This window comes from Microtus pennsylvanicus, chromosome 5 (genome assembly GCF_037038515.1).
Source record: "Microtus pennsylvanicus isolate mMicPen1 chromosome 5, mMicPen1.hap1, whole genome shotgun sequence".
In the NCBI taxonomy this organism is placed as follows: Eukaryota; Metazoa; Chordata; class Mammalia; order Rodentia; family Cricetidae; genus Microtus; species Microtus pennsylvanicus.
Window position 1 is genome coordinate 38,926,749 of NC_134583.1, and position 1,153,433 is coordinate 40,080,181.

Below are 1,153,433 nucleotides of genomic sequence, written 5' to 3' on the forward strand. Positions count from 1 at the left end.
GCTGTCTAAGCAAAGGTCATCCTACCCTACCTTGTCAATATAGTGTATGTTATAAATGTGTTATTGTCCTTCTCACCCTCAGCCTCAATCAATATTAGGGAAAGAAAAGAGTCTCAGGTGTTGAGGAAATGTGGGTTCAATTGTACCAAAAGAATGAATGAAGAATCTACCATGGGCCAGTAAGAATCTGTATTTGATAAGCTTTGTAGATTCTAAAATGACAGATAGACAGACAGACAGACTGACTGAATCCCCCCCACACACACACACAAACACCCCACACACAAAACTTGTGTTTCTTTTTCCTTTGGAGTCTTCCCTTTAGATTCTTCACATATATAGAGAAGCAATGCTACTCTTGAAAACAAAACAATCTTCCTTCTATTGATGTGTGAATGAAACCCAATGGTTAATGCCAAGTTTGCTTTGAGTTGTTGCCCACAACAATCTTTTGATTTTTTGTAATATATACAATGCACTTTTTTAATTAAGCTACATTGAATTAAATGATTCAGTTGATTTCAGGTGAAACATACTGATGTGCCAGAGATTTTACTAGTTCTTGGCTGTTTTGGGCACAAACACACATGCATGTGCATGTGTTCACACACACACACACACGCACACATTCATAATGTTATTGTCAGGGAAAGACTACCATTTTTTCAGGCACAATTTAAATTATTTGAGTGTGCTATTTCAATAAGTCTATGACTTGGTGGTTTTAATGAATAGGTCCTTCATAGGCTCAAATATTTGAATACCAGGTCTTCAGTTAGTGGTACTGTTTGTATAGGTTTGGAAGATTTAGCCTTCCTCTTAGAAATATGTTATTAGGGGTGGGCTTGGTGGTTTCAAAGACATCTATCATTCCCATGCACTCTATCAGCTTCTTGATTGTGCTTTAAAATTTGAGCTCTCAGCTTGATGTTCTAGCTACTGTATCCAACCATACTCTACCATAAAGGACTCTATCTCTTTGGAAAAATAAGCCCAAGCAAACTATTTCTTCTATAGTTGCTTTGGTCATCGTGTTTTTATCACAGTAATAGAAAAGTTACTTTAAAAAACAACATGAAATTGATAAGAGTTGGTTGACTTCTAATGTACCATATGCATAAAATTAGTATTAGAACTGTTTTGCTTCTCTACAAGGCTGTATACCCTAACAAGAGTTCAAGAGTCATTGAGTTCTATGTATTACATCAGACATGCAATCTACAGGTCTGGAAATGGGGAAAATTTAACTAAGTATGGAAATTTTGAGTTGAAAATAGAAGAAAGAAGTAGCATCTCTAGGCTTCCATTAACGCTTATATTATTGAAAAAATCTTTTTTCACAGTTTTGGAGGTTTAAAAGACCAAGGGAAAAGCAGTGTTTTGTGTTGAAGGGGCTAGCCAATGCTTTTGTATGATGTTTTGAGTTCAGTGTGTACAGAATTTTGGAGAGTAACACGAAGTCTACCATGTCTTCAAATCAATCTCCTAAAGGATTAATCCCATTCATAAAATAATGGATTCCTTGTGACTTGGACACTTCCTAAGTGTTAGGAATATTTCCTAATGCAAGCTCCCTTCTGATGCAAAATTCCTAATCAAGCCAAATCAAAACAAGCCAAATTAAAAAATATCCAGTTTTAATGGGAGTCCTGTGCTCTTGGGTGGCTCCAAGGGGGAAACCAGGAAGCCCGCAAATGCGACCACCACTGGAGGAAGGAAAAGGGACCTCTTTTAGGAGATTATTTAAATACCCTGGGGAGTGGAGGGGTCAGGACCTGGACTGCTGGGATTTGGAGTCCAGACCAGGCCTGGGGGCTGAGACAGATGTGAGGGGCTGGGGCCTACACTCCCAACTTGACATTCCAGACTCTTTGGATATAGGGGTGACAGAAAATTAGAGTGGTAATTATGACAAATATTTAGGCTCTCTTTGGACAAAAGGGCATAGATTCAAATCTGGTTACTTCCTGCAGGCATTGGGGTGGCGTGGGGAAGGGGAGAGCTAGGTGTCCATGTTGAGCGAGAGGTGTGGCTGGAAAGGCATCCCATGAACTGTTATCCTGGAGAAGGTAGGCATCTGTACCTTGGGGGAGGTGAGAAGGCATGTGCTTAGGAAAAAACTTGTTATAGCTAAAGATGAGTGTGCCAGAAGAATAGTTCAATGGAGAGCTTGGTTAGTTGTTGTTTGATGAGTCCCATTGTCCAGGAGATGTTGAGAGCTTCTGACACCAGCCTCCATTACCCTGAGCCACCACATTTTCTGTTTCCCTGGAGACTGGAAACACTTCTATCCATCCTGTAAAAGTGTCTACAAGTGTTAAGAGATAACGGAGTTTTTTATGAGTAGGCATATGGGTGAAATTAACCTGCCAATCTTTGTCCAGTTGGTGTCCACAAAGCTTATGTATTTGGAGAGCTCCTTGTGGGTTGGCCTGGGCACGTGTCTGGCAGGAGGAGTGAACCTGTAAAATAGAATTTTGGAGATGTGTGGGATTAAAGGGGGCTCCAAGAAACAGAACAAAACTTGGGGAAGCGGCTAAGGATATCTTATCCCAGTGAAGGTGCTGGGCAAGCTGGTATCACTAAGAAAGAATAAGAAAAAATTGTCCTGCCAGATGATAAGGCAGTGGCGAAGTTTTAAGTAGAGAGGAACAGGTCCCATCGATGCCTATAGCTGAAATTGGTGACGGAAACTTAAGGCCCAAGTGAGAATAAAAGTAATGGACTTACCCGCCATTTGTAGCATGACCCTAGGCTCGGAGAGGGTTTACAGGGTATACCATGTCTGGGCAGTGTCAATCCTCTGCAAGGCTGAGACATTTGAGGGCTGGCACAGTTTCACTTGCTGATGTTGATGAGGCCAAACCTCTGTGACTTGGCATTGAGGACAAGCCCCCATAGGGGCATTGTAATTTCCAGTGTCAATTAGCTGGCAGATAGAGTACAACCTTGGAGCAGGTGTAGTGTAATATTGTGCCATATGACCATTTAGGCCACACTTGATAGAACCCTGTGGTTTGCTTCCCTTATCCCCCTTCCTGTGACCTTAGGGCAGCTGCTAAGGCCTGGGCCTGTAGCTTTGTCTGTTGGGAAAACTCAGCTGATTTCTCTCTGGCATTAAAAACTTTAAAGGCCATTTTCACCAATTCTCGTATAGGAGTTTGAGGATCCTCCTCAACCTTTCTTAACTCTTTACTAATATCTGACTATTACTAATATCTGACTATTTACTAATATCTGACTAAGAGATAAAATGAATAAGCAAATGGATTAGTAGAAAAGGGACCTAGCCTCTTTTCTATCTGAGTGGGATTTGGAAGAGAAAATGGAATATGGGTGAGGCTAGCCCAGTGTGCAGAAGGGGTCCAGGAGTGGAGCAGTGAGGTAGAAGGGGGAGGGGAAGGTGGAAGTTAACCTTAAACCTCTGAATTGAAAGGGAGGGGAAAGAATGTTGCTCCACAGGAAGGGGTTGGGAAGTGTGGGCTTAAGGGAGTGGGGGAGGGGCCAGCGCCTCTGGCAGCATGGTGCTGTGAGACACTGGCTACTAAGGGGGTAGGGGCAAGAATGCAGAGACCAAAAACCATGGACATATGTACACTCTGTTTATCTGTATCAGACAGGCTCAATTTAAAAAGATTTTTGTATGAGGCTTACAGGGCCAACAGAAGACCTGGCTTTGAACTGTAAGTGCCCATTTTAGAGTTTATGACCAACCACCTGGCCTAAGTCTACTTCAGCACATCCACGGAAATAGCTCTTAGGTCCAAAAGGGGCCAGGGAGATTGGATGCCCAGCATCCCGAGACAAACAGATCTCCACCTCAGCCAAGCCCAGTCCAGTGGGTTAGGCCACCAGCTAGGAATTGAATTCCTGGAGTGATCTCATCATGACTTCAGCAGGAATCTGAAAACGTTAAAACAAGTACGGATGGGTCCTCCCGAAACCCTATAGCATAGACAAGAAAAGGGACTTACCAAGATGCAGCCACTGTAGCCCAGAAGCCGGTTTTAAGCGTGGTGTAGAGAGCTCAAAATTGTAGACTAGGGGCCTTTCAACACGTGGCCTGCCATGTGGAAAGGGCCTTCCCTAGCTCGATGGAACCGCCAAAATGTTAGGAATATTTCTTAACACGAGCTCCCTGTCCATGCAAAATTCCCAATCAAGCCAAATCAAAACAAACCAAATTAAAAAATATCCAGGTTTAATGGGAGTCCTGGGCTCTCGGATGGCCCCAAGGGGGAAACCAGAAAGCCCACAAATGGGACCACCACTGGGAGGAAGGAAAAGGGACCACATGTTTCTCTTTTGGGAGATCACTTAAATACCCTGGGGAGTGGAGGGGTCAGGACCTGGCCTACTGGGATTTGGAGTCCAGACCAGACCAGGCCTGGGGGCTGGGAAAGATGCGAGGAGCTGGGGCCTATGCTCCCAACTTGACAATAAGTGAACCACTTCTAAAAACTATTGTGCTGATAATTAAATTTCATATGGATTTTGGAGAGAACACTAATGTTCAAATTTTAGAAGAAAATAATGTAAAAGCAATCAAAAAATAGTAAGAAAAATATGCAATCGATGTGGAGATTTAAAGAGAATATAATGGAAGTAGGATTATATTTTTCTTTACTGAGAAACAAAAACAATGTATTTAGAAGCCATGTAGGAATGACATTTCCTATATCTCATACATACATGCCCATTCCTGATATCTGTGTAATTGTCAAGTCATGAGAAAAGAAATTTTGTAGATATAATTAATATTAGGACATTAAAATTGGAATTATACTTGATTACACAGGTTATCAACCTGATCATATGAAACCTCCATATTATAGAAATTTCTTCTGTTGAGACACTAGATTTTAAAAAAAAGAGACCTGAAATCCAAAGTATAGAAAGATGCAACACCATTTCCCTTGGAAGGTGAAAACATTCATCATAAAACAAGAAACAAAGATTGTCTCAATAAACTACTAACATTGATAAGCTTCAGAATATACAGTGGCAACAGCCAGCAGTAGGTATTCATCCTCAGGGTCTACAGGAAGGGTCTCAGACCTGCTAAGTTTATACTTTGGATTTGGGATGTTACAGCCCAGAGCAGAAAAGTTGCTGAGCTTCATTCTGCCAGGATTCTGAATTATGGACTACATTACCCTCTATGTTCTCAACTAATATTTTACAAAACTTTCAGAGGTATATGACCTTGAAACAGCAAATTTATAAAAATGCTATAACATTTGTCTGTCTCCTACACAGTGGTCTACTGAAAAGCAATTCTTTGAAACAACATATTGGAATAAGGCAAAATAAGAAAGTATTTTAAGTACTCGATTTCTTTTATTTAATTCAACAAATGATGGTAATATGAACATCCTAAAATAAAGAATATATGTTGTTGTCAGAGGTATTTAGAATTATACTATAGGAAACTAATATAGTTATTTCAGTTACAATTATATGCAAGTTAATAGTAATTTAAAATTATGTCAATATGCACTTTAGGATTTTTTAAATTTGTGACGTTTTTCAATTATTTGATCATTTTCTTACATATGAGTTTTTTCATCTTTGATTTTTTTCTTCATTATTTATTTTATATAGTCAAAATTTTTTATAGACTACCTTATCTATAAGAATTTTATGAACATAATAAAATGCTACGTGCCATTTATAGATGTAATATCTACTACTATTGAAGTTAGTATGGAACAACATTCTAGAATCTTTAAAGAGCTATGTATTTGGTGTTTAGTTTTACAAGATTGTATGGCAAAAATATTGTATTAGTTTAATAAGATTGCTCAAAATTTCCTGATAACAATAACCAGAGTCGTATTCACATAGGCATAGAGTGTGTGTTCTTCTGACAACCAGTGAGCCTACATGGGACTGACCTAGACCCTGTACAAGCAACTGACTGTTGTGTAGTTTGCTATATTTGTGGGACTAATAACAATGGGAGTAGATGCTGTCCCTGATGTTTTGCCTGAGTCTTGGGAACCTGTTCCTCATACTAAGTTGCTTGCTCAGCCTGAATACAAGGGGAACTACTTAGTCTTAACACAACTTGATATACCATATGTTGTTGATAGCTATGGGAAGACTGTCCCTTTCTAAACAGACAGAGAGGAGGAATGGATTGAGGAAGGGATGCTGATGGAGGGGAGGTGGGAGAGAATTGGAAGAGAGGAGGGATGATAAACTGTGATCAAGACGTAAAATAAAGAAATAAAATGAAAAAAGAAATGAAGAGAGGAGAAAGAGAGAGAAAGAAATGAATAAAAAAGAAAGAAAGAAAAGAAAAGAAAGAAAGAAAGAAAGAAAGAAAGAAAGAAAGAAAGAAAGAAAGAAAGAAAAGGAAGTTTTCCTTCTTGCCTCACACTTCAACACTTCAGGCTGTGCATACTCAGAGAAATGTTTAGATAAATTATTGGATAAAATAAAAGAGAAGTGTCAACAGAACACCCTCCAAGATATAATGAAGTGTGATCTTCCATGACTAGGGAAAGAAAGAAATAAAAGCTGATTAGTGAGTACTGCAGAGATCAATAGCATATAATTTACCTGTCAATATGAGGTAATAGCAGGTATTCAAATACAAATCAGCAGTATAATATAAACAATCACACATATTTGTTCATACAAGCAAAACAATTCAGAGGCAAATATTTTTATGTCTAATTAGCAAACAATAGACTTTTGTACCATTGTTTCAAAAACAGATGTTAAAGACACATTTTTTAAAAGATCAGGTACTTCGTTAGTTTTATGTCATATGTGTATTCATGTCACACAATATGCTAACAGAAACAGAGCTAGAAGATTTTGTCTTCTTTCTTTTCTTATAGGCTTGTCAACTTATATTAAAATAATTCTGTCATATATGATTGATATAAATTTTTGCCACCCATACCAGTTAGAAATATTATGCTATTATAAAGAAACAGTGCTTGGTCTAATCTAGATCATACCGTGTGCACAGTGACATTTAATCCATTAATCTTGTTCATAACACTTTAAATTGTTCATCAGTATTCGACAGCGTTTGGCTTAATACAACCCTTACAGATTTGATGCCTCTTAAGTACTGAAGCAAGGTTTGTAATTATAACATATAGCAAATTGATTTGTTTTGCATCCCAAGTAAATTCAACTCATATCAAAGTTGATAATTTTCTGTTTTTAATTCAAATCAAATACAACTTTAAAGTCATTTCTTACTACATAGAATTTTAATATGAAAAATCACTAGTTTACAAAATATAAAAATTACAGGTGTGTAGGTAGCTCAGAAACAAATAAATACATTGTTTTTTCTTCTAGGGAAACCAGGTTGATTCCCAGCAACCACCTGGAAACACACAACCATCTAGAACTCCAATTCCAAGAAACTCAATGCTCAGATTTTGCCTCCTCAGGCACAAATTGCACTTAATTTTTAATTGTATTTCATTAAGTGTGACTTAATTTTTAATTGTATTTCATTAAGATGGTCCTAGTTTTATTTATACCTATAGAAATTATATTCAAAATTATAAATATGCTGTTGAATTTATTATCAAACTGCTGGTTGGCAGTCTTTACATTAAACATTGAATTCCCTCCATTCTAAGTCATATTTACAATTTCCTTTAGCCTAACAAAGCATTTGGCAGTTGGCTTATTCAAAGCATAACCTCAAAGTCACAAACTTCATTTGTTTACTTTTATGTTCATAACTTATTATAAAATGATGCTTAGCATCTGACATTTCTCATTTTCAATCAGCTTTTGTAAAGCCATTATTTAGGTGAGAATATATTTCCAGCTAGACTTGGTCAATGTCCTTTGCACCAGCATGTTATTTGGTTTTCTCTCACAAGTGAAAATTCACCTACAAACACAGGGTGGACAGAATTTTTCCAACAAAAAAATCACTCTGTGACCAAAGCCCATCCAATCTTCACTGTGCATTGCCTACTGTCTCATAATATTCAATTGTTACATGATGTAAGCGTAAGTAAAAGATCTCAGTGACACCCTTCCGGTTTGTCCATTTTTAGTTCTCTGGTTCTGTTAGGAGATAGTGTGTCTTCCAGTGAGAACTATTACTTGAATCCATTTTTTTCAGTGAGAATAAACAGCTGGTTCTTTTTGACTCTATTTTCTGTGTGTGCCTATTCACTGCCACTCCCGTAGAGAGTATACCTCTGCCTTGTCGTTATGTTGTCATATTCTTCCCTGAAATTCAATTTATAAAGAAATGGCAAGAAAAAATAGTTGATATTTTACCTTTAATAGATAATGAGTTTTGGGGCTGGAGAGATGGCTCAGAAGTTGAGAGCATTGCCTGCTCTTCCGGAGGTCCTGAGTTCAATTCCCAACAACCACATGGTGGCTCACAGCCATCTGTAATGGGGTCTGGGGCCCTGTTCTGGCCTGAAGGCATACACACAGACAGAATATTGTATACATAATAAATAAATAAATAAATAAATAAATAAATAAATAAAATAGATAGATAATGAGTTTTGAAACAATGAGTCTGATACCAATCCCTACAAAAGTAACTAATGAACAATGTGAACAGTATAAGTCTAACTGCTAGCATGAAAACTCCTAGTATGCTATTGTAATATGATCGTATTGTTCACAATTATTATAGTTTTTCTTCTCTCAAATCTAACCAGTTTATTCCTGAGTCATGAAAACTCTTGTGTCTTGTTTATATGATGCCCTGTCACAATAGTAGACTGCTTGGTTTTCTTCATCCAATTATCCAAAGTCCTTAGGACTTCACATTATAGCTAACTATCAACATTTCCATCACTTCAAAATAGAAATATATATAGAAAGAGGTGTGGGTGATGATGCATTCTTACAATGCTACCTAAAACATGATGTTGAACAACATTGTAAAAATTTTTAGTGATTAATAGTTAACCACTAAATATTCTAGTTTAATATAAGGGCAAAGGAAGTGGTGCAGCAATATGAGCAGGGTCTCCTCCATGGGAACAGTTGCCAAGACCCTTGTCTTCATGAGTTTCTTTATTTAAAGGCATCAGTTTCAATGACCTGAAAGAGAACACAACTGAAAGTTTTATTGTGTGGTGAAGGTAAGGCCACCCTTGCAGAGCTCACTCCGCAGCACCCCTGGGTACTGGCTCACATTCACATTTGTGAATTACAGAATCACAATACATTAGACAGTGGATATTAATAAGAAACAAGATCTGGTGTATTCAAGTATTATTTTACTTTAAGGATACTAAAATATCCTAAATCCTTGAGATGACTCTGTGAACAATGACAGATGAGGAAGAAAGAAAAATCAAAAGAAAGTGTCTAAAGCCCATGAGATTTCTTTGGCTAAAGGGCAGAGATTTGTGCTGGCAGCTTTGAATGAAAAGACTAGCAATGCTGTGTTGCAAGAAAGCAAAAAAGAACACATTTTCATAATCACTACCTTACAGAAAAAAATCCCCAGATTTGAATAAGCAATTGTATAATAAGAATATAGAGCAAGTGAAACAGAAGAATAGCAAACTGAGGTTTATAAGACTTTAAAGATCGAGTTCAGTCTTTGGAAACAGCATAATGAACACACTATACAATATAACGACAATATACAACATAAGCAATTGTATCACAAGATCAAAATTATGCATAGAATTTCTGTAGAATGCTGGAATGCAGAATAGAACCAACTGCATATAATATAAGCCAAGAAGGGTTTGCTACGTGTATGGTAGTTAAGTAGTTCGCAGGTTCAATGAGCAAGATCGGATTAAGATTTTCTGTGTTCTCTGGGCCCCAGTCAAGCCCATTTTGTGAGAGCAGACTGTTATCCTCCTCTTAGATGAAATTTTGCACAAGCCCTATGATTTTCCACTCATTTTCTGACAATAAGAAAAGGCCTCCAGGTTCAATAACAGCTCTACTCACTCCTGTATAACAAAGTAAACTCTAGCTTTCATTTAAAGGTAAATCTCGAGGTTAGAATCAATATTCTGTATCTCCAGTACTTTGTTTTGAGAAACAAAATGAAAGTTGAAGGTAGGAAGAGAACACTAGGGGATAGGAGCTCTAAAGGTTATCTGAAGGACAGAGTCCTTACCTCAGGATAACTGAGAGGATACCATTGGCTTTCCCTTTCTTTTTTAAACCCCCCTCTGACTACACAAATGCTGAATAGGAAACAAAGAAAATAAGCTCAAGAAAGGGAAAGAAATGCCATACTTAAATTTGCAGTATCCTCTGACTTGGGTTGCTACAGATCTGGCCTACTGTTTACTGTGGACTCTTTGTTTCTCTTATCATCTTTCCTCTCTAAACACTACTGATAGCAACTGGCATAATAGAAGACAGTCATTGCTTTGGCAGGCTTTTGGAAATCACCCCAGAATTTCTTCACATGACCCAGACACCATTGCACATGGGATTCCCAGACCGACACACCTTACACCGAAAATCAGGGTGAACAAGAAAGATCCCGGGCTTTCTTTCTCACCATCCTGATGCTTCTGCCCGTGCTCTTCTTGCGTTCAGTTTACCAGTGAGGACAAGTCCAGCGTTGGTCTGCAATGACCCTCAAACTTCAGGAGATCCATAAAAGTCAACCTTTGCTGCCGTGCCCTGTTTCCTCGAGCTTGAGGAGTTTAGTAATAGAGCTCTATTCTTCCTCACAGCATAGCAAGCAGAAGAATCCTGTCACAGCATTCATAGCAAAGAAAGGCCCTCCTCAGTTCATTTGCATTGCAATTCTCTTCTACAGTAAAGAATGAAGGCAGAAATTAAATTAATCAAGCAGTTGTTTCTCTGAACTTGAATTTCAGCAGTCTCCAATACCCAAACCACACACACACACACACACACACACACACACACACCACAAGGGCGGGGGTGAGCACCGATTAAATTGACTACTGCTTTTTTTGTGATTTGAAAATAATTCAGCATATGTAAAAATTCCAAGTGCTTCCAAAGGTTTGCATAATGACAGTGGTACTTAGGATACCCAGTAAAATCAAATCAACACGGTGCATGTACAGAAACAAAAGTAATGTGGATAATTGAAACAATTATCTTGAGCATTCATGCTTAATTTGCTGAAATAATCCCTAAAATATCCAGATAATTAACAATTGCAGGCTATGAGCACAAATCGCCTAGAGAGGGAAACCATCTCAAAACAGCACTGTACTCTTTGGCAATGAGTGTGCTTGTTCATAGGCAGAAATCAGGGAGGTATGCTTTTGAGATTTTCTAACACATGGTTACCAAAAAACCAAACCAACCAAAAACCTTAACTCACATATATGAACAGAATAAAGTCTATGGGAAATATTTGATGGCAAAGGCCAGCCTATTAGTGATTTTCTTCTTAATAATGAAAAAAAAATCTTTAATTATTTCTGCTTTTCTTGCCAGCTAATTGTTTCTTGGTTGCTGACTCTCTCTCTCTCCCTCTCCCCATTTGTTCTTCTTTCCCTCTTTTCTCAGTTGCCTCTCTCTCCTCTTGTTTTTTTTAATCTCCTTCCATTGTCAGTTGATTTACATTATACGAGGGCATATGTTTGTAATAAGCCTTTTAAAAACTCAGATAAGATTTGAATTTGGGGAAACAGTCACCTCAGTGTCACACTGTATTATCTTACATGACCAGAAACTTTGAAAGGCCAAAACTCTGAACATTGCTATATTGCTATTAACTAGAATTTTATTACATTATAGTAAATTGTTTGTTCTCTTCTAGGACCTGCCTCAGGATAATGTAATGTAGCTAATCATCTTTTCCTTCTATGACTAATTTATGGAACTTCACAGATTTCTTGAGTAACCTTGGGAGATTTTATTAGGACAGTAAGAAAGGCTTCCAATGTCTATCAATTGGAGTTTTTTATTTGTTTTGTTTATCTAATGAATTTAAGTATCTAGAATGACTATCATGGGAATGAAGTTCTTGACTCACAAAATTGAAAGACAACATGCTGTCAGATTTACATTGTTATCCTCGCTTTCCCGGCCAGAGCAGTGGTTGGCAGGAATTCTCAACTGTAAACTGATAAAGTTTTCTTTTTTTTATGCATGTTAGTTACTCTTCAGAAGGAAATAATTAATTTCAGAAAAGACCGAGATAGATGAAGGAGGGGAGAGATACATTTGAAAGTTCACAGCTGTCTTTCCTGGCCCATCCTCTAACATGGAGCCCTGAGTGTTTTAGCTTTACCACATTTTATTAGGAAAAGAGCAGAAGCATGCTGCTCAAGCTGGCATTCTGGTACATACACATGTGATATTTTTAGTGTTTGGCATTGTACAATGATAAAGATTTAGATAAATGTTGTAGAATATTGTTTTAAGATGTGTTGCATTTGTTTATGCTTAGAACATTTTTTTCAATAATGCAAAGGTGTGTTGGGTTCTTTTATGTTGCATTTGTTTAAGTAGGTGAAGCTCTGTTACTTTTCCTGTCTAAAACACCTGATTGGTCTAATAAAAAGCTGATTGGCGAATAGATTGTCAGAAAAGGATAGGTGTGCAGGGAGACTATATGGTAGGAGAAACCTGGGAGGAGAAGGAGGAAGAGAACGAGGAGAGGAGAACATCAGAGTCCAGTCACCCAGCTACACAGAAAGCCATGGAAAGAGAAGTAAAGAAAACATAAGAAGCAGAGAAACATGAAAGCCCAGAGGCAAAAGATAGATGGGATAATTTAAGTTAAGAAAAGCTGGCTAGAAACAAGCAATGCTAAGACTGGCCATTCATAAGTAAGAGTAAGTCTCTGTGCATGAATTTATTTGGTCCATTCATAAATGTACCAACCCTAATATCTGTTACTATTTGCTACTCTACCAAAGAGATGAATATCAATACAAATGGTATACCTCAATCCTTAAAATAAACTTTTTTTGTTGTACTCAGCATCATTTAGTAATATCCATTCTTTGCTAATATGTCTAATTTATATATAACATAAATTAGAGGAACATGAACTTAATTTAAATTGTCTATGTTCTAAATGCATGAAATTATAACTGCCTGGTTATATATATTAATGTGTATTTCTATTTAAAACATCTGTAGAAAGATTGGCCCTTTTCAACATTACTTTCCTGCCGTGTACTTAGTGCCTTTTCTTTGGTAGATGATACAGAAATTAGTATGTAGTCCAAAGAGAGATGATGAATAATTGGGAAGACAATTCGAGCTTACACCTGAGAAACCATGCTGCATATATTTAGCACAGAATTAACTCATTTATTTATTTATTTATTAAAGATTTCTGTCTCTTCCCCGCCACCGCCTCCCATTTCCCTCCTCCTCCCCCAGTCAAGTCCCCCTCCCTCGTCAGCCCAAAGAGCAATCAGGGTTCCCTGCCCTGTGGGACAAAGGACATTGAGCCTGTAATTAGTGATCCTAGAGAAGCTAAATAAGGAAAACCCAAAGAAAAACATATAGGCATCCTCCTGAATATTAACCTTCATCAGGCGATGAAAGGAGACAGAGACAGAAACCCACATTGGAGCACCGGAAAGAAATCTCAAGGTCCAAATCAAGAGCAGAAGGAGAGAGAGCACCAGCAAGGAACTCAGAATTAACTCTTGATGAGATAAATGTCCAGTGTGTGAGTCATCTGGTGGACTGTGAAGGATGCATTAGGACTTCATGTTATGCCATGGTAGAATAAAAGCAATACAAAAAATATACAAGCTAGATGCCAGGCTAAAACTAGATAATTATCTTATTGGGAAAATACGAGGTACACAGGAAAAATCGTTATAGGCATAGAAAATGTCATTTTAAATTCATTTGCCAAACAAGGCCTCACTGTGAAAAATATTGAGGAAATTCTTACAGGAGCAAGTCAAGGCTATTTCTAAGAAAAGACACTCAGAATAGGATACAGTGTGCTCAAAAATCCCACAACAGGAGCATTCCCGGTGAAAGGAAGACTAGTTAGAATACCAGAAACACATAGGGTAAATGAAGGAGCAGATTTTGGTCTCACGCTATTCTGGTGAGTTTTCTGAGGATGGGCTAACAAATGTGATTTATTTTCCCAGGAGGTCATTCTAGTTAAGAATGTTTTCTGGGATGTCAGAGTTTAAGAAACAGCAATGTGGGAAGTGCTGCAATGACATTTGTGAGTCCTAACTCAGTGTGGCAAGCACAGAAGAGGGAGAAAATATTCTTGCCCTGAATGTTGATTCCATTTATGTGTCTTCCATATGAGAAAGGTGTTCATCATATGGCTACACAAAGAAAATCTGAGAGCTATATAACAAGGGAGTCAGCATTATAGGCATTTAGGGGACATAGAAGAACAATTTGAAGGACTAGAAAACTATTAGAATTGCTTTTTAGTGTAAGAAATAATTTCTGCTAATATAACTGAAAGGAATTTTTTGGTGACAAATATCATGCATGACTGCTTAGAGGTCAGTGGAAACATCACTTGTATATATACAACATGAAGCAAAAATTAAGAGGCTTAATCTGTAGCCATGTCTCTTGCCAAGGGTACTTTATATATTAAGCTATTCACCCTCTGTGATAAATGTTACCAGCTCTATTGCAATGTTGAAGAATTATATTTGGGAATTGTTTTCATTTTACTTTAAAATTTTAGCTTATTAAATCCCTGGGGAAATATATTGTACTAGGAATAGAAATGTATAGAACAATTAAAAGCAACCATTCTATTTGTGAAGCCTGGGTTTAGACATCCTTTGTCTTGATTAGGGTTCAGAATGTCACAGCAGATCACAGATTAGTAAAATAGCATCAAATGCAGAGATAATAGTGATAGCATTAATAATGAGAAGTAGAAGAAGCTGGAGACAGTGCAGAATGATTATTCTTCTTACATATTTAGTGCTCCAAAAATCAACTTTGCTTAAGAATTTTCTAAGCTGTTTAATAAAGGTCTAGGTGAGAAGTTGGGGCCATGAGTAGAGCTTTCAGCTTGGGCTGTTTAATGCACTAATAGAATGACTGTCAGCAGTCTGCACTGTTAAAGTGAAGTTTGAAATAGATCATTTTAAAATATTGCAAACACTTTTTTCATGAAAGATTTGTGCTTTTGAATCCAAGTTTTAATAAAGAAATGTCAGAAAGAGATGTCAGAAAAATAAATCATGGTTTACTTTAAGCTACTTGTCCACTTTCTGTCATCTAACCTAGTACACAAAATTTCATGACAAAAATACTACGTTTGCCGGGCTGTGGTGGCGCACGCCTTTAATCCCAGCACTCGGGAGGCAGAGATAGGCGGATCTCTGTGAATTCGAGACCAGCCTGGTCTACAAGAGCTAGTTCCAGGACAGGCTCCAAAACCACAGAGAAGCCCTATCTCGAAAAACCAAAAAAAAAAAAAAAAAAAATACTATGTTTGTTTCATGCATGAGAGGCTACATGGCAGGAGACTTGGTCTTTCAAGAATAAACATTAAACAGCTATTTCTACCTCATCAGATTTTCATCAGTCAGTAATAAATATTTTAAGCTATATCTTAAAAGATAAAAATAATTAAAAGTTTTAAGACCTTGTACTATGTATTTTCGTACACAATACAGAGGAACACAAAGATGTCATCAGTAGTTAACTAGAGCTCAGCTGTCATTAAACAAACCAATACCCACGCATTTATGTGTGTATGTGTGTGTTTTATATTGTGTCTGTTTCTCTGTGTCTCTGTCTGTGCACCTGTGTGTAGGGGGTGGATTGCTTTAAATAAAACTGAACCATGAACAGATTCAGAACTCATTTGCAACTGCAGAAGGACAAGTGCAAAGCAAAGCACCTCAGTAATGACTAGAGTCTTTCCCCCAGACTCTGTTATTCATCTTTCCTTACCAATAAGGCTTCATTCTGTTCAATTTTCTCCCATTCTCATCAAACGTCATGCTTTCCATGAATCCCTATTACTTTCTCCTTAATCTCAACATATTAGATAGTCCAGCTTCTTCCCAAGACCCGCACACACACGCACATACACGCATATACACTCACACACATTGACACACTTACACACTCTCACAAACATTCACTCACATACAAAGACACACACACACACTCACACACACAAAGAGGTAAACACATGGTCTTTGTAATGATATCTGAACTCGTCCTCTTACCAGCTTGCAAGTGCATCTCTGTGTACCACCTACAGATTTTTTGTTTGCTAAATGTGATTAAGTCAAGGTCAACAATTCAAATAGTTTTAAGAGCTAAACACTTATACTTTAGGGTTCTCTGCTTCCTAGTCTATGTATTTTTTCTCTTTTTTCATGGAAAATGTCCTATTTCTATCTTAAGATCCAGTATTTCTGCTTCAAGGAAATGGGCAATGACTGTGAAGGGCTTGGTTTACTAATTATTGATAATATTGCTAATGCAGATATTTGTATGTAGAAAGTGTGTATTCAAGGTGGAATTATTTCAGTCAATGCACCTGAATCTCTGAATGTTAAAAGGACTGATATTGATGATTTGATGCTGTGTCTATGGGGCACTCAGGAGCTGTATAACAGCTTCTATAAGTTTTTTGAGCAATTTGCCGAATAAAATAAAAGTCAGTATATGAATCTCAAGAAGTAAATAAAAGGTAAATTTGGCTTATTATGTGCCTGCCAATGTTAGCTCTTCAAACTAAAGAACCTCATATTTTAAAAATATTCCCTTGAACGGGAAGAAAAAAAGTCCCTAAGGACAATGCAATTAATATGGGGAGATGGTCATTACTGACCAGGTAGACTTGTAATCCTGTGCTGTGGGCTGCAGTCAACATTCATCACTGAAGGTTCCCAGTGCTGACTCAGAAGTTCATAGTTCGGTTACTACATTAATAATGAAATGAACTGTAGAGTTTATTTTAATAGCAGAATTAATTTTTACAGCTTTATAAATTACTTCAGTTCTTTATTTTTAGACCCATTAAGGTTATAAAGGGGTCAGCCATATTTTCATTTACATTTTACTGTGTTTACAAAGATAATTATATTTGTGTTTGATCTGAGTGAATTGAGTGGTTTCAATAGTTCTAGGAATTTAGCACTCAAAAAGAGAGAAAAAAGAGAGAGAATGATACCATCTTGGGCACTGTGTGGTGGTACACACCTTAAATTACAACAAATATGTGATTGAGGCAGTGAGTTTGAGGCCAACCTGCTGCACGTAGATAGTTTCAAGACCTTTAGAAAGGCATAGAGAGAGTCTTACCACCAACCCACAAAAGAAACACCTATACTATAACCTGGAGCATAGTCTTGTAAACCCTGCTGCTAAAATCAATAATAGAAGTGACTGTTCATGATGGCCAGGTTGTGGAGCAAGGGGAATACTCCTTCATTGCTGGTGAGAGTGCAAACTTGTACCTTGCACAGCCACATTGGAAATCATTATGTCGGTTCCTGTAAAGAATTGGAATCCATCTATCTCAAGATCAGTTATACCACTCTTGGGCATAGACACAAAGGATGGTTCATTTTACCACAGAGATACTTATTCAACCATGTTCATTGTTTCTCTACTCATGATAGTCAGAAAGTATAAACAAATTAGATGTCCCTCAACAGCAAGAGGATAATGAAAATGTGGTATATTTACACAATGAAGTTTTACTAAGCTATAACAATAACAAAAATTGGCATTGTGAAATTTGCAGGAAAATGTACAGAACTAGAAAAAAATATTATCCTGTATGAGGAAATAATGGGTGCACAAAGGTCCTTATGCCCACAGATCACTAGGGAAACCAGGAATATTAAACACACAGAAGCCTCTTCTCCATGAAAGAGATAAAATTTCCCACCAGAATGGTAGTATGACTTAGAGAATTGTTTTCTGTCTCTGTAGGCAGACTTTATCCACCTTTTCTTAAGGGGCAGCAGTTCTCAACATCTGTCTCCAAATATATTTTCACTATGATTCATAACAGTAACCAAATTACAGTTATAAAGGAGAAACAACATAATTTTATGATTGTGGTCACCATGAAATGAGGAACTAAATGCTAAAGGGTCTCAGCATTAAGAAAGTTGGGAACTGCTGCTATAGAGGCAGATCTCAATCAAATCTCACTAAATGCTTATTCCAGACTTTTAACTTCATGCCATTACCTATTTTTAGGGTAGATACTACATGTACTTTATGGCCTGCTTACCTCTATGCTATCTGGGTCAGAGGTCACATCAGATTCTAGACTTTTTTGCTATAGAACCCATACTTATGGCCACTTGTACTTTGTAAAAGAATTTTATGTAACACATTTTTAAGCATGTGTGCACCTGGAATTAGAATGATTGTTCCATCGAAAACTTTCCCCAAATTGCACTGTTTTAAATGTGCTGACAATGAAACACCTAGCATTAGACTCTTTATGGATTCACTTTCCTGATTGGATCCTTGCTAGGTCTCCCTCAAGATAATTGAGACCCAAAAATATGAATTTGATTTGTATTTGCATATATCTATTATTAACCATTAAAATTGATATTAGTCATTAAATAAATAATATCTAAGCTAAAGTCTATTGTCCTGGAGAAGTTAGACATAAAGGAAAGAACTCAGGGGACATAGGACTCTCCCTGGGAAGAGGAAATAGAATCAATTTTATGGGGGAGACTATCATGGCATATGCGAGAGACAAGAATGGATCAGGTAGGAAGAGGATGGGAAATGGGACTGAAGGAGGGAATGAGGGGTGATACAGCTAGATTTGAAGATTATTTGATGAGCATTTGGGGGACTGTATAAGATGCTAATGCAATGAACTAGAAATTACACAAACAAACTTTGGGAAACACAGGTCTAGATGGGATATCATCGTCAAATCCCTCCTCTTAGAGCTCAGGAAACACTTCAGAAGAGGAGGTAGAAAGATGCATTTTAATTTGTTACATTTTGTTGTTATCTCCTAAGCCAGTTTCTCATGAGAGACAGAAAGATAAGATGCTGATGGGAAAGGAGGTAAGCACCAACTGGGAGGAACAGAAGGAGGGAAAACTGTACTCAGATTAAAAAAGAAAAAATATACTATGTATGTAACCCAAGCTTCAGCTACTAGTTTGTTTTACAGTTAATTAACTAATTCTCTCCAGCATCTGCTCTCTCATGGAAATCAACAAATTGTGAAAAATCTGAACACCTTAAACAGCAAAATGCCGATTAACCAATGGTAGCACCAGGCTTCTTTGTAAGTGCCTCCAGTGTTTTTCTTTCTCATCCATCATGTCCTATTGCTTTAAGCAGAGACTGTGACAAGCCAGAACAGATAAGAATTACAGAAGCAAAGTTGAAAATAAAAAAAAGGAATCCTAAATGGCTGTTTGTTCGAATATGAAAAATGTAAGAGTTATGATTCATACTTAAGAAAGTAAGCATAGTTATGAAGACAGCATAGGAAAAGAGGCTGTTATGCAAGAAATAAATGTTAAAATATGTGTGGTGATATATGTTGATATCTCAAGCTCTTTTAAAAATTAACTGAGATATTGTCTTAAGAATAATTATCTCTGTGACTACAGGTTCTAGAAAATCACAAAGAGGCTGTCAGTAAGCAGCAAATGAACCTCACTTGCAGACATAAATCATTAATCTTTAATCACTAGCCAATTTTCAATAAGTTCATTGGCATGAAAACGCTAAGATACTCAAAGGATAGTTCTCACAGATCTGGCATGCATGGTTAGCTTGTGGGTTTAATTACTGTTTATGCATCAGCAAGATCTGGTCTTTGGTATGTAACAAATAGAATCCTGTCTTGGTGGCCAGATGGTGTTAGACGAAAAGCCTAGGGAGCATTTGTGGAGATTACAGGATTGATTTACTCTCTGTTTACACCAGTTTTAAAAAAAAAGCAAAGAAAGTAAGAAAGAAAGACAAGGGAAAAAATACAAAATAATAAAGAAGAAGAAAAGAAAGAAAAACAAAAAGTAGGAAAATCAGGCACAGAAGAACTCCAAAGTATAAAAATAAGTGCACCTCCTTAGTCATTTTAAAAGTCAGTTGTATTCAACCTGATATGTCACAATCATTACGATCATCCCTTGCAATATACAGTTGTCTGCATATAGCTGATTCAGGATTCATATTTTAAAATCTCTTAACTAAAGCATTACTCCAAGAAAATATCAGTGTTTCATTAACACATAGTACTACTATTATTGTAACATATGGCATTGCAGTCATTCCTAGCATCCTCAGCATGATTTTCAAGGTATCCCTAACTCGTCCCCAGTCCTCTCTTCATCATCATTTTTAATAAACCTTTTCCCACATCCTTCAGAGGAATCAATTTAGGGATGGACCAGTTGAGGCGAAGCTCCGCTGTAGTGAGTGTATGGTATACTCAGTTTCAACCTGGTCACTCAGTGATCTCACAAAGGGTCTAATCAGGGCTGTCCAGGGCTCTGTCTCACTCACAGATCCATCTGGAATTCTCTTTTCATAGTCACCTATTTCACCTATTAATGCTGCTCATCTTTCAGGTTGCACATCCTCTCCTTATATAGTTCTGTTGGAACAGACAATGGGACAGTCTGAATTGGAACGGCAGCATGGATATACCATGCCATATGATGGTCATGGCTTCATTTGTCTGACTTTTAGACAGTGAGAGCATGAACTCTGTTCCGTTCTGCTTTCTACTTCCACATGGCAGAATGTAGTATGTGACTGCATGTTATAAAAAGAACAGAAGTGTATCTGGCCAATTCATCAATGACTTTTCTGTGCCCAAATAAATACATGTGAATGAAAAAAAAGTCAGTTGTACTCAACCGATATGTCACAATCATTACGATTATCTCAAAGCTAAGTTGATGCTTTCATTTAAGAACCCTTTCATCTATACATCAGTACTATATTCAACCATTACCCGAGGAGATTCCTCCTGCAGTGGATGGGAGACCAACAAGAACACATTACACAGAGAGACTTCAGAACACAAAGGTCCAAAAATGGGATGTCTCCATCAAATCTCACCCCTCAGAGCTCAAAAGCCCTGGGGAAGAGAAGGAAGAAAAAGTGTAAGTGCCAGAAGGAATGAAGGACACCATGAAAACAAGGGACAATGAAACAATTAAGAAAGGCTCATCTGAACTCATAGAAACTGAAGCAGCAAGCATGGGGCTTACATGGGTCTGCATCAAGTCCTCTGTGTAAATATTACATGTTTCAATTTAATATTTTTATTGCTTTTCTTGGGGTAAACATTTTTCTCTGCATCCCTCCTTCCTTCCCCTCTCCACTTCTACTATCTCCCATGACTCCCACGCTCCCAGTTTACTCAGGAGATCTTGTCTTTTTTTCCTTCCTATATAGATTTATGTGTCTCTCTTAGGTCACTCTTTGTTGTCTAGGTTCTCTGGGATTGTGGACTGTAGTCTGGTTTTTCTTTGCTTTATGTCTAAAAGCCACTTATGAGTGAGTACATATTATGTTTGTCTTTCTGGGTCTGAATTACCTCATTCAGTATGGTTTTTTCTAGATCCATTCATTTGCCCACGAATTTCAAGATGTCATTTTTTGATCACTCTGTTGTATTCCATTGTGTAAATTACCACATTTTCTTTATCCGTTCTTTGGTTGAGGGGCATCTAGGTTGTTTCCAGGTTCTGTATATTGCAAATAATGCTTCTTTGAGCATAGTTGAACAAGTATTCTTGAGCATCCTTTGAGTATATATCCAAAAGTTTTGTATCTGGGTCTTAGGATAGATTGTTTCCTAATTTTCTGAGAAATTACCATACTTATTTCCAAAGCGACTATAGAGTTTTCACTCCCACCAGTAATGAAGGAGTATTCCCCATACCTGACATCCTCTCTACTATAATCTGTCATCAGTGTTTTTGATCTTGGCCATTTTTCCAGGTGTAAGATGGAATCTCAAAGTTGTTTTGACTTGCATATTTCTGATGGCTGGAGATGTTGAACATTTCCTTAAGTGTCTTTCAGCCATTTGAGATTTGTCTGTTGAGAGTTTTCTTTTTATGTCTGTCCTCCATTTTTTATTGGATTATTGTTCTTTTGATGTAGAGTATTTTTTTTAATATATCTGGGAGATCAGTCCTCTGTCCAATTTGGGGTTGATGAAGATATTTTACCATTGCAAGTTGCCATTTTGTTTTGTTGACCATGTCCTTTGCTTTACAGAAGCTTCTCACTTTTAGGAGGTCCCACTTATTACTTTCAGTTTAATATTTTAATATACTTTTCAGTTTAGTATTTTAATGGGACCCCTGAGTGTGTGAATGTGCAGGTCTCTGAGTTTTGTGCCTTCCTTTGGGGTTCTTTTCCTTCTGTTGTTTTATCTCGTCCAATGTCCAAGTGATGATTTTTATTTTATCTTATATCTTACTTTTTATCTTTGGTTGTTCAGTCTTGGAAGCCTATTGTTTTCCAATAAAAACAAGAAGGGAGTGGGTCCAGATAGGAGAGGAGATAGGAAATACTTGGGGGAGAGGAGGGAGGAAAAATTATAATTAGAATGTATTATATGAGATAATAATAATCTATTTTTAATAAAATGGGAAAACATTTCATTCAATTTGAAGAACATAGAAAAAGTACCTATTAAATGTCTAAGTACAGTGGCAGTGGTGTGTGTGTTTGTGTGTGTTCATGGAGCCCATCATGTTGGTGCTGGAAACCAATCTTCAGACCTCTGAAAAAGCAACAAGCTTTCTCAACTGCTGAGCCCCCACCCCAGAATCTTAAACAGAGCTTTTAAAATAAATGAACATAAAAAGAGTTGATGCCTGATAGTGCCTAGAAATGATGCCCTTTTTCAGAATTCAGAAAAAAAAACTTATTATTTTTTATACAATTTTTAGAATAAACTTGGAACAAATTAAAGCATATCTACATTGTTGAAGGAGGGCTTGCTGTTCGATCTGGCTGCCCATCTAGCTTAGCCCCAAAATAACCACACAGAAAATATATTAACTAAGACACTATTTGGCCTATTATTTCTAGCATCTTATTGGATAACTCCTACATCTTTATTTAACCCATTTCTATCAATCTGTATATCGCCACAAAGTCGTGGCCTACCAGAAAGGTTTCAGCACATCTACCCGCTGCCGCGGATCCGTGGTGTCTCTCTCACTCTGCTTTTTTCCTCCCAGAATTTAGTTCTATCATCTCCGCCTACTTAAGTTCTTCCCTATCAGGCCAAGGCAGTTTCTTTTTTCTTTTTTGTTCTTCCAGCTACTTTTTTTCTTTTTTTATTTATTTATTAAAAATTTCCACCTCCTCTCATCCTCCCATTTCCCTCCCACTCGCCCCAATCTCCCTCTTCCTCCCTCTCCAGTCCTAAAAGAAGTCAGGGTGCCCTGCCCTGTAGGAAGTCCAAGGACCTTCCCCCTCCATCCAGGTCTAGGAAAGTGTGCATTCAAACAGACTAGGCTCCCAAAAAGCCAGTACATGCAGTAGAATTAAAACCCCGTGTCATCGGGGTTTTGATCCTACTTAATGTGCTGGCTTGGTGGGAGCCTAGCCAGTTTGGATGTTCACCTTCCTAGATATGGACGGAGGGGGGAGGACCTAGGACTTACCACAGGGCAGGGAACCCTGACTGCTCTTTGGACTGGAGAGGGAGGGGGAGAGGAGTGGGGGGAAGGGGAGAGGGGTGGGAGGAGGGGGAGAAGAATGGGAGGAGGGGGAGGGAAATGGGAGGCTGGGAGGAGGTGGAAATTTGTTTTTTTTTTACTCTCCTTTTATCAATAAAAAAATAAATAAATAAATAAAAACCCGTGTCATTATTATTGGCTTCTCATTCAGCCCTCATTGTCAGCCACATTCAGAGAATCTGGTTTGATCACATGCTCATTCATTCTCAGTCCAGCTGGCCCAAGGCAGTTTCTTTATTCATTAGCCAATACAAGCAACACACAGAGGGGACTTCCATATCACTACATGTGATGTCTAGTCTTGATTGACAGTTAATTACATCTGGGTCAACTGTAAACTCCCCAAAAAAGGAAGAGCACACTTTTGAGAGAGTTTTACTTGATTTGAAGTGGGAGGATACCCTTCTAATTCTAATTTTTGAAGTGGACAGACCTTTAATATGGATCTTTGACGAGGGAAGACCCACCTTTACTCCATCTTTGAATTGGGACCCATCTTTGAATTGAGAAGATTCACCTATAACATGGGTCATACTTTCTACAGAAGCCTATATAAGAACATAGAAGAAGGAAAGTTTGCTCTTGGTCCATTTGCTCTCACTTTGTTATCAAGTCCATTCGTTCACTGGCATTAAAGACTACATTTTGAGGATTCCAGTGTATATATATTAGTGAAGATATCCAATCTGATAGACTGAACAGCTACCTGATTCTTGAACACACACACAAAAACAGAGTTCAGTGCAGCATCTTAGATAGAGCTGCAATATTTTGTCCAGATGGACTCTGTTTGCTGGCAGTGAGCAGGGGTTTAGTAACTCCTTTAAGAGAAGTCTTCCTGACTCAGCATAGCATTGGCAGTGAAGGCTCTGTGGCTTCTGTAAGGGAGGGTTTCCTGGTTTATGCTAGTTGTACGAACAGCTCTGTCTCTTTCAGAAGCCCTAGCACTTAATGGGGTCTAAGAGGTGTGTGTTATAAATCGCTTGATGGTGACATAGATTAGCTGCAACCCTTGAGCTGGGGCAGTGTCCATTGCTCTCAGAGATAATGAATATGTCGCCACCATATTGGACTGGGTGGAGCAAGAAGGCAGAGTTGGTCCTATCCATGCCCACTTAGCATTAAAAAAGAAGCACTCCTGGTCAGAAAATAATTATGGATATGCATGCAATAAAGACAAATTCAGATGGAAAAACCTCTAAATGTATCCCAGTGTTAGATAAATATACTTACGCTTGAGAGAGAGAGAGAGAGAGAGAAAGAGAGAGTAGACAGTTATAAAAGAGTACAAATAGTCATACAATAAAGGAGTAAAGATAATAAAATAAATATTAAAATTATAAAAATATAATAAAAGTAAGTCACCATAAAGATGGGACATACACAGAGAGTCTGAATTATGTATATAATTGCTTTTTCTTTGAATTTTTTACTATGAATGAGCTAAGTACAGAGAGACATTTCATTGTATATACTAAGTTAAACATATATATATATATATATATATATATATATATATATGTTTGTTATATATAATTCTATTATCCTATATTTCTACCCTTGGTTAAGGTATTGTGTTTATGTAAAAATGTAATGTATAATTATGAAATATAGGTTAATATATAGTTATCTATAGTAGTCAAGCTTGTAGTCATGCTGGTTAGGGTTTCTATATATACAAAGATATAGATCAGATGAATATGTATTCTTCAGATCTTTCAAAGATTTTTCAGAATATGGTGTGGTAAAGCTAAAACTTTCCTTTTTTATTTAGTCATAAAAGGGGATATATTGTAGGATTCCCTTCTGTATGCTGTGAGTAATTTTTATTACCATTGGTTAACAGCTGTTTTGGACTTTGGCAGGGCAGAATAGAGCTAGGAAGGAAAACTAAACTTCATGCTGGGAGTAAAAGAAGTAGAGTCACAAAGATACCATGTAGCTGCAAAAAAAAAAAAGACAGTAAACCATGAGCCTTGTGTTAAAATATAAAATAATGGAATAGGTTAATTTAAGATGTAAGAGTTACTTAATAAATCCTAAGCTATTGGCCAAGCAGTTTTGTAATTAATATAGTTTCTGGGTAGTTATTTTGGGTTTGGCTGCCAAGAAACATATGAGCAGGCTCTACCTACAGTTCTATAGATGTCTGTTAAGACCTTTTATGTCAAAAAAAAGACCTTTTGTGTCATGACATCTATTAGTTTTCTTATTTCTCTATTAATTTTCTGTCTGGCACACCTATGCATTGGTGAGAGTGAGATGCTAAAGTCTCCCACTATTAGTCTGTAGGGTTTTATATGTGAATTAAGCTTTATCAATTTTTCTTTGAGAGATTGGTCAGTCAGCCTCATAATCTAGACCATGAAGGCCAATATGAGCAATTTTGACAGAATTGCCATAAATGTGCTGTCCATGCTTTGGAGCTTTTCTTGGACCTATTCTTGTAGACCAGGCTGGCTTCAAACTCAGAGAGATCCACCTGCCTCTTCCTCACAATACTGCAGCATTGGCAAGGCATACATTTTATTTACATTTTAAAAACAATTTCAAATATTTCTTTTATGTATGTGGGTGACCTTGCATTTGGGTCATAAATGTTCAGAATTGAGACTTTATCATGATGAATTTTTCCTGTAATAAATATGAAATGTCCTCCTCCATCTCTTTTAAATAATTTTAATTTGAAATCTATTTTGTGAGATTTTAGGATCACTACACCAGCTTATTTCTTAGGTCTATAAGATTGGAAAGACTTTTCCTAACCCTTTTCTCTGAGTTAAGGTCTGTCTTTGAAATTGGGGTGTGATTCTTGTATGCAGAAGAAGGTTGCCTTTAGTTTTTGTGACCATTCTGGTAGCTTGTGTCTTTTTATAGACGAATTGAGTCCATTGATATTAAGGGATGTTAATGATCAATGATAACTCTTTCAAATTTTTTTTTGGTTTTGGTTGGTGGTGGTATGTTTATGTGTTTCTATTCTTTGGGATTTGCTAGTGTGGGATAATCTATTGACTCTGATTTTTGTGGGTGGGTGCGACCAACATTTTGGGTTTTAAATTTTCCTTCTATAACTTTCTGTAGGGCTGGATGGTTTTGTCATAGAATATCTTATTTCCACCATCTATGGTGATTGCTAGACATAGTAGTCTGGGCTGGTACCCATGGTCTCTTAGTGTCTACATAATGTCTGTGTGGGACCTCTGGCTTTCAGAGTCTCCATTGAGAAGTTGGGTATTATTCTGATGGGTCTGCCATTGTATATTATTTGGCCTTTTGCAGCTCTTAATATTCTTTCTTTATTCTGTAACTTTAGTGCTTTTATTATTTTACGTTAAAGTGGCTTTTTTGATCTAATATATTTGGTGTTCTGTAACCTTCCCCTATCTTCATAGGCTTTCATTCTTTGGATTGGGAAAGTTTTCTTTTATTATTCGGTTGAGTGAATTTCCTATGCCTTTGAACTGGTATTCTTCTCCTTCTGTGCCTATTTTCTTAGACTTAGACTTTTAATGGTGCCCTAGATTTCCTAGATGTTTAATCTATTTTTTCCTATGCTATCTTCAATTCCATGGATTCCTTTTTTAATCTTTTATAGTCTGTTGGTTATGCTTGCATCTATAGTTTCTGTTCATTTACCCAAATTTTCTATTTTCAAAATTTCCTCAGTTTTTATTTTTATTGTCTTTGTTTCAATTTTCAAGTTTGAACTTTTTTCTTTACTTGTTTGATTCTCTTTTATTTCTTTTCTTGATTTTCTTTATGAAATTTATTGATTTCTTCGAATTTTTTACTTGCCTTTCCTTGATTTTTAGGGAATATTTCATTTCCTCTTTAAGGGCCTCTATCATCTTCATATTTTAAAGGCAATTATAAAGCTATTTTTATTGTTTGTTTGTTTGCTTGCTTTTCTTTTCTTCTTTTTTGGGACAGTTTCTTTGTAGCTTTGGAGCCAGTCTTGGAAATAGCTCTTGTAGATCAAACTGGCCTTGGACTCACAGAGTTCAGAGATTAAAGGTATGTAACACTACCACCCAGCTTAGAGTTATTCTTAAGGTCATTTTCTTTGCTTCTTCTGCATAGGTATATTAATGTTTTGCTGTTGCAGAACCACTAAGTTCTGGTGGTGCCATGTTGCTCTTTATGTTGTCAAAAGTACTATTGCACTGCTATGTATACATTTCTTCTCCAATATGAATGGGCAGTGCCTGTGATTCTGTGACTGCTGGTGATACAGGGGATGTGTAGTTGGGGGGGGGTTCCCTTGGGCATGTATATCACAGTGGGACTTGTAGATTTGTGGGTCCAATTGGAGGTAGATGTGTTGGAGCAGTCTGCTGTTGTATAAGGAGCAGCGTGCTACTTTCAAAGCACCCTGCCGCCTGCACGGCTAGCTTTACCCGAAATAATTACATGGAAACTGTATTCTTTTAAACACTGCTTGGCCCATTAGTTCCAGCTTCTTCTCAGCTAACTCTTGCACCTGGACTAACCCATTTCTAATAATCTATGTAGCCCACGAGGTGGCTTACCAGAGAAGATCTTAACCTGAATCTGTCTGGAATTGGAGAATCGTGGCGACTCACTGACTCAGCTTTCTTTCTCCCAGCATTCTGTTCTGTTTACTCCGCCTACCTAAGGTTTGGCCTATCAAATGGGTCTAGGCAGTTTCTTTATTGCTTAACCAATGAAATCAACAGATTGATATATGACACTCCCACATCACTTCCCCCTTTTCTGTTTAAACAAAATAAGGAAGGCTTTAACATTAACATAGCAAAATTACATATAGCAAAACAGTTATCAAGCAAGAATTACAGTTACAATATTTATATCTATTTGATCTTTTATCATAACTAAGGAAAACTATAACTATCTAATCATTCTTCAACTCCATCAAAGACTTCAGAAGGATATAATACTACCTAAGTAAACAAGAAATAAGAAAGCTCTAGAAATTACAGAGACATCTCTCTGCCTGGACAGTCACCCAAAGTTCTTTTGTACCGTTGAGGCATCCATCTTCAGCCCTCAGGCCCATAGTTTCTAGCAGACATTTTCATCAAGCAGGAAATTCCAAAGACAGTTCAGTCACTTTCTGCTGTGTCCTATAGAATGTCTCGCAGACGCTTTCAAGAATTAGGAACCCCGAAAGACCATCTCACCTTTAGGCAAGTTCATCAGTCCTCTCTCTGAGGGTTCTCTGTGTCCAGTTTATGCAATAGTCCAGGCTAGAACAGTTTCTTGCCCAAATGGCTATCAAACTCCATAAGGATCCTCTTCGATGCCCATCTTCTTCTCGAAGTAGATTGGTGCTGCCAGGAGCAGAGTGTCTCACTGTCATGAAAAACCCTAAGTTATTAAAACATTAAATGCTATATTCTACAGTCTTTGAAAGATATGACAAATGCCTATCTAACTGAAACATGTCTCTATATATCTAGAAAATCTAACTAACATGACTACAAGCTTTACTATTATCGATGATTATCCATTAACAACTTATATTTCCTATTATACATTACATTTTAAATGAACTACACAATCACAATACCTTAATCAATATCAGAAATACATATACATATAACAAAATTGACCTTAAAATCCATACCAAGGCAAATTATTCATGCCTATATCATTTCCCCCTTTAAATGTAAAAGAACATTTATAAACAATATTTTAGGAACATGGGCGTAGTTTTTTTTTTCTCTCCAAACTGCTTCCTGCTGAATGGGGGCGCTGTTAATCAGATCATTTAGGGTGTAACCTGTGTGCCAGGTTTATCTCAGTTGGCAGTTGAGTGAAGTAATTTTTTGAGGGTGTTCACAGGAACTTTTTAGGAGGTCATGGTCTATCATACTAAATTGGGATAGAATAAATCCACAGGGTCTGGTCCTCTGTGAAAACAAAGAAGACCCTTTCCAAAACATCATATCCTTAGACCCAAATTCTGAAGTCATACCCTCATGATATTCATTTTGGTTCCACTTGGAAGCCCATATAATGAAATGTCTCTCTATACTTAGCTCCTTCACAGTCAAAAATTTTAAAGAAAACACAATGTACATAATCCAGACTCTGTGAATTTTCCATTTTTACGTGGCTTATTTTTACTTTATTTCTCTTAATCTCTTAACTATCTGTACTCTGTCTCTTTAAAGACTTTACTTTTTTTTAATTTTAAACCATCTTTATTCTCTATATTCTTTTTCTTCTCTCTCTCAAGCCTACGTACATTCATCCAACAGTGTCTGAATCTGTTTTATTGTGAATCTGTGACAATTTTTTTTTTTTTACTACCCAGGAGCATTTCTTAAAATGTTAAGCACTTCTTAAAAACTTAAGTTGCACCATGTAGGGGTAATACGGTACTGCCTGTTTGCTGCCAAGTCTAAACCTTAACTGCGCTGTTATTATGGTAAGTACGGCAGTTCCTGCCTGAGGTCAGCACAGTTCAGCATGGAGCAGCTGCTCCTACCTCAGATCCATTTGGTGCCCCTGAGCTACACAAAATTCCAGGCACACAGCAGTCCACATTGCCATCAAGCAAGCCATAGCACTTTACTCCAAATACTCCATTCAAAAGCTCTGTCTCCCGCAGGAGCCAGACAGAGATCGCAATGACGGCACAACCCAGAAAGCCGGCATTTTAAAACAGCCAGTTTTTTCCGGCTGCTGAGTCAGGACAATTTCTCTCTGAGGCACACTGTCCACAAACAGCAAAAAGCTATCTTTTACTTATTTTTAAGCCTTCTCAGGTTTTTAAGTGGATTTAGTTGTATTAGGAGCAGCGGGCTACTTTCCTGGCACCCAGCTGCCCACACGGCTAGCTTTACCCGAAATAATTACACGGAAACTGTATTCTTTTAAACACTGCTTGGCCCATTAGTTCCAGCTTCTTCTCAGCTAACTCTCGCACCTGGACTAACCCATTTCTAATAATCTATGTAGCCCACGAGGTGGCTTACCAGAGAAGATCTTAACCTGCATCTGTCTGGAGTGGGGGAATCATGGTGACTCACTGACTCCGCTTTCTTTCTCCCAGCATTCTGTTCTGTTTACTCCACCTACCTAAGGTTTGGCCTATCAAATGGGTCTAGGCAGTTTCTTTATTGCTTAACCAATGAAATCAACAGATTGATATATGACACTCCCACATCAGTCTGCCCTTAGGAGTTTTACCTGATGGCTGGCTAGTGGGGCTGCAATGGGTGTAGAAGGGGCATGGAATATTCTCTGGAGCCTAGCGTCTAAAGACCAGTGTGGTCCAGTCATGAGACCAGTCACTCCTTTCTTCTTCCAGTCAGTACAGGCTGTGTCTGTTCCTCTGGTGGCCTCTAATGCCCAGTGGGTTGGGTTGGGATTTGTGGGGCATAGTGGGAGTTGTACATTACAGGGCTCAATGGGATGCAGGAGTGGTGAAGCTGCCTGCCCGCAGGATTCTTATCCACTGACTGACTAGTGGGGCTATGATGGATGGTGGAAGGGCACAGGATATGTCACAGAGCCAAGGGTTCTAAAGACAGGGCCGTACAGCCTACAGAACAATCCCTCAACTCTGTCTAATCGGTACAGGTGGTATGTGTGACCACATTTTCTTTATCCATTCTTCAGTTTAGGAACATGTAGATTATTTCCAGTTTCTAACTATTGCAAATGAATCTGGCCAGGCAGTGGTGGTGCACACCTTTAGTCCTAGCCCTCAGGAAGCAGAAGCAGGCAGGTCTCTGTGAGTTTGAGGCCAGCCGGGTCTATAAGAGCTAGTTGTTCCATGACTGGCTCCAAAGAAACAAAGACATACCCTGTATCAAAAACAAATGAACAAACAAAAACAATAGCAACAACAAAAACAATAAAGCTGAATGGACATAGTTGATAGTTGAGTAAATGTCCTTGAGGTATGATTGAACATTCTTTGAGTAAATGCCCAGGAATGGTATAGCTGAGTCTCACAGTAGATTGATTCCAAGTTTTGTGGGAAATCACCACACTGACTTCCAAAGTGGTTGTACAAGTTTGCAGTCCCACCAGCAATAAAGGCAGGGGTGTTCTCCGTGCTCCACATCCTCTGCAGCATGAGCTTTCAATTGTGCTTTTGATCTTACTTATTCTGACAAATGTAAAATGGAATCTCATAGTTGTTTTGATTTTCACCACATTGATGACTAAAGATGTTGAACATCTCTTTAAGTGTTTCTCAGCCATTTGAGATTCCTTGGTTGAGAATTCTCTGTTTAGATCTCTTCCCCATTTTTTAAAAATGATTATTGAAGATTAAAATTACAATAATCAGTGTGATTAGCAAGCTTATAATTAACTTTAAGAGTTAAGCAATCATTTTCCAGACATCTAGAATTAAATTTTATTAAGTGTTTAATAAAAAATACCCATAAAAGGGATATTATTATAAAGCTGAACTTGTGCACTTTTGACCAGAGGTAATCAGATCTCTCTTCCATAATTTATTTATAATTCCTGATAAAATGTTGGAGCACTTCTACAATAGACATTAAGTATTTTATGCCACAAAACCACATTCTCATAATTCATTCTTAAGAGAAATCCAGGCACTCTGTGAGTTCAAGGCCAGCTTGGTCTACAAGAGCTAGTTCCAGGACAGGAACCAAAAACCACGGAGAAACCCTGTCTCAAAAATTCAAAGAAAAAAAAAAGCTAAAAATAAATTGTGATCTTTTATCTATACATATTTCTATATGTAAAAAGATCATAAATTCATTCTAATTATATAACTATTATATTTAAAAGGCTTGAAATATTACTGGAAATATAATTTGGACAACCACTGTTCTCATAATAAGTTGTTCCCATAACACGTAACCCGTATATAAGGACCATTGAAGTCCATAGGGCAACAGATAAGGAAATTCTTTATACATATAGACATTTATAAGTGTGGATTTAGGAGCACAGATACATGGAAACCTGGAATTCAGTCAGGTTCCATCATGTACATTGAAAGATCAGTCCTGGATATCTTAACTGTTCAATATCAGATGATTTAGTTACATTCAGTAGTATTGCTAGTTGTAGGAGTCACCTTCCAGTAAGCACCAGGGTTTTAAAAAAACATGAATGTTGTGATTGCTTATGAAAAATTCTTATCTATCTGAAGATTAGATCTTTTCTCCTTGAGGGGAAAGTAACTTTTCTTTTATTTCATCTTAAATAACTTCTCTTTTATTTCATCTTAAATAATTCTCTATGAGAATCTGTTTCCACACAGTTACATTCTTTACATACTTATATATATATCGCTCTTTACATATGTACATCTCTCTTACATGACACTACATTTCAATACACATTAACATCTATTTTCACATGGCTGAGCATCTTTTTTAATATTTATATTCTACATCTCTTTTCTATACAACTTTATCTTCTTTGCTTCCACACAGATACAATTCTCTACGCAGTTATATTCTCCACATAGTGAAGTTACATGCCTTCACATTTCTTCTTGCATCTCTTTTTCAGTACACACATCGTCAATCACACCATACACAGCCCTTTTTCCAGAAACTCCCTACATGGCTCAACACAAGTTCCAATTCTTTGTTTATTGCCAAACAATGAACAATAACATGTTACCTTTTCAGACCCAAACCATTCTTACAACACAAGATAAGTCAAACAATTTTTTTTTTCTTTTTTGGGAGGTCACATTGACTGGCCCATAAATAATGCTTGTCTGTGCATGTAGCTCGAAGTTGGTGAGGTTTCCCAGATAGAAAGTAAATAATTAGTGGCTGAACATTGAGCCTGTAATGTAGTAATAGGAGTGGCGGGGCTGTGTCCCCGGCACCCGGCCGCCCACATGGATAGCTCTAGCTTATGCCCTGAAATAATTACACGGAAACTGTATTCTTTTAAACACTGCTTGGCCCATTTCTATCTAGCCTCTTCTAGGCTAATTCTGATATCCCGATCAACCCATCTCTAATAATCAGTGTGCACCAGTCTTACTGGGAAAGATTCTAGCCTATGTCCATCCTGGGTTGGAGCTTCATCACGTGTTTCTGCCCCGGAGCAGGGCATGGTGTCTCTCTCTGAGGCATCTTACCTCACTTCCTCTTCCTCCCAGCATTTTGTTCTGTTTATTCCACCCACCTATTTCTAAGCTATGAGCCCAAGCAGTTTGTTTATTACTTAACAAATGAAATCAACAGATTGATATATGACATTCCCACATCACTTCCCCTTTTTCTGTTTAAACAAAAAAAAGGAAGACTTTAACTTTAACATAGCAAAATTACATATAGCAAAACAGTTATCAAGCAAGAATTACAGTTACAATATTTATATCTATTTTATCTTTTATCATAACTAAGGAAAACTATAACTATCTATATATTCTTTAACTCCATCAAAGACTCCAGAAGGATATAATATTGCCTAAGCAAACAAGAAATAAGTAACTTTTAAACTCTAGAAATGACAGAGACATTTTGCTGCCTGGACAGTCACCCAAAGTTCCTCTGTACAGTTGGGGCATCCATCTTCAGCCTACAAGCCCATAGTTTCCAGCAGACATTTCCATGAAGCAGGACATTTCAAAGGCAGTCACTATCTGCTTGTCCTGAAGAATGTCTTGCAGACTCTTTCATGAATCAGGAACCCCGAAAGACCATCTCACCTTTAGGCAAGTTCATCAGTCCTCTCTCTGCGGGTTCTCTGTGTCCAGTTTATGCAATAGTCCAGGCTAGAACAGTTTCTTGTCCAAATGGCTATCAAACTCCATAAGGATCCTCTTCGATGCCCATCTTCTTCTTGAAGTAGATTGGTGCTGTCAGGACCAGATATGTCTCATTGTCATGAAAAGCCCTAAAATATTTTAAATGCCATATTCTGCAGTCTTTGAGAGATATGAAGAATGTCTAACTGAAATATATCTCTGTATATCTAGAAAATCTAACTAACATGACTATAAGCTTTACTATTATCGATGATTATCCAATAGCAACCTATATTTCCTATTATACATTACATTTTAAATGAACTACACAATCACAATACCTTAATCAATATCAGAAATACATATACATATAACAAAATTGACCTTAAAATCCAAACCAATGCAAATTATTCATACCTATATCATTTCCCCCTTTAAATGTAAAAGAACATATATAAACAATATTTCGGGAAAATGGGCACAGTTTTTTCTCTCCAAACTGCTTCCTGCTGAATGGGGCGTTGTTAATTAGATCTTTCATGGTATAACCTGTGTGCTAGTTTCATCTCAGTTGGCAGTTGAGCGAAGCAATTTTCTGAAGATATTCACAGCAAACCTTCAAGAGGGCGAGGTCTATCATACCAAATTGGAATAGAAGAAATCCACGGGGTCTGGTCCTCTGTGAAAACAAAAGAAGACCTTTCCAAAGCATCATATCCTTAGACCCAAATTTTGAAATCATAATACCCTTATATCCATTCTGGTTTAGCTTGGCAGCCCATGTAATGAAATGTCTCTCTGTACTTAGCTCCTTTACAGTCAAAAATTTTAAAGAAAACACAATGTACATAATCCAGACTCTCTGTGAATTTTCCATTTTTACATGGTTTATTTTTCTTTATTTCTTTTAATCTCTTAACTATCTGTACTCTGTCTCTTTAAAGACTTTGCCTTTTTTTTTAAACCATTAACTTTATTCTCTATATTCTTTTTCTTCTCTCTCTCAAGCCTACGTACATTCATCCAACAGTGTGACCCATTTAGTGGTCTGAATCTGTCCTATTGTGAATCTGCAATTTTTTACTATCCAGGAGCACTTTTGATTTGCGCCTTTAAATCACTAGGTGCTTAAGAATCTAAGCTGTGACATTCCTAGGTCAAAACAGGTACTGCCTGCTGGCCCCGCCCAGTCCAACATGGCGAAGCAGCTCAGCCTCTGATCCTTGCACATTGCACCACTAGCATGGCAGAGCTGCTTTTGCCTCTGAGCTGCGGCACGCAATGTCCCCCTTTTAGGCACACAGCAGTCTAGTTGCCATCAAACAAATCGTAGCACTTTACTCCAAATGCTCCATTCAAAAGCTCTGTCTCCCGCAGGAGACAGATTGCAATGGCGGCACAGCCCAGAAAGCCAGCATTTTAAAACAGCCAGTTTTTTCCTACTGCTGAGTCAGGAAAATTTCAAAATGGAGGACTTACCATTTTGTGCTAGCTCTGGGGCCACCAGGTAGGAGCGGCACTCAGCACTTTAATTCTGAAACTGAGAGTGCAGCACAGAAATTCTTTTCATCCAAGTTACATCCAAATCTGACACGCAGAGCCACCTGCCTGAGCCTGATTCGTCCCTCTGTCCCGGTGCAGTTGGGGAGCACTGAGCCATCAGCGTGGTCTCAGAGCACTCTCCTTCGGATCCCAAGCAGGAACACAAACATCCAGTCCAATAAATTCCATTGAAATGCTTTAAAGCCAGAGTTCATGCTGGCAGCACAGCCCCAGGAAGCAGCGCTTTGAAATAATGCAGCGTTTTTTCTGCTGCTGATGCCGAATCAGGAAATCTCTCTACAGCATGCCACCAACAAACAGCAAAAGTCTGTATTAAACTCTCTCTCCCTTATTTTTAAGCCTTCTCAGGTTTTTAAGTGAATTTAGTCCATCACTTCTGGGCCAGGTCCTCTAGCACAAGGTAATGCAGAAATTGATCAATTATTGATTGGTAGTGTGCTACAAGCCTCTAAATTTCATAAAAAAACATCATGTTAATAGCAAAGGTTTGAAGAAAGAGTTTTCTATTACATGGCAACAAGCTAAGGAGATTGTAAAGAAATGCCCTACCTGCTCTTTCTATAACCAAACGCCACTGCCAACAGGGGCTAATCCGAAGGGCACCCATAGGAATGAAATATGGCAGATGGATGTGTTCCACTTTGCAGAATTTGGCAAATTGAAGTATGTTCATTACACCATTGACACTTATTCAGGCTTTCAGTGGGCAACTGCTTTAAGTTCAGAAAAAGCTGATTCAGTAATCATTCATTTATTAGAAGTCATGGCTATCATGGGTATACCTACACAAATAAAGACAGATAATGGTCCTGCTTATGTCTCTAGGAAAATGAAACGGTTTTTTGATTCTTACAATATCAAGCATGTTACAAGTATACCATACAAGCAGTCATAGAAAGATCAAATCGAACTCTAAAGGATATGTTGAACAAACAGAAAGGGGTGGAAAACACCCCCAGAAATAGGTTACATAATGCTTTGTTAACCTTGAATTTTCTCAACGCTAATGAGAAGGGAACGGCGGCTGCAGAAAGACATTGGATAATTGAAAAGTCTGCTGAACTAAATCAACCAGTTTATTTCAAGGATGTGCTGACCTCACAATGGAAGCCAGGAGATGTGCTGCGTTGGGGAAGGGGTTTTGCTCTTATCTCCACAGGTGAGGAAAAATTATGGATACAGTCAAAATTAATAAAGGTTCGGTTTGAAGAAGAGAAGTCACTTGGAAAAGAAATAACAATTCATTCACAAGGATGGCGAGCATACTGAGGGTAAGGTTTACAGATTGGTTGGGGGCAGGGTTCTTTTCTTATCTCCACAGGGAAATACTCATCTTCAAAGAATTTAAGGGACCCTGAATATTTAATTACTGATGGATGGAAAATTGTTACGACCCACTAAGGATCCACAATAAACACAATAAAATTCTATACATTCTGTAAGTATTGAATATATATATATATATATATATATATATTTATATGTTTTATTGAATACTTCTTATAAATGTGTAGAGCTGGTTTTGGAGTTGGACTATGGCTCAGTCAGTCCCTCTTCAATTCCAAGCCTGTTGATAAGAGATATTTCAGAGTTTCTGTCTCAGGTCAGGAGCCATGAAATGGGACAGAATAAGAATAATTTTATACTTAGTAAACTTTCTTTGCCTTTCCTCATATATGTGTCTTTCTTTATATGTCAGTATATGTCCTTGTTGTTAATGTTTAAATTTCTGATGGAGGAAGGTCATTGGTTAAATAAAAAGAAACTGCTTTGCCCTCATTGGTTAGAAGTTGGTGGGAGGAGTAAACAGAACAGATAGCCGGGAGGAAGAGGAAGTAAGCTCAAACTCCACAGCTCTCCTCAAGGGAGCAGACGCCTCAGAGGGAGACGCCATGCTCCTGGCTCCTGGGCAGACACACGCGATGAAGCTCCGTCCCAGGATGGATGTAGGCTAGAACCTTCCTGGTAAGCGCACCTAGCTGTGCTACATAGAATATTAGAAATGGGCTAGTCCAGGTGCGAGAGTTAGCCTAGAAGAGGCTAGATAGAAATGGGCCGAGCAGTGATTAAATGAATACAGATTGTGTGTTATTATTTCGGCCATAAGCTAGCAGGCAGCTGGGGTGTTGGGGACAGAGCCCTGCCGCCCCTCCTTATTACTACAAATTTCCCATAACAAGCAACAAATTTTCCTACAGTAATCTTTGAAATTTCCAGGATGAAGATGGGGCCCCACAACATCAACTCAATCTGGTTTTTATGACGTCATGAATTTTTTTTTTTGAGCGCTAATATTAGACCTGTTTTTTGGTACCAACTGCAGGAGACAATTTCGAATGATGCACATTTTTGAGAACACTCTGCCCGGACCTTCTCAAAACGCTGAGACTAGTTATAATTTTCTTAGGTCAAAGGTTAATTTGGGAATTTTACCGTCATATGCTTTCACAGGGGCCCCTAAGAAGAACGTCGCCCCCATGTCAGCTAGAAGCAATCTAAGAGGACGACGTCCCCTCTCCCAATAGAGTTTGCCCACAGGGTTAGGGACATCTTTTAGTGGTTGATTTAGGGTTGAGGGGATGGGGAGATATTGTATGGAATTAGGGGTATATTCAAAAAAAGGGGGAATTAACTGGTTTGATGGGATAATTGGTCTTTGTGACTTACTGTTTTTTAGAAAATTATATTGGTACTGTTTCTTGTATATTGATATATTGATTATTGAATGTGAGTGTTCCTACCTCTATTTTTGTATAAGAGTATGCTTATATTGTATTGATACATCAACCATATTACAATGTACATTTCTACCTCTGATACTATTTATGTAATAACATTGTTTACATTTGATATATAATGACATTGTTTACAGGTGAAGATCATTGTCTTCATATATTGCACAGTTGTTTATTCTCTTAGTTTTCAAATTAGATAAGTATTGAGAATTATATGTTTGTCATATTTATTTTTAGGTTAATCAGGTCTTTTAGATACATAGAGATTATTTTTAGTATAGATAGTATAATCTTCAGCCTCTTTGAAGAGCTGTAGAAAATGGCCTTTAATCTAACCTAGAATTCTGTGCCAACGAGACACCATTACTCCTGACAACACCACTCTACTCCCGAGAGAATATTGAGCACCAAAGACACTCCACTGGGAGCTTGTCTTCTTGGCAGAACTGGCCTTTGGGTTAAGAAAAGCCCATTCCTCAACTACTGAACAAGATATGAAACAGGATTGTCTTATCTTGCCAAGACAGGGTAGGATAATTCTAAGAAAGTTCCTTGCATTTGATAATGGTATGTCAGTTATGTTAGGCCTTAGCCAAAGTTGGTTGACTCAACATTGCAAACGAGACTTTGGATCATTGCCCTGGTAGTCAGTTGTCTCTGTCATTTGTTGCACATTTTGAATATCTCTCATTTGTTAAGTAATATTTATTCCCTTCTCAGATCTTTGATGGAGTTGAAGATTATTTAATTGTAGTTACTCTCTACATTATTTAGACTCCTTGAGATAGAATGTCTAGCAAAACTTTTGTTCTCAATATTGTTTGTTATATTTATCATTTGTTATTATTGTTTATAGTTATATTTGGTTTAGTTGTGTCTTATTTAGACAAAAGGGGGAGATGTAGGGTTAAGCCAGCCCCTTTAGGGGGGCGGGTTTGCCTCGGGCGAATGCATATGGATAAATTGGGTGTGCGAGGGGGGGGCGGCTCATCCCTTTTTCCTGCCTCCTGTGAAATGGCTATGTGGGAACCTCAGTTCTGTAAGTTTATTTAAACATTAAAGCTGTATATATTCTTTAATATCAGCTTTGCATTTATTTACGCCCATACACTGTAACATAAAGTGAGGCTTGGACTAAGATTAAAAGTCAATTCGTGAGAAAGTGATGCCTATTGAAGCTGTCTGAAGCTCTGACCTTGAATCAGCAATAAACACCTGGCAAAATGACCTCGTATATTTGTCTCTAGGGGAAACCAGATTAAATGTCTTCAGGGGCAATGAGTTTAAATAAGTTCTGAAATCTAAAATTAGCTGTCTTTGTGACCAAGAAAACTAGTCTGAATAATGAAAAATGGCCTAGTGGTATTTCTATTCATCAGAATTATATAATTACGCAGAAATCATCTTCCTTATCATCTACAGCTATATATATGTGCAATAGATGGAATATTTGGGGAGATTGACACATAAATCATTGGAAAAATGCCAATAGAAGTTCTTGCAGAAGAAATGCAGTTTTTAGAGAAGAAATGAAGTGGCACATAAGCAAAATTGCAGAAAAGAGCAACTGATCATTTACAGTCAGTGACAAAATGGCCTTTCCAGGCAGAATTCCCCGTCAGAGACTTATTGTCTTGTGGGCTGACCTGCTGAATGTTAGCTGTCACCTGCTCTATACTTTCAGCTTTCATAATAATTATTGCTCAAATATTGAAAAGATTTTATTCAGATTTATTAGCTACTTTTCTGTTGCTAAATTAGATACTATGACCAAAGTAACTTATAGAAGATTTAATTAGGTGACTACAATTTCAGAGTGTGGGAGGCCATGAGCATCATAGAGGGGAACATGACAGCAGTAGACAGGCATGACACTGAGATACTAGCTGAGAGTTGATATCTTATTTAGAAGCACAAACAAGCAGAGAGTAAACTAAATAGGAATGGTGCGGGCTTTTTTATACTCAAGTCCCACCCTCAGAAATATACTTCCTCTATCAAGAGCACACATCCTAATTTTATCCAAATATTTCCTTCAACTGGGGAAAAATATTCAAATAGTTAAGGGCCTTAATAATTCAAACCATCGCCACAGAGAGGTTCTTTGTGATAGGCCAAAATTATAACCAACATTAACTTTATAAATAGTAAAGAATACAAGTTTAATTTTAGTGTGTATATATTTCACAATATACAGAATATTTCAAGAATATATTAAAAATAATTGTCACTAATAAGTATATACAATATAATTTAATTATGTAAGTTTCCAAAATTTGAAAAATAATCAATTGAATTAACTACCATGCTGGTAGTTGACCGATCATTGCTTAATGTTTTCAAAATTAAATTATATACTGGATATATATATATATATATATATATATATATATATATATATATATATAATTTGTATGTGTGTGTGTATTTTGTGGAGCTTGATAAATAAATGTGTATTTCATACTTAGTCACCATATAATTTACCTTCTTACTTTTTTAAACATTTTGTTTTAGCAAATTTTAAATTGTTACTTCACTTTAATTAAGAAAAATTTTGAATTTATATTACAAAAATATTCTACCTCCTACTTGGTTCAAACACACAATTTACTCTACAATTGAATTTCATATGTGATATTTTGGATACACTGAATTTTTATAGGACCTTAAAACTGAATCACAGCAAAAAAAAGTAGTCTTTACATTTATTAACAGCATAATCCTTAATTGGGTGCAGCAAGAATACCCTTTAATCCCAACGAAAACACTCCATATCCAGAAAGGTGAGATTTTGAGGTAAGGAAAAAGAACCTTATCTTTTATTGAAGACTAAGTCTCAGACAGAAAAAGCAGAAGATAGAAAAACTAAAAATCTTGAAATGTCTTGTTCTTACTGCAAATGAAAAAGCCAGCTTTATTAGTTAGCATATGACCAAATACTGAAACAGAAGCCACTCCTCTAGGGCAGTGAAATGACAGACAATATTATAATGCCATAACAAGTAATCCCCATAAATGGAATGGAATTTTGCAATTCAAATATCTATATTTAATTCCCATCTTCAAGTATTTTAAAATAAAGGTGTATATAATAAGGCTGTCATAAAAACTCTGAGATCAAGCATTTTCATCCTATAGACTAGCAGGAGGTTCTTAAAGAAATTTGTAAAGGTTCATGAAACCAAACATTTTAAGTACCTGTTTAGTCAGAGCATATTATTATTTTGAAATTTTTATATTGAAATTTGAAATTACAAAGCTCTTACATTTTATAATATACCCATTATGTTTGAGAATTAAGCAAGTGTAGATTTAAGCTTGGAAGATTCCAATACATCAGGTTTTTCACCTATATCTGGGTATGTAGCTGGATATAACTTTTGACAATAACAATAAAATGTTTCCAGATACTACTTTAACTGAATATGTATGAAGTCATGATTAAGCATCATTCTATGCTCTGAAAAGACTCTGTTAAGAGAATACTTTAGCTACGATGCCAAGCAAGGAAGCAAATACTCTTCTGGAAAAAAATATAAAGAAAATGACTTGATCTACTTAGACAGTTCCTCTTTCCATAATCCCTTTTGATTCACATTTGACCTTGAAAAAATTTTGCATAGGCTTCTTAAAGAGCTCAGTTTAAGAGGTGAATGGTGAACTCCCTGAGAACTCACAGGCACTCCTGCCAGGGAAGCAGGTAGGCTGACTGCTGATTTCCTTCTTTCTCTCGGTGCCTCATGATCCAATCTCCAATCTTATTTCTAGTTCTGCAGCAGAAAAATTTCAGCCCTCCAACATTTTAGTGTATACTTCTCCCTATTCGTTATATAATCCCACCTGCAATTTAAGCTTTCAATCCCTGAGAACTCACAGACAAATAACATATAACAACACACCTACTGGAATTTCACCTGACTTCTCAATGGAGAGTCTAAAATCCAGAAGTGCCAAGAAAAAAAAAAAAAGTCTCAGAAAAAAAAATCAACAAGATAGAAAAACCCATATCCAAATTAACTGAAAAGCAGTTATGATTTCTAAATTTATGAAATCAAAAATGAAAAGGAAAATATAACAACAGTATGCTAAGGAAATACAGAGAATCATAAGGACCTACTCTAAAAACATGAAATATGTACTCTACAAAACTGCAAAATCTAAAAGAAATTGATAATTTTTATTACATGCCAGTTACCAAAGTTAGATCAAGATCAGTTAACTATTTAAATGGACCTATATGCCCTGGTGAATTAGAAGCAGTCATTTAAAGTTTCCTAGGGACAGATGGTTTTACTGATGAAGTGTACCAGAGTTTCAAAGGACAATTAATGCCAAAATATATCAAATTAATCCAGAAAATAGAAACAGGAGCATAGTATTGCCCAGTTCATTTTTCTGAGATCACAGATATCCTCATAGCCAAGCCACATAATGATCAAAGAAAGAAAGATAATTATAGAACAGTTACTCTTATGAACATAGATGCAAGTATGCTCAATATATTACTTGCAAAATGAATAAAAAACAAATAAAAAAGATCATCCACTTTGATCAAATATTCTTCCTCACACATAGGCAGGGAGGGTTCATCATATATAAATCATCAACAAATATAATCCACCATATAAGCAAACTGATCACATGATCGATACATGATCAACTCATTAGACGCAGCCTTTGACATAATCCAACACCTATTCAAGATATATGTACTAGGGAAAGATTAAGGTTACAAGAGACATATCTTAACATAATTGAAGCATTTTTTTTTGCAGTAATTCCATAGCAGACATCAACTTAAAAGGAGAGAAACTCAATGCTAAAATCAGGAACAAGCCAAGTTTTTCAATTATCTCCATTACTTCATTGATATATAACTTGAAATCTTATCTAGAACATTAAGAGAACTGAAGGAAATCAAAGGGATACATAACAGAAATAAAGAAGTCAGTATATCTTTACCTAGAGATGATATATTTATTTATTTATTTTATTAAAAATTTCTACCTCCTCCCCTCCTCCCATTTCCCTTCCTCTCCCCCCTTTCCCCTCCCCTCTCCAGTCCAAAGAGCAGTCAGGGTTGCCTGCCCTGTGGGAAGTCCAAGGTCCTCCCCCCTCCATCCAGGTCTAGGAAGGTGCACATCCAAACAGAACTAGGCTCCCACAAAGCCAGTACATGCAGTAGGATCAAAACCCAGTGCCGTTGTCCTTGGCTTCTCAGTCAGCCCTCATTGTCTGCCACTTTCAGAGAGTCCAGTTTGATCACATGCTCCATCAGTCCCAGTCCAGATGGCCTTGGTGAGCTCCCATTAGATCAGCCCCACCATCTCAGTGGGTGGGTGCAGCGCTCACAGTCCTGACTTCCTTGCTCTTATTCTCCCTCCTTCTGCTCCTCATTTGGACCTTGGGAGCTCAGTCCAGTGCTCCAATGTGGGTCTCTGTCTCTATCTCCATCCATCGCCAGATAAAGGTTCTACGGTGATATGCAAGATATTCATCAGTATGGCTATAGGATAAGGCCATTTCAGGCTCCCTCTCCTCAGCTGCCCAAGGAACTAGCTGGGGACATCTCTATGGACACATGGGAACCCCTATAGAGTCAAGTTTCTTGCCAACCCTAAAATCGCTCCCTTAATTAAGATATATACTTCCCTGCTCCCATATCTACCCTTCTTCCACCCCAACCATATATATGTAATATATAAGTGACTTTATGTATATTATATATGTGTGTGTGTGCATATGTGTGTGACTTTAAAAATTTCACAGTGAAACTTATACAGCTGATAAATACTATCTACTAAGTAGCCAAACAAAACCAACTTCCAAAACAATCACTAGCCCTGACAAAAGGACTGAAAAAAATAACCTCAAATAACATAAAATATCTTTGTGATAATGCTAACAAAGCAAGTTCACAAAACATGTGAAAGACATGAAATTGGAGAAGTTACCAGAAGATTTCCAGTTTTACATGTTCATATATAAATAGAATCAATATATTTGAAATGATCAGAATACCAAACACAATCTTTAGATTCAATGCCAGGCTGATGAAAATTTCAAGATAATTCTACACAGTCTTGAAAGGAAAATTTTCAGTGTCATATGGAAATCTAGAGTAGCTAAACAATCCTGAGTACAAAAAATAAATAAAGAAAAATAGGGAAAAAAACACTGGAATTATGACCATGCCCAATTTAAAGATGAAATGCAAAGCTACAGCAAAAATAGCATGATACTGATACAATAACATACACATTTATAATTAAAGTAAATATGAAGCCCTGGATATAAATACACACACCTATGGATACCTGAATTAAAATAAAGAGGCCAAAAATATACACTGGAGAAAAAGACCATGTGTTCAAAAAATGGTGCTGATCAAAGTAGATGTTAGCATATAAAAAAAATGTAAGTAAATCCATACATATCACCCTGCATAAAATCAACTCCAAATGGATCCAAAAAAACTCAATATAATACCGGATATACTGAACAAGAAAGAAGACAAAGTAGACAAAAGTCTTGACCTCATTGGCACAGAAAAGTCTTTCAGTACAGAACACCAAAAGCACAGGCATTAAGATCAAAAAATAATAAAAGATACCTCATAAAACTGAGATGTTCATGCACAACAAAGGACATTGTCATTCAGACAATGTGACAGCCTACAGAATTGGAAATAAATGTTAATTTATGATGGAGGAAGATCATTGGTTATTTAATAAAGAAACTGCTTGGCCTGATAGGTTAGAACATAGGTGGGTGGAGTAAACAGAACAGAATGCGGGGAGTAAGAGGAAGTGAGCTCAGACACCATGCTATTCCTCTCCAGGGCAGATGCAATGAAGCTCCGGCCCAAGATGGACGTAGGCTAGAATCCTTCTTGGTAAGCTACTACCTCATGGTACTACACACATTAATAGAAATGAGCCAAGCAGTGTTTAAAAGAATACAATTTGTGTGTTGTTATTTAGGGGCATAAGCTAGCCAGGCACCCGGGAGCTTGGCGGCAGGAATGCAGCCCGCAGCTCCTTCTACAAATTTATAAATGCACATCTGATAGAGGGCCAATATTCAAAATATATAAATAACTCAATAAGTAGATATCAAGTAAATAAATAAGCCAAATAAAAATGGGTGTACAGATATAACAAAGAATTCCCAATATAGAAAACTCAAAAATCTGAGGAAAACTTAAAGAAATGGTTAAAATCTTTAGCTATAAATATGCAAATGAAAAACACATTTAGATTTAAGTTACACCTATCAGAATGGCTTCATCCAGCAGAACAAGTGGCAATTCATGTTGGCAAGGTTACGGAGTAAGAAGAACCTTCATGCATGGCTGATGTGAGTGCAAACTCTGTACAGTCACTGTAGAAATCAGTGTGGCAATTCCTCATGGAGACAGTAATAGATCTACTTCAAAATTCAGCAAACCAGTCTTGGAAATATCCCCAAAGGAAGCTTCATCCTAGACATTTGCTCAACCATAATCTCTGTTACTCATAATAGCCAAACATCAAAAACAGCCTAGATGCCTTTCAACAGAAGAATGGATAAAGAAACTGGTATATTTACACAATGGATTATTATTTAGCTGTTTGAATAATAAAGGCCTCATGAAATTTGCAGGCAAATGTATGAAAATAGAAAAAAAATCATCCTGAGTGAGGTATGCCAATCCCAGAAAGACAAATTAATATAGGGATTTATTTGTTATGTCAATGATAACAAAGCTACAATTAATAGAGTCACAGAGTGTGGGCATAGAGTAAGGGACTAGAGGAAATATAGATATCATTAGAAAAGTGAAATAAAATAGATAATTATGAATGGGCACAAAGGTACTGGTGGGATTGTAGAATTAATTGATGAAGGGGAGGAGAAGAAGTTTTGAGAAGAAATATGAGGAGAAACAACTAAAATTTAAGGGCAGTTGAAGAGTAGTAAGGAAGCCTAAACAGTAGAAAGTTCCTAAAATATACATGGATGTGATCTAAATGAAATCACCAGAACAATGGGGAGACATACTCCAAGTTGCCCATCTTTTCTAACCAAATGAAGCTTGTAGTACAAGGATTTGGTTACATATATTTGGGTTTTTGGCAAAAAGGGCAACATGAGTATCACAAACAACCCAGGTAGTCAATACGAGTATATGCTGCTCTTCACAAACTGACACCAAGGACCATTTTGAAGACAACAGCTACATAACAGATTGATTATGGAGAACTTCAGTGAGTGCCTACATAGAGTCTTAACTCCTACATTTCTCGTACAGGAAGATATTCTGCATTCTACCAAAAAAGAAATTTCCAAGGGTATATGCATGTAAAATATACTAGCACAATTTTGACACAATGCTCGGTTGGAACCAAGCAATAATTGATTTGACTTAAGGTCTCCTCTAAGAGAAAGAACTAGTACATGACTATGCTTAGGTGACAAGTACCAAAGACTAGACATCCCAAAAAAACTAGGGTAAAGCCAAATAAAACTTCTCAAAAGAGAGGAAAAGACAAAGAAAGAAAGAAAGAAAGAAAGAAAGAAAGAAAGAAAGAAAGAAAGAAAGAAAGAAAGAAAGAAAGAAAGAAAGAAAAGAAGGAAGGAAGGAAAGAAGGAAGGAAGGAAGGAAGGAAGGAAGGAAGGAAGGAAGGAAGGAAGGAAGGAAGGAAAGTTTAGATTTCATCTTATAATAAAGAAGGAAAGGAAGACAGGAGGAAGGAAGAGAGGCAGGGAGAAAGAAAGGAAAGTAATACATAGTGATAAAGGTCTCCTAATGATATTCTACTATACTCATAGATCAGTATAGGAGGAGGCCCACTTGTTTATCCTGGTACCCCGGAACCAAAATAACCACACAGAAACTATATTAATTAAAACACTGCTTGGCCCATTAGCTCTAGCTTCTTATTAGCTAACTCATATTAATTTAACCCATTTCTATTAATCTGTATATTGCCACGTGGCAGTGGCTTACTGACAAAGATTCAGCATGTCTGACTCTGGTAGCTTAATGGCATCTCTCTGACTCTGCCTTCCTTTTCCCAGCATGTCATTTAGTTTTCCCTGCCTACCTAAGTTCTGCCCTATCAACAGGCCAAGGCAGTTTCTTTATTCATTAACCAATAAAAGCAACACATAGAAAAAAGTACCTCCCACACCAGATAGTGTCTTGTTCAGCCATCATCAGAGAATCTTCCTCCTGGAGCAGAAGGCAAAAAATGTAGAAACTAGAGACAGACATTTTGTAGACAATAAGACCATGGAACTCCAGCCCAACATGGGATGTCTCCAGCAAATCCCTTCCCTCAGAACTCATGAAATCACACCAAAGAGGAGGCAGAAAGAGTGTAAGACCCAGAAGAAATGGAGGACACCAGGTGAATGAACAAATCCCTCTAAATCAAATGAACTCACAAAGACTGAACTAGCATGCACAGGGCCTGCATGCCTCTGCCTCAGGTCTGCTGCATTTATATTATAGCCTCTAGTTTAGCCTTTTATGGGATCCTGAGTGTGCAGCTGAGTAGATCCCTGATTCTTGTACCTTCTCGTGGGCCCCTTTCCTTCTGTTGGATTGTTCCATCCAACTTAGCTGTGATAGTTTTTGTTTTATCTTATATTTTATTTTGATGTACATTTTAAAAAATGTATTATGAGTGAATAAAAATGTAGCCACTAGGGTAAAAGTGAACAACTGAACTATTCTATGTACCTCCTCGGAGAGGGAAAAATCTGTGTTCTCCATTGAATTAGTACTGAGTATGTAGACCATCCTAGGGCAAACCTCATGTTCAGGAGTACTTAACTAACATTTTGACACCTCAGAATGTTTTTGGTGCTTTTATTTGGTTACGTTTGTGTGTTGTTCTTTGTTCATTTATTTTTCTCTATGGGTGTTGTTTTATTTTGTTTTCTTGGTGGGGGGTTCTTTTGATGTTCTTTTTTTTTGAGAAAGAACTTAAGGTTAGATGAGAAGGATAAGGAGAGAATCTTGAAGAACTTTGGGCAAGGGAAAAATACAATCAAATTTATTTAAAGTTTAAATTTGTTTTGAATAAAAAATACAATAAAAATGAAAAATGGTACAAAAGACAAATTATCTTAATATATTTTCATGCACATTATATGCCTTTACTTATAGAATATTAAATATGTTTATGGAGTTGTTAAGTAGCAATATAATATGAGATAATTTTTCATCATGGAAGAAAACTTTTTAATTCTGGATGTTCTAAAAAAATGATACATTCCATCCTTTAATAAAGATTCCTATGCCAGAGGAAGTAAATGACTCAACAACTTCAGGAAGTCCTGGAAACTGAGCAGATTCTTTAAATTTCTATTTCTCCAAGAATTCAAAGCTGTAAGGACTGTTGAGAAACACTTTCAGAACTCCCCAAAGGATGGACAGCCTAGATATCTGAAAGAGACACTCTCCCACCGGATATACTGCTGCAAGCTATGCAGTATGCTCTAGATTCCCAGATTCCATGAGTTATTTTATGCTATGGTGGGAATTTTGATTCAGCTGTCTTTTAATGTCTTCTCCTACAAGTTAACCTTTCACCTAAACTCTTGTAAACTACCTCAATAAAACTCAGTGGTTCACCCAACTGAATTTTTGGTATTGTTACTTGGGTTTTCTTCACTTCATTATGTTGAATTAGTAGATGTTTGCTCATATGTACCTAGGAATGGTGTTCCATAACTGTTTTGTAAGATGTGCACACAGTGCATGAGGGTTTGGATCTTCTAGCAAAGAGTGTTCATTGAAAGTATGAAAACTTACTTTCTTAACCACAGAATCCATGCAAAAAAGTCATATGTGGTTGTGGTTACCTGTAATCTCAAGTGATATCAAGGTGGGAGATGGTAATGAATAAATCACTGAAAGCTCACAGGCTAGTAAATTTGAACTGAAGAGATAAATTCGAGGGCAATGATGAGACCTATACCTATTCAGAGGTAGGAAGCAACTGAGGACCAATACCTAAGTTTGTTCTATGACCTTCATTCACATCATGTATACTTGAATATCCCCAATCAGGAACATACACACTAAATAATAATAATATCATTTTCATCAAAATATTAAGTGAATATTTAGATTTGATTATACGGCACATTTTTCAATTATTGCTGAACCTGTAATAGAAATATTGTACGTGTAAGTAAACTTATTAATGTACCACAGTACAAAATTTGGTTTAATTATATTTAAAATAAGATTTGTATGCAAAACTTTGACAAAAATGATTTATGATGAACATACAATTGTTGTTTTAAGTTGTATATTTTCCTATTTTTATTTCAATTGACATTAGCTCAAGAATTTATAGTTACTTTTTCCTGTGGAAATGATGATAGGACTTGCCCATAATCTTCAATGCTGAGTGGCCAGAAGGGAAACTGGGTGAAGAGAATCCCTGAGGAATCTGGGGGAAAAAAAGTAAACGTAAAACTTATTACTTGCTGTAAATCTTTGCAGGCTTAACTACATATTTTTAATTTACTAAAACTAGGATTTAAAATCTCGTGTGGATGAAAGAGTGAAGTGAGTTTCAGATAATTTATCCAAGAAAAAAATCTGACCCTAATCTTTATTTGCATAAAATTATATATATAAAGTTATGCAATAGCTTTTTTATGTTTTTAATAAGGACATTAAGATAAATATTGTCTAAAGCAAATCAGCTAATAGGAACTGAAATAAAGCCAACTTGTATTTGAGAACCACGCTTTCAGTTGTCTGCTTATACATCCTGCAAGAAAATAAAAACACTTCATCTAAAATGAAAATATGTTGTGGACACTTTTAAGTTATCAGCAAATTAATTGTTAAAACTTAGGTTAACAGAGAACTTTATCCACCTTAATATGGCTGGGAAAAAAATCATCTTTTCTCTAAGTTTAGGAAAAAGACATCGTCAAAAACCCAGGAACTTTACTCAAGGGTGTCTTCCTAGGAAATGGAATAATATTGCCATAGTTCAATGACTAAAGGGATTTTGAAAAATAGATTTCAAAATAAAAGAAAAAGATACATTACCTCAAAAATTAATAAAATGAAAAAAGTAAAATTGTATTAAGTCAAATCCCAAAATGAATAGAGTATCAGATACCATGATCGTTTTAATTTATACTTGATTTTTTCCCCCTGGATGTTACATCTTCAACTTTTATGACTCGCAGCATGCTACATGCCTTTTTCCATTCCTCAGTTAGGATATATTAAACACTCAATGGAATAGCATTACTATGTACAAAAATATGGAATGAAAATTTTCATCTTCAAGATTCTTAATCTATCAAATCAAATCCTAAAATAATTAATAACTTTAAGATATTTTTATTATATCAGAAAGAAGATGATATCTCCTACTTTTCTTCTCAGAAATCACTCAAAATTATCATAAAGGAGACAATCAAAAACTCAATTATCACCTTCTATGAAACTGATAGATATCCCTGTTCCTGAACCACACAACTGATAGAGGTCAAGAACTGCATGTGAAGATAATTACTGCTGATAACATAATGTTAGTAGCAACTCTACTCTGGAAAAAAAAAAGGAACACATTTAAAGATAATCAAAATAATTGCAAGGGCTTAATTTGTGTAACTCCTCCAAGCCAATAAATAAGTGAAATTGGTAGAAAGATGATGATTGCTGAATCATTGTGAAAGAAGCCACACTAGGAAGAGAACTATGGCTTACAATCTCTAATGTGGTGAGGACTGAATCTTAAAATCATTCTCTCTTTCCCTCTCACCTGTTTCCACTTATTTCTTACAGAATAAACAAATACGTTAAACACAGCCATGTCATAGAACATTGTTTATGCTAGAAAACAGACTGAATCATTTCCTTAACATACACATATTGGTTCAGGTGACACCACTCACAGAATGGCCTGCAACAATCACAAAGGCTCTCAGCAATGTGGCACAGCAAGGAGAAAGGAAACAGGAAAAACATAATGACAGATATGATCATTAGCCACGAAAATGCACAGAGTGGCTGACATATATAAGGTCATTGACACACAAAATTAAATTTTATTTTAAAAATTTAGAAGAGGTAAAATATCATGATTGTATTAGTAGAAAACAAAAACAAAAATGAACTAGTAGAAAACAATATAAATGTAATTTTTAGAAATCAAAATTGCAAAGACAATGGACAGCCTACAATGATGGTGAAGTTAAAGGAAACACTTCATGAGGAGGAAACATTTATGTGAACACTGAAGGGTCAATTAATATAATGATACTCTGAAATGAAAAAGAAGTTAAAGCACATGTTATGTAAGCAAATTGTTTAGTGCAATTTCAGAGAATTTAAAAAGTTATATGTGTCTTTTAAGTACAGTTATGAGAGGAGTGACAAGTGGCCTAGAACTGCATATATCCACTGGATTTTAGAGGTAATTTTTTACCATGGTAATAACACATCTTTGTATGTAGAATAAAACACAAATTTTCTAATAGTTAAGCATGATCATGAATATTTTTGAAACTGACTCTGCCCTCAGTGAGGGAAATGGATTATTGGGATCCAAGCAGGAGAAGAAAAGTGAAAAAAAATCAATCAAAATCCTTTTTATTAATCCTAATTAAATACAATTTTATTGTTTTTATTTATTGTAAAGTGGCAAAATAAAAGAAAAAGAAAGGAAAGGAGAAAAGAAAAACCATTTCTTAAGAATGATTCAGAAAAGAGCATATTCAGTTGAATACAAACTGTAAGGAAAATAAATGGAGCCAGGCACGGTGGTGCACACTTCTAATCCCAGCACTAGGTAAACAGAGGCAGGCAGTTCTCTGTGAGTTCCAGGGCAGCCTTGTCTACACAGTGAGACCCAGGACAGCCAGGTCTGTTACACAGAGAAATTCTGTCTTAAAAAACAAACAAACAAACAAACAAGCAAAAAGTAAAGTAAGGGAAATATTCAACAACAAAAAAAGTAAAATATATCTTCTGATTTTCAGTGTTTGTTTGGGTTGACAGCATAGCAATGAATAAAGAAATAATATGAATATTATTACATATTTGCTGAAATATTACATATGTTCTGAAAGCCTCAGAAGGAGGGAATAATGTCTCTTACAATAACTCCAGTAATCAAATAAAGGACATACATAAGCAAAAGCTAAACACCAAAAAGATATGTAGCAGGTTTGATCATTAATATATGAAAAACATTTGTACATTTTCAGATGCTATTTCATAGAGTGATTTTCTCTGACAGAGTTCTCAATGTATTCAGGTAGTAAAGCTACCATGAACTATGTCAATCAGTAGTACTGTCATCTTATAGAGGAATGAGCACAGAGTTGCATACTTTTTAAAGTTCAAAGTTTCTGGGAACCAACTTAAATACTAAAATCACAATACAGACTTGTTTAGAAAATAATGATACTTTCAATAAAAACATCACTTTTCTGTTTTTTTCCCTAGAGGAAAATACCCCATTCTTATATTTATAATATAATATCTGATACAAGCAAAAGTGCTTCTACTTATTTCAGTCTTGTCATCTTGCTTTTACATTTGCATCAACTAAAGCTTTGAGTACAACCCAGATTTTCTGCTGTACCGCATAAATTAAGGATACCTAACAAATCATTTAACAGCAATGCTATGAAAATCTAGCCACAAGCCAAGTGGCACTGTAATAGGAAATGCAGAGGAGCTATGTACAGAAGGCACCACTCTGAAGTCCTCTGGGAAGCTGCAAATCTTATGTATTTGCAGTGTTTCTTGCTACAATCTAAAAAAATGAAGCTCTACATTTTTCTTGGCTTGAGAATTTTTAAATTTTTCTTCTTTGACTTTAATGCTGTATTTTATGTGGAGTGTTATACTTTAGAAACAAACTACATTTTAAAATTAAAATGGAATATATATTCCTACAAGGGACTAATCCTAGTACAAACCTTTCCACAAAGCATTCCTGATCACACAACTAGACAGCCACAGTGAAACTGAGGCCAAACCACTAGGGTAAGATAAAGCATAACTGATATTACACTGATCATGTTAATCACTGCCTAGGACCACAGGGCTACAGCCCTGTCAATCCAATGCTTCATCCAGAGTAAAAAATCTACCAGCTATCAAATATCAACCAATCAGGACAACCTTCTTTTACATGGCTGGAATTGTACTGTGGGATGCTAAACCTAAAAAATCTTGTACCCAAGAGAAAATTTCTTCAGCTCAAAACTACCACAATCTTGAACAGTTGATTAGTTTGTTATTACCCTAGTTGTCTGCTTCTCTTCAATTTGATAAACCTGTTTTTTCTTCTTTGATCTGATTTGACTAAGTTCTTTCATTGACCATGACTCCAACCTATAATGTACTGTTTCCATTCATTTTTAAATACATTTTTATTTTTTGATGATATTTCTTAGTACATGGTAGTGAACGACATGAATTTTGAACAGATACATGTTCATATATTTCTGAAATATACCAGTCATGATATTAAAAATGATTTAAAGTTGAAATAGATATTCAGTAACCAGTATCATTCACATATACAATAAAGTAGAAGACAAAAGCTATGCATAGGAAAATCATTCCTATTTGTGCAGAGACCATGGAGATTGCTTGTGAAAAATACAAAATTAGATGGAAATTTCCTAGAAGTTTTCTTTATACTTACCATGAAAAAAAAGACATTATTGGCTGGATTGTGTCCCTTCCCAAATATGTGTTATGGCTGGAGAGATGTTGTAAATGATAATAATACTTGTTATTATTGCAAGGATTAAGGCTTAATTCCCAGCACCAACATAGTGGGTCACAAACACTTGTAACTCCATTTATAAGGGACTTGGCATTTTTCTTTCTAGCTCCATTGGCACTAGGCAAACATATGGTGCACAATTATAAATTTAGTAAAAACACACATACACATAAAATATTTTAATTAAAAATGCATATATTCAAGTCTCGATGTACAGTGTTAAAGTGTTTGAAAACTAGGCCTTTATTGGACTAATGACTATTAAATTAGATCATGTGGGTGAAACACCTATCAAATAGCAATTAGTGTCATAATAACAAGACCCATCAATAAAGCTACTGTTTCTTGTCGGTCCTGATGACAATACAACCTGAAGGTAGTAGCTATCTGCCAACCAGAACAAAAGCACTCAATAGAGTCCATTTCGAAAACCTGATCATGATGTAACACTGTATTGGATTTGCAGCCCCACAATTCTTCGAAATACATTTCTGAATTTTAGTCTTTCTTACACCAGTTCAACTTATTGCAGCAGTTTCTGTATACCTAATATCTAGGCAGCTGTACAAATTAAAGAGAAATAAATACACGTTGGAGACATCAATTCTGAACTGACTCTGTTTTTCACCTGGCACAGTGTAAATGAAGATACTTGAATTGTAACAGATTCTAGGTTAATTTGAACAAAGGCAAAAAATATGAGGCATACATGTGGGTTATGTGTGGATATGATGGTAATATCCAGAGTATGTGGAGAGAACAAGTAAAAAGAGCTGAGGAATATACTTCATGCTAAGTCAGAAAGTGTAACTGTGTGATTTAGGGAATAAATATACAATAACTTTCTTTTCTCAGTACCTGAGAGTAAACTTCAGAGTAATGTTGAAAAGGAATAGAGATTTTTAAAAATTCATTCATTGTTCACGAATCTGATGACATATTATGCTAATGGTGTCTTAGGCTATAAGTATTTTAAGAATTATCAACCCAGTTGTAAGTAGGATCAGATGATTAAAGTTTTCCCATGTCTAATATTTTGTTAATCATATACCATAGAAAAGTGGAATAGATCTTCTAGCAGTAGTTAGCTCATAGAGCAGAACAGCAGACATGCAGTTTTCTCTGTCAAGTGTACCATCTAACCAAATTAGAAAATTTTTTTCTCAGTAGAGAATAATGAAAAGAAGCAACAACAGATTAAGTGTGAAGGAGAGTCAAGCAATATAAGGTGTTTAAGATGGATCTTCTGTCCATCCTTTCAGCATGTCTCCACCAGTGCCATTCACAGGTCAGACATTATTAGAGAATCCTATCTTAAAAGAAAAATATATAAGCTTGACTTTATCCTTCATCCATACTAATGGCTTTCCCAAGTTCTGTGAAAGGTGATAACAATCGAGAGAGATTTTACTATGTCATTCACATGCTATGGTGCCTGAAATAAGTTGTTCCACTGCTGGAATTTTTTAGCCTTTTGCAGTGTGAAAAGTCACTTCCTACTATCTTCCCAAATGGTTGCCACTGGAGAACCTCCAACTTCAGAGTTCTGACCTGAAGTTGCTTGCTGCTTCAGAATACAGTGTACCCAGCATGAGATGCTACACACTGCTGCATGAAACATTGAACTTCCTGGTCTTGGGGTCATCCCATGCTCTTTGTAGCATTTCTTTCTGTAGAGCATTTTAATTAAATAGTGTGAATCGATTCACTGTTTTATTTTATACCCATTCATCTACTTGGTTCATGAAGCTCAACTTACTTTGGCATGACAGAGTCTTCATTTCTCTTACTGAAGGTCACTTCTGTCAAGATTAAATTTGCATCTCACATACCTGTCATGTGTTCAGGTGACACTGAAGGTCAAAAACATACGACCAAAGGTACAAAATACATTCTCTAAGTATTATCAGTTAAATATAATGCTATAAATATCCATTTCTCAGCTTACTTCTGCATATTGTCAGGGATGCAACCAAAAGTCTCAGCTTAACAAACCTGACCAGACCAAGTGTTATTAAGTTCCTGTGTAAAATCAAATAATTAGTTAGAGCAAAAAGAGGACTATAGAAAAAAAATTAAGCAGCACAGAACAACTGGGATAGTAAACTGGTCATGGATAACAGAAAAATGTTTGATGTGGTATCTTTATAGTTGCCAACGCACACACACACACACATACAAAAAAATGAGGGTCAGATCTCTGATAGCATCATTTCATGAGAATTAAAGTGTGCACCTGAGATGATCCTGATGTTCCCAGCATATACAGTCACCACTTTGATGTTAGCAAACCACTTCGTAGAGTATCAGGGACTGATATATAGAGAACAAATGCTCCAAGCCAGGTGAGAACATATGATGTCGTAGATAAAGTTAATCTAGTTGTTCATAGGTCTGTATATATCTGGGTCTTCAATTGGGTTCCATTGGTCCTCTTGTCTGTTCTTATGCCAATACCAGGCTGATTTCAGTACTGAAGATCTGTAGTAGAGTTTGAAGTCAGGGATTGTGATGCCTCCAGAAGTTCTTTTATTGTACAGGATTATTTTGACTATCCTGAGTTTGTTGCTTTTCCATATGAAGTTGAACACCGATCTTTCGAGGTTTGTGGAAAATTTTGCTGGGATTTTGACAGGCGTTGTTTTGAATCTGTAGATTGCTTTTGGTAAGATTGCCGTTTACCTATGTTACCTCTACCTACCAAAGAGCATGGGAGATCTTTCCACTTTCTGGTGTCTTCTTCAATTTCTTTCTTTAAAGATTTAAAGTTCTTGTCATACAAGTCTTCCACATGTTTGGTTACAGTTCCTCTGAGATATTTTATGTTATTATGCTTTGTTATTATATTGCTTATTCAATGACTTATCAATACCATATTCTGTGAGATATTTGCACACTGGGTGAAGTTATATTTCTGTGATCAGTGTAATAAAGAGCTGAAGAGCCAATAGTGAGGCAGGAGATATAGTTGGAATTTCTGGTAAGAGAAAGGCAGTAGGAGAAATAATTGAGGCCCATGAAATTCTAGTGAGATATGGAACAAATTGGATACACAAAATTGGAGAAAGGTAAAAGCCATGAGAAAAAAATATAGTTTAAATTTAGTTATAAAAGTGAGTGGAACAAGTCTAAGCTATGGCTGAGCTGTCATAATTAATACAGTCTCCATGTCATTTCTTGTGAGCTGGCTATCAGACGCTTTTCCTGGTCATACAGGAGGCTGCTGTCTAGTTCAGTGATCTGTAAGTATTTTCCCTTTAAATAAATAACCATTTTATTAATCATAATTCCAAATTGGTGTGGAATTGCTTTGTGACTTACTTCATTATTTGCCGTCTACATAGGAATAGCTCTGAGACTGAATGAGACATAATAAACCTAGTTGGCTAGAGAGTTCTCATGAATCTTATTACATGCTATCATTTCACATGGCATGAATAGAGGTTTGGTTATGGATAGTACAAATGGACTTATAAAGTTGATAGGTGCTTTTTACCTACTTAAACATAGAATGAAAATCATCTTTACCTGACTTATGCACACCACAGTGCACATCCCATACTTGTGTTAATACAGATATATATGCTAATATTAACTGAAAAGAAAAAAAGGACAAAACACCAATAAATATAAGTAGTCCAGGTAATTCAGCCTATCATAATGTCTCTGTGGCAGTTTCCTCAAAATTCTATAATCAGAACAACTTCAAAGCTGCTAGCTGAGATGGTCTAGCCTCACAGACTAGCTAAGACTTCAGATAAACTGTACACTTTCCCATCACACAAAGACTAAATAAAACACAAAACAGGTAGCTGCCAGGGGTGTGGTATCTTTCACTTTAAGAAAAAGCAGTGCAGCCCTCTGCTCGCTCTCTTGCTTTGGACTTGACCATTACCATAATTTTCTCAGGTTTCCCTAAAGAGTCTTTTATAATCCACACAACTGAAATCAGTCTAGGAAACAGCACACCTACATTCCCAAGAGGTAGGGTGCATGGCTTTTGGTCTTTCTTTGTGTTCTGGACTTTATATCATTATTTAGGAAGGTTATTTAAAAATTGTTATTGGTCATGTTCAGGAAAAAAGCTGAGCAAAGGAGAATAGATTCAGGGATGTCTTTCTGAAGAAAAAAAAAGGGGTATAGTATAGGAATGATCAGATTAAAAGGTAGACTATTTATTGAATTTACTTTAAACTACAAAACAACTGTTAATCAAAAATATTTTACATTGATATGGATTTTTGTGTATTGTTGAAGGTATTTTTCTTACAATGCATGTTTCTATTCATGTTTAAGATATTTCACCTATGTAGCACATTTTAAAATAGAATGTAATGTTCTAATCCTTGAAAGCTATTATGGATAATATAGAAAGATAGGTAATTAGTCATCTATAATAATCAAACTTATACCCATTTTCAAGGTCAAATATAGATATATTTTCAATAGATAGATGATCTTCAAACACTTCAGATATGTAAAGAATATGACATTTAAATTATTTTAATAATGCAAGAATTTTCATAACAATGAGACATGACTGCTCCTGGAAACACCAATTTACTTCAAAGAGGATGACAAGCATTGAAAAATCTTGATACAGAATTTGCTTTCAATGTGGCAAAGCTAGTCATTTGGGCAGAGGCTGATTTTGTCTTGACTACTAACAATTGTCCAAATTGAACGAGCATGACACAAAAGAACTAACAGCTGAAATTTGCCAAGACAAGGCAGTAGAATACTTCAAAATTCCTGCTTCATATGAAAGTCTATCAGATAGACTTTAATAGAAAATCAATGCTTCAATGTTTTAGAGAAACTTTGGGTGACTGTCCAGGTAGTCATATAGCTTTGTCATTTCTCAGTTTTTTTTTAAAGTTGCTTACTCTGCATTTCATATTTAATCAGGGAATATTGTTTCTTTCTCAGGTCTTTAGAGAGGCTAAAGACCAGATAGCTATAGCTTTCCTTGTTACCAAATTCAAAAGAATATCTCATAGAAGCTGTATAAAGAATATAAGGTTGAGGAACAACAATGTGTAAGTTATTTATCTAAAAAAGTTTTTTGAGGTCTAAAAAGATAGTCGGTGGTTAGTAATATAAATTAGCATAGAAAGTAAATTAGGCATAAAACTTTAGACTGATTAAATTAGGATAGATATAAAATAAATTCTGCAAATTTGCCAAATACAAATGGACTGGACACTATGATTATAATTTTTACCTGGTAATTGTTTTTATTGAATAAAATTTTACTATGATTGAGTTAAAAAAAATCTTTCCTTTTTATTTAGACAAGGAAGGCAGAAATGTTGGGGGATATTTGTACACTATGTGAAGATACATTGTTGTAAGGAGGGGCCTGCTTGTTCATCCCAGCTGCCTAGCTAGCTTAGCCCCAAAATAACACAGAAGTTGTATTCATCAAAATACTGATTGGCCGTTAGCGATAATTTATTGTTGACTAATTCTTCTATCTTAATTTAACCCATTTCTATTAATATGTTTATTTCCTAATGGTGGTGGCTTACTGAGAAAGATGCTAACCAGTGTCTATCTCAGGTGGAGGATCCATGGCTTCTCTCTGACTCTGCTTTCTTCCTTCTAGCATTCAGTTCTGTTTTCCATGCCTACCTAAGTTCTGCCCTATTTAAAGGCCAAGGCAGTTTCTTTATTCATTAACCAATGAAAGCAACACATAAACAAAAGAACCTCCTACACCAATACATCACTGTGATTTGTTTAATAAACAGCTGAATGGCCAATACCAAGGCAGGAGTTATAGGTACGACTTCTGGACAAAGAAAGAAAGGAGGAGGAGATAATATGCTTGCATGATAGGCTTTAAGACATGGAATGACTCATACACACAAGTTGGGAGAGCAGTAAAATCATGTGGTAGAACATAGATTAATAGTAATATTTTTAATTTAAGTTATAAGAGCTAGTGTGACAATTCTAAGCCAAGTCTGAGATTTCAGAACTAATAATGTCTCTGGTTGTTATTTGTGAGCTCATGGCCCAAAGGAAAGTCCAACTACACACATATGCACATTTCTGAGTAACATGATTTTATTTGTATTTTATCTTTATAAGCATGAAAGACTTTAACATTATCAAACTAATCTCAATAATAATACCTTTTGACAAGACAGCATAGTCAGATAAAATCAATAATGTAACTGAGATTCATGTTTAAATATTATTTATGCTCAAGAAACTAATGAAGACTTATTGTCTGGCAGCTTTAATTCCTTTTAATTTGCATTTTAAATGTTGCTACATCAGTTTTACATATGGTCGGCATACATAAGGCAAAAAAAATATCAATAATTTTAAAGAGACTTTTCAGTTTGGGAGAGAAAAATGTACAGATCCCATGAAAAGGCTCAGACCAATAAGAAAAGTCAAGGATTGGCCCTTATTCTAATGTATCATTTCTTAATCTCAACTTTCCTTTTTCCCTGTCAATAATCTCTCAGTTACATTGCTATGGTCCCCCTAATAGTTATTCTCGACCTGCTTTCTCCTTAATCTACTGAAAATAATATTTTAGTCCAGCCCAAACACTATACAAGATCCTGTTCATGAACTTTTATTTGTTATTTGGTAGTTGCTTAACAAATATGGAAGAAGACATCAATTGGCCATCCAATACCAAACAAACTGGCTTTTTAAATTTACTTAAATTTATTCATCAAGATTATGTTTAAAAATAAAGAATTCAGAATGTGTGGTAACATTTCTTATACAATATTACAAAAGGTCTTTAATCGAGGAAAACAACTAAAGAAGTGATGTGAGATGTCCTTCTGTACATATGTTGCTTTATTGGTTGATGAATAAAACTATTTCAGTCTATGACTGTAGAATATAGACAGGCAGGAAATGCAAACAGCAATATAGGGAGAGAGTACACAGAGTCAAGGAGATGGCATGTAGCTATCGAAAGTGGATGACATCATAACAAAACCTTACTCACTAAGTCACAGCCTTGTGACAACATACAGATTAATAGAAATGGGTTAATTTAAGATATAAGGTTTAGTTAATAAGAAGCTTGAGCTAATAGGCCAAGCAGTGTTGGAATTAATAAAGCTTCTGTATGAAGATTCATGTAAGGGAGGCCAGGAAATGAACAAGCAGTCTCCCTCTCCAAATCACATGCCAACATGGGGCAACTACCTCCACATAAAAACTGGGAGAACATGAAAAGTAATTCTAGACTAAAAAGAACAGAGTTAAGCCCAGCTTCTTGATAGCCACACATTTTTAGATAGGCTCTGTTTGCTGGCTGCAATCAGAGGCATAACTTCTTTAAGAAAAGGATTTCTGACTCAGCATTAGTAGCAAAGACTGCATCGCTTCTTTGAGAGCTGGTGGTTCTGGTTCTTTCAGGAGATACTGTACTTAAATGGGGTTTTTGAGCTACCAGTTGCTTAATGGTGACATAGACCTGCTGGGGCAGTGAACATGGCTCAAAGAGGCGGTAAACATATCTCTGCCATGTTGGATGGGCCATAACAAACAGGCAGGGCTGCAAAATTGGTCCTAGCCTTGCCTGCTTAGCATTAAAAAAACAAATAAAAAACACTCTTGATCTGAAAATGATTACAGATACACAATAAAGACAGATTCAGATTAAAAAAAATAAAGACTTCTGAATGGGTAACAGTGTTGGATAAATGTATTTAGGCATGGGAGAGACAAGAAAATGAATATAAACAGTTATAAAAAGAAGTAAATGGTTTTACAAAAGAAAACAAAGTCTTTAAAGAGACAGTAATAGATTGAAGGAGAAAAGAGAGTAAAAAAGAAATAAATCACAAAAAGATGGAATATACATAGAGTCTTGTTATGTATATTTTTGTGGTTTTTAAAATTTTTTTGACTGCAGAGAGATATTTGATTCTGGGGCTTGCTGAGTTAAACCAAGGTAAAGGTATCCTGTCTTCAAAATTTGAGTCTACTGATATGTTACTTTGAAAAAGAGGTTCTGCTTTTGTTTTCACAGATGATGAGAACCTATGCATTCTTTCCATTCTAATGTGGTTTGATGGAACAAGACGTCCCAAAAGGTCTTTGTGAAAATACTTTGTCCAACAAAAATCAGGAATCAGTTTGGAAAAAAACTATGCCTAGATTCCCAAAACGATTGTTTACAAAGTTTGTTATCATTTAAGGGGGATTGATTACAAGTGATTAATGGTCACATTCAATTTCAAAAGAAAATGTAAGTGGGATATGATATAGAGATGGATACTTTGCATTGGTATGAATCTTTGTCTATTGATTCAAATTTAAGGTTGATTTTGTTCAACTGTGTATAAGTATTTCTGTTATTTTTAAAATTGTGTTTGTGCAGCTCGTTTAAAAATGTAATGTATAATTAAAAAATACAGAATATTATATAGTCATCTATAGTAATCAAACTTTTAGTCATGCTTGATATACAAAAATATATTTCAGTTAGATAGATACTCTTTAGTACTTCAAAAACCTACCAAAATTTTAAAGTGTTTTAAGAACTTAGACTTTCTCATCAGTGAGACATGTCTGCTTCTGGCATCACCAATTACTTCAGTGAGGTTGATGAACACTGAAGTAACTATTATGGAACTTGACTTCAATGTGACAAAGCAAGCCATTTGGATAAGAAAATGATCTTCCCTGGACTGCTTTTATGCTATGCTATATTAACTGAACATGCAGGACCCACAGAAAAATGACTGCTGAACTTGCTGAAAGAAGGTAAGACAGCCCTTCATGGTTTCTGCTTCACAGAAGAAACTGCAGGAAATTCTGTAGGACACAGAAGAAAACAACTGATGCTGAAAATTTTGGGCTTCATAGAAAAGGCTGTCAAATACTGTGAGCCCATATCCTGAAGATGGAAGCCACAATGTTACAAAAGAACCTTTCATGAGTTCCCAGGCAGCAAGATGTCTCTGTCAGTTCTAGAGTTTGGAAGTCACTTACAATGCACTTCCTGTTTACGTGGGTAATATTATATCCTTCTGGGGTCATTGAAGACTTGAAGAAGGATAGTTCTAGTTATAGTTTTCCTTGTTATGATAAATAATAAATAATATATAAAACTTTAGACTCACAAAGATAGGATAGATAATAGAGTATTTTACTTATTTTGCCAAATGTAAATGGAATAAATAATGTAACTATAATTCTTGCTAGATAATTGTCTTGTACATGTAATTTTTCTATGTTAAAATTAAAATCTTCCTTTTCAAATAGTCAGAAAAGGGGAAATGATGTGGGATGTCCTTCTGTATATGTGCTGCTTTATTGGGTGATGAATAAAGCTGCTTCAGCCTATGGCAGGGCAGAATAAATCCAGGCACAAAATCAGAACAGAGATATGGGGAGAGAGTAAACAGAATCAAGGAAACACCATGTAACTGCAAAAGGAGAAAGATGCCAGAACAAAACTTTACCTGGGAAGCTACAGTCTCATAGTGATACACAGACTAATAAAAATAAGTTAATTTAAAATGTAATAATTAGTTAATAAGCAGCTTGAGCTAACTGTCCAAGCAATGTTGGAATTAATATAGCTTCTGTGTGATTATTCAGTTTAAGGTGGTGGGAAATTAAACAAGTAATCTCAGTTTACATACGAGAAACGTTATACAGACTAAACAGATTACATTCAGTAATATATATATTACTATATGTGTGCGTGTATATATACACATATATATTCTTATGTACATATACACATATGTACAGGTAAAAATTAAAGAACAAAATGGCCATGGATTTGGAAAGGAGAAAGTTGGAATATATGGCAGAGCTTGAAGGAATAGAGAGTAAAAAAGAAAAAATATATTTATTATAACTTTAAAATAAAATAATTTAAATACTAATTTAAATAATTTAAATGCAAATCAAATTTTAAATTATTAATGTTCAAAGTTCATAAAACTAGAAAAAGTAGAATGAAGTCACAGGTATTTCTTGCATTTTCTCTTACTGTTATTATTATTGTTGCTATTTTGTTTAATTTGTAAACTAGTATACCAGTGCATACTTCTGTTGAAGAAGCTGCGGGCCTCTTCCCACAGCCAGGCTCCCATCCGCCTGGCTAGTTTATGACCCAAAATAATAACACACAAACTGTATTCATTTAAACACTTCCTGGCCCATTTCTATTAATGTGTGTAGCACCGAGGTGCGCTTACTGGGAAGATTCTAGCCTACGTCCATCCTGGGTCTAGCTTCATCGTGTCTGCCCCAGAGAGGAGAGCTATCGACTCTGAGCTCACTTCCTCTTCCTCCCAGCATTCTGTTCTGTTTACTCCACCCACCTATGTTCTAACCTATCAAATAGGCCGAGTCAGTTTCTTTATTAGCCAATGATCTTCCTCTATCATAATTTCAACTCTAGCTCTCCATAGGGTGAACCTGAGAATATCTATGAGGACAGAATAGATGTCATAATTATCCAGTCTCAAAAGAAACAAAAGTGCAAAACAACAACATAATACAAGATATACCAACTTAAAATTTTAATGTGCTTTTTTGTCAATTGTAGACAGTACATTGTATAGCAGCTCTGTGTTACAACTCATTTCTGCTGTGTAACTGAAACATATATTTTCCTACCCTACACTTCCTCATTCCCTATGCCCTTCAAAACAGCAACCCCTACTTTACGGTCTCTATGAATCTGACAGTTTTAGACTTCTCATTATATGTAGAATTATTCTACATTTACTCTTCAAGATTTATATCCTGTAGATGAAAATGAAAGGTAGTATGGTCATTAAAGAAGTAGTATATAGAAACTTTTTAAAAAGTTATAAAAAAATACTACTAAATGTACCTGAAAGTAGAATTTGATACTCCTAACTCTTGACAAATATTCACCACAGTTAAAATCAGGATCATAAAGAGATATCTGTACTCCTATAATTATTGAATAACCATTTATAATATCCAAGATACATTCTTAAAGTTTATTCAAAATTATTGAACAAATAAATACACAAACACACACACGTACACACACAAAAGAGAGAGAGTAAGAGAGAAACATGCTAGGAAAGTAAATTTTCTGCCTTTAACTGTTTCACCATTATTAAAAATGTCATTTTCTGTTATTACCATATTACTCTGTGGAGGGGTTAATTTACTAGTACTAAAAGTTAATTTATTGTTATCCCTCTTCAGGACTGTATCATTTTTATATCTTAGATAAAGATAAAATAACTGATTTAAGGATTTAAAAGGAGCACATGTGGAGGAAGTGTTGTATTTCTCTGTCAATGGTAAATGTACAAAGAACAGCAGTAATAAACAGGCTTTCTTATGTGCATGTGCCTGTGTTCCATTTATATGATTAGATCCAAGTTTTTATGAGAAGAAATGTATCTGGTTCTTTATGTATTAACCCCTGTGTTTCCTAATGTAGTATATTGCAAAGAGAATGAAAACAGTATTTTGTTTATTATGTACTTAATAATTAAATAAAAATTGTAAGTAAAATTTAGGAAATTTCTGGGAATGTTTTATGCAGAATACAAACATGAAAGATAAGCACTTGGTCATTCAGAGTAGCTCTTAGTCATAGTTGTATCTGAGAAGCCACTCCTACATACTAAAAAATAATAACTTTACTTCTCTTTTAACATCATTAATTTTTTTAGATATTTTATTAATTATAGGCCCAATAATAGCAGGGGTGATATCTGTTTTTACTGTTGTGTAGTATTTTGAGGGAGGAATAACCCAAATTATTTCCACTGATTCATCTTCAAATTAGCTTTTTGTATCCTTTCTCATCTGCATTTATAGAGCTGCATTAATAGCTCTTTAATTGATACTTGTTTTCCCACTATGTACCTCAACTATAATATTTTATCAGTCTTTCAAGCAATCTTTTGGAGATATAATCAGTAGTTTTACATTTTTAGATCTGCTGAAGAGAACATAGATAGTGCAGGCACTAAGATCAATAATTAAGAAAAGTTTCTGTAAAGGACACTTTCATAAAATATTTTTACCAACTCCGCATCAAATAAAGTCTAATATATAAACCAAATAAAGATCTCAAGAAACTAGACAACAAAAGGCCAAATAATCCAATTTAAAAATGGAGAACAGATCTAAACAGACAATTTTTTAATAAAGGAAGGTCAGATGGTATAGGAACACTTAAATGCTCAACATTCTTACTCATCAGGGGAACAAAATTCAAAACTATTTAAGATTTCATCTTAAACCTGCAAAAATGACCAAGATTACTAATAAAGATAATTCATGGTGACAAATGAAGTGCAATAGAAGAATGATCTTATACTGCCATTGGAAACCACTAAAGAAATAAATATGGTGGTTCCTTATGACGATGGGAATAATTCGTTCTCAAGATATAGCCAAAACACTCCTGCACGTATCCATAGGACACTTCAACCCTTCAACCTACCAAACTTGCTCAACCATGTTCATTGCTCCTCTGTTTACAATAGTCAGAAATTGGAAAACAGTGTACATGACTAACAACGGACAAATGTATAAAGAAAATGTGGTATGTTTTCGCAATGGAATATTATCTTTTAAAAGATGAAGTAATTAGTGAACAATGGTGACACGTGCCTCTAATTGCAGCACTGGGACAGCAAATGCAGATGGACCTCTGTGAGGTGTATTTTGTATTTAAATTTATGAAACTAGAAAGAATCATATTGAGTCATGTAACAAAATACAGAAAAACCAATAAATCACTATTCAACTCCATGTGTATATTATTATTAATTCAATGATAATCAAGCTATCTTACATAGAAGGACGAAAATTAGGTATAAAGTAAGGGACTAGTAGGTACAGACAGGTCTCCTGATAAAAGGGAAATAGAATAGGTAGTTATGCATGGATGGGGGAAAGGAGGAGAGAGGAATCTAGGAGTCAGAGGGTGGTACCCACATGGACAACTACAACCACATAAAGCCTGAAAGAGCTTGGGAAGTAATTCTGGGAAGAAAAAGAGGGAATTTTGGGAGGAATTGGAAGGAGTATGGGGAGAGGAAAGCATAATTAGGATATATTATATGAGAAAAAACATTTTAGCTTCCAAAATATTAAAAAGAATCAAAGTACCAAGAGTAAGAGCAATTAAGAAATCTTTCTGTATGCTGTCATAGTAGCCTATTCTAGACTTCCAAAAAGCATCTGCAACTCTGCAATCACTTCCCTAGACCAGCAGTCACTTTCAATTCCAGAAACAGCAGAGTCTAGCCTAAAGATAGTCTCATAAGGAGATCATCCCAGAATGAGATCACCCCCAGAACAGAAGGAATATTAGATTCCAAATTCTCTCAAATCTCTTTTCTTATTAATTTTTATTTATTTTACACACCAACTACAGTTTTCCATCCCTCCTCTCCTTATGTTTCCATCTCCCACATCCCTTCTTCCCCATCACCCATTCCTTCTCTGTCTATATTCAGAAAGTGTAATGACTCTTAAAGGAGCTAGCAAGGCAAGACTTGTAGAGGCAGGACCACACTCCTCCCTCTTCCCTTAAAACTGTGCAGGGGATCCAATCATAGGAAAAAGGTTCTAAAAAGCCAGCTCATGTACCAGTAACAGGGTGTTAATCCCACTTCTAGAGGTACGACAAATAGAACAAGCTACACAACTGTCACCTACATGCAGAGGATCTAGGTTCCTCTGATACGGGTTCTCTATCAATCTAGAGTCTGTGAGCTCCAAGGAACTTGAGGCAGCCCTCTTTGTGGGCTTCCTCTTCACAAACTTGACCCCCCTCCTTGCCCATATCATTCTTCCTCCTCTCTTTAACCGGATTTTTGGAGTCAGACCAGAGCTAGGTTGTGGATCTATGTATTGACTCCTGTCAGTTCTTGAAGATTCTATAGTGATAATTAGGGTAGTCAACAATTTGATTAAAGAAAGGCAGTTTATTAATTTTCTCCATTATTACTAGGAGTCTTAGCTCAAATTATCCTCATTGAATCCTGGGAGTTTCCCTGGCACCAAGTTTTTCCCTATCTCCATAATACCCCTAATATAAAGATATATCTTTCATTGTTCTCCTTCTATGTCCCTCTCCCAACTCAACCACCCCATCCCTCATGTTCCCATTTCCCCATTCCCTCTCCTCTATCCCCCTACCCCCAGTTTACCCTGGAGATCTCATCTATATTCCTTTTCAGGGAGATCCATGTGTCCCTCTTAGGGTCTTCCTTATTACCTAGCTTCTCTGCGGCTGGATTATAGCCTAGTTATCCTTTGTTTTATATCTTATAACCACTTATGAGTGTGTGTGCACCATGTATTTTTTTCTGGACCAGGGTAACCTTCATCAGGATGATTTTTTTTTAGTTCCATCTATTTATCTCCAAATTTCATGATGTCATTGTTTTTTTTTTAACCACGTAATAATACTATATTGTCCAAACACCCTTTACAATAGCTACAAATGATGTATAATGTCTTGGGGTAACTCTAACTAAACAAGTGAATGATCTTGTATGACAAGAACTTTATAAGTCTTTAAAAACAGGTTTTGAAAATAGATATAGGAAATGGAAAGAACTCCTATTCACTTTGATATGTAGGATTAACATAGTAAAAATTGGAAATCTTATTAAAAGTAATCTAGATTCAATGAGATTCCCATTAAAATTCCAATACAGACATCCAAGAAATAATATTCAACTTCATAAAAAAGAAACAAATAACACAGGATAGTGCAAACAATCACATACAATAAAGAATCCTCTGAAGGTGTCATCCAGAATTCAATTCATCCTGGAATTCAAGCACTAATATAGAGCTATAGTAATAAAAACAACTTGTTATTGGCATGAAAGCAAACACATGGATCAGTGGAATCAAATCAAAGACACTGACATAAATCAACATAACTTACATTATTTTTGACAAAGAGGCCCAAAATACACAATGGAAAAAAGAAAGAATCTTCAACAAATGATGCTGGGATAACTGGATGGTGGCATGTAGAAGAATGCAAATAGATTCATATCTATTGACCTGTACAAAATTCAAGTCCAAGTAGATCAAAGACCTCAAAATAAAAACAGTTATATGAAATCTGACAGATGATAAAGTAGGAAGTAACCTTGAATGTATTGGCACAGGAGACTACTTTTTGAATATAACACCACTAGCACAGACACTGAGACTGAAAATAAATGTGACTTGCCAAAAGTTAAAAGATTCTGTAAGGATAAGCTACCTAGGACAGAGAGGGCCTGAGGAAACAAGCTCCACTGGGAGCAGAAGCCAGAAGGAAATCCAGTCCCGGAAGCCAACCCCAGTCCCAGAACACTGGCAGATGAGGATTGAACCAGGGACCAGATACAGAGTCAGTTATCTCCACCAGAACAGTTACAGGGGAGTAGTCGCTGAGTGAGTGACTCAGAGCCAGAAACCACTGAGACCTCTGAGGAAATAGGCAAGAACTAGAGATTGCAGTGGGGCCAGGCATGAGTCTGGGTCCTCAGAGGGATTAGGCCTGAGTCAGGACATTTCTGGGTCCAGGCATTGGTCTGGGGCATCAAAGGGAACCTCTGCAGGTCTGAGCATGAGTCTAGGACCTCTGAGGAGTAAGCAGGGCCTTTGCATTTATGTATATAACTATATGTTCTCACTTAAACATATGGCTCTCCAATTAGAAGTCAGTGTCTGCACTTAACGTATGTACTATGTTTTTCTTTAAGCATCTCTTTCTCTGTGATTCTTCAATTATTTTCTTTTCCCCAAAACCTATGATACAGATCTTTTGACAGTAATTTTAGACCAATATGATTTGATGGACCAAGACCTACTGAAAGGTTGCCTGAACACTCCTCAAAAATACACCCCTGAAAAAATTACTCCACACAATAAACAGCAGAAAGAAGTTTGGACAGAACTCTGCCCATATGCCCAAATATTATTTGCAAATACTTGTTTACATTTAAAGGGGGATATGCAAATAATTTGCATTGGTATAATTCTTGGTTTAATGGTACAAGTTTCAGGTCAATTTTTATATGTATATATACATATCTTTATTAAGGCATTTCGTTTGTGTTGCTCATTTAAAAATATAATATATAATTAAGAAATATAAATTAATAGATAATCATCTGTAATAGCCAATTATACTCATGTTAGTTAGATTTTCTAGATGTACAGAGTTATATTTCAGATGGATAGGTTTTCTTCAAATCTTTCAGAGACCTTCAGAATATGGCATTTAAAATGATTAAGAATTTAGGACTTTTCATGACAATGAGACGTATCTGCACCTGGCAGCACCAATTACTTCAAGAGGAAGATGGGCATTGAAGAGGCACCTTAGGGAGTTTACTAGTCATTTTAGGCAAGACGCTGGTCTTGCCTGGCCTGATTGAAAAACTGGACAGGCAGGACTCACAGAGAAATGGCTGCTAACTTGCTTAATGTGAGATGGTCTTTTCGAGTTCCAGCTTCATGAAAGAGTCTGCCATATTTTCTGCAGGGCACAAAAGAAAATGACTGACAAACTGCCAATATAAGCAGAACTGTTTTTGAAATTTCCTGCTTCATTGAAAAGTCTGCTGGGCACTACGTGCCTGTAGGCTGAATATTAATGCCCCAATGGTACAGAAGAATTTTGGGTGACTGTACAGACAACAAGATGTCTCTGTCAAATCTAGAGTTTTGAAAATTGTTTACAAGGAAATTATTGTTCACTTAAGTAATATTATATATCCTTCTGCAGTCTTTGATGGAGTTAAAGAATTTATAGTTATAGTATTTTCCTTAGTTATTATAAAAGAAAAACTAGATATAAATATTGTAACTATAATTCTTGCTTGATACCTGTTTTGTTACATGTAGTTTTACTATTTTAAAGTTAAAGCCTTCCTTTTAGTTTAAACAGAAAAGGGAAAATGTTGTGGGAGATCTTTCTGTCTCTGTGTTGTTTTTATTAGTTAATGAATAAAGAACTGCTTTAGACATATAGCAAGGCAGAACTTAGGTAGGCAGGGAAAGCTAGACTGAATGCTGAGAGAAAGAAGGGCAGAGTCGGGGAGATGCCATGGAGCCATGGCCTGAGATAGATGTGTTGAAACTTTGCTGGTAGGCTACCATCTCGTGGTGATGAACAAATTAATGGAGATGGGTTAAATTAACATGTAAGAGTTATCCAATAAGAAGTTAGAGCTAAAAGGCCAAGCAGTGATTTAATTAATACAGTTTATATGTGATTATTTCAGGTCTAAGCTAGCTGGGCTGGGCAGCTGAGAAACAAAAAGCGGCCTCTTCATACACACCAGTGGTTCTATTAAAGGAAAACAGAAACCCATGGGATGTGAGAGGTTTCAATGTCAACTACCACTTCCCAGAGATAGAATATGGGCTCATACATATATATGTTCTCACTTTACATAAATGTATTCTAATTTTCAAAACATATGGTAGGAAGAAAGCAAGAAAGTTGCCTGCAGTCCACAACTTTTTATGTCAAAACTACCAAGAAATTTAATTCAACACTTGTGTGATGACAAAAAGGTAATAAACAGAGAAAAAGAAATTCCAGGGCAAAATTGATACAGCATATATTCTCTGAGCTGATGCTCATCAGCCTAATCATTGTGAAAGAAGATTGTGTATAAGTAGGTTAAGAACAAGAAAAATATGCAAGAGGAAATGCATGCAAGATGAGAAAATCATCAACAACAACACACAGTAAGCTTGTGATACCACAACAGGGGTTCCTTTGAATCTGTCCTTTGTTCTCCTTTCTTTCTGCTCCAAGCCCCACAGGAATACTTTTGGCTATAGAGAATTTTTTCCTCAGGCTCTGGTTAACTAATATCCGGGATACAAAGCCCATTATAAAATTCTTACACAAGACCCAGGCCCACTAGGAACTACTGTCCTTTTTCTTCCCCAAATTTACACCATTAAAGTTCTCCATTCTCTAGTGATAGATAAATTAGAGATTGCCAGTTTCCTTCCTTTTTTTTCTTTAGGGCAAGTTTGCCTTGGAATAAATGTCTCCAGTGTTTTCATAGTACTGTGGACATTGGATTGAAGTAATAAAGATGCCAGTAATGTGAATTCATCTGAATATGATGAGCATTTCATAATGAAAATGTATATTAATTGCATATTGATTTTTTGTCAGTGATGACTCAAAAAAGTGTAAGCAAAATCCGAAAGCAGGTAGAAGGATTGGGGTGGGGAATTGGGAAGTGTAAATAATGACAAAGAACGGACTGGGCAACTTGAACTGGACAAAATGATCCATATCTTGACTCTAAGGGTAAAGGGTGACATTCATTGGCAAAATTCATCTTGTTCACTTAAAAGGAGTTTATTTAATTGTGTGGAAATTATACCTCCAGGTTGTTACTTTCGGTAATATATTAATAGATTCTTCTTCACTACTGAAGGAAAGGGAGAGAAAAGAGTCTTACTAATTTTTCTTAGAATATTTAGTTTAAAAAGCTCTCCCTATGAAACACATATACCCCTTGTCAGCTTTATCACCCAGGTGTATGTTTGACAAGGACCTAAGAGCCACATATTAGAAAGACATACATTAAAGAAGAAATAGCACTGGTATCTCCATTTAAAAGAGGGTCAGAAAGGCACCCTGCCTAACTCAGTGGGAATCTTTTTTTCAAGTTACAAAACTATTCTGGTATAAAGATTTGAGAAAAAAATATCTTTATCCTAGCTTAAACTAATTAGATGGTGACCCAGTTGTAGGATGATATATTTGTAAATGATGCTCTCTATTTTAATTGCTTGAGTACATGTGTGTTGTGAGAACCTGTAAATGAATAAAGGGGTCATCAATATAACCAAAGGCTTTACTTGCCATTGGAGCCTCCCAACATGTCTATGATGGACATAACAGTCAGATACATTGTGTACTTAAGACATCTCTTTTTCTAAGCTACTTTTCTGAAGGAATTTTCTCAGTTCAGAAAATATTTTGTTTTAATTATTTTCAGGATACCAGTTCATTGAGAAAGCAGCTATCTATTATCAGAATGGCATTAAATTAGGCAAGGTAAATAATTCATTTTCCACTAGTACTTGCTATAACAGGTAGACAGCAGCTTATCAACCAGAAATTGTTCTGCTTCAGGACTACATGTTTGCTCTTTATAAATGTGAAGAAATTTATAAAGTGAGATAAAATGATTATATTGTCTCAATTGAGTATGTACCAGAGCATCATACACAACTAATATTTTAAAGATTTCATGGAACAGAGAAATGAATGAGGTGGACTCCTTTGAAGTCAGTTTTGAAATGCTACATCCACCTTTTAACTAATTCAGTCATCTCACATTTTGTGTAGCCAAAGTAATACAAATAATCCTGAACTTTGTACAGGATGCTCTGTAATAGAATAAAGTATTTCTAAGGAAGCCAAGAATACTGATTCTTTCATGCAGCAAACTACCTAGAAAAGAAGCTGTCTGCCTGAGATGATTGACATAATAATTTCAGTGACTGTGAAGTGTTTGGAATGCTGCCAAGTAGACAGTCTAATTATAGTTTCCGTGGGGCTATCTTTGGCTCCACAAAAAGCCATCGCTTGTCCACATCTGTATCAGAGTTAACATCTTGATAAACAGAAAAAAAAGAAAGATTTTGAAATATATGAATTTAAGAAAATTCAATTCTCCATCAAGAGCTAATAATGCTGATATAACATAGTATCTAAGGACTACAGTTGAGATTCTTTCCACTGATTTAACTGCCCATTTAATGTTTTCACCAATGTGTTTGTAAAAATACCTTCATTTGTAATTTTCTTTGTTCAATTACTACAATTTTTTGCATTGAAATATTGCATTTGGGGTGATCTGCATATATATTCCCCAGCCAGGGTCTTTGGTTTCAGGATAACCTATGTTTTGAAAATTCCTTTTGAGATAAAAGCTGTTTTTGCATTGATATTCTCCACTTCCATTCCTTTAATTGACCAGTTCATGGTGCAAATAATCTGTACAGAGCTAACTAACTCATGTAATTAGAACAAAGAAATGGTTTACATATGTGTGTATGTGTATATTTACTTATCAATTTATAAATATATATATATATACATATATATACATACATACATATATTTGCATGCCTCTGTGTGTGTATTGTTTGATCAAGAGTGGTAAAACATACAGTTAGAAATTCAAATTCAGTATGCTTTTTCATTGACTAACCTGATTTTTAAAATATATAAATTATTCTTCTAGCATAATTAATATTAGACGTTTTAATTTTTACTTTGTATTTTAAAAATTAAATGAAATTTTGTCTTCCATGTTGAGATTTGAAGAAGAAAAATGTGTAAATATTAATCATTTATTAAAAATTAGAAATATGCAAATGTTTTAAATATTAACAGTAGTAGAAATATTTTTATAATTTTCTCATAAGACTTTGACTTTTATATTATCGTTACTGTCATATGAGATCAATTTGATTACTTCTACCTTTTAAGATTTTGTTCCTGTATCCAAGCTATAAATTTTTCTTATGAATAACATTTTATAACTCTATATACTTTGATAATATATTTTATAACTTTTTCTATGAAATTTTTAGTATTCTTTTATAATATCAGTCATGAAGTATATATTTATTTTTATATGATACTACCAATAAGTTTGATATGACATTTTAATAAGCTCTTAAGACATCAGAATGTTTATATAAATTTATCCATATAATTAATTTGATTAATTTATTAATTCTTGCAACATGTACTTTTGAAACAGATATGAGTGAGATTCTTGACAGTCCTCCTTACGTTGGAGTTCAGGTGATACAGTGAATAGGAGATACCTCCTAAGTAGGATTGCCTGATAGAAAAGTCAATTTCTCCAACATCATCCATGATGAACTGTGCATGCCAACAGAATAGAAAATTGTCTCATAATCTAGTTTCTAATATTTTCCCAGGGAAATATAGTTATACCATTGAGAAACAATACTTTGCCCATACATAACAATATCCCAGTAAAATCATAAGAAAGGAAGCCTATAATGATTTATAAGATAATTGCTGGTAGTAACAAATCTGAATATCTCAGATTCATTCCTTTAGAGATTTGATTCTCTATAAGTAAGAAAGAATTTTACAATCAATTTCATAACATACACATCTATGTGTTGAAGGAGCTGCAGGCTGCGTTCTTGCCACCCAGCTCCCAGCTGCTTGGCTAGCTTATGCCCCGAATTAACAACACTCAAATTGTATTCTTTTAAACACTGCTTGGCCCATTAGTTCTACCCTCGTAATAGCTAATTCCCACATCTTGCCTTAACCCATATTTAGTAATCTGTGTAGCACCGGTCTTACCAGGAAAGATTCAGCATGTCTGACCTGGTGGCTTGCTTCATCGTGTCTGCCCGGGGGAGGGGAGCATGTCCTATGAGCTCACTTCCTCTTCCTCCTAGCATTCTGTTCTGTTTACTCCACCCACCTATGTTCTAACCTATCAGGGCCAAGCAGTTTCTTTATTAATTAACCAATGACCTTCCTCCATCATCTATGGTAATGTCAAAGTGAAGGGTGCTAATAGCTAAGAATGGCAAATTCTTGTATTCCATTACCATGGAGGACAAGGTTCTTGGAACAGTTACATAAGGGAGTCTTCTTAATAAAAATGTTCTTAATTTAAAACTAAAAGTTTTTTATTTTTTCACTGTTTTAAAGGGCTCTCTTCTCAAATGGTGTGCTATTCCTTGTGGAAGTTTTCACAATACAGTGACTCAATGGAGTTTTGTCATATTGAAGTAATATCACTTGATGTTGATGAGGTTTTTAATCATATTTGTGGGTATTCATTCTATTGTTTTAATGCCTTGAATTTCCTTGTTTCTCACCAAGGTTGTGATTAAAATTTCCATAAGCAAACCCCATGCAGAAAATGTAGTAGAAAATAATGGTAATAGTACTGTTGTCTGATTATATAAAATTTTTATGTAATATTAACTATAAAACAAGTAGCACATTTTTCAACCATATTCTCTTTTGAGATTGACAGACAAAAACTAATGGTATTTGTAAAATTTGATCCCCTTCCTTGAAGAGTGTAATTTTTGTTTCTGAGATAGTGTTTCTCTGTGTGGCTCTTGCTATCTTGAAACTTATTCTGTAGACCAGACTGCTGTGAAATTTAAAGATCTTACTGCTTCTGTTTCCTGAGTACTGTGACTAAAGCTGTGCACCCTTACACCCAGTGATGAATGAGAACTTAAGTATTTATTAATAGCCAGAAGCATAAGCATCTTTTATAGCACTGTACAACTTTTCAAAAAAAAAGCCCTCCTTACCTGTTGATCGAATCACAACAAAACATTTTCTATCAGCTTATTGCAAAATAACACACTTAAATAAAACACATATGAAGTATGCAAGAGGGAAGGCTGAAATTCAAGGTTGAAAACCAATCATTAATTTTGTACATTAAAGTTATAGATTTATGAGCACATGAAAAATATTGGAAGAAGATGCTTTCTTTCTTCCATTGTATACTTTTAGCTCCTTTATTGAAAATCAGGTGTTCATATGATTGAGAGTTAAAATCCGGGTCTTCTATTCGATTGCTTGGGTTGACTTCTCAGTTTTTATGCCAATACCAAGCTGTTTTCAATACTGTAGCTCTATAATAGAGTTTGAAGTCAGGGATGGTAATGCCTCCAGAAGTTCCTTTATTGTATAAGATTGTTTAAGTGTTTCGACTATCCTGGGTTTTTTGTTTGTCTATATAAATTTGATAATTATCCTCTCAAGATCTGTGAAGAATTTTAATCGGACCTTGATGGGAATTGCATTGAATCTATAAATTGCCTTTGGTAGAATTGCCATTTTTACTATGTTGATCCTCCCAATCCAAGAGCAAGAGAGATCCTTCCATTTTCTGGTATCCTCTTAAATTTCTTTCTTCAAAGACTTAAAGTTCTTCAGTGGTAAAAAAAAAATGGACATATTGAATTTTGCATTCAAATGGATGGAAATAGAAAACACTATCCTGAGTGAGGTAACCCAGACACAAAAAAATGAATATGGCATGTACTCACTCATAAGTGGATTCTACCCATAAATAAAGGACATTGAGCCTATAATTCGTAATCCTAGAGAAGCTAAATAAGAAGGTGAACCCAAAGAAAAACATAAAGTTATTCTCCTGGTTATTGGAAGTAGACAAGATTGCCAGGCAAAAATTGGGAACTTGGGGGTGGGGTGGGATGGGGTTAAGGTGAGATGGGAAGAGAAAAGTGAGAAGAGGAGAAGGGGAGGATGTGGGGAGCTTGGGGGAATGGGATTGTTGGGATAAAGGAAGAGTGGATATGGGAGCAGGTCAGTATATATCCTCATTAAGGGAGCCATCTTAGGGTTGGCAAAAGACTTGACTCTAGAGGGGCTCTCAGAGGTCCAGGGAGATGTCCCCAGTTAGTTCCTTGGGCAGCTGAGGAGAGGAAACCTGAAATGGCCCTATCCTATAGCCATACTGATGAATATCTTGCATATCACCATAGAACCTTCATCTGGTGATGGATGAAGATAAAGGCAGAGACCCACATTGGAGCACTGGACTGAGCTCCCAAGGTCCAAATGAGGAGCAGGAGGAAGAACATGTGCAAGGAAGTCAGGACTGCGAGGGGTGCACCCACCCACTGAGATGGTGGGGCTGATCTATTGGGAGTTCACCAAGACCAGCAGGACTGGGACTGAAAAAGCATGGGATAAAACTGGACTCTCTGAACATGGCGGACAATGAGGGCTGATGAGAAGCCAAGGACCATGGCACTGGGTTTTGATCCTACTGCATGAACTGGCTTTGTGGGAGCCTAGCCTGTTTGGATGCTCACCTTCCTAGACCTGGATGGAGGGTGGAGGACCTTGAACTTCCCACAGGACAGGAACCCTGACTACTCTTTAAACTGGAGAGGGAGGGGGAAAGGAGTAGGGGGAGGGGGAGAGGAGTAGGGGGATGGGAAGGGAAATGTGAGGCGGAAATTTTTTCAATAAATAAATATTGGAAGAGTATATTAAGGAGGCATCGATTAAAATTCCAAAAGTCTTCTGTTTCTAGTGGCTCCTCATCACACTGTCCAGTCCATCCCCTTGCTTTAAGACTTTATTCTTCCTGTCCTATTGTTACTAGCTTCTTTAATTATTCAAATTTCCTTCACTTAATATTTTACCTTGAATTGCCAAGCATCATTGTTTATCCAAATTGACACATTTAAAAACCAGAGAGTTTGGAAGTGACCAGTTGTTGAAATAAGAGCGGCGGGGCTGCATTCCCAGCACCCCGGCCACCTGCTTGGCTAGCTTATGCCTGAAATAACAACGCACAAACTGTATTCATTTAAACACTGCTTGGCCCATTTCTATCTAACCTCTTCTAGGCTAACTCTCGCACCTGGTCTAGCCCATTTCTTTTTTTCTATTTTATTTTATTTTTTAATTTATTTATTTATTAAAGATTTCTGTCTCTTCCCCGCCACCGCCTCCCATTTCCCTCCCCCACCCCCAATTAAGTCCCCCCCACTCAGCCCGAAAAGCAATCAGGGTTCCCTCTCCTGTGGGAAGTCCAAGGAACCCCCACCTCCATCCTGTAGCACAGGTCTTACCGGGAAGATTCTAGCCTACGTCCATCTTGGGTCAGAGTTTCATCGTGTGCATCTTCCCAGGAGCGGGGAGCATGGCGTCTCTCTGAGGCATCTGCTCCCGAGAGGAGAGCTGTGGAGTCTGAGCTCCCTTCCTCTTCCTCCCAGCATTCTGTTCTGTTTATTCCACCTACCTATGTTCTAACAAATAAAACGGGCCAAAGCAGTTCCTTTATTAGCCAATGACCTTCCTCCATCAACCAGTAAGAGACTGAGAATCCTGAGGCCAAAAGTCCTCCAATAGTAATATGCTATTACTGTCACTTGTAACGGCGTAAACGAATGCAGACAGATTGTGTGTGTGTGTGTATATATATATATATATATATATATATATATATATATATATATAGCTTTAATGTAGAAATAGACTTACAGAACCACCGTTCCCACGGAGACCAGGAAAGCAGAAACGATGGCTGGGAGCATGCTCACCAAATTTATAGGCAGACATTAGCCCAAGGCGAACACGCCCCCAAGGGGCGGGACTTATCCCTACAGTCACTAGAGAGTAATCCTAAACAACTGATGGGCAGTTTAGTAATGTGGACACAACACTGTGTAAAACTTTTCTACATCTGCCATTTATTCTAAAAGTTAATATTATATCTATTAATAATATATTGGAATCACATAATCACTTAAAATCCCAACTTAATGTCTTTGAAGAAGTGATTTCATTTTATTATGCTTCAATATTTTTCATTTTTACAATAGAAACATTCATCATTTATTCTTTGAGAACTTTTCATGGTACCAACTTTTGCATATTAAGTATTATACTAGCCTAATTCATTATTAATACATGTCTTTATTTCTTTAGCTGTACAATGTAATATTAAAATGGATAAATTATATGTGACATATTAATAAATCACCAGAAAACAGAAAACATGTATATATTCAAATTTTTGGTTTATTTCTATAAACTTAAGCATAGAAATACATAAATATAAATGTATAGATTTATGTGTATGTGTGTACTATGAAAGTATAAAATTAAACATAAAAATAAGAATTAAAACAAGCATACTTGAAAAGTTCTATAGGGTCATTACACAGAGAGACCCTCCTTCAAATCCTAAATACAATGTAGAATAAGCAGCACACCCCACAGCCGTTTTGCCACTATCACATTGTTTTAAAAAGAGACATCATGTATGCAAACATTATAGGTACAGAATGTATTTGAGAAACTACACATGACTGATATGAAAAACTCTGCATGTAATAATTTGTAGATGGCAAGAAGAGAATAAGCTAGTATTATGAGCTGAAATAAGTACCAGCTCACATTTGGATTGGATCTTGTACATAGACACGATACTAAAATATTTTAGTTTTGTTGATTTCTAAACTGACATAGCTAAATTTGAAATAGTCACTTAATGATTCTTTCAAGCAATAACTTAGAATTCAGAATAAAAAATAAATGCAAGAACTCAATTTAATTTTTATTCAAAAAATATTAGTTGTCATCAAAGGTAGGTAAGAATTCATAAGTGAAAACACTGGATAATTTGCACACATCTTCAGTTAAATACAGTGTTATACAAAATGTAAGATGGTATATTAAAAGAAACTAAAAATAAATCAACGTAATTCTTGGTGGGTTTAAAGGCTTCTTCTTATAGTATGTATTTTCCCTCTAAACTTTGGGTACATTTATTTTCTGCATGCTAAAATTATGGCTTCAAGATCACAGCATGCAGCAATAATCTGTCATATTTAATAATCTTCAATTGCCAAATATATTTTATCTTTAACTGCAGAACAAGGTACTGCATTTTTTTATTTTTTATTTTTTTCCTTTATTATTATTATTATTAAAAATTTTGACCTCCTCCCCTCCTCCCATTTCCCCCCCACCCCTACACTTCCCCTCCCCCTTCCTCTCCAGTTCAAAAAGCAGTCAGGGTTCCCTGCCCTGTGAGAAGTCCAAGGTTCTCCACTCTCCATCCAGGTCTAGGTAGGTGAGCCTCCAAACAGACTAGGTTCCCACAAAGTCAATACATGCAGTAGGATCAAAACCCAGTGCCATTGTTTTGGGCTTCTCAGTCAGCATTCATTGTCTGCCATGTTCAGAGAGTCAGGTTGATAACATGCTCCATCAGTCCCAGTTCAGCTGGCCTTGGTGAGCTACCATTAGATCAGCCCCACTGTCTCAGTGGGTGGGTGCACCCTGGGGTCCTGACTTCCTCGCTCATGTTCTCCCTCCTTCTGCTCCTCATTGGGACCTTGGGAGCTCAGTCCAGTGCTCCAATGTGGGTCTGTTTCTATCTCCATCCATCGCCAGATAAAAGTTCTATGGTGATATGCAAGATATTCATCAGTATGGCAATAGGATAGGGCCATTTCAGGGTCCCTCTCATCAGCTGCCCAAGGTACTAGCTAGGGACATCTCCTTGGACACCTGGGAACCCCTCTAGAGTCAAGTCTCTTGCCAACCCTAAAACTGCTCCCTTAATTAAAATAGGTACTTCTCTGCTCCCATATCTACCCTTCCTCTATCCCAACCCTCTCATTCCCCCAAGCTCTCCCCATCTACCCTTTTCAATTTACTCTCCCCATCTCCCCTTACCCTCACGCCAACCCACCCCCAAGTTCCCAATTTTTACAAGGCAATCTTGTCTACTTCCAAAATCAAGAATAACTATATGTTTTTCTTTGTGTTCACCTTCTTATTTAGCGTCTCTAGGATCACGAATTATAGGCACAATGATCTTTATTTTGGGTAGAGTCTACTTATGAGTGAGTACATACCATATTCATCTTTTGGAGTCTGGGTTACCTCACTCAGGATATTGTTTTCTATTTCCATCTGTTTGCATGCAAAATTCAAGATATTGTTTTTTTTTTTTTTTACTGCTGAGTAGTACTCTAATGCATATATATTCCACATTTTCTTTATCCATTCTTCCATTGAGGGGCATCTAGGTTGTTTTTAGGTTCTGGCTATTACAAATAATGCTGCTATGAACATAGCTGAACAAATGCTACTGTGGTATGATAGGGCTCTCTTGGGTATATTCCCAACAGTGGTATTGCTGGGTCCAGGGGTAGGTTGATCTTGAATTTCCTGAGAAACCACCACACTGATTTCCAAAGTGGTTGCACAAGTTTGCATTCCCACCAGCAATGGATGAGTGTTCCTTTTACTCCACATCCTCTGCAGCAAAGGCTATCATTGGTGTTTTTGATTAATTTAGCCATTCTGACAGGTAAAGATGGTATCTCAAAGTTGTTTTGATCTGCATTTCTGGAGATAAACTCAAGGCCATTCCACTAAAATCAGGAAAAAGGCAAGGCTATCCACTCTCACCCTATCTCTTCCACATAGTTCTTGAAGTTCTAGCAATAGCAATAAGACAACATAAGGAGATCAAGGTATTCAAATCGGAAAGGAAGAAGTCAAACTTTTATTATTTGTAGATGATATGATAGTGTACATTACTGACCACAAAAACTCTACCAAAGAACTCCTACAGCTGATAAATAACTTCAGTGATGTGGCAGGTTACAAGATCAAGTAAAAAAAAATCAGTAGCCCTCCTATACACAAAGGATAGAGAAGCAGAGAGGGAATTCAGAGAAACTTCACCTTTTCTGATAGCCAGAAATAGCAAAAAAATATCTTGGGGTAACTCTAAACAAGGAAATGAAAGATCTATTTGACAAGAACTTTAAGTCTTTGAAAAAAGAAATTGAAGAGGACACCAGAAAATGGAAGGATCTCCCATGCTTTTGGATGGGTAGAATCAACATAGTAAAAATGGCAATCCCCATTAAAATTCTAACAAAATTCTTCACAAATCTTGAGAGAACAATAATCAACTTTATATGGAAAAAAAACCAGAATAGCCAAAACAATCTTATACAATAAAGGAACTTCTAGAGGCATTACCATCCCTGACTTCAAACTCTCTTACAGAGCTATAGTGTTGAAAACTGCTTGGTATTGGCATAAAAACAGAGAAGTCAACAAATGGAATTGAATAGAAGACCTGGATATTAACCCACAAACCTATGAACTCTTTATTTTCAATAAAAGAACTAAAAGTATACAATGATAGAAAGGAAGCATCTTCAACAAACAGTGTTGGCAAAACTGGATGTCAACCTGTAGAAGAATGAAAATAGATCCATATCTATCACCATGCACAAAACTCAAGTCCAAATGGATTAAAGACCTCAATATTAATCTGAACATGCTGAACCTGATAGAAGAGAAAGTGGGAAGTACTCTACAACACATGGGCACAGGAGACCACTTCCTACATATAACCCCATTAGCACAGACAATAAGGGCAACATTGAATAAATGAGACCTTCTAAAACTGAGAAACATCTGTAAAGCAAAGGACACTGTAATTAAGTCAAAAGGGCAACCTACTGACTGGGAGAAGATCTTTACCAACCCCACAATGGACAAAGGTCTGATCTCCAAAATATATAAAAAACTTAAGAAACTAAACTTTAAAATATTAATTAACTCAATTAAAAATTGGGGCACTGAACTGAATGGAGAATTCTCAACAGAAGAAGTTCAAATGACCAAAAGACACTTAAGGTCATGCTCAACCTCCTTAGTGATCAAGTTACTGCATTTTCAGTGCAGGGAAGCAGGCAATTTCTCAAAGAAACAAAACAAAAAATTAAAGAAATATATGCTACTTCATGGAATCAGCTGTCTTGTTTTCAATGTGTACAAAATGATGATTATTTCTCCTAACTTTAAAAAAAATCCCAAAGAGTTAAATATTCCCTATAGAAACCTACCCATGTACAAAAGTAGTAAAATGAATTTGTATATATATAAACAAAGATTTTAAAAAGCCCATCAATATCCCTGCTTGATATCATAGTAAAACAAATGAAATTCCCATTTCTGGGACTGAGTTAACACTTTTGAAGTTGTTAGTTATCAGAGACCCCAAAAACATTTTAAGATTTTTCCGATGATCTTTTGCCATCCAGAACTTGATGGTAAGTTTCTATTACTGAACAACATTTCCTTGGAGAAACCAAGTGGTTATTTGATGGAGGAAGGTCATTGGTAATAAACAAACTGCCTTGGCCCATTTTGATAGGCCATCCCTTAGGTGGGTGGAGTAGGCAGAACAGAATGCTGGGAAGAAGAGGAAGTGAGCTCAGAGGCCATGCTCCCCTCTCCCAGCAGATGCCATGAAGCAAGCTGCCAGGTCAGGCATGCTGAATCATTCCTGGTAAGACTGATGCTACACAGATTATTAGAGATGGGTTGATCGGGATATGAGAATTAGCCTGTAAGGACTAGAGTTAATGGGCCAAGCAGTGTTTAAAAGAATACAGTTTGTGTGTTGTTATTTCGGGTAAAGCGAGCCAGGTGACTGGGAGCTGGGGCAGCAGGAACACAGCACACAGCTCCCAAAACAGAATGGCACCCAGACGTGTGGACAACTATATCCACTGAAAGCCTGAGAAAGCTTGGAAGAGAGAAAGCTTGGGCTGGATCTAGCTGCCAAAGCCACTGCTTTTATCCTACCCTTATTGCTTAGTAATTTAAAGGCTCATGTGGTCAGATAAAGAAAGAGAGATATACAGTAAAGAGAGATTCAAAAACAAAGAAAATTTCTAAATGTTTTACAATGTGTTAAAAATATATTCAGGCTAAAATTTAAAGTTCTTAAAGTAACAAAAAAAGAGGAAGAAGGAGAGAAGTTGGGTGTGGTAGTACACACCTTTACTCCCACCACTTGGGAGGCAGAGGGAGATTGACTTCTGTGACTTCAAGGTGTGGTAGCACACCCCTTTAATCCCAGTGCCTAGAAGGCAGAGACAAACAGATCTCTGTGAGTTCAATGTGTAGTAGCCTACACCTTTAATCCCAATGCCTGGGAGGCAGAGACAGGTGGATCTCTGAAAGTTCAAGGACAGCCTGGTCCACAGAGTTATTCCAGGTCAAAGAAGTTAAAAGCAAAAAGTTAAAAGTAAAAATAAATGAAATAGAGGTTAAAACAAAGCTGCACAAAGATGGAAAATACACAGAGAATCTTGATACTGTATGCTATTATGCTCTCTTTGAATTGTTTGAATGCTGAGGAAGGAGCAGCAGATGCCAAAAGATATTTGTTTATAAATGCTGCTGAACTAATCCAACATAGATATTTTGAAAATGCCTTGACTTTGAAATTTGGATCTAAGGACATGATGCTTTGGAAAGGAGTTTCTTATTTTGTTTTCACAGAGGGTGAGAGTCTGTGGATTGCTTCTATCCCAATATGGTATGATGGACTATGCCCCCTGAAGGGTTGTTGTGAACACCTTCAGAAAATTGCTTTGCTCAACTGCCAACTGAGATGAAACTAGCACACAGGTTATACCATGAATGACATAATTAACAACGCCCCCATTCAGCAGGAAGCAGTTTGGAGAGAAATAACTATGTCCATATTCCCAAATATTGTTTATAAATGTTCTTTTACATTTAAAGGGGGATATGATATAGGTATGAATAATTTGCATTGATATGGATTTTGCTTTAGTGATTTAAATTTAAGATCAATTTTGTTATATGTATGTGTATTTCTGCTCTTGATTAACGTATTGTGATTGTGTAGTTTATGTAAAAACTTAATGTATATAGGTTGTTAATGGATAATCAATAATAGTCAAGCTTGTAGTCATGTTAGTTAAGATTTTCCAGATGTACATAGATATATTTTAGATAGGTGTTCTTCATATTTTTCAAAGATTATAGAATATGGCATTTTAAATGTTTTAATAACTTAGAACTTTTCATGACAATGAGACACACTGCACCTGGCAGCACCAATCTACTTCAAGTGCAAGATGGGCATCAAAGAGGCTCCTTATGGAGTTTGATAGCCATTTGGGCAAGAAACTGCTCTTGCCTGGACTATTGCATAAACTGGACACAGAGAACCCGCAGAGAGAGGACTACTGAACTTGCCTAAAGGTGAGATGATCTTTCGGGGTTCCTGATACATGGAGGAGTCTGCAAGACATTCTGCAGGACACAACAGATAGTGACTGAACTGACTTTGAATTTTCCTGCCTCATGGAAATGTCTGCTGGATACCATGGGCGTGAAGGCTGAAGATGGTACAGAGGAACTTTGGGTGATCGTCCAGGCAGCGAGATGTCTCCGTCATTTCTAGAGTTTGAAAGTTGCTTATTTCTTGTTTGCTTAGGTAATATTATATCCTTCTGGAATCTTTGATGGAGTTGAAGAATAGATAGATAGTTATAGTTATAGTTTTCTATTGTTATGATAAAAGATAAAATAGATATAAATATTGTAACTGTAATTCTTACTTGATAACTGCTTTGTTATATGTAATTTTGCTATGTTAAAGTTAAAGCCTTTCCTTTTTGTTTAAACAGAAAAAGGGGAAATGATGGAGGAAGGTCATTGGTAATAAACAAACTGCCTTTGACCATTTTGATAGGCCATCCCTTAGGTGGGTGGAGTAGGCAGAACAGAATGCTGGGAAGAAGAGGAAGTGAGCTCAGAGGCCATGCTCCCCTCTCCCAGGCAGACATCATGAAGCAAGCTGCCAGATCAGACATGCTGAATCTTTCCCAGTAAGACTGATGCTACACAGATTATTAGAGATGGGTTGATCGGGATATGAGAATTAGCCTGTAAGGACTAGAGTTAATGGGCCAAGCAGTGTTTAAAGAATTCAATTTGTGTGTTGTTATTTCGGGTAAAGCGAGCCAGGTGACTGGGAGCTGGGGCGGCAAGAACACAGCCTGCAGCTCCCACAACAGTTATTTACCTGGAAACATCTCCCCTACTTTTATAGCACTTGTTCATGTCATGCAAACTATAGGAGAAGAAAATTAGTCATCAATGTTACCTAGGTTTGAACTCTGTAGCTACAGTAAGAACTGGTGTCAAGGCATATCTACTGGTATAATAGTGGTACAAATGTCATGGGAGTAAACAATTTGTTTCTGGTTGAATTGACCATATTTCACAAGATTAAAGTCCTATTTCATGAGATTAAAACTATTCCTGATCCAGTTATTGAAGTAAGAACCTATGGAGAGGCAAGTCATAGATTCAAGCAGAGGTCATATTACTTTCATTATCTTCTAAATAACATTGAACTGAACTCTAAGATGTATCCTTATACATACAGATTTAATAATAAATCTCTCAACCTTAATCAGAGAAACTTCTATTTCCAGTAAAAATGATCAACACAGAGACCAACAACTGGCCAAAATGTATGAATAACAGACTGTAGAATACGTAGCTTATATTTATATAACACTCCTTCATAAAAAGACTTAATTATCATCATGATGGAAAAAGCAGAGTATATTAGCCAAAGGTGACAGACTAGAGGGAAACAGTGTCTTCAGGTCACAATAGGGCAATACATATATGAACTCAGCAGATTTCTGATATTACACACAGAGTCCCACCCCTAACTAAGAAGCCATTATCAATTCTTAGCTACTTGTAGAGAAAGATGTTATTTTCCTTAAAGTTTGACTGTTGTTAAGTCAAAAATGCTCCTGTAGAAGGACACAGATTCAGGAATATTTGAACAACACAAACTTTCCTTAATGGGAAAAAGAACTAAAAATAATAATAATAAAAGACACATATACAATTGGGCAGAAAAGAAAGAGAGATCAATCTGATAAAAGGGTGTAAAGAGAATGACTATGATCACACACAAATGGAAGTCTCAAGAACTAATACAGTGAAAGAAAAAAAGAGGGTTTATTTAATTTCTCAAATGCTATACTGGTATAGATACCAAAATGTTCACTGTATTGAGTTCATTAAGAAAAAGTTTCTAACTTAGGTTTTCATCTTATAAAGGAATGCTTAAAAAAAACATTCAGCCTTTAAACTTAGGACTGTTTATATGGCTATAGCATTAGAATGTTGAAGGAAGCCACTTGTTGGATTCTGGCAGCTCGGTATATCAGACCCAAAATATTCACATAGAAACTATATTATTTAAACCACTGTTTGAGCCCATTAGCCCTAGCTTCTTATTTGCTCACTCTTACATTTTAAATTAACCCATCTCCATTAATCTGTGCATCACCATGAGGTTGTGATATATCAGGAAAATTTCAACATGTCTATCTCCAGCAGAAGCTCCATGGTATCTCTCTGATGATACCTCCTTTCTCCCAATATTCAGTTTAGTTTTCCCTGCCTATGTTCCCCCATAGCTCTGCTATAGGCCCAAAGAAGTTCCTTGATTACTCAGTGGTATTCTCAGCATAAAGAGGGGGAATCGCATATCACTTCCCCTTTCCTGTAAATAAAAAAAGAATTTTTTAATTTAACATATTAAAATTACATATAACATAAACAAGTATCAAGTAAAAATTAGTTAAAATACTTATATCTACTTTATCTTTTATCATAACTAAAGATAACTATAACTATAAATTCCTCAACTCTGTCAAAGACTCCAAAAGAATATAATATTACCTAAGTAAATAGGAAATGCATTGTAAGCACGTTCAAAAACTCTAGAATTGACAGAGACATCTGGCTACCTGGACAGTCACCCAAAGTTCTTTTATATTATTGGGACATCCAGTCTTCAGCCCACAGGCCCATAGTATTCAGCAGACTTTTCCATGAAGCAAGAAATTTCAAAGACCGTTTTACCTGTTTTGGCAGTTTGTCTGTCATTTTCTTCTGTGTCCTGCAGAATGTCTAGTAGACTCTTTAATGAGGGAGGAACAAAAAAGGATTGTTTCACCTTAAGGAAAGTTTAGCAGTCATTTCTCTGTGGGTCCTGCATGTCCAGTTTATTAAGAAGTCCAGAAAGACCAGTTTCTTGCCCAAAATGTCTAATAAAATACTGACAAAATGAATACAAGAACACATTAGAATAATTATCCATTATGATCAAGTAGGCTTTATCCCAGAGATGCCAGGCTGGATCAACATATGAAAATCTATCAATGTAATCTATCATATATATATATATATATATATATATATATATATATATATATATATATATTGAAAAAAAAGATCATTTCATTATGTGCTGAAAAAACATTTCACAAAATTCAACACCCCTTTATGATAAAGAGGTCTTGGATAGATTAGGGATACAAGGTTCATACCTAAATATAATAAAAGCAATATACAGCAAGTCAACAGCTAACATCAAATTAAATGGAGAGAAACTTAAAGCCATTCCACTAAAACCAGGACCAAGACAAGGCTGTCCACTGTCTCCATACCTCTTCAATATAGTGCTTTAATTTCTAGCAATATCAATAAGACAACATAAGGAGATCAAGGGGATTCAAATCAGAAAGGAAGAAGTCAAACTTTTGTTATTTGCAGATGATATGATAGTGTACATGTGACCCCAAAACTATACCAGAGGACTCATAAGTACTTTCAGTAATGTGGCAGGATACAGGATTATAGAAGGAGCGGCGGGGCTGCGTTCAGGCCGCCCCGACTCCCGCATGGCTAGCTTTTCACCTGAAATAATTACATGGAAACTGTATTCTTTTGAACTAGCCTCTTATTGGCTAGCTCTTACATATTGATCTAACCCATTTCTAATATTCTGTGTAGCACCACGAGCTGGCTTACCAGGGAAGATCTTAACCATCGTCTGTCTGGAGTGGGAGAATCATGGCGACTCACTGACTCGGCTTTCTTTCTCCCAGCATTCTGTTCTGTTTTATCCACCTACCTAATTATCTGTCCTATCAAAGGCCAAGGCAGTCTCTTTATTTAACCAAAGAAATTAACACAAAACAGAAGACTCCCCCATCATTTCCCCTTTTTCTGTTCAAACAAAAAAGAAAGGCTTTCACTTTAACATAGTAAGAGTACATATAACCAAAACAGTTATCAAGCAAGAATTACAGTTACAATATTTATATCTATTTTATCTTTTATCATAACTAAGGGAAACTAATTATCTATCCATTCTTCCACTCCATCAAAGACTCCAGAAGGATATAATATTACCTAAGCAATCAAAAAATCCAAACCTCTAGAAATGACAGAGACATCTCACTGTCTGGAAAGTCACCCAAAGTTCTTTTGTACCATTGGGGCATCCATCTTCAGTCTTCAGGCCCATAGTATCCAGTAGACTCTTCCACGGAGCAGGAAATTTCAAAGACAGTTCAGTCACTTTCTGTTGTGTCCTGCAGAATGTCTCGCGGACTCTTTCATGAATCAGGAACCCCGAAACACCATCTCACCTTTAGGCAAGTTCAGCAGTCCTCTCTCTGCAGGTTCTTTGTATCTAGTTTATGCAACAGTCCAGGCAAAAGCAGTTTCTTGCCCAAATGGCTATCAAACTCCATAAGGATCCTCTTCGATGCCCATCTTCCTTTTGAAGTAGATTGCTGCTGTCAGGATCAGACATGTCTCATTGTCATAAAAAGCCCTAAGTTATTAAAATATTAAATTCTGCAGTCTTTGAAAGATATGAAGAATGTCTATCTAACTGAAACGTATCTCTATATATCTAGAAAATCTAACTAACATGACTACAAGCTTGATTATTATCAATGATTATCTATTAGCAACCTACATTTCCTAATTATACAGTACATTTTTAAATGGACTACACAATCACAATACCTTAATCAAGATTAGAAATATGCATATACATATAACAAAACTGACCTTAAAATCTATACCAATGCAAATTATTCATATCTATATCATATCCCCCTTTAAATGTAAAAGAAAATTTATAAACAATATTTGGGAACATAGGCACAGCTTTTTCTCTCCAAACTGCTTCCTGCTGAATGGGGGCACTATTATTCAGGTCTTTTATGGGATAACCTGTGTGGTAGGTTCATCTCAGTTGGCAGTTGAGTGAAGTAATTTTCTGAAGGTGTTCATAGCAACCTTTCAGGAGGGCATGGTCTATCATACCGTATTGGGATAGATGCAATCCACAGGGTCTCATCATCTGTGAAAACAAAAGAAGACACTTTCCAAAGCATCATATCCTTAGACCCAAATTCTGAAGTCATACCTTCATGATATCCATTCTGGTTCCACTTGGCAGCCCATATAATGGAATGTCTCTCTGTATTTAACTCCTTCACAGTCAAAAATTTTAAAGAAAACACAATGTACATAATCCAGACACTCTGTGAATTTTCCATTTTTAAGTGGCTTATTTTTCTTTATTTTTTTTAATCTATAACTATCTGTACTCTGTCTCTTTAAAGACTTTACCCTTTTTTTAAACCATTAACTTTATTCTCTACATTCTTTTTCTTCTCTCTCTCAAGCCTACGTACATTCATCCAACACTGTGATCCATTTATAGGTCTTCTATGTCTGAAATCTGTAATTTTTTTTTACTATCCAGGAGCATTTCTTAAAATGTTAAGCAGTTCTTAAAAACTTAAGTTGCACCATGTACAAGTAATACGGTACCGCCTGTGCCCTACCATTTAAACCTTAACTGTGCTGTTATTATGGTAATTATGGTAGTCCCTGCCTGAGACCAGCACAGTTCAGCAAGGCAGAGCTGAGTAGCTCCTGCCTCAGAGCCATTTGGTGTCCCTGATCCACACAGAGTTCCAGGCACACAGCAGTCCACATTGCCATCAAGCAAGCTGTAGCACTTTACTCCAAATGCTCCATTGAAAAGCTCTGTCTCCCACAGGAGCCAGACAGAGATTGCAATGGCAGCACAGCCCAGAAAGCCGGCCAGTTTTAAAACAGCTAGTTTTTTCCTGCTGCTGAGTCAGGACAATTTCTTTGTGGCACACAACCCACAAACAGCAAAAAGCTGTCATAAATTCTCTCTCTCTTCGTTTTAAGCCCTCTCAGGTTTTACGTGGAGTTCATTATCATGTTGGGTGCCACTCTGTTGAAGGAGCAGCAGGGCTGCGTTCAGGCTGCCCCAGCTCCCGCATGGCTAGATTTTCACCTAAAATACTTACATGGAAACCGTATGCTTTTGAACACTCCCTGATCCATTAGTTCTAGCCTCTTATTGTCTAGCTCTTACATATTGATCTAACCCATTTCTAATATTCTGTGTAGCACCGTGAGCTGGCTTACCAGGGAAGATCTTAACCTGCGTCTATCTGGAGTGGAAGAATCATGGCAACTCACTGACTCGGCTTTCTTTCTCCCAGCATTCTGTTCTGTTTTCTCTGCCTACCTAATTTTCTGTCCTATCAAAGGCCAAGGCAGTCTCTTTATTTAACCAAAGAAATTAACACAAAACAGAAGATGCTCCCCATCACAGGATCAACTCAAAAAATCAGTAGCCCTCCTATATGCAAAGAGTAAATTAGTGGAGAAGGAAATCAGAAAAACATTACCTTTCATGATATCATAAATAGCATAAAGTATCTTGTGGTACCCCTAACCAAGGAAGTGAAACATCTATTTGACAAGAACTTTAGGTCTTTGAAGAAAGAAATCGAAGAAGATACCAGAAAATGGAAGGATCTTCCATGCTCTTGGATGGGTAAGATCAACATATTAAAAATGGCAATTCTACCAAAGGCAATCTATAGATTCAATGCAATCCCCATCAAAATTCTTCACAGACCTTGAGAGAAAAATAATCAATTTTATATGGAAAAACAAAAAACCTAAGATATCCAAAACAATCCTATAGAATAAAGTTACTTCTGGAAGCATTACCATCCATGACTTCAAACTCTATTACAGAGCTACAGTAATAAAAAAAAAAACAGCTTGGTATTGCCATAGAAACAGAGACATTGACCAAAGGAATCAAATTGAAGACCTGGATATTAATTCACAAATCTATGAAGACCTGATTTTTGACAAAGTAAATAAAATTATACAATGGAAGAAAGAAAGCATCTTTAACAAATGGTTCTGGTATAACTGAATGTCAACCTGTAGAAGAATGAAAATAGAATTATATCTATCATCATGAACAAAACTCAAGTCCAATTGGATTAAAAACCTCAATATAAATCTGACCACACTGAACCTTATAGAAGAGAAAGTGGGAAGTAGTCTGAAACACATGGACACAGAAGACCACTTCCTATGTATAACCCCAGTAGCACAGACAATAAAAACAACAATGAACAAAGGCACCTCCTGAAATTGAGAAGTTTCTGTAAAGCAAAGGACACTGTCATTAAGACAAAAAGGCAACCTACTGACTGGGAGAAGATCTTCACCAACCCCACATCAGAGAAAGGTCTGATCTCTAAAATATATTTTAAAAAAACCCTAAGGAAACTAGAATAATTTCTAAATAACCCAATTAAAAATGGGGTACTGAACTGAACAGAAAAATCTCAAAAGAAGAATTTCAAATGGCCAAAAGATACTTAAGGACATGTTCAATATCCTTAGCAATCAGGGAAATGCAAATCAAAACAACTTTGAGATACCATCTTACACCTGTCAGAATGGATAAAATAAAAAATATCAATGATAACCTATGCTGGAGAAGATATGGAGTAAGGGGAACACTCATACATTGCTGGTGAGAATGCAAACTTGTGCAACCACTTTGGAAATCAGTGTGGCAATTTCTCAAGAAATTGGGAATCAATCTACCTATGGATCAAGCAATACCACTCTTGGGAATATACCCAAGAGATATCCAATCATACTACAAAAGCATTTGTTCAACTATGTTTCTAGAAGCACTATTTGTAATAGCCAGAACCTGGAAATGACCTAGATGCCTTTCAATGGAAGAATTGTTAAAGAAAGTGTGGCATATGTACACTTTAGAGTATTACTCAGCAGAAAAAATATTGGCATCTTGAATTTTGCATGTAAATGGATGGAAATAGAAAATGCTATCCTGAACAACCTGAACGAGATAACACAGACCCAAAAAGATGAATATGGTATATACTCACTCATTAGTAGATTCTAGCCATAAACAAAGGACATTGAGCCTATATTTTGCCATCCTAGAGAAGCTAAATAATAAGGTGAACCCAAAGAAAAATATAAGCAGATCTTCCTGGAATTTGGAAGCTTACAAGATCGCCAGGCAAAAGTTGGGCGCTTGGCGGTGGGGTAGAGTTGGGGGAAGGGGAGAGGGGGAGAGAGAATGAAGAAGGGGCAGATTGGGGAGAGCTTGGGGGAATGGGATGGTTGAGATGGAGGAAGAGTAGATATGGGAGCCAGGAATAAGATAACTTAATTAAGGGAGCCATATTATGGTTGGCAAGAGACTTTGCTCTAGAGCTGTCCCCAGACGTCCACGGGGATGTCCCCAGATAAATCCTTGAGCAGCAGAGGAGATGATAGAACTGGCCTTGTCCCATAGCCACACTGATGAATATCTTGAATATCACTATATAACCTTTATCCGGCAATGGATGGAGATAGAGACAGAGACCCACATTGGAGCACTGGACTGAGCTCCCAAGGTCCCAATGAGGAGCAGAAGGAGGGAGAAGATGAGCAAGGAAGTCAGGACCACGAGGGGTGTGTCCACCCACTGAGACAGCATGACTGATCTAATGGGAGCTCACCATGGACAGCTGGACTGGGACTAAATGAGCATGTGATCAAACTGACCCCTCTGAATGTGGATGACAATGGGGGCTGACTGAGAAGCCAATGATAATGGCACTGGGATTTGATTCTACTGCATGTACTGGCTTTTTGGGATCCTAGTCTGTTTGGATGCACACCTTCCTAGGCCTGGATGGAAGGGGGAGGTCCTTGGACTTCCCACAGAACAGGGTACCCTGCCCTCTCTTAGGACTCGAGGTAAAGAGGGGAGAGTGAGTGGGGGAGCGGGGGGAGAGATGGTAGGAGGAGGGAGGTGGAAATTTTGAATGCTATCATTTATAAAGCAATAAAAAAATCTAAAAAAAATAAAATAAGAAAATAAAAAACAAAAATTCAAATAAAACAAATAATATACATAAGCCAGACTCTCAGTTTATTCTCCATCTCTATGTGGCTTATTATTTTTTACTCTATTACTTTTTAATATTTATTTTATTATCTTTACACCTTTAATCTATGAGTGTCTGTACTCTGTCACTTTAAAAACTTTGTTTTATATATTTTTCCAACCATTTACTTCTTTTTATAACTGTACATACATGTATCCAATACCGTGACCCATTTAGATGTTTTTTTTTTTTTATTTTTGAATCTGTCCTATTGTGTATCTCTAACTCTTACTGTCCAGGAGCACTTTTTTAAAAACTTAAGCTGCAGCATTACTATGGTATATATGGTACTTTCTGCTTGCTCTGCTCAGCCCAGCATGGTGGAAGTCCGTTCACCACCCTGAAAGCCATGCACATTGTCCCAATTTTAGGCACACAACAGGTCTATGTTGCCATTAAGCAGATTGTAGTATGTTGCTCACAATCCCCATTTAAATGCTTGACATCCTGAAAGAGCCATAGGTCGCACTGGCAGCATGGCCCAGAAAACTGCAGTTTTATAGCAGTGCAGCTTCAAAACAGCTCAACTTTTTTTCTGCTACTGCTGAATCAGGAAAACCTCTCTTAAAGGAGCCATGCCTCTGTTTGCTTCTAGCAAAAAGAGCCCACTGAAGAAAATGCCACTACCAAACCATGCTTACTCTGTTCTTTTGTGTCTAGCATTCCTTTTTACGTTTTCTTGGATTTTAGTTTGCTACATAGGCACCAATTTGTAGTAAGAGGGCCCACCTGTTTTGTTCCCAGCCACTTAGCCCCAAAATAATCACACAGAAACTGTATTAATTAAATCACTGCTTGACCCATTAGCTCTAACTTTTTATTGGCTAACTCTTACACATTAATTTAACCCATTTCTATTAATTTGTGTTTTGCCACATGGCTGTGGCTTATCAAGTAAGGTTTTATTGACTCCAGTGAGAGCTACATGACTTCTCTCTGACTCTGCCTCCTTTCTCCCAGCATTCAGTTTAGTTTTCACTGCTTACCTATATTCTGCCATATCAACAGGACAAGGGAGTGTTTTTTACTCACCAACAGTATTCAAATGATTGGAATACAAACACAAAGGATGTCTGTGATATTTATTCCCCATTCCCCTTTTCATTCATATAAGGATTTCTCATCCTGGATAACCTACTTCTCTCAAATTGGTTTTGAACTTGTGAGTTCTATAGGATATATACTTTATGTTTATCATTTGTACTCATTCATTAAATTGCTATCAATCTAAAGGTATCTATAGCATTATACTGTAACTCTTTTTGTTGATTTTTAATCATGTGGAACAAGAACTAGCCTCACAAGAGGAGGAAATTATCACCACAAGATACTTAAATTATCCATGTTATTTTCAGCAAATGTTACAAAACAGTCAATATATTTTTGCTTGATTATAAAGTATTAAGGTTTTAAATTCATTGACTTTTTAGGTATAACAATTGTCCTAAAGACATTTAAGCAATTTTCTTAGTAAAAGGGGTTAGTTAATCAGCAATAGGGGAATAATTCCTCTCCCAGACATTATAAGCTATCAAACAATAATACAAGTGCCAGGTATTGGTGAACTCTTTTCTATTTGGTGGTCAGTGGCATCCCATCATTTGTTCTTTGTTACCCTTCACAAGTTGATGATAAACTCTATTGCTGAAGATGCCACAAACTGGAGTCATAAGACACTGATAAAGCTAGCAGTTGCCAATCTAGACACTTATTTCCTATTGGATAGCATTCACAGTGATGGAAGATGTTGTGCATGACACTGGGGAAGAAAATTAATCAGCTGTGTTATGCATTTGTGAATCTTATGAGCAACAGCAACAATCAGCTTGAGAAGATATATCCACTGGTACAATAGCTGCACATATGTTATGGGACTAGTCAAATTCTTTTTGTTTATTTTTAAGTAACAGGTTGATTTGGGTTATAACACTTGATTATAGCAAAAAGAAACCCAAACTAAGACAATATACATAAAATGATCTTATGGTTTCACCCCCAACTTTTTATGTTTAAAATTATGCCATTATATGTTTTACTAAAGCCAAAAGCAGAAATGAGTTACATATTTTTGAGTTGTTGACTAATTGGGTCCAATAGACCCTACCAAACATTATAGGATATTGCCAATTCTTTTGGTTTTCCTTCAACATTTGACCTTATTATATGTTCTTGTTTTTGAAGAGACAATAAACACGTCATAGAAGATGTAGAAATATAGCTAGGACTCATTCGGAAGTTTTAACACTTTTTGGTTAGCATTTACAGTGCTGGAGTGCTGTAAATACTACCAGAGGGGAAAAACAATCATCAACGTCACTCAGGTTTGAGCTCTGAGGCACAATAATGAACAGTCTACATGATATGCCCTCTGATGTGATTGCGGCACAAATATTACAGGCATAACCAATCACTTTATTTTATTAGTCGGATTTAAAGTCCACTATAGGACATGAAAACTGATACTGCCAATGATGCTAAAGCCTTGCTTTAACCCTGACACCAAATACATATGGCTCTTACAGGAGAACAACTATTAATATTAACAGAAATAAAATGACTCCTAACATATTTATAGATCAATGCATTGTCCAGCACTCATCAGAGATACTTCTTAGAGTAGATAATAATTACCACAGAGACCCACAGCAGCTCAACATGAAGAGAATAAAAGACTTTCTATCCCTTTTAACATTAACATCTCCAAGAATTTAAACACTTTTTTCTTTTACAATTTTAAATTAAATATAGCTATATTATATTTTCTTTTCCCTTTCTTCTCTCCAAAACATACTATTGACTTTCTGTGGGTATGGATGGAACTAATGGCTAGAGTGTAATATGCAACTCACCCTGCAAAAGTGGCTCAAATATAAATAGAATTCATGGGCTGTGTATCTGGAGCTAGATGTGAGGGTATGAAGGCAACCATCAGCTGTAGGGGAGGAGTTAGGTAAAAGAAGAAGAAACTTAGCCTCACAAAGTGTCTTAAACAGTATATACCCCTTTTGATTATCTGGTTTTACAAATGATGATATTTCAGAGGTTCATCCATATTGTACAATACACAGATACTCCATTCCTTTTGAATTCAACCAACCACTTTTAAAAGAGAATATTTTTCTATATAATTTAATTTTTATGAAAAAGTTCACCAAATTATTTAAGTTAAAGGTTGTGTTAACAGTATCCCTCTGTGTGGAAGACATGTTAGGTGGAATAAGTTTGGTCAAGGAACAGAATACACTTAAAGAGAACAATTTTATAATATCCATGACTATGAACAATGAATATATGCCAAAATATTGGAGAAAACATGGAAGATAATCTTAATCAAGGTTTTTTTTTCAAAATCAACTGAATACAACCATATATTTGATTATTTAAGCATACAAGGTAAAACATATAGTCATATTGTTTTAGTAGTTTTCTTCTCCTTAGGCAGAAATTTTCTCTGTGCAATATAGACACATAATTCAACAAAAAGGTGTTACATTCTCTTCTACCTTCTTCCTGAAAATGATATCCACTATTTTGAACTTAATTCCCATTACATAAGTTTCATGTGTATATAAGGGGAATGAATATGATGAACTCTTCTTTCAACCTGCTGGCCAGAGTGCATAGGATAAATATAATTTCTTCAGCATATTTTATTTTTTAATAATTATTATTTTATTCAAAATAGATTTGTTTTTAATATAATACAACCTGATTATGACTTACTCTTCCTCTGCTCTTCCAGTTAATCCCCTTTCCATTTTACCCAGGCATACCCTTCTTTGTCTCTCACTAGATAGCAAACACTCTTCTAAGGGATAATAAGAAACAAAAATGATATAAAATATAATTAAATAAAAATAAATGCATTAAAATAGCACTAACAAACAGCAGGCATTTGAAATTTTGTGATGAGTGTTTTATTTGAAATAGAACATATGATAGTTTAAAGTAGTGCCACTATAATTTATAATGTATAGTATATTCTGTGACTAATTTTTAGCATCATAATATAAATTATACAGAAAATATAATAAATCATAAAAATTAATGTGTAATAAAATAAATGTATATATTTTGTTTAAATTATTACATGGACATTATAATATGGGATATTTGGATGACATATCAACCTAAATGATAGTTTTCAAAATATTGTTCTGAAAATTTTTCTTGAAGGAAACAAAAGATTTTTAGAAATAATTTTTATTATTTCATAAGTAGGCAGAGTTTGTAATTACAGTTTTACAGCCATATTTTACCTAAATATCTTTCCAATTTGTTTCTTTTACAGGATGCAGTTTTCTCTTGATGAATGAGCATCAAATTTAAAAGGGGTAAATTTACTTGTTCAAGAGAATTGCGTGAGCATTTATATTTCAATTATGCTAATTGGCATCACCAATTTTATACTATATCTACCACAGTTTCTTAATATATGAATATTATTACTGTTTGCAAATATCACAGGTACAATTTGCATAACTCACATATTCTGTTTTTGAATCTCCCATTAAAGAAATGATTTAAGAAACCTGCTAATTTTGCATTGATTATTATATTGTTTGCTGAAGATTGCATTTAAGCTGACTATCAGTATCCTTATAAACTTGGAGAATATGCTGCCTTTCTATTAAAATAAAGAGATAGAAACTAGAAATGAAAATGAAAGGACTACATGTACATCAATGTAGTTTAGCATGACTTCATTTCTCTTTAATAATTCAACATGAACAAAGAAGTAAGCATTAAAAAGAAAGGCAACATAATCTTGTTCATTTCTCACTATTTCAAACTTATAGAAAAATATTTTTTCTAAAAATTGATCATAATACAAATTTTATAATGCACCAATTTTTGTGAATAACATAAAGTGCTACATTATTCTCATCTGTAATGTTTATATTATCTCCATTAATGTAAAGTTGATAAAGAAAATAAAAAGTTCATTTGAAACCATTCAAATGTCCACTTCATATTTTACATGCACAATCCCTTTTAATTTGATGTAAAAAGGTGTTCTTAGCTTTTTCTGGAGTATTTTTGCATTTCTTTCATTGAATACCCTGCAATGTTCAGATCATCATCCTTAATTGAATGGATAAATATCAAGTGATACGATTCCAATTCTTGATCTTTGACTTCCTCAAATAATATTAAAACACAGTCACTGTTCATTTTGTTCTCTTATGTGCCAAATTTTTGCTTCCCTGGACAGTGTAGGTGGCCAATTTTTTTGTTCCAGGCTACCCACACTCAAAATAATCACCCAGAAATTATATTATTTGCAATATTGTTTGGTGCCACGCCAGCGCAGCCAGGATGCCGAGTCCGAGCAAAGGACATCAGGATTAATGCGACATGCACTCTGGATGTTGCAGAATTGGAAGCCTTTATTGTACATCACCAAGGGAGTTTTATACACTAATCCTCACAGGTGGGCCAACAGGATGGATACATCATTGCTGGATCCTCAGGTTAGAGCCAAGACAATGCATACTCAGGAAGCAGGGTTGGTAAACAACTCTAAGAGCATGGAACTTGCAAGTTTCTCAGAAACCCAGAACAACAAGGGCAAGAAATGTCACCAACAGACCGAGGTGAGTAGGAAGGCCAGGACTCCATTAGGTCCCAACTGTTTGGCCAATAGCTTAAGCGTATTGCTAGCTAGCTCTTAAATCTTTGGTTAAGCCGTTTCTATGATTTTAGATTTTACCATGAGGTTTGTGGCCTATCAGCAAGGTTCTGGTTGGCAGCTTGAGTCTTTCCCCTCTGGAGGATCCATGGCTTCTCCGTGACTCCATCAATACACACACTCTGTCTCTATCTATCTATCTATCTATCTATCTATCTATCTATCTATCTATCTATCTATCTATCTATCTATCTATCCATCCATCCATCCATCCATCCATCCATCCATCCATCCATCTATTTATCTATCTATCTATCTATCTATCTATCTATCTATCTATCTATCTATCATCTATCTATCATCTATCTATCATCTATCTATCTAATCATTTATGATAGATATCTTTCAGCCTGGTTATATTCTCTTAAGCCATTGACTAAAAGCAGGTTCTTTATTAACCAATAAAAGCAACACATATACAGAAGGACTTTCCATACCACCTGGAAGCAGAAATTTTGGTGCTGACATAGTAAGAAGCATAGTCTAAACATTAGAAAAGACTCATAGAAGACATATATGACTTCTTGAGATGTACCCCTCTTTGGGAAATGGAGAAGGTGGGGCCCAACACTGTTAAACAGAATTGTAGCAAAAAATGTTGCTTTTATCTGAACCTGAGAGCAAAAATCTACTGATTTTTGATAGAGCTTTGAAGGAACTGGATCATTTGCAAATACATTTTACTCTTTCTTGGTACTTTTGCTTTTGTTTTTGCCTTTTAAAACCAGGTCTCATTTGGTAGCCCAGGAATCCCTGAAACCCCCAGATGTGGGTGTTATAGCTATGTGCCACCACTCTGGTCAATATGTGCTATTTCTGGAATGCCTTTGAAGCTAATTTTGCAAGCTGTCCATGTTACTTTCTAAGAAAGACAGTGCATGCCTTATTATTCACGCTGGCTTTGGTACTGTTTCAATTATCTCATGGTTAAGGGAGTTGTTGGGTTTTAAATAGATACTCCCACCATGGGAAATGGCTGCTGTTTTTCGCCATATTTTCTCTTATCATCCACAGATAATTAGTTCTGCCTGACAAAGCCCATCACAAGGGACAACTCTATAGCGTTCATAAGCATCTCAGAATTGTCTTCCTTACGACTAATTTTTCCTGAACCTGTTTAAAAATGTTTCATGATAATTAAAATTCCTTATCCCTGCCCACATTATAATTGTAGACAGTATAAACTATGTATGCAGCAAATATCTCCATTTCTCTCTATATTACTCTTAGGATATTAGCAAAGCAAGAAACTGAGGAAGTAAACAGTGCAGCTCACTCCTCTGACATTAACATTGGTTGTCATTGTCTACTATTGATGGCCTGAATAATTTATTAATATAGCTTTAACTTCTCAAATGTTACAGTCTCATTTTTCTTTACATAAACTCATTACATTGAAGGTTAATAACAAACTCTGTTCTTTAGGATGATAAAGTATTTACAAACTATAAATGAAAGCTTTCAATTATTAATAAGATAGCATTTTAAAATTTCAAGACAGTGTCAAGTAAAAGATGTATTTATTTAGTAAAACTTTTCAAGAATAGGGGAATCATATTTATATAGACATATTATGAAATATGACAAAGTCAAATATATTAACACATGAGAATATTCTTGGTATAATCAAGGAGCTATGAAAATACTATTTTTTCTACTTAGGCTGTTCACTGATCACATTCTAACTAATGGTCTCCTGATATATGCATGCCCTGAAATTGCAATCTCTGAGAACTCATTTCACACTTCTTCTTCTCCCCTCCCCCCTTTTTTATATACCACTGGACCCAGGACACATCAGGCTCTGTGCTCCCTCCAGGTGTTTCCTTTGCAGAGCTCATCCATCCAAAGCACTTTCAACTCACAAAATCTATGCCAATTGCTCTCAAGACTCTAAAAGGACAACTGGGAAATTAGTTAAGTTCTTGTTACCAACCAAACAACTCTGTTTGTATATCTTCCTGTCACTGCTAACACTATGTATTCCCAAGCCCTCTTAATAACTTTTTCTAAGAAATGTGCAAAATAAATTTGTGCCTAAACCTGTCCATTTTTTGAAGTAATAATTCCTGTCTTTATCTAGGGAGCATGTGCCATCAAATTTTCTTCTTTCCAATATTCCAAAATCAGTTCCTAAGTAATTTCATCTGTTCTTTTATCTATATCATACTACACATAAAGTGTATTCTGGAAAATGTGCTAGAGGTATTACATTTCTGCATAGCTACAGAAGACCTCAGATGTACTTTCCACCCATCAGATATTTTTATGATCATCCTAGTGTGTTTTTTTTCCTGTATCATCTGCTTCAGCAAAAAATATTTTCTTTTCCTTGAACACCTAGCAACATTTGTTTCTCCTGTTTACTCCTCTTTTCATCAGAACTGCCCTAGTTTCCATTGTCCTCTTGAAACTACTTTACATTCTTCTTCTTGCTGCTATCTTAGGGAGGAAACAAAGATCTTGGTGGAACACTACAGATGGAGCTTAGCTGTGGACAAGTGGCATCACTTCACGATGCATCATTCTCCCCAGGAAACGAGGACATTAATAGTAACTATGCCATATGGTTTAGTAGCCCTTTCCAGATCACTCTTATGAACAATAAGCGTATATCCAATTATGTCATAGAAATTTTCATTTGAATCTATCAAACAAGCTTTATTTTTTACCTGCTCTCTTTCTCTATACTCACATTTGTTCTTCATACTTCATCCTCCCTTTCAGAACTTCAGATTACTCTACAAATTCTAGCTTTCTCCTGCCATAATTAGAAATATGATCTTATACTGAGAGAGCAGAAAGTAATTGAGGCAGAGAGAAATGAAGAAAACAGTATCCCTGTTAGAAATGAAAGAGCAAAGTGTGAAACATATTTTGGACCTTTCAACAGTCACATGGCTGGAAAGCACACACTTTCCCCTATAGGCAGGGACTGGTCAGAACAAATCGTTCCCTCCTTGTTTTTCCAGCACCGAGTGAATTATATAGAAAATATTTTATGTCAATAGTAAAGCTCAATTCTGAGACTATTCCCACATCAAGAAAGAAATAAACAAACAGGTAAATAAAGAATTAAAATTAGTAATTGTTGTAAAATAATCTACTTTTCAATAATTATCTGGGGGATAAGATATTATCTCTGAAGAGTGTAGTTGGAGGCTGCTTGTTTGTTTCCCAGCTGCCCAGAACCGAAATAATCACACAGAAAATATTTTAATTGTAAAAGTGTTTGGCCAGTGACTCTAGCATATTCCTAGCTCTTACATCTTAAATTAACCCATTTTTATTATTTTGTGTATTTCCACAAGGTTGTAGCTTACAAGGTAAAGTTCTGGTATCTGTCTCCTTCTGCAGCTACATGGCATCTCCCTGACTTCGACTTCTTTCCTCATCTATCTGTTTGGAATTCCTGCCTTACTCTGTTCTGCCTTGTTGTAGGTCAAAGCAGAATTATTCAATAACCAATAAAAGCAACACATATACAAAAGGATTTCCCACACCATTTTCTTTTTTCTGTCCCAAAGAAAAGGAAGATTTTAACTTTAATATAGTAAAATTACATATAATAAAACAGTTATCAAAAAAGAATTATAGTTACAATATTTAGTTCATTGACATTTGGCAAATTAAGAAAAATACTCTATCACTTAACCTATCTTTGTGAGTCTAAAGTTTTATATCTATTCTATCATTTATCACAACTAAGGAAAATTATAACTATGACTTCCTGTTTTTCAACTCCGTCAAGGACACCACATGGATATAACATTATCTAAGTTAGAGGCGACCATGTTTAGCTGCTGAGGAGTTCCATCTGGACGGGTGAGTGTGCTATCCAGGGGCGGATTGTCCCAGAAGAGAGCACAGATCCCCCTCCCCCAGCTCCTTCTGCAGGGCTGTCTTTCTTGCACACGACCCCCCCCCCCCCAAGCCTGCATTTTCTGCTGGGTCCTTTGCTTGGAAACAGTTTTCTGCTTCTTCACTGGGGCTGCCCACCCAGAGCAGTGAGTGCCTGCCTACCAGGCGGGCCTCAGGGACCCCCCAAAGGGAGCAGGCACACCTTCAGCTTTTGCAGCAGGGTGTCCTGTGTTCTACTCGTCACCGCCCTGCCCCCCAAGTTCTCCCTTTTGTCCGCGGGTCATTGGACTACCAGGCGTCCATGTTTAGCTGTTGAGGAGTTCCATCTGGACGGGTGAGTGTGTGCTATCCAGGGGCGGATTGTCCCGGAAGAGAGCACAAAACCCCCTCCCCCAGCTCCTTCTGCAGGGCTGTCTTTCTTATGCACAACCCAGCCCCCCAGCACCCCCCGAACCCTGCCCTGCTGTATGCTAGGACCAGTGCTCAAGAACAGTTCTAAGCTCCTACACTAAGGCTACCCACCCAGAGCGGTGAGTGCCTGCCTACCAGGCAGACCTCAGGGTCCCCTGTAAGGGAGCCCAGGCACCTTCAGCTTGTGCTCCAGGGGTACCTGTGCTCTCCTGGATCTCGCCCTGCCTGCCCCATTTTTCCTATTGTCTCCGGATCATTGGGCTATCAGGCAGCTCTGTTTAGGTGCTGAGGAGTTCCATCTGGAAGGCCTGCGTTTTCTGCTAGGTCCTTTGCTCAGGAACAGTTTTCTGCTCCTACACTAAAGACTACCCACCCAGAGCGGTGAGTGCCTGCCTACCGGGCAGGCCTCAAAAACCCCCGAAAGGGAGCAGGCACACCTTCACCTTTTGCGGCAGGGTGTCCTGTGTTCTACTCATCCCCGCCCTGCCCCCCAAGTTTTCCTATTTGTCCGTGCGTCATTGGACTACCAGGCTTCTATGTTTCGGTGCTGAGGAGTTCCATCTGGATGGGACGGTTCCTGCTTCTACACTGAAGAGATACACCCAGAGAGTCAGTCACAGCAAAGACTGAACCAAGACACCAGGCCTCTCCTGGCTCCATTTGAAGGAAGAGATGGGAAGGCGCCAATGCAAGAATTCCTCCAACAATCTGAAAGGCAACATGACATCCAGGGATCCCGAAATAAGAAAAAATGTACACCCTACTCTAGAAGAATTAGAAGAAATCGACTCAAAAGTGAATTATATGAAAATAATAGAAGACCTCAAACAGGAGGTGAAAAACTGCCATAAACAATTAGAGATCACAAACAAAAAGGTAGAGGAAATGAATAAATCCCTCAAAGATACCCAAGAAAACCAAGAGAAACAAGAAAAAGCAATCAAACAGGTAAGGGAAGTGGTTCAAGACTTGAAGAATGAAATGGAAGTAATGAAGAAAACACAAACCGAGGGAAGGATGGAGATGGAAAATCTGGGTAAATGAACAGGAACTACAGAGACAAGTACTACCAACAGATTACAAGAGATAGAAGAAAGAATTTCAGACACTGAAGATACCATAGAGAAAATAAACACACTGATCAAAGAAAACAGCAAAACCAACAAATTCTCATCACAAAACATTCAGGAAATCTGGGACACAATAAAAAGACCAAACCTAAGAATAATTGGGATAGAAGAAGGAGAAGAAGTACAGCTCAACGGTCCAGAAAATATATTTAATAAAATTATAGAAGAGAACGTTCCCAACCTAAAGAAAGATATTCCTTTGAAGGTTCAAGAAGCATACAGAACAACAAATAGACTGGACCAAAAAAAAACATCTCCTTGCCATATAATAATCAAAACACAAAACATACAGAATAAAGAAAGAATATTAAGAGCTGCAAAAGAAAAAAGCCAAGTTACTTATAAAGGTAAACCTATCAGACTTAAACATGATTTCTCTATGGAAACAATGAAAGCCAGAAGGTCCTGGATTAATGTACTGCAGAAAATAAGGGACCATGGATGCAAGCCCTGACTACTATAACCAGCCAAGCTTTTGTTCACTATAAATGGAGAAAACAAAATCTTCCAGGATAAAAACAAATTTAAACAATACGTAGCCACAAATACAGCCTTACAGAAAGTAATTGAAGGAAAATCACAAACCAAGGAGTCCAACAATGACCACAATAACTCAAACATCTAGAGACCCTTCATCAGCACAACTCAAAGAAGGGAAACACTCAAACTCTAATACTAAAAAAGTGACCGGAGTTAACAACCACTGGTCATTAATATCACTTAATGTCAATGGACTCAACTCACCTATAAAAAGGCACAGGCTAAGAGATTGGATACGAAAACAGGATCCAACATTCTGCTGTTTACAAGAAACACACCTTAACCACAAAGACAGGCACCTACTCAGAGTAAAGGGATGGGAAAAGGTTTATCAAGAAAATGGACCTAAGAAACAAGCAGGTGTGGCCATACTAATTTCTAACAAAGTTGACTTCAAACTTAAATCAATCAGAAGAGATGGAGAGGGACATTTTATACTCATAACAGGAACAATTCATCAGGATGAAGTCTCAATCCTGAATATCTATGCCCCTAATATAAAAGCATCCACGTACGTAAAAGAAACATTACTAAAACTCAAGGCTGCCATCAAACGGCACACACTAATAGTAGGAGACTTCAACACTCCTTTCTCACCAATGGACAGGTCAATCAGACAGAAACCTAACAGAGAAATAAGAGAATTAATGGAGGTAATGAATCAAATGGACTTAACAGACATCTATAGAACATTCCAACCAAATAGGAAAGAATATACCTTCTTCTCTGCAGCTCATGGAACCTTCTCAAAAATTGACCACATACTCAGTAACAAAGCAAACTTCCACAGTTACAAAAAAATATTTGTAACCTCCTATGTCTTATCAGATCACCATGGATTAAAGTTAGAATTCAACAACAATGCTACCACTAGAAAGCCTACAAACTCATGGAAACTGAACAGTCAACTACTGAACCACACCTGGATCAAGGAAAAAATAAAGAAAGAAATTAAAGTCTTCCTTGAATTCAATGAAAATAAAGAAACAACCTACTCAAACTTATGGGACACTATGAAATCAGTCCTAAGAGGAAAGTTCATAGCACTAAGTGCTCACTTAAAGAAAACAGAAAAAGCACACATTGGAGACTTAACAGCCCACCTGAAAGCTCTAGAAAAAAAGAAGCAGACTCACCTAGGAGGAGTAGAAGACTGGAAATAATCAAACTGAGGGCAGAAATCAACAAAATAGAAACACAGAAAACAATCCAAAGAATCAATGAAACAAAAAGCTGGTTCCAGGAGAAAATCAACAAGATTGACAAACCCCTATCCAAACTAATCAAACGGCAGAGAGACAATATGCAAATCAATAGGATTAGAAATGAAAATGGGGACATAACCACAGACTCAGAGAATCGTTAGATCTTACTACAAAAGCCTGTATGCCACAAAACTGGAAAATGTAAAAGAAATGGACACTTTTAAGATAAATACCATATACCAAAGTTAAACCAGGACCAGGTGAACAATGTAAATAGACCTGTTAGTCGTGAAGAAGCTGTTATCAAAAACCTCGCTACCAAAAAAAGCCGAGGACCAGATGGTTTCAATGCAGAATTCTACCAGAACTTCCAAGAAGACCTAATACCTATACTCCTTAATGTATTTCACAATATAGAAACAGAAGAATCATTTCCAAATTCCTTTTATGAAGCTACAGTTACTCTGATACCAAAACCACACAAAGACTCAACCAAGAAAGAGAATTTCAGGCCAATCTCACTCATGAATATCGACTCAAAAATACTCAACAAGCCAGGCGGTGGTGGCGCATGCCTTTAATATCAGCACTCGGGAGGCAGAGGCAGGCGGATCTCTGTGAGTTCGAGACCAGCCTGGTCTACAAGAGCTAGTTCTAGGACAGGCTCCAAAACCACAGAGAAACCCTCTCTCAAAAAACCAAAAAAAAAAAAAATCTTCAACAAAATACTGGCAAACCATATCCAAGACCACATTAGAAATATTATCCATTATCATCAAGTAGGCTTCATCCCAGAGATAGAGGGCTGGTTCAACATACGAAAATCTATCAATGTAATCCATCATGTAAATAAGCTGAAAGAAAAAAAAATATGATCATTTACTAGATGCTGAAAAATCATTTGACAAAATTCAACATCCCTTTATGATAAAAGTATTGGAGATATTAGGGATACAAGGGTCATACCTAAATATAATAAAAGCTATATACAGCAAGCCGACAGCTAACATCAAATTAAATGGAGAGAAACTCAAAGCCATCCCACTAAAATCAGGAACACGACAAGGCTGTCCACTTTCGCCATACCTCTTCAATATAGTGCTGGAAGTTCTAGCAATAGCAATAAGACAACATAATGGGATCAAGGTGATTCGAATTGGAAAGGAAGAAGTGAAACTTTCGTTATTTGCAGATGATATGATAGTGTACATAAGCGACCATCAAAACTCCACCAAAGAACTTTTACAGCTTATAAACAGCTTTAGCAATGTGGCAGGATACAAGATCAACTCGAAAAAATCAGTTGCCCTCTTATACACAAAGGATATGGAATCAGAGAGGGAAATCAGAGAAGCTTCACCTTTCACGATAGCCACAAACAGCATAAAATATCTTGGGATAACTCTAACCAAGGAAGTTAAAAATCTATTTGACAAGAACTTTAAGGCATTGAAGAAAGAAATTGAAGAGGATACCAGAAAATGGAAGGACCTCCCTTGCTCTTGGATTGGGAGGATCAACATGGTAAAAATGGCAATTCTACCAAAGGCAATTTATAGATTCAATGCAATCTCCATCAAGATCCCATCAAAATTCTTCACAGAGCTTGAGAGGACAATAATCAACTTTATATTGAAAAACAAAAAAACCAGGATAGCCAAAACAATCCTATACAATAAAGGATCTTCTGGAGGCATTACCATCCCTGAATTCAAACTCTATTACAGAGCTACAGTCATGAAAACAATGTGGTACTGGCATAAAAACAGAGAAGTCGACCAATGGAATCATATAGAAGACCAGGATTTTAACCCACAAACCTATGAACACCTCATTTTCAATAAAGGAGCTAAAAGTATACAATGGAAGAAAGAAAGCATCTTCAACAAATGGTGCTGGCACAACTGGATGTCAACCAGTAGAAGAATGAAAATAAACCCATATCTATCACCATGCACAAAACTCAAGTCCAAATGGATTAAAGACCTCAATATCAGTCCGAACACATTGAACCTGATAGAAGAGATTGTGGGAAGTGCCCTACAACAGATGGACACAAGAGATCGCTTCCTATGTATAACCCCAGCAGCACAGACATTAAGAGCAACATTGAATAAATGGGACCTACTGAAACTGAGAAGCTTCTGTAAATCAAAGGACACTGTCACTAAGACAAAAAGCAACCTACTGACTGGGAGAAGATCTTCACCAACCCTGCCACAGTCTAAGGTCTGATCTCCAAAATATATAGAGAACTCAAAAACAAGACTTTAAAATGCTAATTAACCCACTTAAAAAATGGGACACTGAACTGAACAGAGAATTCTCAACAGAAGAAGTTCAAATGGCCAAAAGACACCTAAGGTCATGCTCAACCTCCTTAGCAATCAGGGAAATGGAAATCAAAACAACTTTGAGATATCATCTTACACCTGTCAGAATGGCTAAAATCAAAAACGCCAATGATAGCCTTTGCTGGAGAGGCTGTGGAGTAAGGGGTACCCTCATCCATTGCTGGTGGGAATGCAATCTTGTGCAACCACTCTGGAAATCAGTGTTTCCATTTCTCAGGAAATTCGGGATCAACCTACCTCTAGACCCAGCAATACCACTCTTGGGAATATACCCAAGAGATGCCCTATCATATGACAAAAGCATTTGTTCAACTATGTTCATAGCAGTATTATTTGTAATAGCCAGAACCTGGAAACAACCTAGATGTCCTTCAATGGAAGAATGGATGAAGAAAGTGTGGAATATATATAAAATTGACCTTATATATTTATCAATAAATCAGGATACATACAAATGCAAAGTATTTATTTTTATAGCCTATCCTCCTTTAACTGTAAACAAACATTTATAAACAATATTTGGGAATTTGGGTATAGTTCTCTCCAAACTGCTTCCTGCTTTTTGATTGGGCAAAGTAATTTTGGAGCTTGCAGGGACTTTTCAGTGGGTCTTGGTTGATCAGTCCACATTAGTCCGGAGGGAATCCTTTGTTTCTCATCCTTAGTGGAAACAAAAGCTGAGCCTCTTTTCCAAAGAAAAATATACCCAAATTTTGAAGTCAAGATACCTTTAAAGTATATATGGTGGTTTAGCTTAGCAGCCCCTGGAATCAAATATCTCTCTGTAGTCAAAGAATTCAAAGAAAACACAGTAATATACACAACCCAGACTGTGTTTTCTTACTCTATTACCCTTTATACAAGTTTAATATTTATTTTATTATCTTTACTTCTTTAATCTATGACTGTCTGTATGCTTTTATATTAATTTTACTGTCTCTACTCTTTTTCTTCTCTCTTTAAAGTCTACGTCAGTGAATTCAACACTGTGACACATTTAGAGATCTTTCTTATCTGAATCTGTCTTTATTCCATATCTGCATTAATTTTCTGACCAGAAGTGCTTTTAACATGGTAGGCAACTTGGTCACAGTGGCCCAGGATTCTGACTCCACCTCTCTTAGGTTTTCAATATGGTGGAGGTAGTTCACTACCAGCTCTGGGACTGTCAGGTAAGAGCTGATCTCATCACCTCAACTCTGGTTAGCTCTGTGCAGCATATAAATCATTTTTATCTGAGTAAAAGCTAAATCTCGCTTGCAGTGCATTGTGTAGCTTCAAGTGTCTCTGTGTATAGCAGAGGGAATTTTCCCATACTCTCCTGCTTATGCACGCCTAGCAAACCCGATCCCACTGTCTGCCCAAGCAGGAAGTGCTGAGCTGTGGGCATGGTCTCAGCTACTTTCCTCCTAACCCTGAGTGGGCACACAAGCACCCAGACCCAAAGTGGGTAGTGGACATCAGGATCAAACATTGATTGGGCACTATTCTGTAGACAGAGGCTATAAAGTAGTCCCACACTAGGGCAGAATTGAATATAATAGTGGGTTCTTTATTTAGGGGTAGACTCACAGATGATAGTCCTCTGTACAAGCAGGAGAAAGGAACTAATTCCAGCAGCCAAAAGGAGAGAGAGAGAGAGAGAGAGAGAGAGAGAGAGAGAGAGAGAGAAAGAGAGAGAACATGTGCAAGGTTTACATCAACATTTATTATATAAGGGACCACACCCAAGTGGGTTGGTATCTTAAAGGCTATTGGCTGAAAGAGTTCCCACAGCAGAAGAGAACCTATACTTTAGTCACAGCATGTAGAAAAATGAAGGTGGCAACTGACCTGGGTGTTTCTACTTGCGTATTGCTTTCACAGTGGGAGAAAGTGCTATGAAAGTTGATAGTAAAGAAAGTCATCAACAGGGTAACTGTGAAGTTTGTAAGCTAAGATAACAATCAGCAAGATGCAATGATTGGTGGAATGTTGGTATGACAATTGTGAGAGTAACCAATATCTTCCTGTTTGGATTTAAGGTCTGCATTTCAAGAGAAAATTCATGCCTGGCCAAACAGATATGACTAATGACATCATACTCTCTGAAGGAAAACCTGCTTCTATTAGTGTACTAAGCAGACAAGTATTAAACTTCCCTTTAAATACTTTTCTTTATATTCATACATTATTACAGTTCTCAACCATTATCAGACAAGTTTCTTTTGGCAGTGCAAGAGTATTTTTATTATTAGGAATTACAATTGTCCAAGTGCAAAGAATAAGAGACTACAGGGTACTCAGCCTTAACAAGAGCATCTATTTTAATCTCCAACATGGCTCAGGGAGTAGTTAAGAAGTAAAGGCAGAAAAATTGTGAAAGCCAGATGTTAGGATGACTGCTGTGAAACAGTGTCCTCTGGAAATGACACAGTCGGTTTACACATGAAATCACGTCATCTTTGGTTGCTGGAATAAGATTGAGTTAGTCACCATTCAAGCATAGTAGTGAGAATCCTCCAAGGTCCCACTGCCTGATGAAGAGCTTTCTGTAGCTGACAGCTTCTGGAGGAAGATGAGTCACTTTTTTATATACTTTTATATTTTTAGGATTATAACTACATAAATTCCCCCTACCATTTTCTCCATCCAAAGTAGTAGTTCCCAATTTTCCTAATGCTGTGACCCTTTAATAGAGTTCCTCATGTTGCGGTGACCCCAGCCATAAAATTATTTTTGTTGATACTGCATACCTGTAATTTTGCTACTGTTATGAATCACAGTGTAATATCTGTCTTTTCCAGTGATCTAAAGTGAGCAATGTGAAAGTGTCATGACACCCAGAGGTTGAGAACCACTGATCTAAAGAATTGTGGTTGTTGGTATGTTGTCTATCCTTTAGTGGATGGTCCTATAAACTCATGAAAATATAATGAATGGAGCTCAGTGGGTCATGAACAACAAAAAGAACAAGAAGGCGGGAACATGAGGAAGGTTTTGGAGGATTTAGAGGAAGGGTCCTGGGGGTGATTTAATCAAAATATGTTGTGTATATTATGAAATTCTCAAAGAATAAATAAAAAACATATTTTTAAGAGCTTCATATACTGCTAGGTGCTATTGGTCAGGATTCTTGTATAAATAAGAGAATGCTATTTTATAAATAAGAGGGGACATAGTAATGTAACACAGAGATAGAGTGCACCACTCTCAAATGCCCAACACTGATTTTTCTTAGGATGTATTAGGGCAAAGTTGAACCTAAGCACAGCTCCTACCTGTCCCTGAAAAGAATATAACTAATGTTTGTAGCATGAATTCTAATTGTTCTTAACAATAAAAACTCGGAGTCAGATATAGAGGTTAATGCCGAAAGATCAGAGAAACAGAACACTAAACCACTAGAGAATTCTTTACCGAATCTCAGACCAAAGGGCTAATACTGTCTCTATCAATCGTCAAGCTAAAATATATCTCTAGAAAACCTTAGACTACCATCTCAGAATGAACCCTCAGACAGCATTCTGCTGCCTTATATTCTCTATTTCCCTAGTGTTGGAATTAAAAGCATGTGACCTCAAGTGCTGGGATCACATTTGTGTGACTTGTTTTCCTTTTAGACAGATTCAATCTTGTGTAGATAAGAGGGGCCTTGAACTCACAGAGATCTGTCTGCCTCTATCTAGCAAGTGCTGAGATTAAAGGTATATGCCACCACTGCCTGGTTAACCAGTGGCTTAGCTCTACGCTCTGATCTTCAGGCAAGTTTTATTTGCTAGTTACAAACAAAATATCACTACAAATGGCATTTGAGAGTAATATGAATTTAAATAGTTCTAGGAGTGTTTTGAGTTGAACATTCTGACAAATACTTAAAATTATGATTCTGTTTAAAATCTGTGTTGCTTTTCCTCATCTGGTAAGTCTACAATGTATATATTGAAACAGCACACTGTAACCTATACATATAAACTGTCATTAAAAATTTTAAAAGTACAGTTGTTTTCTGTTCAGGCTGATTATTGGAAAGGCTGTTTTCAAAATTGTAACTCTTTTCTGTTATACTTTAAGGCAATTCAATTTATACATCACTTTCTCCACAACCTCTCCAAGGCACCACGAGGGGTGCACCCACACACTGAGACAATGGGAATATTTTATCGGGAACTCACCAAGGCCAGCTGGCCTGGGTCTGAAAAAGCATGAGATAAAACCGGACTTGCTGAACATAGCTGACAATGAGGACTACTGAGAACTCAAGAACCATGGCACTGGGGTTTGATCCTACTGCAAGTACTGGCTTTGTGGGAGCCTAGGCAGTTTGAATGCTCACTTTACTAGACCTGGATGGAGGTGGGTGGTCCTTGGACTTCCCACAGGTCAGGGAACCCGGATTTCTCTTCGGGCTGATGAGGGAGGGAGACTTGATTCGGGGAGGGGAGGGAAATGGGAGGCGGTGGCGGGGAGGAGGCAGAAATCATCAATAAATTAATTAATTAATTAAAAAATTATACATCACTTAGCCAAATGATTTTTGTGTGAAAAGGACTACCTCATACTCTATCAGTTTGAGAAAGTAAGCAGACTCTTCATTCGAGTGGTGTACGTGTATCAAACTCTGAATTCTCACAATGACGTTTCTACTGCCTGATTGTCAAACACCTAAAGCAGATAGATGTTTATAGAACAACTCTATCAGAACTGCAGATACTTGTCAAAGAGTTAAACCATAAGCTAGAACATCAAAAGAGCTCACTTGAATGTCTGGTATTTACAAATCTGTAGGGATTCATGAACTTTACTCCAGGCTCACAAAAACTAACCCAGAGGGATTGGAGCCAAGAGAAAAGAAGAGAAGCCTGCAGAATGCCTTTGCTGACTGGAGGTGTGATAGTAGCTCCTTGACGTAACAGAAAAAAAAATCACATAAAATAACTGGAAGACATAAATCAAAAAACCAGGAATTTCTGGGATTTAAAATAAACTTCATCAAAAGATCAGGAATTTCAGGTATTTAAAATAAACTTCTTTGGATCTCTGCAAAATAATAAAGTTAATGTTGTCTAGTCAAGAAAAGTCCAGAAATAAATTTAATCTTTGGGGAAAAAAACAATATGGTGTGTGCCTCTAAATTGTTCACAATATTTTTGTTTTATTAAAAAACAATAACTTAAGATTATGTTTTAAAAATTAAGGAAAGAGAATTTATAAACATTATGATTATATTTGCACTGTAATTGAAAATTTTGAGAATCTTTGTATGTGGCATATACTAATTCTACTGTAGTTTACATTTTAGATTTAAACAAGAGAATGCAAACATGAATTAAAGAGGAGTAATATTGACAATTGAAATGACAAGCTTTTTATGAGCATTTTTTAAAGTCATGGGATTAAAACTGTATTAATGACAATATTTATGCAGTTATTTATTGTAACTTGCCACCTTTTAAAAGTAAGACAAAGCAGATTATTTTTTTGTATTTACAGATAATTGTGAAATATTAAGGTATGTTGACATGCTCTAGATAACATTTCTCTAGTACAAAATAGTTTTTCAAAATAACATGAGCATTTTTATCAAATTTTAAAATTATACACAGGTTGTTTGATATTAATGAACAAATTTCAAATATTAAGTCTATTGTTCATATGTTAAGAGTCTGTCCATTCGATCTACTTCATGATTTGAGTGTTAAACTTGACAACTCAACATCATGTCAACCGGCTTTGTTTTTGTTTGTGAAAAATATATTGTAAGTCATATTTAAATCATGATGTGATACAATGGACCATGCTACAGAAACGAATGCAAATTCTTAGACTAACTTAAAATTTGGAGCTTAGTCAGCAAACACACTTAATGCCAATAAAATTTTGATCAATTTGTGGAGCTTGTGTCTACTTCCAGGAAATTATAGCATGGTAACCATTTTTAATGAATTTTCTCTTTAATAATATCCCTGTACATAGAAAGAAAATTGTGTGTTTTTGAATCAGGAACCTTATTTTTAATCAAATTCCTTGTTTTCTGTTTATTATTTTCAATTTAGTATGCTATGATATGTTGATAAAATCTTTTAACTTCTTTAATGTCTTAAAATATGGTATCTCTATATTATTGCTTTACAAATGGCAAAAATCATAAACGGTATTTACTTCTAAGAAAAATATACCAAGCTAAAAATTAAACTATTTATGCTGTGACCTCAATGTTATTGATTTAAGACTATTAATTAAATCTGTACCACATATACACATACATACATACATATGTATAGACTTATATGTGCATAGATATTGAAAACTTTTTGAAAAGCAAAAATACTGATATATATCAAATTTTTGTAAATAAGTATGTCTCAAATAATCAGACCCATTCAGGTGTGATTACTTACAACAAATGAAGGACTGCCTTGGTGATGTGAAACTGGACAGGAGTAGATGCATACTTATAAGTTTAACATTTGAAATATTCATATTTTGCCCTCTAGCTTACCAGAAGTTCATTATATATTATGTGAAAAGCTTTTGTTTGATCTTTGCTCTGGTTCTCTCCAGAGTTTTAAATTAATAAAACAACAAATAATTTGCTGTCCTGCAGCCAAACACCAAGGGCTATGATCTTCACAGATTTTTCCAACTTGAAGTCAAGGAAAAAATATATCCATACGTATATGCCACCTGCATTTTTTCTTTTTTTTTTACCAATTATATATTATTAAAAATATAAGTCAAGGAGTAAATGTATTAGCATGCCATCTTCCAAAACACACACATACCCTAAGTATGTAAGGGAAGATTTAATTCGCATAAATTTTAAATGAGTATATGGAGTTAAGAATATTAGAAGAAATTAGGAGTATGAAACATAAAAGTATATAAACACAACTCATATGTGGTTTCAATGAAATCAATAAATAAGGGCGGACTACATATCTGCACATACCACATAGTACACTCTTTTATTTTGCCCATATGTCTTGTGTTCATACAAAAGCTGAAAATTACAAATACATGCAGAAAAGATTATTGCAGGCAATATATATATATATATGTATATATATATATATTCTATATATTTATCTAGCTTTTGAAAATACCTTTATTTCATTGCATGAAAAAGAATTTTATTTTGAAGATATGAGCTTTATATTAATGAAATTCACCCAAATATTACATTCCATGAAAGTAATAGAGCCTCTGCTTGATGGGTCTACAAACATGAGAAGGGTGAACTGATTCTGAGATTCAGCTCTTGCACGCTAGAATCCTAAGACAGATGGATTATCCTTCATTCACAGATAAAACATGCCATAATCTAAGTAAGTTAATGCTGGTAGTTAAAACCTGTGTCCTCACTAAATTCATAGTTTATGAAGTTAAACAAGGAAACAAGAAACCAAAACAGGAGAATAATTGCTACAATATATTGTGCCTTATAAAGTAGCAACATTATATTTCTAAGGCCTTGGAAAAGAACAGTAAAACATCAGTTTTTAAGATTTTAATTTTACAATGAAATCTGGCTGCCTTGTTGAGAAAAACAAATCTCTTGAGTTTTAGACACAAAGAGAACTCTTTCTGGTTTTATTCTTAAAATAAATGTTAATTCCTAAGGTAGAGTTTCCTTCGCTTTAGCCAGAAACGTTCTGTGGTGGTTTGGGCACTGTTCAGACTCACCACAGCAGCAAACTGTAAAGTCTGCGTTGTGTTTGTAAGGTACTTCTGACACATGTCTGTTCAGGACTCATCCGTGTAAACCAAATCTGTCCAGGGCTTGCACTTGTCTCACATTTTTAGGTGTTTCCAGGCTCTTGGTCTTATGTTACTGTCTTGTCTCCTTTCTGACTTGTCCTTACTTCCTGTCTTCTTTTTCTCTCATTATTAACTGGCACAAGTCCCAGCATTCACTGTGCCCCTTCAGTGCTAAGACACATGTTGCCTACCAAAGGGTCTGTTTGCTGAAGCACTTTCAGAATAATGGGAACTGCTCAGAATGTTTTTACAGCTCTGAACAGCTCCTGCATAGGGTGATTTGGGTTTTTATGTGTAAAACAGGGTAAGACCACATGAAAGAATAACCAAAGCCTAGTCTATAGCTGGAACTGCTGAAAGCACTCTACATGCACTAACTTGATGGGACTCAGTAGCTTTTGTTGTTTTTCTGTTTACTGGATGAGGGAACCAAAGCACAAGAGATTAATGTGAATTTGTCAGGATGCAGATACAGAGGGTCGGGTCAAGTGCATTCTCTCATCCACCGATTGTGCTGCCTTGCATTCTTGAGTCTATGCTGCATTGCTTCCTGGCTCCTGGGCCACTTTGTTTCTCTGACTCACTTTTTTTTCATCTTTGGGGTGAAATGAGTGGAGATGAAACTTAACTATAATACTGTTGACAGTTTTGGTGTGAACTTCCCCAGCCTTCAGTGGTTTACTTTCCTGAAAATGAAACCCAAACTTGCCATTTTCAAGGAAATACATTCTTAAAAGAAATATCTGTACTGGAGAGCCATTCTTATCACTGAGACTGAGAAAATATCAGATATATTGGACAATATACTAAGTATTAAAGAAGAAATCCTTTTTCTCTTCAACACCTTTACTTTCTTAGAGTATTTCTGGCAAGAACATTGCCGCAGAAGGTGGGCCTCACTAGACTTCTCCGCAGGTAAGGGAAGTGCCTTTCTGTAACCTCCTGAGTTTAAGGGTCTTAGAAGTCCTGCAGAAACCTCGGTTTCTGAAGATGAAGATCTCTCTCTCTCTCTCTCTCTCTCTCTCTCGCTCTCTCGCTCTCTCGCTCTCTCGCTCTCTTGCTCTGATTTTGGTACAACGGCCTCTCATTGTAATCTAGGCTGTCCTTGAACTCCCTATTCATTCCAGGCAGTCCATAAACTCACAGAGATTTATCTACCTCTTTGCCTTAGAGTGATAGGAAGGGAGTGTGCCACCACACCAGGACCATATGATTTCTTCATATTCAATATATCAAGCAACAGAAAAATGAAATACTGAGTTGTGGGTTGTTTTCTTAATGAGCTTTTTCAATCACATTTTGTTTTGCCTCAAATTAATTTCCCATCTCTTGGACCCCCAAAGACCTCTCATTTTCTTATCTTTATTTGCATTAAGGAATTTTAAATTTATCTTAATATTATTAGCATTTAGAAATTTTTGTATGTCAATGTTTAGCCTGAAGATGGTCATATATTCACTGAAAAACTCTAAAGAATTATGTTGGAAAAATTCCCAATTTCTAAATATGTAAAGAGACATATCTTATATCCAAATTAAAATGAATCGCTATAGGTCAGTGATCAATTAGTAATAGCACAGTGCTGGCTGTGTCCTGCTCTCTTTCAAGTGCACAACAAAGAAGCTATCAGAGCATTTTTGTGTGCATACTTCTAGTTCATAGGTCAATTTCTCAAAGAACTGCACTCAAAGCATTCCCTTAAAGTAAATACATTGAAGAAATGATATTTGTATACATATTATTTTGTTCCATATGTACTTTCTTAGATATAGACATATTCATTTAATATGTAAATACATAAAACTTAATAATTTCCCCTTATATTTGAATGTTTCTGAATTCTATGAAGTATTTTGTGTAAAGAGTAATATGCCTACCACTAAATTACATATAAATCATGGTGCTTTTTCCTGTCTTTCTTTATCCGTGTTGTTTTATATATATGTATATATATATATATATATATATATGTGTGTGTGTGTGTGTGTGTGTGTGTGTGTGTGTGTGTGTGTGTATAGTTACCTGGCTCTGTTGTGCAACTGGTACACATTTCATGAATTCCTTGCTATTGGTACTGTAGTTACTCTATAAGAATATTGGGAAACATACAACACCACTAAAGTTGAAACACATCTATTAGTAGGAGTAGAACACACAATGATGGAAAAATAATAAAAAAGTTATAAAGAATAAATTGTGAAAATTATCAACCAAAAATTCTTTAAAAATTGATTTAATGGCCCTGGATATAAACATATATATATTTAAAGCCATGTTATTATATAGCACATAGTTTCCAACTAAGTATATATTCACATGTTTGTACCCATAAGTATTTAATATGTCATGAATATTTTCTGACAAAGAAGTTGAAATTACAAAGCATAGGTTTCAAAATAGGCTTTTCCTCTAGTATCATCATTTAGTGATCTCCTCTTAAATTAAGCATACTTCATATTTGTATGTGCTGTGTGACTGACTTTGGAGAGGAATCAGAAAAGTCATTCTTCTATTCAAACCTCCAGAGTCCATGTTAACTGGTGAAGGCATGAGGAGAACATAATTACAGAACCACATCTCTTGCAGAATTTTTTTTTGTTCATTTGTTCCCTGCTTACAAAATTTTTAGAGATGATTTTCTTCCTTTAAAACCTATTTTACTTATACTTTATTCTGTTTGAATTCTTTATTGGGGTGAAAATTACAACTCAGTCAATTGCACAAATATCCTTTGAATATACTAAAAAAAGTATGTTTTTGTTAGTGATATCAACAACAGCTCTTAAGAGTTAGTTTTTTCATGTAGTTGTTGAAGTACCTTATTTTAGTGTACATCCAGATTTAAGTATGTTTCAACCACATTATTTCTGTGTAAGAGTAGAATCTTGCACAAAGGAGTTAAACTCTGACTTTGTTTTCTTAAATCTTTAAAATGTTAATAATGCCTACGCTGCAGGATTGTATGAGAATTAAGCAACAGCCTCTGCCTTATAAGTGCTGCTCTTTCAATATGATTTTGTTTACTCTTGTTTTTAATGTGTTGGTGCAACCTAAAAGGGAGAACGGCATCTTGGATGTAAGCAGAAGTGGAATATTTTAAGCACTGGTTTGCAATTATGTAAGTAAATGGAAGAAGTGCAAGGAGGATATTGATGGCTTGCTTTTCCTCAGCAGAGCGGCATTAAACATAAAGGGGAGTCGTTTTATTGAATAATAAAAGCCTGACAATCACTGTGATTGGCTGGCGGCCATGACTGCAGTGCAATTCTAAACAGCTTGTTTTTCAAAGGTCTTCTTAAATACCTCTATCTAAACCAAGACATAGCCTGGCCTGATCTGAAGTACCAAAAACTCATTTTTAAAGTGAAGTTGCTCACATTGCAATATCTCCAATATCTCTAATAGTGAAAGAAAAATATATACATTAGAATTAACTTCTCTTTAGTGCATTTGGACCTGGATATTTTGAAGAAATAGAAAATAGAAAAGTTGGAAATTTTAACAAACTCAGGTTGAGATAGCAAAATTCATGAGACGTGAAAGAAAAGAGCCATGTTTGAAAAGATCTACTAAAAACAAAATTAAGCAAAATAAAACAAAAGAATGAAGATCAACCTGGTCTTAGCACAAACCACAATGTTTGCTCTGCATTCTCCAGATGAAAATCCAGTAACTCCAGCACAGAATTTAAGGCTTCCGAAGTTCTGGAATCCACTCCAATGCACCCATCTGTCCCTGTCAGCATCCCGAATCCACTCTCGAAAGTGTGTATAATAAGTGGGTCAAGCTGGCAGTTCACCATGATAAACATTTAATGATTTTAATGGCTATTTTAAACAGCACTTGTTTAATTTGTGGATTAGTATTTCATCAGTGAATTCTGCCCAGGATGTTGGAGAAGAATTTGCTGCTAGGCTCTCCATACTGAATGCATACTTTAATGTCAAAACTGTCCAGGTTAGCGTCTTTCCTACACACACATTTTATCTTAAACATCAACACTGGAAAGAGTGAGATAAAGATCAAAGCAAAAACGTGAGAGCCAAGAAACTGTATTTATTTTCATCTTAAAACGAAGACATGGCAATTAATTTTGTGAAATTCAGTCAAAGCAACACGGAGAAATGGTTTTGATATGAATATTGCATGAAAGATGAAGAAAAATTAATGCCTTGCAGAACCCAGAAAGCTGATTCTGCAACAGGCAGCAGTAGAAGAATCCCAAAGCAGTCAGTGATTGGCTGATGGGATCTTTGTTCCAGCGACAAGCATCCCACAGCATATGCTTGGTGAACTCCCTGTTTGGCCTCCACCTTCCGAAGCATTGCTCAGTCGCCTGGCTCTAGCCTAAGCCTGGGTTGTCTTCTGGTGAGCGGCTCATGTCTCCCCCTCTCGACCATCCGCCAGGTGCCTGCTGCTGGGCAAGCACTCACACAAAGGACTCACTTGTTTCCCTCTCTCCTCTCGGTGGACTTGCAGCCTGAGAAAACAACTTGCAGGAGTCAGGAAGGACCCTGCCTGGAGCAAGAACCCGCAGAGCCTTCCAGACAGGTCGAAGCTGGTGTTCACGCAGACCAAACAAACAATGCCAAGCCCAGGAAAGAATAAATTATACACGTCCACGCCCCCGCCCAGCACTATGCAACAAGCTAAAGAAAATCTCTAACGGGATTTCTCCAAATAAAAGATTTTGTTTTCTCTTACAAATGGGAAATGCCTCAAGACAGCCAAAGGAATTGACGTTGGCTTTGCAGTGGCAACGCCCCCCATATCGCCTAGCAGGAACCCAGGTTCCTTGTGAACCACAAGGTGGGAAACAGACCTAGTGGGAGGAAGTGACATAGGCAAAGCAGTTTAGAAGAAATAGGAACTTCGAGATCAAATGAATAAAACGATCGAGTTTTAAACCGGGCTTGAAGAGTGAAACTTGGAGAGAGGAAAGGACAGGAGCTCTCCGCAGGAAACTACCTGGAGATGAAAGCCGGAAAATAAGGAAGTGGCAAGCGGCAACTTTGAGGTGGACAGCAAGTTGTGTACCCTGTGAGGCCTCTGCTGAATATCCCTAAACTGCCCTTCCTGGCGGAGCGCCCGCAGCATCAGCACCAACGGCGGTACCAGCAGCAGCAGCGGCGGCGGCGGCAGCAGCTGCGCGCCTCCGGCCCGCCCCGCGCGGTCCCCGCTAGCCCGCGCCCTGCCCGTCTGCGTGTGCGTGTGCGTGCGCTCAGCCCAGCGTGAGCGGCACCTGCTAGTCCCGGCTCGCCCAGGAGGCCGCCTAGCCGGGCTCCCACCGCCGTGCCCGCCGGAGCGACTTAGAGGGCTTCGAAGGCTCCGTGGTCGCCCAGCAGCCGCGGTACCCCTGCCGCTTGCAAGTCCGCCTGGCTCCGAGTCACGTGTCAGTGCCCGAGGCAGAGACTGAGAAAAAAACGCGCTTCATTCCTTCTTCCACCGCCATACTGTATTTTCCTAAATCTCATTTTTATTCCAACATTTTACTCCCGCTCGGTGAGTACCTTCTCAGTGGCATTCTTGTCCTATTCTTCTTTTTTGTTCTTTTTTTGTTTTTGTTTTTTTTCTTCTTTTTTTCTTCCCACTTCTTTGATTATTGTTTGTATTTGGGAAAGCTGGCAAGCATGGTCTTAAGCCTTTTCCTGAATCAAGTTTTCCTAGCATGCGATGGTTCTCTAGACAAGGTGCTGTGTCTGGGAGTCCGCGGTAGCGGTGCCCGCTGCAAGCGGCTCTCAAGTCCAGCAAAATGTGCAACTGGTTTTATGGAAAAAAACGTTGTGAATTGTGGTGCCTATTTTTTCCCTTTGTAATGATAAGAAAGCATGTTTCTAACTCTTTTTTACATACTCTTTTTCCGATTACATTTTTGTAGGTGAGATTTTCCAGCAGTGTTCACAAGTTTGTCGTCTTGCAATTCGGTGCGCACCACTGAATAAAGACATTAATTTTACATTTTTATGACCTTTTTGGAAGCCTGTGAAAAATATTTCGTTTTTCCCCCTCCTGTTTTTGATATCAGTTGATAACATGAAACTTTTCTTGCAGCTAGTTCATGGGATTATTTTTAAACAAATGCTTTTTTCCTCCTTTACATTAACTATGACTTTTGCACATTTGACTTTTTTATTTTAAAAAAACCGAGATAATTTTATGATAGATATTCTGATATCTATATCTATATTATCCCTTCTTCCTCCTCCTCCCCTCCCCGTAAATCGATTTTCAAATAATGGCAGTGGAAGGTTTTTCCTGGAAAAAAAAAATGAAGTGCGATTTGGTTTCCTTGTCAACGGAGGATGAAGTGAACAGCACAACAGCTCGCAGAGAGCAGGTACTTGGCCCCCTCGGTGGCGTTCCCCGGGTGTGTGATGGCAACGCTGGCCAAGAAGTCTGTGTGCGCGCGTGTGTGCGTGTGCGAGGGTGTGTGCGCGTGTACGCGCCGGTTCCGGGCTGTGTCCTAGCCCGCGATGGGGAAAGCTGAGACGGTAGCCAGAACCAAAGTGCTCTCTCGGCTGTGATTGTTTTGAAGGTGGGCGCAACATCCCCCACCCCCAGCGGCGCCTAGGTTGTGGGGGATGCAGGGGCGACAGCGCCCCGGGAGGTCCGGCAAGTTGACCTGAGCCACCCGCAGCGCCGGAAGCAGAGGGCCCGGCAGGGCGCTGGCAGTGGGGCGACCAGGCGCGGGAGAGGGAGAGGTGAAGGGGCGGGGACGGCGGCCGCCGGGAAGCTGGCTGCTGGCCAGGCGGCCGGAGCTAGAGATTTCTAGGATGGCAGAGGTCCCTGAGCACCGCACTCTCGCTTCTGCGTCCCGCGTGAGCAGTGCGGTGGATCCTTCCCAGCCGCCCCCGCTCCTTTCGGCGGGTTACCTTCTCCACTTCTGTCTTCCTCGTGCTTTCCCGGAGGTGTGGAGGTGTTGCATTGATTTTAAGCCCTTTTTGATGTCTTCTGAGGAGACGGAATGGTCACTTGTACCGGTGTCCACTTGGGTTTAATGAGAGGACTCGTACAAGGTACAAAATCACCCTTTCTTAATTTAAAATAGACTATGTTTCTCTCTTCTTAATCATCAGATCCTGGTTGTATAGATGTCCCCCTCCCCCAGGTCTGAGGATGTGGCAAAGGGTTATTGAAGGTGGCCCCTGTTATCAGTGCTGAAGTACTCAATGTTGACCGCTTTCAAAGGTGTTTGCGTGTCCTGTTGCATGCATCCTGTAAATCCAGCAGTACTTTTCATTACTATTGCATTGTTTGGCAATAAAAAGCCTTTTCTCTTCTTGTCCCACCAACAGAATCTGTTCCCAAATAAACACAGGAAAGATACAAACTGAATCTTCAAGCCTAGAGAGAAATTAGTAGTATTTAAATAGGTTGATTTTCAACCTTTTCATTTTCTTCCTTTTTTCCACTTTAATTGAGAAGTTCAATGTTAAATTTCTTGTGCGTACTCTATGGGTTATGATTAAATAAACTTAAATGAAATTACTTCTTACCTCATCAAGCTTTTTCTCAGTTATCTTAAAAAAGTAAATAAATAAAAACAAAACTTGAGAAAACAGAAGTACCTATAGCCAAAGGATAAATAACTTTTTTTATCGGGTTTTCAAGGGAATGTTTCATTGATTCTCTATATATGAAGCTTGTGGACATGAAAAGTTTGGTGTTTTGTGTTTTATGCATTGCAGCGAAAGAATAAAGACTCCAAAAGAAATTTAAAATGCACTGTCTAGGAAGTTATTCATACTTGTGCCACATTGATATAACTCTTAAGATATTTGCAAGCGACACACACGTGTTGTTGCTTATATTTATCTACTTATTTATTCATTTATTATTATGTACTTAGCTTTTCCTTATGAAGTCCCATCACATCTTTGAATGAGGAAAAAATTACTTTACTGTCTGTAAACAACAGTCTTTATTGCTTGAAGTGGATAGTTCTAAAATTCGAAGCTCATGTTATGACTCGAAACCTAAATATAGAATTTCTTCTTCCATACAGTGAGGTCATTGCTTAAATATGGCTTTTCATACAGCTCATGCAGCAAACAAAATCTTTTTAAAAGTTATTTGCAATACCCAATGTTTTTTCAAAAAATTATTTTAAATCATGTTATTTTATATATGTAGAAATGTTCATTTAAATATGTATGTAGATATTTCTTTCTGTATGTTATATGCATGATAAATTTTTGAATTCTTTCAAAATCAAATCAAAGAACTAAGCGACAGAGCAAGGTAGAAAGGAACAAGCTGTGTGAGAAAATCTGGAATCCCTTAACAGACTGGCTTTGCCCCAACTTCAGTTTGTTAGAGGACGACTAATTAGCAGTTCTGCATTGTTTCTGAATCAAACTGAAACCTGAGAACAAAAAGTGTCATCTGATGAGAAGGGAGTTTCCGGTGGAATCTTCTATATAAAATCATGGCATTTGTAGTCTTATGCTTTCTTTTAGTTAATGTTAATTCTTTCATTACAACAAATATTTATTTTAAATTTCTCTCTGTTACTTTCAAATCATCCTAATCCCTGCTTCCCTTAACTAAGCCAAAATACTCTAATTTCTTAAATTGGCCACCTGAACTGGAGTTTGGGTCTTTAAAGCTGTGCTAGGTCATCTACTAGAGTTGGCACCGCCTCCTGGTTCCTATGGGAAAATACATGCTGTTTTTATTGACCAAGTTACTCAACAGAATTCGCATCAACTTAATCATTAGGATTTTTGTTGTTTGTTTGTTTTGTTTCATTTTCTTACAGCTTGGTTTGGAATATTCTGTAAAAAGGAAAATCAATTTGCCAGTTAAAATGCCAGGAACTACTTGGTGCTGAACTACAAACTAACATCTAGTATTTTAATAAGTTGTGGTGAAATTTTCACAAACATAAAACTATCTTTAAATTTCCTAGGCTGCTTCTCTACAATATAGACTGTGAGTACTCCCCAAAAAGGCTGGATATATGAATATATTTATAGTTTCTCTTAACTTTAAACATTGCAGAGAAGCAAAATCTTATATGGTGTTCTGTCTTGTATGTGTGGTTTGTCCAAACACATTTAAAATAAGCTTTCATCATTAAAATAATTATTCAATGACATTTCTGTTTATATTTGGTCAGGTTGGCCACTTTTGTTTGTTCATTTGTTTGAGTTTGTGTCAATGAACCTACATCATAGTGGTGCTATAAGTCGGGGCAGTTTTAAACACATTTAGATACTCCATTAATATTCTTAACTACAAAAAGTTTGTCACTTTGTTCTAAAATGATGACCTAATTTGAAGGAAAGATTAGCTATTCAAATAGAATATTTAAATATGAAGTTTCATATTTTGAAATGAAAATAACAGTTTAAGGTAAATAGAAGAATAATTTGAATGATCAAAAATTAATTATTTTCTCAGTCAAAAGAAACATATTTGGATATATCCTCCCCACCCCCCCCCCCCCCAGTATTCTGTTGTATTCTACAGACACTTTGCCTGCATGTGTTCATTGCATGAGAAACTGGTATTTATGGAGGGCAGAAGGAGATGCTGGATCCCCTAGAACTGATTTTTTTTTATTTATATAAATGACCACATTGTTGCTGCAAATTGATCCTACGTTCCCTGGAATAGAAGTCATTGCTTTTAATGTCTGGGCCATCACTCTAGCCTCTGAATATAAGTTTCTTAAGTAAAACCATTAATAATTTAAATAAGTAAATAAAAATTATATGATGATCTTGTAGTTGAATGGTTTCTACCTGATTGGTGTGTGGTCATGTGCCTTGATTATTGTTATGGTCAGCCATTATGCAGTGCACTAAATTTTTGTTGGGGTTTTCTGTCCTGCCTAGTTTTTGTTTTCCACCATGTTCCACAGCCCTTTAGCCCCAAAGAAATCACACAGAGGTCTATATTAATGATAAACTGATTGGCCCATTATCTCAGGCTTCTTATTAGCACATAACTTATATTAACCCATTATTTTTGTCTATGTTAGCCACATGGCTCTGTACCCTTTTCAGTGGGGCAATCACATCTTTCTTCTTCTGTGATTAGGACAGGACTGGGGGGCACTGGGCTTCCTCCTTCCCAGAATTTTCCTGTTCTCATTGACCTGCCTCTACTTCCTGTCTGGTTGTCCTGCCTATACTTCCTGCCTGGCTACTGGCCAATCAGCATTTATTTAAAACATAATTTACAGAATATAGACTATTGTCCCATACCACTTCCCCCTCATTTTTTTTTAAACAAGAACATCCATAGTCCATATTTTGGAAATGAGGGCATAGTTTTTCACACTATTTTCTGCTGGTTGGAGGTACTGATAATCTTAGGAGAACCTGAAAGAAATTTAGAATCATGATCAAGTCCTGAGTGGAATATCATGTGAGTCTTGATCATCTAAGGCAGCAGACTTGAATCTGTTCTGGATGTAGAACTCAGACATCCGGGCCATCTGTTTGAACCAAAGATTTCTTAGGTGGTTTTCCTTGATCAAACTTGATTTTTTTTTTTTTAAACTCAGAATGAATCCACAGCCTCTCATTTCCTGTGGAAGCAAAAGCAAAATCTCTTCTCCAAAGTAACATACCTTTTGACTTCAATTTTGAAGTTAGGGTCTTTTTAAAATATTTATCTTGGATTAATTCAGCAGCATTTATAAATAAATAACGTTTAGCATTTGTTTCTCCTTTCTCAGCATTTAAACAATTTAAAGAGAGCATAATAACATACAGTATCCAGATTCTCTGTGTGTTTTCCATCCTTATGTGGTTTTACTTTAACCTCTATTTCTTTTATTTTTACTTTTATTTTTTGAGACAGGTTCTTTGTGTATCTTTAGTTGTCTTGGAACTCCCCCTGTAGACCAGGCTGTCTTTGAACTCACAGAGATCCACCTGCCTCTGCCCTCCCAAGTGCTGGGATTAAAAGTGTGTGACACTACACCTTGAACTCGCAGAGGTCTGTCTGCCTTTGCCTCCCAAGCTTTGGGATTAAAGGTCTGTACTACCACACCCAACTACTCGCTTCATTTATTTTTATTTTAAGGACTTTAACTTTTAGTCTGAATATATTTTTAACACACTGTAAACCATTTAGAGGTTTCCTTCATCTTTGACTCTTTCTTTACTGTCTCTCTCTCTCTTTCTCTCTCTCTCTCTCTCTCTCTCTCTCTCTCTCTTTTTAATCACATGAGTCTTTAGTTTGCTAAGCCTTATGGAGAAGATTAAAGCCGTGGCTTTGATGGCTGGATCCAGCCCATTTCTTAGCTTTCTGAAATTCCAGGCTCACAGCAGAGGTACCAGCAAGAGCCATGTTTATTGTCACAACTCTTTGGCGTTTTAAGGTCCCTGCCAGCAGGCAAGCTGCAGCATTGTGCTAACAAACAACACTCAAATGCTCTCTCTGTATCCGGACCTCCTGCCTCAAAGAGTCAGTGTTTGCACTGGCAGGATGGCCCAAAATGCAGGCATTTAAAAATGGCACAGCTTTTTCCCTGCTCTCGCTGAAAACCAAAAAGCATGTGGTCAGCTTTTATCAACACCATTTAAGTGTTTCGTGGCAGGACCTCTGCTTCTACTTTTTGTTTTGTTGTCCCGCCTATACTTCCTGCCTGTCTACTGGCCAATCAGTGTTTATTTAAAACATAATTTACAGAACATAGACAATTGTCCTGCACCACCAAATCAAATGAGACTTCAAGCACTCAAAAACCCTTGTATAGAAGAATACAGGTAAAGTGGATATTAGGAATTATTTGCACAGTAATGAGAAATTGTAGAATAAGAATGAATTGTATCTTAATTTTTTAAAAAGAGTTGTTAGTTGTGACTTCTGTTGCACTACTATCAAAAAACATATGTTGTCCTCTGACAAGATGAAGGAGTGATTATTCTTTAGTTCCTAGTGTTTATGGAATCTAGAAAGTAACAAGTTGAGTTTATAAAGTGTCTTCACTGATTGCCAGTAACTGTTATTCACCTCTTACTGTTTGCATTTCTTTCAGTTACCTGTAAAAATGTTTTTAAATTTTTATAGTTTATCATGACTCTTTGACTTAATTTACTTTTTAATAATTGAAATCAGTAATATAAGCTTTCCAAGTAGTGCCATTCACAATAGTTTGTTTCGTTGTATCACAATCACAAGAAAAAAAGTCACTGAACAGAACCTTAGGAGCAGTGATGCTGCACTGAATCAATACGAAGTTACAGACTTAGCAGATAGTATCTGCAAACCTCAGCCACAGACATCCATAGATAATATAATAGTTTTGCATAAGACATATATTTAATTCAGTAACTGTCAACTTTTGTTAAATTCACAATGGTGGTGAATTTTCTGTTGTTCTTTTGTTAGACTTATGCTAGGCACTAAACATATTTAAAAAAAAATACTGTGTTTTGTAGTTATTTTGGACTCTTAAAACTCGTTTTTTGCTCTGGATTATTTTTATGTTTTTCTGATACAGATTCAGGGTAATTTACTTTTGTTCTCTGATACTAGCACAGAGATGAAAGTAGGAGAAATTTGTCTAGGATGAATGTCCTCTGGCATGTCCTTGGAGACTCCTCACCTGAATTCAACACTGCAAGACTTATTTCTCCTTCCATGTATAAATCTAAGTGAAAGGAGAATTATGAAGGACATCAAATCACTGTCTGCATTTCCTGAAAGGAGCAATGGAAAACCTCACCACACATACTTAGAATAGTGAAAAATTAAAGGACTCAAGTGTGGATATATTTTTGGTTAAATATAACTTATAAGTTAATATTATTTTTGTTTAGAATAAAATAGTTGAATTTTTCTCAAAATTTCACAGTAGAAATTAATTGTGCTAAAGCATCCTGTATACATTTAGATAAAATGTTTATATGCATTTTGATAACTATATACTAAATATTTATAGAAGCAACATATTCTTGACTAGTCTCTATTAGTCAGGAATAGAGACAGCTTATTTGCTTTTTATTGAGTGTCAAGGACAAAGAAATGGAAGAGGAATAATATTTATTTTAAAAAGCTTTTATTAGCATATTAATGATTCATATGATTCATTATGACATTTTCTTACATATACACAATATATTGTATTCAAACCAATCACCTTCTCTTGTCCCTCTCATCCTTCTCCTGTTAACATCCCCCCCCCTCGTTCTGTCTCTGTACATGTATTGGGGGTAGTGGGTGGAGGTGTTCGTCCCAATGAATTTCTTCAGGTTGTTAATAGAAACACAATGATAGCATGTTTACGAGAGTGTAGGCACCTTACCAATGACTTACCAGTAGAAATTTTTTTTTCCATCCCCATTTACTCATATATAAATCTCCCTGGAAGAGCTGTTCCATGAAAAGCAATTCCAAGACAGAGGGTAGAGAGTTCCAATAGGGCATGTAATCACAGCTGCTGAGATCAAGTCTACAGCAATATTATAGCTGGAAATCAGTATTCTATGCAGATCTTCCTTTTCTTAGCTCTTACGTCTTATGCTGCTTCTGTGTTGTTCCTACCCTTGGAAGGGTTTGTGAGTATGTTATAGATGTGTCATTTATATATGGGCATTCAACGGTCATGTATTCTTTGTACTTTTACCAGATATGGGCCTCTGCAATCATTATTGGCCCCTGGGACATACAAAAAAACAAAACAGAACAAAAACAAACAAACAAACAAACAAAAAACGCCACCACAACCACCAAAAAACTTCTTTGATAAATATGAGAACAGTGCTATCATGAACAAACCATATTCATAAGGCAGTCTGACAGGCATGTCATGTTTGTTGCAAGCAACAGAAGAAGCTTTTCTACTAGTGCCGGTGATCTCCCAAGCTATGAGATATAAACATATAAACAGTATCCCATATAAATTCTCTACAGAAGTATAAACATTAGCTCCAGTCAGGACATGATTGGTTATCCCCATAGACTTGCCACTCTAGGATTGGTGGGCTCATCTTGGCTGATTGGTTCCTATTGCTGTGTACAGTGTTGTGAGATGACTAAAGACTGTTGAAGACAATTTACTCCAGCAACTGACAACACCTTCAGAAATGATGAAAGCCTCTAATTGGAGACAAAACTAGTTATTTTCCAGTATGACATACATTGTGTAAAATGAATGCCCTTCTGCTTCTTGTTCTCCTACCAAGTAGGAAGTGCATCCCTGTTTCATCTGATGAAGAAAGCTAATTGTGAAAGATGAGAAAATTTTACACAGGTGAGGAGAGTCAAGTAATATGTCGGAAGTCTGAAAGACATTCCCTGGCTCACCTTTTGCATACATGTATATTGTGTGTTTACAAGATTTTGAGGTGTTTTGCTCTTTCTAGTGTGAAATAACTTCTATGTGATTACTCTTGATACATTACAGGGTGTATAGTTTACTCAGTTTTTATTAACGAGTACCCTTCATCAGCAGGTACTTAAGACAGAAATAAAAATAAGTAGCATCACATGGAGAATTACTGAAGAATCTCCAAGATACTATGCTAGCATACATTTATGTAGAATTCTTGGAGCACAGACCAGTGCAGGCAAATTGTTGAGGTACCTGAGATTGTAATGAAAAAGACTGTCCTTTATCTTAGTTGTTTTATATAAGCCCTGTGGAAAGCATCCAGCATTTGTTTAATAAGCATGAATGCTTATTTCCTTCTAACTCTGATGGCATGTAGGACAAAGTAACAAAACGATCTCTTTCTTTCATTGTGCTACAAGACTATAAATATAGGTGTTGTCTCTGTCTGCCAACATCTCACAATCAACTTCTTCTTCATCTTTGATTTTCACTGTTACACCCATTTAAATGTGACACTTTTTTTCGAGTTCATTTTATCTGTTTGTTAATAATGTAAAACACATATGACTGCAGAAGTTATTTTAAGATGCTGTGTTTAATTGCTGCTTCAGATGTGTGAAAACTTTCTATTATGAAATAATTTCCTTGGTGCTTTAGCAAATGAATATTACCAAGAATGAGGAACATAAAGCAGATTGAGGACAGACTGAATGAACAAGAAGGAAGGGAATTTGGAGATCGTTCAATACAAATGTCCATGTTCACAAAATAAGTAGTTTAAAGGTCAAAGTGAAGCAAGGATTGTACACTTCCACATTACATTGGACTCTGGATATCATAGACATTTGTGTTAGGAAACAACAGCTAAGGTGGTATATATAGAAAGGAGATCCTTGTATACTTGAGTAAAAAAGAGTGGTTATAGTGTCTTGCACCTCACCATAGTTTGAAGTCCCAGCATTAACTTATGAAGAAATAAGCAATATGCAAATGAAAGAAAGTTAAAGGATGGAAGGACATGTTACAAACTGTCTGTAAAAACATTTAGGAGATAAGACATGCAGGGTATTTATTAATAAATGTTCCTTTTACTTATGTCTGTATAGCCATCCATAACGCAGAAATAAAATATTCACTGGGTGTGGAATTGTAATTAGTCACTTATTAAAGAAGTAATTGATCAGAAACAGCAAGTATAATATTGCGCACTACAATTAAGTACACTCTTAATATAAAAAAATAGAACAAAATAAAGAACTGGCATATTTTCGGGTACCTTTTTTACTTGGGTTCACATGTTACTTTTTAAAAGTTTAAGTCTAGGTTCCAGAGGAAATGGGTAGTATTAGATGTACTGCTGCTCTATCCCCACCCCTGTCAATGTGGAGACAGTCCGGACCAGACTGAGAGCTGACACTTAGGTATCTTCTTCCTCACTGTTTGTTGTTGTTGTAGTTTGTTTTTTAACCTAATCCAGATCTAGGAGAGGACTGGGGATCAAAGGGGTGAATTGTTATGAAGTTATTTAGTGAGATCTGAACCCAGGGTGCGTTCATTCTAAAACTTGAATATGGACTCCTGTGATTTATCCAGAAGTGAGAAGAAAAAAGCTGTTTTGGTTTGGGCATGAATTAGTGAGATTTCTCTGTCACAGTTTCAATGCTCACATAATTTATCATGTCACCTTAACTTACTACATAGAGAAGACAGTTAAGAATGCACTTGCTTTCACTAGGACTGAGATAGCACTGGTTTGTAGAGGCTACTATATTCTTTCTATGTGGTCACAGGATTTCTCTCTCACACAGTATTTATTGCGAGAAGTTTTTAAATAATTAAGAATGTGTAATTTTAGAAATTCTTTTTTTATAAGTTGCAATGTAGCACAAGAAATTCTGTTCACCTTACAAACTAAAAACTTATTTGATAAGTAATTAAAGAGTTCATAAAGATGGTAACTAAGCGTAGATGATAGTCTATAGTTCTTCAGATCATTAAAATGACATATTTTGAATATAGTGCCCTACGAAAGTGACTTATGTTTCTATTATCTGTTTTCCTTAAACAAATTAACCGTGTGTGTGTGTGTGTGTGTGTAGGTCAGTGGACAGCTTTGTAGAGTTAATTATTTTATTCAGCTCATCCAAGCATCAAATCCCAGCCACCAGGCTTTTCCAGCAAAGACTCTTTGCTGCTTAAGGCATCTCAAGGTTCGTGTTTCCTTTATGAAGAATTGTAGAGTTGTAATGTGAAACTCTACAGAAATGAGTAGGATGAACACGAGGGCCGAAGAAGAGGACAACATTGAATTTCTGAGTTATTTATTTGAGAATAAAATTGTGAGGCAAAAGGCAGTAAGGGAATTATGAGGAAAATAAGAAGGCCAGAATAAAGAGGTATTTATGGTTCTGTGCTTTATTTCCCACTCATTTTAGGCTTTAATACATAGTATGTTGTTTAAAAAAAGAAATTTTTGAAGCATATTTAGAATACTCAAAATGTAAGTATCTGAATCCAAACTTTAAGATGGCGTAAGATAAAACTAAAAAATACTTTTTTGAGCTTTTTAATATGTTTAACAACATAAATGTGCCGGTTATTAAAACTGTATTAATAAAGGCTGATGTGGATATCAATTCTGCTTTATTCCACCTTAGAATCCTGTCTATCATCTTTGTGACCCGTTTTATTTTAGAGTTGCTTGCTCTTTCTTACATACTGCGGTTCTAACCCCTGACACTGGTGCAATTCTTGGATGACATAGAAAAGGAGAAAAAGCGTGGGTAGGGAAGCAGAAGTGAGCACATCATGGCAAGTATTCTGGAATCCAACACTACAGAGAAGGACTGTAGTGGGAGAAACAGCGGCCTCCTATGTCTGAAATTTCCTTGATACTCTAAACAATAAGTAAAGTGAAACAGATTAATATAATTTTTATATTCCAACTTACCCAATTAAGTCAATGCATTAAAAGTGACTTCAACATATTATCATTACAAAATCACGTCAAACATGTGCTGTGCTTTCTCTCCTGTCTTGGAAATCTGGTTTTATTTACTTGAAGTGCAGAGATGCACACAATTTATATGTGCTCACCTCTGTGGGCTCTCTCAAAGTGCAGGGCTCAAGGCTCAGGAAAATTTCAGGACTGTGTCATGATTTTAATCTCTTCTAGACAAATCTTATTCTTTTTCAGAGAATAGCGAAGATAGATTTTTAAAATACTCTCTTATTGTTTCAATTTCAACTTTCACTTCTTATTAAGAATACAAATTGAAATTCATTGAAACTCATTTTGTACTAAGGAGTAATAACAAAATACGGTCAGTTAAATATGAAATATCAAATTTATCTTGATAGTTATTTTTCTCTAGAAACAAGGTAATCACTTTACCAAATATGCTTTTTTCAAAGAGTTCATTCATAACTTGGTTCTACATGTAAAGAAATAATAGTTTTGCCAGGAATCTTCACAGAGGCTTTTGTGATTTAGTGAGATGTCCAGAGTTCTGCATTCATTATGTCGTAAACAGAATGATATATTTAATAATGAATTTACATACAGATTCAGTGCCCATGGAATACTTAGTTTAGGAATTATATGAAAGTGAAATAGTATATACGTTGGTTCATAACCTGTTTTTGAAAATTATAAATGTAGAAATATAATAAACAGCCATGCTCTGCTCCTCCTTTGCCATTTCAACTTTATTTGCCTCATGTCTTCTAGTTTTGTATAACATTTTCTGGGTCTTGCTCAAATATGTTTTTAAGTTCTGTGTTTAGTGGCTTTTTTTTTTTTGCATGATATGATTCATCCTCCAATGTAAAGAGGTTAGGTACATAGCATTTGTGCAGCCTGTATTTCAAATATGATAATAGAAATACTAAGAGCGGGCTGGAAAGATGGCTTCAGGAGTAGAGTGTGTGCTCCACAAACATGAGGACTTGCACTTGGAATAACTCGGTGTTATTTCTAACTATACATCAAGGAATACTTAATTTCTTCCGCAAGAAGTACATCAACTCCCAAACTATATGAACTTACTTAGGTAATAATTTGCCTTAAACATGTTATTTGTTTTAGTAAAATTCTGAATCTGTAAAATTCAGAACTTACGTCTAAATTTTAATTTTAATTTTCTTCTTACTGCCTCGTTCATGATTGGCACAGCTAGTAAACACTGCCAAAACACTTGGTTTGTCTCTTTCATAGGTGATAAAAGATGATAAGTATCTACTCTGAGTTCACAAGTTCTCATATCTTAATTTTCATCATGAACATGGAATAGTTTGAAAAGTATAGTATATACCATAAATTTTATGTGTTATGCTTATGGCAAAAATTAAAACTATTAGTGCTTAACATACCAAAGTTTTCTGTTTCCTTGTTAAGCAATTGTAATGGTGTCATCAGGCTTTGTGTAGTTGTAACAGTTACGAATAGTTAGACAAGTGCACTATAAAATAGGAATATGCATACGAGAGAAGAGCAAGTAAATAAAGGTGAGCTGAGACTGCCATCACATAGAAAAGACCTAGAACGTACACTTTAGGCTTTGTCTTCAGGAAGACAAACCTTACTTAGATATGGCTCACTTCTTAAGACAGCTTTCAAAGTGGAAATTAATTTTACATGGAGCTTTTTTGGTTTATCGTGATTTAAGGTGCATTCTATACATTTCCTTTTAGTGAAAATGTTCTGAGGATAATTCAGTTTGAAAAGCACTACTTTGGAAAAGTTTTTGTTGGAGTTTTAACTATTTGTAAATTTTTCCTGAATTAATTTTATTGATTTATTGAAATGCATCTGTTTTGACACTCATCAGTTAAAACACAGAAGAATTTTCAATTTAGGTAAATTAAAGCTCAAGCAAAACAGGATTTATTTCGTTTTTCTCAGAAAAGCTGCAACTCTTTTAAATTTTTTATTTAAAATTGTACAATTATGTCAGATTTTAAAAAATAGGCTCAAAGAAAATATTCCTGGTATTTAGTTTTTGGGAAGATTTTGTAGTTTGTGACTATAAATGCAAAGCATGACAGCAGTTTGATGATATTGACCAGTCAATGGCTTATGGGATTTGCAAGCTTAGCTTACTCACACTAATAATAGTGAGTGATAGAGTGAATACTTGTGAGTTATTATTTATGGCACTTACATTGGTGTAGATTCTTGAATATTGATACAAAGTTAAATTACATTGAATATTGTATGCATACATGCTTCTACTTCTGCTTAAAACCCTTTTTATATATTGATAAATTGATAAATATTTATAATATTGCAATGTACTTCTGATCAAGATACTTATACATTGTTTACATTTTGAGGTCATTGTCCTCATTTGTTGCACAATTGTTTATTGTATAATATTTTAATAAGAGGTCTTGGTCTTTAAGTTATAAAGGTATTAAGAATTATAGATCAATAGTCATCTATGTTAGTCATAGTTATAGTTAGAGTAATCAGGTTTTTTAGATACATAGAGGTTATTTTCTACATAGATCTTCAACCACTTCAAAGAGCTGTAGAATATGACATTTAAATAATTTAGGGTTTTGTTGAAGTGAAATGTAATTGCTCCTGGCAAGACTGGATCTATTCCTGAGAGAATGTTGAGCACAGAAGACACTCCCCTTGGAGCCTGTTTTCTTCTTGGCAAAACTGGCCTTTGGGTAAAGAAATGCCCATGCCTCAACCACTGAGAAGATACATAGTATCTGGAAATGGATAAGCGGGACTGTCAAATCTTGCCAAGACAGGATATTTCCCTGCCTCTGAAAATGGTATCTCAGTTATTCTAGGCCTTAGCCAACTTTGGTTGCTTCAACGTTGCAAATGAGACTTTGGGTGATTGCCCAGGTAGCCAGTTGTCTCTGTCATTTGTTGCACAGTTTAGAAGTTGCTCAATTGCACTTCCTGCTTACTCAAGTAGCACTGTTTCCCTTCTCGGATCTTCGATGGGGTTGAAGACTGCATAGTTTTAGTTACTTTCCTCTCATGACTTTGCCAAGTTATTTATTATACTATTTATAATTTATTTATGATAGGATAATTATTAAATATTATATTTGTTCTTATTGTATATAATTTTGTATTATGCTTAGAATTCTCTTATTTAAATAAAAGGAGAAGGTGCTGTAGGAAGTCTTACAGCTAGTGGTTACCAACCCACTGGAGCTTGGCCACTTACATTATTTATGCCTATGTAGAACATGCGTCTGTTCTCTTTTCTGGCCTCTGTTCTGGTTGCGGGATTCGTTTTCTGATCTCCATTCATACAGAGTATTCTGACTTGTGAGTCTATCCCTAAATAAATAATAATCTATTTCTCAATTCTGAGCTAGTTTGGGATTTCTTTTAAGTGTCCAGTCACAGCAGAGGTACTTCTCCAGCCCTTCATGAGAACTTTTAATTTATATGAACCCTCACACTTGGTATGTATTAGTCAAAACATAGTTCTAGCCAGTGTTTCTCAAAGGCTTTAAGTTTAAACCCGGTAAAAGAAAGTCTGGCAAGTTGGTCTTAGACATTATTTAAGTCCTACATAATGCTATAGTGCTGTATCTGTATGTGATACAGTAAAATATTTTCAGAAACAATTTTCCATATTTTCAGGATGATTTTAGAACCAAGCAGGATTTATATTATTTAGTCATATTTCATCTGAAAATTCACAGACATGACATTTGAACCTTTTTCCTATATTCTAAAAGGACACCTCATTTTCTAGCTAATATTAGCATTGAAATCTCTATGTATCTTCTAAATATTCAGCAAAAAATTACTAAACAGCTCCTTAAATTTAGGTTTAAATTGCTACCATGATGTATTAATAATAGCTTTTTAGAGCAAATAATTCTTTTTGAGGAATATGTTATGCACAGGTGTAGTTTTCCTAAAACATGCTGTGAAAGTTGATTAAGAAGAGAGTATGGACTCCGTGTTTGGGTAGTTGTAAATTAGTCATTTCCAGGAACACAACTAATTCTGGTCATTTGCAAAATGGAACAGATGGACATGAGAAGTAAGCTTTCACTATCTTTCATTTGTCTCCTGTGAGACTTGAATTTCTTCCCCACCTCAAGGAGAATGCCAGCTTTTGTAATCCTCTCTAGAGAGGGAAGCTGTAATGCATGCAGGGTTTCCTTCTAAGTCCCTTAGACTTGCCAGGATAGCAAAGGGGTGTGGAAAATTGAGAACCATTTCCTATATGTTCCCCTCTGTCTGCAAGGTGAACCATTATGAAATTCATTAAAAATTCTCAGATAACTGGTAATTTTACTAAAGATTATTTTAAGTTAATCTTAAGGGATCCTTCCAAATATTACACTGTCACTTACTCCTGCATTTTTCTTCATCATATTGCTTATGCTCTAAGAAATTCACCTATTGGTTGGTATTTTGGTGCCAGGAAATGAGACTCCTGTCACAATGTCCTGAGATGGTTTCAGGTCTTGTATGTCTTTATATAATTTCCTCCAAATTTAAGAAAATAATTTATTTTTATTGCATTCTATAAAGTATTGTTTTAGAGTAGTTGGAAATAAATAGTTTCAGTATAGACAGTCAGAGAATCACAATTACAGGCTGTATTTCTCTGCTCTGTGTTAGTCATTATTTCTAGAGTGTATGGGATTCTGTTGCTCACTAATTCTTTCTCCATTCATTCAATAAGGCCCCAGACTGTGCAGCATTTATTATTGATGACTAGATCTAACTCATTGCTCCATGCTGTAAGGATGTCCTTTCTTCAAGACAGCTCTATGGGGGCAATTGTGCCACTGTTTACAGATTTAGTAAACATGTCTGGAATAAAGTTGTATCAGTTTGTCTATGAAAATTGTGCGAGCATGTCTCTTGGAGAGGATGCTGAGACAAGATCTTGCTCTCTAGTTACTACCAAGTCTAGGTTGTCCTACATCTTGGGTATCTTCTTTATTCTCCCACATTCTGGGGTCACAGGCTTTACCATCTACTATTTTCATTTTAAATTAGCATTCCATGCTTTTTCCTAAAGTTGAAAATAAATAATTACAGATGGTTCACACTGAAGTGTTTTCATAATTTAAAATTCCCAATGTAATGCAATAATAGCATATAAAGAATAATACTCTCAGTAGACCACAAAATAAGAGAGGAAAATGCAAAGAAAACACGTATTACCAACTGGGAACCTATTGTACAAATACATGACCTATAAGAAACATTCTCATTATAACTTCCACAGAGCGTGTCTCAAAAATAAAACTTTGCCTACATTATGTGTGATGGCACATACTCAGGAAACAGAGGAAGAAAAACGCAGATTTCTGAGAGTTCAAAGGCGGCCTGCTCAGTTTGTCCATACTGTGTATGAAACAATACTACACATTTTGTTTTCTTTTTGGAGTAAACTGAATAAAATATTTAATTATTTAAAATCAATAAATTATATCCTGATATAAATAAGAAAGTGCTTCTTTTTTACAAGGATCATGTATGTAGCTCAATCTGTTTTATGATGAATGTATGCAAACATTCATTGTGATGGTGTGTCATTATTGACTGCTGTGTCTTCCAGTGTGCTTTTGTCCATTCCCAATCAACAGAAGTTTTACCTAAGTTTAGTAATTCTGCTCTGGGGATCCACTTGTGTTCATTTTTGTTTGTGTTTTTTAAAAGCTCTTATTATATCATTTCCCTCTAAGCGCCAGTGTAATACTTAGTTCCTTTACAATGTTCGTGAAATTCCTAAATGTATATTTTCTGTGCATGCCATCTGTTCTCCTGCTGTCTCCAGTTTCTTCAGTTTCTTTTAGAAGCTGATGATAGTATTTATATAGTCATTTTAAAAACTAATTCACTATGAAGACATAATTTCAGTAATCAAAGACCGTTCAAATAATACTAAGTTTAAAGGGTCATGTAGCTATTATTTAAGTTCTTATTGTGGGCAATGACCACAAACTATGTGTATTTGCTGATGTACTTTCAGAGTTGTCCTGGAAGGCTCATTACTGTTATTCATATTTTATATTTGATAGTTTGGAGCCTCAGTGGGGGTGAGCCACTTGTCAGGAGAGGGCTATCAAGTAGCAAATTGGATGCTTAAGGTAAGAGAGACACTAGCTGCCTTTATTTCTGACCCACTAGATTGCTCTCTTTTTTCCTATATTCTAAGATTGGGTTACTTCCAAAGACTGCTCCTTCATTTACCCTATTAGTCTTTTTGTTGTTGTTTTGTTTTTGTTTTTCATTGTAGCTTTGGAACCTGTCCTGGAACTAGCTCTTGTAGACCAGGCTGGCCTCAAACTCACAGAGATCTGCCTGCCTCTGTCTCCTGAGTGTTTGGATTAAAGTGTACGCCACCACCACCCAGCCTCCGACTAATATTCTTTCTGCCTCATAAAATACATGTTGATATTTCCAAATGTTTTCAAATCCATTGGCCACATGTAATGTTTCCAACATGCAGTTTGAGAATGCTTGCTTCCTTGGCTAAAGTAAAAACATGATAGCCTATAGGAACTACAGCTATTATAGCATGTCTTTATTGTTGTAGTATGAAATAACTGAATCAGGATGAAGAACACCACCTGGTTGGACATCTACTGTGTGAGGCTCTTTCCTGTTCACTGATGAATCTATGATCAGTTCTGGTTTGAATTAGAAAGTAAACCAAAACTATTGTATCCTTTAAATATTATCCAGTACACTACAACACCCAAACAGAGTAATGACAGGGAATGATACTGCTTTCATTTTACTGGAAGATTTGATGTTTCAGTGATTCTTTCCTTACAATTGAAATACATTATAGGCCAGGATAAGCTCCTTGGCAGAATTAAGGTAACATGTCTTGGGGAGTGGAATGAAGATTAACTAAAGCAGTGGTTTCCTAAAACAAGAAGACCCAAGTTGAAAGAAGATTCTTTACTTTCAAGTTGTTTCACTTTGGGATTCTACCATTAAAATCTAGGTCTGAAAAGTGGAAAGAATCAGAAAATGATTAGTTTTAATCAGTTCAGCATGTAAATATGAAAAAGTGCCAGCTTTCCATCGTATTACAGTGAAAACACAGTTATAAACCATAAAGACTGACTTTCTGGACAGGTTAAAAGGTACACTGGCAAGGTTCAACGTTCTCAAGTCCCTCCAGTGTCTGAAGCTTCCACGTGTCTTCACTGTCTTCCTTCTGCAATCATGTAACCCTGGAATCTCAATTACGTTTTTCTAAATCTCCATTGCATAAGCCGCAGACATTTGAGTTAGATCCTGTCCTCAAGACCTCACTTTGTCTCTTTGAAGTTTTATGTATAAATGCAAACATATTCTGAGGTACTTGCAATTCGAGCTTCAGCATATGACCTTGATACCTTCGGAGGATAAAATTCAGCAAAAAGCCATCAACTTTCCTCAGCCATGTGGGACAACCTCTGGGGACAAATAGTTTAGGCTTTTGAGGAATTTGAGTTCTGCATGGGACTGTGTCCAACAGCTGTGGAAAGTGTGTGTATCCTGGTGTATTGTTTCCCCTCTCCTTCATCATACTTAAAGAAAAACAATGTCATGTAAATTTTTGGACAAGTATTCTTTCCTCATTGAGTCAAAAGCTGTTCATATGAAGAGGGCACTTTTCCTATTAGAGAATGTAATTATTTCATCAAGTCTGTGTACATGAGATCCTGAAAAACAGTTCAGTGAGAGCTTATGATTAAGGACTGAATTAATGGAAAAAGTAAATTTAGTTAGAAAATAATATGCATTCAGGTTTTAGGTGAGCAATTGAACATGTTAGGAAGTAGCGTAAATGCAAATGCTTGGTGGAAGGAATAGATCTTTAGACTTATCTGGCAGGAGAAAATTTTTGGTGTCAGAAATCAAAGTAAAAGTATCTGGAAATAAGGGATTGTAAGAATGGAAGTACTTATGGTATTGTGTTTAAACAGGAGAGATGCTGAAGTTAGTGGCTCAAAGAAACTGAATGTTATGCTAGTACATTGACATCTAGGGCAAGACAGTCATAAAGAACCTTCCTGGTAGGAAAAGACTTTTTTTTTTTCCAGCAAGGATGTCTCCATTTTCCTCATGGTACCTAAAAACTTCATATGAATAGTTGACAAGTATTCTCTCCCCCAATTCAGTCAGAAGCTGTTCATATGAAGAGAAAAGTTTTCTTATTAGGTAATGTAAATTATTTCATCCTGACCAAAAACATAGATTTATAAAAATAGTTTAAAAGTTTATGAAAAATCCTTAATACCATTAATGACTGAGGAGCTGTAAATTTAAAGCACAATGACACCCATTAGAGTTTTGGTTATCAAAAGAGGACAAGAATTGGAAGGAGATCAGGGAGGGACATATGAGAGGGTTGTAGAGGAGAAAGGGAGAAATACTATAATTAAGTTATAATCTTAATTGCAATGGGACCAAATGACAGTGAAAGCATAGGAACAAAGAATACTTGCCCACTTATGATGGGGTGGAAATTGTCTGTGGGAGGAAGGTCGCTTGTTGGTTCCTGGCTGCTCAACCCCAAAATAATCACACAGAAACTATATTATTTAAAACATTGCTTGGGCCATTAGCTCTAGCTTCTTATTGGTTAACTCTTCTTAATTTAACACATCTCCATCAATCTGTATATCACCATGAGACTGGCCTATCAGCAAAGTTTCTGCGTATCTGTCTCTGGCAGCTCCATGGCTTCTCCCTGACTCTGCCCTTCTTTCTCCCAGCAGTCAATTTTGTTTTTCCTGCCTAGCTCTGTTCCCCTATATCTCTGCTTTAGCCCCAAAGCAATTTCTTTATTAATCAATGATATTTACAGCATACAGAGGAAAATCCCACATCGGGAAATTGTTACAGTCATTGTAGAAAACAGAATAGAGAAGATTCAAATATCAAAACCTAGTGCTATCATATAGTCCACCAATCTCTCTTGAGTGTATATAATATCATTCAACACTACCACTTCTAGGTATGTCTACAAAGAAATAAGTGTGTTGAATATATATATATATATATATATATATATATATATATATATACTTTTATTTATACTCAAACATTGTCTAGAATAGCAAAGACATGGAAGCAATCTGTGTCCAATGATTGATGAAATCTCTATCATTTCTGATATGTGACTGAATGAATAAGTACACACACACACACACTTTTTAGAGTCAAATAAATCCTGTTATTTGAGACTACATGAGTTAATATGGAGAGCATTAAATTAAGCAGAGTAAGTCAGGCATAGATAATAAATACTCAACAGTCTCATTTATTGTTGACCAAATGAGAGTCAATTTCAGAAGCAAAGATTGTGACTGCTTCCAGGAACTGAAGGGTCAAGGACACATGCCTTTAGTTCTGCAAGGTAGTAAGATTCACAGAGCTAAAGTGTAGCCTGGTGAACATAGCTAACATACTATGTTGTAATATAGAAATTGCAAAGATAGTAGAATGTAAGCACTCTTAGCCCCTTTAAAATGTTAACTCAAAAGTTTAGTATATATTAATTAGCTTGATGATGGCAACTGTTTCATAGTGTGTGTTAAAACATTATGTTGTGTACTTATGAATACATGTAGCTATTATGAGACAGCTATCCTTTAGTACCACTGGGACTACGGGAAGCAAAAACCTTATTAATATAAAATTGAGTTTGCTATTTGAAAAGTTTATAAAAACATTTAATTTATTGTAATGTTAGTAGGAGGAAGGAATTTTAGCTGCAAAATCATGTTCACAGCTGTCATGTATAGATCAAAGTTGCTGCTTTCCAGGTAATAATTTGAGTTTCTTTATGTGCTGTTTCACATGAATTCAATAATACTCCCTTAGTAAAGGTAAAGATTTACTCCTTGTGTGAAGCGCTTTTTTTTTTTTGAATATTGAATTGGGGAACCAACCAGTGATAGCAAGTTTCACATTAGAATTATTATGACTATCAGAAAACAAATTTGAAAAAGTAAAATTAATTTTCATTTTACTTACTAAATACTAGCGTAAGTACAGGATTTCCTTGTAGCTAAGAAGGGTCAAATGGGTTATAATTTTAGAAATGTTATCATGAATTACCCTTTCCCCCACAAAATATAATAGGCTTTATACCTTTTTAAGGCATACTTCAAGGGGAACCTTACTGATGTAATGTATACATAGTAATATTTGTAGATGTTTTGAAAAGTTTTAACAGAAATATTTAAAGACTCTGACTGAGCTAGTACTTAACAAAAATCTACCGGTTGGTTGTTTTTCAGTCCATCTTAAGTCACTCTCAGATGAGAAACGTACTGCGATATAAATCTATGCATAAACATGGGAATGAGTAGAGCTAGCATTATGGTTCTGTTCCATTCTCCACACCAACTTTACATGTATATACGTGTGTGCTTTCTAATACAATGGTTCCAAATAGCAGTTGCCATTCTCTGTACAATACATCATTTCTTTTTTTCAATCTTATGTCACTCCTCATTAGTTGGCAACTAGCATAGGGCTTTTTTTTTAAACAAATGAATGCACCTAATATTCTCATGGAAAATATGTAAAGGCAAAGCCAGTTGTTGAAGATGCTAAGTTGCTACCACACAAGAGTAAGTATATCTCTAAAGTCAATAATACTGAACTGGTTGTATATATGTCAAGGGAGACATTCTGGTATTATTTTCAAATAATTCTTACTTGTTACAGTCTTAGAATTATTTAGACAATAAATCTATGCTAGTGTATATCTGTGTATCAATGTAGGACACATGTTTTTCATTACTTTTTTGTTTTGCTTTTGCTTTTGTTTTTTCAACATAGTGTTTCTCTGTATTTTTGAGACCTATCCTGGAACTAGCTCTAGCAGACCAGGCTGGCCTCGAACTCACAGAGATCTGCCTGCCTCTGCTTGCTGAGTGCTGTTATTAAAGGTGTACACCACCATTGACTGACTTTAGTTAATTTTTAAGTGATTTAAGATATTTTATAATTTCCTTGTATTAATACATTGCACATTTTAAAATTCTGTATTTTTTGCTTAAAAATTAATTTTTCATTTTATTATAAATATTTTTAAACAAAAGCATCACACACCAAAAGTATTTATGCCCAAAGACTATAAACTTCTAAAAGATAAGAGTTACCCTTCAGAATAGAAGCTGTGGAGCTTCTCGTTGGATTTTGTACTTCCGCTAAATATAATTAGGCTTATTATAATTGAGCTTTAAAATTTCTTTTTGTGATGAAGATCAAGACCCTTGGGAATGCTAAGATGTTGTGCCACACTGCCTCACCCATGCCCTCCACAACGTGGCGTGTCCTTCCATTACTATAAGGCTTAGTGGCTCTCATCTAACATCTGCAGCTTCTCTTCCTCAGAGTTTCATTCACAAAGTCATCTTTCAGTGGCCTGCTCAAAAGAATAAAGAACGCTACTTTGCTGTAAATGGTGTGTGTGCAAGTTCTTAATAGTCCGAATAAAAATAAAGTCTGTGTTGCTGGATTTGGGGGATTGTTTCCTCTACCAGCACAGAAAAGTGCAGGACATTGATATACACTATATTTGTCTTATTCATTATCAGAATAATAACGTAAGGACATGAGCCACTAAAAATTAGCAGTTTGATATTCTATTATAATTTTCTCTTGTATGAGAGGCTGCTTTGTGTTACTTGTTCTTTTCACTGTTTCCATGAACCATACTGTGAGAATCCATATCACAGTGTCTAGTTCTGTGTACCCAGGGTATGCTCCACTCTGACATAACCCCCACGTTATTTATCTAAGATTTCAGAGGAACAATATAGTTTTGTGCAGTGTTTGATTGTAGCTTTTTATTTTTAAATATTTTGTGTTTACCAATTACCAATATAAACATAGCCATAATTACCAAGTATAATATAAGCATAGCCATAATTAATTACCAAACACTAGCTATGTACAGGCTATCACCTGCTATATTTGCAAAATTTCTGGAATGTGACTGTCATTTGAGTCCTTTTTTTTATATAATGGAACAACAAAGATTAGGTCACTTAGTCAGTTCATTTAGCAGATAGCAAAGCAGAAATTTGAAAATGTACCCGGCTTACTGACCTCCATCTTGCAGATGACACACCATAATCACCCACGTTTCAGATTGACTGTCACCTTAAGATCATAGGAATTGAGTCCCAGTTAGAGTGCCGAGAGCAACAGAGTTAATTCTCTAACAACTGTCCTTGATTTGAAATGCACAGCTCCTTGCTTTCAGTCACAACTTGGACAAGGTCCTAGAATGTTCTATTGAGTGCTTGGTTGTTTAAATGACTACAGCAACTTGCCTGCCTTCCCCCTCAAGCTGCTGAATAGTAATGTAATTACATCCAGCCATTACATTTTGCCTCCTTCCCTTGTGTTCTTTATCATTTGATGATTAGATTACAATGTCAATGATTAACATGCATAGCTTCCCTACTCCAAGCAATAAGCAAGTCTCTGTTTTATGTTTGATGATGGTTTCTGGGTTAATCCACTAACTGTCTGTACCTTGATTCAAAATTATACACTGATGAATGTGATGAGTTCCATAAAATTCAAGAAAAATGGCTTGCTGGCTGACACAAAGATATGTTATGATTTGATGGGGCTGTGCATAAATGTTTGTACTCAATCATAATTGTAGGAAAATACATTTAGGATTGTAGAAAAGGGAAGGTGTGCAGGGGAGAATCTTGGGGTTCTGTAATAATATTAGTAATGTAACAAAATATGAGATTTTATAGACTGCAAAACAATGCTTGAAATCAAGAGTTATGGGACCCTTGATTTCTCAATAACCAATGAAAACTCTGAGGCATTAAAAGAGCACAACAAACCAATAGAAAGTCCTGGGTAGTTTTATTTATGTGTTCACTTTACCCTTTTTAATGCTACCATTTAAAAGACTTATGTGAAATAAAATTCTGTGTTGAATAAAAGGGCACAGTTTATCTACATGGGGTTTACAGCAAAATGGTTAATAATTATTGATGCACATTGCATATAAATAATGGTTCTATCAATCTCATAGTGTTTTCTGACAAATTAATAGAAATTTTAATATTTTACGTTGCATTCCATGTATTATTTTAACATGAACTACTCCATCTTATCATGTTTAAGATGGTAGTTCTATCTTCTATTTTTTGTGCTTTATATTCTCAAACCTTCTTATGCTTGAAAAATCATCAAAACTTTTCCATGTTTTCTAGTTCTTATTAAAAACCAAACCAAACAAACAAATACAACAACATATGTAATAATTAGTTAAAAAAATACCAACACAATAAATCTGGGGGGCAAGCCAAGAATAAATATAATTTATGAAGTTACAAATTTAATTGTATCATGCTGGTTCTGCTGAAATAGTTTTAGGCATCATTGTAAAATTAGGTTTATGTTTTAATAGCTGTGGCTGTTACTGGGGGTACAGGTTAATCAGGTTAGATTAGGCATATCCGAGTACTGTACAGATGAGATACTTAAATCAGGACTGGTATTTGCAGTATTTCTCTAAAGTACTCTGAACTTATGAATATGAACTTAAGAAGATCAGTAGTTCTTAATCGTGTTTTCTTCAGTTACCCTTGAATATTTTGAAAGGTCTTTGTTGTAAACCAGTTCATGAGAAGGATGATTTGCTTAGTAATAACTGATAAGCCAGCCCTCCTTATTTACAGACAGAATTCAAACAAAACAAATTAAGAAAACCCCAAAATTTCCAGAGGTACTCAAAGGTGGTCTTAGTAACAGGAGTTATGAACGTCAGTATACAGTGACCATTAGTAACAGGAATTGTTGCTCTATCAATACTCTACCTACTCAAGTATACTGAAACAACACTGTCATTAAAAAAAATAAATAAATAAATAAAATAAAATAAAATTTCCAGGTGCTGGAAAGATGGTTCAGCTATTGAGAAAGCATAGTGCTTTTGCAAAAAGCCAGAGTATTCTACATACTCTGAATCATACAGAGATTCTAGCATCTGTATGATATGTCACACAACCACCAGTGACTCTCACTCTTCGGGATCTAATATCCTCTATTAATTTCAGTTACACCTGTACATGTACATGTAATATGTACAAACATCTACATTGGTCTTAATCTTTCTCTCTCTCACCTCTCTCTGTGTCTGTCTGTCGTTCTCTTTCACACACACACACACACACACACACACACACACACACATTAAAATACTCCAAATTAATTTATTTTTTCCATTAAATGGAGTTTGAGATATGTGATTAAATAATTACATTTGTGTCCTGTTCTTGGCTCAAAACTCACATATATGACATATTTGTGAGAAGTTATTTAAAGCAGTTTTGTGTCTTTGCAGTATGACTAATCACATTGTATCCTGTTATTATAAAAATAATTCTTTCATGAATAAAGTATGAACTTTTCATTAACATTATAGACAGCTGACTACAGAAAAATGCTCAATAAGATTTAATAAAAATGATTACTGATGCCCCTGTTCTGTTTCCACATTAGTACTGTGATTTGTTTAGTCATTAGTTAATTCCCCTTGCCGGTGCTCTGGTCTGTTGCTATTGTCAGTTGTTGCAACCTGTACCTAGTGCTGCAGGACAGTTGTTTCAGAATATGCTAAATTAGGTCATAGAACAGTTGTTACTCTTGGGTAGGAAAGATAAAATAAGATAATTAGGCCGCATGCAAATCTGGTTTGAGTAATCAAAAGTGATCAGTAGTGCATAAGGAATTTGCATATTTTATATGTAAAACTGATAATAGAAATACTGCTTTGCTTTATGATCTAGCTTGATTTGTAGTATTTCTATGGATTTATGCAAATGGATGAAATGTGACTTTGTGTTCAATAAAATGTGTAAACATTAATAAATAAAATCTGCTTACATATCTTTATATTTATTATGTAAAAACTCACATGTCTATCCCCAAAAGTTTTATTTCCTAAGTGTTTTGAAAATGCCCAATACTAATTTGATGATTTGGAAGAAACAACTGAGCATTATTTCACCAGAGTGGCCTTGCAGCATCTGGGTGCCTGAATTGGATCTGGGTGTGGAACGCAGTGGTGGAGCACTGGCCTACTGCACCTAAATGATAAGAATTATTTCAGGTATTTTTATTAGATTTTCAATCTCATCTCATGGCACTACTAAAGCAGCCATGGCATTAATGCTTATGTGGGGTCCCTAGGAGGAGGGAAAGAGAATGACTGTTGAAGAGTGTCTTGAGCACCGGACTCTTTGCAGCCAGAGTCTGCTGTAAGTTTTCATTTGCCTTTCTGTATTGTGCTCTGTTTTATTTTTGTACTCATTTTTATTTTGTCCTTCCATGACCAGAGTTTGCAAAGTACTGATCCATGCATGGAGAGATGGCCCAGGCTTTAAGAGCACTGACTGCTATTCCAGGAGACCTAGGTTCAATTCTCAGCACCCACATGACAGCTCATACCTGTCTGTCACTCAAGTTTTAGGGTACCCAACACCCATGGCAAAAACATCAATACACATAGAAATAAAATAAAATTAAACAAAGTACGAATTCATATGAATCCTGTTTCAGACAGTCCCAAATCCAAAGGAAAATATGTTGTGTGCTTTAATATTATTGACATGGCTAGAAAACCGTGCTAGTAAATGTCATGTCTGTAATTTTTGCCACCAAAATGCAAAAAACTGGCTTTAAACTTGAATAATAGGGCATTTATTGAAACACTCCTCAACACTAAACTACATTTCTATTTATAAAAAATTCTTTGCACCTTTAACTTTATTATTCTTAATAATGACAAGGACCTAATGTAACAACCCTATGGAGAATATGCACAGCAGGCAGGGTTAATTCTAAAATTTAACCATTTCTGAACTTATCTCTTCTACATTTAGCGTTCTCATTTTCTCTCTCTCTATAACTCCCTTTTTGTACTGCTACCATTTGTTGTTTCATTTTTAACCCTAAGTCCATGTGTCAGCTAATAATTTTTTCTCTGATTATGACAAGGTTTGGGTGAGATGTAATTTTTGGTTCATACTGCCCACATCATGTTGCCTTCAAATTGCATAAAGAAAATCAAAGATTAATAAGATCTTTAACATCAGTAATATATGAATATATGTATTTGCATGTGATTGTGTGAGTATGTGTGTATATGAGAGTATATCATTTAGAGAATTAATAAATATACAGGGCAGAAAACAGTGATAAAATATTCAAAAAAAGAAATAAAGTTTAGGCCTTTCTTCTCATCTTTGCACTAATTTCTTAGAATAAAATCTAGGGTGGGTTATTTGTATAAAGACATGATTTACAACAGTCCCGCAGTAATGCTCAAAGAGAATTATTCAATATATTGTACAATTTTTTATTTTCTTATTTTTTTTCCATTCAAAAATTTACCTCCCATTCCCCTCCAGCTCCCCCACTCACTCTCCTCCCTCCCTCTCCCTCCTTAAGAGAGGGCAGGGAACCCTGCCCTATGGGAAGTCCAAGGCCCTCCCCCGGATATCCAGGCCTAGGAAGCTTTGCATCCAAATAGACTAGCGTCCCAAAAAGCCAGTACATGCAGTAGAAACAAGTTCCAGTGCCTTTATCAATGGCTTCCCAGTCAGCCCCCATTGTCATCCACATTCTCTGAGTCCAGTTTGATCACATGCTCATTCAGTCCCAGTCCAGCTGGATTTGATAAGCTCACATTATAACAGGCACACTGTATCAGTGGGTGGACCAACCCCTCCATGGTCCAGACTTCCTTACTCATCTCCCTCCTTCTGCTCTTCAACTGGACCTTGGGAGCTCAGTTCGTTGCTCTGATGAAGGTCTCTGTCTCTATCTCCATCTGTTGCCAGATGAAGATTCTATGGTGATATTCGAGATAATCATCAGTGTGATAGTGGGGCAAGGACAGTTCAGGCACCCTCTCCTCTACTGCCCAAGACCTAGCTGGGGACATACCCATGGACACCTATGATCCACTCAAGAGCCAAGTCTTTTGCCAACCCTATAATGGCTCCCTTAATATAGATATCTTCTTCCCTGCTCCTATACCCGCCCTTCCTCCATCTCCACTCTCTCACTCCCCCACTCTCTCTCCAGTCTTTCCTTTCTCCCTTCTCTCTCACCTCTCCCCTTCCCCCAACCCCCACCCCTACCCCCACCCCCATGCTCCCAACTTTTGCCCAGCCATCTTGTTTGCTTCCAATTTCCAGGAGGATCTATATATGTTTTTCTTTGGGTTCACCTTGTTATTTGGCTTCTCTAGGCTTGCAAACTATAGGCTTAATGTCCTTTATTTATGGCTAGAGTCCACTAATGAGCGAGTACATACCATATTCATATTTTTGGGTCTGGGTTATCTCACTCAGGATAGTGTTTTCTATTTCCATTCATTTGCATGTAAAAATCAAAATGTCATTATTTTTTACCACTGAGTAGTACTCTAATGTGTATAATTCCACACTTTCTTTATCCATTCTTCCATTGAGGGGCATCTAAGTTGTTTCCAGGTTCTGGCTATTACAAATAATACTGCTATGAACATAGTTGAACAAATGCTTTTTTTATTATGGTGGGCATCTCTTGGGTATATTCCCAAGAGTGGTATTGCTGGATCCTGAGGTAGATTGATTCCCAATTTCCTGATAAACCACCACACTGATTTCCAAAGTGGTTGCACAAGTTTGCACTCCCACTAGCAATAAATGAGTGTTCCCATTACTCCACATCCTCTCCAGCATAGGCTATCATTGGTGTTTTTGATTTTAGCCATTCTGACCGGTGTAAGATGGTATCTCAAAGTAGTTTTGATTTGCAGTTGTGTATATCAGTGACCCCAAAAACTCTTCCAAAGAACTCCTACAGCTGATAAATACCTTCAGTGATGTGGCAGGATACAAGATAAACTCAAACAAATCAAAAAAAAAAAATCAGTAACCCTTCTATACACAAAGGATAGAATAACAGAGAGGGAAATCAGAAAAACTTCACCTTTCATGTTAGCCACAAATAGCATAAAGTATCTTCGGGTTACACTAACCAAGGAAATGAAAGATCTGTTTGACAAGCACTTTAAGGCTTTAACGAAAGAAAGTGAAGAAGACACCAGAAAATGCAAGGCTCTCACATGCTCTTGGATGGGTAAACATAGTAAAAATGTCAGTTCTACCAAAGGCAATCTATAAATTCAATGCAATCCCTATCAAAATCCCAACAAAATACTTCACAGATCTTGAGAGAACAATAATCAACTTTATATGGAAAAACAACCAGGGTAGCCAAAACAATCCTATACAATAAAGGAACTTCTGGAGGCATTCAAACTCTATTACAGAGCTACAGTAATGAAAACCGTTTGGTATTGGCATAAAAACAGAGATGTTGACCAATGGAATCAAACCGAAGACCCAGATATTAATCCACAAACCTATGAAAACCTGATTTTCGACAAGGGAGCAAAAAGTATACAATGGAAGAAAGAGAGCATCTTTAACAAATGGTGCTGGCATAACTGGATGTCAACTTGCAGAAGAATCAAAATAGATCCGTATCTATCACCGTGCACAAAATTCAAGTCCAAACAGATTAAAGACCTCAATATAAATCCGACCACACTGAACCTGATAGAAGAGAAAGTGGGAAGTAGACTGCAACACATGAGCACAGGAGACCACGTATAGCCCCAGTGGCACAGACTACAAGAGCAATAGTGAATAAATGGAATCTCCTGAAACCGAGAAGCTTCTGTAAAGCAAAGGGCATTGTCATTAAGACAGAAAGGCATCCTACTGAATGGGAGAAGATCTTTACCAACCCCGCATCAGACAAAGGTCTGATCTCCAAAATATATAAAGAACTCAAGAAACTGGACATGAAAATTCTAATTAATCTAATTAAAAAATGGGGTATTGAACTGAAAAGAGAATTCTCATCAAAGTTCAGATGGCCAAAAGACACTTAAGGTTATATTGTACAATGTTGAGCTTCTTATTCACACTGCACATATTCCTTTTATTTCATTTTCTCTGACTCCAGGCTGTGTGGTTGTTCCTTCGTACCAGGGCAGGAGTTCCAAGATTTCCACATGACTCCTATCAATAACCAAAATCCTTGAATGCTCCAGAGTACAAGGCTAAGAAACAGCATATTAAAATATTTAGACGGCCCAGTGGAATGGCATAGAGAAAGGATACTGTGAAACTCCGTAGATGGGCTATGGGCAGAGCGCAAGGACACGTGTATCTTACGCTGTTTAAAGATCAAGTGTCTATATAAAACGAGTAAGACAAGGACACAGAATTCTTTTGAAGGTATACTACTTCCAGCTGTTAACAGCCTCTGTTTACCTGCATTGCCTGAGTAGAAAAGCCTCTTGTTTAAATTTTTAAGGCAATTTTATTTTAAATCTTCAAAGTATAAACACTTAAAATATACATTTATAATAAAGAAAGTAAAAATCATTCTATGGGGTGTCAAAGAAGTGGTCCCAGAGGGTAAAAGTGTTTGCAACACAGACCTGAAAACCTGACTTCAGGCTTTCTGATCCCATGGAGAATAAAAGGACAGACTTCTACAAATTGCCATCATTCTTTCATTCAATACCGCCAGGCGTGCCCACAATCACCTCCCAATATTAGTAATGAAAAATATAGTTTTAATTTAAAAAAAGCTGCTATATAAAAATACATATCTGAAACTAGGAATCCGGCATAAAACCAACCCAGCCCCCATGAAAGCAGGTGACAGTGGGTGGTTTGAGAAGTTTGTGGGGTCATTGGCATTGGGAATGGGCTTTTTGGAGTCCATTTCCTCTTAAGAGAAACCTTGCCCAGCCAAAACACAAGGGAGAGGGATTTAGCTGCCTCAACTTGGTGATATGACAGAATTTGTTGACTACCCATGAGATGCCATACCACTATGAGGAGCAGATTGGGAGTGGGGAGAGGGGAAGGTGGGGGAGCAGGAGGAGAGAAAAGGAGAACTGTGATTAGTATGTAAAAAAAAAACAGACATATCAGTTGTTAAGAGTTATAATGCTTTAACTACACATTAGTGCAATTTTCTTCTTTGGTTTTGAGAATGGCAATAATATGTAGATCTACATATTTGGGAGAGAAACCTGCACAATTTCTTTATTTCTTTGAAAGCAATACATATAAACCAGTGATTTGCAGGAAGATGACTCTTGACTGAGAAAGTTTTATTTCTTTCTGTTTCAATTAATTTACATTTCAGTGGATGCCTATCAGCAGTGAGTACCAGCTTGCAAATCTCAGCTACAAACCAAGAAACATGTGCATCATACTAAGTCCATTCTCATAATCATTAACCCATGTCATTTATCCATGTCTGGACAGACAAGCTTGATTTGAGGACCAGTGCTTTCTGCTCATGGACTCTCAAAGTTAAGGTGGAACGAACTTGTCACACCTACAATGCCGTGCCCACCTGTCAGCTTCTGTGCTAAAAGCAATGGCTTTTGTGTTTTGACACTCTTTTTTTTTTAAATATTTATTTATTTATTATGTATACAATATTCTGTCTGTGTGTATGACTGCAGGCCAGAAGAGGGCACCAGATCCCATTATAGATGGTTGTGAGCCACCATGTGGTTGCTGGGAATTGAACTCAGGACCTTTGGAAGAGCAGGCAATGCTCTTAACCTCTGAGCCAGAAGCCAGCTCTTCAGTTAGCACAGCTTAGCCTTTGAGCTCCTGCAAATTCTCCATCATTGTGATGCAGATCTCTGGCTCAGTAGATTAGTTTTCAGAACTGTTGTCCATGTAGTTTGTCCTTGCTTCTCCATACATAATCTTACCAGGCAAACACACACTGCATTTTAATTTACAACTTATTCTTTGGAAATTGTTAAGGCATTTAGTGACAGGAGTTTTTATTAGGAAAAGAATATTTCCCAAACAAAACTCATATAACAAATGCAGTAGAATTTGTTTTGTAAGGTACTTAATTTTGTAAGTCAATCTCACAGTATTTAAACTAAATAGTTTATGTTGGAAATAAGTTACTGTTAACTTGTCTGTGCACATACAACTGTCTTAAACACTTGAAAGAGGACAAAGACAAAAGCAGGGTATTAAGGAACTGAGTACATTTGACATTTCATGGCTGGAACTCTAGTGTTAAGCTGATAGGACTGTAATTAATTATGAGTTAACTTAGGAGCATAAGAAATTTTATATTTATTTATATTTATTGTCAATATATTTTTCAATCTGTGGTCCCTATCCCTTGAGAAGTACCAATTACAGCTGAGAAGCAAGTTATGAAAATACTTCCCAGTGACTTTCCCTGTGATTAAAAACTTTGTCTCACAACCTAACTTTTCATTAACATACCTAATTTTTATCATTATTTGGTAATCAATCTACCCATAAATTGATGATTGAGAAGAAAAGTATAGGGGCTCCCTAAGATAGTCTATTCATTAACTAGTTCCCACTACTCATTCAGCAAAAAAGCCTGTTTGTTTGTTTGTTTATTTATTTTGTTTTATATATGTGTTGTAGAATTGTTCATTAAGGTCATTATCATACCCACTATCTCATATTTTAACATAAAGATATCTCTTTTCTCCTGGAAGTTTTCAAATATACAGTTTGTTTTATCAAGTTTTCAGGGAAAAAATAAATCTCTTTAGAAAAAAATTTGGAAGATTAAACTTTATGTGTGTGAAAAGCATGAGCAGCAAGTTTCAGTCATTCCTTGTGAATTATGGGCCAGTCACAAAACTCAAGACACAATCCAAGTTCATAGCTGAACCGATGACAGGGTAAGTGATGCGCAAGCTGTTGTCGTTGGAGACAGCAGGACAGAGCTTGCTCTGCAGCAGGACCAGACAATATTGTAAGAACCATTGGATTGAAAATGCCTTTGAGTATAAGATGTACTAGTATTTTCTAAGGTGAAAGATGCCATTGAGTCAGCAATGCCATGCTTTCAACTTTATATTATGATCGTTCAGTCTAGTTTACCTAGTAAAATGCGATAGAGATGCTTAATATACTTTGAAATACAGTAATCTTCCCTACCCTGCCAGAATCCCTATTTTTGTTTTATTTGTTTGTTTCTGTTTTAAGTTGCAGACTGAGATCAGATAAGACTTTCATGCCTTAGAGGGTAAGAATTCTAGAAGATTTTCACTCCTTCTAGAGAATGTTTCTGACTCCAAGTCTGATTTAAATACCCCTCCCCTGAGCTCCCACAATGTGTGTGCAAAGCCACTGAAGCTTATCTCAGCAGTCGATTTATTGATCTTCTGTACCACTGCATAATTTTCAGAGCTCTGAGGACATCTGATATAGCTTTTTGCAGCTTGTAGCATAGTGCTCAGTATGTTGGTTGGTGCTAAGTGACTCTGATGAATGAACAATAAACAAAGGGACTGGTGATTTAGTAGCAACAATACCAAATGACAGTTTTCCTTTACAACCCCTCAAAGAATGACTAACAAGATGATTTTCCCACACTAGAATAAATTTTCCAAATTACACTGAAACCAAAAACATTTAGTGCTTGCTTTTGGATGATGTATTGACAAATTAAAGTTTAGAGATTAAATTATAGTGATTCTAAATAAAATCAAGTCTGGTAAGAAAAGCTGAAGTCATTAAGTTTATAATTTTTCTGGATTGTATTTGTGGAATATTGTATTTGCTAATTTTCACTAATTTTTTATTGCTTTTATTGAGCTATATATTTTTCTCCACTCCCCTCCCTTCTTTCTTTCTCCCCTTCTACCCTCTCCCATGATCCACATGCTCCCAATTTACTCAGGAGATCTTGTCATTTTTTTTACTTTCCATGTAGATTAGATTAGATCTCTCTTAGGATTCTTATTTTTCTCTAGGTTCTTTTTGTAGGCTGCTTTTTCTTTGCTTTATGTCTAAAAGCCCCTTATGAGTGAACACATATTTGTCTTTCTGGGTTGGGTTACCTCACTCAATATGATGTTTTCTAGATCTGTCCATTTGCCAGCAAATTATAAGATTTCATTATTTTTTCTGTTGTGTAGTACTCCTTTGTGTAAATGTATGACATTTTCTTTATCCATTTTTCAGTTGAAGGGCATTTAGGTTTTTCCAGGTTATGAAAAATAATGCTGTTATGAACATAGCTGAGCACATGTCCTTGTGGTATAATTGAGTCTCCTTTCAGTATATACCAAAAGTGGTGTTGCTAGGTCTTGAGGTAGGTTGTTTCCTAATTTTTTAAGAAATCACCATACTAATTTCCAAAGCAGCTGTACCAGTTTGCACTCCCACCAGCAATGGAAGAGTGTTTCCTTTACCCCACATCCTCTCTATCATAAGCTTTCATCAGTGTTTTTGGTATTGGCCATTCTTATAGGTGTAAGATGGAACCTCAGAGTTATTTTGATTTACATTTCTCTGATGGCTAAGGATTTTGAGCATTTCCTTAAGTGTCTTTCGGCCATGTTAGATTCATCTGTTGAGAATTCTCTGTAACCCATTTTTTTATTGAATTATTTGTTTTTTTATGACAAATTTCTTGAGTTCTTTGCATTTTTTGTAGATCAGCCCTCTGATGTGGGCTTGGTGAAGAATGTTTCCTATTCTGTAGGCTGCCATTTTGTCTGTTGACCATGGTTTTTGCTTTACAGAAGCTTCTCAGTTTCAGAAGATCCCATTTATTAATTGTTTCTCTCTGTGTCTGTGTTACTGGGGTTTTATTTAGGAAGTAGTCTACTCTGCTGATGTGTTCAACTGTACTTCCTACTTTGTCTTCTATGACGTTCAGTGTGGTTTGTTTTATGCTGAGGCCTTTGATCCATTTGGACTTGAGTTTTGTGCATAGTGATAGGTATGGATCTATTTTCATTCTTCTACATGTTGATATCTAATTATGCCAACACCATTTGCTGAGTATGCCTTTTTTCCCATTTTATATATTTTGCTTTTTTGTCAAAAGTCAAGAGTTCTTAGGTGTGTAGATGGATATCCGATCTGGGTCTTTGGTTAATTATCAAAATAATTATTATATTAATAATAATAAATACCTTGTTATTACTAATTTTTAAGTTTATCTTACTTTATTTTTAAACATTTTCACTGTACTAATATAGACAATACTGTATTAATAAACATTTTCAAGCTGTAAATGACTAACTTTGCACCAATATTCTTATGTTATATAAGCTGAAATATATTTTGCTGAACACTTCAAAAATAATATGGAAATATTATTTTTTTCAGAGTACCTAAAATATAATTTCCTTGTATTTCCTCTAATTATATGGTTGACTGTAAAAGAACAATAATCACCATTTTCTCACAGCAAATGGGCTTTGAGACTCATTAACCACCTTAGTTTTGCTTCAGCTATTAATCTGGGAAGGCATTTATTACTTTGCATATTTCAAAGCAATAGGAAATATCAGTTAATTAATTCCACTGGGAAATTTTGGTACCAATATAAACAACATTAAAAAAATACTTTAACCTTATATAGGGAAATATAAAGTACTTTATATATGTTGTTCACACGAGAAGGATGAGAACCATACATAAATATTCTTTTCAGGGTCAAGGAAGACACTAGCAGCTAAAATTTAGGAATTCTTCACAGAAATGGTGGTGATAGGAATAGCCTGTGATGAAGACAAAGCCAGCACACTGTGCCTCCGAATTGTGTAGACTTTGGGGAAATTGTGACTCAGACTTGCTTTATTGTTTACTAGCTATGAGATCCTTCACAAATTACTTCTCTTTCCTAAATCTTGGTATTGTCAACATAAAATGGATTAAAAACAAATGATTCCGCAAAGAGAACGTTTAAAGAATTAAAGTACTACATGTAAAATGTTCTTATAGCAATAAATATCTTACTTGGATTATTAGTATTTAAGGTCCAAGGGATGTAAGCATGTTTCTCCTCCATCTTGTCATAATAGAAACAGAAATCTAAAACTGAAGGGAAATACACCTATTGTGATTTATCTACCAGTAGGGATATAGGATTTCAGGGAAGTGTAACTACTGTGGGATACAGGTCATCTTTAAAGTCTGTTGGTCACGATTCTTAGCCCACAGTAGGCAAATGTGAGGTACATAGCTGTTAGTACCGAGTGCCCATTATATGTTCAATCCTTGTATGACTATTTTAGATTTTCTTCAGTGAACTTATGCCCGTGATGAAAGATAAGTAAATGAACATTGCCTATCTATCTGTGTGACTGGTAAATTAGCATAAACCTCATCATTACTTTTAAAGGAATATGTAGCTTATTTATTTCTGAAGTAATGTTTTATGAAATAAAAGTGTTACAGGGAGGTTGACTGTTATTCTTGCCACACATAAGGTAAAATTCTATTACAAATATAGGTACAGGTACCCATGTTAATTATTTAAATTATCAATTATTTATTGAACACCCGAGATGTTTTTTCTTTAGTGTTATCAGTGTCCTATTGATTCTGTAATTAACTTCATTTATTCAGGAACAGATATTACACAACTCTTGTCTATTACATAGAGATGAACACACAAACTAGCCATGTAATTGATGGAATTACAGAGTGGTGAATGACATAATATAATTGAAAAAATGTCACCTGGAGACCTGGAAATGGAGCTACCTTTATATCAGGGTATTTTTAACAGTTTTCAAAGCTCTGATGGTTAAATTTGAGTGATATGTATGCAAAACAAATTATCTTACTCTGCTGAATAAGACAAAATGTCTGAGATGACACAGCTGATAAAAAGTGCTTGTTTTAAAACAATGAGGACCTAAGTTGGGCTCCTAGGACTTAGGCAAAAAGAGCCAGGTATGATGGCACCTGCCTGTAACTGTGGCTATGCAAAGGCAGAGGATGAGAGGATTCCTGCAGCTTGCTGACCAGTTCATCCTGCAGAATTAGTTCCTCGAAAGAATCTGTCTCAATAAATAAAAGACATGGAGCAAATGAGGAAGGTACCTGATGCTAGCCTCTAGCTATTGTATGTGCACACAGCTGCACATGTGCCAGTATATGCAAATACCCACACATAGATATGTATGGGTACAAACAGGTACACACAAGAATGTACATACAAAAATGTAGACACAAGTGAAGATTGTGTATCTTTTTTGCAAAAAAAAAAAATGGTGTTATGACTGTTATTGACACATGTACCTTGCTCAAATAAGGCCTCCAAAAAACATGATCTGAACTCAGGTACCAGAAATGTCACCCATATAGTGTTGTTGCCTGTAGTGACTTTCCTTGGAGAATTTCTCTATTAAGATAAGTTGTGTCTTGAAGCTTCAAGCAAAAATATTTTCCACTTTTATTCTTTCTTTCATTATTTCTTCTTTCCATCCATCTCTGGGTCATTTTATATATTTTATATTATTATACTATATTATATTATATGTATGTTCTGTTGGTCAGTGAGTTATGCCAAGAAGGTGTTATTAACTCTCTTCTTCAGCCTTTGTTGCTTACTTAGAATGAGATCAAGTCCAGGAAAGACAGTTTTTCTTTTGTTGACTATCAAGGATGCAAGGAAGAATGAACAGAGATAGAGACAAAATAATGGAATACTTCTTGTAAGAAAAGGGAAAAGATATGGGGCTTCAGCAATTAAGAACACTCAGTGTTCTTGCAGAGGACCTGGTTGTACTCCTAGTACCTTCGTTAGATGGTTCACAATGGCCTATATCTTCCGTTCCTGGAGATCCAACATTCTCTGCTGGCATCTGTGGTCACCTGCAAACACTGGTGCACATGATCTCATGCATGCACATATACACATAGATACAAATAAACAAATAAATGATTATTTGTTTAAACCAGAATCTCAGAGCAAGGTGTTGCACCGTGAACTCTGGTTGAATAAAGTTCTTGCCTTAATCTATATAATGAAGCAATTTTTTCCTGTTAGTTCTCAGAAGAGTATAAATGTTTGTTTATAGGAGTTTAATGTTGCACAGTGAGTTAGAGTGCCCTATATTAATGAAGCACCTAGGCTCTGGGAATTCCCTTATCTGAACAGCTTACAAGCATGGCATGCGAGTGTCATATGGTAACTACTCAAAACATATTTCTGAAATGACTAAATGGTAGGGATCGTAATTGTGTGCTGGAGAGATGGCATGGATAGACCACTTGCTATTGTTTCAGAGGACCTAGCATTGGTACCTAGCACCTAGATGGCACGTCACAACTACCTGTAACTCCAGTTTCTCATATTCCTTTGCTTTTTTCTAGGCTCTGTGGGCACAAGGGACATACATTCATACACATATAACAAAGCTAAATTTTAAAGATCATTATAATTAATGTGGTCAAGAAAATGTGTACCAATTTTTTCATCACTTTTGTTATCTAATATTGCCAATACACAGATACTAAAGGAGTGATTTTTTTGACCCATGCTTGTTGTGATTTCTTCTCGCTGTAGTTCACGCTTCTTATTCAGATGGACAGTTTACCTTTCTGAGTAAAGGTCTAGGTATCCAGAATTTAGGAAGTGACTCCATACATGGCTGGTCTTCCCCTTTTGCTATGCTGTTCTTCTCCAGAGATGATGTGGCACAGATTTCAAGGTTCAGCGAGTGCCTAATTCAAGAGTGTAGAGTAGGCACCACTGTATTTTGAGATATTGGCAGCTGGGTGTTGGAGCTCAAACGGTCTGTAATGCAGGATATTAAAGAGGTGTATGTCATGATGGGACTGAGGTGTGGAAAGTATGGTAAATGGCTTCGGGGAATGACGTGCACACAGTATTCAATGGACTCCAGGGAGCTAGATGAGAAGAATATGGCAGTGGGCTCTGGGAAGAGATGGAGACAGTATGTTGATGGACTCTAAGGACAAGTGGTAGATACTAAGTTCATAGGCTCCAGAAAGTGAAGCTTGGGAAATAATTGTGTCTCTTATGGTAATAAGTTAAAAAAAAATCATGTACTGACTCTAGGTAGAAACTGAATAACAGATGAAAGCTATGCTTCTCCTAAAGTCAAACTCAGTGGAACAAATAATTTATTGGGGTCACTCACAGCAGTAAGATTGAGGATTTATTTGCAGAGACAAGGATGAGTTAAGGAAAGCTGCATCACCAAAAGCCAACCCCAGCGTGGTGACAGCTTAATAAATCTGGAATGTTGGAGATCTTTGTAGGACTTCCACAGGCATACTGTATTCTCCTTTGCAGTCTTCACAGAGACAAGAATTATTTATTTTTTGAGTGTCCCTTTAAAATTTTCTGTATCTTAAGTTTCCCTCTGAGATGTGATGCTGCAATATAGAGAATTTTTTTTTTCTAACAGGTTCTATGAAGCAAAAAGTATCTGGATAGCAAAGTGTTGGTTCTGGTAGCAAGGTACGGACAGTAAGTGGGTGAGCTGCAGGAAGAGGTATATACAGACCACAGTGATATCATCTAGGGATACAGGTGAGGAGAGTACAATGATGAGCCCCAGAGATTGTGATGAGCCTCAGGAAATGATGTGAACACATACGGTGACATCCATTATGACGTGAAATGTGGACATTATAGCTACAGGATCTAGGTAGTGAGGTGTGGGCATTGTGGTGACAAACTTTAATAAATGTATTGTGGACATACAGTGATGGACTCTCTGGTGTGTCTTGTGAAGAGTGTAGTGATGAGCTCTGAGAAGTGTGGTGAAGACGGTATGGTAATGGGCTCTATGAGGTTAGGTGTGGGCCATATGGTGATAGACTCCTGGGATCAGCATGCACACTACTCTCTCACATAGGTGCAGTATTTTATGGAAATAATTTTTTTCTACTTAACCTAAGAATGAATACTTCGTGCAAAGGTATAATTTTGAGAAATAATATCACATTATTATTTCATATGTTGCAGTATTAATTTCCAATTTTAAGATATTTAAGCATGCAGTGTGTATATTCTCATTTAGAATCTAGCGTGGAGCCTATTGATATTAAAGATGATTCTGCCTTCCTCTAGTGCCGTTCTCAACCTGTGGGTCTTGACCGCTTTGTGAGTTGCATATCAGAAAGCTTACATGTCAGATATTTCCTTAAAATTCATAAAAGTAGCAAAATTACAGTTATGAAGTAGGAACAAAATAATTTTATGTTTGGGGGGGTCACCACATGTGAAGAACAAGGGTCGCTGTATTAGGAACATTAAGAATCAATGATGACACACCATCTACTCAGTGGGAACTTGAAAGACATTATCCTTGCATGTCTCTGCCTCTCCTTTACTTTCCAGTGAAAAGAAGTCTTAATCACTCTTTTAGAAATTGTGCAATGAATTTTCCCATTCATTTTCCATTATTGCTGCAGTCACCTCAGGGCACTCATCCCATTTCGGCTCCAATTTGTTGCAATAGCCTTCAGCTGGACTTCAGTATTTACACTATTTAATCCTTTCTATGTATAACAGTTAGTGATGATCTTTCAAAACTGCAAATCAGATCATGCTGGCCTTGTCCTTTAGCAGCTTGTCATTATAGTTAGACTAAATCTAAATCTTTCAGTGACTTCAAAGCCCAGCTTCGTTTGGCTTCAGCCCATCACTCCAACCTTGACATGCTGCCTTATGATGTTTCTATCTCACTGCCATGGTTGGTGCATAAAGGAAACTTCATTTCTGTACATAATATTGATACCCTCCCCTTTATTTTTCACTTCTTTAAAATCCCTATGTCTCTCTATAAATAAGAAATTTTCTTTGTTCTGAATACACTTATTTCTTCTTACCTTTAATGAGACTGATTTTATTATATATGAAATAATTTTATTGTATATCCATATATAAATATATGTATTGTATTATATTGTATTAAATAATACTATATTTTTATACATGTAAATCCTTAGTCTCCAACTTCCTCTTCTCCCATTTCTGGTTTCTTTGGTGTAATGAAACACAATAAAAATTGGAAGTACTTGTTTACCTGGATGTTCTCAATTTCTTTCTGCGGTATTAGAAAGAAAACCAGGCCAGAAACCATGCAACCTCTTTCTCCACCCCATATTTATTGTCTGACACAAACAAAACACATGATTTTGAAGAAATGAATGATTGCGGTTAACAATGTTTTATTACTATAATACCTGAGCTGAAGAGATTATACAGTAAAATGTTTCTTTTGGCTCAAAAGTTGTAGGTTTCAGTCTGTGCTTGCCTAGTTTATGCAAAGCCTTGTGGTAGGTCTCCAGCATAGAAGAAAATGGAGCATAATTGTTCAGACTTAGCATTTAGGAGATGGATAGGAGAAATGCTCGCAAGTTCAAGGGTATTATTGGCTAAACAGTGAGATTGAGGGCAGCCTAAGATGAAGAATAATTTAAAGTTTTCTTATAATTCTTGCTAACTCAGTCATGTGGATAGCTTTATTCAATATAACTTCACAGATACTTGTTTTTACGTATTACCAAAATACATTATGCTCAGGCAATATTTTCAAAGAGGATGTGTGAACCTCTTCCACAATTTTTTAAAAATATTTTTCTTCTACAACATTTTAACTGCCAGTCTGAATAGCATTATGTGATGGCATTTTCCTACTTAGCTAGTCCTCATGAGTATCTTATTAGTGTAATAAATTCACATAAAGTTCATAACAATAAATTACAATTACAATTGCTATGGATCATTAGGCAACATAAATCAAATCTTCAAAATCAGCTTTGCACTTGTAATAATGGCTTAGAAGGCATTTTTCCCTCTTTGATTTTTAAATTGTTACTATCACATATGCCTCTTGTTTATTCTTGGAAAATATTAGTCACATATTGTTAATGCCTGCCAGGACAATTTAAAAGATTCCCTAGTACAGGGATCGTGCAGTGGAAAGCACAAACTGATAATCAGCCTCCGTATGTAGAAGGTAAGGGCTTCAGAAGGTTGAATGCTCAGCAATTGGGGAGGGAAGAATGGTGCAGTCCCCCTTTGTTAAATGTTCACTTAAGTGTCATTGTCCTACGATGCCATTTAATCTGAGAAACAAGGATAATCAATATATATATATATATATATATATATATATATATATATATATATATATATATCACTGTGATAGCTAATGTCACAGTCAGAGAAAACATCATGTATGGTGAAGGGGGACGTATGAAATGGAGAGGTAAGACTGAGCCAAGTTACAGTATTTAAGCTACAACCAGAATAGATAGGAGACTTTCCAGTGTGTGAGAGCTCATATGAATATCTCATAGTTACTAATCTGCAGTATGCAGAAAGAGTTGTTTTGCATATAGAAACTGCTAAATTTATACCAGGTGATCCAGAATGGACTTCATTATTTATTCAGTTACAAGATATAATCAGGAATAGACATCATCCCATATTCATAACACACAACCGATCCTATATGAGTCTTCCAGGTCCTCTAGTAAAATATAATGCAGAAATAGATCAATTATTAACTGAAAATGAGCTGAAGGCCTCAGAATTTCATAAAAGACATCATGGCAATAGTAAAGGCTTACAAAAAGACTTCCGCCATATGCCAACAATCTAAGGACCTTTTAAGAAAAATGTCTTACTTGTCCTTATTTAACAAAACAACATTAACTGCAGGAAATAACCCACTCAAAGTAATGAAATCTGGCAGATGATTGTGTTCCATTTTGTAGAATTTGGAAACTTAAGATATGTATACCACACCATTAAAAAAAGCTAAGCAAAGGAAATTAGGTTCAAGGTTCTTGTTTTGAAAAGAAAAAAGGGGGAATATAGATATGATAGGATAAAAGGTTAGATTATTGAATCTCCTCTGAAAAGAAGAAAGGGACAATATAGATTTGATAAGATAAAAAGGTAAATTATTGAATCTACTTTTAAAAAGCAGCTACTGGTTTTAAATGTTTTAATTCGATTGTACTTTTGTATATTTTATACAAATTTTATATATTGATATCAATTTGAGATTAAGGTTGTTAACAGATTATACCTATGTTTATAATCTTGTTCAAGGTATTGTGCTTATACAGCCATATAACAATGTAATGGAAATTTCTAGTCCTTGAAAGTTATTATTACCCGATTTAGAATAATAGGGAAATGCAGGTTAGTAATTAGTCAGCTATTACTATTGAACCTACAGTCACATTAGATAGATTTTCAAGATCACACCGATATATTTTAAATAGTTCATTTTCGAACACTTCAGAGATCTACCGAATATGACAGAAAACTGTCTTAATAACATCGGTTCTTTTTTTTTCTTTTTTTCTTTTTTCATGAAAATGAGACATGCCTGCTCCTGGCAGCACCAGTTCACTTCAGAGAAGACTATGGTCAGTGAATCAACTCCACATAGAGTTTGCTTTCTTTGTAGCAAAAGTAAGCTACTGGCTATCAAGAGCCTCAACTGCTGAGAGTATACAATCCTAATGAGACAAGCACACAAAAGAGAGTGACTGCCAAATCTTACTCAGAGAAGGTGGGACAGTCCTTCAAAAACTCTGCTTCATAGAAAAGTCTGTCAGATATTCTAGACTTGTAGGCTGAAGATGAGCACACCGATATTGCAGAAGAACGTTGGGTCACAGTCCAGGCAGCCAGCTGTTTTTGTCATTTTTCACAGATTTGGAAGTCACTTGCTTGCACTTCTTGCTTACTCAGTTAATATAATTTTCTTCTTGGGTCTCTGAAGGAGTTGAATACTAACTCGATAGTCATAGTTTTCTTTATTTACCAGATGCGGAAAGCAAGTTATGATAGAAAGAGAATTAGGTACAATACTTTATACTTAGCCCACGGTAGGATAGGTAATGAAGTATTTTCTCTGAATTTGACAAATGCAAATGGAATATACATTGTTGCTGTATTTATTTCCAGTATATATTGTATATACTTTTTGTAATTATTGGATATAATTTTCTGATATTAGTCATAGCCTTTCTTTTTATTTTAGACAAAAGTGCGAAATATAGTTCTATATTATTTGTGTTTTAATAAATAAAGCTTGCCTGAAAGTCAGTGAAAATCAGCCACACTAGTCAGCCATACAGGCCAGGCAGTGATGGCACACATCTTTAATCCCAGCAGCTACTACTGTTAACCATAGAGGCTGGGCAATGGCAGTGCGTGCCTTTAATATCAGCCCTAGAGAGACTAAAATAGGAGGAGACAGTCCTTATCCTCAATCTCATTCTGACAATTTGTGGAGGCAGGATCACCAGTTAAGTTTGAGGTACAACGTCTTTGCTCTTCTGATCTTCAGGTTGAATCTGTCTTTGAATTTTTATTACTCATTGTATACATATACAAAATTAGCATCATAGGAGACATGAATGGCTTTGCAGACCAAAGATTCCATCATATGGGACTGAGCCAGTACTAGAGTCTTGGGAGTGAGATTCACCCCAGAAAGAAAAGCTAGCCATGAAAAATTCCTACTGATTCAACCTGGGATAAAACTATCTTTTCATGTTTGTCTCATGAAGTTGATAGATTTTACCTTGTTTACTAAATTTTGTACACGCCCACCCACATACACACACACACACACACACACACACACACACACACACACACACAAAATGTAACTAAGAAGTTCTATGTCATCACGATAGTTCCCTGTTCATTTTGTAATTTCATATTAGCCACTCATTTCTTCTCTAATTATTCTACCCATGCATGAAATCATGAATTTATTTAGCTGGCCAGTCATTCAGCGGCAATCATTGAAGGATCAGAATTTACCAAAGATTATTTCAAATTACTTGATAAGCATCATGATCTGAAACATTGTCTCTGTTCTTGAAAAGAATACTTTCATGAGTCATGCCCAAAGTGTACAGAAGTGGCACTGAGTCCTTGGTGGTTACATTGTAAGATTCCATAAAAGATGTAAAGTGAGCAGGATTTGAAAATAGCACTGCACTATAAAGAACACACAACACCTATATCCACAACGAAGAAACACATTACAGTGATAGCAACAGTTCATACAGTTTCAGCCGGGACAGAGTTTGGAACTATTTGTTTCAGAATATTAACATTCCATTTGAAGTCTCAAGGTTCATTAACTGTAAGAACAGTCTATATTAACTCACAGTTTGATTTTTACATTACTATTAGAATTATTTATGTACCTGTTCATATCTCCTACTAAATGTTAAGGTGACTCAAGTTTAAAGTCTGAGTAGTTTGTGAATAATGAAGGACTTTAGATTCTAGAGAGAAAATGGATCTCAGAAATCTGGGAACATTTCCTACTGTCTTTTTCTGTTTGTGATGTTTTGACAGAATAACTGAGACTGGTTAACTTTTAATCATGAAAATATATTTCTATTGAAGTCTGGAGTCTAAGGAGTCCCAAATAAATTCTCTAATAGTAGTGTCTTGTACCTTCACATGAAAGAAAACAGAAAGATAGAGGAATAAGTCTTTGTCTTGACTTAGAGGTAGAGAAGCAGGAGAACCCACTACTATAGTCCTTTTCCACAATGATAGGACAGAGCCATTTTTAGTCCCCTACAGTTAGAAGAGACAGTACCAGCAACTGTCAGTAGGCATCACTTCTCAACATTGGGATTCTGGAGAGTAATTTGCAATATGTAAATATAAAGCAGAAAACTTTATTACAGTATCTGTCTAGCCTGGCTATTTTACAGAAGAAACTGACAGCAGAAGTTTAGTGCACTCAGAAACAGTTGAGAGAGAACCGGGGCCTCCTGACTTACATGGACATTCTTTTCATGATAAGGATATCTGATTATGAAATTCTATTTGCAGAAATAAAATTGAAAACTGGAGCAAAATCGAAGTGAAATAACGTATTATTGAACAATGTGTACACAAAATTTTATTTGCCATCATCAAAATTATTTTCTGAATTGGCTTAGATATAAATAGGAAATAATTTATATGCATCTAAATAAAACAATATAATCTATAAATCATAGGATTTGTGTTTTAAGCACTATTAGTGAGTACAAAACACCTAATAAAAGAATTTGTTCAAATTCCTGATATCTAAATCAAAGACAATCATTTATACAATTTCTTTTATGAATTAATTTTAATTGTGTGTGTGTGTGTGTGTGTGAAAAGACTTAAATGACTCTGCATGCGAGTAATAATAAGAGAAAAATTTTGAGAGCAGTGCCTCTCATTTCATTGTGTATTCTGGGAAACAAACTCAAGTTGCCAGGATTTACCCACTGAGCAATCTCAGCAGCCTAATTTTATATCATTTTCTAGGGTGTCTGATTTAATTAAGGGCACTTGTATTTTGATGAACAAGCTAGGTTATTTTTTTGATACACAGTTATTGATTTTATAATAAACATTTCAGAAACATATGGAAATAGCTATTCATTTAATTTAAGACAATAAAAACAAGTAAAGTAATAAGAAAAAGAAGCAGTACTTCCATATTTGAAAATCTAATATATAAAAAACTGACAGTTTCTATTAATAATGTGAAAACAACTATAAGTGTTTAAATATATTTATGTAAATCTTAAAAATATCAAATTAAAAATTTCACTCAAATATTATGATGACATTTGTCAACTTCTGGACACTCACCATGCTCACCGTTAGCAGCTTCAGTTGTCAGGCACCTGCTTACTTCACTGTGCTGAGTTCTTTATCTTTCTTTATTCTAATAATATTCAGAGGATTTATAGTCATTCTATATAGGAATAAACATCATGGAGAACAGGTTGTTACCGAGGCCACCATTAAATTGTTCTGGCTATACTTTATCATAGGCCTCTCTGATTCCAAAACTCATGCTTTTGAATTTCTGTGTCACAATGCAGTGTTCTGGCTTTGTAAATTCGTTTAAGCCTTTATATTCTAGAACTCATTTAGATGATGAGGATAGAAAGATGTATAAGCATTAGCTAGACATTGTTTAGAAAAGATGGCATGTAATCAACAGCTGCACTGATGTTGTGGGCATCAAAGAAGCCACAGTGTTTTCACCTAGAAGCATCAAGAAAAAGATCTGTGGAAAGAGTCAAGCTTAAGTGAGAATGTAAGGATATGGCAAGTGGGTAACATGAGAAATGATTGTCTTAATCAGAGAAAGGATTACAAGTCTTCATACAACAGAGGAAGGTGGAAGTAGCGTGATGGCCGCAAGAAGAGTAAAAGCCAGGTAAACTTTATATAGTGTGTGGATTTTATTCAAATTACGTAGTACATAATATTTGCAACATTTCCTTAGCTTCATGAGCATTGTTGGTGAGCTTACAGTATTAAAAGACAAATCATACATTTTCTCTGTGATCACTGAGGATATTAGTAAATAGGATGGCATGAACAGGAGTCATACTATGGAAAGGCGACTGTGAGCATGGCTGAAGATGGAGGCAGCAGAGATTCCAGATGACCCTTTCCCTTTGAAAATGCAGTGCCTCGGTTCAATGCCCTAAAGTAAATCAACTGAGTTCTATTTTCCAAAACACTAGGTTGGATTTATAGCTTTATCTGCAAATATCTCAGTGGATTTAACTTGCCTCTAAGATCAACAACACACTCTCCAACTGCAAGTCTACTGAGTAAGAAGAGGTCCAAAGAACTCAGGGCCCAAGGGGGGCTCCTCTGACTCTTCAGAAACTTGGACTGTATATATAAAGAAATTTAATAAGACATGCATCAAAATGCAACCTGTCATAGCACACCTGCAACATAGACATTTGGTGTCTGACAGTGGTGGCATTTCGGTTCATCAGGGAAGGAGCAGCTTACTCAGAAATTAACCTCTACAAAAATAAATTTATTATTTGGGAATCCAGTTCAACGCTTCAGTACTAATGCTGGTTTAGATGTCAGATCCAGATACAGGAAGATTGTAAAATCAGAAAAAAATAAGAGCTCCAACACAAAATCTAGTGACTTATGACATAGGACGATATTCAGTGAAAGATATAAGAGACAGAAAGAAAGGGTAAGTTTTAAAACTGAAAAAACATTCTACCATGAAAATAACATCCATACAGAAAGAAAACTGAAAATTGTTTGCAAATGAAGTGAGAGATGAATATTTCATGTGACCAATGAAATATTCAAATGTATTCATATTAGATGATCTATAAAATGCAAATGACATGATAATGAATTGTCATTTTCTATCTGGTCAAAATCATTTTTTAAAAGGTAATATTCAGTGTTGCCTTAACTGGACTATTCTATTACATGCACATAAATCAGCATAATCTTTATAAGTATAGCTTAGTAGTAGGTATAAGAGGTTTGAAAATATATGGATTGAAGAATACTGTATATACATAATTTAATGTAGCTTTATGATGCAATCATATAATTCACTGAACTATTGCTCAGCAAAGATACTTTGTACAGTTCAGATCAACATAGTCAAAACAACTTTATGGTTTGTTAGAAAGAAAATGGTTAAATACTATGAAATGGAAGTGGTTATATTACTACTGTATTATAAGCATACACTGTAACAGTTGAATTCCAGAGTGGGCCATTAAAAAGGAATAGAATAATGTTAGTGAACACTGGAAAATGTCTTAACAAGACAGATATCTTAGTAAAGTGTAGAACACTTATTTCTTTTCCCCATTTCATTGTTTATTATTGATGCATTTCATAATCAGAAAAAAATCAAATTTCCATAGGAATGATGGTTGCATTTAGTGGAAATGCCTTGTTGTGAGGCCAGGCTTGGGTGCCATTCCTTCGCACTATATCACCAATAGAAGGGAGTGAGACCAGTTTTATACTCAAAGGATGACTTTGCTTTGAGACCAGACAGTGTGAACTAGAAATCCAGTTGGCGTTTTCTGTGTCACCACATCATCACTTCAAGTACTCATCCTGTTACTCAAAATTGGCTTCATTTTGCTGTGAGCATCTCTTTGGCTTAGTCATCCTCAGTGCTCACGATGTCTCTTTAATTCTAACCTCCAAGAGTTTGGGTTTATAACGTCATTGTACTGGGGGAGTGGGGTTGCATAGCATGAGGCAATCATTTCCCAGTGGTTTTCATTTTTTTTCTTTTTTCAATTTTCACATCACTGATAAAATATTTGATGTTGTGATATTACAACTCTCCTTCAGTCATTTTCTGGGAAGTATTTTGAATTTGGCTTCCTGGTTTTCTTTAGGACTTCCGCTGCTGTTGTCCATTGCTGTGCCCACCCTGTAGCATCTGTGTTTTCTGCTGATTACTTCATCTCCTGGCCTTTCTTTCTTATTCTCTGTTCACAGCTCTTCTTGCTATTTATCATTTTGTACTACTCTACAAAATAAATTATAAAAGGAGCTATCATAAAAGAAAGCAAGATAACTCCCTAATTGTCAGTGCATTGGTGATTTTTGGAAAAAGTCCACAGCTAAATTGCTCATACACTCTCAAGAGTCTGGTCATTGCTAATTACTCCTCTCAGTCCAGCCACTTCTTAACTTTGGCAGCCTGTTCCATTTGCTCATTTGTCTTTTGAGTCATCTAAATAATGGGAATCTTAGTTTTCTAAGAGTTTGATTAAAACTCTTTTCTGTGTTCCTTCTTGAAACTTTCTGGTAAGCTAATGCATGGTCTTCATTAGAATATGTACCACCAATCAAGGCATCTTCCACTTGGACCATTCAGCACGTGAGGCCAGGATAAAATATATGGGAATTGGTTGATTTGTAATGACTGTACTGGAATTAGTTTAAGATCACCCGTCATAACTGACACAGCTGAGTGGTCTGGGAACTGTGGCTATTATTTAACATATATTTATTTAATTAACCAGTTTTTGAAATAGAGTCTCTCACTGTAATCCAGGCTGTCCTTGAACTAGTAACCACTGTGCCTCACCCTCTGAGATTCTAGGATTTCAGGCTTTTGCAAATACAACTGTTCAGGTTTTTTGATGGTGCTCTTTTCTGCTTTAGAATGCAACCTTCTAGCATCTAAGTCTGAAATCTATAATAGGATAAGTCATAAAGTGACTCCTGTATGTTTCAGACCCTCAAGGGCCAGACAGTATATTTAGGTTTCAGTTTTCATCTCTCAAAAGTATCATCATTATGAAATGATTTGCCTTCATTCGAATATTCTAAACTTTCCACAATTTCAGTTTGAAGCTCCTCACCATCAGTTTTCTAAGAGGACATGCAATGAGTTTTTTAAGTACTTTAAAGAATTCACAAATTTAGAGACAGTGGTTTCTCTTCATTTTTCTTGTTTTGAATATTTTATGAAATTAACAGTCAAGATTTTTTTGTTATACAGAATTAATTTTTATGTAACTATAATGGAAAAAGTTACTTTCAGCTGAGTGTAATGATGTTGCTTTTTTATTTAAGGATTGTAGACGTACACATTACCCAGTTGAATACAGTGCTGATGAAGTCAATCAAGTGACCTAGGTTGTGTCTGTTCCCCACTTCTCTTCCTGAAGGCATAAGGCTTTGAAATTTTGTCCTTTTTTCCGGGTACACAACAAATGGCTTGTGACTCCATGGATGGTCATCAGACAGACAGATGCCTTTCATCATGAGCTGGAAGTTATTCTCTGAAGTTTATAATAAAATTTATACCAAAACATTTTATGTTATCATGTGAAGACAACGTGAAGTTATGATGACTAGAAGATAATGTCAGAATGTTTTTCAAGACCTTGATATAAAAGCTATAAAAGTAATTAGATAAATGTAGAAATAAAAACTTCAGTATTATTAGTATACATGTTCAGTGATGATTATTTCTTACTACAACATCTGATAATTAATGGTGTATTCGTTAAGCAATGAATTGTTAATTCAGAGAAGATAAAGTTCTGTTAGTATAAGAGTAACATATTATCTGAACAAATTTTTAAAGGTTAACAAATGATTCTAGGAAAACTATCCCTTTGAATGTTTTTTATTGTTCATTATGACAATAGATAGCTTAATTGTGCAACATAAAGCGTTATATCATTTGTAGGTATTTGTATATATGTCTGCTTATCTGTGGCCATGTATGGGGGTGCACTTGTATGCATGTCTGCATCTGCATGTGGAGTCCTGATGTTGATAACAGGAAGCATACTCCATTGCTGTTCCAATTTATGTCTTGAATTAGGATCTCCCCATCAAACTCAGAGCCCACAGACTTGGCTCATCATTGTAGCCAGCTTGCTTGTGGGATGTCCATCCACTGTGTTCTGAACTGGATTTAAAATGGTTTAACAAGCTTACCTGACATTAGTGTGGATTCTGGGGCCCTAAGTTCAGGACTTCCTGTATGGCTAGAAAAGCTCTTAAATAGTATATTATTGCAAAGAAACTCTAAATAATTTTGAAAGGATTAAAAAGCCAGTGCTGTTAATTGTGATTTTTCAGGTAAATATGTGTGAGTAATTTTTAAATAAATTTTATATTTTCCAAATTAGAAAGTAGTTCAGTGTAGTAGAGAACCCCTATACCGAAATCACTAGGGTTTATTTGTTTGAGACAAGAGTTTACTATCTGCTGCAGGAAGGCTTGAAACCTGCTATGTGACTTAGGCTGTCTCCAAACTTGTAGTTTTCCTGCCTCAAATCCCTCAAATCCTGGACCTGTAGTTATGAGCCACCACTCCTGTGTCACAGGTTGTTATGAAAGTTTATATTAGGTCCATTCAAGAGTAATGCACAAATGAGTTTTTTTACTTATTGAAGAGTTATTCAGAATTTGTATTCACAGTCTTGCCTGGGTAACTCAAGACCAGGAGTTTCTGGAGGGTTGGTTTACTGCTTTTCAGTAGCATTTGTTTGAGAAGAGTTGAGACTTCTCATTGCAGTTGTCTTTGCTTCTGTGTAGTAGCAGCCCTTTCTTGCTTGCATGACTCAGTTACTACTTTTATATCTGTAAAAGTTACAGGACTTTAAAGGATTAATCTAAAAGGAGAGATGTAGGAGAGCCCATAAGAGCACATTTCCCCAGTTCACCCCTTGAATGCCAGAATAGACACACGGATACATGCTGCCACTCAATTTACCTTCCAGTCAATATTTCTTTACTATCAGTGTGGTGACCTGATGATGCTACAACAAAATAGTACAAGTGATTTTGTAAAAGTGTAAATTAAAAATCTCAAAGCAAAAGTTATTTCAAGCCTCAAACACAGGTGGCATATGTCAAAATAATGAGAGATTGCATACTTAATAAAATTTATAAAAGATCTTCTCCCAGTCAGTAGGTTACCTTTTTGTCTTAATAACAGTGTCCTTTGCTTTACAAAAGCTTCTCAGTTTTAGGAGGTCCCATTTATTAAATGTTGCCCTTATTGTTTGTGCTACTGGGGTTATACATAGGAAGTGGTCTCCTGTGCCCATACATTGTAGAGTACTTCCCAATTTCTCTTCTATCAAGTTCAGTGTGTTTAGATTGATATTGAGGTCTTTAATCCATTTGGACTTGAGTTTTGTGCATGGCAATAGATATGGATCTAATTTCATTTTTCTACAGGTTGACATGCAGTTATGCCAGCACCATTTGATGAAAATGCTTTCTTCTTCCATTGTATACTTTTAGCTCCCTTGTGGAAATCAGGTTTTCATAGGTTTGTGGGTTAATATCTGGGTCTTATACTCGATTCCATTGGTCAACATCTCTGTTTTTGTGCCAATACCAAGCTGTTTTCATTACTGTATCTCTGTAATAGAGTCTGAAGTCAGGGATGGTAATGCCACCGAAAGTACCTTTATTGTACAGGATTGTTTTGGCTATCCTGGTTTTTTTATTTTTCAAGATAAAGTTGATTATTGTTCTCTCAATGTCTGTGAAGAATTTTGTTGGGATTTTGATGGGGATTGCATTGAATCTATAGATTGCTTTTGGTAGAATTGCCATTTTTACTATGTTGATCCTCCCAATCCAAGAGCAAGGGAGATCCTTCCATTTTCTGGTATCCTCTTCAATTTCTTTCTTCAATGCCTTAAAGTTCTTGTCAAGTAGATCTTTCACTTCCTTGGTTAGAGTTACCCCAAGATATTTTATGCTGTTTGTGGCTATCGTGAAAGGTGATGCTTCTCTGATTTCCCTCTCTGCTTCTTTATCCTTTGTGTATAAGAGGGCGACTGATTTTTTGGAGTTGATCTTGTATCCTGCCACATTACTAAGGTGTTTATCAGCTGTAGGGGTTCTTAGGTAGAGTTTTTGTGGTTGCTTATGTACACTATCATATCATCTGCAAATAACAAAAGTTTGACTTCTTCCTTTCCAATTTGAATTCTTTTCATCTCCTTATGCTCTCTTATTGCTATTGCTAGAACTTCAAGCACTATATTGAAGAGGTATGGAGAGAGTGGACATCCTTGTCGTGTTCATGATTTTAGTGAGATGGCTTTGAGTTTCCATTTAATTTAATGTTAGCTGTCGGCTTGCTGTATATTGCTTTTATTATATTAGGAATGAACTTTGTATCCCTAATCTCTCCAAAACCTCTTTTTCATAAAGGGGTGTTGAATTTCATCAAATGCATTTTTAGCATCTAATGAAATGATCATGTATTTTTTTTCCTTCAGTTTATTTATATGATGGATTACATTGATAGATTTTCACATGTTGAATCAGCCCTGCTTCTCTGGGATGAAGCCTACTTGATCGTAATGTATAATTTTTTGGATGTGTTCTTGGTTTCGGGTTGCCAGTATTTTATTGAGGATTTTGGCATTGATGTTCATGAGTGAGATTGGTCTGTAATTATCTTTCTTGGTTAAGTCTTTGTGTGGTTTTCGTATCAGAGTGACTGTAGCTTCATAAAAAGAGTTTGGCAATGACTCTTCTGTTTCTATTTTGTGAAATACATTAAGGAGTATAAGTATTAGCTCTTCTTGGAAGTTCTGGTAGAATTCTGCATTGAAACCATCTGGTCCAGGGATTTTTTTGGTAGGGAGGTTTCTGATGACAGATTCTAATTCTTCGCGACTTACAGCTCTATTTAAACTGTTCACCTGGTCTTGATTTAATTTTGGTATATGGTATTTATCTAAAAAGGTGTCCATTTCTTTTGCATATTCCAGTTTTGTGGCATACAGGCTTTTGTAGTAAGATCTAATGATTCTATGAATTTCCTCTGTGTCTGTGGTTATGTCCCCCTTTTCATTTCTGATTTTGTTAATTTGCATGTTCTCTCTCTGCCGTTTGATTAGTTTGGCTAGGGGTTTCTCAATCTTGTTGATTTTTTCCAGGAACCAAGATTTTGTTTCATTGATTCTTTGGATTGTTTTCTTTGTTTCTATTTTGTTGATTTCCGCTCTCAGTTTGATTATTTCCAGTCTTCTACTCCTCCTAGGTGAGTCTGCTTCTTTTTTTTTTCTAGAGCTTTCAGCTGTGCTGTTAAGTCTCTAATGTGTACTTTCTCCATTTTCTTTATATGGACACTTAGTGCTATGAACTTACTTCTTAACACTGCCTTCATAGTGTCCCATAGGTTTGGGTATGATGTGTCTTTATTTTCATTCAATTCAAGGAAGACTTTAATTTCTTTCTTTATTTCTTCCTTGACCCAAGGGTGGTTCAGTAGTTGACTGTTTAATTTCCATGAGTTTGTAGGCTTTCTGGGATTAGAATTGTTGTTGAATTCTAACTTTTTTCCATGTTGATACGATAGTATACAGGTGGTTACTACAATTTCTTTGTATCTATGGATGATGTTTGCTTTGTTACGAATTATGTGATCAGTTTTTGAGAAGGTTCCATGCAATGCTGAGAAGAAGGTATAATTTTATTTGCTTGGGTGGAATGTTCTATAGATGTCTGTTAAGTCCATTTGGTTCATTACATCTGATAGTTCTTTTATTTCTCTGTTAAGTTTCTGTCTGGTTGACCTGTCCATTGGTGAGAGTGGAGTGTTGAAATCTCCTACTATTAGAGTGTGGGGTTTGATGTGTGCTTTGAGTTCTAGTAATGTTTCTTTTATATATGTGGGTGTTTTTATATTAGGGGCATAAATATTCATGATTGAGACTTCCTCCTGAAGAATTGTTACTGTTATGAGTACAAAGTGTCCATCTCCATCTCTTCTGATTGATTTTAGTTTGAAATCAATCTTACTAGATATTAGTATAACCACACCCGCTTGTTTCTTTGGATCATTTGATTGAAAACCTTTTCCCATCCCTTTACTCTGAGGTAGTGTCTGTCATTGAGTTTGAGGTGTGTTTTTTGTAAACAGCAGAATGTTGGATCCTGATTTTGTATCCATTCTCTTAACCTGTGCCTTTTTATAGGTGAATTGAGTCCATTGATATTAAGTGATATTAATGACCAGTGGTTGTTAACTGCTGTTTTTTTTTTTGTAGTAGAGTTTGTGTGTTTCTCTTCTTTGAGTTTTACTGGTGGAGAAGGAGCCTGAAATGGCCCTATCCTATTGCCATACTGATGAATATCTTGCATATCACCATAGAACCTTTATCTGGCGATGGATGAAGCTGGAGAGAGAGACCCACACTGGAGCACTGGACTGAGCTCCCAAGGTCCAAATGAGGAGCAGAAGGAGGGAGAACATGAGCATGCAAGTCAGCTCCACGAGGGGTGTGCCCACCCACTGAGACGGTGGGGCTGATCTAATGTGAGCTCACTAAGGCCAGCTGGACTGGGAATGATGGAGCATGTGATCAAACTGGACTCTCTGAAAGTGGCAGACAAGGAGGACTAACTGAGCACTCAAGGACAATGGCACTGGGTTTTGATCCTACTGCATGTACTAGCTGTGTGGGAACCTAGCCTGTTTGGATGCTTGCCTTCCTAGACCTGGATGGAGAAGGGGAGGACCTTTGACTTCCCACAGGGCAGGGAAACCTGACTGCTCTTTGGACTGGAGAAGGAGGGGGAGGGGGATGAGGGGAGGGGGAGAGAGATGAGGGGAGGGAGAGGGAAATGGGAGGAGGTGGACGTGTTTAATTAAAAATAAAAAAAATAAAATTTATAAAACTTAAACAATGTGACATAATACATACTTAATTTGTTCCTTATTAATATATAAACTTACCTCTGAGATGGTGAACTATCTGACAATGGCTGCTGAGAAACTAATATGGAGAGCACATAAAAATTCTTATAACCAGGGCTATAAAATGACTAGTTGTCTTAGTTAGGGTTTCAATTGCTGTGAGGAAGCATCATGACCAGAAAGCAAGTTGGGACATAAAGAATTTATTTGGTTTACACTTCCCCATTTCTGTTCATCACTAAAGGAAGTCAGGACAGGAACTCAAACAGGGCAAGATTCAGGGAGGCAGTAACTGATACAGAGACCATGGATGGGTTCTGCTTACTGGTTTGATTCCCCTGGCTTGCTCATCTGCTTTCTTATAGAATTCAGGACTACCATCCCAGGGATTACACCTCCCACAATGTGCTGCCCCCCATCCTACACTGATCAGTAGTTGAGAACATGTCTTATAGCTGGATCTCAATGGAGTCACTTCTTCAACTGAGGTGCCTTCCTCTTCAATGATTAACTTGTGTCAAGTTGACACACAAACCCAAGCAGGTACATCAAAGTTCTTATAAATGGGAAATTGCCTGTGGGAAATTTGCTGATCCTGTTTCATGTCTGTGATGGGTGAAGGTGGAGACAGTAGCAATCAGGAAAGGCAGAGACTGGTACAAGGGACAGTCAGATACCAGGTATATAAGAGGAAGGTTCTTGGAGGTAAGCAGAAACAGATGGTCAATTATTGGAAGGTGCTACCTCTGGAGGAAGAGTTCAGAAAAGAAGTCTTTAAAGGGGAAGGTAAGGGTAGCATAGGTTGAGAAAATGAGAAAACAGTCATGGAACCACGCTGTCTGACAGTCCTCCATGCCATCTGTTAATTTCAACAACTTCACATCATTAAACCAAAGTTAAAGTCTTCTTGACAATAACAATCACAGTGTTCATATTTTATTTTTGAGTTAGATTCTTTTCTTGGTGGTGATGAAAACCTCAAAGGGACTGAGAAGCTTTAGGCAACATCTGAACCAGGTTGGTAGGAGAAGAAAACAAATGCAAGAGTCTATTTTTAATCTGATGAGACTTCCAAATTGTTTCTCCCTAAGGAGGAGAAAAATGTAACATTAAATAAATGTTAAACAATCTTTTGCATATGAAAAGGATATTTCAGACTGGAGAATGTGAAACAGGAGTGAGAAATAGGAATATGAAACAAATTTAAAAGCAATAATTTCTTCCAAAATAAATTTGAACAGAAAATAACTCATAACATGTTACCCTAAAAAGAGACATTCATTATACGTATGATGCTTATCTGAAATTGTTTGCATAAAATTTAGCAATAAAGTATTTTACTATGGTGTATCATTTATCCTTCAAAAGTATATACTTATCTATTACCAGAAGTACACTACACATTTTTTCAGACATTTGTAAGCATAAAAATAGAGGAATATCTGTAACATATCTGTGTAATAACAGCTAGAGGTTGATTTCTGTATGTCACTGGTAGAAGTACTTTGCTCTAAGAATTCTCACTGTTTTTATATAATGTATTTGAACTATATATTTTATATTTTCTTCCAAGGACTGCAACTTTCTTGAGGACAAACTTTACTTTCAAAAATTTTATGATGCCAAATGCCCCAAGAAGTCCAGATAATGTTCTCTATTTAGCTGTGTTAGAGACTTCTCACATTCTCAGGAGAGAAGAATGTCTAGAAACTCATGGTCAACCCAGTGACTATGGGTACACAAGGCTGTTGACAGAGATGACAAGCAGAAAAAACAGGGCATAGTGGCAGCTACTGATTAGTGACAGATCTCAAATCCAATAAATTCTGTGACCCTTTGTAGCATATAAGTTGCATCTCACTACTGGTATGGCTCAGAAGCCCCTCCTGTGGGATGCCTTAAGCTTTACAGTGCTAAAGGATCCTTAAACTACAAGATCAAGTAGACACTACCAATGAGAGGCAGCAACCATTCCTATTATAGAGCTGAGAAACCTCGTTTCAAATGCCATAAGACCACACAATCAGGCCTTTGGGGCTTCTTATAATCTGACTGTTCCACAGTTCAGTTGTTTTCAACTTGTGGGTCATGAGCCACTCCTACGCAGAAGTCTCCTACGACTACTGGAAAACACAGATATTTACATTATTAACATAACAGTAGCAAAATTACAGTTATAAAATAATTTTATGTTTGAGGGTCATAACAACATGAGGAATTGTATTAAAGGGTCACAGCATTAGGGATGTTGAGACATTTCATTAAGTGCTATAGTTAGTGGTTGTAAATAACATTTCCTTTAAAATTAAAATATTTTCTGATGAAATTAAGACATTTTAATGAGAAAGAATACATTCTCACTAATGCTTAATCATTACTATCTTGATGAAAATAATTAAGTCCCTTCATTAATTACATACTCAGGGATCATTTTCTAATTTTATCAGGACCTAAATTAGTTGCACTAGTATATGAATACCTGGCCCCATTACAATTCTTGTAGCACTGGCAGATTTCCTGCCTTTTCCATGTGTCAACTCATCAAACCCTAAAGGCTTTGACAATGATTAGCATCCTTCCCCTTGTGCAGATGAAAAAACTGTGGCCTCAGAGTGATAAAAAGTTCCAACAAATCCTTCAGCTGGCTGCTGCCTGTATTATTGCTGAGACTCATATGGCAATTATTTTCCTCAAAATAGTTTTATATTTATGAATATGATAAAGCAAAAATAGAAGTCTGGTGTTTCTTTGATCACTGGTGCTTTAGTGATATTTAACATGATGTATTAGTATTTGTTAACAATTTTCTGGACAGATTAAATTTCTATGTTTTATAAAGCAGAAATTAAATAAATAATATAAAAAATTTGGTTGATCTGTGATTTCAAGCAATTTATTAATGCATAAAATTAAATAATGGATATATTTTCATGAATTATTTTATTTAGAATTTAACTAGTGTGAAATTTGGATTCTGTAAAAAATGTTTCAGGTAGTATTTTATAAAGGATATATTAACTTCCACAGTCTAAGTTATGCTTCTTATAGAATTGTAATTAGTGTCAATCACAATTTGCTGATTTAGCTCTCTAGACTTCCTGAGACCCAGGGTGTGAAGAAGCTTGGCCTCTTTCCCACAATCAATTCTGATAACTGGTATTTATTGAGTGCCAATAGGTGCAACAATGTTTCTAAGGAATTACTTAGTATAGAGAAGTCTTGGCGAAAAGGAAGTTAATTTTCTAAGACTAAGGAATAAATGTCACAAGGCACCATTATGAATTCATGACCACATAAATTATAAAGAGGCCAATCTGCATTTCAAAGGGAAGAAAGTTTGGTCTCGTGGATGATGTTCTCAAGGAAGACAAGCTTGTATTGATAATATATAGGAATTTTAAAAGTATTAATGTTCGAAGATTTTCTAGCTTGGGCACAGATTTGTTTTTGTATAGGGAGCAATGAATAGGGCTATGGCAGGACCTGGTGAAAGAGATCAGCCAGTAAAATGCTTTTTCTGCATGCCAGTTCAGGAGGCAGAGACAGGGATTCTTAAGGTTTGCTGGACATCCAATTTGGTGGAATCAAAAAGGCTCAGGTTCAATGAGCGAGCATGTCTCAATAAATAATGTGGAAGGAACTAGAGGGAGACGTACGACCATGACTTTTGGTCTCCATATACATGGGCACAAAAACACACGAAAAATAAAGAAGTTCAAGTAAAAACTATACTATATAAAAAGTAGCATTTTGCATTACAAGCAAAAGATAAATGTTCATTTCTTAAAAATGAATTGAATACGTTTATAACAACAGTAAATGCAAAAGCCCTGAAATCTCTATAAGTGTTGTGAGAGTTGAAGAATGAGGAGTTTGCCTTGAGCTGAACGACTGGGGATTTTCAAGGGTATTCCCATCGACTAGGACTGAGATCTATATGGAGAAGGTTTTTCCTATGTTTCTGTGATTTCTAATTTTTTATATTTTCTTAAGTGTCTGGGAGGTCTCTTTCTCTGTATATTCCAGAAACTAAGTGTAAAGGGCTGAGAATACAACATTCAAAACATAGGCATCACTTTGTCCTCCCTTCCTAGCTCACCTTCATGAATTTTGCTTAATGACTCAAGTTTCCCGTCACTTCTCATTTGTATTCCCCAATGTTCTCCAATATGGGTTTTCAGACTTTATTTTTCATGAGGCTGTCCTTGTTGGCAGGGTTCCATGACTAGAGAAACCATTATCTGGTTTCACAGAGCTAGAATCCTACACTGTTAAGTAGGAGCTTGCGAATAACCCACTCTAGAGTATTCATGCTTTCTTTGTTGTTGCCTTCTGCAGATGATCTTATTTGGTGCTGAAAACCTAATTTATGTTCTCCAGATTTTTCATTGACTACAGTGGTCCCCCATTGTTATTCTCTTCTGTGATTTTTAGATAAGGATTAGTAACTTTTGTTATTGTTCTTTACTGCCAGTTTGGCAAATTTTGAGGAGAGACAGTATAGTTACAAGTGTTTTCATCTGCTGCAATTGAAGCGCATGTGCTATGATTGTCATTTTGTTTAAAATTTCCAGTAAACCAATGAGTTCATCCATCTAACAGTTGAAGGAGTTACTGTTCAAATCTGATAACCAGCATGGTTAGATTCTTATTGCTATATTTTGCTGTTGGTTCTAAGGAAAATAATAAAATACAAAAACACAAGATTCTTAACATTCAGTGAAAGGAGATCATTTTGACAGTCATCACATTTAGAGTCTGTTTTTTCAAATAATTTATCTGCCAAACATAGTAAATATATAGAATTAAATATGCTTTTATCTCTTTCCTACTTTCAAAATCCCCAAATGTACAGAAAATGTTTCTGAATAGTGTGGATAGCCAGCATTATCCAAAAGAAGAAAGGCCTCCTTCCTGTCAGTTTCCAGAGCCATATTTGTCTCATTTAGCCATTCAGCAGACGATCAGGCTTCATTGGACCATTTTATATACACAGCCTTCCTTCGGACCTATGCAGTCTCATGGCTGATTAAACTGTTGTTTGTCAGGGAGACACCCCACTTTTAGGTCTTAGTTGTTTTTGTTACTCATTCAGTTACCTCAAAAATTACACACTTCAAACAGAAATAATCATTTTACTTGTTTGACTTTCTTCTTGTCCCACATTCCCCGGTCTCTGTCTCTCCCTCTTTCATGTAGCATAAATTGAGATGCAGCTGAGGAGCTATGCTTGCCTCTGAACACCACATCCATTACAGGTCAGTGGGATGGAGCTGAGATTATGGAAATTTTTATTTATGTATTAGTGTGATATTGCTAGTCCTTGAGACACATAGAATACCTGCAAATGATTGGGGATGGTAGGTGTATTCAAATTTACATTTTAAATCCTATGCTTAAGCCCTATATAGACATGGAGTTACATTTGAGAACACTGACCTGGAGAGAATAAATTCTGTAGCTGAACATTTTTCAAGAGGCTGTAAGCAATCTTCCCCAACACTTTCCTAAAGAGTTGTGTAACTTCTGATTTTACCTGTCATCTAACTGCCCAGCCCTTGCTCTAGAGGGGGACACTGGTACAAGAATTCTCTTCTAAGGCAGACCTTGACAGACCAGCTGGGTTTCTGCTAGCCAGATATGCAATTAAACACATACAGACGACTGACTGACAGACACACACACATATAGTGGAATTTGGATTTCTTTTACTGGTAAGTTATATATAAGACAAATTCTGCTTGTAGACCTTATTCAGAAAAGGCCACAAATAAGAGATTCTTAAATTGTTTGATTGCCTACTGGAAAAAGAAAGAGAAAAAAACCTTCACATCCTTGTATGCTGTTCTTATTGTTTTTGTCACCAGCTGGCTGAACAAACAGATATGACTCATCACTCCAGACTGCTTAAATAGTTTTGGGTGACATATTTTATCACAAAATTTATTAATATTAAAGCTATTTCGCCTGGAGAAAAGTAGCCTCAAAGTTCTTCATGTCTGCATGGTAACATGTTTAAATAATTGGAAAGAACATGGAGCTGGGTAGGGTATGGTTCAAACTGCTTCAGCATACAGAATCAAGATCAATGAAATGGAGTTATGACACAAACAATTCATTTTCACTACAGAAAAGAACTTTTTTAATAATTAAAGCACAGCTTTGAAGGAATCTTAATTGAAAAAGGGAACATGCAGTCCTGAAATCAAATGCAAGGAGCTCCATGTGAAAGTAAGAACATGGAGAAATCAAGTCTTAGAAACATCCCCATATGCTGGGCTTCAGAAGCCAAAAACCGGATTCTTAATGGAAGGGGTGGGGGCAGAGGGTCTCTACATAGAACAGTTCCTTTCAGGGGAAGCTCACATTTGTTCATTTTAAATTTGACAGTGACAGGATTTGACCCATATGCCTGGGTAAAATGGCAAAGACTTGGTTACCCTAAGCAGTCAGTCAGCATGCCGTAGGAAAGCAGCAGAGCAGACATGAGAAATGAACTCTTTCCTACTTATGTGACTGAACTTCCTTCTCTCTGTGCTCCTACTCTGCCTGCTGTCTTCTTTTCTTTACTCTATATTTTTCTAAATTGAATAAACATGTTTTTTGTCTCTCTCAGGTATTGTGTGCAGATCTGAGCGTAGATCAGATAAAAGACATCATGGTCTTTTCCTTCAAAGAAGCTTCCATGTTGCTAAGAGAAACACTACCCTCTTGATCTTCAATCATAAACTTACAATAAATGTAAAAAGGAGTTTACGAGGCATAATGAAATTAGACTGGTAGATGAAAATAGCTTCTGAGAGGTATTCTTGAATGAAAGCCTAAATCTAGAACCAAATAAGTGTTAAAAGAAAAGGAAGTGGACCTTATCTTGAAGGACAGGAAGAGAAAGACTTCAACAGAGTTAGAAATTAACAGAAGAGCAGTGTGGCGGATGCCCAGTTCCTGCAGGCAAGTGACATGGTATACTTTGAGGCTGTAGCATCCAGAAGCTGAGCTAAGTTTCTATGTGAAGATCTGACTGATGGAAAGTCAGTGTAAAGACATGAACCTCCTTCCATGGTGGAAATGATGCATGTGCTAAAGACTTTGGGAATAGGAGGCATGTATGGAACCTTTTTAACACCATTTAGTAAAACTGACCTTTCTTTAAAGAAAGAAGATAATATACCATTAGTATTTTGTAATTGTCATATCTGAAAGCATCACCATCATCTGGAGTGACCCTGATCTTGTCCATATTATGACTTCCTCCCTTACTGCCTGCAGGAACATGGACAATCTGGTCTAAGATCCATTATTTGTAAAATCCTTACAGGAGTGTCTTACTTACAGTTATGCAACTTTAAAAAAAAAAGCAATGGCCTTCTTATAAGAAGAGAGAGCAAAGGACAATTTTCTTTTTATACTACATCAAATTAAAAAAAAATTTACTGTTGTCACATTTAGGGAAAAATATGTGATATTTTAATTAATATTTACATTATGTGACCAAATTAGCATCAATAGCATATCTAGCTTATCACTTCTCATTTCTTTGTAGTGAAATTTCAAAAATTTCTATTCAGCTGCTTAGAAATACAAGTACATCATTAAATGTAGTCATTCTACCCTGCTTCAGAGATGGTGTCTCCTATCAGTTGTGACCTCTTACCTGATTCCTAGCCTCTCCAGCTTCCTTCTTTATGTCCCCAGCCTCTAACAATCATCATTCTACCTCATCTTCCTCTGAGACTAGCTTTTTGAGATTCTGTGTGGAAATGAGATTATGTAGTATTTTTGATCTGTGCATAGCATAGATTACTTCTTTCAACATAGTGTCTTTTGGAATGCATGAAGTCACATGTATATTTAAGGAGGCGCTTAAGAGTTTGACTTTCCACAATATCCTCATTAGCAGACGTAAGTGTTCCTGCTTTCTGGCGCTGCACATGTGCCCTAGCATTCGCCTAACTGTGAGAATTTTCTTTGCCATTTTACGGAAGTTCTAAATCCGCTTCTTTATTTACATGTTTATTTGCCTGAACACATGACTAATAACAGCACACACGATGTCACTGAATAGTTCTTATGGAAACATTAGTGCTCCATTGGCAATATCAGATCTATTTGAAATTTGTTCCTACAACTTTTGCAAAGATTTAATGATATGATTTGAATTAAAAAGGTAAACATGGTGATTTATGTATACATAATAGAATGTAGTCTTTAATTATCGATGACTTGCTTGATAAATGGGTGATGTATTACTAGTTCAAAATTCTATTCTAACAAAATTACTAGTTCTAAATTCTATTCTAACAAGAATTTATTCTATTATTTTTCAAGAGTCTTTAATAAAGTACCTCTTCAAATGTAACAACTTAGATGTGTCTAATCAAAGTGAACCAGCTCAACATCTGTTCACAGTTCTGCTACTTAGGCAGGAAAAATACTAAAAACAACCTGTCAAAGTTTTCATTAGGCAAATAAAATCAACAGTGGGACCCAAGCAAACTTTTCATTGCATTTGATTGCAACTCTAAATATGACACCCATGTATAGCTACATATAACAATAAAAATTAATGACAAAGAGAAATGCAAAAAGGAGGACAAAAGGAGGAGAAGCTGAAGTTTTGTGGAGATGAAGACTCATGGAGAACAAGGGGAAGGTGGACAGGATCTATTTATATTGTATGGAATGAATAGTTTAAGTGACTACACATTCATCCACCATCCAGGACAGCCTTTGGAGACATTCTTTCATTTTCACATTGAAAACTAATAGCACCTGTTTTGTCATATCATCAAATAAGGCATATTCATCAATTAAGACAATGCCAGAACGAAGAGACGGCCTCTTCACTTTTGCATATATAGGCTGATAGAGATCTTTCATATCAGTTCATTACACTTTGTGACTAGAAACATTGTACTGTAAATGCTCTTTTAGTTTCCCCCAATAAAATACTTTGGAAAAAAATACTTTAAATTAAAAAAATAGCACCCATATAAAAATTGTTCTTCTGTATTATACCAAATGAATATATTTAATAAAGAATCTTTTGTCAGTTGAAACAATATTTCACAATTAAAAACAACCTTATGCTGATGTTTATTCAGCTAATGAGTTAAAATTTTTATAGTAAGCAATCTTATATGTAAGGTATTGATATCTGTATTTTCCTTCATTTTCTTTAGGGATAGAATCTTTTATGTATCTAAAAGGAGAATTAAGAGGGTTACACATTTATATGCTGGGTACAAAATATCTGTCTGACTTTGTTCATCATTTTAGGCTGTCACGGAAGCCTCTTCAGGATGTACATAAAGAAGCTGGCGAGGCCTGGGCTTATAGCTTAAATAATGATTTAGGAAGCTCTCTGGGGTAATTAGAAGTGAAAATTCGTCAGTAATGCTCCTGTTCATCAACTACATGATACCTGGGCCAAATCACCTTTTGATTGGTAAACAATTCTATGCTTTTCCCTGTGGAGAACACCTGATATGCACATTTTAATTCACCCAAACGTCCTCCTTTGTCAGAATCATACATCATTAATGATTGTTCTAACATTGTTTTCACAAGATGATACCAGCAGTGATTTGAATCTTCTTCCTTTGTTGGTAATGTAGTCAGCTCCTGTATAACCCTTAGTCATTTTGTGTTCTCTAAACAAACGCTCCTGGTTGTACATTTTCATTGTGATGCTGCAGCTGGAAAAACACTCTTCCTTTTATTCCTATCTCTTCCTATGTATTCTGATGCCACTAGATATTCTGGGCTGCAAATCAATCACCTTGAAAGTTGGCCAGAAATCTCTGCATAAGTTAGGCACATATTTATATGCTTTCAAAATGAGAGTATAAAAAACAGCAGTTTTATTTTATGGGAAGTTTTACATTTTTCCTTTTGAGTTATAGAATATAAAGAAGACATAACCAACAAATTCAGCTTCAGGGACTGAGTCTTTTACAAGTAGCTTGATATAATACAAAAATAAATTATCCAAACTGATTATCAAAGAAGAAAGAAAAAAATATTATTTGTATTTCTGTTTTCATTTTTACATATTAGTTCATTTCAAAATCGTTGAGAGATTATATATTTAAACCAAAATAGTTTTCCATTGTGATAAAAAGGAGGAAGTTATAAAGCTATGCAAACAATACTGAAGCAGGTTAATGTAAAATATAAAAAAATATATTCAAGAAAACAGACACTTATCTCATCTCATTACCATAAGGATTTACAAGAAAAGCCCTGGAAAATTGGCAAATTACATCAAAAAAAAAAAAATCCTCACATATTTACCCCATGAGAAGTTGCTGCATGTGGCAGGATGAAGCTGTCCCATTGGTTAGTAGAAATTTACAGATGCAGTTGCACAGTAATTTATATGAATGGTGTTTGTCAAGTTTAAGGTGTGCCTGGGATTCGCAGTTAAATGTTTATTTTCACAAAAGAAAGAAAACACAGTATATAATATCCATTAGTAATCGGTAAGGTCAACATTCAGGAGAGTAAAAAATCATAACCACTGGTGAAATTTTCCATAAGATACATCAGTGGCCCAGTTATTCCCTTCTCTAAACTATTAAATTATATGTTTGTGAAATCATTTCTGAGAAGAGCAATGAAATTTTAATTTTGTATCTACAATTCTATTTTTAACATTTCATACAAATAATAAAAGGACAAATGAGCTGAGGAAGTAAAATGTTTTAATAGGAAACATTGAATAAATATATTTTCTGCATTAAAAATGCATTTTATATATACTCAACTATAAAACATATCAAAATTAAAAAGGTTTATAATATAAATGGATAAAATATAAAATAGAAATATATAAATAAAAATAAAAATATTGTACAGAATTTATATTTTATTATTGTTTAAAATTTATGTTTAATAATGTTTCATTAGCTATTTGATTTAATATCAGAGGTAATATTAAAAAAACCTAGAAAGCTATTTTATGGTATATTTTTTTAACTTCAGGAAAACAGGTTTTCAAAAATTAAGTAATTTTAATAATTTGGCAATCAAATTGAAACTCGCATATTCTTTGAAGAATTAAAAAATACACACAAATACACACAAATACACACAAATACACACACACACACACACACACACACACACAATTTCCAAGTCCTGATGAATAATTTGCAGAAGACATGGAGTAGAATTTGAGTGTGTTGCTTTTTCCTTGTAGTGATTCATACTACAAGTCATGTGTTCAGTCATGTTCCAGTCTTAAGTGACTTTTCCTGTCACTCCAGAAAAAACTAGTACCCATTTTTGATGATAATATGAACAAAGTTCTTATGGATATGCTATTTTTAATAAGTTATGCTAATTATGTAAATCAATATAGAATGTAGTTATCAATAGGCTTTTGCTTTAGAAGCAAGGAGAAAGAAATAGTTCACAGATGCTGTAAGTAACCTTACAGCTCACAGACAGCATTCAGTGCTGCTGTCTGTACTGATCCTCCTTATGTAAGTATGATTTTCCAGCCTCTTATGTGCAGTTCTAGATTTTTTCCTACAGGTTTACCATTTGTAAAATTAAAAATAAAATGTTAGTAATAGAAAACTGACAAACAGCCCAGTGCCCCTTTCAAAACCTGTGTGTCTTAATGTAGCCCTTCTCTCAGTCCTACCACAGAAAAGTGTATTTCTTGGATCGCCTTCCACTTGTTTTTCACATATTAGTTGGTGATATTATTATTCTTTGTAAAGACATTTCTGCCTAATTATTCAATAGCAAATATGTTCTTCCTGTTCTAAATGGGCTGATGTTGAAAGAGTGCTTTCTTATGCATCATGACAGGTAAGAAAGCACTAGAAAGCATTTGACTTCACATTTGACACCATTTTTATTTCACTATAACTCCTAAAATGTAAGGGGGGAAGGCAGCTTGCTTTCTTTGTAGAACTGAGAAAACTTATCTGTGGCATTTGGATGATCTTCTGTGTAATGGCAGCTGTAGTATCGACAATGTTGCCAATTAGGACCCCGTGAGCCCTGTCAAATTACTGCGATACTTTGGTGAATGCAGAAAAAAAAAAAAGAGAGAGAATGTTAGCACACTTGTTTTGAGTTTTTGTAGTATCTTTATTAAGTCAAAATTATCTGAAACCATATGTTAGATATTTCAATGAATAGTAATCATGTGGACATGATATCACTTTATTTTTTATTGATTTTTATTGAGCTCTATATTTTTCTCTGCTCCCCTCCCTGCCTCTTCCCTCCCTGACAGTCCCCATGCTCCCAATTTACTCAGGAGATCTCTTTTTTTTTTTCTGCTTCCCATGTAGATGGCATCACTTTAGAACTTCATTTTTTTTCGACACTGCTGTTCTCAGCAACTCAGACTTTAGGGTAAGACTCTCCAGAGAGGATCTCACTATTCAATGACTTTAGTAGACACATCGTTGTACTTCATTCCCAGTAAAATAAAATCCAATATAAACAGTTCTGTTAGCATGGTAATGTGAGCTAATCAAAGTAGATAGCGAAAACAAAAACTGGAGTAATCAATACAGTTGTCACAAAGTATCCAACACTTCTAAGTTTACTGTGCCTCCCTTGTGTTTGTCTTTTATTTCTGGGGGAAATGTGCCAAGATTATATTTATATTTTCTATCTTTGTTGTTGTTCCTGCTTCCTATAATCTTCCTGAGTTGGCTAGAAGCTACACTCATGTATAGTTGAGTCCACCTAACAAAATTCCTGCAAGTGCCTGAAAAGGACCTGGTGGTGGAATAGGGGTGAACATACTGGAGGAAAGCAAGTGGTGACTCCTTTCATGGGGTTTACCTGCCATTCGGAAAGAGAAATATGCAGGGCATCTCTACAGTGACAAAACTGGTACAGGTGGAGTCTTCAACAGGTCCCAAGGAAACACAGTATGAAATTTAGAATAAGCAAAAAAAACTAAAGAGTCGAGTCTTTTTGGGGAACCATGTGACATCTCTTCCACGGTTCATCCGCTCACAGGGACCTTCTTCTGTCCCTTTCGTTCAGTGTTAGTGAATTGTCACTGTGTTTCAGGTCAATGAATTGAGGTAGAAGTATTATTATGGCTTAGTTAGATCAACACTACATAAACATCCTTTAAAAATCTATTTCATATGAAGTTCATGTATTTGTCTTTGTATGTACACATTTAACCTTATTGTGTGAAATTTTCTAATCTTTTGAATTTATTGTCATTATGTGTGTGTGAGGGGAGCCTGAGATCGGGAGGGAAAGGATAGAGAAAGATGTGTGATGTTTTTCTGTGTGTGTATGTGTGATGTCTGGGTGGGCGTATATGCTGGTGTGTATGTGAAGGTCAGAGAGAAACTCAGTATAGTTAGTATTGTATCCAATTTTAATGAGTCACAGGAACCAAGCTCACATCAACAGGCTTATGAAGCAGATGCCATCATCTGCTGGACCAAATATCTGTTACTGTGTGATATTTTCTATCAACTGTGTTTTGAGCTACATAGAGCTGAATTTGATTCATAATATGCAAAGCCTTGTATTTTCATGGCTGCGTTAGTCCATTTTCTTTTTCAAACATATTTGAAATGCTGTTTTATTTCCTACTTTCTGATCTTGCTTTTAATTTTAAGAATTAGATTCTTTAATTGTTAAGAACAAGGTCTCAGTTTGTAGGGCAGGTGGCCCTTATACTTTCTATGTAGCCCAGGCTCGGGGACATTTCCCATTTTAATATGTGGTTTATTTTCTTGCTTTCTCTTTTTTGTAAATTTGATTTTTTTCTTGAGTAAATGATAAAATTTTAAATTATACCAAACTTGTTTTAAAATAAATTTCTCTAAAGTTTAATATCGTATTTTTAAAAAATTTTATTAAGTGTTTTCTTGATTATTTCATTTATGTGCTTAATGCTTTCTTAATATTTTCACTCCCATGTTAATGCCTACAAGAAATGTGATGGGCATTTTTATCTTCTGTTTCTGAACATACTACCAATTTAATTTTTATATATTTTTAAAATTTACTGTATAGTCTATTAATATTAAAAAAATCATCCCCACTTGATATATGAAAATTAAGGAACTTATCAGTCCTCTCCTGCTATTTCACTCATCTGTTTCACAAGTAATATTCATGTAACATCATATAAAATGAGCTGTCATAATTTTATTTTGTTGTTACACATTTTCAATTTATTCTAGTATGCCATATTTATGATCACTGAGAAAAACTTCTATCTCTATTTTTATATTATTATTTAACATTATTAGGAGATCACATCATCGTTACTGCTTTTGTATTTATACTAACTTTTGGATATATTCTTAATATTGACATGAAAGTTTTATATCAGAACACACATTTGGTTGCTTCAAATGCAAATTGAATACTAAATAGCTATAAACTGCACATAAAATGAGAAAAAAATGTAAATGTATAAGAAGAGCAGTTCCATAAAAGACTGTCCCAAGAGTGCAGGCAGGCAATGTCAATTGTGAAGTGAAGATCTTGAGGGAGTACACGCAAAATAGTGCTGCTTACACAACCATCTTAAGACAATCAAATAAGGAGGATTTCAGACCAAAGATGCATTTAACATAAATTTATTGAATTTATGGAAAACCTCATGATCAATACAGGGGGTAAGTTATCTCTATGCAACATTTCAAAATTGAGAAGAAATTATGTATAACCAGAACTTTGAATCACTGACAGACTTCATGGTATGTCTATGTAGAAATGTCTAGTAAAGCTCTTATGTGGAGGCTTTTGATAAACAAACCTAGGAACTTGGCTTTCTGTAAACACCTGGAATTTTAAAACGTGAAACAAGCAAAAAACAAAAACAAAGAACCATTACTTTATGCATGTCCAGTGCAAAGTATTTTCCAGTAGAATGAACATTCAATAAAATACTTGCGTAAAAGTGAATTAATGAAAATCTGATTGTAATTGTACATTAGAAAATACTACCTGCATTAAAATGCACACCATATAAACTTTTACACATTCATTTCTCAAAAGTACTTGAATGGAAATAAGGAAATATAATATTAAATATATTTTACCATAGACCACAGTCACATTTCCTTTTAAAAAAATAATCAGAACCATAAACAAGGATGTCATTTAACAAAATTATTATTATTATGTGTAGAGTTTCACTTAGAACTGTTTTGAAAAACATAGCTGAGTACCATATGGTGGTCAGTGTCATGGGAGAAGAAGCATTACCCCAACCATGGGTCTTCATAGGTCAGGGCGGTGAAGGGTCAGTGTGATTGCCAGGAAAGTATGATTATCACTAAGCCTGGCAAGGGTTAGAGGTGTTACCTTGTTTAGCAACATCTGTCAGCTGTTGTTGAGTAATGTGTTTTCAGTTATAGTTTTATTCAGTGGAAAGTTTGCTGGTATTCCAGGCAAGATAGGAGTTATGTATAAAATTATATTCAGAGCCGGGCGGTGGTGGCACACGCCTTTAATCCCAGCACTCGGGAGGCAGAGGCAGGCGGATCTCTGGGAGTTCGAGGCCAGCCTAGTCTACAAGAGCTAGTTCCAGGAACCAAAGCAACAGAGAAACTCTGTCTCAAAAACCAAAAAAAAAAAAAAAAAAAAACACAAAAAACAACAACAACAACAACAACAAAAAAAACCATTATATTCAGATCCACCTCCTAACATACTTTCTCTGCACTAAGAATGACATTTCTGCTCTCTGAACAGAATTGTTATCGTTTTGGGGAAAATTTTGTTCTTTGATTCTTAACAGTTTTATTAACTCACATTTGTTCTTCAATCAAATACCAGATAAAGGTAATTGTATGGAATAACAATTTATATTATGTGGCATTTTTTCACATAAAACTATTTCCAAGGGATTTGCTTCCTGTCTTGACGGCCTTTAGAGTGGTCTCTACTCTATTTGACCTCCTTATATTGACTACATTATTAAAATAATATTTTTTGAATATGTTTTAAAATTTATTTAATATTATCCACCCAAACTGCAGTTTCTTCCTCTCTCTCTCATCCCAGTATGCCCCCCACCTTCCCTCTACTCCACACCTTGCACCCCAATCCCACAATTTACTCCTCTGTTTTTATTCAGAAAAAGGCATATCTCCCATGGATATTGACAAAACATAGTATATAATGTTGTAGTAAGACTAAGGCAAGGCAACCCAGTATGAGAAGTAAGATCTGAAAAAGTATCTTGTAGCAATGAGAACTAAGTAATTGAAAATCTTTTGAATCAGGAAGGGTATTTATCGAGAAAACAACTTTTAGCAAATTACTTAACCTTTATATGTCTCAATTCACTTTTCTTTTTCTATGGGCTTTAAATAAATCAACTTGCTTAATTTTCAGAAAACTATAGTGAGTAATACCACAAAACCATTCACATTTTTAAAATTAAGACACCGAAGAAAGAAACTCTTAAGCAATTTGCAAACATGTGAACCTAGAACTGGTCTTTATTTTCCACTTCTCCTGCTTCTATGGAATACTAGCAATTCTTGGGCATTCTTTTGAGGAATGAGTGAAATGATGTCTGAACATATATTTAACAAAGGCTTTTGACTTTGTAAATGAGCTTTTAAAATGTGCAGATTTTATAGTTATTGTTTGAATATACATAAAACTATTCTGGATAAAGAACATTTAGTAGGCAAAAAGAAAAAAAGAAAAAAAAAAGAAATTACCTGACCAGTAAAGCTAATTAGATGTTCAGAGAGTTGTGTGAGACCCACATTCCACTTGAGTTACTTTATGGAACATTAGGTCACAGATAATTGAATCTCAAAATTACAGAAGAAAATTTATTCAGGATTTTACTGTTTTTGCACACCTAAATTTGAGTTTCAGCAGACTATGCCGGAGTAGAAGGACCATATTTGGAACAGTGACACCTTGAAGAATTGCAGATCCTGTTAATCATTTAATGACATAGGAAGATTCCTAGTGAAGCCATAAATTGTTCAAAGTTCACAGCCGGAAATCTATTTAATTTTGTAAATTTTCATAAATACTATCATATCAGTGATAACATATGCCTTCTCATACCAGCTCAGAAAATGGCATTATGCTTGGTTTGTGATCGCCCATTGTTTAGCAGTAAGAAATTACAGGAAAGTAAGCAATGGACAGCTATGTCCAAAGCCTATTTCCTCTTTTCCCCAGAGCTCTCTGTTATATGGTTACATATCTTGCTTATGATGATTAGTCTCAAATTTCAACTTACTAAGATCTAGAATCACCTGGAAGATGAGTTCACACATATACCTAGGAAGGATTATATTTAGTAGACTGACCAAAGAAGGAAGACCTATATACACTGTGGGTAGTACCATTCTCTGGATTGGTACCCCACATTATAAAAAGGAGAAATTCTAGTGAGCAAACACAAAAATCAATTTCTGCTTCTTGACTACAAATGCAAAATGAACAGCTGCCTTAAGCTTCTGGTGTCTTGGGTTCCTGACATGATGGAGTATACCCTGGAACTGTAAGCCAAACCCTTCCTCCTTTAAGTGGGGTTTGTCAGGTTATTTTGTCACAACTGCAGAAAAGTAACTGAGACTCTGCGTACTTGGTAGCTTGACTGTTTCTGGGTCCCTGTCTGGTCATAAATACCAGATGGAGCCAGAGGTAGGTAGCAGACTTGAGTGCACATCCGAGTCAGGAGTGCCATACTATGCCTTTGGAATCGGTATGCTCTGTAAGACTTCCTGCGTTCCTTCTTGCTGCTTTCTTGGGATTGGGGTAGGGAGCTGTTTGTTCATTTTTATTTTGGTTGGGTTTTGATCCCACAGGGCAGAGAATATAGTTTGTACCCACCATGGCACAGACATCAAAATAAATAGTACTGATTTGTAAAAAAATAAAAAATAAATAAAGAATTTTTCCAATAAATACTCTACAAGGACAATAATGTTTAAACATGTATAGTTTTGTGCATTCAAAATAATTCATTTTGGGGTAATTTATTTTGTAAAAAAGTGAGCTATCATTCCTAGATGGGTGTGTTATGATGAACAGTTTCTAGGAAAGACAGACTAACTAGAAATATGGATTAATATTAAAAATGCTGTAACACTGGCCATTTCACAATTCTGATAGTCAATAACGTATAATGAAATTGAGGCTGAAAAGTAAGCTCCTCAAGTACGTGTTGTTTTTTTCCCCATGCATTCAGAGTTGTTGTGTCTGTGTATAAACACTGGATGGTAACTAGATAAATAGTTCAAAAACTCAGAAGGAAACTTTGACAGTGACATCATCATTTTATTTACTGCTTGAGCAGGGTACCTAAGATAGGTACACTTCCAAAACTATGTTCTGTGGTTGCTCAGTATATGGATATCGTGACACTGGGGTTCTTTATGGTCCCCCCACACACTTAAAAGTACTCACTAGTTTTCATGAATCAATAAAAATGATGTGTTTCTTCTGGGTCTGGAATATCTCAAATATCTAAAAAAAAGATAAGTAATATATGTGGTGATAAAAATTACATGTCAATATATTTCATTCAGCTGTGCCCACTGTTTGTAACCAAAAAAACTGACAACTTAATAGAATAAACAAACTATTCTATTTCTAACTTGTAATATTAAATAAAGTGAAGAATGGAGCACAGCCATGCTGTACAATTTCTAGTTCAATGTAAAACTGGATGTTTGTTATTTTTATTTTCAGAGCTTTACATAGCCTTAAGCCCCTCTACAACTTCTGTGCCTCCAAAGAGTTAGAACGTATCAAGGGAAGACCTTCCCACAATATTAAATGTCTAACACTTAGTTTTTGTTTTACATTTATTCTTAATATCTGTAATGCATTAAAAAAAAGGCATCTTTTTTTTGTGGGTCACAGGGAAGTAGATAACCAATCTGGGTTAAATAAAAAGGCACTGCCGGTGTAAGAGCATTTTACTGGCACGATGCTGGGAACTGGTCTTTGCAGGAGTATCACTGTTTACCTTCTTCAAAAATTCCCTTCTTAGATCTTCCCTGCATGTACAGAACCATCTTTCAAAGCTCAGTTCTAGAGACACTTAATCTGGGAAGACTCCCTTGATGCTGCCAGGAAAACATCTTGCTGGGTTTTGTGTTTTATCTTTGGTGCATTAAAGGACATTAATTTAATGAAAGAAATGTCTGACTTCTCTAGGCAAATTTACTACTATGCATTTTCAGGTCTGTGATCAGGTGCCTTTGTTTAGTTTCAGAGAAGGCTTTTTTTTTTTTTTTTTGTGCTGAATTGAACAAGAGGAAGAATAGAAATGTCCTCTCAGGTTGCAGAGGAAAAAAATGATAAGGCCAAAGATTAGCAATGACAAGGTCACAGATTATTTAAGTTCATTACTAATAATTAGAGCTGTCTGAGAATGAAATGACCTGCCTTTACAATGTAGGTCAAGCAAAAGTGGATGATAATGCAGGGGAAATGTAGCATAGCCTGACCTCGGAATTCCCCTCCAACTCCTGTATTCTGTGTCTAATATTTTTCTCTTGTGTCATTTACTACCCTCTTAGGTAGTCTTCAAAAGCACTTTCACATATATTATCTCATTTATTGGAACCAGTTTCCTGTGGTGCATGTAGGGAAATGTATTATCATTCTAATTGCTCAGTAAAATGAGGCATAAAGATGTTAAGCTCCTTGAACAGGGGTACTCAGTCAGCATTCAGATTGAAATCAGAGTAGAATCTTCTTCAGGGTAATTTTGTAATTAGTTTATAGAGAGAATATGTCAAATTATTATTTGGACATTGAGGGAGCATAATTGTTGATTTTCTCCTTTTGATCTGTGTTTTGTCCAGATTATGCACTTATATATGCTTACTTTGTTTTACTAATGACACTACTGTTTTTAATTCTCATGTCAGTTTCAGTTTTTACACTTATCAACAGTTCTCAACAGTTTGTAAAGTATGTAATATAGGGTGTCAAACCTATGATAAAGCAGAGATAAGATGCTATGTACTTCTGTTGCCAGGGTGTGGAACAGAATCACGGGATCCTAATTTGCAGAGTGTTTATTTTCTATTTCGTCTCCAGAGACTAGTCTAGCCAGTTGTCAGTTTGCATTCAGTATAGACAGAACTGATGGCTCTGTATCTCCCAAAGAGCTGGGCAACATAAGCAATCACTTATGTTGAATTAAATACCTGCCATACATTTTATTTTATTCTAATCCTGTAAGTGCCGAAGAGAGATCGTGTTTGTGGCTTTGATGTCTCTTGGGGATAGTTTGAAATTGAATGAGGACAGTTAACAGATCATTTCTGTTACCTCTTCTGTGTAACACGCTAGCCTAGGTCACACTTTCTCAACACATTGGAGTTCCTTTTGCTTGTGTTGTGATCACTGACTACCTCTCTTTTGTCTCATGTGTGATCAGTCACTCTCATTGATTGTCATCGGGAGGTTTGCTTGCAACTTCATCTGTGTCCTCCTTATTTTTCTTCATGTGACCTGCTTATTAGATGGCTCATATGGTTACTTGGTAGCACAATTGTCTGCAACTTCTATGGGAGAGAAGGTAGGAACTTACCATCCCATTTCAACTAGACTCAAGCCATCCCATTTCAACTAGACTCTCAAGTCTAGAAGGATTACTTCAAATACATTGCATAAATCAATGCATGTCAAGTCACAAGGTCAGATCACATGGAATTATAAAAAGCTTGCCTCAGTAAGGAAAGGAACACTGTTCATAAAAAAGGGAGGACAGGAAGTGTGGTTCTACTCTTGGTAGCTACTGTTGCAAGCAACTTAGAGTGACCAACCAGGGTAGTGACAGAATCCCATAGAAATGGAATCTTATAATTGCTTTGCTGAGTTTCAAAATGATACCAAGCAAGCATGTTGGTTAAATGTATTTCTCATAATCTCAGTTTTCATATAGTCAACCATTTGACACTAGTTATAGATTATAGCTATGTTATAGCTGTCTATATAGTTGTCCTTTTAAATTCTGGATTCCTGCAAGTATATACAGTAGATAATCAGTTTGGGATTCCAATTTCTCTCTCTCTCTCTCTCTCTCTCTCTCTCTCTCTCTCTCTCTCTCTCTCTCTGTTCTATACAAGTGTTTTTCATATGGACTTTCATGTATCAAATGTGCTTTTATCAGATTCATTTCTGATCATCCTTTCCTTGTCCCTTCCTTCCTGTTTCTACACATCCCCTTCCACTTCCTCCCTAGTCCCTTAGTCTGATTTCATCTTTATTTCATTAGTTAGCTGGTTAAGTAGTTTTGATGACTCAGTAAGTTTTACTAGGGTGTAAAAGGATAGTCTGTTGATAGTCTCTATATTATAAACAGCTTGTGCCTTTATATATCATTCTGATACTGATTATTTATCTGTGTTGTGACTTCAGATTCTTAGTTTTACCCAAATAAAATTAATCTTATTTATTTTTGTATGAACAAAACAACTTGTTTGGATGTTGCCTTTTTAAATATAATATTTAAATTTATATTGATTATTAAATTACATTCAGATAAAATATGTTCATTTATTTTTAATTTATATAATAAAAAAATTTAAAAGAAAGCTGACTGAGTTCTTTTCATCTGAGCAAAGGCAAGAATCACCTTTACTGTCTTTGATGCATAATAATTGATGTAGAACCAAAATTAATTCTTTTCTAAATAATACTGTTTTAGTGTCTGAAAATATTCATCAAAATTTTTGACTTTTGCTCATTAATTTTACCTTAATTTATTCTTCTTCTGAATTAACAAAATAAGCATTTGAAACTGAACACATAAAAGTGGGAGGACATTGTAGTGGGGAGGGCACAAGCCAAATAATCCCAAGCTACATTCAAAAGAGTATTCTAAGATAATTCTTTATTATAAGGGAAAAACCTCATGGAACAGGAACATATTAGGGAGGATGTCCAAACTCAAGATGTACAACATGGGAACAAGAAAGAGCAAGAGCTGCGCGGGCAGGTGGGGTTTTCCTTGGGTACCCAAAAAGCCATGCCCCAACCTTGTCCAGCCTCTTAAAGGTCATTCATTACCTGAAAGAGGATCCCCATTGGATATTGCTTCTCCTACCCAAGCCTTAGTACTATAGTCAAATGTTTCAACATTCATTGTATGCAAATCCATATATCTATTGTGCTGATCTGATCGTTTAAGGCCCAAAGATCTTTCTGCATTCTAATTTGGCATTTTCAAAGGCCAAAGATCCAATAAGTACATTTCTAGCTTATGGGTCTGTTATTCTTAATTGTTCAGCCTTAGTTAATCTTTGTAAAAAGTCAATAAAGCGTTCTCCTTGGCCCTGTTTAACCCTAATATACGATTCAATTCTCTTTTCTAGTTCCTGAATTCTGTCTCCAGTATTTAAAGGTGCTGTGCTAGCTACATAAGGACACAGTGTATTTGTTGTAGTGAGTCTGGTCTTGAGGATCAGAATAATTGCCCTCACTATGAATTTGATTTTGGAAATTCTCAAATTCTTTTGCTTTCCCCTGTTGTTCTAAAATATTTGCCTTTTTTCTTCAATAGCACTTCCAAAGCAGTTGAGGTCTGTCTTCAAGGACCACTTAGATTAATTGAAGTATATTATGTGGGGTGGCCTTATTGCTTGAATCCCACATTTTCACCATTTCCCTAAAATGGTGAATGTAGTCTATAAGCTCCTATTGTTTGTTTAATTTCATTTGGATCATGTATACGTATAGGTTTCCATGTATATTCTTTGACTAACTTAAGGTACTTTGTGTCAGATGGTCTTTCTGATCAGTGTTCTGTTCTACTGCCCTCATTGAGGATTCCAAGGTATGAATTTTTTTCCAGTATACATAACGTCTCATCCTTGGACACAGTTTTGATGGCATGCATATTACGTTCCTGTAGAGATACCTTTTCCATATCTATCATAACTATTCAACGCATCCTGATTACTAAATTCAGCAGCATGATTCTTTCAAATAATATCTCAGCACTCTCCAACATTAACTGGATTCTGTCCATCAAATTAGTGGTATCCACCTCCAAAGTGTTGATTTTCCCAACTAGCTGCTCATTATTAGTCTGTAAAGACTGTAAATTTCTAAAATTGCCTCATTTTTGCTCTGTTATCATACCATTTTAATGAGATAATATGAAAAAACAAAACTAATCCCTAGAATCAAATAAGAGGATGTATAAGGAAAATCACATAAGCCTTGCAAAATACCATCGATAGTATAAGAAAAATAATTATTGAACTCCTGGATAGTTATGTTATGGGCATTTTTGTAGTTTTACAGATTTTCCATGTCCTAAGACAATGACAGTGAATTGGAATAGATGTAAAAATTGTTACTGGCCAACAGATGTCACAGTTGCCACGTGGCCGAGAGCGGCAAGCAGCAGCAGACAGGCCCAATGTGCTTTTGTGCATGCTAGATACTGAAATATATGCTTTTTAAAACAACTTACGGGCAGTTATTAAAGACAATCAAAGCAATTTCAAGAGTTGGTGATCAGAATAAGGAGAAAGCCCAAGACTTAGTCAACGGGCTGCAGGGTATTGCAGGCAGCAGCATGTGGGCTGAGCCAGAAGCACTGAGCAGCTGGCTGAAGCTGCAGGCAGGGAGTATCAGTGTCCAATGCATGACACACCACATGGCTGGTGAACCAGGAGCACCGCAGGGAGCCAGAAAAGGGTGAGCTGATTCCCGTGATGTTGGGCACCAGATGAAGCTGAACATGTAAAGGATAGGGTTGGGGGAACAAGAGTCAAATAATCCCAAGATAGTTCCAAAAGAGTATTCCAAGATTATTCCTTTTTGTAAGGGGGATACTCAGAGAACAGGAACGGGGCTTCAAACTCAAGGTGTGAAGTGTGGGAGCAAAAGAGAACAAGTGCTGGGCTGGCAGCAGTTTTCTCTGGGTACCCAAAAAGTCATGCCCCATGCTGCTCCGGCCTCTTAAAAGTCACTGGCTGCAGGAGATTCTTCATCAAGGACTGAACAGAATCCTGATCTAGTAATATTTAAAAACAGAAACAATGAACAAATCTCTAAAGTTTGTTTTTTTATGAATGCTTTAAAATAAAATCATATTTAAATATAGTTTAATAATTTCCTGTTCTGTAATATATAATGAGTTTTTTCCATCATTGTTTGAATTAATTAGAGAGTTTTTCATTTCTTAGATAAACTGTATGTAATATTCTAGAATAAGATTTTTCTTACCTATTGGTGCTCTTTTAATGAGATCAATAAATCAATTTTGTAGGTTAAATTGCTTTTTATTGAAAAATAAAATTAATTAATAATGTAAAATAATATGCAGGTGTATTATTAAAGGAAATGCTTTATCAAAGAATAATTTTCATTTTATGTATTAATATATAGTTGGTTGTCATCATATAGTTAGTGTTCTCTAGGGCAGTGGTTCTCAACTTTTGGGTCAAGACCACTTTAGGTTTGAACAACCCTTTCACAAGGGTCACATACCAGATATCTTGCATATCATATATTTACATTAAAATTCACAACAGTAGAACATCATAGGTATTGAAATAGGAGCAAAATAATTGTCTTGTTTCTTAGTTTTATTTTTTGGGCATCATCACAATATGAGGAATAGTATGAAAGACTTTTGGTATTAGTATGGTTGAGAACCATTGCTCTAGTGGAATAGGACCAATGAGATTCCTGTGTGTGTGTTTGTATAATTATATGTGTGTACATATTAATATATGTACAGTACTATGTTAATTATATATATGAATATATAATGTTTCATGTTCTAAAAATTATAAAAAATACATTTCATATATAAATGAATAAATAATAAAGAAATAATAAATTATACATGTATATGATTTTTTAGTCAGCATAGGTTAAAATAACAATGGCTCCATCACAGTTAGGCAGCTAAGGAACCAGCAGTGTCTAGGTCTTGAGGTTGGGTACTTCAATAGTTCCAATCTGTTTCAGAAACCTGGAAAGTTCCTGGAATTGTATTGATTTTACTCCACAATGTAGATCTGGAAATGCTGGTTCTGATATCAGCAGTTGTCAGAGGGGAAGTGAGGTCAGTGGAAAGAAGAAGGAAAGGAGAAAGGGAGCGAGGGAGGAAGGGAGAAAGGAAGGAAGGAAGGAAGGAAGGAAGGAAGGAAGGAAGGAAGGAAGGAAGGAAGGAAGGAAGGAAGGAAGGAAGGAGACATTACATGTAAGCAAATTCCAGGCAGTCTTTCTTTTGCCTGTCCTGTTTATCTGTATTTCTGTATTCTACAGAAGCTGCAGGTCACACTTGGTATGGGTCTTCTCACATTAATTAAGACAATCAGGACCATTCTTCCGGTGAGACTTCCTATTTAACTGATTCTAATTTGCAACAAGTCAACATTAAAGAAAACATATTCATTTCTATAACATCTGAGAGGGCTGTGGTCAATCAATCAAAAAGCTACCTATTAGGAAAATAGACAAACTATAAGAAGATTAAAATTAATTTATGTCCAACTCACTTGTAGTCCTAGCACTCTAGTGGAGGGTTTCCAAATTCAAGGCCAGACAAGACCACAGTGCAAGATCCTATCTTATAAACAAAACAAACAAACAACATAATGCCTAAAATTTTAAATCTTTTCATTGAGTTAGTTTAGTGTCTCCAATTATGATTTGATGAACCATGGACTAGAATGGGCATTTTTTCCTCAAAAAAAAATGTGTGTGATTATGGTGTAAAAATTACTAAGTGACTATTTGGCTCTCCTATTCAATGCTTGTCTTTAATATTGATATATCAAGATCTTAGCTATTGATTTATCTATGATTTCCCAGCTTCTTGTTCATAACCTTAGAATAATAGTTAGTGATTCTTAGTTCTTGAAGTATTATGGCAGGAAACTTCCTATTCATAAAAGTAAGTGTGATTACAGGGCAGAAATAGTTGTGAAATTAGCACATAAAATGCTTCTAAAAATTTATGTTATCTTGACTTGGCAAGTACATTGGAAATAAGGTTAAGTAAACAGGAAATAAACAGGACAATTTCTTTATTCTGAATGTAACTTAAGCCATTCGCTTTTGCTTAAAAGATTAATATGTTATCATGAGGGAATTAAGTTGATAGAAAAAAAAACAAATACATTTTATCATTAGCTTTTTAAGCATGTATTTAAAGGCCATACCTTGGTTTAATATTATTCTTCTGTCATGAAGATAACACTCTAGTTGAGAAGAAAAAAAAATTAAGTGCTTATAAAATTCTAACAATCTTGAAGTCCGTGATGCATATTTATATTTATGACTCAGACCTTCAGTAATTTCCTTTGCAAGCTCTCAGGAAGCAGTGGAGTATGAATGGATAATGAATGAATTCATTTGTATGATATTGAAAATATTGTGACCTTGCCTTTGAGTTCATCACGGAGAATGACAGAACTATGATATGAGGAGTGTTTTCATGCTTATGACCCTTGTGATGCGCTCTACACTGAGCAGTCATGCCTTTGAAGTCTCCTGTTGGAGTCAGAATAGGAAATGCTTTGTATTCATGGCTCATGTGCTGGAGCCTCTGGTCCTATGTTGAGAAGCAATGAAAGCAATATGAGTTGGCATCTGCGATGAAGTAGGTCTGTGGTGCTTTAAGGGATGTGTTATATTTCTTGGTCTAGATCCTGTTCATCATGAAAGGAATTGTTTAGCTCTCTTTCATGCACATTTCTTCAGGTTCACAACAGGAGAGGATGCCCTCTAGTCAGACTGATGAATATCTTAAATATCACCATAGAACCTTCATCCAGTAACTGATAAAAAATGAGGCAAAGACCTGAATCAGAGCACTGGACTGAGCTCCCAAAGTCCAGTTGAAGAGTGGGAGGAGTGAGAATATAAGCAAAGAGGTCAAGCCGATGATGGGCACATCCACTGAAACAGTCTACCTGAGCTAATGGGAGCTTAGCAACTCCAGCCAGACAGAGAAGAAAACAGCATAGGTCTAAACTTGTCCATCTGAATGTGGGTGAAAGTTGTATGGCTGGGGCAGACTGTGGGCCCACAGGCAATAACACCAGGATTTATCCCTACTGCTTGTACTGTTTTTTTGTTTTTTGGAACTTATTCTCTTAGGATGAATACTTTGCTCAGCCTAGATATAGTAGGGAAAGAAATGGACCCTTCCCAAAGCAATTTGCCACTCTCTGAGGAGTGGATGGGGGTGGGATGGGAGTAGGTGGAGAGAATAGGTGGAGGGGAGGGAGTGAGAACTGGGATTGGTATGTAAAATGAAAAAAGATAGTTTGTTTTCTTTTAAGACAGTAAGAAATAAAGAAGATGTAGCAAATTGAATTCACGAAAGCTAAGGAAGCCACACAATAAAGAGAGCTAGGCTCCAACTACACTCTAATAGTATAAAAGAGACAGTATACCAACAATGTCGTCATGGCAAATCTGAAATTAGGGTGTCAACCAAGTAGCAAAACCTTGGGAATAGTACAGGTAAGATAAAATAAATAACCTGTTTGAATTTTTGGGAAGACAAGCACCAACCAAGTGAGTTTATTTAATCTGGAAAAAGTAACCAATATGTCATTGCTTTGATCAGAATGACAAGCTGCAAAACTGTCACGAAATCATGAGCTGACCTAAGTCAAAGGTGACAAAATTCAATCCAAGACTAAAAGGAAACAGCCAAGAAATTAAACAAGTCCCAGTACAAACTAGAAATCGTTCCGTATTATAAAAGAGGCTTATAAGCCATTAATAAAATCAAACAGAATTATTTGAACTAAAAAGATATCCAAATAAATTAAAAGTGCAATAGAGAACATCAATAATAGAACGGGTCTAGCAAGAATGAGTAAATAAATTGAAATGTGGGCTTTTCCAAGCACATTCAGACAAGAAAACAAAGTGGGGCAAAAAGAATGAGAAAAAAAAGGAAAAAAAAAAAAACTCGGAGTAATGATGTGGAATTTGAAGTGGCAAAGGGAAAAGATAGTTGATTTAAATAGAGCTTAAAGCTAGGATAATTGCTTGGTCAATAAAAGTGCCTTGAAAGTTCAGAGAGTCCGGTTTTATCCCATGCTTTTTCAGTCACAGTCCAGCTGGCCTTGGTGAGCTCCCAGTACATCAGCTCCACTGTCTCAGTGGGTGGGTGCACCCCTCGTGGTCCTGACTTCCTTGCTCATCTTCTCCTTCCTTCTGCTCCTCATTGGGACCTTGGGAGCTCAGTCCAGTGCTCCAGTGTGGGTCTCTGTCTCTATCTCCATCCATCGCCAGATGAAGGTTCTGTGGTGATATGCAAGATATTCGTCAGTATTGCTATAGGATAGGGTCATTTCGGGTTCCCTATCCTCAGCTGCCCAAGGAACTAACTGGGGACCTCAGCTTGGGCACCTGGGAGCCCCTCTAGGGTCAAGTCTCTTGCCCACCCTAAGGTGGCTCCCTTAACTAAGATATGTGCTTCCCTGCTCCAAACCAGACTCTCTGAACATGGCGGACAATGAGGGCTGATGAGAAGCCAAGGACAATGGCACGGGGTTTTGATCCTACTTCATGTTCTGGCTTTGTGGGAGCCTAGCCAGTTTGGATGTTCACCTTCCTAGACCTGGATGGATGTGTGTGTGTGTGTGTGTGTGTGTGTGTGTGTGTGTGTGTGTGGCGGGGGGGGGGGGGGACCTTGGACTTTCCACAGGTCAGGGAACCCTGACTGCTCTTTGGACTGGAGAGGGAGGGGAAGAGGTGTGGGGGGAGGGGAGAGGGGCAGGAGGAGGGGGAGGGAAATGGGAGGCAAGGAAGAGGCGGAAACTTTTTTTTCTCAATAAAAAACTAAAAAAAAAAAATGCCTTGCAAGCAAAAACAAACAAAAAGCTAGAGTAATGGAATGAAACTCCTGGAATCAAGGCAAACTGAGTAAACAGAGTCATTCCCATTTTTTTTGTGGCTTCTCTGATTTATCTGTATGAGAATGAAGAAAGAGTCATACTAACAATTCCTGTCTTTGACTAGATATGGTAATAAAGCCTATCTTCCACAATGTCCTCTCTATCTACAGAGAAACAAGCCCTTACAAAACTGATATTCCTAGACACAGAATCATCCACCCAAAAGACATCTGCATCTTAGCAGTAAGGGTCTACAAACATTACTTTGCAGTCAACACTGATTTGAAAATATGGCTATGTATATGGGCTTTGAGATGAGCGATTTTCTAAGAATATTCTGATGGCCATTTTGAGTTTGTGGGTCAAGAAACGTCACTCAGTCCTTTAGCAGTAGTCAGAGTACTCTGACAGAGAGGAAAGCCTCTAACTGCTGTGAGCGATGGACTATGGCAATCCACCATGTTGGCCCTGAAGGTGGAAGAGTGGTTCTCTATATGAGGTATAGGTGAGAGATTTAATCCACCAGCGCCGACACTGAAGGTAGAAGAGTGGGTCTGGAGATGAAGAATGCCAGTAATGTGTAAAGGCTGCATCAGTCCTCAGCAAGAGCCAGGTCAGGGGCAGGCAACTCTGTTTTATATTGCAAATTAGATCAGGCCATTAAATAACCAGGACAACTTAAGAATAACAGTTATATTTTAATAGTTGTAAGGGGGAAACTCACACTACAAGAGTGGGAGGTCCAACTTTCTATCTGCCTATCTTTCTGTCAGAGAGAGTGCACACCTGGGTCCTCCCTGTTTTTCTTCCTGGGCCCCAAGTAGCCACGCCCACGCAGTAACTAGATGTTGATTGGTTGGCAGAGTTTCCTCATCAGTTCTATGTTCACATGGATTTGGATTCTGTCAATAACCTGGACAAATAAGGATATAAATTCTTCTTTGCAGTCACCAGAAAGAAATAGAACTAGGTAATACTTCGATTTTAGCCTGGCGAGACTCATGGTAGACTTGGCTGCGAATTGTTTAAATTTTGGTTTTTAACCCATTAATTTAAAGGTATCCTGTTACAATTTTCTAGAACTGTTATAGTGATGGCATGTTTTGTTGTAATATCTCCTCTGTCGAGACTCTTGGAAATGTAAATGTGTTACTGACTAAATTATTTGTCCTGCAGTTTAAGTATTATAGAGAAAACTAAATTAGCCAGTGGCACACAGTTATGTCTTGGCTCAAAACTAAATTTATCAATTAAGTTCTCCCCATTAACCAAACTTTATTCTAAAAAAATAAAAGAACATCAGAGAAACTTATAATTTGTATTATGTTTTGTATTGAAAGGATTAGGACCAAATCCTGAGCCCCTGTGCAAAATGTAGAATCAAAAACGGAAGTAGCAATTGGAGGAGGACAACAGGAAAGTACAATTTGAACAGGTGTACAGAGCAGCTCTTGACCTCAAGATAAGAGGATGCTGCCCCTTTGAAATTCCTTTGCTGTTGTATTCTAATATTCTTGCAACACACCTATTGCTCCAATAAGTTAAGGGAGTATTTGCATATAAAACAAAAAGTATAATTAAAACATGAATATTGTCTGAAAGTGTTTTTAGTAAAGCTAGTTGAAGTGATTTAGTATGGCATATTCAGAGAGAATGTAGAGAGGACAGAAGCGAACTAACGAAGACTTGCGATTTCTTTTATGGAGAAACCACACATGTTTGTGTCTTGGTCCATCATTTACAGGAATTATGAAATGACTGAACACACCTCTTTTTCATGTTCCAGGGTCTTGATGTAGCTCTAGCAGTTCTTTCATCATTCAGGCTAGGGTTCCCCCAGTCTCTAGTGGAGCAGAGCACATACCCAGATATCAGTTTGTTAATTTCAGTGTTTCATCTAGTTCAGTGACTGCAATCTTTATGTAGCTATGTTGTTCATCTTTATCTCCTTCTTTGGTGTTTGTTAAATACTAGTCAGGATCCGGGGATGGTCACATCTTTATTTCTCAACAGCAAGCATATCCACATATCCTTCTTTTTTTTTTTAATTCTTGTGGCTTTTCTTTATCTTGTTGCTTTTCTGAGTCAAAAACTTTAAATGGTTGCCTGACATTTCTAGACTTCTCTGTGGAGCATCTCTCAATGCATTCTGCTGCCTACTTTCAACTTCCATTTTTTATGCCTCATATCTCATTATATTTCCATGGAAATCATCTCCTCCAGCTGGCTCATTTGGAGCCCTTAAATATACCTCTTGGGTTTTTGCCAGTATTATTATTTTACTCTCTCATTCCACTCACTTTCAATGTACAAACTCTTCCCTGGCACCCCTTTCCTATTCAAATCCTGTCTGTCTTTGTCTCAGTGTCTTCCCAATTAGCAAATGCTTTACCTAGAGAATGGATTGTACTCCTATTCTTCAAATAACATTAAAGAGGAAATTTCAGATTTCTAAGCCAGTAAGGCCAATGCTATGTCTTTCCTTCCTTATAAAGTGTGTTGTCAGAAAATCTTTGATAAATCATCATCCTTTCTGGCTTTGAAGGTGGGGATCAGAACCTTCAGCTTATTATAGACTTCAAAGTTGGGACTTGGAAACCAAACTGGCTCATGACAATGGGTGATTGACCCTTTGTTTTCATTATGCTCCCTGGACAGAGATTGAGAGTTCCTGGTGAAATCAAATTACAATCTCAGTAGGGAAATGCCACTTTCTGCAGTTGATGTGAGAAACAAAAGGACTATCTGTCTCATCTGCATTCAGGGATTTAGCTGAGAGAAGAAAGAGAAGGTCCTTAAATACAAGATTGTGCGTGTAACCTGCTGCACCACAGGTCTTTAGAGCCTCATGATTAAGTGCAACGTGAGCTTCCTTGCTGCCAAGGATCTTATTCTTAGGCTTTGTTGATTACGTCTTGAAGAATTCCCCAAAATACCTTGATTTCATTCTCTCTGCTTGGTCTCATAAAATATGAGTCTTGGTAATGTGTGAACCAAAAGCAGGTGCTGGGGATATTGGACACTTGACTAATGAAAAGAACTGCCTCATTGTCACATTGTATGCATTTAATTTACACTTTCATTGTTTAATTATGTTCATTTTTGTTGAGTTGGTTTTTTTTTTTGCTATGATAGAGGATCTCTCTCCATAGTATGCAATACACTGCATTAATAAATAGCCCCAGCTAGCCTTGAATTTGTGACATTTCTCCTTCCTCAGTCCTCTGAATGTTAGTATAATTTTATTCCAGCAACAACCACCACACACAGTTTAATGAGCACTTTCTATAACTGAAATATTCTTTGAATACAAGCTTTTTTCTTCTGTGAGGGTCTCATCTGCTCTGGAATACCATTCAAAGTATCCCCTACTGAGAAGTTTGCACTGTTTCAGCAGGTTCTGAGAAACCCAAATACAATTAGGCAGACAATAATTTAAAAATTAACTATATTCCACTACCTTCTTTCTGTCTCTAAAGGACTCATCCCCTCTACTCAACCCTGAACTAATGACCTGGTTCTAATTGCTTACCTTCATATACTGTTCAAAATTAACTGAACTTAGTGGATTGAAATATTAATAAATCCAAAAAGAGGCCACGTTATTCATACTCAGATGTGAAGCCTGGAAGCTACAACAATGATTAGCTGGCAAGGTATGCCTCCTAGTGCAATGTTGGCACAAATAACGTGGGAGTAACCATGTACTTTCTGCTTAGTTTTCAGGTCAACTTTACAGGAAGAAATCCGAAGCCATCACCTTTATTTGGCCATGAACCTAGGACTAGTCAGGTCACAAGCCCTAGCAGACACTTTACTACTATTCTGCCAAATGGACATAATATTAATCTTACTGCTAATGAATAATTCTTGTGTCCATAGATTAATACATCTTTCACCCCTCATTAGAGAAGCTTCTATTTGCAATAAACGATGATTAGCACAGAGACCAACAATTGGGCAAAGCACAAGGCATAAGAGACTAGCGAATGTTCAGCCCTAAATAGAGCATACTATATCATCGCTTCTGAAGGCTCAGGTATCACTGTGGAAGGGAGGGTGTTGCAGAAAGAGTGTAAGAACCAGAGGTAAAGGCTGTCTACAAGGAAACTGTCTTTTGGACACATCAGTTGAAGTACACAGATTAATATACAGTGCATATGACACCATGCACAAGGCCTGAGTAAGTCTAAGGGAGACCAAATCCCGGTTTAAAGAAAATAGTTATGTATGAAATCATACCTGCAGCTGAGAAGCTATTGGCAACTGTTAGTAGCTGGAAAGGAGGGGTCAGTTTTCAGTTTTCTCTAAGATTATAGCCCCCTGTAAGCTGATTATGCTCCAGTTGGTAGTTACACATCCAAGAATCTCTGGCCAGCACAAATGACCTTGATGGAGTGGGTAAAAGGACACATAGTTGGGTGGATATGGAAGCCAAGTGAATCTGGGAGACAATGGAGGGATGATGAGTATGATTGAAACATTAAATTCTCTTAGAGGGAGATGTCATGGGAATCCTGGGGAGCTGGGAGACAGCCAATGCGGTCAGATAAACTGTTTACATACATAAAATCTTCAAAGAATGCATTAAAAGCATAAAGGCAACAGTAACAAAACTCACCTGTTCCTTAACTGGTCCCTGTCACTTTTGTGCTGGATACAGAATAGCTTATACAATCCTGGACTGGGCTAAAAGTTATACGTTTGGGGAAAAATAGAGAGTGTTTTTCTTAAAGGTTCACATAACTCAATTACGATTGAAATAGGCATAGAGTGAAACCTAGGCATGTTGCCTATGCTGGATTCACAATGAGAGGAATTACTTTTCCAGTGTTTATTGGTGCTAACTTGCCTCATTTTTCCAAAGGTATTAAAAATAAGAATTAGGTACAAATCAAAATCATTTTAAGAAAAAATATAGGAAAACTACTTTGAGGATCCGTGGGAATAGTCTAGGCAATTTGTGGTAGCTTTGGGATCTGGGATTAACACTTTGTGACAGTAAACAAGCAGAACAAGTTCCAATCTCTTTTTGCCAAATGCTTCAGTGTGTGGGAAACTAGGAGTCAACCATTGGTGATTCCACACATATATTTGCAGGGATGACCTAGTGATCATAGGTTTCATTTTGAAGGTCTTTAGCTGTCTTCTGTCCTTTCTGGCCAAACATGCCAATTTAACAATCTGAACTGCCACTAAGAGATTCATCATTCTTAACTACCATCTACAATCAGTGTCTAATGTTTAAATACTAGTGTCCCTCACCTCCTCAGGTGATAGTTGAAGAAAAGCAGATTTAGGATAAAATAACAAATCTAATGAAATATAATAAGCAATATTAAGAGAGGCTAAAATATAATAAATGCAAATTTTGTGTCATTTTGTAGTTTATTTTCTTTCTGTGTTTATATTACTAAAACACGGGAACATAACTTTTAAAATCAAACATGGCAAACTAAATGAAACTGCACAATAACCACAGTTGAATGTTATTCGGAAGCGCAGAGACAGAGCAGCCTAAACGAGGTTAGCTGCTCCTCACCTTTCCAAACACTTTCTTTGGCTGAATGTCCATTTTTCTCCTATACAGAATATGATGGTTCCTTTGTTTCTTCCCATCTTGAAATTTTTTTTTGCGTTTTCTGTAGCATGAATGTTGTTTGAATTCAAAGATAACATTTAGCAAAGTTCTGGACAAAACATGTATTAAATATGTTACAGTAATCTCTTAATTAGGACAAGATCTTAAGGGTGTTAGACGAAGGAAAGAGAGAGTGCAAACGGATACGTATGACATGGGGGCAGAAAAGTGGGCTCTTTGGGAAGAGGCAGAATTAGGTAAGAGAATTAGGCCACGGCAGTGTCAGAGGGAGATGATTAATAACAGTAAAATAATTGTATGTTTGTAAATGTCATAGTTAACACATTACTTTTAAAATATTGTAGTTTAAAAAGGAGTAGTAAGCTTGCAGTACTCGGCAAAAAGGGGGGATCTCATGGCATGTCCCATAGCAATAAAGTGATGTTGTTTCTTCGTGATGGCAATCTTCCAGGTGATCGGGATGCCCTTACATTCCATTCTTTCTTAATGGATTTGACACTTTTAAGAACAAGAACTCTTACCTTACCCGTAGTAATTATTTACTTAATATACTAAAGAATGATTCTGATTAAAATCAAATCAGCATTATATTTGTGAATACAAATAAATTAAAACTAATTAATTTGAAATTTATGGACTTGTGGCCACTCATGACAGGACACAGTCAATGTTTTAGTAAGCAATTGCATTAATCAAGACATGTCATTGTAGGGTTGCTTGACAGGTATGTGGGAGTGAGACCCCTATCATAAATACATATAGAGTCAGAGGAAGATTATTATTTATTATTTATGACTGCAACATTTAAAATATACTGTTTTTGTTTGTTTTAAATATATATCACTTCAATTTATGTTATTTTGCTTTCAATTTTGTTATTAAATATATTTTTAAGAATTAAAACCATATGTTGACAGAAATAGGAAAATATTGCCCATTAAGTTTAATTAATAATTCATACTAATTATTAGTGGCTGAAAAATATCAAAGTGACTTTCATAGTATATTGTAGGTATAGCTATTTTAATTATTAATTTTTAAGAAAAGTCATTAATTCACTGTTTTCACTATTCAAAGCTATATTTATGATCAATATTTTTCTGGTCTTCATCAACAATTTCCAGGAAGCATGAGTGTAAACACTCTGGATTGTTAACAAAAATTCAAATATGTTACTATCAGATTCTTTTAAGAAAGATGTTAATGTTGAAATTCAGTTGATGCTTGCTTTCTTGATAATTGACACAGAAAAATTTGAGCTTAAATATTTTATTGTATTATTTCCCAAAATCTTAATAGGAAATAAAAGCAAATAAACTAGCATTTACTCATTTAACTTTATTTAATGTCTCAATTACCTTTTCAAATATCTCTTCATTGTTCATAGTAGTATTCTTCTAGAAAAACCTACTATAGATTTGAGGCATTTATGTGAGCAGTGAAGAATGAGGCCAGGGGGAGAGGCTTTCAATTGATGCTCTTCCTGACACACAGCCTTGATTTCAAGTAATATAATGAATTTGACATACTCCTGAACTGCATATGGAAGTTCTGCAGGAGAAAGCAAAACAAAGTAAAAAGACTGGCTTAACATTCCAAGTCATGGCTCTTGATGAAACCATTGTAAGAAGATTGTACGCTCAGAGCTTGTACTTGTTGCAGAGTGAGTTCAAGACCAGCCTGAATAATTCAGTGAGACTATACCTCAAGCAAAATTTGAATTCTCAGAAATTTCCATCAAGCTCATGATGATGTACTGAGAATGATATTTACTGAAATACAGGAAATAAAAACTGAGGGACTGGGGAAGTAGTTCAGCGATTAAGAACACTGGTGGTACTGCTGAGGTCTCAAGTTTGATTCCCAGCAACCACGCTGCAGCTTATTACCAGTTCTCACTCCAGTCTCAGGGGATAAAACATTTTCTTTGCCTTTTCACGGACACTGTAGGCATATGATGAACAGATACATACACACACAGAGAAGAAAAACAACTATAGAATTAAAAGTAAACAAAGTTAAAAAATATTTTAGGTGAATTTAGGAACATCATAATATTTTGATGTTGCATGCTTTAGTGGGTGTTATATTGGAGATTCTCAGTTTAGGAGGTCACTGGTAGATGTGATAAGTCTAATAAGATGAGTTTTCTTCCTCTATAATATATTTTTAATGATATTGTATTTACTATATCACTAGTTTATTTGCATTTGATATGTTTCATTAGTATATAATAACCAAGAGGAAATTCACATTAATGTTGTCTCACTTACCTAAAGGTAGTCTAGCCATGGGTATGAGAGTATAAAGTACTACCTGTATTAAATGACCAGTGCCCTGAAGATCAGACAGTCCAGACAGACAATGAATAACCAAAAACTAAACAAACCAAGCAAACAATACAGCATCTTTGTGTTTTACTTTAAAATCCAAAGTTTAAATTTTGTAACTAAATTTTCGTTAAAATATACAACAAATAAATCTTAGAAAAACTCTGACTTGTGCTGATACCATAAGCAAATATTATTTTAATGTTGACATTTTGGTATGATCCTGGAAATTTATATCTACAAGGCAAAGAATTCCAATGCAAATCAGTATATGAAAAATTGCAATGTTAGTGGAAGGCATTTTATTTTTACCACCGGAAGGATTTAAAATCAGAACTGGATGGCTGTATTTAATTCTGCCAAGACTCTTCTATCATTGTTTTTCACTGTGGGTCTTCCATATGGCACACAAGAGAAGCAGTCTTCCACCCTCCATGTATCAGATCTACCATCAGCATCACAAACATCCTAGAGAATGGCTTTGACGGCTCAAGTTTGGGTCAGGTGTCTAACTTGTGGTTATTTGCATATATTAGGAAGAACACAGCCTTGTTCTAGACCATTGCAGGGTCTGGTGTTTCTCCTTTTATCAATCAGGAAAAGATTGTGACATAATAGACACTTGTCTTGAGAGCTGCCTCTTTCTTTTGTCCATAGCTCAACATTTTTTGTTTTTTTACATATATCGTAAGAAGTTCTAAACAAAGGAGAGAAACTCTTTGTGAATTCAGTGTGCATCAATGAAAAAGTATAGAAAAAGGGAGGAAAACTGAAGAAGTCTAGGAAAGTAAAGCAAGAATGCCACAACCACCCCCAAGCTGTCACACATTTGAAGAGTTAGAGTGTACATTTTGGGTAATTTTCACAAGTATATAAAATCCAAGTCAAATTACTAAGCTACTGTCTCAAAACTGTTTTTAGAAGTGGCAAGAAACATGTGTTGACAGAAATATTATATGCTACATTTAAATTTATAATTAACAACTCAAATCTGTACACTGCCCCTGACTTTGTTCTATTGTCATTTATTTCTTACGTAAGGATAGCATTGAACAGATGAATTATTCAATGCAAACATTTTTTATAATGTCCTACTAAAGTCTTTAACATGTTCTGTTTAAAATGAGATAACCAGGTCCCAGAGAATTGAAATAGTGTTTGAATCTGGTTCTATAAGGAAAGAATTAAGTTTACTTTTGAAAACTAACATTAATGGTGTCATTCATCTACCAACAGATCATTCAAAACTTAGTAGAATATGTAGTTGGAATCACTAACATCGCTGCTTTTATTCTTAAATCATAAGAAGATAACTATGAATTCATAACTACATATGCCATTTGATATGCACCATAACCTTGATAATCTGACAGCCCACTGGTAATAAGCTATATTGTTTTGTGTTTCTTCATTAATATTTTATGATGTTTTGGAATAAAGACGAGTTTCTGAGACAGACATGGATCCTAGCTGTGCCACTTATTAGCTTAAATGTATGTGCAGTCTTCTGCTGTGTTTGAGTCTGATGTTATTTTGCACTGAATTGTGCTGTTAAAAGGTGAAGTGCTGCAAGATGTGTGAGGTGCCTTTGCCAAGCACAATAAGCTCAGTGAATATGTTGTCTTTGGTCTGTCCTCAATGAGTATTTTTCATTCTGTGTTTTACATCTCACAAAGCACTTTCTTTTAAACAGTGTGTTCTGGACCTCAGTATCATCCTGTGGTCAGGGAGATAGGTCTTCCTTCTGATGTGCATTCTAAGAAACGTGAAAATGGAAGATTGGTTAGATGCATATGCAAGTTCACTAAAAGGTTTCAGGAATAAACACAATACAGCAACAGTGACTTTATAAGCAGACAAGCATGATGGGAAAAGGGATTCAAGAAGAATTTCCAAGGATGAGGGAAGACAGGAGCCAAATGAGGCATTTAAAAGTCTAAATTGGGATAAATTTGAACTTTTCTACCCACATTTCTGAGGCATGAAGTATAGCAGTATGTAGTTAAGGATTATTTAATTAGTTCTTTGGTGATACTTAGATATTTAAAAAGCTGTTACAAGGATTGAATATTATGTGAATTAATGTTTTCTCTCACCATTCTGTCTTCATGTTACTCAAGTCTTTATGTGTGCATGTGTGTGTTTTTTCCTAACAAGTTCCTGGATTTGTTGTCCCACTCCAATCTCTTATTTCTGCTAGCACTTCTTTGACTACATATACTAATCCTCTTGCCTCTGTCTTGCAAGTACTACAGTATATATGTATTGAGAATAAGTCATATAATTCAGAGATATTTTTTCCACCTCAACATCCTTGATTGTATGTGCAAAGTCCTTTCTTATATGTACATATTATAGAAAAGTTACAAGAATTAATGCATGGGGACACTTTTTGGTATACTGAATAAAATTAAAATAGTCAGACCACTTTCTCATTGGATACTCATGGGTGGATTTTCTGAAGACAAAGCAGTGTAGCTGAGAAAACTGACTCACTTTTCAGTGGATTTCTCTGAAAAGAAGTCTCAGTTCTTAAGTTATAATGGAGCCTACTTATACCTTATGGTCATTACATTAAATTTATGTCTCAATAGTGAATATATAATAATTAATCTTTCACTTTCCCTTGGGAGATAGTGATATTTTTCAGGTCTCTAAATCATAACTGCTCATAGTGCATAAAACAATATATCCATTCATATATCCCACTTATATCTAGGGGTATTTTTTAAAAATTCACTGTAATATAATATAAGTATCTAAATTCATAGTAAAATATGTATGTCATGATTACCTTTCCAGCAGATCTTAAAGATTCTAACATTATCTATGTATTGATTAGTTTGCCCTGAGAATTATGTAGTCATGATTTGTATTTACAGTTCCCAGAAACATGCTTTCACTTTCAAGGATATGCATAGTGTTTCTTTGGTGAATATGTGGACTTATATTTCTCCAATATTATATATTCACATACTAATAAATATAGTACTTAACAGTTATATGCTATAGACATTGTTGATAAATATATTATGATGTTTATTTATATTTATTACATATATGTATTGTGCATATTTTAAACTAAAAAATGGGGGTGGATTCTTCTCCTGTATGATTATTTATTACAAAAGAATATCATCTGAGAAGAGGTAATAGTTCTTAATTTTATCCCGAGATAAAAGTATAGAGAATATTCTAACTCATTATGTTAAGTTAGTTTTATTTTCCAATTTTGAGACTGATTATTGTGAGCCTGTGCTTTTTCAAATAGGTGTGTAGAGGAATGTTGCCACCCCGAGCAGGTGGGCTGATATCATGTAGCACGTTAATAGCATCAAAAAGCATGTTAGCGAGCCTGTGTGGAACTCCTTTTTTTTTTTTTTTCTTTTCGAAACAGGGTTTCTCTGTAGCTTTGGTGCCTGTCCTGGAACTAGCTCTTGTAGACCAGGCTGGCCTCGAACTCCCAGAGATCCACCTGCCTCTACCTCCCGAGTGCTGGGATTAAAGGCGTGCGCCACCACCGCCCGGCCCTGTGTGGAACTCCTTAATCAGCCTGATTCCTAGCCTGCATTGTGGGGGTTACTCTGAAGTAAAGAATACACTTATATTATGAAACTCTGTGGAACAACTTTCTAAAAACATTTGGGACATTGGAGTATTTTAAATAAACTTAGGTAGTTTACAGACAGTTAAGCAAAGGTAAGATTATTTTTATGTTGCTTTATCATAAAAATTATCCACTGCTTCTTAAAGACTACGTCTTGTAGAAAAAGTGAGATGAATATTTCAAGTTTCCTTACTTTCCAAACAGTTGAAATATAAGCTTTATATTAAACATATATAATATCTAAGTTTTATAAATTAGATAAAGAATATTATACATAAAATGTATGAAACTCAATCTAAACTATTTTTTTCTGTAATATACTACTCTTTAATTTCAATATGGGAGAGTATTGATTGCCTTCATTAACTGCCTGATTCCCTTGGTTTGTCCCAGCCTTTCCTACTGTTGAAGAAGCTGCAGGCTGCGTTCCATCACCCAGCTCCCGCCACTGGCTAGCTTATGCCCCAAAATAAAACACACAAATTGTATTCATTTAAACACTGCTTGGCCCATGATTTCTAGCCTCTTCTCGGCTAACTCTCGCACCAGAACTAGCTCATTTCTAATAATGTGTGTAACACCCCTAGGTGCGCTTACCAGGAAGATTCTAGCTTATGTCCATCCTGGGTCGGAGCTTCATGGATTGCTTCTGCCCGGGAGAGGGGAGCATGGCCTCTGCTCACTTCCTCTTCCTCCCAGCATTCTGTTCTGTCTACTCGGCCTACCTAATTTTCTGTCCTCTTAAAGGGCCAAGGCAGTCTCTTTATTTAACCAATGAAATCAACACAAAGCAGCAGACTCCCACATCATCCTACTTTTCTCATTTTTTCCTATGGTATTTCTCTCTGTTCCCAGCTTTAGCCAAATAAGCTTTCTTTCTATTTTCTGAGCATGCTAATGTTTTGCTGCCTGAACAATTTGCACATTATTTTATCTTCTTGTAAATCTCTCTGTACTATTTGGTCTATCTTTTGTCATGCAGACTGCATTTGTGAGATACACATATGGAAGACTTCCTCCCTTAGGAATCTTAAGTGTCTCCCTCTTATAACCTCTAGCAATATGGAATATATGGTGCATACAAACAGAAGAGCCCTGAAAACCTGTCACCAGGTCTCTGTGAATGTGTGCACAGTGTGTTTAGTTAACTCTGTCTAGGCCTAACAAGTCAAGGCCCTATCGCCTGTTCTCTATGGCATAAATAGTCTGTTTAGCAGTTTGGCTAGTATACAGTATATTGTGTTATAAGAATTCATTCAGCCAATAGGTTTTTGTGTATCTACACTTTAAGTTGCTGTCTGAGGTAATATTTGTGAACAAATAAGTGCAGATAGAAAGCGTGTTTGCTCTCTTGTGTGGTGGTCAGAAATTTTATCACAGCTCCCTGTGCTCACAAGGTGGAATAAAGTGACAGCTCTCTACATTAATTGTGTGAGTGTTCCCCAAATAAATATTTGCTGTCCTTTCCTCTGGACTTTTGTGGACTTCCTTACTTATGCTTATATTTTGGTGCCCAATGTGGGATGTGGGAGCTCATCTGGGACATGAACCCAGAACCTTTCACAGCCCAAATATATGCCATTCTCAGTACTAATTGATTCTGTAGAACTTCTCAGTATAGTTACTGACTCTCAATATGCAGAAAAAGTCATTTTAAACATGGAAACTGTTGAATTTATTCATGATAAGATAGAACTAACTTTGTTATTTAGATAACTACAGAAGATATATAACTACAGAAGATAAGAATCACCCTATATACACATCAGATCCCATATGGGTCTGCCAGGACCTCTTGCGATATTGAGATGAAATTTGTAACTAAATGAAAGTTTTAATGGATTGCAGAAGGCTTTTCCCCCGCATATAATAAAGAAGTAAAAACAGCATACCTGATGTCAATAAAAGGAGATGAGTATTACTGTGGTTAATCTTCTTTGTCAGCCTAAAATACCTGGTATGTGAAAAACTCATTAGAAGAAATGTGTCCATTAGACTGCCCTGTGGAAATGTCTGTGGGGAATTTTCTAGATTGCTAATTGATGCAAGAAGGCATTGCCTGTAGTAGGATCTTTAGGCAGGTAGGACTGGGCTACATAAGAAAGGTGGCTGAATAAAAGCTTGGGAGCAAGGCTATAAAATGTTTTCCTGCACAGTCTTGGCTTCAGTTCCTGCCAACAGTTTCCTGCATGCCCTCTGTCCTAGTATCTTCCTTGGGAAAAACTTGTAATATGTAAATTTGTGTTAACCTTTTGCTTGTCAACTTGTTTTTGGTTATGGAACTTGTCACAGGGTCAGGAGAACAAGCTAGGACAGAAGAACACTAAGTCCATAAAGCTAGAACAAATGTACAAAGAAAAATTGCACAATGGGATTTACTGCTTCAGTTTTCAAAAGTGACATTGACTCTAGGAACCATTGGACATTGGCAAATGTGGTAGAACATTCTACAAAGTGTGGTATGTGTATTTTATACTTGGCTGACACAAAGGGTGGACCATGAGTTTCTTTCTACCTCAGTGACATGATAATGAGATAATATACAAAGAAAAGAAATCAACAATAAGTAAAGCATCTTACATTCTTGGGGTTTCTAAAACAGTGACAACTATTTATAAAAGGTATATGCAAATGAGTAGTATACCAAAGAGAACAGTAATGATGTGTAGAATTTGACACATAAATGAACTACTATGACTTTTTATTTACTATTTCCCTGGATATTGATGATTGGGTTGTTTTATTTTTTATGATTATTTATGTATTTGTTTGCTTTGGTGGCACTAGGCCCTTATACATGCAATACAGTGGTCACTTGCATTATGCAATCCTCTGAATAATGTATATGATGGGATTTGTGTTTGTTCTGCTCTCTGTAATTTTCTATTGCTGTGATAAAGCACCATGACCAAGGCGACTTATAGAAGGAAGGGTTTATTTGTACTTGTGGTTCCAAAAGAATAAGTGCCCATTACCATCATGGCAGGAAACATAGTAGGAAGTTGTTTTGTCAACTGTAACAGCAAGCTGAGAGAACATATCTTAAACTGTAAGCAGGAAAGAGAGATGATGCACTGAAAATGGTCTAAGACTTTTTCCAGCAAGGTCACACATCTTAAGGCTTCCCAAATAGTGCCAGAAAGCAGAAAACAGGGAACCATTTGTACAAATGACAGAAACTTGAGATTATATGATTTTTATCCAAATGACTGCACTTCCTATTGATAATGTATTGCTTTAAAAATTTTAGTTAAAATAAAGTTGCATAATTTTCCTCATCTCTTTCCTTCCTAACCCACTCTCATGCCCCTCACTCCTCAAATTTATTGTTTCATTTGTAACTGTGTCTGTGTATGTAAAGGCATAAATGTATAATTATAACCTGCTCTGTACACTTAGTTTTTCTCATATGTATATTATTTGGGCTTATCCACTTAACAGATTCATCCCTCAGGAATACTATTTTTCCCTATTATTGGTACATAGTCACTAGTAGTTCTTTGTCTAAGGATTGAATACTAAGATTTGCCTTTTTATTTTAGCATGTTTATTACTTCAGGTCTTGTCTAGGCAGTCATATTGTTGATCTATCATAAGTGAAACTTAGTTATATTTTCTAGAAGATAAAATTGCATATTAAATTTGTTGGACCTACACTTCTTCTACCCACCTTCTCAATGTTTTCTGAGTCTATGGTCCAGGAATTACACACAAACACACACACACACACACACACACACACACACACACACACACACACATATATATATATATATATATATATATATATATATATATATATGATCAATTGGTGATCAACATTCCCATAATATTAAGATTCCTTGACTTTTGGCTAGTGTGGTGGTCTGTAATAGTTTCTACCTGTTGTAAAGAGACTTTCTTTGATAAAGGGTGAAGGCGTAAGTCACAAACAATGCCACACCAGTTTGGAATTATGATTAATAGGGTGGTACTTATTTAAAGGGGAAAAACTTACAGAGCACCGTCCCAGACAACAGCCCTCTGCACAACCAGAAAGGGAGTCTAGTCACCAGCAGAGCAGGAAGTGAAGAGAGAGAGAGGATAGGGAAGTGGCCGCTTTTTTAAAGGGAGAGAGACCAAGCACCAATGGGCTGGTATCTCAGCAGCTATAGGCTGGAGGAGTGGGAGGACCTCTCGCAACACCTCCCCCTTTTGTTTAAATAAGAGAGTTCTAAACCTACTATGAAATTATATACAATAAGTACAAATATCCTATTCTAACTAGCTTAGGTCTTGTATAATAAATAACTTGGCCAAGTCATGAGAGAAAAGTAACTACATCTATATAGTCTTCAACCCCATCGAAGATCTGAGAAGGGAAATAATGTTACCTGGGTAATTAGGAAGTTCAGTAAAACAACTTCCAAAACATGCAACAAATTACAGAGACAACTAGCTACCTGGTCAATCACCCAAAGTCACGTTAGCAGCGTTGAAGTAACCAACTTTGGCTAAGGCGTAACAACTGACATACCATTTTCAAAGGCAAGCAACTTTTCAAAACTATCTTACCCTGTCTTGGCAGGATATGACAGTCCTGTTTTATCCATTGATGCATGCTCTGTATCTCAGTCAGTGGTTGAGGTATGGGCATTTCTTTGCCCAAAGGCCAGTTCTACCAAAAAAAAAAAGGCTCCAAGTGGAGTATCTTTGGTGCTCAACATTCTCTCGGGAATAGAGCGGTGTTGCCAGGAGCAATTGGGTCTCACTACCACAAAACTCTGAGTTAGATTAAAGGCTATTTTCTACAGCTCTTTGAAGAAGTTGAAGATTATCTATCTATACTGAGTATATTCTTTATATATCTAAAGAACCTGATTAGTCTAATTATAAATGACAAATTTAGATGATTATTAATCTATATAATTCTCAATATCTATCTAACTTAAAGACTAAGAAAATAAACGACTGTTAAACAAATGAGGACAATCACCTCCAAATATAAACAATGTACAAATATACATTGCAGTAGGTAAATATATATCAATACACAAACATTATATAAGTATCTTAATCAGAGGTAGAAATGTACACTGCAATATGGTAAATATATACAATATATATCAAAACAATATATGTCAATACATAAAAAAATGTTTTTAAACAGAGGTAGAAAAATGCATGCATACAATAGTCAATATAATTTAACTTTGTATCAATATACAAGAATCCATACCAATATATTTGTCTAAAAACAGTAACTCACAATTACAAATCTATTATCCCATCATCCCTCTATTTTTTCTTCAAAATGATCCCTGAGCTTATAAAATTCCTCCCCCAACCCTCATTCGTATACTAATTATAATCAACCCCTAAATGATGTTCCTAAAACCAAGGGCAAACTTTACTGGGAGAGGGGACGTCATCCTCTAGAATTACTTCCAGCTGTCATGGGTGCGATGTTCTTTCTGGGGGATCCTGTGAAAGTAAAATGATGGTTAAATTTCAAGATCAATGTCTTTTAAAATTGCCAATAGTCTCTGAGTATTTTGTGCAGGTCTGGCCAAAATGTTGTATAAGATGTGCACCATTTCAGCTAACCAAGTTGGAACTGTCTTGTGCAGCTGGTACCAAAAGTAGGTCTTGTAGTAGCGCTATCAGTATCATGACGTCATATCAACCAGGTGGAGTTGTTGTTATGGGGCCCCAACTTCTTCCTGGAAACTTCAAATGTCACTTCAGGAAAAACTCATTGTTCATTGTGAAAAACTTAAACATTAATCATATATATATATATATATATATATATATATATATATTCCCTGAAAGGCATGATAGATGTATTCAATGAAAAGTATGATAGATATGAAGAAAAGCAAAGATGTTTTCTAAACTCGTATTTCTTTCTGTCCCATATCATGGCTCTTGACATGAGACAGAAACTCCAGAAACTCTGGGTTTTTCTCTTACTAACAGGCTTGGAATTGGAGAGGGACTGAGCCAGAGTCCAACTTCAAAACCAGCTTCATAAATTTAGAAATATGGTTTAATATATTTTACTTACACAACTCATTCAGTTTTCTTAATATTTCCTATTGGGCAGGTATTTTTCCATCTGTCAGTATCCAAACATCCAGGGTCCCTTGAATTTTTCAAAGATGAGTGTTTTCCTGTGGAGATAAGAACAGAACCCTGTCCCCTTTTTATATGTTTTTATTACCACCTGTATGAATATCATCATTGTGGATGAATTGTCATTTCTCCTTTCCAAGAGGTTTCTCCTCTTCAAATCAAAACCTTATTAATTTTGATGGTATCCACAATTTTTCATCTCCTGTGGAAACAAGAGCAAAACCCCTTCCCCAACGTAGCACATCTCCTGGCTTCCATTGAGAGGTCAGCACATCTTTGAAATAAATCAGTTGATTTAGTTCAGCAGACTTTTCCATTATCCAATGTCTTTCTGCTGCTGTCGTTCCTTTCTCATTAGCATTATGAAAATTCAGGGTTAATAAAGCTTTATGTAATCTATTTCTGGGGGTGTTTTCCGTCCCTTTCTGTTTGTTCAGCATATCCTTTATAGTACGATTTGATCTTTCTATAACTGCCTGACCTGTAGGATTATTTGGTATACCTGTAATGTGTTTTATATTATAATAATCAAAAAAGTGTTTCATTTTTTTAGATACATATGCTGGACCATTATCTGTCTTTATTTGTGCAGGTATACCCATGATGGCCATAACTTCCAATAAATGTGTGATTACTGAATCAGCCTTTTCTGAGCTCAGGGCGGTAGCCCATTGAAAACCGGAATACGTGTCTATCGTATGGTGTACATATTTTAATTTACCAAATTCCATAAAGTGGAACACATCCAGCTGCCAGATTTCATTTCTCTTAGTACCCTTTGGGTTACTCCCTGCAGGCAACGGTGTTTGGTTATAGAAAGAACAAGTAGGACATCTCTTTATAATGTCCTTAGCTTGTTGCCAAGTAATGGAAATTTTTTTCTATAGGCCTTTACTATTGACATGATGCTTCTTATGAAATTCTGTGGCCTGCAACACACTTCCAATCAATAATTGATCAATCTCAGCGTTGCCTTGGGCTAGAGGACCAGGCAGACCTGTATGGGACAGGATGTGTGTTATGTACATCAGACAAAGCCTGTTCCTGATTATGTATTGTACCTGGATAAACAATGAAGTCAACTCTGTGTCATCTGATATAAATTCAGCAGTTTCAATAGGCAAGATAACTATTTCTGCATATTGTGAATCTGTAACTATATTAAGAGGTTCTTTAAAATCCCTTAGCACCATAAAAATGGCATATAATTCTGCCTTCTGGACAGAATTATAAGGGCTTTGTTCCACCTTACTCAATTCATCTGACTTGTAACCTGCTTTCCCTGATTTATTTGCATCACTATAGAACGTACGGGCTCCAATTATTGGAGCATCACGTACAATTCTAGGAAGAAACCGAGAAGTTCTTTTTATGACATTAAGTCTACCACTTTTGTGATAGTTGCTATTAATTTCTCCCCAAAAATTAGCACAAGCTCTTTACCACGGTTCATTGTCTTCCCATAACATTTTTATTTCTTCAGTAGTAAAAGGCACTATAATTTCTGCTGGTTCTATACCTGCTATTTGACGAAGTCTCAGCTTACCTTTTATAATTTATTCAGAGACTTTTTACACATAAGTTTTTAATTTTTTACTTGGTTTATTAGGTATAAATATTCACTCTAAAATAATATCTTCCCTCTGCGTTAGAATTCCTGTAGGAGAAATACTGGAAGGCAATATGACTAGGATGCAGCTAAGATTTGGGTTCACCCTATCCACATGTGCCTCCTGTAATTTTTCCTTAATAATTGTCAGTTCCTTTTCTGCTTCAGCTGTCAGTTTTCTTGGACTATTCAAATCTTTATCACCTTCTAAGGTTTTGTTTAAATGAAATATTAGATCAGGTGTTATCCCAACAGCTGGTCGTAGACTGGAAATGTCTCCTAACAATCTTTGGAATCATTAAGAGTCTTTAACTGGTCTCTCCTAATTTGTGCCTTTTGCGTTTTATTTTTCTCTAACCCTATTCTGTAATCTAGGTAATTAATAGAATTTCCTCTTTGAATCTTTTCAGGGGCAATTTGTAATCCCCACCTAGTCAAGACTTTCTTTACTTCTTCAAACATCCTTTCTAAAGTATCTTTATTTGAATCAGATAACAAGATGTCATCCATGTAATTATAAATGATGGACTTGGGGAATTGTTTACAAATTATTTCCAATGGCATACTTACAAAATATTGGCACAATGTAGGACTATTGAGCATACCCTGTGGGAGGACAGTCCAGTGATATCTCCTATTAGGCTGAGAATTATTATAAGTAGGCACTGTGAAGGCAAATTTTTCTCTATCCTTTTCTTGTAACGGTATAGTGAAAAAACAATCTTTCAAATCAATAACTATAAGAGGCCATCCTTTTGGTAACAGAGAAGGCAAAGGAATTCCAGATTGTAGTTGGCCCATAGGTTGAATTACTTTGTTGACAGCTCTTAGATCTGTCACCATTCTCCTTTTACCATATTTCTTTTTTACAACAAACACAGGAGAATTCCAAGGGCTGGTTGATTCTTCAATATGGTGAGCATCTAGTTGCTCTTGCACCAGCTGTTCCAATGCCTGTAGTTTATCTTCAGCTAGAGGCCACTGTTTGATCCATATTGGCTTCTCAGTTAGCCATTTTAAAGGTAGGGCTGTTGGTACCTCTAAAGGTTTGGTATTTGCTGTATGTTCTTGTACAGCCTGAATGGCTGGTGACCTTTTTCCATAATACCTCATCATATCCTTCCCAGAATTATGAGTTCCTGGAACTACAGGAATGTTAATCTGGGCATTCCATTGCTGTAGCAGGTTACGGCCCCATAAATTTATGGCAATATTGGCTATATATGGCCTTAGTCTTTCTATTTGCCCTTCGGGCCCTATGCATTCAACCCATCTTGTGCTTTGTTTTACAAGAGATAGGGTTCCAATTCCCAGGAACTGAACATCTACCTCTTGAAGAGGCCAATTTGGATGCAAAGATTCTGGGGTAATGATACTTACATCCGCACCTGTGTTTAATAAGCCTTCAATAAAAGTGCCATTTATACAGACTCTTAGCTTTGGTCTTTGATCATTAATAGAAGTCTGCCAAAATATACGTTTACTCTGTCCTACTGGGTTTTTTGACTCATCCTCCATGTGTAATTCATCATTTAGACTAGTATTACTTTTTACAGCAGAAATTGGAGCTTTTAATTTTCTCGGTGAGGCACGTTCTTCACTGTGACTGGGAATGACTGGGCCACTGTTGGCTTGGGGGCCTGCGAGAGGCCCCCCAAGGAGTTTCCCGATGATATCGGATTGCCCCATTTGTCTGTTGTTGACCTGCATTCCTTGCACCAATGCCGGCCTATACCACATCTCCTACATATACCTGAAGGCTGAGGTCTCCTATTTTTGTCATTCCCAGAATAATATCTCTATATTATTCCTAGGAATTCTTTGCCTGCAATCCCTTTGCAAATGTCCTAATTTACCACAATTAAAACACCTGGCAGTTTGATGTCTCCTCATTGCTTTGGAAATCGCTTCTCTTACCCAAGATTCATCATTATAGCTAAACGTCTCAACATTTATCATATGCTGAATCCATTCATCAATAGGTGCTGATTTAGACTTTAAAGGCCCAATTATCTTTTTGCATTCTATGTTTGCATTCTTAAAAGCTAGAGATTCAAGAAGTATTCGTTTAGCTTCTGGGTCTGTTACCCCTATGTCCAGAGCCTTAATTAATCTTTGCAAAAAGTCAATAAAGGGTTTTCTCTGTCCCTGACTAATTCTGGTATATGATTAAACCCTTTTTGCTGGATCTTGTATCCTATTCCAAGCATTTAAAGCTGCTTGGTGACATAGACACAGTACTTCATCGTCATAAAGAGCTTGGACCTGTGGATCAGCATATTCTCCTGCACCAAGAATTTGATCTTGGGAAACCTCACCACCTTTTGCTCTTCCTTGCTGTTCTATATATTTGGATTCTTCTCTTAAATAAATTCCAAACATCAAGGAAGGTCCATTATTTAAAACTGCAGACACTAACTGATGGAAATCATGGGCGGTAGCTCTAGCATTAGAAGCCCAAGTCCTTAGCATTTCCTTTACATATGCATTGTGCAAGCCAAAATTAACAACAGCTTGCTTAATTTCTTTCAGATAATTCATTGCTATTGGCATCCATCTAGCTTCTCTGACTCCCTTTGAGCCTTTAGAAGTTGACACTTTGTCAGAATTAAGTATTAGTTATGTCGCTAGAACCCTGGGTAAGCCAGTTCTAATAGCTGGTGGAGGCATTGTATCCTGTCCTTGTGCCTCCTTACTCTGTTCACCAGCTGCAATAATTTCTCCAATCTTTTCAAATCTTTTTATCATTGTCTCTCTTAAATCCTGAATCTCCTGACCTGTATATATTTCCAGTGATTTCATTGAGGTATCAATTTTTTGGTCCCCATTCTGCACCTGTGATTCCAAAGCTTTAATTTTTACCTTCAAAGATAACATGTCCTCCTTAAACTTTTCTTGTATATCATGTAGATTCCCTTCTTGGAGTAACATTCTGTCTGTTACCTTATCAAAACTTTGTGATAAGGTCTGAAGGTCAAATTCAACAGCCTGAACCCTTTCAGGTAACTTTCTAATACCCTTGGATATGGAGTCAATTTTGTCTGTCATAGTATCCACTTGTTCAGATAACCTCTGATTTTCAATAATTTTAATCCTGTCAATTAGTTGTTCATTATTAGTTCGTAAAGATTCTATCGTTCTTAGAAGTGCCATATTCTTCTGTTCATTATTAGTTTGTAAAGATTCTATCGTTCTTAGGAGTGCCATATTCTTCTGTTCATTATTAGTTTGTAAAGATTCTATCGTTCTTAGGAGTGCCATATTCTTCTGTTCATTATTAGTACGTAAAGATTCTATCATTCTTAGGAGTGCCATATTCTTCCTTAATGATAGAATATGGAAAAGAAAACTGAAAACCTAGTAACAAGCAAATTAAGGTATCTCCATAATCATATAAACCTTTTATGATGTAATCCATTGTATTAGTCAATATAAATTTACTAATCCATTGTGTTAGTGAAAACAAAGCAGTAAAATTTGCTTTAGAAACGAAAACTGCCGTATTACCTATTATCCAGCAGGTGGTGCTGCTGCCGAGTCACGATGAAAACGGGGTCCTGTTTCAGTGCCTTAGTAGATGTTAAAAACTGGAACATTCAAGTTTCTCAACAAAGTAAATGTAATTAAATCAATTCCAGAGACGGAACCAGAAACCCAGAATCCAGGGGTAGAGAAGAGCAACCTGGAAGCCGCTTATGCCTCCACGTGACAGAGTCACCCTGAGGGGTTGCAGCTTTCAGCAACCACATGCTCTGGTTCACGCCGCTTAAGAGCTGTGCTTGCCAGGGAGATTTAAAAACGACTCAGGAAAGAGCAAACCACGCGGGCAGAGACTACGCAGGCCTGTGGAGTTTAAATCCATGTGGGGAGGCAGACGATAGGGTGCTTGGGGACTGGAAGTCAATCTGAGGTGTCTAAAGAGAAAATATAAAGAACTGCAGCAAGAAAAGCCAGTGCATGATGATTTATATTAAGCTGCTGGCTCCATGCACAAGACACAGGCCACAAGGCCGCCGCCAACAAGGCCGCCGCCACCGCAAGGCACAGGCCACGGCTGAGGAAGGGAGGCTCCCTCGCGGCCTGCAGCCGAGTGGGGGAAGGAGAGGTCCTAACACCAAATGTTGGGTTCCAACTAAAGGCCTAAGTCACAAACAATACCACACCAGTTTGGAATTATGATTTATAGGGTGGTATTTATTTAAAGGGGAAAAAACTTACAGATCACTGTCCCAGACAACAGCCCTCTGCGCAACCAGGAAGGGAGTCTAGTGGCCAGCAGAGCAGGAAGTGAAGAGAGAGAGGAGAGGGAAGTGGCCGCCTTTTTAAAGGGAGAGAGACCACGCCCCAATGGGCTGGTATTTCAGCAGCTATAGGCTGGAGGAGTGGGAGGACCTCCCACAACAAAAGGGTGAGAGTTACAGTCATTTGTGGGTTTAGGACAAGTACTTGGACTGTTGTTAGTAATGATATTGGTTTATGAAAGTGGTGACCGTATATTCTCCTTTAATACTCATGAAATCACCCTAAGCAGTTGTCTAGGTCTTCAGTACCAGGCACAATTTTACTCTAAGTGATAGATAGACTTCAAGTCAGATCTTAGACAGCTCCTAGTTATCACCAAGATGTAATTTCTACTATTACACTTTTAAGAAGGATGCTCACCTTCCTAGACCTGGAGTGGGGAGGACCTTGGACTTCCCACAGGGCAGGGAATCCTGACTGCTCTTAGGATTGGAGAGGGAGGAGAATGGGATTGGGGGGAGGGGGAAGGAAAAGGGAGGTGGGGAGGAGGCGGAAATTTTTAATAAAAAAGAAAAAAAAAGAAAGTATTTCTATAACGGTCATTGCTGTGTTCATAGGCACCACAGTTAGGTTGAACTATTAAATACATCCCTACCTCAGATGCTTGAATATCACCTTTCAATATTATGAAAGCTAGTCCTGAGGAAGGAGACTTTCAATACAAATTCAACTTGGGTTTTCAGAGTCTTAGGTCTCAAATGCATGTTGTCTTCAGTAATAAGTACTCAGTCTTAATGTCTGTATGGCAACCAAATATTCTATATTTGAGAGTCTCTTGGACTCCCCCTGAAAACAACTGTCAAAGCGATTTCTCATGCTCTGATACTGGAGGTTTAGTTAGATATTCTATGGCTCTTGGGAAGAAAGCATTGTTAGAGTCCAAGTGAAATAATTTAATTCAAAATGTATAACATAACTATAACTATAGGTACTAACACAGACATATATATTTGTATGTTGTTTTAGATAAATTAAAATAACATTATCTCTTTTCTTTTTAAGACATTCTTAGATTACTTTTTTCTTTCACTCCCCTGTCTTTCTGTATTGACTTACTACTGATCTTCCAAATTAGAGCAACTTCTCATTTTCCCATTACTCCATTCATATTCCTTGTATCCTATTTTACACAATAGTGAGTTCCTACCATGATCTATGATCTATTTTTACTTTCTAGCTTCTGTTGTTGTTCCAGGTTATATATTCACATCTTAAGATTGGAAGCTGAGAACCACAGTGCAAGAAAAGATGTACTGTTTGTCTTTCTGGGTACGGGTTGCCTCACTCAATATTGTATTTCCTATTTATTTGTAAGTTTTATGATTTCTTTTTATTCACAACTGAGAAATATTCCAATTTATATATGAACCATATTTGTGTGGTTTTTCAGATCTCTGTCTTGCTCTTTAGGTATCAATAATATATTACTCTTGCCTTCAACTCTTTGCGAACCTCTAGGAAAACTCCTGACCTTACACATTCATGTTTTCCATTTGTTGTGCTTGCCCCAAATCATAGGTGATAAAATAAAGATTCATATTAAAATATCCAGGACAGGGTTACCAGGAGAGAAATAATTTCCCTGTTCCATCCTTACTTATAAATTAAGCATAAAATTCAATAAAGTTAGAGTCCATATTATGAACAATTAGACGAGAAAGAAATTCCAACATGTTATTACAGCTAGGTAAAAGACAGTAGGTCCTACTTAGTATATTCACTGTAGAGCCCAACATTTTATATATAAAATTTTTCTATGATTTTTGTCACAGTTAACATTGCAAACTACTTTACTCTATTTTATTTTAATCTAATTTATTCTCCATAATTTAAAGCAATATAATGAGATAACCAAATTTAAGTGATTGTATAGCTGAGTATTGTGTCTAAAGGATTAGGAATTTTCCTAGAGCAAGAAACCCAAAGCAGGCATCTTATCAAATACTTTTCACAGTCAACTAAATTTGCCACAGGAAGTGCATGTTTGTTCTAATTGGCGGTCAAAGTTGCTTCTGTGTTTATTAAAGAGGGCATAATTCTAAATAAATTAAAAATTAAAGAGATATTGTAGTACAGAAAAATCAAAAACTCAATATTTAAAATACATTAATTGTTTGGTTCTGCTTGACATGGCTGCATCCATCTTAAGTTGTAATTACCCTGACTGCTGGTCAGTAATTCTAATGATTTTCCCTATATAATATTCTGGTATACTTGAATAGACAAGATTATGAAAATATGGGTATTTACAGTCAGGCTCTGGTACCTAGGACACATACTTGATTCTATGGCATTATCTTATGCCAAGTACCTTTTGGCCAGGATGAAAGCAAGTTGGATTTAACATATATGTATTACTCTTATTTTGATCCACACTATAGATTTAACTCATCTTGCTCACATGTCGAACTACCTTTCTGCCAATAAGTTCCCCAGTATATTTTACTCTTTGTGATCTGAGGACTTCTTTTTCTTAGGTTTCTCTTTCTTCAGTCTCAGGGCATTTTGACACCAGTTCTTATACACTGGCACTGGCTATTATAGAAGGTTAATTTTATTGGAATTCATAAGAAAATGTAGAATACCTCTCTAAATAAATGGTGACAGTTGACAAGGAAAATCCTAAAGGTTTGTCTTTGTATAATAATACATTGTTATTATAGAAAGTGCCACAAAGAAAATTTATTTTCATTCAATAATAGATACTAAACTATCTTTCTTTATTCTGGTGAGAACGCGTGAAAATACCTTATTTAGTACTACTATTTTCTTTCAACTTTCTTTCATGTAATAAGTAAGTTATCCACAGAAAGTCAAGCAGTAATGCAGAAAATTGCTATGTTTGAATGATTGTTTTTTCTAATACATTTGTATTCTCTTATAAGAGTGACCCTGTGGTTTTGTTAAACACACATGTGCATTTCCAGCTAAATGTTGAAATGTTTTGCTTCTGCAATAAATCACTTAGAAATATATAAAAATATGTAGTTAGGTCATGTTTCATCAATAAAAGGGTTCTTTACAAGGAGAGCTGTGTGGGGTTTCATAACAATGTTTAGTGCAAGGAAACTTTTGCCATTAGTAGTACTTTAACTTCTCAGAGTTTAGAAGGACAACCCATAGAGAAATGTGGATTAAAGGAGCTCATGAAATCATATGTAAAGAGGCTTGAGTTGAAACTTATGTGCCAGATTGCCTACATATATTCTATGAAAGCAAAAGGCAGTAAGGGCTCTACTCTTTTTTAATAATTAGTATTTTTCCATTATCTTAAAATATCAACTTTAAATAATATTAATTGCAGTGAAAGATATAATAATTCGGAAACCTAAAATTAGTGTCATTTCTAATGAGAAGCATTATTCAACATAAAGTCTGCTTGAGTATCTGTTTCCAAACTGTAACATTCAAGTGAATTCCATTTTCCTGTGTGAAAAAAATAACAGAAGGAATGATGAGAGGAAATAAATACAGCTCTATATGCAAATAAATGGATTTAAATAAATAATCTAAACATATATTATTGGGACAGAAAATATTTCATGATTTTAGTTATTAAATAATAATTTATACATGGTCACTTAGGAAATGATAATGTTTTCCGAGGTAGGTATGATCCTCCATGTTTTAAATTGTACTTACGAATGGGAAAAGTTTAGGAACTGTCAGGTAAATATGCTGTGGAGCACAGGAAAGGAAGGGGTACTGGTGTGGAGCTTCCAACTCCAAATGAAATGCTATTGAGGAGATGACACTTGATAAAGACTGAAGAAGATAAAGAGTGTGTGAATGCATATCTCTAGGTGATGATTCTACCCTGAAGACAAGTGTGAAGCTGTGGAGTAAAATTTTCAGCACATGCAAATAAAGGGCCAAAGGGTAAAATTCATTAATGAGAAACTAGGAAACTGTTATGGGAAAAGTCATAACAAATAAAGTTCAAAGACATCAGAGGCAATCGATGTCCTGCTAAAATCTTAGTCTTTACTGATAATGGAAGTCACTCGGGGCCTTTTAAAAGATTTGACTTAAATATATTGATTTATTTATAGGCAGATCTTGTGTAGCCCTGGATAGCCTTGAATTTATTATGCTGTCATGGCTGTCCTTCTGTCCTTGATGTCCTCCTGATTCACTTCCAGAACCAAAGCTCTGGGATGTTGACTTACATTTCTAGAACAACAGCTCTGGAAGCTACGTCAATGGAAATAGCAGCGTAACACCAAAGGAGAACAGGGAAGTAAGGTCATGAGAAATCATGGTGGTTTTCTGCTTAGTAAAGAGTGGGTGAAAACAAATGATCTGGTCAAAAAAAAAATCAGAGTTTGTGTAATAGAATTTGCTCTCAAATTAATTTATAGAATAAGTAATAGAGAAAAATCAAAATCGATTTCAGTTGTTTCTAGCCATATTTTGTTAACTGCAATGAGAAACTAAAAATAGTGAGACTTTGATATAATCATGATTGACATTTTGAGTTTTTGTAGTATGAGTAATTTGACATGAGTAAGTAAAAAGGGTGAAACTGTAATGAGAATAGGAACATTAGCAGTAAATGAAAGTACCATGAAAAACAGAGTCCAGAAAGTGTGTGGCCATATGTCATCAGTAGCCATTTCACCTCTATATTTCTTTGGCAGAATAACTGTATAGTTTTCCCCAAAGATCAATGATGTATCTAGTCTCAGCTTCTTGACCATTTTAGTAATTAGAATGGCTTCCATGTTTTGGAGTGAACCTTAAAACCAATCAAAACCTGGTTGGTCACTGCTATAACATATTTTTCCACTATTATGTTTTCTTTTTATGCTATTTTTCCTGGGGATTTCTGTCTGTTTTTGTTTGTTTTTCTGTTTTTGAGAGAGCTAGAGAGAGGTAGAGACCAGGGGAGACGGAGAGAAAATAAATATAAAATTGAATTGGCAGGTAAGTTGGAAGGATAAGAGAAGAGTTGGGGGAGGGAAAGAATATGATGGAAGTATATAGTATAACATTTTAAATAATTTTTTAATGCGTGGGGTCATGATTGCTTATAAGCTAACAATAGAGAGAGTGACACTATGCCAGAGATTGATTGGTGACTGCTAGGTGTATATTACAGAGAATTCCATGTGACAGACTCCACATTACATGGAATTTAAAAAAAAGGCAATTTGGGAAAATTGGAGGGAAATAGACTGGAAGCAAAAATAAGAACAATATGTTATTTCAAGAGATACTATAAAGAAGGAAAATCATCTTATTTGGCTCTTAAAAGTATGATCCTCAATGAACAGACAAGGTTTAAAAAGATTATTGAATTAATTCAGAGAGGGTGTGACCCCAAATAAATTCCTGATAATTGAACATTTGTTTTACTATAGAATATCTTATGTATCTAAGAGTTAAGAAAGTTAGGAGATGGGATACATGAGTGGGATCTATAAAGATGAAAAATATTTTTGTTGGGATTGAAAGATAAGCATGGCTATTGGACTTCTCATGGTGATCCCCATATCACCTATGTTTATTGACATAAAACATGCCACTGTCAAATATCAGTTATCAAAGAACTGTGTAAAGAAGGAGTCTGGAATTAAAGGAGTAAAATTTTTATCTACGGGCCAGTAGGCAGTGACCTTAAAGTTTTTCTGTTGAAAACAGACGCCTGGACATTGTGCATCATATGTAGGCAACACAGATTGATGGTTACAATAATGGTTCTCCAAGTCTTCTTGGAGTTTCTGGGCATTCTAAAATGTTGACTTTTGAGCTGTACTCCAGGCTATCCTGTAGAAAAGTTTTCTCACACTCACTCCTACGGAAGACAAGTTGGAGGCCCATTGTGCTGTGTGTTCTTTTGGACTTCTACTATGCTAGTCAAATCACTAAAGACATCTATCATGTCATCATTGCGGATTCTTTCCTCTTCAGTTCTTATCTGCTCAAACTGTAGCAAAGCCTCATTTTTCAATGGCTTAGGTTGTTACATAAATAGCTTCAGACTGTCACATCCATCAATTACATGAAACGCTGCAAGAGTAGAAAATTTGTAATGTCATGGTATATTCTTTGAAATTTTAACTTTTTGCATTTATATGTGCATATCATTGCACTGAATTTTCTTGCCCTACTTAAAACCATAAGTAACTAACAAAGATATTGACCTGAAGAATTGGACAATATGCAAAATATTCCTATTTAAACTCTTTAACTCTCTACCCCCACAAATAAAGAGGTTCATAAATTGATGGAAAGAATTTTCTCTGGTGCATTTTAATTTATAATATTAGTAATTAATTTTAGTAGTCAATATCCTTTACCATTAAAGCTTTTCTTTCTCATGATCACAGATAATATGATAATCAATGCAGTAATGCATGGCTTTTGATGCTCTCAAGGCAGAGACTATACTGAATACATTTGAACAGCAAACAAAACTTAATTGAGTGCTAGTGCAATAGAAAATTCTTCTGAAAGACAAGGTAGAAATACATTTTAATGCTGGGTGAGAAGGGAAGCAGAAGAAGCTAGCGTTAGCTGATTGGTTTACCAACAGGGAAATGAATTTCTCTTCCTATTTGTAATGAGATGTAATTTAGGGTAAAGTTCCACCCTTTAAAACTTAAGCTGTGTCACTTCAATCGAAACTAGAAGTATCCTGTTTACTGTTTAGAAAAATATTCTAGGCCCTTGAGAAGGATATCTTCTGGTTGTAAAAACAGAAAAAAAAAATAAAAAACATAAAATTAACTTAAAAATGTTTACATTCAAAGGAGAGAAGCAAACTATCACTATCACAAGTTTCTGACATTACATGCTCTCTAAGCAGTAGGCCTCAACCTGTGGATCACAGTCTTTTTGGAGGAGGATAACATGACCCTTTCACAGGGATCACCTGTGATCACCATCAGAAACCACAGATGTTTACAACTCAACAGTAGCAAACTTACGGATATAGAGTAGCAACAAAAATCATTTTATGGTTGGGGGTTACCATACAATAAAGAGCTATATTGCAGGGCCATAACATTAGGAGGGTTGAGACCTCCTGCTCTATGGAAAGGAAAATCAGGGCCCCAGACAGGAGGAAGATACATGCTTGAGGGCTTCTTAGGCTGAGGGAACACATAAGAGACTATGGTTAATACAGGCTTTATATTTATTCTTCAGTAAATGTTGTGTCTTGCTAAGTTAGGTGGCAATATTTTAAAGTTAGTTGATTCATGTTGGAAATTGCTTTTTGAAGTGTTGTGTTTTAAAATTTATGCACCTGTAGATAGGCTACAAGAGTTCTCTATTTTTTAAGGGCCAGTCTATAATAGCTAAACAATAAATAACTCTAACTTTAAAGTCACCAGCCAGTTTTTAAGTAGAGAATGCAATTTTCCACTTTCAGTACCCAGGAGAATTAAACTTTTGATATGTGTATTGTCCATCTGAAATTCTTCTGTGAGGAATTGCAATTTTAGGAAAATATAATTTTTCTATAGTATTTTGAAAGAAACTATGGATTTATTTGATTGTTCAGATAGAGGAATACGCCATATAGTTTACAGGAAATAAAAACTAGGCAATATTTTGTCCAGAGAAATATTTAATACCTTTATTACCAGCTTCATAATTGTGATTAGGAACAATTGGGTTAAAAAATGTAGGTCAATATGTGAATATTTTTTCTCTCTTTTGGCTTCAGAAAAATGGGATAGCTACTGTTTTGGTAAAATATTGAACAATGATAGTCTCTTGTATAGGAGCAATTCCCATTGTGGAAGAAGCTGTTTGTAAGATACATGATATGATAGAATTAGAGGAAAGCAAGAGAAGCCACTAACCCATGGAGCCCACCGCCCTCTAGTCCACCACTCACCCACAGCACACCAGAGTATGTAGTGCTATGTGCTCTAACTGGCTCTCATAAGACCCTTTTAACACTTACGCATCATTTCTTGTTTACATATTTCATTGTCTTTTTAAAATTAAATTATAAAAGTTTTGATATTTCTCAGAAAGAAACATGTCAGAGGAGAAACTAAGCATATGAAGTTTGCTAACAGGAGTCACTTACCTAGAAAAACATGAGATGATCATTATACAGATCTAGCACTACATTCTATATTGTTGAGTATCAAAATATTATTCCTACTTGAATAGTAGAACATTTTTATATTATCATTGTATTATTTTTGATTTCTTTATCACTCACATCCCTTCCTTTTCCATGTCTTTTCTGCGTTCCCATCACTTTACAAATAATTAATTGTTGTTCCTACATTGACATTATCATATTTGGCTGACAGGTTGAAATGATGACCTACAACATGGAGATGAGAATGTTCTGTAAGCATGTTATCTCCATCTATAATGTAAGAAAAAGGCTGCAACAAATGTGTAAATAAAGAGAAATGAGGAAAGGGTAAGAGGAATCACATGGCTGGCATCTTTTAACAGTGTACTTTTGGCCTCCATTTGTAATCAAAAAGCTGTCTGAATCTTTGTAAACCCTTAGGGGAGAAAATTAAAAAAAAAAATAATTGTGCTTTCTGTGATTAGATATTGGTTTGCAGTGAGTTTATCTCATATTTATAGTGGTTCAATTCCCAGGAAATAAATAATACAACAAAGTTTTATGTGCAATCTATAGAGATTATGTATAACATGTAACAACAATATTCTATATCTGCAATATATTTGAGATATATACGCATGTGAAATATAAATAAACTTATGGGTGCTTGTATTTATAATTTGATATATGTGAAATATTGGTTAGTTTAAAGATATAAGTCAATGTTACTAATTTTTCCTTATTTGATGAATCAATGTTTATGTTACAAGATATTTTTTTCTTACTTACAAAATTGAATTAATAGACAACATAAAGATAAAATAGCTGGCCTCCTATGCCAGTTAAATCAGTTTTTACATTTTTCACTTTACACATCATGATTCTGTCTTTGACATTTGTAAGGAAGGAATCAGATTAGTAAGAGCAGAAAGAACAAAGAAAGGGAGCAGAGGAGACATGGAGGAAAAAAAGAAGGCAGTGAGAGAGAAGGAACAGGCTAGAACAGCTCAAAAAGGAGGAAAGGCACAAGAAACGATTAAATCTGGGGTTAATATCTGTTAATCACTATTTATCAAAATTAAAGGTCAACTAAATATCAATTCCTGAAACTCCTCAGCACTGCAGCTTCCTGAATGTATTCCTCCATCAGTATGCACAAGAAATTAACGCCTATTTCCATACCAGTGTTAAAGGAAGTAGTCCTTCCTCTTCTCAGCGGAAAAACATAAAATCTACATTTCTCTTAATAGTCTTTAGGCTTTATTTAACACTTCAATGAATTCTTAGTTCTTTGATAGTTTTTTCTATATCCTGTAGTGATTCAAACCCCTTCATAGTTTTCTTTGATTCACCAAATTATTTATGATTACAAAGCTATTGTATATAGCACAAATTGCCTGAAAATTTGTGTAATCTCACACAGAACTTAAGAACACGTGAAGAGAGGAAGGCATAATTATTAGATTTTGGTTGTTAACCTTCCCTGTTATTTCCATTTTTCAGTTGAATTTGTAGCAGATATCCCTTTTTTCCTTTCCTGACATTTCACTATGTGCTTTGGAAGAACAGAGTCCTCCCTCACCTGCCTCCCTCCATCTTGCTTTCATTTGTTTCTTCAAATTTTATGATACATGAAATTCTATTTTCAATTTCTTTCTCTTAATACAAGTCTTTACTTTTTGTACTAAAGCTGCCTACAACTGTCTTTTATTACTCATTCACCCTGAGGAAAAATTATGTACTTCACTTGGGAGGCACATTGTTTGTTTCTTTGGCACAGTGCATAAAGAATAGCAAGACTTCTCTCTTGTGTCTACATAAGAATAATGAGAATTTTTATAATCTTATTTCTCCTCTTTGATTTATTTTGCTGTTTTGTTCAAAAGTAAGTACTAAGAAAATGTCACTGGCATATAAGAAGTTGAAAAGAGCTAATAAAATTGAAATTTTTCTTTTGGTGTAAATGATTCTGAAGTAGAAACAAGTAAATTATGATTATATAAATACATGATGGTTAGATATAGAAATAAATAGTGAAAATGCATGTAGAAATATATGTGTGTTTATATTTCTATTATATTTGTATTATAATTCAGGAACTGGAGATTTATCTTGCCTTTGAATGCTTTGATATTCAGGAGTGTTTAACTCTATGCAAATTCAGGATTCTAGTATCTTAACTCTACTGGTATTGAAGCTGGGTGAGGGTAGTGTTCATCAACTCCTATAAATAGTTTGACTCCCCAAGGAAATTACCCTCTATGAGGAGTGGATCCCCAATGATGTGGGGGGAAATAGGAGAAGGGTAGGGAACTGGGATTTGTATATAAAATGAGAAAAGATTGCTTTTGGTTTTGTTTTTAAAAAAGCTTGACTAAAAAAAAAATATTTCTATGCTACCAACTTATTCCTATAAGGAAAAGTATATAGAAAAAGAAGGAGGAGGAGGAGGAGGAGGAGGAGGAGGAAGAAGAAGAAGAAAAAGAAGAAGAAAAAGAAGAAGAAGAAGAAGAAGAAGAAGAAGAAGAAGAAGAAGAAGAAGAAGAAGAAGAAGAAGAAAGAAAGAAAGAAAGAAAGAAAGAAAGAAAGAAAGAAAGAAAGAAAGAAACCTGGCAAGATTACTTTTTTTTTGTTTTGTTTTGTTTGTTTTTTTTACCACTGGGTTTTTGTTGTTGTTGTTTGTTTATGTTTTTGTGCATGGAGAAACTCTAGGATAGCTGTCTGTAGTGGGAGAACTAGAATATTCTATATCAGAAGTACTGGGGAGTTGGTCATGCATGACCAAGTCCTGCTCTGGTGGACAGATGGCTGAAGAGGTTGTGCGGCAGGTCTGTATAGTCACATACTTTCTAAACATTACCAAACATTTAAAATAACAAAACTGAATTTATTCTGTATCTGAGCACGGATTATTTGTTCTTTTGATGATCAGTTTCTTGAGTTCTTTGTATATTTTGGAGATCAGACTCTACATCATGTGTGTCTTGATCTTGCCTGGGATTGAGAAATAGAGAGCTTCTTCTTTGGAATAGAAACAAATCTATGAAGCTTGTGTCTGAAATGTGGTGGTATGAATTGTGCTTCTTCTCTCCAGCTAGTATCGGCAGATTTAAATCTCATAAGGACAAGTTGCTTAGATGAGGTAGTTATGCTGGTGATGGTGGATAGTCAGCAATTTAGATGTTTTTGGGGAGGACAAGGAGTAGTTAGCTTTTGACCGTCTATGAAGGAAGAGATTTTTCATGAGTGTATAACAAGCACACATTTGTTGTTAGTGTACATATCCTTCAAGGAATTCAGTGGTGTGTACCCTATTAAGTAATAACCTGTTATCTACTATTGGCTAGATGGCAGTTCTCTGAAGAGGTAATAATTATTCAAGCTATGGAAATTTCCCTAAAAATAAACTTAAATGAGAGAAGTAGTTCATATGAGAGAAGTAAAAGCTAAAAGATCCTCGGGCAAGCAGAAATATCTCAGTGATCAATGTTTTTAGATCTCACACAGAAATCCCATGTCACCTATTCCCTGTGGTTGTATCATCTTACCCTGTCCATCAGATTCCTCTCCCTTTTCTTTGAAAATATCCTGGGCTCCATATGTTAATTACCTCATTTCCAGAGCAACGGATGTTACACTGTGATATTATGAGTCATGAAAAGACCTCTTTCACCACACAGGCAGAGGAAAAATTTTTCATACAGTCATTTTACTGAGAAACATATCACTAAGAATACTGGAAATTTAGAGAACCTTTAATATATTTGGTCCTAACAAAATCTGGGGTAAGTATTTGTTTTTCTTAGCTTAAACCATTTAATTGACGGTTAGGGGCACCTATACATTACTTCATCAGTAAATGTTACATGTAGTGCTATCAACAGAATGTTACAATTTGGTTTGTTGCCTACAGAATCACAGAAGTGTTGTCATTGTTCTTTTCTGGAATACATGTACATGTGAAAATGCTGAATATGAACTTTACATCTACTCACGCCAGGTGGATTGATCATGGGAGAAATGTATGGAATTTAAATGTTACTGTTTACAGGTGGAAGGAAGGAGGAAATAAAGAAAAATGGAGGGGGGACCTATCTGTATGTGGAGGTTAATACAGCAGGTGAGGGAAGGACAGCTAATTAACATTAAGGATGTTTGAAAAAGTTATAAAGAAACATTATTTCATAAGCTTGTTAAAAGCAAATGTATATATGGAGTCTATCTTTTTCTCCCCCCCCCTCTCTGTGTGTCTATGTGTTTGTGGTTAAATTGGGTTATGCTACAAAGAAGGACAACACTATCCCCAAGAGCCATAGCCCAGCTGATAAAAGTATTTGTGCCAAGCATGGAAAACATCTCTTTGCCTTGTCTGTCATGAAAGTTCAAGAGACTCCTAAAACAATATAGGCTATCATTATTATCCCCAGTTGCTTCCAAGAACTTGAGGTATGACTGTGTTTCTAAGAATGCAACACACTTGAGAAAGGATACTTGGATAAATTGAGTCATACCTTACTTGGAAGCCTCCTGTCTGCACAGTAGGTTTTGCCATACCAGAAGATGCTACACAAACTGCCAAGGGAGAAAAGAAACCAGTAATTCTGCCATCTGTAAAGATAATAAATGATGAGTACGCAATATTCCACAATTTTGCTAGACTGTCACTTTTATCTTGAGGAAATAAACAGAAAAGGAGGAGAGAACTCATGCTGAGTACTATAAACTTAGGCAAAATATCTATGACTGGAGAGGCCAGACACTCTAGAAAAGAACTGTCTAGTCACATTTTCTTTTCTGTTTTAAAGAGAGGATTAATTTTTATTGATAATCTTTTGCACTTTTAAATGAATAGTTAAAAAATCATCATTTTTTTATATAAAAGATGTAAAAGGAAATGGCTCTGGCTTCTCTCTATGGCTAATTTTAGTGACTCTACTTAGGGAACACAAGAGAAAGAAGGCTTTTTTAGCATAAATACTTCTTGGAGAATTAGAACTACAAAATTTAATTAAATTTAAGTAATGAAAACTACAAAATTATAATTACAAAATGCATGGGGTTTTTTGTTCATTTTCTGCTGTAATTTATTCTTACCTTAGGTTATCAAATGGAGATAAGGGTATCAGAACTTATGATATAAAAGAAAGTTTTACCAGGTGGGATGAGTGCAGACAGTACAGCTCAGGCATCAAGACTCAGCTACCCAAACATATACCATTTTCACAATTTCCTCTTGTCCCCAGACTATTCTGTATCATCATAATATCCTGTCTCCTTTTTATGATCAGTTTTCCAGAACTATAGCATCAGGCTATAGCAGGGAGGGTACAAATACAGCATGTTATATATCCAAGAATGGATTACCATTTGAAAGTACTAGAGAGAGAGGACAATGACACACACATTCCCGACATACATTGCCAAATTACAAACAAGGAAGAACACATGAGGAAAAAATATCCTAAGATGAAAGGAGTCCCTTTGCCACATCAGACCTTCCTACTTGAAGAACAACTGTGGTAATAAGGGGCCTGGCACACACTTCATAAAAAGTACTTGCTGTCAAATAATAAAGTTTTACCTCAGCTTTCTTTGCCTTGTGAACAAGTTTCCCTATAAAAAACAGCATCTTGCTAGTCAGGTTTTCTTAAACCATTACAATTTCTAAATGTAATATAAACACTTGTACCCACAGAAATTGTAGCTCTCACACATTATCATGCAAGGTTATCATTATAAAGGAAGCTCCCATCTGCAGCAGATGAGGAGTCTATTGAAGAGACCTACACCTTGTCAGAATGCAGAGAAAAAGTGACAGTGAGGAGCTCATCATCATGCTGGTAGATCTATCAGATAATCATTGTAAGTAAGGCTCAGGAAATACCATGGAAGATAGGGTGGAGATGATAAGAACCAGAGGATCAAGATGTCCTTTGTGGGAATGGATCTTCTGGAAAGGTCAGGAGAATGACAAAAGACACATCAAGAGTGTGCTTGTTTAAATAAGACTTGCCTGATGACAACACAAGTTGACAGAGCAATGTCAATAAGGAAAGTGAATAGTACCCTACCACTAGCTGAGAATATAGGCAATTAAGGCTATTCAGAAAAGGAAATTGTTTTTCTCCAAGAGTGAGCCCTTGAGAGGTTATACAATTTTGATTTATCAGCTCCAAACACATGTACACCTGAGACAGAAAAAAATGAACCCACATACATACATATGAATGACAATGATAATTAAAAGAAGAGATCATAAAATTTAGAGTAAAAAGGGGGTAAAAAAACATGTTGGAGGAAGAGGAATAAATGTTGGAAAAAATGTCAATACAGTACTCACTAATGAAATTCTCAAGACATTTTAAATTATAAACTTGTATTATAAGACTACAATTAAGGTATTTTTTAACATTGTGGTATACCAGGAGACTAAGTTACCATAGAAAAGTAGCTTAGTCAAGGCATCTTAAAACCTCTGGCAATATATTACAGCTGCCCTGTGGACATATAAAATTATAAAAGCTTGATTTTTAACAAATAATTAATCTATATGGGAAATCCAGAATAGTAGACAAAAATTTTTGTCCATTTTATATTATATCTAAAGTATCAGCAACACTAAGGAAGTATTTGGTCTCCTGGGTTTTTAACTTTTAATTTTACTCTATAACTTGGGTTTCTCTTCTAATATAAGAAGTTTTTCTCAATATTTGTGAATTTTCATATTTACTTTTAAGTCTGTATTAGTTTCCAATATTTTACCCATTGCATATTTGATTATATGTTATATACAGGGAATTTTTTTTTAAAAAATTGTTTGCTTGGTTTTCATGGTCACTTCTGTGGGATAGTTTCATCTATTTGGGTCCCCAAGTTTCCTATTTTCTACCCATATGTTTATCTTCAGTAGGTTTGTTGAAATATGTGTGTAGTCTCTTTAGTTTTATGAGAGCAATAAGATCCACATTCCTGAGCTAAGCTGTTTCTATCCAAAATAACTCCCACAGAAAGACATATTCAATGAGTTTTCTTACCAAAAAGTCACTTTTTGATTGCTTTGTATACTATCATCTTTGTTGTCCAAATCTGTTTTTTGATTGTTCATTTTATAACATGTCAGACAGTTTTATTATTGATAAGCAAAGAAGACATAGCTATGTACATTGTACAGTCTGTCAGAACTATTGTAGAGGGACACGGTGACAACCGAAAGTGATCTTGTTATTCACTGACCATGACAGAGGTCGGTTACTCTGGAACAGGACTGAAAGCACAGAATCTTGTAATTTATATACTATGGAATTGTGTTTAGTTAATAAAGTAAGACATTTGCCATTAAGTGTATACAAACAAACTATTGTCACTGGAATTTCTGCTCATTAGAAGACGGTTGATTAAGGTTCCAACTAGGTTAAAGTTGTGTGTGCGTGTGTGCGTGTGTGTGTGTGTGTGTGCGCGTGTGTGTGTGTGCGTGTGTGTGTGCGTGCGTGTGTGTGCGTGCGTGCGTGTGTGTGTGTGTGTGCGTGTGTGTGTGTGTGCGTGTGTGTGTGTGCGTGCGTGCGTGCGTGCGTGTGCGTGCGTGCGTGTGTGTGTGTGTGTGTGTGTGTGTATGTGTGTACCATCACTCATCATCTTCCTCATAGAAAATAAATACTGGTTTAAGTCCTGAATTTAGATTTTATTGTCAACTCATTTTAATTATGAAAAATTGTAAAGGAAAAAATAGAATAAAGACAAAAAGGAAACTTTAACCTGATGGTTCACTGGAAAGCCAAGAGACTTTGTTATGACAGAGAAAAAGCCAAAATCTCATGGTGTACTCTTCAAAATAGGTACTTCTCTGTATATTTACATGTATGTTGATGTGTGTATATTACATATATGTAAACAAATTCAATATGAATAAATAACACAATTAGCTAAGCAAGCCTAATTAAACTATTAAATCTAATAAAACATATGTTTTACATATTCAGGAATACAATACATACTTCAAATATTCCAGAGTAAATATATTCAAAAGGAAGATAGTGGTATCAGTAATATGTAACGTTTTATAAGACAAGGTCAGAGAACTTTGATAACATCTGCAGCTATGGCAAGCAAGACACCAGAGATTTCTATTACTTCACTAAGGCCATGAACCCAGACTTACTGGTTTTGATGTATGGTTAAGGCAAATGAGTAGAATAAGATTTAATACATGTAATTAATTCTGTTAATTTGTAACAATTTATATACTTATGACTTAAGATTGTAACCAAAAAAAGCATTCACATTTTGTGTAATTAAGTTTAATCAGCCTATAATATGACTGAAACAGGCTGGAAGAGATGGTTGTGCATCAAGGACTCACTTAAATCCTGTTCTCAACCTCTTCTTAACCAGCTCCACAGGATCTGACACCTTGGACTTGTAAGGACACCTATAGTTTCATGTTCATGCACAAGCAAGTGTGTACACATGTATACACTCACATTCACACATAAAAAATAAACAGATAGGCTTCTAAAATCATGAATTTTAGGTTTTTGAGGTGTCTCAGAAGTCACAAATGCTTGCTATTTTGCAGAGGACCTGGGCTCCATTTCCAGAACCTAATGTCGGTTCACAACCACCTGTGACTCAAGTTACTGTAGATCTAACACCCCTTCTAGGCTTGACAGACATTTCATGCTCTTTATACAGATATATACAGACAAAACATTCAGGCATAAAATAAATAAATATGTTTTAAAGCGAAGTTTAAAATAATTCAAATCTAAAGATAAAATCCAGTTTTATATATTTAAAACTATGTTATTTTAAATTGTGATATTGGGTAATAGAATTTAAAATGTATGTGTATGTCTTATTTAAAAGCACAATTATTCAAGAAAATCAACAGATTTCCAGTATATGCACAGTATATTCAGTGAACTTTTTGAAATATCATTGTCCAGTGAAATACTTGAAATTAGGATCCATTAGTGGAGGACATCAAAAGTTCCCATAAAGTTGGGACACTGAAGGTACACGTCAGTATCTCTGTTTTTCACTCAGACCACGGGAGGATTGATGCCATTTTCCTTAAGAGAATGGCACATTGTAACTAAAATAGTGATTATTGGGAAGTTATTTTTTCAGTTGAGCCAATTACTTCCCTGTATATTTGCCTCTTTGCTTTTCCTTTTAGAACCTACAACTTAAGCACATTCATTGAACATGGGAATGCATAGAGCATAGGGCTGCTCTCCTTACCTTCATTCTTTCCCCAGACTGTGTATCTTTCCCTTCTAACTTCTGCAAACTTCACAGGATTCCTGCCTTCATCTTCACTTTTTTTATTGTGCAGCTACCCAGTAGAGTTTATTGATAATTTGGTGAGTCTCGTTACTTTTGAGCTCAAGTTCAATGGGCACATCTTAGGAGACTGAAATTAATTTTGTCCCATAGTCAATGGAGGCCTTTTTACAGGCAATATGTCAACATAAGGATAAGTTTAGTAATTCTGATTCTGGAGGGAAGACATATTTGTAGCATTTTAGAAAAAAATAGTGTAAAGTCTTAAGCGTAGTTAATTGTGAATTCAGAGGGAACATTCTTCAGTGCCTTTCTGTTAATAGTCTGTAATAGAATTATATGTGGTTGGCCAAGAACAAATAATAGAGCCCTGAAATTCTCCCATAAATAACAGGAAAGACTGTGATGAAAAAATTTAATTTATTTTTTTATAGAACTTGAAATTTATGAAGTAGGTTATTTTAATATTACGGTTATTATTATTATCTTTTTATCATCATGCTGTTAAGGTCAGTGTACATTCAAGATAAATATAACTTATAATAAATGAATTTCTTCTATACACTTGTCTCACTGAACAATGAGAGCTGAGTCATTGGCATTATTATGTTTCTGTGTTTGTGAATAGAACAGCATCTGCAATGTAGTATAAATAATGTAAATATATGCTAATTAATGAATAAATTAACGACAACCCAGCCATCTGTTATTCTAATCATGTTCCAATGAGTTGAATAATATTTATTGTTGATTATTTTGTTTAAAATAAAATGTGAGTTAAAACCTAGTAATAAAAGGCAGTTATAAATAGTATAGAAACATTCCCAGATAACATTTAATAGCTTTACAAGTGTGTCCGTAATGAACTTTAAGATATAGCTTCCCCTGTAATTGCTGACAACTGTGTTGTTGTAGGTTGAAGATCATGCATGCTTATCAGCATTTCTATTGACTTATACCTGTTCTGCTTATTGATTACTTAATTAGTTTTCTGAGATAGCTAATCAGAGAGAGATGTAGGTATTTAGGAGTCTTTCATTTCACCATGCTAAGAAATTTAAAAGAGAAATGTGTGACCTGAAACTAAAACAGAGTAAAGGCAGAGCTCCTAACAACCATAATACAATCTCATATGCCACTGCAGAGTAAAACAGCTAAAATTTAATTTCTGTTTTCTGTAATAATACTTTTGGTACATTGATTACAGAAAAAACCACATATACACAAATGAATATTTCTTGCTGAATGTAGCTTAACAGAATTAAAGTCATATTTTCAATTTTTATTAGGAATTTTAAAATTTTAAAAATTAGTATATTTTTATATTTTAAAGTGTAGATTAATACACATTAATTTTGAATATTCATGTTTAATTATTCACTACTTTGTGACATAAAATTCACACACAAGCCGGGCGATGGTGGCCCACGCCTTTAATCCCAGCACTCGGGAGGCAGAGGTAGGCGGATCTCTGTGAGTTCGAGACCAGCCTGGTCTACAGAGCTAGTTCCAGGACAGGCTCCAAAGCCACAGAGAAACCCTGTCTCGAAAAACCAAAAAAAAAAAAGAAAAAAAAAGAAAAAAATTCACATACAACCACTTAATTTCAATAACCTTATAACTTGAGGATTTTAACATTCTCAGAAATTGATCTTCACTTCTCTGCACTGTCTCAAGTACAACGGATTCTTTTAAGCACCATACACTATTTCTTTTGGTTTAAATGCAACATATTGAACTATGGGTTGGAAGCCCAATGTGCATTCTGCTGCAGGATTAAACCCAGGCCATGCACTGTATTTTAAGAGGAGTGACAATTACATGTTTTTTCAAAGTTACATCAATTTTTTAAAAGGATTATTTGCTTCTATATATCTTTATTTTTGTTTAGTGTCATATTTTTTTATGTTAAAATTAACCCCTAGAAAGTAAAATGGATGGGTTTGTGAAATAATGGGTATTGAATGCTAATGAGCTCCTAGTAACTGAGCTCTGACTTCATTGCCAACTGATGAAAGCTTTTGCTCTGGAGGGTTTCAGATTCTCATTTATCCTGCAGTGACCTCACTAGAATTACAATGTTTTACTTAAGAACAAGAGAGGGTTTTATTGTCAAGTTACAATGCTTTTTAAAATTAATAATTTTTAGTTTTTTAAAATTCAAATATAATGACCATAATCATTTCCCCTTTCCCTTTCTTCCCTTCAACCTCTATCATACAACTTGCCACCTTAGTGCTGTCTCAAATTCATGACCACCTTTTCAACTTTTTTATTAAAAGTATTTTCTCATATGTCTTTTAGAAAACATAGTTATAAATATTGTTTGTTGAAAGGATTTGCATCCAGCAGAGTAAAAGACTGAAACGATAAACTAGAAAGTCACCGGTAATTCTTTTGTTTATATTAAGCTCAACATATTGGAGATACATGACTGACTAGGTTATAAAAATTGTTAGCTACTCATTTATTCTTTCTTTCGCTCAAGCATATAATCAATATTTATTAGGCACACAACATTTATTCATGTGAATATTGAATCAGAAAGCTTTTTGGTTTCAGGGCAAATGTTTTTCATTAATGTTTTTAAAATCAGAGTATTAAAATGCTTATAGTATCTCCAGCTCCCATCAATTCCTTTCTCTAATCATTTATATAATTATTTCACAGACATTTTTCAGCAACCTATGCTCATTTATATAAAATAAACAAATTAGCTCAAGACATGGGGGTAAAAGTTACTTATAACTAAATTCAGTTTAACGAAATGAATATATAGAGGGTGACATAGTAACAAAGTGTGGAATTTATTGTGCAAATGTAAAAAATAGAAATAACAATTGCAAATAAGAAAATGACATTTTAAGTTCACAATTTTTCTAATTACTTTTGACTTGTATGAGTTTATTTTCTAGGTATGTAATTTGAGGAATAAATATAATTAAAATATATGAAAATTAATATTTAGCTTTTGATCTGATGCCTTGCATACTCTGAGAAATGGGAAGAACAGCGGGGTGTTCAATGAATGTTATTGCATGCTTTATCACAGCACAATGTAGTTCCATTTACTGTAGTAGTTTATCCTGTCCTGTGTGATTTGGCTTGAAAAATGAATATTAATATGAAGTATTAATGACAAATGAACGATGGCATACTGTCATCTGTTTAGGGTAAAGATACAGAAGATAGATCAGTGGATAAGTAGGTGCTGTCGAAGCATGAACTGCAGTTCTCATCCCTAGCATGCTTGCCTGAGCTTTAGTGGGTGTGGTAACCCAGAACCAAGAGACAAAAGCATAGGATAACTGCAGAAGGAGAGTTAGTTACTTAGATAAAATTTGGATCAGTAATCGCTGTGTTCAATGAGAGAAGACTCTACCATAGATTATTTTCTTCCTAAGATTTATGTAAATAACTCTTTGTATGTTAGTTGATAAGAACAAGTCTTTCCTTCAAATCAGTAGAAAGAGTAGACTGAAGATAAGAAGTTCACACACATCAAAACCAAACAGCTCTTAATCATATAATATGAACTTCAAGTCACTCTCTGACAGACAAGATTGAAATTCCACCTATACATTCTCTACAAAGGTGGGAAGCAAGTTCACTGATAATTATTAAAGGTACCATATGTAAAAACATTTTCTTATATATATACTGAATTACTTGTATAAGAGAAGAATGGTAAAAATCTACTCAACATTATTTATAAAAACTATATTAGAAAAAAAGATTAATTTCTTCAATATGCCAGGAGGTGAAAAACTTGTTTTAATTCATACTTTCTAGGAATTTACTTCTGAATATACTTAGACTAGCCTGAGATATATTCTTCCACACCAGGTAATTATAGGTAATTTTTGTATACTGCCTTGAAGTAAGCTTCCAATTAGTTTAACTTATTTGCTGAGCATCTGCTTAATTTTGAATCATCTATAAAATTATTATATAAAAAGGATGGTCCCCATATTTGTTGCATATGAAAAAACATGTAATATGTATGCAAAACTGGTATTTTCCAACCTGTGGGTAGGGGAATTTTAGGTCTGATAATTGTGTGCTTAAGGACTTTTTTTTATTTCCTAACATTTTAGTCATATAAGAACTTTATTTCCAAAGGAATATATCCTCTGATCAAATGAGTGAATAATACATTGAATTGTGTTTTTAATGTCAGAACAGCTACTTATATTTCTATATTAAAATGTAGACGGCCATGGCATTCTGTAGGAATGCAGAAAACATAGGAAGATATACTAGTTGCATGCATAAGTTACACTCAAGGTTGAATATGTAATTGGAGGGAAAAAAAAACCTGTCACTCTGCCATGTCCTTCCGTAAATCAAAGACACAAGTATTTGAATTGTGCTGGATATCTCCTTGAATATTTCACTTTAATGACAATTATAGACTGCTTAATGAAAAGTCAGGGTCATATTTAGCCCTAGCCCATCATTGTAGCTTGGTGTAGAGTACTAGCCTCGACCAAACAGAACCTGAGGTTAAGTTACTACTACAGGAAGAAAAGTCAACTAAAATTTTGCTTTAAATAAAATCTGATAATATTAAATCCCAGTATTTGAGTGAAATGTAATAATCTAAGACTGTCTAAAGTTATTATGTTTGCTCTGGAGAATTGCACATATTTGTGACTAATGACATGTAAAATTCATAACTTGCTTCTTTTAAATAGAAGTAGGTAATCACAGATGTGGGATGACCCTAAAGCTTGTACTTATACTAGGATTTTGAAAAGCCATATTTACTGTTGCTTTCTGCAAACAGTACCTGTGATGTCCTTGCTGACTCATTTATTCTTTAACATCTCTATCTAAAATCTTCCTACTTCTTTGCAGGTTATATTCATTTCAGATTTTTCTGTCTATGAATGTAATGGAAAATTGCTGGTGGGTTGCTTTTTCAAATAAATTCAAAATGTATTTGATGCAAAATCATTTACTAGGCTTTGCTCAAAAACATTGAAGAACACTGTCCTTGAAAATGAAAAATATAATTGGAAAAATATAATTGTAAGTTCATAAGCGAAGTGAAGTTAATACATAATAGTATAAAATGTTATGTGATACACAAATTAGACAAAAATACAAGAAGAGGGTAGTTTATTGTTAGACAAGTATTTTTTAGACCTGATTAAATCTTGGTGAATACTGTGTTTTATTTATTTTATTTTTTTTCAGTCCAACAGCTTTACCATTGTTCAAATAAACTGTGATTGTTTCCCTGGTGGGTCTATTTATTGCTATCTTAGCATGTCCAGCTGTTTGTTCCCATTCAGTATCTATGGATCAATGTTTGAACCAAGCAGCTTTCAAGAACTTGAAATTTAGAGGACTGCATTTCTTCAGATGTAGAACGGTACTAGTCAGTGGTTTGAGGAGGAGCAAGAAGGAACCTTCTTGTTTCAGTAGAAAAGTAATATACAGAGCCTTTATAAGTAAAACAAGTGGAGTTGCTGGAGAGCTTCAACTGCTTTTGTCATCATTGCAAGTCACAGATATAGTTATGGATCTGATTAATTCTGAATAGCACATATTAATTAAAATTTAATAACACTTCATTTGATTAGGTTAGGTATTCTCAGAAGCCCTCGAAAGCTAGATTTTATTATTCATAGAAGCAAAAATGCCCACTTCTTACTCAACATAATGATCCCACACAAAAGTGAATCTAGTGATAGCTGCAGCAAAAGGCACATGAAAGTATGCATCAAGTCTAACCCTATGAGGCCTTAGCTGCACAAATCTTTAGCTTCTAAATTAACTCATCTCTCATACTGCATGATTGATTCCGCAGAGGGGCTGAAAATACTGTTAGATCCTAGGACTACTTTGATATGGATATAAACATATAAAGAAACCAATATTTTATTCTCAACTTACTTTATTTAGTGAAGTTTCATTCCAAATATGGTTATAAATGTGTATGTGTGCATGTTTTGCTTATTGACTACATAAAAGTGCTGACATAATTAAACACAAATAGACATATAATTTAATCTTTATTTGTAGTTGCTTTTGAAGTTACAAAGGCAGACATTGTTTCTCCATTCATCAATAAACTATGTCACAGTTGCTGTAAATGTGAGTAAAACACTTCTTTTTCCTATTATACTTCTGATGTTTTCTATACTTTCAACTCCTTTCTGAGTATTCTAGCCATTTTTGATTGGTGTATGTGAACTGTAATTAGTAAACTAAAACCTAGTATTAAATTTGACATGTTTTTAACAGATTACTAGGAGGATTTTTAAAATCTCTTTTTAAAGCAATTCCAATACTGACTATTTACGGTACTTTTATAAATAAAATAAAATAAAAATAAAAAGCAAATTCTTGTCATGAAATAATTTTTAAATGGACTTAACCATGACCTCTACTTTGTTACCTACATTTGTTAACCTTTTTCCATGTCTGACACATCTCAAAATATCTAAATTTCCAAAAATAAAGTCTTTTTTTGAAATGACCATCATTTACTTGGTGGAAAAAGCTCTTACTTTATCCACTAATAGAATGAGTAAAGACGTGGTAAGAGAAAAGGTTAATGCTAGTTAAGACAATAAAAACAAGAGTTTGCAAAGCAGGCATGGAACATATAGGTTCAACTTCCACATATGAAACAGATATAAATTATAATCCTTGCAATACGATGAGCAAACGACTATTGATCACTTTTTTGTATATCAACTGCTGCACTGAAATCTGGAGAAACTTGCTTATCTACATAGGACACATCCAAAATATATGTTCTCCTCAAGTAAAAGCCCCCGATGCCATAAACTAGTAGACACATTTAAAAGGTGAGTTTACAAAATTATTGGATGTCAGGAAAGAGCATTAGAGAAAAAAGAAGAACTTCCTGAACTGAACTATTGGAGGATGCTATAAATTTTCATGACTTTTAATTTCCAGAGTTGATCATAGTTTCTGAAGAGATAAGGGAAGAATAATGGATTTGAAATATTTTCAGAATGTTCCTCATGACCGATTTTTTTTTAATGAGGAAAAGAATTTTCCTGATATTTCTCTTCTCACCTTGGATAGAGTGTTTTTTGATCAAATTATACTTTCCCATTCCTGTTGGAATAGACACAATCTAACAGACACAGGAGGAGACTGCAGCCAGGCGTGCAGGACCAGTACAATATGGGAATTTAATCATAGTATAACAAATCTTCCTCTGCCCATTCTATTAATGTTGTACCATTACACATCCAATGAGTAACAGTAATTATGATTCAAAGGCCTTCAAGGCACAGACTTAAAATAACACATGCTCAAGAGAAAATGAAATAAATATAATTCTCAACAGCATGTCTAATAGAACAAGGAAAATAAGAGAGAAAGAGAAGTGGCTTAATGATATGAGATTATATTTTCTAAAACATAACCATCCTTAACATGCATGTTCTTCAAAACAAATCATGAAAACATGAAAAAATAATAAAAAAGAAAATAGCAAAAGAGAAATTTCTTATTGGAGTCCAACACATGTCTTTAAGTACATTGTAGATTAGACAAAAATTTAGAGGGTATCTGTGATCAGAGCAGCAGTGAAAATCATCTCAACTTGATGGATATTTGTATAATGCTCTACAAAATAACTATGTCATTTTTCTCATTATAACCTGGAACATCTTCAAGATTCTGTTCCTCAAGAAAACAAGAACATGGTATGGAATGGAGTGAAATGTTAAAGAAATTTATGTAGAGATAATTTAAGAAAAAAAAAACTATCCATAAGCATGAGAAGAGAAGAAAATTGGAGAAAAGGGTAAAATACTTGTTTTGCTTTGACTATATGTATGTAGGTTCTTTTCTAAATTCATTACATAGAGTATCACATTATCCATCATTTATAGATGAAGAAACAGATTCAAAAGAGTTCTATGTGAATCTGTGGCAGAGTCAACATTGAAAGCTTGAAATGCTACTTAAACCAGAAGTGTGCTTTCTTGACTTTCTAAATGTAGAATTGAGATTAGCTTTGTGAAACTAGGTTGGATTGTAAAGTTTATTTGGAAAGTATGTTTATTTGAGCATTTCATAGAGTTTCCCTGCCTTAAAATATCTTCCCATGCTACAGATACTTTGATTAGCACCTTTAGCTTCTGATAAACAAAGACTGCTTTATCATACCCTGACCACCCAGACCCAAATAATTACACAAAAACCTGTACAATTACAAGACTCCTTGGCCAATGGCTCAGGCATATTCTTATCTAGCTCTTATATCTTAAATTAACTGATTTTATTAATCTGTGCATTGCCATGAGACTGTGAATTAACAGTAAGGTTCTTGCATCTTTCTCCTTAGGCAGCTACATGACATGTCCTGACTCTGCCTTCTTTCTTCCTGCATTTTAGTTTAGTTTTCCCACCTACCTATATTCTGCACTGTCATATACCAAAACATTGCTCTATTAACCAATGGTAATAAAACATATTAATAATATATAGAGGGGAAATCTACATTATTTCTCCTTTTCTGCCTAAATAAAAAGGAAGGGTTTAACTTTAACATAGTAAAATTAAATATAACAAAATAGGTATCAAGCAAGAGTTAGTTACAAAATTTCTTTGCACATATCAAGTTTCATATCTCACTTATCTTTATTCATAACTAAGGAAATTAGTAACTATAATTATATGTCTTCAATTCAGCAAAGCCTCCAGAAGGATATACTATCACCTAAGTAAACACGAAAATTGACAGAAACATCTTGTGTCCTGGACAGTAAGCCACAGTTCTTCTGGAACATTGGAGCATCCATTTTTAGTCTACAGGCTCATAGTATCTGGCAGACTTTTCTATGAAGCAGGAAAGACTGTTTTGCCTATCCTGACAATTTGTCAGACTTTCTTCTGTGTCCTGAAGAATGTCTGGCAGTTTTTACTATGAAGCAAAAATCCTGAAAGATCCTACGTATCTTTTGAAAAGTTTAGCAGTCATTTTTCTGTGGATCTTGCATTCCACATTCCAGTTCATACATCATACCATCAAGCAGTCCGGGCAAGTGCAGTTTCTTCCCCAAATGGCTAGTCTTGTTACATTGAAGACAGATTCCATAATGAGTTTCTTCAATGCCCATCAACCTCTCTGAAGTAATTGGTGCTATCAGAAGTCAATATGTCTCACCGTCAGGAAATGTCTAAGATTTTTAAACTTTTGAAATTACATATTCTGTAGGTTTTTGAAGTGTTGAAGTTTATCTGTCTAACTGGAATATATCTCTGTATATTTAGAAAATCCTAACTAACGTGACTACAAATTGACTATTATAAATGACTATTAATCTGTAATTTTTAATTATACATTAAATTTTTAAATGAGCTACAGAAACACAATACCTTAAACAAGTGCTCTGCCTTTTTCTCCCTTTCATAATGGCAGGGGTATGTACACTACTAACTCTGGGACCATAAGGTAGGAGCTGTGCTCAACATTTCAACTCTGGGAATCAGAATGCAAGCAGCACACACACCTCTTTATTCCAAATAAAAGCTAAATTTGCCACGAAGCACATTGTGCTGCCTGGAAATGTCTCTGTATATGGCAGAAGGAAGCAACATGCTCTCTTGCCTGTGCATGCCTAGCAGATCCAATTTAACTGATAAGCCAGGCAGGGAGTGCTGAGCCATGGGTCTGCTTTTAGCTAATTTCCTCCTAACCCCAAATAGGCTTGCAAGCATCTGGAACCAGAATGGGTGGTGGGCTACACAGATTAACCCAAACATTTGGTCAGTACTATGTAATCAGAGACTGCTATTTTGCTTCTCAGCATCCCAGTCCGAAATAATCACTCAAAAACCATATTAATTACAACACTGTTTGGTCAGTTGCTCAGACATATTCCTAGTTGAGTTCATATCTTAAATTAGCCCATTTCTATAATATGTGTATCACCACAAAGCTGTGACTTACTGGTAAGTTTCCGGCATCTTTCTTCATCAGCAGCTACATAGCCCCTGCCTGACTCCGCCCTCTTTCTCCCTGCATTCAGTTTAGTTTTCCCATTTTTCTATATTCTGCCCTGCCATATACAGAAGCAGCTTCTGAATTAATCAATGCTAATAAAATACAAAAGTCATTTCTAAATCAAGCATTTTCAAATAAGCCAAATGAGGACTATTGTGAATTTTTTTATGGCTACACATTGTCTTCTTTATGAAAGAGAAATTTCTTTGGAGTTCTGATTGCTATTATCTGTCATCACACAAGTGTTTTGTCAGTTAGAATGTCAAACATGCTGCCTTACAACTGAAGAGTTCCTCATTATGACTCAGTGCAGCAACTATTCCAGAAAGTATGGAGTTAGAATACTAGTAAGTGTTATAGAATACTAGAATGCCCGTGCCCCAGAGAGAATCATCATCAAATATGTTTCTTTCTCAGTCTCTTATGACATGTTTGGATTGTGCAATGTATCAAAAAATACATGCGAAACAATAAGACAATGCTTTCATGGATTCTGATGTGTGTGTGTTAGTGAGGTCTCAGGAACTTTACATAACAAACAAGACTAGTGAGTTAAAGGGTCTCTTTGTTTTACCAATTGGTGATGGTTGCATCTATGACGTGTGATAGACAAGAAAACAGACAACTCGTAGACTACAGACTATCTAAAGTATTTTACTTGTAAATTGATCTAATACTAAATAGAGTTAAGTTGTTTCCCTCCCTCTTCAATTCTTCCTCACTTTCTTTACTTTTCGGCTTTCCACTGAAGCTTGCATTATGTTCATATTTATTACTTGAAATAAATTAACTTTCAGTAGTTTTGTAGCATATAAACATTTATTAGTGTTATTTCTTAACTATTGTGTGCTTTGCTTTTTTCATTTAGAATGAGACTCACCAACAAGTCCCTGGGTATTAGCGTGAGGCTTCACTTTTTCTTTTTTAGTGGGGCTGCTTGGTTTTTCCCAGTATTTCCCTAGTCTCTTCTACTTCCCTTATACTTGTCTTCACTCCCAAGACAACACAGATAAACTCCTGGAGAATTTCCCACTCAGGTAATCTGACTTCTGGTCAGTATGTCTGCTATCTTGATTATGAGTGTGTTTAATCCATAATTCTATTACTGACATGCCAATCCATATAGCCTATAGTGTGATTTCAGCAGAACATATGCAGACTCATGAAGGCTCTAGTTATTCTGCATCTGGCACTGTCATGTCCTCCAGAAATTTTGATGCTATTAAGCTGAAGCTCAGTGGGAGTAAGTACTTCATCCAACCTTCATTCTTTTCACTGTGGTGTGAGGATTGCTGATAATAGGAAAGGAGAGCTCTTTATTTTAAGATTTCTTATGTCATATTTCTGTGGAAGTTTTTGGTGGAAGTGACCAAGTCCCCATTGATGGATTTAATGTCAGGAGAGGTTACTTCACATTCCAAATTTAATTACCACCAAATATTATAATATCTTTTAATTATCAAGCCATATCTTAATGTCTTAGGTATTTTTTTGTTGAAATTTAGATTTATTCTCTTGTCTAATTAAGTAAGATTCTTTTATCTAACAGCCTGCATATGATGATAATCACTACTTAGAATAAACTGAATATCAGAAAACTTAAGGTCAGTTAGTTCTCTGATATTCTCAACTCCTCTGGCTTTTGATATTTCTTTATATCAGCACTCCAGTGGCAATTTTGGTCTTGGAAAATGTCATCACTCTGAAGTTCTGCATTTCTAAGTTGACGGTCTCAAAGTTGTTCACAGACTATGTCTCTATTTGCTTGACATCTACCAAACTCTTAATGGTCAGGGACAAACTTAAACTGAATTTCATGCCATGCCCCATTCTTCCCATTTTTTGTCATCTACATTACTGAGATGACTAGTTTTAGTACTGCCTAGTTAGCATCCAGGGTGGCTTCAACTTCCTTAATGACAGTTTTATTTTTACTAAAAGCATCCTACACAGCTAGCAAGTGATGTTTAATCTTTGGGTTTGGTGAAAATTCTACCCAATAAAAATAGTTATGCCATTTTCTTCTTTTAAGTAGTAAGTACTTAATAGGAACTACCATAGCTATTCAGTGTTGTCAACTGAATAAACTATTAGATAGACTAATTTCCTTTAAGGATATTTATCACAATTCACATAAACTCTCTGTTTTTTTTCCTCATTTTATTTGGAAAAGCTTATCTGCAAGGCTGAGATGAAATCCAGGTTTTGTTCTAGGCATCTGTGAACATCACTTGAAACAGACACACATCCGTGGTGATGAATATTGGTAGGAAAATGATTCCTGTAGTCATAAGATTTCTACTGTCATGTTTTAAAAATTGGTTGGCCCAGAAAGACAGTTATCACATATACTCACTCATAAGTGGTTTTTAAATATAAAGCAAAGAAAGCCATACTACAAACCACAATCCCAGAGAACTTAGACAACAATGAGGACACTAAGACAGATTTACATAGATCAAATCTACATGGGAAGTAGAAGTAGAAAACGACAAGATCTCCTGAGTAAATTGGGAGCATGGGGACTTTGGAGGAGGGTTAAGAGGAAAGGAGGAGTCAGAGAGAGGATCAGAGAAAAATGTAGAGCTCAATAAAAATCAATAAAAAATGGTTGACATCATATGCTATCCTGCATTTGGTGGATATGAAATACATGGAGCATGGCCAGAGGTAATAAAGCAATTCATGGTGAAAAGTGAAGTGGGAAAAGTGTAGTGTACTGAAAGTCCTATCGTGAAAACATCTTCAATTTAGATAGCAAAAGTTTTAAAAGGAATTATACATTGGAAGTTGAATTTAAATTTAATATTAAATTTTTCAGGTAAAAACTGGGCAAGTTTTCTTGTTAAATTTTATTTATTTATTAAGGATTTCTGCCTCCTCCCCGCCATCTCCTCCCATTTCCCTCCCCCTCCCCCGATCAAGTCCCTCTCCCTCATCAGCTCGAAGAGCAATCAGGGTTCTCTGACCTGTGGGAAGTCCAAGGACCGCCCACCTCCATCCAGGTCTCCTAAGGTAAGCATCCAAACTGCCTAGGCTCCCCCAAAGCCAGTACATGCAGTAGGATCAAAAACCCATTGCCATTGTTCTTATGTTCTCAGCAGTCCTCATTGTCCGCTATGTTCAGCAAGTCCGGTTTTATCCCATGCTTTTTCAGACCCAGTCCAGCTGGCCTTGGTGAGTTCCCAATAGAACATCCCCATTGTCTCAGTGTGTGGGTGTACCCCTCACGGTCCTGAGTTCCTTGCTCGTGCTCCCTCTCCTTCTGGATCTGATTTGGACCTTGAGATTTCTATCCGGTGCTCCAATGTGGGTCTCTGTCTCTGTCACCTTTCATCACCTGATGAAGGTTAATATTCAGGAGGATGTCTATATGTTTGTCTTTGCATTCACCTTCTTATTTAGCTTCTCTAGGATCACGAATTATAAACTCAATGCCCTTTATTTATGGCTAGAAACCAACTATGAGTGAGTACATCCCATGTTCCTCTTTTTGGGTCTGGCTTACCTCACTCAGGATAGTGTTTTCTATTTCCATCCATTTGTATGCAAAATTCAAGAAGTCCTTAAAACTGGGCAAATTTTTAAGTGGTCAAATATATGGGATGACCAAGCTATGTGTGTCCAATGCCATGATTCTGTAGTCTATAACAGGACTCATGAAGAATGAGACTTTGGACATAGCCTCAGAGGGAAATATAAGAAGTCATACATAATTTTACTTCTTTCTCGACACTATGGGTCTTCCAGGTATATTCATGTAACCAGTTGACCTGATGCCTGTTTGTGTAATGCATTTATGAGCATAGATGCATCTATTTGTTTACCTTGGTTGTCTGTGACTACTCTCCTAATTCAGTGACTGAGTAGAATAGTTGTCACAGGGGCTGTATGGCCCACACAGCAGAGGGTCCTTTCTGTCTGATGCTTCATGAAAAGAAATTGTCATGCTATCTGCTACAAAAGTATTACTTTTGAGAAATTTTATAGCAATTGAAACCCATTAGCAGTGGCACTTTAAATCATGTTTGTGATAGCAGCTTACTTATTTTTCATATCTTGATGGAATATGTGTCTGTGTTTTTATTTTCAACTTAGGTTTTACTTAGAGATTATAATGTGAAAGATGTAGAAAAGCAAGCCCTTGGTAGTTTGTTTTCACAAACAAAAAGTATGCCAAAAGAAAACTTAGAAGATTTGCCCCAAAGTACTATTGAATATATTTCTTTTTATTCCTTTATTTTTATAAATTTCATACACTTACATAGTGAATTCTAATCATTCTCACCCTCTTCCAGCTTTTATCTCACTTCAGCCTCATATCTGCACTAACCATCCCATCCAACCTAGTTCCTTTACTATATTCATGTCTTTTTGTTTTGTTTTGTGAGCTTCTGAGATGTGTAAGTATACACTGAAATACACACTGAAGACAATGATTACCGCTACTGCAGAATCCATCAATAGGTAATAGTTAAACTGTGAATTGTTGCAAGGAGACTGCTTGTTTGTCCCAGCTGCCCAGAACCGAAATAACCAAACAGAAACTGTATTAATTAAATCACTGCTTGGCCCATTAGCTCTAACTTCTTATTGGCTAACTCTTACATCTAGCTTAACACATTTCTAGTAATCTGAATATCACCACAAGGTCATGGCCTACTAGCACATCTACCTCCAGCGGTGGACCCATGGCATCTCCCTGACTCTGCCTTCTTCCTCCCAGCATTCAGTTCTGTCTTCTCCGCCTACCTAAGTTCTTTCCTATCAACAGGTCAAGCCAGTTTATTTCTTCATTAACCAAGAAAAGCAACACACAGACAGAGGACCTCCCACACTAGTGAATGATAGAGCCCCTTAAACTCTTGTCCCATTAGGGACTGACTAATGCCAAATACAGCGTTGGGCACCAAAATTGCTGTGAAAACATGCTTTTTCAATTACCATCTTACCTTGAAAAAATACATTTAACATTCACTGTCCCATCATTCTTTTCGTACTTTAGTTTTAAGTTTTTTCATGTTCCATGTGTCATAGAAAGAGTGGTATAAATTTCCTATCTAAGGTTGAGCATTCAGTTATTTATTTTCTGAATTCTGGGTAGCCACAAGTCTCTGAAGTCAGCTCTGCTCAGTATAAAAAGAAGATTCTCTGATCAAAGCTAATAAAAGCATTTGTCTATAGGTACAAATATTTAGAATGTAGTTTGTTACCCTGTAAATTTGATGAAACAACAGCATTCAAGCTTGTCACAGAGCATATGATACCCCCTTTTTCCAACACTGATTTTTACTAAATCTGTAAAAGTTAAACACAGAAGAGATTAAAAGATGTAAGTAGAGCATCACAAGCAAAGATATTTCTGGAGTAGGAAAAGGATAAGAGCACTTTAACGTGAAAGGATGAAAGGGCTTTGGTAGTTATTTTAGTAATGTCTTAGAATTGTCTTTCATTTGTAGCTCATCACTGCAAAATTAATCATGGGGAATTTACACTGGCTCCATTCACTGTCATTCCTTCCCTATAGGAATGCTTCGGGACAGCTCTATAGACCTTGAGAATTACTGAACAACTGCAGAGAACATCTGGGTTGATTCATCCTTTCTAGAACTAGTAGTCTGTCATTTTTGAAATGACTTCTTTTTAAGACTGAGTAATCTCAGGTTTCTTAAAACCAAAAGCTTTTGAAGAGCTCTTCGTGAAGTTGTCATGTAGTCAAGACTGAGTACCATTCATTATGTCTACATGAATCTGTCACACATTGTGCTTCAAATAATTACTACCTACTGCATTTCCTTTGTCCTCTGGAGGCTTCAATTTCACATGTCAACAGCAGTCACTTTGTAGTGTTATATTTGTAGATTTAAAAAGTAAAAAGAATTCTTGCATTGGCAAATGTGCTCTTGAAAGGTAATGCCTTAATTCTCATATTTTTCTTTTTTTCTCTCATGTTACCATTGTTTACTAAAATGTACTTTAATCTTGTTTTCTTCACAAAACTCTTATCTTTTTTTAATTATTGGGAGATCATTTCTCTTTTAATACTAAAAAGTGTGGCTCACTAAATGAGTAAACTCTGTTAGAAATCCAAAATTTTCCCCAATGACTTAACTATTCACCAGTTTAATGGGTTTAAAATTACATCTATGCTATAGATTCACTCTTTTCTTTGCATATAGTAATCTAATGTCTTTAGATTACAGGTATCGTTAGATGCAACCCTAGTTTTTCTCTTCTCAGGAAAATGCTCCTTGATTAGAAAATGCTGAATCACTTTAGGAAAAGCATGACTTCATAATTGAAATATTAAAGGTGAACTAGCAAATCAGGAAAAGTGACTGTTATTAAGACTATGTAAAGATGTCATTAAAGTCAAGAATATTATGTGGGCATTCAATTCTTAGTAAAAACACCGATTAATAAACTTATGAAGAAATGTGGGCCTCGTTAAAACAAAGAAATGAAAAGTCAAGGTATTATGGCATTCTAATGGTCTTCTCTTACTGCAAAGTGAATAAAAAATATTATATCTTATATTTTATCTTGTTTGTTCTGTCTGGACACCGAGGCATGGACAGTTCTCTGCCCAAAAGCCAATTTCGCCAAGAAGAAAACTAACTCCAAGTGCACTCACTGTCTTCATGACCCAACTTTTTTTTTTTTTCAGGAATAGATTGGTGCTGCCAGGAGCAATTGTATCTCATGTCAACACCATGTTATAGAGTTCTTTGAAGTGGTTGAAGATTAACTGTCTATTCAGAATACAATCTTTAAGCATCTAAAGAACCTGATTACTTTAACTATGACAAACATGAATGACTATTGTGCTATAAATTTTGGGACTGATATAGCTTTAAGACTAAGTCTTGATATTAGAATATTAAAAAAACCTTTGAACAACTGTGTAGCAAATGAGGACAATGACCTCAAAATATAAGCAGTACATAAGTATGTTGATCAGTGGTAAAAATGTATAATGCAATATGATAAATGTATCTTAAAGTTGCATAAATATACAAAATTTATTAAGCAGAGGTAGAAAAATGCTTGCATATAATAAGGCAAAATAAAACAAAATATAACTAATATAATTTGAATTTATATCAATATACAAAATCTATACCAATGTATAAACAATAGTTCACAAGTATTTACTCTATTACTCACTACTATTATTAGTAGTATGAGTTAGCTGATACTAATTTACCTATTATCCCATCCAATTTCCTTTTTAAAAAATGATTTATAATCTACAAAATTTCCACCCCAACTCCAATATTATACTACATGTAATTAACCACAAATAGATATCTCTAACCTTGAGGACAAACTTTGTTGGGAGAGGCGATGTAGTCTTCTAGAATTACCTTTAATTGTTATGGGTGCAGTGTTATTTTTATGGGATCTTGTAAAACTAAAATGATGATTAAGTTTTAAGATTACTGTTTGGCATAATTATAAATAGTCTCTGAGTTGTTGATAGGGACTTTTTTGAAGTTTTTATTTGAAGTTTTTGGACAGAACGTTGTAAGAAGGTAACCAAGTTGGAATTGTCTTGAGCAGCTGGTATTCAAAATCAATAAAGTAGTGCTGTCTGCATCATAACAGCATATCAACCAGGTGGAATTGTTGTTGTGAGGCACCATCGTCTTTCTGGAAACTTTAAAGTTTACTGTAGGAAAATTAATTGTTTATTGTGGAAAGCTTAAAAATTGTTTATATACACATATATTTAATGAAAAATATAATAAACACAGAAATAGGCATGGAGAGAGGTAAAATATTTTAAAATATTTTTGTCCCATACCAAAATTTTCTTTTAGCAACATGTTTGGACTTAGATAAGCCATTGTTCAACTCTGAAACCAAATTTAATGTTTAAGTAAATCACAACTTTTATTTTATATATATATATATATATATATATATATATATATATATATATATATATAGCATATATATGTATATATGCATGTATATTCACTATGGCCATAACTTTTAGTAAATGTACGATTACCAAATTAGCTTATTTTGAGATGAAAGCAGTTGCCCATTTAAAATCTGAAAGGTATCAATAGTGTGGTATATATATTTAAATTTTTCAAATTCTATAAAATGGAACATACTTATCTGCCAGATTTCATTCCCTTGAGTACTCTTTGGGTTGCTCCCTGAACATAGCTGTGCATAGTAACGGACAGGACAAGTATGGCATCTTTTATTAATCTCCTTAGCTTGTTGCCATGCAATAGAAAACTCTTTCTTTAAACCTTTGCCTTCAACATTATATTTTTTATAAAAATTTGAGGCCTTCAGCACATTTCCAATCAGTAATAAATCAATTTATGATTATCTTATGCTAGAGGACCTGGCAGACCCATATGGGATTAGATGTGTGTTATGTATATGAGACAAAGCCTACTTCTGATTATATCCTGAATGAGTAATGAAGTCAATTCTCTATCATCTGCTATAAATTTAGTGGTTTTAATATGTAAAACAATGTTTTTTCTACATATGATGAATCAATAACTATACTGAAGGGTTTTCTAAATTCCTTTAGTACCATGAAAATATCATATAATTCTGAATTTTGGACAGAATTTATTTAAGGCTATTGTATGGCCTAGGGACAAGGTGTGTTCATTATAAAGACCTTGAATCTGTGAATCAGCATAACAGCCCTTGCCAGGAACTTGATCTTGGGAAACCTCAAATCCTTTGGGCCTTTTTTTGTTGTTTTAAGGCTTTAGCTTCCTCTGTTTAACATCATTTTTATTGTGATTGTTCTGTCTTTAATGACAGTTGACACTAATGAAGCCTATTATGTGGTGAAACCTTACTGTTTGAAGCCCATGTTTTTGCCATTTTCTTAGCAAATGGTGAATATAAGCCATATTACTGTTTCTTTAAACTTTTTCAGATTGTTTTTTTTACACCAATACGTTTTTATTTTTATTTTTTTTTTTTTTGTATTTGCTTTGGTCCTGAGTATATGTTGGCTTATCAGAGGTAATAATGGGGTAGATAGCTAAAACTTTTGGTGATCATCTTTGAGTCCGAGAAGTACTGGCAATGTTAATCCTTTGCTTGTATCTCCTTTTTTAAATTAGTTTTGATATGTTTTAACTGATTTATTTTTTTATCATTGTCTTTTGCAAAGCCTTAATCTCTTGGTATATGAATAGTTTTAATGGTATTATTGAATCAAATAACGTTTGGTCCTAATTTTGTATATATGATTTTAAGGTATTAATTTTTATTATAGTAACTTTTTACCCTATGGTATTATTTAGATGGCATGCAGATTGCCTTTTTGGAGAGATACTCTATTTGCCAACTTATTATAACTTTGTAACAGATTTTGATCGTTAATTTTAACTGTATGATTTTTTAGATACTTTTAGTACCCTTTTATAAGGTTTTATAACCCATTGAAATGTATTAAATTTTGTCTTTCAAATTAAATTATCCTTTTTAATTGTATTAATTTTTTGTTTTAACTTTTGACTTTTTATAGAATAAACACTATCAGTATTAGTATGTAATGACTATCATTTTTTTTAAATTGCCTTATTTTTTACTCCGTTATCAAACCATTTTTTATGAATATACTATGAAGAACAAGGCAAAGTCCCATGATTACAAAAATGTATTTACTATAAACATCATATAATATTTGTGGAATTTTATCCATATTTGAAACTAAAAGATTATTAAATTTTTGGTTGGTGATATTGTTTGCCATTATATATTTTCTAAATTTATTTACTATGTATATATATATATGTATATATATTATTAAATGAACTTACCTCTATTAGAAACTTTTAGTAAATTGTTTTATGTGTAATAATCTGCATTGGCCAGTTTGTGGCCAATAAAGTTTCAGGCATGGAGCAAGAAGACATGATCAGCAGCCGCACAAAAAATCCTGTTTTGTTTTGTGGTGGCAGCGGTTTAAATAATAACAATTATTCTAACAACTTAAGAGCAATTAAATCAATTTTGTAAATAGAGAAAATTTTTGGGCCAGAATATCAAAATCCCAGAGCTCAGGGAGCTGCAAATACAAACCAGAAAGCTTGTGATCCCCATGTAGTAGGTGGGGAAAGCTGTGCAGGCAGGAAGGCCAGTTGTCATGTCATGTCAGCCAAAATATTTGCAGCTGAGTGCCAGAGATGTATCTTAGCTGCTGAGGGGTTTTAAGCCACGTGGACAAGACTAGCAGAAATTTGTAGACCTTTTGAGCCAGTCCTGGACTTCTGCTCCAATCCACATGGTTGGGTGCCAGTCTGTTGTAGATTATCTGTATATATAGCACATGTGGCTACATCCAAAGTGGGCCAGTATCTTAAAGGCAATTGGTTGAAGATTTCCCACAATATAAACTGAACTTTATTGGTACACAACTAGGACTAGAATTCTATGAGAATAGTCAAGGAAGATTTTCTGTACTGTTAAAAATAAACATAACGGTGGACAACTATTAGTTGTGCTCTTTCCTAAGAAAGATCACCACTATCACTCCCAGTGTACTCAGTTGCCAGTAGGTTATTTTTGTAAGGTTAAGGCCTCATGACTGTTTTCCTGACAGCTTTGGCGTGTCCATGAATGCCAACCTTGTTCAACTCAAATTTCAGAAGTAGTGCTGATGAGACAATGGTTGTAGCTTATAGCATTACTAGAAGACACAGTCTTAAGCATTTTCCCTAGTCCTCTGGGCTTTTCAATGTTTTTTCTACTTCAGCATGCAATAACAATTAGTTAAAAAATAGGTCACGAATTTGAAGGAAAGTAGGGAGTGGTATTTGGGAGGTGTTGGAAGAAGTGAAGAGAAGGGGAAAATGATGTATTATAATTATTAAGAAATAGCACAAAATTTTTAAAATAAGCATGAACCAATGCAAACCTTAAGGTGGAAATTATTGAAATAGTAATGTACACAGACTCTTTATGAGCAGGAAGAATAGTACACATGTATTATAATTGTCAGAATCAAAAATGCACATATCAAACTCTAGTACATTATGTTTCTAGGTTGATATGCAGACTTTCCAAATATCTTCACAGATATTGTTATCTCAAATGTACTGGAATATATTTTAGTCATTAGCCATTGTGATATTGATTATTGTACTTGGAGAGCTGTTGCATTTATAACAACTTTTAGTGACTTTAAATAAGCCAATAACCACTATAATATTTGAGAATACAAAAAATAGTATGCATCTTATTTTTCCAACTCCGTATGTTCCTCTGAATATCTTGACTCTAACTATAGTACTGAATTTATATATACCATTTAGATCAAATGGTATATATAAATGAAGTTTTGTGGTTCCTTTAAAAATAAATGCTGAATGGGTATCATTACATAATTTGTGCAATAGGTATCATTGTTACTTGAGCTATATATTTTCCTTGAATCCATTCTTAGACAGTCCATAAAAGTTGATCTTTGAAGTTCAATCAACTTTATAATCTCAGAAGTCTGATTGGAGGTATCTAGAAAGACTTTCTGAATAAGAAAATCTTATATGATTGGCCTATGTTGATTCATTTTCTCTTATTTGTTATTAATGTAAATTCAGCTATGACTAACTCATACAAAATAACGTTAGTATATAACTTTTATTTTCCTTCAGCAATGACAATTTTTTTAAAAAGGAGGATGAATTAAATATATCTTGCCTTTATCAAAATATCTGTAATCAAACTCAATACCCTTTATATTTTCTTTATAGTTCAGAAATCAGGATTGTTGTTATACACGTCATAAGAGATTTATAAATATATAGACTATGTCAGAAAGGCATATTCTTTTCTTTGAATCATGTGAAGTTACACTCATGCTGTGAAGCTTTTAAAGTATATTCTACATACCCTCCAAATAACAGTCTATTCTACCAATGATTTAGGATTCTTAGGTCTCCTTTTTATTGATCTCTGTCCTTCCACATCATTAGGGAGTTTTCTTGCTGACTACCTTCTGTAGGCAATCAAATTGGTGTGGAAAAGACATGGACTTCTCTGAATAAAGAACACAGTTTGCAGAACTGACATTCTGATGTATCATATGACACTTCTGTGAAATTTATATGCCTGGTGACCTTTCACACACCTTTATTTTATAAATTTTCCGGCCTCTGTTTGCAACAGTATAAAGACACATGGGAGTCAAAGACTTGTAAATGAAAGTGTTATAAATGGTTCAACCCATTTTCATATATCACACATGATCTGTCAAAAATTAAAGGCAAAATACAAAGGATTAGACTTATAAGCATAAAAATCAAGATTGAAAAAATCACCTAAATTTGCATGTTTAAAAAGGAGTAGAACAGAAAAGAAATAACAATAAAGAAACAAGCTATCACAGGGAAATATTATTCATATTTATATTTATATCATCTAAAGAAGATTATTAGTGAAAGTGTTTTAACTTTCTAATATTTTCCCTTTTATAAAGTCTACAAGTTTTCTATGCTTAAAACTCTATTTACATCTATTGTTGGTGCTGTTGGCCTGGTGAACATTAGGATAGGATCCCATAGTGAAGAAAGATTGATGGAGTATGTGCATATAGTGGCAGCGGAGACAAGTCCCTGCAAAGCATTCTGAATATTCAGAAGATAGCTAGATTGATGGAAGCTGACCTCCAGCTAGCCAGAGATCCAGAAGTCATCTCTAACTCTTCAAACTTAGAGAAGACTCTTGGGTGATTTGTCTTACACTATATCATCAATTATGTTATTTAAATATGCTTGGGCCTTCAGGTAGATCCACTGTTATACATTCCTGCTAAAGCCAGAACTTCTAAATGTGCACATAAGTGAGAAATAGATGATATGACATATTGGTATGTCACAGAAGAGCAATCTGCCTGCTTTAGATTCCTTTTTCATTTGACTGTATATGTCCTTCTCTTTATGTCCACTTGGTTTAAGAGGCAACGTTTGGCTTATTGTAGCCCCAATTTACAACACTTTTTCCTACCAAGAGAAAAGCCTCATAAGTAACTAAATTAACATGTGTGTTCCAAATGTAAACCCTTGTTTTCTTGTGCATATTTTGAACATTCAACATCACTGTGTTGGTTGTGAGCTCACTTCCAGTTTGGTGACTAAAAACAACATGGTACAAGTGCTTTTGAAAACTCTAAGTTAGGTGACCTGTTATATCAGTAATTTTCTTGCAAATCAAATTTATGTTCTTAGGTATCAAGACAACTATTTTGATAAATTAAAAATTGGATCTATTCTTTTTTTATTTTTTTCCAATTTTTTATTAAAAATTTCTGCCTCCTCCCCGCCTCCCTTTTCCCTCCCCCTCCCCCACTCCATTCTTAAGAAGCTCTCAGTCTAACATAGAAAAAATAGGTACATATTGATGCTATTTAAAACAGAAAAATGCAAGAGGAATTCTTATATAATTTATTGACTATGAATTTAAAATAATTTCCAATTAGTGGTTCTTATTTTTCTGTTAATAATACCAGGCTATTTTATTTTCATTCTATCTGGTGGTATCAACTGTGAGAGCCCCTCTAATTCAAGTGGAATATGTATAAGTTCAGATACAAACTTTGTGTTTGATTAGATTGTTTTTTCTATGATCTTTTGGAGCAGGTTGTATGGAAGTTGGAGACTATAATTCCTTTTTCTGGAAAAGTCACTGAGTTTGTATTTCCTGATGTTGATAATTCCCCTAATGTACACTGAAAATGGATTATCTTTATTTTTAAATTTTAGATAGAGAGCTGTCAAAGAAGTCCATATTTACTTTTTTTCAAATAATATATTTTAAATCATGCATGTATCTAATGATCAGGGAAAACAATATTGACACATAGCAAATTGAATATGTTCTCCGGTGTAGTGAGGGTGCCTACTGACTCTCTGGAATCTAAATGGGACAACTCTGACTACCTGATTGCATTTTATTCTTATAAAACTGAATATGTCTCTTCTTTAGCAACAACTTTACAAGTGTTCTGCTTTGTAGTTTTTTTCACTTGCCTCTTTTTTTCTTTTTGATGTTATAATTACATCTTTTCTCAAGACTTTCTTATATACCCTTTACTCTCTCTAAAACTCCTTATCTCTATTTTCAGCAATTGTTATTATATGCATACACATATAGATATATATATCTATATGTGTATGCATATATTTTCAAATGTCTTTACTGTTAGTTGTCTCTCTGCATATGCCATCTGTGAGTATTAAATGGATATTCACAAAGAAATGGAGATACCTAGAGGGAAAAAATGAAAGAGATGGTATAGAAGAAATGGGGGGGGGGGTCACTGTATCTACACAGTAAATGCTATGGGTATAGAGATTGGCAAAAGAGACCAATTGATTGACTTTTTTCTTTACTTGAAACTCATATCACAGAAATAAAATGGAAAGCTAGACTATTGCTGTTATCTTCTATTTGAGTGCATATTTGATTTAGTTCAATGTTGTTAGGAAATTAAAGTTGCGTTATTTTTCTGGTTATGTTTCCATCCTGTTATAGTCACTATAGAAATTGAGCTAATAATGCTAGCTCATTCTGGGAACATAGCTTCAGAAATGAATATGGTTTCTTGACTTTGTACTTGCAGTAATATTTTTTAACAGAGATACTGAGAGTTGTGTATTCAAATATCTTTAAAGGAATATTTAACTCAGTATTGAGTGAAAAGAAGCTACGGAGGATTATTCATCCATGTAGACACAATTATATTGTGAAGGATAATGGATTTGTGTTATTCTTAATGTCTATACATGGATATAGTGAGATTGAAATTGTTTTTATAACTTTTCAGTACATTGAACGAAAGAAAAGTATGACAGCAGAAAGCATCTGATAAATTAAATGTGACATGTTTTTTATCCATATAAAATGGTTTCTGAGCAGCTGGTAATTGTGAATATTTCAGCAGTCATTTTTGATGTGGAATGCTTCTTCTGTGTTCAACACTAATGAGTTGTGAGTTGTACTTCATCAAAGTGACAGCTTCCTTACTTTTGTAAGTAGGTGTATGATACACCTGGTAGTCGCTGGGAAAACATTCTCCACTCACCTTTTCAGTATATAGAATATTCTCTTTCCCCCTTTTTTTTGTACATACCACCATCACCTTTTCATTGAAGGTAAATAATATAAAGAAAGGATGGCATTTTCTAGCCCTTACTAAATTTAAAGGGTCATGGTAGATTGTATAATATATACAGTTTGTAACTATAAAGCTCACAAGACCACAAAAGAAAATGTGAAACTTTGTTAGAAAAGTAAACAGGAGAGTGAAGAATCTGGGTACTTTGTTAGATTTTGTGTTTGTTGCTCTTGAAAGTTTATTTTAAGGAAAGACTGATACCTTCAATTCCCCTTCATTTATAGCTTTCATGAACACATTTATAATACAAGTGTTGACAAGTGTTCAGTTTTCTGAAACAAAATTTACTCTGGTCCTATTTTATTAGTCAGGAAAATTATATAGAGAAAATTACACAGAATGAGGTGATCATTTTCATTTTGTTTCATTCATTTTTAAATGAGCATTCAAAGTAATAGATTTCATTATGACATTTCTATATGTTCTTTAGGTTGGTAGTCTTCCTTTCCCATTCTGCTACCCTATTTCCATAGCCCTTCTAAATGGTCCCATTCCTTCTTACACAAGTCCCCATACTGCTTTCATGCAAATGTATGTCATTATTTTTGTCTCTTCTCCTACCTCTTAAGATTCTCCTTCTGACATGGCTGTTTTCCTAGGTTCATGATCTACCCTTTCCCCACATATATAACATTAAAATCTGTTTCTGCATATGAGAGAAAACATGTGGTATTTGTCTGTCTGAGTTCAGGCCATTTTATTATCATAATTTCTAGTTCCATCTGTTCTCTGGAAAATGCCAAGATTTTATTGTCTTTAATATCCAAGTAAGCTTTCATTATCTATTTATACCAAATTTTATTTATTCATATACTTAGAGATAGACACCATAGCTGCTTCCATTACCTGTTATGAATAATGAAGCAGGAAACAGGGATGTTCAAGAATATTTGTTTTACATTGACTCAAATATCTCTGCATATATGCCCAGGAATGGTGGAGCTCAATGGCTTTGTTACAGTGTAGTTCTATTTCTCATTCTCTAAGAACCTTCCATTATGGTTTCCCTAGATTCTGCTAGTTTATACTCCTTCAAACAGTGAATAAAGTTTCTCTTTCCTTTTTATCATCTCTAGAATTTGTTGTCTTTTTTTTTTTTTTTTTTTGGAATGATCATTCTTACTATGGTGAGATAGAATCTAAAAGTAGTTTTAATTTGCATTTTCCTTGTGGCTAAGGATTTTGAATACTTCTAATATTTATCAGCCATTTGTATTTCTTCTTTTGAGTACTATCTATTCAGAAAGTATTAGAAAACAATAGGTGCTCTGTACCATATAGAATTGTAGTAGGAAAGGCTTAATAAAGATAAATATATAAAATAAATTAATTTTCCTCATGATCATACAGACAAGTATTATTCATAAGACTGAATACTATTATTTAAAGGGAACATGACTACAGACAGATATAAACACATGCTGATATAAATAGATATATACACATGGGTGTAACCAATTTCTCATACCCAGTTGATGCATTCTACCTATAGAGTCTTTACTTGGTAAATCATAAAATATCAAAGAGACAAGTGAAGCTATTATAAAAAACTCAAAAAAGGAGAAATGTTAACAGTACTCATAGCTCAATCAAGAGCCCTATCTTCCCAAGGCCATAACTCATAATAATTACATGGCATCATCGCAATACAACACAGGGCCAAACAATTGTCTGTAGATTCTATTTTCTGAGACAACAATGGGATATTTAAGATCACACACACACACACACACACACACACACACACACACACACACCTAAAACTAACCTACAAACTTTAGTGCTAAAATAAACAGGTTTTTAATATCTGAGAAATCGATAGATGCCTATTTTCCAGAAGTGATGGAAAAGCTTCTGCACTTTCTCCCTGTATAGGCAAGCACTTGTGACCTGCGCTCTCATGTTTGTCACTGCTGCTGTGGCACAGAGGGTCTAGCCAGACAGACAGCCAGAAGATGTGGAATAATATCATTACTTCTGCATGTTTGCCAGTATTTTGTAGTACATCCTTCCACTTTCTTTTTGTCTATTAATTTATCACAGATAAACGAATTTATCTATCATACAGTAAAAGCAAGGGAACTTTATTTCTGTGGGTGTATATAGCTTCTTGTCATGACTCTCTCTTTCCTTCTCTGTCTCTATCTCTGTTTCTGTGTCTCTGTCTCTCTCTCTGTCTCTCTCTCTGTCTCTGTCTGTCTCTCTCTCTCTCTCTCTCTCTCTCTCTCTCTCTCTCTCTCTCTACTATATGGACATGTAAGGCATTCAGCCTTGACTGATGATGAAAATTTGAACTAGATGTCACAGCAGAATTATACAAAACTGTTATTCTCAAGTACACAGAAACTGTGCCAAGTAATAGAATCCTCAGACACTGAGTATGCAGTGGACATCACGAGAATGAAGAATGAAAATATTCTATAAACAAGGAACCATCATATCGATGCTGCAAACCCAAGTGTTAACAGCATAAATTCTGTCAAGTATGTGTATTTTAAAGGCATAGTTCTGTAGGCTATTTTACAGGAACAATTCAAAGAAAATCCCCTGACAGAAATGTACAGAGGATATTTACTGTCCATAGGTTTATATTCTTAGAAAATTGTTTTCATATTGGTATGATATATTAGTTTTATCAGATTCTTACAATTTGTAGAATTTTAGCAGACCTTCAACAGCACAGATAAGCTCTGCTCTGCTCCCTAAGAGTATTGGATACAAATCCCTTGCACTTTGAAAAGCAAATAGATTTATCAATCCTGACACTGAGGCCTTTCTATCTGGCTCAGCAAGGACTCACGCAAATAATATAAAACTGAAAAATCTGAAGGCAGGCAGAGTAAGCAATCGTACATCATACAGCAGAACATCATATAGCTGTCTGTGAACTAATTCTATGGCTAGTTACCATTTTTCAATTTCTTAATTCTCCATTTCTAGAAAAACAATATAAATAGGAAGCTATTTACAACCAGAATTACTTTAATTAATGACAAAACAGAAATAAAACAAATTAAAAGGTAAAGATAAATGCATGTGGCCAATACTAAGACACAGCAGTTGTTTATCTGATAATGTATAGAGAAGTTCAAACTTGTCTAATTTGACATTAAGTGACTGATTTCTTTTAGTATTAAAAGTCATAATATTAAGAGGTCTTATTGGAAGCTTTTTAATGTAATGTTTTGAGAAATTTATACATGAGCACTGCATCTACCTCGCTCCACCCTTTTCCCCTGACTCCAATTTTCCTGATATCCTCTCCTCTCCCATCCAAATTCATGACTTCTTTTTTTCTAATTATTATTGTCACACATACATATATATATATATGTATATATAATGTATATATTTATTATTTAAATATTAACAGGTTGGTATTTCTTAAAGCTTGTATTATCATTAGTGCATTAATTTCTTGAATAATAAAAATTTTACTTTATAGAAGCACTTCTCATGGGGGGCCTTGAATAAAAGTTGCTTCCTCTCTAATGTTTACTTTCCATTACTTTCAAATCATGATCCCAGGGCAGTGTTAATTAACTGGTACAAAGAAGGTTGCAGTGAAATACCTGTAAATCTCACTCTTGATGGTGATTTGCTGCATGTCAGGTAGAGTGCTCTCTTGCTTACTAGAATTATTCTGCTTTGAGTTTTCAGTTTGACAATCTTGTTTTATTCTTTTCTTTCTTTAAAAAGAGATTAATTTGTCAGGCAGCAGTGGCGCACACCTTTAGTCCCAGTACTCAAGAGGCAGAATCAGGTGGATCTCTGTGAGGGCAATGCCAGCCTGGCCTACAAAGTGAGTTCCAAGAGAGCCAGGGATTTTACACAAAGAAACCCAGTCTTGTAAAAACCCAGGGAGGCAGAAAGAGAGGAGAGAGAGCGGGAGAGATACTAATTCATCTAAGAGGTAGCACTCTAAATACTCCATGGAGCCTGGCAAAGTAGCAGGAGGGTGCAACTGGACCTGGTTGGTTACCCAAATGGCTTTAACCTACTTCTGATTTTCTGAGAGTAACATGGGATTTACCATATTTCCATATTAAGGACATATTTTGTTGTTAATATTTCATTTATTCTTTCATAAATTGTATTCACACATAATTACACAATGCACAGTGATGTTAGAATGGGTAAACAAGGTTGAATGTTTAAATATGCTCATTAGCATATCTATCACCTTAAATATCCATCATTTATTATTTCTATCCCTGTTCTTTTCCACTGAGATCAATATGCCTCTGTTACTCCACATCTACTTCATGTCTTCAAGGCTACCACTTTACCATGGTATCCATGCATTAAATTTCCTCAGATTATACATATGCAGAACCACCTACTTTTGCTCTTTTTTGTGTTAGTTCATTTTACCTAAGATGAACAAGTTTTATCCAAGTTGGCTGAAGCAATAACATTTTCTTTTTTTCTCAAAACAAAATTGTACTTCATCACTAATGCAAATACTACACTTTTTCCTACATTTGTTAACATCAGGACATTTAAGAATGTTCACATACCTTGCTACTATGAGTAATGTTTTGGTGAACATGGGAGTTTGGATAATTTTCCAACATAGAGATTTAATCCTTATGAAATGATTCCAGAATCATGTATGGCTCATTTATGTTGTGGAATCTCCATATAGTGCTTTTTACATTGCCACCAACAATCTTCAATCCTTAAATTTTCTATATTTTATATATGAGGAAAGTAATCAGAAAATATTTATGGGACATGTTATGCAAAGAAAATCACCAACTATAGCATTATTCCTCAGAATACTGAGGGGATGCCCCCTAAGAGCTGTCTCTCAATGGTCCCCTCTTTAACACTGTATTTGGCTCACTAGCCACACTTCTACTTATCTCCTCAATAGTTGTTCTCCCACCTAAGGTTTGTATGATGGAATATTTCTGTACCAGGCCGTGAGTACCTGGAGAACAAGCCCCACCATCTTATTTTGCTGCAGCCATAGCCATTCCTAAGTTAATTAGCCCCACTGCAAATGTTCAGTGGATATTGGAAGGATAAAATGTTGCACTCGTGAACTTTTAGAAGGTAAAAAACAAATCAATGACTAACTGGTTTCCTTCCAGAATAGGCTAAGTAAGTCGAATGTGCATTCTTAGAGTCTTTTACAAATCATGACAAAGATTGACTGACCCTCTGGCCTTTGTTGAGGCAAAATTTGCAGGCAAATGGATGGATCGAGAAAACATCATATTGAGTGAGGTAACCCAAAACCAGAAAGACAATTATCATATATACTTACTCCTAAGTGACTTTTAGACATGAAGCAAAGAAAACCAGTGTACAATTCACAATCTCAGAGAACCTAGACAACAATGAGGACCCGAAGAGAGACATATGTGAATCTAATCTACATGGGAATTAGAAAAAGACAAGGTCTTCTGAGTAAATTGGGAACATGGAGACCATGGGAGAGGGTTGAAATGGACAGGAGAAGGGAATGGAGAGGAACAGAGAAAAATGTATAGTTCAATAAAAAAGAAATGTCCTAAAAAATTCTTTTTAAAAAAACCCCACAATTTTATTATTCATATTGGATTTGGGGATACAAGAAGTTACTCTTTATCAGAACAGTAAACTTTTATTAATTGTATGGATTTAATAAATATTAAATATTAATTCATTAATACTATTTATGTCTGTTTTATTTATTATATATTCTTTAAGATTTCCATGTATGTATATAATATATTTAAATCATTGTCAGTACCCTTGATCTCCAGCTCTTTCTGAGTTTTTTTTTTTTTATTATTTCTTCTTAAACTCAAGACCCCCTCCTTCTATCAATAACCATGCAGGATAATTTCTGCTCCTACTGCCCACATATTTTTTCATATTAGGCCATCAATGGAGCATTTTTTTAACCCTTAGGGACATCACCCCTAATAAAACTAATGTTCCTTCCCTAATAGCCGTAAACTGTCAACTTTCAATAGGTCCTCAGATAGGCATGTGAATTAACATACCCTTCTCCTTCATTCATGCTGGAAAGGAGTTGAGTTCATCTTTTATAGGCAACATCTGATATTGTGAGTTCATGAATTCAGTGGTCTTGTCATGCCCAGAGGACATTGTTTTCTCCTAATCTTTTCTATCTCTGACTCTTACTAATCCTACTGCTAAGCTATTTCATGAGCCTCAGTTGGGAAGCAGTGAGGTACAGATGCCCCATTTTGTGACTAAACATTACAGTGACACCTATTCTCTGCTTTTTGACCAAGAGTCACTAGCAAAGACTTCATTAATTTTTATGTACACATATATCTATTTAGAAGGCAGTTTTGTACTTCTTAACAAACAGTTGTATGTTCATCTCTAGGAGTTGCCCTTTGTTCTGTTCTGGCCACCCAGATAGCTTACACCCAAAATAATCACACAGAAACTGTATTCATTTAAACACTGCCTGACCCATTAGTTCTAACTTCTTATTAGCTAATTCTTACATCTTAATTTAACCCATTTCTATTAAATCTGTGTATTGCCACATGACTATGGCTTACCAGCAAGATTCTAACCAGAGTCTGTTTCAGGGAGAAGATCCATGGTATCTGCCACTCTGCCCTTCTTTTCAGCATTCATTTCTGTCTTCTCTGCCTACCTAAGTTCTGCCCTATCAGGCCAAGCAGTTTCTTTATTGATTAACCAATGAAAACAATACATAAACAGAAGGACCTCCTACACCATTTCCCCTTTTCTGTTTAAAAAGGAAAGGAAGTTTTAACTTTAGCATAGTAAAATTACATATAACAAAACAGTTATCAAACAGTTATCAAACAAGAATTACAGTTACATTATTTATATATGTTTTATATTTTATTATAACAAAGGAAAACTAGAAATATAACTATCTATTTTTAAACTCTATCAAAGATTCCAGAAGTATATAATATTACCTAAGTAAACAGGAAGTAAACAACTTCCAAAACTGTAGAAATGACAGAGACATCTCACTGCCTGTATAGTCAGCAAAAGTTCTTCTGTACTGTTGGGGCATCCATCTTCAGTCTACAGGCCCATAGTATCCAGGAGACATTTCCATGAAGCAGGAAATTTTAAAGACAGTTTAGTCATTTTTTTTTGTGTGTGTCCTGCAGAATGTCTCACAGACTCTTCCATGAAGCAGGAACCCTGAAGGAACATCTCACCTTTAGATAAATTCAGAAGTAATCTCTCTGTGGGTCCTGTATGTCCAGTGAAGCAATCCAGGCAAGAGCAGTTTCTTGCCCAAATGGCTAGCAAACTCTACAAGGAGCCTCTTTGATGCCCATTTTCCTCTTGAAGTAGCTGGTGCTTCCGGGAACAGATGGGTCTCATTGTCATGAAAAGACCTAAGCTATTAAAACATTTTAAATGCCATATTCTGTAGTCTTTGCAACATATTAAGGATGCCTCTCTAACTGAAATATATCTCTATATATCTAGAAAATTGAACTAACATGATAGAAGTTTGACTATTATTGATGATTATCCATTAACAAGCTATATTTCCTAATTATATATTACATTTTTAAATGAACTACACAATAACAATAGCTTAATCAAGAGCAGAAATATACATATATCAAGACTGACCTTAAATTTATATCAGTAAAACAAGATCCATACCAATGTACATTATTCATATCTATAATCATATCTCCTTTAAATGTAAACAAAGATTTATAAACAATATTTAGGAATATTGACATTTTATGAGGAGTTAGTTTACCATGTTGAAGTGACAAACTGTTGCACAGAGAGGGGTCCCTTTTTCTGTCCCAGCACCTGGCTAGCTTACACCCAAAATAATCACACAGAAACTGTATTTATTTAAACACTGCCTGGCACATTAGCTCTAACTTCTTATTGGCTAATTCTTCCATCTTAATTTAACCCATTTCTATTAAATCTGTGTATTGCCACATGACTATGGCTTACCAGCAAGATTCTAACCAGAGTCTGTCTCAGGCAGAAGATCCATGGCATCTGCCACTTTGCCCTTCTTTTCAGCATTCAGTTCTATCTTCTCTGCCTACCTAAGTTCTGCCCTATCAGGCCAAGCAGTTTCTTTATTGATTAACCAAAAAAAAACAACACAAAAACAGAAGGACCTCCTACACCATTTAGGGACTGGCACAGGTTCTTGGGAGGATTTACAATATTGTTTATGAGTTTATTCCCACAGAAACTCTCAAAATTTAATCAGAATGAGGCTTATTTTACCATAATATTTATGCTACTTTTTACCCAAAGCTATATTGTGCCAGGCTGGTTGTTATTTCAGCACATAGGATTCACAATGCAGGAAAATCATTGAGGGCATTTCTCCACCAACCTTTTACCCATCATTTGTACCATCTTCAGGTACTGAGAAAATTAACCAACAAAAAAGAAGCCTCTAGGTCAGGGTCAACTTGATATTCAAGTTCTTTGACCAAAAGTTGTGATGTTATCAGCAAAAGAGTCTGATTAACAAGTTTTAATGGAAACCAAGAGCAATGAGAATGATCTGAATATTTTGGGGTCATTGGAACACGCATAAACCAAAAACCTGGGTGGAGATACCCCACGCCTGACATTGAGCAACTTATGGCCTCTTGTGGGATCATTATTACCATGTTAAGTCTACTGTTTCTTTACATATTTATGTATATATGTAAATATATTTGTCTATATGTATATATTTCTATATGTATGTTCCAGCATCTTTTTCTTCTTAGCTTCATTTCAAATAACAGTACCTTTTTAAAGCCCCTATCCTACTGCTTATAACAGACCATCCTGCCATGGCCCTAGCAGAGATTCTCAGAGTACAGATTTACTTTTGCCTCCAGAAGAACTCCATTTTACCACTGAACAAAGAGAGCTGGAAAATCTCTTTTGGGCATAGAAATAATTCATACTTGCTACCTCTCCTGCAAATAGTCCTCCAGATCCTGCCCCCAATTGTAGTATTTCAATCTACACACTCCTCTATTTGTTCCCAGCAGCCCAGCTATCTTAGACCTGAAACCATATTATTATATCACTGCTTGGCCCATTAGCTCTAGCTTCTTATTGGCTCTTACATATTTATTTAACCCATCCCCATTAATCTGTGTTTCACCATGTGGCAATGGCTTATTGGCAAAGTTTCATCACGTCTGACTCTGGCTACAGTTCCATGGTGTCTCTCTGACTCTGCCTTTCTTTTTTCCCCTGCATTCAGTTCTGTCTTCACAGCCTACCTAAGTTCTGACCTGCTATTGGTCCAAAGCAGTTTCTTTATTCATTAATGGTAATCACAGCACACAGAGGGGACTGCCACATCACTCCTATTTGCCCTCAATTACTCTTTGCTATTTTATGCTGGACAGTTTTATTTGTGCCTTTGCTTTTTGGCAGTATTTCCACAACTCTTGTGATAAGAGCTACTTGTCATTAGGAATGGCATAACACTTTTATTGGTGTGCATTTGTGCCTTTACTGGTGTTGTGGTTTGAAGGCAATATGCCCAAAACTTGCCTCTACTCACTTCCTTGCTTGTAGGTATAATGAATTCTTTATTTTATCTCTGACAGATCATTTAATACCAAATAAACTATGGAAAATACATATTACAAAACATATGCTATATAACCACAAAGAATTCACAGATAACTGTGATACAATTTCTTTGCAGAAAATATCTAAAGCAATTTCTTATTCACAGTTGTATGCTATGATTTTTTTTGTTTGTTTTGTTTTTTGATATAGAATGATATTTAACTTGAACATGTTTGATAAGCACTTCAGAAGACTGAGATTGAATTTCTGGAATAGATATTGTTTAAGGAAAGAAATGTGGGCAATATGAGTTTACAGGGTTCTAAATGTGGTTGTCACTGCTCATACAAAGGGGACTTCATGCTGTCTCATGATAAGTCTTTTGGTCTTTAAAAATAATTCTTGTCATGCATTTTAACATTGGGAAATAAGGGTTTGTGATTTTGGCTAAAGAAATCAAATTAGAAAACAAAAGAAGAAAAAAGATAAAAAAATAATTGAATACTTGTAATCAGGTTGAGATTAGCTTCTATTGTCTTGTGAATTTCAGCATTTTGTAAGGATGTCTGCTCATTTTGAGTTTAAAAGTAATGCAAAAAATTAAAATTGTGGTCAGAGTACTTCCTTTGGGGTACCGGATGACTCATCACTCTCATATTGAGATTAGACAAACTTTCCTTCTAGTTACTTGTTTTACATTTGACTTTGAAACCATACACAGGGAACTAAAAAAGGTTTATCTCTATAACTAATTATGTCAGTACTTTAAGGATAACTTAACTTGTATTTTTTAACAGTCTATAATAAGTTAGCAGCTTTCATAAGACTAATATTTTACATTCTGTCAGGTTTATCTTTTAAAAATATTATTTTGAATTGAAACTAATAAAGAAACTGATTTAGTAATTCCAGGGTAAAAACAGAACAAATTTGTATCCAGCTCTTATTACTGTCTCCTGGAAAGGCAAGGAAAAGGTACTAGGGCAAAATAGGAACAGGAGGGAGCCTAAGGGCTAGATTGCCCTCATCAAGTTCTAAAGCACTAAGTCTATCTGTTAGGGAAAAGCCACAAGTTCCTTTTGCCAGAGATAAAGAGAGTATACCCTTTTTAGGGAGTAAGAACTTTCTCCAAGTAGCCTGAAGGAATGGGAACTTTATCCTAATGCCTGACCTTGGTAAAAGGAGTTTGTTGTTTTATCTCTGTTAAGTATGAGCCTTAACAACAGTTTTTCAGTTGAAGTTCCTCTTAGAATCAAGACAAAAATTTATATTTTTATCCAAATAGCATAAGCCCAACAAAGTTAGCAAAGACAAGGAGGCTAAACATATATTTTTAAGCCTGAATATACCATGAGCAAGGAGATATATTTTTAAACCATTAGTTAATATATTTAATGCTTTGACCTTTTAATGTAGTTTTCCATGTTGTGTTAATCCTCCCATTACACATTTTTCATCGTTATTCTGCAAGTATTGTTTATCAAATGTTATGAATTTAAATTTAAATTTCTGACATGCTAGGCTACTTCTGTACAAATCCCAGAGGACTGAGACTCACAGACTTGGGCACTGTTAAAAGCCCCCTGTCACACTGCTTAGGTCATTGTCTTGCTGCTTCACAAGAAATGAATATTTCAGTTTCTGGTCAGTGTTGGTGCTTATGGCTGTGACCCTAAGTTTTAGCTTTTTATTTTTTTTTTTATTTTTTTTTATTTTTTTGGTTTTTCGAGACAGGGTTTCTCTGTGGCTTTGGAGCCTGTCCTGGAACTAGCTCTGTAGGCCAGGCTGGTCTCGAACTCACAGAGATCCGCCTGCCTCTGCCTCCCGAGTGCTGGGATTAAAGGCGTGCGCCACCATCGCCCGGCTAGCTTTTTATTTTAAGTCCAAACATTAACAGTATAAACATTTTATAAGCACACATGCACCATAATCTTAACTGTTTTTTAAAGAAATATTAAAATCTCTTAAATGTCTTCCTGCAATATAAAAAATGAAGTACCTCTTTAGCTTCACCTTTGACAACATATGCATAGCCTGTCTTTTAGATCTCAGCCTGGTCCATTTCAATGTAGTTGGTGCTTCTGGTGACTGTCACCTGGCATTGGTATTTCTAAAGCTGTTAAGACCCATTTTTGCAACTGTACTTTTTTTGGTAGTCTAGTCCTGCCATACATTGGTAAACCTCAGCTGTTTGCTATGATCCCCTTATGTCTTTATACCCATTAAGGCCTCAGTGACTCTTATATTAACAATTTAGCTGTCAGAGAAAGGTACACTTTTGAGTGTAAAAGAACATTGAGCTGCAGCTTTAATACTTTAAAATCTGATATATATATATATATATATATATATATATACATATATGTGTGTGTATATATAAAAAATCTGATATATATATATATATATATATATATATATATATATATAAAACCTTTCTTTTAGAATAGGACATGAGTCATCATACAAAAATCTATTCCAATTCAATTTACCTTGGAGATCTGTTGTTGCCTCCTAGTTAGGCTCACTGCATATGATTGACTTTATTCAAATGACATCTATTTTTTTAACTCTAGAAAAATGGCAATCCAAAATTTAAAATGGAATCATGCCTTATGTTTTTTTTAGTTACCCATGCATAGATTTTAAGTTATCAATTTCCAATGTTACTAATTAACTTTTAATTAGTTTTATTTTAATTTTAACAGATTTTAACCTATCTAACAGAATAAACTTATAAATCTGAAGCTACAAAATGTTTACTTAAACCAAGTAAAATTTTTTGACTGTTCTCCTTTGTCTTCTTCCCCTTGTCACTGTGTCAGGTGCTCAGACTGACAGTGACTGGGGAAACTTTAAACAAGCATGGACCTAGCAAAGCAAGAGCCATAATCTAACTCTAGAGCTAACTTTTCAATAAAGAACAGCGTAAAATAGTTTTAACATTATCTACCTTAAAGTGATCTGAATTCCTGTTAACCCTAATCCAGCAACCAGAGCTCAGAGATAAATTCTGAGGTGATGCCCACAGCAGTGATAGGTGGCAGAGACAGCAAAAGTATCCAAGCCATTCTTTGTCTCAGCTCTATGCTTGCAAAAAACCTTATATAGACACACTTTTAATAAAACAAGCATAATCAGTATTAGTAGGTATGAGAAACCACAGCACACATAGTTCACACCCCCTTTTGGCCTTTTATAAGTTTTTATATACCTTTGAAAGACCCTCAGAGAGGACCTTTCCTCCGAGGATGAAGACCCCAGAACCAGGACACTCCGAGACCAAACCACAGGATGCAATTAGCAAGAGGTTTATTGAGTAGACACAGGTACCTGCGGGCGGCAAGATCTCTTGGAAGACTTGCGCGCCTGCCAACTGGAGGGCAGGCTTTTTATAGGGAAGAGCAAAAAGCAAATTTACAGAAGCAAAAGTATGGTTATTGGAATGAGGCTGGGGGCATGAATGGTTGCCTCTCTCAGCATGGATCCTGTTTTGCAGTCAACCTGCTTTGTTGATGTCTTATCTTATCAATATCCTGCCTTGCAGTCTTCCTATCTCATAGACATCCTGCTCTCTCAAGCACATGGGATGTTCTTATGAGAGCAGGCTGGCTGCTGATCCAGAGAATTTTTTTTTTTAAGCAAACAGGACGTTCCCCCAGGAGCATGCTAGCAGCGGGTTTTGAGGAGGGGGTCTGTAGGGTCTTTCACCTTTAATCTGTTTTTCCTCTCTTAATTCTTTCAGTCTCCTGTGTTCTCCCTCTCTTTCCAGATAACATAAAAACTCTTACCAAAGTCTTCTTGCTTTTCAGAAAACACAGAAACTCTGACCAAAGTTTTTCTTGCTTTCCCTCAATAGTTTATAATATTTTGCATGGTTACAATATTTAAAACAAGAACATAAATATGCATTTATTATAACAAAAGTAACTTTAAATTTGCATCACATAAAGTCCTGTACCAAACCCTTTTCCATACCCTAAGCTATAATAATTTGTAACCAGCCCCTCTAAATGATTACAGATATTTATAACCTATTGGATCTTAATGACCAAAGCAGCTCTAGTGGAGGGAAGTTTGGCTATAGTGTCATAACATGGCCACCTCAGATTAACACCTATAGCCAGTGACTGTGACTCATTGCTTTGGCTTGCAGAGCCAAACCTTGGCCAGCTTTGGCCAGAAGTTAGAAGTTGAGGCATGCGGCCCCCAGGGCAGGCTGAGAGAACCCATCCTCCAGCATGGAAAGTGGCAGACTAACACACAGTATGGGGAAAAAAAAAAGACTGTTAATTTCTCCAGCCATAGTAAACAACCCCAGATTGTCTGTTTAGTGTTTGAAATCCTATTGGAACACACATGACCCTTGCAAGCTGTGACTGGCAGCCTGCTATATTGTCACAACAAAGCTGTATATCCCAGCCACACATCCATACCAGTGTGCTGCCCTGAAGCCTCGAGCTTGTATGGCAAACCTGCCAGCGTTGCAACCACACTACAGGCCAAGGTTTCCTCCTTTCAATGGACTGTTTAAGGTGGGGCTGCTTGTCTCATCCCTTTTAGAAAAATATGCCTCTATGCTTAAGACCCTTTCTTTGAAGTCCTGTAAGTGATCCAGTATCAAAGTCAAAGAAGTCATGCTTTGAGTCTGTCTCATCACATCAGTCTTATAAATCAGAAAGAGGACTCACAAAATAGAAGAACAAAACAGCACACATAACAAGGCCTAAGTGAATCAAGGTGACAGACTCAAACTGTTTGGCAGGTGCGACCTGCCTGTCTATCTACAGAGCTGAAGCTGAGACAAGGGGAGCATTTCGCATGTCTCTCTACAGAACTGAAACTCGGACTCCAGGAGAATCCCGCACAGAGAGATCCACTCTTGTAGGGAAGGGTCCTGAGACCCAAATACAGAAGGGCCCTGGGGACATTTCCCCAGGTATTTCACCTGTGATCTTTCTGCATATCTGCATACACCATCTACAGGCTCTCACAGATTCTGGATCCACTTAAAGAAGGAATTCCAAGTAGAAAGACATGAAACAAAATGTACATACAGAAAACTTACTGGCCAGCTGATCGGCTCTACAGGGCAATGGTACTGGTGGGCTTGGGGGATCCCGGAGAGCCCCCAAATTTTTATGCCGATATCACGGAGCCACCCAAAACCAACTAGGAACCTTTGGCCTTTACAGTCTTTGTCCCTCTTCTGGAGATGTTCTTTAAGCTTTGGTAGAAAGGATTATGGTATAAATGTCCCATTTAGAGCTCAAAACTATACTGATATTTCTTTCAATATTAAAATTTTAATGGGGCAAACTCCATTTCAAACATTGATCAGTGGTAGATTATTATGGCAAAATTCATGAAACCTTGAAGCACAAGAGAACATTTGCAGTCCTTAGTGATATAAAATTTGGATTACACTACATCGGTAATGAATTGACAGTTTACATATTTCTACAATATCTTTAGAATGTGACTCACTGACTGTTTTCGAATGTGGCCTATTTCAGCTTTGGACAGTACTCTCTAATATTCTCTCATGGAATGAATCCAATTTTCATCCTGTTGTGTCGACTTTCTTTTTTTTTTTTCCTCATTTTATTGACCGAGTTAACTCTTCTCAGGGTAGTCATTTTGATTTTCATTGCTGTTGGTTTCCACAGGATAATATAAATCTTCACAACTTCATTTTATAGTGCATAAACTATATTCAGTAGTGTGTCTCATACCACACAGTGTCAAGGCATGTGCATGCTCTCCTGCATTTATAGTAAGGGTCTTTTGCATTTTCAACATATTGGTTACATTTGCAGTTTATGCAATAAAAATTACTAATGGATTACTAATAAAAATTTCCTAGAAACTGAATGGGAAGGAAATGAGCACATGCAAAGTGACCTAGAGAACTTAATTTCACAGCACGAAGTAGTTGTTAATTTCAGGAGAGAAATATGTGCTAGTGTGGTTCTTGCCCACAGTTGATGAGGGAAGGGAGTTTTCTTTTTTGACCTTAAAGTAAGTTAAACTGAAAGAACTATCCAAATAAGGAAGTGTTATCCACCAATATCTTTTAAATTTGATTCTTCCTTTGTTCGCGGGGTTATTAAGAAGCTTCTCCCACTTATAGTTTACCATTCTATTTCTAATCTTGCGAACATCTTAAATTTAAAGGGAGAGATTGTTCCTGTTGCTTGCTGGCTCTAACCTTATGATCAGGACCTCCAGAAGACCAAGATGCATTCCACAAGTCACTTTCATGCTGCACACACTTCATTTTAAAAACTGGGCTGCTGTTAGAAATGAATAAAAAGTTAACAATGACAATTAATAAGTGACAGATACAGAAATAATTGAAAACGCTTTAAAATCCAAATATAGCCTGAAAATAACATTAGAGTATTTCAACCGTCACCTTATATGTTTTTCTGGTACATTGAACATTGGTATCACTTTATTGCACATCTTAAGATGGATATTTGATTCAAAAAATTTTTAGAAAATTCTCTACTAGAAGAAGGCAAAGGCGTAAATCAAAAACAATCCCACACCAGTTTAGAATTATGATTAATAGAATGGTTATTTATTTAAAGGGGAAAAAAAACTTACAGATCACCATCCCAGACAACAGCCCTCTGCGCAATCAGGAAGGGAGTCTAGTCACTGGAAGTGGAGCAGGAAGTAAGAGAGCACGAGAAGGGAAGTGGCTGCTTCTTTAAAGGGAGAGAGACCACGCCCCAATGGGCTGGTATCTCAGCGGCTATTGGCTGGAGGAGCGGACGGACCTCCTGCAACAGTAGTCAGGACTAGGTAAATAGATCTACTTTGTATTTAACCGTTTGGTAACTGTTTATGAAATGCAAAGGGAACTGCTGCATATTGTTGTAAACCACCAAACAAGATCCCCAAACTATGGAACATGCAGCCTGCTAGCCATGGATGCAGAGCTCTAAATGTGAAATCTGCTGTCATATGATGCTGTCTGCTTCACACAATCAACGGCTTAGATATTTCATATTCAGAAAACGAAATACAGGCATAGAGTATAACCCATTCTCTATACCTTATAGGCAGCAAGACTAGCACCTGGGTACACTCATATGAGTGGAATACTTTTGTATTCTACATCACATTGCAAATTATTTTTAGTAGAAAAATACATTTTAAATAAACATTTTTAAGAAACAAAGCTCTTAAGCTGACAGTTGCATAGTTACCTGATGGAACTCCTTATAGTTTTTCAGGGTGTGTCAGCATCTTCAAGTGCCCAGGCTTAAAGACATTCTGCATTTTTTGGTTTTGCAATAGCAAGTAATTGTATAAGCACACACATATAGTACATACAAGAACAGTCCTCCTAGCGATTGACATTAATTTAGCAATCCTTCATTGAATGTCTTCTGTTTCTCAGACTGTCAACTAAGTACCAGAGTATGTAAAGACCAAACTGTAGGCTTGAATTGAACTTAAGCAGATTTTCATCATCATTTAGTCTGCTGTAGTGAGTCACTAGCAGGACTTTCTTGATTTTTTTCCCGTATATATTCTGTGTATATTTACCCATTACTAATATCTTTTGTGCTCCCATGAGATGAAAGTTGTGATTGCCTCATTTTTGTTTCCCACATACCACCTACTGCATGAATATTCCCAGTACACATACTCTGTTCCACTTTTCTCAGTTACAGGCACATGACATACACTTTTCTAAAATCCATTCATCGACTGAAATAGACTCCAGCTGTGACAATGTTTATAAGTTCCCAGTAGCAGGAAATTTTCATCAAGTTTCTACTTTCAGACATGCAAATCCATGATTAATCAATGAGTCACTCCGAATGTGTGATTCATTCTTTGGTGAAGAGCATTCTAAGATGCATTGCAAGGTGTGAAACTGAGCATTGATGGTCTTCCTGACTGGTCAAAATGATTTCAAGCTGCTGGAAATATGGAAGTGAGAACAATTTCTCAGGAATGAGAGTTGCTCCCATTAACAGGGTAAACAGTTCTAGGTAATTATTTTATGTGTATGAGCCTTATATAAGCCTTCAAGGAGAAATATAAAAAGTTTCACTCAAATTTGGTAAAGGGTTGTATCATTTCTGGTGTGTGCTTGGTGTATAATATGCATTTTTTCCAAGTGTATGTGAACATGTGTACAGGAGTATGCCCTGAGCATCTATCTATGGAGGCCAGAGATCAACATTTGATTTTTTCTTTTGCTGCTCTTTACCCTGTACTTTGAAACAGAATATCTTCATTGAATACAGAACATGCCATTTCACATAGTTTGGCTAGCCCTTAAGTGCAGAAATTTTTCTGTCTCTATCCCCATGCTAGGGTTACAAATATGTGCCAAGACACTCAGCTTTTTCGTGACATGTATTTCAAGCAACCACCCATACCTGTTAAGTAGTGGAAAGATAACACTCAACTGAGTTACAAAAAAAAAAATCTGGAGGAATAACCATGGTCCACGAGAATGGACAACTGTCTGGTGACCATGTATATTAGTTAGGAAAGGGTTTTCTTAGAAAATGAACAGGGACTTTTTATATGAGTTGTTTGGATTTTTTTTGAAGGGGAGAGGATAATGAGTGTTTATTGTTTGAAAAAAGAGAGTGTTCATCCATAACTAGTTTAATTAGTAATCTGGAATAAACTTCTTATACATACATTATCATTCTCACCGGGTGGTGATGGCACATTTGTTTAATCCCAGCACTCAGGAGGCAGAGGCAGGTAGATCTCTGTGACTTTGAGGCCAACCTGGTCTACAAGAAGTCATTCCAGGACAGGCACCAAAGCTACAGAGAAACCCTTTCTTGAAAAAAAGAAAAATAAAAACTCTTGATTACATACATATACATACATTATCCTTCTCTACAAACAAATGCTAACAGTCCCAAGCACATGTAATATACTTATCACAAGATCACAAAGAAGAAAATGAATGAATATATCCCACATTGAAATGGAGGCGATTAAGAGCTTATGACTATTGATAGATTGCTGGATAGATAATTGTCAAGGACTGGCCTTAACAAAAATACCTCTTACCAGGGTAGGGACGTGAGAATTTTAGAAATACAAGTAAAGAATATGAAGACACATAAAAAATTACAGGAAACATAGAGAGTATCAGGAGGGCATTCAAGTGACTGAAATCCTGAAATCACCCATGTTTATTTTCCACTTAAACTGGGTGAGAAGGTAACAAAAGATTTTAGTAACATGATATAAAGGATAACTCACAGAGTTAATCACTTTTTCACTCTGAGACAGCAAATTATTAGCATTCTGTTGTCTATGTAGCAAAGCTGCTCTAGATCTCAATTGTATGTACAGGAGACTGCTGCTCCCCAGGCAAATCCATAGTTACAAAACAAAGAGCAGGAGTACATTTGTATCCTGGCCATGTGTCAGGAGGCATGGACCTACTTGAAGGTCACTAGTGAAGAGTTTTCTATTTTCTGTAATGCTGAGCTACTTTGGGTGTCATTTAAATATTCCCCAATGTTTCTTGAATAAAATAAACTGTAGTTATACTCCTGTTTATACTCACATGAGGAATACTGTAGCACTTTTGTCTCTCACATGGCAGGAAGATTCTACTAACACCAGTAATAGACATAATATTGTGACAAGCAAATTGCCAGGAAATAGAATATTTAATTGACACAGCATATATCAGACTGTAAGTGGAGAGTCAGCTGGAGGAAGAAAGTGATTGATTTCCCTAATTTTAAGTGGCAGCTCCTTATGTCCTTATGTGCTGGCCGTCATTGCTATTGTCATTTTCAAAAAAGTAGAATCAAAGGTGACCTTGCATTAATATTTTCATATGTAGTTAGCCCCAGAAACTTGATCAATTCTGTCCAACATAATATTAATTATAAAGTTAAAAGTTTCCTTGAGAAATCTTGTCCATTACCTTAAGTATTGTGGAAATACATGCTAGTGATTTCATAGTACATTATAAAAAGAAAAAAAATATTGCAACTTTTACCTTGTTGTTTCAAGACTTTCAATTACGTGTTTGGAATGCTTGAAATGGTGTTATGATTTAAGACATTTCCATACAAAACTGAGGCTTCTTTAGCAAGCACACACTGAACTAGATAAACTTTAGCATGCTTGGTTGGTATTTTTCATTTTTTCTCAGTTCTCCTTATTTCTTTCTAATGGATACTCTCCCCTCAAAAACAAACGATCACAGTTATTGCCTGGTTATTCTCAATAAAAAACAAAGTTAAATTTGTAAAATTAAAATAGTGCTGATTTAGCTAACTTATTTCTTTGCTATAGGTTGTGTGTGTGTGTTTGTGTGTGTGTGTGTGTGTATGAGAGAGAGAGAGAGAGAGAGAGAGAGAGAGAGAGAGAGAGAGAGAGAGAGAGAGAGAGATACTACAAGTATATTATTGCTATCACTGTTTTAGCCTTGTACTTATTCTGTAGGTCTTGTGCTTCCCATTCTCCTGTCGCATACTCTCTTGGAGCTGGTATTATAAGAGATCTTTCCAGGATTATGGAAGGTTATTTTTCTTTGATTTTTTTTTTATAATTCACATTGACTGACTAAATAAGATAAAGCAGTAAATTTTGAAGACCACATTAGTATTCTAGGCAGCTACTCCAAGGACTTTCTGCATTTTGAACAAATTAGAATTATTTCATGAAATTAAACAATGTTAATAAGACAACAGTAGCAGATATTGTGGAATGAATCAAATGTGAGTTGTGTTTTCCTAATTATTTTAATTTCACAGTTTTACAGAACACATTAGGTTAACATGTCTTTAAAAATATCTTTTATTTATCATTAAAAATTCAATTTAGGCAAAAATAAGTCATCTTATTAATGTACACACACTATATTAATGTTTGCCAATTTCATTAATTTTTAATTTAAATATTTATTGTTTCTCTCAGGATTTCACTGTATATAAATACTGAGGAATACTGTTCTATAAAACAATTTGGGGAGTTTCCCTGCATCTGAAACATTGCTAGGTGGTGGACTGGAAAGTGTGCCTGCTAATATGTACGTGTTCTACCTAGTAACAAGAATATTATGGGGCCAGGAATACATGTTATTTACAAATGTGAAGTTTTTGATTATATATACAAACAAGAATCTCTACAGTTTATTGTTTTTATTTTGTGGATTTCCACTGAATCAGCAAAATAGACCATTCTATATTGACCATACAGCCCTGAAAACGCATAGAATAAAAAGATTAGATTATCATCTTTGGGCATAATGATTTAGTTACAGATGCAAAATCCCTTATATCATAGAAAATTATAAAACAATTATCTATTTGTAAAATGTTTTATATTGTAATTTAATATTTAAACTTCTAACATCCTTCATGATTTCTTAGCGTGTTTCTTTTATTTCTCTGAAATAAAAGAAAATGCATATTTAAATATTCAACCTAATATTTCTCTGAAATAAAAGTAGTTAGGTTTAATATTTAAATATGCATTTTCACATATTTCATCCAATTACTTGTAATGTGTTTATCTCATTAAAATATGTTCAGTTCTCAGAAAACACAAAACAGCTCACGACCATCTATAACTACAATTCCAGTGGTCTAATTGTCTCTTTTGATATCTACAAGCACCAGATACTCACATGATGTAAAGGCATATATGAAGGCAAAATATCAATAAACATTAAAAAATAAAGGAATTTCAAAATTAGGCAGAATGTTTAGAAGTAGGTAAACATTTACCTCTTCATTAGAAATGGAATGATTCGCATTGTAACAAAAACATTGACACACAAGAACCTTGGATGCTTCCTATGCTGCTGTCTCAAGAAAATTATATTTATTGTTACTTGAAAATGAGTACAAAATAATGATTATAAGTTCACCTGATTAATAAAGCTAGTATTCTGCTGATACCTTCTATTGGAATGTTCTAGCAGAATGACACAGGCTAGCTGTTTAAGTCATGTAGAATTTATTGCAACACTTTAATATTCAAGCTTTTGGCTGTACTTGAAAAAAGGCAGGCAAGAGCCAGTTCAGTGTCATTGAGAGTGAGAGAGTTGGGAAGTGACACAAAACCATTCATTGAAGGCACAGCAGGAAAATGGACAGAGAAAGATGTGACCTGAGCTCACTGCTGTGGAGGATGGCATGATGAATCAGGACTGCAAAGAAAGACTCTAGTCACATCTTCATAGGAAAAAAGATTTCCCAAGCCCCAACTTTTCAAAACAGAAAAGGGCTACTTTTTTTTCTAATTATATAACTTTTACCCAAGTTTAAAATGGAAAGCAGAAACATGTCAGAGTGAGTCATTCTCACAAGGAAAAAGTAAAGAAAAACAGGAATCAAAGGCTAGAGCCAGAAGACATTCTAAATCTGCAGAATGCTGTGTTTTTAGAATAGTCAACCAAATAAACAAGAAACGTAAAAGACAAAAAAAGTGATACTGGAATAAAAGGGAATGAATAAGAGAGGAATTTGAGATAATTGTAAGGCTAATACAGTAGCCTAATAGATAAACACCAACTTGTTCTCTGGGGTGAGACAAATGCATGTTTACTCTTACTCTGGTTGTGAATCTTATCTGTATAATCTAACAAAAATTCTCAATTTCCAGCTTGCCATATTACAATACTGAGCAGCTATTGCAGTTGTTACTCCGCAGAAACATACATTGTAGATCTTGGTTATTGTTAAGTTTTCAGGAGAGGGAAGTCTGTTTAGCATAAAGTCATTGTGTCATCCCTTTCTTCATTCTGGTTTATTGAATTTATACAGAAGGGCATAACGACAGAAAGATGGGATGAAGTCAGCACCCTGACACTGCTGTTGCATCCTTAGCTTCTCAGGCCATCCAGCCGCCTATCAGCAGGGCATGAGAGAGACAGAATGACAGGAAGTCTTTGGAGAGGTTCCTGTTGGAATTGTTCTGGTCTCACCCATCTGGTAATATATTGATTGTTTTCTTTAGAAAGGTTTCCTTATCTCTGAATATTACTCAAGCCAGTCCAATGGAATATTAAAGACTTTCTTATAGCAGTTTGAGTAGAAAAATAAAACCACTGATTTAGATTCAGGGATTTATTATTGACATTAACTTTCATGTGTCTGTAGGAAATGCTGAGTAGAGTTGACAGAAAAAAATACAAAAATTTATGAGTTAAAGAACCCAGAGAGGACAAAGAGAGGAAGTTTTGTGAAACTTGTCATCTGTTGGTGAGCACAGTACAAGTACATTCAGGGAGCAAAATGGAAAGCAGGTTAAGGGAGAATGGACTCGGAGCTGTGTGAGAAACAGGGACTGATGAGGATAATTAGAGCTGATAGCCACATATCTAAACCCACTGCGATTATCTAGAAGTAATGTCACTCCCTGTCTTTCACTGTGTCAAATTTCATTGTTACTGGACATTGAAAAAGAAAGAAATGCTGGATGCTGAGGGTGATAGGGCTATTTCAATTGTTTATCTGACCTTGACTTTACTTTGCTAAGTGGTAGGTATGGAGAAAATTGTTCATTTCTTTTAATTTTTTCAATTTTGTGGAGTACATATTTATAACATATGTCATTATTCTCTGGATGTCCTCAATCTTTGTTGTTGTGTCCCCATTTTCATTTCTAATTTTGTTAACTTGTACTTTATCTCTCTTCAGGTAATTTGGATATTTGGGTAAAGGTTTGTTAATCTTGTTTATTTTTCTCAACGAATCAACTCTTTGTTTCATTTATTCTTTATATTTTTGTTGGTTTGTTTGATTCTATTTTATTGTTTTCAGTCATGAGTTTGAATATTTCTTGCCTCTAAACTTTTGAGTGAGTTTACTTCTCTTTGTTCTAGAGTTTTCAGGTGTGCTGTTAAGATATTAGTATGAGAAACACCTCATGTGCCTCACAAATTTGGAATATTCGGTTAATTTTAGAAAGATATTTACTTTTTTTTTCTTAATTACTGCCTTGACCGATTTTTCATCGAGTAGTGAGTGGTTCAGTTACCATGAGTTTGTAGGATTTCGGTTGTTTCTGGTTTTGTTGATATCCAGTTATAATCCTTGGTGTTCAGAGAGGATGCATAGTATTGTTTCATTTCGTTGTTGTTTCTGTTGAATCTTCTTTTGCGTTTGAGTATTTGGTCAGTTTTGGGAAATGTCCCTGAGATAAAGGTATATTCTTTTGTGTTTTGGTTAAATTTTATATAAATATCATTTTGGAACATTTGGTGTATAGCATCAGTTTGCTTCAACATTTCTGTTAATATCAGTCAGGATGATCTATTTATTGTAAATAATAGGATATTTAAATTTTCTCTTATGATTTTGTGATGGTCAGTGTATGATTTAAGATGTAGTGGTGTTTCTTTTCTAGATTTGGTGACACTATATTTTAGGGCATAGATATTAAAAATAGTAATGTTCGCTTGGTTGCTTGTTTCCTTTCATGAGTAACTAGTGTCCTGCCCTATTTTCTAATAACTTTTGCTTTGATATCTATTCTGTTAGATATAAAAATGGCCACACCAACTTGCTTCTTAGTCCCATTTTCTTGGAACCATTTTTCCATCTTTTTACCTTAAAGTCATATTTATATTTGATGGTAAGGTGTTGTAATAGGAGCGGTGGGGCTGCGTCCCCAGCACCCCGGCCGCCTGCTCACCTGGCTAGCTTATGCTCCGAAATAACAACACACAAACTGTATTCTTTTAAACACTGCTTGGCCCATTAGCTCTAGCCCTTACTGGTTAATTCTGATATCCCAATCAACCCTTCTCTAATAAACTGTGTAGCATTGGTCTTACCGGGAAAGATTCAGCATATCTGACCTGGTGGCTTGCTTCATCGCGTGCATCTGCCCCAGAAAGCAGAGCTATGGCGTCTGCCTGGGAGAGGGGAGCATGGCGTCTCTGAGCTCACTTCCTCTTCCTCCCAGCATTCTGTTCTGTTTACTCCACCCACCTATGTTCTAACCTATCAGGGCAAGCAGTTTTTTTATTTAATTAACCAATGACCTTCCTCCATCAGTAAGGTGTGCTTCTTCAATGTAGCACAAGAATACATCCTGATTTTACATCCATTCTGTTAGTTTGTTTTTTTTAAACAATTGAGAAATCAAGACTATTGTTGTTGAAAGGTATGAATCAGTAGTGTTTGATAATTTCTATTATAGTGTTGTTATTGTGGTGGTGGTGGTATGTGTATGTGTGCAAGCAAGTGTGCATGTGCATGTATGTAGGTTTTTAACTTCTTTTGATTTTCTGGTCTAGGAATTTTATTCCTTATATTTTCTTAGGTGTGTTTAACCTCCTTATTTTGCCAATTTCCTTCTGTAGGACTGGATATGTAGATAGTTATTTCTTAAATACAATAATCTCATTTCCTTCTATTGTGTTAGAAAGGATTGTCAGGTACAGGTATAGAAGTCTGTTATGGTAGCAGTGGTCTATTGGAATCTGGAGCATGTCTGTACAGGCCCTGTTAGCTTCTAGAGTTTCCACCGAGAAGTTGAAATTATTCTAATAGGCTGTCTATATATATATTGCTTGTTCTATTATGTGGCTATGTGCCTTTCTTTTCTGATTCAATTTATTTTGTGTTCTCTATGCTTCTTGTACCTTGATATCCATCTGTTTCTTTAGGTTAAGGAAATTTTCTTCTTGGATTTTGTTGAAAATATTTTTTCTGTGCCTTTGACCCTGGGTTTATTCTACATCTAGATTCCTATTATTTTTAAGTTTGGTCTTTTTACATTGTGCCTGATTTTCTGAATGTTTTGTGCCAGTAGGTTTTCAGAATTAACATTTTCCTTGACTGAGGTATTTTTTCTTCTTCTATTATGTCCTCAGCTGCTTGGATTTTGTCTTCCACTTCTTGTATTTTGGTGGTAAGGTTTCTTAAATTCCTAAATTTTTGGTTCCAGGTTTCCCTTTTTGGGATGTCTTTCTTATTTAATATTTTTTTACTCTTGTCCTGGGCAAGATGGCTTAATCCGTAAAGGCACTTGCTGCCTCATGGGCCTTATTACATTAGTTCCACTTCTGATGCCCGCATAAAGCTGGAAGAAAAGCACTGACTCCATCAAGTTCTCACTCGCTGTGCCATGAGTGCCCTAAGCACACACATTACATTCAGCAATATAGAAAGTAGTTTTAAAAGTTTCTTTTGCTGATTTTTCAGATCAGGACATCTTATTGCCACTGAAAGATTACATCAGAATTAACTGAACACAGTCTAAGGGAAAAGAATGATGATTCAGTAGAGTCTATTATACAAGTCACAGTAAGAGAAAGTCACTGTTCTCAACTGAAAGACCCTCAGAGTGGTCCTTCCCTCAGGAGGAGACCCCTAACCCAAGGAACAGTCAACACCGCTGGCTGCAATTAGCAAGAGGTTTATTGGGTGGGCACAGGTACCTGTGGGCGGCAAAGTCCTTTCGGAGGACTTGCCCGCCTGCAGGCTGGGAGAAGGTCTTTTTATAGGAAAAGGGTAGCAAAAGCAGGCATACAGAAGCAATGCATGGTTACAGGGATCTCATTGGTCAGTTCGAATGAGGCAATGGGTTCATTTAGGGGACAAGTTCCCCGGAGACATGAAGGTCTGCTAATAATAACAGACTTGGCCCTATCTAGGGTACATGTAGTTTTTCCCAGAACTGTTCATTCCCCTCCTAGGCCTGGTATCTAACCACAGATATCCTGTTTGACCACCTAGGAGTACTGACTTTACCTTGAACTTACATTTATTTGTGTGAAGGCTTTGCAAAATGGCATTACAGCAGCTAAGCTGGGGACTTTCATTCCCCCATTTTCTTTTAGCATTGAGTTAAATCTTTTACTCAAGATAATTATGGAATCTCAGTTTCATAGTAATAGGAGCAGTGGGGCTGCGTCCCCAGCTCCCCGGCTGCCTGACTAGCTTATACCCTGAAATAATTACACGGACACTGTATTCATTTAATCACTGCTTGGCCCTTTAGCTCTAGCTCTTATTGACTAATTAGGATATCCCGATCAACCCATCTCTAAAAAAATCTGTGAGCACCGGTCTTATCGGGAAGATTCTAGCCTACATCCATCCTGGGTAGAAGCTTCATCGCGTGTATTTTCCCGGGATCGGGGCATGGCACCTCTGCTCCAGAGAGCAGAGCTGTCAGTCCGAGCTCATTTCCTCTTTTTCCCAGCATTTTGTTTTGCTTACTCCATCCACCTATGTTTTAACCTATGAGGGCCAGCCAAGCAGTTTTTTTTTTAACCAATGACCTTCCTCCATCATCTGTTGTCTTAGCCTTTGGTATTCATGGGTTAAGACTAGGGTCTGGATGACGGATAGCCTGTTTTTTATAAATTGGACCAAGCGGTTTGAGATGCAAGGCCCAAACAGGAGTATCAATAGGAAGATAATTAAAGGACCCATCAAGGAAGACAACAGGGTAATAAATCATGGGGACTTATTAAACCATCCTTCGAACCATTCCTGTTGTGACTCCAACATCTTTTGTCTCTGTGACAACCTGTCCCTGAGTTTTCCAAACAATCTCCCCGCTCTGGGACTGGATTTGCCAGGTTAAGGAATACATCTGGTGTGGGCTTTTCCTTTGGGTTGTCATTCCCAGCCTCAGCAGGGCCCATATAATGGTCAAGGGGCCCCCATGCGTGAGTCTTATCTTTAAAAGATTTTGGGTGCGCTGGACTGCTTTGCCTCCCCCGGGGTGTGGGCGGCCTTGACGTGGGAGGTGTGGATCCAGGCTGTGATGCCGTTGACTGTTAGTGCCGTTGGGATAGTCAGGAGGACAGTGTACGGACCTTTCCATCGGGGTCCCAAGTTCTTGGTCTGGTGTCTGCGGACCCAAACAGTGTCTCCTATTTGGAAAGGATGCTGTACCATAGGCTGGCTCAGTTGGTCTCGGTAGGCTGCAGCGAGTGGTTTCCAGACCTCTCTTTGCACAATTTGCAATGCCTGCAAATGAGCTTCCAGGGAAGGACTGTTAGCAAAATCAGCAATATTTGAGTGAACGAAGTTTATGAATGGGGGTGGGGCCCCATACAGTATTTCAAAAGGAGTCAGTCCATGGGGGCCTGGAGTGTTGCGGGTCCTATATAAGGCTAGGGGCAAGAGGAGTACCCAGTCTCTACAGCCAGTTGCAAGCGTTAATTTAGATAAAGTCTCCTCAATTGTCCTATTCATGCGTTCTACCTGTCCTGAATTTTGGGGTCTGTATGTACAATGTAATTTCCATTCAATCCCCAAAAGCTTGGCCACCAACTGACTTACCTGGGAGACGAAGGCAGGCCCATTATCAGTACCCAGGACCTGGGGCATCCCATACCTGGGAAAGATTTCTTCCAGGAGTTTCTTGGTTACCATTTTAGCAGTTTCATGTTTGGTAGGGAAGGCTTCTGTCCATCCTGAAAATGTGTATACGAACATCAAGAGGTACTTATATCCATAGAGACCAGGCTTAATTTCTGTAAGGTCAATCTCCCAATGTAAACCAGGATGATGTCCCTGTATCTGGACCCCTGGCCCAAGCTTAGTTTTGCCTGCATTTACTTGAGCACAGGCTTTACATTTATCAGTTACCTTTTGTAGGGCCCCATCTTTGTTTAGAAGGTAGGGGCCTGTTTCCTGTCATTTCAGTATGGTTTTCATCTTTTTTTGGTCCTAAATGGGTCAACTTATTCAGGTATTTTATCAGCTCATAGGTATGTCTCATTGGCATAACAGTCTTTCCCTTGAAGACCCAATGTTGCTCTTTGGGGTCATAGGTGGCCCCCATTTTCTTTAGGAGGTCGGTGTCCTCTTGACTATAGGGCAGTGGACATCGGAAGGGCCTTATATTTTTTGAATCGGTCAGAGGGAAGGCTCGGGAGGTGCTGATTGTTTTTAGGGCAGCCTCCTTGGCGGCAGCATCTGCCAATCGATTTCCTTTTGCCTCTGGGCTGTGGCCCTTTTGGTGGCCAGGACAGTGTATAATACTCAGTTTTTCGGGCAGAAATAGGGCTATTAGTATTGTCAAGATTTTAGTCTTATTTTTAATTTTCTTTTTCTCTGAGGTCAGCAGCCCTCACCTTCGGTAAATTTTCCCATGTATATGGGCAGTGGCAAAGGCGTATTGACTGTCCATATAGACATTAAGTTTCTTACCTTCTGCCATGCGATGAGTTCTGCTCTTTGGGATGAGGTGCTTGCTGGTAGGGCTTCAGCCCAAATTACCTCTGTTTCCGTGGTTACTGCTGCCCCCGCTTTCCGCTCCCCATTTTCCAGGAAGCTGCTACCATCAGTGTACCAGGTGTAGTCAGCGTCCTGAAGAGGGTGATCCATCAGGTCCCATCTGGTCCCGTGTATTTCCACAAGGATCTGGAGGCAATCATGCTGCTCTGCCTCCTCCAGTAAGGGGAGCAAGGTTGCATGGTTGAGAGTGACCACAGGTCCAAATTGCACCCAGTGCACATCCAGGAGCATGGCTTGGTAATGAGTCATGTGGGCATTGGAAAGCCAGCGGTCTGGAGGCTGTTTGACCAAGGCCTCCATTGCATGGGGTGCCAGGATGGTAAATGGCTGGCCCAGGGTCAATTTACCTGCGTCCTTAGTAAGGACTGCAATAGCTGCTACCATCCGTAGACAGGGTGGCCATCCGGATGCGACCTGGTCGAGTTTCTTGGACAGATAGGCCATAGGACGCCTCCAGGGGCCCAGTCTCTGGGTCAGGACCCTCTTGGCATACCCCCGCTTTTCATTTATAAACAGTTCAAAGGACTTGGTAACGCCTGGAAGGCCCAATGCGGGTGAGGTTAGCAAAACCTTTTTGATATTGTTGAAGGCCTCCTGGTGCTCCTTTTCCCAGGTGAACATCACCCCTTGCTTGGTCAAAGGATATAAGGGAGCAGCCATCTCCGCAAACCCTGGGACCCAGAGGGGGCAGAACCCCGCTGTTCCCAGAAACTCCCGCAGCTGGCATGGGGTTCTGGGAGGCAGGGATGTTAGTGATAGTCTGTTTGCACGCCTCAGTCAGCCATCTCCGTCCATCTCTCGATTGATAACTAGGCAAATGACTCGTTTCTGGCATATCTGAGCCTTTTTGGCTGATGCCTGATATTATAATTGTCCCAATGTCTGTAGGAGGGCTTTTGTGCCCTCCTGACATTCTTTTTCCAAGGCGGCTGCCAGAAGGAGGTCATCAATATATTGGAGCAATATCAGGGCAGGGTACTGAACCCGAAAGTCTTCCAAGTCCCAGTGTAAGGCCTCATCAAAGAGGGTCAGGCTATTCTTAAATCCCTGGGGGAGCCTGGTCCAGGTCAATTGACCCGAAAGTCCAAGATCTGCGTCCTTCCATTTAAAGGCAAAAAGGGACTGGCTCTTAGGATGCAACCGCAAGCAGAAGAAAGTATCCTTTAAGTCCAATACGGTGTGCCAAACGTGGGATGGCAGAGTACTCAGTAGATTGTAAGGGTTGGGGACCGTGGGGTGTATGTCCTCCATCCTTTTGTTAATTTCTCTCAGATCCTGCACTGGCCGATAGTCCCCAGTCTCCGGCTTTTTTTTATTGGCAGGAGGGGGGTGTTCCATGGCAATCGGCAGGGAGTGAGAATGCCCTGATCCAGCAGCCTTTTTATGTGGGGTCTTATACTCTGATATGCCTCATGAGACATGGGGTGCGGCTTAATTGAGACGGAGGTAGCTGTGGCCTTTAATTTAGTGAGAAGGTCCCTACCCAGTAAAGGATAGGGACAATCTGGAACATGCAAGAAGGAATGTGTCACCTTACCAGTTGCCAATTGAACCTTCCGATCCATTGTCCATCGGTATATCTTGCCTCGGGTTGCCCCTTGAACCCAGGCTGATAGATCACTGAGAGGTCCAGGTTCCTGGGTTAAGACTGAGTGCTGGGCTCCGGTGTCCATTAGGAAGGTAACTGGTTGCCCCCCAACTTTAAGAGTTATCCTGGGCTCAGGGGGGGGCTCCTGGCCCTGAGTCTCCTAGTCCTCATCCAGAGCTAATAGGGAAGCCTGGTGTTTAGGCTTCCGGGTTCCCTCGGGCTTCTTGGGGCAGTCCCTGATCCAGTGTCCTCGTTCCTTGCAGTAGGCACATTGGTCAATATCCACTTTGGCCCCCTTCAGTTCTCCCAGCCAACCTCCCTTTTTTATCTTGTCCTTGAACTACAGTGGCCAGCAGCCTGCTTAATTCTTTATTCTTTTTATGTCTCTTTCCTCCTGATTCTTTTTCATTCTCTGCCATAATCTCTCTTCCTTTTCCTCAAGAGTTTCCCTTTTGTTAAAAATTCTTTATACTTCCTTCAGTAAATCCTGTTAGGTATATCCCTGCAGACCCTCCAATCTTTGTAGCTTGCTTTTAATATCTGGGCTGGACTGCCAAATGAAAGACATCGAGATGCTAGTGGCCTGTCCAGACTCCTCAGGGTCATAAGGGCTATACATTTTATATGCTTCCTTAAGCCTCTCTAAAAATGCTGAGGGTGTCTCCTCATTCCCTTGTATCACTTGCTTTGTCTGAGCCAAATTAGTGGGGTGGTGTGCAGCCTTTTGGAGACCTGCTATGAGCAACTGGCAGTAAAGACGAAGGTCTATCCTACCTGCCTCCGTTGTAAAGTCCCAATCAGGACGTTGCAGGGGAAAAGCCGCATCAATCTCTTTCGGTAGTTGGGTTGGGCGGCCGGTGGTGGGTTGGTGGTCCCTGGGTGGGGGTCTCAGCTTCCCGGCCAACGCACCAAATGAAAGACCCCAGCTTAGCTGCTGTAATGCCATTTTGCAAAGCTTTCACACAAATAAATGTAAGTTCAAGGTAAAGTCAGTACTCCTAGGTGGTCAAACAGGATATCTGTGGTCAGATACCAGGCCTAGGAGGGGAACGAACAGTTCTGGGAAAAACTACATGTACCCTAGATAGGGCCAAGTCTGTTATTATTAGCAGACCTTCATGTCTCCAGGGAACTTGTCCCCTAAATGAACCCATCGCCTCATTCGAACTGACCAATGAGATCCCTGTAACCATGCATTGCTTCTGTATGCCTGCTTTTGCTACCCTTTTCCTATAAAAAGACCTTCTCCCAGCCTGCAGGCGGGCAAGTCCTCCGAAAGGACTTTGCCGCCCACAGGTACCTGTGCCCACCCAATAAACCTCTTGCTAATTGCAGCCAGTGGTATCGACTGTTCCTTGGGTTAGGGGTCTCCTCCTGAGGGAAGGACCACTCTGAGGGTCTTTCATTACATCAGAATTAACTGAACACATTCTAAGGGAAAATAATGATGATTCAGTAGAGTCTATTATACAAGTCATAATAAGAGAAAGTCACTGTTCTCAATTATAAAGCAAAAGCTTTTTGAAGACTTTGTCATTTGCTAAGTTCTTGTTCCAGGCATCTTACTATAGCAAATTTTGTAGCAATGGTAGGCAGTAGTAATTTTTTGTTTAGTTTTATTTTATTTTACTTTGGTTCCCTCTCCCCTTCCCAGAGTATTATTGTGTGTTGAGGCTGGTCTCAAGCTCATGGTAATCCTCCTGTCTCAACCTTCTAAATAATGGATTGCAGTCAGGTACCATTGTCTTAGTCAAAGTTCTATTGCTATGAAGAGACACCACTACCATGCCAATTCTTATTTTTTTTTTTTTTGCTTTGTTTTTTGAGACAGGGTTCTCTGTGGCTTTGGAGCCTGTCCTGGCAGTAGCTCTTGTAGACCAGGCTGGTCTCGAACTCACAGAGGTCTGCCTGCCTCTGCCTCCCGAGTGCTGGGATTAAAGGCATGTGCCACAACCGCCTCGCACCATGCCAAATCTTAAGAAGAAAAATATTTCATTAGGACTTGCTTATAGTTCAGAGGTTGAGTCCATCATCCTCATGGTGGAAATGTTGTGGTTGAGAGTTCTACATCTGGATCCTGGGGCAACAGGCAGAGAAAGACAACTAGCACTGATTTGGGCTTTTGAAAACCTAAAACCCAGGGACATACTTCTCCGAACAAGATTACACCTACCCCCAAGATGCTACTCCATAAACATTCAAATATATGAGCCTATAGAGGCCATTCCTATTCAAACCACTACAGCCGCCATCCCGAGGGGTCCTAGATTTTATTGGTGATAAAGGAGAAAAGTACCTGACACATGCATGATGCTTTGTAACTGTTTGTTGTGGAGCAAGCAAATGAATGTATAAGTCAGCGAATGAATCACCCTTCCCCTTGGATTATTTACTGTTTCCTCCAGTCAATAGGAAATTATTCACTAGTCAGTGTGTAGAATAAATAGCTGTTTGGAGTTCTGAGGCATAAAGGTGTGATACATTTTATATTTTATGAAAACTTACATCAGTCTTTCTTACATATTGAAGACATAAATTTTTCACTTATGTATTCACCGATGTCTTTCTCATCTCTTCTAAGATCCTATTTGTTTTCTTTTTCAGATATATTAGTGATCTATGGCTCAATTCCCATCAGTAGCCTGGAATAGATTTACAGTGCTGCAATGTTAATGTATGGCATAAAAATCAATACATTCCCTTCAATCTATAAGCTATTTTTGGAAATTGATGTGACTAATTATAACAGAATTCACATCATCAATAAAAGGAAAAAAATGAACATTTAAAAAATAATTAAACCCAGAGTATTCAGCTGCTGAACAAAGCAAATGTATTTTCTTAAGCCAATGAGTTACATGAATTGGAAGCAGAATGAAGTCTTAAAGGTCAATGAGTCCATGGCATAGCCTAGTACCAACCCTGTATTTACCAATGTTCTTGGCTTAAGAAGAAAAGGAATAATTTTGGAAGAAATGATTTGGTTCTTAGAACTGAAGAAGATGTTGAAAAATGTGAAGAGTTCAGGAACTTACAAAATCTAAAGTCTGACCTCACCTCTGGAACTGACTAGCACATATGCATATCCTTAAAAGCTTACACTCTTTGTATTGCTTATTCTGGATTGGCAGTTCTAGATTATGACACTTAACTGTTGCACTGGATTAATGTTTATACTGTGATCTGAATCAAGAGAGATAACTTTACTGGAACCATCATCTTCTCCTTTGAGAAAGCGAACCCTAGATCTAACCAAAACATAAGACAGAATCTTCTATAATTGAAAAGGGGATGAATGTGTCACAATAGCTAACGCTTGTATTAAAATCATTAATACTATGCATAGGTAAGAAGGATTGCTGTCAACGTCCTTAGTTTGTGTTTTCTATTCAGTAAGGAATGGAAAATGTCTACCTAAAATGTCAGATTTTTTAGGTGCGGAGAAAACAAGCACATACTCCCTGCAAACAACAGCAACAAGAATAATGAGGCTTTGAAGCAGTAGGGGTGCGAGTAGCTGTGTAAAAGAACTCTCCTCTCCTACTGCTAATCAAAGGTGGAGAGAGTATTTAGAAGTATTTGGCAGGGTATCTCAGGTTACTGGGGTCTGAATCTGCATGATGTTTATAGTCATGAGCAGGGAAAAACATCTGGCTTTTACTACTAATAGACAGATTTTCAAGAGTGGTAACAGATGAGAAAATTGTGGAACAGCAGGAAATGGACGTTATGTCACAGAACGTCATAATGTTTTAAAAAACCACCAAGTGTAGAAGTATCTATACTATCAAATTGGGGCATACATGCTATAGAAATTGTCATGAAAAGAAAATCACTTTTCTAGTTTGGGAGAAATGTTTTACAGTCTCTCTTAATGCATATATGCGTGTGTATATATGCATATGGTTTTATGGATTTCACAAGGTTTTCACAATATTGGGCCTTTAATACTCTCTCAGAGAAGGGTAGAAATTCAAGTATCCTCACTCTTTTATGAGGTATGTAGACAGTTTTTAAAATTATTTTGTTGAGCCAGGCAGTGGTGGCGCACGCCTTTAATCCCAGCACTCGGGAGGCAGAGGTAGGCGGATCTCTGTGAGTTTGAGGCCAGCGTGATCTACAAGAGCTAGTTCCAGGACAGGAACCAAAAGCTATGGAGAAACCCTTTTCGAAAATTAAAAAATAAATAAATAAAAATAAAATTATTTTGTTTTTCTTCCTCACATTCCCTCCACCTTTCCCCAACCACCATTCCCCACCACTCCCCACAGAGGCCAAACCTTTTGCTACAAGATAGGACCAAGGTTCTCCCCACTATATCCAGGCTGAATAACATACCCATCCAAACAGAATGGACTCCAAAAATCCAGTACTGGTAGAAGGGATAAATCTTGGTGCCACTACCAATGGCCTCACAGCCTGCCCCAACCATAAAACTATCATTCAGTGGGTCTAGTTTGGTCTATGCTGGTTTCTTGTCTGTCTGACTGGATTTGGTGATATCCCATAAGCTCAGTAAATTGTTTCAGTGGACATACCCATCATGGTCTTGACCTCTTTGCTCATGTTCACACACCTGCAACTCTTCTGCTGGACTTTGGGAACTCAGCCCAGTGCTCCACTGCAGGTCTCTGCCCCTGTTTCCATCAGTTGCTGGATGAAAGTTCTATAGTAACATTTAAGATAGTCATCAATCTGACTACAGGGTAAAGCCAGTTTGGTCACTCTCTCCACTATTGCTTAGGGTCTTAGTTAGGGTCATTATTGTGGATTCCTGGGAATTTCTCTAGTTCCAGGTTTCTTGCTACCACCATAATGGCTCCCTCAATCAAAATATTTCTTTCCTTTCTCTCCATCTCTGTCCTTTCCCCAACTTGACTATCACAGTTCCTCAAGTTCTACTTCCACCTCCTCTTCATCCCTCCTCCTCCTCTTCAAGCCCTCCCTTCTCCACCCACCCCCATGCTTCCAATTTTATCAAGAAGTCTTGTCTTTTTGCCCCTCCCAGGGTGATCTATATATGTTTGTATTAGGGTTCACTTTGTTACTTAATTCAAAACAGAAGAATCTCAAGTGACCAAAAGACACTTAAGGAAATGCTTGACATCCTTAGCCTTTGGCGGAAATGCAAATCAAAATGATTCCGAGATACAATTTTACACCAGTTACAATGGCTAAAATCAAAAACACCAGTTATAGTTACGCTGGAGAAGATGTAAAATAAGGGGAACACTTCCCCATTGATGGTGGGAATGCAAACTTGTACAACCACTCTGGAAATCAGTATGGGAATATCTGAGAAAATTGGGACTCAACCTACCTCAGGACCAAGCAATGCCACTCTTGGGCATATACCCAAAAGTGCTCAATCATACTACAATTACATTTGTTCAACTCTGTTTATAGCAGTATTATTTATAATAGACAGAACCTGTAAACAACGTAGATGTCCCTCAACTGAAGAATGGATAAAGAAAATGTGGTGCATTTAAATAGTGTAATACTACTCAGTGGGAAAAATATGGCATCTTGAAATTTGCATGCAAATGGATAGAACTAAAAACAGCCATCTTGAGTGAGGTAACCCAGAGCCAGAAAGGTGAACATGATATATACTATACATAAATGGATACTAGCTATATAGCAAGAGGTATTTAGTAAGTTAAGTGATATTTTTCTTTAATATACTAGCCATTGGTAAGTTTCCCGTGCTTCTATGAAAAAAAAAAACTTTCATAATGCTACTGTAAACAACCCTAATTAAATCCATTTGGTCACATACATATGCAAAAAGCACGATATTAGAAAGGAGACTATTGTAAGAAGAGGAATGACACCAGCACAAATGGAAGAGAAAGAAGGCATGGGGTTAGATAGATGCAGAGATGTGGGGAAGAGATGATAGGCATTGAGTAGGGTTAACTGCCATCAGGCTATACTACATGAAAAAAAAATTATTCTCAATAAAATATATTCAAAACAAACAGGAAGAAGAAGAACTGGTTAAGAGGTAAAAATGACCAAAATACATTAAATATGTGTATAGGAATATCACAATGAAATACTTTTCTATGTATAATTAATATAATATTAATAAAACAATTATAAAGATTCTCAGATCTTTTATATTTTACATATATCATAAACAAGTATTGACTTAAATGGTTAAAAATTGAAAGATTAAAAGAAGTATAAGTACTCTAGCATTATTTCAGAACATTTTGATTTTAATGAATTGTGTTTAAACATATCATGCTCTATCATATTTTTCTTCTAGAAAAAATGGACACTTTGGGACAGTTAAGAGAATTTGCTAATATTCCAGGGCAACCAAGTTTGCTATTATTCTAGCTCTAGGAGATACAAATTTTCTGAACCCTGTAAACACTTCATATACATATGCAGGCACATGCACCAACACATAATTTAAAATAGTAAAAATCAAGAAGAAACAGCACCATTCTTCCAAGAGCACTCGAGTGCCTCTGTAATCTTGTCCTTTTTCTTCTTTTACCAACAAAGGCAAAGCAGCTGAGCAACCAATATTTAAAAGTTTCAAATCACAGAGGTTTAGAATCTTAAAAGTCAGGTCTCAGGGATTGAAATTTTAAAAATACAATTCAAGATCCATGATTCTACCCACAATTTGAGCTTAGGATGTCACCTTTTTAAAATTTTTCAGATTTGGTAAAAAGGAAAAGCCTACAAGATTGCTCTCATTTCTAAATCCATGTGACACTACCCCCAATGCCACAGACCTCTATTTCACATTCTGCAAATGTTGCATTGATCCGATGTTTCATGAAGTGTTTCACTCTTTGGCTGACAGTTGGGTCTGAAAAACAGAAAAAGAAATAGAAAAGAAAAAAAAAACATTAATAGATGCATTTGGATATGATTTTCTGTTTCATGGGAAAACAAAGATATTACTGATGTTTGTATATGCTCCATTCATTTATTTGTCTATTTATTTCTTTATTTTGTTTTCCTGAGACAAAGTTTCTCTTTATAATAGCTTTGATTGTCTTTGAACTTTTTTTATAGATCAGACTGGTTTTAAACTCATAGAGATCTGCCTGCCTTTTTATCTCAAAGGTGTGTACCATTATTACCAGGCTACATGTATATCTTTTATTGTGAGCTGTACGTGTCATGGATCAATACTGTTATCTTTCAGTGTCTATGTGGTCTACAATTATTTATCTAAAATGCTTAAAGTCATATGATTTTTATTGAAAAACCACAATAAAATGTGTTGATTGGTCTGGGACATCAAAGGGAATAGGCAGGAAACTGGAACCTCTGTGGGTCTGAGCATGAGTCTAGGCCCTCTGAGGGAATAAGCCTAACCAGGTCCTCTGTGTTCTGGGCACACCTGAGCCTGGAACTCCTAGGCAGTAGACCAGAGACAGAAACCTTTGCAGGACCAACCCCAATCCAGGGACTTCTGCAAATAGGGATCTAGACCAGGATTTGCAGAAACAGCTCAAAGCTGGTAACCTAGTCCAAAGTAGGCCTGAGACAGAAGACTACAAGGAAGCAGAACAAAGTACAGAAGCACTGATCTATCTCCAGGAATATGGGCTAACCAATGGGGTAACTAGAACTGTGGCACTGACTGTACCACAAGGAACAGCTATCTGAGCTTTGCATTCTTTGGCACCTAGAAGATTATTCAACAGAATCTCAGAAAGCCCCAACAACATCTGTTAGAGGAAAGTTGAGTAAAAAAGGTAAGAACACATGCAACACCATAAAGAGCAACACAACACCAGTAAAAACTAAAGACCTTACAACAGCAAGACCTGAACAACCAAATATAGATAAAGCAAAAAAATGACCTAAAAATAACTTCAAGAGAATATTTGAAAATCTTAAAGAGGAAATGAGAAATTCTCTTAAAGAAATGGAGGAAAAGACAAAGAAGAAAATTGGAAGATATCAGCAAATCCCTCAAAGAATACCAAGAAAAGAAATCAAACATATGAAAGAAACTATTCAAGACTTGAAAACTGAAATAGACACAATAAAGAAAATATAAGGCAAGGGAAGTATAGAAACAGAAATCATGAGAAAATGATCAGGAACTTCCAAATACAAGCATGAACAACAGAATACAAGAGATGGAAGAGAGAATACCAAGTGTTGAAGATAGAATAGAGGAAATAGACTCATCAGTTAACGAGAACATTAAATCTAACAAAATCTTAACAAAAAATATCCAAGAAATATGGGATACCATGAAAAGGTCAAATCTAAGAATAATAGGTATAATGGGAGAAAAATTTCAACTCAAAAGAACAGAAAATATATTTAACAAAATCATAGAAGAAATCTTTCCCAACCTAATGAAGATATGCCTATGAAGAGACAAGAGGCTTACAGAACATCAAATAGACTAAATAAAAAAAAATCCTCTCACCAAATAATAATCAAAATACTAAACATATAAAGTATAAAAAAAGTTTTAAGAGCTTAAAAGGAAAAAGGCCAAGTTACATATAAAGGTAGACATATCAGAATTACACCTGACTTCTCATTGGAGACAATGAAAGCCAGAAGGTTGTGGTCAAGAGTTGTACAGACATTAAGTGCCACAAATGCCAGCCCAGGCTACTATAATCAGCAAAACTTTTAATCACCATAGAAAGACAAAACAAGATATTCTATGACAAAGATAGATTTCACCAATAGCTAGCTGTTATTCTCATTTTTGTGGTTATTGTAGAGTCAACACATTTATATGTATATACATTTAATGTATATACATTCAAATATGTAAATGTATATGCATTTGCCTATTACTTTTTCAGATAGGTTTTAGTTAATATTCACTTGGATGAACTCTGAGTTATCCAGGACCTAATAATGTCTGTTTCTAAAATGTTATGCAGGAATAACAAATTATCTATTTAATCTCCTTTAGTTATCCAAAGGGGCGAAAAAAAAAACTTTACTATTCATCTCTATCATATCTAAGGTGGTTTCTAGACAGAGTATATTTATATTGCTCATTGTCATCAACTTGAATTTATTTCTAATCACTATGGAAACATAACTCTTTATAAGCCTGTAGATGCATTAAAGGGAAAATTCAGCTAAGGAGGGAATATCCAGTGTAATTGTGGTGACACTCTACCAGAGACTAGTCTTCAAGGCTGAACAGAAAACAAATAAAAGGAGGATGAAAGCTGAGCAACAACGTTCATCTCTCATCCTGCTCTGTTTCTTAACTTTGGGACAGAGTATGACAAATTGCTACATGTTCCTGTCACAATGCTTTTGTCCCCATGATGGATTTGAATTATAACCAAAAATAAACACTCACTTTGCTTTTTTTGTCATTATTTCACCAGCAATAAGAAAAATAACTCATTTATATGTTCATCAGTTTGATAGAGTGCCAGAGTCCCAGCTCTTTTTTACCTTCCTTAAACTCTGTGAACCAGGGCCTCCAACCACTGTGGAGAAGAACTGAGGGATCTAGCACTCCAGGAGTGATATACATTTTCTTTAACGGCCTATTGTTGACCAGAAATCAGGGATGTTGTGTGCTATAGAGTGACCACTGAGGCTAACTGAGGAGAGAAGTTCTGATCATTTTGTAAGCAGCATTCCTGGTGTCATAAAGAATCCATTAAAATCACCACTAAAGATTTGGCATAAAACATAACAATTCTAGTGGAAAAGCATTTTTCTCATTAAAAATAATAATTAAGAGATGGAGGTAAAAGGTATCGGTTGATTTATTGATAACAATCTAAAGAGGTGGTGATCGTTTCTTATTTCTGTCTATAGACACTGTGATTGACAGCCTAACTATCACGCACACTCTCTCCGTTCTAAGAGTTCTCTTTTCAACCCTCTTTATTTGATTCTAAATAGCCTCTGGCCTGATAAATGAAAAGCACATGACAGAGATGATGTCACTGCACTTTGAAATATGAATAAAGAAATTTTTTTTGCATTCATTCACTGACCTTGCTTTTAACTTCTGACTTTCTTAAAATCTATTTACTTAAAAAATTAGCACTGTAAATGAACCATCTAGACTACATTTTCTAAAAGAATAAGGAAAAAAATGATTATAATGAATAGAAATGATTAATCTCTCACATAATGATTTAAACAGCTATAGGACACTGTTCTCCTATTAAAATATATTATCTTATAATTCACCATAAAAGTTCTAATGAATCTTTTTATTCCCATAAAGTTAACCGTTCAATCAAGTATTACAGCGAATAAAAATATAGCATCATTTTGGCCACTTAGAAAATTGTTGAATGGAGACATTTAGACAGAGAATACTCAATAGGAACACATATTAGCCGTATGCCTTTTTCCTTTTTATGTGTTTATCATTAATATAGAAGTACATTAATTTTCAATTCCCCTTCCTCCTTGCAGACCCTTTAGTATACCCCCAATTTTAAATTGATAACCTCCTTTTCTTTGATTACTGTGTGTACAAATATATGGATACAACCTGAGTACATTTTTGTTTTGCTTATATTGTTTCAGGGCTAACCACTTATTACTGGATAACCAATAAAGAGGCTCATCCCTGGAGGAATCCAATTCTCACTCTCAAAGCAGTCACTAGTTATCTGTAGTTCTTCTTTAGCAGTGAGACCCAATGATGTGCCCCCTTTTAAGTTATCATGAGTATTGATATTGTAACTTTTCAAGTCATGGTTATGCTTTCATTTCTAGGAAAGAATGTTCCACAATGGTCTTCCTGGTATTCTTTTTCTTACAATACACACCATCTTTCTTGTTCCATGAGTCTCAAAGTAGGAGCTCTGTGTGGGTGCTGCGCTACTCATGACCACCGCTCTCTACATTGTGTACAGTTGAGGATTTCTCCCATGGTCTCCATGTGCTATCAGGGGAAGCCTCTTTGATGAGTGGAAGCAGCCACAATTACTTAGTTTCTGTGTGTATTATATATCATAAATGCAGCTCTGAATATTTGAAGCCAGAATCTGCAGGTGAAATGGAATACTTGGCACTTGTTTCTCTTGGTGGCTTACCTGCCTTAACATGATTCCCATATCACCCCCTGCTATAGAGATTTGAATTGGCATAGATCTTGGTTAATTGATACAAATTTAAGGTCAATTTTATTATATGTATTTCTGCTCTTGATTAAGGGATTGTGTTTGTGCAGCTCATTTTAAAATGTAATATATAATTAAGAAACATAGGTTAATAATCATCTATAGTAGTCAAGCTTTTTGTCAGGTTAGTTACATTTTCTAGATGTACAGAGACATATTTCAGATAGATAGGTGGTATTTTTCAAATATTTCAAAGACTACAGAATATGGCATTTAAAATATTTAAAGAATTTAGGACTTATTAAAATAAGACACATATGTTCTTGGTAGCTTCAATATACTTCAAGAGAAAGATGGGCATCAAAGAGGCTCCTCATGGAATTTATGATTGATGCTCCAACGATGCAGAAGAACCTTGGGTGACTGTCCAGGCAAAGATATTTCTCTGTCAGTGCTAGAGTTTTAGAAGTTGCTTACAATTCGCTTCCTACTTAATTGGGTAATATCATTTCCTTCTGGAGTCTTTTATAGAGTTGAAGAGTTGATAGTTATAGTTTTCCTTAGTTATGATAAAAGGTAATATAGATATAAATATTATAACTGTAATTCTTGCTAGATACCTGTTTTGCTGCATGTGTTAAAGTTAACACCTTCCTTTTTATTTAAACAGAAAAGGGGAGGTAATGTGGGATTTTTCTCTGTATTCTGTGAATATCGTTGGCTAATAAAGAAACTGGCTTGGCCTGATAGTGTAGAGTAAAGATAGGTAGGAAAAACTAAACTGAATGCTGAAAGAAAGGAGGTGGAGTCAGGGAGAAGTCATGGAGCCACTGCTAGAGACAGAAGCCAAAACTTGCCAGTAAGCCACAACCACATGGCAAAAGTTAACCAATAAAAAGTTAGAGCTAATAGGCCAAGCAGTGATTTAATTGATAAAGTTTCTTTGTGATTATTTCAGGAATCTGTGCGGACGGGAAACAAACAACAGAGTGCAGCAGGGAACATACTAGCAGCCTCCTAACAACAACCCCTTTGGCTAAAGTTTTCGTGATTTTATTCTTTTTTACAGGTGAATAATATTCCATAATTTATACAAGCCACATTAAAGTTGTGCATTTATTTGCTGAAGGATTGCAAATTGGTGCAGCAATTCTGTAAATTAGTATGGGCAATCCTCAAAAAGTAAAAATAGATCTACTGTGTACTCCAGTAATACTACTTCCAAGGGACTCAGTGTTTTATTACATAGAGTAGGGTGGTTCAGCTATGTTCACTGCTTTTCTCTTTACATCATCTAGTGAATAGAGAAAAAAGTTTTCATTTTATTTTACCAGTTTTAAATATTAACTATATTGAGATATACATGCAAAACTACAGCAAAGCTTTTATTAAACCTAGAAAAATACAAAAAAATAATATGTTGTATCTAAGGGTATATGTGAATGCTCTGTGCATGAAAAGCTCATGAAAATTTCTCAACCAGGATATCAAGAAATTAAGTTAATAACTATTTGGTTTCATAGTTTGCAATGGAAATACTAATTATCCAATTTATCTTGATATTGAATAAACATTTATGGTATTTCAATTGATTTTCCTAAAATATTAAATCATAGCTGAAATAAGATTGTCAAGAAATAGAAGTATATTAAACTGAAATTAAGCCCATGTTAATTTGAACTAACAGGGAAATTCATAAATAACACTGAAGACGGCACTAAAAAGAAATCCCACACTACCTCCGAATTGAGTACAATAAAGGGTTATTTATTTAGGGGTAGACGTACAGATCACAATCCTCTGCTCTAACAGGAAAACAGCAACCGAATCCAGCAGCTGGAAGAGAGAACAGGCATGTGCTTTATATTGGCATTTATAGTGTAAGAGTCCATGCCCATGTGGACAGGTAACTTAAAGGCTACTAGTTGAATGATTTCTTAAAGCACCTTCCCTTTTGTTTAAATAAGATAGTTCTAGGTCTAATACAAAATTATATAGAATAAGAAATATATAAGGATAAAAATTAGAATTATAGTCAGCATAAACAATGTTAAGCAAGAAAAAATGATGTTTTAATAATTGTCCTGTCCTAAGGAGTCTAAGTCTTTTATTATAAATAACTTGGCCACGTCATGAGAGGCTCGTAACTATGACTATCTAGTCTTCAACACCATCAAAGACCCGAAAATGGAAATAATATTACTTGAGTAAGAAGGAAGTGCAAGCAGGTAACTTCCAAAATGTGCAACAAATGACAAGGACAACTGGCTACCTGGGCAATAACACAAAGTCTCATTTGCAACATTGGAACAACCAACTTTACCTAAAGCCTAGAGCAACAGACAGACCATTTTCAGAGACAGAAAATTTTTCAAAATCATCTTACCTTGTCTTGGCAGGATTTTTTTCTTGAATCCTGTTTGCCTTGTCTGGACATTGTGCATTTTGTGAGTGGTCGATGAATGTGCAGTTCCTTGCCCAAAGGCTAGTTTTTGCCAAGAAGAAAACAAGCTCCAAGTGGAGGGTCTTTGGTGCTCAACATTCTCTCAGGAATAGATTGGTGCTACCAAGAGCAATTATGTCTCACTTCAACAGAATGCTAAGTTATTTAAATACCATATTCTACAGCTCTTTGAAGTGAAGATTACCTTTATATGCAGAATACAATCTATGTATCTAAAGAACCTTATTAGTCTAACTACAAGTATGACAAACATAAATGACTATTGATTATATAATATCTATATAACTTAAAGACTAAGACATCATATTAGAATATTAATCAATCTTTAAACAACTATGCAACAAATGAGGACAATGACTTCAAAATGTATCAGTACACAAAATGTCTTAAGCAGAGATAGAAGCATGCATGCATACAATATGACAAAATAACTTTGATTAGGTTTACAAATATTGTAAACAAATTGGGAACATATTCAATATAATTTATGTTTGTATCAATATACAAGAATACCAATGTGTGTGTGTGTGTATATATATATCAATGTAAATTTTCTATAAATAATGGCTCACAAGTATTCATCCTATTACTCACTATTATTATTAGTGTAAGCTCATACTAATCTATTATCTAATCCAATATCCCCTTTTTGCAAAGAGATCTCTGAGCCTACATAAGTATCCCCCAACCCCAACCCTATAACAATTATAATCAACCCCTAACTGATGTTCCTATCCTTTAGAACAAAGTTTGTTGAGAGAGGGGATGTTATATTATAGAATAAATTTCAGCTGTCATGAGGGCAATGTTCTTTCTATGGGATCCTCTGAAAGTAAAATGATGGTTAAGTTTCAAGATTACTGTGTGGTATGGTTGCAAATAATCTCCAGGCATTCAGTATGGTTTTTCTGAGCTTTCTATTTGGAGTTCTTGCCAGAACATTGTAAAAAAAAAAAAGTGGACCATTTCAGCTAACCTAGTTGGAACCATCTTGAGCAGCTGGTGCCCAAACAGGTCTTATAGAAGCACTATCAGCATCATGACGTCATATCAACCAGGTGGAGTTGTTGTGGGGCCCCATCTTCTTCCTGGAAACTTCAAATATTACTGCAGGAAAATTCATTGTTCATTGTGGAAAACTTACACATAATTTATACAGACATATGGTCAATGAAAAGTATAAAAAAGATGAAAATATGTGTGAAGAAAAGTACTTTTTTTTCTAAATTCTTACTTCTTTCTGTCCCATACCAGATGGTTTCACACATGAGGCAGAAACTCTGATTTTTTTCTTTTAACAACATGCTTGGATTTAGAGAAGGACAGAGCTATTGTCCAACTCTGAAGCCAGATTTGATATTTAAGTGAGTCATGACTATTCTAGTTTATGTTTAGAGATTTTTACCCTCAGATGACTCGTCCTAATCAGTCATAATTCTCTTTGCTTGGTGATTTTATCTGGAAAATTAATTTTCCTCTTTAGGCATGCAGATGTCCAGGTTCTTTTGTATTTTTGAAGATGAGTATTTTCCTGCAAAGACAAGAACAAAAACATGCCCCAACCCTTTTGAGGTTTTCTTACCACCTGTATGGTTGTCACCTCTGTGGATGAGCTGTCATTTCTCTTTCTCAAGAGATTTCTCTTTTCAAGATGAATCATTATTAATTTTGATGGTATCCATAACTTTTCTTCTGTGGAAATGAGTGAATCCCCTTCCCCCATGTAACACATCTTCTCGCTTTCACTGTGAGGTCAATGCATCCTTTAAATACACTAACTGATATAATTTAGAAGACTTTTCTATTATCCAATGTCTCTCTGCTGCTGTTGTTCCTTTCTCATAAACATTTAGAAAATTCAAGGTTAATGAAGCATTATGTAATCTATTTCTGGGGGTATTTTCCATGCTTTTCTGTTTATTTAACATATCCTTTATAGTACAGTTTGATCTTTCTATAACAGCCTGACCTGTAGGATTGTCTGGTATACCTGAAGTATGTATAATTATAATATGTATATTATAACAAGCAAAAAACTGTTTCATTTTCTTAGAGACATATACTGGACCATTATATATCTTTATTTGTTCAGGTATATGCATAATGGCTGTAAATTCTAATAAGTGTGTGCTTACTAAATCAGCCTTTTCTGAGCTCAAGGCAGTTGTCCATTGAAAGCATGAATAAGTGTCAATGGTGTGGTGTACATATTTTGATTTTACAAATTCTGCAAAGTGGAACACATCTATCTGCCAGATTTCATTCCTTTGAATAACCTCTGGGTTAGTTCCTGCAGGTAGTGGTGTTTGCTTATAGAAAGAACAAGTAGGACATCTCTTTATATTCCCCTTAGCTAGTTGTCATGTAATAGAAAACTCTTTCTTTAAACCTTTCCTACTGACATGTTGTTTCTTATGAAATTGTGAGGCCTTCAACACACTTCCAATCAGTAATTGATCATTTTCTGCATTTTCTTGTGCTAGAGGACCTGCTGACCTGAATCAGATAGATGGTGTTATGTAGATGGAACAAAGCCTATTCCTGATTATATCTTGAACCTGTCTGAATAATGAAGTCAATTCTGTGTCATCAGTATAAATTCAGTGGTTTCAATATGCAAAATAACTGTTTCTGCATATTGTGAATCAGTAACTATTTTAAGAGTTACTGCTTTTAAAATCCCTAAGTACCATGTGATATAAGCTATAATTCTGCATTTTGGACAGAATTATAAGGGCTTTGTTCCTTCTTACTTAAATCTTCTGGTTCGTAACCTTCCTTTCCTTATTTATTTACATCAGTATAGAATGTACAGGCTCCAGTTATTGTTGCATCCCGTACAATATTACAAAGAATCAAAGTAGTTCTCTTTATAGAGTAAATTCTATCACTTTGGGATAAAAATAGCACAAGCTCTTTGTCTAGGTTCATTGCATTTCCATAAATTCTTAATTTTATAAGTAGGAAAAGGTACTATAATCTCTACTGGGACTATACCTACTAGTTGAAGAAGTCTCAGTTTTCCTTTTATAATTAATTCAGACACTTTTCCCACATACATTTTTAAGGTTTTACTTGGTTAATGAGGTAAAATATCCATTCTAAGATAATATCTTCCCCTTGTATTAAAATTCTTGTAGGGGAAATTCTGGAAGGCAATATCACTAGAATGCAATTAAGATTTGGATTTACCCTATCCTCATATACCTCCTATAGTTTTTCTGCAATGACAATAAATTCCTTTTCTGCTTCAGCTGTTAATTCCCTGGGACTATTTAAGTCTTTGTAAACAAAGGTTCAAAAACTATCTAAGGTTTTGTTCAAACGAACTATTAGATTAGGTGTTATTCCAGTAGTTGGTCATAGACAGGAGATGTCTCCTAAAAGTCTTTGAAAGACATTAAGAGTCTGCAATCAGTCTCTTCTAATGTATGCCTTTTGTGTTCTAATTTTCTATAAACCTATTTTATGCTCTAGGTAACTGACAGAATTTCCTCTCTGTATTTTTTAAGGAGCATTTTGTAATCCCCATTTTGACAAAATTTTCTTTACTTTCTCAAACATTCTTTCTGAAGTATCTACATTTGAATCCGTTAGCAAAATATCATCCATTTAGTGGTAAACTATAGATATGAAAATTTTAAAAATATTTTTTCCAATGGAGACTTACAATGTATTAGCACAAGGTGGTTCTATTGAACATTACCTGTGGCAGGGTGTTATTTTTTAGTAGGCTTAGAATTATTTCAAGTAGGCACCTTGAAGGCAAATTTTTCTCTGTCCTTTACTTGTAAAGGTATAGTGAAGAAACAACCTTTTAAATCAATAACTATAAGGGGCCATTTATTTGATAATAGAGAAAGCAGAAGAATTCCAGATTTTAGAGGCCCATAGGTTGAATTACCATTTTGACAGCTCTTAGATCTGTCACCATTCTTCATTTACCAGGTTTCTTTTTGCCAACAAATACAGGAGAATTCCAAGGGCTGGTTGATTCTTCAATATGGTGAGCAGCTAGTTGCTCCTGTCCCAGCTGTTCTAAAGCCTGCAATTTGTCTTCTGTTAAAGAACACTGTTTAACCCATATTAGTTTCTCAGTTAACCATTTTAAATGTAGGGGCATTGGTACCTCTAAAGGTTTGCTATATGCTTTGGTTCTTGTACAGCCTGAATGTCTGGTGACAGCTGTGAATAGTACCTTATAAGATCCTTCCTAGAAATATGAGTTTCTCTTACTGTAGAAATGTTAATTTGAGCATTCTATTGCTGCAAGAAGTCACAATGCCATATTCAATGCAATATAGGTCACCTACAGCCTTATACTTCCTCTCTCTCCTTCTCACTCTAAGCATTCAACCCATCTCATGCTTTGTTTCACTTGAGATAGGGTTCCAATTCCTAAGAATTCAACATATGCCTCTTGAAGAGGCAAATTTTGATGTCAAGATTCTTGAGTAATGATACTTCTACACCCTTGTCTATCAAACCCACAATTATAATGCCATTTTCAGGCACTCGTAGCTTTGGTATTTGATCATTTAAAGAAGTCTGCCAGAATATATGTTTTCTATTCCTTTTGGAATTTTTGATTCATCCTCTGTGTTTATTCCATCATGCAGAACAGTATAGTTTTTACAGAAGGCTCTTAATTTTTAAATTTTCCTTGTAAGACATGTCATCTACAGTTACTGAGAATTACTGAACCACTTTTGACCACTTTTGAGTTTTCCCAATGGTATCATGTAGCCTTGTCTGTTTTTTTGTTGATCTGCATTTATTGCTCCAATGTCAGTCTTTGACACACCTTTTACATAATCCAGAAAGTTGATACCTTTTATTTTTACCATTCTTAGAGAAGACATTATTTCTAGGAATTTCTTGTCTACAATCCCTTCTCAGATGTCATATTCTACCACAATTAAAACATTTGGCATTTTAATGACTTTTCATACCTTTGGAAATTGCTTCTCCTACCCAAGATTTAGTATTATAATCAAATGTCTCAATGTTCCTTTTATGTAGGATCCCTTTATCCATAGGTGCTGATCTAAATTATAAAGACCCAAGTATCTTTTTGCAATTCTAAGTTGGTATTTTCAAAATTCAGAGATTCAATAAATACTTGTCTAGCATCTGGGTCTGTTACTCCTCTTTGTACAACCTAAGTTAATCTTTGTAAAATGTCACTAAAGGGTTCTCTTTGTCCCTGTTAAACTGTGGTATATGATTCAATTCACTTTCCTAGCTCTTGAATCATGTCCCAAGCATTTAAGGTTGCTTTGTGGCATAGGGACAAGATTTGTTTGTCGTAAAGAGCTTGAGCCTCTGGGTTAACATAAGTGCCCTCACCAATAATTTGATCTTGGGAAGTCTCAAGTTCTTTTGCTTTTCCCTGTTGTTCTAAAATATTATCTCACAAATAACGTTTCCACAGCAATTGGGCCCATCATCCAGGACTGCTGAGACTAATAGAAGCCAACTTTTACCATCTCCTAACAAATGCTGAGTGTAAGCTATAAGATATTACTGCTTGCTTAATTTCTTTTAGATCATTTATTCCTCTTGGTATCCATCTACCTTCTTTGGATCCTTTTGGGCATTTAGAATTTGATGCTTTGCCAGAGTATAATATAGGATAGGAAGCTAAAACCATGGGTAAGTCATCTCTGATGCTGAATCCTGTCCTTGTGCCTTTTTTTTCCGTGCTCATCAGCTCCAATAATTTCCTCACTTATTTCAAATCTTTTTACTACTGTCTTTTGTAAAGCCTGAATCTCCTGGCATGTATATATTTCTAGCGATTTCATCAAGGCACCCATCCTCTGGTCCTCATTTTGTACATGTGATTCTAAGGTCTGAAGTTTTTCCTTCAAATATAACATCTCATCCTTTGACATTATTTGGATAGTGTGCAGATTGCCTTCTTGGAGAGATACTCTATCTGCAAACCTGTCATAACATTTTAATAGATTTTGATTGTCAAATCCAACAGTATGAATTCTTTCAGATATTTTTTTCAGTACCCCCTTTGACATGGATTGAGTTTTGTCTGTCAAATTAATGTTATCTTTTTCAATACTATTAATGTTTTTAGGTTACTTTAGAGTTTTATGGTCCTAATCATGTCAACTAACTGTTCATTATTAGTCTGTAAAGACTGTATCATTTCTAAAAGTCCCTCATTCTTGGCTCTGTTATCAAATCATTTACTTAAGGATGTAATATGAAGAAAAAATCTGAGTTCCTATGTCCAGTAAATGGATGCATCACAATAACCATATAAGCCTTGCAAAATACAGTCGATGATATTAGCAAAAACATTATTGAAATTTTGCATGGTAATGTTGTTTCTAATTATATAACTTTTAAGTTTAATGATTTATTTATTAATCAAATAGTTACCTGTGTAATAAGATCTAGGACATTTTTTTTAGATGTGATAATCTTCATTGTGCAGTAGATGTCTCGGTTGCAGAGTTGAGATCTATGGCGCAACTGGTGGTGGCAGGACTAGTCCTGTGCATCTTTGGCCTTCTGTCTTGGTGCTGGTCAAATAGCGACAATTATGCTTTGCTTGAAAAACCAAAAGCAATCAAATCAACTCCATCCACTAAGCAAGGAGCCCAGAATTCACAAGTAGCACAAATCAGAAGTTGAGCAAGTTGCTCCACGGCAGGGTGCCCAGCAGTGCTGTGGAGGGGATTTAAAACAAAACAAAACAAAACAAAACAAACAAACCAAAAAAAAAAAACCCAAAAAACACTTGGTATATGAAACAAAGTCAGGTGGGCAGGGGTGGAAGAGCTTCTGGGCCATGGACCATTTGGGACTTTTTGACCAGTCTACCCAGTATGTGTGGAGTGGAATTCACGAAGGATACCAGATGAGGATGCATGCTAAAAAGAAATCCCACACTGGCTCAGAATTGAGTACAACAAAGGGTTATTTATTTATGGCTAGACTCACAGATCACAGTCTTCTGCTCGAACTGGAAAACAGCAACTGAATCCAGCAGCTGAGAGAGATCAGACATTTGTTTTACATTGGCATTTATAGTATAAGAGGCCACTCTCACGTGGGTGGGCAACTTAAAGGCTACTGGCTGAAGGATTTCCTACAGCATACATACCCAAATATACACACACATACACACCACTCTATATAAAATTCAAACAAAGTGGTATTTTATATATGTGTATACTAACCATTAGCTTTGAAAATGGGACAACCGGATTTCTTCATCTAACTTAGTGTATAGCTTATTAAAAATGTTAAATGACAGTAATTGGAACAAAGCAATATGTTATAAATAAGCATCAATGTGGAAACTTCATTCAGTACAGCTAAGTGCTGCTGATGAAACCTGAGGAATTCCATAGTCGCTGTATGGATGACTATCCAAAGGCATTTCACAACCTATGAAATGTGAACGTCTGTGGAAGCCTGGAAGCAATTAGAAGACTTTACTCTTTATCTGCAATGTGGAAGTAAGATGGGAGGGTTAGTACAGATTAATTAACAGTGGAGCCTCACATTATCAAATGTTAGAAACATGATAAAAGAGGTACTTAAGTACCTCTTTCTGAGAAATAAAAAACAAGCTTAAAAAAACCCTTAAAGTTGAGATTATAGTGAGAGATGAAACACCTAGGTGAAAAGCATGATCTATGTTATCTAAAGTAGGTGTTAACTGGGTCCCTTATCCTTTTGTCCTCCACACAGATGTCCATTGATAACTCATCAAAGCAAATTCTCTCCATCCACATTCTTTCATAGGCTGCTATATGTCAAGAGGAGGACTTATTGCATCTGGTCATTTAATATAATCACACAAAACTGATATTGGCTTAAATGTATAAATATAATTTTATTTCTCACTATGAATAAATATTAAAATTTAAACACTTTAAATGAAGAAAATTGGTCATAATGGCATTTTATACTATATTTTACTGTGTGTCCCCTAAGCAAAAATTGCTTATAATTCACTGTCTGACTCATTACCTACATTGGATCTTTTGTGACTTTGAGAGCTTAAATTTATTAAAAAAAACAGAACATATTAGCAGTAATTATATATTTTTCACTTAATATTTAACATGTTGAATATGTTTGATTATATTATTTAATTTAGAAGATTGAACAACAAATTCCAATGTTCCTGAAAGCACTTCTTTTTGAAATTGGGTGCTCTATTTTAAAACAAAAACCCTTGAAAATGTCTGCCCTTGTGAAGAATAGGTTTATTGGAAAAACAAGGGTGTCAAACATCTCTGTAGTTTTGTAGCTTCCATTTTCCATGTTGAGAAAGCCAGGATGAACGCAGAACCAAGCGGATATTCAGTGAGAGCCCCATGTTATGGAAGATAGTGAGTCTGTGTACCCAGCTCATAAGACAGTAATGGCTACAGTGAGCAGTGGAAAGGTGTGCCCATAATGTGAAGCCTTCCCTGTGCATTATTTTAAAAATACTAAAATGTTTCTAACTTTTGGGAGAAAGTTAAGTAATTCACATAATAAGCATATCATGATTTTAACTTTTAAGAAGGAAGGATTAAATAGTATACATGTAGCTGTAAAATTTATTATTTTGATACAGGTAAACAATATCAAACAAAAATTACTGGGTCAGTTTCAGTGGCAGATATTGAAACCCATCACTATGAAAGAAGAAATATAGGTGTATGCTCCCTAAGAAATTTGTCAGAGGAAGGGATTGGATTCACCCACACTAAGCTAATCAATTAGAAGCACTGAATCAGTGTAGCTGCAATTTATAATCTGTATATAGTCATAACAGAAGCTGCATGCATGTAAAAGCCTAGGTGTGAGCAATGAATCCGGAAGGAACAATTTTAAGGCTGTCTTTGTGGTTATCTTTGCTGTGGTTCTCACCACCCAGCTTCCTTTGCAGAATATTTTCAAGCCTGAATCACCTGCATTCCCACTGAGTCTATAAAGTATCCATTACCCTTCCATTAAGATCATTTTCTGCTTGAGCTATAAAGAGTTATTTTCCATTTTTTCCAACTAGAATACTGACTGTAATCCACATACAATACTGGAACCCCTCTGGTGGATCCATTCTGTCCTAGTTTCTACCATGAGCCAAATCCTAATGAACCCTATGATCTGTTATTCTAATAAACTTCTTGAAGCCTATAGTGATAATGTACCATGTCTTCAGTTGTTTACAGGGCAAAAAAAAGTACATAGTAATATTTAATGAACACCTCTTGCAAGGAAAAAAAAGAAAAGATGCTGTTTTGTTGTAATATGACTCAATGCTGTTTTTTTGTAATATGACTCAATGTTGTCTTGCCCCTAACAACAAAATTTTCTTATAATACTGTAAAGTTTCTAACAGAAATATATCCCATTTTTTTGTAAAATTTGGACATAGTGATATAAATGGTACAACACATGTTAATCATGTTTATCATTTTTAATGAATTTGATTTCTAATGATTTCAGCTGTTTTGTGTAATAAATAGGAATACACATTCAACTTAATTTTCCAAAGTGGATATAAGTTGTTTTTAAAGATAATGCTACGAAAGATACATTTACAAATACTAAGTAGTAAATAGAGTATAAGAACCCCTTCATCAAAGTCTATCAAACCGATTTTATAAATGGTCACGTGACCAACATTTGGCTGCAAAGCAGTAGGAAGTCATGGATCCAGTATCCACTGAAAGCCACCTACTTTTGTCCCCTTGCCCTGTTAACTAATGGAGAAAAAAATAGGTTGAGAGATGGTGGTAATTTCAGAAAAGACAACGCTGCTAGAGTTCTTTAGGAGGAGTAATAAGTGTGTTTATAAATGTACATATAGGATACATTTTAAAGTCCAGTCATCCCTTACATGGATGACACACCAAAGACCACTTAAACTTTAAGCCAGCATATCATGGCTATATTGTACAGAACTTTGCCAAAAATGGGGGAGAGGGGAGAGTAAAGCAGACACTTAAGCATGGAAAACTATGAACTAAATATCCATGTTGAAACAGTTTAATTTAACGTTTCACAAAAGAACTGACAGTGTATAGTAAGTAAAATACGCAATTCAGTAGACCATACTGAGAGTTTCCAGGTATGCCAGAACATTCAAAGTGGAGCTAAGGGAAGAAAATAAAATCATGCCAGTTTTATTATGCAAACACATTATGGTTTGGAAGGAAACAAGTGTATGATTTCAGAGTTTATTTCATGGCTGCTGGATAAAAGGAAACTATTAGCAGAGAGGAAGGATACTAAAAATCTAGTTCAGGGTAGCTGACTCATGCATAAGGCATGGCCTTTCCTCTTGAGGAGGCAGGGCCCTTGGCATGGTGTCAAGAAAAAGCTTCAAAATTAGTGGAATGAAAGAAACCTAGTTCCTAGAACTTAGTCATAAACAAAACAAAACAACAAAAACAAAACACAAAAAACATACCTAAGGCAAACAGACCAACGCTGGAGCAAGAATCTGTAGAAACATTTGACCCTAGTGTTTGTGAATTTCTTCTTCGCTTATATATTGAAGGCAGATTCCTATCTTTTCTTGAAGTGTTTGTTTCTGACACTGGGCTCAGAAAGAACCTGAATTTTCACATTATTGAACCTGTAGAATAGTGGACTTATGTATTAAGAAGAACCTTCTGGTTCAGTCAGTTTACCCTACTTGGGTGTTATATATGATTTTTAAAATATGGTGAAGCTGAAATAGAACCACAAAAAGAAAAATCAATGTTTTATAGTATAGAGGAGAATGAAAAATACTCTGAAATGTAGTCTCTTAGTAATAAGACATAATATTACATAAAACAATAGCAGGGCATGATGACTGAGCAATATACACCCTCCAAGTCCTAGAATCATGCATCAGCAGACCTTAGATTTTTCACCTCAGGTACCGCGAGTGGTATGAGCTGCTGAGGAAATGTGACTCCAGACCCATACCTAAGAAAATTCAGGATACACTGTCTGAATAAATCAGTTTGTCATCTTCTATCTATTAAGGAATGAGTTATTAAGGACTGTTGCATAGGTGGCTTAGTTAGACAGCTTTACACTTAGCGATGCATCACTAAGAACAACTGTGTTTTCTGGCAACCATTTTCCCTGCTTTGGGTAGCACCATCTTTCCAGGTTAGGAACGACGAGATACTCATAAAGAAGCTATTTTCAAGTAAGTGAGAAATAACATCCTTAGAAACAGCATTTGTTTCCATTTTCTTAAAATACAAGTCAGTCATTTTCTGTATTAACACTTCTTAGAGTTGTCTGAGCACTTTATCCACCCACTCATCTCTCTAAGTAAATACCATTATTTTCATACGAGCAATTGACAATTCAGAACAATTCCTTCCAAATAAATATCAAAACTCCAGATGCATAAATCCAGTGTTTGCTGATCTTAAATATAACACAAATCCCAAAGGGTAGAGAGATCCAAACAAGTCATAATTACTGACATAACTGGAAATGTTGCTGTGTACCATCTGCAATAAATACTGTTTGAGTATATCAAAGAACTACTTTTTGTGAGTTATTTAAAAAATTAAGCAGAATAATAATAAAACTAATTGAATGAAGCTTCTAATAAAGTGTTTATTTAAAGCAGTTATAATTGCTTCATTTTCAAAAGTACATTTTTAAAAGTATTCTTCTGGACAGATGAACTACATTTTTAATTCCTCCTAAACGTTCATGATATTAACCAGATTTCCACTTAATATTTATCATTTCAGATCAGAATTTGTGCTTATATTCTTTTATGGCTTGAAAATTGTCTTTAACCATGCCATATTTTAAAATGGTTAAGTGACTTTACATCACAATGTCACCATTCGGTGTCTTAACTTGTATTTTTAAGTTCACAGAATTAAATAACGCTGGATATTATTTGCTATATTTGACTTCCTCAATATTTACAGCTTATAAATAAGATGATCTCCCATCATTACCCAAACACTTGAGACTTGAATATGATTGATTTTCTAGTACTGTGCACATCTCAAACGTATATGAAGAAACACATACTAGTTAAATCAAATTTTATGGCCGCCAGCATCTCTCTTGATGCAGTGGTGCAGTTAAGAGAGAGACTGGGGAGTGTGCTCAGTGGAATTCCCTGCTCTGTGCTAAATTCATTCACTGGTTGAGTGAGTGAAATGTAAGGTGTCCAGGGATCTCTTTTACAATAGAAGGGGGAAAATGTAGAGTTATGAGGCTTGGACGGCCCCCACAGATCCACCTCATGTGTCTTGTTCAGATCCTTTCTTTTTTTTCACTCTAGAGAAGATAATGACTCTTCCACCTGCTTTCAATTTCCTCTTGTATGGCTTCTTCACATGAATGCAGTGCTTGTGTTTATGCAGTGCTCTACATGCCAGACCATGATTTCTAGTTGAGTGTTTACATTTTTCCTCTTACATTAAGTTTTGCTCTTGGAAACTTCCTATTATGTTTCCTTTGCATTTGGTTCCTTGATTACTGTTCCAAGTGTAGCTGCATGCCCTACAGGCTATGGGCATTTTCAGACCAGCTTCCCATTTGAACTAGGCTTCATTCCTAGAGAAAGGAAATGTTTATATTGATCCAAAGAAACAACAGTCTAATTTCTTTGCATAGATTTTAATTATTAAGAAATCTCATTGTTGAATATGTTGTGGAGATAAAATTACATTACACTTCTAATGTATTAATTAGCCATAATTATCTAATTGCAGCATCACCAATAATAATAGTGAGAACAACAAGGATCAAATGAGACTAAAGTGCTCTGACAGATATAAATACAGTGGTTTATGTCACTATAAACCTTTCACTCGCATACATAGTTATAAAATCTATGCTTATAAATAAATATTAAAATCTTATAAATAAATCTTGATTATAAATAAACTAAAAGTTTCTATATTTATATTGTATTGACAGGGTATTTAGTTAGTATACTGACATTATATTTCATAATTCATGCAACTCAGTCAATATGCCAGTATTTTAAATTGTCCAATGATGATTTTCATAAATAAAAAGGTTTAATTTAAACTCTATACTTCTTAAATATATAAACAAATGTTTCTTTAATTTGTTTTAATAATGTGTTTTAAGGTGTTAAAATTGTTTTTAATAATTTTCCTGAAAAACCTGATATCTCAAATTTTTGACAAAAGGTGTTTTGCTTGTTGTTTTTATTAGGTGCTTGGAAGTTTATAGGTAGTATTCCATGTGATTCCCAAACTACCAGATAAACTACCAGATATTCATGTAAAAGAAAAATAAACTTTGAAATTTTACCTGTGATGGAGTTCTGTCCTGATAGCTTTTTTGTCATAAAGGAAGCTTTTCTCTTCTAAATCTTTGGTTTGTTTATATAAAGAATAGAAATTACCCTGCCCATTTTCCTGCCTTTCTATACTCTTCATTTAAAATAATAATTGAATCCCAACATTTCCTCCTTTAAAAATATGCAATGTTGAGGCTGTGTCTCAGGACTTAAGAACGTGAATTCTTTGGCAGAGAAAAGTAGTTAAATACCCACTCTCCATGTCAGGCAGCTCACATCTGCAGTTTTGTCTCCAGGCGTTCCAACATCCTTTTCCGGCTACTGCAGCTGCCGATAGACATCGGTCACATGTCACATACAGACAGACACACACTGAAACATCCTTTCCTGGCTACTGCAAGTGCCAATAGACGTCCATCATACGTCACAGAAAGACAGACAGACAGACACACATACACACTAAAAGTAAATCTTTAAAAGAACATGTGGTCTCCATAATGTATGTGATCTATAAGCTGCCGTTCGGAGGTACATGTCCTTCTTTTGTGTGTTCTATAACTGTGAGTGTCCCAGAAACCTTCCTCATTAGGAACAGACTTTATATCTAGAACAAGGAGGTTTGAATTTGAGCAAAAAATCAAAATCATTAGGAAATTTCACTATTGGTGCTATTGGTATAACACAACTCTTGTAATCCTTTAATAGAGCAATCATTGTTATTGAATTGTTCTATTATCAGCAACAACAGATGGTCTTCCCTTATCATCTGTAGTCTCAGGCCGAGAAAGATTCACCAGCAAGTGAAAGATTCTTTCTGCCTCTTTGAAGTACAGAGAAAAGAAAGGAAGCAACAAGGTACCTATGCTTTCCTAACTGAAATTTCGCAGTAAACAGAAATTATAGGTGTTCAACCCTTGTCTTCTTTTTATAAAACTTGGGAAAAGCTTTGACTGCTTATGACAGGTGGATACCAGTGGTGGTTGTTAAAAGATGAGAAAATTGATTTACACCATTTTTAAGAGGGTCTAAGCTAGCTGTCCCAAAGGGTCCTAGAGGGATGCAGAATTTTACAGTGGCAGGAGCTGAGGGCCAGAGCTTGAGGATGAACCAGAACAGAAGAGTCGGCAATATACCATGAGTCAGATGAGACAGAATCCACAAAAAGAAGTCCTAACTTTCAAACTCAAGATTATAGGATTCATAATGGAAAAGGAGAGTTGCGGAATCCAGGAGGACAATTGAGGAAGATATAAAAACGAACTTCCATGAGGGGAAGTTAAGATTCTGCAGGCATCTATGTTCCTCCACTCTCAGTGAGATCATTTGTGCATCTTCCTTCACAGAAGTTATATGATTTCCTCCTGCTTTCCATGAATTTTATATGTTGATATATAAGCTTAGGTCTTTAACCAACTGTGGATTGCATTAGTATATTGTAAGTACTGTAGCTGAGCAGTTTGTTTATTGTAGTTTGTGCCTGCCTTCCTTTTTACCTGAAGGGGCGGGATCATTCCGCCTGTATTCTTAGGTCGGTATCCTCGAACTCTCTCTCCCTCCAGTGTGCATCCTTAACTACTGATCTTTACTGTTACCACTTTTTCTGCATAGAAATGTACTTTTGTTTTTTTCATTCCTCCATGTTTCATTTACTATCAAATTTATCAACTATTTTATTTATTTTTATTAAGTCTTTTGAAGTAATAGCAAATTGTGGATCTCCAGGACTTCAATTATTCCCCACAGTATTAAATAAGCAGAAATTTAGGATGACCTAATTACTAAGTTGATTAACCTGTTTCTATCTCTCATCCAATTTATCCTTCTTGGTATATTTAATGTGCTCTGCTGTCTTTTTTATACTGTTCCATGGGTTATTCTTTTCCTCAGTTTTTTTCTATTTACCTGATCAATATTTTCTATGGCCTTATTTCTTGTAGTTCATCCATCTAAAGACACTTTATAGGAACAGGAGAGATCTTCTTTTTAAAAAATGAAAGCAAAATACTATAGATTATGCACATTATACTTGGAAATATAATCTCTGTCTATTGTGGATGGTGAATACTTGTGAACTATGGTATGATAAAATGCCATTGATAATGTACTTATTTCTATTGTCCATGTTTTCACCTTCCATCCCTCCAGTAATGTTTAAGAAAATTGCACATAGCAAAGAAAGAAAATGAATGTGAGCTAACAAAAGTACATTTCTTATCTAAAATTCCTTTTTAAAACCGTATCGTCAACAAGAATTGTACATTCTTTAAGCTTAAAACTCGCAAGTTAGTGTTCACCTTGTAAGAATCTGTATAATACTGCTGTATGAAGAAATGGCTTAGTGAATTGTTCTATGAAAACTTGGATTGTCAGACATTTGCAGGTTAAATTCAAGATTACTGTAAAAATTTTAAGATTTAGCAAAAATTAACATTATTTATTCAGTTCATGGATTAAATAATATTTTAAAGTATCTTGGACCAATTTTATGTTTATAAGAATAATTGTGATTACAATTATAAATTAAATAATATCAAGTTCACAGTACTTCACAGGCATAAACAAAATGTACTATATAAATCATCTTGTCTTCAGCTGTCAGCTTGAAATGCCCAGCATGAGGCTTCCATGGTCACCATGTTTCTATATACAAAACAGAAACATTCATCCAGTCTATCTGATTCAGGAAGCAAAATTTTATTTTATTTGTGAGGGTCCTTCAAGCTAAAAATGGATCAATCTCCTATTTTATCTTTGAGACTTTACTTGATTATCTGAATTTTGAGTGCCTAGACCTGTTTCCTTCATAGTAACAGCTCAAATGCTCAGCGAGGGCAGCAACTCTGGGGCCTTTCTGACAGCGCATGCTCAGCGTTTCACATGTTACTGGCTTCCTATCGACACATGCAATTATTTTATTTTTGATTTTACATGTTTACTAAATAAAAACAATCTTGGCATGGCTTCATGCTCAGGAGTGTCTGTAACTGCCAGAAGAGGTAGGTTCTTCTCACAGACTTTCCACATAACTGAATATGCTGATTCACCCATGGATCCCTGTGAAATGTACATAATTTACATATTTCTTGCACATCACAGAGGATAATGAAGCAGGTAAATCTTTGAAGAGTCAGAATAATAGAAATGGCACTTAACAGAAGACTCAAAATGTTTTCAAAAGCAGAGGAAACTTTTTTCACATTAGCTGAACCCGAACATTAAGGGCTGAGGTAGGAAAGAGCATAAGGTGTCTAGGAAATTAGAAAGTTACAGCTGAGCAACTTTTGAAAATGAGAGGCACATTTAACATCCTTTAGATGTAAAGGGCTTATAGAAAGCCAAATTTCTTAGAAACATAATATAACAATATAAACAAAAAAATCAATTGAGTGCTGTAGTATCGAAGGGTAACTCAACAGTGTGCAAACAAAGCACTTCGTGGAATCCATAAAAAGAACCAGTAACCATCTGAAGGGACAGTAGGGAATAGCTGAGAGACTGATCTCATATAACAAGTGGGCCATCTGAAGCTAAGTGTGTCTAATCTGTTTAGTGAGCTAGAGATAGAAAAGAAAATTGAGATGATAAATATATAAAATGCCTGAAACACAAGGAAGAACTTACATCCTATTATGCAAAATCTTTCCCTAAGTCTTCCACCACAGAAAATGCTCTCAATGTGTTAATCTTTGTACTGCTTTCTTTGGGCAAATTTTCATTTGGGAAATTTCATTTCATCTCTACTAACTCTCATTTTTCTAAAACGTTTTAATTCTTTTAATTCCAAGAACACTGAAATGTTACAAAATCACTTTAGATATAAAATTGGCTGTTTAAGCAAGAGAAAGTTTCAATGTCTTTAAAATGGGGATGTGAATTCTTGCCTACCTAGTTCACCTTATATTGTTTAAGGTTGAGAAGAGATGATGGATAGCAAAGTACTTTACAACCGAAAAATCCTTTACAAATGTGAGCTGTCATCATCACCTTTCTGCCATGCCCTGTGTATGAACCCCAAACAGTTCTCGGCTTTCATTTGTCATGTCATTCTTCTGATTCTTGTAGAGCATGTCCCACAAGGTTTTTATCAACAGACTATTTTAATCAACAACAAATGCATTTTCTTGAAAGCTTAATATTGTTTCTATTGCAAATATTCTTTGAACTCTTGAGGAAGCGTAATATGCATTTCAAGGGCCTTTATACTTTCAAGGGTTTTCTCCCTATCTCTTGCATTTCATAGCTACATTTTCTACATATTATGTGGGTTCAATGAAAGTATTTCATCAGGCAATGTGCTGTATAAAAACTTAACTGTTGAATCCCATTCTTTCTCCCCACTTCATCTTTTCTCATTTCTGAATCTCACATCACCTATGGGCTCCATTTGGTGCCACCTGTTGGTCATAAGAATGAAATTAAACATTGAAGTTTTTGTAAGGCAGAAGATAAGGTGTTGACCTCCTTATTTAGTGGAGCTTGAAATTAGACATTGGTAGGAACCCAGCTCAAAAGTTGTTGAATCACTCAGTTGTCACTGTTTTTAATGTTGTTTATATCTCTCTTGCATCCCTTTTCCAAATTAGTATTACTCCAATGCTTATAGGGTTTGTTTTGGCCTTTGACACAGTACCAACCAACGGGTATTTCAATCCGATTGGTATAGATACATTTCATTACTACCTCTTCTTCCCCGGTATATATGAGAACACTTTACTTGTATATAATCATACACTCCATTAAGACATTCTGATTTTAGTGTGGGGAATAGGAATTCTATATATTATAGGAGACTAATAATACTTTGGAATTTTTTTTTACTTTGGAAAATTTAAAAAAAATTAATGTTGACTAGATTTGAATGGTAAACAGTTAAGTTCTGTCACATCCAAGAAAGACCTCTTTAACCAAGCCTTTAACCGTAGTTAAAGTGGATTTCATAGGCACAGTAAATTTCAGTTAGTTGATACTATGTTTGCATGATATCTTTAAAAGTAAGAACAGAAGTTGAAATAGAAATAAACCTTCAATTACATTCTTACTTCTCATTCTTTGTGAGGCACAACTTTAGAGCAAAAACAAAAAAAACAACAGGAACACCAATGTTTATTTATCTTCAGCCTTCAGATCTGCTTAGCTGCTTTCTAGCATACTGAGTTCTATAAAGAACTGTGGAAAGTATGGTAGGGTTTAGAAACAGCTTTCCATAAAACACACTTCACTGCCATGTTCTTCTCTGTTCTCCTCTCATAGACTTTCTACATGCCTTCCCCTAATTATTTGCTCCTTCCATCTCACAATTTGATCTAAGAGTTGGCAAGTTTCTGAAGCATTTGCACTATGAACTATCACTTTGAAATGATACATGGCCAGGCTGCACTTGGTGGTGTTACATAAACCTAACCTCAAGGACTCTAGCAGCTCTCCCTGTAAACTGGTTTGTACATGGTCCCTAATTTGACTACTGATTTTCCTGTTGGATTCTGTTAGATTCATGACTAGAGGATATATTGAGGACTAAGAGTCCCAGCTCTTCTTTATTGATACTGCACTGCCTCCCCAGTTGTCCTCATGATATTTCACATTAATAATGCACTTATTTTTCCACTTTTTTCCCTTGGCAATTACCCAAATTGTTTCAAGTATCTACTCAGATATGAGAGCATCTTATCAAAGCTGGGTCCTGTGTTTTATGTGGATGATGTCACCAAACCACTGCAGATTCATAGATGGAAGAGAGACACTACACTTTGAGAATATGTAGTAATTGCTGGAAGCTCAAACCTGTAATTATTGTTGCCACTCTGAGAACTCTAGTGAAGTCTCTATATTTAGCCTTTGCCCTTATCCATCCAGACTTTCTTGCCATGCTTTTCTCTTGCTCTTTTTTGGAATTTATATTAGAAACAGAAATTGTGAGAATTGCATTAAGAAATTGTATACTATTGCAATTTTAAATGTGTATTGACTTGGTTGTATAATACAAATTAAAAAATAATTGAAATTTAACACTAGTAACATAACTTTCAATTTTATCTAAAATTACACACTTTTAACTTCAGTTTTTTGGCTTTGAGCTTAAGGCAAAAGACCTCTGTAGCACCTTGTTCTACATTTCAGTAGAGGTATAGTGAAGGAAATTCCTGAGGATTCCTGGGTCAGAGTTCACAGCCCTGCCTGATGCTCTATCTGGGAACTGTCAAATTTCTGTATTATGCTCTCTCTCTCTCTCTCTCTCTCTCTCTCTCTCTCTCTCTCTCTCTCTCTCTCTCACACACACACACACACACACACACACACAGAGAGAGAGAGAGAGAGAGAGAGAGAGAGAGAGAGAGAGAGAGAGAGAGAGAGAGAGAGAGAATTCATTTGTGGTTGGGTGTTTATGCATGTAGAGGCCAAAGGTCTGTCAACTGTCACCTTTGGTTGCCATTTCTTAGTTGTTGCCTATTGTGGATTTTCCACAGTTTTTTTTCTCACTTTTTGAAACTTATGGATTAGGTTAAACCGTCTAACAAGTGAGCCCCAGGAAGGGACTGACTCCACCTCTGAAACACTAAGATAACAGTTAGGTTACATGGGCCCACCATGCCTTGCTTTTTGTGTAAGTTCTGGCAGTCTATCATCTCAAGTTCTCATGCTTCCATGGTAAGAATTTTACCAATTAGCCACATACCCAAACCAGTATTATACTTTTGGTCTCATATGATGTTATCTTCTCCTCATCCTGTTCTTCACCCTCTTTTTCTTCCTCCTTTTCCTCCTTCTTCCTTTCAATGCTTCATTCTTGTTGAGAAAATTCCCTTGGCTCCAAGTTGTTTTCAGGGGACATTCTCAAGAAAGACTACAAGGAATCATTAGCTCATTCTATCATCCATACATTTTAAAATCCCTTTGAAGGTTTTCATCTGGAAGAGCTTCCTTATCTTTCATTCTGAGTGGATTACCCATCTTTTGTTGAGCAGATATCTGGATGCTAAGTATTTCTGAGCTGGTCAAAGCCAAATTTCTGGAAATCTCTGCATTGGCTATTAATAGAGTCCACGCTGCTTTACTGGGATTAAGCTGACTGCTGCTGCTTTCCCTTTCTCTTTCCTCTTTTCTTCATCTATAAATACACAGATGGCTACCTTTTCCAATTGATTGGAAAGAGTGCGGATAATATGTGTCAGCAGAGTATCTGAAAGTGACATGGGAATAACACTAACAGTAACTCATATTTATTAAAATCATTGCTCATATCAGGCACTGTGGTAGTAGCTTAATGGACATTATCTGTAATCTTTTTATAATGATTTCATTGAAAGACCTGTTCTCAAAGCCAGAAAGTACTTTTTCTTTCTTCTTTAGCCACATTATCAGATCCACCATTTGATGTATTTTAAGCAGAAATCATAATTTTTAGATCTTCTGTTACAAACAAAACTTAATTGCAATTGTTAAGACTAATTTTTTTTTTTTTTGGTTTTTCGAGACAGGGTTTCTCTGTGGCTTTGGAGCCCGTCCTGGAACTAGCTCTGTAGACCAAGCTGGCCTTGAACTCACAGAGATCCGCCTGCCTCTGCCTCCCGAGTGCTGGGATTAAAGGCGTGCGCCACCACCGCCCGGCTAGACTAATTTTTGATTATTAAAATTTCCAGAATGTTCTTAATTCAAATGAAACTGAAACTCAGTATTTTTCATTGGTTTGAGTGTGTCAACTCTGGTTTTCACTTCACAATAACTTTTCGGTTTATTGTATTTTTTTCTAGTTTTTCTTAGGAATCTGTACTTCTGTTCTTGGCAGAAGGTGTCTGCCTTGTGTGATGTTTGGGTAGGAACAGTGCCCTTCCTTCACACTGTCCCTAATTCCTGACACAAAAGGCATGTGTTTGGTGGGACACAAGTTCAGGCTACAATAGTTAGGCCAGGAATTTCACTGTGGAACTTCCCTTACTGTGACAGGTGCTTCTTTGCAGTTGACTCTTTTTCAAGTAGACATCTTTCTGAAGAATGTACAGGACCCAGGGACTGTGCAGAAATTGACATTATGCTAGCAAATAGAACGTGGATTTGCCCTGTCTAATATCTTCCTTCAGAGCCCTATGTTCTTTCTACTCCAGCTGCTACCCAGCCTTCTTATTCTCCAGGAGAAGAGTCTTCCAGGGTTCCCATAGTCCCTCAAATATAGAACTGGAATTCTGGTTTAGCTTGAACCAGTATTTCTCAACATTGCAGAAGCTGTGTCAGGTGTGTTTTTTGAACATCTGCAGCTGTTGGAGCCAACTCCCATCGTGATACTGGTAAAACGTGTGGAGAGAAGAGAAAACAAATTTCATTTTTTTTGATTTTGTTGGGTCTTGTGACTGTGTTTTCTTTCTTTTCAAATATTCTCTGAAATTCTACTTTTATCAGGCCAGATGAGAAGCTAAGTTGTTAGCTAGTGTGACTGTTTGAAAACCTCTTGAAGATAGGCTTGGTAGCTTTACTTTGCTTCTTTATCTTAATGTTATTAATTTTAGGGTGTTAGCTGAAGTAAGAGGAACAGTCTTACTTCACATCTGATTATTTTTGGCACAGCCATTTATACCCCAAATTGAACTCACAGTGCAAGTTATATTTTCCATGGTTGGAAAGCTTACCTAGGAAAGTCAAAACCTGGCTTACATAGAAAATATTTTGGTCCAAAATTTAATTCTTTACCAATTGCCCTTTTTAGATTTGAGTGTGGTTGATCCTTTGTAGTTGAACTGCAGGATGAGAAATCTAACAGTGCAAATCTTGAGGAATTATTCAAATGTTTACTTCGGGAAAGCTGTATGTTGGTATTGTAGGTATATTAAAGCTTTCCTTGCTTAGTTGACTCCTGTACCTAACATAGGGCTTATTTATGTTCCCATCCATAAGTGAAAACAATAGTGCCTAGCCCATTGTGTGAACTCATTGCATATTTGTTAAATGAGTAACTGCAGGAATTGAAAGTTAGCTAGTGCTTTGTTCTGGGAAGCAGTGGGTACTGTGAGTTTTGTCTCACGCTTCTATTATGTAGGATTCATTGTTATTTGCCTATCCATCATTAGTATATATGTTTAAGGAAATGTCTCCAACATTTTTATTGGATGGCTGCATTTTCCTTATAGGAAACTAGAAAAATTCCAACTTTTGAAAGGAAACTGAGAGTTGAAAATTTAAGCAACAAGAACCAATTTAAAAGTGCCAAGTTTTAAGAAAATCTAGAGAATTCTAACTTTATATATGAAATCCTTTTCTGTTCAACAAAAGCCTCAACTTTCTATTGGATTGTAAGTTTAAAATATGCTGATAAATGGCCTTTGAAGAACAATTTAATACAGAGCAGTACCAACTCTTAAATTTCTTTCAATTCTCAGAGGGAAGAAAGTCTGAATAAATCTTTGGAATTGTTGAGATTTTATAGAAAAACAGTCCTGTCTGTCAGGTTAAATGACTGAAGATTAATTCCTATTTTTTATATTAATATGAATATATTTATATGGATATACAAGGAAATAATTATATATATATATACATATTATAGGCAAATGTTTGTTGGCTGAATCCTGCAGTAAGGTTTCCATATAAACTTTTGTGTGATAACTTAATTTGAATTTTAGACACTGCACACTCCCCAAGTATATTTGCAGCACAAGGAAAACCTATTTTCTGCATATGGAGCTCTAGAAAATGTATGGCTAGTGTGAGAATATGCTGAGTATCCTGGAGAAACTGAGGAACAACTTGACTGCAAGGAAGCACTAGGAATCTCAAAGAAGGATGTACTTTTTTCCCACCTTGGGTTTTAGAGGACTGTTCACAATTTCTTGGTGTTGAAATTAATCAGATGGCATTAGAATAGACATTATCCCTCATTTAAGCTGGGGTGGTAGGCTTTGTTATGATATTTAGAATATTTTAATTTTGCTATGATGATGATAAATAAACTCTACTACATAAAAACCTTTTAAAGTCTCAGGTTTCAAATAACATTCAATATCAATAACTATTTTGCACTTATTGTTTACTTTGTTGGTGTTAAAGATATGCATTCTGGGATGGGAAGAAAAGTAACAGCTTGGCATATTCAAACAAAACATAGTCTTTAATTCAAGAATAGAATTAGTTACCTATTATGAATAACAATTACTGTCTGAATTGGTGAATTGAACCAGCACAAAGTCATCATTTTGTGGTTCCTGTAATTAATGAGTCAAGTCTCTGTGTAGCCAATATTTCCATATTGGCATGATTTTCTATTGGCATACAAAAGAGTTTCAAAGTAGCCCATAATTTGTTATCAAGGTTTTATTTATTAGGGGATAAACTTAGAGAAATAGTAGCAATCTTCAGTCCTATGTGTGCTGGGAACTGGAACCGAATCCAGCAGCCAAGAGGCACACACACACTTTTGTCTGCATTTACAGAGCATGAGACCTTGCCCAAAGTGGGCCAGTATCTTGAAAGCTATTTCCCACAGTACCTGCCCCACTGTCTAAATAAGAGTGTTCTAAGCCTAATACAAAACTATATACAACAAGAACAAATATCAAGTATTGCCCAGGAAAAAGAAGAGGCTTAAACATATAAAAATTAGAATTACAACCAGCATCAAACAAGAAACATATACTAAATGTTTCAATAGTTATCCTATTCTAAGTAGTCTAAGTTTTCAACCCCAATCATGCTTCACATCAACAGAATCCTAAATTATTTAGATGTCATAGTCTACAGCTCTTTCAAATGTTTGACTATTTACTATCTATGTGGAATACAATCTCTATGCATCTAGAGAACCTGATTAGTCTAACTATAAGTTTGACAAACATGGATGACTATTGACCTATAGTTCTTAATACCTTTATAGCTTAAAGTTAAGACATCATATTAAAAAATTAAATAATTGGGAAGGATGCTGTCGCCTTTCCTCCCACCCCGCCATGTGAGGCTACGGTGCACGATTAAGGAATGTCATGGGTTCCACTGGGAAAAGTCCTCCTGCGGAATGTCATCCATCATACAGACACTCACAATAAGATTCAGGAGGATTCTAACATGTGGAAAATCAGAGAACTAGAGAAGCAAATGGAGGATGCTTACCAGGGCATCAGAAGGAACATGGTACCCATCAGCTCAAGTTGGATGAGAAGTGATGGTTTTGAGGAAGAAAGTCAGAGAGACTACTGGAGGCCAAAATATGAAATTTCTGGGGCCCTGGAAGATGATTTTCTTAAGGCTAAATCCTGGAACAAGAAGTTATATGAGTATGAATCCAACATGCCAGACAGATGGGGTCAAAGTGGTTATAAAGAGTTGTATCCTGAAGAGTTTGAAACAGACAGTAGTGACCAGCAGGACATTACCAATGGGGGGAAAAAAAAACCATCTCCCCAGGTAAAAGCATCTGCTCACGAATCCCGCAAACATAAGAAGTCAAAGAAGTCCCATAAAAAGAAGCAGAAAAAACAGTCCCACAAAAAAACAAAAGGAAGCTATGGACATAGCAGCAGATTCCTCAAGTGAGTTCTCAGAAGAAACTGGAGCTTCTAGTACCAGGAAAAGGAAGCAACCACACAGGAGCAAGAAAAAAAGCCAGGAAAAGGTCTCCTAAAAAGTTTTCCCTTGAGATCTCAGTAGTAAATGGCAATGGGTTTTTGATCCTACTGCACATACTGGCTTTGTGGGAGCCTAGGCAGTTTGGATGCTCACCTTACTAGACCTGGATGGAGGTGGGCAGTCCTTGGACTTCCCACAGGGCAGGGAACCCTGATTGCTCTTTGGGCTGACAAGGGAGGGGGACTTGATTAGGGGAGGGTGAGGGAAATGGGAGGCGGTGGCGGGGAAGAGACAGAAATCTTAAATAAATAAATAAATAAATAAATAAATAAATAAAAAGTTTTACCTTTAGGGGGAGAAAGGGCTACTTCCCAGTCAGATAATTCAGCAGATAGCAGTTCTGAGAAAAATCGAGGAAAGAGACACTAAGAAAATCAAAAGGGAGAAAAAAAAGGAAAAGTGTTCATGTTCCTGTGTTTAGCTCTGAAGTACAGGAGAGGACGAGCAAGCGCAGGAATTGGAAAGTGGCTACGGATGCAAGGTCTGCTGAAAGCTCAGAAGATGGCTAAGTGGGAAAGCAGCCGTCCTGCTTCCCACGAACTCTGCTTGTCTGCAGCTCTTAACAGTGGGGTTTGCTAGTGACTCCTTCAGCACAGGAGTCAGAGGTCAGAGTTGTCCTACCTACTTTTTACTCCATCCCCTTTTGTTGTTAATAGGGAATCTGGTATTTTGTTAAGGTTTCTTGAAGAGATTATTTTTTGCAATTAATCACTTATGGTAGAATATCTATACAGCAAATTAAAGAACCCAGAAAGTAATGATCTGGGTTGGAATGTTGAATTTGGGGGAATCAAGGGTCTGGGATGAAGAAAGGATTGAAGTTGTGCCAGACAGAATAGTTTGACAAGGAAAACTTGCTATTTATACAGCTGACTTCAGCTTTGGTGCTTTGATTCTTCTATAGTTGGGCCCTACATGTATCTAATTTACTTAGTGAGGAAATGGGTATAAGAACAAACCTTTTCCCTTCATGGTAGGAGCCACAGATGACGGCTAAGTAATGTAGGGTTTTCTGCCTAATTTCTCTGCTGATCAGGGTCTACAGTGACATTGAGTATAACCCAAACATAACAGTAACTGGATAGTAATTGGTTTTCTAGTTCCATTGCTTTATATTGCCTGAATGGGTTTGTGTTTGAAATTATTTGTTCAGTTGTCCTGTCTATCAAATGGTAAGAATTAGGAAGTAGTCACATTGCCAATGATGCTTTCAACGAGATTCAGCCATCTAAATGTTTGTTTGTTTTTTTGTTTTTTTCTTTTTGCCTAGTTGGAGATTGAACTGAACCATACCCCCAGCCCTATTGTTTCCCTGTTTTTTTGTTTTGTTTTTCGAGACAGGGTTTCTCTGTAGTTTTGGAGCTTGTCCTGGAACTAGCTCTTATAGACCAGGCTGACCTCTAACTCACAGAGATCCACCTATCTATGCCTCCCAAGTGCTGGGATTAAAGGCGAGTGCCACCAGCGCCCAGCTTCCTTGTTCATTTCTAATTCTGTTAATGAATTTTAGTTTCCCTGAAACCAGATGAATCAATTCCAAAATGAAACACACTCTCAGGGACAGACCTAGTTCTTCCCAGTCTGACTTTGTGCTATGATTATCAAGAACATATTATTTTCCCCTGCTATACTGTGATCTTGATAGTAAAAGAAACCAAAATACCACTGAAAAGTGGCTGGTAGTTGACTTTTCATTAAGAGGAAAGATAAGTGACATTGTCAGGGTTTTTGTTTTTGAGGATGTCACTTTTGGAACTGAGTAGAAAGCACACAAGCTCAGACTTAAGACTGGGTCATGGTTCTGCCACTGATTGATGAGTTCTAGAGCAGGTTAAGTTAACCTCCAGGCCTTACTTTTGCATGTGTAATACAGAAATACTTCATGGTTAGCGTGAGACATCAGCAATAAAACACTACTATGCTGACATCCCATGAAGTAGCATTTTATAGTTTAACTAAATTTGTGCTCTTTATATACATACTTATAATAAACTACTTGTTTTTTAAAATAAAAAAATTAAATAATCTTTAAAGAAATGTGCAGAAAATGACGACAGTGACTTCAAAATGTAAACAGTACATAAGTATCTTGATAAGAAGTAGAAATGTATAGTCCAATATGATAAATATATCCTAAAATTGCATCAGTATACAAAATATCTTTAGCAGAGGTAGAAACCTCCATGCACACAATATGGCAAAATGACTTTGCATAGGTACACAAATATTGTAAACAGAAATAGGAGCATATTCAAAATAATAAGTATAATTTGCATTTGTATCAATATACAAGAATCTCTACCAATGTAAATTGCCTATAAACAATAGCTCACAAGTATTCTCATTATTATTCACTATTATTATTAATGTGAGTAAGCTTGTATTTATTATTGTCCCATCCCATTCATTCCCCATTTTTTTCAAGAGAGATCTTTGAGCCTACTTCTTTTCCACCCTCAAGCCTATACCAGTTATAATCAACCCTAATAATAGCACTAACCCTGAGGACAAACTTTGTTGGGAGAAGGGACATTGTTTTCTAACATCATATCCAACTGTCATGGGGGACAATATTATTTCTATGTGATCCTGTAAAAACTAAAATGATAGTTAAGTTTCAGGACTACTGTCTTTTATAATTGCAGAGTCTCTGAGTAGTCCGTAGGGTATTATATAAGTTCTTATTTGAAATTCTGGCCATAGTGTTGTAAAAAGGTGCACTTGTCAGGTAGCCAAGTTGGAATCATGTTGATCAGTTTGTAACCAAAACCTATCTTAAAGGGTACTATCAGCATAATGACATCATATCACTCAGGTAGAATCCTTTTTTGTGGGGCCCCATCCTCCTTCTGGAAACATCACAGAAAAATTTATTATACACTGTGGAAAACTTAAACATTATTCTTATAGACATATCTTCAATGAAAGGTAATATAGAGACAAAAATAGGTGTAAGAAGAGAAGTAAATATTTTAAAGTAGAGTTTTGATAATATTAGCCCCTAAATTTTATCTGTCTTCTGTTTTCTGTCCAACACCAAGTGGCTCCTGATAAGAGCCATAAACTCTGAGGTTCTTTTTTTCTTTTAGCACATGCATTTAGAAAAGGATAGTCACTGTCAAACTCCAAAGCCAGCTTTGATTTTTAAGTGAGTCACAACTATTATTATACTGAGAAGTAGGAAGGTATATATGGCTATGTAAGAAAATTGTACTCTGAAGAGAATATTGGTACTGTAGATTTCTCTTTGCTTGGTTTTCCTTCTGAATAGCTATCTTTTCTTCTTTAGGCATCTTATGTCCAGTCGCTTGACTTTTTGAAGATGGGTATTTTTCTGCAAAGACAAAAACAGAACTATGCCCCAACACTTATGAGGTTTTTCCACAACTACAGTATTATCAATTCTGTGGATAAGCTGTCATTTCTCTTTATCAAGAGGTTTCTCGTTTTCAAACCAAATCTTGATTAATTTTGAAGGTATCCATAGCTTTTCAACTTCCATGAAAACAAGAGAGAAACCTCTGCCCCTAGGTAGCACTGCCCTGGTTTCCATTCTGAGATCAACACATCCTTGAAATATATCACCTGATTTAATGCATAAGTTTATTTTATTATCTAATATCTCTCTGCTGCCATTGTTTCTCATTAACATTAAGAAAATTTAAGGTTCATAAGGCTTTATGCAATCTATTTCTGGTGCTATCTTTCATTCTTTTCTGTTTGCTTAACATATCCTTTATAGTTTGATTTGATCTTTCTATATTTCCTGACTTGTAGGATTGTGTGGTATGTCTGTAATATGCTTTATATTATAATAAGCAAAAAAATATTTTTTTTCTTAGAGACATGTGCTGGATCATTGTCTGTCTTTATTTGTTCATGTATAACCATGATGGCCACAAGTTCTAGTAAATGTGTGATTACCAAATCAGCCTTTTCCAAACACAAAGCAGTTTGTCCATTGAAAACTTGATTAGGGATCAATGGTATGGTGTACATATTTTAAATTTTCAGATTCTACAAAGTGAAAAATATCCATCTGACAGATTTTATTTGTTTCTGTTTACTGTGTGATAGATTACCTGGCAGACAAGAATGAGGTCAGATTTGTGTTATGTGTATTAGATAGAGCTTATTCCTAATTATATCTTGAACCTGAATGAATAATGATGTCAGTTCTGTATCATCTGGTATATATCAGCAGTTTCAGTATGCAAAACAACTCTTTCAGCATTTTGTGAATCAGTAACTATATTGAGGGATTTTCTAAAATTCCTTACAACCATGAGAATAGTATATAATTCTGACTTTTAGATATAAGGCTTTTGTCCATCTTACTTAAATCTTCTGATGTGCAGCTTGCCTTTCCTAATTTATTTGCATCAATAATGAATGTAGGGGCTTCAATTTTTGATGTGTCATGTACAATGCAAAAAGGATCCAGTTACCTCTCTTTATAAGGTTAATTCTGTTGCTTTTAGGATAGATGTTATTAATCTCTCACTAAAAATTAGTGCAAGCTTTTTTGCCAGGGTTCATTGTCTTTCCATATTTTTAATTTTATTTTTAATAAAAGGTAGTATAATTTCTGCTGGGTCTATTACTGCAATTTAATGAAGTCTCAATTTTCCTTTTATAATTAACTCAGACACCTTTTCCACATAAGATTTCAATTTTTTACTTGGTTTCTGAGCTATAAAGATCCATTCTAAGATAATATCTTGCCTTTGCATTAAACTTCCTGTTAGGGAATATTTGGAGGGTAATATGACTACAAATGGTTTTAAGAATCAAATCCGTGTGATCCATATGTGCCTCCTGTAATTTCTTTTCAATCAAACTCAATTTTTTTCTTGGCTTCAACTGTTAATTCCCTGGGACTACTTAAGTCTTTGTTAGCAACTAAGGTTTGCTTTGAATGAATTATTTGATCAGTTGTTATCACAGAGGTAGACTGTAGATTGAAAATATCTGCTAGAAAACTTTGGAAGTCATTGAGAGTCTGCAATTGTACTCTCCTAATTTGTACTTTTTGTGTTCTACATTTCTGTAAACATATTTTGTAACCTACACAATTGATAGAATCTCCTCCTTTTTAGGAGCAATTTTTAATCCCCAACTAGGTAAAACTTTTTTTTTTATGATTTGTCATTTCTATTTTATTCTTTTTTTTTCTGTTTATTTTATTTTTTTTAAATTTATTTATTTATTAAAGATTTCTGTCTCTTCCCCGCCACCGCCTCCCATTTCCCTCCCCCTCCCACAATTAAGTCCCCCCTCAGCCTGAAAAGCCATCAGGGTTCCCTGTCCTATGGGAAGTCCAAGGAACCCCCACCACCATCCAGGTCTAGTAAGTTGAGCATCCAAACTGCTTAGGTTCCCACAAAGCCAGTGCGTCCAGTAGGATCAGAAACCCATTGCCATTGTTCTTGAGTTCTCAGTAGTCCTCATTGTCCGCTATGTTCAGAGAGTCCGGTTTTATCCCAGGCTTTTCCAGACCCAGGCCAGCTGGCCTTGGTGAGTTCCCAGTAGAACATAGTGTAGGTAAAACTTTCTTATTTCCTCAAACATTCTTTTTAATGAATCTACATTTGAATCAGACAGAAAAATGCCATCCATGTAATGGCAAACTATAGATTCAGAAAATTATACTCCAATGGTTGACTTACAAAATATTGGCACAGGATGAGGATACTTAACATTCCCTCTTGAAGTATAACCTCCATTGATATTTTCTAGTAGGCTGAGAATTGTTATAATTAGACACTGTGGATGCAAATTTTTCTCTGTCTATTTTCTTTTTGTAAAAGATATAGTGAAGAAACATTTTTTTTAAATCAATACCTATAAGAGGTTTTCCTTTATCCAATAGGGAAGACAAATGAATTCCAGATTGTAGAGGGTGCATTAGTTGAATCATATTATTAACAGTTCTTAGATCTGTCATCATTCTCCATTTTCTAGATTTCTTTTTAACAACATATAGAGGAGAATTCCAAGGGCTGGTTGATTCTTTAAAATGGTGAGCATCTAGTTGTTCCTGTACCAGCTGTTCTAAAGTCTGCAACTTCTCTGTTCAACACTGTTGTTTAACCCATAAAGATTTTTTTAGTTAACCATTTTAAAGGTATGGCAGTTGATACCTCTGAATGTCTGGTAGTTGTTTTGTGTTTTTATACCGTCTGAATGGTTGGTGATTAATTTTTATAGTACCCTATAATATACTTCCCGGAAACATGAATTGCTTTATGTTTTCTTTTGGAGACTGTAGAAATACTACTCTGGATATTCTGTTGCTGCATCAGATCACAACCCCATAGATTCATAGTTATGAATATCTGAGTAAGGCCTCAGATTCCCTTTCTGTCTTTTTGGCTCTAGCCATTCAACCTATTCCATGTTTTATTTTATTGGAGGTAGAGTTCCAATTCCTAGGAATTGAATATCAGCCTCCTGAAGAGGTCAATTCAGACACCAAGATACTGGAGTAATAATAGTCATATCTGCTCCCATGTCCAGTAATCCAGAAGATTGAGACCTTCTATGTTTGTCATTCCCAGACTAAATATTATTTCTAGAAATGCCTTGCCTTCAATCACTTTGCAGTGTCCTATTGTAAAACAATTAAATCATTTGGTATTTTGATTTCTATTCATACCTTTGGGTATTTTTTTTTCTCCTGTGCAAACTGCAGTATTATCATTAAATGACTCAACATTGGTTGTATGAATTCATCCTTTGATACTGATTTGACCTTAAAAGATCCAAATATCTTTTTGTATTCTAAATTGACATTTTCAAAAGCCAGAGATTCAACAAATACTAGTCTAACTTCGGGTTCTGTTACCTATATTTGTATAGTTTTAGGTAATCTTTGTGAAAAGTCACTACAGGACTCTCTTGGGCCTTGTATGACATTAGTATATAATTCAATTCTTCTTCTTAGTTCTTGAATTCTGGCTCAAGCATTTAAGGCACATGGATAAGATTGTAAGTAGCTTGACTACAGATCAGCATAATGGCACTTGCCAATAATTTGATCTTGGCAAGTCTCAAATGCGTTGACTCTAATGTGACATGCCAGGGCTTTAGCCTCTTCTCTCTAATAGGACTTACACTGTAACTGAGGCCCTTCTTCTAGCAACTCAGAGACTAACTGAAACCAATCATATTGAGTAACCCTACTGCTTAAAGCCCATGTCTTTACCATCTCTCTAAAGAATGTTGAATGCATGGCTTAAGATACTACTGCTTGCTTAATTTCTGTTAGATCTTTTATACATATAGGTTTGCATTTACATTCTGTGAATCTATTTGGATATTGAGTATTTGATGACTTTTTAGAGGTAATTACAGGAAATACAGCTAAAATTCTTAGTCAGTCATCTCTGACTCCGAGGGGTACTGGCAATGCTATATCCTTTGCCTGTCTCTCCTCTCCTTGCTTATCAGGTCAAACAAATTTTTCAATCCATTTCAAATCTTTTTATCACTGTCTTTTGTAAAACTTAAATCTCTTGACCTGTGACTATTTTTTTTTTATTTTTTCATTGAAAGAAAAAAAAAGTCCCCCTCCTCCCAGCCTCCCATTTCCTTCCCCCTCTTCCCACTCCTCTCCCTCTCCCCCTCCCCCCACTCCTCTTCCCCTCCCTCTGCAGTCTGAAGAGCAATCAGGGTTCCCTGCCCTGTGGAAAGTCCAAAGTCCTTCCCCCTCCATCCTGGTCTAGGAAGGTGAACATCCAAACTGGCTACGCTCCCACAAAGCCAGAACATAAAGTAGGATCAAAACCTAGTGCCATTGTCCTTGGCTTCTCAGCAGCCCTCATTGTCTGCCATATTCAGAGTCCGATTTTATCCCATGCTTTTTCAGTCACCAGTCACAGGTGAGCCCCTTGTGGTCCTGACTTCTTTGCTCATGTTCTCCCTCCTTCTGCTCCTCATTGGGACATTGGGAGCTCAGTCCGATGCTCCAGTGTGGGTCTCTGTCTCTATCTCCATTTATCGCCAGATGAAGGTTCTATGGTGATATGCAAGATATTCATCAGTATGGCTATAGGATAGGGTCATTTCAGGTTCCCTATCCTCAGCTGCCCCAGGAACTAACTGGGAACATCGCCCTGGGCACCTGGGAGCCCCTCTAGGTCCAAGTATCTTGCCAACCCTAAAATGGCTCCCTTAATTAAGATATGTGCTTCCCTGCTCTCCTATCCAACCTTCCTTTATCCCAATCATCCCGTTTCCCCAAGTTCAGCCCAACCTCCCCTTCTCACTTTTCTCTCCACATCTCCCCTTACCCACCTCCCACCCCACCCCGAAGATCCCAATTTTTTGCCCAGCAATCTTGTCTACTTCCCATAACCAGGAGGATAGCTATATGGATTTCTTTGGGTTCACCTTCTTATTTAGCTTTTTAGGATATCAAATTATAGACTCAATGACCTTTATTTATGGCTAGAAACCAATTATGAGTGAGTACATCCCATGTTCATCTTTTTGGGTCTGGGTTACCTCACTCAGGATAGTGTTTTCTATTTCCATCCATTTGCATGCAAAATTTGAGAAGTCATTGTTTTTTACCGCAGAGTAGTACTCTAATGTGTATAGATTCCACACTTTCTTCATCCATTCTTCCAAAGAAGGACATCTAGGTTCTTTCCAGGTTCTGGCTATTACAAATAATGCTGCTATGAACATAGTTGAACAAATGCCCTTGTCATATGATCGGGCATCTCTTGGGTATATTTTCAAGAGTGGCATTGCTGGGTCAAGGGGTAGGTTGATCGTGAATTTCCAGAGAAACCACCACACTGCTTTCCAAAGTGGTTGCACAAGTTTGCATTCCCACCAGCAATGGATGAGGGTACCCCTTCCTCCACAATCTCTCCAGCAAAGGCTATCATTGGTGTTTTTGATTTTAGCAATTCTGACAGGTGTAAGATGATATCCCAAAGTTATTTTGATTTGCATTTCCCTGATTGCTAAGGAGGTTGAGCATGATCTTAAGTGTCTTTTGGCCATTTGAAGTTCTTCTGTTGAGAATTCTCTGTTCAGATCAGTGCCCCATTTTTTAATTGTCTTAATTAGCATTTTAAAGTCTAGTTTCTTGAGTTCTTTATATATTTTGGAGATCAGACCTTTGTCTCTTGCCAGGTTGGTGAAGATTTTCTCCCAGTCAGTGGGTTGCCTTTTTGTCTTAGTGACAGTGTCCTTTGCTTTACGGAAGCTTCTCAGATTCAGTAGGTACCATTTATTCAATGTTTCATTTAATGTCTGTGCTGCTGGGGTTATACCTAGGAAGCAATCGCCTGTGCCCATATGTTGTAGGTTACTTCCCACTTTCTCTTCTAACAGGTTCAGTGTTTTCGGACTGATATTGAGGTCTTTGATCCATTTGGACTTGAGTTTTGTGCATGGTGATAGATATGGATCTATTTTCATTCATCTACGGGTTGACATCCAGTTGTGCCAGCACCATTTGTTGAAGATGCTCTCTTTCTTCCATTGTATACTTTTAGCTCCTTTATCAAAAATGAGGTGTTCATATGTTTGTGGGTTAAAATTTGGGTCTTCTATACGATTTCATTGGTCGACTTCTCTGTTTTTATGCCAATACCACACTGTTTTCATTACTGTAACTCTGTAATAGAGTTTGAAATCAGGGATGGTAATGCCTCCAGAAGATCCTTTATTGTATAAGATTGTTTTGGCTATCCTGGGTTTTTTTTTGTTGTTTTTCCATATAAAGTTGATTATTGTCCCCTCAAGATCTGTGAAGAATTTTGATGGGACCTTGATGAGGATTGCATTGAAACTATAAATAGCCTTTGGTACAATTGCCATTTTTACTATGTTGATCCTCCAAATCCAAGAGCAAGGGAGATCATTCCATTTTCTGGTGTCCTCCTCAATTTCTTTCTTCAATGCCTTAAAGTTCTTGTCAAATAGATCTTTCTCTTGGCTAGAGTTACCCCAAGATATTTTATGCTGTTTGTGGCTATTGTGAAAGGTGATGCTTCTCTGATTTCCCTCTCTGCTTCCATAGCCTTTATGTATAGGAGGGTAACTGATTTTTTGGAGTTGATCTTGTATCCTGCCACATTACTAAAGGTGTTTATCAGCAGTAGGAGTTCTTTGGTGGAGTTTTTGGGGTTGCTTATGTACACTATCATATCATCTGCAAATAATGAAACTTTCACTTCTTCCTTACCAAATCGACTTCCCTTGACCCCCTTATGTTGTCTTACTGCTATTGCTAAAACTTCAAGCACTATATTGAAGAGGTATGGAGAGAGTGGACAGCCTTGTCGTGTTCCTGATTTTAGTGGGAGAGCTTTGAGTTTCTCTCCGTTTAGTTTGATGTTAGCTGTCAGTTTGCTGTAAATAGCTTTTATTATATTTAGGTATGACCCTTGTATCCCTAATCTCTCCAATACTTTAATCATAAAGGGATGTTGAATTTTGTCAAATGCTTTTTCAGCATTTAATGAAATGATCATATGGATTTTTCTTTCAGTTTATTTATATGATGGATTACCTTCATAGATTTTCATATCTTGAACCAGGCCTGCATCTCTGGGATGAAGCCTACTTGGTCAAAATGGCTAATTTTTCTAATGTGTTCTTGGATTCGGTTTGCCAGTATTTTGTTGAGGATTTTTGCATCGATGCTCATAGTAAGATTGGTCTGTACTTCTCTTTCCTGGTTGAGTCTTTGTGCGGTTTTGGTATCAGAGTGACTATAGCTTCATAAAAGGAATTTAGCAATGACTCTTCAGTTTCAATATTGTGAAATACACTATGGATTATGAGTATTAGGTCTTCTTGGAAGTTCTGGTAGAATTCCGCATTGAAACCATCTGGTCCTGGGCTTTTTTTCGTAGGGAGGTTTTTGATAACAGCTTCTAATTCTTCACGACTAACTGGTCTATTATATTGTTCACCTGGTCCTGGTTTAACTTTGGTATATGATATTTATCTTAAAAAGTGTCATGGATGGAGATAGAGACAGAGACCCACACTGGAGCACTGGACTGAGCTCCCAAGGTCCCAATGAGGAGCGGAAGGAGGGACAGATGAGCAAGGAAGTCAGGACGACGAGGGGTGCACCCACCCACCGAGACAGTGGGGCTGATCTATTGGGAGCTCACCAAGGCCAGCTGGACTGTGACTGAAAAAGCATGGGATAAAACCGGACTCTCTGAACATGGCAAACAATGAGGGCTGATGAGAAGCCAAGGACAATGGCACTGGGTTTTGATCCTACTTAATGTGCTGGCTTTGTGGGAGCCTAGTCAGTTTGGATGTTCACCTTCCTAGATATGGACGGAGGGGGGAGGACCTAGGACTTACCACATGGCAGGGAACCCTGACTGCTCTTTGGACTGGAGAGGGAGGGGGAGAAAAGTGAGGGGAAGGGGAGAGGGGTGGGAGGAGGGGGAGAAGAATGGGAGGAGGGGGAGGGAAATGGGTGGCTGGGAGGAGGTGGAAATTTGTTTTTTTTTCTTTCTTTTCTTTATTCTCCTTTTATCAATAAAAAAATACATAAAAAAAGTGTCATTTCTTTTACATTTTCCAGTTTTGTGGCATACAGGCTTTTGTAGTAAGATCTAATGATTCTCTGAATTTCCTCTGTGTCTGTGGTTATGTCCCCCTTTTCATTTCTGATCTTATTAATTTGCATATTCTCTCTGCCATTTGATTAGTTTGGATAGGGGTTTATCAATCTTGTGGATTTTCTCCAGGAACCAGCTTTTTGTTTCATTGATTCTTTGGATTGTTTTCTGTGTTTCTATTTTGTTGATTTCAGCCCTCAGTTTGATTATTTCCAGTCTTCTACTCCTCCTAGGTGAGTCTGCTTCTTTTTTTTTCTTGAGCTTTCAGGTGGGCTGTTAACTCTCCAATGTGTGCTTTTTCTGTTTTCTTTAAGTGGGCACTTAGTGCTATGAACTTTCCTCTCAGGACTGCTTTCATAGTGTCCCATAAGTTTGAGTAGGTTGTTTTTTTATTTTCATTGAATTCAAGGAAGACTTTAATTTCTTTCTTTATTTTTTCCTTGATCCAGGTGTGGTTCAGTAGTTGACTGTTCAGTTTCCATGAGTTTGTAGGCTTTCTGGGGGTAGCATTGTTGTTGAATTCTAACTTAAATCCATGGTGATCTGATAAGACACAGGAGGTTACAAATATTTTTTTGTAACTGTGGAAGTTTGCTTTGTTACCGAGTATGTGGTCAATTTTTGAGAAGGTTCCATGAGCTGCAGAGAAGAAGGTATATTCTTTCCTATTTGGGTGAAATGTTCTATAGATGTCTGTTAAGTCCATTTGATTCATTACCTCCATTAATTCTCTTATTTCTCTGTTAAGTTTCTGTCTGATTGACCTGTCCATTGGTGAGAGAGGATTCTTGAAGTCTCCTACTATTAGTGTGTGCGGTTTGATGGCAGTCTTGAGTTTTAGTAATGTTTCTTTTACGTACCTGGGTCCTTTTATATTAGGGGCATAGATATTCAGGATTGAGACTTCATCCTGATGAATTGTTCCTGTTATGAATATAAAATGTCCCTCTCCATCTCTTCTGATTGATTTAAGTTTGAAGTCAACTTTGTTAGAAATTACTGTGGCCATACCTGCTTGTTTCTTAGGTCCATTTGCTTGATAGGCCTTTTCCCATCCCTTTACTCTGAGTAGGTGCCTGCGTTTGTGGTTGAGGTGTGTTTCTTGTAAACAGCAGAATGTTGGATCCTGTTTTCATATCCAATCTCTTAGCCTGTGCCTTTTTATAGGTGAATTGAGTCCATTATATTAAGTGATATTAATGACCAGTGGTTGTTAACTCCAGTCACTTTTTTAGTTGTAGAGTTTGTGTGTTTCCCTTCTTTGAGTTGTGCTGGTGAAGGGTCTCTAGATGTTTGAGTTATTGTGGTCATTGTTGGACTCCTTGGTTTGTGATTTTCCTTCTATTACTATCTGTAAGGCTGGATTTTTGGCTATATATTGTTTAAATTTGTTTTTATCCTGGAAAATTTTGTTTTCTCCATTTATAGTGAACAAAAGCTTGGCTGGGTATAGTAGTCTGGGCTTACATCCATGGTCTCTTAGTTTCTAAAGTACATCTATCCAGGACCTTCTGGCTTTCATTATTTCCATAGAGAAGTCAGGTGTAAGTATGATAGGTTTACCTTTATAAGTAACTTGGCCTTTTTCCTTTGCAGCTCTTAATATTCTTTCTTTATTCTGTATGTTTTCTGTTTTGATTATTATATGGCGAGGAGATGTTTTTCTTTGTTCCAGTCTATTCGGTGTTCTGTATGTTTCTTGAGCCTTCAAAGGAATATCTTTCTTTAGGTTGGGAAAGTTTCCTTCTATAATTTTATTAAATATATTTTCTGGACCATTGAGCTGTACTTCTTCTCCTTCTTCTATACCAATTATTCTTAGGTTTGGTCTTTTTATTGTATCCCAGTTTTCCTGAATGTTTTGTGATGAGAATTTGTTGGCTTTGCTGTTTTCTTTGATCAGTGTGTTTATTTTCTCTATGGTATCTTCAGTGTCTGAAATTCTTTCTTCTATCTCTTGTAATCTGTTGGTAGTCCTTGTCTCTGTATTTCCTGTTCGTTTACCCAGATTTTCCATCTCCATCCTTCCCTCGGTTTGTGTTTTCTTCATTACTTCCATTTAATTCTTCAAGTCTTGAACTGCTTCCCTTACCTGTTTGATTGTTTTTTCTTGTTTCTCTTGGTTTTCTTGGGTATCTTTGAGTGATTTATTCATTTCCTCTACCTTTTTGTTTGTAATCTCTAATGGTTTATGGCAGTTTTTCACCTCCTGTTTAAGGTCTTCTATTATTTTCATATAATTCACTTTTGAGTCGATTTCTTCTAATTCTTCTGGAGTAGGGTGTACAATTCTTCTTATTTCGGGATCCCTGGATTCTGGTGATGTCATGTTGCCTTTCAGGTGGTTGAAGGAATTCTTGCATTGGCGCCTTACCATCTCTTCCCGTTCAGATGGAACTCCTCAGTATCCAAACAGGGCCACCGTCCAGATGGAACTCCTCAGCACCTATGCTGTAATTTATATAATGGAGCTTGCTGTGGACTAAGTTTCCTGACCCAAGACACGTGCGGCTCCGACCTTTGACTATTTCTAATGATCTCATCAAGACGATTAATTTCTGGTTCTCATTCTGCACATGTGATTCCAAGCTTTTAAATTTTTCCATTTATGATATCTTGTCATCTTTAGATATTATTTGGATGGCATGTAGATTACCTTCCTGAAGGTATGTTCTATCTGCTAGCATATCATAACTTTTTAACAAATTTTGTTAGTCAATTTCTACAGTATGAATTCTTTCAGATAGTCTTTCAGTATCTTTTTTTACAGTTTCCTAATCCATTGACATAGAATCAGTTTTGCCTGTAAAATTAAGATTATCATTTAAAATAGTATGAATCCTTTCAGCTAAATACTTTATCCTTCATAAATTTTTCTCATTCTTAAAACTGTTATCAAACTATTTCTTTAAGGATGTAATATGAAGAACAAAGATAATAGCCACCATGGCCACAAAAATATATGTACAATGTAGGTCATAGAGCTCTTGCAGAATTCATCCATAGTAGAAACAAAAGGCTGTTATATCCCTGGGTGGTAATGTTGTCTGCAATTGTCTCTGGGTTTGTTTAAAATTTTCAAATTTATGTATTTATTTGTTAATCAAATTAACTTGCCTCTGTTATAATTTTCAGAAAATATGGTGTTGATGTAATAGTTTTTATTGTACAAAGGTGTCTCAGTAACAGCAGTAAGGCAGGTCAGAAATAATGCCTGAGACTTAGAATTACCAACAAATTTGTTTAAATAATTAAAAACAGCATACCTGCATATGGAAAATGTTTGAGTTGGGAAATATAAAGGAACCCAGAGTTTGCAGGCTGTCGTTAGCTGCAAGGTTACTGTCCAGAACTTGGGACAGGCATTCATGGATCTGTACTGGGAATACAAGACTGTTTTCCAGGTTCAGGGTTGGAGCTTCTATTTCCTGATTCAGGGCTAGTCCTGATCAGAGCAGTCCTGAAAGATGTTAGAGAAGCCAGAGAAGAGTTTCAGTAGAAAGCAGCGGGTGGCAGCGAGCAAGATGAATCCATGCAGGCTCAATCCGTAGCAGAAAGGTGTTAAGTTGCTGTGGCAGACCCGCAGAGCCAAAAACCATGTGTAGATGCATCCAAGAGGTATAGTCTGACAGGGATGCAGACTGGACTCTGGGCAGGGCTTGACAATGGCATGGACTTAGGTCATGTTGGATGCCAATTTATTGGCATACAAAAGAGTTCCAAATAACCTGGAATGGAGTATAACAAAGGTTTATTAGGAAATAAACTCACAGAAATAGTAGCCATCCACAGCCCTCTGTGTGTGCTGAGAACTACAACAGAATCCAGAAGTCAAGAGCCCCTCCTCACACACTCTTCATATTCATTTGAGACTATGCCCAAAATGAGCATCTATATGAGTAATCTACATGCCATCCAAATAATATCTAAAGATGAGAAGATATCATGAACGAAAAAATTTAAAAGCTTGGAATCACATGTGCAGAATCGGAACCAGAAATTAATTGTTTTGATGAGATCATCAGAAATATTCACAGGTCAAGGGATTTATGTTTTACAAAAGACAATGATAAAAAGATTTGAAATGATTGAGAAATTTGTCAGAACTGATACGCAAGGAGAGGAGGGACAGGCAAATGATACAGCATTGCCAGTACCTCTAGGAGTCAGAGATGGCTAACCAAGAGTTTCAGCTATATCTTAAAGGCTATTGGCTGAATGAGATTAAGGCTGCAATTAATAGTAGGCCTACTAGACCTCCGAGCTTAATTGAGACCACTGCTGATAAAAGTAATTCTCACTTGTATTGTTCTTGATTCCCTACTGGCTGCTGACCAGGATATGTCAGCTCTTCTTTGTATTGGAACTGGTCTGTTTACAAGTCTGCTTCAGCGGAGTGTGGGAAATGAGAAAACAGTACAACCATTAAAAAGAAAATTTTGACCCAGAAAAAAATCCCTTTCAACATCTGCATGAAGTATTCATTAGAAGTAAGTCATTTCACAAAATGCACTAGACATTAGTATCAGGAGTGAGGACATATCAAAGGAAGTCTTGTTGGTGGAATTAAAGTCCAGACTTAACAAGTCAATCCATCACTTACTACCAATTTTCTTAAACTTCCCAAGGATATTTAATAATAATAAAATGGTTGAAAATTTAGCACTTATTACTCAAGTCATACGTTGACTCTCACAACAGTGAACAAAAAAAAATGTTACTACAAATCCACATAGTAAAAATCAAAATTATTAATACTATGTATGTCCTATAATCATTAGTGGGTGATTAGTAAGTTATTGGTTTTAAACTAGCATAATAACATTAATAAAATGTACTGAATAAGATGTAATTTACCAATAATCTAATAATAGAAAGTAATAGCATTAAGCCCTTCTACATTCCATGGGTTTTGTCAAAACAGTGGTAAAAATGAAAGAGAAATAAGAGAATACAGATAATTCCTCATCTCTCTTTTTGTAATGTGCTTCATTTAATATATTGAGATGATTTGTCAACAATCATCCTGTTCCAAACTTGTTTATGCAGTGCTTAAAGGTGTAAATTACCTTTATGACATTATGAGGGGGCTAGACACCTCAGGTCCCTATGCTCATCTGACAAGCACTTTACAGGCTCGGCCATTTTCCTAGTCCTTTTCTGTCTTTCTAAGTGAATCTGAAGATAACATGGGGATTTCCAGAGAAAACATGAGAGAGGGAAACTGAAATATAAAGACTTCAGGTGTGTTTTATATTGTTACACACAAAAAGGAACCTCGTCTGCTAATGTGTGTAGTGTTGCTTATGTATCAATCCCATACAAGCCTAGAATTAGACTCTGAACCTCTGCTCCTGTTTTATGGGAAAATTTATTATGAAGAGAGACCAGTCATTCTTTTTATAGGGTGAAGTGGAGGCTGTCGTTGCATCTTCGCCATTATTTTACAAACTTTAGCATTCATTAAAACTCTCTTAGCTGTCTTCACTGCCATCTTTCTTCCTTCTCATGAATTATTCAAGACAGATTTCACTTGAGGTAAATAGTTTGATTTGAAGGCTTTTGTATCTGGACTTAGAAGCAACAAGAAGTGTTAGATGCTCAGAATATTAAGTGTACAGAGTGGCGCAGACTCTGTTGCTAGGAGAGAAGGCACTTGCCGCCAGCACTCGGGCTGCTGTTGTGCTTCAGCTCAGTAAGTATTTGTCATTCTGAAGGAGGCCTGAATGATGAAGCCTACTGTATAAATCAGAGAGCTTACTTCCCAAGCACCCCAGCATTCTAATCTACTTTTCAGTTAGTGGAGACTTTGGAGGTTTTACAAGGTAAAATGTCACATTTGTACATAAAATGGCCAATATTTTACTAGTCTTTGTTATTCTTTGGATATTATATTAAAAGCACGAAAACTACTTTAACCTTCATGTTTCTCTTGAATTAACTGAAATTTGAATTGTGAATTCTTTCAACAAATCACGTGAAAATGAAGGAAGCATGGGAAGTATTTCACCTTAATGGCCTTGAGATAAGATACATTTTTTCATTGATATCATAACTTCCTTATTTCATAAATATTAATTTTAAAATTTCAACACTGAATAACATCATGAAAAATTGATTTGAACTATACATGGCTGAAAATTGTATTGCCTAGATATAATGGGCAAAACAAGGTTCAGTAAAATGTAGTACATTTAAAAACCAATCCCAAACTCTTATTACAATTTTTTTCACTTGCCAAAATTCCCTTCCTTAATTAATTTCTGCTATAACTTTTAACAAAAAAACTATATTCACAAATTATTTCCATATTGAAATGCTTTTAGAGAATGAATTTTATTTATCCTTCCTGTCATGACACAATGTCATGAGCAAATAGTTTCATTTACTAAAGAATAATACACAGAAGATTCCCTAATTACTATGTGATAGAACTGAGCTGAGTTTCCTACATGGATTCTGTAGGCTAAGGCTTGCCATAACTTTGTTGGTACTCCTAAAGTTTCCCAGTGTTATGTAGTCATGAGTGATGTGAGGAAGTCAGGGAGGATTGTAACGATGTAAGCGAATGCAGACAGATTATAAATATATATATATATATATAGCTTTAATGGAGAAATAGACTTACAGAACCACCGTTCCCATGGAGACCAGGAAAGCAGAAGCGATGGCTGGGAGCACGCTCCCCAAATTTATAGGCAAACATTAGCCCGAGGCGAACATGCCCCCTTAGGGGCGGGACTTATCCCTACATCTCCCCTTTTTGTCTAAATAAGACAGAACTAAACCAAATACAACTATATACAATAATAACAAATAATAAATATAACAAACAATATTGAGAACAAAAGTTTTGCTAAACATTCTATCTCAAGGAGTCTAAATAATGTAGAGAGTAACTACAATTATATAATCTTCAACTCCGTCAAAGATCTGAGAAGGGAATAAATATTACTTAACAAACGAGATATATCCAAAATGTGCAACAATTGACAGAGACAACTGACTACCTGGGCAATCACCCAAAGTCTCGTTTGCAATGTTGAGTCAACCAACTTTGGCTAAGGCCTAACATAACTGACATACCATTATTAAAAGCAAGGAACTTTTCAAAACTATCTTACCCTGTCTTGGCAGGATATGACAGTCCTGTTTTATCCATTGATGCATGCTCTGTATCTCTGTCAGTGGTTGAGGTATGGGCATTTGTTTGCCCAAAGGCCAGTTCTGCCAAAAAGAAAGGCTCCAGGTGGAGTGTCTTTGGTGCTCAACATTCTCTCGGGAATAAAGTGGTGTTGCCAGGAGCAGATATGTCTCATTGTCATGAAAAGTCCTAAGTTATTAAAATATTTTAAATGCCATATTCTGCAGCCTTTGAGAGATATGAAGAATGCCTATCTGAAATATATCTCTATATATCTAGAAAATCTAACTAACATGACTACAAGCTTGACTATTATCGATGATTATCCATTAACAACCTATATTTCCTAATTATACATTACATTTTAAAAATGAACTACACAATCACAACACCTTATTCAAGATCAGAAATACATATACATATAACAAAATTGACCTTAAAATCCATACCAATGCAAATTATTCATACCTATATCATTTCTCCCTTTAAATGTAAAAGAACATTTATAAACAATATTTTGGAAACATGGGCACAGTTTTTTCTCTCCAAACTGCTTCCTGCTGAATGGGGGCGCTGTTAGTCAGATCATTTAGGGTGTAATCTGTGTGCCAGGTTTATCTCAGGTGGCAGTTGAGTGAAGTAATTTTTTGAGGGTGTTCACAGGAACTTTTCGGGAGGTCGTGGTCTATCATACCATATCGTGATAGATGAAATGAACAGGGTCTCCTCCTCTGTCAAAACAAAATAAGAAACTCCTTTCCAAAGCATCATGCCCTTAAATCCAAATTTCAAAGTCAAGGCATCAAAATATCTATGTTGGATTAGTTCAGCAGCATTTATAAATAAATATCTTTTAGCAGATGTTGCTCCTTCCTCAACATTTAAATAATTTAAAGAGAGCATAATAGCATACATTATCAAAATTCTCTGTGTATTTTCCATCTTTGTGCAGCTTTGTTTTAACCTCTATTCTGTTTATTTTTACTTTTAACTCTTTGCTTTTTGAGACAGGTTCTCTCTGTATCTTTGACCTGAAGTAACTCTTTAGACCAGGCTGTCCTTGAAGGCTCAGAGATCCCCCAGTCTCTGCCTCCCAGGCATTGGGATTAAAGGCCTGTGCTACCACACCTTGAAGTCACAGAGGTCAATCTCCCTCTGCCTTTCAAGTGTTTGGATTAAAGGTGTGTACTACTACACACAACAACTCTCTTCCTTTTTTTTTTTGTTTTTTACTTTAAGAATTTTAACTTTTAGTCTGCATATATTTTTAACATGCTGTAAATCATTTAAAAATTTTCTTTGTCTTTGAATCTCTCATTACTGTATCTCTCTCTGTTTTTCTGACCACATGAGTCTTTAATTTACCAAGCAATATCAGTAGGACTAAAGCCGTGGCTTTGATGGCTGGATCCAGCCCATTCCTTAGTTTTCCAGCCTCATGGCTGAGGTACTGGCTGTATCCACATTTACTGCCACAACTCTATGGCATTTCAAGGTCCCTGCCTGCAAGCGAGCTTCAGCAGCCTGTGCTTGCAAACTGCAACAACTGCCTGTGTAAAAGAGTCAGAGTTTGCCCTGGCAGGACAGCCCAGAAAGCCGGCATTTTTAAATGGCACAGCTTTTTTTCCTGCTACGGCTGAAAACCGAAAAGCATGCATTCAGCTTTTCGTCAACACCATTTAAGTGTTTCGTGGCAGGACCTCTTAATGAGCTGCAGGGTTTTGCAGCTAAAGCTGAGTCAGGAAGCTTCTCTTAGAAGAGAGTGCTTGCTTGCCTCTAGCAAGCAGAGTGCCACAAATGCTTTAAAGCCAGAGTTCACGCTGGCAGCACAGCCCCAAGAAGCTGCGCTTTAAAATGACACAGTGTTTTTTCTGCTGCTGTTGCCGAATCAGGAAATCTCTCTACAGCACGCCACCAACAAACAGCAAAAATCTGTGTTAAACTCTCTCTCCCTTATTTTTAAGCCTTCTCAGGTTTTTTAAGTGGGTTTAGTCCATCATGTCGGGCGCCAAAATGTAACGTCGTAAGGGAATGCAGACAGATTGTAAAAATATATATTAGCTTTAATGGAGAAATAGACTTACAGAACCACCGTTCCCGCAGAGACCAGGAAAGCAGAAGCTACGGCTGGGAGCACGGTCCCCAAATTTATAGGCAAACATTAACCCGAGGCGAACACGCCCCCTTAGGGGCAGGACTTATCCCTACAGAGGATTTTGAATTATGTTCTTTCATATTTAAACTGCACATCTGTTAGTAAGTATATATGCACTTTAAAAACTTAATCCTATATTTTATATATATAGACATACTGGTTTCAAAAGCACTAATACATATAAACGTGCACAAATATATGTATGTGTATGTAATTATTACTTTATTTAAGCAAATTTTATCAGAGAGTGAATCCATACAGCAGATAGAGAATAGAATCTCCTAGTGATCATATCATAATCATGCTGTCTTATTGGTTTATCTGTGATTGTATAGTTCAGATCTGAATATTCCCTAATGATTCATTTGTCTATGACTTGTGGAACTGTGTGGACTTGATGATCTAGTAGAATTACATCGATCATTGAGTATGGGAAATTTTGAAAAGACATACCATTCCTCACTCTGTTCTTTGCAAAAATTAGTGAAAGCCTTCTCTGAAGTGTGTTTCATGTACCCCAGTTCATATTAACAACCACCCATGATCTGAAACCACCTGCCAAAAGCATTCTCTACATTCTTTTCTGTTTTATGATATTTGCCTCAGACTCCATAATTCATATGTGAAGACTCATCTATGTACCCAGACATATGATTTTCTTCTTTTTGTTTGTTTGTTGTTTGTTTGTTTTTTTTGTTTTTTGAGACAGGGTTTCTCTCTAGCTTTGGAGCCTGTCCTGGCACTAGCTCTTGTAGAGCAGGCTGGCCTCGAACTCACAGAGATCTGCCTGCCTCTGCCTCCCTAGTGCTGGGATTAAAGGCATGTGCCACCACCGCCCGGCCAGACATGATTTTCTTGGTCTCAGGAAGAAAGGAGTTTCTCATCTGAGTATCAAGGAGATACTGGAAAAGAGCGAACTTAAGATTCGAAACTAAAAGTTAATTGTGAAGGAAAGAACATATAGCTTGCTCAGTTAGGTTCTTGAGACTATGAATGGGTTTGTGAGTGTGAGTGTGTGTGTGTGTGTATGTTTGGGTATGTGTACGTTGGTGTCCATGTGTGTGTTATGGTGGCTAAGAAAAAAAAGATGAGGGGGCACTGTTCTGGATCAGGCTTAGTGTAAGTGCATTATTGCAGCAACCATTATAAAGGCAGACATTGGGAATTTTTAGGATGCTGGGTGGGGGGAGTTTGTCTAAATTTTACACATTAAAATTTAATAATGAGAGCATGATTGGATCTTCTGAGAAAAACTTCAGAGAAGCCCTGTAGGTAAAATTAGGTTTTTTAAATCACTAAAGCACATAAAAGAGACTTTCATTATCTAGGTGTCATCTATCACATAGGGACAGAAAACAGTTTTCTTTGATTTAGAGTGATGTCCACTGCCTTCTGAGTGAAGAGTTTCCAGGTTAATATTGTTATGCTTTCTGTGCAAGCTCTAATACTTTTTTTTTTATCATTTTGGCTTATAGCAGACATGCTTAGTCAGTTAAATGCCTTAAGATATCTAGATTTCAGCCTATATGAAAACATACATGTGATTTACAATGTATTTTTAAATAGATATGCTGATAAAATATTATAGTTAGAAAAACAAGACTGTGTTTGAGCTCTTTTAGCTCTAACATTCTATAGGTCAACAGTCAGATATGACAAAGTTTAATGACTTAGCAAACTTTTTCTACAATATAGACTTTTTCTTTGTCTCTTCTATTACCTTTGATTGAGGAATGAATTCTTCAACTGAATATAGTGGTTGCATATGATATAAAGCTCATTTAGCACTATGGGCAATTGAGAATATATGGGTATTTTTTTAATTTCTCTATAGCTAAAGTAATAAACAAGGCTTATTATCAGTTTGTAGTCATGGAAGTCATTCCCATTCTGTTCTGTTTGGGATGATATTAACACACACACACACACACACACACACACACACACACACACACACACACATACAAACACAGAAATAGCACCTTTGCTGAGAAATACTATCACCATGCATTACTCTTCTCATTTCTGTGCCCAAATATATCACAAGAAGAAATGTAAGGAAGTAAATGTTTGTTTTGGTTTATAACTGATAGAGGGATATATTCTATCATGGTAGGAAATCATGGTGGCAGGAATGAGAAACACCTGGCTATATTTCATCTTCAGTATAGAAACAGAGTGAACAAGATGTGGTGTGTAGCTAAAAACAACCAACAAATATGCTCTTTGTGACTCAATAATTCTAACAGATGGGGGACTCCTCCTGAAGTTTCTATAGTCTTCAAAAAGATTGCTGCTACTAGCTGGGTGCTAAGAGTTGGAACACATGAGTGACCCTACAGTGTGCAAGCACACATGGTAAGGTAAAACAGGTCTGTGTAAGACTGAGGATTCTCTAGTTACCCTATCAAAATCTTTCATTTTCAAGGTTTGGCATGTATCTCAACTCCTTTATGAAATCACTCATAAATATCTCATGTTAAAGGTGTAGATCTTTCAGTTTTTGGAGTTTCTTGATTGTGTCTTCTCTTTCTTGAACATAGACTTAGAAAATACTCAAGGGAATGGCAACCTAAGAAAGTGGATTGATTATAATTTGCTTTATATTCTTCTTGAAAGTTGGTCAGTCAACAAGACATATTGTTTTATGTTGGTTTACTGACATTAGCTGATGTTCTTATAGGGAAATATGCCATAAATAGTGAAATAATAATTACTTGTGTTCTTTCACAAAAGTAATGTCATGGCAAAGATACCAACTAAAATAAACCTGCCATGAAACTCAAGCTAAGTCCATTCACTCATGGCTAAGTCACGTATGTGATTCCCTTGAAGAGAAAATGTAAAGCTCACGATTTAACATTTTTAATGGAACAATGGCTCTTCTGTCACATAATAAAAATATTATGACAAGAAGGAACTTCAAGAAAACAAGTCTTATCCTGGCTCACAATTCTGTAGTACAATCCATCTAGCATGAAAGGCAGATGGGAAAACTGACACAGGGCTGAGAGCAATAGCAACTCCCTCTTTACTTACGTAGTCCAATATTTCAGTATAGAATGGCTTGTCATGCACTCACAGTGCATAGGTCTTCATACCTCTATTAGCTTAAACAAGATAACTACGTGTAGGCATGTACGGAGGCCCATCTCCTGGATGATTATAGTTTCTGTCTCAGAGACAATTAACACTAAACCTCATGATAGGTGTGTTTTGCATATGTGAGTTACATTGTATAAAATACCTAATGTTGGCCATAAAATTTTTCCAGAAAACCAAAGCCCACCTATGTCTGTTAGTTTGCTTCTGCTGTGACTTGAGAAAATTAATTGAAGTTAGAAAACTACCAATAAATTTGAAAACTACCAAGTGACTGTCATGATCCAATCATCTCCCCAAAGCACACTACTTTGTGAACCAAATTTTGTTGCCTAAACCTTTGGTATTTTGGACTGAAAAATAGTAAATTTCAATGTATCTCATAATCTCACACAAGCACACTCATAAAACAAATATACAACATAATCCCAGAAATGCCAGTTTAGCTGTTGAATATTCTTGCTGTATACCTACTTACCAACATAAAAAAGTAATGCCGTGACAATCAATAAACTGGTAACAGACATCCAACAGTTCTTTTGAAAATTAATTTTTCTTTGGGTCATAGAAGGTCATTTGGTAATTTTCTAATCTACTAGATGTTTTCTATCTTTGAGAGACTATTTGGAGGAAATGTAAACTTAGAGACTGTGACATATATGAACAAGTAGGTCCTTAAGGCAGTATGCATGAGATTCTGTTTTGCTTTCCCCACGACCCTTTGTTTCCTATCTTTTATAGTTAACTGCATGCCCATTGACAGAAGTAATGAATGCAACTGGATCACTATTCTTATTCAAATTCAAGGAAAAAATAATCTGTTGATGATTTCTTCCCTTATAACAAAAGGCATTCATTCTTGTCATGTAGCTGTAGTGAAATTGCCACTACTTATATCATATCCAAGATCATCTTTTCCAAACAAGGTGATTTTATTAATTTTAACTAATCTAAAATAGACCTGTAATTCCTTTAACAGTCTAAAGATGAATTCATCTTTTCTTTTATAATGAATAGAATTGCTTGAATACAGTAGTCTTTTCTTATAAGATTGTATTTTAGCCAGAGATAATATGATCATTTATATCAATAAATATATTCTAAGTGTTAAATAGTTTAAGCACTCATGTGTTTTTATCCTTAATGAATAATGCATACAAATTAGCCATTAAACCCAAGGGAATCATACATTTTACTAATTATATAAATGCAAGGTAGTTCCATGTTATTAATTTTGCATAAGAAAACAGAATTTAGCTGTACCATGTAGTATATTCTTTATTTGGGACACATTATGTTGTTTAAGCTAAGAAATATTGGCTACAAAAGGAAAGGCAACAGTGATCACAAAAAAGAAATTATTATAAAGAACTATAAGATACATATTTCTATTTTTCCTTTTCAAGATATTAATTGTCTACATTGGTAACTAGGCACACTATTGCTTTTGTGTGTGTGTGTGTGTGTGTGTGTGTGAGAGAGAGAGAGAGAGAGAGAGAGAGAGAGAGAGAGAGAGAGTTTACTCGTGATGAAAGAATGTGACCTTTCAAGAATTGGAAAGTGCAGTTACGATTTTCTCTTGTGACCTTATTTTATATACCCAGCTTGAAATCCAGCTTCACTGTGGGAAGTCATGGTGGGGGCTTCAATGTTAGTGACAATAGTGTTGAAAATAAATGGAAAAAATGTCATAAAGAAAAGAAGAAACCCTATCTTCCATTGGTTTATATATATAGCATCTGGAAATATTTTAGGTAAATATATTCAAATGTATTCTGATCAGAAAGTGCTGTGTGTGTGGAAAATAAAAGGTGGCGCTTCTGGGCATGATTTTTACATAACTTCACCATTTAGAATAAACCATTTACACAAATATATGTATACAGGCTCTTATTTCTGAAGACTGATGCTTAAAAGAAATCCCACACTAGCTCAGAATTGAGTGTAATAGAGGATTGTTTATTTAGGGGTAGACGCACAGATTACAGTCCTTGGCACAAATGAGGAAAAGAAAGCAAATCATGACACCAGAAGAGAGGCCAGATGCCTGCTTTACAGCTGCATATATAATATAACAGGGTACACCCAAGTGGACACGTAACTTAAAGGCTACTGGCTGAAGGATTTCTTACAGCACCTCCCGTTTTGTTTAAATAAGAAAATTCTAAGCCTAATACAAAATTATATACAATAAGAACAAACATCGGGTATAAAAATTAGAATTACAACCAGCATAAATAATATTAAGCAAGAAACATGAAACATGTGATAAATGTTTCAATAATTATCCTATCCTAATGAATTTGTCTTGATTAATAAATAAATTGGCCAAGTCATGAGGGGAAAGTAATTACTATCATCTAGTCTTCAACACCATTGAAGACCCAAAAAGGGAAATAATATTACTAGAGTAAGCAGGAAGTGCAATCAAGTAATTTACAAACTGTGCAACAAATGAAAATGACAACTGGCTACCTGGGCAATCCCCCAAAGTCTCATTTGCAGTGTTTAAGCAACCAACTTTGGCTAAGGCCTAGAGTAGCAGACAGACCACTTTCAGAGCTAGAAAAATTTTTCAAAACCATTTTACCCTGACTTGGCAAGATTTGACAGTCTTTTTTTCTTGTATCCTGCTTCTCCTGTTTGGACAATGTGCATTTTGTCAGTAATCAATGCATGGGCAGATCCTTGCCCAAAGGTCAGTTTTGCCAAGAAGAAAACAAGTACCAACTGGAGTGATTTTGGTGCTCAGCGTTCTCTCAGGAATAGAATGTTGCTGCTAGGAGCATTCATGTCTCAAGTCAACAGAACCCTAAGATATTTAAATGTCATATTCTACATCTCTTTGAAGGGGTTGAAGATTACCAATCTATGCAGAATATCTGTAAGTATGACAAACATGGATGCCTATTAACATATAATTCTTAATATGTAATAACTTAAAGACTAAGACTTCATATTAGAATATTAAATGAACGTTTTTGTAAATCCAGGTTTTTTGATTTTTATTGAGTGCTCCATGCTTCTCTGCTCTCCTCCCTGCCCCCCCCCACTTCAACCCTCTCCCAAGGTCCACATGATCCCAATTTATTCAGGAGATCTTATCTTTTTCTACTTCCCATATAGATTAGATTGTTTGTAATAGCCAGAAACCAGAAAAAATCTAAATGCCTTTCGACTGAAGAATGGATCAGGAAAATGTGGTACATTTACACAATGGAGTACTATACAGTAGAAAAGAAACAATGATATCTTGAATTTTACAGGCAAATGGATGGAGCTAGAAAATGTCAATTTTAGTGAGGTAACCCAGATACAGAAAGACAATTATCACATGTACTCACTCATAAGTGGTTTTTAAACATAAAGCAAAGAAAATCAGCTCACAAATCACAATCCCAGAGAAACTGGACCCTAAGAGAGACATAAAAAGATCTAGAATATTAAACAATCTTTAAACAATTGTGCAGCAATTAAAGACAATGACCTCAAAATGTAAACAATGTATAAGTATCTTGATCAGAGGTAAGAATGTATATTGCAGTGTGATAAATATATCCTAAATTTGTATCAATATACAAAATTCTTAAGCAGAGGTAGAAGCATGAATGCATACAATATGACAAAATAACTTTGCTAAAGTATACAAATACTGTAGATAAAAATAGGAACATATTCAAAATAATTTGTATCAATACACAAGAACCTATACCAATGTAAATTGCCTATAAATAATAGCTCAGAAGTATTCACTGCACTACTCACTGTTATTATTAGTGTGAGTAAGCACACACTAATCTATTATCCCATTCAATTTTCTGTTTTAAAAGAGGTCCTTGACCTTACCTAATTTCTCCTCAACCCCCAACTCTATAACAATTCCACCCATAAATGATATCCCTAACCCCGAGGACAAAGTTAGTTTGGAGAAGGAACATTTTCTTTTTAAATTACTTCCAGCTGTCATGGGGGAAATTTTATTTCTATGGGATCCTGTGAAAGTAAAATGATGGTTAAGTTCCAGTTCATAATGTGGTATAATTTCACATAGTCTCTGAGTATTCTGTAGGGTTTTTCTAAGGGTCCTACTTATTTGGAATTCTGGCTAGAACATTGTAAAAAGGTACACCATTTCAGATAACCAAACTGGAACCATCTTGAGCAGTTTGTGCCCAAAATCAAGTGTTACAGTAGCACTATCAACATCTCATATCAAGCAGGTGGAGTTGTTATTATGGGGCCCCATCTTCTTGCTGGAAACTCAAAGATTACTGCATGAAAACTCATTGCTCATTGTGGAATACTTAAACATTATTTATACAGACATATATATTCAATGAAAGGTATGATTGAGACAAAAATGGGTATGAAGAAAAGTGCCTTTTTTCAAAATTCTTTTTTTATCTGTCCCATCTCATGACTTCTGACATGAGACAGAAACTCTGAATTTTTTAACGATATGCTTGGATTTAGAGAAAGACAGAGCTAGTGTCCAACTCCCAAACAAGCTTTGATTTTTAATTGAGTCATGAGTATTATTTTATTTAGTGCTCAGAGATTCTTATCATCAGATTACATGTCCTCACAAATGGTAATTCTTTTTGCTTGATGAGCCTATCTGGATAGTCATCTTTTCCTCTTTAAGTATCTAGATTTCCAGGGCCTCTTGATTTTCTGAATATGATTGTTTTCCTGTAAAGAAAAAAACAGAACCCTGCCCCAACACTCTTGAGGTTTCCTTACCACCTGTATTGTTGTCACCTCTGTGGATGAGCCATCATTTCTCTTTCTCAGGAGATTTCTCTTTTTCAAACAGAATCTTTATTAATTGTGACGGTATCCATAACTTTTTTCTCCTGTTGAAACAAGATCAAAGCCCCTTCCCCATCATACCACATCTCCTGGCTTTCATTGCAAGGTCAACACATCCTTGAAATACGCCATCATATTTAATTCAGAAGACTTTTCTATTATTCAATCTCTCTCTGCTGCTTTTTCATTAGCATTAAGAAAATTCAAGTTTAATAAAGCATTATGTAATCTATTTCTGGGGTATTTTCCATTACTTTCTGCTTGTTCTGCATATCCTTTATAGTACAGTTTGATCTTTCTATAAATGTCTGACCTATAGGATTTTGTGGATTACCTGTAACATGTTTTATATTATAATAGACATATAATATACTCTTTCATTTTCTTACATACATATGCTGGACCATTATTTGTCTTTATTTGTGCAGGTATACCTTGATGGTCATAACTTCTAATAAATGTGTGCTTACTGAATCAACCTATTTTTATCTTAAAGCAGTTGCCCTTGAAAACATGAATAAGTATCAATGGTATGGTGTACATATTTTGATTTTCCACATTCTGCAAAGTAGAACACACCCATCTGCATGATTTCATTACTCTGAGAACCCTTTGGGTTAGTCCCTTCAGGTAGTGGTGTTTGGTTATAGAAAGAAAAAGTAGGACATCTCTTTATACTCTCCTTAGCTTGTTGTCATGTAATAGAAAACTCTTTCCTTAAACCTTTGCTACTGCCATGTTGTTTCTTATGAAATTCTGAGGCCTTCAACACACTTCTAATCTGTAATTAATCAATTTCTGCATTACCTTGTGCTAGAGGACCTGGCAGACATGTATGGGATCAGATTGTGTTTATTAGATGGTGTTTATTCCTGAGCACAGGCTCTTTTCCAATGTTCATTGTCTTTCCATAATTTTTTAATTTCATCAGTAGTAAAAGGTACCCTAATCTTTGCTGGGTCTCTACTTGATATTTTATGAAGTTTCAGTTTTCCTGTTATAATTAATTCAGAGACTTTTTCAACATAAGTTTTTAAATTTTTTACTTGATATATTTGATAAAAAATTTCATTCTAAGATGACATATTACCTTTGTATTAAAATTCCTGTAGGGGAAATCCTGGAAGGTGATGTGTCTAAAATGCAATTAAAATTTTGATTCACCCTATCCTCATGTGTCCCTTGTAATTTTTCTTCAACAACAATCAATTCCTTTTTTGCTTCAACTGTTAATTCTCTGGGACTACTTAAGTTTTTGTTACCATTTAAAGTTTTGTTTAAATGAACTATTAGATCAGGTGTTAGCCCAACAGCTGGTTGTAGATTGGAAATGTCTCCTAACTCTCTTTGAAAGTTATTAAGAATTGTCAATTGGTCTTTCCTAATTGTGCCTTTTGTTTTCTAATTTTCTGTAAACCTATTTTATAACCCAGGTATATGACAGAATCTCCTCTCTATTTTTTTTTCAGTAGCAATTTGTAATTCCCATTTTGTCAAATCTTTCTTTACTCCTTCAAACATTCTTTCTAAAGTCTTTATGCTTGAATCAGATACTTAAATGTCATCCATGTAATGGTAATTATAGATTTAGGAAATCTTTTACATATTATTTACAATGTCTGACTTACAAACTATTCGTACAGGGTGGAGCTATTGAGCATTCCCTGTGGAAGGATAGCCCAATGGCATCTCCTACTAGTTTGAGAATTACTATAAGTAGGCACTGTGAAGGCAAGTTTTTCTCTGTACTTTTCTTGTAAAGGTATAGTGAAGAAACAGTCTTTCAAATCAATATTTATAAGAGGCCATTCTTTTGGTAATAGAGAAGGCAGAGGAATTTCAGATTGTTAAGGGTCCATAGGTGAATTGCCTTATTGACAACTCTTAGATCTGTCACCATTCTCCATTTACCAGATTTCTTTTTAACAAGAAATACAGTAGAATTCCAAGGGCTGGTTGATGGAGTATAATAGAGGGTTATTTTTTTAGGGGTGGAGTCACAGATTAAAGCCCTCTGCATGAATGGGGAAGAGGATGTGTACTTTGCATTGGCATATATTGTATAAGAGATCACACCTAAGAGGGCAGGTTTCTTAAAAGATACTGAGTTTAGGAATTCATACAGCATATTTCTAAACATCATAACTGAATACTTACATTTCTGTAATCAAGAAACACTTTTATTACCCTATGCCTAAGTATGTAAGGGACATTGATATGAATAAAGTAGCACTGCTTCCTACACCATCGAGGAGCCTTGTGTAGTCACTATGTGTTAGTTTTTCCTGTGGTATTGAAAAGATGATACTTGCTGGAAGGGAGTGCATGGCACCTCCTGATCCTGCTCCAGGGGCTTCTTTGTTCCACATGACCCTGCCCTCCCCCTGAGTTCACCCTTTTGTCTGGGGGGTCCTTGGACTACCAGGAGTCCCTGTTCTGTGCTGAAGAGATCAATCCAGACTGGGAGGGGGAGATGGTGTAGGAGGTCCTTGTATTTGTGTTGATTTCATTGGTTGAGTACGGAAGCTGCCTTGGCCTTTTGATAGGGCATCCCTTCGGTGGGTAGAGTGGACAGAACAGAATTCTGGGAGAAAGAGGGCACAGGCAGAGAGAGCTTTCATGGAGTCGCCAGAATCAGACATGCTGAATCTTTCCCAGTAAACCACAGCCACATGGCTCTACACAGATTATTAGATATGGGTTAGAGCAAGATATGAAAGTTAGCCAATAAGAGGCTAGAGATAATGGGCCAGGCAGCAATTTCAATGAAAAAAGAAAAGAAAAATGACACTTGCTTACACTATCTAGCTTCAGTTTCTAATATAATCTTAAAGTAGTACCTGTACAGATATCGGCAGAATAATTTTAATAGAACTTGAAACATTCAGAAAAAGAACAGAAAATAACACAGGAACATGATAATGATGATATTTTCCATTTGCTTTCATTTCTGTCTCTATCTCACTGTCTGTTTCTTTGCCTCTCTGTCTTACTGTCTCTCTGACTATCTTTGTGTGTGTGTATATGTATGTCTGTACATTCCATATGCAGACACATGACTTGGTATATGAATTTTTTTGCATCACTATCTATATAAATGGAAGGATAGATATCTAAGCAGATAGCAAATAGTCTGGAGGAGAGACAAACATAGATGATATACTATGTTTTAAAAGGTAAAATTATTTTTTTCACCTTAGGATACTAATGCACATTTCAGCTTTTTTCTTGTTTCCTAATTTCAATTTTATAAACATACTATCTTTTTGTGTCAGGTTTGGTGGCATATAATTTGCCAACACTACATACCAATTTAAAATATGCAATTCATTGTTATTCTGAATTCCACAAGAATTTCAGCCTCATGCAAACTTTTAACAAAATTACTCCTTTAAAAGAAATCTGGGGATGTCTCAGCATTTACTGTAGCTGATTGCTGTATCAGAAGAACTAGGTTTGGTACCCAGAATCTGATTGATGGCTCACAACACTCTGTAACTCAGTGGAGCCCAGTCCCTGCTTCTGGCCTCACATGGTGCACATACATACATGCAAGGAAAATACTCATACACACAAAGTAAGTAATTCTTTCAGAAAAGAAATGCTGTATACCTACTAGATCTTTAATTCCGTGTTTTCTACACTGAGTGGTAATCTAAGAAATGTCACTACAAAGTCTCATATTCTAGGCATATTCTATATATGGAATCAGACAACATTCCATCTTTGTTGTTTCTGAATTCTTTCATTTAGTATAAAAATTTATATAAATATATATATACATATGTGTATATCTCCTACTCTATAACTAGCAGATATTTTTTTTTATTTTACAAAAGTATCACATTTAATTTACCCAGCAGTAAACTATTGGAACTGTTAGGTTGCTTTGACTACTTTAGATGATTATTTAGTTAATACTTCACAGTTGTTTTGTTAGCAGTGTTTTCATTTCTTTAATATGTGCCAGGCCTGAGACTGCTAGATCATGGGATACCTTTCTAATTCACAGTTATGATGCTTTTCTATATAGCTTCCCCATTGTACAGCAACACCACTTTAAGATATATTTGCTTATACTTGTCTTTGTCATATAGCCCTCAAGTTTAGTATAGATTAATACCCCATTTTGGCTGACACTTCTTTTTTCATCTGCTTATTATATATCCTATGAAAATGACTAGTTAGATCTTTTTATAATCTTTCAAAAAGCATTCAACTTTGTTGAAGATACAAAACAAAAAATTATCTTCATTTTCTATGACTTTGCAATATATTTTTTATTCACAATTGCACATAGAGTGTTTTATGTCTTACATTGTTTATGAGAAACTTTGGTTTATGTAAATTCACTGTACAGTATTGTTTCTATAGTTAACAATATGTACTATATAATTTAATGCCAATGGAAAATAGATTATGCAGTTCCAGAACAGGATACAATCTGTAAAGCCTAGAATGAAATGTTAAATCTATCTCTTCCATTCCTGCTCTGTTCACTTTGAGTAGGACTGAAGATCCCATCATCTCTCTCAGTATAACATCAGAAATATTGGGACTGATACAAAAGAAAGACCTGCAACAGATAGCTACTCAACACTAGTATAATTCTGCTGGCCTGCTCTGTCACCTGGGTGTCCTGCATCTTTAAGAGACAAGCTCTGCACTCTCCCAATCTCCCTCTTCCCAAGGAGGCAAGCTGATCTCAGACCTTCTTTCTTCCTCTTTCTCTCTTTGTCTGTCTTTCTTCTGAATAGGAGGTCTCTGGCTTTTAATTCTCCCTTGCCTTTTCCTCTATCTATCTCACTGTCTCTCTTTCTCCCCTCCATTATCCTCTTACCCTTATACTGTATGCCCATTCCAGTGCACATTAAATAAACTCTATACCCAAGATTTTATATATATATATATATATATATATATATATATATATATATATATATATATATATATATATATATTCATGGCATATGTGTCTGTCTCCCATCCACCGTGTTTCCCCATACCAGCAGTGGAACATGCCATGGTCACACCATCTTAAATAATAACAGTTACTATTATTCTTGCCATTGTTCATCCATATACTTTTATAAGACCACTTTCCTAAACATATCTCCTTGGAAGATTACCTTGTACATTTGTAGTGACATGCCTTTTGAGTAGGTCTTAGCTTGTTATCAAGCACAGCTGCTCTTGACACAACTACACCATTGCATATCTTTCCATTTTTATGCTGAATAATTGTTTTAGGATTTCAAAATTATATAAAAAACAGTAAGACAGAGGAGGAACCTTTTGGGATATTGGAATTATATGAGATGAAATTTGATATGGGATTCCCCTATATATGCTGTGAATCTGTTTTATTACCATTAATTAATAAAGAAACTGCCTTGGCCTATGACAGAGCAGAATATAGCTGCGCTGGAAGAGATATGTAGGGAAAGTAAGCAGAATCCGAAGGAGAAGTACTCTGGAACCTTACTGGTAGGCCACAGCCTTGTAGTGATACACAGATTAATAGAAAAGGATTAATTTAGAATGTAAGAGCTAGCTAGGAATTTGCCTAAGCTATTTGCTGAACAGTGCTGTAATTAATATAGTTTCTGTGTGATTATTCAGGTCTGGGCATCTGGGAAATGAATGAGCAACCTCTGTTTACAAAGAATTACCTGAGAGTTCATATTATTGCTTTATATGCTAAAACTCTTTAGTCCAGCTGGAGTAATTCTTTATGTTAATGATCAACATAGAAGACGTTGACATTTTTACCTGAGAAAAATTGCTGTTCTAATCATTTCTCTTTTTCTGCTTTCTTGTGCTACACCTAAACTGTTAGTTTGTAAGCACATTATGAATGCTACAAAGCATAAATAATCCTGGCACATTTGCATCAAAGATGTGTACTCATTCTTTTAGAACACAAATTCACTTTTCTTAAAATTATTAAGATTTTATTCGTGTTCCATGAAGTGAATATTTTTAATATTTTATGGTCTAAAGTTTCTTTTTATATTTAATGGCTCATTCATAAAAAACAAATGATGTTATCATATTAATGAGAAGAAATTCAAGGAAAACATGGTCACACGCCAGAATCCCATAATCTTTCAGTATCACAACCTATGTAAATTATGATCATTAGTATTTTAGAGTAAACATTTTCTCTTAAAATTATAATATTGTTCTCTGAGGGCCTAATACATGCCAGACATAGGTCAGGCAATTGTCACACATGATAACATATTCATTGCACATTTTTCCTTTTCATTGTGTTATATAAAAGAACTTATATGATGTCATTGTGTTGATCTGCATGGTAGAATCAGATGGCTTAGCTGAAAGTACAGTGCTGACATTACCTCATGAACAAGGACTGTTTTCTAAACATTATATTTCTCAGTATAGTCTCTTGTCAAATGAGATTAATTATAGTAGTGACAGCATAATTTTATAAGAATAAGTGAATGTCTTAATATTAAATACTTAAATCAGTACCATTACACTAGAAACACAAAACATACATTCTCAATCTTGTCATTTCCTTTTTCAATTTTTTCATTAATATTTAGATTATTAAGGCACAAATATAAGTAATAAACCATTTATAATAAAAAGACACAAGATGGTGATGGTGGCACATGTCTATAATCCCAGTACTCAGGAGGCAGAAGCAGATGGATCTGGGTGAATTTGAGGCCAGACATGTCTACAAAGAAAGTTACCAAACAATCAGTGTTGTTGTCTAGAGAACACTTTCTTGAAAAAACAAACAATAAGATTAAAAGACACTGTTATTTGTCATACATAATGTTTAAATAAATAGATACAACCAAATTTCCAAGTTTATCCTTATTTAATCTATGAGTGAAGTTCCTACTTTTGGACTTATTGCAGATTATGTAAAAATAAATTTATTAATAGCTATTTCCCAAGTCTTACAGAAAAGCATATATGTTATCATTATCATTTACATAATTCTTACCTAGTATTACCTAAATTCTAAAGTTGGATTTATTGATAATTACCCAGAATTTATCTTCTGCATGAGTTTTCACTTTATAACAAATGAACACAGAAGTATTATGCTAAGTATTGCCTAATAGCATAAGGATTATGTGCTGGTCTTTTCAGCTAATTATAATCTTACTGAAATTGAGATATTTTTTAAATTCAAAATACTCAAAGCAGATAAATGATTTTATACTATATTTCTAAAGTAAAACAATATCTTCTTCAAAAATCTGTCTAAAAATGCAGTAAATAACTTGGAGTTGAGACAGAAAAAAAGTTTAAAGCATACTTCTTTGTGTACATTTACTGTTGACTTCACCAGTACTAGCATTACATTAATGATTTTGGCGTCTGGTCTCACACTCATTCTTGAGGGATTGCACAATACTAGGAACAGTCTTCACCACACCAATGGAATGACAGCCCACAGCATTCAGGTAAGCTCATCCTGTGTTTCATAATTTCTATACTCTTGTTTCCACTTTTGGGTGGTTCAGTTCAGCATTTCACAATTCTGCTTCAAATCTTAGTTGCTCTTCCTTCCCCTTTAACCAGATAAACTCATCTTATCCACAAGAGAAAACTAAAGAATTCTCCCTTTATCCTTATTTTGCTTTTCAGAATAAGCCTATCAGCTCAGGTGTACTATGAAGTGTTTGCAGTCTACATTTGCAAGTACTTCTGACCGTCCTTCCCCCTTTAGGTTTAAAGGGGAGGTTATCTGTGTAAAACTCACAGCATATTTTTATTTCAAAGGAGTAACTATTTTTATGCTTTTTCCAATTCAAACAACAGAAGGATACTTGCTTACTTTTCCTTTGGTAAAAGTGTTTGCCTTTGAAAATAGGGTGTGTCCCAACTGTTAATATTATGACTTCTTATTTAATGTCCAAAAGTTATTCATAAAATTGTTAAGAACAAAGAGTCACAGTCAGATTACTGGGGGTCAAGCTCCACCATTGCTGCTTGCAAACGGTATAAGTGTTGTCTATACATTTAAATGTCCCTGATCCTTGATTGCTAACTTAAAACAGAATCTAATTCTAGTAAAAGGAAGACAAAAAAAGTGTGCTAAATTATATGTAAGGCACATAAATGTACTTGTTATATGATTAAACAGATACAATTTTTGCCTGTTAGTTTTATATAGTATTTAAACTTCCTTCTACAGTTATTTAAATAATCTTTTATGTGCTGAAACCACGTTTTAAGCATATTAGTGACAAAACACATTTCTGATTTTCAATAGAAAAACATACAGTAATGAAATACAAAGATACCTAAAACAGTATAAAACTGTATTAAAGAACTATGATAATGCTTGATGCCCAAGCAGATTTGATTCAGTATGGAAAATCAGGGAAGTGAGTGCTATTCTACAATTGTGTCTGTGATCCTGGTGTATATTTTTAAATTATGCTGTTACAGTCTCTGAGAATCCAAAAGTCATTATGTTGCTTGCGACCATCACCTCTTCACTTCAAAACCCTTCTTACACGGATCTTGAGTGTCATTTGTTAAGTGCCCTTTGGTCAAAAAGAATATTCTTCTGAATTATATTTGCTTCGACAGTGTTTAGTGTCATGATGGTGATCACTTTGTAAATGATGCTAGCAGTTGTGATCCTAAAGTCCTATTTAAATTCCTCTCATAACTTTCTAATTATAGGTTCTTTTCACTTCACTCTCAACCTTTACACTAATGATAAAACTACTCTCAAATAACTTTTAGTCTAAAAGTAATTAGGTAGCTATGTTCTTTGCTGCTTAGGAAAAAATAGATTTTGATATGCTCACAAAGATTCATTGTTGAGGGTCAGCATAGCTGCACTTCTCCAACACTGAATTATTCAAGGAGTGGAGCATGAGTGGGGCCACATAGCTTAAAGTTAAAGCTGCTTGACCTGAAATTCCAAGGAGTTCTCAGTAATTGCCAAATGGATCAAGAGGTTATGAAATCAGAGTCTTACAGTCTGTAGAGGAGAGACATCAGGTTCTAACAAAGGCTGGATAGAAGCAGAAACACACAGGGAGCAAAATAATATTAGTGGCTCTCCCCAAACATGCTGTTATTTTAAAAACATTGTCAAGGTCATTTGTGAATAGATAAGGGGAGTCTCATAATTTAAGTCAACTACCATCAAGTTCTAGGAATTATAAAATAGTTTAATATTAGAATTCTTCCTATTTTCTTTTTATATTGTACAATTTACAATTTTTGAGGAAAAATTTATACAAATATATATTTTTGTATTTATTATTTACATGCAAACATAAATCTGCACAGTCAGAATCATGCTGACTTAGAAACATGGGTGAGCTTCTGACTAGACACTATATTTTTTTCTAATTCTACACAATGTTGCTAACAAAATTTTCTATATATTGATTATTTGCAATTCCTACAGGTATTTCAATAGAGCTGGAAATTCAAACATCTTTCACTATATGTGTTTAGCATATGATAAAAGAGTTATTATTCTTAGTTTTTGGTGATGCATTGTAATATATCCTTTGTAGAACGTTTTATAAAGTTGTTGACACTAATCTGAAATTACAACAGTCATACAAGTAGCTATAATTTCCACCTTATGCTCTACTCACAGTGAAAGAGAAGCACATTAATTTATACATGAATTGAATAATCATCATTTTACAAATTATCTGCTTGTGTAATGAGTGTTAGTATAGAGAGTTCTTAGTGTAAAGTCGGTTTCTTATATCTATTTTAAGTCATGAACCAAATCTTTTTCTATAGCATTAAATCTTATCATAGATTTTAAATAGCCAGTATATTTTGCTGTTTAGAAATTTATCATTATATTTGTGATATAAATGACAAAAGAGATTTTCATTGTTTAACAGTCTTATTGCAGAATGCTAATCTTATTGTATAAAGTGACACAGGATTTTTTCGATAAAGTAGAAAAATCTAAATAAGCGTCAATAAAAATATTGTTTGCCAGTATTGCTATAGGATAGGGTCATTTCAGGTTCCCTATCCTCAGCTGCCCAAGGAACTAACTGGGGATATCGCCTTGGGCTCCTGGGAGCCACTCTAGGTTCAAGTCTCTTGCCAACCCTAAGGTGGCTCCCTTAACTAAGAATTGTGCTTCCGTGCTTCCCTATCCAACCTTCCTTTATCCCAATCATCCTGTTTTCCCAAGTTCCCCCTTCTCACTTTTCTCTCCCCATCTCCCCTTATCCCCATCCCATTCCACCCCCTAGATCCCAATTTTCTCCCCGGCAATTTTGTCTACTTCCCATAGCCAAGAGGATAACTATATGTATTTCCTTGGGTTCACCTTCTTATTTAGCTTCTTTAGGTTCACCAATTGTAGACTCTGTGACCCTTATTTATGGCTAGAAACCAATTATGAGTGAGTACATCCCATGTTCATCTTTTTGGGTCTGGGTTACCTCACTCAGGATAGTGTTTTCTATTTCCATCCATTTGCATGCAAAATTCGAGAAGTCATTGTTTTTTACCGCAGTGTAGTACTCTAATGTGTATATATTCCACACTTTCTTCATCCATTCTTCCATTGAAGGGCATCTAGGTTGTTTCCAGGTTCTGGCTATTACAAATAATACTGCTATGAACATAGTTGAACAAATGCTTTTGTTATATGATAGGGCATCTCTTGGGTATATTCCCAAGAGTGGTATTGCTGGGTTCAGGGGAAGGTTGATCCCGAATTTCCTGAGAAACCGAAACAATGATTTCCAAAGTGGTTGCACAAGATTGCATTCCCACCAGCAATGGATGAGGGTACCCCTTCCTCCACAGCCTCTCCAGCAAAGGCTATCATTGGTGTTTTTGATTTTAGCCATTCTGACAGGTGTAAGATGATATCTCAAAGTTGTTTTGATTTGCATTTCCATGATTGCTAAGGAGGTTGAGCATGACCTTAAGTGTCTTTTGGCCAGAACCTTCATCTGGTGATGGATGGAGATAGAGACAGAGACTCACACTGGAGCACTGGAATGAGCTCCCAAGGTCCCAATGAGGAGCAGAAGGAGGGAGAACATGAGCAAAGAAGTCAAGACCACGAGGGGTGCACCCACTCACTGAGACAGTGGGGCTGATCTATTGGGAGCTCACCAAGGCCCGCTGGACTATGACAGAAAAAGCATGGGATAAAACCGGACTCTCTGAACATGGCAAACAATCAGGGCTGATGAGAAGCCAAGGACAAATGCACTGGGTTTTGATCCTACTTCATGTTCTGGCTTTGTGGAAGCCTAGCCAGTTTGAATGTTCACCTTCCTATACATGGACGGAGGGAGGAGGCCTTGGACTTTCCAGAGGGCTGGGAACCCTGACTGCTCTTTGGACTGGAGAGGGAGGGGGAGAGGAGTGGGGGGAGGGGAAGAAGGGTGGGAGGAGGGGGAGGGAAATGGGAGGCTGGGAGGAGGCTGAAACTTTTTTTTCCTTTTCTCAATAAAAAAATATATGTTGTTTGCATGTTCATGAGTAAAATGATCTCAAAATCTCATTTAGTCTCTTTAGATTTATTATTTCTTTATAATCTTTTGCTGGCAATAACATTTTAAACTTGTAAAAATTTATTGAAAATCAAATTTATTTGATGATAAGTGTTTCTACATCAATAATCTTATCTTGAAATAATGTCGCTGTTTTTGTTTTGATGGTCATTCTATTTTATCCATCTTTTGTTAATGAGAATTCCCTAGAAAAGGAGTCACCAATGGGAGCCGCTTGACCTTATGTGACGAGATTCTGAGGTTTATTTGCAACTGTAATTCAAATATCTCATTTTTTTTTAAATGGCAGGCGAAGGCAAGTAAATCATGAGGCAGATTGGTAGCTTTAAGTAAATGGGGTATAACAAGCAACCAGATATTCCTTTGCCTTTATGTCTTTGACCGTGGTTTTATAATTTCTAAAGCAAATGATTTTGACCATAGTTATGTAGACATAGTTAATATTCATCTATTGTTATGTGCTATTATGGGTAGCTTGAAAATTATAGTTCCCTGTGATGGTTCATGAGATTATAAAATATTTCATTTGTTTAAGTGTTTACCCTTTTCCTGATTTACTTTGTGGAATTTCTGGCTTATATTGCTTCAAAATTAAGAAAATGTAGCTTTGGAAGAGAATTTTGATGTCTTTCCTGCAATGCATCAATGTAAAATCATAAAATATATAGGGAATAAACAGTCCAAGAAAATAAGTTCTAGAGATTCCTTCCCTCTGGCCAGCATATGGGCCTCTGCAAGCAGAGGATTATACCTACCATGATGTTCAGGACAAAAGACAGATACAAGAAATTTGTTATTTTAAAAGCTATAGATGGTTTATTTAAGGGCATGCCCCATACTCACCCATGATCAGCATAGACAAGCAGATTAATTTTTATCTTGTATTGCTTTGTTTTAGTACATTTTTTTTTCTTTACTGGTATTTTGCTTGTAGATTTATGGTTTCTGATTTTGTGTTTTTATAGGTTTGAGTATTAAGTGTGTGTATATCTGTGTTTGTGTGTTTGTGTGTGTGTGTATGTTTCCATATTTCAACAAGTATATGTGTTTCTCATACTCTGATGTTTTTGTTTCATTTTATTTGCCTGTCTACTTTCTGAAGACACAGAAAGAAGGTGTTGAATGAATGGTGTGGTGGGATCTAGGATGAAATGAAAGAGGTAAAACTATGATCAGAATGTATTGTATGAAAAAGTCTATTTTGAATAGAAAAATAGAAACACAGAAAAATTGTAGGTGGCAATGACAGTATGTTTAGATGAATACCACATAATTTAGCCACTTAATTCCAAAACTGAGTGACATGATTACTTACTAGAATTCCGAAGTTAGAATCAGGCAATTTGATTTTCTCTTCTCTATGTTATATTGTATTTGCTTAATTTTTTTTTTATATTGACATCCTATTTTAAGGCTGCATTTTATGTAACCCAGATACTAGGTAGCTTTTTCTTTGCCAACTCTATGAACTTCTCTTTTAACTGTGATAATAGTTCAGAGGTGTGTGCTACAGGAGCACTGTGTACCACAGGAACTGTGCCTTTGTTGTCCAGACCATACCAAGAACTGCACAACTGAATTTTTTGTTGTTAACTAAAATACGTTACTTAGTTTGCCATAGAACTGATACATATACTACTTAGTTACATTATGTATATGTGTGTGTAGAGATATTAATAACATTTTATATATTATTAAGTTTTGAGAATTCCATCTTTATAAATAGGTTGGTTGCAAATTTCAGGTTGCAAATATTGAGGAATCAGATATTATTCTTTAGGCAAGAAATTTATTAGAAAAAAATTTAACACCATATAAATAGGAAGACAGCCACATGGTATGGATTCAGAAGAGAGTTTACAGCCATAAGGTGGAGTGTGGCCATCTCTTTTGCAGAAGAGAGGGGGCAGGGTCGATGACAAATAATTAATGAATAGTTCTTTGTAGCAAGAGACTGTTTGTTTGTTTCCTGGCTGCACAGATTTGAATAATAACACAGAATCCATATTAATTACAACACTGTTTGGTCAATAGTTTAGGCATAATTTTAGCTAAATCTTACATCTTAAATTAACCAACAATTCTTGCATGTGTTAGCCACATGGCTTATCAGTGAGACATTCTCATCCTGCTTCCTCTGCATCTGAGTGAAGACTACATGCTGAGCCTTTCTTCTTTGTAGAATTCTTCTCTTCTGGTCACCCCACCTATACTTCCTGCCTGGTTCCTGGCTAGTAACTTTTATTAATCCAATACAAGTGAAAAATCTTTACAAGGTACAAGACCATTGTCCCACACTACTCCCCCATTTTTTTCAAAACAAGTACTCTGAATTTAATCTCTTTTGTTTAGTTTTTTTTCCAGATCATTATTCATAACAACTTGAAAACAAAACACTCTAAACACACATCCATATTCCATTTTGGGAGGATGGGAGTGAAATTTTCCAGGCTACTTCCTGCTGATTAGGAGTGTTGTAATGAGTGCTTGTTTGTTTCCAGCCTCCAGGTTAGCTTAGACCCAAAATAATCACACAGAAACTGTATTAATTAAATCACTGCTGGACCAATTATCTCTAGCTTATTATTGGCTAATCTCTTGCATATTAATTTAACAGATATTATTAATATATGCATTGCCATGTGACAGTGGCTTACCAGCTAAAATTCTCAGTGTCTGTCTCCATCGCTTCTCTCTGGCTCTGCCCTTCTTTCTCCCAGCATTCAGCTTAGTTTTCCCCCACCCACCTAAGTTCTGCCCTATCAACAGGCCAAGACAGTTTTCTATATTCATTAATGGTAATCACAGCATACAGAGGGAATTCCCACATCCCCTCCCTGTTTCTGTTTAAATAAAAAGAAAGCTTTGTCTTTAACATAGTAAAATTACATACAATACAGTTATCAAGCAAGAATTACAGATATATATATATATATTATTTTTTATCATAACTAAGCAAAACTATATTGTTAATATCTATTCTTCAACTCCATCAAAAACTCCAGAAGGCTATATAATATTACCTAAGTAAACAGGAAATACATTGTAAGAAATTCCAAATCTTTAGCACTGACAGAGAAATCTCACTTCCTGGACAGTCACCCATAGTTCTTTTGTATTGTTGGGGAATCCATTTTTAGCCTATACGCCCATTGTATTCAGCAGACTTTTCCATGGATCAGAAAACTTCAAAGACAGTTCTGCCTGTATTGGCGGTTTGTCAGTCACTTTCTTCTGTGTCCTATACAATATCTGGCAGACTCTTTCATGAAGAAGGAACCCCAAAAGATCTTCTCACCTTTAGACATGTTCAGCAGTCATTTCTCTGGGTCCTGCATGTCTAGTTCAACAGTCCATGAAGGAGTGGTTTCTTGTCCAAATGGCTTACCAACTCCATAAGGTGCCTCCTCAATGCCCATCTTCCTCTTGAAGTAGCCTGAGATGCCAGAAGCAGATGCTTCTCATTGTCATGAAAAGTCTTAGATTCTTAGACATTTTAATTGTCATATTCTCAAGGTTTCTGAAAGATTTGAAGAATACCTAACTGAAATATATCTCTATACATCTAGAAAAATCTAACATGACTAAAGCTTGACTATTATTGATGATTATCTATTAACCTATATTTTAATTATACATTACATTTTTAAATAAGCTACACAAACACAATACCTACATCAAGAGCAAAAATATACATATAACTAAATTCATCTTAAATTTGTATCAATAAGCCAAGATCTATACTAATGCAAATCTCTATAGCATATCCCCTTTAAATGTCAACAATATTTGAGAGTATGGTATAGTTCTCTCCAAACTGCTTCCTGCTGCTTGTTGGGCATAACAATTTTGCGGGGTGTGCATGGCGACCTTCCAGGGGTCTTGTTCCATCAAACTACACCAGTCTTGAAGCAATCAAAAGGTTCTCATCCTCTGCTGAAACAAGAGAAGAACCTCTTTTCCAAAACAACATATTCTTAGACACAAATTTGGAAATTATCACCTTTATAATATACATTTTGGTTTTGCTTGGCAGCCCATACAATGAAATGACTTTCTGTACTTAGCTCCTTCACAGTCAAAAAAATTCAAAGAAAAAACATAATCTATATTCCATGTGAATTTTCTATTTTTACATGGCTTATTTTTCTTTACTTTTATCTATAACTATCTGTGCTCTGTTTCTTTAAAGAATTTTCCTGTTTTTAAAGCATTATTTTATGACTCTGTATACTCTTTTTCTTCTCTGTTTCAAGCTTACATACATTTCTTCAACACTATAGCTCATCTGGATTCATTTTTATTGCATATCTGTAATTCTTTACTGTCGAGGAGCACTTTTTATACTAAGTGATTCTTAAAACTTACGATGCAGCATTACTGGGGTATATACAGTACTCCTGCTTGTGCCTTTGAGCTGTGCACACCACCCACTTCCAGGCACACAGCCAGTCCATATTGCTGCAGCATGCTGCTCGAAAACCCCATCCAAATGCTAGGTTTTCCAAAAGAGTCAGAGTCCATGCTAGCATCAAGGCCTATGTCTGGAAGTTGCCATTTAAAACCACACAGCTGCTACTGATGAATCAGTAAGACCTCTCTTGAACGACCTGCAGCACGCTGCCAACAAACAGCAAGAAGCTGTTTTAAATTCCTTATTTTTGTGTCTAGAATTCGTTTTTAAGTTTTCTCTGGTTTTTAAGTGGATTTTCATCAGCCATGTTGGTGCCAATTCGTTGTAAGGAGCTACTTGTTGATTTCCAGCTGCTCAGCTAGATTAGACCTGAAATTATCACATTGGCGCATTAGCTGCTATTATTATATTATTATTATTAATTTTTTACATTTTTTTAAATTTATTTATTTATTAAGGATTTCTGCCTCCTCCCCGCCACCGCCTCCCATTTCCCTCCCCCTCCCCTGATCAAGTCACCCTCCCTCATCTACTCAAAGAGCAATCAGGGTTCCCTGACCTGTGGGAAGCCCAAGGACCGCCCACCTCTATCCAGGTCTCCTAAGGTGAGCATCCAAACTGCCTAGGCTCCCCCAAAGCCAGTACGTACAGTAGGATCAAAAACCCACTGCGATTGTTCTTGAGTTCCCATTCTTCCTCATTGTCCGCTAAGTTCAGCTAGTCCAAATTTATCCCATGCTTTTTCAGACCCAGGCCAGCTGGCCTTGGTGAGTTCCCAATAGAACATCCCCATTGTCTCAGTGTGTGGGTGCACACATCGCAGTCCTGAGTTCCTTGCTCATGCTCTCTCTCCTTCTGCTCCTGATTTAGACCTTGAGATTTCTGTCCGGAGCTCCAATGTGGGTCTCTGTCTCTGTCTCCTTTCATCGCCTGATGAAGGTTAATATTCAAGAGGATGCCTATGTGTTTGTCTTTGGATTCACCTTCTTATTTAGCTTCTCTAGGAACATGAATTATAAGCTCAATATCCTTTATTTATGGCTAGAAACCAAACATGAGTGAGTACATCCCATGTTCCTCTTTTTGGGTCTGACTTACGTCACTCAGGATAGTGTTTTGTATTTCCATCAATTTGTATGCAAAACTCAAGAAGTCCTTGTTTTTTACTGCTGAGTAATACTCTAATATGTATATATTCCATACTTTCTTCATCCATTCTTCCATTGAAGGGCATCTAGGTTGTTTCCAGGTTCTGGCTATTACAAACAATGCTGCCATGAACATAGTTGAGCATATACTTTTGTTGTATGATAGGGCCTCCCTTGGGTATATTCCCAAGAGTGGTATTGCTGGATCCAGGGGTAGGTTGATGCCGAATTTCCTGAGAAACCGAAAAACTGCTTTCCATAGTAGTTGCACAAGTTTGCATTTCCACCAGCAATGGGTGAGTGTACCCCTTTCTCCACAACCTCTCCAGCAAAGGCTATCATTGGTGTTTTTTATTTTAGTCATTCTGACAGGTGTAAGATGGTATCTTAAAGTTGTCTTGATTTGCATTTCCCTGATCACTAAGGAAGTTGAGCATGACCTTAAGTGTCTTATGGCAATTTGAATTTCTTCTGTTGAGAATTCTCTGTTCAGCTCAGTGCCCCATTTTATAATTGGGTTGATTAGCCTTTTGTGGTCTAGTTTCTTGAGTTCTTTATATATTTTGGAGATCAGACCTTTGTCTGTTGCGGGGTTGGTGAAAATCTTCTCCCAGTAAGTGGGTTGCCTTTTTAACTTAGTGACAGTGTCCTTTGCTTTACAGAAGCTTCTCAGTCTCAGGAGGTCCCATTTATTCAATGATGCCCTTAGTGTCTGTGCTGCTGGGGTTATACGTAGGAAGTGGTCTCCTGTGCCCATGTGCTGTAGAGTACTTCCCACTTTCTCTTCTATCAGGTTCAGCGTATTCGGAGTGATATTGAGGTCTTTATTCCATTTGGACTTGAGTTTTGTGCATGGTGATAGATATGGATCTATTTTCATTCTTCTACAGATTGACATCCAGTTTTGCCAGCACAATTTGTTGAAGATACTCTCTTTTTTCCACTGTATACATTTAGCTCCTTTATCGAAAATCAGGTGTTCATAGTTTTGTGGATTAAAGTCAGGGACTTCTATTTGATTCCATTGGTTGACTTCTCTGTTTTTATGCCAATACCAAGCTGTTTTCAATACTGTAGCTCTGTAATAGAGTTTGAAGTCAGGGATCGTAATGCCTCCAGACAATCCTTAATTGTATAAGATTGTTTTGTCTATCCTGGGTTTTTTGTTCCTCCATATAAAGTTGATTATTTTCTTCTCCAGATCTGTGAAGAATTTTGATGGGATTTTGATGGGGATTGCACTGAATCTATAGATTGCTTTTGGTAGAATTTCCATTTTTACTATGTTGTTCCTCCCAATCCAAGAGCAAGAGAGGTCCTTCCATTTTCTGGTTTCTTCTTCAATTTCTTTCTTCAAAGACTTATAGTTCTTGTCAAATAGATCTTTCACTTCCTTGGTCAGGGTTACCCCAAGATATTTTATGCTATTTGTGGCTATCGTGAAAGGTGATGCTTCTCTGATTTCCCTCTCTGCTTCCTTATCCTTAGTGCATAGGAAGGCAACTGATTTTTTGGAGTTGATCTTGTATCCTGCCACATTACTAAAGGTGTTTATCAGCTGTAGGAGTTCTTTGGTAGAATTTTTGGGGTCACTCATGTATACTATCATATCATCTACAAATAACGAAAGCTTAACTTCTTCCTTTCCAATACGAATCCCTTTGATCTCCTTATGTTGTCTTATTGCTATTGCTAGAACTTCAAGCACTATATTGAAGAGGTATGGAGAGAGTGGACATCCTTGTCATGTTCCTGATTTTAGTGGGATGGCTTTGAGTTTTTCTCCGTTTAATTTATTGTTAGCTGTTGGCTTGCTGTAAATAGCTTTTATTATATTTAGGTAGGATCCTTGTATCCCTATTCTCTCCAAGACCTTTATCATAACGGGGTGTTGAATTTTGTCGAATACTTTTTCAGCATCTAATGAATTGATCATATGGTTTTTTCTTTCAGTTTATTTATATGGTGGATTACATTGATAGATTTGCGTATGTTGAACCAGCCCTGCATCTCTGGGATGAAGCCTACTTGATCATAATGGATAATTTTTCTAATGTGTTCTTGGATTCGGTTTGCCAGTATTTTGTTGAGGATTTTTGCGTCGATGTTCACGAGTGAGATAGGCCTGTAATTCTCTTTCCTGGTTGAGTCTTTGTGTGGTTTTGGTATCAGAGTAACTGTAGCTTCATAAAAGGAATTTGGTAATGACCCTTCAGTTTCTATATTGTGGAATACATTACGGAGTATAGGTATTAGCTCTTCTTGGAAATTCTGGTAGAATTCTGCATTGTAACCATCTGGTCCTGGGCTTTTTTTGGTAGGGAGGTTTTTGATAACAGCTTCTAATTCTTCGCGAAAAACAGGTCTGTTTAGATTGTTCACCTGGTCCTGGTTTAACTTTGGTATATGTTATTTATCTTAAAAAGTGTCTATTACTTTTACATTTTCCAGTTTTGTGGCATACAGGCTTTTGTAGTAAGATCTAATGATTCTCTGAATTTCCTCTGTGTCTGTGGTTATGTCCCCTTTTCATTTCTTATCTTATTAATTTGCGTGTTCTCTCTCTGTCGTTTAGTTTGGATAGGGGTTTGTCGATCTTGTTGATTTTCTCCAAGAACCAGCTTTTTGTTTCATTGATTCTTTGGACTGTTTTCTGTGTTTTTATTTTGTTGATTTCAACTCTCAGTTTTATTATTTCCAGTCTTCTACTTCTCCTGGGCTTGTCTGCTTCTTCTTCTTTTTTTTTTCTAGAGCTTTCAGTCCCCAATGTATGCATTTTCTGTTTTCTTTAAGTGGGCACTTAGTGCTATGAACTTTCCTCTTAGCACTGCTTTCATTGTGTCCCATAGGTTTGAGTATGTTGTCTCTTTATTTTCATTAAATTCAAGGAAGACTTTAATTTCTTTCTCAATTTCTTCCTTGACCCAGGTGTGGTTCAGTAGTTGACTGTTCAGTTTCCATGAGTTTGTCGGCTTTCTGTGCGTAGCATTGTTGTTGCCTTTTCACTTTAATCTGGGGTGATCAGATAGGACACAGGTGGACACTGATATTTTTTTATATCTGTGGAGGTTTCCCTTGTTTCCAAGTATGTGGTCGATTTTTGAGAAGGTTCCATGAGCTGCAGAGAAGAAGGTATATTCTTTCCTATTTGGGTGGAGTGTTCTATAGATGTCTGTTAAGTCCATTCGCTTCATCACCTCCAATAATTCTCTTAATTCTCTATTAGGTTTCTGTCTGATTGACCTGTCCCTTGGAGAGAGAGGTGTGTTGAAGTCTAGTACTTCTAGTGTGTGTGGTTTGATATCTGCCTCGAGTTCTAGTAATATTTCTTTTACATAAGCAGGTGCTTTTATATTAGGGGTGTAGATATTCAGGATTGAGACGTCATCCTGTTGAATTGTTCCTGTTATGAGTATAAAGTGACCATCTTGGTCTCTTTTGATGGATTTTAGTTTAAAGTCAGTTTTGTTAGTAATTAATATGGCCCCACCTGTTTTTTTTCTTAGGACCATTTGCTTGAAACACTTTTCCCAACCCTTTACTCTGAGTAGGTGCCTGTGTTTGTGGTTGAGATGTGTTTCTTGCAAACAGCAGAATGTTGGATCCTGTTTTTGTATCCAATCTTTTAGTCTATGCCTTTGTATAGGTGAATTGAGCCCTTTAATATTAAGTGATATTAATGACCAGTGGTTGTTTACTCCGGTTATTCTTATTGCTTTTGGTAGTAGAGATTGTTTGTCTCCCTTCTTTGAGATGTGCTGGTGAAGGGTCGCTAGATGCCTGAGTTATTGTAGGCAGTGTTGGCAGTGTTGGATTCCTTGGGTTGCGATTTTCCTTCTATTACTTTCTGTAGGGCTGGATTTGTGGCTACGAATTGTTTAAATTTGTTCTTATCCTGGAATGTCTTGTTTTCTCCATTGATAATGAACAATAGCTTGGCTGGGTTTAGTAGTTTGAGTTTGCATCCATGGTCTCTTATGTTCTGCAGTACATCTATCCAGGACCTTCTGACTTTCATAGTTTCCATAGAGAAGTCAGGTGTAAGTCTGATTGGTTTACCTTTATAAGTTACTTGGCCTTTTTCCTTTGCAGCTCTTAATATTCTTTCTTTAATCTGTATATTTTGCGTTTTGATTATTATATGGCGAGGAGATGTTTTTCTTTGATCCAGTCTGTTTGGTGTTCTGTATGCTTCTTGAATATTTAAATGAATATCTTTCTTTATGTTGGGAAAGTTTTCTTCCATAATTTTGTTGAAAATATTTTCTGGGCCTTTGAGCTGTGACTCTTCTCCTTCTTCTATTCCTATTATTCTTAGGTGTGGTCTTTTTATTGTGTCCCATATTTCCTGAGTGTTTTGTGTTGAGAATTTGTTGGCTTTGCTGTTTTCTTTGATCTTTTCGTTTATTTTCTCTATGGTGTCCTCAGCATCTGAGATTCTTTCTTCTATCTCTTGTATTCTATTGATTATGCTTGTTTCTGTAGACTCTGCTCATTGACCTAGATTTTCCATATCCAGCTGGTCCTCAGTTTGTATTTTCTTCCCTGCCTTCATTTCAGTTTTCAATTCTTGAATTGTTTCCATTACCTGTTTGATCGTTTTTTTCTTGGTTTCCTAGGGTATCATGTACGTATTTACTCATTTCTTTAAACTTATTGTTATACTTCTCATCCATTTCTATAAGGGCATTTTTTACATGTTGTTTAAGGGACTCTATTGCCTTCATAAAGTCAATTTTTTCCACTTCTTCTGTGTTAGGTTGTTCAAATACTTCTGTTGTAAGATCATTCGGTTCTAGTGTTTTTATGTTGTTTTTCAGATTATTGGGTGAATTCTTGCCTTGGCGCCTGCCCATCTCCTCCTATTGATCCTATCTAATGGGTCTTTTAAAAAACGGATCAGGTTTCCCTGCTGGCCAAGGGCTCCGCTTATGAAATGCCCTCGCTCTGTTTCCTGGTTCCTGCTGCAGGCCAAGAAACCTCTCACCCCTCTGAAGGGTCTTCAGGACAGGACCAGGCTCCCCGTTTGCCAGTGACCTGGCTAACCAGAGGCCTACCTCTTTGATTTAATTGTAGTAGGGCGATCTGCTCTCCTTATTGCACGCCTGTCCCCTCCGCTTGCGTCTGCCTCCACGCTGGTCCCCGCTGCTTGTGTCTGCTGCTGCGCTGGTCCCCCAAAGCCTCTTCCTGAATGTGGTGTCTCTCCGCTGCGTCTGGACGCTGCGGTCTGTATGCTGCGGCCTCTCTGCCTCCGTGTGTCTGGACACCGCGGCCTCCTATATTATTATTATTATTGACTAATCTCTTACATATTAATTTAACTCATTTCTATTAATCTGTATTTCAATATATCGGTGGCTTACCAGCTAAAGTTCCCAGTGCCTGTCTCCAGTGGCTCCATTGCTTCCCTCTGACTCTGCTCTTCTTTCTCACACCATTTTTATCAACAAGCCAAACCAGTTTTGTTTATTCATTAATGGTAATAACAGCATACAAAGGAAAATCCCACATCATGGGAGTGCTGATAATCTTATGGGGACCTAAAAAAAATTATGATTATGTTCAAATCCTTACTGGATTATTTTGTGAGGCTTGATCATCTCAGCCAGCAGTCTTGAGACTGTCCTGGATGTATAACTCAGATGGAACTCCAGCAGAGGTCCTCTGAAATGTTGTATGTTCTGGACCTCCCCTCCTACCAGAGACTTTCCAGGGGGTCTTTCTTGCTCAAGTCTGATCTTTCTGAACCCAGAATGAGTCTAAAGCCTCTCATACTCGTAGAAAACAGAAGCAAAACCTCTTTTAAATTAACATATATTTTAACTTAAATTTTAATTTCAAGGCATTTTCAAAATATATATGCTGAATTAATCCAGCAGCATTTATGATCAAATGTGTTTTAGCCATCTAATGTGGGATTCCCCATCTATGCTATATTTACCATTAATGAATAAAGAACTGCTTTTTGCCTATAGCTAAGCAGGGCAGAACAGAAGTAGTTGGGGAATACTGGGAGAAAGGCAGCAGAGTCAGAAAGATTCCATGTGGTCCCACTACAGCCAGATGGAACTTTACATAGTAAGCCACAGCTATGTGGTAATACACAGATTACTTGAAATGAGTTAAATTAAGATATGAGTTATTTGATAAAAAGTTAGAGCCAATGGGCCACACAGTGTTTAAATAATATACTTTCTGTGTGATTAGTTCAGCCCGAGCAGCCAGAAACCAAGAAGTACCCTCCTTCAACAGCCATCAAACAATTCAAAGACAACACAATAGCATACAGTATCCAGATTCTGTATTTTCCATCTTTATGTTACTTTATTTTGAACTCTATTTCTCTTATTTTTATTTTTAATTTTTGTTTTTTTTGATACAGGGTTTCTCTGTTTATCTTTGGCTTTCCTGGAACTCACTCTGTAGATGAGGCTGTCCTTGAACTCACAGACATCCACCTGCTTCTTCCTTCCAAGTGCTGGGATTTAAGGTTTGTGCTACCACAGCCAACTATTCACTCCTTTTTTAAAGGATTTTTTTTTCTTTTTCTATTCTTTCCCAAGCCTGTGTATATTTTTAACACACTGTAAATAACTTAGAGGGTTTTTTATATGAATCTGTCTTTACTGTATCTCTCTCTCTCTTTTTTTGACCACATGAGTTTTTAATTTGCTAAATAATATGGCTAGGATTAAAGTCATGGCTTTGATGGCTGGATCCACCCATTCCTTAAGTTTTTGAGAGTCTAGCTTCATGGCAGAAGTACTGGCTGGAGCCATGTTTATTGCCACAACACTATGGAGTTTCAAAATCCCTGCCACCACCAAGACACATGCTGTTTGCTATTCATTAATGCAATTTGTTAGATGGTGGGGCTTCACAAAAGAACTGCGATATTTTTGCAGCTAAAGTTCAGTCAGGAAGTCCATCTTAAATGAGACAGTCTTGCCTCTAGCAAATAGAACTCACCTGAGAAAAGGCTGCCACCAAGAATCTGCACTTAACTCTGTTATTTTGTGCCTAGAATTACAACCTAAGCTCCCTCAAGTTTCATGTGGATGTAGTTGCCAACATTGGTACCATTTGTAGGCAGAGGCTGCTTGTTCATTTCCCAGCTACCCAGACCTGAAATAATCACACAGAAACTGTTTTAATTGCAGCACTCCTTGACCTATTAGCTCAAGCTTCTAATTGTCTAGCTCTTATATCTCAAATTAGCCCATTTCTGTTAATCTGTATTTTACCATGAGGCTCTTGGTTTACTGATAATGTTCTCTGGTGTCTGTCTCATTCAGCAGCTACATGGCATCTCCCTGACTCCTCCTACTTTCTTCCAGCATTCAGTTTTGTTTTTCTGCCTTCTATATTCTGCCCCACCACAAGCCCAAGCTGCTTCTTTATTTATTACCTAATGAATGCAACACATATGTAGAAGGACTCCCCAACCAGTTCATACTATGTAATGGGTGCTCTCAGTTAGGCTGTCTGTGAATCCACTATGAAGGTGGGTGATGAATCTAGGATCACACAATATCCAAGTTCTGTAAACCAAATTGTGATGGTATCAGGAATGCCACAGTGCAGCCACAATGAAGAATTACTATGAAATGGTCTAGCCATGGCTAAAAATTACTGTTACACATTTATCCTAAAAATATTAAGCACCCTAGTACCACCAATCAGTGTTCTTACATACCAGCATGATTTATTTATCAGTTTTCAGATTCATGTCAAGATCCCAGCGTTTTATAAAATGTGGAACAACAAATAATGAAGAGTCAGAAAGTGTTGAGTTCAGTCATTTGTAGATAGATTTGTACTATGTAATTTTATTATTGATAGAAATTTTTGATGTTGTCTACATAATGGCTTCATTTGGCAATTAAGGAGATAGTCTTATTTATTCTCTAATTTTATTCATCTACTGATTTTTAAAACTCACTCTCCAAGAGGGCAGGCATGGTTAAAGTGATAGCCTTGTTTTAGGAGTGGTTCCATGGGCAAACAGCTAGATAGGTCTCCTCACAAAGAAAAAAAAATAGAATAAAATTTGGTATTCATAAAAATCTGAAAGAAAGATGGGACAATAAAAACTGGACACCAAAATATATGTGAAAAATCATTTATGTTTACATAAGATTATCTTTCATCTTTATAGGTAAAAGCATTATGATTGTAAAAATTGGGTTTAATAAATGTTATAAAAGAATCAGGATGACTTTTTTAAATTCTATTTTGACTTTCCAGTTTATTTGCTTCTGGAATTAATTGTCAATCTCTTTACTCTCAAATGTGTTCTAGTTTATATAATATATTTTTCAGTAAAAAAATCTAAAATGAATGCTAATATTGCACAGTCATTCCTCAAGAAAATTAAATGAAAATTAAATGAATGCCCCAGAGAAGAATGGCTTTCCCCTCTATTTTGCAGAATTACTGACAGAATGAGCTGCCAAACAACTCACAAATACTTTTGTTTCTTCCCTATCTCATCTCTTTGTTTTGTTTTTGCTTGGCTTTCTCTTTGATTTTCCAAGTAGAAGCAATCATTTCTTATGGGAATTCTACTCTAAGCTCAGCCCAGGTCTAGGGAGAAGGTATGGCATAGTACATTACATGGTACTTCTAGCAAATAGGGAGATGCATCAATTAGCAAGGCTTTATAAGATAATATTGGGGCAACTGATGTAGTAGGAGCTGCGGGCTGTGTTCCTGCCACCCCAGCTCCAGGTTGCCTGGCTAGCTTTTAACCCAAAATAACAACACACAAACTGTATTCTTTTAAACACTGCTTGGCCCATTATATCTAGCCTCTTCTCGGCTAACTCTCGCACCTGGACTAGCCCATTTCTAATAATGTGTGTAGCACCCCAAGGTGCGCTTACCAGGAAGATTCTAGCCTTGTCCATCCCATCCTGGGTCGGAGCTGAATCGCGTGTGTCGGGGAGAGGGGAGCATGGCTCTGTCTGAGGCATCTTACTTCACTTCCTCTTCCTCCCAGCATTCTGTTCTGTTTACTCCGCCTATCTAAATTCTGCCCTATCAGATGGGTCAAGGCAGTTTCTTTATTATAATTAACCAATTACCTTCCTCCATCAAACTAAAATATGTCTTATGATCAGGAAAAGAAGGGAAATATTCTAAGAAATGTTTTTAAAACTAGTATTCCATTTTAATGTCTAACACTATGAAAAAATAGCATGACTTTTCTGCTTCTTCAATTAGTTATTTTCTAAAATAAAGACCAAACAAAACTTGTTCACCTCAAATATTCAAATATTCACACTATCAAATATGCTCTTGAGAAAATGCCAATCAGCTAATTGCAAGGGAAAGGTCCAGTTTGCCTCAGCTACTACCATGCCTCCCATCTTGGCTTCTGACTTTTCTCCTGCTCCTTCTTTAGATAAACTGTGTATGACTTCTTTCTGATCATCCTTATATCAGATTAATTACTTAAATAATCTGGATAACTTGATAAGTATGAATATTTGGGGCTTGCATGTATACATCTTATAATTATGAATTGTTAGTTTGAGCCACTATCTAGAATTTATTTAAGTATTTCTTATCTATTTTTACTGCTTCCTAAATCATATATTCAGAGGACTTGATAGTATAATACCCCAAAAATTTGGAGATTTGGAACACACACATGCATCCACTCACGCACGCACACAAACACACACATACACACACATACACATATACATACACACACACGCACATCAACTTAAGTCTTATAACAAGATGACAACCATCATTGCTTTACTATACTGATCAGTAAATTCTTTATCATGAATTTGTATTGACATTCACATGGAATGCTACATGATGCATAAAGAAAATGGGGTATAAATTAGATATAAGGTAACAATTTTATAATGACAGTAGATAAATAGTTTGCCTATTTTGGCTATGCATATTATTTATCACCCATACCTCTAATAATAATGAGTTACTCTTCTGGATGAGAACATCTTCTGTCCTCCTGTTCTTGTTTGAGAAGTTTTTATCAACTCATTCTCAGAGAAGGGTCATTTTCTTTTGTGCCTCCCCTTCCTCTTTCTAGTACTTGTGTACTGATTACATGGTAGCTTGCAGTCTTTCCTTTTCTCACAAATTTCATGCTTGTAGGAACTGTGGTCTCATAAGTAAGCAAATTTGTCACCTTGTTAATCCCATGCATTGAATTTTGCCTACTGAGGAGAGACATTAAATCCATGATTGCCAAATCTTTCTTAAAATCTGTCTCAGAAAACTCATTTGTAAAATAAAGAATTTTGGAGGAGGAACATTTTATCTGAACAAGGTCTTGATTAAAACAGATTCTTTCTCTCTGTCTCTCTTTCTCTCTCTATGTCTCTCTGTCTCTCTCTCATACCCCCCCACACACTCAAACACACACACACACACACACACATGTATTTCAAGTTTATAATAAAAATGTTTGAGAATAATGATCTTAGAGAATATATATGTCAGTTATAATTTCTATTTGGTTTGTAAAATATATTTTTCTTTCTCAATGCTAATGATAACTAGAAAAGCCTGGATGAACATACAGTCCCAGATCCTAAGATTTTGATTTTTGTAATCACAAACTTTCTTTCATAGCTCCAAAGAGCTATGCATGTATTTGACTTCATCCTAATTTTATCTTTACATGAGTTATGGAAATTGGATCATTTCTGAGCTTACACAATTTGCATTCATATGTTCTTGGAGTAGGGCAGGTTAAGAATGACTCATTGTTAGACAAAATCTTTTATTCAGAGTACTTGTAAATGGATTTAGCCAACCTCAATACAATTAAAGATTTGTTTTCCCCATTCTTTGACCCTTTGTCTGACTTTCTGGTGACTTTGGCTATTGTGTCCATAAATTCAATTTGCATCTGCATCTATTACCCATTCATATTCAGATATATAGATAAAATACATCTACAGATCAAGGACGTCATACAAACACATGTGGCTAGTGAAGCTACTTTCTTACAAAATAATTGCCTCAGGACGCTTTACTCTTGATTTATTGAATAATCCAATACTCTAATAATAATGAGACGAATTAAGCTTTAGCTTTGCATACTAATATATTATGATGAAGTTCACCAATACCATCTTAAAGAGGATATTGCTTATTATTCAATTTTCCTTCACTTTTACTTTTAAAAATTTGTTTTCCTATGCAAAACTCATGATATTTTTCATTGTTTTAAGGTAATTTATGGCCAGGATTTCTTACTCAAGAAAGTAAAGCAATGCAAAAAAAAAAAAAAAGAAAAGAAAAGAAAGAAAAAAAGAAGAAATCCAAACCTCTTTTGACAGGAAAACTCAGTGCCTGCTGAGAGGTGCGAGGAAGGGCAAGAAGAGGCATAGTCTGTGGTTTAATGCTCTGGGATTACAAAAGCATGGTGTTGGAACTGTAATTGGATTTCTGAGCATTGCTTTTGAGAATAGACTGCTTAAATCATTGAAAAGGAAATCATTGCAGGAAAGAATTGCACAGGCTGTTTGAGTACTTACAAAATAAGAATAGCATGAGGAACAATGAAGAACTGGTTTACTGCTGTTGAGATTTGACATCTTTAAAAACCTGATATTGTAGCTGTAGTTTTGATCTTTATTCCTTTGTTGAGTAAAGCGCCAATGCATTTTGAACCAGCACTTTCAAAGAAGGCTGAGATAAATGAGACCTTAAAATGCTTTTAGAGGGAAAAAAAGATTTTGTTCCCAAGTCTACATTGTATGTCTCTGTGAAAAATAGGTATGACCAAATATACACATTTATTTTTGGCTTATTTGCATGTTTTCTGCTGAGTATGTTGAACTGCCATTCTTAAGATATTAGAGGATCCCTGTATCCCTAGACTTTCATGCAAATTAAGTTGATGTTACACTGTAAGCATCCAAAAGCTATTTTAATGCAACAGGAATCTTGGAGACTGAAGTATGTGACTTAAGCGTATGTCTGTGGGTGTTAGGCTTCCGAAATTTCTTAAATTTCTCATCAACAATTTAAAATAAAACATTTTATTTCCTAAGCAAGGGAACTCAAAGCCTGTCCCATGACTACCATTTATTCCCACAATATCTTTATACTGCCCTGGTATATCATGAATTTACACATTCATGTAATAAGTTCATTCGCTTACAGACATTTCACTTTTCCTTGATTATTAACTTTTGTCTGAAAGAAGCAGGAAGTAGCAACAAAATATATGAAATAGATTTCTAGGAAGGTTTACTAAATGAATCATTCCATTTCCTATGGAGCTACATAAGGCAGACATATACCTGTCCTTGCTAAATTTGAAACAAAAGGCAAAAATAAATTTATCAAATGCCTTCATGTGCCAGCCCATTTCCTAGCTGTCTCAATCTCATGAATATGGTTCAATCCTCAAATAACCTGTCCTTTATTTTAGAGTGAGAAATGGAGAGCTCAGATTGATAAAAATCCCTCAATCACCATAGTAAGAATTTCAATACAGTTCTGACTCAAAACTATTTTTCCTCTTCAGGCACAGAGTTGTTTATTTTAAGCTGTAGTTACCTTTTTTTGTCAGCTTGCTGTAAAAACTATATAATTGATTTGGGAATATTCATTGCATTCTGGAGTTTACTTTTATTTTTGTATACTGTTGTTAAATTCAAATGCAAATATACTCTTCTTTGTTTTAAGAGAAGAAAGAGGTTTCTTTAAGGAAGGAGAAATATTCTCATGTTCTTTGCTTCAAGAGAAGAAAGAGGTTTCCTTAACAAAGGAGAAATATTCTCATGGTCTACCTGAGACCATCTTTGCCACATAGTAAGAAGTACTGAGAAAGGACCAGTGAGCATGCCCGTGTTTCAGAAAAGTTAGGAATAAAAGCTTTAGGTTTCATCTGTAAATTGTTTTCCCAAGTCTGAGAGTAAGTTTGTAAGTAACCCATTAGATAGGCATGATTTTAAATAATCATGTAATTTGCTGATTTTTCTTAAGATTATACTTTATCTGGCTTCTTAATAAAAAAAATGTTTTGAAACATTAAAAAAATATTTTGTAGGATCCTACTTTAAACTCCCCTTGGTTTTATGGTTTTTATGATGTCTCCGAGAATTCAAATGAGAATATAGAGTGTAGTGTAGAAGGTGTGCAGAATTGTTAATTATTAAAGACAGAACTTTCATATTTTAGGCTGCCTTTTTGCTATTCCTAATATCTCTATAATAGACTAGGACCTCACATCATCAGACAGTCTTTATAAAAGTTCTTGTGCCTTGTGTGGGTTCCCATGTGTTCTTTAAATTTGAATTCTTCTAAATTCTTAAGAATTTACTGACCAATGTATAAGGTGATAATGGTTGTTACCCTCTCCCTAGACAGATGACTTATACAAGGTTCTCCCAGAACTGGCATCTACAGAACTTGGAACAACCTTAATAAGTATAGTCTGTTATACCACTTCTTTTAAATATGGGAAAACTGAGGGACACAAAACATCTCACACAGGGAAGAAGTTTTACCACTAATTCTAGAGCCAGATGTAGTGGTACACACTTGTAGTTCCAGCACTAGATGTACAAAGGAAGACGTACATACACAGGTGTGAGAAAATATTCCAAGGCTTTTGCATTCCTGGATTGTTTACAGGGCAGGCCTCAAACCTCAGCTGCTACAGTGGCTGGTTGAGAGCTAATGGGGAAACAAAGCAAAGTGAATTGCTATATTAAAATATTCCTGGGATTTGTTGCACAAAATCTTCTGTATCCTTAACCAGTGTTTATACTTCAATAATGGTATTTTTTTTCATTGTTTCTTTTTTAAAATTCAAAAATATTTGTTAATGTATTTGTTTGTTTTTTTTTAAGAGATGGCCTGACTCTATGTAGATCCTGTTATTCAGAACTTACTATATAAATAAAATTGACTTCAAAATTCCAGAGGTATATCTGCCCCATGAGTGCTGAGATTAAAGGCTTGTACCACCACACCTGGCCTGAGGATAAATCTTAATTGCTAGTATAGGTAAATGCTACAGGAATATGTCTGTATGAAATTTAAAAAAAAAATTAAAACTCTTCTTGTAGATAATTTTCTAGCATTAGAACTCCACAATCATGCTGTCCTCAAAATACCTTAGCCTTACTCAAGCAGGGATTTTTATTCACTTTAACAAAATTGCAGATGGTCCTAGAATTCATTCTTAGAGCACTTATAATTTATGGCACATGTATGCTTGGTTGTGCAGTGCCTTGTTGCACTTTTCTTTTGTATGTGTTGCAATCTTTCTATATTTAGGTTACAAATCTGTAGAGGGAAGAGATTATAGGCTACCTAAAGTAGGATGGAGTTTGTGTATTGTAGATTAAACATTCATTCATATTTATGTACATATTCAAATGCCCATATGTGACCACTGCAGCTATAGTTATAGACTCTTTATTCACATCAGATGTTTGTTTTTGAGCTCCTCCCTTACTTGGTATGTGGTGTATTGAAAAAAATGGCCCTCAAAGTGAATGACACTCTTAAAAGGCCTTGTTGGAGGAAGTGTGTCACTTTGGGGGTGGACTTTGAGATCTCTTGCTTAAGCTTCTCTCAGTGTGACAGTCAGACAACTTGTTGTGTCCTCTGAGTCAAGATGTAGGAGTCCCAACTCCAGTACCACATCATTCTGCCTGAGACTATGTTCCCCACCATGATGATAATGGACTGAATTTCTGAAACTGTAAGAAAGCTGCCTCAATTAAATGCCATTTTTAAGAGTTGCCATGGCCATGGTGTCTCTTCGCAAGCAAAAAATTTCAAACTAAGACAATTTAGCAATTAGAAAAGTTTATAGAACAGTTTTCTTGTCTGCCATGGTGACTTTGATCAAGTGCCGTGGATTAGACATCTTAAAACACAGAAATGTATAACTTTGTTATTATGGAATGGTTAATTGCAAGGCCAAGGTGCCAGCAGTACTGATGTCTACTGAGAATGCATTGTATGCTCATAGAAACTATGCTTTCATTGTGGTTTTCTCTGGGCACCTTTATGTGTCTTCATGTTTTCTTACAAGGACATTTGTCATATTAGTAAGTGTTAACACTAAAGGACCTCATTTTAAGATAATGACCCTGTTAAGGATCCATTTCCAAGTGTAGTCGCATACTAAGGCCTTAGTGGCAAAGATGTGAACATACCAAATTGAACATTTCAGTTCAACCCAAGCGGAAAACTGAGTTAGGTTCTTTCATGCACACACTTTAGAGGATCTACTCAGAAAGCTCCGAGAATTATCTGATATGTGAAGTAATAGACATGCTACTCAGATCAATTTTGTTATTTAATAGTGCACAGAGATACCAATATCATATGTATATAAATTAACTATATGCTATTTGTTCTGGTCAGCTGTACAATAATACCCAAAGTGTTAAAACTTTTCTTTAATAGGAAATTAAAGAATTATAGTGCTAAATGTAGAATGGTGGTATATCTTCTAGTATGTGTTGTTGTTGGGGTTTCTGTCTTGCCCTGTTCCAACAGTTGTTAAGTCCCAATGAAATCACAAAGAGGTCTACATTAATTATAAATTGATTGGCCCATTAGCTCAGGATTCCTATTAACTCTTATAACTTATATTAGCCCATTATTCTAGTATATGTTAGCCACATGGCTCGGTACCTTTTTCAATGAGGCAGTCACATCTTGCTTTTTCTGTGATGGGCTTACAACTACAGAGAAATGGGCTTCCTTCTTCCCAGAATTCTCATGTTCTCCTTGATCTACCTCTAATTCCTGTCTGGTTTTCCTGCCTATACTTCTTGCCTGGCTACTGGCCAATCAGCATTTATTTAAAATATAATTGAAAGAATACAGACCATTCTCCCACACCAATGTGTGAAATCTTGAATTTGATTCCCGCAAGCACTGGGCACGGTGGGGTATGAATGTAATTTCAGTTCTTAGAGTTATGCCAAGAAATTGAAGTATTCAAGATCATCAGCTACATAGGGAGCTCTAGACTAGTCTTGGCTTTATGATGCCCTGCTAATTTTTTCTATTATTATAGGTGTTATAATCAATTGGCCAAATACATATCAATGGATAAATGAGAAATGAAGCATCAGAAAAAAAGGCTAATTTTATTAAGAAACAAAATATATTTTTATCAGGAAATTTTAGAATGTGTACACAAAATGAAAAGAATTTTCTATTTATTAACAGCTACAAAATCCCAGGCAATAGCCTTCTGAGCTGTTCAGTTATTCCATTAGCTCTCATTGTCTCAGTGAAAAATAATTCAATATTTTTGTTTCATTAGTGAGGGAAACTTAGCTTTTAGAAATAAAATGATTTTCAGGGAAACTGTGATGTCAATTGAAACTTATTTCAGTTGAAATTTTATATGAATAAAAATATACATGCACTGTTTATGACTTAAGTGGATATATAAAACTATATATGCAATGCCTATAACATGGTGTTTTAAAGTATGCATACATTGTAGGATGTCATACTACTTTAATCAATATTTGCTATTATTTACTCTCTTCTCAGCAGTAGCATTAAAAGATCTAAAATTTATTTAGAAGAGATCCACAATTGTAAAACAGAAAATAACCTTCTCCATTCTCTTCTCTATCAAAACAGCAGGAGACTGTAGTCGATTTTTAAAGTTTTTATTTAAAATTTTTGATATTCATTGTTTTCTTCCTGTGCATCACAGTGTTAGCTTTGTTTGGGAAAATGCATCATTAAGGATGTTTTCAAAAAGATAAATCGAAAAGGTTTTGTGACTATTGATACTTAATTTAATTTAGATTTTGTTATCAATATGAATTATGTTATAAAATTTATTCCTGTCAGGGTCAAGTTGACTTCACTTTATTTACTTCTGATATGTTTGCATTAATTGAAACCCATGGGCTCCCTCTTGTGACAAGTCAATGACTCTAAGCTGTTATGGCAAACTAAATACCTCTGTGACTTTTCATTTATTCAGAAATAATATTGCACAAAAGTATTAAACTTTAACTATTATTTATTTAAATAAGCACTTAAAGGACGGTATTTGATCAATTATTCTTATTTGCATATATTTTTTTTGTAATGTGGAGTTCATTGAATTTATAAGTTGTGTGGAAATATGGAGAACAAGAAAGAACGACTTTGTTTTCACTTTTTGTGATTTATGTGTGTTATTACATATTTCTGAAACATCTGAGGAAGTATTATTTGCCCTTATAATACTTGTGTTGTACTGTGTTCACTTCCCACCATCACCTTGCAGCCAAACTTCATCAGGATCATTTTGGGAACCCATCTTATTCAATTCACAGCAGTCTCCAGTCCCACATTCTGTTTTTAATCCATGGTGTTACGTGACTGTGTACAAGTCAGATGAACCCGCTGCACACACACACACACACACACACACACACACACACACACACACTTGTGTTAAGAGCAGAGCTTTATGGTGCTTTACAGTTTGGATGCAGATGTGTTTGAAATGATGAGCCATAAATTATGTTTGTAATTTTTCGAGAAAGGGTTTTTCTGTGAAACAGTCCTAGCAGTCCTAGAACTCATTTTGTAGACCAAGCTGGCCTCAAACTCACAGAAATCCGCCGGTCTCTTTGTCCCGAGCACTGGAAGTAAAGGCCTGTGCCCCCACCACGTTATTAATTTTTAAAATAATAAAGTTTCCTTCCTTTAAAACTCAATTCAACTTTCACCTCTAGTTAGCAGATAATTTATGAACAGATACTGAACACAAAACAAAGTTCAGTTTATAGAATGTGGTATCTCATGGTCAACATAGATTTTATCATCCCACAGTCCAAACCTAGAGGCTGGTTTCTTTTGCCTTAGGGACTGAGTTGAATGAGCTTTGCATTTGTATCTGATTTGAGGCATCATTTGACTCAGTGAAGTGAAATACTTCAAAGAAGACCAAAGGACAATTAGTGTTTCTTTCTTGACTCACCAGTTTCTACTTGCAAATTTGGCCAGCTGGCCTCTGACAACATGAGCATCTGGGGTTGTACATGCCTCTGACAACATGAGCGTCTGGGGCTGTGCATGCTTCCTGCCTGTCTGTGCATTCTCAACTTCCGATACTTCCTTCCTTTGCACCGGGTATCAGGGCTAGGTTTAGTTCTTCTTTCTATTTGTTTGGCACCGTTTCCTAGGAAACTCGTAACTCTTAGACATAACAGGGTTATTTATGCACTTCTTCTAATGTTACACAGGCACCAAGGGTCCTGCGGCATGGGATTGGCTCAGTTCAGGTGACAGAATGAGAGTTGGAGGTCCCAGCATGCACTGAGATTTGAGAACTCCTGCTGATTTCACTGATTACAGGAAAATCATGAAGTGATCTCTAAGAAGATGGAAGATTAAATCATTTGCCTGTTCTACAATATCTCTCAGAATTTATAACTTTTGTCTTTTCTTTTAATGAATTACCACTTTAGTACCAGGCACAGCAGGGGACAGGGACTGAGATCTCTCCTCAAACCAAAATGTAGAGGCCTTTAGAGCCATCCCAACTTCTGCATCAGGAAAGAGAGAGAAGCCGCATCCTGGTGAACTCCAGGGTAGAAAGCCTCTTCCATTGCCTTCAAAGCACCTTCCAGGTTCTCATAATATCCCTCAGTGGCTGAGTCCATTCTTCCCCTTTCAATGTACCTAATCATTCTCCGACTAAATAAAGGCTGTACTGCCTTCAAAAGTTCAGTGTCTACACATAGTGTTTCCAGGGCTGGCTCTTTGTCTTAGCAGCCAGAAGCTTTTGCTCACCCTAAGAGATTCTAAATCTGAAACTCTGAACTTACCCTGGAAGCTAAGACTCAAATATCAGTGTATATTCCTACGGCAGGTGTTTCTGAACTCCAGCTGAGCACAAATAGCAGACATAATTTAATCTTATTCTCTTATATGTGCCTCTCTCGCTTAACAGAGCTGAGTAATTAATTTTTCTCTTTCTGTATATTTTGATGTCCATAATATGACAAGGCAATAATGTGGAAGTGGTGAATGGCAGTACATTCCCATATCTACATTATCTGTCTTGCCTCGATATATGTAACACTGTGATCACACTGTACAATCTCTAAGACAGCCAAACCCCAGGAAAAATGTCTGACTTTTTCTGACTCCCCAGAGTGTGGCTCTCTCATAGTCTGCACTCATAGAAGGCATTTTAGTAAAAACATGCTGTTTTAGATATTGTGGAAAAGTCCTACAGGTATTTTAATTGGCACGTATAATCATAAATGATAGAGACTGGTCTAGAAAATGTTACTTTAAATAGCCCTAACTACATTATTGAATGAGAATTTTGTAGAAATACTAAAGGAAATATGTAGTATGACTTTGGTGAGTTTGCATATATATGTTAAGACATGATTGCTCTGATGATGATGCTGTAAATGGCCTGGGAGAATGGGAAACTTTTGACAGGGGAAATCAGAAGTGTGCAGTCCAGTGAAGAATTAAACTACGGGGAGTAATAATATGGGCTGATGCACTCAATATAACAGTAATGCCCTCTGCAAGGATAGGAAATAATTCAGTTCCCCCAGGCTGCATGGAAGCTAAATACAGTATGACAAAAAATAGTAGCAGTACTCATTATGTCTGATTGCTAATTACCCCTTTGAATGATTCAGTTATGCCTGCTACTAGATAATTAGTTTGGTAATTTATGGCTATGGCACAAACTAGTATTTTAATCTTCACAGCACAGTTTTCACAGTACCTACAGTTCAGATAATATCTTCCTGTTTTATTCCACTTTAAATTGCTTTTCTGGAGGCCTATAAAAGGGAAAATATCCTTGCATTTTCCACATGTATTTCATGCAGAAGTTAGGTACATTATGGGATTTATTTAACTTCAAACTGAAGAAAAACAGCATCTTATTAAGTCTTAGTCATTCTGCTTAATTTAGCCTATTTTATAGACAGTCAGTGAATTTTTTTAAACAAGATCATATCAAATAATTCTGTTCAAAAGCAGAAAAATTTAACATTCTTAGAAAAGATATTGAACAGTTTTTATTTCTTTCTGTTTCATAAAGTTCTGCTGCATTCACGGGGCATGGTCTATGCCAGTTTACCTTTCTGTAATGCCTGCGACTGTTCCAATGAGAGTAGCTCTCCTGAGCCCAGCATGGTGGGCTCATCTGCAAACCGAGAACTGAGAGACCGAGAAACAAGACTGTCATTTCTAGCTCCTTTTGGGGTGCTGAGATGAGCACTCTTTGCTGAGAGAGCTGAATTACTACAGGCTTACTTGTGACCTTCTTCAGTTCGGTCCAGTCATTAGCATTTCAGTTTCCTGCTACAATACTTTGATATATATATATATATATATATATATATATATGTGTGTGTGTGTGTGTGTGTGTGTGTGTGTATTATATTACTTCATCTATTCAGACAGAATTTCTCTGTAGATTTGCAGCCTGTCCAGGAACTCATACTGTAGACCAAGCTAGCTTTGAACTTAGAGATATGGCTGCCTCTGCCTCCCGAGTGCTGGGATAAAAGGCGTGTGCCACCACCACCAGGCATATAATTACTTTTTATCTCTTAAAAGTGTTCATTTTTTAGTACAACATTCTTTTCAGTCTATAGATTGGTTTTTCCCCATTTTTAGACTGATATAAATGATACCAAATAGAGAAAAAAAGACAGAGAAGGATGGAGGGAGAGAGGGATAGAGAGAAAAAAAAGAGAGACATAGCTAGTGCTATATGAGAAGAGGAAACCTCGATTGAGATGATGTCTATATAAGACCAGGCTGTAGGCAATCTTTTAAGGCATTTTCTTAATTTGTGATGAATGTGGTAGGATTCATCCTGACATGAGTGATGACATCCATAGGTTGGTCCTGGGTTCTATAAGAAAGCAAGATGAGCAAATCATAGGAGCAAGTAGTAAAAAGCATGCCTCCATGACCTCTGCACCTGTTATTTCATCCAGGTATTGGCCTGGTTAGAGTTCTTGGCTGTTTTCCCTCAGTGCACTCTGGTACAGAATTTGAAAGCTAAATAAACATCCCTCCTACCAAGGGGGAAAATAAAAAAATGATGTTTATTTAGATCCACAACCCAAGAAAAATAATTCATTAGGTCAATTTATATGACAAATAAACCATATATTTTTTATTTGTGTACATTCTTCATATATTTTCCAAATCATTCAGTGTCATGAGTTAGGATTCGATCTAAAATATACCTTATATAGGTTTTGCATTTTCAGGCTTGAATTCAGAATAACTTAGAGAAAGTTGCTTAGCATCAGTGTGTTCAAGAACAGGTAATTTTAGTAAGGAAAATTGGGCAACCGTGTTTAAAAACAACAAAAATAAAAGCTTTCAATAATGATCTTGTTTGATATTTCTAATACTTAAAGTGAGTGTTTCTAACATTATTGTTGTTGATAAACATGTTTGTCTTTGAACTCCCCGTGTACAGCTAGCACATTAAAATGAAAATATTTGCTTCTCAGTATTCTTTGCTCTCTACAAGCTCCTCTGTCTTTCTTGGGGTCCAGTTTTAAAGTTACTGTCTTGTTCTCACCCAGAATTTTCCAGACCTGCTTCAGTGTTCTAAAGGGTAATTCTGACTGTTATTTCAATGAACAGTTTAGTATTTATTACACACTGGATCTGTGCCCTTTATTGCCAGCTTCCTGTCTTAAAAATGCGATCCTTCACCCATTTAAAAAAGGGTTCCCTTCTTACTTAGCTTCTCTAGGAACATGCATTATAAGCCCAATGTCCTTTATTTATGGCTAGAAACCAAATATGAGTGAGTACATCCCATGTTCCTCTTTTTGGGTCTGGCTTACCTCACTCAGGATAGTGTTTTCTATTTCCATCCATTTGTATGCAAAATTCAAGAAGTCCTTGTTTTTTACTGCTGAGTAATACATAGGCATCCTCATGAATATTAACCTTCATCAGGAGATGAAAGGAGACAGAGACAGAGGAGCACGGGACAGAAATCTCAAGGTCCAAATCAGGAGCAGAAGGAGACTGAGCACGAGCAAGGAACTCAGGACCGCGAGGGGCGCACCCACACACTGAGACAATGGGGATGTTCTATCGGGAACTCACCAAGGCCAGCTGGCCTGGGTCTGAAAAAGCATGGGACAAATCCGAACTAGCTGAACATAGAGGACAATGAGGAATACTGAAAACTCAAGAACAATCGCAGTGGGTTTTTGATCCTACTGCACGTACTGGCTTTGGGGGAGCCTAGGCAGTTTGGATGCTCACCTTAGGAGCCCTGGATAGAGGTGGGCGGTCCTTGGGCTTCCCACAGGTCAGGGAACCCTGATTGCTCTTCGAGCAGATGATGGAGGGTGACTTGATCGGGGGAGGGGGAGGGAAATGGGAGGCGGTTGCGGGGAGGAGGCAGAAATCCTTAATAAATAAATAAATTAAAATAAAAAAATTCACCATAAAAAAAATAAAAAAGGGTTCCCTACAGATCAAGAACAGTGACTCTTCCTCATTTGATACATACTTTTTTTTAATGCTTACCCAGAAGGCGGTTTCTCTAAACATCAAAACATCATATCGACCTTTCCATCATTCTTGAGTGTGTCAGTCAGTATGTTGTTGATGCCCCCACCAGTTGCTAACTAGAATTCTAGTACGATTTAGTGCAGACAGGGCCGTAAAAAATTGTCTTTACATCTGTAGTTTGTTTTCTGCTACTTGTTTTTTTAACACTATTTACATTTCAAATAATACATATATATATAAAACATATCAACAATCATTTAATTATTTACATGTGGCTACAATTTTTCTATTATTATGAAACTCAATAAGTACTATCTTTTGATTATAATTAAGAAAGTAATTGATCTTCTTGCCACCAGTATAAAGTATGACACTTACCATCAGTATAGAGATAGGAGTATATTGACAGATGGTTAGTTAGAAGGAAATTTAGAAGAAAGATACTATACATTTTGTATTTCCATTACAAATCTCAGTCAGCTGAAAGCTTTTCAAGTGTTAAGGGAATATTAACAGAGCTTTTAGATTTATATTGTTCATTGAGAATTGTTCAGTTTAGTGTGATATTTTACAGTATGTGTCTCTAATTTACTCTTGAGTTTTTGTTTTCCTAAAACTAAAACATAGGGGGCTGGAGAGATGGCTCAGAGGTTAAGAGCACTGACTGCTCTTCCAGAGGTCCTGAGTTCAATTCCCAGCAACCACATGGTGGCTTACAGCCATCTATAATGAGACCTGGTGCCCCCTTCTGGCTTGCAGGCACACGTGGAAGGAATGCTATACACATAATATAATAAATACAAAAGAAAACCTAAAACATAGAATCTAATCATTGGATACATGTATCTACAAAATATGAAATTACTTTTCTTTGAATTTGTGCTTGGGTGTTTAGGACATTTTGGGTGTTTTAAGATAATATTTAGGATAGTTTATGATTCCATGATCCTAAGCCTAAGGGTGGCTTTTTTCTTGTTTGAACATCATGGTTAAAATAAATACAGTGCCATATTTGTCAGTATGTTAGTTATAGATAGAAGTGAAGTATGTTGCACAGAGAGTGAACTTGGGGATGACAGACATGCCTGTAATGTGCTATACATTACATAGTTTACTTATTTGTAAAGTTTATTTTTGTGAATTAAACATTACAGATGTATTTTCTTGGTAAAACTCATACACAAGATTAAGCTACAGTTTGTCCTTACAAAGTTTAAATCAATGAGGAAGAAATATAAGCAAATTATAATTCATAAAATGTCAAAACCAGACACTGACTAAACAAATATCTTTAAAGTACTGAGCTATCACATAAAAATGAACTCAATATTTAGCCTGAACTGTTATTGTGGATAGACACTAAATTGTATTTCCTGAGCATCATGTTAATGACATGAATGTCACTTATTCAGAAATAAATTAGACTGATGATTTCACTAATACCCAATTATATGTTTCTATATGCTGGTTTTCAGATATTATAACATTGTATCTGAACTAATCAACTAATAAAAAAGTTTATTTTGTGTTCATAGTTTTCAAGATTCCAGTCAGATAACAATTGTCTTGTTGCTTTGGCTTGATGTTTCAAAGCAAAACTACTAACCTCATTGTCAGAAAGTAAGCAAGGAAACAAAAATCTTGGTATTCCACTATTTTCTTGGAGTGCATGTGCCCAATGACCAAAGACTATCAGCTATTCCTCCGACTGGTTTTATACCATCACTCTGTAGACCAAGCTTTTAAACCATAACTATGAGGGATTTTCATGATATAAACACTTAGCAGCTTAAAAAGTGGAACAAAGTATTCTTTAAAAATAGGCGTTGAGAGCATATAGGTAATAGTAGACAAAGATTGAAACTACATCTTCCTCTTTGAAAAATATGGCATAATTACTTTTATTTTCTTATTTATTTTTTGACAAACGTGGTACTTGGCCATCTCCATCTCAACCATACAGGTATAAAATTCCAGCATGAAATAATTTGTAGAGTTATTTTATTTGCTTCCAAATCTCCAATCTCAGAGGTAGAACAACAGCTTGAACACTTCTAATAATACAGGGATTGTACACGGGATCAACCAAGTGTATCCAGAAAGGAGGACTGAGATCATCTTCCAAGTGGTGCAGAGGACATGCCAAGGAAGCAAATCCAAGACAGATTCTTATTCTAAAAGTGAGGGTTGAATAATAGGGGGCAAGGATGGTCAGCATGAGATAAATATGGACTAGAATTCTGTAAAGTCTTTGTTTGCTAAGGAGATAGGAAAAAGAGTAAATACTGCTATGAACAAGTCAGCTTGCTAGATAAATGTACTTTCATAAAAAAACAACTGCAAATAACTTCTGGATATTCAAGGATCACTGAAAACATTTGCAATACAAAGCGGCAGAGAGAATGGAATGCTCATGGCTTCTCTTTGCCTTTCAAAGAACTTTAATTTGTCCGTAGCCTGATTTATACTCAAAGTAACATTTTTCTTCTTCCACGTAGAAGCCTTGCTGCAATAGAGGGTTGTCTTTGTTTGCATGTCTTTGGTGCTGTCCATCTCTTGGAATGGCCTTCCTCATCTAGTAAAGAAGTGATTCAGACAGCAAGTGCTGCAGGATGCCCTGCTTCAACATTCTTTATTAGGTATTTCTGCATTCCTCAGTATCTGAGTCACAACATCTATTGAGACTTGGCTGTATTATTCAGTACTACAGCACTGTTTGTAACAATACTAGATATATGGAAAATATTCAAGAATCTTAATAGTTGAAAGACTTGTTTTTTGTGTATAACAGATTTCTCTGTATACTAGAAACTGGATGCAGAGTAATTGTCATGGTTTTTGAAAGATTAAGTGCATAAAAGGCTCATAGAATCTGAATTAAATTAGTGTCTATGGCACAAACTGGAATAAGTCTTCATTATAGAAGATGCATTGCCATGAAAAAGAGGCAAAAACTTAAGCCATCTGCTTCACAGAAATCAAAGAAATTGACTGATGTACAGTTCTGACATAGAAACTTGTTATTCAAGAAGGTCTCCCCGAATCTGCTAGCTTTCTTTAATTGTGCTGGTGGTGTCACTTCTACACGGATGGTACTTTCTTCATGTTTAACTCCGTCTTATTGAATGTTTATCAGGACTCGATAAGACATAACTTGAGTCTGGTGTATAAGACATTCAATGTGGAATATAAAACTGGAAGCTTGGGATTATTATTCCAGCAGGAAAAATAAGTTTATTATGAGAACAGAGAATCCTGTTAGTTAGAGCAAAGAAAACAAGCTCAAATAAAACGAATCTCTGATTTAGTCATTTCCCCAAAGTACTGTGTATTGCTCGAAGTCCTGCAAATTGCTCATATTATAGAATTTCTAGAGAAAAATTCAGTAATTTGTAGACATCTGGTGAATTTTATTCATACGAGAAAAAATTAAACAGTCTAAATATTGTAGAGTATAAACAAAGACAAATATTTATATTTCTTTATATTTGTTTATTTTCACAAAAATCAAGAATGTAGTCCTTGAATATTAAACATATGTTTCTTAAACATTAAACATGTATTTCTTAAACATTAAGCTTGTTGTTCAGTTACCCAATATTTTTCTTTCTGGAATACTAGGTAAATAGAAATTGAACTAATCCTAGAGCCAACTTCCATATATTTTTTTATCTGTTCTGTGGGATTGCATATCAACAAGAAAATTTAATTTCCCTAAAATTGATTTACATCATTGTTTACTCAAGGGTCATTCATCTACTCTGATTTCTGAATTTTCCCGGGCTTATATTGTTTTCCAGTCGGTCTTACACACTGTTTCTGTTGTGGGAATCACTAACCATCCTCTGTGTTCTCTAATAATGAGTAGTCAAAAATCATTCTTTAGAACTCAGTCCACACTTTATTTTTTATTGAAGGACATTTTATAGGACTCTTTGATCTTAGCACATCATTTATATTTTAAAACACAAGGAGACAGAGACCAGTGAAGCAGAGAGAAATATTTAGCTAACTGGAACACAATACGTGAGACGATGTACATGAGTACTTAGCACAAATATTGCCCCATATAATCCTCTCAAATAGTTTTGAATGTGGTAATAAATGGACTTTAAAGGTACAATCATATATCTCTTCTAAGATATATAAGATTAGTAGACACTAATGAAGTAATTGAACACAGTATCTATCTAACCAGGCAGGAGATGCATGCTGGTAATCTGAATACTCTGCAGACTGAAATGAAAGAGAGATGGAAAAGGAATATTAGAGAATATTAATATCTGTATTTTCATTTTACCAAAGAAGAAGGCAAGATTAAATTTTATCCTGATGTTTACACAAATACTAAGAGACATAAATGCAGTATCAACCCTGGGCCTAGGCATCTGTCCAGAATGCATAATTTTCATTCATAAGTTCCATTCTCTGATGTGGCTATAAATTGTAATTATGACTGTAGTAGATTGTTCACTCTGCACCTAATAGAATACGGAATGACTGTCCTATCACACTTATCCAGAAAAAAAAAAATACTGAATGACTGCATTTTTTTCTGGTCATACATTCTATATATACTAATAACTGTATATTTATTGATTTAGAAAATAATTGATAACGTTCCATGCTTCCCAATGGCTAGAAATTTATAAATGATGACTTCATAATAAATAGGTTATATTCTGAGATATGACTGAGTTTCATAAGGGCAGAATATATTTCTAGTCCTAATTTGTTCTTAGTGCCTTATGGATAATTTCTGTCATTATCATAGAAAAAGTACCATTACATTAACTAAAGCTATTTTAATGTGTCATCCTTTTCATCATGTAAGCATATGAAGAATCCTTGATGCCCTCCATGCTATTTAATGCTCAGGAATACCTTGGGTATCAATATATTTCTTTCTAAAAATGTTTGTAAAACTTCCAGAAAATAAAGGGACTATTCTAAAGTTAGGAATCTCTGTTTTGTTTTTATTCAGACAACTCAACTGTTTACCCTAAAAATCTAACCCTTTTCCTTTTTACCAGTCAAGTACAGCAATCACATTTCTGGAATGTGCTCTCCAGGTCAGTTGTTCTGAAGGCAGGATGCACACTGTGACCGTGGCATTTTCTGTGAATTAATAAAAGGAGGAAGAGCTGTTCCCCTACCCCTAACTGATGTGGCAATGACTCAGAGATGGGATAAGTGTTTTCATACATTGTCATCTCTCTCCATAGCCACTTTTCTAACTCCAGATGTAACAAACTATTGAACTTCGAAATACTTCAAATGCCAGGAATGGTTTTCCAGAGTTGTTCTCTCCTACTTGCCCAAGGAATTCCAAGTATGCTGACAGTGTTATTTGGTAGCATTCCAGACAGGGCATCATTAGCATTAGAAGCCTTCCTTCAACCTGGCAGTGGTGGCACACTCCTTTAATCCCGCACTCGGGAGGCAGAGGAAGGCCTATCTCTGTGAGTTCGAGGCCAGCCTGGTCTACAAGAGCTAGTTCCAGGACAAGAACCAAAAGCTACAGAGAAACTCTGTCTCGAAAATCCAAAATAAATAAATAAATTAAATAAAATAAAAATAAAAGAAGCCTCCCTTCATGAGAAGAGAATCACACTAGAACTGTGTTGGGTAATATAATTGTAAACTTGTAACACTTAGCGTTCATTTTAATTTATGTGGTCCATTTCTTATATTTCATTTCTTGTATTACTTTATTATCCATTTTGGATATTGTTCACTTATTTGTTTATTTTTAATGGTTTTAATTTCAATTTTAATCCAAGTCTTTATCATTGCTGACACAATTTTCTGACCAAATATAACTATGAATTTTTGCTATACACTAAATATAAACTCAGAAAAAAACTCCACTCAAAGTATTCTTGTCCATTCCACTTTAAGATTTTAAACCACTGATGGAAAATTATTAATTATAACTGGCTGCTTATATGGCAAAATTATGGGGTTACTACTTAACCTTTGCTCAAATGTTTCCTGCTGACAATACAGTATGAATGCTAGTACTTAGAAGTTAATTGACAATATTTAACTTCAGATTTTAAATTCAATTAGTTTTTTATAAATACATCAGGAATACATTTTTTGAAAGTCTTACTGCTTGTACAAAGAAGTGCAATACTTCTTTGTTGGGTATAACAGGTGATACCCAACAAAATACTCTGAATAAATTTTTTGAAAAGGACACTGAAACAAGAATGGAGACTTAAATAAAATTGACAAGTTCAGGAAATCTTTTAAAAAAATATGCATAAGTCTCTCTCAGAGAGCTCAAAGTCCTAACTGTGTGCCCAGAAAGGTAAAGCAAATTGATGAATCGGAAAGTGACAGAAGCACAGCAGTTGGGAAGCACTAATGAGCACAGGCGATCAATGGAAATGAACAGACATGCAGACAAGAGGCAGGGGTCAGAGTACTAAAGCCACGGTAAAATATGAGAAGTAGTCTATCTTAAGAACAAAAATTGTCAGTAAAAGGGGTCCAACACAGGCAGTAAACCGGACTTGCTGAACATAGCGGACAATGAGGACTACTGAGAACTCAAGAACAATGGCAATGGGTTTCTGATCCTACTGCACGTACTGGCTTTGGGGGAGCCTAGGCAGTTTGGATGCTCACCTTAAGAGACCTGGATAGAGGTGGGTGGTCCTTGGACTTCCCACAGGTCAGGGAACCCTGATTGCTCTTCGAGCTGATGAGGGAGGGAGACTTGATCGGGGGAGGGGGAGGGAAATGAGAGGCGGTGGTGGGGAAGAGGAAGAAATCTTTAATAAATAAATAAATATCTCAGTGTTGTATCATTTATGTGGATGAACTGGGGTAAGAGTGTAAGGATTTTGTAACGCCGAGGAATGGGAACTTGTGGAAAATACAGTGAGTTATGAGAATCCTCACTTCCATGGCTTCTCCATAACCTATAAATAAAGTGCTAATCCAATGCTCTGTAGGTGAGGAAAAACGGAGTGCCATAGAGTATTTACAGCAAGTAAAATATCTTCAGTGGGGATACTGGACAAAAAACCATTCAGCAAACATCTAAGTGGTGATTGCTGTCTGTGCTAAACTTTATATTCATGTTGTGGGGTGCAACATCACACTGTTTCATTATTTGGAAGATGATGGGGAAGCACAGAAAAATGTCATGTCTCAAGCATAGAAAGCATGTTTGAAGGGTTCATTTGAAACTTAGGTTATTATGGGAGAAATAAAAAATGAGTTATGGAAATGGTTGAAGTGATGAATCATGAAATCTTGGCTAGACAGAGGACGAAGTGAAGATGGACTGGAATAAAGAGATTGGAAATTCAAATTCTGGAACTTGAAAACTGAAAGGACTGAGGTGGCATGGTGAGGAAATTATTGTATTTAAATTTTACACATGATAGCAAGTACAAGGAAAGATCAAGAATGTCACTTTAAAAAAATTAAGACAGTTGGTGACAATTAATTTAAATATTTGGTCACCTCAAAAAACTCCATCATTTTTATTTTCTATAACTTAATTTCGTAGAAATAAGTGTGCATAAGACAGGCATAGTAAAATTTCTGTCATGGGTGTGTGTCAAGATTGCATTGCCAAACATTTTTATTTCTTTTTGTTAAAGGGAACTTAGAATGTATCAGAGAAAACAAATGATTCATACTTGGACAAATACACAATTGATTTCATTGATAATAATATCTTTAAATTAACAACAACCAAACATTTTACTCTCAGATAACCCCAGAAATTCTATTCCTTTAAATATGAAAATAATGATCTGAGGTTTTGAATCATAATAAAGATAAAGTTAACATATTCTATAGTACCTTCCAATATAACCAAGGAATAGTCACAAATTTACCCAATAAATTTGTCTGAATCACAAATTCTTCACTGACATAAACTGAAAAAATATTATACAAATAAAACTACATAGATGCTCTAACAATGGGTAACATAGGGTTTTCTCTTAATTCACAGGGATAAATAGCCACTCACATTTACAACTGGAATGTAATTGATTGGAGATAAATAATTTACTTGAACTATTCAGGGAATATTGTGTCCTTGTGTTTAGATTTATAGAATCCGGGGTCTCAGGAATAAGTCTGGAATTTTTTTCAGCATATACAATGTAAAAACCTCCATACCACAATAAGCACTGGATAGGCAAGATGGTAAAACAATGTCAGTTATATCTTGCTGGGAGGGAAGGGACCAAAAGCAATCTCCAAGACCTGCTTAGGAGGAGTGAATTCATGCCAGGTAATATAAGTTAATCAAGAACCCATGGCTGGCTGCCAGGTGGTGGTGATGCACGCCTTTAATCCCAGCACCTGGGAGGCAGAGGTAGGCGAATCTCTGTGAGTTTGAGGCCAGCCTAGTCTACTAGAGCTAGTTCCAAGACCAACTCCAAAAACAAAACAGAACAAATCAACATACCAAACAAATAAACTAAAACCCCCAAACAAACAAACAAAAATAACTCATGGCTGAAGACTGCGGTAGTTTGAATATAATTGGTTCCCATAATCTCATAAGGATTAATAATCTTATTATAATATATTGGATATGGCTTGTTAGAGAAAATGTGTCACTGTAGGGATAAACTTTGAGGTTTCCTACACTTAGAATACTGGCCAGCATTTCTATTGACTTCCTGTTGCCTACAAGATGTAGGACTCTCAGCTACTACTCCAGCATTATATCTGCCTCCATGCCACCATGCTCCTCATAATAATGATAATGAACTGAACCTCTGAAACTGTAAATAAGCCACCCTAATTAAATGTTTTTTTATAAGAGTTGCTGTGGTCATGGTGTTTCTTCAAAGCAATAAAAATGGTAAAACAGACACCCTCAAGAAGTAGTTTCCTACTGCCTTCCAGATATGTTTGGTTTGAGGCAGCAAGGCTCACCAGGGTTGCCTGTGCTGGTCTCAAACTGTAGGACCATTGATCTTCAATTGAAGACTTGCATGTATAGGGGTCTATAGGCATGTTCTATGAAGCCAAGCCCTTTAATTTTTCTGTTGAGTTTTATGTTGTTTTAGGCATTACTTATTTATATTTTGTTTATTTAGGACAGATCACATTGTGTTTTCCAGGCTGGTCTTAAATTTCTTGAGTCAAGAGATACTCCAAGCTTTAGAGTGTGGAGTTACCAAAGTAATATATCATGACTGACACTAGTCAAGCTATCATAAGGAGACAACACTACTAAGTAAAATATTATTTAATATGTAAATTTTAGTTTCTAATAAATCCTCATATAAAATAAATTTGCACACAAAATTAAAATTATACTAAATCATATTATACAATCATTTGAAATTTATTTTTGTTGAATTTGTTTTTGAAAATTTCATATGTGTATGTAGTACATTCTGATTTCACTAACTTTTCACGTTCCTTTATGTATCTCACTTCTCTGTTATCTCCATTTTCCCTACAATTCCACAATCCCTTTTCAAACATGCATATGTGTTATAATCTGAATTAGAGTCTTTGAAGACTCTGTTAAGAAACTCATGAATGCTGACTTGATGTTAATCTTCACCATCTTCCAGCTTACTAAGTTTGATAATAAGGTAACATGATACATTTGTGACAATAGATGAGTCAAAATTGATATAGTAACTAAGCCCATTATTTACATCAGGGTTGACTTGCTCTGTTGTATATTCTGTGGATATGACAAACTCACAATGTCTTCTATCCACTATCCCAGTATGACACAGCATAGTACCCAAGTTATCGCACAAGTCCTTACTTCCACTACTGTGAGGCCAAAAAGGGAGAGTTGCCATGATTGCCACCATTGAGTGTCATTTCATTTTTGGATTTTAGGCATTCTAAGCTCTTCATAGTGATATGTCACTGCTGTTCTTCCTAATGGCATAATGTTTAGCAGCTATTCATATGATTGCTTATCATCTGTGGACCTTTACTTAATTAGATTGTTCGGATCTTTTACATACTTGGCAGATTTAGTTTCTTATTACTGCATTTTAAGGCTTCTCTGCTTATTTTAGAAACCAGTCATTTCTCAGATATGTAATTTCCAAATATTTTCTTAATTAATGAACATTTTAATAACCTATCACAGTACAAGAATTTTATTTTTATTATTGTTTTTAAATTTGTCATGCAGTTTATTTTGATCATATACATTCCCATTCCTAACTCCTCTGAGATCCTCTTTCCTACCCTCCCAGTTTTACATGGTGCATCAAACACTTTGAAAGTTTTGGATTTTACATACTGATCTATAATTCTTCTTAATTAAATTTGTGGAAGCTATAATTTCTGTGCCAACAAAAGATTAATCTCCATTGTTCCATCACCTTTTCATCAGAAAGTCTTTATTTTGTAAATAAACAAAAAAGAAAAAAACAACAAAAAATGTATCTTCCTTTGTTTAATGGCTTCCTTATGTCATTCCTAAATTTTATGGTGTACAGTTAATTCTGTGTTTTCTAGGCTTTATCTTCATATAGCCCACTTTTTAGAAAGGACCCCTTATTTTCCAATTACATATATCCTGGATATATTCTTTTGCTCTATTACTGAAGCTCTTGACATCAAATCTGCGATGAAGCTACATGATTAATTTACAAGGCAACTCAGTTCTTTGCTGTATGGTCTAAAGAAATGCTCATTCACTCAATAAAAATTGAGTATTTATTTCAAGAGCAGTATTAATCTATGAATTATTTTTTAATATTTATTTATTTATTATACATACAATATTCTGCCTGTGTGTATGTCTGCAGGCCAGAAGAGGGCACCAGACCTCATTACAGATGGTTGTGAGCCATCATGTGGTTGCCGGGAATTGAACTCAGGACCTTTGGAAGAGCAGGCAATGCTCTTAACCACTGAGCCATCTCTCCAGCCCTCTATGAATTATTTTATGCTAACTATAAAATAATGACGTTAGTATAATAATGACGTTATATCTGCCCCTTTTAAGTCCTAATGAGTTTTGTGGGAATGGGTAAGAAAATTAAGTACGTTTTACTGATGAATAACTTGTATATAATGGAACTTTAAATGCACAGTCTACTATTAAAGACAGATGTATACTCTTCAGTCAAGGCAGGGACAGTTCCATTTGCCTCTTTGTAGTATACTCTTGCAATCATTGATATGCTTCATGGTGTTTCTTTAATTTTTCTCTTTCCAAAATATTCTATAAGTATATGTGAGGTTTCTTTTACTTTGCTTGAGTCTATGGGTTTCCTACATGAAATCATATATATCAATACAGACCCTCCTTGACTAGAGAAGTTGATATCCCCAAATTTACTGTATTTTATAAATATACATAATATAAATATAAATGGTACTGAATGCCATACCTTATCTATAATGTTCTATAGAGCATTTGGAGTTTACCTTTGCAATTATTTAGATGTTTGGGAAGAGAGGCTCATAGCCACACTCCAGCATCACGGGGGCTATCAATATGCATTTCATAAGCCAAGGAAAAGGTTAAAATTCAGAAATGTAATTGCAGTCACTTTTTACAAGTTTTAAATTTCCTAATTGTAAGAAAAAAAAATCACTGAGTTGAAGACTCTGTAGTCCTCATGGTGCCTTTAATTTTACTGAAATTCATTAAACTATTTGAGAAAAATATTAAAGCAAATGTGCTTTTTAAATGAGTTATAAAATGCCTGAATTATTTAAAGATATGCAATTGTTTATGTATCATATGAATAATAACATTTAATCATTCTATGAAAATATTTATTATCTCTAAAATACATTTACTGTTTTTTCTCAGATGGGTATTGAATTCTTCGGTGCATAGTTATAAAACCTCTAACTTTTTAATGCTTCTGTTCAAATAGTTTATGTTGAAATTAAAAACAGGAGGTGGTTTTCTTGCCACAAGGATTGAAAGTCCAAGATGAGATTGATTGTGTGAGTTTTTTTTTTCCCCCGTTGATAAAAAAGGCTTTTTGAGCTGAACAAGAAAGGTACAGAAAAAAGGAACTGTGCTCTTCCAGCTTTGGTGGCAACATGAAATCCTGCTGGGAATATGATGGCTTACTGATATTGTAGGCAGCAGGCCTACTGGGAGGCTCATTCCGTGTGAAAGGTTCTTCTTTTCCATGACTTCTTTGCGATCCTTTGGAGCAGCTCCCGTGCTTTACCCGCAGCGTGACAAAGATGGTAGCTTGTATTTTCTAGCCTGTCCCTTTAAAGATAAAAGCTATACTATATTATTTCCTGGCTTTTTGTTTAAATGTGTCTGCCATTGTGTACAATTACATGCTAAAATCACCAATGCACAAAGGAAGTGCAACCAAAATTTGTTTTCATGTAAAGCTTGGTTGTTCCTCACAGTCATTTACACAAATGCTAACCTCCTTGATACTTGTTACTTGCCTTGTGGTTGATTTAGAAGTCAAGACACAGAACCTGTTGATGTACAGAAAGGAAAGCTTGATTGTTCAGGGTTCATCACTTCTTCGTTTCTCCAACTTTGAAATCTTCCTGACCAGTTTGAAGTCCTTTTGCGTGAATAAGATCTATATAACAGCATGTATCAAGCTGTATTTTTCTTTTTTTTTTGTTTTTTTTTTGAAGGCTTGAATGTTTATTTAGAGTTTGCATTACCCCAACAGTAGCCCCAGTGCTATGTTCTAGTCTCAGCTATGAAGTCCTAAAAAAATAAACCCAAGCTTTTGCAATGTGACTTCATCAATACAGAACTAAAGCTTTATAGCTATTTTGAAGGGGTTTTGGTTATCAAGGTGCTTATTTTCAACAAAATGCCCTGTCAGTCAGAGGACGCATGCTTATACAGAAAATCTGACCCATTTACTCATGCAACAAGTTTATGTTCCCACCCTCCAAGCTGTATTTTTCTTAAACTAAGTGATAATTTTATATTTTATCTTAGAATAGTGAATCAAGTCACATAATGCAAAGTTGAAATTATATTAAAGAGCTTATTTTATTTATCTATTCATTGGGATTCCACAAGTGAAAACCAGGCCTGTGTGCAAGCCTCATCACATGCTCTGTGTATACCTCTGACTCTAGGATTATCATCTTTCAAAACTGTTGCAAATGTAGATCAAAAAAGTTTGCATTTAGTATTTTTCAAATTAACTGGAATACAATAAAAATTTGAGGTTTCTGTTTTTCCGTAAATGCCACTTTACCTTTAACTAGGGCATACATAATGTAAAATAGCCAATGTTGTTAACGAAAAAAACACAAACAAAAAAATCTCACTGAAAACAGCAAGCTAACTTCTGTTTCAAGCACCATTTGAGAGTTACTGAAACCACTCTTTGCTTATCAGAACTGTCACCTGTTACTAATTTCTTGCTTTAAATTTGTTTTCATAGAATACGTTTTTACCATATTATTTTTCCTCTCAGAATTTTTCCAGCTCCCCATCCCCATCCATCCAAATTCATGATCTCTCTCTCTCTCTCTCTCTCTCTCTCTCTCTCTCTCTCTCTCTCTCTCTCTCTCTCTCCCTCTTTCTCTTTAAACAAACAATAAGACAAAACAATATGAAAAGAAAAAGCAAGTAAAAGTCATGGAGTCTTCTTTGTGTTGACCAAGTATAACTGGGTATAAGGCCATCATTAGGGTGTGGTTAATATGCCAGACACTTAATTGTATACCACTGATTGCTCCTTTCCCAGAAGGTATTAACTGAAAGTACCTTCTTGGTTAGGGATAGAGTTTTGGGTCCTCTTCCCCTTCTCACTGCTGGGATTTTACTGAATGAATCCCTTAATCTTTGTTTACTGTTGTTACTACTTCCCTAAATAGAACAAGGATAGGTGGATTTTATGAGGATAAAGTGAGTTAATATTTGTAAGCCCCTAAGATGCTTACTAAGAACCTAAAAACAACTTCCTCCCTGTTTTTATTATTTTTCCTAATATAAAAAAATAAATTTAGCTATCTGGCAGTACACTGAATTATATGTAATAGATTATTTTAAGTACCGAAACAATGGGCTTGATTTCTATTTCATGGCATTAAAACCACTCACTAGAAACACTTTTATGAATCATTTTCTGATATCATTTTAGCTTGGAAGCTGTCCTCTGGGGAGTCCTGGCTATCTCGCCCACCTTATTTTAATGGAACTGGCTGAAATTGGTGTAAATTTTTATGTCATGAAGTCAAATGTTTTTGCTTCTCTGAGCTACATCTTTGGTACACATTTGTGTAAAAAGATATGGAAATAAATTAGGAAATTTTGAATCAATTCTTTCTGGGTCTTATAATAGTTTCATTATCTGTGGAACAAAGAGGTAGGGTCGTCAGCCTTCCTCAATGTCTTCCATGTACTATTTGTTTCGTTTATATATCCAAACTTTTGTTTTCTGATACCTACTTACACCTTTTAAAAAGCTGAATAAAATGCATTATACTTACTAAAATTTTTAAGGACACTTGTTTAAATTATTTGCTTACATAAATATAAATTTAGTCTATTTCCTGGGCTCCATACCCAACATCTGTAAGAAAAAAAGTCAGAGAACATATTTAAAATGAACAAACATTTTATATATTATATATAACATTATATATATATATATATATTCAATACAGTAGGCAAACATTTTAAATATTTATCATTTTTCTTTATACACAGAAACTTTTATAATCATTTTATCAATATGATGTGAGGTTTCGTTAAGTAGCCACTATAGATAACTGATGTGGGAAGTCCTTCTGTATGTGTGTTGCTTTTATTGGTTAATGAATAACCAACAGAGTAGAGCTAGGCCAGAAACTAAACTGAATGCTGGGAGAAACAAGGCAGTGTCATTGAGAAGCCATGTAGCTGACACTCGAGACAGACATGTCTGCTGGAGCTCACTGGAACCTTGTTGGTAAGCCATAGCCACGTGACTATACACAGATTAATAGACATTGGTTAAATTAAGATATAAGAACTAGCCAGAAATACACTTAAGCTATTGTCCAAGCAGTGTTTTAAATAATATAGTTCACTTGTGATTATTTCAAGTCAGGGCAATTGGGAAGTGAATGAGCAGCCTCCCCAACAAATAACTTGATAAGTTAGGGACATTTCAGCTTCAGGGTTGCTTCAAGAAGTGAAAAATTATATAGATATGTGTTTAGTCTATATTTATCTTCTATTTGCTATTATGTCTTCTATGCAAAACACACTGAATATCCATTTGATGTGAAGTTTTGGCTTGTTAGTAGCATTACTTTCATAAGTAATGCTATTTCTCCTAAACAGAATAATACTTTAATTTTAACTTTATAGAATAAAAAAGAAGTTATATATAAATTTAAAATTATTGTTCCTGTTATTAAAAATGATTTTTTAAGAAGGTATCAATTCTTATTTATTTCCTATAAATTATTTTATTACAAGTTCTTATATATGTAATAGATAGGATTATTACATTTTAAATATTTATATTTATCTTTAATTGGATGCTTGTTCTGAATATGAGTTCATTGGCTTCAGAAGCTCAAGTTCTTGGAACAGAACTCAGGTCCTTCAGAGGATCAGTATTTACTCTTAACTTCTGAGCCACTAACAGAGCTGATATTATTATTTATTTTTCTAATTTTATACTTTTGTTTTTAGAATTAATGTGTTGCCAATTTTACCACTATAGATTGCTTTCTCACAGACTTAGACTGAGAAGTGGAGTCTGCAGGCCCTACGGTTAAGTCAGCTACTATAATGCTGTGAGGCTGTAAGATCCCCACACCATTGGCCTCATGCTTCTGCATGCAGAGGCTGCCAGGAATTGTTAAAATGATGACTATCTTGGGTGTTACTTGAATAAAAATAAATAATAACAAACCTATTTTAATAAGTGTCACAATGTCCTTAATGGAAAATTAAATGCTTTCTTCCATGAAAGATGTATGTTCATTATTTCTAAAATATTATTATATTTGGAAAAAAGTAAATAAAACCTTATGAATAAATCAAAGTACTGCAGATTTTTTACTATTATTCAAGGTAATATATATATTTATATGAAATAATAAGTTCTTATGATGAATTTGGAACACTATGAACTATTACTCAGGAATAATATTTTCAACGACGGTATAATAATCTCATTGACCTTATCTTGGTGTCTTAAAGATGAAAAAACTCCTTCTAAGGTCATCCTAAAGAGACTTCTCACAAGTGCCAGTGCTAAAGTGTCTAGACACTCAATCTGCTTGTGTCAATACAAACTACTTTTATGTGATTGAGATACACTATATCCAAATATCTATTACATTGTAGAAAACAAAAAAGGCATGGATATTATAGTAATTAGCTTTTTAGACATTTAAAATCAGGAAAATAAATTGAAACATTAGAAATTAGAAAAGTCAGGGATATTGTAATCATTACATTTTTTAGACATTCAAAAACTTCAAAAACAGAAAAATAAGTTGAAACAAATTAGAAATGTCTCTAACATAAACCCAAGAACTATTTTTAGATTATATATATATATATATATATATATATATATATATATATATGAATGTATTATTGTCTGTGTGTGTGTCCATGCACCATGTGAGGGCTTTGTACCCAAACAGGCCAGGAGAGGGCTTTGGATCCTGCAAAACTAGAATTGTAGACAGTTATGATTTATTCTGGGTATCAATATAGGTCCTGTGAAAAAGCAGTAAAGCAGTATTCTTAAACACAAATTCATCTCTCCATCTTTATAGATAAATATCTCTTGCTTCATGATGGATTAGAAAAATAAATATAGTTATTCAAATATATACTAAATAAATATTAGGTTACATTATTTTCTTTTCTAAAGATTGAGAAATACAGAAAGCTATTAGATAGAATATTAAACAATTAGAGACTGAAAAGGTTTATGGTTAAAAAAATATTTTATACTAACCTAATACAGATGTCTAAGATACAAATGCAGATTTTGTAAGACTTATGGAATCTTCTGATCTGGAGTGGATTAAATCTTTGAAAGCAACTGAATTACCTACATTCCTAAACCATTGAATTACCCTGGCATATTCTAGCATGAGTTCATTATACATAAGTTTCTGAGTCAAAGAAATTACAAATCAGGAGATTTTTTTTCTGCTTGACATTAAAGCTACTAAATAATTCAAAGACACTCACAACTTAGTTTAAGGGGTTGAAGGGCAAAACTGATAACACGCATTCATTCAGCACATTTTATTTCTTTCTGACAAGTCATCGGCAAATTACAGAGTAGAATTAATGCACTCTTTTAATTCCTGATTGACCAAGACAGACATGAATGTGGAGCATTTTTCGTGAAAAATTGTCAACAGAAAAAGTTACAGATGAGAAGGGAACTTAAAGTGGAATAGAGGTTGTAAACCTAGATGTTGTAGCAAGAGACAAATGCTGATTGAAATGTTAAATTCATAACATCATGTTTTGTAAGTCTGATTGTGCATATCAAATGAAAGCTAGCTCTAAATCATTGCTAAATAGTTCCATTATGCTCCACAGGAAAATTATCTAGATACCCAAAAGTCTTCAATTACTAATATAATATTTGACACATGTGGAAACCTATGTCAGTTTCTAAAAGATCGAAGCCAAGGTGCAGGATGTTATTCTTTATGTAACCTTGTTTTGCTGCGTAGCTTTATCACTGATACTTTAGTTAGTGGAGTTACTTGCTAGCAATTTGTAGAGCCCAATTCATTGACTCAAGCATGACTCCTTGATTCAGGTAGGTTCTCTTCTTATGCATTTCAATATTAATATCCTTTCTTATTAAGATTCATAATTTTATCATTTATTGCCAAGTTCCTCAAATATAATGTTCTTGCCACATTGCAAGCAATTCCTCTAGAGGGCCTGGAGAGGTGATTCAGTGGTTAAGAACATGGAGTGCACTGGATTTCCAACCCACACATGTTGGATCCCTCTTGAAATTCCAGTCCTAGGGTTTCCACTGCCTTCTCCTGGCCTCTGTGTGAACTGAATGCACATTTAGATAAACCAACTCTATACATAAATAAAATAAAAATTTAAAAAGATAAAAAAGATCTTCCTGGTTTCATAGCAAGTACCCTTATGACACATTCCGAGCTATGTAAATTTTCTGGAGATAGTGCCACCGCTATGCACAGTTGGAACAAACACAGAATGCAGAGTGACTTCAAATTTAATTGTGATTATTTTCAATTAGATAAAACCCAGGAACTGAGTAAGATGATTGAGGTTAGTGTTAATACATCCAGAGCTACCAGATTTTGTAGCATCTGATACCTCTTTGGAAATTTTGCTGCTGTGCTTAGTATATTGGTAACCTAGTGGTCACAGTGTTTTTGGAGGTTGTGGAGACTATATGGCCCAGAAGCTGACTGGCGTTAGTGAATCACTGACGATGGGCTTTTGTTATAGTCTGGCACTGCTCCATATTCTGTTCTGTTTCCCACCTTCCATCAAGTGACCGAATAGCTCAGCTACCATGGTGCTCCTCTCATGTTGGACTAAAATTCTCTGTAAACTAAAATACAATTTTTTCTATACGTGGGTTATGACAGGTGTTTTGTCACAGTTATGGAAAAAAGTAACATACAATGGTTTAGGAAGACACAACAGTGATGTGGAGAGAATATTTTTAAAGGAAGTACCCTAATTGAAATTCTTGATTCTCACACAGAGTGAGATATTGTAATACACACCTTGGGATGACATTGCCTCCCTTCTTTGTGTCTTCCTATTTATTTTCTGTATGTAGAATGCCAGCCTAGCCTGATCATTAATGATATCCTAAATTAAATTCTAGCACCTGCCTTCATTGTTGCACACATGCTGTTCATATATGTCACTTTGACATAGCTCACTTCTTACATCAGATACGCATCTCTTATTTTGCTTACTGTAACACCTGATTCTGTGTTACTCTCTCGATACAGTTAGCGAACCATTGTACCATACGTGAGCCAGGCAAGGGCCTGGAGATTGAAAGAACACACAAGAGACCTGGGTCATTTGAAAAGAGATCAGCCAAATGCCATTTAGTCAAACTTAGGGAAAACCTTAAGTATCTAACTGCTGCACAGGAATTTCCCCCAGGCAGGTGGGAAATTGTCACACCCAAGATGAAATAAACACGGCCCTACAGCTAATCACGAGGCATGGCAGAGGGAGCACAGGAACAAACAGAATGTTTTAGCTGGCTGACCAGAAACTGTCAGCTGTCCTCAAGATGAATGCCAGGAGCAGGGGTAGACCCATGGGCCCTGCGGGTCCCCCTTTTATATAAATTATATGACTAGGCCTGTCTTAGGTGGCATTGGACATTAGGCAATACTCCTTACCTGTTGTAATAAGAGCGGCGGGGCTGCGTCCCCGGCACCCGGCCGCCCACGTGGCTAGTTCTAGCTTACGCCCCGAAATAATTACATGGAAACTGTATTCTTTTAAACACCGCTTGACCCATTAGTTCCAGCCTCTTATTGGCTAGCTCTTACATATTGATCTAACCCATTTCTATTAATCTGTGTAGCCCACGAGCTGGCTTACCAGGAATGATCTTAACCTGCGTCTGTCTGGAGTGGGAGAATCATGGCGACTCATTGACTCAGCTTCTTTCTCCCAGCCTTCTATTCTGTTTACTCCTCCCACCTATGTTTTAACCTATGAGGGCCAAGTAGTTTCTTTATTTCTTAACCAATGAAACCAACAGATTGATATATGACACTCCCACATCACTCACCCATCATGGGAAAGTGTCCAGGTCAAAATACATTTTATATCTTATGTTGGGGCAGCCCCCTAAAAACCTTTCCCGTCATTGGCTCACTAGTCACCCATCACCGAGTTCAGCCAGATTTGTGCTGAAAGATCCTTGGGGCAATAGTTAAGAGGACTCACCACATGGCGACATTTACCTGAGCTTGCCTTTGGCTCTGGCACCATGAAACCATGAAGATAATGCTCCAGCAAATATAACCACTCCTTAAGGAGGCTGTGCTTGCTCAATCCTTAATAAGTCTGCCCAAATAGGAGCCCTTTAAGTAAGGTCTCAGTACTGGTGGGAGGAACCCTGGTATAGTTAACTAGAATAATCTCAAGAGCCAATTTGTAAATTGTGCACTCCAGGGTCTGTGAATAACAGCAATAAGCCTTTTACTGTATAATCTAGCAGTGGTGTTTAACCAAAACCAATAGCAAAATTAACTACAATATTCATTAGCAAATCAGTTCAATGTGAGTGGCCAAGGTGTTTGCAACTTGTCCTGATAAGGGATCCATTGTTCTAGCAGAAGCAAATGACTGACTAATGGAAAATCCAGCAGCCGTAGCCACACTGGCAGCCACAGCAATGGTTGCCATTATCATTAGATAGGTTGATAGAAGAACAATCCTTGGCACTCAGATCACCACAGCCAGCTCCTCAGGATCCCAGGAACTCTTCAGTTTTGACAAGCCAGTGTCTATTTGATCTCTTGGCTCTGTCCTGTCTTCAGGCTTCTGGACAGGAAAATACACACCACACATCAGATGCTCAGGTACCCGTACTGGACTGTCAGCATCCTGTGGGAAAACACAAACAGCCCCTCTTCTCCATACCAGTATAAGATCTGGACCACACCAAGTGCCATTTGTTAGATTTTTATCATTTGACATGAGGCATCTCAGAAGAAACTGGCCACCAAATATTAAAGCAGAAATGTTATCCCTCTGTTTCATAGAGAAAATATCATGTTTATTCATAATTAATATCTCTATATAAAATAGTTATTGAATGAATGAATGGTATTGAATTAAGAAATAAAAGGACCTCTGAGTTTATTTTTTGCACATAAAAAATACAACATTAATTCATCTAAGAACAAGGTTTCAGTAAGAGACTACCAACAAAATGCTTTGATATATAGAATATAAATTAGTATTTTGTACTCGTGAATGAATAGAAATCTAAGACCTTATGCAAATTCATACAATCCTTATATGCAATGTCTGGATAACTTTTGAGTACACTTGTACATTTACTAAGAATATGCTGATTGAGTACTGCTATTTTTTTAAGGAAGTAAAACTTTGTCCCACATGCAGTAAAGACAAAGATGAGTAAACTAAAATATACAAGAACCTATACCCATATCCTGTGACAGATGTGTCTAAGTAAAAACAGAAAAATCAGTGTCCTATGGTAATACTTAGTCCACAGTCAAAATATGACTCCAGTTTACAAATACTACATACCAGAATTTTACATTTTTACCTTAAAAATAAGTGTCTATGCCCATGATAAATCCAGGATCTTTGGAGATTTGAACTATCACTTCCCAGTGTTTGCAAAGCTCTAAGAGTTAGTTTAATGTGCACTCTAAGCTGTGCCCCTGTGCCCTGGGCAGTCTTTCTCTGGCAAAGTTTCATCAGATCTTCTTTTCAGGCTGCATTTCCTTGAGTCTCTCCACAAAGAGCTTTGCATATCTGTCAGTGGCTGCACTTACTTTCAAATTTCTCTGAAAATAATCCTTTTATTAAAATCAACAAAATTACCCTCACCTATGTACACCGTGTTCCACCTAGAGATGTGAAAGCTTTATCCAAATTATACTCTAATGTTACTGGCTGCTTATCCTTATTATTCTCAATGCTCTAGGTGCTTTAAACATCTCCAGTTTTGAATGCAGAAATCAGTCTTTCTTTTGTGCTCCCATGGACATTGTAATTAGAAGTGAGCAATAAAGTACTTTATATATATATATATATATATATATATATATATATATATATATGTTAGAAAGAATGTTATGCTAATGATTTTATTACCTATAAAACACTACATGTTCATATTCATAAAACAATTAGCACCATGTATGTGATTAAATAGTGCAGATACTCTAAAACTATTTTACAATTTTACCTTTGTAAACATTGAAAACAGTTATTCTTTGATAAACTTAAGAAGGTTAGTGCTGACAGTTTAGATGCCTTAATTGATGTGGTTAATAACTGTAATGAATGTTATTGTACAAGAATGCAGAATCACAAAGAAAAAAATCTGTTCTTTTTAGAAAATCCTAGCAATAATTTGTAATGTTTCCTTCTTCCCTTTTATCTGGCTTTTAAATAATGAAAATATTAGTGCATCTTAAGAATTTTCTTAAACACAGTTCTGGCTTTTTTGCGTAAGCTGCCCTTCGCAGGGGAGATTATCTTATCCGTTAAATAGCTGGAACCATTAACAAATTAAAATCCCCAGGGAACAATTCAATGTCCAGTAGTTATTAGAGGCTGAGTATGATCTCCATTGAAAACTGTTTTTCAAGGTTTGAAATTTGAAGCTGCTTGAAGAAAATTAATATTGATCCATAATAGAAGCATACATAGATTCAATTAAGGAGAGAATAGGAAGAGACAGGAGGAGAGAGAGAGAGAGAGAGAGAGAGAGAGAGAGAGAGAGAGAGAGAGAACTGGAACTGGTAATTTGGAAGTTTCTGTAGAAGTTATCTTTAGTTTGTAGATCAGTAGGGCCTCTTAAACTTAGTTTTAGTTTAGTTTTTATGCAAATAGGTTTTGTTTTCTTAACTACTTTAAAGTGAATGTGAACAATTTTTTAAGGGTTCAGAAGTAATCAACTAATATGTGTTCTAGACTGGAAGATTATAAAGAATATCTGCATGTAATAAAGTAAATATTCTAAGTAAATAATCATTACCCTTCAGTGTCATCATGGGAAACTGCAGATGTTTAAAAAAGGATTATGCATAAGACTGTTGTATAATGTGTTTTAGGGACCTTTCTTTAATGATGAAAATTATTTTTTTTTGTTTTCTCCTGAATTTCTTTTTTTTTATTGACAAAAGGAGAATAAAAAAAACAAATTTCCACCTCCTCCCAGCCTCCCATTTCCCTCCCCCTCCTCCCACTCTTCTCCCCCTCCTCCCACTCTTCTCCCCCTCCTCCCATCCTTCTCCCCATCCCCCCACTCCTCTCCCCCTCCCTCTCCAGTCCAAAGAGCAGTCAGGGTTCCCTGCCCTGTGGTAAGTCCTAGGTCCTCCTCCCTGCGTCCATGTCTAGGAAGGTGAACATCCAAACTGGCTAAGCTCCCACCAAGCCAGCACATTAAGTAGGATCAAAACCCCGTGCCATTGTCCTTGACGTCTCATCATCCCTCATTGTTCGCCATGTTCAGAGAGTCCAGTTTTATCCCATGCTTTTTCGGTAACAGTCCAGCTGGCCTTGGTGAGCTCCCAGTAGATCAGCTCCACTGTCTCAGTGGGTGGGTGCACCCCTCGTGGTCCCGACTTCTTTGCTCATGTTCTCCCTCCTTCTGCTCCTCATTGGGACCTTGGGAGCTCAGTCCAGTGCTCCAGTGTGGGTCTCTGTCTCTATCTCCATCCATCACCAGATGAAGGTTCTATGATGATGTGCAAGATATTCGTCAGTATTGCTCTAGGATAGGGTCATTTCAGGTTCCCTATCCTCAGCTGCCCAAGGAACTAACTGGGGACCTCAGCTTGATCACCTGGGAGCCCCTCTAGGGTCAAGTCTCTTGCCCACCCTAAAGTGGCTCCCTTAACTAAGAATTGTGGTTTCGTGCTCCTCTATCCAACCTTCCTTTATCCCAATCCTCCTGTTTCCCCAAGTCCCCCCTCCTTCCCTTCTACCTTTTCTCTCCCCATCTCCCCTTACCCCCATCCCACCCCACCCCCAAGATCCCAGTTTTCTCCCCGGCAATTTTGTCTACTTCCCTTAGCCAAGAGGATAACTATATGTTTTTCCTTGGGTTCACCTTCTTACTTAGCTTCTTTAGGTTCACCTATTGTAGACTCCGTGACCCCTATTTATGGCTAGAAGCCAATTATGAGTGAGTACATCCCATGTTCATCTTTTTGGGTCTGGGATACCTCACTCAGGATAGTGTTTTCTATTTCCATCCATTTGCATGCAAAATTCGAAAAGTCGTTTTTTACCGCAGTGTAGTACTCTAATGTGTATATATTCCATATTTTCTTCATCCATTCTTCCATTGAAGGGCATCTAGGTTGTTTAACTATGTTCATAGCAGTATTATTTGTAATAGCCAGAACCTGGAAAATTATTTTTATTTTAAGAGTTATCTACTAGAATTTCCAAGGAATACAGCTATCTTTGCTCAGGAACCCAATTTACTAAAGGCTCTTAGTTTTGTAATTAAAGGCTTTTATCAACAGCCTAGGCAAGAAGAACAGCTGAAAAACTGTGGGAAAAAAAACACTGCAGGAAAATGATGAGAATTTTTTAGATTGCAGGCATATATGTCAAGATAAGATAAAAATGTAACAAATGCAGTTCACAATAGGGCTCAGAATAGAACGTGTTTGGGCATTTTTTGTTTTTCTGGAAAAAAAGCACCTTTTTTTTGTAGATACTTGCACAAGGCAGAAAATTCTATAAGAGCAGACATGAGTTTAATATTCCTACAGAGTTATGATTCTGAAATACATATATGAAAATATGCCCTAGACAGACTTAATCATCTTTGTTGTAAATCATTTCCTCTGCCTTTCATAGATGATATAATAAAGGATTAGTAAAATAATGGTACACAGTAAAAATGTCTAAAATACATAGGTGATTTCTACAGCCCTTTAGTTGTTATGTTACTATGGTGTTGAATACAATTTGTGTGCCATGAGTATATTCACTGCAGAATATAAGCATTCATACAATGAACAGCAGAAATGCAGACAAATATGCTAACAGGGATGTCTAGAAGTCTTGATGAAAACGAGACTTAAAAGACAATTCGAATGTGGAAAAGGTAACTTTAAGAAACCTTTGTGTGGACTTGTTAAATTATGTTCCTACATTTCCCTACATTTCATTGTTCATTTGTTGCTTGGATCATAAAACTCTACAATGTCGAATCGTGAGTCAACTTTTTATCATTATCCCTTCCTGTAGTTGCAATCATAACAACATTTTTCATAAACAATGAGTATCTGTGAACTGTGTCTACTGTTTCTTTTCAAATTTTATTCATCTTGTTTCTTTGTCTTGAACTATTATACTGACTGTTGGTTTCATTGTTAGAATGGAAGCAATAATTTCACATATAGATCAACCTTCATTTTCTGAGATAAGAAACCAGGAAAGGATTTCCTCATTGTATGTAATGTTGACTCTAAGTTACATATCTATCTTTTTATCAGATTAAGAAAGTTCCTTTTTATTTCTCTTAACTTTCAGCCAAAGAACTTTAGTAAAAATACTCACAGTAATCTCATTTATTGTAATTAATACATGATGAAATTCAAATATCTATCAGGAAGACAATGGTTAAAATTAAATGGATAAAAAACTAGTAAGGCATTCACATAGTGAAATAATCAAGAACAAAAGAAAGAACTAATGGTACATGTTCGTTCCCACACAATAAATCTTATAGAAACTATGTAAAGCATGAGCAGCTAGACATGAAGTGTGCAAATTATACTTCATTTGTTTATCTATGAAAGTACAACTAATTTATGCAAAGAGAGGTGAAAAAGATAATTTCTGTATGTAGAAGTTGCCAATCAATTGGCATGAGAATATTATATATGACATGTCTCTTACATGTCTCTTTGGTGGTGTTTTATAGATGAATTTGATTGACAACTCTCAAAAAAGTGAATGTTTAGGTGTTACATGTTTTAACATAATAATAATTTAAAAAGAGAAAATAAATATTTACATAATGACAGTGTTTTAGAATCAATTCATATATTAATAGGGAAATTTTTATAGGAAAAGTGCTATACTTAATAAGCAGCTTTTATTCAATTAAGAATTTATTGCTTTATTTTAATACTCAGGAAAAATGTAAGATGATAACAAGTTGAGAACAGAGAAATAGCTACTTATATTTTTTGTAATATGTTCTAAGAAGCACCATTATTTCCATATCTGATTATATGCTCTGTAGTAATTCTATTCTTGGAGACATTTTTGCAGGTTCATTTATCTTTAAAGCCTATATTTATGATGTTGCTAAGTATTAGAAATTATACAATTAACTTATGTAATTAACAACTCAATCTATTCAACATTTAATTTCTTGAAAAATTAAAATCTTCACTGGTTTGTAACTGTATACTCTTGCTACTAACATGGTTGAGAATGGGAGCAACATGTCACAGATATGTACAGTTAAGCTCTAGGTATTTACATGTCTGATTTTAGTAGTGGGAACAATTAATTGTTTTATTTGTGTGCATATGTATATGTGTGTAGGTCTGTGTGCTGGTATGTGTATGTAAGTAGGCAGATATGTATGAGTACATGTGCATGCGGATATGTGTGTGTGCATGTGTATATGTGCACACATGCTTTAAAGGCCAGAATACAAATTCTGGTACTTCTTATTTATTTTTTTAAACAAAAGTTAGTCTTTTAACTTTGGTGCCATTATTTTCTTTTTCTTTTTAATTTCTTTAAAAAAGAAAACAAACCATCTTTTTTTCATTTTACATACATGCCAACTCCAGTTCCCATTCCTTCCGCCTACCCCTCCACCCTGTCCCCCATCCATTCCTCAAAGACAGTAAGGCACATGGCTTTGGTGAAGATCCAAGGCTGCCACTACTATATCTAGGCTGAGCAAGGTATTCATCCAAAGAGAATAGGTTCCCAAAAAGTCAGTACAATCTGTTGGGATACATCCTGTTGCCACTGTGAGTTGTCCCACAGTCTGCCCCAGGCAACAACTGTCACTCACATTCTAAGGGACTAGTTTGGACCTATGCTGTTTCATTCCCAGTCTGGCTGGAGTTAGTGAGCTTCCATTAGCTCAGGAAACTGTTTCAGTGGGAAATGCAAATAAAAACAACTCTAAGATACCATCTTACACCAGTCAGAATGGCAAAGATCAAAAACACCATTGATAGCTTATGCTGGAGAGGGTGAGGAGTAAGGGGAGTACTCCTCTATTTCTGCTAAGAATGCAAGCGTATACAACCACTTTGGAAAGCAGTATGTTGGTTTCTCAGAAAACTGAAAATCAATTTACCTCAGGACTCAGCAATACACTCTTAGTTATATATTCAAAGATACTCAATCCTACTACAATGACATTTGTTCAACTATGTTCATAGCATCATTATTTGTAATAGTCAGAATCTGGAAACAACCTAGATGACCTTCAATCAAAGAATGGATAAAGAAAAGGTGGCACATTTACACATTAGAGTACTACTTAGCAGTAAAAATCAATGACATCTTGAAATTAGCATCCAAATGGATGGAACTAGAAAAAAAAACCATCTTGATTGAGGTAACCCAGACCCAAAAAGAAGAACACGGTATGTACTCACTCAAAAGTGGTTACTATCTGTAAAGCAGAGAATATTGAGCATATAGTTCATGATCCCAGAGAAGCTAAGTAACAAGGTGAACCCTAAGAAAAACATAAATATATTCTCCTGGAAAGGGGGAATTGACAAGATTGCCTGACAAAATTGGGAGCATGTGGATGAGGGGAGTAGGGAGGGTGGCTGAAGAAGATGAGGGGAGAATAGGAGAGGAGGGAAGAATTTGAGGAAACGAGATTGTCGGGATGGAGGATGGACAGAGATGAGAGCAAGGAAAGAGATATTTTGATTGAGGGAGCCATTATGGGGCTAGTAAGAAACCTGGCACTAGAGAAATTTCCAGGAATCCACAAGGATGGCCCCAGATAAGAGCCTAAGTATTAGAGGATAGGGTGTCAGAACTGGCCTTTCCCTTTAGTCAGACTGATGAATATCTTAAATATCACCATAGGATCTTTATCCAGCAGCTGACGGAAAGTGGCAGAGACCTGCATTGGAGCACTTAACAGAGTTCCCAAAGTCTAGTTGAATAATAAGAGGTATGCAAATATGAGGAAAGGGATCAAGATCAGGATGGCTCCCCCCTTTGGTACTTCTTTAAGAACCACCCATTTTAATATTTGTTCATTTGTTTTGTATTGTATTTATGTTTCAATGGAAGTTTTGTTGATAGAATCTGGAACTACCTGGAGACTCAAATTTGCCTTGCCAAAAAGTGCCAGGAATTTTCCTCCATTAACATTCATATGAACATCACAAGCATATCACTATGCTTGGCTTTTGTTATTAGTATTGGGGGTAAAACTTAGGTCCTCATTTTTGTGCAGCAAGTACTTCCCCACTGAGCTATCTCCAAGTACTTCATGGTTCTATATTTTAATTGTTATACAGATATATGTATCTGTGTCTCATTTCCTGAGCCTATAAATACATGATTAAACTCATTAGATGAGTTTCAACATAATTAAATAATTTTTGCTGTATAACATAAGCGTAATGGTTTCTGTGCTGTTAGAGGAATCGAAGACATACTGGTAAATCTAGTAAGTCACAGACTAATTACCAATAAATAAACCTTAAATAGTTGCAAAGTGAAAAATAACTTTTTGATATTTTCTCTAGACTGATGAGATATATCACATGAAGACTATATTTCTGTTCTGTATAGAATTTAAATAAATTCTCTATGTAAAGAAAAATGATTTTGTGATTCTTTCTTGTAAAACTTGAACATGTTTATAGCTGGGAAAATTGAATACTATTGATGTTAAATTAATTATTCATGGTTATTTAGCATTAACAAGAATTAAACGAGTATTTGAATCAATGTTTTTGCTAATTGTACAATGCTTCTGAATGATTTTGACATTCTTTAGCTTACATGACTATATAGCGTGGTCTGATCCCATGCTGGTACTTTATAATGTAAACATTATTTTTATCCCTCTGAAGACCAGAAATGTCAGATTTAGTGCCTAACTGTTCTCTTGCTCTTTTTATGGATCTATGAAATGCAAGTTGTTGATGCAATGTGCATATGGCGAAATTGCTATGTACTTGTGTTCAATCAGGTCATGATGCAAGGTTGATTAATGATCTTCACAGGCCTGTAATTCTATAAAAGTTTCAACTATACCTTGTCTCTAATAAGAGCAGTGATTACAAATCATTTATGTAATACTCCTTCTTTTAAAACCTAACCTCACCTATTTGTAACCAAGCAAAAGGACTGTTAGTTCAAATATTGGAACAAAGTAATTGATGAAAAGAGAAAAAAGTTTTATGGGAGGTTGGTTATGACCAAGAAAGAACACAGAGAGAAGCTATTACACTTTCAAAGCTGATAAGTGGCAAAGCCTATCTGAACAACCAGCTGGATTGCATTTGGTGCCATTCGAAACTGGAATATACCATTTAATTTCAGAATATTTTGTTAAACAAAAATATATATTATATATAATTTCATATATATGTATATATCATATACATAATCATTTTAAATGACATACATTATTAATTTAGCATTTCTAATTAAGTTTTTATTGAGCTGATAGATTTTCTTGCTATAAACACCTATTAAGTAAACAAAGAAAATATGACCATTCAATAAATCAGTTCATTTAACAATACTTGTTGAACTGTTTGAATATGAATAAAATAAAGTAGTGAGACAACTGGAAGAAATACAGACAAAGTCATAATCTTGACACATTACTTGAGTGTTAAATAAATACATAAAAATTAATTAGACTCTTATCACTACAGCAACATTCTGCACAGTATCTTAGTGATAATAGACATGCTTAAATGCAGAAAGATTGGCATAGAGAGGGTCAGAGATCCTGGGTATGCTATGCAGAGGAGAACAGACTCATCAAGTTGAGGTCACTAGTTAAAAGAGTCCAGACAGACAGATTTCAAGGTGTATGAGGAATGGTGCCCAGTCGGGAATCACACTAGAAGGAAGCAAGTCTCAACCATGAACAAGGGCAATCGGAATATTTTGATGAGCACATAATGTTGTGCTACATGCCGCTCTGAATATTAAAAACTACAATAGAATCCAAAGTTTTCATTTCTGCACTCATCTTCTATCCATCAAAAACAATGACTTCTCAAGAAAGCTGTCAGGGTGTTCCTTTTTATCACACAAACTTTGTAATGTTCTTGCTCTTCTAACTGAAAAAAAAAAATTCCTTTGCTCCAGAGTAAGTTTCAGATTTTCACAATTTAGCATAGCATATCACAGAGGATTTCTCCTGTTCCCAGTCTAGGGACCATTGCAGCTTGTAGATAGTATTTGATCAAACACACTGGAGTTTTGGGTTTAATTTTTTTTCATGGATTCCACAAAGCATACTTGGTGATAATCATAAAATTAAAGCAATGATATTCTTTAGAAAACTAGGCAAAATTGTGTTTCTTGGCGTAAAAATATATGGTTGTATCAATTAATATTAAAAATTAGAATATTGAGTTAATAAATATCATGCCTAATACTTTTATACTAATATAGCTTTTGTTATTTTTTTTTCTTTGAGTCAAGATTTTTCTTTGTAGCCCTGAGTGTCCTGGAACTTGTTCTGTATACCAGATTGGTCTCTAATTTCGAGATTTGTCTACCTCTGTCTCCCAGTTGCTGGAATAAATGTGTCTTCCACCACTGTCCATTCCTTTATTACTTTGTGGGGTCCAAGGAAATGCTGAAGGAAGATTCCAGGCTCAAATAGTATGTAAGAACAATGAACTTTTATTATACCACATGCATGTGGAGCAGTTCACCTGTACAAAATGGTGAGGCTCATTTTAATCATAGCTAAGGGTGGTTCAGGTGCAGTTAGGTCATCTCAAACTTAACTTAAGGAAGCAGCAGTTACATTAGTATATTTATAATTGGCCAAGGTTTAGTCTTTTCTGTTTTGGACACAACTGCTCAAGATTGGATGTGACTCACAAAGGGGCTGCTGGGTTTGTCCTCAAGATACTGTGGGGCTGTTTTAGGCCCTCTGTATTTGTTTTTTTTTTTCCCTCGAACCTGAATGTAAGGGCCTTGTAGATGATAAATGGACCTTTGTCAGAAAAGACACCCGTGTGTCCTTGTAAAAGTGGGATAGTTAATGCCTTTACCTTGTGAAGCTCAATTAGTTCTTGGAAATTTTCTGATTAATACATGCATAGAGAAAGTTTGGATTAGTCTGAGCCACCTCCTCTCTTTCATCCTTCTCTCCCCCCTACTTCTTCTTTTCTCAGATTCATAGTTTCGGTTTTGTTTTGACTCATTTAGTTTATGAATGATCATCTGTGTGAATGTTGGATTAGAACTATACTTTGGATCTTGCTGAGGCCACCAGTAGTCACAAACTGGAAGCAAAAACGTCCCATTCTTCTTGAATAAATCAGCATGAAACAATTTAGCAGTAGAGCTTCTGAATACCATGTCATCTATGCCTGACTGTGGAAGAGTCCATTCCTCTACAGACCCAGTGCAGACAAATTATGAGGCCGTGTCTTGCTCAGAAAAAAAAATCACATTGCTAAACAGGATGACCTTCATTTTCCTATCCTTTCATGAAAATGCCAAGACTTGATCTTTTTTATAGCTAAATAGTGTTCTATTTTTTATGTATGCCATATTTTATTTCTGTATCTGTGTTAGTGATGGTTCTCTAGAGTAATAGAAGTAAAGAATGAATTACAGAATGACTTTCTTTCTCTCTGTCTCTGTGTGTGTGTGTGTGTGTGTGTATATTTGTGTGTGTGTGTGTGTGTGTGTGTGTGTGTGTGTGTGTGTGTGCCTTTTGAAGTCTTACTATCTCTCAAAATATCTGGCTAAAGGTGTGTCTTCCCACTAAAACAGTGAGATTATAAATATATATATTCTCACTTATATTTAAGCAACAATCCCTCACAGGTGTGCATCTCCATAAATTACATGGGCAGTCAAGTTGACAATCAAGAGTAGCCACTACATCATCCATTGGTAGATAGACAGCTATTCTGATTTTATAACTGGCCATTGAGAATAGTGCCACAGTAAACATGGTATAAAATGTTTCTTTGGATGCTTATTTTATTTCATTCAGAAATAAATACAGGTGTGAGATAGTTTGACTGCATGATAGTTTATTGTGTGTGTGTGTGTGTGTGTGTGTGTGTGTGTGTGTGTGTGTGTGTGTGTTATACCATGCTTTTATTAATACAGTGCCTAGACTTGGTGGTATTGCAGGGAACATATTTTTCACTGACTGGTTTCATAGCAAATGTGTTGATCTTCCCACATTGTTCCACTAATGCTAGACTACTAGATTCTGAAATAATTAAAAAAAAATCTGAGGTAAATGTTCTTTTTTATTATAGTAGCTCAGATGGCTGATCTGAGTACAGTGGTGTTTTGAACTAATTGATCACAATCAGAAACTTGCTGTGTCATTTTTATTGAGATGTACTTCAATGTGTGTCCATCAGCATGTCAAATCATTACTCAGGATTTTCTTAGATGTCAGAACTCATCATGCAGCCAGAGATACAGGCCAAACCTGCCAGTCCGATAGTTTTGGTAAATAAAGGGTTTACTGGGGCACAGCCATACTCATTTATTTGTGCATTGTCTATGGCAGTTTCCTACAAGGGGAAAATCCATTGACCTTCAAACCCAAGAATTTAAACAACCTGTTGCCTCACAGAAAAATTTGCAGGGATGGTGTTTGTTACTTTGCTTGAAAAGGGCTGTGTGTGTTAAAATTTTATTTAAAATGAATTATCTTTTGAACTACATTAGAAGTTACTAAAAAATACAAATGACAGTAAAAAGGATCAGGAAAGTTTGCTGTGGGATTATGTCTTCTAGAAATGTCAAAGAAATTAACACCTACGAAGTATCACCAATATGGCTGCCTAAACATGACTTAAACATGTCTGCTATTAATAGACAAGCTAGTATGGATGAGAGAAAGTCCATAAGGCTGATATCCTACATAAATAACTAGAGGCACTAAGGAAAATTATGAGAAGAATAGTCTACCACAAGAAAGAGCACATCAAAATAATTAGCCTTGAAAGCATATGCATGTAAGCATCATTAAGAAGATTAAGCAGGCTGTACTTTTATATATAAGTATGTACACAAATACACACACAGCAATGACAATTAAAGAGGCCATAATTTTATGAATTTAAATGAGAATGGGAGTGAGAATGTATATATGGAAGGGGATGGAGAGAGGAAAAAGAAGTGAGCAAATAATATATTTATAACCTTAAAAATTACTGCGAAGTTAACTGAGAAAAAGTATGTTGTTATCCAGGGAGTATGAAAATGAAACATTAGCAGTATTCCCATTAAACTTGGAACTAAAATAAAGTTAGAAGAGAAAAAAATGACAGATCACTTAGGATCCACACAAACTTGAGGGATAAGAAATAATTTATCATGACATGATTTATGACTTAACTTTGTAGAGAAAAATACATTTTATGGTATAAATATTTCATATCTGAAAATGACTATAGCTAAAACAATTTTGCCCTCTGGACAAGTTCGGTGGCACAAATATGACTGAAAGTTGTGCACAACCAGTTCTTTGCCATCCCTGTCCATGTTAGTAATATGAATACCAATATTTTTAGTCCTCAGCATCTGAAAATGCTGTGGCAATTGGCTTTTTTGCCCTAAAGAACATGGGGATGGAAGTTGGGACTCAGTAAGTCCTACAGAAAAATTTCCATTTTCAGACATTCCTGGCTCCTGTTGTTGTCATCATTCCAGTGCTATAAGATCAAAATTTGCATTCTAGGGGCTGGAAAGATGACTCAGATGGTAAGAGTATTGACTCTTCTTCCAAAGGCCCTGAGTTCAATTCCCAGCCACCACATGGTGGCTCACAAAAATCTGTAGTGAGGTCTGGTGTCCTCTTTTGGCCTGCATGCATACACACAGACAGAATATTGTATACATAATAAATAAATAAATAAACATTTTTAAAAAATTTGCCTTCTACTATCTCCGAGGCAGAATTCAAGATTTGCCTCCTTTACCCAAGGATCATTTTGGACCCCTGATTTTTGTCTATCTCATTTTTCTGTGTATGTGTGATCATCTCTGCATGCAATTGGCATGGGTTAAGCAGATTTAATTGAGCATTAAAGTCTTTCCCTTTCCCTTCAATCTCAGAAGCCTTGATACTATGGCATTTCACTGAATAACTGGTGAAATCACTCTTTTGCCTCTGACAAGAATGCAGTTTTCAAAGAACAATTGGACTTAGCTAGACAAAAAAAAAATACAGTTTCTTGTTTCAAAGTAAGATTAAGTAATTAACTCCTAAGTTATAATGACTCTCTCTACAAATGTCTTCACTAGGAATTATAAATGGTCACTTCTTAGTGTTAAATACCCACCAAAATATTTGTAGTAAATTACTTTCAGAAATTGTGGTGAATTAACAAAATAAAACATTGCTTTTACATGTTGTCTGTATTGATGTGCTGTGCCATTTCTCATACCTCCCCTTTCAAGCGATGCAAACAAGAATTTTCTAGTGAACACTGACATAAAGAAATGTCCATTTCTTCTCTGCAGTCTCTTTTTTTTATTGAGAAAAGGAAAAAAAAGTTTCAGCCTCCTCCCAGCCTCCCATTTCCCTCCCCCTCCTCCCACCCTTCTTCCCCTCCCCCCACTCCTCTCCCCCTCCCTCTCCAGGCCAAAGAGCAGTCAGGGTTCCCTGCCCTCTGGAAAGTCCAAGGCCTCCCCCCTTCGTCCATGTATAGGAAGGTGAACATTCAAACTGGCTAGGCTCCCACCAAGCCAGAACATGAAGTAGGATCAAACCCCATGCCATTGTCCTTGGCTTCTCATCAGCCCTCATTGCTCGTCATGTTAAGAGAGTCCGGTTTTATCCCATGCTTTTTCAGTCATAGTCCAGCTTCCCTAGGTGAGCTCCCAATAGATCAGCCCCACTGTCTCAGTGGGTGGGTGCACCCCTCGTGGTCCTGACTTCCTTGCTCATGTTCTCCCTCCTTTTGCTTCTCATTGGGACATTGGGAGCTCATTCCAGTGTTCCAGTGTGGGTCTCTGTCTCTATCTCCATCCATCACCAGATGAAGGTTCTATGGTGATATGCAAGATATTCGTCAGTATTGCTATAGGATAGGGTCATTTCAGGTTCCCTATCCTCAGCTGCCCAAGGAACTAACTGGGGACATCGCCTTGGGCTACTAGGAGCCACTCTATGTTCAAGTCTCTTGCCAACCCTAAGGTGGCTCCCTTAACTAAGAATTGTGCTTCCGTGCTCCCCCATCCAACCTTCCTTTATCCCAATAATCCTGTTTCCCCAAGTTCCCCCCATCCTCCCCTTCTCACGTTTTTCTCCCCATCTCCCCTTACACCCATCCCACCCCACCCCCAAGATCCCAGTTTTCTCCCCGGCAATTTTGTCTACTTCCCTTAGCCAAGAGAATAACTATATGTTTTTCCTTGGGTTCACCTTCTTATTTAGCTTCTTTAGGTTCACCAATTGTAGACTCCGTGACCCTTATTTATGGCTAGAAAATAATTATGAGTGAGTACATCCCATGTTCATCTTTTTGGGTCTGGGTTACCTCACTCAGGATAGTGTTTTCTATTTCCATCCATTTGCATGCAAAATTCGAGAAGTCATTGTTTTTTACCGCAGCACAGTACTCTAATGTGTAGATATTCCACACTTTCTTCATCCATTCTTCCATTGAAGGACATCTAGGTTGTTTCCAGGTTCTGGCTATTACAAATAATACTGCTATGAACATAGTTGAACAAATGCTTTTGTCATATGATAAGGCATCTCTTGGGTATATTCCCAAGAGTGGTATTGCTGGGTCCAGGGGTAGGTTGATCCCGAATTTCCTGAGAAACCGAAATACTGCTTTCCATAGTAGTCGCACAAGATTGCATTCCTGCCAGCAATGGATGAGGGTACCCCTTACTCCACAGCCTCTCCAGCAAAGGCTATCATTGGTGTTTTTGATTTTAGCCATTCTGACAGGTGTAAGATGATATCTCAAAGTTGTTTTGATTTGCATTTCCCTGATTGCTAAGGAGGTTGAGCATGACTTTAAGTGTCTTTTGGCCATTTGAACTTCTTCTGTTGAGAATTCTCTGTTCAGTTCAGTGCCCCATTTTTTAATTTGGTTAATTAGCATTTTAAAGTCTAGTTTCTTGAGTTCTCTATATATTTGGAGATCAGAGCTTTGTCTGTTGCGGGGTTGGTAAAGATCTTCTCCCAGTCAGTAGGTTGCCTTTTTGTATTAGTGACAGTGTCCTTTGCTTTACAGAAGCTTCTCAGTTTTAGTAGGTCCCATTTATTCAATGTTGCCCTTAATGTCTGTGCTGCTGGGGTTATACCTAGGAAGCAATCACCTGTGCCCATTTGTTGTAGGGTACTTCCCACTTTCGCTTCTATCAGGTTCAGTGTGTTCTGACTGATATTGAGGTCTTTAATCCATTTGGACTTGAGTTTTGTGCATGGTGATAGATATGGGTCTATTTTCATTCTTCTAAAGGTTGACATCCAGTTGTGCCAGCACCATTTGTTGAAGATGCTTTCTTTCTTCCATTGTATATTTTTAGCTCTTTTATCGAAAATGAGGTGTTCATAGGTTTGTGGGTTAAAATCTGCGTCTTCTATACTATTCCAATGGTCGACGTCTATGTTTTTATGCCAGTACCACATTGTTTTCAATACTGTAGCTCTGTAATAGAGTTTGAAGTCAGGGATGGTAATGCCTCCAGAAGATCATTTATTATATAGGATTGTTTTGGCTATCCTTGGCTTTTTGTTTTTCCATATAAAGTTGATTATTGTACTCTCAAGATCTGTGAAGAATTTTGATGGGACCTTGATGGGGCTTGCATTGAATCTATAAATTGCCGTTGGTAGAATTGCCATTTTTACTATGTTGATCATCCCAATCCAAGAGCAAGAGAGGTCCTTCCATTTTCTGGTATCCTCTTCAATTTCTTTCATCAATGCCTTAAAGTTCTTGTCAAATAGATCTTTCACTTCCTTGGTTAGAGTTACCCCAAGATATTTTATGCTGTTTGTGGCTATCGTGAAAGGTGATGCTTCTCTGATTTCCCTCTCTGATTCCATATTCGTTGTGTATAAGAGGGTAACTGATTTTTCGGAGTTGATCTTGTATCCTGCCACATTACTAAAAGTGTTTATCAGCTGTAAAAGTTCTTTGGTGGAGTTTTGGGGATCGCTTATATACACTATCATATCATCTGCAAATAACGAAAGTTTAACTTCTTCCTTTCCAATTCGAATCCCCTTGATCCCATTATGTTGTCTTATTGCTATTGCTAGAACTTCAAGCACTATATTGAGGAGGTATGGCGAGAGTGGACAGCCTTGTCATGTTCCTGAGTTTAGTGGGATGGCTTTGAGTTTCTCTCCGTTTAATTTGATGTTAGCTCTTGGCTTGCTGTATATAGCTTTTATTATATTTAGGTATGGCACTTGTATCCCTAATCTCTCCAATACTTTCATCATAAAGGATTTTGAATTTTATCAAATGCTTTTTCAGCATCTAATGAAATGAACATATGGTTTTTTTTTCTTTCAGTTTATTTATATGCTGGATTACATTGATAGATTTTCGTATGTTGAACTAGCCCGGCATCTCTGGGATGAAGCCTACTTGATCATAATGGATAATTTTTCTAATGTGTCCTTGGATTTGGTTTGCCAGTATTTTGTTGAGGATTTTTGCATCGATATTCATGAGTGAGATTGGCCTGTAATTCTCTTTCTTGGTTGAGTCTTCATGTGGTTTTGGTATCAGAGTAACTGTACTTCATAAAAGGAATTTGGCAATGACTCGTCTGTTTCTATATTGTGAAATACATTAAGGAGTATAGGTATTAGGTCTTCTTGGAAGTTCTGTTAGAATTCTGCATTGTAACCATCTGGTCCTGGGCTTTTTTTGGTAGGGAAATTTTTGATAACAGCTTCTAATTCTTCACGACTAACAGGTCTATTTAGATTGTTCACCTGGTCCTGGTTTCAATTTGTTATATGGTATTTATCTAAAAAAGTGTCCATTTCTTTTACATTTTCCAGTTTTGTGGCATACAGTATATTCTAGTAAGATCTAACGATTCTCTGAATTTCCTCAGTGTCTGTGGTTATGTCCCCTTTTCCTTTCTGATCCTATTAATTTGCATATACTCTCTCTGCCATTTGATTAGTTTGGATAGGGGATTTTCTTCAGGAACCAGCTTTTTGTTTCAATGACTCTTTGGATTGTTTTCTGAGGTTCTATTTTGTTGATTTCTGCCCTCAGTTTGATTATTTCCAGTCTTCTACTCCTCCTAGGTTTGTCTGCTTCTTTTTTTTTCTTGAGCTTTCAGGTGGGCTGTTAAGTCTCCAATGTGTACTTTTTCTGTTTTCTTTAAGTGGGCACTTAGTGCTATGAACTTTCCTCTTAGGACTGATTTCATAGTGTCCCATAAGTTGGAGAAGGTTGTTTCTTTATTTTCATTGAAATCAAGGAAGACTTTAATTTCTTTTTTTATTTTTTCTTTGATCCAGGTGTGGTTCAGTATTGGCTGTTCAGTTTCCATGAGTTTGTAGGCTTTCTGGGGGTAGCATTGTTGTTGAATTCTAACTTTAATCCATGGTGATCTGATAAGACACAGGAGGTTACAAATATTTTTTTGTAACTGTGGAAGTTTGCTTTGTTACCGAGTATGTGGTCAATTTTCGAGAAGGTTCCATGGGTTGCAGAGAAGAAGATATATTCTTTCCTATTTGGGTGGAATGTTCTATAGATGTCTGTTAAGTCCATTTGATTCATTACCTCCATTAATTCTCTTATTTCTCTGTTAGGTTTCTGTCTGATTGACCTGTCCATTGGTGAGAGAGGAGTGTTGAAGTCTCCTACTATTAGTGTGTACGGTTTGATGGCTGCCTTGAGTTTTAGTAATGTTTCTTTTACGTATGTGGGTGCTTTTATATTAGGGGCAAAGATATTCAGGATTGAGACTTCCTGTTATGAGTATAAACTGTCCCTCTCCATCTCTTCTGATTGATTTAAGTTTGAAGTCAACTTTGTTAGAAATTAGTATGGCCACACCTGCTTGTTTCTTAGGTCCATTTGCTTGATAAACCTTTTCCCAGCCCTTTACTCTGAGTAGGTGCCTGTGTTTGTGGTTAAGGTGTGTTTCTTGTAAACAGCAGAATGTTGGATCCCGTTTTCGTATCCAATCTCTTAGCCTGTGCCTTTTTATAGGTGAGGTGAGTTCATTGACATTAAGTGATATTAATGACCAGTGGTTGTTAACTCCAGTCACTTTTTTAGTAGTAGAGTTTGTCTATTTCCCATCTTTGAATTGTGCTGGTGAAGGGTCTCTAGATTTTTGAGTCATTGTGGTCATTGTTGGACTCCTTGGTTTGTGATTTTCCTTCTATTACTTTCTGTAAGGCTGGATTTGTGGCTACGTATTGTTTAAATTTGTTTTTATCCTGGAAAATTTTGTTTTCTCCATTTATAGTGAACGAAAGCTTGGCTGGGTATAGGAGTGTGGGCTTGCATCCATGGTCGCTTACTTTCTGCAGTACATCTATCCAGGACCTTCTGGCTTTCATTGTTTCCATAGATAAAAATCAGGTGTAAGTCTCATAGGTTTACCTTTATAAGTAACTTGGCCTTTTTCCTTTGCAGCTCTTAATATTCTTTCTTTATTCTGTATGTTTTGTGTTTTGATTATTATATGGCGAGGAGATTTTTTTTTTTTTTGGTCCAGTCTATTCGGTGTTCTGTATGCTTCTTGAACCTTCAAAGGAATATTTTTCTTTTGGTTGATAAAGTTATCTTCTATAATTTTATTAAATATATTTTCTGGACCGTTGAGCTGTACTTCTTCTCCTTCTTCTATCCCAATTATTCTTAGGTTTGGTCTTTTTATTGTATCCCAGATTTCCTGAATGTTTTGTGATGAGAATTTGTTGGTTTTGCTGTTTTCTTTGATCAGTGTGTTTATTTTCTCTATGGTATCTTCAGTGTCTGACATTCTTTCTTCTATCTCTTGTAGTCTGTTGGTAGTGCTTGTATCTGTAGTTCCTGTTCGTTTACCCAGATTTTCCATCCCTATCCTCCCCTTGGTTTCTGTTTTCTTCATTACTTCTCTTTCATTCTTCAAGTCTTGAACCGCTTCCCTTACCTGTTCGATTGCTTTTTCTTGTTTCTCTTGGTTTTCTTGGGTATCTTTGAGCGATTTATTCATTTCCTCTACCTTTTTCTTTGTGATCTCTAATTGTTTACGGCAGTTTTCACCTCCTATTTAAGTTCTTCTATTATTTTCATATAATTCACTTTTTTGTCGCTTTCTTCTAATTCTTCTAGAATAGGGTGTACACTTCTTATTTCGGGATCCCTGGATTCTGGTGATGTCATGTTGCCTTTCAGGTTGTTGGAGGAATTCTTGCATTGGCGCCTTCCTATCTCTTCCTTCAAATGGAGCCAGGAGAGGCCTGGTGTCTTATTCTAGTCTTTGCTGTTACTGACTCTCTGGGTGTATCTCTTCAGTGTAGAAGCAGGAACCGTCCCGTCCAGAGGAAACTCCTCAGCACTGAAACATAGATGTCTGGTAGTCCAATGACCCGCGGACAAAAGGGAGACCTTGGGGGGCAGGGCAGGGACGAGTAGAACACAGGACACCCTGCCGCAAAAGCTGAAGGTGCTAGTACTCTCTTTCAGGAGGGTCCCTGAGGCCCGCCCGATAGGCAGGCACTCATGGCTCTGGGTGTGTAGCCTTAGTGTAGGAGCAGAAAACTGTTCCTGAGCAAAGGACCTAGCACAAAACGTAGGCTTTGGGGGGGCTCGTGTGTAAGAAAGACAGCCCTGCAGAAGGAGCTGGGGGAGGGAGGTTTGTGCTCTTTTCCGGTAAAATCCGCCCCTGGATAGCACACACTCACCTGTCCAGATGAAACTTCTCTAGCACCTAAACAGTGCCACCTGGTAGCCCAATGATCCTGGGACAAAAGGAAAACCGGGCAGGCAGGGCAAGAACCAGAGAGCACAGGCACCCCTGGAACACAATCTGAAGGTGCCCGGGCTCTGGGTAGCCTTAGTGTAGGAGCTTAGAGCTGTTCTTGAGCACTGGTCCTAGCATACAGCAGGGCAGGGTTGGGGGAGGGGGGTGCTGGGGTGCTGGGTTGTGCTTAAGAAAGACAGCCCTGCAGAAGGAGCTGGGGGAGGGGGGATTGTGCTCTCTTCTGGGACAATCCGCCCCTGGATAACACACACTCACCCGTCCAGATGGAATTCCTCAGCACCTAAACATGGACGCCTGGTAGTCCAATGACCAGCGGACAAAAGGGAGAACTTGGGGGGCAGGGCAGGGACGAGTAGAACACCGGACATCCTGCCGCAAAAGCTGAAGGTGCCCGTGCTCCCTTTCCGGTAGGCAGCCCCAGTTTAGGAGCAGAAAACTGTTCCCAAGCAAAGGACCCAGCAGAAAACGCAGGCTTGGGGGGGAGGGGGTCGTGTGCAAGAAAGACAGCCCTGCAGAAGGAGCTGGGGGAGGGGGTCTGTGCTCTCTTCCGGGACAATCTGCCCCTGGATCTCTTCTCTGCGGTCTCTTATGTAAAGGAAAAATTCCATTTACTTTGTGGTAGGTGATCCACTAAAACTAATTTATTACTTCAGAGGTAGCCCATTTTCTGTCAAAACTTGGAAGTTTAGTTTTTCCCGGAACAACAATGGCTTCGTTTTTTTCAAATGATAATTATTTAATATATTTACTAATTATATTTTAAGATGAAGACATTTATTCCAGGTGGGGGGGGGGCGTTAAAATACCAACGAAACAAATTTATTCTATTTGCTGTTTGAGTGTGTGTGTGATGTGGGAGTGTCATATATCAATCTGTTGATTTCATTGGCTAAGCAATAAAGAAACTGCTAGGCCCATTTGATAGGCCCACCCTCAGGTGGGTGGAGTAAACAGAACAGAATGCCGGGAGGAAGAGGAAGTGAGGTCAGACTCCACAGCTCTCCTCTCGGGAGCAGACACCTCAGCAGAGACGCCATGCTCCAGGCTCCTGGGCAGACACACACGATGAAGCTCCGACCCAGGATGGACTTAGGCTAGAATCTTCCCAGTAAGACCGGTGCTATACAGATGATAAGAGATAGGCTAGTCCCAGTGGGAGAGTTAGCCTAGAAGATGCTAGGTAGAAATGAGCCAGAGCAGTGTTTAAATGAATACAGTGTCTGTGTAATTATTTTGGGGCATAAGCTAGCCGGGCAGGCGGCTGGGGTTTTGGGGACGCAGCCCAGCCGCCCTCATTGGTTAGAAGCTAGGTGGGAGGACCAAGCAGTTTCTTTTTATTTAACCAATAACCTTCCTCCATCATGTGTGTGTGTGTTTTGTTTAGAAGGAATACATGCTACAGTATATGGCAGACACCGGACAAGTTCTAATAGTCAGTTATTTCTTCCACGTTTTTGTTTACTTTTTTTTTTTTTTTGTTTTCAAGACAGGGTTTCTTTGTGTAGTTCTGGCTGTCCTGGGACTCACACTGTAGATTAAACTGGCTTTGGAATCACAAAGATCTGCCTGCCTCTACCTCCCTGAGTGCTGGGATTAAAGGCCTCTGCAACCACAGCCTAGCGTCCTTCTACTTTCTTAGGGCAGAAGCTCAGTAGAGTTTGTGTACACCAAGCTAATTGGCTTGCAAATTTCCAGGCAATTCTCCTGTTTCTGTCACCCTTCATAGAGATTAGATACATAAATAATCTGACTTTTGTGGGACTCAGGAAGCAAATTCAACTTGTGAAGTTTGCACACCAGCACTTTTCCACAGTGAGCCATTTCATAGCCGACAAGAATTGTTTAATAACTATCTCTCATACTAATGTGTATCTGTGTTTCTCCATGGATTCAGCTTAAGATGGATCCTACTGCTTTCAGTGGTTTTGGTTTTCTGTTGATTTTTTTTAAGCAGGGATGGTTTTGTTAAAAATAACTTAGAACACATTTCTTTCCTTTTCCTTTCTCTCTTAGTTATGTTTTTTTTCTATTGCCAAAGAAAATTATCATGACTAAGAACTTCTTAAATAATAACATTGTCATGGTGGAAGCATGACAATGGGCAGGCAGGAAAAATGGTGTTGGAGCCATAGTTGAGAAATTAAACCTGATCCACAAACAAGGCAGAGTGAAAAGGCTAACCAGGATGATGTGGGCTTTAGAAATTTCAAAGTCCACCCAAAGTAGCACATCTCTTTTAACAAAGGAGCACCTACAAATCCTTCCCAAACGGTTTTACCACCTGGGTGCTAAGAATTCCTGCATCATGGTGACCACACCTTCTTTCCTTACTTCCTCTGATGCATAAAATGAATAAAGACACATTCAGAAATTGTCTCAACAAGTACCAGCTCTCATTGATCCAAAATACCAATCCCAAACTAAGAGTTAAGTATTTTGGAGTATTTGTAGATCTCTTTAATTTGTATGTTTTTTAAATTCATTTTAATTAATTATTTATTTATTATGTTTGTGTGCATGTATATGTGTGTGTATATGTGTGTTGCCAAATAGTTGGTTTTTTTGAGATGCAACATATAGTGGCAATAATGTTCTAGATGATGATGATATAAAATTTACAAATTTAAGAAATATTCTTCAGGGGAAATTCTCATAAGTTATCAGTGTTAGGAAAGCAAACGATAGACCCAATGCAATGAAAGTGGAAGTTTTGAATTTTCCTAAGAAAAATGTAAACTTTGTATAATTACCAAAGGGAGATAAATTTTAAAACTATAGATGTAATTTGTTAGCTTCATTTTCTTTAAATGAATATTGTTTGTTGAGGGATTAAAATTATATTTTGCCTGGAAGAGGTGACTCATACCTTTAATTTCAGCATTCCAGAAGCAGAGGTAGGTGGATCCTTGTGAGTTTGAGGACAACCTGGTCTACAGAGCAAGTTCTAGGACAGTTTTGAAAAGCAAAAATAAATAAATAAAAGAATGAAAATGCAATCTATCAATCAATAGCATGTGTGTGTGCGTGTGTATACACACATAAACCACATGGCATATATGTATGAAGGTTTTTGGACAACCAGTAGGTATTGGTTTTCTTCTTCTACGATGTGAGTCTTGAGAATAAGACTCAGCTTCTTAAGCTTTAACAAGCACTTCTACTCTCAGAGTCATCTCACTTATACATTTTAAAAAACTGTTTTATGTTTCATAAACTAGGTATGCTTCCATTAATTAAAATGTTGCTAGTATGAAATAAGAGACACGTCTGAAGGAAAATCTTACATAATGCATGGAGAATGTGAAGCCTGCTACGGTAAGCAGATTACATTTTTAAAAAATCAAAAACAAAAAGAAGACATGTTATGCAGTACCTGATGGAAGAAACTGCAGGCCAGCTCTGGGAGTCCAGTCAAAAAGAGGGAAGAGGGCTTATATGAACAAGTGGGGGGGTCAAGATCATGATGGGGAAAACTCCAGAGACAGTTGACTTGAGTTCATAGACTTTACACTGGCAGCTGTGGAGCCTGCATGGGACTGATCTAGGCCTTTGGCATGTGGATGACAGTTGTGTACCTTGTTCTGTGGTGTCCCTAGCAATGGGACAAAGATCTGTACTGGGATCGTCAGCTAGCTTTTTGGAGCCTGTTCCTTATGGTGGGATGCCTTGCTCAACCTCTAATCAAGGCCGGGCTGGGGCTTGGTCCTGCCTCAACTTAATGTGCCAGGCCTTGTTGACTCCTCTTGGGAGGCCTTATCCTTTTTAGAAGTAGATGGGGAGAGTGGGAGGAGGGGAGAGGTTGGTATGTAAAATGAATTTTTTTTTAAATAAAAGAATAGAAAATACATAATTTTAAAATTTATTCTTTGTTGGGCTGAAAAGTTATCAACAGTCTTCCTCAGCTCTGAACTCTGTAATAGTACAAGTTTTGCTTCAAAAAAAATTAAGGGGAAAATAGCTCAAAACCAACTAAACAACAACAATAACAACAACAACAACAAAAACCACTTCCTCAAAATAGCTACTGGATTATATCCTCAGTAAGATTCTGGTTTGAGAGAAATGAGAAAAAAATATGTTACTAAACAGTGACATTTATTAACAAGTCTTAACGAAAGAAAGTAGAAGTTGGTCAGTAAATGCGCACGCCTTTGATTTCAGCACTCAGAAGGCAGAGCAGGCAGATCTATGTCAGTTTGAGGACAGCCTGATCTACAGAGAAAGTCCAAGACTGGCTTCATAGCTACTTAGAAACTCAGTTTCAAAAAACAAAACAAAAAAGAAAAAAGTAGAGATTATAAACAAATCAGTATGAGATATAAAAATTATGATTACGTTTAAGTTCATTTGACAGTGTCGCTCTGTTTATCCAATGAGACATTAACATTTTAAAAGGATTGAGTAGAAACAGCAGAGGGAGGATCAGTAATGTCCTTTTGCAGTGAGCTTCAGAGTCCTGCCTAAGGGAAGAGCAGACCAGAAGAACTCATGTCCTTCCTCCTGTTTCATTAGAGTCAGCAAACTTAGAGTTTGCAAAGACAGGCTGACATTTCTTGAAAAGGAAAACAAACTATGTTCTTGCTTTCAGATTTGGCAAATGTTGCAATGTGTTATTTCTTTTGTAACATACTCAGGGCCATATAAGAGAGAATAAAACTGTGTATGTAATACTTCAGACTACTTTGTATGAAATGCAAATACAATGATCTCAAATCAGATTATTTAAATGCTAGAAGTAGCTGATATTCAACATCTCTGACAGGGAATGTTTATCTTGTATTCTTTCTTCTGTCCTGTTACTTCATGACATCTGGTAAACTTAACTGATAATCAAGGCTGAATAACTTAAAGCATCTATAATCAGTGTGTAATCAGATCTGATGAGAAAGCTTTTCCACATGCTTATTGCATTCCAGTACAGATATCTCTCCAATGCACTGTTTTAAAGGGTTACTCTCTAAGACCTCACATCTACCTCTTGAATATGAAACATTCTTTGTTATCAGTGTTCTGCTATGTGACTTTTCTGATAAATCCAGGAGAAGTGGCTTTCAAATCAAGGTCTTAGGTTTTAAAACTTTCTCCTAATTCCAGCCTGAGACTGATGTGGGGACTGCTGTGAGTATTTGTAGGGAAAACTGCTTTATTCAAAGTCACTACTAAATACTTGGCATCTAGAATGTTACTAAATGAAAACTAATTGCCTTTCATAAAAAGGGACATTTTACAAGACTGTGTAATCATATTAGAATAATGACAGGGCTCACTAATGGAAATTGAATGTGATGCTGGCTGTTCTGGCAGCATGGCCTGGGAACTGGGCTTGCATGTAAAAGCGGGATTTCTGTCCCCACTGAGAGGAGTTTTGAATCTCAAAATAATTAGCTCTTTAAAAGAATTAATTTTGTGGACAGGATTAAGATGAGAGTATACAATCTCACATATATGTGTTTTAATTGTTTGGAGTGAAAAGATGATATAAAACAATAACCTCAATTCTGGCTGTCAAATTTGATCAAGTCATTCTTTTAATACTTTTGAGATTCGTGTTAAATCCTTGACTGTAGCTTGCAGTCACCAACGCTGCAGTTTCCATGTAGACACTTGTCATGTACCTTGTGTTTCACCGTTTCATCATCCCTGCAGTTTACACGTAGATGCTGTCACGTGCTATAGGTTTCACCATCACCACAGTTTACATGTAGACAGTATCATATGCTTTAGGGTTTACCATCCCTGCAGTGAACACGTAGACACTGTCGTGTGCGTTAAATTTCAACAACCCTGCAGTTTACATGTAGACACTGTCATATGCTATAGGTTTCACCGTCACCACAGTTTACACATAGACACTGTCATGTGCTTTAGGTTTGTATAAGAAATGTAGGTCATGCTTAACAAAAACAAAACACAAAACAAGCAACAAAAAAAAACCCCTTAAGTTAACATGTTATAATTCTAATACTTTTCAAGAAAATGAAAATACGGCTTTGTAAATCATTGGCTTTATTGGTAATTTTACTCAGTTACAGTTATTCTTATTAAGTTTGCCTGTTTTTTCTCTTCTTTTTTAACTTTTTTTCTTATTGATTATATTGAGCTATATTTTTTTTTCTGCTCCCCTCCTTTTCTTTTCCCTCCCCTTCTACCCTTTCCCATGGTTCCCATTCTCCCAATTTACTCAGGACATCTTGTCTTTTTCTACTTCCCATGTAGATTAGATCCATGTAAGTCTTTCTTAGGGACCTCGTTGTTGTCTAGGTTCTCTGGGACTGTGAATTGTAGGCTGGTTTTCTCTGTTTTATGTCTAAAAGCCACTTATCAGTGAGTACATATGATTTTTTCCTTTCTGGGTCTGAAATATCTCATTCAGTATGATGTTTTCTAGATTCATCCATTTTCTTGAAAATTATTTTTTTCTGCTGTGTACTACTCCATTGTGTAAGTGTACCACATTTTTTCTCATCCAGTCTTCAGTTGATGGGCTTTTAGGTTGTTTCCAGGTTCTGGCTATGATAAACAATGCTGCTATGAACATAATTGAGCACATTTCCTTGTGGTATGATTGTTCATCCTTTGGATATATACCCAAAAGTGTTACTGCTGTGTCTTAAGGAAAGTTATCTCCTGATTTCCTGAGAAATTGCCATACTGTTATCCAAAGAGGCTGTACCAGTTTGCACTTTCACCAGCAATATGGGAGTGTTCCCTTTAGCTCATATTGTCTCCAACAAAAGTTATCATCAGTGTGTTTGATCTTGGCCATTCTTACAGGTGTAAGATGAAATTTCATACTTGTTTTGGTTTGCATTTCTCTGATGGCTGAGGATGTTGAACACTTCCTTATGTGTCTTTCAGTCATTTTAGATTCCTCTGTTGAGAGTTCTCTGTTTAGGTCTGTACCCCATTTTTTGTTAGATTGTTTGTTCTTCTGATGACCAATATCTTGAGGTCTTTGTGTATTTTGGAGATCAGCCCTCTGTCTGCTGTGGAGTTGGTGAAAAGATCTTTTCCCATTCTGTAGGCTGCTGTTTTGTCTTCTTGATCATGTCTTTTGCTTTACAGAACTTAAAATAGAAAGATCTCTCATGCTCTTAGGTAGGTATAATTAACATAGTAAAAATGTCAATCTTACCAAAGCAATCTACAGATTCAATGCAATGCCAAACATAATTCCAGCAAATTTCTTCACAGACTTTGAAAGAACTGTACTCAACTTCATAAGGAAGGACAAAAACCCAGGATAGACAAAACAATCCTGTACAGTAAAGGAAATACTGGAAGCATCATGATCCCTGAATTCCTACTCTACTATAGAGATACAGTACTGAAAATAGGCTTGTATTGTCATAAAACCCATCAGGAGGACCAATGGAACTGAATCAAAGACCTAGATATTAATCCACACACGTAAGAACACCTGATTTTTGACAAAGAAGCAGAAAATATAACATGAAAAAAGAAAGCATATTCAACAAATATTGCTGGCATAACTGGATATCAACATGTAGAAGAAAAAATAGACCCATATCTATCACCATGCACAAACTCAAGTCCAGATAGATCAAAACTTCAACATAAAGCCAACCACAATGAACCTCATAGAAGAGAAGGTGGGAAGTACACTTGAATGTACTGGCACAGGAGATCACTTCCTAAATATAGCCCCAGTAGCACAGACCCTGAGAGAAACAATTAATAAATGGGACCTTCTGAAACTGAGAAGCTTCTTTTTTAAAATTTTCTCTATATCTATTTTCTAATGCATCTTGTAATTCTGTAATTACTTTGGTAACAGTGGCACGAACAAACTCAACACTTATCAAATTGACAATGATGTTAGAAGAAACTGTGCCCTGACCTCATACTTTGGTTCAAGCCTCAACAGTTGTACTTTAGGACAGATCGTACTGACTCTGACCAAACAGATCTCCCCAGTGTCACTGATGCTTTTATTATAGAAGTTCATCATTCTTTGTAGAAGGTTCTACTTCTGTGTTAGTTAAAGTGAACTCCTTTCCCAGGACTGTGAGTGGATCAGAAAGCTAAATAATGCTCTCAGACATGCATAACTCATAGGAAATGGTGTTATAATGTAAACTAGACCACTTGATTTTATGCCTTATGCTTTTGGTATTATGTTACTGTTTTCATATCTATGATTTTCCTAGTACGCTATGGATTCTCAAAGATGGATCTGTTCTTAATTATCATAAACTTGAATTTTTGTCTTTTTAAATTGCTAATAATGTGTTTTTGTGAAATATTGTAGTTTTTTTAGAGACTTGAAAATATATCTATTTATGCTGAAATGGATTTCCCCTTAGAAATAGACTTTATTTGTATTTGAATATTATTAGAATTAAAAAGCAGCTTTGAAAGTCAAAGAAAATAATATTTATTTGGGATCACAGTGGCCTACTCCCCTGTCTCATTGAAATACACTTTAAATTGCTGTACATAATTTCAAAAATCTATGCTGGTGAAATTCCCTAACTTATATATTTAAATTGCTCATTGAGAATTACCAATTTTCAGCATCTTATTTATTGAATTATTTTAGCCTAAAATAATCTGATCATTAAAAATTTTGGATGACAGATATCTTTTCTGCCTTTTGAATATAACAAAGATAATATAAAAAATCTAAACCTGAAACCTGTGGCTATACATAGCAATGTATAACAAAGAATGTATATGTGTATGTCTGACAGTATGGCTGTGGTTTACCTACAAGGAAACATAAGTTCTTTGAATAGTGAACATACTATAGAGTTGGGCATCGTTTCCATTTGCCTGGCTAACTAATGGTTGTGAATTCTTTGCTGCTAACAACACAATTCTGCTCTGCAGATCCCTAGTCTCATCTTCTGTTTAAAACAATCTTCAATAACTGCAAATTTACAGTGACCAAGATGCTATCCTCAAAACACACTCATTCTTCAGACAAAAAAAATGCAATTATTTGAGTATAAAGGCTTATTTGATTTTTTTCTTTAGTTTGTGCACGTGTACATAATTGATTTCATACATCTTTTAAATTTTGAAACAGATAACATTTGGTAACAAAGGATCTTTTAAAATTACAATTAATTTTTAAATTATAAAATAACATATGTGAATTATTTTTAATTAATTACTTTTTTAACCATATGGGTGTTTGCCTATATGCCTATGTGCCATACACCTTTCTGAAGAGGGCACTGGAACCGTGTGGCCTGGAATTTTGATGACCATATGGGCACTAAGTATCAAATACAGGTCATCTGGAGGAACACCCAGTGTTCTTATCCACTGAGTCATCCTTTTCAGCCTCATTTTTGAAATCTTTATGCATGAGATTCTATATTGAGACATCTGAGAGAAACTGTAGTTGGATAATATAAATTGTGAGGCTTTCATTCTGCAATTTAGCTCGTGGCGTATGTTTAGCTTCTTGTAATTAGGAGTACATAAAAAAGGTCTACCCGAGTACAAAGTGTATTAATTTGCTATCAAGGATGGCTCATCAAGTCTCATTAAATATGTAGAGCTTGTGTTTGTGTCTATTGCTCTGTGATTCAAGAAATAAGCCCCAATGATTTTAGAGCTAAGACTTTCATTTTGCCTCCCATGGCAAGTTTGGTGCTGGGCATGGCATAGGCTCCCCTGCTGTCATAGAACAAGCCATGGGAGGCAACTGTGAAAATTTATGTAGACAATTACCTGGGGCTTCTTTCCTGTTACATTTTGCATAAGAAAATTTGGATGTTTCCCATGCAGATGCCTTATACACACATCACTAATCGCTTAGGAATGAGGAACATTAAATGTCCTTGTTCCACCTCAGAGTAATGGCTTACATTTACAAAAGTTGTCATCAACTTATGTATTTATTTGTTTTCAGTAATTAAAAAAATTCATATATTTATTTTGTGTATATGTGAGAGGGTGTGTGCATGTATGTCACAGAGACCAAGTGATTGGTTTTCTTCATCTACCATAAGGGTCTTGGAGTGAAATTTAGGTTCTAAGGCTTGGAAGCAAGTATATTTACTTGCCTAGACATATTTTCCCCAGCATCAAATAATCTAAATAAGCACTAATGAATCTGATAATTCACAGGCAATATACTCCTGTTGCTAATAATAATAGAAATTCCCTGGAAAGTTTATGTAAAACACCTTAGACATGTGAAAAAAAGATACTTCAGAAACATTATATTTTTTAAAAAAAATAATGTCCCACAGGGTAGAATTATTGTACTACATAAAGTTGAAGTTAATACATCATGAGAAAAAAATGACTCACAAATTCTCCCATCCTCATGATGGCGATCCCATTGTGACCAAAGCTGAGTGTATCTTGCTGTTTGCACAAACATGCACTTCAGAATGAAGGAGTGCATTATGACAACTAGACGTGGGCTTAACACCACTGCTCTCATATATACTACTTGACTTTGCAACTTTCATTACTCTCTTTAGAAAATAGCACCAATTCTGCGCACCCTTTCTGCTCACAAAGAAATAGTAAGAGTGGCACAGATTGAGGTTCAGTAGTCAAAGAGGGCAAAGCATAACATAGAAAGAATTCCTCAGGGAACCACAGTGTGCTATATCTGTGCACGGTTAGCTCTAGGTTATTAAGGTTTCATATACTAGTCTGACTTCTTGAAGTCCTGCCAAGGAAGGAACTGCAATGTTCCTTCCTAGTGGGACACATTTAGAAGTCAGCTGATACAGAGTGTTCTGAGAATTGTGTATATACTGAACTTTAGAGGATTACATTGTTGTGGACCCTCAAGTGGTAATGATTTAAAATGAGACTCTGGCTTTCATGTTTGCACTCCTATAATGAAGTATGTGAATCTAGGTAACTAATAGAACGTAGGTGCTTACTCTTAGAGTCTGCGAAGTTCATTGCCAAGGCTTTAATATGTTTGCTTTCTGGTAAATCCTGGGCCTGGCTTCCTGAAAGGCACTTTGAACATGGCCTTCAGCTTGGAACCAGATGCACATACAAAGGAGAGCAACCACTTGTCTTGAGTTTTTTTTAAACATATGTGTGTCTATGTGTGTCATATGTGTGTGTGTGTTTATGTGTATGCATGTGTATGAGTATATATAGACAGGCCAGAGATCCACAAAGTGATGAGATCTCACAAAATCTGAAACTGCCAATACAACAAGACTAGCTCACCAGCAATTTCCAAAAATCCTCCTATCACTGCCTCTCCAGATTATGGAGTATGGGTGCATGACATTGAAGCTGATTTGTCACACGTTGTCATATGTCCAAACTCAGGTTCTCTTTTGAGTATAACAAGCACTAATTAAACTATGTCCCTGGACCACTCAGCATTTTGGTAAGATTTCTAACCACTCATCTCATAATGGTCCCAAACTATTGAAGTTGGGACAGTGGGGCATATGTTTCAACCCATGAATTTTTGAGAAATGTATAAATCACAACAGTTTCAGGGTTTTTGTTGTTGGTTTGGTTTGGTTTGATTTTTGGTTTTTAGTTTTTCAAGACAGGGGGTTTCTCTCGGTAGCCCCAGCTGTTCTGGAACTCATTCCCTGACCTTGAACTCACAGATATCTCCCTGCCTCTGCCTCCTGAGTGCTGAGATTAAAGGCCTATGCCACCTACCCTGACTGGAATTTCAGTTTTATCTTGATCTAACAACAGACAGTGAGTGCCCTTAGCCCAAACATTGAGTAGCATTTTTTGTGGTGAGTGAAATGTGATATACAGGAGTCAACTGCCTCAGAAAAGGACATGGCTTAATAGTTTGGGGCACTGTGATAGATGACAAAGTTCTCTTAAAAGCCCTAGTTGTTCTAGCAGATGGTTCTCAAGAAGTAGACATTGAATGTAAGGGAATCAGTGCTAAGACTAATCAGCCTGTGCGCTTGCTGCATATGAAGACAGATGAGGACATCAGCACTGCTTTAAGGAACAGGTGACTTTAGAAGTTTCATGCTTTAAGCCGGGCGGTGGTGGTGCACTCCTTTAATCCCAGCACTCGGGAGGCAGAGGCAGGCGGATCTCTGTGAGTTCGAGGCCAGCCTGGTCTATAAGAGCTAGTTCCAGGACAGGCTCCAAAACCACAGAGAAACCCTGTCTCAAAAAACAAAAACAAAAACAAAAAAAAGAAGAAGAAGAAGTTTTATGCTTTAAAGGCCTAGGCATGTATTTGCGACGCCTGTGCATTTCTGTATAAATCCTTCTAAAGATGAAGTCATTACATTTTGTGTTTGTGATTATATGTGATCATAAATTTTCTTTTGTCAAATGTATTTTAGAATCACTATGTAAACAATAGCTATCCAGTAATCACAATTATGTTGAAAACTGCCTTGGCAAAATAGAACATTTTCCTCATTTACTAGAGGGAACATCTTCATGCTCATTTTAAAATAGTATTTGCTTTCCTGTATTGTGTATTGTATACACTGGTGATAATACTTTTGAATGAAGGAACATTTTATATGCCATTTCAAGTAGGTAGTGACTGCCATTTGAAGTAAGCATTATACGTGTGTTCATTCATTATTTAGCATATTTTACTTTTGATGTTGTGGTGTAGGAGGTCCTTCTGTTTATGTTTTGCCTTCATTGGTTAATCAATAAAGAAACTGCTTGGCCTGATAGGGCAAAACTTAGGTAGGCGGAGAAGACAGAACTGAATTCTGAGAGGAAGAAAGCAGAGTGAGAGAGCCGCCACGGAGAGACCAGATCAGACATGTTAAATCTTTCCCCGTAAGCCACGACCTTGTGGTGAACACAGATTAGTAGAAATGGGTTAAATCAAGATGTGAGAGTTAGCCAATAGGAGGTTAGATCTAATGGCCAAGCAGTGTTTTAATTAATACAGTTTCTGTGTGATTATTCTCTGTATAAGCTAGTCAGGGCTGCCGGGATTAAAAGCAGGCCCTCTCTCCCTCAACAACATTGTTCTCAAAAGCTATGCATAAGTTTAAAATAAGAGCATTTTAGATTTAGTGACATGTACACTGCATTCATGTGATTCTCAAGTGTGCTGCTACTCTTCCCCAAGCATGATCATGTCTGCCAGATGGGACATAGAAGTCCTTAGACTCGATTTAGATTGTTCACACTAACTTGGTGTGTAAGGAAGAAAAGAAAACAATCTCGATACACAGTTTGTAAGAGGAAATAAATTTTCAGCTGACAAATGAGGAAAAACCTATTTCTTGCCTCTGAGTTATGACAGTCTCCCATAAATGCTAACCTAGCAGAAAGATATTTTTTCTTTCTTCAGAATCTTTAACTGTTTCTGTTAATATTTTTGACCATCAATAAAACACATTATATTGTCACCGAAAGCAATGGCTATTCCAGTGAATATTGTTGTCAAAAATTATTCAAAGATGGACTTTTTGATACAACTTAGTTAATATTTATCTTATATTTATGGGTAAGGCTCATAGTGATAGTCAGAAAACAATTCATGATAACAACAAAGATGCCAAGATAGTAGAATTATATCCATCCATTCAATACGTTTTAAATAGCTGTGTATTTGTTCTATGAACTAAGCAAAATTAAATTCAAAATGTATTAAAATCCTTGACTTAAGTGATGTTTAGAGACAAAATGTGTATTCCATATAAACACGTTACATAATGTGTCAACCCTTCACATTAAAAAAGCAAAAAAAGTAAGAGAATAATAAGAGATACAGGGAAACAAAAATAGTTTACGTTCTGTATACACAGTTTTCGCATTAATTATCTAAAAATCAGATGCACAGTTTAACTTTACCTACAGAATTGTGTCCATCAGATTGGACAAACAACTAAATTTGTTTAATGAAACTGTAGTGTAGAGAAATTACTTCAGAACTACATAACTTTTCTCCCTATTAAAATATGTAAAAATGATATAGCAATATGCTTTGAGGATAATTAATACATAGTTGTTATTTTTAAATTCTCCATTGACAACTGTATCAGTCATAGTTGATGTTGATGAATCAAGTGAAAGTTGTGTCTGTTTAATATGACAAAATGATAGAAGTTCTCTGTGTAAGTAGCAAACCCAGCACCTCTTTAAGCTACACTAGAGTAAGCTTGTCCCATTCCAGATGCACGTGGACATCCCTGTGTGAGTCATAGGACTCTATTGGGTTCATTTGTTCCTCCAGGTTTCACATTGCTCTGAGAGACACAGATCTCTTACTGAAGCATTGTTTGGCCTTAGTATATTTTTAATTTAATTTTAATATTTTGCCTGCATATATGGGTGTATGTGTGTGCATGCATGATGTTCACAGAGGCCAGAAGAGGGTGTTGAATCTTCTGAAATAGGAGTTACAGACAGTTGTGAGTCACCATGTTGATGCTCAAAATTGGACCCAGCAACCCTGAAGAAGCAGCCAGTGTTATTAAAGACTGAAAAATCTCTCCAGTTCCATCATAGACATTTCTTAGCTATAACAACTTTATCATGGTGTGAGTGAACTTACTAAACTGAAGATTAATTTCTATCCATCTCATCCACTTGGAAGCTAATAAGAACTACAAATAGTCCATAGAGCAAATAACCGATGATAGACAGTCTATAATAAACTGGTAATATCCTGAATCTGATTTTCCCTGGGCCATCTCCACAGGCAAATTACTTATGGCAGTATCTCAATTATTAAGTGAAAGTTTCTCAAATAAATTCTTAGAAACAATATACTTAATTGAGAGAGTTAGGACATACTCTTGATGAATAGACCATAACTGACCTGATCATAATATGAATTACCCAAGGCTTTGCATATAAAATCAAGACTTAAGAGAACATAAAAAACCATAAACTGTTTAGAACACTACTTTTACACAATCAAAAGCCAGAACTTTTACAGTTCTATCTTTTTATTTTATATATATATAATTTTATTATTTATATAATATATTACTATAAATGCCTAAGAAGGCTGCAGTGTGAAATACAAGATATCTGCAAATGCTAATTGCTTAGGAGTAAAAGGCATCTATCAACTACATGTCACTTAGTGATGAAAACATGTTATAGTAAAATTGATTCACAAGAATCTATTCAATATTTCAATAACCTTATGTAAAATGTTATTGTAGTCTATATCATATCGACAATGGAGCTTGAAAATAATTTTTAAATGGGAACTCATAAAAAACATTAAGAATTAGTACGCAAGCTCACCTTCAGAAACATTGTCAGAAAGTTGCCTGACTGGGTAAATTTTTTTTTGAAGATATGTAAGTCATCCTTGGATTAAGTCAATAGACCATAACAAATAACATTTTTGTTGAAGAAGCACTACTGAGAGCATGGACCACTCTCGTGCCTTGTATTCTGAATAATAACCATGTGGATCAATTAATTTTTTTCATTTCTGTAATGAAATAACCTGATAAAAGTAATATAAGGAATGCAGGCTTATTGGGGCTTCATATTCTAAGTATAGATAATGATGGTCTGCAAATGTTGGTAGCAAAAACTTGAGGCAGTTGGTAATAAATGTCCAAAAAAATTATCCAAAATGTATAAATGCTGATGCTTTTCTGAATTTCTTTTTTTTGTTCAGTCCCAGAGAGCATCTCAGAGATAGGTGTTGCTCGTATTCAATGTCGGTCTTCCCTTTACAGTTTATTCTTTCCAAGGGAAAAAGAAAACCCCATAGACATAACCAGAAGTGTAGTGATATTATATGTAATCAAGTTGGCAATGACGATTAACAATCATGCTATACTATTATTTTAATGACTTGCCATGTGCCAAAAATGATACTTACTCTTCTACTACATCTTATTTAAATACCCAAAGTCATAATAACAAGTCCTGCTATGTCTAACTCACAGAAGCTTTATGTCAAAAAGGCTAAATAAGTGTTGTGAAAATACAGAGTTGAGACTTCATTTCTTACTTGTGTAACCATACTAGCCAAGCATTCTAACGCTTAAGGTAGCTTTGTCCTCCAAGTTAGAAAAGTCTGTTTCACTTGCGATGCCAGAATTAAAGGACAGTGCAGACTCTGCTTACAGATGACAAATGCCTAGTTAACGGTGGCAGCTAATAGTATAATAATCTCATGGCTACTGCCATTACTGCTTCTAGATTAAGGCAGTCTTAAATCTTTCATTTTTAAATTTTTGGTCTGTTTATTTTAGTTTATTTTTTAAAAAATGAAAAACTATTCTTTTTTTTTCATTTTACATACCAATCCCAGTTCCCTCTCACTCCTCTCCTCCCACTCCTACTACTTACCCCCTCACCCCACCACTCTTCAGAGAGGGTGAGGCACATTGCTTTGCAGAAGGTCCAAAGCCCTCTCTACTGTATCTAGGCTGAGCAAGGTTCCATCCAAAGAGAATGGGTTCCCCAAAAGCCAGTAAAAGTAGTAGGGATAGATAAATCAATCTTAAATCCTAATTTGTGCCAGGTGGTGTTGGCTCACACCTTCAATCCCAGCACTCGGGAGGCAGAGGCAGAACTCTGTGAGTTCGAGGCCAGCCTGGCTTATAGAGTTCCAGGACTGGCTCTAAAGCTACACAGAAATCCTGAATTGAAAAAAAAATTCGTAAGTTGTATTAAGCTTATAATAGGGTGTCAAATATCATCACATTCTAACTATTATGTAGAGACGAGTGTATATGTGTGTGTAACTGTTTTAATATCTGTATCTCTTAAATGTTATTTTTATTTTACCGAGACTGTGCTAAGTACAACCTTTTGTGTCTTCATAGATTTCATAGACTTAATCCTCATTAAGGTTAGAATTTACCCTACTGAGAAATTACCCTATCTGCTTTACTTAGGAGCTTATATGTGAATCAATCGGTCTAGGTTCATACTCTTGAACTTCAGGGACTGGTAAGTGGGAACTCTGTTATCTGTACATATAAAGAAATTGTGCCCATATCACTTTACTTTGCTGCTTAGAACATCTCTAAACACTAAGGTTGGGAGTTAATCTCCCTATCACAAATATTATAAAAAGACTACTTATATTTATGAGAAGCAAAGATGTTTAGGGAACTTATGGGATTTAAGACATTTTGCTCCTGGACAGTCTGCAAAAGGCACACAGTGATGGCTGAAACGTGCTCATTTCTGCAGGCATTTCAGTAACCTGCATGAAATCACACAGGGTCGACAGCTAACACCTGAGGGACCAGTCCTGACTGGCAGCTTGAACAAAGGTGACAGAAATAGAATGGACCTGTTAACTAAGATTGGGTGAATGTTCCCTGTGTGTTTACCAGTGCTTAAGCTCTTGAAACTCAGTTTCAAACAGCCTGAAAATTTCAGATGGAGAGAAATGTTTTATTCAGAGAATGAGTTTGGGAAATGTAGCTGATCTTCTTTCAGTATATAGAGAAGGATTATCCTCTTATTACTTCCCTGCTGCTAGCATCATATAATAGATTACTTACAAGAGCATATAACAATGTTTCTGCCTTGAGTTCTCTTGCCTTGTTGAATTTCATGAATGTAATTAATGCCATACCATTTACGAATAGGTGACTCAGGAAAAAAAGGATACAAAGTTGTACTTTTGACTATTATTAAAAGTAATATTTTTTTTAATTTTATGGAATGAGAGTCATAAAATTTATTAGAGGGTATTTTTAAGAATAACATTTGAGCATCTTATTCTAATGTAAAGTCTTAGTATTTAAGCAATACAGGTATTAAGAATTATAGGTCAATAGTCTTCCATGTTTGTCATACTTAAAGTTAGACTAATTGGGTTCTTTAGATACATAGAGAGTGTGTTCTGCATAGATAGGTAAGCTTCAACCAATTCAAAGAGCTATAGAATATGGCATTCAAATAACTTAAGGTTCTGTTGACGTGAGGCACAGTTGTTCCTGAGAAAATGTTGAGCAATGAAGACACACCACATGGAGCTAGTTTTCTTCTTGGCAAAACTTGCCTTAGGACAAGGAACTGCCCACGCACCAATCACTGACAAAATGCACAATGACGAGACAGGACAAGCAGGATACAAGATAAAAGACTGTCAAATCTTGTCAAGACTGGATAAGATGGCTTTGAAAAATTTCCTGCTTCTGAAAATGGTCTCTAGGCCTAAGTTAAAGTTAGTTGCTCCAACTTTGCAAATGAGACTGGGTGATTGCCCAAGTAGCCAGTTGTCTCTGTGTAGTAATATGAGCGGCGGGGCTGGGTCCCCAAAACCCCAGCCGCCTGGCTCGGCTAGCCTATGCCCCGAAATAATTACACAGATACTGTATTCTTTTAAACACTGCTTTGGCCCATTTCTAATCATCTGTGTAGCGCCCCTAGGTGCGCTTACCGGGAAGATTCTAGCCTAAGTCCATCCTGGGTCGGAGCTTCATAGCGTGCGTCTTCCCTGGAGCAGGTAGCATGGCGTCTCTCTTGCGTCTGCTCCGGAGAGGAGAGCTGTGGAGTCTGACCTCACTTCCTCTTCCTCTGGGCATTCTGTTCTGTCTACTCCTCCCACCTATCTTCTAACCAATGAAATGGGCCGAGGCAGTTCCTTTATTGCTTAGCCAATTAAATCAACAGATTGATATATGACACTCCCACATCATCTCTGTCATTTGTTGCACATTTTGGAAGTTGCTTGATTGCACTTCCTGCTTACTCAAGTAATATTATTTTCCTTCTTGAGTCTTCAATGGGATTGAGGACTAGATAGTCATAGTTACTTTCCTCTTATGACTTGGCAAAGTTATTTATAATACAAGATGTGAACTCTTTAAGATAGGATAATTATTGAAACATTTATCATGTTTTTTGCTTAATATTGTTTATGCTAATTGCAATACTAATTTTTATATTTAATTTTTGTTTTTATTGTATATAACTTCGTATTAGGCTTAGAACTCTGTTATTTAATCAAAAGGAGGAGGTGCTGAAGAGACATGTTTCAGCCAGTAGCCTTTAAGTTACCAGCCCACTTGAGTAGGACTGTGATCTGTGAGTCTACCCCTAAACAATTAACTCTTTATTATACTCAGTTCTGTGCTAGTGTGGGATTTCTTTTTAACTTAAGTCTTCAGGATGCAGCTGTACTTTGGTGCACAATCTCTCATGTGCAGATGCCCAGAAGTTACAGAATCCTCCCTGACTCCACATCAGACTTACCCCTTCATCATTCTGTTGTCCAAGACCTTTACACCACAATGTGTGCTTCCCCTGGCTAACCTTCTCCTTCAGGCACAAAAGAGTCTTTTGACTCTGAGTTTTATTTCCTGCTCTGACTCTGAGCAGTATTGAGTCCAAACCAAGCTGGCCATGAAGAAAAGCATATATAAATGATCATCTTCAGCTTTTAACCAAAATTTTTATTTTGCAGAAGAGAAAGATTTCAAGAAATATCATACACACAGAATTTCCTGGGGTTGTATCAGTGTGGTGATATTACAGAGAATATCAGAGTACTTAAGACTAACCCTTAAGCTGAGTGTTTCACATATTTTTATCTCTTTAGAATCTTTTCTATTTTGTGATTTAACTTTCCAATTTAAAGTTGACATTTAATTTCCCTCTTTTAAAAAAAATCAATGGAAATTCTCACTTAATTTAATAATTGAATGAATATAAATAACTATGTAGTTATCTCTGATAGAACATCATTGCTCTAATTGTTCAGAGGAAACTTTTTCTTTTCCACAAACACCAAACTTTTAAGTGAAGTTGAATATACAAGTGATATGAGCCAGGCGGTGGTGGCTCACGCCTTTAATCCCAGTACTCGGGAGGCAAAGGCAGGTGGATCTCTTCTGAGTTCGAGACCAGCCTGGTCTACAAGAGCTAGCTCCAGGACAGACTCCGAAACCACAGAGAAACTGTGTCTCGAAAAACCAAATAAATAAATAAATAAATAAATAAATAAATAAATAAATAAATAGAATATACAAGTGATAACATGTGAATGGCATCTTTGTAAGAGACCTTGGCTGTATCAAGGTAAACAGAAGTTTCTCTACTGCCATTCAATTATAAAGAAACACACAGAGGATTATATTACCTTTAAACTGGTTGGTCTATTAGATCAGGCTTATTATTCACTGTCTCTTACAACTTAACCAATAATTCTTGTCTATATTTGGCCCCATGGCCTGGTACCTTTCTCAGTGACGCATTCTCATCTTATTTTCTTTGAATCTGGGTAGTGACCTTATCTCTGCTTTCCAGAATACTCTTAGTCTGGGTGTCCTGCCTATACTTCCTGCCTGGCTACTTGCAAACTAGCATTTTATTAAAGTAATACGAGTAACAAATCTTTACACTGTACAAGAGCATTGTCCCACAGCAATGCTTTTGTGTCTGAAGACCCAGTAACAAGATTAGGAGAGATACAGAAGCCATAGTACCATAGCCCCTGTGTGTTCTTCTGGCTCACTCTGTCTTTTTGTTAATAGATTCTTGTGCTTTACTCTTGAAATAAGATATTGACTGAATTTCAGAGCTACTGCTATCACTGGAACAGTGAACTTGATCTTGTATCTTTAGACTTAAGAACAGAGAGAAATAAGTGTCAAGTACTGAAGGGACTAATGTCTACTCAAATCAGAGAACAGAGTATGGCTTTCTTTTTTTTTTTTCTACTTGATTTGTGATTTGGGACCTGTGTCAACCTGTGCTTCAAACTGGCTAAAATTTCCACAGGTGGTTTATTTCTCATATGAAGGAAAGCAATGGTTCCTCATGTACTCTAACTTTCAGCCAAACAGCACTGGGTCCCAAGGGATAAGGTAAAAATGTTCATTATTTATGGTTAACAAAAAGGTAATTAAGGTTAACATAACATCAGATATTTAATAATTGAGCATAGTCTTATCTAACTTAATGCAGTGTATTAAATAATCTTCCAGATTCTTAACTAAGTTTGAAATGTTGAAGTATGAACTAACAGTGATTTTCAACTTAAGAATCACCAATACAATAGTAGTAATATTTTGTAATGGATCTTATAAAATCAATGTAAAAAGACTTATTCTTAATTTCCATAAAATCATTATTTAATTCTACAGATGAATATATATTTCCTCATATCTATGGTTGTTATCCAAACATTCTATAGCAAGATATTTTAAACTAACATTTACCTTTAAAAGCTTCTATAAGATTATTTTTACCATTATAGTAATTTCAGTTTTTATTTTTAGCCACTTAAATTTTGATGAGTTATCAAATAAAGCATCACTTGAATAATTTTGAAATACTTTCCATGTTATATTCACTGAAATTTTAAACCATTCTCCCTAAAATATGGAATTTATCATATCTTCTCTATGTTATCTGCTCACTTTTAAATATAAAAATAATGCACTATTTTATATATAAATTAATAAATAAGAGGAATATGGAAACTGAACTGTTAGATATTTATACTGTAGTATTAGCCACAATATTAGCTTCAAAAACATAGATTTAAAAGCTTAGAGCCAGAGAAAATATTTCTCTCAGAGAAGAGCCCCCCACTTTGGTTATCCAATACCAAGTGGTCTGTTCTGAAATCGTATCTACACAACACAAGTAACATTACATTGACTGAAAGTATTGCATTTCTGTATTTAGAAGTGTGTGTGTGTGTGTGTGTGTGTGTGTGTGTGTGTGTGTAAGACAAGAATTAAAGACTTTGGAGGTCATGAATTTGAGAGAGGGAACAAAGGAAGGTACATGAGATGTGTTTGTAAGAGGAAAGAGAAAGAGAGAAAGGATGTAAATATCTTTAAATTTCAAAAAAAATGATAGTTTTACTCTTTTAAATTTAAAAATAGTTGGATCACTTTCCTCTTGTTCCTCCCTCAAAGTCTTCCCTGTTCCCACACCTCAGAAGTCTTTCATGAGTTTCTTCACTCTCAAGATGATAGCCTGTGTTTTATAATTGTTTCATTCATAAACGTATATGCAAGTATATGTAAATATATGTACATGCATATATATATATTTGAGTCTGTTTCCCCTGTTTTGTGTAGGTATTTTCAAGGCTTACCTCTCTGAATAGGGCAACCAGCGAGGAGAATGGTCCATGAGAGATGAGTTCTCTTTCCAGGGTTATTATTTGCCTGAAGTTCTTTATCTTGGAGAAATTTTCCCTTTTCACTTTAATATGTCTATGCCCACTGTTACCTTTCTGTCTGATTTATTTATGCTCCATAGTGTGAACCTGACAGATAAACCTGACCACATCTGGATTCTTATCTCATGTTTGTGGTTTGAACTCTGGTTTTTATGTTTGCTCAGCAAGTAATATTAATGAGCCAGACAGATAGAGTTATTATATGCAACACTTCAATTTTCATTAAAATCCCCTCAAACAACTTGAAAGAATGATTTTATGGTTAATAATTATCAAATTGACTAGGTTTAAAATCATCTAAAGGAGTAAGTACCTCTGGTTTTGTTTGTGAGGTTGTTTTCACAGATATTCAACCAAAAAGGGTAGATCGATATTCAACCAAAAAGGGTAGATCTGTCCTGAATATGGACAGTATCATCCTTTGAGCTGGGTTCCAGCCTCAACCAAAGGGGAACACAATGAGAAAGTGATCTAAGCAGCAGCATTTCTTCTTTTCTGGTTTCTGACTGGATAAAGGTGAACGGTTGCCTACTCAATGTCTCATGCTTCCTCTGGCATTCCTTCCCCATCAAGCTTTAAACCAAACTTCAGTTGTTTTATCTGATATTTTTCCAGAAAAAGAAATAAAGAAACAAAAGAAGGAAAGGAGGAAGAATAAAGGGATATATGGCAGATTATTAAAAATCCAATACATTAAAAATTAATCTGCAGCTTTAATAAGGTGTTTACTTAACAGAAGAGATTAGTGTAATCTCTGTGTGTTTCCAGATGAGAATGATCTGAAGAAAATTCATGGAAAACTCCAAACACGAATTCATGGTTCCCTGAGTGTGACTAAATATGCCACTTCTGACTTCCTTAAACCATCTCTGTTTTCCACTACAGACCAGAGTCTCTTGGATTATTGTGTATATAATAATTAATTGTGGACAATACCCAGAATAATTAATCAGCAATGTCTTTTGAGGTGGGAAGAACAGGCACAAGTCACAACTTCTGTCAGTATGCTCAACCAGGCACTCCTACCATACTGCCCTGAATGCGGAGAATTCTCTGAGATTTAGAAGACTCCTTGATGACTGGTGATAAATACCACCGACCATATGTTACCACACAATTTCAGTCTATGCTTATTGAATATGAAAATTGGAAATTAGATAAATGGCAAGTGGTATATGGAAAGAAATAATGGCATAAAATTCTATATGTACCCACTTAACTATTGCATAATACAGTTGTTTAACAATAAAATGTTCAAGTAATATTTAATGATATGTGACATAAAAATCATCAGATTTTACTAAATTTATATCCTTTTCTAAGAATTTAAAACTGATAAAGAAAATATGAAGTTTTTAATCCTCACATGTGTTCAGAGTGGGATTATATTTTTCTCTGCTCTTCATGTATAGCATTTCAAATTTACATTTCCCTAACTCTTTACTAAGAGCTACTTATGGTTTATTCCCTAAAGCAGTTTGACTTAATTTTTCACTATAGCTATCATTTTTATCTTTATAAATGGCAGAGCCACCACCAAATGCTTTCCAGTTATTTTTTTCTCATTGCCAAACTGAGAGCATATTTTTTCCCAAGATAATATTATAAATGTTTTGCTTTGTCATTTCAGCATGTAATTAGCAGTTTGTTTTCTTTTTTTAATTTGGTTTTGTTTGCTTGTTTGTTTGTTTTGGGAGTGGGTTTCTCTGTGTTGCTTTGGCTGTCCTAGAACTCCCTCTAGACATGTGCCTATCTCTGCTTTAAGAATTCAGGGATTGAACATTTGTGCCACCACCACCTCTTCAAGTATTTTTTTTTTATTTTTGTGAGCTATTGAAAAATTGTCAGTAGTCTGGAAAACAAAAAACTACATTTTTTTTAAAAAAAATTGTGTATGGTTTTCTTTTCTTTTTATGGTTTTCTTAAGAATAAATCCAGAGTTGTAGAATGTTACTTTGAGTTATAGCTTCTAATAATATAAGCTTAAATAAGCACATTTCTTTATTTCAGATCTGCTTCAGCATTTTCTAATGAAGATATAAATGCACTTATACCAACAAGTGGAATTTTAAAATCTTTAGAAAATATTAACTGTCTAAGTCTGTGTTTTGAGAACTGTCTATCTACTGCAATATTACATCTACTGAATGCTTCTGACATTAGCTGCTCTTAGATGAATTTCTCTTTCTCCTCCTCTTCCTCCTCCTTCTCCTCCTTCTTCTTCTCCCCCCCCCATCTCACCTGTCACCCATTCTCTTAATTATATGTTCAGTTTTGCTCTCATGCCTTGTTTGTTGTTTGACCTTTAGAATGATACTGATGACAGCTCTGGACTACAATGGATGATAGCTTGTACAATACAGTTTATTCTTTCTTGCTCTTTCTTGTCTATCTCTTTGCTCTCTTCCTAAATTCTTCAATATTGGATAAATTACTCTTGTTAGGTGACTTTCTTAAATGCTTGCATATTTTATTAATGTTTATTCTTTAAATTTCAGTTGGTATCTGAGTAATTTTTAAATTGAGATTGGAAAATCAACACTCAGTAAACAATGAGTAAGGATGGAATTCTTGTGTGCTAATTTTGTCTGTTTCAAAGATATTTTCTCTAAATTAAACTAAAGTTGCTTTTAATTTATAGATAGTATATCTTGCAATAGTTTAAGAGTACAACTCTTAAATACATTTAAAAATGATATATTCTAACTACATTATTTATGATTTCTACAGGATTCATTGACATATTCTGTTTTAAAAATGAAAATCCTTAGTAATTTTAGTATTTACCTAAAAGCTGGAACTTGAACTTTTTACTTGTTGTTTATTTAAAATATACTTAATTCTACCAGAGCCCTATATGTTCTAATCTCAAAACAAATTTATTCTTAAAGAATGGATGGAACATAAATAAATACTGTTTTTGATTACATGCTGAGTTGATGTAATACTAAAAATTCAACCAGTAGAATGCAACCTTATTTAAATGAAGTGAAACATAGGAAATTCAGTTCCCACATTATGCATGTGGTATTTGAAGTAGTCACATTCCAGTATACCTATTAGATTTTTGAGGAGAGGAATGAAAATATCAATTACCTTGACTCCTCAGAAAGTTCAATGGGGCAACAGTAGTTTAAATTTATCTTTTATTTCACAGCTTTTTTTTCACAGAACCATTCTCTCTCTCTCCGAAAACTTATTAAAAACAATAGAAACAAAAATCTTTCCCTTGAAAAAAGTTAATTCTTCTTTTGTCATATTTTTTGTAGTGACAGGATTCAGGGTTTCTTGCAATGCTCAAGCTCCTTGGAAATGGCTTTCTGCAATTTGATTATGATGTATCTCATGTGTTTTCCTTTGCAATATTTTTCTCCTCAGGATACATAGAGATTCTCAAATATTTTAATATTATCATTTTTATGAAATTTAGGAGGATTGGGGCCATCATATTTTTTAAATATTTTTCTGCTAATTCTTCCAGGATTATGCATGATAAACAGCCTTATACCATTCGCTCAGCTGTCTGAAGCTCTTTAGTGCATTTTTCAGGGTTTTCCCTTTTTACTGCACTTTGGATATTCCATATTTTTGCAGCATTAAATTTATTTGTCAGTTCTGCAGTCACTTATCATCTGTAATATATATCCATGGAGTATGTTTCAAATCTTAGAAACAAGAAGTTTTGTCTTTTAAATTTTCATATGATTCATCTTTAATATTTCTTCTGTAGATAAGTGGTAATATTTTCTAAACTGATGAAACTAAAGGAACTTTGGCTGGATCCCGGAGATTGCCAGTCTCATATGGCCTTTCACTCGAGCTATATTTTTTAAAGAATGCTATGCCCTAGTCGGGCGGTGGTGGCGCACGCCTTTAATCCCAGCACTCGGGAGGCAGAGACAGGTGGATCTCTGTGAGTTCGAGACCAGCCTGGTCTACAAAAGCTAGTTCCAGGACAGGCTCCAAAACCACAAGAGAAACCCTGTCTCGAAAAACCAAAAAAAAAAAAAAAAAAAAAATGCTCTGCCCTATGCTAACAATCATGTCGTCATTGTTCTGTGTTTGTGGGTTTTCTTTTTGGTTTTTTGTTTGTTTGTTTTGTTTTGCGTTATTGATCCCAAAGAAAATTTTAGGCATCATTTGTACCCATTGCTAAGGCCCAGTTCTTGCAAGTCTAATCTTAATGACCCAGGAGTCAGTATGGGCCCTCCACCCCCTGCTGGGAGAAGACCGAGTTAGTCTCAGTCTTTTTTTGTTTTATTAAATCACAGGCTTACAACTTTTCAAATGCTTTATAATCATGACCTGACATCTGACATCTTATTACTTGTTTACAGTTTTGGCTACCAGCATAAATTCAAGGACTTTTCTCATTGGACACTATGTCTTCTCCCACCCCCTTTTTCTGATTAACCCTTATCCCAAGACTACCTCCTCATTTTACATCTACTCAGATATTCTGAAGCTTGGTTTCTCTCTTCTCATGACAGTGAGCCCACCATCTGTGCTTTCAGTAATCCCTACCAGGATTTGTCCTTTGCTCTCTGACCTTGCTTACCTTTGGAGGGGGACAAAAAAACAAAGGCCATACTTTTTCTTTGAGATGTTCCAGATTTTCATAGTTTAAGCTTTAATTCATTTGTTTTTGCACGTTGCCCAGTAGATTTTTGCCTAGAAGACAGATGTCCATCACAAGCATTGTCTGAATACCAGATATACCGTCTGTATTTACTTGGTTTTATATATATTTGAGTCATTTGATCTCCATTATGTCATCGTGACTGTAAGTGGAACTCTTTCTTCAGTGGACCAAACATTGATGTAATAGAGACACATAAGTTAGTTAATTCAGTATTAGTATAGAAATAGGACAGTGGCAACCAATCCACGACTGATTTTTAGAAAACACTGACATGGTAACACAGACAAGTTCAATGGAACTTTCATCGTCATGGAGACTGAGAGTGAATAGCAAAGCAATCTCTGTGGGAGAGATAAAGACCGACAGTTTTCAGAGTACTTAGTATCACCAATTGTGTTTGCAAATTAACGTTTTTATCGAGTTTGTCTATGTAGGCCGGGAATGTGCTGCATCTGGCTGATCTGGTGCTTGCAGGGTCTTTCCTGCCTCTGGATCCCGAATTCTGAGAATAAAGGAGTGTATCACTATATCTAGCTCTATTTGGTGTCTTAATGTTTTTCTTGACATACATACATTTGGTAGCAGATGGTATAAAAGTGACATTCATAATGAATCTCAGAATAGAAGTGCAACCTCACATTGAGTTGGTCCACAAATCATTAATTTTACCTCATCCAGGTAAGCTCATCTCAGAGTTCCTACTATTGCTTTATAGCCAGTAGGTTCCTATCTACACAATAAATATCAGCATAGGAATTGATTACAGTTGATTATATCACAGATATGATATTTCAGAAAACAGTTGCCATACAACTATAAATTGAAATTAGGTTTTCTATGGTATAAATTGATATTTTTCTGAGATATTAAGAAAAGAAAACTACATTAGATTATACAAAGAAGTTGATATTTTAATATGTACCTTAATTTTCCTTGCATTTTCAAAGATTTGTCCTAAGGTATGCAAGAGATATACTTTCATAATAGAAAAAAGTATTAGTGTTAATTTCTACAGTTCTAGCTCCAATATTTCATAATGAAGGGGCAATTAAAATGTAGCCAAGCTTGAAATAATATAGGTCAGTTTTAAATCATCCTTTTTTGATATTTTTTTAAATTTTTATGTAAATGGTTAATGTTTTGTTTATTATATCTGCCTTCATTAAAATGACTTGTGTGAGGGTCTATTTTGAAAAAAAAAAAGTTAGAAAATCCTCAGAGGTAACAATGAAAAGGTTTATGTGAAACATTTTTAAGCTACTAGCTTGAGCTTGATTTCAAGAGCACTTCTGTGAAATGCATAGTGAGTGAATTTTCAAGCATACCTAATTCATGGGGCTTTGAGACTTCTAGATTAACAAGGAAATAAAAACTGTCATTTTAAAATTATTCTGAAACCTCAATTGCACTTGTTATCTTATAGCTGAAATATTTTAAATAATGTCTTCATATAAATATGCAAGATGTCACCAAAAAAATGCACCCACTGACTAGCCTTCAGCAATGACTGTCTACACTGGAGTTTAATCCTCCTAAGATTTCCATTTCACATAATGGTTTCTCTTAAAGAAAAGAGGACACCTGGCAAACTAGCAACTCTCAATAAATATGGAAATGGATTTTAAGGTCTTCAAACAAAAACTTTATTGAGTTTTTTTTTTATTTTATAATGAGACTAAGAAAAAAAGTCACAGTATTCTCCTGCAATTTCTGAGTATTGATGAATGGCTGTGTATGTCTTTTTTTATTTACATGTTAACTTTGATAACATGCATTATTGGTTCAATTAAATGCCATAAACAGAACTAATTATTCTTCCTTTAACCAAAAAATTTAAAAAAGTCCTAATTAAGTTTCTAATAATAACTTTTTTCTTTTTTTTCCCTTAGCCTTTAAGTGGAATCGGTTGTTGTCTGACCATAGGATTCCTCTGTCGGAGCAGGAAACCAGTGTGCCTGTTACAGAGCATATAGCAGCACACTGCCTGTGTTCAAACACTATAAAGTGCTTATGTAATGAAATATTCTGTTCAACAAACCTGCACATGCAGACTTTTAGTTTCTTTTTTCTTTTCACAGAATGAAAGATGTATTCCTTAAATTTTCCATAGCAAATGAAGATACACTTAAATATAAGACACTTGCAAATCATTCAGTCATATATAGGACTGAACATTGAATACAAAAATGAGGCATTTTTGAAAATTATATGTAATTAATCATGGTAATTCCCCAACATGGTCTATTCAAGCAATGTTTACCTTTGTTATTACTAAATTTTCTTTACAAGATTATCTGTGATATTTAGGGATTTGAGTTTCTACAGGACAGTTTTAAACCTGTTCAAATCCAGAGATTTATATTGAATTTAGTAGTTTCATTTTCTTATTATTTTATTTGTTTGTTTGTTTAAGGATTAAAACAAGGTGAGCCAACCATGACGGGCAAAACACAGACCAGCAACGTGACCAATAAGAATGACCCCAAGTCCATCAACTCGAGGGTTTTCATCGGCAATTTAAATACAGCCATCGTCAAAAAAGTTGACATTGAAGCTATTTTTTCAAAGTACGGGAAAATTGTTGGCTGCTCCGTTCACAAAGGGTACGCTTTTGTCCAGTACATGAGTGAGCGCCATGCAAGAGCAGCAGTGGCTGGAGAAAATGCCAGGGTCATCGCTGGCCAGCCTCTTGGTAAGCTATGCTCTGTTGCAGATTTCCCTTTGGTCTAGCCACCATTGCCTGTGTGGATAAATTTGTTAGCAGTCAGCAGCCCCACAGCATTTATTCCTTTCTTACCTAGTTACTGTCTTAGAAATTTATCTTTCAAAATGTATCATTTTGCATGTTGCTGGTATTATCTCAACAAATATGTCAACTTGCAATAAAAGCTGTTTGTGATACTTACAACCGCCACCAATTCTGAGACAGGCAAATACAACATATGCATCCGACTTAGGTTTATTTGACTTGATATAGTGTGTAACTCCCACAAAACTGCTAAGTTTACTGACCTTGCGTATAGCATTTGTTATGAAAGGTTAATTCATTTTCTTTATTTACAATTTTTATTTGGGAGGAATGGTTAAAAAAATAGTAAAATGAAATACATTTTCCAGACTAGAAAGGATCACACCTCATTTTTTCCTCAGTGGTTAGGGATGGTATATATTATGCGGCCCCTCTGCACCATAGATTCACTTTATGCCTCAGGCTGGCGGGACAATACTGAATTCTTGCTAAGAAAAGACAATGCCTTGTGTGTTGGAATAAAAATGAGAAGAAAATATTTTAATTATTGAAGAGATAAAAAGAACCAAATATATACTTTTCCATGTAAGAAAATACAATCAATCCAACAGTGTTTGTCACATTTATAATTCTTATATTCATATTTCAAACTGATTATATACTTTCTTCATTATTCAACATGTATCTGTAAATATAACTTCATTTTCCCTATATCCTGTCTATTTTGCAATTTCTCTAACTATCCTCAGAATCCCCAGCTTTTTAATGTATGTAGCTTTTAAAATAAAAACTTCAATCCCTTTCTTTGACCTATATTTAAGTTGTAATCATTATCTCATATAAACTCATATAAATCCTAATCCTTGGTATAGACCTTCTTGTGTAGTCTATGTATAATCACTGTATACCAGGGACTCAAGGAAAGGTTTTGCTTCCTGTAACTTTTCCACTCTAAGGGAATATTTATTTATTTATTTATTTATTTATTTATTAGAGCTTTCTTCCTCTTCCTCGCCACCGCCTCCCATTTCCCTCCCCCTCCAAGGATCAAGTCTTCCTCCCTTGTCAGCCCAAAGAGCAATCAGAGTTCCCTGCCCTGTGGGAAGTTCAAGGACCACCCACCTCCGTCCAGGTCTAGTAAGGTGAGCAACCAAACTGCCTTGGCTCCCCCAAAGCCAGTACGTGCAGTAGGATCAAAAACCCATTGCCATTGTTCTTGAGTTCTCAGTAGTCCTCATTGTCCACTATGTTCAGCGAGTCCGGTTTTATCCCAGGCTTTTTCAGACCCAGGCCAGCTGGTCTTGGTGAGTTCCCAATAGAACATCCCCATTGTCTCAGTGTGTGGGTGCACCCCTCGCGGTCCTGAGTTCCTTGCTTGTGCTCTCTCTCCTTCTGCTCCTGATTTGGACCTTGAGATTTCTGTCCGGTGCTCCAATGTGGGTCTCTGTCTCAGTCTCCTTTCATCGCCTGATGAAGGTTAATATTCAGGAGGATGCCTATATGTTTTTCTTTGGGTTCACCTTCTTATTTAGCTTCTCTAGGATCACGAATTATAGGCTCAATGACCTTTATTTATGGCTAGAAACCAAATATGAATGAGTACATCCTCTTTTGGGGTCTGGGTTACCTCACTCAGGATAGTGTTTTCTATTCCCGTCCATGTGTATGCAAAATTCAAGAAGTCATGGTTTTTTACTGCTGAGTAGTACTCTAATATGTATATATTCCATACTTTCTTCATCCATTCTTCCATTGAAGGGCATCTAGGTTGTTTCCAGGTTCTGGCTATTACAAACAATGCTGCTATGAACACAGTTCAGCAAATACTTTTGTTATATGATAGGGCATCTCTTGGGTATATTCCCAAGAGTGGTATTGCTGGGTCAGGCGGTAGGTTTTGTTTTCTTTTGTTTAAAAACATGAGTTACATCATCAACCTGGTTTTGATCCTCCAGGGAATTTGATACAGAATACTTCATACTCTGTCAAGTACCCTTTGAAACTCTATACTGCCACATCTTCAATCTTGTGCCCTGCCCTGTGCCTCCAGCATTGCTCTAATCTTACCAGCATCCTTGACATATCTCCCTCTTGGAAGGAATGTGACCCTTTCAGAGGCTCTAAACTGTGGAGAACCCCCTGCTAGCTATTTGTTCCCTTGATTGTTGGAATCTTAACCTCCACAGTGAGGCCTTTGTGATTAGCTTAGAAATGCTTGCCTTTACTACAAATCCTTGAATTCTATGTAAGGCTTTTGTAACTATCATCACTTTCTAGATGAGATATGTTAGTGTATGATATTGCCTTGTCATGTCTAAAACATAAAGCTGAAACAGTGTGTTAAAGGAACAAAAGTGCTGAATAAATGAGTGAGACAAGTGTGAAGAATAATATACTATCAAAGTTGATCAATTCAGGAGAATGCTTGGTGTGAGGTAAAGTGGGACCCCGCTATAAATGCTGATATAGAAGAGGCTAAGGTACACAGACAGAGAGGCTGCACTCACTCTGGGCCATACAGTGAGAACAAATTAAGAAGCCATGATATTCATTGAATTGTGAGTAAAGTCTGAAGGATGATTTTGAAAAAAAAATAGTTTTTATGTAATATCAGATATAAATCCCCAAAAATATATGTAAAATGCTATATATAAAAATGCCATATATTATATATTTATATATATACTGCTCATTTTCTCTACCGTAAAGAAAGATGCTAATTTTCAATAATCTAGTTTGCTTCCCAGGTTCCCAGTTGGTTTCCTTTACACACACACACACACACACACACACACACACACATATACATATACATACATATTTATCCCCATACTTACCTTGATGCAGGAGTTTTCTGGCTATTTGCTTTCTTAAAAGTATTGTAACTAGAAATGTAGCTGGAAATTCTTCTTCCTCAGCCACATTAGGTAATTCAGGGTCAATCTATCTCCTGTGTCCTCGTTACTGTAATACTAACATGACATTTTCGAAATGCATTTTGTTATTACTTTTTACAAAAATAATGCTGACTATGAAGTCAATTCTAACTCCGATTCTCTTTCAACTGAAATTTAGCTAATTCTCTGGAGTCCTATATTCTGTCACCAATCAGCTGATCACTAAGGAATATTACTAACCTTTGTGTTTAAACTTCAGAAAATGAGGAGATAGAAAGTCAATCTCAGATTCCTGTGCATTGAGAAGCAGAGTTATGCTGCCTGTAATGGGATTGCTTCTCATTCTCTCCGTGGGATAATCTCCAGAGCAGAAGCCTTAATAAGACATCATATCCAAATCCATGCTAAAACGTTATTCAATTAGGCGGAACCTAGTTTATGAACTTCTTTTGCCTAACAGAAAAGACTTTTATATTAAAAAAAGGTGCCTTGCAATTTAAATAATAACTTTGCTTTTCAGGTCAACCCCCCACCCCTTTTAATTCTGCTGATAGAAATCCAGACAAAGGCAAGACATTCAGTTGTTCCTTGCTGAATGGAGTCAGTTCTGTAGTAATATAGGATTAATGCCTGACTTTCCAAGCAGCATACCTACTTTCATCTTAGAGTTCCATTCATATCTTTTGTTGACTTGGGCAAAGCATGACTTCAAGTAAATTTATTACTTATTTGCTGATTTTTGTCTAATTTCAAATCAAAGGTTTATAAAAAAATTAGATTGGTGTCTGATGTCTAGTACATTCATCATGGACATAATGACAGGTACTTAAAATGTAAAACACATAATGTATACGCATTTGCCTTTCTCTTTAGAGTAGGAAGGCATCATATGAATTAATCCTAAGTTATTAGTTCACCCATGTTAAAACTTTTCATCTTAAATAATGAATAATCATGTACCATCTTTTTTAGAATAGTATTTTCAAACGCTCTATGCATTTTTAAAATCTAAAATAGAATTAAGAAGTTGGTTAAACAGTAAAAATACAACATCCTAATGCAAGTCATTTGCTTTTTTGAAATTATAGATATGTGCTTAAAATGAGACTATTTTATGATTAATGACAAATATTATCATTGAGCATTTTGGTGCTGCAAGTACAAAACTATGAACTGAAAAATTTAAGCTTGGGAGAACAAACTGAAATGTCAGTAAGAGAAAAGGTCAGGGAACAGACTGTTGGGTGGATTAGTTGTGGAAAAAAGAACTTGTTTATTTGATAGAAGTCTGTTTTATGAAGATGAAAGTGGGAAAAGAGGTAATCGTGCTAAAATTATAAAAAAGTAAACTGATATCTGTTAATAAAGATAAAAAAGAATCAAGAATAAGTCCCACATTTCTGGGCTGATTCTCTGTTGACCATCTAGCTAGTAAGTAAATTGAGAGAATTTTTCAGATGAGAAAAAGTTTTGTTCTAAAATTATGAGTCCATGACTGAGCATTTTTTTGTTATGGATAATTCATATGTTAAAAGATACATGGGCCTATGTATTACTAAAATTTCGCAAATATAGGCCTCCAAAAGTGAGAGATTTAAACAAGGGTTGGTAATTTTGAGTCATTGACACGAATTATGTAAAACTAGGAATGAATAAATAAATTCACCGTGTGGTGTCAATGGAATGACAGTGAGTGTTGGGTTAGTTGGAGTAGAGAAATCTTGAGTTTCCTAGAAATTTCCTAATTAACACCCAGCAGAGATTAGATCCCCATAAATTTGTTTCCTGGATTTGTATGCAGGTACTTTCTGAAATGTTTCCCTGAGTTTTCTTTAGTCCTATAGCTGACAGAATTCACTGTACTTCTTTCCTCCTACAAATTGTTGCCAGTCTGTACAATAATGAACCATCTTAGTCCTTTATACTGTGCTCCTTTCCGAGCTAGAAAGCCTTTGATCCAATCCTCTGCTTATAACTACAAGGCTTCTCTAACCCAAACCCCCACCCATGTCCTGGCCAAGAAAGGCTTTCCCTTCACTTCCCAATGCAAATTTTCTTTGACACTTGTCTTCATCAGGCAAGCATATTTCTTAGACTGACTGGAGCCTTAGACATTCTAGTGTGGTACGCATGTCCTTGCTGCGTGTTTGACCCTTAACAGCTGAGAATTAAATAATATAAAATTCCAACTTGGTGAGCCAGTGAGTTTATTGGGATTACTTAAAGGAACATGGGTGAGGGAATTTTTTCTTGCAGGAGCATCAAATATTTAAAGACAGCTGTATCGACAAAAACATACTTTTAACATAGTTATCAGCTCAAAAAAGTTAAAAATCTGGACTCAATGCACAACCTACACTGTCCTTGACAGTCTTCTTTCCAGATAACCTTAGTTGGTCTGAGGCTATTCTAGGTACTTTGTTAGGTCTCCTCCTGCAGGTGACAGCCTATTCGAGTCTCTTAGCAGTCCTTACTGCTTATACATGCTTGAGAAAGAAGAGGTCTAGTGAATCTGGTCATATTTGGTGACTCTCTGAAGCTATTAGTTTGTTTATTTTCTGAGCTGGGTGAATTCCATCACATAGATTTTATTGAGGTCTGCCCTCCAACAGACTGCAGATAGGACAAAAAATAGCTGAGGACAGAAAAATAAAATTAAGTGTTTCCTAAGTGGTAAGCTTCCACAGTCCATAGCCACCTGTTGCACACATGTTGTTCTTCCTCGGGTCATGAACTTGAAGTTCAGATGCAACAATATAGTTGTATGTTGCCTTGATCTCCCCTCAAAAAGACAGTGGTTATGCTACACTGCCACAGACAGAAGTTTATATTCAGTCAAGTTCAGGCACACTGTGAATGAGCAGAAGCAAAAGGGAAATATTGCCTTTGTGAAAATAATTTCCCCAAATATCTCACATTATCTTGATGGAAGAACCAGGGATTTTCCCACTCTATCTCTCCTGAGTGAGAGCTAAATCTACCTTACTTACTTTCTAGAAAGTGAACCTAAGGCATTTTGTTACAGTAGCAGAAAATGCACTAACGATTGGAATCTTTCTAAAATTTCTATGCTAGATGATGACATCCTGTCTGTAAATTACTTTAGTTACCACTGCCAAACTACCCATGATTTCCTGCCTTCCAATGTTTGAATGTTTAGTTGAGTTTTAACACAAAATCCTGTGTTTATAATAGCTTAATCACATGTCTTTAGGTTAAAATTCTTTCCAAGTCTATATTGTCTGACTATATTCTCATTGAATTGTAGAGAACATTTATTTGGCCAAGTCTCACTGTCTGTCTCCAAAAAAATTGTTAGCATGAGGGAAATGCTGTAAGGTGAATTTCCAGTCAGTCATTGCAGGCCTTCTCAGGGTGTTCTGCATACATGAGCCTATTTTACCACAACAATTTCATATGTCTATTTGTAGACAGAGTATTTTTCCAGTTAAATGTCTGCTACTATGAAGTTGTTATATAATTCTGTTTTAACATACAGAATAAAGATATAATTTACATGATTTTCTAATTCAAATAAAAAAGACATTATTTTTAAATCTTGCCTTAAGTCCACAGAACATGGAGTACCTGTAGTTGTTCAGAAGTTGGAGTTCAATCTTCATTTTAATCTGGATTTTTCAAGAAGGTCATAAATTGATCTTGGTTTGCTAGTGTCTCTGGAATTTTAATTCCTACTGTATTGATTGATTTTCCTAAATTCTACCTCAAAATACACATAAAGGTACTCCCAGTTAGTTCAATGGTCCATGAATTTTGTCAAAATGAGAAACTTCAATGTAATACATTATTCTCTGACAGTTGTTTTCTTTAATGCTATATGTCATATAGAGTCATAATTTAATTGGAGTTAATTTTTTGTGGTTTTTCTTTGTGGTTTTCTTCTTATTTATTACTAGAGAATAGTTAAATAAAGGTAAAAATACTTAGCTATTAAAACTATAAAAAATTCCTTGCTTTTATCTTCCTTTTCATTTTATTTCTTTTAAATTTATGTTACTTTTCCTTATGCTCAGGGGATTTCTTCAAGAAGCATAAATGATTCCTGGAAACCACAAAAATAGAGCTAAATTTTCATTGTATCATGCTTCTTCCAATTAATTCATTCTTATAATAAAGCTTGAATTATGTTTAATAACAATACTAATATTAAGATTAAATTATGATCAATATGCTATTTAGTGGTATTATAGAAATATGACATTTTGTGTCAGTAATTTTTTCATCTGGCTTGTTCAGAAAACATTGGTTGTAGGTAACAGAAGCTATGACAAGTGAAGTCACTGACAATCTTAAGTAAAAACAACCTTAGCCTTGATAGTGAGGTAGACATTTCTTTTCTTTTAAAGCCTGTGTCTTTGCTTCATAGAGCATAGTTTATTTAAGTGACATTTCAGTGGCACTGCCTACCTCTTCAGACTGTGACACTTTTCAAAACTGTTCATCTTTCCCATATTGACTTTGCCTCTTTTTATTCCCAAGTCACAATGGCTTCCTAATGGAAATATTTATAGATAGAGTATCACATATTTGGTTAACACAATTTCAAAGAAGTCACTTAATGGCAATGCTGCTTTCTAACCATGTATAACATCATATTTCAAATTTTACACAAAAGGGAACATTGCCCATAATTTAATTTCATTTCTTACTTATTCAAATGTTTTCAGCACACCTTTGCTGTCCATTGGAAATAGAGTAACGACTTTTCATCTGTATTCATGGCACTAATGTGAAGTAAAAGACGGCTAAATTTTCTGTGGAAATAGGGATTCCCTGATGATCCATATTATTAAAGAGTTTCTAAAAATCACATTGTAGCTCAACAATTTATTATTTAAAAACAAATGTCATCTATTTAAAATGAAAATCCATCTCAGTTTGGTCATTTAACTGAGCAGGGTAAAATTTTAATTTACTAAGGTGAATTCTGACATAACACCTTGTTAATATCCACTAAATTTCGATTCTAGCACTTGTTCATATTAGAAATTTCTATTATAATTTTAAAGTAATTTTAATAAGGACAACTTTTGTTTGCACAAATACATTCCCTAAAGAATAAATAAACTTTAAAGATATTTTACACTGACAATTTATAGCTCTAAATTTGCACAGATTTTTCTTTTGTACAAAAATATCATGAAGAGGTTAGAGATTGATGTAAAGAGGTGCCGATTTCACACATCTACTGATTACACTGGCTGATTGCTCATGAGCTATAAATAACCATTTGTAGAGTCTGTCTTTTCAGATTATTTTACTGTTCTATTGCATGAAGCAAATAAATTATGAACTTTGGAAATTGGCTTTAAATAGTAGAAAGAAACAAATATAAAAAAATGAGAACATTTTTCTTTGAGCACCATTTGTACAGGAAGAAAAATCTGGCTTCAGATCCCACTCCTTCTGCACTAGTCATATTTCTATTACTGTGAAAAATACAAAAAAAAAAAGGCAACTAAAAAGGAGAAAGTCTATGCTTTGGCTAATAATCTCAGTCATTTCAGTTCATGGTTATGGGTAGATGATATTGCTGTTTTGGGCTCTAGAGGACAGAAGATCATGGTTAAGAAGTGTATGATGGTAAAAAGCAGTACACATGATGCCAGCTTCAAAGCAGAGACAGAGAGCCAAAAGGTAAGTGTCAGGGAATAAGAAACATTTTTCAAGAGCCCAACCTCAATGATTAAGTCCCAGCAAAGAGAACCTGCCTTTTCCACTTTCTATCATCTCCTGATGTCACAGTAATGTACAACCTTGTCATAAAAAACAAAGTTCTGAGGTCAGAATACTCATAGTCCAATCACTTCATCAGAAGTCATTTCTGACTGTATATAGCAGAAGGAAGCACACTGTTTTCAAGTTTAAGCAAGTGATGATGTCATTTCCACAGGCTCATATCCGCTGACCTCCACTACTGGAGTGGGGAACTCACACAACAGCTTTCATTAGGGATTCAATGAACAGAAGAAGTGAAATTCTTGTTAGATATCTAGCTTCTCTACTACATGAAGTATTTAGTAAAGTATTTTTAAACCATCAAAATGGAAACTTTAATGTGTTCAATAATAATAATAATAAGTTACAACTGAGAAGTCTGTGATGCACTGGGACCTTTCTTACACAAGCTGTTGTATTGAAATTTCATTTTCTGAAATAATCTCATGGGTGACAGAAAATCTGTATGTATCTTTACTGTTAGCAATACCACCCTGTACTGCATGTGGTGGATTGATTGAGAAGTGCTCCCATAGGCTTATATATTTGAATACATGGTTCTAGCTGGTGGAATTAATGTAAAGGATTAGGAGTGTGGCTTTAGTTGAGAAAATGTGTCATTGTGGATGGGTTTTGAAGTTTCAAATAATCGTCATCATTCCTAACCCCTCTCTCTCTCTCTCTCTCTCTCTCTCTCTCTCTCTCTCTCTCTCTCTCTCTGAATCTCTTTCTCATCTCTATATCTCTGTTTCTGTCTGCCTCCCTTTATTTTTCTATTTCCATCTCTCTGTCTCTCTCTCTACTGATTCTACTCCTGGATCAATAACTAAATTCACTGTTTCTGCTACAATGCCTTTGCTACACCACCATGTTCTCTAATCCTCTGAAACATAAGCACCCGATTGTAAGTGGAGGCTGTACATTAATTTCCCTGCCTTCCAGACACAAATAATCACACAGAAACTATAGTGATTACACATCACGGTTTGGCAAACAGTTCAGGCAATCTTCTAGCTACCTCTTATATCTTAAACTAACACATTTCTACTAATCTGTGTATCACCACAAGGCTGTGGCCTACCAATAAGCTTCCAGCATCCTCTCTTTTTGCAGCTACATGCTGTCCTCCTCATTCTATATATCCCTGTTCAGATTTCCTGCCTGGGTTTATTCCTGCCATTGTTCAAATTAGTTTCTTGATTAACCAATGGTAATAAAACATATTCATACCATACAGAGGGGAATCCCACATCACCCAGTTCAATATTTTCTTCTATAAACTGGGTCATGATGCCTTATCACAGCAATGGAAAATAATTAAGACTCTTTGGTGGGTACAAGAAGAAGCATGACTTGAAAATTAGATTGGTACAAGACTTATGAGAACATTCTCTGCAGAGCTGGAGACATTTAAAGTATTCTAAAAGAACAATGGTGAACAAAAGAGTAGTTCCAGGTGGTTGAAAGTTTATACAGTCTTAATCCTGTAGGATTAGCTGTGGGAAAAGCAAGTTTATGTAAAAGAGGAGGGGGGAGAGAGAAGAGAGAGAAAGAGAGAAGAGAGAGAGGAGAGAGAGGAGAGAGAGAGAGAGAAAGAGAGAGAGAGAGAGAGAGAGAGAGAGAGAGAGAGAGAGAGAGAGAGAGAGAGAGAGAGAGAGAGTAAAACTCTGGCACAAAAATTCAGATGTCTGAAATACTGAATCCAAGTGTTAAGAAATATTTGAAATAGAATCCTAAGTATAATGAAGATTGTTTTCAAACATTTTTTTCACATTTCTTGTCATTTGGCTGACTAATATGCTATTCATCTTTAGTGTATCATTTATGTACAGTATTTTCTCACAGTTGATATATCCATTCATTTACCAGTTATTATATTTAAATTTACAAAGGGCATAAACTTAAATAAAATCCTCTGGAATGAAAACTCGGGCTATTTTGTATCAGTTTTTACTGCTCTCCCTCCCACCTTTAGTATGTTAAGAGAGCTCTCTCTTGAACTCATCTTATGGCCCAAGCTGGCCTCACACTTGATTATTTATCCTGGGTCTTTTGTATTCTAGGATTCTGGACTTGTGAAATAAAATAGCTATTATTATTTTCTTGTGAATTGTTTCATACCATAATCATCTTTCTTAGGTAACACAGTGACTATAACATTTAAAAATTTCTTTGGCACAATATGTAGCCATACAACTGTTCGTGACAATGCTGACAGTTAGATGTCTGTACTATGCATTGTAGGATGTTTAGAAGGTTCCCCATCTTTCATCTGTGGAATAGAAACAGCTCCCCCTCTAAACATGATTTAAAAAAAACATAATGCAATGAAGCATGGTTGTACTTCCCTTTAATTCCAGCACTCAGATGGTAGAGGCAGGCCTAAAGGAGGTCTATAGAACAAATTCCAGAACAGACAGGGCTGTTACATAGAGAAACGCTGTCTCAAAAAAAAAATCAAAAAATAAAACAGTATATTGAAAACTACCTAGCATTTCCCAAGAGGAAATACCACACTGAGAAAGCATCATTTCAGGCTATAAAACTGGACGCCTAAATAAACAAAATTTATTTTCAGAAATCCTCTAGCAGGAAAGTAGTATTTTGTGTTATTTAGCAATAATTCATAACAATGTAAAGATGCATCATTCTACTTGTCCAAAAACTAAAATTAAGTCCCTGGGCAATTTTGACTTTTTATGACAGTAACCTACCTTTTCCTTTAACAAGTTTTTTCAATTATTAATAACAAGAAAAGTGTGCATGCTTATAAATTGACACATATGCTATCGTTATTGGTAATTTTTAATTTCACAGGGTAAAAAGGATCCCTAGTTCTTCGTACGCAGTTAGCAGGCTGCCCTTTAGAGGTCTGATTTCTTGCCTGTTATTTTTTTCATTGATACACATTAGAATATGACTTAAACTTATGAAGAAAGATAGATCCATGAAAATGTCCAGGTGAAAAAATACTGCGGGCTCTGAAATTATTCAAGGATTCAGTTAATCTCATATATATATATATATATATATATATATATATATATATATATGTGTGTGTGTGTGTGTGTGTGTATGTATATATACATATATATGTATATATATATATATCCTTAAATATGTCAAAATACAAAAAATGAACTGTGACATATTTATTTTATGTCCTAGATCATTTCTTTATCCCTCTCTTGCACCACCCTCTTCTATTTGAGGAAGTGCTATTCTCTAACATATACTTTCAGGTACAAATTAGATGCAGAGTTTGAGCATCTAATGAAGATAGACTCACAGAAGGTCTAGGGTTAAATGACAAGTTCAGATAATCACTTTCGACATTGTATTCTATTGCCAAACTCCCGAAGAAGTTCACAAATCATATGGGAATTTCTAAGTCACAAAAATCTTGTAGAAAAGAGGTAAAGAACAGTGCCAGTTATAATAAACATTTTTAGCAAGACATGATTATATACCTCTATTGCCATTTGTATTGATGGAAAACAAGGCAAGGATTTTAGCTTTTATCCCACGTTTAAGAATATATTACTAACCTGCTTGCTTAGGATGATGAGCTACAATGCTCTAGCTTCTCCAAAGAGTCCATCCTTCACTTATCTAAGGAGTTCTGGCAATAAGTATATAAATATTTTTATTTGTAAATCTTCATATTACCTTAGTCTTTGAAGCTTTTAATAAATCATTCTGAACTTTTTTGTCACGAAAAATTTATCTAATGAGATTGTATTTTATACATACAATTTTACAACACTTATTATACAGACAGTCCAAATGATTATGAATGTCCTGGATTTAAGGATTCCATACATAGATAATACTTACTTTTTCTTTTGGAAAAAATCTATGCATACAATGTGGAAGACCTTGAATAGCACAAAAGTAAGAAGTATAAGAAATTCATTGTGAGAGATTTATAAGGACAAATTACTAATTTCTTCTCTATGGTTTATACAAAATGTTAAATTTTATATTGGTAACTTGTAATAGTATTTTATTTGTATGTAAAATTTCTTTATTCTTGTTCTCAAATCCTAATGATGTATCTTGCCCCATGTAAAACATTTAACTTTCTGCCTTTCTTTATTGCAAGTAGATATAGTTAATCTCATATAGCAGAAAAAGAAATCCAAACATATAATAAAGTGAACATTTTTCATCTAGCAAACATTATAGAACTTTTTACTAACATTTTCAAAATTACTGTAACTAATTCTCAATAGCACTATTCAAATTAATACACACAATTTCTGGTAACTATTTAAAAATTGTTCATGCTCATCCTTCACTGCCGTCAGTTCTTAAGTGTCCAAATAGCAGTTCTCTGAAGACCACAAAACACAGCACACTTAAGCTTGAAAGCAATTAACCAGAGCTACTTAAAACATTGTAAACAAATGCTAATTAGCAAACTTCTAAAACAGAGTGAATTATAGAACTGGAGTTCTGTCAGGCAGCAAAATTCATGGCCACACATATGACAGAAAACCTTGAAGATTTTCTTTATGTCTTTAAAATTGGTTATTTCCTCCATCAGTGAGCCTAAATTAGAAAATGCGGTGGCAGACACTATAGTTTCTTCCCTATGACTACCACTGCAAACTCTTAGTTAGAGATAATTATAACTAAATACAAAACCACAATCTGTCTCTCCTTCCCTCCTGAGGATGGAAGTGTGTGAAGGTCATTTGTAAGACACATCACATAGCTGTCTTGCTATAAGTAGTTGTCCTTCCAAAAAGCATGTGGGAGAGGACGTTACAACTTGGCAACCATAAGCTCTTCAGAGGCTTAGAAACAACTTGTCCTACAATTACGAAATAAAGTGAGACATGAAGCAGAATCATAATGACTACTTGGAGATAATTTCATTCTAGAATAAAACATTTATATAAATAAAGATGGCAAATATATGATCAATATATAACATTTGCTTTATAAAATATAATATATATTAATGACTATACAAGGATAAAGAATTTTTACTATATTAAGAAATCTTGAAGCCATTGTGTAATAAATGTGTTCTAAAACAAAGTATGAAAGGATGTAGAAAAGTTCAAGATAATATATTATTTTATGTAATGCACAATATCAAGCACTATGAGAATTCAAAAAACAGACACTGTTCTAAAATTAGACCATTTAGAAAATACTTATTATTAGTTATTGAGCTGTTTCTTAATCTGTAATAAGACCCAAAAGTGGGATCCAGAAACTTTTCATTTGATGTTGTGAAGTTCCGCCCAGCTACACTTCTTCCCTTCCATTTCAGACCCTGCACCTGAAAAAGCCTGCAATCAGTGCTCCCCCCCTGAAGAGCATTTAAAGCCCCCTCTTTGTGGTTTCCCCTCTTGGTGATTTTTTTTCCTTCCCATGGGACTACCTGGAAAGTATTTACTCAGATTACACATGGATTTATTAATTTGGCCAGATCCGATTTATTTCATCGTAAAACAGATGAGAACATGAAAAGGATTAAAAACACTTGAATTATAGTCCAAGAATTTCAGCATGTCACCATTATTGAGATTGGAAGTAAATTTATCCTGTTTGTACTCTGATTAACTCTTCGATGAGCATGTATCCGTACAACTAGAACACTCTATGACCATGAATATATCTGTCTTGATTCATTGTAAAAAAATTCTTATGTGTGTTTATAGTCTACATTTAGTTTTTCAGACTTTTGAAGTTGACTTTTCTGTGGTGTATAGAATTCAATGTGAATTCTTCCCTCTCTGAGTATCAATGAACTACATAAGAGTTCTTTTTGAGAAACTGCTTTTTCCTTCGTTTTGAGACATCATATTTGTATTAAAAATAATAATAACAATAAGCCAATTTAGTCAGTCAATATAGTAAGTTAGGAAAGAGGAATGGGTAAACATAGTGTAGAATAGATAGGTAAATGGACACACAGACACAAATTCAGACATAAGTGTATAAATACAGCAATATTGTATAAGGAGTACTGATATTATACTAAATGTTAGCATATTCTATGTATCATTTTCTATTTATTCTTTTCTACAGTGTCTACTTATTTTTCTAAAGTCATTAATAAATATTACTCAATCATAAATATTAGTAATAATTTGGTGCACTATTTGTCAACATCAGTATCTCTTGCAACTCTTTTGTTTTGCTTTTTATTGTACTTCCAGAATACTGTTGCATAATAGAAATGGTGGCATTTATCTTTATTCACAAAATGAGAAAGATGTCAACATTACATTGGTAAAATTGATCATAATAATTTCACTGTACAGGATTTGATATCAAACTGAAGAAGTTCTATTATAAACATAGTGGCTTAATATCAGAAAACAAGGACATTTACTATATCCTTGCAATCATTTCTCATCATGTAAGGATAAAATCAATACAATTTTGAATTATATTATGTGTGAATGTTTGATTTTGAAAATCACTCTGAGTAGGTGACCTGGTGTCATTAACTGAATTTTATTTGGAGATGAAGTCAGAATTTCCAGCAATTTCTGAAATGGCCCAAAACATATTTTTTTTTCATTTTGTTTTATGTATTTATATAATGTATATATTCTTCTTTGAAGACTATAAGTCAAAATGTCAATCAACTCAGAAAATATTAACAATGCTGTATATCTTGCAGTAGCAATTACTCAGTAAACATATAATTCTTTATATAAATCAAATAAGCATGTCCATTCCATTAGCATGCAATTTCTTTACTGTTTAGTGAATAGCAAAATTATATGACTAAAAATATGTTTATTTATTTGTTATTTATAATCAGCAAATTTTTAACTTGGATACTTATTTGTATAAACTTCAGCTCAGGATCCAATAATATTTCTCAAGTAAAAAATCATTTAGAAACCTTGATCTTGCAAGTAGCATGAAATAAACTATTTATCTAAAAGCATTATTAAGTCTATATTTAAATAATTCTGTATTAAAAACGATGTGGCATTGTGTCTGCTTACAACAGAAAAGATCCTGAGTAAACTGTTACAGAGGCTTTGGTTTACTGTTAATTCTGTCTTGTCCTTCAATATCTCTTTTCAGCTTCCCTGTCCCCTGTTTCCCACTCTGTTTCCTCAACTCTCTTCTCTTACTCTTCTTTGTGGTGACCCCTTCCATCTATTTCTATTTCTTCTCCTCCCTTCCTCCTACCTCTCAAACTTTTATGAATAGTGCATTTTCCTAGAGTATGCCATCATTTCTTTGTTGCATATCAGATGACTCCATACTCACTTTAGCTATCTAAAGAAAAAAAACAACTAATTCCCAATTAATATATTGCATTGAGTATAATACAAATAGTTCACTAAAGAAGTAAATATAACTAATATAAATATCCTAAAATCTTCCTAATATAACTTTTTTTTACCTTTTTATTGATTTTTATTGAATGCAACATTTTCCTTTGCTCCACTCCCTGCCTGTCTCCTCCCCCTTCAACCTACCCTCAAGATCCCATGCTACCTATTTGCTCAGGATATCTTGTCTTTTTATATTTCCCATGTAGGTTAGATCTATGTAAGTCTCTCTTAGTGTCTTCATTGTTATCTACTTTCTCTGGGATTGTGGTTTGTAGGCTGTTTTTTTTTTTCTTTATGTTTAAAAACCACTTATGAGTGAGTACTTGTGACATTGTCTTTCTGTGTCTGGGTTACCTCACTCAAAATAATGTTTCCTAGTTCCATCCATTTGGCTGCAAAATTCGAGATGTCATTATTATTTTTTTCTCCTGTGTAGTACTCCACTTTGTATATGTACCACATTTTCCTTATCCGTTCTTTGGTCAAGGGACATTTATTTAGGTTGCTTCCAGGTTCTGGCTATCACAGACAGTTCTTCTATGAACATAATTGAGCACATGTTCTTGTGGTATGATTGAGCATCCTTTGGATACATACGAAAAGTGGTATTACTGGGTCTTGAGGAAGGTTGTTTCCTAATTTTATGAGAAATCACCATACTGACATCCAAAATGGCTGTATCAGTTTGTATTCCCACCAGCAATGCAGAAGTGTTCTCTTTTCCCCACAACTTCTCCAACATAAGTTGTCATTAGTGTTTTTTGATCTTGGCCATTCTGACAGGTGTAAGATGGAATCTCAGAGTAGTTTTGATTTGCATTTCTATGATTAAGGATATTGAACATTTCCTTAAGTGTCTTTCAGCCATTTTAGATTCCTCTGTTGAGATTTTTCTGTTTAGGTCTGTACTCCATGTTTTTTATTGGATTATGTGTTCTTTTGATGACCAATTTCTTGAGTTATTTGTATATTGTGAAGATCAGACCTTTGTCGGATGTGGGGTTAGTGAAGATCTTTTCCCATTCTTTAGGCTGTCATTTTGTCTTGTTGTTCTTTGCTTTACAGAAGCTTTTCAGTTTCAGGAGGTCCCATTTATTAATTGTTTCTCTCAGTGTTTGTGCTGCTCAGGATATAGTTAGGAAGTAGTTTCCTGTGCCCATGCATTCAAGTGTACTTCTCACTTTCTCTTCTATAAGGTTCAGTTTGGCTGGCTTTATGTTGAGGTCTTTGATCCATTTGGACTTAGTTTTGTGCATGGTGATTGATTTGGGTTTATTTTCATTCTTCTACATGTTGATATCCAGTTATGCCAGCACCATTTTTTAAATATACTTTCTTCTTTCCATTTGATATTTTTTGCTTCTTTGTCAAAAATCAGGTGTTCAAAGGAGTTTGGATTGATATCCAGGTCCTTGATTTTGTTCCATTGGTCCTACTGTCTGTTCTATACCAATACCAGGCTGTTTTCAGTACTATAGCTCTGTTGTAGAGTTTGAAGTCAGGTATTGTGATGCCTACAGAACTTCTTTTAACATACAGGATTGTTTTGGCTATCCCAGGTTTTCTGCTTTTCCATATGAACTTGAGTACTGTTCTGTCAAGGTCTGTCAAGAATTTTGCTGGGCATTGCATTGAATTTGTGGATTGCTTTTGGTAAGATTGCCATTTTTTTACTTTATTTATTCTGCCTACTCAAGAGCATGGGAGATCTTTCCACCTTCCTGTGTCTTCTTCAATTTCTTTCTTCAAAGATTTAAAGTTCTTCTCATACAATTTTCCCACTTTTTGGTTAGTTTCTTTGGTTAGTTTTCTCAAGATGTTTTATGGTATTTCTGGCTATTGTGAATGGTGTGGTTTCTCTGATTTGTTTCACATCCCTTTTATCATCTCTGTACAGAAGGGCTACTGATTTTTTGAGTTAATCTTGTATTCTGCTACATTACTGAAAGTGTTTATGAGTCTTAGAAGTTCCTTGGTAGAATTTTTGGGATCGTTTATGTAAACTATCATATAATCAGCAAACAGTGAGAGTTTAACTTCTTATTTTTCAATTTGTATCCCCTTGATCTCCTTTTGGTGTCTTACTGCTCTAGCTAGGACTGCAAGAACTATATTGAATAGATATGGAGAGAGGGGACAACCTTGCCTTATTCCTGATTTCAGTGGAATTGCCGAGAGTTTCTCTCCATTTAGTTTGATGTTGGCTGTTTGCTTGCTGTGTATTGCCTTTATTATGTTAAGGTATGATCCTTGTATCCCTGTTCTCTCCAAGACCTTTATCAAGAAGGGATGTTGAATTTGTCAAAAGATTTTTCAGCTTTTGTCAGTTTGTTTATAAGGTGGATTACCTTGACAGATTTTTGTATGTTGAACCATCACTGCTTCTCTGGGATAAAGCCAGTTTGATCATGATGGATGAAGATTCTGATGTGTTTTTGGATTTAATTTGCCAGTATTTTATTTAGTATTTTTGGACCAATGTTTATGAGTGAGATTGATCTGTAATTCTCTTTCTTAGTAATATCTTCTTGTGGTTTGGGTATCAGGGTAATTGTAGCCTCATAAAAAGAGTTTGGCAATGTTCCTTCTGTTTCTATTTTGTGGAATAATTTGAGGAATATTGGTATTGGCTCTTCTTTGAGAGTCTTATAGAATTCTGAGCTGAAACTATCTGATCCTGTGCTTTTTTTGGTTGGAAAACTTTAATGACTGTTTCTATTTCTTCAGCAGTTATAGGCCTGTTTAATTTGCTTATCTGGTCTTTATTTAACTTTGGTAAGTGATATTTATCCAGAAAGTTGTCCATTTCCTTTAAGTTTTCCAATTTTGTGGAATACAGGTTTTTGAGATATGATCTGGTGATTCTCTGTATTCCCTCCATGTCTGTTGTTATGTCCCCCTTTTCAATTCTTATTTTGTTAATTTTTATATTCTCTCTCCGCCTTTTGGTTAGCTTGGATAAAGGTTTGTCTATTGTGTTGATTTTCTAGAAGAACCAAATCTTTGTCTCATTGATTCTTTGTATTGTTTTCTTTGTTTCTATTTGGTTGATTTCAGCTCTCAATTTGATTATTTCCTGCTGTCTAGTTCTCTTAGGTGAGTTTGCTTCTTTTTGTTCTTAAGTTTTCAAATGTTCTATTAACTCATTAGTGTGGTATTTTTCCAGCTTCTTTATGTAGGTCCTAATATAACTTAACAGCACTTTTGCTAAAAAATTATAAACAAGTGTAGTTTATTTAAGCAACACTGTGTTCAGTATTAGAATTCCTTTGATTAATTGTAACATATTACATTAACAACTTTTCAGAGTAAATTGTTATCCCAATAGTTGTTAAGGAGATATTTGATGAAATTCAGCACACAATTACCTTAATGTACTATTTTTCCCCAAATCTCTACTAAACAAAACATACTTAGATTGTTACAGCACTAAAGGTAGAATCCTAGTACACTCAGAAAAGAAACAGAGGATAAAATAGGAATAATTTCTGATTTCTATTATTTCTAATGTTTAAATTTCTTCAGAGATACCAGTGATATAATTTAAAAGGAACATAATTAAAATGATACCTAAATGTTATTTGAATATATAATTATGTTTTTTTTTGCTATCAGGAAAATCAAAAAAACTACTTAAGAGTTTGTAATTAATAAAGTAAATCATTTATCTAAATAAAAATAACAGCACTTTCAAAAGAAAACTGAGTAAAAGATAAATATAGAGCTGAAGAGATGGTGACACAGTTAAAGAACACTAATCACTCTTTCAGAAGACCTGTGAGTAATAACCAACACCCATGTCAGGTTACTTGAAAACCACCGATAGTTCTAGCAGCATGGTTGTTTGATGCCATTTTCCTCACAGGCATCTACACTCGCGTGCAAACATCACCTAGTTTCCTACAAACAAATGCATGTGCATAAACATAATTAAAAGGATAAACTATTCTTTTAAAATATAATAAATTAAAGGTCACATTTATGCTCACAAAATTAAAAAGATACATCAGAATAGACATGTCAAAACAAATATCATCTATAGATATCTATGGGTATTCCAAATAACACATATATCTGAAGATCCAAATCTAGCATCCACAAGTGAAAGAACACATGCAATGTTTGTTTTCCTAGATCTGGGCTTCTTAATTCAGAATGATTGTTTACAGCATCATCCATTCAATTAGATAAATTTCATTACTACATTGTTATTAACAGTTGAACAATGTTTTACTATAATAATATAACACATTTTCCTTATCCATTCATTGGCTGATGAAATTCTAGGCTTCCATTGACTAGGTATTGTGAATAAATAACAATGAACATGGATATGTAGTGTGTCTAAAGTAGGGTGTAGAGTCATTTGAGTGTTTAGGTGAAAGTGATAGTATTGTTTCTCTTGGTATGTAGTGGTATATTATTTGTATTTTGATAAATATATGTTGCCTGAAGACCAGAAGCAAAGCTAAAGCCACTAGAGGTCAGGCAATAGAGATGCATTTAATCCCAGGACTTATGGGATAGAATCAGATGGATTTCTGTGGATTCTAGGACACCCTGGGCTACACAACACCAATGCAGAAACAAATCCAGGCTCACAACTTTAGTTCCAGTTTTAGGGAGTCACATGCTTTTAATCCAAGCACTAGAGAGAAAACAAAATCGGAGGAGAAAGGCTTAGTCTTCTTAATTTTGTGGTTACCACAAATGGTATTCCAAATAACACACATGCATGGTGCCACTGACAGATGTTTAAGGTTAAAAAATGTTTCTCAGTCATTTGCATTTCATCTTTTTGGAAACCCCTGTTTAGATCTATGCCATGTTTCTTGAGGTTGGGTTTTATGTTTTACTAATATTTAGACATTTGACTTCTTTGGATATGTGACATATTTATTCTCTATCTGACATAAAACTTGTAAAGATATTCCACATATTCTTTAGCTGTCCCTTTATCCAAAAGTTACTCTTCTTTGCCATACAGAACCCTTTTAGATGTTGTGGGTGGATCCATCTCACAGAGGGCAGTGCCACCCATGGATGGGTCATCCTGGATAGTTTAAGAATGCAGGTTAATTAAGCCCATACGAACAAGCAACATTCCTCTAAGGCTTCTGGATTATTACTTCCTACATGATCCTTTGCTTTTTTGATTATTTAACCTGATTTCTCCAAGTGATAGACTATTACTTCAAAGTGTAAAATAGCAAATCAGTTTCTCCTAGGGTTGCTTTTGGTCATGGCATTTTATCAGAGACATATACATACTGTTTCATTGTTTAGTTTATATATGGATTAACTGCCTACCAAATAATGAAATCACTCATTCTGCATGCATACAGCCAGTCTGTGGTTTTATATATCATTGTATGAAACAGAACAGCCTTTTATTTCTTGCATGTCTTTTAAGAATCATAAAATCTCACTGGTAAATTTTTCCTTGCATGTATATGAAGTTTCCATCCTTATCACTTCTGACTAGTTTGAGTTCAAAATATGTTTTGTCAGATATTAGAATAGCTATATTGATGTGGAATTAACCTCTGTATTCTGTGAATATGTTTTATTACCATTGGTCAATAAAGAAGCTGTATGGCCTATGGCAGTGAAGAATAAAGCAAGGTGAAAAATCCAAGGGGAGATAGAGAAGAAGAGTAGGCAGAGTCAAGAAAACACCATGTAGCTGCCAAAAGAGAAAGATGCCTACCCTGGAACCCTACTGGTAAACCATGAGTCTCATGGTAAAATACAAAATAATAGTGATGCGTTAATCTAAGATGTAAGTTAATCTAAGAAGCCTGAGCTAATAGGCCAAGCAGTGCTTTAATCAATACAGATTCTGTGTGATTATTTAGGGTCTGAAAGCCGGAAGATGAACAAGATACCTCCACTACAAAATGGTGCCAAAATGAGGCAACTAAATGCACATAAAACCTGAGAGAACTTGAAAAGGAATTCTACACACACACACACGCACACGCACGCACACACACACATGCATGCACGTACGCGCGCGCTCACACACACACACACACAGACAGACAGACAGACAGAGATAGAGACAGAGAGACAGAGAGTTTAGAGCAGCTTTTAGGTAGCTGAATTTGTTTTTGGATAGACTCTGCTTGCTGGCATCAAGGAGCAGCAAAACAGCTCCTTTAAGAGAGGTCTTTCTAACTATCATTGGCAGCCAAAGACTGTGCGGCTTCTTCAGGGGAGAGCTTCCTGGTTTGTGATAGTTGCATAAACAGTTCTGGCTCTTTCAGTAGGCCAGACATTAAAATGGGATCTGTGAGCAGCTTGTTGCAAATTGCTTAATGGTGGCATAGACCAGCTATGATACTGGAGCTGGGGCAGTGTACATGGCTCTCAGAGGCAGTGAACATACTTTCACCATATTGGACTAGGTGGAGCCAGCAGGCAGGGTCATAGAGTTGATCCTAGACATGTCTACTTAGCATTTAAAAAAAAAGCACTCCTGATCAGAAAAGATTACAGATACATATGCAATGCAAGCAGATTCAGATGAAGAAGACCTCTAATTGGGTCATGGTATTGAATATATGTACAAAGGCTTGGGAGAGAGAAGAAAAAGAGTATAAAGAGAATAGACAGCTATAATATAAAGGAGTACAGACAGTCATAGATTAAAGGAGCAAATATAATAAAATGAATATTAAACTTGAAAAAAGTAATAGAATAAGAAAAATAAGCCACACAAAGATCTAATACACACAGAGATTTTGGATTATGAATATTATTAGTTTTTCTTTGAATTTTTGACTGTGAATGAGCTAAATAAAGAGAGAGATTTCATTGTATGGGCTGGTAAACTAAACCAACATATATGTTTTAAAAGTATCTTGACTTCAAAATTTGTGTCTAAGAATATGTTGCTTTGGAAAAGAGGTTCTGCTTTTGTCTTCATAGAGCATGGGAACCTGTAGATTCCTTCAAGATTAATGTGGCTTGATGGACCAAGAGCCCCTGAAAGATCTCAGTAAACTCCCCAAAATCCTTTTTCCAACAAAAAGTAGGAACCAGCTTGGAGAGAACTATGCCCATATTACCAAATATTGTCCATAAATGTTTGTTTATATTTAAAAGGAGATATGCTATAGAATTGGATACTTTGCATTGGTGTGCATGTTGGTCTATTGATATCAATTTTAGGTCAATTTTATTATATGTATTTTTGCTCTTGTTTAAGGTACTGTGTTTGTGCATCTCAATTAAAAATTTAATACATAGTTAAAAATACAGACCAATAGTCATTTATAATAGCCAAACTTGTAGTCATATTAGTTAGGTGTTCTAGATATACATATTTCAGATGGATAGGTATTGATCAAATCTTTCAAAGATATACAGAATATGACACTTAAAATGTTTTAAAAACTTAAACTTTCCCTAACAGTAAGAAATGTCTGCTTCTAGCAGCACCAATTACTTCAGGAGATTGATGGGCATAGAAGAATCATTATGTAATTTGCCTTCAATGTGACAAGGCTAGCCATTTGCCTGGATGGCTTGATGGTATGCTGTATAAACTGGACATTCAGGACTCACAGAAAATGACTGCTGAATTTGCCTAAAGAAGATGAGATAGTCCTTCAGGGTTACTGCTTCATGAAAAGCCTGCCAGACATTCTGCAGGACACAGAAGAAAGTGACTGATAAACTGCCAATATAGTCAGAATTGTCTTTAAGATTTCCTGATTCATGGAAAAGTCTGCAAGGTACTATAGGCCTATAAATGCCCCAATTTTACAGGAGAACTTTGTATGACTGTCCAGGCAGCAAGATGTCTCTGCCAATTCTAGAGTTTTGGAAGTTGTTTACAATGAACTTTCTGTTTACTTAGAGAACATTATATCCTTCTGGGATCTTGGATGAAGTTGAAGAATAAAGAGTTACAATTATAGTTTTCCATAGTTATGATAAAAGATAAAGTAGGAATAAATATTGTAACTATAATTATTGCTTGATAATTATTTTGTTATGTGTAACTTTACTATATTAAAGTTAAAACCCTCCTTTTTATTTAGAAAGAAAATCAGATGTAATGTGGGATTCCTCTATGTATGCTGTTTTTTATTACCATTGGTTAATAAAGAATCTTCTTTGGGCCTATGGCTGCATAGAATAGAGCAAGTTTGGAATTCCAAGCAGAGATAGAGGAGAAAAATAGGCAGAATCGAGAAGATGCCATGTAGCTGCTGAAGGAGAAGATCACATACTCTGGAATCTTACTGGTAAACCCTGAGTTGTGGTAAAATACAAAATAATAAGAATGGGTAATTTTAGGATGTAAAAGTTAGTTAGCCTGAGCTAATAGGCCAAGTAGGGTTTTAATTAGTAGATTTTCTGTGTGATTATTTCTGGTCTGAGCAGCCAGGAAACAAACAAGGAGCCTTTGTTCACACTGTTTATTAATTTGTTAATTATATTTACTTTGAATATGGTTTTCGATGTTGTTTACTTAAGACCAATGCTATAATTATTAGATGTTTTTACTAGAGTCAAAAAAAGCTGAAACATGTTTTTTAATGCAATGTTTTAATTAGTATCTTTTTATTTGGGAATTGAGACCTTTAACACTCAGAGCAGTTATTGAAAGTTATGCATCAATTCTTGTCATTCTGATGCTTCTGCAATGTTTCCTTGGATCTCTGCTTGCTCCCTGCTTTAACATTGTTGTTCTACTATTTCTCCTTGGCTGTGCTTATACTTCATCTATTATTTTGGCCAAAGTTGCCTTTGTAGTCATTGATTCTGATAAATTGATTTAGTCGTGGGAAGTTTTTATTTTTTCATTCAAGTTAAATAGGTTTTCCAGGTATAATAATCTGGGAAAACAATTGTATTCTTTCAGAACTTGGAGTATATATTATTTTTATTTTGACTTTAAAGTTTTCCAAGCGCTAATCAGAATTATACTGATAGGCCTGACTTTATAAGTGACTGTCATTTTCTTTTGTAAATTATTAATATAATGTTTATTATGTATTTTAAATATTTTGATAAAATATGTCATTAAAATGTTCTTCTCTGGTTTTGTCTATTTATTGTTTTTAGGCCTCATGAATTGGATAGTCAAATCGTTTTCTAGGTTTGGGTAATTTCTTTCTGTGATTTTGCTGAAGGTATTTTCTATGCTTTTAGTATGGTTCTCTTCTTCTATGTCCAGAATTTGTAGGTTAGATCTTTTTGTGATCTGTCCAAGGTTGTTTGTTCGGTTTTCTCATTTGTCCTTTAATTTAATTTATCATTTACCTTTAATAAAGTGATACAATTTCTTTTTTATTATTTAATTTATTTATTTATTATAGATTTCTGTCTCTTCCCTGCCGCCGCCTTCCATTTCCCCCCTCCCCCAATCAAGTCCCCCTCCCTCATCAGCCCAAAGAGCAATCAGTGTTTCCTGCCCTGTGGGAAGTCCAAGGACCACCCACTTTCATCCAGGTCTAGTAAGGTGAGCAACCAAACTGCCTAGGCTCCCACAAAGCCAGTACTTTCAGTAGGATCAAAAACCCATTGCCATTGTTCTTGAGTTCTCAGCAGTCCTCATTGTCTGCTATGTTCAGCGAGTCCGGTTTTATCCCAGGCTTTTTCACACACAGGCCAGCTGGCCTTGATGAGTTCCCAATAGAACATCCCCATTGTCTCAGTGTGTGGGTGCACCCCTCGAAGTCCTGAGTTCATTGCTCGTGCTCTCTCTCCTTCTGGTCCTGATTTGGACCTTGAGATTTCTGTCCAGTGCTCCAATGTGGGTCTCTGTCTCTGTCTCCTTTCATCGCCTAATGAAGGTTAATATTCAGGAGGATGCCTATATGTTTTTCTTTGGGTTCACCTTCTTATTTAGCTTCTCTAGGATCACGAATTATAGGCTCAATGTCCTTCATTTATGGCTAGAAACCAAGTATGAGTGAGTACATCCCATGTTCCTCTTTTTGGGTCTTGCTTACCTCACTCAGGATAGTGTTTTCTATTTCCATCCATTTGCATGCAAAATTCAAAAAGTCATTGTTTTTTACTGCTGAGTAGTACTCTAATATGTATATATTCCATACTTTCTTCATCCATTCTTCCATTGAAGGGCATCTAGGTTGTTTCCAGGTTCTGGCTATTACAAACAATGCTGCTATGAACATAGTAGAGCATATACTTTTGTTGTATGATAAGGCCTCTCTTGGGTATATTCCCAAGAGTGGTATTGCTGGGTCCAGGGGTAGGTTGATACCGAATTTCCTGAGAAACCGCCACATTGCTTTCCAAAGTGATTGCACAAGTTTGCATTCCCACCAGCAATGGATGAGTGTACTCCTTTCTCCACAACCTCTATAGCAAACGCTATCATTGGTGTTTTTTATTTTAGCCATTCTGACAGGTGTAAGATGGTATCTTAAAGTTGTCTTGATTTGCATTTCCCTGATCGCTAAGGAAGATGAACATGACCTTAAGTGTCTTTTGGACATTTGAACTTCTTCTGTTGAGAGTTCTCTGTTCAGTTCAGTGCCCCTTTTATAATTGGGTTGATTAGCCTTTTATGGTCTAGTTTCTTGAGTTCTTTATATATTTTGGTGATCAGACCTTTGTCAGTTACGGGGTTGGTGAAGATCTTCTCCCAGTCAGTGGGTTGCCTTTTTGTCTTAGTGACAGTGTCCTTTGCTTTACAGAAGCTTCTCAGTCTAGGAGTCTCATTTATTCAATGAGGCACTTAATGTCTGTGCTGCTGGGGTTATAAGAAGGAAGTGGTCTCCTGTGCCAACGTGTTGTTACGTACTTCCCACTTTCTCTTCTATCAGGTTCAGTGTGCTCGGAATGATATTGAGTTCTTTAATCCACTTGGACTTGAGTTTTGTGCATGGTTATAGATATGGATCTATTTTCATTCTTCCATAGATTGACATCCAGTTTTGCCAGCACAATTTGTTGAAGATGCTCTCTTTTTTCCATTGTATACTTTTAGCTCCTCTATTGAAAATCAGGTGTTCATAGGTTTGTGGGTTAAAGTCAGGGTCTTCTATTTGATTCCATTGATCGACTTCTCTGTTTTTATGCCAATACCAAGCTGTTTTGAATACTGTAGCTCTGTAATAGAGTTTGAAGTCAGGGATGGTAATGCCTCCAGAAGATCCTTTATTGTATAGGATTGTTTTGGTTATCCTGGGTTTTTTGTTTTTCCATATAAAGTTGATTATTGTCCTCTCAAGATCTGTGAAGAATTTTGATGGGACCTTGATGGGGATTGCATTGAATCTATAAATTGCCTTTGGTAGAATTACCATATTTACTATGTTGATCCTCCCAATCCAAGAGCAAGGGAGGTCCTTCCATTTTCTGGTATCCTCTTCAATTTCTTTCTTCAAAGACTTAAAGTTCTTGTCAAATAGATCTTTCACTTCCTTGGTCAGAGTTACCCCAAGATATTTTATGCTATTTGTGGCTATTTTGAAAGGTGATGCTTCTCTGATTTCTCTCTCTGTTTACTTATCCTTAGTGTAAAGGAAGGCAACTGATTTTTGGGAGTTGATCTTGTATCCTGCCACATTACTAAAGGTGTTTATCAGATGTAGGAGTTCTTTGGTAGAGTTTTTGGGGTTGCTTATGTACACTATCATATCATCTGCAAATAATAAAAGCTTGAGTTCTTCCTTTCCAATACTATTCCCCCTGATCCTCTTTTGTTGTCTTATTGCTATTGTTAGAACTTCAAGTACTATATTGAAGAGGTATGGAGAGAGTGGACATCCTTGTCTTGTTCCTGATTTTAGTGGGATGGTTTTGAGTTTCCCTCCATTTAATTTGCTGTTAGCTGTCGGCTTGCTGTAAATAGCTTTTATTATATTTAGGTATGACCCTTGTATCCCTAATCTCTCCAAGACTTTTATCATAAAGGGGTGTTGAATTTTGTCAAATGTTTTTTCAGCATCTAATGAAATGATCATACTTTTTTTTTCACCATATTTATATGGTGGATTACATTGATAGATTTGCATACGTTTAATCAGCTGTGCATCTCTGGAATGAAGCCTACTTGATCATAATGGATAATTTTTCTACTGTGTTCTTGGATGCGGTTTGCCAGTATTTTATTGAGTATTTTTGCGTCGATATTCATGAGTGAGATAGACCTGTAATTCTCTTTCTCGGTTAAGTCTTTGTGTGGTTTTGGTATCAGCATAACTGTAGCTTCATAAAAGGAATTTGGAAATGACTCTTCTGTTTCTATATTGTGAAGTACATTAAGGAGTATAGGTATTAGGTATTCTTGGAAGTTCTGGTAGAATTCTGCATTGAAACCATCTGGTCCTGGGCTTTTTTTGGAAGGGAGATTTTTGATAACAGTTTCTAGTTCTTCGCGACAAACAGGTCTATTTAGATGGTTCACCTCTTCTTGGTTTAGCTTTGGTATATGTTACTTATCATAAAAAAATGTCCATTTCTTTGCATTTTCCAGTTTTGTGGTATACAGGCTTTTGTAGTAAGATCTAATGATTCTCTGAATTTCCTCTGTGTTTGTGGTTATGTCTTTCTTTTCATTTCTGATTTATTTGCATGTTCTCTCTCTGTTGTTTAATTCGTTTGGATAGGGCTTTGTTGATCTTGTTGATTTTCTCCAAGAACCAACTTTTTGTTTCATTGATTCTTTGGACTGTTCCCTGTGTTTCTATTTTGTTGATTTCCGCCCTCAGTCTTCTACTCCTCCTAGGTGAGTCTGCCTCTTTTTTTTTTCTAAAGCTTTCAGGTGTGCTGTTAAGTCCCTAATGTATGATTTCTCCATTTTCTTTAAGTGGGTACTTAATGCTATGAACTTTCCTCTTAGCACTGCTTTCATCATGTCCCATAGGTTTGAGTGTGTTGTCTCTTTATTTTCATTAAATTCAAGGAAGACTTTAATTTCTTTCTTAATTTCTTCCTTGACCCAGGTTTGGTTCAGTAGTTGACTGTTCAGTTTCCATATGTTTGTAGGTTTTCTGGGGTTATCATGTTCAGTGTGGAACCAATTTATACAATTGAAATTGTATTTCAATTGCCTGTGCTTGGTATTTAAGACGAAACTTCTATATTGGCTTTCTATTTCCTTGTTATAGGCATGTGTCTTCAGCAATTCGGTCAAGAAACTTGGTACAAGTTTTCTGTGGAAGTATGGAGTGATCCTTTCATTTCTAGGATGTAAAGTGTGTCTGGATGGTTCCAATTAGGCAGTTTGCAGGACTCATTACTTGGGGTCAAATTTTATGGCTCTTGTGGATTTGTTTAAGTCCCAGAAAGAGAGAGACAAGTTGACAGAAGATGACTGTCCTGGGCAAACAATTATGGGACTAGAGATAGATCCAAATGGAGGGAGAGAGAAAAGGAGAACACAGATATCCTACCTATCCTTACATGCTTGCACACCACTTGCATTTTATTTTGGTTTTTACAATTCTGTATGTGAGTAATTTTTTGTTAGTTTCACCCCTCCTTTTTTTCTCACCAACTCCTCCCAGGTCACGCTCAAACAGTTTTATACTCATAACCTTTTCATTAATTACTGCTAATATAAGTCCTCTATAAAAAGTGAAATAAAAGAACTAAATGGTGACTAAAATGGGTAAATATCAAGAAAAGTAGGGAAGAAAGCACTTGAAGAAGAAATTCTCCCTCTCTCACTTACACTCATATATGAATTTTATGTATGGAGAAAAGAAAATGTTATACTATTAGTTAGAAATTATTGAAGTATTGAAATATATCAATTTTATACAATGTTGAGATTACAGAAATTACACATGATCCAACCTATCTCCTTAGCATCATTAGTTGAAGAAAAGCAAGTTATAATTTGGTAGTTTGAGGTTGAGGTCAGGTCTCCAGAAAAATCATCTACTGTTTTTCATATCTTTCTTGTGACCCTATTCTGGGGCCCAGACTTGTACCTCAAATTATTACAAGATAATTAAAATGAAAATGAGAAGAGTCCCAGAAAGTTTGATTAATAAGCTATTGAGCAACCTCTACAGGGAAGAAGGTATCTATTCATTGAAGTATTTAGAACAAATGAAAATTAGTAGGTTCATGATCTATGTGCCAATGGGGGAAATTAATGAAAATTTAATGAAACTTAAGTAATAAAATCAAGCAAAGTCACACTTTAGTTGACATTAAACCTTTAAAATAGCTTAATGTACTTGGCCTATGCTGTCACTGGCCATTTCCTATATGTGTGCCAATGATAGTAGATATTTTATTTTGTTTGCCTCCTGATATGAAGTCATAGAGTCAGGAAAGGCAATTACTATAGAACATACACTGTAGGGTGAATCACCGTTCCCTTCACATACTCATTTTAAAATGCTTTAGAATATGAAATTAAACTCTAAAATAGTCTTTAAAACAGATGATTTATATGACACAAACACATATTTAATAGGATTTTATTTTCTCATATTCCTTTAATTCTCTTACTTAATTGAAGCATAACAGGTGTCATTTAGAAAATTGATTATCATGGGATAATAGTAGTTTATAATAACAAGTATCTTCACAAAATGTTCATGACTGAGAGACCCTCCTTTTTGTTGGTGGACAGCAATGTTTTATCATTAGCTCAAATAATTTAAGAATTCTTCACTTTAAATTAATTAGATCATCATGCATTTAAGGTTCTGGGAACCTATCAACTTACAACCAACCTCTTTTATTTGGCAGGTGAAATGAATTCCTTCAAATTCTAGCAAATATCCTTTGAAGGAAAAAGACAATATCATGATAGCACTAATAGCTTTATGCTATTTGTATGCATGTATATATATATATATATATATATAATATTATGTATAATGATGTATGTATATGTGTATATAATGTTAATTCAAGAATGAAGAGGCTGGTTTTCTGAGGATTAATTTCAAATGAACTAGCCCAAGTGTATATGAATATTGATCAACATGTGTTAAAGGGATTCTAGACAAGCATGTCAGGCTTTATTGCATACCAGCTTACCTGCCCTTTTCCACTCCTAGATAATTTGTTCACTGCCGGGCATAATAATTTTCTCAGCAACAACAAATTTACTTCCTTATCAAAGATGAAAGAACAATCATTGTGATACTCATTCAGTAGACCCTTATACTGAAAAATATCCTTTATAAGAAACTCTAGATGAATGCAACTTTAAAACAAAAGAAAACCTATAAAATATTGTTTTGGCTAAATGATAATTTTTTGAGATTTATTCATGCTGTATATTTTGGCCTCTCTGGTGTGATGGATTATTTGGCTTGAGCCTCTCAAGCAGCATTAAAACCTGTATTGCTAATTTTTCATAAATCATTCTATAACAGGTGAGTCTGACCCTTACAAAGTCAGCTCTTATAAGTTAACACCCATATCTTTAGACAATTTGAGAAATTTTCAAGAGCTGATTTCTGCTTCTGCCATGTGCTTGCATTTCTAGCTTTATGATATGATATCATATGTTGACTCCTTAATTCCCTTTCCAAATCTCTGCATATCCAGTAATTCTCATGACAGTATGTGCAATCTCTGGTTTACATACTAGTATAGTCCTGATAACTGACTGGCACAAAGATTGCTCTGCACCTATGTGTGTTTGCTAGGATCTGTTGGGTTCACCGGGCTCCTGCATGTTACAGACTCACTGGTGCAGAAAGTTTCTCACTCATCTTTTAGAACTGACAAAGTTCTAAAATGAGAGAAAATTTTCCTGCACAATGGACATTTGACTATCTGAAGCCTGGTAAAAGGTCTGCCAAGATTTCCCTTTTAGTAGTAAGGAAAGTATCTTGAGTGTTATTAATATATTTGGCTTCTAATGCTTTGTCTCTGAAGCTTTCTTGGAAATAACTACAAACTCACACTGAATAGATAGATCTTCTTTGTGACCGTCGTTTTAGCCTACATAACATTTTTCTAAAACTGGGTATCCCAATAATTGAGATATAAATATCAAGCTGGTGGCTTAGTTTAGAGTAAAATAAAGCAATACAAGGTAGACACTTGCCCAAGGAAGAGAGACCAACACACTGCTTATTTTTCACTGTTTCACATAGTTTGCTTTTATAATAATTCATAAGCACTAGAAGTAACATAAGAGTTTGGGATGATCTTCACCTCTCAGAATGTTCCTATGTGGTTTCTGGACTGAAACTATTATTACAAAAGTTACCAAAACAATGTCTAGACCATAAACATACAGGAATATATGGCAATTGATGAAAGTAAAATAAAGTGATTTAAGACAATAAGAGCATGAGTGATTTGTGGTGGTAACTATCATTGCACTGGCCAATTGTTTGCAGGCTGAGACAAAATAAGGGGAAGATGGGCAGAGGGGATGATCAAGAGATAGGAAGCATATGAATGCTTTAGTTTCTGAAAGGATATCTATACATTCACCATTTGATTATTGCTGTAGTACAAGTATTTTAATTTACTAGTTTTCAAAGATGTATTAGTGCATATCATGCTCAAACAAGACAGGTAATTGGTTTCAGAGTGGGAGAATCACTGAAGCAATTTGTCTTCAAAAAATGAGCTTTGAGCTACCATAGATGAGAAAGAAAGTAGCTTTGCTATTTATTTGGAAGACTACTGAAACATTGTTTTGGTAACTTTTGTAATAATAGTTTCAGTATTTGACATTCTTGTTTCAACTCCTATAAGTGAGACATTGTCAAAATTACCCATGAAACCTATTTGGAATAACGGTGTATGGATGATCTGGATATGTACCATTCTGAGAAATAGGATTTATTTTGTATGTAACAGCAAGTGACATGACTCAGTAAGTAAAGATGCGTATGCCCAAGTCTGGCAGCCTGAGTTCAATCCTTAGGATACACAATATGGAAGGAAAGACTGTTCCTGGACCGGTTCTTCTACTCACTAAGTGTTTGCAGTTATACACACATGCATGCACTCATACACACATACACACTCAAACACAGAGTTACACACACACACACACACACACACACACACATATATATATATATATCACATATGTGATGAATGGATGTGGGATTCCCCTCTGTATACTGTGAATACCATTGGTTAATAAAGAAGCTTCTTTGGACCTATTGCAGTACAATAGGTCCAAAATAGAGCAAGCTAGGAATTCCAAGCAGATAGAGGAGGAAAGAGTAGGTGGAGTCAAAGAGATGCTATGTAACCAGTGGAGTAGAAAGATGCTCATGTACAGGTACCGGTAAACCAAGAGCCTTATGTTAAAATAGAAAATAACAAAAATGGGTTAATTTAAGATTTAAGAGCTAGCTAGACATACACTTAAGCTAATAGTCCAAGCAGTGTTTTAATTAATACAGTTTCTATGTGATTATTTCGGGTCTGGGTAGACGGAAAATTAACAAGCAGTGTTTAATTACATAAATGCACATATATACACATACAAATTACACACATACACATATTATATATACATACAGGCAAATAAACAAATGAATTATGTGATATGTGTTTTAAAATAAATTTGCATAGAGTATTTGTTTCATTACTTCTGTCCTCCTGCTTGATTTGACTATAGCATATTTTGGGTAAGGCTAATCCTTCAGTCTAACTCTAAGGAGACATTCAACAGTGAGCACTGCTTAATGTAAACACACAACATTCAACCTCCATAGCCAGCATATCATTCTAATGAGAAATAAGTACTAACAGCTATTTTAGGGTTAACAAACAGGCATCATAACTGCTGAGTATCTTTCCAACAGGCATTTAGGAGTAGATCAAAGCTCTATAGTGACCTTTACCTGTATATTTACAATAGGAACCAAAGCTTGTCCCCATTTGAAGGATGTTTTAGAGATCTGTCTTCATCTTGCAGATGAGAGAAATGCAGAACTGTCTTGCTGTCGTCATGCCAGCTGATAGATACTGTAAGCATGTACCTTTATTGTTGTACGAAGTGCAATATTCACTTATTTCACACCACAGCTTTCTCTGTGCAGTAAGTCTTTATGAAGTATCCCACTTGCTCTTATTTTTAAACTGCAGGTTACTGTGCATGTGCTCATCAAAGTACTTTTCTCTTTGATTGGGTAGTCCAGAGGTAATAGGATAGCAGACATAATAGGGGATAGCAGACATAATAGGGGGAAATATGACAACAAAGGAAAATGTACTTCAGGTTGGAGAGCTGGGCTGTGTGTCTTAATTTACATCCCTGGAATCACTGTACATACAAACTGATAGCAGCAATAGTTTCTTTTGGTTTTGTACATTGTTTATGCACATATTACATATGTATCATTTTATATCTATTTGATAAAACATGCAGAAATTTGACCTATCAATGACCATTCTTGAATTGCATTCCTCATATGAAGTTGACATTCATAACAGTGTTGGGACTTTCTACTGTTATTTTCAGTCACAATAGAGAATTTTAAGTTTTTATGCACAAATATAACATTACCACTAGTTTCCTGATTGAATGACAAGAGATAAGTAAAGATAAAAGAGGCCAATGACACAATTGAGTGAAATTAGAAGTTATAAGTCGTTATGTTACTCAACCCAAAGGAACTTTATAATTAAAAGAATCATATAACCATCATTCTTGTGAGAATTCTGAGTTAGAAAGCATTGATTTTTCCAGAGGTTAGTACTAATGGTGCAATTCTTGAGTTTAAAAAATATACTTTGAAAGAAGATAAAAAAGATCTTCTAAGTACATATAGTATAATAAATGAATACATATACTATAATCACAAATAGCATAGCTCAGTGTACAAGATAAATTATGTACACATTCATCTTGTAAGGTGTGGTTTCACATCATGATCACATAAAAATAATGCTATTTTAGAATTTTGATATCTCTTTTTATTGATTTTTACTGAGCTTTACATTTTTCTCTGCTTCCCTCCCTACCTCTCCCCTCCCCCCATTAATCCTCCCCCAAAAGACCCCATGCTCCCAATTTACTCAGGAGATCTTGTCTTTTTCTACTTCCCATGTAGATTAGATTTATGTATGTCTCTCTTAGTGTCCTCATTGTTGTCTATTTTCTCTGGGATTGTGGATTGTAGGCTGGTTTTCTTTGCTTTATGTTTAAAAACCACCTATGAGTGAGCACATGTGATACTTGCCTTTCTTTTTATTTATTTATTTTTTTATTGAAAAGAAAAAAAATTTCCGCCTCCTCCCAGCCTACCATTTCCCTCCCCCTCCTACAGCACCTCTTCCCCTCCCCCCACTTTTCTCCTCCTCCCTCTCTAGTCCAAAGAGCAGTCAGGGTTCCCTGCCCTGTGGAAAATACAAGGTCCTCCCCACTCCATCCAGGTCTAGGAAGGTGAACATCCAAACTGGCTAGGCTCCCACAAAGCCAGAACATGAAGTAGGATCAAAACCCCGTCCTTGGCTTCTCATCAACCCTCATTGTTTGCCATGTTCAGAGAGTCCGGTTTTATCCCTTGATTTTTAGTCACAGACCAACTGGCCTTGGTGAGCTCCCAATAGATCAGCTCCACTGTCTCAGTGGGTGGGTGCACCCCTCGTGGTCCTGACTTCCTTGCTCATGTTCTCCCTCCTTCCGCTCCTCATTGGGACCTTGGGAGCTCAGTCTAGTGCTCCAGTGTGGGTCTCTGTCTCTATTTCCATCCATTGCCAGATGAAGGTTCTATGGTGATATGCAAGATATTCATCAGTATGGCTATAGGATAGGGTCATTTCAGGTTCCTTATCCCCAGCTGCACAAGGAACTAACTGGGGACATCGCCCAGGGCACCTGGGAGCCACTCTAGGTTCGAGACTCTTGCCAACCCTAAGGTGGCTCCCTTAACTAAGAATTGTGCTTCCCTGCTCCCCTATCCAACCCTCCTATATCCCAATCATCCCGTTTCCCCAAGTTCCCCCCATCCGCCCCTTCTCACTTTTCTCTCCGCCTCTAACCTTACCCCCATCCTGCCCCACCCCCAAGATCCCAGTTTTTTGCCCAGCAATCTTGTCTACTTTCCATAGCCAGGAGGATAACTATACGTTTTTCTTGGGGTTCACCTTCTTATTTAGCTTCTTAAGGATCACAATTACAGACTCCGTGACCTTTATTTATGACCAGAAACCAATTATGAATGAGTACATCCCATAATTTTTGGGTCTGGGTTACCTCACTCAGGATAGTGTTTTCTATTTTCATCCATTTGCATGCAAAATTCGAGAAGTCATTGTTTTTTTTTACCGCAGAGTGTTACTCTAAAGTGTATATATTCCACACTTTCTTCATCCATTCTTCCATTGAAGGACATCTAGGTTGTTTTCAGTTTCTGGCTATTACAAATAATGCTGCTATGAACATAGCTGAACAAATACTTTTGACATATGATAGGACATCATTTGTGTATATTCCCAAGAGTGGTATTGCTGGGTCCAGGGGTAGGTTGATCAAAAATATCCTGAGGAATCGCCACACTGCTTTCCAAAGATTTGCACAAGATTGCATTCCCACAAGCAATGGATGAGGGTACCCCTTCCTCCACAACCTCTCCAGCAAAGGCTATCATTGGTGTTTTTGATTTTAGCCATTCTGACAGGTGTAAGATGATATCTCAAAGTTGTTTTGATTTGCATTTCCCTGATCACTAAGGAGGTTGAGCATGACTTTAAGTTTCTTTTGGCCATTTGAACTTCTGTTGAGAATTCTAAGTTCAGTGCTCCATTTTTTAATGGGTTATTTAGCATTTTAAAGTCTAGTTTCTTGAGTTCTTTATATATTTTGGAGATCAGACCTTTATCTGTTGTGGGGTTGGTGAAGATCTTGTCTGACTCAGTAGGTTGCCTTTTTGTCTTAATGACAGTATCCTTTGCTTTACAGAAGCTTCTCAGTTTCAGGAGTTCCCATTTCTTCAATGTTGCCCTTAATGTCTGTGCTGCTGGGGTTATATGAAGGAAGTGGTCTCCTGTGCCCTTCTGTTGTAGGGTACTTCCCACTTTCTCTTCTATCAGGTTCAGTATGTTCAGACTGATATTGAGGTATTTGATCCATTTGGACTTGAGTTTTGTGCATGGTGATAGATATGGGTCTATTTTCATTCTTCTATAGGTTGACATCCAGTTGTGCCAGCACAATTTGTTGAAGATGCTATCTTTCTTCCATTTTATACTTTTAGCTCCTTTATCGAAAATGAGGTGTTCATAGGTTTGTGGGTTAAAGTCAGGGTCTTCTATACGATTCCATTGATCGACTTCTCTGTTTTTATGCCACTACCATGCTGTTTTCATTACTGTAGCTCTGTAATAGAGTTTGAAGTCAGGGATGGTAATGCCTCCAGATAATCCTTTATTGTATAAGATTGTTTTGGCTATCCTGGGTTTTTTGTTTTTCCATATAAAGTTGATTATTGTCCTCTCAAGATCTGTGAAGAATTTTGATGGGACCTTGATGGGGATTGCATTGAATCTATGAATTGCCTTTGGTAGAAGTGCCATTTTTACTATGTTGATCCTCCCAATCCAAGAGCAAGGGAGATCCTTCCATTTTCTGGTATCCTCTTCAATTTCTTTCTTCAATACCTTAAAGTTCTTGTCAAATAGATCTTTCACTTCCTTGGTCAGAGTTACCCCAAGACATTTTATGCTGTTTGTGGCTATCGTGAAAGGTAATGCTTCTCTGATTTGCCTCTCTGCTTCCATATCCTTTGTGTATAGGAGGGCCACTGATTTTTTGGAGTTGATCTTGTGTCCTGCCTCATTACTAAAGGTGTTTATCAGGTGTAGGAGATCTTTTTTGGAGTTTTTGGTGTCGTTTATGTACACTATCATATCATCTGCAAATAATGAAAATTTAACTTCTTCCTTTCCAATTCGGATCCCCTTGATCCCCTTATATAGTCTTATTACTATTGCTAAAACTTCAAGCACTATATTGAAGAGGCATGGAGAGAGTGGACATCCTTGTCTTGTTCCATATTTTAGTGGGATGGCTTTGAGTTTCTCTTCATTTAATTTGATGTTAGCTGTCGGCTTGCTGTAAATAGCTTTTATTATATTTAGGAATGACCCTTGTATCCCTAATATCTCCAAGACTTTTATCATAAAAGGATGTTGAATTTTGTCAAATGCTTTTTCAGCATCTAATGAAATGATAATATGTTTTTTTTTCTTTCAGTTTATTTACATGATGGATTACATTGACAGATTTTCGTATGTTGAACCAGCCTTGCATCTCTGGGATGAAGCCTACTTGATCATGATGGATAATTTTACTAATGAGTTCTTGGTTTCGGTTTTCCAGTATTTTGTTGAGGATTTTTGCATCAACGTTCATGAGTGAGATTGGTCTGAAATTCTCTTTCTTGGTTGAGTCTTTGTGTGGTTTTGGTATCAGCATAACTGTAGCTTCATAAAAGGAATTTGGAAATGACTCTTCTGTTTCTATATTGTGAAGTACATTAAGGAGTATAAGTATTAGCTCTTCTTGGAAGTTCTGGTAGAATTCTGCATTGAAACCATCTGGTCCTTGGCATTTTTTGGTAGGGAGGTTTTTGATAACAGCTTCTAATTCTTCACGACTAACGAGTCTATTTAGATTGTTTACCTTGTCCTGGTTTAACTTTGGTAAATGGTATTTATCTAAAAGAGTGTCCATTTCTTTTACATTTTCCAGTTTTGTGGCATACAGGCTTTTTAAATAAGATCTAATGATTCTCTGAATTACTTCTGTGTCTGTGGTTAGGCCCCCCTTTTTTATTTCTAATCTTATTAATTTGCATATTCTCTCTCTGTCATTTGATTAGTTTGGATAGGGGTTTGTCAATCTTGTTGATTTTCTCCAGGAACCAGCTTTTTGTTTCATTGATTCTTTGGATTGTTTTCTGTGTTTCTATTTTGTTGATATCCACCCTCAGTTTGATTATTTCCAGTCTTCTACTCCTCCTAGGTGAGTCTGCTTCTTTTTTTTTCTAGAGATTTCAGGTGGGCTGTTAAATCTCCAATGTGTGCTTCCTCTGTTTTCTATAAGCGGGCACTTAGTGCTATGAACTTTCCTCTCACAACTGCTTTCATAGTGTCCCATAAGTTTGAGTATGTTGTTTCTTTGTTTTCATTGATTCAAGGACGACTTTAATTTCTTTCTTTATTTCTTCCTTAATCAAGGTATGGTTCAGTAGTTGACTGTTCAGTTTCCATGAGTTTGTAGTCTTTCTTGGGGTAGCATTGTTGTTGAATTCTATCTTTAATTCATGGTGATCTGGTAAGACACAGGTGGTTACTAATATTTTTTTGTAACTGTGGAAGTTTGCTTTGTTACCAAGTATGTGTCAACTTTCGAGAAGGTTCCATGAGCTGCAGAGAAGAAGGTATATTCTTTCCTATTTGGGTGGAATGTTCTATAGATGTCTGTTAAGTCCATTTGATTCATTACCTCCATTAATTCTCTTATTTCTCTGTTAGGTTTCTGTCTGATTGACTTGTCCATTCATGAGAGAGGAGTGTTGAAGTCTCCTACTATTAGTGTGTTCGGTTTGATGGTTGGCTTGAGTTTTAGTAATGTTTCTTTTACGTACATGGGTGCTTTTATATTAGGGGCATAGATATTCCTGTTATGAGTATAAAATGTCCCTCTCCATCTCTTCTGATTGATTTAAGTTTGAAGTCAACTTTGTTAGAAATTAGTATGGCCACACCTGCTTGTTTCTTAGGTTCATTTTCTTGATAAGCCTTTTCCCAGCCCTTTACTCTGACTAGGTGCCTGTCTTTGTGGTTGAGGTGTGTTTCTTATAAACAGCAGAATGTTGGATCCTGTTTTCGTATCCAATTTCTTAGCCTGTGCCTTTTTATAGGTGAGTTGAGACCATTGACATTATGTGATATTAATGACCAGTGGTTTTTAACTCCGGTCACTTTTTTAGTAGTAGAGTTTGTGTGTTTCCCTATTTGAGTTGTGCTGGTGGAAGGTCTCTAGATGTCTGAGTTATTATGGTCATTGTTGGACTCCTTGGTTAGTGATTTTCCTTCTATTACTTTCTGTAAGGCAGGATTTGTGGCTACGTATTGTTTAAATTTGTTTTTATCCTGGAAAAATTTGTTTTCTCCATTTATAGTGAATGAAAGTTTGGCTGGGTATAGTAGTCTGGGCTTGCATCCATGGTCTCTTAGTTTCTGCAGTACATCTATCCAGGACCTTCTGGCTTTCATGGTTTCCAATGAGAAGTCAGGTGTAAATCTGATAGGTTTACCTTTATATGTAACTTGGCCTTTTTTCCTTTGCGGCTCTTAATATTCTTTCTTTATTCTGTGTGCTTTGTGTTTTGATTATTATATGGTGAGGGGATGTGTTTTTTGATCCAGCCTATTCAGTGTTTTGTATGCTTCTTGAACCTTCATTGGTATATCTTTCTTTAGGTTGGGAAAGTTTTCTTTTATAATTTTATTAAATATATTTTCTGGACCGTTGAGCTGCACTTCTTCTCCTTCTTCTCCTCCTAAAATTCTTAGGTTTGGTCTTTTTATTGTGTCCCATATTTTCTGAATGTTTTGTTATGAGAGTTTGTTGGACTTGCTGTTTTCTTTGATCAGTGTGTTTATTTTTTTCTATGGTATCTTCAGAATCTGAAATTCTTTCTTCTATCTCTTGTCATCTGTTCGTTATGCTTGTTTCTGTAGTCTCTATTCATTTACCTAGATTTTTCATGTCCAGCCGGCCCTCTGTTTGTGTTTTCTTCTTTGCCTCCATTTCAATTTTCAAGTCTTGAACTGTTTCCATTATCTGTTTGATTGTTTTTCCTTGGTTTCCAAGGGTATCATTCACTGATTTATTCAATTATTTAAACTTTCTTTTATACTTCTCATCTATTTCTTTAAGGGCATTATTTACATGCTGTTTAAGGGTGTCAATCACTTTCATAAAATCAATTTTTTCTACTTCATCTTGATTAAGGTGTTCATATCCACATGTTGCATGGTCGCTGTGTTCTGGTGGTTTCATGTTGTTTTTGAGATTGTTGGGTGTATTCCTGCATTGGTGCCTTCCCATCTCTTCCTCTGAATGCTCCCCTATGGATCTTCTTTTACAGGATCAGGTCTCTTTGCCTACTGATGTATCTTCCCAGTGATGGCACTCCCCAGTGATGGCTGTCTTGGTGCTCCAGTGATGTCTTTCCTGGTGCCAAGATCAGATCTCTGTGCTGTTTGGGTAGCTTGTAAACAAAGCACCTATCTTGCTTGCTGCAGGCAGGCTATTGAAACAAAGGACCTCCCCCCTGCCTGGTGCCCAAAGGATTTGGTCCCAGTGCCCAGACAGGCTGAGCTGGGAGAAGTTATGTGCCCAAAGAGGGAAGAGAGGCACAAGGCGGGGGGGATTCTGGATAGAAGCTGGGTGGGATAGGAAGAGAGAGGCAGTATTGGTTGGGGGTGGAGTATAGGCCCTGCAGGAAGGCCAGGAAGTATAGGGGGGGATGAGGAACGTCTGAGTTTCAGGGCCCCGGGCTGCTGCTGCGGGTCAGAAATTCACCCCACTGATGGCTCTCCTGGTGCTGAGATCAGATCTCCGTTCTGGTTGGGTAGCTAGTAAACAAAGCCAATACTTATCTTTCTATGCCTGGGTTACCTCACTCAAAATAATGTTTTCTATTTAGTTTTATTTTGTAGTTAAACTGTAGACAAAGTATCTGTAGCTATTTTCATATTAACTTATTTAAAGAAGCATAATAAAAATCAAATGCCTACCATTAAGGTTAGCAAGAATTATGTTTTTCCTTGATAGACTCTATAATTCCCGCATAAAACAGCACTTTCAAAGCATAAATTTGCCTATTTTTATTAGTGTTAATATTTAAAGATACTGGTCCTTCAAGCACTATGAAAATAGATATTACTACTGTATTTTTCATGTCAATAGTTTTTAGTATATAGGTATTATGAGAAATGGCATTTGAAAGGTGAGAAGTGACTCCATGTGAATTACCTTCTCTGTTTCACGTATATACTGTTTTATTTATAGAAGACTAGACCATTCGTTTGTTCCTCATATGAGTAATGCATTTAGAATTATTATAGAAAGTTACTTTTTTTTACTGCTGAATCATCTTTATACTATTTTTGTTGCCTGAAAACATATCTGTAGGTTTAATTTATTTCCCAGGTTTGTAATTATGATGCTATTTTTTTTTAGCCTGAGTTTATGTTGACCTATATAGACTGGAATTTGAATTTAATATTTCTAGTCACTAGTCTACTACAGAGATAATTAGTGGCATGGATGGAGTTTTTGACATTTGCTGTAAATTCAGTAGGGTTGTCCTCTGTAATAGCTTTTTAGCACTTTCTGATTTTGTCCTTGACACCCTGCTTTGAGTTCAGCTGCATCTGAAACCCTTCATTCTCCACATTATGATGAAGGACCCTCAGCCTTTGACCTCTGTGCACTACTGATATGGAGAGGGTAGAAACTAACAATCAACAGTACCATCAACTCATAAATAATACAGGATATCCCATTAAACATTAATCATATTTTCATGTTATTATCATTTTCTATAAAATAATTAAATGTCCATTAACAAAATATTATTTCTACTGATTTGCATTTCTTCATCTAATGGTGTTAAAGTCATTGAGTGATATTTTCTACTTGGAAAAATATGACTTTGTGTGAGCAATTTAGGTTATGTAGTGATTTTTTATTTTTATTTTAATTATTTAATTGAATACTATAAACTAGTTAACATAAACATTATTTCAAAATCATGCAAATATACTGTGAACCATGAAAATAATTGTACTTAGGTAAGAATAGAATTATTTGAAATGCAAAGAGGAATTATATATAACTTCTGTAGAAACATAGGATAACCTTAGTAAAATACCCAAAAACAGATGGTAATATTTCACCTTTTATTTATTTCATATCTTCTTTTAATTTTAAGTTATTAACAATATATATCTTGGCTGTTGAAGATGTTTTTCCCATGAAATAAATGTGTATTTCATGCTATTTAATTTTTCATCTAAATAATTGTGACTTTAGATTATTACTAAACAATTTTTCGTAATAATGTAAGCACAGGAAAAGTTCACATTGTATAATATGAAAATCATATAATAAATAAAATTTAATTAGACAAAGAATTGATTGTTGAAAAATTATTTCTAAATACAACAATATTAATTTTAGAATTTAGAGAATTGTGTGGGAAAAGGTTATACATTTCTGGTTGGGACCAGGCAAGGGTCATATGTTTAAGTTTAATGAAATCATGCCTGTAGATTTTTTTTTCATTCTTATCTCTTTGGGAGGCCACCACTCAACTCCCAAATGTCACATGGAGCGGCTTATTCTTACTTATAAATGCTCGGCCTTAGCTTGGTTTGTTTCTAGCCAGCTTTTCTAACTTAAATGAACCTTTTAATCTTTGTTTCTGAGCTTTTTTCTTTCTCTATTCCTGTATACTTTTCTTTACTTCTTACTCTGTAGCCTTTTGTGTAGCTAGGTGACTGACTCCCAATGTCCTCCTCTTCTTCTTTTCTAGGTTCTTTTCTTTCTTTCTTTCTTTCTTTCTTTCTTTCTTTCTTTCTTTCTTTCTTTCTTTCTTTAAGATTTCCACCTCCTTCCCTCCTCCCATTTCCCTCTCCCTCCCCCTGGCTCTCCAGTCCTAAGAGAAGTCAGGGTGACCTGCCCTGTGGCTCCTCCCTGCTCCATCCAGGTCTAGGAAGGTGTGCATCTATTTTTGATTGTATTCAATAAAACATTCACTAGGAAGCATAAACTATAAAAAGAAGTTTCCCATTACAAACAAACAAAAAACTATCCAACAAGTAGTCTAGATACTCACGAATATCATCAACAGCAAGGAAAAGCAATCTGTGAGTGATAACTCTATAGATGCCAAATTGCTTTGAAGGGACACAGGCCACAGAGTCACTGTAGCAGCAAATGTAATGACATCTTTATTAATATTTTTAGAAATACATTTCCCCTAAAACGTGTAGTTTTGTTTGCTAGAAAACTGTCTTATCTCCACTGGATTGCATCCTTTTCTACAGTCAAAAACATTTTGTTCAAGGCAACATGGTGTAGAAAAAACATGACATCAGTTGCACCTGAGACTGGATTTAACTGTCACAAAAATAGAGGGTGATGTGGGTGGTGTGAAAGATCCTTCTGTCTATGTTTTGCTTTCATTGGTTAATGAATAAAGCTGCTTTTGGCCAATTGCTTAACAGAGTAAAGCCTGGCTGAAAGAGATATGTAGAAATACTAGGCAGATCAGGGATAAGCCATGTAGCCGCCATCAGGAAACAGACTCACCAGAACCTTGCTGCTAAGCCACAGCCACATGGTGATACACAGATTAATAGAAATGGGTTAATTTCAGACATATGAAGCTGGGCGGTGGTGGCACATGCCTTTAATCCCAGCACTCAAGAGGCAGAGGAAGGCAAAGTTCTGTGAGTTCAAGGCCAGTCTACAAGAATTAGGTTCAGGACAGGCTTGAAAATAAAAGGGGTATATGAGTAAGCCAGAAATACACTTAAGCTATTGGTCAAAAAGTATTGCAATTAATACAGATTTCTGTGTGATTATTTTGGGAGTCTGGGTGACTGGAAAAGGAACAAGCAGTCTCCCCCAATAGGTGGACACTGGCAGGAGGTGTGAGGCAGCCTGACAAGGAGGCAGTTTGTCAGTCTGTGACTTGAGTACAGAAGAGAGCGTAGCAAGCATCTATGAGAACATTTAGGAATCTGTCAAGAACACCATGGTTACTGGTCCCCTCTTTGCTAAGAAGGACTTTTCTCCCCCTTACCTTGGTTTGTGTTTAAGCAGCAAATGAATGTTCTCTTGAGTGAAAAATGAGGAGGGAGTTTGAAATCCTAGGAAATTCATTGTATTTAGAAGATCTTGCTTTTTTTTTCTTTTAGAAATGTCTTTTCTCCCTTAAACTCAATAGATCAAACATTGCTGTATTAGTACTAAGCTCTGAAGATCAAAGATGTATAATCCAAGGTTCTCATAAGAGTGATATTTATACTATCTATTGCAGTTTTTTTTTAATAAATTGTAAAGTGTGGCTTACATATAAAACTCAAAGAACCTTGAACACTTGGGAACGGAGAGTAGAAGTAACACGGGTCAACTAGACAAAGTTGGATAAAGAGTGGTTAGAGAAGATGGATAAATGTAAGTGAGAAGGTACTAAGTTATGAACATGTTGGATGAATCAATTTTAAAATCTGATGTTCAACATGAAGACTATAGCAATTAATATTGAACAATGGTAATTTAAGAAGAGAACATTTTTTGGTGTTCTTACTATAAAACTTTGATTTGTCGAACTCTGGTAATTTCTCTACTATGAATATGTTTCAAAGAACAATGGCTTAAACCTTTTAATGTGTGTGACAAAATCATTTTAAAAAGTAATGAAAAGTGCTACGAAAATCAAATTTCTTGTCAAAATGCTAGTTTAATGATCACTTAATTTAACTTTATAACACATGATTCTAGCTAAAAATACACAAGCATTCATATGATACTTAAAATACTCACTACGCATCGATAATTCTGGTAGACGAGAAAAGCATAGCATGTTTTGTGCCCCTTTCATTTTCAAGAAGCTCGTAGATAAAGTACCTAGTGACTTTGGCTATTAAAACAACATTTTTGTAGCTGGAGAGATGACTCGGCCATTACAGGTTAGGATCACAACAAAAAAGACAAAACCATTTTGTAATTACAAAGTATTCGTAATGCCTCCATCTGCAAACTGTTTCCCACAAACCCTTCAGTTATTCTCTAGTTTCAGCAGATATTTCTTTTTTTATTTCCCCATTTCACTGCTCATCAAGTTGACCCTTAAAAACTAGAATTCAATTTAACTATCAAGTGCCTGCTTATTTGTTCATCTTACATTAGTAATTTAAATACAACATCGACCAAATTGTTACTAGTTTTGTGCCATGCCCCCTCAATCCTGATATAGTTACTTTTAAAAAATGTATCTTTATGCTTTTATTTTTAAAATTTGTTTTAGTATTTCACCATTTTTATTGTTTTGCATGAATATATGTGTTTGCACCACATGTGTGCCTGGTGCAGGCTGAGATCAAAAGTGACGGTGTCAGACCCCTTGAGTCTGGATTGGAGGGCTGTGAGCTACCACATAGGTGCTGGAAATCAAACCCTAGTCTTCTAAAAAGCAAGAACTGCACTTAAACAGTGACTCATCTCTCCACATGATAGTGATTTTATTTTCAAAACATTTGAATCATTGCATTTCCATTTGCATAAGAAGAATGAGTCCATTTTGACCAGGAAGAGTAAAGCTTGCACATCATCTTTGCCTCCCTGAGGTGAGCTGCAGGCATCCTGCTGATAGGTGTCATGTTTAAATCATAAATATTCAAATCAGTATTATCAATATCCTTCAAACATGATTCTGTTCAACACCTATTTGGCTGAAATCAGCAATTTGTTATTTCCATGAATGCATTGTATAATAATCTACAGATTATTTCAGAGATATATAATTATGAGAGGTTTTTCATGAATTCCATAACAATATTTAATTTATATAGGCCTCACTTAATGTAAGAAATTCATTAATCTGATAAAACTGATTGTAAAATACTTTACAAATTATGTTCTTCCAGGGTACACTTATTGATTTAGTGAGAATAAGTCTGATTCTTTTAGCTAAGTATAATTGTGAAAAAAGACAAATACTTTTTGTACATATCCTTAAATAGAACCTAGGAACAAGAGAAAAAAAACCAAACAACCAACCAAATAAGCACAGAAATCTTCTGTTAGGAAAACAGACTGCTAGAAGGCAATTAAGGGACTACTCTATATAAATTCTTTTACTGGATGGTAAAACAGATATAAACATGAAAATTCAACCAAGAAGTTGAAAGAAATAAATGCTTACTGCTATGTTTTATTATCGAAGAATATCTAAAGAAAGAATTATTAAAGCACACAGCAGAAACATCACAAGATAAAAACCTAGAGGCAAAAGAAAGAAATATAGTATTCTAGGGCATGATATACAGATACTATAAAGAAGGGTAAGATTGAAAATGTATAATAAAAGATATGCTATCTAGAGACATTTGTGTAGCAAAAAAAATGCCAGGAAAGATTGCATTTTAGAAAGAAGTATGTATGCTAGTAAAGTTCTCAAACTTCATGACTAAAAAATATCTCAAGTTCTCATACAAAAATAAATAAATGAAATATAAAAGGGCTTATCTGGCATCAGACTATTCCTCTGAAATGTAGAAATTTAAAAAATAGCAGAATAACATTTGCATTTATTGGAAGTGTGGGTGTACTTGATCATGCAACTAGTCCCTTTAATGGGAGCTCTACTTATGACCTAATCACCCCTGAAGAACCACTACCTAATTTAGTTCCTTGGAAGACTAACTCATAATTCCCAATGGGTCCAATGACATGGAATGGACATGTTAAGTAGGTGCAATGAAAACACTGTCACCACCTGTTTCAATCAAGTGGTCTCAGATAGCCTGAACAACTTTTATATAAAATTTTTCAATAGTTTGGATGAACAATTTTACAATCAAACTTGTTTCCTTAGATTTCAATTAATGGTTACAATAATGGTCAGTTTGTTCCCTTACCTAACTATTCTTACTTCCCCATTACCTACTTCATGGTTTTCAGTTTCAGGAGATTTTCTGTTTCCAGAGGTCCCAATTATTAATTGTTTCTCTAAGTGTCTGTGCTACTGGGGTTATATTTAGGAAGTGCTCTCCTGTACCAATGCGCTCATGTGTACTTCCCACTTTTTCTTCTATGAGGTACAGTGTGGTTGGCTTTATGTTGAGGTCTTTGATCCATTTGGACTTGAAAAGTCACTGCATGGTGAGATATATTTATGTCTGTTTTCATTCTTTTACATGTTGATATCCAGTTATTCCAGCACCATTTGTTAAATATGCTTTCTTTTATTGATTTGAATATTTTTTTTGCTTCTTTGTCAAATATCAGGTAGGTGAGTGGATTATTATCTGGGTCTTTGATTCAGTTCCCTTGGCCCTCCTGTCCTCCTGTCAGTTTTTATGACAATACCAGGCTGATTTCAGTACTGTAACTCTGTAGTAGAATTTGAAAGTCAAGGATTGTGATGCCTCCAGAAGTTCCCAAACTGTATGGGATTGTTTGGGCTTTCATGGGTTTTTGTCCTTCCATATGAAGTTGAGTGCAGCTCTTTCAAAGTCTGTGATGAATTTTGCTGGAATTTTGCTGAACATTGCAATGAATCTGTAGATTGCTTTGGTAAGATTGCCAATTTTAATATGTTAATTATACCCACCCAAGAGCATGAGAGATCTTTCCATTTTAAGTTCTGTAAAGCAAAGGACATACTCAACAAGAAAATATGGCAGCCTACAGAATGGGAAAAGATCTTCACCAACCCCGCATCAGACAGAGGGCTGATCTCCAAAATATACAAAGAACTCAAGAAATTCGTTATCAAAAGAACAAATAATCCAGTAAAAAAAAAAAAGGATACAGACCCTAAACAGAGAACTCTCAATAGAGGAATATAAAATGACTGAAAGACACTTAAGGGAAATGTTCAACATCTTTACCCATTAGAGAAATGCAAACCAAAACAAGTCTGAGATTCCATCTCAGACCTGTAAGAATGGCTAAGACCAAAACACTGATGACACCTTATGATAAAGAGGATGTTGGGTAAAGAGAACACTCCTGCATTGCTGGTGGGAGTGTAAACTGGTACAGCCCCTTTGGACATCAATGTGGTGATTTTTCAGAAAATTAGGAAACCACTTCCCTCAAGAACCAGCAATACAAATTTTGAGTATTTACCCAAAGGATGCTCAATTGTACCACAAGGACATGTGCTCAACTGTGTTCATAGCAGCACTGTTTGTCATGACCAGAAACTGAAAACAACCGAAATGCCCCTCAACTGAAGAATGGATAAGGAAAATGTGGTACATTTACACAATGAAGTACTACACAGCAGAAAAAAATGAAATCTTGAATTTTGCAGGAAAATGGATGGATCTAGAAAGCAACATACTGAATGAGATAACTCAGTCCCAGAAAGACAAACATCATATGTACTCACTCATAAGCAGTTTTTAATCATAAGGCAAAGAAAACCAGCTGGAAAATCACAATTTCAGAGAACCTAGACAACAATGAGGATACTAAGAGAGACATATATGGATCTAATTTACATGAGAAGTAGAAAAAGAGCAGATCTGCTGAGTAAATTGGGACTATGGGGATCATGGGAGAGGGTTGAAAGGAAGGGGAGAGAAAGAGAGGAGAGCATAGAAATAATGTACAGCTCAATAAAATCAATAAAAAATGTAAAAATAAAAGCTTACTTTTTTATTATTTTTTGAGACAGGGTTTTTCTGTAGCTTTGGTACCTGTCCTGGAACTAGCTCTTGTATACTTGGCGGGCCTCGAACTCACAGAGATCCATCTGCCTCTGCCTTCTGAGTGCTAGGATTAAAGGAGTACATCAACAACATCCAACAAAAAATTATTCTTAATAATTAGAACTGTTTATTCTTTGTTCCCAGGTCCGTTTCCTCTCAGCTTCCTACAGTAATGACACAGATACTAGAAATGAGGGCTTTATAGATTTCTATAATTCTGTTTCATTTCCTTTTCCTAGACTGTTACCATTAACTCCTGATATTATCTATTTATTAGGATTTCTCCTAGACTCTAGTGGTGAGAATTATTCTCTGTAAAACAGTTATGTGAATTTGTAGTATTGTCATGAATTTCTGTGACTGTTTCAGCCTAGTCACAAGATGTTCAGGCAGTGTTCTTGAGAATCCTGAATTCATGGTAACACCATAAACATCAAAGGCTTTAGGAGCTGATTCATGTTCACTGTATATTTTTAACAACATACCCTCTGGCTTGCCCAGAGGAGAATCATCAGGGAAGTTTTACTTAGGTAAATGACGTTTCATCCATAGCTCAAAAAAAAATTTTTTTTTGACTAGCAATAATTTATTTGTATAAGGGAAGCAAGGAGAGCAGGTAGCACGTAGGCTTCTGGGGTCATGCCCAAAATATTACAGGGAACTATCTATTGGCCTTGCCAAAAATGGGTTAAATTCCCCATGGATATGCCAGAAGGAGAACTTGTTTGTGCTGTTCTCAGGCCTTGTCCCTTGAAGAAGTCATATTGCTCCCTGCAGTTGTCATCACCTTATACAATAAGATTTTAACCTGAGTTTGGGGGAGACACATCTATTCAGAAAGTAAAATCCTTCACATTAAATCCATTATGATCCTATATGTCAAAAATCCAGTGATAAAATGGTTTTATTGAAAGTGATCATAATGAGGAGCCAATGACATGGCACAGAGATGTGTCTCTACTGCATGCAATGGCTTTTTGGGATCCTATTCTCTTTGGATTTATACCATGCTCAGCATGGTTGTAGTGGGGAGGGCCTTGGACTTTCCACAGGGCAGGGTGTATTGCCTCTCTTAAGATTGGAGTGGGGTGGGGGGAGGGTGTGTGGAGAGAGTGGGAGGGAAGTGGGAGGAGGGGAGGAAGTGGGAATTTGGTTTGGTATTTTTTAAAGTAATAAAATAAAAACTATAATAAAAAAGAAAGCAATCATAATATTCAGAGCAGATATAAAGAAACAAGATGATGAGCTCAGCAAGGAAGATAACAGTAGTTTGCAGTCTGCGCATATGCTTGATTCAGTTCATATGCTGTTTAAATCATGGTGGATGATGCTAGCATAAGAAAAACTCAGGAATTTTTCAGTGTGAGTTTAAAAAAAAACATTTAAGTAAAGCCAAGGAGTGGGAAGTTGGAGGTTGTATAGGGAAGCACTCTTCCTAGGGCATTGGAGAAATGAGGAGTATGTAAACCTCATCAAACCACGTGAAAGCTCTATTAGAGTAATGTATTAAGTGAAGAAAAAAGTCTATTACTATTTTATTTCCAAAAAGGAGTGCATATGTTTGATTAGATAGTGGGAATTGGAAAACTTCTCTCTAGCAATGGAAAAGGAAACAGGATACAATGATTATTCATCAGCCCACTGGTGCTGAGCCCTGCTGAGCAGGTGGTGACTCAGAGAACTGTATCAGATTTTCTCAGAGGAATTTGGTAACTTGCTCATTGTTTTCCATGCCCTTAAAGGTTTACTGGTCAGATGATTATATTCTGAGCATCATGGATCCATGAAGTGATCCCTATGGAATCCAGTTGTCCGGATTGTTCAGCAATGTTTGGTATATTCGGGTTTCTGATTATGTACAATCCAGTATTGTACAAACAGTCCAGTATATCCCAAACAGTCTAGAGATATCACTCATTTGAGAAAGCATTTCCCTGTAGTGCAGAGGGCCCTGGGTTTAATTCCCAAAGCTTACAAGGAGAAAAGATGAATAGAATACAGATAAACTAGCACCTTTATAAAGGACAAAGGTGACTTAGTTTCAGAAAGAGCTTCTAATATGTACAATTGGAATTGTTGGAAACATATTAGAAAACAAAGAATTAATCTCTGAATAATTTTAGATGTCCCATGTATGCTTTGTTATCAGAGGTTTTCCTCTGTTTCTATGCCTTTTTATACAGTTTGACTTTATTATGAAAGATGTTTACCATACAAAAGAGATAACTATTTGAGTAAATATATATCTTTCACTTGATTTTAAAAGTTTGCAATGTATATCTGAATCAGAAGTGTGGTATATCACTGAAATTTAAGCTTTAATGGTTTTTATATCAGTTAAAAGTAAAAATTAGAAAAAAGACTTGATTTAACTCAGAAACCTTCCCACGAAATAGAATATGAGTGTGAAGGCCAAGACAATGATCATAACATCCTCACCTCTTCTCAGTTTTGGTATCTATGAAATGGGAACAGTGGTTACTTTGGGAGCAGTTCTGGGCACTCTAAGGCCATCTCCTTCCTCAGCTTTCAGTCTTTTGTGCTTCAACTTTCAGTGAATACCTACACGGGGAAATGTAGTAAATGTCTTCAGAAGGACCATCTTAGGCCTAAGTTCTGATGTAAAATCCTCCTAGTCAAAGAGGAAAAATAGAGATGCTTATGCTAGAGAAAACCCTACAAAGTTAATATGCCAAATTCAAACAATGTATCACAATATAATATATGCAAGGGACTTGACATGGAGTAGATTTCAATTAATAAAATGTAGAAATCCACACAGGAGAGATGACTCACTGGTTAAAAACATTCATTGATCTTACAAGAACCTTAACTGAGCTCCCATTACCCACAACATGTGACCCACAGGTGCTTACAAATCTAGGGACCCAACATTCTCTTTATCCCCCTTCATCATTTGCATTCATGTACACATAAACCTTAGGGCACATATGTTCTCTCTCTCTCTCTCTCTCTCTCTCTCTCTCTCTCTCTCTCTCTCTCTCACACACACACACACACACACACACACACACAGACACACAGACACAAGAGATTAAAATTCTTTTTAAAAAGTATAAAACATTTCATCAATTCAGATACCATACTTACCATAACAATTTTATCCAGGAACCCAATGTAAACAGTAATATTTCCATTAAAAAGATAAAAGATATTTGGGAACTCCCATTGATTCCATGAACGAGGATAGGAGTGGAGATGAGTAAAGTGCTGTGACATGGCTGTACATATGGGTATATAGGTATGCTCTCCCTGTTTTAACCTGACTTTCTTGGAAATATTTTGTCAAGAATATTGTCTTCAGATTCACAGAAAACCTGGAGAAATGTGGTTTGTCTTAGAAATAAGTGTAGTGTGGGACTGTCTTAGAGCTTTGGTGTAAGCAAAGCTGAATGATTAAATTGGGTAACATTTCTCCCCTAAGTCTCAGAAGTCGATATGGTGCAGTGGACTTAGATCTTTTCTTTGTTGCTTTTATGTTCAGGAAATTGCTTCACTAGAAATAAGCCTTTTCTTTAAGCTGTAGTTAAAGCGAATGTTTTATGTTATATCTCTAGGTTGTTGAAAGTCGAAGGGTTTAATTCTGTGGCTTACTTTAGTTATTTAGTTATTTAGTTACTTTAGTTATTGTGTATATTTGGGCCATACGTTTGATTCTATACTTTCTAAAGTTTTGATTTATTTAGTTTAATTTTTATACTTAAGCAAATAATGGTAACAATGTAAAATGTTCAGGAAGGAAATGAGGGGTCCTCTACCTCTGTGACCATCGTTCCTTTTAACACATGATCTCTCATTGAGACTAAAGCTTTCTGCCAGCCTGACTGGACAACCATCTCCTGGTATCTGCCTGTCACCTTCTACAAATTATAGGTACATCCAGCCATAACTGGCTTTTTAACTATGTGTTATGATTTAAACTCATGCCAAAAAGGAAAGTGTGTTTATCTAATAAGTCATCTCCCAAGCTCTTATAACTTTTTATTTCTTTAGCTTCAAATTTATTTAAAAATTTATTTATAAACATTTCTGAATTAAGAACATATGTATACAATGCTAAAAGAAACAATTGCTCCTCATAAACTAATATATCACATTGGAGGGATTTTGCCTCTTAAATTTCAAGCTTTCAACATTTTTTTTTATCAATTATAGCTTCAGTATTGTCATTGTTGATTTAAAACAGTACTGAACTATGTTCAGCTGCCCTACTTTTCCTAGTCATCCCAATACAAATTTGTCCCCACTGGTCATAGATCCATTTCTGTACTAAAGTGAAACATTTTAGAAAGTGAGAGGACGTTAAATATTTCTAAGGCAATCTCATTTCAAACCTGAATACATCTCTATATAATGTCCACCAAAAAGGATATTTTTTTTTTCACCTTTAACACTTTCAAGAACAACTTCAATTATTTAGAATTGAAGATGTATCAGGAATGATAATACATCCAGAAGTTCCTTTACTGTAGAGGATTGCTTTGGGTTTTTTGTTTGTTTTGTTTTTTTTTTTCTTTGTTATTTTATTGAGAAAAGAAAAAAATAAAAAAACAAGTTTCTGCCTCCTCCCAGCCTCCCATTTTCCTCCCCCTCCTCCCACCCTTCTCCCCCTCCTCCCACACTTCTCCCCCTCCCCCCACTCCTCTCCCCCTCCCTCTCCAGTCCAAAGAGCAGTCAGGGTTCCCTGCCCTGTGGTAAGTCCTAGGTCCTCCCCGCTCTGTCCATATCTAGGAAGGTGAACATCCACACTGGCTAGGCTCCCACAAAGCCAGAACATTAAGCAGGATCAAAACCCAGTGCCATTGTCCTTGGCTTCTCATCAGCCCTCATTGTTCGCCATGTTCAACGAGTCCGGTTTTATCCCATGCTTTTTCAGTCACAGTCCAGCTGGCCTTGGTGAGCTCCCAGTAGATCAGCTCCACTGTCTCAGTGGGTGGGTGCACCCCTCGTGGTCCCGACTTCTTTGCAATTGAGTATTGCTCTTTCAAGTCTGTGAAGAATTTTGCTGGTATTTTTCTGGGATTGCATTGAATCTGTAGATTGCTTTTGGATTGTCAATTTTTCTAATGTTGAGCCTACCAAGAGCAAATGGAGTACTACTCAGTGGCAAAAAACAAACAAACAAAAACCCAATTACATCTTGAAATTCGCGTGCAAATGAATGGTACCAGAAAGACCATCCTAAGTGAAATAATACAGACTTAGATAGACAAACATGATATATACTCACTCATATGGATATTAGATATAAAGCAAAAGATAACCAGTCTATAGTCCACAACTCCAGATAAGCTAGGTAACAAGGAGAACCCTAAGGGAGACATACATGGATCCCCCATATATGAAGGAAAAACAGACAAGATCTCCTGGAAAAAAATGGGAGTATGTATGGGGAAGAGAAGGGAAGGTGGAAGGGGAGGGGAGAAGAAGAGAGAGGAGAATGTAACATTCATGGTTTGCCTTTTTCAGAAAAATGGAAACTTGGGATATGAATTTTTTAAACAAAACCAGCTCCTCGTGTATGTAGCTTTGGTGCTCTGAGATCACATTGGAATGAGTGTTAATATATAGATAATGGGCAGCATTTTACATAGATCAAGAAGTGGGACTGGTGTCAAACACAAGCAGAGCCACTGTGACCAAGTGCCATGGAAGGTGGAGGAGGCCACCAGGAAGATAGAGGCTGAAGACCTTGTAGTAGCTGAGGAACTTTTAGTGGAATCATGACTTTATTTTTACTTAAAAAAGGAAATTAAAGAGATAGTTGAGTCTTCCCTGCTTTTCAGTATTCTCAGAAGCTGTAACAAATATTACTGACTTTTCTGATGAAGAACTATCTTTGTTTTGTACAGTATAAAGTAGGTTAGCATTTTCCTCATCATGGTAAAGAGACTGCTAGGGAACAATGTTTTTCATATAGTTGTGAAAATTATACCATCATATTTTTGTTTTGTGTCAATAAAATATACTTTAACCCCCCCCCCAAAAAAAAAGAATTAGAGCCTGGATTACATTTAAGTCTTCATTTCCTGATGTCAACCCATTTCTTCAAGTTTGCCATATGCATCTTTACATTAGATAGGCACAAGCCATGTAATTAAAAACGCAGATATTTGAAGAAAATCATCCTACAGTTGGCAGGTGAAATAATAGAAGGCTCATGTGTTTGGGCAATCAGTGTTGAGCTGACTGTGCTGTGCTGTTTGGAGGTGTGAGCCATTGAGAAACTGGAACAGATTGAAGGAAGTGCCACTATGGGCAGCCTTGAGTGTTATAATCTGTTTTGCTTCTGGTTGACCTGTCTCCTCACTGCTTTGCTTTCTTTAACAAGGTGAACTATGTCCCCTTTCCTGTTTCTAGTTGTTTTTTGTCAAGTATGTGGTCACTATGATGAGAAAAATTACCATTACACTCATCACTTTCTTTTGTTTGTTTGTTTCTGCTGCAATTTCTGCTAATTCTTTCCACACCCTGCTTTCAGATATTTGACACTCTTTTTGCTTTTCTTTATTGTGATTATTTTGCTCAAAACTTTATTAACATTTATAGGTAGTAGTGATTATATCATGGTAAATATATTATAAGATATTTACAAGATGAGAGAAAGATTTTCTGTGACCAAGCTTTCCCAACCTACATCAAATTCAATGGAAAATCAGCAATAATTTTATTTTGGTTTGAAATAATTGTTCAAAAGCCAAAATATTACAGTTTTGCATAAAATAATTTTGTTCACATTTTTAAAGTGCTTCCTTACATTGTGTCCATTCAGGTTATTTATCTGAATGTAAAACCAAGAACTTCTTTTTATTCAAAGTCAGTGTCTATTTGTTAACTTGCTTTCATAACTTCCCTTTACAAAGTTGCCATATAATTTTCTTACCTATTACTGCCTAAGAACTTGTGCTTGAGATACCAAAGAATCACAAGTCTTTGAAGATACTCCATATTGTCATAAACTTAAGGTGTAGATTGGAATGGATTCTGTGGAAGTGTGATTTAAAAAAGATAGAGTAAAACTGTATAAATTGCTGAACTCACAACAGGCTACAACTGTTGAAGATGAGGATTTTAATACAACATTGAGTGTAGTAAGGAGGTTGCTTGTTTGGTTCCTGGCCACCTGGCGAACTTAGACCTGAAATAATCACTCAGAAACTGTATTAATTAAATCACTGCTTGGCCCATTAGCTCTAGCTTTTTACTGGCTAACTCTTACATGTTAATTTAACCAATTTCTATTAATCTGTATATCACCACAAGGTCGTGGCCTACCAGCAAAGTTTCATCATGTCTCTCTACAGCGGCAGCTCCATGGTGTCTCTCAAACTCCTCCTTTCTTCCTCCCAGCATACAGCCTACCTTCCCCTGCCTAGTTCTGTTGTTCCCTGGCAGCTCTTTATTTATTAATCAATAAAAGCAACATATAGACAGAAGGACTTTCCACACCAATTGAGTGCTACTGACAGTTTCCTGGTTAGATGTCTGAAATCTAACTGGTACAACTGTATCCCTTTGGATGATTTTGCTGACTGCTATATTTATATAGCTTGAAGGATTTCATAGTTTGTCTCTAGTAAACAATGGTAGTCAGCTACATGCAAGAACTGATGCTATATGAATCTGATGAGGAAAAAATAGCAAGTAGTTTAAATGGATCATGATAATTAATAGGTAAGAGATAAACCTCACAAAACTCAGTGAAAATTCTGATACATTATTGGTCTGAGTCACCCTAGAAATAAACATCAAGATAAAGGACAAGTTGTAAGGACTAAGGATATGGACCACTAGTAAAATGCCTGACTAACAAGCATGAAACCTTATGTTCAACACTCTACATACTAAAAACTAAAGTTGCTACATCATTTATAACATAAATGGTGACCTAATGTGTAGTACTACTTTTAGAGCATATGCAAATACATATAATACATGTATGTAAACTTCATATACTACATGTATTGCAAAATAAACAAACAGGTCTAAGTGAACACAGAGACTGAGAAAGATCTGTGGCAATTTCAGCTTCCCAAAGCAAATATATCATTACCTAACAGGTCCATTGATAACACTGGAGTGTCCATGACATAAAAAAATATTCTTGTAGAGCATAACACTATATATTCAGGTAGGGACTCTTTTTGAGAAATAGCTTCTGGTGATCCCTGACATATTAATCTGCCAACAATGAGGTTCAGTATATGTTGTAACACTCTGATATTAAAATCAGTGGTCTACAAGAATTTCAACTTAAATTGATATCAGAAATTCTGAAAAGTAAATAAATTTTCATTCATCAGTATTAGTTTCCTTTGACATATTTGATGGTTATCACTAGTGAGCTGATTTTAATTATCTGAAGCACAACTCTAAGGCACATCACAGAATTTTCTTCAAATGACTTTAGAAGATATCCCCAGAGGTTGAATAGTAACACTTAACATTTTGTGCATGACCAACAGTGCTGTAATGGACTGTAGGTCTAAAGAATATGATGGAATTCATCTCTGGTACTAAATATCTAGTCAACTACTCATGACAGGTAAGGCCATTGAACATAGGGAAGAGCATATCACTACCACGTTTCTATACCAATATAATTTCTAAATGCATGCTAACTGCTTGTCCTAGGCACACAGATAACAGTAACTCTTGTCCCTCATCAAAGATGTTTCTTTATGTAACAGACAGAGACTATTATATAAAGCTGCAGTTCTTCGCAGTGCAGACACTGACCATGGGATGCTCATACCCAGCTGTTTAATCACACACACACACACACACACAGACACACACACACACACACACACACACACACACACACACACACCCTCCAATATAGGATCAGGAAATATCAATGAAGAGCAGGAAGAAGTAGTGTAAGAATCAAAGGACCAGGACATCTGCTGTGAAACTGTATCTCCTATAAATGACAGGGAAACTACACCTATGATATCTCAATATTGTGGTTACCTAAATAATACCTGAATGGTTGCAACATATTTGGCATGCCGATATAGATGGGGGAAATCTCATAAGGCCCCACTCCTCCTTGAAGAACTAAAGCCAACTACTGACAACTGAAAGTGGGAGAAGCAGTCTTCCCCAAGATGAGTCCCCTAATTGGCTATCAAACACCAAGCAAGCACCCCTAAAAACTCACATAAGAACAACATTAAAAGGACATATGGTGAAATATTTATGTTTTAATTTGTATATAAAATGTATTTGTATATATATGTATAAATGTATGTAAATAATGATTACAAAATTATAAACTTGAAAGAGAATTAATGGATCACAGGAGAAGTTGAAGTGGAATGGAGGGCAGGAAGAGTTAGGTAAAGTACACATATGCGAAATAAAAAGAAGAAAACTGTTCATGAGGGTGCTCGTGATAAGAAAACAGATAGAGTGGGTAACTTAGCCTCATGAATTATTTTCTCACAGTTTTGAAGTCAGAAATCTGAGATGGATGTATGCATTGCCAGGTTTTGATGAGAGCCCCTATCCAGGTTGCAAACAGCCCTTCTATAATATTCTTGCACAGTGAAGTATAACAGAACTCTGATAAACTTTCATAAAGACAAATATTCCATCACGACCCACATATCTCTCAGACACCCATCCTCCTTTCACCATCAGACTAGAGATTTGATTTTTAAACAAAAGAGTTGTCGAGCATACAAACATTAAGTCCATGCTGTTCTGCCTCCCCCCACACAAATATATGTTCATTATGTATGCAAAGTACATTCCATATCCCCCATCTCAAAATCTTAGCCCACCTGAGCAATAATTCTGGACTCACAACATTATCTGACTCAGATAAATGACACACCCAACATATTACCTTGGCCTGTTCTGTTTCTGAGGTCCTGTATTCCACTAGTATCACATTGAAGATTAGGATTTCAAAACACCAATGTTAAATTCACACACACACACACACACACACACACACATGTTCATTCAATAATACTGTATTTTCATATTTCTTTTCATATGTATTTTCTTGGAATCATGTTAATTCAGGTTCATATTTTTAACTTTACATATACTATGAATCTGAAACAATTAAGGAAATCATTCTGAACTTCTCTTTGAATCTATATACCTCAGAGGATTGTTAATATTAAATAATGTGTATAAAATAAATAGAAACACAGAATTACTAGCTTCCTCTTTTCTCTATGCTACCCCCAAAGAAATTTAAGACAAAAATTAGTAATTGTTTGTGCTTTAGTAAATTGAATACAAAGGCAATTCATCTCAATTTGGAAAAATTCAGTCATTTGGCCCCCAGTGCCCACTGATAATGAGAGTATTGTGGTGTGTGTGTTTGAGTAAGCTTTTTGGATGTCTTTATAAGAAAGAATGATGACCTTGAGCTGCATAGAACATTTCGTACTTTCTCATGTTGTACTCTTACTCTCTGCCTCCTTAAGAAAATGCTTCTGCGGCAAGAACATTCTGAAAGTACACGTCGGAGAAGCTCTCATGTTCTGCATCTTAGGACAGTCAGGTGCATTCACACTGTGACATGTTTGCTAGGTTCAGTAGAGTTGTGAAAAAACAAGCAAATCAGTGGGCTACTTTCCAAAATTAGAAAGAGACTTTAAAGACTGAATGCCCAATTTTCTTACAAAGTTATAACAAAGGCAAGAATCTGTTTTCATCTTTACGTTGCTTGAGAAGCTTACCTTTCTAACTCACATTGCAGTATTTACATGACATTGGGAGCTTTGTTTTTTCTTTGTTTTTTTTTTATAAATTTTTTTCTCTGTCTGGTTTATTTTTGTTGTTGTATTTGCTCATCTGTTCATTTATTACAAATGTATATTGTGTCTCTAATGTCTGTACAGAGGATAAGGTAATAAAAAGAAGCACTGTGGTCATGTTTATTTTGTTTTGTTCATAAACTGCTTACAGATCTTTGTGGTTTAGTTATCCATGTCAGTGAAGGAATACAGTAAGTCACCTGATTTTGATAGTACATAAACCCAAATTGGTATGGTAGTATAATATTTTTAAACACATTATAGTGTTTAGAAATTTAAAGATTAGGAAGATACTCTAGCTTTCTCTTACTGAAATTATTGTACTCACTCAGGTCCTGTTTTTTCTCCTCTTGAAAATACTGCAGTCATACTGGTTTGTAAGCCGAGAAGCTTTTTTTTAATTAATTTTTTAATTAAAAATTTCCGCCTCCTTCCCGCCTCCCTTTTCCCTCCCCCTACCCCCACTCCCCACATCCCACTCCCCTCCTCCTCCCTCTCCAGTCCAAAGAGCAGTCAGGGTTCCCTGTCCTGTGGGCAGTCCAAGGTCCTCCCCCCTCCATCCAGGTCTAGGAAGGTGAGCTGATCTAAGAAGCTTTTGAGTCCATTATTGCATTAGAGTTTCAAAATGTCTATGTTCATATATTTGTCTGGCAGCTTACCACACATATTTTCTTTGAATGATTTTCTACCTATGAGTCCCAATTTCTGGGAAGATGTCTTCCCGTTCTGTATTTGCATTGGATGAGAATCCCTTCTCAGAAGTGTCTTGTTCTCCTTTCCCCTAATGATTTCCATAGTCAGGGAGACTTTTTAAAGTTACTTCCTAAGATTTTTATGGGATGACTGTATTCTGTGAACTTCATCGGGATTCAGAAAAACTGAAAACACAAGAATTTTCAGAATATTTGAACTATTGCCATTCATATGTATTAAATATCTTGGTACTAATATTTTTAGAATAGTGGTCTGCACCATATTTCCATTTGTTTTCCTTTTTCTTAAGTTTTAGGTATTTGTCACTGTGGCATTTGCAGAGAGCCAGGAGTCTCCCTTAATGAATTTCTTACTTCTGTTACTTTTTTCAGTTTGGTTCTTCTACATACCTTTTATTTCTTTGTTTTCATTACTTTAAGTCAACTTATACTGTCTCCAATTATTTTCTCATATCTAAGTTTTTTTATTTAATGAATTTGTAGTTCACAGTACAATATTTTATTACCTTTCTAATAAGCTTAACGTTTTTGTTAGACATTATAAACATGTTGCCCTGACTGTGTCATGTTGGGTTTAATTGCCCTTCCTTTAACTTGAATTTGGATTGGTCTGAAAAGTAAGCTGCTTGCTTGTTAGTTAGCTCATTTTGAGGAGTGCCTGTAAAGTTTCTTGGGATGAACTGTATTTATGCTACAAATGAATATTATTCTTTGTTACTTAATGTCCTGTCTGTTTGTCTAATGGACACTCAGGAGTCCCCAATCCCTTGCAAACTTTCATAATTGTTAGACTTTTTTTTTAAATTCTAGACTCCATGCTTGTTTCTGATTAGTATTCTTAAAGATTTTTTGTCTTCATTTGGCTTATAGACACCTAAATTTTCAGAGATCTTATTTTATTTATTTATTTATTGTTTTTTTTCAAGACAGGCTTTCTCTGTAGCTTGGGAATCTGTTGTGGAACTAGCTCTTGTAAGCCATGTTGGCCTTGAACTCACAGAGATCTTCCTGCCTCTGCCTTCCAAGTGATGGGATTATAGGTGTGAGCCGTCATTGCCCAGCTTCTTCAGAAATCTTGATACAGACTTCTGGATTCCTTTTACCAAGTTACTTTCTCTGTTCTTTGCCCTGCATACTCTATCTACCTTAGCTTCAATTTTCCCCAGCATGCATTTATAAATCTCCACCTCAGAATGCTTCCCACTTTTCCTGGACTGTGATCTGGAAGCAGCTCTTGTTAGAATGTAGGTATAGAATTACCAAGACTCTTGCACACATTTTTATCATTTTCTCAGTTTTGCACTACCTTCTTCCCAGTGTTGTTACACATACACTGCCCAGGTTTACATTTGCTTCGGAAGTGGAAAATACTTTAACAAGATTCCTATATCTAATGGTGGTAGTGATGTTCTATTTTTCATATTTATAACCCTCAACAAAGGTTAATACTTGGATATATCTTATATTGTTTATTAAAATACAGCTCAAGATTTTCTTCATGTTCTTTTTGTCACTCCCCCCTAATTCAATAGTAACTGTTTCTGCATCAAATGAAGTAAACCCATCTGTAATGCAGAAACTTCTGTTTGTTTTCTCTTAGTACTTCAGCACTCCCAGGCTCTCGTGCCCTTTCAATTCCTGGATGATCATTTGTAGCATTAGTCTGTGAATTAGAGAGGAAAATGATTGTCTTGCATGATACCATTGCCTTTTATTCCATAAGACAAATCAAATGCTGTTTCATTTATTTAAGTACTACTGCCTCTTCTATAAAAAGCACATGTCTATTTCTTGGTTTTGAGTTACAACTAAACCTATTCATAGTCAAACATGCACATAAGATGTAGAATAATTAATGCTTATTTTTTTAAACCATTAAGACCTAACTTCTTTCTCATAATCTCAAGATACAATACTACTGGTTTTCCTTATCTTAGTTTGAGGATAAAACTTTCCTGCAAACAATGTACTCTTCATGTGAAGACCTCATTGCTGGTCAGTGGTACTCCAGTATAGTGTCTAGGTGGAGAGTTATCAATAGAGGATTATTGTTTTAACCTTTATTTCACTGATGTGTGGAGATTCCCTTTGCCACCGACAGGCACACCAGTGATAGTTGTGTGCTGAGATGGACTGAGGCAAGGGCTGGGCCTCTCTACTAATCAGGTCAGGGTTGGTCAGGGAAAGCTTTTTTTTTTCTCACTGCAGTTTCTGAAGACTTGGATGAGTGATTTCTGCTGTCTAAGTCTGGCAATTGCTTCTGAGAGCAAATAATTGGAGCCAGTTGCAGTTTTGATTACCTTCTAGCTTTAGAAAGGGAATATTCTATATAGAACCATTGATTATTCTATCAAACATTCCCTTAATTAACAAGCAGCAAGAACATTTGTAATGGTTTATTCAGTCATTAATATTGAGAATGAAAGTGACACATATTTTATTCTATAATAATTTACCATGAAAAACATTGTATTTGATAATAAAATCATTTATTATAAGGAAAAAAATGGTTCACTTTTTTCCAATTACCTACTTTCTGGTTAAAAAAAAACCCTACTGAATAAAATGTTTTAATTTTGGCTATGAATGTGAGCAAGCTCATGTATGTAAATTATGAGATTTATATTTGTTTCTACTGTGTCGCAGAAATAGAACAAATAGTGAAATAAGCATTAAATGATAAGTGAAAAAATTCAAGTATATAAAGGACAAGCATTGTGATTTCCATAAACAAAACAAATTTCACAGCTAAATATTTATATTTAAATTCACATAGGAACATATGCCTGAAATTCAGAAAAAAAAAAAGTAGTACCAAGTTCTTTTCTTTTCTTGAGAGTAGAAAATTAGTGACTGAATTCGGATGACAGTTGTGTTTGACTTGTGGCTCAAATTGATGCCTTAAGGCTCATACTTGTTCTTTAGGTTGACAGAGATGGTACAATACTGACAGAAGCAATGTCAGTGGTGAAGACTGAGGTCTCAAAAGGTAGCTTGAAGTGGACCCGACATTTGCTGTGTAGCTTAGTTCTCACATCATTCGCATATACGTAAAATGAAGTTAATCACTGCTTCCACTTCATAGCATTTATGTCAAGGTTAAAGGAATGCATGCAGATTTGTGCTGCATATGTATATATGTTTGTGTGTTCACATAAACATATAAAGAGATGATAGATGCTGAATACCTCTTGATACAGCCCCTGGCAAAATGTTAATCTAACTCTTTCATTGTTGCTGTGGGAATAACATTTGTCCTCTCCACAAATACATGTTGTTTGCTTAGCTCCTTAACTCACAACCGCAACCCTTAGCCTTACGGAGACCTTCACAGTCCTGCAGAATGTGATGGCTCCTGGTTATAGGCAGCACTTCTGGCCAGTATGCTTTCTAGTTCTTAGTTTCTTTTTCTCATTGCAATTCTACCACCTTTCTCTCCTCTTAGTCACTGAACTTGTGACTGTACATAGAAACTGACAGATGTTTTTTCAGAGGTGACACCTACTGCTTCCCACAGCTGTTATCTGACAGGTTTCAGGTCTTTCTGAGGAGAGAATCTGAAAAAAAGGCCATCAGACAAGCAAGGCAACAGTTGCATTTGGCGAAATTACATACTTCCTCTAGGGAAGGAAACAGTCAATCTCCCCATTTTTAGTCAGAGTGACACTATCCACCTCTTTTGCAAGGTGCAGCCACTAAGTTAAAATGCTTGATTGACTGAAGCTGAGTAGGAAAGGGTAAATGTCAGGCATTTAAGATGAGCCCAGTGGCAGCTCTGTAGCAGCCTGGCAGGTGCAGTGAAGTCTAGAATTAAATCTGACAGAGGAATGGTGGGCAATGAAGGAAGGCTGTGTCAGCCGGCACTGGAATAAAATAGTCTGTGCTCAGAGGTTAGTTTAAGGATGGAAATGCAGAACCATGGCCTAATCTGAGTTTATAAAAACAGCTCAGTATATAACAGAAGTGCAGACACTGTTTTCCTGAAATCATAACTGCTTTTATATGCTTTTAATTTTTATTTTATTTAATTTAAAAACTTTCATATATATGTAAAATGTACCTCCTCATATCAACGTCATGCTCTCCTTTTATAATTTTTATTAATGTGTTAATATTAAATGACCCATTTAGAGAAATAATTTTCTATGTTCAAGGGCATGAGTGTCATTTATTGGAATATGGGAACCTACCAGGAAGTACATTTCTAAAGAAAAATGACTCTACTCACTGAAACCTCCAACTCCCAGGAGTTCCTCAGTGAGGGGGGACCTCAGGAACCTCCAGCCCAAATGATGGGTTTTTACCTGGCTTCCTTATGTGCAGAAACCACAGCCACTCACTTCATGTGTTCAATAGCCATGTCTAGTCCATAGGACAGAGCTTAACAGAATTCTTCCCATCTTTTACCTTATGTTTTCCTTCTCCCCTTAGAGACAGTTCCTGAACTTTGACTGGACTTTAGATAGATGTTCCAATTTTTAACTTTTTTATTGATTTTATTGAGCTATATATTTTTCTCTGCTCTCCTCCCTTCCTCTCCCCTCCCCTTCTCCCCTCTCCCATGGTCCCCATGCTCTCAGATTATTCAGGAGATCTTGTCTTTTTCTACAACCCATGTAGATTCGATCCATGTATGTCTCTCTTAGTGTCCTCATTATTGTCTACATTCTCTGGAATTGTGAATTGCAGGCTGGTTTTCTTTTCTTTATGTCTAAAAGCCACTTATGGGTGAGTACATATGATATTTGTCTTCCTGGGTCTCTGTTTTCTCACTCACTATGATGTTGTCTAGATCCATCCATTTTCCTGCAAATCTCAAGATGTCATTTTTTTCTGCTATGTAGTAATCCATAGTATGATGTAGTGTAAATGTACCACATGTCCTTATCAATTTTTCAGTTGAGGGGCATTTAGGTCATTCCTATGTTCTGGCTATGACTAACAATGCTGCTATGAACATATTTGAGCACATGTCTTTGTGGTATATCCTTTGGATATATACCCCAAAGTGGTATTTCTAGTTCTTGAGGAAGATTGATTCCTAATTTTGTGAGAAATTGCCAAACTGATATTCACAGGGGCTGTACCAGCTTGCACTCCCAGTAGCAATGCAGAAGTGTTTCCTTTACTCCCGTCCTCTCTGGCATAAGTTGTTATCAGTGTTTTTGATCTTGGCCATTCTTACAGGTGTAAGATAGGTGTTCCATTTAAGAATGAAGTGTTAACACAGTTTTGCATTAACTACCCACTGCAGTAAGAAGCATCTCTGTTAAGACTGGTAGCAGCCAAAACCTACAGGTATAATCATTAAAATCATTTAAAAGACAATTGGAAAACTGTCAATTTAAAGAAACAGAATCAATAGGTTCTACCCAAGGGCTTATGAATTCTCTAGACATAAGTTTTGAATCAAAAAATATTCTAATCCTTTTATTTAAAAATAATAATAGTTCTTAAATTTTTCTAAAGATCATGAAACTTTATGGATTTTTATCAATAAAATATCCACTTTAAATGTCAGAAAATTATAGAAAAATAAATACTCTATAAAGAAAAGGAACAGATGATAGAACAAATAATTGTAAAGATAGTTATATAAAAGGAGTATATGGAGAGTATTGTTTTTTTAATGTTTTAGTGTAACAATAAATAAAATGTCTTTAAAAATCATTTTTCTAAATAAAACAATAAAATATAATAAAGGAACTGGCTTTACTGTGCTGAAATTTGCATTTCATATGATGCCAAGCTCTCTGTTGCATATTAGATATTTTTAATATCAATTTCTTTCCTACTTAATTTGAAATGAAAACAATTGAAAGTAATATTTGAACTACTTGGGATAGAGAACTAATTGAACCATCTGTATTTGATTGTGTTTTACTTTTTGTTCTTTGGGGACCCACTTCCCAGCTCTCAAATAAATACAAGGAAACTTATCCTTATGAATGTCTGACCTAGGCTGGACTTCTTTCAAACCATCTTTTCATAAATTAAGTTATCCCAAGTGGGAGAAAGAATTGTGATTGGCATGTAAAATGGTCTTTTACTATTCTCTATTCTATATTCTTTTCATTCCTTCTTACACCATGGTTGGTTGTGTCACTGGTGGCTGGTCCCCATGTCCTCCTCCTCCTTTGTCTCACTCCTCTCCTTCTCTTCTCCCATTAGTTTTGTTTTCTCTGTCCGGCATCACCTCCTATTTTTCTTTCCTGCTAGCTATTGTCTGTTAAACTCATATTAGACAAATCAGGTGTTCAGACAGGCAAAGTAGCACAGCTGTACAGAGTAAAACAAATGAAACATAAAGGTATGCAACATCTTTGCATTGTTAAATAAATATTCCACAGCAAAAAAGAATGTAACACATACTTAACTAATATTCCACAGCAGTCAACTAGAATCAGTTTTCTCGCTTTCCATAATTTCAGAATACTAAGGCGAGGATTGCTAATTTTATTCTGTCCTCTTTTATTTCACTTCTGTCTAATAACTTCCCTAAACCAGAATTAGCTCAATCCAATGCTTTTCTGTGGAGATGTGAGCCAGAGAGCTGAGGCAAGCTAGGGATTAAATATTCTAAGAAAAATAGGTAAGATTGAGTTAGATAAACAGTGCATTTCATTTAACCTACTACCTAAGATGTTACCATTTTAACATAGAATTCATACAAAGTTGATGAAGTGATACTCAAAACTTTATTATTCTTCTTTCACCGCCTGATGAATTGTGGGAGCCTAGGCAGTTTGGATGCTCACCTTACTAGACCTGGATGGAGGTGGGTGGTCCTTGGACTTCCCACAGGGCAGGGAACCCTGATTGCTCTTTGGGCTGAAGAAGGAGGGGGACTTGATTGAAGGAGGGGCAGAGGGAGGGAAATGGAAGGCGGTGGAGGGGAGGAGGCAGAAATCTTTAATAAATAAATTAATTAATTAAAAAAACTTTATTATTTCAATGGCTAAGCAATAAAAAAATCATTAAAAGTTTTTATTTTTTTAAGTTTTGTAATGTTTAAGTGCATTTTCCTTATGGAAAATTTTGATGTTCATAGAACATTTTAATTTTATTAATAATCACAGATAACAAAAGTATATGCTCAACTATGTTCATAGCAGCATTGTTTGTAATAGCCAGAACCTGGAAACAACCTAGATGCCCTTCAACGGAAGAAAGGTTTTAATTAATTGACCCACATCAGTATCTAGTTTTATGCTATCTGTAAGCTTTTTATATAACAAAAAAGCTCCTTAAGTAATTTCAACTAATTTTTTTATTAATTTTTATTGAGCTCTACATTTTTCTCTGCTCCCCTCCCTGCCTCTCCCCTTCTCTTCAACCCTCCACCAAAGTCCGCATAGTCCAAATTTTTTGAGAAGATCTTGTCTTTTTCTACTCCCCATGTAGATTATATCTATGTATGTCTCTTTTAGTGTCCTCATTGTTGTCTGATTCTCTGGAGGAATTGTGATTTGTGGGCTGGTTTTCTTTGTTTTTTGTTTAAAAAATACTTATGAGTGAGTACATGTTAATTTTCTTATTGTGTCTGGGTTACCTCATGCAAAATAATGTTTTCTAGCTCCATCCATTTTCCTGCAGGTTGACTGAGGTTTCTGTCCTGCCTGATTTCTGTCCTCCCACCAGGTCCCACAGCCATTTTGCCCCAAAGAAATGACACAGAGGTCTATATTAATGATAAACTGATTGACCCATAAGCTCAGGCTTCTTATTAACCTTTATAACTTATATTAACCCATTATTCTTATCTATGTTAGCCACATGACTCAGTACCATTTTCAGCGAGGCAATTACATCCTGCTTCTTCAGTGGATGGACCAGGACTTGGGAGGAATGGGCTTCCTCTTTACCAAAAATTTCCTGTTCTCATTGACCTGCCTTTACTTCCTGTCTGGTTGTCCCACCTATACTTCCTGCCTGGCTACTGATGAATAAGAATTTGTTTAAAACATGACGGACAGAATATAGACAATTGTCCCACACTACCTGCAAAATTCAAGATGTCATTTTTTTTTCTGCTGTGTGGCACTCCATTGTGTAATTTGTACCACATTTTCCTCATCCATTCTTTGGCTGAGGAGCATTTAGGATGCTTCCAGGTTCTGTCTATGACTATGACTATGAACATATTTGAGTACATGTCCTTGTGGTACAATTGAGCATTCTTTAGATGTATACCCAAAAGTGGTATTACTGGGTCTTGAGGAAGGTTGTTTCCTAATTTTGTGAGAAATCACTACACTGAAATCTAAAGGGGTTGTACCAGCTTGCACTCCCACCAGCAATGCAGAACAGTTCCCTTTACCCCACAACATCTCCAGCATAAGTTGTCATCAGTGTTTTTGATTTTGACCATTCTTACAAGTGTAAGAGTTGTCTTGATTTGAATTTCTCTAATGACTAAGGATGTAGAACATTTCCTTAAGAGTCTTTCAGCCATTTTAGATTCCTCTATGAGAGTTCTCAGTTTAGGTCTGTACTCCACTTTTTTTTTTATTGAATTATGTGTTGTTTTGATGACCAATTTCTTGAGTTCTTTGTATATTTTGGAGATCAGACCTCTGTCTGATGTGGGGTTAGTGAAGATCTTTTCCCATTCTGTAGGCTGTTGTCTTGTCTTGTTGACCATGTCCTTTACTTTGAAGAAGCTTTTCAGTTTGAGGAGGTCCCATTTATTCATTTTTTCTCTCAGTGTCTGTGCTACTGGGGTTATATTAAAGAAGTGGTTCCCTGTGCCAATGTGTTCAAGTGTACCTCCCACTTTCTCTTCTATAAGATTCAGTGTGGCTGGCTTTGTGTTGAGACTTTGATCCATTTGGACTTGAGTGTTGTACATGGTGATAAGTATTGGTCTATTTTCATTCTTCTACATGTTGATATTCAGTTATGCCAGCACAATTTGTTAAATATGCTTTCTTTTTCTGTTTGATATTTTTTAATTAATTAATTTATTTATTAAAGATTTCTGCCTCCTCCCCGCCACCACTTCCCATTCCCCTCCCCCTCCCCCGATCAAGTCCCCCTCCCTCATCAGCTCGAAGAGCAATCAGGGTTCCCTGACGTTTGGGAAGTCCAAGGACCTCCATCCAGGTCTAGTAAGGTGAGCATCTAAACTGCCTAGGCTCCCCCAAAGCCAGTACGTGCAGTAGGATCAAAAACCCATTGCCATTGTTCTTGAGTTCTCAGTAGCACGAGCAAGGAACTCAGGACCGCAAGGGGTGCACACACACACTGAGACAATGGGGATGTTCTATTGGAAACCCACTAAGGACAGCTGGCCTGGGTCTGAAAAAGCCTGGGATAAAACCGGACTTGCTGAACATAGCGGACAATGAGGACTACTGAGAACTCAAGAACAATGGCAATGGGTGTTTGCTATTTTTTGTTTCTTTGTCAAAAATCAGGTGTTCAAAGGTGTGTGGATTAATATCTGGGTCTTTGATTTGGTTCTATTGGTCCTCTTGTCTGTTCTTATGTCAGTGCCAGGCTGTTTTCAGTACTTTAGCTCTGTAGGAGAATTTGAAGTCAGGGATTGTGATGCCTCCAGAAGTTCTTTGGTTGTACAAGATTGTATCTGCTATCCTGGGTTTTTTGCTTTTCCATACGAAGTTGAGTGCCAAACTTTCGAAGCGTGTGAAGAATTCTGCTGGGATTATGATGGGCACTGCATTGAATCTGTAGATTGCTTTTGGTAGAATTGTCACTTTTACTATGTTAATTCTACCTACCTAAGAGTATGGGAGATCTTTCCACTTTCTGGTGTCTTCTTCAATTTCTTTCTTCAAAGATTTAAAGTTCTTTGAAGTACAGGTCTTCCACTTGTCTGGTTAGAGTTACTGAGATATTTTATGCTATTTCTGCTATTGTTAAGGGTAATGATTTTTTTCTGATTTCTTTCTCAGCCTTTTTATCATCTGTATACCAGAGGGCTACTGATTTTTTTGTTAATCTTATATCCTGCTACATTACTGAAAGTATTTGTGAGTTGCAGAAGTTCCTTGGTAGATTTTTGGGATTGCTTATGTAAACGTTTTATCATATTATCCTCAAACAGTGAGAGTTTGACTTCCTCTTTTTTTTGATTTGTATACCCTTGATCTCCTTTTGGTATCTTATTGCTCTAGCTAGGACCTCAAGAACTATATTGAATAGATATGGAGAGGGTGGACAATCTTTTCTTATTTCTGATTTCAGTGGAATTGCTGGGAGTTTCTCTTTATTTAGCTTGATATTGGCTGTTGGATTCCCGTATATTGTCTTTATTATGTTTAGGCAAGTTTCTTGTATCCCTGATCTCTTCAAGGTCTTTATCATGAAGGGATATTGTATATTGTCGAAAGCTTTTTTCGCATCTAATGAGATGATCATGTGGTTTTTATTTTTCAGTTTGTTTATATGGTGAATTATGTTGCTGGATTTTCATATGTTGTACCATCCCTGCATCTCTGGGATAATGCTGACTTGATCATGCTTTCTGATGGTTCTGATGTTTTCTTGGATTCGATTTGCCAGTATTTAATTTAGTATTTTACATCAATGTTTATGAGTGAGATTTGTCTGTAATTCTTTTTCTTAGTAATCTCTTTCTGTATATTGGGTATCAGGGTAATTGTGGCCTCATTAAAAAGAGTTTGGCAATGTTTCTTCTGTTTTTATTGTGTGGAATAATTTGAGGAATATTGGTATTAGTTCTTCTTTTAATGTCTTTTTTTAAACTCTGAAAATGTTTTAATTTTGAATTCAAAGAATGACTTTTATAATTGTAAGAATTTTTTTTATTTTTTTGTTTTTTTTATTTTTTATTTTTTTTATTGAAAAAAAATTCTGCCTCCTCCCCGCCTCCCATTTCCCTCCGCCTCCTCCCACTCCTCTCCCCTTCCCCCCACTCCTCTTCCCCTCCCTCTCCAGTCTGAAGAGCAGTCAGGGTTCCTTGCCCTGTGGAAAGTCCAAAGTCCTCCCCCCTCCATCCTGGTCTAGGAAGGTGAGCATCCAAACTGGCTAGGCTCCCACAAAGCCAGAAACTGAAGTAGGATCAAAACCCAGTGCCATTGTCCTTGGCTTCTCAGCAGCCCTCATTGTCCGCCATATCCAGAGAGTCCGGTTTTATCCCATGCTTTTTCAGTCTTGTATAATTCTGAGCTTAAACAATCTGTTCCTGTGCCCTTCTTGTGATGTTGTGTGTATTCTTACCTTTTCTACTCATTTTTTCCTCTAATATCTGTGGTTGGCGTTGTCTGAGATTCTGTTGATTAATCTTCTAGGTGCCAGTGAATCCAAAGCTCAGATTGTGGTAAAGCCAGTGCCATAGTTCTAGTTACCCTGTTGTTCACTCTTTGTTCCTGGAGATCACTCAGTCCTCCTGGGCTTTTCTCTAATCCCTTGTAGTTTTCTGACTCAGGCCTACTTTGTCAGAGGTTACCCTCTTTGACCTGTCTTTGTAAATTCTGTTCTGGATCCCCTCCTACAGACATCCCTGGCTTGGAGTTTGTTCTGCAAATGTCTCTGGCTCCACTCTACTTCCTTGGAGTTCCCAGGCTTTGGTGCACCCAGAACTGCACAGGACCTGGTTTAGACTTACTCCCTCAGAGGTCCCAGACTCACGTTCAGACCTGCAGAGGTTTTTGGTTCTTGCCATGTCCCTTTGATGTCCCATACCAATGCCTAGACCCATAGAGGGCCTGGTTCAGGCCTTATCCCCTTTGAAGTCCCAGACTCATGCTTTGACCCACAGAAAGATCTGGTTCATGCCTACTTTCTCAGAAGTTTCAGATTCACATCCAGATTGGCAGAGGTCCTGGCTCAGTCCTAATTCCTCAGAGGTCCTAGACTCACACCCAGACCTACAGGGGTCCTGGCTTAGGTCTACTTCTTTGAAGGTCCCAGATCATGTCTGAACCATCAGCAGTCTCTGGCTCTGAAATTTCAATTACTTTTTAAAACACTACCAAATGTGAGATTCTGTTTTATGAATTTTATACATTAATGAGATTTGTAGATGACTTTCAAGAAAAATAAGTCATATAGAGAAGATCAAAAAAGTGCATTGCAGTAGTATTTGTTTAGTAAAACTCTTCCAATATACTTTAAATGATCTTTAATTTGCTTTATACTCCATCCATGCACAACTACAAAATATATTCTGGAAGATAACATTTTATCATAAGCTCTGGAAACACATTTCTAAGGGGCTAAAATACCTTGCATTATTAAACTCTCACAGCAATTTTTGATATATAATTAATTGCTGAATCATCAATGAAATGGAGGCTTATAAATGATGCAGTTATTAGCAGAATTTCTTCAGTTTGAAAAGTTTAATGTCTGGTTATAATATATGATTATGAAGCTCAAAATAGTAATATGTTGCTAATGGATATATATGTGTATATATACACATATTGTGTATATATATATGTATGTATATAAATGCATGCACATTTAGTTAGAAAATTCTGAACGATATACAATAAATTCTATGGTAAAAGATATACAGAGAAAATCAGGAATAAAAAATAATAGCTTATTAGGGCTGTAAATAACTTCTACCCCTGTAATATTTCACTTCCTCCAAGGTTCCCACAAAGGCTTGCACTTGTTCAATATTGTGCTTCTCAGTGCCTGGGTATGACTCCTCTTTAGTGATGAATACAGACATCCCAGTTCTTATTGACATAAAGCCTTTTGTTGACTGAGATTTTCTCCTGCCCAGTCCCCACAGTCATTAAGACCCAAAGAAATCACACAGAGGTCTACATTATTATAAACTGATTGGCCAATTAGCTCAGGCTTCTTATAACTTACATTAGCCCATTATGCTTGTCTATGCTAGCCATGTGGCTCCATACCTTGTTCAGCAAGACAGCCACATCTTGCTTCTTCCTTGGCTGGGCCAGGACTTCAGAGGAATATGGGCTTTCCTCTTCCCAGAACTCTCCTGTTCTCATTGACCCACCTCTACTTCCTATTTGGTTGTCCCACCTATACTTCCTGCCTGGCTACTGGCCAATCAGCTTTTATTTAAAACATAATTGACAGAATACAGACAACTGTCCACACCAGCCTTTAAATGTATACTTGAGTATGTGTGATTATTTTCGGGATCATTTTGAAATAGTGAGGAACTGGGTGAAGCATTTTATGTTCATTAAATTTGTCTTAAGTAACAGGTGCCAATACATAAGTCTGAAGTCACTTAGTCATTTCTGAATGCATTAACCTTTATTCCTCATGTATGTATATTGTCTGGTTCTCTCATTTAGAATAAAAGGCATCTGGGAATAGTCTGGTTTATAATGTATACATTATTCAGTCATCTCATGAGCTTAATAAATGATTGTTAAAGACTGTCATTGCCAACATTATCAGTGACAATAATTAGTATTATTACTAGAAGAAATAATTAAGCACAACTTTTCTTTAATGTAGAAAGTACAGCTAATATATATTAAGATTACTCTGTACCAATATATGTGCATGTATATTGAATGATTATTTTTCATGCTTCTATTGTAATGTTTTCTTTGATGTCAACCTTATATTTATCTTATACTTCAATACTATTATATGATTATAATTATTAAAATAATTGCATATATCTAAATATTTTATTCAGTATTTTATACTTATATATTTTATTGAAAATATACTATCCCTTTTCTTCTTCCCTTTTTTCTCTTCATCCCCTTTCAAGTCCCCTTTCTCCATCTACTTCCCTGTGTCCCCCTAAATTTATACGTTTTTTAAAAAATTATTATTGTTACATCTGTATGCACACATGCATGAATAAATCTTGCTGAGTCTATTTTAGTTGTTTGGTATAATTTCTGGGATGACAATTTTGCATTGGATGACAAATTAGGAGGCTCAACCCTGGGAGAGGCTAATTCTCCCTCTCTTAGAAGTCATTGATTACCAGTAGTTCTCTGTCTACACATAGAAATTCATAATATTTTTCTCCCTTATATGTTAGCATGTCTATTGATATTGCATTGTCTCAGTCTGGTTATATAAGTCATTTCTGAGAGATATTTTTATAACAGGATTCTTGATATTCTCGTTCTTAAGTCTTTCTATCCTATTTTTTGCAATATCTGCAAGTCATAGATTCAGGAGCTGTGATTTAGTTGTGTCCATCTGGATTGGCTCCTTATGATACATTGATCTTTTTACTTCTTCCCATCTTGGTTTTTCTTGATTGCCTTACACTTCATTACTTTATAATTTATTAAATACATTATAATTTATTACCTTATAAGATGATTTATAATTGCTTAAATTTTATTAATGTTACTTACATGATAACAAGCCATCAAAATATGTTAAGCAACCAGATATATATTGAAGAAAGGGAAAATCAGGAAATGTTCCAACTTCTCAAGCTGAGTACATTCAGGTAGACAATTGCACTCCAGGTATATACCACTGACAAAGAGATCAGGTCTGGAAAGGTCATTCCACACTGTATTGGCAAGCGTTGTGTTCAGATTATTTTCCTGATTCTTCAGAATTTTGAATAATACCAAGCACTAACAGCTAGCAGCCTTTAAAGAACCCTATTGTGTGTGTGTGTGTGTGTGTGTGTGTGTGTGTGTGTGTGTGTGTGTTTGGCTTCTCTTTTCCTGTAAGAACAAATTCTTACGTTGCTAGAAATAAATTTTTCAGGACTCATAAAACAGAAATTAAATGCAAGCCAATCACAGTTATTAACTAGATACCTTGTATGAATGAATGATTCTTTGGCTTTGCGTTTTTAGAATGCACATAATTGGAAATACATTGAGATTTCGGGAATGCACCTTTTTAAATTACAGATGTTGTCCTTTATTTAATGGTAGTATAAAAAGCCTATAGTTTGAGTTACTGACACTATCTGTAGAAGTAAATCTATTATTTATTCATTTGTAGGTGTGATAAATGTATGGGTGCATATACATGCAGGCACATATGCACATGTTAAAAGTCAGAGATTGAAATCAGGTATCCTTCTTCATCATTCTTCATCTTATTCTTTGAAGCAAGTGCTCTTACTAAACTGGCTATCCTGGCTGGCTAGGAAGTTCTAGGAGCCCATCTTCCTGGCTGGATTTATATGTGGCCTATACTGCTGGTCTGTTTTCAGGTGTCCTGACGAGCTGATTTCACTCAAGCCCTAATGATTGTGTGTTAATTTGTTATCTTTACCAGACTCATAAAAGCTTATTTTTAAATGCTTATTCCCATAGCTAAGACAGTACCATCGAATTGAGAAATTATCACATTTTTTCTTTTAAAAATGGCACATTTCAGATTTACATATACTTCAATGATTGGAAGTAAATCTCATGTTCATCTTAATCTGTAATGATGTTAGTGTGCTGTCCTAATTATACAATAAGCCTAGTGCAGAACCATGCTCCCTCTCTCTCTTTTTCTTGTTTATTACTGTGATCCTACTTTACTATAAGAAAAGAACACAGTTCAAATTGGTTCGTTATTTGTGGATTAAATAGCAATATTGGTGTCTCAACTGTCCAAAGCTAAAATATTGATCACTACTACTAAATGTACCATTAAACACAACATTCAGTGACTCCCCACAGGCTTTAAGGAACATTACTCACACTAGAGAAAAGGAGGTGACAGATAGGGTTCAATTAACACCTATTCATCCTTAAGAATCCTTATAGAATATCACTTATCAAATAATCATGAACCTAAACTGGAACTTTCCCCCCATGCACTTTGATTAAAAAACTGAATCACAGACCTTACAGGTTAATGTGACAATTTACATTCAGATTAGAGTTTTGGTTGGTGTGTAAATTTTCTTGTTATTACAAGCTTATTCATGTTGGTTGACAAGAGATTAACTCCTATGAAACCCCCAGTTATCAAGGAATTGATAACTCACCTTAAATTATTATTAAAACTTATTTTACTTTAAAACGATAACCAATGGTTTTCCTGTTTTAGAATGCCTCCTCTTGCTGAATTACTTTGTGGTGATGGTGACTGAGCCGTGTGTATGCTAGTAAAATGATCTGACACTGACCCATTTCTCTAGTCCCCCCTTTAAAGATTGAGTAATATACTGAGTAGGTAGCTCAGGCAGGTCTTGAATTTATGATCTTCCTGCATAAGACTCCTGAGTAGTTATGATTATAGGCAAGTGCCACCACACCTGATGATAATTTAAATATTCTAAGGCAGTGTTTACTAAATATGATTCAAAAGTACTTGCTCCAATGAAGTTTATACTGACTTATTGTAAAATCCAGCAAATCTGGGAAAGTTTGAATGCAATTAAGTAAAAAAAGGCTGTGTTTGTATTTCTTAGACTATTTCACCATATGTTACATTGTACATGTTATAACATGCAGTATTTCCAAAATGATATAAGGAGAACTTTCATTGAATAATAACTCTAATGATTTTCTAGGAAATCCATTATGAACAATAAGTGTACTGCCTATTCTCTAGATTTTGAATTAGATATTCACATTACCATTCATTATGTTGTTACTGAAACTCTAAAACAGAGAGCAGATTCTGAGTATCTACAATCAAGTAGAAATCATCAGACACAAGAATTGAATACAGGAGTGCATGTCAACCCTCTGTTTTACATCAGTTTCTGCAAGGGAGGACCACATATTCAAAACGGTGCTAACGCAGAGGCATGGTTATGAGAACCATCAACCTAAAGAATGTTGGGATATTAACTAGTCCCACAAAAGGGGGATATTGCTACCTCTGTCAACCTACAGAATCTCTTTTAAATTCAAATTCTCTTTAGAGATACACAGTGGCATCACTATGCCAGGTTGGCATCTTGAGTTAAGGAATATACAAAGCAACAGATGAATTTCAAGAAGGAGTCTGCAAGATAGTTCTCAAGAGCTTTATCTGCTGCTAGCAAGGAGTAGGTACATGGTTGAACGTGCCACTTGCCCCATGCCCACTGACGCATCCCTTAGTTCATCCAAGATATAGGCTTATTAGCTAAAAGGAAATGCAGAACTAAGGAGGAAAAAGGCTGTGTTTCTGGACCTCCTATGTGCATTGAATGGTGGAGTTTACCCTAAGTTAAGTAGTTCAAGAGATCAAGATCATAAAAGGTGCCACTTAAGATGGTGGACAGAAGTGGGCAGTGTTCTAGGGTACTGTATATTTTATGTACAAGAACTAGACTACATTGATACTCTGATAAGTGATGGGTGATGCCTCTGAAGAAAACACAATTCTTCCTCACATAAATAACCAATGTTTTCGAAGCTAGTTTTGCAAAATAGAGGTACTAACTTGATGGGAACTGCTCCAGGTGTCTCTTGTTCACCTTGAATTTGACTTTGATTGTTTTGTCCTGGAAAATTGCAAAAGACTGAAGAGAAAGTGGAAGAAAGCTAACAACAATAAAAACCTGGGTTTTCTCAATTGGGATTCTGGCATCCCAATGCAAGCCCAAAATGAATGGGAAGGATGAGCAAGTGCCTGGATATAAGTATGACTTCAAACGTTCTGTTGATTGGCGCTGTTAATCACTGGGATATGGTTTTGGTTCTGTTTACCTCCTTAACTGTCTTGCTATGATGCTTTTTTAAAGCAATATAAAGCTAAAGGATATTGTATAAATTTATTTCAACAATCTGAAAGGCATGATCTGAAAAATGTCTTGAACCAGGAGATTAGAGAAAAAAACAGTTTTATTTTACTTGTATCCTATTATTTTCAGCCTCCTCAAAAAGCCAGTTACCATAAATTATAAAATAATTTTATTAATATAAAAACAAAATAAGCTTAATAATTTCTGATAATTTTTGGCGAATTATAATAATATAAAAACTGTATATATGGATTATACTTTTGCATAGCTTATATGTAAGCTTATGAAATATTGATGTAATTTATTTGTGGTAAAATATACATATATTTTAGACTGTATAACATATTAAGCATCATGAGCATTTGAAATTGCTAAAATTATGTATTTTCCCAATTCATAGCTAAAAGATCAATTATATTATTAATTCTATTTTATTGATGTCTTCTACAATGCCAGAACCAGAGAGATAATGAAAAAAATCTCTGTATCAATTAAGAAAAATAAGTATATAAAAAGAGGAAAATCACGTGCGAAATAAATGTAGACAGCCTTTATATGTTAAATTATTAAAAAGTCATATATAATCTTTCTATATCATGTAGCCAGTGGCAAAGACATCAATCTTCTCATTATCTGAACATTGAAAGTGATGAATGGATTATGTTCTAATGAGAGGATCCAATTACTAAGAGCTGTGAAGAGGGCATGTAAAAGCTCTTTGGCACCGGTGACCATAGATTATCATTAGCAACACTCTCCTCTGCACACATGAAGATATATAGTCTTCTTGATTCAGATCTTTAGAGAAATCCATGAGATAATTAATTTATTATCTCCTTCAAAATAAAAAAGGAGAAATATTACAGAAATACAACATCTATGAAAGGGCCAGCAAAAGTCAACAAGTGTTGTAATTAATATAATTCATGTGTGATTATTTTGGGTCTGGGCAGCTGGGAAATGAACAAACAGCAAACTCCTGCACGGTCTGATAGCACAGAGTTATTATCCTAGTATTGGGACAGTAGGGCAGGAAGATTCTGAGTTCAAGATCTATTTGCTGCAAGCCTGGCTACAAAGTGAGTTTCAAGCAGTGATTTTGAGACAGTGTAGGGTGACCCTAAACAAACAGCTAAAGGAGCAGTAGTCTTTATTGACTATTGACTTTTAAGATTGATATCATTTCTTCACTGATTTAAGAGCTGGGTGACTTCTCCTAAGCCCCTGCTATCAGGTGAAGACACATGAAGAGATGCCAACTTTAGCAGAAAGCAGTCCGTCATCAGGCATAAAATCATGCATGCCCTTAATCAAGGATTTACCAAACTTCATAACTGTTGCTAGTACACAGGCAAGTGAAATGTGGCCTCTATGTTTGATAAAGGCCAATTTATCAGACGCTATAAAAAAGTGAAGGAAATTGAATCTGAAAACTTTGATATTAGCTGATATTTCTTTTCACACTCAAAGGAGATCAGAAACTTGTCTAGCATAAAAAAGAATGACATGTAATTTTTTAAAAAGAAATGATAATATTAGTGATTTAATTATGAGTGGTCTATAACTAGAGTATCCATTTTTATCAAAGTATACTAATTTTTCATGAAGTTCTTTAGTGTGCATAAATGTCAATAATTTGACTTCACAACCAATCTCTATCCCTAAGCACATAATATAGGACTCATAATAATTAATTCTTCTTAAACTTTATACTTATATACTATGTAAGTATAGAAGTAGTCCTAATATAGGAAAACTAGTCTAATTATTTACGATTCTTAGTAAATATGTGCTGAAACAAGGTGAAACTGGCACTTGATATTCTCTAGCATGCTGGAAGTTTCAAAGGCTATGTTAACAACATGATGACGTTGATTTAAATATTTCTATGTGTTATATGTGTTTTAATTCTTGTAGAAGACTCAGATTCTTTTTATTGTTTGATATGTCATAAATGTGTATAATATGTATAATGTGTTTTTATCAAACCCACTCCCCTTTCCTCCAGCTCCTCTTCATCCTCTAACACCATTCCCTTTTCATATGCTCTGCTTTAAAAAGTCACTGAACACAATTCGCATTGCTGTATATGTATGAATGTAGGGCCATCTATTGACACATGGATAGCCTATAACTAGAGTATCCATTTTTATCAAAGTATACTATTACCATACATATAACCATATTCCTGAAGAACAATAACTGACATTCTCCTTTGCAACAATCAGTTGGTTTGCACTTGTCAAAATGTCATCAGTGTCTTATAAGTGGGTATGAATATTGTTCATACAAAGAACATTAGGACTCAACTGTTCATGTATTTACCAGCTATATTCATCACTATAATGAACTACTCTATAAAAGCTACATAGAGTACTTAGAGATTCGTTCAAGACCAAGTAGTATATGGCAGATATAATTTGTGGAAGCTCATTTACACCTCCTGAACTGAATCAAAGTAAAACATGATGGTAGCAGAGTCCCTCAGTCTCCCAATTGGTACTTGACAGGATGTACCAACATTCTAAGGATCTGTCACTAATATCATACACTAAAAGTTCTAGAGCACCAGAGACCTAAATGTAATGTTCTCTAATAAGATGTTTTTCTTACAGTGAATAATCTTGAATATAGAGTTTGAGGTGTGGGGCAGGAACAAGCCAGATGGTTACTACACTCATGAGCACCCAACTGAAGTCATAGCCAACACAACAGAAACTTTAAATATTGTTATTCACTCTTTTGTGACTCCCCCTGGTATTATGGCAGTCCCCTATGCTCATCCACAGAAAGGAAATAGTTTTGATATTCCAAGAATAGTCTGGTGGTTACAAAGATGAGACTATGAAATAAAATACCTCTTCCAAATATACCTCTGAAACGTCAATTCTATAAATATTTGTCCTTGACATTGCTAAACAAAGATTTCTAAATGTTTTCTATTCAGTAAAGAAAAATTTACTTTCAATGAATATTTATTATTTTATTAATTCATTTTCTTTAAATGTTAAAATAACAAATGCAATATAAAGATTAGTATTCACAATACCATAATTTTGAATATTGTGTTCCTATATCTGCATTTCAAAGGTAAAATAAGGTCTCTAGAAAGAAAGGTGAAGGCACAACGAATTTATTTTATATGTCAGACATGTCACCTTCAGGCACAATGTCAGATTTCAAGGGCTGTTCTTATATTGTACACCAAGCTGGGTGGTTTACAAAAGAAATTTATTTCTTCACAGTTTTAAAGGTTAGAAAATAAGGTGCTAGTAGAGTCTTGGAAAGAAAATCTGCTGCCTCACTCTTGGCTGCCAGTCCCTGGTATTTTCCTTGGCTAGCATATCTCTCCCTTTCTCCTAACCCTTCCCTCCCTCTCCCACCCTTCCCTCTCCCTCCCTCCCACCCTTCCCTCCGTCTCACTCTCCCTCTTCCTCTCCCTCTCCCCCTCCCTCTCCCTCTTTCTCTGTCTCTCTCTCTCTCTTTTTCTCTCAGTCTCTCTATTTATCTGTGTGTGTGTGTGTGTGTGTGTGTGTGTGTGTGTGTGTGTGTGTGTATGAGTTGTGTGTCCTTAACAAGGCATTATTCATATTATGGATTAGGACCCATACTACTGACTTTGTTGAACTCTATTAGATTTTTAAAGATATCTTTTCTACATTTTTAATTTCTACAATATTGAAACCTAACATGTACAATTCCAGTCGTTAGTGGGAATATTCAATTGGAGCAACAGAAGAACGAAGACAGAAACTTAGATCTTATTAAGCATTCTAAAAGAGACCACTCAGTGTTTTGATTAACACACATTTGTGTATCAATCTAATAACAGGAAATATTCAAGCATTTGACACAGTATAAGAAAAAATTCCTATAAATGAATTCAGATGTTGTATATGAAGATCACTGAGCTTATCAACTCCTGGTTATTCAGTATAAACTGTATGCACACTTTAGATATAGCAACTTAGACTAACAGCTTAGTGCCTTGCTTTTATTTTCAGAATTTTTTTTGAAAAGCAACTACGAAAAATTTCATCATACATATTGATAAACTGATTCTAATTTTGAAATTTCCATTCACCAAATTTTGCATTCTAATAATACTCTTTACTCTTAAATATAGTAATACGAATTTGTTCATCAAAGAATTTCTTTTTTTAAATAAGATTTTCAATATAACATATTTTGATCATATTCTTTCCCCTCCCCAACATCTCTAAGATTTTACCCATCATCCTACCCACCAAACTTTATTCTTTTTGCTTTCACTGTCCATATCACCAAAACCAAAGATCAAAATAAGTAAACAAAACTAAGACAAAAATCTGCCAAAACAAACAAATATCAAACTAACACGGAGTTCATTATTATTGTGTTGGGTCACCACTTCTCAGCATGATGCCTTCCCTGGACTGTAGTTTATATGTCAGCGACCCTGCAATGTATACAAAAAAAAAGAAAAAGAAAAAGAAAATAAATCCTTAAAATACAAAAACAAAACGAACAACAAACAACAACACCTTATTTTCCATTTCTTATTAGGCATCAATTGAAAATAGCTTCTTGAATAGGGGTGGAACTTTGAGTCTAGGAACAGTTCAATCTTGTTGAGTTGTTGGCCAAGTAGGTACAGATACAGATACTCCCAACACTATAGGTTGTTGTTAAGGCTATTGATAACTTTCCACAACCCAACACTAAGTTCATATTGCTAAAGACATAAATGTTTTTTTTTATCATGGTGTGGGTAGTTTCTTTGATTCTATCAGAAAGTAAATGGAATCACAATATTAGCCATCTATAACCACTCCAACCTACAATAGAGACCTGAATGAAAGATACATGGGCACAATAGTGGCAAAAAATTTATGAAGTAACTAGCTGCATTTTTTGAATTTTGAATTGGATTTTCAGCTTATTCAATGAGATGCAACAGTTCCTGACACTACTATAATGACCCAAACCTGAGACTACAGAGGTCATGAGTCCTTAGGCAAAAGTAACTACAATTTCTCTGCTAAAGCAACAAAGAAACAAAACAACTCATAAAGGCATATTTGTTATACCCACAGATCAGTGTATCACTCAAATCTTAGCAGAGGATTTCTTATGTATCCTATGCTATTATCATTAAGTAAACAAAGATATAGGTTCAAAAATAGAATATTTTAAGTTTCAAGTCTGTTTCCTTAGGCTCAATAAAAAAAAAACCAATTGGGGTGAATCAGTTACTTTTACTCTGATATTCTGACAATTTTAGTAGAGTGGATTTTAGTGTATTTCACGTATATTCACTTACGTGACTGTTCCCAGCAGTTACATAGTGTGCTGCATTGTATTTTTATCATTTTCTGTTTGACAGTTGGTCTGTAGTTTGTTTTTTCCATTGTGTAGATTTTGTTCATCTTCTGTAGACATTTCAAAACCATGTCTCTCTGGAAAAGTCACAATATGAGTTCCTCTGAATCACACTGGGACCGAATAGGAGCCATCAGTCTAGAAGGGTTTAGATAAATAATCGCGCTCCAGAAACAACACATTTTCTTCTTTCTTAAAGCTATGCCTGCCTACTACCAAGAAATTACAATGTAAGCAACCTTAAATTCATTGGCCTAAATTAACTGTATGATTATTTCTAGTTCCCTTGTGGCCAAACAAATTGTGGGAACATGGGTAGCAATAAACCTAACTCAACCGGAAGTGATTTACATTTCCCTAAGTATCTTGTTTTTCTCCAAGTGGCTCTTTGATACCTACAGACTATTTTTCCTGCTCGAAGTTCCCTAGAATACTTCCCACACACGTTGTGTAAATAGCAAAGGATTTCTGGCTTGACTTGCATGTATTTCTCACACCAATTTTCTCTAATTTGTTCAAGGCCTTCTTTTCCTTGGGGCTTGCTTTATGTGCAGCAGCTGGAGAACTGTTTACAGCTATCCATAGTCTGGATGATACAGAAAGGGGATGGTTAGTCCAGGATCCCTATTACTAAAAAAGCAGAATGGGAGCATAATAGACTATAAAATAAGTAATTAAAGACAGAAACATGAGAATTTAGACCAAAAAGATTCAACAAGTTAAGGAACCACCAAATGCAAATCTAAAAAAAATAGAAATTATTTAAATGAGAAACTGGAGTGTATTTATGGAACATCTAAATAGAAATAAAAAACATTTTTTTCCTCTAAGGTACCACTGAAATGGTCTTTAAGAGGCCTCATCTGTGACTCCAGTAATTTTTTTCTTGGGCAGGGAACCCTGACTGCTCTTTGGACTTGAGAGGGAGGGGAAGGGAAGTGGGGGAAGGGGGAGGGAAATTGGAGGTAGGGAGGAGGCAGAAATGTTATATATAATATATATTTATTGAAATATATATAATATATATAAATATATATTGAAAAAATTATATATATATATTTATTGAAAAAAATCTGCCTCCTCCCCGCCTCCCATTTCCCTCCCCCTATCCCCACTCCTCTCTCTTCTCTCCCTCCCCCTCTTTTCTCCCCCTCCCTCTCCAGTCCAAAAAGCAGTCAGGGTTCCTTGCCCTGTGGAAAGTCCAAGGTCCTGCCCCCTCCATCTAGGTCTAGGAAGGTGAGCATCCAAACTGGATAGGCTCCCACACAGCCAGTACATGCAGTAGAATAAAAACCCAGTGCCATTGTCCTTGGCTTCTCATCAGCCCTCATTGTCAGGAGGCAGAAATTTTTAATAATAATAATGATAAAAAAGATTTCTTTAAAGCCATGTTCTGGTAATTCATATGCAATAAACAACACCAACTACATTTTATGAGTCTAGTATGGGAACTGTTTTCTTTTGGATAGCACACAAAAAAATTAATTTTTATGTTTAATTGTTTCAAAAACTTTAGGAAGAATAACATTTTGTGATGTTAAAATAACAAAAAGCTCCATATCAGCGTCTGTCAATGAAGTCTTCTTTTGACACAGTCATTCTCCTTTGTTTCTATGTGGTCTGTAGTATTAGCTCTCTAATAGCATGGATTATTAGTGAGAACAGAAACTAAGGGTCTACAAAGACCCAGATATTTACCATGTGTCCCTAAGTTAAAAGTACCATGATTTGAAGCATGAAGATGACCACACTGTTTTTCTTTCCATATCTGACATTAATACTCCACCAGCTGCCCGATAAACACAGACACCTAAACTCATCTGAACCTCTGTTGTCTGAGCCCCAGACTACATGCAGAATTTTGCTGTGTTGATATGTTCTATCCTGGTCTCTGTTCTCTTCATAGTATGCCATACATTCCTTAAATATTTCTCTTTCGTTTGACAAAAATTGAAGTGATCTCATCCAAAGATTCTTTCTAGTTCTTCATTGATGTTGGACTCTGGAATATGCCCTGACGTAGTCGTCTATTTTGAATGGTAGGGGGACTTAATGTTCTGCCAGCTGTTGGCTTTAGTTTAGCTGTCTGGTTTTCATCATTAACCATCTGAAAAAACTACTACCTCACAAACACTATAAACTAAGCCATTCCCATTGCCATGCCTGCCCATAAAGATGGTGATCTTTCCAAAACCGTGGGGCAAAAAAAATCTCCTTTAAGTTAATTGTCAAGTATTTTATCTCAATGAAATAATAACTACCACTGTTTCAAACCAAAATGATTCTGCTGTCTTATTGCCAGGTGATTTTGTTAAAGTAGGACACATATGTGTTTGTTACAATGATAAACTCTGTATTTAGAATTTTTGACATTTTAAAAGGGGTTTTACTTATTTTCGTAAATGAATATCAGTCGTAAACTTAGTAATGAATCAATGCTTATGAATTAAATAAATTGAAATACTTGATATTTGAGTAGATCAATAGCGTTTAAAATATTTAAGTTGAACTTTATACAATATTAAAAAACAATATCAATGATAATGAATGTGAAATGATACCATTAATTTTGAAAGAGACCAAAAAATTGTTTATGGTAAGATTTAGAAGGAGGAAATGGAAAAGAAAGAATTTAATTTTATTATAATCTTAAGAATAAAAGGAGCAATAAAACAAACCAAAATTTGATAATAAAAATAAAGCATTACAGTCATTTAATTTCTTTTAAAAACTGATATAAATCTGTCTTTTTATGAGAGAGGGGGGTATAACATCTGTAGTGTGAAATTAGAAGGGAACATCTGGGGGAAGTAAGGTTTAAGTAACAAATGGAGGTGAGAGAGAGGATGAGGAGAAGGAGGAGTTTCAGCCCAAACTAAGGATATATGGAAATATCATGAGTAAGTCTTAAACTTGGTAAACTACCGCAATTGTAATTATTTTCCCACTCTTACACAGAACATACACTGTATTTATCAAATCCTGTTCTTTACTTTTCCCAAGTCCTGCCAAACTACAGCTCCTCAGTGGATAGCAGATAAGGTTCGTTTTGTATTTGTTTCTGTTTTTCCTTTTCCTTTTTAAAATATTTTTTATTGGGCTCTTCATTTTTTCTCTGCTGCCTTCCCTCCCTCCCTCCCTCCCTCCCTCCCTCCCTCCCTCCCTCCCTCCCTCCCCCCTAAGGTCCCCATGCTCCCAATTTACTCAGAAGTTCTTGTCAGGAGATCTTGTTTTTGTTTTTTCTTAACAGATAAAGCATTCACTTGCTAGTGGCCTAGTTTCCTACATTTTTTGGTTATGTTCCACTCTGTCTCTCAGCATTACTCTTATTTTTCTGCTGAGGTTTTGTAAATGAGGTGTGGGTTCTGCCCTCTGCAGAAGGTAAAGCAAAGCTAATGCTCCAGGAGAACATTCCTTTATGAGGATCGTTGCAGGGCTGACATTTTCTCTCCTTCCAGATCCCTCAGTTGGAGTCTGCAAGCTTTTTGGATTCTGTCTTCAGCCCATCTGTTAGAAGAGGCCTTTGCCAAGTGGTGTGGATGGTCTGAGAAAATGAGGGGGGGAAATGAAGATTTGCTTTTATAATTGTGTTTCTCCCAAACAAAGCCATATTACCAGGATTAACATGATCCTGACCAGACACCCTTGCAATTTGATACTGGACATAAACACTGGAGACTGTTGACATGTAAATTTGCTTGGAAAATGTTTTAGATTTAGCATCTTTTAATTTATGTACAGTTATTTACCTAATCATGTTGTTGGTAACAGCAGTAATAATTAAGCCCTTTAACCTTTCCACACATACAGAAAACATTTAGTGAGGTGGTACAAAGCAAGTCTTATGGAATATCCTAGACATATGAAGACTTATAAATGAAATTATTTCACTGAAAAGCTTTTAAACTAGGCATGTAACACTCCAGATGTATACAGAACAGTACAGTATACACACACACATACACACACACTTACACACATGCACACAGACTGAGACACATACAGAGAGAAGAGAGACTGAGTCTTAGTACTGATGCCAACCATAACTGATGTTATATAATTGGGCTTCACTAATATCTGCATTATTTTATGTGTCATAATCTTGTAACAAGATAGTTCCATTTTGTAGGGGGAGAATATAGATGAAGAAAGTCGTCTGATAGACAAAACACTGGTCAGATTCTCAAATTTATGCTATTTTCTAATAAGGAAAACAGAGACAGAGAACCTGAAAACATTTCTAAATCTTGAAATATTTTCTAAAGCTATCACAAAGACTGTCTTCAGTTGAGGTGGCTCACCCTGAGCTAAAACACCCACTTTCTCAATGTTCCTATGTCAAGAACTGTATTACTGAATTTACAGAAGTAGATCTAGTGTAGAGCAGATGGCTTTGTTTGCCTCAAGCATCCCTTTTCTGCCTTAAACACAACAGCAGTGGTACCTTTACTGTCACCATCACCATTTAAAAATGATTAGGAGAGAGAGGGCATAAGGAAAAGAAGAGAGAAAGGGAGGGAGGAAGGGAGGGAGGGACAAAAGGAGGAAGGGATGGAGGGAGGGACGGACTGAGAGAGGGGATGAGAAAAGGAAAGAAGGAAGAAGAATGAGACAGACAGAAACAGAGAGAGACAGACAGACAACAGATGTAGAACTTGCTTTCGAAGAATTGCTGAACACAGCCAGCTTCTGTATTCCTCTCCACCTACTGCTAGGGGACAGAAATAAGTCTGCAGAGTTTTTAATCAGTGTTAGAAGGATTTTCTGTCATTTGCTGTTGAAGAAAAATGAAAACAACAAAGTGGCATCCTCATGAATATTAACCTTCATTAGGCGATGAAAGGAGACAGAGACAGAGGAGCACGGGACAGAAATCTCAAGGTCCAAATCAGGAGCAGAAGGAGACTGAGCACGAGCAAGGACCTCAGGACCGCGAGGGGTGCACCCACACACTGAGACAATGGGGATGTTCTATCGGGAACTCACCAAGGCCAGCTGGCCTGGGTCTGAAAAAGCATGGGATAAATCCGGACTAGCTGAACATAGAGGACAATGAGGAATGCTGAGAACTCAAGAACAATCACAGTGGGTTTTTGATCCTACTGCACGTACTGGCTTTGGGAGAGCCTAGGCAGTTTGGATGTTCACCTTAGGAGACCTGGATAGATGTGGGCAGTCCTTGGGCTTCCCACAGGTCAGGGAACCCTGATTGCTCTTCTAGCAGATGAGGGCGGGTGACTTGATTGGGGGAGGGGGAGGGAAATGGGAGGCAGTTGCGGGGAGGAGTCAGAAATCCTTAATAAATTAAAAAAAAAAAAAGTGGATGTGTAACCGTAACTACTGATGCTGCTCTCATCTTCCTGCTCCAGAACTGTTCTCATTCTACTTATTCTTGCTTTGTAAACTAGTTGACTGATTAAAAACCTTTGTGTTAAATAATTAAATATTTAAATAATGACATTTACCTAGTTTTTTCTTATACATTTACATTTTCTTACTTCATTCATTTTTTTCGTCCATCTGACTCCATGTTAGAATTGTCCATTTCCTTTTTGTCACAGAACCAGGAAGTTTCAAGGTGAAATCACCTTCACAGTGATGTCATACGCATTTGACTTTGATACCTGTTATTCAGGACATTCTTATTGTGGTCTACCCTAAAAGACACCCAGCAACCACTCCAACTTTGAAATATTCGATATCTGCATGTAAGTCTTGCCATATTATGGACCATTTGCCCAGGTCTCTCTAAATGATATTTCAGTCATCTCTGCATTTCCCTTTTTTTCCAATAGGATAAAAATTCAATATACAATAAACCTAAATATATTTGTTTACTCCTTGTAGCATTGCTCACCAGAACTACTGCAGCAAGCTTTTAATAATCTATTAATAATTAATAATTATTAATCTTCCTGCCTCAATTCTCTCATTCCAATCAATTTCCCTCATTTCATTCAGTTCTCCTACATAGTAACCAAAGTGATGTCTGTAATAGAATCATATTGGTGCCATTGGTCCATTAAGATTATTCCAGAATTTATAAAATTTATTGACAGTTTTCAGTATGACGTTTTTAGACTTCAACTTATTTATCCAATATATTTTTAAGTACCTACAAACTTTCATTTATTTCCATTTTTATGGTCAAGAAATATCAATTTCACATATGATATGTCTGAAAATTCAGGCTAAATTTTTGGATTATGAACATTCAAATTGGATAATTAACATTACATATATTATATATGTCATTAACATACACTTACATAACTTTCCCCTTTCCCAACCCCTCAGTCCTTCTTTGTACTCCCCACACTTGTTTCCTCACAAATTCATGATATCTTTTTGTCCAATAGTTATTATATATATTTAAAAATGCATAAATATTCAAATGCAAGCTACTGAAGCTACTGGTTCACTCAGTGTTGCTTGTGTGTATATGATTTAAAGGCACTTACATTAGGATAACATTTTAAAAGTGTTATTCTATGGATGACTAACACCCCCCCACACACAGTCTTTAATTACTCTTACTTCTTTATCTCTGGGTGGAGTTCCTTAAGATTCTTAGGAAAGAAACATCATTTCTAGGGGATGCAATCTCACAGCATACTTTCTAGCCCTCTGGTTCTTATATGCTCTTCACTGTCTTGTAAGGTGTTTCCTGAGTTTTACTCAGGTTCAGAAGTTCTAGCCAATGACTCTGGGGCTGGACGCTAGGTGCTAACCCATTTCCACTATACTACAGGTGGTAATTAGAATGAAAATGGCCCACAAATAGGCTCATAGTGGCTGGCACTGTTTGGAAGTGTGGCCTTGTTGGAGTAGGTATGGTCTTCTTGGAGGAACTGTCACTAAACATGGGTTTTGAGGTATGAGAAGCTCCGTCAGTCCAGTGTCATTCCCTTTTCCTGAAGCCTTCCTATCCTCAGTGTCTTCTCCAGCACCATGTTTGCCTGCATAACTTCACACTTTCTGCCATGATGATAATGGACTAAACCTCTGTACCACCATTAGCTACACCCAATGAGATGTGTTCCTTTTAAGAGTTGCTGTGGTCATGTTGTCTCTTCAGAGCAATAGAAATCCTACCTATGACCCTAGACTAGGTTAATTCCTAACAACATCCTAAAACTTATTCTTATACCCACAGATAAGCATCTCACATCAAAATATCTCATACACTTCAAAATAGTTTCTTTTTATAGCAAAGATGATTATAGAAAACCACAATTGGTTATAATGCAAAAATCAGCTGATTATGAGGTTCCCATCCCCAATTGCTACATCTGAAAACAGTGTTAATTAAGCTTGTAATAAACAACAGAGTAAGATGTAGAATTTATATAGTAACCTGTAGAAACATTTTCTGTATTTGTATATCATATAATATTAGGAAGAGTAGTGTGTGGTCTGGTAATAAAAGTCCATTTACATCAACAGTATTTCAAAGATCTTAAAATATAATTAGATTCCAAATAATTTATTATTGGATGAATGGATAAGTAAATTGTTACATTGTATAATTACTATTGATGTAAGTGGTTAGAAAAGTCCTCAGATAGAAGAAAATAGAAGTAAAAGACAAGACCCTGGAATGATATTTAGAATGGATCAACAAATAAAAAGACTGCTGTTCTTCATGTGAATGAGATAGGAAGAACCAAGGCAGGACCAGGAACTCCTATGCCCAGTGAGCCATAGAAAGCACCAGCAAATACCTCTGATCTGGCAAGCTAGACATTCATCATAGTTTTTAATTTGAAAAAAAAAAATGGAAATAAATTATGAATAGCAGTCTTGTGACACAGATGGATATTTTCACTACAGCTAGAGATATGATCATTTTGATACAGTTTGATGCATTATCTGTGTGGGGTCACTGACACTTCCTTCAAATCTGTTAAGATGGCTGTTCATAAGGATATGTTCTATGCACCCACCTTACACAAATATCTGACCCAGAGCTACATTTAGGATTTGTCTTTCCTCCCTCCCTCTATCTCTCTCTCTACCTGGACTTTGCTATTTATTTGATTACAATTTGTGAACACAAAGTCTGTAAATCAGTAACATTGTGGAATTTATGAATTAAATGAAAAAGTTTCTCAATACTTCGTCCTCCCTCAACACTTTCTGTTATCAATTGGAAATTAGAAGGATATTTCTATTTCTCTAAGTGACCTTCTCCTAATGGTACAATTATCAGCAAACATGCTCAGATATCTATGCTGGCATTTCTATTTTTATTTACAATAACATTTTATTTTGCATTGCTTGAAAGTAATATGTCAGTAATATCTGGTGGCCCAGAACCGGTCAATGCATTGTCTCCATTTTAGGATTTCTTGTACTTATTTTAATTGCTTCTAAGCCTTGTCTATATATGCAGCACACAGTACGTTATCAGATGATTTAGGAATATTTTAATGCATCTGTGAGGTTGGTGTGAAATGCACCTAGGGGTATCTGTATGCTTACTGCCAATTGTAGAATCCTCTCAAGGATGCTGCTGCCTTCTGAGTATATCGCTTTTTCTTAGGAGTATTGCTATTCTAATTTGCATGCCTGAATTTAAAGAATTTATCCAAATGTATTGTAAATATATAAAAGTGCTCCATGCACTCCTTATGAGATTATTATCTTTGAAATTATATTATTTTATTGAATTTTATTTTTATATTTCTTAGTGTAACTTTCCATCTATTTTTATTCCATACCTTAACTTCATATTGATTTGAAATCCATCGATATTTCACACTTGGGATTTGTTACCCAGGGAAACTGTCAGGTTCCTGTTCTCTTTTAGGCAATGAAGAATGCTCTGTAGCTTTTATTTATTATATGTGATAGATGAAGTAACATCACAAGTGCATCAAATGCAGGAAGGCCAGCAAGTAAACCTTTACAAAGCATTTTGGTGCCATCGTGTGGTCAAACTGCTATATTGGAGCCGATTGTGGATCTTCTGGGTTTCATATATCCTACTTACACACACAGCTTTTATTCTATACTTTCCTGAAATCCACTCATCCCTCTACACTTGAAATGTCCCTTTTAAACTACGTAAATAAGAGACAGCCCAAAAATTGATTTGAAGAGGATTTAAATTTTCAGCCAAAGCTCATTTCATCATCCTTACTTTTCTCCTTCATCCTTATTCTCCCCCTTCTTTCCTTTTGAATGAGAAATAAAAGAATAAAACCAAATATATAAGATTTTCAGTGACTATAGTCTGTGAACTAAACTATAAATTTTATAAGAACGCCTATCTAATTATGTAACCCCAGGCCTGGTAACTTTCTCAGTACAGGCATCATTCCTCTATATTAATTTACAAGCATGACTGAGTCTCACTGAGAAATTTTTCTTGAAATTTGCAGTAACTTTTAACCTTTGACAATGTTCTGTGAATGCACCGTTACTATCTTTACATCATAGAAGCATCATCACCATCACTATCATCAATGTTATCCATATTATGTATTCTTATCCTCCACTGTATCCATATTATGTGTTCTCACTCTTTCAAGACCACCCTTCCTTTCTTCCTTCCATCCGTCCTTCCTTCCTTTGGAAGAACTATCTGTGAATCTTATGTTGTCTATAATTTGTCTGTTTTTCATGCCTATCTACTTATAGTTTCTGTGAGGCTTAGCACACAAAACTGTTGTTGTCCACCTTCAGGCTAAGCCCCATTTATATTTTAGACATTTTTTTTAAATAATATTGTGCAGGTCTTGTCTATAGCTTCATCTTTGTTTTTTTTTTGTTTTATTTGCCCTTCATCCTTGGTTATTACTAATCTCATTGTTCCAAACTAAACTCTGTCATGTCAGGATCTCACTCTGAAGTTCTCATGTCACTGACTAACCTGTTCTCCATCTAAGAGTGTTGGTTTAAATGGTGCAAACAACCTACAACAGCAATCCTACACTGGGGAGGAGTGTAGCTCCTGATTTTGACTTCCTATTTAATGCTGCCACCTGTAGAGTTTATGAACAAGCATGCATTCCCTACATAATCCAGCCTCACAATGGTCATCTCCACATATTGCTTAGCTCCCATTTTCCACCACGTTAACCCAGATCTTCTGAATTGTTGCCTGGTATGAACCATCTCCAGGTTGTATTTAATTCCATATTCCCAAGATGCTTTAGTTCTCCCTTCCTTATCAAATATCTCCCCTTTATTTCTTTTCTTAAAATCTTGCTTTTCAGCAAGCTTCTTCTGGTAAATTGATTTCAGTGGAGAGTTTATTAACTTCCTCCATCATAGACAGAGAATAATTAATTTTCAAATATTCTAGCTATTTAACTTATAAACACAGGATATAACTTTTAGAGCATGATGTCACACTACACATTCTCACATAAGAAAAGTAACAAAGTTACTGATAATATAATTGAATGCTATTTATTTAATTTATCCCTTAAAGATGTCCATATATTTTAAATTTTTTATGAATAGTCACAGGATATTTTTATTGTAAGTTCATACATCAAAATGGATGTTAAATTCATCAAAGTGTTTTCTTTTCAACCTGTTCTTAATAGCTAATGATTCCTATTGGAATAGGATTTTCAAGTTTGCATCTATAGTACAAATGGCACAGTCACTGAAGAGCATGATACCTTAGACACATATGCTAAGAATCATCCCATATAGGTAAAACAGACTCAGATATAGGGACACATTCAGTTTCAGAACTGAATTTCAGGTTAGCTCTCATAGTTACAGAGCAGTGTTTTATTCTAGGGCAAACATTTCATGCAGATGAGATAATGAATGATGATTATTCATAGGAATGTGTGCTTCAGAATAAGGAATAAAGGAAGGGGGCAAGAGAATGGAGAAGAGGAGAGAGGGAGAAAAGAAAGAAGTAGAAAGACTAAAGAGAAGTCTAAATTTCCTCATTCAGGAGAAGTTCCTGCAGGTTGCTCTATGATCATTATTGCTATTGCTCTTAGCTCACTTCCCTGAAATAACACTGTTACTTTTTTCTCTTAAGTCTTCCATGCTGTATTTATTCATGCTTTTATGTTCCTTCTCATGTTTCTCTTTTCTCCCCTCTCTTTTCTGCTATAAGAGAAGTAAAATACAGAAAAAAAACTGTTATGTCTCATATTGTTGATTTGTGATTCTTGCATTTTTTGATGAACTCTCAGTTAATTTTTTTCAGTGATTTGATAATGAACTAAAAATTTTGTAAAGGCAATTTAAGTTGGTAAGTACTTAAACATGGCTCCAAAGTCAACTGATTTAAATTCAACCTCAATTTCAAACTTTCTCACTCATAAAGCTGAGTGTTTGGTAACAGATGACTTGTTGCCTCCCTCTCCCTATGTTCAAGTTTATAGGAAAGTCAGTGAAATTTAGTACAATAATACTTCAAGAAGGGATGTTTTGGCAGAGGAAACCCTCTGGCATTGTCAGTAGGTCATAGCTGGGTGGGCCACTGAAGGAGTAGATCATCTGCCATATTTTCGTTGTGTTGTTAAATTGTATCTAACCAGATAAAATCATGTCAATATAATAAGGATGCTATACTATTTTTTTTATTTGATACAGTGTTGTGACAATGGTATGCAAGCACTCCAGAGGAATTATATGCTGTAGTAATACAAGTGTTAATAAAAGTGGAGGACAATCATTAGCACTACCTGGTTTCCATGGCAAACTAGTAGGAGGACTAAAAGTGTGTGCTACCACTGCCTGGTTTGTAAGGCTGACCAGTTGGGTTGTTTTACTCTCAGAACTTCAGATAAGTTTTATTTATTAAAATATAATTAGCCAGGCAGTGGTGGCACACGCCTTTAATCCCAGCACTCTGGAGGCAGAGGCAGACGGATCTCTGTGAGTTTGAGTTCAGCCTGGGCTATAAGAGAAACCCTGTCTCAAAAAACCAAGAAATAAAAATAAATATTAAAAAAACAAATAATTGACATGCCACTATAGAAATTGATTCCTATTTAATTAAAACATATAATAAGTGTTAACTATGCAATACTCTTTTTTTTTTCTTCAAGACAGGATTTGTCTGTAGCTTTGGTGCCTGGCCTGGAACTAGCTCTTGGAGACCAGACTGGTCTAAAAGTCACAAAGATCCTCCTGGCACAATACTCTTCTTAAAAGACACACAAATAATTAATCTTGAAAGAATAAATAACTGGTGGTAGATCATCCTAAGGAAGTCATTTACATTTCTAATGTAAGATTAGTAATGGGTGAAAACTTGTATTCAATATATAAATCAAAAACTAAAGAGAACAATTCTGTACAGATACAAGGCCATACAATCAAGAAGTCTGAGTCTGAATAGCCCCTTTATAGATGTGGAATGGGAAGTTTAGAGAGTTGAGTTGAAACAAGTTTTCCTTGTTACACAAAATAAACAGTTAAGTCCTTCCACAAAGATAGCCTCTAACTCAGGGTTTAGTGGCCTTTCTAGTTTATCATTCTTTAATCACGTGTATCAAAGGCAAAAAAATTCTGAATCATGTAAATGTAAATGTTATTGACAACTCTCCACAGCCCTGAAATGTACATAGCCAAGAGACTGTATAAAGTTTGATAAATTCCCCCTAAAGTACAGGTGCCATGGACAGTGTGAGAACCTGAGAGCAAACCAACTTTAATTGGGGCTTAAATCTCAGCATCATAAATACTTCTTTTTGATCAGTTAAACTTTTCAAGTTCAGTTTGATAAAGGGTGGAATGGGAATCTTGCATATGACAGATGTGGCTAATAAAAATGAAGATAACCTGACATAAACTATCATGGGTAAGTGGTTCTTATTAGGAACTCATTAAATAAATCTCATTTCTTTTTCTAACCCATTATATAGAACCTGATGAAACATTCTCTAAATTTGACAATAGTATTTCTGACCTCCCAGTTATAGAGTTCTAGCTGATCCTTTGTCTCATTTCCTGTGTTACCTATACATTTCCACTTGTGCAATATGTTATATATAGATCACACCGGTATGAGTATGCACCATAGAGGGATTTACTAGTCATCTCAAATTTACTGTGATGCATGTACTGCTCAAAATTTGATGTTTTAATAATAGACTCTGCTTTTGATATTTCAGTGTTGTTATAGAATTCCCTAAGCTCTGGAAAGCTCACATGAACACCTTGCATTTTCATGAACCTATGCTTTGAATCATGAAGTAATATTGTTACATTGTCAGCCAACTATAGTTTATAAAGGGGTTTCTGTTTTTATCTGGAGTCTTTTATTTTATTGGAGGGTCCCATCATGATACCATGTTACAAGGTGAGCTGTGTCTCTTTAGGCTTTTTTCTACCAAACATTTTTCAGACTGTCCTTGCTTTTGCTGACCTTAACAATTTTGAGGAGAAATGCTGAGGTGTCTTGTAAGAAATCCTTCTATTACAACTTGATTTTCCCATGATTCTCTGGATATGGGCATTTGGAAGGAACCCTGTAGAAGTAAAGTCTTAAGCAAATCAAATTAAGGGTACCCATAACTACAAGACAGACCTATTGATAACTGTTTTGATTGGAGGAATCAGTGTTCGTTTCCTTCACTGGAAGTCACTGTCCTCTCTGTCCCTCTCTATGCTGGGTCACTTATAGATAAGAAGTGATTATGCAAAGTACAAAAAGAAAAAGTAGGGAATTCGTGCATTTACATTTGGAATTAATATATTCATTCAGGAATTTGTACATATAAGTGTATTCAAAATAGTCAGCCATTTATTTATATGAATATGGAGTTATTAACTGTTGATTTATTCCACGGCAACAGCTCAATGCTGCATCATTTAATTGCTGAAATTATTCCATTGTTGAACATTTGGAGTGCTTTTAGTGTGCACCCTATGATTTGTTACTTGGTTCTATCAGAGAGGCAGTGAGAGAGAGATAACTCTGTGCTGTTCATGATGGTGTTTCCTTGCACTCAGAAGAAGTTCAGGGCCATAGGCTCACACTGTCTTTCCTCTTGCTCCTGCAGCATCTATGTCTACAACAGCACTTGTTAATGGAATTTTGCTTATTTTGGTTATCTGAATTTTAATGACCCACTCACTGTGTTATTTTTTTAAAATATTTATTTATTTATTTATTTATTTATTTATTTATTTATTTATTTATTATGTATACAATATTCTGTCTATGTGTATGCCTGCTGGCCAGAAGAGGGCACCAGACCCCATCAGATGATTGTGAGCCACCATGTGGTTGCTCTTAACCTCTGAGCCACTGTGTTATTTTTATCATAATTAATTCTACCTTTCATATTACTTAAAGTAATATTTCATTAAAATGTCACTGATTGCTTTCTAGATATATTTTATTCATTTAAGTTTTCTGGTGCCATGAGAATTGACCATAGAAATGTCACTAACTTCTAAGAAGCTATCATTTATATAAAGGAAGTAAAATAATTAATTTTATAGAAAATTAATGTTAATATGCACATTCCCCAAACACAAAATTTTGTTAGAATTTTTCTTTTTCCTAGAATGGCAACGATAAATTATTTCTGCAATCATGTTGCTTTCTAAGATGTGCAGATCTAAAACAAAATAAATAACTTAAGGCCAGTACTGACAACTTACGTACCTGGTTCATAACATTGAATATGTATAATTAAGCATTAAGTGTACAAATTAGTTATAATGTTTATAAGAATATATGAGTATTTGTATGATAACCAAGATTATATCTGAGAATTTCATTATGTATCTAAAGCTTTAAGAAGAGATGTTTAATAAATATTTGAAAATTACAAAAGTAACCAATTACATCAATGAGTGAAATTAATACATGTGTCAGTACTGCAGTAAGATATAGCCAAACATTGCCTATTTACATTTTTTCTAAACATTTGTTAACCGTTATTTATTTTTCTTCATAAAATGTATGTACAAATATTTTCTGGTACTATATGGTATATAAGATATATAACTTATCACTTATTTTATATATTATATATTCTTCATATACATTACATATTTATTTATATATTTGATAATATATAATATATTGAATATATAATATGTATATATATTTATATGTACAGCATTAATATATTTGTTGTATGTTATAAGCATTAAGTATTATATATGTAATTTATTGTATAGGGTCTTTTAAGAATTTCATTCTTATTATTGTTTGTTAATGATATGGTTTGCAGAGGTACATATTCCACAATATACACATGAATGTAAGAGGAAAATTTTGTGAAATTTGTTTTCTCCTCTCACGTTTATTCAACTTTCATTGCTTCTTTGTGGATTTTACATCATGCATTCAGATCCCACTTATCTCTCTGTCCACTCACATTCGCCCTCAGTCATTGCTATCTCCCCCTAAATCAAAACTAAATTTAAAATAAAAGCTGAAAAATAAATAAAACAAAGAAACAAAACAATAACTAACACAACAATAAACAACAAAATGAATGGCATGTTGTAATGGAAACCAGTATGTCCCATTGAGTTCATACAGTTTACACTTTAGTCCATTCATCTTTATTTGCAAGTGTTCGTTGCCTCAAATCATTGGAGTGGTTTGCGGCCTCTGATACTTGCTACACCAAGCTAATGGGCCATTCCTGGGGCCACTTATGGATATTCTGTCCTTGTCCTGTGTCATGGGGAACCTTCTGTTTTGGCTCTGTAGGTTCATTCCCTTCACATACTCCAACAGTTCATAGATTCAGTGGGTGTAGGGGTGACCCAACTCCATAACCCTTGTTCTTGGCCTGGGTGGTAGCTGGGTTGGATAACCATCCAGCTTTTCCTCATGGTCACTACCCAGGCAAACTCTTTTACACTGCCTTGGCTGGCTTATCCGCTGTGCCCTGCAGCTAAGGTTGGGGCCATTTCTCCTGTTCTCAGGTCCTCAGATCCAGATCACCCACATTCAAACCACCAAGCCAGCTTTATTGTTATGCCCAGTCAAGGTGCAGGACCTCTCTCCCAATTGCTGTAGGGAGCTTAAGAGGAGGTTAGGGTCAGTTCTCCTGCCCTCATACCCTCTCCCACTCTTGTGACCTCAGGTCCAGCTCTTTCACCTGACACGAGAGGTAATGGGTGAGTGTGTGGGGGGGGGGGGCATCTTTCTCTTACCCATGTTACCACATGGAAAAGGAGGGGACGTGGTTATCTCTGCTGCTCTCAGACCCTTGAATCTGCTCACCTGCTTCCAGACTACAGTGTCAGCTCTAGTGTGCTTCCCAGGTGGGGTGTATGCATGTGGTGAGGGGAGGGCCATTTTTCTTGAGTATGTGTTACAGAACAGGCAACCCAGAGGTGGCAACACAGGCCAACCAGATCCATATGGCCCCAGTGATATCATAGCTTTTGGATACAAGCATGGTCTCAGGTGGCTGGCCAGACTCTGGGCATTTGCAGAGCCATGGACACCACCCAGAACCCCAGCCACCACAGGGCAAGGAACCAAGACATGGCCCTTGGCAGTGGCCTGTGCCTAATCTTCCTCACAGAGTTATGTCTAAGTCCATGGTACTGCTACAGATGGGGTCAGTGATGATGTCCATGGGGCTCACTGGAGCAATGCTGTACTAAGCCAGTCACAGCCTTCACTGGTCCTGGGATTGAGCAAAGCTGTACTAAGCCAGTCACAGCCTTCACTGGTCCTGGGATTGCTGGCTCAACCCTGACTGGATGATGCAGCAGGAGAGCTGGCTCTCCTTTCACTTTTATGCAGACTCTGGAAAAGGAACTGGGTTCCAATCTGGCTTGAGCTGCAATTTTTCTCTCACTGGGCCCACTATAGCCCTAATAGTTTACTTTTATACTATGTCCATAGTGAGTTAACACATCTAATATCATAGTTGTCATCACCAAGATAAGCAAGTAAGGAATTTGTATTTGTAAAGAAGTAACATTTCCTATCGTTTGGCTGTATCAATGTTTTAAAATAAATTAGCTACTAATTTTTGGCTTTTTGTTGTTAATTTTTAAAATTTATTTACATATGATCCACAGTATCCCCTCCCTCCTCTTCTCTTAATCCCTCCTCCTACCTGCCCCTTCTACTCCTCCGAAAGTGTAAGGCCTCACAAAGAGTCAGCAAAACATGGCATATCAAGTTGAAGCAACAACAAGCTCTTTGTCCCTGCTTCAAGACTAAACAAGGCATCCCATAATAAGAAATAGATTCTAGAAAGCCAGCCCATGCTCCAAGGACAGGCCCACTGCTAGGGGCCCCACAAACAGACCATGCTATACAACTGTCAAACATGAAGAAGGTTTAGTTTGGTCCCATGCAGTCTCTCTAGCTGTCTGCACAGAGTCTTTGAGCTCCCACAAACCCAGGTCATCTGTCTCTGTGGGTTTTGTCCAACATGATCTTGAATCCCCCTGACTGTTCATATAATTCCTCCTCCCTCTCTTCAATTGATCTGCCAGATTTCACTTTAGTTCTTGACTGAGGATCTCTGCATCTGCTTCTATCAGTTTCTGGATGAGGGTTCTATGATGACAATTAGGAAAAACACCAATCTGATTACAAGAGCAGGCCAGGTCAGGCACTCTTTCTGTTATTGCTAGGACTCTTAGCTGGGGTCATCCCTGTGGCTTCCTGGAAGTTCCCCTGTCACCAAGTGTGTCTGTCTATCATTTGTCTGTCTGTCTATCTATCTATCTATCTATCTATCTATCTATCTATCTATCTATCTATCTATCATCTATCATATATCTAATCTATCTATTTTTCATTGCCATTTCTCTCCATCCCTCCCCCAACTCGTCCATCACAATACCTAGTGTTCCCATCTCCCATCCTTTTCCCTCTCTTCTCTCCTTTTATCCAGGAAATCTCATTTATTTCCTCTTCCCAAGGTAATTCATGCTCTTTACTTTGAGTACTTCTTTTACCAACCTTTTCTGAGGCTATGCATTTTAACCTGGTTATCCTTTCCTTTATATCTTATAATCACTTATATGTTTTTTATAGAGTTTATGGCTGTTTTTCTTATTACTTAGAGTTACAAGTTTTTCTCAATTTTTATTTTATACTAACAAATCTAACGTATTTTAAACATTTAATTTCCAAGACTCACTCTATTCCTTCCTACCCATGTTTTGTAACTATTAAATTTTAAGTAAACTTTAGAAACTGCCTTTATACTCTTATTTGTGTACCTAGCACTGCTCTGTGTTAGATCAAACAGAATAGTAAAGAAAATCGAATTTCTCTTGCCAATAGCTCCTCATCATGGAGAGGTACTCTATGTCCACCTCTCATATCCATGTTGTGATTTTTTTCTAGATTGAGCTTGTAGATCAGGTAGGTACTGTCACATCTGCTTAAAGTTCACATGTGAAATAATAAGGTTGTGTATGGAAAACACTGTGTTCTTATACTCATTTCCAAACAAATAAACAAATAAATAGATAGATAAAATGTAGAAGACTCTGACTTTTGTAATCTTCCTTTCTCCTATTCTGCAATGATTATTAATCCTAGTGTATGGGGTATATAATAAAAATGTCCCATTAGAGATGAGCAATCTGCAATCAAGTATTACAAGTACCTTGACTATTTGTGGGTTACTAAGCTCATTACTACCTACTGCAAAGATAAGTTTCTTTAATGAGGTTTATTCTAAGGGTATAAGTCATTAGGAACCAGTTTTATATTATGTTCCATTAGCAGACTTGTAGTAGTACACTCTCCCTGAGAACCTATAACTGGCTTTCTTATAAATTCTAGGCTTTGATAACTATGGCAGGTATTTGTTCTATCTTGTGGAGTAGGCCTTAAATTCAATCAGAAAGGGACTATTTATTTTCTTTTTTCTTATTGAGAAAAGGAAAAAAAAATGTTTCTGCCACCTCCCAGCCTCCCATTTCCCTCCCCCTCCTCCAGCACCTCTTCCCCTCCCCTCACTCCTCTCCCCCTCCATCTCCAGTTCAAAGAGAAGTCAGGGTTCCCTGCTCTGTGGAAAGTCGAAGGTCCTCATCACTCCGTCCATGTCTAGGAAGGTGAACATCCAAACTGGCTAGGCTCCCACAAAGCCAGAACATTAAGTAGGATCAAAACCCCTTGACATTGTCCTTGGTTTCTCATGAGCCCTCATTGTTTGCCGTGTTCAGAGAGTCCGGTTTTATCCCATGCTTTTTGAGTCACAGTCCAGATGGCCTTGGTGAGCTCCCAATAGATCAGCCCCACTGTCTTAGTGGGTGGGTGCACCCCTCGTGGTCCTGACTTCCTTGCTCATCTTCTCCCTCCTTCCGCTCCTCATTGGAACCTTGGGAGCTCAGTCCAGTGCTCCAGTGTGGGTCTCTGTCTCTATCTTCATCCATCACCAGATGAAGGTTCTATGGTGATATGCAAGATATTCGTTAATATTGCTATAGGATAGGGTCATTTCAGGTTCCCTATCCTCAGCTGCCCAAGGAACTAACTGGGGACATCGACTTGGGCTACTAGGAGCCACTCTAGGTTCAAGTCTCTTGCCAACCCTAAGGTGGCTCCCTTAACTAAGAATTGTGGTTCTGTGCTGCCCTATCCAACCTTCCTTTATCCCAATCATCCTGTTTTCCCAAGTTCCCCCATCCTCCCCTTCTCACTTTTTTCTCCCCATCTCCCCTTACCCCCATCTCACCCCACCCCCAAGATCCCAATTTTCTCCCCGGCAATTTTGTCTACTTCCCATAGACAAGAGGATAAGGGTATGTTTTTTCCTTGGGTTCACCTTCTTATTTAGCTTCTTTAGGTTCACCAATTGTAGACTCTGTGACCATTAATTATGGCTAGAAACCAATTATGAGTGAGTACATCCCATGTTCATCTTTTTGGGTCTGGGTTACCCCACTCAGGATAGTGTTTTCTATTTCCATCCATTTGCATGCAAAATTCGAGAAGTTATTGTGTTTTACCGCAGCAAGGTACTCTAATGTGTATATATTCCACACTTTCTTCATCCATTCTTCCATTGAAGGGCATCTAGGTTGTTTCCAGGTTCTGGCTATTACAAATAATACTGCTATGAACATAGTTGAACAAATGCTCTTGTCATATGATAGGCCATCTTTTGTGTATATTTCCAGGAGTGGGTTTGCTGGGTCCAGAGGTAGGTTGATCCCGAATTTCCTGAGAAACGGAAACACTGATTTTCAAAGTGGTTGCACAAGTTTGCATTCCCACCAGCAATGGATGAGGTTAGCCCCTCCTCCACAGACTCACCAGCAAAGGCTATCATTGGAGTTTTTTTTTTTTACTTTTGCCCAAATTTCCAATTTTATTTTTTTAATTAATTTAATTCTTTTACATTTTTTTTATTGAGAAAACGAAAAAAAAAACAAGTTTCCGCCTACTCCCAGCATCCCATTTCTCTCCCCCTCCCCCTCCCTTTTCCCCCTCCTCCTACCCTTCTACCCTCCCCCCACTCCTCTTCCAATCCCTCTCCAGTCCAAAAAGCAGTCAGGGTTCCCTGCCCTGTGGTAAGTCCTAGGTCCTCCCCCATCCTTCCATATCTAGGAAGGTGAACATCCAAACTGGCTAGGCTCCCACAAAGCCAGCACATTAAGTAGGATCAAAACCCAGTGCCATTGTCCTTGGCTTCTCATCAGCCCTCATTGTTTGCCATGTTCAGAGAGTCCGGTTTTATCCCATGCTTTTTCAGTCACACTCCTGCTGGCCTTGGTGAGCTCCCAATAGATCAGCCCCACTGTCTCAGTGGGTGGGTGCACCCCTCGTGGTCCTGACTTCCTTGCTCATCTGTCCCTCCTTCCGCTCCTCATTGGGACCTTGGGAGCTCAGTCCAGTGCTCCAGTGTGGGTCTCTGTCTCTATCTTCATCCATCACCAGATGAAGGTTCTATGATGATATGCAAGATATTCGTTAATATTGCTATAGGATAGAGTCATTCCAAGTTCCCTATCCTCAGCTGCCCAAGGAACTAACTGGGGACATCATCTTGGGCTCCTGGGAGCCACTCTAGGTTCAAGTCTCTTGCCAACCCTAAGGTGGCTCCCTTAATTAAGAATTGTGCTTCCATGTTTCCCTATCCAACCTTCCTTTATCCCAAACATCCTGTTTCCGCAAGTCCCCCCATTCCCCCTTATCCCTTTTCTCTCCCTATCTCCCCTTACCACCATCCCACCCCAACCCCAAGATCCCAATTTTCTTCCGAGCAATTTTGTCTACTTCCCATAGCCAAGAGGATAACTATATGTTTTTTCCTTGGGTTCACCTTCTTATTTAGCTTCTTTAGGTTCACCAATTGTAGACTCCGTGACCCTTATTATGGCTAGACCAATTATGAGTGAGTACATCCCATGTTCATCTTTTTGAGTCTTGGTTACCTAACTCAGGATAGTGTTTTCTATTTCCATCCATTTGCATGCAAAATTCGAGAAGTCCATGTGTTTTACCGCAGTGTAGTACTCTAATGTGTAGATATCCCACACTTTCTTCATCCATTCTTCCATTGAAGGGCATCTAGGTTGTTTCCAGGTTCTGGCTATTACAAATAATACTGCTATGAACATAGTTGAACAAATGCTCTTGTCATATGATAGGCCATCTTTTGGGTATATTTCCAGGAGTGGTATTGCTGGGTCCAGAGGTAGGTTGATCCCGAATTTCCTGAGAAACAGAAACAATGATTTTCAAAGTGGTTGCACAAGTTTGCATTCCCACCAGCAATGGATGAGGTTACCCCTTCCTCCACAGCCTCTCCAGTAAAGGCTATCATTGGAGTTTTTGATTTTAGCCATTCTGACAGGTGTAAGATGATATCTCAAAGTAGTTTTGATTTGCATTTCCCTGATCTTTAAGGAGTTTGAGCATGACCTTAAGTGTCTATTGGCCATTTGAACTTCTTCTGTTGAGAATTCTCTGTTCAGTTCAGTGCCCCATTTTTTAATTGGGTTAATTAGCATTTTAAAGTCTAGTTTCTTGAGTTCTTTATATATTTTGGAGATTAGACCTTTGTCTATTGCGGGGTTGGTGAAAATCATCTCCCAGTCAGTAGATTGCCTTTTTGTCTTAGTGACAGTGTCCTTTGCTTTACAGAAGCTTCTCAGTTTTAGTAGGTCCCATTTATTCAATGTTGTCCTTAATGTCTGTGCTGCTGGGGATATGCCTAGGAAGTGGTCTCCTGTGCCCATCTGTTGTAGGGTACATTCCACTTTCTCTTCTATCAGGTTCAATGTGTTCTGACTGATATTGAGGTCTATAATCCATTTGGACTTGAGTTTTGTGCATGGTGATAGATATGGGTCTATTTTCATTCTTCCACAGGTTGACATTCAGTTATGCCAGCACCATTTGTTGAAGATGCTTTCTTTCTTCCATTGTAGACTTTTAACTCCTTTATCGAAAATGAGGTGTTCATAGGTTTGTGGGTTAAAATTCGGGTCTTCTATACGATTCCATTGGTCGACTTCTCTTTTTATGCCAGTACCACATTGTTTTCATGACTGTAGCTCTGTAATAGAGTTTCAAGTCAGGGATGGTAATGCCTCCAGACAATTCTTTATTGTATAGGATTGCTTTGGCTATCCTGGGTTTTTTGTTTTTCCATATAAAGTTGGTTATTGTCCTCTCAAGATCTGTGAAGAATTTTGATGGGACCTTGATGGGGATTGTATTGAATCTATAACTTGCCTTTGGTAGAATTGCCATTTTTACTATGTTGATCCTTCCAATCCAAGAGCAAGGGAGATATTTCCGTTTTCTGGTATCCTCTTCAAATTCTTTCTTCAATGCCTTAAAGTTCTTGTCACTTCCTTGGTTAGAGTTACCCCAAGATATTTTATGCTGTTTGTGGCTATCGTGAAAGGTGATGCTTCTCTGATTTCCCTCACTGCTTCCATATCCTTTGTGTATAAGAGGGCTACTGATTTTTTGGAGTTGATGTTGTATCCTGCCACATTACTAAAGGTGTTTTTCAGCTGTAAAAGTTCTTTGGTGGAGTTTTGGGGGTCGCTTATATACACTATCATATCATCTGCAAATAACGAAATTTCACGTCTTCCTTTCCAATTCGAATCCCCTTGATCCCATTATGTTGTATTATTGCTATTTCTAGAACTTCAAGCACTATATTGAAGAGGTATAGAGAGAGTGGACAGCCTTGTCATGTTCCTGAGTTTACTGGGATGGCTTTGAGTTTCTCTCTGTTTAATTTGATGTTAGCTATTGGCTTGCTGTAAATAGCTTTTATTATATTTTGGTATGACCCTTGTATCCCTAATCTCTCCAAGACTTTTATCATAAAGGGATGTTGAATTTTGTCAAATGCTTTTTCAGCATCTAATGAAATGATCATATGGTTTTTTCTTTCAGTTTATTTATATGTTGGATTACATTGATAGATTGTCATATGTTGAACCAGCCCTATATCTCTGGAATGAAGTCTATTTGATCATAATGGATAATTTTTCTAATGTGTTCTTGGATTCGATTTGCCACTATTTTGTTGGGGATTTTTGCGTCGATGTTCATGAGTGACATTGGCCTGTAATACTCTTTCTTTGTGGAGTCTTTGTGCGGTTTTGGTATCAGAGTATCTGTAGATTCATAAAAGGAATTTGGCAATGCCTCTTCTGTTTCTATATTGTAGAATACATTAGGTCTTCTTGGAAGTTCTGGTAGAATTCTGCATTGAAACCATCTGGTCCTGGGCTTTTTTTGGTAGGGAGGTTTTTGATAACGGCTTCTAATTCTTCGTGACTAACAGGTCTATTTAGATTGTTCACCTGGTTCTTGTTTAACTTTGTTATATGGTATTTATCTAAAAAAGTGTCCATTTCTTTTACACATTCCAGTTTTGTGGCATAAAGGCTTTTGTAGTAAGATCTAATGATTCTCTGAATTTCCTCTGTGTCTGTAGTTATGTCCCCTTTTCATTTCTGATCTTATTAATTTGCAAATTCTCTCTCTGCCGTTTGATTAGTTTGGATAGAGGTTTATCAGTATGGTTGATTATCTCCAGGAACCAACTTTTTGTTTCATTGATTCTTTGGATTGTTTTCTGTGTTTCTATTTTGTTGATTTCAGCCCTCAGTTTGATTATTTCCAGTTTTCTACTCCTCCCAGGTGAGTCTGCTTCTTTTTTTCCTAAAGCTTTCAGGTGGGCTTTTAAGTCTCCAATATGAGCTTTCTCTGTTTTCTTTAAGTGGGCACTTAGTGCTATGAACTTTCCTCTTAGGACTGATTTCATAGTGTCCCATAAGTTTGAGTATGTTGTTTCTTGATTTTCATTGAATGCCAGGAAGACTTTAATTTCTTTCTTTATTTCTTCCTTAATCCAGGTATGATTCAGTAGTTGACTCTTCAGTTTCCATGAGTTTGTAGGCTTTCTGGGAGTAGCATTGTTGTTGAATTCTAACTTTAATCCATCGTGATCTGATAAGACCAGGTGGTTAATAATATTTTTTTGTAACTGTGGAAATTTGCTTTGTTACCGAGTATATGGTCGATTTTCGAGAAGGTTCCATGAGCTGCAGAGAAGAAGGTATATTCTTTCCTATTTGGGTGGAATATTCTATAGATATATGTTATGTCCAATTGATTCATTACCTCCATTAATTCTCTAATTTCTCTGTTAGGTTTCTGTCTGAATGACCTGTCCATTGGTGAGAGAGGAGTGTTGAAGTCTCCTCCAATTAGTGTGTGCGGTTTGATGGCTGCCTTGAGTTTTAGCAATGTTTCTTTTATGTATGTGGGTGCTTTTATATCAGGGGCATAGATGTTCAGGATTGAGACTTCATCCTGATGAATTGTTCCTGTTATGAGTATAAAATGTCCCTCTCCATCTCTTCTGATTGTTTTAAGTTTGAAGTCAACTTTGTTAGAAATTAGTATGGCCACACCTGCTTGTTTCTTGGGTCCATTTGCTTGATAAGGCTTTTCCCAGCCCTTTACTTTGAGTAGGTGACTGTCTTTGTGTTTGAGGTGTGTTTCTTGTAAAAAGCAGAATGTTGGATCATTTTTTTCATATCCAATCTCTTAGCCTGTGCCTTTTTATAGGTGAGTTGAGTCCACTGACATTAAGTGATATTAATGACTAGTGGTTGTTAACTCTGATCACATTTTTAGTTGTAGAATTTGTGTGTTTCCTTTCTTTGAGTTGTGCTGGTGAAGGGTCTCTAGATGGCTGAGTTATTGTGGTCATTGTTGGGCTCCTTGGTTGGTGATTTTCCTTCTATTTCTTTCTGTAAGGTTGGATTTGTGGCTATATATTGTTTAAATTTGTTTTTATCCTGGACAAATTGGTTTTCTCCATTTATAGTGAACAAAAGCTTGGCTGGGTATAGTAGTCTGGGCTTGCATCCATGGTCTCTTAGTTTTTGCAGTATATCTATCCAGGATGAGTCAGGTGTAAGTCTGATAGGTTTACCTTTATAAGTAACTTGGCCTTTTTCCTTTGCAGCTCTTAATATTCCTTCTTTATTCTGTATGCTTTGTGTCTTGATTATTATATGGTGAGGGGATATTTTTTTTACTAGAAAAGGAAAAAAAGTTTCAGTCACCTTTCTGCCTCCCATTTCCCTCCCTCTCCTCCCACCCTTCTCTCCCTCCCCCCACTCCTCTCTCCCTCGCTCTCCAGTCCAAAGAAGATCTTCACCAACCCCGCAACAGACAAAGGTCTGATCTCCAAAGTATAGAGAACTCAAGAAACTAGAATTTAAAATGCCAATTAACCCAATTAAAAAATGGGGCACTGAATTGAACAGAGAATTCTCAACAGAAGAAGTTCAAATGGGCAAAAGACACTTAAGGTCATGCTCAACCTCCTTAGCAATCAGGGAAATGCAAATCAAAACTACTTTGAGATATCATCTTACACCTGTCAGAATGGCTAAAATCAAAATCTCCAATGATAGCCTTTGCTGGAGAGGCTGTAGAGGAAGGGATACCCTCATCCATTGCTGGTGGGAACGCAATCTTGTGCAACCACTTTGGAAATCAGTGTTTCGGTTTCTCAGGAAATTCAGGATCAACCTACCCCTGGACCCAGCAATACCACTCTTGGGAGTATACCCAAGTGATGCCCTATCATATGACAAAAGCATTTGTTCAACTATGTTCATAGCAGTATTATTTGTAATAGCCAGAACCTGGAAACAACCTAGATGCCCTTCAATGGAATAATGGATGAAGAAAGTGTGGAATATATACACAGTAGAGTACCTTACTGTGGTAAAACATGATGACTTCTCGAATTTTGCATGCAAAGGGATTTTTTTTTGATCCAGCCTATTCCGTGTTCTGTATGCTTCTTGAACCTTCATAGGTACATCTTTCTTTAATTTGGGAAAGTTTTCTTCTATAAATTTATTAAATATATTTTCTGGACCGTTGAGCTGCGCTTCTTCTCCTTCTTCTACTCCAATTATTCTTAGGTTTGGTCTTTTTATTGTGTCCCATATTTTCTGAATGTCTTGTGATGAGAGTTTGTTGGACTTGCTGTTTTCTTTGATCAGTGCATTTATTTTCTTTATGTTATCTTCAGAATCTGAGATTCTGTCTTCTATCTCTTCTATTCTGCTGGTTATGTTTGTTTCTATAGTCTCTATTCGTTTACCTAGATTTTCCATGTCCAGCCGGCCCTCTGTTTGTGTTTTTTTCTTTGCCTCCATTTCAGTTTTCAAGTCTTGAACTGTTTCCATTACCTGCTTGATTGTTTTTCCTTGGTTTCCTAGGCTATCATTCACTGATTTACTCAATTCTTCAAACTTTCTGTTATGCTTCTCATCCATTTCTATAAGGGTGTTTTTACATGCTGTTTAAGGGCCTCTATCACTTTCATGAAGTCAATTTTTTCTACTTCTTCTTGATTAAGGTGTTCATGTCCTCCTGTTTGAGGTCGCTGGGTTCTGGTGGTTTCATGTTGTTTTTCAGATTGTTGGGTGAATTCTTGCATTGGTGCCTGCCCATCTCTTCCTCCGAATGCTCCCCTATGAATCTTCTTTTACAGAATCAAGTCTCCTTGCCCACTGATGTACCTTTCCAGTGATGTCACTCCACAGTCATGGCTCTCCTGTTGCCTAGATCAGATCTCCGTGCTGCTTGGGTAGCTTGTAAACAAAGGTTCTCCCTTGCTTGCTGCAGGCAGGCTATGAGACAAAGGAACTTCCACCCTCCCAGTTGCCCTCCCTATTTGGATTAGGTCACAGTGCCCGAACAGGCTGAGCTGGGAAATGTTATGTAGGGACTGACTATTTCTATGACATCTACACCACTATTTCCTCAGTGGGTGTAATGTACCAGTGACAGGTAGTTCATCAGTGTAGTTCAGAGTTTTCACCTGAATAAGACCGATGATGAATTTTCTACTCCAATATTATGATTACCACTTTCCAGAACTATGAAAAGGAGTCAGTATAAATAAAGCTTCCAGGTCATCAAATGCTATGAGATAATAGTCTTTAAAAAAAACTGTAAAATTTTGTCACTTGTATTGGTTTAATAAAATGCTGATTGTTCAGTAGCCAGGCTGGAAGTATAGTTGAGGCAACCAGTCTAGGAGAATTCTGGGAAGAGGAAAGGAGGAGATGCAGGTGTAAATCAGACACAGAGGAAGCAAGATGAGAATGCCAAACTGAGAAAAGGTACCAAGACATATGCCTAAATATAGATAAGAATTATTGGTTAATTTAAGTTGTAAGAACTAGTTAGCAACAAGCCTGAGCAATATGCCAAATGGTTTAAAATTAATATAAGCCTCCTATATTAATATTATATTATATTATCAGTTTATACTTAACCTAAGTCCCTCTTGGGACTGAATGACTGTGGTACCAGTTGGAATAAAAACTTTTGTTTAAAATCAACAAGTAATAACCTTGTTTTCTAGCATAAACTATCCTGGCTTTTTTATGCTTTGTTTTGCTGCCAAGAAGTTTTATAGGAACCTTTGGGTATTTCTACTACTTAAACAAATTTTTATTTCTTTATAGATTATCTCTTGTATTATCAATCCATTTGCCTTAATTACAACATCAGATATAATTGGCTCTAAATCATATAAGTATACATGGTTACATCAAGTTACCAAATTGACAAATGCCACAGAACTATTCAAAAAGAAATAATTGAATTGGAAATCATTCACTGTTAAAATGACTTCCATTGTAACTAATTCTGCTAGTAGATATGATGTTTAGATCTGAGCCAGAACTAGAACTTTTGTGCATTTTGTAAGATGGTAGGCAGCTGCATCTGCTTCGTGAAGCAACCATGGAGAAGACATAGCCAGATCACCACCACACTTGAGAAAATGCAGGGGCCATAGAAATGGTTGTTCCAAAATATCTTCTTTGAAACCATCTTATCCCTTTCTTTAGAATGATTTATTTTAATTGCAACAGAAATTAGAAAACATACAGTTCTGTTGTGTCTTAGAGAACTGCTTGATGTCAGTGAGTACAAAAAAGAAAATCATAAACAGCACTTAAATGTGTTAGGACAAACTAGAAATAAAAAGAATGAGACAACGTCTGTTGAATATACTTTGAACAGCACTACTAATGTTGTCTCTTAAATGCATGAGAATGATTCTATTGCAACAAAATCCAAAGGGGGGAATGGCCACTGCATGAAAATTTCTTGTCCTTTGCAGCGAGTACTAATTCAGTTAAAATTGTAAAATTACTGTGCAAAATGGATTATCTTCCCTCTTTACTTTAAGATGATTGAAACATGTTTGTGATCTAAGTTTATAGTCAAGAAAAGCTTTTGTGAAGATTAAGTTTGTATGAATTTTTGAGTAAAGAATTTAATCAAATGATGACAAAAAATATCTAGGCAAGCATAATTTCAATCTAAAGGGCACCAAAGGCAGAGTCATACTTGTCTTTCAGAAGTATTATCTGAAACCTCAAATTTTCAATTTTCACAAAAACTGAAAAAGAATACTTAATATATTTAGGTTCTGTAAACTCTTAGTTGGAGAAAAATGATAATCATAAAAATTTTAACTCTTTGGGTATAACCAAACCCAAACATGTAGCAAGTTCTTTTGTGAAATAGTTTGATCTACAGAGCTGGGCTATCCTAAGGGTTGCAATGCAATCTGTTAAAACATGCTTTGCATGTTGTAACTAACTGAAACTTCCACAACATTTAGTGAAAAAGTAACTACTGCCATCTTCAATTTGGATGACAACATTTAAGACACATTGAGAAGAAAGTTGTCTTTAGGCACAGAGAAACTTGACACAACAGTCCAATGTATAATTAAATGGGGAGACCCATTTGTAACACTGATAGATTGATATTGATCCCCTTAAGAACATTTATAAAGGGAACACTTTTGTAGGAAACAGTGACCATTGAAATCATTAGCATTATCCTTGGTCCCAAAGCCACTAAGATTTTTTCTTGATATATTTGGAAGTATTTTTTATAGTCAGAAAATTTCCTCTCTTTTTGGACTCAGCCACAGTCTATCTCAGGACTCTTACAGTAGATACTACTTGTGGTTTGTCATTCCTACTGAACTTGAGACCTGACAAGCACCTCCCCCATTTAGGCTGTATGGTTCAATAGCTTGACTCAAGTTTTCTTCCACTCAGATTTCAGTTCCAAAATTTAAAAGCTTCTGTAAAGTAGTGAAAATTTTGAGACTTTCAAGGATAATTAACCTCAGCACTATTTCTGTACCTGAAACATGGTAAGAACTCGGTGATGCTTAACTTTTGATATTGCTCTTAACATATATTAACATTAGTTAATAGTAATGATTAAAACAGAAAAAAAAAAGTTGCTTCTACCTTTTAAATTCTCAGCTAGCATTGTAAGAATGAGATCCCCAAGTCCAGCTGGACTGATCTTTTCTCATCACAAATTCCTTCACAGAACCTATATGCAAAGAGGCAGATTCTTACACTTCTGTGTATACCTTCCCTTTCTCTCCAGATATGTCCTTTTGCCTTTCTCAATAATGGGTTCTTTAACCTAACTTTTAATGGTTTACTGAATCCTAGATAGAAATCCTGGATCCTGGATCCATTCCATCATAGAGTGATGGCAGGATAAGAGTCTGCTGTTTCCTGAAAGAATGAAGAATACAGCTGTCTTCTCTCTTGATCTCTCCTGTTTTGCATATTTTTTGGAAAAATTACATATTATAGATGGTGTGTATATTTTATAAATTGACCCACAGTATGGCTTTAGTTAGCCAGGAGTATATGTTGGCTTGATTCCACATGTTATGCCTAACCTTTCTGAGGGAACAGTTCATATAATCTTCTGTGAATGACATACAAAAAAAGGTTTAATGCGTATAAATGAGCTATTTCCTTGTTCACTGTTACAATTTCAGTATTTTTCATTGTGCCTGATAACTGTAGCATATTTCAAAATTATTTAATAAATCAACATTAGCTAAACTTAAATTTTAAGTAGTATTTTCCCCGAAAGTTATAGGAAATGTATAAATTTTATGTACATATGTTTTTGTATATATTCATAAGCTTCTGTGTATGCATAAAGAAGCATTCATAAATGTGGATGCATAAATACACATGCCAGAAACTGAAGTCAGATGTTGTTCTCAAACACCTCCCACCTTATTTATTGAGACATGGTCACTCACAGAACCTAGAACTCACTGATTAAGCTATACTGTACATCTAGGAAGCACTAATAACTCTTCTGTCTCCACATCACAGACATGGGATTTCTCAGCCCAGATTTTTCAGTTGGGTATACAGGATCAGGACTTAGGTCCTCCTGCTTGCATTGCAAGTATTTTACCAAATGACCCATTTCCTCAATTCCTTAAATTTTTATTAAATATAATACAGTAACCTTTAACTGTGTTCCCATACTGTATTAAACTCCGTTTATTTTGATTAGCTTCACTACTTCCAAAGTGAGCTCAGGAAAACATTCTCTATTGCAGGCATTTTTCTCCAAAATGAATCTGTTTTAAACATACTACCATATTTAAAATGTGTATTTTATAGAAAAGGAAGTGCAGACAACGGAAAAGTCTGACAATTTAATAGCACTTAGTGGAAGTTTGACCCTTAGTAGTTGATGGAGGAAGGTCATTGGTTAAGTAATAAAGAAACTGCTTGGCCTCATAGGTTAAAACATAGGTGGGAGGAGTAAACAGAACAGAATGCTGGGAGGAAGAGGGAGTGAGCTCAGAGACGCCATGCTCCCCTCTCCCGGGTAGACGTGATAGCTCTGCTCTCTGAGGCACTCGTGATGAAGCTCCAACCCAGGATGGACATAGGCTAGAATCTTCCCTGTAAGTGCACCTTGGGGTGCTACACACCTTATTAGAAATGGGCTATTCCAGGTGCGAGAGTTAGCCAAGAAGAGGCTAGATATAATGGGCCAAGCAGTGTTTAAAGGTATACAGTTTGTGTGTTGTTATTTCGGGGCATAAGCTAGCAGGCAGCAGGGGTTCTGGGGATGCAGCCACACTGCTCATATTACAACAAGTAGTCAGTGTTGACTTATGTTTATATAATGATAACAGCTACTTAATATTCAATGACTATTTTTTTAGAGTTATGTTATGGGAAAACCTTTTTGTACACTATGAAGATATGCTATTCTCATTGGTTTAATAAAAAGTTAATGGCCTCTCAGGACGGTGGAGGATGTGCAGTGTTGCCATTACTCTGAGCAAAGAACTGTGGTCAGAGGGGTGCAAACATGCAGAGCAATAAAACCTTTAACTTGGAGAAACAGAACCATACTCCAAGGAAGCACCATCAACATCAGCACCATCAGCAGCATCAGCAACATCAGCAGCAGCAGCAGCAGCGACCACCCCCACCAACACCTGCAAATGGACAGCAGGCCAGCAGCCAGAATGAAGGTTTAACCATTGACCTGAAGAACTTTAGGAAACCAGGAGAGAAAACTTTCATCCAACGAAGCCATCTCTTTGTGGGAAATCTTCCTCCTGACATCACTGAGGAGGAAATGAGGAAACTTTTTGAGAAATATGGGAAAGCAGGTGAGGTTTTCTTTCATAAGGTTAAAGGCTTTGGTTTTATTCACTTGGAAACAAGAACCCTAGCGGAAATTGCCAAAGTGGAGTTGGATAATATGCCACTACGTGGAAAGCGGCTACATGTGTGCTTTGCCTGTCATAGTGCATCCCTTGCAGTCCGCAACCTTCCTCAGTATGTGTCCAATGAACTGTTGGAAGAAGCCTTTTCTGTGTTTGGCCAGGTGGAGAAGGCTGTGGTCATTGTGGATGACTGAGGAAGGCCCTCAAGGAAAGGCATTGTTGAGTTCTCAGGGAAACCAGCTGCTCGGAAAGCTCTGGGCAGATGCAGCGAAGGCTCCTTCTTGCTAATCGCATTTCCTCGGCCTGACTGTGGAACCTACGGACCAGTTAGATGATGATGAGGGACTTCCAGAGAAGCTGGTTACAAAAAACCAGCAATTTCACCAGGAGTGAGAACAGCCACCCAGATTAGCACAGCCGGGGTCCTTTGAGTATGAGTGTGCCATGCTCTGGAAGGCACTCACTGAGATGGAGAAGCAACAGCAGGATCAAGTGGACCGCAACATCAAGGAGGCTCGTGAGAAGCTGGAGATGGAGATGGAGGCAACACACCATGAACACCAGGTTATGCTAATAAGGCAAGATTTGACGAGACATCAAGAAGAGCTTCGGAGAATGGAGGAGCTACATAACCAAAAGGTTCAGAAACAGCAGCTAGAGCTCAGGCAGGAAGAGGAACGCAGGCGCCATGAGGAAAAAATGCGGCGACAAGAAGAATTGATGCGGCGACAGCAGCAAGGGAACCTTCCCTGATGTGAGAGAACAAGAGATGTGGATGAGCCAAATGGCTGTGGGAGGTGCTATGGGCATAAACAATAGAGGCACCATGCCCCCTGCTCTTGTGCCAACTGGTACCCCAGCTCCTCCAGGACCTGCCACTAAGACGCCAGATGGAACTTTGGGATTGACCCCACCAACAACTGAACGTTTCTGCCAATCTGCTGGAAGGAATTGGAGCAACTGGTGGAAATCCTCCTGCTTTCAACGGTCCTTCTCCTGGAGCTGAATTTGATCCAAATAAACGCCACCGATTCTAAATACAAGTTGCAGTGTCTAGTTTCCCGCAACCCTTAAAAAAAAGGTTCTTTTTGGACTAGCCAGAATTCTACCCTGGAAAAGTGTTAGGGGTTCTTCCCAATAGATTTTCCCTGCCTGTAATACTCTAGGGAGTATGCTTGGAGGCAGAGGGCAAGGGAGGGGTTTTATTTAACAATCAAAGTCTGTGGTATATTGCCTTCTCAAGTCTGTCTGGTACATTCCTGAAATGTATTGATCGTTGAGGGCCTTGAACCAAAGCAAAGTGAACTCAGAGAGCTCCATTAATCTTGGTCATTCCTGTTTCCTTCTTTCCTCCCTTGCTTTCTTCCTTCCATCCCTCCCTCCTTCCTTCATTCCTCATGTTTTAATTACTTTTTCAACTTTATTCCCCCAATTCCAGAGACACTGCCACATATATACCACAAAACCTAAACATCCTCCAATGACCCTAGCCCAGTTCCTCCATTCACCCCCAGGTGAGAATTCAGACAAGTGTCCGCAGAGGTTACAACATACATACGGTTCTGTTATATCTCATATATAACCCCTTCATGTCCTAAGAAAGACATTTTCTCTTAGAAATTTTCATTTTAGTATATCTTTAAAAAAAAAAAAGTCTTGCGTTAACTTGCCTTAATGTTTTTCTTGGGTAAAGACTCTTCAAGAATTAATGTCCTTTTCTGTCTGATATTGCTGTTCACAGCTTTCCTTGATAGGCCTAGTACAGTCTTGGGAACAGGGTTGCTGTGTGTTGAAGGTCTGACAGTAGCTCTTAGCTTTGCCTATCTTAGGTGGTTACGGTGTGCATTTTTTTTTTATTGGTGTACTATGTTTGATTTGTTCCTGATACCTTCAATTTGAAATTTTTCTGAGAAATGGAGCAGTAATGCAGCATCACCTTTTTAAAATACATTTGAAGCCTTTAAAAAAGTTAATGGCCAATAACTAGGCAGGAAGAAGTAAGGTGGGGCTTGTGGACAGGGAAAAAGAGAAAACAGAGATGTAAAAGGGAGATGCAGGGAGAAGCAAGATGAACATGCCACAGTAAAAAAAGGTAGATTATAGATAGAAATACAGGTTAATTTAAGTTGTAGGAGCTAGTTAGTAATAAGCCTAAGCTATAGGCTAAGAATTTATAATTAAGAACAAGTCTCTGTGTGGTTATTTGTGAGTTCAATAATGGGACAGAAAAGTGAACCACCAGAGTTAAGCAATCCATTTAAACAACATACAGTAAGAACCTGACTAAAGAGCTTTAATAAAAATAAATGAGTGTTGCCAAAAATAACTTATCAATTTTAAAATATTTTTCTAATATAATATTTTTAAATTAACATTTTTATTGACTATTTGGAATTTTATATAATACACCTGAATCACACTTGCTTCTTATTCTTCACAAATACACCTTTCTACCCTTATATATTCCCCTAAAATAAAAAAGAAAGTATATCAAATCTGCTTTATTTTGACCATATATTCTATGGAGCATGGTCAAACTCCCACAGGTGAGCCCCTTAAGTGAGTTCTTCCTCACTATCCCTACCGTGAAGAGCTGTACTTTAGAATCTTTATCACAATTTAAAGGACTCTCTATAATATCCTGTCTTCCTGTCTAGATTTTTTAGGATGGAGGGTTGTCGTAGAAGCCTTCAATATCTCACTTTATCACTTGTGAGACTGCAGTCAATGATATCACTTCAAAAGAAGTTTTCTTCCCAAAATAACCAGTGGCAACATGGATCATGAACTTCCACATATTTTTTGGCAGCAGCACAGACCATGGAGACCAACATGGCCTTAGGTGGCCCAGAATTCATGCTGCTTCTGGAGGCCATGTTGATGTCCATGATTCATCTTGCCCCTGAAGGTCAAAAAGGTTTGATGTTTTAATTTAGATATGATTGACCAAAACCTTGTAGATGACTCTGAGAGTCAACTTTCTGCCATGGCAAGAGTACCCAGAAATCATGTTTGAAAACAAGAGAGATTTGATGTTTCTCAATGATAGAGGTCTTGGTCTTGGGTAGTTAGCCTGTCTGGGCCTATGCAAGATCAGTGCATCATATGCTAAAAGTTATGGTGAAGCTACTGATCATATGAAGATTGGTATGTTAATTTATTTTCCTGTTGCTATGGTAAAATATCACGAAAAATCAACTCAAATAACCAATGATTTATTTCAACTCAGAGTTCAAGAGAAGAGCTCACCATGACAGGGAACTCAAGGCTGCAGGAGGTCAAATGAAACTCATTACACTCACAGTCAGGAAGCAGAGAGAGGAATGGATGCTTGTGATTACCTCATTTTCTCCATTTTATACGCTCTAACGTCCCTGTCCAAGGAAGAATACTCTTCAGAGTTAAGATAAAATTCCCCATATCAATAAACCTAATCAACTTCACATGCATTCCTGAATGTTTATATAATAGTTGATAAGATCCTGTCAAATTGACAGTTAACACTAACCTTCACTGGTGAGAATTACAAAGTGGAAAAAGAAAAGTAAATGCCATGATTGAGTATATATTGTCTCTGTAACTTAAAATATCCCATTGTGCCCCAATTTTTAAAGTTTCTACCACTTTTCAGGAAGGCCAAGTTGAAGACCTGCATGAATGGCATGCTCATGAAATCCCAAATCTCTTTTTCTTTAAACTCAGAACTCACACTCTGTATGTAGGCCAGTCTAGGTGAACACATAAAGAAACAAATAAAAATCAGACATGAGCTTTAATTTTACAATGACACTCACAGATAGCTCTAAACATAAGAATTAAGATGCATTTATGAAATTTTTGTTGTACAAATGATAAACTGCCTATAAAGACATAGCTAGCATAAGGTTAAAAGATAGAAAAATTAAAGATTCAGTGCTTAGTTAAAAAAATTTAATGACTTCATGTACTTAGGGCATATGATCTTTCAAGTATAGTTAAAATGCAAAATACAATTAACTAAAGTCACCTGTGATATGAATGAGTCTATCCAATGAGAATAATGCTGACAGTTCTATCAGGACTTTACATGTTGTTTTGAGTAAAGAACTTGCTTTACTTTATGTTCAATTTTCATTCCTCAGCTTCATAAATGATCAGTTTTGTTCTTTCACTTCACTATTTAAATGTTTATTAACCACAGATTTTCATTAGGTAAAAGATTAATGAGTTTCAAATCATGAAATACTACTTTTATCCAGTTCACCTAATGAAATAACAATTCTCTTTTTCATTTAAAAAGATATTCCTTGATATGTACAGGAATGTTAGTGGGAGGATAATTATGAATATAAAGTTAATAAAGCCTCAATTCAGTGTTCTGAAAACAATTATCCTTCAATTCCCTGAACATCTAATGGCAAGTAACCAATAGCAAGTGAGATACATTTATTCATTTGCATAGTGTTGATATTATCAGTGACCCTGAAAAGTGGTAATGAGAGCACATTCTCAACTGAGATGTGTCTGAGAGTCTGGGAAGAACATGAATTTTAGAGTTCTGTGAAGGGTTTTTCTCTGAAGGTGAGCAGAAGTTATTGAGGTTTGCAGGGAAAACTTGTTAGTGTAAAGAAAATTTTCCTATTACAGCACTGAGATTATCACAGACATACTGCAAGGAAAACAAAGGCTCAGTGCCAGAGTAGGATCTCAACATCTGCATAACAGACTCATGCTGGACAGCTGAATTATTGACTGCTGTAGCACTGATCTATAATAGGAAGGGCATCAGGACTGATCAAAACACCATACACATGTGGAGGAAAGGAACAAGACATTTAGAAGGATTCAAGTGATTAGACTAGAGAATGTGTCCAAAGTTTATAAACTTAACTACATCTATGAATATTGCCTTTGTCATGTACATTGACATATTAACATGATCCAGAATTATTATGTGGGCATTTGGAGGTACTGTATTTCTGTCAGGCTTGCTTATAGTAGATTCAGATCCTTATTGTACAAGCTATTGATTCGCTTTATACAATAGTGACAAAAAATTAAAGTCAGTCTTTCCTTCACCATAAAATAATTCGCCCACATGTAGAGTATGGCCTGCATGATTTGCTGTTCCTGATGCTTGTTTTAGAAAGAGTCTTTATCCCCCTGATAGAAAGAGTTCCAACTTCACTCTCACTATAATCCTGGAAAATATGCCACACTTTCAAAAGTCCTTTTCAATATATGGAGCCCACAAGAAATCAGCAGCTATATTTATACCCAGCCTTTATATCAATATTCAAAGATTTTTTAAATGTTTGTATGTATCTATTTTATGTGCATGGTTAATTTGCCACTTGTGTGTATACACACCCTGGGCATTGTCCACGGAGGTAAGAAGAAGACTACTGTGTGTATTACAGAAATCAAATCTGAATCCTTTGCAAAGCAAAAATGATCTTAATCACTTAGTCATCTTTTAAACCCTAATAGCTTTCTTTTACAAAATCAGCCTCTACTTGGAAATATTAGAGTACAGAGAAATTGGAGCTTATTTAAATAGCTAAAGTAAATTCATAGGAATTAATAATATAGTTCCCTTTATATGTAAAAAAAGAGATAGAAAATGAGGTTATAGCTATTTAAAGGGGAGTAAAACTCTTTCTAATGAGTTGATTTCAGTTCATCTCACTTCCACAGTCATTTATTAGGTATTATTGGTATCTTCTGAAATAATCATTAAAAGTTTTTGAAAGAAATGGTCACAAATAATTTCATTTGCCATAGTTATGAAATCATAGGGTAATCAGGATTGGAAAACCTCTAGTAGTTTTTTGTAGAAGTTTTGATTGAGAATTTTTTCTTGACTTGTCATCTGAGCTAAACATTATTGAATGACCTTTAGTGGAGTTTAGGTGGTAAAATCATTCTAAATTGTAGAAATAGAAAAATAAAAATTACTGTGGTCCTGTACATTGAGTTAATATAGTATGTCGCAGGATATTCTTCTCAGCATCACTAATGGCTTTACTATGGATCAGTGGTTATTATGTGCTATCTCCCTTCTTACACAATTTATGGGTTCTTCCCTTTAACAGCACAATGATGGATTTATTAGTTCAGTGAACTGAAAGAGATAAATGTTAAAATGATTTGGGAACAGTGTAGCAAACCTAGTATCTGATGCTGTGGGACAATGGTCTTGTACCCTGTAAAGATTTGTCACTTTTATTGGTTTAATAAAATGCAGATTGGCCAGTAGCCAGGCAGGAAGTATAGGCAAAACAACCAGAACAGAAGCATTCTGGGAAGATGAAAGGCGCAGTCATCACCCAGACACAAAGGAAGCAATTTGAGAATGTCTCATTGATAAAAAGGTACCAAGCCATGTGGCTAACACATACACTAATTATGGGTTAACATAAGATATAAGAGTTAGCTAAAAATAAGAAACCTGAGCTAATAGGTCAACCAACTTATAATTAATGTATGCCTCTGTGTTTCTTTGGGACAGAAGTGATGAGGGACCAGGCGGGACAGAAGCCTCTGCCAAATATATCTGATGTCATGAAATTCTAGGAGTAGAGGTGTGAACAGCACACACTACACTGATTCTAAGCACAGGGCCTAGAGGATAATGGAGAGGACTCTAAGCCAAGGAATAGTAACAGGAAATCTGGTTAAAGAATTGGCTTTAAGACAGTGATTACATGCAATTCTTGGATTGTAACCAAATGATGAGCCTCAAGATCAAGTTGCAATGTAAGTCATTGTGAAAATTTCATATTGTGTTAGTGTTGTGGAGGGCAGTGTGCAGGGTAAAGGGCTAGGAATGGATGCCAGTTCAGAGACAGGGATCCTGAATTAGTTAAGGGTGATAACAAGTTAGAAAGGTGAACAAAATTTGCCAAAAGGGAAAATGTTTAATATGAAAACTAACAGAATGTGATATTTTTATTTATGGAGATGAATAGGAGAGAAGGAACAACTCTCAACAAAATAGTTGTCCTGAGTTTAGCAGTTTTTAAAATCTGCAAGTCTGCAATGGTGAGAGAAATGGAGCCCATGCTGTCCACATTGCACTGAGCTGCACACTGAAGATCCAAGCTTAGTCATGACACAGAGGGACTGTAGTGTTTAGGTTGTCTCAGTTCTGCTGTGTTTCACCTTCTCATGAATGATTTTCAGTCACCACAGTTCTGAGTGTCTGAAGACAGAAAATTGAATAGCCATGCTCGGCTTGTGTTGCATTACTAGCTTAGACCACACGATGGCAGCAGTGTCTCACAATTTCTCCTTTTTTTCCCATTTAAATTAATAGGATCTGGAATACTAGACATTTAGACTGACGGAATATTTCCCTGAAATTTTTAGATTTTGTTTGAGTGGCAATGCAAAATTTAATTTGATAGCCCTTCACAACCAGTCTCAGGCTATTTTATGAACAAATGTTGAAATTTTTGAAAACTACTCACTGATCTAAGAACATGTTTTTAAGTACATTGAAAAATATAAAAGAAACCACTAAAGAACAAAGCTATTTTTCATAGTGACTGATTTAAGGTAGACTTTGTAAATCAGGATTGTTTTCCTCTAAAATTGAGTAGTTACTCATAAGCAGATAGTGCTACATTCTACTGTGTGTACGTGCCTTTTTTACAAAGGTCAATGTGTTTGGCCAAAATCTAATTCTGATCTGAGACAACGATAATTTAAAATAGTATAATAATGAATGCAATAGCCACACAGTTCTTTCTTTTGCTGTGACTTTACAGACCGTAGATCATGTGACACTGAATGACCAACTAAATCCCTATTGTAGGGAAAGTGTTAATACTTGACAGGCGCAGGACCACAGCAGAAGCTATCACCCAGTTATTACCTCCTCCCACGCATTTATACTCCCTGGATATATCCGTGTTCTTTAACACTGATCCTCTCTCTAGTCAAGATCCCAAGTGTGTTAGAATGCTTTCACATTGCTGACACAACAGACACACAAGTTCTTGGATATTTTTGAGACATTCCAAGCATTCTAAAGAGACTTCTAAATTCTGTAATTTAGAATGTCTCCCCCTGCCTCACAGAATACCTCCTATTGTTTTCATCCAGTGTGCAAACCATTGAAATAATCTCTCTTGCACTGATGCCACTCAGTTCCCTACTCAGCTTCTGGGAACACAAAATCCTGATCTTAAACTACATTTTCAGGTTAAGGCATTGTTTTGAAGGTGATTTGACATAATTGCATTTATTCTTTTTTCATTTTATTTTATATTCAATTATGCATATTTGTAGTGTCTGGTGTGAGTGTAGAAGGGTTATGTCCAAGGAGTACAAAGGCCTACAGATGCCCGATGTTGAATCCTCTGGTGCTGGAGCTGTGGGTTCTGAAAAAGTATGATGTGCTCTAAAAATGCCTTTTCCATCTCTCTAGTTCACAACCATTTTCTGAGACAATCTCAATGTAGTTTTGATCTCTCAATACCTCTTCCTTAGCTTCCAGAAAGCTAGGATTTGAAGCATGTGCCATGATGCACTCTTAAACTTCTATTTCCTAGTTTCTCCTGCAGTTCTTTAGAAGGATGCCATGTTGAGTTCATTCATTTGATAAATTAATGGATAGCTAGTTATCTTTTTAGCTCATTGTATTTCTCACCAACACGGCATTCCTCTCTTTCATGAACACTGTTCTCCCGTTGTTCATCTCCATCTCTTACCCCTTCAACTCCACTATTTAATTTCCTCTATCCCATTTGTTATAAACACCAGCTTTATTTTTCTATGTCAGACCTCTCTATAGAGCTGGTTTTATCAATACACCTGAATTATTGCTGATTTTCACTCTTACTTCCTGATGAGAAGAATGACCATCCAGGCTTAGCTTGCTCAAGAAGAGAACTGTGAGGATCTCTGATGCCATTCTACCCTTTGTCACTTTTGCCAAAATCAATCTTTCAATAGACCTTATTAAATCTATTTTAACTTTTGCCCTTTAAATTGAGCCCTATATTCAATGCTATTGTTTGACTCAATTTAGAATTTGTCAATTCTATTAATAATTGTTTTGTTTTTATTTATATTACCTTTTTTCAGCTTATGGTCCAGAGTTTCAGTAAAAATAGATGTATAAAGACATAAATAAAAATACTGCCTTTAACTTGGCAGTATGTCTGAATAAGTTACAATTTGATATACTATTCTATCTTAACTGCTACTACTGACAGGGTGTGACAGTGCTCACTGCCTTTATCTCGAATAACTCAACCCTCACCATCACCCCACAGCCACTGACCCCTGATAGCATCATCACTTGAGACTCCATTTCATCATTGACATAGCTGTGGTATAGCTTGCTCTTAATCCCCATAGCCCTGTCTCTCCTTTCCAGATAATTCCTTAGATGTGTAATAGTTTATTAGAAAAGAATTCACTGAATTAATTGCTTTTGATCTCCAGTAGCCACTTTGACTCTTTTACTTATATTTGTGAAATCATAAACATCTATTTGCCCACAATCTTTTTTAAGTGTAAGTTCCTTGAACATGGAGAAGAAAAGCTACTCTTGACCTGGAAACTTCCTCTCTACTGGTCAGCTTTCATAGTCCTGGGAGATACTCTTTAAGGCTACTATATTATTCTGTAATGGTAATAGGGAATTATCATTCTTGCACAGCCACGAACACTGCAAACTTCAATAATCATTATCTGACAAATATTTCCACTGCCACCAGGTGGCACAAGTATTTTGAGAGTAGCCAATTATTTTCTGCTGACCTTACCAGCTAGTACACTAGATGAAACCCATACCTGAAACTGATTTTGGCCAAAAACGTGGCTAGGGAAACCACAGGCCCGAGGGGAGAATTTATGAATTTTATTCTGTTAACTTAACGAACACCCAATAGTTTAATCATTAGATTAGTGACTCTCTCAGTCCTCATCAGAATAGCTCTATTGAAGTGATTAGCACAGAGACCCATACCTGATCAAAGAGGAGAGTTTGCAAGATTGCATCTGTAAAATCCCTCACCTTTTCAAGTCTCAGAATTCAGTGGAGAAGAGGGATAAAAGGAACATAAGGTTCAGAGGCAGTGAATGAATACAACAAAACACTTTTCTGGGTGTAAAAGGGAAATTCTTATATGTACCCGCAGAGACTGTGACAGTGTGCACAAGTCCTACAAACACTAAAGACAGACGAATTGTCATAAGTTCCAGGTAAGGCTTGGCTTTTTAAACTTTATGTTTAGAATGTAGTTGCAGTTATATACCTTGAGAAAATTTCCCTACTTTAGAAATGTCATAAATGTAACTACATTCGCTCTTTGCTATCAGGAAAAAACTCCTTGTGATGTAGCAGGCGTGGTCACTACAACTACAAAGTTATAAGAACTCTAAGGAAAACTAAGCATTGGCCTCACAGAGATAACTTTTATTTCAGATTAAATTTAGATTATAATTTTAGGAACAGATCATTTATGTGTATTTTACACTCATAAGTAAAACACACATACTATCAAAACCTGGAGTTCAACAAGTTAATGTATTCCACTAAGCTTGTCCTCTTCACTTCTCCTTCTTTTTCTCCTTCCCTACTTAGAGCTAGTGCCTTTTGTCATCAGTAGCATGTTTTCTGCTTTTGTTCTTGTTTTTCAAAGGCCTATGCATTTCACCAAACTCCTATGCACCACATGTCCCCAGGAAGCTTTTCTAGATATATTGGGATATATTGGTCTCTACCTTCCATAGTCTTACATTATAATACTGCCCCTGGAATGCTTTTCCATCTCATAAGACCTTGAGTTGCTGATACCAGGAGGTATGTGACTCAATTTGACGTTCTCTGTGGCTCACAATGCTCTCATGTATTCAATATGTTTCCTACAATATCTTCTAACCCATTCTGTGTACCACAGACTAAAATGACCTGAGTGAGCAGACATCAGTAATAGCAATCCTAGAGACATGTTTGTTTGAGTTAAAGACGCTCTATTCACTGTTTTACACTTCTAGCAGTCATTACTCCCCAGAACACAGCTATAAACTTTAAGAACATAAAACATATTTAAAATTAATGAAATCAAAAAATATTTTGTCTGATTGTACCCCAGGCCCAGTATTTGAGTCAACATTCATCAGTATAAAAACAAAGTTTACCTTTGACCAAAGAATGGAAAAGGAAAATGTGATACATTTACACAATGGAGTACCACATAGCAGGAAAAAAATAACATCTTGAATCTTGCAGGAAAATGGATGGAGTTAGAAAACATCATTTTTAGTGAGGCAACACAGACACAGAAAGACAATTATCACATGTAGTTATTCACAGGTGGTTTTTAAAACAAGGAAAACCACCGGACAAATCACACTCCCAAAGAGCTTAGACAACAATGGGGACACTAAGAGAAACTTACATAGATCTAAGCTACATGGGAAATAGAAAAAGACAAGATCTTCTGAGTAAATTGGGAGCATGGATACCTTGTGGGAGGGTTAAAGGGAAGGGGAGAGACAGGGAGGGGAGCAGAGAAAAAAGGTAGAACTTAATAAAAATCAATAAAATAAACAAAATGTTGACATCAATGGTTAAACAAACACAGTTAACATTAAAGTAAAGAAAATAAGTTAGTCTTCTAGTTTCTTCTGACAACTCTTAATTTTTTTTTAGGCCTAGAGAACACCCTGTAAGGAGGAGTGGGCAGGCAATATTAGAAGCAGCCTCAGTGACAAGATTGGGAAGTGGTAGTACTAAGATATGATGTGGACTAAAAAACAGTATGAATTGTACATTGGGCCCTTCTGTTGGAGATCAACCAATATTATGTATGTCAGTAAAAACTGTGGATTTCTTTTTAGTAAAAATAAAGAAAACATCACCAGGGGATGAACAAGTCACCAAAACAATCCTTTGTAGCTCTAAAATTGTTCACCATCAGCTAAGTGACTGCAGTAATCACAACAGTCTAGAATCTCAGGGTTTGCAGCACCTGATAAGTGCAGCACTGTACTGAGCTGAGAACACCAAGATGCATTAGCATTCTTTCTGAGGAAACACTGATTACATAATGACACAGAAAGTACTTCTATATAATGAGAAAAACATTCTGTTTTTATTTTTATATAATTGTGAAATGTCAGGAAGTAAAAATTCTGACTTTTTGAAACATTGAACTCAGTCTTGCATTAGATAAATATGATGGGGTAAACATTTATTCAAATAGAATAATTTGAAAAACATTTTTCTCTCTTGAGGTCATTTTGTTTTTGTAAGGTAAAAGTAATTATCATTCTTACCCAGTCGTCTTGCTCATTTCTTTGTTTTGTTTGTCCGTTTGAATTTGATGGGGCTTTGTTATGTTGTCCATGCATGTCTCAAACTAGTGGGCTCAAGTAATCCTCCTGGCTCATTTTATTAAAGACTTGTAGAAGAGGTGAAAAAACATACATGGTTGAAACTGATTCCCCACTAAATCTAGTTTGGGAATTTAATGATGAGAACTGTATCATCACATATCTGACATCAGAAAAGTCATAAGTTTATCTGTAAGACTTTTTTTACATTAATATTGCTCAAACCTAATTTTTATAGGTAATTGGTATGGATATTGTTGATTTACTATACTCACCTATGAGACTCAACATTAATTCTAATTTTAGAACCATTAGAATAAATACTGTACATGTTGTAATGATATTAAATGCGGGTATTTGAGTGAGAGAGAGTGAGAAAGTGACAGAGAAACAGAGACAGACAGAGAGAGACAGTGAGAGAGAGAGATTAAAGAAACTCCTAGGAATAAAATTTGCACAGTTTAACTTTTACAAGGCATAAATCATACAAATTCAGTACCATAATAATAAGGAATGGGCTAAAAGTTACTTGAGAAACCATGGTATAGTCTATCAAGAAAGAAAATAGAAGTTCAGGTGTTAAAAGAGGTCAGCAACCCTGCCATTTCTAATGCACATAATTTTACATCTAGTATCCTATTTTTCTGGCTTTTATAATCTTTCTACTCCCTTTTCCTTGGTGTTTCTTGATCCTTAGGTGCATGAATTGTATCCATTGAGGGTGGATTCACCAACCATGATACCATAGTAATATGGCTACCTACACAAGATGTGAATAATGGCAATGCCATGATAAGGTGGAAATTGAAAATCTCATTAGGTCAGACCCCCAGTAAAACAGTTATAGGCACCTAAAGACCACCGAAAAGGAGAATTAGCATTACCCAGAAATGAACTCTCTAATGTGTTATAAAATACAAAGTAATTGTCCCTAAAACTATATACATACACGCTACACCAAAATGACTCAGCAGGCTGCATTTATATATTTATAAGCGTATGTTACAATATAATCAAAGAAAGATAGAAAATCAATTTGAGTGGGAGTGGGATACATGTGAGAGATTGGAGGGAGGATACTAATAGGGAGAGGTAATATGATTATATTTTTATTTATTTTAAAAATTAATAATGTTACTCACCACCAAAAAGAAAGAGGAAGAAGGAAAGTATGGTGAGAGGGACACACACACATACACTCACATAAACACACAAACACACACACACACAGAAGGAGAGACAGAGACACAGACAGAGAGAGACAGAGACCAGCATGTTGATTTAACAGTCAAACCTAGTATCCACAGTTTCTCTTTCTATACACTAATGGTGTGACAATAGTCAAGTAGTATGTTGACTCTGGTAGGCTCTATTGCACATACAAAATGAGAACTTTTAACACAATAAGTTACATCATAATTCTAGGTCTGATACTGGAAAGAGCACAACAGTGTATCTTGTAGGGAATCTTGTTATTTGCCAATAGTGACAGTAGACAGCAGAAATGATTATACCGATTTCTGAATTTTGATATTAAAGCTGTACTCTGTTTACTAAAGGTTTGGTTTATTGAACACTGACAATGAGTTAGATAGTATAGACTTGTCAATTTTTTTTTATTTAATCTTATAACTCTATACATAGATATGTATAATTGTTATAGTTAGATTTTTGGTAGGAATCTACAAGGATGATCCCAGTTAAGACTCCTAGCAATAGCTAATACATAGACTGTGACCAGATCGGTGCCTAGCCCAATTGTCATCAGAGAGTTATCATCATCATCTAGCAACTGATGGAGAAAGATGTAGACAAACGTTAGGTGGAGCTCAGGGAATTTTATAGAAGAAGGGGGGAAAGATTGTAAAAGCCATCGGGGTCAAAAACACCACAGGAAAACTCAGAGAATCAACTAACATGAGCTCATAGGGGCTCATGGAGACTGAACCAACAACCAGGGAGCTTGCATGGGACAGACCTAGGCACTTTGCGTGTATGTTGTAGTTGTGTAGCTTGGTCCTCTTGTGGGATTCCTAAAAGGGGGAACAGTGACTGTCTCCACCTCTTTTACTGGCTTTTGGGATCTTACTCCTCATATAACTGCAGCCTTTAGATATGGGGAGATGCTTAGTCTTACTGTAATTTCATATGCCACGTTTTGTTGATACTCATGGGAGACCTGCCCTTTCCTAAAAAGAAATGGAGGAGCGGATTGGGGGATGGGAACAAAGTGGGATTTGAAGGAGGGATTGGGAGAAGATGAGGGAGCGGAAACTGCAGTTGGGATGCAAAGTAAATGAATAAATAAATTTATTTTTAAAAAGAAAAAATATATTTGGAAACATTTTATTATAGCAAAAGTTTGTGTCATTAATACCCCAGCATTCTGTGAGTCTTTTAATTTTTCTTTCCTTATTCAAATTTTACTCCTTTCTCTTTCTTATTTGTTTTTTACGATTATAAACTAATTACATCAATTCCCCATTCCCTTTTCTTCCTTTAAACCTTCCCACATACCACTGCTTGCTCTCTTTAAAATTCAATTTTTCTTTAATTGATGTTACTTGCATATATGTACATGTGTGTATATTCCTAAATATACTATGCACAGTCTGCACAATATTATTTGTATATATAAATTTATGGCTGATCATTTGTTATTAGAAAACTGTGCTCTTCCTTGGGAAAGATGATCTCTCCTGCTCTCAGGCACTTCAGCTACTTTCTTGGAGTTTTTCTAGGTGATATTATAAAGAAAAGACAGCAACCTATTTCTTTAACTCTTAGATTAATGTGAAATATTGGAAGACATTTTTGCACACAAAGATGAAAGTATCTATAACTTCTTTTAGTAGAAAGAACACTTAAAGGGCACTGGATAGCATAATCCATGATTCAACTCCTACCTTAACATGCACTATCTATTCATCCATCATTAAAAATTGCTAAGGGTATGTGTGCTGTGTGCCAGTTAGTGATCTGGTATTTAGATGGTAGTCATGAGTTATGATCTTGAAGCAATGGTCTCATAGGATAGTTATGACATTGAAGAAAATGATAAGAACTGCAAATAAAATATCTGGAATATAATAATGATGATTAGTATATAATAATAAAGGAATAAAATTGATGGGGTGTTTTAAGTAAGATAAATAGGGGAGAATATAATTAAAATAGCATTAAGATTAATGATCTGAAATCTATAAGGGTTTAATGCAAGGGCTTGAACCATTTTATGTTTTAATATTGTTGGAAGGATGAAGTTGAATTGATGATGAGGACAAAGTGCTACCATGCTGTCTAGCAATTTTGTTTAGTATGGATGAATTTGGATGATGGTTTCAAATTCAGTACCACAAAAGATTATTTTAAAAGTCCTCTCATATTTCTTAAATTAATAATCCACATGGATAAACAATTATCCCCAGCAAAACCATTACTTTTTTCCTTCAATGTAGGTATTTCAGTTCAAATATCTCTAAAAGAGATTCTTGCAAACACAAGAATCTATTTTCCTTTAGACAAGGAGAAGCAACATCAAGTTCCCAGGAGAAGCATGCATTTGCCTAATTGATGTCAGTGGAGATGACTGAAGATTTTATTATTTACCAAAAAAAAAAAAAAAAAAAAAAGGGAAAAACCCTATTCTTCGGTCTTGATTTGCTGTGACAGTGAAGTCTTGCTGTCCCTAGATGGTGCCAGAGGCTTGCTTGTCACTGCATTTTCAGAGAATTTTCTTACTCTTGAGCCATTTGGTGACTTAACCTGAGCTTCACATTGCTTTGAATTTAGATTATATTTATACCTTTTACCAGACAAGGTTAAATTCTTGGCATCTGAATGAGTTAGGGAAGGTTAGAGCTTTGGAAGATTTTTTTATAATAATTACATTTTTTCACTATTTTATATCTCAGCCAGTTTCCTGTCTCTCCTGTCCTCCAATTCCCTTCCTCCCACCTCCCCTCTGCCCTGCAATCCCCTCCTCCTGCGAACATCAGATTCATAAAAGTATTATTTTATTTATTATTTTAATAGTATTGTTATTTTATATAATATTAGAATAGTATTGTTATATAATATGATTGGAATCATGAAAGTGACACTTCATAGAATAAAAAATATGCAGACACCTCTAAAGTAAAGGTCAGAAGTGCTTCCTAGTTAGTAATCCTGAAGCCAGAAAAGGACAACAGCCAATGACTCTTCAGATGCTGAAATAAACTGGCAGGTAACTGAGGAAGAAATTGTAACACAAACAGAGCAAATGTTCAGGGTTGTAACAGCCTCTGAATGACACATAACAAATAGCTCCAAAGAGTTGAAGACTTGCAGCCAAAGGATGGCTAAACTAAAGGATAGGGCAAGGAGGCGTCTGTGTCAGACCTGAAAGACTCCCGTTAGCCAGCTGTGCCTTCCACTTGCTGGACACACGCTTTACCTCACTCCATACACTTTACATAGTTGACTCAAGAAGAGCAAGATGACAAGAATTTTGGATGTGCCTGTGCTGTGCTTGTACTTTTCTTCTCGCTACTCAGTCCTCATTCTGCTGTCCATTTGGATTTAGGTGACAATTCTGTGAGCATGCCTTAGGTATGTTCCTGTCATTCAAACTTCAAGCTTCAAATGCTAAGAATTAACATGATTTTTAAAAATAGAGGCAGTAAAGGCTCATTTGTGACCCAGATACCAGTCACAGGGATTGAGATCTTGAGTCCAAAGTCCTTTATACCAATAAAGATCAACTCTCTGTTCCCTGTCCTGCCTGAGTTCATAATTGTGGTATGGTCCACAGAATAGATGGTTCTGGGTGCAAGATGGGTTGGTTAGCTACTATGTAAAAAGCACTCAACATGACATAGAGGTAGAGTGGGCAAATGTGTGTTGTTTGGAGGCTACCACCTAATAAAGAGGGAAAAAATTATGTTATTAGAAATGACTTGCATTATAACACAGAGAAGAAGGAAAAAATGTGATCGATTTGTTGCCGCGGACTGACAATAAATTGGAGATCGAAGACCGAGGGACAGCAGAGATGAAGGCTTAGGAGAACCCAGGGTTCGGCGAATGACAGACAGACACAACTCTAGTGAGATTTGAATCTGCTGCAATTTTACTAAAATTCAAGCATCACTTTTAAGAGATTACAGAAGGAAGTTGGCAGACATAAAAGCTTCCATAGAAAAATGATTACAGACAATTGATTATTCTCAGCAAGTCTTGTGGTCAGGGCCAGGAGGGCAGAGCTTTTCTTTGAAACTCGTCTCACACCACTAACCAACTGCGCTTTCTCATGGCCCTAAATAATATATTGCCCTCAAGGTAACCAAGGTAACACAAACACCATTATTCAGGATTCCACCCCCAGGGTTTGCTCCAATATTGAATGGCTGGCTTCATGTTATCAAGAATAGCCTGCCTTTTTTTTTCCTATCTAAGATGCACCAGGGGTTTCTCATTCTGGCTGGCCTCTTCATGCCATTCCATACATTTTCCTTCATAATTCACCCATCTTCTACCAAATCTTCTATCATGAGCTCTTTCTGTTCTAGGGTATCCATAAATTCCCCCAGAGAGTGAGCCAGAGTCTTAATCATAACATTAATGGCCTGAATCAAGGGAGGGAACTGACGCATCAGTTCCTCTGTATTCAAGGAGCCGTAGGGAATGTTTCCTGGTTCCTTGAACAGATTAAGTTTTTGTCAAGAGAAACGTAGAACAGAAGAAAAAGATAGCAGAGCCAATGCAAGAAACCATCACCAGGAACAAAGTGAACGAGGTTGTTGAGGCACCACAACTCGAGCAGACTGCCAGGGAGCCGCCGGGGGCCAAGCTCCAGGAAGCACGAGACCCTCATTTGGAGACGGCCACCACCTGAGAGGCATTTTGCCGAACAGGCAAGACAGCCGTGGATGTGTCAATTTATATTATGTCTATTTTAAGAATGATAGATTTAAAATATGAAATCAAAGAATAGTAATAATGATAAATTCTTGCACATTCTATAAGCCACTTTAGAAAAATCTTACTCTGACATTAGATGCCATTTTATTCTGAACTCAGGTTTACCTTGGCTTTGCTATTTGTTTTCACCTTATGTATATATAATCATAGGCATGGTAGTTGGTTGTATTTGGTTCTGAACTTGCTGTTTATACTCTTTGGGGTTTACCAAACTACATTAACCTGAATGTTGTAGTCTTTATAAGATTTAAAAATTAAAAAATGGAAAACAAATCACATATTTTAGAAACTAGTGGAATGATCCACAGATTGCTTATCACCTACACGCAGTTCTAACTCTTGTATTATCTTATATAAAGAATGACAATGAACCTAATAACTCATGGAAATTTAGTGTGAATGTCTCACAATTTGTTCACTGTGAAAATTAAAGGACTATCTATATATTATAAATTTTGTTCAAAATATATAAAATGAAGAAAAGCCACTACATATTAATTTTAATTTTAATTAATAAGGCTTAAGAAATCATATGAGACAAATGATTGGCTATTTTCCATTAATCATCTATGGAAGCATTCTTTTCTTTCTGTGTTAATGTGATTGTGAATTTGTTACTAAACTTGGAATAATGAAAAAAATTACATGATAAAAATGAGCTCAAGTTGCTAATCAGATTTTACATAATGCTAAAATATTGTAGAGTTATCATTTAGAAGAATAAAAGAAAATTCACCTACTGACATTCAATTCACATTCAGACTGTGCAAAGGTTTTGGCTTAGCAGTAATATTGCTAAGTAATATTTACAAGGGGTCAATTGTGTTTGCTAGTTTTGTCAACCTGACACAAGTTAGAGTTTTCTGAAAATAGGGAGCCTCAATTGCGAAAATGCCTACAGAAGATCTGGCTGTAAGGCAATTACTTAATTAGTTTTTGATGAAGGAGGACCCAGTCCCTTGAGAGTGGTGTCATCTTTGCCATGGTGATCTTAGGTTCTACAGCAAGCAAACTGAATGAACCAAGATGAACAACAAGCCAGTAAGCAGCATTTTTGCATAGTCTCTGCATCAGCTCCTACTTTCAGGTTCATGCCTTCTTTTAATTCTTGTCCTGGCTTTATTCAATGATGAACTACAAGGTGGAAGAACAAACAAACCCTGAGCTTTTTAAACAAAACTCCCCAACTTGCTTTTTAATCATTATAGAAATCCTGAGAGACACTGACCTGCCTGCCTCTGCCTCCCAAGTGGTAGGGTTATTCGCGTGTGTTACCATGCTTATTTAGAATCAACATGTAACAAAAATTTATATTCAGTTATAGTGTGAAGATAGCTCCAGTCATGTGGTTGTTAATAGTGAAAATTGATAGCATCAAAAATCACTTTGGAGACTTGTCTCTAGACATGCCTGCAAAGCAATACCTTGTTCAGATTGGCTGACATGGGGAGATTACCTTCATTGTGTTGTCCATGAAAAGGATGCTGGACTGAATAAAGGGGAAAGGGGGGCGAGCAGCTGCATACATTCCTTTCTGCTTCCTGACTATGAAGGTAGTATGACCAACTGCCTCAAGTCCCTGACCCCATGACTCCTACCTTGATGAGCTGTACTCTTCCTCTGTAGGCTGAATTTATCAGATGCTTCATCCTAGCACTGAGACAAATAACTGATATGAAGTGCTTTCATGATTTGTTTGAACATTTTTAAATCTTAGATTCTCTCTAAGCACCTCCTTGGTTGGCTGTGCCTCTGCAGACCCTCATTAAGATAGGAGCTCTAAAGGGATGGCACATTTAGAACTCCTTTTAAAAACTAAGATTCCAAGACTGAATGCTCAGTTCCTCACTGGCCTTGTCCCCTGTATTTTATAAACTAATGAGATTTGATATGCTTTCTAAGAAATACCAAGAAAAATCAGCTCTCAGCAAGACTGGTGCTGATGAGATAAAATGGAGTATCTCAGGAGATTCAAAAGTAGAAAACTGAATAGGGGGAAAGTGAGGTGAGGTGAGTGGAGGGAAGGAGAGGAGAGGAGTAGAGAAAAGAAAATATCTGTATAAATGAAAATTATGTCCCAGGAGGGCTGAGGGAGATTAACTGACCCACTCAACCCCACTTTCTCCATACATATTTATTGCCTGATTAATGAGGCCTATTATGCTGGTGGTACCAAGCTTCATTACAAAATAAAAACAGTAATGAAATCCATCTCCTGACTCAGGATTCTGTCTCACTTCTAATGTTTTCCACTAAAATACCACCTGGACTATGAATTATCTCTTTTGATGTCTTTTTTAATACTATTTTCCATTTTAGCAATTGTTCACAACCCTTTCTGTCTAACTTCTAGCACAATTTGAATATAACACTTAAAAAGCAATTAACAATTTCTAATGATTATCTCCTAGGAAAGGACTTCAGGAGAGACTTTTCAGGGCTCTAATGATAATTATACAAAATGAAACTTTATATTGTGTGTACCAGAAGGCACTGTATTTTCCTAAAATGGGTTCTTGTAAATCTACTATGTGAATTTTTATAGACTTTGATTTAGCCCATTTACAAACGTATCACCAGGACATTGAATGTAAAGAACTGGAAATGAGCTTAGAAATTTTTGGGTTTAGATTCCATACATTTCAGTTGAGCACCGAGCCTTTTAGAAAGGGGGCTATTTTCTGAGTGCATAGTTGTCAGAGGGTTTGGAAGCAGATTTACTGCTCCCTTGTCTATACACATGCTCTAGTTCGTCCCCCATTCTTCAACATAATCCCAGTTGGTGCCCCCTTGTGTATTCTTAGGATTGTCAGACGATACAGCTGAGATGGCAAAGCGCTCCATGTGCATTGCCAAGGCACTCCATCTGACTGTTTCACCAAAAACGTGTAATTTTGGAGTCAAGATGCTTAATAGTTTTCTAACAGTCTTTAGTGCATTCAAAATACTCAGTAAAACTGAGCAGATGAAAGCCAAAATTTTAAAATACGTTTGGAGATTTTCTGCAAAATAAACAGTTTAAGTTAAATTTATTTTATATGTTTATGCATATGAGTGCTTGAATATAGTTACAAAGCATATGGCAACACTAAGATAAAAATAAAGACAAAATTCATCACTATCTATTTTAAGTTTTTGGTTCTTAAAAATAACTGTATTCATCAACATGTTAAATTAAAAATTAAAAGCTAATGATCATAACAGGTAGTGTTTATTTTATTGTAAATTAATATATTTAGAATGCTGTGAACATTTTTCAGAATTTTATATTAATTGAAAAATGCACTTCCCTTTTATGTCAACTTTATTAGGTTTGCCTATTAATTTTCTTTTGGTTTCATGGAACTGGATAGTTTAAATGGTGAGATTACTTTAACGAATGCCTTCTTTCAAAAACATATATTGATGTTTAATTAATTCAATAATTTTATTAACTTTAAATAATTTTATACCAAAATTTTTTATCCTAACCTTTTAATAAGAAATTATTAAACACGCTCTGTATGAGGGGATTTAATTCTGTCCTCAGATATCATTTTAAATTATAAAAATTACCACTCATACTTTTAGACATGTTAAAAAAATAATTTGTTAATGTAATCTTCAGAGAATGGGGAATAGAGCTGTGAAATGTTGTCTTCTGGCCTTGTCCTGTCTAGAATAATCATGAACTCTAGAGTATGTGGTTGATTAGATGTGGTTAACTATATAAGATTGACACAGGCTCAATCCAGCTGAAGTCTGGGTTTAGCTTAAGTTCAGGGTAGTTGAACCCTACCGCTTACAGAAGAGCTAATGCTGAACAAGAATTGCTGGGGGAGGGAAGACTGTATTTTTTTTTTTACAGGCTGTGGCCACTGTTAAGTTTTTTGTGTTCCTTTGAATACCCCTCACACACATGGAAAACACTAACTGAATTATGTGGGTTAGCAAACAAATTACGAAAGAAAAAAAAACCCAAGAATTTTGGAAAGGCATGTTGGAGCAGACATGGGAAAGTTTAGAGCAGCATTTTTGGGGAGTTAGGATATATTTCTTAAATACATATGTGAAATTTTCAAGAATAAAAGGTTTTAATTCTAAAATGAAACTAATTTACAGAAAACAGTGCATATTTTATGAGAAAATACTGTCTATAAGAAAATTATAAGTGCGGAAGTTTTATTTTATCATGTAAATAAACTTTAAGGATAAACTTTATCATTTTATTTAGAAAACCAGTATTTAATTATAATCATACTTCATGTATTAATATTATCATATAGAAATATTTTTCCTCTAAAAAGCCAGTCCTCTCTTCTCTTAATGTTTTCTAAGTGAATGTACTTTAGACTCTTAATTTTTCATATATTCTTTTTTTTTTTCTTTTTCGAGACAGGGTTTCTCTGTGGGGTTTTGGAGCCTGTCCTGGAACTCGCTCTGTAGACCAGGCTGGTCTCGAACTCACAGAGATACGCCTGCCTCTGCCTCCCGAGTGCTGGGATTAAAGGCGTGCGCCACCACCGCCCGGCAATTTTTCATATATTCTATGCTTTCTTTTCATCATAGCTCATTGGCTAGATGATCAATCTTTTGTATATTAATGATGATAAAGGGTACTACATTTTTAATTTTCTGAGAGAATATTTTCTCTTACAGAAATTTTCTAATTCAAGAAATCTTCTATTCTAGGGATTTCTGTCATATAGATACAAATAACTACAAATTGCATGAAATATGATTAAACTAATATATAGCTTGTTTATTTTTCAGAATTGCCCTTATGCTTATATAGGGTGCTAAAGGGAAGGGAACTTCTTAGTCTGTAGTTTGTAAGCCCACAAAGCTTTAGTAACTAGTGATATATCCTCTTTTTCTAGTGTTAATTTTTTTGGATGAAGATGTTACAGGGCCTGATTGTGTCTTCATACTTACAATGTTCTCCCAAATCTCACAACCAGACTTATTTAATTACAAGTCGAAAATACATGTCAATATGTTTCTACAGATTTGAATTTTAGTATCATTAATAACATATGACAAATTAGGCTGTACATCCAGTCCTATAGCAATCCAGGTAGTAAGACACTAAATAGTATGTAGCTTTGCTATTACTATACCCCAAGAAAAAATTTTTAGGCTTCTGTGTTTACTAATAAGGAGGAAGCATAAAAAATGCAGAAGTAGTAATCCACTCAAAATGTTTTCATTTGCCTAGGCTTGATTACATATTTGTGAATAAGTGTAAAGAAATTTCACATTACTGAAAAGAATAAAAATATAAAAGAATGATGAGGCAGGAAGACTTCATCAAACCAGAGCCACTCGTGTCAAGATTGAGGGTTTAACTAATCTGTTTCCAACTAACAATACTCTATGTAAAATAAAATTTAATCTTTGCTTTAATTACATTACACAGATTAAAAGCAAGCTCTGTATTTGGAATTTGCTGCGTTACAAAAGAGTTTCCATAGAATATGCAGCCTAGAAATGGTATAAATAAGGCAACTTGATCAACCTGCTATTTGTATGCTTTGAAAGGAAACTGAACAGCACAAGTTAGAGTAAAAATGAATTATCTAATTAAAAAAATTTGTGCTATAGTGTTAAGAGTAAAATAATTTCTCTACTAATGACTGTGGGAAAATATATGCTTTTTAGAGAAATTTTGACTTGGAAAAGTGTATCTAAAGAAAAATCTCTGTGATAATTTAAATTGGTTATAAACCTAGAAATAAAAAATAATAAAGGTTGTTATAAATAAAAATGCATGGAACAAAATTTATTAAAATTTTATTAATATTAATATTAATGTGCAGCTACTTTTTCAGTGGAGGTCGACATAAGAAAAACTTCTTAGTGTATTGTGAACCTGACATCCACACAGGATAGCTTTTTATGAGAGAGTCGATGCTTCAATGAATGTTCTTCCAGTCTGAATAATTAGGCTCATCTGCTTCCCCTTTTCCCTCTGCACATAGAATTTTTCAAGAAATAAGCATGTGAAATACAAGTGGAAAATAATCTTTTTTTTTCTGTTTTCCAGGATGTTGAATGTTTTTGGCTTACTGGAGCTATTGATTTTTCATGATATATGATTCAGAGTGAAATAATTTTTCTCTTAAATTACAAACACTGAAAAAATTATTAGTTCAGCATTTCATGTTCTATTGAGAAGTTACAAAGAAACTCCTTTTATTTTCACAAAAAAACTGTTTCAGTTTATTGTTGTTGTTGGCTTTATTAGCTTTCTAGCTATATCCTAGTTGAATAAAGAAAATGAACAACTTGGTTTCAATGGATAAATAGCCAACCTTATTAAAAACTTATCATACAAATGACCTCAGCTGTGCTGCATAGTATAGCTCTCATAGAAAAAAATTAATAAATGATTTAAAAATTATAAAACTATTTATCCCACCCTCAGCGTTCCTTAGTTGCTCGTAGTACCTTGTGTTATGTTGAGGATTTGTTCTGTTTATTTTAGCAGGGTATTTGTTGTTGTTGTTGTTCATCCCTTTTCCAATACAAAGGGTCAGTCCTGAAAACCCACAAGTGTCAAAATACAGATTAATGAGGCTATATTTAAAAATATACATGTACATATATAATCTAATATGTAAATTATTATGTATTCATATAACAACAATTAATGAACAAAGAGATCATAAATTTGAAGAAAGCAATAAGGGATATATGGAAAGGTTTGGAGGAATAAAAAAAGGAAAAATTATATAGTTATATTAAACATAGAATGTATAAGAAGTATAGCAATATAAAAGAATAAAAAAGAGAAAAGAATTATCACCTGACCCTATTTCAACATGGAGCTGTTTTGAGTTTCTCTGTTACTTTTTTATTTCCTTCAGACAGGTAGTGTTTCATGAATTACTGAACCAGTAATAATGAACAAAGGACATCATAATAATTGCAGTTCCTAAATATCTGATCCTTGTATCTTTGCAATGTGAATGGCATTCTTCTTTATTCAATAAATAATATATCCTGTATATCTGGGAACAGAGAAGGAACTAGGAAGGGAAGATGGTTTTGGTTCTCAAATTTATATTTAGTGTCTAATGCTGGCCATTTCTGTCCTCTGGGAGTTCACTTATATGAGTTCATAGCATTTCCAACAAAGTACAGTTAATGCTAAAGAAATGTTTGAGGGGATAGTAATATTTCATTAATTGATTTTATGATAGAAATAGGCTATATTTCTCATAAGTTGTCAAATATATTTTGTCTCTTGCCATTGAGACAGAGTGATTCAAGGTTTTTAGCCATTCATTTGTTATATAAGCAAGTATTAATAATTAGGTGCAATAGGTGCCTGAAATGTGAAGTGCAATAAAAATGGGAATATGTTAAATCATCAGCAAACTCATGGAACCTTTTGAAACTCTTAGTGGGTCATTATCTCATTTAGAACTTCTGGAAATGTTCAACAGAAGTATTCTAAAAGTTCATGCATTTTTCACAAAACTCTGTTATCTTTTATTGCCTTTTATTTATTATCTTTTATTTCCACCTATTTCTTAAGAGCACAGAAATTCAAATACATAAGCCATTGTATATTATTATCTAAGCAAAAACATCTTTTGATTCCAATTTTCTTTCTAATTCTTTATCTGCCTTTTTACTCAATGAACACCTTTGGTATTTTATGATGAGAATAATATAAAAATGATAACAAATTCACATTCATCATGAAACTTCAATTGGTAATATCTATCCATATCTCGTTGTAGAGATAATATATGTATGTTGTATATATATTGTATACAGTTCCCATTACACACACATGCACACATATACATACATACATACATGCGCATATATATATATATATATATATATATATACACATGGAGAAATAGGGATTTAAATACATATTAAAATACATAAGTTAACACTCTGTAAAATTATCAATTATTAATTCTTGGGTCATTCCCAGTTGCTCAGCCCCCAAAGAAACCATACAGAAACTATAATATTTAAATTACTGCTTGGCTTATTGGCTCTAGCTTCTTATTGGCTAACACATATATCTTAATTTAATCCATTTCGTATATCGCTATAGGCCGTGACTTACTGTCTAAAGTTTCGGCGTCTGTCTCAGGTGGCAGCTCCATGGCTTCTCCCTAACTCCTCCTTCTTTCTCCCAGCATTCACTTTCGTTTTCCCCCAGTTCTTTCTGCCCTGCTCTGCTATAGGCTCAAAGCAGTCCTTTATTAACCAAAGGTATTCACAGCATACAGATGGGAATCTGGCTTCAACTCCTCCCCTTTTCTGTTTAAATAAAAAGGAAGGTTTTAAATTTAACATAATAAATTTACATATAACAAAACATTTATCAAGCAAGAATTACAGTTAAAATATTTAGATATACTTTATCTTTTATCATAACTAAGAAAACCGTAACAAAAACTAGAAATTCTTCAACTCCATCAAAGACTCCAGAAGCATATATTACCTAAGTAAAGAAGAAGTGCAATTGAAGTAACTTCCAAAACTGTAGAATTGACAGAGACTTTTTGCTGCCTGGACAGCCACACAAAGTTCTTCTGTACCAATGGGACATCCATATTTAGCCTGCAGGCCCATAGTATCCATGAAACAGGAAATTTTAAAGACAGTTCCTCTTTTATTGGCAGTGTGTAAGTCACTTTCTCCTGTGTCCTACGGAATGTTGGGCAGATCCTTTCATGAATCAGGAACCCCTAAGGATCATCTCACCTGTAGACAAGTTCAGCAGTCATTTCTCTGCAGGTCCTGTATATTAAATTCATCAAACAGTCCATACAAGAGCAGTTTATTGCCCAAAAGGCTAACCAACTCCATAAAGAGGCTCTTTGATGTCCATCTTCCTCTTGATGTAGCTTGGTGCTGCCAGAAGCAGATGTGTCGCACTGTCATGAAAAGTCCTAAATTCTTAAAATACTTTAATTGCCCATTGTGTAGTTTTTGAAAGGTTTGAAGAATACCTATCTAACTGAAATGTATCTCTATATATCTAGGAAACCTAACTAACATGACTAAAAGTTTGACTATTATAGATGACTCACTATTTACCTATATTTCTTAATTATGCATTACATTTTTAAATGAGCGGCACAAGAGCAGAAAAATACATATTACAAAATTGATCTTAAATTTGTGTCAATAAATCAAGATCCATACCAATGCAAATCTGTATAGCATATCCACCTTTAAATGTAAACAAATATTTATAAACAATATTTGGGAATATGGGCATAGTTATTCTCCAAACTTCTTCCTTCTGTTTATTGGGCAAAGCAATTGTTTTTTTGATTTTTTTGAGACAGGGTTTCTCCGTAGCTTTTGGTTCCTGTCCTGGAACTAGCTCTTGTAGACCAGGATGGCCTCGAACTCACAGAGATCCGCCTGCCTCTGCCTCCTGAGTACTGGGATTAAAGGCATGCGCCACCACCGCCTGGCTGGGCAAAGCAATATTTTTTAATTTATTTATTTATTAAGGATTTCTGCCTCCTCCCCGCAACCGCTTCCCATTTCCCTCCCCCTCCCCCGATCAAGTCCCCCTCCCTCATCAGTCCAAAGAGCAATCAGGGTTCCCTGACCTGTGGGAAGCCCAAGGACTGCCCACCTCTATCCAGGTCTAGTAAGGTGAGCATCCAAACTGCCTAGGCTCCCACAAAGCCAGTATGTGCAGTAGGATCAAAAAACCCACTGCGATTGTTCTTGAGATCTCAGTATTCCTCATTGTCCGCTATGTTCAGGTTTTATCCCATGCTTTTTCAGACCCAGGCCAGCTGGCCTTGGTGAGTTCCCGATGGAACATCCCCATTGTCTCAGTGTATGGGTGCACCCCTCGTGGTCCTGAGTTCCTTGCTCTTGCTCCGTCTCATTCTGCTCCTGATTTGGACCTTGAGATTTCTGTCCGGTGCTCCAATGTGGGTCTCTGTCTCTGTCTCCTTTCATCGCCTGATGAAGGTTAATATTCACGAGGATGCCTATGTGTTTGTCTTTGGATTCACCTTCTTATTTAGCTTCTCTAGGAACATGAATTATAAGCTCAATGTCCTTTATTTATGGCTAGAAACCAACTATGAGTGAGTACATCCCATGTTCCTCTTTTTGGGTCTGGCTTACCTCACTCAGGATAGTGTTTTCTATTTCCATCCATTTGTATGCAAAATTCAGGAAGTCATTGTTTTTTACTGCTGAGTAATACTCTAATATGTATATATTCCATACTTTCTTCATCCATTCTTCCGTTGAAGGGCATCTAGGTTGTTTCCAGGTTCTGGCTATTACAAAAAATGCTGCCATGAACATAGTTGAGCATATACTTTTGTTGTATGATAGGGCCTTTCTTGGGTATATTCCCAAGAGTGGTATTGCTGGATCCAGGGGTAGGTTGATCCCGAATTTCCTGAGAAACCGAAACACTGCTTTTCAGAGTGGTTGCACAAGTTTTCATTCCCACCAGCAATGGATGAGTGTACCCCTTTCTCCACAACCTCTCCAGCAAAGGCTATCATTGGTGTTTTTTATTTTAGCCATTCTGACAGGTGTAAGATGATATCTTAAAGTTGTCTTGATTTGCATTTCCCTGATCGCTAAGGAAGATGAACATGACCTTAAGTGTCTTTTGGCCATTTGAACTTCTTCTGTTGAGAATTCTCTGTTCAGCTCAGTGCCCCATTTTATAATTGGGTTGATTAGCCTTTTACGGTCCAGTTTCTTGAGTTCTTTATATATTTTGGAGATCAGACCTTTGTCAGTTGCGGGGTTGGTGAAGATCTTCTCCCAGTCAGTGGGTTGCCTTTGTGTCTTAGCGACAATGTCCTTTGCTTTACAGAAGCTTCTCAGTCTCAGGAGATCCCATTTATTCAATGGGGCCCTTAATGTCTGTGTTAGTTTTAAAAGTAAATAAATTTTGTTGGTTTTACAAAATATACAGAACTTGAAAATGGCAAGGGATTTAAAACAAGCAAGAATATAAAAATGAGCTCTTATGAACCTGCCCGTATGAAGGCCCTAAAATTATCTCATAGAAGCAGGAAGTGAAATGATGGTTTCTATGCATTGAGAGATAGGTAGAAGAGAAATCTGGGTGAGAGAATATGAACTCCCAGTTATGTAGGCTAAATAAAATTGAGGATTTAGTGCATTGTATGCAATTGTGTTTAATAGGTACTCAACTAATTCACAGCAACTATTATACATTTTTAATATGCTGAAATGTAAATGTTCTCATCACAAAATAGTCATGTGTATGTAGGTTGAGATCTTAGTTTGGTTGTTACAATCATGTCATGACATATATTTGTGTATCAAACAGCAAACTGGATTGCATACATGTATAAATTTCTTTTTTGTAATTTTTAATATTATGAGAAAGATAAAAATAAGTGATGAAATATTCGCAATCCCAACAATAATTATTATTTTTAAAGATAATTTGTCTTTTCATACACAATCAACAAACAGTAAGAATTGTTCTTTATGTCCAGTAGCAGAAATTTAAAGTTAGAACTATTTTAAAAATATTAGGAAAATAAAAATGAAAGGTTTTATTGCTAAGAATTGGTAACCAAGATTTTGGAGACAGCATTTATTATTTCATACATACACACACACACACAAACACACACACACACACACACACACATATATATATATATATATATAATATACATACAAACACACACACACACACACATTTGTCACTGAACCAAAGTGAGAGATATGTAACTGTACAGAGAAAATCATGATAGCTTCTCTAAAATAGTATGTTTAATAAAATTTTTTAGCTGTGTAAGATAGATTTTTGAGATCACAAGGAAAAGAATTCTGGGATTTGTCAATATTTTATCATTATAATATTTTATAGGAAAGTCACAGCACTGTTTGATGAATTTTCACATGGCTGGTGTATATTAAACCTAAAGTTAAAATTACTTTTTCCTATTTTATTGGAGTACAAATATATTGTAGTGTTTGTCAGGTTAGCTTTAAGAGAAAATGAGAAATGAGGTTGTGTGATAAACTGCTACTAAAAAATGTCAAAGTGATTCTGGTTCCTGCTGTAAATAAAGAATGACATTCTGGATTAAAAGAAGTATTACCTTTCTGTACATTACTCTGTCGAGATTGAATCTGGGACACTCTTGCCATTTCTGACTAGTTGAAAGCAGAGATTATGTTTCAATTTTCTAACTCTTTCTGGAACATAGTGAATTTTAGGAATAGTTTGCTTCCCTTATTAAGTTGCTGAAATAATAATTGTCAGAGGCTGTTTGTTTGTTTCCAACATCCCAGTCCCTAAGTAAACACAGAAAAGCTGTATTATTTAAAACACTGTTTTGCATATTAATTTATGCATATTTCTAGATAGCTCTTATATCTTAAATTAACCCATTTCTATTAATCTGTGTATCATATTGTGGTTGTGCACTACTGGTAAGGTCCCATCTGGCATCTGACATCTGTCTCCTACATTGGCTATCCTGTTTCCCTGACTCCGCCTTCTTTACTACTCTATCTGATGTTTCCCTGCCTTCTTTACTACTCTATCTGATGTTTCCCTGACTCCACCTTCTTTACTACTCTATCTGATGTTTCCCTGACTCCACCTTCTTTACTACTCTATCTGATGTTTCCCCGACTCCACCTTCTTTACTACTCTATCTGATGTTTCCCTGACTCCACCTTCTTTACTACTCTATCTGATGTTTCCCTGACTCCACCTTCTTTACTACTCTATCTGATGTTTCCCTGACTCCACCTTCTTTACTACTCTATCTGATGTTTCCCTGCCTTCTTTACTACTCTATCTGATGTTTCCCCGACTCCACCTTCTTTACTACTCTATCTGATGTTTCCCTGACTCCACCTTCTTTACTACTCTATCTGCTTGAAATTCACACCTTGCCCTATTCTGCCCTATGATAGGCCCAAAGAATCTTTATCATTAACCAAACTGTTTGTCTCTTTAGAATTTGTTTTATTTTTTAGAAAACCATTTACTTCTTTTTATAAATGTTTATATTCTCTTTTTTCGATCTTTCAAGACCAAAATACAATACATATAACACTGTGACCCATTGAGAAGTTTTTTTCCATCTGGATTTGTAGTTATTGCATGTGTATCTGTAATTATTTTTTTAACCAGGAACAGGTTTTTTTTTTTTATGCTAAGCAGGCATGGCTAGAACCAACTCTGTGGCACTGTCTTTTGGCTCCACCCAGTCCAACATAGTGGAGGCATATTTGCTGTCTCTGAAAGCCATGAACATTGCCTCAGCTCCAAGGTCAGAGTGGGTCCGTGACACTCACTGTTATTTGTAACATACTACTTATAGACCCAATTTAAGTGTTCAGCCACCTGAAACAGCCGGAGCTGTTCGAGCAAATAACACAGACTATGAAGCTGTCATTTTGAAACTGCGTGTTTCTTTTGCTGCTGCCACGGAATCAGGGAGACCTCTCTTAAAGGAGCGTTTGTGCTCATTCACTGCCCGTAAACAGAGCTCATCTGAAAAAAAAAATTCTGGTTATCAAGAAATTGTCCTTACCTCTGTTCATTCTTTCTAGAATTCCTTTCTAAGCTTTCTCAGGATTTACATGGATTTAATCACCCCCACAGTGTCACACCAATCTGTTGTTGGAGGCTGCATGTTTGTTCTGGCCACCTAGACTCAAAATAAGCACACAGAAGCTGTATTAATCAAAATTCTTCTTGGACTACTTATTAGCATATGCATTTGTCTAGCTAGCTCTTACATCTTAAATGAACCCATTTCTACTAATCTGTATATTGCCACATGTTTTTTGTTTACCTGTAAGGTTCTATCTAGTGTCTAGCATCTGTATCCTCTATCATCTATGTGGATTCTCCCTGACTCTGTCTTCTTTCCTCCTCTATCTACTTGGAGTTTCCATTGTGCCCTTTTCTGCCCTGTGATGGCCACAAGTAGTTTCTTTATTCATTAACCAAATACATTCATACTATACAGATGGTAATCCTACATCAGATAAGGAACTGAAAAAGGATATAATAAAATTAAAAGTTATTATCTGAGACCTCCAGTAATTATCTGATTATATTTCCAAAATGCTGAATAGTCCTTTAATATTTAAAAAAAAATCACTGACAGCCTGAAAAGCTCCAATTGCTGAGCATCCTTCCTCATTTAATCTCCTGTGGAGGTGGTGAAACCTGTAGGAAAGGACGATTCAAAGTGCTTTGTAAGCATAGAAGTGAGTGTGTGGTTGTCCTGGAGCAGAAGCATTAAAGTGATATTGTGAGCCCAGTTAAAGCAGACACAAAAGACAATACAAAAATTACGCAGTGAGAAAATATAGCTCTAGTTTTCTTATGGGAATAGACCCAATAAGGTTAAGCAAGAGAAAAAAATATTAGCAAATCAAATGCAATTATTTGTAAAAGAATACAACATCAGGATTACACAGAAACTTATGCCAGAAAAGTATATTTGATAAACATTTAAAAATTAGTCAAAAATATTTCACAATAAATGAGAGAAAAATACATCAGAAGATGCACTCACTACATCTGACTAAATTCAGTACCCAACCTGGTTAAAAAAAAACCCAACTTTTGGAAAACTAGAATAGTAGGAAATAAATTTAATGAAAAAAGAAGATTCTGAAAGTAAAAAAATTGCACATGAATATAATCATATCAATTAAAGAATTATTGAAATATTTGTTCTGAGAACAAGCTGGTAATTCTCATCACAGCACAGAAGGTCAGAGGTATTACACTAATGACAAATTTTCCTCATTTATGGACTACGTGATTGGGCATAGAGAAAATTTAAAACAATGAAGTCTTCTTGAATTGAATTAATTGCAAGTAATTTAGTCATCCCAAAATGCCAATACATAAAATCATTTTCTTACATGCTAGTGATAGCAACAGAAATATTTTAGAACATGTCTTAAAAGAAGACCAGGCAAAACGGCATTTTTTCAAATCCATTTTTAGAAATATAGTATCTCTGAACCTCATAAATTCTTAAGGGAATTTGTGAACTAAAAACACAGTAATATACCCTATTCATCCAGAAATTGTTAAAATAAAGCATATTGAAACAAGTAAAAATGAATATATTGAATAAGTAAATAAACAAATAAATAAAATGAATGGCTAAATAAATATATGTAAATAAGAAAAAGTTAGAAGTCATACTTTTCTAAATAAGTGTAAAATTTTATGAGACTTTAATTAAGGTGGGAGTTTTTGTAGTTTCTTTTAAATTTTATTATTATAAATTAAAACTCATATATCAATATAGATACATATCCACAAATGATTATATTTATTAAAATATGACAAATACACAAATGTATTTATGACCTTGCCATTTCTAGTAATTCCAAGCAATAAATCCAAAGTTTCATCCACAATAAAATAGAAAAAACAGTTTTAATTTATTGATACACTCACATAGTAAATAAGTCTGAAAATGAACAGAATATTGTTTAACACAATAGTATATATGACTTTCACAAAAGCTTAAAGTATGTAGATGTGATTGTTGAGGCTCTGAAAGAGTATATTAGGCATGATATTTATAATTTAGACGCTCTGACTTTAAAAAACATGGAAGGAAAAATTTCTTGATGTTTGTACAAACTACATAGTATGTTCACTTTTAACTGTGACAGGTTCTATAGGTATTATTCTTGAAGTTCTTTTAGTTAAGTTTCTACAGGTACTAACTGGTGGTACATATAGAAGTGCTTTTCTGGCAATTAAGTTCTGAACTTTAGGTGATGTGTTCACTAATCATCTTCCCAGGAAAATTTATCAATCATGTGCATGCAGCTTTCTCTCTCTCTCTCTCTCTCTCTCTCTCTCTCTCTCTCTCTCTCTCTCTCTCTCTCTCTCTCTCTGTGTCTGTGTGTCTGTGTGTCTGTGTGTCTGTGTATGTGTGTGTATCTGTAAATATGCTTGGTCTTGAACTCTGCTCTTGTCCATGCTAAGCAACCTGTACTACTGAACTATAAAACCCTAAACAAAATTGGTAAAAGAATTTCTGAGAAGAAATTAATTTATACATCTTATTATTACTTTATTTAACTCATTGAATTCGTTTCCATTGAGTTCATTAGTTAAAGAAATGAGTAAATACTGCCATAAATCACTTAATGATAGAACCTGAGGAGTATAATGTCACAAAGGATCAATCTCAGGATTTCAAACCTAATGGAGTTTTCCCATACATATAATTGATGACTCCTACTTTCTATTAGGATTTGATAATGTCTCTAATTCTTATTCTATTCCTGCCTCATCATTAATGTTACATTCAGAACAGACTTGTCTTCTAGTTTTACAGATTCACACATGGAAATAAATTAAGCCCAGAATTGACTACACTCAGATTCCCACCTATGTTAGATTTAGATTTTTTGGATATATTTTAGACATATATATATATATATATATATATATATATATATATATATATATATATATATGTATGTATATATGTATATATATATATATATGCGCCTGTGTATGTGTGTGTGTATGTGTGTGTGTGTACTTTTAAAAGGTCTACCTAAAATTAGTTCAGACTCATCATCCTATGATGCTTTCTAGTGGTGTGTTCTAATTCTGCCACTCAAATAAATGTGTATTTTTGAAATATTGGATATGTTATAGTTTGTAAAAACTGTTGGGCCAATCCTTGTGACAACAGAGCATACACCTTCTACACACAGTTCTCAGCACATTTAATATATTATTTTATTACTACTCAAACCATATGTGAGTATGTAATAAAAAAAACCAACATTTTAACAGTGGGGTGAAACTATGAGGCAGACTGGGTCATGCCACAGAAGAGAACTGGATTCAAATAACTGTATATATTCCTTCTAGAACCTGACATATAAATAATTAGATTTCTACCAACTGCCTAATTTGACACTGGAAATTTATACAGATATTTGATGTTTATATATAAATTTGAGAAGTAAATAATAAATGTGGCAGAGAAGAGGAATAGAATTTACAGGGGAAAGATCAAGAAAATGAAGATGTCCAAAATGCTTTGACTTGATACTCTTATAATTTCTTTCTAAGTCTAGTATTATAGTTATATTTGTAATTCTCTATTCTTTGTAACATGTTAACTTAGTACATTTTACCTGTTTACCTTGTTTTACTTTTCCACTGTATTAGAAATTGTCACTATTTTATTCATGGCGTAGTCACCAGCAGGGATACTATCCCTTGGCCTACATCTGTATAATAGAGTCCAAGGAAGGAATGATGTACACAGTGGCCTCTAAAGTATACTAAATGATGTGTAGCTGGACTGCATCAAAGTGACTTCTGTTGCATCCTCACTGAAAGATTATTGGGATTTCTTTTACCAATGACTGCTACTTCTGCTGAAGATAACAGCTGTTTGGACTGTTTTGAGGTACTGGAAAAGCACAGTCCTCTTTTTTATTGTTTTTTTTTTTTTGAGCTCTACATTTTTCTCTGCCACCCTCCCTGCCTCTCTCCTGTCCCATTCAATCCTGCCCCTAAAAGTCCCCATTCTCCTAATTTACTCAGGAGAATTGTTTTTTTCTATTTCCTATGTAGGTTAGATCTATGTAAGTCACTCTTAGTGTCTACATTTTTGTCTAAGTTCTCTGGGATTGTGATTTGTTCGCTGGTTTTCTTTGCTTTTTGTTTAAAAATTACTTATGACTGAGTACATGTTATAATTGTCTTTCTATGTGTGGGTTACCTCACTCAAAAGAATGTTTTCTAGCATTATTTATTTTCCTTCAAAATTCAAGATGTCATTTTTTTTCATGCTGTGTAGTACTGCAGTGTATAAATGTACTACAATTTTTCTTATCCATTCTTTGGTCAAGGGGCATATGTTGTCATCAGTGCTTTTTGCCATTCTTACAAGTGTAAGTTAGAATTTCAGAGTTATTTTGATTTGCCTTTCTCTGATGACTAAGGATGTTAAAAATTTCCTTAAGTGTGTTGCAGCCAATTTATATTTTTCTGTTGAGAGTTCTCTGTTTAGATATGTACTCCATTTTAATGGATTATTTGTTCTTTTGATGACCAATTCTTGAGTTCTTTGTATATTTTGGAGATCAGACCTCTGCCTGATGTGGGGTTAAATGAAGAACATTTCCCATTCTGTAGGTTGTTATTTGTCTTGCTGACCATGTCCTTTGCTTTACAGAAGCTTTTCGGTTTCAGGAGGTCTTATTTATTAACTGTTTCTCTCAGTGTCTGTGCTGCTGGGGTTATATTAGGAAGTGGTCTCCTGCGCCAATGTTTTCAAGTGTATTTCCCACTTTCACTTCTATAAGGTTCACTGTGGCTGGCTTTATGTTGAGGTCTTTGTTCCATTTGGACTGTTTTGTGCATGGTGATAGATATGGGTCTATTTTCATTCTTCTACATGTTGATATCCAGTTATGCCATCACCATTTGTTAAATATGATTTCTTTTTCTCATTTGATATTTTTTGCTCCTTTGTCAAAAATCATGTGTTGAAGGTGTGTGGATTATTATCCGGGTCTTCAATTTGGTTCCATTGGTCCTCCTGTTTGTCTTATGCCAATGGCAGGCTGTTTTAAGTACTGCAGCTCTGTAGTAGAGTTTGAAGTCAGGGATTGTGATGCCTCCAGAAGTTCTTTTATTGTTTTGGCTATCCTGGGCTTTTTACTTTTCCATATGAAGTTGAGTACTGTTCTTTTGAAGTCTATGAAGAATTTTGCTGGGATTTTGATGGATAGTGCATTGAATCTGTAGATTGTTTTTGATAACATTGCTATTTTTACTATGTTAATTCTGCATACCAAAACATGGGTGATGGGTGATCTTTCCACTTTCTGGTGTCTTCTTCAATTTCTTTCTTCAAAGATTTAAAGTTCTTGTCATACAAGTCTTCCACTTGTTTGGTTAGACTTACGCTGAGATATTTTTGGCATTTTTTGGCTATTGTGAAGGGTGTTGTTTCTCTGACTTCCTTCCCAGCCCTTTGATCTGTGTATCAGAGGGCTACTAGTTTTTTTGAGTTTATCTTGTATTCTGCTACATTGCTGAAAGTGTTTATGAATCGTAGAAGTTCCTTGGTAGAATTTTTGGGATCACTTATGTAAACTACTGTCTCATCAGCAAACAGTGAGAGTTTGACTTCTTTTTTTCTGATTTGTATCCCCCTGATCTCCATTGGGTGTCTTATTCTTATAGCTAGGACCTCAAAAACTATATTAAATAGATATGGAAAGAGTGTACAACCTTGTCTAGTTCCTGATTGCATTGAAATCACTGGGAGTTTTTCTTTATTTAGCTTGATGTTGGCTGTTGGCTTGCTGTATATTGCCTTTATTATGTTTAGGTATTTTCCTTTTATCCCTGTTCTCTCTAAGACCTTTAAGGGATGTTGTATTTTCTCAAAAGCTTTTTCGGCATCTAATGAGATGATCCTATAGTTTTTAGTTTTCAGTTTGTTTATATGGTGGATTATGTTGACAGATTTTCATGTTTTGAACCATCCCTGCATCTCTGGGATGAAGGCGACTTGGTTATGGTGGATAATGGTTCTGATATATTCTTGGATTCAATTTGCCAGTATTTTATTTAGTACTTTTGCATCAATATTCATGAGTGAGATTAGTCTGTAATTCTTCTTAGTAATGTCTTTCTGTGGTTGGGTATCAGGGTTATTGTAGCCTCATAAAAAGAGTTTGGCAGTGTTTTTTCTGTTTCTATTGTGTGCAAAAATTTGAGGAGTATTGATATTAGTTCTTTTAAAGTCTTGTAGAATTCTGAGCCATCTGGTGCTGGGGTTTTTTAGGTTAGGAGACTTTTGATGACTTTTTCTATTTCTTCAGCAGTATAAATGTACTCAACTCACCTATAAAAAGGCATAAACTAACAGATTGGATACAAAAATAGAATCCATTCTTCTTCTGCATACAATAACACATTTCAACATTGAAGACAGAAATCATCTCAGAGTAAAGTGCTGGGAAAATATTTTAATTAAATATATTTAAGAAACAAGCAGGTGTATATATCCCAATATCTATCAAAACAGACTTCAAGCTAAAATCAATCAAAAGAGACAAAGAAGGTTAATTCATATTAGTCATAGAAAAAGTCCATCAAGAAGAAATCTCAATACTGAACATCTATGCCCCAAATATAAGAACACCCTCATATGTAAAAGAAATACATCTAAAGCTTATATCATACATTAAACCCCACACACCCATAGAAGGAGACTTCAACACTCCCTTCTTACCACTGGGCAGACAAAAATTGAACAGAGAAATAACAGATGTTATGATTCAAATGGACTTAACAGAAATTCAGAGAATATTCCATCCAAAGAGAAAAGAATATAACTTCTTCTCAGCACCTCATGGAACCTTCTCAAAAATTGGCCACATACTATTTAACAAAACAAACCTCAACAAATACAAAAATTTGGAATAACCCAATGTACCTTATCAGACCACCATGGTTTAAAACTAGAAGTCAACAGCAATACTAATTCCTGAAAACCCACAAGCACATGGAAATTAAACAATGGTCACCTGAATCATCAATGGGTCAAGGAAGAAATAAAGGGAGAAATTAAAGAATTTCTAAAATTCAATAAAAATGACCAACAACATACCCATTTTTTGGGACACAATGAAAGCAATTTTAAGAGGAAAGTTCATAGCACTAAACGCCTACATAAAAAAAAGCTGGGAAAATCCCATACTAGTGAATTAACAGAACATTTGAAAACTTTAGAACAAAAAGAAGCAAACTCACCTAAGAGAACAAGATGGCAGGAAATAATCAAATTGAGAGCTGAAATCAACAAAATAGAAACAAAGAAAACAATACAATGAATCAATGAGAAAAATAGTTGGTTCTTCAAGAAAATCAGCAAAATAGACAAACCTTTATCCAAACTAACCAAAAGGCAGAGAGAGAATATCCACATTAACAAAATCAAAAATGAAAAGTGTCATATAACAACAGACATGGAGAAAATATAGAGAATCATTAGGTCATATTTCAAAAACCTGTACTCCATAAAATTGGAAAACTTAAAAAAAGGACAACTTTCTGTATAAATATCACTTACCAAAATTAATTTAAGATCAGATAAGCAAATTAAACACAGTCCTCTTTACCTAAATGTAGTTTCAGTAAAGCATTAACTGCAGAAATGTACAGATTCATGTAATACCCATCATAAATTAAGTTTCTGGTTGACTTCTCCAGGATGTGATTTTTAAATGTGTTACAGTATATGTTAACCTTCTGCATGGATTAATGGATTAAAAAATAATGGGCAATTGTTAGAAAAATGATAGCAGATAAAGCGTCAGAAAAAATAGTCAACATTAGTTGTTTCATATGTATTATGTCTTATTATGCCATTTTTGTTTCAATAGTTTCCTTCAAACTGCCATCATTCTCATTAACAACTCTGGCCAATTGTGGCTTTATTATGACCTCTTTTCTACTCTTACATTCCTTCTTAGAGATGAGAAAACATGTAAATCTCAATTATTGTAATTTTAGACTCTTATCAGACCAAAATCTACTTTCAGAAAACCTATTTGTGATTATACAGAAAAAACCATTCATGTCATCATTGATTAGTATCTGTATTCATTATAAAAATAAGGTCCACATAAACAATGCCTTTGATTTTTATCATGGTTACATTAACTATTTGGTATGACTTAAGTGCACTAATTAAAATATATAAAATATTTAAATCTTATTTAATTTTAAGGGATATTTTATATAAAATTCTAAATTAAGTAAAAATTTATAAAATTTATTAGGTTTAGATTAATCTCAGCAAGGTAGGAACAAGGTGCTTATGATATTGAAGAAGATACAACATCAAAACAAGAAAATTTCAGCACAAATACATTTTATTAAGTCAAGGTCACATAGTTCTAAGCTCAAAGATTGGCTCCTCTCTTGTAGCTATATCATTTTTTACAAAAAGACTTTAAATGATCTCAGAAAAAAATTCATTTTTAACTGAATTATCATATTGTACATATTTTATTTCAGTTTGTGCTGTGGGAGTAATATAATGATTCATGCTTTGGGTGACTTTCCAAGGCCTCTCAAGTTATCAATTAAAGAAGACTTAAACTTAGCTTTCACTAAACTAGAGTTTTGAAAATACAATTTTAGTCTTTCTTCCTCTCATAGTTCTTTTTCCTGTATAAAAGGGCATTCCATTAATCATCTAAAATTGGTTTTATAATGGTAAGGGAATCTTGAATTGCATATACATCTTTACTGGTCACATAACTTCTGTGCTGGTAATGGCAAATGCCGAGTTTATTCAAATAATTGTCTTTGAAGCACATATGTGAGGTCAAAGAATAACCAGGTTGTACGAAACTCCTTAGCAGACAATAAACAAATAAGTAGACAGAGAAATAAATAAAGGGAAGAAAAAAAGGGAAGAAGTAGAAGTACAAACAAATGAAAATTGGAGATGAATTCCTAAAGTACCTTCAAATATCTTCAGACATTATACCTGAATATTCATTATATTCAACTGAAGTAGCTCATCAATTTGATAATTATAACTAAATATAGTAGGAAAGGAATTTCTAGACAGGATTGCTATATATATTACTTTAATAGACAGACCAAATCAATAACATTACTATACACATTTTACATTGATATTGTTTGGAATTTGTGAGTAAAATTTTCATAGTAACGTTAGAAATGATAGAACATTTAATATAATTTATACATTAAAATTAATATTTAGTTAACATTACTAAAACTCCTTCTTGAGAGGTTATTTACAATTAATGCTCTTTAAAGGAGGTATGTCATTGCCTTCAGTCCTGTTGACACTAGTAAGTTGACCTTTGTCCAATAAACTTTCCCCAGAAACACAGGGTACCAGCAGGAAAATTAGGGGGTGTGAAAGTTACTGAGGGGTAAAAAAGAATTAAATACATGACAAAAATTTATAAAACTGCCAAAAATTGTTAATGTATATAGACAAACATATATTGTAATTGATCTTTAAATTTAGTAGTTTTAGTATCATAATATAATTGCTTCCTTTCCTCCATTTCCTCCAATTACAGTTTCTTCTATCTGAACTGTTCAATATATACTTCTTTGCTCTCTTTCAAACACATGATCTCTTCTTAATCAATGACGTGTATGTGTGTGATTGCGCGTATGTGTATATATTCTGTACTTAAAATATATATTCCTAATTTTCTTCAAAGTTTGTATGTTGGTAACTTTACGTTTCTGTTCAAAGTTGAACATTGATCATTGGGTAAACAATTGCTGTGCTCCTGCCTGGAGATATTTCTTCTATTGCAGCATTGCTTAGTTGCCTGTAGTGTTTATGTATGATTGAGACATCTTGATATTTTCCTTGGCTACTTTAGCATGTCTATTGTTATCTTTTGTCACCTCATGTTTGAACATCTATAGTTTATGGATCTATCTTCTGATATTCCTAGAAGACACAATCTCACTGCCAACTCCTCTGTCCTCTGCTTGTTACAGTCATTTTATACCTTCTTATATGATGGTTATGTAGACTTAAGTACAGGAACTGTTTGTAAATGTAGGCATAGGGAATGTGGATTTTGATTGGCTGTGATTGTCTGTAGTGATCTCGGTCTGCTGCAAACTGAAATTTCATTGATGAAGTGTCAGTGCTATACTTAGCTGTGGGCATAAGTACAAATATTTAGACTGTAGTCAGGGATTGTGATGTCTTAGTAAGTGGTGATTGCAGGTTCTCAACTTCACCGGCCCTTTGTAGTTGGCTATGTTTCAGTATTAGACAAGATTTCCCTCTTTCTGATCAGGTTTTAAGTCCTGCAAGAAAGATGCCAGGTACTGCCAAATATGTGTGGCATTACTCAACCTTTAGAGTAGTTTTACCAATTTGGTCCTTGATATAATTATAGGCTTCGTAACTGAGGAGGTTTGATAGATTTTGAGCCATGTGTGGGGTTTATTAATACCCAAAAGCAAAATTTTCAAAATGATGTAACCACATGTCTGTGTATATGTATAGAACTTTTAGACCTTCTTTTACTTTTTTGTTAAATAGGAAACTTTCTCTGCATTATCCTAACTTATATGATACCTATTCCTGAAAAACATTATTCACTTTAATTTAAATATATAATTTCAAAAGGATTTATGAATTGGTTGACACCAGTTTCATTATTGGTTTTATTTTTAAAACCATAGTATTTGAATCTCTTAGATCCATTTGGAATATGGATATAAGCAATTGTCAGAATATGTTTTATATTGACAACCAATAGATCAAATTTGCTTCTTATTTTCAGAAGCTTTGAATAAAAGATATTAGTCTTCAGTAATTTGAACTAAGGAAAATATTTGATAGTATTTTATTTTCCCTTTTCTGAATTTGCCTTCATCAGCATTAGTATTTCAATTGTTGGGAAGTAATTTTCTGGATGAGGTATGACCTCTGTGGTTCGGAATCTCATCTAGTTCTGTTTCTTGCAAATTTTGTAAAATTAAATCTTGACTGTCATTGCCTTTTTCTGTAAATGTGATAATAAGCACTACCCCTTGTAGGGCTTAAGATGAATACAATTGTTATTCCCAGATCCTCAAAGTCCCCCCAAAACGAACAAGGAGACCGAGTCCTATATGTAAAAGCAAAGAGCCTTTATTTTATGAAAGTTTGCAAATTCGGTTTCTCCGCATGTCCAATGTATTGGAATACGTTCTAGAGTTCAGTTAAGGTTGGGTTTTATAGTAGTAAAGGTGGAGCTGAGGGGTTTCTAAGGTTCAGGATCCCTGATTGGCTAACATTTCTAGGGGTGTTTTGGTGAGTGTGCTGGCAGGTGATGCTATCTGTAACAGTTGAAATATTTGGCATTTCCTTTGGATGGTCTGTTCTTGGGTGGTGCTCAGGTAAACTAGTTTGTGGTTCTTCCTGAAACCAGATTTTGCTTCAGGGTAAACTACTGAGACTCAGGCCTCCACTAAACTTATCGATGCTGAGTCCTATTATGGCAAGTGATAATGGTTGAAAGTAAAGTCTTATTAGCTTATTGTGGCTGGCTCCTACAAAAATAAAAATATTGTCTTTGACAAAATGTCAATATTTTCTGGATGTGATTTCATTATGATTCTGAAACCAAACAATGAACATTTTTTGATTAAAATATCTCATATACATTTAATTCAGCTCTTAGAGTATAAGGCTTATATTTGCGGACTCTAAGGATGATGACAGAAAATTATAACTTATGTGATCTGAACCATTATTAAGTATTCTTTTAAAGCAAAGAATACAAGTCTCTATACAGACAAGTGCTAAATCCCGCAGCTCATCCATCTTCAGCATTATATATTTGTTCCCTCACTCATAAAAATAAAAACTTGATGCAAATCACACCCATATATTGCACATACACAAAAGAAGAAATTTACATTAACTTGTCCCTTGGTTTCCAGAAGGGATTGAATCTAGGTCTCCCTGTGCATACCAAGGTCTTTGAAATTCACATTCCTCATACAAAATGGCAAAATATTTACATATGTGTGAGATGATTTCCTGCATGCTTTAAATTGTCTCCATATAACCTAGAAAAACATATTAAAATGTAAATTTTATTTAAAGATTTTAAATTTTATATGTTAAAAAATAATGACAAGGATATCATCTGGGAATAGCAAGGAAACTCAGAATGGAGAAGTGCCCCCAAGCCTAAAGACTTAAATTTCATCCTTAGAATCCACATGGTGGAAGGAGGGACCTAACTTTACAACTTATCCTCTGACCTCCAGATGTGCACAATAGTATAAACCACACAAAATAATAAATAAAAGCAATAAACTTTTAAGAGAATATATTTTATGCATTTTCATTACTATTATAATTTCCTTTTCAAATATAACATATCTACAGTGTGTTCAGTTTGCAGACTTTTGAACCTAGAGATGGTGAAGCCTGACAGTAGATAAAACACAAGACAGGGCCAATGTAAGTTTTAAAAAAAAAATCTAGATTGATGTAGGAGGGTCTTCTGTCTATGTGTTACTTTCATTGCTTAATAAAGAAACTGCCTTGGCCTTTTGATTGGCCAGCCCTTAGGTGGCTGGAGTAGACAGAATAGAATGCTGGGAGAAAGAAAGCCGAGCCAGGAAGCTCCAGCCCAAGATGGATGTGGGTTAGAATCTCCCTGGTAAGCCATAACCCCGTGGTGATAGACAGATTACTAGATATGGGTTAAAGCAAGATATGAGAGTTAGCCAAGAAGAGGCTAGATATGATGGGCCAGGCGATGTTTAAATGTATACAGTTTGTGTGTTATTTCCGGGTGTAAAGCTAGCTGGGCAGGATGAAAAGCAGGCCTGCTCGCCTCATCACTACAATAGATTATGATCATGTTCATGCTTAAAAAGAAGAAACTCCAGAAAAGCTGCTTGACTTAGTCCAGTAGAAATTTATTAATCAGAATTCCAGAGGCCTTTAAGTAAACAATCAAGGTCCTGAACAATTGAGCACCATTTTGAAGAATATTTTATTCTACTTCAAGTTGTGTGTCTTCACCTAGTCTAAGGGGAAAGGGTTTCACCACAAATTCTCATCCAAAATACCATCAACATGAGCATTATGTTTCAAAATATAACTTGGGTAGGAAGTCACAAAATTGGAAAATAATTAGAAATGTTCTCCAGCAACAGATGTTATTACTGTTTTCATATATTCATGAGTTCAATTTTTTTCTTTTTTCGAGACAGGGTTTTCTGTGTAGTCCTAACTGTCCTGGAACTCACTTTATAGACTAGATTGGCCTAAAACTCAAAGATCCACCTGCCTCTTCCTTGTGAGTGCTAGAATTAAAGATGCGCACCATTTCAAAGCAGTGAGTTAATTCATTGCCAATAATAGCACTTTAAACAGTTTGTCACCTTAAAGGGACTAGTGCTTCTTTGAGCTTAGGATTACACCTTTACTGTATGAGAAAAACCATCAATTCTTTTTTTTTAATTTATTAATTTATTAAAGATTTCTGTCTCTTCCCCGCCACCACCTCCCATTTCCCTCCCCCTTCCTCAACCAAGCCCCCCTCTCTTGTCAGCCCAAAGAGCAATCAGGGTTCCCTACCTTGTGGGAATTCCAAGGACCACCCACCTCCATCCAGGTCTAGTAAAGTGAGCATCTAAACTGCCTAGGCTCCCACAAAGCCAGTACGTGCAGTAGGATCAAAAACCCATTGCCATTGTTCTTGAGTTCTCAGTAGTCCTCATTGTCCGCTATGTTCAGCTAGTCCGGTTTCATCCCAGGCTTTCTCAGACCCAGGCCAGCTGGCCTTGGTGGGTTCCCGATAGAACATCCCCATTGTCTCAGTGTGTGGGTGCACCCCTCACGGTCCTGAGTTCCTTGATCGTGCTCTCTCTCCTTCTGCTCCTGATTTGGACCTTGAAATTTCTGTCCAGTGCTTCAGTGTGGGTCTCTGTCTCTGTCTCCTTTCATCGCCTGATGAAGGTTAATATTCAGGAGGATGCCTATATGTTTTTCTATGGGTTCTCCTTCTTATTTAGCTTCTCTAGGATCACTAATTATAGGCTCAATGTCTTTTATTTATGGCTAGAAACCAAAAATGGATGAAGAAAGTATGGAATATATACATATTAGAGTACATATTAGCAGTAAAAAACAAGGACTTCTTGAATTTTGCAAGCAAATGGATGGAAATAGAAAACACTATCCTGAGTGAGGTAAGCCAGACCCAAAAAGAGGAACATGGGATGTACTCACTCATATTTGGTTTCTAGCCATAAATAAAACCATCAATTCTTAAAATTACATTTAAAAGAAATACATATTTATGCAAATAAAGCTTATTTATTTCATATTACAATAATGTTATTTAATGTATTTTTAAATATACATTTTATGCATACATATTATTTTCTTCAAATTATCTGTTGCTTATTAAATATGTGGGTATATTTAAAGGATGAAGTTAGAAGATACATTTTACTACTCTTCAAATGGTGGAAATTAATCAGAATATAAATGGAAAACGATAATCTGATAATTAAATATAAGATTAAAAAAGAGATAAAGCTTACATAAAATTGCCTCAGAAGCACACAAAGAGAGGAAAGCAACTGTAAGGGAAAAGGCTCAGGCAACACTGCCACTAATGAGATTCACGGAAAATAAGACTGATTGTATAATTAGTTACAAAGGAGACATAATTTAGCTTTGTTTAATATTTGTAAAAATTCAGTACTTCAAAAACTTAATGATTTCAAAGACTTCTTTGATGTTAGAGAGCAAGGAACTGAAAAAAGTCCAAATAAGTGAAGAAAGACTTCACAAAATCCAATTATGTATTTCTAAAAACAAAAGAAAGCCTTTTCCAGATGTTCTTAAATTTAAATAATATTAAAAAACAACTAAGGAATACAAACTTGATTTGGTTTTTTATTTCACTTCAACCACAGTCATAGATAAAATAACTTCATTGTGAAAATTAGTATTATATGAGTCAATATTACAAATGAAAACTTCAAATAAACTTGAGGTAGTTTTATATACCCTCTTTTGAAAACAAAAGCAGTGAATAACTTAGTATAAAAAATGATGTTCTAGATGATATGGTATGAAATTGATCTTAAGGGAATATATATTGGATAAGTATGCATATATCCATGTATGTGTATATATATTTATATTGTCAACTATCAGAACAGTTGGTTTCTCATGAATAGACATGGATGCAATACCAAGATACTTTGCCAATATTTCAAATATATATATATATATATATATATATATATATATATATATATATATAAGAATTTAGGTATTTTAATATATTTCAGTTATTGAAAAGGCAGATTAAATATAATGCAGCAGTTAGTTGTCATCTGGACAGATAAAATGCTGGTCTCAATGGCTAACATAAACTGTATTTTCAGAGAGACACTTCAAAAAAGAAAGAACATGTCAGACATAAGAAGAGTGGTACCACAGGGCCAGCTGGCATGATGATGAAGGAAAAGCAAAGAATATGTGCTTGGCATCCCTGTCTTTTCATGATAAGAATGTCATAAAACCAAGGTTAGCTGTGGGTAGCTGTTCAAACTGGAAAAGATCCAAAGAGAGGAGAATTAAGATATAAATAACACATGACACTTAAAAAAATCATTTTGAAGAATGTTTTCCAGAGGAAATGTTCTGTGATAACTTGAAAAGACCCAATTTTAAATCCCTGCTGGGAGTCCATGATCCAAGTTGCTTAAGGTAATCAATGCCACTCCAACTGAGTTTTTCCATCAACAGTTCCTAAGTGACACCAGTTTTGTGCCAACCACCTACTCAAAGATCCTGATGGCATAACTTTATATCATTTCAACTTTCATATTTATTTCAAGATGTCTGGGTTTAGTATCACTCTGTTTGACTTGTGTCATGATAAAATTCTTAGAACTTTCTGTGTTTTGAATTTCATAGAAACTTTGGGGAAAATCACCTTTTCATATTTTATGACATATAAGGAGTTAGAGTTTGCTAATAGTCTAGCATTTTTACAATTCTAGAAATGCTTAGTGTTTATATATGGTACAAAGAGAAAGTCAACATTCCATCATAACTAAGAAGACTTGCTGTCACAACCAAATCAGCTCTGGCTCCAAACTTGAAAGCCCCCTGATCTGTTAGTATTTTTTTTTAATTATTACATTCATTTTAACAGCCTTTGCTAATTGTTATTGACCATAGATTTTGTATAATCTCACTTATTTCCTACATAGCTTCTGATAATATCCCTTCTACCCTACAGTGCATGCTATATCCAACTGTCTGTAAAGAAAGTTCAGTCAGATTTGAAACAGGGCCACATGCTTTACTGTCTCTTTTCTGAAATGTTAAGTGAGAATGAAGGTAACAATCAAAACAGTAGAGTCAGTAATTGAAATACAAACTTTAGGCCAGGCAGTGGTGATACATGCCTTTAATCCTAGCATTCTGGAGACAGAGGCAAGCAGATCTCTGTGAGTTTGAGGCCAGCCTGGTCTAGTTCCACGACAGGTTCTAAAGCTATACAGAATCACTGTCTCTAAAAACAACCACAACAACCACAACAATAATAATAATAAAGAGAAATACATAATTCAGAGGGTAGTTTGTATCTAGTGGAACCACACAGTTTCTCACTGTCAGCTCTTATTCAGCCAGATAGCATTCACCCTCAGTGGTGATCTTCACGAAGCAATGTGTCCTTGGTTTCAGTGCCTTTCCACGTTCCCAGAGGGCCCTTCAACAAAGAACCCCAGAAACCAGAAATCACTCACAGCACTTCTACTACTCAGACTTTTCTTTTTCTTTTCTTTTTATTTTTTTTTTGAATTTTCGATACAGGGTTTCACTGTAGCTTTTGGTTCCTGTCCTGGAACTAGCTCTTGTAGACCAGGCTGGCCTCAAACTCATAGAAATCCGCCTGCCTCTGCCTCCCGAATGCTGGGTTTAAAGGCATGTGCCACCACTGCCCGGCTCAGACTTAATTCTTATAGATGTAGTTCCCAATAAAACTTTCTGTCAGATGGACAGTGTACTTCTTACCTTGCTATTGAAGTCTTGCTTACAAATCTGGAATAGAATTATCTAGGCAACAGAGAAGCTTAAAAAAGTATGTTTGTCTCAAAGATGTATTCTCTGGTCTCTCTGTGTATTGATCTCTCTCTCTCTCTCTCTCTCTCTCTCTCTCTCTCTCTCCTCTCTCTCTCTCTCTCTCTCTCTCTCTCTCTCTCTCTCTCTCTCTCTCTCTCTCACACACACACACACACACACACACACACACAGAGAGAGAGAGAGAGAGAGAGAGAGAGAGAGAGAGAGAGAGAGAGAGGGGGGATATATACATTGCTTGGTTACTTTTAGAAGACTAAATGCTCTCATTTCCATTTGAATTTCTGTCCCCTGATCCTTATAACTATGCCAAAGTGGATGCTTATAGTTTCTTTCTTCTCAAGTATATCTGAGGTGCCCAATTCCTATAGTCAAAGCCTTCCAATATTCAAGCCATCAGTCTCAACAATAAAACTCAAGACTGTAGGGACTGTATTCTCTGATGTGAGCAAAGTAACATTAGAAAGGATTGATAAGATGCAGTCCCTCTATGCTGTTATGCTGTCTGAGAAAGTCTATGATGCTGCAAGTATTGCCTGATAAGGGATGTCAGTCATAGGTGAGTACATGACAGACACTTTAATAGCTGTGACGATGGCAGGATGAGTTGCTGTTCATATATGATAAACCTAAATAAATTGTGTGGTCTGTATAAACATGTTCAAGTATTAGAAATGATTGCGAATGGAGAACTAATTTTGTAAAGAGAGGAAATGTATAATTTTATTATTTATAATCCTTTAACAATGCTGGAATTATAGACATCTGTGTTTTTATAACATTAGTCTATCACCACTTAACAATCATTACCTCTCTTTTTCTCCATACCATGCACATACTGGGAAAGTATTTTCTAATTTTGCTGGATTAAAGCAGTTTTTATGGTCTGTCATCTACATGATATTGTATCTAAGAAAGGAGTAATGACTTTCTTACAGGACTCACTGTCTACTAGATATGAATTTGTTTCAGTAGAGCTAAGCTGAAACTTCACAGCTCTAAATATAAATAATTTAATACAATAAGAGAACATTTAATTTAGCCAAGGAAACAAAACATAGATATGAGAACTGTTTTAATTAATAAAGTAACTACACATATGTTTTCCTATTTTATGACTTCATTGATAATTTATAATTATATGGACTTTATAGTTTATTAAAATTTATATATTATGCAAGTATTTATTGAAGTTCTCTGTGGCAGTTGCTAGCCTGAAGGCTTGATATTCTTTGCTAAAGAAAACAGTTATGTAATGAGGAACAAAAGTGTCAATAGTAAAGATAAAGTGGATGATCACAGATGATTGCTAATGTTAATGAGAAAACTAATCGAAAAAAGGGTAATGCAACACATGTTAAACTATACAAGAATACTTAAATAGGGGATGATTGCAACTTTTCTTCGCAAGGAGATGCAATGTTGTGATCTCTAGCATCCTTGCTGAGGAGCGTAGTTATTCAAAAGTGGAGGATGTTGTATAAAATATTGAAAACTATTGGATGACATTCATGACATGTCTAATTGTGAAATACAATAATTGCTATAGTATAAAATTATCTTTACACTCAATCATCCATCTATTGAGGAGCACAACTATGTTTTCCCTGACTACCAATTCTAACTAAAAGAGAATTTTGGTAGCTGAACATGGCAACCTCTGCTGCTCTGAAGGAAGGGGAACTTAACATATAATCTGTTGTGTGTGGGTGTTCCTGGACTGGAAATAGAGAAAAAAGAAAAAAAGAAAGAATGAAAACTCTTGAGAGTGATGTTACAGCACCTAACACTCAAGAATATCTGGGTTAAGCACAATGTGTGAGTTGGGTGCCCAATATTGTTCTCTGAATAGAATATGGGCACCTAACATATCTCTGAATATGAAGTCACAGTTCCCATCCTCTCTTTCTGGGAAACGTGAAACATGTTTAGGTAGGTTTCACCTCGGTATGGGTTATGAACTCTCTCAGTTAGAGGTCCAACTGTGTACCCTCCTTTTTGGTTCAATTGCTAAGCATGCAGTTCTGCTTTGCTGTCAAAGTGCATACTGGTTAAGGAAATAGACAACATGGTAACTGATAACTGTTTCAGTAATTAAATATGCAAACTTCATGAGGGGGCAGAGGAGAAAAAGATTAAGTAGAATTTCATAACAAAATTCAAAATTCAGTATTTTGGAGTGGCCAAAGGTTCTGTAAACTCATATGATACTTGTTTAATATTTGAAAATACCAAACAAGAATTTTCATGCTTTACACTTTAATTTTTAGCTTTACTGTTCCTGCTAACTGCATGAATCTGTTCTTAATTCAACTTTGCTTTGAGCACACCATGCTAATAGTCTAGATCTTATTAGATAACTTAGCTAATATTGATTGGGAGGGTTAGAAAATTATAATGTTTTCTGGTAGATTTGCATTGGACAGAGTGGTTTCAGGCAGTGGCACATCCCTGTAATTTTACGAGAATGGTATTGCCCTGGCTTTCACTATGTGATTGCTGGTTACCTTCTGTCAGCGAACAACAGGCTCACTGAAAAGCAGGAGCAGAACCCGTCTCTTTGTCTCCGTGATCAAATCAATTACTTCTTAGAAAGTCGGCATTTCCTTTTTCAGAATGACCATGTATAGGAGCAAACGCAGACATCAGAGATGTAAGTAGATGCTGACCCAACTTTTTCTTGTGACTGTGGTATGAAAAATATACTTGATTTTTTCAAAGACTAATCATGACTCCTTCCGAGAGATGCTGGTGGTGAGAAAGATCTTGTAACTCTTTTAACCCTAACCTTTGTCTTTATCGCTGTTACATGCTTGAAAGATGTTAGGGGAGAGGGGATAATTTGCTTGTTACTATGGTAACCCTTAGAAGGTTTACAAAATCAACAGAGAAACAGATCCAATACAGTTTCAGCCTAGCTCAGCAGCCTTCATTCATACAGAGAGCTGGACAGCTCTTCCCTTCTCTATGACTGATAGATTTTTCTTTCTTGGAACTCTATTGAAAGGTTTGGGAAGCCAGTGTAAAACTTCTATTCATGTCTCCAGTTTCAATTACCAAATCTCAAGGGACAGAAAGTAGTACAGAATAGATGAGGGATACTTACTTGTGAACAGCAAAGTGAATATTTAACAGTCTGCACTGACAAACTTCTTGGTCCAGAGCATGTTTGTAGCATATTTCACAATGGACTACATTTCAAAGGGTTAAAGGAGGCATCTGAAATCCTCCTAGAGGGGCTGATTCTCACTTAAAAGGAATGAAAGCAAGTACACGATACAGATGATTATGGAGCCCAAACCCTCAGGATTTAGCTGAGAATAAAAGACTGGCAATAAAACTGTCTCATGGCAAATATACTTGCATGAAAACCTTCCCAATTGCATCTTTCTCTAGTAAGTGAAACTTTCACACTTTATCTGTTCTGTTGTGCAAAGTAAATATAACCAGTGGCTCCAAATGGCCTGTCACTGACTGTTTACCATTCCACACAGTTATTAGCAACTTTTTCTTTAGTCAAACCATGCTTATTTTTCATTATAGTGTGTTGTTATTTAAAAAGCAGAAAGATTATCAGTAGCAATTTATCTGTCAAAACTCCAAAGCCTGTTAGAAATGCGATGTTGTATCTCATTATTTATTATTTAGTTTAATAAGAACTAACATTGCCCTTATTTGGTGAATTTTCATGAACCACACAAACCTCTCAGTGTTGGAGTTATCAGCTTGATACTAGCTCTTTCTTACAATTAAGATATAATATTGGAATCTGCTATATTTTCTTCATTAAAATGATTGGTGTGAAGTCTACAGATATATTGATGATTAATACCCTTGTGATTTCCTCCTATAGAAAGGAATCTGAATTTTGCATGTGTTTGAAACCCATCTCTTATCTCTACTCTTGCATATAAAGACCCTCATTTTTCCCCTTGAGGGTAATCATTGCCTTAATGCACACAATAAATAAACGATTCACAGAAAAATCACACTCAGTCTTTCTCCCACTAAAATGTGCTTGCTGAAGCCTGCGATTAAGCAGCAGGAAGATATTGTGAATTACAGGAGACAAACCAGGGGATGTATAATTATACAGGAATGAACACAGTAGAGTGAACTAAAATGCTCTAGCTTAAAAATGCTTAAGGTGTTTCTTATGTTCAATTGTATCAGTAGCTGCCTTATGTTCTAATAACTATTTCCATTTACTAATAATGTAAAAAAAGATACTATGGATATAATAAAATTAAAATGTATAAAAGCCTGGCAATAAAAGCTAATAGTATCCTTAAATGAATTTCTATCTTGCACAAATAGTATTTGTGAGAGGAGAATATAATATGATTATTCTTCAACAAATGAGTATAGAAAGTGTCTAAATCACCATGTAACCAACTTTCAGGCCGCATCCCTTTCTCATGTCATTTATGTGTGTGCTTGATCATGGAAAAATCATTGTGTTCTCCTAAGGTAAATGTATTTCAATTAGGGAAATAATTGCACACTTAACAAAATTTCATCATGGGTAGAAAATAGTGTACTCTTGTGGTCCTCATTTAAAATAAAATAGTTCATAAACCATCCTTTTTTTCTCATTTCCTAAAGATTTTATAAATATTTCTCAGGAAAATAGCACAACCTCTTTTGAATGAAGCCAGCAAGAAGAATGGAAAGGTACACATGACTGTGTCAAAGCTTAAGAGAACTGGGTGAGCAAAGAGACTTGTGTGAGAGAATTTAAAATAAAATTTTCTCTAAACCTTTGAAGATTCATCTGGGACTTTTAAATTAATCCCTCCCTCACATCTGGTTTAGCTAGTTATAGTTTTTTCATAGGAGGAGAGGTGGATAATGCACCTCTCTCCTTGATTCTGGCGAGCACTTCTGGAAAATGCTCACCCTCACTGCTCCCTCAATGATGTCAAGTTCTTACTGCACAAATGTAAACCAGCCCTCAGATACATGATTTGCTGAGTGGTTTTTGAAAATATTTGCATGTGTTAGTGTTGATTTTTGTGGGAGCCAAACAGATCATTTTAATGAATTCTATTACTCAGTATCTATTTAAAAAAATTAGTTTTCCTGGGAAACAGTGATTAATATGTATGGCTTTTAACCTTTGTGTTTCATATAATTTTCTCATATTTTAAAAAAATATTTATTAAAATTCACAATTTAAATTTTATAAAACTTATACTATATATGAACAAGGAATACCTGTAACTTCTCTTACTGATACTGCAGATGACCTTGAAAGAGTGTCTTGGGATCTTTTCAAAAGAGATATAGAAATACTTAGAGGAAAACAAGTGCAGGGCCCATTGGTATGTTATAAAGAATGGTGGTCAGAACAGAATAACACTGCTCTTAATTATATTACTTTTTATCTTTTCCTGACTTGGAACAGGTATTAATTTTCTTATTGTAAATAGAACATTTGGGTGGACTCACCCTTCTTATCCTTATACCACGTGTAGTGGCTAACCCTTATCTGAAAGAAGAGAACATCAACTGAGAAAAATATATTTAGAAGATCCAACTGTAAAATATTTTCTTAATCAGCTACAGATCAGGGAGGCCCCGGCCCATGTTGGTGGTGCCAGGCCTGTGTTGTTGGCCATGTGTCCTATAAAAAAGCAGAATGAACAATTCATGAAGAACAAGTCAGTAAACAGGACACCTCCATGGCCTCTGCACCAGCTCCTGCCTCCAGGTCCTATCCTGTCTTGACTTTCTTTAATAATGAACAGCAATAGGTATTTGCAAGACAAATAAACCCTTTCCTTCCCAACTTGCCTTTGATTATGGTTTTTTGTCACAGAAATAGGAATCTTAATTAGGATACCATGGGATTAACGTTTGTGGTTTTCTTGAAAGCTAAATAATACCCATCACAGTTCTTTGTAAATATTCCTCCCCACTGTCTATCACTTTGTCAGAATGCAAACTCTTCTGAAACTTGTAAATGGAGATCTTTTCCAAGGTGTCTTCCATCTTTATCCTCAGTTCCTCCATTTCATAGGCCTTGCATTGTCATTCTAATCTCATTCATTTGATGGTTCTCCTTGACTAGAATGATGGTTCTAATCTTGAAGATTCATGAGAGACAATAGAAAGACTGCAAAAGGCCCAGTGGTGGTGGCACATGCCTTTAATCCCAGCACTCAGGAGGCAGAGGGAGGTAGATATCTTTGAGTTTGAGGCCAGCCTGATGTACAAGAGCTAGTTCCAGGACAGGCTCCAAAGCTACAGAGAAACCCTGTTTCAAAAAACAAAAACAAAAAATAAAAAGGAAAGACTGCTTAGGACCCTAGAATACATATGAATGTTGGTTATTGCCTGCCAAATGAAGAAAGATATATAGGTATATGCCTTTGCACATGTATGTACATACATAATGCATGGATGTAACTATTTGAGTTCTAAAATAAATTTAAATGAAAATTAATGTATTTAAAGACAATTTTGCTACTATACATATGCATATATATAATAAAAATTCTGCTGTAATTCATAAATACATATGGATATTTAATAAAATTACTTATAAAGTGGATAATAATTTTTTAGTTGCTATGAGTACCGTATCTTTTATGTAAAACTACATTTATATCACAGGTACATATTCCATATCCAGTGTCCACAAATTTTCATATTTACAAAAATTAGAAAATTACTGAACTAGAAAATGAATACAAATATGCATAGTTATGGAATAATCACCTTCTCATGGTTTGTCTTCTGAAACTACCTGTGTATAGTCTAATGTTTTTCAGAACAGCAGATCATACTTAAACCTGAATTAAACCTCCATTGCCTACCTCGGTCATCTCCCTATGTGATGTGGGAGGGTCATCTGTCTATGTGTTACTTTCATTGGTTAATAAAGAAACTGCTTTGGCCATTTGATAGAACAGAAAATTAGGTAGGTGGAGTAAATAGAACAGAATGCTGGGAAGAAGGGAAGGTAGGCAGACACCATGCCTCTCCTCTCCAGGGCAGCCGCGATGGAGCCAGCTGCCAGGTCAGACATGCAGAATCTTTCCTGGTAAGCCACCACTTCGTGGTGCTACACAGATTATTAGAAATGGGTTAATCAAGTTGTGGAAATTAGCCAATAAGAGGATGAAACTAATGGGCCAGGCAGTGTTTAAATGAATACAATTGTGTGTTGTTATTTTGGGAGTAAAGCTAACCATGCGGGAGCCAGGCAGAAAAAAAAGCAGGCCTGCTCAGCTCATCATCTACACCTATGGACAGATGACACTCATTTTCTGTTTCCATGCATTGACCATGTTTCTTCCTGTTGATTAAAGGTGCTCATTTAAATTTGCATATACAGACACCTCATCTGTTCAAAATGACTCAAACTCTTATTTGTATTAGCTCTCCCTAAATTCCAGGTAAACTTTTTCATTTTTCTTTTCATGATATCCTTTATTTTTATAGATGATTTCTTCTTCCTGTGTTTTATGTATTAATTATGCCTTTATTTTACTCATATTCATCTTTTGTTTCTGTTGAGGTGTTTTCAAAATATTGGTGCTTCCTTAATGTTTTATTGTTCAGGGAAGTTTAATCATTCAAAGATTTTTATTTAAAAATTTATTATTATTCAGACATCATTTTGGTATTGGGGTACAGCAATGCATGATATGGTGTTTTGCTGGGCACTGGAAAATGATGTATAATAGTATAGATCATATGATGTGAAAATATGGTATAGAATGACAAAGAAACTTGGGAAGGTGGAATGATTTATTTGCTTTGTATGGTATAAGTATAAAATAGCATACCAATAAGACAACATTTAAATCAGATAACCACAAGGATTTAGTGAGTGGTTCTTCTTCTCCTTTCCTCTGCATAGTTCTATGATGTATGCAAAGATGTATGGGACAATGTAAGTGAGAAATGTTCTGGGGAACTTTGGATAATTGAAGGACAGGGGTTTTGTAAGTAAAATGAGAGAAAAAAGATGAAGTCAATGTATTAGAAATATAGGACAAATAGACAAACCAAGGAGCAAAGAAATTTAATTCACTTCATTTCACTTGTAACTGAATACAAACATATTGTATATCTACTAAATTACTAAATGCTTGTAGTTGACTTTTGTGATGCAACTTTCTAGAAATAGAAAAGAACCATGTTGTTAAAAATTACCCCAACAATCATAAGAATGGTATTTTATATCTTTGCACTTCACAATTAGTTGTTGATCACAAATATATTATTTTGCTAGCTACATTTTCTATTTTCTTAAATTTTATTCTTATTAATATATTTGTTTTGTTGAAATATTAACCTATCTATAAAGTTTATATTAGTAACTTGATAGAATTGCTGTAAGTCATCCTGGTTACTAAAAGGGATAAGAAGCCTGCTGCCAGTCTCAGGTCAAACAGAACTAGTACCCTTAGTGTTCTGCTGTTATTAGAAAATGAATTGTTCCAACAGCCATTTCCATATTTGTTGCTGCATTAAGTTTTATAGAGGCTTATCATAATTATTAATGAACTTACTGATTATAATTTAGCAAGATAAAAAGACTATTTAGGATAGATATTATTACTGATGTCTTTCTAACTATAATTGATTCACTAGTTATCTATTAATTCTAAAATTATTAAATGTCCCAAACAGTGATATTCTATTATACATCTAGTTAAGGATATCATCTATATTTTAAAATATTTTTACGTTTACATTAATAGTTGATTGATTTCAGGTTTGACTGGTAAAATCTCTCCAGAGGACCCGGAAAAGTTCAATTCTTTATTTTTAGAGGGAAATCAGGGAAATCTCATCTTTCTTGTTTGTTTTTATTTTCTGTATTTTGGTGTCATGCTACAAATCTATAACTGAACATTGTCAAGAAATCTTATTTTTATTTTCTTCTGGTAGTTTTACTAAATCATACCTCAAACTGGACTTTCTAATCTATTTCACATGATTTTAAAAAATTTAAATAATAAAAGTTCTAAGACATAAATATCTTATTTCATTCTTGGCATAAACTAAGTTTTTCTTTTCTTTTTTTTTTTATTGAAGAAACCATCATCTCTCCTTTGCGTGTCCTTGGCACCTTTGTGAAAATCAGTTAACTGTAAACTTACTTGTGTGATAATTTTTACATAACTTACTTATGTTGATGTGGGAGTGTCATATATCAATCTGTTGATTTCATTGGTTAAGCAATAAAGAAACTGCTTGGCCCTCATAGGTTAAAACATAGGTGGGAGGAGTAAACAGAACAGAATGCTGGGAGAAAGAAGCTGAGTTAGGAGTCGCCATGATTCTCCCACTCCAGGCAGACGCAGGTTAAGATCATTCCTGGTAAGCCAGCTTGTGGGCTACACAGATTAATAGAAATGGGTTAGATCAATATGTAAGAGCTAGCCCATAAGAAACTGAAACTAATGGGTCAGGCAGTGTTTAAAAGAATACAGTTTCCGTGTAATTATTTCGGGGCATAAGCTAGAGCTAGCCATGTAGGCGGCCGGGTGCCGGGGACGCAGCCCGCAGCTCCTATTACTACATTATGTAAACTTTTTTATATAACTTTTACATAATTTACTTATGTAAACTTACTTATGCGATAACTTTTCAGGTGTACATACATATACTTGTTTTCTAATCATATCTCTAATATCTTCTTAATGTCAGAAATATGTATGGAGTTCAAACATCTCATATTAAGATAAATAATCTAATTGAGAAAAGTGAGCAAAGGTAATTTCTAAAAGAAGACATGCATATAATCAACAGAAATATGTAAAAAAGTGCTGATCAACAATAACAATGAAAGTGCAAATTAAAACCATAGTCAGATACTGCCTAAAGCTGTTACAGTGATAATTATCACAAAGATAAGGGCTAACAAATGGTGTGGAGAAAAATGCAAATTGTTACATCCTTTGAGGAAAACAGATTGGAGGTCTTTTAAAAGATAAAAATCAGAACTACAAATAATCCACCAATTTCACTTTCAGATATATACTAAAATATAAAATAAAACAGCTGTCTCAGAAAGTTCTTTGTATCACCTTATTATTTCAAATTCTTCACAATAGCAGAGATATCTACAAATCAGGGTCCTTCAATATAAATAAAATAGACAAAGAAAAAAAATGTGTTGTGTACATAAAATAGAACACTACCTTGCTTTAAAAAGTGGTAAATTCTGTTATTTGGGATAATATGACATAACCTGAAGGACATTATGTTAAGTGAAACTGTGCATATGCCAAATATTGCATGATCTCAATCGTATGTGGGTTCAAAATTGTCAAACTTCCGGAAGCAGAGATTAGTATGGTAATTGCCAGAGCATGCATAAGTGTCAATGGGAGGAAGTCTTATGGTTTCAAGTCCTGTGATAAAACACTGTGACTTGAGGAAGAGAGTTTATTTTAGCTCTCAACTCTCAGGTCATACTCCATCTGTGAGAGAGGGCATGGACTCAATGCAGGAACCTGGAAGCATAAATTCAATCTGAACCATGGAGGGGTCCTGCTAACTGGTTAATTCCTCATGTCTTGTTCAGCCTGTTTTTTTTATACAGCTCAGAAATTTGCATCAGCTGCCTGTGTATACATGCCTGCAAAAGGGCGACACCATGCACAGTGGGCTAAGACATCTGTTATTAATCACTAATCAAGAAAATGCCCCACGTGCTTGCCTGCAGGCCAATTTTATGAAGTGATTTCTATTTTTAGTTAAGATTCCTTCTTTACAGGTATTTCTCAAATTGTGTCAATTTGGTAAAATGTAACCAGGACAGAGGTGTTAATGAAAAGTTACACAATTTCAAATAGAAAGAATAAATTCATATCTATTACAAAGCATAATGACTGCTGTGATAATACATTGGTGAAAAATCTGGAGTATATTTAAATGTTCTAAACACAATGACATGCCACGTATGTGTTAAAGACATATTAATTGCCCCAATTAGGCCATTCACAGTGTGCACATATATCAAAGCCTTTCATGACACAGCAGTGTTTCCTATGATTCTCACAAAATGAAATTACAAAGAAAATGGTTCACTGACCAAAGATCTCTGAACAAGTTATAAAAGAAATGATTATCATTCATTAGAATCATGAAAATAGATGATAAGTAAATTTTTATCATTAGATTTGTCTCATCCTTGGTTCTTTCATAAGTATTCAATTGCTGTGAAGAGACACTATGACCACTGCAACTTTTATAAAGAAAAGAATTTAATTGGGGATTGCTAACAGTTTCAGGTCTGTAGTACATTATCCTCATGTTGGGAAGCATGGTCTCATGCAGGTGGACATGTTAGCTGAGAATCCTACATCTGATTCGACAGACAACAGGAATAGAGAACCACTAGACTTAGCTTGAAATTTGGAAACCCCAAATCCCATCCACAATGACACACTTTTTTCAAAAAGGCCATTCATACTCCAACAAGGCTGCTCATACTCCAACAAGGTAACACATCCTAGTCCCTCTCAAGTAACACCACTCCCTAATGTCTAAGCATTCAAATATATGAGCCTATGGGGGAAATTGTCATTGATATTACCACATAAAACTACCTGGAAAACATAGGCTTGTAGCTATGTGTTGTGATTTGAATGAAAGTGGCCTCCAAAGGCCCACAGGGAAAGGTACTGTTAGGTGTGACCTTTTAAGAGTAGTTGTAACTTTTCTGGAGGAAGCATATAAATTGGGGTCAGTTTTGGGTTTCAAAAGTTCAACCCAGTTTTTGAAACTTAAAACTGACCCCAATTGATATTCATTCTCTCTCTCTCCCTATTGCCTGTGGATATGGATGTAGAACTCTCAGATACCAGATCTGTCTGCATGTTGCCAGGCTACCCCTTCCATGATGATAATGAACTAAACCTCTAAAACTGTCAGCCAGCCCCAATTAAATGTTTTCTTTATTAAAGTATCCATGGTTATGATGTCTTCACAGCAATAGTAACCCTGACTTAGGTACCATATCATAATGCAAAAAAAAATGTATTCAGTTTAACTTTAAATGTCCTCATATCATATCACAGTCTCAATGCTATTTAAAAGTTGAAATTTTAGTCTCTTCTGACCCTCAAAGTGATTTCTTAATTATAACCTCTGGTAAAATCATAATAAAAAGGCAGATAACACACTTGCAATGCACAATGGCAAAGAATATACATTTTCATTACAAAAGGGAGGAAGGGAGCATAGTAAGAGAATGGAACACTAAAGCAAATCTTAAAGCTAGCAAGGAATCTCCAAATTCTGAATATCCATGTTTGATCTTAAAAGTATTTCATACCTCTAACTCCTTTCAGCATTCTTCTTCTTCTTCTTCTTCTTCTTCTTCTTCTTCTTCTTCTTCTTCTTCTTCTTCTTCTTCTTCTTCTTCTTCTTCTTCTTCTTCTTCCTTCTTCTTCTTCTTCTTCTTCTTCTTCTTCTTCTTCTTCTTCTTCTTCTTCTTCTTCTTCTTCTTCTTCTTCCTCTTCTTCCTCTTCCTCCTCCTCTCCTGCTCCTCCTCTTCCTCCTCCTCCTCCTCCTCCTCCTCCTCCTCCTCCTCCTCCTCCTCCTCCTCCTCCTCCTCCTCCTCCTCCTCCTCCTCTTCTTCTTCTTCTTCTTCTTCTTCTTCTTCTTCTTCTTCTTCTTCTTCTTCTTCTTCTTCTTCTTCCTCTTCTTCTTCTTCTTCTTCTTGGACTGTTTCTGCTCCTTCTTAGCAGCTTACTTCTGTAAGTATCTAAGAGCTCTGGCATTTCTAACATTTTGGGTTCTCCAAGGCAATCCAGGCTTCACTATCACTTTTTCTCAGAATGGTCTTTTGAACCTCAATTCTGGGACACCCCTGATACAATCTTTGTCTCAGTTGCTTTGCTTAGTTACAGAGAATATTCTACAACTTCTTTCTTATATTCTTGACTCTAAAGCCAGAATCATAGGGCTAAAGATGACAAATTTTGCTTCTTGATGGAGCTGGAACTTGGCTTCTCATTCAAATATGTTTTCATCAGTTTTCCATTTTCCATACTGTTTAAACTTATCTTTAGTTCCTTTGCACACGTTGGAAGCTTAGATGGGTGGGGTCTTGCTCTGAGATTACAACTACCTTCATCTCATTTACCATCCTGTTTTTCTTTAACCCTTTTATCTCCTTGAGCACTGGACTTAGCTCCATTATTATTTTTGGTGTTCACCTAGTATTTTTCATTTCTTGGCTTGCTCCTTTTCATTATAGATCTACATAAGAGGATCCTCTAATAAACACATGACATAGTCACTACTAAGTTGTCTTGAAATTTCCTCTGTAACACTAACAATCTAAAACCTTTCAGTTTAGCCTCAGGTAGAATTTTTGGACAAGGGCAGAAAGTAGCATTTTCTTTGCCAACATATCAGATTAAGTCTCCAGGCAACTTCCTATTACCCTTCTCCTCTGAAACCCCTTGAGCCAGGCCCTCATAACCTACATTGCACTCAGCAGCACTGTCTGTCACATTTCTCATTCGATAGTCCATTAGGAAGTATTTAAACTTTCTTAATCCAAAGTTCCAAATTCACATTCTGACAAGCAGCATGGTAAGGCCTGCCATAGCAATATTCCACTCCCTGGTAACAACTTCTGTCTTAGTGTTTTATTGCTGTGAAGAGACACCTTGACCAAGGAAGCTCATAAAATAATTTAATTGAGACTTACTTATGCTTTTAGAGTTTATTCTACTTCTCTCATGAGAGGGATCATGGCAGCAAACAAGCAGACATATTAGCAGAAAGTTTGACATTCAGATCCTTATGCAGTGGGAAGAGAGAGACACTGGGTCTAGCTTGAGCTTTGAAACCCCAAAGTCCACCCCTCAATGACATGCTTCCTCATCTACTCCAACAAGGTAACACCTCTTATTTATTTATTTATTTATTTAATTTTTATTGAGAAAAAGAAAATTTCCGCCTCCTCCCAGCCTCCCACTCCTCACCCCCCACTCCTCTCCCCGTCCCCCCACTTCCCCCCCACTCCTCTCTCTCTCCCCCCCATCTCTTCTCCCCCTCCCTCTCAAGTCTGAAGAGCAGTCAGGGTTCCCTGCCCTGAGGAAAGTCCAAAGTCCTCCCCCCTCCATCCTGGTCTAGGAAGGTGAACATCCAAACTGGCTAGGCTCCCACGAAGCCAGAACATGAAGTAGGATCAAAACCCAGTGCCATTGTCCTTGGCTTCTCAGCAGCCCTCATTGTCCGCTATATTCAGAGAGTCCAGTTTTATCCCACGCTTTTTCAGTCACAGTCCAGCTGGCCTTGTTGAGCTCCCAATAGATCAGCCCCACTGTCTCCGTGGGTGAGTGCACCCATCTTGGTCCTGACTTCCTTGCTCATCTTCTCCCTCCTTCTGTTCCTCATTGGGACTTTGGGAGCTCAGTCCAGTACTCCAGTGTGGGTCTCTGTCTCTATCTCCATTCATCGCCAGATGAAGTTTCTATGGTGATATGCAAAATATTCATCAGTATGGCTATAGGATAGGATCATTTCAAATACCCTATCTTCAGCTGCCCCAGGAACTAACTGGGGACCTCGCCTTGGGCACCTGGAAGCCCCTCTAGGTCCAAGTCTTTTCCCAACCCTAAGATGGCTCCCTTAATTAAGATATGTGCTTCCCTGATCCCCTATCCAACCTTCCTTTATCCCAATCATCCCATTGCCCCAAGTTCTCCCCATCCTACCCCATCTCACTTTTCTCTCCCCATCTCCCCTTACCCCCATCCTACCCCACCCAACAAGATCCCAATTTTTTGCCTGGCAATCTTATCTACTTCCCCTACCCAGGAGGATAGCTATATGTTTTTCTTTGGGTTCCCCTTCTTCTTTAGCTTCTATAGGATATCCAATTATAGACGCACTGACCTTTATTTAAGGCTAGAAAACAATTATGAGTGAGTACATCCCATATTCCTCTTTTTGGGTCTGGGTTATCTCACTCAGGATAGTATTGTCTATTTCCATCCATTTGCGTGCAAAATTTGAGAAATCATTGTTTTTTACCGCTGAGTAGTACTCTAATGTGTATATATTCCACACTTTCTTAATCCATTCTTCCATTGAAGGACATCTAGGTTGTTTCCAGGTTCTGGCTACTACAATTAATGCTGCTATGAACATAGTTGAACAAATGCCCTTGTCATATGATCGGGCATCTCTTGGGTATATTCGCAAGAGTGGTATTGCTGGGTCCAGGGGTAGGTTGATCCCGAATTTCCTGAGAAACCGAAACACTGTTTTCCAAAGTGGTTGCACAAGTTTGCATTCCTACCAGCAATGGATGAGGGTACCCCTTCCTCCACAACCTCTCCAGCAGAGGCTATCATTGGTGTTTTTGATTTTAGCCATTCTGACAGGTGTAAGATGATATCGCAAAGTTGTTTTGATTTGCATTTCCCAGATCGCTAAGGAGGTTGAGCATGACCTTAAGTGTCTTTTGGCCATTTGAACTTCTTCTGTTGAGAATTCTCTGTTCTGATCAGTGCTACATTTTTTAATTGGGTTAATTAGCAGTCCATTCGGTGTTCTGTACGCTTCTTGAACCTTCAAAGGAATATCTTTCTTTAGCTTGGGAAAGTTTTCTTCTATAATCTTATTAAGTATATTTTCTGGACCGTTGAGCTGTACTTCTTCTCCTTCTTCTATCCCAATTATTCTTAGGTTTGGTCTTTTATTTGTGTCCCAGATTTCCTGAATGTTTTGTGATGAGAATTTGTTGGTTTTGCTGTTTTCTTTGATCAGTGTGTTTATTTTCTCTATGGTATCTTCAGTGTCTGACATTCTTTCTTCTCTCTCTTGTAATCTGTTGTTAGTACTTGTCTCTGTAGTTCCTGTTCGTTTACCCAGATTTTCCATCTCCATTGTTCCCTCTGTTTGTGCTTTCTTCATTGCTTCCATTTCATTCTTCAAGTCTTGAACCGCTTCCCTTACCTGTTTGATTGCTTTTTCTTGTTTCTCTTGGTTTTCTTGGGTATCTTTGAGCGATTTGTTCATTTCCTCTACCTTTTTCTTTGTAATCTCTAGTTGTTTATGGCAGTTTTTCACCTCCTGTTTAAGGTCCTCTATTATTTTCATATAGTTCACCTTTGAGTCGATTTCTTCTATTTCTTCTGGAGCAGGGTGTACAATTCTTCTTATTTCAGGATCCCTGGATTCTGGTGATGTCATGTTGCCTTTCAGGTTGTTGGAGGAATTCTTGCATTGGCGCCTTCCCATCTCTTCCTTCAAATGGAGCCAGGAGAGGCCTGGTGTCTTGGTCCAGTCTTTGCTGTGATTGACTCTCTGGGTGTATCTCTTCATTGTAGAAGCAGGAACCATTCCTGTCCAGATGGGATTCCTCAGCAATTAAACAGGACCGCTTGGTAGTCCAATGATCTGGGGGCAAAAGGATGAACGGAGCAAGGAGGGGGAGCGGTATCCAGAAGAGCACAGGAAGCCTGGCGCAGGAGCTGAAGGTGCCTGGGCTCCCTTACAGGGAGGGGACCCTGAGGTCTGCCTGGTAGGCAGGCACTTACCGCTCTGGGTGGGTAGCCTTAGTGTAGGAGCTTAAAACTGTTCTTGAGCACTGGTCCTAGCATACAGCAGGGCAGGGTTTGGGAGGGGTGCAGGGGGGCTGGGTCGTGCGAAAGAAAGACAGCCCTGCAGGAGGAGCTGGGGGAGGGGGGTTTGTGCTCTGTTCCGGGACAATCTGCCTGGATAGCACACACTCACCCGTCCAGATGGGATTCCTCAGCAACTAAACAGGGCCGCCGGTATCCCAATGATCCAGGGACGAAAGGATGAATGGAGCAAAGGGGGGCGGTATCCAGAAGAGCACAGGAAGCCTGGCGCAGGAGCTGAAGGTGCCCGGGCTCCCTTACAGGAGACCCTGAGGCCTGCCTGGTAGTCAGGCACTCACAGCTCTGGGTGGGTAGCCTTAGTGTAGGAGCTTAAAACTGTTCTTGAGCACTGGTCCTAGCATCTTTATTTATTTTTTATTGAAAAAATTTCTGCCTCCTACCCACGTCCCATTTCCCTCCCCCTCCTCCCACTCCTCTCCCCCTCCCCCCACTCGTTTCCCCCTCCCACTCCAGTCTGAAGAGCAGTCAGGGTTCCTCCCCCTTCCATCCAGGTCCTCTTAATCCTTCTCAAGTTGTATCCATCCCTAATGGCCAAGTATGAACCCATAGGTGCCATTCCTATTCAAACCAGCATACTTCGAGAGTCAGAAAACAAATTTCTTCCCTTTTAAACTTTAAATTATATTTTTATAATTTATTTACAATTTTATATAAAATATTGTGTACATATTCATCCCTTCTCTCAACTCCTCACATAACTATCTCCTACTCCCTACCCACTCAACCCAGAGTTTTCTCTTGTTCCCAATTGAGTCCATTTTGTTGTCCAACTTCTCATAGGAGTGGAGCCTGCCTTGCTTGGCATGTGGTCAGTATATGAGGAGGTCATATCATTACATCTCTCCCAGATGATATCAAATGCTGATAGCACCTCAACTATTAGTGAGCATCCATGCCCAATATCTACATTTTATCCTTGTCTTTGATCTTGATTAGAACTGTCACGGGTCTCATGCATACTGTAACACTTGCTGCGAGTTCAGATGTGCTCAGAAAACATTTCTTTTTCCATTTTATCCACGAGTTCTGGTTTTTACAATCATTTTGCATCCTCTGCTCAGAAGAATCCTGAGCTATTGGGGAAAGGATATGACATGAATTCCCATTTATGGTTGAGCACTCTATAGTGTCTCATTCTATGCACAATGACCAGACTAGAGTCTCTTGCCTTGTACTGCAAGAAGAAACTCCATTGGAGGAAAGCTCTAATTTTTGGATATAGCAATAAGATATTAGGAGTAATTTAATATTATAGCTAATTACAATAATTGTAATAATAATAATAAATAACAATTTAGGATTCTCCCACTACCTCTCTAACCACGGTTTCTGAGCCCATTACTAGCACTCAGTATTGATCCCAACTAATGTAACGAAAATTAGATTCAGTCAGAAAATGGTTGGATATTTCCATAGCATTTGTTCCAATAGGCAGATCTTTTCAGGAAAATGATTGTAGTTTTCAGTACTTACAGACTGATGAGATAGATGATTATTTTTTTCTTTGCTGTATGGTAAGTATTATCAGGCCCATGAAAACTAGGCAGTAGGGAAGAGGCTTCCACGTGAATACCAGCTTGATTTCTCTGTGTTCTGTGATTTAAACACATAGTATCTTCATCAATAGTGTTCAAACATAAACTTCTGGAAATTAACCAAAAATACTGACAGTAGACTGTAATGTTTTGGGGTCTCTGAGACCCCATTAGTCAATACTCCAACAAAAACAATTGATTCTAGGTACTGAGAGATTATTTACTGTGAGGTATCTATTAGGACATAGTTCTTCCATTGTAATATAATTCTTTTTATATATGTCTCTTTATCTGTTTTAGGAAACTTCTGTACTAGAAGAATTCCACATAACATTTTCAGAAGGATCTTAGTACAATTATTTCTTCTTATATTCTTTCCTCTTCCCTGACCTACCCACACCCTTCCCATATAACCCTTTCTGTTATTATTCCATACTTTAACTACTTATACTATTGTATTCTAATCCCTCTCTTGAAAGCCCTTTTCCCTCAAGTCACCTTACTAAATTCTTGATCTTCATGAATATCTAAAATAGAGCATATATATTTGAAGATTCAAGGCTAACATTTAGAAATGAAATAAAACCTGTAATATTTCATTTTTCTTTGTCTGAATTATTTCACTAATAATGATTATTTCCAGCTCCATCCATTTACCTGTGAATTTCATAATTTTCTTTTGCTTCATAGCCACATAATATTTCATGCATTCATTATTCATTCATCATTTGGTGAACACCAAAGCTGTTTACATTTCTTTTTTTTTTTTTTGATTTAAGAGTGCCAATTTTATTGAGCTCAGGGGAAGCTTCTATAGGGCTCTCTGGCCATGCCCCAGCTCTCAGGCTCTTTCACATGCAGACCGACCAGCCTGCCAGCAAGGTCTCGTGCTCAGAGCAGCTGCAGCCTGCTCAGAGCAGAGAAAAATAAGTTGTTTTGCTCAGAGCATCTGCAAGCATTGGAAAACAAGCCAGACCCCCATTTAGGATCCAGGGGTCCATATCCCCCAACACACCTGAGGATGTTCTTTCTTCTTCCAGTGGTAACAGGTGTTTGATATTTAGTGTGTTTTTGCATTTTCTCCACAAAGAATCTAAGAAAAAAGACCAGAGTGAAAAATGCACAAATACTTAAGCGAGGCCCTGGGAAGATATGGCCCCTACATGCAGGTTTCCAGAGGTGTCAGGAGTGAGAACAGGCACACCCTGAAAACATTTGTCTACCTTCATCCCCCTGCCTGGAGAGAGAGATCTGTGATTGTAACATGAAGGGTCCTGTTTGTTGTTGGGGTTTTCTGTCCTGCCAGGTTTCCCCAGCTGTTTAGCCCCAATGAAAATCACACTTAGGTGTCCATAAATTATAAGCTGATTGGCCCGTTAGCTCTAGCCTCTCACTGGCTAACTCTCATATCTTATATTAACCCATTATGATCTATGTTAGCCACATGGCTCAGTACCTTTTTCAGTGGGGCAGATCACATCCTGCTGCTTTGGTGATCTGGGCAGGAATGGTAGGAATCAACTTCCTCCTTCCCAGAATTCTTCTGTTCTCATTATATCATTTCTTTCTGTCTGGTTTTCCTGCCTATATTTCCTGCCTGGCCAATCAGCATTTATTTAAAACATGATTGACAGATACAGACATTTCTCCCACACCAGTGATCTTTTCAAAAACAGAAACTTGGCTATCTTAGTGGTGCATGCCTGTCATTACAGTACTCAGAAGACTGTGGATGACATTAGAGGATCGGTAGCATCTGAAAGAAACAGTCTATACTCCTTTACTTCAAAACAGATAATTAGGATTAAGTCTCTTTCCTCCACTCGCAAATCACAATGTGAAGGTCTACTTATATAGTACTTTACAGTGTTATCTCTCATCCAGAGCAATACTCCACATCAGATAGCTTTAGGTCTTGTCTGGAGTCATGGGTTTGACAGTTGTGCTGCTGTCATCGTGGGGTGTTTCCCCAGGGACACTGCCAACTTTCAACATTCAGCTCAGTCACAGAACCAAGAAGTATTCCCTACTGCGTTAGAAATTATGCGAAGACTGACAAGGCACCTATTCAGTGCGCAGAGCCCTGAGAACTAAGCCTGCCTACTCATGAAATTCTTGAGTCATGGCAACACCATCTTCAGTCGTTGTGTATGCAAATGATGATCTGTTTGGGGCCTGGTTAATATGGATGACACTGTCAAGTTCCCTTCTGTGAGCAACAGTGAGAAGCAGGAGGATGAGGGCAGAATACGTGCAGCATCGGTCACAGGAAAGAAAACGGAAACTGCAGGTCCTCAAAGTAAAAGTTCGCTACTCGGGCTGATGCCACATGGATGCCAGTCTTCCCTAGGTTGAAGTCGCAAGCACACAAAAAGTCTTGGTTGAATTTGACTTTGGGGCCTTCTAAGTGAAATCCTTAGTCACTCTTTCGGTGGGACCCTGATGTCTTGATGGTCGGGTGCAGAAATTAGTTATTTTGAGGCGGGAAGATTCTAGCCTACATCCATCCTGGGTTGGAGCTTCATCGCATCTACCCTGTTTACACATCTTAAATACAAATTAAGTACAAATAACTGACCATTTAAATATTTAAATTAAAAACAAATTTCAAATGCTTTAAATTCCTTCTCTTGGTTTCTATTCTAAAGCACAAGGTGATTGTATCTTTTCTCAATTGACTGCTATATTAACTTATAGCAACAGACTCAATCTCTGTGTCCAACTCCTTTGTTTCCATATCAGATTTCCTTCAAATCACATATTTACACTACAATTCATAACAGTAGCAAAATTACAGTTACAAGGTAACAACAAAATAATATTATGCTTTGGAGATCACCACAACATAAGGAACTGAATTAAAGCATCACAGAATAAGTAAAGTTGAGAATCCTTTACTTATATTCTTTCATGATTAGCTAATTTTAAGATAATCTTCCCAAAGAAAATGAAGGAAATAGGAAGGGATCAGCAATTTCACTTTCAATAATGATCTTTTGTAAATAAATGTTTAACTGGGTTTCTGGGAGTATTAAAACATTCGCATAAACATCTTGCAAATTACGACTCTATGGGAGGATGCTGCTTGTTTAGTCGGTTGGTTTGGGGAGTATTTAAAAAATAGATTTGAAATTCTTGTTCTATACACAAGTTCTTATGTGTTTGATAAAAAGACTAATATTTAGTGCTTTTTGTAACACAGTTCTATGTTTATTTAGCATATACCCAAAGAACTACATATCTTACTATATAAAAATGTAATTCCAAGCTCATTGCTGCCCTCTTCACAATCTCATTTTTTTTAAAAAAAAAAAACGTCTTTTCTGAAACTTGTAGCTATCTGTAATCTATTACCAAGGAGATGGGGACAAGAAGATCAGAAATTTACCAATAACTTCTGCTAAATAGAAAAGAGTGAAATCAGCTGGGCTACATGAGATCCCTTCCCAAAAACAATCGACTAAACAAGCAGCGCCCTCTCTTTTTTTTTGCATTTATTTATTTATTTATTTATTTATTTATTTATTTATTTATTTATTAAAGATTTCTGTCTCTTCCCCGCCACCGCCTCCCATTTCCCTCCCCCTCCCCCAATTAAGTCCCCCCCCCACTCAGCACGAAAAGCAATCAGGGTTCCCTGTACTGTGGGAAGTCCAAGGAACCCCCATCTCCATCCAGGTCTAGTAAGTTGAGCATCCAAACTGCCTAGGCTCCCACAAAACCAGTGCGTGCAGTAGGATCAGAAACCCATTGCCATTAAAAGACGAACATGGGATGTACTCATTCATATTTGGTTTCTAGCCATAAACCAAGGACATTGAGCCTATAATTAGTGATCCTTGAGAAGCTAAATAAGGAGAACCCAAAGAAAAACATATAGGCATCCTCCTGAATATTAACCTTCAGCAAGCGATGAAAGGAGACAGAGACCCACATTGGAGCACAGGACTGAAATCTCAAGGTCCAAATCAGGAGCAGAAGGAGAGAGAGCACGAGCAAGGAACTCAGGACCGCGAGGGGTGCACCCACACACTGAGACAATGGGGATGTTCTACTGGGAACTCACCAAGACCAGCTGGCCTGGGTCTGGAAAAGCCTGGGATAAAACCGGACTCTCTGAACATAGCGGACAATGAGGACTACTGAGAACTCAAGAACAAGCAGCGTCCTCTTATAGAATCGTAATTTGAAAAACATATAGTTAGATGATTGCCAAGAAACTGCATATTAAAAAGTCAGAATGATAATTTTATATGGTTATATCTGAGTACCAACTATCATAGAAGTGACCTGTACAAGGTGGTACACATTTCTGAAACTTTAACAAAGGTCAAGGATATTTAAAGTTGATGTGAAGATTACCACTTGAAGTAGCAAAAAGTAGATACTTGTGTGAGAAAATAAAAATTGTATTCAGTCTTATACATATAGATTAAAATGCTTATATTTGCGTGTCATTTATTTAAGCTTTGAAGATAGTAAGAACTTTACAAGCTCTCTACCTGTTGCTGAACTTAAAATGATCCTTTTCAGAATCTGAGTTTCAATGTTATGAAGTTTTTAACATTCTAACATCATTCCCATTCAAATAGAAAGTGAAATAGTGACAAATGTATTAGTTTAAAAATGTTAATAATAAAATTAGTCATATACAAGGTATTTACCGTGTACAAGCATGGTTTCAAACCTTGTATATGAATGAAAAATTGCTATAATAGAAATGATTAAGCATTTAATAAAAGTATAAATCAAGAATATATTACTTACAATTTTAAATGAAATTTTAAGATGTATTCATCATTTTTATCTCTAGGATATATGAAAATAAATTAAAGTAGTGCATTGGTAAAATCTTACATGTGTCCTAAAGTGTCTGTCGGAGAGATTGACTTCAAAAGGCAAAAGGAATGTACTTGACCAAATGCTGATTGCATGAAGCATATGATACAAAAACAATCATATTCAGTGCTTCACATGGAGAGCCATGATATAGACACAGTCATAGATAAACAAACACAAAAACACTCACACTCATAAAAATATTTTTATATATAAGAGCACACATGAAAACAGGTGCCTCCTGGTATTCTCTCTGCTAACAATGAGAGATTCTAACATGGAGAAAAGTAAGGTGTTCTGCAGCAACCGAGTCAATGCTCCATTGCATAGTGTGTGACATTCTTCTTGCAGAACTGCTGAACGGTCCAGTTCAGGTTTGTTTTTACTTTCTGATACAGGAACTACAGAAGTTCCAGTGTCTATGGAATTGGGCTTTCAGCCTGTCCTTAGAGTTTCTAACAACTTTATCAGTATGCTTCATAATGTCTTCTGTTTCTTAGTAGCCTTCAGTTACACATAAAGTTTCATCTAAATTGAAGATAAAGACAGTATCTCCACGCTTTCTGTTAAACCTCTTATGGTGTTCAGCTCAATTTTGCTAATCTTTCATGCTTTAGGCTACTTATCATTGGGGAATGTTATATTTTATATTATATGACTCTTTTCACCCTCAGTGAACTTTAAACTTCCTTAGAGGAATAGCTGGATGCATTTCTTTAAATAAACACACATTCTTCACTAAATTGCTAGTATCTGCTTTTAGACTGCAAAGACTATGGGAATTTTGACTTTGAAATCACCTTTCTGGTTGCTTCTGACACATTCATTTCGTCTCACATTTCAATTCATTTGTTAATGTACCACAGAGTTCTAGCCTTCTTTACTTGTATTACCAGATCAAAATATTTTTGGAAATGTAACTATCAAATGTGAACTAAACTAATATGTTAAAATGAAATATTCATGAATTCAGAAAGCTATATTTAATTCTACATAATTAACACTATAATTAATAAAAGTCTGCCTCAAAATTAAAATAAACATACAAAAAACAAAATATTTTAGAGAACATTCAAGAAATATAATTTAGAGAAATATTTAGAAGAATCTAAAAATATATAAGTAATATCCTGGTAACTTAACAGTGATGGCCCCAAATTAAGGCACATTTTAGAATCAATAATAAATTAATTCAGTGGCTTTTTCCAAAGAATACTTTTTGCTGTAATCCTTAAACCACTAACTAGTTTCTTGTTTAATTAAAATATCCAGAAATTTGTATCATTGTGGCTAAAAAATTAAAGGCTCACAATTGATAAGTCATTTGTAATTTAACTTAGTTTTCTACATTTTGTTTTCTCCAATCCCATCCAATTCTGGTTCTGAGATTAAGCTTCATTATTCCCTAAATCAATTTTATATCAGTTAGAGGAACAAATTGTTTATTTCTTTGCAAATTTGTAGCTATTAATCTCAGCCGTGACTCAGTGATATTGATTTTTTTTTCAGACCTGAACATCAGAAAGACATACTTAAAAATGAATAAATTGACCCAAGTCCAGGATATACTAGCTGAACTATGGAAGTCAAGACTTTATTCCATATATAATAAATCATTGTCACTTATTTGTTCTACAATGAAGAAATATGAGAATATAATTAGGATGGAAACAATTTCACAGCCTTCTTTCCTGCTCTATTTTTCATTATCCTATATTGCTGCTACTCTGCACTGTTATCAGCTGAAAGCTCTTGAATTATAACTAAAAGTGACCTTATTTTCAAAGCATTTAAAGTCATTGTAGGTCAAAGCTTTTCAAGGGCTTTCAATGCTTCAAATATGAGGCTGTAGAATCTGTGTCAATAACATATAGACCTGAAAAGTTAGAGTCAGTACTTTGTGCTCAGCATTGGCAAATTCCTAACAGAAACGCTTAAAAACTATATTGAAAAGAAGCATTGAAATAAAGCAAAGGCGTGAGAGTATTTTGAGATTATTATACATTTTTATTCATTTCTTAAGGATGATTAGAATTTCAAAGAATTTTTACTCTCTAGACTAAGTAATTTAAAAATTATAAGATTGTTAGACTATAAGTCATTCACTAAAGAACTATAAATAAAATATCTTATTTATGAATTCATACAAAATGTCTTTTTCCAGTTGATTCTAGCATCAAGCTAACTAATAGAGATGACATCATAGATTTGAATTCTATGTGTAGTATAGAATATTTATACTCCTCCTAGGTAACATTACAAAATAACAATCCACACCGGGCGGTGGTGGCGCACGCCTTTAATCCCAGCACTCGGGAGGCAGAGGCAGGCGGATCTCTGTGAGTTCGAGGCCAGCCTGGTCTACAGAGCTAGTTCCAGGACAGGCTCCAAAGCCACAGCGAAACCCTGTCTCGAAAAACCAAAAAAAAAAAAAACAAAATAACAATCCAGCTAGGATGTCCTTTGAGAAAGGAACATTCTCATGACAACAAAGCTGGATGAAGGTAGTAAGGTCAGTTATAATTATAATGTCTAGTGTCTCAAAGTGTATACATTTCACTCCATGTTCTTTATTTGTGTCTTGTGTCTGTGTGTATCTACATGAACATATACATATACCTCTCTGATTAGAAATGATTTGGTTTTGCTTTAATTATTGAATGAGGCAGAATTCAGCCAAGTTAATTTTCTTTTTTGACTAGTGTCAAGTTTATATAGTTAGAGTTTTATGGAACACAAGAATCTACAACTGTAAAGAAAAGCTTGCTTTGAGGTATTATACAGGGGGTAGCTATAATATTATTAGTTTCAAGAACCTGAGGTGGTTGGGGTCATTCTTGTGAATTCCTGGGAGTTTCTCTAGTGCCAGGTTTCTTGCTAGCTGCATAATGATTCCCTCAATCCAAATATCTCTTTCTATGCCCGGTATCTCTTTTCTTCCGTCAACTTGACTGTCCTGTTCCCTCAAGTTCTCCTCATCCTTCCCCTTGTCCCCTTCTTTTCCCACTCTACCCTGCCCCCCATGCTCCCAATTTTGTCAGGAGATCTTGTCTATTTCTCCCAGGGGGATTCATATATGTTTTTCATAGGGTTCAGCTTGTTTACTTAGCTTCTCTAAGATTGTGGACTATAGGCTTGTTATCCTTTGACTTTTAGCTAGTATCTACTAGTTAAGAATGAGTACACACCATGTTCATCTTTCTGTGTCCGGGTTACCTCACTCAGGGTGGGTTTTTTTTTTCTTCTACTTCCATCCATTGGCATGCAAATTTCAAGGTGCCATTGTTTCTTTTTCCCCACTGAGTGTTACTCCATTGTGAAAATCTACCACATTTTCTTTATCCATTCTTTGGTAGAGGGGCATCCAGGTTGTTCCTAGATCCTGGCTATAACAAATAATGCTGCTATGGGCATAGTTGAATAATATCCTCGTAGTATGATGAAACATACTTTGGGTATATGCCCAAGAATGGTATTGCTGGGTCCTGAGGTAGGTTGATTTCCAATTTTCAGAGAATCTGCCATACTTATTTCCAGAATGGTTGCACAAGTTTGCATTTCCACCAGCAATGGAGGAGTGTTCCCTTTACTCTATATCATTTCCAGCATAAGCTGTCAGTGATGTTTTTAATCTTAGCCATTCTGACTCGTGTAAGGTGATATCTCAGAATCTTTTTAATATGCAGTTGCCTGATGGCTAAGGATGTTGAACAATTCTTTAAATTTCCTTCAGCCATTTAAGGTTCTTCAGCTAAGAATGCTCTGTTTAGATATGTACCCTATTTTCATTGGATTATTTTGTATTTTGATGTCTAGTTTCTTGGGTTCTTTATATATTTTGGAGACAAGCTTTCTGTCATATGTGGGGTTGGTAACAATCTTTTCCCATTCAGTAGGCTGCCTTTTTGTCTTATTGACTGTGTCCTTTGCTTTACAGAAGCTTTTCAGTTTCAGGAGGTCCCATTTATTGATTGTTGCTCTCAATGTCTATGCTATTAGTGCTATACCTGTGCCTGTGCATTGAAGACTAGTTTCCATTTTCTCTTCTATCAGGTTCAGTGTAGTCAGATTTATATTAAGGTCTTTAATCCATTTGGATTCAAGTTTTGTGAATGGGGATTGATATGGATTTATTTTCATTCTTCTATATGTTGACATCCAGTTGTGGCAGCACCATTTGTTGAAGATGTGTTCTTTTCTCCATTGTATAATTTTAGCTTTTTTGTCAAAAATAAGATGTTTATAGGTATGAGACTAAATATCTCAATCTTTGATTCGATTCCACTGGTCAACCTGTCTGTTTTTATGCCCAAACCAGGCTGTTTGAATTACTGTCGCTCTATAATAGTGCTTGATGTCAGGGGTGGTGATGCCTCCAGAAGTTCCTTTATTGTACAGGATTGTTTTGGCTATACTGGGTTTTCCCTGTGCAAGTTGAGTATTGTTCTTTTGAAGTCTGTGAAGAATTGTGTTGGGATTTTGATGGGTATTGCATTGAACCTATAGATTCTTTTTTGTAGGATTGCTATTTTTATTATTTTGATTCTACTTATTCAAGAGCATGAGAAATCAATTTTCACACACTCTATATACCGAGTTGTTGATTATCTGATAAGCATGTTCTTCATTTTTTGAAATCTGTTTTTGGATTTCCAGAGCATTATTAAATCAGTAATATTTATTTTAACTTTACGAACAGGTACAATGCTTAACTAGGCTTCCAGTAGAATCTTTAGTGCTTTGTTCATAATGGTAATAATATTGTGAAGCACCAAAAATTCTTTTTGTCCCTGTCATTCATTAATTATAAAGCATTCATTTGTCTTTGATGTGCAATCAAACTGCATCCTGCTCATTATGATAGTGTGAATTTTATGGCAGGTAAGAAGGTTACATATTCTATAATTAGATTGTTTAATGAATATTTTACAAATTTCCTTGGTACAGTATCTGCCTAGACCAATAGTAATTTTAATTATTTTTGTTCCAACTTTATTCAAATTTTTCAGGTTTTACAAAGTGGCTAAAGGTTTTTTTTTTAATCTTTATAAGTGTAACATGATTACATGATTGCTAAGGTCATTAAATAGTACATGATGTTTTGTTGTCAAGACAAAGGGCCTACCAAGAATAAATCTGTTGTTTTGTCTATTACTGGAGAAATTTGATTTGTGAAAAAGTTGGTTAATTATTTTTAAAAATGAGCACAATCAATCCATTCAGTTGATCAAGCCACAAGCATATTGTTAAGCAGGATCTTAGATAAGATTGGAATCACTAAGAAAATAAATTACTTGATTTAGGCTATGCTTTAATCAAAGTGCCATGTCTTTGCTTAGATAACACATCTGTCTCACATGAAATCATTAGTTTTTGTTAGCTTCATTCTTTTGAATACTAGCCCTTTTACCTTTGTCATGTTTTAGTTGAGTGTGACATTTGTAATGCATTTCTATAAGTCACTCAGTAGAATATGAGTTGCTGTGAGAAACTGTACAGTTGCTAGAACCTAAACTGACAGAACTCACAGTGCATGTTACAGATTCTTGCATACCATTCTCATAAACAAAAGATAATGAGAAAATTATTATAGCTGATTAACAACCTACACCAATATATTTTTTTCTGCATGCATATAGACAGAGCAAACACAATTAGTAATATTTAACATTCATACTTAAATTCATCTATTCCTCTTATATGTAAAATGAAAACTATGAAAACACTCTTTCCCAGCAACCCAAGTTGCACTCTTCATTATAAAGCAGTAAAATATTTCTAGTTCCTCAAAATTTAAAACAAATGAGTATTCCTTATTATATAAATAAATTCAGGACTCAGTTTAAAATGATTAACACAAAGACTGATGAGCTGGATCAGTCCAAGAGACCCACATGATGCTCAGAACGTGTTTTCTAACTTTTGCATATATGTTGTGTTGCACATTCACATGCATACACACACACACATATACTCTCTCAAACACACTCACACATACATATACTCTCTCTCTCACACACACACATACATAATGTATGCATGCATACATACAAAGGTAAATAAATATATTTAAAAGTAGGCTCAGGTATATAAAGTGGTTTTAAATCAACTGGAATACTATATTCTTCTTTATTTGTAGGTTCCATCAATTGTGAATTCAGCAAATTTCAGATTATTTGATATTTAGTTAACCCTGCATCTATGTGCTGAATATGTACATATTACTTTGTTGTTTCTGTCCCTATAATATAAAAATAATATAAGGTTAATTGTGATTTTAATTGTATTTAAATAGCTAATAAAAATTTTGAACACTGTGTGAAAGCATTGCACAATTTTACATAAGATACTTGAGCACGGATAAATTTCTTTATACAAAGTGGGTGTCACTGCTGTGTAGGTGGAGGGACAATTGCATGTAAAATTGAAAACCTTCAACAATTCTCCTTTAGCAGTTGTATAACTAGATAAAATTACTGAAGGCTGATTAAACTGATCTGGATTACAGTTACATAATTTTTGTATATAAAATTCTATGCAGTGTCTTCCTACTAGGTAAGTATTAAAAAGAGAGAAAATAAAAAGCTTGTGTATGTGTGGTCCTACTGCAAATATACTTACAGTTGGAAAACTCTAACTGAAGTTCCAGCTCTGCCATGACTTGTTGAATACTATTGGTGATAGAAATACTAGAAAATATCATCATGCCATTTGAATAACAACCTGTAAGACAAAGTTAGCATAAATTCATTTGAAAACAAAAATAACAGTACCATATAAAATATAGAAATTAAAATGGTATATGGGTTTACATATGCACAAACTGAATGTGTATCTTATACACACAGAGGAGGTATGAAGATTTCACATTATTATCCCTAGTATGAAAACCATTGTCTAAGATTTTGATGAATTCTGCTTGTTTCTCTCAGATATACTACATGTCTTTCAGGGGCCTTGCTCGGGCATTTTTAGTTTTAAATAGTTGAAGTTACAATTTCACCAAAAATTTTAGCAAGTATTTATTTAATGAAGATTCTACCATGTTACACTATTTGAGAATGGAAAAGGTAAAGATCTTATCTTCACAAAGTTTAAAGAAATACACAACAGCATAAAATTATCCTACTAGGTCTCAGTAGAATATCTATGGACTATTGCTCAAATTTAACAGACAGTTAAACTTTCAATAAATATAGCTGGTAAAAGCACATGGAAAGAAATAGTTTAAAGGATAAAAAGATACTGGGTGTGTTTAAATAATAATTAAAAAGATTTAACTTATCAACATAGCATTTCCCTTGAATGTCTGTGCTGGAAATGAAGTGATGAGGAGATTTAAATTAAGAGACATCAGATTTAAAAGGTCTTCAGTGGTTTGTTTAAAATGCACAGTTTATTTTAGTATAAGAGTAATACCAATTATAGACTTGTCCAATGAAGTATAAGACATGTTTCTGAGAACCTGAATAAATATTTAAAAAAATCTTCATAACAAAGTTACCATGTATTACTATTTCTATTTTATAGCAGAAGGCTCATATGTATAGGGCCAGTTCCATCAAGGCTGCTGACAGCTTGCGATGGATAGCACTGACCATCAGCTTGATTGGAATAAAAGACTAGAATGTTAATAACACACAATTCAATGTAGGTGTCTACCATGTATTCGCAGAGACAATCAGTTCATGAGGGATCTGACTAACCAAACAATTTATGAGTCTGAGTATACTGTTGAGGGATGGTGGAGATGCAAGAAGCAAGTTCTAGTTGAATGAAGTGAGTAACTGGTGTGTCTTGGGATGATGCCTTCCTTCTTTGCTCTTTGCTTTCAGGCTACTATGAAATAAGCAGCTTGATTTCACCATTGTCTTCTGCCATGATGTTCTGATTTACCACAGTCCACAAATAATAATAACTACCTGCCTAAGTGCTTTAACTACTTAAGCAATTAACTTAAATACACAATTTTGGTTTTAATTTACTTTCTTAATTGTTTGTACAGAAACAGGAAGTCTGTCTGATATAGTATCTGAGTCAAAAATAAAACAAACAAAAGAAAATAAACAACAACAGCAAAAATAAACAAAACCAACCAACCAACAGCATTTTTATGCCAGGTCTGGTGGTATATTTGTAATTTTCTCACTGTCACTGGTACAGATGTAAACTAATAAGGGCTAATAGCTCCTAGGAGACTAAAATGGAAGGATTTTTAAAAGAATTCAAGTTGAGATAAGGAAATGTGTTTGTAAATTAATAAAAATGTTTAGGGAGGACAATGGGTAGAAGGTTGTTAGCAAAAATGAGTAGATGAGATGATAGAAGAGAAAATCAAGACAATACTGGGGAATTTAAGTGCAGAAGAGAGCAGACATGAACAAGAATGTGAATATGGGAGCAGAATTTTTTTTGTTGAAAATTCTATTAGATAAAAGACAAAATAGATAGTTGAGTAATCTTCATAGTCACATTCACTTTTTATAATATCTCTAGATGTTAGGTGATTATACTAATTTATCCAATGGTAAATGAAAACTTATAAAACCCAGTTACCTGTAGCCTGACACCAGCAAGATCTGGACTACACTTTTTCATTTGCCTTTATAACAGGAGCGGAGACTGCTGTGCTTACGTGAAGTTAAGAGTCATAAAATACTATTACCAACAAGCTTGGAGTAAGGTTTTCTGCTCTATGTATCTCCATTTGAAGCACTTAGAAATAACATGCATAGTGATTGTGTGAGTAATACATTTAGTATTACTCTCTGAAACCTCCTTCTATCTAATCCTCCATCTTTAATAGATCACCAAACATTGATTTTGTCTCTTAATCTGTTTGTAATTCACCCACCTCTCTGTACCTTACTTGCAATGTAGCCTTTGCACCAGTTATTGTTTTGTTTCTGGCTGCAATGGTGCCATCCTGAGTGTCCTGCAGCAGCTATTTTTCCCTTTTCATTTGTTTCTTATGCGCTGGCCCAAATAATTTCTTCAAGACTCAACTTTGCATTTTGCTTTCCGAAGAAAATGTGAAGTAGAATGCAACATACCTAAGTACTCCATCCCTGTTTGATTAAACCATCACCTCTCAGTGATATAGAAATGCTGTTCCTGAGGCAGCTGTGTCAATGCTGTTCTTGCTGCCGTTGACTCTCATATGTCTCACACTTACTTAAGTTCTGATGCCGGGATGTGTTGGTACTTTTTTCAGTCTGCTATTTTCCTTAAACATCCTCCCGTCCTACCTTGATTATCACCCTTTTATGTTTAACATACACTTTGTGTACCTCAGTCATCAGTGTAAATGTGATCTTCTTAGAATTTTTCCTCCATGTCCAGGACAAAAGTTACATTTTCATAGACTATTGTCATGCCCTGTGCTATTTCTCCAACAATTGCACCCCCTGTTCCTTTAAGAACAGCATCTGAAAGGAATTATGTTTTTTCACTAATTGTACCAAGAACCTACATCCAAAATATGTTCAGTGACTCTTAAATGACTAGCACATGACTAGAAATTCAGGTTGCACTTCAAATCTAGCACCACATTCACTAATATACATTCTTAAGGTATAGGCATTGGTCCCTCCAAATATGTTCTGTATAAGGTTGTAATACCTAATTTAATTGACAAGATCCTGTTTATAAGTGTGTTCATTACTACATAGGTATTTTTGAAAAAGGTTAAACATCTTACAGTTGTACTACGGAGTCAAATCCTAGTTTTCAGAAAGGCTAGAGTGGTCAATCAATATGTGTTTATGGACCACTGCAATATTAAATGACCATTTTAGTGTGTAAAGATTACTGCTGTCAGACACATGACAATTATGACAATCACCCAAATGAACCACTGCTGCATACTTGAAAAGGATATGCACAAGAAAACAGACCTGCTAATACACTGTACATCACTCCTGCCCTTCTCCAATCTGTTTCGCATGCTGATCCAGGCAATGGTAGTATACCCATTTAATCCTAGCACTCAGGGAGGCAGAGGCAGGAAGGTCTCTGTGAGTTTGAGGCTAACCTTGTCTACAGAGTGAGCTCTATGACCATCAGAGATAAACAGAGAAATGCTATCTCAAAAGCAAAACAAAGAAGAAGAAAAGGAGGAGGAGGAGGAGGAGGAGGAGGAGGAGGAGGAGGAGGAGGAGGAGAAGGAGAAGAAGAAGAAGAAGAAGAAGAAGAAGAAGAAGAAGAAGAAGAAGAAGAAGAAGAAGAAGAAGAAGAAGAAGAAGAAGAAGTTGTTAAACTACCTGTGACCTGTGTTGCAGGGTCTCTTCCCATTCTTACAATCCAGATTTTTACCACAGATATCTCTTTCTCATCAAGTTATTCTTCATAGTTCTCTATGAAAGACTTATAGCGAAAAACTGATATAGCACAGTATATTATGAGGAGAAAAGGCTTAACTATGCTAAGGATATGTGAAACTTGTAAAATGTCGTCAATTAGAAAAAATAATTTGGGGATTTAAAATGTTTGCTTCAGTATCAAATGAGATCAATTTGAACCTTGAGAGTGTATCTTCTAATGTATTTAGTTTTATAGTAGTGATAGTAATGGGGTTCTAAAGCAGGAAGACATCTGTAAACTGTCCAGGTGCTATGCATGGTACACATAAAGAACTGAATGGATGGTAGCCATTAGTATCATTAGTCTAGAAGTATCTGGCCTATCACCATTAGTCAATTCAGATAATGCTTTTATGGTACATAAGGTGTCAATTCAAATACACTACATTTTGACTGGATGTTAACAATAAAATTGAAGAGCTAAAATAAGGACTGAGTTTATTATACTTATAAAGCATTCTTCTCAATAATGCATGAAATATTTTTGAGGATACTGTTGGTAATAAGTCTTTTGATCTTTGATCTCCATGATTTATACACAGAAAATGTGACATAAATGTTTTCTTTGTTCAGATCAGCAAGTGGGCAGAAAATAATATCCATTGTCAATTCTGTTTTTCTTTCCTGCTGTGCATATCACACCTTAGCTCAAATTGTTGAAAAAGTACTACATGAAGTAGTTTTTCACAATGAGAAAAATACCATTATTCATCAAGAAAATGTATTACAGGCCATGACCAAGACTTCATTTGGAGTTTCATTGTTTATTATTTTTCTATTAAGAAAATTTTGGTGTGGGATTCCTCTCTATATGCTGTGAACATCATTGGTTTAAAAAAAAAACCTGCCTAGGCCTGTTCATAGGGCAGAGTAGAACTAGGCAGGAAAAACTAAACTGAATGCTGGGAAAAAGAAGGCAGAATCAAAGACATGCCATGTAGCCACTGCTGGAAACAGACATGCTAGAACATTGCTGGAGAGCAATACACAGATTAATAGAAATGGGGCAAATTAAAATGTAAGAGCCAATAAGAAGTTGTAGCTAATGGGACAAGCAGTGATTTAATTAATACAGTTTTTCTGTGGATATTTTGGGGTTGAGCAGCCGGGAACAAACAAGTGGCCTCTTATACCAGACTTAAAATCAAATTGATGAATCTTTCTTTGATCTTATCTATTAGTTCGTATAATCTTTCAGTTACTATTTGCTGTTGTTGTTTTTGGTTTTTAGAGATGGAAAAGTACCCTATTTATATGCATTATAGCCATAATATACCAAACATGAAAGAGTTTCCAGAATTTGCCTCTTGCTGAGGAGGTAGAACAATGCAACCTCCAAAAAAGGTTTGAACACAATAAAACATATGATATTAAAAATCCTGATTGCAAATAGGTAAGGAATTTTTAAAGAACAAATAATCAAAAGATTTTAAAAGTTCTAATTAAATATAGGAAATTTTATAAAGAAATATTTATCAACAAAAAAACCCTGGTATTTGAAGATTTTTGCTCATATTCAATGTGTCTGCTGTTAAGATTTTTAATTTTCAAAAGCATTTTCAGCATCTAATAAAATAAAATAAAATGAAATACAGACCTAAACAGAGAATTCTCAACATAGGAATCTAAAATTGCTAAAAGACACTTAAGGAGATGCTCAACATCCTTAATCATCAGAGAAATGCAAATCAAAACAACTCTGAGATTCCATCTTACACCTGTAAGAATGGCCAAGATCAAAAACACAAGCTATATTACTTACAACACTGTTTGGTCAATAGCTTAGCCATATTCCTAGCTAGCTCTTGTATCTTAAATTAACCCATTCTATTAGTCAATGTATCACCACGATACTGTGGCCTACTGGTAAGGTTTAGATATCTTTTTCTTTCATCAGCTGCATGGTGTCTTCTTGACTCTGGTATTTTATTTTTGCATTCAGTCTAATTTTTCCACTTAACTCCATTCTGCCCTGCCATAGGCCAAAGCGCCCTTTTTATTAACTAATGGTAATAAAACATATTCACAGCATATGAAGGAATCCCACATCATCTCCCCTTTTCTTTCTAAATAGAAAAGAATGTTTTAATGTTAACATAGTAAAATTACTTATAACAAAACTGGTATCAAGCAAGAATTTCACTTATAATATTTAGTCTCTCTCTCTCTCTCTCTCTCTCTCTCTCTCTCTATATATATATATATATATATATATATATATATATATATATAATTTTTATCTGAAATGTTTGAAATCTAATTTATCTTTTATCATAAGTAAGGAAAACTATAACTCAAACTATCTTGTCTTCAACTCCATCAAAGACCCTAGAAGTATATAATATTACCTAAGTAAACAGGAAGTATATTCTAAACAACTTCCAAAATTCTAGAATTGATAGAGACATCTCCCTGCCTGGACAGTCACCCAGATTTCTCTGTCACATTGGAGCATCCGTCTTAAGCCTATAGGCTCAGAGTATCTGAAAGATTTTTCCATTGAGCATGAAATTTGAAAGACTGTTTTCCCTCTAATGGCAGTTTGTCAGTCACTTTCGTCTGTGTTATTCAACATGTCTGCCATACTGTTTCATGAAGTAGAAAACCAAAAGGACTATCTCACCTTCTTTTGCCAAGTTCCACCATCATATTTTTGTGGATCCTACATGTCCAATATATACAGTATACTAACAAGCAGCTCAGGCAAGAGCAGTTTCTTGCCCAAATGACTAGCCTTGTCACATTGAAGGTAAATTCCATAATGAGTGTTTTCAATGCTCATCAACTCCTCTGAAGTAATTGGTGCTGCCAGAAGCAGACATGTCTCACTGTTGAGAAAAATCCTAAGTTCTTAAAACATATTAAATGCAATATTCTGACAGACTTTGAAAGGTTTGAAGAATCCTATCCATCTGAAATACATTTCTGTACATATAGAAAATCTAACTAATATGACTAAAGTTTGACTATTAAAGATGACTACAGTGGGACAATGGTCTTGTACCCTGTAAAGATTTGTCACTTGTATTGGTTTAATAACCAGGCAGGAAGTATAGGTGGGGCGACCATAATAGGAGAATTCTGGGAAGAGGAAAATCTCAGCCTACAGTCGTCACCCAGACACAGAGGAAGCACTATGAGAATTCCTCACTGATACAAGATACTAAGCCATGTGGCTAATACAGACAAAAAATATGGATTAATTTAAGATGAAAGAGTTAGCTAATAATAAGCTTGAACTAATAGGCCAACCAGTTTAAAATTAATATAGACCTTTGTGTGTTTTTTAGAACTGAATGACTGTAGAGCCAGACAGGACAGAAATCTTTCCAACAAATGGCATCAACAAGAGGAACAACATCCACATAAAACCGAAGGGAGATTCAGAAGTAATTCTAGATTCAAAATAATAGATTTAAGCATGGCTTCTTGGTAGCAGCATTTTCTCAGGTGGGTTCTGTTTGTTAGAGGCAAGCATGTCTCATTTAAGAGAGGCTTCCTGATTCAGCTTTAGCTGCAAAAACTTGAAGCTTGTCTAAAGGCCCCTTCATAAAATACTTAAATGGTGTTCATGAATAGCTGTCAGCATGCTTCTTGGTGGTGGCAGGGACCTTAAAACTACATAAAGCTGTGGGAATAAACATGATTCTCACCAATACCTCTGCCATGAAACTAGACTTTCAGAAAACTAAGGAATGGGGTGGATCCAGTCGTCAGACACATCTTTCATCCTAGCCATAAGACTCAACAAATTAAAGACTCATGTGGTCAGAAAAAGAGAGATAACAATAAGGATAGATTCAAATAAAAGAAATGAAACCTCTGAACAGTTTACAGTGTGTTAAAAAATATATGTAGGCTTGAGCAAGAAAGAAAAAGGATGAAATCCTTAAAAAGGGGAGAGAGAGAATAGTTGGCAGTGGTGGCACACATTTTTAATCCCAGCACTTGGGAGACAAAGACAGGCAGGTCTCTGTGAGTTCAAGGAGAGCCTAATCTACAGAGTGAGTTCCAGGATAGCCAAAATTGCACAGAAAGACCCTGTCTCAAAAATAATTAAAAATAAAATAAAAGGAATATAGCTAAAAAAAGCCACATGAAGATGAAAAATACACAGAGTATCTGAATACTGTGTGTTATTGTGTTGTCTTTTAATAGTTTGATGACTGAGGAAGGAGCAACAGCTGCTAAAAGACATTTGATTATAAATTCTGCTAGAATAATCCAACTTATATATTTTCAAAATGCCTTAAGTTCAGAATTTAAGTCAGAAGATATGTTATTTTGGAAAACAGGTTTTGCTTTTGTTTCCACAGAAAATGAGAGGCTGTGAATTCTTTATGGGTTAAGAAAAATAAGGTTTGATTAAAGAAGACCCAGTGAAAAATCTGCAAAAGTAGCAGAAAGCCCAGATGAACCAACATTTCAGAGGACCTCTGTTTGAATTTCCTTTGAGTACTACATCCAGAACAGCCTCAAGACTGCTAGCTAAGATGATCAAGCCTCACAGAATATTACAGCCAGGACTTGACCTCATTTCTACATTAGGTTCCCAAAGATTATCAGTGCCCCCAATTTACAGAAAGTAGTCTAGAAAACTATGCCCACACCCACCCCAATGGATTATGGATGTTTGTCTTTGTTTAGAGTATTGGTTACAAGTTGTTTTGGATAATGTTCAGGAAAAAAGCTAAAAAGGAGATTAGATTCAGGGTTTTGTTTTGAAAAAGAGAAAAAAACAGAGAATGACTGTGGGTCAATGGTCTTGTACCCTGTAAAGATTTGTCTTTGTATTGGTTTAATAAAACACCAATTGGCCAGTAGCTAGTCAGAAAATATAGATAGGGCAACCAGAATGAGAGAATTCTGGGAAGTAGAAAGGCTTACTTTGCAGTTGTCACCCAGACATAGTGGAAGCAAGGATGAGAATGCCTCATTGATAAAAAGGTATCAAGCCATGAGACTAACACAGAAAAGAATTACGGGTTAATTTAAGATTTAAGAGTTAGTTAATAAGAAGCATGAGCTAGTAGTCCAAACAATTAATAATTAATGTCAGCCACTGTGTATTTCTTTGAGAATGAATGGCTGTGGGAGTGAGCAGAACAGAACACGCTGTCAACAGATAAGTATCTATTAATGTGTACTTCTTAATTATACATTACATTTTTAAATGAACTGTAAAAAACATAATACCTTAAACAAAAATAGAAATACATATACACAATATAATAAATCAACCTTAAATTTTGTATCAATAGACCAAGATCCATACCAATGCAAAATATTCATATTTATATCATGTCTCACCCCCCATTTTTAGAAAGAGATTGACTATGATCATTTAATCATTTATAATCAACCCCCTTGAGTTTGATAAAGCAAACATTTATAAACACTCATTTTGGGAATATGGGCATAGTTTTCTCCAAGCTGCTTTCTGCTGTTTGTTGAGTGATATATTTTTAGGGTTCACAGAGAACTTTCAGCGGTCTTATTCCATAAAACCTCATTAACCTGGGACCACAGGTTTTCATTTGGGGAAACAAATCAAAACCCCTTTTCCAAAGTAATATATCCATAGACTCAAATTTTGAAGATACCTTTATGTAGGTTTAACTTAGCAGTTCCAACAGTCAAATGTCTCTCTGCAGTTCATTTACATTCAAAAATTCAAAGGAAACAATAATATACATACTCCAGACTGTGTGTTTTCCATCTTTATGTGGCTTTTTAACTCTATTTCTAATATTTATTATCTTTACTCCCTTAATCTGTCTATCTGTACTCTTTTATATTACTTTTACTGTATCTTTAAAATTTTTGTTTTATTTTTTATATGATTTACTTCTTTTTATAACTGTCTATAGTTGTTCTCCACACTCTCCCACCCTATGTATATTTATTTATACAAACTGTGTCTTGTTTAGAGGCCTGTTGTTTTTTGAATCTATCTTATTGTGTATCTTAACTACTTTTTTGGCAAGAACCATTTTTAAAATGGTAAGCAGTACAGTTGCTGAGGCCTTGATGTTGGCTATGTCTCTCACAGTCTTTCAATATGGCTGAGATATGTTCACCATCAGCTCTGGGACTGCTGGGTGGGATTTGTGCTCACCAGCTCAGGTCTGGGGAGCAGTTCACCCATGCAACCACTAAGTAACTTTCAGTATACTGCACAAAAACCCCATTCAAGCAGGATCCCTCAAAAAAAGCCAGAGCCATGGATCCTGCCAGCATGAATCTGAAAGCCCTTTCTTAAAGAAGCCACACATAATCTTTGCTGCTAATGTTGGATCAGGAAGCCTCTCTTAAAAAAAAAAAAAACCCTCCTCTGCTTGCCTCTAGCAAATAGAGCCACCCAAGACAATGCCAGTACCAAGAAGCTGTGTTTTACTCTGTTTTTTTCTTTTTTCTTCCTTCCTTCCTTTCTTTCTTCCTTCCTTCCTTCCTTCCTTCCTTCCTTCCTTTCTTTCTTTCTTTCTTTCTTTCTTTCTTTCTTTCTTTCTTTCTTTCTTTCTTTCTTTCTGTAGCATGTCTTCCCAAGGTCTGTCAGGTTTTACTTAGATGTGTGTGTCTATGTGTGTGTGTGTGTGTGTGTGTGTGTGTGTGTAGCATGTCTTCCCAAGGTCTCTCAGGTTTTACTTAGATGTGTGTGTGTAGCATGTCTTCCCAAGGTCTCTCAGGTTTTAATTAGATGTGTGTGTGTGTGTGTGTGTGTGTGTGTGTGTAGAATTTCTTCCCAAGGTCTCTCAGGTTTTACTTAGATGTGTGTGTGTGTGTGTGTGTGTGTGTGTGTGTGTGTGTGTACCATGTCTTCCCAAGGTCTCTCAGGTTTTAATTAGATGTGTGTGTGTGTGTGTGTGTGTGTGTGTGTGTGTGTGTGTGTAGAATTTCTTCCCAAGGTCTCTCAGGTTTTACTTAGATGTGTGTGTGTGTGTGTGTGTGTGTGTGTGTATTTCTTCCCAAGGTCTCTCAGGTTTTACTTAGATGTGTGTGTGTGTGTGCGTGTATTTCTTCCCAAGGTCTCTCAGGTTTTACTTAGATGTGTGTGTGTGTGTGTGTGTGTGTGTGTGTGTGTGTGTATTTCTTCCCAAGGTCTCTCAGGTTTTACTTAGATGTAGTTGCCCCACATTTGTGCCACTTGTTTACAAAATCTTCTGTTTCATTTCTGGCCCCACAGACCTAAATAATCGCACAGAAATTATATTAATTACAACACTGTTTAGCCAATAGCTTAGTTGTATACCTAGCTAGGCCTTATATCTTAAATTAACCCGTTTCTATTAATCATTATATCATCATGAGATTGTGGCCTTCCAGTAAGATTTAGGTGACTTTATCCTTCAGTAACTACATGGCATCTACCTGAATCCACTATCTTTCTCCCTGAATTCAGTTTAGTTTTCCCGCCTAACTCTATTCTGTCCTGTCATAGGCCAAATCAGGATTTTTATTAACCAATAGTAATAAAACACATTCACAGCATACAGAGGGGAATCCCACGCCAGTATAGCCTTACACTAGGACATTGCTAACTTACTAGGAAGTCATACTATTAAATAAAATTGGCTCTCCCTTACTAGGTAGCTAACAATTGCAAATAGTTCCTCAGCTAGTATTGGGACTTAATGTCCATACACCTTCTCCATGCTGAGATTTTGTCTAGCAATCTCAAGTCCTATGAATGTTGTTATAACCTTTGTAAGTTCATGTGTGTGAATGTTCTGTGTCCAGAAAACAATCTTTGCTTGTAACCATCCACTGCTTTTGGCTCTTATAGTCAACCTATCCCCTATGATATAACTGTCATTTCATTCCAACTTGTATGATTCTTGAGCCTTGGGTGGATGGAGTGAGAGGAAAATTTCCTTTTTAAGACGAATAATCTTTATTCTCTGTACCTAAACTAGTTGTGGTATTCGATTAACTACGATTTTTTTTTTATTGAAAATAAGGGGAAAAAAAGTTTCTGCCTCCTCCCAGCCTCACATTTCCCTCCCCCTCCTCCCACCCTTCTCCCCCGTCCCCCAATCCTCTCCCCCTCCCTCTCCAGCCCAAAGAGCCATCAGGGTTCCCTGCCCAGTGGAAATTCCAAGGTCCTCCCCACTCTGTCCATATCTAGGAAGGTGAACATCCAAACTGGCTAGGCTCCCACAAAGCCAGAACATGAACTAGGATCAAAACCCCTTGCCATTGTCCTTGGCTTCTCATCAGCCCTCATTGTTCGCCATGTTCAGAGTCCGGTTTTATCCCATGCTTTTTCAGTGACAGTCCAGATGGCTTTGGTGAGCTCGATAGATCATCCCCACTGTCTCAGTGGGTGGGTGCACCCCTCGTGGTCCTGACTTCTTTGCTCATGTTCTCCCTCCTTCTGCTCCTCATTGGGACCTTGGGAGCTCAGTCCAGTGCTCCAGTATGGGTCTCTGTCTCTATCTCCATTCATCACCAGATGAAGGTTCTATGGTGATATGCAAGATATTCGTCAGTACTGCTATAGGATAATGTCATTTCAGGTTCCCTATCCTCAGCTGCCCAAGGAACTAACTGGGGACATCGCCTTGGGCTCCTGGGAGTCACTCTAGGTTCAAGTCTCTTGCCAACCCTAAGGTGGCTCCCTTAACTAAGAATTGTGCGTCCTTGCTCCCCTATCCAACCTTCCTTTATCCCAATCATCCTTTTTCCCCAAATTCCCCCTATCCTCCGCTTCTCTCTTTTCTCTCCCTATCTCCCCTTACCCCCATTCCACCCCACCCCCAAGATCCCAATTTTTCCCCCGGCAATTTTGTCTACTTCCTATAGCCAAGACGATAACTATATGTTTTTCCTTGGGTTCATCTTCTTACTTAGCTTCTTTAGGTTCAGGAATTGTAGAGTCCGTGACCCTTATTTATGGCTAGAAACCAATTTTGAGTGAGTACATCCCATGTTCATCTTTTTGGGTCTGGGTTACCTCACTCAGTATAGTGTTTTCTATTTCCATCCATTTGCATGCAAAATTCGAGAAATCATTGTTTTTTTCCGCAGCGTAGTACTCTAATGTGTATATATTCCACACTTTCTTAATCCATTCTTCCATTGAAGGGCATCTAGGTTGTTTCCAGGTTCTGGCTATTACAAATAATACTGCTATGAACATAGTTGAACAAATGCTCATGGCATCTCTTGGGTATATTTCCAAGAGTGGTATTGCTGGGTCCAGGGGTAGGTTGATCCTGAATTTCCTGAGAAACCAAAACACTGATTTCCAAAGTGGTTGCCCAAGATTGCATTCCCACCAGCAATGGATGACGGTACCCCTTCCTCCACTGCCTCTCCAGCAAAGGCTATCATTGGTGTTTTTGATTTTAGCCATTCTGACAGGTGTAAGATGATATCTCAAAGTTGTTTTGATTTGCATTTCCCTGATTGCTAAGGAGGTTGAGCATGACCTTAAGTGTCTTTTGGCCATTTGAACTTCTTCTGTTGAGAATTCTCTGTTCAGTTCAGTGCACCATTTTTTAATTGGGATAATGAGCCTTTTAAAGTCTAGTTTTTGGGTTCTCTATATATTTTGGAGATCAGACCTTTGTCTGTTGCGGGGTTGGTGAAGATATTCTCCCAGTCAGTAGGTTGCCTTTTTGTCTTAGTGACAGTGTCCTTTGCTTTACAGAAGCTTCTCAGTTTAAGTAGGTCCCATTTATTCAATGTTGCCCTTAATGTCTGTGCTGCAGGGGTTATACATAGGAAGCGATCTCCTGTGCCCATATGTTGTAGGGTACTTCCCACTTTCTCTTCTATCAGGTTCAGTGTGTTCGAACTGATATTGAGGTCTTTAATCCATTTGGACTTGAGTTTTGTGCATAGTGATAGATATGGGTCTATTTTCATTCTACAGGTTGACATCCAGTTGTACCAGGACCATTTGTTGAAGATGCTTTCTTTCTTCCATTGTATACTTTTAGCTCCTTTATCGAAAATGAGGTGTTTATAGGTTTGTGGGTTAAAGTCCGCATCTTCTATATGATTCCATTGGTCGACTTCTCTGTTTTTATGCCAGTACCACACTGTTTTCGTCACTGTAGCTCTGTAATAGAGTTTGAAGTCAGGGATGGTAATGCCTCCAGAAGATCCTTTATTGTATAGGATTGTTTTGGCTATCCTGGGTTTTTTGTTTTTCCATATAAAGTTGATTATTGTCCTCTCAAGATCTGTGAAGAATTTTGATGGGACCTTGATGGGTTTATAAATTGCCTTTGGTAGAATTGCCATTTTTACTATGTTGATCCTCCCAATCCAAGAGCAAGGGAGGTCCTTCTATTTTCTGGTATCCTCCTCAATTTCTTTCTTCAATGCCTTAAAGTTCTTGTCAAAGAGATCTTTCACTTCCTTGGTTAGAGTTACCCCAAGATATTTTATGCTGTTTGTGGCTATCGTGAAAGGTGAAGCTTCTCTGATTTCCCTCTCTGCTTCCATATCCTTTGTGTATAAGAGAGCAACTGATTTTTTTGGAGTTGACCTTGTGTCCTGCCACGTTACTAAAGGTGTTTATCAGCTGTAAAAGTTATTTATTGGAGTTTTGGGGGTCGCTTATGTACACTATCATATCATCTACAAATAACGAAAGTTTCACTTCTTCCTTTCCAATTTGAATCCCCTTGATCCCCTTATTTTGTCTTATTGCTATTGCTAAAACTTCAAGCACTATATTGAAGAGGTATGTGGAGAGTGGACAGCCTTGTCGTGTTCCTAAGTTTAGTGGGATGGCTTTGAGTTTCTCTCCGTTTAATTTGATGTTAGCTGTCGGCTTGCTGTATATAGCTTTTATTATATTTAGGTATGACCCTTGTATCACTAATCTCTCCAATACTTTTATCATAAAGGGATGTTGAATTTTGTCAAATGCTTTTTCAGCATCTAATGAAATGATCACATGTTTTTTTCGTTCAGTTTATTTATATGCTGGATTACATTGATAGATTTCCATATGTTGAACCTGCCCTGCATCTCTGGGATGAAGCCTACTTGATCATAATGGATAATTTTTCTAATGTGTTCTTGGATACGGTTTGCCAGTATTTTGTTGAGGATTTTTGCGTCTATGTTCATGAGTGAGATTGCCCTGTAATTCTCTTTCTTGGTTGAGTCTTTGTGCGGTTTTGTTATCAGAGTAACTGTAGTTTCATAAAAGAAATTTGGCAATGCCTCCTCTGTTTCTATATTGTGAAATACATTAAGGAGTATGGGTATTAGGTCTTCTTGGAAGTTCTGGTAGAATTCCGCATTGAAACCATCTGGTCCTGGGCTTTTTTTAGGTAGAGAGGTTTTTGATAACTGTTTCTAATTCTTCGCGACTAACAATTCTGTTTAGATTGTTCATCGGTTCCTGGTTTAACTTTGGTATATGGTATTTATCTAAAAAAGTGTCCATTTCCTTTACATTTTCCAGTTTTGTGGCATACAGGCTTTTTAGTAAGATCTAATGATTCTTTGAATTTCCTCTCCCCATTGATGGCTCTCCTGGTGCCGAGATCAGATCTCCGTGCCCAATGATGGCTCTCCCCAATGCTGGCTCTCCTGGCGCAGAGATCAGGACTCCGTGCTGGTTGGGTAGCTTGTAAACAAAGCACCTACCTTGCTTGGTGCAGGCAGGCTAGTGAAACAAAGGAACTCCCACCGCTTGGTTGCCTTTAGTATTCGGACCCTGAGCTGGGTGTTGTTATGTGCCCAAAGAGGGCAGGGGCTCATAAGAGGGGAGGGTTCTGGATGCAAGCTGGGAGGGATAGGAAGAAAGAGGCAGTATGCAGGGAGTAGAGGCCCTGCAGAGAGCCCAAGAAGGATAGGGGGTTGAGGAATTTCTGAGTTCCCTGTCCCGGGCTGGTGCCATGGGGTCAGAAACTTACCCCAATGTTGGCTCTCCTGGCGCTGAGATCAGGTCTCCATGCTGGTTGGGTAGCTCGTAAACAAAGCACCTACCTTGCTTGGTGCAGGCAGGCTAGTGAAACAAAGGAGCTCTCGCCCGCTTGGTTGCCCTGAGGATTCGGACCCAGCACCCAGACAGGCTGAGCTGGGTGATGTTACGTGCCCAAAGAGGGCAGGGTGGCCGAGGTGGGGAGGGTTCTTGATGCAAACTGGGTGGGATAGGAAGAAAGAGATATTAACTACTATTTACTGCAAGTAGAAACTTCTCTGATGAGGGGAATAGAATCATTAATCAATGGTAGTAACAATAAATCATTAGGTAGTGGTTTTAATCTGTGTTTACTTAGTACAATAGTAATAATAAATTCTCCCTTATGGCCTATAACCTGTTTAGCCACAGGTTCTTTGTCCCATTAACAATGCTAGATATGAGTTTCATCTCATGGATTGGATCTTACATTCAATCAGAAAATGGGTATTTAGAGCCATTATATTCATGTCACCATTGTAGCACTAGGTTTGCCACTAGCAGGATTCTCAAATGGGTAAGAATGGCAAGTGCTTTTCTCCTTCATCACTTACTGTGAATGTTATACCTTCCAGTGCTATAAAATTTAACCTTGAGGATAAAGCTTTCAGGTCAGTAATAATTCCATCTATCTGTATTCTATGACTCAAGTATGCAGTATCTTTAGTAGCCGGATCTTATCTTCAAGTTCTGTAAAGTATATCATAGCATTGGCAACAAGAGTAAATGCTGAGTGTCTATGGGAGCTCACTGGCCCACAAATCTAAAACAGATACCCATTGCTGGTACTTGCTATGTGTTTGTTAGCTTGTGTTATTTGGTAGGTCTATCATGAACCTATTACAGTATGACTCCATTTAAACTCTGTCTCTCTGTGTCTTTGCCTCTGTGTCTCTATTTTTCTCCATATATACATGTGTGTATTGTATATCTGTGTATGAAAGTTTACTGAATTGAGTTCTTCACAGCTCTTTGCCACATCTAACAATGTCTTTAATTTGAATCTTAGAGTAATCATTGGCATGCAGTTAACAACAGACTTCAGTTTATTCCTTTTAGAGTCCATAGACAACAAGCAACTCTAATTGCCTTTTTCTTTATTCTTTATTTTTCTCTAATTTTCCTCATAAACTTTAATTTGTAGACCTCCTTCAGTAGCTTTGCATGAGCACATGGGTTTGCTTAGAACACATTTTTTTCAGGCAATTGGTGTAGAGAGTGTGTGTGGTCCCAGAAGAGCTCTTCTTAGTTTTTTTTTTATTTTATTTTATTGATTTTTATTGAGGTCTACATTTTTCTCTGTTCCCCTCCCTGTCTCTCCCCTCCCCTTCAACCCTCCCCCAAGGACCCCATGCTCCTTTGGAGCTTCTCTTTGATTTTATATCATCTTGCAAGCTGCAGTCTGTGGAGCACTGGTTGACCTGCCCCCCACTCTTTCAAGTGCCCCTTCTCGCAATTCTAGGAAGAGCCATGTAATACTCTTCACAAGTGAAATATTTGTTTGCTTACTCAGTTTGAGTAATAGGGCTAATACCCTTCCCTACAAGCCCACTTACCATATTTGATGCTAAGCATGGGGTTCAGGAAACGGCCTTTCAATATTTCCAAGATACTGAATGTTCCCATTTTGCTCTAATTGCCTTTTGTTTTGTTTTTTGAAACCAGCTCATCTGCAAGATTTGTAAAACAAAAATATCTTAACAATATTCCTAAAATGGCAGTAAATTTATGTCATGCTTCTATCCCCAGACCCATACTGTTAAGTTCCTTCTTTTAGATGAGGTCTTGGTCTTACATTTAAAGAAGATTTTTAGAGATATAAGGTTGGTAGACAATGATTGGATGGTGTGACTACTAATCTCCTGATACTTAGTGAGACAAGTAAGAGATATATTTTAAATTTCATGGATATGAAGAAAGTCTCAGTTCTTATTGTATGACTTATATTTAGCTTTTCTTTGTAATAAAACTCAAATGTAAAAAAAGGCTTAGTTTAAGTTTCTCTTTAAAAGTCTGCTGACAAATATAAACATTATGTTAACCTTTTAAGCAAAAATCTTACTTTATATATTATCAGGAGTCAAAATGGAAAGAGATATTTTAGATTGCTTATTTTCTTATTTTCAACATGAGGTATTTAGTAAATTATTCTAAACATTTTTTCATGTTTTCATAGAGTGCCATGGAAGAGGATATTTATTAAGTTAAGAGCAGGTTATTCAAAGCAACTGTGGGATCTAGCTTTAAATCAACCACATATTTTCATTTAGAAGATTTTGGTTATATGTTGTATATGTAGTGCTGACAGAGTCTATATATCTCTCCATCAAAAAACCTAACCCATTTTAGTTGTGATGGAATTGGGCCTCTGAGAAGGCCCAATAATAATAATCATGTAATAGTAATCACAGGAATAATCATGGATTATATAATGCTAACTTGCATCCTCAAATAGAAGACTCTAGAAAGACTCTTGACCTTTCATAATTTGAGGACAAATCAAAAAATTTTCCACCTATTAATAAGCACTTAAACTTTTATCAGGCACTACATCTGCTCCCATCTTGGTCTTCAAATTCCTAGCATTCAGGATATTGAGGAAAAATGTTCAATAATAACAAGCCATCTAGGTCAAAAAAGCACCAGACAGATACTTGTTACTGAAAGGTAGTCGAATAAATTAAAACCTTTGTGTTCTCATGAACTTTTATTTAATACAAGATTTTGAAAAGTATAATTTTTTTAGTGCTTTAACAAACGATATTTCTCAGCCCATGGAAGCTGAGAGGGTATCATCCAAATTAGAAGGCATTATCAGAGAAAGTCAAGAGTCTTTGAGTTGAACTTTGAAAAGCAGAAATTAAGGAGAAATGGGGTTGGGAGTAACTGAGGGTAAAATAATCAGAGGACATCCAGGAAGAAACACAGAAAGTCTGTCAGAGACAAGGCAATCAAAACTTGGTAGAGATAGTTTGTGACTCCTTGTTGTCTTAAAGCGACAATTTAAATTCCAGTCTTGGTATTCATGCATGTTCATTGCAAGATATCAGGCTCACTGTCAGCAAGAAGTAGGCACGGATCGTGCAGGTACTCCTCAGAGATAGACTTGAATCATCATCAACAAAACTTAAAATAAACTAATAGAAATTAAAAGTTAATAAGTGCTTGATCGTGCCACATTTTTATTTTAAAATTTTGCATTCATATGTTTCTACTTACTTGCATCATATTGAGAGCTAAGTTCATTTTAATAATTACATTTGGAAGAAAATACTCAGGTTTAATTTTAGAAACTTCTGTGTTCCAAAGACCAAAACAGTCAAATGTTCAGTCTGTGTTTCTAGTCCAGCTCCAAAATAAACAGGATTCAGACTACAGCAGGTTGTGGGTATCATGGTTGTTTCAGCAGGGACTCAGTGGCAGTGTGGGTCCCGAGTGTCCAGAGCAGCCCAGCATTCACAGTGCAGAATGGTTGCAGCAGTGCAGAGCAGTGATGGCGGCCAAGTGGGGGCGTTAGCAGCTACCATGTCATCAGCTGGCACTCCTTTGCTGTATATGCAATCATCTCATCTGTCTCCATTTTCTTCTCTGAAAAAAAGCAAAAACACTTCCTCTACCCCAAATTAATACAGGGTCAGGTCTTTTTTTATAATTCAGTGCAAGGGCTTTTTTGACTTGCTTTAGCAAAGATTGCCTTGGTGCCATCATGCCAAAAATTTATCTGCAGCAGATTGCTCACAGGCATCCATAAAAGTGCACGACTTAAGGCATTACATGGTGATTCTTAATTCTCCTGTTTTTATCCTTTTAACTTGTTTTCAAGGAGTTATGGACATACTACATAATTTTTTTTTACCATTAATAATAATATATGCAGCTCTTCCATTGGAAGAGCAACCTGTAAAATTTAGCATAATATCCTTTATGAGATCTTTTGCTATAACGTTACAAAAAATATAGTTGTGCGAATAGCAGCAATGATAACCTGGGAAATTATTCTGTTGTTCACTATAAGGAACATTGATTATAGCTGGTTCCTTGCCAAAATATCTCCTAAATTCTATCCAGTTCTTCTGTATTAAGCAAGCTACTGCTTAAAAATAAGGGTTTAATATAATTAATATAACATACTTGCTGCTTTTGTATAGCATACACTACCTGCTTGGGTACCTGTCTGGCAGCTTCTGTAATCTGCCTGCTGAAATTTGGATCAAAGCTCCCTTTAAGAATTTTACTTAGTGGCTCAAGGTCTCTCATAGGAAATTTGAAATAAGGTTTTAGAATAATGAAAATAGATCCAAATTCATTGCTCTGCACAAAACTGACATCCAAATTAATCAAAGACCTGAACATAAATCCACCCACACAGATCCTCATAGAAGACAAATTTGGAAGTACACTAAAATGCACTGGCATATCTCAAATACAAACCAAGTGGCACAGACACTGAGATAAACAATTAATTAATGAGATCTCCTAAAATTGAGAAGCTTCTGTAAGGCAAAGGGCATAGTCAACAAGACAAAACATCAGTCTACAGAATCGGAAAAGACTTTTCTAATCCACATTGGACAGAGGACTGATCTCCAAACCATACAAAGAACTCAAAAAATTGGTCATTAAAAGAACAAATAATCCAATAAAAAAATGTAGGATATAGACCAAAACAGAAAACTCTCAACAGATGAACCTAAAATGACTGGAAGATAAGAAATGCTCAGTATTCTTAGTCATTAGAGAAATGCAAATCAAAACAACTCTGAAATTTCGTCTTATACCTGTAAGAATATAAATGCTGATAATTTACGCTGAGGAAAATGTGGTGTAAAGGGAACATTTCTCCATTGCTAGTGGGAACATGTATTCAACTATGTTTATAGCAACATTATTTGATATAGCCAGAATCTGGAGACAATCTAACTACTTCTCTTTTATACAGATGATAAATGAACTAAGAAAGAAATCAGAGAATGGTCGCCCTTCACAAATAGCTACAAATACCATAAAATACAATATATGACAAGAACTTTAAATCTTTTAGGAAAGAAACTGAAGACATGAGAAAGATCTCCCATGCTTTTAGGAAGGCAGAACCAACATTAAAAAAAAATGGCAATCTTACCAAAAGCAATCTACAGATTCAATAAAAATGTCCATTAAAATCACAGCAAAACTCTTCACAGACCTAGAAAGAACAATACTCAAAAACAAAACCTTAAGACAGCCAAAACAATCCTGTACAATAAAGGTACTTCTGAAGGTATTACAATCCCTGGCTTCTGATGGAGGAAGGTCATTGTTTAATTAAATAAAGAAACTGCTTGCCCTGATAGGTTAGAACATAGGTGGGTGGAGTAAACCAAACAGAATGCTGGGAGGAAGAGGAAGTGAGCTCAGAGATGCCACGTTTCCTCTCTCCCGGGCAGATGCGATAGCTCTACTCTTTGAGGCAGACGCGATTCAGCTCCAACCCAGGATGGACGTAGCTAGAATCTTCCTGGTAAGCACACCGTGGGGTGCTACACACATGATTGGAAATGGGCTAGTCCAGGTGCAGGAGTTAGCTGAGAAGAGGCTAGATATAATGGGTCAAGCAGTGTTTAAAAGAATACAGTGTCCGTGTAATTATTTCGGGGTATAAGCTAGCCAGGCAGCCGGGGTGCTGGGGATGCAGCCCCGCCGCTCCTATTACTACAGAATGGCGCCCAGATGTGTGGACAACTGAAACCACTGAAAGCCTGAGAAAGCTTGGGAAAGAGTAAAACATGTTTTCATGGTAGCAACACTTTCTCGGGTCTACTCTGCTTGCTAGAGGCAAGCAAGCGCTCTCATCTAAGATAGGCTTCCTGACTCAGCTTTAGCTGCAAAACCCTGCAGCTCATTAAGAGGTCCTGCCAGAAAACACTTAAATGGTGTTGATGAAAAGCTGAATTCATGCTTTTCGGTTTTCAGCCGTAGCAGGAAAAAAAGCTGCGCCATTTAAAAATGCCGGCTTTCTGGGCTGTCCTGCCAGGGCAAACTCTGACTCTTTTAATGCTGGCGGTTCATGCTGTTTGCAAGCATAGGCTGCTGAAGCTCGCTTGCTGGCAGGGACCTTGAAATGCCATAGAGTTGTGGCCATAAACATGGCAACAGCCTGTATCTCCGCCATGAGGCTGGAAAGCTAAGGAATGGGCTGGATCCAGCTGCCAAAGCAACAGCTTTAGTCCTACCAATATTGCTCAGTAATTTAAAGGCTCGTGTGGTCAGAAAAAGAGAGATATACAGTAAAGAGAGATTCAAAGACAAAGAAAATTTCTAAATGATTTACAATGTGTTGAAAATATATGCAGACTAAAAGTAAAAAAAAAAGGAAGAGAGTTGTTGGGTGTGGTAGTACACACCTTTAATCCCAACACTTGGGAGGCAGAGGGAGATTGACCTCTGTGACTTCTAGGTGTGGTAGCACACACCTTTAATCCCAGTGCCTAAAAGGCAGAGACAAACAGATCTCTGTGAGTTCAAGGTGTAGTAGCGTACACCTTTAATCCCAATGCCTGGGAGGCAGAGACAGGTGGATCTCTGAGAGTTCAAGGACAGTCTGGTCTACAGAGTTATTCCAGGTCAAAGATACAGAGAACCTGTTTCAAAAAGCAAAAAATAAAAATAAACACAATAGAGGTTAAAATAAAATGCACAAAGATGGAAAATACACAGAGAATTTTGATACTGTATGCTATTATGCTCTGTTTGTTGTTTGAATGCTGAAAAAAGAGCAACAGCTGCTAAAATATATTTTTTATAAATGCTGCTAAACTAATCCAACATAGATATTTTGAAAATGCCTTGACTTTGAAATTTGGATCTAAGGACATGATGCTTTGGAAAAGAGTTTCTTATTTTGTTTTCACAGAGGGTGAGAGTCTGCGGATTGCTTCTATTCCAATATGGTATGATGGACCACGCCCTCCTAAAGGGTTGCTGTGACCATCTGCAGAAAATTGCTTCGATCAACTGCCAACTGAGATAAAACTAGCACACAGGTTATACCATGAAACACTTAATTAACGATGCCCCCATTAAGCAGGAAGCAGTTTGGAGAGAAATAACTGTGCCCATATTCCCAAATATTGTTTATAAATGTTCTTCTACATTTAAAGGGGGATATGATATAGATATGAATAATTTGCATTGGTATGGATTTTAAGGTCAATTGTGTTGTATGTATACATATTTCTGATATTGATTAAGATATTGTGATTGTGTAGTTTATTTAAAAATGTAATGTATATAGGTTGTTAATGGATAATCATTAATAATAGTCTAGTTTATAGTTATGTTAGATTTTCTAGATATATAGATATATATTTCAGTTAGATAGGCATTCTTCATATCTTTCAAAGACTACAAAATATGCTATTTAATGTTTTAATAATTTAGGGTTTTTCATGACAATGAGACACTCTGCTCCTGGCAGCACCAATCTACTTCAAGAGGAAGATGGGCATCGAAGAGGCACCTTATGGAGTTTGATATCCATTTGGGCAAGAAACTGCTCTTGCCTGGACTATTGCATAAACTGAACACAGAGAACCCACAGAGAGAGGATTACAGAACTTGCCTAAAGGTGAGATGATCTTTCAGGGTTCCTGATTCATGAAAGAGTCTGCAAGACATTCTTCAGGACAAGCAGATAGTGACTGCCTTTGAAATTTCCTGCTTCATGGAAATGTCTTCTGGAAACTATAGGCCTGTAGGCCGAAGATGGATGCTCCAATGGTACAGAAGAACTTTGGGTGAATGTCCAGGCAGCAAAATGTCTCTGTCATTTCTAGAGTTTTGAAAGTTGCTTATTTCTTGTTTACTTAGGTAATATTATATCTTTCTCGAGTCTTTGATGCAGTTGAAGAATAGATAGATAGTTAAGTTGTTTTCCTTTGTTATGGTAAAGATAAAATAGATGTAAACATTGTAATTTTTACTTGACAACTATTTTGTTATATGTAATTTTGCTATGTTAAAGTTAAAGCCTTCCTTTCTTTTTGTTTAAACAGAAAAAGGGGAAATGATGGAGGAAGGTCATTTGGTTAATTGAATAAAGAAACTCTTTGCCCTGATAGGTTAGAACATAGGTGGGTGGAGTAAATGGAACAGAATGCTGGGAGGTGAAAGACCCTCGACGAGGACCTTTTTCAGGAGGAGACCTCCCCAACGCCAAGGAACAGGCCAAGACCGCACGGATGCAAATCGCAAGAGGTTTATTGAGTAGACACAGGTACCTGCTGGCGGCAAGATCTCTCGGAAGACTTGCACACCTGCCAACTGGAGGGCGGGCTTCTTATAGGGGAGAGCAAAAGCAAGTTTACAGAAACAAAAGCGTGGTTATCGAAATGAGGCGGGGGCATGAATGGTTTCCTCTCTCAGCATGGATGCCTGGCAACAGTCATCCTTTTCCTATCTTATAACCTGCTTTGTTGATGTCCTATCTTATTGACATCTTGCCTTGCAGTCTATCTATCTCTATCTCATAGATATCCTGCTCTCTCAAGCACATGGGATGTTCTTACGGGAGCAGGCTGGCTGTTGATCCAGAGAATTTTTTTTTTAAAGCAAACAGGACATTCCCCTGGGAGCATGCTAGCTGCGGGTTTTGAGGAGGGGGGCTGTAGGGTCTATCAGGAGGAAGAGGAAGTGAGCTCAGAGATGCCATGCTTCCCCTCTGCTGGGCGGAAGCGAGAGCTCTGCTCTCTGAGGCAGATGCGATTCAGCTCTGACCCAGGATGGACGTAGCTAGAATCTTCCCGGTAAGTGCACCTTGGGGTGCTACACACATGATTGGACATGGGCTAGTCTAGGTGCAAGAGTTAGCTGAGAAGAGGCTAGATATAATGGGTCAAGCAGTGTTTAAAAGAATACAGTGTCCGTGTAATTATTTCGGGGTATAAGCTAGTCAGGCAGCCAAAGTGCTGGGGATGCAGCCCCGCCGTTCCTATTACAATAGGCTTCAAACACCACTACAGAGTTACAGCACTGAAAACAGTCTGATAATAGCATAAAACAGATATGAGGACCAAAGGAACTGAATCAAAGACTTTGGATGTCAATTCGCATGCCTATGAAAACCAAATTTTTGACAAAGAAGCAAAAATGGCGAAAAAATCATATTTAACCTGCTTATTATTTTCACAGATCTTGCCCGTCCTGAATCTGCACTTTTCTGAGGCTACCTCATTTGCAAACTTGCCTTTCAGTTCAGGCGAGGCTCTTAGCTGATGCTGAGCTGGGTGGCGAGGTGCAGGACATGCACCCTCTGCCACTTTGTTTGGCCTGCCTGGGTACTACGGACCAGGCAGTGTCTATCCCTCATTCCCTGTTCTTCCTGGGCACAGGCCATGCTTTCTAAGTTCAAAAGACCCATCAGAGGTCCGTGTTAAGGGTTGTTGATACATTTACAGGCTCTCTCTCTCTGCCATTGTAGTGACTCTAAAACTGTAGCCCGTGACCAAAAGCTCTGGTGGGTGTAGCTACACCAATTTTTGCTATCTTTGCTTTTTATTTTAACTCGGAATCATAAAATTAGAATGATTTCTGAATCCTCTCTTCTGTTCTATTGACCGACTCTGGGTGCTAACTGTGGGAGTTAAAATTAGCCCTCTAATCTTCTGCTTGTCTTTCCTAGTTCTTCCATACAGCACAGATCAGACTCAGCTGGCAACAGTGCATGTGTGGCCTGCGAAATCTCAGCAGTAATCTAGGTGATGTTGAGGCCAATTGATGCTTTTTTTTCACTCTCTCTACCCGTGCAGCAGTAAATAGAAGCTGCATCTCTGCGACCATAGCAGTGTTTCTTGTAGGGGAAGGTAGGGCCTCACCTTGGCTTCAAGAGTCAGGGAGCAAGCCAAAATCATAGCAGCTATGCAGCCAGCATAGCGGTGGGAATATGCTATTTACAAACTCTAAATTTCTCTGCCTTTGTTTATGCTCCACTTTAGCTCTTTTCAGAATACATAACTTAACACTATTTTTTATCCTAAATTTACAACTATATACTGCCGTTTTACTCCCGATTTTTTTTTTCTGTTTGTCTATTTCCTTTTGTAGATAAATTCGACCACTTATTTCTGAGTGCTCACCTGTCCACATGTGGTGCATTTTTTTCACGGGTTCCTCACGTGCTTCTCTGTACATCTGGCACTCCCATGTTTTTCGGTGTAACATGTGGGCTTATTTGTCAACCCGGTCTCCCAGCTTGGTTAGCCCCGAAATAATCACACAGAAACTGTATTCATTAAAACACAGCTTTGCCCATTAGCTCAGGCTTCTTATTATCTCTTATTACTTATATTAGCCCATTATTCTAGTATATGTTAGCCACATGGCTCTAAAACTTTTTCAGCTGGGCAGGTCACATGTTGCTTCTTCTGTGGTCTGGGCAGGACTGGGGAAAGTGCTTTCTTCTTCGCAGAATACTCCTGTTCTCATTGCCCCACCTCTACTTCCTTTCTGGTTGTCCCACCTATACTTCCTGCCTGGCTACTGGCCAATCAACATTTATTTAAAACATAATTGACAGAATACAGAATTTCCCACACCATTTCGGGGTTCATCAGTCAGCCTCTCCCTGCGGCACCATTAATTGGGGACCAGCCCCAATGAAAAGCAAGTGCTCAAGGATTTGTTTCCAGCCCATGTTATAAATGGGAGGTGGCAGAATCTTGAGGAGGTCTGTCAGTCTTTGTCAGGATGGTGTGTGCAGACAGACAGAGTTAAAAATAAGAAAAAATAGAAAGTGACTAGGATGTTGTGGGTTCTTGAGATGGACAGTCACAAGAAGCAGCTGTTAGTATTCCTCACTGTCCTGGCGACCTAACTGACTAACATTAAGTTTGACATTAGTCGATCTATTTTTCTTTCCTACTATTTGATAGTTCCTGGATTTTTCCAGGATGTATCAAAAAAATTATTATCATGATATCTATTAATTTTAAGGATGAATTTGATTATTTTCAAAATACTTTGATAGCTGTTATGTGTGCTAACTCAGACAAATGGACTTCAGAAGGAATATAATTATTTCTTTAAAATGTATTTCATAGATTCCAAGTGACAGTAGTCTAAAATAAGACAATGATTGCCTGGCCAGCTGTAGTGAGAAAGGGAGGTTTTCACTCTCCTTACTTTTCTGTTATGCCAAAAGGTCATTTTGCTATTGAGTTCTTCTACCTTCATTTCAAATAGCATTTGACTTTAAGAACTCTCCCAAAATAAGAGATTCAACTAAAAAGTAAAGGTCATTTACAGGCTGATTTTCTTCCTCTATCAACCTGAAAGAGTCTCTTAGAGAGATGTTGTCAGTTTGAGATTAATATAGGAAGATATACTGACCTAAGGAATGGTAACTGACAATTTATTCTCCACTTTTGTTTATATTTAAGAGGTTTACTGAATAGGTAGCTTATTCTGAAGAAAGGCATGTGGGGTACAGATGTAGTCAGTGTTTCATTTCTATTTGAGCAACCAAAGCAATCAAGAGTATTTGCTGATATTTTATTGCAGATACTACAACACAGAAGAGAAGACAGAATGTCAGTGGGAGTCAGTTTTGCCACACTGACAAAGTAACTGAAATAAGAAGCTAAAAGGAAGACAGGTTTGTGTTGTGTCATTCACTCAGAAATTTCAGCCCAAGGTTACTTATTTAGTCATGGGTACTTTGAAGTCTTTGGCAAGTAGTAAATCAGCGGAAGCACACAATGGAGGAAACTTCAAATCTCATAGACTTTAAAAAAAAGCAAAGACAGAGTGGGTATCTCAGTGTCATTCACTAGGATGTACTATGATGACAAAACTCTTCTAATCTCACCTCTTAAAGATTCTTCCACCTCCCATTTATAACATGGGTTATAAAAAAAGCCTTTAGCACATATCCTTTGGGAGATGTTTCTGCTCCATATAGTAAAACTCAGTAAGTTAAGATGCACTATTTTTCTGTCAACATTTAAATTAGTCAGAATGATAATGCAGAATTTGGGGCTTGTGCTACTGACAAATGGACCTTGGAGACACTATACTCTGTTCAGAAATGGACAAGCATTAAATGATTCCAATTTCATTACATAATCTATATAAGTTAGTAACATTTAAGACAGAGACTGCACACATGGTCAGCAGAGCTAAGAGAGAGGGAGAATGGAAGCCTAGTGGGTATGAACATACCTTTAGAAAAGTGTAACCACTTCTAAAAAGGGATGCTGGTGACGGCTCTGGATGATATGAGTGTGTTTTATCCCTTTCAGTTCCTCATTTAAAGGCAATTATTTGAATTGTGAAGTTTATTTTCTGCATATTTTACCACAATCTCAAATATTTTAGAAAAGTAAGTATGAGGAAGGGTAGATATATAGTTGTGAGAGGGATGAACAAGGAGACTAACTCTTCAGCAAGTGTTCATCCTTGAATCTGAGGTTAAACCTCCTGGTATGCCTAGACACACAGATTTGAACCCAATCTCCCTGAGACAGATGCAAGGATGGAGTTTGAGCCTATAACATAACTCCCAGATACTTATGTCTTAAATTTTGAACATAATATCTATGTTACACAGTACTCTGTCACTGTTTGTGTTTAACCTTGCTAATGCTTCAACACTTTAATATGTTTCCTCATCTTGTGTGGTTACCAATGATAAATTTATTTTGTTGTTACTTCTATCTGTAATTTTTCTACTGTTATGAATCATGATGAAAATTTCTGATATGTAGGATTCTTGATATGTGAACCCAAAGAGACCTCTGTTCTGTAAGATGTCAGACAATCCTCTCTCTCAATCTCTCATTAATTCACAAGTACAGTTACTCTTCTAAAACCCATTTCCCAAAGAAATGGCAGTTCTATTATCAAGCTGAGGTAAGTTTGATTGCAGTATTTATGTATTCAGTAATATTTTCACACATGTAAAGCCATGCAGAGATTTTAACTGGCTCTAATTTTTGCATATTATTGATGGAGTTTTTGAGTATTGGTAATCTGCCCTATTTTACAATGAGTGTATCAGGACTGCACTTACAAAAAATGAGTACTAGGGAAGTGTCTGTATAAGATAATTCGAAATCACATGCTCATGCTTTAGTTCTTAGTAATGTACTGAAAGTGTATTTCTTTGTTTCTCTTCAATTACTGATTTCTTTTAAATGAGATCTTGACTCTGCAGGAACATTCACACAGAAATTTTCTCCTGTGAGACACCTCTTTTCATTCAGGGAAATGTTCTTTGACTTCTTCCACTTCCCAGATATAAACTGGGGTAATTTTTTTCTTTCATTCAATCCATTTGTTAAATCCAAGATGTTTGTGTCTTGCTGTCTGTTCCCAACATAAATCCCTTATTTCTTCCTACTCTTTTTGGAGACTAAACCACAATGTTTCTACTGCTGCATCTTTTTAGCTTATTCTTCTCTTACCTTTCTTTTTCCAGAGACAAAAAAAAAAAAAAAACAACCCACAGTTCAGCCAACTTAGTTGGGGGAGGGGTGCTTATTCACTCAGGGATGTGGATGCAACTGTGATTGAGTCTGTGGGTTATCTCTTGACATTCACCAGGGGTAATGGGGTGGAGGAAATCTTCTTATCTCTCAAATGCCTGGCTTTTGTGATTATTTTATGCCTCAGCTTCTAGTTTTACTCTGGATATAAAATCAAACTTTATTCTTTTTCTCCTTGAATTGCTGCAGTAAAAATTGAATGCCCTCCAAATCTTGTGGGTAACTTGTTCAGGCTATGAAACTTATTCAAAACTAAATGGGAATAATTATTATGATACTACATTACTATTAGTTTTATCACAAAATTTTTAGGCATTGGTATGGGTTCATATCAGAAGTAAAAGCTAAACACTGAAAAACCTTAAAAAACCTAAACCTTTATAGATACATTGTAAGAAAGCTTTCTCAGATTCTAAAACTCAGGTCAGGCAGTTTTGCTAAAGAAATTTCTCCCTTTTTTCCGTGGAAAGGGCACAATGGCTTTTACATGAGATCAAGACTCAAGCACAGTATCTGGTGAAGAGGAAACAAGGGATTAGTCATGACCCGTGAAGAGGAGTCCCAAGCACTTCAGTGTATTAAACTCTATCATCAAAATCAATGCTTTCAAAATCATACTTTCTCAGAAATACATGCAGTAAAAATAAAATTTTGATTTTTCATGATTAAAAAGAAACCATAAAATAACTATTACTTGCTGAAGATACCATACCACAAACATAGCTCTATGTATCAAGTTGGAAGTCCATGGAAAAATAAGTTGTAATGGGCCTCATACTCCTTCACTCAACAGTAGCACACACAGGAAAAGAATAGCTCATAGTTACTTAATATAATATTACTTAATAGAATATTAAGATATTTAACAGTTGATACGAGCTTTTTATGGAGATATTAAACATATTTAAATTTAGAATTTAATCTATTTAATCACATGTTGTAATTTAATTTTTCTAGAAACTCTAATTTGCCTCGCTGTGTTTTAGATTGAGCACATATATTGGGTGATGGCACTGAAATTAATACTACATGTCCTTTGATTACAGCTCAGGTTAATTCTCTTTGAGGAGACTGGTTTTCACATATTGTTAATTCATTTCAAACTGCTATTTTGTCTTCATCATGTATAACTGTAGTGCTTGTTTTTATTTTTAATAAATCTTAATTATTTTATTTTATATGGAGTGTAAGAATCTGAAGATAGTAGCAATGACAGTAAAAAAAAAAACACAGATCTAAGACGAGTCAGGAGCTAGAGGGCAATGATACCATATACCTGTAATCCAGTACTTTGGAGGCATAGGTATTGGAAGCAATCTAAGGTTAGGCCAAATAACATCTTGTCTTAAACACAAAATGATTCAGTAATTGCAATTAACTGAGTGGCCTATTTACTAGAATGAGATACCTAGGGATAATTATTTCTGTATTCATTTCTGTTAATGGTTGGTATAGATGGCTATATTAGTTTGCTAGGACTTCTATAACAAATTACTAAAAATTGAATTTTATAAACAACAAAAATGTACCATTTCATAATTCTAGAGCCTGGAAAACTATGATCAAGGTTTGAACCTGGCCATGCTACCTCAGAAAGTGCTAAAAATGATATGATCTTCCTATGTCCTAGTTTCCATGACTTTTATAGGTAGAAAGATTGAACTGATTCCTTCCTTCATCCTTAGACATTATTTTTTAATCTTTTACTCATAATTATTGAAAATAGATTTTTTTACACAATAGAATATATTGTGATTGCAGTATCTCCTCCCTCTATATCTCCCAGTTCTTCCCCAGTTTCTTTTCATCTGGGTTCATTCCTTTCTGTCTTTTCTAGGAAACAAAATGACTTCTAAAGGATAATAATATAAAGTATAGTATAATATATAATATGATAAAACAAAAACTAAAACATCAGAATAGGGAAAAAACAGAAGGAAAAGAGTGCAAAAGAAGGCAAGGCACAAGAAACAGAGACCAACTCCCTCTCAAACTAAGGATTCCCTTAAATACAATGAACTAGAACTCATATATATATGTGCAAAGGAAATATGGGATAAGAAGAAAAAGAAAAGAGCATTAAAAAGCCCTGATATGACATTATGAGACAAAGAACCCCAAAGATGTCATTTACTTTGCTTTGTGATGGTTATTGACTGCTGGGGCATTTGGCCTACACTTACAAATAATTTGTTTTTCCAGCACAACAGTCTTGACTGAAGCTAAGTTTTCATTTGCAAGAGATTGTCAATTGGAGATTGAATGTGGATCTGATTAATTGATGTGCCCACTTCTTTCAGCCCTAGGATCCCACTTGGTGCAGACATCTTCAGGCCCGTGCATGCTGCCTCAGAATCTATGAGTTCATACATGCACAAATCCTGTTGATTTAGAGGTCCTTGTTTTCTTAGAGACACACATGTTGTGTGTGTGAATTAAATATATATGAATTAAATATGTATGAAGTAAGAAGAAATTTAAATGGACAATTTCCTTCTGTGATGAGAGAAAAGTTAACAGAAAAGCCTGAACTATTGCGGGAAAAGTTTCCACATGGTAGTAGCTTCTAGTGACTAAATAGCTGAAATCTTAACAGGGCTCCAAAAATATTCTCTTTATTTCTTTTTTCCCTGTTTTTGAAAATAAATTTTCTCACAAAATATGCTCTGATTATAGTTTCTGCTCCCTTTATATCTTCCCATTTCCCCATCTCCATTTTCATCAATATCCAATCCTTTGCACACTCAAGAATACCATTAAAACCTAAACTGGAAGCCATAAAATATACACAGAGTTCACGTAGTCCCAGTGCAAGCTGCCTCAGTCTCTAGAAGCTCATATAAGCTTTTATCATGTTGATTTAGAGGATCATGCTTTCTTGGTTTCCTCCATCCCCTTTGGTTCTTACATATTTTCTGTCTTCTCTTCTGCAGGGTTGATGTCTTAGGAGAGAGATATGATGGAGACATCCCATTTAGGAATGAGTGTTACATGGTCTCTCATCCTGCACAGACTGTGGATCTCTGTATTTGTTTCTATCTGCTCTGTGAGGAAGATTCTCTCATGATAAATGAGCTAAGGGATAATCATGTTTGTCTTTCTGGATCTGAGTTACCTCACTCAGAATTATATTTTCTAATTTCATGTGTTTATCTCCTTATTTCCTGATTTCATTTATTTAATATTAACTGAATTGTTATTATTAATTATTAATATTAACTGAATAATAGTCAGTTGAGTAAATCAACCACCATATCTTTTTTCCAGTTTTCTATTAATGGATATCTAGGTTGCTTGCAATTTCTGGCTTTTATGGATTGTGAAAGTTCCCTTGGTAGACTGAATCATTATTTGCCCAAGAATGGTATAGCTGGATCTTGAGGTAGATATATTTTTATCTACCTGAGGAACTGTCACATTTATTTTCATAGTGCCTGTATAAGTTAGCACTCCAACCAACAATGGAGGAATGTTCCTTTTACTAAATATCCTCTCGTAGCGTAAGGTGTCCCATTTTTATTGATCTTAACCATTCTGATATGTATAAGATGAAATCTTAAAACTTTGATTTGCATTTCCCTTATGACTAAAGATACTAAAGATTTAAGTGTTTCTCAGCTGTTTGAGTATACTCTTTTGAGAACTTTTTGTTTTGATCTTTGCCCCATTTTCATTAGGTTGTTTTTTTCTTGAATATATATATATATATATATATATATATATATATATATATATATATATTCTTTTTAGTTCTTTCTGGTTCTTTATATTAGACACATTTTACAGTCAGTAATGAGTTGTTCAGATTTCATAAGTTCACATGCTTTCTTTTGTTTCTGTTTTTGTTGATATCCGGGTTTAATCTTTGGTGCTTAGATAAGATTCATGGTGCTATTTCAATTTTTTGGAATGGATTGAGAAATGCTTTCTGTTGGAGTATGTGATGAATTTTAGAGAAAGTCCCATGAGGTGCTGACAGGGTATATTTGTGTATGTGTTCAGACCCATGTACTCCCAGTGCATGCTGCTTCAGTCTTCATATTAGCTTTTATCATTTTGATTTAGAAAGTCTTGAGTTCTTGGTTTCCTTCCTTTCTGGTTCTTACATTGTCTCTGCCTTCTCTTCTGTAGGTGTTTGGATTAAAATTTTCATAAATATCTGTTTGGTTCATTTGGTTTTAATGGAGGTTATCTCTAGCATTTCTCTGTTTAGTTTTATTTTGGATGATCTATCTATTTTTGATAGTGAGATATTGAAGTGCCCCACTATCAGTGTGATCAGGTTAGTATGTTAATTGAGCTATAGTCATGATTGCTCTATGACTTGAGTGGCCTTGTGAAATATTAAGAATTACCTCTTTGTAAACTTTTCTTTGTAGTGTCCTTTGAAATCTCTTCTGATAAGTTTTGGATATATTATCAGATATTAAAATGTCTATATTATCAGATATTAAAATGACTACACTAGCTTATTGCTTAAGGGAATTTGCTTGCGATGTTTTCTTTTTATTCTTTTAACATTTGGTGTTGTCTATTATGGATGTTAAGGTGCTCTTCTGGGATACATCAGAACATGTATCCCGTTTTCACATCCATTCTGCTACTCTGTGTCTCTTTATTTGGGAATTGATACTAAAAGGTATTAATATACAGTGTTTGTTGATTCTTGATATATCTTAGATTATATATATATATATATATATTCTTGATATATCATTGTAGTGTGTGTGTGTGTGTGTGTGTGTGTGTGTGTGCGTGTGTGTGCATGATTTTGATTTGCTTGACTCATGGTTTTTTGGGGAGTAGTTAACCTCTGTAACGTTCGAGTTTTCTTTCTAGTTCCTTCTGTGAGTCAGTATTAGTAGACAGGTATTTCTTAAATTTGGTTTTGCCATGGGATGTCTTATTTTATCCATGATTTAAAATTTTGTTGAACATCATAGTTTGGGAGGGATTTTATAGTCCCTTTACATTGTAGAACATTTTTCTAGGCCCTGTGTGTTAAATTCTCTTCACTGAGAAACAAAAAACCCAGGATAGCCAAAACAATCCTATACAATAAAGGATCTTCTGGAGGCATTACCATCCCTGACTTGAAACTCTATTACAGAGCTACAGTAAAGAAAACAGTGTGGTACTGGCATAAAAACAGAGAAGTCGACCAATGGAATCATATAGAAGACCCGGATTTTATCCCACAAACCTATGAACACCTCATTTTTGATAAAGGAGCTAAAAGTATACAATGGAAGAAAGAAAGCATCTTCAACAAATGGTGCTGGCACAACTGGATGTCAACCTGTAGAAGAATGAAAATAGACCCATATCTATCATCGTGCACAAAACTCAAGTCCAAATGGATTAAAGACCTCAATATCAGCACGAACACACTGAACCTGATAGAAGAGAAAGTGGGAAATACCCTACAACAGATGGGCACAGGAGATCGCTTCCTATGTATAACCCCAGAAGCACAGATATTAAGGGCAGCATTGAATAAATGGGACCTACTTAAACTGAGAAGCTTCTGTAAAGCAAAGGACACTGTCACTAAGACACAAAGGCAACCTACTGACTGGGAGAAGATCTTCACCAACCCTGCAACAGACAAAGGTCTGATCTCCAAAATATATAGAGAACTCAAGAAACTAGACTTTAAAATGCTAATTAACCCAATTAAAAAATGGGGCACTGATCTGAACAGAGAATTCTCAACAGAAGAAATTCAAATGGCCAAAAGACACTTAAGGTCGTGCTCAACTTCCTTAGCAATCAGGGAAATGCAAATCAAAACAAATTTGAGATATCATCTTACACCTGTCAGAATGGCTAAAGTCAAATACACCAAGGATAGCCTTTGCTGGAGAGGCAGTAGAGGAAGGGGTACCCTCATCCATTGCTGGTGGGAATGCAATCTTGTGCAACCACTGTGGAAGTCAGTGTTTTGGTTTCTCAGGAAATTCGGGATCAACCTACCCCTGGACCCAGCAATACCACTCTTGGGAATATACCCAAGAGATGCTCTATCATATGACAAAAGCATTTGTTCAACTATGTTCATAGCAGTATTATTTGTAATAGCCAGAACCTTGAAACAACCTAGTTGCCCTTCAATGGAAGAATGGATGAAGAAAGTATGGAATATATACACACTAGAGTACTACGCTGCGGTTAAAAACAATGACTTCCCGAATTTTGCATGCAAATGGATGGAAATAGAAAACACTATCCTGAGTGAGGTATCCCAGACCCAAAAAAGATTAACATGGGATGTACTCACTCATAATTGGTTTCTAGCCATAAATAAGGGTCACGGAGTCTACAATAGGTGAACCTAAAGAAGCTAAGTAAGAAGGGGAACCCAAGGAAAAACATATAGTTATCCTCTTGGCTAAGGGAAGTAGACAAAATTGCCGGGGAGAAAATTGGGATCTTGGGGGTGGGGTGGGATGGGGGTAAGGGGAGATGGGGAGAAAAAAGGTAGAAGGGAAGGAGGGGGGGACTTGGGGAAACAGGAGGATTGGGATAAAGGAAGGTTGGATAGGGGAGCACAGAACCACAATTCTTAGTTAAGGGAGCCACTTTAGGGTGGGCAAGAGACTTGACCCTAGAGGGGTTCCCAGGTGCCCAAGCTGATGTCCCCAGTTAGTTCCTTGGGCAGCTGAGGATAGGGAACCTGAAATGACCCTATCCTAGAGCAATACTGACGAATATCTTGCATATCATCATAGAACCTTCATCTGATGATGGATGGAGATAGAGACAGAGACCCACACTGGAGCACTAGACTGAGCTCTCAAGGTCCCAATGAGGAGCAGAAGGAGGGACTACATGAGCAAAGAAGTCGGGACCATGAGGGGTGCACCCACCCACTGAGATAATGGGGCCAATCTATTGGGAGCTCACCAAGGCCAGCTGGACTGTTACCGAAAAATCATGTGATAAAACTAGACTCTCTGAACATGGCGAACTATGAGGGCTGATGAGATGCCAAGGACAATGGCATGGGGTTTTGATCCTACTTAATGTGCTGGCTTGGAGGGAGTCTAGCCAGTTTAAATGTTCACCTTCCTAGATATGGACGGAGTGGGGAGGACCTAGGACTTACCACAGTGCAGGGATCCCTGACTGCTCTTTGGACTGGAGAGGGAGGGGGAGAGGAGTGAGGGGAGGGGGAGAAGGGTGGGAGGAGGGGGAGAAGAGTGGGAGGAGGGGAAGGGAAATGGGAGGCTGGGAGGAGGTGGAAACTTGTTTTTTTTTTTTTTTTATTCTCCTTTTATCAATAAAAAAAGAAAAAAAAGAATTTAACTGTTATTGTAATAGGTCTGCATTTACATATTCTTTTGGTCTTTTTCTCTTGTAACTTTACTAATCTTTCTTTGTTCTATAACGTTAGTATTTTGATTATTATGTGAAGACGGAACTTTCTTTTCTGGTTGAGTCAATTTGGTGTTCTATTTGATTCTTGTACCTTGATAGGCGCCTCCTTCCTTAGGTTAGACAAATATTTTGAAAATATTTTATGTGACTTTGATATAGGTTTTTCCACTTCCTACCATTTCTATTATTCTTGATTTGTTCTTCTCATGGTGTCCCAGAATTCCTGATTGTTTTATTTCACATTTTTTTTTAATTTTTATATTTAACAGTTTCTTTGACTTGGATATCCAGTTCTTCTATCATTAATACTTGAATTTCTCTCTCCTGTCTTTTGTATTCTCTTCATGAGACTTTCCTCTTATGTTCTTGTTTGAATCCCTAAATTTTTATCTCCAGATTTCCCTCAGTTTGGATATTCTTTATTGATTCTCTTTCCATTTCTATGTGTTGAACTGCTTTGTTTATTTCCTTCCACTATTTGTTTATGTGTTAATAGATTTCTTTAAGGGATTTATTTGTTTATCTTTGAGGACCTCATCCATATTTATAAAGGTGTTTTAAGTTTTTTTCTTGTGCTTAAGCTATGTTGCCATACACAGGCCCTGTCCTGTTTTAGTAAGGTTGCTGGATCTAAAGGAGTTGTCCTGATTGTAATTGTCTCTTTACTATGCTGATAAGCATATTGGTATGTGAGAATTCTAATTCTAGGTGCTGATATCTGGTATTGTCTTTGTTGGGTGGGCATTTTATTCTTTGGTTTCTGTTTCCATCTCTTGTTCTTAGGGAAAAATGGTGGCTCTATGTTGCCTAATAGGAACTTCTTCCGAGACTCTGCTGTGTGTGGCCACCAGGAATTCCCAGTAAAATGTGTTTGCCAGTATTTGGGGACTAACAGTTGGAATGGGGATCATCTAGGACAGGTGTTTCTGGGGGGGTCCACAGGAAGAAGGAAAGTATAGCATTCCAACTGGGTCTGCTTAGTTCCTTGGAAATGGGGACAGAGAGTAAAGGGAGGGCACAGAGGTAGTCTGCTACAGAGCTGGAAATGATACAGAGAGATCATTCATCGAGGAGAGAAGAGAGAGTCAAGATCTAAAGCTTCCCTACCTGCTTCTCTGGCCTACTTGCTTCCCTGGTTGGAGTTGCCTGTAGATCTCTGGGAAGGCCTGCTGGAGTTTTGGGCTGGGATTATGCTATGAGCGTTGAAAAGGAGTTTGGAGGAGACAATGGGTGTGATGCACTGGTGGTGGGGCCAAAGAGGAATGGGAGCCACAGCAGGTTCTGCTATGAAGCTGGAGATGACTCTGGATGATTGGCTTTTCTGGACAGATGATAGAGCTGATAATCTGTAGGCATCCAACCTGCTTCCTTAGCAGGAATGTTTTTCAATATTTTAAATTCCTGAAAGGTAAGAGTTATAAATCTAGTGTGCAAGAGTTTCATTCTTCTTGAAACTCAAGTACTCCTTGTAGATGTTATCAACTTACAATGTCTTAATAACTGATTTACAAATTAAATCTTTTATATCAAATATTAAAATTGGACTTAACAAAAAATAATAATGCTGGTTTTGTTTGCTTTACTTTTCTCCCCTTTGAAGTGTTTTACAGAATTTGAAATATATTTAAACAAGGAAGAAAGTGATACATGATGAATTAAATCTCTGATGTGACACAATTGTCTATATAAATACAGGGAAAACTTTGCTTCATACATTTTTAGATTCTATCCCAGTTCTTGGACTTCTTTTATTGGTGATTTTTGTCTATTTCTGATGGTGGGGAGGAAGATTGGATTTGTTGGCTCCATTTAGATTTACATGAATTCTTGCTCCACTGCAGTTAAGTCTTCTAATTTAACCAGAGGAAAGGATTCTACCTTCTTTGCGAATTAGTTTTCAGATTCTTGTTCTAATCCGACAGGTATGGAGGGATGCACTGCAGTGAAGTGGAAAATATGCCACACCTGACTATGTAGCTTCATCCATCATGATGTTTGTATGGTATGGGCAGATGACTATGCTAATGGAGGAGTTCTTTACAAAAAAAATACAAAACAAAACAAAACAAAAACAAAAGGTCCAGTCTCTGTCAGATTCTGGTATTTATACTTTGGAAAATATCTCCAGGATAAAATAATCTGTGAGAATCCTAACTATTTTTTTTTAAATCTGAAATTCTATGTTAATTACAAGTAGCTATTATGGGAAAAAAGTTTGCAATGGAGGATCCCTTTTCACTGTTGTTATTCTGCTAGAATACACCAATTAACTGTGGATTAACTTGTAACATAAGGGGTCTGCTGGTTGGGGTTTCTGTCCTACCCAGTTCCCACAGCCGGCAAGCCCTAAAGAAAATCACACAGAGGTCTCCATAAGTTATAAACTGATTGGCCCATTAACTCAAACTTCTTATTAGCTCTAGTAGCATATATTAACCCATTATTCTTATCTATGTTAGCCACACAGCCCAGTACCTTTCTCATCAGAGCAGGTCACGTCTTGCTTCTTCCATGGTCTATGGAGGACTGGGGAAAGAGCTTCCTTCTTCCCAGAATACTCCTGTTCTCATTTCTCTGCCTCTACTTCCTGTCTGGTTTTCCTGCCTATACTTTCTGCCTGGTTATCGGCGTTTATTTAAAACTTGATTGACAGAATATAGACAATTTTCCCGCACCACTTCCCCCACCTTTTTTTTTCTAAACAAAGGTGCTTTTAAAATTTATAATGGTTTGGTATTTGGAACACTTTCCATAATTATGAAATCATTTTCTGTATGAATAAAAATGCTTAATGATAAATAATTCTAAATAAGTTTTTCATAATATTTACAGCAATACAATTTTATGTAATCTGTTCATTGTATTTTAAAGATATTTTAATTAATATATAATTAAATGACTTTCCTACTTAAATTTTCTTCTCCAAAATTTCCTATTTTCTCTCCTATCAATTCTTCTCATATTCCCCCATCACTCTTTCTAAAATTGATAATCTCTTTTCTATTATTATTGTTATATCAACATATAGTTGAACAAATATATAAATATAATCCACTAAGTCTGTTTAGTGTGACTTCTATGTATTGATTTGGGGCTGAATATTTTGTTTTGGATAACCAATAGGGGACTCAGTTCTGGAAAAGGCTAATTACTCTTCTCCTAATAGTAATTAGCTTCCTGTAGTTCTTTGTCTAGGGTTGAACCCCTTCTTACTTAGCATTATTACTGATATTGTTATGGTCATCGTTAGTTGTATTTGGATGTGGTTTGACCCAATGCAGAAGGGAGACTTTTCTCTCTTGGCTATTGTCTCCTTTCTACATTTGTGGGCAATCTTTAAATTGATCTAACATCTACTTCTCTTATTTGTTTTTGTTTTTTGAATTTTATTTATTATTATTACTTAAAAAATACCAATTCAAATTACCACTCCCTCCCCTCCTCCCAGTCCCACCCCTCTCCCATCATAGACCCTCCTACTACACCCCCTCCAAGCTTAAGAGAGGGCCATGCACCCTGCCCTGTGGAAAGTCCAGGGCACTCCCTACTACATCTAGGTTGAGCAAGGCTTACATCCAAAGAGAATAGGATCCCAAGAAGTCAGTACATGATGTAGAGACAAATTCCAGTGTCACTATCAGAGGCCCCTCCATCTGTCCCAACTGTCAAGCCCCTTCAAAGTGGCTTGGTTGTTCCCATGCTCTTTCACTCCCAGTCCAGTTGGAGTTGGTGAGCTAACTTTAGCTCAAGCAAACTGTCTCAGTGGATGAACCCTTCATGGTCTTGGATTCCTTGCTCATACTCTCACTCTATATACTCTTCAACTGGATCTTGGGAGCTCAGTCCAGTGCTTTGATGTGGGTCATTGCCTCTGTTTCCATCTGTTGTTGGGTGAAGTTTCTATGTGATATTTAAGATAATCATCAGTCTGACTACAAAGCAAGGCCATTTCAGCCGTATCTCCTCTATTGCTTAAGATCTTAGCTCGGGTAATCCCTGTGCTTTCTTAGGCATTTTTCTAGAGCCAGGTTTCTTGCTAACTACATAATGGCTCCCTCAAGAAAGATATCTGTTTCCTTGCTCTCATATCTGTCCTTCCTCCATATTGACTATCCCATTGCCTCAAGTTCTCCTCAACCCCCCTTTCAACTTTCCTACTACCCCCCCCCCCCGCTCCCAAATTTTTGTCTGATTTAAATTTCCAGGTGGGTCTATATATGTTTTTCTTTGGGTTCACCTTATTACTTAGTTTCTCTAAGAACCTGAACTATAGGCTTGTTGCCCTTTGTTTATGACTAGTATCCACTTATGAGTGAGTACATTCCATATTCTTTTTTTGGGGGGAGAGGTTGGATTACCTCACTCAGGATAATGTTTTCTATCTCCATTCATTTGCATGCAAAATTCAAGATGTCATTTTTTTTTCCTGCTGAGTAGTACTCTAATGTGTAGATGTCCCACACTATCTTTATCCATTCTTCAGTTGAGGGGCATCTAAGTTGTTTCTAGGTTCTGGCTATTAAAAATAATGCTGCTATGAAAATATTTGAACAAATGCCCTTGTATTATGATACAAGTATATCTTTTAGTATATTCCCAAGAGTGGAATTTCTGGATCCCGAGGTAGGTTGATTCTCAGTTTTCTGAGAAACCACCACACTGATTTCCAAAATGGTTACACAAGTTTGCATTCCCACCAGCAGTGGATGAATGTTCCCCCTGCTCCAGAATCTCTCCAGCATAAGCTACCATTAGTGGTTTTCATTTTAGCTATTCTGACAGGTGTAAAATGGTATCTCAAAGATGTTTTGATTTGCATTTACCTGAAAGCTAAGAAAGAAGAACATGTCTTTAAGTATCTTTTGGCCATTTGAAATTCTTCTGTTGAGAATTCTCTGTTTAGTTAAGTACACTACTTTTTAATTGGGTTATTTAGAATTTTAATGTCTAATTTTTTTAGTTCATTATATATTTTGGAGATCAATCCTTTGTCTGATGTGGGTTGGTAAAGATTTTTCCCATTCAGTAGGCTGCCCTTATGTCAGTAGGCTGCCCTTTTGTCTTATTGACTGTGTTCTTTGCTTTACAGAAGCTTCTCAGTTTCAGGAGGTCCCATTTATCTATTGATGGTCTTATTGTCTGTTTTACTGGGGTTATATTTAAGACGTGGTCTCCTGTGCCCATGCATTGATGGTTACTTTCCACTTTCTCCTCTATCAGGTTCAGTGTGTTCAGATTTATATTGAGGTCTTTAATCCATTTGGACTCAAGTTTTGTGCATGGCAACAGATATGGATCCATTTTCATTCTTATACAGGTTGACATCCATTTATGCCAGCACCATAACAAAGAAGATGCTTTCTTTTTTCCACTCTATCTTTTTTGCTTCTTCATCAAAAATCAGGTGTTCATAGGTATGTGAATTAATATCTGGGTCTTCAATTCAATTTCATTGGTCAATGTCTCTGTTTTTATGCCAGTATCAAGCTGTTTTCATTACTGTAGCTCTGTAATAGAGCCTGATAACAGGGATGGTAATGCCTCCGCCAGTTCCATTGTTGTAGAGGATTGTTTTGACTATCCTGGGTTTTTTGTTTTTCCATGTAAAGTTGAGTATCATTCTTTCAAGGTCTGTGAAGAATTGTGTTGGGATTTTGAAGGGGATTGCATTGAATCTGTAGATTGCCTTTGATATGATTGCTGTTTTTACTATGTTGAAAAAGCATGGGAGATATTTCCATTTTCTGGTATTCAATTTCTTTATTCAAAGACATAAAGTTCTTGTCAAGTAGGTCTTTCACCTCCTTTGTTAGTATTACCCCAAGATATTTTATGTGATTTGTGATTATTGTGAAAGGTGATGCTTCTCTGATTTCCTTCTCAGCTTCTTTATCCTTTGTGTATAGGAGGGCTACTATTTTTTTTTAGTTGATCTTTTATCCTGCCACTTCACTGAAGGTATTTGTCAGCTGTAGGAGTTCTCTGATAAAGTTTTTGGGGTCACTTATATACACTATCATATTATCTGCAAATAACAAAAGTTTCATTTCTTCCTTTCCAATTTTAATCCCCTTGAAATCTTTATGTTGTCTTATTGCTATTGCTAAAACTTCAAGAACTGTGTTGAAGATATATGGAGAGAGTGGATAGCTTTGTTTTTTTACACATTTTAGTGAAATCACTTTGAGTTTCTTTCCATTTAATTTGATGTTAGCTTTCCACTTTCTGTAAATTGCTTTTATTATATTTAGATATGATCTTTGTATCACTAATCTCTCCAAGACCTTTATCATGAAAGGGTGTTGAATTTTGTCAAATGCTATTTCTGTATCCAATGAATTGATCATATGTTTTTTTTCTTTCATTTTATTTATATGGTGGACTACATTGATTGACTTTTGTATGTTGAACCAGCCCAGCATCTCTGGAATGAAGCCTACTTCATCACGATGGATGATTTTTTTTTTATGTGTTCTTAGATTCTGTTTGCCAGAATTTTATTGAGAATTTTTGCATCCATGTTCATAAGTGAGATTGCTCTGTAAGTCTCTTTGTTTGAGTCTTTGTGTGGTTTTGGTATCAGGGTAACTGTAGCTCCATAAAAAGAGTTTGGCAGTGAGCCTTCTGTTTCTATTATGTGGAACAATTTGAGGAGTACAGCTACTAGTTCTTCTTGAATGTTCTGGTTGAATTCAGCACTAAAACCCTCCAGCACTGGGCTTTTTTTTTGGTTGGGAGGTTTTTGATGGTAGCTTCTATCTCCTCATGGTTTATAGGTCTATTTAAATTTCTTACCTGATCTTGATTTAGTTTTGGTAGATGGTATCTACCAAAAAATTGTCCATTTCTTTTATATTTTCCAGTGTTTTGGAGTACAGATTTTTGTAGTATGACCTAATAATACTCTGAATTTCCTCAGTGTCCATTGTTATGTTCCCCTTTTCATTTATGTTTTTGTTAATTTAGATGTTCTTTTTCTGCTTTTTGATTAGTTTGGATAGGGTTTGTTGATCTTGTTGATTTTCTCAAAGAACCAGCTCTTTGTTTCATCGATTCTTTGTATGGTTTTCTGTGATTCTATTTTGTTGATTCCACCCCTCAAGTTGATTATTTCCTGTCTTCTTTTCGTTTGGGGTGCTTCTTCTTCTTCTTCTTCTTCTTCTTCTTCTTCTTCTTCTTCTTCTTCTTCTTCTTTTTCTTCTTCTTCTAGAGCTTTCAGGCATGCAGTTGGGTCATTGATATGAGCTTTCTCCATTTTCCTTGTGTGGACACTTAGTGCTATGAACTTTCCTCTTAGCACTGCTTTAATAGTGTGCAATAGGCTTGGATATGTTGTGACTTCATTTTCATTGAATTCAAGGAAGATTTTAATTTCTTTGTTTATTTCTTGCTTGACCCAGGAGTGGTTCAGTAGTTGACTCTTCAGTTCCCATGAGTTTGTAGGTTTTCTTGGAGTAGTATTGTTGTTGAATTTTAAATTTACTCCATGGTGATCTAATAAGACACAGTGGATTACTCCAATTTATTGTATCTGTGGGTGTTTGCTTTGTTACTGAGTATATGATCAATTTTAGAGAAGGTTTCTTGTGAAGTTGAAAAGAAGGTATATTCTTTTTTGTTTGGGTGAAATGTTCTATGGATGTCTGTTAAGTCCATTTGATTCATTACATCTCTTAGTTCTCTTATTTCTCTGTTAAGTTTCAGTCTCTTTGACCTGTCCATTGTTGAGAGTGGAATATTGAAATCTTTTACCCCTAGAGTGTTGGGGTTTGATGTGTGATTCAAGTTTTAGTAATATTTCTTTTACATATGTGGGTGTTCATTAATCAAGGGCATAGATATTCAGGATTGGGACTTCATCCTGATTAATTGTTCCTTTTATGAGTATAAAATATCCTTCTCCATCTCTTCTGATTGGTTTTAGTTTGAAATCATTTTATTAGATATTAGAATAGCCACACCTGCTTGTTTTTTAGGTCCATTTGTTTGGAAAACCTTTTACCAACCCTTTACTCTGAGGTAGTGTCTGTCTTTGAGGTTGAGGTATGTTTCTTGTATACAGCAGAAGGCTAGATCCTGATTTCATATCCATTATCTTAGACTGTGTCTTTTTATAGGTGAATTGGTCCATTGAAAATAACAGTTATTAAAGACAAGTGTTTCTTAATTCCTGTTATTTTTTAGTAGTAGTGTTTGTGTGTTTCCCTTCTTTTGATTTTGCTGGTGGGGCATTATCTGTTGCCTGTGTTTTGTGGGTGTAGTTAGCTTCCTTGGGTTGGCAATGGTGAGTTGGGGGTGGGGTGAATTGTGGTCTAGCAGGCAAGCTCCCTGCTGGCTGCTAGGAATGCCCAAGTATTGGTTCACAGAGATCTCAGGGAATAGCCCTACTTCTCTTCATCTAATTAGCTTGACTGATGTGGTGGTTTGAATGAGAATGGTCCCACAGGCTCATAAATTTGAATATCTAATCCCTATTTGGTGTAATTTGATGTATGATTTAGGGAAGAAATAAGAGCTGTGACATTGTGGGAAAGTGTATAGCACTGGTGGGTGGCCTCCATGGTTTCAAAAGCCAACACAAGGGCCAGTCTATCTGTCTGTCTCTCTCTCTCTCCTTCCTGCATGCAGATCAGGATGTAAAGTTCACAGATATTTCTTCAGCACATACCTGCCCACCGGTCTTCAAGGCCTCAGAGAATGTATAAAAATCAAAGATGGAAACAGTCAGATAATAGGGCAATCACAGCTCTTTGTAATCTCAAAAATCTAGTCAGTGGCTTTGTTCACAGACATCATATGAAAATCATTGTTAAACCAAGTACAGACTTTGCTGCAACTGTTACACTCAAGAATAACAAGCTACCAGGAAAAGTTTCTTCTCAAGTCACATCATGGATATGCAACTCCTACTGTAATCTCAATCCCTTCTGGTTATGCTTACTGTATCAGTCTGTTCAAATGCCAAGCAAATGCTATAGACATTAATAAAACAGACTTTTACTTTGTCTTGTAATACTAGAGAAAATGGTAATGAATTTCCTATGTAAAATTGGTGTCATTTTTGACTGAATTATTGAATTGTACATCACCAAATGTATGTAAGTCTTTCGTCTACATAAAAATGCATCTTTGAGAGATTGGAAAATATCACTAGTATTATGTTACTTCCTAAAGTGAAACCACATACTTGTACATTAGTTGAAAAGTAGTCAAAGGTGTACATAATCATAATAAAACCCAGGAAGAGTCTAGATCTGTTGAATTGTGATTAAGTTTTTAATACATTAAGTGTAAGCATTCTTCATTGTAAATGTTTTCTTACTTAACAAGTACTATAAAAATAACCTGTCATAGTCTTTGAAAAGGTTTTACTGTGTGTTGTTGATATTCCTCACCTCCATTAAGCTAAAAGTTCTGAAGACAGTTTTAAATCATATGCAGTTTTGGTCATTCTAGGCTTTGCCAAAAAGGCTCACAGAGTTTATTACCATTTAAATATGGGGAGTATACAATATTTCTAAATGTATCAGAGTAGTCATAGATCCATAAATTATAAAATAAAGTTAAATGAACCAATACAATATGCCACTTGTCATCTTCATAACATCCATCCACTGCCCTAAAGCAAAACAAACAATACAATTTGAGACACAGTGTGGTGGTTCATGCCTAATATCCCAGTGCTTGCTAGGTTGAAACACAGAGCACAAGTAAATTTAAGAATACTTGAGCTGTAAAGTGAGCTCTTACTTCATAGAAAAGTATGAAAGTAAAATGGAGAATTTGAATTTGAGTTTAATGATTCTAAGATGCTCAGTTCTATATCTTCCCATGTAGAATTTATGGACTTGATGAAATGTATTGAGGGGATTAATTTCAATGAAACAATAATATAAGCAAAATGCATCAATTAATAAATAATGGCATTTCTAAACAATCATCAAAAGGAAGACAAAGGATCAAAGGATCAAATCATAGATCAAGGCAATGAGAACAAGAGGTTCTGAGTGAGGCACACCCAAGTCCTGCAAAGCACAGTGGAAGTGTACCTGAAATAGCCCCACAACAGCCCTGAAGTTGAGTTCTGCATTATTTACCTTGAACAGAAATTCAGGTTTCCATTTGCATTAAGTCCTCTTTGCAAACTACATTTATAATTGGAACATACTTGCTATGCTGGATTTGAATTTCACTTTTGCAATAATTAATGTCTATGACACCATGCTATTTTATGTGCATATTTTTAAGCCTGCAAGTAGCACTGGTGTACATCCTCCAGTGAAGCTGTTAGCATGATGATTCATTCAATGTCTACTGCTGATCCTGGAGTGTTGCTCAGAGGAAGAAGTTACACCTAATTAGTTGTATTCATATTTTAATATTTACAATGTTGATAATATTTGTCATGATTTATTATTTAAACTCTATATGTGAGGCAAAGACCTTATAAAAGATTGAATTTTAAGATGCTGTTTTACATTTTCATTAACAGAACTAATTGATTTGTAGATAAGAACATTTTGCATACACAGTGGAAGTATGTTCTGGTTACTGTGTGAGTAAAACAATTGCCGTACTCCTTTTTAGAAGGTGAGATATTTTTCTTCTTTGCTAATGCCTTACTCAAGCTAGGAACTATATGTGTAAACAAAGGTCTTCTTACTGAAGTTGCCTTGATGTTCTCTCAAGCCACTCTATTCAGTAACAGTGATCACATACACAATGGCACAGCAACAAGGAGAAGAGGGTGTAGGTGTGGTCACTACCTCCAATGTTCCAGCACTTGCTTGGCTGAGAGAAAGGAGCAAGGGATTTTGAAGACAGCCTGAACTGGAAAGTGAGCTCCTCTCTATAAAACAAAAATAAAAAATGAGATTCTGACTGAGAAATTAGTATTTGAATTAAATGCTTCTGCAAAGCAGAAATCAGTATTCTTCCATGTAGAAAATATGAAACTAGTTTATTTATTAGTATGACTAAGATTTAAAAATATTTTTGACAGTCTTTAATACTGTTTTCTGCTTCTAGTTAAACTCAGGAGGATTGTTACACAAATATCACCATTGTAATAGATGCCATTCCACATTAAAAGTGTGTGATCCAATAAACTCTCTCTAAGAGTTAATTTCAAAGGATATACAAAATTGGTCAAGACATTTGGTGATGATCTTAGTTCTACCCTAGTACTCACATGGTAAAAGGATAAAACTAACTCCTGCAGGCTGTTGTCTGACCTCCACATCCATGGCTTGGCATATGCTTTATCACACACACACACACACACACACACACACACACACACACACACACACACACACACAAACACTCATGCACACATATGCACATTCACAATATTATAGATAAGTTAATCTAAAAACAGTCCATTTCAAAAGGTATAAATTAGAACTCATTTCACAGAGAAAAATAATTAAAACATCTTTCAATAAAAACACAGCTTTATCACTGGGTGCTGGTGATAAAGCTTTAATCCTAGTGCTCAGAAGGCAGAGGAAGGAAGATCTCTGTGAGTTCAAGGCCAGCCTGGTCTACAAAGCTAGTTCTAGGACAGCTAGTGCTGTTACACAGAGAAATGATGTCTTGACAAAAGACTACAAAACAAAACAAAACAAAAAAAAAAACAAAAAGAAAAAAACAGAAAACATAACACAGCTTTCTTAATGGCAATGTTTGGAAACAGAATTTGATTCACTTTTATAGGATAACCTCTGTCGCCAAGTGCAATCTTTATGTCTCCTCTATGTATCTCCGTGGAGGGGATAATTATAAAGAGAGCAACATTTCAGCTGGACAGAAGTAAAAGTCTAATAAAATTGCATTTAAAAGACTGGAAGTATTGATTTTTCAGTCAGAATATTGATAGAATTATTTAGAAATTAGGAGAAGGCCATGTGATATAGAGTGGATCATATACATTTGTTTAGCCAAAAATAACTATCATCACAAAAGAATTCTATTAGAAATTAAAATCAAAAATTGGTTTTATAACCAATTCAACCTGTGGCATAATACTATGTTTTATTTAATATGTTTATATTAAATAACAATATGTTTAATATTTTTTTTATTGAGCTCTACATTTTTCTCTGGTCCCTTCCCTACCTCTCCCCTCCTCTTCAACCACCTCCCAAGGTCCCCATGCTCCAAATTTATTCAGTAGATCTTGTCTTTTTCTAATTCCCATGTAGATTAGATCTATGTATGTCTCCCTTAGGGTCATGATTGTTGTCTAGGTTCTCTTGGATTCTTATTTGTGGGTGGGCTTCCTTTGCTTTATGTTTAAAAAACACTTATGAGTGAGTGCATGTGATAATTGTCTTTCTATATCTTGGTTACCTCACTCAAAATAATGTTTTCTAGATCCATCAATTTTCCTGCAAAATTCAAGATGTCGTTATTTTTTCTGCTGTGTAAATTGTGTAAATGTACCACATTTTCCTTATCCATTCTTTGGTCAAAGGGCATTCAGGTTGTTTACAGTTTCTGATTATGACAATGCTACTCTGAAAATAGCTGAGCACATGTCTTTGTGGCATGATTGAGCATCCTTTGCATATGTACCCAAAAGTTGTATTACTGTGTCTTGAAGAAGGTTGTTTTCTAATTTTCTGAGAAATTGCCACACTGACATTCAAAGAGTCTGGACCATTTTGCATTCCCACCAGCAATGCAGGAGTGTTACGTTTACCCAACAAGCTCTCCATCATAAGTTTTCATCAGTGTTTTTTTATCTTGGTCATTCTTACAAGTGTAAGATAGAATCTCAGAGTCGTTTTGATTTGCATTTCTCTGATGACTAAGTATGTTGAACATATCCCTAAGTGTCTTTCAGCCATTTTAGATTCCTCTGTTGAGAGTTCTCTGTTTAGGTCTGTACTCCATTTTTTTATTGGATTATTTGTTCTTTTGATGACCAATTTCTTGAGTTCTTTGTATATTTTGGAGATCAGCCCTCTGTCTGATGTAGGGTTAGTAAAGACCTTTACTCATTCTGTAGGCTGTCACTTTGTCTTGTTGACTGTGTCTTTTGCTTTACAGAAGCTTTTCAGTTTCAAGAGGTCCAATTTATTAATTGTTTCTGTCAATGTCTGTGCTGCTGGTGTTATATTTAGAAAGTGGTCTCATGTACCAATGCATTCAAGTGTACTTCCCACTGTCTCTTCTATAAGATTCAGTATGGCTGGCTTTATGTTGAGGTCTTTGATTTATTAGACCTAAGTTTTGCGCATGGTGATAGATCTAAGTCTATTTTTAGTCTTCTACATGTTCATTGGAGAATATTCTCAAAGGAGAAAACTTATTGCTTAACTCCAGTTTCAATCATGCTTTGTTATGTTATAAGCTTCCAGGGGAAAACAACATATAAGAAAGCACAGAAGAGAAGGAAATTAAAATTCAATCACCTTTATTTATCTCAACCTTTTGACAGTTTATATCCACTTAAATATGTGCAAAAAGGGAAGAATATATCTTTGAGAAACTTTATTCTTAACAGTGAGATTTTAATTCCACTTTGAATAAATGCTGACTAAATCATATTTATAGAAATGTCAGCATGTATTGTTGTACTAAAATAAGGGAAGACTTTCTCATGACTTTCCAAAGGAATGTGCACCTCCACAGGAGACTTTAGATGTAGAAAAAGAGTAACACTCTTCTAATGAGCTGTTTTTGCTTTGGAGGCAGATTTGTGTTTAGAAAGTTAATAAAAACTTTAGGACCCATTCTATTAGTTGTCTATTGGTGCATAACAAGTTATCCCAGAGCACAGAGCATAAATGGGCCCAATATTTATTATTCCACCTACATTGTCGGCAAGGATTCTGAAGACAGCATTTACTTCATAGGTTCTTCTTTAGCTCCTGCAAGTGTGCTCTCAATTATAGATGGAGATTCAACTTCAGAAAGGTTTGGCAAAGTGGTGATTTTCTCTCTTCTTCCTTAATTTTTATTTACCATGTTACTTCATAGAAAATCTAGCTCCCTTACATGAACAAAAAATCCCAAGGTAAACAGAACACCCTACATAAGTCTCTGTATTTTCTTACCATCTAAGACAAGGTACCCTATTTTCTGTTCTATTATATCCATCTGTAAAGAATAGTTGATTCCAGCCAACATTTTGGCATTTGTGAATCACATTTTTCTTGAAGATAAGGCATAGATTCCTCTTGCTTCTGTAGCAAATGATCATGAGTTTAGTTACTTAAATATTATGTATGTTGGCAGGAGATGTAACTTAGTCATTAAGAATTCTTTTTTTCTCTTCCAGAGATCCTGAGTTAATATTCCAGTGCTTACATAGAAGTAAAGCTCACAGTACCTCTAATTTCACCTCCAGGGTATCTGACACCTTCCTTCTTTGGATCTCTGTGGGCACTACACACACATGCACAAACACACACAGACACACACACAGACATATAATTAAGAATAACATAATCTTCTTTTTGAGCATGGTTTCATCATTTCACAGTACTACAGATGAGAGTGGGACAACAAGGTATTTCTCTAATGAGAAATGAACCTGCTTTTAGGACTACATTGTTTTGAAGAGACAGAAGGGAGAGTGTACTTTCTTATCTCTTTATGTTTCTAGAATTTCCTGAAATTTCTTCAAGAGTGGGCCCCTTCTCAGAACACCAAAACCAATAGTGGTACTCTGACCTTTAATTCCCTCTTCCCAACTTATAGCTTTTGTTATTACTTTTAAGTCTATCTCAACAACTCAGACTAGTTCCATAATTTCCCTTTGCTACATAATGTAATATACTCCTAAGTACAAAACTACAGTTCTCCAGAGAACTGCTCTGTCTATCACAAGTGTGACATAATTTGCAAGCATATATTTTAAAGTGGTACAGTAATCAGTGGCTATGCAATGCACTGAGCCCTAAGTATCTACAGTTTCTTGATCTGATGGGTCAACCAACTGTGGATATAATAGTTATATGGTAGTTATAAAATATTCCAGAAGTTCTGAAAACTGAAATTCGAACTTGTCACTTTAAAGTACTGCTTGCAACAGGTAAAGGGCTGTGTGAGAAGCCTTAAAGTTCCATCTCAAAACTTCATAGATACCCAGTCTTTGGTGAAATAACAGTGGCCTCATTTCTCAACTGTGATTCATAATTTGGTCTGAAATGAAAAAAACAGTTTTTTCTAAAAATCATCACTGTTTTGGCATGTTTACATTGTATTAGTTATAATAAACAACCAAAAACTGACTGGTATTCACATAAGGCTGTGCACAGGCAATCTTTCTTTGCAGTGTGCTGGAACATAATGGAGGGTGGTGCCCACATACCTCAATCTGCACAGTGTTGCTAGAACCGTACTCCTACCGACTGGAAGTTGATAGTTTAAGAACCAAGAAATTTTCAACTATGAACACGTTAAGAATCTGGCGCCTTAGAGAAATATGTACATCCTTCATACAATTGGGACAGACTATACTTAGTAGCTTTCTCTCTGTAGTTCAGATCTGTGTAAGACCTTCATTAGAGATAATGATTGTATATTTTCAATAACCAAAAATCTGTATTTTACTGCACAGTAATAAATCTCTAGCAGGTTCTGAGTCTCTGTAAACGTGACCTATGTATAGTAGTACACATATTCATTAGACATTTTTCACACTTGTGCTCATTCATATTCACACATGCCCCTTGCCCTCTCTCTGGTTCACGGTCCATCTGAACTTTTACTTAAGTTAATCATCACTAATTCAGGCTGCAGGCTCCCTGCCCTTTTGCTTCTGAACCAATGGAGATAAATATACCTGCTTTTCACACTCAACCATTCACCACTGCCAAGGGTTACAACTAAAATTCTTTCTACATGGGTAGAATTGTTGTAGTTGAAAGAAAGTACCACTGCAGTAAGAAAACCAGTTCTAGTCTGGGCTCTGTTCTGAGGTTTTGGGAAAATTATTCTCTTGCTGTGTTCTATCAAGCACACTAAAAAAAACTAATGTTGCATAGATTATAAATATGTATCTGTATATATAATGTATGTAGATATATAAATTTATTTTTCATGTCATAGAGAGGGAATTCTGGGTTTGTGTTACTTTTTGCTTATATCAAAATTTGTGCACAATGATTAAAAGACAAAATGAGGAATCTGGTCATGTCACCAGCTGCTGCTCTCCTTCTGTTTGGGGACCAGGTCTCTACCACTGCCTTTACAGCCTTTTTCTCAAAAGGCCATGGGGTAACTGTGAAAACTTGCTGTCAGCTCATCCACCACCCAAGAGAGCATACAACCCTTTCTTTGCCCATCCTTCCCATTCCTTTTTCTGGGGGGTGGGGATTGTTTTTATTTTTGTTTGTTTGTTGAGACAGTGTTTCTCTGTAGTTTTGGAGCCTGTCCTGGAATTCGCTCTATAGACAAGACTGTCCTTACCAAAAATTGATCTTATAGAGTATCTTCTATTAAACCAATTTAGATCTATTATAGTTTTCTTTTATGTTTTGTTCACTGATGAGCAATATTGCATTATAACTATACTCTGAACATTTGTTTAGGGATCTCCTTTAGGTCCTCTAAGACAGGTAATGATAAGGACATGAAGTATTTAGCAAACCACATTTTCCACAGCTTTCCTGTTGCATGGGCAGTTCTTGTCTATAATAATTACCATAAAAGACTTTAGATAGCAATGATAGAATCTCTAATAGGTCATAAGCCAATGTAATTCTGTACATAATATATTTCTTTAAATATTAAGAATTTCTAGGGTTTTTAGAGACAAGGTGAAATTTACAAAATTGATGGTTTTACACATTTTCTAAATTCAACATTTGTGATAAAAAAAATCATGGGATTACTTTTCAAAAATAATATGATTATTTACCATGGTGAAAGACAGCATGGTGGTAAAACTGCCTTAGTGACTTAGGGAAGCTACAGAATAGGCATGTTTTTGGACTCAGTTGTAAGTAGAATATGGATATTCATAATTGTGTCCATAGACTCTGATACTCTACAAATGCATATACATTGTCCTGAATCACATTTATCAATAGTTTGTATAAATGCTACACAAAAACAATTAAAATTCTAAGAATGGGTTGAATTGACTATTTGAAATGTTGGGTTTTTATTTTTTTTTTGAAAAAAAACCTGAAGAATAATTTAAATGTAGGTTCATTTGGCTAGAAATTACTTGAAAACCTTAAATGAAAAATGTCCATATGAAGGACAAAGATCTAAGTTTCTAAAAATTTGTATTGCATTGTTTTTCACTCATTATTTATTTGTGTGTTTGTGTGTGTATGTGTTTGTGTTACAAATATTTGTGAATGTATCTAGGGATGTTAAAAGACAACTTTAGGCAGTGTCTTAGTTAGGATTTCTACTGTGGTGAAGAGACACCATGACCAAGGCAACTCTTATAAGGGAAGACATTTAACTGTGGCTGGTTTTCACTTCAAAAGTTTAGTCTGATGTGAATACCACTGGTTGATAAAGGACTGTTTTGAGCCCATGTGGGCAGAATAGAGGTAGGTGAGGAAAACTAGATTGAATGCTTGGAGAAAAAAGGCTGAGTCAGGAGAAGCCATATAGCCCCACTGGGGTGAGACACTGGAACTTTACCCAGAAAGCCACAGCCTCACACAACATTAGTCCATTGTCATGATGGCATGGTAGCACATGGCATGCAGACAGAGAAAATGCTGGAGAGGTAGCTGAGAGTTTACATCTGGACCTACAGTCAACTGGAAAGTGCAGTCACACTAAGCCTGGCTGGAGCATCTAAAGTCTTAAAGTCCACCAACCATGACACACTTCCTCTAAAACAGCCATGTAGAAGGAGCTGCAGGCTGCATTCCTGCTGCCCAGCTCCCAGCCACAAGACCTCTAATCATTTGCTTTACCGGATAAAACTGTGTGCCCGGCTCCACGCCAGTGAGCAGGGCTTCTTATCCATTTAAAGTTTGAGAAGGTAAAATAGATATAAATATTGAAACTGTAATTCTTACTTGATAAATGTTTTCTTATATGTAATTTTACTATGTTAAAGTGAAAGCCTTTCCTTTTTGTTTAAACAGAAAAAAGGGAAATGATGTGGGAAGGTCATTTGTCAATCTGTTGTTTCATTGGTTAATCAATAAAGGAAACTGCCTTGGACCATTTGATAGGCCAGCCCTTAGGTGGGTGGAGTAGACAGAGCAGAATGCTGGGTAGAAGGAAGTGAGGTGAGACACCTCAGCCAGATGCTATGAAGCTCCGACCCAAGATGGATGTAGGCTAGAATCTTCCTGGTAAGTCACCACCTTGTGGTCTACACAGATTACTAGATATGGGTTAAAGCAAGATATGAGAGTTAGCCAGTAAGAGGCTAGAGCTAATGGGCCAGGCAGTGTTTAAATGAATACAGTTTCTGTGTAATTATTTCGGGTCATAAGCTAACCATGCGGGAGCCGGACAGGACGAAAAACAGGCCTGCCTGCAGCTCCTTCTACACAGTCACACTTTCTTTAGCATGGCCACACCTCTTAATTTACTACTCCCTGTGAGAATATGGAGGACATTTTCTTTCAAAGAACCACAGAGAGTGAATTCTTTCCTTTGACCATGTGGGTCCTGAGAATGGCAGACGTGACGGCATGTATCTGAGCTGCAGAGCCAGTTTGTCTGCTTTCTACTCTTTAAAAGAAAGTATTCATAACTAAGAAAAATCTCATAAAGGAAAAGAGGAATATTTTGCTACAGAAATAAAAATCAAACAATGAAAATTCCAAATTATGTGAGTTATTTTTTACAATTTCATTTTTAAGTTTATTATGCCTTTAATTTTTTTATTAAATTCATGACCAAACTAATCTCTTAAAATGATTAATCCATCTATATATTCTCTTTACTTATAATGGATATTTTATTGATTGTAATTTTTTTCTTTTTTGTTTAAAATAGATTTCTTTCTCGTGTAATATAACCTGGTTGTGGATTCTTGATGTGTATTGTGTTATTAATACTTTTTAAAAAAAATCTCTTTAATGGAAAGGAAAAACCTTTTACTTCAGCCCACTTGCAATTAGATTTCTTCAACAGCAGAGAAAAGGGAAGCTGTCAATGCTGATGATTATGAGGCACTGACAGTTTCCAAGAGAGAAGAATGTTCAGACAATTTTACTAAATTTTATCTCATTGAAAAAGGAGTGGTCTCTGTGAAAACCGGTCAAAACATAACCCAATACAACATTTGGACAGAAATACTTGCATGTTTCAATGTAAAATTCAAAATGAAACTCTTACTTTAAAATTTGACTCACCATCTATTAGTGGAAGTATTTTTCTTTTAATTAAAAATGTCATTATACTCAGAATCATTTGCAAGTTTCAACAGTATCAAGAAAATTAATAATAAATATATTAAAATATTTGATAGACTTTATATAAACTACAAATAAGAAAAATAATGCCTTTAATCTCAGTACTTAGGAGGCAGAGGAAAGTAGATCTCTATGAGTTTGAAGCCCCTGTGACACATATGGGAGTTCCAGATCAACTAGGACTGCACATTAATACTCTGGCTCAAAATCAAACAAACAAAACCCCCATACAGTATATAAAACAAGTTTTCAAACTAAAAATAATTAAAACACAGAATTACTCAATTGTACAACTGTGAATATTTAACTAATCTATCAATGTTTCTATTAATGTTGCCTAAATGGAAAGTATTTTACTAATTTTCAGTTTATCTTATAGAATTAAAGACTTGCAATGTTATTGATTCAATAATTAATATTCAAAACTAGGTAATTTTAATAATTTCAGTTAAAAAGCATTTTCTTCTCAAGAAAATATTCAATTTAGATGCTAAATCTCAAAAACTTTCCTACTCCTAACCTGGTTCATTACTCAGCTGTGTTGCTACAGAAGCTCATATAATACTCTTATATTCTCTGATTCACCTGTTCACAAGCTTAACCCCTGCACTTATACAAACCAAATATTATAGGTACTGGTGATGAAATCTAGATACTTTTAAAAATATGTATGAATAAGTCAAAAATCTCTATCCTCCTTTGGGCAGGAGGCAGATGTCATAACAATAAACAAATGACAGTAAATATAACATATGACCCTGCATTAGGACAGTCTTTAAATTATAATTGATATAATTATATAATACTTTTAATTATAAAGATTAAATCAGGGGATTAAAGGAGGAGTAGACAGAATTAACAATTGGCACTCATATGAGTGTGGAAATAACAGCAATAGAACACTGAAGAGAAAGTAATTGATTCAAGGATGATCATGGAGAATAATAAAGCAGTGGAGAAACAATTGCCTAAAATACAGTGAAGACCATGTTCTATAATCCTTTATCATTATGGGAATGATGGTAAGAAGGAAGAAGTAGCTAACCATGTGGTATGGACACGGAGAGGAACATGTTGAGATCTCCATGTTTGATTCAGCAGCATGTTGGTAAATATTATACAATTGAATCTTGCATGTCCTTATCCTTACTTTAGTGTGGCTCTTTATTTTTGAGATGTATTGTACACATTCCTGTCCTGCCTTGAGGAAATACTCATATTTCTTCCTCTTGGCTCTTTTAGGTTTATATTATTTAATTAATTAATTAATTTATTTATTTATTAAAGATTTCTGTCTCTTCCCCGTCACCGCCTCCCATTTCCCTCGCCCTCTCCCAATCAAGTACCCCTCCCTTGTCAGCCCAAAGAGCAATCAGGGTTCCCTGCCCGGCGGGAAGTCCAAGGACCACCCACCCCTATCCAGGTCTAGTAAGGTGAGCATCCAAACTGCCTAGGCTCCCACAAAGCCAGTACGTGCAGTAGGACCAAAAACTCATTGCCATTGTTCTTGAGTTCTCAGTAGTCCTCATTGTCTGCTATGTTCAGCAAGTCTGGTTTTATCCCAGGCTTTTCAGACCCAGGCCAGCTGGCCTTGGTAAGTTCACAATAGAACATCCCCATTGTCTCAGCGTGTGGGTGCACCCCTTGCGATCCTGAGTTACTTGCTCGTGCTCGCTCTCCTTCTGTTCCTGATTTGGCCCTTGAGATTTATGTCCTGTGCTCCAATGTGGGTCTCTGATTCTGTCGCCTTTCATCACCTGATGAAGGTTAATATTCAGGAGTATGCCTATATGTTTTTCTTTGGGTTCTCCTTATTTAGCTTCTCTAGGATCACTAATTATAGGCTCAATGTCCTTTATTTATGGCTAGAAACCAAATATGAGTGAGTACACCACATGTTCCTCTTTTTGGGTCTGGCTTACTTCACTCAGGATAGCATTTCCTATTTCCATCCATTTGTATGCAAAATTCAAGAAGTCCTTGTTTTTTACTGCTGAGTAGTAAAAAACTCTAATATGTATATATTAGAGTATATGTATATATTCCATACTTTCTTCATCCATTCTTCCATTGAAGGGCATCTAGGTTGTTTCCAGGTTCTAGCTATTACAAACAATTCTGCTATGAACATAATTGAGCATATACTTTTGTTGTATGATAGGGCCTCTCTTGGGTATATTCTCAAGAGTGGTATTGCTGGGTCCAGGGGTAAGTTGATCCCGAATTTGCCTGAGAAACCTCCATACTGCTTTCGAAAGTGGTTGCACAAGTTTGCATTCCCACCAGCAATGGATGAGTGTACCCCTTTCTGCACAACTTCTCCAGCAAAGGCTATCATTGGTGTTTTTTATTTTAGCCATTTTGACAGGTGTAAGATGGTATCTTAAAGTTGTCTTGATTTGCATTTCCCTGATCGCTAAGGAAGTTGCGCATGACTCTAAGTGTCTTTTGGCCATTTGAACTTCTTCTGTTGAGAATTCTCTGTTCAGCTCAGTACCCTATTTTATAATTGGGTTGATTAGCATTTTACGGTCTAGTTTCTTGAGTTCTTTATATATTTTGGAGATCAGACCTTTGTCAGTTGCAGGGTTGGTGAAGATCTTCTCCCAGTCAGTGGGTTGCCCTTTTCTTAGCATGAAGGGCTCTTTAAATTCTAGCCATCTCCTGAAATTCTGAATAAGAATTGCCAGCACAAGCTTATAATCACAACATTTTGGAGAAAGAGTAAAGAAGACAAGAAATGAAAAGAAAATCTGTAAAACCTGGAACCCCATCTCAAGTCATTAATTAGTTGATTGTTTAAGGTTTAATTTAATGATTTTTCTTGTTTACACATGAAATTAACAAGATAAAAATGATCTATTCTGTTGGGGACAAGCCTTGATAAAAACACCTCTTGTCAGGTTAAAGGAATGGGGATTTACAAATATTAGTAAAGAATATGAAGGCGTGTGTATTAAAAAGAAAAAGGAATATACTGGTAGGGAATTCCAGTGAATACTGAATTTACCTGCATTTACTTTCCAGTTGTTTCATATACTCCTGACCTCAAAAGGTAGGTATAAGTCAAACAACAGCATTAATATGATATAAGGAAATTAACAGACCAGTTGAAGGTCATGGGCTACATCAATAGTTAAACATTCTTTTATTTTTTTTATTGAGAAAAGGAAAAAAACGTATCCGCTTCCTCCCAGCCTCCCATTTCCATCCCCCTCCTCCCACCCTTCTCCACCTCTCCCAAACTCCTCTCCCCCTCCCTCTCCAGTCCATAGAGCAGTCAAGGTTCCCTGCCCTGTGGAAAGTCCAAGGTCTGCCCCCCTCCATCCATGTCTAGGAAGATGAACAACCAAACTGGCTAGGCTCCCACAAAGCCAGAACATGAAGTAGGGTCAAAACCCCAGGCCAATGTCCTTGGCTTCTCATCAGCCCTCATTGTTTGCCATGTTCAGAGAGTCTCAAAGTTGTTTTGATTTGCATTTCCCTGATTGCTAAGGAGGTTGAGCAAGACCTTAAGTGTCTTTTGGCAATTTGAACTTCTTCTGTTGAGAATTCTCTGTTCAGTTCACTGCCCCATTTTTTTTTAATTGGGTTAATTATCTTTTTAAAGTCTAGTTTCTTGAGTTCTCTATATATTTTGGAGATCAGACCTTTGTCTGTTGCAGGGATGGTGAAGATCTTCTCCCAGTCAGTAGGTTGCCTTTTTATCTTAGTGACAGTGTCCTTTGCTTTACAGAAGCTTCTCAGTTTTAGGAGGTCCCATTTATTCAATGTTGCCCTGAATGTCTGTGCTGCTGGGGTTATACATAGGAAGCGATCTCCTGCGCCCATATGTTGTAGGGTAATTCCCACTTTCTCTTCTACCAGGTTCAGTGTGTTCCGGCTGATATTGAGGTCTTTAATCCATTTGGACTTGAATTTTGTGCATAGTAAAAGATATGGGTCTATTTTCATTCTTCTACAGGTTGACATCCAGTTGTACCAGGACCATTTGTTGAAGATGCTTTCTTTCTTCCATTGTATACTTTTAGCTCCTTTATTGAAAATGAGGTGTTCATAGGTTTGTGGGTTAAAGTCCGCATCTTCTATATGATTCCATTGGTCGACTTCTCTGTTTTTATGCCAGTACCACACTGTTTTTGTCACTGTAGCTCTGTAATAGAGTTTCAAGTCAGGGATGGTAATGCCTCCAGCAGATCCTTTATTGTATAGGATTGTTTTGGCTATCCTGGGTTTTTTGTTTTTCCATATAAAGTTGATTATTGTCCTCTCAAGATCTGTGAAGAATCTTGATGGGACCTTGATGGGGATTGCATTGAATCTATAAATTGCCTTTGGTAGAATTGCCATTTTTACTATGTTGATCCTCCCTATCCAAGAGCAAGGGAGGTCCATCCATTTTCTGGTATCCTCTTCAATTTCTTTCTTCAATGCCTTAAAGTTCTTGTCAAATAGATCTTTAACTTCCTTGGTTAGATTTACCCCAAGATATTTTATGCTGTTTGTGGCTGTTATGATTGGTGAAGCTTCTCTGATTTCCCTCTCTGCTTCCATATCCTTTGTGTATAAGAGGGCAACTAATATTTTGGAATTGATCTTGTATCCTGCCACATTACTAAAGGTGTTTGTCAGCTGTAAAAGTTCTTTGGTAGAGTTTTGGGGGTCGCTTATGTACACTATCATATTATCTGCAAATAACGAAAGTTTTACTTCTTTCCAATTCAAATCCAGTTGATCTTATTATGTTGTCTTATTGCTATTGCTAGAACTTCAAGCACTATATTGAATTGGTATGGCGAGAGTGGACAGCCTAGTCGTGTTCCTGAGTTTAGCGGGACGGCTTTGAGTTTCTCTCCGTTTACTTTGATGTTAGCTGTTGGCTTGCTGTATATAGCTTTTATTATATTTAGGTATGACCCTTGTATCACTAATCTCTCCAATACTTTTATCATAAAGGGATGTTGAATTTTGTCAAATGATTTTTCAGCATCTAATGAAGTGATCATATGGTTTTTTTCTTTCAGTTTATTTTTATGATGGATTACATTGATAGATTTTCGTATGTTGAACCAGCCCTGCATCTCTGGGATGAAGCCTACTTGATCATAATGGATAATTTTTCGGATGTGTTCTTGGATTCGGTTTGCCAATATTATGTTGAGGATTTTTGCATCGATGTTCATGAGTGAGATTGGCCTGTAGTTCTTTTTCCTGGTTCAGTCTTTGTGTGGTTTTGGAATCAGAGTAACTGTAGTTTCATAAAAGGAATTTGGTAATGACCCTTCTGTTTCTATATTGTGGAATACATTAAGGAGTATAGGTATTAGCTCTTCTTGGAAGTCCTGGTAGAATTCCGCATTGAAACCATCTGGTCCTGGGCTTTTTTTTGGTAAGGAGGTTTTTGATAACAGCTTCTAATTCTTTGCGACCAACAGGTCTGTGTAGATTGTTCACCTGGTGCTGGTTTAACTTTGGTATATGTTATTTATCTAAAAAGTGTCCCTTTCTTTTACATTTTCCAGTTTTGTGGCATACAGGCTTTTGTAGTAAGATCTAATGATTCTCTGAATTTCCTCTGTGTCTGTGGTTATGTCCCCCTTTTCATTTTTGATCTTATTAATTTGTGTATTCTCTCTCTGATGCTTGATCAGTTTGGATAGGGGTTTATCAATCTTGTTGATTTTCTCCAGGAACCAGCTTTTTGTTTCATTGATTCTTTGAATGTTTTCCGTGTTTCTATTTTGTTGATTGCATCCCTCAGTTTGATGATTTCCAGTCTTCTACTCCTCCTAGGTGAGTCTGCTTCTTTTTTTTCTAGAGATTTCAGGTGGGCTTTTAAGTCTCCAATATGTGCTTTCTCTGTTTTCTTTAAGTGGGCACTTAGTGCGATAAACTTTCCTCTTAGCACTGCTTTCATAGTGTCCCATAAGTTTGAGTATGTTGTTTCTTTATTTTCATTGAATTCAAGGAAGACTTTAATTTCTTTCTTTATTTCTTCCTTAATCCAGGTATGGTTCAGTAGTTGACTGTTCAGTTTCCATGAGTTCGTTGGCTTTCTGGGGGTAGCATTGTTGTTGAATTCTAACTTTAATCCATGGTGATCTGATAAGACACAGGTGGTTAGTGATATTTTTTTGTATCTGTGTAAGTTAGCTTTGCTACCGAGTATGTGGTCAATTTTCGAGAAGGTTCCATGAGCTGCAGAGAAGAAAGTATATTCTTTCCTGTTTGGGTAGAATAATCTATAGATGTCTGTTAAGTCCATTTGCTTCATTACCTCCATTAATTCTCTAATTTCTCTGTTAGGTTTCTGTTTGATTGACCTGTCCATTGGTGAGAGAGGAGTGTTGAAGTCTCCTACTATTAGTGTGTGCGGTTTGATGGCTGCCTTGTGTTTTAGCAATGTTTCTTTTACGTACATGGGTGCTTTTATATTAGGGGCATAGATATTCAGGATTGAGACTTCATCCTGATGAATTGTTCTGTTATGAGTATAAAATGTCCCTCTCCATCTCTTCTGATTGTTTTAAGTTTGAAGTCAACTTTGTTAGAAAGTATGGCCACACTTGCTTGTTTCTTAGGTCCATTTGCTTGATAAGCCTTTTTCCAGCCCTTTACTCTGAGTAGGTGCCGGTCTTTGTGGTTGAGGTTTGTTTCTTGTAAACAGCAGAATGTTGGATCCTGTTTTCGTATCCAATCTCTTAGCCTGTGCCTTTTTATAGGTGAGTTGAGCCCATTAACATTAAGTGATATTAATGACCAGTGGTTGTTAACTCCGGTCACTTTTTTGGTAATAGGGTTTGTGTGTTTCCCTTCTTTGATTTGCGCTGGTGAAGGGTCTCTAGATGTCTGAGTTATTGTGGTCATTGTTGGACTCCTTGGTTAGTGATTTTCCTTCAATTCCTCTCTGTAAGGCTGGATTTGTGGCTGCGTATTGTTTAAATTTGTTTTTATCCTGGAAAATTTTATTTTCTCCATTTATAGTGAACGAAAGCTTTTAGCCTGCGCTTGCATCCATGGTCTCTTAGTTTTTGCAGTATGTCTATCCAGGACCTTCTCTCTCTCATCGTTTCCATAGAGATGTCAGGTGTAAGTCTGATAGGTTTACCTTCATAAGTAACTTGGTCTTTTTCCTTTGCAGCTCTTAATATTCTTTCTTTATTCTGTATATTTTGTGTTTTGATTATTATATGGCGAGGGGATTTTTTTTTTTGATCTAGCCTATTTGGTGTTCTGTATGCTTCTTGAACCTTCATAGTTCCAAGTTTCTTCAGGTTGGGAAAGTGTTCTTCTATAATTTTATTAAGTATATTTTCTAGACCACTGAGCTGCATTTCTTCTCCTTCTTCTACTCCAATTATTCTTAGGTGGTCTTTTTATTGTGTCCCATATTTCCTGAATGTTTTGTGATGAGAGTTTGTTGGACTTGCTGTTTTCTTTGATCAGTGTGTTTATTTTCTCTATGTTATCCTCAGACTCTGAGATTCTTTCTTCTATCTCTTGTATTCTGCTGGTTATGCTTGTTTCTATAGTCTCTATTCATTTACCTAGATTTTCCATGTCCAGCCGGCCCTCTGTTTGTGTTTTCTTCTTTGCCTCCATTTCAGTTTTCAAGTCATGAACTGTTTCCATTATTTGCTTGATTGTTTTTCCTTGCTTTCCTAGGGTATCATTCACTGATTTACTCAATTCCTCAAACTTTCTGTTATACTTCTCATCCATTTCTATAAGGACATTTTTTATATGCTGTTTAAGGGCCTCTATCACTTTTATAAAGTCAGTTTTTTCTACTTCTTCTTGATTAAGGTGTTCTTGTCCTCCTGTTGTGAGGTCACTGGGTTCTGGTGGTTTCACGTTGTTTTTCAGATTGTTGGGTGAATTCTTGCCTTGGCGCCTGCCCATCTTTTCCTCCGAATGCTCCCCTATGGTTCTTCTTTTACAGGATCAGGTCTTCTTGCCCACTGATGTACCTTCCTAGTGATGTCACTCCCCAGTGATGTTTCTCCTGGTGCCCAGATCGAAACTCCATGCTGCTTGGGTAGCTCGCAAACAAAGGCCCACCCTGCTTGCTGCAGGCAGCCTATGGAGACAGAGGAACTACCGCCCTCCCCTTTGCCCTCCCGATTTGGGTTCGGTCCCAGTGCCTGAGCAGGCTGAGCTGGGAGGTGCTATGCTGCCAAAGAAGGGAGGGAGGGAGGGAGACAGGGTTTGGGGGGATCTGGATGTAAGCTGGATGGGATGGGAAGAGAGAGGAGGTATTGGGCTGTATAGCCCCTGCAGGATGACCAGGAAGCGTAGGAGGGCTGAGGAACATCTGAGTTCCCTGTTTCCGGCTGCCGCAGCACTCACTCACCACAATGATGTCTCTCCCTGTGCCCAGATAGAAACTCCCTGCTGCTTGGGTGTATCACAAACAAAGGGCCCACCCTGCTTGCTGCAAGCAGGCTATGGAGACAGAGGAGCTACCACCCTCCCCTTTGCCCTCCTGATTCGGGTTTGGTCCCAGCGCCCGAGCAGGCTGAGCTGGGAGGTGCTATGCAGCCAATGAAGGGAGGGAGGCAATAGTTAAACATTCTGTGGCTAGAAAAAAACAAGTCACGCTCACTGTGGAGACTAAAACATTCTGTAGGCCAACAACTCCCTGGGTGGAATTCAATGTTATTTCCTTAAAGGAACTGGAACCTTAGTTGGATCCTTAGACTTATGCTAAGTTAGAAACATATCTATTTCTCTATCCTGAAATATAAGGTTGACTATTATCCATACCTGTTGATACTTCCAGAGAGTAGAAGTCTCTGACCTAATCTAGGTGGGACCTTTCTTTGAGATAGAAACCCAATAACCTTGAAGAAATAGATGTAAGTTCCAACTCTCTGACCTTTGGTCAACATGGAAATAGGCTCACATATTTGGGCCTCCACACTATTCTAAAATAGAAAACTGCAATTGGTCACTTTCCAGTAGATTTCATAGATTATAGGTAATGCATATTTTAAATTAAAATGGTGCTGGGCAGTGGTGGTTCACGCCTTTTATCCCAGCACTTGGGAAGCAGAGACAGGTGGACATCTGAGAGTTCAAGGCAAGCCTGGTCTATAAGAGTTAGTTCCAGGACATGCTCCAAATCTACAGAGAAACCCTGTCTTGAAAACCCAAAAGAAGTGTTTCATTTACAGAATATATTGTTTAAGTAAGAGTTAACAGTATTGATAAATACTTCTTTTTAGTAATATCTTATGCAAATAGCATATTATTTCTTAACAACTTTAAAGCAAAGTGAATAGCAAGGGCCACAATACAAGGTCCATGCAGGTTTGTATACCTGTTTAAACATACCATTAGTATTAGGTGATAAATACACAGTGGCAGCTATTGCAATCTTCAAAGATGGGTTTAATCTTGCATTACTATAACTCATTCACAAAGCAGTTTCAAGAGTGTCTTTAAAAATTTTATTCTTTTCTCCACAGAATTCTGAATACTATTGTGCTTTAAAATTTTAGGCTTTAAAATAAGGGTTAGTAAGACTGTTGAGACATGCAGCAAAAGAGACACCTTCTGAATATGAGGTTGCTAGTACACTCATTAACTCACTTTACAAGACTATGCTCCTCAACAGCACATCGCAGGTGGGAGAAGGATCCTCACAATCCACCTTTCTCTAAGAGGAAAATGCTGACAATCGAAGGTAGTTGGGGAAAGAGTGTCACTATTTTCAGTAGGTTAGCCATGAATGAGTTGCCCTTGTTGAAATGAATAACTTCCCACATATGCTAGGACAAGAAGTTGTAATTCCATGGACCACATACAAAAGTAGTAGGGGTCTGTTGGGAGGAAGGATGCCAGTAAAGAGGCAGAGGAAGAAAGAAGACAATGAGGAGAAAATGTAACTAAAATTCATTACATAAATGCAGGAAACTATAGTAATGAGCTGCTTTTAGAAGGAGCCTACTTGTTTATTCCGGCCACCCAGAACCAAAATAACCACACATAAACTATATTATTTAAATCATTGCTTGGCCCATTAGCTCTATTTTCTTATTGGCTAACTATTACATATTAATTTAACCCATTTCTATTAATCTGTGTACTGCCATGTGTCTGTGGCTTACCGGGTAAAGTTCCATTTTTCTCCAGAGGGGCTACATGGCTTCTCTCTTACTCTGCCTCCTTTTCTCAGAACTCAATTTTGTTTTCCCTACCTAGCTAAGTTCTTTTCTGCTATAGATACAAAGCAATCCTTTATTAACCAATGGTATTCACAGCATACAGAGGGTAATCTCACATCAGGAATCTGTCAAACAACCATAAACTAACAAACAAAAAATTCAAGTAACCGAAGGCGAAAAATACCTGTCATAGCGCAAAGTTTCACTACTGAAATGTATATTTAGTCACCTAGCATCTTGTCAAAACACAGATTATGATTGACTGTGACTGGTATAGAACCTGGAAGCCACATTTCTGACAGTCTTTTACATAATGAAAATGAGTGTTCTGTCAGGGTTGTATATTACTCTGCAGAAAAATATATTTAGATCTTACGCTGATCTTAATGTTTTGTATGTACATTTTAAAATACCCAACAAAACAACTGCAGTGCTATAAATAGTTAATTGGAGCCATAAATAAGAAACTAGGGGAAAATATATAAGTACACATATGAAAAGATATAAATGGTAAGAAGAAAAAGAAGCATTCACATTGAGGTCTCTGCTTTATTAGTGTGAAAATGTTTACTTGAATGTTGTCAAGTAAAACCAGATTTTCTATTGAATTTAATTTAAATGGTTATATTTATGCATGAAAACAAATAATTGTAGTGCATGCACTGAACTAAGCACTGCTAAATGTACCTGATGGATATAAAACAAATTAAGGTTGTTTTCAAACAGGGTTTCATTATGTGTCACTACAACCAGCTCATCATCAAACTGGTTTTTATCCATATAGTTATAAGCTTAATTGTCACAATATTTTTCATTATTGATTCATAAATACATAAGAATATATTATATTTTATTTTTGACAGTTGAATTCATGTGTATAATAAATTTTCTTTTCCACAGCCCTTAGTATGTTCTCTCAATACCTTCTCTCTCCCAGGAAAACTTTTTTTTTCCTAAACAATTCCCCTCCTACTTTGATGGTTTCCTTGTTTGTGTGGTTGTCTGAATTTGTGTTGTGTGTTTGTGTATGTGTACATGTCTAAATATACATGTATCTGTATGTATGTGTGCTTATGTGTGTGAGAATGTGTGTGTTATGTGTGAATATATATGTGAGTTTGTGTATGAGTGTGTTTGTATCTGTTTGTGTGTGTGAATGTGTGTATGTAGTGTGTGAATATCTGAATATATGTACATATATGTACATATTTGTGTGTGTATATATCGGTGCAAATGTGTGTGTTCACTATTGAGTTTAAATATACTTGTTGTCATGAGCATAGGTGAGGACTTTTTTACTGAAACATTAGCCATCACCAGCTACCCCATTGAAGAAGATCACATCCTATTCTTCCAGAAGCCAATGACTGGCAATAGTCTGTCAGCAGTGCTGGATTCCTATGAGCCCTCCTTAGTTCATGGAGAAATGATATATTTTTGGCCACACTTTTGCAGGTCTCCAGCAGATTATCACAGATGCAATGATGTCAAATTCCTGAATGGAGTACCACTAGAAAACATTTATCTAAATTTCATGGTTGGTTAACTTGATTTCTGAATAATTACTCTCAATAAAAATGATTAAATTCATTTTTATACTTAATTCTATCATTAATTTTAATCCTTAATTTCAGACTCTGTAGAAATAAAGATGTTCATGGAATTTAAAATAATTCTTCCAAAAACTTACCTATGAAATTAAAATATAAAATAATAGGAAAATAGTCAACCAATTGTATTTCTTAGTAATTACGCATACTTTATGTTTGTAATTATGACCATTTTGTGGCTCTATAGCGTGTATGAAAACATGCTATGTTCTCTGTTAAATAACGTTAGAGTGCAATAACAGTTGATTAAACTCATGCCAAAGTCACACAGCTTCAAATTTCATGTCATTAATATTTTTAGGGAACTAGAAGGCATTTTAACACATGGAGCTTTGATAGAAAAGCACACAAGGAAAAGGAAGGAAGGACAGAAACTTGTGTTTTCAACTTAATTAACAAATCAGTCTTTCTCATACTTAAGACATATGGTTCTCTGGAAAATTTAAGTTTAGAGTTGGCATCTTGAAGGAAATTATTTCATGGGCCAAGAAGAGACCCTGCAACACATTTTTTTTCCTAGAGAAGGAGGCATGGTGTTCAGGGAATGTGAAGTTGACGTCTTCTATATGAGTCATAACATGTGTAAGGTAGCAATTTGTTCATTGTCACTCTGTGCCACCCTCATGGGGACATCAATTAACCTAATGCTTTCCCCAGCTCACATCATGTTTTCTATATTCAACAGTTATTTGACCAATGAAAAAAATGGTTGATTATATATTTTTAACTCTTCATATTGAAGTTACAGTTTAGATATCTCAACTGGGGTTGACCAATTGTAGATTTTTGCATTAGCCTCCATCTGCAGCAAGAATAACCTTCTTTTGAAGGGCTAAGAGCTGCACTTATCTACAGATATAAAGATACTATTTAAAATACTGTTAGAAACTATATTGGTTTAGAAACAATTGACAGCAATGGGTTTTCCTTCAGGCTTACAATCTCACCAGCCATAGGTTCTTAATTATTTTTACAGTAAAAGGTACGAATTGCCTTTTACTGATTGGGCTTTAAATCCAAGTAAGCATGATTTGGTACGTGGAGATTAAAGTGCCATTGTTGTTGCAATGTAGTATCTTGCAAAGCCTGACATTGTGAATTATAGGCTATACAACTGGGTAGCACTGTTCATTGTTTTCCATCGTGGAAGCTTACAAAGCATCCCTGGTCTTCAGGGAAGAGGCTTCCAGATCAGTTCTTTCAAATCCTGTGCACGCAGCTCCTGGTGTCTTTTGCAATAGAATCTTACCTTCAAATTCTATAACAGCAATGGCCTGTACTGTTTTGGGAATCTTGTATTTCTCCACAATGAAGAATAACTTGAAGGGAGGTTCCCCATGCCTTGTTCCTGGGGCTTCTGCTAAATAGTCTGTTGTTCTTGGGGAAAATCATCTTCTCCTTTCTCCAATAACCCCACCATGTAACTGATGTAAATACAGCACTCGTGTTTGCAATTCTCAAAAAATAAGGACAAATTCTTCGTGTAAAATCTAGAAAAAAAAATATATCAACTACCAAAGATTTGGTGCATGTATTTCTTTTGTTCTTTTTCTCTTTTTCCTGGGGAAGAAATCAGTTTGAATCTCAATGAATGAAACACAAGGAAAAAACTTAGCAATTGATTAGGAAGAAGTTCCAGTTTTCACTCTTATTTGTCCTTGCACACAGACCCATCAGCACAGAGCATTCTCTGGTAACAAATGGGCATCTGGCCAGCCAGTGATCTTTGCATTAGCATTCTAATAACCAGAGGCCAATGCACCATAGTGCTGTGTCAGAACTAATTTATGAAACTAGGTCCACAGGCTCATTATAGTGGTCACAATTCAGTGGCTGCCCAGTAAAATTAGACTACAGTTTCACTCTCAGAACAGTGAATATTTTAACATACTATTAAGGGCATATTTCAAATGTTAAAACTAGCTTTTATTCTGAGAATGGAAAAACAACAAGATTAGGAAGTCATTTACTTTGGCAATATAAAATTGTTTTAATTTTGTTTTGGCTCAAAATCCTTGGCATTATGGAGTACTGGCCAACTGTGCTTAGCATTTGCAAGAACAGTGCATTTTTCCCTCTGAGAAACAAACACTTCTGTGCAGCTCAAGGGAACCCTAGGGTCATAAACTCACATGGCTAGTAAATCGCAGCCAGCACTATTGGTAGCCCAGAGTGCTTCTCACAGAGGTACTGCCCATGTTTCCCTGAAATCCTCTTTAACCACATGTCTACCCACCCCATAGCACCAATCTCCCCCAACTCAGAACACCTTGCTCTTCGGGCTGCTTTGCACCAAGAACCTGGGTTTCAGAGGTCTAGAATGTGTGGTTTCCAAAATCAGGTAATGAGCAATGAGATGTAGGGGTGGGGTAAGAGATAATTTTGTAAACTAATTGGTATTGATATCTCTGTATCTAAAATATCTATATTTGAAAAAGGAGAATGATTATTCCTGCTCTTTTTATTTCACAGTGTTTCTTGGATCAGAACTAATAATGTCTGAAAAGAAAGGCTTTTTAGTTGTATAGGCGTGTACTTGGGTTACTATATGGTTATAATCATTCCCTTGTCAAACATAAGAGAGAGTTTCCTTTATCTCCTGAGTTTTCATTTAACCGAATGGTAATGAGTTCTTAAATCTTCTAAATGTGAACAATAAAACATTCCAAATGACTACTCTTGGCAGTCTGCATGCCATAGCTGAATTATTTAGGTATCTATTTGTACCTAGGAAAAAGGAGGAAAATAACTTCCAGAAAAACATTGTTGTTAATTTTTAAAAAAGCATTGTCAATATAAATATTCTATTATACTAGATATGTCTCCTACACCAAGGTTAAAAATATAGAAAGTGGTACAAGATAGTAGGAATTGTCAGTTTACTGTATTAGTCAAATAATAAATAATATAAAAGATTACATTAACCTTAAAAACCAGAATATTTCAAATTAAATCTATGGCAAATAAATAATTCCAAGTTTGTCAAGATATCTTACAAACCAGGATTGTGAGAGGGCTGTGTTCTACTAAATATGAACAAGTGTGGTGTTCAAAAATATTCCTGCGTGTGCATTAGGACATTTGAATTAAACATGTGTGAAAGAGACAAAATATCCCTTTTCCAACCTATTCTAAATTAACCAACTAATTTGGCAGCCTATATAATTTCATCCTCAAAACAGGATTAAAGTCACTCTCACTTTAGTAAATGTATTGATATAGCTTACTTAGAACAGTAAACTCCAGAAAAGACATGTCTTCTTGTAGTTATAAGGGCACGGCGGGGCTGCGTCCCCAACACCCCAGCCGCCTGCACAGCTAGCTTATGTCCCAAAATAATTACACGGACACTGTATTCTTTTAATCACTGCTTGGTCCATTCTGCTTGGCCCATTAGCTCTAGCCCTTACTGGCTAATTCTGATATCCCGATCAACCCATTTCTAATAAACTGTAGCACCAGTCTTACCGGAAAAGATTCTAGCCTAAGTCCATCCTAGGTTGGAGCTGTGGCATGGCGTCTCTGAGGCGTCTGCTCCCGAGAGGAGAGCTGTGGAGTCTGAGCTCACTTCCTCGTCCTCCCGGCATTCTGTTCTGTTTACTCCACCTACCTATGTCCTAACCAATAAAACGGGCCAAGGCAGTTCCTTTATTAGCCAATGACCTTCCTCCATCATCTTCTGGCCTGTATATATTATATTAACAATAAAATAATTGAGCACTGATATATTAAGCCAAACACACTACAGGTACTGATGAACAAAGTTTGGTGAAATAAGGACAGCTCTTCAGAAGTTCATTGTCAAAGAGCACATACAGTAGTCACTGCAGTGAGAAGAATGTGATAAAGTTAAGTTGCTGCCCACAGAGGCAATTAATTCATGGATTTGAGAGAGGGGTGTAGTGTTACAGAATCTTCTCAGATTCAGCCTCATGAAGTAATGGAGAAGTGGTTCGGTTTTTGTTTTTTCTCACCTAAGAATCTTCAGATGAATGTATCTTCCTGTTCTGCTTTTGCTTCTGAGAAAGACAATTCAGAATAAAACCTGTCTCATTTCCCTCAAGACAGGCTTGTTTCAGCTTATTGACTCTTTTCAGTTTCACAACTTTACCACTGTTTTTGCCATGCTACCATGGTTTTGCTTATTCAGTTCAAATAAAAAGGGAAATTTGTATAGTTTATATGTGGTGCTCTTAACTTACTGTGGGTGATATAATTGTAATTAGCCTATCAGAGATTTTGAAGTTGAGTTTGAGGTTTAATAAATAAAGTTTTGGAATATAGCTTCAACTTCACTTCATCTGTTTTCTCATGTTAATTTGAACTAATAAAACCAATAATAAAATAAAAATTACATTAAAATATGACACATGTGTTCTGCTGGGCAGTTAGTAAATGCTTATAGTGATTCATCTTATTACAAAATTCAATAACACCCCATTTCCAGGTAGGGAGCAACGCTCTTTCCCCATTCTCTAAGAAGAAGCAAAGCTGAAGTTCCCTTCTGCTTCCGCTCTCTGGAGCATGATGGAGGGAGAGGATATCGGCTAGCGTATGTGCAGTGCACCCAGTGTGGCCTCATCAGCACACACACAGACATACACATACACGCACACACGTGCGCACATACACACACACACATAAAGGTCACCTGATTTTACCAGGACTTCTCAGCAGAATATGACTGTAATAGCTAGAAAATCAGGCTTTGCCATCCAATAATATATGTACTTATACTCAATGACCAGAAGCTGAAATGAGAATTGCAGGCTACACCAAAACAATTACCCAATAGTTATTAAGCACAGTCCTTTCTAAAATATATTTAAAGTAAATGTTTTTAAACATAAATTCATAAACTTGCAGAAACCTTTATTGTGCCTTATTTTTGCAGTTTTGTAAAGGGTATGTTTGACTCAACTGTGTAGCTCTAAAACATGAACTCTGTGATGAAAGTGTCTCATTGTTAAGAGTTAAGACACACTAAGAAAAATTCTAAATATTAGTAAGAAGAATCTGTAACTCAGGATCCTAGGAAGTGACCTTTGATATTTTTCTGTGTTTAAATGTTTTACTTCAAAGTGCCTAGCTTATAAGAGTGGATAAAAATTGAAGTCTTATCAGCCTTCCAGGTACCCTGCTTGTGTGTAGTTTGCACATTGCCAAAACAAACATGGGATCTCTGCAACAATGTCAAGATGCCATTTGCTCTTCTCTATGATCCCCATAAGATCAATGGCTTTTGATGCATCATAATTTGATCTTTGGCTTCTAACAAAGCTTGGCTGTTCTCATAACATCATTAAATTTTCTAACTCTACAAGTCCTTTAATGTAAAGATTAGTTCGTTTGTGTTCTTTCAAGGCTTTATCTTCACAACGATTAACTGAGAGGCTGGTTTGTTTAATGCATTCAAACTTTGGTTGAGGGTCAATCGAGCACTGAAGAGTCATACATATGCATATATAAATATATATTATATGTATTTGAAGGAGAATTCTGCATTAAATGGCTGATGTATGCTAAGAGGAAAGTAAGGATTCATATAAACTTTTGTAATTTTTAAAATTATTATTTTGTTCTTTAATGCGTATGAATGCTTTATAAACACATTGTATGCATATTGTGTGAATGTTGTGTGCCCATCTAAATTGGAAGTGGGAAAAGATTCCCAGGTATTGGAGTTACAAATGGTTATGAGCTGCCATGTGGGTGTTAGGTATCAAACCAGAAACCTTTACAAAAGCAACAAATGTTCTTAGCTACTTAACCACCTCTCCAGGCCCTCATATGCATTCTTAATACATTTGATGGGTAACTAATAATGTTGGAAATACAGATTTAGTAGCTTGTCATGAAAGGCTTCCTCTGGTTTTAATAAGCTGTCAACTCTTAAGTGTATTTTTAGAACCACAAACAACACATTACAAAAATTTTAAGGATACTGACAATATTTTTCACTGACTGACTTGTTATATGTTTACTTACATATGAAGATAATTTTATATTTTCATTTTTTATAAATCATGATATCAAATATAGAAATATACAATGAATATAATTATATTTACCCAAACAAACAGCCTATGCCATCGTTACAGTTTTTAATTTTTTCCCAACTACAGCACGTAGGGACAGTTATAAACAGCCTCAACACTCATGGTGCCTTATTTTAAATTACATAAGACTCACTACCTTTTTTTTAATTCTCAACTAGAAATCATATGGTATAGCCTGTTTAAATCAAATTTTTAGTTTTTACTGACATTTCTAATGGTTTTCTCACACTCAGTAACCTACCCCAATTTTCTTGTCCCCACCACAACCTGTACATTATCTCCCAACCTCACTTCAATCCATTTGCTTTCTAAACCCTGATGATATTAAACCAGGTGTGAAATAACACATATATTGTCATTGTTATTCTCAACTTCTTAGTGATTCACTACCCACCATAAAACACATAAAATATTTGTAATATGTGTAACACTGGGATTTCAGTGTTTTTTCAGTGACATAAATTTTGTTCAGTGCTGTGATTCCAGGGCTCATGAATAGGGCTACATTGTCACCTGTAGCTATAAATCTTTCTCCACTCCTCTTTAGTTTTCCATTGTAAAATGTCTTTTCTAAACTTGCACAAAGTAGTTGTCCTATTATCTGTAAGTATATCACAATGAACATTTATTTCCCAAATCATATATTATATATATGCAATTATTTCTTTAGGAGCACAGTCATCACACATGATGCAATTTTATTTTTTATTTATCTGTTTGTCTGGCTATCTGTTTATCTACCTATTTTTATTTTTTTCATTTATTTTACATTTTATTTTCTCTTCTTCATCTCCTCCTGTACCATTCACACACCTCTCAGGTATCCCCTCCCCTCCATACACTCTTCTTCTGTCTCCCTTCAGAAAGGAGCATGCCTTCCACGGGAGTTAACAAATCACAGTGAGGCAGGACCAACCTCCTATCCCAGCATAGAGACTGGGAAAGGCATCCCAACATGGGAAGTAGTTTCCCAAAAGCCCTCACAGAATCAGGGGCAAGTCATCATCCCACTACTATGAGTCCCAAAAACAGACCATTCTATGGAACTGTCAGCCACATGCAAAGGGATCTGTCCCGTGTAGGTTCTCACTTTCTTGAACAGGACTCCCAGTAGCATGTCTCAGTACCTGGCTGTGGATCTCTGCCTCTGCTTCCATAACTGTTGGCTCAGTTTCAAGCACTATTGTTATTTAAAACAGCAAAGTTATTTTTAAAGTAGCTTTACTAATTTATGCCAATACTTAAATTGTATATGCATTGCACTTGCTCAGAAACTTGGTCAATTCCTGATGTTATCGGCCTGTAAATTGTGAACTCAGTGACTCATATTAAATTATTTCCAATTACTGGTGAAAATAAGAAACTCTTATTTTTTTATTTATCACATTCTTTTTCTATAAAGTTAAGTTACTAGTTGTTTTTGTCAAATTTATTTTTGATGCTTTGACTCATATTCCTGTGACAAAGATGACATATTCATATACTCAAGAAACAAATTCTTTGTCAATAGCTTTTTGCTCTTTGTGTGGTCTTTATGTGGCTGTTGATAAGAAAAAAATCCTAATTTAATGTAATGTAATTCATAAATGTTATATTTTAATAACAGTGTTATTTTATTTCTGTTTAAGATGTTATTCCATATTTTGAGCTCATAAATGAATTCTCATTCTTTTTAAATTTTACATATTTACCTTTTGTATTTAAATATTATTTTTTTAATAATGGAAAGTAGGAATTCAGCTCTATAATTAGTCTTTTAAGTATCTAATTATTATAATACCATTGATTAAAATAGACTTATTATGTTGACGAATTATAGCAAACACTTGAACTTGACTGAGGAATACCATGAATTTGAGGACATCCCGAGCTAAAGAGGATTCTCTTTAAAGTCCAATTTTCTAATTTCTTCAAACCTTAATATTTTTTCTAAGCACGAGATTAGCAATTGTATGCAAGAACTATCACATTTTCTGGCCTCTTGTCAATCTTAGACACTTCGCTGCATTTTCAGCTACTGATGTTAAAATATGACCAACTTGGAAATATGTATCATTCAATTTATGCTGCAAAATAAATGTTATCTTTGTATGTCTTCCTCAGTAAATATGATAAGCATTGTGATAACATGATGTTGAAAATTAATACCTCATTTAAGGATAAAAGCTATAACCCATATAAATATTTATGACTGTAGATATTTTTCAAATAATTTAAAAATCAGAAACGGTATCATCATATTTGTTTTTATTACACGTCTTGATTCTTCTCTCATTGTTTAACACTTTTTTCATAAAACATTAAATTCAAATTGGTTATATATTTTTTATGCTTTAATTTCTTCTTAGTATCTCCATTTCCTAGTAGGGTATAAAATCCAGACAATCAGGGGTCTAATTGTTTTTTGTATGTGACAATTCCTACACTATTTCATGTAAAGAAGATGTTTCATACATTTTAGATATAAGATTTGTGTAAGAAGGAATGAAGAAATTTCTTAACTGGTAAACTATCTGCCAAACATGAAAATCTGAGTTTAATTCCTGAAAACCCACATGAAAGGCCTGAGGATATAGGATTGTTCCCATAATTCCAGCTTTGTTGTGAAGGGATCAATGAAGCTAATTAGAAAGAAAACATTACCTGCTTGATGAACTTTATGTTCAGTAAGAGACCCTGACTCAAAAAAGTAAAGTTGAAATCAAGAAAATAACAGATGTGGACCCACAGTTTCCATGTATGTTCACAGCTTCATTCTTGCATGTGTTCTTACAGGTACACTAACAAGTACAAGCACCTTATGTAAAATGTCACACATAGACACACAGTATAAATTAATTAATAAATTATGATTGTAAAAGAATTTACATAAGTAAATAGAAAAAAATAAACGCTCTAAGGTATAATGTTTCCAAATTGTTTATCATTGTTATTTAGAAAAAATTTTATTTTTTTTATTTTCAGATATTAACATGGCAGGGGAACCCAAACCTTATAGACCAAAGCCTGGAAACAAGAGGCCGCTGTCTGCTCTTTATAGGTAAGTAAGAAATACCATCCCACTACATATATGAAAATTTTGACACATTATCAGAAAATATGATGTGCAAATAATTAACTAATTTAAAACAACAATCTTTATTATTAAATTCTATTGATTAAACACACACACATACACACACACCAGGAGTCATAGCAGATGCTTAAGCATTAATGGAAATGGAAGTTTCTGTCCTGCCTGGTAGTCCCACAGCTATTTGGTCACAAAGAAACAAACAGAGGCTTATATTAATTATAATCTGTTTGGCCTATTAGCTCAAGATTATTCTAAACTACCTCTGACAAATTAAATTAACCCATAATTCTTGTCTATATATAGCCATGTGGCTTCGTATCTTTTCTCAGTGAGGCATTCTCATTTTTTGCTTTCTCAGTTTCTGACTGGTGACTGCCTGCTATGCCTTTCCTCTTCCCAGAATTCTCCTAGTTTGGTTACCCTATCTATACTTGCCTGGCTACTGGTCAAGCAGAGTTTTATTAAACCAACATGAATGACAAATAATTATAGTATACAGGAGCTTAATATTCTCACTTATAATAATATACTTGCCAATCATGATCTGTGATTACACAAAAATATTTACAAGAAACAGTTTAAAAGAAGATGCTCATGGTTTTTGAATGTTTCACTACACAGACGGCTGTACTGTTCACCATGAGAACATTTGCTTTTGAGAAATGGCAGGGAAGAACAAAGCTGCCAACTTTGTGACATACAGGAGACAGGCAACAAAAAAGGAACCAAAGTACACATCCTGATGCATGCATCGAGGGATTTATTTCCTTTACCTAGACCCCACATTCTAATAGTCTGCTCTCTATGAGTTCAGTAGATTAATGCATCTATGAAGTCAACATCCATCCGCTTTTTACCAGCTCCACCAGCTAGTAACAAAGGCTTTAATACATGATATTTAAAGGGTTGTTCATACTCTAACTACAGCAATATTCATTTCACGAACCTCAACAGATTCTTTCACAGTTAAGAATGCTTGGCGATCTTCCAGAGAATATGAGTTTTGCTGCCAAAACAATAAACAATCTGTGCTGCTGACCATCTCACATACTACACTGTGGGTGTCTGAATATTACTTGATGTGTTTTTATTTCAGTCCTCTTCAGAAGATCAAGAACTTGGAGTTACATTATTTTTTTTTATCAAATCAGCCTATTAGAAACATGATACCAGTAGCCAAGCACATGTCAGTAGGCATTATACTCCAGTATTCCCCCAACTATAAATTGGTTCATCTTATTTTGTTACACTGTCTACATCATCTCATGCCTATTTTCTCAGAATGACAAATATAGTTTTCTTACCTAGATAATACAATTACTTTGTTGCCTGCCTCAGCTAAGATTTTTATTGCTGTGAAGAGGCACCACGACTATGTCAACTCTTATAAAGGAAAACATTTAATTGGGAGCTGGTTTACAGGTTCAGAATTTCAGTCCATTATCATTATATAGGAAACAAGATTGCACACAGACAGACATGGTGTTGGACAATGAGCTGAGAGTTCTACATCTGGATTAACAGGCAGAAGGAAGGAAGAGAGAGACTGAGGCTGGCTTGGCATTTGAAACCACCAAAACATACCTTCAATGACACATTCCCTCCAAGATCACACCTCCTCCACCAAGGCCACATGTACTAATCCTTCCAAATAGTGCTTCTCCCAGATCTGTGAGGCCGTGTTTAGTCAGATCACGACACTCTCCTGAGGCTGGACACGACACTGTATTTTTTTCTCCTGTTGCTATTTCTCTTCTCAAAGTAGATTATATGCAGGGCTTAAGTGTTAATAATAATAATAATAATAATATGTATTATTAACAAGTGTAAAGTGTGGTTGATCTAAAAAGAACATAATAGTAACTTCACAGAGCTTTTAAGTTTTGTGTAGCTTTTCATTTTTTTACAACCACTATTGAAAAACAAAACAAAAAGCAAACCTGCTCTACAGTAAAGCCCTATGTGCCACTTCATGTACTTTACACTTTTCTTTTTAAAATGCTGACTTTGCATCTGTCTCTCTAAAATTCACTTCAATTAGATTTAGTAAGTTGTTCCAGGCTATTGAGATCTGTATCATACAAATTATTGGTATTCTCCAAGACATATTTCATCATTCGACCGCAACAGAGCTAAAAGAAGTGTTGAGAAAGGCTTCCTATTTCAATGATATCACTCGGTTAACAGAAAATTAAGCAATATGTTTTTAGATGGGCTATGCTCTGATAAGGGAGGGAAAAACAGTTTTCATGAGGAGGCCCCATGCTATTCTCTTATCTTTATTGTCTAAACAAATATTCTCTGAATTCTGTGATGACACAGTCTCATTTCCCAAACTTAAAGATTATAAACGTCACTTGAAGGGGTCTATTTACACTGAGGGGCCCAAGAGATTTTCAAGCGATTGTGATAAAGAAATGTAATTTATTTATCTTTTGTTTGGATGTCTAAATGGACAATCTAAAAATAAGTAAATAATGATATATAACCTAAATAAAATATTTTATACAAAATAAGAAGCAACAAAAATAAGTACTGATGATTGGATATTAATAATTTTCATTGATAGGAAAAGGCAGGAATGAATACATTACCCAAACATGGCACATTTTGTACCTTGTTTGAGGCAAAACTAAGCAATACACATCATTTTCTGGTTAGTTTCTTTTTAAATGCACACATAATTAGTTGTTGTGAGTACAGAATCCTGAAAGTCATGGAATAAGTTATTAACAAAGCAATATGGCAAGGTTTTTTTCTTTTTTTCTCTCATCACACAGTTACTAGTATCTGTATAATGATGTTAGTTTTCATGTTTTCTCATTCTATGATAGTTTTGATTACTTTATGGAGGTGAAAGCTCATAAAAAGACACTGGTGTCTTTCTAAATGTTATTTCTTTTTACTGCCCAGTTGTACTGAGTTGTAAATGTTTGGTTTAAGTATGCTGTACTATATATAAATTACATCAGTGAGAAAATGTTCATTTGACCTATTTTCATCTATTGAAGTAAAGTTGAAGTGTGTGGAAATTGACAGACAATAGCAAAGAGAACAAAAAGGAATGAAAGTGAAGCTGAGAAAACCTTTTTAAACTTATTTTTTCATTCTTACATACATTTACTAGTACCTTACTTTCATAAGGAAAATGTTTCCACAGTCATTATTCATCTATTTAGTATACAACTCCTGCAGGTTGAGAATACAACCCTACTACATAATAAGAAATCTAAATTTTAAACAGAATAAGCCTTGTCTTTTTCAATGCAAGGTAGCAAAATTAGTTAGTGGCACTGATCTTCCACTTCTATGTCTGGGGCCCTTGTCACTAGAACACAGTTTCTAACTTCACCCAGCTGCAAGCACCTGGAAAAAAAAACAGGTTAGACAAAACAAAGCCTTTCTATTCATCAACACCAATAGTTAGTAATACTGAAAGAGCAATTATTGCCTACTAGATACTTCACAAACACAATAAAATTGACATCTACTTGTGTAATGATAGGTCTTTAGTCAAGTTATCTAACACACTGACTCTCATCTTTCCTTCCTTCTTTTTTTTTTCTTCCCTACTGGACATTGAACTCAGAGACCTCACATGTACTTCTTAACTATTTCTCTTCACTGTTTATTTTATTTTATGTTATTTTGAAACAACATGTAAATAATTTGGCCAAACTGGCCTTTGAACTAACATCCCAGTGCATGCCAGTCTGGAGTTTGTGGTTTTTCTTCCTCAGTCTTCAAAGTAGCTGGCTTACAACACTAATTATAATTAGAGGCCAGGCTATAATTTTTATGATCATAAAATATTCTGTATCTGAGGTGAAGTCACTTGCTCTATTTGGAAGAGGACATGTTCATCTTTGAAATTACCAATTTGTATTTCCTAAAGTTTAAAGTTTTTATTCTACTTATTTAGCCTCCATAAAATAACATGGTTTCATTTGCACATCCATACTTTAATACATATTAAAGATGTCTTAAAGATTAGACACACGGAACACTTACAGGAGTCAAAGAACTGCTGGTATAGAAAGGCAAAACGAAGGAATGAGAAAAAAAGATAATGGGGGTAAAACGGGCATTATGTACATATCTAAAGGAAGTTTCTCATTTACTATATTGCTTTAAACTGGTGCATTTCTGTTACTGCACTCTGTCTGGGCCTCTGCCTGAACAATGATAGGACCTTCTTCACCCCCATCCACTTTGTCACTGTCATCTGCTCTGGTTTGCTTTTCCCATTAAATACCCACTGACATAGGACTGTGCTTTGTATCTTATAGTCAGAGGATTTTTCAGTTTATCCACACAAATTTCACTAGTACCTACTGTATGTTTATTTTACACTGTATAAACAGTAGATAGAAGAATACATTATAAAGAGACTTAAAATAATCCTACTGTATTAAGTACAAGTTAGATGTAGAAAGAGATGAGATGCCTGCTTACACTCCAAGAAGATAAATGAGATCATTACTGATTCTGCATAAGTAGAAGGAAGTGAATTCCCAGGAAGTGATAGGAATTAGAGGATGCTTGAGCTTGCTTCTAAATAAGACTTCATGCAAAAATAAAGGCATAATGAGCAATGAAAGCATACAAAAGCTGAAGCACAGAGAACACAAAAGAGCATGGCTTAGTGGGAGGGAGCTGGTATGGTTAACCTGAAGGGGAATAGGAAAATTATGTTGGTGGAAGACCTAAATACCTCTACATATTCTATTGATATTAGTATTTTATTAATATTAGACTTTTACTTTTTAGACAGCAAGCAATCATTTGAGTATGTGACTGAGGAAATGGGCTGTGAGGGAGGAAGAGATGCCCAAGGTCTCCAGCTTTAGCAAACAGAAAAAGATCATAGGAGTGAAATAGAAGAAGAGGAAAGGCGGAATAAGTACTGAAAGCTCAGATATAAAGTATGTAGAAAGGAGAAAAATAAACGATTCCACTACTGAATATGAATTCATAGAGACAGGCAATTCATTACAATAGCCCTTGCAATAAAAATGTCTCCCATTAGAGTCCATTTGTAAATGAAACATAATTAATCATTTCTGAATGTTTCATAAATATTGGACCTAGTCCTAACCATGAATAGCTCATCTATTCTGCAGGGAAAATACTGAAATATCTAATAAATTGCTGCTTCAAATGTTCTGTGTACATTGTTGACTATGAATAGTATCTTAAAATTATTATTCGCTTCTAGGAAGTAAGTTTTCCAGCATGCTAAGTTCCAATTAACGCTAAATAATTGGTAAAGGACAATTGTTATTTAAATGACTCTTTTGCCTCTGCTTATAAAGCAGACAGACCTTTCCTCTCTGGCTTAATTAAAAATAACAAATATCCCAAATAACAAAGAATGTTCATCAGAGCTAAACAAATGCAGGTTTTTAGTCAAGTAGTGGTAGTCTTCCAAAACACAGAGAACACAGCTTTAAAAGATGGATAAGGTTTCATCTTCTTAATTCCACAGAGGTTATTGAGTGCCACTTTCAAATACTTAGGACATCACACAGGTCTTTTTGTATGCAAGAAGACCTTAGTAGTCAAGTCACCATGAAGAAAAATTCAAGACTTCTTCAGATTGCAAAATAATAGTCTTCAGACACCAGAATAATTTTTTTCAGGCCATCCTTACTGGTGCTAGAAGTCATGAGTATGGGGTAAGTTATTTTTATGAACAAAATCAGAGCCTGCCTAAGAAAAGTAACTATAGTAAAGTATCAGTGGTAATATATTTTGGACTCCATTGACATGAATTCTGTAATCTTTCATGATGGTTCTTGAAGATCTTAGGAAAAGAAAACTCCAGGAGTCATAGAATGCCATACAGGACCTTGACAATAAAATTAAAATTCTGGAAGTTAAGTTCTCATCATTGTCTGTAACTTGTCCTCAGTGTGCTGAGTTAACCATGTAGCTTTTGATTGCTGTGCTTTTCTTTGGTCTCATTTGATTTGATCAAAGAAAATATACCTTTATTTGTTGAAGTTTAAAATTTCTATTGAAAATTCCTTTAACTCTATAAAAGGCTTCTTTCTCTTCTTCTCCTTTTTTCTTTTTGATAAGGTGGAACCACCTAAGGCAGCTTCTTTGCTTCGGAGGTGGAGTATGAGGGTTCAAGGAAAGTATGCTTCCCTATTTCTACACGTGTGCATCCTATTCTTTTAAACTGGACAGAAACCAAGGATTGATGAGCAAACCTGGTTTAATTCAAAAGTATATATTTTTTTCCAGAATCCATGTAGACATTGCGTTACTATTGCTCCTAATCCAGTCCTCCAACACCTACAAACTACTGACTTATCATTCCCCCAAATGACAAGAAAAAATAACAAAAAGTGTCTACATTTAAAATTTAATACTGGTGAGTACTTGAGGGTGAATTCCTTCAAACTAAGGTTCTAAATGAATGTTGCAATACTTTTTTATCAGAATAGATTTCAAAAATTCACTTTATGGATAGCTAGAAGCTATGCCACTATTTAATGTGAATACCCTTTGTGAAATGCTAGATAGCGACAAGCACAGTGTGACATGGAATTGATTTCTCATTCCTTGGGTTCCTTATGCAAATAAAAAAATAGCTTCCTGAAAGAGAATATGCTTATGACCTTAGAACTTTAATTTGTATTATAAAATATTAATTATGCCTAATTATTATGATTATTCAAAGGAAACATCTATAGTAAGTATTACGCACTATTTGTTTCAGAAAGAAAACTAGAGTGCTTTCCTCTTAAAAATGTCTACTATGTATTCAAAATGTTAGAAATAAGATTTATTTTACCAAAATGCATTGCCACTACAACATAGTAATTATACTCATGAAGATAAACTTGTAAACTGCAAGGGAATTAATGGAAACCAGTGAGGTAAAGAGACACTAGTGAGGACATAGAACAGTTAGCATAGGTTTTGGGCATAAGGCTCTGACCCCTGAGCAATGCTTCTCCCAAGATCAGAGATCTGAAATGGGAAAGATGAGAGCTAGAAAGAGTCAAGCAAGGATATTTTAACTGAACCGTCAGATGTGAAGATGGTGCTAAACTCATAATCAGTTAAATCATTGCATGTATCACATAACTTCTCAAAGCAATAGATTTTTATTAATCTCTACTTTATTATATTTTGTAGCTATTGTGTTATTTGGAAAAATTATTTCTTTATTTTGTAAGATTATATTTACCCTTTCCATTTCTTCCTATCAAACCTGCCATATCACACCCTTGCATTTTTAAAAAATTTATCACTTCTTTCTTCACTGACTGTTGTTACATGAACACACACACAACACACAAACATTATTAAACAAATAAGTACAATAAACTCAATATGTAGAATGTTTTTTGTCTGCATGCTTTAGGGCTGACAATTTGGTTACTCAAGTAAAAGGTTTTTAATGTTTTTGTTTCTGCTACATTTTTCACAATTTAATGCTAGGCAAATGTAAGTTACAAACCTTTACATTTTAAGCGTCCAAAGAAATGCTGACATAATAACAATAAAAATTGTTTTGCTTCAAGCAATTCTCTGCTAAGCTAAAGAATGGCCCATTTTCCATTTACTGATTTTTACTGTACAAATACCTATAGTTATCTTCTTTCCTATGTATTGAGGATATTATAATGATAGAGAGGACACTATAGTAAAATCCCTTAGCAAAGAAAATCTATGTAATTACTTTATGATTCATATTGTTAAAATACAACTATTCTTGCCTGGAGACCAACATTTTAAAACATGGAAGAAATAGTAATAAAGAAGACAATATAAAGATTTAATGATACTAAGAGTTGTTTTTTTTTGAGAAAATCAACAAAATAGACACACATTTATCCAAACTAACAAAAATGCAGAGAGACAATGTCCAAATTACAAAATCAGAAATGAAAAGGGGTACATAAAAACAGACATAGAGGAAATCCAGAGAATAATCAGGTCATGTTTTAAAAACCTATATTCCACAAAATTGGAAATCTTAAAGAAATGGACAATTTTCTGAATAAATATCACCAAAGTTAAATCAAAATCAGATAAACAAATAAATAGATCTATAACTGCTAAAGTCATAGAAACAGTCATCAAAAGTCTCCCAATGAAAAAAAAAAAGCCCAAGACCAGATGGCTTCAGTGAAGAATTCTACGAGATTTTCAAAGAAGAAATAATACAAATACTCCTCAAATTGTTCCACACAATAGAAGCAAAAGGAACATTACCAAACCTTTTCTATGAGGCTGCAAATACCCTGCCAAAACCACATAAATAAATTACTAAGAAAGAGAATTACAGACCAATCTCACTCATGAACATTGGTGTAAAAATAATATAATACTGGCAAATCGAATCAAAGAAAATATCAGAAAAATCATCCACCATGACCAAGAAGGGCTCATCCCAGAGATGCAGGAATGGTTCAACATCCTGTCACTGTAGCCCACCATATAAACAAAACTGGGAACAAAAGCCGACATGATCATCTCATCAGATGCTGAAAAGGCCCATTACAAAATGCAACATCACTTCATGATAAAGGTCTTGGAGAGAGCAGGAATACAAGGAACAGACCTAAATATAATAAAGGCAACATAAAGCAATCCAACAACCAACATTAAACTAAATCCCACTGAAATCAGGAGCAAGACAAGGATGTCCACTCTCTTTGTATCTATTCAATATAATACTTGAGGTTCTAGATAGAGCAAAAAGACAGCAAAGGAAATCAAAGGGATACAAATTGGAAATAAGAAGTCAAACTTTCACTATTTTCTGAAGATATAATAGCTTATATAAGTGACCCCAAAATTTCTACCAAGGAACTTCTACAACTCATAAACACCTTCACCCACTGTCTCAATTTTTAGCATTTCTCAAAAATAAAAGCTCAAATTCTTTTTTTTTTAATTTTATTTTTTATATTAAAAATTTCTGCCTCCTCCCCGCCTCCCTATTCCCTCCCCCTCCCCCACTTTCCACACCCACTCCCCTCCCCCTCCCTCTCCAGCCCAAAGAGAAGTCAGGGTTCCCTTCCCTGTGGGCAGTCCAAGGTCCTCCCCCTTCCATACAGGTCTAGGAAGGTGATCATCCAAACAGGCTAGGCTCCCACAAAGCCAGTACATGCAGTAGGATCAAAACCCAGAGCCATTGTCCTTGGCTTCTCAGCAGCCCTCATTGTCCACCATATTCAGAGAGTCCGGTTCTATCCCATGCTTTTTCAAATTCTTTTGTGACACTCCTGACAGACTCCGACCTATAAACAATATATATTTGTATGTGTGCATGTGTATGTGAGTGAGTGAAAATTCAGGTTACATAAGTTAAACATAAAATTGTGATACCAAAACAGAATAACCATTTTTATCCAACAAAAGAAAAATGAGAGCATTTCATCATGTTTATCTTGATTCCACCTCTTGGAAAGACAAAGCACTAAGATTATCATAAATTCAAGTTCAATCAAGGTTATATGGTGATTTCTTAGTCAACCCAGGCTACAGTATGATAGAACTACTACATGAAATATATAAAGAGATAAAAAGTAAAATCAACCTAACATTTGTTGAACTATTTGGAAAAAAAATTAAGCTTTGCAGCTTTAGGATTCAAAGCTCATGGACCTTGATGTGTATTCCAAAGAGCATGCCAATTCTACCCCTTGTTGCTTGCAAACTTCAGGGGTTCATTTGGGGCTGGTCCTGCTCAGCACCTACCACTTTCCTAGTCAGATTTTACATTTTACGTGTTCCAGGCACATCCAGCTTCCTACAGTCTCTACTATAGCCATTGTTCATTGTCACGCTTCATGTTTGCCCTTTCAGGGGCTTCTCACAGGGCCTCTGACTCTGTTGCACATTATCTGACCTCCAAGACTTTCCTTTTAAACTTTAGTAGATGCCTTTGTGACCCCAAAACTCTTGTATTATGCATGCTTGAAATTTCAGTATCACATGAATGACATAAATGGCCAACTTGGTACACAAAATGCCAAGAACCTTAGGTCAATTCCTTCGGCAGTCCAGATTACTGAACATGGACACAAACTTTTCTAAAAGTTCCTAAGTGAACAAAGAATCCTGGATCTCTCTTCTCAAAATGAACACATTTAAAAGAGTTGATTTCATTTTACGCCTGAACTTAAGATGAGTGGGATCTGTCCACTTTCTGAGATCTTTAGCATATTTCATTCCATGTTAGTGAAAAGTACTTATGTTCTTTTTGATGGTGCAAATCTCTCTAGAAACTCAACATTCTCTAACCCCAATTGTATTTACACTTGTTTGGATCTAAATTGCAAGTTTTCAGATCTCTGTATTCTGTTCTTCACTCACAATTTTCAGAGTAAATATGGCTAAAATTATTCAGTAATAAAAACATCCCATGGGGCAAAAACTTCTCATCAAATCAAGTGGTCTATCACTTTTAAACTATTTCCTCACAAAATCTTGAAGTATGAAAAAATGTACAGAAATTCTTTGCTAAAACATGGATAGCCTGTAATCTAAACCCTGTTATAATTCCAATCAGTAATTTTCTGAGTACATATTTTTTTTTTCACTTCTTACTTTCCTGCCAGGATTCTTTCTTTGGGGAATCTCCCAATAAATCTGTGGTTTTGTTGTTTTTCTAGCACACATATTCAAACATTTCTAAAATCTTCCCACAACACATTCAAATTGTTCTGTACTTCATGGTTAGGAAGTAAGATGAGAATTTACTTCTTGGTGTAGATTTTCTCTTAGCCAGAACTATATCTTTATGAAAACATAAGTGGTACAATTTAAAAAGTGAAGTATTAGACTTAAGCTGTTTCCAAAAGTTTTAGTTAATGAAAATTGGTAATATTGCTTCCAAGTTTAATAAGAGGCAGAGCATTTTGGCGGAGAGGGCATGAGGGAGCAAAGCCACTACTGTCAGGAACGGCAGGAATAAGATAAATCCATTGTAGGAGGCCAGAAACAATACACACCCATCAATCTCATATACTCAAGTGTCCTACATCCTCTAGTCAGGCCTCATTTTACCAAGCCATCACCTCTCAATACTGACATCAGATTAAAAATTCATCAGTGTATTAATTCATTGATAAAATGGAGATAGAGACAGAGACCCACACTGGGGCACTGGACTGAGCTCCCAAAGTCCCATGACGAGCAGAAGGAGGGAGAACATGAGCAAGGAAGTCAGGACCACAAGGGGTGCACCCACCCACTGAGACAGTGGGGCTGATCTATTGGGAGCTCACCAAGGCCAGCTGGACTGTGACTGAAAAATCATGGGATAAAACCGGACTCTCTGAATATGGCGAACAATGAGGGCTGATGAGAAGCCAAGGACAATGGCAAGGGGTTTTGATCCTACTTCATGTTCTGGCTTTGTGGGAGCCTAGCCAGTTTGGATGTTCACCTTCCTAGATATGGACAGAGGACCTTGGACTTTCCACATGGCAGGGAACCCTGACTGCTCTTTGGACTGGAGAGGGAGGGAGAGAGGAGTGGGGGGAAGGGGAGAAGGGCTGGAGGAGGGGGAGGGAAATGGGAGGCTGGGAGGAGGCGGAAACTTTTTTTTTCTCAATAAAAAATTTAAAAAAATAAAATTAAATTTAAAAAAAGATTTAAAAAAATCACAACTCAATATTCATTTTCTTCTGCAAGACCACAGATCTAAACATTGTTGCACTGGGAGTCATGCCCTTAATGTGATCCTTTAAAACTCACTATATAGAAACTACATCACATATAAACACATATGCACAGCAGAGACACTATCATTCCTGTTATTCAAATTTCAATAAAAATATTCTGAACTCTCTGACAATATTCAGAATTATACAAAATTAAGAAACTGTCTACACACACACACACACACACACACACACACACACACACACAAACCTTTACAAAAAAAGTCTTTACACTGAACAGCTTTTTAGGGTGTTTACTCAAAGAAATGAGAAGGAAAGGAAATCAGAAAATTGCATACTTTCGATAGGAAAATACTCCTCATTTTAGATTCATATTCAGCCCCAGAAGGAAACCAAGGTTCAGAATGAAGAGTAAGCTAGGGCTTCCTAGAGCAGGATTTGTAACCCAGATTTTCTGCCTTCCCATGTTTTGCTTCTTTCAAATTTCAGTTTTTCGGAAGCTTTCTCCCTTTTGATGAAGCAGCACAAGGGAGAGAGTGGCTTGAGATTATGCATGTGTGATACTGTTAGAAAGTTCGCATGAAACCCTTTCACCAGAAGTTGCAATTTTTTGTCCTTGTGATTACTTTTTAAAACCAGGAACCAGGATTTGTCCTGCAATAGTAGCATTACATACTTTGTGTTTTTTGAGAATTAGTTTTTTTGTCATGTATCAACAAGATAAATATGAAAAATGTGAATACTTAGAACATTCAAGATTATTTCAAACATTGAGAGAAAATATACACATGAATATATAATTATTTCATAATATATAAAAATACAGATGAATGATGGAATGATGATAAGCACCATGTCCTTTTCTCCTTTGTCATCAATGTCTCATTGTTACAATATGGACAATTTTTATTAGCCACACAAATTATTTTTATAAAATTAGATAATTTCCATTGTATTTATATTTTGCCTTAGTCAATTACACTTTGAAAAAATCTTACAAATTATTAATGGATAGAGATGTTATACTGCAAATTTTTAAAGTTAATTTTAGAATTTCTGTCCCTAGAAATCTACAGTGTCTTAATTTTATTTTATTTAAAGTATACTGATTAGGAATAGTCAATTATCTTTTCTTCTGAAAATTTCATGTTCTATCTGACTCCTTTTAAAAGACAGTTCCTCTATTGACCTTTATCTGTAAGAAAAAAGTAAGTCTCGGCATGCTTCCCTTTCTTTGCTTGGACAAAGGAGAAAAAGAAGCATCCTGGCCTCACTAGACTATTAATTACACATATTTGCCACATACCATTCATTTGGTATATAAACTACTAAACATTCAAAACATTTTTTCTAGTGAAATTCAATGTGATTGTTAATCTATTTTGCTGGAGTTTTTACATTTCAGAATACCCAGGGATCTTCCAACTCTAAGTCACTAATCATTTTGCTCATGTTTACAGTAAAGAAGAATCTTGGTTCTTGAAACATATTACATTGTGATACCATAGAGTTTGTGCTTTAATATTTCCATACAGTATTCCTTTTCTGGCAGGAATACATATGTTTGACAGAGTTAGTTGGTTAAATCATCAGAATACATGCTGGACTAAAAGTCAGGAACCTGCAACTGTGAGGCTAGTCTCATACAGCAACTAGTAGTTTAGAAATATTTCAACCCCTTTTAAGTCACTCGTTCATCATTAAATGGAAGATTCAGAAGACACCTTTTCTTTCTTTTGTCCTCAGTCCTAATATTGTGAGACTCTGTTGTTTATATTCTAATCTGGATGGAAAACAGGCTTCTATACTTCTCTGTGGAATTTGCTTGTATTTACTTCACATTCTATAAAATGCCCCAAATAAATACTCGAGTAAGAAATTGTATATTTTGAAACACACCAAGGGAGATAGATAACCTTAATTATTTTTATAAAGTAAAAACATTACATTATTTCCAAGATGCTCTTTGTAGATTTGCCTATAATTACAAGATAATCTGATTCAACAAAATATGGAAGAATAATAATATGCTGATTATAGTAAATACTCAAATGTGACATAGAAAAATATTCACCATTTTATTAGAGAAACAAATAGCAAATTTACATAACATCTTGACTAACAATTACTTTCTGGTGCTGAGATAAAATGCCATGACCAAAAGCATCTAAAATAGTAATTTATATTTGCATTGCCATTTCAGAGGGCTAGATGTCCACATAGCAGAGGACTATTGTAACCAGAGCAGGAAACTCAGAGAATCTATCTGAATCCTATGCATTATGTGTAGAATACACACAAGAAGTGAACAAGATTATAAAACCTCAAAGATGCCCCGGAGATAGGCTTTCTTCAGCATAATTGTACTTCCTGAAGGTTTCATAACCAACCCAAACAACACCGTGAACTATAGACAAACTATTTAAATATATGAACTATAACGGAGAATTTTCTTTAAAACCATGACAATCAGTCTCTGACTCACACAGGCTCATGCCCATATCATAATGAAATACGTGGTCATAATTAAAAAGTTCAATAATCTTTAATAGGCTCAACATTGCTCAGATATTCAAAGTCAAAAGCCCAAAATCTCTTCACAGATTGAAGGTCATCTCTTTACCTTGCTACCTTGTAAAAACAACCACCCCAGGAAACAGGGAACACAAGCAGGAAGTAGGGTGAGGTTATAAACCTTCCAAGCTGCCAAGGGATGGTTTTCTTCTAGGAAAAACACACCTGCTAAAGATTCTGTCACCTTCCACAAAAGTACCATGACCCTATGGAACAATTTCTCAAACCAAAACACCTACCTAATAAAGCATGTGTGAAGACCAATAAAACAAAAATATTAACTATGATTGACTTTAGATGGAGTTTTCTTCTAATTTTATTACCTAACTCTAAATTTTTCTGGCTTAGAGCAATTTTTATAACAAAAGAAATACATTTAAGAGCAGATTGTACCAGTTACAAATGATACACATTATGCAGAAGCACTCAGGCAGAAAATAGTAGCGATTTTTAAATACTCCGTATAACCCCACATCTTCACCAGTTCCCACAGTTATTAGAAAAAGTTAATTTCCTAAAAGGGCAACTTCATTAACTTTAGTCTCACAGATCAGTGCTGGCCAACAGTCCATGTAGAGATAAAGTCACTCTCAGAGCGAACTGCCCTAAATTCTGCATCAGTCAGTTAGTAGCTGGATCGGACAAGGGTCTCCCAGTGTGAGCAGGGGTGTAGGAGCAGGGTGCATGGGGAGAACAGCTGAAATAATTTCATCCTCAAAACCGAAAAAGTCATTTCTGATTATCTGTTAAAGTGGAATAAATAAGCTCTAGTTTTAGGTGAGCAAGCTAAAATCTGAGACATTATCATGGTCTGACTACAACTGACCCTCACTGTTCTTAATCCATGATTCCGCTATTTTCCTGCTGTTATGAGAGGATACAAAGAGTGGGAGCTACAGGTAACAACTACATAAAGTCAGTTTATAACCACGTTATGCAGGGCATAGCATATGTCCATTTGAACAAAAAGAATCTAGCAATACAGCAAAGCCAATGGTTAGGAGCCAGTAGATATAGTATAAAGGTTTTTTAATTAATTGATTTTTCATTGAAAGTAATTTTTTCATATAATATATACTGATCACACCTCTTCTCCCTCATCTTGTCTGAATTCCTCCCCACCTATCTAATACTGTGCTGTTTTTCTCTCTTTAGAAGAAATATTCAAATAAAAACACAAACAAACATGAATAAAGCAGAGAAACCAGACAAACAGAAAAACAAACCAAGAGCATTACACATATATACACACATATAAACACAAACAACTAGAGACTTTTAAGAATGATGCACCAACCAATCCCTGAATTAGAAAAGAATATGAATAAGTAAGTTTTTATTGCTCTCAAATAAATGTTTACAAAGTACAAATAAGCAAGAGTGAGACAGAACTCTGGTTCACGTATCTTTGCCCAGTGTTGCTGGATCCCTAATATCTGCTAACAGTACAACTGATTACACTGGGGGAAAAGACACAGCTAAGATAGTGAGACCATTACAGTGGGAGTGATTAGAATCATATTTTTTCTTTTAGATTATTGAAGACTATCTTTTGCTCATTCTGTAGTCATTGTTTCTCTTCATTAAAAAAACATTTCATGTTTAGAAGTTTGAGAAAATATACATATGACCTATCTTTGAAAATAAATCTAAGCCGGGTGGTGGTGGTGCATGCCTTTAATCCTATCACTTGGAAGGGCAGAGGTAGGTGGACCTCTGTGAGTTCAAGGACAGCATAATATCCAGAGCTGGCTCCATGACAGGCTCTAAAGCTACAGAGGAAACCCTGTCTCAAAAAATCAAATTTAAAACAAAAAAGAAAGAAAAAAATAAATTGGTAAAAAAAGTTATACTACTTGTCATAGAATTTATATATAACAAAATAAATAGTAGCAGATATTCTTTTAAATTTTTAAATTGTAAAAGAAGGTGTGTGTGTGTGTGTGTGTGTGTGTGTGTGTGTAATGCAGAAAAGATTAAGTACATGAGAAAATTAAGTATATGAATGAATTTAAGTGAATAGGCAGTTACTGGAGAACTGACTTTCTGTCTGGACAGAGTGACACACAAGAGACACTTGATCCTATGGACACAGACAAATATTCCAAAGAAAATTTCAACCCTAAGGGATGAAAAAAGATGGGGCTATTTGGGCAATTCAAGTAGCTGTTCTCCATGAGCAACTGCTACAACTATATTAATATTATGATTTAGATCATAACCAAATTTTAGAGGAAGACTAACTCAATGAAAGATGAATAAGCAAATAATTCTTTCAAGTGAATCATCACTGGGATGTTCAAAAATATTGGTGATGATAAAAATATCTGACTCCAGCAATTTTGAGTGAAAAATAAAATCTGAGAATTGGAAACACAGGCAAAATTTTTCCTCTGTCAGTAGAGCAGACGCAGGAAGTAATCAGCTTCACTTCCTCTTAGTGACATCTGTTCAGCCTATGTAATGAAAGAAAAGACAAGACAAATCTGCTAGCTTTTAAAATTAAATTAATTATGATTCATTTACCTAACGACAATTGTAGGCTCTTTTGTTTGTTTTTGGTTGGTTAGTTTTTTTCACTTTTGTTTTGTTTTGCTTTTGTCACCCAATATACGTCAAGTAAAAAATGGTTTAAAATCCTTGATATTGTTTTTAGGTATTAGCTACATGTAGGAGATAGCAGATGCCATATACCAATATATCTATGGAAGGATTGTGGGCCACAGTAAGTGCAAAGGTGTTGAAAGAGGCATTCTGGCAGGATATTGCTGAGGAGACATGAAGGTAGTGGTGGACTGGTAAAGCAACACTGGAGAAAGGGTTCTGTGTAAAGATTATATATATATATATATATATCAGTCTAGACAGCAGACAGAAGGTCAATGCCTCTGGAACAGAAACAGAAATATAGGTGATATTGGAGACAGAATGTAGCCACAAGTAACAGAGTGTCACAACTATGAAATGCTTCAGATTTGTTCTAAGTACAATAGAGAGCTTGGAATGTTTCAAGCATTATATAGAGACCAAAAATATATCCAGATGGGTCATAGTAGCTGCAACAGAAAAATGTTCAGCTGGGAACCAAAGGTAGAATATGCAAAACCAAGCAAGATATTTGGTGATACCACTGAGATAGACAGGTGTTGCCTACACTGCAGGTATGTTTTGTACGCAGAGCCGACAAGACTACGAGAACTTTGGATATGTACTATAAGAGAAAGAATGGAGTAAAGCATCTTGATTTTGTCATCTGTTAGCAATAACTAGAGTTTTTTTTATGTATTTGGTAATCTGAGTATGTCTAGCTGAAAAACTCAATTCTGTGTATTGTTTAGGTGGCTAGAGCACATCTTATCTGGTCCTCACCCAGGGTAGTACAGACACCTGTGCTGGTTGAGCATAATTCTCCATTTAGCCTTTTCTTGTGACTAGTGAAGATTGTTATACTAAGGTGAACTTAAAGTAGCCAATACTCTTATGTGGCGACTTAGTTCAAGAAGGAGAAAGGAAGAAGGACATTATATACACCTGCAATTCCAAAAAATCAGGACGCTTATCCAGGAGGATTCATGACTTGCAAAATGCCACATTTTTTCCATGAAGGAAAGTAAGAAGAACTCTTGATATGCAGAAGAAAGGAACTATTTACTGATGATCAGATTGCATAGCAGACCTATTTTCTGAGTTTTCGGAGTAAGAATCTGGACCTACAGAGTCGTGTTAGTGTGGCAGTGAAATTTTGTAGAAGATAGAGGAGGCTGTGGATCATGAACATTGTTCGGGTCTGGAACATGTCAAAATTAAGATGACTATAAAACATCTGAGTGAAGATGTCAAGTACAGAGTTTAATATCAAGTCTGTAACCAGGAAAAAGGGTCTGATCGGGATGTTTACATTTGGAAATCAACATTGTATAAATAAAATTCAAATCCTTGAGAAAGGGTCAGAAAAGAGAGTTGAAAAGAGAATTCCAAGCCATTAACTCTGCAGTCCCAGTATATGAAGAATGAACCTGAATACTCAAAGGGAACAGTTAGTAAGGCACTTTGAGAGGTATGAAACCAGTCAAAAATGTTTTCAGTAAGAATATATTAAGTCAAATGTCCTTCAAAGTTCATGTAAACTTAAAATTCATTATAGATTCTGCATTGTAGAAGCTATTTTAAAAGTTTTGAAAAAAAGAAGCAAATCTTTATATCTGCCAAATTTAGTCTGTGGGTTAGTACAGAAAAAAATAAGAGAAGGTGTACCCTAGAGTCACAGACTCAAGTGTTTTTTTAAAGACAGCTACAGCTACAACTACAGTGGGAGAGAGAATCTATTTACATTGTCAGTTATCTAGGAAAATGAATTTTTTCCAGGCTCAAGGGACTCCCTTAGGAAATTGGCACTGCCCAATGTAATCAACATAAGGTGGGGAAGATCATTTTAGTCTAGGTTGGAGTGATGACTCAATGTTTAAGAACATTGACTGCTCTTCTAGAGGACTTTGGTTCAAGTCCCAGCATCCTATATGTCAGCTAACAACTACCTGTAACTCCAGTTGAAGGAGATCTGATGCCATCTTCAGGCATCTAAGGACATTACTTGCACATGGTACTTGCACATGGTACACAGACATACCTGTAGACAAACACCTATACACATCAAAATGGATTTTTTTTTAAAGACAGGGTTTTCCTGTAACTTTGAAGCCTATCCTTGAACTAACTCTTGTAGACCAGGATGGCCTGGAAGTCACAGAGATCTGCTTGCCTTTGCCTCCTGATTGCTGGGATTAAATGTGTACACCACCACTGCCTGGCTCAAAATAGATACATTTTAAAAATTAAAGATAATAATTAATTGTGAAAATATTTTATTTATTTTGCAATCTAAGGTTGTAATAAGGGCGGCGGGGATGCGTCCCCAGCACCCCAGCCCCAGCCACCTGGCTAGCTTATGCCTCGAAATAATTACACAGACACTGTATTCTTTTAAACACTGCTTGGCCCATTAACTCTAGCCCTTACAGGCTAATTCTCATATCCCTATCAGCCCATCTCTAATAATCTGTGTAGCATCAGTCTTACCGGGAAAGATTCTAGCCTATGTCCATCCTGGGTCGGAGCTTCATCGATTGTGTCTGCCTCAGAGAGCAGAGCTATTGCATCTGCCTGGGAGAGGGGATCATGGCGTCTGTGAGCTCACTTCCTCTTCCTCCCAGCATTCCGTTTTGTTTACTCCACCCACCTATGTTCTAACCTATCAGGGCAAGCAGTTTCTTTATTTAATTAACCAATGACCTTCCTCCATCATTTCCCCTTTTTCTGTTTAAACAAAAAAGGAAGAGTTTAACTTTAACATAGCAAAATTACATATAACAAAACAGTTATCAAGTAAAAATTACAATATTTACATCTATTTTATTGTTATCATAACAAAGGAAAACAACTTAACTATCTATCTATTCTTCAACTGCATCAAAGACTCCAAAAGGATATAATATTACCTAAGTAAACAAGAAATAAGCAACCTTCAAAACTCTAGAAATGACAGAGACATTTTGCTGCCTGAACAGTCACCCAAAGTTCTGTACCGTCGGGGCATCCATCTTAGGCCTACAGGCCCATAGTATCCAGAGATGTTTCCATGAAGCAGGAAATTTCAAAAGTAGTTCAGTCACTATCTGCTGTGTCCTGAAGAATGTCTCGCAGACTCCTTCATGAATTGGGAACCCCAAAAGATCATCTCACCTTTAGGCAAATTCTGTAGTCCTCTCTCTGTGGATTCTCTATGTCCAGTTTATGCAATAGTCCAGGCCAGAGCAGTTTCTTGCCCAAATGGCTATCAAAATCCATAAGGATCCTCTTCGATGTCCATCTTCTTCTTGAAGTAGATTGGTGCTGCCAGGAGCAGAGTATCTCATTGTCATGAAAAGCCCTAAGTTATTAAAACATTTAAAATGCCATAGTCTCTAGCCTTTGAAAGATATGAAGAATGCCTATCTGAAATATATCCATGCACATCTAGAAAATCTAACTAACATGACACAAACTTGACTATTATAGATGATTATCTATTAACAACCTATATACATTACATTTTCAAATGAACTACACAATCACAATACCTTAATCAAGATCAGAAACACATATACATATAACAAAATTGACCTTAAATTTAAATCACTAAAGCAAAATCCATATCAATGTAAATTATTCATACCTATATCATATCCCCTTTTAAATGTAAAAGAACAATTATAAACCATATTTGGGAACATGGGCACAGTTTTTTTCTCTCCAAACTGCTTCCTGCTGAATGGGGACATCGTTAATTAGGTCTTTCATGGTATAACCTGTGTGCTAGTTTCATGTCAGTTGGCAGTTGAGTGAAGCAATTTTCTGAAGATGTTCACAGCAATCCTTCAGGATCCATATTGGAATAGAAGCAATCCACAGCCTCTCACCCTTTGTGAAAACAAAATAAGAAACTCCTTTCCAAAGCATCATGTCCTTAGATCCAAATTTCAAAGTCAAGGCATTTTCAAAATATCTATGTTGGATTAGTTCAGCAGCATTTATAAACAAATATCTTTTAGCAGATGTTGCTCCTTCCTCAGCATTCAAACAATTCAAAGAGAGCATAATAGCATACAGTATCAAAATTCTCTGTTTATTTTCCATCTTTGTACGGCTTTATTTTAACTCTATTTTGTTTATTTTTACTTTTAACTTTTTGCTTTTTGAGACAGGTCCTCTGTATCTTTGACCTGGAATAACTCTGTATACCAGGCTGTCCTTGAACTCTCAGAGATCCACCTGTCTCTGCCTCCCAGGCATTGGGATTAAAGGCTTGTGCTACCACACCTAGAAGTCACAGAGGTTAATCTCCCTACCTCCCACGTGTTGGGATTAAAGGTGTGTACTACCACACCCAACAACTCTCTCTTTCTTCCTTTTTTTTTGTTTTTTACTTTAAGAACTTTAACTTTTAGTCTTCATATATTTTTAATACACTGTAAATCATTTAGAAATTTTCTTTGTCTTTGAATCTCTCTTTACTGTATATCTGTCTTTTTCTGACCACATGAGTCTTTAGTGTACCAAGCAATATTAGTAGGACTAAAGCCATGGCTTTGACGGCTGGATCCAGCCCATTCCTTAGCTTTCCAGCCTCATGGCTTAGGTACTGGCTGTAGCCACGTTTACTGCCGCAACTCTATGGCATTTCAAGGTCCCTGCAAGCAAGCGAGCTGCAACAGACAACATTCAAGTCCTCTCTCTGTAGTCGGCCCTCCTGCTTCAAACAGTCAGAGTTTGCCCTGGCAGGACAGCCCAGAAAGCCAGGATTTTAAAACAACACAACTTTGTTCCTGCTACGGCTGAAAACAAGCTTTCAGTCAACTTTTATCAACACCATTTAAGTGTTTCGTGGCAGAACCTCTTAAGAACTGCAGAGTTTTGCAGCTAAAGCTGAGTCAGGAAAGCCTCTCTTAGATGAGAGTGCTTGCTTGCTTCTAGCAAGCAGAGCAGACCCGAGAAATTGTTGCTACCATGAAAACATGTTTTACTCTTTCCCAAGCTTTCTCAGGCTTTCAGTGGTTTCAGTTGTCCACACGTCTGGGTGCCATTCTGTAGTAATAGGAGTGGTGGGGCTGCATCCCCAGCACCCCGGCCGCCTGCTAGCTTATGCCTCAAAATAATTACAGGGATACTGGATTCTTTTAAACACTGCTTGGCCCATTAACTCTAGCCCTTACAGGCTAATTCTCATACCCTATCAACCCATCTCTAATAATCTGTGTAGCATCAGTCTTACCGGGAAAGATTCTAGCCTATGTCCATCCTGGGTCGGAGCTTCATTGATCATGTCTGCCTCAGAGAGCAGAGCTATTGCGTCTGCCCAGGAGAGGGGATCATGGCATCTCTGAGCTCACTTCCTCTTCCTCCCAGCATTCTGTTCTGTTTACTCCACCCACCTATGTTCTAACCTATCAGGGCAAGCAGTTTATTTAATTAACCAATGACCTTCCTCCATCAATCTAAAGGTAGGTTGGTAGCTATATCAGAGAGGATCTGGGTTTACCAATGTAAGAACTCAGATTAACTTACCAGACCACTTGTCATGAAGACAAGCAACCCAGTAAACTGTGTTATTATTCTCAAATACTATATCAAATTTTAGCCACAAATTCATCTGAAAGAGTCTTGTGCACTTTGCTAAGAGAAGGGCAGAGAGTAACGTTTAACCTGGTATCTGCAGTGTGTGAGAAGGTAGGACACAGTTGGATGGAAGGTAATAGACCACAGATGCCCCAGAGAGCAGATGTTACTGCTCTTCCATCCTACTGTGTGTTATTGACATTTATGTGTGAAACAGCATTCGTAGCATTCATATGTGCCAAAACTTATCTTGACTGGTTACCACATGACTACATAGAGTTATACTAACTCTAATATCTTCATTTTTTAAATGTAGAACAAAGACAAATGACTCGAGAATTGTGTAGTGAACAAGACTGAGGATTGGGATCTAAAAACAAGACAACTTAGTGACTGATGGTCTATTTCCCCACTTTTCACACCAGAAGAGGGTGATCTGTAGGATTTATCAGCCACTGGCAAGTAACTAAAGATAGAGACAGCAGAGAAGTCATTTGCTGCCTTTCTTGTGTTCCTGTCCTCACATCCTAGGCTCAGAATGTCTATGAGCAAATGTTGGGTTGAAAAAAATTGAATTTGAAAGTATTTTTTAAGAATTTTTATTATTGCTGGTGTTGTGGTTTAATAGAAATGTCTGCACAACTCTGTGCATCACTTCTATTGTGAAACTGTGAAATTCATTCTAGGGTCACATTGGAGAAAGAAGATGTTCCAATCTGCTGTGGTCTAATGTTTTTCCCATCCCCATGGAAGACTTGTGAAGTGTTTTTTAAAAAAAAGTGTTTTTGGTTCCCAAGAGAATATTAAAATAGTTAACAATCTTTTTTTTTTTTTGCCAGGAGGTGTTTTTGGAGCCTTTTCTTCCTTTCTTACTACAGTTACATCCTCTGGCAGAGTTATAAAAGAACATTATCCACTATCGAAGGGATATGATCCCTGCAGCCTCAATTTCCAATGAGGCAAAAGTCATGACTGTGAGTGTTAAAAAACTCACTGAGCTTCTGTGCTGATCCCACAGCCATCTATTAATCTATCCCTGGGGACAGCAGTGCAGATGTGGTAACTGCAAATGAGCCTTACCAAGGAACGTGATGGTAGCCCTCAGCAGAGATATCAATTGGGCATGAAAGCCCTTGAAAATGGTGTTCCAGGAGGGAAAGGGCAAAGCTACTTTTTATCCAAAAGAAATTGAATTCACTAGAGAGGTATTCTACCAAAGTAATGAACAAGCTGGGTTTTCTAAGAATTGAGGATTAGTTTGAATACTTAATGTTCATCAAATAAATACAGGAAGAAAGCACAAATGCTCAGAAATACTAAGATTAGAGGCATGCTTTCTGTGATTATCATGTTCTTTGTATTTTTATCCTTAAATATGAAGAAAAATCAATCCTTTTTCTATTTTGCTGTTAGCTAAACATGTTAATGATGACAATTTTGCACACAAGAAGATTTTAAGGATTAAATATGCTAAAATGCATTTTTCCACATTCAAAATTGTTCTTATATCACAGAAGATACTATGTAATGTGTATTATTATTTTCACATTGGAACAGGTTGTATAAATCAGTTATTCTAAAGAATTTGAACATTTCCATCTTTTTGTAAACCTGAGTAAAATTTTGTGTTTGCTATCAACACAACCTGCATAAATACATATTTAGACATCATTCTTTTTCTTCCTTAGTGCTTCAACAGACATAAGTTAATTATAGACCTCTTACATTCTCAGACCTAAGAAGGTTTTAGAGTTCTTGTCAGCACATTGTTCCCAGCAGCCATCATCAATTAATCAGAACTGACAAGAAAATTAGAGCTTCTTTGACCTGCCAGCTTTAGAGCAAGCCAGCTCTTTGGGAGATGACAGTTCTTATTCACAGCTTCCCAAGGGATCTGCTTTCAGTCTGACCCAGAGCCTTCTTTTACCAACAACTTCTCAGTGTTGTTGACAGAACATGACTAAACAAGGAATGATCCCTACAATCCATTTTATCACTATGTCCTTGCAGGTTGTCACGACTAGAAAAATGATGTGGTTGGTACAAGAATCAACCATGAGTGTCTGTACCAAGCTTTGGTACTGTAGTATTTTGGGTTTTCATTCAAATAAAGATACCAGCTGACAAGATGAACACCAGTGTCTGTGCAGAGCTGAGGAAGTCAGTGCTTATTTTACACCATGCTAGACTTTAAGGAATTTTTTGTTTTATTTTGTTTTGTTCTCCTAAGGAATCTTTAGTTCTTCCAAAATGATTATATCCTGGAATGAAAGTCCTGAATAGACAGCACAGGATCTTGAAACAATTTTGTTTTTGTTTGTTTGTCTCAAATGATTAAACAGATTTTAACTACTAGCACTTACTTCTCAACTAATTCAACCACAGTAACCCACTACTACTTTTTCTGTAGACAAGAGCAGCTTCTCTTTTTGAAAATTTCTTTGTCAGTAAAGCAGTGTCTAAGCTGATTAATAAAGGGTGTTATAATTTAATACATGAAAGACATCAGATAGAAGAGATTTAAAACATCACTTTTTAGGTGTTCATCTTTTTTGTAAGAGCATTGTTTGTTCATGTTTCATTATTTACAAGGAAAACCTTATTTAAAGCGGTGCCTTGGCATAAAGAATATGTTCTGTGTTTACAGGTAGAACACAAAAAATTGATAATAATACATAAGCTAGAGTTTAAAAATCAAACAACTTTTCATCCTTAAAATTATTTTTAGCACATTAAATTAGCCCATAACTAATAAGCAATCATCTAAAATATAACTCAGTGTGACCTGGACTATCTAACTTCTGAGGTCAGTTTGACTGAAGATAAGCTAATATGGCAGTTGTATTATTTTCATCTTCATAGAGGAGCAAAGAGTAGCTGGAAGTATTATATAGACTTTGGAATGACTCCTACAGTTGTCTAGGTTTAAAACATGTATTTATTGATCTGATTTTAATTTATTTAGTCCTGAAAGCTGGGTTCACTATTATTTTCATTTTGTGGATGAGACAACTGAACCACAAAGAAAAGTTCGTTAGTTTGCCAAAGTCACATAGTCAGACTAAAATTAATAAATGGCTTCTCAAACCTGTGTCCTACAGGTGTTTACCATGTTCATATTAAATGTGCTTTCAGCTTCATATGTCACTACTAAAGGGAATGGATCAGATACTAGTGAACAGTACTTGGTATGTAAACTATAATATTCTTTCACTATAAAAGGCATTTTTCACTATTGTAGTACATATTTTATAATTTTAAGTGCTTATAAAATATTTTAGTTTTATAAAAAAGCCATAATTTTTCAAAAGTGTTTCAAATTTTTTCTATAAAAACACAATAAGAAGCAAAACTTAAGAGTGTGGGAAATCAAAATACCATCAGACAATGAGAAATTGGGTAATTGTGACTGATGCACAAACCATGTACACAGAAATAGTAAAAGATTTAAGAACAAAAAGTTACACTGGATATAGATTTTGAGTGAACTCATGTATTTTAGAACTTTGACCTTTATTATATAAGTAAATAAAAAGGTCAGAAGCTGGCAAAGGTATGAAAGTTTACTAGCAAACCATTCCTATGATTCTTTGCTAAATAATACATTAGATAAGATGGTGCATGCTTGTTATTCCTACATTGAGGAAGCTGAAGCCAGGAGAATGAAGATTTCAAGGACAGTCTGAGAAACAAGATAACATCCTAAATCAGAAAAAGGAATGAATAATGGCCCAACTATGAGTACTTGAATACAGTGACGTCACACTTTTGAGGAGGGTACAGTCTTAGCAGAAACTTTGTGATCACACTGGTACTTGTTAATAAATATATTTAAGGATAGCGCATTGCTCCCTTCACTATGATTTTCAGAAAGTGCTCTGATCATTGTAATGAGGTTGTATAGGTGCATCTGGACACAAGAAGACAGTTCTACTGGTATATGTGTTATTCTAGAGAACACTGAAGGATGAAAATCTGAGAGGATGACTATATAAAAGCCCACATGAAACCTGAGAATCATTTGAAGAGTAAGTATTGAAACAAGAGGTACAAGAACAGAAAGAAAAAGTCTTTTGACAACAGAATTAACCAAATTATGAAGAGCTTCTGACAGCAAGTGAAAGCTAGACAGGAACTCTGAGAAAAACTCCAGTATTTCTAATTTGTTGGCTTGAGTGGCTGAGTGTTAGGATTTCTAATATATACGAGGAAGATCAGAACAAAGGGAGATCATGAATTTCATTTGGAAACTCTCATGTTATAGGCTCTTAGCAAATGTTTGGTAGGTGCTCATGGTCACACACTGGAAGCAAACAATAAGAGGGACAGAAATCTCAGAATCAGAAGTTAAACAAAGAGACATGAGAAAGTGTGGTTTCTCAACAGAGAACATGAACATTGATCTAGAAGATGCAATGGTGCTATAGTTATTAAGGTATAATAAAGTATAAATTCAGGGTAGTACATCACAGGACTGGAAGTGGAAACTTTAGGGAGAGAACTCCTGAATTCAACTCTCAACAATGTATTTGCTGTGTGATTTTGAAAAGATATTTATAGGCTTTTATGCATCTTCATATCAATAATAAGAATTACTTCACAGAATATTAGAACTTAAAATAAGTAAGCAATTATGAAGTATTTTAAATTATTTCTATTAAATATGAATTTGTTTGTGTTTAATATAGTTTTAATCTCTTTAATTCTCCTTATTGATCTTAATTCTGTGCTCTACTTTGGTTTTTTACACTTGCCCAGTCTTTTCTTTTAAAGGCGATGGTGCTTTTCTTTTATTCTATTTCTAAATTCTCATGGGCCTGAATAAAGTATTATTAAATTCACCACATTCTTCTTGTCGAAACTGAATCTTAGGAAGGATAAAATCAAACTCTTTCTACACGAAACAATTACTTTATAAAATCTCATAGACAGGTTCTCTCTGGGCATATCACAATGTAATCAATCACCTATTCCTAAGGACTAAACTGAGAAACGATTTTTCTCTAAAGTGATGTTTCTCATAGTTTTTTTTCATTTGTATTGTTTCTTCAATCTTCAGAACTAAAATGATATTATTATACACTTTGGTAGTTTGTGTTCAGTGTCAATGGTCTTTCTTTAGCGTCCTGATGTGGAATGTCCTTCTGTATATGTATTGCTTTTATTGGTTAATGACTAAAACTTTTTGGGCCTATGGCTTAGCAGAGTAAAGCCATACTGGAAGAGATATAAAAAGACAGTAGGTGGAGTCAAGGAGAGGCCATGTAGCTGCCAAAGGAGGCAGACATCATGTAGTTTCCCAAGAAGTAAGAGGTAACAAACCATGAACCTCATGGTAAAATACAAAATAATAGAAAAAGGTTAATTTAAGAGCTAGCTAGAAATATGACTGAACTGTTGGCCAAACAGTGTTGTAATTAATATAGTTTCTATGTGATTATTTGGGTCTGGGCAACCAGGAACCTAACAAGCAGTCTCCTCCTACAGAATCCAGTCAGTGCTAGAAACTGTGTAAGCGGCTCTAAGCAAACAATTTTCTATTTTCACAGTTGCACCTTAAATTCTTAAAGGTATATGCCATATAATTGGGCACCGTGAGCATGGACAGTACTGCTGACAGCGCAGGACTGGAGACATTGAATCAAAATGATGAGACTAAATTGAATATGTGGTATCAGAGAACCATTCATCATGGACTGTTGTGACATTCTTTGGCAGTGCTGTCATTTAGGAGGTGTGTTACGCTGCTTAGGTCCATTTCTTTTTACAATTTCTTGTTCTGCTTTACCATGAAGATGCTTAGAAATCTTCATTGTACCCTCTCTGCATATGAAACATAACCTCTAAGACTTAGCATAACTAATAGCCAATATCATCTTTCCTGTTTGGTTCATAGACCATATTAACACAGAAAGATGAGCTTTAAACTGCAACCAGTCTCTTTTCTCTGTAGAAGGATGCTTAAAAGAAATCCCATCTCAGAATTGAAAATAATAGATGGTTGTTTATTTAGGGGTAGACTCACAAGTTAGAATTCTCTGCTGGAACAGAAACAGAAACTGAATTCCACAGCCAGAAGAGAGTGGATACATGCTTTACATGGGCAAAAACAGTATAAGAGGCCAAGTCCCAGTGGGCAGGTAACTTGAAGGCTACTGGCTATAGGACTTTCCTACAGCACCTCCCACTTTTGTTTAAATAAGAGGGTTCTAAGCCTATTGCAAAATTATACACAATAAGAGCAAATATATTCAATAATTATCCTATCACATGAGTTTAAGTCTTATAAGAATATAACTTAGCCAAATCATGAGAGAAAAGTAACTACAACTAGTCTTCAACCCCATTGAAGATCTGACAAGGGAAATAATATTACCTGAGTAAGCAGGAAGTGCAGTCAAGCAACTTCAAAAATGTGCAACAAATGACAGAGACAACTGGAAACCTAGGCAATCACCCAAAGTCTCATTTGCATTGCTGTAGCAACCAACTTTGGGTAGGGCCTACAGTAACTGACAGGCCATTTTCAGAGGCAGGAAATTTTTTAAAACATCTTACCCTGTCTTGGTAAGATTTTACAGTCCTGCTTATACATTTCCAGATTCCATGTACCTTGTCAGTGGTTGAGGCATGGGCAGTTCCGTGTCCAAAAGCCAATTTTGCCAAGAAGAAAATAAGCTCCAAGTGGAGAGTCTTTGGTGCTCAACAATCTCTGGGAAATAGATCAGTGCTGACAGGAGCAATCATGTCTCCCTTCAACAGAACCCTAAGTTATTTAAATGCCATATTCTAGAGCTCTTTGAAGTGGTTGAAGATTACCTATATATGCAGAATACAATCTGTATGTATCTAAAGAACCTGCTTAATCTAACTATAAGTATAGCAAACATAGATGACTATTGATCTATAATTCTTAATACCTCTATAACTTAAAAACTAAGACTTCATATTAGAATATTATACAGTAACAACTGTGCAACAAATGAGGACAATGACCTCAAAAATATAAACAGTATATAACTATCTTGATCAGAGGTAGAAATAGACATTGAAATATGATAAATATATCCTAAAATTATTTCAATATACAAAAATGTTTTAAGCAGAGGTAGAAGCATGCATGCATATGATATGACAAAATAACTTTGCCTAGATATACAAATATGGTGGATGAAAATAGGAACATATTCAATATAATTAAGTTGGTATCAATATACAAGAATCTATACCAATGTAAACTGTCTATAAATAATGGCTCACAAATATTCACTCTATTACTCACTATTATTATTAATGTGAGTAACTTTACACTAATCTATTATCACATCCAATTTTTCCTTTATTTTTTAAAAGAGATCCCTGAGCCTACAAAATTTCCCCCTCCAGCCCCCAACCCTATACCAATTATAATCATTCCCTAAATGATACCCCTAACCCTGAGGATAAACTTTGTTGGGAGAGGGAACATCATCTTCTAGAATTACTTCCAGCTGTCATGGGGGTGATGTTTTGTTTTGTTTTTATTCCTATGGGATCCTGTGAAAGTAAAATGATGGCTAAGTTCCAAGATTACTGTCTTGTATAATTGCAAATAGTCTCTGATTATTTGGTAAAGTTTTTCTGAGGTTCTTATTTGGAGTTCTGGCCAGGATGTTGTAAATAAAAAGTGCACAAAGTTGGAACCATCTCTAGGAGCTGGTACCCAAAAACAGGTCTTATAGTAGCACTATCAGCATCATGATGTCATATCTACCAGGAGGAGTTGTTGTTGTGGGGCTCCATCTTCTTCCTGGAAACTTCAAATATTACTGCAGGAAAATTCACTGTTCATTGTGGAAAACTTAAACATTATTTATATATAGATATACCGGCATATATATTCAATAAAAAGTGTGATAGAGACAAAAAAGATATAAAGAGAAGTAATATTTTTTCTAAATTCTTTTTTCTTTCTGTCCCATACCAGATGGCTCTTGACTTAAGACAGAAACTCTGAATTTTTCTTTTAACAACATGCCTGGATGGAGAGAAGGACAGAGCCATTGCCAACTCCAAAACCAACCAACTCTGTATATTCATACACACATACACACACACACATACACACACACACACACGAGTTTAAATGTATGTGTCCCACATTGGCTGCCAGATGAAGAAGGATTCTTAAAAGAAATCCCACACTAGCTCAGAATTGAGAATAATAGATGATTATTTATTTAGAGGTTGACTCACAAATCAGAATTCTCTGCTGGAACAGAAAGCAGAAACCAAATCCCACACCTGGAAAAGAGATCAGAGGCATACTTTACAGGGCATAAATAGTATATGAGGCTATGTCCCAGTGGGCAGGTAACTTGTAGGCTACTGGATGTAGGATTTTCCCACAGCACCTCTCAGCTGAAATCTCCATGACTGTGTGCCAGTGATAACTGTTGGTATTACAAACTCAGAGATATGAGTGCTAAAATAAGTGCTAAAATAAGTTAGGTTGATCAGGGAAGAGATTGTAAATGAATTTTACTAGAAAACTGGAATATCAAAGGCACCAAAAAAAAACATGAAGTGTGCTTGTCTGGGCAACAAGTAAACTCTAACCTTGGGTATATTGTTTAGTAGGAAGAGGGTTGGGGAGGATGACACCTGAGGCATGGTGGGTGCATGCTTGAGAAGTTATCATTCAGTGGTCGTGAAAATTTTTAAGAGATTTGGTGATATGAAAGTGGTAGCTTAGAAGAAATTGTCACTAGGACAAAAGCTGAAATGCTAATATACAAAAAAACCAAATTACTATGTATTTCTAAGTCAGGGAGAAATCTAGCTATATATTCAAAGTAGCATGCATATTTCTTTAAAAAAAGTTGTTTCCATTTCATTCTAGAGATATTATTACATAGCATGAGTAAATAAAAAGTATACATAGAAATATTTTTCTATAAAATACTGAAGAAAATGCTGCAAAACTGTGAACACATAGTCGTTGCTCCAACTCTTCAGTGTGTTCCTGTGCACAAAAATGATCCTGAAGTTTGTTGGCCTGCCAGTCTAGTCTTCTCATTAAGTTCTCTGCCAATGATGGACCTTGTCTCAAAAAAAAAAAAAAGAAAAGAAAAGAAAAAGAAATGGAAGGCTCCTGAGTAATGACACCAGTGGTTGTTCACTAGCTTTCAAGCATTTAAACATGAAATGTCTGTATTTAGTTAAAACTTATCAATATTGGCCTAATTTGGCCCATAATTGCATAAGAAATATATAAGAAAAATACACACCTGTCTTAAATCTCCTTGAGAATTGTTTCAGAATTGCCTAAAAACTGACTTGTTATAAAGAATGTGGAGATATCATGTGGAATCAGAAAATTAGCTGGAATCAGTTCTGTACCTTTTTATAGTTAGAAAAGTGAGCTGCAAAGGCCTTTAAAGTAGATTTCTGGAGATGTCACATCCAAACAGCCTTTCCATATTAGATACCACATTTGGACTTTTTGCAGAAACAGGAAACAGGCAGACACTGGGAGAAAGGACCCTAATCTATGACATAGCACTATTCTTTCTCGAGGGTCTTACTCCTAGCAAATGATTGAGTGTGACACTTTTCCTCCCTTGTCACTGCAGAGTATATCCCCTGAGAATCAATCACCGAGCAAATATCCAAGAAAATGCACTATAGATATCTCTACTCTTACAACTAAATGTAGATATATTAAAACATCTAGAATCAAATGGTCACTATTAACATAATTGGATATGGAGTACACCTAAGAATTAGACTCTAACTCTCACTGTAATACTGTCTATAAAAGTTGTATTCCCACTCTGAGGCTTTGACTTTACTTAACTGCGTCAAATCCAACTAGGACAATAACATGTAGCTTTGCTATAATAGGCATATACATACACACATATGCATATATATAACACATATAATATATAGCACATATTATAACATATACTATATAATAAATATTAGGCATATATGTGTGTATATATGCATATAATTTTTCTGCCGTACACACATTTCTGTCCAAGCAGTACAATATTTTACCAAATCCATATAAAATCAAATGGATATATAGCTATTATATTAAAATAAAGTTTTCATATTTTATAGGCTTGAATCAAAGGAGCCATTCCTGTCTGTTGGGTAAGTACACATCTAAATATTTTAATTATTGTTATTTTAGTTTAAATTAAAAGGGACTGCATAAATGACATTTCTATTCCACTAGTATCATATTAACAGTCATAATTTGTCACTTCACCAAAAAAATAACTTTTTTCCATATGACATTTTGTGACATCATACATTCAGCTAACTGATGAATAATGAGCCTCTGTCTCCTATGAAGTTGTCCAAGTGTCTTAGTTAGGACTTCTATTATTACGAAGGGACACCATGACCAATACAACCCTTATAAAGGAAAACATTAATTGGGGCTAGCTTACAGTTTCAGAGTTTTAGTTTATTATCATCATGGAGGATGGCATGTGGGCATACATGGTGCTTGAGCAGGAGCATCCTGTTCCACGGGCAGCAGGAGCAACTGTGCATCACACTGAATGCAGCCTGAGCAAAGGAGACCTGAAAGCTCATCCTCACAGTGACAAAATTCCTCCAACAATGCCATACCTATTCCAAAAATGCAACTCCTAATACTGCCACTCCGTATAGGGGCCATTTTCTTCCAAACCCCTACAGTTAGTTATGATAAGTATTTTGATCATCCATGAAAGAGCAACTCAGACTGATTTTGAAAATTCCTCTAAACTAGAGATTTGACATTCTTAATTCTTTCTACCCATTATGTACTATTTCTTTTAAATCTGTTCTACTCAATGTTTCTCCTTCCCCATTCTGAGGTTCTCTTTATATTTTTCACAACCTCTGCATACTGTGCTTTCATTTTCTCACTCACATCACGAGCCTCTGTGACTTACAGAGATGAGAAGTCCTAAGGCAGATAAATAAAAGGTAATACTTACCCTCTGGTGAGATATTGTCTTAGTGATGCTGTATGTCCCAATAATAATATAATGTTGGCAAGCAAAAGCATATACCATTCCCAGATTGTTAGTACTAAGAATAAATCATGTTTATTTTGTCTGATGTGTTAAATAACCATTTACTGTTATATACAAATATCCTATGAAAGAACTTCATATGATCAGCATTGTGGTGAATGTATTAAAAGGCTGAAAACTAGTGTTATGTCATATTTTATTAGAAGAAAAGTCTTACTCTCAGCTTGTATGCTAACTGATCATTCTCATGTAATGAGGATAGCCTTCAAAATACTCAGATCAACTATTTTTATCACTCTGGTCACAATTGTAGAGTATTCCTATTATCTACTGAACAATGTGGTTACCAATTCTCTTTCACTCATCAGTGCTTTTCAGTGTGTCTTTCACCACTTGAAAATCACAAGAGTTGTTAGGGAAGGTGAATATGAAACATATGGTTTTAATGGGGAATTTCATGAAAAATGGAAGTTTGAATTGGTCTGATGATGAAAAATCATGACAGAATACTTTTGTCCTGCTTTGATCATCACCCCTATTGTTAAAATCTCTAACCCCAAAGAAATCTCATTTGAATTCATACTTATCTGCCCTCTAGTCAAGAGTGATGAAATAGCTTTGCTTCATGCCCCACTTAATAACGTTTCTTTGCAGCCTTTTCTGTTCTCGTTACTTTAGATGGATCCATCTTTTTCACTGTATACCGTTCTTAAACAAAGGCTGATTCTAAGTAGTCTTTGTTTTAAGTTTATCAAGAGTTTAGTGCTCAACATTTCAGCAAGGAGACTAAACTACTCAAAATATGCACAATGTAAAAATAAGGAAATACTCAAGTTGGGAATATTGGCATGACACTAACAATGTATTGATGGTTTCTTCATACCTCTTAAAAACAAAAGGTTTCTTCTGACGGCATATTGTTATTTACAGATGAATGTCTCCATTTCCCTATGAGATATTTATTTTTAATAATATTTCCCTAAAGTATACATGTATCTTTCTCTTTCCTCTGTTTAATAACCTCTTATGAACAAAAAATACTTATGAACTCAGCAGACACCAGGAACTCTGAAAAACTCATGTTTGATTTATGAATTAATACTTAATCACACAATGAAATAAATAAATGCATCTGTACAGTTCATATATTAATTGAAACATGGGAAGCAATGTTACATTTGCTTTCAGTATGTTACATTTCAAAATGTTACTTTGCTTTCAATAAAACCCATGTGAATTATGTTAGCTTAAAAGCATTCTAAATATTGCATGTTTTTGTCCATCATCCATCAATATATAAAAGCATCTGTCAATATGTGTTCATAAAAGTATCCTTGGCTTTCGTTGTCTGTAATAGTTGCTGCTAGCTGCATTCATTTAGACAATTTCTTAAAGCCCCATGCATCAAGCTTTCATATAAAAACTGGAGATTAAACAAGATATTTTGAATTAAACACTGAGAACTATTCTTGACTCATAAGAATTGTTTAAAAATGTCAACTTTTCTGACAGTTCTTCAGGGTATATGACCAGTTTGCTTAAACACTCAGTCAGGTATCATTGTAACTTCTTTGAGTCACATGTAGAAGCCAAAATAAATAAATAAATAAATAAATAATATATACATAATATGGAAATAATATAAATTCATATTATTACTCATATGTCGATATGACTTTAGATAAAAACATACTAACATTATTACTTATCTCACTTTCTTTGCAAGATAAGTAACTGGTTTTTAAAACATTTTTGAAATATTAAATTTCAGAAAAATTAGTTAAACTTGGTTTTCCAATGCTTTGCTTTATAAGACATTAAATAAATAGTGATTGTAGAAAAGAAATGGAGAAAACAAAAGTCAACTTTGCTTTTAAAACAATAAGAACAAAATGGTTTTCTACAGGTCTAAGAAAAAAACTTATTTAAACATAGTCTTGCCTTTAAAAAACCTTTCCATGCTCTTCTAATGTAACACAAATGTAAGAGGAAGCATCCATCTTGGTACATGAAGTTTGAGGTTCACACTGTAGGCATAGAATGATCTCTCTGGAAAATCCATACATTTTCCTCAGGTGCCAAGCACTGTGACTGTTGACACTTGGAGATGCTCCTTGCAAAATGGTCCCTAACTATTTGCAATCTTGATACTGAATTTAGATATTCAGTATACCTCAGCTGTTATAAGAACTCTGTTAAACCTTGAAATTCTTATTGAGTTCAAGATTGTTAAACTATTCCAAGTTTCATAGACAACCTTAGTCTACAGGTATTATACATCATGACACTATTGGATCTGTGTTTTACAGGTCACAATTCTATGAATAGATTTCCTTGATCTGAGTGCCATATTGGCATTTCCTAGATAACTAACTTGGAAAACTGGTTAGCTCTTCATGAATCTGATTTTCAGCTTATGGTAATCTATAATCAATATGGTTATGATCATTACATCTCCCTCATATTACTAAGACAATATTTGACAAAGAATGAACAAGAAATAAATACCAATTTCTATTAACATTTTGTGAAATGATCAATGAAGTCATCAATCTTTCCCAAAGAAGTAAGTTTTACTGAATCATAGTAATTCTAAATGATAAAATCCAAGTGTCTGAATATTATAGAAGGACAGTGATAATAGTGAGTAATGGAAGAGAGGTTTCCAAAGAATGAAATCAGCAAGACTTTTTTATTGGCTGCTTATGATATGGATAGTCTCCAAAAAATACAGCTGAGAAAATTTAAAACAATGACATAAAGAGATGAAGACAAACCCTGAACAAATATATCAGCTGTATGCAAAGCATAGATATCATTTTCAATTTTTATAATAGAAATAAAGACAGTGGAAAATTATTTTGATTTCTAGTTTTCATTAAGGATCAGAAAAATGTAAAGGTAGAATTGTACAAATGTGTGCTAATCATTTAAGAATTGAGACTTTTTTTTAAATTTGGCATTGCAAACTTAAAACCATTGAGCAGAAAATTAGAAAAACTTCCAAGATACAAATAAAATTTATATTCATGTTTAAGGAAAGAAATCTTTAATATTTTTATGTGAAGAATGACTTTCCTGGGAGAAAACATTGGGCATGTGGCAGGAAAGAGGTTACTGAGCCAAGCCCAGCATTTAATAGTAAGATTAAGATTCACAAAAAAACAGGAGAAACCAAAGACTGGCAAAATTTATAACAAAAGACTGAAGTTTTCAGTTAGTAGGTGAAATGAACCCATTTTAGTGTGCATGGCCATGGGCTTGCCTTTTGATTACAGCTTAAGAATAACATTGTCTAAAGGAGGTCATCATAAGATCACTTAAAACTAACCACAGTACTTTGGACATATGAGAGAAAATATAAGATAGAAATGAACAACATAACAATGAAAAGTGCCTGTTGTAATCATGTTCTTTCAGAGCATCAGAACTGACAAGTGTCAGAATGGTAGTTTGTTTCTCTGTTGCCCTGCATTGGGCCATGTTGACAATCTAAGCTATACTCCAGCTGCACTATAGATACTTAGAGAAGGTTAATAAACTATTGCCCTTAATATTTAAACATAACCATCTGGAATCACTGATGGGCAACTTAGTGCTTGTCTTTTGATAGTGTAAATGTAATTTTCTATACCTCTCCAAGGAAAACAGGAATAAAGAGATAAAGCCAATTTTCTTCTTCTACAAATCCATATTTGTTGTTTTATAGACTCAAACAACACTACCACAAAATTAATGATTTCTTTAGCAACTGCACTTGCCTCATTTTTTCCCAGGCCCCCAGGCTACTTCTCTAGAGAGCACACAAAGTTCCAACAAAGTTATGTTTGCCATATAAAGCAGTTGTGCTTTCAGGTCTGAGGTTCCAACTGTAATTTTAATTTATTAACCTGCTACTGAGCAAAATGCTATAAAAAAAACATTAGAAAACTTAAACCCATCATTTATTTCTCCACCTGTCAATGACACTCTTCTGTATTTGTCAAAATCATTTAAACTGCACCATGATGGCATATAAAATAATATCAGTAAATTGGGTAATCAATCATGTGTGTGTACATTGTGACGGTAGTGTCTTGAAAACATGGGCCCCGGGACCTATTTTAAAGTTGCAGGAACTCATTACTCTTTAGTAATAAAACACAGTAGAAGCATCTTAAAGAATCTTCTTCAGTCTCCACAAAATAAAAAATGTTGTAGGATATAGAGAAGCTGATTTTGTGAGTGAAATGGCTTTTATTTCTTTCGTAAAATTTTCTCCTCTGGGAAAAAGAAATAATTGCAAATTATAGCAGAAAGGAATATAGTTACACGGAGAGAGGAAAATGTATAGGATCATTAAACAGATTTATTTAAGTTCTTTTTGTAAAGAAAACAGTGGTGTACTACTTTATAACCACTGATATTTCAAAGCAGTGTTATCAGCACTGTGACTACTGTCTAATTTGTTCATATAATAGAATTTCACATTAACCCAAATTTCACAATCCATATTTGAGGATAGCTATTATTGCATAGCATAGGAAAATTCTCTCTCAAAAAAATTGACATGAGAATGTTGTTCATCATTGAAGAAAGAGAGACAGAGAGAGAGAAAAAGAGAGAGAGAGAGAGACAGAGAGAAAGAGAGAGACAGAGACAGAGAAATAGTCTACATCCATGAAGATATAGATCTGCTGCTGGTGGACATGGAGCCTATCCTGGGGCTTCTGCTATTTTTATTTCATCAATCTCAAGACATGGCCTTTTTAGTACTGCAAATAACATTTTCATAGTACAGAAATAACTTTTGTTTCAAAAAGATTTTATACTGAATTCTGCAAAACAAGTTAGCTATCCTAGGATAATTAATAATGGTTAAATAATTAGCCAGAGCCAGTGATTAATGTGCTTTAAGAACTTCTTATGACATACACATACACAAAGGGAACTTAGGGGATAACAGTCATCAACTATGTTTTGGCAGTTTCTCACTACGGTAGATATTAAAATAGACTGTTACAGATTCATAGGAATCTTGTTCTCTTGGACAAATGTTTTTCTAGATCTCATTCAAAACATGTCATCAGGTACTGCATGCCACATTCAACTCTGAAATCAATAGTATGACTGTGGGTTAATGCACCAGTGGACAACTCTTGATTACAATTTCCCCTTAACATTAATGAGAAGAATGTAAAAGATGATAATACATTTTTTCCAGATCCTGGCTAAATTATTATATCATGAAGGCTAAAGTATTCCAATGAAGTATGTTATAACTCACTTAGATACTTAAAATTTTAAAAAAACCCTTTAAAAGTGAACCATTCTAGGGAGGCAATTTAAAGGAAATCTGTAAATCATGTGCCTTTGATTGTCCATGTTAGTCTCAGCAGAGCTGAGGCAGGCTAAGCACTCAAGCTACTAAAGGAAGGCTGCTAAGTACAGATAAGGGAGGGCTCCATAAAACAAGCAACCATTCCTGCTTTTGTTTCTCAAGCTGTTATCATGGGGTTTAAAGCTCAAGAGAAAACATGCAATAATATTGTTAGCCTTTGTGGAGGGGACAGCTATCTAATTTCATTAAGGTCAACACTTTATTGTTTTATGGGGACTGAGTATGTGAAAATGTTATGTTATGATAATAGTGGCTGCTGACACAAATCCAGGAGACAGGAATTATTTTCATCCATATTGTGAACAACTGAATGCAAAGCTCTTACTACAGGAGAATTTATTGGACATTGTACACGTTTATATTAACAACATCAGAAGAATGATGGTAAAATATATTTAGATACGTACCTACTATGTTTTCCTTTTCTGTAGTTTGGACAACATTCATAATTATTTAACACATAAATCTCCAAAGTACAAAACATGGTTTGAAAATAAGAATTGGTTAATTTGATATTATTTCATTCTCTAATTCTACGTTATTGTGTATTCGTGTGTGTGTTTATGTGTATATACATGTGTGTTATATGTGTGGATATATATTTTAACATATGCATGTTGTTGGGCTCATGCCTGTGGGTACCCACTCATGTGAATATGTGCACGTGAAGGTTTAGGTTAATGTCTAGATCATCCTCCATTGCTCTTTCATTTTTTTTTCACTGAGTTAAGGTAAATCCAGAGTTCACCAAGTGGGCTAGTCTTGTCAGCTAACTTGATCTATGAATCCCTTTTCTCTGATCTGTGGCTGGCATTGCAGGTAGGCTGTCATGCCTATGAGGAACTTAATGGCGTTTTGAAAGGTTTTGGAATATTTGAATATTTGCATAACAAGCACCTCATTTTATTTTAATTTAATGTTATTGACAGGATTTTGGTCTTAATTTCAAAATACCAGTGCAGTTATGTGTAAATGACATTTTTTTTTGCCAAGTCTTCTGTAGTTATATTAGTTAAAGTGATGAAAACTTGGGAAAGCCAACATATAGACAGTTTTATCAAAAGTTGAACACTTTATTAATAAAAGACATATGTCCATAAGCAGGAGCAGCTGTAGCAGTGAGTTTCATAGTAAATACAGAACTATTGGTACAAAGAATTGGGTTTTTATGTCGCATAATAGGGTCATTAAGGATTATTTGCAAAGTATCAGCCTTGGGTCTCATTTATGTAACACAGGCTTTCTCATGCATGCTATGTTATATGTAGCTTTACATAGAACATAATCTAATAAGTGTCCCATTAGCATCTTACTCCTTACCCAAGGATGTTCATTCTATTATTAGAATAAACTACAAGTCACTTGCAGACATAATGGTGCCTCTACTGGTGGCAAAAGAGACTTTCTCAGGATTTCCTATTTGCCATCTTGCTAACTTCATATGCTAATTTCATAAAACTTTTCTAATTAGGATCTTCAGGACTTCATTCTCTGACTTAGATTCCTGTTTCAATAAAGTATTACTTAGTAACTCCTGAAAGAAACCTGCTGAAGAGTTGTGGAACTGCTATTGGTCACAAAGCCAGTCACGTTTATTCTCTTTCCTGGAGACAGCCAGTAGTAACAATTGTCTGGTCAAAAGGAGATAAGAAATATTGAATGGAAACTGAGTGCAAACAAACAAACATGACCATATGAAGGAAAGTGTTGATGGCATTTCAGCTTATTTTCACACTTCTCTTCTTTTCAACCACTTGTTTCTCTACCTTTACCTCCTTTCCTCCTTTTCCCTTACTCCTTTCTACCCACCCTTTTTCGATTTTCATTTCTCTCCTTTTCTAAGCTTTCTTCTATTTCAATTTGTTTTGTTCTTACCCACTGTTCTTCCATTCCCTTTGCTTCTGCATCACTCTTTCTTAATCTTTGTCTTTGGAGTTGCTTTCAACAAAGGAATTTTTTTTAATTTCACCATTAAAAAGAAATATATACATATATGTACATATGTGTGTATGTATGTAAAGCATTTGTTAATTACTGGAAGCCATAATGATCCGTAGCACTTCAACTTAACCTCTGGTTCGTAGTCAAATGTTACGAAACAACAAGTTGAGCAACCAAACCAAACCAAAACAAACAAACAAGCAAAGAAACAAGCAAACAAAAACCATAAATCCCAAAAGCAAAACATTCAAAAAATTTAGATCAGGAATGTAACTGGCCTGGTGAAAGTAAAGATCTTCAAAAAGATATATGTCCCTCCCATTGGCTGTCAGGCCATTAAATCAATGGTTCAGAGGAATAGGCATTTTCTCAAAATACTCTTAGTTGGGGAAGAAAAGGGCCAACTTGTTACAGAAGAAAAATCTGCTTAGCAAATGACCTTACATGTAGTTCTGATACTTTTCATACCCTCTTTTAAGAGAGACTGAAGAATTCAGGTGATGGCTGTCAGACCAAGCGCTTACCTCAGAATGAAACCTACATAAAAGCCAGGAAGTGTTTACTAGAGCCTCTAAGGTCTCATCATCCGGGCTTTAATCTAAAGTCTCTGGTGACCAGATGAAAATCCTCTCTTGGGATCAATAGGTTAGTCTTCTTTGAGAAGTCTAACAATCCCCATAGACATACAGACAGTTTGACCATACCAATATAGCCCGAAAATGTTACCATACTAAGCTCCCTTGAGACCATAGTCAACAAGCCTAGAATATGTGTACGTTATAAGCATACACACACACACACACACACACACACACACGTACCAGAATTCCCCAATTAGGTTTTTGTGTTCTTACTCTGTAATATTACCAAAGTACAAAACCATCCAATACTGATACATCCAAACATAGAGGAAATGGCCTCAAAGGGAGTCAGAACTGTATGGAAATGAAGGTTATAAAGGAATTATCAAATAAAAGTGAAATAAAATAACTTTAAATGAAATCTAAATCAATAATACTAGAAATAGGAGAGTTTATCACATCTACATTTTATAACACATTGTAAGTGCAGAAAAAGGGAAACCCTTTTAAAATTAAAACTCCACAGGGGAAGACAGTCTAACAAAAGTTTATGTAAGTTTCTGGAGCAGAAAATATTAAGCTAATTTGCTAAGTGCCAGAAGTTACCCTGATGCCTCACATTCTAATCACCATCCTGTTTTAAATTACATTATATTTACTGAATAAACCCTTCATAATAGCCATAAATAGCATAGAATATTTCAGAGTAACTCGAACAAGTGGAAGACCTGTATGACAAGAACTTTAAATCTTTGAAGAAAAGAATTGAAGAAGACACCAGAAAATGGAAAGATCTCCCATGCTCTTGGGTAGGTAGAATTAACATAGTAAAAATGGCAATCTCACCAAAAACAGACAGAAGGACCAATGGAACAGAATCAAAGACCTGGATATCAATCTACACAGCTGTGAACACCTGAAAAAGGAAAAGAAGAAAAAATTATAAAATGGAAAAAAAGAAAGCAAATTCAACAAATGGTGCTGGCGTAACTGAATATCAACATATAGAAGAATAAAAATAAATCCATATCTATCACCATACACAAAACTCAAGTCCAAATGGATCAAAGACCTCAACATAAAAACAACCACACTGAAACTCACAGAAAAGGAAATGGGAAGTTCATTTCAATGCATTGGTACAGGAGACTACTTTCAAAATATAACCCCAGTAGCACAAGCACTGAGAGAAACAATTAATAAATGGGACCTCCTGAAACTGAAAAGCTTCTGTAAAGCAAAGGATATGGTCAACAAGACTGGTGTGTGATGTCCTTCTGTCTATGTGTTGCTTTTATTGTTTAACGAATAAAGAACTGCATTGAGCCTATGGAAGGGAAGAACAGAACTAGGTGGAGAAAGCTAGGCTGTATGCTGGGAGAAAGAAAAGCAGAGTCAGAGAGGTGCCATGTAGCCCTGCCAAAGACAGATGCCAGAACTTCAGCTGGTAAGCTACAGCCACATGGAGATACACAGATTAATAGAAATGGGTTAAATTAAGATGCAAGAGTTAACCAGTAAGAAGCTAGAGCTAATGGGCCAAGCAGTGATTTAATTAATACAGTTTCTGGGTGGCTGGGAAAAACAAGCAGCCTTCTTATTACACAAGACAAAACAGCAGTCAACAGAATGGGAAAAGATCTTCACCAACCAAAAAATATACAAAGAGCTCAAGAAATTGGTCATCAAAAGAACAAACGATTCAATTAAAAAAAAAACAACAATAAACAAAATAAAACCAAAACAGAGTAAATACCTAAAAGGAGAACTCTCAAAAGAGGAATCTAAAATGGCTGAAAGACACTTAAGGAAATACTCAATATCCTTAGCCATTGGAGAAATGCGAATAAAAATAACTCTGAGATTCCACTTTACACCTGTAAGAATGGCCAAGATCAAAAACACTGATGATAACTTATGCTGGTAAGGATGTGGGATAAAGAGAACACTCCTGCACTGCTGGTGGGAGTGCAAACTGATACAGCCACTTTGGATATCAGCATGGTGATTGCTCAGAAAATTAGGAAACAACCTTTCTCAAGACCCAGCAATACCACTTTTGGGTATATAGCCAAAGGATGCTCAAAAATACACAAGGACATGTGCTCAACTATGTTTATAGCAGCTTGTGTGTCATAGACAGAACTAGGAAACAACCTAAATGCCCCTCAACTTAAAAATAGATAAGTAAAATGTGGTACATTTACACAATGTAGTACTACACAGCAAAAAAAAAAAAATGACATCTTGAAATTTGCAAAAAAAAAAAATAGATGGATTCAAAAATAACATTTTAAGTGAGGTAACCCAGACCCAAAAAGACAAATATCATATGTACTCACTCATAAGTGGCTTTTAGACATAAAACAAAGAAAACCAGCCTAAGAGAGAGTCATACAGGATCTAATCTGATGTAGGTGGGACTTCTGTTTTGTGTTGATTTCATTGGTTAAATAAAGAAACTGCCTTGGCTCTTTGATGGGACAGAAAATTAGGTAGGTGGAGTAAACAGAACAGAATACTTGGAAGAAGGGAAGTGAGTCAGACGCCGTGCTTCTCCTCTCTGAGACAGATGCAGGTTAAGATCTTTTCCGGTAAGCCGTCGCCGCCACCTCATGGTGCTACACAGATTACTAAATATGGGTTAAAGAAAGATTTGAGAATTAGACAATAAGAGGCTGAAACTAATGAGCCTGGCAGTGTTTAAATGAATAGTTTCTGTGTAATTACTTTGGGTAAAGCTAGCCGCAGCCCTCTGCTTCTATCACTACACTAATCTACATGGGAAGAAGTAAAAGACAAGGCACCTGAGTAAATTTGGAGCATGGGGACCATGGGGTGGTAGAAGGGGAGGGGAAAGGAATGGAGGGAAACAGAGAAAATGTATGTATAGCTCAAAAAAATCAATTAAAAAATAAAGGAAATTTTAGAAAGAAAAAAATTTAAAATTTTACCATCACAATTATTTTCCTGGAAGACTTAAAAAGTTTATATTGTAACATGTGCAGATAACAAACAAATGAAAACACTTATTTGGAAAATAAATTTAAAGTTATATACACAAAATAATCAAATTAGAAAGCTTATTACAAAGAATATTACTTAGCTTGTGAAATAACATGGACAACTTCAAACTGAATAAAACTGGTGGAAGTACAAACAAAAGAAAGAAAGATATGAAGATATGTTGCTAATGCAGTACTTTAAGTATATATTCTATTTGACAAATACCTAATCAACAACTTCATATCCATGTTCCAAGGAGAGCATGGGGCTTTTTTCTGCAAGCCTCTCTGTTCACAATACTTTGTGAGCTAGTTAATATATAACTTTTCTCTGTTCTTCTCTCTCTGAAGAAACACATTGTTGACTCCCTAAAATTGAATTCATGACTAACACAATTCATGCTTAAATTAAACTAATCAGATGCATGCTTTTCCTTCTTACATCAACCCCTTTGCTTTTAAAAAGACCAGAGCCACGGAACACTATACTTTGGACCATTTTAAAGCACAAAATTACCTTCAAAGTGCACACACGTGTAAAGAAACAAAACCCATGTGTATGAAATCAACAACTAGGGATATGTATACACTAGGAGAACTAAAACAGGAGGAAAATGTAGCACTGTGGAAGCAATAATGTATTATTCACAAAGGAAAAATATAACACAAGAATACTATGTTCAGAAATGCCATTTTCTCATTTTAAGGGAATTTTCTCTTTAGCATGGTTTTTAGTAGTGCTATATCTTAGCACCACTTTACTTTGACTTTATTACAAGAAATATCACTTACTTTTTAAAAATTACCAGTGATATCTGCTGTATAATCATATTTCCCTCTTTATATTTTTTCTATGTGGCTGATTGTGTGGATCTGTCTTCAGACATGAACCTGACATTAATTTCCTTTCTCTGGCTTCCTTTAAGTTATTAGATTGGTCTCTTTTTCTAAGAAAGAGCTGAATTCTTAGTTTTTATTTGCTTCTCTAAGACAAGGGCAGTAAAAGCTATCACTGTCTTCTTTCTTTTTTATTTATTTATATATTAAAAATTTCCACCTCCTCCCATTTTCCTCCCACTCCTCCTCCCCTCTCCCTCTCCAGTCCTAAGAGAAGTCAGGGTGCCCTGCCCTGTGGGCAGTCCAAAGTCCTCCCTCCTCCATCCAGGTCTAGGAAGGTGAGCATCCAAACAAACTAGGCTCCCAAAAAGCCAGTACATGCAGTAGAATCAAAACACAGTGCCATTATCATTGGCTTCTCAGTCAGCCCTCAATGACTGGCACATTCAGAGAGAGGTTCCTATCTGATCACAGGCTCATTCAGTCCCAGTCCAGCTGGCCTTGGTAAACTCCCATTAGATCAGTCACACTTTCTTAGTGGGTGGATCCACCCCTCGTGATCCTAACTTCCTTGCTCATTTTCTCCCTCCTTCTGCTCTTCATCGGGACCTTGGGAGCTCAGTCCATTGTTTCAATGTGGGTCTTTGTCTCTATTTCCATCTATCACCAGATGAAGGTTCTATGGTGATATGCAAGATACTCATCAGTGTGGCTATGGGAGAAGGCCAGTTCAGGCACCCTCTCTGCTGCAGCCCAAAGACCTAGCTGGGGACATTTCTTTTGGACACCTGGGTACCCCTCTAGAGCCAAGTCTCTTGCCAAACCTAATAGGGCTCCCTTAATTAAGGTATGTTCTTCCCTGTTCCCATATCCACCCTTCCTCCATCTCAAACATCCCATTCCCCCAAACTCTCCCCTATACTCCCCTTCTACCTTCTCTCTCCCCATTTCCTCTTCCCCCCACGCCACCCCCACCCCCATGCTCCCAACTTTTGCCTGGAGATCTCGTCTACTTCCAATATCCAGGAGGATAAATATATGGTGGTTTTTTTTTTGGTTCATCTTATTATTTAGCTTCTCTAGGATCATGAACTATAGGTTGAATGTCCTTGGTTTATGGTTAGAATCCACGAATGAGTGAGTACATACCATATTCATCTTTTTGGGTCTGGGTTATCTCACTCAGTAAAGTGTTTTTGATTTCCATCCATTTGCATGCAAAATTCAAGATGTCATTGTTTTTTACCACTGAATAGAACTCTAAAGTTTATATGTGCAACACCTTCTTTATCTATCCTTCCATTGAGGGGCAACGAGGTTGTTTCCAGGTTCTGACTATTACAAATAGCCACAAAACTTAAGTCCAAATGGATTAAAAGACCTCAATATAAATCTGACCACACTGAACCTGATAGAAGAGAAGTTGAGAAGTAGTCTACAACACATGGGCACAGGAGACCACTTCCTATGTATAACCCCAGCAGCACAGACAATAAGAGCAACAATGAATAAATGGGACCTCCTGAAATAGAGAAGCTTCTGTAAAGCAAAGGACACTGTCATTAAAAAAAAAGGCAACCTACTGAATGGAAAAATATCTTCACCAACCCTGCATCAGACAAAGGCATGATCTCCAAAATATATAAAGAACTCAAGAAAGTAGACCTTAAAATTCTGAATAACCCAATTAAAAAAATGGGGTACTGAACCGAACAGAGAATTGTCAACAGAAGAAGTTCAAATGGTCAAAAGATACCTAAAGTTATGTTCAACTTTCTTAGCAATCGGGGAAATGCAAATCAAAACATCTTTGAGATACCATCTTATACCTGTCAGAATGGCTAAAATCAAAATCAGCAATGATAACCTATGCTGGAGAGGATATGGAGTAAGGGAATGCAAACTTGTGCAACCACTTTGGAAATTAGTGTAGTGGTTTCTCAAGAAACTGGGAGTCAACCTACCTCAGGATCCAGTAATTCTACTCTTTGGAATATACCCAAGAGATGCCCAATCATACTACAAAAGCATTTGTTCAACTATGTTCATAGCAGCACTATGAACTATCAAGTTTAAGCATTCTCTGGGCACTTTAGTTCTTCTTAGAACGTGAATATTCATTTTCATCTCTTCTCATTTCCTGCCTTCATCTGACTCAAGAGATGTAGAGAAAGCAACTGCTACTAAGGAGGAAGAGCCAGAGCCTCTTCATCAGGCCCCTAATCTTTGCAAAATTTGAGTGAATACTTTTAGGCTCCTCCTTTTATGCATATGTTTCTGCATGTTATGTTGGGTCGCATGGAGATCTTTCATGTTACATTCTGCTCAAGTTACTTGAAATACATTATTCTATTTTTGATATGTTTAGCAATAGTTCTATTCCTCAGGATGCTACCCCCTAATAATTTTACTGTTTCCTGCAACCACAACGAGGAAATTTTATTGCTTTCCCAGTTGAGAACAGTTTAGATATTTAAATAGACTTCATCCATCTCAAAGACTTATTTCACTAGAATAAACAACCTTATTTAATGACCACTTTCACATATGGTTGTGCTTGGAGGATACTGTGTTGTTCTAATTTCCATTACCTGTATGTATTCCAACTATTTAAATCCTCCTATAAGTGCACTGATGCATATTAAATTTAATATTTTCAGTGATGTATCAAGCATACAATCAATGTAGAATCATTGTTTAGAAATAGGACTACAATTGTCAACTAAACTTTCAATAGCTTTTGAGTTTCTGTATTCCATGCGTGACTTACAGTGGGATTATAACAGTTAAAATAAAGACCTGGCAATTTTAATATCATTATATAGTACATTAACACAAGTGTGATTGACATTTGAGGTTTAATTTATGCCATCAAAACATTTATTTCATTTCAAAAAGCACAACAATATTAATACTAGATCACAGGATTCTTAAAATATGATTTTTATATATAATGTATGTTAACATTACTGAAAAGTATTAACACAATATTATTAACTATAATACCTCTCATGTATTTTATAACATCACTATGTATAATTTTTCAAGTTACTTTGCATGACATTGCATTGAGAAGTTGATACTTTTATCATTGAAGAAAAATTGAAAAAAATAAAATTAAGTAAATGAAATGAAAATAATCAAGTATTAACAGTATGAGCTATGCACAAGCTATGAACAAGAAGCCACTTAAAAACACATAGAATCCAAAAGCTCCAAAACTTGAAATATCCATCTGAGTCTAGTTACAAATGTGGCAATGAAAAGAATACCAGTAATACAAATAACAAATGATATAGCATAAAGCAGTATTAATATAGTAACAGATAATTAACTCTTTACAAGGTTTACAGAGTAAAAAATGAGACTGAACATAAAATTCAAGGAACAAACTTAAAGATACTCTTAAGACTAAGATTCATCTTCTACTAGCAAGGGTATAGTTGTAGTGGGTGAAATCTAAACAATTTGGTTAAATGTCCTTTGACCTTAAAGAGAGTAATCAGAAACCTCTATTATGAGACCCGAAACTGTCATTAGTACCTGCAGGTAGCTATGTCACAGCAGGAAGTGGAAAAGGGGAAGAATCCTGGAAAAGACAACCCTGCTTCTTCTCTGTCTCTAGGTCTTCCTCTGGTTCTCTGCAATGATAAAGTATGATAATGTTTCCCAGAAGAGAAGAAATTACTATGGATTGTGACCCTTCTATTGCAAAGCAATAAGTAGAGATATCACAAAATTGAAAAGTGAAACAAATATAAATATTCCAAAATGGTAATTTTAATCATGTCAGAAATCTAATATCAGTACTCAGGTACTTTAACATTCTAATGCAAACATTTTTTTCCTTACAAAATTTAGATATTATAGCAGAAATTTCCATGAAATTGAAACACAGAATTTACAAACTGTCTCCTGGCTGGCTGCCAAGACTCTGGCTTTTCAGAGATTATCATGTAGTCAGGCAGCTTCATAAATAGTCAAATGCAATATCTGCTTCCACAGAAGTATGCATAAGAAGCTATAGGATTGAGTCCTGCACATTAATCTTAAAGTTCAGGTGAAACAAAGAGATGCGTATTGTTTCCTGCCTTTTGAATGAGTCCCCGTAGAATATTTAGGTGAAAATGTCAGTGCCAAGAAAATCAGAAATTAGATTAAGTTCAAAAGAGAAATACAGAATGATTAATGGAATGGAAAAACTGGCATATGATGGGGGAAGGCTTACAGAAATGATTCTGAGTAGATTAACTATGAGACAAAAAAAGCAGAGCACTGACAAGGATGGGTCAGATATAAATACAGAAAGACCAGAACCTTTGGTTATCACCATAATTGAAATTTAATGCAAATTAATCACTTTTATAAATAAAGAAAATGCCAAGCTTGAGTTATAGCCTTAAAAATTGATGTATTTTCAAAAGCAAGAAGACATGTATATGCTGGCAGATGAAGGAAACTTGATGTTGCATAATCAATGGAGTGAATGCTGCTGAAGATGTGATTTTATATCAAGCAGACATAAAAGTTTTTTCTAACCTTGAGCAGTGCCAGGCAAAGAGCAGGTGTTGAGAATTGCTGAGATGTCACTGAGTGATACAGAGGACAAGTAGAGGAAGAGTTGCATGCAGGTCCCTGAACCTTGCTGTGTCCATACCTAGACAAAGAGACTTTGGACAGTAACTGAAACACTTTGCTAGTGCTGATACTGTACTGCCCTACCAGCAAACATGATGGTTGGAATATGAGTAGGTTCTTGGTTGGGATGCAGACAAGCAAGTCCTAAAGAGATCATTCATCTCTAGACAGGTTGGCTACAGGTTAGTTTCCCTGGCCTCACGCTGGTAGTTTTCTGACCAAGTGTATGCCATACTGCTTTTCTTCATTCTCCTTGCAGCTGTAGAAAATAATAATAATGAAGACACTTACATATAGATAAAATCATGAGTTGAAGCACTGAAAACACAAAGATAGAAAAGAAAGACCACCACAGAGAAGGGTCACTGATATTCTTTCAACGTAGAACTTACAAACTCAAAAACTTGTAAATTCAGGCAGAAAACATAAAACAACTTGCTCTTCCCTCTATTCATATTCACACACCTCTCCTCTTACATAACATTACCATTGTCGCATAAAGCATCACTTCTCTTTTAAATGAAGTACTGATTTTGAAATTGGTGAAACAGTTGATGCAAGTAAGTGGGAGAAGAAAACTCTAACAATTACTGAGTGAGTGGGAGCATATATGTATCCTGTGGATTATTTTATTTTAGATATTTCACTTTGTTTTAGTTTCTTTTCTGTTGCTAAGATAAAAAAAAATATAACTAAAACCAAGTTACAGAGAAATGGTTGGCCTACATTTCCAAAGGAACCCAAAACGGGGGATGAGCAATGGTGAAAGGAGCAGGAAAGTGAAAGTTTCTACTAGAGCTGTACACAAGAAATTAGTAGAGGACATAAGCCACCAAAGCCAAGCCTCAGTCATGCACTTCTTCCAGAAAGTCTGAACATCCTAAAGGAGCAATAACCTCTCCACACAGTATTACAAACTAGGGTGAGGTATTCAAGCACATGAGGCTCTATGGTGAAATATTCTCATTTAAACCATTACAACCTTAATAAATTAAGAAATGCCAATCCACGATTAGTTAGGACAGAAAATGTAGACTCCGTGAATATTCCTCTATCTGTTAGTTTCTCACTCATCATCTTCTTTATCCTAACAATCCTTGGAGTAAAATAACTATTTGTTGGTGAAACTTAAGCTAAGAGATTTACCTCATCATTTTATTTTTTAAATATATTTGCATAAGAATATTCATGTGCATACACACTAAATACACAGTTTTATGGGTATTCTCTTAAATGAAAAAGTAGACAGATTTGAAGTTTATAAATCATGTCTAGTATGAATAATGTGAGTTAGACACATAATTCTGCCTCGTCCATCATTTGGACCTTGTTAGCTACATGGCTCACTCCATCCCCAAACCGGCACTTCCTCTTCAACCTCAGAGGAACTCGGAACCACAGTCTGCAGTTGCATACAGTGGACCAAGAGGCAAATGATCAGCCAGTCAGCTGGACACCACATTCTCTCTTCCCTTGGTACCAAAGCAAAACCACAGGTCTCTTCCCCACCAGCTTCAACTTTTCTACCCATTCGGCAGGCGAGCTTCCTGCAGGGAGGCTGTTCCAACACCCCCCACCGTCAATCAGACCCTGTAAGCTAAAAGGCCCTCTCTGTACCCAAACCAACCTGTACCTCAGAGGAACTCTGAATCACAGGCTGCAGGTGCACACAGAAGACCAAGAAGTGGCAACTAAACACAGCAGACCAAGAGAACATGTGAAGAGAGACTTCAGCAACTCCCTGATACCCAGACAGTGACTGCATAGACTAAGAACAACTAACTAAGACAAAGACAGCAACTGCAAAAATTGGAACAGAAGTCAAAGACACTGCCGGCACCAAATGGAGAAAGAGATGGGTAGTCACCAATGCAAAAATTCATTCAACAATCTAAAACACAGCATACTAACACCAGAAATCAGTGGTCATACAACAGGAAGACCTGATCATCCTAACTCAGAAGAAGCAGGCAAAAAACGATCTTAAGTATAACCTTATGAAGTTTATAAAGACTATTAAAGAGGAAATAAAAATTTCCTTTAAAAAATGGAGAAAAAGAAAAACAAAAAAATTGGAAGAAATCATTAACTCTCCACAAAAACTCAAGAAAACTAATAAAAAGCAAACAAACAGGTGAAAGAAACAGTTCAAGACTTGAAAACTGAGCCAACCTTTAATCCCAGCACTTGGGAGGCAGAGGCAGGCTGATCTAACAAGGGTTAGTTCAAGGACAGGCTCCAAAAGCTACAGAGAAATCCTGTCTTGAAAACACACACACACACACACACACACACACACACACACACACACACACAACTTGAAAACTGGAATAGAGGCAATACAGAAAACACAAACTGAAGAAATTAGGGAAATTGAAAATCTGAGTAAACATATCAGAACTACCAATAGAAGCATAATCAACAGCATACAATAGATGGAAGAGAAAATCTTAAATGTTAAAGATTTGAATGAGGAAATAAATTCATCCATCAAAGAAAACACTAAATCCAACAAATTAGTTACACAAAACCTCCAGAAAATCTGCGATACCATAAAAGATCAAACCTGAGAATAATAGGTATTGAAGACAAAGAACTCCAGCTCAAAGTCACAGAAAATATAGTCCACAAAATTATAGAAGAAAACTTTCCCAACCTAAAGGAGGATATGTACAAGTATAAGGTACAAGAAGCTTACAGAACACCAAATAGATTGGACCAAAAAGAAAAAAAGTTCCCTTGTTAAATAATAATCAAAATATTCAAAATAAAGAAAGTATATTAAGAGCTGAAATGAAAAAAGGTCAAGTAACATATAGAGGCAGACCTATCAGAATTATACCCAAATTCTCAGTGGAAACTATGAAAGCCAGAAGGTCCTATGCAGATGTGCTTCAGATACTAAGATTCCACAAGTGCAAGCCCAGTCAACTATCACCAGCAAATCTTTCACTTATCATTGATGGAGAAAACAAGAGATTTTATGGCAAAAACAAATTTAAACTACACCTATTCTCAAATCCAACCTTAAAAAGGCACTAGAAGGACCACCCACCTCCATCCAGGTCTAGTAATATGAGCATCCAAACTGCCTAGGCTCCCGCAAAGCCAGTACGTGCAGTAGGATCAAAAACCCATTGCCATTGTTCTTGAGTTCTCAGTATTCCTCATTGTCCGCTATGTTCAGCGAGTCCGGTTCCCAGGCTTTTTCAGACCCAGGCCAGCTGGCCTTGGTGAGTTCCCAATAGAACATCCCCATTGTCTCAGTGTGTGAGTGCAACGGTCCTTGGACTTCCCACAAGGCAGGGGACCCTGATTGCTCTTTGGGCTGACGAGGGAGGAGGACTTGATTGGGGGGGGGGGGCGGAAATGGGAGGCGGTGGCGGGAAAGAGACAGAAATCTTTAATTAATTAATTAAAAAAGGTACTAGAAAGAAAACTCCAACTCAAGAAAGCAAACTTCACCTGTTATGTCCAAATTCATGGGGTCCCCACAGAAGGCAACAAAGGACACTGAGTCCCGTATGTAAAAGCAAAGAGCATTTATTTTAATCAAGTTTGCAAACTCTGTCTCTCTGCATGCCCAATGTATTAGAATATCTGGAGAGCCCCGAGCTCAATTAGAATTGGGTCTTTATAGTAGTAAAGGTGGGAGTGAGGGAGTAAGGGGCCTCTGGGGTTCAAGACCCCTGATTGGCTGACATTTGTCTAGGGGTGTCCTGGTGAGGTGTGCTGGCAGGTGATCCTATCTACAGCAGTTGGAATGTCAGGCATTTCCTTTGAATGGTCTGTTCTTGGGTGGGGGTCAGGTATTTTCAACTTGTGGTGTTTTTCTGCTACCAGGTATTGCTTCAGTGTAAACTACTGAGACTCAGGCTTCTTATTTGAATTTATCTTGTGCCAGAGGCCCAGGTGATAATAGTTGAAAGTAAAGAATTTCCTTTGGGTGACCTGCCCAGACTTAGATTATCATGGCTGACCCCACATCACCAACAAAAACACAGGTAACAGAAAACCTCACACCAACAAACCCCAAAAAAGAAAAACACACAAACACTATCATCAAAAATAACAGGAATTAAAAATCACTGGTTATAAATATCTCTTAATGTCAATGGACTCAATCCACCTATAAAAAGACACAGGCTAACTGAATGGGTATGATAACAGGATCCATCCTTCTGCTGTATACAAGAAACACACCTCAACCTCAAAGACAGACATGACCTCAGAGCAAAGGGATGGCAAAAGACTTTCCAAGCAAAGGGACCCAAGAAACAAGAGGATGTAGCTATCCTAATATCTAATAAAATGGACTTCAAACTAAAATCAATCAGTAGAGATGGAGAAGGAAACTTCATACTTGTCACAGAAAAAATCCCAACAAGATAAAGTCTCATGAACATTTATGCCTCAAATATAAGAACACCCACATATGCAAAAGAAACATTACTACAGTTTAAATCACATATCAAACCCCACACACTAAGAGTAGGAGACTTAAACACCCCACTCTTCCCAATGGACAGGTCACCCAGACAAAACTTAACAGAGAAATAAGAGAACTAATAGATGTCATGAATCAAATGGACTTAACAGGCATCTACAGAACATTTCACCCAAACACAAATGAATATACCTTCTTCTTAGCACCTCATGGAACCTTTTCTAGAATTGACCACATTCTTGGTAACAAAGCAAATCTCAACAGATACAAAATGATTGGAATATCCTCCGTATCTTATCGGATCACCATGGTTTATATTTAGAATTCAACAACAACACTAATTGTAGAAAATCTACAAATTCATGGAAATTGAACAGTGCTCAATTAAATCACTGCTGGGTCATGAATGAAATGCAGAAAGAAATTAAAGACTTCCTAGAATTCAATGAAACTGAAGGTAAAACATGCCCAAACCTGTTGGATACTATGAAAGCAGTATTAAGAGAAAAGTTCATAGCACTAAAATATGTACATAAAGAAAGTGGAGAAATCCCACACTGATGGAGGAGGGTTTTATGTTTTGTGTTGATTTCATTGGTTAATAAAGAAACTGCTTTGGCCTTTGATAGGACAGAAAATTAGATAGGCAGAGTAGACAGAACAGAATACTGGGAGAAAGAAGCAGATTCAGGCAGTCACTATAGCTATAGCTCTCCTCTCCAAGCTAGATTTAGGTTAAGATCTTTTCCAGAAAGCCACCACCTTGAGGTGCTACACAGATTATTAGAAATATGTTAATCAAGATGTGAGAGTTAAGTTAGCCAGTAAGAGGCTAAAGCTAATGCTCCAAGAGTGTTTAAAAGAATACAATTTGTGTGTTGTTATTTCGGGTATAAAGCTAGCCGTGCAGGCGCTGGGTGGGAACGCAGCCCACAGCTCCTTTCTACACCATACTAGTGATTTAACAGCATACTTGAAAGCTCTATGAAACAAAAAGAAGACTCCCTGAGGAGGAATAGACAACAGGAAATAATCATATTGAGGGCCAAAATCAATAGAATAGAAAGAAAGAATCAATGAAATGAAGAGCTGGTTCTTTGAGAATATCAATAAATTAGACAAACCCTTATCCAAATTAATCAAAAGAAAGAGAACATTCAAATTGACAAAATCAGAAATGAAAAGGACATAAAAATAGACAGTGAGGAAATTCAATGAATCTTTTTGTTATACTACAAAAACCTGTACTCCACATTTTGAAAAAATGTAAAAGGAACAGACACTTTTCTGGATAAGCACCACATACAAAAATTAAATCAAGATGAAGTTGAAAGACCCACGGTGTGGGGAGACTCTCACTCAAGTCTCAGAATAACATGACCCTCATCCCCAGTAACTCATGAGAGACCATCCTTGCTTCAATCACACGAGGTTTATTTGACAAGACAGGAACCAGAGCACTGGGGCCGAGACTCATAAACCATGCAGGGGAAGAGTTTGACCCAGAGTAACAGGGAGAAGGGGTTTTTAAGGGAAGAAACCACAGTCCAGTAATCCAAAGGGGTTAGGGAGGGCATCATAGAAAATCCCGAAAATACCAGTGATGATTACAAGGGGGCAACTCCCTGTTTCTCAAGATTATAATCTAACTTTATCTTCTGCTAGTTCCTGAAACAGAGTCACTGAACCGGCTAATCTTAGATTTCTGATTCTTCCCTCCCTGCTTAGATTTTTGGCTCTATTTTTTTCCAGCTGGGGGGCGGGTCTGGATTTATCCTGGTCTTTCAAAGTGAATGATTTAATTAGACCTATAATCCACAAATGAATAGAAGTTCTCATAAAAGCCTGCCAACCGAAAAAAAGCCCAGTTCCTGATAGTTTTAGCACAGAATTCTACCAGAACTTCCAAGAAGAGCATACAACTATATTTCTCAACTTGTTTCACATAATAGAAACAGAACTAACATTGCCAAACTCTTTCTATGAGGCAACAGTTACTCTAATAAAGAAATTGCATAGAGACTCAACCAAGAAAAAGAATTAAAGACCAATCTCCCTCATGAACATTGAAACAAAAAATACTTAGTACAATACTGATAAATCAAATCCAAGAATATATCGAAAAGCATTGTCCATCATGATCAAGTGGGCTTCATTCCAGAAATGCAGAGATGGTTCAACATATGAACATATCAACATATGATACACTATATCAATGTAATTCACTATATAAATAAACTGAAAGAACAAAACCATAAGATCCTCTGAGTATATGCTGAAAAGTCATTTGACAAAATCAACCATCCCTTCATGATAAAGGTCTTGGAGAGATCAGGAGTACAAGGACCACATCTAAACATAATAAAAGCAATATACAACAAGCCATCAGCCAACATCAAATTAAATGGAAAGAAACTCAAAGTCATTCCACTAAAATCTGGAACAAGATGAGGCTCTTCACTCTCTATATCCACACAACCTAGTCTTTTGAATTCTAGCTAGAGCAATAAGACAAGAGAAAGAGATCACCTGGAAAAGAAGAAGTCAAACATTTGCTATTCGCAGATGATATGATATTACATATAAGTGACACCAAAAATTCTGAATACCAGGGAACTCCTATAGCTGATAAATACCTTCAGTAATGTGGCAGGATACAATATAAACTCAAAAAAAGTAGTTTATCTAAATACAAATGATAATGAAGCTGAGAAAGAAATCAGAGAAACATTAACATTCACAATAGCCACGAATAACATAAAATGTCTTTGGGGTAACACTAACCAAACAAGTGAAAGACCCGTTCAACAAAAACTTTGTCTATGAAGAAAATAATTGAAGAAGATATCAGAAAATAGAAAGATTCCCCATGCTCTTAGATAAATAGGATTAATATAATAAAAATGGAAATCCTACCAAAAGCAATCTATAGATTCAATGTAATCCCCATCCAAATCCCATCACAAATCTCAACAGACCTTGAAAGAACAATTCGACTTCATAGGGGAAAAAAAAACAAAAAAACAAAAAAAACAAAAAACAAAAAACACAGAATAGGCAAAAGAATCCTGTACAATAAAGGAACTTCCAGAGGCATCACCATCCCTGATATCAAGCTCTTTTATAGGGTACAGTAATGAAAACAGCTTAGAATTGGCATCAAAACAGAAAGGTTAATTAGCCTTTTACTGTCTAGTTTCTTGAGTTTTATATATATTTTGGAGATCAGACCTTTGTCAGTTGCGGGGTTGGTGAAGATCTTCTCCCAGTAAGTGGATTGCCTTTTTGTTTTAGTGACAGTGTCCTTTGCTTTACAGAAGCTTCTCAGTCTCAGGAGGTCCCATTTATTCAATGAGGCCATTATATCTGTGCTGCTGGGGTTATATGTAGGAAGTGGTCTCCTGTGCCCATGTGTTGTAGAGTACTTCCCACTTTCTCTTCTATCAGGTTCATTGTGTTCAGACTGATATTGAGGTCTTTAATCCATTTGGACTCAAGAAACTAGACCATAAAAGGCTAATCAACCCAATTATAAAATGGGGCACTGAGCTGAACAGAGAATTCTCAACAGAAGAAGTTAAAATGGCCAAAAGACACTTAAGGTCATGTTCATCTTCCTTAGCGATCAGGGAAATGCAAATCAAGACAACTTTAAGATATCATCTTACACCTGTCAGAATGGCTAAAATAAAAAACACCAATGATAGCCTTTGCTGGAGAGGTTGTGGAGAAAGGGGTACACTCATCCATTGCTGGTGGGAATGCAAAACTTGTGCAACCACTCTGGAAAGCAGTGTTTCGGTTTCTCAGGAAATTCGGGATCAACCTACCCCTGGACCCAGCAATACCACTCTTGGGAATATACCCAAGAGAGGCCCTATCATACAACAAAAGTATATGCTCAACTATGTTCATAGCAGAATTGTTTGTAATAGCCAGAACCTGGAAACAACCTAGATGCCCTTCAATGGAAGAATGGATGAAGAAAGTATGGAATATATACATATTAGAGTATTACTCAACAGTAAAAAACAAGGACTTCCTGAATTTTGCATACAAATGGATGGAAATAGAAAACACTATCCTGAGTGAAGTAAGCCACACCCAAAAAGAGGAACATGGGATGTACTCATTCATATTTGGGTTCTAGCCATAAATAAAGGACATTGAGCTTATAATTCGCGATCCTAGAGAAGCTAAATAAGAAGGTGAATCCAAAGACAAACATATAGGCATCCTCCTGAATGTTAACCTTCATCAGGCGATGAAAGGAGACAGAGACAGAGACCCACATTGGAGGACCGGATAGAAATCTCAAGGTCCAAATCAGGAGCAGAAGGAGAGAGAGCACGAGCAAGGAACTCAGGACCGCGAGGGGTGCACCCACACACTGAGACAATGGGAATGTTCTATCGGGAACTCACCAAGGCCAGCTGGCCTGGGTCTGAAAAAGCATGGGATAAAACCGGACTTGCTGAACATAGTGAACAATGAGGACTACTGAGAACTCAAGAACAATGGCAATGGGTTTTTGATCCTACTGCACGTACTGGCTTTGGGGAGCCTAGGCAGTTTGGATGCTCACCTTACTAGACCTGGATGGAGGTGGGCGGTCCTTGGACTTCCCACAGGGCAGGGAACCCAGATTGCTCTTCGAGCTGATGAGGGAGGGGGACTTGATCAGGGACAGGGAGGGAAATGGGAAGCAGTGGTGGGGAGGAGGCAGAAACCCTTAAAAAATAAATAAATTTAAAAAAACAGACAGGTTAAGAAATCAAATCAAAGACCTGGATATTAACCCACACATCAATGAACATCTGATTTTTGACAAAGACGCTAAAATTCTGCAATGGAAAAAATGAATGCATTGTCAACAAATGGTGCTGGCATAACTGAATGTCAGGGTGCAGAATAATACAAATAGGTCTGTACCAATCCCCATGCCCAAAACTCAAGTCCAAATTAAAGACCTCAGTATAAATTAGACCACACTGAACCTGATAGAAGAGAAAGCAAAAAGTAACTTTCAGTACATGGGTACAGGAGACCACTTCCTAAAATAACTCCAGTAGCACAGATACTGAGCAACAATAAATAATCTAGACCCCCTAAAACTTTGAAGCTTTTGTAACTGAAGGACACATTTAATAAGACAAAAAGGCAGCTAATTGAAAGGGAAAAGATCTTCACCATCCCCACATCAGACATAGAACTGATCTCCAAAATATATAAAGAACTCAAGAAATTAGACATCAAAATGTCAAGTAATCTAATTTAAAAATAGGGTACAGATAGAAACAGAGAATTCTCAACAGAAGAACTTCAAATGCTGGAAGACACTTATGGATATGTTCAACATCCTTAGCCATTGGGAAAATGCATTTCAAAACAACACAGAGATAACATCTAACACCTGTAAGAATGCTTAAGATCAAAAACTTCAATAATAGCTTATGCAGGAGAGGATATGAAGTAAGGGCAGTACTATTCCAGTACTGATGGAAATGTAAATTTGTACAACCACTCTGCAAATCAGTATAGCATTTTCTCAGAAAATTGAGAATCAACAATCTGAAGACCCAGCAATATCACTGTTGGGCATATACCCAGAGAATAATAAACCATACTGCAAGGACATTTGTCAACTATGTTTATAGCAGCATTATTTATAATAGCCAGAACTGAGAAACAACCTAAATGCCTCTCAACCAAAGAATGGATAAAGAAAATGTGGGAAAATGTGGTACAGTTTCACAATAGAATACTACTCAACAGGAAAAAAAAAGACATCTCGAAATTTGCATGCAAATGCATGGTATTAGAATAAACCATCCTGAGTGAGGTAACCCAGACCCATAAAGATGATCATGATATGTATCAACTCATAAGTGAATACTAGCTGTAAAGAGAAGGATTAGGGACCTATAATCCAGGAACCCCCAGAGAAGCTAAATAACAAGGAGATCCCTAAGAGAAACATATGTAGATCCCCTGTGGAAGGGGAGAGACAAATTCTCCTAAAAAATTTGGAATCTTGGAGTGGGAATAGAACAGAGTAGGAGGAAAGAGAATAGTGAGGAAGAAAATGAGTGGGAACTTAATGATCCAGATAGCGGAACAAAGATGAAAAACACAGAAAGAGATATCTTCATTGAGGGAGCCATTATGAGGACAGCAAGAAATCTGGCACTAGAGAAATTCCCAAGAATTCACAAAGTCGACCCCAACTAAGGCCCTAAGCAATAGTGGGGAGGGTGCCTGAACTTGCCTTGCCCTATAGTCAGATTAATGACTATCTTAAATGTCACTATAGAACCTACATCCAGCTACTGATGGAAGCCATTAGATGGAGAAAACCACAGGGGAATATTGGACTGAGCTTTCAAAGTCTAGTTAAAGAGAGGGAGGAGAGAGAATGCGAGCAAAGAGGTCAAGACCATGATGGGGAAATCCACTGAATCATCTGCTGAGCTAATTAAAGCCTTTCAACTTTGGCCTGACAAAGAGGGAAGCAGCATAGGACAAAGGGGTCCTCTGAATTTGGGTGACAGTTGCATGGCACTGGCAGTGAAACCAGGATTTATCCCTACTGCTTGTTGTGGCTTTTGGAACCCATTCTCTTGCTCATCCTAAATATAGGGAAGTATTCTTTGGTCCTGCCTCAAAACAATGAGCTGGATTTTGTTGATTCCCCAATGGTGTTGATTTTGGATGGCATATGGGGGCTTGGAGGGGGGCAAAGCAAGAGGAAGGAAGGGAGTGGGAAAGGGATTTGGCATGTAGAATGAGAAAAGAGTGTTTTAAAATTAAATTATATATATATATATATGTATATGAAACGTAATTTTATAGGAATTTGAGGACACTTCTGATTTTCCATAACCTCTCAAAATTTAGAATACATACTATTTTAACATTCATATATACATGAAAAATAAGGAAGTATGACTTCTGTGTAGTCCTTGCCACTATTGTTCCATATATTTCCACCACCAATTTTAATGGCTACCCATAATTGTTCAACACTTATTTTCCACTCTTTCCTTTTTACAACTTAGTAAATTGGTATCCACAAATTTATTCACAAAGCCTTGTTTTGTCAACATCTTGAGGCACTTACTATTTCTTCCACCAATGAAATCTCATAGCAGACTTTACTTCTGCTGATTGATTCACTGAATTCTGCCAACAAGTACAGTCGCCTGTGTAGTTTAATCCCTTCTATATTGTTCAGATTTTATTCTCTACAACTCCCATTATTGTACCTGAATTACAATAAATGTTCAATAACTAACTCTTCAAAATAATTTAGGAGACAGAAACAGTCATTGAGAGACATTGGTAAGGTTTATTATTGCCAGATGTCTACAGATATATATTCTGCTTCTAGAGGATATTTATTAGTATCCTTCAGGTTATATTTTAATGAAGTTATGTGAGGAAAGAAAAAGAGAATCCTGTGCTTATTAGTACATTCAAATGAAACTGGTTTTATGAATTCAAAAGGATTAAACTTGATTGCATATATTGTAAAACTCAATTAGTTGTGACTTCTCTATAAATGAAAAAGTTTAAATGAAATTACAAGAAAGTTATTTGGTTCTCACTTAGTCTTGTCTGTATGAGCATAGGCACTTGCATTTACAATTCTGACTTTCCATAAAATTTGAGGAAATCTAAAGATTTGGAATAAAGTTACAATTGCAAGTAGAATAAATATCTGATTTTAGAGTAAGCAACATGACATACTTTTTCATGCTAAATACTCTATACCATCTCTTTATATTATCTCTTACCTGCTATAGTGACCAGGGTCTGAACAAAGCCTTTGCATTTCTTATTTTTACTTTCTTCTTTGAGAGTGTCCTAAACATGTAACTCACTACCATTATGTTTCCAGTAGCTTCTGAGATTGCATGGTTACTACAAACTATTTGTTTTAAAAAATGAAAGAAGGGTTTTGTATTATGGGCTAAATAGATTAGTTTATCAGCATAGCAATGCCTCACCTTTATTAACATAAAAAATAAATAAAAGGTTGTGGGCTAGATGGCTAAAAGACCAAATTTTTCTGCGACATGATTCTATGATATGTAAAATTCTTTGCAAAGTTAATTGCTGTCATTTGACAGGTAGTTTTAAATAGAGGTTCCCACAGTGTACTGAGAGGATGGACTTTATAAAAAAACAAACGAACAAAAGCCAAATTGTCTAGTAAGAGGAAGAAAGATGGAGAATGGTAATAGGAATGTTCTGAAAACTTAAGGGAGAAGACCCAGGGTTGCTGGAATTAACCTTTCAAATCTTGGGATCCCTATTTATTCTCAGAAATCTAGAGGGGTCCTCTAGATCAGAAACTCAGTAACCACTCTGGCACTGCCTCTAAAGCCAAACAACTAAGACAAACGTAGACATAGTAGGTCAGGTCTATCTGTGCATTCTACTCATTTTAACTTTGACAAGTAAAATTGAGATCATGATGGCAGGTGGCCCGACATGATGATCACACAGTTTAGGATTCTTTAACTTATAATCATACACATGTCCCTTACAGTCAGGATGGACCAAAAAGTAACCAGTTTGGACATAGTAATTTAAACAGCAAATGATAAAAACAAAATCTTCCCTCCCTTACACTTTCCATTTCCAGAAAGTTCTTAATATATCGGAACGTTTTCTAAATGTGTTAAGCACATGAGTATAATCTTTAGTGTCATGTTAATAATTTCTTAATCAATTGCCCATTGCACCATAGATTACTCTTATAATTAAACTCTCCATGGTGGGATAATATAAAAAAGACTATTAGAAAAAATGTAAAAAAAAAAACTGCCAATATACTCTTTCTCTGGCAAGAGTAGATTTCTGAAAACATAATAATGAAAAAGCAAATGTGTAAGCTGAAGATATTTTGAAAGCATTGACCTGTGTAGTATCATGTGACCTCAATGCAGCCTTGTTTCTAAACATGGTAAGCACACTCTGAGCAGTACAGGCTGTGACATTGCATCTGACCTAAAAACCTAAGCATATTTGAGGCTTTTTCTTTTTTTTTATATGAATAAAAGCATCTTTATTTTCATTTTTTAGATGAATTTTTTTTATTGAGAAAATGAAAAAAAAAAGTTTCCCCCTCCCAGTCTCCCATTTCCCTCCCCCTCCTCCCAAGCTTCTCTCCCTCCCCCCACTCCTCTCCCCCTCCCTCTCCAGTCCAAAGAGCCATCAGGGTTCCCTGCCCTGTGGAAAGTCCTAGGTCCTCCCCACTCCGTCCATGTCTAGGAAGGTGAACATCCAAACTGGCTAGGCTCCCACAAAGCCAGAACATGAAGTAGGATCAAAACCCCATGCCATTGTCCTTGGCTTCTCATCAGCCCTCATTGTTCGCCATGTTCAGAGGGACCGGTTTTATCCCATGCTTTTTCAGTCACAGTCCAGCTGGCCTTGGTGAGCTCCCAATAGATCAGCCCCACTGTCTCGGTGGGTGGGTGCACCCCTCGTGGTCCTGATTTCCTTGCTCATCTTGTCCCTCCTTCTGCTCCTCATTGGGACCTTGGGAGCTCAGTCTAGTGCTCCAATGTGGGTCTCTGTCTCTATCTCCATCCATCCCCAGATGAAGGTTTTATGGTGGTATGCAAGATATTCGTCAGTATTGCTATAGGATAGGGTCATTTCAGGCTCCCTATCCTCAGCTGCCCAAGGAACTAACTGGGGACATCGCCTTGGAGCCACTCTAGGTTCAAGTCTCTTGCCAACCCTAAGGTGGCTCCCTTAACTAAGAATTGTGCAATCTTGTGCAACCACTTTGGAAATCAGTGTTTCTGTTTCTCAGGAAATTTGGGATCAACCTACCCCTGGACCCAGCAATACCACTCTTGGGATATACCCAAGAGATGCCCTATCATATGACAAGAGCATTTGTTCAACTATGTTCATAGCACTATTATTTGTAATAGCCAGAACCTGGAAACAACCTAGATGCCCTTCAATGGAAGAATGGATGAAGGAAGTGTGGAATATATACACATTAGAGTACTACGCTGCAGTAAAAAACAATGACTTCTCGAATTTTGCATGCAAATGGATGGAAATAGAAAACACTATCCTGAGTGAGGTAACCCAGACCCAAAAAGATGAACATGGGATGTACTCACTCATAATTGGTTTCTAGCCATAAATAAGGGTCACGGAGTCTACAATTGGTGAACCTAAAGGAGCTAAATAAGAAGGTGAACCCAAGGAAAAACATATCGTTATCCTCTTGGCTATGGGAAGTAGACAAAATTGCAGGGGAGAAAATTGGGATTTTGGGGGTGGGGTGGGATGGGGGTAAGGGGAGATGGGGAGAGAAAAGTGAGAAGGGGAGGATGGGGGAACTTGGGGAAACAGGATGATTGGGATAAAGGAAGTTTGGATAGGGGAGTATGGAGGCTTTTTCATATATTCTTAAATATATTGTTTTTGTTGCCCTTATTTAAATGCAACAACTTAATATTAAATTAAATGGAGAGAAACTCAAAGCGTTTTCACTAAAATCAGGAACAAGACAAGGCAGTCTACTCTCCATATCTGTTTAATAAAACTTCTAGCTAAAACAATACGACCACAAAAAGAAACCAAAACACTAATGATGTCTTATGTTGGAGAGAATGTGGAGGAAGAAGAGCACTCCTCCTTTGTTTGTGGGAGTGCAAATGTGTATAGCCAGTTTGGAAAACAATATGTCAGTTTCTTAGAAATTTGGGAATCAATCCATCTCAAGACTCAGTATTACCACTCTTGGGCATATACTCTAAGGATATTCAATCATACCATAAGAACACCTGCTCAACTATTCATAGCAGCATTACTTGTGATGACCAGAACCTGTAAACACTATTCATAGCAGCATTACTTGTGATGACCAGAACCTGTAAACAATTTGGATGACTCTCAACTGAAGAATGGATGAAGAAAGTGTGGCACATTTACACAACAATATTACTCAGCAGTAAAAAACAATGACATCATAATATTTGTAAGCAAATGGATGCAACTAGAAAACATTTATCCTGAGTGACATAACCCAGACCCAGAAAAACAAACATGCTACATACTCACTCATAAGTGGATAGTAACTTTAAAGCAAAAGATAACCAGATTACAGTCCTTTAAAAGGAAACTGCTCTTCAGGTGTGAAGCTAGGAGAATTTTGCATTTATATCTTAGAGGCATACACACATATTGGCCACTTAAGTTTCCTAAAGCAAAACCAGAACTCAGGGGTGCAGAATCCAGAGGGAACCTGACTGAACTTCAAAGAAACTGACAGGAAATTGAGATCATGTTGATACAACCAGATTGAAATTTAGTCATACGTAGAAATTAAAACTTCTGAAAACATGTGCCTCATTTGGTTTTTGATGGCATGTTCTTTATCAAGTTTTGAGAAAAGGTCACTGTATTTTATGCATTGTTGGATTTGGAACGTTCCAGAAGACATGTATGCCCAGAGTTTGGTGGTAGCCAACAATACATACATGTCTATGTAAGAGATATAAACTATAGCACACACCGTGCCACTTTAATAATCTGTACAAACAAAAATGGTGAAGTTTTTTGTTTTGTTTTTTACTCTTTAGACAATATTATTTTATAGACAATGACTGCATTTGTCCTCTGGGTTTGTAGAAATAGATATGGCATTCCTGTGACCAGAAATAAGAATTGTGTAATCTAATTAGATACTTGTGTGAACTAGATTTTTCTTTAACTTATCAGAACTTCAACTGGCACACCCTGTGCAGTATTAGGCCCCACTGCAGACAGAACTGTCTTAGACTAGATATGCCATGTCCAGCCTTTTCCTTCTCTTTGTTGTAAGTTTGAGGAGGCATGCATACATTGTTCTTAACAGCAAGAATTAAAATCCCATCAATAAGGGTTCTCAGCATTCATGGTTTAAGAATAGTTATAAAATAAATGATGGTTATGTTGATTAGAAATATAAAATTACCCTTCTCTCATAAGAGGTTCTTCAATCAGTTAAACACTAAATTTTAATGTAAATCAAATAATTTGTCTTTTATGTATACACACAAGAAAAATGAAAGCAAGTAAGTTGATAATCCGCACAAAATATCACGGCATCATTATTTACCAGAAAAACATTAGAGAAACTCTTAGTATTTATCAGAAAAATAATAAACAAAATTTGTTGTAACAGTCAAACTTAGAAAAGAATACAACTCAGTTGGGCAGTGGTGGCGCACGCCTTTAATCCCAGCATGGGGGAGGCAGAGGCAGGTGGATCTCTGCGAGTTAGAGGCCAGCCAGGTCTACAAGAGCTAGTTCCAGGATAGGCATGAAAGCTACAGAGAAACCTTGTCTTGAAAAAATTCAAAAAAAAAAAGGAAAGAAAAAATACAACTCTCATATCTAGTACATAATTGATAAGTTTTAAAGGATACTAAGAGAAATAAATCATAAAGCTATGATTATGTAATTATATGATGCATAACTGTGATTTACAATTCATGAGGTACCTAAAGTAGGCAGTTCTACAGACAGAATGTGGAGTAGAGATGATTAAGGCAGAAGCAGGTAGGGAACAGAATGTTTGCTACTACAGAGAAATTCATGAGACAATGATGACCTTTACACAACTTTGAGAATTCTTTTAATGCTATTGAATTGAATACTTGACATAGTTAAAATGATGTATTGAATGGTACATTAAAATTGTAGCTGAAACTATTAAAAATGACAATTTTCATTCTCTCTGTGCTTTACCATAATGAAAATTTAAATTAACAAAAAGCTAGTAAAAATTATTGCAAGTATTCCAAAAATAGTAGGGTTTAGATTTGTTATGGTTGAGAATATTGAAAACAAAACAAAAAATGTGATTTCAGTCTCTAACCTCCCCCCGTCAATTGTTAGTGACAAGAATTCAATAAACTTCTTGGGTATTTATTTAATAGTTTACTTACCTTATACACGAGTAGTCTTGATGACTAAAACAAAAATGCATAAAAGCACCTCACAAGCCGGGCGGTGGTGGCGCACGCCTTTAATCCCAGCACTTGGGAGGCAGAGACAGGCGGATCTCTGTGAGTTCGAGACCAGCCTGGTCTACAAGAGCTAGTTCCAGGACAGGAACCAAAGCCACAGAGAAACCCTGTCATGAAAAAAAAAAAAAACAAAAAAAAAAGCGCCTCACAAAAGACCAGTATCCACATGGATGTAGGCAGTTCTCACTGTATAGACAGAGGCTATTATAGCTTCTTCACTGAAATGCATGTGTTGGTCCTATGTTAATGCGACAAAATTCCAAACTGTAATGATAGTCTGATAAAGTACATGAAAATTAACACTATTTTATAATGGCCTTTATAGATATATTAATGTATATTGGGATAAAGTAATTGATTCCTCATTATAAAAGCAAAAATTAGTATTAAAATGAGCATGGCTTAAACACACACTGACTATTATTTTTTTCTATCCATAGTGGTTATGTCTTTGACTATGATTACTACAGAGATGATTTCTACAATCGGTATGTGAATTTTTCAACCCTTTCTTTGTACTCTATATTATATTCTATTTTATGCATTTCATTTACTGAAGCTATTAATTAAATTCATGAAATAACATTTTGTGATGACAAATTTGAAATGTCAAGTTTCTACAACTGTCTCATAGATACATCTTCTATTTTTGTTATATTTTTGACATGCAGTAGATATTGCAATTAGAGCATTAGAGTTAGCTAGCCCTGAAATTTTGTTGGTAGTATTGAACAACATATTAACCATCTAATTATTTTCAAGATCAACTGGTGATTTAGAATTATGAAAAGTAAGAATTATTTTGGCTCCAAAAGAAAGAGGGGAGAGAGAGGGGAGGAGAGGGAAAGAGGCAGAGAGGGAAAGGAAGGAATGAAGAAATGAAGTAATGAAAGGAAGGAAAGAGGGAAGAAAGAAAAGAGGGAAGGAAGGAAGAGCAGCAAAATCTAAAATTCATCTCCTCTTATGATTCTTTGAATTTATTTAAATCAGAAGCTTAACAGCGCTGTACAATTTGACTCTGCCCTGAAAGTACACAGACAAGTTGCAATAATTTATCATTTAATGCTTTAAAACAATACTTTAAAATAATTGATCAAATTTAAAACAAATTCTCTTGAGAATTTGATTCATATCTTTCACTAAGATTTATCAGAATCATTCTAGATTACAGACATGTGCTTTTTCATCAGGTGACTTAGGATGAAGAGCAAGCATTGCCTTGTGCTCTGTGAGCCACTGTGGCTCCTATGGAAGTTATACCAACGTCCGTGTCTCATCCTAACTGTGCACAGGTTTTCCTCGAGTTTTTTCTATATGAAGTTCTCGGTTAACATCACTTTTTCCCATAGCTTCATTTGTTTCCTCACATCATATACACTTTCATTATAGATAGCAGCAAGAATCGTTTCATTCATTTCACTGGGTCTACATATGGATGTCTTCAAGGAGCATGCTAATACTTTTTTGCTCAACTGTTTCTTTGATTTGTCCATTTACATTTTGCTTCTATTTTACTTTCAATGTTATGACTCTAAAGTTATTTGAAGCACCAATTATTTCTATTTATTATCTGCTTTTGTTAAATGCTATAAACAGCTATAGCTCCTTCTGCAGTGTAAGGCTGATCATGTTTGCCTCCCTATCTTCATGAGCACAATAGTGATGTTAACTTGTGTTTGGCTAATAATGTATACTTAAATTATGCAGCTCACTAATCTCATTAAAGACACAGGGTCCTTTTGTTCATTAGAGATCGAGGTAAACTCATAGCTTGGTAATTCATACTGATGCCAGCATACTTCATGTGAATTCACAGGGGAGCAAAAATAGCTCCAACTTGTATGTGAGGTTAATGTAGCCCAGAGCCTGTGTGGGGAGTGAGTTCAGAGCTGGATGAAGCCAGTTATCTCTAGTTTCTCTTGTAGGGAAAAGCTGTTCTGAAGAATATTTCCCTCAAATTGTTTTATTTTTGACATTTAATAGCTTATAATAATGTGCTCTGAAACCAATGCCTACATCTGGCAACATTAAAATAAGTCCATCCCCTACTGAGAATAGACAGTATGGAGATAGTCTTACATTTATTGAAAGCCTTAACTTTTAATAGTTTCATAATTATTTCCCACTGGACCTTTTTTAGTATGGAAAACATTGTTTTAATTGTTCTGTATAAATTCTCTTCTGATATATACTTTTCAATGGGATATCAAAATGTCATTCCATTGGTCCCTTTTCTTACTGTTCCATTCTATACTTAATGAATTTCTACTTAAATGAACTTTGTTTTATAAGGTAGGAAATACATTTCTGTTTTTCTAAAAAAATCAAATTTGCAGTTGTCTCATTTTTTAAAGAAAAGACAAGATATGGGGCTTGTAGGCTCTGTAGATAAAGGAGCTGTGCAAACCTGGAAGCTTTTGTTCAATAACCAGGACCTACAGAAAGGTAGAAGGAGAGAATAGAAAGAAAGGACTGACTCCACAGTGTTGTCCTTTGACCTCAACTCATACATTGTGGCATATGCCTCCTCTATCTAATGCACACAAACACACACACAAACAAACACACACACATATGCCGAGAATAATTAATTAGCTTTGTTAAGAATATAAAATATCCATTTTACTGTTTATAAAAAATAGTTATCCAAAACAGAAGGCAAAATAGACCTTAGTTTGCAAGGACCGAGAACCATAAATAGTAAAAGGATTATGGAGAATGAAGCTCTCTGAAGACTCTCCACTGCATACAAAAGCTAACAACAGCCAATTTTCTGTTATTTCTTTGTCTTATATACAATCTACTTGGTTTCTAAGTGAGCAATAGATCATTATGATTATTTTACTAACAGATTATCTGAAAAGTGTGTTCTTTCTCTCATTAGTTTCTCTTTCCTTTCTTGAATACTTGGCCAAGAAAAACATAAGCATCTGCCATCAGTTGCTTAAGCCCTTATAAACCCAGAATTCCACAAGTTAATCAGGGAAGAAAGGATGGATAAGATAGATCTGGAGGCATGGCAGCATTTAAACACAGATATTCTGCTCAAGCTACTCTCAGCTTGTGCTTTTATGGAACTTTTTCCAAATATCTTGTCCAGTACTACAAATTGAGGTGTTATTTAATACTGCAAAACCTGCTATCTGGTCATGATCATTTTTAACTCATAAAGTTAAGAAATAACTAGCAATAGTACTAGCGTGTTTTTAGTACTTAAGCAATGAAAAAGGCCAGTATAAATTAACAATTTTAACAAGAATAATAAGTGTGTCTTATATTGATATTTATGTAGCAATGTCTATATATATGAGGAATAAGATAGTGGCACAATAGTTCTTCCTTTATAGACCATTCTTACACCTTGGAATGGCATTCCATCTACAGCTCAACACATCTGCAGAGTGAACATTCTATTATTATTCCTAAGACCGTGTTAAGAAAAGCAAGAATGTACACTATTTACGTTTAGCAGAGAAAATTACATTTTAAAAAACTTACTAAATAAGAATTAAGAATCTGAAAGAGCAAAAACATTTTGGCATAATGGAATTAACAATTGTAAGAAGCAGGCACTTGCTGTTATTAAAATCCACCATAGAATAAAGGCATTGCTGAGCTGAAATTATGAGTACAAATTTCTACTCAGGCCATTCCACAGTACTTCTGTGGAACTGGAACTGGATTTCTGAGGAAGAGACATAGGCTACTGATATGGATGTCTTTGAGGGAGTGTAATGAAGCAAATTCTGCCATTTTTGCCAACTAGATTCTTCTGTTCCTTTTGAAATAAATCATGATTACAGGGGTAAAGAAACCAAACGAAGCTGGGGTGATGTTGATGATGACAATGATAGGAAACCTAATAAAATGCTCGTTTTCTTGTTCCATCTTGAATTCTTCAAACTTACTGAGTAAAACAGGAAACCAGATACTCACTGTGGAGAAACATGATCTTGGGGAATTACCACTCTACCTATAACCAAAGGAATGTCACATTTCAGAATCAGTAGCTTCTTAAGTGACACATAGATGTTCACATTGCCATCTAACATTTTCATGTTTAGGCAACCTAATGTAATTGAGTCATTTGGACCATATATAGTTTTATCTCACAATTATCCTGAGTTATTATAAAAGCAAACCTCAATTATTATTTTCCAGTCTTCCTTCAGTGACATTTTCTTTTCAAACACAAGTTGGTTGAATTGAGTGCAGGCAATTGTATAATGTGAGAGCCATATGGTGCCAAGTAAATTAAAAAGAGATTTGCTTCAAGTATGCTGAATACTCCAGAGAATGTCTTCAATCTCTGGAAAATTGGAAGCTTAATCCAATCCTCATTTCAGTTCCACCAGAAAAACCACCAAGTACATTGAAAACTGCTGGTGAAGAATGAAGTACTGTTAGAAAAAAGAAATGACATGGAAGCAGGAGAACCTGTACACTGTTAAAATGATTCCACATGGGCATGGCTCAGTGCTGGAACATTCTGACCTAGTGTTGCTGCACTAAAGAAATGTTACTATGGTTTTAGTTAATGAAAAAAAGTTAAGGTTAAGTTGTTTCTGAGCATCAACTGTAGAATACAACATATATTCATTATACTGGAAAATATGTTACCAAAGAATATTGTCTGTCTCATTTGCAAACTTAAATTATCGAGTGATAGAATGGTGTCTTAATTTACAAGCATAGAAATAATAGTGTGTGTGTCTGGGAAGCTCCTGGTCTGCAATGAGAAGATAGGAAATTGACATCTAGATGCTTATGTGGCAAAAGGTTAATTTTGAGAAAATTGTCTCCTCTATGTTTTCTTTCATGAAAAAAAAATTTAAATTCCAGCCTTATTAAGTAAGAAGTAGAATTAAACTATTTTAGTGATTTTTCTTTTTACCTCAAATAATCAGATGGACATACTGCTTAATTATTTAATGTTACATATTAAATAAAGCAGATAACAATGTTGATTACACTAAAGTAAAAACTCTTGCAGAAATGATCACTTTAATTTGCAGTCAATTGCCTTTTAAAAGTTTGGTCAAGAAATATTTGCATATGAACAAGAAGGAAAGGAAGCACAAAACTTTAGAGAGGTTTAGTATTAAAAAATAAAAGTAATAAAATCACCAATATCCTGATGAATTTTAAGAATAATTTGTTTTGAATTTGTATGTAGCACTTATACTTAAAGTGGGCAGTTTACCTTGTTTCGTGGACTCTAGTTTCCGCAGTCAATCATGCTAAACGTAGAATTTAGGGATGAACTAGGAATAAACAAAGAGAGTCAGTCTTCTGGGTGTTTGTCATGCATATGTTTCCAGAACATCCTGGTGAGAAGCCAGCCTCTGAGCAGCTTTTATTCCTTACTAAAGATGCTGTTAGCTGTAACTACATAGCAACAATGAGTTTGACTCATGTAGAAAAAGAAGTATTTCAAAAGGGAAATTTAGGATCAAATGGATATTTATTAATAAGTTGTTGAAATTGTTTCTGAAAATTTACTAATTTGCGATATAAAGTGTGCACATATCAAATTTCAACCTTCAATCTTTTCTGTGATTTTGAAATCTTTCTCTTTATCAACAAAAATATAAGCATCAATGAAAAAAAAGTAAAGACTATGAAAGAGTCTGGCAAACTGGTATTGATTTAGTAGAACTTCTACTAGAAAAATAAATACGTCATACCAAATAAATCTGAAGAAGATCATTTAGGAAGGCTGAGAAATCTTTTCAATATACCAAATAGACATATCCTTTGTGCATGTCTGTAACTGTCCTGCACTTTTGGTTATGTGAATAAGGATGAAATGGCTAAAAGGAAAACTCAGATGACAGAGCTTGTTTTGTTGTATAAAGTTGACAGATACAGTGTCATGTTCATGTATTTTCTCAAAACGCAATTATTGTTAAAGCCTACTAATAATTATTCTCAAAGTAAAATCATATTTGCTTGCTATGTTTATGTTAATATGGCACTAAGTGGCTTTTATATATAACATACTTGTTTTAAGGATAAGGGATGAATTAATACCTTTATTCTAAGAGAAAAGCTATGACCATTTCATCAAGTAAATATTAAAATTAAGTTGATCAGCTTTTAACATTTTGTGGGAAGTAATAGTATTAATCTCCATTTAAAGCAAACAAGTAAATGTTTGCTTTACACAAACATTTATTCAACACAAACATTTGTTCAAACATTATTCAAACACAAAAAAATGTAATTTTAAAAGTTTATGAAATTAAAATAAAACCTCCAAAATTATTTTAAGGGTTGCAGCAGTATTCTTACTGCATTTATTTCACTGACAAGTAGGGGGAAGGCTTTTCAAGCATTCATTTAAAAATAACCTTGGGAAAAGGAAGATATGAGTGGCTTCCTAATAAATGTTATCCATTAAACAAGTATCAGAAGAACGTTTTTTTCTGAATAAGCACTAGTAGGGAAATCTAAGGACACGCAAAGGAAAAGTGTAAAAATATAGTTGTAAGAATGAGTGAAATAATACGATGACAATTAAAAAAATTAATGACTTTAGGCAACCTTTGAAATTTTGCTTTTATTCCATTGTGCTTTACTATAATTTTTGTTGACAGCCTATAATTTCAAATGAGTTGTCCTTACTGCAATGCTATTTATAAGGATAAAGTAATTTAATTTATTTTAGAGTATATTGTGAATTTTTTATAAAAATAAAAACTAAGCTGTCCTCTCCTCCCTGCTATGTCCTTCTGCATTAAAAATTTTAGCCCAAATTCAAAGCCCAGAATCTGACCCTTTCCATTTCACATATCGCAGTTTTTGCATTAGAGTAATGCCCAGATTCCTTCCTTACACTTTTGATATACTCAAAGGTGCCCAAAGGTTTCCCCCCCCCTTTTTTTTTAATTTCCATTCAAAAATTTCCACTTTCTCCCCTCCTCCCATTCCCCTCCCGCTCCACCACTAACCCCCTCCCTCTCCCTCTAGTCTTTTTTTCCCTCTTTTTTATCATTATCATCATCACGAATTTTCACATCCTCCCCTCCTCCTACCTCCCTTCACCTCCCCCCATACCCCCTCCCCTTCCCTCTCCAAAGAGCAGTCAGGGCTCCCGCCCTGTGGGAAGTCCAATGTCCTCGCCCCTCCATTCAGGTCCAGGAAGGTGAGGATCTAAACAGACCAGGCTCCCACAAAGCCAGTACATGGAGTAGAACCAAAACCCAGTGCCACTGTCCTTGGCCTCCCTGCCAGCCTTCCATGTCTGCCACGTTCAGAGAGTCTGGCCTGACCACACGCTCCATCAGCCCGAGTCCAGCTGGCCCTGGTGAGCTCCCACCAGATCAGCCCCACCATCACAGTGGGTGGGCGCACCCCTTGCGGCCCTGACCTCCCTACCCATGCTCTCCCTCCCTCTGCTCCCCATCAGACCCCGGGAGCTCAGTCCAGCGCTCCAATGTGAGTCTCCATTTCCATCTCCATCCATCATCAGACGAAGGCTCCATGGTGACATGCAAGACACCCATCAGAGTGGCTGTAGTATAGGGCCAGTTCAGGCACCCTCTCTTCAGGTGCCCAAGGAACAAGCTGGGGACATCTCCTTGGACACCTGGGAACCAGTCTCTTGCCAACCCTCAAATGGCTCCCTTAATTAAGATATATACTTCCCTGATCCCATATCCACTCCTCCTCCATCCCAACCATTCCTTTCCCCCAAGCTCTCCCCATTCTGCCCTTCTCCCTTCTCTCTCCACATCTCCCCTTACCCCCGTCCCACCCCCACCCCCAAGCTCTCAATTTTTGCCTGGAAATCTTGTATACTTCCAATGTCCAGGAGGATAACTATATGTTTTTTTTTTGGGGGGGGGTTCACCTTCCTATTTAGCTTCTCTAGGATCATGAATTATAGGCTCAATGTCCTTTATTTATGGCTAAAATCCACTAATGAGTGAGTACATACCATATTCATCTTTTTAGGTCTGGGTTATCTCCCTCAGGATAGTGTTCTCTATTTCCATCCATTTGTGTGCAAAATTTAAGATGTCATTGTTTGTTTTAACCGCTAAGTAGTGCTCTAATGAATATATATTCCACACTTTCTTTATCCATTCTTCCATTGAGGTGCATCTAGGTTGTTTCCAGGTTCTGACTATTACAAATAATGCTGCTAGGAACATAGTTGAACAAATGCTTTTGTAGTATGATAGGGCATCTCTTGGGTATATTCCCAGGAGTGGTATTGCTGGATCCTTGGGTAGATTGATCCCAGATTTCCTGAGAAACCGCCACACTGATTTCCAAAGTGGTTGCACAAGTTTGCATTCCCACCAGCAATGGAAGAGTGTTCCCCTTACACCACATCCTCTCCAGCAAAGGCTATCATTGGTGTTTTTGATACCATCTAAAATCGAAAACACCAATGATCCTACTAGTCTTAAGAGAGGGCAGGGTACCCTGTCCTGTGGGAAGTCCAAGGCCCTCCCTCCTCCATCCAGGCCCAGGAAGGTATGCACCCAAATAGACTAGGCTCCCTAAAGCCAGTAAGTACATGCAGTAGAAACAAGTCCCAGTGCCATTATCAATGGCTTCTCAGTCAGCCCCCATTGTCAGCCAAATTCAGAGAGTCTGGTTTGATCACATGCTCTTTCAGTCCCAGTCCAGCTTGATTTGGTGAGCTCCCATTAGATCAGGCACACTGTTTCAGTTGGTGGACCAACCCCTTGCTGTCATGACTTCCTGGCTCATCTTCTCCCTCCTTCAGCTCTTCAACTGGACCTTGGGAGCTCAGTCCAGTGCTCTGATGTGAGTCTCTGTCTCTATCTCCATCCATCGCTGGACAAAGGTTCTATGGTGATATTCGAGATATTCATCTGTGTGACTATGGGACAAGGCCAGGTTAGGTACCCTCTCCTCTGATGTCCAAGGACCTAGCAGGGGGGCTGAGAAACCCTCTAGAGCCAAGTCTCTTGCCAGCCCTAAAATGGTTCCCTTAATGAAGATACGTCTTATATAAATAAAGGACATTGAGCCTATAATTTGCGATCCTAGAGAAGCTAAATAAGAAGGTGAATCCAAAGACAAACATATAGGCATCCTCCTGAATATTAACCTTCAACAGGCGATGAGAGGAGACAGAGACAGAGACCCACATTGGAGCACCGGACAGAAATCTCAAGGTCCAAATCAGGAGCAGAAGAAGAGAGAGCATGAGCAAGGAACTCAGGACCGCGAGGGGTGCACCCACACACTGAGACAATGGGGATGTTCTATCGGGAACCCACTAAGGCCAGCTGGCCTGGGTCTGAAAAAGCATGGGATAAAACCGTACTAGCTGAACATAGCGGACAATGAGGACTACTGATAACTCAAGAACAATGGCAATGGGTTTTTGATCCTACTGCACGTACTGGCTTTGTGGGAGCCTAGGCAGTTTGGATGCTCACCTTATTAGACCTGGATGGAGGTGGGTGGTCCTTGGACTTCCCACAGGGCAGAGAACCCTGATTGCTCTTCGAGCTGATGAGGGAGGGGAACTTGATAGGGGGAGGGGGAGGGAAATAGGAGGCAGTGGCGGGGAGGAGGCAGAAATTTTTAATAAATAAATAAATTTAAAAAAAAGGTACGTCTTCCCTGCCCCTATATCTGCCCTTCCTACATCTCAACCCTCCCACTCCCCCAAGCTCTCCCCAGTCCTTTCCTTCTCCCTTCTCTCTCCCCCTCTCCCCTTTCCACTATCCCACCCCCACCCCCATGCTTCCAACTTTTGCCCGGTGATCTTTTCTGCTTCCAATTTCCAGGAGGATCTACACATGTTTTTCTTTGGGTTTACCTTATTATTCAGCTTCTCTAGGCTTGTAAACTATAAGCTCAATGTCCTTTGTTTATGGCTAGAATCCACTAATGAGTGAGTACATACCATATTCATCTTTTTAGGTCTGGGTTATCTCCCTCAGGATAGTGTTTTCTATTTCCATCTATTTGCATGCAAAATTCAAGATGTCATTGCTTTTTACCGCTGAGTAGTACTCTAAAGTGTACATGTTCCATACTTTGTTTATCCATTCTTCCATTGAGGGGCATCTAGGTTGTTTCCAGGTTCTGACTATTACAAATTCTGAACATAGTTGAATAAATGCTTTTGTAGTATGATTGGACATCTCTTGGGTATATTCCCAAGAGTGGTATTGCTGGATCCTGAGGTAGATTGACTCCCAAGTCCAAATGGATTAAAGACCTCAATATAAATCTGACCAAACTGAACCTGATAGAAGAGAAAGTGGGAAGTAGTCTGCAACACATAGGCACAGGATACCACTTCCTACGTATAACCCCAATAGCACAAATAATAAAAGCCACAATGAATAAATGGGACCTCCTGAAACTGAGAAACTTCTGCAATGCAAAGGACACTGTCATTAAGACAAAAGGCAACTTCTCTTAGGACACTAAGAGAGACTTACATAGATCTAATTTACAAGGGAAGTAGAAAGAGACAAGATCTCATGAGTAAATTGACAGCATGAGGAACCTGAGGGAACTTTGAAAGGGGGAGGTGTGAGGCATGGAGGGGAGCAGAAAAAAATGTAGAGCTCAATAAAAATCAAATTAAAAAACAAAGAGCTTCAACACTGTGAAGACTGAGTTAATTTAACATGACATACCATCATACAAAGCTGTGCATGCTGGCTATTCCTGGTCTGTAATGAGAAAAGAAAGTTCGGTACTTTCACTGTTGTTCAGAGCAGCTTAATAAAGGAGAGTTTGCCGGAAGGTAGGAGAAAAACAACAAAACACTTAAACTCTAATGTTTTCCACAGTCACGGAATTAATTGGTGGAAATCCCTCCTGATTCTTTGACGAAGAGAGCCACTAGACATTGAGAGAAGGGACCCACCTGGAATGCCCAATATCAGACAAAGGTTGTGGAACACAGCCTGTAGAGTGTTACAACACATTGACAAAAGTTTCAGTGACCTAGAAAGTGTCTTTTAAGGTTAAAGGGCATTGCAATTAGATTAATAATGAGTGTGGAGGTTCATTTTCTCATCACATCCATCAGGGTTCTTATCTGTCTGAATCCCCAAAGTCATTGCTCTGCTTATTATCTTTACACAATGAGTAGGTTTGCTTACATAATGAACCTGTTTAAGGCACATGGAAAATGAGGGGAAACTTTTATTTCAAATGATAATTTCTGATTTGAAGAGATGAACAAAATATCCTATTTTCTTCCTTTTGATTGTTTTGGGTATGGTGCTGCGGCCCCCTCACTTAGGGACCACTATGAATTCATCTTACAAATAACTAATGTACGCCTTGTTTTGTGATTGAAATGAGGGGCAGATTTTCTTGACCCTTCTGGTTTTCAGGTCTTTGCTGGTATGGCCTGTATTCATAACCCCTTTCTGCTCTTCCAGCTGTGGACTTTGAAGGGAACCCTAGGGTACTGACATCCACTGCTCTTTGCCTGCAGGCCCCCGCTGTCTTGGACCTTGCCAGTTAAACAGGAAAGGTTTCTCTTGATCTCTGCCACATTTGACTTCTTTTCCTTTCTAGGCATGTAGGAGATTATCTTTGTTTTAAAAAGCTCCTTTTAAACTTAAGTGTTGTCCTTTTATTTTATGATGTAATAGCTGTAAATATTTAACAAACTATTAAAAACCAGTATATACTTTTATTGCTTCCTATATTATTTTCAAAAAATAACATTTTCAGAATTATATGTTCAAAAGTAATACTTTTATAAAATAATTTCTTGTGAATTTTTTTGTTATTTTCTTCCTGTTCTAATTTCTCTTCTCTAAATTTTATTTGAATTTATTCTCTGGATTTCATATTGATTTATTTATTGACTGCTTTAAATCAATTGCAAAACTAAAATTCATGTAATAGTGTCAAAATAAAATATATAACAACCATAAATATAAATCAATACTATCTTTCCTTTTGTTCTTGGTAATATAATTACATACCTTATTTGATAGCAAATATTTTTATAAAATAAATTAATAAATATAAGCCAGCATTTTTTCCCTAAGGTGTTATATTCTCAAATATGCTGTCATATAAAATTTTGCTGCATATGAGTTTGCAGAAGTGATGATATGAATCATTCAAATCTCTGAATGACATATTTACATATGTGAGCTAACATCCCTATACCTTTACTCATTTTGCTATTCAGAGAAATACATTGCTGTGGTGAATATTAGTTTTTCTTTTAGTCATAGTAGGGAATTAACTGATTTTCTTTTCAGTTAGAAACATTTTACTAACTTACTCTACAAATGTCTCCATTTTAATTTGCATACCTGAAAAGCACTCAGAACAATGATTTGAAGAAACAATTATCAGTTCCCTCTACTCTTTCAGCCAACATCTGTACCCTCATGCTAGCTCTGTTTCCTTTTGCCTCAGTCACAGAGTGGCCCCTGATTAGCTTCAGCACCGTGAAAACCAGGGCAAAATTTAATACGGTTCCTATACTTTCTTCTTAAGCTGATTTTATTTCTATTTTTCCCCTCACACAGAGAATTTCTTTTTGCAGTTTTGCTCATGATTCTGTATAATCATTCTACTCTCAAGTTAATTTAATAAGTGCCCAATATATGTTTAAGTATCCAAGTGTATGTTCAATATTAGTGTAAATTTATTTACTTAAGCAAAGAAATATATCAAAGGACACTGAGTCAGTCTGATTTTGGCAGATTTCATTCTGTTATCACAGCAAAGCTCCTTTCCTATATTACAAAAGTTCAGAGTCTGGTTAAATTCTAACATTCAGAACAAGCATCCTGTTGCTTCATGAAAATAAACTGACTAATTATAAATAACTTGTCTGAATACTAAACAAGGGTAAAATATATACTTGCAACAAAATTTTACAAGAGTATTCTTTGAATAATTCCATTTGTTTCCAAGAATGTTTCGGCATCTTACTAACACTCAACCATTTGTGTTTGTGAAGGCTGTTTGATTATCATGGGCGTGTGCCTCCACCTCCTCGAGCTGTCATCCCCCTGAAGCGTCCCAGAGTGGCTGTCACCACCACACGTAGGGGAAAAGGTGTCTTTTCCATGAAAGGGGGTTCCAGATCTACTGTTGGAGTGTCATCTTCATCAGGCTCTAAATGTAAGTAATGCTCCCTGTTTTGTTTTTCTGCAAATAAATATAGGAATAACCATCATTAATAAAGGCCTATAGTCAATGGTTGCCTGGTAACTATTAATATAAAAACATGAATAATTATCTATTATTGAATTCTACCACATTGTACTAAGGTAGACAGACAATAAATAGGCAACCCAGAACTTATTTTAATAGACTTTTATCACAGTAAGTCGCGTTGAACTTTCAGCCTAGTTGGTCTGTGATAGAGAAAAGCATGAAAATAGAACATATTGCTTTTAATGAGGAAACACTGTCACTTTAAAAGGATATACAGTCTTTCCTTTCAAAGAAACGTGAATAAAATGTGCTTTGAATATTTTATAATTAGGATATTCAAGATTAAAGTTGGAAAAATGATACAAGAAAACTCTTAATAAACATAACAATTATCCTAGGTTACTAGGAAAGATATACAACTGACTATATATTTCAATATATAGTAAAGATCCTTACATCATTTCACAAAAGTCAGTAAAATGTAGAGATGCCAACTTTCTTTTTTTTATTTTTTTATTTTTAAGGCAATGTTATTTTACATACGAATCCCAGTACTCTCCTCTCACCTTTTCCCTACCCAACCACCATCCACTTAGAGAGAAAGAGAGTGAGTGACTTCCCATGGGAAGTCAAGAAAATCCTTCACATCGCTTGAGGCAGAACCAAAGTCCTCCCCACCTCACCCCTGGATCTAGGCTGAGCAAGGTATCCATCCATAAGGAATGGGTTCCAGAAAGCCAATTCATGTACTAGGGATAAACACTGGTTCCACTGCTTATGGCCCAATATAACCACTCAAGTCATACAACTGTCACCGACATTCAGAGAGGAAAGATAGTCAGTCATATGCAGGTTCCCTAGCTCTAAATCCATAGTCAGTGAGCTCCCACTTGCTCACGTTAGCTATTTCTGTGGGTGTCCCCATCATAGTCTTGACCCCTTTGCTCATATTAGCACTCCTCTCCTTCCTCTCTATGACTGGATTCCAGGAGCTCAGCTCAGTGCTTATCTGTGGATCTCTGATGCTGTTTGCAACAGTTTTATGATGATAATTAGGGTAGTTATAAATCTGATTACATGGGAAAGGAAGTTAAGTCATGCTCTCCACTATTGCTTAGTAGTTGGGGTCATCCTCGTGTGTTCCTGGAAATTTCCCTGCTGCTAGATTTCTTGCTAACTCCATAATAACTTCCTCCATCAAGACATTTCTTTCCTTGCTCTCCCTTTCTGTCCATTTCCCAACTTGTCCCTCCTGATCCCTCAAGTTCTCCTTCCCCCTTCCCTTCTCTTCTCCCTGATCCACTTCCACCCTTCACCCGCCTCCCAAGCTCCCAATTTACTCAGGAGATCTTGTCTAATGTCCCTCCCTATGGGGATCCATGTATGTCTCTCTTAGGGTCTTTCTTGCTTCTTGGCTTCTCTGGGATTGTGAACTGTAGGCTAGTTATCTTTTGCGTTATGTCTAACATCCACTTGTTAGTGAGTACTTACCATGTTTATCTTTCTATATTAGGGTTACCTCCCTAAGTATGGTGTTTTCTAATTCCATTCATTTGCCTGAAATTTTTAAAATGTTATTGTTTTTTATCACTGAGTAGTACTACATTGTGTAAATGTACCACATTTTCTTTATCTATTCTTCAGCTGAAGGATATCTAGGTTGTTTCCGGGTTCAGGCTATTACAGATAATGCTACTATAAACATAGCTGAGCAAATGTCTTTTTGGTATGAGTATGCATCCTTGGAGTATATGCCCAAGAGTAGTATTGCTGAGTCTTGAGGTAGATTGATTCCAAGTTTTCTGAGAAACTGCCATACTGTTTTCTAAAGTGGCTGTACACATTTTCACTCCCACCAAGAATGGAAGAGTGTTCCCCTTACTCCATGGCCTCTCCAACATAAGCTTTCATTAGTGTGTTTTATCTTAACCATTCTTACTGGGATAAGACAGTATCTCATAGTCGTTTTGATTTGCATTTCCCTGGTGGATATTCCCTGGTGAATAAGGATGCTAAGCAATTCCTTAAGTGCCATTCCACCATGTGAGATTCCTCTGATGAGAATTATCTGTTTAGGTCTGTACCCCATTTTATAATTGAATTGTTTGGTACTTTGATGTCTAATTTTTGAGCTATTTGTATATTTTTTGAGATCAGTCGTGGGGTTGGTGAAGATTTTTTCCTTTCTGTAGGTTGCCATTTTGTCTTATTGACTATGACCTTTTTTATTACAGAAGCTTCTCTGTTTCAGGAGGTTCCATTTATCAAGTGTTGATTTCAGTACCTGTGCTACTGGTGTTAAATTCAGGAAGTGGTCTCCTCAGCCAGTGCATTAAAGGCTACTTCCCACTTTCTCTTCTATGAGGTTCAGTGTGGCTTGATTTATGTTGAAGTCTTTGATACAGTTAAACTTGAGTTTTATGATGTTTGTGGCTATTATAAAGAATAACGTTTCTCTGATTTCTTTCTTAGCCCATTTATCATCTTTATAACAAAGGCAGAAGCCACATCCCAGAAGTGTGGTGCATGGAATAAATGACTGAGTTTATTTATATAAATGAGCGAGTGCTCTTAACTGGAGAACTGTAAATATTATGAAACAATATTCCATTTGCTATTTTAGTATTGAATTTTACTTTGTGTAATGTTTTATTTTGAGCTTTCCATCTGGATTGCTGGGTTATACTTTTGCTTCTTGTATCAATTTTCTAAAGTTGTAGCAATTAGGAATTTAGAGGCTACATATCTGGGATAACTGAGACTCAACTACAATGTACTTCTCTGTGTTTTTATGTACATTCTCCTCCCTGATTAGACGTACACTAGTCTCACTACCTCAACTTAATGTTTTCTCTGCAAAGGCCAATTCACAAATAAGATGTTTTCAAGGTATGAGAAATTAGGGCTCAACACATCTTCTATAAAAATGTATTTTAATACATAAGTACTTTATCACTTTTTATGTTTCCTTAAATTCCTTAAATCATCATGCTGCTGAGTTTGGCCCAAGAGAGCAACTAAAAGTCTATTTCTATAGTTAAAAGTCTTTTACATATAGTCAGTTTAGTAATGTTTTCAAATACTTTTTTTCAAGGTAGGGTTTCTCTGTGTAGCAGCCCTGTATGTCCTGGAAATTACTCTGTAGAGACCAGGTTGGTCATGAACACACAGAGATGTACTTACCCCACCTACCTCTGCCTCCGAAGTGCTAGGATTAAAAGTGTGTGCTATCACTGCCTGGCTAGTCGCCTCATTCTTATGTTGGAAGTGTTTGCCATTGCTTCTGTTTGTGTTGATAAGGTGTGTGTGTCTGTCTGTCTCTGTGTGTGTATGTGTGTGTGTGTGTGTGTGTGTGTGTGTGTGAGAGAGAGAGAGAGAGAGAGAAACAGAGACAGAAGAATGAGAGAGAGAGAGAGACAGAGAGAGATAAGGAGAGTTCAGAGCAGGGATCTTCTATAAGTTTCCAACTTTTTTATTTTTATACTTCTTTTTAAAGTTTTATAAAAATATTTTGATCATATTCCCCCTCTTTTCTCAACTCCTCAAAGATGTACTCCGCTTTCCAATGATCCCAACATTTTACATTTTTCACCATCAAGAACACTTCTTGTTGGTCAAATATTTGTGAATAAGTGGTCATTCATGACTGACTTTCACCAAGTTCCACACTTGGCATTAATTCTCCCAGGAGGTATCAGTTTCTAAGGTTCTTATCCAGGGACTGAGAGTTCATGCCCACATACTCTTTCCATTCTAAGATTTGCTCTGACTTGGCTTTGTACTGGTTTTGTGCATGTTGTCATTACTGTTGTGAGCTCATATGTGTAGCTGCATTGCTGTGTCCAGAAGACACTATTTCCATCTCCTCTGTCTCTTAAATTCCTTCTGCCTTCTTTTCTGCATGATATCTGGACATTCAAAAAAAGTGTGGTATATATGCTCTATTTATGGCTGAGAACTCTGAAGCCCTTTTTTGTCCACCTTGGCCACTTGTAGATCTCTGTGTTAATCACCATCTACTTAAAATTGATGATTTAATGGTGAGGTTTGAGAAAGGCAATAATTTCTGGTTATAATGATAAGTAACTGGTAATTACTTAATATTATGTTTGTTTAACAAAACACCAACATTATTTTCTTTCCATCTCCTATGGCTAATCAATACATAGGCTCTTCAACTGAAAATGGTACCAAATACGTGTTTCATCTTGTGGAATGGGACTTAAACCCAAACAGAAAAGTAGTGCTTATTCCCAGGATCTTTGTGCCAATATTGCAACTGCAGGCATGTTTTTACAGGTTTTATAGTATTATAGCTCACAGGGTTCATAGATGAATAAATTTTTCTTCTTCAGTAAAGCAGACAATAACTTTCACCACTGTGAAATGGCAGATTAGTATCAGTTTGATTTCAATGTGTCCTATGACTCAAGTGTGAGATATGTTCAGCAAAATGTTCTCACTATCAAGTTATAGAGGGTAAATAAGAGAAATGGAAATAACCTATAAGATTTGGGGAAATATAGGACCTCACTATCCAATAATACCAAAAGAAGGAGTAACCCATTCTTGGCATTGAGCATATTTATTTATCCATTCTTTTCTTTATTGTTCTCTCATGTTTGGTAAAATTTTCTCAGTGTGTATTTTATATATATATATATATATATATATATATATATATATATATATATATATATATATCTGAATAGTCAAAGCTAACATCAACAAATGAGAGAATATATACAATGTTTGTCTTTTTTCTGTTTTATTCAACTCTGCATTATTGTTTGCAGCTTTATCTATTTTCTTGTACAATTATCCTAATTTATAGAAATAGTCAAGTTTTAAAAACTTAAATCACAAATTAAAGTTCTAAATAAAGTGAAAAACTGTACTGTTATATTGGCATAATCTGAGTAAACATGATTTGTATACATTTTACTCTTTTACTGATAATCATTTCTCATTATTTAATGAGTTGACAACTTAAGAAGCGGAAATTAATATTATAACTCAGGTAGTGTTTGTTATTTCAGAATTTTTAATATGACTGATTTCTGCAGAGGAGAAAAATCATGTAAAGTAAAAGGCATTATTGAGATAATTTTCCAAAGGTGAATAATGATGACTGGCAACCATTTTAAATATTTTTCTTTTTAAAAATTTAAATTTCCTTTCTTTTGATCACAATTATTATTTTTAATTTTTCATTTTTTGAGATCACCAAGCACAAAGAAGCTCTCTATTGAATTGTTGGTCCGGGGTGTCCAAGACACTTCTAAAACATTGTAGGTTAATGCTATTGCCCTTGGTTGTTCTCTGAATGTGGACAGTAAGTCCCTATTGTTAAAAACACCATGCATTCCAGAAAGAGCACCCAGAGCCCCTTGAGCTGAAAGTGACCTGAATATCTTCCCGAGGACTAGTTTTCATGGTACCAGATGGCACCATGCAAACTTACAAGGAAGGAGATAAACAATAGTCCTACAAAGCTATAACATCTGTGAAATCCATGAATACAAACAATGATAATGCAAAGAGTGCAGTAGTGACATGCATACCTTAGTGGTTACCAACAGCACTCTACTCACACATAAGACCACTCAACAAGAGTGGTAGTGGAAACCTAGTCTATTCCCTGGGTCTAGCAATATCATAAGTCTTGGAGAAGAACCTACAAATCACTTTATGAAATCACCATAACCACGAAAAGAATTCTAAATATTTGCCCTTATGCCTATAGATATGTGTAGTCCTCAACCCTCATCAAGGAAACATCTCTTCCAGAGACAGAGATCATTACAGAAAGCCACAATAATGAATATCCATGATAGAACTCTCATACTAAGGCTCAGGGATCATGGAGGAGGAGTCTGGAAGAATGTAAGATCTGGAATATGAGGGAGTTTTTAACAATTGTGTCTCCTAGGATGGACCTATAACCGTAAAGTCTCAAAACATGACTACCTAGACCTGAGCAGAACAAGGATAACACCAATAGACATGCTAATGTGGATAAATGAAAATATACACAATCTCAACCCTGCACAAACAAGTACAGAACAAGTACAGGAGACTAAGAATGATGAGAATGGCAGAAATTTTCTGCGCCAAGGAAGAGTATATCAATTGGTGATTCACCAATCAATCTTTATTATCCTTGGAACAATACATACAAATGGCATTATGTAGATTTAACAGCTCATGTTTATGTATTTAGGAATATATATCAACAAATAATGAAAAGAGGCCAGAAATTATATGCATACATATACACATAAATACAGTGTTCTAAGTCCATCACTATTGATTGTATGTTTATATGTTTACAGCTGACCACTTGGTATTGAATAACCAATTAGAGGGCTTCATCCTTGAGAAACACTGGTTATCTTTCTGTCAGTAGGCATTAATTTTCAGTAGCTCTTCATCTAAGGATAATATCTTTTGAGAGGTTTCCCTATCTTCATTGGCATATCTCTTGATGTTCTTATTGTTCACACTTTATTTATTTAAACAACTATTTTGTTGATATTTTGTGGATGCTACTTTACTGACCTGATGTATACAAGATATAATATCATAGCAGATGTCCCAATCCAATTGCCCTTATACACTTTCAGCTTCCTCTTCCTTGTTGCCTAAGATTTATGCACAGGACTTGCATATCAACTGGGGCATATGCACTCTGTGCCCAGCTGTTCTCTGTATTTTGACCAACTATGGCTTTCTTGAATGGCCTCCATATGCTGAAAAAGAAGTTTTTTTGATGAGAGATGAGAGATACACTTATATGTTGGTATCAGGATAAGCACTTACAATAAAGTTAAAGATTATAATGGCTATAGAAAGTAACAGAAGTAGGTTCTCTTCTAATTTCCAAGTCTTCACCAGCAATGGAATGATCACTGGGTTTATGGTATCAGACATTTATTACTTCCTGCTGAGTGTGCCTCCCATCCAATGAGATTGATATTGGTTACCCCCAACACAAGATATCACTGTCATTGTTGAACTTTGCAGACTTAAATATCATTTAAGTTTGAACTTGAGAAGTGTTGATAATTTACCCTTGCTCAATAGAGTAATACAGACAGGGATTATGCACACACACACACAGAATTCAGTACATGAAATATGTGTACTCAGTCTATATAAATTATGATATTATTTTTTGTAAAACTATATATATATACTATATATTACATGTATATAAGTATATATAATAGGGAATATTTTAAAATTTTAAACATAAAGAAGTCATAAATAAATTCAATTAAAACAATTGAAAAGGCTAAATAAGATTAGAGTTCTTTTATGTATTTCTGTTCCTTTTCAAATAACAAACTTGTCCAACCTTTTATCACAGACATAAAATAAAGATTTATATTACAGATACCTTATCAAATTAAAGACATGCATGCCCATGAAAATTAGCTGCATTTTCTTTGTACGCAAAATTTTCCTCTGAAGAAAAAGAATGAACTTATCAATATCTTCCATTAATTTAAATTATAATGTAAACGGAGGGGAAGGAGGACAGCTGATATCTTTCTGTTAACATAAATGACAAAATAAGTGACAGGTTATTATAAAAGCATGTACAAGAAGTTAGAGGTAGTCCAGTTAAATATAATAGATGATTATTGACTGCTTTTCTTAATAGTAAGACTTCCTGTGTTTGCGTCTTCTTAAAAAATCATGTCATTATAATGAAAATAAACATTACCCAAAGAAGTATCATTAATATTTTCAAAGCGACACGAAGCGTCCCTCTCCATCTGCTCTCCAGAACCAAGCATGAATGTACTCAGATTGTGAAACTATCAAAACAGTGAGGTAAGTTAGCCAATGTAGTTATATAAAGCCTATTCGAAGAAATTTGAATTAAGTTTATAAAAGTCAATGAACCTAGAAAATAAAACCAGACACTGTTCCAAGAGTCAGTTTCAACGGAGAGAAAAGACCTGACTGTCTACTGTTCTGAGTAGAATGTGTGTTCCAAAGTGTGCTGAACCTGTAACCCTTAATTCCTTCAATCCCTGCATGCATTTCTCTAGTTTCTATCTTGAAAATTCAAGCAATATTTATGCTTTTCATAGTTCTCAAAGGGAAAATTTTACTTATTTATACAAAGTTTTAGGCACATTCATTTAAATCATGTTATTTACCAATTCTGTTATTGTTACTGCATACCATGTTGTTAAAACTGTGGGAAAAGAAATTGCTGTGTGTAGAATATAGTAGTTGCTGTGGCATTCTTTAAGCTGTGTTTTATATCTCATCTTCAAAATGAGATCTAATCATAGAGTTATCCTTATAACTTTATTTGAAGCAAATACTTACTGTTGGCAATGCTTGTTAAACAAAATTATTTTTAAACATCATACCATAAGACATTTCCAAGTTCCATTAGCATCCAGGAAGGACCTAGTACTTCCATGGTTCAATTATAAAAGCCTATGAGCATAAGTCCTGCCTGTAAGTCAAAGGCCCAACCCTGACTCTTCTCTCTCGGTTTATAATCAGGGTAACACAGAAGAAGAATGTTATCTGCTCTACAGACCTCTGACTAATATGACTCTTACTATCCCAGCACCAGGATGCAGCATCTTTGCCAATTTAATACCAAAAAATCAAAATTACTACCAATGACCAAATAAGAATCCAGAATCCTTGTTTTCCATGAAACATCTGGCCTAGGCTTCCCTTCCCCACTATTCACCACACATTTTCTGAGCTGAATTGAAATCTTACTTCAGGGTTTCATTGCTTGTTTCCTTACATTTTTGAGACAGGGGTTCTCTGTGTAGCCTTGACTGTCTGGAACTTGCTCTGTATACCAGGCTGGCCTCAAACTCACAGAGATCTGCCTACTCCTGCTTCCTAAGAGCTGTGATTAAAGGCAAATTCCATCATGTTTGACTTTCCTTAAGGTTTCTAAACTCATGTTCATGTAGTTTTAATTGAAAGTGCTCCCTTATCTTCAGAAACTTTTCACCAGCTCCATTGTATTACTTTACAAACCATCATTAGCAGTGTCTCTGTGTTTAAGTTCCAGTTCAGGTAAAAGTACTCTGGGACCAAATTTAGACCTTCCTGATCTTGAGGTCACCACCATCCTGTAAACACAAACCAGGCATTCATCTTCAATTTATGGGATTTAAGCCCTATAATTCATGTTCATTATTTATGTGTTTATTTTTATAGGAATGTAGTTAGCTTAATGTTCTCAGATATTTGTGGAATATGCTACTAAACTATTTTTTTTTATTTTTGAATTTTAACTTTGCTATTCATTCATTTCACAATGAACTATATCATTGGCTATGAAGAAACTCAAAAATGAGCAATGGATTACGCTTAGTCAGTCTGAAAGATGGGGTAAAATTCTGCCCTTTTCTTAAAAGTTCAAAAGAAAACAGACTTTTGTGTACTGTCTCATACTTTATGGATATTTTGAAAATCAATAACCAAATCCCATAAAAATATTTTTTTTAATTTTTATCTAATTACACAAGTTCAATTCATCAGGACATATCACATGCTAAGCCTTATTTTACATACACGAAACAGACATTACCCTGAGGAGATAATATAACAAAACAAAAGTAAACATGACCCTTTATTAAAGACACTTATTATATGATGGTCTTATTATAGTGAGAGGAAGTTTTGTTGTCAAGTCATAGAATCTTTTCACTTATTTCTCATTATATTATGTATTTATGTTCTTATATTTTATAATAAGTTGTTTACATACTTTTCACATCAACTATAAATTTCATGAGTTCAGGAAGACAGTTCACTATAAATAGTTCATGGCTTAGGGGTAAATAGAAACTCAGAGAGACATAATCTTGGTCATTCTTCCTTAAACTTGATGCATTGCTTCTGTTGTATGTAATGTAAACATATTACTTCTCTTATAATCAATTATAATCCACAAAGTAACTTTAATAATATGTATTTCAAAAGTATTTAAGAATACATGATGGCCATACTTATCATGAGGAGTAAATGTCACTGCTTGTAAATATTTCATAAACAAATGCTAGATGCACAGATGCAGGAAGTAGATAATTGATGGACAGTTAGTAAGCAAAATGTCCTAATATTTCATTTTTTCTCGTTATAGAAACATACAGAAAATTTTATTAGGAATCTGTAAACCTTATGAATAAATGTATGATAATATATGTAGTTTAGTTCCTAAGAAATTCTTTGAATAATAATTGCTTCTACTTATTTTAGCAAAATTCTTCATAGTTTGGCTTTTGAAAATCTTTGCAAGATTGGTAAATAGCCTCTGTGTATTGAATCACCTTAAAATAAATGAATGAAAGGAAAAATATATAGATGCAGAAACAGATGAAATGAAGTCACCAGTAAGATTTTCACAAATTCACATTAGGAAAATTAACGTTTATCACTTTTCTTCAAGTACCTGAAATAAATAGTGTGATTAAATAGTTAATAGAGAAAGAAAAATAAACTGACGATTATATTTTTTACATTGTCAAACTTACCTGTCACACAATGAATGTAGTAATGTTTATAGTTAGGAGACCAAGACTCTACCTTAAACTTGATGTACAGTTTATCTGATTCCAATAGATTATGAAAATTACATCCTCTGGCTTCCTATTAACAAAACAGAAAGAATAGAAGAAGTGATTAATTTCTAGGCAAATTTATTTTCATATTTAGATATTGTACCAAAGGTTTCGGAAATAAAAATTATGAATAAATATTACTAAGTATTAGTAAAGCTTACAGGCTTACAAACATAAGTTTTATAAATTGTTGACATCACATATGATGCTGATGATGTGGGACAACAGACTAACCCTTACTTCAAGCCCCTTCTCTAATTCGAGCTTAGTTCCATGGTCCACTCAATTCATCTAACACAAATATCTACTCACTTTATGATATAGAATCCTGGGTCACCTAAAAGTCCCTTGTGATATCTGCCAAGCACCTTGACTTTTGCTTGGGTTGTGCTGTAGACACACCTGAATAATAGAGATTTTCTTCTTGTCACCAAACTACTACTAAAAGATACTTCACCTCCAAATAATCTCTAAATACATACATATAAGTAACATTATATAGAATGAGCCAGTTATATTTAGGGATTGATATGTGTATACATATAACACTATGTCCTTAAGAACAAATAATGTAAAATGAAGCTATGGATTTATAAACAAAGCGAGGAAGGGTCTACTGGAAGTTCTAGAGGGAGGAAAGGTTAAAAATAGAAATTATGTAATTATAGTATCAAAAAGGGCAGAAAAAAAGTAGATTTGCAGCATTAGGAATGCTAAATATTGAATATCAAATATATGCTATAATCAAGAAACCAAGAGTTTCAAAAATCTAGCACTATGATTATGTATTTTGTCAGATCTTTGCTTGATTGTGTGATAGCTTGTGCTTTGAAGAATAGTCACAGATCAAATTCTCATTAGGTATCACCCTCCAGCCCTAAACTGTCTTAAGTAAGTGCAACATAGTTACTACAGGGCAAAGTCACCCCCAGATAAGAACCATTGATTTACAGGCTTATTTGTCTCTGAATAGACTGGACCCAAAGGTGATTAAAATAAAATGAACTAGTTTTCACTTCGTACATCAGAGATGCACATGTAGGCAGATGGTGTCATACTGCATGCCGAATTTCCTTTATAGATCATATCTCACATTTAAAAAAGGCCTAATAGTCATTTTACTACATCAAAATGTAATAATACTTATCACAAAATAAACTTCCTCTACAGAAAACAGATCTATAGTAATTTGATATGACTTTACTTTTTAACAAAATTCTACAATGATACTTTAGGAAAATACTTCACTTTATCTGTGTGATGGAAACTGATTCCTATTTTCTCAAACACTGGTCTTCCATCCACAAAAGTTAATGTATTTTATGAGCTAGTGCTGTTTTCAATTATCAGTCTTTGGATGTTATTTAGTAGTTTTAAACTCAGACACTATAATTATACATAAAAAATAAGTTATATTTAAGAGGCCAAACACTTGTTTTTTCTGTATGCTTTATAATTTTTATTGGATAACTTATGCAGAGAGAAGTTTCCCTTTGAAGTTACCACTACTACTTCTCCTAAAATACCCTGTACCATAAACAAGTGGACATACTTACATTAGAAAAGGGTTGTTTGTTGTGCATATTAACTGTTGATTAAGAGTATGCCACCTCTTGTCCGCTCACCGCTTCTTCTTTCCCTTTAATCTCTTTGCTAAACTCCATAGTCACATGTTCAGTCACCCAGTTTTCACCTGTGCTTAGATACTTAGCACTAGTCCTTAGTTCAATGTAGTCAACCATCACACCACCCATGAACCATTCTCTCAGTTTCAGTGAATCCCTAATTCTGCCCATCATCCTACCGATTTTTCCAATTCAGTATGGTGCTCTAAGATGCCCAGCAGTTGTCACTATGACTTCCAGAACCAATGTTCACCTCCTCTTTCAGCTTCACTCACTGCTTTCTTATAGTCTCCTTCCACTTACTGTTTTTCCTCCAGACATATTCATTCCATTTCCTGAAACACCTGCTTATACTCTTTCTCCATCCTGTATGTAGTGCTCCATATCGGTTCTATTTACCAGCCTCTAACCCCTCTGGTTGCGTTCTCCTTTAACTGAGAAACCTGTTGAAATATCCTGTCACTGAAAATTTCATTACTACTTAATATAATGTACTTAACATAATATACTTAATGTAATGGCAAAATCAAACCCTCCATTACTTCTGTGTTATCTCTGTGTACAGTGTATATGCTTGCTTATTGCTCTCTTCCATTCCAGGTAGGAGTTCTATAATTGTAGAAAATTTCTCATTACTGTTCAGTGCTGTATCCTAAGCTTCTAAAGGGAGATTTATAATTATCTATTTCCATTCATATTGTTTGTCTATACATCAAACATTTAAGATAAAACAGTTGTGACCTCATCAAAGGGACTTTTTTCTTTTTATTATTTTATTAATTTCATTTTAAGTTGAACAGTTCTCCCCCTCTAACCCTCTTCCCGTCCCCCACTCAAAGTCCAAATTCCACTCCTCTACACTGGTGAGGACTCCCATGGGAAGTCAATAAAGTCTAGCACATTAAGTTGGGACAGAAATAAGCCTCTTCCTCTGCATTAAGGCTGAGCATGGCATTTTGCCATAGGTAATGGGCCGCAAGAAGCTAACTCATCCATCAGGGATAGATCCTAGTCTTACTGCCAGGGTCCTCAGAGAGAGCCCAATCTTCACCACTGTATGGAGGGTATAGTTAGGATCAATAGATACTCCGCAGCTATCGGTCTAGAATTCATGTGTTTCCACTAGCGTGGTTCTGCTGTATCTGTGAATTTCTCCGTCATGATCTTAACCTGCCTTGCTGATTGGATTTCTGGAACTCGACCTGGGGCTTGGTTGTGGATCTCTGCATCTGGTTCTGTCAGTTGCTAGATGAAGGCTCTATGATCATAATTGGGGTATTCACCAATCTAATTACAAGGGGAAGGCCAATTCCGGTACCTTCTCAACTATTGCTAGGAGTCTTAACTGGTGTCATTGTTGTGGATTCTTGGGAATTTCTCTAACACCAGGTTTCTCCCTAACCCCATAGTGACTCTCTCCTTCGTTGCTCTCCCACTCCGTACCTCTCCCCTCTCAACTGAAGGATGGATAAAGAAGATGTGGAGTATTACTCAGCTATATAAATAAAACAAAAAAAATGCTGGCATTATAAAATTTGTGGGCAAATCGATGGAACTAGAAAAAAATCATCCTGAATGAGGTAACACAGACTCAGAAAGTCCGGTATGTACACACTCATAAGTCAATATTAGATGTAAAGCAAAGGACAACCAGACTACATCCACAGCTCCAGAGAAGCTAGGTAAAAAGGAAGACCCTAAGAGGGACACATGATTCATCAAATAGATGTCTAAGGAAACAAGAAGTGGAAGCAACATCTGAGAGAAGCTAGGTTGCAAGAAAGGCTTGCAGAGGAATGGGATCAGAGGTAGGGATATATTTAGTGTTGGTAACATTGAACTGACTACTTCAGGACTGAATGTAATTTTCTAGATGGAAATGATGAGTTTGGGATTGCCTGACACATTCTGAAAAGGGCCAGTGGAAGGGACAGCAGAGGCTGGAGCAGAGCAGAGCTCTGGAAATGTATGAAGCAGAAAAAATATTCACAAATTTGTAAACTTTCAATGATAAAATCCATAATGTTCAGCAGTTACATCTAATTTATCATTCTGTTAATAGTTTTATCATAATTTTTAACAATAAGCTGACTGAAAATATTAACTACTTTTAGAAGAAAATCCCCAATATCACTATTCCATACTTTGTATTTTATGAGCATTATATTTTATGCAGTGCAAACATGAGGGTTATGAATTAAAGATGAATTAGGAAATATTCAAAGAGTTAGTTGCCAAAAATCATCTTTCATTTCTTTTTCTTTCATCATAGAATTTTGACAAGGCACAGGTACAGTTTTGTGATAATTGCATTTTTGAGCTCCTTGGCTGTTTACTGTCTCCCAGCCAGTCAACTCCTAAGAATAGTACTTTATGAATTTTGGCGTCTACCAGATACACAAATGGTTGAAAATAAAGTGTGTTAGCCTGGTTGAAACTATCATGAAGTCACCATATCAATATATATATAGCAAATTTTCTAATATTTATTGTTTATTGTGTCCAAGCACTGAATAATGTTCTATTATTAATGTGGTAACAGAGAAGAAAGAATTGAAGGCACTCTTTCCACAGACGCACTTTAGTTATAGAGCCTAAGGACGTGTACATTTTTTAATTTATCCCTGTCCCGCAACTACCCTGAAATTTACCCCTAAGTTTTCAGAACCTGGCTTATTGTGACAAGACCTTTTCTTTGGCAGTTTACCTGATTTAACATCTCTTTTTAAGCTGTTTTAGTCATTTTTAAATAAACAGCACTGATTTAATTCCTAAACTTTCAAGGCAGGAACCTAAGCAATCAGTAGAAGGATAAGGGAGACTATCAAAACATACAGAAAAAAACTGAAAATTGGGGCTGTTGAATTTCCTGAGTGTCTAATCAAGAGGTATTCATGCAAGAAACGAATCACTTAGTATGGAGTACAGACATGCAAAAGGAAGTCGATGATCAGTGAAAGTGCTGCAGTAAATGTGAGGCACCATTAAAGAGATTGCAGGTGAGATTCTCACTCTTCAGTGGGTTTGTAAAGGAGGAATTCATACGCAAACAAGTCTAAAGCCTAAAATCTTGGTAAAATTTTGAGACACACATTTGGAAACAGAAAAGACCTTTGATTAGAGAAACATGTTTCTCTAGTACAGTGCATAGCACGAATCACAGTAAGCTCTTCTTTTACCACCTATTGGTCCTATTGTTTCTCTGAGCATGGCACTAAGTAGCTAATGTGCTTATTTCTGCTAAAGTAGAGGCTTGAAATACACAGAAAGAGACACTTCATGTAGCCAAAGCACACAGATTTGAAGAAAACTCCTTTTTTAACAGGAAGCTGTTCTATAAAAGATGGTTGACTTAAACAAGAGGTGGAGTAGAAAAGTGAAAATGCACTTTCAGAATATCCTAGATACCCTTTTGAACATTGTGTTTATACCTTAATTTCGTTCAAGTACTGTGGCCATATTACAGAAACAACTTAAAGCATCGAGTTTCACTCGGGGTTTCAGAGGGTTCTACTTGATTCTGCATTCTTTGGTACCATGTATTGGACAGAACATCATGGTAGGTGAGCATATGGCAGAGAACAACTTGTCAAGCCATAGATGACCAAGAAACAAGAGGTCAACACAGGAGGTGGACAAGACAAACATACCCATGAGGGTCATGCCCAGGAATTGATTCTGCCAATCATATCTCATCTCCTAAAGGTTATGAAGTCTGCCAAAATAATGCCACAAGCTGGGTCACACGCATTCAAACTCAAATCATATGGAAGACATTTGGGATTATATAAGAACACTCTTCAGGGATGTGTTTCTTATCTTTCTTGCCATAGAAAGAGGAAAGATTCTGGAAATTTTCAGTTTAGCACAAGACTGATGAATTATAAATATTACTTTAAGAACTATTTACAAGAAAGCTAGGTTGAGTGGTGAGTGGGAAAAAAAGGCCAAATAAGAGTAAATAAAAGTGAAGACAGATATTGGACCTACATTTGTGTTATTTATTTAACATGTAGTTTTTGGAAAAAACAATTACTAACATTGCCAACTTCTAAAATTCTTAGTCTAGAAATACAGATTCACAATAGAGTGCCTGTATCAATGAATTAACATCAGAGAAAATGTTAGCAGATAGAAAGGGGTAGAAAGCAAGTCAGACAGGAGTTAGAACAACAGTAGGAGCAGAGGTGACCCCTTTGGGGACTACCTTGTAGGAAGGATCCATGCGGCCACAAAACCAGTACCATCTGGATGCAGACATTGACTCTCATGGACTGGGGCTCACAGTTTCCTCCACATATAGCACTAAGATGAGGAGTTGTCTCCCATGACTATGGGAGAGGCAGACAGCACTATAAGCCGAGTCTGCTCTTAGGACCCCTGTGAGCACTTCATACCTTCATGTCTGGAGGTTACAGGCAGCCAGAGAGTCATTTCATTATTACTTGTTGGGGCCCTAAAAGAAGACAGAACTTTGCACGTTTCCTTGTTTAATGGGATGTACACTCTTATAAGCTTCAATAATGTTAATTAGAATAGAATATTATACAATCCTTCGCCGGTCTTACAAAACATTGGTGTAAGTTTAAACCTCCAATGTTGTCTTCCTGGATACTTATAGGTTCTCCTATCTTGTAAATCCAATTTCTAGGTGCATTCTAATGCAGATTTAATAATGTAAGCTGTTGTGACTTATCAATTTATGTTTTCTAATATGATAAATAAATTGAAGTTAATTGGCTACAGCTAAGGATTGACTTATTCCATGAGAGAGTCTGTTAGTTTCTAGACACAGTTCCATTATACATCACTGAAGCCCACTATCTGATAAAATATTTTTTCTATTAAATCTGATAGGTTTAAGTAAAACTACATGATATGCTTCCATGATAGGAAATAAGTATCAGTCTTCAGAGCAGAATCAGTTTCTTATAGTGACAGATGATGGTTTTCAAATTTAGCTGCACTTCAACAATGATTCTTTGATGTTTTAAATAAGTGACATTCAGAATGAGTCACTGTTTAAAGTCCTTTTAGTTGGGCAATTCTAACACAGAATTGCAGGAGACTCTAGTTTCCTGCAGTTTTTATCTAACAAAGTACTTTGTACTAGAAAGAAAAATAATTACTTTAAAATATGATTTAATAATGAGGAAGGTTTTCCTTTTGGAGAGAAAAAACCTCTATCTTTTGAGACCAAATTGCATTATAAATTCTATACTATTTATATATTTTAATTGACAAATACATAAGCTTAGATATATTTCATTTTATTTTAATACTTTTTCAAAAGTTTTGAAAACAAGAATGTCAAACAACACATTTCCCCAAATTTCTGGATAATAACTAAACTGGAGTGAAAATAAACAAAATTGCAAAACTAATGATGTATGTGTACCGTATTAGCCAGGAAAGCTCTGCATTGAGGCCTCGGTACACAAAGCCTACCTAGTGACGCTCAGGGACTCATGAGTCTGTTTGACTTTATCATCTCTCCCATAGCAAAACTACTTGTGGTTTTCAGAAAAGAAAAATAAGGACAGTGGATTAAATTCCTCAAAGAAGTTATCATATTATGTATTCTTAACTTTTATTATGAAAATTGTTCTTTAACAATTTTGTGCCTTCTGATTACCCTCATTCCCCATCTTCTCTTCATTTCCTCCCACTCCCATTAACCTACCTTTGCTTCATCTCTTTCCACATTCATGCTAGTTAGTTTTGTTTAGTAGGCCATTGCACTTAACCAGGCAGGTTTGTGTAACCATAGATTCATTGTGTGAAATTTACAAGTGGGTACAGAACTGACGACAATGTCCACCACTTCTAATAGCCTATAACTCAACAGGCAGGAGTGGGTCCATCTCAGTCCCTGGCTGATTGTTGACAGGCCCCGGATCATGTGGGCTCAATGAAGGAAAGTACAGTGTTTGTGAAATCTTTATTGCACATGCTGTGTCATGCCCAGTACATGGCATTTCCTAAACCTTTCCCCTTATAAAAATAATTATTATTTAAGTATGATATTGTCCTTTGGTTAAGCCTCTTAAAAATAAATGGTCAATTTTATTGGCAAGGAGGTAATAAAATATATGTTGTCTTCCACACCTGCTTTTAACTTATTCTTCTCCATTTCTGGGGACCAAATTTGAGGTCATTTGCTTGCTAGGCAAGCACTCCAACACTGAGTTTAATCTCCAACACATATTTGTAGATTGTAGCAACACTACTTAACAAAATGAAAAGTTGTTGTTCATATCAGCCCCCATTTTCTCTTTAGAAACCAGATTGACTATCCAAAAGCTAGAACGGAACATATTGCTATACATATACCAGTGCGGTGATAAATGGTATCTTATGTCTGTAATTCGTGCACTCACGAGGCAGGAAGATGGTGAGTTCAAGAGTAGCTTGAGCAACATAGTGATAAGTTATTTCAACATGTATAAATAAATGAATCATAAATTAAATTAATGTAAAAATAATTGGGAGGACTACCAGTGTGCTTCCTTTCCACCTGCCCCATGGCATAAGGATTGCTATGTACACGCTGTCACTTTACTTTTAGAAAGAAATCAGGCAATAGCTTATTCTCTCAAGAACAAATGTTAGATTTTTGTTTCCATCAATGCTCAAACAACTGGCTTGAAAATATCACTAATGGCTAACCATGAGTGGTGGGCTGTGCAGGAGCATTTTGTGTATCAAGAAAATATCACTAATGGCTATCTGTGAGTGGTGGGCTGTGCAGGAGCATTTTGTCTATCATGAAAATATCACTAATGGCTATCCGTGAGTGGTGGGCTATGCAGAAGCATTTTGTCTATCATGAAAATATCACTAATGGCTCTCCATGAGTGGTGGGCTATGCAGGAGCATTTTGTCTATCGTGAACTACTTATTGAAGCCCTGTCTCAAAATCTATATTTATCAACACGGGATTGAAAGTAGTATTAACACAGGTATCACTATTCCTTAAGCCATGTCAGTTTTACATTAAAGGTTTATTCTCTTACTTTCCTGATTTAAAAAAATCAAGACGTGACCTTATTCTTTTGAAAATGTTTTTAGATTCTTTTAATTTTTTATGTGACCTCGAGTTAGAAGATTATCCGATTCTGATATCAGTAAGTGTCCTCATTTCTAATTAGCAAAAGCATGCAATATTTCAGGATAACTAGCTGTAACAGGAAACTGATGATTCACTGGGAATCTTATAAGACAGTCTTGAGAAGTATTGCACCGTAAATTGTGTTCCAAGTGGTCCATTTGATGTCTTGTTTTCTTTCCACTTTTCCTCTTCTAGTGAAATCAGATGAGTTACAGACAATCAAGAAAGAATTAACCCAGATCAAAACTAAAATTGACTCCTTGCTAGGGCGCCTGGAGAAGATTGAGAAGCAGCAGAAAGCAGAGGCAGGTAAGTGGAAATGAATCTGTGACCACAAACAGACAGGTTGGAATTAACCCAACACCACCAACAGTAGAAAGCAGGCCAACCACTAAGTAACAAAGCCACAAACAACTCTTTTAAGACAATAACTGCACTGATGGAATGGGGTTTCTTGGGAAAACATGAACAATACTTCTAAGATTAAGGTTTTAAAAGGATAGTATTTTGATTGAACAATCAATAGTAGTTGAATCACAATTGAAAGTTTCTGTCTCAGTATTAATTGTAAGAAAATAAAGGCAAGTAATGGATAGTGTTATCAAGATAACACCATATTCACATTTCATTAAATTAACCACAGTATAATACATAAAAATCTATAGACTATTATTGCAGAGATCAAACTCTGTCTTACTTTTCACCTTGTGGAATGTCTTACTCAAATTCAGAAACCCAGAAGCATGCAGCAATTCTCTCTCAGTGGGCTCTTTCTGGATTATAGATGATTCCCAACCACAGTCTTTACAATTATTATACTTTTTCTTGTTTAATGTTCCAAGACCACATAAAATGAGATTAGGGATGAATTCACAGCAGGACTACATTTTGAGCCTTGCATTTTTCAAGGTCACTATGCTTGAGGTAACTCACAGGCTTCTACTATAGAGCTGGCATGGGGATTAGGCGGAGACCCATTAGGTATATATGATGTGTGTCTCTTCTAAACCTAGTCCTTGCTCCAAGGTTTGTGTTAATAACCCTACTTGTATGCATGTGGTACTGAGATTCAAACAGAACTTAACTTACTAGGAATTTTACCTATTTAAAATAAAATAAACGAACAATATAGTTTTATAAAATTATTGTTAAGCCCAAACTTCTTTCAATGCAAGCAAAGGTTCAGAAGTTTAAATTTATTTCTGTAGCCAAAACAGTGGTTTGTGAACTACCTTGGTCTTAAGATCATGACGTAGCTTTCCTTCACAGCTTCATTTCTGTCTTTTCTGGAGTGACGTTGCTACGTTACTATTGAGTACTGTTGGTAGCTAGAGCTGTGGCTAAGGCTCCTGCTTGCAACATAGGACTCCTCTCTGGAACCCATTCATGGCTCTTAAACTGAAGCAAGCAAGCGCCTGCCTTCCTGTTGCCCCCGACCAGAACTGGGGCCCATCTTCTGGTGGAGCTATGGAACATTTCTAATCTTAAACACTTCAAAATAAAGTTATTCAACCTATATTTTAAAACATCTCATTAAAAAAGAGTCAGTAAATCTCCCCCGCATGTTAATATGAACGAGACATGATAGATTTAAATGGAACCACTTTTCCTTAAATTTTAAATAGCATACATTTTATACTGAGAAACACTACATGGCCTACACTTTTCAGTAAAGAAATTTAGAGTTTTAGAAAGTTTTGATGCAGTGTCTATGACCACAATCTTAATCGTTGCTGTAACTGAAAAATCCTGTGATGTTGCCTAAGTCAATATTTTCCTTTGAGCAACTTCTGTAGAATTCATTATTATGTAAAACAACCCTTACAGCTAAAGACTTTGATAACCAATTTGCACTTCAGTTTAAAGGATTATAGAGAACTCATTTAAATATAAATCACCTCAAAGAGAAAAAAGTGATCCTTATTCCAGCATATTATACCTTCTGGTTTCCTGCAATGAATAATGCCTGCCACAGATCTTGCTGGAAGATCATTTATAAACGTAACACTCTAATTCAAGCTCTGATTTTCCTTTTATAAAAGCTGTCATCTTGCCTTTGCTAATCTTTAAACTTTTTCCAGTCATAAGACCATTACTTCCAAAATGACAAGTCTTGTCCTTGTTGTTGGCATCTCTTTTCCTTTTATATGCTATGAGAAAAATGAAGGTATTTAATTTGCAACTTCAGTCTCCTTGTAATTGTCTTCTGAATAGCATCTATATTTATGGAGAGTCTTCATTTCCTGTATTTTCTCTGTGGAAAGAAGTCAGAGTTACATGGAAAAAGTTTTTAAGAGTAAACACTGTGTTATGGAGAAAGGAGTTAAATGCATTAAAATTCATTAAAAGGCACTCAAAGCCTCCTTATTAAATCCAGGGACAGTCACTTTAATGCTTAATTAGTTGAAAGCTAATTATTTGCTAGCAACCTCTTATTCTTCATTATTGCTCTTTCTATATCACATTCCTTACACGGTATTAGCCATTTAATAAGGACTGTTTTCAGTGTAAATGTGGTGGGGAAAAGCAGATGATGGGAGGAAAATGCAGTAGGATGCAGAGCGTGCTCTGCGCAAGACAGGTGGTCGGTTCTGACTGAGCTTCACAGGAAGTGCTTCCCCGCTGACTTCAAAGGAGTTCTAAAGCTATCAGACAAGTCACTACAAAACATGTTATTATTAACTGTATACACCGTAAAATGTTTTAAATAGGTCTCCATGTGCCTCTTCATCTACATTGTAGTCTTTCTAAGTAAAGGTCATATTTTTCTTTTTTCTTACTTTACACATTATAGTATCATTAACCAGGTATGTAGCAAGACTTAAGACCTTTTAAACTGTAGAAATGAGAAATGCCCTCTAGTGCATATCCAAGTACTTAAACTATAGTTACCATGATTCTACCATGCATATATTGTTTTTCCACTGAATAAAACAACTTTTGAGGATGCAGTGAACATACAAATTAAAAAAAAACATAATTATATCAGTTTAAATTATAACTGGATCTCATTCCTAAATGATTGTTTAGAAGGAGCCAAATGTAATTTATCCTAACACAAACACACACACACACACACACACACACACACACACACACAATTTTTATGGCTGGCTTACCTGTGATATTATATAACCAGTAAGGGTAATCCACAAAAAGGAAAGGTGCATAGTTCATCACACAATGGGTAAAATTATTCCACACGAAACTACATTGAAAAGCAAAATTTCCATCACAGACCAATGCACAAAGCTGTGGGTATTGTTTTTAGATTTATTCTCAAAATAATACCTTGTATATAAGCAGCAGCCTGGTTTTGGTGATTACAATGTTAGACTGAGAATTAAACAGAAATATCAGGAAAGTCACAAACTTAAGTCACAGTAGATGAATGTATCCTGTCCACATATTTTCAAACAGCATGTAACTGTAAAAAGTTAATGCCCAATAGTGATTATATTATAAATTAATATCAAATTATAAGTCTTCTAAGGAAAAATGGAATTTTTTAAACCTGATATTTACTCTACACCTGGAAAAAAAATTTAAGTTAATATTGTTCACCCATCTCATGCATTTATTTTATCTGCATTTTTCTCTATTAACCCTTTAGTGGGCTCTTGTTACAGGAATTAAGATGCATTTGACCCTCACCCGATTTTACCATTCTCCTTCTGACATCTAAAACAATGTGCACATAACAGTCTATTTAATACTTAGGATTTCTAATATCTCTGCTTTTCCAAAGCATTTAATCATGGACTTAACAACTTAAATCTATGAATTCATGTAAATTGAATTCAAATTTCAGTTGAATCATCAGAGAAATCTCTACCTAAAGTAATAGAAACAAGTCATGGAGCTGCTTATCTTTTCCATTTATTTTGTACCTCAGCCAATATATCTCTCTTCTCTGATCATCTATAGTTTGTCAAACTCAGATTGTAGAACTCAAAGGAAAGACTATTATAGGGAAGTCTTTCTCCAGCCTCAATTGTGACCAATGATCCAATTCTGAACACTTCTGCTGTCATTGGCCCTTTGAATGCTGCTGCTGATGCCTCCAATTAAACACTGGTTTTAACTAGGCTTCCTCTGTACACTGTTTGACAGTAATGATAAGGCTTTGAAATGAAGTTCCATTGAGATAATGAACATAGAATAAAGATTCACAAGTCAGATTGCAAATCAGAAGACATTTATTTATCTAACTCAATATCTCCTAAAACCCAAGTCAAATTTTAAAATCAAAATTCCTACATGACTCTAAGTTAAATGTACTAAATGAGTGACAATCTGTGAAAGGAAAAAACAATCATCAATGTTTGTGTCATAATTTGATAGAGGACTGAAGATTTCTATAGGAAAGCTAAAACAGTATGCATGAGGATGGACAGACAATGAGAAAGCCTGACCAAGAAAAAAGATTACACATTTGTTCTAAAGTTTCAAGGTTCTTTCCCCTCATCATGGGATACTAGGCAAATCATCATTTGAGAACCAGAGCAACCCAAGAAGAAAGACTCCAAATGGTGACATGGCATCCCCAAGGAAGTGGTCAAGCAGACCCCCCTACAGAAAAAAAAAGAAAGAAAGAAGTAAGGAAAGAAAGAAAGAAAGAAGGAAGGAAGGAAGGAAGGAAGGAAGGAAGGAAGGAAGGAAGGAAGGAAGGAAGGAAGGAAGGAGGGCAGTGGTGTGTACGTAAATCCTTCTCAAATGATAGGAAAACCTAATGATCAATTGCCAGGTAGAAGAAAATATTAAAAGTGCACTTGCACGTGCGTGCACACACACACAACCAAACAAAACAAAAAAACCAAAGGATCCAGAGGAATCAGATTGAAGAGAGGGACAAAACTTTAAAACACAACAACAACAACAGCAAAAACTGACTTTTTTCTTTGGAGAGAAAAAACTGTATTGATGAAATAAGAACAAAATTCTAAAAGCCAATGTTCAAAAGGTACATAAGAGTTTATAGGAATTAGCATATAGTAGCACAAATGAATAACTCAGAGTGATTTGAGGATGAAGATGAAGAAACTCAAATGAAAAGTTATAAAAAAAAAGTTGTGCATGAAGATAAAAAAAACCATAAAATTACAGAATAATTTGGACAAACCGGTTGTCCAAAAAAAAACTATGAAAGACCATTAAAAAAACATTTTCATTTTTTAAAAAAGGAAACAAAACTTGTAGGACATAGTTAACCAGTTTGAGGATCTACCAAGTACCTAAAGAAAAACATGAGAATATGGATGCAAATTAAACCATGCCATTGTGTTATTCTAGAACCAGGGAAGGAAAAGACTATACTAGAGCAGGAAGGAAAAACAAAGGAAAAGAAAGAGGGAAACATTTTCACATAAAGAAAGAGAAATTGAAAGTCAAAGCATAAGAGCTATCTTCAGGCACCCAAAAGCTGGTGTGCAGATGAATAAACGGTATTTCCAGATATGCTAAAGATTTATCTCCAGGTCACATGCTAAAAGATGCATTTAATTTTAATGGAATATTTGAGCATTCAGAAATTTATACAAAAGAAAATGTTAGAACTCTACCTAGCAAGCAGAGCAAAGTGTTCTCAGGAACAAAGGAAATGAAATATTGATCAGCTAAGTAAAAATGTTGTCTAGAGATAGCTTGATGTTTTGATTGGCTAGATATTTTATTTTTTTAACCAATTCCTATTTAGTTTGAGTTGTGTTTTAGTATGTTGCAAAGGAAGTCAAGATAGATACTTGCATCAGCTTGTGTCTGTCTTCACACGTGTCTCGACTCCATAGAATATTGTGGAAATGCACTACCAAACAAACAGCATGCAGAAAATGGAAATATAGCATTCCCAAAACAGGCACCCGATGATGACTTGGGCAAAAGGGATCAATGAGATGGCCGTTAAAGGGGATCCTAAGAGAGAAACTGGCCAAGAACTTGCAGAGACATAAGCTAGATCAGAAACATGAGCCAAATTAGGGACAAAGATGTTGAAAAAATAACTAATGCTTGAGATAATTTGCACATCTCTCTAGGGAAGGGATGAATTTCCATAAATGCATAGAGTAGTCTCTTAAAACTAATTTACTTGAAATATAAGGCATTTTTAATTATAAGGAAATTTAAAAAAAAGTTCAGTGAACTGGAGACATGACTCATCAGTTAAAAGTGCTGAATACATATACACAGACATACATAGCAATATGTAAATAAATATTTTTAAAAGAAAGTTCAGGAAAATAGTATTTAGTGTATACTCACCATTTAATTGCTCAATATATTTATAAGCTTAAAGCAATGTAAACACTGAAAATTGATCTATTCAGAATAGCTTCAATATTTTCTAGGGAGATGCAAAGTGAGTAGAAATTATTTGACCAAAATTGAGTCTCTAAGGCAGTGAGGATTATGTCAACAGATAATTTATGGAGGACTAACTGGAGTATATGTAGAAGCATAAAGGTTCATGTTGGGAAGAATCAGATGGGATTGTAAAATTCTTCAAAGAGATAGGAATGGTGGACAGTCAGGAACTCTTAATATGGAACTACAAAAACTGAAGGCTAGTAAAGAAGTCAACCTTGAGCAAGGCAAATTAGATGGACACTTTTGAAGTTCTTACTGGCAATAATGTACCCTCAGATATACAGAAAAGCATACCTGTACTGCACACAAGGCAAAAACAGTGAGACTCTCTTCCAGACTATTATTGCAATCAGAGTTGGGCACAGAACTCATCTCTGATTAAAGATCAGGCCAGAAAATTTTCAAATGTTAGACAAACTGCTTGAACTTTGCTGTGATGTGTTGGCAGTTCCTGCCCAATGTTGTTAGGTAAATTGTGATTGATAATTGTCTTTAGCAAAGTTATGCTTTTTTCTCCAAACAGACTGAGAGACTGGGTCTGTCTATTCATATGATGACTTGTTAGGGGGATGGGTCCTAGATATGGAGAACATTCATCGGTGGAAAAGATCCAATGGGCAAAGAAAGGAGAAATAATCAAACGTTTTCCAAAGTGAAGATTCTAGGAGGGATTGTGAACCTGGGGGCAGCAAGAAGTCTACCCAAAGTTTAGTTAAGTGCAGGCAAACATGGATACTATCTTAGTGATTACAGTTTTGTTATTACTCCAGTTTTGATCACATTTTCTTCTGTGTTCTCTCTGTGACTCACCACTATGCTGTAAATCTTGTCAATTCCATTCACAAATGTCAGCACTATCTTCTATTACTCAGCTACTTAGTGTTTCCCGAACTCTCTTTTGCTAGTTATACTCAACCCCGTAACTCCTGTTTCCATCAGACCACTGCCCATATCCAGTGTTGATTGCTTTGCCATGCTCATAGTTTTTTAATACACATGTTGATATACTTCACATATACTTCACTTCAAGGTTATAATCTAATGATTTGATAATTTTACTGAATGATGCATCCACCACCACAGTTCACGTAAGACATTTTCACTCCCTAAGAAACACCACTTCTTGTTTGTTTTCTCCCAGGCTCATTTTTCATATGGGAGGTGGATTTACATTACTGAAACAGAAGGCTCCAGACAGAAGGGAGACAAAATTGCAAGCACACCACTCAGAGATTGAATCTAACTACCTAGTTCTGAGACATTTGGAAAAGTCCTCATAAAATTTACAAAAACTTGGGGGAGGGTTGAAGGGGAGGTGAGAGGCAGGGAGGGGAAAGAGAAAAATGTAGAGCTCAATAAAAATCAATACAAAAATTTACAAAATGAGAGAAACAGTATCTTTCCAATTCCAATATTTAATTAAGCGTATTATTTTTTGATGATTAGAGTAAATTATTTTGCATTTCACATGAACAACTCTGTTAATTCTCTCTAAAAAACTAATATTTTAATCAAAATGCATTTTTCATATGTAATATTTCTGTGGTTACTAGCAATAACATCTATAATTAATTGGATATTTAGCAGCAGCATTTTTAATAATTGAATCAAAATTCATAAAAATATTTAAAGTAGAATCTTTTAAAAATAAGTTTAATAATACTTTGGAAAATATTGATTGAAAAACTTACTTACTTGGCTATAATAAATAAGCGAAGTGGTTTTGTATCATTAATCCTTTCTGCCCAAGTACAGTTTAGCTGGTAATTAAACCAGCATGTCAAAAAGCTTGATTGCCACCTCATCCAATTTTCAGTCATATTAGTAATAACTGTGAAGAAAACACAGTTTAGTAAAGAGGCTTTGATGAGAAATCCCAACAACTGTAACTCGTTTCCTGAAACACATGCTGCTTTCAAAGTGAAGCAATTTATGCTGGGGGAAAAAGCAAAATGAAACAACTTTTCATATCAGAACAGAAATTTAATATCAAATGACTTCTTTTTATCTCATTTGGAGCCATAAATATTTCCCCTTAATCAGAAATACCAAACATTTGCATTTCTTTTCCTTTGATAGTCATTGTTTAGCTAAAGTATGTTCCATAACTGAATGGATTTTTTAGTTCTTGAAATTGGAGATTATCTCCTCTTTGAAGAAATGCAAAGTACTCTTTGCCTGAATGCCAAATAAGCGCCTCTGTATCCTGGATGCATTAGGAGACTGCTGAGCCTGTCAACTCTGAAGTCTTCCTGTGGATTCCTACTCTCACTTGCTTTATTTATGCAACAGTTTCAAAATGTATACAGTAAACAATAATACTGTGTCCCAAGGCTAGTGCTCAGGACTACTCTAAGCCCAGCACTCCAGAAGAGCTCACGACCTCACAAACATGTTGTCATTATAAATATTTTCATTCTGTATTAATTTTATACTTTAGAAAATTCCCAGATTTTATATTTGGCATTAATTGCTAGCTTTTTTTTTAGCCCTGATCCACACTTCTTAAAAAACATTTTAAGATTAACTCATTTCTCTGCTCAGAAAAGAATTCATCACTTTAACATAAAGAAACCAACAGAAAGGCTCCCAGACATGCCAAAACATAAAAGTAGCACTTTTTCTATGAATGCTATACATTTAGTTTTCTTTTGAAGAATTGCCAATAAACGTATGAACAATTCTCCTCTAAGAATATCTCAGGGCCAATATTGGTAGAGAATGTGGCAAAAATGTTTATTTTGAATCCTCAGAACTACCATTTTGCTATCATAGTACCAAATTCAACTGCCATTTTGTTCATATAGAAAGGATTTAAAATGTAGACAGAAGATTTTATTACTCTATTCCCCACAACTCATGAATACATTCAAAAAATGTTTTCATGTAAAGCTGTGACCTAGACAATAGCACCCCTCCCCCAAAAAAGAAAAAAGAAAAGATGGATGCTGGTATTTCTGCAAGAAGAATTTCCTAATATTTAAAAATGCTCACATGTGCAAACACAAACAAATGCAATTTTTCACATGTTCACAAAAAGAATTACGCAGATAAAATAAATGCTACAAAATTTACATTAAACCAAACACTATTATTCATTTCTAAAAGAAATAAATTGGATAGAAATAGAAAATCATTTCAGCAAGATTTTTTACATGAAAATTGATGCTATTAAACCATGTAGCTGCAGCTTAGTGAACAACTATGCTTTAATGTCTGATTTATTCATGGATTCTATTCTTGGCATGTGGTATTTTTGGTATGTGATAATTTCTACTGAGCCAATTACAAAGGTCTCTGCTGACTACACCTTACAAAAATCCAGGCCTGCCTAATTTCGATTAAACTGTTAAATCCCATGAATCAATTACCATTATATTTAAGGGGCTTATATTTTCAACCCAGATACTTTCTCCTGAACATTTAAGGTTTCAGGTTAATAAATGAATGGATGAGGATAGATTACAGGTTTTTCTTTCTAGCTTTGAACTATAGTAATATCCTGTTAGCTTTGTAATAAACTCTCAGAGGAATTACAGGCATATTGTGTGTACAAACGCCAGAGTGTAACTTAAGATTTTGTTTATTTAGACAAAAGTAAGAAGGCCATGTAAAAGTCAATGTGAAATGTCTTCAATATGTTCTTAAAAAATCAGAAGTAGAGGTTTTTGATGAGAAAGATTTCTGTAAACTAATCAAATAATTAATGGTTCACTGTAAACTGTTTTGAGCTTTTATGCTGATGTGTTTGTGTAGTCTCTGCAATTACAAGACATATTCACACCTTTTCCTCATTCAAGAAAACAATGACTTTGGGAATGCACTGTTATATTTTCATTTACTTTTCGGAGAAGAAAACTAAAGTTCATAGGAATAGTAACTAGCAGTAGTATGAACCCTATGTCTTAAATTCTAATAACTTACAGCATCACTACTACTTATCATGCATATAAAATAATAGAGCACAAAACAGATTGCCTGTAAATAAATCTCAGTTTGCAGTGAACATCTGTATTGCTCTATGAGCCTGGCAATGACCTTGAGAGGATAGATGTCATATTTCCCTTGGAGTTCAAACACTAAGGAGTCACCGGTTAAACAACTGAACAACAGTTCTAATATAATTTTGATAGCAGTTACTTAGATTTAGAAAAAGCAAATCAAAGTCTTTTGGCTAGATATATAAGAGCTACTTTATGATCCTCAGAGTACTTCCCCCAGTAAAAATCACATGGCAGTAGGAGAGAAGGAAAAATCCACAGTGCTGCAGCTTTTACCAGTACATCCTATGTGCACATGGACATGAAGCTCATCTTGACATGGTCTTTGGTTACATGGTCTTTGAGGCTAATTAATTGACAGAAATAGGTTCTGTGAATATACCAAGAAAAAAAAGAGGTCATTTTTAATATTCCTGCTTTAATCATTTACTCTAATTATAATTATTATGAAGCAAGGTCTGATGTGCACAAGATTTTTAGTCATCATTCCTTGATACAAATTGATACTTTTGTTAGTATTAAGGCATGCATATATATATATATATGTGTGTGTGTGTGTGTGTGTGTGTGTGTGTGTGTGTGTGTATGAATGCATTGTCCACTTTAATGCAATTGTATACATGTATGCCATCTTTGTCAGTTTATAAAACATTTTCCACATACCTATTGTTAATATTGTTAACGTATTGTTAATCTTCAGAGCAAAGTTCATGGATTTTTATGATGTAAGCGTGTGGGAAAACTTAGGATGACCCCTGATAACTACAGTGTCACTTCTAAGAAACTTGAATAGAATCAGAGCCCTCTCATCTGTTTTTTTTTTGTCTTTTTTTTAACCACATCTATTATTTGGATGACTGAAAAGGAAGAATGCATAGACACATATTATTTATAGAAATCATTGCTGTGATGATATTCAACAATGTGTAGAATAGTTACCTCTAATAATTATGTAACACATATTTTCAAAGATTATTGTGTTGAGTCAAAATTTAAAGATCAATGGCTAGTTTCCTCTTTACTCACATTATGAAAAAATAATATGAAATGAATGTCCCAAAATTTTACTAAGTTTTTTTGTCATGAAAAATGAGTAAAATCAAATAAAGCCCATTTAAAGCTTTAATCAAACAATGCAATACTAATTTATTAAAAATAACAGTAAGCACAATTAATAAAAACAACATAGCTTTTAAGAGAGTTGTGAACACACGGGAATGCTGCAGAGAGAAAAACAGGATGTTTTCCTATTTGTCCAGTGCTGCTTGACATGTTCATAGGAGAAAAAAACAACCAGGAGAGAAATAATTACTTCCATGTATGAGCTTCTTCAAACAGAGGGAATTCTGTTAGTATGGAGTGTAGCCTTTCTTGTTGAGCACTTATTATTTGCAAAGTACTGTGATAGCACTTTTATTTCCTGCAACAGTTCTTAAAAGTTTAGGAAACACTTATCATGTGGAAAGAAGAGAAAATAGGCACATGACAGGTTAATCATGTCTTCCTTGCAAAGCACCATACTCCCATTAAATAATGAATCCTGACTGTGGTTCTAGGCAGTTTGTCATCACTATTTTTCACCCAGAGAGACTATCCTTCTTAGAGTCTTATAAAAAATGAAATATTTAGGAAGATCAGTATACTATTGTAAATATTCATTTATATATTCTCACCATCTTAAGACCCTAATATTTGCCAATTTAATTTTTAAATATATTGCTTACTTGTAAACATATACAAATGTAAGCATTGAATTCAAGTATTGACTAAATTCACTGAAAATATCCCCCATCTTGTACATGCTTTTAACAGCTTATTCTTTTTAAGAGTTCCCTGTCTTTTCATCGTTTTTCCAAATGACTCATTAGCAACCCAAGGTAGTAGTCATCTGCTTTCTCCCTCTAGAAGCTCAGAAGAAGCAATTGGAAGAGAGTATAGAGCTGATCCAAGACGAGTGTGTGTCAGAGAATGCAGACCACTCCACAGAGGAGCCTGCTGAAGGAGGGCAAGAAGCGGATGGAGGAGAAATGACTGATGGGGTAGAGGAGGACTTCGATGAAGATGGGGGTCACGAGCTGGTAGGAATGCCATGTTTGGTGTCCACATCTGTTGGGTGACAGCAATAGAATTGGACCAGAGAATCCATTCTAAAACAAGGAGTAAATCATTTGGGGCTACTTTATCTCTTATGAATATATTCAAAAGAACCTCAGCATGGTGCTTTGCACATAGCAAGTGCTCAATATATTTTTTTACTAATTTAAATTATGAGAGTGAAAATGAATGTAAAATATAAGTTCTATATATAATACTAGATATACATAAGGTCCCAAATGAAAGATTTTCTTCCCCACATTCTTTATCATGAAAGAAAATATGCATTTGTTCAGTTAAGTAAGTGGACATAATATGCTTGTTACAAAAGCCATCTATTGCAAGACAAGTGGAACCTTTTTTAAAAACTTTTTTTAGTTATTTATTTTTTATTTAGATATTTACTATGTCTATGCATGTGTACATGTGCTTCAACCCATGAGTCCAGATCACAAAACAAACTTGCTGTAGTCAGTTCTTTCTTTCTACCATGTGAACTCTAGGACAGACTCAGCGTGTCAGTCTTTAATGAAAGCACACTTACCTACTGAGACATCTCATTGGCCCAGTTCCCTTTAGTTCAATAGTTTTACTCACTGGCAATAATCATGCACGCTAGCTTTGTAGCCAGTCATCCTCTCCACAAATGGCATGCCATAGGAACCCATTAGTATGTTGTCTCCTCATCATTTCAAAAATCAGTGCCACTTGTTAACCGATTGCTGTTGTTTAGGAATGTAGGTCAGACTTGATTCTTAAATGTTTCCTTTGTGCAGTGCTGAAATTAGTATACTGTTTACTTCCAGGTACATTTTCCTTAACAACTACATCAGATAGACACTTAGTAAAAAGATATTGATATCTCATTAACCATGAGATTAAATAGTATATCTCAAAGAACTTGATTAGTAAAAGTAGAAAAAGTGTGTATATGTGTGTTATAGTGTTTTTATACATGATTAACTCTCAATTGTATCTATAAATGCTATTATGTATACATATATTTACTAAACATATAAATAATAGGTTCTTTCAGGATATATTGTATTCCAATTTATTTTAAAACCTACTGTTCCTTAAGTAATGTTGTTTTGGTTATTATCCTTTTTGTTTGATATGATAGTAAAACCATCAACCAATTTAATGAGATTTTAGTATATGAGAATTCAATGTTTATTTTAAGACACCACTTCATTTAAATGCCTTGGCACATTCATTAAACTTTTTTATAAGCTTTCAACAATCACCATGTTTTCTTCAAATTTCACTTCAGATTGAAGTTCTCAAAATGTAAGGTCTGTCCACTGTACAATTACAATGGATTGTATTGATCAAAGACGAGAAGGAAGGACAAAGGTTTCTCACTGAAACCTAACTCAATAGCATACTTTCCCTGACTTGCTCTCTTCTGACATCTCTTTTAATATCCTTTTGAAGAGTCTGCGAGGGAGATTTGAAGTTACCATTCCCAATGGTTGCCTCTCTTCATTTGTTTCTCAGCAGGATTATGTATAACTAACTACTTCCTTTTCTCTGAGATTCCCTTTATTTACCAAGTCTTCACTTTCAATTTCTTTTATTAGATATACCACCTACTTTAAGTATCCCAGTAGGCCATAACTGTTGCTATCACTTTTCAAAATTGAACTCACAGAGTATCAGAGCTTTAAGCATTTTCTGCAGACTAAGGATCTCTAAATCCCCATCTGTATTTGTAAATGCTTCACCTGACTGACAGCACACTGTTAGCCACTAAAAATCTGAAGCAGCATGGTCAGAGTGCTCTTGATTGTTTTCCCTCTCTCTCCCGATGCTTCTTCATTCTGTAAACACTTTCACCTGTATTCACAGCTGTGACAGTGACAGGGATGAGCTCATTTTCTCCTCTTTCATTACTCATTAATTTTTCCTCTAAATTGCATCCCAAACTGAGTTCTACATCCACTACAAATTGGTTTGACCCAATCCACTTTTCTCTTTATTTTTTTATCAACTGGTTTTCTTTTTTCATATAATGGATTTGTCTCCTTCTCTGTTAAATCAGTCTATACAGAGAAAAAATATATTCATTTACTACTTTTCAGATAATATCATGTCCTCATTTAAAACTTTGTAATGCTTTCATTACATTTAGAACCCAAATACTTAAATCAGGTAATGATATGTATAAGACTGTGGTAGGAAAGATATAAGGAAAGGGAAATTCAAAAAAAGTGAAAAAGTATTGAAACAGAAAGCAAGGTACAATCCTAGTCATCAGCACTTGCCTCAAGTAATATTCTTCCACTATATGGTATCTGAGAATCTGGTGTCAGTGTCAGAGGGCACAGAACTTAGGCACGTAAAACGTATAAATTATGTCACAGATTTGCAGAGCCAGAAGGTTTTGAAAAAGCTAACAGAAAGGGAAAAGCATGTAAGACCCTTAATTTGCAAAATGCATAAAGACTTACAGTATTTAGAGTGAGTTGATATCAGAGACCAACCAATAATAGAGTAGTACTTTGTAAATATATTGGAAAACTTGCTAAAGCAAACGTCCATGTCCCATTCAGAAAGTTTCTGGTTACATAGGCTACAGAGAGTCCAGCAACTGACAAATAAGGGGAAATGAGAACAACTGTTAAAAGAGTTACTGACTTGAAGGACTGTGCATTTGAACTTGATGAAGAAGGAAAGAAATATAGGAAGGGGCTGAAGTGGTAAAACTGTGAAACTAGTCTGATTCCTACCAAAGAAGCCAAAGTCAAGATTGGCTACTATCCACATGTCAGGACTGGACACTATCCACAGATTAAGCAAATAAATGAAAAGATGTGAAAGTATTACTACCAAAATATCCATGTAAGAAAGACAGAAGCTATAAGTACTCAGCCCATCCTGGAAACATCAGGAACTTTTGGCTTGCATTGAGGGAGAACTGTGGGAGAGAGGATTATGTGATTTAGGAATCCTTACCAGTCTGTGTGCTGTTGATTATTGCTTCTTCTGTTCTAGTCCCACAAACTAGTTCTAGAGAAACCCTTGTCACATGCTAGTTCTTCTGAAGTATTTGCTCTTATGTAAGAGAGAGCTCTTGTTCACAAGGACATCTGCCTAAGGGGCTTTTCATTTCCTAGAAACCAAAGGGCTTTAGGCTTTTAGCAAGGACTATAGACTTTTAGTAGACTTTTTCTGGGGAATTCTAGAAAGACATTGTAGAAGTGACAGTATGCCTTTTAACTCTTGAAATTTTAGTTTAATCCGCAAAAGAAAGGAGATACATTAGGTATCACCAGTTTTGAGACAGATCCTCTTGAAACTTTGAACATACCAATATGCAGAATTGAGCAGAACTGTGACTCCCACTTAAAGGAAACAAATACAAAATGAAGGCAGAGAGGCCTCCGTTCTCTTTTAATTACCATAGAGCAAAATTAAATGTTATAGCTTTTACAGAAAAGCAACTTTCAGAACCTTGCAAGGGGGAAAGAACAATTCCATTGTGTTTAAGGAATAGAAAAATGGCCCAAAGACAAGTAGCAAAAGGTGGAGTGTCACAATTAAAGACTGAGTTCAGAAGTATGGGTGGCACGTGATGACATGATTCATAGGAGGGCATAGTGAAAGTGTCAGGATCAAAAGTCACCACAGATGAAAAACTGAAGAGCCAAGATCAAGACTGGATCATTTAAACCATTATGAGATCACTCCAACTATTCACAGAAGTAAACAAAGAAAGTAGTTCCGGTGTTGAAAATAAAAATTTGTATGTCTGTTTTTAGTCCCAAATCTGTCACCTTCCAGTCAAACTGAATCACTTTAAAGAAATAACTTTGTTGAAAGTTAAATTTTTTGTGTATAACATAACAATATTAATTTACAAATTTATTCATATATTTGTGTTTGTACATTTTTCTGTGTGCATAGCTGTTATATGCATGAGCCTATGTAAGTTCAGGTACAGCTGTGTGGGAGGAAATATGCCTATGGATGATGAGAGAGATAGAGATCAACATTAAATGCCTTCCTTGATTTCTCTCCACCATGTATAATGAATGAGACAAAATACATCGCTGAACCTGGTGTTCACCAACTGGCTACACTCTCTATCTCTATCTCTACTCTCGGGTTAGAGTTACATTTCTTCCATCCCTGACTCAGGTCCTTATGCTTGTTTGGCAAGACAAGTTATTTCCCCAGGTCCAACTTTGAAATCTATTTGGTTTGTCTATACTTCTGAGTGATCAAGTTTCAGAGAAGTGACAGTTCTGATTAGACAGAGCCTGATCATGCAGTCATATGAATAAGATCAAACCTTGGTGACTTTATTATACCAACCCATACAGAAACTGAGGGATTTGAGACATTGTGACTAAAAGTGCTAAGATTTTTGCTCTAAGTCTTTGCTTTATAATACGAAGCTTGGGGAGCTAAATAATTAAATCTTATTGTGTATGTTACTTCACTTTTTTTTCTGGGATTATAAATGTAATGAATGTGGATGATTTTACTGTCGAGTCATTCTTACAGAAATAGAAACCATGGAGTTTAGAAAGTAAAAGAACAAAACTTCTCTTTTGCCATAACAGAAAGCATTATACATGTGCAGACAGATGACACAATGTAGCAGGTAACAGAAGTCAAATACAATCTCCTTCCCAAATGCTCAGTTGGTAACTGAAGCAGAAGCACAATTTCATTCCAATACAGTGAACACAGAAGTAGGGATCCAATCTAAGCCACTTAAGGTCCACGACAATGAAAGGGTGGGATTGGTGACAGGTCATGTGTGAAACTGAGGGAAGCTGAGGACATGTATACTGACTGCCAAGCAACATCTACTGAATATCTACTGAATGAAATCAATTTCCGTGTGTCAGTCTAGTCATATAGCATTAGAACCCTACTGAGCAAAACACAGTACTGTCAAAAAGTGAAAAAATAAATGCATTGATTACTTCATGTGTGGAATTATGTTTCCATGAAGATGGCTTCTTGTCTCAAGTAGCTTAATGTCTTAAAGACAAGGCACATTCCCCTCATGTACTAAAAAGCAAACTTTGTCTTCATTATTGAGAAATCATCTAAAGCTAAAAATGGTGCTACAGAACTCTGTGCCAATTTATTTATCATATAATTAAAAGCAAATTAAAATTTATTTAAAATTAAACACCATATCAATGTGCCTTACACACACTTTCAAAAGGCCACTCTATCCTTACCTGTAAATATATCTACTAGTAAACATTTATAAGGTTTTATTAAAGAATGACACTGAGCTTGTGCTGTAAAAGTAAAAAATGAAAATATTACTTCTTTATAGGATAAGCATTTTGCTTATTGTTAAGGCTATGGACCACAAGTATAAGAATGCATGTGAAGGGGTGAAGGCATATATAAGAATGAGCTCTTAGGAGAAGAATAGCACACATTGAGCTTTGTCAGTAGAGAATCCTGGTAAGAGGTGCTTGGAACTCTTCCTTGAAAGGTGACAAATTAAAGAGACAGCAGTGTTTCTGTCAAAGAAAAACTTTTCTGATTTTCCTTCATTGTTCTCATATAATTTAAGAAATACCTACTTGAAACTGAGAATACCTTAGAAGTCTTTGGATGTGACTTAGTAGGTGAGAAAACTTCCTGAATATCTGTGATGACATAGATTCAGATTCTCCGAACTTCTGTAAAAGCAGCCATGATTGTGTGCACCTGTAACTGCAGTTTCTGAGGCACAGTCAGGATTGATGGGGTTTACTGGCTGTCGGCCTTGCTCTAGGCTATGTAAAATACTCTTCCTGAAGCGAACAAGACAGAGGATGCTAGTGAAGAGTGTTGAAAACACTCCTGTGGCCTCTGCACATTCATGGGCGTATACTCACATACATCTGCATATATCACCCTCATTCCACCCCTGACACACATACAAAGAAGAAAATGTAGGTTATATATTTTATGTGACAGGACTGGTAAATTCAAACCTAAGTGGCTCCTTTTCTTTTTCTTATTTTCATCAAACTTACATTCTTCTTACAGAAATTAATAGTATCACTAGTAAAAGCAGCTAGAAAAATGCTTAGTCATCAGCCAACTCAAAAACAAAGAAACACTCTGCCCAAGGGCAACACTTTTTCTGGCCAATTTACTTCTAATACCTAGTGATTGCTAAAAGCACCAATTGAGTTCATATATGGAAACAATCCAGGAATTAGTGCTGCAGAGAACAATCATCAATGAATGGCCTAGAAAAGTTATAGAAAGCAAAGTGTTTGAATAAATTAAGGAGAATTGGAGTTCTTTTGAATTCTACATGCAATGACTTTTGCCTTTGATGATTATAAGTAACCTAATCAGGGAATTCTAGTAAGAATCAGAGAAATACCTAGCTAGACTATGTAGTAGTTAGGCATGCAAATTGAGTACTATATTGTAATTCCTCTTTAAGTATTTAACAAAGCATTCAACAAAGCAGTAAGCCACCTGAGTCTTCCAGTTATTAAATTCTACACATATTGGGAAAAGTCTGACCACAATCTAATTCTGTAGTTGAAGGGAACTCAAAGTAAGCATTGTGGTAAAACTATTGGAAATCGAAATGCACAAAGCATGCAGATCAATATTCTTGGCCTTTGTTTATAAGAAAGTCACAAGTTATCTACTGTTGAAACATCTTTTTTCTTTTCATGATGAAAACATTCACTTGGATGTTCTCCTTGCTTGTTTCTTTTGTTATCATTTAAATTAAAATGTTAGCAAGAATGAAATGAAGTTATTAGAATTATAAACACAAAAAAGTATGAAAGTTGTTCCATAATCTGTGTAATTTAGTCATAATTTTCTTTTAACTTGAGATCCAGGGAATCTTACCTTAAACTATGTCAGTCTTCACCATGCAATAGCTCCTGTTCATAGATTAGAGACTAAGGAATAAGGGAAGATAACACATATTCTGAATAGTGTCATGATAAGAAACATAGATGCCCATGGCCCACTGGCCAGTTACTATGCTTTCATCACAGGAGTGAGATGTGACTTGGCTTTTGATGACACACTTGGGCTGTGCTAGGTAAATGGGCCTATATGAGGGGAGATGTGGAATGTTACTGTTTAAAGTGATGAGGTTGGATGCTGAATTGACAAAGAGAGGACACATGATGGTTAATTTTGCTTGTCAACTTGATTGGATTAATAAATGCTTAAGGTACTTAAGTTCAGCCCCTGAAATCTGTACAGGACCTACCCAGATACCAAATTCTAGGCACAAAGGATATTTATAAAACAGAGAGGCTGCATAGCAACATCAGCGGCAGCAGTAGCAGCAAGCAAAAACAAACAAGAGAAAAGAAAAGCAAGAGAAATAAGAGAGGCAACAGGAGCAATAGAGCAAGAGAGGGTATTTCTGCAGGAGTGGGTTTTAAGGGGAAAGGGGCATTGTCTGAGGTTTTCTGTCCTGCCCTGTTCCTGCAATCACTAAGTCCCAGAGAAATCACACAGAGTTCTACATTAGTTATAAACTGATTGACCCATTAGCTCAGGCTTCTTATTAACTCTTATAACTTATATTAGACCATTATTCTTATCTATGATAGCCACTTGGCTTGGTACCTTATCCAGCAAGGCAGTCACATCTTGCTTCTTCTGTGGCTGGATCATGACTGCTGACCAAGCTTTCCTCTTCCCAGAATTCTCCTGTTCTCATTGACGCACCTCTACTTCCTGTCTGGTTGTCCCAACTATACTTCCTGCCTGGCTACTGGCCAATCAGCATTTATTTAAAATATAAATGGCAGAATATAGACAATTGTCCCACAGCAAAGGGAGTCTGTGTTAGGTTGAGTTAGTAAATCCTGATTAGAAATATTAGCCAAATAATTAATTATAATTGTTGAATCTTAGTGTTTTTACTCAGGAATGAGTCAGTGTCCAAATAAGAGAATAAAGTCTGGTGGCTAGCTTTAAAAATGTACTCTAACAGTTTTGAGCAAGGAATAGGGAATAGAAGAAAGGGAAGGCCTGCCAAAGTCATGTCTGCCATACAAAGGCCTACTAAAGACATTTCGATCCAATCTTTTTCTTTTATTATGGTCCCTGGGTTTTGGGTGAGTGGGTGTTTTCTCTGACTGGTTCCCGACATTGGTACACCATTGTTAGGGCACCCAAAAAAGCTGAGTTTCTGGACAAGGTCAGGAAGACCAGTCAATGTCTAGGTTCTGTGACTATGGAAGTGTAGTCTTTCAGGATGAGTCAGAATATAGCTTCTGAGGAAACAGCTGGGGCTGACACTGAAGTTGTTGAAGCAATCAGCCATTGATTGTCTGTCTACTGGGAGAGACTCACCAAATCAAAGATAAAATTAGGGATTTCTGGGGGTGGGATTTTATTTTGAAATTACACTTAAAACGTATAAGTTCATAACATTGGTATTTGGGAACAGAAGTATGAAGTCCAGTGAAAATGGAAGATATTGCACCTATAGGAACAAAAGGCAGGAAAACTGAGGATGTTTGTTTGCAGGAGTACTTATCTGGAATGCATTTGAGAGTTCAGAGAGGAACTAAGAAAATACAGATTAGCCGGGTGGTGGTGGCACATTCCTGTAATCCCAGCACTTGGGAGGCAGAGACAGGCGGATCTCTGTGAGTTCGAGGCCAGCTTGGTCTACCAAGGGAGTTCCAGGACAGGCTCCAAAGCTACAGAGAAACCCTGTCTTGAAAAACCAAAAAAAAAAAAAGAAAGAAAATACAGATTAACTATATAAAATTAACTGTGAAACATCTTTCATCTGAAAGCAGGGTCTGGTTGTGTTGGGGAGAATGCAGTCAAAGAGCCTTTCCTTATATCAGAACTGTTTTTCTGGGTTGTCCAAATCAATTCTGAAATTGAAATATTTTAGGAGTATGGGTAATTGGCACCCTCTTAACAAAAGGTATATCACTAGCAAGAGGAACTGCAGCTAACAAAGGATGTTGAAGTAGGTGTGAGTGAAGTTTAGGAGAAAATGAGTCTGATGACCTGGACCCAAGTGATGCGTTGGCCATGAGTGTGTGTATGTACTCTTTGTGTGTGAGAGGGGTGGTTAGATTTAACTGCGAGTGTAGGGTTTGTTTAGAGTATTTGATGTATCAGGACATATAGACAATCAAGGCATAAAAGGGAGGCAGTTTGAAGTGGATACATGACAATCATTTGAGCAGAAGGGAAGTAAGAGTGTGAGAAGATAGATGAGATTTATGTTGTTTGGGAATAGTTGGCATTCACAAGCAGGTGTTTTTGAGTGAACAGGACTGGAAAGTAAAGATGAATACATAAAACAGGAGTTGGGTTGTGTAGACGGAAGGTTAGGGCTATGTAGTAGGGTAGCCTGGAGGAAAGTGGGATGAATTGTAAGGGGGGAAATGTTGGCTTGATGGACTGTCATATTAGCATGATTATTGTCTTTACAGCTAATGGAAGAGTCAGTCTGGTGTGATCCTCTGACAGGAAAGAGCTGTCATCCATATAAAACATTTAGGCAGAAGTAGCTACAAAACCATCTTATGTATGAATAAGATGTTGAAGGAAGTTTTTCAGAATTTTGACACAGAAGAGTAGAGGATCTGGGAATTTGTGGCAAAGAGATAAGCATGGATGAGTTGAGGGGAGGACAGGCAAGAAATAGAAGTATTGTGTTTTTGATAAGAGAGATTTGGAGGGATAACGTTCTAGAGTTTGGAGTCCTTTGTAAGTTAGGAGTTAATGGAGATCGTGGTGAGAATAGATTGTAAGTGGGGACCCTAGAGTTTGTTCATTAGATTTAGAGGTGAGCAGAGAGGCAAGATTGTGTAGACAAGGAGGTCAACTGCAGACATTGTTGGTGAGAGCTTTGAAGAGGTAGGGGACAGGAGTATGGGTTGATTTAGGAAGTCTTTATGTTATTTAGAAGTGTAAGTAGGGAAAGGTCTGGATAGATCTGAAAGCCAGAAGACCAGGATAGAAAGGAGAATGTTTTAAGTTTGAGGAATTGTTTGAGAATGGAAGGGAGGTTATCATGAGGAGGGCTAACAGAGACTTGATGTAAGTAATATATTAGAAATGAGTATTTAGGGATACATGACCAGAGGAAACTAGTCACAAAGGCAGAAATAAGGAGGGGATATGGGCAAGATGGTCGAAAGTGAGGTGTTCAAGGGTTGGTATGAGAGATAATCTAAGATAAGAGATTTGGGAGAGGAGAGTTGAGATTTGGAAGGTGAGACCAGGTAACTTCTAGAGCTGGAAAAATTGAGGAGTGAGGTGGTTTCAAATTGGCTATCAGGGGGCAGGAGTGCAGAGGAGATAATCTACATATTGAAGGAGGTAGAAGGGAAAAGGAGAACAGGCCAGATGCATAGTGAGTGCCTGATGAAAAAGTGGGGACTATCTCTAAACCCTTGGTGGAGGACACTCCAGGTTAATTGTCAGGACTGCTGAGTATCACAATTTGCCTATGTAAGGGCAAAGGGATATTGAGAAAAAAACATCTTTAAGATTTAGGACTAAAAGTAAATTGTCAGGGATAATGGCAAGGATACAATAAGGCTTAGAAACTACAGGGTACAAAGTAAAAACAGCAGCATTAATAGAGTGAACATCCTGGAACAAAAGAAAACTTTCCTTTAGTTTTTTGTCCATTAATATGGGAATATTGTAGGCAGAATAGGTGAGGTATAAAAATGATTAATTTTAGGCCCAGGTTAAGGGAATATGGTATTGGAATTTTGAGATATAGGCAGAAGTATCTTTGAGGATAACAGAGGAGTTTATAATATTCAGCAAAAGAAGAAAAGCAGTGTCCCCTACAGTATGATTGACTAAAGAAGTGGGCAGAGGAGAACAGAAGTTATAGGTTTGGGAGAGTGGGAGGATACAGGTAGAGGCTGAAGGAAGGAAGAAGAGGGGTAGAAATGTGTCTTGGGAGCGGCTGTAAAGGTAGGAGGCAGAATTTGTCAGTTTCAAAAAGATGTCTTTTTTAGCCAGGAAATGGGGAGTGAGGGTGTGAGGAGGAAAGCATAAGAAATGAAAAACCTGTGAAGGAGTAAGTTAAGAGTGGAATTTGGAGGGGAGGAGTCAAGCTTTTGTAAGACATTTGTAAGACTGAGAGGAATTTTCCAATTTCTCGAGTAATTTCTTGGATTTATATACCTCAAATTACTTTCTTGGACTCCAAATCACTTCCTCAGATCCTCACAAAGAACTTAGTCTTTCATATTCATATCTTTATATACGTTAAATTACTTTCTTAGACATGCACACCTTTTCTCATTTAGTTTTCATTGACCTATATACTCTTCTTGTCTATTTGTTTTGTTTTTGTTTTTATTTTTTGTTTGGTTTTTTAAGGTTATCTTTGACTATGTAGTCTGTTTATTTTTTATTGAGCTCTATATTATGCCCAAATCCGCAAAGAACCACAAAAGCCAACAAGGAAAGCGAGTCCAACATGTAAAAGCAAAGAGCTTTTATTTTAATTAGATTTGTAAACCCTGACGCAATACCTGGTTGCAGGACCTGACCTTTGCCCAAGAACAGACCATTCAAAGGAAATGCCTATCATTCCAACCGCGGTGATAGGATCGGATTGTCTGCCAAAGCACACTCACCAGGACACCCCTAGACAAATGTCAGCCAATCAAGGGGCCGGAACCTCAAAGACCCCCTCACCCCCATCTTTGCTACTATAAAAACCCAATTCTAACTGAGCTTGGGGCTCTCTGGTTATTCCAATACAGAGAGACCGAGTTTGCAAACTTGGTTAAATAAAGACTCTCTGCTTTTACATGTGGAACTCGGTTTCCTTGATGGCCTTGTGGATTTGGGCATAACACTACATTTTTCTCTGCTCCCTTCCCTGCCTCTCCCCTCCCCTTCAGCCATCTTCCAAGGTCCCCATGCTTCCAATTTACTCAGGAGATCTTGTTTTTTTCTACTACCTATTTAGATTAGATCTATATGTCTCTCTTAGGGTTCTCATTGTTGTCTAGGTTCTCTGGGATTGTGATTTGTGGGCTGGTTTGGATGTCAGACAAGAGCAGCATTTAATCTTCAGTTGTCACAGAGCATCAGGCCCTAAGGACAGGTGGAGCAATAGGACAGCTAGGAGAGTGGAGGGGTATAACTCCTTCCTTATCTGTGTGCTTGCAAAATTATAAAGATTGTCTTGGGGGCGAGTATAAAGGGTATTTTTGAGTGTTACGATGCATCAGTAATTTTTTGGTGTGTATTAATGTTTTCAATTGGGATCGAGAGAGCAGATTTCCTTTGTTAGTGATGGCCTCAAGCCAGGGTCAAAAGGCAAGGGTGTCTCCTGGATTCACATGTATCGACTGGGACTTCTGGAAGGGAGGAGTTGTCATCCAAGCTCTGTCACCATCAGGGAGATGCACTGACCCTAGGAGGGATCCAGAACTTATCAAAAGTATTTTCAGTCAGTTAGTAGTGGTTAACAGATTCTTGTGTAGTGGCTATCAAAAGGGAAAGGAAAACTGCCAAGCAGTCAAGCAGAATAGAATGGGTTAAATGGGCATCCAAAGAAACCCACCATAGCCATTGAGGAATAAGGTGGGGTGCATTCTCCCCACAACACAGAGGAAAGATGCTGGACATTGCACGGTTATCACTTTATATTTTGGGGATTGTTGAGGATGGATAGTAAGGGAAAAATCACCAATTACCTGCTATTGAGTAAAGGAAATTGGCATGCATTATTCAGAAATTTCAAGAATTGGGTTGGGATTTCTGTAGACCATTCTTAGCCATTATCTGTCATGACACTGAAAAGTAGGTTGGCCCCCTGGAATTGGTACAGAATATACCGACACCAGATTCTCAGCACAAGGGAGATTTATTGTCCCAGAAGGACTGCAGAGACAGCGACAGTGGCATCAGCAGCAGTAATCAAAAGCAAGCATGAAAGAAAAAGCAAGAGATGCAAGGGACTTTCTTTAGATCACCATTTTTACAGTGTAAAAGATGATCCCACAAAAAGAGGGTGTTTCTGCAGGAGTGGGTTTTATAGAGCAGAAAGGGTGGAGTCTGTGTTAGGATGAATTGATATTTATTGGACTTATTAGCCAAATAATGAATTATGATTGTTGAAACTTGGTGTTTTGTCTCCGGAATGAGTCCTTGTTCACAGGAGGGAAGAGACCTTGGTGGCTCGCTTTAGGAATGTGGTCTAGCAGGTTTTAATAAGGAAGAGGGTATACTAAAAGGGCAAGGGCTGCCAGAGCCTTGTTTGCCAAGCTTGGTCCTACTAGCATCCCTTGAGTACTGATAAGACATACCTTTGTGTCAATGTGTGAAATTGTTTCCAAGGAGGGAAAATACATCCTGAAATTGGCAGCATCAGTTGATGGGCTGCAGTCTATCACTAACTAAAGAAGGAACAATGGTGAGACCAAGGAAATGGTTCAGTGAGTAAAGTGCTGGCTCTACAAGCACAAGATCCTAGGTTCAAATTCTCAGAGTCCATGTAAAAGCAAAACCTGATGGTCTGCTCCTGTAGGTACTAAGGGACTGAGACAGACAGGTCTAAGTTCATAAACTCACTGGTCAGCCAGTACAGACAAAGCTGTAATCTTCAGGCTCACTGAGAGACTCTGTCAAAAAAAATAAAAATGAATAAGAAAAAAGGCGGAGAGGAGTAGAGGAAGACACTCAAAGTCAACCTCTGTCTCCACATAAGCATTCAAAGGCTGTACATAGCATTGCCCCAAATATGCTTCCTCGTACACCCTAATAGAAACAAGTTCCACTGCAGTGCCTTCCTTGTGATGAGTTGCGATGAGGATAGTACCATCAAACTGTGATCAAAATCATCCCCGTCTGCATTGTGCTGTTTCTCAACAGAATAGTAGAAATGTACTGCTGGAGTGGATCTCACTTCCAGTCTTTCTAGGTCCTCCACTGGCTCCATGAGAATGGCTGCTCATCAGAAATTCCAGCCTTGCTCTTCTTGCAATCTCATATAATTTGAATCCTTTTAATTTCAACTAAAGAACTTTGTGTAGCTCATTAGTCAATGTTTTCTCCTGGCATTAGGTGACACAATTCATAACTTAAATTTCTGTCTGCAGTGTACGGCTAAAGAAGTTCAAACCCCTATAACTATGGAGAAGCTGCTTTCTGAGACCTCAGGCCTCAGTAATTCTATCTGTAAAACAGAGTTGACAATTGCTTGTCTGATAAACAGTATCTTGAAGCAGAAATGAAATGTCTTAAGATGTGGTCACTAGTCATTCAATTAAAAATTAGCTGAGTTTTTTTTTTTGGTAGAAATTTGTGTCTTTTGTTAATTTTAATTTTATTATCTTTTGTCACTTCCTTAATTTTTATAACCTTACTGTTACTAATCCAGACTGCACATTAGTCACTGCACATCAATAATAAAAGCAGGCTCTATATCAGTCTTTGCACGGCTGCAGCACATTCCTCCCTCCCAGAGTCTACCTAGACATTTTTTGGAATTGAAAAGTAACTCAGATGGGATCCAGCATGATTAAATGCTTCTCTTATCTTGCTACTACCTGCTTTTCTCTTGATAACACAGGATTGTTGAAATTCCCAGCACTGCTTTCTGAGGGAGCTATTGCTCTCAGCTAATTTGGTCTTTCCTCACCTCCAAAGATACAGCATCCAAAGGGAGGCAGATGTTGTCAGGCACATTTCAGACTCACTGTATTTGAGAAGCCATACCACAGTTTATATTAAACATAGGAGAATTATGGTACTCCCCCAAATTCATGTTGGAAACACATTCGGGCCCTAGGTTCAAAGCTCAAATCATGAACATAACTCAAGAATTGTGACATGAGTTACTGCCCCAGTGTCCAGCAGTTCCTCCTACAGATTGTTCTCTGAAGAGCTGACATTTGTGTTTGTAAAGGCAGGCAAGATGGACCCACTTAAACCTCAAAGTAAAATTAAGTTCTCACTAACATTCACTGAGCCATATATGACCCAATGCAATCATCTCTCAGACTAGCACCTAGTTCTCTCCCACTCAATTCCCATCATCCTCCATGCATGCCCTACTCAGCGCCTGCCCTCCAGCCTTGCCATGCAACCCTGCAGAATGTAGGGAGTAGGAACAAAGGAAAAGAAGGAAGGGCCTTGATGTGCAGTTTTCAAGTGAATAAATTACAAACTGCTTGTATAGACTAGTGATTAGAATGTACTGCTACTGAAGTCTCGACAAATGTTTGTGGAGTGGAAGAGATATAGAATCTTCAGATGCAGCAATTAAAAGCAGACCTCATAGTTAAATTTTGCATTTCAGAATAATGAATCGATTTATTATAGAATCATGTTTTATGTAACACATGGAACATGCTTATACCATAATTGTTTTTCTTATTTATAATAGCCTCAAATTCGACTAATTTTCTGTATTTTATTTGATAATTTACATAAAGAAAAGATTGCATAGTATCTTTGGGCACATTATTTGGCTTCCTTTACCCTTGATATTATCGTCATGGAATTGAAAATAACAGATATAAGTTTCATTATTTTTTGTGTGTATCTCTGTATAAATGTTTCTCTGTGTATTTGTTAATCTGTGTGTGTATCTCTCTTTGTGTGTGTCAGTGAGAAAACAAGCTAGACAAAGAACAATGAGAAAGTGAGAGAGGAAGGAAGAGAGGGAGAGGGGGGGATTGATGCTGGAGATCAGGAATAGATATTCTTGCATACTTGGTTCGTGCTCTACATCTGAATTGTATCCTTATTTTGTTTGGAATATATATATGTATATATATATATATATATATATATATATATATATATGTATATTATTTATATAGTTCTGGAAGTTCAAAGCCACAGTTCATGGTGCAAACAACTGTGTGCTATTTATTAAAACCCTTTTATCTGGTTCACAGCACAGAACTAGTAGCTCTCTTTTTAAACGTGATAATAGTCAACAATATGGTCTCATCCTTATAACTTATCTGATTCTTATTTCCTCTCATTCTGCCACTTACAAATTAGTACCTGTTTGGACTTCTAATCTTCTGTTTTTGCAAGTGAAGCTGTACATAAAACATTTCTGTGTTTCTAGAAACTTCAGTACTATGTAGGGCTTTGTATCTTAAATAACTTTTTATTTTATAAAAATAAAATCAGCAAACAAGTATAATATTTTGAGATGTATTTTCATTTTGTCTTGTTAAACTTTTCTTTGATTTAGTATTTTCCAACTCATTCAATTCAAGAGAGCTTTAGTCTTCTTCCTATGGCTTTGTCTTTTAGACAATGTTAACTAGAGTCAGTGATGATTTATGACTTTCAATTACATTTTTGCTACAGATTTGTTCTCTGCATGTGGTTTATCCATAAATTTAGTAAGCTCATCAACTTCTTTTATAAACTATCTGAATATTCAAAACTCCATGGATATCACATTATTTTTAGCCATTAAATCATTTATTCATGCAAATAACAGCTACAGGGTACTAAAGATAAGTTAAGCAGTTTACTTAATTGACACTTCTTACGGAGAATTCAGGTTCGATTTCCAGTACTCACATGACAACTCAGTCCTGGGGAATCTAATGGCTTTTCTTGTCACCACAGGAGCCAGACATGGGCATAATGCACAGGCAAACATTTAGCAGAAAGCATCCATATGGTGCATAAAATAATTTTCAAAGAAAATAACAACTGTGAAAATCTTTTAACTATAAAATATTAATTAATTATTAATGGACCAAACATTTCCAATTGATAATGAGTTGAAAAGAATGGCAACACAGTTCCAGGTTCTATGGAATTCTCCCTCAGTTGAAGAGCAGAGAGTTTTGCAGCCATTGCTACAATCTGACTGTAACAGAGCATAAAAACAGGATAATTTACTCTGTGAATTGCATACCAGAGCATGAGGAATGAGATTCCAGAAGACAGACCAAAATCATTCAAAACTCCTGAACAAAGTTTCCGACACGTGAGTGAGTTCTTTTTCTTTTTTTCTTTCTTATAAGAGAAACATTAATTGGGCCTGGCTTACAGTTTCAGAGGTTTAGTACATTTTCATCATGAAGGTAAGCAGGGTACATCGTGGCATGCAGGGAGACATGGTGCTAGAGAAGACACTGAGAGTTCCACATCTTGATCCACTGGCAGCACAGAGAAACTGCATGCTACTATGTGTAGCCTGTGTGTATAAGACCACAAAACATGCCTCCACAGTGACAAACTTCTTCCAACAATATCTTATGTCCTCCAACAAGGTTACACCTCCTAATAGTACCACTCCCTATGGGCTAAATATTCAAATATTTGAGTCTATGGGGTCCATACCTATTTAAATTACTACATTTCACTCCCTAGCATGCATAGTCTATCACAGTCTGAACAATTTTTAACAGTTCAAAGTCACTTTTAAGATTCACACAATCCCTTAAATGACAAAATCTATAAAATCAAAATCAAAAGCAGATCATGTACTTCCCACTTACAGTTGCACAGGATTATCATTCCAAAATGGAGGAAAGGGAGCATAGGAAACACTCGACCAAAGCAAGACCAAAAATCAGCTAGACAAACTTCAACCTCTGCATCTCCGCATTTGATGTCAAAGCACTATTCAAAACTCCAACTTCCTTCAGCCTTATTGACTACCACATATGTCTCTCTCTTGTGCTGGTTCCACTTCCAATCAGCAGCTTTTCCTGGCAGTTATCCCAGGAGTCTGGTATCTCCAACACCTTGGGGTCTCCAAGTCAACACAGGTTTCACAGCCAAAGATTAATGCCATGGCCTTTGAGTGAGTTCTTAACTAAGAAACTGCTGTGCAGATTAAGATATGAGGACTGGAGATGGCTCAGTAGTTAAGAGCACTCGCTTCTCTTCCAGAGGTCCTGAGTTCAATTTCAGAAACCCTATGGTGGCTCACAACCATTCATAATGAGACCTGGTGCCCTCTTCTGACCAGAAATCTTGTAAACAGCAAATAAATACAAACAAAGGCGTGCACCAATACAACCTGGCAGGAAATTTTTAAAGATATGATGTGGGGATTGTAACTTAATTTATTTTCTTTTACAAGAGCCACAGAGGTGATTTTCCTTTTCTAGTTTCATAGATGATAATATTAAGGTTGAAATAAGTTATATAATTTACTCATGGATGATTCCATAAAAGATTGCAGAATATGGGAAAAAGAATTAGGGAAACCTGTTGGGAAACTGCTCGATTATTTCGGAGAAAACAATGGGACTTAGAGGATCATATCAGAGATAGAAGCATCCTATGGTAAATACTTTGAAGAAACAAACCTTCTCAGCCTCTAAAACAGTGAGTCTGAATATAGACCTCATCATCTTCTTTCAATAGGCATCCCTGCCAGAGATGCTGTCTTCTGAGATCTGAGAGCCCTGGAGTAGAAGATGTGGGTTCAAACTTGGGCTCTTGTCTATTCCTGAATAACTTATCATAGCTTTGGAGAAGTTAGACTTAAAGATGTTTTCATGCATAACCAGTGTTAACAAACACTAAAACACAAACATGAAGAAAATGGATTACTTCTCTGGTGAAGTAAGCATACAAAAGTTTGCGTACAATGCTCAATTTTCTAGAAAGAACATAACAACTGAAAATACAGTTTCAGGTAACACCACATATAACTGTCCTGAGAATGGCCTGCATCAGCTGATATTGAGAGGTGCGGAGATGAATGTTAATAGCAGAACTCTTCCACTATATTTAAACAAGCAAACAAATAAAAAAAAAACAAATGAACAAACAAAATGAGGTAAGGAAGGGTTTGACTTTCTCTGAATGTTTTACCCTGGAGATTGCTTCAAAAGCTTCCTGATGTTCCCCTTTGAAGAGAAAACTACAACCACACAGGTTCTCCATTAGAATACCCACTGCAGCACAGCCACCACTTCTTCTAGACAAGAAATCCATCTAAACCTGGGCCCTTCTTTGCTCAGTCTGCGTACAGAGCTCAATAGTCCAGGACTGTATGGGTTGCAGGCTAAAAGAGTACTGGATTCTGGGTTTTTTGACATGCTCCATTCACTGGATATGCTCTTCCTCCTTACTTAAATAACCACAGTCTATTTCATCTGCTTGGAATTGTCATCTCATTAAGATCATCTTGGCACATCAAAAATCACCTGTTCCATGAATAAATCAATGACCAAGAGTACAATTATTGATTTTGTTTCATTCTTTATGTTCTGCATATAAATTATACTTACCATGCTACATAAAATATAGATTTCTCTTAATATCACTGATTTGCAAATCTCTCAGGGTTTATTTTACTTTGAGCTTTTCTTTAGTGCAATAACTTAGCATAACTTATTGTTAATAAATACTTGCTAGAGAGAAATAAAGAGAAACTGTCCTCAATTACCCACATACTATTATGATTATTTTAAACATATTTTACTGTCTGTTGTGATTGTATTGTGTTCTGCCTACTACTCCATATGCATTCCTTTGTGACTTAGGGGATTATTAAATAAGTATAGCAGAAACAGGTTTTATTATAGCATTCCCAAGGACCTTCCTCCTGTAGGCACTATAAGGGAAAACAGTAGGGTCAACTCATTTTCCTGGAAGATGGCCTTGACTCCGCAGTGCTCCTTTACACTGCTGCTGTGGAATTGTCTCTTGTGAGTGATCAAAATGCAAATTGGAAGTAATCTGAATTTTAACTAAGCAAGCCAGAAAACAAACCTGCCTCTAACTCCTGATTCATAAAGGAAAACTGGACAAAGAAATACACGAAAAGATAAAAGTGTGTATGGAAATAGATCTCAGAAAGTTCAAATTAAGTGAACCAGGTGAATAAAAGAATTTTTAATATGTATTGCTAAAACAACAACAACAGATTTGATTTAGAAAATTACTTTCTGTCTAAAATATGAAATATGGTAGATGTGACATTTTTTTCAACTTTTTAATTTTATTTTTATTTTTGGTATTTAGGGCAGAAATTCTGATTTTACCCTAGGTCTATTGGTTATTGAATCTCTGGTTCTGGGTTGCCCAGGTAGTGTCTCCTTTGGGTTCCTTCCTCTCTAGTGGGCCTCAGGTGAAATCAGACAGTAACAGGCTACTTTCATAAGTTCTTTGCCACCACTACCCAACTTATTATGCAGGAAGGACAGATTGTAGGTCAAAGTTTTGTGCCTAAGTTTTTAACCACATTTCTTTTTCAGTAGCGTGCAGAGTGTACTCCTGTCCTGAAGAGACTAGAAAGTAGGAAAGAAGGCTCCATGTAGGTACCACCTCAACTTTTTAATGAGTTTTTAGGCTGTTGTCCTTGGCAGTTGGGGCCTTGCTGTGACTTTGTGAATAGCAAATCTTTGTGTTAGCAAAGGTCTGGATTGTCTGGGGATTTTTATGGGAACTTCTTGGCCAAGATCTCAATTGAATACAACCAAGACCCACCACGGGAAGCCTTGCCTGTGGCTAAAAGAGATGGCCAGTTGAGACTCTGTATTCCACATTACTCAGGATGATTATTTTTTCTAGTTCCAACAATTTACTTACAAATTTCATGATGTCATTTTTTTTAAAGCACCGAGTCCATTGTCTAAATGGACCACATTTTCTTTCTTCATTCTTCTGTTGAGAGACATCAGGGTTGCTTCAAATTTTGTCAATTATGGACAAAGCAACAATGAACATGGTTGAGCGAGTATCCTTGTGGTAGGATGTTGCACACTTTTTGCATATGTGCAAGAGTGATATAGCAGGATCTTGGGGTAGATTTATTCCCAAGTTTCAGAGGAACTGCCATATTGATTTCAATAGTGGCTGTTCAAGGTTGCAATCAGCAGTGGAGGAATATTTTCCTTTCTTGATATCTTTGACAGCATTAACAGTCAATTGTATTATTCATCTTAGCCCATTTTGACATGTGTAAGATAGAATTTCAGTGTAGTTTTGATTTGCATTTCCCTGATGACTAAGAGTGTTAAACTTTTTAAAAAGTGATTCTCAGGCATTTAAGAACCCTTCATTGAGAATTATTTGTTTACATTTCTATCCAATTTTAAAATTGGATTATTTGGTTCATTGATGTAAAGTTTCTTGAATTCTTTATATACTTGGAATATTAGTTCTCTATAGTATACGGAGTAGGTAAAAATTTTTTCCATTTTGTGGGCTGCCATGTTTGACCCATTGACATTGACCTTTTTCTTTCTTTTTTTAAATAAATATATATTTATTTAAAATTTCCGCCTCCTCCCATCCTCCTTTTTCCCTCCCCCTCCCCACTCCCCCTCCCCCTTGCTCTCCAGTCCTAAGAGAAGTCAGGGTGCCCTGCCTTGTGGGAAGTCCAAGCCCCCCCTTCCATCCTAGGAAGGTGTGCATTTAAACAGACTAGGTTCCCAAAAAGCCCGTACATGCAGTAGAATCAAAATTCAGTGTCATTATCATTGGTTTCTCAATCAGCCTCATTGTCAGCCACGTTCAGAGAGTCCAGTTTGTTCACATGCTCGTTCAGACTCTGTCCAGCTGGCCTTGGTGAGCTCCCATTAGATAAGTCCCACCGTCTCAGTGAGTGGACACACCCCTCGTGGTCCTGACTTCCTTGCTCATTTTCTCCCTCCTTCTGCTCTTCATCTGGGCTTTGGGAGCTGAGTCCAGTGCTCCAATGTGGGTCTCTGTCTCTATTTCCATTCCTTGCTAGATGAAGGATCTATAGTGATATGCAAGATCACTGACCTTTTTCTTAAGAAGCTTTTCATTTGCATGATGTCCCATTATTTTTCATTGTTGATCTTAGTTCCCACACTATCAATGCTCTGTTCAGAGATTTTCTCATGTGCAAAGGTGTTCAAGACTATTTGACACTCTGTCTTATATCAGGTTCAGTGTGTCTCGTTTTGTGTTTAAGTCTTTGATTTATTTGGGCATGAATTTTGTATATGGTGATAATTATGGATCTATTTGAATTATTTTACATTCAATCTTCTGGTTTGACTAACACCATTTATTGAAGATATTTTTTTTCCATTATTCATTTCTGGCTTCTTTAAAAAAAATCAGGTGTCCATAAACATGTGGATTTTTGTCTGGGTCTTCAATTGAATCCAATTATACATATGTCTGTTTATATGTCAATAACTTGAGGGTTTATGATTATCACTTTATAGTAGTACTTGAAAGAAGAAATGGTATGACCTCCAGTAGTTCTTTTATTGTTCATATATATTTTAGCTATGCCATTTTTTCTCTCCATATGAAGTTGAGAACTGCCCTTTCAATATCTGAAAAGAATAAAATTGTGTTGTAATTTTAACAGTGATGACTTGAATCTGTAGAGTGTATTTGATAGGGTGGCTAATTTTACTATGGCCATCCTCCCAATCCATGAGCAGGGAAGAACATTCCATCTTCAGAAAGATATCAGAAGATATCTTCTTTAATTTTTTTTTCTTTAAAGGACTAGAGTTTTTAATGTTACAGGTCTTTTATTTGCTTGATTATAGCTACCCCAAGAAACTTTCTATTACTTGAATCTATTGTGAAAAGTGTTGTTTTCCTATTTTTCTTTCTCAACCTCTTTGCCATTTGTATATAGGAAGACTACTGGTATTTGTTTGTATAGTTAACCTTGTATTCAGTCATTTAGCTGAAAGAGTTTATCAGTTGTGAGAGTTCCCTGATGGAATTTTTAAGACAGCTTATGTATACTATTATATCATTTGCAGATAATGATACTTTGATTTCTTTATTTCCAGTTTTTACCCCTTGACCTCCTTCAGTTTTCATATTGTGCTAGCTAGAACTCTGTCTTTTTGTTCTACAACTTTAATTCCTATATTTAATTGATATGGAGATAGTGGTTAACCTTTTTTTGTTACTGTTTTAAGTGTAATTGCTTCTTCGCATTTCTCTCCATTTAATTTGATGTTGCTTATAGGTATCCTGCAAGTTACCTTTATTATGGTTAGGTATGTCTCTTATATTCCTAATATCTCCAGAACTTTTTTCATGAAGGAGTGTTGGATTTTGTTTGCAGCCTTTCTGCATCTTAGGAGATGACCATGTGTTTTTTTGTTGTTGTTGTTGTTTTCTTTTTTGGTGTTTTAATTTGGTTGTTTTGGATTTCTTTCAGTTTATTTATATGGTGAATTAAAATTACTGATCTTCATATATTGTTCCATCTCTGCATCTCTAGGATGATCTCTTTGATGTGTTCTTGGAATCAGTTTCCAAATATTTTAAGTGTTTTTAGTCTATGTTCAGAAGAGAAATTCGGGTGTAATTCTTTTTCTTTGTTGAGTCATTTTTTTTTTGGTATAATTTTTTTAGAATTTATTTTTTAAAAGACTACCTTTTCTCATTTTAAATGTCAAATCCATTTCTGACTTCTTTCTTTCCTCCTGTTCCCTTTACTTTTCCTCCTCTCATCACCTATCTCACTCCCATCCACTCCTCAGAGAGGGCAAGGCATCTCATGGGGAGTCAGCAAAGTCTAGCACATTGCATTGAGGCAGGACCAAGGCCTTTCCTACTATATCCAGGCTTAACAAGGTATCCCTTCAAAGAGAATGGGTTCCAAAAAGCCAGAACAAACAGAAGAGATAAATCCTGGTCTCGCTGCCAGTAGCCCTAGAGTCTTCCCCAGCCATGCATGCCATCCACATTCAGAGGTCCTGTTTGGTTCTATGCTGGTTCCCTCACTCTCAGGCCAGAATTGAAAAGCTTCTGTTAGCACAGATAAGTTGTTTCAGTAGGTATCTCTTCAAGATCTTCATTCTACCCTTTCTTTGACTGCACTTTTGGAACTCATCCCAATGATCTCCTGTGATTCTCTGCATCTGCTTCCATCAGTTGCTAGTTGTAGATTCTATGGTGACATTTAAGAAAGTGATTTAAGAAATACATTTAAGAAAGACTACAGGGCAAAATCAGTTTGGGAACCCTCTCCACTATTGCTTAGGGTCTTAGCTGCGGTCATCCTAGTGGATGGGAATTTTTCTAGTACTAGGTTTCTTGCTAGTCCCATAATGGCTCCCTCAATCAAGACATCTCTTTTCTTGTTCTTCATCTCTGTCCTTTCCCCATCTTGATCATCCCATTCCTCTAGTTCCCCTTCACTGTCCCCTTCTCCTTTTCTCCTCCCCTTCTGCCTTCCTTTCTCCCTCCACCCTCACACTTCCAATTTTATCAGGAGTTCTTGACTTTTTCAGGAGATTCCAATGGGGATCTATGTATGTTTTTCTTAGGGTTCTCCTTGCTACTTAGCTTCTCTGGGGTTGTGGACATAGGTTCCTTACCCTTGGTTTTACAGCTACTAGTTATCTGTGAGGGACATACCATGTTCGTCTTTTTGTATCTGAGTTATTAAATTCAGCATGGGTTCTTCTAGTCCCATCCATATGTTTGTAAATTCCAAGATGTCATTGTCTTTTTACCACCAAGTAATAATCCATTGTGTAAAGGTAATAATTTTCTTTATTCATTCTTCGATTGAGAAACATCTAGGTTCTTTCCAGGTTCTGACTAGGATGAATAATATTGCTATGAACATAGTTGAAAAATGTCCTTTTCGTATGGTTAAGCATCCTTTGGGTATATTCCCAACAGTGGTATTGCTGGGTCTTACAGTAGGTTGATTCCCAGTTTTGGAGTGATTGTACGAGTTTGCATTTCCATAAACAATGGAGGAGTGTTCCTGTTACTTCACATCCTTTCCAGCATAAGCTATTGTTGGTGTTTTTGATCTTTGGCATTCTGACAAGTGTAAGATGGTTTCCCAGAGTCATTTTGATTTGCATTTCCTTTATGGCTAACGAAGTTGAAGCTAAACATTTCCTTAGCTCAGCCATTTGAAATTCTTCTGTTGAGAATTCTCTGTTTAAATTTTTACTCTATTTTTAATTGGATTATTTGATATTTTGATGTCTTATTGTATTGAGTCCTTTATATATTTTGGAGATTAGTCCTCTGATCGAGGAAGGTCATTGGCTAATAAAGGAACTGCCTTGCCCCATTTTATTGGTTAGAACATAGAGGTAGGTGGAGTAAACAGAACAGAACGCTGGGAGGAAGAGGAAGTGAGCTCAGACTCCACAGCTCTCCTCTCCAGAGCAGACGCCTCAGAGAGACGCCATGTCCCAGCTCTGATCCAGGATGGACTTAGGCTAGAATCTTCCTGGTAAGACCGGTGATCACAGATTATTAGAGATGGGTTGATTGGGATTACTATAAATGGTGCCCACGTGGACAACTGCTTCCACATAAAGCCTGAGACAGCTTGGGTAGTAATTCTAGAACAAAATGAAAGCATTGTGTCTGGTTTCTTGGTAGCAGCATTTTCTCGATTCTACTCTGCTTGCTAGAGGCAAGCAAGCGCCTCATCTAAGAGAGGCTTCCTGACTCAGCTTCAGCTGCAAAACCCTGCAGCTCATTATGAGGTCCTGCCACAAAACACTTAAACAGTGTTGACAAAAAGCTGAATGCATGCTTTTCGGTTTTCAGCCGTAGCAGGAAAAATGCCGTTTAAAAATGCCGGCTTTCTGGGCCATCCTGCCAGGGCAAACTCTGACTGTTTGAGGCAAGAGGGCTGGCTATCGAGAGAGGACTTGAGTGTTGTCTGTTGTAGCTCGCTGGCTGGCAGGGACCTTGAAATGCCATAGAGTTGTGGCTATAAACATGGCTACAGCCAGTACCTCAGCCATGAGGCTGGAAAGCTAAGGAATGGGCTACGTCGAGCCCGTAAAAGCCACGGCTTTATACCTACTGATATTGCTTGGTAAATTAAAGGCTCTTGGGGTCAGAAAAAGAGAGATATACAGTAAAGAGAGATTCAAAGACAAAGAAAATTTCTAAATGGTTTACTGTGTGTTAAAAATATATGCAAGCTAAAAGTTGAAGTTCTTAAAGTAAAAAAGAAAAGGAAGAGAGTTGTTGTGTGTGGTAGTACACACCTTTAATCCCAACACTTGGAAGGCAGAGGGAGATTGAACCCTGTGACTTCAAGGCATGGTAGCACACGCCTTTAATCCCAGTGCCTAAAAGGCAGAGACAAACAGATCTCTGTGAGTTCAAGGTGTAGTAGCAAACACCTTTAATCCCAATGCCTGGGAGGCAGAGACAGGCGGATCTCTGAGAGTTCAAAGACAGCCTGGTCTACAGAGTTATTCCAGGTCAAAGATATACGCTCAAAAAGCAAAAAGTTAACCTAGGAATGTCACAGCTTAGATTCTTAAGTGCCTAGTGATTTAGAGGCACAAATCAAAAGTGCTCCTGGATAGTAAAATTTGCAGATTCACAATAGGACAGATTCAGACCACTAAATGAGTCACACTGTTGGATGAATGTACGTAGGCTTGGGAGAGAGAAGAAAAAGAATATAGATAATAAAGTTAATGGTTCAAAATAAAAAAGGTAAAGTCTTTAAAGAGACAGAGTACAGATAGTTAAGAGATTAAAAGAAATAAAGAAAAATAAGCCACGTAAAAATGGAAAATTCACAGATAGTCTGGATTATGTACATTGTGTTTTCTTTAAAATTTTTGACTGTGAAGGAGCTAAGTACAGAGAGACATTTCATTATATGGGCTGCCAAGTGAAACCAGAACGGATATCATGAGGGTATGATTTCAGAATTTGGGTGTAAGGATATGATGCTTTGGAGAGGGTCTTCTTTTGTTTTCACAGAGGACCAGACCTTGTGGATTGCAATTATCCCGATATGGTATGATAGACCATGCCCTCCTGAAGGGTTGGTGTGAACACCTTCAGAAAATTGCTTTGCTCAACTGCCAACTGAGATGAAACTATCACACAGGTTATACCATGAAAGACCTAATTAACGACGCCCCCATTCAGCAGGAAGCAGTTTGGAGAGAAAAAAACTGCGCCCATGTTCCCAAATATGGTTTATAAATGTTCTTTTACATTTAAAGGGGATATGATATAGATGTGGATAATTTGCATTAGTATAGATTTTGCTTTATTGATAGAGATTTAAGGTCAATTTTGTTATATGTATATGTATTTCTGATCTTTGTTAAGGTATTGTGATTGTGTAGCTCATTTAAAAATGTAATGTATATAGGTAGTTAATAGATAATCATAATAGTCAAGTTTGTAGTCATGTTAGTTAATATTTTCTAGATATATAGAGATATATTTTAGATAGACATTCTTCATATCTTTCAAAGATTACAGAATAGGACATTTAATGTTTTAATAACTGAGGACTTTTCATGACAATGAGACACTCTGCTCCTGGCAGCACCAATCTACTTCAAGAGGAAGATGGGCATTGAAGAGGCTCGTTATGGAGTTTGATAGCCATTTGGGCAAGAAACTGCTCTTGCCTGGACTATTGCATAAACTGGACACAGAGAACCCGCAGAGAGAGGACTACTGAACTTGCCTAAGGTGAGATGATCTTTTGGGGTTCCTGATTCATGAAAGAGTCTGCGAGACATTCTGCAGGACACAACAGATAGTGACTGAACTGACTTTGAATTTTTCTGCTTTATGGAAATGTCTGTTGGATACCATGGACCTGAAGGCTGAAGATGGATGCCCCAACGGTACAGAGGAACTTTGGGTGACTGTCCAGGCAGCGAGATGTCTCTGTCATTTCTAGAGTTTTAAAAGTTGCTTTTTTCTTGTTTGCTTAGGTAGTATTGTATCTTTCTGGAGTCTTTGATGGAGTTAAGAATAGTTAGTTATCGTTATAGTTTTCCTTAGTTATGATAAAGATTATTGTAACTTTTACTTGATAACTGTTTCGTTATATGTAATTTTGCTATGTTAAAGTTAAAGCCTTTTTTTTGTTTGTTTAAACCGAAAAAGGGGAAATGATGGAGGAAGGTCATTGGCTAATAAAGGAACTGCCTTGGCCCATTTTATTGGTTAGAACATAGAGGTAGGTGGAGTAAACAGAACAGAACTCGGCGAGGAAGAGGAAGTGAGCTCAGACTCCACAGCTCTTCTCTCCAGAGCAGACGCCTCAGAGAGACTCCATGCCCCAGCTCCGACCCAGGATGGACTTAGGCTAGAATCTTCCCGGTATGACCGGTGCTCACAGATTATTAGAGATGGGTTTATCGGGATATCAGAATTAGCCAGTAAGGGCTAGAGCTAAAGGGCCAAGCAGTGATTAAATGAATACAGTTTGTGTGTTGTTATTTCGGGGCAAAAGCTAGCCGAGCAGGCGGCTGGGGTGTTGGGGACGCAGCCCCGCTGCTCTTATTACTACAGTCCTCTTTCTCATATGGGGTTTATGAAGATATTTTCTCACTCAGTAGGCTGCCTTTTGTCTTATAGGCTGTGCCCTTTGCTTTAAAGAAGGTTCTCAATTTCAGGAGGCTCCGTTTATTTATTGTTGATCTCAGTGTCTGTGCTACTGGAGTTATATTTAAGAAGTGGTCTCCTGTGCCCATGAATTGACTTTCCACATTCTCTACTATCAGGTTCAGTGAGGTCAGATTTATATTGAGGTTTTTAATCCATTTGAACTTGACTTTTGTGCATGGGGATAGGTATGGATCTATTTGCATTCTTTGGCATACTGACATGCAGTTATACCAGCACAATTTGGTGAAGATAATTTCTTTTTTGCATTGTAGAATTGTGGCTTCTTTGTAAAAAAAAAAATCAGGTATTCATAGGTGTGTTGGTTAATATCTTGGTCTCCAATTGGATTTCATTGGTCAACCTGTCTGTTTTTATGCCAATACCAAGCTGTTTTCATTATTGTAGTTCTATAACAGAGCTAGATATCAGGGGCAATAATGTCTCCAGACGTTCTTTTGTTGTACAGGATTGTTTTGGCTATTCTGCATTTTTTGTTTTTCAATGTAAAGTGAGATTTGTTTTTTCATGGTCTTTGAAGAATTGTCTTGGGATTTGGATGGGGATTGCAATTAATCTGTGGACTGCTTTTGGTAGGATTGATATTTTTATTACGTTGATCCTACCTATCCAAGAACATGGGAGATCTTTCCATTTCCTGGCATCTTCTTTAAAGACCTAAATTTCTTACCATACAGGACTTTCACTTCTTTGGTTAGTGTTATCTTAAGATATTTTATGTTATTTTTGGCTATTGTGAATGGTGATGTTTCTCTGATTTCTTTCTCAGCTTCTTTACAATATGTATATAGGAGGGCTATTGATTGTTTTGAGTTAAGCTTCTTTCATACCACATTACCCATGGTGGGTTTTTTTCAGCTGTAGGAGTCCCTGATAGAATTCTTGGGGTCCCTTATGTATAATATCATATCATCTACAAATAGTAGAAGTTTTACTCCTTCCTTTCTCATTTGAAACCACCTACTTTCTTTTTGTTGACATTTCGCTCTAGCTAAAACTTTAAGATCTATGATGAACAGATATAGAGAAAATGAACAGCCTTGATTTTAGTGGAATAGCTTTGAGTTTTTCTACATTTAATTTGATGTTGGCTGTCAGCTTAATGTATATTGCTATTGCTTTTATTATGTTTAGATATGTTCCTTGTATCCCTGATCTCTTCAAGACCTTTATTATGAAGTGTGGTTGGATTTTGTCAAATTCTTTTTTAGCATCTAATGAGATGGGCATATGTATTTTTTCTTTCAGTTAATTTACATAGTAGGTTACATTGATAGATTTGTGGATGTTGAAACATTCCTGTATCTCTGGATAGATGTGATCATGGTGAAATTTTTAATGTATTCTTGGAATTGATTTGTAAGAATTTTATTGAATATTTTTGCATCAATGTTATTGAGAAAGATTGGTCTGTAATTCTCTTTCTTTATATGATTTTGGTATCAGGCTAACTGTAGCCTCATAGAAAGTGTTTGGCAGTGTTCCTTCTGTTTCTATTATGTGGAACAAATTTGAGGAGTATAGGTATTAGCTCTTCTGTGAAGATCTGGTAAAATTCTGCACTAAAACCATCAGGCCCTGGATTTTTTTTTCTCTTTTGCTTGGGAAGCTTTTGACGACAACCTCTATTTATTTGAAGGTTATAGGTCTATTTAAATTGTTCACCTGGTCTTGATTTAATTTTGGCATGTGGTACCTATTAATAAAATTATCATTTCTTTCACATTTGTTAATTTTGTGGAGTACAGAATCTTGTAGTATTACCTAATGATTCTTTGGATTTCCTCACTGTCTGTTGCTATATCTGTCTTTTCATTTCTGATTTTGTTAGTTTGGATGTTCTCTCTCTGCCTTTTGATTAGTTTGGATAAGAGTTTGTCTATCTTGTTGATTTTCTCAAAGTACCAGCTCTTGGTTACATTGGTTCTTTGAATTGTTTTCTTTATTTATAGTTTATTGATTTCAGGGCTTCAATTTGATTGTTTCCTGTCATCTATTCCTCCTGGTTGAGTCTGTTTCTTTTTTTTCTACAGCTTTCAGGTGTACTGTTAAATCCCTAGTGTGAGATTTCTCCATTTTCTCTCTGTAGGCACTTAGCGCTATGAACATTCCTCTTAGCCCTGCTTTCATAATGTCCCGTAGGTTTGGGTATGTTGTGCTTCATTTTCATTGAATTCTAGGAAGCCTTTAATTTTTTTTTCTGCATTTCTTCCTTGATCCAGGAAGAAATTAATTGAGCACTTTTCAATTTCCATGATTTTTAGGTTTTCTGCAATTAGTGTTGTTGTTGAATTCTAACTTTAAACCATGGTGATTTGATAAGATACAGGAGGCTATTTGATTTATTTTTCTTTTCGTATCTGTTGGGGTTTTCTTTGTTTTCAAGAATATGGTCAATTTTAGAGAATGTTCCATGAGGTGCTAAGAAGAAGGTATATTCTTTTGAGTTTGGGTGGAATGTTCTATAGATTGTTAAGTTCATTTGATTCATGACATCTGCTAGTTCTCCTATTTCTCAGTTAAATTTCTGTCTGGTGGCCCTGTCCATTCAGGAGAGTGGGATTTTGAAGGCTCCTACTGTTAGTCTTTGGGGTTTGATATGTGACTTAAATATTAGTAATATTTTTTACATATGTGTGTGCTCTTGTATTTGGGGCACATATGTTCAAGATTAAGATTTCATCTTGATGGGATTTTTTCCTGTGATGAGTAGGAAATGTCCTTCTCCATCTCTTTTGATTGATTTTAGTTTGAAGTTAAATATCAGGGTAGCTACACCCTCTTGTTTCTTGGGTCCATTTGACTAGAAAATCTTTTCCCAGCCCTTTACTCAGAATGCTGGATCCTGTTTTTGCATCCATTCAGTTAGCCTGTATCTTCTTAGGTTAATTGAGTCCATTGATATATTAAGAGATATTTATGACCAGTTATTGTCAATTCCTCTTATATTTTGGTGGTAATGTTTCCCTTCTTTGGGTTTGCTGGTGAGAGTTTTTCTATTGTCTGTGTTCTATTTTTTTTTGGGTGGTGGGGGGCACAGTTAGGTTCCTTGGGTTGGAGATTTCCTTCTAGTACTTTCTGTAAGGCTGGGTTTGTGTACAGGTATTGTTTAAATTTGGTTTTATCATGGAATATTTTGTTTTCTCTATCGATGGTGAGTGAAAGATTTGCTGGTGATAGTTGTCTGGGCTTGCACTTTTGCTTTCTTAGTGTCTGAAGCCCAACTGCATAGGACATTCTGGCTTTCATGAGAATTTGGGTGTAATTATGATAGGTCTGCCTTTATATGTTACTTGACCTTTTTCCATTTTAGTTCTTAATATACTTTCTTTATTTTGTATATTTTGTGTTTTAATTATTACTTAACAAGGGGACTTTTTTCTTTTTGGCCAAATCTATTTTGTGTTCTGTAAGCTTCTTTTACCTTCATAGACATATTTTTCTTTAGGTTGAGAAAATTTTCTTCTATAATTTTGTTGAATATATTTTCTGTGCTTTGAGCTGGAGTTCTTCTCCTTCGTCAAGCCCTGTTATTCTCAGGTTTGTTCTTTTCATGGTGTCCCAGATTTCCTGGATGCTTTGTGTAAAGAATTTGTAAAATTTAATGTTTTATTTGACTAATGAATCTATTTCCCATATGGTATCTTCAACATTTGAGTTTCTCTCTTCTATCTCTTTCATTCTGTTGGTTATGCTTGCATTGGTAGTTTCTGCTTGTTTACCCTTATTTTTCATTACCCAAATTCCCTTGTGTTTTCTGTATTGCCTCAATTTCAGTCTTCAAGTCTTGAACTGTTTCTTTCACCTGTTTGTTTCCTTTTTCTTGGTTTTCTTCAGTTTTTTAAAAGAGAGATTTATTGATTTCTTCCAAGTTTTTGTTTTTCTTTTCCTTCATTTCTTTAGAGAAATTTTTCATTTCTTCTTTAAGGGTCTCTCTCATCTTCATAAAATTATATTTAAGATAGTTTTTTTTTTTTTTTGCTTTTTCTGGGTTAGGATGATCAGGTCTTCCTGTTGTATGGATTCTGGCAATACCATGTTGCTTTATAAATTGTTGAATGATTTTTTGCATTGGTACCTACCATCTCTTCCTCCAATTGGTGCCAGTACTGTCTTTGCTTCTTGGTCCGATCCTTGCAGTTGCTGTCTGGGTCTCAGGAAAGCACTGAGGTCTCTCTTGGCCTGATCTCTTGGTCTGCTCTGTGCAGTTGCACCCTATGGTTCAGAGTTTTTCTGAAGTGGCAGGCAGTGGGTAGGTTTAGTGTTTTGCTTGTTTTGTTTCAAGGGGACTTTCTGATCTAATCTGTTTGGAGTTCTTAATACTTCTTGTAACTTTATAGGCATCTGCTTCTTTATGTTACTTTATTTTCTATTATTTTATTGAAAATAATTTTTGGGTCTTTGAGATAGGTTTCTACTTCTTCCTTTATCCTTTATTTTCTTAAGTTTGCTTTTCCCATATTGTATGATATTTCATGGAAGTTTTGTGCCAGGAATTTGTTAGACTATAATTTTCTTTGACTAATGTACCCATTTATTCTCTCTTATCTTCAGTGTCTGGAATTCTCTCTTCTATCTCATTGTATTATGTTGATGAAGCTTGCTTATGTAGTATCTGTTAGAATTCCTAAATTTTTTATTTCTTAAATCCTGACAGTTTGGGTTTTCTTTATTGATTCTCTTTCCCATTTCTGGCATTAAAAGTTTTGTTTAGTTCCTTGTACTGCTTGTTTGTATTTTCCCACATTCCTTTTTTTCAGTCAACAAACTAATTTACTTTTTAAAAAACTATCTTTTCTTATATTACATACCATTTCCAATTATTACTCCCTCCTCTCCTCCTGTTCCTTCCACATTTCCCCCAGCCCACTCCCCTATAAACTCCTCAGAGATGGTAAGGCTTCCTATGGCAAGTCACCAAAGTCTAGCACACTGTTTGAATCAGGACCATGGCCCTCCCTACTATATGTAGGATGAATAAGGTAGCCCTCCAAAGAGAATGGGTTCCAAAAAGCCAGTACAAGCCAAAGGGATAAATTCAGGTCTCACTACAGCCATACAGATAGTCTAATTTGATGCTATTCTGTTTCTCTCTCTGGAGTTTGTGAGCTCCCACCAGCTCAGATAAACTGTCTCAATGGTTATCCCCATCATGGTTTTGACCTCCTTGCTCTTATTCTCACTCCTCCCACACTTTGACTGGGCTTTGATTGCTCAGGCAGAGCTCTGCTGTGGTTCTCTGCATTTGCCTTTGTCAGTTGCTGGAAATAGGTTCTAGGGTGACATTTAAGATAGCCATCAATATGACATCCTCTTTACTATTGCTTAGGATCTTAGCTAAGATCATCCTAGTGAATTCCTGGGTACTTTTCTAGTGCTAGGTTTCTTGCTAGCCTCATAATGGCTCCCTCAATCAATATATCTCTTTCTTTGCTTTCTTTCTCCGTCCTTCCTCCTATTCGACCATTCTGTTGGTTTTCCCATTTCTTAACAGGATTTATTCATTTCCACTTTAAGTACCTCTATTATATTTTTAAAAGCTGTGTTAATATTTTTCTTGTCTTTCATTTATGCCAAAATATTCAGGGCCTCCTGTGGTAGGATAACTCTTATCGATACATAATGACCTGGTTCTTGTTAATTTTGCATATATGCTATTGTCTGTGTGTTTGTGCTTGGGATAATTAAAGGTCTTATTTCTGAATTTGTTTCTGTTGGGAGGGTGTTTTGTTCCTTGGTTTCTGTTTCCTCTCTGAGTGATAAGAGAGAAGTTCTTCTTGGAAGTGCTACTTTCAAGCTTGATTCTAATATGAAAAACAAAGATCCGAACAAAATGGAATCTTTCACCATTTTCAAATTTCTGTGCCTGGAAAACAGCAGAAAAAGAAGACAAAAACGTTCTAACATCCCTTGTCAATGAGTGTCAATCTAAATGCGAAGTCTGAAATATACAAACCACAGAAATATTACTAGAAGAAAACCGATCTAAACTATCCATTCTATTTGATTTCAGACATTTATGAAACTTGATTAAGAAGTAAGACAATCAAAAGACTTCATCCCATCAATATGGGGAGGACATCTCAATTTTTAAATTGATAAAGCTGAATAAATAAATGGTTGCTGAATATTAGAGAGTATGCCTATCTGTTAATTTTTGTTACTGTGATAAAACATTGGCTAAAGAAGAAATTTTATTTTGGTTTATAATTCTGAGAACTAGATGTCTGTAATGGCAGAGAAAGCAGAATGACAAGTGGCAGGAACAGAGATCAAATGTCATCTGCACACAGGAAAAAGAGAGAAAGAACTAGACCTTTGCTAAGCAATACAAATCACAAATCTGGGTTGCAGTGACACACTTTCTGCAATAAGGCTCTCATCTTGATCTCCACAGCTTCCACAAACAGAGCTATTAGGGATCATGTGTTTAAATACATGAACCTGGGGTTTGGGGGCTTTCTTATTCAAACCACCACAGGGAGTTATCATTATAATGTAACTGTGTGTACATATAGAAAACATAGAAACTACTTTTGCAATTAAAATACTATATAGCACAAAACACTATTGCAATAAAGTAGAGTAACTCAAGTACACAGGTAAAATTCATAAACAGTCAGTGAACTACTAAAAATTTGCTGGGAGTTGTTAGATGGAGGCTGGTAAGGCCATGTGAGCTGACTATTCCTTATCAAACTTGGGTTTTTACTTATCTCCTGACACATAGACCAGTGAGACACAATATTCTTCCCAATACCACAATCCAAAAGACGGTTACCCAGGTCCTCAAGGCAGATATTGCTAACTTGCTAAACATCCTGAAATGATGTCAGGACAGATATTTTTCTCAAAATGACAGAAAAGGGGTATACTCTAGAGGTTTCCAAAGTCAATGTTATAACAAAAGGGAGGGCAGTATCAAAAATCAAAAAGAACTCTGTCAAAATTTTGTCATGCTCCAAGAAATCTCAGAGGCTATATTCAGCATTAGCACAAAATCTCACACATTTCCTATAGCAAAAAAAAGAGATCAACTATCTTTCCCCAAGAGATGAAAATTTGTACTGCTGACAGAATCCTATATAGCTGTTAGACACCTCAGAATTGAGTTCAGAACTCTTCATTTCACAGCTATCAAATGAAAAGCAAATGTGGACTTAGCAGTAGAAAGACTCACTTGCAATGTTTACTGCAAGGCTGGAGATGGAGGAGCAACAGAGAGAACATGCTGGCTATAGGATATATATATATATATATATATATATATATATATATATATATAATCTGACTCACAGTCTAGCATATTATCTACATCTGAAATCTGCAACCTGGAGGGCAAAAGTAATCCCTAATGTGAATGATAAGTCTCCTACAGACACTGCAGTTGAGGGACAAAAGGAAGAACAAGAATCTTCTTCTCTAAATGGAAGATGAACTTTTCCATTCATTCTTCCAAGTCACACACTAATTCATCAACTCAATGCAGGAAAATTTATTTGAGTTTTAGGTTCAGAAAGGCAGGTTTCATTTGTTAGGCAGGTTGCTGAGTCTTTGGTGTTAGGCCATGTTGTTGTGTGACAAAATGTTTCCTGGTGAGATGTTACATATACATCTACTCACCCAAGATAAATTATGGATACCACCAAATTTCAACTTGGTAAGTCAGTGAATTTATTTATTGTAGTTACTTTCAGGAATATGGGTGAGGAGTTGCTTATAGAAGCAAAAGTGATTCAAAGACAGTTGCATCACCAAAATCCACCCCAGCAAAGGGGACAGCTCATGAAAGGGGACACTTGTATCACGCTGCACAGCCTGTACACAGCTCAACAGGCCAGAGAGTAGACTATCCAAGTGATTCCATTAGTCTAAACTTATTCCAGGCAACCTGGCTGATTTCAGCCTCTTTCAGGCAGTTTATTGAATCTTAGGGTCTTCTGTTCAGCTTGCTTTGTTTGAGAGAGAATCTCAGTCATCTTTACTGTTTACTCTTGGGAGGGAGAGACCTAATAAATCTGGCCAATTTCCTGAACTTCTTGAAGCTATTTGAACTGTTTACTTGTGTCTTGAGAAGTTTCTTTGCTGGATGAAATGCTTGAATCGCTGAAGAAACTGCTACAGGATGTCTGTTAAATGAAGTTTTTCTAGGCTATTGGGATAATTGAATTAAATGAAATGACCATAAACGTTCACTACTGTGCAATTTTGTCCTTTAAATAAGGTTATATAACTTAGTGGAATGACTAGTTTTGGAAATGTTAATAATTGTATTAATAATTATTATTATTATAATTTATATATCCAATGCAATATAACATATTTAATAAGTCATGAACAAACATATTAGGAGATTCCTCTGCATGGTCACTGCATTCATTGCTAAATAAAAAGCAGTGAAAAAAATGAAAGAAGGTTTTTTTTTATGGATTTTCTGTATACGAACATATGTGTCTGCATCTACATACATTTTTTGTTCTTTTTCTTTGGCTCTTTTTCTTGTTTGATTGTTTTGCCATCATATGACTTTCTTGGTTTTTGTACATTTTCTTGCATTTTATTTTATTTAAATAACTTTTAAATCAATTTTAATAGTTTTTATGATATTTATTCTGTCTTGAATTTTCATCATATCTTATTAGCAATCTTGTCTTTTTCATCAAGGCTCTCTTGAATCATTCTGCATTAGGAGAAAGCTACCATAAAATGACTTGAAGTCTCATATAAAAGTCATAGTGATTTTAAATTTGCACAAAGTAGTTTTCACTTCTATCAAAAATATATGTGACAAATAGGAAACAAGACAGAAAATTATTCAACAGGGAGGGTTTGTGTTTGATTGTCGTTGTGGTATGTAATCTGATTTGCCAATTACCCTAAGTAACTTCATACTGACCTTAGAAGAATGTCACATTAGGTCGTTTAAGAGTGATTCCAACCTAACTAACCAGGTTCTGTACACAATACTAAGAAGGCCTTCTGACTTCCTGGGGGCATTGCAATCTTTTCTCAGGACGGTGAAGATAGCTATCATTATGAATAATAACAACTCTGAAACAGTCCACCTGGCACAAATTTCTCAAAATCCCTCCCCATCTTTTGGTTTGTTTGCTTGTTTGTTTTCCAAATTGGTTAAAGCCATACCTCTGATTCTATGTGCATTTCCCATGCTTTTTATTTTATTTTTTTTGGCTCTCTTTCTTGTTTGGTTGTTTTGTCATCTTCTAATTTGTTTGTTTTTAATTTATCTTATTTTATTTTATTATTAATTCTTGGATGCCTATTTGTTTTTTAAGTAGTCACAGAAAAGCAGTATGTAAGGAGTCTTTTTCTGTCATATAACCCATTCCCAAATAATGAAATGTGTACTTCTAATTAATTATGAAAGCTTAGCCTGTAGATTAAGCTTGTCCGTAAATAGCTCTTGTAACATATTAACTCATTGATATTAAACTACATTCTATCATGTGCTGTTACCTCTCTTTCACTTGCACCTCCCATTTCCTTCCCATGTCTACTGCTGCACCTTGATCATCTCCTCTTACTTCCTTTCTCCTCGGAGAAGTCACACCTATACTTCCTGGCTAGTCATTGGCCATTCAGCTCTTTATTAATACAGTCACAACAATCTGTCTTCACACAGTGTACAAATATCCCACAACAGGAGTAGACTTGAGTAGGAGGGAAAGTATAGAGAAATGGGGAACTCTAACTTTTCTACCAGAGGAACTTGGTTCCCAGCAGTACATTGTAGCTCAGAACAATCTGCTCCAGAGGTTTCAGTATGTTCTTCTATCTTCCCAAGGTTCCTTTGGAAATCTACATGAGGTCTCTCTCTCTCTCTCTCTCTCTCTCTCTCTCTCTCTCTCTCTCTCTCTCTCTCTCACACACACACACACACACACATACACATATTAAATAAATAAATAAATATTTTAAAAGACTATGCAGAAATATTGTTACACAGTAAATTTTGTTAACACACTAATTGACCAGTGCTTTGTATAAGTCTAGGAGGAAAGTAGATAAATGTTTCTTTTGAAATGCTAATATTTTTATATGCTCACCAACAAACATGTTTAATTTGAACACATACTGATAGTTACGATAGGACCAAATGAAATAATTTTATTTACATAACAAAATAATTTCAAAATACCTAAAACCTTACTTATGAGCTGATTTGCAAAACTTACTGTATATTCCTGAAAATGCTTCAATTTTTCTCACTCATGAGAAATAAGTAACTTGCCAATTGCCTAGTATCTACAGATACACTTCATTTGCTTCTTAAAGGATCATTTTAACTAGAATTATCTGTGGTTTATAGCAAAATGTAAAGACTACAAATATTGAATAATTAAAGACATTTTTTATTTTATTTTATTTTTTTATCTATTTATTTATTTATTAAGGATTTCTGCCTCCCCCCCCATCCGCCTCCCATTTCCCTCCCCCTCCCCCAATCAAGTCACCCTCCCTCATCTGCTCGAAGAGCAATCTGGGTTCCCTGACCTGTGGGAAGCCCAAGGACCGCCCACCTCTATCCCGGTCTCCAAAGGTGAGCATCCCAACTGTCTAGGCTCCCCCAAAGCCAGTACGTGCAGTAGGATCAAAAACCCACTGCGATTGTTCCTGAGTTCTCAGTATTCCTCATTGTCCTCTATGTTCAGCTAGTCCGGATTTATCCCATGCTTTTTCAGACCCAGGCCAGCTGGCCTTGGTGAGTTCCCGATAGAACATCCCCATTGTCTCAGTGTGTGGGTGCACCCCTCGCGGTCCTGAGGTCCTTGCTCGTGCTCCGTCTCCTTCTGCTCCTGATTTGGACCTTGAGATTTCTGTCCCATGCTCCTCTGTCTCTGTAAAGACATTTTTTAAATAGCACCATTACTGTGAAAATGCCATCCAGACACTTAAAATTTTTACTTTATTTTTTTTATGTTAACTTTATCGTTTCTAATGAGCCCTGTGCTCACTCTGTACACTACACTTGGGACATTTTAACTTCTTGATGTTTTACAGTGAGAGCTGTCTACAATGAGGACGGTGGGTGCTGGAGAGACACAGAGTCTGTGCTCTTCCCTGTTCAATAGTGTAGCCCAAAAGAGCCTAAAACGCATCTTGGTTTAACTGGGTTACAGTCCAGATTTACTCTCTCTTATGCCTCAAATCAATACTTCCTTTCCTTATTTTGTGAATCTGATTATTTCATATTGCTCATATAAATGGAGTCAAGTGACATTTACTCAGCTTTTATTTTCATTCATCACATTTTTTTCCAGGTTAATCATTTTGTTAAAAAAAAACATAGTCACGGTCATCTTCTCTTTAAGCATCATTACTACAATATTTGGCATATATTTTACTTTTTTACAAACACAGTTATCTATCAGTACACATGTTGGTTTTAGACAATTCTGGGCAATTATAAAATTATCTGCAATGGAAAAATATTGTGAGAACCTTAAGATATTGTTTTCAGTTCTTCTGAGTAAATGCATAAGCATGGAATCATGATTTCATTCAGTAGATGTAGTTTTACAATGTTTCACATTATTTTATGTAATAGATTCTCCATTTTATGTTCTTATCAGAAACACACAAGGCTCTTAACTACCATGTATTTGTATTTGATTGATGCACAAAGTATGTATTTAGAAATAATTCCCTTCGTTCTCTTGAACAATATATGCTTTATTCTTGCCACAACTATGCATTTGTTGAACTTTCTGACTTTAACATTGTATGAATTTTAAGAATATTATCATCATTTTCTTCTTCCCATTCTCCATAATATCAGTGTATTTCTTATACTATTGCAATATTGCTTACAACTTTACATCTGTAATAACATCTAACCAAGGTGTTATCTTTATTTTAATTTAAACTCACAAGTTTACAAGTTAATTATTCTATCTGGAAAAATCAGATATGATTTCTTAGAATATCAAGCAATTCATCATTTGGCTCCTTAGATAAAATATATTCAAATTGTACAGACATTTTTTTTCCCAGAATGTATTTAGGGTTTAAAGTAATTGATATTTCAGAGAATAGTTAGTTATTGATAAATGCTTATCTTTAACTGTCTTTACAAAGTCATTGGGGATAGGAGCTAAGAATTTTACCTGCCAAATGACATTAGTATTTGTCAACATTTTAAAAGCTCCAAAATATGAATGATTCATTATATATGAATGGCATATAGGAGGAGATTACTAAATTTTTGCTAGCTATCTAAATAATATTGAAAATAATACATGCCAAAATCTCTGACCATATTAAGGATAACTAATGAATCAAAGGCAGTGTCATTTAGTAAATATCATGGCAAGAAGTTTCTAGTTGAACCAACTAAAGAAATTATTAACAATAGTATTTCAGGAAAATACTAATATCTTATATGCTCAGCTACTCTAATGTAATCATCTGTGGCAGAGGAAATGAGAACAGATATAAGACATTTCATTAATTCAGAAATTGAAAGAAATAAAGCATTGTTGCTTTCTTCTCCCAGTTTTATGCGCAGATAATATGACAGGAGAAAAGATATTTATCACCTAAATGGTTCTGAAATTTTAGAATTTTTTCAGTGTTCTGAAAACTAAATCTTAAGAAGTATATCAATGTTAGAGGGTTTATCTGCGGACAGAATCCACAGTGCAGAGGCATGCTTCAGCTCACCCTCTGCATTGTACACCTTCATCACCAAGGACTGTGATAGCTGTGTGTCTCCTTAACACTCAAAGACTGGAGTCATGCCGCATCTCCAATTATCTCTGCTTATGGTCCTTGCCTAAAGCCTCCATCCTTAGAATGGATCTGCACAAAGACAGGAGGTTATAGGGCAGGCTGAGTTAATGCAACTGCACCCGGTGGCACAGGCTTAGTGTATCTCTTACTAATAGCTGAGGCAAGGGGATTACAAGATGAGAGCTAGCCTGAGCAACTTTCTGAGACCCTGTGTCAAGGTAAATAGTAAAAACAAACAGAAAAAAATCAAACAGATAGAGGCTGGGAATATAGCTCAGGGAAAGAGCATGTAAAATCTCTGAGTTCATTTGCCAGAACTAAAATGGAAGTAAACAGAGGAAGAGGAGGAACTTTTTCCATTTTTACTAACTCCCAGTAACAAGTGTGGGAGATTTTATTTATGTCATTCTATTTATAAGTAAAATAATTTAAAGAAGTTTGCATTTACTAAATAAGTTATTTTAGAAAAGTCAGATAAATTGCTCAAGATTGTATCAATAATAAAAGAGGTAAAAAATATTTTACCAGTATTCAGAATATCTAGTGGGCTTAGATATTATTGCTGTATTAATACTGTACAAATTTTATTAATTTAAATTTTCTGATATTCATATGTTTTATCTATATGTTGGTATTATTTTTTAATGTTTTTATGACTCTGTGTGCCTGAACACATGCATATTTGTACATGTGTGTGCATGTGTGTATGTGTATGCAATACATGTCTATGTGTGTACATATTTATACATATACATGGAGATCAGAAATCAGGCATATTCATTCATTGCTATTTATTTTGCTTTTGAGATAATGTCTCTCTGTAAGCCTGGTTTTCACTGTTTCAGGTAGTCTGGAAGGGCAGCACAGCTACTGGATACTTCTGACTGGGGACATAGAAATTATCTCAGAATACTCCCTACAGCGTTGTATTGTGAATGTTGTTATGCTTGTGTGAAAAGTACTTCAACAACTGAGGCAGTTCCTCAGCCCCATTTAGTGTTTTGAATAACATTGGCTTACTATGTTTCTTAAATATAATTAAAATAAATACAAAGGCAGGATTTTTAAAAATATACACTATATATCTAAAATTAATGTATTTAAAAGACAAAACATTTTACATTTTAGAAGGAATATTTCTGTGAATATCTGTGTTGTGTGAATATCTGTGCCCCTTCTCAGATTTCAGTATAAAATCCAGTACTCAATTAGGAGAAATAGGAAAATCTATAGTTACATCTGTGTCCTCCTTATAGCAACTGAAAGAACAAGTAGAAATGGAAGGTAGTTTTCTCACTATTCCAGCTTTATATTTGATTGTATTCTATATGGAGAAGTTATAATTACTTATACATGGAACAAAATGAGGAAAACAAGAAAAACAAAGAAAATGAACACATTCATCACTTAAACTTATGAATTTTGTGGAGAGACTGAAATTTACTGCTCAGCAATTTTGAAATAAAAGATAGAGGTACAGATGAGAGTCCACATGCTAGGCATATTCCTCCTAAATGAACTTGCCATACTTTTACAAGTATTTGCTTGGTTCCTCTACCTCTCAGCCTTTAGTAATCACCAATCTGTTCTCAGTTTCTGAGTTTCACTGCCTAATATCCCGTAGGAGAAAGAGCATGCATGAGTCATTGTTAATTGAGGTTGAGGTGTGTTTATTGTATGGAGCAGAAGGATGGTTCCTCTTTTGTATCCAATCTGTTAGCCTTTGTCTCTTTATAGGTGAGACGAGTCCATTTATATTAATAGACATTAATGACCAGTGATTGCTATCTCTTGTTATTTTAGTTTTCATTGTTGGTGAAGTTGTATGTTTTTCCCTTCTTTGGGATTTGCTGCTGTGAGATCATCTATTGTCTGTGTATTTGTGGATGCAGTCAACTTCCTTGGGTAGTTTTCCTTCTAGTACTTGTTTTTGGATAGGTTTGTGGCTAGGTATTGGTTAAATCTGGTTCTGTCATAGAATATCTTGTTTTGTCCTTTTATGGTGATTGAAAGTTTTGCTGGGTATAGTAGTCTGGACTAGCATCCCATATTCTGGTGTCCTCTTCAATTTTTTTCTTCAAAGATTTAGAGTTCTGGTAATTCAGGTCTACACAACACATAAGTGCTTGGGTATTTATAATATCATTGCCACAAAATTAATGGCACAAATATAGGTACAGTATAAGACAGCTTTAACCAAAACAGGAGAGGTTTATGTAGTGTTGATACGTGAATGAGTAAGATCTTACAGACAAAATATTGGGTCGTGAAAAATGACTATCAATGTGGACAAGTGCTTGTCTTTTCTGGAACTGCTTTCTTATCTGTAAAATGGGAATAAAGGTGACATTTGGCCAGCAGGATTGGTGTAGACAAATAAAACAGTGTTTAGATTGTTTACTTTTCTTCCCTGTTTGAGCTCCTGTCCTAGTGCATGCCAAATATACATCCCACCCCCAGAAAAAAAAGCCAATAGAAAGCCCTGAAAACAAGTTACCTTTTATTTAAACAAGTCAAGTATAGAAATTATGGCTTTTGTGGAAAAATTATTCCTCAACCAGTTAAAAGGCTCAGTGAATTAAGGAGAAAGTGTCATCTTTGAAACCCCCCCCCCCATAAAAAAAAACAGTGGACAGCATTCTACTGCTTTTGCTGAGAAGTAAAACATCTATAGTTTTTTCCAGGACACTGTGTAACTGGACTTAAGTAAGGTGAGGAAACAATGACAGTCAGAAGGTCCTGGTCAAGCCTTATGCTGACAATAAGAAACCACGGATTCAGGCAAACAGATGGATCTAGAAAACATCATATTGAGTGAGGTAACCCAGACCCAGAAAAACAAATATCATATGTAATCACTCATAAGTGGCTTTTAGACATAAAGCAAAGAAAACCAGCCTACAATTCACAACCCCAGAGAACCTAGATCCTAAAAGAGCCTAAGGTAGGACCTTAAAAGAGACATACATGGATCTAATCTACATGGGAAGTAGAAAAAGACAAGATCTCCAGAGTAAATTGGGAGCATAGTGACCATGGAGATGGTTGAACGGGAGAAGAGAGGAAGGGAGGAGAGCAGAGAAAAATGTATAGCTAAATAAAATCAATAAAAAGAAAAAAAAGGAAAGACTAGGTTAAGAGGATTTAGATAAGCATATATATGTACACATTATCCTGCACTTATACAGGGATATATATATTATTAAAGATATATATTATACATTAGATATATATTATATATACATATATGTTAGAGAGAAAGACAGACAGAATGTAGAAATTCTATGGAATATCAATGAATTAAATATGTTTTAAAGTCAGGTGAGCAGCATATTACCTCAGTCATTTTCATATCAGCCCTTTGATTTAAGGAATCATTTTGTTACTGCAAAATTTATGTTTTCTATTTTAATTTCTAAATATGAATTTAGGACCTTTATGTTTGAACTAGATCTATAAATGCAAAGTGAATAACAATAGATGTAAATAAATTAGTTTTTAAGATTTTAGTAACATTTTTCTTATGTAATTCATGCTATTTATTGACCCATAAAAGACAGAAAACTAATTGTTACATTACATTTTCCAAAATGTTTCAATGAATGAAATATTTGCACTAAAACATTCAATGTTAGCTATTATTATTTTGTTTGCAAAAAGTAACAGAGCTATGAGGGTCTATGGACAGCATTGTGTCGTGTTTGACTCTATACTCATGACATCAGACCAATGACTGTTCTCTATGCATTCATTGGACTCTACAGTCAGTATCAACTGGTGATCTACAACACTATCCATTTTTTACTTGGAATATGGAGACAGTGTCAGAACCTATAAAGTAGACCCCAGTCCTATAAGGCTCCTATACTTCAGTTGTAAAGGTAACATTTGTGTTATGACCCAAACTTCCAACCTATCATGGGTTTCTGCTGGATAATTTGCTTACATATCTTATGGTTAAATGATAAAAGAGATCCAGAAAAGATGCAGAGAAGCTGCACCTAGGATGAAGTCTTGAATGGGTTCTAAAACTTGCAAGTACCTGTCTCAGTAGATTTAAAGCATGTGACATGCTTAACTCAATATGTTTCTTATTACAAGCTTTCACATTGTTCAACCTCCTACAGCCCAACCTTTCCCAACTAGAATCCTTGTTTTTGCCCCCTTTTTTCCTGTGTCTCTGGTGACCTAGTCCATGGCAAAGGAACACCATTTTAAGTCTTTAGCATAATGTCAGGTGAGATCAAAATGGTTGCTAAAGATCCTTGCATTGTCTTCATCATTCCAATATTGTAAGAGTTTCTCTAGGAATAGAGACTAAAGACAAATATACATTTATTTAGTTACAAGAAAGAAAAGTAAATAAATAGAAATTCACTTAAATGGAAAAAAAAAAGACAGCATCACCCATCACCCCTAAAAAAGGGTAACACTTAATGTTACATATCTCTCTGTTTATATGTAAGTATTATTTCCAGTTCTGACCACAAATTCATTGCCCTTGCTCTCACTTGTCTCTATGCTTCTACAGTAATTGGAATATTCATTGTTACAAATCCTGGCCCAGTCTTCTTTCCAAAACTGGAATTGTCTACCAATTCCCTCTGTCAAAACTCATCTAGTAAAGCCCCTGGAAGGATTACCACTGGCTTTAGTATATGTAACCTTTATTCTAGAAAATTATTTTCCCTATAGTTTCTCCTAAGAAGCCAAGTTTGTAGAGGAAGATTTGATAGAAAACATGAACCACATACTCTGTTGTATTTATTGAAACCAATTTAATTAATTATTTCTTCACTGCTGGACTCAACTAAGGGCAGAGTCATGAAACTTGTTGCTGGTTTCAATTTACCACTCCTATTAATCCTTTGTACAAGTGACTGCTCTTGTGCTCATTAGCTTAAGTGTTTGTGAATGCAGTAGAAAAATTTGATATCTTCAAATATCAAAGAAGTCCAACTAAATACAGAGCCCTTCCTCTTCTTTATAGGCACAGTCCAGGTTAGATCTGAAAGAGATATTCTAATGAGCAGAAAAGAACAATTTATTAGATTTAATGGAGAAAATTATGACCAAGAAAATTCCTTCAAATAAAATATATGATTTATTTTTGATTAGTGGTCATATTTGTCCACAAAAAGCTTTTAAGAGAAAAATCAGCATATACTGAAATATTTCATTGGTATATTGAACTAAAATGCTGCACATCTTTATTTACCTTTGATCCACTCCAGGATAATGACTAACACAAATTCTAAATAATAGATTTCTTTATAATGAAGAAACTAAACCCTGGATAAATGATCTGATACCCAAAACTTGTTTCATGAAGTTTTTTTTTCTTCTTCAAAATGTAGTCCTGCAGAGAGCATGACCTTGGCATAAGGCAGAAAACTCTGCTTTCTGATTGTTTCTGAGCATATTTTCTTTCCATATTTTTTTTTTACAAATAATCACAATTATCTCTGGTACTATGGGTCTCTAAAATTGCTCCTGAATCATTCAAGATTCTATATATTCAGCAGGTTTTGAATTTTCAAGATATTTTGAAAATATTCCAGAGACATAGTGCTTAATGTTCTTTTGAAAATTGCCCAACACTTCTTAAGTACACTGATAAAACAAGGACCTTTAACAGTATAGTAAAGATTTCTATATTTTTTCTTTAAAGTATTCTCTCGTGTATTTTTCCAACTTTAAACTGGAAAAATTTACTACAATCTTGTTTTTGAATAGTATAAATAATATATTAATTAAATGAGAGTTGCTGAAAAGCATGTATATGTATATGTATATGTATATATCTACATATCTACATAGCATACTCACACACATACAAATACACACACACAAACAAACATATATATCAAAATTGATTTTAAATTACAGGTTTCTGTTCAATATAAATTTACTCGTTTTTGTGTTACCACAGCTAATTCTACAAGTAACTGTCCAAAGCAATCAATTGTGTGAAATTTCAAGGTTCTTAATAATCTTAGTATTAATTAACTTTTGGCCTAGAACAAAAACAATTTAGAGTAACAACAAAATTATTATTGCTATTTTAAAGATAACTTACTAAAACTTACAAATCCTACTCAATTGAGAATGTCAGTGATTCTAAAACAGACACAATCATTACAATCTTCATAAATTATTAGAATGTAGTTTGTAAATATATACAATAACATTAGTGAGTGTGTATAGCTGAATTCTCAAGTTCCTGCAAGTTTTACAGCTTATCAATGTAATTCAGGTCATTTTAGTGCTGAATTAATTAAATCATGACATGGAAAATTTAATTTTAAGTAAAATTACATAACCCACAATAATCAGTTTTATTGTTCTTTTTTCTCAACTGAAAAGTACTTTCATTAAAGATCGTCTTTAGATAAATGCTTAAAGCAACTTTTTAATTAAAATGCTTTTGAATTAGCTTACAACAGGAACTCTATCTCTCTCTCACACACCCACACTTACTGGAGGAATGACTGCGTATCAATGAAGTCCATGGTGGCAGTCCTGTTGAAGTTCTAATACTTTCCCTGTGTCTTTTCTCCTTTTTTCTAGTACCATTAGGTCACATAGATCACCTGTGCCTACTGAATCTCCCTTTGTGTTACTTACAAGTGGAAGGAATAGGGATCTATAATCTTGGTCTAATGTAGACAGGACCTTGCTCTTTGATGCAACATTCAAAGAAGAATGATTGGCTAAAGATATGCCTCATTCCTTATAGTTTAAAACAAATTTGAATATCCCTATATGGTGTATTATTCTTTCCCCAACACTATAAAGGAATATCTAGTGCTAGATAGCATTACAATCAAATCTAGTTAACAGTTTTGAAAGTTTTAGGGCATGGCCTCAGATCCTCAGAGTCCTAGGTCTGTCAATGGCCCCATGACAGACGCTGTAGGATAGGTGGAGCCTTCTACATGATAAGGAGAATGCATGGTGAGAAAAGCAGCTAGAGTCATGTTGGGAAAGGTAGGCTTGCTCTTTTCCTGACAGCAATCATGAAAGAATTACCTCAGGCTCCCATGAGAGCTACCACATTTCTTCAGGTGGATGTCCTCAGTGCCTACTAATAATTTTATTTCCTAAAGACCTACAAGCTCACACAGCTCACTGACCACAGTGTCTCAATACTCAAAACTTAGGGACATACTCAAACCATGCCCTAACCATAATGTCAAGCATTCCCCAACTTACAGCTTATCAATGTAATTCAGGTAATTTCAGTGATGAATTAATTAAATCATGACAGGGAAAATTTAATTTTAAGCAAAATTACATAACCCACAATAATTAGTTTCATTTCAACATGCTGTACACATAAAAGTTATGATTATGTGTCATTCTCAAATCACCCCTCAAGTTTTGGACAATTCAGCTCTGCATTTAAAACAGACTAAAGCAGTTTTAGGCAAAGCTCTCAGAATCCCATGCTCTAAGAAATCTTCTTGATGTCATCATAAGGGTTGTTATAATGATTGGACCTTGTTTTATTCTTCAGCATATATGTGGTCTCCAAAACAAACTGAGTGACAGATTTCTCCTGATTCCTATTGTCACCATCTAGAACTGTTCTCCAACTTGTTTACTTCTGCCATGCTGCAGAATATGACATGGCCCCATAATCACTAACTGGGAGGCACTGACATGACTACACTTTTCAATAGTTATACATTTTGATTATCCCCAGCTCTCTGAATTATTAACAGGCTCTGTAAATTTTTGGTTTAATATACACTTGAGACAATTAATAGATTTAGGCTGAGGATAATACAGTTTTGCAATCATGAATATCTGCAAACAGAGGTTAGGAATTCCATGTCACTTGCAGTAGATGGAGCCACAGTCATACAGACATCTCCTTGATTTGTGAGGAGCTCTAAATCACTGGGAACTGCACTCGGTAATCTGTATTACGTGCTCAGCTACCCTCTCATGCTATTTCTTCATATTTCTGGAGTTGCAGTGGAAAAGGCATCATTGCATTTTCCATAAATAAGAAACAATTCCCAAAATGAATCCAAAATAAAAATACTATTTGCTTTTCACTTGAAAATAATTTGTGATTTCAATGAAATGTTCTCCAAATATAAATAGATTATGTGAGTCTAGATGCCAAAACTATTACCATGCTAATGACATCTTTAGCAAAAGCAGTGCTTACACAGAGGAAATGATGTTGTTTGACTTTAATGAAAATTTTTAAAAATCATATATGATAGACCACATACCAAAAAAATACCCAGCAAGGATATGACATTTGTAATTATAATCATGTTAGTACATTTTATTTAAATTGATGTGGAACACTTTATATTATTCCAACAAGACAAGCACATAAACTACACTAAAGAATAAATCATAAAACCCAGTGGTATTTTTTTTATATTTTATATCCATATGAATTAAATAAGGTTAATTTAGTAATATGTTTTCTTTTTTTTTATTGAGAAAAGGAGAAAAAAAACAAGTTTCCACCTCCTCCAAGCCTCCCATTTCCCTCCCCCTCCTCCCAACCTTCTCCCCCTCCTCCCACCCTTTTCCCCCTCCTCCACTTCTCTCCCCCTCCCTCTCCAGTCCAAAGAGCAGTCAGGGTTCCCTGCCCTGTGGTAAGTCCTAGGTCCTCCCCCTTCCGTCCATATCTAGGAAGGTGAACATCCAAACTGGCTAGGCTCCCACAAAGCCAGCACATTAAGTAGGATCAAAACCCCATGCCATTGTCCTTGGCATCTCATCAGCCCTCATTGTTTGCCATGTTCAGATAGTCCAGTTTTATCCCATGCTTTTTCACTCAACGTCCAGCTGGCCTTGGTGAGCTCCCAGTAGATCAGCTCCACTGTCTCAGTGGGTGGGTGCACCCCTCGTGGTCCCGACTTCTTTGCTCATGTTCTCCCTCCTTCTGCTCCTCATTGGGACCTTGGGAGCTCAGTCAAGTGCTCCAGTGTGGGTCTCTGTCTCTATCTCCATCCATCACCAGATGATGGTTCTATGATGATATGCAAGATATTCGTCAGTATTGCTATAGGATAGGGTCATTTCAGGTTCCCTAACCTCAGCTGCCCAAGGAACTAACTGGGGACCTTGGCTTGAGCACCTGGGAGCCACTCTAGGTTCAAGTCTCTTGCCAACCCTAAGGTGGCTCCCTTAACTAAGAATTGTGCTTCCGTGCTCCCCTATCCAACCTTCCTTTATCCCAATCCTCCTTTTTCCCCAAGTTCCCCCCATCCTCCCCTTCTCCCTTTTCTCTCCTCATCTCCCCTTACCCCCATCCCACCCCACCCCCAAAATCCCAATTTTCTCCCCTGCAATTTTGTCTACTTCCCATAGCCAAGAGGATAACTATATGTTTTTCCTTTGGTTCACCTTCTTACTTAGCTTCTTTAGGATCACCAATTGTAGACTCCGTGACCCTTATTTATGGCTAGAAACCAATTATGAGTGAGTACATCCCATATTCATCGTTTTGGGTCTGGGTTAACTCACTCAGGATAGTGTTTTCTATTTCCATCCATTTGCATGCAAAATTAGAGAAGTCATTGTTTTTTACTGCAGCATAGTACTCTAATGTGTAGATATTCCACACTTTCTTAATCCATTATTCCATTGAAGGGCATCTAGGTTGTTTCCAGGTTATGGCTATTACAAATAATAGTGCTATGAACATAGTTGAACAAATGCTCTTGTCATATGATAGGGCATCTCTTGGGTATATTCCCAAGAGTGGTATTGCTGGGTCCAGGGGTAGGTTGATCCCGAATTTCCTGAGAAACCGAAACACTGATTTCCAAAGTGGTTGCACGAGATTGCATTCCCACCAGCAATGGATGAGGGTACCCCTTCCTCCACAGCCTCTCCAGCAAAGGCTATCATTGGAGTTTTTGATTTTAGCCATTCTGACAGGTGTAAGATGATATCTCAAAGATGTTTTGATTTGCACTTCCCTGATTGCTAAGGAGGTTGAGCATGACCTTAAGTGTCTTTTGGCCATTTGAACTTCCTCTGCTGAGAATTCTCTGTTAAGTTCAGTTCCCCATCTTTAATTGGGTTAATTAGCATTTTAAAGTCTAGTTTCCCGAGTTCTCTATATATTTTGGAGATCAGTCCTTTGTCTGTTGCAGGGTTGGTGAAGGTCTTCTCCCAGTCAGTAGGTTGCCTTTTTGTCTTAGTGACAGTGTCCTTTGCTTTATAGAAGCTTCTCAGTTTTAGGAGGTCCCATTTATTCAATGTTGTCCTTAATGTCTGTGCTGTTGGGGTTACACATAGGAAGCGATCTCCTGTGCCCATCTGATGTAGGGTAATTCCCACTTTCTCTTCTATCAGGTTCAATGTGTTTTGACTGATAGTGAGGTCTTTAATCCATTTGGACTTGAGTTTTGTGCATGGTGATAGATATGGGTCTATTTTCATTCTTATACAGGTTGACATCCAGTTATGCCAGCACCATTTTTTGAAGATGCTTTCTTTCTTCCATTGCTCCTTTATAAAAAATGAGGTGTTCATAGGTTTGTGGGTTAAAATTCGGGTCTTCTATACGATTCCATTGGTCAACTTCTCTGTTTTTATGCCAGTACCACACTGTTTTCATCACTGTAGCTCTGTAATAGAGTTTGAAGTCAGGGATGGTAGTGCCTCCAGACAATCCTTTATTGTATAGGATTGTTTTGGCTATCCTGGGTTTTTTGTTTTTCCATATAAAGTTGATTATTGTCCTCTAAGATCTGTGAAGAATTTTGATGGGACCTTGATGGGGATTGCATTGAATCTATAAATTGCCTTTGGTAGAATTGCCATTTTTACTATGTTGATCTCCCAATACAAGAGTAAGGGAGGTCCTTCCATTTTCTGGTATCCTCCTCAGTTTCTTTCTTCAAAGACTTAAAGTTCTTGTCAAATAGATCTTTCACTTCCTTGGTTAGAGTTACCCCAAGATATTTTATGCTGTTTGTGGCTATGGTGAAAGGTGAAGCTTCTCTGATTTCCCTCACTGCTTCCATATCCTTTGTGTATAAGAAGAAACTGATTTTTTTGGAGTTGATCTTGTATCCTGCCACATTACTAAAGCTGTTTATCAGCTGTAAAAATTCTTTGGTGGAGTTATGGGGGTCGCTTATGTACACTATCATATCATCTGCAAATAACAAAAGTTTCACTTCTTCCTTTCCAATTCGAATCCCCTTGATCCCCTTATGTTGTCTTATTGCTATTGCTAGAACTTCAAGCACTATATTGAAGAGGTAAGGTGAGAGTGGACAGCCTTGTCATGTTCCTGAGTTTAGTGGGATGGCTTTGATTTTCTCTCCATTTAATTTGATGTTAGCTGTCAGCTTGCTGTATATAGCTATTATTATCTTTAGGTATGACCCTTTTATCCCTAATCTCTCCAATACTTTTATCATAAAGGGATGTTGAATTTTGTCAAATGCTTTTTCAAAATCTAATGAAATGATCATATGGTTTTTTTTTCTTTCAGTTTATTTATATGCTGGATTACATTGATAGATTTTCGTATGTTGAACCAGCCCTGCATCCCTTGGATGAAGCCTACTTGATCATAATGGATAATTTTTCTAATGTGTTCTTGGATTCGGTTTGCCAGTATTTTGTTGAGGATTTCTGCATCAATGTTCATGAGTGAGATTGGTCTATAATTCTCTTTCTTGGTTGAGTCTATGTGCGGTTTTGGTATCAGAGTAACTCTAGCTTCATAAAAGGAATTTGGCAATGCCTCTTCTGTTTCTATATTGTAAAGTACATTAAGGAGTATAGGTATTAGGTCTTTTTGGAAGTTCTGATAGAATTTCGCATTGAAACCATCTGGTCCTGGGCTTTTTTTGGTAGGGAGGTTTTTGATAACCTCTTCTAATTCTTTGCGACTAACAGGTCTATTTAAATTGTTCACCTGGTTCTGGTTTAACTTTGGTATATGGTATTTATCTAAAAAAGTGTCCATTTCCTTTACATTTTCCAGTTTTGTGGCATATAGGCTTTTGTAGTAAGATCTAATGATTCTCTGAATTTCCTCTGTGTCTGTGTTTATGTCCCCCTTTTCATTTCTGATCTTATTAATTTGCAAATTCTCTTTATGCCGTTTGATTAGTTTGGATAGGGGTTTGTCAATCTTGTTGATTTTCTCTAGGAAACAGATTTTTGTTTCATTGATTCTTTGTATTGTTTTCTGTGTTTCTATTTTTTTGATTTCAGCCCTCAATTTGATTATTTCCAGTCTTCTACTCCTTCTAGGTGAGTCTGCTTCTTTTTTTTCTAGAGCTTTCAGGTGGGCTGTTAAGTCTCCAATGTGAGCTTTCTCTGTTTTCTTTAAGTGGGCACTTAGTGCTATGAACTTTCCTTTTAGCACTGTTTTCATAGTGTCCCATAAGTTTGAGTATGTTGTTTCTTTATTTTCATTGAATTCCAGGAAGACTTTAATTTCTTTCTTTATTTCTTCCTTAATCCAGGTATGGTTCAGTAGTTGACTGTTCAGTTTCCATGACTTTGTAGGCTCTCTGGGGGTTAGCATTGTTGTTGAAATCTAACTTTAATCCATGGTGATCTGATAAGACACAGGTGTTTACTAATATTTTTTTGTTACTGTGGATGTTTGCTTTGTTACCGACTATGTGGTCGATTTTTGAGAAGGTTCCATGAGCTGCAGAGAAGAAGGTATATTATTTCCTATTTAGGTGGAATGTTCTATAGATGTCTGTTAAGTCCATTTGCTTCATTACCTCCATTAATTCTCTTCTTTCTCTGTTAGGTTTGTGTCTGATTGACCTGTCCATTGGTGAGAGAGGAGTGTTGAAGTCTCCTACTATTAGTGTGTGCGGTTTGATGGCTGCCTTGAGTTTTAGCAATGTTTCTTTTATGTATATGGGTGCTTTTATATTAGGGGCATAGATGTTCAGGATTGAGACTTCATCCTGATGAACTGTTCCTGTTATGAGTATAAAATGCCCCTCTCCATCTCTTCTGATTGATTTAAGTTTGAAGTCAACTTTGTTAGAGATTAGTATGACCACACCTGCTTGTTTCTTAGGTCCATTTGCTTGATAGGCCTTTTCCCATCCTTTTCCTCTGAGTAGGTGCCTGCCTTTGTGGTTGAGGTGTGTTTCTTGTAAACAGCAGAATGTTGGATCCTGTTTTCTTATCCAATCTATTAGCCTGTGCCTTTTTATAGGTGAGTTGAGTCCATTGACATTAAGTGATATTAATGACCAGTGGTTGTTAACTCTGGTCATTTTTTTTAGTCGTAGAGTTTGTGTGTTTCCCTTCTTTGATTTGTGTTGGTGAAGGGTCTCTAGATGTCTGCGTTATTGTGGTCATTGTTGGACTCCTTGGTTAGTGATTTTCCTTCTATTACTTTCTGTAAGGCTGGATTTGTGGCTGCGTATTGTTTAAATTTGTTTTTATCCTGGAAAATTTTATTTTCTCCATTTATAATGAACGAAAGCTTGGCTGGGTATAGTAACCTGGGCTTGCATCCATGGTCTCTCTGTTTCTGCAGTACATCTATCCAGGACCTTCTGGCTTTCATGGTTTCCATGGAGAAGTCAGGTGTAAGTCTGATAGGTTTACCTTTATAAGTAATTTGGCCGTTTTCCTTTGCCGCTCTTAATATTCTTTCCTTATTCTGTATGCTTTGTGTTTTGATAATTATATGGCGAGGGGATTTTTTTTTTTGATCCAGCCTATTCGGTGTTCTGTATGCTTCTTGAACCTTCATAGGTATATCTTTCTTTAGGTTGGGAAAGTTTTCTTCTATAATTTTATTAAATATATTTTCTGGACCATTTAGCTGCACTTCTTCTTCTACTCCTATTATTCTTAGGTTTGGTCTTTTTATTGTGTCCCATATTTCCTGAATGTTTTGTGATGAGAGTTTGTTGGCCTTGTTGTTTTCTTTGATCAGTGTGTTTATTTTTTCTATGGTATCTTCAGAATCTGAGATTCTTTCTTCTAACTCTTGTATTCTGTTGGTTATGCTTGTTTCTGTAGACTCTGTTTGTTTACTTAAATTTTTCATGTCCACCCTGTTTGTGTTTTCTTCTTTGCCTCCATTTCAGTTTTTAATTCGTGAACTGTTTCCATTATCTCTTTGATTGTTTTTCCTTGTTTTTTTAGGGTATCATTCACTGATTTATTCAGTTCTTCACACTTTCTTTTATATTTCTCATCCATTTCTACAAGGGCATTTTTTTACATGCTGTTTAAGGGCGTCAATCACTTTCATGAAGTCAATGAATGTTGTAAAACTGAATAGTTAAGAATAAATTTTTGAGGGGTGTTATTAAATTGAGAAAGTGGAATAGAGAAAAAATAAAGGGAATAAAACACTCCCTAAAAGCAGTGGATCAGGTTTGATGAAGAATCATGGACCATGGCTTGTCACTGCAGGTAATGTCTCGAGGAAACTTAATTTTTCCAATATATACAGCTAATGCAACATATTTTTATGTTTCTTTAAGTAATCTGGGTCCCATTTAAAACTACATAGTCATAAAAAATCAGATATCAAGATATTAAGAGATATCAGATATCAAGAGACTGTTGAAGTAAAGACCTTTATTGCTTTTGTCCAGATGGTTGCTCTCATTTCTTAAGTACCAATTCAAGACCCACATTCAATATGGAGGCTGGGTGGATCCTGTTTGCAGTGGAGCCTATCACACAGACAGAATGTGAGATTATGGAATCCAGCAGGTTGTAAATAGTTCAGAAAGAGTCTAAGAATATTTCAGATGAAGATAATGCCCTACCAAGAGGAGTTACCTAATTTTTCGGGACTGTCAGTTAAATGAATAATTCCAAGATATGGTCTTAGGGAAAGAACAGTCAGCAGATAGGTAGGATTTCAAAGACCCTCAAAGGACAGCCTTTCAACAGTGAAATCAAGCTGGTCCCAAGAACTGAGATGGACCTAAGATAGTTAAAAAAGAAAAGAAATGCCATGTGTGAGAACAAATAGATAGGACTCTAACAATCTAAGTTTAACAAGATCATCTGACAGTTCTGATGTTCTGAAGATATAATGACCAAGAGTAATGCTAAGGATTCCTGAAGGGAGTCAGGCTGATGACTCTAGTCAGGAATTCCAGCTGATTGTCTTATCACCAACCGGAGTCTGAAACTAGTCTTACAGATCCAGAGAATTTAGGGATCAATACCTCAGGCAATTATATATTTGGTAAATAATTGCATTAGAGTTCTGAAAATATATGTTCCCCTAAAATGCCAGTGTACTGAAGGCTTATTCCCCAGGCTGTGATGATTCTGAAAGGTATTTGAATTGCAAGGATAGGAATCCCATTGAATGTTAAATGCATTCAGAGGTTTGTAGTTGAGTGAGTGATCAGTAGGTGGGGTCTGCTTGGAGTATTCTATCACTGGACATTATTTTAAATAGTAGAACTTGTCCCTATCCCCTCTCTTTAATTCTGCTTTTCAACTGCCACGTGTGGGAAACTTGGTTGTGTCCACCCAAGAACTGTCTACTGATGAGGAATTTCCCTTTTTATGCTGTGATTACCATTGATAAATAAAGGAACTGCTTTGGGCCTATAGCAGAGGTATAGGGTAATAGAGATAGGTAGAAAAAACTAAACTGAATGATGGGAGAAAGGAGGCAGAGAAACCATGTAGCCCTTCCAGAGACAGACAGATGAAACTTTATCCGGTAAGCCACAGCCACATGTCAATACAGAGATTAATAGAGATGGGTTAAATTAAGATATAAGCATTAGCCAATAATAAGCTATAGCTAATTGACCAAGCAGTGGTTTATATAATATGGTTTCTGTGTGGTTATTTTGGTTCTGGGTGGCTGGGACAAACAAGCAGCCCCCTCCAACAAATTGGCACAAACAACCCTGAGATTAATAGTCTCATGTTCTACCAACTGATTTCTTAGTATTAGACGTGAGCCTGGGCTTACCCAAATACTCAGTCATACCATTCTCCTGTGATATTTCGTTCTTGCTGCAAATTCAAAAGCAAGTTACTTTAGAAGATCCAACCAAACATGTACAATTCATCAGATATTTAAAAGTCATTTCTGATAAATCTTTCTTATAATAAGTGGATTTTATTCAGAGATATCACAGTAGTATAAACTAATACAGAATGGTATAAAATTCAGAAGGTCTGATTCTAATTTTTCTGTCTTATTGATAGCTAAATCTGCCTGGTCTCTGTCCTGAGCATTCTCTTCCCATTGGTAAAATTTAGACACTAGGGTTAGACGTTTTTATTGGAGAACATGGATTTAAAACAAATTTGGCTGTGGTTAAATATACTTGGGTTGCCGATGTATCTATCTGTAGTAGCATGCCTATCAGAGGCCAGGCTCATGTCTAATAGTAAGATATATTTGTGGAAAGTCGTTTGATGAACACAACTAAACTTTCCTCCAAGACTCTCTGGATTTTCTAATTGACACACTCTTCATTTGCCTGATTTAAAAATCATTGGTTATATTTTAGTCAGTCTCAAATTCCTACAATCCCATTGCCCTTCGTGATAAATTTCATAGCCTACCCTTGTGTACAGTGTTGATAAGGTACTTATTACTGTTATATATGTGCCAATATTATACAATTTTTCTTATTTTTTTTGCCTTTAAGGATACTGCAAAGACAATATAAAATATCTGATTGTTACACATCACAATTTAGAAAGATAAACATTTCTCATAAATGATAATTCATAAACTGTATTTTAAAGTATTATTTCTTTTGTGGTAAAATCTATGTAAGTTGTAGTTTTTCCAATTTTACGGTATTGCTTCATTTTAACAAACGTGAATACATGGGGCTTAAAAGTAAACAAACTTGGTTTGTGGTTCATGCTGTCTTCTTCATCTTAGTAAAACAGAAGAAGAATAATACAGTCTTGTTAGAGTGATTTCCTGTGTCATTTTCAGAAATAAAAGCAAATGAGAGTTGGAAAAAATAACATTTATCATCAAGCGAATTTGTTTTAAAAGCATTCAAAATTCCATACAGCAAGAAGATAAATTACCTACTATTCAAGAGAACACAATTAGTTTTACATTATACTAAACAAACGAATTTCACAAATGGCCATTTACCTAAAGGAAAAGAAGGCATCTAGAATGTCACAGCTTATTCCTTTCTCTCTAGGATATTAGAAATCAACAGGAAGCCTTTCTCAAATTTGAATTTCTATAAAATCTCTGAGAATAATTTTTCCATTATTTAATGAAAAAATTATATTCAAGTCATGTTTCTATATATCTGATAACAGCACAACACAAAGTAAAGTTAATAAAGCTTTTATTTTGTACTTATGATAGACTTTATAAATTTCTGGAAATATTTCAATATATTGTTTTCAAGACCTCTTTTCCTCTTTTCTTCCCCCTACAGTCATCATTTTACAAGATCATTTATAATTAAACAACAAAGGAGGAAATAAAGAAAGGTATAAAAAGCATAAGAGAGAATGGACAGCAGTCTACAACCTGGTGTTTTCCTTTCTAATAAAGTGAATAATTGCCAGATGTGCAGGACAGTATGCAAATATTCTAAATCAAAGTGATATCTCAGAATTTAATATGAAAAAATACAGTCAATGGAAACTTTACAAAACAGCTACAACATTAATTACAGCATTTTCCATCTGTAGTAAGAAAATAATTAAGACTCTATGACAAGAGGGTGATTGCAGCCATTTCAGCTCTACTAGCTCCCTCCTGTATGCAGTTTTTACCAATCAGCTGTAGTAGTAATTGGAGCGGCAGGGCTGTGTCCCCAGCACCCCAGCCGCCTGCTAGCTTATGCCCCGAAATAATTACACAGACACTGTATTCTTTTAAACACTGCTTGGCCCATTAGCTCTAGCCCTTACTGGCTAATTCTGATATCCCGATCAACCCATTTCTAATAAACTGTGTAGCACTGGTCTTACCGGGAAAGATTCAGCATGTCTGACCTGGCAGCTTGCTTCATCGCGTGCATCTGTCCGGGAGAAGGGAGCATGGCCTCTTCTCCAGAGAGTAGAGCTGTTGAGTCTGAGCTCACTTCCTCTTCCTCCCAGCATTCTGTTCTGTTTACTCCACCCACCTATGTTCTAACCAATAAAATGGGCCAAGGCAATTTCTTTATTAGCCAATGACCTTCCTCCATCAATCAGCTTCTAATACTACAGTGCATGATTTTCACATAATAGCATTCATCTGGGGGTTAACTGACATTGTATAAGGTATTTCTTCCAAAATGGTAATTTCTCATTTTGGTATTTACTTAAAGATTATGTACAAAACTTTCTTTAGTCCACACAAACAATAGTATATAATTTTGAATCATGAGTTCAAAATATTGTGGTTTTATACCATAATTGATTCCTCTTATACATGAGTACATCCTAGAATTAGATTAAGAAAAAATAATCAATGTTTTAATTTTTTAATACATGTTTAAGATGCATATGCTATAGATTGAGCAATTAGAAATAAAAGGAGATAATTAAATATATATTTTATATAAAGATAAATAGTATCAAAATGCATTCATGTCATATTTCTGGATTGTTGTTTTCTGCAGATGCAAGTTTTATTAACACTTGTTTAATTTTAGTTACATAAGATATACTATAGTTGAAAATCAAAATTGAAATACATTATTTTAAGATAATACATATAAATGCATCAAGATCCACAAAGCATTTGTAAGAGTCTTTGAATAGTAATTTGGCACCCAAACCTTGTAAATATAATTTGTAATATAAAATATTTGGTTTCTTATTTACTGGCACTTTATTTGTCTGTTTTGACAGTCTGTTTTTTTTAATGAAAAAGTTCCTAATACCTAATATATTAAATATTTTAGTATGTCCTACCTTCTTTAGACTTTCAACATAATAGCCATAATAAGAATTCAGTAATAAGAAAAAAAACCCATAAAACAACAACAACAACAAAATAACCTGAAGCCCTGTGACTCAATCAGGTTTTCAATGGACATTCTAAATAAAAATTCACCAGACCATTACTGTAATGAATTTGCTGCGGGTCCTGAGAGCAGAGAGGGCAGCTGTCCAAGAGCAGCCAGTCCTGGGCTCACCATGCAGCAGGTCTCCAAAGGTGACTTTTCCCCTCGGCGTCCCTGGGGCAGACAAATAGGCACACCATGCAGATAGGTTTGCTGCGAGCTGCCGGGTCCAAAAGTAGCCAGTCCCAAGCAGGGATGGTGCATAAGACCACGCAGTAGCTCTCCATGTGACTGTGGCCAGTGGGGAAGAGAGATGGATAAACATACCATACAGAGATACAGAGTAAAGTTAGACATTTATTATGTGGAAGCAAAAAGGGGAGAATGGGAAGAAAGGGGGGGAGAGGGAGAGAGGGAGAGAGGCTGCCTTTCCGAGAGAGGGGACAGGAAGAGAGAAAGTGGGGCTCTGAGGCTGCAAGCAGGAAGGGAGTGGGCGTGGATTGTCCCTAAAGAGACAGAACAATCATTACAATTACACTACATTAAATATTTATGGAAAAATCTTTGACAGCATTTTTCTTAATATAAAATTATTAGCAGTATCATTTATGGTCTAATAAACATTTTATATGTAATTGCCTCTCACAGGGCTGGCATTACGTTTCTTGTTGTATTCATTAGCATGAAGGATGAGCAGGATGACAAAGAGAAATTGCTACCTAGGTCCACTGAGTTTAGTTTAAAGATGACTGTGTGCAAGACAAATCGGCCTCTGAACACATCCAGGCACTTAGTATCACTTAAGTGCCAAATTTAGTCTTGTCCTTGTTGTTGGCACATATATAATTTTTTCATCAAAGATCTTTGAAGATTTTGGGAGAACAGCAAGTCTAATTTTTTTTTGTTTAATTTGGTTCCCTTTGTTTTGAAAAATATTGTAAAATCGATGTAATTTATGATTATTTTGAAATTAGTATGTAATAAATGAGGGAAACTTTGGAACACCTCAACATTTAACAATAATAAATTTGTATTGAACCATTAACCACAATATAAAATTAAGCATAATTATATATTAGGCATTTCAATTCAGTTGTTAATACAAAAATTTTAAATTAAAATTAGGTGATCTGTTTAATTTTAAAACAATTTAAGTTTTAATTTTAAAACTGTATAAGTTTATACTCTATTAAGTTTCAGTAAGTCCTCCTAATTAACTACACTGAAACATTTTTTAATTATGAAATTATACAGAGCCCAGATATATCTTCAGAATGAGTCACTAACTAAGACAATGTGTCTATAAATTTTATAACACTTTTTTCCAATTGTGCCATTTCTGAAGTTCCACACAATGTATTTTGGATGAAGTTAATCACACTGCATATATATATATATATATATATATATATATATATATATATATAATTGTATTTATTTATTTTTATTTATTTATTAAAGATTTCTGCCTCCTCCCCGCCACCGCCTCCCATTTCCCTCCCCCTCCCTCATCAGCCCGAAGAGCGATTGAAATCCCAAGGTCCAAATCAGGAGCAGAAGGAGAGAGAGCACGAGCAAGGAACTCAGGACTGCGAGGGGTACACCCACACACTGAGACAATGGGGATGTTCTATCGGGAACTCACCAAGACCAGCTGGCCTGGGTCTGAAAAAGCATGGGATAAAACCGGACCTGCTAAACACTGCTTATATATTAACAGTATCCTAATACACTAATCTTTGAGTCTGTATGTTACAAAGGACAATTCAGTCTCACACACTGACAAGGATTTCATGAAATGTGCATTTATATATGCCGCACCAATAAAGGCTTTTAGATCTCTTCGAATCAATGTTTCTTGATTACTGTGTTCTTATCATTTGTATCTTTGATGCTTCTGTGAATGGCTTCATACTCACCAGTATATGGGCAGCACAAAGTAGATGTGAAAGGATCTACACAAAAGAAGGAAAGGAAGGAAAGGCAGGAAGGCAGGAAGGCAGGAAGGCAGGAAGGCAGGCAGGCAGGCAGGCAGGCAGGCAGGCAGGCAGGCAGGCAGGAAGGCAGGAAGGCAGGAAGGCAGGAAGGCAGGAAGGCAGGAAGGCAGGAAGGCAGGAAGGCAGGAAGGCAGGAAGGCAGGAAGGCAGGAAGGCAGGAAGGAAGGAAGGAAGGAAGGAAGGAAGGAAGGAAGGAAGGAAGGAAGGAAGGAAGGAAGGAAGGAAGGAAGGAAGGAAAAAGGAAAGAAAGGAACACAGGCAGGCAGAAAAGTAGTATGGGGGTAGTCCTTCATGGAGGAGTGACAGGAGGCGTAGGGGTTGATATGATCAATCTGAAATAATCAACAAAAATACTGTTTTAAAACATATATGATCTAAAGTCATAGTTACTGCTTTAGTTTTTTCTTTATTTACTCCTCAGATATAATTTGTATACCCACATGCTAAAAACAACAAACCACAAATGTCTGCCTTTTTCAAGTAATTTTTTCTCTTTTCAGTTTCTACAGATAAAGTGATCTGAAGTTGTATACAATATTGTAAAAGAAGAAAAAGAGGCTGTGACATGCGGAGAAATGTCAAAGGTGGTTTCATTCTGAACAACAGCACCTCCAATTCAGTTTATATAAAGCCCCAGTCATATGAACCATACTGTTCACTTTTAGACGTACCATTTCTTATGTGTTAAAGCTATAAAACTGTCATTTTATGGTTTACATTGTAAATGTGTTTTCCCTCTTTTTAATTATGTTTTGTAAGTCTTAAAGTGTGAAGAACATTAATGAATGGTGAGAGAAACACTGTATACAAATGTATATTTGTAAAAGCTATTTTTATGATTAGCATGTGTCATTGTTGATCACATAGTCACATAGTATTGCAATTCTACATTTAAAGCTTGTTTCCAGCAATGTCATATAGAGAATATACATTGTATGCTAGTTTCTATAATTTATTTTCTATTTATAGTTTAAGGTACTTTAGACTATGAGGAAAACTATTTGGAAAAGCTATATTTCTGCCCTTTATAAGCACCATTTTATTAATAAAAGAATGCCCTTATTTCAGAAGTGATGCAACCATTTAAGGACATTGGTTTGACCTGTGAGCATGCTTGGCACTAGTGAGCTGAAATGATCCAATAATCACCTCTTACTTGAGACTGACTGTGAAATTCTGCGGACAGTTTTCAGTATTTGGAAAGATGAGAAGTAGACTACTAAGAAAAAGACTGTCTTGTCCTGGGATCCCAAAATTTCAGTTAGTGCACACACCCCTTCATCTCATTCCCTAGTCCTCAGAATCCTCTATTCCCAAGCATTGTATTTTCCAAAATCTCTTGGCTATTGTCTTGTGCAGTGGAAAAGGGAGAGACCATCCCTACAGGATGTAGGCACATTCAGCACATAATTTCTTAATAAATACTGGTTCTTTTAAAAACAAATTGGGGTGTCCTTTGTCTTTTTGTGTCACTTTATTAATATTCAGTGTGAACAGTTTGCATCTACAATGGGATAAAACAAGTCAAATAATAAAAGCAATCCAACCACACTTAAATATGTTTTGTGTCTGTTCAGCATACTCCTTATGGCGTGCCTGTGTTTGAAAATACATTTACTTGATGTACAAAAGAAAGTTAGATGATCCTCCCTTCTTTACAAAAGTCACCATTCAAATCACATTTCAAGAATGTGTATTGCTCTTCCAAGTATTTAAAGATAAGGATATAAAGCAATCCACCTCATTACAAGGTCTTGCTTTTCAAACAGGCCATACATCTGAAGGGAGATAATTTCATTGTCTTCATTAAAGAATCCATGACAACACCCATCGAAATTAGTTTTCCACCACAACTGCTTCATCACATTAAACCATCTTTTTTAACCACAGAAACTGAGAGGAATCAGAATTATCCTAGTAAGTTTTCTCTAATTTCTGTTCTTACGTCTTCAAGATACTTTATTTTATAGTTATTCTTTATGTTCTAAGTGCAATAGGATAAAAATAATACAATTGCATAAAAAGAATAACATTCTTGTAGGGAAATTATGAGTAGAATTTATTATTAAGAAAACAAAGTACATTCGTTTTCTTGTTATTTGTCTGTGTATTTGTACATGTGTGTGCTGTTACTCATTTCTTGTTTCTTTGTTTGGTATAGAGTTTACATTCAAATTTAATGCCTCATGCATAAAAGTCAAGCATTCTACCTCTGGCTATGACAAACAATGCTGCTATGAACATAGTTGAGTACATGTCCTCATGGCACTATTGAGCATCCTTGAGATATATACCCAAAAGTGGTATTACTGGGTCTTGAGGAATGTTGTTTCCTAATTTTTTGCTTTTTTATATTTTAAGTCATCAGAGAGAAAAATTCTGTTCCTGAAACGCCAGCTGACTTCACCATGATAGTATCAATATTTTTTTATTGACAACTACAAGAGCAGATAGATGGCATATTGGGAAAATACTCAGAGATATCTGTTGTTATATCCCCCTTGGAACTGGTTGTCTGAGACTATCACAGGAGACTGAATGAACCATACAAAGACAGGGAAGCAATTCAATTTTCACCACAATATGTTTCTCTCCCACCTTATGGGAGATTTGAAAGTGTCACAAAATGTTCCCTCTGAGGTGAAAAAGCCCAAGGTATTATTTTGTGAAGAAGAAACAGCAGAAACTTATTATTCTTAAATCTTTAAGTAAAACATGCACCAATCTGCTTAGAGATGCTTTCTTTGGAATCTGTATCATTGATTGTCCCATGGTATGATATTTGAAACCTAGCATTATCATGAAAATGGAAAACATGATGTTTTCCCTAATGACCATCATAAAGAGGATGAGCAATTAAAATAAGAATTATTTTCTCATAGACCTGTGTGACACTATCAGCCTTTCTCTTTAGTCCTTACCTCTATCAGAATGAAGAATTTATTTTGATGACAGATATTTACAAGCTGCCTTAACTGGGGTTTTATTGCAGTGGTGATATAGCATGACCATGGACACTCTTATAAAGGAAAAGCTTTTAATTGGAGCGACTCACAGTTTCAGAGATTTAGTCCATTATCATGATGACATGACACGGTGACATGCAGGTATGCATGGTAATAAAAGGTAGGTGGGTGTTTTACATCTTATAGGCAACAGGAAGTGGTCTGTGTCACTGGGCAGTATCTTGAACACATACGAGACTTAAAATCCTGCCTCCACAAGGATACACTTCTTCCAACAAGGCCGAAACTCCTAATAGTGCTATTTCCTATGGGGGTCATTCTTCTTTCAAGCTAGCATATTCCACTATCTGGCTCCCAAAGGTCATATCATAATTAAAAAATTCATTCAGTTCAACTTTAAAAGTTTTTATAGCTTCATAATTCAGTCTCAAACTTATGTAAAATCCCAAAGTTCCATGTCTTTTCTGAGATTCATATAATCTCCTAACTGTAATCTCCTGTAAAATCAAAATGCAAAGCAGATCACATATTTCCAACATATAGGATATACATTACCATTCAAAACACAGGGAAGGGAGCATAGTGAGGAAATACTAGTTAAAGCAAGGTAAAAAAAACAGCTGGGCAAACATTGAACTCTACATCTACATGTTTTATGCCAAAACTATTCTTTAATTTCCAACTTATTTCACCACTGTTGACTACAACATATTTTGCTCTGTTGGGTTGTTTCCACTCCCTTTTAGTAGCTTTTCTTAGCAGGTATCTTATGGATTGGGAATTTCCAACATCTTAGGTTATCCAAAGGAACCTAAGTCTCAATTTCACAATGGCCTCTTTATCAAGGGACACCCTTCCTGACACATGCCTCCACTCAGGGGCTTTTCTTAGACATGAAGAAAGAGTTCATTCCCCCCCCCCCTTTTTTTAATCCCTAACTCAAGACTCACTTGGCTAAAGCTACCAAGTTCTGCTGTATACTGGGCCTAGGACATGGACCCATTGTTCAAGTATATCTTCACATACTTTATGCTTTCTTTTACTGATGAAACTACATATAACAGACTGTCTCAGAGACCCACTAGCCTCTACCTTCTTAGTGCTGGAATTAAAGGCGTGCACTACCAGACCCAGCTCCAAGCCTTCCTTTGATTCCTTTTTACAAGTTAAAAACATAGTTGGGTGGGATCTTTCTCTGGACTCATGACTTCCTTTATTCCATTTCTTAATCTGTTTATCTCTTTGAATACAGAGGTTAACTCCATTCCACTTTCTGGTGCTCCATTTCTTCACAAATATTTTTCTTTGATCAGCTTGCCCCTTTTCCTTATATATCTTCATTACACTGGTAATGTAAATAAAAAATTTTTATAATAGGCTGTTTTGAGATTCCCCCTGCTGAGGGAATTAATCCAAAATTTTTTCAACTTAGCCTCAGGTAAAATTTTCAGACAAAAGTAAAAGGCAGCAACATTCTTCACCAAAATATTACAAGAATGATTTCTAAGCAATATACTAAAATTCTTCTCCTTTGAAACATCTTTAGCCAACTGTCATCAGTTCAAATCATTATTAGTACTATTGTCTTCCATTCTCCTACTAATATGGCTCATTAATGCAGAGCTTAAACATTCTACTGCTTTCCTTACCCAGAATACCAAAGCCCAAATTTCTACAAACAAAAACATGGTCAGACCTATCACAACAGTACTCCAGTTCCTGATAAAAAAAAAAATGTTTTGAATGAGTTAAATGCAGTGGGTTTAATTGGGCTCCCAAGCAAGCAGGAACCATGTGGTTGCACTGAATCACCAAAGGTAGGGTGATCATACTTATCATAATGGGCAGCATAGACAAAACAAGGTTCATAAGGCCCTAACCTGTAGTGGTCAGATGTGTTTGCACAACCTACATTTTCATTGCTAGATAGTTTTCAAAACCTCAAGTGCTAATGGAAGCATTTTCATAGAAGCTTAAATCCCCTTGCACATTTTTCCTATATAACCTTGGCCTTAAATACTAACTGACTATCCCTTTCTGTGATCCATAATAAGTCCAAAAACCTGAAAATCTCTAGAATAATAACTCCAAGTCATAAACTCCTGCTTAGGGTCAAATTTCCAAATTGCTGCTCTTGTCCGTACTATTCATAAGATACAAAAAGAAACTTCATACATTGGGAAAGCTAAACTAAAGCTGTAACATAAGGCATCTTAGAGGGCCTATTTTAACCTTTAATTAAGATTATAACATTACAACTTTATATACATGGGAAAACATATTTGATGACTCACCCATATGTTCAAAATCAAAGCCCAATTTTGTTTTGAAACTTATGAAATTTTTATGGTTTGAAGGATCATTTCTTACCTATACTTCTCAGTCAATCATGTAGAAATGAGCTCCCTCATTTACTTAAGCCTTAATACTGATATAGCTCCTATAAAACAATCTTCTCTGTTTATTGGAATCATTTGTTAGGTCTAAATGAGTTCTAAAATTCATCTGTTGCAGGAATGGGCATCAAATCACCACTTGAATAGCTAGGGCTGTGGGTAACTTGCCTCCTCCTCCTACATTACCAGAGCATTATCTAAAGTACTCTCTGATGGCTTAGCAAACATTGCTAATTATAAATCACAAACATAGATGACTATTGATCTATATAATTCTCAATACCTATCTAAATTAAAGACTAAGACAATAAACAACTGTGCAATAAATGAGGACAATGAACTCCAAAACTCCAAATGTAAACAATGTACAAATAAAGGTATATATATATATATCAATACACAAACAATATATAAGTATCTTAATCAGAGGTAGAAATGTACACTACAATATGGTAAATATATATATATATATATATATATATATATATATATCAATACATAAAAAATGTTTTAAACAGAGGTAGAAGAATGCATGCATACAATAGTCAATATAATTTTACTTTGTATCAATATACAAGAATCAATACCAATATAACTGTCTAAAAACAATAACTCACAAATACCAATCTATTATAATTAGACTAATCAGGTTTTTTAGATACATAGAGACTATATTCAGTATAGGTAGATAATCTTCAACCTCTTCAAAGAGCTGAAGAAAATGGCCTTATATCTAATTCACAGTTCTGTGGTAGTGAGACACAATAGCTCCTGGCAACACCCATCTATTCCAGAGAGAATGTTGAGCACCAAAGACACTCCACCTGGAGCTTTTCTTCTTGGCAGAACTGGCCTTTGGGCAAATAAATGCATATACCTCAACCACTGACAAAGATACAGAGTATCCGTAAATAGATAAAACAGTACTGTCATATCCTGCCAAGAAAGGGTAAGATAGTTTTGAAAAGTCCCTTGCCTTTGAAAATGGTGTGTCAGTTATGCTAGGCCTTAGCCAAAGTTGGTTGCTTCAACATTGCAAATGACACTTTAAGTGATTGCCCAGGTAGTCAGTTGTCTCTGTCATTTGGTGCACATTTTAGAAGTTTCTCAATTGCACTTCCTGTTTACTCAAGTAATATTGTTTCCTTTCTCAGATCTTTGATGGAGTTGAAGATTAAATAGTTATATTTACTTTCCTCAAGATTTGGCCAAGCTTAATTTCTTTTTTTTTATTAAATCTATTTATTTATTAAAGATTTCTGCCTCCTCCCATTTCCCTCCCCCTCCCCCGATCAAGTTCCCCTCCCTCATCAGCTCGAAGAGCAATCAGGGTTCCCTGCCCTGTGGGAAGTCCAAGGACCGCCCACCTCCATCCAGGTCTAGTAAGGTGAGCATCCAAACTGCCTAGGCTCCCACAAAGCCAGTACGTGCAGTAGGATCAAATCCCAGTGCCATTGTTCTTGAGTTCTCAGTAGTCCTCATTGTCTGCTATGTTCAGCGAGTCCGGTTTTATCCCATGCTTTTTCAGACCTAGGCCAGCTGGCCTTGGTGAGTTCCCGATAGAACATCCCCATTGTCTCAGTGTGTGGGTGCACCCCTCGCGGTCCTGAGTTCCTTGCTCTTGCTCTCTCTCCTTCTGCTCCTGATTTGGACCTTGGGATTTCAGTCCGGTGCTCCAATGTGGGTCTCTGTCTCCTTTCATTGCCTGATGAAGGTTAATATCCAGGAGCATGCCTATATGTTTTTCTTTGGGTTCGGGAGCCAAGCTTAATTTCAATGCAATAGTTAGAATCCTTGAAATAGAATGTTTAATAAAACTGTTTTTATGTGTTTTTTGCTTAATATTGTTTGCTGTTTGTAATTTTATATTTGGTATCTGTTCCTATTGTATATAGTTGTATTGGGTTTGGATCGAACTTGTTTAGACAAAAGAGGGAGATGATGGTGAAAATATCAACCAATCACATCTAGTTTGGGTGTGGCTACCTGTAGCCCAGGTAGCAAAACTGGTAGAACACAGGCTCTCTCTCTCTCTCTGAGTGGTGTCCGAGGGACCAATTGGATTTCAGACCTCTCACTCTTGCAGCGTGAATATTCCCCCTTTCAACTATTAAAAAATAACCATTATTCTTGAGCTGGTCTGGTTATTTTCTGTACCGACCCAATTTGACGACAGTTCTTCATAATGTTCCATGTTTTATAGCTCTGCAATTTGCATTAAATACAGTAAACTATTTACATAATCTTTTGTTTAATGAGAGATTTATACACCTATTCTCCAATTCTTTTTAATTTCAAACAGGCAGTGTAACAGCACAGAAGCAGGAATGTGTACAGAGAATGGTGTAGCACTATATCACTTTCACAGAAAACTTTAGAAAGACTAAATGTTTATAAAAGTGAACTACATCAAGAAAATCAGTGCTGTAGATAGCTAATACTGACATGGAATGAACTGCAACAAATGATGTAAAATACAAGGGAGGTGATATTTTACTATTCTTGGAAACACAAAAGAGAAAAAAGTGTTATTCTCATGCACAGGACCATGTATAATGAAGGGGACTCAAATCTAATGGCCTACTGTTTACTTCTGGAGAAGTGACAGGATTTTGGCAAAAGTAATGGAATGTACCAAAAATCTCAATTATGAGATATATTTTAATTGAGACAATTACTTATGAATTGCTATTTAACAGAAAATGCCTCAAAATGCTGATTTCTACTGTAAAGTAAAATCTGAGAGTACAGATGATCTTGCTTTTCTCTTGAAGCATTACAAAAATAAAAGTCAAGTTATTAGATAAGAGTTTTATGATGGCCATGTGATATGAAACACTGGAAATTTTATTATAAGACCACAGGCTGGCATTAATTTTTCCTAGAAGTTCTAGATAAGTGCTTATGTATATTTCCAAGAGTTTTCATAAATGTAGTTACCTAATTATAGACTAGGAGAAATGCTTCCATTTATGCATAGAATACTTGAGAAGGACAGCTACAATCTGGGAGGCATGAGGAAGTTCAGCATCCATAGCATTCTCAAACATGAACATATTATCCTTTCTCCCAATCAGTAACGCCACAAATCCCAGTTATAAAAATGAGACAAAGAACATCCATTTTCATCAAACTGTTGACAATATTAGACTAAACAGTCTGGTCAATCCTACAGCAGTAAGAAATTCAAGTGGCGACAAAATAGTCACAGCCAGATATTTCTTTGGTAGGTCTGCAGCCAGGGACCTGGCATTTATAGACAATTATATGAGATGACTAGCCATTAGTAAACTCTGAGCACCAATGCTTAAGGAATAAGTGAGAAGTGTAATACAAAAAAAGCAGCAGAAGATCCAAGAGAACTTTCCAGGAAGCATTAAGCTGCTGTACTCTCAGGGAAGGTTGTCCCCGGCTCTGCAAGTCAGAGAGCATTCATCATGATGGTTATGGAACAAACTGCTCATATATTCAAATAAATCAGGATGTTCGATGGGAGCATTTTAATGCACTTTTAGGGACACAAAAACCCTTGACCCTACGTTGGCACTAAGTAAGAGAATATTTTCATACGAGAATCCTACTGTCATCAAGAGTTGCATGGTTTTGTCTTTTTTTGTTATTTTGTTTTTTTTAATTGTGATAAAGTGATATTAGGTCTCACAGAAGTTGCTCTTCTTATGTTTCCCCCATATTTCAGTGCTCTCTCAAGTAGAGCAATTTTGTAATAAGCAACCATATTACAAGGTAATATTTTATAATATTTTTATAATTTTATAACAAGATGAAATACAAACATGAAATTTTAATTTTTGAACTCAACCTGGATTTATAAATAATTAGCTCATTCATTTTTCTAGGATATTATGGTTTCTTCCTGAAGTTGAGACAGCCCACATGTTAATAAATTTTTAAAGTTATGCAATGTTAATTGGAAAAGATTTTGGGAAGATTTGCAATAAATTATTTACTCTCAGATTACTATTTTAGATACCAAAGTTATCTATCCATGTTAAAAATTTAAGCCACAATTTTTGAAGTGAAACTCTTTTAGTATCAAAATAAATTTTAATCCATAAAAACAGTCCATGGAAAAGCTAGAACTTTATTTTTGATCCTTTTGTAATGTATTTTTATATAATATAAATAAATTTAACAGTTTGTTTAAGAACAAAGAATATAGTAACAGGAAAGAAAAGTAAAATTGATTTTCATAAGGAAAATGTGTGTACTTAACTTTTATTTATACTTTATGTTATTAGTTAATTTTTTCCTGTGGTTAAAGCATGACAAAGATAAAAATATAGTGACAAGATATACATATTTTATTCATATTTTTTGTATAAATAGACAAATATGATCTTAGGGACAGTAACAAATTTAATCATTACATATACTATGTAAATCTCACAGTCTATAAACTCTTTAAAATATATTTATACCATCTGTGACTTGACTCTAAGCTTTTAGTTTTTGGTACATGTTTATTTATATAATGTATTTTTATCTAAACATTGTTAACACTTTTTTTAGAATACTACCTTAAATGTATAACTTTTATAGCATTTTTATTGTCTCATCAATTCTAAGAGAAAGTTGACAGCTCAGTAAGAAATTTAGAGATATCACTATGCTAAAATGAGAAAATATTTTTACAAAGAAGAACAAGGACAGGGGAAGGGTAGAGAAGAAGTTCAATCTGTACCTGATGGTGAGCAATCAGTTGACAAAAGTTAGTACCAACAGACCTGACACCTTAACCAAAATTCCTGCTGACTAATCATTTTTTTAAAAAATTAAATACCATGAAACAGTGATGTTAGCAAACCAATTTATAATTTCTTATAAGAATTTTTCCATAAGGAGGTTGTTAGTTACATTGGTACCTTTACTCAGAATGTAAAATAGTTTTGTCATGGTTCACAGGTAAGCCACCTCTGTTTTAGATTTTCTAGCTGGTATGCCATACCTTAGTTTCTTCAGAAAACCTTGAGGCCTTGTGAAATTGGGACCAAATTTCATGCAATTGGAAACTGTAGCACAAATAATATAAACCCAGAGGCAGATACTGGATTTCAACCTGAAGATAAAAAAAAAAGCAAAGTGGCCAGCCACTGGCTCTTACCTTGACTTCGGTCTGAAAATGAAGATGCTGCCTCCATGAAGCCCCAGTATGAGACTGAGCTTAAGAGTGGTTTTCTCCTTTTTAATATTCTTTTCTAGGGCTGGGATTGAAGGTGTGCACCAGTGGAATTAAAGGCATGTACTGCCCAGTTTCTATAGCAAACCAGTGTTGCTACTGGGATTAGACATGTGTGTTACCACTGCCTGGTTTAATGGCTGACCAGTGGGCTGCTTTACTCTCTCATCTTCAGGCAAGGCTTAGCTATTAAAATACAAATGAAATATCCTTATAGGGAATAGTAACAGGACACTTGGGTGAGGATCCAATGACCATCTTTATCTTCTCTTCTGTTGAAGGAATATTAACATTTTATAACCCAGCTGTGATTCTTTTAATAAGGAGGTATTGAGTTATGAAGGTGATAATTGTTAATCTTAAAATAATTATCACCTTAATAAAAGAAGGTCGAATCCAAATCTCACACATGGGTTAATGTAATTAATTAGTATTACCTACATAGAGTGTTCAAATTTTAGGCCCTCTAAGATTCTTGATAAACGTTATAAAAAACATAAGATAAACTTTATGATTTTTACAATATGTAGTGTTAATTTTCATAATCATAACCACATTGATGTTCATAGCAACTAACAGAATTTAGCTGACAATGATGTTGAAGTAATTTTTAAGATATTTTACTTGGAGTGTTCTTTCTTTATATATGAGCATCCCAATTGGCTGTTATTATTATAGACACTTTTATATAATGGGATAAATAATATTAACCTCTACTGAAAATAGTTAACTCTTATCAGCACTCAAGTATACAGTGCCTTTGTCTTTGCTGAATCTAAAGCAGTATATATCTATAGGCAGTTTTCCATTTGTCTGCTGGTGAGGACAGATAATCTGAAAACCTTAATAATATTCACTCTCTTAAAAAGACATCCAACTGCATGGTGATATATTTGATTCTATGAGGCAAAGAGGTCTTGTCTCTCTGTAGTTCAAACCTCTATTTTGAATAGGCTCTTTTTAATATATCCCCATGAGAAAAAGACCATGTAGAGCAGGAGTTCATTCTCCAACCTAGAGATTGTTAAACAAAAAACATAAAACCAGACATTTATGGGACCCAGAAAGTGGTAGAAACAAAAGCAAGAGTATCCAGACTGGTGGGAAAGAAGCAAAGATGGACCACAAGTACAAGAACAGAAGGAGTATTCTGTTTCAGTTAGAAGAAGCATACCAGGCAGTGAGTGGTGGCACATGCCTTTAATCCCAGCACTTGGGAGGCAGAATCAAGTGGATCTCTGTGAGCTCAAGGCCAGCCTGGACTACAAGAGCTACTTCCAGGATAGCCCCAAACCTACAGAGAAACCCTGTCTTGAAAAGGAAAAAGAAGAAGAAGAAGAAGAAGAAGAAGAAGAAGAAGAAGAAGAAGAAGAAGAAGAAGAAGAAGAAGAAGAAGAAGAAGAAGAAGAAGAAGAAGAAGAAAAGGAAGAAGAAAAGGAAGAGGAGGAGGAGGGGAAAAGGAGGAGGAGAAAGAGGGGGAGAGGGGGAGGAGGGGGAGGAGGAGGAAGAAGAGGAAGAAGAAGCAGGTTTGTAGATTCAGTAGGAAGGACACAATAAGCATAGTTCTCTTTTCATTCTCCTGCCCAAGCTGTACAGTGATAGAACTTCCCTAAACAGAAAATCCAGCCAAAATCCCTTGGCCATTAAAGAGAGAGAGAGAGAGAGAGAGAGAGAGAGAGAGAGAGAGAGAGAGAGAGAGAGAGAGAGAGAGAGAGAGAGAATGTATAGTTGTGGGGGCAGGGGTGAGAAGAATGGCATTATTCCAAACCCAGAGTAGAGTTTGCTACTCTGTTATTATCAGAGAAATGTATTCATGCAAGAGATGAAAACTAAACTAATGTGGATATGCTGTAAAATGTGCAGACAGTTAAGGACTTTTGAGAACTCTGTTCTAAATGGGATGATGTCAACAAACTCCTTATCTCAAAGTTGTGTTGGAGAAGGATTCTTAAAGCCAGAGGTGATAAATGACTCCAAGGGACTAGTGTCATGAAGATACAATAGAACTGATTCAGATGTGAACTCACAGCGACCAGGGCATCACATGCAGCTCCTGCATACGTTCAGCCATAGGGGCCCAGTGATGGGCTGGAGAGGGTGAATATGTGCTCCCACCTATGAACCTGAAGCTATCTGTACTTGATATCTTCTTGTAAAGGAAAAATTAGTTTTTTAGAGTAGAGTCTCATTTAAGTTATGTACCCTTATTCAGGGTAGATGCTATGTCAAGGAGTAACCAGCCAAATCAAAATGAACTCATTGCTATTGCTGTAGACCTTCTATCTAATATTGTTTGTTCAGGCATTTTTGCCTTATGTATATTTTGGTTTTCATTTTTTGTGTTTGGTATGGGAAGGTTGTATGTGTTTCTGGGTTTTCTTTTGTTTGTTCTTGTTTTGTTGATTAGTTTTGAAAAAGAAAAATGAATTGGCCTGGAATTGGATTGCTGAGAAGTTTGAGAGGGTTAAGAGGGGTTTGGAGATGAAAATAGCATGATCAGAATATTTTGTGTGAAAAATTAAATAAAAATAAGGGTAAAAATGAAAATATACTTAAAAATCAAAACAAGTAATAACTCATGTTTCCATAAATATTTTTGCAGTAGATTTTATATTTTACTAAACTTCTATATGAAGACCTGAAATTTGTCTTATATAAGACCATTCGTTTGGCTAAATTTACTTATCAATTCAAAGAGATTTTATATAAAATCTTGAAATTTCAATAAATACAATAATGTCTGTCATGAGCACATGACACAGAAAAACTTGAAGAAAGAAATGAAGAATGCTGGGAGGGAAAGAGAGATGGAGGAACAAAGAAAAGAAAAAAGAAACTCATTCATTCTTTTAGATTGTTCAACTTAATGGTGCTCAGATTTTTAAAATATTCTCCTAAAACCTTTTATTCATATAATATATTAGCTGTGTGAATTGTTGGGCAGTACCAGAGCTTCCATGGTGCCATGATAAGATTCTTTTCCTATTTTCTTTTTTTGTTTAGGTTTGTGTGTGTGTGTGTGTGTGTTGTTTTGCTTGCTTGTTTTGTTATTGTTTAATCTTGTTTTGGTTTATGAGGCATATTGGAAGAGCAGAGGGTGGTTGTCAGGAAAAAGCAGATAAATTGGATCAGGATACATTATGTGAAATTCAAAAAGAATAAAAGTTTAAAGAAAGAAAGAGAAACCAATTATGAGTGAATACATCCCATGTTCCTCTTTTTGGGTCTGGCTTACCGCACTCAGGATAGTGTTTTCTATTTCTGTCCATTTGCATGCAAAATTCAAGAAGTCCTTGTTTTTTACTGCTGAGTAGTACTCTAATATGTATATATTCCATACTTTCTTCATCCATTCTTCCATTGAAGGGCATCTAGGTTGTTTCCAGGTTTTGGCTATTACAAACAATGCTGCTATGAACATAGTTGAGCATAGACTTTTTTTGTATGATAGGGCATCTCTTGGGTATATTCCCAAGAGTGGTATTGCTGGGTCTAGGGGTAGGTTGATCCCTAATTTCCTGAGAAACCACCACACTGCTTTCCAAAGTGGTTGCACAAGTTTGCATTCCCACCAGCAATGGATGAGTGTACCCCTTACCCCACAACCTCTCCAGCAATGGCTATCATTGGTGTTTTTGATTTTAGCAATTCTGACAGGTGTAAGATGGTGGGATGTATTCACTCATAATTGGTTTCTAACCATAAATAAAGGACATTGAGCCTATAATTCGTGATCCTAGAGAAGCTAAATAAGAAGGTGAACCCAAAGAAAAACATATAGTCATCCTCCTGGATATTAACCTTCATCAGGCAATGAAAGGAGACAGAGACACAGTCCCACAATGGAGCACCGGACTAAAACCCCAAGGCCCAAATCAGGAGCAGAAGGAGAGAGAGCAAGAGCAAGGAACTCAGGACAGCGAGGGGTGCACCCACACACTGAGACAATGGGGATGTTCTATCAGGAACTCACCAGCTGGCCTAGATCTGAAAAAGCATGGGATAAAACCGGACTCGCTGAACATAGCGGACAATGAGGACTGTTGAGAAGTGAAGAACAATGGCACTGGGTTTTGATCCTACTGCATGTACTGGCTTTGTGGGAGCCTAGGCTGGTTGGATGCTCACCTTCCTAGACCTGGAAGGAAGTGGGAGGTCCTTGGACTCCCCACAGGGCAGGGAACCCTGATTGCTCTTCGAGCTGACGAGGGAGGGAGACTTGATTGGGGGAGGAGGAGGGAAATGGGAGGCAGTGGCAGGGAGGAGGCAGAAATCTTTAATAAATAAATAACAATAAAAAATAAATTATCATTTTGACCTAAGCACAAAAAAAAAGAAAGAAGAAAGAGAAAACCTAATAATTTCTCTCTTGTCAGTGCAACAGCTGTGATAATTGGGGAAGTGTGTTGTAGAAGGTCAGTGTTCTGGGACACTTATCTGTTGATGTATGAAGATAGGAGGGTAGGTTAAGTTTGAGGCCCATGTTAGGACCTGTAAACTTCTATTTTTAATTTTATTTTTAAAAATGAAAACAATAAATTTTCATTATACATACAATCCAAGTTCTTACTTCCCCCCTCCCATTCCCTCCACATACCCCCCATCCATTCCTTAGAGAGGGTATGGCACACTGTTTTGGGGAAGGACCAAGGCCCTCCCTACTATATCTAGGTTAAGCAATGTATCCATCCAAAGAGAATAGGTTACCAAAAAGCCAGTACAAGCCGTAGGGATAAATCCTGGTGCCACTGTCAGTGGCCCTTCAGTCTGCCCCACGCATACAACCATCAATCACATTTAGAGGGACTAGTTTGTTCCTAATCTTGTTCCTTCCCAGTATAGCTGGTATTAGTGAGCTCCCATTAGTTCAGGTAGACTGTTTCAGTGGGTCTACCCATTATGGTCTTGACCTCTTTGCTCATATTCTCATTCCTCCCACTCTTCAATTGGCATTGTGAGCTTAGTCCAGTGCTCTGATGCCTCTGTTTCCGTCAGTTGCTGGATGAAGGTTCAAGGGTGATATTTAAGAAATTCCTCAGTCTAAAGTCTAAATACTGAAATTATATATATATATATATATATATATATATATATATATATATATATATATAGCTCTGAAGAAGCCACAAGAAAATTTTCAGTTCTGGTAATCACTTTCAGCAAACTAGCAAGATACAAATAAAAAATTACCAGCAACATTATCCTTTCTATATACCAAAATTTACTCCCTGGAAAAGAAATTAAAGTGGAGATGGGGAATCATGTTTCTAGTAATTTAAAAACATAATTTGGAATAAACCTAAACAAATACATGAAAGACATCTACAATTAAACTTTAAGATACTAAATAAAGAAATAGAAAAATTCAGAAAATAGAAAAAAAATACTATTCAATAGGATTAACATAATTAATACTGGGAAAATGTTTGCATTGCTGAAAGAAATGTAAAGATTCAATACAATTCTTAAGTGCCCAAGGCCAATCTTTACATAACTAGAAAGACAAAACAAATCTAAAATTCATATGGAAGCACAGAAGACTATAAATACCAAAATGAACTTCAACAGAAATAATAATACTACATACATTTCTTGAAATATCAGATTTCCTGCTATCACAGATGTAGAACTTTGGGGCCCTTCTCCAGCAGCATTTCTGACTACATGTCACCATGTTTTCTGCCATGATGACAATGAACTAAACCTCTGAATTATAATCCAGTCCCAATGAAATGTTTTACTTTATAACAGTTGCTTCAGAAATGGTGTATTTTCATAGTAACAGAAACTCTGTGACTGACATTGGAACCAAGAATAAGGTATTGGTGTGATAGACCTGAAGAAGCTTTTGTTTGAAGAAATGTGCATTTGGGATTTTAGATTAAAAAAACAGCTTAATGCTTGAACAAGGGCTTAATGGGCCCTACTAGTAGAAGCATGGAAGACAGTGATTTTGAAGGTTATTTAAACTGTGGGGAGAAAAGTTTTAATATTTGGCCTAGAGACTGATCTAGTGATATTTTATTGAAGATTCTAGTTGTTTTCTGCCCTTGTCTGATAAACCTGCCCAAGATTAAATTGAAGAATCTTCGATTCTTAGCTTTAGTAAATTTTTGTTTGAATTGTATACACAGAAAAATTATCAAACAAATTAAAGAAATGCCACATTGTTCCATATAAAAATGGAATATCAAACCATGAGTCTATTTCCAGAATTTAGCCAGTGTGTAAAATCAAAAACCCTGAATAAAGTAGTGGTCAGATTTCTCTGAGGAAGGAAATTAATAATACACCTAAAGATTTTCCTCTTAGCATTTTTTCTTTTCCTTACTCTAGTCAAGCCTACAGTTTTCTACAAGAGGAATTGTACACTTGGAAAAAGGAAAAAATCCAGACCTCCAGGTCAAGTGGATACTGATTCTGAATTATGCTTATTCTTGGATCTCAAGAAATACTGTGACCTTCCAGTAAAAGTAGAAGTTTATGGATACCAGGTGATTAATGAAGTTTTGTCTGAAGTCTGACTCGAGCAGGTTCAGTTCATTCCTCTATTTATTATTATCAAGTTATTTCCCTGGTTTGGATAAATATACACAGATGATGACAAAAATCTTACATCTCTCTCATTACCTGTCCATAAGGACCACCAGAAGCAATTTGTTTTCTGTTGGCAAGGCTAACTATATGCATACTTTTATAATTTTACTTCAAAAATATATTAACTCTCTGGCACTGAATTTTAACTTAGTTAAAAAGGATCTCTATTATCTACGTTTTCCACAAGACATAACATTGGTGCACTATGTTGAAAACATTATTATTCCTGAACAAAGAAAATAGAAGGTAGCAATTTCTTTGAACTCATTGGTAACACATATTTGCATCAGAGGACAGGAAACAATTTTAACCAAACTTCAAGAAGCATCTACCTCAGTTAAATTGCTAGGATTCCAATGGTAAAGTGTATGTAATGATATTTCGTTTGAGGTAAAGAAATTACTTATTTTACTGCGCCCTCTATTTTAGTGGTCCCATTTGGGTTCTGGGACCATCACAGTTCCCATATGACTCTGTTACTCTGGCTTATATAACAAGTGACTTGGTAAGTTGTTAGCTTTGTCTGAGGCCTGGAACAAAAGAAGACTCTACAGAAGGTCTAAGCTGATGCTATAAAGATCATGTCTTGGGACTAATGATCTAGCAGAACAAATTATACTTGAGGTGTCAGTGGCAGATATGGATGCTGTTTGGAGCCACTATCAGGCATGTATAGGTGAATCATCACAGACAAAAAGAAACAACAAAGGGATTTGGGAGAAAAGATCTCCCATCATTGGAAGGAAACTATTCTCCCTTTAAAAGGCAGTTGTTGGCCTGATATTGGGCCTTTGTGGAAACTGAACTTTTGACAGTGGACCAACACTGTGTTCCCATACTACCTGAGCTACCCATCATGAGATGGATACTATCTGACCCACCAAGTTGTGAAGAAGCATGTTCACAGCAGCAACCTACTATAAAATGGAAGTGGTATACATGTGGTTGGGCCCAACTATGTTCTGAAATTACAAGAATGTTACATGAAGAATTTAACCAAATTCCTGTAGCTTCTACTCTGATTACAATGCTGTCTTCTGAGAAATATGCACCTATAGATTTATGGGATGTTTTCTATAATTAGTTGACTGAATAAGAGAAGGTTAGGTCCTGGTTTATTAATGGCTCTATGTACTATGCATGTACCACCTAGAAGTAGACGCCCACACCTTATAACCATTTGATAGAAAAATCTTGAAATATACCAGAAAAGGGAAATCTTTACAGAGGGCAGAACTTTAATCAGTACACATAGTTATACATTTTGTTTGGAAGGTGAAATTGCCAGATGTGCAGTTATACACTGACTCATAGGCCATAGTCAGCGGTAAGACTAGATGGTCAGGGACTTAGAAAAAGAATAATTGAAAAATTCATGAGAAAGACATCTGGGGAAGAAGTATATGGTCAGATCCTTCCAAGGGGTTGAAGGATGTGGAGATAATTGTATCCCATGTAAATACTCATCAAAAACTTACTTCAGCTGAGGAGATCAGGAATAGGATAGCTTACTTCCTCAGCCAAATCTGTCATTACCCAATAGGCCCATGAACTAAGTGGTCATGGTGGCAGAGATGGGGACTATGTATGGATTCAACAGCCTTTACTTTCACTTACCAAGAATAGTATGATTACAACTACTCTTGAATGTCAGATCCACATCCAGTAGGCCCTAGATATGGCACCATTCCCTAGGATGACCATCAAGTAACATGGTTGCAAGTTAACTACATTACACTACTTCTTCCTTGGAAGGGACAATGCTTTGTCCTTAGTTCAACAGATACTTTTTCCTGTTATGGAGCTGTTTTTCTGTACTTAATGCCTCTGAAAAAACCACCATACATGGACTTACAGAATGCTTCATACACCATCATATTATTTCATAGTATTGTTTCTAATCAAGGAACTCAATTTACAGTCAGAGAAGTGTTACAGTGATCACAAGATCATGGAATCCCCTGGTGGGATGTACTCTGTTCCCCAATATCCTGAAGCAGCTGGCCTCACACAAAAATGATCTGGCCTGTAAAAGGCACAGTTACAGTATCAATTAGATGGCAGAAGCATGGAGGGCTGTGGCAGAGTTCTCCAGAAGGCACTATATGCTTAAAAATCAACATCCAATACATGGGATGGTTTCTTCAATAGCCAGAATCCAAAGATCCAGGAATGAAGCATTGGAAAGGGGAATAGTTACTCTTAATGAACCTCTATAAAAATACTTCCTTCCTATTTCCATTATCTTAAATTATATTGACCTAGAAGTTCTGGTGCAGATGGGAAGTCCTCCTGCCAATAGCCACAGAAACACATTCCATTGAACTGGAAGCTCAGACTTTCCACAGGCTTCACGCTGGGCTTCTAATACCATAAACCTTCAGGCTATGAATGGAAGTAGGTGTGATTAATCCAGGATGCCATGTAGAAATGATATTTCTTCTTAACAATGGAGGAAAGGAAGACTATGTCTGAAGTTCTGGAGATTCTTTAGGGTATCTCTTGTTGCTACCATGTCCTGTAAGAATGACAAAGAGCACAGATGGGTCAGGAATGAAGTTATGGTCACTCCTTCAGGAAAACAGATAATACTTTCTGAGGTGCTTGCCAATGCTGGAGGAAATAGAGAATGGGTATTATAGGAAGGTAGTTATAAATACCAACTAAAGTTACATGACCAGTTACAGAAATGAGGATACCTGCCACAATTTTTAAGAATGTATTTGTACAAATTTTCATATTTTCTTTCAGCAACTGTTTTATCATGCGATGTAACATCAATTAAGAGAATATCAATGTTTATAATATTAAAGTTTGAGAAAATGAAGAGAATTTTCCTCAAGGGACATGGCCATCTATTGTAAATTTATAATATGTTTGTGGTTATTTCATGGAAAGCAAAGTAATGACCAGACTAAATATATAAAACATTTGTAATTGTATGTGGGATAGCTAAAAGGTTTAAATGGTATTATGACCTAGTTATTGTTTTCATTTTGGAAGTTAATCATGACATAAGAAGGTGTGATCAATTGTGAGTCAATTCAGCATTAGACCAACTTGTGGTGACTATTCTTGGTTTTCAACTTGACTACATCTGAAATTTACATCCCAAAATTGAGGACACATCTGAAAGGATTTTCCCCATTTATTTAATTAAGAATATTGAATTTTAATCTAGGTCTTTGAGTTAGGAAGACATACTTTTAACTCAGATCTTGAGGCAGAAGTCACACCTTTAAGTCCACACTTTCAGCTAGAGTCTTAGGGGAGAATAATGGAGGACATGGAAGAAAGAAGCTATTGCTCTTTTCAATCTTGCCTTTATGTTGCTAGCATGCACATTTTCACTGGTGTTAGAGCCTACTTCTTTAGGATTACAGCATATACTGGGAAATTCAAACTTGTGGACTGAGAAACCATTGGATTCTTGGACATTCCTTTCCCAGACAGAAATTGTTGGATTAGCTGTACTGTTGCCTATAAGTTATACTAAAAAATATTTCTTTTGTACAATTAGAGAAAAGTTCTAGAAATTCTGTTATTTTAGAGAACCTTGACTATGTTGGTACAAATTCTGACATGTGGACCAATATAACAGAATAGATGACACAAAAATAAACCCGCCAAATCTATGTATCTTTAAATTTTTATAAATAATTCAATGAGAATATACTGGAGAAAATTTAGCATCCTTAACAAATGCTGCTAAGAAAACTGCATTTACGGATGGAAAGAATGATTTTCAACCCATATCTCTCACCCAGAAGAAATACCAATCCAAGACTGAAAAAAATGCTTTAAGACAAAAATTTTGAAAATGTACAAGGAACATATAGAAAAGCACTTCAAGATAAAACACATTAATAATTCCATACATTGTTAAATATGACCATTTAATGTTTTCACTTCTTCATAGCAAAGAAAATGATTACAAGACTGAAGAGAGAACCAATAGAATTAAAAAAAAACAACTCTCTGCTACAATTTGGACTAATATTTAGGATATATAATGAACTGCAAAAATTCAATAAAATACTCTCTTTAAATCAACAAATTGTTTAAGGATCTGATTAGATAGCTCCCAAAATAATGATAAATGACCAATGAACATGTAAAAAATTTGTTTATCATCCTCAACTGTCACATAAAAAATAAAACTCCTTGAAGATTCTGTTTTCCTCCAGTAAGAACAGCTAGCATCAGAACATGTTCTTCCCTTCCACACCTTCTCAATTCACCATAAAGTCCCACATCAAACATCACAGCCTACTACTGTAGAAATGCTTGGCCATGAGAATTTCCTAAATGAACTTCAGGAAAGATAATATAAAATTCATGAAGGAATTTGAGAAGTTTAAAGAAGACAGAAAAGAAATAGAGTAATTCCATTAAGAAGAAATAGCTTAAAGAGAATAAAAGACATAATAATGAAAAACCACAAAAATTGGACTGATAAAATATGAAAAAATCCAAGATATGACAGCAAATTTCTATAAGGAGATAGAAATATTGAGGAAGACATAAACTGAAATCAAGTTAGTATTGAAAAATCCAGTAAATCTATTTTAAACTCACAGGGAATCTTTGCAAGTGGAATGAAACAAGCAGAAAATAGATTATCCAGATTTGAAACTGAAGGACAGAACTTAAATAAATTAAGAAAAATATATAAAAATGTTAAAAATACAGGAAAGACTCTTTCACTCATTCTATTTCCTCTTCTGGGGCTTTCCTGGGTCAGAGGAAAGGGGTTTGATTGAGACATGCCATATTTACCTGCGTTTTCCATTGTTTCTCTCAGTCTGCATAATTTCTGACTACAGTTCTCTGTATTTGTTTTTATTTGCCACAGAATGCCTTTTCTCCATCTGATGTCACCTTTATAAGGCACTAACCTATGAGTAGAGCAGAACATCATGAGGAGTCATTTTATCACTACCTATGTCTTTTAAAAGCTGTAGTATTTAGTTTTACCCTACATCACTGGGCTATCTAGTCTTTGGTTCTTGAGCACCCAGGCAGTTATGGGTTTCATCTTGTGGAATATGTCTTAAGTAAACTCAGATATTTGGTTGCTTACTGCCATGAGTTTTGTGCCAACATTGCCCTAATATATTTTCCAGACAGTACAACATAGGAGATAAAAGCTTTGTGGATGAGTTATTATATTCATTTCTCTGTTGGTAGCCTGCAAAGTGCCTGCTTGTACCAAAGAAAACAAACATAATAGATGTAGGAAAGTAAGAAAAGAGAGCTTCCTAAATCAACTGAAAAAAGCTTCTATGAACCCACAGAGACTGAAGCAGCAAGAACAGGGACTGGTTGGATATGCATAAAGTCCTTTGCATATGCATTATTGTAGTATGGAGTGGCAGGGCTTCATCCCTGGCACCCGGCCGCCCACATGGCTAACTTATGCCCTGAAATAATTACACAGAAACTGTATTCTTTTAAACACTAGTTTTAACCTCTTATTGGCTAGCTCTTACATATTGATCTAACCCATTTCTAATATTCTGTGTAACACCACGAGCTGGCTTACCAGGAAAGATCTTAACCTGCGTCTGTCTGGAGTGGGAGAATCATGGTGACTGACTGACTCGGCTTCTTTCTTTCAGAATTCTGTTCTGTCTACTCCACCCACCTAAGGGCTGGCCTATCAAAGGCCAAGCAGTTTCTTTATTAATTAACCAATGAAAGCAACAGACAAATGACCCTCCTCCATCACATTATGATTTTTACTTTAGTGTTTTTAATGGTATGACCAATTGTGTGATCAAGTGCATCTCTCATACTTTTGATTTCTCTCAGGCTATTTTTCTTCTGTTGGTTTGCCTCGTACAACTTCAATGTGATGGTTTTTGTTTTATCTTTTTTTGCATTTTATTTATTTTTTATTAAAAATTTCCACCTCCTCCACTCCTCCCTTTTCCCACTAACTCCCCCCTCTTCCCCTTTCCCTCCCTCTGTCATCCTAAGACAAGTCAAAGTACCCTGCCCTTTGGGGAGTCCATGGTCCTTTCCCCTCCATCCAGAAGTAGAAAGGTGTGCATCCAAACAGACTAGGCTCCCAAAAAGCCAGTACATGCAGTAGAATCAAAACCCAGTGTCATTATTATTGGCTTCTCAGTCAGCCCCCATTGTCAGTCACATTCACAGAGTCCAGTTTGATCACATGCTCATTCAGTCCCAGGCCAGCTGACTTGGTGAGCTCCCATTAAATCAGTCATACTGTCTCAGTGGGTGGACATACCACTCATGGTCCTGACTTCCTTCTCCCTCCCTCTGCTCTTCATCTGCTCCTTGGGAACTCAGTCCAGTGTTCCAGTGAGGATCTCTATCTCTATCTCTGTCTATCACCGGATGAAGGTTCTATGATGATATTCAAGATATTCATCAGTGTGGCTATGGGAGAAGGCCAGTTCAAGAACCCCCTCCTCTGCTACCCAAGGACTTAGCTGAAGACATCCCCTTGGACACCTGGGAACCCCTCTAGAGCCAAGTCTCTTGCCAACCCTAAAATGGCTCCCTTAATTTAGATATCTTCTACCCTGCTCCCATATTCACCCTTCCTCCATCTCAGCCATCCTATTCCCCCAAGCTCTCCCGAATTCTCCCCTTCTCACTTCTCTCTGACCATTTCCCCTTACCCCCACAACACCCCCAACCCCATGTTCCCAACTTTTGCACGGTGATCTTGTCTATTTCCAATTTCCAGAAGGACAAATTTATGTTTTTCTAGGGTCACAAGTTATAAGCTCAATGTCCTTTGTTTATGGCTAGAATCCACTAATGAGTGAGGACATACCATATTCATATTTTTGGATCTAGCTTATCTCACTAGTGTTTTCTATTTCTATCCATTTGCATGCAAAATTCAAGATGTTATTGTGTTTTACTGCTGAGTAGAACACTAATGCATATATGTGCCACACCTTCTTTATCCATTATTCTATTGAGGGGCACCTATGTTGTTGCCAGGTTCTGGCTATTATAAATATTACTGCTATGAACATAGTTGAACAAATGCTTTTGTAGTATGATTGGGCAACTCTTGGGTATATTCCCAAGAGTGGAATTGATGAATCCTGAGGTAGGTTGACTCTCACTTTCCTGAGAAACCGCCACACTGATTTCCAAAGTGGTTGCACAAGTTTGCATTCCCACCAGCAATGGGTGAGTGTTCCCCTTACTCCACATCCTCTCCAGCATAGGTTATTATTGATGTTTTTGATTTTAGCCATTCTAACAGATGTAAGATGATATCTCAAAGTTGTTTTGATTGGCATTTCCCTTACTGCTAAGGAATTTGAACATGATCTTAATTATCTTTGTCCATTTGAACTTCTTTTGTTGAGAATTCTCTGTTCAGTTCAGTGCCCCATTTTTAATTGGGTTATTAAGAGTTTTAATGTCTAGTTTCTTGAGTTCTTTATATAATTTGGAGATCAGGCCTTTGTCTGATGTGAGGTTGGTGAAGATCATCTCCCATTCAGTAGGATGCCTTTTTGTCTTATTAAAAGTGTGCATTGCTTTAAAGAAGCTTCTCAGTTTTAGGAGGTCCCATTTATTCACTGTTGCTCTTGTTGTCTGTGCTACTGGGGTTATACGTGGTCTCCTATGCCCATGTGTTGCAGACTACTTCCCTTTTTCTCTTCTATCAGGTTCAGTGTGGTAAGATTTATATTGAGGTCTTTAATCCATTTGGACTTGAGTTTTATGCATGGTGATAGATATGGATGTATTTTCATTCTTCTAGAGATTGACATCCAGTTTTACCAGGACAATTTGTTGAAGATGCTCTCTTTCTTCCATTGTATAATTTTTGCTCCTTTGTCAAAAATCAGGTGTTCATAGGCTTGTATGTTAATATCCAGGTCTTCGATTCCTTTGGTCGATGTGTCTGTTTTCATGCCAATACCAAGCTGTTTTCATTACTTTAGCTCTGTAATAGAGTTTGAAGTTCCTTTCAAACTTCCTCCACAAGTTCCTTTATTGTATAGGATTATTTTAGCTATCCGGGGTTTTTGTTTTTCCATATAAAGTTGATTATTTTTCTTTCAAGGTCTCTGAAGAATTTTGTTGGGATTTTGATGGGGATTGCATTGAATTTATAGATTACCTTTGGTAGAATTGCCATTTTTACTATGTTGATCCTACCCATCCAAGAGCATGGTAGATCCTTCCATTTTCTGGTGACCTCTTCAATTTCTTTCTTCAAAGACTTAAAGTTCTTGTCAAATAGATCTTTCACTTCCTTAGTTAGAGTTACCCCAAGACACATTATGCTATTTGTAGCTATCATAAAAGGTGAAGTTTCTGTGATTTCCATTTCTCCTTCTCTATCCTTTGTGTATAGGAGGGCTACTAATTTTTCTGAGTTAGTATTGTAACTTGACACATTTACCAGCTATAGGAGTTATTTGGTAGAGTTTTTGGGATCAATAATGTACACTATCACATCACCTGCAAATAATGAAAGTTTGACTTCTTCCTTTCCAATTCAAATCCTCTTGATCTCCTTGTGTCTTATTGCTATTGCTAGAACTTTAAGCATGATTTTGAAGAGATATGGTGAGAGTGGACAGCCTTGTCTTGTTCCTGATTTTAGTGGAATGGCTTTGAGTTTCTCTCCATTTAATTGGATAATAGCTTTTGGCTTTCTATGTGTGGCTTTTATTATATTTACATAGGATACTTGTATCCATAACCTCTCCAAAACCTTTATCATAAAGGGGTGTTGAATTTTGTCAAATGCTTTTTCAGCATCTAATTAAATGATCATATGGTTATTTTTTCTTTCAGTTTATTTATACGATGGAGTACATTGATATATTTTCATATGTTGAACATGCCCTGCATCTCTGGGATAAAGCCTACTTGATCTTATTGGATAATTTTTTGATGTGTTTTTGGATTTGGTTTGCCAGAAATTTATTGAGAATATTTGCATTGATATTCATGAGTGATATTGGTCTATAATTTTCTTTCTTGGTTGGGTCTTTGTGTGGTTTTGATATCGGGGTGACTGTAGCTTCATAAAAAAAGTTTGGTTAGGGAGGCAGAGGCAGGCGGATCTCTGGGAGTTTGAGGCCTGTCTGGTCTACAAGAGCTAGTTCCAGGACAGGCACCAAAGCTACAGAGAAACCCTGTCTCAAAAAAACCAAAAAAAAAAAGTTTGGCAATGACTCTTTTGTTTCTATTATGTAAAACACATTAAGGAGTATAGGTATGAGCTCTTTTGGGAAGTTCTGATAAAATTCTGCATGAAAACCATCAGGTCCTGGGTGTTTTTTTGTTTTTGTTTTTTTTTTTGGGGGGGAGGTATTTTATGACAGCTTTTATTTCCTCATGACTTATAGGTCTATTTAAATTGTTCACCTGGTCTTCATTTAATTTTGGTAAAAGGTATTTATCTAAAAATAAGTACATTTTTTTTTACGTTTTCCAACTCTGTAGCATATAAGATTTTGTAGTAAGACCTAATGATTCTCTGATTTCCTCAGTGTGTGTTGTTATGTTCCCCTATTCATTTCTGATTTTGTTAATTTGCATGTTCTCTCTCTGCCTTTTGATTAGTTTGGATAAAGGATTGTCAATCTTGTTGACTTTCTCAAAGAACCAGCTCTTTGTTTCATTGATTCTTTGGATTGTTTTCTGTTTCTATTTTGTTGATTTCAGTCCCCAGTTTGATTATTTCCAGTCTTCTACTCCTCCTGAGTGAGTCTGCTTCCTTTTTTGTAGAGCTTTCAGCTGTGCTGTTAATGTACGTATTTAATGTGGGCACTTAGAGCTATGAACTTTCCTCTTAGCACTGATTTCATAGTGTCCCATAGGTTTGGGTATGTTGTATCTTTATTTTTGTTAAATTCAAGGAAGTCTTTAATTTCTTTCTTATTTCTTCCCTGACCCAGGGGTGGTTCAGTAGTTGACCTTTCAGTTTCCATGAGTTTGTAGGCTTTCTGGGGTTAGATTTATTGTTAAATTCTAACTTTATTCCATGGTGATCCAATAAGACACAGGTGGTTTCTAAAATTTTGTTGCTTTGTTACTGAGTATATGATCAATTTTTGAGAAGGTTCCATGAGTTGCTGGGAAGAAGGTATATTCTTTCCTTTTTGGGTGAAATGTGTATAGATCTGTTATGTCCATTTGATTCATTACATCTATTAGTTCTCTATTTTCTCTGTTAGGTTTCTGTTTGGTTGACCTGTCCATTAGTGATAGAGGAGTTTGGGAATCTCATACTATTTGTATGTGGTGTTTGGTGTGTGGTTTGTGTTCTAGTAATATTTCTTTTACATTTGTGGGTGGTTTTATATTAGGGATATGGATATTCATGACTGAGACTTCATCCTGATGAATTGTTCCTGTTATGCGTATAAAGTGTCCATCTCCATCTCTTCTGATTGATTTTAGTTTGAAATCAATTTTGTTAGATATTAGTATAGCCACACCCACTTGTTTCTTAGGTCCACTTGATTGAAAAACCGTTTTCCAACCCTTTACTCTGAGTAGATGTCTGTCTCTGTTGGTTCCGGTGTGTTTCTTGTAAACAGCAGAATGTTGAATCCTGTGTTCAGATACAGTCTCTTAAGCTGTGCCTTTTTATAGGTGAATTGAGTCCATTACTATTAAGTGATATTAATGACCTGTGGTTGTTAACTCTGGGTATTATTTTTTTTTAGTGGTAGAGTTCGTGTGTTTCCCTTCTTTGAGTTGTGCTGGTGAAAGGTTCTTAGATGTCTGAGTTATTGTGGGCCTTGTTGAGTTCCTTGGGTTGTGATTTTCCTTCTATTACTTTTTGTAAGGCTGGATTTGTGGCTATGAATTGTTTAATTGTTTTTATCCTGGAATATTTTTTTCCCTATTGATGGTGAAAGAAAGCTTGTTTGTGTATAGTAGTATGGGCTTGCATCCATGGTCTCTTAGTTTCTGCACCACATCTATCCAAGACCTTTTGGTTTTCATAGAGAAATCAGTTGTAATTCTGATAGGTTTACCTTTATAAGTTACTTGACCTTTTTCCTTTTCAGCTTTTAATATTTTTTTCTTTATTCTATATTTTTGATTTGACTATTATATCACGAGGGGATTTTTTTTTACACAGTTTATTCAGTATTCTGTATGCTTCTTGTACCTTCATAGGAATATCCTTCTTTAGGTTGGTAAAGTTTTCTTCTATAATTTTGTTGAATATATTTTCTGGGCCTTTGAGCTGTAATTCTTGTCTTTCTTCTATCCCCATTATTCTTAGGATTGGTGTTTTTGTGGTGTCCCAGATTTCCTGGATGTTTTGTGATGAGAATTTTTTGGATTTGCTATTTTTTTATCTGTGCATTTATTTTCTCTTTAGTGTCTTCAGCATCTGAGATTTTTTTCTTCTGTCTCTTGTATTCTGTTGGTTAAACTTGTCTCTGTAGTCCCTGTTTGTTTGCCCAGATTTTCCATATCCAGCTGTCCCTCAATTTGTGTTTCCTTCCTTGCCTCCATTTCAGTTTTCAAGTCTTGAACTGTTTCCATTATCTGTTTGTTTTTTCTTGGTTTCCTAGGGTACCTTATAGGGGTTTTTCATTTCTTCAAACTTTTTGTTATTCTTCTCATCCATTTCTTTAAGGGAGTTTTTCACATCCTATTTATGGACTCTATCACTTTCATTAATGTTATATTTAATGTCTATTTCTTCTACTTTTTCTGGATTAGAGTGTCCAAGTCTTCCTGTTGTATATTCACTGAATTCTAGTGTTAGCATGTTGTTTTTCAGCTTGTTGTAGGAATCCTTGCATTTGTGCCTGCCCATATTTTCCTTCAAATGCTCTCAGATTCTGGTACAGAATCAGGGCCACTTGCTGGCCAGGGACCTCACAGACAAAAAGGCAGGCTTGCTGAGTGCAAGTTCAGTGAAACAAAGGAACTCCTGCACAATTGCACTCACCACTTTGTCCCCAGATCCTCATCCTGAAACCAGGCTAGATTGGGGGATCCTATGACCCTGCAGAAGGGAGAGGGTTCCTTGGAGCAAGCTGGGATGGGAGAAGAAGAGAAAGACAGTAGCCAGGGAGAAAAGCCTGCATTGAATGACCAGAAAGTTTAGGGGTTTGAAGGTGCCTGTGCTCCCTTTCCAGGGCATCTGCTGCTTGGTCAGGTACACACTCACCTCTTTGATGAATCTTCTGGTCAAGGCAGTTTCTTTATTCATTAACCAATAAAAGCAACAGAAGGACCTCCCACACAAAGAAAATGTTGGAAGATATATGTGGGAAATAAAACTCTCATTTACTGTTTCCTTCCTCCTAGGATTACCAAAACATTGTAAGATTAATTATAAGTGAATTAAAATATAATTACATCATTTTCTCCCTTCTTTATCTTTCCTCTAATCCATCTACCTTACCTTGTCTTGTTCCTTCTCAAAATCATGTCCCCTTTCATATAATACATATGTATGTACATGTATACGTGTGTGTGCAAATATATAAATACAACCTGCTTAGAGCATTTAGTGTTACTTACATTTATATGCTTTAAAGACTGACCAATTGGTGTTTAGCAACCAATATGGGATCTCAACCCCATTATTTCTCTTACTTTCAGCATCCCCTAGTTATACTTAGTTCTTTCCCTAGGGTTTGGGAACAATGATATTTCACCTTTGTATGTTAACATGTCAGTTGGTGGTGTTCTGTGTCAGGCCTTGTTTAGACAACCAGACTTTGATGTCATGTCATTTCTAGGAACCACAATCTTGCAGCAGATTTCCTGGTCTTCTGGCTCTTATAATCATTCTGTCTCCTCCTTTATGATGCTCCCTGAGCTTTAGGTACAGCATTTCTGCTGTATATTTATTAACTGGAGCCCCACAGCCCATGACCATTTGTTCTTTGAATTTTAACCAGTTTTGGTTTTGCATAATGATTTGTGACTAATTAAGAAAATGTTTAGCTGGGCGGTGGTGGCGCACACCTTTAATCCCAGCACTCAAGAGGCAGAGGCAGGAGGATCTCTGTAAGTTCGAGGCCAGCCTGGTCTACAAGAGCGAGTTCCAGGACAGGAACCAAAGGCTACAGAGAAACCCTGTCTCGAAAAATCCAAAAAAAGAAAAAAGAAAAGAAAAGAAAATGTTTAACATCTGTAGTGTAGAGCTGAGGGCAGCTTCCCACCGCCCAGCTCCCACATGGCTAGCTTTACCCAAAATAACAACACACAAATTGTATTCTTTTAAACACTGCCTGGCCCATTAGCTCTAGTCTCTTACTGGCTAATTTTCACATCTCGATCAACCCATTTCTAATAATCTGTGTAGCACCACGAGATGGTGGCTTACCGGAAATGATCTTAACTTGCATCCATCTTGGAGGGGAAAGCTATGGTAACTGCCTCACTTCCCTTCTTCCCAGCATTCTGTTCTGTCTACTCTGCCTACCTAATTTTCTGTCCTATCAAAGGCCAAGCAGTTTATTAATTAATCAATGAAAACAACAGATAGAAAGAAGACACTGCCATATCAAACATCAATCATTAGTTAAGGTTTGGCTTATAGTTTACTGTTATAGAGGAATTTTCTCACTCCTTCCTCTCTGATAACTCTTGTGTCTTGTTGAAATAAAAATAGCCATCATTGCTCATTCTTTGTCAGAGTGATACAAAAACACATCACTCTTCAATTAAAAAGTTCCAATAGTTACTACAACTAAATTTAAAATTCATTCTCTTTAAATCATAACATGAAAGGCTCACTTGTGGAACCTATATAATGATGACATATACTAATCCCTCAGACAAGTAAATTTAATATTTAATAACACTGAACATTCAGAGGATTGACATAGATATTTTCTCCTGTCTACTCACTGACAGCAAGGCCCCAATACTAAAGAAAACAGGTATACAAATTACTGAACATTGAGAAGTTGAGCTGCTGCCTATATAGAGCCTTCACACATAAGTTCTAGCACCTATGGTATTAGAAGGTATTAGTCATGTTACCAAAGGAGAAACATAAACACCAAACTAACCACAAACATTTTTAACGGGGCCCATGTGAGAGAACCAGCAAAAAGCTTTGGATCTCATGAGAAAAGGTTCACTGGTCAGCATAACCACAGTTGGTGTGCCTCAGAAAGGCAGACCCTGGAGGACCTCATGCTATTATTGAACATAGCTCTGCTTGTTGCCCTCATGGTCACCACATCCCTCATAATCCATGAGTTGTATGAAATCTCTAAAGGGATTTCTAGCCCCTTATTAGACATTGGTACTTAAAATAATATTGACTGACTTTTTCAAGGAATTGCTGCTGAAGTGGGTTAATGATTTAACGACCACCATTCAGAAATAATTTAGAGATGTAGATCATTAATAAACAAGCTTAGCATGTTTTCATTAATGACTTTAATGTAGAAAATCTTAGAGAAAATTTTACATTTAGGAAGTCACAGTTTTAATAGTTGAGCAAGAGACACACTGAGGTGAAGGAGCAAGACCAAATGGCAGCTCAGTTATTACTACCTGACATTTCTCTTTGCTAAAGATGTGATGCTGACCCAAGACCATAATTAATTTCTTGCCCCCCTTTTTTTCCTTGGATTCCCAGTATGATTTAATAAAAAAAACTGTTGACAAATGGCCATGTGTTCTAAGGATTTATAATAGAAATGTCTTATTTTATATATAAAAGTTCATATTTGTGATTCTTTTAAGATCTTTTATAAGGGGCTGGAGAGATGGCTCAGTGGTTAAGAGCATTGCCTGCTCTTCCAAAGGTCCTGAATTCAATTCCCGGCAACCACATGGTGGCTCACAACCATCTGTAATGAGGTCTGGTGCCCTCTTCTGGCCTGCAGACATACACAGACAGAATATTGTATACATAATAAATAAATATTTTAAAAAAAGATCTTTTATAAGATTGCCTTTTGAAATAGATAATAAAATTATTGAGCTTATTTTGTATTCATGAAGTGTGGCCTGGAAATAAAAGAATTGTCTGAGAAGAATATTTTATACTTACACTTTGTTAATCAATAATAAAGGAATAATTGCTTTTGGGTGAAGATGTGATGGTAGGGAAATTAATAGAAAAAAATGTTTAACTACTTCTGAGCTTATAAGAGAAACATATGATATGATTATATTGTAATTTCTGTGTAAAGATTTTAATTTGCTTTTGGAAAATATATAACTTGTGATTGTAATGCAATCTTTCCTTGCATTTTTGTTTTAGTAAGTATTAAAGGGATTAGAGAAAAAAAAAGAATAAAGAAAGATGATGTGTAAGGAAAGCATCAGGAAAGATAGAGAAAGAAAACATTCAGGAAGAAGTAGAAGGAGAACAACAGAAATGAGATAGAAGTAAAATATCAGGGAAGAAGTAAAAGGAAAATAACAGGGTAGAAGAACAGACTAGAGAAATAACATTAGGAGCAAGCAAGAAGAGAAAAATAAAATGAACTAAACTTTGTCCCTCACAAGAGTCTCCTGTGTATGTATACAATTGTGTAACTCCATCCCTCCTCTTCAGTTTCTCTTACTTCTCAGGGGAGGTCCCTTGTCCCCCTTAGAGATATAATCTGCTTTGCTGGTAATAGTGATGCAAAGTGCACCAGAATGATGGTGGCACAAAGCTTCTGGGAATAACTAACCAATATTTTCTTATATTTTTTAACTTTGAGTCTAATTTGTGATCAATTTTTGAGCAAGTTCCAGGGATTGTTGAGAGTAAAGTGTGCTCTTTATGAGTGTTTGGGCACAGTATTCTGTAGATGTTTCTTAGGTCCATTTGATTTAAGACATTGTTTAGCTCCGGTTTTTCTGTTTAGTTTCTGCCTAGATGACTGGTATATCTTTGAGAGTGGGATACTGAAGTCACCCACAACCATAGTATGTGGGTCCATAATCCCGCATGATCCATATGAGATTTTAGCTGTAGTAATTTTTTTATGAACTTCAGCAATGCTTAGAATTTTAACATCTTTTGATAGATGTTTCCTTTAACAAATAGTATTTCTCCTTATCTCTTCTGATTAGTTTTTGTTTGAAGTCCATATTGCGAGATATTAAAATAGCCATTTGTGTTTGCTTCATGGCTGTCCCCAGAGCAATTCATTGCAGATGGAAGTGATGATAGGCTAACAAACATGGAAAGGGCACTGAATATGGAGGTCTCTTAAATCATTTTTTTAAATTATTATCTAAGAGCATGAATGATGGCAGAGGCAGAACTAGGGTGTGCTGGGTCAAGTCATAGATACTGAGGAATCTTAAATAGCTGAAGATGAGCAGGTAGGAGGGACTGAGTGACGGAGATGAGCAGTGATGGTAATTCTACAGAGACCAGAATGGAGAAAGAAGGACAGAATAGCTTACTTTGCCACATCAAAAAAAAAATCTGTGGTCCATGAATAGTCACAAAGGAATGGAGATGATCTGCAAGGAATGTCCGAAAGAGGTAGCAAAAGAATATCTAGAGCAAGATTGAGTTACTGCCACATGTGGTTCCAAGTCCCAAGTGATGATGTTGGCTGGAAAGAAGGACTTACGTGGGAGATAACAGCAGTCCTAGGAGTACCCGATGGATGTCAGATGAGGGGAGGGAGGAGAGTACTAGTGTCCTACTTAGGCCACCACAAGTGCCATTGCTGTGAAGGCCCTGGAAAAGAGCAGATTTGCTGTCAGCAGGATGCCACAAAGGAATTGGTAATAGCTGAAAGAAATGGCTGAAGATGCCAGTGGATAAAGAACTAGAGGGACTCAAACTAGTTAGCATCAGGAGTGTTGACAGGATCCCAAGGGGATGGAGGTGGGATAAGGGGACCCCATGAGACCTCTATATCTTTTTTATTTTCTATAAAAACATCACTATCATTCATTAATACCTTAAGGTATATTTTTTTCAGAATGAGATAAATGTTTGTTCAGTATTTCAAGGTACTGGCCCTTGAATAAACCTGATATCCTTCTCACTGACTCTCTTCAGCTCTAATAGTGTTGGAAAATGAAGCAGATGAACCACTCCCTCCACAGGCTAAACCTTACATTTTAACTTAGGAGGAGTCACTAATTTAACCAATGGCATTTGTGTTTTGAAAAACTTTCAACAGAGCTGGAGATGCATTAATAAAACATTCACTTAGCATGGATGAAAGCTTTGATTCAATCTCCAACATCAAATAAAATAATTATTAACATGAAATACATTTACTGTGGTCTCAAGAATAAGTCAGAAAACATGAGGGCAGTTCACAAGTTAATTGTTTACAACTCAAACTCAAAAATAAACATCTTGTGAAACAGATGATAAAGCTTAGTTAAGAGTATATTTTGATTTAGGGAGTCTTGCATGAGTTGGAGGAGGTGTGGCGGTTGCAGTCCATATGAGATTTTAAATTCATTTGGGAAGATTTGAGAAAAAAAAAGAATAGAAAAGCATGGGACTCTTGAGGGCCATAGGATTTTTCTATGGAAACATTCTTATTTAGTGTCATGACAGGGGCAGGAATCTTTGTGTCTCCTAAAGGGGTTTTGCAATACTCTTCACAGAACATCCCTGTTTCCCTGAGTATATGGGCCACTGCTGCCCTGCTAAAAATGTTGAATTCTCTCTGTCTTGCAGAGCTAGCAACTACATCAGCCTGGAAAACTTCAAACTGATTTTTGAGAAGATTGTTATCAGCCTGGAGAACTTCAAACTGATTCTTGAGAAGATTGTTGTCATTCTCAATTGTTTTTAAGCGTTCAATCTCTGCCTTAAGAATCCTGGATTCGTCTTGTAAAGACTTTATCATATTTCTATTATCAAACCATTTGGTGCCAATGAAAACTACGAATCCCAGAAGGATCCATAGATGTGGGGTGATAGACACCTCTTGTAAAATCTCCCACATGGTACAATTAAAAAAAACTGTTAAATTCTTGAACAGTAATGTGTTCAGACATTTTATTTATAAAAGAAAATTTTTTTACCTGCAATGATCGGTTCCTGCCAGTGGTGGTCTCTGTGTTTTTGGAGCCTGTCCTAGAACTAGCTCTTGTAGACCAGGCTGGCCTCGAACTCACAGAGATCCGCCTGTCTCTGCCTCCCAAGTGCTGGAATTAAAGGCGTGTGCCACCACCATCCAGCCAAGTCACTTTGTATCAGACCAAATCTGCCACTGTGGCAGCTTTTGTTGCAAAACCGCAGGTACTTGAGCTTCTGCTAATTCAGGCAGTGGGGTTCCGCTGCAAAACTTAGCCAAGGCAGGCAGAATGGGCCTGTGTGGCTGAGTATGTCTCAGACTCGGCACTGGGGCCGGAGTCAGGAACTGAAAAACAGCACCCGGGAGGGTGCTGTGTTAGCTAGCGGGCTACCCGCTTGAGTCGGGGGCAAAATAGCCCGACGTTGGAAGCCAAAATGTAACGGTGTAAAGGAATGCAGACAGATTGTAAAAATATATATATCTATAGCTTTAATGTAGAAATAGACTTACAGAACCATCGTTCCCGCGGAGATCAGGAAAGCAGAAGAGACAGCTGGGAGCACTCTCGCCAAATTTATAGGCAGACATTAGCCCAAGGCGAACACGCCCCCCAAGGGGTGGGACTTATCCCTACATCTCCCCTTTTTGTCTAAATAAGACAGAACCAAACCAAATACAACTATATACAATAACAACAAATAATAAATATAACAAACAATATTGATAACAAAAGTTTTGCTAAACATTCTATCTCAAGGAGTCCAAATAATGTAGAGAGTAACTACAATTATATAATCTTCAACTCAGTGAGTGCAGCACCCTATTATTGCCTAAAAAGATTACTTGGATCCTCTGTTGCTTTCCTCAATGTTTGGATAAATATGTTTTTATATTCCTTGGGACTACGTACTCAAAGCTTACTAATAGCAAGTTGTCTAATCCAACCTTTCTATTCTGGGTGCCCAGCTCCAGCGCTACCAAAGAAATGTCTGGCTTTGGCTGTATTGTGGTCACTAGGAATTCTCAGTTTAATACTATCAATAGTTTCATGAAGATGGCTCTTCTTTGCTTCATTTCTCTAACTGGGATTGTACTGTTAGTGATTGGGAAAAGAGAGAATGTGTCCAGGTTTGGGAATGCTTTGGACGCTGAATTTCCTCATGCCTCAGAAATTGCAGAAGCCATTCTCCAAGGGTCTTTTGCATATTCAGGATCATCACTTCTGTTCACCATAGCAGGTGAATCCAGTCATGAAAATATCTGGTAACTTGCAAAAGAGTTTGCTTAGGATTTTTGTGGAATGATAACAATGGTTGTTTCTTGCTCTGTAACAAAATTTGATTTTCTCTGCACTATATACTCATCACTAAACCTCCCTATGTTGTCTTTCAGATAAATGGAATGGAATAAAATGGCATGTTCCTCAGGTTCTTTTTCATTTAGAATTTTGTTTTCAAATATAAATTAATATTTTCCATATTCTCAAACTTCATTATATTTGAAAGCACTTGTGGTAGTATTTTTCAAAAACTTAATTAAATAAGAAATATACAAATAAATTCATTTTCAAATGAAAAAGATGAGCCAACTTCAATTGAAAATTTCCATTATTTTATCATTATTCATGAAGTCTAGTTTTTATATTGAAAGATGGAAAATATCAAGAAAAATTATTTCTTGTTCTTCTTTCTAAGGACTTCCTTGCTTATTTCAATTTTTGAATTTTTTGATAAAGTTTTAATGCTTAATATGTGCATTGTTCCCTATTGCAATATAAAGACGCCCTTTATCTTGATATTATTTTTGATTTTTCTGGAATTCTAGCTTATGATCTTAGTGCCATTGTGCAGCAACTCTTTCATCTGTTCTTTTATGATAGATCTCTGTGCTACAACCTACAATGCTTCAGTATAAGAGATTCGACAATAATTTACTGTTTTCTAAGTGAACTCTTTGCTGTTGGCCACCTAAGCATAAAATTTAAAGTGTTTTAAAATGTTGGGTTTCCATTGTTTATAATTTATTTCTTTTATACTGAGGCATGTCCTATTATGTCAAATTAAGGGATTAAATTTTTCTAGAGCCCTTCTTTTCCCATATATTTATCTGCCCCTTCTGATTAATTGTGGACTAAACAGTAGATTTAAGGCATCTAATCAAATATAATTCAATAAACTTATTCACTGACTGCCTGTTATATGCTATAATGTAATTAGTCTAAACAGTACAGATACAGCACTTAACAAGCTCAAACCATCATGATATTTAGACTCCATTGTGTGACTGTGAGGTATTTATTCCTCTCCTCATTACTGAGAATGAAATTCCTTGGAGGATTGGCTGCATTCTGCTTGTATATTGAAGTCTCAATTTTGTTCTTCTTTGTATTCACTGTAACTTTTCTATCTTGTTCAGGGAAACTGATAAGAAAGATTCTGAGTTACAGTTTTGATTTTGGTTCAAGTTTTAATTATTTGTCAACATTTGAAGGTTTCTTAAGGAATTTTTAAAGTAGATTTGCATATCTTATAATATTTTACGTCCAGAAACTTGAGCTATATGCAACTACCAACTGTTCTAAGTTCTACTAACATTTCTAAAGTTCTTTTTCTTCCTTTCTCTAGAATTGTGCATTTAGAGGATAATACCCCAATATCACACATACAAGTATGTGCACACATAGATGCACACACAAGCAAACACACACACTCATGGAGCGAGAGAGATAACTAAAAGTATAAAAAGTTTTCATTTTTGCCAAGTATTTATTGCTAAAGAATTTGTCTTTTTATTCCTACATACATTTTCTTCTATAGATACATAATTCCTTTTATAAAACTGTCCTATGCTGTTATGTATTAGAAACATCTTTTATTTTCATATTTTATAATTTCATGTAATGTGCATGAGAAGCTGCATGTAATTACTTATCAGAAGCTACAAGATTAGTGGCTGGAGCAATGATTCAGCAGTCGAGAGCACTGGCTGCTCTCCCAGAGGACCATGCTCAATATCCATCATCCACATGTTGGCTCACAGCTGACTGTAACTCCAGGTTTAGGGGGTCTGACACCCTCTTTGAGCCTCCTTATGCACAGGATGTACATGACACAGATATACATACAGCAAAACTTTGCCTTCACAGACTCTGGATATACGTGGTGCACAGATATGCATACAGGCAAAACACTGATACACATAAAATAAAATTAAGTCTCAAAAAATTAAACAATATATAAAACTTTGGGTTTCCATTTTTCTCTTAATCCTAAGAAATATATTTCTGACTCAATAATATAAAACTACATGTTTTCTAGAGCATTTTATGCTTTCATTTTTTTAACAGTTATTCTTCCTCTGATTTTTCCTCCTGGGTGCTGTTTTCAATGTGGTTCTCACTGAACCACTTGTAGCTCTCACATAACTCTGCTCTGGTCATACCTTTAGATTTCCCTAGAGGAAGTTCTCTGCTACATTCTCTAGAAAGATACTCTGGTTTGCAAGTGATTCCTAGGAAGTAGATACCTTCATAAAATTAAAGGGCACTGTTATTCTAGCAGTGATAGGGAATACGATATTGATCAGTACGGTAATTAATACTGTTAACTGACAAGATCTGGAGTTATGTAGGAGGCAAGTCTCTACACTCATCTGTGAAGACTTAAATAGATTAGGTTAATCAAAAAAGATTCATCTTAATTGTGGATGGTATCATCCAATTGGTTGGGGTCCTCAAATTAAAAAAAAAGGGGGGGGAGAAAGAAATCTAAGCACTGACATTCATTCTGATAAGAAAGATGAGAAGAGTTAACATTTTCTATACTTTTGGTTAAGAATAGGACATCATTTGTTTTTCATCTGTAAATCCCCCTCAACTCCTCCATTCCCATTGTCTAGAAATGCAAATAGAAACAGATGAGTTCTCACCTTATCTGTTCCACTTCCATATCTCTGCTTGCTCATGATCCTTAGTCCATCAGCAAACATCCCAACATCGCACCCACCAATAATGACAGAAGTGAAAATGTTTTTGTACATTCTATAAACCTAAGAAATTAGATCTGGACCCAAATTCTGAGAGCATTGTTATGTACCTGCATTCTTTGTCTTACAGTGGTGGTAGTGGTACACACCATTAATCCTAACACTTGGGAGGCAGAGACAGGCAGGTATATGTGAGTGTGAGGCAAGCCTATTCTACAGAATGAGTTCAAGGACCATGAGTTTACACAGAGAAACCCTATCTCTAAACAACAAAATAGAATGTGGATTGTGCTAATGCAGAAAATTGCATTATAACTTTCCTCCCTTACCAGCTTCATCATATTTCACCAGGACACCTTCACATTCTGTTGTCACTGCTGGATATAAATCAGCTTTTTTATTCTAAGGTTTGCCACATGTAGTCAAAGAATAGAAAAAAACAGGTCTATATCACAGTGCCCTACTGGATGGAGTTCCCAGCTATATTAGCCATATATTAACATTGCTTATAACACAATTCATGGATCTTCATGGATTTTGTTTTATGGATTATGCAGTGGTGCTTTGACAAATTTAATTGGTCATGTGTCAATAAAATTATTGCCATATATCTAAGTTCTTACATTGGAGGTAGAATATAGAGTATTAAGCACCATTCTTTTTTTAGACTTGTGACTGACTTCTGCCTGCCTGTGTATTGGTATCTGTACCATCAATGTATATATTTCAGCAACAGAAAGCAAATACTCAAATTCAATTATGATGGAACTATCATTAGAGCAATTTTATTCACTCTTCAGTTGTAGAACCAATTATTCTGTTTCTATGATATGACTAGGGGTGACTTTCACAAACTTTCTTTTATTTTCAGTGCAGGATTTTAGAAAATACCAGATTTCAGGTAAAATATGTGTAGGCCAATACCAAAATCAAAGTAAGTAAATGGAGAGGCAATAATATTGGACTATTTCTTTACAAAGAAAGTTGAACAAAGGTTAAAAACTTATAGCAATGAACTTGTTTTGTAGGAGAAATAAAAAATCCCTCTGAAACAATTCCAAAATCTCTGATTTCTGGTATATCTACTGTGGCTGTGTTATACATATTGACTAATGTATCCTACCTGGCAGTTTTGTCACCTCAGGAAATCATCTCTTCAGGTATGTGTAAGTATAATAATACACACACATATACGTATACACACATGCTCCCAGATGTACGCCCACATGCACACATACAACATCATCTGTGCATATAAACACAAGCACATACACACACACACCATGCTTCTGCATGCATGCATACCTATACCTACACACATATGCAAGTCTGTACTTACACAAGAGAATGGGTTTGTATACAGTCACACATGTCACACACACACACACTAATGTTGGGTGCATATATGGACACACATTCACATCTGTGTGTACACACACAATTTTCCAAGGACATGAACACACACAAATGTTTTCATGCATGTACAAACTAAGGTACATGTGCAAATATAACACACAAAGGAAACAATGTGACTTTCCTACTCAGAACGACATTTTAATTATCCTACATACAGATACACCATGCTCTAAAGAATTTATCATTACCAGAACAGATTCATTCTTCTCTGCCTGTCTATCATGATGGCTGGATAGATTCAGCCTCAATTACAAGCCTATCTTCTGTCTGTAATAGTAGTGACTCTAATCATGTACTCATTGAGTCAAAATGTTTTGTGAAATACAAATATAATTATTTCCTGGAGAGTATTAAATATAGTTTAAAATGGAATGGAATGACTTCACTCAAGGATGGTATTAATGATACCTCTGATGAATACACACTTTGAGTTTTATACCAGAAATGTCCAATACAAAGAAAAGTTAACACTTCACTTTTGGAACACACAGACAAAAATTCTAGGCTCTTAACCATTTGTTGGAGATGTGAAGCAAGTAGTCAAACTGCTACCTCATCAAAAGCCCATGCAAAATACTAACCTGATATAAATTAACTTTATTATGACTTTATTTTAACTATGGTTTATAAAAATATTTAAGAACATGATTTGTATCAATTTTATAGCATATTGGAATATTCTTTTGTTTGGTTTTTCAAGACAAGGTTTCTCTGTAGCTTTGGAGCATGTCCTGGAACTTGCTCTTGTAGACCAGGCAGGCCTCAAATTCAAAGAGATCCACCTGCCTCTACCTCCCAAGTGCTGTGATTTAAGGCATGTGTCACAACTCCGTGGCTTGGAATATTTTTTATATTCCTTATATCAGGCATACCACTTAAGAATTTATTTTGCTCTACTATAAAGATGCTCTCTATATGGCATCTTTAATTCATGCCGTAAGTACTTGAATAACTATTTCACTTAACTATTGGTTCTTGAGACAGACTGTATAGGATAGGTCCAGCTGAGCACATCTGTTCTTTGTAAAATTATTAACATGTCTGTAGCCTGCTGTAGTTTAGAAGACTACTATCTTCAGGCTGCTCAAGAACTCTGGACTACACCCTAGAAGTTAATTCTGGTCCTTTGCAAAAGCAAATCCCAAGCTAGCTTTGTGTGTGCAATGACTATATTCAGGTAAAATTTGATATTAGGAAAAAACAAGGAACCTAGATGGATAATATGAGAGCCATGGACCATGATACATGTCAGAACCCCAGAAAACAGGAACAGAAAGAGGATGAGAAACTAAATAATACCCATGAAGAATGAATGGATAACCTGCAGGGAGCCCTTTAGCTGGAAAAAGACAGCTGTAAGATAAGTGAGGTTTGCCCAGTCCTCGGGGCGGCCGGGCGGGCTGCACTTCCTTTGTTTCTGTGGCCTGCCTGCACCAAGGAGGGTAGGCGCTTTGTTTGCGAGCTGCCCAACCAGCACGGAGGCCTGATCTCTCGGCCCCAGGAGAACCAGCGTTGGGGTGAGTTTCTGGCCCGCGGCGCCAGCCAGGGACAGGGATCTCGGGGGTCCCTAGGCCTCCTGTCTTTCTTGGGCTCTCTGCAGGACCTCTATTCCCTGGTTACTGCCTCTTTCTTCCTGGCCCACCCAGCTTCCGTCCAGAGCCCTCCCCAATTGCCCCCCCCTGCCCTCTTTTGGCTCGTGGCATTGGGAGCTGGGTCCCAGTCCTCGGGGCGGCCGTGCGGGCTGCACTTCCTTTGTTCCGGTGGCCTGCCTGCACCAAGGAGGGTAGGCGCTTTGTTTGCGAGCTGCCCAACCAGCACGGAGGCCTGATCTCTCGGCCCCAGGAGAACCAGCGTTGGGGTGAGTTTCTGGCCCGCGGCGCCAGCCAGGGACAGGGATCTCGGGGGTCCCTTGGCCTCCTGTCTTTCTTGGGCTCTCTGCAGGACCTCTATTCCCTGGGTACTGCCTCTTTCTTCCTGGCCCACCCAGCTTCCGTCCAGAGCCCTCCCCACTTGCCCCCCCTGCCATCTTTTGGCGCGTGGCATTGGGAGCTGGGTCCCAGTCCTCGGGGCGGCTGGGCGGGCTGCACTTCCTCTGGTTCGGTGGCCTGCCTGCACCAAGGAGGGTAGGCGCTTTGTTTGCGAGCTGCCCAACCAGCATGGAGGCCTGATCTCTCGGCCCCAGGAAAACCAGCGTTGGGGTGAGTTTCTGGCCCGCGGCGCCAGCCAGGGACAGGGATCTCGGGGGTCCCTTGGCCTCCTGTCTTTCTTGGGCTCTCTGCAGGACCTCTATTCCCTGGGTACTGCCTCTTTCTTCCTGGCCCACCCAGCTTCCGTCCAGAGCCCTCCCCAATTGCCCCCCCCCTGCCCTCTTTTGGCTCGTGGCATTGGGAGCTGGGTCCCAGTCCTCGGGGCGGCAGGGCGGGCTGCACTTCCTTGGTTTCGGTGGCCTGCCTGCACCAAGGAGGGTAGGCGCTTTGTTTGCGAGCTGCCCAACCAGCACGGAGGCCTGATCTCTCGGCCCCAGGAGAACCAGCATTGGGGTGAGTTTCTGGCCCGCGGCGCCAGCCAGGGACAGGGATCTCGGGGGTCCCTTGGCCTCCTGTCTTTCTTGGGCTCTCTGCAGGACCTCTATTCCCTGGGTACTGCCTCTTTCTTCCTGGCCCACCCAGCTTCCGTCCAGAGCCCTCCCCACTTGGCCCCCCCTGCCCTCTTTTGGCGCGTGGCATTGGGAGCTGAGTCCCAGTCCTCGGGGCGGCCGGGCGGGCTGCACTTCCTCTGGTTCGGTGGCCTGCCTGCACCAAGGAGGGTAGGCGCTTTGTTTGCGAGCTGCCCAACCAGCATGGAGGCCTGATCTCTCGGCCCCAGGAAAACCAGCGTTGGGGTGAGTTTCTGGCCCGCGGCGCCAGCCAGGGACAGGGATCTCGGGGGTCCCTTGGCCTCCTGTCTTTCTTGGGCTCTCTGCAGGACCTCTATTCCCTGGTTACTGCCTCTTTCTTCCTGGCCCACCCAGCTTCCGTCCAGAGCCCTCCCCAATTGGCCCCCCCCTGCCCTCTTTTGGCTCGTGGCATTGGGAGCTGGGTCCCAGTCCTCGGGGCGGCCGGGCGGGCTGCACTTCCTTGGTTTCGGTGGCCTGCCTGCACCAAGGAGGGTAGGCGCTTTGTTTGCGAGCTGCCCAACCAGCACGGAGGCCTGATCTCTCGGCCCCAGGAGAACCAGCGTTGGGGTGAGTTTCTGGCCCGCGGCGCCAGCCAGGGACAGGGATCTCGGGGGTCCCTTGGCCTCCTGTCTTTCTTGGGCTCTCTGCAGGACCTCTATTCCCTGGGTACTGCCTCTTTCTTCCTGGCCCACCCAGCTTCCGTCCAGAGCCCTCCCCACTTGGCCCCCCCTGCCCTCTTTTGGCGCGTGGCATTGGGAGCTGGGTCCCAGTCCTCGGGGCGGCCGGGCGGGCTGCACTTCCTCTGGTTCGGTGGCCTGCCTGCACCAAGGAGGGTAGGCGCTTTGTTTGCGAGCTGCCCAACCAGCACGGAGGCCTGATCTCTCGGCCCCAGGAGAACCAGCGTTGGGGTGAGTTTCTGGCCCGCGGCGCCAGCCAGGGACAGGGATCTCGGGGGTCCCTTGGCCTCCTGTCTTTCTTGGGCTCTCTGCAGGACCTCTATTCCCTGGGTACTGCCTCTTTCTTCCTGGCCCACCCAGCTTCCTTCCAGAGCCCCCCCTTCGCCCCCCCCCCCCCTCTTTTGCGTCCAGGCGGGCTGCAGTTCCTTTGCTTCTGTGGCCTGCCTGCACCCAGCAGGGTAGGCTCTTTGTTTGCGAGCTGCCCAACCAGCATGGAGGCCTGATCTCTCGGCCCCAGGAGAACCAGCAGTGGGGAGAATCAGCATTGGGACGAGCCAGGGTTGGGCACGGAGACCTGATTCCTTGGTGCCAGGAGAGCCAACATTGGGGAGGCCGCGTTGGGTAGGCAAGGAGACCTGATCTGGTAAAAGAAGATCCATAAGGGAGTATTTGGAAGAAGAGATGGGCAGACACCAAGGCAAGAATTCGCCCAACAAACTGAAAAGCAACATGAAGCCACCAGAAACCAGCGACCTCACAACGGAAGGACATGAACACCTTAATCAAGAAGGAGAAAAGATTGACTTCATGAAAGTTATTGACGCCCTTAAACAGCATGTAAAAAACGCCCTTATAGAAATGGATGAGAAATATAACAGAAAGTTTGAAGAATTGAATAAATCAGTGAATGATACCCTAGAAAACCAAGGAAAAACAATCAAACAGATAATGGAAACAGTTCAAGACTTGAAAACAGAAATAGAGGCAAAGAAGAAAACACAAACAGAGGGCCGGCTGGACATGGAAAATCTAGGTAAACGAATAGAGACTACAGAAACAAGCATAACCAGCAGAATACAAGAGATAGAAGAAAGACTCTCAGATTCTGAAGATACCATAGAGAAAATAAACACACTGATCAAAGAAAACAGCAAGTCCAACAAACTCTCATCACAAAACATTCAGGAAATATGGGACACAATAAAAAGACCAAACCTAAGAATAATAGGAGTAGAAGAAGGAGAAGAAGTGCAGCTCAATGGTCCAGAAAATATATTTAATAAAATTATAGAAGAAAACTCTCCCAACCTAAAGAAAGATATACCTATGAAGGTGCAAGAAGCATACAGAACACCAAATAGGCTGGATCAAAAAAAAACATCCCCTCGCCATATAATCATCAAAACACAAAGCATTCAGAATAAGGAAAAAATATTAAGAGCGGCAAAGGAAAAAGGCCAAATTACTTACAAAGGTAAACCTATCAGACTTACACCTGACTTTTCCATGGAAACCATGAAAGCCAGAAGGTCCTGGATAGATGTACTGCAGAAACTGAGAGACCATGGATGCAAGCCCAGATTACTATACCCAGCCAAGCTTTCGTTCACTATAAATGGAGAAAATAAAATTTTCCAGGATAAAAACAAATTCAAACAATATGCAGCCACAAATCCAGCCTTACAGAAAGTAATAGAAGGAAAATCACTAACCAAGGAGTCCAATAATGACCACAATAACTCAGGCATCTAGAGACCCTTCATCAACACAAACCAAAGAAGGGATACACACAAACTCTACGACTAAAAAAAAAGGACCGGAGTTAACAACCACTGGTCATTAATATCACTTAATGTCAATGGGCTCAACTCACCTATAAAAAGGCACAGGCTAAGAGATTGGATAAGAAAACAGGATCCAACATTCTGCTGTTTACAAGAAACACACCTCAACCACAAAGACAGGCACCTACTCAGAGTAAAGGGTTGGGAAAAGGCCTATCAAGCAAATGGACCTAAGAAACAAGCAGGTGTGGCCATACTAATCTCTAACAAAGTTGACTTCAAACTTAAATCAAACAGAAGAGATGGAGAGGGGCATTTTATATTCATAACAGGAACAGTTCATCAGGATGAAGTCCCAATCCTGAACATCTATGCCCCTAATATAAAAGCACCCACGTACATAAAAGAAACATTGCTAAAATTCAAGGCAGCCATCAAACCGCACACACTAATAGTAGGAGACTTCAACACTCCTCTCTCACCAATGGACAGGTCAATCAGACAGAAACCTAGCAGAGAAATAAGACAATTAATGGAGGTAATGAAACAAATGGACTTAACAGACATCTATAGAACATTCCACCCAAATAGGAAAGAATACACCTTCTTCTCTGCAGCTCATGGAACCTTCTCGAAAATCGACCACATAGTCGGTAACAAAGCAAACATCCACAGTTACAAAAAAGTATTACTAACCACCTGTGTCTTATCAGATCACCATGGATTAAAGTTAGAATTCAACAACAAGGCTACCCCCGGAAAGCCCACAAAGTCATGGAAACTGAACAGCCAGCTACTGAACCATACCTGGATTAAGGAAGAAATAAAGAAAGAAATTAAAGTCTTCCTGGAATTCAATGAAAATAAAGAAACAACATACTCAAATTTATGGGACACTATGAAAGCAGTCCTAAGAGGAAAGTTCATAGCACTTAGTGCCCACTTAAAGAAAACAGAGAAAGCTCACATTGGAGACCTAACAGCCCACCTGAAAGCTCTAGAAAAAAAAAGAAGCAGACTCACCTAGGAGGAGTAGGAGACTGGAAATAATCAAACTGAGGGCTGAAATCAAAAAAATAGAAACACAGAGAACAATCCAAAGAATCAATGAAACAAAAAGCTGGTTCCTGGAGAAAATCAATAAGATTGACAAACCCCTATCCAAACTAATCAAACGGCAGAGAGAGAATTTGCAAATTAATAAGATCAGAAATGAAAAGGGGGACATAACCACAGACATAGAGGAAATTCAGAGAATCATTAGATCTTACTACAAAAGCCTATATGCCACAAAACTGGAAAATGTAAAGGAAATGAATACTTTCTTAGATAAATATCATTTACCAAAGTTAAATCAGGACCAGGTGAACAATCTAAATAGACCTGTTAGTCGCGAAGAATTAGAAGAGGTTATCAAAAACCTCCCTACCAAAAAAAGCCCAGGACCAGATGGTTTCAACGCAGAATTCTACCAGAACTTCCAAGAAGACCTAATACCTATGCTCCTTAATGTATTTCACAATATAGAAACAGAAGGGTCATTACCAAATTCCTTTTATGAAGCTACAGTTACTCTGATACCAAAACCACACAAAGACTCAACCAGGAAAGAGAATTACAGGCCAATCTCACTCATGAATATCGATGCAAAAATCCTCAACAAAATACTGGCAAACCAAATCCAAGAACACATCCGAAAAATTATCCACTATGATCAAGTAGGCTTCATTCCTGAGATGCAGGGCTGGTTCAACATACGAAAATCTATCAATGTAATCCAGAATATAAATAAACTGAAAGAAAAAAACCATATGATCATTTCATCAGATGCTGAAAAAGCATTCGACAAAATTCAACATCCATTTATGTTAAAAGTCTTGGAGAGATTAGGGATACAAGGGTCATACCTAAATATAATAAAAGCTATATACAGCAAGCCGACAGCTAACATCAAATTAAACGGAGAGAAACTCAAAGCCATCCCGCTTAACTCAGGAACACGACAAGGCTGTCCACTTTCGCCATACCTCTTCAATATAGTGCTGGAAGTTCTAGCAATAGCAATAAGACAACATAATGGGATCAAGGGGATTCGAATTGGAAAGGAAGAAGTTAAACTTTCGTTATTCGCAGATGATATGATAGTGTACATAAGCGACCCCCAAAACTCCACCAAAGAACTTTTACATCTGATACACCTTTAGTAATGTGGCAGGATACAAGATCAACTCCAAAAAATCATTCGCCCTCTTATACACAAAGGATAGGGAAGCAGAGAGGGAAATCAGAGAAGCTTCTCCATTCACGATAGCCACAAATAGCATAAAATATCTTGGGGTAAACCTAACCAAGGAAGTGAAAGATCTATTTGACAAGAACTTTAAGGCATTGAAGAAAGAAATTGATGAGGATACCAAAAAATGGATGGACATCCCTTGCTCTTGGATTGGGAGGATCAACATAGTAAAAATGGCAATTCTACCTAAGGCAATTTATAGATTCAATGCAATCCCCATCAAGGTCCCATCAAAATTCTTTACAGATCTGGAGAGGACAATAATCAACTTTATATGGAAAAACAAAAAACCTAGGATAGCCAAAACAATCCTATACAATAAAGGATCTTCTGGAGGCATTACCATCCCTGACTTCAAACTCTATTACAGAGCTACAGTAATGAAAACAGTGTGGTACTGGCATAAAAACAGAGAAGTCGACCAATGGAATCGTATAGAAGACCCGGATTTTACCCCACAAACCTATGAACACCTCATTTTCGATAAAGGAGCTAAAAGTATACAATGGAAGAAAGAAAGCATCTTCAACAAATGGTGCTGGCACAACTGGATGTCAACCTGTAGAAGAATGAAAATAGACCCATATCTATCACCGTGCACAAAACTCAAGTCCAAATGGATTAAAGACCTCATTATCAGCCCGAAAACACTGAACCTGATAGAAGAGAAAGTGGGAAATACCCTACAACAGATGGGCACAGGTGATCGCTTCTTAGGTATAACCCCAGAAGCACAGGCATTAAGGGCAACATTGAATAAATGGGACCTACTAAAACTGAGAAGCTTCTGTAAAGCAAAGGACACTGTCACTAAGACACAAAGGGAACCTACTGACTGGGAGAAGATCTTCACCAACTCCGCAACAGACAAAGGTCTGATTTCCAAAATATATAGAGAACTCAAGAAACTAGACTTTAAAATGCTAATTAACCCAATTAAAAAATGGGGCACTGAACTGAACAGAGAATTCTCAACAGAAGAACTTCAAATGGCCAAAAGATACTTAAGGTCGTGCTCAATTTCCTTAGCAATCAGGGAAATGCAAATCAAAACAACTTTGAGATACCATCTTACACCTGTCAGAATGGCTAAAGTCAAAAACAGCAAAGATAGCCTTTGCTGGAGAGGCTGTGGAGGAAGGGGTACCCTCATCCATTGCTGGTGGGAATGCAATCTTGTGCAACCACTGTGGAAGTCAGTGTTTTGGTTTCTCAGGAAAGTCGGGATCAACCTACCCCTGGACCCAGCAATACCACTCTTGGGAATTTACCCAAGAGATGCTCTATCACATGTCAAAAGCATTTGTTCAACTATGTTCATAGCAGTATTATTTGTAATAGCCAGAACCTGGAAACAACCTAGATGCCCTTCAATGGAAGAATGGATGAAGAAAGTATGGAATATATACACACTAGAGTACTACGCTGCGGTAAAAAACAATGACTTCTCGAATTTTGCATGCAAATGGATGGAAATAGAAAACACTATCCTGAGTGAGGTATCCCAGACCCAAGAAGAAGAACATGGGATGTACTCACTCATAATTGGTTTCTAGCCATAAATAGGGGTCACAGAATCTACAATTGGCGAACCTAAAGAAGCTAAGTAAGAAGGTGAACACAAGGAAAAACATATCGTTATCCTCTTGGATAAGGGAAGTAGACAAAATTGCCGGGGAGAAAAGTGGGATCTTGGGGGTGGGGTGGGAAGGGGGTAAGGGGAGATGGGGAGAGAAAAGGTAGAAGGGAAGGAGGGGGGACTTGGGGAAATAGGAGGATCGGGATAAAGGAAGGTTGGATAGGGGAGCACGGAACCACAATCCTTAGTTAAGGGACCCACTTTAGGGTGGGCAGGAGAATTGACCCTAGAGTGGCTCCCAGGAGCCCAAGCTGAGGTCCCCAGTTAGTTCCTTGGGCAGCTGAGGATAGGGAACCTGAAATGACCCCATCCTATAGCAATACTGACGAATATCTTGCATATCATCTTAGAACTTTCATCTGGCGAGGGATGGAGATAGAGACAGAGACCCACACTGGAGCACTGGACTGAGCTCCCAAGGTCCCAATGAGGAGCAGAAGGAGGGAGAACATGAGCAAAGAAGTCGGGACCACGAGGGGTGCACCCACCCACTGAGACAGTGGAGCTGATTTACTGGGAGCTCACCAAGGACAGCTGGACTATTACCAAAAAAAAGCATGGGATAAAACTGAACTCTCTGATCATGACGAACAATGAGGGCTGATGAGACGCCAAGGACAATGGCACGCGGTTTTGATCCTACGCAATGTGCTGGCTTGGTGGGAGCCTAGCCAGTCTGGATGTTCACCTTCCTAGATATGGACGGAGGGGGGAGGACCTAGGACTTACCACAGGGCAGGGAACCCTGACTGCTCTTTGGACTGGAGAGAGAGGGGGAGAGGAGTGGGGGGAAGGGGAGAGGGGTGGGAGGAGGGGGAGAAGAGTGGGAGGAGAGGGAGAAGAGTGGGAGGAGGGGGAGGGAAAGGGGGAGGCTGGGAGGAGGTGGAAATTTGTTTTTTTTCTTTATTCTTCTTTTATCAATAAAAAATGTTAAAAAAAAAAAGATAAGTGAGGTTTTAAAGGCCTGTCACACAAAATGATTAGATGAGGAAACATGGTTTTGGTATAAATAACAAATTATTTCATCGTGAAGTATCTGAGCCCTAGGAAAATTAGGATTCCAAGACAATTCTATGCCTTGTCATGGCTCCTGAAAAAATATGGCTGCATTCTATGATGAGCTTGCTGAAAATGCATGCTTAGGTCTTTTATACATAAGATAGGTAGTATAGTAATCAAGAAGAGCAAGAACCATGATATACTCCAAAAGAAGGAGGCTCATAGCTGACAGTCACTTTAGAAGAACTTGTCAAATCAAATTGCAAGAACAGAGCAGAGTCATTAAATGAAGAAAAAGACTCTGTCTCAATGAAGTGGCATCTAAGACATATTTTTATATAGAAAAGAATTGTAATTGTTGTGAAACTGAATTTTGCATTGTTACTTTCTGTTTAATTTTCATAGATTCTGTTGCTGGCACATGGATGGACAGAGTCTTCCCTTCCATGCAATGGGTCATTTCTTTTGTGGTCTCAATTTCAATGTTAAGCAGCACTGCCTGTGTAATAGTTTCAGGATCAAGTTTTTTTTTACTCTGCAAGTCAAGAAGGACAGCTGTCTTTCATCTTCTCTATGCTTGACAACTACCATTGTCCAGTTGTAGCTGTGACAAAGATCATCATTTTTTCTTCTATTGCAGTAATACCTTCAAGCTTAGTAAACAATAAAATATTTGATGTTGTCATTCTTAGTTTTAAGTGAGCTAAATATGATAGCTTTGCCTAAACTAAGGTACCAGAAGCCCCATCTACACATACCTTACAAGGTAAGTCAAAACTCTAGTTGTAAATTTCTCTTTACTTTATATGAACAATATTTCTTCTATTGTGTAAATGCTTCTAACCAGCTGTGATACCAAACTTCAAAACACCTACTTCAGGGCTCCATTTTGGGTACATGGATCAACCATTCTGCTTTATTATGTAAAAGCTCAACAAGAGTTCCTTATATAAATAAATATTTCATTTTTCATAATTCTTGCACTATACAATAATTAGAGCATAGTAAAATATGGATAATGTGCAACACTGTCTCCTTAGGTAATAATGCAGTGTAAATTATGTACCTATATCATCATTTTTATAGGTTTAGCATGCTATATAATGCTATGAGATGTTAATAAGCACATTAGTTCAGTGATGTTAATCATTTTAATTTAATTAAAATAATGGAATCCCTATTAACACTTATAACATTAATGCACACAGTATCTTTTAAATTAGTACATTAGCCAGGTAGTGTTTTAACATTGAACCATAGGAACAGAACCCAGTAAATATTCCCCAAAGCGCCTTATCCTATTGTGGTTAGATGCATTCCTACAGCAGACAGAGTCTAGTGAGCAGAACAAGATAGATGTCAACTTACACTTGCCAATAAGATGAGGTGACAAGTGGGAGGTAAACTATGTAAACCATCTAATATCACTGAATTAAGCTCTTACTTTAAAAGATTCTACTGACAACAGTGTCCAGTAAACAAGATGTGAACATGAATTGATGCATCCCAAAGAGCTGGCATGTGTTCTTTAACAACCCTCCATACAAAATAATCGGAGGCCTGACACTAAGCACACTAGTAAAGTGGTACAGAAATCATAACTTTCTTTCTGAATGTGATAAATATGTTGTTTTGTAAAGAACACATAGTAAGATCGGTTTATTTCCTTTTTCTAATCTTGGCATAGAAATAATTGGGCCTCTACAATACATTTGGTGGGTTCTTTTGGAATCCCCAAAAGTTGATGGCATGCATTTTTGTCAACCAAATATTTTCCTCATCTGTATTTCTTTCTTCTTTCATTTCCCTTTCTTCTTTCCATCAATCTTATCCTTATATAATATAAGCCATATCATGGAATAATATGAATCCAATCAGTTGTGATAGCCATTATGTTTTAATTAAGTTATAAGCCTAGTCAAAGTGAGTAATTTTCGATACTCATATATTTAAAGATGAAGTGAACTAATAATCCTAAATTTCATTCCTACATGTCAGTCACAATATTTAAGTGACAATATTTAAGTCACAATATGACTTAAATATTATTCTTCAAATTTAAATTACCAGACTGATTCATGACGACACAGATTCATTTGTTTTCCATTGGACCATATAGATATTAATTATTAAGTGAATCTTGTATAGATTTGCACACTATATATACTTTAAGAAATTTATTTTATTTTACATTTTTTTTTTTGATTTTCGAGACACGGTTTCTCCGTAGCTTTTTGGTTCCTGTCCTGGAACTAGCTCTTGTAGACCAGGCTGGGCTCAAACTCACAGAGATCTGCCTGCCTCTGCCTCCTGAGTCCCTGGGATTAAAGGTGTTCGTTATCACCACCCGGCTTTTATTTTACATTTTACATTTGTATCTTCCTAAAATATCTTCCTCATTTTAAAAATGTTGAATGGTGTTATCTTTTAATTTAGTCATGAAATTATTAAGAAATAATCATTTTAGTGAGTGCCTCCTTTTTTTAGGCATTAAATATCTAGGTTGTTCAGAGATATGATGACCCACCTTATTTCACAATATTAATAGCCTCATAGTAAAATGAGAAATTAAAATAAAATGATTGTGAAACTCAGTATCCTCAAATATAATACATACAATTGTCATAATAATTTTAGAGATCAACATTATGAGTGACAGATTCATTAACTGTCTCAAGGTATAAACTGAATATTGATGGTTAAGTTTCTAGACAAGACACTTCTTTATGTCTCCTAAATAAATGACACAGTAAGTTTTATATCAGTGTTATTCTATGAATAATTCTGGAAGGGATAAATAACTGAGACTCATAGGTTTCAAACCAGATTTCTATGACTATTGTATTTCTCATATTTTATTACTTCATGATGCTTCAGGATATATTAGTCCACACCATTTTAAAGATGGGCTATGTGTTACATCAATTAATCAATCCCTTATTTCCCAAATTGGAAGTCTTAATAGCTAATAATAAAATACTCTGAGTAAATTTGTTTATGAGGAGTATGATTTTTTTAAATGGTGCTGTACAACTACTCCTGAAAAAACACTGATTTTAGTGAACTAATACCATAGTTTTATGAAGCAACAGAAATTTGTAGGATTTGTAATAAAAATACAGTTGTTTGCAACACTTTCAATTGCTGTGTCTGCAAGAAAACTTCAGTATGTTATAATACTGAAGATATAGCTCTAATATTTCAGGACATGATTGCACCCATATGCTTTTACTTCTACAACAATTCATGAGTCTTCTTCAACTATATAAAATATACAAATTTGAAAATAAATTCATCACTAATATTGAATTTCTTTTTACCGTTAGGTGTGGTCGCCATTTCTCTTTGTGCCGATGTCCTCTTCTTTGTTTTCAGTTGTCTCACCAATGATTAAGACCCATGACTGAGCTTATTTACCACATCATCTTTATTTTAAGTCAATTTCTGTGTTACTGGCTTCATATTCACCTTAAGCAACATTCTGGGTTTTTTGATAAAATCACTTTTTATTTGCAACTGCTATTTAATGTTTCCCCACCTGAAGATAGAGATAACAATTTTATTCACTAGCGCAAAAGTACATTAAAAAGTAGTTCTCAAAATTCTAAAATAATATACTAATTTCATGAATTATTGTATTGTGTATAATCATTCGTTACAGAAATATCCATCTCCCATAAACCACAAAACTGAATGACACAAAGTTACTCTCTGAGCTAAACAGATTTTTGTGAAAAGCAAAACAGGAACTTAAAGGTTCTAAGCACAAAATTAAATGATATCAAAATGTTAATTACTATGAGTTAACATCCACTGGAGTTTCACAATATACTCTATAAATAATAATAATTATTATTACACATAAATCAGAAATTGTAATGTTTACATTATTTGAACATTAATACTAGTTTGATCATAATATACAATGTAGATATGTAAAAATATCACATTTACTCTGTTATTTCACAATATTATTTTAGTGATTCATTGGAAATTTGACATCTTATACCCTGATCACATTCACTTCCCTTTTCTTTTTTGTCTCCTTCCCCACCCTTAAGACCTCCCAAAATAAAAAGTCAATAAAAATTAAAGAGAAATATTTTTAATGAATCCAATTTGTCTTATCTATATATTCACTAAAATAAGATCAAACTATTGCTGCTGTGCTTTCAAAAGAGCCAAGTCCCTCCCCTTCTGCACCCTCACTAGATGCCATCAGTTGTAGAGCTATACTTCAACATTCTTTTTTTTTTTACTTTTTTTATTCAGAAAAGGAGAAAAGAAAAAAACAAGTTTCCACCTCCTCCGAGCCTCCCATTTCCCTCCCCCTCCTCCCACCCTTCTCCACCTCCTCCCACCCTTCTCCCCCTACCCCCACTCCTCTCCCCTCCCTCTCCAGTCCAAAGAGCAGTAAGGGTTCCCTGCCCTGTGGTAAGTCCTAGGTCCTCCCCCCCTCCGTCCATATCTAGGAAGGTGAACATCCAAACTGGCTAGGCTCCCACAAAGCCAGCACATTACCTAGGGTCAAAACCCCGTGCCATTGTCCTTGGCTTCTCATCAGCCCTCATTGTTCGCCATGTTAGGAGAGTCCAGTTTTATCCCATGTTTTTCAGGCACAGTCCAGCTGGCCTTGGTGAGCTCCCAATAGATCAGCCCCACTGTCTCAGTGCGTAGGTGCACCCCTCGTGGTCCAGAGAAGGTGTTTTTTATTTTAGCCATTCTGACAGGTGTAAGATGATATCTCAAAGTTGTTTGATTTGCATTTCCCTGATTGTTAAGGAAGTTGAGCATAATCTTAAGTGTCTTTTGGCCATTTGAACTTCTTTTGTTGAGAATTCTCTGTTCAGTTCAGTGCCCCATTTTTTAATTGGGTTAATTAGCATTTTAAAGCCTAGTTTCCTGAGTTCTCTATATATTTTGGAGATCAGACCTTTGTCTGTTGCGGGGTTGGTGAAGATCTTCTCCCATTCCGTAGGTTGCCTTTTTGTCTTGGTAACAGTGTCCTTTGCTTTATAGAAGCTTCTCAGTTTTAGTAGGTTCCATTTATTCTATGTTGCCCTTAATGTCTGTGCTGTTGGGGTTACACATAGGAAGCGATCTCCTGTGCCCATTTGTTGTAGGGTACTTCCCACTTTCTCTTCTATCAGGTTAAATGTGTTCTGACTGATAGTGAGGTCTTTAATCCATTTGGACTTGAGTTTTGTGCATGGTGATAGATATAGGTCTATTTTCATTCTTCTACAGGTTGACATCCATTTATGCCAGCACCATTTGTTGAAGATGCTTTCTTTCTTCCATTGTATACTTTTGGCTCCTTTATCAAAAATGAGGTGTTCATAGGTTTGTGGGATAAAATCCAGGTCTTCTATTCGTTTCCATTGGTCGACTTCTCTGTTTTTATGCCAGTACCACACTGTTTTCATCACTGTAGCTCTGTAATACAGTTTGAAGTCAGGGATGGTAATGCCTCCAGACAATCCTTTATTGTATAATATTGTTTTGGCTATCCTCGGTTTTTTGTTTTTCCATATAAAGTTGATTATTGTCCTCTCAAGATCTGTGAAGAATTTTGATGGGACCTTGATGGCGATTGCATTGAATCTATAAATTGCCTTTGGTAGAATTGCCATTTTTACTATATTGATCTTCCCAATCCAAGAGTAAGGGAGGTCCTTCCATTTTCTGGTATCCTCTCCAATTTCTTTCTTCAAAGACTTAAAGTTCTTGTCAAATAGATCTTTCACTTCCTTGGTTAGAGTTACCCCAAGATATTTTATGCTGTTTGTGGCTATTGTGAAATGTAATGTTTCCCTGATTTCCCTCTCTGCTTCCTTATCCTTTTTGCATAGGAGGGCAACTGATTTTTTGGAGTTGATCTTGTATCCTGCCACATTACTAAAGGTGTATCAGATGTAAAAGTTCTTTGGTGGAGTTTTTTGGGTTGCTTACGTACACTATCATATCATCTGCAAATAACGAAAGTTTCACTTCTTCCTTTCCAATTCGAATCCCCTTGATCTCCTTATGTTGTCTTATTGCTATTGCTAGAACTTCAAGCAATATTGAAGAGGTATGGCAAGAGTGGACAGCCTCGTCGTGTTCCTGAGTTTAGTGAGATGGCTTTGATTTTCTCTCCATTTAATTTGATGTTAGCTGTAGGCTTGCTGTATATAGCTTTTATTATATTTAGGTATGACCCTTTTATCCCTAATCTCTCCAATACTTTTATCATAAAGGGATGTTGAGTTTTGTCAAATGCTTTTTCAAGATCTAAAGAAATGATCATATGGCTTTTTTCTTTCAGTTTATTTATATGCTGGATTACATTGATAGATTTTCGTATGTTGAACAAGCCCTGCATCCCTGGGATGAATCCTACTTGATGATAATAGATTATTTTTCTAATGTGATCTTGGATTCAGTTTGCCAGTATTTTGTTGAGAATTTTTGCATCGATGTTCGTGAGTGAGATTGGTCTATAATTATCTTTCTTGGTTGAGTCTTTGTGCGGTTTTGATATCAGAGTATCTGTAGCTTCATAAAAGAAATTTGGCAATGCCACTTCTGTTTCTATATTGTGAAATACATTAAGGAGCATAGGTATTAGGTCTTCTTGGAAGTTCTGGTAGAACTCTGCATTGAAACCATCTGGTCCTGGGCTTTTTATTTGGTAGGGCGGTTTTTGATAACCTCTTCTAATTCTTCGCGACTAACAGGTCTATTTAGATTGTTCACCTGGTCCTGGTTTATCTTTGGTATATGGTATTTATCTAAAAAAGTGTCCATTTCCTTTACATTTTCCAGTTTTGTGGCATACAGGCTTTTGTAGTAAGATCTAATGATTCTCTGAATTTCCTCTGTGTCTGTGGTTATGTCCCCCTTTTCATTTCTGATCTTATTAATTTGCAAATTCTCTCTCTGCCGTTTGATTAGTTTGGATAGGGGTTTGTCAATCTTGTTGATTTTCTCCAGGAACCAGCTTTTTGTTTTATTGATTCTTTGTATTGTTTTCTGTATTTCTATTTTGTTGATTTCAGCCCTCAGTTTGATTATTTCCAGTCTTCTACTCCTCCTAGGTGAGTCTGCTTCTTTTTTTTCTAGAGCTTTCAGGTGGGCTGTTAAGTCTCCAATGTGAGCTTTCTCTGTTTTCTTTAAGTGGGCACTTAGCGCTATGAACTTTCCTCTTAGCACTGCTTTCATAGTTTCCCATAAGTTTCAGTATGTTGTTTCTTTATTTTCATTGAATTCCAGGAAGACTTTAATTTCTTTCTTTATTTCTTCCTTAATCCAGGTATGGTTCAGAGGTTGACTGTTCAGTGTCCATGAATTTGTAGGCTTTTTGGGGGTAGCATTGTTGTTTAATTATAACTTTTATCCATGGTGATCTGATAGAACACAGGTGGTTACTAATACTTTTTTATAACTGTGGATGTTTGCTTTGTTACCGACTATGTGGTCGATTTTTGAGAAGGTTCCATGAGCTGCAGAGAAGAAGGTATATGCTTTCTTATTTGGGTGGAATGTTCTATAGATATCTGTTAAGTCCATTTGATTCATTACTTCCATTAATTCTCTTATTTCTCTGTTGGGTTTCTGTCTGAATGACCTGTCCATTTGTGAGAGAGGAGTATTGAAGTCTTCTACTATTAGTGTGTGCGGTTTGATGGCTGCCTTGAGTTTTAGCAATGTTTCTTTTATGTACGTGGGTGCTTTTATATTAGGGGCATAGATGTTCAGGATTGAGACTTCATCCTGATGAACTGTTCCTGTTATGAGTATAAAATGCCCCTCTCCATCACTTCTGATTGATTTAAATTTGAAGTCAACTTTGTTAGAGATTAGTATGGCCATACATGTTTGTTTCTTAGGTCCATTTTCTTGATAAGCCTTTTCCCAGCCCTTTACTCTGAGTAGGTGCCTGTCTTTGTGGTTAGGTGTGTTTCTTGTAAACAGCAGAATGTTGGATCCTGTTTTCGTATCCAATCTCTTAGCCTGTGCCTTTTTATAGGTGAGTTGAGTCCATTGATAATAAGTGATATTAATGACCAGTGGTTGTTAAGTCCAGTCATTTTTTTAGTCGTAGAGTTTGTGTGTTTCCCTTCTTTGATTTGTGTTGATGAAGGGTCTCTAGATGTCTGAGTTATTGTGGTCATTGTTGGACTCCTTGATTAGTGATTTTCCTTCTATTACTTTCTGTAAGGCTGGATTTGTGGCTGCGTATTGTTTAAATTTGTTTTTATCCTGGAAAATTTTATTTTCTCCATTTATAGTGAACGAAAGCTTGGCTGGGTATAGTAATCTGGGCTTGTATCCATGGTCTCGAAGTTTCTGCAGTACATCTATCCAGGACCTTCTGGCTTTCATGGTTTCCATGGAGAAGTCAGGTGTAAGTCTGATAGGTTTACCTTTAAAGGTAATTTGGCCTTTTTTCCTTTGCTGCTCTTAATATTCTTTCCTTATTCTGTATGCTTTGTGTTTTGATAATTATATGGCGAGGGGATTTTTTTTTTTGATCTAGCCAATTTGGTGTTCTGTATGCTTCTTGCACCTTCATAGGTATATCTTTCTTTAGGTTGGGAAAGTTTTCTTCTATAATTTTATTAAATATATTTTCTGGACCATTGAGCTGCACTTCTTCTCCTTCTTCTACTCCTATTATTCTTAGGTTTGGTCTTTTTATTGTGTCCCATATTTCCTGAATGTTTTGTGATGAGAGTTTGTTGGCCTTGCTGTTTTCTTTGATCAGAGTGTTTATTTTCTCTATGGTATCTTCAGAATCTGAGATTCTTTCTTCTAACTCTTGTATTCTGTTGGTTATGCTTGTTTTTGTAGACTCTGTTTGTTTACTTAAATTTTCCATGTCCACCCTGTTTGTGTTTTCTTCTTTGCCTCCATTTCAGTTTTTAAGTCTTGAACTGTTTCCATTATCTCTTTGGTTGTTTTTCCTTTTTTTTTTTTTAGGGTATCATTCACTGATTTATTCAATTCTTCACACTTTCTGTTATATTTCTCATCCATTTCTATAAGGGCATTATTTACATGCTGTTTAAGGGCGTCAATAACTTTCATGAAGTCAATCTTTTCTACTTCCTCTTGATTAAGATGTTCATGTCCTCCCGTTGTGAGGTCACTGGTTTCTGGTGGCTTCATGTTGCTTTTCAGCTTGTTGGGCAAATTCTTGCCTTGGCTTCTGCCCATCTCTTCTTCAACATGCTTCCTTATGTATCTTCTTTTACCGGATCAGGTCTCCTTGCCTACCCAATGCTGGCTCTCCCCAATTTTGGCTCTCCTGGCCCTGAGTGATCAGGTCTCCATGCTGATTGAGCAGCTCGCAAACAAAGCGCCTACCCTGCTTGGTGCAGGCAGGCCATAGAAGCAAAGGAACTCCCACCTGTTTGGGTGCCCCGAGGATTCGGACCCAGTGCCCAGACAGGCTGGGCTGGGTGATGTTATGTGCCGAAAGAGGGGGGTGGGGCCGAAGTGGGGAGGGTTCTGGATGGAAACTGGGTGGGCTAGGAAGAAAGAGGCGGTATACAGGGAGTATAGCTCCTGCAGAGGGCCCAAGAATGATAGGGGGCCAAGAAACCTCTGAGCTCCCTGTCCCAGGCTGGCGCCATGGGACCAGAAACTCACCCCAATGCTGGCTCTTCTGGCACCGAGAGATCAGGCCTCCGTGCTGGTTGGGCAGCTCGCAAACAATGCACCTACCCTGCTTGGTACATGCAGGCCATAGAAACAAAGGAACTCCCACCCCCACTTCAACATTCTTATCACACATTCTAAGAGTTCTCTTTAATGGATTCCTGTTTAGGCTGTTATTTGGGGTGGTTATTGGGTTAGGAGTAGGGGTTATCATAGAAGCCTTCCATGTCCTTCTTTTTCAACTGTGCATGTTCAGTTATTGATATTGCTACAAAAGTAGCTATCTTGCTCTTTACAGTCAGTGGGTACACAGATTATGGGTTTCCACATGGTTTCTCATAACAGAACAAACTACAAACATGGCCTCCTGCTGCAATAAAACCACCGACACAGACAAGGCTGTCAGAGGCAGCATGGATTAGGGATTAGCATGGATTAATCAGGCTACAACATATACCATGAAAATGTCATGGCCTTCAGTGGTAACAGGTGCCACAGACATCGATATAGACACAAGCCACAGGAGATAGTGGCACATGGACCCAGGTGGCAGTGCTGGGCATTCATATCAATATGAATTCCAGAAGCAATATGGGCCACCGGCATCAAGTTAACAGGATCATTATGGGCCTTAGCAACAGCATGGCTCACAGGCATCAACCTGACTTAAGGTCATGGCAAATACACCCACATGACCTTTGTTGGTAACAAACATTAACTTGGCCATTTGGCTACATCGTGACCACTGATCCACACATGGTCATCAGTGGTAGCACAGATTCCAGACATTGGCATGACCCAAACAGCTACATAGGTAATTGCTCTAACATGACCTGTGGCATGGCCCATGAACATCAACATGGTTTCAGACAGTGGAATAGAGCATGGAAATTCACATGAGTGGTAACATGTGCCATAGACCTTAACACTGCGTCTGATTGTATCAGGACCATGGACCCATTTTTGGCTCTCAGTAGTATTATGGACAGTGGGCTTCAACATGTCCTCAGATGGTTACACAGACCATTCACATCAACATACCCCCTGCAAGGCAACAAAATCCAAAGATATTACCAAAGCGTCAGTCAGAGGAATAAGCTGCATTTGTTCATATGGATTCTTCTGGTTTCATTGTGGACTAGGGCATCAACATAGGCCACAGACATCAACATTGCCTCCAGTGGCATCACAGATTATGGCAGTCCTTCAAGAATGTCCAATCCAGAAAATAAAACATTCCTTATCTCAGGCCTCTGTCATTGCCCAGAGCCAGGGCAATTATACAGCTAGGCGAATGGCCAGAGTACCAAATTTACATCTGTATAAGCTCAAGGCTGCATAACACTATGCCTCTGACCCTACTGGGTGACAACATGTTCCTCTATTAACCTAAGCTCACTCTCATGCCTGTCACCCTTGTAGAGTCTTCAGCTCTGTCTCCATAGCTTATGAACCACTTGACTTTTCTATATTCCCTGTCTCTCCAGCACATAATTTTTCAGTGTAGTTGTTCAGGCCTGGCTGGGCGGCCTGACTGACTGCACTCCTGTCTCTATAGGCAGGTCGATCTGGCTCCACATTTACCCTGCTACCTTATAGTTCAGAAGTATAATTATTTTTGAGCTTCAAGGTCTGATTAGCTATTTGTCATTCTGAAAGACATATTTTTGACCGGAATCAAACTCTCAATAAGGAAAGAATCTTCCTGCTAGCAGTATGTTCCTTGTGTTTTTCTTTGGCTTACTTTATTCTCTTGATCTAATATGACCAACATATTTTGAAGTCTTTACCTTGTTTTTCTGTGTGTGCTGTTTATCAGAGCAATAAATAAGCACTTGTATTGCATGACATGTGGTACAGTAAGAAGATGCTTAAACTTAGGTGTATTTATCCTGGGGTTCTTTGTTTAAGGGCCTTCTCAAAACATGTTTGTAGACATCATCTTTTTTAGAGAGATTGAAAATCTTTGGAATTCTGTAGAAGTTTTCATTTCCAACTGCTTTGGCATAGAAATTACTGTCAGTTCTGGGAAAGAAAGTCTCTGTCTTTCTATTTCTCTTCCTTTTTCTCTCCTTCTCTTCCCCCCCCTCTCTCTCTCACACACACACACACACACACACACACCAAAATGGACGAAACTAAGAGTGGCGTTCACAATGTATCTGCAAATGGACTTGTTCTTACTCTATCTAGTTCTCACTGTACTCTAAAAAGAATGCCCTTTACTCAACAGTAAACACACACTAAAATAAATACTTTTTTAAAAAATAAAAGTTTTTAAAGAGACAATAAAAGTAATCTGAAAGAGTGCAGTGTCATCTATTAAAGGAGTAAAAAATAATATGCCACATGAAGATTTAATATACACAGAGAGTCTGCATTATGTATATTATTTGCTTTCTTTGAATATTTTGACTGGAGAAAGACATTTGATTCTGGGGGCTGTTAAGATAAACCAACATAATAGTATCTTTACTTCAAAACCTGGGACTAAGGATATGTTGCTTTGGAAAAGAGTTTCTACTTTTGTTTCCACAGAAGATGAGAACCTGTGGACTCCTTCCAGACTAGTGTAGTTTGATGGAACAAGACGTTCCAAAAGGTCTCTGTGAACCTCTAGTCGAGAGAGAGAGAGAGAGAGAGAGAGAGAGAGAGAGAGTAGGTGGAGTCAGAGAGACACCATGTATCTTCTGAAGGAGAAACACAATGCCAGAAACTTACCAGTAGGCCATAGCCTCATGGCGATACATAGATTAATAGAAATGAATTCATTTATAATATGAGAATTAGTTAGTAAGAAGCCCAAGCTAATAGACCATACAGTGTTGTAAATAGTATAGTTTCTGTGTGACTATTCAGGTCTGGGTGAGTAGATTTTGATTACAACCCTGTCTCAAAAACAAAAAGAAAGAAAGAAAGGAAGGAAGGAAGGAAGAAAGAAAAAAGATGTGGAGGCCACTATTTTTAGCTATTCTTTTCTCAATAACCTCCTTTAAGTGGAAGAGGATGACTATGAAAGGTCAGGAAAAATTTTAAATCCAAGAAATGTAAAAAATCGAAGATTTTTACTAAAAATAAAAATAAAGACATAAAAACAACTTTGCTATTTTAATGAGTTTAATTCTGGACCCAGATAAATGAAATGCTAAAATACTTAAAGAACTTGTGTAGCAGTCATGTAATAGTATTAATAATTTCGGGAAACTTTTTTCTTTATTTTATTTTATCTTTGGTTTTTAGAGACAGGGTGTCTCTGTGTAGCTCTGTCTATCTTGGAATTCACTCTGTAGACCAGGCTGGTCTTAAACGCATTAGAGATCCACCTGCCTCTGTGTGGCCTTTATGTTGTTCTTGGAAGTATGTGGTGTTCTCATTGGTTCTCAGAAAAGTAGCCATACAGAGATGAGCCATTCTTTGTTATGTTTCTGGTCCTCTGTGTCAAAGAACTCTGTTCACTGTACTTGTGTCTCATATACTATTCAACGAGTTGAAAATTCAGACTAGGGGTCCAGGAAACTCAATAAAGCTTATTTTTATTTTATTTCTGTTTATACATATGGGTATTTTGCCTGCACATAGGTCTGCTATACAACACATGTATGCAGTGCTCTTGGTGGCTAAAAGAGTGTATTCGATGCCCTGATTCTGGAGTTCCAGGTGGTTGTGAGCTATCAAGTAGGTTTTGAGAATCAAACTTTGTTTCTTCTGGGAGAAAAGCCAGGGTTGTTATCTGCTGAGCCATCTATCGGATCTGCAAATCTTTTCAAAATGACCATTACAGTAACATTTCATTTAAAATAAGAATCTGATGGGAAAATGACAAAAAAAAAATACTAGTTTTAAATCAGGTCATACAGCTCCGGGCAAAGAGGAATTAAGATTATGTTGCTGAGAGTAAAGAGATCATGGTGAGTATTAGCTGGATCCATGTTTCTTCAGTATACACTACAGGTAACGAGGTTCTACTTTTGTGATATAGACAGAATACTGCTGTATTTACTCTATTGCAAATCACCAATTGTAAATACCCTAGGTTTTTCTTTGAAGGTACTGAACATCTACCAATATACTTTGGTTGCAAGGAAACACAAAGATTCTAGCCACTAAAGTAGAAAGACATTTTATTCAGTGAAGTGTTAGAGAAGCTGGCAGAGCCTGCCTGGAAGAAGACAGGTAGCGTGCAAAGAAGCAAGTCTTTCTATTTCAACATGCTTGACTGGACTGTGTAAACTTTGCCTCTCCAGTCAGTGTTTTATTAGGTTCAAAAGTCAAAGTCTTAGGGATGCAAGGCTCGTTCTTGAAGTTATGTCATGTCCTTGGACCTTGGTTATGACAAAATCCACAGGAAAGCTCACAGCAAAAGTCTCCAGAAAGCTTTTAGATTCTCTAGTTGGAGGCAGTCTCAGGAGTTTTATAGAGAATGCATGGGCATGGTATCTGAGGAAGTGGATACAAGGTAGATCAGGCTGCTGTTGGGAAGTGGAAACTAAATGAAGCCCAGCAAATGCTGGCATCCAGCACCTAAGAGCAAAAATGGGAATTCAGTGGGATTCAGTCTCCTGAACCTTATATGTGTTGGTTATGGTATAGGTTGGTTTACTATTTTTCAAATGTTAAAATACCACTTCCTCCTCTTTCTTCATTTGCCCCCCTTTATTTCTCCCACCAAATATACACACCAAAAATATTTCTTTGCATAGACTGCGTGTGTGAAGTGAATGACCCTTTGTATGGCCAAAGGAGAAGAGTACACATTCTCAAAACTTTTCAAGTTCAATTTTACTGAAGTGTCAAGAGACTCTGTGTACATGCCTTCAGCTGCTGTTGGCTAACTATCCAGTGGCTGAATCTATGACTAGTTGAAGGTCACACGGGCATAGAAATTTCTCTAAATCATCTGGATGATCTGGGTGATTGGGTGCTGGGAAAGCATTCTTTGCAGTTGCTTTCTGACACACACACACACACACACACACATATATATATATATGCATTTATATGAATATGTTGTTACATATAAATATTAAAATCTGTACAAAACAAATTCCAGAGTCACTCATTAAGCTAGTTCATCCACATGTCACAGGAAAGAAGTTTGCATTTCCCTGGTGGTGGTCTGTGGGCATTGGGTAACGCTGATTTATATTGACAGATGTTTTTATGACCTGCCTAGCAACTGCCCTCTCCTACCTTCCAAGTCTTTCTGACTGGGGATGTGTGGAGAAAAAATAACTGTACTAATGATACTAATGATAGAAGACTCCACCTGTAATAGAGGAAGGTCATTGGTTAATTAATAAAGAAACTGCTTGGCCTGATAGGTTAGAACATAGGTGGGTGGAGTAAACAGACAGAATGCTGGGAGGAAGAGGAAGTGAGCACAGACACCATAGCTCTGCTCTCTGAAGCAGACACGATGAAGCAAGCCGCCAGGTCAGACATGCTGAATCTTTCCCGGTAAGACTGGTACTACACAGATTACTAAATATGGGTTAGGCAAGATAAGTCACCACCTCGTGGTGCTACACACATTAATAGAAATGGGCCAAGCAGTGTTTATATGAATACAGTTTGTGTGTTGTTATTTTGGAGCATAAGCTAGCCAGGCGACCAGGAGCCTGCAGCTCCTTCAACACACCTGAGGAAGGTATTCGTGTGTGCCACGAGCCTTAGCCAGGTTCTAGTGGCTCCAAATTTGAATAGGACCGAGTACCAGACTGTTTCAGAGGATATGAAGTTAAAGGTAGATGGAGTGAAAAGCTGGCTCTCTTTCATGCTTGTTTTCCCACATCTCCCCTTGACATCATTAGAAGCACTCACCTTTCAGTCAGGCTGCTGGGCTGGTAGAGCAAGCATCAGTGTGCTGCTTACCCACATGTCAGCTTGTTCCTTCTGGCTCAAGGGGACCATATGACATCTCCAGACTGGGAACTTTGCAGTGCTATATAATGCCTTGCCTGCTCCATGTTCGTAGTATGTACTGGCCTAATGCCATCAGATAAGTGCAATAATAGACATTTCTCAGACCTGATGTAAATGAGTGACCTGTGTCAAATAAACAATGTGAATTTGTCTTAGGAACAAATACCAAGGTTTTCCTGTAACTTCTATATGCATATACGCTAAAGAAATGTATGTGTACATACAGACACAAGTGCATCCACACACATGTAAGAAGAAACTCAGATACCCTTACAGAGAGGAAAGAGGAGAGAGAGAAAGAATGGAGAGAGAGTCATAAAAGATCATTTGAAATTTTGTGGACTGATTAATGTGTTTCAAAAGTATTTTTATTTTTGGTTCTTTGAGGTAAGGCTGGTGGCCCATTTTGAAGATCAATATATTTCTAATGATGACCTCAAACATCTGCTCATTCTTCCTCTATTGCCAAGTGCTGGCATTACAGGTATGGGTCTTCCTTTTTTATCTGTCCAGTGCTACAAATCTATATGAGACACTGTATCATGCTGAGGCAACACTCTATGACTAAAGTGATCCTGAAACCATTTTATAAACTTCATAGAAAGTGGTTGCAAACTGAGGTTTCTCTGGACTATGCCATCCAGCAACTGCTTTTAAATTATTACTCCGGCTGGGAGTGATAATTTAAAAGCACTCAGAAGACAGAACCAAGCAGAATTCTGTGAGTTTGATGCCAGCCCAGGCTACAGAAGCTAGTTCCAGCACAGCTAAGACTATTACACAAAGAAACCCTGTCTTAAAAAACAAATAATAGCACAGACATTCCTCAACCCCCTAATCTTTCTGGTCATTCTGCAGGGGCTTCTCTCCCGGGCTACTGCCTCTCTCTTCCTATAGCACCCCAGCTTCTGCGCAGGCACCCCGTCCCTACTTTGGGGACATAAGACCCCCCAGATCAGCCTGTATTTAGGCTGGGACTGGGTAGTGCATGCAACTGGGCAGGAGTTCCTTTGTTTTACTAAGTTTGCAGGCACCAAGCTAGGCCTATTGTCTGTGAGGTCTCTGGCCAGCAAGGGACCCTGATCCTGTACCAGAAGATCCATTGGAGAGCATTTGAAGGAAGAGATGGGCAGTAGCCAATGCAGGAATTCCTCCAACAATCTGAAAAACAACATGATTAAACAAGAACGCAGTGAATATACAACAGGAAGACTTAAACACCCTAATGCAGAGGAAGTAGAAAAAATGGACATTATGAAAGGGATAGAGTCCCTTAAACAGGATATGAAAAACTCCCTTAAAGAAATGGATGAGAAGAATAACCAAAAGTTTGAAGATATTAATAAATCCATAAAAGATACCCTAGGAAACCAAGAAAAAACAAACAGATAATGGAAACAGTTCAACACTTGAAAACTGAAATGGAAGCCAGGAAGAAAACACAAACCAAGGTCAGGCTGGATATGGAAAATCTAGGTAAGTGAACAGAGACAACAGAGACAAGCATAACAAACAGAATAAAAGAGATAGAAGAAAGAATCTTAGATGCTGAAGACACCATAGAGAAAATAAATGCACTGACCAATGAAAACAGCAAATCCAACAAATTCTCATCACAAAACACCCAGGATATCTGGGACACAATAAAAAGACCAAACCTAAGAAAAATAGGGGTAGAAGAAACAGAAGAATTACTGCTCAAAGTCTTGAAAATATATTCAACAAAATTATAGAAGAAATCTTTCATAACCTAAAGAAGGATATTCCTATGAAGATTCAAGAAGCATACAGAACACCAAATAGACCAGATAAAAAAACATACCATCAAGATATAATAATTAAAACACACAACATACAGAATAAAGAAAGAATATCAAGAGCTGCAAAGGAAAAAGGTCAAGTAACTTATAGTGGTAAACTGATCAGACTTACACCTGATTTCTCTATGGAAACCATACACGCAAGAAGGCCTTGGATAGAAGTGCTCCAGAAACTAAGAAACAGTGGCACAAAGTTGGAAAATATAAAAGAAATGGACTTGTTTTTAGACAAGTACCATTTACCAAAATTGAATCAAGACCAGGTGAACAATTTAAATTGACCTATAAGTCATGAGGAAATAGAAGCTGTCATAAAAAACCTCCCAAACGAAGCGGCGAAGACCCGACGCGTAGGCCCCAAGTGGCGGAGACCTAACGTGCAGGCCCCAGGGGCGGATGTGGGAGAGTCCAAGCATGAAACAGTGAAGCCCACACTGAGAGCAAATCGCCCAACTACAGCTAAATCAAACCCATTAGATGGCATCAATAGGAGGAGATGGGCAGGCGCCAAGGCAAGAACTCACCCAACAATCTGAAAAAACACATTAAAACACCAGAACCCAATGATCTTACAACAGAACGACTTGAACACCCTAACACAGAAGAAGAGGGAAAAATTTACTTTATGAAAGCAGTAGAGTCTCTGAAACAACATGTGAAAAACCGCCCTTATGGAAATGGATGAGAAGTATAAAACAAAGTTTGAAGAAATGAGTAAATACGTAAATGATACCCTGGGAAACAAAGAAAAAAACGATCAAACAGGTAATGGAATCAGTTCAAGAATTGAAAACTGAAATGGAAGCCAGGAAGAAAACACAAACTGAGGACCAACTGGATATAGAAAATCTAGGTTAATGAGCAGAAACTACAGAAACAAGCATAATCAATAGAATACAAGAGATAGAAGAAAGAATCTCAGATTCTGAAGACACCATAGAGAAAATAAACACACTGATCAAAGAAAACAGCAAAGCCAACAAATTCTCATCACAAAATATTCAGGAAATATGGGACACAATAAAAGACCAAACCTAAGAATAATTGGAGTAGAAGAAAGAGAAGAGTCACAGCTTAAAGGCCCAGAAAATATTTTTAACAAAATTATGGAAGAAAACTTTCCCAAAATAAAGAAATATATTCCTTTGAATATTCAAGAAGCATACAGAAAACCAAACAGAGTGGATAAAAAAAAATCCCCTCGCCATATAATAATCAAAACACAAAATATACAGATTAAAGAAAGAATATTAAGAGCTGCAAAGGAAAAAGGCCAAGAAACTTATAAAGGTAAACCAATCACACTTACACCTGACTTCTCTATGGAAACCATGAAAGCCAAAAGTTCCTGGATAGAGATACTGTAGAAACTAAGAGACCATGGATGCAAACCCAAGCTACTATACCCAGCCAAGATATCATTCACTATGAATGGAGAAAACAAGACATTCCGGGATAAGAACAAATTTAAACAATATGTAGCAGCAAATCCAGCCCTACAGAAAGTAATAGAAGGAAAATCACAACCCAAGGAATCCAACTTTGCCAACACTGCCTACAATAAGTCAGGCATCTAGCAACCCTTCACCAGCACAACTCAAAGAAGGGAGACACACAAACTCTACTACCAAAAACAATGAGAATAACTGGAGTAAACAACCACTGGTCATTAATATCATTTAATATTAATGGTCTGAATTCACCTATAAAAATGCACAGGCTAAGAGATTGGATACGAAAACAGGATCAAACATTCTGCTATTTGTAGGAAACACATCTCAACCACAAAGACAGGCATCTACTCAGAGTAAAGGGTTGGGAAAATGTTTTTCAAGCAAACGCTCCTAAGAAAAAAGCAGGTGTGGCCATACTAATTTCTAAAAAAACTAACTGCAAACTAAAATCAATCAGAAGAGATCCAGATGGACACTATATACTCATAACAGGAACAATTCATCAGGATGAAGTCTCAGTCCTGAATATCTACGCCCCTAATATCAAAGCAACCACTTATGTAAAAGATATATTACTATAACTCAAGGCAGACATCAAACCACACACACTAGTAGTAGGAGACTTCAACACACCTCTCTCACCAATGGACAGGTCAATCAGACAGAAACCTAATAGAGAATTAAGAGAATTGTCAGAGGTAATGAAGCAAATGGACTTAACTGACATGTATAGAACTCTCCACCCAAACAGGAAAGAATATACCTTCTTCTCTGCAGCTCATGGAACCTTCTTGAAAATTGGCTACATACTCAGAAACAAAGGAAACCTCCACAGACACAAAAAAATATCAGTGTCCACCTGCATCTTATCAGATAACCACGGATTAAAGTTAGAAGGCAACAACAATGATACCCCCAGAAAGCCGACAAACTTATCGAAACTGAACAGTCAACTACTGAACCATACCTGGGTCAATAAAGAAATTAAAAAAGAAACTAAAGTCTTCCTTGAATTTAATGAAAATAAAGACACAACATACTCAAACCTATGGGACACGATGAAAGAAATGCTAAGAGGAAAGTTCATAGCACTAAGTGCCCACTTAAAGAAAATGGAGAAAGCATACATTGGAGACTTAACAGCACACCTGAAAGCTCTAGAAAAAAAAGAAGCAGATGCACCAAGGAGGAGTAAAAGACTGGAAATAATCAAACTGAGGGATGAAATCAACAAAATAGAAACACAGAAAACAGTCCAAAGAATCAATGAAACAAAAAGTTGGTTCTTGGAGAAAATCAACAAGATCGACAAACCACTATCAAACTAATTAAACGACAGAGAGAGAACACACGAATAAATAAGATCGGAAATGAAAACAGGGACATAACCACAGACACAGAGGAAATTCAGAGAATCATTAGATCTTACTACAAAAGCCTGTATGCCACAAAACTGGAAAAATAAAAAATAAATGGACATTTTTTTAGATAAGTAACATATACCAAAGCTAAACCAAGACCAGGTGAACAATCTAAATGGTCTGTTAGTCATGAAGAATTAGAAGCTGTTATCAAAAACCTCCCTACCAAAAAAAAGCCCAGAACCAGATGGATTCAATGTAGAATGCTACCAGAACTTCCAAGAAGAGCTAATACCTATACTCCTAAATGTATTTCACAATAAGTAACAGAAGAATCATTGCCAAATTCCTTTTATGAAACTACAGTTACCCTGATACCAAAACCACACAAAGACTCAACCAAGAAAGATAATTACAGGCCAATCTCACTCATGAACATCAACGCAAAAATCCTCAATAAAATATTGGCAAACCGAATCCAAGAACACATTAGAAAAAATATCCATTATGATCAAGTAGGCTTCATCCCAGAGATGAAGGGCTGGTTCAACATGCAAATCAATCAATGTAATCCACCATATAAATAAACTGAAAGAAAAAAACCATATGATCATTTCATTAGATGCTGAAAAAAGCATTCAACAAAATTCAACACCCCATTATGATAAAGGTCTTGGAGAGATTAGGGATACAATGGTCATATCTAAATATTATAAAAGCTATTTACAGCAAGCCGACAGCTAACAGCAAATTAAATGGAGAGAAACTCAAAGCCATCCCAGTAAAATCAGGAACACGACGAGGCTGTCCACTCTTGCCATACCTCTTCAATATAATGCTTGAAGTTCTAGCAATAGCAATAAGACAACATAAGGGGATCAAGGGGATTTGTATTGGAAAGGAAGAAGTTAAGCTTTCATTATTTACAAATGATATGATAGTATACATAAGCGACCCAAAAACTCTACGAAAGAACTCCTACAGCTGATAAACACCTTTAGTAATGTGGCAGGATACAAGATCAACTCCAAAAAAAAATCAGTTGCCTTCCTATACCCTAAGGATAAGGAAGCAGAGATTGAAATCAGAGAAGCATCACCTTTCACGATAGCCACAACCAGCATAAAATATCTTGGGGTAACTCTAACCAAGGAAGTGAAAGATCTATTTGACAAGAACTTTAAGTCTTTGAAGAAAGAAATTGGAGAGGACACCAGAAAATGGAAGGATCTCCCTTGCTCTTGGATTGGGAGGATCAACATAGTAAAAATGGCAATTCTACCAAAGGCAATTTATAGATTCAATGCAATCCCCATCAAAATCCCATCCAAATTCTTAACAGATAAGAGACAACAATCAACTTTATATGAAAAAACAAAAAACCCAGGAGAGCCAAAACTATCTCATACAATAAAGGAAAGTCTGGAGACATCACCATCCCTGACTTCAAACTCTATTACACAGCTACAGTATTGAAAACAGCTTGGTATTGGCATAATAACCGAGAAGTCGACCAATGGAATCAAATAGAAGACCCTGACTTTAACCCACAAACCTATGAACACCTGATTTTTGATAAAGAAGCTAAAAGTATACAATAGAAAAAAGAGAGCATCTTCAACAAATTGTGCTGGCAAAACTGGATGTCAATCTCTAGAAGAATGGAAATAGATCCATATCTATCACCATGCACAAAACTCAAATTTAAATGGATTAACGACCTCATTGTCAGTCTGAACACACTGAACCTGATAGAAGAGAAAGTGGGAAATACTCTACAGCACATGGTTACAGGAGATCACTTCCTACGTATAACCCCAACAGCAAGCTCACAAAGGGCATGATTGAATAAATGGGACCTCCTGAGACTGAGAAGCTTCTGTAAAGCAAAGGACACTGTCACTAAGACAAAAAGGCAACCCACTGACTGGGAGAAGATCTTCACTAACCTCACAACTGGCAAAGGTCTGATCTCCAAAATATATAAAGAACTCAAGAAACTAGACCGCAAAAGACTAATCAACCCAATTATAAAATGGAGTACTGAGCTGAACAGAGAATTCTCAACAGAAGAAGTTCAAATGGTCAAAAGACACTTAAGATCATGCTCAACTTCCTTATCGATCACAGGAATGCAAATCAAGACAACTTTAAGATACCATCTTACACCTGTCAGAAAGGCTAAAATAAAAAATAAACACCAATGATAGCCTTTGCTGGAGAGGATGAGGAGAAAGGGGTACACTCATCCATTGCTGGTTGGAATGCAATCTTGTGCAACCACTTTGGAAATCAGTGTGGCAGTTTCTCAGGAAATTCGGGATCAACCTACCCCAGGACCCAGCAATACCACTCTTGGGAATATACCCAAGAGATGGCCCTATCATACAACAAAAGTTTATGCTCAACTATGTTCCTAGCAGCATTTTTGTAATAGCCATAACCTGGAAACAATTGAGATGCCCTTCAATTGATGAAGAAAGTATGTAATACATACATACTAGAGTACTACTCAGCAGTAAAAAACAATGACTTCTTGGATTTTGCCTACAAATGGATGAAAATAGAAAACACTATCCTGAGTGATGTAAGCCAGACCCAAAAAAGAGGAACATGGGCTGTACTCACTCATATTTGATTTCTAGCCATAAATAAAGGACATTGAGCCTATAATTCGTGATCCTAGAGAAGCTAAATAAGGTGAACCCAAAGAAAAATATATAGGCATCCCCTGAATATTAACCTTCATCAGGCAATGAAAGGAGACAGAGACAGAGACCCACATTGGAGCACCGGACTAAAATCTCAAGGTCCAAATCAGCAGCAGATGGAGAGAGAGCACGAGCAAGGAACTCAGGACTGCGAGGGGTACACCCACACACTGAGACAATGGGGATGTTCTATCAGGAGCTCACGAAGGCCAGATGGCCTGGGTCTGAAAAGTCATGGGATAAAACCAGATTCCCTGAACATAGCGGACAATGAGGACTACTGAGAACTCAAGAACAATGACAATGGGTTTTTGATCCTACTGCATGTACTGGCTTTGTGAGAGCTTAGGCAGTTTGGATGCTCACCTTACTAGACCTGGATGGAGGTGGGTGGTTCTTGGACTTCCCACAGGGCAGGGAACCCTGATTGCTCTTTGGGCTGATGAGGGAGGGGGACTTGATTGAGGGAGGGGGAGCGAAATGAAAGGCGGTGGCAGGGAGGAGGCAGAAATCTTTAATAAAGAAATAAATATTTAAAAAAAAAAACCTCCCAACCAAAAAAGGCCAAGGACCTGATGGTTTTAATGTAAAATTCTACCAGAACTTCCAAGAAAAGCTGATACCTATATTCCTTAATGTATTTCACATAAAAGAATCAGAAGAGTCATTGCCAAACTCTTTTTATGAAGCTACAGTTACCCTGATTCCAAAACCACACAAAGACCCAACCAAGAAAGAGAATTACAGACCAATCTTACTCATGAACATAGATGCAAAAATTCTCAATAAAATTCTAGCAAACCTAATCCAAGAACACATCAAAAAATTATTCATTACAATCAAGTAGGCTTCATCCCAGAGATGCAGGGCTGGTTCAACATATAAAAATCTATCAATGTAATCTATCACACAAATAAACTGAAAGAAAAAAACCATATGATTATTTCATTAGATGCGGAAAAAGCATTTGCAAAATTCAACACCCTTTAAGATAAAGGTTTTAGAGAGGTTAGGGATACAAAGGTCTGTCAGGAGCCAATTTCCTCCTAAAATCATTGCAGGAACCGTCACCCTGGGGAGTCTGCAGAGAACCCCACACCCCTAATTGTGTTAGGAATAGTTCTATTGACAGAGCCTACCCCACACCCAAATTGGCTGTTAAAGGGAGCTATCTGTTAGCAGAACCCACCCCACATTCCAAACTATCTAGGGAGCTAGGTGTGTCAACTCGTGACTTCCTGGCCTACAGTGACCTGACCGAAGATAACCTCCTGCCTACGTGACCAACGAGGACCATGTGGCAAGAGCCCAGGCCCCTGTGCCCATCCCACAACTCTTTACCATATATAAGTTGTCCCCCATCTCTAATAAACGGAGGCTTTGACAGGAACCCCAGCTTAGCCTCCTTCTTGTCTCCTAGCTCATATCTTCCAGGTAGTGCCTCTCCAGGACCCTGGAATAACTGACTGCAGGGTGGGTTACAACCCCTAGACTGAGTAGCCCACCCCAAAGGCAATTGACAAAGATCATACCTAAATATAATCAAAGCAATATATAACAAGCCAAAAGCTAATATCAAATTAAATGAAAAGAAACACAAAGCCATTCCACCAAAATAAGGAACAAGAAATGGCTGTTCACTCTCTCCATATCTCTTCAACATAGTTCTTGAAGTTCTATCAATATCAATAAGAAAAGTGAGAAAGGGAGGATGGGGGGAACTTAGGGAAATAGGATGATTGGGATAAAGGAAGGGTGGATATAGGAGCAGGGAAGCACATATTTTAATTAAGGGAGCCATATTAGGGTTGGCAAGAGACTTGAAACTAGAGGGTCTCTCAGGTGCCCAGGGCGATGTTCCCAGTTAGTTCCTTGGGCATCTGAGGATAGGGAACCTGAAATGACCCTATCCTATAGCCATACTGATGAATATCTTGCATATCACCACAGAAGCTTCATTTGGTGATGGATGGAGATAGAGAGAGACCCACATTGGAGCACCTGACTGAGCTCCCAAGGTCCCAATGAGGAGCAGAAGGAGGGAGAACATGAGCAAGGAAGTCAAGACTATGAGGGGTGCACCCACCCACTGTGGGATTGATCTATTGGGAGCTACCAAGGCCAGCTGGACTGGGACTGAAAAAGCATGGGATAAAACCGGACTCTCTGAACATGGCGGACAATGAGGGCTGATGAGAAGCCAAGAACAATGGCATTGGGTTTTCATCCTACTGCATGAACTGGCTTTGTGGGAGCCTAGCCTGTTTGGATGCTCACCTTCCCGGACCTGGATGAAGGGGGGAGGACCTTGGACTTTCAACAGGGCAGGGAACCCTGACTGCTCTTCTGACTGGAGAGGGAGGGGAAATGGAGTGAGGGGAGGGGGAGTTGAGTGGAAGGAAGGGGAGAGGAGTGGGAGGAGAGGGAGGGAAATGGGAGGCTGGGAGGAGGCAGAAATTTCTTTTCAATAAAAAATGAATGAATGAATGAATGAATGAATAAATAAATAAATAAATAAATAAATAAATAAGAAAACATATGGAGATCAAGGCGATTCGAATCAGAAAGGAAGAAGTCAAACTTTCATTATTTACAGATGATATGATAGTATACATTAGTGATCCCAAAGACTCTAACAAAGAACTCCTACAGCTGATAAATACCTTTAGTGATGTGGCAGGTTACAAAATCAACTCAAAAAAGTCCGTAGCCCTCCTATACACAAAGGATAGAGAAGCAGAGAGGGAATTCAGAGAAACTTCCCCTTTTATACTACTTACAAATAACATAAAGTATCTTGGGGTAACTCTAACCAAGGAAGTGAAAAATTTATTTGATAAGAACTTTAAGGCTTTGAAGAAAGAAATTGAAAAGGACACCAGAAAATGGAAGGATCTCCCATGCTTTTGGATGGGTAGGATCAAGATAGTAAAAATGGCAGTTCTACCAAAGGCAATCTATAAATTCAACACAATCCCTATAAAATTCCAACAAAATTCTTCAGAGATCTTGAGAGAACAATAATCAACTTTATATGGAAAAACAAAAAATCCAGGATAGCCAAACAATCCTATTCAATAAAGGTACTTCTGGAAACATTACCATCCCTGACTTCAAACTTTATTACAAAGCTACAGTAATGAAAACAGCTTGGTATTGGCATAAAAACAGAGAAGTTGACCAATGAAATCAAATAGAAAACCCAGATATTAACCCTCAATCCTATGAACACCTGATTTTTGACAAAGGAACTAAAAGTATACAATGGAAGAAAGAAAGCATCTTCAACAAATGGTGCTGGCAGAACTGGATGTCAACCTGTAAAAGAATGAAAATAGATCCATATCAATCACCATGCACCAAACTCAAGTCCAAATGGATTAAAGACCTCAATATCAATCTGAACACACTGAACCTGATAGAAGAGAAAGTGGGAAGTACTCTACAACACATAGGTACAGGAGACCACTCCCTACATATAAACCCAGTAGCACAGAAAATAAGGGCAACATTGAATAAATGGGACCTCCTAAAACTGAGAAGCTTCTGTAAAGCAAAGGACATTGTCACTAAGACAAAAAGACAACCTACTGACTGACAGAAGATTCTCACCAACCCCGCAACAGACAAAGGTCTGATCTCCAAAATATATAATGAACTCAAGAAACTAGACTTTAAAATGCTAATTAACCCAATTAAAACGGGGCACTGAACTGAACAGAGATTTCACAACAGAAGAAGTTCAAATGACCAAAACACACTTAAGGTCCTGCTCAACCTCCTTAGCGGTCAGGGAAATGCAAATCAAAACATCTTTGAGATACCATCTTACACCTGTCAGAATGGCTAAAATAAAAAACACCAATGATAGCCTTTGCTGGAGAGGATGTGGACTAAGGGGTACACTCATCCATTGCTGGTGGAAATGCAAACTTGTGCAACCACTTTGAAAATTAGTGTGGCAGTTTCTCAGGAAATTCGGGATCAACCTACCCCAGGACCCAGCAATACCACTCTTGGGAATATACCAGGTGTCCAAGGAGATGTCCCCAGTTTGTTCCTTGGGCAGCTGAGGAGAAGGCATCTGAACTGGCCCTATCCTATAGCCATCCTGATGAATATCTTGTTTATAACCATAGAACTTTCATCTGGCGATGGTTGGAGATAGAAACAGAGACCCACATTGGAGCACTTGACTGAGCTCCCAAGGTCCACATGAGGAGAGGAAGGAGGGAGAACTTGAGCAAAGAAGTCAGGACCGTGAGGGGTGCACCCACCCACTGAGACGGTGGGGCTGATCTAATGGGAACTCACCAAAGCCAGCTGGACTGGGACTGATGGAGCATGTGATCAAACCTGACTCTGAATGTGGCTGACAATGAGGGCTGACTGAGAAGCCAAGGACAATGGCACTGGATTTTGATCCTATTGCATGTACTGGCTTTGTGGGAACCTAGTCTATTTGGATGCTCACCTTTCTAGACCTGGATGGAGGGGGGAGGACCTTGGACTTCCCATAGGGAAGGGAACCCTGACTGCTCTTTTGACTGGAAAGTTAGGGGGAGGGGAGGTGGGGGGAGGGGAAGGGAAATGAGAGGAGAGGAGGAGGTGAAAATTTTTAATAAAAAATAAAATAAAATAAAAGGAAATGGCAACATTAGATCCTCAGCTCTCATCCTAAAGGGGAAAAGAGATGGTTTAATCTGGAGCCATTTAGAGTGGGCTTGGCCTAGGGACACAAATTTAGGTTACCCAAAGTTCCATGTTCCAATGTTAAAGACGTTTCAAAAGGTTGGTATAGTTTTACAGAAAAAAGAAAGTTGTAATTCATGGCAATTTCAAATTACATTTGTGGGTACATCAGAGATGTTGGTATACCGAGATGGGAGGAGTGGTATGTTATGGGCTCAAGAAGCAATATGATGACATTCTTAGGGCTCTTGGCTTGGAGAAGCTAATGTTTTGCTAAGTTAATATCTTCAAGAAGGATTTTATTTATTAATATATGTTGTTAGTTCCAATACAGTGGCAGCAGGGTGCTGGTGGCACACACCTTTAATCTGAACATTCAGGAAGCAGAGGGAAGTGGATCTCCAGTGTCCCTGGCCAGCATGGTCTACAGAGTGAATTCCAGGACAGCCTGGGAGAAAAAAAAAAGTTCTGTATGTTTTGAAAAAGTCAAGGAAAAGAGAGAAGAAAGACAGGAAGAAACTCAGATACTGATTACAACAAGGAGATAGAACTAGCACAAGATAAAACAATTAACCTCTGAACCTATCAAATTCAAACCTCTCCACAGTATTAAAATTCTACCCAGTCTGTCTGTCTCGTTAGACACAACACAGACTCCTTCCAGGAGCTTTGTTGCTGTTATTTTTCACAGCCAGGCAGCTTCTTTTCAGACATTTTTTTTCACACAAACTAAGTGAACTATTTTCTTCATAATAAAATAAATTAAACCAGGTATTAGGATGTACAATGGGAATACCATCACACAGGAGGTAATGGCAGGAGGATTCCCATGAGTTCATTGCCAACTTTGAATAAATAACAAATACTTCTGATAGCCAAATGCAGCAAACACACACACACACACAGGATCTCTCTCTCTCTCTCTCTCTCTCTCTCTCTCTCTCTCTCTCTCTCACACACACACACACACACACACACACACACACACACATATAATTACACAAAGGAACAAATACACATACAAAAAGTAAGACACAAACACATAGATATATATACACATATGCATAGGAACACATACAAAGGAACACACACACACGAAGTTTACTAAAAATAATAAGAGAATTTTGAAGGTAGTGCCAGACATGGACTCATCTCCACAATTCAATTAGCTGAGTGAGACAAAGGCAGGAGGATTAAAAGTTCCAGACTACTTTTATCTACAAATAAATTATAAATTTGAGACCAATCTGGACTACATAAAGCCTTGCATCCTTCCATTTCATGGAGAGCAGAGTTGGTGTTGATCTTTTTCCATGACTCCGTGTTGCAACAAGTGGTCTATCTTCCACCTCGTTCCGAGTGTTTGGACCTAAGTTACATTTCCTCCCCAGTCAGTGCCCAGCTTTGTCTGTTCTATGTCCTCCCTTAACAACCTCTTTTCAACTGCTTTGTGCTCATGCTGCTTAGGATAAGAAAATATTTCTGAATCCAAACCTGTGAAAATGCAGTAAAATGTTTTCAGTTCCTTTAGTAGGCAGGGTTTCATGGAGTTCACATTGTTCTTAATATATGTCCAGTGATTACCTTGAACTGCTGATCCTCCTTCCTTCACCCTCATATGGTAAGATTATCACATGTGCCAACATGCCTGACCTCCCATCCAAGTGCTAAATTGACCCAACCCAACATGGATGGCTGGTGCTATCAGGACACCTACAGTGTGGTAAGAGTTAGAGAGTAAAGCTCCCAGCCTGTAGAAAAGATAAGTACCAAGCAGTCACATGATCTGCTTAGTATATATTTCTTATTCTATATAGGAATAATCCAAAAGGTAAATCTAGGACACCAGGTAACAAAGTCAGCTCTCTGCCTCTGCTGATTTGGCATAAGCTCCAAGAAATGTCATTCATTGACATGAGAGAGACTTAACTTTGAACTGTTACAGTCAGCAGTCTAGGCTTTTGGGATCTTGACTCAGGAAAACCCAGAATTTGTGGGTTCGACACTGAAAAGAATTTCAGGAGTGACCTAGATGACAAGGATATATAAATAGGTTTGAGGACAAGAAGATGTCTATGCAGTGAAAGCAGTTTCATGAGGTGCTGCTGCCAGTGCCACCAGCTGAGCCTACCACAATGCTGTTCTCATCCTCTGAAAGCCTCCATGTCTATTAAGTTGAGTCTTGCCATTGATGTGAGAGGAGCAACTCAGAACCAACTTAGAGATAGAAATGAAAACCAAAAATCCAGGAAGCAAACTCACTGTTTGGATGTTGTTCCTCAAGACTTTCCAGAGCATATTTTGTTTAATGAGTGGCATGGTGGGCAGAAAGAACTTCAAAACTATTATGAATTCTGGTTAACTGTGATTGTTCCATGGTTCCGTGACCTCACAAGGAACCATTGTGATGAAAGAGAGAGGCTCACCTATATTAGATACCATCTGGGCCTAGATCTTGTCCTTGGGCTGCAGTGAAGCTGCTGGTTGCCTGCAGAGGACTTAACTCAAGACTTTGATCCTGAGAGATATTGGTTTTGATTGTGCTTCTTTGGAACTGAACATCTGTGATCACCACTAACCTGAAATCGTGAGTGTGCTTCAAAGGGGAGTTTGGTTTGTGCCAGAATTTTGACTGTCTTTGTTTTAGATTTAGTCTATGCCAGTGCTTCAGTTTATTTTTTATCAACCATTTTCTATTATTCTCTACCCATTCATCTTTAACATTTTGTATAACGGTTTATTTCTTTACATTAAGTTTGACCATCTGCTTGGAGCATACACACCTGCTTTGTTACTTCCCTCAGCATGTTACTGTGGTTATAAATTCCCTTATCATGTTAAGAGTCTTCTGATGCCCACCATGCCATCATTAAACAAAATATGCTCTGGAAATTCTTGAGGAACTACATCCAAACAGTTAATTTGCTTCCTGGATTTTTGGTTTTCATTTCTATCTCTAAGTTGGTTCTGAGTTTAATTTGTGTTTTCCATTCAGTTTCTTCTTACTAGTCCAATATTTTTTTATTAAGCACGATTCCTTGAAATTTTTAGATCTAATTTTTCTTGTTTTAAAAGTTTTATTTGAAGTTACAAGCTGTAAAAAATAAACAGCTATTTCATCACCATGTGAATGTTTATTACATCTACCTGTGCTGTCTATTTTCTCATAAAACCTTTGAAGCACTTATATGCTCATCTACCCTGGTAACTGTCTTTCACACTTGCTATGTTGTGCCAAAATGCCCTGCAAAAAGAACCAAAAATTTCATGTATTATGAGGTATAGTCCATTTCATTACAGCATCTATATGAGTTTTAGATAAAGGAATTGAATATTTGAAGAATGGAGATAATGTCTGTAGTAGAATAGTTATAGAACTTTATTGTCCTAGTGAAAAAGGAATTGAGGCAGACCATAAATTCATTCTGTAACTAGTCTATACCTATGTCCCTGGAAAAGATCAGCACAGAGTTGCTGAGTCTGTCTACTTTGTTACTATGGTACTTTGTTACCTTGTTGCTATGTTAACTGCTCACTATGTTCTTAAAGTCAAAGTGTCCTGCTCAGGTTTGCTATGAATGGTTTAATACCTTCTCATGTGCCTAAATGCCTGGGCTCTAGCATGGTGTGCAGTTTGGGGAAGTAATAAAAGTCCAGGTCATAAAGAGGAATTGGGTAACTAAATGCAGCAGGGGTCTACCAAAGTCATGTACCCAACTACTTCAGACTTATCTTCCCAAGTTCACAGGTCCTCATCTGCCATCCCTCCCTGTCCTCCAAAAGCCTCAGAGGGTCAGCATCTGCCCTTTAAGTTAAATCTTGTTTGGAAATGGCTCACAGCCTTGACAAAAATTATGCAGGCCCTGGAGCTGAATAGAGAATAATCCTTTGGACTATTTGCTCTTATTGGTCCTTTTCTTACTGTGCCATCACAAAAAGCCTTTGTGAGAAATTATTGAAATTTCTTCATATAAGGCCCTGCTGCAGACTGTGGTTTGTTTTGATGCTGCAGAGAAACTCTTGTGGGACCAAGAACACCCAGACTTCTCCACTTGACCCGATAAACTGGGCTCTACTAATCTTTTGGACCTCCACATTGGGCTATTTCCTTTTTTTTTGGTTGGATTTTGTGTTCTGCAATTCTTTTTGAGACATTCACACAGTGCTTTTGTTTGAGGCATGGATTTCTGTTTATTTATTTATTTTGCATAATTATTCCCTTTAGAAGTTTATGCCATGATTTACTTTGGTTTCATTTGTCTTATTTTAAACATTTTCTGTGTGAAGTAAGGAATTCCTTGGAAAACTTCTCTAAATGCATACAGTTATCTGGAGTCATTTACATCTACTCTGTGACATTGCAGTTGTCCCTTGTGTGTGCCCCAATATCTCCCATTTCAATTGAGGTTGCAGCTACTGATCTACAGCTCTAGTTGTTGTGGGAGTGTCATATATCAATCTGTTGATTTCATTGGTTAAGCAATAAAGAAATTGCTTTGGCTCTGATAGGTTAAAACATTGGTGGGAGGAGTAAACAGAACAGAAGGCTGGGAGAAAGAAGTTGAGTCAGGAGTTGCCATGATTCTCCCACTCCAGACAGATGCAGGTTAAGATCATTCCTGGTAAACCAGCTCGTGGGCTACAGCAGATTATAAGAAATGGGCTAGTCCAGGTGCGAGAGCTAGCCTAGAAGAGGCTAGATATAATGGGCCAAGCGGTGTTTAAAAGAATAGTTTCCATGTAATTATTTCAGGTAAAGCTAGCCGTGGGGGCGGCTAATGATTTAAAGGCGCAAATCAAAAATGCTCCTGGATAGTAAAAAATAACAGATTCACAATAGGACAGATTCAGACCACTAAATGAGTCACACTGTTGGATGAATGTACATAGGCTTGAGAGAGAGAAGAAAAAGAATATAGAAAATAAAGTTAATGGTTTAATAAAAAAAAGGTAAAGTCTTTAAAGAGACAGAGTACAGATAGTTAAGAGATTAAAAGAAATAAAGAAAAATAAGGCACGTAAAAGTGAAAAATTCACAGAGAGTCTAGATTATGTACATTGTGCTTTCTTTAAAATTTTTGACTGTAAAGGAGCTAAATACAGAGAGACATTTCATTACATAGGCTGCCAAGCTAAAGCAGAATGGATATAAGGGCATTACGATTTCAAAATTTGGGTCTAAGAATATGATGCTTTGGAGTGGGTCTTCTTTTGTTTTCACAGAGGAACAGACCCTGTGGATTTCTTCTATTCCAATTTGGTATGATAGACCACGCCCTCCTGAAAGTTGTTATGAACATCTTCAAAAAATTGCTTTGCTCAACTGCCAACTGAGATAAAACTAGCACACAGGTTATACCATAAAAGACCTAATTAATGATGCCCCCATTCAGCAGAAAGCAGTTTGGAGAGAAAAACCTGCACCCATGTTCCCAAAATATTGTTTATAAATGTTCTTTTACATTTAAACGGGAAATGATATAGGTATGAATAATTTGCATTGGTGTGGATTTTAAGGCCAATTTTGTTATATGTATATGTATTTCTGATCTTGAATAAGGTGTTGTGATTGTGTAGTTTATTTTTAAAATGTAACGTATAATTAGGAAATATAGGTTGTTGATGGATAATCATAAATAATAGTCAAGTTTGTAGTCATGATACTTAGATTTTCTAGCTATATAGAGATATATTTCAGATAGGCATTCTTCATATCTCTCAAAGGCTGCAGAATATGGCATTTAAAATGTTTTAATAACTTAGGACTTTTCATGACAATGAGACACTCTGCTCCTGGCAGCACCAATCTACTTCAAGAAGAAGATGGGCATGGAAGAGGATCCTTATAGCCATTTGGGCAAGAAACTGTTCTTGCCTGGACTGTTGCATAAACTGGACACAAAGAACCCACAGAGAGAGGACTGATGAACTTGCCTAAAGGTGAGATGGTCTTTCAGGTTTCCTGATTCATGAAAGAGTCTGCAAGACATCCTTTGGACAAGCAGATAGTGACTGCCTTTGAAATTTCCTGCTTCATGGAAATGTCTGCTGGATACTATGGCCCTGAAGGCTGAAGATGGATGCCCCAACGGTATAAAAGAACTTTGGGTGACTGTCCAGGCAGCGAGATGTCTCTGTCATTTCTAGAGTTTGGGACTTCTTGTTTACTTTGGTAGTATTATATCCTTCTGAAGTCTTTGATGGAGTTGAAGAATGAATAGATAGTTATAGTTTTCCTTAGTTATGATAAAAGATAAAATAGATATAAATATTGTAACTGTAATTCTTGCTTGATAACTATTTTGCTATATGTAATTTTGCTCTGTTAAAGTTAAAGTCTTCCTTTTTTTGTTTAAACAGAAAAGGGGGAAGTGATGTGGGAGTGTCATATATCAATCTGTTGATTTCATTGTTTAAGCAATAAAGAAACTGCTTTGGCCCTGATAAGTTAAAACATAGGTGGGAGGAGTAAACAGAACAGAAGGCTGGGAGAAAGAAGCTGAGTCAGGAGTTGCCATGATTCTCCCACTCCAGACAGATGCAGGTTAAGATCATTCCTGGTAAGCCAGCTCGTGGGCTACAGCAGATTATAAGAAATGGTGCGAAAGTTAGTCGAGAAAAGGCTAGATATAATGGGCCAAGCGGTGTTTAAAAGAATACAGTTTCCGTGTAATTATTTTGGATAATGCTAGCCGTGGGGGTGGCCGGGTGCCAGGAACGTAGCCCGCCGCTCCTATTTCAACATCTAGTCACCATTTATCTGGGACTGGAGAGATACAGTACAAACCTTGTGTTTATTTCTTCTTCTAAGAATGGCAAAAATTGACATTTTTGTGCCTGAGCATGGGCCACTTCACTTCACCTCCTTCCATGATTATTGTCAAATATTTTTTCTATGGAATTGCCCTAGAATTCCCTGTAGAACTCACTGTGAACATGAAGCATCTACTTTGTCATGTGTTGTTTGACTTTGCATGAAGAAGCAAGGAATATGATAACAGATGTACAAGTGGATGTTCATCAAGGACATTGGAGTATACTGAAGCTTCTCTCTCCCTCCCTCCCTCCCTCCCTCCCTCCCTCTCTCTCTCTCTCTCTCTCTCTCTCTCTCTCTCTCTCTCTCTCTCTCTCTCTCCTGTGTGTGTGCATGTGTGTGTATTGTTTTTGTTGTTGTTATGGATTCTGCCTCAAGGTTATACTGGCTTTCAAGGCTATGTTTTCAATGATTTTTCTTTGTGTCTTCTTGATGTGTCTTGAGGAGTCATACCATTACATGGTATGATCCATCGTGCACTCTGTTGGCCCTGGTATGTCTTACTAGCAGAAATTGTGTTTCTCTTTCCATCTAATCCTTAAATTGATCACTTTCTATGTTTTGTAACATCCAGAATTGATTCTCACACCCAGGGTGGAATAGCTGGAAGGCAGCAAGTAGTATGTAGGTTTAATAACATCTTGTTAATGTTAGTGTTTTTTTTAATAATTCAAGAAAACTCTGGCTTACAGGACTATCAGCACTCTAGTGTCATTTTTCATCATGCACACACACTCACATCTCCATAGATATTACCTATCCTTCTTTTACACTTTTTGTCTTGTCTCACATTTCAAGAGTTTGAATCTTACTGGGTGATACCGGTCAAGGGTTTGTCAGACTTCATTCTTTCAAATCACCGGATTTTTTTTCTTGATCTTTTTTTCTTTGGTCTTTGACTCAAACTCTAGGGACCACTTATTTCATCTCTGAACTTTCTTATACTTTCTCATAATTGCTTTGGGGTTTAGATTGGCATTTATTTTCTTTATAACCCCTTACTCAAAGATGTACCATTAGGAGGTTTGGGGCAGCTGTGATTTTCATGATGTAGACATTGATAGTCATAAACTTCTCTTCTAGACCTGCTTTTGTCTTTTTCCTCCTAGCATCTCGTGGTGGTCCCAATCCCCACCTATCATGGTGGGGATCATGGAGGAAGAATTTCAGTGTAAAAATCTCTGTGACAGGGAAGAATCAGCACCACTTAGAGAAACTGGCTCCAGGCTGTCCATCTCCACCATTGTAGATGGTATGTGTTTCTTAGACCATATGGCCAATGAAACCCTGGGACCCACAGGAACAAACAAGCTCTATGTGCCCTTGAAAAAAAAGAGTATGTTCAATGGGGGAAAAGTAACATCCTTAGTGAAATAGGGCATGTTTCAAAATTATATCAGGAGTACTTCAGGCCCTCCCACCCTCTGTCCAATTCTAAGGAGGGGAGGAAGTGAACCTGTCTTGCCCACCTTCTTAGCATCTGATGATAACAATGGGCAGGATTTAGTGAAGTGAGAAATAATAAGAGCATTTATACATCATCCATCTGTTCAGATTTAGACAAGATACTGGACATAAGCTGGCCATGATTTTCTGCCCTATTGTTTTATGTTGTGCAGGCATATACCATCAATAAAAATTCTTAAGAAACAGAGAGTACTCCCTTATCTGATAGTGATAGTGATAGTGAAACATCCGAGGACTGCTGCTGGAGCTTCCTTCACTCCTTCAGCCAACAGCCACTGAGATACCATCCCACTGGAGCATGGTCTTTCTCTCTCTGTAAAAAGCAGTGGCAGCCCTCCACTCACTTTCTTGCTTCCAGCTCTGCTTCCAGCTACTAGACTCCTTTCCTGATCATGCAGAGGGCTATTGTCTGGGACAGTGATCTGTACGTTTTTTTCCTTTAAATAAATAACCATTCTATTAATCATAATTACAAGCTGGTGTGGGATTGTTTGTGACTTATGCCTTCATCTGGTGTCCAACATTTGGTTTTAGAACCCCTCCTTATCCCGCTCAGTTGCCTGCCGCCAGCTCAACTTGGCATGAGCTCTCCCTCAGCCATGGCCTATGCCCTGTGCATGGAGCCAGCAGTTCAATATAAATTATCACACAGTGGCTTTTCTTGCTGCAATTATTTATATTTTCTCTTTACCTGCCTTGGATTAGCTTCAAGTCCCCACACACCCTATCATTTGCCTCCCCATGTGGATTTAAACTTCATGCCTCCTGGGCTCCACGGGCCTGTACAGTCTCTGCCAACCTGGTTTGTTCTTTTCTGAGTTGTTTTTAAATCTCACTTGCAAGCACAGCGCTTAAGTGACGCAAACCAGAGTGCAAGTGGTTGCCTAAAGCTGCAACCCCTCGGGGAAACTCTGTCATATGGAGGCATATGCGGCTTCCAGGTTGCTCTTCTCTATCCTGGGATTCTGGGTTTCTGGTTCCGTGTATGGAATTGATTTAATTGCATTTACTTTGTTGAGAAACTCATATTTTCCAGTTTTTAACCAATACTAAGGTGTACACTGAAACAGGACCCTTTTTCCATCACCTTTGCAGTGTTCCAGTCATGACTTGGCAACAGTGCCACCTGCTGGATAACATGGATAATATAGCAGTTTTCATTCCCAATGCAACTTTTCTGGTTTTCTGTACTAATACAATGGATTATATCATATAAGGTTTATATGACTATGGGGATACCTCAATTTACTGATTACTAGGTTTCAGTTTTCTTTTGCATATTCTATCATTGAGAATATGGCGCTCCTAAGAATGATATAATCTTTATGGACTAATAATTAATGGCAAGTTGAAAGGATTAAAATTATTGAAAATCAGACGTTATCTGATCAAATGGATACTATGATATGCAAAATTGACTCCATATCCAAGGGAACTAGGAAGTTACCTGAAAGGGTTCAGGTTGTTGAATTTGACATTCAGTAGTTGTCACAAAGTTTTGATAAGGTAACAGACAGAATGTACCTCAAGGATGGCAATGTACATGATGTCCAAGAAAGGTTCAAGGAGGACATGTTATCTTTGAAGGGAAACATTAAAACCTTGGAATCACAGGTGCAAAATGGGGACAAAAAAATTGATACCTTAGTGAAATCACTAGAAACATGCAGGTCAGGAGACTCGGGCTTTAAGAGAGACAATGATAAAACGATTTGAAATGATTGAAAAAATATTAGAGCTGGTGAACAGAGTAAGAAGGCACAAGGATAGGATACAATGCCACCACCAGCTATCAGAACTGGTTTACCCAGGGTTTTAGTGCCATACCTTGTAATTTACTCTGACAAAGCATCAACTTCTAACGGCTCAAAGGGAGTCAAAGAAGGTTGATGGACGCCAATAGGAATGAATGATCTAAAAGAAATTAAGCAAGCTGTCGTTAATTATGGCTTGCAGTCTACATTTGTTAAGGAAATGATAAGAACTTGGGCATCCAATGTCAGAGCTACCCCCCATGATTTATCTCAGTTAGTGTGTGCTGTATTAGATGATGGACATTCCTTGATGTTTGGAATTTATTTCAGAGAAGAATCCAAACATAAGTAACAGAAAGGAAGAGCAAAAGGTGTGGAGGTTTCCCAAGATCAAATTTTTGGTGTAAGAGTGTATGCTGATCCACAGGTCCATGCACTTTATGATGAAGAAGTATTGTCCCTATGTCACAAAGCAGCCTTGAATACTTGGAATAGGATACAAGATCCAGGGAAAATGATGAAATCATATACCAGGATTAGGCAGGGACAGAGAGAACATTTTACTGACTTTTTTCAAATATTAATTAAGGCTGTGCAAATAGGAGTAATAGACCCAGAAGTGAGACAAATAATTCTTGAATCTCTGGCTTTTGAAAAATGCAAATTTAGAATGTAAAAAGATAATTGGGCCTTTAAGGTCTACAGCAGCACCTATGAATGAATAGATTCAGCATATGATGACTGTTGAGATGTTTGGCTATAATGATGAATCTTGGGTAGAAGAAGCAATTTCCAAAGCAATGAGGAGACATCAAACTGCCAAGTGTTTTAATTGTTGTAAATTAAGACATCTGAAAAGGAATTGCAGGCAAGGAATTTCTAGGAATATCTCCTCTGGAAATGACAAAAATAGGAGACCTCAGCCTTCAGGTATATGTAGGAGGTGTTGTAAAGGCCAATATTGGAACAATGAATGTAGGTCAACAACAGGCAGACTAAGCAACCTGATACCATTGGGAAACCCCTTGAGGTGCCTCTCACAGGCCCCCAAGCCAAAAGTGGCCCAGTCATTCCCAGTTACAGTGGAGAACATGTCTCACCAAGAAAATTAAAAATTCTAATGTCTGCTGTAAAAAGCAATACTGGTCTAAATGATGGGTTGATGTGGAGGATGAGTCAAACACTCCAGTAGGACAGAATAAATGTATATTTTGGCAGACTTCTATTAACAATTAAGGACCAAAGCTAAGAGTCTGTATGAATAGATTTTTATTGCAGGCTTATTAGTAAGTATCATTACTCCAGAATCTTGGCATCCAAATTGGCCTCTTCAAGAGGTAGATGTTCAGTTCCTAGGAATTGGAACACTATCTCGTGTAAAACAAAGCACAAGATGGGTTGAATGCATAGGGCCTGAAGGGCAAATCGGAAGAGTAAGGCCATATATAGCCAATATTGAAATAAATTTATGGGGCTGTGACCTGCTACAGCAATGAACATTTCTGTAGTCCCAAGAACTCATAATTCTGGGAAGGATATAATGAGGTGTTATGGGAAAAGCCTGTACAAGAACATATAGCCACTAGCAAACCTTTAAAAGTACCAACAGCCCTACCTTTAAAATGGTTAACTGAGAAGCCATTATGGATCAAGCACTGGCCTCTAGCTGGAGATAAATTACAGGCTTAGAAAGAGCTGGTACAAGAGCAACTAGATGCTAACCATATTGAAGAATTGATCAGCCCTTGGATGATGGAGGAAGGTCATTGGTTAAATAAAAAGAAACTGCTTGGTCCTCATTGGTTAGAAGATAGGTGGGAGGAGTAAACAGAACACAACGCTGGAAGGAAGAGGAAGTGAGCTCAGACTCCACAGCTCTCCTCTCCGGAGCAGATGCCTCAGAGAGAGGCCATGCCCCAGCTCCGACCCAGGATGTACTTAGGCTAGAATCTTCCCGGTAAGACCGGTGTTCACAGATTATTAGAGATGGGTTGATCGGGATATCAGAATTAGCCAGTAAGGGCTAGAGCTAAAGGGCCAAGCAGTATTTAAATGAATACAATTTGTGTGTTGTTATTTCGGGGCATAAGCTAGCCGAGCAGGCAGCCAGGGTGCTGGGGACGCAGCCCTGCGTAGCTCCTATTACTACACTTGGAATTCTCCTGTGTTTGTTGTAAAAAAGAAATCTGGTAAATGGAGAATGATGACAGATCTAAGAGCTGTCAACAAAGTAATTCAACCTATGGGTCTTCTACAATCTGGAATTTCTTTGCCTTCTCTATTACCAAAAGGATGGCCTCTTATAGTTATTGATTAGAAAGATTGTTTATTCACTATGCTGTTACAAGAAAAGGACAGGAAAATTTGCTTTCACAGTGCCCACTTATAATAATTCTCAACCTCCTAGAAGATATCAATGGGCTATCCTCCCACAGGGGATGCTCAATAGTCCCACATTGTGCCAGTATTTTGTAAGTCAGCCATTGGAAATAATTCATAAGGAATTTCCTAAGTCTATAATTTACCATTACATGGATGACATTTTGTTATCTGATTCAAATAAAGATACTTTAGAAAGGATGTTTGAAAAAGTAAAGAAAATCTTGCCTAGATGGTGATTACAAATTGCTCCTGAAAAGAGTCAAAGAGGAGATTCTGCTAGTTACCTAGGTTACAGAATAGGTTTACAGAAAATTAGGACACAAAAGGCACAAATTAGGAGACATCAGTTACAGACTCTTAATGACTTTCAAAGTTTGTTAGGAAACATTTCCAGTCTATGACCAGCTGTTGGGATAACACCTGATCTAATAGTTTATTTAAACAAAATTTTATATGGTGATAAAGATTTGAATAGTCCCAGAGAATTAACAGCTGAAGCAGAAAAGGAACTGACAATGGTTGAGTAAAAATTACAGGAGGCACATGTGGATGGGGTGAATCCAAATCTTAATTGTATGCTAGTCATATTGCCTTCCAGAATTTTTCCTACAGGGATTTTAATGCAGAGGGAAGATATTATTTTAGAATGGATTTTTATCCCACCTAAAACAAGCAAAAAATTAAAAACATATGTGGAAAAAGTCTCTGAATTAACTATAAAATGTAAACTGAGACTTTGTCAATTAGCAGGTATAGACCCAGCAGAAAATATAGTGCCTTTTACTACTGAAGAAATAAAAAAAAAGTGATGGGAAGACAATGAACCATGGCAAAGAGCTTGTGCTAATTTTTGGGAGAAATTAATAACAACTGTCCCCAAAGTGATAGACTTAATCTCATAAAGAGAACTTATTAGATTCTTCCTCGAATTGTACATGATGCATCAATAACTGAGCCCGTACGTTTTATACTGATGCAAATAAATCAGGGAAAGCAGGTTACAAATCAGAAGAAGTGAGTAAGGTGAAACAAAGTCCTTATGATTCTGTCAAAAAGGCAAAATTATATTCTATTCTTATGGTGCTAAGGGATTTTAAAGAACCTCTTAATATAGTTATGGATTCACAATATACAGAAAGTTATCTTGCATATTGAAACTGCTGAATTTATACAAGATGATATATTATTGATTTCATTGTTTATCCAGGTGCAAGACATAATCAGGAATAGGCTTTGTCTGATGTACATAACACACATCCAATCCCATATGGGTCTGCCAGGTCCTCTAGCACAAGGTACTGTTGAAATTGATCAATTGTTGATTGGAAGCATGTTGCAAGCCTCAGAATTTGAAAAAAAATTACATCAATAGTAAAGGTTTAAAGAAAGAGTTTTCTATTACATAGCAACAAGCTAAAGAGATTATAAAGAGGTGTCCTACTTGTTATTTCTATAATCAAACACTGTTGTGTGCAGGGACTAACCCAAAGGGTACTCAAAGGAATAAAATCTGGCAGATGGATGGAATTTGGTAAATTAAAATATGTACACCACACCATAGACACGTATTCAGGTTTTCAAAGGCAACTGCCCTGAACTCAGAAAAGGCTGAGTCAGTAATCACACATTTATTGGAAATTATGGCCATCATGGATATACCTGCACAAATAAAGACAGACAATGGTCCAGCATATGTATCTAAGAAAATGAAATGCTTTTTTGCTTATTATAATATAAAACACATTACAGACATACCAAATAATCCTAAAGGTCAGGCAGATATAGAAAGATCAAATTGTAGTATAAAAGATGTGCTGAACAAACAGAAAGGGATGGAAAATAATCCCAGAAATAGATTGTATAATGCTTTATTAATCTTGAATTTTCTTAAGGCTAATGAGAAAGAAACAACAGCAGCAGAGAGACATTGGATAATGGAAATAAAACTTCTGAATAGAATCAATTAGTATGTTTCAAGAATGTGTTGATTTCACAATGGAAACCAGGAGATGTACTACATTGGAGAAGGCGTTTCATCTCCTGCTCTTGTTTCCGCAGGAGATGAAAAATATGGATACCATCAAAATTAATAAAGATTCACTTTGAAAGGGAGAAACCTATTGAAACAGAGAAATGACAGTTCATCAACACTAGTAATAACCATACAGGTGGTAAGAAAACCATTCTGGATGGGCACAGGGTCCTGTTCTTGTCTTTGCAGGAAAATACTCATCTTCAAAAAAATCAAGAAACCACTGATGTTTGAATGATGACAGGTAGAAAAATAACTATCTAATAAGTATCATCAAGAAAATCAAATATGGTTTGTAAGTACAAAAGATACAATGTATACATTTATCTATGTATGTATAGGTATGTATATATATATATATATATATATATGTTTATGAATATATAGAGCTGGTTTTAGAGTTAGACAATGGTTCCATCCTTCTTTAAATCCAAGCATGTTGTTAAAAGATAAATCCCAGAGTTTCTATCTCATGTCAGAGCCATTTGATGTGGGACAGAAAGAAAAATGAATTTAGAAAACATCTTTGTTTTTCTTCATATCTATTTTTGTCTCTATCATGCCTTTCATTGAATATATATATATATATATATATATATATATATATATATATATGTCTGCATATGTCTATATAAATAATGTTTAAATTTTCCACAATGAATTTTCTGCAGTAATTTTTGAAGTTTCCAGGAAAAAAGATGGGTCCCCATAATGACAACTCCACCTGGTTGATATGACATCATGATACTGATAGCGCTATTACAAGATCTGTTTGGGGTACCAGCTGCACAAGACGGTTCCAACTTGGTTAGCTGAAGTGATGCACATCTTTTACAACATTCTGGCCAGACCTCCACAAAATACTCAAGAGACGATTTGCAATCTTACTAGGCATTAATCTTGAAATATAACCATCATTTTACTTTCACAGGATCACCCATAAAGAATGTCTCCCCCATGACAGCTGTAAGTAATTCTAGAGGATGGTGTCCCCTCTGCCAGTAAAGTTTGTCCTTGGGTTTAGGGACATCATTTAGGGGTTGAATATAATTAGTATATGGTTGATGGTTGGGGGATGAATTTTATAAGCTCAGGGATCTTTTTGGGGGAAAAAAGAAAAATAATTGAATGATGGGATAATAGATTAGTACTTGTGAGCTATTGTTTTTAAATAATTATATTGATATCGATTCTTGTATATTGATACAAAGTTAAATTATACTGACTATTGTATGCATGCATGCTTCTACCTCTGTTTAAAACATTTTTTGTATATATATATATATATATATATATATATATATATATGTCATATTGCAATGTATACTTGTACATTGTTTACATTTGGAGGTCATTGTCCTCATTTATTGCACAGTTGTTTATTGTCTTCGTCTTTAATTTAGATAGGTATTGAAAATTATATAGATCAATAGTCATCTATGTTTGTCATATTTATAATTAGACTAATCAGGATCTTTAGATACATAGAGATTATATTCAGTATAGGTAGATTATCTTCAACCTCTTCAAAGAGTTGAAGAAAATAGCCGTTATTCTAACTCAGAGTTCCATGGTAGTAAGACATAATCACTCCTAGCAACACCAATCTATTCCAGAGAGAATGTTGAGCACCATAGGCACTCCACATGGAGCCATTCTTCTTGGCAGAACTGGCCTTTGGGTAAAGAAATGCCCATACCTCAACCACTGACACAGATGCAGAGTGTGCATAAATGAATAAATCAGGACTGTCATATCCTGCTAAGACAGGGTAAGATAGTTTTGAAAAGTTTCTTGCCTTTGAAAATGGTATGCCAGTTACATTAAGCCTTAGCCAAAGTTGGTTGCTTCAGCGCTGCAAACATGACTTTGGGTGATTTCCCAGGTAGCCAGTTGTCTCTGTGATTTTTTGCATGTTTTGGAAGTTGTTTGATTGCACTTCCTAATTACTAAGGTAACATTATTTCCCTTCTCTGATCTTCAATGAGGTTGAAGACTATATGCATGTAGTTACTTTCCTCCCATGACTTGGCTAAGTTATTTATTATACAAGACTTAAGCTAGTTAGAATAGGATATTTGTCGTTATTTGTATATAATTTCGTAGTAGGTTTAGCACTCTCTTACTTAAACAAAAGGGGGAGGTGCTGCAGGAGCTTCTTCAGCCAATAGCCACTGAGATACCAGCCCACTGAGCATGGTCTCTTGATGTGGGAAGGTCATTTGTCAATCTGTTGTTTCATTGGTTAATCAATAAAGAAAACTGCTTGGTCTGATAATTCAGAAAAATAGATAGGTGGAGTAGACAGAACAGAATGCTGGGAAGAAGGGAAGTTAGGCAATCGCCATGCCTCTCCTCTCTGGGACAGACGCAATGGAGCCAGCTGCCAGGTCAGACATGCTGAATCTTTCCCAGTAAGCCATCACTTCATGGTGCTACACAGATTATTAGAAATGGGTTAATCAAGATGTGAGAATTAGCCAATAAAAGGCTAGAACTAATGGGCCAGGCAGTGTTTAAATGAATGCAGTTTGTGTGTATTTATTTCAGGGCAAAAGCTAGCCAGGCAGCAGGAACACAGCCCGCTGTTCCATCTACAGCCTCTCTCTCTTTAAAAAAAGCAGTGGCAGCCCTCTGCTTGCTCTCTGGCTCTGCTTCTGGTTACTAAACTCGTTTCCTGATTGCACAGAGGGCTGTTGTCTGGGATGGTTATCGGTAAGTTTTTTCCCTTTAAACAAATAACTTCTATTAATCATAATTGTAAACTGGTGTGTGATTGTTTGTGACTTATGCCTTCAGAAGACCCCATTTCCTGCCTAGAGGATTCTAACTCAGACCCCCAGGATGACAGCAGGGCGGCTGAGATTCAGGACATGGGCAGCAGCATCATGCTCAGTCAGTCATTCCTCGATGGTGCTGTGTCCTGGAGGACACCAACTTCAACCCGATCCCAGGACTACAGGATGATGTTGAAAGTATCAGCACACATAGAAAAATGAAAGAATTTCCACTGAAATATCACATGACACTATCAACTCCATAATCTCTCCCCAGAATCAGAATACTGGATATGAAAATGAGATAATAACCCTTGAAGGATCACCACCCACCTCTAGCAAAGACCAGCTCCAGGAGGCAGCTATGTCTTCCAAGAAGAAGCAGAGAAGGCACTGGAAAGGGGCGAAAAGGCAATTTCATCATCATTTTTACTGTTTATTCTTCTTCCTCCTCACCCCAAAGGAAAGAGACCCAACTCCTATGGAAGGGACATGGAGACATGGGAAATAGAGTCCCAATGAGATTGAGTAAGCATAACCAGTGACTTTTCCTTGTATATTTGATCTTTGCTTTTGCAAGGCCCTTTGCCACTGATACACTGTATCCAATTACAGGACATGGACTGTAATGTTTGTGACCTAGATGGAGCTTTCACACTGTATCCCTTTATGTAGATTCTAGGGAAGTTGAGCCTGTAGCAGAGAAGCAAAGGATGCAACAAGAGGCAGTGGAGGGAAGGAGAGAGATTTGGGCTTTGGTAAGGGTGATCATGTTAAGGAAGAGGAATCACATAGAGAGCTATGGTATGGCAGGCTAGCCCGGTGGTATGTCCTGCCAATGTCAAAGGTCAAAGTCACTAACAGAGTCCTTTGCTGGTGCCTTCTTTCAAAAACTGAAGAAAAGGCCTGGATCCATGTAAGAACCATGTGTCTCAGTTCAGCTTGGTATGGCCTACCAGCTACAAGAAGGGAGCCCAGTCGAAACTTGATAGAGCTGTGTACCCCAAAATGTATTCCCTATGAGACACATGCAGCAACATGGGCACAAGCTCTCTATCCTTTCTTTTTCCACAGTGTGAGCCCTTAGGTCCCACAAGGTAAGCTCATATTTTTCCCAGCACTATGGCCACCCCATTTTAAAGATCCGGGCATCAAACTTCTACAATTCATGTTATACAACTTTAATTTTCCACATGACATGAAGTTTTCACAAAGTTGCCCCCTAATTTTGATCAGCTGAAGGTGAAGGCGTAAGTCAAAAACAATCCCACACCAGTTTAGAATTATGATTAATAGAATGGTTACTTATTTAAAGGGAAAAAAACTTACAGATCACTGTCCCAGACAACAGTCTTCTGTGCAATCAGGAAGGGAGTCTAGTCGCCGGAAGCAGAGCAGAAAGTAAGAGAGAGCAAGAAGGAAAGTGGCCACTTTTTTAAAGGGAGAGAGACCCAATGGGCTGGTATTGCAGCAGCTATTGGCTGGAGGAGCGGAAGGACCTCCCTCAACAACCAGCTGTAAAGAAGTCCATGTGCTGTGCAAGCCCAGTAGGTAAGGAGGCACAGGGCAGAGAAGAGGAGAGGAGTGTGTGGGACAAAGCAAGAGAGAAGAAGATCAGTGAGAGAGTGAGATGGAAAGGGCATGACCCTAGGGAAGGGGAGTAGAATCTGCCCATAGGAAATTCTAGTTATAGTCAAGCAGCTGAGAAGAAAGATATGAGCATGTACGAAGGGACAGAAACCTTGGTTGGGCTGATCGGGAGAAACTCTCTAAAGAAGAAATATATGGGGTGCAGGGCATGGGTTCCCAGGTGAAAAAAAGCATATCTTCCTGAGGGTTCAAACCAACCTCTTTTCAGGATCCCCTTTCACTTTCTGCTTTAACCAACCTTGGGCTGATTTGGTAACATTTGTGTCTTTTTCTTGGCAGCCTCCTTCTACCATGCATCCACATTGCCCTTCCCATGTTCCAGAAGTTTAGAAATTTCTGAGTGTTTTTATCTCATTGAATGAGTCTTTGACTTTAATTGATTAAAATTGCAGGACTTTTCTTTCTACTGTGAAAAGGTAAGTAGGATTTGAGAGGCTGTGTAACATCATTGCCAGACAAAGCCAGCATCCTTGGACTGATGTGTGTCCAATGCCCACATCTGGGGTCCCAATCAAAGGGGAAACATTCATTGTCATTGAAGTGCAAGGCACCAGCCAGTGTTGTGTACATTCTCACTGAGGTGTCTGCAGAACTCTCATGGTCATTGTGCAGGTTGTTAATAGCTTGCTGTGTCTGATTGTAGGGTTAAGCCAGCCCCTTAGGGGGTGGGCTTGCCTCAGGCGAATGCTTACTTATAAATCGCATGTGCAGGAGCCCGCACGCCCCTTCTGCTTCCTGTTCTCCGTGGGTACTGTGGTACTGTAAGTCTATTTCTTCATTAAAGTTGTGTATATTCTTTACAATCTGTCTGCATTCATTTACACCGCTACATCTGATGGAATTATTTAGATCAGAGGTTCTCAATATTTCTAATGATGCAACCTTTTAATACAGTTTCTCTGGGAGTATTCCTTGATCAAACATTATTTTTCTTAGCCCAGAATAAGTCCATAGCATCTCATTTCCTGTAGAAACAAAAGCAAAACCTCTTCTCCAAAGTAACATACCTTTTGACTTAAATTTTAGATTTAAGGCATTTAGAAAATATTTGTTTTATTAATCCAGCAGCATTTATATTCAAATATCTTTTTAGCAGCTTTTGTTCCTTCCTCAGCTATCAAGCAACTCAAAGACAGCATATTATACATTATCAAGACTCTCTGTGTATTTTCCATCTTTATGTGACTTTACTTTAAATTCTATTTCTTTTATTTTTACTTTTAATTTTTGGCTATTTGAGACAGGGTTTCTCTGTACATGTTTTGCTATCCTGGAATTTACTCTGTAGACCAGGTTGACCTTAAATCCACAGAGATCTGCCTGCCTATGCCTCCCAAGTGCTAGGATTAAAGGCATGTGTCACCATACCCAACTACTCTTTTTTTTTTTTAAAGACTTTGTCTTTTTTTCTCACAAGCCTACATATATTTTACGGACATTGTAAACCATTTAGAGGTTTTGTCTTTGAATGTACCTTTGCTGTATATCTCTGACCACATGAGACTTTAATTTGTTAAGCGATATGGCTAGGATTAAAGTCTTGGCTTTGATGGCTTGATCCATCTCATTCTTTAACTTTTTCTCTTTAAGTCTAGACTTGTGGCAGGTGCACTGGCCAGAGCCATGTTCATTTCCACAACTCTATGGCCTTTCAAGGTCCCGGCACCCACCAAAATGTATGCAGTTAGCTTTTCAACAACACCATTTAAGTGTTTCATGGAAGGACCTCTTAAAAGAGCTGCAAGGTTTTTATGAGGCCTTGGAAAGGGGTGTAATATCAAATTCTGTTTGACTCTTGCATAATGATCTGTTTCCTGTCATGGTGAAGCTGAATGGGGGATGGGTGGCCAAAGAATTCAGACTGAGTACCATAGAAGGAGACATATGTCTGGCCAGCTCTCCTCAAACAAAGGCTGTCTAGCCAGAAACAATGTGACATAACTCTGTCCCTGACAGACAAGGTTACAGAATAGATGAGGGACACCATCCTATAAGCCAGGCCACTTCCTTACAAAGGTTTGAAGGCACCATACCTCCTCTCCTCTAGAGTCTTTCTCAGAAAAGCATGTGATCAATTTTCTGGCCCTTTGAGTCATTAAAACCACACTGCTTATCTTCACAGAAATCAAGCAACAATTAGTTTTTGCCAAACTTTCTGATTTCCAAGAATGCTCACCATAGCAGAAAATCTTTGGTCTTCCTTAGTTTGCAGGCTCTCATGAACATATTCACCCATAAGATTTTCATGCCTCCCATACATTGCTACAACAGGAAATTGATCACCACACAGAGGGAATGATCCATTTGCTCTGTTGACAACATTAGGCTCCTGAGAGATATAATAAGATGAGAATATAACCATGAAAACTGCCCTTCTAGTGACAGGGATAACTCACTTTACTAAGTGTTTGGTGTCCAAACATGAGGGCATGAGCTCAGAAGCAGTGCTACATAAAAGCCTTTCATGCCAGTGTAGGAGGGAGGCTACTAGTTTGTTCTCAGCCACTTAGCCCCAAAATCATCACATTGAAACTTCAATAATTAAATCACTACTTAGCTAATTAGCTCTAGCTTCTTATTGGCTAACTCCTACATAATAATTTAACCCATATATATTAATCTGTGTATTGCCCATGTGGCTGTGACATGCTGGTTAAAGCTCCCAGCATGTCTCCGGTGGGCTGCATGGCTCCTCTCTGACTCTGCCTTTTTTTATCCCAGCATTCACCTTAGTTTTCCCCACTTAGCTCTGTTCCCCTATATTTCTGCTATAGGCCCAAAGCAGTTCCTTTATTATCAGTGGTAATCACAGCATACAGAGGTAAATCCCACATCATGCCAGTGTGAGGATATCATCCTGCCTCTAAAAGATGGAAGGGATAAGCCCTCTTTTCTTCCTTGTAAGATGGTCTAGAGTTATTGACAAGTTACAGATTGAAGGAGAATGTCTCAGGAAACAAGGTAAATGACACTTGAAACCCCCTATTACTCACGCAGGAGTGAACAGAGGCAGTGCTCCAGAAAATACATATGAACCCAGACACACACAAAAGTTGGGAGGCGTGAAGAAAAGTGAGTAGAAAAAAATAAACATGGGAAAAAGTTTAATCTTTCATATATAATTGTTCTTATTGTGGGATCTATTTCTCAACATGCAATAATTGTGATTTTTGTCCACAGCATTTTAGTAAAAGGCTACTGAATAACTGTGGTTTCACCTTCATTTTTGTCTTCTCAGATGAGTCTGCTGAACAATCACATGTGTGGTTCAAACCTGTGAAGAACAGTAGGGTAATCTGTTGTTAACTGTCTCTGTAGGGCCACAGCAGAATGGCAGCTTATAGCTTTGTGTGGAAGCCTTTCCCACAGTGACTCAGTACTGTGGACTCTATGGCTACATTATGCTTGATGTTGACACATTGGATTATATATGAAACAAGGGCAGTGTTCCACTTTTCATGATTAGAACAAAGTTTTCCAGGCTTAATATGGAAATTCCTTTTATTTTTTATTTTATTATTATTTGTTTTATTAAATGTTCACTTCATTTTTATCCTGAATCATCTCTTCATGTTGATATAAACCTGTGATATTGAAATATTGCAGCATGACTTCTCAGTCAGAATTTTCTAATCCTCTTTGATCTTCATTATGGCCTGTACCTCCTGGAACTATTTCACATCAAAGCTTTTGCACTGGCTCATGAAGCAACTCATGCATCAGGGAAGCTATGTATTATTGGTAACTGTGTCTGACACCCACAGCCATGTCAAATCTGCAGCATGGAAAGTGGTATACTCAGTGCTTCTTGACTGCATTGACATGAGTAGTCCAGGAAGGCATTAGGGAAGTCTCTTGTGCTGAGGGTCACAAGGCCACAGGACTCTCATTGGTGGGAGCAAAACATATTTTCTGGGATGGGCAAATAAAAAAGAGACCTTAAGGGATGTAAAACTGCCAACCACAGAGAAAAACATTTATAGGTCAATAAAAATAAAAAAGGCCTGAGAAGGTACATTAGTTCAGATATTCCTGCGAATTCAGTGACACAAAAAGACATCAGAGCAACTAGGTAAAACATGAAGACCAAAGCATGGTCAAAAGGCAGAGGCAGAAGTGGGAGGAACTTTGAGAATTCGAGATCAGCCTTGTCCACAAAGGGATATCCAGCATATCAAGGGCTGTTACACAGAGAAACCCTGTCCTGAAAAATCAAAGAAAGCTTGACAGAGTAGTGTCCGTACACTGCTTGATAGGCAGGCATGAAGTCGGACTTCCTGTTTTTACCCCCCTCTGTTTACAAACAGGAATGGGGACATATGCTTGACACTACTGCAAGGCAGCCACCTGCTGATTACTGGGTCACACTGTCAATACCACTAGCCTAGAAGAATCACTGAGACCTGATATTAATTAATGAATGATGTCAATAAACCAGGTGAATGTAGCCAATCAAGAAGAAACCTTGAAATCTGACATAAATGAGTGACCTGTGTCGAATAAACAAGGTGAATGTGTCTTAGGAACAAACAATTAGAATTTCCTGTGACTTCCACATGCATATACACTAAATGAAAGTATGTGTACACACAGACACAAGTACATCTGTATACATGTATTAAGAAACACAGATATACAGAGAGAGAGGAAACAAGGAAAGAGAGGAGAGAGAATTAAAAGAGATCATTTAAACTTTTGTAGACTGGAGTGTTTCAAAATATTTTTAATTTTGTGTTGGTGAGCGGTCGATAGAATTAACCAGACTAACTTTAATATAAAATATTTAGCTTTAATAAGGGGAAGAAGGAGACCCTACAAAGCCAGAATTCCAGTGGAGCACAGGAAAACAAAGAGAGTGAAACAAGCACACATCAATGGTTTTATAGACTATTTGTTGCCCCAGGGGGAACACACCCCACAAATAAGGGGATTGTTTGAGCTTCCCCATCATCTCCCCCTTTTGTCTAAATAAGACAGAACCAACCCAAATACAATTATATACAATAGGAACAAATAATAAATATAAAATTACAAATAAAAACAATATTAAGCAAGAAACATAACAAAAGTTTTACTAAACATTCTATTTCAAGGAGTCTAAATAATGTAGAGAGTAACTACTATTATCTAATCTTCAACTCCATCAAATATCTGAGAAGGGAAGTAATATTACTTAAGCAACCAGGAAGTACAAACGAGAAACTTCCAAAATGTGCAATAAATGACAGAGACAACTGACTACCTGAGCAAACACCCAAAGTTTCGTTTGCAATGTTGAGGCAACCAACTTTGGCTAAGGCCTAACACAACTGACATACCATTATCAAAGGCAAGGAACTTTTTTAGAACTATCCTACCCTGTCTTGACAAGATAAGACAATCCTGTTTTATCCACTTACAGATATTTTGTATCTTTGTCAATAGTCAAGGTATGGGCTTTTCTTGACCCAAAGGCCAGTTCTGCCAAAAAGAAAACAAGCTCCCAATGGAGTGTCTTTGGTGCTCAATGTTCTCTCAGGAGTAGAGCAGTGTTGCCAGGAGTGATTGTGTCTCATTGGCATGGAATCCTAGGTTAGATTAAAGGCCATTTTCTACAGCTCTTTGAAGAGGTTGAAGATTATACTATCTATACTAAATATAATCTCTATCTAAAAAACCTGATTATCCTAAATATAAATATGACAAACATATATGACTATTGATTTATAATTCTTGATACCTATCTAACTTGAAGACTAAGAGAATAAACAACTGTGCAATAAATGAGGACAATGATCTCCAAATGTAAACAATGTCATTACATTAATTATATCAGAGGTAGAAATGTATATTGCATATGGTAAATATTCCAATATAACAATTGTTTTAAACAGACGTAGAAGCATACTCTCATACAATAAATAGAGGTAGAAGCATACTCACATATAATATTCAATATATCAATATACAAGTATCAGCACCAATATAATTTTCTAAAAACAATAACTCACAAATACCAATCATCCCATCAAACCAGTTAATCCCCCTTTTTTCAATAAATACCCCTAATCCCATAAAATACCTCCCCCATCCCCTCAACCCTATACCAACCACTAAATGATGTCCCTAAACCTGAGGGCAAGCTCTGGTGGGAGAGGGGACGTCGTCCTCTAAGATTGCTTCCAACTGATATGGGGGAGACATTCTCCTTAGGGGGTCCTGTGAAAGCAAATGATGGTAAAGTTCCCAGATTAACATTTGGTCTGAGGAAATTGTAAATAGCCTCTGAGTGTTTTGAGGAGGTCCAGCCAGAGTGTTGTCAAAAATGCGCATCATTCCAAACTGTCTTGTGCAGTTGGTACCAAAAAACAGGTCTAATGTTAGCACTATCAATGTCATGATGTCATAGTAACCAGGTGGAGTTGATGTTGTGGGGCCCCATCTTCTTCCTGGAAACTTCAAAGATTACTATAAGAAAATGTATTGCTTGTTATGGAAAAGTTAAACATTATCTACAAAGACATATACAGACATAAATATTCAAATAAAGGTATAATAGAGACAGAAACAGATATGAGGAAAGACAAGAAAGTTTATCAATTATCATTACTATTATTATTCTTATTCTGTCCCATATCATGGCTCCTGACCTGAGACAGAAACTCTGAGATATCTCTTATCAACAGGCTTGGAATTGAAAAGGGACTGAGCCATAGTCCAACTCCAAAGCCAGCTCTACATATTTATTAAAAAAGTATATTAATACATATTAAAAATATTATACTTACGTAACCTATTTAGTTTTATTGCTGATCCTTAGTGTGTAGTAACTAGTTTCCATCCATCAGTATTTAAATATCCAGGATCCCTTAAAATCTTTGAAGATGAGTGTTTTCCTGTGGAGACAAGAAAAGAACCCTGCCCCCAACCTATATGTTTTCCTTACCATCAGTATGGTCATGATCCTTGTGAATGAATTGTTATTTTTCTTTTCCAAGGGGTCTCTCCTCTTCAAACTAAAACTTTAGTAATTTTGATGGTATCCACAATTTTTCCTCTCCTGTGGAGACAAGAGCAAAACCCATTCCCCAATGCAGCACATCTCCTGTCTTCCATTGCGAGGTCAGCACATCCTTGAAATATACTGGTTGATTTAGTTCAGTAGATTTTTCCATTATCCAATGTCTTTCTGCAGCCATTGTCCCCTTCTCATTGGCGTTGAGAAAATTCAAGGTTAATAAAGCATTATGTAACCTATTTCTGGGGGTGTTTTCTACCCCTTTCTGTTTGTTTAACATATCCTTTATAGTTTGATTTGATCTTTCTATGACTGCTTGACCTGTAGGATTGTATGGTATACATGTAACATGCTTAATATTGTAATAATCAAAAAACCATTTCATTTTCCTAGAAACATAAGCTGGACCATTATCCATCTTTATTTGTATAGGTATACCCATGATGGCCATAACTTCTAATAAATAAGTAATTACTCAATCAGCTTTTTCTGTGCTTAAAGGAGTTTCCCATTGAAAACATGAATAAGTGTCAATGGTGTGGTGTACATATTTTAATTTGCCAAATTCTGCAAAGTGGAACACATCCATCTGCCAGATTTCATTCCTTTGAGTGCCCTCTGGATTAGCGCCTGCAGGGAGTGGTGTTTGATTATAGAAAGAGCAAGTAGGGCATTTCTTTACAATTTCCTTAGCTTGTTGCCATGTAATAGAAAACTCTTTCTTCAAGCCTTTGCTATTGACATGATGTATGTTATGAAATTCAGAGACCTGCAGCACACTACCAATCAACACTTGATCAATTTCTGCATTACCCTGTGCTAGAGGACTTGGCAGACCTGTATGGGATTGGATGTGTGTTATATACATAGGGCAAAGCCTGTTACTGATCATGTCTTGTACCTGATAAACAATGAGGTCAGTTCTGTATCATCAGGTATAAATTCATCAGTTTCAATACGTAAGATAATTCTTTCTGTGTATTGTGAATCAGTAACTATAGTAAGAGGTTCTTTAAAATCTCTTAGCACCATAAGAATGGCATATAATTCTGCCTTATGGACAGAATTATAAGGACTTTGTTCCACCTTACCCAAGTCTTCTGATTTGTAACCTGCCTTCCCTGATTTATTAGCATCAGTATAAAATGTACTGGCTGCAGTTATTGGAGCATCATGGATGATTCGAGGAAGGATCATAGAAGTTCTCTTTAAGAAGTTAAACCTCTTGCTTTTTTGGATAGTTGCTATTAATTTCTCCCAAAAAATTAGCACAAGCTCTTTGCCATGGTTCATTATCTTCCTATAACTATTTTAGTTCATCAGCAGTGAAAGGCACTATAATTTCTGCTTGGTCTATGCCTGCTAGTTGACAAAGTCTCAATTTGCCTTTTATAATTAATTCAGATACTTTTTCCACATAAGTTTTCAGTTTCTTACTTGGTTTATGTGGTAAAAAGATCCATTCCAAGATAATATCATCTCTCTGCATTAAAATTCCTGTAGGAAAAATTTTGGAAGGTAATATGACAAGAATACAATCGAGCTCTGGATTCACCCTGTCCACATGTGCCTCTTGTAATTTTTCCTCAATCATTGTCAGTTCCTTTTCTGCTTCAGCTGTTAATTCTCTGGAACTGTTTAAGTCGTTATCACCATCCAAGGTTTTGTTCAAATGAATTATTAGATCAGGTGTTATCCCAATAGCTGGTCGTAGGCTGAAAATGTCTCCTAACAGTCTTTGCAAGTCATTAAGAGTCCATAGCCGATCTATTCTAATTTGTGCCTTTTGTGTCTTTATTTTTTGCAAACCTATTTTATAACCTATATAATTAACAGAATCTTTTCTATGAATTTTTTCAGGAGCAATCTGCAATCCCCATTTAAGTAAACTATCTTTGCTTCTTTAAACAGTCTTTCCAAGGTATCCATGTTTGAATCAAATAACAAAATATCATCCATGTAATGATAAACTACAGACTTGGGAAATTGCTTGTGTATTATTTCCAATGGTTGATTTACAAAATATTGGCACAGGGTGGAACTGTTCAACATGTCCTGTGGGAGGACGGTCCACTGGTATCTCCTCATAGGTTGAGAGTTATTATAAGTAGGCACTGTGAAGGCAAACTTTTCCCTATCTTTTTCTTGTAAAGGTATAGTGAAGAAACAATCCTTTAAATCAATAACTATGAGAGGCCATCCTTTTGGTAATAAAGAGGGCAAAGGAATTCTAGATTGCAGAGGGCCCGTAGGTTGAATAACCTTGTTGATAGCCCTGAGATCTGTCACCATTCTCCATTTACCAGAATGTTTTTTCTTAACCACAAATACAGGAGAATTCCAAGGGCTGGTAGATTCCTCCATATGTCGAGCATCTAATTGCTCTTGTACCAGCTATTCTAAAGCCTGTAACTTTTCCTCAGCTAAAGGCCATTGCTTTGTCCATATTGATTTCTCAGTCAACCATTTTAGAGGCAGGGCTGTTGGTATCTCTGAAGGGACATCAATTGCTTTGTGTTCTTTTACAGCCCGAATGGCCAGTTTCTGCCATCTGTAATATCTTTTAATATTTTCCTCAGAAATATAAGCTATAGAAGCAGCAGGAATGTTAATTTTGGTATTCCATTGCTGTAATAGTTCACGGCCCCATAAATTCACTGCAATATTGGCTACATATGGCCTTAGTTTTCCTATTTGTCCTTCTAGCCCTGTGCATTCAACCCATCCCATGCTTAGCCTTACTTGAGATAGGGTTCCAATTCCCAGGAACTGAACATTTTCATCCTGAAGAGGCCAATACGGATGCCAAGATTCTGGAGCAATGATACTTACATCCGCACCTGTGTCCAGTAGGCCAGTAATAAAAATGCCATTTATACACACTCTTAGCTTTGGTCTTTTTCACTTATAGAAGTCTGCCAAAATTCATATAACTCATCCTTCAGGCCATTATTGCTTGTAATAGCAGGCATGGGGCTTTCTAATTTTCCTGATGAGGCACGTTCTCTACAATAACCAGAAATGACTGGACCACATCACCATGGGGGCCTGCGAGAGGCCCCCCATTATGTTTCCCAATGGCAATGGGTTGCTCCTGTTTATCAAAGTTTAGAATTTCCTCAATCTTTTCAAATCTGTTTACCATTGCCTTCTGCAAGGCCTGAATCTCCTGTCCAGAGTTATGCTAGAAAGTATTCATTGAGGATTCTAAGGTATGAACTTTGTCCAATAGAGATAATATCTCATCCTTGGATATAATTTTCATGGCATGAATTTTGCCTTCTTATATTGAAATTCTGTCCATTTATCTTTCATAGCCCTTTGATAAAGTCCTATTAATACATTCAGCAGTTTGAATCTTCTCAGATAATGTTTCATTACCTACAGACATGGACTGAAGTTTATGATCTATATCGGCTGTTCCCTCCTTAATATCAGACTGTACCTTTTCTAAATTTTTCTCAGTCGACAGAGTCATATTACACAAAGATCTATTCTCTTCTTTGAGAACTTCAAATTTTTTCTTGAGGAGGTTGGTGTCAATCTGAATTGTTTTTGAAATTACTTCAACCATCTGAAAGTTGTCATTCAAAACAGTTGTGCCTTTCTTAAGCATTCAACCTCTGCCCTAAGAATCCCGGATTCATCCTGTAAGGACTTTGTCATTTCTCTATGATCAAACCATATAAGGAAGAAACCAAAAACGAAAAAAACGGCAAGACCTGTAAATACCCAACCAAGGGGAGTCTCATATGTATCCTGCAATATTTCAGCCATAGTTTAATTAAATAGGTTGTAGAAGCCTTCAACGGTGATATTGTCAGACATGTTCAATCAAATCTATATTTTTATTTATTCTTATTTTTTTTTTGATTAAAAGAAATTTTACCTCTGATAATTATTGCCTGCCAGTAGGTGGCATGGTGCATCTGAGTCCACGTGGCTAGGAAGTCAGAGCCGGAAAATAATTCTGAAAAATATAAGCTCACAGACCATGCGCTGTGTGGATTCTAGCTACAGGCGGGCATGGAGGGCGCCATGTGAGGGGATAGAGTGCCCTCGGGAGTGTGCTTGGGTCAAGTCACTTGCTCTGCAGTCTGTTTGCTGGCTCGCTCCCCAACTTGGACAAGCTCAAACGCCAAGACGCAGGCAGTAACTGCTTGTCTCCGGCGGGTCAGGAAAGCTGCGGGCAGGGCAACCCATAGAATTCAAAGCATTCTCTCAGGGCGGTGTTGGCACATGCCTTTAATCCCAGCACTTGCAAGGCAGAGGTAGGCGGATCTCTGTGAGTTCAAGACCAGCCTGTTCTACAAGGGCTAGTTCCAGGACAGGCTCCAAAAGAAACACAGAGAAACCCTGTCTCGAAAAAAAAAAAAAAGCATTCTCTCAATCAAAAAATCAACACCGAATCCCCACAGTGCAGAAGCTGTGCAGAGGGGAGTTCTACGGCGAGAGGAGGGGGAGGGAAGCAGCTAGCCCCATGTAGGGAGTGCCAAACTGTTGGTGAGTGGTCCATAGAATTAACCAGACTAGCTTTAATGCAAAATATTTAACTTTAATAAGGGGAAGAAGGGGAGCTTACAAAGCCAGGGTTCCAGCGGAGCACAGGAAAACAGAGCAAAACAAGCGCACATCAATGGTTTTATAGAATATTTGGGGCCCCAGGGGGAACACATCCCACAAATAAGGTGATTGGTTGAGCTTCCCCATCAGTTTTGATTCATTGAGATAATGCTGGTGGCATATTCCGAAGTTCAATGAAGGCCTTATCTTTCTTCTCCTTGAAATGCTCCTGAATATCATGTAAATTGTCATCCTTGAGATATATTCTGTCTGTTACCTTATCAAAACTCTGTGATTACTTCTGAATGTCAAATTCAACAGCCTGGACCCTCTCGGGTAAGTTCCTAGTACCTTTAGATATGAAGTCAATTTTGCCTAACTTGGTATTAATCCTATCAGTTAATGCCATATACTTACATAATGATATAATACAAAGAAAAGTGAAACCTAATAACCAGTAAACTGAGGTATTTCCATAGGCATATAGGTCTCTTGTGATTTTTTTCCACAGTGACAGCAAAAACCATGGCAAGAGTTCCATTAAAAACAAAACCTGCTCTTTTACCTGTTAACCACCAGATGGCACTGTTTCCAAGTCATTACTGGAACCAATGTAATGGTGTCACAAGTCCTTTTTTTCAAAATCTGCCCCTGATATTTCTTTACAAACTGGGGAGAAATGAGTCATTAGAGAGGTTAGAAGTAGTACACAGAGGGAGAAAACCCAGGGAGGGCACAAAAACTCAGAGAGCTTCTAATGGCTGATAAACAGTGTGGCTCACCCTAAACTCCCCCCTCCCTCCCCGCTCTCCAATCTGACCAGATGCACAGGGTTATAACACAGCCGCTGTTAGAACTGCATGCCCAGCGTCCCTATGCTGGGACAAAGAGTCACACTGCAAACGCTGCTGTGGCAGTGCTCCACTCAATTGTGGTGGGATTTCAAACAGTGTGTCTATTTGAGCCACAGGGACTTCAAAGGGTTTTCAGTGTTCAGCAACCAGCTTGTGCTTGCGCTCTGACTTGTGCTGCCAAAGCAATGAGCTGCAAGGGGGTATTTCAAAACTACGCAGAAAAGATCAAACCAGGCGGGCAGAAACTGTCCGGGCCCATGGATCCCAGGATGCATGAAGTTTAAATCCATTTTGGAAGGCAAATGATAGGGTGCATGAGTACTTGAACCCAATCTGAGGGATGTAAAGAAACTACAGCAAGAAAAGGCAATGTGCGAGATTCTATATTGAACTGATGGCTTCACACACAGGCCATGGCTGAGGGAGGGCTCAAGCCAAGCTGTGCTGGTGGCAGGCAGCTGAGCTGGGGGGTGGGAGAAAAGAATCTGTAGATGACTTTTGATAAGATTGTCATTTTTATTGTGTTGATTTTACCTATCAAAGAGCTTGGGAGATCTTTCCATTTTCTGATATCTTCTTCAATTTCTTTTTTCAAAGACTTAAAGTTCTTGTCATAAAGGTTTCTCAGGAGTTTGGTTAGAATTATCCCAAGATATTTTATGCTGTTTGTGGCTATTGTGAACGGTGATGCTTCTCTAATTTCTTGCTCAGTCCATTTAACGTCTGTGTATAGAAAAGTTACTGCTTTTTTTGAGTTAGTCTTAACTCATTACTGAACATGTTTATCAGCTGTAGGAATTCCTGGGGAGAATTTTCGGAGTAACTTACATATAGCATCATATCATCTGCAAACAGCAAAAGTTTGACTTCTTCTTTGCTGATTTTTATCCCCGTGATTTCTATTTGTTTTATTATTGTGCTAGCTAGAACTTGAGGTACTATATTAAATAAGCATGGAAAAAATGGACCTTGTCTTGTTGGTATATCTTGTTGATTTTTCTCAATGAACCATCTCCTTTTTTATTGATTTTTATATTGTTCGCTTTGTTTTTATTTTATAGATTTCAGCCCTCAATTTGATTAATTTCTGACTCCACTCCTCCTGGCTGAGTTTACTTCTTTTGTTCTAGAGCTTTCAAATGTCCTGTTTAGTTGCTGGTGTGAGATTGCTCCAAATTCTTTATGTAGGCACTTAGTGCTGTGTGATGAACATTTTCCTTAGCAGTGTTTCATAGTGTCCCATAAGTTTGGGTATGTTGTACATTTGATATTTTTTCTGTTGGAGTCCACAAGGCTATACAGTGAATGCACAGCTGACAGACCAATAGGAAGATCCATAGGAAGTGTATAAGCTCACGTCCTGTAGTAATATGAGTGGCGGGGCTGCTTATGCCCTGAAATAACAACACACAAATTGTATTCTTTTAAACACTGCTTGGCCCATTATATCTAGTCTCTTTTCGGCTAACTCTCGCACCCAGACTAGCCCATTTCTAGTATAGCCCACGAGGTGGCTTACCAGGGAGATTCTAGCCTACGTCCATCTTGGGTCGGAGCTTCATCACATGTGCCTGGGGGGAGGGGAGCATGGCGTCTCTACTCCAGAGAGCAGAGCTGTCGAGTCTGAGCTCATTTCCTCTTCCTCCCAGCATTCTATTCTGTTTACTCCTCCCACCTATGTTTTAGCCTATCAGGACCAAGCAGTTTCTTTATTGCTTAACCAATGAAATCAACAGATTGATATATGACACTCCCACACCAACGTCAACATGATATAATCCATTTTGCAGAACTGCAGGAACACTTGATTTTTGAAAAAGTCATGGTTATAGCTGTAAAAACCTTGTGAAGCCATGATTTTTCCCTTCAAAAAGGGATTCATTCACAGAATACCTCAGGAGTGTAACCTCTGCACAGGCAGTGGATTGACTTTGCTCCATTCCTCCACACCAAGAGTCCTTAGAGAAATGGCATTCATTCTTTGTTCTAACAGTCAAATTTATATAGAGTTAATCCCACAAAATTACCTGCTAACAGTCCACACAGAAATTTCTATAGAAGACAGGCACTGAGCAGGAAGGCAGCTTGCCTCACCTTTGTTAACAAACAAACCTGGGCATCCCCAAAGCTGCTTATCACAAAAGAGATTAGATGAGGAGAATTGGTGAATCCAGGATTCAGAGATGTTTAAGAACTTTATCTAATGGTTTAGAATGTTGGATACTTCCCCTTGAATATTGGCTGTCTCATTGGTCATGTCACCTGTTCTGGAGTATTGCTTTGTCAGGTTCTACCTGCCCCATTTTTGTGATTTTGATATGCATATTATCATTGTCATTGCCTATGGAATAGGAAGTCTTTAATTTGTTTATTTATTCCTTGACTCAGTTGTGATTCAGTTTAATATTATTCAATTTCTAAGAATTTGTAGGTTTTCTGTAAATTGTGTTGTTGTTATATTCTAACTGTAAGACATGGTCATCTGATAAGATATATGGGTTTATTCCATTTTTTGTATCAAATAAAATTTGTTTGTGACTGAGTATGTGGTCAGTTTTAGAGAAGGTTCCATTGGGTGCCTAGAAGAAGGTACTTTCTTTTAAGTTAGGATGGAATATTCTATAGATGTCTGTTAAGGCCATTTGAATTATAACATTAGTTAGTTCACATATTTCTTTGCTAAGCTTCTGTCTCTAAGACCTGCCCATTAGTGAGACTGGGGTGTTAAAGTCTCCCACTATCAGAGTGTGTAGTCTGATGTGTGATTTAAGGTTTAGCAACTTTTTTTTTTATAAATGTAGGTACCCTTTTATGGGGCATAAATGTTCAGAACTGAGACTTTATGTTAATAGGCTTTCCTTTGATGAATAGGAAAGAGCAATCTCCATTTCTTTTCATTAACTTTAATTTGAGGCCTATTTTGTTAGATATTAGGAAATCTGCACCAACTGCTTTTTTAGGACCATTTGATTGAAAAATGTTATCGCAGTCTTTTACTCTGAGGTAACATCTCCCTTTCTAGTTGAGGTGTGCTTCTTGTACGCAGTGGAAGGATGGATCCTGCTTTATATCCATTTCTGCCTGTGGCCTTTTAAATTTGTTGATTTTTATTGAGCTCTACATTTTTCTCTGATCCTCTGCCTGCCTCTCCCCTCTCTTTCAATCCTCCCCCAAGGTTTTCATTCTCCCAAGTTACTCACCAGAACTTGTCTTTTTCTACTTCCCAAGTAGATTAGATCTGTGTGTGTCTCTCTTAGTGTCCTCATTGTTGACTTAGTTCTCCTGGGTAGTGGTTTGAAGGAAGGTTTTCTTTAGTTTATGATTAAAAAATACTCATGAATGAGTACACCTGATAATTGTATTTCTGTGTCTGTGTTACCTCACTCCATCCATTTTCCTGCTAAATTCAAGATGTCATTATTTTTTTCTGCTATGTAGCACTCCATTGTGTAAATGTAATACATTTTCCTTATCAATTCTTCAGTCGAGGAGCATTTAGAATGTTTCCAGGTTCTGACTATGACAAACAATGCTGCTATATGAACACAGTTGAGCACATGACCTTGTGGTACGATTGAGCATCCTTTGGATATATACCCAAATGTGGTATTACTGGTTCTTGAGGAAGGTTGTTTCCTAATTTTCTGAGAAATTGCCACACTGACATCCAAAGGGGGTGTACAAGCATGTATTCCCACCAGTAATGCAGAAGTGTTTCTGTTTCCCCACAACCTCTCCAGCATTTGTTGCATCAGTGTTTTTGATTTTGGCCATTCTTTTGTATGTAAGATAGAATCTCAGAGTTGTTTTGATTTGCAATTCTCTGATGACTAAGGATGTTGAACATTTCATTAAGTGTCTTTTAGCCATTTTAGATTCCTCTCTTGAGAGTTTATTGTATTATTTGTTCTTTTGATGACCAATTTCTTGAGTTCTTTATATATTTTGAATATCAGATTAAGTCATGGTCATCTGATAAGATATATGGGTTTATTCCATTTTTTGTATCTAATACAATTTGTTTGTGACGAGTATGTGACTAGTTTTAGAGAAGGTTCCATTAGGTGCCTAGAAGAAGGTACTTTCTTTTATGTTAGGATGGAATATTCTATAGATGTCTGTTAAGGCCATTTGAATTATAACATTAGTTAGTTCACATATTTCTTTGCAAAGCCTCTGTCTCTAAGACCTGCCCATTGGTGAGACTGGGGTGTTAAAGTCTCCCACTATCATTGTGTGTAGTTTGATGTGTGATTTAAGGTTTAGCAATTTTTTTTATAAACATTGCTCTGTGTGATGTGGAGTTAGTGAAGATCTTTACCATTCTGCAGGCTGTTGATTTGTCTTTTTGACTGTGTCCTTTGCTTTAGAGAAGGTTTTCAGTTTCAGGAGGTCCCATTAATTATTGTTTCTCTTAGTGCCTGTGCTGCTGGGGTTATATTTAGGAAGTTGTCTCCTGTGCCAATGTATTCAAGTGTACTTCCTACTTTCTCTTCTATAAGGTTCATTGTGCCTGGCTTTATGTTGAGGTCTTTGGTCCATTTGGACTTGAGTCCTATGCATGGTGATAGGTATGGGTCTATTTCCATTCTTCTACATGTTGATATCCAATTATGTCAGCACCATTTGTTAAATATGCTTTATTTTTTTCTTTTATTAATTTTTGCTTCTTTGTCAAAAATCAGATGTTCGAAGGTGTGTGGGTTGATATCTGGGTCTTCTATTTGGTGCCATTGGTCTTTCTGTCTGTTCCCATGCCAACACCAAGCTGTTTTCTGTACTATAGCTCTGTAGTAGAGTTTGAAGTCAGGGATTATGATGGCTCCAGAAGTTCTTTTATTGTACAGGACTTTTATTGGCTATCCTAGGATTTTGCTTTTTCATATGAAGTTGAATGTTGTTCTTTGGAGGTCTGTGAAGAATTTTGCACAAGTGGAAAACTTGTATAACAAGAACTTTAAATATTTGAAGAAAAAAATTGAAGAAGACACCAAAAAGTGGAAAGATCTCCCATACTCTTGGGTAGGCAGAATTAACATAGTAAAAATGGCAATCTTACCAATAGCCTCTGTCTTTTTATAGATGAATTGTGTCCATTGACATTAAGATATTTTATGACCAGTGATTGTTAATTACTGTCATTTTTTGCTTTTGTTGGTGGTGGTGGTAGGTTGTGTTTGTGTTTCTCTTCTTTGGTATTTTTTGGTGTGGGATTATCTTGTGTCTATTTTTTCATGGGTGTGGCTAACATTTTTGGGGTCTCAGTTTTCCTTCTAGTACTTTCTGTGGGGTTGAATTTACATAGATATTGTTAAATCTGTTTTTTCATGGAATATCTTATATTTTTGTCTATGATGAATGAAAGTTTTTCTGTAACCCATGGTCTCTAAGTGTGTGCAAAATATCTGTCCAGAACCTTCTGTCTTGCAGAGTCTCCATTGAATAGTTTGGTGTTATTCTGATGGGTCTTCCTTTATTTTTTTAAATTTCCTTTGAAGTTCTTAATATTCTTTACTTGTTCTGTATTTTTAGTGCTTTGATTATTGTGTGGCAAAATAACTTTCCATGGTCCAGTCTATTTGGTGATGATAAATTTCTTGTATCTTCATAACCATGTCCTTCTTTAGAATGTGAAATTTTCTTTTACAATTTTTGAATATATTTCTGTACCTTTGAGTTGTTATTCTTTTCCTTTGTTCATCCCAAGAGTTCTTGGGTTTGATCATTTCATGGTGTTGAAATTTCCTAGATATTTTATGTTAAGACTTTGTTGGGTTTAACATTTTTCTTTGACCAATTAATCTGTTTTCTCTATCAAGGCCTAATATTCCATCTCTTGTATTCTTTTGGTTATGCTTATATCTGCAGGACCTATTTGTTTATCCATATTTTTTATTTCCAGACATTTATTAGACTTCTACTAGGTATTGCTTTTATTTCAATTTCCAAGTCTTGATCTGCTCCTTCATCTGTTTGATTGTGTTTCTCCTGATTTTCTATAAGAGATATGTTGATTTTTTTCAATTATTTGTTTGCTTTTCTTCTATTTCTTTAAGGGAAATTTTCATTTCCCCTTTAAAGAACTCCATAATCTTCATAAAGTTATTTTTAAGGTCATTTTGTTCTGCTTCATCTGATGTGAGATGTTCAGGTATTGCTATTTTAGAGCCACTAGGTTCTGGTGGTGCCATATTGCTCTTCAATGTTTTCAAATACATTCTTACACTGCCATCTACCTATCTCTTCCTCTAATTGGTGTAAGTGGTACCTATGTGTTAGTGGGCAGACAACCTTGGATGATGGTTGGCCATGGGGAGGATGATGAGGTTCATGGGTTTGGGAGGTCAGAGTGGCACTTGTAGTTTACAGCATTTAATGGGTGGCAGGGGTAGTGATGTAGCATTTCCACAGATGACAGTTGTTAGAAATGTGGTGAGAGGGGGATGAAAATAGGATGTGACTTGGAGACTAGCACCTAGAAAGCAATGCTGTACAGGTGGGAAATTAGTCACTTACCTCTTCCACCAATCAGTGCTGGTGATCCTGTGTATCTGGGGGCCACTGTTGTCACATGGGGATCTTTGGGTGGACAAAGTTGCCATGATGGGTTCTATTGACTTGGGGGGTGAAGTTGGACTTGTAGTTCCAAGAATCCAGTTGGTGGTGGGGATGTTTTTTTCAGTCTGTGGGATTCTAAAGACTTTTTTTCTTCTTTTAATATGAAGAACTTCAAGCATTGCCATATTTTTTAATAAACTTATTTTTGTTTCTCAGGAGATATAAAAAATTCACATAAATAATTCCAAAATATTTTGGTCTATTGTTTCTCTTATTGCTGTGTTTTATTTATTGGCTAACATTTGCCACACTGAAAGTAAACTTCATATGGAGTTTCTTTGATGTTGATCATCTTTTCTAAAGTAGATTAATACTGCTGGGAGTAGACATGTCTCACTACTGTAGGTCTTTGAAGTGTTTGAAGATTAAAATCAATCTGAAATGTACATCTGCATATCTAGAAAACATAACTAAAATTACTGTAAGTTTGATTATTGTAGAATACTATTAATTTGTATTTTAACAACACTTTATTTATTTATTTATTTATTTATTTATTTGGTTTTCAAGACATGATTTTTCTATAGCTTTGGAACCTGTCCTAAAATTAGCTTTTATAAACCAGGCTGGCCTTGAACTCACAGAGATTCACCTGCCTTTGCCTCCCTAGTGCTGCGATTAAAGGCATGTGCCACCACTGTCTGGGCACATTACATTTTTAAATAAACAGTATAAATATAATAACTTAAATAAGAGTAGAAAACATTATATATATATATATATATATATATATATATATATATATATATATATATATGATCTTAAATTTGTATTAATAAAATAAGATCCAATCAATATACAGTATTCATTTCTATGTCATAGCCCCCTTTTTTCTAAAGAAAATTTGGGGAATGAGGTATAGTGTTCTCTACTACTTCCTGCTGATTGGGGGCGCTTGTGATCTTATAAAGATCTTGACAAAATTTAGAATTATGGTTAAACTTTGGCTATAGTAGTCTGTGAGGCAGTATAGTCTCAGCCAGTTGTGTTGAAGCTGATGTCAATGTTGGGTTACCTGGGCCATCACTCCAATGGAAACTTATCAGGGGATTTTGCTCAATCAAATAATACTATCCTGGAAGGAGTCTATAGCTTCTCATCTTGAATTTACAGCCTGGCTCTATGCTAACTGGCTATTGGCCAAATCAGCTTCTTAATTAGCCAGTGGTAATAAAGCATAGTCATATCATTCAGAAGTGAAACCCACATAATAAACTCTTTGAGTTTCAGGTAATAGATGACCTATAGTGACAAGAGTCAACACACTAATTTTTCAAACACTCAAAATGCCAAGTGTGTAACCACAATCATGAAAAACAGAATGTAATCAAATTATTATCTCATTAAATAAACATGAAAGTATAGTACTCTGGCAGAAAATAAAACTATAGTACTTAATCTTAATTAGACTTTAACTGTCATGTAAATAATTTGAAATACTTTTATAGTATATTGGACACTTTGCAATATAATTACTTATGTTCCTAATAAAAAACATTTAGATTAGTGAAAATTGTGATATTTAGGACTAGTAAGGTTGCTTATCAGGTAATTGCCTTTGCCTTCTCAGGGAGAGAACCTGAGTTAAATACTTAAAATCCACATTTTAGAAGGAAAGAGTTGACAAGTTCTTTTATGATCTCCACATTTAAATTGGGGTTGATGTATACTAACTGCCATGTGTGCCATTGAAAATAGAATAAGTAAATAAATAATTAAAAGAACATAAATGTATCTACTGAATAAACTTTTTATTTTTAATTTGATAAGAGTTTCCATGCCTCTTTCACATGCATATTGGATCCTATTGTTTCTTTCGATAGTTACTGGCACAAGTTAACTGTGTTTTCAGTTCATATACCTACTAACTAACAGTTTAAGACATGTTTATATAAGAAATTCTGTTCACCCTCTAGCTACTTACATATCTATAGATTCCTCCAACATGGAAGGCAGCTGTCCTAGAGCTTCACATGAACTTTACTTCTCACTTTGAGGTTAGTTCTGGTCCTTTAAAAATCAAATTCTAAAATTATTTTCTAAGCATAATATTTATATTGTGGCTAGTATTTGTGTTGAAAAAACAAAATAATAATTAGATGAAAATGAGCCCTTGGACAGTTATACAACTCATGAAGGGAAAGATAATTTTTAATCCAATAACTGATTTCATAGTACAGGAACTGACTTTATGGTCTGGATTTGAAATGTCTCTTTTAGGCTCTGGTGGTTGGGTGCTTGGTATCCAGCTTGAGGTTCTATTTGAGAGAGTGGTGGTATCTTTTGGATGTGAAAACTCTCACTACAGGAAGTATGTCTTTGGAAATGAGCCCTGTGTTTTTAATGATTGTCCTCTAGTCCTGTCTATTCTCTACTTCCTGACTACAGGATCACTATGATAAGCTGCTATATGTTTCTACAACCATGCTGTCCTCAGCTTAATAGACATTGTTCCTTCAGGCCATAAGCAAAGTTCAGCATATCCACACTCAGTGACTTATTGTCATGTCACACAAAGAATAACTGAACCATAGCATGAACATTCTTTGTAAATTGTGCTATTTATTCTAATAGTAACAGAACTAGGATAGCCCCTGTTTTTGACAAACTAGTTGGTATTGCCACATACCTGATAGGCAAGAATAATTCTACAGCATTATATGGAGTTGACTCAATACAAATAAACAGTTCCTAAGTCATCTTTTAAAAGACTACAGTATACATTCAAGGGGTGAATAAAAAGACTCCCTTTTTTGGAAGGAGGTCAAGTGATAGAGGAAGGTCATTGGTTAAATAAAAAGAAACTGCTTGGTCCTCATTGGTTAGAAGATAGGTGGGAGGAGTAAACAGAACAGAATGCTGGGAGGAAGATGAAGTGAGCTCAGACTCCACAGCTCTCCTCTCCGGAGCAGACGCCTCAGAGAGACGCCATGCCCCAGCTCCGACCCAGGATGGACTTAGGCTAGAATCTTCCCGGTAAGAATGGTGCTCACAGATTATTAGAGATGGGTTGATCGGGATATCAGAATTAGCCAGTAAGGGCTAGAGCTAAAGGGCCAAGCAGTGTTTAAAAGAATACAGTGTCCGTGTAATTATTTCGGGTTATGCTAGCTGAGCAGGCGGCCTGGGTGCTGGGAACGCAGCCCTGCTGCTCATATTACTACAAATGGCGCCCAATGTGGGGCTCGAACCCACGACCCTGAGATTAAGAGTCTCATGCTCTACCAACTGAGCTAGCTGGGCAGGCGGCCTGGGTGCTGGGAACGCAGCCCTGCCACTCATATTACTACAGTGCTTACAGAGAAAGGAATAGAGAAGTGTTACCTACTCTCAACAAGCAAAAAAGTTTTCACTTTTTACTTTCTGTTTAATTTTGACTTTATTTTTGACTTCTTCTGTTTAATAGATCCTGATGCTATCCCATGAACAGAGTGTAACTCCTACTTGCAAAGGGTCATTTCTCCGGGTGATGTGGGATTTCCCTTTTTATGCCTCAAATATGTTTTATTACCATTGGATAATAAAACATTCTGTTTCATCCAATGACATAACAGAATAAAGCCAGCCCCTCGCAAGAAAAAAAAAATGTAGAGAGAGAGAGTAGGCAGAGTTGAGGAGACTCCATATATCTGCCAAAGGAGACAGAGGCAGGAACATTACTGGTAAATCAGTATCCCCATGGTAAAATACAAAATAATAAAAATGGGCTAATTTAAGATGTAAAAGTTAGGAAATAAGAAATCTAAGCTATTGACCAAACAGTGTTATAGTTAATGTAGTTTCTGTGTTATTATCCAGGTCTGGGAAGCTGGTATACAAACAAGTAGCCTCTTACTACAAAATGACACCAAATATGGGGCTAACCCTCATGGCCAGCCACACACTTTGGGTCTGAGTTCTTGTATGCCTGCTTGGGGTTACGAGGAAAGTAGCTGAGAGCATTCCTGCTTCTCAGCACCCCAGACTATCAAGCAGCTCAATCAGGTATGCTAGGCATGCACAGGTTAAAAAGCAGAGCAGATTCCTGCCACTATACACAGGGATATTTCCAGGCCACACAGCATAAAAAGGGGTTTATCTTCTGCACAGTACTTCCCAGAGTTGAGCTGGTGATCTCAGCTTCCACTCAACAGTCCAAGAGCTAGTGGTAAATATACTTCTGCCATAATAAAAGGTCAAAGAGACAGAGTCTAAATCCAGGCCTGGCTACTGTGACTACACTGCTTACAATTTTAAAATGCTACTTGTCCAAAAAGATTTCAAATACACAATAAAATAGATTCAGACATAAAAGATCTCTAAATAAGGCACAGTGTGCTTCAAAAAGATATGTAGCCTTGGGAGAGAAATGAAAGAGATAGATAAAACAAAGTCTTTATAGAGACAGTAGAAGTAATATAAAAAATGTAGTTATATATTAAAAGAGAAAAAATAAGTCATGTAAACATAAAAATACACAAAGTCTGAATTATGCATATTATTGTGCTTTTTTGAATTTTTTAACTGCAGAAAGACATTTGACAGTGGGCACTGCTAAGCTACACCAACATATATGTGTTAAAGGTATCTTGACTCCAAAATTTAGGTCTAAGGATATGTTGCTTTGGAAAAGAGGTTTTGTGTTTGTTTCCACAGAGGATAAGAAGCTGTGGATTCCTTACTGACTGATATGATTTGATCAAATAAGACCCGTGATTTAATAGCCCAGATGGTCCAACATCCATGAGTGCTTCTGAAATGCTGGCTGATATGGACCTGCCACACAGGATACACCCATAAAAGACCTGATTAACAGTATGCCCAACACCAAAATGTACTCTAGAGAACAACACCCAAATTCCCTAAATGATTGTAGATAAGTGTTTATTTTCAATTAAAGGGAGATATGCTATAGAGATAAATACTTTGCATTGATATAGATCTTAGTTCATTGATACAGATTTAAGGTCAATTTTGTTATATGTATATTTCTGCTCTTGATTAAGGTATTGTGTTTGTATACTTCATTTAAAAATGCAATGTATAATTAATAAATACAGGTTAATAGATAGTAAAGCTTGTAGTCACGTTAGATAAGTTTTCTAGTTGTACAAAGATGTATTTCAGATGGATATTCTTCAAATCTTTCGAAAATACAGAATATGGCATTTAAAATGCTTTAAGAATTTAAAATTTTAATGACAAGGAGACATGTCTTCTTCTGGCAGCACCAATTACTTTTGAGAGGTTGATGGGCATTGTTAAAACTAATTATGAAATTTGCCTTCAATGTGACAAGGCTAGCCATTTGACAAGAAACTGATCTTTCCTTGACTGCTCAATTGTACACTGTATAAACTGGGCATAAAATGGCTGTATAACCCACAAAAATTGACTGCAGAAGATGTCTAAAGAAGGTGACATAGTCAGTCAAGTTCCTGGTTTGTAAAACCATCACCAGAAATTCTGCAGGACACAAAAGAAAGTGACTGACAAACTTTCAAAATAGGCAAAACTTTCTTTAAAATATCCTGCTTCATGAAAAAGTCTGCCAGATATTATGAACCTGCAGGCGGAGGATGGATGCCCCAGTGTTACAGAAGAACTTTAAATTACTGTTCAGGCAGAGAGTTGTCTGTCAGTTCAAGAACATTGAAAATTGCTTACAATGCATTTCTGGTTTACTTAGGTAATATATACTTCTGAAGTCTTTGATGGTATTAGAAAAAAGATATAATTATAAAGAATAAATTGGATGTACAACTTTAGACTCACAAAGATAGGATGGATATCTGATAGAGTATTTTACTTGATTTGCCAAATGTAAATGAACTAAACATTATAACAGTAATTCTTACTTAATATTTGTATTGATGTATATAATCTTGCTATATTAAAGTCAAAAACCTTCCTTTTTATTTAGACAAAAAGGGGAGGTATTTTGGGAATTCCCATCTGTATGCTGTAAATGTTTATTACCATTGGTTAATAAAGAAGCTGTTAGGTCTTACGGCAGCACAAAATAGAACAAGGTGGGAATTCCAAACAGAGATAGAGGGAAGAAAAGGCAGAATCAGATAGATGCCATGTAGTTGCCAAAGGAGACAGAAGCTGGAGGGAAACTTACCAGTAGGCCACAGCCACATGGCAATATACATATTAATCAAAATGGGCTAATATAAGATATAAGAGATAGTTAATTAGAAGTCTAGGCCAAGCAGTGTCGTAATTACTATAGTTTCGGGTCTGAGTGTTCTAGAAGTGAACAGTTGTTTCCATCTACATCTGGGGATCTCCATCTCATCATTGGACAATGCTGGCTGTATGTACTTTTAGCATCAGATTTCTGTGCTGTGAGTCAGGAAGGACAGATGACTTTATCTACTCTATGGTTAAAGAGAACCACCTTCCCATTGTAGCTGTCATGCAAATTGTCATTTTCTCTTCACTTTTTCATGCTTTTAAATTAAAACTATTTAATAAAGTATTTAGAGTTAATATTCATTTTCAACAATGAGCTAAGCATCATACCTTTATTTAAATTGAAGTACTAGGACCCATATACTGCTAAAACTTATCAGGGAGATCAAATTAATAAAATTAAGTTTCTACCAACACTAGATAAATAATATTAAATTAGTTAAAATGAAGTTTAACTATCTGTGTATAACAATTCCAAACTTAATTTATGATAATCTAACTTTCTAGTTCACAATTTTGTGATATCTCCAGTTCAAATTTTTGATTTTTTTTTAATATGCAAAACTTCAAAATTTATTTTTTATATGTATATAAAAATATATTTTATATATATATATGAATATATATCTTTTTATCATGATTTAGAATCTAGCCAATGTTTTATTAATTGGGTACTTGAATACTGGTACTGGACAAAACTAAGTTCTCTGTTACCAATCCAACAAAGATACTGTAACCTTATATTCTGGCTAATGTCCTGAAGAACATATCAAATTTCTATAAGATGTTGATAAACCTCAACTTCAGTGACTGTAAAAACATTTTAAATTTAAATTTAACTAACAAGACAAAATTATTTGTATAGGTTAGTTAAGCAGTCTACATAAAATATGTAAATATTTTATATTTATTCTATATAAATATATAATTATGTTAAAATATTATAAATATTTATGAGTATAAATTTTTTGTTGATACTAAGGAGTGAACCTAGTGATACAAACACTCTTAAACAAGTGCTTACCACTCAATTTTTAGGACACCTTCCACTGGGAAAATGTGTCACTGTGTCTAGGTGCAGATCCTTGTGACCAGAATATAGTGCAAATTTAAATAAAATTTGCTATTGAAATGGCTATACAATTACAAGATAGAATATACAAACAGTAAAATAGAGCAAAACAAGTTCTTTTGTTAAAGATAGTATTGAAAACTCTATAAAATATGAGTGAGAAAAAGCATGCATACATTCAGTCTAACAGCCATCATAAATTATATTAAGTAAATTTATTTTAAGGCAACTATGATGTTAACTCGGATCACCCTATCTGAAAAAAGGAGCAAGGTTTTCTGATATCAGATTCTATTTATTTGCTATTGTGATGAATATCCTTTAATGAGTGTATCAGATGTTTATTTTGTTTTCTGATCTCAGTACCAAGGATATGTTAATGTGTGTCTCTCCAGAAGTAATTCTTTGCTTTTGGCTTGTGGTGGCTGCATTCAGTATCCACAAAATACTGCAGTGGCAAGCATTTTTATGATCAAAATTTCTTCTTTTTTATATTTCCTTAGTTTCCCTCATTTTTTCATTTACTCAGATCTTTATTTCTCTTTGTTTATCTTTGTGCAATGAAAGGCAGAAAATTTATTATGTTTTTTTTCTAATGAAAGACAGAAAATCTATAAGGTTTTTCCTTTATGCCTTATTCATGGTATAAAAATGGTATCAAAGTGGCCTATTTCAGATGTTAACTTACTTGGAGATGGTGTGAGTAGTAAAGAAGAATCTCTTGTTTCCTGTCAATCATTATTATATGCACTAAGTATTCTTTTTTGTTCTTATTGAGCTATATATTTTCACAGCTGCTCCCCCATCTTCTCACCTCCCCTTCTAGTAAGTATGTTTTAATTTTATGATAGAAACAATAAATTAAATTTTAAATAAGAGGTTAGGATGAGTACAATTTCAGTATTACACTGTTGGAACTATATTTACTTCTCAACTGGCTAGTTCTAAAACTGTGGAATTGAATCTATATCTGTACTCTGAAATGTTCATGTATTCTTCCACTATTTATAAGTTTATTCATTTATTTACTAAAATCAAAATATTTTCAGAAAAAGGATTAAAGTACGTATTGAGGGGGAAAACTTACAGATCATTGTACCAGACAACGCTAAGCACAGCCAGGAACAGAGTAGAGCAGCCAGAAGTAGGAGCCAGAAGCAAGAGAGTGAGTGCAAGGTTACGAATTCTTTTTAAAGCAAAAGAGACCATGTCTAAATGTATCACCATGAGGTCTTGGCCTACCAACAAAATTTCAGCATGTCTATCTCCAGCTGTGGCTCCATGGTGTCCATCTAACTCTGCCTTCCTCCTCCCCTGCTATAGACCATGCCAGCTTGTAGTAATAAGAGAGGCGGGGCTGCATCCCCAGCAACCCAGCTGCCTGCTTGGCTAGCTTTTGCCCCGAAATAATTACACGGACACTGTATTCTTTTAATCATTGCTTGGCCCTTTAGCTCTAGCCCTTACTGGCTAATTCTGATATCCCGATCAACCCATCTCTAATAATCTGTGAGCACCGGTCTTACCGGGAAGATTCTAGCCTAAGTCCATCCTGGGTCAGAGCTGGGGCATGGCGTCTCTCTGAGGCATCTGCTCTGGAGAGGAGAACTGTGGAGTCTGAGCTCACTTCCTCTTCCTCCCGGCATTCTGTTCTGTTTACTCCACCTACCTATGTCCTAATCAATAAAATGGGCCAAGGCAGTTCCTTTATTAGCCAATGACTTTCCTCCATCATTTCCCCTTTTTTGGTTTAAACAAAAAAAAAAAAAAGAGGAAGGCTTTAACTTTACCATAGCAAAATTACATATAACAAAACAGTTATCAAGTAAAAGTTACAATCATCTTTATCATAACTAAGGAAAACTATAACTATAACTAACTATTTTTAACGCCATCAAAGACTCCAGAAAGATACAATACTACCTAAGCAAACAAGAAAAAAGCAACTTTTAAAACTCTAGCAATGACAGAGACATCTTGCTGCCTGGACAGTTCCCCAAAGTTCCTCTGTACCGTTGGGGCATCCATCTTCAGCCTTCAGGCCCATGGTATCCAGCAGACATTTCCATAAAGCAGGAAAATTCAAAGTCAGTTCAGTCACTCTCTGTTGTGTCCTGCAGAATGTCTCACAGACTCTTTCATGAATCAGGAACCCCAAAAGATCATCTCACCTTTAGGCAAGTTCAGTAGTCCTCTCTCTGTGGGTTCTCGGTGTCCAGTTTATGCAATAGTCCAGGCAAGAGCAGTTTCTTGCCCAAATGGCTATCAAACTCCATACCGAGCCTCTTTGATGCCCATCTTCCTCTTGAAGTAGATTGGTGCTACCAGGAGCAGAGTGTCTCATTGTCATGAAAAGTCCCAAGTTATTAAAACATTAAAATGTTATATTCTATAATCTTTGAAAATATGAAGAATGCCTATCTAAAATATATCTATGCACATCTAGAAAATCTTAACTAACATGACTACAGACTTGACTATTACTGATGATTATCCATTAACCTATTTCTTAATTATACATTACATTTTTTAATGAACTACACAATCACAATATCTTAATCAATAGCAGAAATATGCATATACACATAACAAAATTGGCCTTAAATCTCTATCAATAAAGCAAAATCTATACTAATACAAATTATTCATATCTATATCATATCCCCCTTTAAATGTTAAAGAACGTTTATAAACCATATTTGGGAACATGGGCTCAGTTTTTTCTCTCCAAACTGCTTCCTGCTGAATGGGGGCGCTGTTAATCAGATCATTTAGGGTGTAACCTGCGTGCCAGGTTTATCTCAGTTGGCAGTTGAGTGCAGTAATTTTTTGAGGGTGTTCACAGGAACCTTTCAGGAGGTTGTGGTCTATCATACCATATCAGGATAGATGCAATCCACAGGGTCTGGTCCTCTGTGAAAACAAAAGAAGACCCTCTCCAAAGCATCATATCCTTACACCCAAATTCTGAAATCATACCCTCATGATATCCGTTCTGGTTCCACTTGACAGCCCATATAATGAAATGTCTCTCTGTACTTCACTCCTTCACAGTCAAAAATTTTAAAGAAAACACAATGTATATAATCCAGACTCTCTGTGAATTTTCCATTTTTATGTGCTTACTTTTTTTTATTTCTTTTAATCTCTTAACTATCTGTACTCTGTCTCTTTAAATACTTTACCTCTTTTTTTAAACGATTAACTTTATTCTCTATATTCTTTTTCTTCTCTCTTCCAAGCCTACGTACATTCATCCAACAGTGTGACTCATTTAGTGGTCTGAATCTGTCCTATTGTGAATCTGCAATTTTTTACTATCCAGGAGCACTTTTGATTTGTGCCTTTAAATCATTAGGCACTTAAGAATCTAAGCTGTGACATTCCTAGGTTAACTTTTTGCTTTTTGAGCGTATATCTTTGACCTGGAATAACTCTGTAGACCAGGCTGTCTTTGAACTCTCAGAGATCCGCCTGTCTCTGCCTCCCAGGCATTGGGATTAAAGGTGTTTGCTACTACACCTTGAACTCACAGAGATCTGTTTGTCTCTGCCTTTTAGGCACTGGGATTAAAGGCATGTGCTACCAGGCCTTGAAGTCACAGAGTTCAATCTCCCTCTGCCTTCCAAGTGTTGGAATTAAAGCTGTGTACTACCACACCCAACAACTCTCTTTCAATTTTTACTTTTAAGAAATTTTAACTTTTAGCTTGCATATATTTTTAACACACTGTAAACCATTTAGAAATTTTCTTTGTCTTTGAATTTCTCTTTACTGTATCTCTCTCTGTTTTTCTGACCACATGAGTCTTTAATTTACCAAGCAATCTCAGTAGGACTAAAGGCGTGGCTTTGACGGCTGGATCCAGCCCATTCCTTAGCTTTCCAGCCTCATGGCTGAGGTACTGGCTGTAGCCATGTTTACTGCCACAACTCTATGGCATTTCAAGGTCCCTGCCAGCAAGCGAGCTTCAGCAGCCTGTGCTTGCAAACCGCACAAACCGCCTGCGTAAAAGAGTCAGAGTTTGCCCTGGCAGGACAGCCCAGAAAGCTGGCGTTTTTAAACGGCGCAGCTTTTTTCCTGCTACGGCTGAAAACTGAAAAGCATGTGTTCAGCTTTTCGTCAACACCGTTTAAGTGTTTTGTGGCAGGACCTCTTAATGAGCTGCAGGCTTTGCAGCTAAAGCTGAGTCAGGAAGCCTCTCTTAGATGAGGTGCTTGCTTGCCTCTGGCAAGCAGAGTAGACCCGAGAAATTGTTGCTACCACGTTGGGCGCCATTTGTAGTAATAAGAGTGGCGGGGCTGTGTCCCCAACACCCCAGCCGCCTGCGCAGCTAGCTTTTGCCCCAAAATAATTACACGGACACTGTATTCTTTTAATCACTGCTTGGCCCTTTAGCTCTAGCTCTTACTGGCTAATTCTGATATCCCGATCAACCCATCTCTAATAATCTGTGAGCACCGGTCTTACCGGAATGATTCTAGCCTAAGTCCATCCTGGGTCGGAGCTGGGGCATGGCGTCTCTCTGAGGCATCTGCTCCAGAGAGGAGAACTGTGGAGTCTGAGCTCACTTCCTCTTCCTCCCGGCATTCTGTTCTGTTTACTCCACCTACCTATGTCCTAACCAATAAAATGGGCCAAAGCAGTTCCTTTATTAGCCAATGACCTTCCTCCATCACCAGCTCTTTATTCGTTAAACAATAAAAACAACACATAGACAAAAAGACCTCCCACACCATTTCCCCTTTTCTGTTTAAACAAAAAGAAAGGCTTTAACTTTAACATAGTAAAATTACATATAACAAAACAGATATCAAATAAGAATTAAAGTTACAATTTTCTTTCTCTTTTATCATAACTAAGGAAAACTATAACTATAAATTCTTTAACTCTATCAAAGAAACCAGAGGGATATGATATTACCTAAGTAAACAGAAAGTGTTTTATAAGTAATCTTCAAAACTCTAGAGTTGAAAGAGACATTTTGCAACCTGAACAGTCAACCAAAGTTCTGCTGTACCATTGGGGCATCTATCTTCAGCCTAGAGTCCCATAATATCTGTCTGACTTTTCCATGAAGCAGGAAATTTTAAAGACAGTTCTGACTATATTGGTAGTTTGCCAATCACTTTCCTCTGTGCCCTGCAGAATGTCTAGCAGATGTTTACATGTATCAGGAGCCCCAAAAGACCATCTCACCTTTAGGCAAGTTAAGCAGTCATTTCTCTGTGGGTCCTGCATGTCTAGTTAAGCAGTCCAGGAAAGAGCAGTTTCTTGCCCAAATGACTAGCAAACTCCATAAGGAGGCTCTTCAATGCCCATCTTCCTCTTGAAGTAGATTGGTGCTGCCAGGAGCCGATGTGTCTCACTGTCATGAAAGTCTTAAGGTTTTAAACATTTTAAATGCCATATTCTGAAGTTCTCTGAAAGATTTGAAGAATACCTTCCTATCTGAAGTACATCTCTGTATATCTAGAAAATCTAACTAACGTGTCTACAAGCTTGACTATCTATTAACTTATATTTCTTAATTATATATTACATTGTTTAATGAGATACACAAACACAATACCTTAAACAAGATTAGAAATATAACAAGATTGACCTTAAATTTGAATCAATAAATCAAGATCTATACCAATGCAATTTATTCATATCTATACTATATGCCCCTTTAAATATAAACAAACATTTATATACAATATTTGGGAATATGCATGTAGTTTTATCCAAACTGCTTCCTGCTGTTTGGGAGTGCTGTTAATTAAGTCTTTCATGGTATATCTTAAGTGCTAGGTTCATCTCATTCAGCAATTTGATAAAGTAAGTTTTTGGGGAGTTATTCACAGAGATCTTTCAGGGGGTCTTGTTGCATCAAACCATATTGATCTGGAAGCAATCCACAGGTTCTCATCTTCTGTAAAAACAAATGAAGAATCTCTTTTTCAAGGCACATATCCTTAGACTCAAATTTCAGAATCAAGATATCTTTATGTTGGTTTAAATTAGCCATCCATACAGTGAAATATTTCTCTGTATTTAGTTCCTTCACAGTCAAAAAATTCAAAGAAAACACTGTAATATACATAATTCACACTCCCTGTGCATATTTCATCTTTATGTGGCTTGTTTTTACTTTATTACTTTTAATAATTGTTTTATTATCTTTATTCCTTTAATCTATGACTGTACCCTTTTTTAAAAAAACATTTACTTCTTTTCCAACTCTTTATACTCTTTTTCATCTCTCTATCCTACACTGTAACCAATTTAGAAGTTTTTATTTCCATCTGGATTTGTCTTTGTTGCCTATCTGTAATTCTTTTCTGACCAGAAATATTTTGTAAAATGCTAAATGCTTAAGAATCTAACCTCTGACATTTCTAGGGTACATATGGTACTTCCAGCTTGCCCCACCCAGTCTAAAACTTAAGCTGTGCCATGACTATATATACGGTACTTCCTATTTGTTCCACCCATTCCAACATGACAGAGTCACTAGCACATCTGAGAGCCAAACATACAGCCCCATTCTCAGGCACACAGCCAATCCATGTCATCATTAAGCAAGCTGCAGTAGTCTGCTCACAAACCCCATCCAAATAGTTGGTTGCCCAAAAGAGCCAGAAGTCATGCTGGCAGCACATCCCAAAAGGCCTACATTTCAAAATGGCACAGCTTTTATATGCTGCTGCTGCCAAGTCAGGAAAACCCCTCTTAAAGGATTTTCCTCACACCACAGGCAAACAGCAAGAATTTGTGTTGAACTCTGTAAAATTTTTTTTGTCTAGAATTCCTTTTCAAGAACTCTTAAGTTTTACATGGATTTTGTTACACTTGTTGGCACCAATCTGTAAGAGGAGGGGCCATTTGTTCTTCCTGGCTTCCTGGCTAGCTAGGAACCAAAATAATCACACAGAAACTGAATTAATTAAATTACTGTTTGGTCCATTAGCTCTAGATTCTCATCGGCTAACTCTTACATATTAATTTGACCCATTTCTATTAATCTTGCATCACCATAAGGACATGGCCTACCAGCAGTTTCAGCATGTCTATCTCCAGCTGTGGCTCCATGGTGTCCATCTAACTCTGCCTTCCTCCTCCCATGCTATAGACTAAAGCCAGTTCTTTATTCATTAAACAGTAAAAGCAACACATAGACAGAAGGACCTCACATACCAAAGGCCAGATGGTTTCAGTGAAGAATTCTACCAGAACTTCAAAGAAGAGCTAATACCTGTACTCCTCAATTTGTTGCACACAATAGAAACAGAAGGAACATTATTAAACTCTTTTTATGAGGCTACAGTTCCCCTGTTTGTAGGTCCCAGGTTTACCCCTGCTCTCAGGGTTCATCTTGAGGACAGTTTTTGGCCAGGCAGCTAAACATCCTGTTTGTTCCTGTGCTCCCTCTGCCTAGCCTGGTGATTGGCTATAGGGCCATTATTTACTCCACCTTGAGCATGGTAATTTCCCACCTGCCTGGGGGAATTCCATTATGTAGCAGCTAGGTATATAAGGATTTTCCTAAGCTTGAATAAACAGCATTAGCTGATCTCCTCTCAAATGACCCAGATCTTTTATGTGTTCTTTTAATCTCCACACCATTGTCTGTCTCACAAACAGTACAGTGCCATGCGAATTGTACTGAGAGTAATGCAGGAGTTAATGTTGGAGGCCCATCAGTGAGATTGAGAAGTAGGGGACCGCTGAGAGATTGCCCTCTGATGCTAGCCAGTGGGTAAGAAATTAATAGTGAGGGTGAATTGAAAATGGGTGAAAGTAATTCTGTTTCAGTATTGATGGGCCAATTAGTGGGTCAATTGATAGTTCTTTTAGATAAATGAGGCACCAGTATTAAAATTGAGACAGCGTAAGAGATCATTAAGACAGTTTTAGAGTTTAGTCCCTAGTTGCTACAATAGGGGCTTTAATATTACTGATTGGGAGCAGGTAAAGGCTGACTTTCAAAAAGGTATTGAAAGAGCAAGGCCCAGAAGAATTTTCCATAGTGATATTTTCACTATGGTGCTTAGTCAGAGATTCTCTTATCAGTGATGATGTAAATGTAAAAGAACAATAGAGAATTTGACCAAAAGCTTTGAGGAGATTCAGGAGGTAGAATCTGTGAGTTCTATTTAGAGCTTTGAGGAAAGGGAAGTTAAAAGTCCTAAAAGGGATATAGAAGAGGAAGAAGAAATTTTATAAAAAGATTGCACTGATAAAAAAGAAATTAGAAAAAGAAGAAAGGTAGCTTTGCAGAGTCTGTCTTTCCAGAGAAAACTGTTGTGGATAGGTGAAATACAGGAGGATTCTGCAGATGCTGAGGGTTTTCCCCAGCATGACTTTGACCTGTTAATGGCTTAGCAGCACAAATTGCTTACGACCATGCTGTTTATGCTCAGATATCTGCTGTAATGTATGCATAGCTTTACTTAATAAAGGAGCAGGGGAACACCTGTCTAAGGTCCTTCAAGGACCCTCAGAACATTTTCCTGAGTTTGTTGACCACCTGCTACAGCTGGGTAGTCATATTTTGGGGGATATGGACACACCCATGCCTGTCATAAAGCAATTGGCCAATGAAAATGCTAGCAAATACTGTCAAGAAGCTATATGCCCCCGTAGAAACAAGAGTTTAAATGACTATGTCTGATTATGCAGACATTGATGGCACTCATGTGATGGGACAGGTAATTGTTTCTACCCTTAGGGAAACTCAAGGTGTAGCGAGCTCAAGGAATTGTTTTCAATGCAAACAATTGGTACACATCAAAAGGAATTGCCTTATGGGTAATGGAACGATTAATCAGCCTCAGGGGATACCCAGTTGTTTGTCCAACATGCCAAAAGGGGGCTCATTGGGCTAATGACACTCCCTCTAAAACTGACATTCAAGGAAATCTTATTCCAGCTTCAAGAAATGGAAGGAGGGACCTACACCCAGCCCCCAAAACACAAGTGAATAGAGTCATGAACAAACCAGCTGTTCCCATCAGATTCATTCCTCAAAGAAATTCCTCACTGTCTATGAGCTTGTCAGAGGCACCCCAGAAAATTCAGGACTTGACCTCTGCACCTCCATCTGGGTAGTATTGACCCCACAAATGGGTGTGCTGGCCTTGGAGACTAGAGTATATGAACCTATTCCTGAGGCTTCAATAGTTATTGTCATGGGTAGAAGTCATTCAGCATTTATAGGAATTAAAATTTTACCAGAAAGTATAGACCATGATTACGCTGGTTAAATTAATGATTGAAGCTGAGATGGGAGTCCTAGTCAACCCTCAATGGTAAAATTTTCCAAGGCCTTCCAGATACAGGGGTTGATAGTTCTGTGATTGCTAACTGGCCTGCATTCTGTCCTCTCCAGCCAGCCTCTATGGCATTACAGGGGGTAGGAATGGCCAGTTCTCCAGAGTACAGTACCCAATATTTAGAATGGAAGGATGAAGAAAGCCATAAGGGCATTTTAAAACCATTTGTCCTGAAAAACCTTCCTCTCAATTTGTGGGGAAAAGATGTTTTGCAAGCTATAGGAGCAATTCTGATCACTGATCCTGTGAGGTGCATGTTAATAAACCAGGAATTTTCCCTAGTTGGGGGTTGTGCAAAGATCTGCATGGAGACGTGCAAATTTTAGCAGACAAAAAAAATATAATACAACAGTTACCTGGACAGTGTGCAGCTTTAGGAAATTTTTCTTAGGGGCCATTGCAGAGCAGACAGAAAGCATTCTTATTAAATGGAAAATTGAAAAACCTATATGGATAGAGCAATGGCCCCTAAGTAAGGAAAAATTACAGGCTGCTCATACCCTGGTCCAGGAAGAGCTAGAGGCAGGACACATAGTGCCATCTACTTCTCCTGGAATACTCCTACCTTTGTTATTAAGAAAGTCTGATAAATGGAGGTTGCTGCAAGATCTTAGAGAAGTAAATGATTGTATGAAAATAACGGGGGCAACTCAACCTGGGTTGCCTCAGGATACCATCTTTTAGTTATTGACCTGAAAGATTGTTTTTCTCACTATTCCTTTGCATCCAAAATGTTCTGATAAATTTGTTTCAGTGAACCATCTATAAATTTCAAAGAACTATATAGATGCTACCAATGGGTAACATTACCCCAAGGATGGCTAATATCATCTGCCAAATGTTTGTGGCCTGGGTTATTGCTCAATATGGTATAAATATTCTCAACTATATATCATTCATTATATGGATGACATCCTATTAGATGGACAGGACCCAGATATAGTTCTTGAGGCTTTTACCCACTTGCAAGAATGCCTAGTACATGCAGAATTGATGATTGTCTCTGAAAAGGTACAACAGTTGGGGCATCAGCTGTTGCAGATAGGAGTGAAACCACAGAGAGTTACTCATCACTTAGATAAACTATAAACTTTGAATGATTTTCAAAAATTACTTGGAGACCTCAATTGGGTTCGGCCCAGTCTAGGAATTCCTTTGGGAGTCTTAAAACCACTTTTTGACATTCTGCAGGGGAATCCAGTTCCAACCTCCTTCTGTAAGTTGACACCTCAGGCAAGGAAATATATTACTTTAATTGAAGAAAAGCTTGCCTCTGCTCATATTCAATATATTGACTATAGTAAGCCTTTGCTGTTGAAAATTTTTTCCCTCTCAGTATAGTCCTACTGGAATTTTTATGTTTTTGGAAACAAGGACCCATTCTATGGGTACCTGAACATGTGTCACTTGCAAAAATTATTATCTCGTATCCATCAGCTGTGGTATGTGTTATTCAGAAAGGGTACAAACTTAGTTTGCAAACCTTTGGAATGTTACGTGATAAGGTTATTACACCATATACCCAGGCAGAAATAACTTGGGTGCAAAATTTTGCTAAAGATTGGGCTTTGTTTTTATGTACTAATCCCTGCAAGTTTGATAATCATTATCCTTCTGATAAGTTGGTCACCTTTTCCAAAACTCATCTGTTATGCTTCCCTAAAGTTATTTTTTGCAACCTCTGGCAGGGGCACACAATGTGTTTATTGATGGGTCTCCCACAAGGACAGGTGTAGTGGCCACCTCTCCTAATTTTCATATTCAGCCTGTTGATGCTAAATCTGCTCAGGTGGCTGAATTGGTCTCTGTACAAATGGACCTAGAGAAATACACTGATATTCTACTTAATCTTTTTACTGACAGCCAATATGTAAGCAAAATTCTTGAACCTTTGGAAACTGCAGCTTATATTGCCTCTGTATCTTGAGTCCAGATGCAGTTATTAGCTATTCAAACATTGCTTTGGGCCTGATCTGTTCCCATTTGCGTAGGGCATTTGTGGGCTCATACTGACCTTCCTAATCCCTTGCGTGAGGGGAATGCATTGGCAAAGCAGCTTACTCGCCAAATTTGTGCAGTTAGTAAAAAATCTTATAAAGCTGCAGAAAAAGCTCATAATTGTTTTCATCTCAAAGTTGGGTCTCTAAGATTTCATTTTAAGATATCTCAAGAGCAGGCCACTGATATTGTTTTTTTAAAAAATGCTCTCTGTGTACAGAGCTTTCAGCTGTTTTCCATTTGGGAGTTAATCATGGGGGGGGCTTGCTCCTAATCATTTATGGCAAATGGATGTTACCCATGTTCCTTCTTTTGAAAGTATGCAATATGTTCACGTAACCGTGGATACATATTCTCATTTTATTTTTGCCTTAGCCAATACAGAAGATAAATTATGGGATGTTAAAACTCCCTGTCTCCAGGCTTTTGCCTACATGGGAGTTCCAAAAACTGTAAAAACTGACAATGGGCCAGTCTACACCAGCATTGGCTTTGTTAATTTTTGCTCTGAGTTCTCTATTTCTCATAATACAGGAATACTTTATACTCCTCAAGGACAAGCAATAGTGGAACATGTACATCATATGCCCAAAGCCTATTTGCATAGAACAATCAAAGGGTAATATGGTCCCACCAACAGAGACCATTTACTTTTTATTTTATACATTTAAAAAGTTTTGACTGTTGATGGTCAATCTTGTTCTGCTGCTGACTGACATTGTTGGCCAGTTTCTTCTGAGATGCCTCATGTCAAATGGAAGCATCTAGCAGATGGCACTTGGTGTGGTCCAGATCCCATACTGGTGTGAGGAAGAGGGGGCTGTTTGTGTTTTCCCACAGGGTGCTGACAGTCCAGTATGGGTATGTGAGCATCTGGTGTGTGCTATGGATTTTCCTATCCCAAAGCCTGAAGACAGGACAGAGCCAGGAGATCGAATAGACACTGGTTTGTCAATTCAAGAGTTTCTGGGATCCTGAGGAGCTGGCTGTGGTGTTCCAAGTGCCAAGGATTGTTCTTCTACCTATCAACTCATCCCATGATAATGACAGCCATTGTTGTGGCTGCCAGAGTGGCTACAATTGCTAGATTTTCCATTAGTCAGTCAGATGCTTCTGCTAGCACAAAGGATACCTTATCAGGGCAAGTTACAAATGTCTTAACCACTCAAATTGAGCTAAATTTACAAATGAATATTACAGTTAAATTTACATTTGGTTTTGGTTAAAGACCACTGCTAGTTATACAGTTATAGGTTTAATCTGTTATTCATTATCCCTGGAATGCACAATTTACAAATTGGCTCTTGAGATTATTCTAGTTAACTATATCAGGGTTCCTCCCACCAGTGCTGAGACCTTACTTAAAGGGCTCCAATTTGTGGGCAGACTTATTAAGGATTGAGCAGGCACACCCTCCTTAAAAAGTGCTTATATGTGCCAGAACATCATCATGTTTTCATTCATGGTGCCAGAGCCAAAGGCAAGCTTAGGTCAATGTCACCACTTGGTGAGTTTTCTTAGCTATTTTCCTGGATGATCTTCTAGTGCAAATCTGGCTGAACTCAGTGATATGTGACTAGGGAGCCAATGACAGGAAACGCTTTTTGGGTGCTGCCCCAACCTAAGACAGGAAATGTGTTTTGACCTGACCACTTTCCCATGATGGGTAAGGGGTATAGCCTGAGGTACAATGCCACCTAAGACAGGCCTATTCATATAATTTACATAATAGGGGGACCTGTAGGGCCCATGGATCTACCCCTGATCCAGGAGTTCATCTTAAAGACAATTTCTGGCCAGCCAGCTAAACATCCTGTTTATTTCTGTGCTCCCTCTGCTTTGCCTGGTGATTGGCTATAGGGCCATTGTTTACTACACCTTGGGCATGGTAATTTCCCACCGCCTGGGAGAGAATTCCATTGTACTAGGTATATGAAATTTTTCCTAAGTTTGAATTGGTGTAGGAGGGTCTTCTGTCTATGTGCTACTTTCATTGGTTAAATAAAGAGACTGCCTTGGCCTTTTGATGGGGCAGAAAATTAGCTGGATGGGGTAGACAGAACAGAATGCTGGGAAGAAGAACAGAGTCAGGCAGATGCCATTATTCTCCTGCCCAAGATGGACCCTGGTTAGACTCATGCAGGTAAGCCACAGTCAATACACATTAATGGAAATGGGCTAATAAAGATGTGAGAGCTAGCCAATAAGAGGCTAGAACTAATGGGCCAGGCAGTGTTTAAATGAATACAATTTGTGTGTTGTTATTTCTGGGTATAAACTAGCCAGACAGCTGGGAGCTAGGCTGCAGGACACAACCCACCACTTGTACTACAACATTGAATAAATGGCATTTGGCTGATCTCCTTTCAAATGACCCAGGTCTCTTGTGTGTTCTTTCAGTCTCCAGGCCATTGCCTAGCTTGTGAATGATACAGTGGCATGTAAACTGTACCTAGAATAATGCAGGAGTTACACCTGATAATGAAGCCACATAACAAAGACTCAACCAAAAAAAAAAGAAAATTGCAAACCAATATTGCTCATGTACATTGATGATACAAAATACTCAATAAAGTACTAGCAAACTGAATCCAAGAGCACTTCAAAAACTCAACCATAATCAATTTGGCTTTATCCCAGAGACTCTGAGATGGTCCAATACATGAAAATAAATAAACTGAAATAGAAAAATGTAGGATCATCTTATTAGATGATTAAGAAAGCATTCAACAAAATCCAACACCCCTTCATGATAAAGGTCTTGGATAAATACCGGAATCAAGAAATGTATCTCAACCTAAAAAAGCAATGTACAGCAAGCTAAAACAACAAATTAAATGGCAAGAAGCTCAAAATTATTACACTAAAATCAGTAACAAGACAAAAACATTCTGAATGATGTAACTTGGACCTAGGAAGACCAACACTGTATACACTCATAAGTGGAGATTAGACCTTAAGTATAGTAAAAATTCTAGAGAAAAACTCCCAATAAATATTGTCTCCCAGAATCACTGTAGGCTTACTTTTTATGTAATAAAATGGGGATATGCTATTAAGTCTTTCCAAAAATGATCCTCTCCTTATTATGGTTATAACTACAGGTAAAATACTTATCTTTTAGAAATCTTGGAGATAATATATCAGAATTGGCACAATGCTAAGGTCTCAAGTCAGACACTCAATTTTGGAGAAAAAGTATACCCTACTGAGGTTGCTCCAAGTAAGATCAGAAACTACCCAAGTATTAGAGCCATTTGCTTACTCAAAGGTGAGTCACAGATTGGAAATCTCAAAGGAGTAATGGTAAGGTTCAGATATAGCTCAGAGTGATATCCCTAGTGGAACACTGGACCTCTAGTTTCCTTGTCCTTTGGTCTCCCATTCTGACCTGTAGAACATTTATAAGGAAAATCTTCCACAATGCCATTGGAATCTCCACTTGGCTGGGATCATAATCATTTGACCCAATAAACCAAAAAAGTAAAGCTTTTATTAAGGTTATACTTTTGATAACTTTATTTACTTTGTAAAACTAATTTGACTTCACACAAATGTTCACAATTAATGCCACATTTTCTCTTGAAACTTAGGATATTTTAATGATGTGTAAAATTCTCTCAAATGTTGTTGGGTTTTATCTTTCTCTTAGCTCTTTGCTCTTTGGGGGAGTACCACCCAGTTCCCAAATAAATCACACATGGAGAGTGTAAGTACTTACAAATTCCTAGCCTTAGTGTTGCTTACTTCTAGCTAGCATTTCTTAATTTAAATTACACCATTTACCTTTTGCCCTTGCACTTTTTTTCTTTCTCTATTTCTCATACCTTTTTTTACTTCTTACTCTGTTAATGGCTGTATAACATAGTTGGGTGGCTGGCCCTTGACATCCTCCTCTCCTTCTTTATCATTTCTTCTGCTTTTTTTTTCAAGATTTTTTTCCCTACCATTTATTCTCTGTGTCTGTCAATCCTGAGTCGAGTCATCTCATCATCACTCAATTAATAATTTTTAGGATATAAATGTCATAGTTTCTTCTGAAAGGAGCAGTCTCTGAGGTATTTAAGATGTAATGTCATCTATAAATGGTTTGTAACTGGTATGATGGCAGATTATTTAAGACAGGAAGAATGACAAATTCTACCTTCCTTTTCTAGATTAGGATAGAAGTTATTTATAGAGAGTTGGTGGGTTGAGTTTACCATTAATTAATACATATTTTGGGAACTCCTGACTATTTCTCTCTCTTGCTTTGCTATTGATTATTCATCTCTTTATTAGACCAATCACGGTTTAGACAGACAAATTATCAAGCTTCACAGACTTAAACAAATGAAACTTAAAAGAATGCAACAAATCTCTGAATCATTAAAACAAATGCTCCACAGCATAAATGAATGCAACACAACTTAAAATAATATTCCAAATAGCCTTATTCTTTGCATCTCAGTCAATTGGGTAGAAAGATGCATGCTGATTTATTTAACACACAATATGGACAAAACCCCAAAAATACCATTTTAGCTATTCCTTTGGAAGCACTTGTCAGGTAATTCATTCTCTTTTGTGTATGAATGGGAGTCAAGTCACTACCAGAATACATAGGGCTGTGAGTGGCTTGTTTCCTTTCACATTATCAGAGAATTATTTAAAGTTGTCTCTGAGAGCTTAGAAGACCTGGATCAGAGTATTATACAGTATACCCTTCAAAACCAAATATATTCACTAGAGACAGGGGTTTCAAAATTGAAGTGGCTTATAGCATTTAAGTGCTGAAAGGAAGATTGCATCTCTTCCTGAAGAAGAGTGCTATTTCCTGTTAACCAGTCAGGATTGGTCAGAAATGCTGAATAAAAATTGATAGGCCATGTCAAAAAAAATTCAGCAGCTATATGAACCATATGACTAATGGTCTAAAACTTGATTTTTTGATTATTACCCTTAGCAATGGCATTCTTTGTTTCTCATAATCCTACTCTTCAGAAATCTGTTTCTTCTTTCCTAGAAGCCATGCACTCTATTACTTCAGTGTTTCTGATCAATCAATCTTAAAACAAGATTTAATTATCCCTGTCTCAGCTGGATCATCCCGGGTGAGAGTTCATGATCCCCTATAAATAGAGAACACATATTTTATAATTGGTAGCAATTACTGAATATCAGGTCTTCTTTGTTTTGGCTTCTCATAAAGATTTTATTTTCAAGGATCATGTCTCTCAAGGACAAACAAGGTAGGAAAATAAACCCATACATGTATATGAGCCATAAATAAGTTAATTTGAGGATTCAAAAGTCAAAAAAATAGCCATAAAATTGCTTTGGACCATTCTAAGAATTATAAAACCCCACTGTCACCATAAAGCCAGTCAGTCATCTGCAACAACCTTGAAAAATAGCCCCTTCTAACAATCTTCTGTAACATTTTGATGAATAAAAGTTCTTTAATCACGAGAAGTAGGTTTTGAGGTGGCATGCTTATACAAGCCTGATCCATTCTGTGGAATTACTTCATGCTTTTACTTTTACCTTTCAAAAAGTTACATTTTCTGTGTTAGAACTCCATAGTTTTCTCATTTTGTTCAAGTTACAAAGAACCCAGAATTTACTTCAATGGGATATCCATCTCTGGAAAAAAAACATAATCATTCATTGCCAAACTACCACAGTTGAAATGCATTGATGAGTAAGAATATTGTACACTAATACCTATAAGAAAATGGGGATTGGATTCTTGAAAATGAAAAAAAAAATATCATCTCACTAAAAACTGCTAAATGGCATGGTGAAGTTCAAATCTTTGTCTGCTTAAGTTCAAAGTAAATAGTATATACAACAGCTATAAGGTATTGTCTTGGTGTAAACTTGTAAAGTAGTATATCACTGTTATATAATATTACAGCAGAACTGTTCTTTGAGATTAAACTGCCTTCTCTTCACTGCATTCTACTATGAAAAAAAGCAGTATACCTGACTAGAAGTTTCACTATGAATAATCCTGTTTTGCTTGGCAGGAACCAGAACATTTGTAACAAATTTACTCTAGAATAGTAAAGGTTCTTCACTTCTCAGTCATGTATAACAACTGAGAGAAAGAAGGCAAGTCATCATAATGTTTAACTAGTAGAAAAATAATGTGCTTAACTGACAAATTCCAGGAACTACTTCAAGGAGGTCGAAATGGATGACATTGTTCTTGAAAGTGACCAAAAAATAAAAAAAAGAAGAAAGTTGGAACACACTCGCAAGATTTGACTTTTCCAGCATGTTCATGTTGCTGTCCCTTGCACTGTCTTATAAAATCTCCTTTATGTTTTTCTTTCATAAATACTGTCATTGTGTGCTTTTGTTTCTGTTTATTTCTTTTGATTAGTACATATGTATGCATGTATGTCTGTTTTTTGAAGTAATTGATATTAGATATCTCCTAACCTTTCCAGTGTCTTTTACTGGAAAACTTTTTTTTCTGCCAATTACCTCCCATTTACTGGTTTTAGTGCATTAAGCAAACAGGTTATATATAGAGTGTAGGGCTTTAACAACAAAAGTATCTTACACAATGATTGAAAATACTTCTCTTGCATATAGTAACTTGGTCCTTGTCATGGTAATATTTTAAATATTGTGAAAAGGAAATATGTTATCTGTGATCTTAGAAGGAAGTTAAAATTAAGGGTTTGCTATTGTTGTTTCTTGTGTGTTTTTGTTTGTTGAGACAGGGTTTCTTGGTATAACAGTTCTAGCTGTCCTGGAACTTGCTTTGTAGAACAGGATGACTCAGAACTCAGAGATTTGCCTTCCTCTACCTTCAATGTGCTGGGATTAAAGGCATGTACCACCACCACCCAGCTAAAAGTTAATGATTTTCAAACCCAAATTAAGTTCAAACTTAAAATCTGTGAAGAATTTTGATGGGACCTTGATGGGGATTACATTGAATCTATAAATTGCCTTTGGTAGAATTGCCATTTTTACTATGTTGATCCTCCCAATCCAAGAGCAAGGGAGATCCTTCCATTTTCTGGTATCTGGTATTTCTTTCTTCAATGCCTTAAAGTTTTTGTCAAATAGATTTTTCACTTCCTTGGTTAGAGTTACCCCAAGGTATTTTATGCTGTTTGTGGCTATCGTGAAAGGTGATATTTCTCTGATTTCCCTCTCTGCTTCCATATCCTTTGTGTATAAGAGGGCAACTGATTTTTTGGAGTTGATCTTGTATCCTGCCACATTACTAAAGGTGTTTATCAGCTGTAAGAGTTCTTTGGTGGAGTTTTTGGGGTCGCTTATGTACACTATCATATCATCTGCAAATAAGGAAAGTTTAACTTCCTCCTTTCCAATTCGAATCCCCTTGATCCCCTTATGTTGTCTTATTGCTATTGCTAGAACTTCAAGCACTATATTGAAGAGGTATGGAGAGAGTGGACAGCCTTGTCGTGTTCCTGATTTTAGTGGGATGGCTTTGAGTTTCGCTCCATTTAATTTGATGTTAGCTGTCGGCTTGCTGTAAATAGCTTTTATTATATTTAGGTATGTCCCTTGTATCCCTAATCTCTCCTTCAATGAAAGAATGGATGAAGAAAGTGTGGAGTATATATACATTAGAGTACTACTCAGCAGTAAAAAACAATGACTTCTCGAATTTTGCATGCAAATGGATGGAAATAGAAAACACTATCCTGAGTGAGGTAACCCAGACCCAAAAAGATGAACATGGGATGTACTCACTCATAATTAGTTTCTAGCCATAAATAAACAACATTGAGTCCATAATTTGTGATCCTAAAGAAGCTAAATAAGAAAGTGAACCCCCCCCCCAAAAAAAACATAGTTATCCTCCTGGATATGGAAAGTAGACAAGATTGCCGAGCAAAAATAGGGATCTTGGGGGTGGGGTGGGGTATGGGTAAGAGGAGATGGGGAGAGAAATGTGAGATGGGGAGGATGGGGGAACTTGGGGAATTGGGATGGTTGGGATAAAGGAAGGATGGTTATGGGAGCAGAGAACCATATATCTTAATTAAGGGATCCAGCTTAGGGTGAGCAAGAGACCTGAACTTAGAGTGCCTCCCAGGTGCCCAGGGCGATGTCTCCAGTTAGTGCCTTGGGCATCTGAGATAAGGAACCTGAAATGTCCCTATCGTATAACCACACTGATGAATATCTTGCGTATCACCATAGAACCTTCATCGGGCGATGGATGGAGATAGAGACAGAGACCCATATTGGAACACCGGAATAAGCTCCCAAGTTCCCAATGAGGAGCAGACGGAGGGAGAACATGAGCAAGGAAGTCAGGACCTTGAGGGGTGCACCCACCCACTGAGACAGGGGGACTGATTTATTGGGAGCTCACCAAGGCCAGCTGGACTGGAACTGAAAAAGCAGGGGATAAAACCGGACTCTCTAAACAATGAGGACTGATGAGAAGCCAAATACAATGGCACTGGGGTTTGATCCTACTTCATGTTCTGGCATTGTGGGAGCTTAGCCAGTTTGGATGCTCACCTTCCTAGACCTGGATGGAGAGGGGAGGACCTTGGACTTTCCACCTGACTGCTCTTCGGTCTGGAGAGGGAGGGGGAAAGGAGTGGGGGGAGTAGGAGTGGAGTGGGAGGAAGGAGAGGGAAATGGGAGGATGGGAGGAGGCAGAATTTTTTTTCCCAAGAAAAAATAAAAAAAAAGTTCAAACTTAAAAAGCACTTTTAAAGAAGATACTTTAGTCAGTGAAACACCCTTGGATTTTGAAGTTACTGACAGAAAAACAATACAAGGGAGCCCTATTTTTGAAGATTTGAAAGAGAGAAAAAGGCAAAATCATGCAACTCTTGAGAGTGGTAGGATTAATCCATGCGAACATGCTTTTGCTTAGTTCCACCATAGGGGCAGGGATTTTTGTGACTCCTAAAGGAGTATTAATATACTCCTCACTGAACATCCCTGTTTGTCTGAGTATTTGGGCCTTGGGTGGCCTGCTGAGCATGATGAATGCTCTTTGTCTTGCAGAGCTGGCAACCACCTTTCCTGTGAGTGGAGCATCTTATTTTTTCCTCAAGAAAACTCTTGGATCCTCTGCTGCTTTTCTGAGTCTTTGGATAAAACTTTTTGTTCATTTACTAGGCATTGGTGCTCAAAGCCTACTAATAGCCAGTTATCTAATTCAACCTTTCTATTCTGGGTGTCCTGCTCCAGAGCTCCCAAAGAAATGTCTGGCTTTGGCTGCTTTGTGGTCATTTGGTATTCTCAGTGCTCGGCAGATGAAAACAGTGGTTCAAGTTCAGACTATCAACAGTCTGATTAAAATAGCTATTCTTTCTCTCATTTCTATAACTGGGATTGTTCTGTTAGTAATTGGAAAAAATGAGAATGTGTCCAGGTTTAAGAATGTTTTGGATGCTGAACTTCCTGATGCCTCACAGATTGTAGAAGCCTTTCTCCAAGTGTACTATTCATATTTAGGAGCATCACTTCTGATCAACATAGCAGGTAAATCTATCCATAATATCTGACACTATGCCATAAGAGTGTGTCTAGAATTTAAATGGAAAAATTTAATATTATTGTTTTATGCTCTGTAAGGAAATGCAATCTTCTCTATAATGTGGGGTTATAAGAAATGTACCCATGAATATTCATTAATGTAGACTTATAAAATTTAGTTTTCTTCCATTCATGCCTTTTATATAAACCTGGGAAAATTAAGAATTTTCAAAAAAATATTGAGATTTTTCTATATTCTTAGTTTTATTTCATGTGATTCCACCACCTTGAAATAAATAATAATTACAAGAAACTGTATTAGTAAGTTCACACTTATACAGTTAACACAGGTCTTAGATATTAATATACTTTACTTCAACTCAAAACTTTGTTCTCTTCCCTGAAATACCCACTATCAACACTATCAAGTTCTTTGTGAGTAGTTGTCACTCTTAGTGTATGTGCATTGAGAACTATAATGTAGCTTCATATATGTATACATATATATGAATAGTAAAATGTCAAATAAATTTTATTCCACTACATTAGTATAGTTACTTAAACATTCTGAAATGACACTTCTCACTATTGTGAGCATGTTAAGTGTCTCTGATATTTTCATACTAGACACAGTGCTATAATGAACATTTTTGAGAATGCAATATTATGTTTTGTAGAACTATAATTCTCATCCAGATTTCAAGGTACCAAAGGAATTTGATAATATTTGCCCATAAATCTGCCTGCAATATCAAAAAAGATTTAAAGAAGGTAACTCATTACTTATCATATAAAGTTTTATTAATTTTTCAATAATTGCTTAAGATACAAAGTGATGAGTTTCATTGTGACATTTTAATACCTGTTTGTTTTAGTTAGGGTTTTTATTGTTGTGATATAAAAACCATGACCAAAAAGCAACTCAAGAAGGAAAGAGTTTATTTCATCTTACAGTTTGTAATCCATCATCTGTGGAAGTCAGGTTGTAATCGGCGTAATAACCAGGCTAGCTTAATATGAAACAGCAAATTTTAATGAAGGGATAGCTTACAACACCAGGGATCCAGTGATGAGCAGGAATACAAAAAAGAGAGCGGCAGGGCTCACGATTCCCAGATTTATATGTAAACATTAGCCAGAGGCGAACATGCACTCTAAGGGGCTGGGCTATCCCTACATCTCCCCTTTTTGTTTAAATAAGACAGAACTAAACTAAATACAACTATATACAATAATAACAAATAATAAATATAACAAACAATATTGAGAACAAAAGTTTTGCTAAACATTCTATCTCAAGGAGTCTAAATAATGTAGAGAGTCACAATTATATAATCTTCAACTCCGTCAAAGATCTGAGAAGGGAATTAATATTACTTAACAAACGAGAGATATCCAAAATGTGCAACAAATGACAGAGACAACTGACTACCTGGGCAATCACCCAAAGGCTCGTTTGCAATGTTGAGTCAACCAACTTTGGCTAAGGCCTAACATAACTGGCATACTATTATTAAAGGCAAGGAACTTTCTTAGAATTATCTTACCCTGTCTTGGCAAGATAAGACAATCCTGTTTCATCCACTTATGGATATTCTGTATCTTTGTCAGTAGTTGAGGTATGGGCTTTTCTTAACCCAAAGGCCAGTTCTGCCAAGAAGACAAGCTCCCGGTGGAGTTTCTTTGATGCTCAACGTTCTCTCGGGAGTAGAGTGGTGTCGCCAGGAGTGAATGTGTCTCGTTGGCAAAGAATTCTAGGTTAGATTAAAGGCCATTTTCTACAGCTCTTTGAAGAGGCTGAAGATTATACTATCTATACTAAATATAATCTCTATGAATCTAAAAGACCTGATTAATTCTCAATACCTATCTAACTTGAAGACTAAGAGAATAAACAACTGTGCAATATATGAAGACAATGATCTTCAACTGTAAACAATGTCATTACATATCAAATGTACATAATATCAGAGGTAGAAATGGACATTGTAATATGGTAAATGTATCAATACAATATAGACAAAGTTATAAGCATACTCTTATACAAAAATAGAGGTAGGAACACTCACATTCAATATTCAATATGTCAATATACAAGAAACAGTACAATTTTCCAAAAACAGTAATTCACAAATACCAATCATCCCATCAAACCAGTTAATCTCCCCCTTTTTTGAAAATATCCCTAATTCCATAAAATATCTCCCCATCCCTTCAACCCTACACCAACCACTAAATGATGTCCCTAACGCTGAGGGCAAACTCTGTTAGGAGAGGGGACATCATCCTCTAATATTGCTTCTAGCTGACATGGGGGCGACATTCTTCTTAGGGGGTCCTGTAAAAGCAAATGATGGTAAAATTTCCAAATTAACCTTTGACCTAAGAAAATTGTAACTAGTCTCTGAGCATTTTGAGAAGGTCCGGCCAGTGTTGTCAAAAATGTGCACCATTCGAAATTGTCTCGTGCAGTTGGTACCAAAAAAACAGGTCTAATTTTAGCGCTTAAAAAAAATTCATGACATCATAAAAACCAGATTGAGTTGATGTCGTGGGGCCCCATCTTCATCTTTAAAGATTACTGTAGGAAAATTTGTTGCTTGTTATGGGAAGTTTAAACATTAACATCAAGAACATATACTGACATATAAAGAAAGACACATATGTGAGGAAAGGCAAAGAAAGTATATCAAGTATATAATTATTCTTATTATGTCCCATTTCATGGCTCCTAACCTGAGACAGAAACTCTGAAATATCTCTTATCAACAGGCTTGGAAATGAAGAGGGACTGAGCCATGGTCCAACTCCAAAACCATCTCTACATATTAATAAAGAAATGTTTGATAAGACATATATATATATATATAATTAATACTTACATTACATATATGTTTTTATTGCCGATCCTTAGTGGGTCGAAACTAGTTTCCATCCATCAGTAATTAAATATTCAGAATCCCTTAAACTCTTTGAAGATGGGTATTTTCCTGTGGAGATAAGAAAAGAACCCTGCCCCAACCTATCTGAATTTCTTACCATCAGTATTATCGCCATCCTTGTGAATGAATTGTTATTTACATTTTCTTAGTGGCTTCTCTTCTTCAAACTGAACCTTTATTAATTTTGCCAGTATCCACAATTTTTCCTCACCTGTGGAGACAAGAGCAAAACCCCTTCCCCAATGCAGCACATCTCCTGGATTCCATTGTGAGGTCAGCACATCCTTGAAATAAACTGGTTGATTTAGTTCAGTAGACTTTTCCATTATCCAATGTCTTTCTGCAGCCGTTGTTCCCTTCTCATTAGCATTGAGAAAACTCAAGGTTAACAAAGCATTATGTAACCTATTTCTGGGGGTGTTTTCCACCTCTTTCTGTTTGTTCAGCATATCCTTTATAGTTCAATTTGATCTTTTTATGACTGCTTGACCTGTAGGATTGTATGGTATACCTGTAACATGCTTGATATTGTAATAATCAAAAAACCATTTCATTTTCCTAGAGACATAAACAGAACTATTATCTGTCTTTATTTCTGTAGGTATACCCATGATAGCCATGACTTCTAATAAATGTGTGATTAGTGAGTCAGCTTTTTCTGAACTTAAAGTTCATTGAAAGCCTGAATAAGTGTCAATGGTGTGATGAACATATTTTAATTTGCCAAATTCTGCAAAGTGGAACACATCCATCTGCCAAATTTCATTCTTTTGGCTGTCCTTTGGATTAGCCCCTGCAGGCAGTGGCATTTGGTTATAGAAAGAGCAAGTAGGGCATTTCTTTACAGTCTCCTTAGCTTGTTGCCATGTAATAGAAAACTCTTTCTTCAAACCTTTGCTTTTAACATGATGTTTTTTATGAAATTCAGAGGCTTGTAGCATACTACCAAACAATAATTGATCAATTTCTGCATTACCTTGTTATAGAGGACCTGGCAGACCCATATGGAATCAGATGTGTGTTATATACATAGGTCAAAGCCTGTTCCTGATCAAATCTTGTACCTGGATAAACAATGAGGTTAGTTCAGTATCATCAGGTATAAATTCACCAGTTTCAATACGTAAAATAACTCTGCGTATTGTGAATCAGTAACTATATTAATAGGTTCTTTAAAATCACTTAGCACCATAAGAATGGCATATAAATCTGCCTTATGGACAGAATCATAAGGACTTTGTTCCACCTTACCCAAGTCTTCTGATTTGTAACCTGCCTTTTGGGATTTATTGACATCAGTATAAAATGTACGAGCTCCAGTTATTGGAGCATCACAGACAATTCGAGGAAGGATCCAAGAAGTTCTCTTTATGAAATTAAGCCTCTTGCTTTTTGGATAATTGTTATTAATGTCTCCCAAAAAATTAGCACAAGCTCTTTGCCATGGTTCATTATCTTCCCATAATTTTTTTAGTTCATCAGCAGTGAAAGGCACTATAATTTCTGCTGGGTCTATGCCTGCTAGTTGACGAAGTCTCAACTTGCCTTTTATAATTAACTCAGAGACTTTTTCCACATATGTTTTCAGTTTCTTACTTGGTTTATGTGGTAAAAAGATCCATTCCAAGATAATATCATCTCTCTGCATTAAAATTCCTGTAGGATAAATTTTTGAGGTTAATATGACGAGAATACAATTGAGCTCTGAATTCTACCTGTACACATGTGCCTGATGTAGTTTTTCCTCAATCATTGTCAGTTCCTTTTCTGCTTCAGCTGTTAATTCTCTGGGATAGTTCAAATCTTTTTCACCATCCAAGGTTTTGTTCAAATGAATTATTAGATCAGGTGTCATCCCAATAGCTGGTCGAAGACTGGAAATGTCTCCTAACAGTCTTTGAAAGTCATTAAGAGTCCGTAGGCGATTTCTCCTAATTTGTGCCTTTTGTGTCTTAATTTTTTGCAAACTTATTTTATAACCTATATAATTAACAGAATCTCCCCTCTGAATCTTTTCAGGAGCAATCTGCAATCCCCATTTAGGCAAAAGTATCTTTATTTCTTCAAACAGTCTTTCCAAGGTATCTATGTTTGAATCGGATAACAAAATGTCGTCCATGTAATAATGTACTATCGATTTGGGAAATTTCTTGTGTATTATTTGCAATGGTTGATTTACAAAATATTGGCAAAGGGAGGGACTGTTCAACATGTCCTGTGAGAGGATGGTCCAGTGGTACCTCCTCGAAGGTTGAGAATTGTTGTAAGTGGGCACTGTGAAGGCAAATTTTTCTCTATCTTCTCTTTGTAAAGGTATAGTGAAAAAACAGTCTTTTAAATCAATAACTATGAGAGGCCATCCTTTTGGTCATAAAGAGGGCAAAGGAATTCCAGATTGCAGAGGGCCCATAGGTTGAATAACCTTGTCAATAGCCCTGAGATCTGTCACCATTCTACATTTACCTGATTTTTTCTTAACCACAAATACAGGAGAATTCCATGGGCTGGTAGATTCTTCTCTATGTCCAGCATCTAATTACTCTTGTACCAGCTGTTCTAAAGCCTGTAACTTTTCCTCAGCTAAAGGCCATTGCTTTGTCCAAATTGGTTTCTCAGTCAACCATTTTAGGGGCAAGGATTTTGGTATCTCTGAAGGGACATCAGTTACTTGTTCTTGTACAGCCCAAATGACTGGTTTTCTCCGTTTGTAATATCTTTTAACATTATTCTCAGAAATATAGGCTCTAGAAGTAGCAGGAATGTTAATTTGGGTATTGCATTGTTGTAATAGGTCACAACCCCATAAATTCACTGCAATATAGGCCATATACAGCCTTAATTTTCCTATTTGTCTCTCTGGCCCTATGCATTCAACCCATCTCGTTCTCTGCCTTACTCAAGATAGCGTTCCAATTCCCAGGAGCTGAACATTTACATTCTGAAGAGGCCAATATTGATGCCAAGATTCTGGAGTAATGATACTTACATCCGCACCTGTGTCCAGCAGGCCAGTAATAAAAATGCCATTTACACACACTCTCAGCTTTGGTCTTTGATCACTTATAGAAGTTTGCCAAAACACATGGAACTCATCTTTCTGATCATTATAGCTGTAACAGTAGGTATGGGGCTTTGTAATTGTCCTCACAAGGCACGTTCTCTGCAGTAACTGGAAATGACTGAACCATGTTTGCCATGGGGGCCTGTGAGGCCCCCCTCTCATGTTTTCCATCTGTATCACGTTGCTTTGTCTATCTCTTGTAGACCTGCATTCATTCATCCAGTGTCTGCCTTTCCCACATCTTCTACATAAACCTGAAGGCTGAGTCCTCCTATTTCTGTTATTTCTAGAAGATGCGTTATTATTATTTCTGAAAATCCATTGTCTACAATTCCTTTTCATATGACCCATTTTGTCACAATTAAAACATTTGGTATTCTGGTGTCTCCTTTTACCATTGGAAATTGCTTCTTCTACCCATGCTTCAGTGCCATAGTCAAATGTATCAATATTCAGTGTTTGCAAGACCCATTCTTCCAAGGGTGCTGATCTGAGTTTTAAAGGCCCCAAGATCCTTTTGCATTCCACATTTGCATTTTCATAAGCCAAAGACTCAATCATTATACGTCTTGCTTCTGGGTCAGATATCCCTATTTGTACAGCCTTAGTTAGTCTTTGTAGAAAGTCACTAAAGGGTTCTCTCTGAACCTGTTTAACTCTGACAAATGATTCCATTCTCTGTCCTGGATCTTGTACCCTGTCCCAAGCCCTTAAGGCTGCTGTAGTAAATGTGGAGAGTGTGTTTTCATCCAAATTAGCTTGCTCCTGAGGGTCAGAAAAGAGCCCTTCACCTAGAATTTTATCTAGGGAAATGTCAATTCCCTTCGCTCTTTCCTGCTGTTCTAAGAGTCTAGCCTCTTGCCTGAATAAGCATTTCCAGTTCAATTGTGGTCCACTCTCAAGTACTGCAGAAGCTAACTGGAGCCAGTCAAAGGGTGTGGCCCTGTTTATTGTGGCCTAAGATTTTAGCATCTCTTTAAAAAAGGAGGGGTGCATCCCCAAAGTAGTCACAGCCTGTTTAATTTCTTTAAGATCATTCATATGGACAGGCTCCCATGTATCTTCCTTGATGACCCTAGGGTTTCTGGAACCAATCACTTTCTCTGTTGTTATCACTAGAAAGGCAGGTAGAGCTGTAGGTAAAGCTTTGTGGGAATTGTCCCAGAGGGATTTACCCAGAGATGGAGTTAAAATTTGCCTTTCTACCCTTTGCTCTTCTTCATCAGAATTTAGAAATTCCTCAATCTTTTCAATTCTATTCACTATTGCCTTCTGCAATGTCTGAATCTCCTGTCCAGAATTATGTTCCAGAGCCTTCATTGAGGATTCTAAAGTATGAAGTTTGTCCATTAGAGTTAACATCTCATCTTTGGATAATGTTCATGGCATAAACTGTGTCTTCTTGAATTGACATTTTTTTTGACAATCTGTCACAGACTTTAGACAAAATATGATTGTCAAATTCAGCAGTTTTGATTCTCTCAGTTAATGTTTCACTTCCTAGAGAAAGGGACTGAAGCTTACGATCCAAATCAGCTGTTCCCTCTTCCATAGTAATGAATTTCTCCTTAATATCAGCCGTTAATGTTTCAGTTCCTACAGAAAGGAACTGAAGCTTACGATCCAAATCAGCTGTTCTCTCTTCCATAGTAATGAATTTCTCCTTAATATCAGCCATTAATGTTTCAGTTCCTACAGAAAGGAACTGAAGCTTATGATCAAAATCAGCTGTTCCCTCTTCCATAGTAATGAATTTCTCTATAATATCAGCCTGTACCTTTTCTAAATTTTGCTCAGTTGATCGAGTCATATTAAACAAAGTTCTGTTCTCTTCTTGGAGAACTTCAAATTGATTCTTGAGAAGATTGTTGTCATTCTCAATTGTTTGTAAGCATTCAACCTCTGCCTTAAGAATCCTGGATTTGTCTCATAAAGACTTTATCATATTTCTATTATCAAACCATATAGTACCAAGGAAAACTATGAATCCCAGAAAGATCCATAGATGTGGGGTGACAGACACTTCTTGTAAAATCTCCCACATGGTACAATCAAAAAAGCTGTTAAAGTCTTGAATGGTAACATTTTCAATCAAATCTTTATTTATTTTTATTTATAAAGGAAAATTTTTTTACCTGTAATGACCGTTTTCTGCCAGCAGATGGTTGTGGTGGCGAAGTGCACGTGAATCCAAATCCACGTGGCAGGAGTCAGAGCCGGTCTGAAAAGTCTACTCACAACCCAAAACTGAAAGTTAACTCTAAGCACCAGGGGGGAGGGCCAGGAAATGGGGCAGAGCCAAGGCAGAACTAAGCCACCCGCAGGGAGGGGATGCAGAGCAGTCATGTGTGTGGAGTGGCATTGTGTACTGATCACACTGTTTACTGCTAGGTGCTGGGGGGGGTCCTGTATACAGAGGTGCTTGCACCACTGTTTCTAGACCCAAGTAAGTCTGGTGGGCAGGGAGGGGTGGGCCCCGCAGGCTATGCCGTGCATGACCAAGTCGCTGTCCTGCCAAACTGTATCTGTATCTCAGACTCGGCACTGGGGCCCGAATAACTTACTAAAAAACAGCGAGGCACCTGGCAGCTGGACTGGAGTGGGGGAAGGGAAAGCAAGCTGGGAGCATGCTGTGAAAGCTAGGGGGCTACACTTACTTGAGCCCAGTTACACTTCCTGAGCTCCGGTTGCTGACTTGCTCACAAAGGCTGGGAAAGATGGAGCTTGCCTCCCTGGCCATGCTGGGGCAGGGGCAAAAAAGCCCGACATTGGTGCGCCAAACTGTAATTGGCGTATTAACCAGGCTAGCTTAATATGAAACAACAAATTTCAATGAAGCGATAGCTTACAACACCAGGGATCCAGCGATGAGCAGGAAATACAAAAAAGAGAGCAGCAGGACTCACGCTTGCCAGATTTATATGTAAACATTAGCCCCAGGCGAACATGCACTCTAAGGGGCTGGGCTATCCCTATATCAGGGCAGGAACCTACAAACACAAATTAATCCAGAGACCATGGAGGAATGCTACTTTGTAGCTTTTTCTTCATTGCTTCCTCATCCTGTTTTCTTACTCAGCACATGACCACAAGCCAAGGGTGGCACTAGCCACAGTCGGTGACCTTCCATATCAACCATCAATCAAAACAATGCACCACAGACTTGTCACATGTCAATCTCTCAATTAAGGTTCCCTCTTCCAAATTCTAGCTTGTTGTCAAGTTGACATTAAACAAGCGAGCACTATATGCCTTGTATTTTGTCATCATTTGGTCCTTTCTCCACTACTTTTCTTTTATTCTCTCTTTCACCTTTTGGATATTTCCCCTTCTTCCTGACCATTATTTTTCTATCACATATATTCTTATTATTCTCCCTTGGCATACTTCCACTTCTGTCATAAATGTTTCTAGGTTTATGACCTATATAAACACACACACACACATGCACACAAACACACACACACTCACACACTCACACACACACACACACACACACACACACACACATATATATATATATATATATATATATATATATATATAATTTTGTTTTTCCTTTAATTGAGTGTAATTATCTCAGTTTTGCCCATAGTTTCCTCCCTCCAGTCCTTTTCAGATAGCCTCCCACCAAACCCTTCAAATGTTTTCTCAAACTCTAACATGGATAGCCACTTTTTCTATAATTATTATTTTATGTAAAATTATTTATGAATATGTTTATTTGTAAATACAACCTGCTGACCTATTTCTGCTGATGGTGTGAATATGATAAAGCTGACTTAATGGAATGAGATTTTTATGTTTTGTTTTTTATTTCATAGACTGCAGCATTGTGAGAATCATTGATGTTAATTTTTTAATGAGTCTATAAAATTTGATAATGAATATATTTTGTCAAGGACTTTTCATCATTGGAACACAATATATTTTTTTTATTGATAAAAGAAGAATAAAGAAAAAAAAACAAATTTCCACCTCCTCCCAGCCTCCCCTTTCCCTCTCCTTCCTCCCACTCTTCTCCCCCTCCTCCCACTCTTCTCCCCCTCCTCCCACCCCTGTCCCCTTCCCCCCACTCCTCTACCCCTCCCTCTCCAGTCCAAACAGCAGTCAGGGTTCACTGCCCTGTGGTAAGTCCTAGGTCCTCCCCCCTCCGTCCATATCTAGGAAGGTGAACATCCAAAGTGGCTAGGCTCCCACCAAGCCAGCAGATTGAGTAGGATCAAAACTGCATGCCATTGTCCTTGGTGTCTCATCAGCCCTCATTGTTCGTCATGTTCAGAGAGTCCAGTTTTATCCCATGCTTTTTTGGTAGTAGTCCAGCTGGCCTTGGTGAGCTCCCAGTAGATCAGCTCCACTGTCTCAGTGGGTGGGTGCACCCCTCGTGGTCCCGACTTCTTTGCTCATGTTCTCCCTCCTTCTGCTCCTCATTGGGACCTTGGGAGCTCAGTCCATTGCTTCAGTGTGGGTCTCTGTCTCTATCTCCATCCATCGCCAGATGAAAGTTCTAGGATGATATGCAAGATATTCGTCAGTATTGCACTAGGATAGGGTCATTTCAGGTTCCCTATCCTCAGCTGCCCAAGGAACTAACTGGGGACCTCAGCTTGGGCACCTGGGAGCCCCTCTAGGGTCAATTCTCCTGCCCACCCTAAAGTGGGTCCCTTAACTAAGAATTGTGGTTCCGTGCTCCCCTATCCAACCTTCCTTTATCCTGATCCTCCTGTTTCCCCAAGTTCCCCCTCCTTCCCTTCTACCTTTTCTCTCTCCATCTCCCCTTACCCCCATCGCACCCCATCCCCAAGATCCCAATTTTCTCCCTGGCAATTTTGTCTACTTCCCTTATCCAAGAGGATAACTATATGTTTTTCCTTGTGTTCACCTTCTTACTTAGCTTCTTTAGGTTCGCCAATTGTAGACTCCGTGACCCCTATTTATGGCTAGAAACCAATTATGAGTGAGTACATCCCATGTTCTTCCTTTTGGGTCTGGGATACCTCACTCAGGATAGTGTTTTCTATTTCCATCCGTTTGCATGCAAAATTCGAGAAGTCATTGTTTTTTACCGCAGCGTAGTACTCTAGTGTGTATATATTCCATACTTTCTTCATCCATTCTTCCATTGAAGGGCATCTAGGTTGTTTCCAGGTTCTGGCTATTACAAATAATACTGCTATGAACATAGTTGAACAAATGCTTTTGACATGTGATAGAGCATCTCTTGGGTAAATTCCCAAGAGTGGTATTGCTGGGTCCAGGGGTAGGTTGATCCCGATTTCCTGAGAAACCGAAACACTGACTTCCACAGTGGTTGCACAAGACTGCATTCCCACCAGCAATGGATGAGGGTACCCCTTCCTCCACAGCCTCTCCAGCAAAGGCTATCCTTGGTGTTTTTGATTTTAGCCATTCTGACAGGTGTAAGATGGTATCTCAAAGTTGTTTTGATTTGCATTTCCCTGATTGCTAAGGAAATTGAGCACGACCTTAAGTGACTTTTGGCCATTTGAACTTCTTCTGTTGAGAATTCTCTGTTCAGTTCAGTGCCCCATTTTTTAATTGGGGTAATTAGCAATTTAAAGTCTAGTTTCTTGAGTTCTCTATCTATTTTGGAGATCAGACCTTTGTCTGTTGTGGGGTTGGTGAAGATCTTCTCCCAGTCAGTGGGTTGCCTTTTTGTCTTAGTGACAGTGTCCTTTGCTTTACAGAAGCTTCTCAGTTTTAGTAGGTCCCATTTATTCAATGTTGCCCTTAATGCCTGTGCTTCTGGGGTTATACCTAAGAAGCGATCACCTGTGCCCATCTGTTGTAGGGTATTTCCCACTTTCTCTTCTATCAGGTTCAGTGTTTTCGGGCTGATAATGAGGCTTTAATCCATTTGGACTTGAGTTTTGTGCACGGTGATAGATATGGGTCTATTTTCATTCTTCTACAGGTTGACATCCAGTTGTGCCAGCACCATTTGTTGAAGATGCTTTCTTTCTTCCATTGTATACTTTTAGCTCCTTTATCGAAAATGAGGCATTCATAGGTTTGTGGGATAAAATCCGGGTCTTCTATACGATTCCATTGGTCGACTTCTCTGTTTTTATGCCAGTACCACCCTGTTTTCATTACTGTAGCTCTGTAATAGAGTTTGAAGTCAGGGATGGTAATGCCTCCAGAAGATCCTTTATTGTATAGGATTGTTTTGGCTATCCTGGGTTTTTTGTTTTTCCATATAAAGTTGATTATTGTCCTCTCCAGATCTGTGAAGAATTTTGATGGGATCTTGATGGGGATTTCATTGAATCTATAAATTGCCTTTGGTAGAATTGCCATTTTTACTATGTTGATCCTCCCAATCCAAGAGCAAGGGATGTCCATCCATTTTTTGGTATCCTCTTCAATTTCTTTCTTCAATGTCTTAAAGTTCTTGTCAAATAGATCTTTCACTTCCTTTGTTAGATTTACTCCAAGATATTTTATGCTGTTTGTGGCTATCCTGAATGGAGAAGCTTCTCTGATTTCCCTCTCTGCTTCCATATCCTTTGTGTATAAGAGGGCAACTGATTTTTTTGGAGTTGATCATGTATCCTGCCACATTACTAAAGCTGTTTATCAGCTGTAAAAGTTCTTTGGTGGAGTGTTTGGGGTCACTTACGTACACTATCATATCATCTACGAATAACGAAAGATTAACTTCTTCCTTTCCAATTCGAATTCCCTTGATCCCATTATGTTGTCTTATTGCTATTGCTAGAACTTCCAGCACTATATTGAAGAGGTATGGCGAAAGTGGACAGCCTTGTCGTGTTCCTGAGTTAAGCGGGATGGCTTTGAGTTTCTCTCTGTTTAATTTGATGTTAGCTGTCGGCTTGCTGTATATAGCTATTATTTTATTTAGGTATGACACTTGTATCCCTAATCTCTCCAAGACTTTTAACATAAATGGATGTTGAATTTTGTCAAATGCTTTTTCAGCATCTAATGAAATGATCATATGTTTTTTTTTCAGTTTATTTATATGCTGGATTACATTGATAGATTTTCGTATGTTGAACCAGCCCTGCATCTCAGGAATGAAGCCTACTTGATCATAATGGATAATTTTTCGGATGTGTTCTTGGATTCAGTTTGCCAGTATTTTGTTGAGGATTTTTGCGTCGATATTCATGAGTGAGATTGGCCTGTAATTCTCTTTTCTGTTTGAGTCTTTTTGTGGTTTTGGTATCAGAGTAACTGTAGCTTCATAAAAGGAATTTGGTAATAACCCTTCTGTTTCTATATTGTGAAATACATTAAGGAGTATAGGTATTAGGTCTTCTTGGAAGTTCTGGTAGAATTCTGCATTGAAACCATCTGGTCCTGGGCTTTTTTTGGTAGGGAGGTTTTTGATAAACTCTTCTAATTCTTCGCGACTAACAGGTCTATTTAGATTGTTCACCTGGTCTTGATTTAACTTTGGTAAATGATATTTATCTAAGAAAGTATCCATTTCCTTTACATTTTCCAGTTTTGTGGCATATGGGCTTTTGTAGTAAGATCTAATGATTCTCTGAATTTCCTCTGTGTCTGTGGTTATGTCCCCCTTTTCATTTCTGATCTTATTAATTTGCAAATTCTCTCTCTGCCGTTTGATTAGCTTGTGTTGGGGTTTGTCAATCTTGTTGATTTTCTCCAGGAACCAGTTTTTTGTTTCATTGATTCTTTGGATTGTTCTCTGTGTTTCTATTTTATTGATTTCAGCCCTCAGTTTGATTATTTCCAGTCTCCTACTCCTCCTAGGTGAGTCTGCTTCTTTTTTTCTAGAGCTTTCAGGTGGGCTGTTAAGTCTCCAATGTGAGCTTTCTCTGTTTTCTTTAAGTGGGCACTTAGTGCTATGAACTTTCCTCTTAGGACTGATTTCATAGTGTCCCATTAGTTTGAGTATGTTGTTTCTTTATTTTCATTGAATTCCAGGAAGACTTTAATTTCTTTCTTTATTTCTTCCTTAATCCAGGTATGGTTCAGTAGTTGGCTGTTCAGTTTCCATGACTTTGTAGGCTTTCCGGGGGTAGCATTGTTGTTGAATTCTAACTTTAATCCATGGTGATCTGATAAGACACAGGTGGTTAGTAATATTTTTCTTTAAATGTGGATGTTTGCTTTGTTACCGACTATGTGGTCGATTTTCGAGAAGGTTCCATGAGCTGCAGACAAGGTGTATTCTTTCCTATTTGGGTGGAATGTTCTATAGATGTCTGTTAAGTCCATTTGCTTCATTACCTCCATTAATTCTCTTATTTCTCTGTTATGTTTCTGTCTGATTGACCTGTACATTGGTGAGAGAGGAGTGTTGAAGTCTCCTACTATTAGTGTGTGCGGTTTGATGGCTGCCTTGAATTTTAGCAATGTTTCTTTTATGTACGTGGGTGCTTTTATATTAGGGGCATAGATGTTTAGGATTGAGACTTCATCCTGATGAACTGTTCCTGTTATGAATATAAAATGCCCCTCTCCATCTCTTCTGATTGATTTAAGTTTGAAGTCAACTTTGTTAGAGATTAGTATGGCCACACCTGCTTGTTTCTTAGGTCCATTTGATTGATAGGCCTTTTCCCAACCCTTTACTCTGAGTAGGTGCCTGTCTTTGTGGTTAAGGTGTGTTTTTTGTAAACAGCAGAATGTTGGATCCTGTTTTCTTATCCAATCTCTTAGCCTGTGCCTTTTTATACGTGAGTTGAGTCCATTGACATTAAGTGATATTAATGACCAGTGGTTGTTAACTCCGGTCATTTTTTTTTTAGTCGTAGAATTTGTGTGTATCCCTTCTTTGGTTTGTGTTGATGAAGGGTCTCTAGATGTCTGAGTTATTGTGGTCATTGTTGGACTCCTTGGTTAGTGATTTTCCTTCTATTACTTTCTGTAAGGCTGGATTTGTGGCTGTATATTGTTTGAATTTGTTTTTATCCTGGAAAATTTTATTTTCTCCATTTATAGGGGACGAAAGTTTGGCTGGTTATAGTAATCTGGGCTTGCATCCATGTTCTCTCAGTTTCTGAAGTACATCTATCCAAGACCTTCTGGCTTTCATGGTTTCCATGTAAAAGTCAGGTGTAAGTCTGATAGGTTTACCTTTGTAAGTAATTTGGCCTTTTTCCTTTGCCGCTCTTAATATTTTTTCCTTATTCTGTATGCTTTGTGTTTAGATAATTATATGGTGAGGGTATTTTTTTTTTGATCCAGCCTATTTGGGGTTCTGTATGCCTCTTGAACCTTCATAGGTACATCCTTCTTCAGGTTGGGAAAGTTTTCTTCTATAATTTTGTTAAGTATATTTTCTGGACCATTGAGCTGCACTTCTCCTTCTTCTACTCCTATTATTCTTAGGTTTGGTCTTTTTATTGTGTCCCATATTTCCTGAATGTTTTGTGATGAGAGTTTGTTGGACTTGCTGTTTTCTTTGATCATAGTGTTTATTTTCTCTATGGTATCTTCAGAATCTGAGAGTCTTTCTTCTATCTCTTGTATTCTGCTGGTTATGCTTGTTTCTGTAGTCTCTATTCGTTTACCTAGATTTTCCATGTCCAGCTGGCCCTCTGTTTGTGTTTTCTTCTTTGCCTCCATTTCAGTTTTCAAGTCTTGAACTGTTTCCATTATCTGTTTGATTATTTTTCCTTGGTTTTCTAGGGTATCATTCACTGATTTATTCAATTCTTCAAACTTTCTGTTATATTTCTCATCCATTTCTATAAGGGCGTTTTTTATATGCTGTTTAAGGGCGTCAATCACTTTCATGAAGTCAATCTTTTCTTCTTCTTGATTAAGGTGTTCATGTCCTTCCATTGTGAGGTCGCTGGTTTCTGGTGGCTTCATGTTGCTTTTCAGTTTGTTGGGCGAATTCTTGCCTTGGCGTCTGCCCATCTCTTCTTCCAAATGCTCCCTTATGGATCTTTTTTTACAAGATCAGGTCTCCTTGCCTACCCAACGTGGCCTCCCCAATGTTGGCTCTCCTGGCACCAAGGGATCAGGTCTCCGTGCCCAACCCTGGCTCGTCCCAACGCTGGTTCTCCTGGGGCCAAGAGATCAGGCCTCTGTGCTAGTTGGGCAGCTCGCAAACAAAGTGCCTACCCTGCTTGGTGCAGGCAGGCCACAGAAACAAAGGAACTGCAGCCCGCCCGGGCGCCCCGAAGACTGGGACCCAGCGCCCAATGCCACGCGCCGAAAGAGGGCGGTGGGGCTGAAGTAGGGAGAGCTCTGGACGGAAGCTGGGTGTGCCAGGAAGAAAGTGGCAGTACCCAGGGAATAGAGGTCCTGCAGAGAGCCCAAGAAGTACAGGAGGCCAAGGAACCCCCGAGCTCCCCATCCCCGGCTGGCACCGCGGGCCAGAAACTCACCCCAATGCTGGTTCTCCTGGGACCCAGAGATCAAGCCTCCGTGCTGGTTGGGCAGCTCGCAAACAAAGCGCCTACCCTGCTTGGTGCAGGCAGGCCACAGAAACAAAGGAACTGGAGCCCGCCTGGGCACTTCGAGGACTGGGACCCAGCGCCCAATGCCTCACGCTGAGAGAGGGCGGTGGGGCCAAAGTGGGGAGGGCTCTGGACGGAAGCTGGGTGGGCCAGGGAGAAAGAGGCAGTACCCAGGGAATAGAGGTCCTGCAGGTAGCCCAAGAAGGACAGGAGGCCAAGGGACCCCCGAACTCCCCATCCCCGGCTGGCGCCGCGGGCCAGAAACTCACCCCAATGCTGGTTCTCCTGGGGCCGAGAGATCAGGCCTCCGTGCTGGTTGGGCAGCTCGCAAACAAAGCGCCTACCCTGCTTGGTGCAGGCAGGCCACAGAAACAAAGGAACTGGAGCCCGCCGGGGTGCCCCAGGACTGGGACCTAGCGCCCAGACAGGCTGGGCTGGGCAATGCCACCTGCCAAAAGAGGGCGGGGGGGGGGGGCGAAGTGGGGGGGTGGCTCTGGACGGAAGCTGGGTGTGCCAGGAAGAAAGAGGCAGTACCCAGGGAATAGAGGTCCTGCAGAGAGCCCAATAAGTACAGGAGGCCAAGGGACCCCCGAGCTCCCCATCCCCGGCTGGCGCCGCGGGCCAGAAACTCACCCCAACGCTGGTTCTCCTGGGACCCAGAGATCAGGCCTCCATCCACAATATATTTTTTAAATTTCAAATGAAGTCCACTCTAACTCCATCAACTCAAACTCTTTCACAATCATACCAACAATTTTAGTTCCACTTCATCTAATTTGTTTCTCAATCCACTACAAATTCATCTTAGTAGTATTTCCAATGTATACATCTGGCCCTACATAGAAACATTGTCAGCCTATAGTGGTCCATCTCCAAAGTACAGTCATGGAATCTTCCTCCAGCAAGAGTTGTTAATAGGTCTTCTGATAGAGGCAGTGTTTCCTGAGACTCACACACATCAATTCAGAGAGATTCTTATGTAGGTCTTGTGTACGTAGAAACAGCTGCTGCAAATTCATGTTTTCAAGGTTTCTCTCATGACTTGAAAACACTGTTTCCTCTATTATCTCTGACTCTTACACTCTTTCTTTCTCTACCCCCTTCCATGATGATCCCTAAGACATTGAGGGGAGGTCTGATATGGATATCTTATTTATGGCTAAACTTACCATAATCTCTTACTTTCTACTCTTTGATAAATGTGGGTTACTGTACTAAACACTATATACTGCAACAAAAAGTTTTTTATTATGAAGGTTTAGAGTGACACTAATATATGTTTATAATGGTATAAGATTCACCATAATACTATGTCCATTTATGTGAATAATAGGAAAAAGTTTTTTTCTAAACCTATGATTGTACCTTAACATTGACTCTTGGCCTAGTTAACTAACAGTATGAGGCACAAATTTCATCTTAAGATGTGGGCCTTATATACAATTATAAAGTAGTTGGTTACTGTCAAAACATTTGTGTTACTGTTATACTAATGGTCCTCTCCTTCCAGGCCTATTATTATAGCTGGCAAGGCATACAACTGGGTAAAATTGATGATTATTTTTGGCCTCTGCTAGAATGATTAGCATATTCTGCAGTATAAAACTATAGAGTGAGAATAATGTTTTCAAGTCAGTACAAGCTTGATTTCTTGTACTATGACATGTGACTCAAGCATATTGTGTCTTCAGCAATGTAATCTTACCACCAAATACCAGAGGATAACCAGGAGTAATAATAGTAGCCTGCATTTTTTAAGGACTCTAAGAGAACTTACTGATTAACAACTTTAAGAAAGCATTCTGCAACTGAAAAGGGGCTTTTGTTTAATAGTCTTTGACATCTAGGAAAGGGGTTATCCCCTTGAAAATTGTAACTCCATTAAAACTGTTTAATATGGATATACATTTATATATTTAAGAAGCTTCTACAGTTATGTTCAATATGGGTTTTTTCAAAAATCTTTACTATTATAATTACTCTTTCCTTTTTCCTCTCACATTTTCACCCATCCTGTGTCTAACTTTACCATCTTTGCTCCATTAGACATACTGCTTTTCCCATTTATGCCACTATTTTCTGCTATCTTCATTGCACTGAAACTCTACTCTTGGCTCCCTTCTTTCTTCCTATGTATCTTTCTGAATTCTTAATCAAAAAGCAGGTGTGCACTAACATCTGGTCCTCTATCAATTCCATTGATCAATACCATCTGAATTTTTTATTGCAATATCTCTGTAGTACATTTTGAAAACAGGATTAATGACACATCCAGAAATTATCTTCTTGCTCAGGATTATTTTAGCTATTTTGAGCATTTGTTATTTGTTCTGAACTAGGGAATTAATTCTCACATATGTAACAGAAAGGGAGTCAGCTACAGTGAAAAAAATTACAGCAAAGGACAGCCACTTTATTCACTAAGCAATACGCCAAAAAGGCTTGCTTTTTGGTTTAGTCTTTACCAGATCCCTTGGTTCTGATAAGTAGCTTGTGAAAAGATGAATGAGCAATTAACTATATCATGTTGCAGTTTGTAGCAAAAATTGTTTCTCAAAAGCAGGCAAAAAGTCATAGACTGCCCCTGATCACACTGGTAGAAGCTCCACAAGAATATCAAGATACAAGACCATAACACTCACAACACACATGCAGATGACCTGGATCAAATATATACAGACTTCCTAGTTGTCAGTTAAGTCTCTGTGAACGTCTACAAACCATGACTAGTTTATTTTGAGGACCATGTTCTTGAGACCTCTGGCCCCTAATATTCTCCCTCCCGTTCTTCAGCAGGTTTTCCTGAGCTCTGCCTAATGTTTGGCTGTATTATTGATTGTAGGTTTCTGTATCTGTTCCTATCAGCTGTTAGATAAAGCTTGTCTGATGTCAATTATTCTAGGCACAAGTCTATAACTAGAGCAGAATAGCAATAGGAATCATTAGCATTTTATGCCAGTCATGTTTGGTTCTGAGCTACCTAGCCTCTGGTTTCTGTCTCTCCAGGTGTTTTTAGTGATGGGATACTCTCCTCTGATGGGTCTCAATTTGGAACAGATATTGATTGGTCATTTCCACAAGTACTATTCCACCTTTACAGCAGCACAAATTGTAGGTTGAAGGTTTTGTGTGTTGGTTGGTGTCCCTATTCCTCCACTGGTTACAGAAGATGAACATTTCCAGATCTGTATTTCCCGTTACTAGGAGGCTCTACTATGGATCACCTCTGTAGGAGGCTTTGCTATGGGTCACCTCTGTAGACTTCAAGAAGTTTCCATTGCACTTAGTTTCTATTTTGCTCCCCAAATATTCCCTAACTCTAGTTGTCTTTGCAATTATTCATGTTGTTCAGGACATTCAGAAAAAGACAGTTCCTCCAGAATGTAAGTTTAGGTTCACTGGCATCAGGGAGAAAGAGTTTCTGTGAAATGAACCATAAATAGCTGAACAAAGCTTTATTTATTGTTAAGCAAAGTTTTATTGGGGGGATAAAACAAGTTTCTCATACCAAAATCCTTTTGATACATATGTTGTCTGAAGGAAATCACCACATCCCTTCAATTCTAGTCTTGATTGTGTATTGTTTGTAGTGCCTAATAATTTAAGGTGCTCCAGGTGTGCCAGGATAGTCTTGTGACCATTGCCATGCAACAGATGGAAAGCGTCCTAAGAAAAGCAACCCTACAAATCACAGAAGATAATCAATGGTTGCTAAAAGTTCTTCAAGGTCTATGTTCCTCCAACAACTATTGCATTCTAATGTTACCATAGATACTATGAGAAAAAAACTATTCCGTTCTAGTGTTTACCCTTGATTCAATGAATCTACTAGATTTGTACTACATTTATCCCATTTGTTTAGGCTATGTTAATTATATTGAAGATTATGCAGTCACACCATGAAGACAGCCTCCTATGTATTGTATTGACTCATAGTCTTATATAGATAAATCAGAATAAATTTTCTCTCCTTCTAGCCATTTTTTATTGATTTTTTATTGATCTCTACATTTTTCTCTGCTCCCCTGCCTTCCTCTCCCCTCCCTCCTTCAACCTTCCCCTTAGGCCCCCATACTCCTAATTTACTGAGGAGATCTTGTATTTTTCTACTTCCCATGTACATTAGATCTATGTATGTCTCTCTTGGTGTCCTCATTGTTGTCTAGGTTCTCTGGGATTGTGGTTTGTAGGCTGCTTTTCTTTGTTTTATGTTTAAAAAACCACCTATGAGGGAGTACATGTGATAGTTGTCAATTTGATTATTTCCTGCCATCTAGTTTCCTTAGGTGAGTTTGATTCTTTTTGTTCTAGTTTTCAAATGTTCTGTTAATTCACTAGTGTGGGATTTTTTCAGCTTTTTTATGTAGGCATTTACTGCTATTGACTTCGCTCTTAACTCTGCTTTTATTGTGTACCATAATAAATTTGGGTATGTTGTGTGATCATTTTCATTGAATTTTAGGAAGTCTTTAATTTCTCCCCTTATTTCTTCTTTGACTCATTGATGAGTTAGGTGAGAATTGTTTAATTTCCATGTGTTTGTGGTTTTTCTCGAATTGCTGTTGACTTCTAGTTTTAAACCATGGTGATTTGATAAGGTATATTGGGTTATTCCAATATTTTGTATTTGTTGATGTTTTGTTACTGAGTTTGTGGTCAATTTTTGAGAAGTTTCTATAAGGTGCTGAGAAGAAGGTATATTCTTTTCTGTTTGGATGGAATATTCGATAGATGTCTGTTAAGTCTATTTGAGTCATAACATGTGTCTTATTTCTCTGTTATTTTTTTTGTCTGACTGACCAGTCAACAGGGGAGTGTTGAAGTCTCCCACTATTAGTGTGTGTGGTTTAATGTATGATTTAAGCTTTAGAAGTGTTTCTTATACATATGAGGGTACCCTTGTATTTTGGACATAGATGTTCAGTATTTTCCTCTTGATGGATTTTTCTTGTGACTAATATGAAATGACCTTCTTTGTCTCTTTTGAATGATTTTAGCTTGAAGTCCATTATGTTAGATACTAGAATAGCTACACCTGCTTGTTTCTTAAGTCCAAGTGGTTGGTATAGTTTTTCTCAATCCTTTACTCTGAGATGATATTTGTCTTTGAGTTTGAGATGTGTTTCTTATATGCAGAAGATAGATTCTGTTATCATATCCAGTCTGTTAGCCTGTGCCTTTTTATAGGTGAATTGAGTCATTTACATTAAGGGATATTAATGACCAGTGGTTACTATCTCCTGTTAATTTAGTTTTCATTGTTGGTGACATTAATTTGCATGTTTTTCACTTCTTTGGTATTTACTGCTATGAGACCATCAATTGTCCATGTTTTTGTTAGTGTAGCCAACTTACTTGGGTTGGAGTTTTCCTTCTAGTATTTTGTGTAGGGATGGGTTTATCGATAGGTATTGGTGAAATCTAGTTTTGTCATGAAATATCTTGTTTTGTCCTTCTATCATGATTGAAAGTTTTTCTGGGTATAGTAGTCTGGGCTGGAATCCATGGTTTCTTAATGCTTGATCATGACCTTCTGGCTTTCATTGTCTCCAATGAGAAGTCAGGTGTAATTCTGATAGGTCTACCTTTATATATTATTTGCCCTTTTTCCTTTGAAGCTCTTAATATTCTTTCTTTACTCTGTATGTTTACTGTTTTGATTATTATGTGGTGAGAGAACTTTTTTTGGATCCAGTCTATTTGGTGTTCTGTAAGCTTCTCGTATCTTCATAGGCATATCTTTCTTTGGGTTGGAAATGTTTTCTTCTATGATTTTTGTTAAATATATTTTATGTGCTTTTGAGTTGAACTTTTTCTCCTTCTTCTAGACGTATTATTCTTAGATTTGGCCCTTTTATGGTGTCCCATATTTCCTGGACATTTTGTGTTAAGGTTTTGTTAGATGTAATGTTTTCTTTAACTGTTAGACTATTTCCTTTATTGTATCTTTAGCACCTACTTTGGCCTAGGTTCCAGGTTCTTGCCTATTTTCTTTGATGTCCCAGGACAATTTCTGGACCCACAAAGATCCTGGCTCAGTCCTACTTTCTCTGAGTTTCCAGACTCATGCCTAGCCCTGCAGAAATTTCTGGTTCCTGCCTACATCCTCTCAGAGGTCCCAGATTCATGCACAGACTGGCAGATATCCTTGCTCAGGCCTAGCTCCTGGGAGGTCCTAGATTCACATCAACTCCCTTGAAGGTCCCAGATTCACGACTGGACCCTCAGCGGTCTCTGGCTTTGGCTCAGTCTCTCAGTAGTTATTTCCCTGTACCTGTTCTGGTGCAGATTGGATCAGGTTGCTGGCTTAGTCCAGAATACATTTTAATTTAGTAAAATGACTAAAGCAAAATCTATAAATAATTGCTTAAATTAGAAATATATTAAATGATGGATAGGACTGAATAAATCTAAGTTATCTATAATGCTTACCATAATATCTATCACAAGTACATCTGGTAACTTATTGTAAAAAGGTCCCTTAATTTCTTGTTGTAAATCATAGATCATCTGACAAGAATTAGGATAACTCAACAAATGCATTTTAAACTTTTCTTATTCATACTTGCTTTCATTATATCATAAAGATATAATGCATAGGTAAAATATACTAATCACATTTTAATTTAATTTGCTCTCATTCAACGTCTCTCATTGATCTCCGAGTAAGATTACAGTTTATCCCAAATCAACTTTTTCTTTAACTACCACAATATCTATTCTATTCTGCTGAGTCCAAAGCTCTGCAGAATGCTTATGGCAGTTTTTATAAATTCAGTCATCTAAATTTCCTTATATTAGGCCAATCCAGCAGTCTCAGTCATAGCATTCCAAGCAATTATTCATATAACTGTGCCTACAATCAGTCCAGTTCCTATTATTATTCTTTTAGTGAGTTTCTGGACTAGAATCATCATAGGTGACTTTTATCATCGTCTCAACAATTTCAGTGAAATCAAATCTTACTCTAAAAATATATAATTTTTTGAAGTTAAATCTAATGTTATACTAGAATTAATCCAAGAATAAAGAGTATAGCATTCACAAGTGATACTATAGTTATTAGGATGACATTGTATAGGCCCTTTCAATAATATATGGTGGTACAAATGCTACAAAATTATTACATCAATTTAATCTAATGGACAAAATACATTTACAATAATTAATATTTAACCTCCTTTCTGTGCTTTGGGACTCTTGCTAATTTACCAAATTCCTCTTATGTAAATTTCCAAATTGCAAGATAGGACATGAAATCCAACTCTGTAACATGGAATAGATTCATCAACATTAGAACTAATTCTCCAAGTTCTACACAAATAATACTTTTGCCATCTGAATTCTGAGTGAGAAAATTTTTCTGAGGGAAGTTATAAGGGCACCATTGACTTCTACTTAGGAGATATTAAAAAGACAAGAGTTCTCACTTTTACATTGTTGTCAAGGTGTCAGTCAGATTTCTTGTTGGTAAGTCACATCTCACAAAATAGCAGAATTTTGGAAAGTATAACATTTATCTTCTGTCCTCTAAAACCAAATGAGTGAAGCATATAAAATTTACCATGAAAATTCTGGGTAGTTTAACTATACCTAAGTAAATTTGAAAGGTTACACTTAAACAGTGAGTTCCTTGACCCGTATAAATAGGAATTCTTTGCACTGCCAAAGTATAATTTGTAAATTTCTTATCCTCTTTTTTAGGCCTACCAGGTCCTCTGTGGCTGTAAGGACTAGTTAGGTAGCCAAGAAGATTCATTGACTTCAACAGAAATAACCCTATCTCCCCAAATTAGCCATTTGTTAATTGAAGGCTTAGGAATATAATGCAAGTTAATATGATTGGTTCCTGTTACCTGTACAGTTATAACAGAAAGCAAAGAGGTTACAACAAGTTACAACAACTGTACCTGTACAGTTACAACAAGGAGCAAAGGTGTAGCATTTATAAGTTTCCTATCCAGCTAAATTCTTGCTTCCCCCTTTTCAGAGAATTACTTAAACTCTTTCTAAGTAGGAAGATCAGTCATCTGCTTCAAGGCTTCCTGTATCTCTTTCTTCTTAAAGTTATGTTATCCATGTCAATAACAAGAGACTTCTCTTGTTCAGGTTGAAGGATTTATTTGTTTCAATGATATCCACAACTTCCAATATTCTTCAGAAACAGAAACATAACCTCAATACCATTGTGACACCTTTCATGGTATCCATTTTGATGTCAAAATATCCTGGTACTGCACATGCTGAATGAACTCATCAGTTTTTTCCATGCTCTAATGCCTTTCAGCAGCTGTTATCCCTGCTTCAATATCTATTAAAATTTAAAGTTAGTAGAGAATTATATAAGCTATCTCTAAGAGTGCTCATATTCTCCTTTTGTTTTATAAGCATCCCTCTTAAAATGTGGTAACAATTGTTTGTCTGTAGAATTATATGACATTCTTTTAATAATGTGATTTGCATTACAATGTACAAAAATTATTTCTTCTCACTGAAAATATAATTAAGAGAACTGTGAGGTTGAATTTGTATTGGTATACTTATTATACTATTTACTCTAGTAAATGTATAATTATGCAAACCGACTTCACAATTTAGAGAAGATGCCTATTGAAATCCAGAGTATGCATCAACAACATGATGAACAGATTTTAATTTTCAAAATTCTTCCAAGTAAAATACAACTATGTGCCAAATGCTATTGCTTTGAATGCCCTTAGGGCTACTTTTTGCAGATAAAGGAACTTGATTACACAAAGAAGAAGTGGGACAATATTTTTATAACTTGTTTAAATTGTTAACAAGAAATGAAAAATTTTCTTTAAACCTTTACTCTGAACATGATTTTTTATGAAATTCTGAAGCCTTTAATTTATTTCCTATTAGTAGTTGAACAATCTTTTGATTTCCTTTTTTTAATGGTCAAGACAATCCCATATGAGACCAAAAATGAATAATATATAGTGTTAAATTCCTGTCCAAGATTGCCTCTTGCAGTTATATAAATAATAAAGTTAATCAGAAATAAATCCAATTTTTAGGTATAATACAACACTTTCTACATATTGAGAATAAGTAATCACATTAAGAAGTTCATTAAAATCTAATGAAACCTTTAAAATGGTATGTAATTTTGATTTTTAGAGAGAAGCATAAGAACTTTGGACTTATTCATGTTTTCTGTTGGATAATCAGTCATTTCCATCCTATTTCTTTCATTATACAATATAAGCATACCAGAAATGAATGAGTTTTCCACATACTACAACCCTCTCCAGCATAAGCTGTTATTGGTGTTTTTTATCTTAGCCATTCTTACTGGTGTAAAATGGTATCTCAGAGTTGTTTTGACTTGATTTGCATTTTCCTGATGGCTAAGAATGTTGACCATTTCCCTAAGTAACACTGATTTTTTTTACAAAGATTAAGTTCAGTAGTGCGTAGAGCAGTAGATAATTCTGATATTAGGAAGTTCTTTGGAAATTGGTATAGCGGTTTCTCAGAAAATTGGGAATCAACCAACCTCAGGATCCAGAAATACCACTCTTGGTCATATACCCAAAAGGTGCTCCATCATACTACAAAGACATTTGTTCAACTGGGTTCATAACAGAATTATTTGTAATAGCCAGAACCTGGAAACAACCTAGATGCCCCTCAACTCAAGAATGGATAATTTACTCATTAGAGTAATACTCAGTGGGGAAAAAAACAAAAACAATGACATCTTAAAATCTGCATGCAAATGGATGTAACTAAAAAACACCATCCTGAGTGACACAACCCAGGCACAAAAAGATGAGTATGTTATGTAATCACTCATAAGTGGATGCTAGCTATCAAAAAAGGATATTGATTATGCAGGATCCTCGAGAATCTAAGTAACAAGGTGAACCCTAAAAAAACATATGTAGATTCACCTGGAAAGTCAAAATAGACAATATTACCTGACAAAAATGGGAGCATGGGGTGAGGGAGAAGGGAGGAGGGAAGGGGAAGAGAAGGGGGAAGGAGAGGGAAGAGGTGAACTTGAGATAATGGTATGGTAGAGAAGGAGGAAGGACAGAGATGAGAGCAAGATAAGAGATATCTTGATTAAGGAAATTATTGTGTGGCTAGCAGAAACCTGGCTCTAGAGAAATTTCCAGGAATCCACAAGGATGATCCCAATTAAGACCCTAAGCAATAAAGGAGAAGGTGTCCAATCTGACCTTGCCCTGTAGACAGATTGATGAATTTCTTAAATGTCACCATAGAAACTTCATTCAGCAACTGATGGAAATAGAGGCAGAGACCCGCATGGGAGCACTGGACTGAGCTCCCAAAGTCCAGTTGAAGAGTGTGTAAAGTAAGATTATGAGGAAAGAGGTCAAGACCATGAAGGATACACCCACTGAAACAGTATACCTGACCTTATGGGAGCTCACCAACTACAGTCAGACAGGGAAGAAACAGGAATAGGTCCAAACTAGTGCCTCTGAATGTGGTTGACAGCTGCATGCCTGGGGCAGAATGAAGGGCCACAGGCAGTGGCACCAGAATTTATCACTACTGCTTGTACTGGATTTTTGGGAACCTATTCTCTTTGGGTGTATACCTTGCTCAGTCTAGATATAGTAAGAAGGCCCTTGGACCTTCCACAAAGCAATGTGTCTCTTACCCTTTCTGAAGAGTGGCTGGGGATGGGGTGCAGGTATAAATGGAGGGAATGGGAGGAGGAGAGGGCGTGAGAACTCCGATTGGTATATATAATGAAAAAAGATAGTTTGTTTTATTTTAAAAGATAAACATATAATAATAAAAAATAAAAAAAAGCAAATTCAGTGTCAGATTCCCCTAACTTAGTGAATATTTTCTAAGTGTGATAATTCTCTTTAACTTTATCCCAGTGTCTTAATGTTGTTGAATATCATTACAAGATAGTAGCATCATCAAACTGTACTTATCTTTGTAAATCAGCATATTTGCCTTTACCTAGGAATTAGTCCTTCATATGCACTTGTCTAGCATTATTGTGCTGTTCCACTGTGGTCACATCTCTCCACCAGGTGAACCACTGTAACTGACAACCAACTTCAATTACAGTGGGATAATTCTATTCTAAGAATCCCAAATATTTAAAGCATGTGTTATATAAGTTGAATGCATTCTGTATACTACTAATTCTTCTTAAATCATTTTAAATCCGTCATGTATGTACATCTGAAAACTGAAGAATTGATTATTTTGGGGCATTCTTGCATAGCAATTGTATAGCATGGAAACACCTGTGCAGGTGTCTTCTTGATTTTAGGCAACCAGTCCTCTCTTTCTTAATAAGATAGTATTATAGTTCTTTGATTAAAAGCTTTCAATATTTCAAGTTTTTACTGGGGAAAATAATTTTTGGTTTTATTTCCTTCCCTGTTTTCTATCAGGAATACACTCTTTTCTTATTTATTGCCTTGAGAGTTCTTTTCATGTTTTTATAATTCCTGCAATGTGCAGGTAAAGACTCAGTCTTTTTCCCTTCTAAGTCTGTTTTTTCTAAAGAAGAAGAGGATTCATCTCCAGTGTTTTGATGTTTTTTCACTTCTTTTTCCTCTGAAAGAACATCCCTGTCTTCATGTAAGAAAACATTCTCCTCCACTGACTGACAATTTCTAGCAAGAATGCTATCCCTTTTAATTCCTTTTTCCATATCTTAGTGGACTCTCTGTGACTACTCATTCTGCAATGGGATCCAGAGAATTAGAGAACAAATTACATAAATATCAATTCTTTACTGGTATAGGTTTCCATCTCTGATGAATTCTCCTTGAAGCTTTCAACTCCTGCTTCCATACTATCAGATTTAATTGAATAGGAGTTGTTGCCTGAAAACAATAATAATGCCATTTAACTTATATCCAAAGCTCTGTAGGCTATTTCTTTTTTACTTTCACTCCATTTCCTTTTAAGAACACTTAGCAATTGCACATACTCCTCATCCTGAGATGGTGAATTCCCTAGGTCTCTGCCCAAATCTGGAGTCTCACCTATAATTGTGTATCCAGTTCTGGAGTATACCTTCAGTCCCTAAGTATCCAGGCATCTCTCTTCTCTGAGCCTCATGACGTTGGGGGCCAAATGTCATTTTCTTGTTGTATAGGACATTCAGAAGGGGAGCATCTCTAGATCATAAGTTTAGGCTTACTGTCATCAAGGACAAAGAGTTTCTGTGAGCTGTGTATTGACTGGCTGTGCAAATGCTTATTTTTGATTGTTATATAAAGCTGTTTCTTTTTTTAAAGATAAAACAATTCTCATATCAAAACACCTTTGATCTATTTTATATATTTCCTGAAGGAAATCATAAACAGACACACAAAGTTAGTTCTTATTGTGTATTGATTGCAGTACCCAATATTCATGATGCTCCAGATGTGCAGGATAGGCCTGTGACAAAAGTCATGCAATGGATGGGAAGCTTTCTCAAAAATACAACTCTACTTGTATGATTTGAAGGCAGGCACTGTTTCCTACAATAACTTTTTAAGGTCTATGTACCTCTAACAAACAACTACTATATTCTAATGTTACTTATTATAATTATAATTCTACATACAGTAAACAATCACAACTATTTCATTCTGATATTTACATTAGATTCGAGACCCAGTGCTATTTTCCTCCATCCCCCACACCTGCTTCCCTCCTGTTCCCACCATCATTCCTGTCAGTCCACCAAGAAAATCTGTTCTATTTCCCCTTCCCAGGAAGATTCTTGTGTCCCCTCTTAAGCCCTCCTTGTTTCTTAGGCTCTCTGAGTCTGTGGATTATAGCATGACTATCATTTTCTTTGCAACTAATATCCATTTTTAAGTGAGTACATGCCATGTTTGTCTTTCTTGGTCGGCTTGTCTCATTCAGGATTTTTTTTTCTAGTTCCATCCATTTTCCTGAAAAATGACTTTCTAAAAATATAGGTGTAATACTATATTATGTAAATGTACATCTTATTTATCCACTTTTCAATTGAGGGTCACCTAAGTTGGTTAAAGTTTCTGGCTACATAATGAGCAAAGCTGATGGGAACATATTTGAGCAAATGTCCTTAAGGTCTATGGTATGTTATTTGGGTATAGGAGTGGTATAGTGGGACCTGAAGTCAATTGATTCCCAACTTAATTTCTGAGAAACTGTCTTATTAAGTCCCAATGTGGCTGTACAAGTTTACAGTTCCACCAGAAATGGAGAAGTATTGCCTTTGGTCTGCCATAATCAAGTAAGCTTTATCACATAGATTCAGGGAAGGTTGAACATATGGAAATATGTTAATGTAATCCACCAAACTGAAAGCAAAAAACACATGATTATCTTATTAGATACTGAAAGAGTCTTTAACAAAATCCAACACTCCATTCAAGATAAAAGTCTTAGAAAAATCAGGGCTACAAGGGACATACTTAAACATAACAAAGACAATTGACAACAAACCTTTAGCCAACATCAACTTCAATGGAGGGAAACTCAAGGCAAATCCACAAAAATCAGGAACAAGACAAGGCTGTCCACTCTTTCCATATTTATTCAATATAGCAGTTGGAGTTTTAGCTAGAGCAATAAGACAATGAAAGGAGATAAAGAAGATACAAATTGGAAAGGAAGAAGTCAACATATTACTATTTGTAGATGATATGATAGTGTGCATTAGCAACCCAAAAAATTTTACCAGGGAATTTCTACAGCTGATTAAAAATAAACCTTTTTTATTTCAGTTTCTCTTTGTATTTTTTAATTTATGCCTTTTTCATCATGAGATGATTATTTCATGCTATCAACTCCTTTTTAATGTAAATCATTCTTTTTCCTAGGCCTTTCAGATGTGCTATTATGTTGTTAGTATAAGATCACTCTAGTTTCTTTGGTGGGCAATTTGTCGTATGAGCTTGTCTCTTAGAACTGCCTTCATTGTTCCCCATAGTTTTGGATGTGTTATGTTTTCATTGTCATTCAATTCTATAGAGTTATCAGTTTATTTTACTTTTTCCTCACCCACTCCTCAGTAAAGAGTGAGTTGTTCAGTTTCCATAAGTTTTTAAGATTTATTTTATTTCAATTATTGATATTCGCCTTAACTCCATAGTCATCAGATAGGGTTCAGGGTGTTATTTTAATTATCTTGTATTTGTTGAGACTTTATTTAAGTTATGAGTATGTGATCAATTTTAGAGTAAGTTATGTGAGATACAGAGAAGGTATATTCTTTTGTATTTGAGTATAATGTTCTGTAAGTATCTGCTTGATGTATTTAATTAAAGATGTCATTTAGTATCACCATTTCTTTTTATAGTTTTTCTTTGGATAATCTTCCAGTTGGCAAGAGTAGGATCTTGAAGTCACAAGTATCATTGTGTGAGTGTCAATATGATTTTAGCTATTGTGTTGTTTCTGTTTTGAAATTGGTTGCATTGTGGTTTGTGTAAAAATATTTAGAATGGCAATTACTTCATTGTGGTTTCCCCCTTGATGAATATAGTCCCCTTATCTATTAATATTTTAATGTTTTCCAATAATAGTTTTAATAGTTTGAAATCTATTTGTCACATTTTAAATTGGCTTGATTCTTAGGACCCTTTGCTTGGAATGTCATCATATTACCCTAAGGTGGACTTCTCTCTTTGATGATAAGTATATTTCTTGGATGTTTCTAATCTAATCTGATAATCTGTGTCTTTCTTTTGGAAAACTAAGACAATTTATATTGAGAATTATCAATAACCAGTATTTGTTAATTCCGATTACTGTGTGTTGTGGTGTGGGGACTCCTTCTGTCCCCACCTGATTTTAAAGTAATCATCTGAGACTATTTCTCCTTTGTGTTTTATTGGGTATTTTTAACCATTTCACATTGAAATTTTTATTCTAGGGCCTTCTGTAGAACTGTATTTGTAGATAGACATTGCTTCAATTGGTTTTATTGTTCAGTGGTTTTTTTTTTTTTTTCAAATTTTGTGATTGAAAGTTTTGTTGGTTATAGTAGTCTGGATTGGCATCTCTAGTTTCCTACAGTTTGTAGAAAATCTTTCTAGCTTCTTTTGGATTTTAAAGTTTCCATTGTGATGTCAATGGTATGCTAATGAATTTGGTTTTACACAATGTGTTTTTACATTGCAGCTTTTAATGTTCTTTCTTTGATCTATAAATTCAGTGTTTTGATTATTATGTTTCCTGGAAAAGTTCTTTCCTGATCCAGTCTGTTTTATGTCTGTATACTTCTTGTACCTTGATAGGAACATCCTTCTTTAAATTAGGAAATATTTCTCCTGTGATATTGTTAAAATATTTTTCTATGCCTTTATTTCTATTTTTATATATTTGGTCTTTTCATATTGTTCCATATTTCCTGGATGTTTTGTGGCTAGTGCTTTATACTGAGACTTCAGTATCTTCTGTCTTATCTTTAATGTCTGAGATTCTCTATTACATTTCATGTATTGGGCTGTGAGATTTACCTCTGAGGTTTTTGTTTGATTTTATAAATTTACCAGTACTGTGGCACTGTAGAATTAATTCCCCTTAGTTATTCTACTTCTACTTTTATTTCTTTAATTGTTCTCATCATTCCATTTCACTGGTCATGTTTTCACAGATTTAATTAATAAGTTTATTCATACCCTTTCTGTGGCCTTACAGCATATTCCTAGTAAATATTTTGAAGTCTTTTTCTCGTGGTTTATCTATATTGAATTTATCTGGGCCTGTTCTAGTATTGTTTCTGGGTTCTGAGGAAGGAATAAATTCTTTGTTGTTAATGACTGTGTTTCTCTGATGGCATATCATACTCTGGATTTCCAGATGGTTAAAATTGTGTTTATATCTGTTATTGTGTTTTTAAAAAGCAAGTGTTTCTACCCTTTATTCTACCTTTGCTGTCCTTTCTGGATCTTAGGAATTTGGTTGGCTGTGGATTGCTTCTAAACTTTGGCTGACATGTTCCCTAGTGTTCCTGGCTGAAATGTGTTCCTAGGTATTTATAAATGGAGAGAGGAATGGGGATGCCATAGAAGCTGCAAGGTGAAAATGTTCACAGGAAACTGGAGGGTGGTAGTGCATGCCTTTAATCCCAGTACTCAGGAATTAGAGTCAGGAAGATCACTGTGAGTTCAAGGCTAGCCAATTACAACTAACCCATTATTAATGAACTTGTGTGTGAAAACCAGCTAAGTGCTCTACTGGAATATCTTTTCAGTCATAGATGGGATTTTTTACTTTAAGAATCATCAACCTCTCTGCATTGAATCAGAAAGCCCTCATTTCTTGTCATCACTGCCAAGTAAATGCCATTCATTTTAGTTCAAAGTTTGCTTCACTTGATAACAGATCAGTGCCTTTTGTAGAAGGAGGAATAGAAGTAATTGGTAATGTTTCATCCACCACAGGGCTTCTTACCATTTTCTTTCATGGCTACTTCCCACTTGGTAATTTTACTTGACCCGTGTGTGTGTGTGTGTGTGTGTGTGTGTGTGTGTGTGTGTATAATGAAGTAAGTACATAAATAAAATGTTGAATGATAATAAATCATAGCAATGTTCAAATTTATTGGAAATACATAAAAGTCATCATTGAACAAATAAAAAAAGAAAATTTTCATCCTAATGGGACAGATTGTGCTTATGTTCTTCACCTAAAGAATAAAATCTCTGCTAGATAGTTGATAATATTTTACTTAAACTATTATATACAATTTCTATATATCGGATAGTTTGGTTTTATAACTGTTAAAACTAAACATACCATTTTATATAAATATCTAGTAAAATTGGCATAATTGTTTAGGGCCTGTGGTTGTTTGAATGAAAACGTTCTTCATTGGATGACAGTATTTGAACCCCTGTTCCTCAGTTGTTGGTAGTATTTGAAGAGTTTAATAGAACCTTAAAATAGAGCCTTGCTGGAGGAAGTATATCACTAGACTGGGAATTGAATGTCCATGTTCACACCCTAACTTTGTTAATGCCATCCATGCTTCCTGCTTATTTAAAAAGTTGAGTTCTCAGCTTTGTACTACTACCACCATGCCTTCTAGACCACCTCAACATGGTGGACTCTTATCCCTCAGGATCTGGAAGCATAAATACATCCTTCCTTCAATGAATTTTGTTGGTCATAGTGCTTTGTCACAGTAGAAGAAAATAACTCATGAAGAACCAGTTTGGATATTATTAGACATTGGTATTAATGTCAAGCCAACTACAATTAACAGTTAATTTTAACTTAATTTATATATAAATATGCTGTTTTCTCCTCATTCCTTCATCTCACCTTCCCATGTTGGCACTTATCCCACAAATTCAAACTTACATCTTTAACAATTGTTGTCACATGTACACCCAAACAAACATACATTCAACCTATTGTGTTCATTCAGTATTGCCTGCATATGTAAGTTTCTATGGCTGACTGGCTCCAATTAGTGTGTTCATCCATTGGGAAGACTAATTCTATCTCTCTTACCAATTGTTAATTGCTATAGTTCTTCACGGATGTATGGAGCTCAATAATATCACCCTCTGTGTTGAGATATCAATTGTGGTAGGAGTCATCCCAAATTTTATGAAGCTTTAGTCATCATCAATCAGCAATATTAAAATAGCAAACATTCTAACACAATGCAGTTAAATTATGTACCCATTTGGCACATATGCGGCTAGAAATATAGTAGGAAAACACAAGAATATTTGCTTGGTTTAATTAAAATTATTTATTGGAAGAAACTATATATGTATGTATGTGTGTGTGTGTGTGTGTAGTGAACTTTATAGTATCCAAATTTCTCAAATATGAGCAGAAGTATTACGGGTAGCATCTGTTGATCTCTGAAGTTAGACAACCATACTTTATGTAATGTGCACATGATATGATTTCTTACTCATAGCTTTAATGAGGTGCTCACTGAAAGAAAGACTTCAAGTTTGTTCCAAGTTTATGAAGTAATATTTGTCATTACACAATAAAAAGATATTATTGTTGCCAATTTCTCATGTTATCTACTTTAAGCTAAATGACCCCAAATATGAAGGTGAACCAATATTTAAGACACTGAGCTTTGGAAACATTGCACTGACTGAAATTGAGCTTACGACAACAGTACATTAACATCGCTGTAAATCTATATCACATTTGTTGACTTGGGTTACTTCATAATAAGATTTGTTATTGGGAATGAACAAAATTGTGTCTTTCCTAGTTGTCTCATGAATTCAACAGTATGTACCTAAAAAGAGTAAATGTGTCTAAATTCTTATCTTCAGGAAGCACTGAAGGAAACAAAGCACTACTTTATATTCAATAGGTTCACTAAGTACATGCAGACATATGTTGAATATCCAAGCCATCAGTAATATTATCTCAGTAAAAGGAAGACAGTATATAATCTCTAGAGACAGGAAGAATTACTTTAAAGAAGATATAATTTGTCTCCATAACATGGGACATGAAAAGTTCAGATGTTTAATGTGTCATTTTCTAATGTATTTTTTATTTATTTTTCACAGGAGAAATAAAAAGTCCTACCAATACAATTCCAAAATCTTTAATGTCTGGCCTGTCCATTGTTATTCTGATGTACTTATTGACTAATATATCATACTTCACAGTTCTGACACCCCAAGAAATCATCTCTTCAGGTATGAAGATGTAGAAGTATAAATAAGATAGATGCCTCTCTGTTCTCATAGTTAAATATGGCAAGTTTTATATGATATATATATATATGCTTATATGATATATATACATATATATGCTTATGAACAAAATTATATAAAATAGTATGTTTTATTTTGGGCTTTTTAATGAATCTAAGGAAAATATAATGACCTGAGCTTAAATTATAAGAAAAACAATCACATGTTAACAAGTAAATTATAAATACAGAAGGCCATGTACCAAGAATTAAAATAAATGAAAAAGAAAAAAAGAGTAGGAAAAGAGGACAAAGAAAATGAAGACAAGACAGCTGAGCAAGCGGAAGAAGAACAAAAAGCATAGATATTATGCTCAGATGCTTCATCCTTCAATATCCACTTTTACTTTACAATGAAAGAGGCTGTTCAAAATAGGCACCATATCCTTACTTTGTTAGATGTAAAACCCAGTGACAAGATTTTCATTAGGCTATTATTAGCATCCATCATAGATTGTTCAAAATGTAAGTCACAACCAGTTCTCAGCCACACTTTGCATATTATAACACTGTCCTTCTCTAAGATATTACTAGTAATCTCTAAAGGTGAGGAGTAATTTTTATGATAGGCTCATATATATATATATATATATATATATATATATATATATATATGATGGATTAATCATATTCATCACAGTATCACTAGGAATAAGTATAGCTCCACCACCACTCATTCATTATTGTGTGGACTTGCTGTCAAAAACATGATTTTTTTGGAGATAAATGTTTATTCTGGTTGGAACTAGAAGTTCAACATTCCCTTCATACACATGAAAAATGGGAAAATTTCTATTCCAGACATAGGCAGCAGCACTGATTTTAAACAGCATGATAAAGAGAAAGGGCATACACAGTCTTTCTTTAGGATATTTTCAGTCTTATATGAATAGTCACAAAATGACTTAGTAGTATAAACAATATTTGGCAATTTCAAAGGGGACATTGTACAGGAGTGTTTTTAAGTATATCTGCAATATAGGGACATTAAGGGGAGGATATGTGGGAAATGTCACAGCTCACAAAGTTTACAATGTATTCTACACAATAGTAGCTAAGTTTTAGGCCACTTTTGCTGGGAGGTATGTATCATGCAGTGCAGGGCTTCACAGCTAGTACTGTCTTACTATCTGGCAAAAGGTTGTGTATTGTTAATACATGAGATAGACATATTAAGAATCAGGAGAGCAAGAACTGTTATTCCTGCCACTGAGCAGCCGTGCGGCTCTCAAATATGCACATCTAATGCTGGACAAAACCAGCCACAGAGAACAACAGATTAAACAGTAAGAGACGCCTTCTCTTAGAATGAATTGACAAATTCTATTACATAATGTATAGATAAAGGGACAATTACAGAATGCTGCTCTATTGTCTTTCAAGCAAAAAATCACTTTGGCTTTTTGAATTTTCATTTAATTTTTCAGATTCTATTGCTATCACATGGATGAACAGATTTTTCCCTTCGACACAATGGGCTATTTCTTTGGGGATCTCAGTTTCACTGATGAACACCATTTCTTGTGGAATACTTTCAGCATCAAGATTATTTTACTGTGCAAGTCAGGATGGAAAATTACCTTTCATATACTCAATGCTTAATGAACATCATTCTCCAGTTGTAGCAGTCTTCATGATTGTCATTTTGTCATCTATTTCAATAATAACTTCAAATTTAATTTACTTAGTGAAATATGTGGGCCTAGGAGCATGGTGTATAAATTTGATGAATATGATAGGGTTGCTTAAAATAAGGTACCAGAAGCCTGATCTGCCAAGACCTTATAAGGTAAGTCAATATGCAAAAAATGTTGAATATATAGTTTGTTTGTTGTTAAACCTTTCTCAATAGCTGTGAGTTTCTTCTAACCACTCTATGAAGCAATAACTCTTTTCTTCTTACCAAGCATTTGTGATATTGACCATTTGAGGCTTCATTTTTTTCATTGTGTGAAAGGTAAAAACCGATATACTGCAGGGAAAACAGATGGCATCATTATCTTCCAGGGAGCAAACAATAATACTAAGGAGAAAATTACAATTTCCATGCTTAAATGAGCTGCCTCACCTCGTAATTTTACATAGTAGAAGTAGCTTCCTTTTTTTTTTGCTTATTTCCTTAGTAGACATTTTATTTAATTCAAGATTTTAGGGAAAGACTTATGTTGTATGGTTTTCATTTAAATTGTCTTGGTAATGTATAAATCACACAGTTATATAACATGAATCCGTAGATGTTCCATTATCTTTGCCTTCCTTTTCAATAGTCCTATGAATATCCTAAAAAATTAATCTGTATAATGGTTGCTGAGATAATAGAAAATGATGAAAACAATTTTGTATTTTTATAGTGACTATAATAAGCCCATTAGCATCGTTAATAAATTACACATTCACAAATTTTTCCCTAGGCATTCTGATTTATTCAGTGTCTACTGGACCACAGGAATGTATACTAATATTTTTCATCTTAGGATCCTAATATATAGTGAAAACTAACAGTATTTTGAGAAATATCAGTCTATATTATATTCCAAATTCTTTTTTGAAATTGCTTCTTCTTCAAATGTATCCCAAGTCAGACAAGTGAATGATACCTTTAATACATTGTATATCTCTGCTATATTTCAGACAATCATATATATAATTCATAAAAATTGAGGTTAATATATTTTGAGACTCTTACTATATTGAGGAAGTGTAAAAAATATATGCACTTCAGTAAAATTAATGAAGAAATTTCATTTTTGAGCACATTCTAGTGAATTTGATTTTTATATATACTTTATAAGAATCATATCAGATATCATCTTGTGAGTGAAAAATCAAATGAACCTGTGAGATACCTGAACAATGCCTTTCAGATTCCTGTTTATTGATTTTTATTATCTTTCCTGAGCATTAGTTACAGTAAATGGCAAGTAAGAGTATTTCAGAAGTATGAGTGTTCATGCTGAAAACATTATCAATCTAAAAGTGTGAAGTCACTGAAGTGCTGGTTATTTATGTATCACAGTGTAAAGACTCAGCAACAACAGACCTTAAATAAATCAATATCCAGACCTATATTCAAGGCATACTTGGTGTCAGACACTATGAAATTGACAAACACACCTATTGAAGAAAACACTGAGTCTTCTGTATAATGGTATATTGTTTAAAACTGAAAAGCAACCAAACCAATTTTTGTTTCAAGGTAAATAACAGCTAACCAAGATTGCTACATCCACCAAAACTATATTGTAAAACTAATATGGAAATAATGACAGTTAAAAACAAGTAAGTAGATGTTATAATACTCATGGCCATCAAATCATCTGTGCAGAATGTACTTAAATGAATACTGTATATCAAGAATGAAGAAAGAAAATATCATGAAACCACCACCCAGAATAAACTTCATGAGAGGAATAGATGATTAATGGAGAAGAAGAAGCAGATACTTTGTTATTAACATTCTTAACAAGTAACTCTCACAAATAGAGGAGAAAGAAGAAAGCACAATAATCTACACATCAGCATCAGGAAATTAATCAAAATTAAAGTACTTTTATACCATTTTCAATAATAAAATTAATTGTGAATAAACTCACATCACCAATAGAATGACAAAGACTACTGAATAGATGAGAATTAATAAGTAACTGCTGGACATCATTAAGAAACGGGCCTCATTAGCAAAACTGACCATGAACTGATAAACAAAGAAAGCAAGCCATTTTTTTAAGAAAAGAGAAGCTGAAAACCACTAGAAAAAATAGTAAGTAAAATACTACATACAAATAAGATGGACAATTCACCAGGAATATAAATAAGAAATGCCTGCTAAATGATTGGAATTCCCAATTTCATTTTAAAATTGCTAAACAGTAATGGACATAAAATATCAGATAAGTCCTGGTGCAATGACAGTAAGTGAATTCCATACAGCACTCTGATCTTTATGTAGTTCATTCAAACCAAAAATAAATTTAAAAAATTCAGAGATAAACTATACTATACATCAAATGGATTTTAAGGGTATTTTCAAAATATTCATTGATTTTAAATTTCCCTTAAATGTCCATATTTATGTAAAAAAATCCCTACAATAATGATTTGTCTCTGATCAGATCATAGTAGAAAATACTAGAAAGTAGTAGCAAGAGGAACTGTACATTTATGTGGAGTATGGGTGGGACTCCTAAAACTAAGTGCCGTTTGAGAAAAAACTAATAAAGTAGATACTTTCTAAAATATATACATGTACATAAACAACCTCAAAAAAGCTTCCAAATAATAAGGGAGATTGAGCCAAAACCTGAAATCTGTTGTCTCCAAATGAGGCTTCCAGGACTAGGTATGGGTTACATCTAAAAGAGTTGTTCGCCAAAGGGGCCACATTGAAGCTCCCAAACAACCGAAGCAATTATTAAGGACATTTTTGGCTCTAAACAAACTGAAAGGAATGCCCTATTGACGAAAATCCCCACACAACTCATTAAACATAGAGATAAGCTAATGCCTAATTAGAAACTTCATCCCTGAGTAGTGTTGTTGGTACTGGAAGAAACAGTTTTAAGGAGCTATTGAAATCAACCAACTTTTAAAATCTGACACCAATGCTTCTCAAACAATTCCATAAACAAAATGGAAGGAATGCTAATAAATCATTCAACAAAGCCAGCAGTACACTAATATCAAAACTACATAAAACCCCAATATAAACAAAGAAAACTATAGAACATTTTTTTCTGATGAATATATGTGCAGCAAATTTTAACAAAATACTTCCAATCTGAGGTTAAGAGTGCAGAAGGGAGATCAAACACAACAGGAAACTTTGGCTTAATTAAAGGAATGAAAGGATAATTGAACATATTTAAATCGGTAATTGCAATATTACACATAACTAGACTTAAGGTCAGAAATCACATTTCTTTGTTAAAATATGTATTAGTACATATGCACATATCAGACATAAGCACAGACGTGAGATCACAAGAAATGATGATGCATAAAAGACAGAGACTTATGAGAACAAAAAAAGAAAGTCAAACATATATTAGGAAGCATAAGTGGAAACAATTTTGTGGAAGGAAAGAGATAAATAAGAAAGAAAAAGGAATTATATATATATATATATATATATATATATATATATATATATATACTCATTTTACCTATAAACACATCACTATACTATGCCAACTAATATTATTATAAAGAAACGAAGGAAAAGGAAGGAAAGAGTTTGGCTGTTTATAACTATTTAGTTTTCCTAATGCAGTAAAATATCATTGTAATCATTATTAAGTAGAAAAATACTGCTGTTTTTGTTTATGGCAAATGGTGTCTATACTGTTTGAAAATAAAGCACTGGCTTTTCTGAATGATGACTCAGTTAATAGAATAGATATTAATGAATATTACAGGTAAATAAGTAAGTTAAAAGTGACATTTTGTGGTAAGGAATATCTAATCTACTATTAGCTAATGCCAGGACTGCCTACTCTAAAACTTTTAAAGATGTGTATGCACTCACTTTCTTTGGGTTCTATAACATTTTTAATGTCATTTTGTCATAAGAACTTGCCATGACATCACAAATCTTAATTTTCTTTTTTTTCTTTCAGGTATGGCTGCCATTCATATTTGGATCTATAGCTTTATCAGTTTTTCTAATTTTCACACCAATGATTCAGTCTCCTAATATTGAGCATGTCTATCAGGTTGTCTTTCTTTTCTGTGGCCTTCTGTGTTACTGGCTTCAAACTCACCTTAAAAGATATGATGTTTGTTTTGACAAAATCACTTGTTATTGGCAATTATTTTTCAATGTTTCACCATCTGAAAACCAAGATAAATTAATTAATTTCTAAAATCCTTACTAAAGGAAAAATATATTTGAGACTATGCACAATATAATTTTTAAGATATGAGTACAATTTTATTGCAATTTTGCTTTTTAGATGTGAATACCATTAAACATAATTCTTGCTTATATTATGTCTACCCTAAAAAATTGTTGAACAGTTTCACTTTCACTTCTTAAATGTCATCATGCAGTAAATAATGAATAGAAATGAGATTAAATTTTCCAAATAAACAATAGCTAAAAGAATATGGAAATTTCATTTCTCATTAAGGGAGATATACGTGTCTAAGGCATTTTAGCATCTTGGCAAATGTATTTTGCCTCACAGCAAATCATAGCATTTTTAGGTAGAATTCTTTTATAACATATTTAGCATAATTTCACTAACAGGGAAAGTTTGTGTAATGTGTTGTGTACACACTCAGTGATTTCTCACTGGCCGCTCTCTCCATACATCGACAGACTTCCACAGTGGTAAAAGAGAACATACAACCTTTACAGCTGAAAATATGCCCTTACTTACTCTTCAGAAAATGTTACCAATTCTTAATGTCTAATGTTTTGCTAAGTATTTTAGCAAGTAATGCTTTATTATGCTATATTATAATTTGTGAGGTATTTGTTTATGCACATTTGGGGTATGATATGGCAACATACCACACTGAATGAGACGAAATAGTATCTTGTCAATATATTAGAAGGAAAGTAAACTGGATTTCTGTCCGGTGAAAATATATTTAATGTGTAACATAAACTATCAATGAGTTAACATATAAAATATATGAGAAAGAAATGTGAATTTCTCTGTTATGATCAGCACACACACACACATACAGACTTGATAATCATTGTAATTGATTCCTTAACCAAAACATTTAAAAATGTTTCAAAGGGAAATTTTAATCACTTTGATTTTATCACATTAAATGTAATTATTCATCAGATTATAATATTCTTTCCACAAATTGAGGTAAATTTAAAATTTTAAAAATACATATTCCACAATTGTTTCGTATTTTCTTTTTAATAGCAATATTTTGAGCTTCATTGTCATATCTACATGCATATTTCTTCAGACTTTTCCTATTGTCTCCACCATACCCTCACCTCTCTAGTTCTCACCTCTCTGCAAGGCAGTTCTCACTTCTGATTTCATGATAGTTACACTATTCCCCACCCAGTCTCCTTCACCTTACTCATATCAGACCACTTCAACCATTCTCATAGTTTTCTTTATTCTTTGATGTCCAATCCGTACATAATCACCAATATATATATATATATATATATATATATATATATATATATATATATATATATATATATATAATATATATACTCAATCAAGGCCATACATATGATAGAAAATGGGATGTTTGTCTGTCTTGTTCTGCTTTATGCTACTTAAAACATCATTGCCCAGTTTCATAATTTTTACCCATATTGTCATTATTTGAATCTTCCTTAAAACTGAATAAAATTCTGATACATCCACCATGTTTTCTTTATATACTTATATTTTTTGGATTCTCAGACTAATTCCATGTTTGACCTATTATGAGGGTAGTAACATACATGTATGTGCAAGTGTATATGTAGTATGCTTGCTTAGATCCTTTGGGTCTATAACAAAGAGTTACAAAGATGAAAGCTACAGTACTTCTAGAAGTGGAAGTTTCTCAGTGGTTTCTAGAATGGTCATATGAATTTACAGTCATATCAGCCCTGTATTTTTTTTCTTTTGTCACCTATATCAGTACCAGAACTTATTGTGGGTTTTTTTAAAAAAAAAAACTAAAAATTTTAACAGTTTTATTAAAAAATTATACTTGGAGAAAATGCCTTGCTTTTTCTAGCTGGGATCACCACAGTTTGTGTTTTTTTTTTTCATGAAGGTGAGTTCTTGGTATTTTTACATACAATTCCAGATAAGTTGGAAAGCATCATGCTTCCTTGATGGCTAGCCATAGAAAGTCAGATGGTGGTGAGTGCCATACGAGTGCTGAAAACAGAATCTATCTTTTAGTAGCGAAACCATTCACCTAATGACTGACACATCTCTACAGCCGCTCCTACTGTTTTTAGATTATCTTTTCAATTATATGCATGTATATGGGTATACGCACATGAGTGAAAGCCAGAAGCATCAGGTCCTGAAAGTAGTAGTTGTAGCTGGATACAAGTTGCTTGACAGAGATGATGCAACTTGAACTCCAAACCCCTGGAAGAGCAAATAGTGTACTTTACTCCCTGGCTATCTTTACCCTGAGAGTTTATTTAAAGCCAGAGATTAGACAAAGCATGGAAAATTTTGGCCCATTATTTCTTTAATTGTTTTACTCTCTGATTTCTTTATTCTGGTTCTTACAATGTCATGTGTTGGATTGCTTCAGTTCTATTCAAGTCTATGATGTTATATTCTAGGTTCACCCTTTGTTTAATTTTTGTGCTTTTCTGTGCTTTTATAAAAATTAAATTTAAACAAAAACCCAATACAAAAAATCAAGAAGACAATATAAAACCACACACCACTAAAACCCAAGATATAACAAAATAAAAGCATACACAAATGATTATCATATATTATATGATGATCAAAACTACTCGTGAACACGAGGCCTGTCCAGGGGTGGCGGACACATCAAGTGGCACAATTTATTAGAGAAAATTTCCCTCTCCTAGCAGATATAAGTGACAGTTACATCGTTAACCTTTATATTAGTAGTAATGTTTTCATTCACTCCCTTTTTTAAAATATATAAAAATTATAAGAAAAGAAAACAAAAACTATGTCATTGAAGCTGAACAATATGGCATGTCACAACCAACTCTAAGTACATTTATAACTCCAGTTCTAGGAGTTTCAACAATCTTCTTTTGGTCATGGAAGTATGCATATGGTACAAATGCATATATCAGAAAAATGTGTATACCTATGAAAGAATAAATAAATAAAAATAAAATCAAGCGACTAAGAGTATCAACTTTTTCTGTATTACATCTGTTGAGAGCCATAGGCTATGTATAGTATAAACGATGTCTTGTAAACTCATGAGATAATGGAATCAAGACAGTAGTGACTTGATATTATTGTGATATTTGAAACATCCAATAAATCTGGAATTGTTTGAAAGAAACAAATCTAAGAATAATAGAAATAGAAGACAGAGAAGAAGCAAAGCTTACTGGTCCAGAAAATATTTTCAACAAAATCAATGAAGAAAAATTTCCTAACCTAAAAACAGAGATGCCCATAAAGACACAGGAAGGACACAGACTAGCAAATAGATTGGAATATATAAGGAAGTCCCTTAGGAACATAATAATCAAAACGGTAAACATATAATGTATAAAAATAATATTTAAAGCTACAAATAGAAAAGAGCAAGTAACATATAAATGCTAACATTTTAGAATTTTACCTGACTTCTCAATGGAGAGTCTAAAATACAAAATATTTTGGAGAGATGTACTGAATATTCTTAGAGACTACACATGCCAGGCCAGACTATTATACCTAGCAAACTCTTCAATCACTGTAAATGGAGAAAATAAATTATTCCATGATAAAACCAAAGTTAAACAATACTTATCTGCAAATACAGACCAACACACAGTCCTAGAAGTAAGATTCCCTCCTAAGACCATTGACTACAAATATGAAAAATGAGAAAAAATAATACAAACAAAATCAAACAAAGGAAAACACAGTTATATGCACACATACAACTTCATCACAACCAACACCACCAACAACAACAATAACAACAAAGCAACCAACAACAACTGGTTAAAGATATTTCTTATTATTAGTGATATCAATTCCCAGATAAAATGTAAAAGACCAGAAGAATGAAAAAGAAAATAGGATCCATCTCTGTGTTTCACCAAAAAAAAAACCTCAACAACAAAGGTAAATATTAAATCAGAGGTAAGGGTTCAGGAATAAAAGCATAACACTCAAATGCACCTAAAAATCAAACCAATGTATCCATTTTAATATCTAAAATATATTTCAAACAAAAACAAATCAAAAGAGATAGGGAAGGAGACTGTATACTCATCAAAGAAAAATCCACTAGTATTACAATTTAATATTTAATCCCCAAATAGAAGGTCCCCAAAATTTACACAAGAATATTATTACAGCTAAAATTACATATTGATCCTCACACACTGATAGTGGGAGATTCAATACTCCACTCTCACCAATGAACAGGACATCCAGAGAAAACTTAACCAGACAAATTTTTGTCTTTATAAAGCATATATACCTAATAAAATATTTCACCCAAACATAAAAGGAAGATGCCTTCTATTCTGCACCCCGTGGAACTATGTCCAAAATTGAACACATACTTGGACACCAAGCAAAACTCCAAATATATAAGAAAGATAAAAAAATAACTGCACCCTGACAGACCATCATGGATTACAGTTATGTATCAACAGCAACAAAAGCAACAGAAAACTCCAACTCAAGAAAACTGCACACCAGTCTTCTAAATCAAAATGAGTCAAACAAAATTAAAGAAAGGAATTAGAGACTTTCTCAAATTGAATGAAAATAAATACACAGTGTTCCCAGTATACCCAGTGTTCTGGGACATAATAAAAGAAGTTCTAAAGGGTAAGTTCATACCACTAAGTGCCTAAATAAAAGAAAAAACCTGGAAATATATCCTACTAGCAACTTAACAGCACTCCTAAACGTAATAGAACATAAAGGAGCAATCACACCCAAGAAGAGTAGACAGCAAGAAATAATCACACTCAGTGCAAAAACCAATAAAATAGAAAAAATAGCAATGCAAATAATCATTGAAATAACACAGAATAAAATAAAAAGTTGATTTATGAAGAAAACAGCAAAACAGAAATCCAAACTAAGAGAGAAAGAGAGAAGATCCTAATAAACAAAATCATAAATGAAAAGGGAAACAGAACAACAGACAGTGAGGAATTCCAAATAATCATAAGGACATACTTTTAAAAACCTGTATTCAACTTCATTAGAAAATGTAAAAGTATGAAATAACCTTCTTGATAGGTATTACTTGCAAAATTAAATCAAGATCAGATAAAAATTTAAAGAGAATTTTAGTCTATTTAAACTTTAATTCTTAAACTTAGTGAAGTAGAAGTCATTAAAAGACTCCCAACCAAAAAAAATCCCAGGACAAGATGATTTCATTACAGAATTCTAACAGAACTTTAAAGTGTTAACATTTATGATCTTCAAATTATTCCACAAATAGAAACAAAAGAGACATTTATCAATTCATTTTTGTGGCCACAGTTACCCCGACATCAAACCAGACAAATCCTCAACAAACAAAGAGAATTATAGACCAATTTCCTTATGAATATATATTCAAAAATGTTTAATAAAATTATTACAGACCAAATCCAAGCATGCATCCAAAAGATTGTCCATGACTTTTAAGTTTATTTTTATCCAGAGATGCAGGGATAGTAGAATTATGAAAATAAATTAATTTAATCTCCTGAGTGAGATAACCAAGACCCAAAAAGATGAATATGGTATATACTCACTCATTAGTGGACTCTAGCCATAAACAAAGGACATTAAGCTTAGAGAAGACAAATAACAAGGTGAACCCAAAGAAAAACATATATAGATCCCCTTGGAAATTGGAAATAAACAAGATTGTCAGGCAAAAGTTGGGAGTATGGGGGTGCAGGTAGGGGTGGGGGTGGGCTTGGGGGAAGGGGAGAGGGTGAGAGAGAAGGGAGAAGGGAAAGACTGGAGAGAGCTTCCGGTAGTGGGAGGGTGGAGATGGAGGAAGGGAGGATATAGGAGCAGGGAAGAAGTTATCTACATTAAGGGAGCCATTTTAGAGTTGGCAAGAGACTTGGCTCTAGAGGGGATCCCAGTTGTCCATGGGGATGTCCCCAGCTAGGTCCTTGAACAGCAGAGTGGAGGCTGCCTGAATTGGCCTTGCCTCACTAACACACAAATATCACCATAGAATCTTCATCCGGCCATGGATGGAGATAGAGACAAAGTCCCTCATCAGAGCAACAGACTGAGCTCCCAAGGTCCAGTTCAAGAGCAGAAGGAGGGAGAAGATGAGTAAGGAAGTCTGGACCATGAAGGGTTGATCCACCCACTGAGACAGTGTGCCTGTTCTAATGGGAGCTCACCAAATTCAGCTGTACTGGGACTGAATGAGCATGTGACCAAACCGGTCTCTGAATGTGGCTGAAATGGGGAACTGATTGAGAAGCCATTGATAAAGAACCTTCATTTGGCGATGGAAAGAGATAGAGACAGAGACCCACATTGGAGCAATGGACTGAGCTCCCTAAAACATGGTATATATGATTAAAATGCACTTACCAAAGATGGGAAAATCTGAAAAATAGAAAAGTGTTCACCTAAGGCAGATACAATTATCTGTCCTATTGCAGAAGTGCAGGCCTTATTAAAATTAATAAAAATGAAGAAAATGGAGGCCCAAAAATAAGAGCTTAGTTCCACCTTGTCTGATGGTCAGAGTGTTTAGAGGTTGCTCAAAAGTTTTGACAAGTGTAGCTGCATGTCCCAACTCAGGAGGTGACTACTTGGTTCTTTTGACATTAAAAGCTCTTACAAGAAGATCCATTCCACCCTGATAGAGGGTCAGGATATACAGATGTACTTCTGCTCCTTCTTCTTATAATTATTAGGTTACCTGGGGCAAGACTGCCTTCAGGATCTGTGGTCTCTGCCTGAACAACAAAATGCTAATGATTTTATGTCTTAAAGTATTAAAGTAATTAACTGTTGGAGTTGTCCTTTGTATCGTGTTAATAAAGTCTCTTGTTACCTTTTTCCCCCTTTTAAATTGGGTATAAAAGCTTACAGAAAAAATAAATGTGGGTGATTTCAGTATTCTCTAGAATAACCTCAATGCCTTCCTAGTACTTTCTATTGTTGCTTATTTTTTCAATTTTTATTTTCACATTTCTTCTTATTCTTTACTAATATTTCTAAACCTCTATTCCACTATCCTGGTAAGAGGTGTTTTTGTCAAGGCTGGTACCCAACATTGGTCATCTCATGAGATACAGGAAAAACATTGGACAATATTCAATACTCCTTTATAATAAAAGTCCTGAAGACATAAGGGACAAAGGAACATGCCTGAATGTACTGACATTTCATATAATTTTAATAAATAAAGCTTGCCTGAAGATCAGAGATTAAAACAGCACCACTGGTCAGCTTTATCAACCAGGCAGTGGTAACACACACCTTTAATCCCAGTAGCCAACCTAGTTTGCCATAGAAACTGAGCAGTGCATGCCTTATTATTCCAGTACTAGAGAAGAATATATGATGGGTGGAGATAGCTCACAGAGTTTACCTGGAAGTAGGATCACCATTTTCTGACTTAGGCTGAGGTAAGAGTCAGTGACTGACTGCATTACTTTTCTGGATTTCAGGCTTTTTAGCAACCAGCTCAGAGAAGAGCTGGGATTAGAATTCTATCTCTATGAATCGGAACCTAAACCTAGATACCTGGACTTGGGAGAAGCACTGGTAGTCCTATCTATCTACCCAGCTTAGCTTCCACTCCTGATATACCTATCCTTTTTTTCTACTCCTCACACACAGTTGCAGCCACAGCCTGTAACCCCTCACAGCTTTCTGTGTCTCCCATTTTCCTGCAGTTTGCACACAGACTTGTGCGCATGTGGCTCCCACATGGCTACCACAGCTTTTCCTAATTCCTGCAACCTGGGTTCAACTGCTGCATGACTTCCCTGCCTGATGTCTCTTTAACAAATTTCTGTTCAGTTTTGATTTTCAGTTGTGCTTAGAGATTCCACAACTTTTCCAGACCCACATCATTATTGCTCCATAAGTCTCAATTAAACCATGATTTTAGAAGAGGTAAGTCGTCTGATAACTGAAAAGTTTTTGCATTCTGATAAACCTCTCCATTGATGAAATAGTCTGAAGCAGACCAAATAAAACTGAATTAGAATAGGCCCAGGTTAAATGGATGCCAGCACTTCCTTGTGACTTTCCAGGCCCACAGAAAAAAATGGGGAAGAAAGACCAGAAAATCACATGTTTGTTCTCTGAGGAGCAGTTGACATACACTACGGAAGTGGTCTTGAGCATCTCTGTGTAGGGTTCACCATTTGGCAGGCTTTCTGGTAGGCAACTCCCAGGGGAAGGGGCTTGGGGTGGAAATTTCCACACAAACATTCCAAACTCTTTGGATATATGGATGCCAGGGACTGAGGTGAAGTCTTAACCCAAACAGTCCAGACTCTTTGGGTATACGTGTACAAGGGGCTGGGGTGATGCTTCCATCCAAACACTAAGTATAATTTATTTTTTTGTAATTTGTAAACTATTAATAAAACAATTTCAGATAATATCCCCATCCAAGAATTTAATAACCTTTCATTTGGAAATTTAGGAGAGATATATGACCTACCAGGGACTTTCTTAGCCATTCTTAGCCATAGCTGCGATCAGTTTAATAATTCACATAATATCTTTAAAGAAATGGTTTGACAATAGATTCAGACATAAAGAAAAACTTTTAGAAATGATATAGACATTACAAACTACTAATAAGAAGTTGGCTGAGAGGATCCATACCATTAAAGATGATAATCTTAATTTGACAGACAAAATTCACTCTGTGTCAATTGGTTATGAAACCTTACAAATGGCACTGAGAGATTAACTAAAATAATTCATATTGTTGAAACCAACAATCAAATTCTGTTAAAAAATTATGGCAAGCTAGCTGGTAGAACATCACTCCTCTGTGAAGGCCCAAAAATGGGAGACTTTTTCCACTTTGTGTGAAGGTCAGAGAATTTAGCTTGTTCAAAGTTATTGACAAGTGTTGCTACACATCCTGTACTAGGGTGTGGTTACTTGGTCTTTTTGACATTAAGATGATCCATACAGGTTGATCCATTCCACCTTGACCAAAGGTCAGGAAATTCAAACATACTTTTTCTTTTGAAATAGGAGTTTTAACCTTGGGAGTAGCTGCCTTCAAGATACTTGGTCTAGGGTAGGTTCACTTCCTGAACAACAAAATGCTTTTCTCATGGATTAATGATTTAATGACTCAAAGTATTGAAGCAAGTAGCTGTTGTCCTTTGTATCATGTTGAAGCAGTCTTTTGTCTTCTTTCCTCTGTTATCTTGGGGTATAAAACTGTATAGAAAATTAAACACAGAAAAAATTCAGTATTTACTGAAACTCTCTCCTGGTACTATCCTATGTTCCTGTTTTATAGTTTTTTCTCATGTCTCCATTACCTTTACTTATTTTTCTAATCCCCATCTACTACCCTGGTAAGTGGTATTTTTGTTGAAGCTGGTCTCTGACACTCCTAAAAGGCAATCTACATGCCATCCAAATAATCTGTAAGGGTGTTGGAATCATGTGACCATGACAGAACCAGAGATTAATTGATTTGATGAAACCATTATAAATATTCACAGGGCAAGAACTTTAAACTTTAAAGTCTGTGATAAAAAAATTTGAATTGATTGAGAAACTCGTCAGAACATATAAACAAGGAGAGGAGGTACACGCAAAAGACATTAGGAAAGATTTAGCATTGTAAGTACCTCTCAGAATCAAAGATGACTTACCAATAGATTTAGCTACTTATTCTGTTGCTACCTCTGAAAAGCCAGAAAATACTCAATATCCTAAAGGATATACAGAATGTAAATGTGAACCTATGTGCATGAAAGATCTAAAGGATATTAAGCAAGGAATAGCATCTTATGGCATGCATTCACCTTATGTGAAGAAGTTGATAAAGACATGGACTTCAAGAAATAAAGTTACTCTACATGATTGTCTTCAATTAGTCTCTTCTGTACTAGACCATGGTCCATAGCTTCATCAGAGTTTTTGGTGAAAAAAATGTTAAGGCCCTTGAACAACAAGATATAGTCAGAAGTTTTGAAACCTTCTAAGATCAATTTCTTGGTGAGGAACCGTATTCTGACTAGATAGTGAAGCTATATAAAATGAACATATGTGTACCTATGCCATACAGGGGACTTGAATACATGGGACATGATTCGAGAACCAGGAAAATGAATATAATCATATATTAGGTTATAAAAGGCCAAAGAGAACTATTTACAAAGATTACCTAAAGCTGTACAAGTATGGGTAGCGTTTCCAGAATCTAGAAAAGTACTCCTTGAATCTCTGGGTTTTGCAATTACTAATTTAAAATGCATAAGGATACTTGGTCCCTTAAATATCATATCATCACCAATGGATGAATGGATCCTAAACATGGTTGATATTCAGTCTTTTGGCTATAACCCTAATGATTGGATAGACGCAATTTCCAAAAGTATGAAGAGACATCAAAAAGGCAAATACTTTATGATAGGTCATCTAAGAAAGGATTTTAGTAGAAAAGGTGTTCCTAGAAATAGCATTATAGGAATCAGCCAATAAAAAGCCCCAACCCTCTGAAGATACAGCCATGTTTGACACTGGACCAATGAGTGTAGAACAAAGGAAACAAAGTAACCCTTTATCATCTGGAAATTCAATGAGGGGCCTCTCACAGGCCCCCAGGTTGAACATGGTCCATCCATTTCCAGTTACTGTGGAGGACACACCTCCAAAACAAAATTAGAAAATTCAGTGTCTGTTATTAAAAAATATATTGCTTTTAATGATAAAATAACCCTGGAGGATCAATAAAATATTCCAACAGAAAATAGAAAATGTATATCTTGGCAGACTTCTATAAATGATCAAAGACCAAAGCTGAGAATATGAATTAATAACAGTATAACAGAAGACTTATTAGACACAGGTGCAGATGTCACTATTATTATTCCAGAGTTATCAGTTGGAGCTAAGAGAGAATCAACTTTGATTGAAGAGAAATTACAGAAGTCACATATGGAGCATGTGGATCTGAATCTTAACTGAATTCTGACATATTACCTCCAAACATTCCTCTACATAAACTTTAATGCAGAGGGAAGATATTATCTTAGAATGAATCATTTTTATGACATAAATGGAATAAAACATTAAAAACTGATGTGGAAACTATATCTTAATTAATTATAAAAATTGGTGACTTTGTCAGTTAACAGGAATAGACCCACCAGAAATTGTAATACTTTTACTAAGGATGAAATTAATAAATTATGGGAAGACAGTGAACCCTGGCAAAACGTCTGCACAAATTTTTGGTGGGAGATTAATAACAGTTATCCCAAAACTGAGAGAATTCAACTTATAAAAAGAGCTAGTTGGATCCTTCCTTCTACTGTACAGGACACACCAATAACCAGAGCCCCTAAATTCTATACTGATGCAGATTAATCAGGAAGGGCAGGTTGAAAATAAGGAGATTTAAGTAAGGTGAAAAAAGTCTTATAATTCTGTCCAAAAGTCAGAATTATTTGCTATTCTCATGAAGATAGAGGATTTTAAAGAACCTCATAGCATAGCTTCTGTTTGGCAGTAAGCAGAAATTTGTTTTCCATATTGAAACTATTGAATTTATTCTAGACGATAGATAATCGTCTTTATTATTTATTCAGGTTTAAGATACAATCAAGAAGAGGTTTTATCCCATATACATAGCACATACCTGATCCCAGGTTCTCTAACACAAGGTAATGCAGAAATTAATTGATTATTGACTGGAAATGTTCTGGATGCCTCAGAATTTCATTTAAAACATCATGTCAAAAGGGAGTTTAAAAAGGGAGTTTTCTACTGCATAGCACCAACCAAGAGAATTATAAGAAGAGGTCCAACCTGTTATTTATACAGTCAAACACCACTATCTGCAGGAAGTAACCCAAAGGATACTAAAAGGAAGGAAACCTGGCAGATCAATGTTCCTTTTCTTAGAATTTGAAAAACTAATATATGTACACCATACCATTGAAACTTATTCAAGTTTTCAATGGGCAATTGCTTTGAATTCTGAATGGACTGATTTGGTAATCACAAATTTACTAGAAGTTATAATCAATATGGATATACCTATACAAATAAAGAGAAACAATATTCCAGCATATGCCTTGATAAAAACGAAACATTTTTGCTTATTATAAAGCATATGATAGGTATACCAAACAACCCTATTGGTGAGACAGTTATAAAAAGATCAAATTGAACTCTAAAGGATATGTTAAACAAACAGAAAAAGATGATAAAGACCCCCAGAAATACTGCATAATAATTTATTAAACTTGACTTTTCTTAATGCTTATGAGAAAGGAAAAACAGCTGCAGAGAGACATTGGATAAGTGATGAAATTTCTGAATTAATTCAGCCAGTGTTGACCTCAGAATAGAACAAGAAGATGTGCTATGTTGGGGAAAGAGTTTTGCTCTTGTTTACACAGAAGAAAAGCTACAGATTAACCAAAATTAATTGAGATTTTGTTTGAAAAGGAGAAACCTCTGGCTAGAGAGAAATGACAGCGCATCCACAAAGGTAACAATCACACAGGTTTTTGGAAAATCTCATGAGTGTTGGGGAAGGGTTGTGTTCTTATGTTTGAAATTCTCCATCTTCACAAAGGCAAGAGACTTTGTACATCTGGTTGCTTAAACAAGAAACGATAGCTATCCAGAAAGAATCACCAAACAAACAGAAATCTTAATTATTATACCAGTATCCTCTGCAGGATGTAAACATACAAATCTCCCTACTTCTCAGTATAATGGTAGTTGTGACTCACTTAAAAATCAAAGCTAGCTTTAGAGTCCAATGGTGGCTCTCTTTTGTTAAATGTAAGCATGTTGTTAAATGAAAAATTCAGATTTTCTGACTCATATTAGGAGCCACCTGTTGTGGGACAGAAGGAAGATAATAGGGACTAGGGTTATCAAAACTCTGTTTTCAAAATTTTGCATCTCCTCATATATATTTTCATGTCTGTGGTATCCTTCTTTGAAAATATGTCTATTGAAATTCAAACTTTCCATTTTGATATAAAAATTAAGTTTTCTACAGCGAACAATAAAATTTATTTGAACTCTCCAGGAAGAAGATGGGGCCCCACAACAATGGATCTGCCTGGTTCATATGATGCCATTCATCTGATACCACCACTTACAGATTGGCTTTGGGCTACAAACTGCTCAGAACAATTTTGAGGTTGTTAGCTGAGATGATCCAGTTTCACAGACTACTCTAGCCAGGACTTAAGACAAGCCCTGCACTTTTGCATTATACATAGACTAGACAAAAAATGGTACAGCTACCTCTCTCAGAGCTTGACAATTTAAAAAAAATTTCTTTCAGGATCCCTAAAAAGATAATGTTACCCCCAAAAAACCATAAAGCAAATTTAAGATTTTTCCACCCACATTCACAAGAGTTGGGGTGGGTGGTTTCTGGTTATTCAATGGATTATGTGTATTATAGATATGACAGGAAAAATGGGTAGATTATTGAATCTACCCTGAAAAGTAAAAGGGAGAATATAGGAAGGCAAACCCAAAGAAAAACATGTAGTTATCCTCCTGGATATTGGAAGTAGACAAGATTGTCAGGCAAAAATTGAGAGCTTGCAGGTTGGGGTGGGATGGGGGTAAGGGGAGATGGGGAGAGAGAAGTGAGAAGGGGAGGATGAGGAGAGCTTGGGGGAATGGGATGGTTGGGATAGAGGAAGAGTAGATATGGGAGCAGGAAAGTATATATCTTAATTAAGGGAGCCATTTTAGGGTTGGCAAGAGACTGGACTATAGAGGGGTTCCCAGGTGTCCAAGGAGATGTCCCCAGCTTGTTCCTTGAGCAGCCGAGGAGAGGACACCTGAACTGGCCCTATACTATAGCCATTCTGATGAATATCTTGCATATCACCATAGAACCTTCATCTGGAGATGGATGGAGATGGAGACAGAGACCCACATTCGAGCACTGGACTGAGGTCTCAAGGTCAAAATGAGGAGCAGAAGGAGGGAGAACATGAGCAAGGAAGACAGGACTGAGAGGGGTGCGCCCACCCACTGCGACAGTGGAGCTGATCTATTGGGAGCTCACCAAGGCCGGCTGGACTGGGACTGATGGAGCATGTGATCAAACCGGACTCTCTGAATGTGGCTGACAAGGAGGGCTGAATGAGAAGCCATGGACAATGGCAGTGGGTTTTGATTCTACTGCATGTATTGGCTGTGTGGGAACCTAGTCTGTTTGGATGCTCACCTTCCTAGGCCTGGATGGAGGGGGAAGGACCTTGGACTTTCCACAAGACAGGGAACCCTGTCTGCTCTTTGGACAGGAGAGGGTGGGGGAGGGGGAGTGGGGGAGAGGGATGGAAATGGAAGGAGGGGAGGAGGTGAAAATTTGTAATAATTAAGAATAATAAAACGATGCATAAAATAGATATAGGATAAAATGGTAGATTATTGAATATACTTTTAAAAAGCAACTATTAGCCCATCCCTGTTTCTCTCCCCCCTCCCTTCCTTGGTGGCAGAGAGCCTCCCTACTCTGCCTGCTTAGGCGCTGGGTCCTAACCCAAAGCGGAGGGTAAAGGGGAGCTAGGTAGCTCCTTTGTCCCATAGCCTGCCTGCAGCAAGCAGGGTGGGCCCTTTGTCTGCAAGTGAACCAAGCAGCACGGAGTTTCAATCAGGGCACCTAGTGAAATATCATTGTGGTGAGTGAGTGCTGCGGCACCCAGGAACAGCCCGCCTACACTTCCTGGTCATCCTACAGGGGCTATACTGCCCCATACCTCCTCTCTCTTCCTATCTCATCCAGCTTACATCCAGATCCTCCACCCCCTGTCTCCCTCCATCCCTCCCTTCTTGGGCGGCAGAGTGCCTCCCTGCTCAGCCTGCCTGGGAGCTGGGACTGAACCCGAAGGTGAGTGCAAAGGGGAAGGCAGTAGCTCCTTTGTCTCCATAGCCTGCCTGCAGCAAGCAGGGTGGGCCCTTTGTTTGCGAGCTAACCAAGCAGCAAGGAGATCCAAACTGGACGCCAGGAGAAACTTCACTGGGGAGTGACATCACTGGGAAGGTACATCAGTCGGCAAGAAGACCTGATCCTGTAAAAGAAGATCCATAGAAGAATATTGGGAGGAAGAGATGGGGAGACGCCAATGCAAGAATTCACCCAACAATCTGAAAAACAACACGAAACCACGAGAAGCCAGCGACCTCACAACAGGAGGACATGAACACCTTAATCAAGAAGAAGGAGAAAAAACTGACTTCATGACAGTGATTGACACCCTTAAACAGCATATATAAAATGCCCTTATAGAAATGGATGAGAAGTATAACAGAAAGTTCGAGGAATTTAGTAAATCAGTGAATGATACCCTAGGAAAGCAAGGAAAAACAATCAAGCAGATAATGGAAACAGTTCATGACTTGAAAACTGAAATGGAGGCAAAGAAGAAAACACAAACAGAGGGCCGGCTGGACATGGAAAATCTAGGTAAACGAATAGAGACTACAGAAACAAGCATAACCAGCAGAATACAAGAGATAGAAGAAAGAATCTCAGATTCTGAGGATAACATAGAGAAAATAAACGCACTGATCAAAGAAAACAGCAAGTCCAACAAACTCTCATCACAAAACATTCAGGAAATATGGGACACAATAAAAAGACCAAACCTAAGAATAATTGGAGTAGAAGAAGGAGAAGAAGTGCAGCTCAACGGTCCAGAAAATATACTTAACAAAATTATAGAAGAAAACTTTCCCAACCTGAAGAAGGATGTACCTATGAAGGTTCAAGAGGCATACAGAACCCCAAATAGGCTGGATCAAAAAAAAACATCCCCTCGCCATATAATAATCAAAACACAAAATATACAGAATAAAGAAAGAATATTAAGAGCCGCAAAGGAAAAAGGCCAACTTACTTATAAAGGTAAACCTATCAGACTTACACCTGATTTCTCTATGGAAACCATGAAAGCCAGAAGGTCCTGGATAGATGTACTGCAAAAACTAGGAGACCATGGATGCAAGCCCAGACTACTATATCCAGCCAAGCTTTCGTTCACTATAAATAGAGAAAACAAAATTTTCCAGGATAAAAAAAATTTAAGCAATATGTAGCCACAAATCCAGCCTTACAGAAAATAATAGAAAAAAAATCACTAACCAAGGAGTCCAACAAAGACCTCAATAACTCAGACATCTAGAGACCCTTCACCAACACAAATCAAAGAAGGGAAACACACAAACCCTACTACTAAAAAAGTGACCAGAGTTAACAACCACTGGTGATTAATATCACTTAATGTCAATGGGATCAACTCACCTATAAAAAGGCACAGGCTAAGAGATTGGATACGAAAGCAGGATCCAACATTCTGCTGTCTACAAGAAACACACCTCAACCACAAAGACAGGCACCTACTCAGAGTAAAGGGATGGGAAAAGGCTTATCAAGCAAATGGACCTAAGAAACAAGCAGGTGTGGCCATACTAATTTCTAACAAAGTTGACTTCAAACTTAAATCAATCAGAAGAGATGGAGAGGGACATTTTATACTCATAACAGGAACAATTTATCAGGAAGAAGTCTCAATCCTGAATATCTATGCCCCTAATATAAAAGCACCCACGTACGTAAAAGAAACATTGCTAAAATTCAAGGCAGCCATCAAACCGCACACACTAATAGTAGGAGACTTCAACACTCCTCTCTCACCAATGGACAGGTCAATCAGACAGAAACCTAACAGAGAAATTAGAGAATTAATGGAGGTAATGAAGCAAATGGACTTAACAGACATCTATAGAATATTCCACCCAAAGAGGAAAAAATATACCTTTTTCTCTGCAGCTCATGGAACCTTCTCGAAAATTGACCACATACTCAGTAACAAAGCTAACTTACACCGCTACAAAAAAATATTACTAACCACCTGTGTCTTATCAGACCACCATGGATTAATGTTAGAATTCAACAACAATGCTACCCCCAGAAAGCCTACAAACTCATGGAAACTGAACAGTCAACTACTGAACCATACATGGATTAAGGAAGAAATAAAGAAAGAAATTAAAGTCTTCCTTGAATTCAATGAAAATAAAGAAACAACATACTTGAACTTATGGGACACTATGAAATCAGTCCTAAGAGGAAAGTTCATAGCACTAAGTGCCCACTTAAAGAAAACAGAGAAAGCACATATTGGAGACTTAACAGCCCACCTGAAAGCTCTAGAAAAAAAAGAAGCAGACTCACCCAGGAGGAGTAGAAGACTGGAAATAATCAAACTGAGGGCTGAAATCAACAAAATAGAAACACAGAAAACAATCCAAAGAATCAATGAATCAAGAAGCTGGTTCCTGGAGAAAATCAACAAGATTGACAAACCCCTATCCAAACTAGTCAAACGGCAGAGAGAAAATTTGCAAATTAATAAGATCAGAAATGAAAAGGAGGACATAACCACAAACACAGAGGAAATTCAGAGAGTCATTAGATCTTACTACAAAAGCTTGTATGCCACTAAACTGGAAAATGTAAAAGAAATGGACACTTTTTTAGATATATACTACTTACCAAAATTAAATCAGGACCAGGTGAACAATCTAAACAGACCTGTCAGTCCCGAAGAACTAAAAGCTGTTATCAAAAACCTCCCTACCAAAAAAAGCCCAGGGCCAGATGGTTTCAATGCGGAATTCTACCAGAACTTCCAAGAAGACCTAATACCTATACTCCTCAATGTATTCCACAATATAGAAACAGAAGGGTCATTACCAAATTCCTTTTATGAAGCTACAGTTACTCTGATACCAAAACCACACAAAGACTCAACCAGGAAAGAGAATTACAGGCCGATCTCACTCATGAATATCGACGCAAAATCCTCAACAAAATACTGGCAAACCGAATCCGAAAAATTATCCATTATGATCAAGTAGGCTTCATTCCTGAGATGCAGGGCTGGTTCAACATACGAAAATCTATCAATGTAATCCAGCATATAAATAAACTGAAAGAAAAAAACCATATAATCATTTTATTAGATGCTGAAAAAGCATTTGACAAAATTCAACATCCATTTATGTTAAAAGTCTTGGAGAGATTAGGGATACAAGGGTCATACCTAAATATAATAAAAGCTATATACAGCAAGCCGACAGCTAACATCAAATTAAACGGAGAGAAACTCAAAGCCATCCCGCTTAACTCAGGAACATGACAAGGCTGTCCACTTTCGCCATACCTCTTCAATATAGTGCTGGAAGTTCTAGCAATAGCAATAAGACAACAAAATGGGATCAAGGGAATTCGAATTGGAAAGGAAGAAGTTAATCTTTCGTTATTCGCAGATGATATGATAGTGTACATAAGCGACCCCAAACACTCCACCAAAGAACTTTTACAGCTGATAAACAGCTTTAGTAATGTGGCAGGATACAAGATCAACTCCAAAAAATCAGTCACCCTCTTATACACAAAGGATATGGAAGCAGAGAGGGAAGTCAGAGAAGCTTCTCCATTCACGATAGCCACAAACAGCATAAAATATCTTGGGGTAAATCTAACAAAGGAAGTGAAAGATCTATTTGACAAGAACTTTAAGGCATTGAAGAAAGAAATTGAAGAGGATACCAAAAAAATGGATGGACATCCCTTGCTCTTGGATTGGGAGGATCAACATAGTAAAAATGGCAATTCTACCAAAGGCAAGTTATAGATTCAATGCAATCCCCATCAAGATCCCATCAAAATTCTTCACAGATCTGGAGAGGACAATAATCAACTTTATATGGAAAAACAAAAAACCCAGGATAGCCAAAACAATCCTATACAATAAAGGATCTGCTGGAGGCATTACCATCCCTGACTTCAAACTCTATTACAGAGCTACAGTAATGAAAACAGGGTGGTACTGGCATAAAAACAGAGAAGTCGACCAATGGAATCGTATAGAAGACCCGGATTTTATCCCACAAACCTATGAACACCTCATTTTCGATAAAGGAGCTAAAAGTATACATTGGAAGAAAGAAAGCATCTTCAACAAATGGTGCTGGCACAACTGGATGCCAACCTGTAGAAGAATGAAAATAGACCCATATCTATCACCATGCACAAAACTCAAGTCCAAATGGATTAAAGGCCTCAATATCAGCCCGAAAACCCTGAACCTGATAGAAGAGAAAGTGGGAAATACCCTACAACAGATGGGCACAGGTGATCGCTTCTTAGGTATAACCCCAGAAGCACAGACATTAAGGGCAACATTGAATAAATGGGACCTACTAAAACTGAGAAGCTTCTGTAAAGCAAAGGACACTGTCACTAAGACACAAAGGCAACCTACTGACTGGGAGAAGATCTTCACCAACCCCGCAACAGACAAAGGTCTGATCTCCAAAATAGATAGAGAACTCAAGAAACTAGACTTTAAATTGCTAATTAACCCAATTAAAAAATGGGGCACTGAACTGAACAGAGAATTCTCAACAGAAGAAGTTCAAATGGCCAAAAGACACTTAAGGTCGTGCTCAATTTCCTTAGCAATCAGGGAAATGCAAATCAAAACAACTTTGAGATACCATCTTACACCTGTCAGAATGGCTAAAGTCAAAAACACCAAGGATAGCCTTTGCTGGAGAGGCTGTGGAGGAAGGGGTACCCTCATCCATTGCTGTTGGGAATGCAATCTTGTGCAACCACTGTGGAAGTCAGTGTTTCGGTTTCTCAGGAAATTCAGGATCAACCTACCCCTGGACCCAGCAATACCACTCTTGGGAATTTACCCAAGAGATGCTCTATCACATGTCAAAAGCATTTATTCAACTATGTTCATAGCAGTATTATTTGTAATAGCCAGAACCTGGAAACAACCTAGATGCCCTTCAATGGAAGAATGGATGAAGAAAGTATGGAATATATACACACTAGAGTACTACGCTGCGGTAAAAAACAATGACTTCTCGAATTTTGCATGCAAATGGATGGAAATAGAAAACACTATCCTGAGTGAGGTATCTCAGACCCAAAAAGATGAACATGGGATGTACTCACTCATAATTGGTTTCTAGCCATAAATAGGGGTCACGGAGTCTACAATAGGCGAATCTAAAGAAGCTAAGTAAGAAGGTGAACCCAAGGAAAAACATATAGTTATCCTCTTGGCTAAGGGAAGTAGACAAAATTGCCAGGGAGAAAAGTGGGATCTTGGGGGTGGGGTGGGATGGGGGTAAAGGGAGATGGGGAGAGAAAAGTTAGAAGGGAAGGAGGGGGGACTTGGGGAAACAGGAGGATCGGGATAAAGGAAGGTTGGATAGGGGAGCCTGGAACCACAATTCTTAGTTAAGGGACCCACTTTAGGGTGGGCAGGAGACTTGACCCTAGAGGGGCTCCCAGGTGCCCAAGCTGAGGTCCCCAGTTAGTTCCTTGGGCAGCTGAGGATAGGGAACCTGAAATGACCCTACCCTAGAGCAATACTGACGAATATCTTGCATATCATCCTAGAACTTTCATCTGGCGATGGATTGAGATAGAGACAGAGACCCACACTGGAGCACTGGACTGAGCTCCCAAGGTCCCAATGAGGAGCAGAAGGAGGGAGAACATGAGCAAAGATGTCGGGACCACGAGGGGTGCACCCACCCACTGAGACAGTGGAGCTGATCTACTGGGAGCTCACCAAGGCCAGCTGGACTACTACCAAAAAAGCATGGGATAAAACTGGACTCTCTGAACATGACGAACAATGAGGGCTGATGAGACACCAAGGACAATGGCATGCAGTTTTGATCCTACTCAATCTGCTGGCTTGGTGGGAGCCTAGCCAGTCTGGATGTTCACCTTCCTAGATATGGACGGAGGGGGGAGGACCTAGGACTTACCACAGGACAGGGAACCCTGACTGCTCTTTGGACTGGAGAGGGAGGGGGAGAGGAGTGGGGGGAAGGGGAGAGGGGTGGGAGGAGGGGGAGAAGAGTGGGAGGAGGGGGAGAAGAGTGGGAGGAGGGGGAGGGAAATGGGAGGCTGGGAGGAGGTGGAAATTTGTTTTTTTTTCTTTTCTTTATTCTCCTTTTATCAATAAAAAAATTTAAAAAAAGCAACTATTAGTTTTAAACATTTTAGATTGGATTGGACTTTTGTATATTGTATAGAAATTCTGTGTATACAAATTTGAGATTAATTTTGTTAAAACATAGTATACATATATTTCTACACTTCTTCAAGGTATTGTAACTATACCGTTCATTTAAGAGTGTAATAAAAGTCTCTAGTCTTATAAATTATTATTACCAACTACTTAGGATATGAAGGAAATATAGGTTAGTAGTTAATCACCTAGTATATTCAAATTTGTAGTCACATTAGGTATATTTTCAAGGTCAAATAAAGATATATTTTAGATAGACATGTCGTCTTCAAACACTTCAGATAACTATAGATAATGGCATTAAATGTTTTAGTAACCTAGGTTCTTTGTTTTTTATGGCAAGGAGACATATCTTCTCCTAGGAGCACTAATTTACTTCAGAGAAGATAATGGGTATTGAAGAAGCTCCACATGGAATTTACTTTATTTGTGGCAAATGTAAGCCATTGTGCAAGAAAAGGTCATTGCCTTGACTGGACATGATTCTTTCCTGACTGGACAATGAAGACACAAAAGAGAGTGGTTGTTAAACATTGTCAAGACAAGGAGGGATAGCCTGCAAAATGTCCTGTTTTACAGAAATATCTGTTGGATATGGTAGTCCTGTTGGCAAAAGATGGAGATGTTCCAATGTTGCAGAGGAAATTTGGGTGACCGTCCTGGAAGCCGGCTGTTTCTATCATTGCTCATAAATTTTAGATGCTGCTTGTATGTACTTCTATAAAATAAAAAAGTTATAAATAATATAAGAAAAAGCTATATACAAGTACAATAACTATGTATAATATATACAGGCAATAAATACATCATCAGTGTCTAGTCCATTTGTACTTGATAAATTTAGAGAAAATTCTTGATATTGATCCTATCCTGGTGACTCTAAAGTCTTGTAACTAATTTACTTTTGATCACAAGAACAAGACAAGGTTGTCTGCAATTCCCTCAATGTCCATTCAGTATAGTATTCAAAGTTTTAGTAGAGCAATAACAACAAAAGGAGATGAAGTGGATACAAACAGGAAAATGAGAGGTCAGAATATCTCTATTTCCTGTGATAATACACAGCTGTCCATGGAGAACTCTAAAAGCTGATAAACACTTTCAGCAAAGTAACTAGATACAAAAATCACTCACAAAAATCAGTAGCCATCCTACATGCATATGACAAACAACTTAACAAAGAAATCAGGAAAACAACACCCTTCTTAATAGCATCAAATATTATAAAGTATCTTGCAGTAACTCTAACAAAGAAAGTGAAGAAATTTTATGATAAAAACTTGAAGAAAGAGAAGATATCAGATGATGAAAAAATATCTAATTTTCATGGCTAAGTAGAATTAATGTAATAAAAACAGCCAAAAGCAATCTACAATTTCAGTTCAATGCCCAATACAATTCTTCACATATCTTGAAAGGGCAATTCTCATCTTCATTTGGAAACATAAAAAATCAAGGATATCTATAAGTGGAGTGAAGAAAGAACTGCTGGGAGTATTCCCATTCCTAACTTCAAGTGTCACTATACAGCCATAAGAGGTTAAAACTGGATGATATTGTCATAAAAACAGACATGATGATGAAAGGGATTGAACTAAAGATCCAGACATAAATCTGCATATATATGGGCACTTGACTTTTTATAAAGAAGTCAAGAATACATACTGCAAAGAAAAAAGAATCTTCAACAAATGGTGCTGATCAGATTGGATGTCAGCATGTAGAAGAAGGCAAGTATTTCCATACTTAATACCCTGTACAAACCTCAACTCCAAATAGATCAAAGACCTCAAAATAAAACCAGATACACTGAATCTGATAGAATAGATATCAGGGAACAGTCTTGCATGCATCATCACAGGAGACTTACTAAACAGTAAACCATTAATGTAAGCACTAAGGTCAACAATTATTAACAGGGACCTCATGAAACTGAAAATTTTCTATAAGTCAAAGAACACCATCAATTAGACAAAGCTTCAGCCTACAAAGTAGGAAGAGTTTTACCAAGTCCACATCTGATAGAGAACTAATATTCACAATGTAAAAAGAAATCAAGAAACGATGTCAAAAATCAAATAATCCAATTTAAAATTTGAGTACAGATATAAACAGAGAATTATCAATATAGAAAATTCAAATGACTGAGAAACACTTAAAGAATACAATCTCCACAGCATTCAGAGAAATGCAAATCAAAACCACTTTGAGATTCCATCCTACTCTTTTCTGAGTTCTTAAGTTCAATAATACAAGTGATAACTTATGCTAGTGATGTTGTGCATTCAGGAAAAGAGTCCTTATTGCTAGTGGTAGTGTAATTTTCCCTATAGAAATTAGTATTGTGCTTCCTCATAAATATGGGTATCAATCTAAGTCAAAACCAAGCTATACCACTTTTGGGCATGTGCCCAAAGCATGCTTTATCATTCCATAAGGACACTTACTTTTTCTTGTTCCTTGGTACTGTATTTATAATATACAGAAATTATAAACAACTTACATGTCCCTCAATACAAGAATGGATAAAAAAATATGGTACCTTTAAACATTAGAATATTACTCAGCTTGAATAAAAAAAGGCAAGAAGAAAGACAAAAAAGAAAAGAAAACAATATCATGAAACTTGCAAGCAAATGAACAGAACTAGAAAAAAATCATCGTGAGTGAGGTGACCCAAACCCAGAAAGAAAAATATGATGTGTATATGTTTGTATATTACCATTAAGTAATTTTTAAGCAGTCAATAGACCCAGAGTTGTTAGCCATACAGGAAGTGACTAATTGGGATACATGTATCTCCAAGGGAAGTAGAGCAAAATTATTGGGTAAACATGGAGGTACAAGAATAGGAGTGTAAGGAGGGAAAGGGGTGGAAATTCAATTGAGGGGAGAGATTGTTAGAACTAAAGAACATTGAAGGAGCATTTGCAGAGAAGTATGGAAACTTAATGCTGTGACATAGTAATGTGTTCCTAATGTTTGAAATAAGGAGGGAGATGGCAATAAACAAAGCTTCCAGTAACTAAACTAGGTTTTATCCAATTGTGTTATTGACCAAAGGGGTTCCATGTAAATCTCCAACAACCCAGACTGCTGCCAAAGAAATAATTTGCACTCTACAAACTGAGCAATGTCCTTTGTTGAAGACAACATCCACACACCCTTTTGAATATGCGGAAGTCAAGATGTTGCCTGCATAGAATCTTCACAACTATGTTCTAGTGTCTATGAAGCAAAAAACTATTCTGTGGGCAACACAAAGAGAAAAATCAACACCAATTCAACCACAAAACCTTTTATCTACACTCTCCTCCCTGAAAATATGCTAGGGCAATAGTAGCACAAACCTTGTGGTAGCAATCCAACAATAGCTGATTTGCTTTCAGGCCCACTCCATAAAATTGAACACTGTAGTGAGAGATTCCACAGAGCTATTTTATTAGGTTTGAATTCTAGAGTGATAGCAGGTAGGATTTAAACTAAGCCAGTGATTGCTCTCTTTTATTTAGAATCAGTGATTTTATCTAAGTTCTTTTCTGAAGGAACTTAGTTGTTTGAAGATCAGCTTTCAGCAACTCAGAGAGACTGGAAAGCAGGTGTGACATTGGTAGAGCTGCATACACACAGGAAACTTTTTTCTGAGAACATAACTTTAATTCTTCATTTTACTTTTCTCTCTGCTGGGTGTTTTTTGTTTGTTTTATATTTTTTTCTTTTATCCCTTTTTTACCAGCTAAGACAAAGAAACAAGAATCCCATAATTCAAGTTACATATTTTCTAAAAATAAATTAAAATCTTTACATGGAAAGAAATCATATTAATATCACAAGTTGCATGCTTTCCTTATATGTCCACTAGTAGCTAAACATTTTTCTTTGTATTGCTTTTTCCACCTACAATCCCAAGGAAATGATTCTTTTATAATTGATTAACCAAGATTTAAGCAAACTACATAGATTTCAACCAATTCCCTTGTACTGGCAGGCAACTGTTTGTAGTTTTAGTGTAACAGATTTCTATTCCTAATTTTACTCTAGAGAAACTTTAAGCAAGTGATTAGCTAACCTATTTTCTTTATAAACAATAGGGTCTTTTAATTTCCTTTTACAGCTTGTTTTTTAAGGGTCATACTGGGGCCTGTGATTAATTCTGTAACCTATTTAACCAACGAACTCAGGTCTCCCCTTTCATATAGAAGCATAATTGTTTTCTTTCCTCATCAATTTGTTTTATTACAGGCAGAATAAATGGATCTATAATGCATGAAACTTCTAACTTTTTATTTTTTCATATTCTGCAAATCTCATATCTAACAAAAGGGAAAGTAAATTCTAGCCTATTTTTTATTCTTTGTGTATCTTTTATTGGAGCAATTGACAGAATAATGTCCCCAATCATCTTTGCTAACTGTCCTAATGACCTGTATCTTTTAGACTAACTCTGAAAGTCCAATTAAATCATAGATTTAACTATTTAGCATTTCTCTTATATAGATCATCTTGATTATGATCTACAAGTAAATTTCCTATAAGAAGTGGAATTTTCCCAATAAATGATCACACAACACTAGATACAGTATGATTCCTTCATATAGTAATCACACCATGCCAGATACAGCATGAACATGGCAGAAGCAAAGAGAAGGAAGCAAAGCAAAAGGAAGAGGCACTCTGGAAACATCATGCGAGTGCTTTGACTCTCCAGGTGAAGGGTACAGAAACAGATATTTAGAAATTAAATATGAATTTATAAATCTAAAGAAATGGGACTGACAGTCATCAACTATGTCAGCAGCTACTTGTTAACAAAGGGTTTTCTTTACTCATGATCAGCAGTTCTGACTGTGACCAAAGGTTAGCATTTTCCAGTGTCTCTCTACAGCTATGGGTTAGTTTTTTTTTTCTTTCTATAACTCCGCTGCCACTTGGAACTGACAACTGCTGTGGATCAAAGTTAACTTTTACTAATGGTTTTTGAATAACCCCATGCCATAAACTTTAACCAAATGTTTTGACATAATTTTTACATTGTTTTGTATCCTTCCCTGCTATGGGAAATCACTTGCGCCAGAAAATTTGTAAATTTCTTTCCAAACACTATTAAATATAAAGGAAAATTTCAAGCTTATTCAATCAAAATTTAGCTAAAACCTTGTTAATGAAAATTGTGAATCTTAAAATGCAGTTTGTCTCTAAGCTTACCATTAAAATTGTAAAAACATTTTGTCCATGCTTAATGCTTACAATAAAAATGGGGTCCAAAACCAAACCCCACAGCCAGTTTCAGAAGCATGAACTTTGTTTGTTGTCCCAGTTATCTGGTAAACATTTTTTGCTCCACAGTGATTTTTGGAATAAAGTTTGGTTCTGGTTTTATAGACTTTTATGGTTAGTTCCCCATTACTTACACATCACCAGACCTAACATTTCTGGTGGAGCATATGGGAATTTTTACAATTCTGCTTCTTGGGGTGGGAGTACCCCAGTCTCTGGCAAACTTTATTCTACTGGTTTTGGCCAATTGGTAGGTTTTCTCTGTTTTGTTTTTTTTAAAACTGGTATCTGGACAAACTGGGGCTCAACAGAGATCTAAAAGATGCACCTCATTCCTCCTCTGGCCATTGGTGGTCCTTTGGGACTAGAATGGTGATGCAGGAGAATTGTCTGTATTCTGTCAATCATGTTATAAATAAACGCTGAATGGCCAGACAGAAAATATAGGCAGGAACACCAGACAAAAAGTAGAAATGATATAATGAGAACAGGAGAATTCTGACAAGGAGGAAGTTGATCCCGCCCATTCCTGCCCAGACCACTGAAGCAATAGGATGTGATCTGCCCCACTGAAAAAAGGTACTGAGCCACATGGCTAACATAGATCAGAAAAATGGGTTAATCAAGATGTGAGAGTTAACCAGTGAGAAGCTAGAGCTAATGGGCCAATTAGCTTCTAATTTATGAAGACCTATGTGTGATTTTCTTTGGGGCTAAACAGCTGGGGTACTGGGCAGGACAAAAACCCCAACAACAAACAGGACCCTCCATGTTACAGAATGGGACTATATAGCCTATCACACAGTGTTCTTCCAACTGGATCTGCTGACTTTTCCTCTCCCTGTTTTCATTTTCTTGTAGTCCTGCTTGCTGTCAGTCTCCTTGTTCTGCTTACTGGTTAATTAATCTCCACTATGGGGAAAAAAACTTCTTCTAAACCTAAGACTCCGCTGGACTTTGTTATTTCTCATTTTCAGGACATCAAGGATGCCACTGCAATCTCTACTGCCTATGTAAAGCTGGAGTGGCTCAAGATCTTCTATTTACTAGAATGGATAGCCTTTCAAGTTCGCTGGATCCTTAAAGTTCTTCTGATCTTAAACATATTCTTAAGGTTCAGAACACTGTTTTTGGCCACCCAGACCATTCTGACCAGGTTCCCTACATTGTAATCTCCCACTTAATTCTGATCCATAATTTTTCCTGACTAAAACCCCTTATTCTTGCCTCCTGTTCTACCAAGGAAATCAAAAGAATAACTCAGAAAATCTGATACTTCTGCAGTTTTGCCTATCTCTCCTAATCCTGAAATGGACTCCCATACTCCTCCCTATATCCATCAACCTCATCGATAGACTGATTCTCCTTCTGACTCACCTCCTAAACCTTCTATTCCCATGTAAAGTGCTTCTTTCTCTCCTTCATACCATTGTTCACTTTCTGAGTCAACCCCATTCCATAGTTGTTCTGAAAAGTCGCATATGGCAATCCCAATTGTTCTTTCCCTCCACACTCAGTGACCCCCTGATAAGGAGAGCAACCCATGCCTAATTTACTTTCCCTTTGCTACTACTGGTTTGTATAACTAGAACTTTCAAACTCCTTTTACTAAGAAGACACAAGCTCTAACAGTCCTTCTTGATACTGTTTTGGTCACGATCAGCCCACCTGAGATGACTATCAACAACTCTTACAGATCTGATTTGCCACTGAGGAGAGGAACAGACTCTGGCTAGCATGTTGCAAGCTGGTTCCAAGACAAGATGGTTGCCCCACAGATGATGAGATGACTATTAATAATGCCTTCCTCACCTCTTGGCCTAAGTAGGATGGGATTATATCACCTCTGATGGTACAGACAGGCTAAAGGTCTTTCACCAGATTCTTGTGGAAGGTCTTCCATCAGCTTCTAAACAGTCCACAAATTTGTCTAAAGGGAGTCAGGGAGTGCAGGAAAAGAATTAATCATAGGGAGTATTTCTTAAATGTTTGTTTGAAGTTTGTTGTACTTATACTCTTGAGGCTCTAGAGAACCATGTAGCAGTCCATCTGGCTTTCCTTGACCAATCAGCCCAATATATGAGAAGAAAAGTTCAGCAGCTCAGTGGATATGAAGGTGAAAAGTTGTCTGAATTGATTGCTATAGACACAAAAGTCTATCAAATCAGAGAAGCATCCAAAAAGATGAAAACTTGGGGACTAGTTAAGGTCTTACTAGCAGATAAGAGCCAGGGACCTGATGGGTTTAGTGAATGCTGGTAGTCTCAAATATCCAAAAGGCACCGAGATGATAAGTGCTTTGAGTGCTCCCCTCAAAATAATTAATGAGAATATTGCAATAAATGGGTCATTATGTTGTGCTTAGGTTGAGACCCCCAGAGAGACCACCACTGGAATCTAGTCAAGTCCAAAATGCAAAAGCAAGGTTCATTTTTTTTAGCTAGCTGGGAGTTCTCCCATGCAATGCAGTGCGGTAGAGAGAGCTCCTATTCCTCTTTTGCAGTCGACATATATAGGCAAAAACTGCAAGCCAGGGTTACTTAGGGTCAAGGGGGTTGGTTTTCCTAAGTACAGAGTATGGACTACTTCTTCAGTGCAGGGTATGGATTACTTCTGCTTCTGTGCATGTTCCCAGGCCTCACCCCAACCAATTATTTCTTCTCTTGTCTAAACCACAAAGCTGGGTGTTGACAGGGAGCTAGCTGCTAGGGACAGTTGGTCTGCACTTTTGTAAAGGTTCCTGTTTCCAGATAACTCTTAATGCTGCAAAGATCTCAAAGCCACTGTCTTAACCAGCTCCTAAGCAAGCAAAGATTTAAAAAAAAAATGTCCTTACATTTTCCACTTCCCTTGTAACTTGGGGGACCTATCTTGGTTCCCCTTAGGGCCAAGTGTTAGCAACATATCTTTTCTCTATTATATCGAGAGGGACATAGTTCTGTAAAAAGAGAATTTCTTTCCTAAACCTGCACAGAGTCTTCTCTGTAAGGGAGTTCCCTTTTGAATTAGCATCTCAACCAGGGATTATAGGACAATGTATTCTTTTAACTGCTTCCAGTTGTCTTTGGGCATCAAGAGTTAACAAAGGTGAAATTCTAGTCAAAAACAAAGAGAAAATTTAGGCAATGGGGTATTTATCAGGATCATCTGGTTTGTGGACTCTGTTGAAGAGCCAGGGAGCATTCACATTGCCCAAACTGGTATGTAAATCTCTGGACCTTATCAAATGCCTTTCAGAAGAAACTCATGTGAAATATTACTAAGTTGGCTTGACTGTCTCTCCCATAACCTATTCCTGTAAAAACAAATTCTGGTGTCCATTCTGGGATTGTGAATCATGAGCCCTCTTTTGGAATGTTGTTAAGAACTTCTTTCTAAACAATATCAGTAGTTACTTCACAAGACCTATATACTGTAACCCTATCATATCAAAATTAAGAAATTAGGTGCTGTGTACCCACAAGCTAATAATCCCTGGGACTTAGGAAGATCCTGAAGATTTAAGATATGGGAAACCAGTAATGACCTCGGAATGATATTTACCATATCATGATGAAAAGTTAAACCCCTATCCTCCACATAGGACCTCTACAGGAACTCCTCCATACTCAAACTGACCCCATCCACATACCTACATCTCAGCACAGCTTGTACCTGGGAGGCCCCTTTACCCTGGGAGACCTTAGAGGAAATGCCTCTGTTTCCACTTATATAACTGCCCTTAGTCAAAACTGCCTATTTGTCTATATACAAAAAAGGTGAATGTTTCCTGCGGGTCTGCAAATACTCTTAAGTTAAATTACTCCCATCAGCTAGTCACCACGAGATTACATTCCTATGTATCAATCAGGCTTTTCACCATGGGAAACTGTTACAAGGAGTGGGGACCCTTGTTTATCCCTGCCGCCTGGCTAGCTTAGCCCCCAAAATAACCACACAGAAACTTTACTCATTAAAACACTGCTTAGCCCATTAGCTCTAGTTTCTTATTTGCTAATTTAACATCTTAATTTAACCCATTTTTATTAATCTGTGTATCGCCACGTGACTGTGGTTTACCGGCAAGATTCTAACCAGTGTCTGTCCCAGGCAGAAGATCCATGGCATCTCTCATTCTGCCCTTCTTCCCAGCATTCAGTTCTGTCTTCTCCACCTACCTATATTCTGCCCTACCAGGCACAAAGCAGTTTCTTTATTCATTAACCAATGAAAGCAACACGTGAACAGAAGAGCTTCCTATACCAGGAAACCAACCTGAACTCTGTGTCTTGGTGTATATTGTTTCACAAATACATTACTATGAGGGCCCATCTGACTGGGAACATTTGCACTCTTTCCCAGAGAGACTACATAATAGAGCAACACAAATCCTTGTATCAGTAGTGGTGGTAGTAAGTATTGTAGGTTCGGCGGTATTGATTACTAGTCAAGCCAGTTATAATAGCCTCTCTGAAGCCATAGAGAAAGTCTTATTTTGCATCCAGACATCAACTGCATATCTAGAACAACAAATAGACTCTAGCAGAAATGGTTCTACAAAACATAAGAGGATTAAGCTTGCTACTCCTAAGACAAGTAGGGAAATTCTGGTTATTTTGATGTTAACTGCTCAGGTGCTGTACAGGGCAGGGAACCCTGACCGCTCTTTGAACTGGAGAGGGAGGGGGAGAGGAGTGGGGGGAGGGAAAGAAGGTTGGGAGGAGGGGGAGGGAAATGAGAGGCTGGGAGGAGGCGGAAACTTTTTTTTTCCTTTTCTCAATAAAAAATAAATAAAAAACACACACACACACACAAAAAAAAAACCAGTCCTCAAGAGCTCAAAGTAAGTCTCCTTGAAAAGAATAAAGAGAGGCTACAATCATTTTCCTGGCTCCATAAGCTTTTTGACTTTTCCCCCTGGTTAACAACCTTAATATCTGCTACTGCTGGTCTGTAGCTCATTCTTTAGATACTCTTAATGTTGGTCCATGTGTAATCATTGTGTTGATTAGATTTATAAGAAGATGCATTTCTTCAGTATAACTCTTTATTCTCTGCTTACAATTCATGTTATTTAGGGATTCTGACCAAAATCTAAATCTCAATTCAGATTAAATCCTAGACAGGTCATATATATACAGAGGAATCAAAGGTTTGATTCTGGCTATAATTCAAGGGGAGAGAATAAAGGGAAGTGTTTGGGAATATAAATGTAGAAATAAAAGTATAAACTCATAAGCCTAAAGAAATGAAAATTGGCAGTCAACTCTGTCAGCAACTAGGGATTAACTTTTAACAATGTGTTTTCTTTACTCATGACAGGCAGCTCTGTCTATGACCAAAGATCAGCTTTTAAAAATGACTCTCTGCAGATACAGGTTAATTTTTTTTATGGTAATTCCTCTGCCACTTATAACTGACAATTGCCTTGAACCAAAGTTACCTTTTAATAGTGGTTCGTGCACAACCCCCATCCCATAAACTTTAACCAAATATTCCTACATGATTTTTGGCTTTACATTGTTTTGTATCCTTCCCTGTTATGGGAAACCACTTGTGCTAGAAAAAAATGTAAAGTTCTTTGTAAACATTGTTAACTATAAAGGAAATCTGCAAGCATATGTCAACATAATTTAGCTAAAACCTTGTTATCAAAAATTGTAAATTTTAAAATTTCTTAAGCATTTTTAACATTTAACATTTTTAACCTTGACATTGTAAAACTTCCTTTGTCCATGCCTAATGCCTATAAAAGGGGGCACTGAACCCATTCCCTTTGCCACAGTTTCAGAAAACTAAATTCTGACTGTGTTCCCAGTTATCTGATAAACTATTTGTGGCCTGAGTGATTATTGGAATAAAGTTTGCTTCTAATTTTATAGACTTTCATGGTAAGTCTCCATTATTTTTGTTCCCCCAAACTCAACAAAGGATGCAGTCAAAGTAGCTTTTTATCCTCTTGGCTGTAGTCCATAAATTCCATTGCTGTCTGCAACCCCTCTGATAAATTTCAGGGCCTTTGCAAAAGTAAGCTGAGTGGACCTAGCAAGCCAGGGGGGTTCATAGCTGAGAATTGCTTAGGCAAATGGTTTCTTCAGACAAATGCAGAAAAGTTTTATTAAGCAGAAATTGACTTGCTAGAGGTATAACTTATTTTTTTAATTTATTTATTTTTTATTGAAAATTCCACCTCCTTCCCTCCTCCCACTTCCCTCCCCTCCCCCCACTCTCCTTCTCACTCCCTCTCCAGTCCAAGGAGCCTTCAGGGTTCCCTGCCCTGTAGGAGGTCCAAGATCCTCCCTGTTTCCCCCAGGTCCAGGAAAGTGAGCATCCAAACAGACTCGGCTCCCACAAAGCCCGTCCATGCAGTAGAATCAAAACCCAGTGCCATTGTCCTTTGTTTCTCCATTAGCCTCCACCGTCAGCCACATTCAGAGAGTCTGGTTTGATCAGCTCCATCAGTTCCAGTCCAACTGGCCTTGGTGATCTCCCATTGGTGATCTCTCAGTGGGTGGATGCCTCCCTAGCGGTTCTGACTTCCTTGCTCATGTTCTCCCTCCTTCTGTTCTTCATATAGACCTTGGGAGCTCAGTCTAGTGCTCCAATGTGGGTCTCTGTCTCTATCTCCATCTATCGCCAGATGAAGGTTCTATGGTGATATGCAAGATATTCATCAGTGTAGCTATAGGATAGGGCCAGTTCAGGCACCCTCTCCTCTGCTGCCCAAGGAACAAGCTGGGGACATCTCCTTGGACACCTGGGAACCCCTCCAGAGTCAAGAGGTATAACTTATGTAACAATAAAAGTAGGCTTTGCAAAGGCATGTCAGTCAGTCCGCTGATACTGGCTCCCCTAGTTGCTGTTGTTAAAATCCTGAATTACATTCTGCACTGACCTCTTTTCTTTGAGGGACAAAGAGAACACCAACAAAAGTATGTATGCAGAGGACATACTGCAGACCTCTTTATGTCCTATACATGCTACTTCAGTCTCTGTGAGTTCATATGAGATTTGTTCTGTTATTTTAGAGAGCTTTGTTTTTCTGGGGCCTTCCTCCCTTTTGTCATCCGTCATGCCTTCTGCTCCTCTTCACCAGGGTTCGCTAACCTTTGAGGGGAGGGATTTTATGGAGACATATTGTTTAGGCCTGTGTGTTCTGAGGTCACTCTCTTTGCATAAAGTTTTGCTGTTGGTCTCTGTATTGTTTTCCCACCTGCTGCAGGAACAAGCCTCTCTCATCATGGTGGAATAAGGCATTGGTGTATGAGTATAGCATAATATCCTTAGGACTCACTGTATTACATTTTCTAAACCAGTAGTATTTGGATTTAGCCTAGGTCTCTGAACTATCTAGACTTTTATTGTTAACCAAATTAGTATCAGGTAGGGGTTCTGTCTGTGCTGTTTGAGCAGGTCTCTTGAAAAAAAAGGGGGTAATTGCAGAATATAATTCCAACTTTAACAACAGCAGAAGGAATCAGTCTCAATGGACTGATCAACATGGCTTTGCAAAAGCCTAATTTTATTGTTACACAAATTATACTCTAAGAAGTCAATTTCTGCATGGCAAATCCTCTTATCTGGAGTTGTGTGAAGGCACCATAAATGCCTAAGAAATTCTTAGCCATGAGACATTCTGGTTTGCCTGTGTCCTCTAAGACTGTTTTTCAAAGGTTCTGAAATTCTTTCAGGAAGAACTCAGATAAGAAACATTGATTTAAACAAAATGTAACAATCACTGACTTTAAACAAAAAGTAGTTCAAAGCATCAATGCTATCACTTTGGAATTCAAGCCAGCTACAACGGGTCTGGCCCCACTACATAGTATAAAATTCATTGTTACACTATTGTAGGAATCCTGAATGTATAAGGAAGTGGGTCTTTGATTCTTGTGACTTCCCTTGGAGCTCTTCTCTTTTTCTGTTGATTTGTCTTAACCAACTTTGATGTGATGGTTTATGTTTTATGCCTAGTATATTTTATTTTTAATATGTTTTGCCATCTCATAGAAGGCTATTCTTTTTAAATGAAACAAAAAGGCAGTGGATATAAATGTGAGATTAGGTGGAGGGAGAGGAACCAGGAGGAATAGAGAAAAAGGAAACTGTATTCAGATTAGATTGTATGAGAAAAGAAGCTCTGTTTAATTAAAGGAAAAAAAAAAGATTTTTTTTTTAAAGAACACAGCCCAAAGGCTCCCATACATGTTTCAAAACTTCAGAATTCTGGTGAAGGACACCCACATGCCCACCTGAGGCTGATAGCTCTTTGTGTGGATAAATGGTGAGCAAATAAACAGTGAGGAGCCAGGTGATGTTATGCCCATGTCAAAAAAATTTTCACAGATCGGGATTCCAATGTAAAGCACAAGACAGTTGTTAATATTCAAATGAGCTTGGACTACACCTCCAGCACACCAATGCAGTGGGTGAGGGGAACTAAAGGGGAAGTGCTGAAACTAGGATCATTCAAATCCTGTCGTCTTGGGACTGGGTAAGGAAGGCATAAGGTAAGGTAGCTTCTGAAACCATTGGTTAGTTTTGGGGCATGAAAGCCCTAGCAAAATGCCATTAATAACTGACAAGTTATCTTCAAGAACAGGAGGCCTCCTAGGAACATCTGAATCTCATTAAATGTCATGGCCCTGCTCTCCAACTCTTTAATTGGCTGTTTTCGGAGTATTCATTCAAATGTCACTATCGCAGCACAATTCTGGAGCTGAGATAGGCCCCTGCTCTTTGCATGGCTTAAGATGAAGCCCCTTCTTTAAAAGGAGTTTTCAAAGTCAGATACTCACAGTGACAGTGGCACATGTCTTTAATACCAGCACCCGGGAGGCCGAAATAGACAGATCTCCTTTGAGTTTCAGGAAACCCTGTTCTACAGAGTGTGTTCCAGGATTGACTCCAAAGCTACAGAGAAATCCTGTCTCAAAAACATTTAAATGATGAAGTATGGGAGAGAGAGAGAGAGAGAGAGAGAGAGAGAGAGAGAGAGAGAGAGGCAGACTGGTTCATGCCCTATGGAGAGAGGCAAATCTAAAAAGGCAAAGGTGAAAAAGAATGAGCTGTTATGGGTGGCCTGTTTGCCACTCGGGATCATGAAGAAATCCAGGTCTCAGAAATTGCCAAAGGCCATGTCTCTATCTGGGTCTGTTTTTATTTGCTTTCACTCTATACTCCTGTCTCTTTTTTTCTCTTGGAGGCCAGTTACCCAGCTGTCAAGTAAACACAAACACAGTCTTGTTTCTAGCCAGCTTTTCTTAACTTAAATTTCCCCACTACTCTTTACCTCTAGTCATTTTCCTTCCCTTCCTTCTGTGTATCTTACATTCACTTTTACTCTGTGACTGGCTGGCTGGCTTCTAGTGTCCTCCTCTCCTTGTTCTCTCGGTCTCCTCTTCTCTCCCAACAGATTTCCCTTTCTATTTATTCTCTATGACTGTCAGACAAGTTATTCTTTCTCACCATTGGCCATTAAGCTCTTTATTAGATCATCAGGTGATTTAGACAGGGAAAGAATCACAGTTTCAAAGAGCTAAACAAATTCGTTAGACAAATGTTCCAGAGCATAAACAAATATAACATACCTTAAAAAAAAATCTTCTACAACAGTGGCATTTGACAACTGGGACCGTGGTGAAATCCAGGTCTGGGCTGCTGCCAAAGGAAATGTCAGGGTCTGGGTCCATAGTTCTATTACATTCAGGGTTCTGTGTTGATATCTGTTGCTCCTGTTATAAGCCATGAATATGCCCGGAGTCTGAGAACATATTGGCATCCAAGGGTCATGCTACAACCAAGGCCATACAGTTCTCAGTGCCGTGTGACTCGGGGCCATGGATGGAGAAGTCAGTCACAAATAGCGGTTGTGGGTAATTTCTGAGTCTAAGGCCCTACATCTCTGAGGATCTTCTTGATGTCTGTGGCTCCTGTTACCATCAAATGTCTTGTGACTGACTGGGGCTATTCTGGGGCTATGTGTAGTCTGGGGACCACACTACTGCTGGGCCCATGTTCTGATTTTCTCCCTGCACTTTCATCCAGGGCTATATTGATATCTGGGCCCAAGCTGCTACTTATGGCTATGTCTGAATCTGGAGTTCTGCTGCAGTTGGTGTCTTTGTCATGTCCATTGCCCATGTTAGCACAGGGCTCTTGCAAACCATGTGTTGAACCATGTTTCAAAGTAAAAGGCCCACGATGAGCTGACCCCACCCCCTCACTAGCTGAGGGAGAGCCATTTCTGCTTGCTGGATAGCAGAACCTATCCCTCACCAGCCCAAAGATAGTGGAAAACAGCGATCCCAGCACAGGAGAGATATCCCTGTCCCTAATAGGAGATATGACCCCAGCACTTAGGAAAGCTGTCTCCATTCCTCTCCATGGATGTGGGAGAGCTGGCTCTGTCCCTTACCTGAGGAGAGTGGGTCCAGCAACTCAGACTGACCAACACAGTTTCCACCGAGGCACACATCCAGGAATTTGAGTTGGCATTCTTTGACATGTACCCCATCTATGACCCGCTAGAGCATGAGACGGGACTTGTCCTGTGTAACTATAGTTGTAGGATCTCCATTATATTCTGGGCAGCTACAGGATAATCAAGAACAAATTTATTGAGAGTTTAGTATTAATAGTGTACCAGATGTCAGAGGCCTTGAACCTCATTACAGAATGAAGAACACATTACACACTGCAATGAAGAACAAAGAACGCAATGAACATTTGCAAGTAAAACTCTTTGGACAAATAGACATACTGTATGATACACAGACGCTCCCAATGGCACTAAATGAATGAAGAGGCAAAGGAGAAGCAGTAAAGACAATGGAGCAAAGGGACTTTTCGTTTGTTTATTTAAGTCTCTTATTAATACTTTTGTTCATGTTTTTTTTATTTTTCATATTTATTATTTTTTAAGTTTTCCTTTTTCAGGGGATGATCCAAGGATGAAGGGCAAATATGAAGGAACTGGGAAATGAGTGATATTTAGTTACATAACTTAAAATTCACAAAGAATCAATAAAATGTTAAACAAAAAACCCTCAGGGTTTAATAATGACATAACAAGAAGGACAAAAGTTTATTTCAGCTTGATAATACCAGGAGCATTGCCATATTACATGTGTTACATTTGTGCTTACTGTAGTAAAAATTTAAAATCTGATGTATATCAAAGTAGCTGTCTCTTTGTGGGTAAGTGTATACACACACAGAGTCACATAGAAACACACTAGCACATATACCCATGCATACACACAAACAATATACACAAAGAGTAATAGAGACAGAAAAACACACACATATACAGAAACATACACACACAGAGACAGTGAAAGGTTAGGGTTTATGAACACCTAGGAAGTAGCTTCTTCAAGCTTTTTTACAATCCCATAATCAACTTATTTTCTATCTAATTTTACAAGGTAAAAATTCAAGCTCTTATTCTATCATCTCTAAACTCTACACTACAGAATGTATAAAGGGAAGTAAAAGTAGTTAATTCTCTCCTTTTTAAAGTGAACTTACCCAATGGCTAAAAAGATGTTTCTACCCATATTCCATTGGCTAAAACACATAAGCTAGAGAAGGGAGTTCTCAGTCATATTCCATGATAGAATCTGTCACTAAGAATGGGAGGGCATATATTAGAAAATAATTTTCAATATCTGTCACCTATTTTCCAGTCTTAAACAAAGGCAAAACTAGTATATTTTAAACATCATTTATAGAGACATCCCTAAGGAAAAGCCAAGGACACTGCAGTCCTTTCTAGACATCTGTAGATCCTTGTCAACAGGCTGCACATGTAACTACTGGCATCACACCAACTGAAGTCTCACAGAATAAAACTACCAAAGAGGAAAAAGTGATGATAAATTCAAATAGGGGAAAATTATAAAAATGTTAAGAGTTTATCAGGAATAAAGATTTTAGTATTGTAAGCAATTTGGCATAGATGTGCAGAAATCCCTAGAAGTTACACCAGCCCCATAAACACAAGCCCATAAATCATTTGTGTATACTATTATATCATTTGAAAATAACAATGCTTGTTCTTCCTCCTTTCCAATTGTGTTCCCTTTATGCTTTTCAGTTATCTTACCTTAAATATCAAGTACTTTATTGAGAGTCTAGGCAACTATGCTTGCTATTGATTTTAGTGAAATTGCTTTGAGTTTCTCTCCATTTAATTTGACACTGACATACGCTGACTGCAAATTGCCTTTATGATGTTTAGGTATGTTCTTTTCTCTATAATCTCCATAATCCAGTACTTTTATTATGAAATGGTGTTACATTTTATCAATGGCTTTTTTCTGAATCTAATGAGATTTCCGTGTGGGTTTTTTTCTTTCATTTTATATGTGTAGTGGATAACAATTCATTTTCATATATTGGATTATCTCTACATCTCTGGGTGATCTTTCTTATGTGTGCACGGATTCAGTTTGTAAATATTTTATTGAGTATTCCTGCATCTATGTTCATATGTAAAATTGGTTTGTAAATCTCATTCTTTGTTGAGTCATTGTATAGTTTGGCCTCAAAAAGTAAGTAGGGCTTTGCTTTCCTTGTTTCTATTTTATAACATAACTAATTAAGGTATTAATTTCTTCTTTGAATGTCTGGTAGAATTCTGTACTAAAATTATCTAGCCCTGGACTATTTTTGGTTGGAAATCTTTTAATGACTTTATTTAACTAGGGTTATAGGTCTGTTTAAATTGTTTATATGATCTTGATTTAACTTTAGTAAGTGGTACCTAGCTAGAATACTTTCTGCATCTTTTTGATTTTCCAACTTTGTGAAATACAGAATTTTAAAATATGTCGTGATGAGTATGCATTGCCTTGGACCTAACCTGAGGATCTGGTGATGAGGTCTCCATCCTGCTGACCCCACCTGTCTGGGTTTGGTATAAACCCCCTTGGTGATGTACAATAAAAATCTTCTGATTCTGTAACATCCAAAGTGTGTGTTCCATTAACCCTGATGTCTTTCACTCAGACTTGGCTCTACCTGCGCTGGCGCAGCACTCTAGAACCTCCACAGTGGGTCCTAACTTCAGGTCCCTAACTAAATACCTAGGCTTCTCTAGCCAGCCAGCAGGGAGTAGTCTGTGGGTAGCCTCCCCCAAAACCCAACCCCATCCAGAAGCCTGACCAAATGACTAGCCATACACAGTCCCCAAACCCACCTATCCTCCTGCAAACTTGGTGGAACTCTGTATAGCTTGCTCCTATAATGAGAAAACTTAAGATATGCGTGAACAGCCACATGGAGGAATACTTAACTCTCTATGACCTCCAAAAATCCCAGGCACCTCCCCTAACTCCTGTTTTTTTCCTAGCCATCCAGCAAGGAGTTTCCTATGGGTAGGTACTCCCAAAATATAAACCCATCCACTGGACCCCCAAAGCTACCACTGACACTCTGTCTAAGAGCTCAGAGCTTGATACAATGCTGAAGGGACCAGGAGTTGCTACAGCACTGAGGGGACTAATAGAGAGCACCAAGAGAGCAAACCAGGAGAGAAGACCAAGAAAGCAGGCATAGAGACCTCAGAGGCTTCTGAGACAGACATTGACAGTATAGATCAGAACAAAGAAAAAAAAAAACTTCCAAACACTCAGACAGTCACAGAAAAGATTGGAGAAAGACACAAACACAGCTGGCTTCATTTGAAGGAAGAGATGGTTAGGCACCAAGTGCAAGAATTCCTCCAACAACCTAAAAAGCAACATGGTAACATGGTAAGAGCCGGCTGCTTGTTTGTTCCCCACTGCCCAGCTAGCTTAGAACCAAAATAATCACAGAAATACTATTAATTAAATCATTGCTTGACCCATTAGCTCTAGCTTCTTGTTGGCTAACTCTTAAA

The 1,153,433-nt window shown here is 36.4% G+C and overlaps 2 protein-coding genes and 3 pseudogenes across 21 annotated transcripts; all 5 read left to right on the plus strand.

Moving 5' to 3' along the window:
* Nucleotides 1-122,564: 122,564 nt before the first annotated feature.
* Nucleotides 122,565-929,502, plus strand: Ralyl (RALY RNA binding protein like). Of its 20 annotated transcripts, XM_075971521.1 has the most exons (11): nt 122,566-123,431; nt 124,172-124,266; nt 482,154-482,432; nt 753,687-753,762; nt 786,291-786,323; nt 821,520-821,567; nt 834,029-834,192; nt 853,779-853,892; nt 865,853-866,025; nt 924,499-924,553; nt 928,559-929,502. In XM_075971521.1, the coding sequence occupies exons 3-10, from the start codon at nt 482,177-482,179 to the stop codon at nt 924,526-924,528; spliced, it is 894 nt and encodes a 297-aa protein (XP_075827636.1). In that variant the 5' UTR covers nt 122,566-123,431; nt 124,172-124,266; nt 482,154-482,176; the 3' UTR covers nt 924,529-924,553; nt 928,559-929,502. The 20 variants fall into 20 exon arrangements, with proteins under 20 accessions (XP_075827641.1, XP_075827636.1, XP_075827635.1 ...); XM_075971520.1 differs by lacking the exon at nt 124,172-124,266 and having other exon boundaries at nt 122,577-123,431; XM_075971523.1 differs by lacking the exon at nt 924,499-924,553 and having other exon boundaries at nt 122,583-123,431.
* Nucleotides 343,130-344,364, plus strand: LOC142850749 (uncharacterized protein NKAPD1-like; annotated as a pseudogene).
* On the plus strand, nt 597,928-599,379 carry LOC142850750 (non-POU domain-containing octamer-binding protein pseudogene; annotated as a pseudogene).
* A 33,141-nt stretch (nt 929,503-962,643) lies between the features above and the next one.
* LOC142851245 (solute carrier family 7 member 12-like) lies at nt 962,644-1,023,675 on the plus strand (annotated as a pseudogene).
* Nucleotides 1,023,676-1,071,521: 47,846 nt separating this feature from the next.
* Nucleotides 1,071,522-1,113,182, plus strand: LOC142851246 (solute carrier family 7 member 12-like). Its single transcript, XM_075975138.1, has 4 exons — nt 1,071,522-1,072,188; nt 1,107,134-1,107,265; nt 1,108,749-1,109,110; nt 1,112,937-1,113,182. Exons 1-4 carry the CDS (start codon nt 1,071,522-1,071,524, stop codon nt 1,113,180-1,113,182), a joined length of 1,407 nt encoding a protein of 468 aa, XP_075831253.1.
* The last annotated feature ends 40,251 nt before the right edge of the window (nt 1,113,183-1,153,433 follow it).

Bases quoted from the DNA above. Each gene is read 5' to 3' on its own strand.
- LOC142851246 (XM_075975138.1), top strand. From the start codon at position 1,071,522: ATGCAACTCTTGAGAGTGGTAGGATTAATCCATGCGAACATGCTTTTG. The intron at 1,072,189-1,107,133 runs GTAAATCTATCC...TATTTTTCACAG, and splicing joins ACTTCTGATCAACATAGCAG to GAGAAATAAAAAGTCCTACC. The intron at 1,109,111-1,112,936 runs GTAAGTCAATAT...TTTTTCTTTCAG, and splicing joins ATCTGCCAAGACCTTATAAG to GTATGGCTGCCATTCATATT.
- Ralyl (XM_075971517.1), top strand. From the start codon at position 124,894: ATGGTCACTTGTACCGGTGTCCACTTGGGTTTAATGAGAGGACTCGTA. The intron at 786,324-821,519 runs GTAAGTACACAT...TTCTATCCATAG, and splicing joins GAGCCATTCCTGTCTGTTGG to TGGTTATGTCTTTGACTATG. The intron at 853,893-865,852 runs GTAAGTGGAAAT...TTCTCCCTCTAG, and splicing joins GCAGCAGAAAGCAGAGGCAG to AAGCTCAGAAGAAGCAATTG.